General features: G+C 40.2%; 35 protein-coding genes, 3 long non-coding RNA genes, 3 other non-coding genes and 2 pseudogenes across 59 annotated transcripts; 24 read left to right on the top strand and 19 right to left on the bottom strand.

Moving 5' to 3' along the window:
* Positions 1-9,196: 9,196 nt before the first annotated feature.
* On the top strand, positions 9,197-43,725 carry LOC145434264 (uncharacterized). Of its 3 annotated transcripts, XM_080311622.1 has the most exons (27): positions 9,197-9,421; positions 10,812-10,983; positions 11,469-11,555; positions 14,314-14,418; positions 14,491-14,683; positions 18,428-18,547; positions 18,615-18,673; positions 18,988-19,146; positions 19,206-19,350; positions 20,514-20,718; positions 25,233-25,370; positions 25,442-25,595; positions 31,626-31,742; positions 33,637-33,658; positions 33,689-33,782; positions 33,849-33,934; positions 34,013-34,140; positions 34,196-34,328; positions 35,150-35,352; positions 35,408-35,521; positions 38,127-38,246; positions 38,475-38,601; positions 38,676-38,747; positions 39,978-40,110; positions 41,965-42,097; positions 43,129-43,295; positions 43,457-43,725. In XM_080311622.1, the coding sequence occupies exons 2-27, from the start codon at positions 10,849-10,851 to the stop codon at positions 43,671-43,673; spliced, it is 3,366 nt and encodes a 1,121-aa protein (XP_080167748.1). In that variant the 5' UTR covers positions 9,197-9,421; positions 10,812-10,848; the 3' UTR covers positions 43,674-43,725. The 3 variants fall into 3 exon arrangements, with proteins under 3 accessions (XP_080167748.1, XP_080167746.1, XP_080167747.1); XM_080311620.1 differs by having other exon boundaries at positions 9,198-9,421; positions 33,637-33,782; XM_080311621.1 differs by having other exon boundaries at positions 9,199-9,421; positions 19,206-19,341; positions 33,637-33,782.
* Positions 43,726-43,769: 44 nt separating this feature from the next.
* On the top strand, positions 43,770-65,833 carry LOC145434265 (uncharacterized). The gene is made up of 4 exons (XM_080311623.1): positions 43,770-43,962; positions 58,030-58,128; positions 58,695-58,757; positions 65,520-65,833. Exons 1-4 carry the CDS (start codon positions 43,770-43,772, stop codon positions 65,693-65,695), a joined length of 531 nt encoding a protein of 176 aa, XP_080167749.1. The 3' UTR covers positions 65,696-65,833.
* Positions 65,834-75,724: 9,891 nt separating this feature from the next.
* Positions 75,725-75,806, bottom strand: Trnas-aga (transfer RNA serine (anticodon AGA)). The gene has a single exon. It is a non-coding gene; the product is annotated as a tRNA-Ser (tRNA).
* Positions 75,807-83,840: 8,034 nt separating this feature from the next.
* Positions 83,841-97,954, top strand: LOC145434262 (uncharacterized). The gene is made up of 13 exons (XM_080311617.1): positions 83,841-85,479; positions 86,183-86,286; positions 87,176-87,274; positions 87,367-87,570; positions 89,148-89,246; positions 91,230-91,328; positions 91,396-91,494; positions 91,688-91,820; positions 92,132-92,295; positions 94,997-95,092; positions 95,322-95,525; positions 96,559-96,718; positions 97,434-97,954. Exons 1-13 carry the CDS (start codon positions 84,312-84,314, stop codon positions 97,490-97,492), a joined length of 2,688 nt encoding a protein of 895 aa, XP_080167743.1. The 5' UTR covers positions 83,841-84,311; the 3' UTR covers positions 97,493-97,954.
* Positions 97,955-98,283: 329 nt separating this feature from the next.
* On the bottom strand, positions 98,284-116,721 carry LOC145434263 (protein fem-1 homolog B-like). The gene is made up of 15 exons (XM_080311618.1): positions 116,379-116,721; positions 114,130-114,270; positions 113,476-113,626; positions 112,693-112,828; positions 111,926-112,004; positions 110,990-111,111; positions 108,328-108,436; positions 108,169-108,266; positions 107,010-107,131; positions 105,964-106,048; positions 103,278-103,394; positions 100,024-100,226; positions 99,371-99,463; positions 99,195-99,306; positions 98,284-98,664 (listed from the first exon to the last, which is right to left on the bottom strand). The coding sequence occupies exons 1-15, from the start codon at positions 116,536-116,538 to the stop codon at positions 98,404-98,406; spliced, it is 1,989 nt and encodes a 662-aa protein (XP_080167744.1). The 5' UTR covers positions 116,539-116,721; the 3' UTR covers positions 98,284-98,403.
* Positions 116,722-128,034: 11,313 nt separating this feature from the next.
* LOC145456804 (uncharacterized) lies at positions 128,035-132,769 on the top strand. The gene is made up of 4 exons (XM_080334930.1): positions 128,035-129,905; positions 131,045-131,136; positions 131,352-131,485; positions 132,458-132,769. Exons 1-4 carry the CDS (start codon positions 128,618-128,620, stop codon positions 132,525-132,527), a joined length of 1,584 nt encoding a protein of 527 aa, XP_080191056.1. The 5' UTR covers positions 128,035-128,617; the 3' UTR covers positions 132,528-132,769.
* Positions 132,770-133,504: 735 nt separating this feature from the next.
* Positions 133,505-144,024, bottom strand: LOC145456790 (kinesin-like protein KIF22). The gene is made up of 14 exons (XM_080334907.1): positions 143,888-144,024; positions 143,723-143,830; positions 143,426-143,597; positions 143,170-143,321; positions 142,191-142,400; positions 142,060-142,129; positions 140,082-140,245; positions 139,699-139,820; positions 139,254-139,416; positions 138,162-138,314; positions 136,245-136,374; positions 136,065-136,178; positions 134,982-135,160; positions 133,505-133,938 (listed from the first exon to the last, which is right to left on the bottom strand). The coding sequence occupies exons 1-14, from the start codon at positions 143,888-143,890 to the stop codon at positions 133,900-133,902; spliced, it is 1,779 nt and encodes a 592-aa protein (XP_080191033.1). The 5' UTR covers positions 143,891-144,024; the 3' UTR covers positions 133,505-133,899.
* LOC145456849 (tubulin epsilon chain-like) lies at positions 143,948-441,378 on the bottom strand. 2 transcript variants are annotated; one of them, XM_080334986.1, is made up of 2 exons: positions 441,240-441,378; positions 143,948-146,370 (listed from the first exon to the last, which is right to left on the bottom strand). In XM_080334986.1, the coding sequence occupies exon 2, from the start codon at positions 146,158-146,160 to the stop codon at positions 144,709-144,711; it is 1,452 nt and encodes a 483-aa protein (XP_080191112.1). In that variant the 5' UTR covers positions 146,161-146,370; positions 441,240-441,378; the 3' UTR covers positions 143,948-144,708. The 2 variants fall into 2 exon arrangements, with proteins under 2 accessions (XP_080191112.1, XP_080191106.1); XM_080334980.1 differs by lacking the exon at positions 441,240-441,378 and adding an exon at positions 148,995-149,133 and having other exon boundaries at positions 143,948-148,069.
* Positions 168,737-172,899, bottom strand: LOC145456761 (uncharacterized). Its single transcript, XM_080334883.1, has one exon. It carries the CDS (start codon positions 172,487-172,489, stop codon positions 169,667-169,669), a length of 2,823 nt encoding a protein of 940 aa, XP_080191009.1. The 5' UTR covers positions 172,490-172,899; the 3' UTR covers positions 168,737-169,666.
* LOC145456839 (multiple inositol polyphosphate phosphatase 1-like) lies at positions 188,789-237,707 on the bottom strand. Its single transcript, XM_080334968.1, has 9 exons — positions 237,423-237,707; positions 233,346-233,497; positions 228,220-228,359; positions 224,736-224,926; positions 222,527-222,700; positions 204,608-204,807; positions 195,812-195,926; positions 189,099-189,312; positions 188,789-189,021 (listed from the first exon to the last, which is right to left on the bottom strand). Exons 1-9 carry the CDS (start codon positions 237,604-237,606, stop codon positions 188,889-188,891), a joined length of 1,503 nt encoding a protein of 500 aa, XP_080191094.1. The 5' UTR covers positions 237,607-237,707; the 3' UTR covers positions 188,789-188,888.
* Positions 197,442-198,040, top strand: LOC145456984 (uncharacterized). Its single transcript, XR_013920748.1, has 2 exons — positions 197,442-197,532; positions 197,573-198,040. It is a non-coding gene; the product is annotated as an uncharacterized LOC145456984 (long non-coding RNA).
* LOC145434261 (large ribosomal subunit protein bL9m-like) lies at positions 242,941-249,540 on the bottom strand. The gene is made up of 6 exons (XM_080311616.1): positions 248,305-249,540; positions 247,515-247,662; positions 245,390-245,508; positions 245,195-245,332; positions 244,342-244,443; positions 242,941-243,408 (listed from the first exon to the last, which is right to left on the bottom strand). Exons 1-6 carry the CDS (start codon positions 248,413-248,415, stop codon positions 243,349-243,351), a joined length of 678 nt encoding a protein of 225 aa, XP_080167742.1. The 5' UTR covers positions 248,416-249,540; the 3' UTR covers positions 242,941-243,348.
* Positions 248,410-250,627, bottom strand: LOC145434260 (mitochondrial coenzyme A transporter SLC25A16-like). The gene has a single exon (XM_080311615.1). The coding sequence runs from the start codon at positions 250,479-250,481 to the stop codon at positions 249,564-249,566; it is 918 nt and encodes a 305-aa protein (XP_080167741.1). The 5' UTR covers positions 250,482-250,627; the 3' UTR covers positions 248,410-249,563.
* Positions 269,123-270,593, bottom strand: LOC145434259 (uncharacterized). Of its 3 annotated transcripts, XR_013913316.1 has the most exons (4): positions 270,286-270,593; positions 270,154-270,223; positions 269,425-269,828; positions 269,123-269,364 (listed from the first exon to the last, which is right to left on the bottom strand). XR_013913316.1 is itself a non-coding variant. In XM_080311613.1 (3 exons), the coding sequence occupies exons 2-3, from the start codon at positions 269,555-269,557 to the stop codon at positions 269,165-269,167; spliced, it is 333 nt and encodes a 110-aa protein (XP_080167739.1). In that variant the 5' UTR covers position 269,558; positions 269,655-269,978; the 3' UTR covers positions 269,123-269,164. The 3 variants fall into 3 exon arrangements, 1 of the variants encoding a protein (XP_080167739.1); XR_013913315.1 differs by having other exon boundaries at positions 270,154-270,591; XM_080311613.1 differs by lacking the exons at positions 270,154-270,223; positions 270,286-270,593 and having other exon boundaries at positions 269,425-269,558; positions 269,655-269,978.
* Positions 273,251-458,392, bottom strand: LOC145456913 (uncharacterized). Its single transcript, XM_080335057.1, has 2 exons — positions 458,177-458,392; positions 273,251-274,851 (listed from the first exon to the last, which is right to left on the bottom strand). The coding sequence occupies exon 2, from the start codon at positions 274,654-274,656 to the stop codon at positions 273,988-273,990; it is 669 nt and encodes a 222-aa protein (XP_080191183.1). The 5' UTR covers positions 274,657-274,851; positions 458,177-458,392; the 3' UTR covers positions 273,251-273,987.
* LOC145434258 (uncharacterized) lies at positions 282,334-286,502 on the top strand. Its single transcript, XR_013913314.1, has 2 exons — positions 282,334-284,253; positions 285,761-286,502. It is a non-coding gene; the product is annotated as an uncharacterized LOC145434258 (long non-coding RNA).
* LOC145434257 (uncharacterized) lies at positions 304,596-311,700 on the top strand. The gene is made up of 5 exons (XM_080311612.1): positions 304,596-304,613; positions 310,787-310,890; positions 310,976-311,124; positions 311,190-311,368; positions 311,437-311,700. Exons 2-5 carry the CDS (start codon positions 310,808-310,810, stop codon positions 311,641-311,643), a joined length of 618 nt encoding a protein of 205 aa, XP_080167738.1. The 5' UTR covers positions 304,596-304,613; positions 310,787-310,807; the 3' UTR covers positions 311,644-311,700.
* Positions 316,845-344,924, top strand: LOC145456830 (multiple inositol polyphosphate phosphatase 1-like). The gene is made up of 8 exons (XM_080334956.1): positions 316,845-317,097; positions 318,849-319,000; positions 324,994-325,133; positions 326,514-326,701; positions 329,315-329,488; positions 340,381-340,580; positions 340,944-341,058; positions 342,768-344,924. The coding sequence occupies exons 1-8, from the start codon at positions 316,899-316,901 to the stop codon at positions 343,112-343,114; spliced, it is 1,515 nt and encodes a 504-aa protein (XP_080191082.1). The 5' UTR covers positions 316,845-316,898; the 3' UTR covers positions 343,115-344,924.
* LOC145456886 (baculoviral IAP repeat-containing protein 3-like) lies at positions 351,739-353,259 on the top strand. Its single transcript, XM_080335026.1, has 2 exons — positions 351,739-352,862; positions 352,924-353,259. Exons 1-2 carry the CDS (start codon positions 351,824-351,826, stop codon positions 352,947-352,949), a joined length of 1,065 nt encoding a protein of 354 aa, XP_080191152.1. The 5' UTR covers positions 351,739-351,823; the 3' UTR covers positions 352,950-353,259.
* LOC145456860 (intelectin-1-like) lies at positions 362,146-394,903 on the bottom strand (annotated as a pseudogene). The gene is made up of 8 exons (XR_013920723.1): positions 393,821-394,903; positions 393,309-393,458; positions 384,328-384,381; positions 377,284-377,358; positions 374,068-374,174; positions 368,197-368,498; positions 365,751-365,974; positions 362,146-365,486 (listed from the first exon to the last, which is right to left on the bottom strand). The product of XR_013920723.1 is annotated as an intelectin-1-like (transcript).
* LOC145456903 (intelectin-1-like) lies at positions 418,364-432,264 on the top strand. The gene is made up of 6 exons (XM_080335047.1): positions 418,364-421,568; positions 424,045-424,390; positions 426,295-426,401; positions 429,383-429,684; positions 430,024-430,246; positions 431,891-432,264. The coding sequence occupies exons 3-6, from the start codon at positions 426,300-426,302 to the stop codon at positions 432,110-432,112; spliced, it is 849 nt and encodes a 282-aa protein (XP_080191173.1). The 5' UTR covers positions 418,364-421,568; positions 424,045-424,390; positions 426,295-426,299; the 3' UTR covers positions 432,113-432,264.
* LOC145456744 (NACHT, LRR and PYD domains-containing protein 3-like) lies at positions 443,060-527,213 on the top strand. Of its 3 annotated transcripts, XM_080334864.1 has the most exons (13): positions 443,060-455,140; positions 456,430-456,585; positions 468,369-468,488; positions 482,036-483,418; positions 485,255-485,568; positions 487,350-487,454; positions 488,344-488,451; positions 507,370-507,522; positions 514,538-514,618; positions 515,331-515,501; positions 515,567-515,750; positions 520,091-520,145; positions 521,399-527,213. In XM_080334864.1, the coding sequence occupies exons 2-13, from the start codon at positions 456,531-456,533 to the stop codon at positions 521,436-521,438; spliced, it is 2,769 nt and encodes a 922-aa protein (XP_080190990.1). In that variant the 5' UTR covers positions 443,060-455,140; positions 456,430-456,530; the 3' UTR covers positions 521,439-527,213. The 3 variants fall into 3 exon arrangements, with proteins under 3 accessions (XP_080190990.1, XP_080190981.1, XP_080190998.1); XM_080334855.1 differs by lacking the exons at positions 443,060-455,140; positions 456,430-456,585 and adding an exon at positions 456,600-457,062; XM_080334872.1 differs by lacking the exons at positions 443,060-455,140; positions 456,430-456,585; positions 514,538-514,618; ... (2 more) ...; positions 520,091-520,145; positions 521,399-527,213 and adding an exon at positions 456,600-457,062 and having other exon boundaries at positions 507,370-508,180.
* Trnae-cuc (transfer RNA glutamic acid (anticodon CUC)) lies at positions 510,128-510,199 on the bottom strand. The gene has a single exon. It is a non-coding gene; the product is annotated as a tRNA-Glu (tRNA).
* An 8,803-nt stretch (positions 527,214-536,016) lies between the features above and the next one.
* On the bottom strand, positions 536,017-536,749 carry LOC145434256 (uncharacterized). Its single transcript, XR_013913313.1, has 2 exons — positions 536,215-536,749; positions 536,017-536,181 (listed from the first exon to the last, which is right to left on the bottom strand). It is a non-coding gene; the product is annotated as an uncharacterized LOC145434256 (long non-coding RNA).
* A 12,050-nt stretch (positions 536,750-548,799) lies between these two features.
* LOC145434254 (multiple inositol polyphosphate phosphatase 1-like) lies at positions 548,800-567,989 on the top strand. The gene is made up of 9 exons (XM_080311610.1): positions 548,800-549,190; positions 549,947-550,098; positions 550,793-550,932; positions 556,017-556,204; positions 557,057-557,230; positions 561,846-562,045; positions 564,115-564,229; positions 567,589-567,789; positions 567,857-567,989. Exons 1-8 carry the CDS (start codon positions 548,998-549,000, stop codon positions 567,771-567,773), a joined length of 1,347 nt encoding a protein of 448 aa, XP_080167736.1. The 5' UTR covers positions 548,800-548,997; the 3' UTR covers positions 567,774-567,789; positions 567,857-567,989.
* A 14,482-nt stretch (positions 567,990-582,471) lies between these two features.
* Positions 582,472-584,234, top strand: LOC145434255 (bcl-2-like protein 1). The gene is made up of 2 exons (XM_080311611.1): positions 582,472-583,727; positions 583,978-584,234. The coding sequence occupies exons 1-2, from the start codon at positions 583,524-583,526 to the stop codon at positions 584,089-584,091; spliced, it is 318 nt and encodes a 105-aa protein (XP_080167737.1). The 5' UTR covers positions 582,472-583,523; the 3' UTR covers positions 584,092-584,234.
* Positions 584,235-594,949: 10,715 nt separating this feature from the next.
* Positions 594,950-621,281, top strand: LOC145434253 (multiple inositol polyphosphate phosphatase 1-like). Of its 2 annotated transcripts, none has more exons than XM_080311608.1 (10): positions 594,950-595,241; positions 597,181-597,407; positions 598,833-598,984; positions 599,710-599,849; positions 606,362-606,549; positions 612,776-612,949; positions 617,105-617,235; positions 619,862-619,976; positions 620,769-620,976; positions 621,051-621,281. In XM_080311608.1, exons 2-10 carry the CDS (start codon positions 597,206-597,208, stop codon positions 621,151-621,153), a joined length of 1,413 nt encoding a protein of 470 aa, XP_080167734.1. In that variant the 5' UTR covers positions 594,950-595,241; positions 597,181-597,205; the 3' UTR covers positions 621,154-621,281. The 2 variants fall into 2 exon arrangements, with proteins under 2 accessions (XP_080167734.1, XP_080167733.1); XM_080311607.1 differs by having other exon boundaries at positions 594,958-595,241; positions 617,105-617,304.
* A 9,880-nt stretch (positions 621,282-631,161) lies between these two features.
* On the bottom strand, positions 631,162-673,230 carry LOC145434250 (ubiquitin carboxyl-terminal hydrolase 32-like). Of its 4 annotated transcripts, none has more exons than XR_013913312.1 (34): positions 672,261-673,229; positions 670,304-670,431; positions 668,649-668,754; positions 668,471-668,592; positions 668,245-668,407; positions 662,865-662,996; positions 661,938-662,045; positions 659,817-660,271; positions 657,366-657,526; positions 655,848-655,938; positions 654,259-654,400; positions 653,398-653,579; positions 650,925-651,028; positions 648,325-648,430; positions 647,316-647,427; positions 646,251-646,393; positions 646,065-646,146; positions 645,931-646,005; positions 645,079-645,320; positions 644,700-644,873; positions 643,838-643,909; positions 643,669-643,771; positions 643,462-643,613; positions 642,295-642,595; positions 642,012-642,163; positions 639,632-639,816; positions 638,410-638,620; positions 637,926-638,114; positions 636,004-636,133; positions 635,430-635,567; positions 634,438-634,577; positions 634,160-634,255; positions 632,920-633,280; positions 631,162-631,322 (listed from the first exon to the last, which is right to left on the bottom strand). XR_013913312.1 is itself a non-coding variant. In XM_080311603.1 (34 exons), the coding sequence occupies exons 1-34, from the start codon at positions 672,316-672,318 to the stop codon at positions 633,055-633,057; spliced, it is 4,920 nt and encodes a 1,639-aa protein (XP_080167729.1). In that variant the 5' UTR covers positions 672,319-673,230; the 3' UTR covers positions 631,162-633,054. The 4 variants fall into 4 exon arrangements, 3 of the variants coding, with proteins under 3 accessions (XP_080167729.1, XP_080167728.1, XP_080167727.1); XM_080311603.1 differs by having other exon boundaries at positions 631,162-633,067; positions 633,129-633,280; positions 672,261-673,230; XM_080311602.1 differs by having other exon boundaries at positions 633,129-633,280; positions 672,261-673,230.
* Positions 673,231-679,561: 6,331 nt separating this feature from the next.
* Positions 679,562-696,223, top strand: LOC145434251 (uncharacterized). Of its 3 annotated transcripts, none has more exons than XM_080311605.1 (11): positions 679,562-679,698; positions 679,766-679,839; positions 686,338-686,415; positions 686,477-686,627; positions 686,688-686,724; positions 686,792-686,854; positions 688,364-688,429; positions 690,032-690,169; positions 692,902-693,287; positions 695,170-695,329; positions 695,386-696,223. In XM_080311605.1, exons 1-11 carry the CDS (start codon positions 679,657-679,659, stop codon positions 695,703-695,705), a joined length of 1,515 nt encoding a protein of 504 aa, XP_080167731.1. In that variant the 5' UTR covers positions 679,562-679,656; the 3' UTR covers positions 695,706-696,223. The 3 variants fall into 3 exon arrangements, with proteins under 3 accessions (XP_080167731.1, XP_080167730.1, XP_080167732.1); XM_080311604.1 differs by having other exon boundaries at positions 686,789-686,854; XM_080311606.1 differs by having other exon boundaries at positions 679,626-679,692; positions 686,789-686,854.
* An 8,351-nt stretch (positions 696,224-704,574) lies between these two features.
* Positions 704,575-711,126, top strand: LOC145434249 (tetraspanin-3-like). Its single transcript, XM_080311600.1, has 7 exons — positions 704,575-704,829; positions 704,908-705,087; positions 705,850-705,968; positions 706,453-706,624; positions 707,376-707,555; positions 708,994-709,077; positions 710,503-711,126. Exons 1-7 carry the CDS (start codon positions 704,770-704,772, stop codon positions 710,584-710,586), a joined length of 879 nt encoding a protein of 292 aa, XP_080167726.1. The 5' UTR covers positions 704,575-704,769; the 3' UTR covers positions 710,587-711,126.
* Positions 711,127-711,839: 713 nt separating this feature from the next.
* On the top strand, positions 711,840-742,328 carry LOC145434247 (cartilage oligomeric matrix protein-like). Its single transcript, XM_080311595.1, has 20 exons — positions 711,840-712,101; positions 712,365-712,480; positions 712,546-712,675; positions 712,894-713,102; positions 713,179-713,314; positions 713,389-713,544; positions 713,788-713,945; positions 714,270-714,406; positions 714,476-714,554; positions 715,359-715,721; positions 719,555-719,714; positions 722,848-723,014; positions 727,194-727,284; positions 727,350-727,457; positions 730,937-731,115; positions 737,999-738,142; positions 738,201-738,302; positions 740,223-740,423; positions 741,607-741,718; positions 742,177-742,328. Exons 1-20 carry the CDS (start codon positions 712,047-712,049, stop codon positions 742,206-742,208), a joined length of 2,835 nt encoding a protein of 944 aa, XP_080167721.1. The 5' UTR covers positions 711,840-712,046; the 3' UTR covers positions 742,209-742,328.
* On the bottom strand, positions 725,448-725,519 carry Trnae-cuc (transfer RNA glutamic acid (anticodon CUC)). Its single transcript has one exon. It is a non-coding gene; the product is annotated as a tRNA-Glu (tRNA).
* Positions 742,041-749,735, bottom strand: LOC145434248 (chitinase domain-containing protein 1-like). 3 transcript variants are annotated; one of them, XM_080311598.1, is made up of 10 exons: positions 749,596-749,735; positions 749,471-749,531; positions 748,926-749,090; positions 746,176-746,305; positions 745,466-745,510; positions 745,233-745,401; positions 743,937-744,029; positions 743,621-743,875; positions 742,661-742,781; positions 742,041-742,595 (listed from the first exon to the last, which is right to left on the bottom strand). In XM_080311598.1, the coding sequence occupies exons 1-10, from the start codon at positions 749,607-749,609 to the stop codon at positions 742,494-742,496; spliced, it is 1,155 nt and encodes a 384-aa protein (XP_080167724.1). In that variant the 5' UTR covers positions 749,610-749,735; the 3' UTR covers positions 742,041-742,493. The 3 variants fall into 3 exon arrangements, with proteins under 3 accessions (XP_080167724.1, XP_080167723.1, XP_080167725.1); XM_080311597.1 differs by having other exon boundaries at positions 749,587-749,731; XM_080311599.1 differs by having other exon boundaries at positions 749,471-749,687.
* A 6,030-nt stretch (positions 749,736-755,765) lies between these two features.
* LOC145456797 (ectoderm-neural cortex protein 1-like) lies at positions 755,766-759,071 on the top strand. The gene is made up of 2 exons (XM_080334922.1): positions 755,766-758,829; positions 758,928-759,071. The coding sequence occupies exons 1-2, from the start codon at positions 758,269-758,271 to the stop codon at positions 758,934-758,936; spliced, it is 570 nt and encodes a 189-aa protein (XP_080191048.1). The 5' UTR covers positions 755,766-758,268; the 3' UTR covers positions 758,937-759,071.
* Positions 759,072-760,473: 1,402 nt separating this feature from the next.
* Positions 760,474-776,802, top strand: LOC145456772 (uncharacterized). The gene is made up of 17 exons (XM_080334892.1): positions 760,474-761,960; positions 762,460-762,529; positions 763,219-763,276; positions 763,695-763,909; positions 764,367-764,499; positions 765,065-765,178; positions 765,240-765,426; positions 766,749-766,833; positions 769,414-769,531; positions 769,584-769,732; positions 770,661-770,725; positions 772,124-772,164; positions 772,698-772,845; positions 773,534-774,014; positions 775,233-775,390; positions 775,459-775,551; positions 776,533-776,802. Exons 2-17 carry the CDS (start codon positions 762,463-762,465, stop codon positions 776,695-776,697), a joined length of 2,277 nt encoding a protein of 758 aa, XP_080191018.1. The 5' UTR covers positions 760,474-761,960; positions 762,460-762,462; the 3' UTR covers positions 776,698-776,802.
* Positions 776,803-776,952: 150 nt separating this feature from the next.
* Positions 776,953-781,772, top strand: LOC145456931 (ras-related protein Rab-24-like). The gene is made up of 2 exons (XM_080335078.1): positions 776,953-779,199; positions 779,695-781,772. The coding sequence occupies exons 1-2, from the start codon at positions 779,024-779,026 to the stop codon at positions 780,155-780,157; spliced, it is 639 nt and encodes a 212-aa protein (XP_080191204.1). The 5' UTR covers positions 776,953-779,023; the 3' UTR covers positions 780,158-781,772.
* Positions 781,773-781,930: 158 nt separating this feature from the next.
* Positions 781,931-785,889, top strand: LOC145456919 (ras-related protein Rab-24-like). Its single transcript, XM_080335069.1, has 2 exons — positions 781,931-782,520; positions 783,159-785,889. Exons 1-2 carry the CDS (start codon positions 782,348-782,350, stop codon positions 783,625-783,627), a joined length of 642 nt encoding a protein of 213 aa, XP_080191195.1. The 5' UTR covers positions 781,931-782,347; the 3' UTR covers positions 783,628-785,889.
* Positions 785,890-785,962: 73 nt separating this feature from the next.
* On the top strand, positions 785,963-788,165 carry LOC145456954 (ras-related protein Rab-24-like). The gene is made up of 2 exons (XM_080335106.1): positions 785,963-786,126; positions 786,916-788,165. The coding sequence occupies exons 1-2, from the start codon at positions 785,963-785,965 to the stop codon at positions 787,367-787,369; spliced, it is 618 nt and encodes a 205-aa protein (XP_080191232.1). The 3' UTR covers positions 787,370-788,165.
* A 5-nt stretch (positions 788,166-788,170) lies between these two features.
* On the top strand, positions 788,171-793,738 carry LOC145456893 (RNA ligase 1-like). The gene is made up of 5 exons (XM_080335038.1): positions 788,171-788,388; positions 790,072-790,174; positions 790,232-790,367; positions 790,423-790,626; positions 792,068-793,738. Exons 1-5 carry the CDS (start codon positions 788,171-788,173, stop codon positions 792,439-792,441), a joined length of 1,035 nt encoding a protein of 344 aa, XP_080191164.1. The 3' UTR covers positions 792,442-793,738.
* LOC145456781 (uncharacterized) lies at positions 792,407-801,300 on the bottom strand. The gene is made up of 13 exons (XM_080334895.1): positions 800,686-801,300; positions 800,499-800,626; positions 799,879-800,010; positions 799,342-799,701; positions 799,133-799,282; positions 798,576-798,783; positions 798,083-798,181; positions 796,543-796,694; positions 795,692-795,782; positions 795,478-795,629; positions 795,299-795,414; positions 792,756-792,895; positions 792,407-792,696 (listed from the first exon to the last, which is right to left on the bottom strand). The coding sequence occupies exons 1-13, from the start codon at positions 800,894-800,896 to the stop codon at positions 792,674-792,676; spliced, it is 1,962 nt and encodes a 653-aa protein (XP_080191021.1). The 5' UTR covers positions 800,897-801,300; the 3' UTR covers positions 792,407-792,673.
* Positions 801,301-806,731: 5,431 nt separating this feature from the next.
* LOC145456964 (troponin C, body wall muscle-like) lies at positions 806,732-810,718 on the bottom strand. Its single transcript, XM_080335116.1, has 6 exons — positions 810,589-810,718; positions 810,502-810,529; positions 810,290-810,433; positions 808,899-809,074; positions 807,372-807,471; positions 806,732-807,039 (listed from the first exon to the last, which is right to left on the bottom strand). Exons 1-6 carry the CDS (start codon positions 810,589-810,591, stop codon positions 806,993-806,995), a joined length of 498 nt encoding a protein of 165 aa, XP_080191242.1. The 5' UTR covers positions 810,592-810,718; the 3' UTR covers positions 806,732-806,992.
* Positions 810,719-814,309: 3,591 nt separating this feature from the next.
* LOC145456870 (metallophosphoesterase MPPED2 pseudogene) lies at positions 814,310-819,340 on the bottom strand (annotated as a pseudogene). Of its 2 annotated transcripts, XR_013920728.1 has the most exons (3): positions 818,741-819,340; positions 817,527-817,678; positions 814,310-816,309 (listed from the first exon to the last, which is right to left on the bottom strand). The product of XR_013920728.1 is annotated as a metallophosphoesterase MPPED2 pseudogene, transcript variant X1 (transcript). The 2 variants fall into 2 exon arrangements; XR_013920729.1 differs by lacking the exons at positions 817,527-817,678; positions 818,741-819,340 and adding an exon at positions 816,642-817,480.
* A 10,788-nt stretch (positions 819,341-830,128) lies between these two features.
* On the top strand, positions 830,129-841,391 carry LOC145434246 (prohibitin-2-like). Its single transcript, XM_080311594.1, has 11 exons — positions 830,129-830,370; positions 830,949-831,046; positions 831,414-831,484; positions 831,550-831,659; positions 832,305-832,388; positions 832,444-832,573; positions 834,489-834,594; positions 835,031-835,106; positions 835,706-835,773; positions 835,862-835,915; positions 841,230-841,391. Exons 1-10 carry the CDS (start codon positions 830,263-830,265, stop codon positions 835,893-835,895), a joined length of 885 nt encoding a protein of 294 aa, XP_080167720.1. The 5' UTR covers positions 830,129-830,262; the 3' UTR covers positions 835,896-835,915; positions 841,230-841,391.
* Positions 841,392-842,351: the final 960 nt, after the last annotated feature.

Below are 842,351 nucleotides of genomic sequence, written 5' to 3'. Positions count from 1 at the left end.
GCAGTGCTTTTTTTTGCCGGGAGGGAGGAGAAAAAAATGTAGTTTTGGACCTTATTAAAACACATCAACAGATAACCGCACCGACCTAACAGTGAAGCAGGACTGTCAAACACAATCCTAACAGGCCAGACACGGCCCTTCAGATGATTTCATCCGGCCAGTGGAGAAATCTATTGCAGACCCTAGCAAGTAGCAATCACCAGAGCTCACATTACAGATAGCCAAATTCATGACCTATGTTCCACTCCATTCCTGTATAGTGTATACCAGTGGTTCTCAACTTTTTTGTCTTCGCGAACCCATTTTGGACTGTCATGGACCCCCGTGAACTCCCCGAAGTCGGGGTCGACACTAGAATTCTAACCTAAGTGTTGAAGGTTTATCCCGGCTGCTCCTCGCCATCTCATCCCCGTAAGCAGTGTCCTATAAAAAGTCTAGAAGTGGATCGTGCTACAAGTTGGCAGATACGGAATCAAAAATGCAGGAAAAACGGCCTGGTGAAAATGACCAATTGACCATTGTAGTCGACAAACGCCATGAATACCCCACACAAACAAAACAAACAATACACAGTAACGAAGTGACCACTGATCATTCTTGAGAATAGCATAAAAGCCTATTATTCAAGTAGTAATTGGGAAGACTTTTATTTATTCAAAGCGAATTCTGAAGCTAAATGTTTTGAAATACTTGGTGGTATCTTAAAAATCTGCGCCTTTGATTTGATTTAAACGAGTGTTGAAAATCTGTCTCCACAAACAAAGGTGGTGGCAAATGTAATAATAACGCGTAACGCTTGCGACGTCAGATTTGGGTACGATCGCAACAAATAGGGCATCAAAATTGACAAACTAATTTATTTCATTGAACATATAACGTCAGGCCTGGACATTTCTATCAAGCAGTTTATCTTGAAACTATTATGGAAAACAGTTATGGATATCACGGTAGAAAATGGATTTTTATGAACATTACGAAGTCACCGTGATTGTTGAATCCAACTTTTTAATTTTACACAATCCCTAACAAATCACCTCTATACAGCAAAATATTTGTATCAGTAGGATATTGACAATTTAGCCACTAAAATGAGTCAGCACAGTAGGATATGTCATCTCAGACGGCCATTCTGTTCATGTGAGTTCTACTAGTAATGAAGCGAAACTGCCTCGTGATTTTCCTAATTAAAAAATAAAAATGAGGTTATCAACTATTTTGTAAAATTAGAGGCTTCGCGGACCCCCTGAAAATGCTTCGCGGACCCCCGGTTGAGAACCACTTGTGTATACAGTCGATGGGCAATGCTTTGCTAGTGTGACGTCATATTGACGGACAATGTGTCAACCCTCATTTTAAAATCCGCTAGTGGGCGCTAAAGAGTGTCCGGAATTTGATTCACAAAAATATGGTAACCCTGCCATATAACAGGTCAGTTTGTGTCATCCGATGAATTTAAGCATAGCCTTAATGTCGAAGCATCTGTGGACGAAACGGTCAGTGATCCTCTTCGCCGAAAATAGACTAACATATGGCTATGGGCATTGCAACCAGTTCGTAGAACTTCGCCAACGTTCTATAGCATATCAGCAATCCATTTACTAAAAAATCACTTATTGAATCACAATTTGCCAGGCGCGATCCGAAAAAATAAGAACAAAATTTGCTCGGCTGCGTCATTTAATATCAGCTCTAAACTTCGTGCAATTGCCGTACAAGGTACGCTACAAGCTAAGGACCAACGAACCTATGCTGCTTGAAAATGTGGATCACATATCACGATTCTAAAATTTGCTACCTATTCGGGTTCATCAGTCGCATCCAGGAGCGAAACCGCACTTTGTCACCGGGCTCCAAAGCGCTAATCTTAATTCCGTCATAGTGTGATAAACCTAACGAACGGTCCGTATTATTTCCGCTGCCGGTCGAATTTGTACCGCGGGACTCCGATTGCAAGGACTATTCGACGTTCAAAATATAAGATTACCACCAAGACGTGTCCGTTTTTATGGACCAAGGTTTGCCAACAATCTGTGTTGCAGCGCACTTCGTGGAGTCGCATGTTTACCGAAATTTGAAATGTCTTGGTGTGACCTGGCATGTAATTACCTGCATGGGCCGAGATGCCGGCGCCCAATAGTCCCACACCCGTAGGTTGAAAACCCTTAACTATAGAATGAAACTTCACAACTGCCTCCTACAATATAGGAATCGATATACCACTCTCTCACAATTGCGAATACAGTTGGACTCATTTCTGTGAATTAAGAGTATTTTGTTTATATATTTATTTTCAGGGAGACGGGTCTCCATAGCAAGACCATGGAATTTAGTGACAATAAACATTGCAAGTTGAATAGGTCTCCCCACAAATAAACTACTTATGCTGATGTACGTAATAATTTGGACCCCTTTCTAGCTCGTTTGGTGTGCTGTAGTAGCGATCCTGATCTCATAAACCTTTTATATATTGTTCGCGACTGTAGATGAATTCGATTATGCTCCAATAATTCGTTAACCTTTTGACAGGCTGGATTGCTCTTGGAATGAAACCGGGTGGACCATTTGACTGCAACACAAAAATGAACGCATCTATGCTGAAAAGAATTTATCGGGCTCATAACGCAAACGTCACGCAGGTCGGCCTATGTGGTGTCTAATAAGGAACAGAAATTACCATCATTTTCTCCCGTTGTTGGATTTTGCCTCAAACAGAAAGTATCTGTTTTTCAGGATGCTCCGAAAGAAAAGCTGCCCATATTCAATTGTAGAGAGGGATGGATCCGCTGTGTGAGTTTTTAGGAGTGCCAATACCAAGAGAACCATTTCCCCACCTGAATGTTGGAGGAAACGTTAAAAAACAGATGCGATTCCCTTCACTGGAAAAAGTACAAAGAGAAACGATGATTTCGCTCGCAATAACAGCTGTCGCCTGCACGAGCCTATCTGTTCTCACGTACAAATTTGGTTTTCATGGCGTTTATGATCTATCTTTTGGGTGGGTTTTCTCTAAATTTAAGTTGTAGACATAACTTGCGATAGCATCGAAACGGAGATACTATTTACGAAGGTGTCAAATATATGACTGCGTGTGTCATGATTAAATATCTTGAGTAGAAAAAGTTTGAGATTACGCCGTAACCGCAGCTATCTGCTATATGCAGGGTTACATTTAAAGCAACTGGTGTTTCAAAACACTTTGTTCAAAACATGTTCTAAATATTATTTTAAAACTAATGCTTTATTATGCATGATTATGCAAATATATTTGAAGAAACATCTAGTACAAGCCTATACGGACGATTTGAACCGGATATAGTCGACGCATACGAAATGGGATGGCTGGAACCCTCGAAATCGTCGTCGGCTCAACAGTTATAGCACGTATAGTTACGGATCATTGGTACAGAATGGATGTCCTGCTGATGATGACCGCCGACCGTAAAATGCTGCATAACGACGTGGACCTGGTCAAAGATATTTTTGGTCCGTTTAAGACAGGGATCGGAAGCCTTTTTCGTCAAAGGAGGCATTCAGCCTATATTTTCTATTGTCAAATGTCCTTCCCCTGTGACGTCACAAAGATTCGTGATTCGACACAAGGATTCGTGACATCATGGCTTTAAAAACAAAACAAAAAGCAATAACAATAAAACATGTTTTAAACAAGGGTCATGTTTTCGAACATGTTTGTTTTAAATTGATTGTTGTTTTGAATGCAACCCTTGGTATAGGTATAATGAATGTGTATGAGTAAGTTGGCTCGAGCTGAAAAGCACTTAGCTATAGAGATGTTCCAGGTATCGAATCACGTGTTTAACTTTGTAGGGCATGGAAAAAGAGAGATTCGACATACCTATACTTGATATCTGATTAATGACTATTGTCCGGCGAATTTTGTAGCAATCGACTATATGCGCAATGCGCATGCGCAATAGTTCTCGTATAGCTCAACGAAATCATAGTTATCCGTATTCGTAATCTATGATGCTCAAGGCATACATATATATACCATTACCTCGTGACGTAATCAATTACACTGTTTTGCAAATGTCATTTGACAATCACGCTATTTTAGTTACTAAGGATGACTAGCTTATATCACTGCTATGTAGGAGGCCTGCATATTCCCGTGCATCGGTGGAGTTATCCATTCCCGATGACACGGAAATGGGTCTGGTGCAAAATAGTACCTGCTATGAATCGCTATAACAATACTTTATGGGAATGCAAGGCGCTTACGGACACAAGTGACCGGTCGGGTTCTTCTGTAATTCTATTGGTGACTTGTTGTTATAACATCATGTGATAAGAGATTTATTCGCAAAAGTCACATCGTTATCTGCGACATTTACGAATTTCACCAAGTGTACTTTGATTACCGACTACTACTTCGGCAGTATCTTATACACATAGTGGCAGGGGGACTACAGCAAGGAAAATGCTTTCCAATGCAACTCCTAACGCAACCAGGATTTTTGCTAATTCCCACAATCGGGGCTGAAAATGACAATTTTATAGATCTAAACAAGGGTTCGAAACCATGACTTATACATAGACTTGTCTCAGCTACCACAATAGAAATAACGATTCTGATTAAAATTTACATAAAAGTTGCCGCAATGCTAACAAATAAAATGTGAATCTAGTGCCAAATTGAAGATTTAGCAGAGAGGCATATCATATCAACAAATGAGCGATAGGATAGGATCTCGAAACCTGATCTAAATAAACATGCGTTACTTTAAATTAGCATTGTGGCAAGTTCGTGTTCATAGAGAAACTCTTATAAAAGTTCGTGTACACACAAACCGGAACCTTTCAGCGGTTCGCACCAGCTTTCGCCCATTACGCGGGTATTCCTTCGGAATGCATCGTCATTCGTCACTCCCGTGGCTAGCCATTTCCGAGGTTTGATAAACTTGTATTATACCTATTCAATGGACCTCTAGTGCTACCTGAGGGTGGCCGCCGTGTGGATAAATCCACTCCATTGTCGGTGATAAGAATTTTGGTTGTGACGGCCCCTGGTGGTTAGGTCACTGGCCTTGCAATATCTAGACCCGTTTTCAAGTATAGCATCGGCGTCTGTCACCTTAAATTCCAGACACGGGCGAGAAAAGGCCATTCCAGTGACGAGACCAGCACAGGTTAAACGGTTCGGAATGCGACAGGAAGTTCGTCTGGCGTAAAACTTCAGTAAAACTGTTAAATGCACAGAGAATGACCAGCTGAGTTTACCTCTATACTCGCGATAGCAAAGTGACAAGGAATTTCTGTTGTAGAGAAATAATTTCGGAAATCAACTATGGTTTCGATGTCATTGCGTTATCAAGTTATCAGGACAGTGAAGATGTAGCGAACCCGTGAAAGGTTCAGGGAAGTCGCGAGCCCGCGAAAGGTTCAGATTCGTGTGAAATTCACGGAATAGAGATTAACATCGAAAAAGAACTGTGACATCGGGCACTATAGGTCGAGGTGGATGCCAATTTAAGAAACCGCAACTGGTCGTTCGGCATCCTCCTATCTGTTCATGACATCGCATCGTGTCTTGTGTGTTTTGATCAGATGAAAATATAATCTGATGATTATTGATATCGATATTATTATTATTGTGAACGCGAAACGCTTTGAAAGGTGAACGCGAACGTGAACATGAACCTGTAACGACGCTCAGGTCACATTATGCCACGCAGTGCTGAGTATTGGCTGACCTTTTAAGCATCACTAAATGTATTAACTGCGGGAAAATCAAATGCTATAAAAATTCCATAAAAATGAATATCTTCCGTCGCTTAGGTGAGAACTAGCAAGGGAAGGTAAGCTTAGGCGCCTTAACGGTCAGCTCCATTGATATCGATCACAGTGAAAAATAGCGGATTTTAAAATGAGTTGTAACGCATTGAACGTCAATATGACGTCACACTAGCAAAGCATTGCCCATCGACTGAATACACGACTACAGGAATGGAGTGGAGCATAGGTCATGAATTGGGCTATCTGTAATGTGAGCTCTGGTGATTGCTGCTTACTAGGGTCTGCTATAGATTCCCCCACGGGCCGGATGAAATCATCTGGCGGGTCGTGTCTGGCCTGTAAGGATTGTGTTTGACAGCCCTGCTGTACTCTTAGGTCGGTGCGGCTATCTGTTTATGTGTTTTAATCAGGTCCGTAACAACATTTTTCTCCCCCCCCCCTCCGCCCAAAAAAGGACTGATCTTGGGTCCATTATAAAGTAGTCGATGTAACTTGTTGGGCACTTATTATATGCATTTGGCTGTTAAATTTTATGTATGAATTCTGTCAATAATATTGATACTTCCATATATTAGGCTACTAGAAAATGCACCGACAGGTTGCACATCCGGTGATTTCCAACCTTTCATGGTCGCGACCTCATTTCCCACTTGAAAATGTTCCGTGGCAAAGCTCAAAACCCAATAAGCTGATTACTAAAAAAATTCCGCTTGCCCAAACTTACTCACAGCCTAGGAAGCTGATTACGTCCAACATCATCGCGATGCCCAGATAAAGGCGAACGACCGCAAGATTTGGAACCACTGTCTGTGATTGAAGCATCCAACCGGCCTGAACCAACTCCAGGAATATACCGTTGGCTTATAATTGCGATTAGAATCAGACTTATTTCAGTAAATGATGGTTATTTATATTTATTTTGATTGCATTTTTGGCGAGGGTGGTGCATGATGCCCATACTAATATTATTATACGTTGCATTAACTCGCGCACGGCGCGAAGAACAATTTTGAATAGCTTAAATCTGCTTGAAAATAATATTGTTTATGTTGATTTACGAAAAACTTTTGAGCCGGCTTAAAGCCTTCAAAATTCCGGACATTTAGGCATATTTTAGAAATTCCTCCCGGACGCAAATTTTTCAGTGAAATTCCGGACATGTCCGGGAAATTCCGGACGTATGGCAACCCTATGTTAATGTCACGCCGATAAGATTACTTATCAGCTTAATACCGGTCCGCACTGCACCACTGAGCTATATAAACACCGCACATCCGGTGGTTTCCAACCTTTTATCGTCGCGACTCCATTTCCAATTTGAAAATGTGCCGTGGCCCAGCTCAAAATTTGATGAGCTGATTACTAATTAAAGGTCGGCACACTTGCCCAGACTTACTCACTTACTCACGGCTTATTTTGGAATCTAATTACGTTCAACGTCTTCGCGAACCCCAGAATAAAGGCAAACTACCCACAGGCTTAGAACCACCATCATTGAATAAAGCGTCCAAACAGCCTGTCCTAAACTGACTCTATGAATAAACCGTTATCTTGTAATTGCGATTACAATCAGACTTCTTTTTGTAAATGAATGTTATTTTATATTTATTTTTGATCGCCGTTTTTGCGAGGGTGGTAGTCCCCATATTGAAACCAATATACATTATGCTAAATCGCGCGCAGCGCGAAGAAAAATTTCATGTAGCATAAATCTGCCCAAAAATAATCTTGTTTATGTTGATTTAAGAAAAAATTATTAGTTTACTTCAAGCATTCAAAATTCCGGACATTTGGGCATATTTACAAAATTCCTCCCGGACGCAGTTTTTACAGTGAAATTCCAGACATGTCCGGGAAATTCCAGACTTATGGGAACCCTAATCTACGGTATATTTCGCTCTTGATGTTGCGTGATTGCGGGCCACAGCAGAGAGTCACTAACTATTTACAAACGGAACTCCTAATATTTCGAGCCAACTATTTGACAGGGCAAATAAAATTATTGAAATGGGCAAGGTGCATGCTCAAGCTCATGCTCATTTAGTGCCGAGTTTCTTTTCATGCTGCCAACGCCATGCAGAGAATGTTCGTAGGTTAAAATGGAAAGAATTTCGACCAAAGATGTTATAATGACGTGAAAAATTCTAATATATGACAAAAGTTCACAGTGCATAACCTATACTAAGGTTTGTTTGCGAACACGAGCGAAAAGGTGAACCACACGTTTTCACCATCCCCAGTTGGAACCTATAAAGCAAATTTGGAAAGCTGAAGCTTATCGTTCACGTTTCGCCAATATACCCATCGCTCTTGGGTTATCCTATATATTCTCGTGGGAAATATAATGCTAGACTGAAGCAATAATAACGCCAGTTCACGTCGTTAAGTTTATCATATCATGACCGTACACTACAGTCTCTCTAAGGAGTAATCGCATCTATGAAAAGAGCATATATATAGCTATATATATATAGCATATAGCAGATATCGCAGACTTTTTTCACTTGTACGGAGATAAGATTATTATTGGACGTCACGAAATAGGCTACCGGGTAAAATAACTGTGATTGAGTCAAAAATTGGACACTGAAAGTGTAAAAGGAACTTGTAGGTATAGGTGAATCGTGCGTGAAAATGAAACGCTCAATCCAAATTATATTTACTGCAACATAAATATTACTTGTGCAACGTGCATGCTTGAATGTTCACCGCACGTGTCACAGAGGAAGGTCAACTTGTAACACTCAGGCCATTGTTGCTATGTGCCATAATCAACGTAGCCTATATAGTAGCCTACGTCACCCGTTCTTCTGCGGCATCTTGCTTGTCAGAACATATTTTGGCCATGAAGTTCATGCTGCTTCTCAATGAAACCCAACACGGGGACAGACGGTGAGAAATATTCTATGCCACGACACCAATCAGGTGTATGGGTTAGATATAATTCGACAATGCTTAGAAGCCGGTATGTACAGTACATAACAGGCCCTCTCACTTAGTCAAACCAATTCCCAGAGGCACCGTTGACTTACCGATGTAGTGACAGTGACAGCAGTTTCGTCTACTCATCGTGTTTGCACCTTGGCCTTTTTGTTTGGTAAGATATATATAAAATGTAATGTATGATATTATACAATAAAACGCGACTGGGAGCAAGGCAATGACGTAAGAGGTAACTTGTTCAGCGATATATCAATTTGATAGCTTGACCGTGACGTCTCCGTTGAAATATTGAAATTCACAAAGCAGTCGTGACCGTATAGTCAGTTTATAGTCAATCGACCCAACTGTACGTCATGCGTCAGCCAAGTCCACCGATCAGATTGCATGGACACCGGATTGCTTCTATGTCCCTTATTTCATGCCCTGATTACTTCCGATATCACGTCTTTGTGGTACTACAACTGTATACGTTCGTTTCAAGTGACCTTTTTATGGCAAGAGCAATATGGCCATGACTCGAAGGCAAGACATGGGAAAAATACGAGATAGACGACAGACGATCATAGTTTCACGGAATCGAATTGAAAGAGACTGTGTGCGTGAAGTTAATACGAAGATGTATTCTACGTTAGAATAATGAGGAAAGTCGTTGGGACAGGCTATGAATTATACGATTTTGGCAATTCCCGCTTCGATTTCGAGCCACAGTACCCTTGCAAGACAGGTAATTGCTGACATTTGCTCTAGTTGGGCATGGTTATTCCCGATCGTCAAGTAGGCCCATGTGGAAGATTATTTTCGATATGTCCGACTTGTTGAATAGTTATCGTAAGCCATCATTAACATCATAAGGTCGAATTAGCCCTAAAATTGTGTTATCTTTATATGTTTGCGCATGCGCCTGTCAAGCTTTTGAAAAACCTTTCCACTGTAGAAAATTATCGCATGTTATCATTTATGACGAAAAACTATTTTGTTCCATATACGTGAGGTTTTGAAACAGAGTTTTTCGATATTGCCTATTCTGTATAGTTATATAGTCCAGCCCCACAGGGTGTGCAGTGCAATGAGCACGTAGGTATACACATTGGCGATTCCGTAATAGATATATAGTGAATGCCTTTCCAGACTAGACAATATCCACCAATCTTGTGATTTAAACGATATATTTACTGGCACATTTTTGGTGAGATCACCTGTCCTTTAGAATCTAAGATCATCCCCAGAGTCTCATTTTTATGTAACCTTACACGATTTTGTTTAAACTAATGAATATTCGAAGGGAGAAAAAGGAACAAATTACAGCTTATGTATGGGAAATTATATGTGCATTAGGATAGTCATATCCACCAAACGATAAAATTGATGCCTGTTTACAATCTTGGAGTACAATACGTTCACGCTATCTAACCATACGCAGCTTTTTGAAGTTATTCGTGAGTAAAATATCTAGCAACAGTGACATTTGGGGATATCCGGGCAATTGCCAACCAAGTGCGAATGCAAAGGTTGCATTAGACAATTTTAGGTTTTGATATAATCGGGAAGCTGTATTTGTCGCTATCGTTATAAATTATTTATATATAGGCTATGCAGATGTACGTCTAATTGCCGCGGTTTTTAAAATATCGAGAATTCATTATCCGGCATATTATATTTGCTATGCAGATTACAACTCTAGAATTTAACTACTAAATCACAGTGTGCAATGTGCTAACCACTACAAATGGAAGTGCATATCACGAGAGATATTATTGCATACTGATGGTAAATCGCATTGGAGAGAGCTGCAGAAATTATCATTCTTCGATAAGTTACAGCATTCACGTTTGAGATTCCAGTTTACAACCACAGTTTTCAGATTAAATGTAGTAAGCATAAGAAATAATTTCTCTAGCTATGCAATAACTAAACTTGAAACTACTACTAATGCTTTACGTATAGGTCTTATATATAGCCCGTAGGATAAGCAGAGAGCAAATACTTTATGACCCGCAAGGCTCCCCTACTCCTTGGACTATATACTCTATAGTATAGAACAATGAAGTTGCGTATGGCACAGGCAGATTCTAATGACATATGCAGATCCAATATTCAAAATTCTTCATTTGTAGCATGACACAATAGACCGGATTCATATAGGTGCCGGATATGAAAAGAATACTGGTACTTTGTGTCTTCTGCTTCACGTTCGTAATTAGTACTTCTGAATCCACCGAACCGGCGATCGAGGAGTCTGGAATATTCAGTACCCATTCCGATACTATTGATCGACTTCAGAATCAAGTATGTACATGTACATTGTACAATTTACATAGACCTACGTTGTGTTTCATAGCACTGTGTTTCTTATCACCACGACGATTGCATTACCCGATGTTTGTAATTGGATGTATTCTCTTGGGTGCGAATATTTCGGAGTATAGTTTTTGCTATTGTAAGACTACTTGTTTTTCGAAAGGGATGTATTGAAATGATGACATTAGCATATAACCATGAATATATTAGATCCCTGCATCCAGCAGAGACAATTTATGCGGCCAGCGAAATGTGTTTCTGATTTAGGTTGGTTTGGGACATTTAGATTGCGCCTGAGTGTGGCTCACAATGGCTCTCAACTCAGGGCCGCGGACTCATTCCGGTGTCGGTCCAGAGCCCAGGAAATGAGTAAGACTGCGTCTGGAATGTCATACTAATTACAGTGGCCACCCCAACACCTTTTAGAGCAGTCGAATGACAAAGAAGAAGAGTCAAACTATTATTTCTTTTAGAATTTCGATACCTTGTCAATTCAATTTGACGAATTGGAGAACCAGACGATTTATGACAAGCTCACAGCACAAGAAAAAGATACTGAGGTATAGCCTATCGGGAACTATCAGACTATAATTTTTATTTCGTTGTCGTTTTATTTCGCCCGATATGAAGAAAACCCGATGTTACAGTTGCAAAGGTAGCTTATCGCATCTGGATGGTATAGCGTCTCAAACAATATCTTAAATCACCCGGCTGCGTTTTACAGACAGAGTTGATGAATTTAATATCTTCAAACCCAAATTATGTTTTCCAGTTGATCTTTCTTTCGCCTTCTACCTTGAAGTATTGAGTTCACTCCGTATGCTGCTCAAATTCGATAACACGTAAACGAGAAAATGAGTCGAAATTTGTTCAAAGTTTTGATCTGAAATTCCATGTCTAAATCTGAATCCACTTCCGCAAATTCAAATCCATCCAAAATCATCAAATTCATTTTTTATTCAAAGCCATGCTCATTGCTCATCTTTGATAACAGGATGAGGAAACAATGCGAATTCCAATGTCTTGATATAAGTCACATCAAAGTTTGGTAATCAACCATTCCAACTGCCTGGTACCGCTGCTGTGAATCTTCGAGTATTTGTAAACGAATTGTTTTCAATCTTGCTCTGATGTTTAACGACTCTCTCGCAGTAAAGTAATTATGGATTTGAGTCATATTTCCATGTTGAATGAGCGGACTTGTGTTTTAAAGTAATAAATCCGTTTATCTTATATGGGTGCATGGATAGTTGGGTCAGAAGAAGGAGATAGATCGTTCTTGTTCATTCGGTGCATATATCCCTCCATAGATCAAGTTGCATCACAGTTCACACGCAGGTAATAACTTCCACAGCAAATGGAATCAACTATCACGCAGTTGAACATCAGCTCATGTTCCAGACAACAGCTGTTATTCCAGACGCATACTATAGATTACATTGTCTGGTATATAGATTTCGGGCTGACTTGCGGTACAGCCGAGACGACACACCATGCATCAATGGCTTATCTTGGTGACTCATCAATCGATATGAAATTCGAGTGACTCCTTAGTGCCAGAATTCTCCAATATTGTCACTAATTAAACCTGACGGACTGTCAGTTTGAGTGCGACCGAGGCCGATTCTAGGATTCGAGGCCAAGTGTGTAATGTACTATAGGTATCTCTTCGATATGTGAGTACAGGCCTACAGGGTCTTATAAAATTATTAAAAGCATGTGGCTTAACGGGATTTGGATGAAAATATATCACCACCAGTATTACATGCGACCGCCAGCGATTGGATGACATTGGGCACTATGTGATTCAACTGTCAAATTGTTAGTCTATCTTCTGTTATCAATATCAAAGGCCGTGGAATACCTTTTAACGCGTAATGTGCCTCACAGCAGTTGAGTGTAAATTTCAAACTGCTCCAGCTCCAGCTCCAGCTCCGGAGCTCTGTTCTATCATAAAGTCGGTCCAGCTCCGGCTCCGAAAACTATTGGATGGTTCAGTCAGTAGTCGGTAACAACGATGTGATGTGATAATTACTGATGTGACGTTTTAATGCCGGCACTGTGCTCGATAATATCAAGCCATACAGTCGAATATAATATTGAAATTTGAAATAGTGCGATTATGCAAGTGTAACTGCACCAAGAGCAATATGAGCGCATGTACCGACCTTCTCATTAGAAATCCGTTTTCAGTCAATCAGCCAACGGTTGGAAATTCGATATTGGTGCGCTCGTTACCAGTCCGTCCGGTGTCGATCAGGCTCATAGGAATATATGAAGTTCCCTTCAAACGAATCGAATAAACTTAGAAATAGTGCCACTGAGAATCTGGTGTTGCATCGGTAATTGGTCACTTAATTCAGCTCAGTGCACTGCTGCCACTGCATCACAGTGTACAAGTGCACAATGCACTGTGCCAGTACCAAGTTAAACGATACGTGCTTTCAAATGACAATGAGCGACAATTCAACAATACGAGTGCATCAAGCAGACAAGAATGAATACACAAAAATTATGATTACAAACTGGAAAGCGCGCATCCAATCACTAATTGCTGCCCTGTAAGAACTCGTGTTTTTATATACAACACAAGGTAGTCCAGACGTCGCATTGACATGTTGACAAGCTCGCAGCGCGACCATCGTCCGCGGACTAAAATGGTGTTGTGCGCTGCTTCGATGCATTTCCCTATTTACGTTCGCAAATCGTTACAGAAGTAAACGATTATGCGCTCGAATGAAATTTAATTAAATAAAAAATAACACACTGTCGAATTTCACTCATATGCATCAATCCCGTCTTGTGAAATGCATAGCGATCATTACTTTTCGAACCGCACAATTATACGGTCACGGTCATCGGTGCTGCGCTGATGACGAAATTGCGGGCATGACGAATACCCACAATACAGTAATTACGGAGAAAGTCGCGGCATATCTAGCCTACCCAAGTTTGGCGACTATGTATGGACAATTGGACATGGACATGGACATTGAACATGGCTAGTTAGAAAACGTAGTGCCAACGAGGCAACATTTCTAATATTGGCGAACAATTACCGTCAAATAACGTGAATTCAGTCAATAGTAGTAGCATAGCATCTCGTGAAATACATAGGAAGCGGAGCTACTTTTCAAACAACCGGCTCCAGCTCGGGCTCCGACTCCACTTCGCAAATTGATATACAGCTCCGGTCCCATCTCCGGTTCAGCTGAAAATGCACGGCTCCTTGCTCTAGCTCCGGCTTCAAAGCCCTGCTGTCACAGCTACGCCAAAATATAAAGTAGATTTCAAGTAAACTAGTGTTTTTACTTACAGACCAAATTAAGACTTGAATTGGCTAAATTGGAACAGAGGCCCAGATGGAAACGATGCCTATCATGCGGGAAAAGGCGTGTCGCAGTCAAACCAGTTCAACGTGTTGTGGGTTAAATTTGCATTCTTGTGATGTAGTCAATTTGAACATCAGCTATCGTGATTATTTTTCAATGGCAGAGTCGTTCCAGACGAAGGAGCACCTACCTCAGCAATAAGATGTTACTCCTACAGAGAAGGGTGAGCGAGCTAACAATCTCACTGCGGAAAACAAACGCCAAAGTGAAATCTCACGAAAAATGGAAACGAGCTACTGAGAAGCGATTCAGCAAACTAGAAGCGATTGTTGGGCAGTTACAATCACGTTCCAGAGGTGTGGATGTAGCCCATAAATTATTAGCATAGCAAATACATGTTTTAACGGGCATACAAATACTCGGTTTAAGCATGAGTGATAACTGTATCTTAAAAACGAATTATGGATATATGACGTAGGAACGCTTTGAAGCAAAGCATTATTTCAGAATTTGGTCATATCATGGACTAAATTTATACTGGCCAAAAACAACTTTTTTTTTCAAAAGTTTAAGGTATTTCAACAGTTGCTATCTAATTTGGAGATGCTGAATTAGCATACGACATTATAATCTCCTGAAAAGAAGGATCTATGAGTGGACTATGAATACTTGAGCCATCTGCGATATCTCAATTAATGTTGTGCGTGGAACTAACCTCGATTTGAATTTTCGAAATTTGAAAGTTTCGTATCAAAGTTAATGAAAGATTGTTAATATTCAATTATTAGACTCTGCTGAGTGAAGCTTATCTCAAACGAATTTCGTCCATGCATAAATGGATTTTGAATATTGTAACACAATATGGTAGGACTAATTTCATTACGCGGAATTCATGGAGGTACTAGGTAATGACACACTCTGATTATACAATGACGGAATTCTGCATTTTCAAAACGCTTTTGTAGCGTAAGGAGAGCACTCACATCAAAACTTGAACATTTATAGTGGATTATTTTTTTACAGAACGACTGAAATCTGAAAGATTAGACCAGATTCGCAAAATCCATATTTTTGTAGGTTCAGCAGCCTTAAGATACCCCAAAACCGACAGCAATTTCGTAGCACAGACCTTCCTATGGCCCAGTGATTTATTGTGGGCTATATGAGATAGATATTTATGAATGCCTTCAATTAGTTGGAGCAAATAGACATCATCGGTATTCACCACGGTATTCATGTTTTATAATCGTACCCCCAATTTCGATGGACGGTGATGAATTACTTTGAGACGAATTTTCATATGGAAGAATTTAATATACGTAAGGACACGGTACATTTCGAGGATACGGACAATTCAAAATTGAAACTCTGTAAATTATTTCATTGCGGAGCTTTCACATTTCGATGGTTAAAATCGAGACAATTTCACGCATAACTGAGCACTGAACAGTGACCACTGACCACGTATCGTCCGAACTTCAAATGGCCATAGCATTAAAAGGCGATATCGTAGAGCGGCGCACAAATCTTCGCAGTTATCAATGAATAAGCGTTATGCACGGAGAGGTGGTCAGAAACGGCGTACTTCCACTTTTGCAGTGAAATTGATAGCCGCGTAAAACAGCCCATGTATCACGATAACCGAATCTATTTTCGAACATTGCAGCTATTGGTAGTGTCATTAGTCAATTTACGTTCGTCGAAAAGATCCATCTTGAAATTTTGAAAGTAGCCACATCCGATTAACCACTAAAAGTATAACCCCTCTACAAAATCCACTTTTTAAATTATTTTGTTCAGTCCTTTAATACCTTTCATTTTCACAATAAGATTTCGCGGCGTTATTTCTAGTTCTTTGAGTACTTGAGACAACACTTTGACCACCCCTACGTTTATGCTATATTAACACGAATACTTTACGGGTTCCGTGGTTAATGACTTATCTTGGAATGACCCATGTATAGAACTGTGTGGCAAAACAACGGTGTATCTAAATAATTTTCATTTTGTCGCTTCAGCGGCAGCAGCATACTCCAGAAACATCATTCTTTTGATAATCTGGAAATATATGAATATATAAGCAAATGTTTTATGCAACTCTATGTATAGATGGATTATTTGACAACCAAGTGAAGCAATGAAATTTACGATTGCGCGGACCAATACCGATTATACGGAGATGCACAATTGCACATCGAATGGAACACTAAACTTATTGTTAGCATACCTCGAACATTAGCTGCTTATCGCGATACCCGGCACAGGTCACTAAGGAGGTCTGTATTCCCTTCTCACGTTGCCTATTACATCAATTCTAAAACCACTAACCACCAACTCGATGAATATCTTTCAATCGATTTTTTATCTTATCTTAACCGATAAAAGGAGCACAAGCGAATTTCGAACAAAATGACAAATATTTTGGGATATCGATTGTCTAGTCTAGTATGATGTCTGTATTAACATCTTGTAATTGTAGCTTTGTCAACTACGGTATCGGAGTCCTAAGCATACTTGATAAATATACTATGTACTATATATATTATACCTCGCGAGCCATATATGGCTCTTTTGGGTATAAGATATGGCTCTTTGCCAAATATTCATTTTTGTACTGAATTGATCAATATTGCAACGACTTGTTGTTAAATTTTCATCACGACCAGAATAATTATTCTCGTGACAGTATAACCATGTCTTTGAGAGGTAAAGACAATGCCGTCTTCAGGTTTAGAGGCTCGGACCCCCTATTTTCAAAATCATCAAATTTAAGATACTGTCACACCGGCGGCCAATATCACTCGCGAATTCTATGCACCCGACTCGAAATCTTGAATTGTGCGATACGTTGATTAATCAAAGAGCATAGCAGATATGGCGACGCCCATTTCAAAACGCGAAATGAACTGTTGTGGATGTGAAATTCACAATTACAAACTCGAATTACAAACAATGCCATAGCAATCCACGTTCTTGATTGGTAAGTATAGCTCTGTGTAGTACTGGCGATAAAATGTATGCGTGTAGCGCAACGTTATATTACCGCCGAATACTTTGAGAATTAAGAAGTCGATAGGTATTTAGATTTTCGGAATCAGTGTGACAGTCACATTCGATTAATATCGGTTATAATAAATTCTAAGCTACTTACGATGAATTGCGTTATCAATGTTGAGGCTTTGCCCGTCTGTGCTTTACCTCTCGTTTCGAGTTTTATTTTCGAACAATAAATACCAGTTTTTACAGACGAAATATGGCGCACACGAAGAATTCCATGTAGTGCGTTCGAATTAGTGCTACCACGACGTCACGAATTTTCGATTGTGACGTAACATTTTATGGACATGTATGGCTCTTTGGAAGTTGAGATGGAAAAAATAGGGCCAATATGGCTCTTCATACAAAAAAGGTTCCCGACCACTGTGCTATATACTGTACTATACTATACTCAAAACAAATTTGAGTCAATTCCGACCAGTAGAAGCGGAGTTATGTGAGTTTTTAGTTGATATTCCTCCGATTATCTACCGATCAAGGATAATCCGAGGATTATCATCGAAAAACTGACATAACTCCACTTCTTACTGATCGGAATTGACTCAAATTTGTTTTGCATTGTCTTTGAAGACAGCTCAACAATTTCATGGGGTTGGCAGAAAAATTTTAAATTTTTTTTATAAATTTTCCCTAATAAATTAAAAGTTTTAATTGGATCTGCGGAGTCCTATACTTGTTAGAATTGAACCAAATTTGGTGTGCAGCGTTTTTTATGGTAACCTGACAATTTAATCAGTGAATGGCTGGAATCCGGGAAAAAAAGTTATTTTTGAACAGCGCTAATGTTCATACTGCCACGAGAATAATTATTCTGGCTGTGATGAAAAGTTACTAACAAGTCGATGCAATATTGATCAATTCTGTACAAAATTATAAATATTTGCCAAAGAGCCATATATGGCTCGCGAGCCATAGGTTCCCGACCTCTGATATGGCTGTACTGGATACAATTATAATCAGCGCAATACGAGCACAAAACTTCCACATATATGACCTTGTCGAATTTTACTACAATAGTACAATATCCTCTATTGTTACTGAAGGCAGAGATCCAGAAGATTTTTTAACAAGCGAAGAAACTGCATTCATGACCCCGGACAGACATGCCGGCAGCCGGCCAACGAAATCCATAACCGCGACCGCCCCTGCAACCGATTTTACCAGTAAGCCTAATAATTGACTAACATATCACGTTGATATCCATGTGTGAACAATCTCAACATATTGCAGCGCACCGACGACGTAACAGGAAAAGAACAACATCAAGTAATTTCAGCATCGGAGGGGAAGTAAGATTTCAGAGCAATGCCTGGTATTGATTGAATATCACTGTCCAGATCCTATAGGGTTTCATGTATTTATACAACGATACGGTGTAGGCTCATAAGCACCGCTAGCTGCCTTTATGGAAGCGTATCCTAACCGAGGTACGCGTACCCCGAATAACACGTATTCGAGAGCCTGTCGAGCGGTACGGTAGTAACTCTCTATACAATTCAAATTTGATAAATATAAACACTGAATCTTTCGTGTAACGGTGCTTTATGACACAAACACTGGCGTTACCGCGAGAAGTCATACATAGAATAAAGTTTCTATTTAGATATGGAACTATGAAGACATTGCAAACGTCGTGGTTCGACTCAATGCCACGTTTCCGAGGTATCGTAAAATCATTAACAAAATGCACACAAGAATCAACGGTTTTCATAAATACTCGCTACAACAGCAGAGGAGCTTGAAGCGGCGAGTCGATATTTTGGTATAAAGCATAATTATACGCCATAAACGTCAAACGCAGGATACATATTTCGTTTACAGTCAGAACGCACCACAGGAGATATTCGCAATGTGCGTGATGAGATCATCTCAGTGTCTGACCAAGTGAATAGTGACGAATTTCTCTCAAGATTGCAAAATGGGGTAGTTGCCAAAGTGATACCGCAAGTTAATGCAGGTATAGCAGGTGAATGCAATTTTCAAAATTGTGAAGACTACAGCCGAACGACTTCTGGTCTTCGAGACTATCGGTGAAACCACTGAGCTATTGTTACTGCTATGTATTAATGCACGGTAGGCCTACATCCAAATATATGTGATCGCGCCAAAGACATATAATTATTGGACAAGGACGGGAAGTCAGTAAATATTATGAATTGCACGAACACCGACGCGCATATGAAGCAATATATAATTTAGATATATTAGGATTAAATAGTATATTCATAATAAAATGAACCCGAATATTTTCGGCTGACACTCGTCAGGGGTAATCGTCAGCAACTAGTAGAGAATTGGAAAGAACATTGTATATCAACAATCGTATTACAATGTATAAAATGTTCTTTCCAATTCTATACTAGATGCTGACGATTACCCCTGACGAGTGTCAGCCGAAAATATTCGGGTTCATTTCAATGTAAATATACTATTCAATTGTATATTGAAGGTCTGTACCTCCAAGAAGCTCTTCAAATATTAGGATTGTTCAAAAACTTTTTGTTTCAGATTTTTGCGGTTATTAGCTAAAATTGTTAGGTTTACTAAAAAAACGTTGGACTTCAAATTTGGATCAATTCCAATGATTAGAAGTGAAGCTAATAGAGTTTGAAAATTTTTAATTTAATATGTTTTTTTTTCAAATTTGACTGGCTAACCCATTAAATTGAAAGTTATGTATGAAAACTATAAAAAAAAAACAAATTTGACTCAATCCAGCTCGTAGACTTGAATCTATTCGAGTTTTTCATTAAATTGTTGGATTACCCACAATAAATATCATTTTTTTCAAATCCTTCGCTTCTACCAGTTGAAATTTAGCCAAATTTGCTGTGTACCGTTTTATTAGACTACTGCATAATCCGATGTGGTAGACAGTAAAATTTGTAATTAAAAATTCAAATTTTTCCGACTCTAATAGTTTCGCTTCTACTAGTCGGAATAGAGTCAAATTTGGTGTGCAACGTTTTTTAGCCAACCTAACAATTATAGCCGCGAAAATCTGAAAAAATATATTTTTGAACAACCCTAATATATATATACATTTTCACGCATATCGAAATGAACTTTTATAGATGATTTGAATATAATTATTCAAGAATAGCTCGATTTTCTTCCGCGCTTTGGCAGGTATACTGGACGTCGTTGGTGAGATGAATACAACTCAGAGCTCCAGGATGGAATCATTGGAGGAAGGGGTTGCCTTGAATAAAGCGACCATAGGCGCACTGTCGAATATGCTGCGCAATGTAAGATACACAAACATCGCATTACGAGGCAAAATGAGACAGCTAGTAAGAGCGAACCAGTCTTTGAGAAATGAAACCCGTAGAAAGTGAGTAATAGCGTCCATCAAATCCTTCGTTTTTCATACTTCTAAAACTGAAAGATTATTATCATGCCACAGGCTCACCATATACCAGGGGTGACCAACCTTTTTGCCATTCACGGCCGCATTTCGACCACTCATGTAGCCTACGGCCGCATTCCAGGGCGTAGTCGCAATGAACTCGCTGGACGCCAAATACCCATGTTAAAAGGTCTATGTCCATTTCCGGTACACTTTGGACTAATCTATTTAGTCATACACGCCTACTATACGCACCGAAATCGCGAGTCACGCTATCGGATTGTGGACAGTCCCGCGAAGCGCTAAATTTTTTTCAGATTCTCTGATGAATTTCGTTATTAATATTAGTAGTTTTACATATTACTATCAAACATTTGTCCCTTCTCAGCACACGTGATCTGACTCACCGATATAGTTAATGGAGTTTTTTTCGAAAATTTAGGGTAAATTATAAATGATGATGCATCTTCGGCTGGGCCAATTGTTATTAGTCACTTGTTGCATGCTGTAATTTCTTGACATCCCTTCAGGGTTGTCGGTATAGCGAGGAGCACACGATTTCGAGTTGGTATTTCTATGAGGCGCATCATTTCCCTCTGATGTTGGCATCTGTACTGTGGGGATCAGATTGCAAAGGGCGCTACTATATTAAATAGAAAATGACGTCACATTGAATCGCGCGCAGGCCGAAGAAAATTTCAAGAATAATTAAAATCTCCCGAGAAACCGGGACTGAATTCGTAAATTCAAATTGCATGTCGACGGCCGCCAACACATACTGATTGAATTACGTGCGCACGGCCGGACAAAATACCTTCTACGGCCGCATACGGCCGTACGGCCACAGGTTGGCCACCCCTGCCATATACCATATAGAAAATTTTAGTTTAGTTTTCATCATATCACGTACATTAGGGTTGATGTTCTGTCACAAGAACACATACGACAAATATTTCATGTTTAGCGAAGTAGGAAGTGTAAGAAATCAATCATCCTCATATACCGTAGACCTCGGTTGCTAAGTCCAGAGTTATATATTTTTACAAAGAGAGTATACCATAAGCATCAAATTGAAATATCTCAGTGTTTTTCGTAAAACATCCGTAAAACATTCCCGTGGCATCTGGCATGACTTAGTAACAATATCATACAACAAACTCTCGATAACTCATCATATAATTTGTTGGATCGTATTTTACAAATTTTGATGAATTCGGATATTGATCATTAGCAATGTGTAATTCTTTGACAATTTACACATATATTAAATTTTTTTGTAGACATACCGTGTATTGTATAGATACTGCGTCGCCATACCGCTCTCATTCAAAAGATGTGTCCTTATCTTTGAAAAGAGGATGAAAATCAATGTAAGCATGCTGTAGGTGGCCAAACAGGTTTTAATTAAACTCAAACACATATATGCTTGCACTATTCTGTCAATGGACAGGATGATGGTAATTTGGGCATCCGGTGGCGAATATTTGGCCAGACCCAGACATTGTGACTTTGTATTGGCTCACCACGTCACAATAGATATGTTAAGTCAGTGGTTCTCAACCTTTTTGACCTCGCGGCACACTTTGAAAATTAAAAATAGTTCGCGGCACACTACCACAGTGGTTCAGAACTCTTTTGGCTTACACCACAGGCAAACTACCAGAATGCGTATAGCAGCAACCATAATCATACAGAGGTGGTCACTGACGAAGCACTGTTACCTTTTCGGAGCACTCAAGTAGGCTTTCCTCTGCTTAAGTTTTCTTTTATCTCTGCGGACATGCCACAAAACGTCTATCATTTGACATGGGAATCGTTTTTAATTCTTCCCAAACATTTTTTTACAATTTTATTGCAGGCCGGAAGAAGAGCTTTCTTCGTTTCCGTGTGAGGTTTTGAATTATCAGCTATTACCTCTGTTACCACATAACTGGCCAGCTGAGATCTCGTTTAAACTTCAGGTTCAGCTTAATTTCATAAGATTGACTTGACAATAAAGTCTGCCCACTACCGCACTGTCGATGTAATTAACCGTCGTATCGAAGAGTCCAATCACGATCGCCACTAACAAATACAGAGGCGTAGAGGTGTATTATACAATATACATGGATGCCAAACGCATTTCAACGCAGATCGTGTAATAGCACCTGTTAGGATAGTAGGCTATACCACAATAGTGTTACTGGCAGCCACCCGCAGTTCAATTGTAGTTCCAACAAATCGGGATAATAAACCTCAGCGGCGGGGAAATTTGTAACTGATATAATTTGATCAACTTTACTTCTCAATTCTCGAATTTGTCGCCTGCAACATAACATTGCGCATTGAGCCTACGTTTTACCTGCAGCGCTGGCACGCTAGGCCTACATAACAATCGCAATGTGAATGGCTATGATAGCAATTCTAATTTTTAAACGTGAACATCACTTTCAAATGAGTTCATTTCTCGATGGTGAGAATGCCTTTCTAGGTTTTGGAGATTTGTGTAGGCTCCTACTTGTCCTCCGATCTGCAAAAGCAGTGTCTTACAAAAAGTGGGCCGTGCTATAAGTTGGCATCTCAGGAATCAAAATATGTAATATCAGCATGGTGTAAAATAATCATCGATGACGAAGACATGGCAAGAATACGACTACAAATAGAAACATAAAAAGGTCATCAACCTGCGTCATGTCCCTGTTCTGTCTACGGTTCTGATGGGAGACAAGTAAAAGGTGAACACTTCGGCCACACCTCAATATCACGGTCCAATTACCCGAGTTTAGTTATCACCGTCCTAAATGCTACTATGTGGGCAAACTAGCATATCACACCCATCACTGACGGCGGAGGCCCCAGTTTGATTCATGGCAGTGCAGTAGCAAGTTACAAAGCGTTGCAGATTTATTAGATTCTCCGCCCCTATACGTTGCTGTGCTCAGAGCGTCTTTACTGCAATAAAAAGCCCAGAGAAAGACCCAATCCATGACCTCATGGGGATGCCAAATTGAAATACTAGATTGAGATACCGTTCACTGCATCGGTTTGCGTATCGCGTGTCTTGGTCGGGTAAATTCAATAGAAAACCAACAATGACCCACTCATAATTGGGATTTTTGTTATACTTCGACATAATTTGCTCGCGGCACACCTGAGCAGTCCAATTGGCACACTAGTGTGCCGCGGCACACCGGTTGAGAACCACTGTGTTAAGTGTTATCCTTGCGGAAGATTTTCTACCTGCGGAGCTGCCCGTCATATACTTTAGTTAAGTTAGAAAAGTTGCCACTAATGGTTTAAGGAAATCTATTTCATGATTTCGATGCGACCAATTCCGTATAACAGTCTAAATTAGAAATGAGAAAGTACAAAAGCGTTTTCTTTTCGTGACGATCATTTTAAGGAATTAAACATAGCGTTAAACGCAGGGTTGTAATGACTTGAGTCATTACTCGACTCGAGTCAATCTGTGTAATGACTCGACTTGGACTCGAGACTGAGGTGGCCAAGGCTGACATTTCATTGTAATTTCGAAAAATAGTAAAGCAACCACACTATTGGTATTTCATCTATTGGTAGCGATACTATAAATGCGACCAGAAACTGTTAAAAGTGAGAAAAATTAGTATATTATAAATGTGAACCGTCCGATATCACAAAACAGTTTTCAAACGGGGTTTAAACAAGACTTTAACTGGAAACTGAGCCGTAAACACAATGACTTTGACTAGGACTCGAGTCACATTACCATGAATCGGACTCGACCCTCCGCTCGCTGACTTGGACTCGGACTTGACTCGACGGTGAAATAAAAATGACTCGACTTGATTCGAGTAAAAACTATAAAAGTGAGATTGACTTGTGACTCGGAGCCTTGTGACTTGGTAACAACCCTGATTAAACGCGACTTGAATCTTGAATGTCGATTGCCTTGCAGACTGCAATGTATCATATATGTAATTATGACATGCGTAGGGAAGACAGCTAGTCTACTTCAAGTCATATTAATACTTGAGCCAGGCACCGGGGGAGTTCTCCAATCGGCGTCGAGTATTTACTGTAATGATTCTAGTTGAGTCGTGGGAGTTGGTATTTTCGGTGTGCAGAAATCGTACAGCTCTTTCCACGAAGAACTATTTTAGTTGCATGTATTACGGTATCTACACCCTCTGCCATTCAAGCTTTGAAACTTCGATTGGCCTTATTTTATAGCCTCCAAAATGTAGCATGATGCTGCGCTCCTGCGCATGCGGGGACGCGACATTTTTGAGTAGTGATGAACCAAGTCCACTGAAAATAAAACATTTTTTGTCAAGTGTAATTGGCATTATTTTCTTTGTGGTCGGAACTATGGTACATATTTGAACTTTTCCATAAGTTAACCCAGAAACTGTACTTGTATTTATAGAAATAACATTATCGCAAAATTACCATCATGATAATTCAGCAGTTTTACTGATAGAATTGATGAGTGGTTTCTGGCTACGTATACTGGTCTTGACATTGTTTGTTTTTTACAGACTTGAGAAGCAAGAACGTAGACTCTCGGGTGTGATATCTGACATATCTACTGAAGGTCAAGAAGCGCGCATTGAATTGAAATCTGTCAAGACCAATCTATCGGCTTTGAATCAAAGTATCAACTTAGCAATATCAAGGTGATATTTCTGACACATGGCAACATCTGTACTTTCTCACGGGTGTTGAAACATCAATATCTACGTCACAGAAGCAACGATCACGGTTCATCAATTTTGTGGCTACGCGAAAACTCTCAGCGTATTCTTACTGAAATCAATGAGGTACAAAATACAAGCGCAATAGTTCGTAAAAATGTCGAAGAACTGCAGAACGGAAACGCTGTTATCAGGGACAATGCCAAGGTGATTGCAGATTTTTACCGGATAATATATTCGATCGGCTTCTACGCGTATTAGCTAGGGCTGCATTTAAAACAAATGTTTGTTTAAAACACTTTGTTTAAAACATGTTTTGAACAGTGCTTTAAACATATGCCTTTTTTATCAAAACATTTTTTTACGGCTGTATAGTTATGCCATAACTGTGTAAAATCCTTTCCAAAAAACATGTTGTATTAGGCAACGGACGATTACCATCCGGATATAGCCGACCATATGGGATGGTTCAAACCCTCCAAATAGTTGGTTCAACAGCTAGGCCTATAGTACATAGATATACATCATTGGTACGGAATGAATGTTCTGATGATGATGGCCGCCGACCGTAAAAAAGCTGCAAGATAATGTAGCCCTAGTTGAAGATATTTCTGGTCCGTATAAGACAGGGGTTGGAAGCCCATTTCCTCAAAAGAGTTGTATTTACCTTGTATTTTCAAGTGTTAATGTCACTCCACTATCACGTCACAATTGAATATTCGTGACGTCATGACTGAAAAAACATGCGTAAAACATGTTTCTCCTCAATTGAATTTTGTTTTAAATGCAATCCTAGTATTAGCACGGGACTGCGGGCACAACGATTCGAGAATCAATTGCGATCATTCGAGTGGAGTATATATAGTGATGTAAGTAAGTGTTGGTTTGTCACGCTCTTGGCGCCAACAGGTTTTTGTTATGTTCTTGATCTTGTTTGAACAATAACTCAATGCGACGAGGTTGCAATACAGAATCAGTATATTATCAGCAGAATAACTTTACGGCAGCGACACGATCCAGAGTGCAGTTAAATGAAAAGACCACGAGAGAACAGAACACAGGGTATAAATACGAAGCACGACACACGAAGAAATAATGATTGGCGGTAATTACTAATCCTAGACAAATAAGAGTGAAACGATACCAACGTAAATACACGAACATAACAGTCCTCCCCTGTAAGTTAAAGGGTGCAGGGCGATTCACGTTGGCCGGTAGAAATCAGTTTGTCTCCTATTTCTAACGGGGTAACGTCTACCCGACGTACGAGCAGGACTAGCTGCAGGACGTTGTGCCCTATTACGAACCAATGGTTGCTCAGCTTGCGACTGTTGAGGCTGAGCAACTTCCTGTGTGGCTGTATCATTACTTGTGGAAATCAAGCGTGGCTGGAGTTGGTTTTTGTGCCTTCTCCAATGCCCATGATCTGTTTTTATAATGTACACAACACGCCCCAGTATTTCCGTCACCACGCCAGCAACCCACTTTGGTCCGCTTCGGTAACTGCGAGCGTAAACCGAGGAACCAATCTCGAAATGAGTGACTGATTGTCTAGGCGTAACGGGTTTCGATTTGTCGAAGGGCGAGCACAAACTTAACAAATTGCGCGGCTGTCGACCATGTAAAATATCGGCAGGCGTTTTCCAGTCTATGCCCGGGTGCGGTGCACATCGGTACGTAGCGAGAAGTGTTTGGAGCGCGAAGTTGAGATCTTTTCCCCCGTCGCAATTTTTTATTAATCCAGCTTTTAAAGTCTGGACGAATCGCTCCGCTTCCCCGTTCGAGGCAGGGTGAAAAGACGGTGATACGATATGGCTGATTGCCAAATTAGAGCAAAACGTATCGAATTCATTCGACGTGAATTGCGGTCCGCCATCCGTAACAATTGTTATGGGCAAGCCTTCAATAGAGAAGACTTCCCTCAAAGCGTTGACCACACACAAGGTTGTGGTAGATCCGACATTCATTACTTTAACGAAAGGATATTTCGAATGCGCATCGACGATGACAAGAAACATCTTGTTGTTTAGTGGACCTGCGAAATCCAAGTGAATTCGTTCAAAGCTTTCAGAAGTTTTAGGCCATTCGCGGTACTGACGATCAGGCGCTTTCATGACCTTACGGCAAGCGTCGCAACTCTTGACGAGATTTTCAATGTCGCGATTAATGGAAGGCCATGCGATGTAACGTCGAGCCATCTGCTTCATTTTCGCGATACCCCAATGTCCTTCGTGCAACAATGATAAGACTCGCGAGCGAAGTGACTGCGGAATTACTACGCGCTGAAAACCATCAATATTGAGCATGACTATGTCTTCGTGCAGAGAAAGCGAATGTTTTCGAGTCGAAAACCAAGAAAAATCATCAATGTGCGTCTTTGGATTCCAATTACCATGAGTGACAGATAATTTTACTAGTTTCATGGTTTTGTCCTTCAGCGTCGCGTCGCGAATTTCATTGCGAGTTAACGGTAAGCCATCGAATGCCATATTAATAGCGTGAACGATCTCCGCGTTTTCACGAATTTCCAGTTCGTCAAACTCAGGGTCTGGACCCTTTGGTAGACGAGATAAACCGTCGGCGTTTCCGTGCTGATTAGTCGGTTTATAGCGAATATCGTATTGGTAAGCCATGAGCGTTAGTGCCCATCGCTGTAAGCGTTGCGCTGTAATCACGGGAATTTTCTTGTCTGGCGAGAAAATAGCTAAAAGCGGTTTGTGGTCCGTTACGAGCGTAAATTTTCTACCATACAAGAATTGACGAAATTTAGTGACTCCGTAAATGATTGACAGAGCTTCCTTCTCGATTTGAGAGTAGGATTTTTGCGAATCAGAAAGTGTTTTCGATGCGTGCGCGATCGGTCTCTCTTCGCCATTGTGCTCGATTGAGAGGACAGCGCCGATTCCGAATTGAGAAGCATCAGTTGACAAAATGAGCTGCTTGTTTACATCATAATGAGCTAACTGCGTAGCGTCGATTACGTCGTTTTTGAGAATGCGAAAAGCTGCGTCGCAGTCTGCATTCCAAATGAATTTCGCGTCTTTTTGAAGAAGACGGTACAAGGCAGCGGCTTTATTCGTGAAATTAGGAATAAACGCGCGATAATAATTGACTTTGCCCAGGAATGCCTGTAGCTGGCGAACATCCTGAGGTTTAGGCAACTGTTTGATTGCTTCAACGGATTTGTGAGACGGGCGTTTGCCGTCCTTGTCTATTATATGACCAAGGTACTCGATACTACTTTTGAAAAATTCACATTTCGCGAAGTTGACGGTGAAACCGTACTCGGTGAGGCGCTCAAAGAGTAGCGATAAGTTGCGAAAATGATCGCGTTCATCAATGCCAGTAACGATTATGTCATCGATAAAACTAGCAACACCGGGTAAGCCGGCGATCATGGCATCAATACAACGTTGAAAATTTGCGGGACTAGATGCGACTCCGAAACACATGCGTCGATAACGGAAAAGACCGAATTGCGTGTTTATGACACACAAATTCTTCGCATCATCATCTAATTCTAGCTGAAAATAAGCATCGGCAAGATCAATTTTCGTGAATATACAACCACCCTGTAACTTGTGAAGAATTTCATCCAAGGAGGGCAGGGGATGTTGATCTATCTGAATTTGTTGATTCAATGCTTTGAAGTCACCACAAATGCGTACTGATCCATTTGATTTAGTGACGGCAACAATTGGTGCTGCCCAATCACTGTAATTGATTGGTTCGAGAATACCTTGATTGACTAATCTATTCAATTCGGTTTGAACAGCGATTTGCCTTGCAAAAGGCAAAGGGCGTGGCTTGTTGAATACGGGCTTGGCATTAGGTTTCAAGTGAATCGTCACCTTTGTCTTGGTGCATCGTCCTAATACATTAGAGAAAACGGAGGGAAATTTGGACTGAAAAGATACCAATTTGTCGTTCGAATCAGAAATGTCAATAGTATTACATGATTGCGATTTGACCATCTGCGAGGAAATTGCATCCAAAGCAGACGTTCCCTCAGTGGTCATGGAGAAAGCATCGCTCCAATCGAGACCAAAAATGTTTTGCCCACGGTGTTCGTCGAGAACTACCAATTTTAAGCCAACTCGATCTTCAGAACCCACCTGCACGGTTACAGTGCAAATACCTTTCACTTTCAGTGGCTTGTCGCCGTACGCTACGAAAGAGCAATGGTATGCTGAGAGTTTCGGAGAGCCCAAAGTTTTGTACCCAGTCAATCCCACCATGGCGGAGGGTGCACCAGTGTCCCACTGTGTCGGCAACGGAATGCCGTTGATGCTGGAGTTGATCCAGAGCTGGTTTCCTACGCGTCGATATAGTTGATCGATGTCGAAGGAGAGGAGTGGCACTGAGCAGAAATTGACGGATGTGACCTGTTGCGTGATACTAGGTTTGGTAGACATGCACACAGGTTTGATATGACCTTTACGACCACATTTCTGACATACTGCATGTCGATATTGACAGTCTTTTCTCTGGTGATCGATGAAACAGCGGCTGCAAGATTTCAGTCTTTCCAGGAAGTTGCCTTGGTTGGATTTGGAAGGTTTTTTCCCCTTCTGATAACTTCCCGTCATCTTGTCTTTACCGCTACTCTCGCCTTGGATAACCCTATCAGTTTCCAGCGTTCTCACGTATGTTGCGGCTACTTCGAGAACGTCGTCAAGGGATGGATTGGTTTGTGTTAGACAATGCCGTCTCACATCCGCGTGCGGCGTTTCTTTAATGATGAGATCGCGCATTAGCTCATCAACGTAGCTTTGATCACAGCCATCTCTTGAGCATGTGAAGTTGCAATCCTTGGAGATTCCGTGAGAGTTGCGATCCAATCAGCGTATGACTGTCCCGGCTGCATTTTGCAATTGTAAAATTCGTACCTGGCTGCTTGCACATGAATTGAATCCTTGAAGTGTGTGGACAACTTCTCAGTCAACGCATTGAAGGTTTGCGCACTGACATCAGCAGCACCAAACAAATTACGTAGGAGCGAGTACGTTTCAGGTCCAACCCATGAGAATAGACACGCTCTTTTCTTCTCCATGTTGGAAATGCCGTATATTGCTAGGTGATGGTTGAATCGCTGAAGATATTGGTCCCATTTCTCCTTTGATTTTGCGAACGAATCAAACTTGGGAGCGGTAGCTTCAGATGTTGACGTACCGGGACTCAACCTCTGCGCTAATTGCGCCATTTCTTCTTTATGCTGTGCGCGTTGTTGGTCCAGATCTTCTCTGTGCCGAGCATTTTGCTGCTCCAGCTGATCTTTTTGATTTGCCATTGTTTCATGTAGACTCGCCATCATTGCCTGCTGCTTCTCGAGCAGCTTCAATATACCTGAATCCATGCTTAATATTCGTCGCAGAAATAACTTTGAATCCGACTTCTGACACCAATTGTTATGTTCTTGATCTCGTTTGAACAATAACTCAATGCGACGAGGTTGCAATACAGAATCAGTATATTATCAGCAGAATAACTTTACGGCAGCGACACGATCCAGAGTGCAGTTAAATGAAAAGACCACGAGAGAACAGAACACAGGGTATAAATACGAAGCACGACACACGAAGAAATAATGATTGGCGGTAATTACTAATCCTAGACAAATAAGAGTGAAACGATACCAACGTAAATACACGAACATAACAGTTTTTGTCAAAGAGAATTATATTTTCAATACTTTCTTCTCATCGTGACAGCCCTAAAAACTCGATTGGTCATATCATATCATCATACTCAGCAAAAGTTCACGAATATTTAGTGGTGCGTATTCAATTCACATCCATATGTGTGATCATCCCGCGACAGTAGCAAAGCGAGATGAAATGATCGTAGCGAGGAGGTATAAAATTATTGTAAATGTCATTATCTTCCTTGTGGCCACAATTATGGTACCTATTAGAACTTTCAAATTTGTTCGTACTCTTATGGCGTCTAATGAATGCTATACTCGAACACTGGACTCAAAGCTCGACTCAGAATCGAATGAGCCAGGTTCGATTTCGCCCCGCTCTAATTTTACACTTATCGATTTCATATGCGATTCGAAAACTGTCAACAGCGGCATTCTTGGATATGTCTTCATGGTATTCATAATCATGTGAGTTACACCTGATCTATTGCCAATAATAAATGTACTTCAGTTTAGAAATATTGCATTCCACAATTACTCTCTATTTCGTTTGTGGAAAAGGTACATGAAGCATTACCTGATCGTTTTCATAGATAGCAAAGATCAAGCTTGGAGAGCTGTATGAAATTGTCCATGAAGTAAATAGCTCTTGGGATGCTAATCGAGAACTTCAAGCGATTAAAGATTCACTCGATTCCTGTTGTCACAAGGTAATTCCGCCAATATAGTGATGTGGGGAACCATGGTAAGTTTGCTTCGGTTGACCTGCACATGCCACGATTGAGGAAGTATTCATACCATCATTTGCATCATCATAGTAATTATACAAGGTTCATCCTACAATATTCAACCAGAGCTGCCATGATTTGAAAGTGACAATCACCAACCACATAGTCCAAGCATGTCAATTGTTACTTCTTTATAACCCGTTTCTTGCGATAGTGCATCAATCCTTGTCATACTTCATTATCGCGGAGCTGCCAGCACATAGTTCTCGCCTTCCGATGCTCCTCTGTACACTTCCAACTTCTATATTATCTGTGATAAAATCGACCGGCAGATGCACCCCATCGGGAAAGTAGGTCCACCTAAGGTCCCAGTTGAGTCTTGTACCAGGCAGCTATCGTTGCTAGCTACTATAGCGCGGGCCATATCGACAAATTCCCTAGTTTGATTCCGACCCTGTTTCTTCAAAATGCAATCCCGCTTCGGTCAAAAATAAAATATTCCTAATATTATCCATCCCGGATCTGGATAAATCCCGCACACTACTCCCTAGTACTCCGACTGTATCAGAATATGTACAAATCCAGCTCCCATCCGGATCCGGCCTTATCCGTTTCCGAGTCAGAACTCCAGAAATAAAATAAAACCATCAGTCCATGTATTATCCATGCCTTACTCTAATATAGCTACTTACTCTCAGAGGTGCTCGGTAACAAAATACCTCTCTCTACTTTCTCGGGGTAAACAAGTAGACTATGTCTATTTACACCGCTCACTGAAGTGGTTATGCTTTAAAGTACTTCCACTTCTACATTTTTACCTAACACCAGGGTTGTAATGACTCGAGTCAATCTGTGTATTGAATCGACTTGGAATCGAGTCATTGCGCATGACTCGAACCAAGTCATATGACTCGAGACTCAGACGGCCAAGACCGACATTTCACTATAATTTCGAAGAACCGCACTATTGAGATTTCGTCCATTGGTACTGGTACCTGGAAATGCGACCAAAATCTGCTAAAAGCGAAGAAGATTAGTATATTATAAATGCGAACCATTCGATATCACCAAACAGAAATATAGAAAGTGGGTTTAACAAGACTTTATCTGGAAACTGAGCAGTCAACACAATGATTTGAACTCGAACGCGAGTCATAATACAATGACTCGGACTCGACTCTCTGTTCAATGACTTGGACTCGGACTTGACTCGGTGGTGAATTGAAAATGACTCGACTTGACTCGAGTCAAAACTATAAAAGTGAGAATGACTTGTGACTGGGAGCCTTGTGACTTGGTTACAACCCTGGCTAACACTACACAGTTTTTACGCTTTCGATTATGCAATGTTGAAAGTAGTTTTTAGATATGTTTGCATCATTTATTCATGAGCTACGCTCTCGTTTCACCAGACTGCATTGTTGCGTCACTATACGCCATTATACATAACAATGAAAAATTTAAGGCTGACTATGGGGGTTTCTTAGCCACGAGCAAAATAAAATTTATATTTTCGTAATCGGTACAGCGGCAGCTTTCAATTGATACCCGTTTTATCAAATTTGATGCTCGGCAAGCCGGTCAAAATTGCCGTCAAATTGCCTTAAGCCAAATGGAAAGTATGACGTGAACCAATTTCACTGAGCCGTGAGATTTGCTTGTGTCCACACCATATAGGACACTATGGTTTAACAACTGCTAGTAGTGCTCACGGCAGCACAAAATCGAGTCGCCGGTAGCGGCGGTCTATGTTTCCTGGTTTGGACCTCCCTGTCACCGATATTTGACGAAAATATGACTGTGTATAGCTGGAAATACAAGTTATAGAAATTGCAGAACAACCTACGAAAAACTATCTCATGCATTCCACTTACAGGAAAGTAGGGAAGAAGTATCTGAAATACGGGAGGAATCGACGGTTAGGTCAGGATCAAGTCATATCGAAACCGAAATATTGGAGAGCAATGCACCTGATTCTCCAACAATGTACTTCAACGGCTCGAACGGCGCTTATAAAATAAAGTAACTCGACAATTGCGGATTAAATTATCAGCCTGCTGTGTATTACTTGCGTCAGACGTATTGCAGGTTGGAAGTTGCGTTGAACAAACGAATCGAGAATCAGCTGGATGTACTGGCGAACACAATTCATCAGTTTTCTGAGATGAAATCAGGCAAGTCATTCCTGTTTGGACAAGACAGTGACAGGCTATATAAATCATAACCTGACCGTAATATCCTACGTTTTACAGATGTCAACCGTTTAAATCAAATAGTGCAGCACATGAATTCGAAATACTTGACAAGAGACGACTACGCTACAGCCGTACGAATTGTAGAAGAACGTATCGACCGTGCTGAGAAGTTGACATCAGAGAAGGTTGAGCAGATTAGAATATGGAATAACTCGCAAATTATGATACCCGTTTGAACAGATTAAAGAATGCCTAGAAACTAGCAAAAACGGCACGGCTCTGTTGGGAAGCAGAGTTTCTAATTTGGAAAGCGCTGGGTTTATAGCGGAAGATGTTTTGCAGCATATCAACGATTCAAGAAAGCTATTGAAAGGCAAGCTTTGTCGTAAGGCAATTGCTATACGAATAGATAGGTTAAGTGTAATATTTGTTGGTTTGAACTGATGACGTGGCCGAATATTTGGATGCCAGCGACTAAATCTACGGCCTTGCATATGCATTCGAATAAATGCGCCTGCTTATGGGAGTCGGGTACTTCTATAGGCCTACCCACTAAACTGTGGAGGTACAAGTAGTCACCATTGATAGCCATCGTTCGTAGTCTAGTAAAAGTATCCAATTAGTGGTCGTTCGTATTCAAGTACAAATAAAAGTAGCGATTTCCAGGTATTCTAGGCCTAGAGGTGGTCAAAGTATAGTCAGCGTTTGTACTCAAGCACTGACAATCAAATAGACATCGTTGATACTCATGTAGAAGTACAAGTAGTGATTTCCACATAAGGGAAAAGTAAATGTTATACCGGCCAATGGTTTTGCCTAAAACTGAAAACTGTTAAGTGGAAATAGAAGTAATCTAACAACATAACCAGCACTTGAGTAAGTAGTGCAAGTAGCCAAAACCTACATGAGTATACTCCGAAAAGGCAGAACTTCGTTCGAGGTGCTTCGTTACTAACCACCTCTACCGCTATATGGCGAGACTTGTGTGTAGAATAGGCGATTATCCATATATTTTTCATCCCGGGGTCGTTGCGGTAAGATAACATATTAGTCACGAATTAATTTCAACCTATATTTAAAAAAACTCGATATGCACCGGCACGTGTCAACCAATATATTATTTGTGCACATGAAGGGCCTGCGTATTAGCACATGCATGTAACCTATTTATATCGCTGGAATCGTTTCGTACAGAGCAAATGCAGAAATTGCGGTTTTTCCGCGCGTTCGTCTTTCTGAAGCACCGCTCGTCCTCGGGTAAAAACCTATCGGATATCGAAGCGGAAATTCATGAATTGCGAAAAGATATTGACTACAATTACAACACCACGGAGCAAATCTTGACTTACATACTACGACAGGACAATCGCATTACACTGTTAGCGCAGGAACGCGAGGTGTTACTGCTTATCGTTTGACACCGAACAAAATTACATTTCATCCTTTGTACAGCGCGTCACTTCACTCAGCGAGTCAGTGCTAGACCTGGAGGTTTCTCTTTTGGATATGAACTACACTTTCCAAGGGAAATTCGATGCGGTGTCTACTTTGCTGACAAATTTCTTGGTTGGTCCTAAGAAATCATCCTGCGTAGATTTTTACATTTTCGAGTTTCCGTGGTTTACTTCAACTTGAAACTATTTTAACTGACAATGTCAATTATTTTTGCATTTGACACTTCGACGTATTATGGGTCAATAAGAACCTTAGCAGTGTGGCACGAACACCAGTAATTCATTTTGAAAATGTGATATTTTGTTGTACGCTGCAACAATACGCAATATATGCCTATACTATATAGGCCTACGTAAATGCCTTCCTATGCTGTGCCCTATCAATGATTAGGTAATAATTTCTGAATATACTTCCGATAGCGAATATATTCGGCGGTTAAACCCAGTAGGCTACACTGCGCAGGACATCTGACTGTTCTACAAACAAACTAATATACATTCATATATATGAATGTGTATCGCATAGCCATAGGATATCTATAATTGTATGCCTACATCACAATACTGTACAACAGTGGTTCTCAAACTGGGGGCGTGAAAGTCCCTGAAGGGGGGCGCGAAGGTGCGGTGAACTGAATTGTTTTTCCGCGCTGGGCGCGATTTAACTTCAATTTATATGTGTTGCTCTGTGTATAGTCCGAATTTCATATTTCATAATTCTCTCATCAACAGTCATAACCTTCCATGCCGTCAAACTATCCGTTGGGATTGCTAGCATTTTGTGATATGACGATATGGGGGGGGGGGGGAGCGAAGCTTTTCACTATCATAAAGGTGGGCTCATCTAAAAAAGTTTGAGAACCGCTGCTGTACAACATGTTGTTCGTCGCCATACTTACATTAAATTCAGCCAAGTAATGGAATTAGTCGTGCTACATTCGAGTGTTGTTCAACTTCGACAAACATATACAAATCTGTCTCCAATTGGTTGTATCAAGCAGTGGTTCTCAACCTTTTTGTCTTCCCGGACCCCTTTTGGACCGTCACGGACGCCCGCGGACCCGCTCATCGTGCAGTTCAATTTTATCTCAATTGTTGCGCAATCGTCATATGTCTTGCGCAAATAGTAACTCCAGGCTAGTGATAAATAACAACAAAACGATAATTCTCGAAAATAGCATCATGCTATTTATGTAGAAATTGGGTAGACTTTAAACATGAGTACAGAAACTGCATTTTTTTCAAATACGCGGTGTATTGAAAATTCGTGCCTTCGATTATGATATGAACGAGTGACTGCCTTATGAATATGATAACCACGCGTTATGCTTCTGACGACACAACTGGGAATGATCGCAACAAATATGGCACCAAAATTGAGAAACAGATTTTTTAATGAACATATAACGTCCAGTTAGGATCAGTGGTTCTCAAACTATTTTAGACAAGCCCCCCTTTATGATAGTGAAAATTTCGTGCCCCCTTATCGTCTTATCACAAAATTCAACCATATGCTGGCAATCCCAACCGATCGTTTGATGATATGGAAGGTCATGAGTGACTATGGATGAGAGAATTCCTAAATATAAATAACTATGAATTAAAGGTAAATCGCGCCCAGCGCGAATTTTTTTTCAGTTGATCGCAGTTTCGCGACCCCTACAGATGCTTTCACCCCCCCCCCCCCCCAGTTTGCGAACCACTGAGTTAGGTCATTTTTATCTAGCAGCCCATCTTGAATATATCATGGAATAGTGGTTATCTGCAATAGTGGTTATGTATCACAGGAAAAAATGGATTTCTGCAAACATTTTGAAGTCATCGTGATTGACCTTACTACTACAAGATTTTATTTTTCCACGATCCCCAACAAAACATCTCTAAACAGCGATATGTTGATATCCCTGTGCTATTGGCAATTTAGCAAATAAAATGAGTTTACACAGTAGGATAGTTCATCTCAGACGGACATTCTGTTGATGTGAGTCCTGGAGTTTTACCACTAATGAAGCGAAATTGCCTCGTGATTTCCCTAATTAAAAAAAAATACAAATTAGATTATTAACCATTTTGTAAATTTGAGAACCGCTGCCATATAGTATATGTATCACTTAGGCGTCCGACCTCCAGGCTGGGAACATACCGAATTGCAACATACATTCAACGCCTTTTATACTGTTCAATGCAATCAATATAGGGCAGTGGTTCTTAACCGGTGTTCCATGGACGTCAAGACACACACTTTAGTCATACATACAGTTTATGATCATACGCCCGTCTTGGACATCATAGGTTGCTGGTACATATGTCCGACTAGTATGCGAATTCTGGTTGTTGTTGTTGTTGTTGTTGTTGTTGTGGTGGTGGTGGTGACTGGTGATACGTCGTGTGCTTCTGTACTATGGTATCTGAAAGGGAACAACAGAAGTCGCAGTGATTGCAATGACTATTCATTATAATGTTTTCATTGTGTGTGAAAATCATATATACTGGTTCTGTTGGTGCTCAGCTCATTTAGTGCACTAGAAATCTATAGTAATGTATTAGATCTGAAATTAGATGCATTTTGTGGTAGATTTTGGTTTTTTATGATTAAATGAATGGAAAATTCGGGATTCAGCGAAGGCTTGCTGATTGGCGTACGTGTTATGCAGCTTAGTGAAGGTTAAGAACCATTTCTTCAGAGGTATAAAACGACCTATTCGCTGCGTTAACAGGCTGCGTTCGATACATCCAACAATGTTTTGAGGAGACTTCGTCAAGACTTGGATTTGATGAAACGGAACACTTCCAACCATTTTATTCGAACCACGACAAATTTGGACTTCGTGAACAAGGTTTATATAATTATCAATGATATATAGCCTCATCACTTTGCATAGATGATAGACCATGGATGAGTTCCTGAAGAAAGTCACGAAGCGATCATCATTCTGTATACTCGTTTTCAAAATAATCACTAGCATATCGCGGTGTGCACTGCCTAAATGGCTATATAGGTGCCAATGCGTTTGATTAGCCTACTAATAGTAATAATAGTAGTAATATCATTAACCATTTTCAAGATCATCGAAGAGACCAACATCGCAGTAGGTGAAAATCAAGAACGATTGGAAGAACTGAACAATACCTTACTGTACATTCAGTTCACATCGGGTGCTGGCGTACAATTTCCGCCAGATTCTGAATACGGTATATTGACTCATGTGTATTCAAATGTACTGCGTGAACTTTTGCTGATAATACACGTTTTTTCCACAATGAAGAATCCACTATTCCTACGATTGATCCAATCTGGTCAGAGCAGCCCACCGCCGAAGATGACGGGGAAAGCAACGGTTTGTATCGCAGAGAATTTTGTTTTAACTAGAAAAGGCATCATCTGATGCATCGTTTTCTTCAGCAGTTCTCAGTCTCTTGCTAAATTATGCAGTGTTATTGTTAATGCTGTACAATTTCCCCTGCCGCCAGCCACGCTGTGCCCCGTTTATGGTGCACAATGGGACAAAAAGGGCACTTTTTCAAATAGCTCTGCTGATATTTTTTCAAATTATATTTCTTTGAAAATGTGCGTTTAATGTTAATTCATCGCTTTGCTATAGTTCATTGGTATTTGTGGATTCTATATAAATTTATAACTAAGATGTGTTTTTGACCCATCGTGCCCCCTTCCCCACATACCGACCTCGCCAACCAACCAACCTCCCTCGTCTTTTAATTCGTTGTACAGTACATGCCTTTTATTTGTATTTTCCGGGTGAACACTGGCTTTCTAGATAAACTTATGTACTTATGTACGTCGATAATTATTTATGCTGCGGCAATCAACTATACAAGTAAAAACTGCAGGTTTAAATTAAATTAACATTTATTTAATTGCAGAAGTCGCAAGCTGAACACACATTAACTCGACCCTCTTCTACTCCAAACGATTAAATTATATTAAGAACACAGTTGCTTATGACATCACAAATAGAATGTAATTTACAAGTTGCGTAGTGCGCACAGTACTCCTGAGACAAACATGCGCTATGTGCAATGTGCATTATACATCCAGCTGTCTGTTCTGAAGCATGAAATTGCTTATTGATATTATATTATATTAATATTGATGGCTTGTCATCTGCCTATTGTAATGCGGCGTCTGGTACATCCCAGTGCGCTCCATCTAAGCCAGCGGTTCTCAACCTTTGTTGACATGCGCCGCCCTTGGCGATGGTCAAAAAACTTGCGCCCCCTGACCCCCGCACTTATCGTCATGTCAAAAAGAGCACATAGTATAGTATTATAGTAGCATAGTATACATATGAGGTATCTTACGAAAAGTTTGAATCCGTATTCCAGTTGTTGAGTCTTTTACATTTCTGACAAATTTCCCCGAAACCTGTTTGAAAATAACAATAAAACATTGAACAGGATATCAGTTTATTTCACGGTAGGTCGCACTGAGACTAATTATGTTACACCTGTGGTGACGATACCCCGTGTTTGTTTTTGACGGGTGTACCAATTTGGTTGAAGAGCACTGGCTATATATGACTAAATAACTACAATTTTTTTAAAAACAGAGTATGGTTTTCCTGAAGACGACAGTCGGCTCTTTCCCGGCAAGTTGCCAGAAAGTGATACTTACGCGGGGTCTGGCGAATATTATGAAGACGATTTTAACGAATTCCAAGATTCCGGATCTAGGCGGAGAAGGTGGAGGATAAGTTTTGGACTAATAGCTCTAGGGCCGAGAAAAATTGAGTACATGTGTGATTCTGATCCGTATATCAAGCACTATAGGCTTCGAATAGAGTCGAGTTTTCGAGTACCACTTATTATGGCGCCATACCAGTATGACTGACTTGGGAAATTCAAAATGTGTAACCTTTATGAAACCACAAACAAACTAATACCAGTTACAATTCATTAAAGATAGTTTGGTATTTTGCGACCATGTCTTCATCATAGCGTTTCATGACAATGCTGCGCGTCAATCACCATTTCACAGAAATGTCGTAACCGCCAACGTGCGACTGCGCAGCCTTGTGCTACATCAGTGGCTGTCAACCCTTTTAACACAGCGGCACCCTCTTAAAGGGAAAATAATTCGCGGCACCCTAGCACTCTGAGTATACCCTGAGCGGCGAGCTTTCGCTTTCCCAAATGCTACTATATGTGGTCGAGTTGGCGTTCCAGCGCCATTGACGGTGGATGCCTCTCTCCTGCCTCGCTGCACCCACTTACAAAAAAAGCCCGGTTCTCGACCAAGGACGATTTCAAATAAGATAATAAAAAGAACACGGAAGCCTAAAAATAAGATATATATCGTACACGGTACATCGGGCCTTAGGCTGAGGGGGCGGATTGGAGACCTACATGGTCATTTAGACATTCTGTTCGTTACATCGCATCGTATATTGTGTGTCCTGAGCGCATAAAAATAATAGAACCACCAACAATACCACAGTTATAATTTTGATTCCTTAATTTTTTAGTTTTGCGTCGACCTTATTCACCACTTTTTCAAGCGGAAAACTGGCGTTTGTTGTTGTCGACTTAATATCTAATGAGCTCTACACCCCGAATACGACATGATAGACTATTTGTATGCCATGGCTTTAATTGGATAAAGGCACGCTTTATAGTATTTGCTAAAGGTTCACCAATTGTAGAATTGAATGCTGTGGCTTGGTTATATGAAACAGAGTTGGCCAACTATCGACACCGACGAGATAGCTCTGGGCGATCGATTGGCAGATATAATCGATTTAGGTTCAGGCTCGCGCTGCTTCACTCATTCCGTTCACACAACCGCACATCATTAAATTCTTCCATTGGTCACATGTAATGAGCTATACACTCTGGGACAGTAATTTCAGTGATGAGTGACATGCTCATTGTGATTTTCAACGGTAGATCTACATTCCATTTAACTGTATTGGAGTCAAGATTCATTAAATTGATAATCCCAATTTATAGTATTTACATGCTTTTAAAACTGATTTTGGATGATTTTATATTTGTTTGGATATATGAGTGTAGTTGACGGCCAAAACTCATTGTCTCTTTACTAAAGACAGTCTCCCATTGCATGTAGGGTTGCATTTAATACAAAAATCAATTCAAAACAAACATATTTAAAACAAGGCCCTAATTTAAAACATGTTTTTATTGTTTTTTTTTTTGCTTTTTTAAAGCCATGGCGTCACGAATATTCCATTGTGACGTCATAGTGGATTGGCATGGATAATTGAAAATATAGGGTAAAAATAGCTCCTTTGACGAAATATATATGTAGCCTACTATTGTTGTTTAACCGACTATTTTGAGAGTTCTAACCATCCCATATCGATATACGTCGGCTACATCGGGTGGTAATTGTCCGTAGGCTCATACAACATGTTTTTTGTAAAGTATATACACAAAATGGCATAATTTTACAACCTAATAACACAATTTTTTTTAGAAAGGCCCTTTTTTAAAACACTGTTTAAAACATGTTATAAACAAAGTGTTTTAAAGCAACGTTTGTTTTAAATGCAACCCTAATTGCATGCATATTGTCAGATACGCAAGCAGCGCACAGAATAGAAATAAGGAAGTGGTCGACGTGACTGATCTCGTGGAAGACATGCGAAATTCCGCTCGCGGAATCGGAAACGAAACAAATCCCACAACACGTTTTTCGGCTAGCGGACAGGTGGGACTGACATTCCTATTTGTTTATTCTGCACGGGTTTTCAAGAACTGGCTGTATGTCAACTTTATTACTAATTTTCCCACAGAAAAATCCATCTCTGATAAATACCTTACCCAATTTTCATCAATTTTCATATCGTCCATGTTCTGTTTGTAGTATTGCTGTTACTCGTCGTTATAATAATATTCAGACATCCCAGTGCTTTCAAAGTAAGGTAATTATAGGCTTATCAGACAAGAAATCTATAACTGTCAGAATCTCGGTAATCAGCGGTGACAGTATACGAAGAGGTGGTCATTGGTCAAATCAGTCATAGTTGGGATTTTAAACAAATGTGAAAATTACTTAAAGTAGAAATCGTAGATCTGAAAATAGGGTTAATCGAGTCATTACTTTCGAAATTGCAGTGTACATGATCGCGACTAACTCAAAATGACCAATGACACTACAAATAGATAGGTACAATTTACAAAACTATATTTAACTCTATCCGCTAGTTGTTGTGACAATTTCACTCATAAAAGCGATGCGAGCATATCACAACGCTACTTTCTACTTTAAATAATCTGAAGTGTAAAAAGTTAGTGATTTTGCCAAAAAAACTGCTAAGCAGAATCTAAAATATTCTTACAACACAACCATTTGAGTATGGACTGCAAGTATACAAAAACTATCTCAGTACTCGGATTAAGAGGAAGTACGTTGTTGGTGACCACCTCTGTGTATATAATCCACATATAGGCCTTTACCTCGCCCACTTGAGATCAGAGATAGGCCAACTGATAACACTCGAAAAGTGATGAAGTTTTTTTCGATGCGAGAACTATATATGAGCTGGTATCCATCTTCATGGCAGAGTAGAAATCGCCAAAAGCAACATACAAGTATAGCTTATGAAAACCAACCGTACCGTGTTAATTTGTGATATATTCATATTTATATTCAATGACTAACAGAACCAGCTCGGCGCTTGCTTCGAATATGCCTGAACACTTTTCAAATATATAATGCATCCTATTATACTGCTTCAGGCGGCGTTTAGCGTGGGACTCGTGACAACATTCAAATGCTGTGGTCCAGTTACATTTGATAGGATCTTTTCAAACCGCGGCCGAAGATACGACGTTTCGAGCGGAAAGTTTACCGCAGAGTTCCCGGGACATTATGCGTTCTTCGTAACGATGTCGAAACAAAACAGGTATGGGATATCGGTATCTCAAGTTGCGACAAACGCGTTTATATTTTTATTATTGGGTAATAATATCTCATAGTGGATTGCGCAATAAAACTTGCAATAAAAGTAGGTCGTGAACTGAAAAAGGTCGGGAAGCACTGTCTTAGAGCGTATATATATTTCAGGTTCGTTCACGCCGCACTCATACACAATGGGGTATCAACAATCTCGATACGTATGGAATACAGCGGCAAGGGCTACTACGACAAGAGTCAATCTTCGAACTCCGTGGTCCTCTCACTAAATCCCGGGGACGAAGTGTGGCTGCAAACGTATTCCGGCTCGCTCAAAGGCTTTCAGTCGCCATCAACAACATTCTCAGGATTCTTTATAGCGGAGTGAATAAATACTCATTTAAGTTACTATTGGTACAAATACAGAACTCTTGACACAAGTTGCGATTGCTTTACGAGAATCATTATAACGTCACAATATTATATGGAAACGCGTTTGTCGAAATTTGTGAATATATCGTTTTTGAAAACGAATAGTCTGTCGAAGAAGGTAGAAATGCAGCGCTATCCCAAGAGCTACCAAATTCAGGCGAAATTTCCAAAGAATACCTTCCTGCCGATAAAGTTGTCAGAATCGCTATTCACAGTTGATTCTGTTGTCGGATCGGTTCAGAGCAGTGAGTAGGCGAAGGAGTGGTTTATTTTATAATTTTTTATTTTGAACACATTTACAGACCGGCTGAATGCAGTTTCGCAATATCTGCAACTGTATCAATAGGATTGTTATGTTCGTGTATTTACGTTGGTATCGTTTCACTCTTATTTGTCTAGGATTAGTAATTACCGCCAATCATTATTTCTTCGTGTGTCGTGCTTCGTATTTATACCCTGTGTTCTGTTCTCTCGTGGTCTTTTCGTTCATCTGTACTCTGGATCGTGTCGCTGCCTTAAAGTCATACTGCTGTAAAATATACTGATTTCGTATTGCAACCTCGTCGTATTGAGTTATTGTTCAAACAAGATCAAGAACATAACAATTGGTGTCAGAGGTCGGATTCAAAGTTATTTCTGCGACGAATATTAAGCATGGATTCAGGTATATTGAAGCTGCTCGAGAAGCAGCAGGCAATGATGGCGAGTCTACATGAAACAATCGCAAATCAAAAAGATCAGCTGGAGCAGCAAAATGCTCGGCACAGAAGATCTGGACCAACAACGCGCACAGCATAAAGAAGAAATGGCGCAATTAGCGCAGAGGTTGAGTCCCGGTATGTCAACATCTGAAGCTACCGCTCCCAAGTTTGATTCGTTCGCAAAATCAAAGGAGAAATGGGACCAATATCTTCAGCGATTTAACCATCACCTAGCAATATACGGCATTTCCAACATGGAGAAGAAAAGAGCGTGTCTACTCTCATGGGTTGGACCTGAAACGTACTCGCTCCTACGTAATTTGTTTGGTGCTGCTGATGTCAGTGCGCAAACCTTCGATGCGTTGACTGAGAAGTTGTCCACACACTTCAAGGATTCAATTCATGTGCAAGCAGCCAGGTACGAATTTTACAATTGCAAAATGCAGCCGGGACAGTCATACGCTGATTGGATCGCAACTCTACGCGGAATCTCCAAGGATTGCAACTTCACGTGCTCAAGAGATGGCTGTGATCAAAGCTGCGTTGATGAGCTAATGCGCGATCTCATCATTAAAGAAACGCCGCACGCGGATGTGAGACGGCATTGTCTAACACAAACCAATCCATCCCTTGACGACGTTCTCAAAGTAGCCGCAACATACGTGAGAACGCTGGAAACTGATAGGGTTATCCAAGGCGAGAGTAGCGGTAAAGGCACTTCCGTCGTCAACAAGATGACGGGAAGTTATCAGAAGGGGAAAAAACCTTCCAAATCCAACCAAGGCAACTTCACGGAAAGACTGAAATCCTGCAGCCGCTGTTTCATCGATCACCAGAGAAAAGACTGTCAATATCGACATGCAGTATGTCAGAAATGTGGTCGTAAAGGTCATATCAAACCTGTGTGCATGTCTACCAAACCTAGTGTCACACAACAGGTCACATCCGTCAATTTCTGCTCAGTGCCACTCCTCTCCTTCGACATCGATCAACTATATCGACGCGTGGGAAACCAGCTCTGGATCAACTCCAGCATCAACGGCATTCCGTTGCCGACACAGTGGGACACTGGTGCACCCTCCGCCATGGTGGGATTGACTGGGTACAAAACTTTGGGCTCTCCGAAACTCTCAGCATACCATTGCTCTTTCGTAGCGTACGGCGACAAGCCACTGAAAGTGAAAGGTATTTGCACTGCAACTGTGCAGGTGGGTTCTGAAGTTCAAGTTGGCTTAAAATTGGTGGTTCTCGACGAACACCGTGGGCAAAACATTTTTGGTCTCGATTGGAGCGATGCTTTCTCCATGACCGCTAAGGGAACGTCTGCTTTGGATGCAATTTCCTCGCAGATGGTCAAATCGCAATCTTGTAATACTATTGACATTTCTGATTCGAACGACAAATTGGTATCTTTTAAGTCCAAATTTCCCTCCGTTTTCTCTAATGTATTAGGACGATGCACCAAGACAAAGGTGACAATTCACTTGAAACCTAATGCCAAGCCCGTATTCAACAAGCCACGCCCTTTGCCTTTCGCAAGGCAAATCGCTGTTCAAACCGAATTGGATAGATTAGTCAATCAAGGTATCCTCGAAACAATCAATTACAGTGATTGGGCAGCGCCAATTGTTGCCGTCACTAAATCAAATGGATCAGTACGCATTTGTGGTGACTTCAAAGCATTGAATCAACAGATTCAGATAGATCAACATCCCCTGCCCTCTTTAGATGAAATTCTTCACAAGTTACAGGGTGGTTGCATTTTTACGAAAATTGATCTTGCCGATGCTTATTTTCAGCTAGAATTAGATGATGATGCGAAGAATTTGTGTGTCATAAACACGCAATTCGGTCTTTTCCGTTATCGACGCATGTGTTTCGGAGTCGCATCTAGTCCCGCAAATTTTCAACGTTGTATTGATGCCATGATCGCCGGCTTACCCGGTGTTGCTAGTTTTATCGATGACATAATCGTTACTGGCATTGATGAACGCGATCATTTTCGCAACTTATCGCTACTCTTTGAGCGCCTCACCGAGTACGGTTTCACCGTCAACTTCGCGAAATGTGAATTTTTCAAAAGTAGTATCGAGTACCTTGGTCATATAATAGACAAGGACGGCAAACGCCCGTCTCACAAATCCGTTGAAGCAATCAAACAGTTGCCTAAACCTCAGGATGTTCGCCAGCTACAGGCATTCCTGGGCAAAGTCAATTATTATCGCGCGTTTATTCCTAATTTCACGAATAAAGCCGCTGCCTTGTACCGTCTTCTTCAAAAAGACGCGGAATTCATTTGGAATGCGGACTGTGATGCAGCTTTTCGCATTCTCAAACGACGTAATCGACGCTACGCAGTTAGCTCATTATGATGTAAACAAGCAGCTCATTTTGTCAACTGATGCTTCTCAATTCGGAATCGGCGCTGTCCTCTCAATCGAGCACAATGGCGAAGAGAGACCGATCGCGCACGCATCGAAAACACTTTCCGATTCGCAAAAATCCTACTCTCAAATAGAGAAGGAAGCTCTGTCAATCATTTACGGAGTCACTAAATTTCGTCAATTCTTGTATGGTAGAAAATTTACGCTCGTAACGGACCACAAACCGCTTTTAGCTATTTTCTCGCCAGACAAGAAAATTCCCGTGATTACAGCGCAACGCTTGCAGCGATGGGCACTAACGCTCATGGCTTACCAATACGATATTCGCTATAAACCGACTAATCAGCACGGAAACGCCGACGGTTCATCTCGCCTACCAAAGGGTCCAGACCCTGAGTTTGACGAACGGGAAATTCGTGAAAACGCTGAGATCGTTCACGCTATTAATATGGCATTCGATGGCTTACCGTTAACTCGCAATGAAATTCGCGACGCGACGCTGAAGGACAAAACCATGAAACTAGTAAAATTATCTGTCACTCATGGTAATTGGAATCCAAAGACGCACATTGATGATTTTTCTTGGTTTTCGACTCGCAAACATTCGCTTTCTCTGCACGAAGACATAGTCATGCTCAATATTGATGGTTTTCAGCGCGTAGTAATTCCGCAGTCACTTCGCTCGCGAGTCTTATCATTGTTGCACGAAGGACATTGGGGTATCGCGAAAATGAAGCAGATGGCTCGACGTTACATCGCATGGCCTTCCATTAATCGCGACATTGAAAATCTCGTTAAGAGTTGCGACGCTTGCCGCAAAGTAATGAAAGCGCCTGATCGTCGGTATCGCGAATGGCCCAAAACGTCTGAAAGCTTTGAACGGATTCACTTGGACTTCGCAGGTCCAATAAACAATAAAATGTTTCTTGTCATCGTCGATGCGCATTCAAAATATCCTTTCGTTGAAGTAATGAATGTCGGTTCTACCACAACCTTGTGTGTGGTCAACGCTTTGAGGGAAGTCTTCTCTATTGAAGGCTTGCCCATAACAATTGTTACGGATGGCGGGCCGCAATTCACGTCGAATGAATTCGATACGTTTTGCTCTAATTAGGCAATCAGCCATATCGTATCACCGTCTTTTCACCCTGCCTCGAACGGGGAAGCGGAGCGATTCGTCCAGACTTTAAAAGCTGGATTAATAAAAAATTGCGACGGGGGAAAAGATCTCAACTTCGCGCTCCAAACACTTCTCGCTACGTACCGATGTGCACCGCACCCGGGCATAGACTGGAAAACGCCTGCCGAGATTTTACATGGTCGACAGCCGCGCAATTTGTTAAGTTTGTGCTCGCCCTTCGACAAATCGAAACCCGTTACGCCTAGACAATCAGTCACTCATTTCGAGATTGGTTCCTCGGTTTACGCTCGCAGTTACCGAAGCGGACCAAAGTGGGTTGCTGGCGTGGTGACGGAAATACTGGGGCGTGTTGTGTACATTATAAAAACAGATCATGGGTATTGGAGAAGGCACAAAAACCAACTCCAGCCACGCTTGATTTCCACAAGTAATGATACAGCCACACAGGAAGTTGCTCAGCCTCAACAGTCGCAAGCTGAGCAACCATTGGTTCGTAATAGGGCACAACGTCCTGCAGCTAGTCCTGCTCGTACGTCGGGTAGACGTTACCCCGTTAGAAATAGGAGACAAACTGATTTCTACCGGCCAACGTGAATCGCCCTGCACCCTTTAACTTACAGGGGAGGACTGTTATGTTCGTGTTTTTACGTTGGTATCGTTTCACTCTTATTTGTCTAGGATTAGTAATTACCGCCAATCATTATTTCTTCGTGTGTCGTGCTTCGTATTTATACCCTGTGTTCTGTTCTCTCGTGGTCTTTTCCTTTATCTGTACTCTGGATCGTGTCGCTGCCTTAAAGTCATACTGCTGTAAAATATACTGATTTCGTATTGCAACCTCGTCGTATTGAGTTATTGTTCAAACAAGATCAAGAACATAACAAGGATATCGTAGGTTCATTGACGATATCGTTAGTTTCAACTTTAACACTTCGATGGGTCGCGAGTTCGACTCCCTTCATGTATGTTGGAAGTCTATCTAGGCTCCTTGTCGCCATAGATCCGCTTAACTTTAACACCTACAACAAAACAATATGGTGAAAGTGGCCCGTGCTATTTAAAGTGCGTTTTGAGTCGTCAGCCTACCACCAATACAAGTTCTAATTTCGTGGGATCAGGCCCAACAAGTCGCTTTTATCGCACGGGCGCCAGACAGTAGGATGCGTAGGCCTACTACTGAACTGATCCCTGAACCCTACCTTTTTAGAACTGCACTTGACATATGGCAGACTTGATTAATGATAATTCACAATTAAGGATAGACAGTAAAGCAATACCATGGTAAACGCCCAACGATACGGTATCATCAAAATCCATAGATTATTAGCAATGTTTTTATTCGCACAATCCAAAGTGCTATCCTTAACTAAGCCTATAACTAATTCACAGCCTGACTATGTAAGCTATCACAATCATAACATTACTATAACTCAAAGAAATAACTATAAGAGAGTAACGTAGCGCGCGCAGGTAACGTGCAACCGCTAAGTGCAATGAACCTGTTAAAAAAGGAGTCGAAAAGACTTGGAGTAGTCTATCAATCAAACACCCTAAAAGTCAGTCGACTGAATTAAAAGTAACAGGAGACAAAATAAAAATGACATATATGTGTCATGTGTCGGCAGGCGAATATAGCTTGTCTGATCGTGGTTCGGTATAATCTCGAGTTCACACGCACACACTTGTATTTATTTAGCAAAATGTGCTTTTATTTTGATTTGAGTGTAGGCAATTTCAAATGGACTGCCGGCGATATACTATTCCACAGTCGTGGTCCTCCATTACACTTCATAGAGCGATCCGTGCTCTTGCATCCTGTTAAAATTGACTGATGGAAGAATATGACAATTTCGCGATTTAACCTTGCAAGTCGCAACGTAAATAGGAATTATAAAGAAATAGTAGCCGTATTGAATGCCAATATAAGTCGTGATAATACGAGTAGAAATGAGTGTCGTATGCTACTGATTCCTGAGCCATATTGACCGTAAACGGCATGCGATCAGACACGCGGTGATTACTTCATGAATGTAGTCGATTGCGATTACGATTACTTCTGAATGATGCGATTACGATTACAGCAAAATCAGGAAGTAGTCGATTACGATTACAATTACATTGGAAAAGTAATCACGATTACCTACGATTACATTGATTTTGCATCTTAGAAGTTATATTGGAACACAATATATGGATTGCGCTGAAAAGGCCTACTTTCCTTTAACAAAGATGCGTGATTTGCTTGTTACGTCATAATATACACATTGCCCATTTTTGTAGAGGACGATTTATCGCACCCAACGATTTGCATTCTTGCCAGGTCCATGACTGCCGCACCCCAAATTTCCCAATAGGGTGAGGAGCGAGCTCGAAGGGGACTCAAAAGTATTTCGTAAACCAACATAAATTATAAAGTATTTTCGAGAGATTTATTGACTTGAAAATTCTCTTTAGATAAGCTTGAATTTTTAATGCATACGTCTCCCCCTCAACAAAAGAAGCATACATAATATATAGTAGGGTTGCATTTAAAACAAGTCGTTGTTTAAACACTTTGTTCAAAACATGTTTTAAGTAGGTTTTAAAAAAAAAACTAAATTGTGTTTATATAAATTGTAAAATTATGCCATAATTGTGTAAATGCTTTCCAAAAACATGTTGTATGAGTCTATGGACCGGACAATTACCACCCGATTTAGCCGACGTAAATCGATATGGGATGGTTGGAACCCCTCAAGTCGGTTCAACAGTTATAGTACAAATATTTCGTCAAAGGAGCTCTATTTACCCTATATTTTCAATTTGTCAACGTCAATCCACATTGGTGAAGTCATGGCTTAAAAAACAAAAAAAACAAAAAAAAAACATGTTTTAAACACGGGCCTTGTTTTAAACATGTTTGCTTTAAATTGATTTTTGTTTTAAGCGCAACCCTAATTTATAGTAATAGGCATTTAGGTTCCTGTCATTACTGTCTCGACCAACACGCGACTTCACGAAGTGTGCCACTTAAGAAAGAGCGTGGCCGAAACTTAGGGTATGTGTCCATTGTCAATATCCGCACTGGGTGGGCGTGACTAATAGTTCGGTCCTTCCAATCTGAGCCCACAATGCAAATGCCACCCGGGGACCCACAGAGCATTAAAGACATGAACATTTGTGTGTGCGTCTCAAGAAAGTATTTCATTTAGTCTGCTATACGCTTTGGATACAACAACATCGTTTGATTATAAAACAGACCGGAGGTCACGAATTAACAACATACACTAAAGTAATTTTAACAAGATACCAGACGTTATAATGATGAATTACGTGCCCCCAATTCTATAGGTAAATCTGACCATCGGGGGCAGAGAGAGGATTGAAAATTAATAATATTATAATGCAATTACCAATATTATTGACGAAATTCAGTCTTCAACTTGAAAATATCACCCCATGGGGGCCAAAGGCCAACGTTTGGACTGGGGGACGAATTGCTGTTTTGGTCCTGATTCTAGCTGCAACCCACGCGCTAACATGATATATATGGCTATGGCGGCAGGTCCCAATGTTGAATAAAGAATTGTGAAATAACGATTGGCACCCGTTTCAAGTAGAGTCATATGAGAATAAGACGAAGAGAACATAAAATTCTGCCTTCAACTTAATACAGATAATGTACTGCAAGCTGCCGTTACGAGAAACGGCAAAACATCTCGGTTATGATATATATCAGCAGCTGTTGATTTTGCTTCGTTGTGGAAACCGTAATGTTTTATTTGGCGAGTACAAAATTTCAAATCTTTGTCCGGTGTACGTACGTACTAGACATGGGGTAATCGCGATTAGTAATCGTAATCGATTACGACGATTACAGCATTTTCAAGTAATCGTAATCGCAATCGATTACATTCGAATAAATTCGGAAGTAATCTTAATCGTAATCGACTACTTCACATATCTAATCGATTTCTTTGTGAAACAACGATTACTTAGTATTTGTACAAGGGCAATCACATAAACTAAACATTCGTGAACACTGAACAGGAGAGAGATATTATGCCAGGCTAGTGATAGCAGAAACGTATGATTTTTAAACGCCACTGCTCATTATTACGTCAGAAGTATTAGTTTGTTCGTCAATGCGTAGGCTAAGTATCTACACTAGTAAATAGTAGGGATGGTGTGAGCGTGAGGTTCACGTTCGCGTTCTGTGTCTGAACCTTCGAAATTTAGAGGTTCACGTTCACAAACGAACTTTGGTAGGTTCTGCAGTGTGAACCTTTTTCATGTATTACAATTTATCACGTCATTATTACATCATTGGTTTGAATTCTTTGCATTTCAACTGCAGACCACTCTATGCGAGACGCTGGTAGCATAAAAAATCAACACTAAACGAGCATACACCTTGCCAATACCAAAAAATTTGTTTGCTGTGTTACAAAGGTTTGCTTGAAATTTTCAGCTTTTCGGTTGTGAATATTTAATGACTCTCTGCTGTAAGCTTGACCCGCCGCAATCGCATGACATCAAGAACGAAATACAGCCCATGAACGTAGTCAGCGACTGATGCTTATTCAACCAATTATTGAAATTGATATAAAAAAAATAGGTCGTTGTCTAATATAAAAAATCAAGCAGGCTTTCGGGGATCCATCTGCTCAATAGTCCGACGCCGAATACATTGTCCGTTCCGGCCTCGGTCGTTAAGGCGTAAGCTTACATTCCCTTGCAATTCCTCGACGAAATTGTCAGCAAAGCGACGGAAGATACTGATTGTAAGGGATTATTACAGCATTTGATTGCTCCAGTAGATACATTATGTGACGTTTAAAAAGTCAGCATGTACTTCAGTATTGTGGTATAATGTGACCTGAGTCGTCACTAGGTATATATGTGTAAATTAACATATCACTTCACTGACATGTAGGGTTGGAATTGGCAATGTGACGTCACAAGGTTCACGTTCGCGTTCACACAGAACCTTTCAAAAAGGTTCGCGTTCACACGAACCTGAACCTTTCAGGGGTTCGCACCATCCCTAGTAAATAGATATTCGATTTGTACTTCGTAGTGCATCGAATGTGATCGATAACGATAGTGATTGTAAGAACACCCGACATGCTGTATATCTGGTTATCAATACCTTCGAAACGTCACTACATCGCAGCAGGATAATAATCACCACTCTGCCTGTAGTTTCAAATAGTAACGGATGTATTGATGTTTGGTTATGCGTAGTTAAACGCAGTTTGACCGTTGCTGCTTGGCGAGCAGTAGGCATAGGTACGTACATCGGACAAATATTTGAAATTTGTACTCGTCAAATGAAACATAACATTACGATTTCCACAACGAAGGGTGGGTGTCTGATCCCCAAGACTTCTCCAAGTCGTTACGACACCTTCCTATCTTTACATTGAATCGCATTCTTGTGGTGTTTTGAAATGATGAATTTTTATTAATAAACTGAACTGAAGTATTAAAAATGAACAACTGCTGATATATATCATAACCGAGCCGTTCTTTGCCGTTTCTCGTAACAGCATCAAGCAATATCTGTCATCAAGTGACGGCAGAATTTTATATCACTTTATCTTATTCTCGTATGACTCTACTTCAAACGGGCGTCAATCGTTATTTCGCAATTCTTTACTCAACATTTGGACCTGCCGTCATGTAAGTCCTCTTATACACCATGTTAGCGTGGGTTGTGGCTAGCATCTGAACTAAAACAGTAATTCGTCCCCCACTCCAAACGTTGATCCCGATAGGGTGGTCAATTTTCAATTTGATGACTGAATTTCGTCAATAATATTGGTTATTGCGTGATGTTACAATTTATTTTTAATCCTCTCTCAGCCCCGATGGTCAGATTTACCTGTAGAGCTGGGGGCACGTAATTCATAATAATAACATCTGGTGTGTTGTTATAAGTACTTTATTCTGCTGTTAATTCGTGACCTACCGTCTGTTATATAATCAAAAGATATTGTAGTTGCCCAAACGTAGCAGACTAAAGGAAAAACTTTCGTGAGACGCACACACAAATTGTCATGTCTTCATTCCTCTGTGGGTGCCCCGGATGGCATTTGTATTGTGGGGATCAGATTGGAAGGACATGATTATTGGTCACGCCCACCCACCGCTGCTATTGACAATGGATAGGCTACATACCCAATGTTTCGGTAAGGGTGTTGCTTTGGTAGCACATTTCGTGTAAAGTCGCATGTTGGCCGAAACTGCATATATCTTTTGGTGTCTCGTGGCGCGGTAATGATTGGGACCGAAATGCCTATACCTATAATTTATGCATGCTTTGTTCTTGAGCGGGAGAGGTATGCATTTCAAAAAGCTATATAGATACATTTTAGAGACATTCTAGCGTCATTCTAGAGACACTCGAAGAAAATTTTAAAGTTAATTTAATCTCTCAAAAATACTCTCTGTTGATTTGCGAAATACTTTTGAGTGCCTTTCGAGCTCGCTCTCAACCCATTGGTGAGATGGGGGAGCAGCGGTTACGAGCCTGGCAAGAATGCAATGCGTTGGGTGCGATAAATCGTCCCCTACAAGGGCGGAATGGGTGAATTGTGACGTAACAACCAAATGACGTATCATTTATAAAGAAAGTTGTAATCTCATTAGGCCTTTTCATCGCAACCTTATATTGTCTTCAATATATCTTCCGAGATTAGTTTTAAGAAGCAAAATAAATGTAATCGTGAGTAATCGTGATTACTTTTCCAATGTAATCGTTATCGTAATCGACTACTTCCTGATTTTGCTGTAATCGTAATCGTAATCCCGTGATTCCGAAGTAATCGTAATCGCAATCGATTACATTCATGAAGTAATCACCCCATGTCTGGTACGTACTACATAGGCCTACTGCTCGCCAAGGAGCAACGGTCAAACTGCGTTTAAGCATAACCAAACATCAATACACAAGTTAATATTTTAAACTAGGCAGAGATGTGATTAATTATCATGCTGCGAGGTACTGCCGTGTGGAACGTGTTCTTACAATCACACTAATGCAGTGCTCTTCAACCGGGGTGGTCGTACTCCCTAGGGTGTACCAGAATTTGCAAAGGGTGTACCACTCGGATGGGGTGTACAGGGGTGTACCAGATCCGAGTAACAATGAGCCGATGGCTAGCTATCACAAATGCAGGTTTGTAGGTCAGTACAGACGGGTTGACGCACAGGTTAACGAGCAATATGGTACAATGTTATCTCAAGTGTAATACTGTACACCGCTTGATTGTGATGTCATAAGCAAATATTTCTTCTCTTCATTTAGCCGTCGGCAATAGACCAATGGTTCCGTTTGGTGTTGTAAAGTATGCAGTTAACAAACATGTTTTCAGCTAGTCATTTGTATTTTAGGGATTTTTGAGGAAACCGCCGCGATAGCTCAGACTTTTTGAATCTGTGCTTCCTACCCGACGCTAATAAATACCGCAATGCACATAAATGAAGTGACGTAGCCAGCCAGGGTCGAAACAGCTTCCACATTGAAATCGAAACCCTTTTGTTTTAAAATGCCGACTGTATGTCCAATCTTTCGCCACACATTAGCAATTTAGTATTTTGTTATAAGTGATGTAAATTAGCGACAATGGACTGTGTGTAGCGGCATACGATTCTGAGGTCACTGACATCTCTTGCAGCCCATGTGCTACTATCGACTCTGTGTGGTGTGTGGCAGGCCTGATGCGCAGTAGGCTGGTGCGCCTGCTATCATCGCTGATCTGAATTACCGTTTCTGCAGCACTAGCTTTACCTACTCTCCCCCCAATACTGTTACATTTAGGTTGATTATCGTTCGTTATATCATGCTGTTTTTGCTCTGACACGAAATAAATTCCAATTTGCGTAGGGTTACCATACGTCCTCTTTTAAGAGGATTTGTCTTCTTTTTTGACTTTTTTGAAAGTGTCCTCGGAGGACGCCCTTTTGTCCCCTTTTTTTGAGATTTTGTCCTCTTTTTTGAAAATTCAGGTCAGATTTAGTGCAAATTGCGAGTGATACGCCGTAAATCAGCACAGAAGTGACGCTCCGGCGGGTATTTCGGAGTGAAAAACTGTGATTTTAGCTCTGAGTGAAACGTTGACCTTTTTTTTAGTCATGCACCTAGCAATGCGGAGAGAAAAACGGTATTTTGAGCTCTGAGCGGAAAGACGACCTTTTATTTCAGTCAACCGATCACCAAGTGGGAAAAATTCACCGGTTTTTTAGAATTCTTCTCCGGTTTTGCAAGTCTCAAATTTCTGAAAAAGTGTCCTCTTTTTAGATTTCCAAAATATGGTAAGCCTAAATTTGCGTGGCGGGCTGCCTAACTGGCTGCGACTCTGTGACCAAATACTATTTTATTCAAATCCAATTTTTTTGACGGCAATAACTCCGCTTCTATTGGTCGGAATTGAACCAAATTTGAAGAACATAGTTTTTATAGACAACCTAATACTTTCATAGGGTGAACAGAAAAATTTCAAATTTTTCGTTATTTATTTTTGTATAGTAAATAGAAACTTTCCTCTCCCGTACCAAGGCCGCTACTAGTTGGAATTGAACCAAATTTGGTGTGTAGGCTTAAGTTAGGTAACTTAACAATTTTATCAAGTAGCCAGTACGATTTGAGAAGAATAGTCATGTTTGAAGACCCCTAATGAACAGGGGTGTACGAGTTTTGAGCAAACGTTAAAAGGGTGTACCACGTCGAAAAAGGTTGAAGAGCACTGCACTAATGTACGTACAATCGAATATCTATTTACTGTGGATACTTCTTACGCAATGACCAGCAAGCTAATAGTCTACTTCTGACGTAATAATGAGCAATGGCATTTGAAAATCAGACGTTTGTGCTATCACGAACCTGGTATAATATCTCGTCCTTGTTCACGAATGTTCAGTTTATGTCATAGTCCTTGTACAAATGAAAAGTAATCGTCCTTTTACAAAGAAATCGATTAGATATGGGAAGTAGTCGATTACGATTACTTCGGAATTTTTTCGAATGTAATCGATTGCGATTACGATTACTTGAAAATGCAGTAATCGTCGTAATCCAGTGGTTCCCGCAACCTTTTTTGTCTCGTTCCCCCCTTGGCCAATATTTGAGCTAAAATTCCCCCCCTATGAAAAAGTTGCCTGTGACTAAAAAAATGTGCTTTTTAACGCGAAACCTGTTTTTGACTGAGCAATGAATGGCCAAACATATTCAGATATGTCCGAACTATGTCGAATGCGGATCGCACTAAACTTTGGTAAAGTACAGTTAAATTTGACCGGTCATGTAGCCGCTGACGAGAAATAAATCAATAAGTTCGCTTGCTATGGACTTGAGTTGAATCGATGAATTTGGTATGTTTTTCATGTTAGTTCATCTGTTGGCTCAAAAATTTAAACAATTTCACTTGCAGCCTTCTTGCTGAATTCGGCTTGACGTTTTCCTGCTTAGTAGTAATTTGGTCGAGAGGCTGTCGCGGGCCGAACAAAATCGTCTCGTGAGCCTTCATTTATCATGGGGTGTAATATCTACGGAAGGCATTTAAACATAGGCCTATACACCTAGCTTGAAATCCGCCAAAGAAACATAGAATTCTTAAGAACTATTTTCTACTTAACAGTTCTATACCATAAAAATCTAAAAACCTTGTAAACCCAGTGTATCTTCCGATACAGTGCCAAAGCCAGATTCCCCCCTAAAAATTTCAAAATTCCCCCCAAGGGGGGAATTCCCCCCCGGTTGGGAACCACTGTCGTAATCGATTACGATTACTAATCGCGATTACTCCATGTATGCATGCGATGTCGTTATCTTGCTCAGTATGTTTCGGAGTCCCAATGGTTAGTTACCACGAACCCGTCTGGGATAAACACGAAGAATGTCAATTACAATGACATATTTCGAGAGGCACTCATTTAAATTCTCATCTGACCGAGATATTGTCATAGTTATTAGATCATTTGTTAATTATGTATGATTTATGAAACGCAGTAGGCCTATCAGAGTCATATTCGAGTTCCTCCAACATATGTCTTTCAAGCGTTTTAGATATTACATTTCCTAAATGTTACTCAATTTGAACGCAGAATCCACCTATATAAGTGAAGATTTTGGAGATAACGTTTCTTCGGAAATCGACGTGAATAGCATTCAATTGAAATTCAAGCGAAAAGATGGAAAAGCAGGTAATCACCATTTGCCGTTACCCTAAAATATGTTTTGAAATGGCGTTTTATTGAGCAGACCTGAACGAATGGAGTTGACGTTGTGACATTAATCGATCGTGGAATTCCACGATCTAAATCTTCTGTATGTTGATTGTTCATATATCTGACATATATAACCCAACTTGGGGAGAGGAGTACCTTACGTGCCAACTCGGGGCAGCTATAAATCTGGATCACACGGTTGGCAAAAATATGTAGGGGCTTCCTTGAAGTATGCCTGTTTTCTGTGACTTCAAGTGAATTGATATGAACGAAAACATAGTTTTTTCCGTACTCGAGGATAGATTTCTTTTGTTCATAAAATCTCTCAGCATTATCCAATTGGTAACGCTATGCCAGTCTAATATGAGAAGATCTCGAATTCTAAACAACGATACATGGTCGCTAAATACATACAGCGAACCCGCACTAATTGCACCCACTAATTACACCCTACTGACTGTCCTGACACGTATAATACGTTTGTCGTGTGTCGAAATTAGAGATAATAGAAACATTACAAGGACTCTTCGTTTTCAATTCAGACAGTGAACTTACGTCACCGAGTCACACTTCCCAAGAGTTGAGCATTTTCAGAGAAAGACATGGTATGTAACAGGCAATGTTCCCTCTAATTCTTGACGAGTCTACGCGCACTCACCAACTCACTGCGCGGCCCCTTGGACAACAGTGCGTAACGACTAAAAAAGGTCATCACTTCGGATTTTGTGTGCGCAGCTTAGATTTTCTGTGCGCAGAGAGCGTGTCAGCACCAGACATGGGGTGATTACTTCATGAATGTAATCGATTGCGATTGCGATTACTTCTGAATCACGCGATTACGATTACGATTACGATTACAGTAAAATCAGGAAGTAGTCGATTACGATTACGATTACATTGTAAAAGTAATCACGATTACATTCATTTTGCTTCTTAGAACTAATCTTAGAAGATATATTGAAGACAATATAAGGATTGCGATGAAAAGGCATAAGGAGATGACAAATTTCTTTATAAATTATACGCCATTTGCTTGTCACGTCATAATGTACCCATTGCTCAACTGTCAACTTTATAGAGGACGATTTATCGCACCCAACGATTTGGGTTCTTGCCAGGTTCGTAACTTCCGCACCCCAAACTCAACGAAATGGGGAACGAGCTCGAAGAGGAGTTTTTTCGTAAATCAACATAAAAATTATTTTAGATAAATTTAATTAACTCTAAAATTTTTGTCGAGTTTCGTGATTTAGTATCTCTGTAGATAGCTTGATTTTGAAGTGCAAACCCCTCTCCCTCAAGAAAAAAAGCACGCATAATTGATAGGAATAGGCATTTCGGTCCCGGTCATTACCGCGCCACGATACTCCAAAAGACGTATGCACTTTCGGCCAATATGCGACTTCACGAAGTGTGTTACCAAAAAAAGACCGTGGTATGTGTCCATTATCAATACAGCAATGCTTGGTGGGCGTGACGAATAGCCCTATCCTTCCAAACTGAGCCCCACAATAGAAGCGCCACCCCAGGCACTCACAGAGTAATGAAGACATGACAATTTGTGTTTGCGTCTTACGAAAGTTTTTCTTTTAGTCTGCCACGATTGGGCGACTACAATATCTTTTGATTTTATAACAGACTGGAGGTCGCGAATTAACAACACACAATAAAGTATAATTGAATAGTATATTCATTTCAATATGAATATACTATTCAACTGTATATTAAGGTTCTGTACCTCCAAGAAGCTGTTCAAATAAAGCAGTGGTTCCCAACCTTTTTTCACCCACTTACGATTTCGAGGTTTTATGCAGTGCTCGGTTACCACCTACCCTACATCCACCATCTATGACGTCATAATCACGTATTATACCTATGCGAGTAGGGCTGGGCAAAATTGAGAACCCGGGGATTCGATTCTGAATCGCGCATTCTGCTTCGTGTCGAGTAATCGAGTATCACTCATCGTGACGTCATAACCGAATGCAGTATGTCAAAGTACAAAATGTACCTTTAATACCACTGCAAAGAATATAATGCCCGTTATTCATCACATTGAAGATACTTAGGTATTTTCTGGACCATACCGATTTCATTGCACTTGGTGACAATGTTGTGGAATGATCATGAATTCAGAATCGTGTTATTCCCAGTAACGGTCGTAGCGTTGTACTACATGTATTGTATGCTACGGTACGGCATGTCAAGGTTTCATGGCTTCAACAGTGAAAAGTAGTATCGAACTATAATCCTCGTTGATAAATTAGCTTTTAGTGGTGAGGAGCGTATAATTCCAGTACTCGAGAAAATCGCCTTTTACTACTCGACTCGAATCATTAAAATTAATACTCGATTCAGATTCGAGTACTCGAATCATTATGCCCAGTCCCATATGCGAGGTGTAATAAGAAATTCCATTAAATTAGTCATTATCAGCCAGGGTTGATGTGATGCATGGAATTGTCTTTTCACCACCAGTTACAAGAAGAAAAACATAATGAAATAACATTAACAAACAACAAAAGTCAATTCATTTAATGCGATGGCTGCATATGTTTATTTTCCACTAGCTGGTCGATGCGTGGCATCCGTTTGCTCACAGCGCATCGAAAGTCATGCATGGGCGCCACAAGTCGTTTTCGTTTCTTCGACGTACTTTGCCACGGACGTACCTTAGCCTTCGATCGAAAAAAAAAACAGAATCTACTCGCGTACCACCTGGAAGACCTTTGCGTACCACTAGTGGTAGCCTACGCGTACCACAGGTTGGGAACCACTGAAATAAAGTAATAATAACAACATAGCAGATGATATAATTATGAATCATGTGTCCCCGGCTCTACTGGTAAATCTGACCATCGGGGCTGAGAGAGGGTTAAAATGTATAGTAACATAATGCAATTACCAATATTATTGACGAAATTCCGTCATCAACTTTAAAATTAACCACCCTATGAAGGCGTAAGACCAACGTTTGTAGTGGGGGACGAATTGCTGTTTTGGTCCTGATCCCACGCTAACATGGTGTATAAGCGGATTGCTATGGCACCAGGTCCAAGTGTTGAGTAAAGAATTGCGAAATAACGATTGGCTCCCGTTTCAAGTATAGTCATAGGAGAATAAGATAAAATGAGCATAAATCCTGCCTTCCACTGAATACAGAAAGTGCTTGCTGCGGTTACGAGAAACGGCGAAGAACGGCTCGGTTATGATATGTAGCAGCAGTTTGCATTGCTTCGTTGTTGAAATCTTAATATATCATTTGTCGAGCACAGAACTAAAAATCTTTGTCAGGTGTACGCACGTACACGTAGGCTACATATGCCTACAGCTCGCCAAGCAGCAACGGTCAAATTGCGTTTACCTCAGCATAACCAAATATCAATAGATAAGTTACTATTCGAAACCAGGCAAAGTGGTGAATATTGTCCTGATGCGAGGTAGTGGTGTTTCGAGGGTAATGATCAGAGATGCCACTGAGATATTTTGGAAAACCCCAGATTTGGACGTTGAAAAAACCCAGAAAAACCCAGATCCTATATTTCACTCAAATTTATATGACATAGCTGCAAAACAGTGACTGAGAGTCATCAATGACAGTTATACGGGCATAGAAGAAGTTTTAGCCCTTGATATTGAAATCCCAACTGTTCATTTTCATACTATACATTTTGCTCAGTTAAATGAGCAAATCCATCGAAATATGATGCTTTCCTCTCGATACATTGCTACGGGCATTCGGTATAGAGGGGGGGGGGTCAATACGTAGTTTATTATATATTCGTAATGTTTGTCACAATACTAATTCCCATCTATGATGAGGATGATTTTAGGGTAGTTCCAGTGACTGTGAGCTGACCAGATAGATTAAGAATAGCTTTCGATTCATTAAACCTGGGACAAGCACTTTTATCTGTGATGTTTAGTCAAAGAAGAAACTGCCAGATCGTGAAATTAAGGGTACATTTGAATTTGACAAACCCCTCTCCCTCTGAATAACTTGCCCGGGTGCCCAACCCGTCTCTTTGAGTGTCCCTGTTGAAAGTGAATATACTCTGATGTCAACATGGTAAATTAGTTAGATCAACATTTGGTCTTTCCATGTGCATTAGTTGCATACTTTACAGCAGGTACATACTATTTACTGACACACAACGAATTTGTTGCAGCGCTAGCATTCAAGTCCTAAATCGTTTTGAATTGCAAAACAAATGCTCCAGAGTTGCCTTGTGAAAACGACTTTCTACGACCTAGTAGTCAGTATTCGATTAAGCTCTCTCATCACGCCAAGACCTCTCATTTTAATAGTAAATGGGTCTCTTTAGACTCAATCACAGTAGAATCCTTCGATATTATAAGATCTTACTAAGCTAATAATCAATTTTGCGCCGTAAAATTGACCTGACAAACATGATGTTGAAAAAAACCCAGATTTCAAGCACAAAAACCCAGAAACCCAGGTGATGCTCGAAAAACCCAGATATGGGTGGAAAAACCCAGGAGTGGCATCTCTGGTAATGATAGCCAGATATGTAGCATTTCGGGTGCTCTTACAATCACACTACAATGTACAAGTACATCCAATTCTAATATCTATTTACTATGTGTGAACACTTATTACGCAATTTCGAGCAAAGCCAATACTTCTGACGTAATAATGAGCAGTGGCGTTTGAAAATCAGACGTTTGTGTTATCACTAACCAGGTATAATATCGCTTACTTGTGCACGACTGTTCAGTCAATGTGATAGTCCGTGTACCAATAAAAAGTAATCGTTCTTTCACAAAAAAATCGATTAGATATGGAAAGTAGTCGATTACGATTACTTCGTAATTTTTTCGAATGTAATCGATTGCGATTACGATTACTTCAAAATGCTGTAATCGTCGTAATCGATTACGATTACTAATCGCGATTACCCCATGTCTGGTCAGCACTGCGCAATTGCGCACGTGCGCAGCTTAGAGGGAACATTGGTAACAGGGAAAGCCCGGGAAATCTAAATATAACATCGGGTAACAATTTTGAACGAAATAATTGCAGACTTTGATTTTGCACTTGATTTGGGCTAATTTTGGTACGTTGATTCTAAATATACCGCTGTTTTTTTCATCACGTCAAATTTCTGCTCTACGACGTATGCCCAAAATAGGCAAATTTTCACGAATTTAGCCATATTACTTTTCTATACCATATAGAAATCCTCACTCTTATCATATAATGAGTTAAATAGCCAAGGGGTCAATTGAATTATTAGGAAAAAAGGTACTGGTATCGATCTAGGTCGATAATGTCATCCATTTTTGGTCATCCGAGGATATTTCAGAGACATATACGATGCAAACTGCAGGATATAACAAGTAAAATAAACATTACATTTACTATCAGCTATATAGGACCAATGCCCCATTCAGATTATCCAGTGTATACCTTGAAACTCCTATAAGCTCGATAATCGAAAATCAAACCAGACAACCCACAGAATTATGAGTTAATAGCGTAAATTTGGACCCTGAAACTCGCACTTTATTTGTCCTGCAGAAGCAATATCAGTTTAAATCAGGGGTGGGCAAACTACGGCCCGCGATACCGTTTTGTGCGGCCCGCGAAAGGCTCGAGAAACGTATTGAAATGACTTTACATTTTAAATTGGCCACTCCAGCAAGCTTATTATTTTTAGTGCTGTACGTGGAAAAACCGATTCGCGCGTGTGGTTGGTAGATTCGTTCTCTGTATGTGCAGAAGTATTTATATTTATAAAATCTATATATAGCGTATTTGAAGCTAACATGGTTATGACGCTGTCAGCATTGTGAGTCCTGGAGTTGAACCAAAAGTAGAATAAGCAAATCTGTAAACAGATCATTGCTCACAGATTCAAATCTCCATCTTGTTCTTAGACAACCGACTTTCATCCCTAGTTTTGAAAATTGGTTATATTGAGGTTGACCAGCAGCTTATGAAATCCATCCAATACTTCTGACGCGTGTACCATATCATCAAATCAATGGTTGGTTGGTTTTAAATAAAAAATATTTAAATTCCACATCCTCACTATATAATAAAATACCGATATTGCGTTTTGGTTTATAATCCCAATTTTATATAGTGCGACAGGCGAATGGATTTAGATGTTGAATGCTCGGTCCACGAGTGTTTTTCTTTACAAACTGGTTACTCATAAGGACCATCCACTGGGGGGCGTGGAAGCATCTGAAAGGAGGCGCGAAGCCGCACTAAACTGACATTATTTTTCTCGCTCCGCGCGATTTGCCTCCAGTTCATGGTCATTGCTCTGTCTATTCTCCATATTACATATTTGATAATTCTCTCGTCTACAGCCATAACCTTCAATGCTATCAAACTATCCATTGAGATTGCTAACATTCTGATACCTCTCTTGGATATTTTGTGATATCACGATAAAGGAGGTCGGGAAATTTTTCACTATCATAAAGTGTCTAATAAAAACCACTGCTATATGATTAAATGACAATATTTCCTTTTAGCTAATAACCTCAATTTAATATAGTGCGGCCCGCAAATGGATTTAGATGTTGAATGTGGCCCGCGAGCCCAAAAGTTTGCCCACCCCTGCTTTAAATCAACCAAATAAAGCAGTGCCAATGTTTATTTGAAGTCCATTGGTTAACTTTTGACTGCCTGTGGTTTTTGAAACGTTTTATACAATAAACACAAAATATCAAAAGTAGTACTTTTATGTGGATTATGAGACAATGGGGTGGGTGCCTACCCAAAAAACTTGACGCAATAGAGAAAAACGGAAGTCATATTTGAGTTCAGCGACCAAAAGTTGGTCGAAATCAATTGTCTGATCAAAGTCAACAAAAACCGGGTTTACCAGTGTAATCGACCTGCATTAGATATTCCGAATTTTTCTATTATTATTATTGTATTGATGGTAGACTGCGATTATTCAAGCTTTATGTTTTACAAGGACAATAGCGGCCGTGAATATCTGAAAGCAAATCGCGCCAAGCACGAAACTTTTCATAATGTTATCGAAAACAGAATGTTTATATGCAAAGTCAACACAGGCCTACTTTAATTATTTCAGTGTTGTTCTGGCCCTACTATTACTTCACTTGAACTCATATCAAACTTGTAATATCATGCGCAATTAGCAAACTATATTTCATGACCCCTGCGCAAGGATTCACGCGAAATCGTGAAAACCTTTTCGCCGGCCGCACATCTTTTTCAATGCGGGTATGCGGGTCCTACGTTGCACACCCTTGATGCATGGAATTCTGTTGAACGGCTGAAGGAACAGCTGAAACTAAGACACGTTCCCCCGCTGTGTCTGTACGCTCCCAATTACAGAATTGATCGTTATCAACTATAGGTGGAAGATCGCTAATCGAGCCGTCGGTCGACTGGACAGTTTACAAATCCGCCGATCCTGATCTTACATATGTAACGAAGACTTGGAAAGAGCTGCATCCTTTTCAAAGCTACGTACCGAAATATCTCACGAAAACGAAGTCTCATCCTGACCAACCAAAGCAAAAGAAGAAATAACGGATGAGGGCAAAAAAATGATCCACATGCACCACGTTCAGGGATCCTGCATATTTGACATATACATATGTATCCACTATCCATAATAGCGCCACGCACTTTCATATTCTTTATAAAAAAACAAGCTTCAAATATGAATTTATGTGTTAGCTCTCTGTAAATGTAGCCTGTATTGCGGTATTCTCATAAAGTCTACCATAAATGAATGCTTTCAGATATCAATCAATCAATCAATCAATCAATCAGGTTTATTAATATTTTCATCTTGTCAAAACATCACAAGACTGCGATACAATGAAAAGATTGGAAGGTGTCGAAACAACTTGGAGTATAGCCTTTAAGATCAGACACCCACCTTAGCCTAGGGCCTAGGCTAAGTAAATAAGAGGCATGCACACTCACTGACAAATAATGCAGAGAATATAAGACGCAAACGACAAAATGAGGTGGCGTGTGGCAGAGGGCGAGGTCGATGTTAGGTCGTGGTCCGGTAATCCTGAAGACTGGCTAGTATACTGCATATACGCTCCAGGAATGACTATTGCCATAGTAATACATGCGATATTTAAAGCTGATTGTGAGGGGGTCATGATCGAAGAAAATTTATAATTCCTTAATACAGCAATAATACAATATAATTCCGTACGGCAGCGGCGCGCAGCTGCCGATTGATACATGTTTACCAAATTTAGCGCTAGGCATGTCGGACCGTAAAATTGTCTTTTGTCAAATGGAAAGAATGACGTAAAAACGCAGTGAGCCGTTTGATTTCCCTGTGCAACAGTAGAGGGACTTGTAAAAGGGGAGGGACTAGTAAAAAAGGAGCTGACCGATATCATGTTAGCCTTGGTGGCTACATAACCTGGAAGTCCTGTACTGAGGTTTGCGAGTTCTTCAATCCACAGATGTTTACTCAAACACGAAGTATATTTAGAGAGAATAAGACGTTCTTAGGGTAGCCGTTATAAATGAGTCTGCAAGTATTTCGCAGCTCTCGCGTTAAGTATTCGACAAAGCATAGAATGATGTCATGGCATGTATTGCGTAAACGATAGCTGGGCAATAGTATATCGCAGCGGTTCTCAACCGGGGGTCCGCGAAGCAATTTCAGGGGGTCCGCAAGACCTCTAAATTTTTAAAATGGTTGATAACGTAATTTTTATTTATTTTTTTAATTTGAGAAAGCATGAAGCAGTTTCGCACCACAACTGCTAAAACCTCATATGACTCATCATCATAATATTCGTCTGACATGAACTATCGTAGTGTGGAAATTCATTTTCATTGCCAATTTTCCAATAACCTGCTGATACAAACATATTGCTGTTTAGAGACGTTTTGTTGGGGTTTGTTGACAAAATAAAAATATGGAGATAGTAACGTCAATCAGGGTGGCTTCGTAATGTCTTCTCGACTTGAAGTTGTCAGTCTCATCAAATTAGTGAACAGTCGTTTGAAATAAAAATTTCCGAAGTATTTCCCTAATTTGTCCCAATGCAGGGATTGAAACCTCGCCACGAAATCCATTTTATCCTGTGATATACATAACCACTCATTGAACAGCTTCTTGGAGGTACAGAACTTCGATATACAATTGAATGGTATATTCATATTGAAATGAACTCGGAATATTTTCGGCTGACACTCGTCATAAATCAAACGATGGTATACCTGCTCTTAAAGCTCGGCTATCAGATTTAGCGCATTCTTATTGCGGATGCCCTATCGACAAAGCTGATTTTTTGATGAACAAGGAGTGTTTCGTTGCTATCAAAGCATTGCGCTTCAACCCGGAAATTTATATCACCAGTTATATTGGTATGCAGCCTTGTTTTGTTAATGTTCAATTGTTCATGGTCGAAAATGTTTGCTCGTAAATATATATGTGAACCCGGACAGAACAAGTCGTTTCATGACAGTCTTTCTCAGGTTGGAAAACTTGGTTCCATTATTTGGCGCATAAAATTTGTCTATACTATATTAGATTAGGATTTCACTTTGACGGTAGAAACTCTCTGCGGGCCGAATCACGCCCGCTGTCCGTATGTTGCCCGTTCCTGCGCTAGATGCTGGACGTGATATGTTCATAAAATATATGTTTCTTCATTTTGGTGCCATAAATGTTGCGATCACACCAAAAGTATCGTCGGAAGCGTTATGCGTTAATACTGCCTTAGCCTTCATCTATCTTTGCGGAAATGGTTTTCGGCTCTCCTCGTTCATATCAAAACGAAGACGCGGATTTTCAAGACACGACCACGTAGGCTACTTCAAGAAATACAGCAGCATACATATACATAAATAGTATGATGTTATTTTCAAGACAAATCATGATTTTGCTGTTTATCACGAGCCTACAGCTCATATTTGCACAAGACAGATGAAGGTTGCACCATCATGGAGCCAAAATTGAACAAAAACTTGAGGGGGTCCGCAAGGGTCCGTGACGGTAAAAAGGGGTCCGCGAAGCCAAAAAGGTTGAGAACCACTGGTATATCGGGATAATAATACCAAGTCCAATTCAAGGTGAGACAGACAACTGCACTGTGTCCACACCCCTTTAAGACTCTATGATCACGCATTCGGGTAAAACTATTCGCGTTGACGTGGCATGCGATTCTCCGCGTCTATTCGGAATTGCTGAACATTTCCCTGTTAGGGTTGCATTTAAAACAAACGGCGGTTTAAGACATTTTGCTTAAAACATGTTCTAAACAGTGTTTTAAACAAATGCCTTTAAAAAAAAAATTTCAAACGTTGTCTAATTATGCTATAATTGAGTAAACACGTCCGAAAAACATGCAGCATGAGCCTACGGACGATTTGCATCCAAAATAGTCGACGTTAACGATGTGGTGTGGCTGGAACCCTCGAAATCGTCGTCGGTACAACAGTTTTAGCATGTAGATACAGATCATTGGTACGGAATGGCTGTTCCGATGATGATGACCGCCAAACGTAAAAATGCTACGTATAGGCGATGTAGTCCTGGTTAAAGATATTTTTGGTCTGTTCATGACAGTGGTCGGAAGCCCGTTTCGACGAAGGAGCCATATTTATTATTTACCCTATATTTTCAATTGTCAATGCTCAATGCTAATCCACAGTAACATTACAATCAAATATTCGTAACGTCATGGCTTAAAAAAAAATAAAAAACATGTTTTAAAGAAGTGCCTTGTTTTAGGCATGTTTATTTTTAATTAAATTTTGTTTTAAAAGCAACCCTATCCCGGCCATTCATAGTAATTTATTCTCATCGCTAGTAGAGTTGCTGAACGTCTCCAAATCTGAATCGAGTATTAATTTTAATGATTCGAGTCCAGTTGTAAAACATGATTTTTTTTCCAATACTGGAATTATATATTCTACCCGCCACTGGAAGTTGATTATTTAACAACGGGATTTATAGTTTCGATGCTATTTTCCACTGCGGAAGCCGTGAAACCGTATCGAAGCATACAAAACAAACAGTATAGGTACAAAACCGACGAACGTTAGTGGAAATAACTTATTTGTGAAGTCATGATCAACCCACAACATTGTCACAATGTGCGATGTACCTGTACGCGTCCCTACTATAAAGTGATTTATTGAACGTCATTGCGATCAATAGGTCCTGGTACGATGAATATTGTACAATTTCATTTTGCCCCTGTCAATGATGAATGATGATTCGAGTATTGGACTGATTTGAACGTGTATCAAATGGATAATTTTGCCAAATGGTGCAGTGCTGGCGATTACGCATGTGCTTTGTTAGTATTGATTTGAGTTCGTATATCAGCAATCATTTGCAATCAATCCCAAGGTGTCCAGATATTCTAGACTAGATCTATACTTTTGCATAAAAAAAAAAACAGGAAATTGTTAAGTAGAAGTAGATGTGGTCTGAATTCGCAATCACAGCAAAACCCACTTGAGTTCTCCGAAAAAGTAGAACTACTTATTGCAACGGACCATCTCTGTTTCCTGTTAACCCTATGTCTGTATCAGGGCTCACCAACACGCGGCCTGCGACCTGGTTTCAGATTTCGGAAAATATATATCATTATTGTATTTCCAAATGCTTGAAATATTTTATTTTTAAAATCTTTATCGTTTTCCCAAAGAATCATTGCCTCACTTTCAGTATCACCATTCTTCGCTATAAAATGGCTTTGACATTACTAACAGCGTGCTCACAAAAAAAACGACATGACGATGAGACTGAAACCACCTCATCCATACTAGCAATTAGCAAGTCATGGTCGACACAATGCAGTGGTTATCAATCGGTGGTCTGCAAAACCTCTAAATTTGCAATATGGTTACCAACCTATTTTTTTTTTAAATTTATTTATGACGCGGGTCTCGAATTGAAAATGCTTAATTAGTACTCCATCAATGCAGCTGACTGGATGATCTGCGGGAATCCCTAAGGATCGTATCGCTTATCGTTTACATTCTATAGTATCGCTGCAACATGTATTATATTTTTATTGCAATTTTGTTCAATAAAACAGTCTGTCTGTCTTTATGTTATTCTTAAATTAGGAATATTACGAGGTAGTTTCGGTTCGACTGCCGTTCACACTTCCATTTGTGTGCCTTGGAGTCGACTTTGATCAAAATACACCAACCCAAACTCTGTCAACAGAGGAAGTTCGTGTACCACCTAAAATAGTACATTGAACGCTCTCTCATTCGAAATTTCATGCTGGTGGCGTCATATTTTGTGATACGAGTGACGAGTGTTGATATACAATGTTCTTTCAAATTTTCTACTAGTTGCTGACGATTACCCCTGATGAGTGTCAGCCGAAAATGTTCGGGTTCATTTCAATATGAATATTCTATGCAATTGTATATCGAAGTTCTGTACCTCCAGTAATAAGCTCTTCAAATATTCCAGAACAACAATAGAATGGGCTTTTCGAAGTACAGAACTTCAATATTGCAGCAAACAATACGTTCATATTGTTAAATTTATTCCACTGGAAGCTTTTCGACTGGCTCTCTTCAGCAGTGAACGCCAGCAAATGAGGTCAGTCGGTATGTGGGTCGCATATCTCAACGCTTGCAACAAAGAATTCGTCAGCACGTCCCACGTCAAATTAGGAATTCGCAGGGTGATGACATGTCTGCTTCATCATCACAGTCTCTTAGTTACCATGCATGATTATGACCAAGTAACAGCATGTAATTCTGCCATCGGACAGCACCTATTGAAACACCCAGAGTGTGCAAAACATTACAATATCAATCAGTTTTCCATAGTTGCTCGTGATCGTTCTCTTTTTCATTTAAAGGTCCTTGAATCAACCATTATAAAGCTGCAAAAGCCGATCCTCTGCCGCCAGAAGGAACATCTCTACACGCTGGGAATCTTCCATTAGTGTTGTTTTGTCATTCGGCTGTTTTACAGCTGCATGGTTAACCTCATTTACTGGCGTTCACTACTCAATAGCAGAGATGCCACTCCTGGGTTTTTTCACCCAGAACTGTTTTTTTTAGCATCACCTGGGTTTCTGGGTTTTTATCCTTGAAATCTGTTTTTTTTTTCAATATCCAGTTCGCCAGGTCAGTTTTACGATCGAAAATTAATTATTAGATTAGTATGATCGCAATATCGTAAAATGCATGCACTTCAGTTTGCCATTGTCGATGGATTTTGCTGTTATTGCAACGACAGAGTGTTGAGAATCTAGTTCACTACTAAAATGAGAGACCTCGGCTTGATGCGATGGAGCTTCATTGAATGGTAACTTCCAGGTCGCAGAAAGTCATGTTCATGTAGGACGACTAAGGCAATCGATATCATAATAATCTGACATATCCAATGTAGACTACTTAGACGTAGCCTACATATCTCTATCAGCTGAAGGATATTGCGCGAAAATTGGTAGGGCCCTAATACATTCCGTGGACCCAGTTCTACCCTTACAAGTCAAGGGAAGGCTTGTGTGTGCTCGCTTGTACCGAAACGCATAGAAAAAGTATCAACAGCGCAGCGTTTCTCTGTGGTGCGTTTGCACATTGCTATTGCCGCGACGTCAGCTGATCCCACTCTCGCCGCTCGGCCGCATCCTTGCTCTTGAGCTAGTCTCTCGTTTCGCCAGACATCATTGTTGCGTCACACTGCCAATCTACTCGACAATGAATAATTTGGGGCAGATTGTGGGGGTTCCAGGGCCATGAGCGGAATAAAATTTATATTTTCGCAAGCAGTACAGCGTCAGCTTTCGATTGATACCCGATTCATCAAATTTAATGCTCGGCAAGTCGGTCAAAAATCACCGTCAAATTGCCTGTAGCCAAATGGAAACTGTGACGTGATACAATTTCATTGAACCGTGCAATTTGCTTGTGTCGACACCATATAGGACACTATGATGGAATCGTAGTATGGGGAAATGCATGCACAACATTTTTGTGCAGAATTCGAACCCTGCAAAACCGTGCGATACGGCTGATCTCATCTGTACCATTACGTACCAATTTATCGCCTTACTACCGTAAGCATCGAATTTTGCGAGTTGATGAACTATATCCAGGCCGTGTTATTTTTGGCATATGCCAAAACTGCCAAAAATAACTTATTTTTGGCATTTTTCGATTTTTATTTTTGGCAGTTTTGGCATCGTCCTCTAAATAGATAGTTTCAGCCTCGAATTAGTCACAAAAACGCTTTATTTGGGCTAGTTTGTCAAAAGACACCACAAAATGTGCAGCATCCACTTATAATCAGTGCTAACAAACAATAGGAAGAAGAAAAAACCTAACGATTTCATAGGTTAATAATATCAATCGAAACCATAAAATGTGCAGTATTCATCGGAATCGGTGCCAATAAGCAAAAAAAAAGAAAGAAAAGCCTAACAAACACGCTCAACAGCTGATTGTTACAGCTGTTGAATAGACTTAAATCGTTTGCACTGTAACAGTGCTTCCAAACTCAGGTCAGCTAAGTTTCTCCTAAATTCTTTTCTCGCCCAGAGAATCTGGGAAATATCGGCTTCAACAGTAGCCGCTGAGGGAAAGAATGTTGCCAGTCATCCACAAAAGGTTTTCAGAGCTTAAAAATCGTTGGAGGGCCGAACCGGCTTCCATGCATCATGAAAAGAGATCACTTCGCCAGTGCCATCGATCTCGTCGCGGAAAGAATTGTTTTCCCGATCCTTTTCCAGGAGTTTCCTGTGCTGTCTCTCAACACATTCTATTTAGTAGCCCGACTATCATTTTTCCTTCAGTCTACTGATATATTCACTTCAGGTGGCTTTAATATTACAAACTCGCATGGAAGAGTCCTGGGAAGGTTAGCTTATTGTTTAAGAACGTTTACGCAACAAGACTGTCTGGAAAAAACGAGACTATTCAGCTCAGAAATAGCCAGACAGTTTGTTGCGTCACAATGTTCAACTCGATCACAATGCAAAAATCGTGGTTGATTTTGGGGGTTCCAGTTCCATGAGCAGAATATAATTTATATTTTAATAATCAGTACTGCGGCAGCTTCTCATTGATACCTGTTCTATCAAATTTAGCGCTCGACAAGCCGGTCAAATTGCCTTTGGACAAATGGAAAGTATGACGTAAACCAAATGCAGTCAGCCGTTCAATCTCGCTGTGCCCACACCATTTATGACACCATGCTTTCACCCCTAATGGGTGGGCTGGACCCAGATTAAGAAACCTGCCTTTCACAAACGCTCTTCTCGCTTGTAACGCGGTCCTGTTAACACAACACCATGAACGAAACACACTATTTGGCAGGCCGTTTTATTTTTGGCATATGCCAAAAATTGCTTATTTTTGGCATTTTCAAATTTTTATTTTTGGCAGTTTTGGCATCTGGCTCCTGAAATGCCAAAAATAACACGGCCTGACTATATCGCTTCGAAGTATCAAAAGTTGTTCACAAATATTTTTCCAATAGTCTGCCTCCTGTGTTTTATGACTTTTTCATACCTGCTAAACATATCCATTCCCATTACACGAGATCCTCGTCTAAAGGAAACATCTACTTACCCCCACCCAATAGCAACCTAACTAAGAGATCTATCGACTACTCGGGACCTATCATCTGGAATGCATTACCACCATATATCCGTGAATTGCCTTATAATAGATTCAAAAAAGCCCTACTTGATCACCTCTTGTCGTTACACTAACACTGTTGCCCTACCTCGCCCATACATTGCTTCATTGATCATTTGCTACCATTGTTTGATTTTTTTTCTATTTTCCTTTCTTAACTAAACATTTTTTACAGCCAGACTGTTCAGAGTCAAGTGTACCTCTTTGATGCTGGTGTGATCAGACTAGATGACCTTCACGGTCTTATCGATCATTCCTATCTAATACCGAATACTGTGCACGCATATTTTCTGTACCAACATCACTGCCGTTTGTTATGTATTTTGGTTCGATGAAAATAAAGACTCTCTCTCTCTCTCTCTCTCTCTCTCTCTACCCAAGCAAACTGTGTATTATAAACTGTTGTAAATTCAATATCAAAGGCTTCAATGACTGTATGAGTGTATTCGACGACTATCAGGCTCCACTTTCACAGCTATCTCGTGTCTTTTGAGTGAAATATAGGATCTGGGTTTTTCTGGGTTTATTTCGACTCCACATCTGGGTTTTTCCGAAATATCCCAGTGGCATCTCTGCTCAAGAGAGCCAGTCGAAAAGCTTCCAGTGGAATAAATTTAACAATATGAACGTATTGTTTGCTGCAACAATAGAATGATATTATTTTAAAGACAGGTCATTTTTTGTTGTTTATCACTATAGCGTACAGTTAATATTTGCACAAGACGGTTGCATGGTTTATTGAACTAAATTTGAACTAAAAAATGGGAATCACTAGCCTAATGGATCTGCCGTACGCTCGCGACCGACAGAGCATCTCCAATCGGTCTTGACGCCAGAAAATAAACGGCGTATCACCATCATGTCGCAGTAAAGTACTTGCGGTCAGATATCGGGTGCGAGGTATGCTACACAATATACATCAAGCTCAATACATATATTTGATAGAGTTGTATTAATCGTAATTAAATGTAAGCAGTGAATCAGTGATTCTTTTTAACAATGTGTACCACGCGTGTTAGACAACAACACGCTACATTGATATAGTTATAGTCAATATAGTGCCTTTTCACCTTTGCCAATAGCTAATCAGGTGCCAGATATTAGATGCCGACAATCTCGACATTACAATTATGCGGCCCGGGGCGTCTATCAAGTTACGAAAGTGGCCCGCGACCCATTTTGAGTTGGCGACACCTGGTCTGTAACCTCCGTTTTCGCTTGCATACTTCTGTCGTAATTAGCTTCCGTATTGGGTTGATTTTGATATTTGAAGATCCACCGGTTTTATCGTCAGCTAACAACGTTCAGGTGAGATAGCGTAATGATTACTTCCTTCAATTAACCACCGCAAACTGCGTTAGACTATATCTGAGCTGCTCTTCCCCTGTGTCGCTAGTTCTTACGAAGTCAGAAAAGCCCATAGGAAGCACCCGAAGACGAACGGAACAATGAATTAAACGAAAAAGATAAAGGAAGAGCAATCTAAATAGAATGCCAGACGCGAAAAAATCAAGTTCGAACATTAACATTGTGACATCGACATTGCGGCTAACATTGTGAAATCGGGCAGTAGATCGGGCTGGATCGAGGCCACAACTTGCCGTTTCGGCATCCTTCGTCTGTTCATTACATCGCATTTTTCTCTTGTATTCGCATTATACGTTTTGTGTGTCTTGGGCGGATGAAAATATATGATCTGAGGATTATTATGATTCGAACCACTGATTAGTGGATGAAGCAGAGCAATTTGGAGCTAGAAACTAACAACTGGAATATGATATTCCTGGTCGTCATTCCCAAATCCGAAACAAAAGCACGGAAAAATAGTGTTCGGTAATATATAAGATGAAAATAATGCTGAGAGGCTAGCAATTTGTTAGTTTTGATATGTTGCAAAATTTTATTCAAACATGCGGTCGAACGTTCTCAGAAATGAGAAAAGAAAATACGCGTTGTCGGCAGGATTCGAACCTGCGCGGGCAGAGCCCAACAGATTTCTAGTCTGTCGCCTTAACCACTCGGCCACGACAACTCTCTCTTATATTAGCGAACTTCACTTATACAAACCTAGCAGAGAAACGAACATGTGAACGGGAATCCAATGCCATGATTGGAAATCGGATTATATTGGTAGTCCACAATCCCGTACATACGATAAGTGAAATAGTAGGTCAAATCAGGTGACAATTGGTCTGCATTTGCATTTGCATTGCATAATTGAAAGGAAACTCTAAACGGCGGAACGAGCGGACTGCGAAACTATACAGTGACGAGCGGATAGTGCTTTTCGAGACTCCGAATCCCTCCGACAACTTTAGTGTCTGAGGAAAACTCCCTCCGACTCCGAAGAGCTGAATCCCAGACTCCGAGATACTCCGTTGAATCTCGTCAAGTATCCAAAACATAATTAACCACAGACCAAGGGCGTAGCCAGAAAAAATATTTGGGAGGGGCGAAAAATTCGATGACGTAAATCTATGTCTCCCAAACTTTTTCTAGCTTGCGGCCCCTTGGACACTGAAAAACGTGCCAGCGCCCCCTACCCCTCCACCCTACCCAGCCGATGACCAGATAAGACAAAGGTTCATGTGTATATTTTAACTAATGCGATGGATGAGCTTGGTGCAATGCCACCAACCTTGTGATATCGGGTTTCACTTTGAATAAAAACAATCTCAACGTGCCGGGACTCAACGGTCACAGACAATGTTCACGAATGCCTTGCCAGGTTAAAATAGCTCCAGGTGTTTAGATATCCCTGAGATAGCTCGTGGCCAATCATATACCATTTTAACCATATCATTAGAGTGACAAGCATGGTACACTTGGTAATGTGTTTTACTAAATAAATGTGATAATAGGGTTGGCCTCATACTATTGTCTACTCTCCAGTCCCCAATTGCAGTGCAGATGGCTGATTTTTATGCACTTGGCAATCATTTTTGCACGTTACCCGTAATATTACAACTTTACAAGGTGTCAACTGTCTGTGTTTTGGTTTGTAATCATAATCAATCGTGTATTCTGGTCAGAGCTATCCAAAGATATCGGAGACAAAAGTTACAATACTCCGAAATTCTCCGAAAAAATATCTGTAGTAAACTCCGACTCCGCTCCGACTGTCACAAAATCGGCAAAACTCCGCTCCGAATCCACTCCGACTCCGGACCGAGCGGACCATAACAAAATAGCTCAAATCTAAACGGCGGACCGCGCAACAGCGGAATATGCAATACTAAACGGTTGACGGCGCGGAACTGCGGACTATCCACTGAGCTATATATCACTATCACTATCACATAGTTCGCAATGTAAATGGCGGACCACGGATCTGGCGCATCTCAAGTGTTTTTTTCCTGGACTTTGTTGAAGCTTATATTTTGTTAAAAATTTTGTCAAGTAATGCAATTCTCCAACGTCTAGTTACGACACAATTCTGCTTTATATCCCATGTCGTTTTGTACAATACAGGGATGGTCCGTGGACATATGAGCATGCGACATTAGCAATACACTTGGCCACGCGACAATTGAGCATGCGGCACATGAGCATGTGGGTGAAATTACGGGTTATGAGTGAGTTAGGGTTGGACTTCGGGTTGGGCTAGGGTAAGGCTCGGAGTTAAGACATATGCAGGACCGTAACTGCCGCACCCGGAACCCCTCAATTGGTGGGGGAGATCGAAGATGGCCCAAAATCATTTCGTGAATCAACATAAATCATATAATATTTTTTTCGGACAATTTATGCAACTTTTAAAAAAAATTCACGTTATTAGCCACGATTTAATGCCGTGTAGCATACCGCTGGTCCTTTTAATGCAATGTCCCTAGTTAACGCCGGGAAATAGACTGTGCTTGTAGTACTAAGAGTTGACCATATCATGACAACTATTAGAAATTTATCTCTTCTAGTGTTGCGCAAGCTTAGTCAATACTCATCATTGTTACGCCAAACATAACTCCTGGCTATAGTTCTGCCTTTTTCCTATCGCTAGAACTTTACCAACCGTTCTTATTGGCTTAAACGTTACAATTGTTACGCATTTTCAAGCATAAAAACCCACGTTTATCTCAAGTCGCCCCTGAGACTTGAGATTCATCCATGAACCGTACGTATATTATTGCGAGATTTTTCTTAGGCCTGTTCAGTTGGCACCAGTTGATATTTGGTGTCATAGCGTCTTCCCTTTCATTCAGTTTTATTGTGGTTTTGTAAATTTCTTTGAAGTTGGTTTCTTGGAGTTGTTTTTGTTCCCAGTGTAATTTTTTGTAATCCCGTAAAGTGGTTGCCCAATCTTTGTTTGGAATGTCTCTGTGTTGAACGGTGTTTGTAAATAATTTGGAATTAATTGGTTTGATCTTAGAGCCCAATTGGTATACCGCCTGTTTTTCCAGAATTCTACAGGAGTTTCAATGTTTGCCAAGTCTTTCATTTTGATTATATTGCAGGTTGTTGATTTGTGTTCTGGGGAGGCCATTCCACCTCCGCCTTTGTCCTCGATCAGAATCGATCTGGAGATTGTTTCCATCTTTTCAGGATGGTATAAGAAGTCAAAAAACAGCTTATCAAGTTATATATAAGCTATAGGATATCAAAGGATGGATATATCTTCGGCCTAAAAAGATTTAACAGAGGAATGCTAAGACTGATTAGAAGAAAAACTGCGGTGTATAAATGCAAATTTTGTTGAATAAAATACGAGACAGTGGATCACGTCTTCGCAGACTGCAGAGTAACAAGAGGAGTACTGAATAATATAGAAAAGGCCCTCCAATTGGGGCGTACGAACAGATAAATGATACTTCACAACAAGCTGAATGAAGACAGTGTAAAGTTGACGCTGATATCGATATACTATAGCGTACGGTGCTGCGATATAAACAGCACCTAGAGATATCGAACGCATCCCTGTCAAACGAAAAAGCATGGAGGAAGAACACGGCGGAAATGATCCTGATGAAAATGTTGCAGAGAATAAAACTGCAAGAAGAAAATCTCATAAATTAGAGCATAAAAAGTGGACGAACAAAATTCAAACATTCTTATCCGAAGAAAGAAGGAACGATGGGAAGGAAACGACAATAAGGACGATGACGAAAGAAAGAAAGAAAGACGAAAGCAAGGATGATGAATACCAACGGACGAAGGATGATGGACGAAACGGAAAAGAACGCGGCGAAATCTGAATGTGTATGTGAGAGTGTGTGCACTGTGTTTGTATATTTCATGTGTGTGAATGCGAGTGCGCGCGATAAAATATAAATTGAAATTATATGTATTGAAATTAGTTAAGCAATAAATATGTTGGCGGACAGCCCAAAGAAAGAAAACCGTACGTATATCTTCTGAAATGCATCCGACCGAGTGAACATGTGAGTTAAGGAATCACCAACCTAAAGACAGCCAGTCGCCAGCTCAGCTACCTATTGCTCCAGCTCGACACACCCGTCTGTTACAGCCGTCAAATATATTGATTGTTGGGTACCCTTCCCTTAACAAAAAATATGCATGATTTATAGAAATTGGCACTTCCACGTCCACCATTACCGCGCCACGACGCATCAAGACATATGAAGTTATAGGCCATGTAACATGCGACTCCGAGAAGTGTACCAGAACGATCAGCAGCGAGAAGACCTTGGCCGAAAAAGACTGCCCTTGTGATAACCAATACATATGTTTAATTGTCCATAGGCGTCTAAATGGCTGGCGCCGAATATTCCTGTCCTGGCGATCTGAGCCCCACAATACAAATCCCATCCCGCAGGGAACATTATTTGCCAGTGAAGAAATACCAATTTGAAATCGTGTACGACTGTACGTCTTTTAGCTTAGTACGATTGGGCGATTTCAATATCCTTTGACATAGCAGATAGGAGGTCACGAAATAGCATCATGTACCGAAGTCATTATACCAACGGGTACGCCCGAAGATGTTTACTTATTATTTAGGGGTCCCGGGGCCTACAATAGGGGCCCCGGGGGTCCTACCTTTTACAACACACCTCACTCAGCTTTACCGGTAAAAATGATTACGTGAGCAGAGAGAATATAAAAAATTGATAGCAATATATATGCCAGTGGTCGGGAACTTTTTCGTCTGAAGAGCCATGTTAGCCCTATATTTTCCATTGTAACTCCTAGAGAGCCATACATGTCAATCAATTGTTACTACACAATTGAAAATTCGTGACGTCATGGTAGTACTAGTTCGAGCCCACCACATGGGATTCGTCGTGGGCACCATATCTTGTCTGTAAAAACTCGTAGGCTTCTAATCATCCTGTGATAGCGCAATTCATCGTAATTAGTTTAGAATTTACAATAACTGATAGCACTGATTTCGAAAATCTAAATATTTCGACTTCTCAATTCGGCGGAAACATAAACGTTGCTCTACACGCGCCTACATTTTAACGGCAGTATACTAGAAAGCTACTTATCAATTTGGACGTGGATAGTTTGTAATTTGGATTTGTAATTGGAATGTCACGTCCAAGGCAGTTCATTTCTCGGCATAGATCAGGAAGAGAATGCGTATTTAAAAACTGTATTGTCATAAAGGCGTCTCCATGTCTGATATTCTCTTGATCAACCAACGTATGGTGCAATCCACGATTACGCAACGCGCGATGCCAGGTATGCATCGAATTCGCGAGGGATGTTGGTCGCTGGCGCTACAGCAACTAAAATTTGAGGATTTTGTAAAGGGGTCCGAGCCCTTAATCCTGGATACGCCACTGCCTTGACCTTTCAAATACATGTTTATATTGTTTATGCTGCCACGAGAATAGTTATTCTGGCCTTTACTAACAAGTTACTGCAACATCGATAAAATTAAGAACAAAATTAAAAATATCTCAAAGAGCCATATCTTATACTCAAAAGAGCCAGATATGGCTCGAGAGCCATAGGTTCCCGACCACTGATATATGCAATTCCAGATCATATTGACCGATTCAATCATGAATTATATAAATTTTTCCCGCTTCGCGCATTTAGGCGATACAAACTCGACCAATATACTAGGTTTACCATATTTTGGAAACAGGAAAGGGGGACACTTTTTCAAAATTTTCCAACTTATTCTCAAACGAATTTTGCTAGGAATTTAACCAGAATTCCTCAAAGAGAGGACAAAATCTCAAAAAGGAGGACATTTAGGCGTTTTCGGAGGACATTTTCAAAAACCCGAAAAAGGAGGACAAATCATCCTAAAGGAGGACGTATGGTAACCCTACAATATACAGACACCCAATGTAGATGATAAGTAGCGGCAAAAAGCGTAGAACTTGAGGGAGTATGGGGAGGGGGAGAATCCCCCCAGAAGTTCGGTTTATCACCCTATGGGGGCCCAAGACTAACGGGCTGACGAAGTGCTGTTATGGTCCTGTATATCTATGGTGGGTCCAAAATCATTATTTATTTTGGCGGGAAGGCCTGAAAAATGTGGTTTCAGTCCCGGTTACATTACATACAGCCACATAGGCTACACCTGAACCGGGTCGTGACCGCCTCTGGCCTATAAGTAAAGCTTTGATAGTGTGACGTCATATTGACCGATGATGTGCTCATAAATAATTTTGAAATCCATTAGTGGGCGCTAAAGAGTGTCCGTAATTTGGGTCACAGAAATATGGTAACCCTAGCTTGTCCAATAATAAACTGCATTTACGTATATCTCCAGAAAATAGCGGGGTTGATTGGTATTAATCGTCCGTAAATACAGTGAATTTGTTAGTAGCCTACGATTACATAGTAATCATGTTCGGCGGCCCGCAACACTTTTTAATGGTAAAATGCGGCCCATTATGCATGGGAATTGAGAACTCCTGTGTTACGCCAAGGCCAAATGCGGTCTATGGTCACTTCTGAACCAATATTCAGATTTTTTTGAATCGAATTACCCTAGTTTTCTTGAAAGTTAGTCCGGGGAATCAAAACCTACGTGGTAAGATGTAAGGTATCCAGTAGTGGTTCAATCTAAAACGTTTTGTAGCACCGCTCAAATCTGAGTTTTATTAACAATTAACATCTCGAGACATCCTAAACGCATCGAAAGAAAGGAGTTTCTAATGTTAGTATAAGAATATATGAATATAAGTAGCCCATATAAATATTCAGACCAGGACTTCCGCACCCCAAGCAAAGGGATATATATAGGGCAAAAGCGAAAGTGAGCCAAAATTATCAACATAGTAGTAGTAGTAGTAGTAGTAGTAGTAAGATAAGATAATCGTCAGATTATATTTTTATCTGAACAATACACACACAATGTACAATCCGATAAGACACAATGCGATGTAAGGAACAGATGGGAGGATGCCGAACGACCCAGTGCGGTTGCAGTTGCGGTCTCTTAAACTGGCATCCACCTCGGCCTAGTTCCCGGTGTCGCAGCCCGTTTTTCGAACGCTGCACGAAAGGTTGCCGACCCTGTTCTATACACATGCACATGCACATATTTGAGCTGCAGAGCCCAAGTTAGGTATAAAACCGATCGTATGACGTACGCGTGGGCTACAGCTGAATACTGAGATTATAGGCCTACGTTACCAATATGGAAATATGTAATATTGTGTCTGGTATGAATCCAAGTCCAACGTCTTTCAAGTCATGTTCTGTTTAGAATATTGGTAAGCATACATAATAATTGACTATAGGGAGGCTACTGAAATTCAATAGAAAATGTTGTGAATCGATATTTATATATATATCGAAAAGGTCACGGTGTCCTTCACATAAATTATTCACGATATAAATTGACAACATACTAGTTGGGCCATTCGTCCGTGACGATTGCACATCGATCAGTATGCCAGAAATGTTCGGCTCTTGCCACGATTTCAGAATTCAAACGAACCGCGACCGTCCGAAGTGCAGGCAGGGTTCAGGACAGCTGCGCCAACAGTGAGATGTCGCAACACGCAGATATGGAAATATGTACAATTCTGGAATGTAGACATTATCTTATCAACACGCATTGACGCATATCCTGTCGATCACTACTGTGATGTTGCTTTTCCTGTTATATAGTTCATGATATAGACCAGTGTTCTTTACACTGCCTATCATTACCACCGAGAAGAACAACATGAACTTCAATTACCCTCATTTCAATAATGAATATAATTATGAGGTCATAAATTTCATTCAAGAGTACTTTCAACAAAAAGCTGATTTTGCTCTTCTGCCAGTAAGATGTCAAATTTAGCAAGCCTGGAGGAAATTCGGAGTAGCACACGTATCATCGTCGAATGTAAGCTTGTTGCGGTGTTTTGTTTTTATATAGATGCCATTGCCGAAAAATCGTACACTTCACATCAATAATATGAGGGGTATGGAATTGAATATCTTGACGCAGTTCTGAAAAAGGCTGCACTATTAGCCCCAATACAAAGCTAGATTTTTGTAGTTTCAGACACAAAACTAGTTCCGAAACATAGTAATTATAAAGTAGTGGGGACATTCGGAATCGATATCTCGACCATAAGCATTCTGAGAATCAATTGTGAATAATAGGCATTGAATGAATGTGGTCAAATTACCCCTCAAGGAATAGCAAATTACCTTGATGGGAGTAATTACAGATAGGTCGGTCAAGAACCATTGATAATAATGTAAGTCTAAAATACAATGTACAAAACAGCACAATATTATAGGTATCCTAATGAAACACGGAGTTACATTCAAGATTAGATAATTTCGATAATACTAGTTAATTCTCCTTTCACCTGTCCGAGCTAAAAATATCCGTGCAAGGTGGAATAGGGGCGTGATGGGGACGAAAACACTTGGCGACTGCGGCAAATAGATACACGAATGTGACTGATGTGACTCTTGTCCCAGCCCTCTTGGACGCATATCCTGTCAAGCCATATAACGATAAGATAAGTGCATACTTTCCTATAAAAGACGATGGAACACCAAAATATTTTGCTTTGACTAGTTTTGATCAATTTCGAATTGATAGTTTGACGTTCACTATACGAGGGATAATGTATACGAGTATGACAGGTCATAGTAAATATAGTTAGTAGGCTTAATTTCATCAGCATACGCATTGCTCATAGCCTAATCACCTCACACGTATTAGAGTTCCGTGATTACTGGTAATGCGGTAAGGTGCTAACAATGACAAAGGCAACAACTCCTCGAATATAGGATTTACTCGCCGTGATTTACTCACTATAGTGGTAAACAATCGGGGAATATTTCTCGAACTCGGAATGTTTACGAATGGGTTGATATGAAAGGTGTCTTCGCGTATACCACACGACCACTCCCGATAATCTTTTATGGGCTTGTGTACACACACACATTCGATATTCTACGCTTCGCAAGTTCAAGCAGGATATACCGCTTACTTGTACGCTGTACGTTTAGTATGTAACTGAGGCAGATGTAGCCTATGTAATGTCGCATTGTCAAAGCTGATAGTTATGGCCGAGTAGTTCACCGAATTCTTACAGAAATATACACGTTCATAATGTAAAATCATAGGCAGATAACTCTCGTAGCAACACTGTTACAAATGGATGTCGACAATCATAGTTTGTCGAGTTTCAAGGATATTACTTCCGGGAAGTTACGACGAGTAAAATACGACGAAAATTGGGATTTCGCGGCATCTGAAACACCAAACGGACGAAAAACTTTGTATCAACAACATCAAGAATACAAGAATAAGAAGAAATCTTCAAAAAATACTGCCAGCAGAGGAGGCCGTAACAGTGATGTCGAAGGCACCGATTTCGAGGACACTGGGTTCTCCGAAAACGAACTGCAAAATGAAATGATCCGTATCCACGTAGATGATTCAGGATCGATATCTTCCCGAAGTGGAATCAGCTCGAGGGGTCGTTCATATCAACACAAACCAAAAAACAATGGCGTACAAGACCAACGGTACCGCCATCATCTGTCATCCGATCATGACACTGAATATAAGGACACTAACACAGAACGCGGATTGGCGGACGAACGCGTGCCCGTAGTATACGAGGAGGCTGATCATTGTGACTTCAGCGATGCTCAAAGCATGTATTCCTCAGCATCAGCAGTTGGCGAGCGACGACCTATTTATTCCAACTCTCGAAGAGGTTCGGATATACATACTCAGCCTCAACGTTATGCACATTCCAGTAAGACTGGTAATCACAGGCAATCAAATGGTTATCTACCAGTCGATGATTCGTATTCAACCGGCGGATCGTCAATCGACGTCGACAACATCGAGCCTTTGGACGAATACGAAACGGAGTTGGATCAGAGGCTAAGAACGCGGGGCCGCTCTCTGCAACAACAAAGAACCCCTAGGTCATCCAAATCAAGTATAGCGCCTACTGCAAGAACGTCGCTTTCTCGAAGCAAGTCGCCTCGGGAAAGCCTCACCAGAATAGCAATCCCAGAAGACGGCAACCTGCAATTTCTCTCCCCGCAAAGTTTAACACTTGCCACTCTCGACGGTAGCCGACAAAGTCGTTCGTCGCTCAGCAATAGGTCTACAGATTCGGGATTATCAGGAAACGGATCCCATCAGCGTCGAAGACATTCGTATCAACCCGGAGATAGGAAATCCAATTTCGCCGATACCGATTCCATAGGCTCAGCGAGCAGCATAATGAACCGGCCGAACTCACGAGCAAGTAAATCAAGCGGAAGCAAATCGGCAATGGTAATGGATCCGGATGATGAAATATGTGGGTATAGTAGGCCACTGCCGTTTATCCTTTCAGCTGTGTAATGCGCGATTGTCGTACAAAGGTAATATCAACACAAGTCAAGTCATTCCCAAAAGCCTACAGCAACCGAAATGCCTTTTGTCATTGTGCTGTCAGCGTATCATTCACTATATGTTCAGTCAGTGATATCTTTCGTAATAATTAATACATTTTACGGCTCTATGTTTTGGATATATATCATGAATAGTTTCCGAAAACGAGCATATATTTTATGTAAAAATGTTGTTATTTTAGCGATTGGCATATAAATGAAAATATAATCAGAATGCTTCATTGAGATGTAAACCTCATTCTTATATATACCCAGGGTTGCCATGCCGTCATGTTAATCATAGGCCTTTATATATTTTCAACCGCCTATACGATGCGCAATGCGATGCAAATGCTCATTCTTTATAAGATTTGTCGTTATTTTTTTCTTGCGTCCCTATTTTATATTATTCTTAGCATGGTCGGGACAGCGGCACTGAAACTCCCAATTTCAGGGGTAGCTCAAATCGGGCCAAAATTATGTTATAAATTATTTCAAAAAATGTCATAAATAAGCATAAAATACGGTATTTCTTGGCATATAATATATACTAATGAATCTTAACGTCGAACTTGTGATAAAATGTGATTTACAGAATCGCACATTTATAAACGGACTCCTTATTTACAGTGGTTGGACCTGAAAAGATGTTACACGACGCCGCGAGACGAGGGGAGCTAGACACGATCGAGCAGTTATTGAACGACGGGGTGGATATTGACTGCAGAAACCAGGTTTGACGCTCATTCAATTCGCTTTGTTTATAATTTTCTCATTTCAAAGCACAACAATATTACGATGAAAGGAGGGAGTCGAAACAATATTGAGTCGTCTTTCAATGAAACACTCATCTTGGCTTAGTATGTGTAAATCTACGCTGAATTAAAAGTAACAGAAGATAACGTTAAAAGGACAAGCGATGAAAATGAAGTGGCATATGTCGATATAGGCCATATAGATATGTCACGTCGTGGTCCGGTGATCTCGAGCGTATACGACGGGGATGGTGCGATTGCACGCGACTGGCATTATTTCGCAAGTAGCGACTGACTTCCTGATGATCGCGACTGCCCTTATCGTGCACTCAATCGCTACAACCCTCGACTAAGGAGGGATTTCGATGCACAGACAATTGCAGTCTGCAATCAAACACTGTGGGTCGCAGATGGCAAATTAAACAAAAATCTGAAACAGAGTTCCGATTTATTTCGTGTCAAGTGTCCAATATTAGATTGTAAATAGCGATACCTTTTTTCAGTGCAACATTGACAAGTACTATTAAACGAAGCCAAAAGCATATCCATATCAACAAAATCACGAGGGATATAGTCTTCGTTATGATATGGATATTAAGGAAATTATTGCCCTATTTGTGAGATATACCGACAGTTGTTGTTTGTAATGTTATATATTTCCCCTTCTTATATTGCCGTTCCGCTACAGACTTAAGCAATGAAATAATTTCGATATAATAGCCTGCCCCTGACCAGACTGCTGTCAGAGGTGCTGCGATTAACATATCTTCTTTCTTGCATATTTTGCTATTTACTGCATGAGTATTAGAAGTCTGATGAAGTCAATGAAGGTCAAGGTATCACTATCAACTGTTTATTGTTCACACAGACGGAGAGAACAGCTCTTCATCTGGCAGCGGGTAATGGACATTTGCTGGTGCTCAAATTAATGTTGGACAGGGATGCCAATATCGAAGCTGCAGATAAGGTCCGACTCGTGTTTCATTACACCAACAATATTATTAGGCTTACGAAAATATCTCTCTAATTTTGTGACAAACTTGTGACTTGTATCTACAGTTCGGCATGACGGCATTACTCTGGTCTTCCTGGTTCGGACACAAAGAATGTGTGCAGTTACTGTTACGTGCCGGGGCAAAGCCTACGTCGAGAAATAAGAACGGGTACACTTTACTTCATTGCGCAGCACAAAATAACCGCGAGATGATTGAACATATATTAGTGGAGGATCTCGAGGACTTTGACAAGGACACGACGGATGATGTGAGTAGAAATGTCCATTTTTCTATTTTGACAGTTGGTCGCATTTCAAATCGAGCTGTCGCGCGTCAATGAATGTAAAACAAGACATCCATATTAGATGATTGAGAAATCTGATACGGTCTGCGTGATACATTTCATGGGTTGCTTCCCAATTCGTATTTTCGCTAACGTCGTTTAAAATATTTACCAGCAACAGCACTGCTTGATGACTCGTCGCACTTGTTCAATTTCAAGTAGATATGCGTGAGTTGCCATTGGAGCGCAGCCGAGCAGCATATTACGAGTGTTGGGCCAAATTGAATTTAGTCACGCAATGACATAATGGTTGCATTATGATAGCACAGAATGCATTATGTCGAAATGTTCAAATTAAAAAATACAAGATTTGATTTGGAAAATAAGCGCTAGAACATCACTTGACTGAAACGACACCCACGCCGGTAATTCATTCATCGGCTATACCACAGAGTCGCAGACTATAGATAGGTTTATCTACTCGTGAAATGGGGGTGACAGTGAAGAGAAATACTTTATTTAACATTTTTAAAATATTTTGCTTATTTAACACACGTAGGACTACAGCAGAGGCAATTTTCGCCTATCACGGTCATATGCTTCAGGACAATGGATTTAATAACGTCCAGCCTCTTTTCCTTCGTAATCGCACAACGTTCACCGTCGAGCTGATTCAACATCGGTCTCTCGTTTTCACGCGTCCCATGTCTTCATCTAAGGAGCCGAGTTTTTGGCTAGGCCTTTCTTGATTCTAAACTTCCATACACTGAACTCGCAGCGAGAGTTAGGGTAATAGGGTGAGGAGACATGATAATTCTCCAACACATATAGAGACGGACGGTAGAGCCGGAGATCTGACATGCCTCAAGTCATGTCATGACGGCGGTGTTTATAACCAACTGTGCCACATGCAGAAGATTTTATTGGAAGCGAAATCAGTATGAGTGACTACACAAATATCACACATTCTAAATCATGATCAGTGTAAGGCGATTCTGGCGAGACCTCATATGCCTAATTTTACGGACGTGAAAAAGTGATCGGGCGTGCAATTTTCAAAAGTAGAATCACCAGAATTGTTTGAAATATAACTGCGGACGTTATCTAGAACTAGCATCTAGTAGCGAAGTTCTTCGCTTACTTTTTCGTTCTTCTACCTGCTTTTAGTTTTATTTATATATTAGCAAAGAAAATTTATACAGTCCAAAACACCTAGTAAATTTCGGACAAATATAAGTTTAAAAGTCTGTTCACAAATTTCACATTCATGAAATGCCTAATATGACAAATTAAACGGATGAGCCCTGAATCCTAACCATATTAAAACATTCTCTCGCACGAATACAGCTACAATTTTGCTAATATTTATATTGAAAATATTTGCGTTGTTTGCTTTTATGTATGATATATGCTCGTCGAGAGACGTAAACGTTATTATAACTATCACCACACCCATTTATCAAATAGAACAATACGACAACTCACATCCCGTCTTGGTTGGAATGTGTCCTCAAAGCATGTATACATAAACTTCTAAGACTGATTTCCCTATTTCGATTCAGGTTGGTAGAACATGTCTCCATGTTGTTGCAAAATTCGGAAGAAAAGATCTACTTGAACGATTCATCGACCTGAAATGCAATGTCAACGCGCAGGATAAGGTAAACATGTTTGATTTCGCTTATTACGACAGCCCTTTTGATTGAATGAAGGAAATAGTTGATATCAAAGGGAATGTCTACTCCATTGCAAAAATAACTAAATTTTGCATGTTGTGTATAGTCTCATCGCCATGTTACATAGCAGATTATAAATAATTAAGCGAGTTCCCATCTGAAACAAAATATCCCCGTTTCCCTCGGCCTTTTTCGATGTGGTAATGTGAAATAAGGTGAGTCAAATGTCGTTGAAAACAGGCATTGATGAATCATTTGTAACAATGTATTAGGCTTTTTTTCCCGGTTTATATGCTGCCACCACTGATGGTCGAAATATAGTCATCCCTTCTACTCCAGTAGTAATAGAAGTAGTAGGACCGCTGTACATTTCTACCCAATTATGACTATAAGTAACAATTACCAAGAAATGTCAATACTATACTTCAAGTGGAAGTAACAGATGAGGGGTATGAATAGTATTCAAGTAAGTACAGTCGTAATTCGAACACGACTAGCCCGGACAAGCGCCTAATTCGGCCAAAATGTCCGGGAACGGAACTAAAGTAAAATTGAACGTAAAAACTCCCGTTAATTCGGACAACTATCCGCTTCATGCGGACACAGGTTGCAATTCCTGTCGTTAAGTTATGACACAATGAACATTGAACAGTACTTCGTTCGTTTCCACACAAGTTGAGTGATTATAGTGAAACAGTGTCAATTCTTGTAGTGAAAATCGACAGTGAACGTTTACTTCGTTACAATTGCGTCCATATTTCCATAAATGATTTTCTTTGAGCTTTTAATATATATTGATTAGTGGTGTAACTTTATTAGGTGCAAATACCGTTTAGCCTCCGCATAGCTTAATACTGTATTTCAAGAATTACTGTACTACATTAACCCTAGATGTGCGTGTTTCACAAAAATACGGTATACAGTATTTGTTGAATCGTTTGGTATCGAAATACTATACAATACAACTAACCTGAAGGTATAGTTCTTGTGCGTTTTATGCGATCTTTGCCAAATAATCCTACTGCAGTATAGCGCAGCTGCAATTCATCTATTAGGAAAAGGTACACCATTTTTAACGCACCAGCCGTCTTTACGCGTAGCTATGAAACGAACAATAGTTTTCCGCTTAATTCGGCCAAGTGAACCCAAATTGTCCGAACTAAGCGGAGTCGGCTGTAGTTTTGAAAACTAGATTTCGTCGAGAGGTCGAATGCTTGTAACAAATAACCGGATGTGGCTTAATTTGACATTACAAGATGCATTAAACGCGACGAACGTAAAATGACCGATCACCCTACAAATGATACAATTTTCGAAAATATATTCAGTTACCGCAGTGGTTCCTAATCTTTTTCGACTCGTCGCCCCCTTATCAAGTTCGACACAAATTTTCGCCCCCCCCCCAAATTTAACGGATCCGAAAAAGAGCACATTTAAACGGGAAATTTATTCACCTAACTCTGATCGTCGGTGAATTGACTAAAAAAGGTCATTTTTCCGAGTATAGGCGCTCGTAAAACCGGTTTCCGCGTCTACTTTCCGTTGAGTTGATCTTTTTTTCACGTCATATGCAGAATAACCCGTCTTCGCGTGCATATTTTTGCCCACGAGGAGGCGCCATCGCCCACGTTGGGAACCACTGAGGTACCGTGATACAGGAGCTATTTCACCCGGTTTTTGCGATAATTTCAATCATGAAAGTATGCAAGTTTCTTTCAAAACTACTTTATACATTTCCGAATTTAAATTATAAAACGTAAAGAGTTTTGCTCAAATAAGTTCAAGTAGACATCTTAAATGAGAGGCCGTACCAGCACTGCGCACTTGCACAGCTTAGAGGGAACATTGACTGGGAACACTATGGTAAATCTTGGGGCTCGACACGGTGCTTCAGATCCCGCAGCCTAATAAATTGTTATGCACAGTTTCCGTAAAGTTCGGATTTGTAATGAATATACTCTATTCCAGGCTGGTAATACGCCTCTACATCTCGCAGCGAAATATGGATTTGGCGAATTGGTTACCGTATTGATAGCTGGAGCAGCGGACACGGAAATTGAAAACTCGGTAAGGAAAACATGATATAACACATTTATTCAGTATAACATAGTACGGGATTTATATTTGTTTCTAGGAAGGAAAGACGCCCATCCATTTAGCTTCGGAGGAAGGTAAATTAGAAGCCGTGCAATCGTTAGTCGACGCGGGAGCTGATGTGAATGCAGAGACTGAGGTATAATTTCCTGAAGTGATTATAATTAATTGAAAACCCACTATGTTTTCGTGCATTCGATCGATTATGATAATTATAATCAATCCAACGCATTCAATTTAATTTTCAATCAGCAGATGATTAAAATCCATTAGCTTTGCGGTTTCAAAATTTTGATGATAATGGCATTCATATTTCATTATTGATATTGCAGGAAGAATCCAGCCCTCTGCATCTTGCGGTGATCGGGGGACATCACGAAGTCGCAATTGCGTTGATAAACGGCGGGACCGATGTAGATGCTGGAAATAAACATAATCAAACGCCACTACATTATGCAGTTTTAAGTGCGTATGACTATAATGATGTTATATGGTATATAATTGCATGTGAAGTAGTAATATCCACCTATCAGCGATTATACATCGCTACGATTTCAACGATTTCACGTTAGCTCAAATACATCGCTATATATGAACCAATTCAATTCTATTCAACAGCCGGCGTCTTATGCATCCTCAAGAAGCTGAAAACCGCCATAAGAACTTTGACTATTATTTAGCAAAGCAGCATCTCATACAAATGCACATGTTGTTGTCTAAACTGTTGAAATAGGATGTATACCCCGCACAGATTGTATCATTTTTTAAACTTTTAGATCGACTGAAATCACTTGTTCAACTTCTGATCCTGCATAATGCCGATGCAAATGTACAGGATGCTAGACACGAATCTCCACTTCACTTGGCGGCGGAAAATGGTCAGCCCGATATCACAGAGATGCTTCTACATTCCCGAGTCAATCTTTCTTTAGCAGATCAGGTATGATTAGTATAGCGACCTACGAGATAATTACTGAGCTATAAACTTGCATATTCTATGCGACGCTACTATAGAATGTATAAATATCGCATTTAGTCAATGTTCTACATATCATGACGAGCTCAATTGAAAGAAGGTCCTGTAAACCTCGACAACTATATGTCGTGATAGGGTGCCTATATTTTGTACCAGGAAACTATAATGAACATAAGGATAATTATAAAGCCTATAGGGATAGGGACACTCCGGTATAGCGTGGAAATGAAATGATGGTGCTGACTCGATAACCTTCCGGCATCTTCGCATCACTGTGGTCCAAGCATCTCCATAGTTGGTTGACGAAACCACCCTCTTCTGTTCTTCCTAATTAACATACACGATTATGCTAATGACCATAGGCATCATAATGAAAAAAATAAGCTAATGAACAAAATGAAACCACGATCTGGTATGATTATCTAAATCAGAGGTCTCAAACACGCGGCCCGCGAGGACATTTTGTGCGGCCCGCGACGGCAATTTGGAATTTCAAGTATTCCACAATATATTCAAGTGCCATATATCTTTTTCAGAATAAAACTTTTTCAGACAAAAACCCGAAATCACAACAATCTTCTCCATCACATCACTTTTAAAAGCTACCATGGCGGTAGAAGATCAGCTATTACGTCACATTTCTAGTTTATGATGCTAAAACATGACTCACTGGTGATTCGTGACTGAAAATTGTGATTTGGTTTGGTGCGACCTTTCGTAAAATGACTCGATTTCGGGTTGACTGGGGGATTTAACAAAAATGACTCGAGTTGAGTCCGGTTAAACGTTAAAATCAGAGAAGGACTTGCGACTCGCAACGGTGACTTGGTAATCCTACGGACGCAACAATGTATGAAACTGTCACGGGGAATAGCAATGTATCAAAAGGTCGTAGTTTGCGTTGCGTAGGGTATAGCTATCTAATCAGGTCAGTGATGGTAACCATTGGCATTCTGTGACCCCCGTGACGTATAGTTGGTTTCATCCTGGATGTTGTTTGTTGTCTTTATCCATGTTATAATCGGTGGCGAGTAAGGTATAGTAGTAGACGCTGCACAGCTGTAACACCAATGAATTCCTCGGCGATTGGACATTTCTATTCCAGGGGTTTTCAACCAGTGGTCCGTGAGACCCCTCCGGGGTACGAAGCACCACATCAGGGAATACGAGATGCCTTGTGGAATTCGGCCTATATGCTGTGGAATATTTTCTTGGCCAATTTATTCAACTGAAATTATTTTTCGCGCTAGGCGCTATTTCATGTGTAAGGGCTTTCTGATTTTAATATAGGTACCAACAGAAATTGAGTTGAAATGACAACAGGGGGTATGAGCATGAGCATCTTGCTGAAAGCACAAGGGGTACGATCGATAAAAAAAGGATAAGAAACAATGCTATTACTATAGCAAAATACTGGTTATATTTATGTTGTTGTTGGTATGTTCCAGTATAATCGAAGGCAAATCTAACGCTGAATTAATTTTACTTTGGCAATGACAATAACAATAGCCTATATACTTATCACGCCTATATCAAAAACCCGGATCGCTCAAATGCTTTGTTATCAGATCAATCTTCAGTAAATTTTAAAATAATCTACATAAAATTGTGGCACGCATTTGAGCGATCCGGGTTTTTGATATAGTCGTGATAAGTATATAGGCTATTGTTATTGTCATTGCCAAAGTAAAATTAATTCAGCGTTAGATTTGCCTTCGATTATACTGGAACATACCAACAACAACATAAATATAACCAGTATTTTGCTATAGTAATAGCATTGTTTCTTATCCTTTGACGTACGTCAAAGGTCCACTACCTGCAATATTATAACCCGACACTTTTACGACGTCATGATGCGTCCTCTGGCATGATCTCTATAACTCATTATTTTAACAAATTATGCCCGGCACAAAAAATATTATATTCAAATATTTGAAAATATGATTTTTCCGTGTCAAGCGCGAATAGTACAATAGTAAATTCCATTTCACGATGTTTGTGGAATGCCTGTCTGCAAGGTCCCGTCAAATAAGGCCTATACTTGGAAATTATACATTGAATATCGCTACCGTTGATGCTGCGGCCCGCGGCGTCATCAAACACTAGGAAATTGGCCCGCGAGCACATTTGAGTTTGAGACCTCTGATCTAAGTCATACTATTAAAATAAGGAAATTATTTACTCACCAGAATTATGGTGTCGATATCGCATTATCAGAATTGAATAAGAGGGCCGAAAATATATTCCATAGTTGGAACCTATGCATAGATAAGCGTATTATCTAAATACCAGGCATGCCTAAATAGATGTACGTTGTACAATCCTTGTAACAATTTGATTACACCCTTGCGACACATCGTCGGATGTCATGTCATTCGTGCATATATATCACGTATTCTAAAAATTCCATCATTATGGAACAGGTCGCGGACTTACGTCAGCAAATCGACATAGACTTGTCATCCACCATACTATGGAGGTAGACGGAATACTATGGGCCGGTTGCGATACCCAACTCTTTCACAACATCTTCCATTGTCATTATAATTGAAACTAGAACAACCATGCGCATTCGGTCACTTTTGGGGTTAGCTTTACACCCCGCATATATATTATAAATTTATATGTATCACTCGCACTTTGATCAAATATTTTAATTCAGCGTGGCAAAACCCCCCTCGGTGTAGCAGCGCGAGGAAGCTTCACCGCTATTGTGGACATGATTATTAAAGCGGAAAGGCACGATCTTCATATGCAAGTAAGTGATTACGCGTAAGACGCGAATTGTGCAGTGCGTGGCTCTTGACATTTGGGGCAGACTTGTGAATGTTAGTGCCGGTTAATAAACGCATCGTTGGCATACCGATAAATTCGTCTTTGTAGAGATGCATAGTCGGTTATTAATTAAAATGTCATTTAAACGGTATCAACCTAGACTTTGGTAGAAGATTGGATTCTCAATCATATTTGACAATCATATCTTTCAGGCGTTACGGCTACATCAAGGGCAGATCAGTGACGACCAAGGGTCAAACCTGATTCGTGACAAAGCTATGAATATTTCATTCAAACCCGACAACAGTCCAGAAACCGAACATATAAGAACACTGTTGTACAAGCTTGCTACAAAACTTCTGAAGAGAGATGAGTGGAGAAAACTGGCGTTTCACTGGGGCTTCACAGATTCTCAGGTATAGTCTTATGCGCTGATATGTTTGATATGATACAGCACTAGCAGTCAGTGCGCATTCGAAACAAATCATTTGTCGGCATCACTCACATTGCTCCAGAAAGAAAGTTTTTCAATTTTGTAAATAGGAAACACATTCGCTGCTATAGGCCTAGGCGAAATCGCGATTTCTACGGCACGAATTGTTCTCGTACCACACTGGGACTAATGTCGTAGGCCTACCTTTATTCACGTCAATGCGTCAAGCATTAATAAAGACGTGTCTGAATGTTTCCAAACTGTTTCTGTATCATTTTCCCGCATCACAGTTTTCGCGTCATTCATGCCGTTTTTTAGTTGAGCCTCTCCATTAACCTGACTGTCAAAGCTTTCAAGGAGGACGAATTTCAAAAAAAGAAGGACATTTAGGCGTCCTCGTAGGACATTTTAGATTTCGTGAAAAAGGAGAACAAAATACTCCTATGGTAACCCTAGTTTGATTAGATTTTAATATTTATCTATTAAGGATAGTAAGAACCGGACGATTTTACGTTCGTATTTGGAATGCTGATGCTAACCTAATTCGGATATTCGCGTCGCAAAACAGCCTTGTGTCATTGTTAACCTGCCTGAAATTCAATGAAATGGAGCACAAATTTTATTTTATCTTTGATCAAGATTCCTTACATCAACTATAAATTGTTCTCTTCATCCAAACGTTTTTACTTACGATGATCAGGAAATAAATTACTCTGCAGGCTATCGTTTCGACTTTCATCCTGATTTTTCTCAGTGCATCACTTGCCCAATTCCAATGTGCTAAGCAAGTTGGAATCTACGTCTACCGTTGCTTCAACATCATGCGCAGTAGGATAACTGCCGTTGTTCGATTATTCTCAACCAGTTAAATTTGTTCGAATAGTGTTACCTGTTAAAGTTCAACGAAGAGTCGGCGCTGTTTCGCACGATTGATGCACGATCAATCGATTTTATTTACTAACCTACTGCCCGGACTGATATTGGGACTGTAATGCCCGATACGCATTCAATACCAGGTCCGGGCGATTGAGGAGCAATACACGGGGGAGAAGAGCTATCGTGAACACGGACACCGGATGTTGTTGATCTGGCTGAATAGCTGCTTGTTGCATGATGAGAACCCAACGAAATCATTATTTGAAGGACTAGTTGCGATTCAAAGACGCGACCTAGCAGGTATCGCCGTATCGGGCTATTAGCATGATGTCAATTAAATTTTCATTATCCAGAAGTCGTGAAATTGCTCAGTATTTCTCGTCCACAATGAAGAGATGAACATTGAACACACACAATGAGAGAATGTTGAAACGACCAAGCGCTCTCGCTCAATCAAACACCCGCCTCACATTTCTAGCAATATGTCCGACATCGCCTATTCATGTGTATTCTATTCATGCCCAAAGGGCCGAAATGGGTGGTAGGTGGTTGGTACCTACATGGGTGGTAGGTGGTTGGTAGCTACACGAAAACAGAACCTAACTCAGAATTCTATCGCGGTCATGAACCCTGCGTACATGGATAATGTGGGTTAAATGTTGTAGGCCTACTCGATTTATACCGTGGTATAAGTGTGAGGTAGGTTCTGGTTTCGTGTGCCATGGGTGTAACCTACATTCACTACCGTATATCAGGGGTGGAAATACGCACTCTTTTCTGCAAGAGTGTAGGCCCAGATGGGTGCCTGATCTCAACGACTATACTCCAGGTCGTTGCGACACCTTCCTATCCTTTCCTATCGCAGTGTTGTGGTGTTTTGAAATGATGAAATTGTTAAACTGATACACATTGTTCTCCACACTTACTTTCTTTCTACGATACGTGTCCCTTCCCCTGACGCAATGCATGTAGCCTACGGAGACCGATATACCAACACCACAATTCACATTTTCAGAATCAATCAGGAGTAAAGTAAATTCCATCGCAACAGACAAGCAATGTGTGATATCATGAAAGACCCGTGCACACAACCATGATTCCTGAAGGCTTACACATGGAACACTGACCGCATGCAGGCGCCGTTACAACTCGACGGAATAAAGAGAACACGCAAGTCAACAATACACAGCTGTTGCAAGTCCACAACTATCGACAGTATTGCATACTAAATTCACCTGGGACTGGAGTGTACTATTCCAAACAGCCGAGCTCTTCCATACTTCCAGGGCAGCGCACTGACTTCCAGGACAGCGCACTGTAGCCTATATCATAACCGTCGAGCATATGCACCGTTTGTTTGAAAACACCAAGTATCTTCGTAGCAAACCAAACCTGCACTTCAGCCTGCTATCCTTCAGTCTGGGAGGCATGGAAGGCTATCTTTAAAGCTCACAGTAATCTTATTACAGATGTCTCTTACTGCAATTTATTTCGTTCTTCCTTCCGTTGCAATAAAACCTGTTTCATACGCGTGAATGAATGTCGAAACGTCTCATAGTTGGGAACGGAAACGACCTTGCACCAGCTAGCTCAAAAGATATCAAATTTGTTGGCCGACATTTGAGCATACGACGTGTCGAAAAACGATAGTGGAACATGCCTCCAGTTTTCCATGATACCGCACATCATGAGACACTTGGGCGTATGACTTTATCGCCCCTAAAACTAACCAGAACCCCAACTTAAACCACGGATCATAAAATTTCCGATTTAGTTTTGACATTACTCGGAAAATTGCCGCTTTTTTCAGATCCCCATCATTTCTGGCCCCAAACCAAACCATACCAAGCCAAATCGACAGCAAACTCAGTAACAACCTCGCATTTATTACCTAAGACTTAAAAAAATGAGACTTGATATAGTAAGACACTGTGCAGGAACGCATAAAATAAAACGAGACGGAAAAGGATCGTAAAAAAATTTCACTAATGCATTTCGATAAATTTTTCAAGCGAAACCGGAACGTGACCGACATAGGGAATTCCGTGACTCTGAATCGCGCGGGCCGCGAAGCATTTCAAAGACCACGTCGACTCTTTCTTCAATATGATCTCCGCGACTCCGGTCGTGGCCAGATTCAATGGAGACTTCCTGTCGTGGTTGCGCGTGTCCGGGTGCGCTCCGGATTCCAGCAAATCCGTAATCGCTTGATGTAGCGTCATGAAGTCGCTGATTGGCTTTGCATACTAAAATCGAACGCGTAATAGTAAACGTGGGAAGGTGGTCAAGCTTGAGAAACAGAACCTGTAGTCGAGATGTGGCTTCTGACAATGAAATGAAATTTTTTAACAGTAGTCCTGTTTGTACATATGCTTATACTACTCCAGCGATTTAGTTACCAACCATCAGATTTAGTACGACAGCTCCCTAACGAACCTAATGTGACCTCGACCAACTATAATTTTTGGGCCTACTTTCGAGAGTACTTTCAAGACATTTCATTTTCTACTCCAAAGTTCAGTAGCCTTGATCCGTATCGGAAATAGGAAATCTACTAGTAATAGGGCAGAAATATACAATGTTACTTCTACAAAGCTGTCCACTTTGACCACCTCTCCTGTAATTTACATAACATTTGCAAGTCGGTTGCTGAATATTTTCTACCTAGAACAGTGTGCGTGCGGTCACAGACGCAATACGAATTGGCATACGATATTTTCCTAAAGTGTCCTCCTGGACATACGACAACCATGCATATATAACCCGGCGGGCAAACCTGAACAATTAAATGTAACGGAGTGTTGCCATTGTTGTTGGTGGCGTTAGCATCGGCGCCGCATCTCAACAGCAACCGACATATGTCCGAATTGGGGAACGAGCATACGTCCCTGTAAAAAAAAGACGTGCAAATTACCCTGAAATCGGGGATAGGCAGCGAAAAGATAGACTTACTTAACATGGAATTCGTCGACCGGGGTCGATTCGTCGAGCACCATATGTAACGGAGTGTTTCCGTGTCTGTCTCGAAAATCTAGCTTTACAAATCTGCACAAAACATTTTTTCACAAGTCAAATAGCGCGGTCTAATCCTACAACATAACTGTAAATTGTGGTGTTCCAAGGCTGGAAGCAAGGCGGAATTTATATGTATTCATACAAGGTGGAATCGCTGTTGGAACATAGCCTGGCCAGTAGCAATAGTTGCGGTAGTAAAGAAAATAGAGGAGGCTACAACTAATTTATCGGTTCTTGCTAGAGTCCGACTCGTATCAAATTTTTGAGCCGATTCCTATAACTAGCACTATCCCTGATAACGTGATATATTCAGGTGATATCTTCTGCCTCTAATGGCAGATAGCAATATTTCTTTCAAAGTGTGATATCGACTCGATATTATCGGCAAACTGATGATAATCGGTCGGGTTGTAGTTCTTGCTATTCGTTAGCATGACAATTTCCGATTTAATCTCGGTGGTTGACATGCATAGGCTAAGCAGCAGAGATGGTGAAAGTATAGACAGACAACCGCTCGACCAAATCTCCTTTCTGAAATTACTAACTAAGAGTAGGCCTGCTTATCAGACGTCAAAGATGCTGATGCTAACCGGTGCAGTATTCTTGCGCATCTATGCAAATTTTCTTTGATTTTAGCTGCTTTCGTGGTGACCAGCATAAGATACAGCATGATGTGGATAGTTCCCTCAAACGCCGTCGTCAGCGAGTCGACGGCATCTTCGCGGCTCATTTTCTTATGCGGACAGTATTGGTGCCGTGTCATTTCAACAAGTTTCCTGTCGTCTTCGGACGCCTGAAAGGGTAAATAGATTCCGCAATCACTCTACTCTATTAAACAAGTCAATAGTGCAAACTCACAACGGCAAAGCCGTATCTATATTTCACATTTGGTGAACCGTATTACACTGACGTTTTTTCCTGACGAGAGTCAGTCGCAAAGCTTGCAGTAGAATAAAAATGCAAGAGAAATTTTGGCGACATGAATATATTGCTGCGAGATTCAATTTTGAGGCGGGTATAACTTAGGCTGGTATATCGCAAAAATTCAGGAAGATTTTCCGGCGCTTTGATTATTTGCTGCAACACAGCGTGGAGTTGATATAACGGTGTGGGATTATCCGTTTAAAATATGGATTTCTACAAGAAGACATTGAATTGAGAATGATAAATATTACCAGGTTACGTCACAAATAATTCATGTGACTGCAAAGAGTGCACAGGTTTGAACAGATGCAACAGTTATACTCAGAGGTGGTAAGTATCAGAACACTCTAGTACAGTGGTACCTAAGAACCTAACCTGTGGAACATTTACGCAACCTGCAAGCCTTGCAGAACCCCAAATTTTCGCAGAGTCATAACAACAAAAATCTACATAATACACACCTTATAATACCTTACTATAGATTACTGATGCACAAAATGAACAATGCATCAACAGAGTGTTGAAAAAACAAAGCCATGAAAATATAATCTTCACACAAAACGTAAACTTTATAACAAACATTTATTGCAAAACAGCACAACTTCTGCAGTTCCCTTTCAGATCCCAGTTCAGAAATGAATTGAAAAGTGTCATCGAAACTTTCAGTCAAAACGCACGAGCGTGATACCAATTGCTAATCCCAAATGAGCTTGTGAATATCGATGACAGAATTGGTATTTCAGAAGGACGTGGTTTTGATTTCGAACCAAAGCCTCCCCCGTGTACGCCACTGCACGCGACGTACCGCCAAAACAGTCACAACTCCACTACTGACTGGTCCAAATTACCTGCAACCAATGATGGCCACGGCGGGCATATCATCACAAATCATATGTTATGTTGAGCGAGTGTCTTGACATCCGGTCAAGAACCACTGCTCTAGTAGGTTTAGCCTATTCAGTATTCATGCTCCTTCCTTTAATAATTTAGACCAGCGCACCCCTGACCACATAACACGCTGATTCCGTAGTAAGCCCAAATCCGGCGATGTTCAACCTTTTCGCTATCCACGGCCTTTTTCGATTAGATATATAGCATACAACCGCCATGGCATCTCGACGTCATACACTCATGATAAATTAGCCACTGGAAGTTTGGCACCTCGGATAGCCATTGCGTATAAAAGTTTTCAACTGTGCCGGAGGCTTATTATATCTATGTACCAAAATCGGGAGTTTAAATGCTAGGGAATGTTACCTGGATTCCTCGATTCGTCGATACTACAGGTTGTTTCATATAATGCTGTCAAATATTTATCCCTTCATTGCCCATGTGATCAGATTAACTAAAGCTGATGCAGGGGTGTCTTCAAAAATTTAGGACACCGAATTAATCTCCCGGTTTTTATTAATCACTTCGTCAGGATTGTAGGCATAGTCGAAATATAAATGGAATCGCCCAAACGTTGCAGGAAAACCTTCATTCGTGAAACGCACACGATCATGACTTGGTATTTATTTATGGGTTGCATCATTTTCCTCTCCAGTTCGCTTATATACGGTGTGGCGCAGATTACACTATTATATTGATACGAAAAATCACCCTGAATCGCACCAAGCGTGAATAAGATTTTCAAGTTTAATTAAAATCTCGCAAAGATTTAGGAGACAATTCGTTAATTCAAATTGTATATTGACGGCCGTCAACACATGCTAATTAAATTGTGTATAAAGGGCCGCATAGTTATTGTTTAACAGCTGCATGCAACCGTAACCCTCCAGCGGGTTTCCATCTCATTCTGCAGCCTGTTAAAATGCGGATGAACAAGGCTGCAGCGTTTTTGTTGTTTGTGATATTCATGGTGTTTGTCGACTACCACAGTCATTTACACCAGGCCGATATTCCTTATTTTTGAATCCGTATCTGCCGACTTGTAGCACAGCCCACTTCTACACGTTTTGCAAGACACCGCTTACGAGGATGAGATGGCGAAGAGGAGCCCAAGTATACTCCAACACTAGGTAGGAATTCTGAAGTCGACCTCGGTCGGACTCGAACCCACAGCCATTGGTGTTGTAGCTGTGGATTATACCACTACGCTATCTTACCACGTATCGCCACGCTGCAACGTATTGGGAATGCCAAATACTAATCAGGGCTCCAGGTTACCGGGCCACCACCAGTGTTTCTCAAACTTGACCCATTACCAATGAATGATTGATGAACCATTGATAAGGATAAGCATTTGCTTATGACATCACAAAATGAATGAAATTTACAAGCTGCATACAGCTGATATGAACATTGTACGATATTACACAATGGTCAGCATGTTTTGAGGCATAAACTTGCCTATTTATTGTGATAGCTAGTCATTGGTCCATTTCATTTCAGGCCTGGTCCACCCCAGTACACCACATCTGAGTGGTACACCCTTTTATAATTTTGGTACACCCCAGGATGTACGAAACAACCGGTTGAAGAACCCTGGAGACTACTTCAGCTTGATAGCATTCAGTTATCTTAGGCAAAACCAGCCCAGAATACATAGTCTTTTACTTGGAAATCGCTACTCTATTAAAAATTTACGTTACTGCTACTCTTACTTGAATACAACGAAGATCGCTTTGATCACCTCTTGTTAGAGTTGCGATATATCAACAGGCATAGAGACAGATGGCAGTGTAAAACCAGTAAGTGAAAAAGCATCAAAACAGTACCAAATGATATTGTCAGAGCATGAATAACTCACTCTCTTTTGTTGGCAGTTGGCCTTTTGAACTTCCAGAAACTATTCAGTTCTCTAGGAAACGTCACATAATTCACCTAACCGGACACGGTCTATCAAGCACAACAAATCAGGGGGTTTAGAGCTAAACAAACACAATCGATTACTAGATCAGGTTACAGTTCTGTCTACCTTTACTCTTTCGAGATCTTCTCTCCTACGGGTAGCCTCCAGCAGGCACGACTCGAGAATGATAGTGAGAGAATGGATATCGATTTCTTCCCGATGCAACACCATCTGAGATAAAACCTGGAAAACCAATTCCGACATTCAGTGACCAATCGCGACCTGATTACGAATCAGAGACGATAAAACTAGTCAATGTTGTTTCAAGTAGGTGTAATAATGTAAACTCCACCCAATAACAAACAGAAAATGAAGGGCTGTAAAGTACTTATTAGATAGTTTCTATGAGAATTTGGTCGAGTGCTGGACAGTTAAATCGGAGGTGGGTACTTTCGAATCTGCGCTATGCATATATGCATCCTCGTGACTAACAAAATTGTCTTTAGACAGTACCAATTACATCAGTGGTCCTAAACCTTTCTGAACTCGCGGACGGGCAAAACTTAAAACAAATGTTGCGGTCCGTTGAACCTTAAAAAATGACAATTAAACCTAAATTGAATTATGCAAAATGCAAGCAACTCAAATTTAGTATTGGAAACTTCATTTAATGCTGCCTCTTTGATATTTGATATTTTACGCGGTTCTATTGAAGTTTCTGCGAGGGCGAAGCTCGTGAAATCCTGTTAAAGACCACTTGATTGTGATTGTTTGGTATTCGTTGCAAGAAACACCACACTGCGGTTTGTTATAGCCTCTATTACACAGCCAAATGTCACATAATGGCACTGTCGGACTTTAACGGAGTGGAAATGAAAGCGCAAGTGATCTAAAAACATAAATATTTGATTAAGTGGTGCAATTAGACAAAACCCAGTTGAGTGCACCGAAAAAGTACAAGTGCTTCGTTACTGACCACCTCTGTTTAGAAATAAATGAGATGTGATGGTAGTCAAGTCAAGAAATAGCGACGACTTGAAAGGTAATTGACGTATTCAAGCGAGCAACTCAAGTCTGCCAAGATATCCCTGCCAACGGCGTGTAAATCTTCTCTCTTCTTACATCACAATGGTACACAGACGTCGCTATGTCATGAAACAACATCTTGGCTTCACATATAGGCTAAATAATCAATCTTTTCTATGAACTCAAAGCCACAACAGGCCGGTATGATTTTGCAATATTTGCATACCAGTATTGCGATATCAGTGTTGTGAATTAGGAGTGGGAATCAAGAAAATCAGCGGTTGCTGCTCTGTTTAACAGTCGAGCTGACTACGCCCAGAAGTAATAAAATCTTATTGTTAATGGATAGCAGAGGACGTAGTTTACTTTTGTCCTTGATGTTTTTGTGGCATATACACTGGCTCATGATATACATATACACCGTCTGTGCATATGCATACCATGAGTGTATGATGTACAATGTACATATGTCGCTGGAAAAGGTGCAGATATATCCTTGTAAGGCTTTCTAAGTCTTGCACCGCCCCTTGATGCTATCCCAGTAATTCTGAGTGCCGTTAATGTCCCGGCATATAACAACTTTATGTCTTATGTCTTTGAAATGACATAGGCTGAGGCCAATCGAATATTTTTAGCAACGATCTAGTTACACAAATAATTGAATAGTATATTCATATTGAAATGAACCCGAATATTTTCGGCTGACACTTGTCAGGGGTAACCGTCAGCAACCAGTAGAGAATTGGAAAGAACATTGTATATCAACAATCGTATCACAAAATATGACATCACCAGCATGAAATTTCGAATGAGAGAGCGTTCACTGTACTATTTTTAGGTGATACACGAACTCCTTTTGTTGTAAGTGTTTTGGTTGGTGTATTTTAATAAAAGTCGACTCTAAGGCACACAAATGGAATTGTGAACGGCCCCGCCCGATTCGAAATCGGTCGTCTCGATAATTATTCGCACAAATCGGATTATCTAACAGATGTTTGCCGATGGCAGAATTGATGGCCTTTGATCGATCAGCATCAATCTTAAGCGGATAAGTTAAGGGTGAGCTTTTCACTGAGCGTGATGCACGTGTTCTGATAAATCTGGGGTCATACCGTATTGGTTTATTCGTTCCAATTCTCTACTGGTTGCTGACGATTATCCCTGAGGAGTACCAGCCGAAAATATTCGGGTTCATTTCAATATGAATATACTATTCAATTGTATATTGAAGTTCTGTACCGCCAAGAAGCTCTTATCACAAATAAAGGTCCATTAAAACTCTCATGAAATATTTTACAGTCATACAAATGTAATACGGTACGATTATTTACAAAATGCGGTAAAACGGTATTAGCCAAAGAAATAAGCGAAATGTATTTAATGTTCTGTTAGTCACAGATAGTGGGAGAATTCCCATATTCTATTTCTAGCTATTTCTTAGAATCTTGGTTCTAAAGTGGATAGATCGAGTCGAAAGCAGTGGTGAAGGTTTTCACTGCTCATACGGATGTGAAATCTATTCTTTGTAAAGTTCATGTTAGAAAACGCTGACCAGCTGATCCCGGACATATTATGGCTGTAATAGTGGCGGTTGGTTACATACTGTGAGTCTTTAGTTGAAACAGACAGAATAAAAACGTTGCACTTCGTTTTTGTAAATCAACGATAATGGATTTGGTAGATACTGGGACAGATAAGGCATGGATTCAACAGAACCGGTTGAGTAGCAATGACATGGACCAACAAAGCAAGTCGGTTTCTCAGTAAGAAATAGATACTTCCATACTTCTGCAAATCTGTAAAGATCCGATACGGCTTCCCGGTTGTTTTTCTGCTTCAAATCCATCGCCCTTTGCCACAAGGCTATGCCCCTGGAAGTGACGAAGAAACATTGGTTGTCTAACGTGGCAGATAACAGCAATGCAAGCCTTTGCTAAGGGACTGAGCCTAATCCTAATTATGTTTACTCGTATTGCACTACAGTGGTAGGTAGGTAACGGTGGTACAGGTACAGGTGGTAGGTAATGAGGCACTTCTCCTTTTCACAGCACTTCTACTTACTTAAATAGCAATGTTTTATACTACTTCCACTTCTACTTGGACAGTTGTTTCGTTTGCAGGACTTTGTATACTAGAAAGTAGTTTGGGAGATGTTTGCGTCACTTACAAGAGCGAAATTATCAAGGTGTCGGTAACTGAACATATTTTCAAAACTTGCACCTATTTATAGTGTCATTTTGCATTTGTCAGGAATATGCACCCTGCAATTTCGAATTTACCTCCACCCTGATGAACTGCTTGTAAAAGCATGCACCAAATCCACTCAGTCTACTTTTTAAAATTGCCTACCCGAGTACTTTTCCCACCTTGATTTTCTAACTGTCCCTGAACTAGTTTGGACAGGTATTGGAGTATGGAGTAGAAATTTACAGCGGTACTCCTACTTCTACTTAAGTACAGATATCATCTTTATACCAACCAATAAGTATTTCCTTAAAATAGCCCTTCAGAGCAGGTCAATGGTGTGAATGTTCAATTTCCGTACTTTAAATTTTTGATTTTTTTCCTGCCTCTATGACATAAATTTGAGAATGCCATTGTCAGTGCTTAACTGAAACACATTGAGGGAGATTGTTTGGAGTGGGTCTATTTATAGTTCCACTGCTATGATCCGCTATTTGATATATTACTATACACTTTACAACAGAGCATGAAGACAAGTAGGAACTCTATTCCACCGAGCATCGATATCGAGCTTGCCACGTCGGAAAAATTAATTGACATATGAAGTATGCCGCACACTAATAAACTGTCACGGAAATCGACACACACCTTGAAAACTGAAGCCCATCTGCATAAACTGCACCCCTATAAATAATGGGGTGCGGCACTTCCACATTGTCAATACCCAGGATCCTCTCTCTCACAATGAGAGCTTCCATATGAAGGGCGTCCTAAAAAAGAGCAAACCGTAGCTGATTCATCAAAAATGCTGGTAGCAAAACTCAACGTGGTCATCACGGAAGACAACAAAATGGTTTTGAACAAAAAACCGAGCAAATAATGAAACAACCCACATTAACAATACTAAAATACATTCTGATGCAATGACCCCTATTACCAAATTCAATTACAATTAACATGTAATCTACAAGCTACTACTAATTTAAGCTTTGTGATAGTAAAGGAAATGGGTATTATGTCGTAGAGTTAAAATGAATAAGGGCATCAGGTTTCATGCATGAAAACGTCAAGCGAGACTAGAGTCATTGTTAGTGTTGCCGGACTTCGAGATCAGTATTTGGATGTGGGAAATGAATCATTAGTACTGTATATTTTCATGATAGTACCAAGAGCATCTATGTAGTCTTGTCATAAAAATAGTGAAATGCCGAACTGTTTCAGCGGGTGATCGAATCAATACATGGCGGCTCGTAGTGCTATTTGCTCTATTTCAACTGCCTACTAATTGCTGTCAGCCTGCTATGCTTGTACATTCAACCGTTCAGTACGTGCTGATATATCATACAGTTCTCTTTTGTATTTGTGGTACAAATGATTCCAGTACTCGAAACCGAATCGACCATTTATTGTGATGATTCGAGGCGAGTATTGAGAGAACACATTTTCGACTATTGAAATTATACACCCCTTGCCACTAATAGGAGTCACAGTTAAAATAGGCACAATGGTACAATGTTATCTTTGATGCATAACTGGTACCAACCAGATTGATATGACGTTATAATCAGTGTTACTCGAGTAAAAGTGTAATACCCTTTTCGGAATCGAAGCGCTCAGGTACACGATTCCGCCCATCCCTAGTCGACACATAAATTTGAATATCACGTGCCTTTCAAATCCAAACTGTGCCATGAGCAGTCTATATTTCTAAATATGCATAGCCGGCAGAAATAATTAAATGTGCGACTACGATTCGATCGGGAACCAATATTCTGCCGTACAATTGTATTCGTATCAAACCGCTCACCAGATCTCCTCGCATCTCCAAGACCTCTTCCTGTGTTTGACATTCCTGCCGGTTCAAGTAGGCTTCGACTGGAGGTAAAGTTTGCTTCGGAACATTCTCTATGAAATTGCCGATGGTTTCGCACACAGGGACTTTAGTCCGACTACGCCGACTGCTTACCAGATTCCCGCATTGCCATAGCGAGGTAAAAGTATTCGTATGTCTTCCCGATGTCATAGCGGTCTTTGTCATTGGCAAACGACGCTCCCAATAGCTCCAGCAACGCGATCTAAAATGACACAAAGCTTTGTGTCAGATGTTCTAAGTATGTTGGTGATGTTAATCAAGCGAACATCACAATTGAAACATTCTACTCATATTCCAACAGAAACAGTCTTTCTTAACACGTGGCATTCATAACCCCAGAGTTTATTTACAGCATTCGCCTACTAGTTTTGGCCCCATTGCTCTCATCAATTTGTCGTGCCAACATATTGTTGTAAGCAAATTACTTAGACCCATGTGAATGCGGATAAATGAAATAAGTACTAGGCTGCCTAAGATAATACAAGACTTGAAATCAAGCTGTGGTGCACATCAACATATAATATCTCCAACGGAAATCTTGGTAAAGAATACACAAGCCAGATAAGCATAAACATGCTCATTAAATGTAATTGGAATACCGTGTGTAGAGTATTTGAGAACATCGATTTGAGCTGTGATTAAACTGTTGACGCCATACAAGCAACCGCGGCTACGTGAATATTTGAGATTCAAGCTCTGCTAATAAATACTGTGAACCGAGTTTCGAGTTCACTTAAAATATGCATCACGATATGTAAACCATGTTCATTACATTGGTCAACACAGTTTTTGTTGACTTTGATCAGACAATTGATTTTCACTAACCTTTTGGGTGCTGAATTCAAAAATGACTTCCGTTTTTCTCTATCACGTCAAGTTTTTGGGTTAGGCACCCCCCATATTGCCTCAAAACCCACATAATAGCACTACTTTTTATATGTTGTGTTTATTGTATAAAACGTTTCAAATACAACTAGTCGAAAGTAAATCATTAGCCTTCAAATAAACATTTGCACTGCTTTATTTGGTTGATTTAAACTGATATGGCTTGTACAGGACAAATAAAGTGCGAGTTTCAGGGTCCAAATTCACGCTAATAACCCACAATTCTGTAGGTTGTCTAGTTTGATGCTCGAGCAATAGTCAGGTAACATATGTAAGCTCCAATCTAATCTGGTATCTTATCCCCATCATCTTCTGATGTTGGGGGACATTTTCTGCTAGGCCATCTCTGACTATGTCAAGGTTTTCAGGGAAATTATTAAGATTTTTTTTAAATGTCTGCTGTCCGACATAGACATACGGCAGTGGCACATGTGTATCAGGGTTGTATGTGCTGTGCATCCTTATTGTCTGAAAAACAAAGAAAACACAATATTTCAAAGGTGACACATACGATCCAATCGTGCTCTTGATATTGCAACAATTCTATGTTTCTGTATTATTCACGACTAACTGAGTGTGCAATTGTTACTGCACCTAAGACGTTGCCATTTTGGAGAATGCCACACTTTAGGACCCTTTTTGAGCTACCTATAGGCATTTGTCATTCATTCGACTTCTAAATGGGGATTCCTACCTCCTCCAGTAATCCATGGTGACAGTATCATGCTAATACCAGTATCACAGCAATGCAAAAAGCTACCGAAAGTAGGCCGACGAAGAAAAGGCTGTTTCTCCTGATCGAAAGTGAGATACCTTCTCTACCTTACCAAGTAATCTTTTCACACTTCGTAAGGATGTTAAAAGTTCCGAAAATTTCTATTCCAAGTCCCAAAGCCTATGTCAGATCATTAACTTGTGTTGATGAACTACTCTACATTCTGAACCATCTTCAATTTCAAAATCTACATAATTAGGCCTGCTATCCCTAAGATCTTCATCTTGATCCAAATTATCGAGCATATAGCAGTTTAAAGTTACACTGGATAAGCTGAATGGAGCATTGGACCTACAGCTGATAGTAAACGTAATGTTTATTTTTCTTGCCATATCCTGCAGTTTGCATCAAATATTTGTGTGAAATATCCTCGGATGGTTGCATCCTCTAACCAAAAATGGGAGAAAGCATCGGCCTGGATCGATACCACTACCCTTTTTCTTGATAATTCAATTGAACCCTTGGCTAGATAACTTATTATATGGTAAAAGTGTGGATTTTAATACGGTATGGAAAAGTAATATGGCTGAATTCGTGAAAATTTGCATATTTTGGGCATATGTCGTAGAGCAAAAACTTGACGTGATAGAAGAAAACCAGTGGCATTTCTGGAATCAGCACGCCAAAATTAGCCTAAATCAAGTGCAAAATCGAAATCATCAATTTTTTCTTTTCAAAATTGTTGCCCAGTGGAATTATTTGTATATAAATTCAACACGCCTTCATCTTAAATTGCAATAAATTTCACAGAATAAATCATTTTGCAATATAGCCTTGGCCCCAATCACAAAAGCATGCTCTGCTAGGCACGCTTATCTTAACAACAAAAAGGAATGATTCCTAATTGATTAGTCGCATGCATTGAGAAATATTGGTACAGAGCCTGATTACTGAAATAAGGTCAACAAAATCACAAGTATTTCCACTGATTTCAACTGTAATGTTTCTCGTGCACCCCTGTGCACCATTTTGGTGAAATCCATGCGGATTTTCATGCACTCTGGCCTGGTGTGCACTGTGCACACCGGTTAAAAAGCACTGGTCTATACCGTGGTGACTAATACATAACTTTCTATAATAAGTGGGTGAGGCTACCTGAAATGACATGGGAACAGATTGAACGTTGCAAAAGAAGTCGACCATCTCGCAGTTGCAGTTATCGGCTGCAGTAAAGGGTGCCGACATGCCGTTTTCGTTGGTAATGCTTATGTCTCCACCTAAAAACCGAAAATGACCCGTCTACTTTAATCGCGAAAAATATCATGAAGCTCGGGGCATGCTAAATCCCGACAATCCAAACCAGGCTTTTCGACTGATACCATTCACATTGTACGAATGTGCAAAAACATAAAAATGTCAACAGGAAATATAGTATAGCTTGAACTAGAGTCGTAGACAATCGCAGTGGCTCTGTATCACCCTGCGTAACTCAAGATGGTCAACGTAGTCAGTGTACTACCATAATACTAATTCCAGTAGATGTAGCAGTTCAAAAACTATTTAAGTGACATATAATGTCGTCCAAGATGGTATATTTCAATGATGCTTCACAGCTTCAGTATGGATGGTGGCATCAAAAATGGGATTAAATTCAAAATGACATACCTAGGAATTTTGAATATAACCCAGAGGACCTGATGATTTGACTGATAGAAATGAAGCTAAATGTATTTGGAAGTTAATTTACAGACCTTCAAAATGAAAAAAGTAAGGAACAGAAACTGTAGTGCGAGTGCAACTGTGGGAATTCCCATAGTAGTCAAAGCAAAGTCATTTGAGTAAAGGCAAGAAGAGAAAATCTAATCCATAATTCCAGTATTTGGAAAATATATACCGTACTTCATTTCTGACCTCTGTTCCATTACGATACAAACTGCTCAAATGCAGGCAACAAGTACCGAGCCTTCCTAAAAGACTAATGCTAAGTTAAATGAGCTACTGCCATGAGGCTTTTCACTCAATACAGTACTTGGCTAATCAAATGGAGACATTAAGCACAGCTCTTGTAAAGAAAGACTAAAATCGCGTTACCTCTATGCACAATTTCTTTGGCGATGGATAGCTGCGAGCCCTCCACAGCAAAATGAAGAGCAGTACAGCCGGAACCGTCCTGAAAGGAGATGAATTGTATATACAAAATCCCCGGCATAGGAACACCGGTCTCTATGGCTTGAGTGCTTCGACATCATGTTAGAAATATATGATCTCTCAGGTATGGGTCGCTAGAGAAATTAATTAGTTATTCATTATCATCAGTTAGAATATCCTGTCATTTAGTGTTGTGTGTAATATTATCAAGTGAGCTTCATAACAATGATACAGCATATTGGCGAGTCTCGACCACATCCATAGCTTGCCTCGTAAGGAATCTGCCCATCCCAAACCTCCAGTCCCTGTCTCGATTTTTGATAGGAATTGATTCAGATGCAAGATATTTGCGTTAAGCCTACCATCATCAAGATTTCGGTTGGAATTATGAATGATTTCGACTTTCCTTGCTACATTTGAACAGGTTAGTAGCAGTAGCACTACCTGATATGGACTTGAATTTGGACATTAACCTGCCTCACATCAATTCAGAATTTTCATTTGAACTTGAATTTACTGGAGAAATAGAACGAGGATATGGGTATAGTCGAATCTTCTCATATTCAGACATCACTACTACAGACGAAGACGACCATGGAACGTACACAGCCCCAGCGCTAAAGGGTAATGTGTAGCAGAACCTCAGTCATCATATTAGTAAGAGATGAATGATTTGACATCAGTACAGTAATGTGAATCGAATAGTCTACCTGAGTATTGGGATCGGCGCCTTTATCTAACAAATGTTCCACGACTTCCAAATGTCCTCTGTACGAAGAAACCATGAGACATGTATTCATGTGGATATTGGGAATATTGATATCTGCTCCTTTCTCAATGAGGTATCTGCAATAGGAAATTGTAAATAGGTAACCAAAAAACTGCATAATAAATGTGCCAGTCCGATGAATATACCAAAAGTCAAAATAGCAAACATACCAGGGAGGTATGAATAAGTAACCAGTAAATTAATGAATTTATGCTTGTAAATAGAGGAAAAAATAGTTTAGTTGTCATAGCTAGGACAGGCTAAAATATAATGAAACATACATGTTGTGCCGCACCACAGAGGCTCTAATGTGTTGTTCTGTTAAAATTAACTGAGCTGATGAATACCAGAGGGGGCACTAATAAGGTCAAAAACGAAACATTATCTCAATCATGGATGTTGCAGTCTCCAAATGCACACGAGATAAAGGTGCCAAAACTGAATTTACCATTAAACATAGACTTCATCTACTTTGAGTTACATTTATGATTGTGACTGTATGGCCAGATAGTTATAGTCAAAATCATAGTAATCCGACTGTCTATCGAAATAGATGTTTCGATCTCCAGCAACCCAAATCATTTAAGTTTGGAAAATACTGCCATGGTAATGATGATGAAAATGTACAATTGGATACTTCTGACAAAAGATTTACTTCAACAAATTAAAGTAGTGCATTAGCAAGGTAACATAACACATAGCAAGTAACAAAACAAAAACCCACTGCACGATTTGAAGATTTCCGCAGAAGCACGCCGCCCTCAGTGGACTCGAGCTAGTAGATGTGCAATCATTGATTTCCGCATTGTGATCGATAAGTAATCGAACCATATCGAAATTTGCAGTTGCTGCGGCACACCACAACGGAGTAACACCTGGAAAATATCGTTTTCATCGCAATAAGCGATCACAAGAATATAGTAGACCAACTGATGACATGGCCAAAATTGACTGACACACAGCTTTAGTTTGTTGACAGTTGTTGGGATTAATGAAGGATTACTTACAGAACCTACAGAACTCTAGAATGGCTCAACAAAGAAGCACAAGTTGTATTATTTACTGGACTAGTGTAATAGAAAATAGCCCACAGTGCAGGTGCATGAATTGGTAGAGGTAAAGTTTACAAACATGGTATGATAGTCACATAGTGTCAGAAACAACAAACTTACATTTGAATTACTAGACATGGAAGAGGAGATAACAGTAAAAAGATGTAACGAAAAATAATTCTGATTCATAAACTTTCTGTTAAAAATCGGGAACCATCAAGGCTACTAAACTCATCGCACAGAACTTCACATGAAAAGATAGCACATACCAATTCATAGTTTTCGGCGATTACAAGATCTCAAAATCAAATTTTGGCAATCCCCACCTGCGACCATTGTGTTGTCAAACACCAAGCTTCCAACATGACAACTGTCATTCGGATCCATCGAGAAGTACATAAGGAACAATTTGACAATTGAAACATGACCTCTCTTGATAGCCAGTAACAGCGGGCTGAATATTTGATCTGAAAAAGTATCATGCGAAAGGGATTGTTTCCAAGTCCAAAAGCATAGATATTTACTGGGAAATACGGTAGATTCTGCTTCAAGTTTTTAGTGATAGAATTCTTTCAAATACTTGTTTCACTGTGGCTATATCAAAGCATAGGCTACTGACAAGTTATGGAACATAGTCATATAGCTCGCCAGCCATTTTGACACAAACAGTGTTAAGTTATTGTGGAAGGGCTGCTATTCGAGTAAAGCTTCGGCACCAATTCTACTTCTGTAAATACGATATGCTTTAGCATGACCGATTTCAAAAACTATGATTAGCGAGTGCTAAACCACTGAGATATGATGCGAACTCTTAACGTTAACGTGTGAAAATATTTTAGCAGTTCTCAGGCATTTTCATCAGAAAAGCCACTTATTCAAACTGAAAAAGATTTTCACGAGTAGTCATATTGCACTTCATCACACTCCATGGTATCGAAGTCACATGCCTTCACATCTTAAACTTTTTCATGTCTAATATTTTTATAATATAATATAGCCTAATACATACCAATATTATATTGCAGGGGCCGGCAACCTTTGGTGTGCAACGTGCCAAAATGTCAAAAAATGTCAAATTTTTAGCAGCTTGCGTGCCAAACATTCAATTTATAAATATATAACGTTTCAAGTAGGAATACCACCAACCGTTTTTCTGCAGCTGGCAACGGCATCCATTGCGCCAGTGATTCTTGAATTATTGGTCGCGAAGGGAATAAATTTGGGTCGCTACCGAAGCCGACCTATCGCTGACATGTACGTAATATTTACATAATTTATTTTCAGTCGCGAAATGATAGATCTTCTGTGCCCGCAGAGGATGACAAAATGTCCTCTTTTTTGAGAATTGGTCCTCTTTTTCGAAAATTTCAGTTAAATGTATGTTAAAATTAAACTGAGATACGGTATAGGAAATCAGTACACAAGTGACGGCCCGGCGGCAATTTTGGGAGTTGAGCCAGAAAGTTGACTTTTTTTATTTTTTATAGCCAACCAATTACAAAGTTGCAAAATTTTGCCAATTTTTTCGGATTTTACTCCGGTACTGCAAGTCTGGAAATTTTTGAAAAGTGTCCTCTTTTTCAGATTCCCAAAATATGGTAACCTTAGGTAAAGATTGTCGTTGCTCCAGATATATTGGAATCGCTTGCCACCAGTCGAAACTAAAAGAATATCTCCTTCTGAGAGACGAACACGACATGCGGCTCAAGCTGTGGGCACGTCAGGCACTGGACTATTCGGCGCTGGTCATTTTGGCGCCTGGACAGTGGACATAACGACGTCAAACGTTTAGGCCAGGATGCGGCCGTTATTTTGTTTCAAGGTTTTATAGCCGCCAATCATTTTGGTAAGGCATGCACCGCACAGGAGTTGCATGGTCGCATGTTGTCCGAAACTTTATGTCCAAGTCGTGTCTTCTATAGCGTGAAAATGCCCAGCGCCGGAATGCCGGTTCATAAGTTGCGCTCCCGTAGGCTACAGAGTGTACACTTCTAGACTAAAGCATCCAAAAGGTTTCATACAATATTCGGTTGACGTTCTTTCATAACTGCTAATATGCATTATAAGCAAGACATCAGGTACAATAAATCGCGCGAAACTAATTTCAAGATAAAGTCTGCACTAAAAGACTTGTATTTTACAATAATTTTGGATCGCCTACCAGCTTTGTAAATTTTGAAAACTTCTGTTTTGTTTTTTTGCAAAAACATGGTCATGATAGTTTGCGTCAAATCATTTGGCGTGCCATGAAAAATAATCTCGTGTGCCACAAATGGCACGCATGCCGTGGTTTGCCAAGCTTTGTTATATTGTATGTTATAATTTTCTATAAATATTCAAATAATTTACATGCAAATTTGTGGTCCCACGTGACTTGGTTGAAAGAAAGAGTGAAAGACCAGATAAAAGACAAATACAAGAAAGGAAAAAGAGCAGATAGATGAAAAGATCGAACAATGCTACATCGAGTATTAGGCCTACGGTACGTACCGTATGGCGTACGGTATTACGGTTCTATGAGTGTCGCATATCTGTGCAGATCAAAATATTAGAACCGCTGATTACAAGCACTCACCGCGTTCGTCGGTGTACTGTTTCAATAGTACCTCTTGTCGGCGAGTTACTGTCAATTCTGTCAAGTAAGAACCCACGACGATAGGTAATCCTTCACGGCAACCTTTGATAAAGACGTCGATGGGTTCATCGGGGATTGTTGTTTTGTTCGATCGATCCATGTAAACTTTATGAGTCCGTTCCTCTCATCTTCAATTATGGTCACACACTTTTAACTATTCCACTTCACCAGCTCCCGGCCGCCCCAACTACCAAGTCACTTCACCAAATCGCCAGTTGGGTTTACAAGTATCCGCAGTAATCACATCAGGTGCTTACTGTACAACAAGTACATTGGGGTTTTTGACATCACTGAGATGGCAATATCTAAAGATCGGACCCGGACTTCATTGCTCATAAAATCACTTTCAGTATCGAAAGCTTACTTTCCATACTTTCAGCATGCTTTCAGTAGAAAATATATCAGCATCTATTAAAAACCTCACATAAAAATGAAAGAAAATTAATACGGGGTAATATATCACTTGTATCACCTGTAGGATGCTCTACAATTTATACCCCAATCCGAAACTAGTTGAGAAACTTTGGTCCAGTGATGAGCGGATAGTGCTTTTCGAGAATTCGTATTCCTCCGACAACTTTAGTCTTTGAGGAAATCTCCCTCCGACTCCAAAAGAGCTCAATCCCAAACTCCGAGATAATCCAAAGAATCTCGTCAAGTATCCGAAACATCCCTATCGGTAGAGGTAGGCTATTCAATAAACATTGTCGAAGAATTGTAATTGTCGAAAACTAGACCTGATTGAAAAAACGGATAACAGTTTTGAATTCAGCATCAAAAAGTACACTGAGAACCGTCAATACTGTGATAACCCTAAAATTAGCGCAGCACAGTGTCATCAGTATCAGAAGTAAATTTCGAAGTCTGTAGGGTTTATCTGGGCTCCTGCTCATGCCCTCCAGCCCAGAGAAAGACACGTTGAAGAACGAATGAAATAGAGCACGAAAAGGCGTCCAAGGGAAGACAGTCTACAGAGCAGCAACCTGATCAAACCCGGTTGCATCGGTAACCAGCCTATAGGCCAGAGGTGGTCAAAGTAGTCAAGAAAGCTACTCAAGTAGAAGTGGAAGTAACGACGAAAAAAATATACTCAAGTACGAGTAGAAGTACTTCTTCCATAAGCCACCTAAAACTACTTGAAGTAGAATTTACTGACTTTAAATCTACTTAAGCAAGTAAGTAGTTTTGAAAACAGTCTTAAATTCGCATCGACTGTAAAAAGCTGCGAATTGAGCTATGCGGAAGGTGAAGAGACCTTGATTCGTATTGATGCATCCCAGGAGTTATCAATTTTCGACTGAATAAGCATTCTTTCGCATCATGGGATGCAAATTATAGTATTGATATGAAAATGCGATACTAACCCTTTGTTTACTAGAAGACCCCGTTTTAGAGAATATCATGGCATGGCGCCCAACCCCATATTATAAGGTCCCAAGTTCAGGCGAAGAGCAATACGTAGAAGTTGTATCGAATACGGTTTCATCTCTTTGCGGGATTAGTATACGTTAATAACAAATATTTTGAATCGTAAAAGTTGTATTTAGTGTAGGTTTATTTTTGGAAAATAGAGGCATTACTACACTTGCATCCATGCTTCAACATGTATATGTTCTGCAGACAAACGAACTGACATGTCAAAAAAAGTCAAAATTAGGTCAGAATTGTAGCGTTAGGTCAAAAAATGTCAAAATTGTTTACAATTAAAAAAAAAATTTACAACCTGCATTTCGTTTGTATCGTAGATTTTGTTCTGTCGGGGAACTTATCATTTGACATTTTAGGGCTTGTAGCCTACTTTATAGACCTACCGTTGTAGACAGCCCATTGTGAATCAGAAACATTCAAATAAAACAAATCGGTTGATATGGTGTTATGCTCAACGTTACGCAATATCCTATAACTGAAGCAAGACTGCGTGGACATTGCATGGTTCTTAGATCAAGAAGCGCATTATGAAAAATTGTGACGTAGACACCATTGTCAGAATGAAGCAACACGGTGTGTCACCAGCAGTGTACGCACGCACAACTTCAGTGTTGTCAGCCAACAACTGCTACTGTTGAACGTTCTAGCTTATAGCTACTTAGTAAGGACAGACACGTAGGCTACGTACCTTCTACCCGAGAATGTAGGAAAGTATCTTTCGTTGTACTACTACAGATTTTAGTTATTTTTACCACAATGCGTGATGTAACTACTGAAATTTTTCATAGGGACAGATTTCGTTAAAATCAAGTTTTTTATGAAAAAGTTTTTGAGTAAAAAAAGTTTTTTCAGGCCGAACTAATTCGTAAGGACAGACAGTTCGAACCAGAAATGATGATAAGTAGTGCAATTCTAACATTATGTGGACAAACACCTAATTTTCATACGTTAGGTCAAAATTTGGTCAAAATTAAGTTTGTTAAGGTCAAAAAATGTCAAATTTTAATTTTTTAGGTTTTTAAGTAAAACAAATTTGCCATTTAGAAAATAGAACTCAATGTATGATACCCAGAATTGAAAGTGAAATACAAATACCACTTCTAAAAAGCGCGTAAAATATATTTCATGTCTTTTGTCCATAAAGCTTCAAAAGGGATCTGCTGAAACAGGTGTAACGTTAAAAAAGTCGTATTTTCCAGATTAGCAGGACACGTCATGGGCTGCTAGATTACCATATGATGGGTAATTGCTAGATTACGAAACGGTAGTTTCAAACGTTATGGGAGGCCATATTTACTCGAAATGCTTGATATGGGCGACAATGGGGTGTGAGCGGAACCAAGCAATCCGGTACCTAAATTATATTCACTGATACTTTCGTGAAAACATAATTGTCACTCCATAACTGCTGTGCGCGAAGCGCAACAAAATGTATGGGCTTTATTTGACTTTTATGAATATTAAATGTTGGTACTCCGAGAAAACAGCCCCGACATTCCTCAGGCTATCTTTCGTATTGGGGGATCAAACTAATTCTACTTGACAAACTGCGTAAATAGCGAAAAGTAAGTAAGTAGATCGCAAAATATTACGAAGTAGAAGTAGAGAAAACCAGATCTACTTGACTAAGTACCAGAAGTAGAGGAAAACTACTTGAGTACTTCCAAAAAGTAGAAGTACTTCGTTACTGACCACCTCTGCTATAGGTTGATGTTGGATTGAGAAAACCTTCATCATCGTTTAGACATCTCCTGTATGTTCATTGCATCGAATTGTGTCCTGTGTATCGCATCACGTCATCACCATCTTAATCTAAGGTCATCACTAGCATCATAGCTATTTACAACGTGCTATGCTATCATCATCATCATTTTATTGAAAATTTTATCAAATTATAGAATGTAAACATGGAATCATAGTGTTCTAAGGAACACTGTGATGGAATGGCAACGACCGATTTTGCAGCTTCGTTCCGCTTCACTGACGCTGTATTCAGAATTGCTTTTGCGTAAGCAGAACGCAGAATTTACTGAATCCGGTTTTGAGATCTTGTTTACATTCTATAATCAAATCAATACACCACAACTACAAGATTGCGATAAAATGAAAAGATAGAAGAGTGCTGAAACGACTTGTAGTAGTATTTTAGTCAGACACCCACCTTGGCCTATAGCATTTAAATAAGAGGCATGCACTGCAGTGCATACTGGATTTATGAAAGGATAACAAAATACGTAGTGTGATTGTGCTGTAGAAAAATCCAAGAACTACCGGTCAGCCCGCACTGCACTGGTGCACATAGTGCTGGTGCTACATTCTGAAATAGTTTACCAACTTTCAATGGCGAAGATAGGAAAGTTGGTGGTCTGTTTTTTGCTGTTGAATACTTTGTTGCGCCGATACCTGATTGCTGTTGTGACTCCACCGATTTCCAGTAAATTAGGCCCTCGGTAAATTCGGCCAGTTAATTCGGCCCTCGGTAAATTCAGCCAGGGCCAGGGTAACAATAACAGTTACAATAACATTACCTAACCTTAATCCTAACCTAACCTTAATCCTAACCTAACCCTAATCATAACCCTAATCCTAACCCTAACCTCCTAATCAATTGATAATAATATAATTATGTAATATAGTCAGTCAGTCAGTCAGGTTTATTAATATTTTCATCGTTTCAAAACATCACAAGACTGCGATACAATGAAATGATAGGAAGGTGTCGAAACAACTTGGAGTAGCCATTATAAGATCAGACACCCACCTTAGCCTAGGCGAAGTAAATAAGAGGCATGCACACGGAATGAAAAGTAATGCAGAGAATATAAGACGCAAGCGACAAAATGGGGTGGCATCTGGCGGAGGGCGAGGTCGATATAATTCATTTTAATAGTTCTAAGTCCAAATCCAAGTCGCTTCGACATCTTCCTGTCTATTCATTGTGTCGCATTTTTGTGGTGGGAGGGAACATTGATTATTAGGCTACAAAATGTTTGTAGAATACATGGATTTCAGTATTCTCAGACACAGTACCGGTACATATTGATTTACTGTGTTCGTTTATTGGCATTAATGCAGTGTGGAAACCCGAGGTTTCCAGAATGTTCGGTATTTTCCGTTTGGAATATTGTTGCGCGTGGGATGGCTGGAGACCGCGTGTTGAGTTGAGTTGGTTGGGAGAGTTGGCTGAGAGCGTGGCTGAAGATGGATGCGAGTGAGTATGTCTCTGTGTTTGGTAGCGTGAAGTATTAGTAGTTTGGGGCAGCAGCGTGAAGTAGTGGTGGTATTAGGCAGTTAGGGCGTGAAGTAGGTAGTTGGTCTTGTATTGGCGGGCTTGAGTTGGTCGTACCGGTCGGAATCTCTGCGCGGATAGGCTGGGGCACGGCCTAGTCACTGACGGTGCTGCGCGAGCACCTAGGGAGTGATGTTGCCCCGTTGGTAGTTCGTACTCGCTTGTAGATGACAAGGCTGCTGCTTGGCTAGGTAGGCTGATGGGTAGGCTATGTGTGCGTGAGGCTTGTGTGGAGATTTGTTATAGTTTCCTGTGCGTTGGGCAGTGTGTATTGTATAGGAGTTAGCCTATAGATCGTCTTGGTTGCGTTATATGTGTCCGTGAGTATCGTTTATCATGAGTTTCTTGTGTCGTATTAATATAATCTTATACCGCATAGACTTGTGGTGTTTGTGTTGTTGGTTGTGCCGTGATTGCAAGTGTCGTTTGATCAGGCGGCAGTCGCAAAGAGACGAGGTCCCGAGCCCAGTAACACACCCGCGATTCCCGTTATTGCTACCGGTATACGCCGTAACGGGGTCGCTACAAATTTTGGCGAGCACGCCAGGACCTTGTTTATCTTTGTGATTGCCGCTGCTGTGCATGCATATAATATGTCGACTATCGAGTGCCGGTATATCGTATATTCGTATTTGAGAGATGAAGCTTTTTTGGGCGGAACGTTTGGAATAGCTATTTGTTATTGTGTCTGCGGTGGCCGAGTGTTCTGTGGATTCTTTATGACGTGAACAATGGGAACGAGCGTTCGTACTGGTTTGGCTACTACGAAGTACGAAGCGGAGGCCAATTATAGTGAGTGGATTGGCTGTGAAGAAATTGTAACCAGTGCCTGCAGTGCATGTGCGTGCACTTGAACTGAAGATGTTACAGAGCCTGGGGTTATGTGCTGGCGGAGTGCAGTATAGAGGCGGATGGCTGAAGATAACTGGGCGAGTGACGTTGATTGCGGATTGCGGAAGCTTCAATAAATGTGTATGCTGGATTGCTGGTCAAGCGGAGCATCGGGTCGTAACTGATAGCCCTGGCGTGGGCCGTGTCGAAGCGCAGGGTTGGCTCAGGAACTGATGAAGTGACAAGTTCGTCAGTGTGTGTCGGCGGCAGAGAATCAGGCGTCTCCTTCCGGGAACCGTGATTAGTTGATGGTGGATTCGCATTCACCCGAGGGCAGCTTGGACGGTGGCCATGGCAAGCTGTGGAATGCAGTCGGAACTAGTGCGGCGGACTTTGATGTCGGGGAGCAGTCTGTGAGGCCAAGCGTATTCATGTTATTGGAAGCTATTTGTAGACTTGAGCGTACTGTTTTGGAATTGGGCAACTAGTGATTTCGATTTAGTTTGAAGAAATCTCAATCAAAATAGGCCGGGGTAGTGTGGAAACCCGAGGTTTCCAGAATGTTCGGTATTTTCCGTTTGGAATATTGTTGCGCGTGGGATGGCTGGAGACCGCGTGTTGAGTTGAGTTGGTTGGGAGAGTTGGCTGAGAGCGTGGCTGAAGATGGATGCGAGTGAGTATGTCTCTGTGTTTGGTAGCGTGAAGTATTAGTAGTTTGGGGCAGCAGCGTGAAGTAGTGGTGGTATTAGGCAGTTAGGGCGTGAAGTAGGTAGTTGGTCTTGTATTGGCGGGCTTGAGTTGGACGTACCGGTCGGAATCTCTGCGCGGATAGGCTGGGGCACGGCCTAGTCACTGACGGTGCTGCGCGAGCACCTAGGGAGTGATGTTGCCCCGTTGGTAGTTCGTACTCGCTTGTAGATGACAAGGCTGCTGCTTGGCTAGGTAGGCTGATGGGTAGGCTATGTGTGCGTGAGGCTTGTGTGGAGATTTGTTATAGTTTCCTGTGCGTTGGGCAGTGTGTATTGTATAGGAGTTAGCCTGTAGATCGTCTTGGTTGCGTTATATGTGTCCGTGAGTATCGTTTATCATGAGTTTCTTGTGTCGTATTAATATAATCTTATACCGCATAGACTTGTGGTGTTTGTGTTGTTGGTTGTGCCGTGATTGCAAGTGTCATATGAGCAGGCGGCAGTCGCAAAGAGACGGGGTCCCGAGCCCAGTAACACACCCGCGATCCCCGTTATTGCTACCGGTATACGCCGTAACGGGGTCGTTCTAAGGAACGGGGTCGTTCTAAGGGTTCTAAGGAACACTGTGATGGAATGGCAACGACCGATTTTGCAGCTTCGTTCCGCTTCACTGAGGCTGTATTCAGAATTGCTTTTGCGTAAGCAGAACGCAGAATTTACTGAATCCGGTTTTGAGATCTTGTTTACATTCTATAATCAAATCAATACACCACAACTACAAGATTGCGATAAAATGAAAAGATAGAAGGGTGCTGAAACGACTTGTAGTAGTATTTTAGTCAGACACCCACCTTGGCCTATAGCATTTAAATAAGAGGCATGCACTGCAGTGCATACTGGATTTATGAAAGGATAACAAAATACGTAGTGTGATTGTGCTGTAGAAAAATCCAAGAACTACCGGTCAGCCCGCACTGCACTGGTGCACATAGTGCTGGTGCTACATTCTGAAATAGTTTACCAACTTTCAATGGCGAAGATAGGAAAGTTGGTGGTCTGTTTTTTGCTGTTGAATACTTTGTTGCGCCGATACCTGATTGCTGTTGTGACTCCACCGATTTCCAGTAAATTAGGCCCTCGGTAAATTCGGCCAGTTAATTCGGCCCTCGGTAAATTCAGCCAGGGCCAGGGTAACAATAACAGTTACAATAACATTACCTAACCTTAATCCTAACCTAACCTTAATCCTAACCTAACCCTAATCATAACCCTAATCCTAACCCTAACCTCCTAATCAATTGATAATAATATAATTATGTAATATAGTCAGTCAGTCAGTCAGGTTTATTAATATTTTCATCGTTTCAAAACATCACAAGACTGCGATACAATGAAATGATAGGAAGGTGTCGAAACAACTTGGAGTAGCCATTATAAGATCAGACACCCACCTTAGCCTAGGCGAAGTAAATAAGAGGCATGCACACGGAATGAAAAGTAATGCAGAGAATATAAGACGCAAGCGACAAAATGGGGTGGCATCTGGCGGAGGGCGAGGTCGATATAATTCATTTTAATAGTTCTAAGTCCAAATCCAAGTCGCTTCGACATCTTCCTGTCTATTCATTGTGTCGCATTTTTGTGGTGGGAGGGAACATTGATTATTAGGCTACAAAATGTTTGTAGAATACATGGATTTCAGTATTCTCAGACACAGTACCGGTACATATTGATTTGGTTGCCGGTGAACTCGGCACTTGGTGAATTCGGCCGGACGAACTCGGCACTTGGTGAACTCGGCACTTGGTGAATTCGGCCATTGGTGAATTCGGCCATTGGTGAACTTAGCCATCGGGAAATTTTGTAATAAAGTGTATTACCAGCTATTAATATGAATTATTAAACTAATAATAGTATTATCAAGTGATACGTCAATCTTGTAAGGAGGTCAGGGCACGTAGATCACGCAGTCACGGCGTGATTAGATCACATGATCACGGATTGCGCAAGCGCAGGAGATAACGAGACGTTCGCACATCGACCACGCGTGGTCGGCTCAGTGTTGATTTGACTTGGCGTGGGACGGACGGACGACTTTTGAGAAGATGAATATCTGTGTTTTATGTAATAACGAAGTTTTAAAGGATCACCAATAAACGTTTCCCACGAACACGAACAAAAATTTATAACGTCAAAATAAATTGTTTTTTTTTTGTGCCTTTCGGAGAGACGGATATTAGGGTTGGGGAAAGGGGGATATTAGGGTTTGGAAGGGGGATGTTAGGGTTGGTGGAAAGAGGAATATTAGGGTTGGGGAAAGGGGGATGTTAGGGTTTGGGGAAAGGGGGATATTAGGGTTTGGGGAAAGGGATATTGGAGGTGGGTTAGGGTATCCCAAGATTAGGGTTGGGGATGTTAGGCAAGGGAGGATATTAGGTTGGGGGATTGGAGGTGGATTAGGGTATCCCAAGATTAGGGAAGGGGGGGGGTATTAGGTTGGAAGTGGGTTAGGGTATCCCAAGATTAGGGTTGGGGGATGTTAGGGAAGGGGGGATATTAGGTTTGGGGAAAGGGTGATTGGAGGTGGGTTAGGGTATCCCAAGATTAGGGTTGGGGGATGTTAGGGAAGGGGGGATATTAGGTTGAGGGAAAGGGGGATTGGAGGTGGGTTAGGGTCAAAGTTGGGGTTAGGATATCTCAAGATTAGTGCCGAGTTCACCGGCAAACATTCCAGTAACCAATGATATGGTGACCGCTACGCGATCTACCACGGCACATGATTCTTCTTTATCTGAGATATATATTTACTGCATTTTTATTACAAAATTTCCCGATGGCCGAGTTCACCAATGGCCGAATTCACCAAGTGCCGAGTTCGTCCGGCCGAATTCACCAAGTGCCGAGTTCACTGGTAATCATTGATTTACTGTGTTCGTTTATTGGCATTAATGCAGCATGAAACTTATTTGGAGATGATTGCCTATCTTGATGTAGCATACCCAAAACTGCATAACAATATTGACTCCTATATGCTCATTCAATCTTTAGTTTGCAAAGATGAAGACATACATGATTGCAGCCAAGTGCCTGGCAGTCAGCATTCAATGAAGCTCCATCGCATCGCAAGGCATCTCATTTTAGTAGTGAAACTATCGAATGTAAACAGTCTCTCCAGACTCTCCCGTTACAATAACAGCTGAATCCGTCGACAATGGCGAACTCGAACTGAAGGACGTACATTTCACGACATTATGATCTTACTGGTCTAATAATTGATTTTCGAGCGTAAAATTGACCTGACGAACCCAGGGGATGCTCGAAAACCTCAGATCTGGGTGAAAAAACCCAGGGGTGGCCTGTCTCACTAGCTGAGACAGCTTCGGCGATGGTAACAGCATTTAATCGGGACAGAATCAGCTGATATGAATGGGTGGGGTATCTTGGCTTGACGTGAGATGGCGCAGATACTGCCAAGACTGCGAGTCTTAGAAAACCACTTAGGGATTCCCACAAGATGTCTTTCAGATAGTACTGTTATGCAAACTGTTGTCAGGTATCGTATTCAACTCATACTGTAGAATAAAATGATATTCATGATCCAGATATTCTCTGTTGTATTTGTTTCCCTTCAATAAAATACTAGTTCTTTTGTGGTGTGTGACTTATTTCGTCTCGATGTTGCCTTGAGTTGGCGAACCCTGCTGTACAAACTGGTTGGATCTGTCTCTATGACTATATAGAAAAATATCCACGTCAACACATAATCTGTCAGAGATTCTCTTCACTTGGTGTTGCTCGACTGAAATCTTTTGTCATGGAAATTTAGATGGGACAGAGCAATATCTCGTATTCTGCCGGGACGGAGCCATATCTCGTATTCTGTCTGCAGCAATGCGTTAGCCTGATGTTATTATCGTGGAATTGTCTTCCATATACTTTTGTATTCCGAGAGCTCTAGTAATGCAAATCACTGACTGAGACAAGCCTGACATCATCACTATCGTGGAAATGTCTTTCACAGACTCTTATATTCTCTGAGTGATCTAGAAATGTAAATCACAAACTACAGACATATTGACAATTTATTGCTTCGTCAAAAATAAACAAATTTGACTGGAAATCATGAAATCACATGTGAAGGTCTTATACTACTCGTCGCAACTATTGCAGTGGACTAATACAGTGCACTCATCTTTACAGAGGATATAGCTCAGTGGAGGTAACAGAAGAAGAACCACAAATAGGAGTCGAGGCAATAATAATATGCAGATTGTCATAATAATATGATATTTATAATAGAAGTAGATGGAAATGAATGTTATAAATAACAAGTTTCTCACAAATATGCCAGTGTTACACAAACCTTAAATAAAATCCTTTCCACGGTAACCTCTCCTATGTTCCAACGTAATACAATATTTCTTTATAGCTTCTTGTCCTTTGCGATGGAAGCTACCGGTACCATTCACCATTCTCTCATTACTGCATAATGCACATAGGGTCGCAACAATGAAGGTGTGAGACACCATTCGGCTTCGTTTTTACATGCTATATGCAGGCACCGGCACATATAGATCTACAACTATAATGACCTACGTTACGCCCCTTCAAAAGGGATGGAGTATCAAAACCTCCGATCAGACATCTGGCCAGCCTTTCGTAACAATGGCGCCACCCATGCGCAGCCAGTGGAAATCGTCTATTGAACTGATAAAATTGCTAATAAACCAATGATGATGATGATTAATAGTTGGTAATACAATTTTACACAAAATTCTCCGAGGGCCGAATTTACCGATTGAATTCGGTCCTCAGTAAATTTGGCCCTGTAAATATCCGCGTTATCTCTCGTGACTGTGTGATATAAGCATACCCTGACCTCCAAATCACTCGATAATAATATAATTATGTAATTAATTCATATTAATAGTTGAATAATTCTTTTTTCATTTTTTCATTTCATTTCAACACCTCAAGAAGGAGCGGAGCTCCGAAAGCTCGTGTAATAAATAAAATTATTACGTTGCAAGTGGACGCTAAATAGGGTGTGAAAACAACCAAGATCCTAATATTAATAGTTGGTAATACATTTTTATACAAAATTCTCCAGTAGTAAATTCGCCCATCGGTAAATTCGGTCCCGTGAATATCCGCGCTATCTCCCACGATTACGCGATCTACGCATACGCTGACATCCAAATCACTTAATAATAGTATAATTATGTAATTAATTCATGTTAACGGTTGGTAATATTCTCGGAGGGCCGAATTTACTGGCAACCACTCCACCTTGTGGTTGTTTTGATTGCCATGTTTATCTTCGTGGGAATTCCCCGCTAGAGTATTTTCGTATTCCATGTTCCCACCAAAGTCACTCAGCTACTCAGGCTTTGACCACGGTTTAATTAATTACGTCGTTCATTGGAGTATGGCCTTCGGTAGGCTAGTTACTAGCAGTCTATAGTCCTTCAGAAAGATGCGAAGTTGACACAGTCCTTTTCCGCCTTGGAACCGGTCAATGCCGGTTAAAGGGATCGTCTCAATCTACTATTCTACACAGTACGGGACTATGCGACAGCTGTGGTTGCCAAGAAACGTTGTCCCATTTCTCGTCACACTGCCCCCAATACGGGCACTGCAGACGTAAACTAATAGAAAAGAACGTGTGCATCCAGTAGTTAGTAGTATGCGAGTGGTGCTAGCTGCTAGGAGTGGATGGTTTACCTTGCCTGATGGAAATTGCATGTACGGTACAAGAGGTACTTGATATGCAGATTTCATCCACAAACATTCGTCATTGAATACCATACTATACTAAAATGCCGTACTAAGGGTCATTGAGCGCTTCACCATCTGAACTTAGTTTTAGACAATGGTTTTGAGGTTACAGATAGTGAAGTGTATTATGCCGTAATTCGAGTTGAGTATGATACACTATATCTATGCAAGCAATTATTTGCTCAGCACATATCTCTTCTCAGTTGTCCTCTGCGTCTTGGAAATTTTGTGTGACCAAGGCCTCAGCAATAAGAATTAGTTCGACAACCATGCGCAAATATGATGACTTGGATCGCTTGATACATGTAACAGCATCGGTGGACAGCATGAGGCTGAAAGATTTCCTTTGCGACTTTAAGATTGAGGTCGGCAACAAATCAATAAATGCTCATCGATTAATTCTTGCGGCCAACTCAGGTTATTTCAAAAGTCTTTTCTCCTGTAATATGAAAGAAGCTGAAGAAAAACGACTCAGAATTGATAATATTGAAGCAGACGTTGTTGAACAATGCATAGAATTCATTTACGCTTTTAAATGCAACATCACCTCGGACTCAATCTCAAAGATTCTTCATGCTGCCAGCTTCCTACAAATTTATGGACTCCAAGAAAAATGTCTTGAATTCATGCGGAATATACTTTGCCCCGAGAACAGTCTATCTATCTTGAACTTGGCTAGAGACTTTCACTGTCCTGTTGTAGAAAAAGCAGCTGATGTTATGGTGATGAAAAATTTGGAGATTGTCATGTCCACGGACTTGGAGCTATTTCAAACCGTCACAAAAAAAGATCTTGTCCGTTACATTTCAGACGTTAAATTCACGACATGTTGGAAAGCAGTCCTGTGCTGGTCTCAAGGGTGTGCTGAAAAATTTGGCAATTTAGTAGATCACATACACTTTCGAAAATATTCGTTTGATTTTCTGTTGAACACCGTCCTCACTGAACCGCTGGTTGCGAAAAGTCAGAGAATAAAATCTGTCGTGGTCGGTGCTCTGTTTTCTAATCCGGTGACAGTGGGAGAAAATTTATCCCGTAAGAATTGCTTTCACCTCAATGAATTGGCGCCGAATAAGGATTCGAAAAACATAATTGCTTCCTTTATGAAGAGAAATTTCCAATCATTAATTGCTGAACCAGAATTTGTTGGGCTTTCTAAGGAAGATTTTGCAATGCTCGTGAGCTCATTCGAAGTGAAGTCAGAGGAATTGAAATGGAATGCGATCATTAAATGGGTGAAGCACAATTCCGATGACAGGACGAAGTTCTTTCCTGAATTGTTCCGCCATTTGAAGCTTGAGATGTTGCCGATAAGATTTTTGAAAGAGACTATACGATGCGAGGGGTTGGTTAAACACGAAACTGGTTGCATGGAAATCTTAGTCGACACTTTATTCAACTACATTGAAGAACCTCTATCAGAAGACGAAGAGTATGAAAATCAATTCCGAGGTCAGTTTTAACCAAAAAAACCTTCAATTCCATATTTGCCACATATACATCAGTGTAAACGAATGACAAGTAGATGATTGATAATCCCTGAACCATTAGTATCTTAAATCATGCGATAACCTGTTTAAAAAGACACCTAAAGTTGTCAACTTTGACTTCACCTGTCAAATTGAGTGAATAATGAACTACCGTAAGCTAATTGCAATTTAAAAATATTGCAATTTTACTGTAAATTTTAGAGTGACCTAGAATGTGTAAAATGGACAATATAATTGTATAATTAGCCTACTCAACTTTCACATGCTTGTGAAATCATAGAATTTTGAATCCTTACCACCCAATAGGAATATGAAATTACGGTATGTATTTTTGTCTCAATCAATCAATCAGGTTTATTAATATTTTCATCGTTTCAAAACATCACAAGACTGCGATACAATGAAAAGATAGGAAGGTGTCGAAACAACTTGGAGTAGCCTTTGAGATCAGACACCCTGTCTTTGATGTTTTTGCTGCATTATACACTGACCAACTCATGATACACATACACACAATCCGCGCGCACATGCATACCATGAGTGCATGATGTAGGCTACATATGTCGCTTGATAGAGAGGCAGCAGTCTGCAGATATAGCCTTGTAAGGTTTTATAAGTCTTGCATTACCCATCCATACTCCCGCAGAAACGCTGAGCGCCAATCAGGGAAGCCACAGATACCAGTTTTACAAATCAAGTCTTTGGTCTGACCTGGCCAGGGATTGAACCCGCTGCCTACCGATCAAGAAGCCGGACACTCCACCGTTACGCTGTCTTGTCATATATAAGAAGAGTGGCCATTGTTTAAATCCCTTCTATTCCCGAGAATTGATTTGTGCAAATTGATTTGTGCATTTCTCTTATCATTTGAACTGATTTTTTTGTTGTACGGATACTTGTAATTGCAGATGGACAAGGTATAATACATTATCTCTTTGCACTCTTGACGAATGACAAAGGTTCTAACTCACATGTTCAATGAAAGCCTCTCTCTTCATCTTGATAATTTCTTGCTCAACATTGCTGCCAGCTGGTAGATTGTTTCATTTTAAAAGTGGAACGTTCATGTCCCACAATTCTAACTGGAAGCTTCATTTCCAGAATTCATCAAGAAGCCTCAACCTCCAGATGGACGGATTAATCAAGTTGCGGATGGTTATTTGCGTGTGTATTTTCCAGCGGGAGTATATGATGTCAGTATAACAACTCCTTGTTGACCTGTTTTAGCCACTATGTTTATTCAAAAGCTGCTGCTGCAATAATGGAGTTCTAATTGAATCATAATGGAGGATTTAGGAAATTGGGCATATACTGGATTGCATTTACATTAGCGGGAATTCAACCATGTAGTTAAATTATAGATCTTTTTGAGTTTTCATTTGATCATTAACATTTCCTATCTTTACAGGGCGTCAGGATTTCAGAATATGAACTGATACATGCGTTCAAGAAGAGGAGATTATTTGTACTTGAGCATAAGGAAGGCTCAAAGCAGGGAAAGATCGTGACAGGGGAAGTTCCTCTTGATTCCAGTTACACTCGGTCAGTTATTTTCCTTGCGAGACGGATGTCAATCCACTGCAAAATTCTCACATTACAATCAGAATCAGAACTACTCAAGTTAAAACAACTTCTGCAAACAAATTTTTTCAGTAAAATTACTTTCTGCTTTTCAATTCCAAAGTGTAAAAAGTATGCAGTTTTGCCGGAAAAACTGTAGAAGAAAGTAGTTGGATCACTTTCATGAGTGAAATTGCCATAACAAGGAGACGAAATAGCACCTTTCGTAACCGAATATATCGTCGCAGTAATATCATAGTAGATTATGTTCATTTTGTGTGAAGTTTTCATTTTCTTTCGGCCATACATTGGGCATGGTTTACTTTAAAACAATGTGACAAACATAAACGTGGCCAAGATATGGACGAAAAATATGAAAATGTTATAAAAACTTTTTTCTATCTATTTGAAAAGTGGATCTCGAAATGTGAAAAAATGGACATAAGCTACTTTGATACCACCGCAACGATCGAAAATTGCACCTATTTGTAACGGTGGCATTCGCAATATTTTCAACGATGCGACCCCTGGCCAAATCGACTTTTTGAAATTACATACTTGAGCAATTTTTCATACCTTCATTTTCTACTTCCACTCATGTAGTTTAGACATGTCTGGAAATTGCTACTCCCACTTGTAATTAAGTATGATTTTACTGCATTACTTTTACTTCTGTATCAACGCTAACTACTCTTACCACCTGACGTACATGCCAAACTCTAGTATTATTTGTAGAATTATTCGAATTGAATCAGTCAGTGCACCAATGCTTTGTTTTGGCCAATAGAATGCCGTTTTTCTGAAATTTGGTAATATTTTCTTGTTTCAAAGCCTGAGGTATTCGATTTGATCCAAGTTATAGCCACTAGATTACAGCAGTGAATTATTATTTTGTAGGCATATACAAGAAATCACATTTGTCGAATAACAATACGACATCTAATTGTTTTCCAGCGATGAAATGTTCACCAACATCAACTATCGTCTAATCCTCAAGGAAGCACTCTCAAAGATTAGCTTTTAATACGTAATGGTACATTCAGCATCTGTTACTCGCATGTACTGCCATATCGGCGCCGTACTTGTATCATAGATATCTACCATTTGCAATTAAATTACTCCCTGTGACAATTTACTGCCCTGTACTTATTGCCTCGAGTTAATATTATTCTGAATTACTACCCGGATTGAGCAAACTACATGCTGCGCGTGATTTGCCGTAATTTTAATTTCGTTGTTTCTTGAATAAAATAAATTACAACATAAGATGATGTTTTCAATGAAACGCGCACCAAAGTCACTGCTTGGTGATACAGTTGGAGATGAGGAATGATGTGATGAAGAATAACAACAACCATATATCGGTTCGGTATATTAGCAATTTTTATCAGTTCAATACACCACAAAAATGCGATACAATGAAAACATGGGAAGGTGCCAAAACGACTTGGAGTAGTCTTTGGAATCAGACACCCACCTTCGCCGAAGCGATGTAAGAGGAGGCAGGCACAGTGAATGAAAAGTGAAAGAAGATAGTATAATGTCTTCAAATTTATGGTTTAAATGGTGATTTTTGTATTACACTATGGTTGAAATGCTTCGTTGTTTAGTGGCTAATTTTTGATTTGTTCTGGCTTATCGGTATGCTCGAGTAGTGAAGGGTGAAGTATTCGTTATTTTGTTTGGACTCTGATGTCAGTGACTCGCTGTGCGTAGGGTGCGCTTGCTTTTGAAGAGGCCTCACTGTATTTTTCTCTGCGTTGTGAATTAAACTGCTATTATGAAGTATAGAAACAGTACTAATTCAGAACTTTATCAATTGAAACGCAAAGTCTGAGGAGTGGGGTGAATGGCGCTAATTTCGGAATCTTGTACCGCCACGCTGCGATCAGCGTCACCCGGTCGACACGGCAATTGCATTTGGGAAAGCGACAGAAATCCAACCGCAATCTCCTTTGAATCGTAACAATGTCTAACGCATGAATCATAACGCAAACAAGGTTCGAACATATCATAAATTTATTCATCATGATTTTATTCAGTAATACAGTGTACAAACTACAAACACACTGAGTTGCAGGACGAGATTAGGTTCGAACATATTAAAAATTTATTCAGCAAAACAATGTACGTACGCAACACACTGAGTTGCAGGGCGAAGTTTTGTGGTAGCTCCTACAAAAACACATTTTCAGACAAAGTTCATATTTGTAGTAGTATAGTCGGGGTTCACAGTTGGGAAGTCGGCTTCTGGTTATCTCTTCCCGTCAACTCCACTGATACGGATATGCTGTTCCGCATACACGTGCCGTAAACTCACTCGAAGCCCCCAAGCGATTCGAAAATAGTTGGGTAGCTCCCACTCTTTCCTGACGAATAACAACTTTGCCTGTCTTTCAAGATACCTCAAGATGGCAGGAACGGAGCAGAGAGTTCTAAACGAACGTTGTAGTTTGATTACAGTACATGGTTTTACGTGACCGCTGGCTCCATTCCAACAACGACAAAATCGTCAACTGGGTTGTGCCTCGTCATGGAGATACCGAAATGTAATTCAATGATAGAAATTGCTAAGTTTTTATTACAATTTCAGAACAGTGACGCAAGCATATCCCAAAACTATTTTCTGCTTTACAAAATCCAAAGCGTAAAAAGCAAGTAGTTTGCCAAAAAATCTGTCAAGTAGAAGCGGTCTGAGAACACAGCGCTTGATAAGAAGTACAAGTCGGCAAAACCTACATGAGTACTCAGAAAAAGTATAAGTACTACGTTACTGACCATCTTTGCTAATTGCACTACTCACTTATGTTATGTTACTAATAAGGCTGGGCAAAATCGAGTATACGAGTGATTCGATATTTGAGTCAAATCGAGTAACACACATTACCAGTCATAACATCAAGTATGATACGGAAAGTTCAAACATGTACTGCCACTGAAAGATTATCATGAAAGGTGTTACTCCAATCAAGCCATCTCTGTGTTATCGAGGTGACGTGTCATCAGTTCTTGACCGTTAGCAATATTTCTGGCACGCATTTTTTCACCGTTGCACTTTATGGAAGCGACCAAGGCAGAGAAGAAATTTAAGATAGTGGTCAGCCGATATGAAAGTACAGTGCCAGGTACGGTAACTAGGCATATGGTACCAGTAATTGAACCGGTTTGGTGCCAGTAACATATGTCACACATAAATATAACTGAATGTGGAGCGCCTGCACCTTACGCCTACTTACCGTAACCAAACCAAGATGGTGCGTGACTATGACTACTTATGACCTCAATCAATACCATACAGATAGCAAAATTGGAAAGGTAACTTTTAATGAAAATATTTTAGATGCGGTTCAGAGATTCTGGCTTTGCGAGAAAAATGGCTGCTGTTAAAATGTTTTACACACCTTCCACTTTAATTTGAGACCACCTCCTATTTAGAGCGCAGTGCCCCCCCGTCAAGAAATCGTAGAATATAGGTTACCTCGACAAATTTCGTCACAAATTGCTTCGGCAAGATCCTTTCCAAATTTTCAATCTTTTCGAACCTGCCGTTCTCCTCCCGAAACTGGATAATCTGTGCTGCTCGTTTGGAACCGATGCCGTGCAGCGATCGTAGCGATTTCTCATTGCCGGTGTTGAGAATGTTTAACAAGTTGGCAGCTGCCAAAAATATTCGATTAGATACCAAAAGCTACTTGCTGGGACTGGCTAAAATACAACTCATCCAAATCGGAGATCGAAATAAATGGTGATAATAACCTCTGGCTCGAAAAAAATCTGGAAGACTTGGCACATATTTACGAGTTATTTTACAGCAGTGGTTCTCAATCCTCAACCACCGTTTCAACTTTCTGGCCGGTCCACCGAATATATTGCACAAAATGTAGAGATTGAAGGCTTGTCCATTGATTAGAAAAATGAGACAGCAAATTTACAAACGACTAAAAATGCTTTCTGACGTGTTATAGAGTTTATGGTCTACATTCAACTTATCCTACATCTCAATGAGCTTGTTGTTGTACCAGACTGTGTGAAAGAAGCCCACAGCTTGCATACGACTAGTATTGAAAAGTTACATTTTTATCAAAATTGGACAAAATCCAAAGGTACAATTTAGCGACATTTGATATTGTAATAAAATTCATTTCATAGCGAAGTCAAATTTCTCTAAAAAACATTCAAAATCCAGTTGGCGGTTTGAAAACAATTTTGCCTTGCAAAAACTTCAATACAACCACGCATAACTGATGTAATATCAAAAGACCAGCGAATTTCTCAATAAATTGAAGTTCCCATGGATTGATTTTGATTTCTCAAAGTGCACAGGCCCACAGAATTCGTTTTAAAATTCTACCTGTAGTGATCATTTTAGGGATCATTTTCGAGCTGAGAGAACCCTGTAAATCGGACATCGAAAAGTTTTTAGCAGATTGGATCAGATTAGGACATGGAGTATCTAACAATTAAAAATTTTCATGCTATTTTTGAGATTGTTGGAATCGATCATGAACGTGATTTTCTTCGATACATAAAACACGCCTCTCAAGAAAACCCAACGGCTCACTGTGCATTTCCGACGCGTTCGACGGAATTTTTATGGTGATGATTTCCTCTGCGCCCGCGCATTGTTCCTTTTCGATGGTCAGAAACGTTCTACGCTGTTTAAACTTAACCAAATCTGAATACGGAATAATGCCAATAAAGATTCGCGCAAATTGCGGCAGAGTAAATTCCTAAAGCGTACCGTTGTTTCGAGATGACGCCGTGCTGACTTTCCTTCTCTTCAGAACGAAGGGGGAGAAGTCGTCGTCGACAACTGACGTTCGCTTCGCAGCTCGAAGCTCTTTCAGCTCCTTCTGCTGCACGTGGAGAGACTGCAGACGGGAATCAGTAAACAGTAATGGTCATAAAAATAATGTTAAACTGAGGTGTTGACGTCAAATGCAATGATAAGCAGAATACAGAGGTGATCAGCAACAGAGTTCTTTTTGCAGTACTCACTACCAATGTTCCCTCTAATTTTGGACGAGTCTGCGCACACTCACCAACTCATTGCGCAGAACCTTCGACGATAGTGCGTAACGGCTAAAAAAAGGTCATTACTTCGAATTTTCTGTGCGCAGAGACCGTGTCACCACTGCGCATTTGCGCAGGTTAGAGAGAACAGTGCTCACTACTTACTCAAGATGTTTTGGACTATTTTCACTTCTACTTGACAGTTTTCAATTTTTTTAGGTAAAACTAGGTTTAACCCTTTGAAACCGGCATCTAGTATACTAGACCGCGACTCATTAACACAGAGGAGTCGTTATTTAATCTAAGATAGCTAGACCTGTATTGGTCATAAACTGTTACAATCGTTTTATATGGATAGCTCTTACGAATACGCAACGCATACATCAGACCATGTATGTATAACCTATTATATCAATGTACATCCTGCTTGAAATGCAGATTGAACACACAAAAACATTTCCCGCAAAATTGAATTTGTAACGATGTTCGTGTGAAACAACGCCTGAAATATAAACCATTGTACCTTCCGTTCGAGAGGTCATATAACCAATTACAGTTACCTTCTATGATTTGTTGTTTATACCATTCTATCAAAGTCGAAGATTAGCATGTAGAAGATGTTTCAAATTGATGTGAAAGAGAGCAATACCTTATTAAGTGAAAATCATGGCTGCGTAAGAGCACCTGACTGGTTGGGTTTCAAACACACGTACAATTGCTTCAGGCAATTTCAAATTGTACGAATTTACTGTTGGCTTCTATGAATACTGTTGATTGGCCTATATATGGAACATTAGCCGTGTAGAATACAGTTCAAATTGTTGTGAAATAAAGCAATACTGTGTCACATAAAATGAATGAATTCTCGAACGCGAAGGGGCACTGGGCAGTGTCAAATAAAGCCATTTGTGTTCACTTACGATTGCGTTATGCAGTTGGAAGTTACACATAATAAGCTACTGAGGTTGATAACACTTCAATAGTGTGTATTTTAATAAGATAGGCAACGCCGCTAAGGGAGCGTACCTACTATGTTATGTAGAACTGGGCGCGAGTTGCCTTTAGCTCATCGGCGGCGGCCGCGTGAGCCATGCTTATCCTCACTACCTTCGCAATATCAGCGTTATAATAGCGTGTAATATCTCGTTGGAGCGAGTTTCATGCAGTAGGCAATCAGGTGGTCAAGAAGGCCTATATACGACGTCAGGAGAAATTGAAGAACAAAATTATTTTTTATTTTCAAAAAATCGAGAACACTTCCTCGGTAACGCCACTCCCTCTCGCGTCTGAGCCGATAGAGTATCTCGGTCCAATAGGTGGCAACTTCAGGTTTACGGCAATATATTGGGCGTCGATTCGAGTCTCATGGATGGCATTTTATGGCTTTTTCAAGGATGCAGTGAAATTTTGGTCAGGGGTCGGCCGATCACAAAGAGTTAAAAATACTTACTGGCTACTTTGTTACTTCAACTTGTACTCGAGTAGAAATGTAACATTACTTCTACCTCTATTCGAGTACACAAGATGACTACTAATATTCAAGGTTTCGGTATGGGCTTACCGAAGTTTCGATTTCGAAATGTCGCTGGCAGCAGCTGTTGTTAACATACTCAATTTCGCCTGGCCATGGCGATGTCCGACAAACCTTAATTTTCTTGGCAGATTTCCGTATACCGTCCAAATGAGAGTCGTGCTGACGAAATTTCTCCTCCAGCTCCAACTTCGGCTTCACAGACGATTCCCCGCTTGTCTGAGTCGCTTTCATGAGATTTTCGATCCGGTCCAGCCTGCCTTGAAGCTGAAACAACCACAAAAAACGTAAACAATCGCAAATAAGAACACACGACCCGATTCTCAGATGCAGCGTAGTTGACATGGCAGAAGCGCTAGGGCCAGCGATAAGCGTGCATTTGATGGTTGCAGCTGGATTTGGACCGGATACGGATTGAGAGTGTTTTGAAGCTGGAATTAGTCTTGAACATGAAATTTCTGATATCATTTTCAATTTTCGAGTGACTCTAACAAATGTTATCGATTAACGAATTCAGACTTGGATTTGAGACAATTTCAATTTGAATTTAAATCTCAAATAAGGAACAGGATATGGCTTTGAAAGTAGCAAATCAACTCACATCTGGCAAGCACAAATTCCGAGACGAATCGTCACTTCAGTGAGAATTATAGAGAATGGCAGTCCTATTGAAAACAGAATATAATACGCCACCGATATCTGACCTAATCCAGGTTGAATTATATAGAAATAGCGGATTGTTGCCAGCATAGCGAGCAATGTTCCCTCTAATTTTTCACGAGCCTGCGCGAACTCACCAACTCACTGCGCGGTCCCTTTGACAACAGTGCATAACGACTAAAAAAATCGGAATTTTTGTGCACAGCATAGATTTTCAGTGCGCAGAGACCTTGTCAGCACTGCACAATTGCGCAGCTTAGAGGGAGCATTAATAGCGAGTCATAGTTTGAGACACAATTGTGACTTGAGGGAAGATTTGCGAGCAGGTGCCGGAGTCGCGACTTCAATGGTGAACAAGAGAGGTGTTTTTCGCAGAGTCATAACTTGAATTTGATAGGATTCATGTCGTCTGTAGGTAAGGAGCGCTGATTAAAAATTCGCCCGGCTCCCCAGTGCTACACAACAATCATAACGGAGCGCATTTCAAAATTACCCAATTTAGCGAATTGCACTTGTGCATAAATATCGATCAACAACAAAACTCACGCTGGACTCCATTTTCGCCATGTGTTTTCTAATCAATGGACTTAGAAACGGTGCATATTCTTGACGGGTGGTATTTGAAGTGGTAGGAGTTTCAGGAGATACTACTTTCAGTTCTGCCAGAATGTTTTCCTTCGTGTCCGATTTCTCTTCCAGGGTGAACGGCCTGGAGACAGGAGATATCACTAGAATCGGTGTATAACTCTACAGCGGTACATAACAAGTATGTTTACAGTGGCCTGCAGTCGTCAGTTAAGCATCGTTGCAGCCACCAGCCTCACCAAAATGCTTGGCTACGCTACTGCAAGGACACAGCTCCCAAATATGAGATTTTAAGCTTCTACTTCTACTACCAGTACATCTATCAATCAGTGAATTATACCAAGTGAAGCCGGACATCTGCACACGGACAGATGAGAGACTTCCGTCACAAACAATGAGCACTCACTTGTTGATTATACTTTTACTCTTTGTAGCAAAATTCATTGTGGAATGGGTATCGTAGATTGACGAAAGTTCAGGAGAAACGTTCACCATCATACAAGTGTGGGCGCTCCCTCCCAAAGAATCCTGAGAATTAAAAGTAAATTGTTTTCCAGCTACAGCGGTGAATCGGCCTACAACAATAAACTGAAATGATCAGCGTTTCAAATTGAAATTTATTGTTGCAGTTACTGGGTTATTGAAATAATTGCGTACAATAGAATCTGAAGAGCTTCTTGGAGGAACAGAACTTCAATATACAATTGAATAGTATATTCATATTGAAATGAATATACTATACAATAGAATCTTCCGAGCGGTTCGAGTTAACAAATTTCAACAACAAACCTGCAAAAGCCGGGTCAGTTTGCTGTCGCGATACGGGATCCTGCCGGCACATCCCGCATTCAACGCATCGACGACTTTTCCAAGAACGTGAAGCGACGTGTTGATCGAACCGGATTCCTTGAGACGAATGCCGGTGTTGCCCGTTCTTCGATTGTCCTCTGATCCTACAAATATGTCGACCGAGTATTACCAATAGTATTACTGTTACCGAGTATTCCAATAGATATTAAAATGTGTGAATCAATCATAATATGTGGATTTAGATCCAGATTACATCTTGCCAATCGCTGTCAACAAAATCCCTCTAATCCCCGACCCAAACACAGAGAAACATTTCATGGCACCCGCACTGTGTGTATTGCCGAAAAGAGTGGGGCAAGGGATGTGCGAAATCACGTACCGGAACCTCGGTTGTTCGAGTCGAGCATTAATGGCTTTATGCGACTACGAAGCAAAAATGCTGATTATATGTAATGAAAAAGGATCTAAAATTTGTAAACACTGATTATGATATAGTGCTCTCTGACAACACTACAAGTTGTTCACTACTTCACAAAAATGTGGATTCAGTGAACACTGAACATGCACATTGCCAAGCTTTGTGCTACATGTTTTGCCCGCTATGATTGGGGTGTGATTTAATTTGTCAATGTCACCAATGTCGACGTGTATCTATTTTGTCAATGCCGCTCGGGGGTCAAAACTAGGGTTGTAACGAGTCGAGTCAGGATTTTTTGGTGACTCGACTCGCATGGCGTGGACCAAGACGTATGACTCAAGACTGCATGGGATAACATACGGCCCTATCTGGTACAAACCACTTGCAAGATCGAGGAGGCCGATTTTCGCAAAACAGACATCAGAAATTGTTTTCGATTTCGACCCGACGACTCTAATTCTAAAGCCATAAAATCCATTACTCGGCTATTCAACTACTTCGGCTATCTCGCTACATACGACGTGATTCGTGACTGGAAGGCCTGAAGATTGACCACAAATGCAAATTGTTTATAACTGATCATAATATTTATATTATTAGGCCTACGTTGAATTGAATAAACGTCGAAGTCTTTATACATTCCAGTGGCAGATTCGAGAGGAAAATACACGTATGTGGGTGGGTACGCAGGCAAAAAGCAGGCACATTGGCACAATGTAGGATTTATAACAATACTTAACAAGAATCTCAACTGAGTCTCCGTCAAAAATAACAAAGGAACCAAGCCGACAATTGAATATATACAGAGAAAGAAAATATAAGCGACATTGACAAATTACTGAGGACATTGTCGGCATTGCAACATCCTGACTCGAGTCATTACAACCCTAGCTTCGGCCCCCGAGTGGCAATGTCGGCATTAGCGGCGTTGGGGACATTGACAAATTAAACACACCCCTATGATTGGGGTTTCTAAGCCTGCAGGGGGAGAAGAAAATTTCGAAACGATGATTCTCTCTGATAAAATATTTCTCAATGGTAAAATGATACTCGACAAGATGGAGTCTCACAACTTGGATCGTTATGTCCAGCTAGATTATGACAATATAAATGTTGCGGCGAAAACGTATATTGGGGTAGGAAAAAAAGACCAAGACCAAGGAAGCCGTAAAATAGTCGGCACGGTTGATTGACATGTGAGTAGTTTAGCACGGGACATAAAAACACTTGAACATGCATCACTTTATCATTGCGATTTTAGAACCCCAAAGCTAACGCTAACCCTGAAACTAACCTTAACCCACATGCTCAAATGCTGCCTGTTGCGCTGCATGCTAATTGCTCATATGCCGACAGATTCCTGTTTCCCAGGGAAGAGGGGGATTGCACAGCATGAAGAGCCAAGGTGTGCCAAACACATCTCAGGGCACAGGTAAAGCAGGTAAAATGTAAACAGTGCAGGTATCAGTGAACAGGGAAAAAAAGAAGTTGGGCACACTTATCATTGATCATGCTATTTTACGGATCGTATTATCACACCTGCTAAATCGATCAAGAACAATTTCGCTGTTTGCGTGCAATTCGAGTTGGATGATTTGCTATATCGAAGCTGAAAAACAAAATCGCTCATCTCAGTTTTATAAATAGCAAATTGGTTTTCAGTGACTAACTTGAACTTGAAGTATGGTGTGAGAACGGCTCGACCGAGCATTGAGCTTTGTGGCCCCAACGGTTCGATTTTTGCTGGCGGGCACGAAAAGTCTCTCGAACATTTCAAAATTTGTGATCGTCTCTTCGGTGAGACCCGATACAAATATCCGCCCGGAAGCGTCTTCCCTGATGGGCAGATCTTTATTGCGTTGACCAAGTAAATCATGCACCTGGGTTTGAGTAACAAGAACTCATTAGTAATATGCTTATAAATATAAGAAATACAGTACCCAGTCTTACCTAGCAGCAGGGATGGTAGTAACAATGTATTTCGGCAGTATGTGACCTCCTGACCCAATCTACTTTTTGAAACTACTAACTAACCTAAATACCTCTCGGGCCGTTCATTTTCTACTTCTACATATTGGAAATCGATGTACTTTTAATCGTGTCAAAATTTATGTTGATACGTCTGTTTTCTGTTAGCTACTCAAGTAGCAACACTGGCTACTTTGACCACCTCTGTATACTAGTCGAGGTTTCTCGATCCTGTTATTAAGATAGAGTTATTGAATCCACAAGGCTTCATCACAAGTTAAGAGCGTTTATTAGATTATTTTACATCTACATTCTACACCTAGGGGGGCCTTTCTGATTTATGTTCAATAATGATAGGTGTCACTATTCCTTCGATTCGTAATTCACTAAGACCATCATGGAAAACCAGACATCAACCCAGGATTTGGATCATCTTGCATCCGACATTGAAATAATCTTGGGTTGCCTAGGCTGATTGTTAATTAATCAACACTGGAATAACAACGGTAGAGTTTGGTCGCTCTCAAAAAAATTGTTCAAGATACTTATTTTGAGATTTGCTCGGCTCACCGCAACCCTTCTGGGCAAGTAAGGTCAGTTGGTATTACGGTAACAAGATTTGTTATTCATCTAGGGACAATGCGAAACGCTAGTGCAACTATACGTAGCATTGATAGTTACCTTTTCTTGATAAATTTCAAGATAAGACATTGATAAGGAGAATGACTCCGCTTTGTTACATGAACTTTGCCGAACTTTACTGAACAATGATCGCATTGTTCTCGGGATAATTCCTGGTTCCACGTTGGTGCCGAGCATGGTGAAAGTTTTACCTGCAGAGGAAAAAAATGAGTAATATCATACCATTTAGTGTAAGTGAAATGTAATGCGAATGCCACTTAGCCTAACACATAATTCAGTTTGAAGTTAGTCTCACCAGACCCTGTCGGACCGTATGCGAACACAGTGACATTATGTCTTTGTTCGACGAATCGGCCGAGAACGGGTTGGACGCAAGTACAAAACACTTCATCCTGACTGGAGTCTTCCGCAAATACTTGTTTAAAGCGATACTGCAATGTTTCGTCTACATTCCGATAGTTGAGCAGCTGGAATTAAATGTGCAACATGTAAAGAAGCATTACAAGACTATAGAAGCTTATTGGTTATAGTACAATATGGCCCACCTCCACAATGATGTAACAAGATATGAGACCCACAGGGGTTCACCCACCTCCAACTTATTGTGATCTACAGCCCGTAAGCATGTCTTTTCAGGCTCTTGTCCTTCTTGAATGAAGACAGGTCTCAATCTTACATAAACGCGAACAGTAGACTTGCTCTAAAATTGATATAGATGAAAGATTATGCACTTCGGCTCTAACCAAACATTACGTACCATATTGGTGGAGCTTCCCAGGTTCTCTAGCAAAGCTTTAGCTTGATACTTTATTAGAAGCTACAAAAAATAGAATTTGCATCAGAATTATTGAATTGAAGATACAATAAATCCCACGCCTTGTAAAATAATTCAAACATAAATATCACTAAATGTGACATGTGTCTATACCAGGGGACGAGAGGTCTCAAATGTGCTCGCAGACCAGTTTACAAGTTTTTAATGATGTTGCAGGCCGCAGCAACAATAATAGGAGCATTCAGTGTCTTTCGAACTCGGCGAGTAGACCTTATTTGTCAGGACCTTGGAGACTGACATTCCACACCTATCGTGAAAATCTGATTAATCATTGTAGCAACTCAATCCTGACATAAAAAAATCTCACTTTCAAATATTTTAATAAAACTGCTGCCGTAGCCTACTTGCTTTCGAAACGGCGTGTTTGAGACCCGTTGTCCATAGACAGTCAGAGGCCTATGTCCAACATCATTGATTCAACAATTATATGATCTTATTTAGCTCAATGATGAAGTACAACTCAACTTTAGTCATTGCATTTGTCACACAATTCAACAGCACAATGCATATCAGCTAAAGAAGACAGATGCTAGAAATGCTGCAATAACATAAATTTTGTGGCCTACCTATACTAGTACTCGGTATTGTGCAACCTTGGTTGAGAGAACTGAAACTAATAATTCAATTTGAGAAGATTACACCATATACACAGAGAATGTGATTATTCAGAAAAAAGGATATGTTGGAGTGTGTTCAAAATGAGTGCCGTACCAAATTATGTAGCATTAAAAATAATTCAATCGCTATAACAATTTGGGCCGAGGAATGCTTGCACTCTCATCCGGTTGAACTAACAACGTCCTTTCCATATCTCGATATTCCGCAATCAACGAGTCCAGGGATTCGACACTCTCGTCAAACAAGCTCGAGTCAAAGCCATCCACTCGCTCGTAATGATAAATGTGAGCTTTCCTACGATAAAGCTTTACAAAACGGTCACGCAAATTTGTGAACGAATGCTGCACGCAGGTGTTGTTAGAAAGGCACAATAATGAGTAGGGCTGTCCGACTGGAGGAACATTGCACAATCCAGTTTTCCAGCCTTCTTGATTCCAAGGTACGAAATTCAAGTTTGGCTTCAAACGATCAATATTTCTCCTCAAATCTGACACGCAAACCCCAGAGCCACGCACCATCACGGCACAGGCAAGATACAAACTCCTCATAGGATCCGCAGTCACCAACTGATAATCTTTCAGAAACAGGTCCCCGAACGCTTGATCCAAGCGTCTAGCAGGAAGACCGACATCTCTAGAAATGTACAATGGCGACATGCTAGAGACCAAATAGTGCTTGCGCGGATATGGCACCAGGTTCATTGCAATTTCATTCAAATCTATATTCAGGGATCCATCAAAACGAGATGAGCTGGTCATATTTAGAATAGTGTTAGCAACGATATTATTCATGGCGTCGAATGGTTTCTCTTTCTTTTCCCCAACACTTCCGGCACCGGATGTAATAGCGGAGTCCTGTTTTATCACGGTTTTACCTACCAGCTTGTGCTTGGACTGAGCATTCATTACTTTATCATAGATATTTGATAAAGATTGATTATCGATGGGTAGCACACAGTCAGCAAACTCTGTAAGTTGACCCATAGCGAGAACAGAATTATACGGAGATGTTACGACGTCATCATCTTGGGATGGATACACGGCCGTGACAAATCGATAAACTTCAGGATATTCATCCTTGAGCAGTGCGAGGATGGCGGTGCCAAGACCAGAACCAGTGCCACCGCCCATAGAATGGAGGATGAAAAAACATTGCAGACAGTCACAGGCTTCGGCAGCTTTCCGTACTTGTTCAATAATTTTTTCCCGATATCGCGAACCATATTCCTTATTTCCGACAGCCCAGTTATTACCGGATCCTGACACATCAGTAATAAGTTGTTTATGATCAAAAATCGCGCCAAGTCTGGTTTGCAACATCTCGTTTATGACTCCCTCCTCCATATCAACCAAGATAGCCCGCGCCTTCAAGTTGCTTATTTTTGTGTTTCCTTTACCGACAGGTATGTCAACTTCGGATTGGTATCTTGAATCGGTATTCCTGAAGAAACTCGAAATTGAGTCATCGTAAATCCCTTTTTGACTATGGAGGGAATGCTCGCGTAAACACAAGTCCCAGAAGCGACATCCAATTTGATTTCCACACTGACCTACTTGAACCATTATAGACTGAGTCATATCGTTGAATGGGATATTTCACCTCTAGATGAGTACGCACTATACACTGTAATAAAATAAGAAGAATGAATATCAGTGAGTGAGAGAGAGAGAGTCTTTATTTTCATTGAACCAAAATACATAACAAACGGCAGTGATGGTGGTACAGAAAATATGCGTGCACAGTATTCGGTATTAGATAGGAATGATCGATAAGACCGTGAAGGTCATCTAGTCTGATCACACCAGCATCAAACAGGTACACTTGACTCTGAACAGTCTGGCTGTAAAAAATGTTTAGTTAAGAAAGGAAAATAGAAAAAAAAATTAAACAATGGTAGCAAATGATCAATGAAGCAATGTCTGGGCGAGGTAGGGCAACAGTGTTAGTGTAACGACAAGAGGTGATCAAGTAGGGCTTTTTTGAATCTATTATAAGGCAATTCACGGATATGTGGTGGTAATGCATTCCAGATGATAGGTCCCGAGTAGTCGATAGATCTCTTAGTTAGGTTGCTGTTGGGTGGGGGTAAGTAGATGTTTCCTTTAGACGAGGATCTCGTGTAATGGGAATGGACATGTTTAGCAGGTATGAAAAAGTCTTCAAACACAGGAGGCAGACTATTGGAAAAATATTTGTGAACAACTTTTGATACTTCGAAGCGATATAGTTCATCAACTCGCAAAATTCGATGCTTCATGGTAGTAAGGCGATAAATTGGTACGTAAAGGTATACAGATGAGATCAGCCGTATCGCACGGTTTTGCAGGGTTCGAATTCTGCACAAAAATGATGTGCATGCATTTCCCCATACTACGATTCCATATTGCAGATGAGAGTGGAAAAGAGAGAAGTAGATGGTTCGTAGTACTGATCTGGAAACCAAAGATTGGAGACGGGTCATTATTCCCACACACCGAGCTAGTTTTGATATTGTGCATTCAATATGCTGCTTCCAAGACAATTTGGAATCAATGGTGACGCCGAGATATTTTGCTGAGTCACATATTGAGATTTGTTTATGATTGATGTTCACAGTGAAATTATGACTGGCATTATTTAAAACGAGCATCTCGGTCTTATCTGCATTCAAACTTAGTTTGTTTGCTTGGAGCCATCTCCACACTTTTGGGAGTTCCCTATTCACAGATGCATGCAAATCATCGACAGTGTTGGAGGTTATGAAGAGGTGAGTATCATCAGCAAATAGCGTTGTGCGGAATAAAGATGCATTAACAATGTCGTTAATATAAATGAGGAAAAAAGTCGGTCCAAGGACGGTAATTAGTCTTTACCATCTCCACACACCAAAAATACTACACCATCTTGGCAGACAAATCATATTAATTTGAAACAAAATTAATCCAGATTGTTTGTATCAAACGACAACAGACTATAATTCATTTGCGTGTCTTCACTGTTCGAGTGTTCGTCTTTGAGCGCAAAATGGAGAGATCTTCCACTGTGCTGTAATATGATCCGCGCGCACTTTCGTGAATACATCCTTGCTTTGGTAATTAAGGTCAAGATACCTCGCTGTCATCGAAATTTGTTTGCTACTTCTATCTGATCTGATACATTGTGATTTGCGAGGTGATCATCGATAACCTGCTGCGTTGAGTCATGATTTGAGCGCGCTTTGTATCAAGATCCGCGCGCATGAAACTCGCTGTCGGCAAATAGTGGCGCGCAAGGCAAAAGCGCCTTCCGTTTGTTACCGTACTGCAGCATGCGTCTGCGCATAATAGAGCTATATTCTAAGATAACTGGTAAATGTTCATGTGTATAAAGAAGTAAACACAAACGAGATTATCTTACCCTTGTAGTATCGGCATTTGTGTGTATTAAACCGCAATGAAGTGGTTAGCATAACGAATATCATCTTTTCAAAAAATATCCCCCGTTTTTTTTTTTCGGCTGGCTACGCCCCTGCACATGATGATAAGAGAACGAAATGAGTGGTCGAAACAGGATTAAGGTTGAGGTAAGGTTTGTAAGAATTACAGTTGACACTTTAGAATACAGAATACAAGTTGGAGCCGCATATCATAAGATACCGGTATCTTCAATGTGCCTACTCTCCTCGATAGTTCTGGATGTTCCAAGCCACAAGTCAGAAGCATTAAAACAACCATGCGAGTTTAAACCCTTTGACGATCTGGGAGTCTCCGAGACCCTGAGTCATAGTCCTAAAACGATTGTTGCCAGCAAACATTTTTCACTTGTAGAAGATGCGCTGTATTTTGGATAGGGGTGCTGGAGGGTTCTTATATACAGACAGCAGACCTGGTTATCCAAGTACAAAACCTAACACTTATTTGTTCGAAAAGTGTCTTAGTGTGCAGTAAGTGCATTATAAAAAGTTGAAATCAAAACGAAGGAAAATAGTTTTCTTTTTAATGATACACTTGATGGCCTAAACCGGCAGCCTATATATTTGTCGATGTCGCACATGTGATCAAGTCTTGTTCAACAAGATATTGTTACGCATCTTCATTTTCTCTTCATATAACAATTGTTGGTTGGTTTGTGCGGATGAAATTTTTGTCAAAGAAGTGCAGATGGTGATCAAAAAGGTTGAAAAGCACTGAATTATGGTAGAGGTAAACTGTTAGAGAAAATCCCATTACGAGCTCTCACTGTCCACATAGTGCTAAATCAGATTTATGAATATGAGGTAACGTCATTTGCGGTCGGCTAATGTGCAATTGTGCATCCAATCGCCGTAAATAAATGTGACTCTGACATAGGTCACATTGTCACAATCACAATGTCACATAGCAATCAGCCAATCACCGTACATAAATAGTTTGGCAAACACTGCTATTACTGGTCCTGGTGACTCGATAATAACCTTGCGGTTTCTTCTCATCTCCATAGTCGAAGTACGTCTGTTGCGCGGGCGAATTTAACCATTTTCCCTACATACCTTGTCCGCTGTTATTACTATTTACATATTTACATACATCTGACACTTCTGACATCGCCATTCCCGCCGAACGTTAAGAATAAAAATATTTTGAAGGACGTCACTCGTCATGCTTCATAGTTCATCTACCTTACCCTTATTAAAGATCTACAGGATCAGGATTTTGGAATCTAACCGGACAGGAATCCGGCAAGTTTTTTTCAAACAGGATTGGATCAGGATTCACATTTTTACCCGACTGCCGGATCCGGATCAGGACAGGATTCTAAATTTCCAGTGCATGAAAGTGACTTTCTGTGTGTTTACTTCGATATTTTGTATGAACTTTGACTCAGTTGGCTTCAGAATTACACCACTATTTCGAAAAATCCCTAACAGCAAACTTCAATTCATTACCGAGGTGTAATTCAAAAAAATATCGACGACAGGGGCAAATGGATACTCAAATTGTACAACCTTGTGCAGGATATTTTTGTATCCGGATTTTAACATTTGAGTCGGAAACAGGATCCGGATTGGATCAGGATTCCATTTTATCGAACAGGATTGGATCCGGATCCCGAAAAACCATGATCCGTACATCTCTAACCCTTATGCAATGTGCACTTGTGCAGTTTTTTTTTGCAAACAAAATTTCATCGGTATACAAACCATTCTTTGGTACAAACCTACCGTAAATGAAGATACGTAACAATACATAACCGGTATAGGCCATCAAGTGTAAGGTTACCATATTTTGGGATCTGGAAAGGAGAACACTTAAACAAACCACAAAAGTTAGATTACTGGACTAGAAAACAGCTGATTCTAAAAATCTCACGGTTGTTGACAAAAAAAAAGTAATTTTTACCAAATCGAGTCCTGAATGGGTGCCTGCACTAAAATCCTTTTCGGCCGAACAAGTGTTCGGTTTTGTACAGGTACTCTTGTTGCCATAGGGCTTTATAAGAACCACTAAGCATTAAGCTACCCTATCCAAAATGTGCAGTATTTCCTGCATATGAAAAATGCTTGTTGGCAGTAATCACTTTTAAGAATGCTCCAGTTCGCCGAAGGGTGCTAAGGTAGGGTTGCCATAAGTACGGAATTTCCCGGACATGTCCGGAATTTCACCGTTCAAATTGCGTCCGGGAGGAAATTTTAAAATATGCCCAGATGTCTGGAATTTTGAAGACTTGAAATACAATCAATTTTTTTTTCGTAAATCAACATAAACGATATTATTTTTTGGGTAGATTTATTCCACTTGGAGTTTTTATTCGCGCTGCGCGCGTTTTAGTGTCACTATAGGACACTATGGTGTCACGTTCATTGATTTTAATATGTGTATCACGGATCACCGCCCTCGCAAAAAAAGCAATCAAAAATTAATAAGAATAACCATCATTTACCGAATTAAGTCTAATTGTAATCGCAATAATAGGGGAACGGTATATTCCTAGAGTCGGAAGGCCATTTAGATGCTTTTATAGTCAAAGATAGTGGCTCTGAACCTGGGGCTCGTTTGCCTCTATTCTGGTGTTCGCGAAGATGTTGAACGTAATCAGCTTCCAAAATAAGCCGTGAGTAAGTATCTGGGCAAAGGTGCTGACCGCTTTTCAGTAGTCAGCTTGTCAAATTGTGAGCTGGGACACAGAACATTTTCAAATTAGAAATGCAGTCGCGACCATCAAAGATTGAAAACCACAGGATGTGCAACCGACTGGTGCGGACCGGCAGGTAGCCGGTCTCTCCCATATAACTTAAAAAGCCGATATGTGACCTAACCAGGAAAATATGACTTTATATGACTTTATAACTTTCCTAAAATACCTCATAGGGATGCGATTTTTGCGTTAAAATCGACTTACTGGTGCATATAACAAAATATGACTTTAATGACTATAAATGACCCTTTTGATGACCTCTCTTTAATCGTCCGATATGAGCGAGCGGCATTAGGCTACGTAACGATGAAAACAAGACTTATATTACTACGCATCAAAATTGATAACAAGAAGCCTATGTCAAGAAAAACCAGTGTGAATTGTGCACTCATGACCTAACCGCACAAAGAGCGAAAATTTGTCAAAGTTAATGAATGGATTCTACGAATACTAATGTCACTTGCTTATATGCGGGTAGCCTCTGTATATGCCGCTGCACTCATTTGGCTGGGACAGGATTATTCGGTGCTTAGACATACAAATATTGAAGATTTCCGCGTAGATGTGTCTATCATTTTGTGCTAAGGTTTCATCGCCGACCATCTTTTTGCAAGTGCAGACACAAATTCGCATGTTGGACGACACGTTCTCTCATAATTGCGACAATTGTCAGACTTTATTCAGTAAATTTTCAGGTGGGGATACTAAAAGCAAGATATTTGGTGACAATAAATCGCGCTAATCGCTAAAAAAATATCAAGTAAAATAAATCGATGACGGAATATTCTACTTTATGGCCATATACGAAGATCCATGGAAAATTTAGCTGGCCCTGGCTACGCCAATGCGTCGCAACTGATATTTAAGTCAGCAACAACCCAAAGTGCGCTGCTCCAATTTGCGTTCTGTTTTCTTTCTTCAATTTTTCCATTTTCTGTCTCGCGACTAAATGAGAAGAGCAAAGAAAGTCACGATACCATGTTCGGCCCCTTCGCTAACCTGAAAGTTCATAGCAGTTCAATAACCTTAAAGTTGTGGCTCGTAAACTTTTTAGGCCGCGACTAAAATCTGAATTTTAATGGAAGCCTCCTACATCAACAAGAATGTAGTTTTAATATCATAATTGTACGCTTCGATCTTACGGGCATTAATGACATAGAGTCGCAGACAACAATTGTAGCCTACGCAACACATCTTTACGAAACATGTCTGACACACGTGATATCAATTAGAGTGAAATATTTTCCTCTGCGCGTCGCACTTATTCTACTACTCACATTGCGGGGACGGGATTGTTCGACAACTTCCTATCTTTCATGGTATCGCAGTCTTGTGGTGTATTGAAATGATAAAAATTTTAGCATTAAATTGAATTGAATTGAATTCACGACCGAGCTTATTGGACCAAGGTTTTGTCGCCACCGATCTTTCTGCCACCGCACCCCGTTGAGCGGTATGTTGGCCAAAACGTCACGTCTTCATATGTCCAGGCGCAGAAGGGGATGGGCTCGAAATGAATGTGTCTTGTACTGGGCTGTGGAGTCGGAGTCGGTGGACTCAGAGTCTGGGTAATTTTCGCTTGATGGAGTCGGAGTCGTGAAAACTATAATAGCTGGAGTCGGATTCGGAGTCGTGAAAACTATAATAGCTGGAGTCGTAGTCGTAGTCGTGGGGAAAATACTGACTGGAGTTAGAGTCGTTGTTTGTGAAAATGACCCTGACTTCGACTCCGACCCCGACTCCAACTTCTCTATCATGAAAACATTTGCTTTCAAATAATTTTCAATAGAATTTTTATGTACCACCAATCACTGTTATTAATAACCATACAGATCAAATGCGGCCAGCCCATGGCACGCAGGCCAAATTTTGCACACAAGAAGGTTAGGTGTGGCCTGCGAGGTGATTCTCGAAATTATTTATGACATCAGGTACAATTGCAAGGCCAACCAAAATTTGATTAGCTTGACCGCGAAATTAAATGATGACTAAAACAACAGTTCTGACGCATTGACGTATCCCGGGGCCATCAACATTTATCCCAGATCTTCGTAATGACCATAAAGTAGAATATTTCATAGCGTGCATGCATAGCATAGTTGGTTTGTTTTGTTTGTTTGACTTGACATTTTTCTCGGTACTTCGCATGATTCATTGTCACTAGATTTCTTGCATTCAGTATTATAGCCCCCTTCTGAAAATTATAAATACATATTATTCACAGAATGGAGTCTAACTATATTCGCGATTAGGAGATAACGTGTCGTCCAATATGCGGCTTCGCTTGTGCACTCGCAGCCAGATCGTCGACAAAACATTTGCACAAAATGATAGAGGCATGTTAATTGATACCGTCGATTTTGCTATGTCTAAACGTCGAATAATCCTGTCCTTGCCATATGAGCCCAGTGGTATACAGATGCGACCCCCAATGTATGTTAGCAACATATTTATTGATATAATTCAGTCATTATGATGCAAAAAAATTTCGCGCTTCGCGCGACTAGGGCCTGATTACGCACTGCACAGTTGCATGGCATATTGTTATCAATTTTAGAGCGTATTAATATAAGTCTTGTTTGCAATGTTACCTAATTCGGTTCGTTCCTATTGCACGACTAAAAAAAGGTTATCAACATTCCAGTTACCCGCGCAATGGTTCGTAAATCTCATGTGTGTCCCTTTGGACGAAAAAGTTGCCCATCCCTGATATAGATAAAATCACACATCACTTGCAAATTACAACTCAGTTGCACAGGGGAAGAAAATCGCAATATGCGTTTTCGCGATGCAGTCAAAATTGATGGAATTTTGGGAATTATACCATGATACTGTGACAGAGCAAATGCATCGGCTGGTTTTGTAAAATTGTAAAAATGACGTAACTATGACCAAACGATGTTTCCCACTTGACAAAATTAAAAATATTTGTAGTGTGTAGCTTAGCTGTTTGGGCCGAACAAATGATTACAAAAAACTGCAAACCCAATCCTTGAGTATTTGATTAAGTACATGTAGACTAGACATAGGCTATGGTCTCTGACTACTTAACTAAATTCCATTTATGATCAATGTTTATTAGTAGTAAAGTATTTGTGTTCTTGTAATCAGGATAGTGCACAATGACAAAATTAGTAAGTTCAATCTCTTTATTAGTTGCTGACTCATATACAAGAGCTACACTTGGATTTTTCATCAACATTTTTATTATACAGGATTGGATATCTGTCATATTTGAATGATTCATACATTTCAGGATATTAGAGAGCTCATGTTATAAAAACTTGAAAAAGGAAGGATATTTAGCAAATCTTTCTTTCATGTTAATTGCATAGTGGATAATTCGAGCTGTGCCACAATGAAATAATTTAACATGCCACCGTTAATCATATGTTTGCATATGGTTAATGGTTGTATGATAGTCATTCAACCGACAATGTGTCATATCATTTTCGAAGTAAATTGTTAATAATGCTGGAGTCGGAGTAGGGAGTCGGAGTCAGTACGTTTAAAGGCCCAGGAGTCGCAGTCGGTACGTTTAAAGACGCAGGAGTCGGAGTCGGTATATTGAAAATGTGTGGAGTCGGAGTCGGAGCCGGAGTCGGTGGTAAAATTTACCGACTCGACAGCCCTGATGTAGGCCCGCACACGCTCGTTGCACACCCGAGACTAGAGTAAAGCATCGCAACAGGATTCCACGGTGTTTTCCAGAGAAACCAATCGAACAAATCCTATCAGGAATTCAAACAATTTTAAGTAGGCTAAAACAAAGGTTGTCACAGTGTCATGATCAAGCTATATTTCTATGTGTCTCTTTATTGGCTGCTGTACCAGTGTACCCAATACAGTGACCTTGCAATAAAAAAATTATGCATAGGAAATCGCGCGAAGAAACAGGCTTGTTTTTGGGCAAGAAATTCAACAAATACTACATATATTTAACCGATCGCTCTGGAGCCGTGCCGACCCAAACAGTATCAATTGTTTGTGATTTACATCCGCAGCCGTACGGATATTCATCCGCACCACGTTTGTCATCCTCACTGATTTATTTTATCCGCACTAGTGCGTACCATCCCACATGTTGAAAAGCACTGAACCAGTGGTTCTTAACTGGTGTGTCGCGGCACATTAGTTTGTCAACTGGACTGCTCAGAGGTGCAGTGAGAGAATGTGATAAACAATAGGTCGACGAATCCAAATTCTGAGTATGACATAGCCTAGTCGGTGGTTCAGTCATCTGCAGCGTCTACATCATGGTGCAAATGCGCAGTTTGACTGGTCATACTTACCCAGCAAACAATTTACAGACCAAAGATGTAGAAAAGCTAAGTTGATTTGGTAGATATGAGAACTTGGTGGGTTAGTAGAAAGGGGGATTTTGTGTAGACTCAATTCAATGTCTTTTCTATGTATTTTACCAATGTAAATATTACGCAGATACTACAGCGTTTTCTCATCAGCGCGTGCCCAGTGGACATACAAGACTACGAATATACTTATAATGAAGGCCGTAAATGAAAAAATAAACGGTTTGATAGACCAATTCCAGTTTTGAGTGTTTACAGCCGTATGCAGTGAAACCAGAGTGTACTCAAAGGTGGTGTGGACACTGAAGGTGAATCCCCTAGTCACGCTCTGATTGGGTAGTCAACCTCGTTGTTGACGATCGATTTACAGCACTGATTCAATGCAAAAATCGATGTTGTTAGATGTCGAGTTTGAAGATGTTTTATACCGAAATGGGTGTCAAGATTTGGTGTGATATATCCTAATGATGCCATCTAATACTATGTCGAGTTTCAAAGTCGTTACTCAATGACTAGGGCAGTAATTTTGTTATCAAAGTCGAGTATGTTAGTGTCAATCCGTCTGCAGGACTGATTCAATGCAATAGCTGGTATCTGTACGTATTGATTTCGGCGATGTTCCATACCGAGATAGGGACAAGATTTCGTACGGTACATCTTAATGATGTCATCTAGCACTCTACCTAGTTTCAAGATCGTGACTCAAGGATTAGGCTAGTAATTTCGTCAGTGATTTTATGACGAAAATGTGGCGACTTCACTATCTGTGAGTGCCAACTATTATCGCAGATTGCCAGAATAATAACAAAATTAAATCATTGCTAGACTGTCGACTCTTGCAGATTGTTAGACTGAACGCTGGCTGTACAGTACATCTAGTAATATAATGACTTGTAACGAGATTGAATGGCTTTCACCTGAAATTATTCAGGAACTGCTAGCCATAGATGATGACATTGAAGCATCACCGGCCGTTTTTCAGGCTGAATCAAGTGCCATTATAACAGATGAGACTGTTCGTATACTGGAAGATGTCACAGATGCTGAATTCTCGTCTTTTGGTGCAATCAATGTTGCAACTTGGATGAAGGAATACAAAAAAAAACAAAAAATAAAGAACATTTGGTCACGCAGTACAGCAAGTTTTGTCTTCGCGCTTCAGACTTTTTCTCATCGGATGTACCAGACCCATCCTATGTGCTTCTACAAATAATTGAAATATTTGAAATTGGCTTCAGAATTTAGCAGGTCCCCCGGTAATGTTGACATCAGTGTGTTTGATGAGATTATCTTGAAAGACCAATATTTCTTCAAAATTGCGAATATATATCGCTGTAACCAAGACATAGATTACGATTTATTAGAGGCAATCCTCACACATATTGTGAAAACAGTAACTAAGCTTCTCGGAAGAGGATTTGCCAAGAAGTTATTCGAAAGAATACGAGGCAAGTGCTTGTTGACCAAAGGGTTGAGAGGTAATTTAAAATTGCAAAGTAAAGGCTGCTAGCAGACGGATTTAATAATTTTTGCTTGTCATTAGCACTTTTAATTACATATTCACTGGTCGTTTCGGCATTGTCCTGCCTGTTCATTACATCGCATCATTTGTGTGTCTTGTTCAATTGAAAATATAATCTGATTATTATTGATTAGAACATTCATATTATGGATTCTTTCTCATGCATAGAAGCTTTGCATCGTCGTCATTACTCAACCTTCACTACTCGTCCTTGACCGTGTCTTTCCTCGTTATTCTGCAATCTGATGGCAATAAATTGAGTCCAAGGAGGATACCATAATATGTTCTGATTTTTGCATTACAATTCACCCCTGTGTTCGCGAGACAAGTGAGACAGAAGACAAGCACAGGTAGAATAATTATATTTATTCTGAAAATAAAATGGAGCGACATGATTTGTTACTCCATTATGGAACACTTCTATTGAGAGAAATGTATCCTCTCCATTACAGATATGGTGAGCACTGAGCAGTCTCTAGCACAGATATAAGTCATATGGAATGGTCAAGTCAATGCGCAATGACTTGAGATGACTCGATCAAATAGTGACTATCCTTACAGTTCCTTCGCCTTTCCATCGTCAAACCACTATAAATAACCTCTCCACCTTTCAGACTTGGCTGACTAAATTAGAACGAGAAATGCCAGTAATCTAATTCTAATCCAATTTGTGAGAGTTTTCTATGCTTCAATTCTAATTCTGATCTAATTAGTAAAAAGTTTCTTAATTCTAATATAATTTGTTGCAACATCAACCATACAGGAGAACTGAGCGAAACAAGACAAACTTGGTGTAGATACAATAAACATTCGCATGCATACGAATACTCTTTGACATGATCTGAACTTGAATTTTGCTTTGCTGTATTTCTCTCGTATTTGGAATTTCATTCAATTTCCAAGTTCTTGCGAACTCAATAATTCAAATCTAATTTGGGAAAAAATATGTAGGCCTAGTTATAATTCTAATCTAATTTGAAAATTTTCTGCTCGATCAAGTCTGCCTCCTTTCCTGGTCCGATGACAATATCCAACTTACTCTGAAAATAAGTTGCTGAATACATGCCGAGTACCTTTCTGCATACGGTACCGGGTCTTACAGACCTTCGGATTTACGACGTTTCACTATTGGCTCATTGCAGACCTCTTGCCAAGCGTTTTTGGTGCCGAAAGTAGTATTTCCCCCTTTTATCTTTTTTATAATTTTGCGCTGAGTGATTTGCTGCACTCCGTAAGCCACAGCCTTCAAATCTGGATTTTGCGAGCGCCTGCCCAAGTTCCTCTGAACATAAAATGGTATTCACGAAAAACTATATACGGTAATCTCAGAAATAAGTTCTTACAAGATTTCCAAAGAAAGCTTCCAGAACATCTTGTGAGAAGGTCCGCAAGCAAACGTAATCTAACTCACGGAGTAATCGTTCACAAAGAAAAACGAAATTACGTGAAGTGAAGATTAATCCCTCCAAGGTTGATCGTGGAAGAATACGCTTTTGTTCGCCCAATTCATCCACTTCAGCCTTTGAAATATATAGGATATGTAATTCTCATATTGGAAACATTTGAATACTACCTTCCACAACAGAAGATCTTGCACAAATTCCTTGATAAATTTGATCCTGTCATCCTCCATACACCGTACAGGATTCCTGATCCCGCAATTGATAACTTCAAACCATCTGTAAGAAAATATAAGTTACTGCTTGGCCTAAACTTCTTGCCGAGAAAGACCTATTGCACCTGTTCATAAGGAGGATGAAGTCAGCGGTACCCTTGGCTCCATCCATTGTTGATAAATTTTTACCCACCTCCCAGCTCAGAATGTCTCTTGCCAAGTTTACTTTCATCTAGATTTCAATTGATTGGTCAATGCTGTTGGTGATAATAATATACTAAAATGGGACACGTACTTTGGAATATGGATTCAATTTAATATGGGCCTCTGTGAGTCTTGTTCGTCTGAGCATAAGGCTGTATTTTTCATTTTCATAAAGTTTAAGAATGTGAGTCCAAAGTATATATTGAATTTTTTGCTAAATCTGGCCGCAAAATCCTAAAGAAAGTACGGCCCGCACCTGTCTTTCTCGATTTGACAGAAGACCAGTTACATCCAGGAACGCAGCAGTAGACCATATTACAACACTTGATTAGTGGTCAGTCTAGCAATCTGCAATGGTTGACAATAAATAATAGTGATTTTTTGACTAAAATGTGGCGACTGCTGCCAGACTTCTTGGCTTTGGTAACATTCCAATGGAATCATTCTACATCTGTACAAATCAATTATCGAACTCTCCGACGAAAATACTATTTCTGAAGTCGTAAACACGGCAAATCATCGCTAATTGCATTGAATCAGTCCTGCAGACGGATCGACAGACACTAACATGTTACTCGACTTTGATAACGAAATTACTGCCCTGGTCGTTGAGTAACGACTTTGAAACTCGACATAGTATTAGATTGCATCATTAGGATATACCACACCAAATCTTGACACCCATTTCGGTATAAAACATCTTCATACTCGACATCTAACAACACCGACTTTTGCATTGAATCAGTGCTGTAAATCGATCGTCAACAACAAGGTTGACTACCCAATCAGAGCGTGACTAGGGGATTCACCTTCAGTGTCCACACCACCTTTGAGTACACTCTGGTGAAACCAAACATAGTAACGATATCTAATGGATCCAACGAACTTATTAAATGTGAGCGAATATCACCGCAACGAAATAATTCCTGTTTAAATGTATTCCAAGATTATCGTTTTTACATATTTTAGACATATCCTTGCAACAATAAAATCGGAACCTGGTCGGCACCATCCCGCACGGTTCTTTTATGGTTGGGTGTTTACTGGGTAGTAACCTGTAGCGGACGTATCGTAACTAGAAATGTAAATATTCCTTTTACACTGTATGGCATTAGCTATTTTCCTGCAGATCTGGATCGCAGGACCTCTTCCGATAAGCCGTGATTTATCATAGGTAGGCCTATATACAGGCCGTGTTATTTTTGACATTTCCGGAGCCAGATGCCAAAACTGCCAAAAATAAAAAATTGAAAATGCCAAAAATAAGCAATATTTGGCATATGCCAAAATAACACGGCCTGCCAAATGGTGTATTTCGTTCATGGTGTTGTGTTAACAGGACCGCGTTACAAGCGAGAAGAGCGTTTGTGAAAGGCAGGTTTCTTAATCTGGGTCCAGCCCAACCATTAGGGGTGAAAGCATGGTGTCCTAAATTTTGTGGGCACAGCGTGATTGAACGGCTGACTTCATTTGGTTTACGTCATACTTTCCATCTGCCCAAAGGCAATTTTACGACCATTTTTGACCGGCTTGTCGAGCACTAAATTTGATAAAACGGGTATCAATGAAAAGCTGCCGCAGTACTGATTATTAAAATATTTATTATATTCTGCTCATGGAGCTGGAATCCCCAAAATCAACCACGATTTTTGCATTGTGATCGAGTGGAACATTGTGACGCAACAAACTGTCTGGCTATTTCTGAGCTGCATAGTCTCGTTTTGCCAGACGGTCTTGTTGCGTCTAATGTTCTTAAACAAGCTACCCTTCCCAGGACTCTTCCATTCGAGTTGGTAATATTAAAGCCCGAAGTGACAAAAGTCCTCCGAAAATATATCGGTAGACTGAGGGAGAAATGATAGTCGGGCTACTAAAGAGAATGTGTTGAGAGACAACACAGGAAACTCCTGGAAAAGGATCGGGAAGAAAATTCTTTCTGCGATGAGATCGATGGCACTGGCGAAGTGATCTCTTTTCATGATGCATGGAAGCCGGTTCGGCCCTCCAAAGATTTTGAAGCTCTGAAAACCTTTTGTGGATGACTGGCAACATTCTTTCCCTTAACGGCTAGTGTTGTAGCCGATATTTCCCAGATTCGCTAGGCGAGAAATGAATTTAGGAGAAACTTAGCTGACCTGAGTTTGGAAGCACTGTTACAGTGCAAACGATTCAAGTCTCTTCAACAGCTGTAACAATCAGCTGTTGAGCGTGTTTGTTAGGCTTTTCTTTCTTTTTCTTTTTTTGCTTATTGGCACCGACACCGATGGATACCGCACATTTTGTGGTTTCGTTTGATATTATTAACCTATGAAATTTTTTCAAGTAGAATCCGTGCGGAACCACCGCTTCAACAATCTATTATCGGTGTTCGGTTGTATTGACACGAATATGCAGGGGTGTGGAGGTAGAGGTCTAGAAACGGAAAGCGCCGAATAATAAGATGGCGATGGTGGAAGATGAAAATAGAGGTGCGGCCTCAACGTCATACGCAAATGCAGCTGGTGCTACACAGCTAATAGACAGGACATGCGACATTGGTATCAAACTGAGTCAAGTGCCAGAAAGACCAGAATTAATAGAACTTTTCGATGCAGTCGGAATCGACAAGGAGCACATAGAAGGAATCATAAAGTTCCCGAATGGTCAGATTGACCTCACATTCAGAGAGAGAAGACTGGCGGTAAACGTGGACAGAAGAATGGTACAAATGAAGAGAGATGGAATCGACCTCCCGACACACTGGATGTACATCTCTGAAAACATCGCGATTTACCTCAGCTGGGTGCCCATTCGCATGGGAGACGACCGGATAGAGGAATATTTTGAAAACAATCATGGACCCATAAAGAGCATCTTCCAGCAAAAAGATGACATGGGATTTAAAAACGGGATCCGAAGCGTGTTAGTAGGAAAAAAGTGTATTGAAGAAAACTCAATAAAATCATATATTTGGATAGATGGGGCGAAAATCGCAGTGAAATACAACGGACAAACAGCTACATGTGCTATATGTGAGCAGCCAGGACATATTGCTAGATTATGCCCGACGAAATCAACAAGACCTCCCAGACCTAGGAGGAGAGAGCACGAGAGGCGCGAAGACCCACAAATCACCCCAAGTATCAACAGAGGGACCCAGCAATATCGAAATCCGCTAACAGAGAATGCAGGAAATGCGCCGACACCCACTATTGCGACATCAATAGGTGGAGATGTCGAGGCGAAACGCATGACGTCGATGGAAACGACTGCAATCGACAGCCAATCAACAATCGAGGAGAGCGCAAGAAAACAACAAACCCAGCGGAGGAGATCGGAGGAAGTCGGGCCCATAAAAGGAAACGAGAGACGTATGTCGAGTGAACGCGAAGAGCAAGAAGAACGCCCATCGGGTGAAACGAACGAACAGCAGGGTGCGGCGAAAGAGTCCGACGACAAACCGGCAAAGGACGACGAAGAAATAGACGAGAGCCAAACGATTCGATGCATAAAGGACGTCCAAAACACCGTCGACACCGACAAGAACATATTTACCATATTCGAGAGCCCAAACAACAAAAGCAGTAGCGAAAATGCAGAGGTATATCAAAGCGATTGGTTTGATCAAACGAATGCCCTTTTAAATAGACCAGAAGATGAAGCGCCTCAGGATATGACCTCGAGGGACAAGAGGCAAAGGGAAAGCACTGACTCTGAGGAGCATATCCAGCCAACCAGAAGGTTCAATAGCTACTCTGGTGAAATAAAGGGAGCGGACTCGTGCATCAGCTGCGGCAGGCCGATTACATTCACGAACCAAAGATCGGTATGTACCTGTATGCAATGTCAAACTGAAAACTGTATTATACAGGCGTGCTGCAACACGAATGATCAATTCATCGTGACGGGCGAACAATTAACTAACAATACAACAATAATCTGCGGGACCTGCAAAAGCGAATGCCAAATATCCAGCTGCTGTGGCAACCTAATCCGAAATGAGGATGCCAAGTTTTACAAATCGTGCGCAAGGTGCAGGAAATCGAAGAGGCAAAAGTCCGCAACTATTAACAAGTAGGCCTAACGTTCATTATGGCAGGTCCGAATATTTTTAAGATTCTAACAATCAATGTCAACGGAATGAATCTAGCCAGTAAAAGAGAACTAATATTTAAATACATTAAGGACACAGGCGCCGACATAATTTGTCTGCAAGAAACGCACTCCACACTGGACACTGAAAGAACTTGGGCTGCAGAATGGAAGGGAAAGTCTTTTTGGAATTCCGGAAACGGGAAAACGGCAGGAACAGCAGTTCTACTAACGCACAGAAGGAAATCATACAGAACACTAGACCAGACGATGGATACGGAAGGAAGAATACTACAAATTCGAATCAAGTCAGGTAAAATCAATCTCACTATCACTAACGTATACGGTCACAATAACAGAACGAAAAGAAGAGCACTCTTGCGTCAACTGGCAACAAGAATAAGCCGGAAAGAACGACACGTGGTAGCGGGAGACTTTAACGGGGTTGACAGCTGCGAACTCGACCGCGAACCGCCCAACATAACAAGACTTGGAGAAGACGCCACATACAATCGCTCAGTAATGAGGACCATAGGAGTGACCGATACATTTCGCGAAACAAATGGGGGAAAAAAAGACTACACATATTTCTACCCCAAAGGAAAGTCCAGATTGGACAGGATCTACACCTCGAAAGGTATAATACCTCTAAATTGCAAACATATAACCTGTACCCTTACAGACCACGATGCTGTGATTGCGACCTTACGTGTAAAAGGAAAGAGCCCGAGGCCTAATTCGTGGAAGAATAACACACAAATATACGAAAAGAAGGCGTTCCAAAATGACTTCCAAGTAAAATGGCGAAGATGGAAGACGCTGCATCCAGCCATATACGAAACCAAAATCGAATGGTGGGAAGCCGTCAAGAGGAAACTAAAGCACCTCGCGGTGAAACACGCTGGGGAAACCCTAAAAGAAAAGCGGGACATCAGATTGAAGGAGGAGAACGAGCTCGAAGAGGTAAGACAAAATGTTCTACGAAATAACATCTCTGAAGTAGAATACAGGTAAATAAAGAAGAAAATATGGAAGAGGAAAGCGGAAGAGCTATCCAAGCTTCAGGCAGAAGCAAAAGCCAAGCGAGAAACGATCCTGGACAACAATCCATACTTCCTCTGTCAGACAATAAGGAAGAGGAAGGAGGCGGTGAACATCGAAGAACTAAAAGACGAAAATGGAACAATAACCTCGGATGATGAACAAATAAGAACAATCATCGAAAAATACTACACGGAACTATACGGTGAGAAACAAACAAACCAACAAACTGCAAGTAGTTTTCTCAGGTACCAGGAAAAACAGCTGACGATGCAGCAGCAGGAGAAAATAGACGCTCCAATCACCGAAGACGAGGTCCGCTTAGCCATCGCACAACAAAACAGGAATCGAACCCCGGGGGAGGATGGGATCAGCGCGGAATTTTACATTGAGAACAGGGACACGATAGCCGAAGATTTGACCGAAGTGTTCAATGAAATTTACACTACGCAGGAAGTATCGAGCGGCCTCGCAAGAGGAATTCTTAAGGTCATCTACAAGAAGGGTGATGCAAAAAATATAGAAAATTACAGACCAATAACACTTTTGAACTGTGACTATAAAATACTAAGCAAAACTCTTTCCAACAGAGTAAAGGCGGCGCTGCCGAACATCACGCATCGGCACCAATTCGTAAACCCGCCCAACACCATCGAGCAGCTGAACCTCTTGATCAGGGAAGCAGCATCAGAAATGAGATCCAAAGAACAAGGCGCAATAATATCTATCGATTTCAAAAAGGCTTACGACACTGTAGATCACAACTACCTACAGGAAGCACTAAAATCGGCAGGCTTCGGGCCAACCTTTCGTGAATTCTACCGGCAAGTATACGAAAAGAGCACATCGCGAGTCTCAGTTGGGGGGAGAATTGGTAACGAAATAGAAATTCAGACGGGAATTAAACAAGGCGACCCTATTTCCATGTATTTGTTCACCATTGCCACCGAATCTTTGTTACAGAGCCTCAACCAGAACCTAGCCCGGTACAAACTGACCGGACTCAAGAACAGAATCACCACCCCGGCGTACGCCGATGATGTGACAATAACGCTGGCGAAAGTACAAGATTGCGAAAAGGCCGTGCGCATCGTCACCCAATTCGGGAAGGCAAGCGGACTACAAATTAATTGGGAAAAAACAAAAGGAATAAAATTTGGAGCAGAAGGCCAATACAATACAGCAACGGCGATCCAATGGGCCGATGAGGTTAGCATATTAGGAAAAACAATAGGCAACAAATTGCAAGCAGCAGAACAGCAATGGGAAGCGGCAATTGGCAAAACAGATCGACGCATCCGAGAAATGAAAAAGATGAAATTTCAAAGGTATGAAAAAATAGAACTAATAAGGACCAATATTCTTCCTTTGTTCGCATATCACGCCACCACCTCGAGAATGCCGAAGGATCTGAAGGCCAAACTAAGAGAACTCATTATGTCATTCCTGTTCTGCATAGAGAAGAGGGCGGATTACAACAAGATTATTCAAAAGGAGGAAATCGGAGGACTTGGCTTGACCGATATACCAAGAATTACGGACCTCATCTTCATCAAGCCTGCAATCCGGTATTTAAAAAACTCGGGCAAAACACGGAGACAGAATGGGACGGACGTATGGAGCACCAGCTGGCAATCATCCTTAACAGGTACAGAAAGAACAAACTATCTAATGACAGACCTCATGCATTTCAGCCGCAACCACACTGGGTGGAAGTGAACGAAACAATGAGGGAACTGGAAATCCTAGACGCAGACTACGAAAAAGGAATGTCGAAGGACGTATACCGGGCGACAATCGTAAGGCAACACAAAAAGGGAAATCATGGACATGGAAGGCCCGAGCTGGTAGAACGTACGTGCAAAATACCTAACGCGGAAACAAAGAGACCTCAACTGGGATGCGGCGCATCAAATACTTCCAACCATGGATAAGTTGAACGCACGCCTGGTCGAACCAACTGATAAGTGTGCACTCTGCGAAATCCGAACTGAATCTCATGTCCATATTTTTACCCAGTGTGATACAATTACACCAGTTCTAAACCTCATTTTAGGAGCGTGGGAACAAGTCACGGCAAATACCGAACAAAGAGCGAACATGCAGACCATACTTCATATGTCACCCAAACGACCAATCAGGGAAGGCCATGAGCGAACTCTAATGATCCTAATCTCTATGTTCAAACAGGCGATATGGACTGGAAGAAACAAGAAGCTACAAGAGACGCGCAAGATAGATCGCCAGTGGCTGCTGAATACGTTCAAGCGGAGGATAACGATGAGGAAACCGATCCTGCAAGACCCCCAACTAGAAAACATCATCTCGAACGTAAAGAACAACATAATGGGGTGCACCTTCCGATGAAGCGAAGCGAAATTGAAATTCGAAATTAGTGAGCTTATGAAATTCGAGTGTTACGCCTTCTTACCGCTATGTGCTTTCCATTGTGGAATTTAACATACCATAAGAACGTAATAAACAAAATGTAACCTATGAAATCGTTCGGTTTTTTCTTCTTCTTATCGTTTGTTGGCACTTATTATACGTGGATGCTGTACATTTTGTAGTGTCTTTTGACAAACTAGCCCAAATAAAGCGTTTTTGTGACTAATTCGAGGCTGAAACTATCTATTTAGAGGACGATGCCAAAACTGCCAAAAATAAAAATCGAAAATGCCAAATATAAGTTTTTTCTGGCAGTTTTGGCATATGCCAAAAATAACACGGCCTGCCTATATATCAATGGTGACGAAACATGACGTAAACATTCTTGAGATCAAGCGGTGGGGGCAAAATCGCCATGCGTCATCTTCCTGGTTACGCTGGTGATGTTATCTTATCTCTGACTCGCATCTCTCGGCAACTATTTCAAAAAAGACGCGAGGAAAAATTGTTGTACTCCTAGTTGAATATCACCAAATCTAATTCAAACCATTCAGTATCAATTTATTAATAATTTTATCATTACAGAACACCACAAGACTGCGCTACAATGAAAGAAATAAGGTGTCGAAACGACCTGCTGGAGTAGTATTTGAAATCAGACACCGACTTAGGCCTAGGCGTGCACACTGCACAGTGCACACGGGATGGATGGAAATAATGGATAACATAAAACGACTAGCTAGAGGAAAATGAGTGGCGCATATGGATAGGCGAGTTTGATATGTCAAACCGAGTCGGGTAATCGTGACGGCTGACTAGTAGGCCTATAAATTCTGTAGAAATTGCTTGTATTTCTAGTTTTCGACTAGAGTGTATAGACACATGCTCGAGGAATGTCGTATAGCTGGCGAGATGCTGTTCCACACTTGAGGTCCGGCATACGCGATGTAGATCAGTGCGTTTTCTTGAATTCTTGTAGCTGTTCGTCGAAGACGCGCGTGTGTTGTAGCCTAGTTGTGCGCTTTTGACCCCTACATGAAGTAGTCGTTGAAATTTGTGGGACAGTGACCGCAATGGAACTAACACATAAACTTGACAATTTCTACCTTCCTCGTATCTTCTATGTCTAGAATATCAAATCTTTTGTGTAGCGATTAATCAGTTGCACACCCAGGTCCGGTTGGGGCCTTCGAAATGATAAAGAGAATACGCTGTGATAGTTTTTGCAGTGGCTCAACTGTATTCATGCAGGCAGCAATAACAACCCAACAAAGAATTCATTATTGCAACTTTGATTGGAACAATAAAAGAGTACCAGCAGAATCCAAATCGGCACGGAGTGACCAAGACGGCTGAATAGGCCACATACCTTCGATTGTTTGTGGTCTTGGCGATTTTATGTCATTCCGAGACATGTCTGAGTCCAGTAAAATCTAGACGTAGGCCTATTTGGCATCTTCATCGTTGGAAATGGGTAGGTCAGCATTTCGCTTGAGAATTCCATTAAAAGCAATGATACGCTCGATTGTAAAACCCTGCCTGCGTTCTTTTCAGTAACCACCTATATCAGCAACTATTTATAGCCTATTATAGGTCTTACTCATTTTGCATTAGTCGTGAAGTAGCCTCCCGAAAATTCGAAACTGCCCGACTCCAATTAACCGCCCGCCAAAAGCATGTAACCCCTCAACCAAATCTGTTTTTCAACAGCTTTCTTGAATAGGCCTACTTTTCATACCTTAATTTTCCACTTTAACTTGATGTCGTTTTGACGTGGACCGGGGTTGAGAACCATCTGCTGTAAATTACCATCCGTGGATAAAGGTAGCTGTAGATCAGTGGCTCCCAACCTGTGGTACGCGTACAACTAAGTGGTACGCGAAGGTCATCCAGGTGGTACGCGAGTAGATTGTTTTACTTTCGACTCATGGGAGTTTTTAGTTTAAGTGGGTTGATTTTGAGGTTTTTGAAGCCGTCGTCGTCGTGGGTAGGGGCAATCCCACCAATAAAGGCCTACGTGGAAGAGATCTAGATATATTTGACCACAAGAATTCTAAATGGATACGCTACAGAAATCCTATACTTACTGTTGCATTTGAAACAGGAATCAATTTAAAACAAAATTGTTTAAAACAAGGCCCTCATTTAAAGCATGTTTTTTATTTTTTTTGTTCTTTTCAAGCCCTGACGTCACGGATATTCAATTGTTACGTCATAGTGGATTGACATTGACAATTGAAAATATAGGGTAAATATAGAGAGGCGCTTCTTCGATATACCCCCGAGATCAAACATAACAAAATTTATAAACGGGAAATTAAATTCTATTTCGTGTTGGGTTGGATTGGAGTTGTGGGAGCTGGATATTAGGGTTGGAAGTGGGTTAAGGATTTGGTTAGAGTACCCCAATATTAGAGTTGTGGGTGGGAGATATTAGGGTTGTGATGGGGAGATATTTGGGTTGTGGGGGGGGGGGATATTAGGGTTGTGAGCAATGTTCCCCCTAAGCTGCGCACATGCGCAAATATGCAGTGCTGACAACATCTCTGCGCATAGAAAATCTAAATTGCGCACAAAAAATCCGAAGTGATGACCTTTTTTTCTGAGGGAACATTGGTTGTGAGTGGGATATATTAGGTTGGACGTTGACGGATGTTAGGGTTGGATGATAAAATATAATAGGGTTTGGGGTTGCGGACGTTAGTTCGGGGATTTTATCACCCCTAACCCTAATATCCCTCACGCCCACCCTAATATACGTCATTCACAGAGCCCTATAGTCTGTCGTCTCCTGACCCTAATATCTCTCACTCACAAACCTAATATTGGGATACCCTAACCCACTTCCAACCCTAATATTTCGTACCCAACACGAAAAAAGAATTTATTCTTCCGTTTATAAATTTTGATTTGAGGGGTATATCGAAGAAGCGCCGCTCCTTTGACGAAATAACTGTACTATTAATGTTGAACCGACTATTTTGAGGGTTACAACTTACAACCATCCCATATCGATATACGTCGGCTGAATCTGGTGGTAATTGTCCACAGGCTCATACAACAGATTTTTTGGAAAGTATTCACACAATTATGGCATAATTTTACAACTTGAAAAACAGTTTTTTTAAGAAGGCCTTTTTAAAAGCACTGCTTAAAACATGTTTCAAACAAAATGTTTTGAAACACCGTTTTTAAGAAAAAATGCAACCTCACCCATACTGCGCCTTAAAATGGGCAGTATATGTTCAGTGGAAACATTTTTGACCGCCTTCGTCGCGCGTAACTGATGTGGGTGGTACGCAAGCACTGCATAAAACCTAGAAATAGTACGTAGGTGGAAAAAGGTTGGGAACCACTGCTGTAGATGTATATACTTCAACAATAAGGCGCTTCGCTTCGACTTCGGCGAAAACATTATTGTATCGCATTGTTGTGATGGTTGGAACGAACGGAAGCTAATAAATGAATGAATCGCATTCAAATTTGAATAATATTAAAATCGCATTACTTCATTGTTGCACGTTCTTTACGCAAAGGGTTAAGAAGCGATGACGGTGACCTAGAAACGACACAGATACACGATGCGGAATGGTACATTTCGTTAATATCTAGCTACAGCACTTCGAATATGGTGACTTACTGTTTATAATGGCTGCTGCCATGAGTGCCAAACCGTTTTAAGACACCCAACTTCAATTAGAGACCACGATATACTTTTAAAATAACCAGATGCACTGTTCGCGCGCATGGCGAAAGTAAAAAACTAGCCGAGGAATACAAGAACATCCCTGTCAATGCTGTTACTGGGAAGAAAGAAAAATAGGAAATCCTACGAACATCAGTTTTACTACGCATTGAATGTTGCGAAGGGTTTGCAGCGCTTCCATTCCATAATTCCTTCCGTAGAAGTTTTCCTGCGCGTTCATCGTCGACAGCAAAGCGCCAGAACGAGTCTTTATGTTCGGAGAAGAGAGCAAATCAGACACCTGGCCGGTATTGACGAATTTGGTAACGAATAGTAGAATCAGAGAAGCTTCGTTTTTCCCGTATTCAATATTTTGGGCTTGCATCTTGCGCCACAACTGAGTTAAGAGACCGCGGGTGAGACGGTATAGCATGCTTTTATCAAGGTCTGAATGTGCTATTTCCACATCTGATTCAGCCCAAGCGAGGGCCTTTTTATACCTACCTAGTCGGCAGAGACAAAAGAATTTGATGACATCAATGCAGGATCCCAATACCAATGCTAGTTCATATTGCGAGTAAGCAGGCATGGGGTTTTGCTCGATGAATTCAACACTTTGAATGGCGTCATCAAACCAAATATACGAAATTTGCCGAAAAAGTATCGTAAATAGAAATCGTCTGGGTTGTTGGAGTTTATTGGCCTTTTCTTTTGCGTCTATCGCAAGTGTTCGAAATTCTTCTTTCGCTTGCGTTTCGGAGCCACCATTGCTTGGCTTGTGCAAGGCTAGTATAAGAGCTTTGTAGTAACGCTTCGTGAAATCACAATCAACAGAGACTGCTATGGATGGATCGTCCCACATTACGTCTTGCAAATGTTTCTCGGCTTCAACAACGTTCATTCTCTGAAATACAAGCTCGTGGTACTGTTGGAAATTGGGCGCAAACTCACGGTGAATTTTGCCGTCAATTTCCAACATCATGCGGTTGGCTTCGAAAAACTTTCTTGATTCCTCCATGCTTTCATCGAATCTACCCTGCGTATAGTACATGACGCTCATTCTCGGAAACACTTCGATTGCGTCACAGTATGACAATGACTTTCCGCAGATGTGACCGCGGTAAAGATCTTCGCATTTAGTCCAATATTCGCTTCTTTTTGAATGCGAGATGCACCCGACTTTATAACTGTCACAAAGCACTCTGATCGTGAAGAATGTCATGTCCACTTCCTCTCCGCTGAGTTGTCGAATGATCCTTTCGCCGAATTTTACTGATTCCTCGAAGTTGCCACGACTTGAGATACTAATCAACATTTCCTTAGCTTCTTTCATTTCGATTCTTTCCTTCTCTTTGCCAGACAGAAGTTCACGTAAACGAGGTAGGACATTTTTACAAGCGTGAATTGCATTTTCACCAACGATACCAGTGATGTCTTTTAGCTCAGCACTGTGCCGCTGTTCCTCAGCGACCAGGTATAATTTCCATCTCATTTCGCAAGCGACCGCCAACGCGTAGCTCAAATCGTGATGGAGCAGTTTATCTAATACTCCAGATTCCAGCATTTGATCTATTAAATCGAAAAGAGAATCGTATGCCATGCTGTGAACTTGCCCAAGAAAGGTCAGTAAGGTTACCACAGGGCGATAGAATATATTTTTAGCGTCGAATGCAGTAATGTCCGTCAAATGTTGACTTTCCCGGACGTTAGGATTCGAATTATTCTCGACGAATTTCTCGTACTTCTCTTGCCCAAACGCACCTTCCGAACTCAGTATCTGCTGTCTTTCAGTTCGAAATGATTCGTAGGTGGACATATCCCCGAAAACGAAACGGGTTTGTCGAAGAACCTCGCCCAGGTAATAGCCGTTCTTTTCGCATTCGTCAACAGATAAGAACGAAGCCATCTTTTCGGGGGTTTGAATCAACTCAACCACATGCTTGCGCTTTTCAGTGGTTTGCACCCTTCCGAGGGGTATATTGCAAGAATGCGGAAGCATTCCATCGAAGGAAATTCCTCTGGGGGTGTATTTGTCGTAAAACCAATTGGCAGTTGGATCGTCAGAGTAAGCATCGTTCAAACATTTGATTGTGACGCTGGGTATGATGGTTTCGCCCATACCGATGACTACAATTTGAAATACCACAGAATACCAGCGGAAGTATTCTGCAATGACATTGCGGTTTTCCATCGTGTCAGGATTTGCATCCAATAGTATAACGTGTTCAAAGTCTGAAAACATTGTCACCTCACCTCGAGCGAACGATCCTAGACCGACGATGCAAAACTTGCAAGGTGGCTCGGGCAATAAGTTGAGGCAAGTTTGAGCAATTTCACACATCACTGATTTGTATTGATTCGTTACATCATCCATGAATGTTCGCATTTCCGAAATAACTCTCCCTTCATCGGGCGCAGCGTCGCGAGACAAATATCTGGTACTATCATCGTCAATGATGAGTTGATCCATCGAAAGAATATTGCTTATTTTCTCCAAAAACTCATCCTTGTCGCGTACTGGATTATGTCTAAACACAACCCTGTATAATTCCGTTTTAATTCGAGAGCGAATACCTCTAACTCTTTTCTTAATTCCGATGGACAATTTGTATAAATTGGAATTAGGTGTAAGAGTACAACTTCGCTCAAGCATCCTTTCAAAATAATCAATGGCCAGGCAGACTTCAGCTAGCATAACCTCGTTCTCAGTGATGTGAAATCTAGCCTGCGCTGCGTACAGAAGCACAGCGCACCTGATATAAGACAGTTTTCGCAGTATACCATCCGTCGCTGATGCCTTACTTGCATAGATTTTTCCAAGTTTTAATAGCAGTGTCGCTGTTGTATTCAGGAATTCCCGCCCTTCCACGCCATAGTGTGAGCAATAACTTCTTAATTCATTGGACAAAGCCATTTCTTCTTTGTCGATTGAATCCATTACACTAGCGAACAATTCACGCTACGACTGGTAAACGGCCACGAGATCAAATGCAAGCTGTACTGTCGGCGATCATATTTGCCGTGTTCAAGCAACACAATGGTTATCGTTATCTACGTCGTAAACGCTTCACAATTGTCAACAACACCGTGTACCGCTTCACCTATCACACAGACAATTATAACGTCGTTCTCATTGCGATACGACATAACATTTTGGGGATTTACCGTGTGAAATACGACGGCAGTCAGTAGAGGTCGCACCTAATTGTTTGTTTTGCGGTGTTCATGGTGTTTTTCGACTACTGTGGTCATTAACACCAGGCCGATATTCTTCATTATTTTCCGTAACTGCCGACTTATAGCACGGCCCACCTCTAGGCATTTTGTAAGACACCGATGACCCGGACGAGGTGGCGAGGAGGAGCCTATAGGTAAACCTCCAAAACTTAGGTATCGGAAGTCTAAAGTCGACCTCGGTCGGACTCGAACCCGCAACCCGGTTTATACCACTGCGCTATCTCGCACCTAATTGCCAACGGCACAAATCTAAGAAATGATACAAATGGTCAAAATGAAGGGAGATACTACTGAATCCAATCATACTCAGCCATAGAGCGACGACATTGAGCTACAAAACGAAACAGTAATTCCAAAATGTCCTCCTTTTTGGCAATTCGTCCTCTTTGACAGTTTTAACAGTCAGGCGATGGTACACTGGTACAGGCACAACTAAAAACGCCATAAATTACGTGGAATCTGGATTTCGACGGCAGTGATGGCTTTTTTTTATTATTTTAGTCAACATTACAGTATTTCCAGTAAAATTTTTCAAAATACCCGTTTTCTCGTCCGATTTTATAAGTTTTCTGATTTGTAAAAAGTCTCCTCTTTTCCGGATCACAAAATATGGCAACCCTAGCGTATAGCCGGAGGAGGTCTGTAACAAAGTACTTCTATATTTTCAAAGTAGGATACTGAAGTAGTTTTCGTCTACTTGTAGTAATTACTCAAGTAATTCTAATTTACCGCTGCATCTGCTGCTACTTTGACATAATTTGTGACTTATTACTTACTTTACGCTATTTAGAGTTGATCAAGTAGAAGTATTATGTTCTTCCAACAAGAGATAGACATGGAAAGAAAAACGCGAAACAATTCAGGGTATGATTTTTCTGAGAGTTCGGAATTTTCGTTACGCTTCGCGAGAAAGATATATGGGGTGATTATAACATATTACTGCGAAAGTCTCGGTCAATATATATAACAATTTATGCAGCGGTTGCGTGGTTCTTGTTCGCGATTTCAGACCACATAGTCACCCATAACTGGGGTCCTCTGGGGTATAGAATACCTGCTCTATAGCAAAGCTATGTAATTTTCATCACATGATGCGGCCGAATTCAGAAACCCTATGCTATTGAAACTGTAAATCTCATGCATATGACATACACCCAGTTTCCAGTTTAAGAACCACTGCTTTAGGAGGATTTATCATCCTTTATCCAGAGATCGAAAATGTACTCTGAGGACGCCCAAATGTCCTCCTTCTTGGCAATTCCTCCTCTTTTGTTGCCTTGACATCCAGGCCGTTGTACATTGTACTGTACAGGCTCAACTAAAAAACACCATAAATGACGCGAAATCTCTATTACGACGGCAGTGACGGGAATGATGGCTAAAAAAGATCAACCAGAACCTGAAGGAATACGCTAGAGCGGGTTTCCCAGGAGTCGGGTTGGAAAATGAGCTTTTTACAGACAACGCAAAAGTATTTCCCGTGAAAATTGTCAAATTATAACCGTTTTCCCGTCCAATGTTATAAGTTTTGGAATTTGTAAGAAGTGTCCTTTTTTCCTGGATCTCAAAATATGGTAACCCACATTTCATCAAGTATAGAGACGGATCTTAAACCGCAGGTGGAACGGCACTGATTCAGAATTTCGTCAAAGCTATATCTCAACTTTCATCCCAACCAGCCTTAACCGAAACGAAGCATGTAATTCGATACATATAATAGTGGTCAGCATGTTTGTTTGTTTTTTCTGTTTGTTTGTGGTATTCACGGTATTTGTTGACTACTGGCTCATTTACGGTAGACCAATTTTTTTCAATTTTCTCCCGCGGATGCCGACTTGTAGCACGGCCCACTTCTAGGCTTTTTTTAAATAAGACACCGCTTACAGCCATAGGTCTGAAACACGCGGCCAGCGACGGCATTTTGGAATTTCAAGTATTCAACAATATATATTCAAGTGCCATATATCTTTTTTAGATATAAGAACTTGAATTTCACGCTAAAACTACTATAAAGAATCACTGAAATCTCAACAAACATCACTATCACATTACATTCAAAAGTTACCATGAGGTAGAAGAAAATAGCTATTAGCCTACGTCACATTTTTAGGTCATGATGATAAAAATGACCCGTTGACGATTCGTGACTGAAAATTGTGATTTGGTTTGTTGCGACCTTCTCGTAAAATTACTCGATTGACTAGGGGATTAAATAAAAATGACACGAGTTGAGTCGGGACAAACGTTAAAATCAGAGATGGACTTAATTGCGACTCGGAACGGTGTCTTGGTAATCCAACGGACGCAACAATCTGTGAAACTGTTATGGGGAATATTAATATATCAAAAGGTCGTAGCTTGCGTGGCTTAGGGTATATAGCTATCTAATCAGGTCAGTATGGCATATCCATTGGCATTCTGTGACCCCCGTGACGTATAGTTGGTTACATGCTGGGTGTCGTTTGTTCTCTTTATCCATATTATTATCGGTGGCGAGAAAGGTAGTAGTACCTTCTAAAGCTGTAACACCAATGAATTGTTCGCCGATGACACATTTCTATTCCAGGGGCTCTTGAACAGGGTCCTTAGACCCCATCGGGGTACGATAAGCACCACATGAGGGTGTACGAGATGCATTGTGGAATTAGGCCTACATGCTGTGGAATATTTTCTTGGCCAATTAATTAAACTGTAAAATAGTCTTCACGCTACGCGCGATTTTATGTGAATGGGCTTTGTGATTTTAATATATAGGTATCATCGGATATTGTGTTGAAAATGGACTGAGGCTACGAGAAATTTTATTGGAAGCACAAGGGGTACGATCGCTAAAAAGGTTAAGAAATAATGCTATTACTATGGCTCAATAATGATCACATTTAAGTTGTCATGGATATGTTCCAATCGAAGGCATAATCTAACGCTGATTTAATTTAACTTTGGCAATGACAGTAACAATAGGCTATACTTATCACGACTATATCAAAACCAGGATTAGGCTACAATACTCAAATGCTCTGATATCAGATCAATGTTCAGTATATTTTAAAATATTCTACATAAAATTGTGACACGTCAAAGGCTCACTAGATGCAATATTATAACCCGACAGTTTTACGATGTCATGATGCATCCTTTTGCATGATGTCTATAACTCATCAATTAAAAAAATTATGCCCGGCACAAAAACAATTTTATGTACATATACATAAGCCCCAATCATATATATATATTCAAATAACGTGGCTCAATTATGAGCAATACAAAAGTCCAAAAACCTTCGATTTACTTCCTATAGTAGGTGAGATTCTGGGATAAATACGGTAGTTTGGGCCTATTTAGGGGTATACTTATATCTGATACACTAGAGTCTATCTGGCAGAATCAATGGCATTTCGTAGTAATCAATCTTAACAGCTTACAAATATAGCGACCTCCTCGCTATACCTACGTCAAACGCTCTGTGGATATAATAGCATGCGACACTTCAGCATGCTACAAGTGGGCATGTGGAAGTGTGATTCAGTTCGTTTTAAAAGCAATTTTACCAGTTCAATACAGCACAAAAAATGCGATGCAATGAAAAGATAGGAAGGTGTCGAAACGACTTGGAGTAGGAACCAGACACCCACCTTGGCCTAGGCGATATAAAAAGAAGGTATACACACTGAATGAAAAGTAGAAAAATATAGTATCGAAAAAAGAAAGTGACAAAAATGGGGTGGCTTATCATGGAAGGCGAGATCGATAGGTCAAGTCGTGGTCCGCTAATTAATCTGGAGGATGGACTAGTATTTATTCAGTAGCAGGGTTGTAATGACTCGAGTCATGAATCGACTCGAGTCAGACTCTAGTCACAATTTTCAGATGACTCGACTCGACTCGAGTCATTTTCTCAAAATACGGAAATGACTCGACTCGACTCGAGTCAATCTGTGTATTGACTCGACTTGGACTCGAGTCATTGCGCATGACTCGAAGCAAGTCATTGACTCGAGATTCAGACGGCGAAGACCTACATTTCATTGTAATTTTGAAGCCAACACGCTATTGGGATTTCGTTTGTTGGTACTGGTGCTTGAAAATGCGACCAGAAACTGCTAAAAGTGAGAAAAATTGATATATTATAAATGCGAACCATTCAATATCACCAAACAGAGTTAAAAAAGTGGGTTTAGGAAGACTTTAACTGGAAACTGAACAGTCAACACAATGACTTGGACTCGGACTCGAGTCATACTCATAATACCATCTCTCGGACTTGATCCTCTGTTCGCTGACTTGGACTCGGACTTGACTCGGTGGGAATTGAAAATGACTCGACTTGACTCGAGTCAAAAATATAAAAGTGAGATTGACTTGTGACTCGGAGCCTTGTGACTTGGTTACAACCCTGTTCAGTAGTAATTACACTTCAACATGTGACTAAAATACGGGTTAGGGCCGGGTATTGTTGAGATTGAGGATTGGGTTTTGGTTGGATTTGCGATTTGGCCGGAAACCTGTACGACTAATTTAGATCTACCAGAACCTCCTTCGCAATAGATCATATACAGCCGATACTACAACAACCACGCAACGATTGGGGCATGCTTTCAATACAGAGCTCGACATGACCGAGTTGCTGACGGTAATAGAGAAACGTAAATCGACATCACCCGGCGCAGACAGGATATGCTATCAGATGTTCACTAACATGAATGTCAAAAGTAGAGAGACCGTCCTCGCAGTGATAAATAATACGTGGGTAAACGGAAGGTGCCCTGACGAATGGAAACACTCGATAGTGGTACCAATACAGAAAAAAGGTGAACCGATCGCCCTATATCGCTCACGAGCCATTTTTGTAAGGTAATGGACAAGATAATTGCGAATAGATTACGGTGGTTCCTTGAGACCAATGGCCTCATCCATCAAGCGCAAAGTGGGTTCAGGATGAAACATTCCACGAGTGATTGCATCCTGCTACTGTACGATGAAATATATAAGTCCTTGGCTAACAGAAGATCGACGTTGGCTATGTTCATCGATTTCGAGAAGGCGTATGATATGGTATGGCGCGATGGCCTAATCTATAAACGTCACTCATTAGGAATAAATGGTAATATGCTACACTGGATTAACACATTCATAAATGGAAGGTCATTTCAAGTCCGCCTGGGTAGTTCCGTGTCAGATATCCAGCAGCTAGAAAATGGCACACCTCAAGGTTCCATTCTTAGTCCAGTCTTATTTTTAATGATGAATGACCTGCCAGATGCCGTGACATCAAATATGAATCTTTTCGCCGATGACGTATGTATGTGGGAGTCAGGTCTGGACGCCAATAGTCTTATAGATACAATGCAACAATCGCTACACGAATTGTCACGCTGGTGTCAGAAATGGGGATTTAGAGTTAACATGGACAAGTCTGCGGCCGTACTATTTTCTAGACGACGTAAACTACCTGAAGTGAAATTGGTTTTTAATGATGCTATGGTTCACACAAAAAATGAGTATAAATATCTTGGGGTTACGTTTGATGCTAGATTAAGCTACCGAGCACATTCGAGAATTGTCACTGGAATCTGCACCAAGAGTCCTAATCTACTGCGCCTTCTTAGTGGCACATCTTGGGGTGCGTCCAAAGACTGTCTCCTGACCCTATATATAGAGCATTAATAAGATCGGTAACTGAATATGGATTCGAGGCGTACATGTTCGCCCCTAAATATGTGATCAGATCAGTGCAAGCTGTTCAAAATGCCGCCCTCCGACTTTGTTGTGGAGATATGCGTAGTACGCCGATATACTCTTTGCAACACGCGTGTAACGAGCTGCCAGTTCACTTACGTCATTTACAGGCCTGTTTGAAGTTCCGAGGAAATATATTATCCGGCAATGATCACCCCTGTCGATCTCTCGTACAACAATTATGGCATGAGCTTTTCCCATCGCATTCCTTCAGAACATTTAATATAGTATCGAACATACCTGCCGTGAGGTATATATCTATATACAAGTCTGACACTTTCCCCATCCCACCATGGAAAGACATTCTAGAGTCTAGACTGTCGCGTAGACGTATAAGTAGGCTATATCGTTGATGCTCCGAAAAACCGACCCAAGCAGTTATCAAATTGGTAAGTGAGCAATACATTTACGATTATTATAGAGAATCTATCAAAATATATACTGATGGTTCAAAAACTGAGATTGGGTGTGGAGCTGCCTTCTACGTGTGGGGCGAGGGTGTGTCAAAAAATGTATCACTAAACCACCATTTATCAGTATTTTCAACGAAGCTCATAGCTGTACAGGAAAGCCTCAAATGGATTCAAAGATACGACACTAGTAACTATGATATACAGCAGGGTTGTAATGACTCGAGTCACGATTTTCTGATGACTCGACTTGACTCGAGTCATTTTCTCACCAAGTCATATGACTCGAGACTCAGACGGCTGAGACCGACATTTCATTGTAATTTCGAAAAATAGTAACTTAACCACCCTATTAGCACTTCGTCTATTGGTACTAGTAGATATACTTGGAAATGCGACCAGAAATTGCTTAAAGTGAGGAAAATTAGTATATTATATTGCAAACCATTTGATATCGCCAAACATAGTTATAAAAGTGGGTTTAGCAAGATTTTCACTGTAAACTGAGCAGTCAACAGAATGACTTGGACTCGGACTCGAGTCATAATACTATGACTCGCACTCGAACCTCTGCACGATGACTTGGACTCGGACTTGACTCGGTGAGAATTGAAAATGACTCGACTTGACTCGAGTCCAAACTATAAAAGTGAGATTGACTTGTGACTCGAAGCCTTGTGACTTGGTTACAACCCTGATATATAGTTATCTTATCCGATAGTCCGAGTTCACTACAAGCTATCCGATCACGCGTATTAAATAACATTACTGTTGCAGACATAATACTCCAGTGTACTGATTTGAAACGCCGAGGCTTCAACATCACTATGCTGTGGATTCCAGGTCACTGTTCAGTGGGGTGCAACGAAATCGCAGATGCGCTGGCTAAATCGGCCGCGCTGCATAGAGGCGGTGAGGATCAAGTTGAACTGTCCACCAAGGAATATAAAAGTGTTGAGTCGGAAGTATGCCAAAGCCTGTTCTAAGAAGGATTCAGGCAAGTGGATCATGAATCGCAATACAGAAGAATTTTCTCACCCAATGCGGAATCGTACCAAACGTATCCCAGCGAAGAAACAACAAGAAGAGCTTCCTCTGTCCTATTCCGATTAAGGACCGGACATTGCAAACTCAATTATCACTTGCTCAAATTGCATTGTCACCCAAATGGATTATGCGAAGATTGCCAAGTACCCGAGACGGTAGCGCACTTTCTACTTGAATGTAGAAAGTACGATCGACATCGACAACATTTGCAGGACAATGCGCGGTATCATAACGTACCAATGGAAATTGAACTATTGCTCTCTAGCCCTTATACCAGTATACCAGTAATTGAATTTGTCATATTATCTGGTAGAGAAATATGACACCATAGATATGCTATAGTATAGATCTTTTGATTTTGAAATGGCATGGTGCAAAAAACATTTGCAGTTATATGCACCATTTCCAATTATACATACTGTTGTATGTTTGGTGTCTAATTGGTACCGACTTCAGTTTTGTTGTGATTACCTTTCTGTGTTAAAGATCATTCGTCGTAATGTACTGGCGTGGACTGTAATGATTGCAGACTGTCTACCTGTTTCGCGTACTGAGAACCGTTCTTCATTTATGTTGCTGTTGTCTTAACTGTTGGTATTGCGAGTATCGTAGTCAAGGTATTAGTTCATTTAAGCCGAAGTAATAAACTGCTTACGAATATTGTTTCGTGCTCACAACAATTAAATGAACTAAAGTTCTTGACGATACAATGTCTGAAGCACTGAAGCCGTTGAAACCGAAGGTATTGGAAATTGAACCCAATAGCCCGACGTCAGAGAAAGAGTGGAAGCATTGGCGAAGAACTTTCGAGAATTATCTTGCGGCCTTCGAGACAGGAAGTGCCAGAATAGAAAAACTCAAGATTCTTACAAACTTCTTATCGTATGTCCTTTTCGAGTATATCGATGAAGCTGAGACATATGAAACCGCAATTGCAACGTTAGAAAACCTTTTTGTCAAAGCACCTAACGAGGTGTTTGCACGTCATGTGCTGGCGACAACGAAACAAAAGCACGGACAAAGCTTGGATGAATATTTGCAAGAACTACGCAGGTTGAGCAAGGATTGTAACTTTCTTGCAGTCTCCAAAACTGAACACCGAGACGGATTTATTCGAGACTCCTTCATCAACGGCATTCTTTCGCATGCCATACGGCAGCGGTTGTTGGAGGAAACCGAATTGACAATTGACAGTGCCTTTAGGAAGGCCCGGACCTTGGACATTGCACAAAGGAATTCGTCCTCGTACATGTCTTCTGGCGGTGCCGAGATTCCAATAGCAACCGTTCAATCTGAAGCAGCATCCGACAAAGAACGTGAAAACGCTGCAGCAGCTGTGCATCGTGGCAAGTGGAAATGTTATTTTTGTGGTGACAAAATTCAACATGCCCGTAAAAATTGTCCAGCACGCTCATCCACCTGTTACAAATGTGGGATGACGGGGCACTACTCGAAAGTTTGCAAAAGTGTAGCGGATGCATCCACTCGAAAAACACCATCCACGAAACATAGTTCGTCCTCGTCCTGCGCTATACAAGAAGCACCAAGATGTTTGCGTTACGCAATCATAGATACATTCCTAAAAGACGAGCGAATGTCAACGTTGGTGGATCCTGGAAGTGGCTTAAGCTACATCAATCCAAGGACAGTTGAAGCGATGAAATTGAAGGTGTTGCCCTATACAGATTGCGTAACGATGGCGGCAAAGTCTCTGAAAGAATCAATCTCTGGTCAATGCATCGTAGAGTTGGTGTTGAACGGGAAGGTTTACAGAAATGTCACGCTAGGCGTCATGAAAGATCTCTGTTGCGATATAATACTTGGTCAAGACTTTCAGAAACGACATAAACGCGTGGTGTTCACGTATAATGGCAAAGACCCGGAACTCGTTATATCATCTCAGGACCGTAGAACCTGTGCTGTTCTAGCATCTAACACGAAATGTCCACAACTCTTCAAGTCCGTTACGTCAGATTTCAAGCCAGTGTGCGTGCCATCAAGGCGTTATAGCGCTGCAGATACAGCCTTCATCGAATCTGAAGTTGACAAGCTGTCGAAAGACGGAATTATAAGACCAAGTAGTTCACCATGGCGCGCTCAGCCATTGGTCGTAACCAATCAAGAATCCGGTAAAAAGCGAATGTGCATAGATTATTCGCAAACTGTGAACCGCTTTACGGTACTCGATGCCTACCCTTTGCCTCGCATAGAGGACATCGTACAAAAACTGGCAAAATACAAAGTATTTTCAACTTTTGATTTGAAGAGCGCGTATCACCAATTGGAGCTACAAGAGTCCGATAAAGCGCCTACCGCTTTTGAAGCCGTCGGTCGATTGTGGGAGTTCAATCGGTTGCCGTTCGGGGTCACAAACGGTGTACCCGCATTTCAACGAACTATGGACGCGATTGTCGATTCGGACAAACTGACAGATACGTTTCCATACCTTGATAATGTCACTGTCGGAGGCCAGTCACAGTCGGAACACGATAAAAGTGTTGAGCGCTTGTTGAATGCGTTGAGTGCAAGAAACATGACTCTCAACCACAATAAGACCATTTCATCGGTCGCAGAGGTGGATATATTAGGATACCGTGTTGGTCGTGGTGTCATAAAACCTGATCCGGAGCGATTGAAACCATTGCGTGAATTGCCTCCACCTACAAACAAGAAAGCTCTGAAGAGGGCGTTGGGATTATTTGCCTATTACGCAAAGTGGATACCGGCGTTCTCAGACAAAATTGCAAGTTTGATCAACTGTGTCGATTTTCCAATCAACGCGAAGTGCTTGAATGATTTCAATGCATTGAAAAAGGGCGTGGAGGACGCCGCTTTACAAGCGATCGATGACGACGAGCCCTTTGTGGTGGAGTGTGATGCCTCCGATGTCGCAGTGTCGGCGACGTTGAATCAGGGTGGCCGACCTATTGCTTTCATGTCCCGCACGCTCAACAATAGCGAAAAGCACTACCCTGCCGTCGAGAAAGAGGCGACTGCTATTATCGAAGCAGTGAGGAAATGGCAGCACTTTTTGGCAGGACGAAGATTTACCTTGATCACGGATCAGGAAGCTGTTTCGTTCATGTTCGATATGCGAAAGCGGTCGAAAATCAAGAACAATAAGATTCAGTGTTGGCGCCTAGAGTTGGCGCAGTTCACGTACGATATTCGATATCGGCCAGGAGAATTGAATTGTGCACCCGACGCCCTGACCCGAGCCCATTGTTCGTCCATTTCGACGTGTAATCTCGAAGAACTGCATCGAGAGCTGTGTCACCCGGGAGTCACCCGGCTTCTTCATGTTGTTCGTTCGCAGAACTTGCCCTACTCAACTTCCGATGTGAAAAGAGTATGCTCGACATGTCAAGTGTGTGCCGAAATCAAGCCTCGGTTTTATCGCCGAGAACAGGGAGTCCTGATCAAGTCCACAAAACCGTTCGAGCGTTTAAACATGGATTTCAAAGGCCCCCTGCCATCGAACACTGGTAACAGATATATACTAGTAGTGGTTGACGAATTTTCACGCTTTCCATTTTGCTTCGCTTGTCCAAATATGTGGTCATCCACTGTTATCAAATGTCTAGATGAGCTATTTGCTCTTTGTGGTACGCCTAGTTACATTCATTCAGATCGTGGTAGTTCGTTCATGTCTCGCGAAATCAAAGATTACCTGCTCTGTAAGGGCGTTGCAAGCAGTCATTCTACCGTTTATCATCCGACCGGAAATGCTCAAGTCGAACGCTATAATGGGATTTTGTGGAAAGCGATCCGATTATACCTTCGATCACACGAGTTACCCGTCGAATCCTGGGAGCTAGCTTTACCTCATGTATTACGAGCGACTCGCTCCCTGCTTTGTACTAGTACAAATTCTACTCCGCATGAACTGTTTTTTGGTTTCAATCGCAGGCTACCCAGCGGAAAGACCCTGCCGACTTGGTTATCCCAACCTGGTCCTGTGTTCCTGAAACGTCACGTCCGTTCGAATAAAAACGACGATTTGGTGGAGGAAGTGGAATTGTTGAATGCCAACCCGTTGTATGCGAACGTTCGCCACGTCGATGGAAGAGAAAGAAACGTTGCAATAACCGATATTGCCCCGTGTCCTCGTCCGCAAGTTCCGGAAGAAATTCCGGTTGTTCCGGAGCTCCCCGATGCCATCGAGGGTTGCAAGCTCGTTACCCAGAAGGATGAAGAACCGCCAAACGTAGCGGACAATTCTCCTTTCCGTTCAAACGAAATGCAAGTTGTACCTCGTCGCTCCTCTAGAACAACACGAGGCGTCCCACCGAATAGATACGGACAACCAGTGCCTCATTAAAATAAGGAGGGGTGAATGTTGTATGTTTGGTGTCTAATTGGTACCGACTTCAGTTTTGTTGTGATTACCTTTCTGTGTTAAAGATCATTCGTCGTAATGTACTGGCGTGGACTGTAATGATTGCAGACTGTCTACCTGTTTCGCGTACTGAGAATCGTTCTACATTTATGTTGCTGTTGTCTTAACTGTTGGTATTGCGAGTATCGTAGTCAAGGTATTAGTTCATTTAAGCCGAAGTAATAAACTGCTTACGAATATTGTTTCGTGCTCACAACACATACATACATACGCGTTGTGATCCACAGCTGCACACCAATAGTTTGCGCGGGTTCGAGTCCGACCGAGGTCGACTCCATAATCCCATTACAAGTGTTGGAGTGATATCTATACACAGGTTCCTACTCTCCATCTTTTCTGCGTCAGCGGTGTCCTAAAAAAGACAAGATGTGGGCTATACCACATGTCGGCAGCTACGGAATCCTAATAAAGAATACTGGTGTAAATGACCATCGCAGTCGAAAAACACCATGAATACCACAAACAACAACAACGACGCATTGTGGGCTGAATCACGCTTTCATTCGTTTTGTCACATCTCATGTACAATGACATTTGTATGAAAAGTGGGTCGCGAATTGAAAAAGATTGGGAAGCACTGATCTAAACGAATATCCTGTATCAATGATCCAGGCGTACTTTGCTAAATATGCGGAAGCTATGTTCCATCTTTTCAGCGGCAGAATATAACACCCTTCGTCAAAAGATTTTAATAGGCCTATTCAGGTGTGGAATTAGGGGACCAATAAGAAAAACCATGAATCCTGTACAAAGTGTTTCATACTTGTGTACTTGTGTACTCAGTCGTTTCCTCTAAAGAACACTATTTTTGTCCTTTTTGTCATATGTCAAAATCAACATGCCTGCTAATTTTTCCTTTCGTGCTATATTTTCTGACAATAATTTTGCCGAATGCGTTCAAAGTCATTCATGATTTTAGATAGGATTTTGAAAAACCAACATAATGGACGACAGTTACACAATTACGATATTTTGCGCGTTGTTTCGGAAGTCGGTCATTGAATTAGACTCCATTAGACTCCATACCGAAGGGAACGATCGGGATTGAAGATAGCATAGTACAATAGGACTACATAGTAGCGGTAATTAGCGGCAGCCTGAGGGGATGTGGGGGGCGAAGCCCCCCAAAAGTGTGATCCATCAACATGTGGGTGGCCCAAGACCAAAGTTTAGGGGGGGCTGGCGAACTGCTGTTACGGCCCTGCATACGGGATCACTCGTGATTTGATAGATTTATTTTATCATAAAAACCAACTTCGTCCGATTGGGGGTGCTGGCTACTGCATAATTTGTTGTGAGGTAATATCTGTCGCTGGTAGCTTACATAAACGGGTTTTCACTCCGATCAATATCAATGTAGCAATAGTATGACTGCGCCTAAAGCAGGGGCCGGCAACCTTTTGTGTGCAGCGAGCCAAAATGTCACAAAATGCCAATTCTTTACTAACTTGTGTGCCAAGCATTCAATTTATTAATATTTCACGTTTCAAGTAAGGAATACCACAAACCGTTTTTCTGTAGCTGACAACGGCATCCGTCACTCCAGTGATTCTTGAGTGGCGACGAAAGGAATAAATTATGGTCGCTGTCGCACCCGACCTATCGCTTACATCAGGGACGGGCAACATACGGCCCGCGGACAGTTTCCCGTCCTACATGATAATGTGGCCCACGGCTCAAGTCTGCCGAGATTCCCCACTACTTGCTTAAACGTCAAATTTTAGTGACTGTATGTTCTTGTGTCCGTGTGTGAGCTTATGCGTAAGTTCGTCGAAGCGAGAAGACTTGCATTATCGGCATTTACGATGTAGGCCTACTCATCACTAATGAAGTGTCGAGTATCGAGTATCAATTTTGATGATTCGAGTCGAGTAGTAAAAGACGGTTTTTTTAAGTACTGAAATTTTGCGCTTCTGAACGCTGAAAGTTAATTTATCTACGAGAATTATAGTTTTTTTTAATTTTCACTGTTGAAGCCTTGAAACCTTGATTGGGGGTATCGTCGCATACGAAGCATATAGTACATACCCTACGAAGGTTACTGAACGTAGCACATTTCCGAAGTCATGATAATCTCACGACATTGTCACCAAGTGAAATGAAATCGATATGGTCCGAAAAATACCAAAGTATCATTTACGAGATGGATAACAGGCATTATGTTCTTTGCGGTGGCATAAACGGTACATATTTGAACTTTGACGCATTACATTCTGTTTTGAAGTCATAATTGTTGGTACTCGATTACTCGACTCGACTCGAAGCATATTCCGTGATTCAGAATCGAAGCACTCGGGTACTCGATTTTGCCCAGTAATTGATCAGAGAGAAGCAGACACGGCGAAGCATTTATGACAATGCTGTTCTCAAATCCACATTGTCTTCGTCGTTATCGGCGAGAAATGGCTTTGAAGTGACATTGGTGACATTAAAATACATTCATTAAATACGATTCATTCCTTGTATATGTGGATAAATTGGCGAATAATGTATCGATTCAGCAATCCGGCCTGCCAAGCACTTAATTTTCCTATATCCGCCCCTGGCTTACATGATATTGACATAATTTATTTCCAGTCCCGGAATGGGGAAATGATATTTCTTATGTAGTTGATTTGGTCGTTTCCAAGTCCACTGTATCCAATAAGTGACAGGCCAATCAGTGTTGTTACGATGACATGCTGGTCTGATGATGATAAAAAGTGTGCCCACCCCTGTATTATTCAAGTCGGTTTGGCGTCACAGTAAGGTCGGCTTGACACTAGATTTGTCTGCAAAGGTCGCGGTAAAGCGCTAAAGATTGTCGTTGCTCTAGATATAAAAGAATCGTTTGCACACCAGACGAAACTAAAAGAATATCTCATTCCGATAGACTTCCGCTGGACTATTCGGCGCTGGTCACTTCGGCGCCTTGACACTTGACAGTCGACATATCAATGTCTAACGTTTTGGCCAGCATGCGGCGGTTTATTTGTTTCAAGGTTTTATTGCTGCCAATCATTGTGACAACTCATACACCGTATGGGAGTCGAATGGTCGCATGTTGTCCGCAGCTTTGTGTCTGGGCCGTGTCTTCTATGACGTGAAAATGCCCAGCGCCGTAATGCCGGTTCATAAGTTGCGCTCCCGTAGGCTGCACGGTGTATAACACTCCTAGACTAAAGAATCCAAACGGTTTCACACGATATTCGATTGACGTTCTCTCATAACTGCTAGTACAGTTGACTCATTTCTGTACATTATGCATAGATTTTAAAAACATTTTTTATATATATATTTATTTATCGGGGGTTTTCACATTATAATCAAGACCTCAAGTAGCCTACCAAGAAATTGAGCGGAGCGTGAAAAAACAAATTCAAGTAAAATCTGCCCTAAAAGACAATATTTTCTGTTGATTGATGAAATAATTCTGGATCGCCCATTTTGAAAACTTCTGTTTCACTTTTTGCAAAAATATGGTCTCAATATGTCGTTTACGTGAAATCATTTGGCGTGCCACAAATGGCACGCGTGCCGGGGTTTGCCGACCCCTGGCCTAAGAACACCTTGAACGCTGTAGCCTAGACCAATATTGTGTAAGCCTACATTCCCTTACTCGAAATTGCTGTCACAGCGACGGAAGATATCGATTTCATGGAATTAGTATATAGAATTTGATTGTTCATGTTGAGCATATGGTGATGCTTGAAATTTCATCCTGCATTGAGGCATAATGTGGCCTGAGTCGTCGCTAGGCATCGTTACAATAATATATTACTTCACTGAGAGGTACGGTTGCCATTTGCAATATGACGTCAAGTGACACCATAGGTTCGTGTTCACGTTCACGTTCACGTTCACATAGAACCTCTAAAAAGGTTCGCGTTCAAACGAACCAGAACCTTTCAGGGATACGCACCATACCTATACGTTACGATCAGTGGGATGGTACGCACTTGAGCGGGTGAAAAAAGGCAGATTGGTTTACAAACGTGGTGCGGCTGAGGTGCGGATGAAAGTTGTAGATATAATTTACTTTTTCTGACGTGGAATAATTCAAATAAGTTTTAACAACTTTTCGAACAACGCAGATCGTAACTTTCACAATAATTACGGTATCACGCCAGCCCCTAGTGAGATTACCTATAGTTAAGTGTGGTTCGAATCCGAGTCTAACGACCTCACCGCACTAAAACGTCTTGTACAAAACCCCACAACTTTTTCAGCCGAAAGGGGCTAAAGCCCAATGCATTAGTTGACGTCAAAACGAGGAAGCGGAGTTTCCTTTACGATCAGGCACTTGGTGGCCCAATGAGGGGGACTTTGAAGATGGGTCTAACTGGCCTGAAATTGCCAGAAATATTCAGCATGAACAGCGTAATTGATAACCCTGTAGCCCATTTGTTCGACATTTAATACACGAGTGTTCTCTCTCTTCATTTTCTTTTTTGATGAGGATTCCGGTTGGTTTATTTGGATGAAATTTGCAAAATTAAATTGCGGATGGCTCTCAAAAAGATTGAAAATCATTGCTTTAAATCATACATGTTAATGTTAGTCGTATAGTGCATAAAGGCATCCCTAAAAATGGACAGAATATCCAATATTGTCTCTTTAAGTGTCTTGTTTGGTCCAGATTCTGTACGTGATGAGCCTATCCTGCAAAATCGAAAAAATACAAGTTATCAGATGACTGCATGGGTCACGTATTACTGGATTTATGAACACATTATTACCCTTGGACAGTTGTTTCGTAGATAGCGGAGGTTGTGGTGGAGGTGGTTGTGACCCGATCCAGTGAGCAGATATCGTCCCAGTTGCAATCATTCGGGTCATTATAGCCGAAGTACTCCAATGCCGTTTCCAAGTCCAACATGCCATCACTAACTGGATTTTTCAGAGGTAACGGCACTGGCCTCTCGTTGTGAAATACTTGGAGCTTCTTTGCGGCTATTAGAGGGAAGATTAAGAGAATAATACACGCAAAAGCCACCACCTTACGTCCGTAGTTATTATGATCGCTGGTGGTGTGCCATTGTGGCTTATGGGCGCGACCGCATGCTAACGCGAAACTCGTGGTGCCATGGTGACCCTTTTGACCCCCATGCATGATAGCGTTACGGAGATAGGGATCGGTCGCATGCTAACGTTTTCGGGTATAGGCTACGGCGGCAAGCTAACGTGAAAACCGGGGTGGCATGCTAATGTTTTAGGTATACGTGCGGCGACATGCTAACGTTTCAGTTATAGGGGCGTGGCGAAGAAGTAATGTTTCGGCGGCATGCTAACATTTGAACTGTGGTCATCGTCGACATGGTGTTATTGAATATGTATGAGATATGGTAAATAGTCACGTGATTGGTCCTTAGTTAATGTGTATATCCCAAATTATTATATATGACCGATTCGAGTTGATCCTAATGTTTACGGTGAGTGCGACTTCGATATATCGTTATTCTTATGGGCGCGGTCGTATGCTAATGTCGTTGAAATAGGCACGGCGACATGTCGTACTTTCAGAAAAAAAGGTGTGAAATAGTTTGCTAAATCTAGGAATCACTCGCGTGGTAATATTTTAGTAATTAATCGATCACAGAGCCGGCGTAGACGGCGATTCGAATACCAACAATAACCGCGTACACAAACTAACACTTCAAACAGGTGTGAAATAGGTTGAAAATCCCGCGATCGCTGACAAGATAACACCTCAGACATAGCGATCACTCGTGACTTTCTGTTACATACATACCGATCGCTCGCAATGTAATATTTTGGTAATCAGTATGTCACAGAACTGGATTTCATTGGTAAGATTTAATAAGTAACGAATAACAGAACTGTTGCAGACGGTGATTCCAATACCGACAAATTCTCGCTTATTTCTGATCCAACCCTAATCCTTTGCGAAGTTGACGCTTATTCAAAAAGGTGTGAAATAATTGTAAAACCCTACGTCGCTGACAGGATAATGCATCAGACATAGCTATCCAGTTATAGCACGGTGTCGGAATCCATTCGCGAAATCTTTTTATAGGTAAATTGAGATAATCCGAAACAAAATATTTCGACTTCGGCGTAGTGTGAATTGAAATAGGATTCTCGTATCGATAAAGTAGTCTGCGAAGCACGTGCTTTGAGAGATCGCCAGATCGCCATTGTAGCGCCGTAGCGGGCGTGCTCACTCTTAAGTCACAGAGTCGTATACAGGCAATTAGGTACATCTAACTTTGTTCTTTCTATATTCGTTAATATATTGCAGTATGATTTGAACCTGGTAAATCTACAAGTTTCTGACCACTACTTACTACTATTTGGCTGTTCTGTGCTATTAAAGAAAGCTCCTTGGATATGCGTGTGTGATCAGGATTGCAAGAGTATACTCAGAGCGGTCATTAGTCAGTGACTAGTGCGCACAACGGGAACTGTAGCTGTAGCGTCGACTCCAATCAAGCACTATACCAGCGTGTCTTGCAACAAGTCGTTGCAGCGACCGCTACACGCACATTGAATTGAAACAAGTAATGGAACATTACAACTCTATTCGCGATCCGGCTTTCGGTTTGTCAAAGAGACATTTTGACATCTTACCATACGCAAAAGAATTATTCACAACATTAACAAGTGCTAAAAATCTAGTTTTCACTTACTTGATTACATCACGACAATCCAAAATGAAATGTCTCGACTTTAACATAGTCTGAATTGAAATAGATTGACAAACATGACTACCATCTTTTCAAGTACCATTTCGATATTATACGCAAATTGATTTGAAACAAGTAATGAAACATTACAACTCTATTCACGATCTGGCTTTCCGTTTGTCAAAGAGAAATTTTAACATCTTACCATACTCAAAAGAATTATTCATAACATTAACCGGTGTTAAAAATATAGTTTTCACTTACTTGATTATAACACTACAACTCGCAAACTTGAATTAATTCGTCTTGGTTGTATTCATATGACCGGTCTTTTTATTCAACTGTAAAGGTCGTTATACTATTCTGTAAGACAAAGTATTTACTAATCGGTGCATATACGCGATTTGACATAAACCTATTATATTTTGAGTATACGAGATTTGAATGTCTGAACAATAACTGAGAATTAAATTATCACAATTGAATCCATATATGACAGCGTAAAAGATATTGGAATGTCAGCAACTCTTTACGGTCATGGTTACAACCACATTAACTAATTTACCCGGCCAACTCGTCATGATCATTCCTGAAATCAACCCAAACACGGTCACTGACTTGAGTTAACCACAAAACAGCATCAAGTTTTAAATTCACTTGTAGCTGACGGATTATTTGAATGCATCGATAGAGAATATTGTTGAACTCCTGAGTATTCTATTTCAATGAACTTTCGTTTTTATACCGACTGTGAAAGTTAATATCGAATCGTAAGACTTGAAACAAATCACATATTTGATTGATGATAGCACAGACGTGACAAAAACATTACCGAGATTTTATAAACTAGTCATATTACTCTACACATCTATCAATATCAGACTACAAGTCGTCAAACTTTTTCTTTAAAGTAACATTTCACTTTTGGAATCGGATTCGTTATAGTCATACAAATTGTATTAAACCCAACATCAAAACAAAAGAACTTTTTAGTTGATTAAAATCAAACCATTCGTCTTCGACAAGTGCTCTTTTAGATTGCACGCGACAATTCGTTTCGAATGAGTTGTAACCAAAGTTAAGATATCTTTGTGTCCACGGGTATAGAGGATGAATCAAGCTAGCACAATCACGAATCGACGTTTCTGAGTATTTCACGAATGTAATAAACTTGTTAGTGTCGCCTATCTAAAAGTACGCATGCGTTCGATTTCCAGACCGACTGTTGCGATGTTTAGGATTCATTTACAATAACCAGGGGTGAGGATCTAACATCAATGTCGTTATTGTCGAAATTCGCAACAGAGAATTGAAACATACGCACATTACACAGTGTGAAAATATCACTTTGATATCAAAGCATTACCCCAAGCACACGATTAATACTAAATTCCACCCGCACTCTCTGTAGAACGTGCTAAATGTAACATATCGCGAGGTTACATTCTAAGACTTTGATCAGTCCAAAAGCAAATTGGAATATGTTTGATAACGCATCCTATTCAACTGGAGTTGTCTAGTGCACAATACTCGTAATGTCGCAGAAGTACTTGTGACACCGTAATGTGCTAAACGTGTTTTGTATTATTGTTCATTCGATTTATTGAAAATGTCATTTTAACCATCAAAAAATAATTCCCGACATGAAATCAAGCCGCTGAAAGTCGTTACCATCGCAAAGAAACAATTTGTACGATATTTGCTACATGTGTCCTATAGTTAGGCGTACTAGAATGATTTGTAAAACACACTCGACCAAATAAATCGGTCATTTTTCCGTTGTTATTCGCTAAAGTAAATGTCATCACAATACTCAGTCGCTAAAGTTCCTTACTTGTATGTGATTGAATCCCTAACAACTCACTGAATCAAGCCCTAAGAATTTTTACTCAGTCGACGTATATTAAGCAGTGTCACTTAATTGATGTAGATTGTTTGTAGATGTAAATCATATCTGGCCAGCAGAAGAAAAAAAATTTCATTCACCTGGTAATGAAACCAAAGTGTGGGTCATCATTCAATATTTTATTTGTGTCAAATACTTTGCAATAAACAGGCTGGAGTGGTTGAGCTTTACATCATCAAGCTGTCATCTGTAAATCAAGATTACATCCGACATGTAACTGTATCGTTTAACTAACCGAGTTGTATGCACAGTTTGATATTTTTGTCATTTAGTGATTGCTGAACATACCAAACGATACACATCCACTTCGGAAATACTGCCTTGATCCTAATTCCCTTTATCGTGATAAAAGAAGTACATTTGTTCGAATTCGTAACAACCGAATTCTCTATGACATGACGAATTTTTGAAAAGGTATGCTTAGAGGATTGGTTGTATATCACGAAAAATAATATACCACTCATCTTGATACTGTTGCTTCATTGATCGGTATTTTTCCCGTTATCGATTTTCAAATGAGTAAAATTCATTACCTGAGTTGCTCCGCTTACTAGTTACTATATTTGAATGTAAACTCATCACAAAGACATCGATAAAAAGTAGGCAATCAAACGCGACAAGTTTACCTTTTGTAGGTTGTGTAAATGTGTATGATTATCCCACACAACTCATTTCTGACCAAAGACATATGAAAGATATTCATGTCACACGCAATTTTCGCTCGATATTTCGCCCAGCACGCAGACGAACCGGGTTCGATTCCCGTCGGAGGTTTATCTGGGCTCCTCTTCCCCCGCCGTTGCCATTCTTACGGCGACAAAAAAGCCCAGTAAAAGACCCGACTACAGAAAGAACTCACAAGGAATGGAAAGAACTAGTAGAATAGGACCCGGCTTCAAAGAAGATCAACATCGAAAAGAACTGTAACATCGGGCACTCTAGGCCGAGGTGGATGTTAGAGTAAAGGATCGCTACTGATACGTGTCGTTCGACATCCTCCTATCTGCTCATGACATCGCATTGTGTCTTATCGCATTGTACATTGTGTGTGACTTGTTCAGATAAAAATAATAACCCAACAATGTTATGTTATGTTATATTTCCATGCTACGGACCTGTGCAATGATTGGTGCCGCTTCAAACTATTTCGATATCTCAAGAGCTTCATTGTATGAATGGATGTTCGTGAATCTTACTATTCAAATAGTTCAACACAGAACTAGTACTTGCAGAAACATCAGAGTTGTTTACACAAAAGTTTGTATGTGTACAGTAAGTGAATAACATGCGTAAATCCAACACAATTGCGGTATCTATCCGAGTTTTGTTAACACAAATCTATTACAACGAACCACGTAAACATTTGTTAAAGAAAAGCATAGTCACTACCCGAGGGTTCTGTCAATGTCATAGCAATAAATCAGCTACTCCAACAACAGAGTAAAGATGTTTTCTAGTCACGGTCCTGACATCTTACACGCAAATCAATCTACTTTGCTAATGAAAAGTGCTGAGTCATGACATGATTGATCTCACAAAAAAAAACAAGCAGTAGATGGAACTATATTAAAAATATTCCTATCCCTTTACACACCAGTGACAAATTTTTTTATGGGTATGTTTTGTGAATCGAATTGTTTTTCAGCGTCAAGTCTCCGTGTTGAGCCATACATTTGAACGACACAATCACAATCCAATTAAAACTAACAATCGATTTTAATTTTATCCCAAACTGTGACACACAGAAAAATAAATTTTCTTTCTCCAACACATATTTGTAATCACTCACTTTCGTCAAACACACACAACTCAATAAAATTATTTACTTTCTACAACATCGTAATTCCGATTTAGTTGAACATGTAGCTGGGAAATATGTTTATTATTCTGTATCAAAATCATCGTTTTCTGTTTACGATGTTAGTGTGTGTTTTGCACCTGCGGACCCGTATTAAAATGGACTCGACATGGCTGAATGCACGGAGGTTGAAATCGCATCGACTTACACGTGGTATTGGTTACGGTTTCAAAACAAACCATTTATTTTACATTGGTCGAGACCGAGCGAGCCATTTACGTGTATTCACGGTAATGATTTTGTTTGTCATATGCGAATGATAGGGTTACTGGCCCGACGAATCAAATTAACATACAACAACCTTCTTACAGTGGTAATAAAATTTTCATTCCCCCCCCCCCCATTCGTAATTGTATACTCACGAAAGGTGTATTGTACAACTCGACAACTGCGTTTAACAAGACCGATCACACTACCAACGTTGAACACATGATACCTACCCAAGTAAAAATATCATTTTCGTTTGGAAGACTGCCAATTACCTGCGTAAAATTACCATTTTCACTTGGAGGTCTGCCGTCACCTGAGTAAAAACACCATTGTCCTTTGGAGATCTATCGTTTACCCAGAGTAACAAGACATTTTCACTTGGCGGTCTATCGTTTCCTAGAGTAACAAAGCCATTTTCGTTTGGAAATCTATCTTTTCCCTGGGTAACAATACATTTTCACCTGGAGATTCAGCGTTTACCTGAGTAAAAATAACATTTTCCTTTGAGGATTTATCGTTTACTCAGAGTAACAATACATTTCACTTTGGGTTCTATCCTTTCCTAGAGTAACGAACCATTTTCTTTTGGAAATCTATTTTTTCATAGAGCAACAAACCATTTTCACTTTTTCCCTTGGTAACAAACCATTTTCATCACTTGGAAATCACTTGGAAGATGGGTCTTGGTTGGAAAGTATCTTACAAAGATTTTTACCTTTGGGCTAAGGCATATTAGAAGAGTAGATATTTAATGATATTCTCCACCTCCAGAAGTGTTATTGTTTGTATGAATATGCAACAGACAATAGCACTCACTGGACACTTACTCACCATTGCACCGATTTACCAGAAATACCAAATTCCCGCCGTTCGGCGCCAACCGCGAGCTCTGGAACTTGCGGTTTAGCTGTTTCAGATGATCTTTCGCCGTCAATGGACCCTCGTCCTGTAACAATATCACAAAATCTTTCATTGAATGGAGCCTACATTGGCTAATCGCTGAGGTAACAATAGTAAAATCCTCGCCACCTCATCCGTGGTGAACTGTATCTTGCAAAAGCTTAGAAGTGATCCCCGATATAAGTCGGCAGGTAGGAAAATAAAATATATGATATCGGCCTGCGGTTGTAAAATGACCAATGCAGTCTCCACACCATGATTCATGAATACCTCTATAACAACAAACTTAACATTGAGCACACACTACATACTCTATCACCACCAGTACGTCTGAAGAATATATCTGGTCCTTGGCGCTATACGTCCACATCTTCCTTGTGTTGACTCGAAAGTCGATCTTAAATCAATTTGTAACTTTAGAACCAAATCAAATCCTGATTTGGCTTGAAATCCAGCTTGAAAGTAAGAATTACAATTCAATCATTCAATCAAAAGTCCGATTATATTTTCATCTGCCCAATACACACATAACGTACAATGCGAATTACAAGGCACACGATGCGATGTAAGAACAGATTCTTTGTGAGTGAGCTATTTTTGTTAGCTTGTTTTGTCGCCGTAAGAACAGCGACACCAGGGCCGAGAAGCGCAGAATAGCCGCCGACGGCGGCGGGATTCGAACCCAGGCCACCTGCTTGGATGGGCGCCGATGCTCACCACTGCGCTACGTCACCCGCAATTACAGCTATATGTCTTATGCAAACACTGTTACGCAACCTGTATTACGAAATTACCTAGCAATTTACCCGAGTACGATCTATATGAAAGTTCCGTTCACGTTTATATTCGTCGTGCGAACCTCGATATACTCGAATTTCGTGTTGGCAAACGAACCTTGGACTGTTCTACACTGTGAGCGTTTTATTTTGAGAAACAAAATAATTTAACAGTAATAATAGCATTTCTGATCGAAATTACTTTAATTGTAACATCCTATCACTCTCTACGTGGCCGTTTGGTGCTCGAGATTTTTGCTTCGTATGATATATTAGGGTTACCATATTTTGGAATCGGGAAAGGAGGACACTTGTAACATAGCATAAAAGTTAGTTTATCGAGATTGAAACAGCTGCTTTTGAAATATTTACTGGAAATCTTGTTTTGGTAACCAAAAAAGGCAATCACTTTGACTCGACTCCAGAATTACGCACTTTTTTCGATGCGTCTGTGGTGTTGACAAAAAAGACGAAAAAAGGGTTATCGCTCTGATTCGACTCACGAATGACCCGCTCGAACGTCATCATTAGCTATTTCGCGTCATTTATGCTGATTTTCAGTTGACACTGTCCATTACCCTTGCTGTAAAAGCTGTAAAGAAGGACGAATTGCCGAAAAGGAGGACATTTAGGCGTCCTCGGAGGATATTTTCAATTTTCTAAAAATGTGGAGGCACCGAAATCGCCATCCTAGTAAAAATCAATGTGCATTTCTCTTCGACTCGCTCGTGGCGGAAAAGTATTTGAAATTTAGTGAATGCACTTCGGTCAATAATGTTGGTACTTGTGTGGAAACCCGAGGTTTCCAGAATGTTCTATATTTGCCGTTTAGAATATTGTTGCGCGTGGTATGGCTGGAGACCGCGTGTTGACTGAGTTGAGAGAAGGTTGTTGGTTGAGGAGAGAGTTGGATGAGAGCGTGGCTGAAGATGGATGCGAGTGAGTATGTCTCTGTGTTTGTTCGCGTGAAGTATTAGTAGTTGGGGGCAGCAGCGTGAAGTAGTTGTAGTATGAGACAGTTAGGGTGTGAAGTAGCAGGTAGTTGGTCTTGTATTGGCGGGCTTGAGTTGGACGTACCGGTCGGAATCTCTGCGCGGATGGTTGGCTGGGGCACGGCCTAGTCACTGACGGTGCTGCGCGAGCACCTAGGGAGTGATGTTGCCCCGTTGGTAGTTCGTACTAGCTTGTAGATGACAAGGCTGCTGCTGGGCTAGGTTTAGGCTGATGGCTATGTGTGCGTGAGGCTTGTGTGGAGTTTTGTTACAGTTTCATGTGCAGTGTGTATCGTATAGGAGTTATAGATCGTCTGGGTTCCGTTATATGTGTCCGTGAGCATCGTTATTATGAGTTTCTTGTGTCGTATCAATATGATCTTATAACCGCATAGACTTGTGGTGTTGTCGGTTATGCCGTGATTGTAAGTGACTTTTGAGCAGGCGGCAGTTGCAAAGAGACGAGGTCCCGAGCCCAGTAACACAGCCGCGATCCCCGTTATTGCTACCGGTATACACCGTAACGGGGTCGCTACACTTGCATACTTGCATAGCCTCCTTGCCAGACTAGATTAGGGTTACCATATTTTTGTGACACAAATTCCGGACGCTCTTCAGCGCCCGCTAGCGGATTTTAGAAAGATGTATGAGCACATTGTCGATCAATATGACGTCACACCAGCAAAGCCTTGTCTATCGACTAGAGGTGGTCACGATCAGGTTTAGGAGTATCTGGTTGTGTGATGTAAGTTTTAACGAGGGCCGAAGCCACATTATTTCAGCCCCCTCCCGTCCCAATAAACACTGATCTTGGGCCCACCGTAGGGTAATCGATGCAACTTCTGGGGACTTACTATATGCATCTGGTCGTTAAATGATTTAAACCAGGGGTGTCAAACTCAAATTACGTCGCGGGTCAGATTCAAGCCTTCAAATCGCTCGCGAGCCGGACCAATCAACTGATTCCAAAATGATACCTCGTGCTCTTGCTTTTCACTTGAATAACGTAAAAGCATATATAGATAATACACGAATCATAGGGTTATTAAAATACCAAGTCGTAACACTTTTATTCGCGAACAATGGATTTATCAAGAATACGAAGATTGTCCGGTTGAATACAGTTGAGCAAAAGAACCTCTGAAACAGTGGTGTTAACGACGATATAAGTTGGCATATTCTAAGCTCCCTTACAGTTAGTTGTAATCTGGCGTTAGCCCAGCATATGCGTTGTAGGGAATAGGCTACAAGATATTTCATTGGAAACGCGGACGTTGGAATTTGGTATACAATTATTAAACCGCGAGTCCGGTTACTCTCATGTTTAGGATCGATTGGGTCGAAAATGACACAGCAGTGCGACCATAGATATTTCAATTATATACTTGTTCAACTAATATATTTTCCATGCAAACTATACGTCTAACGGTGTCGCATTGGCGTTGTCAGTTCTGGGAATAACTACTTTTTGGTTCTGAACTTAGTGTGGACTTATTGCCGTCTTGAAATTGGATGTCAATTTCACCGGCTTCTTACTAGTGGCCACTAGAGTGAAACTACATCGCCGTAGTCGAGTGGTTATAATGGGGCCTATGAACAAAGTTGAACGTGGAAGTATTTCCTCAACATTTGTTACAAATGTGCTGGAAAATATGATCATTTTTGAGTCTACTCAGAATTGCTTCGCGGGCCGGATGAAATCGTCTGGCGGGCCGTACGTTTGACACCCCTGATTTAAACGAATTATGTCAATAATATTGGTTCTTGCATATATTACTATATAATTTTATAAAGGCATACTACCGCCAGGTTTAGAGCCACCATCTTTGAATGAGCATTCAAACGTCCTAAACAGATTCTATGAATATCCCGATGCTTTGTAATTGCGATTACAATTAGACTTATTTTTTGAAATGAATGGTATTTTTATTTATTTCGGATTGTAGTTTTTGCGAGGGGTGGTAGTCCCCATATCAAACTCAAAATTTGTGTTCCTAAATCGCACGCAGCGCGAAGAAAAATTTCATGTAGCATAAATTGGCCCAAAATTAATATTGTTTAGGTTGATTTACGAAAAAATTATGAGCTTACGTCAAGCCTTCAAAATTCCGGACATTTAGGCATATTTTAGAAATTCCTCCCGGACGCAGTTTTAATGGTGAAATTCCGGACATGTCCGGGAAATTCCGGACGTATGGCAACCCTAGACTAGATGAGCTCATGGGGCCGTATCGCTACTGCGTCGTGAAAGCATCTCGATGGTGCAAGCGAAAAAGAATATCATCTCTCTCTCTCGTAATGGATGATTGAATTACATTATCTCAAGATTGATGCGGAACAATCAAAGGCCATAAATTCTGCAATTGGCAAACACTTGTTGGATAATCCCGCCTGCGCGAAAAATTATCGAGACGACAGATTTCGCATACTGGGAAAGCGTCGCTCACACTTTCATTTGTGTGCCTTGGAGTCGACTTTTATCAAAATACACCAGCCAAGGCTGTGTCAACAAAAAGAGTACGTGTATCATCTAAAAATAGTACATTGAACGCTCTCGTATTCGACATTTCGTGCTGGTGACGTCATATTTTGTGTTACGATTGTTGATATACGCTGTTCTTTCGAATTCTCTACTAGTTGCTGACGATTACCCCTGACGAGTGTCAGCCGAAAATATTCGGGTTCATTTCAATGTGAATATACTATTCAATTGTATATTGAAGTTCTGTACCTCAAAGAAGCTGTTCAGATTTAATTTCGTCAATAATATTGGTAAATGCATTATATTACTATTCATTTTTAATCCTCTGTCAGCCCCCAATGGTCAGATTTACCTGATGAGCTGGGGGCACGTAATTCATAATTATAACATCTGGTATCTTGTAATAATTAATTTACGGGATGTTGTTAATTCGTGACCTCCGGTCTGTTATATAATCAAAGAGATATTGTAGTGGCCCAGACGTAGCAGACTAAAAGAAATACTTGCGTGAGACGCACACACAAATTGCCATGTCTTTAATGCTCTGTGGTGCCCGGGTGGGGACCAGACTATTAGTCACGCCCACCCAGCGCGGCTATTGACAATGGACACATAACCAAAGTTTCGGCCAATGTCTTTCATTAGTAGCACTACTAGCACACTTCGTGGATTCGCATGTTGGCCGAAACTGCATATGTCTTTTGGTGCGTCGTGGCGCGGTATTGACTGGCACCTTAATGCCTGTTACTATGAATTATGCATGCTTTTTTTCTTGAGGAGGAGACGTATGTATTTCGAAATCAAGCTATATAGAGACATTTAAATCGCGATGCACGTAGAACATTCTCAAGTTCATGAAATCTCTCGAAAATAGTCTATAATTTGTGTTGGTTTACAAAATAAGCCTACTTTTGATTCCCTTTCGAGCTCGCTCTCCACCCTATTAGGAAATTTTGGGTGCGGCAGTTGTGGACGTAGAAAGAATGCAAATCGTTGGGTGCGATAAATCGTCCTCTATAAAATAGGCAATGGGTACTTTATGACGTAACAAACAAATGCCGCATCTTTTTTAAGAAAGTTGTTATCTCATTAGGCCTTTCAGCGCAATCCATATATTGTCTTCCAATATAACTTTTAAGATGCAAAATAAATGTAATCGTGAGTAATCGCGATTACTTTTCCAATGTAATCGTAATCGACTACTTCCAGATTTTGCTGTAATCGTAATTGTAATCGCAATCGCGTCATTCAGAAGTAATCGTAATCGCAATCGATTACATTCACGAAGTAATCACCCCATGTCTGCTCCCCCCTTACACGCCAGTTGAATAAATAAATTTCTGTGATTTCTCTCTCTCCGCTGCCTGCTGCCAAATGCTGGAGCGATATCTTCACTTTCACTTGCACTTGCTCGACTTGGTTTCTCGAAGCGAACTCTATATTCTAGCCTCATCATTTCTTTAGGTATAGTACATGGAAAACATATAATATGCCGCTAACTTTGCTGATGATGCAGCACCACGAACTTTCATTGCAACTTGCAATAGCTTATTGTATAATTACTATACTGTTCGATGCTGTGTTGTACGCTACCAGTAATCTGCTATGCGGTTTGGTCTGATGGGCTCACTCACTCACTCACTCACTCACTCTTATAATGTAACTTTTTGCATCTTTTCTCCATCTTTTCATGCAATTTTTTGCAATTTCTTTCGATTATTCGTGCAACTAACTTTTTACTGGAAATATTTGGCACTATGTGTAAATAGATCGCTTGATTATTTCACTGTCAGTGAATTTGAGGTGCTTCCTGATTTGACGTAAAATCAGGCTAGACTACCAGAAATTATATTTTCACTGGGTCAATATTTTCAGGCGATTGATTTTGTTGAAGTCGCCAACATTGAGTTTTGCTACAGTGCCTTCACCGCCTTTCATACGGATCGATTCGAATATCTTGTACCCTTATAATTTCCAGGAACTTGTCCATAAATGCAACTTTTGTGAAAAATGAATGCAACTTTTTGCTGCAACTTTTGTGAAAAATGAGAACTTTCCACCGAATTGACTGCAACAAAAACTTGCCCTAGTAATCACTGGTAGAGTCGAGCTTGGGATGTACGCTACCGGTACTGTGTGTTGTGCCTTCTGATCGGACGGGGAATTAATGTTGATGCATTTCAAATTCACCGATGCCGACTCCTGGTCCGACTCCGGGAATTTCAAATTCACCGACTCCAACTCTGACATTCCCGTAACTCTATTTGGAAAATTATACCTCTATTACGCTTTAGGCATGTATGGTTCACAGAAATTATGAAAACTGTAGTCACCCAAGAAATTAACTTTGCAATGGCCTGAAACGCAAAAATTTGATGACGTCTGTACCTGCAACTGCAACCGCGCTTTTTGGTAACATTTGGTTCGATTTTATAGTAGGCGACCTGGAGTCGGAGTCAGGCATGTTAACAAACTCCGACTCCGGCTAGTATGTGCTTCCCCGAAGAGTACTACAGATTTTCTGTGACTGCGACTCCGCCTCCAACAAGAGAAAATTTAACGAAACTCCGACTCCGACCCCACAGCCCTGGTAGCAAGTACCAGTATTTCACCCTGATCATTATCAATGTATAGAAATAGTCTGACACCTTAAGAATACATTGCTCGGTCCAGCCTAGACCGTTAAGGCGCACGCTTACCAGAGGTGGTCAAAGTAGTCAAGAAAGCTACTCAAGTAGAAGTAGAAGTAGCGACGAAAAAATCGACTCAAATAAGAGTAGGCACCTTCCATAAGGCACCTAAAACTACTTGAAATAGAAGTAGAATTGACTGACTTTGAATCTACTCAAGTAGGTAAGTAGTTTTGGAAACAGTCTTAATTCGTTCGCATGTACTGTCAAAAGCTGCAAATTGAGCTATGTGGAAGGTGCAGAGAGCTTGACTCGTATTGATACATCCCAGGAGGTATCAATTTTCGACAGAATAAGCATTCTTTCGCATCATTGGATGCAAATTATAGTATTGCTATGAAAATAAGATACTAACACTTTTTTTTACTAAAAGACCTCGTTTTAGATAACATCATTGCGTGGCACCCTACCCCATATTATAAGGCCCTAAGTTTAGGCGAAGAGCAATACGGAGAAGTTGTATCGGATACGGTTTCAACACTTTGCGCGATTAGTATAGGTTAATAACAAATAAGGGGGTCGTAAAATTTATATCTAGTGAAGTTTTATTTTCGGAAAATAGAGGCACTACTACACTTGATTTTATGCTTCAACATGTATGTTCTGCAGAAAAATGAACTGAGAGTAATTAGAACTCTAAGTATGATATTCGTTCTTGAAAGTGAAATACAGATACCACACCTGAAAAGCGGAAAATATATTTCATATCTTTTGTCCATAAGCTTCAAAGGTGATCTGCTAAAACAGGTGTGACGTTCAAAAAGATTTTCCAGATTATCAGAACACATCATGGGCTGCTACATTACAATATGATAGGTAATTGCTATATTGCGAAACGGTAGTTTCAAACGTTATGATGGGCCATATTTGCTGTGATGAAATATGTCATATGAGCGACCATGCGGGGCAATGCAACCTGCACCTAAATATTATTCACTTTCGTGAAAACATATTTGTAACTCTATATCTACTTGATGTGAATCGCGACGGAAATTCTGGGTTTGATTTAATTTTCTTAAAATTGAAAGTTAGAACTCCGTGAAAACAGCCCGAGAATTCCCCAGTTTCTCTTTCCAATTGGAGGGTTACACTACTTCTACTTGACAAACTGAAAATAGCGAAAAGTAAGTCAGTAGATCACGAAATATTACGAAGTAGAAGTGGAAGTAGAGAAAATCAGATCTACTTGCGTAAGTACCAGAAGTAGAGGAAAACTACTTGAGTACTTTCAAAAAGTAGAAGTACTTCGTTACTGACCACCTCTGACGCTTACATTCCCTTGCAAGTCCTCGTCGAGTTGCTGGCAAAGCGACGGAAAATATTGAGTTTCAGAAATTATTATAAAATTTGATTGTTCCATTTAATACATTTCTTGATGCCTAAAAAGTAAGCCTTTAAGCATTGTGGCTATAAGGTTGCATTTAAAACAAATGGTGTTTTAAAAAATGCCTTTTCAGAAAAACAAAATAGTGTTTTTTTTCCCAAACGTTGTGAAGTTAGGCCTATGTCATATACTTTCGGAAAAAACATGTAGCATGAGCCTACGGACGATTTGCGCAGGATATAATCGAATTATACGATATGGAATGGTTGTAATCCTGGAAATGGTCGTCAGTTCAAGGAGATCTTACTACATGCAAGTCTGATCATTGCTTTATTTCGTCAATGTTCGTCAATTTTCAAAACATCGTAATTTTGTCGTATGGTTAATTGACTAGAAAGTTGCGCGATTCCTCTAAATGCTCTCTTTGGCGTGTAAACGCAACTTATTGACCATTTTAACATACCTCGATTAATTTCATATCCGTAAGTAGTCGCAGCAGCATCCATCCATGGCCATTGATAAAATGACTGACCACGTTGCCATCGCTGATACTTTTCAACCCGTCCAGGACAAACCTTTTAGTGACGCAACCAGATTTGTAGCTTATCTCGGTACCGTATCCGTGCTTCATGTAGTCAGCCATGTCACCTCTGTATTCGAGCGCTGTATGGAGCAAGATTTGGACATGCTCTTAATTGTAACTTTAAAATGGATTGACATAGACAGACCAAATATATCAGTGGTCGGGAACCTATGGCTCGCGAGCCGCATATGGCTCTTTTGGGTATAAGATATGGCTCTTTGACAAATATATAAATATTTGTACTGAATTGATCAATATAGCAGCAACTTGCTAGTAAATTTTCATCACGGCCAGAATAATTATTCTCGTGGCAGTATAAAGATGTCGTTGAGAAGTAAAGACAATACTATCTTCAGGTTTAGGGACCAGGATCCCTCTTTTTAAAATCCTCAAATTTAAGTTACTGTCGCGTTCGCGACCAATATCACTCGTGAATTCGATGTAACCGACTCGAAATCCTGGATTGCACGATACGTTGATCTACGAAAAAGAATAGCAGATATGTCGGCGCCCATGTGACGACGCAGTTTTCAAATACACATATCTTCCTGATCTACGGCGCGAAATGAACTGCAGTGGACGTTACATTCAAAATTGCAAACTCGAATTTACAAACTCAAATTTAAAACAATGTCATAGCTATTCTCGTTCTTGATTGGTAAGTAGCTCTGATAGTACCGGCGATCAAATGTAGGCGTGTAGCGCAACGTTACGTGTTACCGCCAAATACTTTGTGAATTGAGAATTCGATCAGTATTTAGATTTTCAGAATCAGTGCGATAATTAGATCCAATTAATATCAGTTCTAACAAATTCTAAGCTATTTACGATGAAGTGCATTATCAATGGTGCCTTACCTCTCGTTTCGCGCTATATTTCTGAACAATTATTATGCAAATTGTGTGATTTCAAGAAAAAATGTTCAAAATTTTGTCATTGAGGAACATCGATGAACATCGATTGAAAATAGCTATAATAATTGAAGGTTTCACAATTTTCGTTCACTCATCCTGACGATAGGTGAGATACTGCCTCCGCTGACCCGACGTCACTGATGTATCACAGCTTAGAGTGGGTAGGCAATTAGGCATACACACTGCTGTAGTGACCATGTTTTTCTCGCATTTAGAAGGAGGATCTCGACAAACCTACGTTCTCGTACCTAAAATTTCGCATGCTTCGATAAGGCAACCATTATGATTAGTACGAGTTTTTAGAGAGAAAATGTGACTCACACGACGAATCACATGTAAGTAGTATAGTAGATCGGTCGTGACGCGCCATTGTGGCTTATGGGCGGGGTGGTGACTCGCCTGAAAACCGGGGGTGGTGACTCGCCTTTTTAGACCCCCCTCTTGGCGGTGAGTCGCCATGTGTTCTTATGGGTGCGGTCGTGATTCGCCCTTTCAGGTATAGCTCGTGGCGGTGATTCGCCGTGAAAACTCGTGGTAGTGACTCGCCTTTTTTGCTATAGGCGGTGGCGGTGATTCACCTGTCATGTATTCTTAAGGGATCTCTGGTGAAGTGCCATTGTTTCTTACGGGATCTTTGGTGACTCGCCATGTGTTCTTATGGGTGCGGTCGTGAATCGCCATTTCGGTTATAGGCATCTCTCGCACGGTGTGGAATATGTATCAGGTATGGTAAATAGTCACGTGATTGGTCCTTAGTTAATATGTATATCCCAAATTATTATATATGACCGATTCGAGTTGATCCCAACGTTTACGGTGAGTGCAACAATGATATATCGTTATTCTTATGGACGCGGCGGTGTTTGGACTTTCGGGTATAGGCTGCGGGCGGAATGTCGTACTTTCAGCAAAAAGGTGTGAAATTGTTTGGTGAATCTAGGAATCACTAGCAAGGTATTATTTGGTAATTAGTTTACCAGAGAGCCGGCGTAGACGGCGATTCCAATACCAACAATAACCGCGTTCACAAACTTACACTTCAAATAGGTGTGAAATAGTTTGCAAAACCCCAGCGAGCGCTGACAAGATAATGTCTCGGACACAACCATCTTTCGCGGCTTCGTGTTACAGGCATATCGATCGCTCACGCGGTGAAATTTTCGTAAGCAGTTTGTCACAGAACTTGATTTCACTCGTAAAGATTTAATAAGTAACGAATAACAGACCGCCAGTGTCGGTAACTTGAATAGCGACAAATTGTCACTTATTTCTACTCTAACCCTAATCCTTTGTGAAGTGTACGCTTATTCAAAAAGGTGCGAAATAATTCTAAAATCCTACGATCGCTCACAAGATAACACCCATAAGACATAACCATCTCTCGTGACTTGTGGTTACATACATCGCAATCGCTACAACGTAATATGTTGGTAGTTGGGTGCAGAACTGGATTTCACGAGTCTGATATAATAAGAATATTACCTATTAAGTAATAAGCACCGAATAACAGAACCGTCGCAGACGGTGACTTGAATATCCAAGATTTGATACTTTTCGCGATCGCTATATGTTTCACGTTGACTTTGGTTGCGCGATGCGAATCATGAGAATATTCAATCAATGTGTCAATTTGTCAACTTGAAATGAAACTCACTACACAAACCAAGCTGATTCGTATTTGAATGAGTTGATCCGGTACAACTCTAATCCTTTGAGAAATCCATTTACCGCGATCAGTTGATTCGAACGTAACTTGAATATTGCTGACTCCAACTTCAGTCGCATCGAATTATTCACACATTCCACGCTGCTGTTTCACACCTATAGAATCAATACCATCTAACTAAACAAGAATCAAGAATCACAAGTATGCACATACAATAATTGTATTTATTACTGAGAAATCAAACGCTTAACAAAAACACGCAACTTATCATTTACCAACTCAAGCATTACCAAAAAAAAAAAAAATTCAGGTATTGTTGATTGAAAATCCTTGAGTCCTTATTATCAAAAATGTTATAGTGCGGCGTCGGAATCCATTCGTGGGATGTACTAAAGTTAAATTCAGACAATCCAAAATGAAATGTCTCGACTTTAACATAGTCTGAATTGAAATAGATTGACAAACATGACTACCATCTTTTCAAGTACCATTTCGATATTATACGCAAATTGATTTGAAACAAGTAATGAAACATTACAACTCTATTCACGATCTGGCTTTCCGTTTGTCAAAGAGAAATTTTAACATCTTACCATACTCAAAAGAATTATTCATAACATTAACCGGTGTTAAAAATATAGTTTTCACTTACTTGATTATAACACTACAACTCGCAAACTTGAATTAATTCGTCCTGGTTGTATTCATATGACCGATCATTTTTATTCAACGGTAAAGGTCGTTACTATTCTGTAAGACAAAGTATTTACTAATCGGTGCATATACGCGATTTGACATAAACCAATTATATTTTGAGTATACGAGATTTGAATTTCTGAACAATAACTGAGAATTAAATTATCACAATTGAATCCATATATGACGGCGTGAAAGATATTGGAATGTCAGCAACTCTTTACGGTCATAGTTACAACCACATTAACTAATTTACCCAGCCAACACGTCATGATCATTCCTGAAATCAACACAAACGCGACCACTGACTTGAGTTAACCACAAAACGGCATCAAGTTTTTAATCAGCTTGCAGCTGACAGATTATTCGAATGCATCGATGGGGAATATTATTGAACTCGTCGATATTGTTACTTCAACAAATTATCGCTTACGTCGACTGCGAATGTTAATATCGAATGGTAAGACTTGATCGCATATTTGTTGAACACAGACATGACAAAGAACATTACCGATATTTTATAATCTAGTCATATTACTTTTCACATCTATCAATATCAGAATACAAGTCATCAAACTTATTGTTAAATGTAACATAGCACCTTTGGAATCGGATTCGTTATAGTCATACAAATTGTATTAAACCCAACACCAAAACAAAAGGACTTTCAAGCTCATTGAAATCAAATCTTTCGTCTTCGACTTGCGCTGTATTAGATTGCACGCAACAATTCGTTACGAATGAGCTGTAACCAAAGTTAAGAAATCTTTGTGCCCACAGATATGGAAGATGAATATAGCTAACACAATCACGAATCGACGTTTCAGAGTATTTCACGGATGTAATAAACTTGTTGGTATCGCCTATCTAAAATTATGCATGCGTTCGATTTCCATACCGACTGTTGCGATGTTTAGGATTCGCTTACAATGACCAAGAGTGAGGATTTAACATCAATGTCGTTACTGTCGGTATTCACAACAGAGAATCGAAACATTACACAGTGTGAAAATATATCTTTGATATCAAAGCACCATCCCAAGTACACGATTAATACTCAACTCCGTTCGCACTTTCCATAGAACGTGCTAAATGTAAAATATCGCGAGGAGACTTCGATCATTACAAAAGTAAATTGGGGTATGTTTGCTAGACGCATCCAATTCAGTTAGAAATTTCTGGTGCACAACAATCGTAATATCAAGGAAGTACTTGCTACACTGTAATTCACTAAACGCGTTTTGCGTTGTTGGTCGTTTGTAGTATTGATTGAAATTGTTTTTCAACCCTCAAATAATAATTCCCGACATGAGACCAAGCCGCTGAAAGTCATTACCATCACAAAGAAACAATTTGTACGATGTTTGCCAAATGTGTCCTATAGTTAGGTGTACTAGAATTATTTGTGTAACCCACCGACAATGCAATCAAAAATTTTTCCGTTGTCATTCACTTAAGTAAATGTCATCACAATACTCTGTCACTAAAAGACGTTACTTGTATGTGATTGAACCCCTAGCGATTAACTCACTACACCGAACTGCAAACAAATTTTACTCACTCGACGGATGTGAAACAACGTCGCTTAATCGGTCTATATCGTTTTGCAAATCATATCCACCCAATAGAAAACAATTTTCACTAGCTTGGTAATGAAACCGAAGAGTGGGTCTTCATTCAATATTTTGTTTGTGTCAAATACTTTGCAATGAACACATTTGAGTGATTGAGCTTTACATCATCAGGCTGTCATGTAAATCACGGTTACATCATTCTTGTAACTGTATCGTTTAACTACCGGGTTGCATCAGTTTGATATTTTTGTCATTTAGTGATTGTTGAACATACCACTTCGAAATGCTCCATTGATCTTAATTCTCTTTGTCGAGATAACCGAAGTACATTTTTTTTCGAATTCGTAACAACCGACTATCACATGACGAATTTTTGAAAAGTTTTACTTAGAAGGTTGGTTGCATATCGCGAAAAATAATATACCACTCATATTGATACTGATTCTCGCCGAACTCGATTGTGATCAATGTATGCTTTATGCGTTCGGATTCATTTCGGTATGGTTAAACATTCAACCTCGATAGATACGAATTGACACCCACCCAGCTAATGTCATACCAAGTAGTTATTTACAACAACCAAGACACAGAAATTTGTTTTGTCCGTTTCGATTTTTTTACTAGAGGTACTCAACACTTCGGTTAATACGATCTAAATTTAAACTCCGTCTATAGTTTTGCTGGATAAGAATTATGTTAGTGTAAATAACTTTCACTCTCTTGGATTATGGACTCAATGTGTTAGCGCACATTCAATATTTTGTTGTATCAACTAGTTACTTTGTAGAATACGAATGATCATCCCTACAACTCTTACAAAAGTACGAAGTATATTTGGATCACACAAAGTAATCAACTTTACTCGATATCCTCACACTACGAAACTAAATGTTTGGTTACACTCTACAAACTGTTTCTGATGTCACAGGAACTTTTTTTACATGAATGGTCACGCATCTAAATATTCAAATAATCCAACACACCTTACAGAAATATCATAGTTCTTGTAACAAAGTTGTATAAATATAATGTTTATCGTGAGTCCTACACCTTCATGATATATGTCGAGTTTGACTTTTAGAAAATATTATATCGATATCGCGACATCTTTCAAAAACAAATCCATGGTCACTGCTTGAGAGACCTACCAATGTCATCGCAGTAATCTTGTTACTTCCGCAAAAGAGTGTGTATCCGACTCATGTTCCACAAATCTAACGCACAAAACAATCTACTTTGCTACCGAAAAGTGCTGAGTCATCACATGATTATCCTCACAACAAAACAACCAGTGGATGGAGCTGTATTAAAATTTTCCTAACCCTTTGCACGCCAGTGACAAATTGTTTAGTGAATCGAGTTGTTGTTCAGCGTCAAGTCTCCATGTTGAAGCGTACATTAAAACAGCGCAATTCAATTAAAACCACGAATCTATTTTCATTTCCTCACAAACTGCAACATACAGAAAAATGAATTTTATTTTCCCAAAACATACTTGTAACCAATTGCTTTCATTAAACACACAAAAACCATAAAAGTATTTACTTTCTGCAACATAGACATTCCGATGTAATCAAGAAATATTTTTATGATTCAAAATCATCGACTTCTGTTTACGGCGTTAGTGTGTGCATGTCATACATGTGGGGGCCCGTATTGAAATGGACACGACACGACTGAACGTAAGGAGATAGAAGTCTATCGCATGGATCGGGACCGAACAAGTTAGTTAATGTATTCACGATCATGATTGTGTTTGTCATATACGAATGATAGGGTTACTGTCAAATCTACATACAACAACCTTCTGGCACTCATAATAACAATTTCATTCTCCCCCTTCGTAATTGCATACTCACGACAAGTATATTGTACAACTCGATAGCTACGTTTAACAAGACCAACGACACTGAACCCACGACGTTTACCTATGTAAAATTACCACTTTCACTTGGCAGTCCGTCGTTTACCTGAGTAAACATATCATTTTCCTTTGGAGATCTGTCGTTTACCCAGAATGACAATACATTTTTACTTGGAAATATATTTTTCCCCCGAGCAACAAATCATTTTCACTTGGAAATATATTTTTTCCCAGAGTAACAAACCTTTTTCACTTGAAAATATATATTTTTACCCTGAGCAACAAACCATTTTTACTTGGTGGTCCGTCGTTTACCTGAGTAAAAATAACATTTTCCTTTGGAGATCTGGCGTCAAGTCAAAGTCAAACTCGACATATATCATGAACGTGTAGGACTCACGATAAACATTATACTTATACAACTTTGTTACAAGAACTATGATATTTCTGTAAGGTGTGTTGGATTATTTGAATATTTAGATGCGTGACCATTCATGTAAAAAAAGTTCCTGTGACATCAGAAACAGTTTGTAGAGTGTAACCAAACATTTAGTTTCGTAGTGTGAGGATATCGAGTAAAGTTGATTACTTTGTGTGATCCAAATATACTTCGTACTTTTGTAAGAGTTGTAGGGATGATCATTCGTATTCTACAAAGTAACTAGTTGATACAACAAAATATTGAATGTGCGCTAACACATTGAGTCCATAATCCAAGAGAGTGAAAGTTATTTACACTAACATAATTCTTATCCAGCAAAACTATAGACGGAGTTTAAATTTAGATCGTATTAACCGAAGTGTTGAGTACCTCTAGTAAAAAAATCGAAACGGACAAAACAAATTTCTGTGTCTTGGTTGTTGTAAATAACTACTTGGTATGACATTAGCTGGGTGGGTGTCAATTCGTATCTATCGAGGTTGAATGTTCAACCATACCGAAATGAATCCGAACGCATAAAGCATACATTGATCACAATCGAGTTCGGCGAGAATCAGTATCAATATGAGTGGTATATTATTTTTCGCGATATTCAACCAACCTTCTAAGTAAAACTTTTCAAAAATTCGTCATGTGATAGTCGTTTGTTACGAATTCGAAAAAAATGTACTTCGGTTATCACGACAAAGAGAATTAAGATCAATGGAGTATTTCGAAGTGGTATGTTCAACAATCACTAAATGACAAAAATATCAAACTGATGCAACCCGGTAGTTAAACGATACAGTTACAAGAATGATGTAACCGTGATTTACATGACAGCCTGATGATGTAAAGCTCAATCACTCAAATGTGTTCATTGCAAAGTATTTGACACAAACAAAATATTGAATGAAGACCCACTCTTCGGTTTCATTACCAAGCTAGTGAAAATTGTTTTCTATTGGGTGGATATGATTTGCAAAACGATATAGACCGATTAAGCGACGTTTTTTGTTTGTTTTTGGTATTCATGGTGTTTGTCGACTACTATTGTCATTTACACCAGGCCGATATTCTTCTTATTTTCCGTAACTGCCGACTTATAGCACGGCCCACCTCTAGGCTTTTTGTAAGACACCGCTGACGCGGATGAGGTGGCGAGGAGGAGCCTAGGTAAACCTCCAACACTTAGGTATCGGGATTCAGAAGTCGACCTCGGTCGGACTCGAACCCGCACCCATTGGTGTCGTAGCCGCGGATTACACCACTGCGCTATCTCGCCACGATTAAGCGACGTTGTTTCATATCCGTCGAGTGAGTAAAATTTCTTTGGAGTTCGGTTTAGTGAGTTAATCGCTAGGGGTTCAATCACATACAAGTAACGTCTTTTTGACAGAGTATTGTGATGACATTTACTTTAGTGAATGACAACGGAAAAATTTTTGATTGCATTGTCGGTGGGTTACACAAATAATTCTAGTACACCTAACTATAGGACACATTTGGCCAGGGTTGTAATGACTCGAGTCATGACTCGACTCGAGTCAGACTCGAGTCACGATTTTTTTATGACTCGACTTGACTCGAGTCATTTTATTGAAATGAGAAAATGACTCGACTCGACTCGAGTCAATATTTGGATTGACTCGACTTGTACTCGAGTCATTACGCGTGACTGGACCCAAGTCATTGACTCGACTTATTTTATATGACTTGAAGATGAAGAAATTTGCGAATCGTAATGGCTAGATCAACGCATCCGACGAATTCTGCCGACATCGCTATTTGTCACCACTGCTTTCGTTGCACTTGTCTGATACATCAGATATGCCGCCGTAAAAACAACAGAAAATGATACATAGTGGCAATGCATTGTACAAAATCGTCCAGCGATGAAGAGGTAATAAATCCTCCGCAAATAAAGTACTCAAGACTTTTCAATTATACAAGCAAACAATTGAATCAAAGTTCAATTAGAGCCAATGAAATGACTCAGATGGTGAAGACACTAATAAGCTCATGTGTAGATTTGAAGGCGATGATTCTTTGCATTTTTGTGCGACTAGAAAGAATGAGTATTCAATGCTCTTCAGTGTGGTTCAAAAATGCTTGTCAATTCCTGCATCTAGTGCACTAGTGGAACGTGTATTCAGTAGATGTGGATTCATTCTACGGCCATGCCGCTTTAACATATTTAAGGATCTCCTTTCCACATTAGTATTTTTGAGGTGTAACTCATTGATTTGATCTGCTGTCTGTGAAAACAAACTATGCCCTTCGTCCATTTGACGTTTTGTTAGGTATGTGCATTGTGCACGTGAGTAATAATGATTGGCTAATGTTGTGTGATGTTTGTACAATATGGCTGTTCTAAAATAACTTCTTTTTTATTTTACTGGTTGGTTGGTTCACTTTTTCTAGTTGGAATTGAGTCAAATTTGCTATGAATCATATTTTTACACAATGTAACAATATCATGAGATAGCCGGTAAAATTCGAAAATCTCTATTTGTAATTAGTCTAAAATTTTCTTTCATAGCATTGCTTTCTACTGGTTGGAATTGAGCCAAATTTGATTTTTAGGCAATCTAGCAATTTTAAGAAGTAGCCAGAAAATTTGAAAAAATGTTTTTGAACAGCCCCATTGTACAATTATTTCTCCAATGCTGTAACTGCGATATAGTCGGTAATGCAATTGGGAAAACCTTTAGTATAATCAAAAGGTATCTGTTCTGTTGTCACTGCACACTGCACATAGTTGTATGCACGCTTTTACAGCATGCTGGCCTGTTGTAAATACCTCTACATTAACATGCATCTATTGATTCTCTATCAACTAGTATCTTGACGTGAATTTGTTGGTTCTCTATCAGATAGTATGTAGACGTGAATTCGTTGGTTCTCTATCAGCTATTCGTGAGCTATCGTCGATGTGTTCATATAAAAACTGAATGCTTGTATTGGTGATGTATCAGACTGACAAGAGAGATATTTGATTTTAAGTTCTAAGATTAGTAAAGTTATCTTTAGCATCGGTAAATGAGGCCAGGACCTGTCCGTTATCTGCCTAAATAAACACGTGTCAAGACTCTTGATAGGGACAAAATGAGCATGTTTCGCAAACTGGGAATTCGATATCACCAAAGCAGGATTGAAAACATGAGTTGAACATGACTTCAATACTGTGACTTGAACTCGACTCGAGTCATAACACCATGACTCGGACTTGACCCTTTAAACGGTGACTTGGACTCGGACTCGAGTCTGTGATGAATTGAAAATGACTCGACTCGACTCGAGTCAAAACCACAAAAGTATGATTGACTCGTGACTCGGAACCATGTGACTTGGTTACAACCCTGCATTTGGCAAACATCGTACAAATTGTTTCTTTATGATGGTAATGACTTTCAGCGGCTTGGTCTCATGTCGGGAATTATTATTTGAGGGTTGAAAAACAATTTCAATCAATACTACAAACGACCAACAACGCAAAACGCGTTTAGTGAATTACAGTGTAGCAAGTACTTCCTTGATATTACGATTGTTGTGCACCAGAAATTTCTAACTGAATTGGATGCGTCTAGCAAACATACCCCAATTTACTTTTGTAATGATCGAAGTCTCCTCGCGATATTTTACATTTAGCACGTTCTATGGAAAGTGCGAACGGAGTTGAGTATTAATCGTGTACTTGGGATGGTGCTTTGATATCAAAGATATATTTTCACACTGTGTAATGTTTCGATTCTCTGTTGTGAATACCGACAGTAACGACATTGATGTTAAATCCTCACTCTTGGTCATTGTAAGCGAATCCTAAACATCGCAACAGTCGGTATGGAAATCGAACGCATGCATAATTTTAGATAGGCGATACCAACAAGTTTATTACATCCGTGAAATACTCTGAAACGTCGATTCGTGATTGTGTTAGCTATATTCATCTTCCATATCTGTGGGCACAAAGATTTCTTAACTTTGGTTACAGCTCATTCGTAACGAATTGTTGCGTGCAATCTAATAAAGCGCAAGTCGAAGACGAAAGATTTGATTTCAATGAGCTTGAAAGTCCTTTTGTTTTGGTGTTGGGTTTAATACAATTTGTATGACTATAACGAATCCGATTCCAAAGGTGCTATGTTACATTTAACAATAAGTTTGATGACTTGTATTCTGATATTGATAGATGTGAAAAGTAATATGACTAGATTATAAAATATCGGTAATGTTCTTTGTCATGTCTGTGTTCAACAAATATGCGATCAAGTCTTACCATTCGATATTAACATTCGCAGTCGACGTAAGCGATAATTTGTTGAAGTAACAATATCGACGAGTTCAATAATATTCCCCATCGATGCATTCGAATAATCTGTCAGCTGCAAGCTGATTAAAAACTTGATGCCGTTTTGTGGTTAACTCAAGTCAGTGGTCGCGTTTGTGTTGATTTCAGGAATGATCATGACGTGTTGGCTGGGTAAATTAGTTAATGTGGTTGTAACTATGACCGTAAAGAGTTGCTGACATTCCAATATCTTTCACGCCGTCATATATGGATTCAATTGTGATAATTTAATTCTCAGTTATTGTTCAGAAATTCAAATCTCGTATACTCAAAATATAATTGGTTTATGTCAAATCGCGTATATGCACCGATTAGTAAATACTTTGTCTTACAGAATAGTAACGACCTTTACCGTTGAATAAAAATGATCGGTCATATGAATACAACCAGGACGAATTAATTCAAGTTTGCGAGTTGTAGTGTTATAATCAAGTAAGTGAAAACTATATTTTTAACACCGGTTAATGTTATGAATAATTCTTTTGAGTATGGTAAGATGTTAAAATTTCTCTTTGACAAACGGAAAGCCAGATCGTGAATAGAGTTGTAATGTTTCATTACTTGTTTCAAATCAATTTGCGTATAATATCGAAATGGTACTTGAAAAGATGGTAGTCATGTTTGTCAATCTATTTCAATTCAGACTATGTTAAAGTCGAGACATTTCATTTTGGATTGTCTGAATTTAACTTTAGTACATCCCACGAATGGATTCCGACGCCGCACTATAACATTTTTGATAATAAGGACTCAAGGATTTTCAATCAACAATACCTGAATTTTTTTTTTTTTTTTGGTAATGCTTGAGTTGGTAAATGATAAGTTGCGTGTTTTTGTTAAGCGTTTGATTTCTCAGTAATAAATACAATTATTGTATGTGCATACTTGTGATTCTTGATTCTTGTTTAGTTAGATGGTATTGATTCTATAGGTGTGAAACAGCAGCGTGGAATGTGTGAATAATTCGATGCGACTGAAGTTGGAGTCAGCAATATTCAAGTTACGTTCGAATCAACTGATCGCGGTAAATGGATTTCTCAAAGGATTAGAGTTGTACCGGATCAACTCATTCAAATACGAATCAGCTTGGTTTGTGTAGTGAGTTTCATTTCAAGTTGACAAATTGACACATTGATTGAATATTCTCATGATTCGCATCGCGCAACCAAAGTCAACGTGAAACATATAGCGATCGCGAAAAGTATCAAATCTTGGATATTCAAGTCACCGTCTGCGACGGTTCTGTTATTCGGTGCTTATTACTTAATAGGTAATATTCTTATTATATCAGACTCGTGAAATCCAGTTCTGCACCCAACTACCAACATATTACGTTGTAGCGATTGCGATGTATGTAACCACAAGTCACGAGAGATGGTTATGTCTTATGGGTGTTATCTTGTGAGCGATCGTAGGATTTTAGAATTATTTCGCACCTTTTTGAATAAGCGTACACTTCACAAAGGATTAGGGTTAGAGTAGAAATAAGTGACAATTTGTCGCTATTCAAGTTACCGACACTGGCGGTCTGTTATTCGTTACTTATTAAATCTTTACGAGTGAAATCAAGTTCTGTGACAAACTGCTTACGAAAATTTCACCGCGTGAGCGATCGATATGCCTGTAACACGAAGCCGCGAAAGATTGTTTTGTCCGAGACATTATCTTGTCAGCGCTCGCTGGGGTTTTGCAAACTATTTCACACCTATTTGAAGTGTAAGTTTGTGAACGCGGTTATTGTTGGTATTGGAATCGCCGTCTACGCCGGCTCTCTGGTAAACTAACTACCAAATATTACCTTGCTCATGATTCCTAGATTCACCAAACTATTTCACACCTTTTTGCTGAAAGTACGACATTCCACCCGCAGCCTATACCCGAAAGTACGAATCACCGCCGCGTCCATAAGAATAACGATATATCATTGTTGCTCTCACCGTAAACGTTGGGATCAACTCGAATCGGTCATATATAATAATTTGGGATAGACATATTAACTAAGGACCAATCACGTGACTATTTACCATACCTGATACATATTCCACACCGTGCGAGAGATGCCTATAACCGAAAGGGCGATTCACGACCGCACCCATAAGAACACACGGCGAGTCACCAAAGATCCCGTAAGAAACAATGGCACTTCATCAGAGATCCCTTAAGAATACATGACAGGCGAATCAATGCCACCGCCTATAGCAAAAAAGGCGAGTCACGACCACGAGTTTTCACGACGAATCACCGCCACGAGCTATACCTGAAAGGGCGAATCACGACCGCACCCATAAGAACACATGGCGACTCACCGCCTAGAGGGGGGTCTAAAAAGGCGAGTCACCACCCCCGGTTTTCAGGCGAGTCACCACCCCGCCCATAAGCCACAATGGCGCGTCACGACCAATCTACTATACTACTCGTGTATAGTGAGTTCGAATTCGAGCTACCCTGACGTCACCGAATTTTCGATTGTGACGTAACACTTGATTGACATGTATTGCTCTTCGGGAGTTAAAATGGGAAAAATAGGACTAAAATGACTCTTCGGACAAAAAAGGTTCCCGACCTCTGAATATATCTTTAACGACGACTACATCATTATGCAGCATGCGGCAGTCATCATCTTCATAATCATCAGAGAACTCATTCTGTGCCAGTGATCAATTTCAACATGCTTTAACTGTTGAACCGACTCATTCCGTGCCAGTGATCGATTTCAACACGCTATAACTGTTGAACCGACGACCAATTCGACGGTTCCAGCCACTGTATACGTCGACTATATTGGGTGCAAATCTTCGGTAGGCTCATACTACATGTTTTTTTCGAAAGTATTTACGGCCATTACGGCATAATTAAAGCACAATTTTTAAAGGCAATAAAAAACTGTTTAAAACTGGTTCCGAGCTCCTAAAACCATCTGGATACACCACTCTGTTTACCTCCCATATATAGACTTCTCTCCGCCAGCACAAAACAAGGATTCTGGCCGCTATTGAAACATGCGAAAAGTTGCAGCAATATTTATGAATAAGGCTAGAGTTAAGTGCGAAATTGAAAACTTATCTGGGAGTCATACCATATCACCAAAAGAGCCATACATGGCTTCCCGATCCCTGATCTAGCTTTTCGACCGCGATGACCATCGCTATTGGTTAAATCGAATTCGGAATTTAGTATTAGGCTTCGGATATTCGAGTATCACTCTTGATGACATCATAAGAGTATGGGTGATTTGGAAAGTTATAATAATCTAATATTTTCCTTTTATGCGACCACAAATAAATTAATGTCAGTTCTGCACGCCATATAAAGATTATTTGATATTTTTCGACAACACCTACTTCATTGGACTTGTGACAATGCTGTGGGTCGATAACGACTTGTCGGAAATGTCATTTCCGATAATGTGCGAAGAGGTCCCAAAATAATTTCGTGAATTAACATAAATGACAGAGTATTTTTTGAAAATTTATGCAGCTTTTGCAAAATTTTTTTGCTCTACGTGCGATTTGATATTGCCAAATATCTTGATTATTGGTATTATACCGCAAGAAAAACTACGCATGACTTATAGAAATGGGCATTCCGGCGTCGGCCATTACCACGGAACGACGTACCAAGACATATGAAGTTTTAGGCCATGTAACATGTGACTCCGAGAAATGTGCCAGAAGGATCGGCAGCGTGAAAAACGTGACCGAAAAAGACTGCCTTTATGCTGACCGAAAACTTCGATATTTATAAATATATGTTCAATTGTCCATTGGCGAATGAAGGGCTGCATGGCGACGAATGTTCCATTCTTAGTAGTTTGAAGCTGAACCCTATAAGGCAAATACCATCCCGCAGAGAAAATTTATTTTCCAGTGAAGAAATACCAATTTGAAATAGTGTGCGTCTCTTAGTTGAATACGTTTGGGCGATTTCAATATCGTTTGACAAAACAGACAGGACGTCACGAAATAACATTTTGTTACGAAATCACTATACCAACCGGTCCACCGAATATGTTTATTTATTTTTTACGCGCCCTACATTTTCCAAGAAACCTCACTCAGCTCTACCGATAAATCTGATTACGTGAGCAGAAAGAGGATATAAAAATGGATAGCAATATAAATGCAATTTCCGATCATATTGACCGATTAAATTATGAATTATAAAAACAATTTGTGCTTCGCGCGTCTGGGCGATAGAAGCTGGCTAACGAAACACTACAACAAATGGCTTTGATAAGTATTGGTAAAAAACGTATATCCTGGCGGGGGGGGGGGGGGTCTGGGGGCGTTTATCACGCTATGGGAGGCCGAAGACCAACGTTTATTTAATGGGGGTTTACGAAGTGCTGTTTCAGTCCTGCTTACCATCTCACTAGTTCAGAGGTGGTCAAAGTAGTCAAGAAAGCTACTCCAGTAGAAGTAGAAGTAGCGACGAAAAAAATCTACTCAGGTACGAGTAGCAGCACTTCTTTCATAAGCAACCTAAAACTACTTGAAGTAGAAATAGAATTGACTGACTTTATATCTACTCAAGTAAATAAGTAGTTGTGAAAACGATCGTAATTCGTTCGCATGGACTGTCAAATGCTGCAAATTGAGATATGCGGAGGGAGTATAGAGAGCTTGATTCATATTGATGCATCCCAGGATGTTTTGACTGAATAAGCAGTCGTCCACATCATGGGATGTAAATGATAGTGTTGATATGGAAATGCGACACTAATCCTTTGCTTAATCGAGCACCTCGTTTTAGAGAATATCATGGCATATGGCGCCCTCCACCATATTATAAGGCCCCTACCTCAGTCGAAGAGTAATACGAAGGAGTTGTATAGGATGCGGCTTTAACACTTTGCACGATTATAATATGTTAATTAAAAATATGGCAGATTGTAGAAATGCCATATAGTGTATAGCTTTATTTTCGGAAAATATAAGGCCTTACTACACTTGCTTTTAAGCTTCAACATGTATGCTCAGCAGACAAAAGAACCGAAGCTATAATTATAACTAAACGTATAATACACGTAATTGAAAGAAAAATACAAAAACTACTTTTAAAAAGCAGAGAATATTTTTCATGTCTTTAGTCCATAAAGTTTCAACGGTGGTCTGCTAAAACAGGTCTAACATTAAAAAGTGAAAGTCCATTTTTCCAGATTATGACTCGTCATGGGCTGCTAGCTATAATTGGTAATTGCTGAATTGCGAAACGGTAGTTTCAAACGTTATGGGGGGCCATACTTACCGTGATGAAATATTTGATATAGGCGACAGTGCTGTGTGAACGGAACCACGCAACCCGCTACCTAAATTATATTCAACGATGCTTTCGTTAAAACAAATTTGTCATTCCAGATCTACTGTGCGCTAAGCGCAACGAAAATTCTGGGTATTACATGACTTTTATGAAAATTAACTGTTGGTACTACGTGAAAACAGCCTCGAAATTCCTTAGGCTATCGTTCTGATTGGGGGATTAAACTACTTCTACTTGACAAATTGAAAATAGCGAAAAGTAAGTAAGTAGTTCACAAAATAATACGAAATAGAAGTATCGAAAAAAAAGATCTACTTGACTAAGTACCAGAAGTAGATGAAAACTACTTGAGTACTTCGTTACGGACCACCTCTGCACAGTACTATCGAACATCTATTTACTATCAATGGATAACGCGTTACTCAACGATTAGCAAAGTTAATATTTGTGACGTAACACTGAGCAGTGGCGTTTGGAATAAAACCTGCTATCTGTTATCAATAACGTGGTATAAAATTGCATTCTTTCTTGTCCGCGAATGTTCAGTTTCTATGGTCCTTTTTCAAGAAAAAAGAAATCATTCTTTCACAAACAAATCGATTAGATACGGTAAATAATCGATCACGATTGAGATTAGGCTACTTGAAAATGCTGTAATCGTCGTAATCGATTCCGATTACTTATCACGATTGCACCATGTCCGCTAACAATTCGACCCGAATCATTGTAATTAACTCCGTTCGGATAGGAGTACTTGGACTAATCATTGTGCTTGACTCATATAGTAATGACATACTAAACATAATCCGACAGTAATGCACGATCCAGAATGAAACTGTTGAAAGCCAAGTTCAATTACATTTACGAACATTCACCGGACATGCTGAATCGTTGAATCAAAACTCAGCAGGCATAATAATGGGCGAACGTTAATATTTTCACTGTGACGCAATCCATCACCTTCATGTTCAATAGCCTATAATGCGATGCATTGCGAAACCCCGATGGCTGTTAATATTTGATTTCCTAATTCCAAGAACGCCAACTCCCTTACCCTTTATATCGTCAGCTGTGAAAACCAGACACCACGGACTATCCTTTCCATCCACTGCCACTTGTTCCGCACAGCCATCTACATACAATGTAGTTATAGTATTGTAATCGATTTCGGTCTCCGGCACGCCAAGCCGTTCAGCAATGTCCGATGCCATTTTAACGAAGACATCTCCTGGAAAAGCATACGCTGTTAAGTTAGTTGTGTTTGTTGTTTAAACAAAAAGATTTGGCGCTTATCGGCTGACGGCTTTTTGCACCACAGTCAATCAAATTTACATTGTTCAAGAAGAAAGGAGGTCGCATATAATGATCAAATATCAGAGTGGACTAGGAACAAGCGCGTCAGAACTACACAATTACAGAATTACAGAATAACACTAATAATTGAACCATATACGAACTTACGATCAAATATAAGAATAGAATGATACACTCAGAGAACAAATTGCGGATACACGATACTGTAAATTCAACGACATACCGAGTTATGCGAGAATCAATGAGCAAATAGGCAATAAAAATTCACTTTTAATTGAGCACATTCATCAATAAGAAATCTACAATGAAAATCATATTTTCGGCAACTGAGTAAAAATTATATCCACCGTGTCGAGGTAGCGGCAATAACAACAAAAATGAGAGTCTACCATTCGAATAAACAAACGAGCATTAAATCGCAAGTGACCCGGTTGCAAGAGAAAGATAATGCTTTCTATGAGCCAATTTTTAAAACCGGTGGGTGGGATAATTTCTTTTGCATCGACGAGGAAAGCTAATACTTGTGAGGCAATAGTGAGCAATGGAGTTTGAAACCCAACGTTTCTGCTATCAATAATAATAATAATAAGTAATCGTTCTTATACAAAGATATCGATTAGATCTTTGAAATAATCGATTACGATTACGACTACTTAAAAATCCTGTAATCGTCGTAATCGATTACGGTTACTAATGCCGATTAACCCATGTCTGGTACAGATGCGTAGAGCCTTGCTTTGGATAGCCTGGATCTTCTTTAGCTGAGATTAGAAGGGGCAAAAAAGTACACTGGCCTTCCACACTCGATGATTGATCAAACGAGTGATCGGTAGACACACAGAATACTCTTCTTACCAGCTCCCCAACTTATGCCAGTCAGAACCCTTGATAAATTGAAACTTTGAAATGTAGTCGATATGTGCTTTGTAGGATAGTGGATAGCCCTTTGCCAAAAATTATATGTTGGTTGCACTGCAGATATGTAAATTCACCATTGTCAATGTTGCCATAGAGAGTCCAAAATACAACATGGCAAATCTGTTATCTTGTAGCTGCAGAATGTGTAGTGATGCAGTGCGATGTACAGATGCTACAGACCAATTTATATGTAAATGGAGTAGGCCGACATGCCTGCGTCATGCTACCTCGAAACATTCATCTTCACTTTGCAAAAAGCTAAGGCAGAATTGCCAGGAACCCGGGTTGGAATCATGGTGTGTTTTGGAAATAAATGGCGTGAGAGAAAATGGTGTTCAGTGTGGCCAACCTTTCCATTTCATAAAATCCCTGTGGTAAAGGCAACTCACCGGCACGCCACATCAACTATAGGAGATTTAGGCTATGATTCGCATATAATTCTCCAGAATTGGAATAATTGAATATTTGTTTGTCCCTTGCTAGCCTTGAGTCGCGGGTGAGTGGCATTTTCGAATAAGTCGTAACCAGGTATGAGGATCAGAATAATCGCCTAAAATCCCAGGATCGGGATTTTCCAGGATCCCAACGCTAGCCGCACCAACGCTATATTTCTAATTGCCAGCACCTTGAATGCCGCTGCGAAAGAATACAGTTCACCCTCGCGTTATGCACTTCGATTTGATGTCGAACGCGCGTAACGCAAACTATGAAATAACCTTTGTTATCACAATCTGGTAATTATATTTTTGCAGTTCATGACGTGGCGGCCCATCTATACGGATGCATTATCCGGTGAAGTGGGAATTGTTAGTCGTGGCGAGAGCGTGTTTATACACTGGACGGTTCAATAGTGAATTTCGACCGTTGAAATCCACAAAATTGACTGCAGGAGAGTTGGGGGCAAAGTCTAGCTCGAAATGTTACCCCACGACCACGAGATCACACGTGCAACGCGATATAACCACTGCGCTAATCAGGTTCCTCGAAACTACAAAGCTTGTGCACGAAAAGCCCCCGCATTCAACAAATACCTTTTGCAAATTTGTTTGCTTCAGTCGTGATGTTTGGATTAGTCCAAATTTCTTTCATGTATCGTTTGCAACTAGTCATCAAACCAGTAACAATCGTGTTGTTGACGATGATTGGCCTCGACGAGTTGTATGTATTTTCCATAAACACTCTGGCAGATTCACGTGTCCTTTGAAAGTTTGACGAATAGTGTCTACGAAAAATAGCATAGTGTTGATAATAATAATATTTTTTAGCAAATTGGTCAAAATTCGAAATACGCCGTGACACAAAAATATCATCCTATTATTGGATGTAATCAACGGTTAACAAGCATCTTGAAGATTTGACGTACTGCCTACAGAATAATGCCAGAAATGTTCAGAGCATTGGTTCCCAACGTGGGCGATATCCTTATGCCTAAGCCTGGTTTATGCATCGTAGACCCCGGTTGCATTTAAAACAAAAATCAATTTGAAACAAACATGTTTAAACATGGCCCGTGTCAAAACATGTTATTTATTTTGGTTTTTGGCTTTTTATGTAGTCACGAAGTCACGACTCCTAGATAGTAACGTCACAGTTGAATGACATTAACAAGTGAAAATATAGGGCAAAGATGACTCCTTTGACGAGGAAGGCTGCGGACTCCTGTCTTAAAATGAAAAATAAAAATACGTATAGGCCCATAGGCGCCGACTTTTATTTTTTTTACGAGGTGGCGAAGTCTTGAGACGTCATAATTGTTCCGTGTCGATGACGTCATCGTCGCACTAAAACGCACTTTCCTAATGCCGCTGGTGTATGTGCATGTGCAGAGTACCAATCACTGATTGATTGATTGATTGATCAGCGTTAACGTTTTACGTTACGTTTTACGACTCTGCACGCATTATTATCAAACCATGCAGTCAAGTTATTAAGTGGAATCTTAAAACGGTACGATCATTCGTCCGACGATGTATACGATGCATTCCATCAGGCGGAATGCATCGCACAAAAATCAGAATTTACGTCACTAAGAATTTGAAGTTGCATCAATGTTATCAACGCGCAATGCGTCGTGTGAGTAACGAAATACACCACGCACTGGGCTGGCAAGTTCGCAGGTAACACACGACAACTCTCGAATATAATGTTTCAAACCGACAATAATGATGATTACAAACGTGAAATCGCGCAGCTAATCAGCAATTGTCTCGTGCGGTTTCTGGCTTCGCATTGAGAAGGTCGCATCGCGGCAATTGTTTGCAGATTAAAACAGGGATTTTGGCGGCATTGGTGCATTTCCCGATTTACGTTCGCTAAGCACTTTTGGAGTACATCCAGGCGCGAAGCCAGGGGGTTTCGGGGGTCGAAAGCCCCTCCTTTGGAAGCGCGAAATCCCCTCCTTAAACGCGAAACCCCGCCCTTTTCAAACGAGCGCTCTGAAGGCAATACTCGGTTGCAATTCAGTCGTATTATCACTGTTACGCGCGGCCAATTAACGAAAGGCGTGTCGACAATAAGCGAGATTCGTCCGTACGCATTGCACTGCACAATGTAACGCGACGCGATCCATCGCTGAGATAATTGCGAAATTAGGTCATTCATTGCCCCGCGCTCGGCAATTGTTTGTAGCCTGATTTATCGCGTCACCTACAAGCCTAATTCCGCTGGCTTGAATAGTCGCATCTGCACTAGGCCCGGTGCGCACGATATCATCATTGGCTTACAAAATCGCATCTGCATTGGCTTGGTGCACACGAGATCATCGCTGGCCTACACAATCGCATCTGCAATAGGCCTAGTACGATAGATATCGCTAGCCTAACTACCGCGTCTCGGGCCTACCATGCTTTGGCTTCTACTTTCCGATGGCGATAGCTTGGATAAAATGCCGTTAAGTGTATGCTGATTAGCGATTGTGGTTAAAGAGTGACTCCGCGAAACTGAATGACATCGAATGTCCGCAAACAGGTGCGACGCGTGCGTACATGCGTAATTGATTTCCGCTAATACTTGAACATAACCATCAGAAGCTGTGATAAGGCTTGAGTTATAAAAGAGGAAAGGTTTGAACCACCTGAAATCGGCGTCATTGTAGCACATATTCCAAATGAACTCGTACATATTGACTTGCGCAAATCATCGCCAACGCTACATAAGACGTACGACGCATTGATAAGCGCGTGTATTTAATTGTTCACGACAGATCAGGGAGTCGCTAATTAACATCACTTCCGGACTCGTCGACAAGCTTATCATACGAGTATGCCGTATAATCATCAACACCATGATATCGTGCACACCAGGCAGAAGCCGCCAATGCAGATGCGATTGCGCAGACAAGCGATGATATAGTTTGAACTGGGCCTATTGCAGATGCGATTGTTCAAGCCAGCGGAATCAGGCTTGTTCGAGATGCGATAAATCAGGCTGACGACGATTGCCACGCACACGGCAAGACTGACCTAATTTCGCGACCATCTCAGCGGGATATCATCACGCAGCGCTTGGCGCTGGTTGAAAACTTGCCTCTCGCAAATTCGCCGCACGGAACAATGATTACACAATTACTGACTGAATATTGGAGTTAAAATGGTCATTTCAAAATGACGGGGTTTCGCGTTTCAAACAGGGGGATTCGAACCCCCTGCCTACGCGCATGGTACACGCGCGTATAAATAACGAAGACGTCTCTGAGGAGGTCGCATCGATTCGCCTGATTACTAATTACTGGTCACAAACAACTTGGGCGTTTGAGCATTTCGTACGAGGTGGCCGCCACCTCGTAAATATGGTGACGAGGTGGCTGCGCCACCTCGTAACCTCGTAAGTCGGCGCCTATGTATAGGCCTATATACGACTATATATGGTGCAAATCGTCTGTAGTTTCATACTTGAGGTTGCATATAAAACAAATTGTTGTACAAAACATTTTGTTTAAAACATGTTTCAAACAGTGTTTTAAACAACGACCTTTTAAAAAAATTGTGTTTTTTAAATTTGTATAATCATGCCATAATTGTGTAAATACTTTCCAAAAACATGTTGTATGAGCCTAGACGGACGATTACACCCGACATAGCCGACGTATATACGACATGGGATAGTTGGAAACCACAAAATAGTCGGTTCAATAGCTGTATTTACCCTATATTTTCAATTGTCAATGTCAATCCACTATGACGTCACGATTGAATATCCCTGGAGTCATAGCTTAAAAAACATGTTTTAAACAGGACCCGTGTTTGTTTTAAATTGATGTATTAACTTTTGTTTATAAACCTTCATTTGTCAAATCAAGTATTCAATAGAAAAAGTTAGAACTTTATCCTGAGCCCTAACCATCGCAAATTTTATTCCGGTATGAAATGTTCATGAAATCCATGGAGCATGCACGGTGCAGGCACATTGTGATGCATACATATGCAGAGGTTTTCAACATATGCTTTGCTGACGGTCACTGTGGTGGCGATTTAATGCACTAATGACACAAAGTTGCGAAATAAAAGAATTACATACTGTATATTATTCCCTTCCGAGAAAAGTTGCGGGAAGGCGCTGGAAAATCTTTTCCCGAGCTCAGTCATTTCTTCGTAACCCAATTTCGTAAGATCCGATTTCAGATCAGGATGGAACCAGTTACGCCAGAGTTTGATGTCCTGGAAATAACGTTACATTGAAAAAAAATCAGAATTCTCCTGATCTCCAAAATTGAATTCAACAATCCTGTCGGTAATTGATTTTCAAACATTTTTTAGCCAGGGGCACGCAACCAATAACCATTTTGGTTAGCGTCTGGGATAAAAGATTTTTAAAGGTTGGCCGTGCAGACATACTCTGAACCACCTGGATAATTTTTCAACCATGTCGATTTTTACGGCTATATTACTTTGCTTCAACGACCGTGGTTATTTATGAAAGGATAGTGTCCTGTATGGTGTGGGCACAAGGAAATCTTATGGCTCACTGCGATTGGTCTACGTCACACTTTCCATTTGGCCGAAGGCAAATTTAATGTAATTTAATAACGACTTGCCGAGCGCGAAAATTTATAAAATTGGTATCACCCGAACGCTACCGCAGTACTGATTGCGAAAATATAAATTTTATTCTGCTCGTGATCCTGGAACCCCCCCAAAATCAGCCTCGAATGTTGCATTGTAACGGAGTTGGTATTGTGACGCAACGATGCCGCCTAGGAGCAGGCGAGGAGCAGCGGAAACCGCAAGCGTATAGCCAGTTTTGCACAACCGATTGAGCATTCCCCTTCTCACTCTCGTGCGCGCTTGCTCCTCAACTATGCGCCGTGTTATTCCAGACAAATTCATCCATTTTTTCAATTCAATTTATTTCTAAAATTTTGATCATTTCAATACACCACAAGACTGTGATAAAATGAAAGACAGGAAGGTGTCGAGAGTCCGTGCTGTTGTACCATATGGATTGTGGAAACAAAGTGAGGGGCATATGTTTTCCTCGTACTACATAAAGAAATGAAGCTACAATATGGAGGTCGCGTCGAGCAAGTGCGACGGTGAAAACATCGCGCCAGAAATTTCGCAACGGGTAGCAACGCGGTAGCTGGAGCGGAACAGGGCTTATGCAAAATTCATTTAATTGCAGCTCCATTACGATGGCTTTCTGAAGAAAATGGCTGCAGCCAAAAAAAATTTTCGATTTGCGCTTCAATTTGAGACCACATCATTTTTTAGAGCGCAGTGCCCCTTTAATTGGATTGATTTCAACAAATCAAGATTGATTGCTTAGGTAAGAGTTGGAAAGTTGGTTTGCGATTCCGCGTACACCGTAAAATCAAGTTTCTTTATTGAGATAGTATGATCAACGGGTGTCAAAAGCCCTTTTCAGGTTGCGAAATATCCATATCCAGTTTGCTTCTCGCACAATATATCATATAGTTTTGAGGTCATATGAATAACTGGTAGGCTGCCAGACTGGTAGATGACTAGTAGTAGTGCCGACTGCCAATGCAGGCTACTACGAATTAGAAACACAATTCAATTGAGAATCAGCTTTCGAATATTCCACACCGCGATATCAACGGGACAATGTGGAACCTAAAATTCTACAACAAATTACTTTAGGACTACCAGTTTTAGCAACTGGGGACCAGAGTTCGATTAATTACAATGATTCAGTTCAATTACAATTATAATTACAATTACTCCCTTGCATGTTTCAATTACATTACAATTACAATTACTCAATGCTAAAAATATCAAATTATAATTACAATTAAAATTACTGTTAAACAAGTAAATATTTCCAATTACAATTACAATTACACTTACACTTACTGCTAAACATGTAATTGATTCGGTAGAGAGGTGTCCTTTGACAACCGCAGCGACGTAATCAGCAACTATCTCAAGCTATTCATGCTTCATTCATGATACATAGAATACCCTTAATTTGAAAAAAAAACTCGAACGTATTCGAACTATTCCTAATAATGATACTGGAAACTACAAACACAGAAGAAAGTTTCAAGCGACTGTTAACAACTATAAGTCTGAGCGACTAACAGCGAATAGGCTACGGGACAATCAATGAAATGTAATCAAACGCTTAGGTTAGTCAGAGCTGAGTGAGGATAATGAAATGTAATTGGTAAGGCGTCAGCAATAATGATGATACCGATAAGGTGTGTAAAATTAACATAAATGCAAAAGGACAGAACCTCCTGATAACTACGAATTACAATATTTTGGTTTGCATTTACATTTTCACTTTCTCGGAAACTCTTAGATTGCATTTTATGAACATTGGGGTGCGAAAAGTTTCTGACCCCAGTAAATTTGGCCAAGATTGGAGGTAAGATTGTGATAACATCTATGCAAATGCGTGATCAAGTTTGATGAAGCCTTGGTTGGAAACTTGAATTTCTTTTTGCAATTGTTGCAGCAAGCAACGGTAGGCCTACTTGTCAGAGATTAAAAAAAACTCTGTCTGTGGTGTAGGAAATGGTTAGCACAGGTTTCAGGAGAGTTTATTTGCTGTTCATCCATTTTTGAAATATTAAGATTTAGTTTAGCCCACTGGTGCTCTAACTTTTTTAGACACGCCCCCCCCCCCTTTATGACAGTAAGATATTTCGTGCCCCCCTTATCACACAATGAAACCAAAATGTTAGCAATCCTTACGGATAGCTTGGCGGTATGGATGGTCGTGACTGTTGATGAGAGAATTCTCCAATATATGAAATTTGGACTATACACAGAGTAATAACTATGAAATGGAGGTGAATCGTGCTAGGTGCAGAAAAACTTTCAGTTTACTGGAGCTACGCGCCCCCTTCAGATGCTTTCACGCCCCCCGTTTGAGAACCACTGGTTTATCCTATATTGTAATTAACAAAAGATTTCTGTTGCTACTGAAGTATGGGAAACAGTTTAGCATGGCTGAATTATCTAGTTATAACGCGGCACGCATAGAACAACGATGTAAACAGGCTAATTATTATAGGTGGCGACTGCGGTGTACTAAGGCCTTGAGGCCTTGCGGCTCCTCGTCGTCATCGTGGTCCGTACCGGATTGTCACTGGTGTGACGGATAAATGATTGATTGATTATTGTTGGCTCCCAAAGACCGCGTATGTATGGATTACCGAAGACGCATAAAGACGATGTGCCACTCAGACCGATACTCAGCATGACTTGGTCAATGCAACAGAAGTTGGCGAAGTGGTTGATCAACATACTGTAACCTGTTCGCGAACTTTACGGGTCGCTTTGCGTACGCGATTCTTTTACCTTCGCTGATGAGATGCGTCGCTCACAGCTATCCGCGCGCGATAATTTCCTAGGCTCATTCGACATAAAGAGCCTTTTCACCAACGTACCACTAAATGAGACGTTGAATATTTGCGCTGATGCTCTATATAACGGTAAGCTAATACCCCCTCCTTTCTCGAGAGCTCCCTTCATTGAATTGATGAGAAGCGCTGTGTGTTCTGTTGAATTTAGTTTCAATAATATCATGTTCCGACAATCTGACGGTGTAGCAATGGGATCACCATTGGGTCCTATTCTAGCCAATATATTTGTAGGATTTCATGAAGATAAGCTCTTCTCTTCTTGTGTTAAACCGCCCTTATCATACCATCGCTATGTCAATGACACGTTCGTGATATTCGATGATGAATCTGACTGTGATAGTTTCCTGGAAAATTTAAACAAACTACATCCAGCATTGCAATTCACGTCGGAAAAAGAAATTAACAATCGCCTGGCATTCCTTGACGTTCTTGTGGAGAAACGGGATGGCAAATTCCTTACCTCCGTTTATAGGAAGCCCACATTTTCGGGTCATTACCTTCGATGGAGCTCTTTCAGCCCAAAAAGTCGTAAAATCAATTTAATCGGCACCTTGGTTCACCGGGCGTTGATGATTTTTCCGAGGTCAAATTGAATAATGAACTTGACTACATCCGTAAAATTTTCATTGACAACGGATACCCAGAGTATGTTATTAAGCGGGCAATAAGTAAAAAGTTAAGTCATTGGAATGATACCAAACCAGAAGAAACCCCCGAAGTAATTCCGCGTGAAAATAGGGATGTGTACATTCATCTTCCTTGGATTGGCCCGGTTTCTTATCGATTTGAGAAACAGATAACTTCAGCAGTCTACCGCTGTTATCCAGCGGTGAAAACCAATGTTGTTTTTACCACGATACCAATGTTTCCTGCAACCCGAAAGGACGTTCTCCCGGCTATAAAACAAAGCAACGTAATTTATGAATTCAAGTGCCACTGCGATTGTCGGTACGTAGGGAGAACTTCCAAACGGTTGCAGGACCGTATCAAAGACCACATTCCACCGTCTGTCAAATCTTATATCTCAAATTCGCAGCTTAACAATCCGCTTGTTCTTGAACATAACCAGGCCATGGGTCAAAAATCTTCTATAGGCAAACATTTACTAGAAAATCATACGTGTGCTGCTAACTATCACGAGGACATGTTCTCTATATTGGCTAAGGGTCGCAATTTATTTCATTTGTCTGTTCTTGAGTCCACCATCATCACTATGAGCAAACCTAGTCTATGCCAACAGAAAGAATTTGTATATCATTTGAAAATCGCGCATTAACTTGTTTTGCTTCGCTTTCTCCATGCCAACGCTTCAGTTCTCTCGTTTTCCTAACTTTGTATATTTTATGTGTTACGTCATAATTAGCGATATATATTGTTGCTGAACATAGTTATTCGAATTCTCGCATTATTGCTGACGATACTCCCCTGACGAGGGTCAGCCGAAAAGCTTCGGGAATAAAATGAATATTTTATTCAAATGTGTCATGAAGTTCTGTACTCCTAAGCGTCTCTTTGATTATTTTATGTTGTGATTGTCAGGTTTCCATAACAATGTAATTGAAATTGTAATTGAGCAAAATTTATATCCAATTACAATTAAAGAAATTAGAAATGATTTAATTACATGAAAAAATGTAACTAATTACATTCAGCTCAATTCCAAATTACAATTGATCCAAGTCTGCTGGTGACCATATTGTTTTTTTGGGTTCCATCCAGTAAATTTCGATCACCGACGACATTATGCTCTCTATATCATTTAATCACGCATTCGCTTCAGTAGGCTACCCTTGTACAGTAGGCAACTCACTTTTAGGTCTTCCGGGCACATTTTTGCCTTTCCTGTCATGTTCAACTTCTCTTGCAGATCTTCGAGCTTTGCAAAATTTTCGGCCTCGTTTGGTTGTGTTCTGTACCGTGACCCGTGGCGAGCGGCAAAGATCATCCCAAGCGGTTCGCACCCTGCGTTTAGGGGTACAGAAGTCAATGCAAAGAAGACTAATAAAACCTCAACAACAGATTGCCGACTACATTTGCAGAACACGTTCATCATATCCTGCGACTAATTTTATTGACACAAAGCTTCTGGCGATCCTTAAATAAGTGGCGTGGTACAAATCGTATGTAGAAATCCACGAATTGGACACATTACACCTAATATGTGTTATCTACTGCTGTTCTGTTGATATTGCCGATATGGCAATATATGATGTTATCAGATACCGATGGGGAATTCTGAGCACTAACGAAATCGCAACAACAGACCACCGCAGTTGCAGCATCCTCTTTCAATTCCAAACCAATATCCGACTGAAAAAACATAGTAAATCTAATTCCAATCCACATCCAACGGAAATGCTCTGATATAAGGTATCCTCTAAGCTGTAAAGCTGTGCACGCGCGCATTTGCACATTTGCTCTGTGCACAGAAAATTTACACTGCGCACACAAAATCCGAAGTGTCATCAATTTTTCTTTTTTTTTTTAGTCGTTACGCACTGTTGTCGAAGGGACCGCGTAGTGGGTTGATGAGTGCGCACAGACTGTGAAAAATTAGAGAGCACATTGGTCTGATGTGGGCCGATTTTTGTGTTATGTCACAAAAAGTCAAAATTTTGTCAACATTTTAGCGTCATGTCAAAAAATCCTCAAAATTGTTTACAAAGTCAACTTTTTTGCAACCTAGATTTCGTTTTATTGTAGATCAGGGGCGGCCAACCCGTGGCCCGCGAGAAGGTTTTGAGTGAGCCGCGAGGTAATTTTCGAAATCAGTAATATTATCAAAAGTGGATTGCCCAGATTGTGAACTTGCAAGTCCAACCAAAAATTTGATTAGTCTGGCCGCAACACTTGGGATGTGACGACTAAAATATCAATGCCGACGCACTGGCAGATCCATGGGCCAGTCACATTTTTGGTCGATCTTCGTACATTAGCCTACAATAGAGCGGAATATTCTGCAGATTTAGCTAAAGTCTAAATTTTCTTCACGCTTTCCGCAATATGTTGTCACTCGATTTCTCACTTTTAATATTGTTACCCCCTCCTGAAAATGACAAAACGCCTAATGTACTAGATTGAGTCTAACTATATTCGCAATTACGAGAGAAAGTCTCGTCCAACATTGAACCTTGCGTTAACGCTCGCAGAGTGTTGGGATCAAGTCACTACCTTCGAGTCACGAGTCATCTCGAGTCATTGCACATTTTGACTCGAGTCAAGTCAAGTCAATCGATTTTTGGAGGTGACTCGAGTCAAGTCAAGTCACTCGATTTTTGGAGGTGACTCGAGTCAAGTCGAGTCAAGTCAAGTCACGAGTCAAGTCACGATTCAAGTCAAATTGAGCTTTCGAAGTATGAGTGATGACGCAAAGTCATTACATTTTGCTAACTGGGTGATTGACAAATTAATTGGCCATTTATCTTGAATCAAATAACGAATATAAAGTTAAATATACATGCAAAAAGGTGTTGCGTCGCTCACACACACATAGAACTGCTAATAAAATACGCGAGTAACTATATATCTACATTCTACATGCTACAGTCTGATTTTATCAGCCAATATAGAGTATCGAATATGATGCCTCGATAAGTTGAACAAATTGATGTGCTACAATAGGCACTACCCCTCTACACATCCGTGAGAATATACGGGCATAAACTATATTCGTTCGATTTAACTCATATAAGAGTGTTGGTAACGGTGAGCACTGCGCAATGTAAGCACTGAGTCGTCTAAGAAACATCGATACTACTGCTACTACATCGTAAGCAGTGATCGCGTCGTTAGCGGTCAATTTATTTGTGATGTAACAATCGAGGATCAGTGAAACGTACAATCAGTGAATGACTGATTGCTCTCATAGGTCACACCGACGCATCGCGGACAACTCGAACATACATAAGGTAAGGGTGATTCAATCGACACCGTTTACTTAATGACTTGAAATTGACTCGTTAATTTTGCTCCGAGTCACGAGTCAATCCACATTTCTGAAGCGCCGAGTCAAGTCAAGTCAAGTCATTTTTGCAAAGTGACTCGAGTCAAGTCAAGTCATACGAAAAAGGTGACTCGAGTCTGACTCGAGTCAAGTCATGACTCGAGTCATCCCAACACTGGCAGAAAGACTGTCGACGATGAAACCTAGGCACAAAATGATTTCGATATCGATATGTCCATAGGCGCCGAATAGTCCCGTCCTTGCAAACTGAGCTCAGCCATACACAGCAGTAAGTAAGTAACAATATTAACACTTTAGCTGCCAAGGCCTATTATGGAAATTGCCAGTAAACGCCAGCGAACAATGAATTTTCGACTAGTTGGATATTTGGATGGAATCGGGCGTGCTGATAAGTGCAAACCTTGCGCAACTTATGAAAAAAAATTTTTTTTTCAACATCAAGGAATTATAAAAATAATTCAAATTTTTTGCTGCTCATTTTATGAAAAGCCACCTAGTGGTCAAACCAAAAAAAGGTTGACCTATTGTATGCAAATGTGATTTAAAAAAAATACTTCCGGCAGCGAAAATGGGGGTTTATGACAACAAGCCTATTCAGTAGCCTCGGATACGGCCGTAATCCGGGGATAAAACCAATTCCGGACTTTACTGTACTCATTTCAAAAATATCCTAAATATAGGATCGCTGGCAGTTTATGGGATTGAGTAAAATCCTATATTTAGGATTGTTGGCAGTCAAAGTGTTAATGACCTATGATATTTGAAAAATTTTCGCGCTTGGCGCGGCTTGGCGCGTCAATTGCATGTGGTCCTTTAACCGAAAAGGTTGGCCACCCCTGTTGTAAATGTTTGAACTGTCGGTGATCCTATCATTTGACATTTTACAGCTTGTAGCCTACTTTAGAGGCTTACTGTCGTATACGGCCCATTATCTGCTCATTGGGAATCATAAACGGTCAAATGAAACAAATAGGTTGACATGGATTTATAGTAGAGACCTAGGCCTACAGTCTCTATAGTGTTATGCTCAACGTACCCCAATATCCTAACTGAAGCAAGGCTGCTTGGGCATTGGTTCTTATATCAGGAAGAGCATGATAAAAAATAGTGATGTAGTGTAGACGACATTGTTAGAATGAATCAACTTGGTGTGTCACCAGCAGTGTACGCACTACTTCAGTGTTGCCAGCCATCAACTCCTGCTGTTGAACGGCCTTTCTGTATTCTTGGCAAGCTACTTAGTAAGGATTGACAGGCACTTTCTATCCGAGAATGTAGAAAAGCATCTTTCGTTGTACTATTACAAATTTTAATTTATTCTACCATAATGCGTGGTGTAACTACCGGAATTCTTCTTACCTCCAGATTTCATGTAAAAATTTGTCAGTTTTTAAGTCAAGAAGTTTTTTCAGGCCAGACTATACTTCGTTAGGACAGCCGACAGACAGTTCCGACCATAAATGAAGAGAAGTAGTACAATTCAAACATTACGTGCGAAAAGACCTAATTTGCATACAGGAGGTCAAAATTTTGTCAAAATTAAGTACTAGAGCGGGTCTATTGCATAGTTACCCGTTTACACGTCCGAAAAGTTTTGTGATTTGTATAAAGTGTACTCTTTGCCGGATCCCAAAATATGGTAACCCTATTAAGTAACATTTGAGAATGTTGCTTCGATCTATAAAATGGTCGGAATTAGAGGATTTAAACAAACTCTCCCCCAGTAGTATTTGTTTCCCCGATTCCGACTCCAAGGAATGTAAAAAATTCCATGAAGAGAAAATTTCACGAAATTCAGACGCCACGGTTCTGGCTTAAATCAATGTGTTATGAGGTTGAATGCGAACAACAGCTCCGAATACCGCGTATGCGATGGGACGCTGCTGCACTTCAAATGAACTGCATTAATGAAAAGGATCTTACCATTTGGAACATTGTAAAGTCTGATATCCCCTCTGCCCGAATCATCGTAGGCTGTTATGTCTTGGTATTTCCTATACGGATAACCTGGATCGTTCTCAAAATCAGTGGAGCAAAAGCCCAACACACATTTAGGCACAAAGCAAATGATGCATAGCAAAATGCACTTCTCTACCGAAAGCGGCATCGCTGAAATTATTTACTGCTTGATAACGTCGTCGCTAGCTATTGGGCCGATCAACGGCAATGCTGTTAGGAGGAAACGTGACGGGATTATTCAAGGTTAATTCTTTTTGAGAATTGAGACACGGCCTATAAACGATGAGTTGTTAGATTGTAAAAATATGCTTGCTGTCGACATGAAGGTCGGGTGGTCTAAAAGAAAGCTTGCAAAAGGTCCCGACCCCGGGAGCTACCATGGAGCTATCACGGTATTCCATGCTCAACTTTATACTTTCCACTGTGTCGCACACTGAAATGCCTGTGGCGAGATAGCGTAGTGGAATAATCCACAGCTGCAACTAGGGTTGAATTTAAAACAAACGGTGTTTTAAACAAAGGCCTTAAAAAAACAAAATAGTGTTTTTTTAAGTTGTAAAATTATGCCATAATTGTGTCAGTACTTTACGAATTTCTTGTTTTATGAGCCTACGGACAATTACCTCCCGATATAGCCGACGTATATCGATATGGATTGGTTGACACCCGACACAAAATAGTCTGTTCAACAGCAATAGTACAGATATTTCGTCAAAGGAGCTATATTGACCCTATATTTTCTATTGTCAATGTCAATTCACTATGACGTCATAATTGACTATTCATGACGGCATGGCCTAAAAAACAAAACAACAAAAAACTATAAAAAACATGTTTTAAACAAGGGCCTTGTTTTAAACATTTTTGTTTCAAATTGATTTTTGAATAACGCGAAACAATAACTTCATATTGTTAATTTATTCGCTAAAAGCTTTTCGACTAACTCTCATCAGTAGCGAACGTTAGTGATGGGGTGAATCAAATTCGAAATGTAACATTTCGAATTTGATTCACCCCATCACTAACGTTCGCTACTGATGAGAGTTAGTCGAAAAGCTTTTAGCGAATAAATTAACAATATGAAGTTATTGTTTCGCGTTATTCTGAAGTTCTGTACCACAAATCACTTGTTCAAATTGATTTTTGTTTTAAATGCAACGCTAGCTGCAACGCCAATGGGTTGCGGGTTCGAGTTCGAACCGATGTGGACTCCAAAGTCACTACCTAAGTGTTATATTAATGGGCTCCTCCTCGCCATATCATGCGTGTAAGCGGTGTCTTATAAAAATCCTAGAAGAGGGTCGCTCTACAAGTCGACAGCTACGGAATAAAATTGGCCAGGTGTAAATGAGCATAGTATAGTCGACAAATACCACAAATATCACAAACAACAATGCTCAAATGCCGGGCCATCGGCATGATTTATAGTGCTTAAAGGGGCACTGCACTCAAAAAATGATGTGGTCTCAAATTGAAGAGCAGAACGAAAAAAAAATTTTGGCCGCAGCCGTTTTCTTCAGAACGCCACCGTAATGGAGCTGCAATTTATTGAAATTTCCAGAGTTGCAGCAGTCGCGGCTCCGGATAGTCTCTTAACCCGTTACATGGCACGATGACTTCATCGTCGCACTTGCTCGACGCGATTACGCAGTCACGCAGAGGACGAGCTTCAGATAGTTGTCAGCCGATGTTCTGAAGCAAATATGTCTAACAAATATCATGTGTCTGTATCTTCCGCAAGACCACTACTCCAAAGGTTGTGCACTGTGCAGTCAATAATACATCTTGAAAATGACAGCTGTATCTGCATCAATATACAACTGTAACGGCATCTCAGTATCATTCAACTGGCAAATACTATAGAGTCGTGACAAGCTCCAGACACAAATCCTCCTGACCTAACACCGTACGTTGAGCGCCGCCTTGGTGTGCAAGACATGAGTCATTCATAACATCGACTGACAACTATCTAAAGTTCGTCCTCTGCGTAATCGCGTCGAGCAAGTGCGACGATGAAGTCATCGTGCCATGTAACGGGTTAAGAGATTATCCGGAGCCGCGACTGCTGCAACTCTGGAAATTTCCATAAATTGCAGCTCCATTACGGTGGCGTTCTGAAGAAAACGGCTGCGGCCAAATTTTTTTTTTCGTTCTGCTCTTCAATTTGAGACCACATCATTTTTTGAGTGCAGTGCCCCTTTAAACATCGCAGCAGTTTCGACTGCAGAAAATATGGCGCACTCGACGAATCCTATGAGTGAATTTCGATTTCGTGTCACCATGATGTCACGAATATTCAATTTTGACGTAGCAGATCGATTGAACTCGAAAGGCTATCCGGAGATTACAATTGAAATTTGGTCCAATATGGCTCTTTGACTTTAATAGTTCTCGACCCCTGCTTTATACTATAGGTAGTCAAGATAGCTTATTCAGTAATGCAATTTTTTCGGTTTATATCGCATAAGTTTTGCGTTGGGCCAGGAAACGGTCAGCTGCTCTGCTAGCAGACTATATCTATCCTTTTCAGTGCCGTTGCCACGACTATGCCTGCCTGTTCTATTTTTCTAATGATCTTAATGTTGTAATATTTTTCGACTAGACAGCACGGCAGGATCAATATCTATCACTTTTGATGATGCGCTATGCACCTTTTGGCAGTTGGGAATAAGAATACCAAGACGTCTAGCGTTCATCATATACTGCCCGACATTGATTGTAAGCGAAATCTAAGTTGCTGACCTGTTTAGTGAGTCGATGTAGGCCCAGGGCAATGACTGCATAATTAGCCGTAGGCTACAAATTCATATAGGCCTAAATTCATAACCATCGAAGCAGTTTTAAAGCAAAATAGATGGTGCAATTATTTGTAATTTTTGGAAATTTGCTAAGTTTCTCCACAAGTCATTCGACAAAATGTTTCAAGTCGAATGCGAAGATTGCAGGATGACGACACGTGACAACTGACAACTCTATCTTCAATTCACATTCTACTGATACCATGCGAGACTAGGACTAGGATCAGATAACATCTTGCGTTTCTGAGATCGGACAACACCTGCATTCAGTTTTCTACAGTTGCTCGTGATCGCTCTGTTTTGCCAGGGTGTCAATACCAACTTGGGTTGCGCGCTGGATTCAAAAATTTTGATTAGCTCGCTGGCCGGACCAGTCAAATGATTCCAAAATGTTTCCTCAAAATCCATACCCTAGATTTGTGTTTGAATACTTCTGTTTTATCAAGCATATTACATATTGCATTGGTTAGCGGATCATAGGGGCTCTATTCTAGAATCACCTTTATTCACAAACATCGGAATTAGCAAAAATACGACGATTGGCCGGCGGTGTCTGACGGATTGGCTGTGGCCCGCGGTGTCATCAATGACTAGGAAATTGGCCCCTGAGCATATATTAGAGTTGGAGATCCTGTTCTAGACAGAGGTGGTCAAATTAGTCGAGAGAGCTACTCAAGTAGAAGTAGCGGAGCTAAAGTCTACTCAAGTACGAGAAGCAGTAGTCCTTTTAAAAGCAACCTGAAACTACTTCAAGTAGAAGTAGAAATAGCGACGCTCCAATCTACTCAATTAAGAAAGTAAGTAGTTGTGAGAAGCGGTCGTAAATACGCTCTGATGGGCTGCCAAAGGCCGAAAAATGAGCCCTTCGGACGGTACAGAGAGGTGGGTTCGTGCTGCTACATACTAAGAAGTACAAAGTTTCTTCACATAAAAATTCGACCGTAGTCTATCATTGAATGCAAATGATAATTTTGCTTTGGAACAACGGCTCTTAACTTTTGTTTACCACAGAGCTCTATTTCAGATAATGTCATGGAATGTTGCCTTCTGCCGTTATTATAATGCCCGTATGTATAGTTGAGGCGAAAAGCAATGCGGAGTTGTATCAGATACTGCATTTAGATTTTTCCAGCGCAACACATGTAAGCTGCTGCGTCAGATATCAATAAATTTACTTGCTATATATCTGTTAATTTCATGTTCTTCCACCACATCGTAAAGTTCATTTATTATCTTCTGGCTATTTGGCGATATGTCTAGCACAGAGCTTTAAACACGAAAACAAGATTCAGGCTTTTCCGGTGTACCACAAAGCGTGTGCAGAATTTTTTTGCCTCTCAAATGTTTCATTAATCACAAAAAAGTATTAGCCACTCAATTTATCCAGCAGTTTTCGATTGTCTGCTTCACTCAATTCAAATACTTTTTGGCGACAGGCTGATTCAGAGGTCACAGTTTTCCCAAATCTACAAACAGCTTTCTAATTGATGGACGTTTTATTTTTAATAATGGCCAATCCTACAGTTTGCCTTCGTTCAATCTGAAATTGCATTACTTTCTTAGCGCTTAATTGCTTGACCGCTTAACTTGGTAGCTTGTATTTAAAGTAGGCTATACCAGGGATTTCTAGATACCCCTGAAGTATACAACGATATGACTCAAAAATACGACTATATACCTTAAAAAACTGATTTATGACCTAACCAGGAAAATATGACTTTATAAATTTCCTAAGATACCTAATAGGGATGCGGTTTTTGCTGCGTTAAAATTGATTTCACGACTTACAGATGCGTAGAAAAAATATGACTTTAAAATGACCCTAGTTATCATTATAAGATTTATCGGTAGAGCTAATAAAAGCGTTGTCTTCAAAGATTTAGAAGCACACAGTTATTCATCTTGAGCTATACGTTCATACCGAACGGTAAGATTATTCATGAGTTTTTGGAGGGTGAGCGTCGGGCGGTAGGCCTACACTTGTAATCACTGACTTCGTTGAAGAATGATGTTATTTCGTAACCTCCGGAAAACGTTGTGGTCACCTAAAAGATCGCTCACACGTACCACACCCAAATAAAAGCGCACGATTCTCAATTTTATTTATTCACGGGACGCAGTATTTATTGCCTCTTCTCGTCGCATTCATAACGCGGGACTCCGGTTGCAAGGAAATGGCCATTCCGCGCGATCTTCGGCCAAGGTTCTCGACAACCAAAAAACTACCGAAAGAGATATTGCCACGAAGAAAATCTTTTATGAATAAATGAAAAAACACGAATAAAAACACACAGCACTGTGGTAAAATTAGATGAAAAAAATAAGGCCATTATAATTACAATTTAGCGGTAGCTTCAGATCAGAGTCGAAACATCGTTTTTTGAACTCACATGAAGGTGAACTGTACCGAAATCAGTAATTTCATACATTGACACCAATAAATGAATTTTACACAAGACTGGTAGAATAGTGTTAAAGAAAACGGGGCGAGCTGGAGGGGTTCTGATGCGGTTCCTCTGAAATCAGTGCGACAATAGCATTTGACTTACACCACTGAGCAATGCTTCAATTGGCTCTCCTGACTCCTGAGTCCTGATCGTACGTTCCTGCTAAAATCATATTTCCACACTAGCATCTCATGATACTTCGAGGGGATTCCATTCGACAGATAACATTACACAATATTCGAGCCCCGAAAACCTTTTATTTCCAGATGACATACATTGAGGGTTATTTCTCAACATCGACGGGGGCACAGATCTACAATGTCAAAATTGAAGGGCACGTATAGTCTTGCATACCAAAACCTAAGTCATCAATGCTCAAATTACCAGACCATGACAAATGTACAGGACAGGAGAATCTTTTTTTTTTTAATTTTCTTTTTCAATCTACATTGTGTGTACCAATGAAACATAATCGTAGCTGAGCAATTGTTTTCATGTACTTGGTTTGACGTTGCACCTATGGCTTGGACCGTAGCATTCCTAAGCCATCTACAACAGGTATCCTCGGGCAGCACATCAAGGACTACCTCGTTCATTTGTAAGTCATCCGGTCCCCCAGCAACACCAGGTTCAGGAGATTTTGCTTCATTTTTTTGTCCAGGGAACAACAACCATTTTCATCGCCACTGTGTCCACGCTATTTACCTGAAAACAAATACCCATATCAAAGACACGATAGGGACAGGTGTGCAGTTAAGAGCCTAAGGTGGGAGGGCCAAGTAATGTTGTTGCAACAAGAACTGATTTCTTTTGTTTGGACAACGCTGTTATGCAAGTAGTTCATATGCAGATAGGTGTCTCTATGTTGCCCCTCCAGTGTTACACATGCTTGCTATTATGATGCCTGCTCAGTGCTAAGACACCATTTCCTGATTCTGATATTCATACCTATGCAGGCACAAACTGTGTTCATCCCAACATGCAGTTCTGGTAGGAGTAACAGAAATCAACATTTTCAAAACTTCAAAATATAGCTGTACCCACTATACAACACAGGCACAATATTCGCCGGTCATGGGGAGAGGATTCAACAGCTTGCGCACTAAATATGTTGCTCGCTTAAACCCTTTCTCAGCCCCGATTATTCAAAATTTTGTGCCGGTGAGGTTATATTTTGTGATGTGATTGTCGATATACAATGTTCTTTCCAATTCTCTACTAGTTGCTGATGATTACCTATGATGAGTGTCAGCCGAAAATATTTGGGTTTATTTCAACATGAATATACTACTACAAAAGATGATTTCGAAAATATGATTTGAAAACCTATTCGAGTCAATACCAGTGGTTTGCAGTGCTTCCATATAATTAAGTTATCGCAAAAAGACATGGGAGACAATGCAAAAAATTGTGTTTCTACTGCATTGCTGGTAGGATTCCATTCGAAAGCGCACAGTTGATTGTAGACTGGATCTGACCGATGTGGATGCCAAACTGGGCCTTAACAAACCTATGAATAACTTGGTTATTGCTTGTAGTTAGCTGGAAGCTGTTTAGAGCTGCCGCTTATTCGTGCCAGCCGGGTGACTTGGCTACAATAATATTGGCAACATGACCAATTGGCCCAGATATATTTACCGTAATTCCTATGTCATGTTCTTTCCATGATTCCGGGTCGGAAGATGTAATTGGATAGTCTGGCAATTTCAGCGCCGATTCCGGAACCACCAGCTTGTGATACTATGAAAGAGAACATTGAAGTGGTTACAAAAGACATACGTCCAGATTTTGATTTATGTAATTATGAGCATCTCGAGTGGTCATGAACACAGATTTCAACTGTTGAAAGCACAGTATAAATGACAAACGGCCGAGGCAGTCACTAATTCAGTCAGAGATGACCGAGCTCAGGCCAACCTCGAGGAGCAATGTGGTCTGATAAGCTGCAGTTAATTATGCCAAGTATAGCATGAAGGCACTAATCATAAAAGTTGGTTGAACCAAATCGAAAAACCCCTGGGGATTAGGCGGAACCCAAAATATGAACAGCTGCTCTAAAGGTATGGGCACTCATACAGTCCTTGGATAAAAACTGTTTGATTTTTGCATTCTAAACTCTTTCATGTGTACTTGTTCCAATCAATATTATTATTTCGAAATCGAATACATATGCAGTGCAACAGGTCCATTCCATGCCGATGATCTTTTTCAACATAGGGACGAATGCATCTACCGACAAACGCATAATTGCAGTCAATGAATATTCTGGGACGTCTATAACTGAATATTTTGATCACACCACCATCAGTAGTGTGATATCCAGACACAAATGTAGCAAAATTTCTAATTGTAAACGAATGAACCAGTCAGTTTACAACATCTCAACAAATAAACTTGTCCGATACTTGTGATATGAATCATATGATGGTGAAATGAGGTACCAAAAGCATGAAAAGCATTAAATTTATCAGGAATACAGCAAAAGACTTGCCCTCAAGAAAGCACGAGCTGCCATTCCCGGCGTGAGGGTCCATTCAACATCTTCACGCATAGCGCAAGTCAGATACTCTCGGGTACGCAGCCACAGCAACATTCTTCTGCCGCTGATGGTCTGCCCGGATTTCTTAGTCTGAAAAAAGACTGCATTTTGAAATAAGCAATCATCGATATACCATATCTTCCGTACAAAGCTGCTCGCGATTTCAGCCAAATTCTCTGGTGACGCATAGGCGGCCTCAAAATTCTTAATAAGTTGTCGTCCAACTTCAGTTTCGACGGATAGCACTTCGCCAGCAACGCCATGTTCTGCGAGAAACATACATCAGTAGATGCCAGGACGAGCACCTCAAGCCAATAATTAGGTACATTAATTGGATGTAAAATCGTTTAAATGGTGATCTAGGCCTACTAGATCACGTGTGCGTAACCTTTTTGCTATTCACTGCCACATTTCGACAACTCTATGGCACTGTTGATGCCTAGTGACAAATACAAAAGGATCACTAACTAAATGGACAGTGTCCATGTCTAAATTGACTAATTATACCACCCCACCCTACCTTACGTGGGACATTTGCAAATTGCACAACACTTTATCATTCCTCGACCAAAAATGGCCTTTCTTGGGCAAAAATGCGCCTTGTGACACATTCTAGCATCGGCATTTGTGAGCATTACCTGAATGGGAATCTAAATTATGTTGTATACAATGCGAACAAGAATTCATCAACTTTGACTATTTTCTTTGTCAGATTCACCATTTTCGATTTATCTGATTTGCTTTTTTATTTTCTGAAGGATATCCCTAATCTTCCAAAACAACCCATGTTTTAGAATTCAACAATTGTAAACACCGAATGGGTCAGATCAAAGACTTGCTTGTAAAATCGGTGTTCACGGCTTCACTGCCAGTCACTTGGCACCCCCGGATTGCATGGAGAGGAAAAATACTTGCTCTGACTCCATAACCTTTCGGTTAATTCACATCTGCAGATGTTGTCACAGCCTTTCCTGCATTTCTGATAGGACTTAGCCAGTAGACCAGTGGTTCCCAACCTTTTTCGTCTTGTGGCCCACTTGGCCTATATTTGAGCTAATATTCCCCCCCCCCCCCCCGTCCCCTATGAAAAAGTTGCCTGGGACTAAAGAAAGGCGCTTTTTAGCGCTCAACCATTTGTTGACTGAGCAATTACTGGCCAAACATATTCAGATATGTCCGAACTATGTCGAATGCGGACCGCACTACACTTTGGTAAAGTACAGCCAAATTTGACTTGTGCATTTTTACCGATCGGGTGGCCGCGGACGAAAAACAAATCACCAAGTCCGCTTGCTATGGCCTTGAGTCGTGTCGATGAATTTGATGTTTTTCACGTTAGCTCATATGTTGGCTTGAAAAGGTAGTGGCCTTGTGCTGAATTCGGCTGGACTTTTTCCTGCTTATAGTAGAAATTTGGTAGAGAGGCTGTCGCGGGCCCAACGAAATCGTCTCGCGTGCCTCACTTTACCAGGGGGTGTAATATCCACGGAAGGCATTTAAGTATACACCCAGCTTAAAATCCACTAAAGAAACATACAATTGTAAAGAACTAATTTCTATTTGAGAGTTCTGCCATAAAAATCTAAAAACCTTGTGAACCCAGTATGTTTGTTTTGAGGTGTTCATGGTGTGCGTTGACTACTATGGGCATTTACACCATTCCAATTTCATTAATTTTTTTACCGTACCTGCCGACTTGTAGCACGGCCCTATTCTAGGCTTTCATGAGACACCGCTTACACAGATGAGATGGCAAGGAGGAGCCTAGATAAACCCCAAACACTTATGCAGGAATTCTGGAGTCGACCTCGGTCGGACTCGAACCCACAACCTATTGGTGTTGCAGCTGTGGATTATAGCACTACGCTATCTCACCACACAATGTGAATCCAGAGTATATTCCGATACAACGCCAAAGCCAGATTCCCCCCTAAAAAGTTCAAAATTCCCCCCAAGGGGGGAATTCCCCCCGGTTGGGAACCACTGCAGTAGACTATTTCCTTCCAGTGAAACGAAGGAATTGCTAATGTATTTTCTTCGTTGTTAATAGGTTGTAAATGACTTGCAAGCCATTACGGTAGTAGTGTTTAGAAATAACTAAAAACACGATAAGCCTTATTTCACTGTAAGTGAAAACACAACTTTTAATGCGAGTTTTTGGGCCACGGAACATCATTATAGCCTATATATTAATATTCTAGGAACAAATAACAGAGCTGTGTACAGCGCAGCTACATATAGAATGATTAATACAAGAAGTGCAAGAACAAACCCAAAGAATCTTTTGTGAGAATTATTTCCAGCTCCGTTGGTCCCGTTTCAATTGATACCACCCTATAGATATGATTCTTCTTCTCCAATTTGGCTGCGTAAAGAGGACCATCTGGTAATTCGTAATCTCTTTCAAAGATGAGCGTTTTCTAAATACAAAATAGCGCAGATTGATTCACCATGTGATCTCGCGCATCTTATTATTCATCTACTATGGTCGGTCATCCTAACTCAGTAGTGACAGCAGGTCCACTTGTCTCACAATCTGCAAGTCAAATTCCCATCATCGGCTGCCGCATCAAAACCCAGCCTCAGGTCAGCACCAGCACCACTAAACTCGATCACATGGGCTGAGAATTGATAGTAATTTACGTGCAACTAACAATATTACGGACAAAATTCATTCATGAATTTGAAGAAAATAAAGTACACATTGATTAATTTAAAACAGCATTTTTGAATACCGGTATATCACTCAAAAATACACTGTTCTGAATGTCATTGAAATGATTTTCCCTCATTCGATTGAAATGCACTTTTTATTGTGTCACTGAAATGAACTGTCACTGAGTTGATATACCCACATTACCTTATTAAATGTGTTTTAATGTTATGTTATGTGAGATCTTGGAAGAAAGCAGTTATGTGTATGATGACTTGCAACTTGTACAAAATACAGAAACAATTTTCGACTCTCTAAAAAATTAATATGATTGTCAAACCTTTTTTACCATGCAACATTCACACGACATCAAACGAACACTTGAAACAATATTAGTTCCGAATCATACCTGACATGATGAACAGTGAAGTTGTCTTGAAGGTAAACTTCTACATCCAATGATATTGCCAAGCCCACGAAATGCTCTTAATGCTAACATGTTAAAAATACGCAGCTTCATATAAAAAGTGAAGACAATTAAAATGTTAAAATACAATAATTGAGTTTGAAGAGACTAATCGAACTGAGCACACATCAATACAAATTATTATAGAGCAATGTCAGTGTTGCGAGTTAACGATGCATCATAAATATATTTGAGAAACTTTTACTCAATAACACCAGTCATTGCTCACTGTACATAATAAGTGGGAAAGGGTAGCCTACTTCAATCTTAGCATTTGAACCAACCTCTGTAGTTATACACCGATGTCGAAACAACCCACAACAGCATAAACAAGGTAGCAAGCATAGCCTATTTATTCGATTCTTACCGACAGAACTTCAATTGTTATAAATGTTAGGAGCTCAATTTATGCATTACCAGATCCCTTCATAACAATAGAAATTGAATCAGGTCAAGAAGAGACAGATTGCACTACTGTAATTAGAAAATGAAGATATTCAGGAGCATGTAACATCAGCTGCTAAAAATCAGGTGGACTTTGCACCAATTTAACAGTGACCTTGACAAATCCATATACAAAATGAAATGGATCAGTGACATAGTTCATCTACAGGAGGAACCGATAATCCACGACAAAAGGCCATCAGCCTAAGCATGTGTAGCCTACACTTGAAAAAAGAGTCATCATTGATCTTGAAATTCATTTCAGCACAGAATGATTTGAATTTAATTTATATATCCATTCCATATCCAAAAAGAGACAGCACTTCATATTTAAAATATATTCTTTTATTTCTCACACACTTTTAATCTTGCCTAAACAGGAGGAATATGAAAAACTTCGTACATGAAAAACTTCGTACAAACGAAAGGTGAACAATTACAATTCCACAGTCTGCATAACGTCTCGTCAAACACGCACCGAAGCAATCAAGCAACTACTGGTGATAAGTGCTGGCAGTTGCCAAAACTAATGCATAGACGAATGCAACGTTAAAGTGCACAACTTAATTTCTGTCACACTGTCATCCTTGATACAGGGCACCGTGTAAGAAATGTCATGTCATAATAGCTAGTATCTAGATGAGGTAAATTTAACCCACATCACATATAGCAGTTGATTGAAATCAATTATTCGACTAAATGTATTACTGATATCGCTCACAGCAGAGCATGAGGGCAGGTGAACTCTAGCTCTAACATTATTCTTTCCTTCTGTCATTTAACCTCAATATTGTTTTCATATATTCGTAAACAGTGAAGGCAATTGCTTGTTGAGGTATTACTCGAATATAATTAATACTCAACCCACGATACAGTCCTCTCCTTATGCCGTCGGCTTGATAGACTGCTTTCCAAGTCGACCATATACCTCTGTATTGTTCAGGATTAGGCAAAACAGCAGCTAATTGCATTCTCCGTCTTGCAACATCACAGGGAAAAGATACCGTCTGACTAATAGCACCCGCAAAGCCTCCTATTACCATGGCAGCCCAGTGCTGTAGAACAAGGACGTTGTCGTTGTACGGATCTTGTTTTCCTAAATACGCAGGAAAAAGCTCCAGACCTGTTTGCTTCAAACTTTCAAACGAATAGAAAGAAAGTCCTGCATACGGCACCATTCCCATCAGAGTAGGTGCAATGCCACGGTAAAATCCTCTTACTCCTTCAGTGGAATAAATACTCTTGAAAGCATGGCTTATACCAGTATATCGATGCTCTCCCGTGATCTGGAAAGCTAATCTTGATCTCACCATGTCCAATGGGTAAGTGAATAATACAGCAGTCACGCCCGCACTTGATCCTGACAACAAATTATTGAAAAGACGTCGTCCAAACTTATCGTTGTAGAATTTTTTGAAAAACTCGTGAGCAAAAAACTGAGTCGAAGAATAGGGGAAGATTCTCAGCATCATCATACTATTTCCCTTCCATAACGAACGTATTCCTTCTCGTTTCACAATTTGCACCAACGCTGAAAACACACCGTATTGTTTGTAGTATGGGTGCTGTGCCTGGAGTAGAATCTTTACCCGATCTAAGGGCGCGATGGCGGTCTTTGCCACACATCCAGGTATGCCTCCAGCCAGCAACTGCCTTGCATTCTTTGACGTTGCCATATAACAACTCTAGACGGTGGCGGTATTCTTTGGTATATCCGCCGTACCCCACCAATAACTCAACAACGATATCAAGCTAGGAAATCAACGCTACACACGCTACGAAAAGTGAAGCAATAAAACATCACTAGACAGCAGAGATGAGCGGATTTGGAATTTCTATATCCTAATCCAATCCAAATCCGAAACCTCTGATCCTAATCCAAATCCTAATCCAGAACTTTCGTATAGAGAGAGAGAGATATGATATTCTTTTTCGCCTGCACCATCGAGATGCTTTGGCGACGGAGTTGCGATACGGCCCCATGAAGTCATCTAGTCTGCGCCCCCGTTTTTTATTCAAATCCATATCCAATCCTAATCCTATTCTTACTTGAAATTCAGTAAAAAAATGCTAATTCATGTAAGGGGGAAATTGGAAATTTTTCTTTCACAACCAACGATTCTCTTGATTTAAGATAACTTAGCATAGGGCTGCACCTCTCATCTTCATTTGCACCGAGTGAACCATAGTGTAGTGTACTATAAGTACATCAATAACTGATCTGAATAAATTTGTCGCCATTCGCCACACGACATATCAATCTCACAGAAAATCGGTCAATCCAATCCAAATCCTAATCCGTTCAGAAAAAAATCTCTAATTCTAATCCAATCCAAATCCGACAAAATGACACAAATCCTGTTTTTTCAAATCCTAATCCTAATCCATGCTCATCTCTGCCAATGGTTGAGTGACTTTGATCTCTGCTAGACAGCCAGCAGAGAGCAGACCTTCAATAAATAGAATCATTGAAATCAGCAACGGGACCACGGATGTGAAAGGTATTCAAAGTAATATAATCGCGACGTTAAACGATCGTAATGACTTACCCGACTTCAATCTGCTCTCTACATAATCATGATATTGAAAACGTGAAAACTTTCAAATACCTTGGTTGCATGATTCACTATAACGAAACGAATGTGGGGATATCCGAAATCAATAATAGGGTCAGCTCGGCTCATGCAGCTTTCCAAACCTATAAATACCTGCTTCGAAACTTCAGAATTTGGATTGGTACAAGAATAAAATTTTTGAATGCCTTTGTGCGAAGTCGACTCACATATGGCTGCAGTGTATGCTGGTCTCTTTCGGAAAATCAAAGAAGCGTCCTGGAAGTTTGCTACAGACAATTTTTGCGAAAAATGGTACACGGAGGCTACACTCGAAGGGGAACCGATCACGCATTCAAAATTAGCAATCAGAATCTTCATAGAATCTGTCGCACTGAAGACCTTTCAGTATTCATTGATCACCAACAAGCTAAATTTCTTGCACACATAATTCGAAAACCTAATGACAGTGTCGTGAAGTCAATAACGTTTGAAGATGAAAGGAGAACGAAAAAAGGAAGACCCTCCGCAACGCTGATGAGCAATGTCCTCAATCGGAACGACACCGACATCAGGACATTCTCAAAAGCAGCACTTTCAAGGGAAATTTAATTTATAACTTAAATCTTTGATGCTCTCTTTTTTGATGGATACTTCCATCACCTCGGTGATGGTGCTCTAAGTCTGAACGCAGACAGAGCTGGACCTATATATATATATATAATGACCATTGGATCTTTGATTAAGATTGGATTATATCTTTTAACATATATTTGTAACGCTCTGGTTATCGCATTGTTGTATTGTTGTGAACGCTTCATCTGGGCCGCTACATATTATCATGGATAACTAACCTACGGTAGGTCAGTTATTTATAATATTATATACTTACATCAGAGACGTTTACAGCAGTGTAAATCAATCAATCAGTCAGTTTTATTAATATTTTCATCATTTCAAAACATCACAAGACTGCGATACAATGCAAAGATAGGAAGGTGTCGAAACAACTTGGAGTAGCCTTTAAGATCAGACACCCACCTTAGCCTGGGTGAAGTAAAGAAGAGGCATGCACACTGAATGAAAAGTAATGCAGCGAGTATTAGACGCAAGCGACAAAATGAGGCAGAGGGCGAGGGTCGATGTTAGGTCGTGGTCCGGTAATCCTGAAGGATGGCTAGTATTCATTTAGAAGAAATTGCTTGTATTTCAACTTGAATGCGGACGTGCTCGGCTAAGGCTTACGTCACATCAGGTTAAGTAAGTGTCATTATTATCGTTATCGTGACTAGAGAGAGAGAGAGAGAGAGAGATATGATATTCTTTTTCGCCTGCACCTTCGAGATGCTTTGACGACGGAGTTGCGATACGGCCCCATGAGGTCATCTAGTCCGCGCCCCCGTTTTTTTCTCCTCCGTGATTGCTGAGCGCCTAGCAGGATAGCTGCGGATACCATTTTCCGAGTCTTTGGTATGACCCGGCCGGGAATCGAACCCACGACCTACCGCTCGAGAAGCCGGGCGCATAACCATTACACTATCTCGCTAGTCTAAATTAATTTACATGTAGTTATAATGACTGTACTGTACATCGCTATCAAGTTGAACATCGACGTCAGTGTCCTTTGTAGTTTCTAATATGCTATAGTGCTGTACGATGTGTAGTATTTATAGGCTGCAATGCTACATGTTTGAATTGCATCATAAATTGGATAGTAATTGGTATGTATATAGAATATCCGACCAGCTTATGCCAACTCCGATCACTTTTGATCCATCAATACAGGATAGTGTTTAATTATGTCGCTAGCATCTAGATCAGGGGTTCCCAAACTTTTTATGGTCGCGACCCCACCTCTCAATTTGGCGTTCCGGTTACTAAAAAAGGCCAGTGAAGCTGGCGACTATATATGTGCGCAGTGTATGTGCTCGTCAAAAATCAATCAAGTCTTTTTAAGCGATTTCCATCTATATCCAATCGAAGTAGCCTAAGTTAAATAGATAGAAATACAGATAACGATGTATAAGTTATTATTCGACTGCGCCGAGCCTGCATGTGTGTATTATACTGTTAGCGCATCTGCATAGCACTACCGGCACTTAGTTCTCATTGAACGTCATATTGATTTTTATTATACTCTCGACACTTTATAGTCTCTAATATTCTCTTATAATTTTTTCAGATTAACACATTCTATCTGCCCTATTGACTGTCTTCCTGCGCATCTAATGATTGTTATCAGTTATCGCACGGTCATTAAGGAACGTTATTACATAGAAGGCTACGATGGATCAATGACGATGCTTATATCATCAAACACTACCACAAAAGGAGGATAGAATACCGTGGTCATATGAACACTAAAATCCGAGCTATTATTGACCGCTATTTACATGTTTGTAAGCCTCTCATTTCTCATCTATTCAATAAACACACTACTCTCAATATTCATGTGCATTGTGCAGGATTGCATATTGACGAATTAAAAGGAATCTTGTCAATTAATCAACAACTTGCTAGATGCCTGCCAGTTCTGCAAAGCTATCCGGGGCACAGCTGGAGAGATGAAGACGCAGATACCAAAGTCTAAACACAGTAAACATGAAAGATAGCCATGACCATTCATATCCAGCAAATAGGTTGGGTGTCAGTGACAGTTTCAGGTTTTTCAACATCAGACATAGTAATATCCTCGTAAATCAGTGCACGGTCTGTGGCGTTCTGTTATGACTTGTCGATATTGAACATTTTCATCTACATCCGAAAAATAAAATCCTGATGATCACAAACAAGGTAGGGACAAGAGTAAGTGATGAGATAATGTCGGCCTGGGTGGAATGGTTTCAGTCTGTTTAGGTGAACCTCCATTAGTTCTTGGCGGGGTTATAATGTCAGACTCGAGTCGCCACTTTTTGAAGACTCGACTTGACTCGAGTAATTTTCCTAAAAACGAAAAATGACTCGACTTATTGTACTCGAGTCATTGCACATGACTCGGACCAAGTCATATGACTCGAAGTTGGGTCTGCTAAGATGTGAAATGCCTAAGTTATCATGCTATTATTATTTCGTCTATCAGTACTGGTACTTGAAAATGCTACCAGAAACTGTCGAAAGTGAGGAAAATTAGTATATTATGAATGCGAAGCATTCAATATCACCGGGCGGAGTTGGGTTTCGCGTGACATTAACTGGGACCCGAACAGTCAACACAATGACTCGGAATCGAGTCAAAGCACTATGACCCGCACTCGACACTCCACTCCGTGACCTGGATTTGACTCGGTGGTGAATTTAAAATGAATCAAGTCAAAACTATAAAAGTGAGATTGACTTGTGACTCGGAACCTCGTAACTGGGTTACAACCCTGTTTCTTGGCATGAGTAACACAAATGTTAACACCACCACTGTATCAGATTAGAACAACTAGGAAAATTTTCAGCTTTTCAAAATAATATCAGAATTAGAGCGATACACTTTTTTCAAATTAGACTAGAATTTGAATTAGGAGTACACAGTTTTTTTTCAAACCGCATCAGAATTATAGCTACACAGTATACAGTATTTCAAAATCAGTTAGATTAGACCAGTGGTTCCCAACCTTTTTCGACCCATCGCCCCCTTTTCAAGCTCAACACCGATCATCGCCCCCCAAATTTTGTGTACCGAAAATTGGGCATACAAACTATAATCACCGGCGGGTTGACTAAAAAAAAAGGTCAACTTAACGGCTCGAAGCCTAATTTAACACTTTTGTTTCCGGGGGTTGACTAAAAAAAAACAATAAAAGAAGGTCAGCTGTTTTGACGCGCCATCGCCCCCTTCGATATTATCGCCCCCCGTCGCCCCCTTTGTCCATTTTCGCCCCCTTCGTCATTTTCGCCCCCCTAGACCGCCAAATCGCCCCCTGGGGAGCGATATCGCCCACGTTGGGAACCACTGGATTAGACAGAATTAGATGACCTGCTTTTCGGTCTAATAAATCTAGGTAAACAACTAGTCTGCCGTTTGGCCTGTATACAGGTCACAAGAAACCCTCATAACAAATCAGCACAGACTGATCCAAACTTGGATAAATACCATCCCATAATCTCAGACATCTACAAAGATCAAACTTACCCAAAGTAGCCTTCAACGTTTATAGTAATGATGGTCAACATTAGCACAGGTTGCAACAGATGCTGTCCATTCGAAAAGATATCGTCTTCATGCCAGCATCACCACCAAACATCCTGTATTGTAGGGTTACCATACGTCCTCTTTTAAGAGGATTTGCCCTCTTTTTTGACTTTTTTGAAAGTGTCCTTGGAGGACGCCCAAATGTCCTCTTTTTTGAGAATTTAGGTTAAATATAGGGCCAAATTTGACTGAGACATAGCCTAATCAGTCAGCATTGCAGTAACGCTCCAGCGGCTATTTCGAGAGCTGGGCCGGAAAGTTGACCTTTTGTTTTGGCAATCACCTAATAATGTGAAAGAAAAACTGAGTGAAGGGAAAGCGCGAGAGGCCTGAGTTTGCAGTGTTGGGACATTACTGTGTCAAGGAGTTTACAAGTCATTCACTACATAACACACGCACGTGCCAGATACTGTCAATAATTACATTCAAAGTAATTTAGACAAGACAAGTTACTTACGATAATGATAATAGCACTTACTTGACCCGTTGTACGCTGTTACGTAAGCCGGAAAATAACAGCAAACAATCGAAACATTCTGGCTCCACTGATTGTTATTCAACCGTAAATGATTGACAGGCCACGCAGTTACCGTTCTATCCCATTCAGTTTTCCATGGCTCACTGAGAGAGAGAGAGAGAGAGATGATATTCTTTCTCGCCTGCACCATCGAGATGCTTTGGCGACGGAGTTGCGATACGGCCCCATGAGGTCATCTAGTCTGCGCCCCCGTTTTTTTTCTCCTCCATGCTATCCGTGATTGCTGAGCGCCTAGCAGGATAGCTGCGGATACCATTTTTCGAGTCTTTGGTATGACCCGGCCGGGGATCGAACCCACGACCTACCGCTCGAGAAGCCGGACGCATAACCATTACACTATCTCGCTGAAGTCTCCAATCATTGTATATATATTGCAGCTATTCCGCTGTGTTCACTCGTCCATGATATTCTGCTATGTCTCCCATAAGAAACTACTTCTTGTGATAACTCGAGACCACTGAGCTATGGACTCGTATAAAAGTGTATGTAACACGTGATAGAGGATACTTTGATTATGAGACTCTATACCAGCGGTCGGGAACCTTTTTCGCCCGAAGAGCCATGTTGGTGTTGAAAATGATAATTTTATAATGCTTGAGACATTGTCAGACTGTCGTAAATAATGTCTGCTATACTAGTGTTTGAAGTGTTAGGTAGTTGTGTTCTTGTGTCGTCATAATGCCGCGTATAATATCTGGCCAGTGTGCTTACCTCGTGGCATAAGGTTTGAAGAAAGTTTCGAAACGTCGCTCGCTGTATTGAACAGGCACGCTGTAAAATACTCTGCTGTGTGTTGGACTGGTGTTTGAATAAGAATCTCAAGCCGCAGGTAGATCGGATTAGATTCTGAGTTTTTCATCAATTGACCCTATATTTTCCATTTTAACCCCCAAAGAGCCATACATGTCAATCCACTGCTACGTCACAATAGAAAAATTTGTGACGTCACCACAGCATCGAACTCACTACATGGTATTCGTAGTGGGCGTCAGATTTTCTCTGTAAAAACTTTGACTAGCCTACTCATGTTGGTTGCCTTATTTCAACATGCGAAACTTGAGTTGCATGGATCTTTTGCAAATTAGCCTACATCTTTTTAATTGTATTACAGTGAAAGCCATATGACGTGGCTCTAAACTTAAGATAATTACCATCTACAACAGATGTAGACAACAGTAAAATTGTGAATACACTTTCGTCAGTTATACGAGATCGTAGGCTCGTCTTGATGCTACTTTTAATTTGAGGACCAATGATCACATGCGTAGGTGGAGCGAAACATGGCCACTACAGAATTACATACCCACTGTAAGGTGTGATACGTCAGTGACGCGGGGTCAGAGAACGCAAATGAGGAAGTGCATCACCTGCCATCAGGATGAGTGAACGAAAATTGTGAAACTTTTACTGAATATTGGTATTTTTCACCGATGTTTAAGAATGACTAGATTTGGAATATTTTTGCTCCAAAAATTACGCAATTTGCATAGTTATTGTTCGAAAATAAAGCGCGAAAGGAGATGTAAGGCATAAGTGGGGCCACATATCAAGCCTCACCCATGATAGCATAATTCATCATAAATAGCCTAAAATTTATAATAATTTATAATAATCGAATGTAACTGTCGCACTGATTCCGAAAATCTAAATATTGATCGACTTCTTAATTCTCTAATTATTCGACGGTAACATAACGTTGCGCAACACGCCTACATATTAACGCCAATACTACCAAGCTACCTACTAATCAAGAACATGAACAGTGAATGACACTTTCACGGCAGCACATTTCTCGCCGTAGATAACGAAGACAATATGTATTTGCTACCTGCATTGTCATACAGGCGTCGCGATGTCTGCTATTATCTTTGATCAGCTGATCAATCAACGTATCGCGCGATCCGAAATTTCGAGGCGCGCGATGTCGGGTGCATCGAACTCGCGAGTGGTATTGGTAGCCAGCGCGAAAGCAACTTGAATTCGAGGATTTCGAAAAGGGGCCCCGAGCCTCTATCCCTGAATACGCTATTGTCTTATTGTCATGCTTTTACAGCTACGACAACAATTATTCTTGCCCCGATAAAAATTTACTAAGCAGTTTCTGCAATATTGATAAATTAGGTACAAAAATAAAAATTCGGCAAAGAGCCATACATTTTACCCAAAAGAGCCACATATGGCTTGCGAGCCATAGGTTCCCGACCACTGCTCTATACGCTACTACTGTATAATGTTCTGAATAAACCATTGTATTGAGAAGATATCTGTTACGAAGAACTTCACCCAAGGAACAGCATATCGAGATAAGTATTGTAGAGCCGAGCACCAAGACGCTTGGTTAGCTATACTTTTATACAGATCACCAGAGACAATAAGCTCTAATTCCTGCATGGCGCCGCCGAGTTACAGTCGAAAGGGTATTCATTTTCAACACTAAGACGGACGTTTTGCTATCGACGACAAGGACATTCTATATACGGACGAAACGGTAACACGATTTAATTCTCAATTTCTGTTGAAAACTATCATGACAGCTGACGCTATTGAATTGTGTATGTGTTCGTGATTTTGGAAGTGTTATTGTTATAATGTCGTTACATATTCAATATTGCCATAGACAAGTGTTCACTTATAAGTGTCTAAATGGCGAGTAATGATAATGAGAAATCAGTTGCTGATAAGGAAACCGAACTAGACTCTGAAATCGGTCACGCTAAAGATGTTAAGCACGAAGCTGCTTTTCCCGGTATTGCCGATGAAATTGGGCACGCGTTTCCTATCAGCGTTGTTAAAAACGAGCCTACGTATTTAGGCGAAGCTCGAGTTAATCGAATTGCTAAAATTGATCAAAATAAAGCCGCCATTTTCTCCGGTCAGCCAGGGCGATCAGCGCACACTGCGGACGATCCGACTACTGTCGACCCGCAAGAATCAAATCGCCTTTGCGTTCAAAATTGTGTCGCGCCGTCAGTAAATGATAGCTCAGCTTCTCTGAGACAATATATGATTGACGCATGAAGGCAATTGACTTTGGTCGTGAACAAACTGAAGCGCATTACATTTGATACGCGTTCCCGTATCTCTAATCTGTGATTTCGTAACCAAAACATTACGCTAAGATATGTTCGAATGTGAATCAGGTCTTGGGTATCTTTTTCTTGAATTCGTTAATGTGGGGATTTATCTTGTGCACAAATAAAATTAACTTATCCCACAATCGTTGAATATGTTAAGCACTATATCTTATGGGATTACCATACGCTAATAATGGAATTATGTCCCACATTTACTGAGAAAATATCACCAATTTGTGCGATTACACGACACCTCTCATTGCATATGGAATTGAGATGCGAGAAATCGGGAGCTGTCATTCGTTCGGCCCGGGTGTGTGGATGCGAGATGGGGTTAGGAGCTTAACGCTTCCTGGTCCGAGCAAACCTGCAGATTGAACGGACCAGATCTAAGGCGGGCCTCTTGGCGATCATTTCAATATCCACACGATAGAACCTTTGATAGTACCGCAGTCTCGTGTCGGATTTATATGCATTGATTGTAACGTCGATCAGCATCTTATTTATGCCTACAACGCATTTTTATCAACCTTCATAGCTTAATGGCCTCCGTTAAGTTAAGGTGTTATCGGTGACTTTAAATTAGGGTTGTCATACGTCCGCAATTTCCCGGACATGTCCGGAATTTCACTGTTAAAACTAGCGTCCGGGAGGAATTTCTAAAAAATGCCAAATGTCCGGAATTTTGACGTAGGCTTCCAAAATAGCCTGTAGGTAAGTTTGGGCAAAGGTGCTGACTTCTTTTAGTAATCAGCTCGTAAAATTTTGATCTGGGCCACGGAACATTTTCAAATTGGAGATGGAGTCGCGACCATAAAAGGTTGGAAACCACTGGATGTGGGGTGTTTATAAAGCTCCGTGGTGCGCACCGGCATAAGGCTGATTAACAATCTTATCGGTAGGACATGAACATGACTTAACGATGTGCAATTACGCTCCCAGTATTTTCGAACTCATCATCCTCCACCAGCACTACCGCTAACTCTGATCATGTGGGCGGAGAGTAGTATCTATATAGTAATATATGGAACGACCAATATTATTGACAGAACTCATTCAAATAATTTAACGACCAGATGCATATAGAAACCAGATTCATATAGCAAGCACCCCCCCCCTTCAGAAGTTGCATCGATTACCCTATAGTGTGGGCTAAAAATCATTATTGTTTATTTGGGCGGGAGGGGGCTGAAAACATGTCCGCGAGCACAGGAATTTTAGGTAACTTAATCGGCACACACGTTGACAGATTGTCAACCTGGTATTTTCGCGTGTTTTTCAATGGAAAGACGCCAGTCTCATGGTGAATTTATTATTTCACTTTCGGACCAAAGTCATTGCAGCCTTACGGAGAAAATAGCTTTTTGGTCCGAAAGTGAATGAGCCCCGTCCTGGTCCGGTTTCGTCAAATTCCGATTTTTGAATTGGGCTGCGTGATTCGCAAAATACCTATTTTGAAATGTTAGTAACCTTAATAGCTGTCATAAAAATGCATAGATATCTCAAATATGTGACTGGCAGTACTCAACTTGAATAGTGCTTTCAGAACTACATTCATTGCAGTAGAATTTATTACCTTGGTGGCTTTTCGGGTTTCCCTTGTCAAGAATTAACGGCACCATAAGAAGGAGAAGGAGTTTGTATACAATCTTTAAATATTCCAATAATATATACCGCTAATTGTCTGTGTAACGTCTCCTGTGTATTGTATAATTTGATTCTCTCTTACCCCTACCTTTTGTTATTTTTATGACCATTGGTTATCCGCCATAATCGTTAGTATTGATAGACTTACATCTTGCCATATTTACTCATTTATAACTCCGCTGGGTGGCGACTGAATCTAAGACCTTCCGGTCCCCCGTCGTCTCCCAATCCATACCAATTTACATGTTGTGTTTGTTGGTGAGATGAATAAAAGCATACTGACTGACTTTATTATGACTACCAGAGTACCGGTACAGCTGACTTGGGCCAGATACCGTTCCTTTTTATTATTGCATTGTTACGTCAAATTTTGCCAATTTGGATTTCGTTTGAATCTTTTTCTATATGCTTCTTATTGTGCCGTTAACTCCTGTTGATAAGGGGCATACCAAATGCCTTCAAGTTAATAAATTATACTGCAGTGACTATAGTTTTGAAACCAATATTAGAGATACCTCAATAAGCGATGTTTCGCCACGTATATTTCAAACGCAAGAACAACGAAATAGCACTGCAACATATTGATCAGCATTGCAAGCAATATTCGTTCTTCTGAGATTTTCTGTGTCTTGGGCAAACCAGTTGGTTGCAAGTATGACAGGCAAAACGGGTATGCTTTGCACATCTGTAGCATCTTCCTAGTTTGATACCAAACATGCCAGGTATAAACCCCTAATATCGCCAACTGGAATTTTTTTAAATGCCCTACATTTATGTCCGAGGTAGCCTATTGTTAAAATTGTCATAAGCAATTCTATCATGGTCATAAACTCTACAATTTTGGTCGGATTGGCTTGAATTTTAGTACGAATGAACTCGGAATTTAATGCTGAGTATTCACTATTCACAATTCACATATCGAATATGCCAGGTATAAATCCCCAGGACAGCTCTTCATACACACGTCTGCAGGACCGTAACTGCCGCGCCCCAAACCCCCATAATTGGGGGGGGGGGGCGAGCTAGAAGGGGATCCAAAACTATTTCGTGAATTACCATAAATTGTAGAGTATTTTTTTGGAAATTTAGGCAAATTTTTAAAAAAAAATTCGCGATTTATCGGTGTCGACTTTCTTGATTATTGGGTACCCTTCCCCTGAGAAAAAATACTCATGAGTAATATCATTTTCCGAAACGCCTCACTCAGCTCTACCGGTAAATCTGATTACACGAGCAGAGACACGATAAAAAGTTTACAGCAATATATGTGCAATTCCCGATCATGTTGACCGATTCAATCATGAAATATAGAATATTTTCGCGCTTCGCGCGGTTCATTCGAAACAAACCGGCTACCTGAACAGTACAAATATTTCGCTGAGAAGTAGCGGTAAAAAGGTATCGGAAGATGGGGGTTTGGTGGCGAAGCCACCGAAAAGTTAGATTTATAACCCTATGGGGGCCCAAGACCAACGTTTTTTATGGGGGGTGGCTGACGAAGTAATGTTACGGTCCTGCACGTAGACACCTTGCACACGTTTCCGGCGCGATATACGCTGAGTATTGTTGATTGATTATTGCGACTTGTTCCCTTGCAGACGTTATTTGGATATTGATAAATCGTAGGGACATGTGCTAATCACAGAAACAATCTATAGTTGTCTATTATAAGTAGAACTCGAGATATGGACTGCATTACTGAACAGTTGCTTGAATTGCAAGCCGATAGATGTGGAAAGACATGTTTACAAAAGCTTCCTTGACTCAATTTTGGCCAAACGTGCAGTCGATGGAGCATAGTCTTTCAGATCTTTGCTAGCAGCTGCAACAGCTCTTTTGCTATTTCCGGCCACATTGCCTACCTGTGTGAATCTGGCGTTTCAACTCTGACGGTAAACAAAGGAAATAGGCTGTAGCAATAGACTTCAACCGTAAGGTGACATCAGATGTAGGCCTACATTGACAACCATAATTCCGGAATTCGATAAACTTGTCAAGCAAGATCAAGGACAAGGGTCTCATTAAGTGTGGGTTAAGTGAAAAACAGTGCTTGCCTGTTTTGTCGATACCGTATTACACTCTCTTGGATAGATATCAAAAAACCTACTTTTCGTTACTATAAAGCTTGAGTCCGCGGATATGTAGGCGAGCTTGAGAATAGTCCGCGGGTCAAAAAGGTTGAGAACCACTAGGCATGCAAGATGGAAATATGAACCGCCTTCGGCATTATTATTAATTACCGAGGTCGTGCCTTATTGTAGCATGTGTAGCACGATTTAGCTTTAGTATCTATTTTTTACTAATATTTTCATTATTCAGCTATATTTCATTCATAACTTACTAACGCTACCCTACTTTTATATTTCTCGGCATCGCGTGCGTACATTTAGCAGCATTGCAACGAATTAAATTATGACAAACACACCAGACATGGGGTGATTACTTCATGAATGTAGTCGATTGCGATTACGATTACTTCTGAATCTCGCGATTACGATACGATTACGATTACAGCAAAATCAGGAAGTAGTCGATTACGATTACGATTACATTGGAAAAGTAATCACGATTACTCACCATTACATTTATTTTGCTTCTTAGAACTAATCTTACAAGATATATTGAAGACAATATAAGGATTGCGTTGAAAAGGCCTAATGAGATAACAAGAACGTCCTCACTCCTCAATACAGTTAACTACCGGTTAAGTACGCACCCGTTTAAGTTCGCATCCCGAATAAGTACGCAAAAATTCTTCACAAATTCTGGGTTCAACTTTTTCAGCAATTCTTTTTATTTCAACAGCAACTACATTAACTGGATTAACTGGAAAACTTGAGCGTCAATTAAACAATAGTTCAATGCTTAAACATGTCGTGTAAAGTGATCTGATGCATATTTTGCACTCTTTTCTGCTTATGGCTTCCAACGTCGCCTGTCTCAGTTTTCGCTGAAAGCATTCAAAAGTGCTTTTGGGATCGGAAGCATGTCCTGCTTGATCCTGTAAGGCAGGACACAGTAAGTGATCCTCAACTACAGGCACTTTGTTGTGCAACATATCGTCAATGACGTATAAATGCAAAATTTGTGCTTAGCTGCACGCATATCTTCACTAGGTGGCTGCATATCTGCTAAGTACGCACTACCACATAAGTTCGCACAAACTACTCAGGATCAAGTTGCGTACTTAACCGGGAGATGACTGTAAATGATGCACTGTTTGCTTGTTACGTCATAATGTACCCATTGCCCAACTTAATAAGGGACGATTTATCGCATCCAACGATTTGCATTCTTGCCAGGTCCGTAACTGCCGCACCCCAAACTCTACAATAGGGTGATGAGAGCGCTCGAAGGGGACTCAAAAGTATTTGGTAAAACCAACATATATTATAGAGTATTTTCGTGAGATCTGATTAACTTGAACATTTTTTTCGGGCTTCCTGATTTAATGGTCTCTTGATAGCTTGATTTTGAAATGCATACCTCTCACCCTCTTGAAAAAAAAGTATGCATAATTTACAGGAATAAGCATTTCGGTGCCGGTCATTACCAAGCCACGACATACCAAAAGACAAATGCAGTTTCGGCCAACATGCGACTCCAAAAAGTGTATTACTAAAGAAAGACCTTGGCCAAAACTTTAAGCAAGTGTCCACTGTCAATAGCGGCGCTGGGTGTGCGTGACTAATAATCCTATCCCTAAAATCTGAGCCCACAATACAAATGCCACCCGGGCCACCCACAGAGGAATAAATACAGGGCAATTATTTGTGCGTGCGTCTCACGAAAGTTTTTCTTTTCGTCATCTACGTTTGGGTGACTGCAACATCTTTTGATGTTATATGTAGCAGACCGGAGGTCACGAATTAACAACATACAATAAAGTAATTACAACAACATACCAGATGATATAATTATGAATTACGTGCCCTCAGCTCCACTGGTAAATCTGACTATCGGGGGCTTAGAGAGGCTTAAAAATGAATAGTAATATAATGCAATTACTAATATTATTGACAATAATTCAGTCTTCAACTTGAAAATTAACCACCTTATTGGGGCCCAAAACCAACGTTCGGAGTGCGAGACGAATTGCTGTTTTGGTCCATATTCTAGCTCCAACCCACGCTATCATGGCATAAAAGCGGATGGCTATGGCAGCAGATAAATAATTGCGAAATAACGATTGGCGCCCGTTTAAGGTGTAGAGTGATATGAGAATAAGATAAAGTGACCATAAAATTGTGCCTTCTACTTAATACAGATACTGCACGCGGCCGTTACGAGAAACGGCAAAGAACGGTTCGGTTTTTATATACATCAGCAGCTGTTGATTTTTAATGTTTCGTTGTGGAAATTAGCTTTCAATACAACATCCATTGTAGCAGTATATTTATTAAACTCGAAGACTTTTCGGGTGCCTCTTTTCAAGAGTTATCGGCACACTGAAGGGATTTAAACAGATTTAAAAGCAAAACCAAAAAGGCAAAGTATGACGCAGCAATCAAAATCACAGACCATGAAATTCGCACTGTATCAATGGCAACAATAACAAACTATGAAGTACGGTTGCCAGTAAACTCGGCCCAAGGTAAATTCGGCCCGTCGAATTCGGCCCTCGGTCACTTCGGCCGTCGGTGAATTCGGCCCTCGGTGAATTCGGCCCTCGGTAAATTCGGCCAGGGCCAGAGTAACAACAACAGTTTCAATACCTGTATAAGCTGTGTCAGCTGTATCACCCTGTGGATATAAAGCTGTATCAGCTGTATCACCCTGTGGATATAAAGCTGTATCAGCTATCAGCTGTAACACGGCTCTATCAACTGTTTCACTCTACCTGTATGGAATCTGTGTCTTGTGTTCAAACAATTCTTGATTTTTTTATTAAATATTTTTTCAATTACTTTTAACTTTGAGAATCATCGCTGCTCCCATATTATAGACCAGGGGTTCTCAACCTGGGGGGCGCGAAGAAGCGGTCACCTGAAAAATGGAGCGCGATTTGCCTCCAATGCAGGCGTGTTTCTCTCTATATAGACCCAATTTCATATTTTTTATTCTCTCATCAACATTCATAACCGACCATACCACCAAACAATCTGTTGGGGTTGCTAGCATCCCAGTCGGATTTTGTGATATGTCGATAAGGGGGGCGCGAATGACGATAAGGGGGGCGCGAAATTTTTCACTATCAAAAAGGGGGATGCGTCAAAAAAAAGGTTGTGAACCACTGTTATAGACAAACCGTACCGAGATTCACCCAGGTATCACTCTGCAATTAGTATCAGGTCTATACTATGTCTGGGATGCGCGAAATAGTCTAGTAGGCTGTCACACATTTAGTGAGTCAGCTCTACTCGCCAACACGCGCGAAGAAAGAGAAATTTCTATATTTCATGATTGAGTCGGTCAATATATGATCGGGAACTGCATATAGATTGCTATCAATTTTTAGAACGTCTCTCTGCTCACGTAATCTAATTTAGGCTACCGGCTGCTGGTAGAGCTGAGTGAGGTGTGCTTGGAAAGGTAGGAGCCCTCGAATAATAATTAATTAAACATCTCCGGGTGTGTATACTGTATACCCGTTGGCAGGAACGAAACAGCATTTCGTCAGGATCCCCAAAAACCTGGAATCTTGGGCTCTTTTGCGGTGATAAAACGTCCTCCATCACGTTGTTCGCTTTATTGCCACGAAATTATTGTTGTAATATTTAGTAAGCCAGCGTGAAGCGCAAAAATTTTCAATAATTCATGATAAAATCGGCCTATAAGATCGAGATACAGCTGATACAGCTTTATATCCACAGGGTGATACAGCTTTATATCCACAGGGTGATACAGCTTTATATCCACAGAGTGATACAGCTTTATATCCACAGCGTGATACAGCTGATACAGCTTTATATCCACAGGGTGATACAGCTGATACAGCTTTATATCCACAGGGTGATACAGCTGATACAGCTGATACAGCTGGTACAGCTGATACAGCTTTATATCCACAGGGCCAATCCTAACCCTAATCCTAACCCTAAACCTAACCCCTAACCTCCAAATCACTTGATAATATTATAATTATGTAATATAATACACATTATTAGTTCGTAATACAATTTCACACAATGTTCTCCGAGGGCCGAATATACCGATGGAATTCGGCTGTCGGTAAATTCGGCCCCGTAAACATCGGCATATATATATATACATATATATATTTATACGCATACCCTGTTCTCCAAATCACTTGATAATAATATAAATATGAAATTAATTCACATTAATAGTTGGTAATACATTTTTATAAAAAATTCTCCGAGGGCAGAATTGACCGAGTAACCAGTGAATTGACCGGTGAATTCGGCCGTCGGTAAATTCGGTCCCCGAGAATATCCGCGCTATCTCCCGTGATTACGCGATCTACGCATACCCTGACATCCAAATCACTTAATAATAGTATAATTATGTAATTAATTCATGTTAACGGTTGGTAATACATTATTATACAATATTCTCGGTGGGCCGAATTTACTGATGTAATGGCCGAATTTACTTTGGGGCGAGTTTACTGGCAACCATGAAGTATACGGACATACGGTACTATAGTAGCAGCACAATTTGTAAATAAACAATTACACGCACGGAACAACACGCACTAATGAGAAATTTGTAGGTTATAGAGCAGGGGTGGGCAACCTGCGGCCGTGGAGGCATAATTGTGCGGCCGCGAGCGCGTGACGTGAAATGCATTTGCTGGCGGCCGTGTGTTGATGGATCATATGTTACATGTATGATAGAACTTATTACGACGATGGAGAGTATTGTTAAATCAGTGTGCTAAACTCTTTCACTGCATACTCTATGACTACGTTTCCAGCTGCTTCAATCGACATAATATAATACTGCAACCTACCGACTAAAAGACGGACCTGCGGGGCTCGTTCACTTTCGGACCAAACTCAGTACAGCCTTACGGGGAAAATGTGTTTTTGGTCCGAAAGTGAACGAGCCCCGTACTAATCCGGGTTCGCCAATTTCAGATTTTCTTATTAGGCTTCCTGCGATACGAATATGCGACTATCGTGCACTTTATCGAGAGTTGAGGGCACAATAATGATTGCTAAATGTAGATCTGCTTCCTATCTGTATGTATTGGAGTCAACTAATATGAAATTGAGCAATCCTCATGTATGTGGACAGGAGGAGTTTCTATACAATCTTAAAAGTTTCCAATAACATGAACCCGCAATTGTCTATGTAACGCCTTCACTGAATTGGTTAATTTATTTCCAGTCGTCTCTTGTCATGACTACCGGTAAAGCTGACTTTGCCTAGTACCGTTTTATTATTGCATTGTTACGCCACACTTCGCCAATTTCGGTTAAAGGTCAACTGCATCTTCATGACAACTTTGCGGAATCATGTTCAGAATTTTTTTTCATAACGAAATTACCGACTTTCCGTGTTTCAACTCAATCGGAAATTGCCGTAATTTTGACTGAAAGTTCCAATATTGGCATGTTTACAGAAAAAGCAGAATGTGCATTGTGACGTCAAGTGAGTGACACATATTATCAACACCGGTCACAGCGGCTGTTTGTGTTCTCGCAGTTTTTATTCTAGTCAGTTATGGCCGAGGTTTCCATTGGATCTGATTTGCCAAGTGATATTGAGACTGAGTCCGAGTACTCGGATGTCGAATGTAAGTATCATTTTTGCACGTACTTACAAAATTACCGTTTAAATGCCGTATTGGTTCAGGTGTTGATGCGCTCGATCCCACGTCAGCGGAACCCCTTGCATCTTCATATGATGGGTCATGATCAGCCTAGCTTGCTCAGCGCAAGCCGCTCGTCGAGACTACATGGAATACAGTTGTATAGTCTGTAGTGTAATAGCTCGTTTCAGTCATGTATCTTGATAAGTTTGTGCTGTAAGGAGGTTCCGAGAGTTACTGACAGAATTGAAGTGTATCACAGTATTGCCAGGATTCAATTCAGTGTGTCTGGACGTTGACGTGTTGGAGATGTCCTACTATGGATATCAACAGGAATATGGCCGCAGAATAATAACATCGAGTTCGATGCATGAATGGGATGAATCTCTGATTCGGTTGCCAAATACTTTTCTCGCACTAGGCCTAATACATTTGTTTTCACTTTTCAGGAAGTTGAAACATACTGCCCACAGAAATTGTGTTCGCTGGGTATGGGGATTCTGTGGCAAAATCCAGCGGAAAATCCTGCCTGCATGCGTTGTTACTGCTTCCTGAACAAAATTTACGTTAAATTCTTACACAGGATTCCAGTTCAGTAACGCCACATTGTGAATGTACAGTTGTATTCCAAATAATAAACGCATATAACTAATCGACCAAAATAACTACTGTGTCAGGCAGAAAAGCATATCGGGTTTTATGTCGGGCAATAGCTTCCTCTCTGCTAATTTTGATTATGCTGCTAGTCAGAGGAGGTGGAACGGTCTCAGCACAATCGCTCAACTCAACAGTTTCTGGTCCAGTTCTGATGAGTGCTTGAACTTCTTCGGCAAGCTCATTGCAGTAATCTAGAACAGGCATAACAATATGACGAAATCTTATGATGCAGTCAGATCACCGGCAGTTACCAAATGTTGAATTTTCAAGGATCATGTGAGCCGCACATTCCCCATCTTTGTACTTCGGGTATTTGACCGCGGTGCTCCTTCTTTTGACAATTTTCGAGCAATTTTCATTCAAATGCAGGATTGCCAACTGCATCCTACAAAATATGCATAATTGATGAGGCTAGTAATTATGCCAAAATCTGATATACGGTAGGTTGTTTTGAATAGCCGAGACACTGCAAGGTACCTACCTGGCTTTTTGACTGAAATATGATTGTAGTGATATAACTTTGAGCAGAAATGATTGAGGAGGACATTGAATGATTCACTTCCAGCAGTGTTTCCATTCGGCGATAGATGGCGTATGTCATTTTCCATTCGCGTGGAGTAGAGAACATCGCAAATCCTTTCGTATGCCAATGAATCTGAAAATGGATTGTCATAATGGTAAACAACAGAATCAAAGATGCTATTCATTGTAACTTAAATTTAGGCCTATATGTATCATGTATATATGCTGAATGGAGCAGTTTGTTTCTTTTTGATACAGTCAAGTAGGTTTTTTCATCTTTAAAGGATGTAGGTTTTTTCATCTTTAAAGGATGTAACGGCATCTACACTACCCATAAATCAAAATCTGGAGTATGAGCAGTTTGTGCAGTCTTGCTTGATTCTCAGTGTGCTACCTAAACTTGACTCTTGCACGTCCGACTCTGATTGACACATTGGACAATGTTGAAAAATGCTAACCAGCTTATTCCTGTCCACAATCACAAACTGGGTCTTGCTATTCTCCGGACATTTCTCTGAATCTGAATGCCTGCAAATCAATATCTTGGTGAAGACTTGGTACGAATATGATTACACTGTTCAAGTACTCACTCTGACTCGCCATCTAACTCTGTTGGGTGGAAGCTATCGTCACTTGACAGGGATTGGATATCACTTTCACAGTCTTCATAATCCTCTCCAGCAATAGGATTTGGACAGCGATGAAAAGACACTTTGGGTACCGAATATCGCGTATTCGAGCAACCATACGCGACACAAGATGTACCTACGTGCCTTCATACCTTCCATATTCACAATCAAATCCAGCATCAAAGTCAATCCCAACACGAATAACTATCTGTTTACCACACTGAGCTATACCAGGACTTCTACTGTGTCACTCACATGACGTCATTTCATAGCTGAATGATTTCTTATTCGTATTTCAGCTTTTCGATTTATAATTTAAATTACTTGAAAACTATCATGTAATTTCAACTTTTTTTATTTTATTCATATTCCTAACCACATAACGTACGAAATAAGGCTCCGTTTATTGCGAGCGAAGTTAGTAACTGACGAGGTAACGCATCAACATGCATGCATTGAAAAGGGACGCGGAAACATTCACAAATTGGCAATCAAATAATCACACGATCGACGAGCGCGTCTTGTAGAGCCGCTACACCATCCCCCTCCAGCGGCGGGGATCCTCAGGAACTGTAGCGAGATGGAGGATGCCTGTTGCGTTTCGATCTTCTTGCATTTTGAAGATCGCGCGGTTGCTCGATCTCACTTGGTTGCCGCGGTGGTCTGCCCCGTCTTGCAGGTTGTGCTACTGCCACTGGTTCGTTTAGATCCATATACGCCGGCTTTAGACGATCGACGGACACCACTTCTGTTCTGCCGCCCATGGATAGCGTAAATGATTTCGTCGATTTCTTCAGAACCTTGTACGGTCCGTCGTAAGGTTTGGTCAACGGTGGTCGGTGTGCATCCTTTCGAATGAACACGTATGTGCATTCTTTCAAACTTCCGGGGACTGCGGTTTTTGACGTGCCGTGTCGTGACATAGGACGTGGAAGGAGATTGCGAATCTTTTCCTGTAACGTTGGCAAATCCCGATGTGCGCTTTCTCCTGAAAAAGAAACAAAATCGCCGGGAACCGTCAATGGAGCACCGTACACAAGTTCGGCCGAAGAGGCGTCCAAATCCTCTTTGGGTGTTGTGCGGATGCCTAAAAGAACCCATGGTAGCTCATCCAGCCAGTTTGGACCAGTGAGTCTTGCCATAAGGGAACTTTTCAAATGTCTATGGAAGCGTTCCACGAGGCCATTGGCTTGCGGGTGGAAACTAGTCGTTCTGTGTAGGATCACGCCTAGTAGCTGATTTGAGTTGGGCCCATAAATGCGAAGTAAATTGCGGTCCTCGGTCGGAGGAAATGTGTGTTGGAATACCGAAGCGTGCCACCCAGTTGGCGATGAATGCCCTAGCGCACGTTAATGTCGTCGAGTCCTCCATTGGTATCGCCTCCGGCCAGCGAGTGAAACGATCTACTACTGTCAGCAGGTACGTTTTACCTTGTGACATTGGCAATGGTCCCACGATGTCAATGTTTACCAACTGAAAACGAGAAGTTGTGGGTGGATAATTCGCTAGCGGTGCCCGGATGTGTGTGTGTACTTTAGCGCGTTGACACGGAACACATTGTTTTGCCCATAATCCGACCTCTTTCTTCAACCCATGCCATACAAATTTTGATGCCACCAGTTTTCGTGTTGTTCTGATCGAAGGATGCGAGAGTCCGTGTACAACTTCAAAGACTTTCCTTCGCCAAGAGCGAGGGACTACTGGACGTGGCGTACCTCTAGAAGTGTCGCAAAGTAAGGTGAGGCCGGCCGTTCCAAGCGGAACGTTTTCGATGCGTAGATTTGATATTTCCGTACGATATGCTTGTACCTCCGGGTCAAGCTGGGCTTTCGCCATTGCCTCATAATCTAAGTCGAGTAACGGGTTCTGTACATTAGAAATTCATTAGAAATTACATTTCGCGAAAGAGCGTCAGCTACACGATTGTTTTTCCCATCAATGTGCTGAATATCTGTGGTATACTCAGAGATTGCCGACAGGTGACGTTGCTGACGCGCCGACCAAGGCTCTGATATCTTCGCAAATGCGAACGTCAGTGGCTTGTGGTCAGTAAAGGCTGTAAAGTTGCGGCCCTCAAGAAAATACCGGAAGTGTCGAATGGCAAGGTGCAGAGCCAACAATTCCCGATCAAAAGCACTGTACTTGAGCTCCGGTGGTCGGAGGTGTTTACTGAAGAACGCTAATGGCCTCCAGCGTTGGTCTATGAATTGCTCCAAAACTGCCCCAACTGCGTATTGCGAGGCATCGACCGTCAAAGCAGTCTTTGCATCTGGTAAAGGATGATGGAGAAGTGTGGTGCTGGCTAGAGCTTCTTTTGCTTTTGCCATTGCAGTGTCCATCTCAGTTGTCCAAAGTAGCGTTTTTGGATTTCCAGAAAGAGCACCATAGAGAGGCATCATAATTTTCGCTGCCTCGGGTATGAAACGATGATAAAACTTGATCATCCCCGTAAATTCCTGAAGGCCTTTCACTGTTGTGGGCCGGGGGAATTTCAAAATTGCGTCTACCTTTCCGGGTAGTGGTTTAGCACCGTGATTATCGACCCGGTGGCCAAGGAAATCTATGGCGGGTTTTCCGAACTGGCATTTATCGATGTTTATGACAAGTCCGTGCTTGGATAGCCTTCCAAAAAGTTCAAGAAGATGTCGTTTGTGTTGTGAGAGTGATTCGCTCGCTACCAAGATATCGTCGAGGTAGACAAAGACAAAATCAAGTGACTGGCAAACCATGTCCATCATTCGCTGAAATGTCTGCGCTGCGTTTTTAAGCCCGAATGGCATGCGTAGGAATTCGAACAATCCGAATGGTGTGGTGATGGCCGTTTTCGGAATGTCATCCGGTGCCACAGGAACCTGATGGTAGCCTCGTACCAAGTCGATTTTAGAAAAGACATTTGATCCCGCGAGACGCACGGTGAAGTCTTGAAGATGTGGGATGGGGTAACGGTCTGGTTGCGTGGCGGTATTAAGACGCCTGTAATCTCCACAAGGCCGCCAACCTCCGGAACCCTTGGGCACCATGTGCAAAGGCGGTGCAAAGGCGAAGACCATTGGCTCGAAGAACGGCGGCTGATTCCCAACTCCAGCATTTTATTGAACTCAGTTAGTGCGATGGCGAGTTTATCAGGTGCCAATCGTCTTGCACGAGAATGAATAGGCTGTTCGGTAGTTGAGATGAGATGCTCCACCTTGTGCTTGGGTTGTACATGCGTAAAATGCGGGGTAATAATCTCGGGAAATTCGGCTAAGATTTGCGCGTAGCAAGACCTTCCCGTGCTGACAGAATTAAGACCAAGCGAAACGTGTTCACTAATACCGAGAGGAACGCTGGTTAGGGAATGCAAATGAATAAGGCGATGGTGTTTGACATCAACCAGCAAATCTTGCGCCCTAAGGAAATCTGCTCCCAGCAACGGCTGGGACACGTCAGCCAAGGTAAATTCCCAACCATATTTGCCTGACGGGAAAACCAAAGAAAGACGCTTGGTTCCGTAAGTACGTATGATGCTTCCGTTCGCGGCCGTAAGCAGCGGACCAGAGGTTTTGTGTCTCCGTTCGAGCCTGGTGGGTGGGAATACGCTCACTTCCGCCCCGGTATCGACAAGAAAAAGGAAGTTGGACCTCAGGTCTTGCAGGTAAAATAATTTATTGCCGGTTGCCCCGTTTACTGCGGACAACCGGCTTTGTCGTTTTCCTGCTGCCAAGCACAGGGAGGGCAACATTGTCGTGCCTTCTTGCCAAATCGTCGATGGTAGAAGCAGAAGTTTGAAACCGTTTCCATCGTATTAGGACTGGTCGGTTTGTTCTTACTCAATCTACTAATTCTGTAATCGCTGGATCTCGATAGCCACATTTGATCAGCCCGCTGAGCCAAATCTCGGGGGTTATCTAGATCCTCTTTTGCCAGCACTATCCGTATGTTTTCCGGCATTTGCTGTAAGAATAAGTATTTGAAAAGGAAGCAGGGGTGATGATCTCCTAGCAGTGCGAGCATTTCGTCCATCATCTCTGTCGGTTTTCTGTCGCCAAGAGGTGACATATTTAACAGACGTGCGGCCCGCTCTGGTGGAGACATGGCGAAGGAGTGTAATAACCTGCTTTTGATTGTGTTGTACTTCTCTGCCTGCTGAGGATTGTCCAATAGTTCTATCAGACGTTTTGCTGTGGTCTGATCTAAAGCTGAAACTACGTAATAGAATTTGGTTTCATCCGCAGTAACTCCTTTCAAGGCGAACTGTGCTTCCGCCTGTCGAAACCAAACTCGTGGTTCCTCCGCCCAAAAGGTTGGGAGCTTAACAGCTACCGCATTCTGATTGCCTGCTTGCTGATCCATGCTCGTAGTGCAGGAATACGTTCCTGCCTGTCGGGGTCACCAATGAAGCGAGAGCTCCGTTTATTGCGAGCGAAGTTAGTAACTGACGATGTAACGCATCAACATGCATGCATTGAAAAGGGACGCGGAAACATTCACAAATTGGCAATCAAATAATCACACGATCGACGAGCGCGTCTTGTAGAGCCGCTACAGCTAAGTCATTTTCAAGATGCAGTTGACCTTTAAGTATGAGGACCAAGGACTAAGCTTAGTCAGTCTTGTCACGAAGTCCAAATGTGAGTGGCCTATTGGCGATACTGCGATAGGTTGAACCGTAGTTATAAAAGCCTTGGTAAGCGGATAACATTGAGTGGGTGTGGGTGTATTGAGCAAACGGAAAGAGAATAATACAGTGAGACAATTTTTTTTCGTTAGCTAGCCCAATTACATTATAAAGTTAGTCTACATCGCAATATGTCAGTAAAACGAAAAAGAACAATAACAGAGGAGAAGAGGGCATTTAATATCAAATGGGAATTGGATTATTTTATGGTAGAAGCGGCAGCCCATGTGTCTGATATGCAATCAAGTGGTCAAAACTGTTAAAGGAGATAATGCAAGGCAGCATTTTCGTCGTCATGTGTCACACCAGTACGCAAAAATGGTGGGTGAGTCGAGGAAAAGTTGTCTCGAAAGTTTGAAGAAAAGTGTGCAACAGCAGACATCTTGCATATCAGCTTTCATTCAGCCGAAAAATAAGTTGTGCGAAGCGTCTTATATAGTCGCATATTATCTTGGTGCAGCGGGAAAGCCTTATTCAGATGGAGAACTCCATAAGCGATGTCTCATGGACGTTGTTAGGTGCATTCATCCTGGTAAGGCAGCTGATTATTCTCCAATTGCTCTCTCGCGTCGTACAATTCAGCGTCGGCAAGATGATATCGCCAAACAGTTGACGATCTCCCTACAGACAAAGGTTAATGAGGAAGCAACTTTATTTTCACTGGTTATCGACGAATCGACTGACATTAAGGACTCTGCACAATTATTGATCTTCATTCGCTCTCTGTCTCCAAATTTTGAGTTCTGCGAAGATCTGCTCTCAATGGAAACACTCTCCACCCGCACTCGTGGTGAAGACATATTTGGGGCTGTTAAGAATGCTTGCATTCGCAATGGATTAGACTTGAAAAATCTTCGCGGTATTTGTACAGATGGAGCACCTGCAATGCTAGGTAACACAAATGGCTTTGTGACAAGATTTTCAGAATTCGTGTCGAAAGAGTACGATAATAACCAGCTCACAAACCTTCATTGTATTATCCACCAAGAAGCCCTGAGTGTCAAATCTGTTGCCTTAAGTGACACTTTGAAAGACGTCAATCGCATCATCTTGTACATTCGTGCAAATGGTCTTCATCATAGGCAATTTCAAGAACTTCTGCAAGAGCGCGAAACGTCGGCAGAAGACATTCTCTACCACGCTGCAGTTCGTTGGTTGTCCCAAGGAGACACATCTCGTCGTGTTCTACAGTTGCGAGAAGAAATACTGGAATTTTATTCCACAAAAAATAAAGACTGCCCCTTACAAAATGAGAGCTTTGTCATATATTTGGCGTTTCTTGTGGATTTTCTGTCCCATGGTAACATTTTAAACCGAAGCCTACAAGGAAAAGAAGCAACGATATGCACCATGTACAAAAAAGTATCGGATTTTGGTGACAAATGTCGTCTCCTTACACTTCATATTCAGCAGCGTAATTTTTTCCATTTTACACTACTTAAGTCTCTCGTCGACAGCTGCGAAATAAAGGTAGAAAAGATTCCGATCACTTTATTTTCGGGGATTTTTGATACTGTGTTGCAGGATTTCGCAGATCGTTTCAAAGATTTCCAAAAAATCTCACATACATTACGACTTGTTGCCTTTCCACAACTGGTGGAAACGGAAAGTGCTCCGCCACACCTTCAGATGAAGCTGTTGGAATTGAAGAATGATGAGCAGCTTGTGACAAAGTTCAAGTGCGAGGAAAATTTGATTGACACGTGGAAAATGACCCATGAATATCCACTTTTGCGAGAATTGGCTAGAGAAACTCTTGTTATTTTTGGAAGCACTTACGTGTGCGAGTCTGCCTTTTCGCAAATGAAATACCTGAAAAACGAGTACCGAACTCGCTTGCTGAACGGAAACCTAGAGTCGCAACTAAGACTTATGGTGTCGCGTGAGGTTCCCAATTTTGCAAGTTTGTCATCTCGTATGCAAAATCAAGGAAGTCACTGATTTCAATGTTAGAGACTTTCCTTAAATAAATTCGTTTCAAAATATGTTTGGTATTTATCAGATATGATAAGATTAGTAGATATTAAGTTTTTAAACAAAACTAAAATGTCCTCCGAGGGCGGCCAAATGTTCTCGTAGGCAATTATACCGCGTCTTTGTGCTAGTGGATTGCACCAAAGTTGCGTGAAATGTGGATTTCGGCATCATCAGGGATTAGCAAAGTAGTAAAATACACATACACGCTACACACACAACATTTATTCCTTGTAGTATTGACGAAAAAACATGCTCCCGTGAATACGAATGAAACCCAGCGACCGAAGGCCACCCGGATAATGAGCGTTTATATTCATGTACCGCCTGTTTCGTGTAGAAAATGATTCGTCAAACGTGATCGAAAAACGTCCAATGCTGCGTTTGATTGCCATAAGCTCTTCTTTCACACACTTACGGATTTATTTGCTGTGCTCGATCACCAAGTCACGAACCCGTTTGCGACATCTTGACAAGTCATAGCCATAAGCCTTGAAGGCCCGACGAATTCACTCACTTTGGGTAATTGAATAAATGTTAACCCGTCCACAGCAGTTAACTGGTTAAGAAGTTCATCGAGGCGAGGCTTATGCGATTTATTTTATAGGAATCGATCTTCCTCATCTTTATTTTTAGCTGATCTTTCTTCGACGTGTCCGATTGAATCATGCATGATTTAATTACTATCATTTGTACGGACCTTAAATGCGTTATTAGTCCCTTTGTGCTAGACACTGAAGCTTTAAAAACGTCTTGACACAAGTGCATTTGGCTTTTTATGTAGATTTATAAAACAAACAGTTTCGCTAAACACGTGATATTCTCTTTGCATTGACAGATTCGCCATTATTCGACCTGTATTTCACCTCCACAGCACCGTCCTTGTGACTTTCCGATACTCAGTTACATTGCTCCGATTCGTAGACTACGACGGAAGTGATTGTGTAGTACATTGTTATGCCATAGCTGTCTTTAATATCAAATAATTGTGAATTGTTTTAGACAATCAGCAGAGTTTGTGACATTGCTTTATTACTAAAATAAGAGATATGGCGCTACGTAAGCCTTGGAAAATGCTCTTTACAAATCCCGGGATTTCATTGGGGGTAATCCCGGGATCGGGATTGCTTCAAATCCCGGGATCCCGGGATCGGGATTTCCCGGGGTCCCAACGCTACTTACGCCCTAACGGCCCAGGCCAGCCCGACAATGTATTCGGCGTCCGAGCATTGTGACGTTATATTGAGCAGAGTGTAAAACGAGATTATATACTTGCTACCGATATTACCCCATTAACAAATTATACAGCAGTAGCCAACACCCCGATCCCACGGATTTTGTTTTTATGATACAATAAACATATGAAGTCAAGATTGACCACGTACACCTGCTAGATTTTTTACATTAGACAACGATATCAATTCCTTTGATTGGTCGAATAAGCATAATTCTCTGGCTACATGTAGCGCATCACGCTATTGATGTTGTGTCAATGCTGGGGTCAAGCTCAAAGCAGAGAGTCACTAAATATTCACAAACGGAATGCTGGTTATTTCGAGCAAAATTTTTGAGATTCTCAAGGTGCATGCGCGTTTAGTGTTGATTTTTTTATGCTGCCAGCGCCATGCATTGAGTGGCCAGCAGTTAAAATGCAATAAATTTCAACCAAAGCTGTTATAATGAAGTGAAAACTGTAATATGTGAAAAAAGGTTTACAGCTCAGAACCTACAAAGGTTCGTTCGTAAACGTGAACCTCTAAATTGCTGAGGTTCAACACACACAGAACGCGAACGCGAACCTCACGTTCACGCCATCCTTGGTACGTACTGCATAGGCCTGCTTCTCGCCAAACACCAACAGACAAATTGCGTTTAACTATAAGCAGAACCTTTAACCAAACATCAATATATAAGTTACCATTTGCAACTAGGCAGATGGTGATTTTATGCTGCTGCGAGGTAGTGGCGTCCGGAGTGTTGCGATAACCTGATATATCGCACGGCAGGTGTTCTTACAATCACACTACAATGTACGTCGAATATCTATTTACATACAATGTGTGGACTGTGGATACTTCTTACGCAAGCATGAGCGAAGCTAATACTTCTGACGTAATAATGAGCAGTGGTGTTTCTAAATCAGACGTTTGTGCTATCAATCATTAACCTGGTATAATGTATTTTCCTTGTTCGCGAATGTTGAGTTTATGTCAGGGGCGGGCAACTTCTCCAGTCGGCGGACCGAATATAGGAAAATTAAGTACTTGGCGGGCCGGATTGCTGGATCGATACATTATTCGCCCATTTATCCACATCTGCAAGGAATAAATCGTATTTAACGAATGTATTTTAACGACAGCAATGTCGCTTCAAAGCAATTTCTCGTCGATAATGACGAAAACAATGTGGATTTGAGAATAGCATTGTCATACAGGCGCCACCATGTCTGCTTCTATCTGATCAATAAACACACGGAGCAATCCTTAATTAAGATTTCAAGGCGTTAGATAACCCCGGTACCCCTATAATTTACCAAGATATCAATTCATTGGGGTTGAGTAGGTGACGAGATAGCGTCGTTGTTCAACAATCTCCATATTGAATTAATGCGGTCCGCGTCCTCTACGAAATTTGAAAAGTGGCCCGCGACCCTTTTGAGTTGGCGACCGCTGGTATAAGCGGTGTCTGACTAGGGTTACCATACGTCCTCTTTTAAGAGGATTTGTCCTCTTTTTTTACTTTTTAGAAAGTGTCCCCGGAGGACGCTCAAACGTCCTCTTTTTGGGATTTTGTCCTCTTTTTTGAGAATTTTAGTTGTATATATGGCAAAATCGACTGAGATACAGTAATTTAGCAGCGAAGTAACGCACCAGCGGCTATTTCGAGAGATGAGCCGGACAGTTGACCCTTTTTTTAGTCGACCAACTGATATTGTGAAAGGAAAAACTGTATTTTGGGGCTGAGCGAGAAAGTTGACTTTCTTTATTTTAGTCAATTGACCACGAAGTGGAAAAAATTTAACATTTTTCAGGATTTTCCTCCGGTTTTGCAAGTCTGAAAATTTTGAAAACGTGTCCTCTTTTCAGATTTCCAAAATGGGGTAACCCTACGTCTTACAAAAGCCTAGAAGTGTGCCGTGATACAAGTCGGCGGTTACGGAATGAAAAATAAGAAATATCAGCGTGGTGTAAATGACCGTTGTAGTCGACAAACACCATGATTACCACAAACGACATTAGGGCTCACTACATCGTAAACAGTGACGTGCGGTCCAATGAGGCAGGTGAGGCAGTGCAGTAGTCGAGCCAGAAAGTTGACCTTTTTAGTCAACACAACGATTTCTTGCGAATTTCTGACTGTGACTGCAGCACTTTCAAATCGGTAAAAAGTGTCCTCCTTTTATGTTTTCCAAATATGGTGAGCCTAATATTGGCCGAAGTCGTCGATATTAATGATATGTCCAAGTGCTCAGTTAGCCTACTTTTCGTGACATAAATATTATCGATTTTAATGCGTAGAAAGTGAAGTCTTGTTTTGATGGTTACCTCATTTTGGCTTGTCCTATTGGACGACTAATATACCGTATTGTCAATTGGTCATCAACCTGTAAGTGGCCCGCGCAAAGGTTCGTAAACGTCATGTGGTCCTTTCGACGAAAAGGTTGATCAACCTTAGCCTAATGCATTTGTTCTGCATCTTTTGTCTATTATTTTTGGCCTTAACGCCGAGACAGTAAGGCTTCTTTCTCAAGTAATATAGAAGTTTTGAGATGCAGCACATTATTTGTAATCATTTTTATTGAAAAGATTGCTTGGACATGTAGGCTAACTATTTAGAATTTTTTTGCAACGTCAAGTTCACTTAGGGCGGCATTTTCAACGAAAGCCAGGGGCGGCAGCATATGCTGTTACGCCACTGGTCATAGTCCTTGTACAAATAAAAAGTAATCGCTCTTTCACAAAGAAATCGATTAGATATGGGAAGTAGTCGATTACGATTACAATTACTTCGGAATTTTTTCGAATGTAATCGATTGCGATTACGATTACTTGAAAATGCTGTAATCGTCGTAATCGATTACGATTACTAATCGCGATTACCCCATGTCTGAAACACACCAGCCACTACTATGAGCGTTATCCCGCACTTCAACCAATTTCTGAGATAATTACTCCGCAAGACGACGGCTCGTAGAAAAAAAACGTGTATTTCCACATTGTTCAGCCGGGGATATCTAAGCCTGCTGCAGCGGGATGGACTGTCCAGAGCAATCATCAGTTGTGAACCGGGCGAGGAAGATGCATCAGCAAACCACGGAGATTTCCAGTGGCTTGCTGACTTCATGAAAACTGTCGTCACAAATGATGTGGACGATACTGATGCATCTGTTGTAGTCTTTGTTAGTGGATATATTGGTCGCTCAATTTTCCGCCGTATTTTTCGTGGAAACACAGGGTGTAACATGTTTACTTTGAATATTGTTCATTGGTTTATCGATTCAGAGTTGATATCCGGATCCGGTTACATACTTTATCATTTCCGATTTCAAACTGAATGTCGAGAGATACATTGACCAATAAAGACACAATATAGTAAACATGCGGGAGGAAAACTCGACCTGGAATTGTTATCGCGATGGGTGACATAAATCCAACCGTTTTCCGAACACCGTTATCCACATACCAACCGTCGTCGAGGAGGTGTTTTATTCAGATATTTTGACTCTGGAAAATCCAAAGCGCGAACCCGGACATCGCGGACATATCGGAAACCCATTTATTCGCCAATTCCGAAAACATACATGTCGATGTACAACAGCACATTGTTATTGCATGCGAGTAACCAATGATTTTGATGGGATGCATCAGAGCAAGTGAATATTTGATTAGACAAATGTATCGGGGTCGTTGTTGGTGTATATTTTGTCACTATTCGTTGTAACAATATACAAAAATATCAAATTGACCGGTGTGGTTGTCAGTTTTCAAAACGAAAATGGTATTGTTACCCAGGGAAAAAATGTATTTCCAAGTGAAAACGGTATTGGTACTCAGTTAAATGATAGTTTCCAGACGAAAAGGGATTGTTACCCAGGAGAAAATGATTAGTTACTCTAGGTAAAAGTATTTTTCCAAGTGAAACTGGTTTGTTACACTGGGTAAACGCCGGATCTCCAAAGGAAAATTATATTTTTACTCAGGTAAACGACGACCCACCAAGTGAAAATGGTTTGTTGCTCAGGGAAAAAATATATTTCCAAGTGAAAAAGGTTTGCTACCCAGAGAAAAAATATATTTCCAAGTGAAAAAGGTTTGTTGTTCAGGGAAAAAATATATTTCCAAGTGAAAAAGGTTTGTTAGCTAAGGAAAAAATATATTTCCAAGTGAAAAAGGTTTGTTACTCTAGGAAACGATAGACCCTCAAGTGAAAATGTATTGCTACTCTGAGTAAACGATAAATCTCCAAAGGACAATGGTATTTTTTACTCTGGTAACGCCTGACCTCCAGGTGAAAATGGTAATTTTACTTGGGTAGGTATCGTATGTTTAGTGTCGTTGGTATTGTTAAACGTAGCTGTCGAGTTGTACAATATACTTGTCGTGAGTATGCAATTACGAGTGTGAAAAGGCTATGCATGTCTTGTGCGGAGTATCGCGACAGTGAACATATTTTTGGTGTGACGAAACAAGATCGTTGTTTACATGTTAATGCATTTCGATTACCGAGTAGCTGTACAACAGAGAGGAGTCTACAGTTAGTTCGTGCTGTATGTCCCGATGAAAACCACAAGACCACATGTAAATCTATTAGCACAAGTCGATGATGTTGATATAGTGTTACTTGAATTAATTATTACCTATTTACACAACATAAAAATAAAAATTCATGTCGTAGTAAGTTTCTTGAACTCGTACTTGATGAAAACGAATGGTGACAAGTATGCGTTTGTGTTTGAGTGAAAAAGAATTATTTAGAGTAGTGACAGTTTGTGACCAACGAATGCAAATCGATCATGATATTACAATATACGCTTTCGTCAACATAACGACTTGGTGTAGAAATACTTTCACGTTTTTTGAATAACTGGATTCTCGAGACTTGTTACTTGTACGATGTACCGTTGGTGTGCAAACTATAACAACCATTTTGTATGATAGTATGTTTTACTAGTGAGGATAACCATATGATGACTCACACTTTTCGTTAGCAAAGTAGATTGATTTGTGTGTAAGATGTAAGCACCGTAACTAGAAAACATATGCACTCTGTTGTTGGAGTAGCCGATTCATTGCTATGACATGGACATATCCTGAAGCCTTGGTTTGTTGTCTTACGAAAGATGACGCGACCTCGGTGTCGTAAATTGTGTTAACTAAACTCGTATGGATACCACAATTGTGCTGGACTTACACATGGTATTCGTATACTGTACACATACAAACTTTTGTGTAAACAACTCTGGTGTTTCTGTTAATACTAGTTCTGTGTTGAACTACTTGATTATTACGATACATGAACAACCATTCAGACAATAAAGTTCTTGAGGTATCGAAACAGTTTGAAAGCACCACCAATCATTGTACAGGTTTGTAGCATGAGTGAATATTTTCGTGTAACATGAATATATTTCATATGGCTTTGGTAAGAAATGAGTTATGCAGGATAACCATACACAACCTACAAAAGTAAAACTTGTTGCGTTTGATTGTATAATGTATACTTTGTATCGATGTCTTTGCGATGTTGAAAGACGGTTGTGTTTACATTTGCATTAAGCGGAGTAACTCAAGTAATAAATTTTACTCGTTTGAAAATACCGAACAATGGATAACAGTATCAATATGAGCGGTAATTATTTTTCGTGATATACAACCAATCTTCCAAGCATAACTTGTCAAAAATTTATCATGTCATAGTCGGCTGTTACGAATTCGACACAAATGTCCTTCGATTATTACGATGATGGAAATTACGTTCAAGGGAGTATTTCGAAGTAGTATATTCAGCAATTACCAAATAACAAAAAATATCAAACTGTGCATACAACTCGGTTAGGTAAACGATACAGTTACAAGTCGGATGTAAGCTTGATTTACAGATTACAGTCTGCTGATGTAAAGCTCGACCACTCCACTGTGTTTATTGCAAAGTATTTGACACTAACAAAATATTGAACGAAGGTCCACCACTTGGTTTCATTACAAGGTGAGTGAAAATTGTTTTCTGTTGGTCAGGTATGATTTGCATTTAGAAAAACGATCTACACCGATTAAGCGACGCTGTTTCATATCTGATGAGTGAGTGAAATTTCCTTATGGTTTGATTTAGCGAGTTAATTATCGGTGATTCAATCAGATACAAGTAAGATCTTTAGTGACAGAGAGTATTGTGATGACATTTACTTTAGCGAATGACAACGGAAAAATTTTCGATTACATTGTCGGTGTATGTGTTACACAAATAATTCTAGTACACCTAGCCATAGGGTACATTTGCCAAACATCGTACAAAGTGTTTCTTTGTGTTGGTAACGACTTTCAGCGGTTTGGTTTCGTGTCGGGAATTATTATTTGAGGGTTCAATTTCAATCAATGCTACAAATGAACAACAATGCAAAACACGTTTAGTGAATTACAGTGTAGCAAGTACTTCCTTAATATTACGATTGTTGTGCACTAGACATTTCTAGTTGAATTGAATGCGTCGAGCAAACATATTCAATTTACTTTTGTAATGATCAAAGTCTTAGAGTGCAACCTCGTGATATTTTACATTTAGCACGTTCTATAGAAAGTGTGAACGGAGTTAAGTATTAATCGTGTACTTGGGATAGTGCTTTGATATCAAAGATATATTTTCACACTGTGTAATGTTTCGATTCTCTGTTGTGAATACCTCCAGTAACGACATTGATGTTAAATCCTCACTCTTGGTCATTGTAAACGAATCCTAAACATCGCAACAGTCGGTATGGAAATCGAACGCATGCATACTTTTAGATAGGCGACACTAACAAGTTTATTACATCCGTGAAATACTCTGAAACATCGATTCGCGATTGTGTTAGCTATATTCATCTTCTATATCTGTGGACACAAAGAATTCTTAACTTTGGTTACAGCTCGTTCGTAACGAATTATTGCGTGCAATCTAGAAAAGCTCAAGTCGAAGACGAATGATTTGATTTCAATAAACTAAAAAAAAAATCCTTTTGTTTTGATGTTGGATTTAATACAATTTGTATGACTATACCGAATCCGAAAGTGCAATGTTACTTTAGTAGAAAAATTGGATGACTCGCATTTTGATATTGATAGATGTGTAGAGTAATATGACTAGTTTATAAAATCTCGGTAATGTTTTTTTGTCATGTCTGTGATCAACAAATATGTGATCAAGTCTTACCATTCGATATTAACTTTCGCAGTCGGTGTAATTTGTTGAAGTAACAATACCGACGAGTTCAATAATATTCTCCATCGATGCATTCGAATAATCCGTCAGCGGCAAGCGGATTTAAAACTTGATGCTGTTTCGCGGTTAACTCAAGTCAGTGGTCGTGTTTGTGTTGATTTCAGGAATGATCATGACGAGTTGCCTGGGTAGATTAGTTAATGTGGTTGTAACTACGACCGTACAGAGTTGCTGACCCCCCCCCAATATCTTTTACGCTGTAATATACGGATTTAATTGTGATAAATTAATTCTTAGTTATTGTTCGGACATTCAAATCTCGTATACTCAAAATATAATATGTCCAAGTCAAATCGTATATGTACCGATTAGTAAATACTTTGTCTTCAGAATAGTAACGACCTTTACAATCGAATAAAAAAGACCGATCATACGAATACAGCCAGGATGAATTAATTCAAGTTTGTGAGTTGTAGTGATATAATCAAGTAAGTGAAAACTAGATTTTTAACAATTGTTAATGTTGTGAAGAATTCTTTTGAGTATGGTAAGATGTTAAAATATCTCTTTGACAAACGGAAAGCGGGATCGCGAATAGAGTTGTAATGTTTCATTACTTGTTTCAAATCAATGTGCATATAATATCGAAATGGGACTGCGGGAAAGTTGGTAGTCATGTTTGTCAATCTATTTCAATTCAGACTATGTCAAAGTCCAAATATTTCATTTTGGATTATTTGGATTTACCTTTAGTACATCCGCGAATGGATTTAAAGTTGGTAAATTACCAAAATGATTGAATATTATCGGGTTAGAGATAGTTGGTATTGATTCTATAACTGTTAAAACAGCGGCGTGGAATGTGTGAATAATTCAATGTGACTGAAAGTCGGCGTCAGTAATATTCAGGTTACGGTCGAATCAAAAGATCACGTTAAAAAGATTTCTCAAATTAATTAGAATTGTACCGGATCAACACATTCAAATACGAATCAACTTGAGCTGTGTAGTAAGTTTCATTTCATTCAATTGATACATTGCTTGAATATTCGCATGATTCTTATCATACAACTAAAGTCAAACACGGACAAAGTGTCAAAAACATATAGCGACCATACCAGAAAGTGTCAAATTGTTGGTTTAGGAATCACCGTCTGCGACGACTCTGTGACAAACTAATTACGGAAATATTACCTTGTGAGCGAGCATGAGCGGTCGCTTTGTCTGAAGCATTACCCTGTGAGTGTCGTAGGATTTTAAAATGATATCACACCCTTTTGAATAAGCGTTCACTTCACAAAGGATTAGGGTTAGAGCGGAAATAAGTGACAATTTGTCGCTATTCAAGTTACCGACACTGGCGGTCTGTTATTCGTTACTTATTAAATCGTACGAGTGAAATCAAGCTCTGTGCCAAACTGCTTACGAAAATTTCACCGCGTGAGCGATCGATATGCCTGTAACATCAAGTCGCGTATGTCTGAGACATTATCTTGTCAGTGAACGCAGGGTTTGCAAACTATTTCACACCTATTTGGAGTGTTAATATGTGAACGCGGCTATTGTTGGTATCACCGTCTACGCCGGTTCCGTGGTAAACTAATTACCAAGCGACTGATTCCTAGATTTAGCAAACTATTTCACACCCTTTTTGGTGAAAGTACGACATGCCGCTAGCATTCTATCAACGAAAGTACGAATCATCGCCGCACCCATAAGAATAACGATATATCGAAGTCGCATTCACCGCAAACGTTGGGATTAACTCGAATGCGATGGTTATGTCTTAGGTATTATCTTGTGAGCGATCGCGGGATTTTACCAATATTTCACACCTTTTTGGAGTGTTTAGTTTGTGAACGCGGTTATTGTGCGACGGCTCTGTGACAAACTTATTAACACCGGTTGAGCGATTCATATACCGAAAAGGGTTACCGGTTCAACACGAGTTTCGAGGCACCGGTCGAGAGATGCCTATACCCGAAAGTACGATTCACGGCCGCACCCATAAGACACAATAGCCGCATGCCACCCCCGCCATAAGAATAACGATATATCATTGTCGTACTCACCGTAAACGTTGGGATTAACTCGAATCGGTCATATTTAATAATTTGTAATGTACACATTAACTAAGAATCAATCACATAACTATTTACTTGATACATATTCAACGCCGTGCGAGAGATGCCTGAAAGTGCGATTCACGGCCGCACCCATAAGAACACATGGCGAGTCACCACAGATCCCGTAAGAATACACGACAGGCGAATCACCGCCACCGCCTATAGCAAAAAAGGCGAGTCACGACCAGACATGGGGTGATTATTTCATGAATGTAATCGATTGCGATTACGATTACTTCTGAATGACGCGATTACGATTACGATTACGATTACAGCAAAATCAGGAAGTAGTCGATTACGATTACGATTACATTGGAAAAGTAATCACGATTACTCACGATTACATTTATTTTGCATCTTAGAAGCTATGTTGGAAGACAATATATGGATTGCGCTGAAAAGCCTAATGAGATAACAAACTCCCTTTAAAAAGATGCGTCATTTGTTTGTTACGTCATAATGTATCATTGCCCATTTTCATAGAGGTCAATTTATCGCGCCCAACGATTTGCATTCTTGCCAGGGCAATAACTGCTGCACCCCAAATTTCCCAATAGGGGGGAGAGCAAGCTCGAAGGGGACTCAAAAAGTATTTCGTAAACCAACATAAGTTATAGAGTATTTTCGAGAGATCTAATTAACTTGAAAATCCTCTCTACTAGATCAATGATTGCCAACCTCAGGTCCGAGAGCCGCATTTGGCTCTCAGCTAGCCAACTTGCGGCTCCCCTTGACGTAGGAAAATCCAACAAAAATAATAAAAAAATCAATCTATAACAAAAAAATAATATTCAAAAATTTCACTTGCTTTGCTTGGAATCTGGAGTTTATAATTTAGGGTGAAGACCAATTCCTTTGGTGTAGAGTAGCGATTCTCTACTCGGCAACGACTTCGTTACTCAACTCACGTCAAAATGAATGCTCATGCTCACACTCAAATGCGTCTGGATGGGCACTCAAATTTAAGTCTGCTCATCACCAGACTTATTCAAGTGCAGGCGGTGTTACAACACGTTTTACAACGCCATCTGACCAGCAAACCAATGGATTATTTGACTTGATTGTCAAGTTCAACGGCCGCATTGAATGAATGCTTTTTAACCATGATGAAATGTTTTCAAGTCCTATTGTAGTTAATGTGGCCACTGGCCCTAGTAATTTACAACTTGAGTTGCTAGACATGCATTCAGATATAAAGACACGACAATTTGTTTATGCGTCTCACGAAAGTTTTTCTTTTAGTCTGCTACGTTTGAGCCACTACAATATCTTTTGATTATATAACAAACCGGAGGTCACGACATAAGAACATACACTAAAGTAATTACAACAAGAAACCAGAGGTCATAATTATGAATTAAGTTGCCCCAGATCTACACGTAGGTAATTGTGAGGCGAGATAGCGCAGTTGTATAATCCAAGGCTGCAACACCAATGGGTTGTCCCTAATGTCTTACAAAAAGCTTAGAAGTGGGCCGTGCTACAAGTCGGCAGACATGGAATCGAAAATGCATGAAGGCCTGGTGTAAATGTCTGTGGTAGTCGACAAACACCATGATGACCTCAAACAAATAAACTCTGCAGGTATATCTGACCATCGCGGGCTGAGAGAGGATTATAAATTAATAGTAATATATTGCAATTACTAAATTTCTTTACGAAATTCAGTCTTCAACTTGAGATTACCACCCTACGGGGGTCAAATACCAACGTTTGGAGTGGGAGACGAATTGCTGTCTTTGTCCTGGTACCAGCTAAAACCCACGCTAACATGATATATAAGCCCATGGCCATGGCGGCATGTCCCAATGTTGAATAAAGAATTATGAAATAACGATAGGCGCCCGTTTCAAGTGGAGTCATATGAGAATAAGACGAAGCGAACATAAAATTCTGCCTTCAACTTAATACAGATATATTACTGCAAGCTGCCGTTACGAGGAATGGCAAAACGGCTCGCTTATGATATATATATCACCAGCTGTTGATTTTTACTGCTTCGTTGTGGAAACCGCAATGTTTTATTTGACGAGTACAAAATTTCAAATCTTTGTCCGGTGTGCGTACGTACTGGATACTGGATAGTAGTGCGGAGCGGATCGACAAATTCTCTGGTCCGGCTCCGATCGTATCAGGAAAAGTAGTGATCCGGCTCCAATCCGGTCCGGCCAAAAATGAAAAAGTCCGGCCAGAAATCCGGCCCTACTCGGTACGGAGGTTCCGTGAATTGATAAATATGCCTCGTTGATGTTCACACTGGCTTGGACGTTACTTACGTGTGGTTGGTTGGTAGTTATATAGTTATAAAAGTCATGCTTATCCATAAAAATTCTGGCCGGATCAAAAAAGTAGTGATCAGGCTCTGATCCGACTCCGGCCGTAACAGAAAAAGTACTGATCCGGCTCCGATCCGGTCCGGCCAAAATTGTAATAATCCGGCCGGATATCCAATCCGGCTCCGGTCCGTGCTCCGCACTACTGGATAGGCCTATACTGCTCGCCAAGCAGCAACGGTCAAACTGCGTTTAACTAAGCATAAGCATAACCAAACATCAACACGTAAGTTACTATTTTAAACTATAGGCAGAGCGGAGATAAATTATACTGCTGCGAGGTAGTGGCGTGCGGAACGCGTTGATAACCTGATATACAGCACGGCGGGTGTTCTTACAATCAGACTAATGGACGACGTAGGTACATCGAATATCTATTTACAGTTGATACTTCTTACACAATGACGCGCAGAGCTAATAGGCTGCTTCTGACGTAATAATGAACAGTGGCGTTTGAAAATCAGGCGTTTGTGCTGTCACGAACCTGGTATAACATCTTTTCCTTGTTCACGTATGTTCAGTTATGTCATAGTCTTTGCACAAATAAAAAGTAATCGTTCTTTCACGGAGAAATCGATTAGATATGGGAAGTAGTCGATTACGATTACGATTACTTCGGAATTTTTTCGAATGTAATCGATTGCGATTACGATTACTTGAAAATGCTGTAATCGTCGTAATCGATTACGATTACTAATCACGATTACCCCATGTCTGGTCACGACCCCGAGTTTTCACGGCGAATCACCGCCACGAGCTATACCCGAAAGCGCGAATCACGGCCGCACCCATAAGAACACATGGCGACTCACCGCCTAGAGGGGGGTCTAAAAAGGCGAGTCACCACCCCCGGTTTTCAGGCGAGTCACCACCCCGCCCATAAGAGCCCATGTTAGTTCGCGACCGATCTATACTACTACTTGCTATGTGTATAGTCCTAACTTCATATATTTGAGAATCATCTCATCAATAGTATCTACGACATCAAATTACCCGTTGGGATTGCTAGCATTCTGGTGGCATTTTGTGATTATATGACGATAAGGGGGCGCGAAATCTTTCACTATCATAAAGGGAGGCGTTTCTAAAAAATGTTTGAGAACCACAACTGCCTTGAAACATCAACACAAAACACGTTGTTTTTTTGGTATCAATATCGAATGTTTTTATTGTATCAATACCGAATGTTATTTTACAAAGAAAATAGCACCATTGTTCTTTTCCATCCTGGAATCAATAGTTACATTGAACATTTCATGGAAATAAACCGCATGCCAAGACCAAATTGTCATAGTCATTTCAAATAATAGGGTTCGGCTTGATCTTTGAGTTTGTTTGTATTGTTTCTTTCAATATTCAATACCAACCTGTGAGTAGATAATTATGATGGTCGGATGGTCGGAGTTTTCGTATCGGATCGCGACCATTTCTATAAGCCGACCTGAGACAGGATCGGCGAGTCGGATCAAAGAATTTGTAGATACGCCCCGCACTTGTGCATTCACACTCAAAGGGCCGTAGTTGCTCCTATAGTTCCGTATTCCGTTGACATTTATCCATACTACTTTCATCAGGTGCTAGATGGGCTGCTTTCGGATGTGCTACTCTCATTTTGTTTTGTTCATTTTCCGTCTCTTGAGTCTTCACTGCTATCCGATGATCTTGGTCTCTTGCTTGTTTTCATTATAAGTGCGCCTGGGTGAATTAATGTTTTGTTGTGTTCGTCGAGCGGTTCGCTTTCTGAAGCTTGATCTCTTTGGGTTATGCTGATATGGCATCTTGTCTTTTCCCGATATTGTTTGGGTTTTACCTCCTCTATTTGTACTCAGGGAGTGATAAGTCATCATATTTTTGTATGAGAATTGCACTAATCAGGTCACAAAACATTTCTAATCATCTTTTTCGATCTCTTCAAGGCTCGTTCTAGAATTGCTGAAACGTTGAGATTCCTGACAACTCGTCGCTGACACGTTCGCGGCCGCATATAGCGCAAACTGACGGAGACCTTCAAAGTTCACGGAATTTTCGAAATTATGTGACAATTTCATATAAAGCAGTTTTGTGGTATGAAATTATTTGATAAGATACGGGTCTCGTCTTTTCAAATACTAAAAAAATGGAGGGGCTCGAATCTCGGGAAGTTAGTTAATCGCTTATTTAACAATGCACCAGGAGTTTAAGAGATGTCTGAATTTGAATTGCTCCAACTGTATTTCGACATCATCAAAATCAATTCACTGTCAGATTCGGGTGGGATCTTATCTAAGCCAAGAATTTTCTACGCAACCTGCGTATTTACTTTCACGACATGCCTCATTCTAAAAGTAAGTTGACAATATAGCCTACATCAAAGATCTGGAGACAGGTAGCTTATGTCAACAAGTTCAGTTGAATCAAAAGCCACCTCTGAGAACTTAACATATTTACTAGCTCCTGTCTGCCGCGCCGCCCTCCGACGATGATGTATTGCTATCCTATATATATAGTATATACGGAACTCGTCTATAAAGTGTATCATCATCTTTTTTTCTTTGCGTAATATAACTCCGAGGACCTTTGTTACCAACAATTACAAAACAACATTTTGACTAGCATCGCATTTCCGAAAAGGAGAATCATGCTGTCTATGCAATATCGCACCACATGCCCTAACAACCTTCGGCAATTATAATTAACACTGGTCAACGAAATGAGAAGAAAATGTTGGCAGAACATCAACGAGTCGTTTATGGGTTTTTCAAGGCTGCTCAATACGAATATGACATTAGTTTTGCCAGATTGACTCTATTCTAGAAGATTATATACGTATACCGCTACAAAAGACCAAATTACTGTATTTACCCCCTAAATATTTCAATGGCTAGGAAGTAAATCGTCGATTTTTTTTACCTTTATACTTGGGATAAATAGATAATTGACTATGAAAATCCGTCATGTCATCCTGAGTTATTCTATAAATATTTACAGGACCTGATGCGAGATCATTGTTTGTGAAAAAAAAGTCTGTGATCCATGAAGATTGTACTTTTGCACAACAGATATATATATATTTTTTCTCCTGTACCAAATGGTCATTTTACCAAGATGACAGGAGTATGAAGGTAGCAAATTTGTTCTTGTAAAGCTTAAATACAATACTAGATGAGTTTCATCTCTTTTGACTTGTAAATCCAAAATTTTCTTATACATTTAAGTAATATATTCATTGCATAAATATATTAAAACATGAATATATTACTTAAATGTATTTTAAAGTTCTGTACCCCACAAAGTCTCTTGGAAAATTTTCTGCTGAGCCAACAGAGCGGAAATACGTAGTATCCCAATCAAACGAGAAGCCTAAAGTCGGTAACTTTGATGGACCTCAGATTCGAATACAGATAAAAGATTCCTATTTCACATTAAGAAATGAGCTAATTGAATAGAATTCATTCTAGGATGTAGTAAATAAAACTTTTGGGAAGATCACAAAGCACCCATCTACAAACAGTTGGTCCGAAAGTCAGTATCTGCATTTTGAAAATTTGAAGCAAACATGGGCATTAATGTTCACTTCCGGTTCAGTCCTCTTGATATATTTCCTGATCATCTTGATGATAAAAGTGAAGAACAAGAGTAAAGGTTCAATCAAGATATCAAAACAACAAAAGAATGATTCCAGGGTAGATGAGATGAACTGAACATATTATGGCGGACTATTGCTGGAACCTTTCGAGAGATTGAACAAAATTGCTTACAAGCAGAAATCGTTCAAGACACAATCTTGTTTCAAGATAAATTATTATTATTACACTCCAATTGATTATTTTGAATATACAATAGGTGGTTGACATAAAACTATGTTTGAATTAATGCAAGGTTATTTGAGTATTTAGGAAGGTACTTATATCTATGACTTGAGTTTTAGTCTCCAACTATGATAAGTCTAATGTTGATTTATTTGGATTTAAAACAATCTTCAGTGTGTAAAAATAACAAGTAGATTGAATTTCTGAACTTTATAATACGACGGAGGACGGACCCGTTTTTTATTTATTTAGCCCATACAGCAAAAATGTGAGATTTTAGTCAAAATAGAGCCATGGAATAACTCCAAAAGCCGATCCAATTTGAAAAAATAAGGTCATATTCGGAATCAGTTCCCGTCAGAGCCCCCCGATATCATTCTTACTTTGCCTGCATAAAAATATGTGTTGACCATTGCAACCAGCTAGTATTATTATTAGGGATGGTGTTAACCTCTGAAAGGTTCAGGTTCGTGTGAACGCGAACCTTTTTGAAAGGTTCTGTGTGAACGCGAACGTGACCTCATATTGTCAATTCCGACCCTATATTTCAGTGAAGTGATATATTACGATACCTAGCGACTACTCGGGCCTCATACTGCCATAATGCTGAAGCACATACTGACTTTTTAAACGTCGTCAAATGTACCAACTGGGTCAATCAAATGATATAATAATTCCCTAAAATTAATATCTTTCGTCGCTTTTCCAACGATTTCGACGAGGACTTGCAAGGTAATATAAGCTTACGCCTTAACGGTCTAGGCCAGACCGGACAATGTATTCGGCGTCTGAGTGTTGCTGCGTTGATATTGAGCAGAGTGTAAAACGGGTTTCTATCCTTGCTACCGATATTAACCAATAAACAAGTTATACGGTAGCCAACACCCCGATCGCACGGAGTTGGTTTTTGTGATACAATAAACATATGAAATCCAGATGAGCCCGTAAGCTTACAACGGTCATCATGATCACAACATTCCCTCCGTACCAGAGTTGGATCAATTACAATATTTTAATTCAATTACAATTAAAATTACTTCCTTGCATGTTTCAATTACATTACAATTACAATTACTCAATGCTAAAAATATCAAATTACAATTACAATTACTGTTAAACATGTAATTGATTACAATTATAATTACAATTAAAATTACCTTTAAACAGGTAATTGATTCAGTAAAGAGGTGTTCTTTGACAACCGTAGCGACGTAATTAGCAACAATCTCAAGCTATTCATGTTTCATTCCTGATATGCAGAATGGTGTCTGGTCAATACCGAGAAAACCATTACCGAGAATGCCATTGCCGAGAATGGACGCCATCGAGAATGGACATTGCCGAGAATGTACACCACAGAGAATGGACATTACCGAGAATGGACACCACCGAGAACGGACATTACCGAGAATGCAATATATGCAATGCAGGCATGTTATGCATATGAACATGTCATGTGTGTGCAATGTGCATCACGACGTTGTCACATTCGGTATCGATGCTCAGGTATAAATTTCTCGACAACGTCAGTCCCAGTAAGCTATATTCTTGATGTTACTGCAGTATTCCGCAGTGTTAGTTTAGTGTAGTGATTATTATCATTAGTTGATGAGGCGCCGCGTGTTCCGTCCTTTATATATGCTGATTGGGCGTCGCCTCTTTAGTTTAGTTTGTTTGCTGTATGTACGTTGTTGCTTACGTTGCGTTATGTGTGGTCGCTATAGTCATTAACTTGTGTTTTAATCGTTCAGGCTTGTCTCTTTATCTAACTCTAACCGCAGGCAACCACTATTTTAAAACCTAATTTCACGACCCAGTTTCATTTGCTGTATTTGGACATTCCATCTTTACATCAATTATTGCAATACATATCATTTCTACCTTCATCTACGGATCATCATTTGTCTGGATCGGTCGTGGAATTTGAGTTCAATTCAAAAAGGGGTTTCAATAACTCTCCTTAAGTTAGGAGCAGTTACACTTGACATTGGTCATTCTCGGTAATGTCCATTCTCGGTAATGTCCATTCTCGGTAATGGCATTCTCGGTAATGTCCATTCTCGGTAATGGTTTTCTCGGTATTCTTATAGAACCATGTACAATACCCTTTTATTAAAAAAAACTCTGTTCGCAAAATTTTGATCAAATTACAATTACAATTATACAAAATAGAAATGCTTCAATTACAATTACAATTACATGAAAAAATGTAATTAACTACATTCAGCTCAATTACAAATTACAATTGATCCAAGTCAGCTCCCTACCAATGATCTATATCTACGCAGGCCTACTCTAGCTGTTTAACCGACTATTTTGAGGGTTCCAACTAGGGTTAGTTCGGATATCAATAATTTTCACTATCCACAGGGCCTATTGCACATATGATTCTGCCAGCGGAACTACAGACTTGTTGAAGACTCGATAATGGACGATTCTCACCGCTTTAGCGCCCCTTGTGGATGGTTGGCCAGAGTGATTTCGCTTCCATAAGGCTAGCATTGTCAGCAATGGCAATCTCATTATTTTGCCCTTCTGGCGACGCGTATGAGTTCTTAGTTATTGCTACAGTCCTTATGACTGATTTCAGGGCATTGCTAGCAAAATCAGGACCCTATTTCTTCACTGGTTGTTTGAGAATCCTTATCCGTAGAACTGCATTTTGCCAAAATGCACTGATGCCTGATGCCAATGTTTATCTCCAATGTCACAAATGGCAGGAACATTTTAGACAGTAATCGAACCGAGAGTATATAGAACTAGTATATTCTGAGTTGTTGACGGGTTTACCCACGTTCAGTTTTGCTGACGTAGACAGCGGATTGCCAGTGAATCGAGGGGCAGTGGAAATAACAAAGATAAAGGATATAAATTATTCGCTTAGTCTTATATAACAGATTTTAGAGGTATGTAGATATTTACACCAGCATAGGTCGTTGGTAGATATTTTCATGCAGTTCAGTCGTTGGCTCTCACCTGCCTTTCCGTATTTTTATTTGAGAACTAGTAGTAATGACTTCGCAAGTAGCATCAGTAATGAGTTTGATCATCTCGGTATCTGCACAGTGTTGAGCGATGTACAGCCCTTTGCAGGCAGTGTGATGTTATATAATGTTGAATCAAATTTTTAGTTATTTGTATTTTCAGCATGTCACGACACTGCAATTTTCTACGTGCAGGCGAAGAGCTATCATATCATCTCGAGAAACAGCCCTCACAATTTGAAATTGACAATCAATAGACTATTTTCTCAAAGAGAATGACAATTACTTTTATCAGGTCATGGGCCAACTAGCTTTAACAGGACTGTCATGGTGTGATTTCGTGGTCTACACACCTTCTAAAAAGGTCTACATAAACCGAATTTATGCTGATGAGATTGTATTCAAAGAAATATTCTCCAAACTTGAAAAGTTTTATTTCAAATTTTTTTCCTCTCGCTGCCGTCAATGCGTGGTTTTGGTAAAGCAATAACTTGTAGAGCTAAGTATAAGTAGTGAAATTGTTCACAAATATTAACGAATTATACTCAGCTTTAAATACGAGTACAAAACACTGCCGCATATTTTTATTTTCCAGGTGCAGATGTGCCAAATTGACCAACCACAACGCCGTGGACCATGGAACGATGGACATTATTTCAAGATCTGATGACGAACTGCCTAGAACTGTCAGTGACACCCAACCCATTTGTTGGATATGAAAGTGTCATGGCGACCCGGAGATCTTTCATTTTAACCGGGTTTATACTTTGGTCTCCATGGTGTTCTCATGCACCAAACCCCTCACTTCCAGTTGTGCCCCGGATAGCTCTGCATAACTGGTCACGTCCATTGTCTACGTGCCTAATTCGTCAATATAAATGACGCACAGAACTGCCGAAAGTTGATCATTTCTTGAACAGATGGGAAATGAAAGTATTGCATGCTATGATAGAATAGCAGTCAACCATGCCCCAAGACTTGTGTGTATCCTCCCTTCAGTGTGCTAGAGGATTTGTGAATATACGCATCGTCATTGAACCTTGTAATAGCGTTTCGTTCAGACCTTGCGATCGCTAGCTGCGAAGAGAGAGAGACAATCGGCAGTGCAGATAGAGCGTCAATCAGACAACTATAATAGCATATTAGGAACAACAAAGGACCTTGTCCAAGATGCATTAGAAACTATACATAAAAAGTAATGGAGAAAAGTTACATGGTAGGAATATTCAAAACAACGGGCCCCTGAAGTTAGTGAGAAGACATGCCATACACCACAACTGATTAGCAATACCCATTTTTCCTTGTTTCTTCTTTAACTGGAAACCTGTGAAAAGATAAATTCATCGTCATTCTTGAGTCATTGTAGCATTTTGGAACGCAACAGTGCAAATGGGATCTTCCTTTCACAGTCCGCGGTCCCTTATCTGCATTCATATCCGATTTCCTATAAGCTATATAAAATAGGCTATAGATTTTTTTAACGGCACTTTGCAAATCAACCTGTACAGATAAAACATAAAGATTGTTGGTCTAATAAATTCACTACTTTATATGCGTTATGACCAACTATTTCACAGACAGGGTTATGCTATGGCCTCAATGTCTATCTGGAATTACTTGTTGGTCCTGTGGATATACAGCTGTCGAGTCGAGTCATCAGAAAATCATGACTAGAGTCATTGCCGCCTTGGCTGTGATACAGCTAATACCTGAGTGATACAGCTGATACTTGGGTGATTCAACTTAAACAGCTGTGATACAGCTGCATATCCACAGGGCCTTACTTGTTCCCCGACTTGTGAGTGAAAAGTTGTCACACACCGGCACAAGAAAGCTTTGTAAAACGACTGTAAACCAACTCGGTTTTTCGCTCGAAAACATTGTATAGTATTGATGAGTATTTTATCAATACTTATTTTGCACCAAAACGCGGAACCCCCATAAAGGAAAAACGCACGGCGTTAAATAATGTAACCTACTCCAAAACAGCCACCTGCGCCTATGAAGCTCGATTCAGCTCTGGCCAACCATAGGCCAAGATGGCGGCGCCCGAGAGCAAAAATGAAAATCGTCCATTCAGGCCAGCAACGATAGCCGAGCGCACGGCAATCAATGATCTAATTTGGCGATCTTCTCAGCAGGAGATTGCGTCGCATTACATGTGCATGTGCATTGTTCATGTGCACAGACGTATCTCGCTAATTGGCAACACGCTTCTCGCTAATTGGCCTCGCGCAACACTGATAATACGAGTTATTGATAGGGCTGGGCAGAATGATTCGAGTACTCGAATCTGAACCGAGTATCAATTTTAATGATTCGAGTCGAGTAGTAAAAGACAATTTTTTCGAGTACTGAAATTATACGCTCCTCACCACTGAAAGTTGATTTATCAACGAGGAGTTTATCAACGATCAACGAGTTTATGCTAATTTCACTGTTTAAGCCTTGAAACCTTGATTGGCCGTATCGTAGCATACGAAACATGAAGTACAAAGCTACGAACGTTACTGGAAATAGCACATTTCCGAAGTCATGATCATCCCACAATATTGTCACCAAGTGCAATGAAATGGGTATGGTCGAAAAAAATAACAAAGTATCCCTAATATGATGGATAGCAGGCATTATATTCTTTGTGGTCGCTTTAAAGGTACTATTTGAACTTTGACAAATAATATTCTGCTATGACGTCATAATGAGTGATACTCGATTACTCGACTCGACTCGAAGCATTTTACGTGATTCAGAATCGAATCACTCAGGTACTCGATTTTGCCCAGCCCTAGTTATTGAAGCTTACTAAAAAGTGTAAAACGCATTATCAACGATACTATTTTATCCCGCTAACCGGCATAATTATATCCGGATATCAGATAATAAAAAAACCTGCGGTTAACCGGTTATCCGTTATCCGGATAATCTAACCCTAGTTCCAACCATCTTATATCGTACACGTCGGCTGGGTGGTAATCGTCGTTCGTAGACTCATACAACATGGTTTTTGAAAGTTTTTACACAATTACGGCGTAATTATACAACTTGAAAAAATAACCATTTTGTTTTTTTAAAAAGGGCCTTTGTTTAACCCAGTGGTTCTTAACTTTTTTTTTCCAGCGCCCCTTTCAAAAATTGCCTGGGTCTGGCGCCCCCTATTTTAAGGAGTGTAGTATAAGCAATGGGAAAGTGATCGAAGTCCGTGTTCGGGCTGGAAATTTACTATTAGTCCACTCGACTAATTGACGGTATAATTGTATGTGCTATTTTTGGAATCAAATTCAGGTTGTTATTACAACCTTCGGGTAAGGCCTATGGGCTCATAGCATTTGGGTCGAGATCGATGTATAGACATCCCAAATTTTCCTCTGCGATTGGCAATACAGGGAAAGTAATTGTATTTTGTTTTGTTTAATTGCTTTGATTGACTAATAAATCAACTGAGAATGTGGTAGGGATTTGCTCGCATTAAAGTTAGTCCTGCACCAAGCTCTTAACTTTAACATGGATGGGGGTAACAACACCAAGTAGTAGCATCCTTTGTGATACGATGAAGAAATATTTTGACAATTAATTTCAAAACAGCTTTAATGTACAAAGGGCAACTCTCTCAAAAGTTGTAGCATACAGCGCCTTTTCGATTTCGACACGCAGTGCGCTGCAGGACCAAATACCTAGTTCAAATAGTTTTGTGGACAATAACCCGAGCTATCAGTATAAGTATCACTTTATCAATATTTTCATCATTTCTAAACGCCACAAAACTGCGATACAATGAAAAGATAGGAAGGTGTCGAGTAGCTAGCGTGACGGGAGTGTTATAACGAGGAATTGTCAATCCAAATTCATTTTGCATGAATTAGAATAAACCACTGCATTCATGAAAACATGGTCGGTGGATATTTCGCGATGAGCGCAACGAAAAACGTTGTGACTTAACGGACTTTGTCGAATGTTAGTTTGCAATGAGATCTCATGGATATATAGAACTATTGTTCTACGATATAATCATATGTCCTCAGTACACCATCTACTGCGAGGCCATTTTTCTTCAGCGCCCCTCATACCCCCCTGAGCGCAGTACTCCACATTCGCCCCCTGAGCGTTTCCGCCCCTTCAAAATCCAAATCGCTCCCTGGGGGGCGCTGGAGACAAGGTTAAGAACCACTGGTTTAAAACACTGTTTAAAACATGTTTTTGTTTTAAACCAAGTATTTTAAACAACCATTTGTTTTAAATGCAACCCAACATGCTTGTAAAGTGTTGATTTTTTATGCTGCCAGCGTTATGCATAGAGTGAACCGCAGTAGAAATGCAGTAAATTTCAACCTCAGATGTTATAATGACGTGAAAATTGTAATATAGGAAAAATGTTCGCAGTGCAGAACCTACCAAGGTTCGTTTGTAAACGTTAACTTCCAAATTTCTGAGGTTCAAATACAGAACGCGAACGTGAACCTCACGTTCACACCATCCCTTATTATTATCAATTAACCCGACAAGAATGAAAGATTGATGTTTACAAATTGGAAAGCGCGCATCCCATCACTAATTGCCTCTTATATTCAACATGCACCAGGGCAGGGTTCGGACATCGCATTGACTAGTTCTGATCGCGACAATTGTATGCGGACTAATAGCAATTTGGGCTGCTTCGATTCATTTCCCTATTTACGTTCGCACATCGTTACTGGAGTAAACGATCATCCAATTTGACGCTACGATTAAAAAACTATCAACCAAGGTCGTGCATTTGTTCATCCAATTTAGAATGAAGACGATGTTTCTCGGCATGCGGCATGCTCGCCTCCAAATCGAAATGTGCAGCAAGGTCACGTTTATATTCGCTGGCGTCGCTTATATATTCGTCTCATTACTAGTTAGGTAACTTGCTCAGTTCACATTAAGCATCAATCCAGTTTTGTGACAGGCGTGGTTTTTATTATTTTTCGAACCACAAAATTGGCCATCGTTGCTGTGCTGAAAACAAACTTGCAGTTATACCCATAATAAAGTAGCCTAATTACGAAGTGAGCGCGGCAAATCCGCCTACCCAGGTTTGGTGCCTATGTATGAACATGGTTACTAGTTTTTTTTAGAAAATGTGGTCCCAACGAGCCAACAATTCTTAATCTTGTGAACGATTATCGTAAAATTATGTGAATTCAACGATTAGTAAAAGCACAAGCATCTTATGAAATAAATCGGAGCTGGAGCTACCGTTCGAACAACCGGCTCCATCAGTTCCGGCTCCTGCTCCACTTGAATTTTATGTAGAGCTCCGGCTCCAGCTCCGGCTCCGCTGAAAATACACGGCTCCGGGGCTTTGGCTCCGGTTCCTTGCTCCGGCTTCGGCTCCAAAGCCCTGGTCCCCACAGAGTAGCGCGGTTTGGTGTTGAAAGTAGTACAGTCGTTTTCTTCTAGTATTTACGAAATATTGAATGCGCGATATATATCTTGTCAGTGATTGTACACGTGGGCTGGGTAAGACTATCCGGGTATATTAGTCGGCAAACACCTTTCATTGTATAGTAGCACATACAGTTTCCTGATGTAACGCTTTTACTATTATCAATACAATAGCATGATTTCCTTCACGATCAGGTAACACGTCGACCTGCGTGAGTGGTTTAACATCCGCGAATTGAAATAAATCCGATAAATGAAGGAATTATCTGGAGTATTAACTGAAGTAAGCCTATTGCGAACGGGCTATAGTCGATTGAGATCATATTACGATAAATGGTACAAGCTTCGGTCGATAGCTTTGCAAATATCATGAACTCGATAATCTCAGGTTTTAAGACAGCTATGAGAATTGAGACAGCAAATGGGTGTATGGCGTAGCGTATACGTTCCACCGCTGCAACACAGATGGGTTTCCAGTTCGAGTCCGACCAAGGTCAACTCCAGAATCCCTTCCTTAGTTTTGGAGGTATATCTAGTAGTGCGGAGCATGGACCGGGGCCGGGTTTGTTATCCGGCCAGATTTTTTTCAATTTAGGCCGGAGCTGGATCAGTACTTTTTTGATACGGCCAGAATCTTTATTGATAATCATGACTTTTGTAACTAAATAACTACCAACCAACCAACCAACCAACCAACCAACCAACCAACCAACCAACCAACCAACCAACCAACCAACCAACCAACCAACCAACCAACCAACCAACCAACCAACCAACCAACCAACCAACCAACCAACCAACCAACCAACCAACCAACCAACCAACCAACCAACCAACCAACCAACCAACCAACCAACCAACCAACCAACCAACCAACCAACCAACCAACCAACCAACCAACCAACCAACCAACCAACCAACCAACCAACCAACCAACCAACCAACCACACGCAAGTTACCGACAAGCCAGTGCAATAATAAACGAACCATATTTGTAAATTCACGGATCCAACGTACCGTGTAAGGCTGGATTACCTGCCGGACTTTTTCATTTTTTGCCGGAGGTAGATCGAAGCCGAATCAGTACTTTCCCTGATACGGCCGGAGCCGGATCGGAGCCGGACCGGAGAATTGAAAAACAGGATCGGAGTCGCACCAGAGAATTTGTCGATCCGCTCCGCACTAATATCTAGGGCAGGGGTCGGGAACCTATGGCTCGCGAGTCATATCTGACTCTTTGGGGTATAAGATGTGGCTCTTTGCCGAATTTTCATTTTTATTCTTGTAATTCATCAATATTGCAGCAACTTGCTGTTAAATTTTCAGCACTACCAGAATAATTATTCTCGGGGCACTATTATGAACATGTGTTTGAGAGGTCAATGCAGTAACGTATTCAAGGGCTAGGGGCTCGGAACCCCCTTTCGAAATCCTCAAAATTAATTTGCTGTCGCGCCAGCGACCGGTATCACTCGCGAATTCGATGTTTCCGCCTCGAAATCTTGGATTGCAGAATGTACGTTGATTGATGAAAGAGAATAACAGACATGGCGACGCACACGAAATACTTTTCAAAAACATAATGTCTTCCCCATCTATGGCCACCAATGAACTGGTGTGAAAGTGACATTCATAATTAGAAATTTAAATTACAAACAACGCCATAGCTATCCACGTTCTTGATTTGTAAGTAGCTTTGTAGTACCGCCGTTGAAATGTAACCGTGTAGCGCAACGATTCGTTATATTGTTAATGTCGAATATTTTGAGAATTGAGAAGTCGAATCCGAGTCAGTGCGACAATTACATTCGATTAATGTCAGTTTTTATAAAATTGAAGATATTTACGATGAATTGCACCATTACAGGCGAGGATCAGCCCGGCTGTGCCTCACCACTGCCTTATCTCTCCTCTCACGCTTTATTTCCGAACACTTAATATGCACGTTGATTGATTTTGGAATTAAAAATGTTCAAAATCTAGTTATTCAAGAACATCGTTATAAAATATACCAATAATCATTGAATATTTCACAATTTTCGTTCACTCATCCTGGCGAAAGGTGAGGCACTACCCCACGTGCCTCCCCATGACCGACGTCACTGACTTATCACACCTTACAATGGGGATGTACTGCTGTAGTGACCATGTTTAGCTCTACGCATGTCTTCATGGCTCCTTGCATCTCAAAAGAGCATCAATGCGAAGAATGTTCCCTCTAATTTTTCATGAGTCTGCGCGCACTCACCTCACTGCGCGGTCCCTTGTCCAGCAGTGTGTAACGACTAAAAAAAAGGCCCCCGAATTTTTCAAGGGTTTAAGTAGGTAAACATCACAGAAACTCAAAACGGAAATAACATAATTCGGATGATGAAAGCGATTTAAAATTGGCTAATCCAGCAATTTTATTACTTTTGTTGCGGTATTTGGGACACCGATTCCCGTGTGTGTTAGGCATACATATGTCCTCGATATGACATTGTGTAGAGACACATTGTGTAGAAGTATTTTATATTTATATAAACTATATATTGTACAGGACCGTCCATTTATGGTAGCGTGGTTAAGATGCTGTAAGCATTCTCTATCTTGGAGATAAACCAAAGGTAGAATTAGCAAATCTATGAACAGATGGTTTCTCACAGATTTAAATTTACATCTGCTTCTAAAAGTCGGCACAGATGACTTTCATCTCAAATGTTACGAAATAAGTTATTGACGATGACCAGCTTAAAAAAATCTTGTCAATGTTTATGACGCGTGTACGTTTTGTCATTAAATTATTGTTTGCTATGTTTTAAATTTATATATAGATATCATATCCATAATTCCCCGGTCTCTATATATACATAAAATTATTGCGCTTTATCTAATATTAACAATTTATTTAAGTGTGGCCAGCGAATGCATTCAGATGTTGAATGCAGCCCGCGGGCCGAAAAATTTACCCACCCCTGTTCTAATACATCTTTCCGAGTGTCACAGAATATTTTATGTAGAGTCGAACCGAGTTTTCTAGAATCGATGCATATTTATTTCCAATGTGACCTAACACGCACTTCAAGGTTCGTTTTGAGTAGATAATAAAGAGCCTCCAGCCCTCCACTCATCTAGATAATAATAATCGAGTCAAGAGAAGACCTTTGCTATCACGGCAATAGCCTACACCAAAGATCTATTGTTAGAAGAATATCAGTTACGGAGCAGTTATTCCCGATTCCAATTTAATGTGACAGTACATCCGACCAAAGAAGAATTAACATGATAAGTACAAATGTTCTAGTTAACACGACAAGCAGAGTAAGGGCCATAAGCGCGTTCAAGCACGATACACCGTTTGGTTCTTGAGGGTAGGCCACACGGTACCGAAATTTGCTAGCGACTTCGTTTCATTCTTTGCTCCACTCCTTCGCTAGCGAGCGCTAACTAGGTCGCTAGAGCGAGCGCTAACTAGGTCGCTAGCGAGGTCGCTACTCGCTAGTGAAGTCGCTACCGATGCGTTTCACTCGCGAGCTCGCTGGTGAATCTTGTGATAGTATTACGTCACAGCCGAGAAAAAAAATTATTGTGCAATATGGATCAGTTGTTCGAAGACCTCCGCTGTGTACGGACCTAGCGTAGTAGGTGAATAGGTGATACATCTTAGCATAGGGTTACCGTTAGGTTTGGGACTTCGGGATCAAACGTGAAATTCCGGGATCGGGATTTCCCGGGATTTTCGCTTCTCAATCCCGGGATTTCCCGGGATTAGAAAAGTAGTAAAATACACATACAAGCTATACAAACAACATTTATTCCATTTATTATTGACGCAAAACATGAGAGCTTTAAGAGTATCCTCCTTAAGACCAGAGGTCTCGAGCTCAAATTAGCTCGCGGGCGAATTTCGTAGTTTCCGATGACGCGGCGGGCCGCAGCATCAAATAGGGCAGGGGTGGCCTACCTTTTGACCATTTACGGTCGCATCTGAAGTACTCATGAAGCCTACGGCCGCATTTCAGGGCATAGTCGCAATGAGCTAGCTATACAGCAAATGCCCTTGTTAGGATGGCTATGTTCATTTCTGGTGAGCTCCGGACTTCTCTATTTAAACATATAGTCTTGCTATATGCATCAAAATCGCGGGTCTGTACATTGTCGCAAGAAAAGTTGTTCTCATTTACTAATGAATTTCGTGATTAATATAAGTAGTTTTACATATTACTATCAGTGTTGGGATCAATTCACTACCTTCGAGTCACGAGTCATCTCGAGTCATTGCACATTTTGACTCGAGTCAAGTCAAGTCAATCGATTTTCGAAGGTGACTCGAGTCAAGTCAAGTCACTCGTTTTTTGGAGGTGACTCGAGTCAAGTCGAGTCAAGTCAAGTCAAGTCACGAGTCAAGTCACAATTCAAGTCAAAATGAATTTTCCAAATATGAGAGTTGATTCAAAGTCACTACATTTTGCTACCTCTGTGTAAGACAAATTAATCAGCCATTTATTTTGAATCAAATAACGAATATAAAGTTAAATATACATGCAAAAAGGCGTTGTATCACTTCCGCACACGTAGAAATACTAATAAAATGCGTGATAAATATAGAACCGAATACGAAGCCCCGACAGGTTGAAACAAATTGATATGGTACAATAGCCTACACACTCATCTACACGTCCGTGAGAATATAAACGCACGGACTATTGTTGTTCGATTTAAATCAGAGGTCTCAAACTCAAATGTGCTCGCGGGCCAATTTACTAATTTGTGATGACGCCGCGGGCCGCAGCATCAATAATCAGGGGTATTCAATGTATAATATTCAACTAGTCCTTATTTAACGGCATCTTGCAGACAGGCATTCCACAACCATCGTGAAAATGTAATTTACTATTATACTATTTACGCATGGCACGAAAAAAAAAACATTTTCAAATATTTGAATAAAATAGTGTTTTTGGCGAGTATAATTTGTTAAAATAATGAACTTAGACATCATGCGAAAGGACGCATGATGATATCGTAAACGCTGTTGGGTTATAATATTGCAGCTATGGACCTTTGACATGCCAAAATTGTATGTAGAATGTTTTAGAATTCACTAACGATTGATCTGATATCAGAGCATGTGAGCGCTGTAGCCTAATCGGGTCGTGATAAAAATAGGCTATTGTTACTGTCATTGCCAAATTCAAATTAAATCAACGTTCGGTTTTCCTCGATTAATATTGGAACAGATCAATAACGACTTAAATATAATTATTATTGTTCCATAGCAAAAGCATTTTTCTTAACCGTCTTAGCGATCGTACCCCCTGTGCTTTCAATTAGATTTCCAGTGACCCCTGTCGATTTTCAACACAATTTCTGATGGTACCTATATAAAAATCAGACACATAAAATCGCGCGTAGCGCAAAGAATATTTTCCAGTTGAATAAATTAGCCCAGAAAATATTCCACAGCATATAGGCCAATTTCCATAATGCATCTCATAACCCCTGATGTGGTGCTTTGTACCACGAAGGCGCTACGGGCCCCTGGTTAAGAACCGCTGGAATAGAAATGACTAATCGCCGAAAACTCCATTGGTGTTACAGCTGTGGATCGTACCACTACCATAATCGCCACCGATAATAACATGGACAGAGAGAACAAAAAACATCCACGATGAAACCAAATATACGTCACGGGGGCCTACAGAATGCCAATGGTTTCCATACAGGCCTGATTACATATCTATATTCTATATACCCTACGCAACGCAAGCTACGGGCTTTTGATATATTACTATTCCCCACGATGATTTCATAGATTTTTGCGTCCATAGGATTACCAAGTCACTATTCCGTTTGACCCGACTCAACTCGAGTCATTTTTAGTTTATCACCCAGTCAATCCAAAATCGATTAATTTGACGAAAGGTCGCACCAAACAAAATCACAATTTTCAGTCACGAATCATCAACGGTTCATGTTTTATCATCTTGAACCTGAAATGTGACGTAATAGCGAACTTCCACCGCATGGTAGATTTTAGGAAGTGATGTGATGTTGAAATTTGTTTAGATTTCAGGTTTTTGTAGTAGTTTTACAGTGAGTTTTAAGTTCTTAAATCTAAAAAAGATATATGGCACCTGAATATATCGAATACTTGAAATTGAAAAATGCCTTCGCGGGCCGCACAAAATGTTCTCGAGGGCCGCATGTGGCCCGCAGGCCGCGTGTTTGAGACATCTGATTTAAATCGTACAAAAGGGTTGCTAAAGGTGAGCACTGCGCAACTCAAGCATTGAGCCGTCTAAGAAACAGAGACACATTGCTATTAGATTAATCTAGTACTACGGCAACATAGATTTGATAGTTTCGTTTGCGGTCAATTTATTTGTGATGCAGCAATGGAGGATCAGTGTAACGTAGAGTCAGTGAATCCCTGGTTGCTCTCGCAAGTGACACCGGCGTATCTCGAACAATCCGAACCTACACAAGATACAGTGATTTAATCGACACCCTTGAAATGACTTGAAATTGACTCGTAAATTTTGCTCCGAGTCACTAGTCAATGCACATTTTTGAAGCTCCGAGTCAAGTCAAGTCAAGTCATTTTTCCAAAGTGACTAGAGTGAAGTCAAGTCATACTAAAAAGTTGACTCGAGTCTGACTCGAGTCATCCCAACACTGATTACTATCAAACGTTTATCCTTTCTCTCAGCCCATATGGATGTGATCAGATTCACCGGTAGAGTTGATGGACGGGATGTATTCGAAAATTTAGGGCACGATATATATGATGATGATGCATCTTAGGATGGGCCAATTGTTATTAGTTACTTTCTTGCATGCTGTTATTTCTTGACCTCCCATCAGGATTTTCAGTATAGAGAGGATTCCGAGTTTGTATTTCTATATGGAGCGTATCATTTTCCTCTGCTGTTCGAATCTGTAATGTGGGGCTCTAATTGCAAAGGGCCCTACTATATTAAAAGCGAAGAATGCAGTCACATTGAATTGCGGGTGACGCGAAGAAAATGTCAAGATTTATTAAAAGCTATCAATAAATCGGGAGTCCATTCGTAAATTCAAATTGCATGTTGGCGGCCGCCAACAGATACTAATTGCATTGCGTGTCCACGGTCGCACAAATTTCCTTCTACGGCCGCAGGTTGGCCACCCCTCAAGTAGGGGAAGGCTATAATATGTATTTCCAAGTAGGCCTTATATGACGGACCTTGCAGACTGGCATTCCATACACATTTTGCAAATGTGATTAACTATTGTAATATTCATGAAAATGTCATATTTTTAAATGTATTTTTAAAAATTTTGATGTACTTTGCATAATTTGGCGATGTAATGAGTTATATACAGTTAGACACCATGCGAGACGACAAATGCATCATGTCATCGTGAAAGCTGCCGCGTTATAATTTCGCAGCTAGCGGGCATTTGACATGTGATAGCGATTCAGGTTTATGGAGTGGTTTTAGAGAGAATTTCAAGTTCTCAAATCCGAAATAAGATATTGTCCAGTTAAATATCGTCGAATACTTGAAAATGAAAAAGGCCAACGCGGGCCGCGTGTTTGATACCACTGTTTCAGACAATCAGCCGAGTTTGTGACACTGCTTTATTACAAAAATAAGAGAGATGGCCCTGCGTAAGCCTTGCTAGATGCTGTTTACAAATCCCGGGATTCCATTCGGATTAATCCCGGGATCGGGATTGATTCAAATCCCGGGATCCCGGGATCGGGATTTCCCGGGGTCCCAACGCTAGTTACCGTACGTCCTCCTTTAGGAGGATTTGTCCTCCTTTTTTCGGGTTTTTGAAAATGTCCTTCGAGGACGCCTGAATGTCCTCCTTTTTGAGATTTTGTCCTCTTTTTTAAGAATGTTGGTCATATTTATAGCAAAATTCGACTGAGATGTCGTACATCAGCACCGAAGTGACGCTCCGGCAAGTATTTCGGGAGCGGAGTGAGAAGTTGACCCATTTTTAAAGTCAACCACCTGATAAAGCGAAGTAAAAAACAGTATTTTGGTCGCTGAGCGAGAAAGTTGACCATCCGCAACTGACCAACACCAAGCCGATCGCAGATAAATAAATCATTATGATACCGCAATTGACTGCCGAAATATGTGTTAATTTATTGAATGGCACTGCCAATGAAAGTATTGCCTCTACAAATGGCTGTCAGTAATTCCTTGGACTGTGTGTGCAATGTGCATATTGCATTTTATTTCTGTTTTCAACTTCTACCATATCATACAGTCGGTTAACATATATATTTACGGCAGAATACCTTTTCGAATGATGCCCAATGTTCAAGCTTTTCTACTCACTCAATCAATGGCATTTTAAAACTATAATGATTCATAGAACTGCGTTCAAGTTCAAGTTCAAGTTCAAGTTTATTCATAAAATTTCATCACTTCAAAACATCACAAGACTGCAATTCAATGAATGATAGGAAGATGCCGAAACGACCAGGAGTAGTTGCGTACTATTGGTTGCCTGTACTTTATCATGTCAGTATGCATGTCCGTAAAAACGCAGCACATTAACATTAGGAATGTATTCATGTCAATGTGTGAGTCTTTAATCGCGAGATGTCACTAAAATTCAAATTCGGGTCGCGCTCAAAAACGTTTAGGAACCACTGTCAAAAAGTACTCCTGCTGTCTCAAGTACACGCAAGATTTTACATATTCAACTGTATGTCGTGGGTTCTAGTAAAACACCCACGTAAAATTACAGTTTATTCATCTTCTGTGAATCTAATGCGCTTTATTTTATGTAGGTTTTGAAACGAAATCAAGGAATGGATTTCGCGTTTGTTTTACTTCTAGCCCTTGCCTTCATCTGTTACTCGGAAGCCGTATGCTGTGGTAGAGGACAACACGGTAAAATAAATAGACATATCCGCATCCGCATACATCATGTAATAAAATCATTTCATAACAAAGATGTACTTTTGCTTGAATCTAAGATATTGTAAGGATTGTGAGGTGGTGGGTCTATTTAAGAAGAGGAAGTGTTGCGGCGCTGGAAGTGGGCATGGAAACGGCTGCAACTTATTTTGTTGCAATTGCGGAGGCGGTGCCTGCAGGACAGGAACTTCCATCATTACCGGGAATTGTAAGAATTTTGAATTCCATTAGCTGTTTTCTGTTGTCAACGAAACATACGATAATTAATTTAAGCTGGTTGGTGGCTTGGCAAACATTACACTTGCATAGCGATCCACGGAGACGACAAGGTTGGTGACGTTGGAAACGACTTACGACAAACGAAAATGATCTTCAGCTCCATGGATACGAATGCAGATAAGTCTCTTAACCTCAATGAGTTCGCAGAAGGATTACGCCAACATTTTAACCAGGTCATCACTACAATAGCATAACTTTAAAATGCGTTGCATATGTTCTAAAGATTCATTTTTATGTTTAGGATTTACACCGAGCATTGACTTCTGAACTGCAGTACGATAGAGAAAGGAGACACGAAATGGCTTTATTGGATACGGCAGAAATCCTAGATAGTCTGGATGACTACACTGCGAACGACATCGCTTCGATGGTACGGCGAGAATTCACGAAGATGGATGCCAATGGAGACCGAGCAATCCAAGCTATGGAGTTCGATAGAGATTTATAATTATTGCTGCATGGTCAGGTCAAGAATAAAAGTCATACGAACGACATTCGAAAAATACGACCCGCCGGAAATATTTATGTTTGTGTCCAATTGAATGAGTCTCAATCAGCGGTAACTACATGCAGGCTCCCTACGCTTCTTGCAACGTGGGTATATATATAATACCCAAATCCATACATCGTCAGTCGCGGAATGGGTTCATGAAAACTTCAATTCATAGTCTTCAGGTGTCAGGTGTGGGAATCAGAGGTGGTCAAAGTAGTCAAGAAAGCTACTCAAGTAGAAGTAGAAGTAGCGACGAAAAAATCTACTCAAGTACGAGTAGAAGTACTTCTTCCATAAGCTACCTAAAACTACTTGAAGTAGAAGTAGAATTGACTGACTTTAAATATACCAAGTAAGTAAGTAGTTGTGAAAACGATCGTAATTCGTTCGCATGGATTGTCAAAAGGTGCAAATTGAGCAGGGGTGGTCAAAGTAGTCAAGAAAGCTACTCAAGTAGAAGTAGAAGTAGCGACGAAAAAATCTACTCAAGTACGAGTAGAAGTACTTTTTTCATAAGCAACCTAAAACTACTTAAAGTAGAAGTAGAATTCACTGACTTTAAAAGTACTCAAGTAAGTAAGTAGTTGTGAAAACGATCCTAATTCGTATTGATGCATACCAGCAGATATCAAATCTTCGGTAGCATAAGCATTCGTCCACATCATAGGATAAAAATGATAGGATTATTATGGAAATGCGATACGTATCCTCTGTTTTCTCGAGCAGCACGTTTTAGAAAATAGCATGGTGTGACGCCATCTCCCATATTATAAGGTCCGTATTTTAGTCGAAGAGCAATACGGAGAAGTTGTATAGGATACGGTGGAAACACTTTGCGCGATTAGTAAACGTTATTAAAAATATGGGGGACCGCAAAAATGCCATATTGTGTAGCTATACTTCCGGAAATTAAAGGCATTTGCTTTTATACTTCAACATGTATTTTATCCAGAAAAAAGAACTGATATTAATTATAATTCAAAGTATATGATACTGGGAATTGAAAATAAAACATAAATACTACTTCTAAAAGCGGAACACGTTTTCATGCCTTCTGTCCAGAAAGTTTCAAAGGCGGTATGCTAAAACAGCATTTAAACTAAAAAAAAAGTCAGAGTCCACTTTTCCAGGTTATGACGTGCCATGGACATGCTAGATTACGATATGACAAGTACATGATAGATTGCTCCGTGAAAACAGCCCCGAAATTCCTCAGGCTATCTTCCTGATTGGAGGATTAAACTACTTCTACTTGACAAACTGAAAATAGCGAAAAGTAAGTAAGTAGATCACAAAATTTTACGAAGTAGAAGTAGCGAAAATAAGGTCTACTTGAGTAAGTACCAGAAGTAGAGGAAAACTACTTGGGTACTTCGAAAAAGTAGAAGTACTTCGTTACTGACCACCTCTGGCAACTTCCTATATCGGTGTAGCGTAATTCAGTAGATTTTCACGTGAATGCCCCGTCTATAACTCTGCTTAGAACCATGGCCGTCATTATTCATATTGGCCTACATCAGGGGTTTTCAAATTGGGGTGGGGTACGCGGATGCATGCACGCAGGGGGACGCCAGAGAATTTTCGGGTTTACGGAAGAATCTTCATTCTCTGGCACTGTGACAATTTACAAAAATATAGGTATTACCGTTTACGTGACAAGCTTACCGAAGGCGCCGTTTATTAAGGCTTGAATCCTCCTGCATTTACATTGCCATGAATAACTGTGGTGATATTTTGTTTTGCTACTATACCGCGGTGATGAGAGTTAACCTACCGTTGCTCACGGATTAGCTCTACCAGAACTATAATGTCATATGCTTATTATGAAGACTAGGCTACTTGATCAGCTCAATAGAAATCTTCAGTGTTTTTGCTTGGGTACAGAATATATAGTATAGAATATGGTAGTGGCTCTCAGGCGCCAGTCCGTGGTAGGTACTGCCGAAAATACCAGATATTTATATCTCAATTGCAAAGAAGGTACAAGACTTTGGACGATCCTCCAGTAATTAGTCAAATAAACCATTCAGAGTACAGGCCTATTGATTATGGAGTTTGGAATGTATTTTCCTGCAGCGTCGTAATAGAGAGTTCATTGTCATATGGCTCAAGTTTTGTACGAAACTGTTTAAGAGTAGTCTACAAGTCATTTCGGACAAGTTCTATGTGAGAGCTCTGGATGCTTTTAAACAAATCTTGTAAATTCCAACAGTGGATTTAAGCGACACTTGGTAATATAATAGAGGCTATAGCAAATCGCAAATTGCAGTTCTTTCAAAGGACACCGAACAATCACAAGCAAGTCAGGGTTCTAATTAAAATGAGGGTTAATTTGTAAGCTGCGAAGCGAGATCTATTTTTGAAGCTAGAGTGCAGCGCGGTGCTTCAGAATAATCATTTAGCTGCAGTTCCATTATACCAGGAGCGGGCAACTTCTCCACCCGGCGGGCCGGATAGGGGAGCATGAAGATAAAGCGCGCCGGATTCCTGAAATTTCCATGAGTTTAGGGGAACTCCCTCGTGGGAACGGGCCACAGATCCGTCCATTCTACCCTGCACTACCCTTTGTACATACAATTCAGAGACGCACACATTCTTGCAGTTGCGAACTATATCTGGTATTAGACGACCGATTCACGGGCGAGCCCAAATCAGATATGAACGTGATAAGAAATCAGTGTGCATTTGGCTTCTAGTCGCGCGAACCGCGAAATTTTTTTGAATAAATGAATGAATTTGATCAATGATATTGGTGCGTGTATGAGCAAGTGGTTTCTTCGAAAATTTACGACACGTAATTATAATTTTGATCATTGTTCATATCATTAGAATATATATTCATGAGCTTATTTTCGCGGATTTATTCACTTCGAGCGGGTTCATTCTTATTAATTACTTCGTTGAAAACTCCTACAACCTAACGGCCTTGGGATATTCTAGTGCATCTATGATACTTTATTTTCACAATCAAGACACGCACGTAGGGACACTAAATCGCGCGAAGCTCGCGAAATTATTTGAGTTTTAATCCATCTGCCCGAAAATATTCTACTATTTATAGATATTACGAATATTCTCGAAAAACTTGGGAATGGAACTCCTGGCTACGCCTATGCGGTGAACATCAGTTGTATTGGAACGTCGCTTTGTCTTCCTAATGTTCATAGTCGAAAATGTTGGCGCCTGTAGACGGCGACGTGGGCCCCATCATCACGTAAGACCGCAAACTGTCGGCGGGCCGCACAAAATTCCGTCGCGGGCCGTATGTTGCCCAGCCCTGCATTATACGGTATAGCTTTCTGTAAAAAAATTTGTTCCCGATTTTTATCTTCAACTTGACACAACATCATAGTTAGAGTGCAGTGCGCCTTGTTAATCTAGTATCCCATACAAGTTCTCCGTAGTGCTCTTTGTCATAACTACGGGCCTAATAATACGGGCAAGGACACCATTCTCTGACATTTTCTGAAATAGTGCGCTGGGGTAAACAAAAGTTAAAAACCGCTATCTATAGCAAAACTATCATTTGCATCCCGTGATGCGGTCGAATTCTTATGTCGTAGAATATTTATGCCGCCTGGGATGTCACATCTCGAACCCAAATCTTTTGTGCTTTCCGCAGAGCCCGATTTGCATCTTTTGATAGTCCACAAGAGGGTATTTATGACTGCTATTCAAAACTACTTACTTACTTGAGTAGATTTAAAGCCACCGTATTCTACTTCTGCTTGAAGTAGTTTCAGGTTGCTTTTAAAGGCCCCACTTCTTTAGTAGAGTAGACTATCTAAAATCCCACTTTTTGGCGGGATAGGCTAATCATCTGATTCCTGAAGATTGATCAATACACGAATTGACCATAAATTCAGGATTTTCGTTTTTTTGCTACTCCACGAACCTCCAAGGGGTTCATAGACCCGAGTTTAGTTGGACGGGTTTATGATGCACCGTGCACCCATGTATACCCGTGAATGTATGTATGTATGTATGTATGTATTTAATGGGCACAACACAGTGGAGCTTATCGCGTTTTTAGGCCTTGTGCTCCACGACACGAATTTTGTGATGTTTGCTTTTGTATTCTTGGTAACGTCTTTCAACCTCTCTCGCAGTCTTACTTCATTCTCTCTTGCTCCCTTGCGTGGTCTCTGCTGCCGATTTGTAGCACGGCTCACTTTCAGTCTGGGCCTAAATGCACCATCATAGTAGTGAGGTCGGTGATGAGCAGCCCAGAGAAAACTCCAGCGCGTAGAAGTCGTCATAACAGGGATTCGAACCCGCGTCCATTGGTATCGTGACTGCAGTGTTTAACCAACTGTGCCACTCGCTTCCCATTTGCAAATACAAACGGGGGAATGATCTCGTAATATTGACGGGCGAACTTCTGTTCACTCTTTCATTCATCCTTCTTTCTAACATCGCCGCCCTCGTCGTTTGTAGCATTAGTTGCTACTTTCAACCTATTTTTTCTAGACTTTTTATAACGCTGCACGCGATCGCGCGCAGTGAAGCCAGCGACTAAAAACGCAAATAAACCAGCAGACAATATCATTGGAGATGTTTGCATTATCAAGATTTATATCCTCCAATTCTGATTGTTGTTCCTCTGTTCAGTATCTGGGTCAAAGGGTAAATAAATGAATAACCACGGACTGCCTTTGATTCTGAATATCAAACATTACGACTTATATTGACGAAACTGATCAATTGTCAACTACAAATGAGAGGCACGGATATCTTGATATCCCCGATGAGAGGAAGCGGTAAGATGCGGACGAATGGATCCTTTAGTTAGCGGGAATAGCGATATGAATGTCGCAACGTGTTCCGACGAATCGAATTTCTCAACATTTCGCAAATGTGGATTTGATGATACTGCTTATTGACGCCGTCACGATTCTATGCCACAGTAAACATTACAGACCACCATGGTTGAGTTTACAACTGGAAATAATATAAACGGCAGAAAGAAAATTGGGAAGCCTTTGAATTTCGGAAAGCACCGTATGTGCTAGCTCACCACTCATATATATTTCGTAACGATACAGCTATATAAAGTAACAATCAATGATAAGTGCCATCCCTTCGTTTTGATCCAGACCACAGGATAAACTGAAAAGGCAGGGCACCAAGGTAGCGAGAACGGTATAGTACGCTATTTCAAAAGATATATTCTTATCCTTTACAGCTTCCACACTGCGGAGGGCTATTTTATGACATTTACGATGATTACGATGAACTGGACGCCATATAACGTATACGTTATCATCACCTGTCTTCCCATATATGTTACCGCGTATTGCTCTACTGATTTCCATGGGGATTCAAAATATCCTTTCAAGAAATACCAACTTGTGACTGCTTACGACCAATCCGAAAGGGGAAATATATCCGATTACCAATTGCCTAGCGGTGAGATCTTATAAATACAAGTCGTAATTTACAATGTTTCTATGATGAACGCTATGTCGTACACTAGCGGTAAGGCCTGTTTTACAAATGAGACGATTATTATCGCTCAACTTACGATTTAAATATTACCTCTGTTGTGGGAATTTACTAAGAAAACAAAATGACAGTACTAAATGTTTCAGGCTTAGTTGATTTGAAACCCCATTTCTTGGCACAGAGCTCCAGTACAGTCGTCACAAAAAAAACTATTGTTATGATATGTATCACTCGACACGTTTTTAACTGTAATAGTAATAATACGTTTGCTCAATGTCCGTGAATGCAGATTCATCCACCATATATTATATGGGATCATACTGGTACATTAGGGGTGTTCAAAAATGACTTTTTCTCTCAAATCCTACTGGCTACTTGATAAAATCGTTAGGTTACCTAATTGAAGCCTGCACAAAAAATTTGGTTCAATTCCAACCAGTAGCATCATTTTTACAGGAGAACTAAGTTTTTACTTTATTTATTATTTGAAAATATACGAAGAAAAATTTAAAATTTTCTGTTCACCCCATGAATTTGTTAGGTTATCTATAGAAACGATGCTCACCAAATTCGGCTCAATTCCAACCACTGGAAACGGAGCTATTGCCGTCGAAAAATTTGGGATTTGAATAAAATCGTATTTACGGTGACAAATTCTTTAATTATTTATTATAGATATGCCCACCGTAAATACTATTTTATTCGAATCCTAATTTTTCAACATCATTAACTCCGCTTCCGTTGGCTGGAATTGAGCCAAATTTGGTTAACATCGTTTTCATAGACAACCGAACAATTTCATGGGGTGAACAGAAAATTTTGAATTTTTTCAAATTCATTTTTATAATAAATAAAAACACGTTCTTCTACTGTAGCAATGCGGCTACTGGTTGGAATTGAACCAAATTTGGTGTGCAGGCTGCAATTAGGTAACCTAACAATTTTATCAAGTAGCCAGTAGAATTTGAGAAAAAAGTCATTTTTGAACACCCCTATTGTACATGTACAAATTACTGGATTTTGAAAATGCATATATAGAACTAGAACTAGAACACGCACTCTCGCTTACCAATAATCGAAACTGGAACTAGAACTAACGTTTCACGTTCAATTTCCAAGTCATCATGTTGTCAAATCACAATGCCCAGCGGTGATTCTACGATCAATAGGGATTGTGCATTCGGTACCCCCGCGTAAATCCTAACACCCTAGTATGGAATTACCGCTGCAGGCTACATATGACGGAATTTATGAGGTCATGGGTGTCCTGTCCAATGTACTAGGGTGGCTCCATTCATATGTTTTGAAAATTTCACGAACACCGTTTCACACAACCATCGTTTTTTCTATCGTCGCACACAGAGACCCGCAAAGTTTGATTTCCGATCAATGGCAAGAAAGTTTCACCCATAGAAATCGACTGTTACGCAACCAATGACCAGTGCACCACTTTCCTATGACCCTGCAACGCAATAACAGCTTTTGCGTCACAATATAAACACTCATTCGACCGTACCGAAGACAGCGACACTGCTTTGTATTTAGCTACTTCCAGTTGTGCATATCCTGATATTTTAATTCAGTCACATCCAAATAATATATATTTAGTCCATAAGCAGCATCGAGGATGAGATGAGGAATCGTGGACCGCCATATCTTGTTCCTTGTCAAGATATATGAAACGAAAACTTGATTTCATGCTACTTGTTGAACAGGATGCACACATCTTGGGATGGTCTTCATAACGCGTCATGGTTCGAGATACAGACCAGCTGATGACGAAGAGGGAAAGTTTGATTTGCTTGAGAGTCTTCGAGACAAATTGAACACAACGGGAAACGCAACAATGTGTTTCAGTGATCTCAACGTAAGTAAGCCGAACGCCCAAGCATGGACAAACGAGTGTCTCCCTATCTCTTCTTTGATATCCATTGTGGTTCGACTACATTGGTCATTTTACACCAGTTCGATATTCTTCATCATGGTTCCGTATTTGCCGACTTCTAGCGCGGCATCCTTCTAGATCTAGGCTTTTGATAAATCACCGCTTGCGCGTATCACATGCGGCACACAAACGAGTCCCGTTACATGTCTCGAGACGGTATATTGATTACAAAAATACTTATACGCGACCACCACCTGTGCAGTACGTGTCAGCATGATGTGTATAGATTTACAATCGTTCATAATTCGACTGTGCGGAACTTTTTCACAAGTGGGTCAACGACGATAAGTGAAGTATCTTACGGGCCGTATTCCAGAATAGTTCCAATAATCGTGTATTCATCCTCGTATACAGAGAATCAGTGTCATTTGATATAGACGTCGACTCTTAAAACATAACATATAGAAATAGTGAATTCATTCCACTGCAGCGTACTTCAATTTATGCTCAAGTCAATAAGACAGATGTTATCGTTGAAGTTTGCCAATGACCTCTTTGTACTGTTGCTGCATACTGGACGTACAATACAAACCCACAGCCAAGACTAATCGTTAACAACATGTAGCTAAGAACGCGACTTCTTCATGTATTCGGGGGTTATAATGTTTCTCCACATTGTATGTAGACTCGAACAAGTAACAAGGGAGAGAGCAAATGCCGGTGTGTCTGAGCGGCAGCCTGAATCCTCTGCTACCGATTATATAGTCGCAGTGGCCTGTCTAACGTATTATCTACTGATGCTAATCGTAATTCATACACGTATTCCAAGAGTTTTATAAAACGTCCGAGTCCGATTCAAATGAGGATAGCCCAGTGCTCTTCAACCTTTTCCGTCGTGGTACACCCTTTTAACGTTTACTCGATACTCGTACACCCCTGACCACCACTGATTGCGCATATAAGCCTAATCCAGGGGTGTTCAAACTACTTGCTACTCACGGTCGTGCTTAGATTTCATATATAGCATACGGCCGCATTCCGGCGGAAAGTCGTCATGGCCCATCTGGACATCATATACTAATGTTAAATTGGTTACTGGAAACTTCGCACCGCGGAGAGCCCTTGTAGTGTTCCATCTGGAGGGTTAATTTCGTCGACAATATTGGCAGTTTCATATATTACTGTCAAATGTTTATCAATTATTATCAGCTAACGTGATCAGATTAACCAACATAGCTGATGGAGGGTGTCTTGGAAAATGTTTGGCAGAAAATTATTGATGATGCATCATCGGGTTTTTATTAATCACTTTGTTGCATGTTTTTATTTTTTGACCTCCCATCAGGATTTTACGCATATAGTCGAATATATATTGGAATCGACCAAACGTACTTAAAAAACCGTCAATTGTGGGACGCACACGAGAAGCGCACTCGGTATTTATTTATGGGGTGCATCATTTTCCTCCGCGGTTCGCATTTGTACGGTGGACTCAGATTACACTATTATATTAAAAATAAAAAATTCATGTCGCCCTCAATCGCGCAAAGCGTGAATAAAATCTTCAAGTTTAAAATCTCTCAAAGATTCGGGAACCAATTCTTTAATTCAAATTGCATATTGACGGATGCCAACACGGGCAAATTTAATTACGTGTAGAGAGCCGATTAATTTTTGTTAAGCGGCAGCATGCGAACGTACATCTGCAGGTTGGCCACCTCTAGCGTGTTGAAATAAGGATGAACAAGGTTGCAACGTATTGGAAATGCTTAATACTAATCAGGGCTCGAAGTTACCGGACCAACATCTAGTACGGTGGTTCTCAAACTCGACCCATCGAGACAGGCTGCTACGGCCCTGCGATTATGTGCAATGCGCTATTTACAAGTATCTCGCAAAAAGTATACCAAATAAATATTTATGATCTCACTCGTCAGTTTCCTCAACAACCATTATAGACATATATCGCAAGCAAAACACATATGTCAAGTCAATCCTGTTCTATTCCAAAAGGAACAAATAAATCCATTACAAACATTTAAATAAAGAGAAGCATTTGCTTATGACATCAGAAAAGGAATGTAATGGTGCGAAATGCACACCTGGTCAACATGTTTTGAAGCCTAAACTTGCCTATTTATTGTGATAGCTAGTCATTGGCCAATTTTAATGCGAATCTGGTACACCCCTGTACACCCTATCTGAGTGGTAGACCCTTTTAAAATTTTGGTACACCCCAGGGTGTGCGAGAACCTCGGTTGAAGAGCACTAGGATAGCCAACTCGCAGAACAACCATAGCAACATACAACTAGGGTTGCATTTAAAACAAAAATCAATTTAAAACAAACATGTTTAAAACATGTATTTTATTGTTTTTTTTTTGCATTTTTAAAGCCACGACGTCATGAATATTCAATTGTGACGTCATCGTGGATTGACATTGACAATTGAAAATATAGTGTAAATATAGCTCATTTGACGAAATATCTTCCCTATTGCTGTTAAACCGACTATTTTGAGGGTTCTAACCATCTCATATCGATATATGTCGGCTATATGGGGTGGTAATTGTCCGCAGGCTCATACAACATGTTTTTTGGAAAGTATTTACACAATTATGGCATAATTTTGCAACTTAAAAATCAGGGTTGTAATGACTCGAGTAATGACTCGACTCGAGTCCGACTCGAGTCACGATTTTCTGATGACTCGGCTTGATTCTAGTCATTTTCTCAAAATATGGAAATGACTCGACTCGAGTCAATTTGTGTATTGACTCGACTTGGACTCGAGTCATTGCGCATGACTCGAACCAAGTCATATGACTCGGGACTCTGACGGACAAGATCGACCAGACTATTGGGATTTATTCTATTGGTACTGGTACTTGAAAATGCGACCAGAAACTGCTAAACGTGAGGAAAATTATTATAATATCAATGCGAACCATTTGATATCACCAAGTAGAGGTATAAAAAGTGGGTTTAACAAGACTTTAACTGGGCAGTCAACACAATGACTTGGACTCGGACTCGAGTCATAATACAATGACTCGGACTCTACCCTCTGCTCGTTGACTTGGACTTGGACTTGACTCGGTGGTGAATTGAAAATGACTCGACTTGACTCGAGTCAAAACATTAAAACTGAGATTGACTTGTGACTCGGAGCCTTGTGACTTGGTTAAAACCATGTTAAAAAGAAACACAATTTATTTTTTAAAGGTCTTTGTTTAAAACACTGTTTAAAACATGCTTTAAACAAAGTGTTTCGAAACATCGTTTGTTGTAAATGCAACCATACATACAACCGAATGAACTCAATTACATCACAGGACGAAAGTCAGATTTACAATCCATTTTGCGACAACGTAAATAACCAACGATAGGTGATTCGCCGACGCTTTATAGCAGTTGGAACAGCCAATCCGAGAAGGCTTGATTATAAATGATTACTAAAATACGGATGCAATTGAAGGTTACCAAATTATACTCGTAATCGCAAACAGCTGTAACGGCGTCGTCACTGTCGCAACGCCGTAAAATAAAGGTTCCGCACGGATTACCTATATCATCGAATGACCAGATTCTGGCGATGAGAATTAGGACGAGATACCGCATCGGAGAGATATCGGTCTCCCAAATCGCTACTTCCACTACAGTACTCGAATCCTAGTGGAGTATAAATTGTAATAATCCGGGTGCTCGTTGTAATTGTCAATAGCCGAGGACAGGTATAACTATGAACTACAACTATGAATCATTTTTCCTGATTATGAATATACGAAACCGGCCCTTGCTACAGATGCACAGCGTGAGAACGTGCCGGTACAACGCATACATCATACCGGTGACGCGCGGTCATGGTAGTGCCTCACCTGTCGTCATAATGAGTAAAAGAATGTTGTGCGAACCTTAATTGACTATGATGTTTTCTCTCGATGTTCATGAATTACTAAAGCTTTGAACATTTTTACACTCAACATCACGTAATTTGCATATTTATTGTTCAGAAATATAGCGCAAAACGAGAGGTGAGGCACAGGTGAGGCATTAGCAAGCCAAGTCTCGCCTGTGATTGCGCAATTCATCATAAACAGTTAAGAATTTATGATAACTAGTATTAATCGAATGACATTTTTAACTTGATTCTGAAAATCAAATATCAATAATGTCAGTGCATCAGAACCCCCTCATATAGTCAATAAATATGTAATTTGGCTTGGTTACGTAAAATAGCGGTTTAGAAAACATAACGCGGTGACGCACTGATCAATCCGCCTCGCTCAGTGTTAGCTAACAAACGAACATTCTCAGAACAATGAAACAATGTGCTATCGACCTAGCAAACCGACGGTGTAATAAGAATCGCGGAGTTGCAACGGTCAAAATGCAATGCATACCAACTGCAATCCCAGTGCACCCCAAGATCACCGGACCTTCGTCATTTCCTTTTATGTTATCCTTTATTTCATCCAGTGTGTATGCTATAAGCCTATGGTTGGATGTTCGAATAGAAGACTACTCCAGGTAGTATCGACACCCTTCTGTGTTTTCAATATATCACAATCTTGTGGTTATTTGGTGAAAGTTTTAATAAAATTGTCAATTGATTGATCCCCTTACTGATGCAGCTATTATGTATTTTCCATCCATCCCCACATTCAATTGTGGATATTAGGGATGGTGTGAACCTCTGAAAGGTTCAGGTTCGTTTGAACGCGAACATCTTTGAAAGGTTCTGTGCGAACGCGAACGTGAACCTCATGACGTCACGTAACGTCGTATTGCTAATTCTAACCTTACATTCCAGTGAATCGATATACTACACTGGTAAACACAATTTTTGTTGACTTTGATCAGACTATTGATTTCGAGTAACTTTCGGGCGCTGAATTAAAAAATGACTCCCGTTTTTCTAGATCACGTCAAGTGATCGGGATAGGCACCCACCCCATTGTCTCATGATCAACATAAAAGTACTATTTTTAATATTTTGTGGTTATTGTATGAAACGTTTCAAAATCCACAAGCAGTCAAAAGTAAATCAATCGACTCCAAATTAACATCTGCACTGCTTTATTTGGTTGATTTAAACTGATACTGCTTCTTCAGGACAAATAAAGTGTAAGTTTCAGGGTTCAAATTTACGCTGATGAATCATAATTCTATGGGTTGTCTCGTTTGATACCCGAGCAATAGTCAGCTAACATATGTAAGCTCCAATCTACTGTGGTATCTCACCCTATCATCTTCAGATATTAGGGGATGCTTTTTCCTTGCCCATCGCTGACTATGCCAAGGTTTTCCGGGATATTTTTTAGATATTTTAGCTTTTTTGGATATCTGCTGTCCGACATAAACATTTGACAGTGGCCCATGTGTATCAGGGTTACATGTGCACTCTTATTGTCTGACCACTAAGAAAACATAACATTTCAAAGCTGACACATATGATCCAATCCCAATCGTGATTGTGATATTGCAACAATTCTATGTTTCTGTATTATTCTCAATGTTTCTGTGTTATTCACGAATACTAACCGAGTGTGCAATTGTTACTGCACCTAAGACGTTGCAATTGTGGAGAATGCCACACTTTAGGATCCTTTTGAGCTACACAGACCGCGAACGGGAACCTCACGTTCACACCATCCCCAGCGAATATGTAGTCACTTATTACGTAGCATGCGTATGAATAATGCTAATAAGATATATGCCATAACAAGGAGCCAATTATATAAGCTACTCATTTGGGTTTGTATATTTGTCAGTGCCTCATTGCACATATCTAGCAATTAGCATATACATATTAGATAGCTGCAATAATATCTACTTTTACAAATATTTAATAGGCATTAATTTCTACTGGAAAACGTATTCGGAACATCAATCAATGTACCATATACCAATATATCAATATACCAACTATAGAAGCCGCATGTTCTCTACACGCATATTGAATCATTTCACAGAAAATTAAACTCTGGGAAAACTGGTATCATCCCAGTTTAGAGTCAGACTTATCTCCGTTGGGATATCAAGAAATGATGGGTCTTGGACAACGATTCAAACAAGCGTTCCCTGAACTCTTTTCTGACAGCAGTAGTTTCAAGTAAGTTTCATCCTGAGCTAGAGTGGTGATGATCAGATTTTATTTATCAATTGTGGATATGTATAATCTTGTCATATATATCAATTATATCTACTGTGACTGCAATTCCGATTATTTCAGCGATACAGGAAATTTAAAAAATATTTTGCCGGTAAAACAGTTTTACATTTGACGAAAGGCGTTTCTTGTGTTTCTATGTAGATAAGTGGTTCCCAAACTTTTTCGGCTTGTGGCCCACGACATGGTAGTACAGGCCCTACTATCCAGTCCATATACAATTCAGCCGGTTATTGACTTCGTATTTGACACCGATCAATATAATTTTTGCGGATATATTATTTTCGAAGTTGTCTGGTGCACAAGACCATATAGTAGTCAAGCACCATTAACCCCAAATAAAACAACACTGGCAAAGTTATAAAACTATCGGAGCACATTTGGGCCCAGAAAAAAAGCTTTAAAAAATATATGTTTTTATTACATGGATAGAACATATACAATAGAAAAGCCGTTGAATTGTTCACAAACTTGCCCTTATTTTGTAACGCACATCCCGAGATATTGAAAGGATTTTTGGATATGGCGAACGAAACCACTTGCGCTGTAATCACCCAAAAACATAATCAACAACAAAAATTCGCATTTTGTCATTGATTCCAAGCAGTGACTCTCGTCTTCAGCTTTTTATTTCACTCAAAAAAGAAGAAAGCCATGTCTACTTAACCATGAAGATGCAAATTTTCACACAATATTGATTGTGTTTGCACCGATTATGGAATAGGATATGCAAGAAGACAGCTAAAAATCACCTTATCTCTTCTGAAGACATTGCTTTAAATTTTCGTAAATCAACTAGCTGCTCTTCTACGGAAAGATTGCTCGATTTATTAGGATACCATGACTGATTTCATTGTTACTTGTGATTATTTATCAGCTGCTTTCACGTATACTAGCATTCAGGCCTTTTGCAAAATATTTATAGTTCTTTTCCAAAACCCCCAAAATGTTCGTGGCACACCTGAGAATCTGTGGCGGCACACAGTTTGGGAATTACTGCTATAGAGGGACAACTTCCCCGTTGCGTCACATCAGCCCAAGTATTTTTTAGGTTAATTTACGAAATAATTGTGGGCAGCCTGATCTTGCACCCAATCCTTATTTGGGGGTTGGGAGCGCGTAACCTACGGCCCTGTGTCGAAAGGAATATATATATGGTTATGTAAAATATATAATTAACAAAACTCTTTTCAGGCGTTCCAAGGATGGAAGCATTGCCAATTAATCTCGTTAGTCTTACGTGATTTTGATAGTATTATTTCGACTAGTCTCTTTACTAGGTTTCGAAGTACTATATTTGATCACTCCCACTATATCGCACAGATTTCATTCATCGGACACCCAAAGAACGCAGGAATCCGCCAGGATGTTCATGTCACACGCGTACAATTCAACTCAAGACATAATCGTCGACGATCCCTTGATAAGACCGTATGATTACTGCGACAAATATCGAGTGGAAGTGACGGAAAACGAAGAAACTTTGGCGGAGAAAGAGGAGTTTGGAAACGGTATGGAATGTGTGCTTTCTTGATATGTTCATCAATGCAAGCACTGCTATTTATTCGCAGTTGGGTTGTCATATACACAATCATTATTTATAAGCCTGCGCCTTTTTTCACATTCTCAATCACCGTGGATCTGTGATTAGAAAAAGGCATGCAGGATAGCAGATGACTTTCTGTTAACTAGCACTCCAACATATCTTTATCAAACCATTCTACGTCTAATGATATTTACTTTGCATTGTGTATCTTCAGCGATGAAAATACCCGAACCGCTGATTACACTGGCCAACAAAATGAAAAAAAATATTTTTAGGCACACCATCTGAGAGCCGTTTCTGGGGTTTTTGAGGTTGCTGATTACGAATATCACATTAGTTTTGTCAGATTGGCTCTATATCAGAAGATATTTATACCCCTAAAAAGCCTAAAATTACTGTATTTACCCTTAAATATTTCGCTTGGTAGGAAGAAAATCGTAGTTTTTTTTAAATTTTATACTGCGCAGAAATATATAATTGACTATGAAGAACCCTCACGTCATTCTCAGTCATTCTATCAATATTGACATGACATGATGCAAAATATTTGTTTGTCAAAAACAGCAGTTAGTCAAGCCTAAAAATAGTACTTTTGCACAACGGAAATACATATTCTCCTGTATCTATTGGTCATTCTACCAAGATAAAAGAGGAGTATAAAGCTGTAATATTTGTCCTTGAAAGGCTTAACCACAATAATCATATGCGTCTCATTTCTTTTGACTGGTAAATGGATAATTTTCCGCTGAGTCAACAAAGTGGGTATACCTAGTAACCCTATCAAACGAGAAGCTTAAATCTGGTATCTGGTATATTCGAATACCGATGAAAGATTCCAATTTCACATTAGCAAGGAGTTCACTGCATGTAATTTATCCTAACATGTAGTAAATATAACCTTTTACATGAACACAAAGCACCCAACTACAAACAGTTGGTCCGAAAATTCGTATCTGTATATCGAAAACTTGAGCACAAACATGAGCATAAAAGTTCACTTCCTGCTCAGTCATCTTGATATATTTCCTGATTTCCTTGTTGTTTAGTAAGGGTAGAGGTTCTACCAAGACATCAGAACAATAAAAGAAAGATATCAGGGCAGATGAGATGAACAACTGAGCATATTATGTCATACCATTGACGGAACCTTTCGAGAAACTGCACTGAATAGCTTACAGGCGAAAATCGTACAAAAAACAATTGTGATTTAAAATATATCAATAATATTATATTCCAACTGATTATTTCAAATTTACAATAGGTGGTTGACGTAAAACTGATTGAATTAATGCCACGTTATTTGGTTATCAAGGTAAATACCTATGTACAAGGCTGGGGTTTATTTATGTACATGATATCCGTGGAAGTCTGTAACTTTGATCAATCTACTACCCCTAAATATAGTGCTGTTGCTGTATTTTGATTTAAAAGAGTCTTCTGTGTGTAAAAATAACAAGTAGATAGAATTTCTAAACTTTATAGTACGACTAAGCCGATTTTATATCTAGTCATTTCTGCGAAAATGGGGGATTTTGGTCAAAATAGCCCCATGGGTTGTCTCCACAACAAGAGCCAACTTGAAAAACTAAGTTCATATTCGTAATCAGTGCCCTTCAGAACCCCCAAAACCACTCTTACTTTGTCTGCCTAAAAATATGTGTTGACCAGTGTTATCATTACGACAAATTAGGCTACCTAATGTAAAATAATGCAGCATCGGGACGGCGCAAACACAAGATCGCGTGTACAAAAATACTGCAAAATTGATCCATTCCCACGTCGGCAATGGCTGTTCGTGGGAAAAAAGTTATTACCTTGAGCACCAGATAGCTTCAAGAATGAAATGATGTTCATCACGGATCTTGAGAACACAAAAAATTGACCAACGCCGCTGGTTAAACTATAGCAATATAGCATAAAATAGCGCGGTGACATGCCTAAGTGCCCGAGCCTTTATCGACATTATCGCGAGGCATGGCAGATAGCGAAAGAGCAGTTGCGTCCAGTAATCATGGAAAACCGTCTTGTCGACTACTACTATAATGATTTACACCAGGTAAATTGTCTTTATTTTGATTCTGTATCTGCCGACTGGTAGCACGGCCCACATCTAGGCTTTTTTAAGACACCGCTTGCGAGGATCAGATGAGGAGAAGCTTAGATAAACTTCCCACACTTAAGTAGAAATTCTGGAGTCGAACTCTATCGGACTCGCGAGCCCGAAACTCATTGGTGTTGCAGCTGTGGATCATACCACATCATTTCAGATGGAGCTTTTTAATTTTGCGAAGGCGCATTACGATTAGAATTTACATGCGACATTTTGTATGATTTCAAAGCTTCGTGCGACATCTGAGCAGAGTCAATTAACCACCCGCTGTAGGGTTTTGCCGTACTAGATTTGGCAAAATCGCAAATGTGGAACAATTACTAAATGTCACAAATCCACTCGTACACATTGGCTGTTTTTCTTAGCTATAGAGTATACGCGCAGTCCACCGTTAATATAGTTGAACTCGACCAACATTGCGTGGAATATTTGTTGGAAATATTGCCTAATCACTTCCCTTGTCGATAGGTCGCGTATTCGCGGATATGGCGTCGATTGTATCGAAACGGCTAGGAGTACTGGACGGCGACATTGATATCGATACCATTGGCATAATGCAACAGGAAGGGTGCGCTGAAGAAGAAATTGCGAATGGAACTGACAGTCCCTGGTGCTTAGCATTCACTAAAGAAGATCTTCAAGGTTAGTTTGGATAAAAACAAGTATTGGGATAACTAAATCTCAACGAAGCTATTATATACAGCTATCATACGTATGGGGCAGGTGTTCTCACCTCCCCATGTATAACGGGCCGCATTTTACCATCAAAAAGTGCTGTGGACCGCAGAACATTTTCATCATGTAATGGTAGGCTATTAAATTCACTGTATTTACAAGTCGTATACGGAGGTTTTCTACTTTTGTGCATTCTAAAGCATTAATGGACACTGCACAGCGTTCGCAAATTTTCAGTTGCTGGTATTTGGGTGAATATATTATCTTCCCGTGGAGTAAGTATAAATCACGCCGATTTTTCTCTTAAAAAGACGCTTACCATCGGCAGCAACTTCGTTGAGTTTGCGTTGCATGTATTGCCACTTTTTATGAACTCTGAAAGCTCCAAGAACACTGGTGATTTTGGAAATGTTTTGCGACCGAGAGTACTGTGTTGACTAAAAATAAAAGAAAAAGGTCATCACTTTGACTCGGCTCCTGACATACCCGATTTTTTTTTACGAAACTCTGACGTTCCCTGCGTCGGAGTTGCATTTTTCTTGGCATTTCAATTATTTCCACAGAAAGACTGGACAAATTCCAAAAAAAGAGGACATTTAGGCGTCCTTCGAGGACAGTTTCAATTTATTGAAAAAAGTGGACGTATGGGTAAAACACCTTCCGACCCGTCCACCAAGGAACTCTTTTTCAAAGCGTGAGCAAGTTTCAAAGTACGGTAACTGCTTTCGTCTCAGAGGCTATTGTCACAGTCATACGGTGATATGAGAAAAAGAGGTTTCGGGAGGTGATGTTGTCCTTGTTGTTAAATTCCGGAAACAGGGAATTCGCACAGCATGCTAAAGTTTTCTCAAATCTCATCTCCTCAAACCGAATTCCTGGCTTTAGCAATATCCCAAGCAATTTCGAGCTATGCCTCGGCAACGTTGTCGGCAATTTTAACGAGGCCTCAAAATATGGATTGCTGCGCTTCACATTTAGCTAGCAACGTTTTCCCCCTAAGATGAGGTGGATATGTATTTTTAAACTCTGGATGAAAATGTCAATGTTTGTCCTCGCTTCGTTACGACAACTTTTCTTCGACAAATAAGACACATCGGGTTTCCATTTATCTCTGTGAAAGCTAATTTACTGATCCGCACTGAGTTGATAATTCAGTTTTGGTGGTTTAATTTCCCTTTTCTTGTCGCTATCTCTTCAAGTCATTGGTAGGATTCTCTGAAACCAGAGTTCAGACGAATACCGATTATATGATCAAAACAGTTCTAATTTGTACTAACAGTTCTAATTTGTACTCGAGCACATTAAGAAACCAGAATGAGTCATCAATAGCACTGGTAAACATAATATTTATTGACTTTGATCAGACAATTGATTTCGACTAACTTTTGCGCGCTGAATTCATACTTCCGTTTTACTCTGTCACGTCAAGATTTTGGGTTAGGCGCCCACCACATTGTCTCATAACCCACATAAAAGTACTACTTTTAATATTTTGTGTTTATTGTATAGAACGTTTCAAAAGCCATTAGCAGTCGAAAGTAAATCAATACACCCCGAATAAACATTTGCACTTCCTTATTGGGTTGATTCAAACTGATATTGCTTCTGCCGGACAAATAAAGTGCGACTTTCAGGGTACAAATTGACGCTAATAGTAAATTTAGGGCTGGGCAAAATCGAGTACCTGAGTGATTCGATTCTGAATCACGTAAAATGCTTCGAGTCGAGTCGAGTAATCGAGTATCACTCATTATGACGTCATAGCAGAATATTATTTGTCAAAGTTCAAATATGTACCTTTTAAGCGACCACAAAGAATATAATGCCTGTTATCCATCATATTAAGGATACTTCGTTATTTTTCTCGACCATACCGATTTCATTGCACTTGGTGACAATATTGTGGGATGATCATGACTTCGGAAATGTGCTATTTCCAGTAACGTTCGTAGCTTTGTACTTCATGTTTCGTATGCTACGATACGGCCAATCAAGGTTTCAAGGCTTCAACAGTGAAATTAGCATAAACTCGTTGATCGTTGATAAACTCCTCGTTGATAAATCAACTTTCAGTGGTGAGGAGCGTATAATTTCAGTAATCGAAAAAATCGTCTTTTACTACTCGACTCGAATCATTAAAATTAATACTCGATTCAGATTCGAGTACTCGAATCATTGTGCCCAGCCCTAATAGTAATACCTCCTAATTCTGTGGGTTGTCTCGTTTGATAATCGAGCATTAGTCAGCTAACAATCTACTCTGGTATCATCCGCGTTAGCGGTGGTTTACGAAAAGCCTACAAGTTGGCCTTGCTACAAGTCGGCAGTTACGGAATCAAAAAATATTGAATATCGGCCTGGTGTAAATGACCATAGTAGTCAACAGACACCATGAATACAACAAATAAAAAGAGAAGATAGCGTAATGGTTAAGCGTCCGGCTTCTTGATCGGTAGGTCGTGGGTTTGATCTCCGGCCGGGTCAGACCAAAGACCTGATTAGTAACAATGGTATCCATGACTTCCCTGCTTGGCGCTCATGCATTACTGGGATAGCATGGAGGGGTGGTGCAAGACTTAGAAAGCCATACAAAGCTATATCTGCACCTTCCTTGTCCAGCGGCATATGCACATCATGCACTCATGGTATGCATATGCACATGCACAGATTGTGTGTATGCCTATCATGAGTCGGTGTATATGCCGCGAAAACACCAAGGACAAAAATAAACTGCGTCCTTTCCTTTCCTTTACAAATAAAAACTCTGGTATCTTATCCCCATCACCTTCAGATATTGGGGAATACTTTCTCCTTGCCCATCGCTGACTATGCCAAAGTTTTCCGGGAAATTGTTTAGATATTTTAGCTTTTTTGAATGTCTGTTATCTGAGATAAATATATGGCAGTGCAGTGGCACATATGTATCACGGTTACATGTGCATCTTTATTGTCTTACCACTGAGAATACACAATATTTCAAAGCTGACACATATGACCCAATCGTGCTTGTGATATTGCAACAATTCAATGTTTCTTTAATATTCTCAGTGTTTCTGTATTGTTCACGAAGACTGAGTGTGCAATTGTTACTGCACATATGACGTTGCCATTTTCGAGAATACCACACTTTAGATTCCTTTTTGAGCTACCAATAGACATATGCCATTTACTTGAGTTGTAAATCGGAATTCCTGACTGCTCCGGCAACGCATGGTAACAGTATCATGCCAATGCCAGTATCACGTCAATAAACAAAGCGATACCGAAAGTAGCCCTACGATGAAAACGCCGTTTCTCATGATCGAAAGTGAGATATCTTCTCTCTCTTTCCCGCTAATGTTTTCTCAATTCGTAAGGATGCTAAAAGTTCACAATATTCCCCCCAATTAAGTCCCAAAGCCTATGTGGGATCATTTAACTTGCGTTGATGGACTACTCTACGTTCTGAATCATCTTCTATTTCAAAATCTTCATCATTACGCCTGCTAATCCTAAGATCTTCATCTTGATCCAAATTATCGAGCGAATAGGAGTTTCAAGTTACACTGGGTAAGCTGAATGGGGCATTGGACCTATAGTTGATAGTAAATGTAATGTTTACTTTACTTGCCATATTCTGCGGTTTGCATCAAAAAATATGTCTAAAAGATCCTTGGATGATTGCATCCTCTAACCCAGGGGCCGCCAACTCAAAACGGGTCGCGGGCCACTTTTCAAATTTCGTAGCGGCCGCGGGCCGCATGAATTCAATATCGATTTAAAATAGGCAGCCACGTTTTAAAACTCTACGTCAGTACATGACGTGCTACCTAACAAAGACAATGGGCATAGTCACCACAAAAGAAGTAATATTCTATTAAATGAATACAAATGCAACAAAAAATTATTATCATCAATTTCATTTTATTTTGAACTCTGAGCTGTGCACGATACATGAAAACGCTTTTCAGTGACTGAGGAATCGATATTGGGGCTAGCGAGATACGTTACTAGCTGAAGGACCACCTCCACGTACAGTTCGATCTTGTGGGGAAGCCCTAAGCCAGTGTTTCTCAAACATTTTTAGACACGCTCCCCTTTATGATACTGGAAAATTTCGCTCTCCCCTTATCGTCATATCGCAAAATGCAACAAGAATGCTAGCAATCCCAAAGGATAGTTTGATGGCATGGAAAGTTATGACTGTTGATGAAATAATTCTATAATAAGAATTCCGGAGTATACACAAAATTTTAATTTCATGTAACTCGCGCAGAGCGCGGAAAAATTTTCACCTCATCGCAGCGCTGCGTCCCCTTCAGATGATGTCACGCTACTAGGGGCACGGGTCCAGTTTGAGAACCACTGCACTGTGCCGTTCCCTAAGCGTCTCAGTCTTCGCAGTGTTTCGCCATTGCACGTCAAGGCAATATGCCCAGCCCATTCATATCAGCTGATTATTATCCCTCGATTGAATGCTATTCCCATCGCCAAAGCCGTTTTAGCTAGTGACAAATAGTGATGTTGGGCACAGGAAAATAGCTTATTTTGAGACAACAACAATATGTTGAAACTGTAGTAAATTTCAACATTTCAAAATGGTTTTCTTAGGTTTTTTTCGAAATGTCAAATCAAGTTGCGGACCGCAAAATATGACATCGTGGGCCGCATGCGGACCGCAAAATATGACATCGTGGGCCGCATGCGGCCCGCGGGCCGCGTGTTTGTGACCCCTGCTCTAACCCAAAATGGCTGGAAGCATCGGCCTGGATCGATATCAATACTGTTGTTACTAATAATTCAATTGACCTCTTGGCTATATAACTTATTATATGATAAAAGTGTGGATTTCTATATGATATAAAAAATAAATATGGCTAAATTAGTGAGAATTTGCATATTTTGGTCATATGTCGTGGAGCAAATACTTGACATGTTAGAAGAAAACCAGCTGCATGTTTGGAATCAGCATGCCAAAATCAGTCTAAATCAAGTGCAAAATCAAAGTCAAGAAATTTTTCGTTCAAAATTGTTGCCCAGTGTAATCATCAAAAAGACCCGATGAAGAAAGAAAAAATATAATCTGACGATTGATTGAATCAAAACAAAGATGAGAGAGCTAAGTAGCATAATTAATATGTAAAAATACCATATCAGTAGTAGGCTAATTGCTTTCATAATCGAAGGTGTTGCGGGCCGCGTGTTGAAAACCCCTCCTATGGGGATGGACCAGGGGCTGGCTTTTGCACAGGTCACAAAATATGAATGAAGGCGCAGGCTGAAACTAGGCATTGTGCAATAGGCGCGGATTTCGTGCCTGCAGACTGCTCCGCACTGACTCAGAGATTTTTCCATGAACAACTTGCAAACAAGATAGAATGATTGGACAGTACAAACAGTTTTATGGTAGTCGCTTTCTTATTAAAGTTTCAGTAATCGCGTCGTGCTGTAATCATAGGTTTTCATATCCCTACGCTTGGGTCAGTTTCGTTGGATATGGTATCCCCTCTTCAACATGCGATAACGTAGAGAAATATTCACAGTGCTATAAATGTTTTAATATACGTATGTGTATCGCATACATCCTTTCGTAATGAATCGTAAATATCGTCTCCGTCCTTCATGTGGCCGTTTATAACCGGAGTATCTCGTGCGTAGAACAATATAAAACCTATTACCCTCATTTCGATTACGTTAGCAGTCGTCACAACATAGGTATAGTTAATATCAAAGTAATGTTCCTCTCCATAGAAATGGCGCATGTACAGTTAGGTTGTTCAAAAATAACTTTTTTTTTCTCCAAATTTCACACGCTTAATGATAAAATTGTCAGGTTGCCTGAAAACGCTACACACCAAATTTGGGTCAATTCCGACCAGTAATAAAGGCCGTGCAATTTAAAATTTAAATTTCGACCATTTGTGAATTTACAGTATTTTCGGTACGGTACATTACCCATCTACACATCCGTGAGAATAGAAACGCTTAAACTATATTCATTCGATTTAAATTATAAAATAGGGTTGGTGAAGGTGAGCACTGCGCAATGTAAGCACAGAGCCGTCTAAGAAACAGAAATACGTTGCTATTAGGTTAATATACTAGCATTAGCTACTAATACGCCAACGTAAGCTGTGATCGTTTTGTTTGCGACCACAAGTGACACCAGCGTATCGCGAGCAATCCGAACATACATAAGATAGGCCGATTTAATCGAAACCGTTTACTTGATGACTTGAAATTGACTCGTAAATTTTGCTCCTAGTCACAAGTCAATCCATATTTCCGAAGCACCGAGTCATGTCAAGTCAATTTTGCAAAGTGACTCGAGTCAAGTCAAGTCATACGAAAATATTGACTCTATCATCCCAACACTGGCTTATTATCCATTCAGGCCGTTTGTGTCATGAAAATTAATAATGTAATGTTTGCAGACAATATACATCTTTTACGACTTCCATTCACGCAATCTTTCGCCATCGTCTGCTTTCGCTACCATGCGCCCTCTGCTGCCTATTTTCTGAGGGCGACTTTGAAGCTCGGCGCAATAACTCCGTCGGGTATTTTGTACACACTATATACTTACGGGGAGAGACTAGAAAACCAGGTTTTGATCATAGGCAGCTTCTCAATCAATACATTACACTACACATGTTTAGGCTTTATGCACCATCAATAGGGCCTGTGAAAGTCGAGAGCCAATCGAGTACATTACGCTTTGTCTCGAATCGAGCATTCAAGCATCACTCATAATATCGTCACAAGCAGTGGTGGCTTTTGGGGTAGGCGAGGTAGGCGGTAACCTAGGCCCCCCCTGGTTGATTTACGCGCTTTCGAGGGCCCCCCTCCTCAGTTTACGCGCTTTTTTCGCTTTCAAATACGTATATGGTATTTGATTGTAGTGGTCTTTTGACTATGCTATTTGTGGCTTTTTAGGTTTAATCCTACCAGGCAAGTTCTTGCAGACAAAAAGATTTTCTCTATAACTTACAAATTTCTCATTAGTGCGTGTTGTTTCGTGTGTGTGAGAATTTCTCATTAGTGCGTGTTGTTTTGTGTGTGTAACTGTTTATTTACAAATTGCGCTGCTACAATAGTACGGTATGTCCGTGTACTTCAAAGTTTGTTGTTGTTGCCATTGTTACAATGCGAATATCATGGTTTGTGATTTTGATTGTTGCACCATACTTTGCCTTTTTGGTTTTGCTTTTAAATCTGTTTAAATCCCCTTGGTGGGCCGTTAACTCTTGAAAAGTGGCACCCCGAAATTCTTCGAGTGCAAGAAATATTATACGGTATTACAATGGATGTTGTATTGAATGCTATATTCTTACTGATCGTGGAGCTACCTCTTCACAGGTTATACCAGTGCTGATGTGTTTCTGTGGTATTACTGGTGTTGTACCACGTTGCCGCACATTTTGCTTGTATGCCTAATCATGCAACAAAATCTTGGTAGAAAAAAGATAGGTCCAATCAGCACCTGGCTGAAACCTTGACGTGGTGTGCTGGCTTATTACTAATGTCAGCCGACAGCTTTCTGGATTTATTTTTATATGGTCTATTTGGCGTGCAGTTGCCTTGATATACTATTATGTCATGCTACATCCCATAATTCGTCTTAATAGGCGGGTCTCGACACGCGCTATAGTTCACCTGAGTCACTTGTTTTCAAATATGACAAGTAGTTTATTGTACTTTGGCATGGCATTATAATGATTTTATATGGTTAAAGTTTCATCATGATGTACAGACAATGTACTACTGGAACAGTGCATACGAGGTGTACAGCAATAAAACCTTCGTTCAGCGTTAGTAAGGGGGTCTGGGGGGGGCGTAACCCCCCAGAAGTTGCGATAATGTAGATCAGCCCCCCGGAAGTTTCGCCTAGGGCCCCCAATCGTAAGGCCACCTCTGGTCACAAAAGTAGGTATGGCGTGTGAAGTACAAATTTGTAGGCTCCTTTTATGCGACCACAGAGAAAATATTACCCGTTTTACACCGTAGTAAATAAAATTCAACTATATCAGGGGTAGCCAACCTTTTTTTAGTCACGGCCGCACTCCTGGGGATAGTAGTAATGAACTAATTGGACGCCAAATAACCATGTTATACTGTCTATGTCCATTTCCGGCGAACTCCGGATGAATCCATTTATTGATACCGTCTTACTATACGCACCGAAATGATTAGTTGCCAAGTACAAAGAATCAGGGAATCGTCATTGCCGCGCCAAGTGCGAAATTTTTTTCAGATTCACGAATGAATTTCGTCATTAATGTTAGTAGTTTCACATATTACTATCACACATTCATCCTTTCGCAGCCCATGTGATCAGATTTATCAGTAGAGTTGATGGAAGGAGTGCTTTTGAAAATGTATGCCAAGTTATAAATAATGATGGACGTTCGGGTGGGCGAATTGTTATTAGTCACTTTGTTGCATGCTCCTATTTGTTGACATCACATCAGGATTGTCAGAATGTCGGTATAGTGGAAAGATATTGAAATCGCCGAATCGGATCAGAAACAAATTCCTTTCCTGAGAAGCACACGATTCCAAGTTGATATTTACATATGGACCGTATAATTTTCCTCTGCTGTTCACATAGCATTGTAGGGCTCAGATTGCAAATGGCGTTACTATACTAAAATCGAAAAATGAAGTAGTATTGTGTCGCGCGCAGCGCGCAGAAAGTTTCAAGATTAATTAAAATCTCTCAAAAATTCGTGAGTATATTCGTAAATTCAATTTGCATGGCGACGGCCGCCAACACATACTAACTGAATTACGTGACGACGGCCGCACAAATTCCCTTCTACGGCCACAGGTTGGCCACCCCTGAACTATATCTATTTAATCGGACTTTGTAGCAATGCGGTTCGCGATTACGACTTCGCTGAAATGTCATTTGCATTGACGTGCGTAGCTTTGTACCGCATATTTCGGATGTTGAGATACAATCAATCGAGGTTTCAAGCCTTCCGCGTTGGGAAAAAGTATCGAAACTATAACTTTCGTTGACAATTATACCTCTTCGTGGAAAGCGGTAAACGATCTCGTTACTTGAAAACATCGACCCTACCTATAGCCAACCCGAGTCCTTATAATTATCACTCGAATCGGATTTCAGTAGTGCATTTTGGTTAGTCTCCACCAGCACGACACGAATATTCGACCCGTTCAATGCATTTTTCTTTCGCTGTTTGCGAATTTCAAACCCATGTTGTTTTAGTCGGATTTGATCTTTAGTCCGAGAATGCTGCACCAAATATCTAAACTATTCTCGAGTTGGAAAAGGGTTCGGAACAATGTTAAATATAGGCTATAAGTAGGACGACTTTTTTAAAATTGCAAAAAAAGTTAAAATTTTGGTAAAATTGTGGCGCTTGTCAACAATTTTCTGACAAAGTCAAAATTTTTTTGCAGCAGTCATTTCGTTTTTATCGTGGATGTTTGCGCTGTCGGTGAACTTATCATTTGACATTTTACATCTTGAGGCCTACTTTATAGGCCTACCGTTGTAGACGGCCCATTGTCTGCCCATTGTGAATCATAAACGGTCAAATGAAGCAAATCGATTGACATGGTGTTAAGCTCAACGTACCGCAATATCCAACCAGAAGCAAGACTGCGTGGGCGTTGGTTCTTATATCAAGAAGCGCATGTTGAAAAATTGTGATGTGGACATTATTGTCAGAATGAAGCAACACGGTGTGTTACCAGCAGTGTACCCACAACTTCAGTGTTGCCAGCCAACAAATGCTGCTGTTGAACGTCCTTTCTCCATTCTAGGCAAGCGACTTAGTATTGACAGACACTTTCTACCCGAGAATGTAGGAAAGTATCTTTTGTTATACTACAACAGATTTTATTTATTTCTACTATAATGCGTGGTGTAATTACTGGAATTCATCACAGGTCCAGACTTCGTGAAAATAAAATGTAACAATCATGTAACAATTTGTCAGTTTTTAAGTCAAAAGTTTTTTTTCAGGCCAAACTACTACGTAAGGACAGATAGTTCCAACTAGAAATGAAGATAAATAGTACAATTTTAACATTATGTGCGAAAATGCCTGATTTACGTACATGTGGACAAAATCGTCCTAGCTATAAGTGGTTAGTCAGATCTTTGCGTAAGTCTGAAATACACAGCTATCACCTTGGTCAAATGGTAGATTCGCAGAGTCACGACTCATGACGCTATAGATATATGATCAAAAGCAAATGCCCAGGTCCAATCTTGTATGGCAAAGACAGACGTTCGACAAAATTTGAAATTAGCAAAATATTATGCCTGCTAAAGTACTGTCGATTCGCTGTGGTTACGCAAACGATGTTTTGTCAATGTAACTCGCGCAAAGTGAATTGCCATAATTCTAACGGGCAGAACGTAAGATTACGTAGAGTAAAACAGAGGTCGGTGGGTTGGATCTGACTCGCATGACGGAGGTATAACTCAGCGTGCTCTCTACGCAAAGCAATTGGCCATTCTTAATTTACTTTATACTTCAATTATGAAAACACATTTATATTCTACATGTCACGATTGAAAATGTGTATTTGCTCAACGATGTGTGGCAGATTACTAACAGCAGGCCCCACGTAACATGCTAATCTTGCTGTCGTGGCATGCAGTTATACCTGTGACGCTGTGACGCAAAAATAAGACGGGAATCATTTTTTTGGCAGTGCTATGTTGGAAATGAATGAGTTACATAAAAAAAACATCCTTAAATAGAGCTATTTTCAAGAGATCGACCGATTTCAGATTTCATTAAGGCCTACCTATAGAACATGCACAGTTACTATGATGAATAATATTTAAACGGGATGGGAATTTTAGTGGTGTTGAATTGAGTTAATTTGTTTTACAGCTTTCGAATACAGAGATGACATGGGTGATTACAACAGGTTTGGATTCGGAAATCACCTGAGCTACAAAACGTCATGCCCCACTAAAAGATTCATCTTGTCCGCATTAAAAAACATCAGTGATGGCGAATCAGTCAATCAATTTTTATTTGCGCATGGTTTCGGCTTCCTTCGAATATTGGCGGATATGAATATGATTGAGGTAATAATATTACTATCATCAAACAAATGATCTGAATTGCGCGAACGAATGAGACGAATTATCTATAACTAATAAGTCTTGTGCAATCGACGACATCATAAGCTAATTTCAATTATCTATCCCATGCTGACATTCAGTGGCAACACTGCGTCACGCAGTAGGCTATGTCTGCATATTAAATTTACATAGCGATTCATATTTGACTTTGTGAGATACTTTTTTGCAACTCATTATATCCCGACCACTGGAATTACTCCTTTCCATTCATTGTTTATTCGTTGAACCACATCCATACGCATCTATTTTCTAATCCCCTAACGATTGGCATCTCCGCATTTACCAGAAACAAGTAAATATTTGCAGGACGATGGACCTTTCCTGGTAGAAGATTATCCCGTCAAAGTCAACAGAACATATCGAGCGTCACTGTACTCACCAATGTCCGGAAGCTTAGCATTCGTTGTAAATCAGTGTGGTGGTAAGCATATGAAATGTGTTACAGTAGCGAAATAGCCAATCGGCTGCATGACAATTGACAATCCGATTCACCGACCGAATATATAAATATGTGGTTTCCAAACTCTGGTACGCGAGAGCATTTCAGGACGATATCGCAATATCACCTGGCAAAGCCACCAGACACAGTTCACAACAGTATTGGGAGATGAGGCCTACAACAACATACGATTTAAAAACAGTCACCATCATCGATAATTAATTTGAGTATGCCGGGCTCGAATATAGTCTGAATCGGCCGTCTTGTCTATCCATTTTGCCTATCCCGTTGTGGTGAATCATTGTATACCCAAAACATTATATTATATATTGTATATATAGGACTACAATTACACAGTTTTATACGTTTCTGTTTGAATTTGATGAGATATCGGCGTGTCGACCATACTGAGCACTGAAAGTACGTATTGTTTTTGTTTCGTGCTGCATTTTTGACGACTATGGCTGGGCGCAATGATTGGAGTACTCGAATCTGAATCGAGTAATATATTTACTGATTCGAGTAGAGTAGTAAAAGGCGATTTTGTCGAGTACTGAAATTATACGCTCCTCGCCACTGAACGTTAATTTATCAACGAGAATTATAGTTTCGATACTATTTTCCACTGTGGAAGCCTTGAAACGTTGATTGGTTGTATCGCATACGAAACATATAGTGCAAAGCTACGTACGGTACTGAAAATGACACATATCCGAAGTCGTGATCATCCCACAACATTGTCACAAAGTACAATGAAATCGGTATGATCGAAAAACTACCTAAGTATCTTTAATTTGATCGAGAACAGGCAATATTTTCTTTTGTGGTGGCAGAAAAGGTACATATTTCAACTTTAGCATATTATATCCTGTTATGACGTCCCAATGGGTGATACTCGATTACTCGAATCGACTCGAAGCATAATGCGTGATTCAGAATTGAATCACTCAGGCACTCAATTTTGCCCAGCCCTAGTGAGTAGTGACGACATCGATCGAATATTGTACACCAGTGTCTTACCAGTTATCAAAATAAATTCACGGTCACTGTAACCATAACTTTGCCCTCTAAAATACGTTCCTATATAGACTTTTGACCTACTTTAATCCTAGTTTTATCAATTGACAGACCTCATCTACGTTGAACTCTTGGCGAGTATCGGCTGTTAAGCGGCGTTACTCCGCAATTTTATAAGCGATGAACTGGCGCGATTGCCATATTAGTGGGGCAGCATAGCAAACCTATTGTGCATTTTGTGACACAAGCACCAAATTTGGCACACATGTATATTAACATGTTGCGAACATTTTCAGATATTGAGCCACTCAGAATTCTCTCTTTATGTCCGCCATATTGGATTTCAAAATGGCCGCCATTTGAAATCTACATTTGCGATTATGTCTGGGTCAAATGCTACTATTGACTTCATTTTAGCAGCATTAGGCCCAGAGATAATCGCAAATGTAGATTTCAAATGGCGGCCATTTTGAAATCCAATATGGCGGACATAAAGAGAGAATTCCGAGTGGCTCAATATCTGAAAATGTTCGCAACATGTTAATATACATGTGTGCCAAATTTGGTGCTTGTATCACAAAATGCACAATCCTTCTGAATATTTGGGCTGAACCGCCCCACTATATCTATACTTTGAGTATACACATCGAATTCGCGAATTTTCACGTTTACAGCAGAAAAGAAGCTCCAAGTCTTTCACAAGGAAAAACCTTTATATTTACCGCTACACAGTCCTATTACCAATGGAACGTGGGACCTGGACGAAGCACTCGATTATTTCGGTTTCAACGACCCTGAGGATTGCAACTGGACAGACTTATGTTCTCTAAGAAGCGAGGTCACAGACGCTTCGACATCTGACGAAACCACAAGCGCTCCGACATCTGACGAAACCACAAGCGCTCCGACATCTGACGAAACCACAAGCGCTGGATATTCTGTCAACCAGTTAAAACGCCATGCCATCTTCATTCTACTCAACCTAGTTGTACTGGTCTCACTCGATCGAGTCCAGATGTGATGTTTTATTTATACCAGATATCCTCCAACCACGAGTCAGTTGCGGCCACTCAACACAATAAAATTAACGCAAAACCTTCGCAAACCGTTATGATCAGATAATAAAATATTCAACTGTCATATGAAATATAAATTCTATATGAGTTGGAAATATATTCTGGAATTCGGATGTAGGCGGAGGTGACCAATCATGTACATAACGACATACTGACATAATAATAAGCATGCAGGCAACAATTGTTCATCTGTCTCACGACATTCTTTGAAGCAAGCGCAACTACATAATGCATACTTTCTAAGAAAATTTTCAATATAAATATGACATTCTTTTTATTACCGAAATCGTTTACCGATTGAACGATATATCTCCTCTATTACTGTCAGATATATTATACCGTCTTGTGTCTTTGTCTCAGTGACTTTGTGTCAGCCGGGGTGATGAGAATTTCAAATTTGGAAGTTGTCACTTGCTGTTGCTAAGAGATCGCTACTCACAAGTGAACATGACGATGTTTATTAACCAGAAATTTGTGTTAAATCTTCCCCTTTATAAAGTGGCATTATATAGAAGTCGGCTCATTGCTCAGTATAACATAGATCGACTCATATGCTTTCCCAAAATCAATTCACCGTCAGGATTCGAACAGGGCCTTATCCAAGCTAAGACTTTTTCACGCAACTTGCGTATTCACTTTGGCGACATGACACATTGGAAAAGCATATCGATCATATATCAGAGATCTGTTTCATGTGTATCCACAAGAAAAGTCGAGCCATCTCCAAGGAACGTTCTTTTCAACCTTTTTGAGCACCATCCGCACTTTGTTTTTGCAAAATAAAGCTCATTCGTACAAACCAACCGAAAATTGTTATATAAAAAGAAGATGAAGAATATACTTAACAATATTTTGTTAAGATATGCAACAAATAGGCTAAGCCTAGGTCAGTGCTTCCCAACCTTTTTCAGTTTGCGTCCCACTTTTGATGTAATTTTCATTGTGCAAACCACAATGACATATGACCGAACAAATAAGAACGGAATTCGACGTACTACGAGTCGTTTGGCTAATAATTAAGTTCAATTTGCGCCCCAAGTGTAGTTGAGCGACAAGTAGAGAAATTGAATGTATCGAGCGCTCATGCACACTCGATATATGATTGCAAACGAGAATGCACGTGGTCCAACAGTAATTCGTCTCTTACGTTGAAGATAAAGAGGTTCCTAGTATAGCTTGCGTTGCGGCAATTGTTTGCTGATCATAATCGTGCTGGGTTGCATTTTCCAATCAACGTTCGCAAAGGCTTCCATTCAACGATGGTGATGAGTGCTTCCATTTTAATGCCTTTGCATTACAACAATTGCTTTCATTGTAAATTATTTGCTTTGATCAACCATTGGAAAGGGTGATTTTACCTTAAAGTATGAATGGATACTACTGTTGCTAAAAAACTCTTTTTTTTGTAAGTTTACTGGTTTGCTACTAAAATTGTTACGCAGGCTAAAAACATCCATCAATTTTTATTAGTAATGATTGTTAGAATTTCTCACCATGAATACTGTTCTTTTTCGAATCCCAAATTTTCTAATCTAATAACATGTCTTCTACGGGTTGGAACTTGAGATTATGCCAAATTCGTTATGCTTCGTATTCTCAAACAAATTTCACTGGGTAGCCAGTAAAATATGAAAGAAAATTTGTTAACAGCCCTAATGGATGCGCTGGTTTGTATTGTAATAAGTGCTATCATTGCTTATTTTTATTGTGATTTCATCTTGAATCATGAATGAATATACAATTTGTTCCAATGTCGTTTTGGTAGTGTGAGAATTTCAGCATCACGCTGCTTTGCGATAGGTAGGCTACAAATGTTGGTTAATTCACATTGTCGCAAATGTATGCTTCCAAACATGTCGCGGTACATTGTATGCTTCCCAACTTGAAAGATTCAGGTGTGAATATCAGTATCAAGGTTCACTATCTCTTCAGTCGCTTAGATGGTTTTCCTGCAAACCTTGGCGGTGTCTACGTGAAGAGCAGGGATAAAGGTTCCAGCAGGACAGTAATGTCACCGAAGAGAGGTATCAGGGCCAGTGGGATGCACATATGATGGCCGACTAGTGTTGGAGTCTCCAACGTGACTGCTTGCGTGCGTCACATTCCAGAAAGTCGTACCAAAGAAAATTTATAAACAATGATTAATTATTTTATTACAGTACAGGTATATGATTAATCAGCCTGTTTCGGCAGCTTACTAAATGAACTTTGAGTGTTACTAAAATTAGTGTTTGTGCTTTGACGTCTCCTGTTTTTGCAGTACAAAAATTAGTTGTTTAATGCTGATATCGCCTAATTTTTATAATTTTTGCTTGATTTACACATGAAACAGGATTCGCGTATGGCTCTCTGTGTTAACGATTGCGTCTTTAACGAAATCGCATCAAGAAATGAAGAATACTGCATGCACACACTTGAAAAGACAGATGTTAGTAGTAGAGAAATGGTGGATATAGCCGCATATCGTCTTTTAACTTAAAGAAACTAAAATCTCTAATAAAATAAAGAAACAAAGGATAACGGACTTACGCATTTTGCAGAATTGCAGTTCGTGACGGATTGCTGCAAGCGATCTGATCGATATGTGGCTGTTTGATTTCCGTTTGAAATGAGTTTGGTGTAATATTTGTGACGTAATTCTCGCGGTTGTGGCGTGACTCGTTATTTATGAGTGGATTGATCACTGGTTCTGCCTGTTGATTTCAAAACCCGGCTGACCTATCGTGTCGCGCTTTCTGGAATTGAGTAAGGTTGCTATCTGCGTGTCAAAACTCGTTTGCGGTGAATATAATTTTATTATCAGGCGAATAATATCAAGGTTATTGTCTTTGTTGTAATCGAATCTTTCTGGATCTCTATGGTGTGTACTCCGACGAAACGGAAAAGTTGACGCGGCATGACGCGGCGTGTAATCGTGGGTTGGTTCATCCAATTTCTCTTGAATGTGATGGGATGAGGGAAAATTTGCCCATTGAACATTACAGCTGTGAAGTAAACGCTCCTCTTGATCCGTATATGAGAGCCTTATGCTATATCTCAAGTGCACGGTCAAGGCGTTGGGCCAAACGAAACGATGTAAATTCACGCTTGCCGTTTGAACTGGCATACTCTGGTCCGGAACGATAACCGTTCAGCTCCGTATTAGAGTGATATATATGTATTCTTGGTATCATTTTCAAGGCTACTTGCAGAATTACGTAACTCACTATCGGGGGATGAACGGATTCCGAAACTAGAAATGGTCCTGCCTGGCGATTTAAAACTCGGCTGACCTATCATGTCGATCAATGATTTCCGGTTCAATTGAATACGGCTGCTATCTGCGTATAATCAAAACTCGTTTATGTTAAATTAAACTCGTTTGAATTTATTATCAGGCGAATATACTCAAGGTTACTGTATTATTTGCTGTAATTTTCCGCGTATGACGATCGAATCTTTTTGGATCTCTGTAGTGTGTAACCCGACGAAACGGAAAAGCTCGCCTGGCGTGACTCGCCGTGTCAGCGTGTAATGGCGGGTTGATTGATTGATGGGTATATGATGACAATTTATGCTATGTTTCAAGCGTACGGTCAAGGTCACACGAATCGATGTAAAGTCTCGCTTGGTTGGATTCTCGTACTTGGATGGGGTGGGGGGTGGCTGACTAAGGGGCTACACATCCAAAACTACTTCCGTAACCAAATGTCAGTCAGGCGCAGAGACGAGCGGATATAAAAATTTGGTATTCTGAAACCATCTTGCTCCGGCTTATATTTTAAAACTCAACTGGCGTATGATTTCTCTTGAATCTCTCAATCAATAATTCCCGGTTCAATCGAGTGTGAATGCAAGCTGTCTGTGTGGTGCACGCGTTATCAAATCAAACTCGTTTGTGTCATTGAGTCCATGGTAGGCCTATATCACATTGATATCATTGTAAGCAGACAGTTTTGAGTAACTATGTGGGATTCTATTGAAAACAGCTTTATTACAAAGAAGCCGAGATAAGTCCATCGCTGTTGCTACTTGCTACCCGCCATTTTCAAGTGGTTTTTGACGACGTCCAAAGCTACTTCCCGCAGCTTACGACAGTAGAGAGCGAGTGTGCCAGGAGCGAGCCTCGTATACGGTACAAACGAGTGTGGATTTGAATGGGAAAACAAGGCATTGGGGGATCTTTACTGGATTACTTTTGGATTTAAGTTTATTCGGACCCGGATTTGTGGATTTTACATGCTACTCGCGAAATAATATCGCGGGCAAGTGATCCCCATGAATCAGCCGTGATCGATCGGGGGTGATGCGATGATGTCAGTCTGGATTCAAAATACTCGTTTGGATTAATCACATCAAAGTAATCAGTTTTCTTCTGGCTCGTGACTCTTGCATCGATGTGGTTCCTGTATCGAGAACTACGATACTAGATTCCATTGTACGCCGACGAATCGGGGCTCGTATACTGTACAAATGAGCGTGAATTCGGATGGGAGTACGGCGCATTGGAGTATTTTTACTGGATTACTTTTGGATTTACGTATATCCGGACAAGGATTTTTTAAATTGTACATGCTACTGGCGAAATAATTGCGCTAGTAAGTGATGGCCATAAATCAGCCGTGATCGATCGAGAGTGATACGATGATGTCAGTCGGGGTTTAAAATACTCATTTCGATTAATTCCATCAACGTAGTCATCTTCTTCTGACTCGTGACTCTTCCGTCGATGTGGTTCCTGTATTGAGAACTATACGATACTCGATTCCATTGTACGCTGACGTATCGGAAAAGTTCGCCTCGTTTCGTAGGATACTGGGGGAAAGGTTTAATCTCGCTGAATACGAGTTTGGGAATATTTGGCGTTATATTCGAGTGATAAAAAAACTTATCTCTAGGCAAGTAGACGTACTTGCTGAGTGATTGTAGCCTGCGACCCAAATTCCCATTGTCTCTGTCCACAATCGCTTGTGAAGTGGTGTAATGAATCGGTGATCCGAATCCAGCCCGGAATTGCTCCTGCTCCTGGACCCGATCGTAATCACCTCCGCTCAGATGTGATCAACCTGTTGACGGATATACAGTCTTGTCGTCATCGTTGTATGTTAAGTTGACGGAATAATACTTGATCATAATGAGCAATCTGTAAGATATACATCTCAGTAGTACCGTGTTTTCTGTTTCACGGTCATACAAATCGGGTGCAGTTCAGATTAGCAAGAAATCGAGCAGTTTCATTTTCCTGGTACTGAGTTGAGACGCAATAACTACTGGTCAGGCGTAATCATCTTCCATCTACAAAGGATGTTTCATTTTGGTATGGCTGCATATCAATTGTGTATATAAACTTGTATTTCGGCAGTCGATGAAGAAAATATGTAACCCGTTTGCTAAATATGTATGTTGTCTATTTTAGGAACACGAGAAGTGAAGTACATCAACAGTTTGATGTCAAAGAAAATATTATCCATGACGAAGCGTGAATAATGATTTTACCCGCTGCGTGTCGAAATAGCGTATAGCGTATAGCGTATAATAGCGTCGATTCCGCAGCTGCAACACCAATGGGTTGCGGGTTCGAGTCCGACTGAGTTCGACTGCAGAATTCTTACCCAAGTGTTCGATGTTTATCTAGGCTCCTATTTTTCATATAATCCGTACAAGCGATGCCTTCTAGAAGCTCAGAAGTGGGCAGTGCTACAAGTCGGTATCTACAGGACACAAATGACGTAAATCGTCCTGGTTGAAATGACCGTATTAGCAGTCTACAAGCACCATGAATATCACAAACAACGAAACAAACTCTACCCGCCATGATATCGACTCCAGCAGGACATATTTTCGATATATTGAGATATGTAAATTTCATTCTTAATATTTTCAATCTTGCAAGCGAACCATCTTTTAGGGCGGCAATAATACAAGATTTGTCGTTATCGACTAACGCTGTCAAGGGCGATTTGGTGTATGGAAATGTGAATATTGATTACGACGGTGCGATTTTGGACGGTTCGCCGCGGTAAACGATCCTTGATATCAGGAAACAATCAGGCGCAGTCTGAAAATATAGTCGAACATTCGTACCCTGCTACAATACCAAGCACAAAGCGTTATTGGAAAAAAAATGCGATGAAGCGGCGATCGATATGCATCGTACAAAGACGTAGTAGTAGTCACGCACAACACACACACACACACACACACACACACACACACACACACACACTAGAATACTAGTCAGATTATAGGACCACGAACTAACATATCGATCCAGTTTTCCGTCCCATGCCACCTCATTTTGTCTCTTTCCTTTCATATTCTCTGCTTTAGTTTTCATTCGGTGTGCATTCCTCTTCTTTACTTTACCTATGCCAAGGTGGGTGTGCGATTTCAAAGACTACTCCAAGCTCCAATTCGTTTCGACACCTTCCTGTCTTTCATTGTATCGCAGTTTTGTAGTGTTTTGAAACGATGAAAATATTAATAAACTAACACTGATACACTAAATTATCCCAAGAACAGCTGCAATACAGAAACGTTTGAGGTCTATATATTTGCGATTTTTTATTGCGTGTGAAGATTTAAAAACGACTAGCAGAATAGGTAGGAGAAGACTGGAGGAGCAAGCTCTAGCACATAATAGACATTTCGTCCATCAGTATTGGTGTTTGTAAGGCAGGGCTAGAATCTGTGTAAAATGAGGAAAATTACTATAATATGAATGCGAGGCATTCAATAGCACCCAAGCAGAGTTCTGAAAAACGTGAGTTGAACTGGATTGGATCCGAAAATGAACAATGCGCAGTGAGCACAATGACTCGGACTCGAGTCTCAACACCGTGATTCGGAGTTGAATATTCGAATCCTGAGTTGGACTCGGTGGTGAATGGAAAATGATTCGACTTGACTCGAGTCCTACCGAATGTTGGGATTAAGTCACCATCCTCGAGTCACGAATAGGGCTAGGCACAATGATTCGTGTACCCGAATCTGAAACGAGTAATATATATAACGATTCTAGTCGAGTAGTAAAAGACGATTTTTTTTTCGAGTACTGAAAATATACGCTTCTATCGCCACTAAACGGCAATTTATCAACGAAAGTCATAGGTTCGATACTAGTTTCAAGTGTGGAAGCTGTAAAACTTTGATTGGTCGTATCGCAGCATACGAAACCTACAGACTACAGTACAATGCTACGAAAGTTACTGAAAATAACAAATCGCTGGTATGCCAGCTAGTTTTATGGCTCTACAGCATCACCAGATTCTTATGACTCTATATGGCGGGTGTTTTCAACCCGGATCCAATCATCTGGATAGTAAGTAGCCTATACACAAGTAAGTAACTCCGTCGGTCGGAAGAAGTAGGCGTATCACGCGATATACTTTTTCGTATCATAGATAATGATATCATGCAAATTCTGCACGAGATGTGTCTTGGAAGTGGCACGTAAAACGTTGTTGTCCCCCACCAATATAGCTTCTCTAGATGAGATGTCTTATTCGTTTTGCTATCTGACCCGTTTGTGGAAATCTTCAGCGACAATTATTGTTCTGGGGATCATTTTCGTTGAGTATTAAAATATGGTCTCTCGCAGAGCGTGACGGTCAACAAATGTATGTCTCAAATATTCAGCGGAAACCGGGGTACATTATTGTTCGAGACTCCTATATATGACTTGGAATAAAGCACCGATGCCTTGTCATTCAGAGGCTGCTGTATCGAGAGCGTCCATGGCAGTTGATCGAATAATCATGTGAGAAGATGGTCAAATATGATTGTCTACCTATCTATTATGAATATTCTATTTCGGAGTGTTTCCTTGTATATCCCCGAGAGTGACGACATAGAGTCGACTATTACTGATCTCGCGATGTGAGAATACAACTCGTGAAAAGAAGCTTGTGATCTGTGATGGATTACAGAATATTCCGATGTCAACGCTGACGTTCTTGAAAATGGTGTGATTCGTTATAGTTCTGATCTTGTGTGACTACCCCAAACAGTAGATTATCGACTATAAAACGTTTGTGTAGCTATAATTCGTATCCAAGTTGTTGAACTAAGACATATGACGGTAGAATCGAATGCCATACATAAAAACTTATTCAAATACCTACTAAGAGTGAACATTACAACGTTGAGTCACTTGAAAAGTTGTCGTGGTAGCGGAATATTGTTTGTGAATCGATATGGTTAGTAACAGTTGGATTGTTCGCACATTTAATGCTATTTATCGATATCGGATCGGCTTATGAAATATCAGTGTGAGAACCAAGTGCGTGCCAACTGCCCTTTGTTGATGGAAATAAACACCTGTCTCCCGTATTGCTGTCAGAAAACAATCTGTTTTCATGAAATACGCATATTTGCACGCCAAGTCCTGCTAATTTTGTTGCCCGTTCGTTTTTGTATTAACATTAAGTGTGTAGTATCGCTCCTTTGGCGATGGTAATTTGGCGGAAAAAGTCAGCACCTAAGATTAAAAAAAATCAACCAGAGAACGAGCTGTTTCTCCGTGACCTTTCAATATTCACCTATGGTTTTGAATTCACAGCAAATGACGTTATTGTTGACAATATGTGAATTGCTATCGAAGATTCGTAGTAATGGTTTTGTCTGTTTTTAGGATGATATATTTCTCAAACAGTTTCCAAAAATGAGAGACTGTTATGGGAAGACACTTCGACCCGGATCCGCCAGTACAGAGATGCGTATATATCGCGTCGGGTTCTCACCGCTCCGAATTATATAGACTCGCTACGTTCGCCAGGTTTTCGAGACTGTCGTACGCAAAGCGTGCAGATTTAGCATCTGACGGATATTATTGGCTGGGGTTCGAAGACAAAATTAAATGTTTCGGATGCAGTATTTCACTCGAAAAATGGGTTGAAAAGGATACGAATGTAAGTTGTCATGAAGCGAGTTGTGTTCGAGACGTATTCAATATTCCCGTTGAAAGATCGAATTTCAGGAGTCTATTACGGGAGTTTAAGCTCCAAATCGAGACACCGCAAGTCAATAACAGCGACATAAAACTTGCGAATATCATTGACCGAGAACACGCGTGTTTGATTAAGAACCTCGACTTGAAAAGGGAATCGAAGCGACGCGAAACCTTCAAGAAATGGCCTAGCTATCCAATACCCCACGCAGTAGGCGAGTTGGCGAAACAAGGGTTTTTCTATCTCGGTAACTTAGACAGAACGCAGTGCTTTAGCTGCTTCGGTGTTCTTCGCAATTGGAAACCCATAGACGACGTATCGGAAATACACCTTACACATTTTCCAAAATGTACTTTCGCACGTGGTAGCTTTTCAGGAAATATCGCACTAGCTGAGCAAGACCGCGGTAATTTGGATGACTTACTTCACGAGAAAATACGACGGCTCACTATCAATGTGAAAGAACCAGATGAGCCATCCGAGGATGAAAAACACTATCTTGCTGAACTATTCCCTTGCCTTAACCCTGCGAATCCTGTAATGTCGTCCTTGTCACGAAGAATAGCAACCTTCGACGAAGGTTGGGATCCCGCTAAAATCAATGCTAGCGTTGAGCAATTAGCAAATGCGGGGTTTTATTACATCGATTCGGACAAGACGAAATGTTTTTACTGCAATGGTGGACTTCGGTGGGACCGGACAGACGAGGTTTGGACGGAACATGCTAAATGGTTTCCGCAATGCGAGTACGTACTTCGTATGAAAGGTATCGAATTCGGGCGACGCATCGAAAACACATATCCAAATCTCAACCGTCCGATTATTAGAAACCCCATCACGAAGTTGGAGTTGACTAAACGACAAAATGTTCTGCGGAATCGTCAATCAAACGATGGATCACCGTTGGATTGCATCGAAAATGGGAGAGGCCGTGACGTGTAAACGATGTGAAATAAATATAAATGAATATGACTATAGCATGTGGACATCTTTGCATTGTTTCTAGACTTGTGGGACTGACGTAGAACGCAGTGGTGGCAGTCATGAAGTACTTCTATTTTTTTCTCAGAATTGTGGTAGGTTTTACCTAATTACACTACATACTCAAGTGCCTTGTGTTGGACTACTTCTATTTCTATCAGTTGGATTAGACGGGACATTCTAACTGGCCATTTAGCATGTTCCGTCCAAACCTCGTCTGTCCGGTCCCACCGAAGTCCACCATTGCAGTAAAAACATTTCGTCTTGTCCGAATCGATGTAATAAAACCCCGCATTTGCTAATTGCTCAACGCTAGCATTGATTTTAGCGGGATCCCAACCTTCGTCGAAGGTTGCTATTCTTCGTGACAAGGACGACATTACAGGATTCGCGGGGTTAAGGCAAGGGAATAGTTCAGCAAGATAGTGTTTTTCATCCTCGGATGGCTCATCTGGTTCTTTCACATTGATAGTGAGCCGTCGTATTTTCTCGTGAAGTAAGTCATCCAAATTACCGCGGTCTTGCTCAGCTAGTGCGATATTTCCTGAAAAGCTACCACGTGCGAAAGTACATTTTGGAAAATGTGTAAGGTGTATTTCCGATACGTCGTCTATGGGTTTCCAATTGCGAAGAACACCGAAGCAGCTAAAGCACTGCGTTCTGTCTAAGTTACCGAGATAGAAAAACCCTTGTTTCGCCAACTCGCCTACTGCGTGGGGTATTGGATAGCTAGGCCATTTCTTGAAGGTTTCGCGTCGCTTCGATTCCCTTTTCAAGTCGAGGTTCTTAATCAAACACGCGTGTTCTCGGTCAATGATATTCGCAAGTTTTATGTCGCTGTTATTGACTTGCGGTGTCTCGATTTGGAGCTTAAACTCCCGTAATAGACTCCTGAAATTCGATCTTTCAACGGGAATATTGAATACGTCTCGAACACAACTCGCTTCATGACAACTTACATTCGTATCCTTTTCAACCCATTTTTCGAGTGAAATACTGCATCCGAAACATTTAATTTTGTCTTCGAACCCCAGCCAATAATATCCGTCAGATGCTAAATCTGCACGCTTTGCGTACGACAGTCTCGAAAACCTGGCGAACGTAGCGAGTCTATATAATTCGGAGCGGTGAGAACCCGACGCGATATATACGCATCTCTGTACTGGCGGATCCGGGTCGAAGTGTCTTCCCATAACAGTCTCTCATTTTTGGAAACTGTTTGAGAAATATATCATCCTAAAAACAGACAAAACCATTACTACGAATCTTCGATAGCAATTCACATATTGTCAACAATAACGTCATTTGCTGTGAATTCAAAACCATAGGTGAATATTGAAAGGTCACGGAGAAACAGCTCGTTCTCTGGTTGATTTTTTTTAATCTTAGGTGCTGACTTTTTCCGCCAAATTACCATCGCCAAAGGAGCGATACTACACACTTAATGTTAATACAAAAACGAACGGGCAACAAAATTAGCAGGACTTGGCGTGCAAATATGCGTATTTCATGAAAACAGATTGTTTTCTGACAGCAATACGGGAGACAGGTGTTTATTTCCATCAACAAAGGGCAGTTGGCACGCACTTGGTTCTCACACTGATATTTCATAAGCCGATCCGATATCGATAAATAGCATTAAATGTGCGAACAATCCAACTGTTACTAACCATATCGATTCACAAACAATATTCCGCTACCACGACAACTTTTCAAGTGACTCAACGTTGTAATGTTCACTCTTAGTAGGTATTTGAATAAGTTTTTATGTATGGCATTCGATTCTACCGTCATATGTCTTAGTTCAACAACTTGGATACGAATTATAGCTACACAAACGTTTTATAGTCGATAATCTACTGTTTGGGGTAGTCACACAAGATCAGAACTATAACGAATCACACCATTTTCAAGAACGTCAGCGTTGACATCGGAATATTCTGTAATCCATCACAGATCACAAGCTTCTTTTCACGAGTTGTATTCTCACATCGCGAGATCAGTAATAGTCGACTCTATGTCGTCACTCTCGGGGATATACAAGGAAACACTCCGAAATAGAATATTCATAATAGATAGGTAGACAATCATATTTGACCATCTTCTCACATGATTATTCGATCAACTGCCATGGACGCTCTCGATACAGCAGCCTCTGAATGACAAGGCATCGGTGCTTTATTCCAAGTCATATATAGGAGTCTCGAACAATAATGTACCCCGGTTTCCGCTGAATATTTGAGACATACATTTGTTGACCGTCACGCTCTGCGAGAGACCATATTTTAATACTCAACGAAAATGATCCCCAGAACAATAATTGTCGCTGAAGATTTCCACAAACGGGTCAGATAGCAAAACGAATAAGACATCTCATCTAGAGAAGCTATATTGGTGGGGGACAACAACGTTTTACGTGCCACTTCCAAGACACATCTCGTGCAGAATTTGCATGATATCATTATCTATGATACGAAAAAGTATATCGCGTGATACGCCTACTTCTTCCGACCGACGGAGTTACTTACTTGTGTATAGGCTACTTACTATCCAGATGATTGGATCCGGGTTGAAAACACCCGCCATATAGAGTCATAAGAATCTGGTGATGCTGTAGAGCCATAAAACTAGCTGGCATACCAGCGATTTGTTATTTTCAGTAACTTTCGTAGCATTGTACTGTAGTCTGTAGGTTTCGTATGCTGCGATACGACCAATCAAAGTTTTACAGCTTCCACACTTGAAACTAGTATCGAACCTATGACTTTCGTTGATAAATTGCCGTTTAGTGGCGATAGAAGCGTATATTTTCAGTACTCGAAAAAAAAAATCGTCTTTTACTACTCGACTAGAATCGTTATATATATTACTCGTTTCAGATTCGGGTACACGAATCATTGTGCCTAGCCCTATTCGTGACTCGAGGATGGTGACTTAATCCCAACATTCGGTAGGACTCGAGTCAAGTCGAATCATTTTCCATTCACCACCGAGTCCAACTCAGGATTCGAATATTCAACTCCGAATCACGGTGTTGAGACTCGAGTCCGAGTCATTGTGCTCACTGCGCATTGTTCATTTTCGGATCCAATCCAGTTCAACTCACGTTTTTCAGAACTCTGCTTGGGTGCTATTGAATGCCTCGCATTCATATTATAGTAATTTTCCTCATTTTACACAGATTCTAGCCCTGCCTTACAAACACCAATACTGATGGACGAAATGTCTATTATGTGCTAGAGCTTGCTCCTCCAGTCTTCTCCTACCTATTCTGCTAGTCGTTTTTAAATCTTCACACGCAATAAAAAATCGCAAATATATAGACCTCAAACGTTTCTGTATTGCAGCTGTTCTTGGGATAATTTAGTGTATCAGTGTTAGTTTATTAATATTTTCATCGTTTCAAAACACTACAAAACTGCGATACAATGAAAGACAGGAAGGTGTCGAAACGAATTGGAGCTTGGAGTAGTCTTTGAAATCGCACACCCACCTTGGCATAGGTAAAGTAAAGAAGAGGAATGCACACCGAATGAAAACTAAAGCAGAGAATATGAAAGGAAAGAGACAAAATGAGGTGGCATGGGACGGAAAACTGGATCGATATGTTAGTTCGTGGTCCTATAATCTGACTAGTATTCTAGTGTGTGTGTGTGTGTGTGTGTGTGTGTGTGTGTGTGTGTGTGTTTGTGCGTGACTACTACTACGTCTTTGTACGATGCATATCGATCGCCGCTTCATCGCATTTTTTTTTCCAATAACGCTTTGTGCTTGGTATTGTAGCAGGGTACGAATGTTCGACTATATTTTCAGACTGCGCCTGATTGTTTCCTGATATCAAGGATCGTTTACCGCGGCGAACCGTCCAAAATCGCACCGTCGTAATCAATATTCACATTTCCATACACCAAATCGCCCTTGACAGCGTTAGTCGATAACGACAAATCTTGTATTATTGCCGCCCTAAAAGATGGTTCGCTTGCAAGATTGAAAATATTAAGAATGAAATTTACATATCTCAATATATCGAAAATATGTCCTGCTGGAGTCGATATCATGGCGGGTAGAGTTTGTTTCGTTGTTTGTGATATTCATGGTGCTTGTAGACTGCTAATACGGTCATTTCAACCAGGACGATTTACGTCATTTGTGTCCTGTAGATACCGACTTGTAGCACTGCCCACTTCTGAGCTTCTAGAAGGCATCGCTTGTACGGATTATATGAAAAATAGGAGCCTAGATAAACATCGAACACTTGGGTAAGAATTCTGCAGTCGAACTCAGTCGGACTCGAACCCGCAACCCATTGGTGTTGCAGCTGCGGAATCGACGCTATTATACGCTATACGCTATACGCTATTTCGACACGCAGCGGGTAAAATCATTATTCACGCTTCGTCATGGATAATATTTTCTTTGACATCAAACTGTTGATGTACTTCACTTCTCGTGTTCCTAAAATAGACAACATACATATTTAGCAAACGGGTTACATATTTTCTTCATCGACTGCCGAAATACAAGTTTATATACACAATTGATATGCAGCCATACCAAAATGAAACATCCTTTGTAGATGGAAGATGATTACGCCTGACCAGTAGTTATTGCGTCTCAACTCAGTACCAGGAAAATGAAACTGCTCGATTTCTTGCTAATCTGAACTGCACCCGATTTGTATGACCGTGAAACAGAAAACACGGTACTACTGAGATGTATATCTTACAGATTGCTCATTATGATCAAGTATTATTCCGTCAACTTAACATACAACGATGACGACAAGACTGTATATCCGTCAACAGGTTGATCACATCTGAGCGGAGGTGATTACGATCGGGTCCAGGAGCAGGAGCAATTCCGGGCTGGATTCGGATCACCGATTCATTACACCACTTCACAAGCGATTGTGGACAGAGACAATGGGAATTTGGGTCGCAGGCTACAATCACTCAGCAAGTACGTCTACTTGCCTAGAGATAAGTTTTTTTATCACTCGAATATAACGCCAAATATTCCCAAACTCGTATTCAGCGAGATTAAACCTTTCCCCCAGTATCCTACGAAACGAGGCGAACTTTTCCGATACGTCAGCGTACAATGGAATCGAGTATCGTATAGTTCTCAATACAGGAACCACATCGACGGAAGAGTCACGAGTCAGAAGAAGATGACTACGTTGATGGAATTAATCGAAATGAGTATTTTAAACCCCGACTGACATCATCGTATCACTCTCGATCGATCACGGCTGATTTATGGCCATCACTTACTAGCGCAATTATTTCGCCAGTAGCATGTACAATTTAAAAAATCCTTGTCCGGATATACGTAAATCCAAAAGTAATCCAGTAAAAATACTCCAATGCGCCGTACTCCCATCCGAATTCACGCTCATTTGTACAGTATACGAGCCCCGATTCGTCGGCGTACAATGGAATCTAGTATCGTAGTTCTCGATACAGGAACCACATCGATGCAAGAGTCACGAGCCAGAAGAAAACTGATTACTTTGATGTGATTAATCCAAACGAGTATTTTGAATCCAGACTGACATCATCGCATCACCCCCGATCGATCACGGCTGATTCATGGGGATCACTTGCCCGCGATATTATTTCGCGAGTAGCATGTAAAATCCACAAATCCGGGTCCGAATAAACTTAAATCCAAAAGTAATCCAGTAAAGATCCCCCAATGCCTTGTTTTCCCATTCAAATCCACACTCGTTTGTACCGTATACGAGGCTCGCTCCTGGCACACTCGCTCTCTACTGTCGTAAGCTGCGGGAAGTAGCTTTGGACGTCGTCAAAAACCACTTGAAAATGGCGGGTAGCAAGTAGCAACAGCGATGGACTTATCTCGGCTTCTTTGTAATAAAGCTGTTTTCAATAGAATCCCACATAGTTACTCAAAACTGTCTGCTTACAATGATATCAATGTGATATAGGCCTACCATGGACTCAATGACACAAACGAGTTTGATTTGATAACGCGTGCACCACACAGACAGCTTGCATTCACACTCGATTGAACCGGGAATTATTGATTGAGAGATTCAAGAGAAATCATACGCCAGTTGAGTTTTAAAATATAAGCCGGAGCAAGATGGTTTCAGAATACCAAATTTTTATATCCGCTCGTCTCTGCGCCTGACTGACATTTGGTTACGGAAGTAGTTTTGGATGTGTAGCCCCTTAGTCAGCCACCCCCCACCCCATCCAAGTACGAGAATCCAACCAAGCGAGACTTTACATCGATTCGTGTGACCTTGACCGTACGCTTGAAACATAGCATAAATTGTCATCATATACCCATCAATCAATCAACCCGCCATTACACGCTGACACGGCGAGTCACGCCAGGCGAGCTTTTCCGTTTCGTCGGGTTACACACTACAGAGATCCAAAAAGATTCGATCGTCATACGCGGAAAATTACAGCAAATAATACAGTAACCTTGAGTATATTCGCCTGATAATAAATTCAAACGAGTTTAATTTAACATAAACGAGTTTTGATTATACGCAGATAGCAGCCGTATTCAATTGAACCGGAAATCATTGATCGACATGATAGGTCAGCCGAGTTTTAAATCGCCAGGCAGGACCATTTCTAGTTTCGGAATCCGTTCATCCCCCGATAGTGAGTTACGTAATTCTGCAAGTAGCCTTGAAAATGATACCAAGAATACATATATATCACTCTAATACGGAGCTGAACGGTTATCGTTCCGGACCAGAGTATGCCAGTTCAAACGGCAAGCGTGAATTTACATCGTTTCGTTTGGCCCAACGCCTTGACCGTGCACTTGAGATATAGCATAAGGCTCTCATATACGGATCAAGAGGAGCGTTTACTTCACAGCTGTAATGTTCAATGGGCAAATTTTCCCTCATCCCATCACATTCAAGAGAAATTGGATGAACCAACCCACGATTACACGCCGCGTCATGCCGCGTCAACTTTTCCGTTTCGTCGGAGTACACACCATAGAGATCCAGAAAGATTCGATTACAACAAAGACAATAACCTTGATATTATTCGCCTGATAATAAAATTATATTCACCGCAAACGAGTTTTGACACGCAGATAGCAACCTTACTCAATTCCAGAAAGCGCGACACGATAGGTCAGCCGGGTTTTGAAATCAACAGGCAGAACCAGTGATCAATCCACTCATAAATAACGAGTCACGCCACAACCGCGAGAATTACGTCACAAATATTACACCAAACTCATTTCAAACGGAAATCAAACAGCCACATATCGATCAGATCGCTTGCAGCAATCCGTCACGAACTGCAATTCTGCAAAATGCGTAAGTCCGTTATCCTTTGTTTCTTTATTTTATTAGAGATTTTAGTTTCTTTAAGTTAAAAGACGATATGCGGCTATATCCACCATTTCTCTACTACTGATGTTAACTCATCGAAGTCGTCGTATTGGCCTATAAAGAGAATTGTAGCACTTTTCGAACAACAATACGGAATATCTCAAAAACTAGAGCCAATTCGGTAAACTATTGTCATTTTTGGATTTAGCGACATGAGAATACACCTAAACCGTAGTATACAAAGATAATTTTACCTAAATGTCAATATTTGAGTATTTTCAGCACTTTTCGAAAAAATATGGAATATCTCGAAAAATAGAGCCAATTCGGAACAATAAATGACATTTTTGGATTCAGCGACATAAAAATACCCTAAAACCTTGGAATTATTATTGGCACCAAAATGTGTATTGACTAGTGGCATAAGCAGAGTGTTAAAAGAACCTCACCATCAAATTTTAATTTTCACACAAAACGAAAATATTTTAATGAATATTTATTCCAAATCAGTTTCAATTCTGATATTCCCACTCAGATACCAGTTTAGAAATGCGAGTGTTATAATATTGTTCGGTCAAAACGCAACAGCGCGATACCAATCGCCTAATTACAAATAGCTTATCCGTATTGGAGATGGAATTGGCATTTCAGGAAAATGTATCTATTTCAAACTGCAACCTCCCCTGCGGACGCCGCTGCACACGACGAATCAAAACAACACGATTCTCCATTCACAATCACAATAAAAATTTCGACTAGTGGCCGGGCCTATGATGATCAAGACGTGCGTATCATCACAAATCATATATGTTTGAGTGGAGTGAGTGACATCCAGCGAAACGCCTGAAACTGGCGCACGGAGCCCATAGTGTTGTATGGAACACCGTTTAAGAACCACTGCTCTAGTATGTGCATGTATGAACTGGATAGATGAACATAACATACCCATTGAATTGCGCGCAAACACCGACTGCACAATATTTGTGAGAACGTTTTTGAAGCAACTTACGTATGTTTAATCCAAACCACTAGGCAGAATGGAGTTGGATGTCTAATAAGATGCTTTGCATACTTTTATTGAAACGTCAGTCCAGAGTATCGTCTATATAGGCCTATCTACTTTTTTCATGTCAGAATAGCTACATGTGCCATGTTTGGTTTATTGTACGAGATGTTTCCTTCTTACTGTTGACATAACATCATCATATAATATGAGATATACGATCAGGAAGTTGCGGAATGTGCGGGTGAGTTTCATTGGCTGACATTCATAGTCCAACGGAACAATAGGATTGCAGGACTCCTTTCGGGCGAAGGTGACACATTCTCCGTGTTTGTTCAAAGTATGGATGAGAGTGGAACATAATGATTCGGTAAATATAATAAAGTACAACTTAATTTGGTTCTATAATCGTGTGTGCCCGTTTCCAGAGATATATCCGCAACAATGAAGCCAGAAACTTATTCCAAGCCGGTAATGCGTATTCTCTAATATCGGTGGTTCTCAACCTGTGGTACGGGAGTGATTTCCTGATGATACGCGGAAGAATATGTGGTGCTCGGTCTACGACTCTTTCGTTGTTGAGTGAGTAACTGTTATTCTGAGCAGGCCTACCCTTGGTGTCATTGGTCGCATGTCACTCATGGAGCTGACTGTTTGGCTCTATATGTGATATGTATCATGTACGAACGATTTAAGCGATCCTATGACTTATGTGCTGTGAAATTCTGGTTTCAATGTTGACATTTTTATTTGTAATAGCAACAAACGTATCTTGTTCAAGTTCGTAAACGCAGAACTCAAAGACTTAGCCACACACATCGGTGGCATCGGTGGTATATTTACTTTGCGTTGCGACTAAAGTAGAAAAGTACTCGAAGTACTCGACTAAAGTAGTATCGAAATCGAGGGATCGCACACTTTTAGGCAGGGGTGGGCAATAATTTTCCCCGCAGGCCAAAGCAGAAAATTCGTTGGCGGGCCGAGTCAAAAATCTATATTCTGTGGCGTATTCAATTGTATTTCTAAATTGAAAACAGTGAATTACAATGTAAATACATGGTTCTTAATGGATTTACTGATATTAGGCAATGGGAAAGTGTCGGTAAATTAACAAAAATAATATTTATTCGCATGATACATTTTAAACTCTTTTTAACCCCCCCCCCACATATAGATTCTTTTTTTATTAATACAATAACGTGTATTTAGGATACTACAAAGCTTGTCTTGGTCGCTGCTTCCCGAGCAGTGTGCAACTTGGTAAAATATGCTTTGTTGTTGATGGAAACTAGCAGTGCCTCCGAAATTTGTCCTCCTTTAGCCCAATGTCTGTCTTCGTGTTTTTGCCATTATACCGACCTCAATTATACTCCGTGGTGACCTGCTCGCCACAAACTAAAAGGACGGTTCCAACCCTGGTGGACTTGATTCAGGAATTGGAAACGTATCACGTACCAATTTGAAGCACAAAGTGTGTAAATGTGACACTGGCAACAAAGAAGGTTTGAATGGAACTATATGAAACAGTGACTTATATTGTTGCTTTAATTGTCACGGCACACTTTACTATACAGTGGCTGTATTTTGAATCTGTATCACTTATATGACGTACGTAGGCTAAACGTAATCGCTACAAACAAATAAACAGGCTGCATAGTGAACGAATGTCCGGTTCCGTATACACAGCCTATCATCCTATTCCACGGATTAACATTCAAAAGTAGGTTTTATGTTCTGATTTACAGATAACTGTTCGCGGGCCGATCAAAATCGCGATGCAAGGATATCCTAAAACTACTTTTTACTTTATGAAATCTAAAGTCCATGAACTACGCAGTTGACATGATTGTTTCGCCGAATGACATTGCATTAGACCTGCCTTGAGACAGGGATAATACCCTTTATGTCTACCCTGTTTGTGGTCATTTTGGTTCGCAGAATGCCGATCACTCATCTTCAACCTCCAAGCAGACACGAGAAAATCAATTCAAATCTACAACAACACTTCCACGTGATATGTGTTTCAATATTTCGATACAATAATTCGACACGTTTCATACATAGCAACAGGCTCCTCATCGCTGATCTGACTACTACCGTATAGTGTAGGGATGGTGTGAACCTCTGAAAGGTTCAGGTTCGTGTGAACGCGAACCTTTTTGAAAGGTTCTGTGTGAATACGAATGTGAACCTCATGACATCACGTGGGTCATATTGCTAATTCCAACCCTAAATTTCAGTGAAGTCATAGCCCACATTAATTGAAGACGATACCTAGCGACGACTCGGGCCCTATAATTCCACAAAGCTGAAGTACATATTGACGTATTAAATGTCTCCAAATGTATCAACTGGGGCTTGCTTCGTTGATATTGAGCAGAGTGTAGAACGGGCTTCTATACTTTCTACTGACATTGCCCCATAAACAAGTTATGCAGCAATAGCCAACACCACAATTGCACGGATTTGGTTTTTATGATACAATAAACATATGGAATCAAGATTGACCCAGTACGCCTGCCAAATTTTTTACCCCAGAATACGATAAAATTACATTGATTGGTTGAATAAGCATCATTTGCTGACTACCTACATCTACATGTAGTGTATTTCGCTCTTGATGATGTGTGATTGCGGGTCAACCTCACAGCAGAGAGTCACTAAATATTCACAAACGGAAAGCTGGATATTTCGAGCGAAATTTTGTAACAAAGCAAGTAGAATTTTGAAATTTTCAAGGTCCATGCTCGTTTAGTGTTGATTTTTTTATGCTGCCAGCGCCATGCATAGAGTTGCCCGCAGTTGAAATGCAATAAATTTCAACCAACGATGTTATAATGAAGTGAAATTGTAATATATGAAAAAGGTTCACAGTGCAGAACCAACCAAGGTTCGTTTGTGAACGCGAACCTCTAAATTTCCGAGGTTCACACACAGAACGCGAACGTGAACCTCACGTTTACACCACCCCTACCGTAATGCATTGAAAAGCCAATACTGAAAGTATAGAAATTAAACATGGAACGGCAACGACCGATTTTGCAGCTTCGTTCCGCTTCGCTGAGGCTGGAGTGTAGAATTGTTTTGCGTAAGCGACTGTAGGATTTCTGGCAATCTAAAAGTTATCTTCCAGAGCGCAGAAATTACTGAATCTGGTCTTGATCGAAAGCTATTGTCGCACTCATTCCAAAAATATGAATGAAAATATGGTCACGCTCCAGTCTTTGACGAAAAACCACCCTCAACATCTGAAATGTGCATTGCTCAGAACAATCGGGTAACCGCGACACAATGGCCATAACAATGACCCGTTGCGACTCTCCGATTGTTCGAACAATGCCGATATTTCAGACTTGGAGAACGGATTCTAGGTGGGTCAGTGCCTGATCATATTTTAATTTATATTTTCGGAATCGGTACAACAGTAGCTTTTGATCAAGACCAGATCCAGTAATTTCTGCGCTCGGGAAGATAGCTTTTGGATTGCCCGAAATCCTACAGTCGCTTACGCAAAACTATTCTACCTTTCAGCCTCAGCGAAGCGGAACGAAGCTGCAAAATCAGTCGTTGCCGTTCCATGTTTAATTTCTATTCTGAAAGTGAGCAGCGAAGTCGGCAGCGAAGACCACGATGGGGGCGCATGGGAGCGAGAGTGACTGACGTCTGAGTTGTAGAATTCGTGAAAGACGTGCTCAAGATTACGAAAGGCAAAGACATAGGAACATTACAAATATTCGTGTCGTGGTGCACAAAGCCTAAAAAACGCGATAATCGCCACTGTAAATGTGCCATTAATAGACATAAAAATATATCAATGGTATTTTCTAGAACGAATATATTCAACACACCTCTTATCTATAAAATATCATGACCACTGAGCTGACTAGCCGCTCGTTCAATTGCCAGTTGACATCATCACAATATCTTCCGGCAAAGTCGCCGCAGTAGCAATCCGTCCGGGTTTCACCAGTGCTTCCAATGCATACGTGCTCTGCATTCGCTTTACCGGATTTCATTTTTACTCCGGGGCATAAAGCAAATGCGTTGCGCTCATGGTTTATGGCACGAAACTGAAGAAATGGGAGAATTATTTCAAAAAAATCCTCTGCATAGTCTACGAACATTCTCACGATACGTGACAAGTCTACGATACAATGTACACGGTACACAATATTCAGTTGGAAGTTCGATTTGTGTTCGCTGGCTTGTCTTGCATACGATATACCACCAGACACGAGGTAATGACACATCATTGTACGCAGGATTTCCAACATGTGTGTGACGCCATATGCGCACGTGACACCATATGCGCAATAAGGGGCGTTGCAGCTTACCTGTACAAACCCAGCGTCAACCTCAGCTTTGACATTTGGAGGAAAAAAACTCCAATAATTCTTCATTGCTTCCCCTGTCCCAGGAAATAGAAATTGTGGGTCCGTTGCCCAGGTTTGGCAGATACGTTCCTGCTTTGATGTTGTAATGGTTTGAGAACAAAGACCGGAGATTTCCACCAAGCTCGTTCAGAAACCCGCTGGTTGTGTGAAATTTTAGGAAAGAACTGTAACAAATGCGATTTCGTTACATGTTGCATACAGCTAATACCACAAATCACAATATAATGAAAACTTGTCTTGAGTCACGCACTCACAAGCAGGGTTTCATTTTAACCATTCAAAAAACTTTAAAACGAACACTTTGCCCCTTTGTCTCATTCATGCTCCCTCCTTTTAGCCATGATTTCATAGAAGAAAACAACACTTGAATTAACAATACAGTGGGTCGCTAGTACAGGGCGTGCATTGCTTGAGAGGTATGTTTCTTGTAGGCTATTCAAGAGATATATTCCCTCGAGGAAAACAGTGAGATGACTTTATGGCAGATTGCGTTGCATAGAGCAACAACTGCTTGATGACCTTCCCCACATTCTTATCAATGTTATACATGAATAGGTCATCCTGCACCATGGACCAGTGTTGGGATCAAGTCACCACCTTCGAGTCACGAGTCATCTCGAGTCATTGTACATTTTGACTCGAGTCAAGTCAAGTCACTCATTTTTTGGAGGTGACTCGAGTCAAGTCGAGTCAAGTCACGAGTCAAGTCACGATTCGAGTCGAATTGAATTTTCGGAGTATGAGTGATGACGCAAAGTCATTACATTTTGCTAACGTGGTGAAGGACAGATTAATTGGCCATTTATCTTGAATCAAATAACAAATATAAAGTTAAATATGCATGCAAAAAGGTGCTGTATCGCTCACACACACGTGTATAGAACTGCTAATAAAATACGTGAGTAACTCTACAGCTACATGCTGCAGTCTGTTATTATCAGCAAATATGATAGAGGATCGAATACGAAGCCTCCAGAAGTTGAACAAATTGATGTGGTACAATACACTACCCATCCGTGAGAATATAAGGTCATATACTATATTTGTTCGATATAAATCATACAAGAGTGTTGGTACAGGTGAGCACTGCACAATGTAAGCACTGCGCCGTCAAAGAAACGAAGATGTTGCTATTAGATTAATCCAGAACTGCAACGTAAGCTGTGGTCGTTGCGGTCAATTTATTTGTGATGTAGCAATGGAGGAGCAGTACAACGTACAATCCGTGAATGACTCGTTGCTCTCACAAGTGCCGCCGGCGTATCGTGAACAACTCCGACATACATAAGATAGAGTGATTTAATCGACACCGTTTACTTAATGACTTGAAAATGACTCGTAAATTTTGCTCCGAATCACGAGTCAATCCACATTTCTGAAGCGCCGAGTCAAGTCAAGTCAAGTCATTTTTGTGAAATGACTCGAGTCAAGTCAAGTCATAAGAAAAAGTCATGACTCGAGTCATCCCAAAACTGCCATGGACAGCTTTGCAAAGTCGTCCCACTCTTAAGGTGATTCAAGACTCTATCCACGCTACTCTAAAGAGTCGCAGGGTCTTCATCACCGTCTTCATTTGGTAATTCTTCCGGTTCACCGACGTCATGGATAAGTGACAATTATATAAAAGGGGTAGGCTTATACCAATATATATATATAAAACATAAGATATGAACTCGGGAATATTCCAACGTGACGTCACAGTTGTTCAACATTGTTATGTGGCTCTTTGGGAATTGCAATTGTAAATATACATAGGTCCGGTATGGCTCCTTATACAAAAATGGCTCCAGACCGTCCATTTTACACGGAACAAAGAATATCCTGAACCAGAACTAACTCATCATGCGGCATTTTAGGGCCTGCTTTCATCATCATCTGAACATCTATTCGGTTCAAGTGATGTATTGTATAACCACTAACCAGCCTGATATGGCTGCTGAACCCATAATCGTAACATTTCATTCACAAATTATAACCGCTTAGTCCGGCCTGAGGTATTAACCCCTGTTGTCGAGTTTGTGACATCGTGTAATATATTCCTTCAATTTCGACCCGTATAGTAAAAGCTGAATTATGTTTCGAAGTAACTTATACCAGAAGGTAATTACCGACCGTGACGCACAAGTCCCCTATGAGAGATAAGCACAGCTATAAATTTTTATAATACTAATAATCATAATAATAATAACTGGCGAACGGACGATGATGTCGATGGCTCATTAACGTTACGTCTGCTATTTATACTGCAAGTAGTCTGTAGGTTCATACTATACCCAACCCCGACTTTTAGTTATATAACTTTATTTGAGATGTCGAATGATGGAAACAATACGTTTTTAAACACTTCTAGCTTTAAATGCAACCCGATTCGCAAGTCACAACGCACCTGCTTTCGAATCTCGGCATTGGGGTGTCGTTCGGTACTTGCCAAATCATGATGTCACTAGCGTTCATGGTGAAGTAAGCATAGTTTTTGTAATCGTCACTGGTCGCCGTAGCAGGTGAACCGTGGATGGCCCTGTTTTCCCAGAAGCCGTCACCGTTGATATTCACGCCATAACCTTGCTCACTTGACCATCTGTCACCAGCCGTACATCTTCCCTTCATGTAGTTTTCATGAACAGAAGCGACAAGGGTCCAACCTCCATGATCTGTGCTCATGTCGCAGTATGTTTGAAATACGTTGCTCTAAAATTGAGAATCTGCTAAATTTTCCTGACTAGGCAAAAGCTCCCTGCTATTTTTTGTGATATCACGTCGCATGTAGGCCTTTTGAATGTCCGTGGTTAAGATCCGTTTAGGAATTGTGGTGGATAAATGAAAATCCCAAGTCATCCTTCAGATATGGCCGGGGCAAACAGCAACCACCTTTGCTGAGCATACGTGATCGGAACTCCATTCTGTGGAAGATTGGTTATCTTGTCGATTTATCAATGAAACAATTTCCTTGTCAAATGACCGATATGTAGGCGTACCATTAGCACAATTATGTTACCGAAGATCTCTACAGTTTTGGGAAATCCCCAATAATAAGTAGAGTTGCCTCTTGATCTTTTGGGCGTTGAAGGGAGAAGGGATCACAATAAAAATGAACAAAAAGCGTTAAAGTGTTTTATGTACTAAAGCTAAACCATCATTTGGGAGGGTAGATCCGAAGTTTCCCGACATTTTTTTCAAATCTGAACCCTACTAATCAATAGTTACAATTTGAGTCCAACGAATCATCCATTCGCTAATACTATCGAGTCGATATCATACTTTGAAAGGTATACCTGTTATCGGCCATTAGATTTGAAATTGAAGTCGCAGCATGGTAGTGGTAGTTTAGGGAGTCAGAGAACCATAACACTGGTCAACACATATATTTAGGCAGACAAAATAAGAGTGGTTTGGGGGGGTTCTGCAGGGCACTTATTTCGAATATGGCCTTACTTTTTTCAAATGGGCTCTTGTTCTGGAGATAACCCATGAGGCTGATGAAAAAACCGCTCAATCGTATGATAAAGTTCAGGAATTCAATCTATATGGTATTTTTATACGATGGCGACTGTTTTGAAACAAAATACAATAACATCATTATATTTAGGGGTATTATATTTACCCTAGTTGGAGACTTTCACGGATATCATGTACATAAATAAACTCCAATTATATGTAGCTAAACAATAAAATAAAATTGCAATGATTTAATTAGTTTTATGTCAACCACCTATTGTAAATTTAGAATAATCAGTTGGAATATAATAATAATAGTTCATCTTGAAACAAAATAGTTTCGTATATGATTTTCACTTGTAAGCAATTTAGCGTATTCTTTAAACGTGTTTCCAGCAGTAGTCTGCCATAATATGTTCATCTCATCTGCCCTGGTATCTTTCTTTCGTGTTTTTGATGTCTTGTTGGAACATTTCCCTTTACCCGTCACTCTAAACATCAACATGACCAGGAAATACCAAGATGACTGGACAGGAGGTGAACTTTGGTGTTCATGTTTCCTTCAAGGTTTCCATATGCAGACACCAATTTTTCGACCAACTGTTAGTAGTCGGGTTCTTTGTTATCGTCCAAAAGTTTTTTTCCTATACCCTTGACCTGATGGAAGTCCATGCACTAAGCTCTTTTTATTAGAATGTTTAATTCGTATTCGAATATCCGAGGTCCATCAAAGACACCAGCTTTACGCTTCACGTTTGATGAAGACACTAGGTATGCAGGCCCACTTTGTTGGCGCAGCACGAATTTGTCCATCTACAAGTCAAAAGAGATGGAACGCATACGAGTATTTTACTTAAGCTTTTCAAGGAGAAATTTTATAGCTTTATATTCCTCTTTCATCGTGGTAGAATGACCAACTGCTACTGGAAAATGCATTGTCGTTGTAAAAATTCCAATTTTTAGGCTTGGCAAACCCCTTGATTTGACAAGCAAAGATCTCGCATCAGGTCATGTTCATATTTATCGAATAACGACATGAGGGTTACGTGTAGTCAATTATCTATTTATGCCCCTTATAAAGGTAAAAAAGCTACTATTTACTGCCTACCAAGTTAAATATTGAGGGGGTAAATACAATAATTTCGGCTTTTTAGGGGTGCGTATCTCCTAAAACAGAGTCAATCTGACAATACTAATGTGATATTCATCATCAGCAATATTGAAATTCGCTGAAACGACTCTTAGATATTCTGCCAAAATTGTTTTTCATTTTGTTGACGAGTGTAATCTGCGACTGGGAATATGGATATATTTCTTATAGCTAACAGGCAGGGGTGGTCAAAACTGTCATCGTTTGTATTGCAGTCGAAGCGCAGAATTATATAACGTCAAAATTTCTACTCACGTACAAATAGAAGTAGGGACTTCCAAGCAGACATGGGGTGATTACTTCATGATTGTAATCGATTGCGATTACGATTACTTCTGAATGACGCGATTACGATTACGATTACAGCAAAATCAGGAAGTAGTCGATTACGATTACATTGGAAAAGTAATCACGATTACTCACGATTACATCTGTTTTGGATCTTAGAAGCTATGTTGGAAGACAATATATGGATTGCGCTGAAGTGGCCTAATGAGATAACAAACTTCCTTAAAAACTTAAAACTTAAACTTAAAAGAGATGCATCATTTTCTTGTTACGTGATAATGTACCCATTGCCCATTTTTATAGAGGTCAATTTATCGCGCCCAATGATTTGCATTCTTGCCAGGGCCATAATTGCCGCACACCAAATTTCCAAATAGGGTGGAGAGCGAGCTCGAAGGGGACTCAAAAAGTATTTCGTAAACCAACATAAGTTATAGCGTATTATCGAGAGATCTAATTAACTTGAAAATCCTCTCTAGATCAGTGATTCCCAACCGCGGCTCCGAGCTTGCCTACTTGCGGCTCCCATTGACGTTGGAAAATCCAACAAAAATATTATAAAATCAATTTATAAAAACAAAAAAATTGATATTCAAAAATTACACTTGGTTGGCTTGGAATCTGGAGTTAATAATTAAGGGTGGAGACCAATTTCTTTGCTGCCGAGTTGCGATTCTCTACTCAACAACGATTTCGTTACTCAACTCACGTCAAAAAGTTTGCTCACACTCAAATGCGTTTGGATCGTTACTCAAATTTAAGTCTGCTCATCATCAGACTTAATTAAGTGCAGGTGGTGTTACAACACGTTTTACAACGCTATCTGACCATCAAACCAATATATCATTTGACTTGATTGTTAAGTTCAACGGCCGCATTGACGGAATGAATGCTTTTTTGCCCATGATGAAAATGTTTTCAAGTTCTAATGTAGTTAATGTGGCCACTGACCCTGGTAATTTACAACTTGAGTTGCTAGACATGCAGTCAGATATAGAGACATAACAATTTGTTTGTGCGTCTCACGAAAGTTTTTCTTTTAGTCTGCTACGCTTGAGCCACTACAATATCGTTTGATTATATAACAAACCGGAGGTCACGAATTAGCAACATACACTAAAGTAATTATAACAAGATACCAGATGTTATAATTATGAATTACGTGCCCCCAGCTCTACATGTAGGTAATTGTGTGGCGAGATAGCGCAGTGGTATAATCCACGGCTGCAACGCCATTGGGTGCAGAATGCAGAAAATCGACCTGGTGTAACTGACCGTTGTAGTCGACAAACACCAAGATTACAAACTCTACAGGTAAATCTGACCATCGGGGGCGGAGAAAGGAATAAAAATTAATAGTAATATAATGCAATTATTGACGAAATTCAGTCTTAAACTTGCGATGACCACCCTATGGGGGCCAAAGACTGGGGGACGAATTGCTGTTTTTGTCCTGATTCCAGCTACAACTCATGCTAACATGATATATAAGCCCATGGCCATGGCGGCAGGTCCCAATGTTGAGTAAAGAATTGTGAAATAACGATTGGCGCCCGTTTCAAGTAGAGTCATGTGAGAATAAGACGAAGCGAACATAAAATTCTGCCTTCAACTTAATACAGATATTGTACTGCAAGCTGCCGTTACGAGAAACGGCAAAACAGGGTCGGTTCTGATATATATATATATCCAGCTGTTGATTTTTACTGCTTCGTTATGGAAATCGCAATGTTTTATTTGACGAGTACAAAATTTCAAATCTTTGTCCGGTGTACGTACCAGTGTTGGGATGACTCGAGTCATGACTTGACTCGAGTCAGACTCGAGTCATTTTTTCGTATGACTTGACTTGACTCGAGTCACTTTGCTAAAATGACTTGACTTGACTTGACTCGGCGTAATAGAAATGTGGTTTGACTCGTGACTCGGAGCAAAATTCACGAGTCAATTTCAAGTCATCAAGTAATCGGTCTCGATAAAAATCACTGTATCTTGCATATGTTCGGATTGTTCGCGCAAGGCCGGTGTAACCAGTGAGAGCGTCCAATCATTCAATGATCGTGGGTTTTACTGAGCCTCCATTGTTCTCTCACAAAATATTGATCGCAAACGAAGTGATCGAAGCTTACAGCCTACGTTGTTGTAAATTATAGTATAGTAAAGTAATCTAATAGCAAAATGTCTATTTATGTTTTGTGTTTTTAACTTAACCAAACCTCTTGTTTTATTGAAATTGAATTCGAAAATAGTTTGTACACTCCTCAACCATTGACGCAGACTCGAATTGTATCATATCAATTTGCAAAAGGGTAATGTATCGCATCTTATCTCTATTTTTACTGGGAACTATAAACTGAGGCTGTGCAATTACTTACCACGTAGTTTATTAGTTCTACTTATATGTGAGCGATACAGCGCCTTACTTGCGTGTATATTTAACTCTATATTCGTTCATCGGTTCAAAATCAATGACCACTCACTCCTAATTTAAACAGCTAGCAAAATACAATGACGTAATCACGCCTCATACCTCAAAATGGCCATTTGACTTGAATTGTGACTTGACTCGTGACTTGACTTGACTCGAGTCACCTCCAAAAATTGACTGACTTGACTTGACTCGAGTCACTTTCGAAAATCGATTGACTTGACTTGACTCGAGTCAAAATGTGCAATGACTCGAAATCACTCGTGACTCGAAGGTAGTGACTTGATCCCAACACTGGTACGTACGTACTAGATAGGCCTACTGCTCGCCAAGCAGCTACGGTCAAATTGCGTTTAACTAAGCATAAGCATAACCAAACATCAACCCATAAGTTACTATTTTAAACTAGGCAGAGCGGAGATAAATTATACTGCTGAGAGGTAGTGGCGTGTGGAACGTGTTGATAACCTGATATACAGCACGGCGGGTGTTCTTACAATGACACTAATGTACGACGTACGTACATCGAATATCTATTTAGTGTGGATACTTCTTACGCAATGACGCGCAAAGCTAATAGGCTGCTTCTGACGTAATAATGGGCTGTGGCGTTTGAAAATCAGACGTTTGTGCTGTCACGAGCCTGGTATAATATCTCTTCCTTGTTCACGAATGTTCAGTTTATGTCACAGTCCTTGCAAAAATAAAAAGTAATCGTTCTTTCACAGAGAAATCGATTAGATATGGGAAGTAGTCGATTACGATTACGATTACTTCGGAATTTTTTCGAATTTACTCGATTGCGATTACGATTACTGGAAAATGCTGTAATCGTCGTAATCGATTACGATTACTAATCGCGATTACCCCATGTCTGCTTCCAAGTAAGTAGAAGCAGTTGCTCTAGGCCTAGTTTCGCCTAAAATATCAAAACTGTTAACTAGACATCTCGATACCTCGACATCTTGCAATACGTAAAGTCCATTTTTAACTTCGACGTTCTTGCGCTTAAGTTCTTTGCATGTCGAAGGGTGATTTGTTGTCGACTCGAGAATCCTAAATTCTGTAGATTGAAAAACCGACAATTGTAATCTGAGTATGACTTCGTAACTACGGCCGCACATTTTCAAGAATTCGCATCAGCCTTCGCACAATTGTCGATCGACGCATCGGAATTGCTTTACAATTCACTACTTTACGGTTCTTACTCACTCAGTAGGCCTACCTTATAGGAGAGTTTGGGAGATGTAATGTTTCCATGAGGCGAAGTTTGACTTCATCGGGGCTCGGTTGGGCACGTCAAGAAATCACGGTATTTTTCGATAACAATAATCTGATTGTGACATCATCGAATCCGTGAGATGTCATGATTCGCGTTTGCAAACGGCTAACATATTGCACAAGTTTTAGCTCTCTGGTAGTACACTCTCTTATGTCGTCGTGATTGTAAGCGGAGTCGGTTAAAGTGTAGTCACCGCTGGTACTCGTGTAAACGTAAAAGTACCGGTTCCCACGTGACTAAAATAGTAAGTATTTCAGACCCAGTTTCGCCTCAAAAAATAAAAGTGGGAAGTATAGAAGTAGTTTAAAATCAAAATCACTTCAGTATGTAAAAGAAAAGTAGGCAAATCGTACTTGGGTACTCCGAAAGAATAGTAGTACTTCTTTGGTGACCATCTCTAGTTATCAGTGTATAAAATATAGGACATTCATTTCACCTGATTTATGGAAATGACTGATGGGATTCGGTAAATTTAGAAGTTTAGAGACTACTCAAGGACGCTGTATCGTGATAATCTAGGACCAAGGTCAGGGGTGGGCAACATACGGCCCGCGAAGTGATTTTGTCCGGCCCGCGGACAGTTTTCCATCTTATACGATAATGTGGCCCGCGGCTACAGTCTGCCGAGATTCCCCGCTATTTGCTTACTACGTCAGATTTTAGTGACTGTATGTTATTTCATTATATAAATGTATGCGCACTGCGTAGCGTGCGATAGTGGATATTGCGCGTAAGTTTGTTGAAGCGGGAAGACTTGCATTATCGGTATTTGCGATGTACTCAACCCAAATATCGTTTGTGGTAATCATGGCGTTTGTCGACTACAATGGTCATTTACACCAGGCCGATATTTCTTACTTTTGATACCGTAGCCGTCGACTTGTAGCACGGCACACTTCTAGGGTTTTGTAATACACCGCTTATGTCAGGGGTCGCCAACTCAGAAAGGGTCGCGGGCCACTTTCAAATGTCGTAGGAGTCGCGGTCCGCATGGATTCAATATCGAGATAAAATAGGCCACATAGTTGAACAACGACGCTATCTCGTCATCTACTCAGCACTAATGAATTGATGATATCTTGGTAAATTTGGGGTACCGGGCTTATCGAACGCCTTGAAATCTTAATTGGTGATTGCACCGTGTGTGCGCGCCTGTATGACAATAATGCTGTTCTCGAATCCACATTGTCTTCGTCATTATGGGTGAGAAATGGCTTTGAAGTGACATTTCTGTCGTTAACATACATTCATTAAATACGATATACACCTTGCATATGTGGATAAATGGGCGAATAATGTGTCGATACAACAATCCGGCCCGCCAAGTGCTTAATTTTCATATATCCGGCCCGCCGACTGGAGAAGTTGCCCGCCCCTGGCTAGGTGATTAACAGCTCAAGGATCATGTTTGGTTAAAAACCAGAAATCTGAAATTACGTCAAGCAATAGCATGTGACGAAAAATTATGATCTAGCTGGCGTACCTGCAAATAATTAGTCCCTAATACGGTCATCAATTTTGATCTGGTATATCATTTTGCAAGAGCAGTCTTTCTAGAACAGGGGTTTGCAGCCAGTTGACCATTGTGCCACAGAAGCATTGTGATGTGAGGTCCAAAACATATATTCACATTGTCATATTTTAGGTAGGATAGCCTACATCAAGCCTTTCAGCCGACCCTGATGAGACGTAGTGTCACTTGCGGACTCACAATGTACGAGTCGAAAATGGGATAGTGCAATGGCATATTTTCTGCCAATGATGTAGGGATGGTGTAAACGTGAGGTGGAATTCAATGATATTTCATATACAATGTTCTTTTCCATCATTCTCTACTGTACTTGCTGACGATTACCCCTGACGAGTGTCAGCCGAAAATATTTCGGTTTATTTCAAAATGAATATACTATTCAATTGAAGTAACCAAGTGTTCCAGCACGGTCATATGTCGTTTGCCGTTCAAAAGGATGTGCATCGAAGTCGGACCGAAGTGAATTTGATGTATATTTACAGTTCTTCGGTGAGTCGTAATATTTTACCATAAAACATCCAAAACTGCAATCAGTTATAATTATTAATTACGAACTTCCAGCGGAAGCATACGGCACCCCTAAACGAATCCTAATGGATTGGTGATTTAGCGCAACGCATTATGATCTTTGGAGTCGATTTAAAAATGTCCTGTCATGAAATCATTGTACATAACATAAGAGTCTCATGAATTGATTGTTTCATTGGATTGAATGTTCTGGCTTCTCCACTTTTCGCCACTTCTCTGTAGTAGGCCTATCCCATTCACAGGAATCACGTTTAGAGTTGTTTGAACGTAGACCAGAATCGTTTCGCTGCTATCACAGTTATATTTATTTCCCAACCATAGTGGATCCCAAACCCCAATAACACAAACTGAGTTCGTGGATGCGGGAATGGGATCATCGTGTCTCCCGACGTGCATGGGAAAGCGGACGGCTGTATATAGTGTATAATGTACCCACGAGTTATACGGGCTACCAGGGTCGTAACCTCCGCACCCCAAACCCCTTAATTGAATGAATGGATCGATGGTGACCTAGAATTATAGTAAGAGAGAAAACGCATGTTTTAGAGATATAATCATATAGGGCGCCGGTGATTTCTACACATTGAGAAGGACTAGGCTCTGGGCTAAGAGTTGGGCCACATTTTCAAACAGGAAACTGAACCATGGCCAAAAAGGTTGAAAACCACTGGTTTAGAAGAAGGTATGTTGTTAACTAAGCAGGCCTATATATCTCACAGTCATCAACACCGGATCTGTTAGAGAACTCGGCTATCTATAAACGACCCATATACTTGTATCAACATCACTAGAAAATAATTAAATCTATAAATTTACTAGACGTTTACGTACTCTCAGCACTTGCATCTTCCAACTGCAATATTGTATCGTTCAATTTCCGTACTGCAATGTCAAATTTAGCAGAATCTAAAATAGAGAGAATAGTCGTAAATGTAGTCATCTCTATGGTCAAAACAAATAGAAACAGATATTTACAATTAAGTAAAAAAAGAAGTCAGGCTTGTAATGACTCAAGTCGTTTCTTCAAATGCGTTAAATGACTCGATTCAAGTCAATTTGTGTATTGACTCGACTTGTACTCGAGTCATTGTGCATGATTCGAACCAAGTCATATGACTCGGGACTAGGACGGCCAAGACAGACATTTCTTTGCTACTTCGAAGAATAGTAAAGCCACCCCATTTTTGGTATTTCGTCTATCAATCTTGAAGTAAGTACACTAAGCTTAATGAACCGAAAATAGTGTATGCGTCTTAAGTCTAACTACTTGAATAGGCTTAAGTCAAACGTTCCCAACCGGGGGTCTGAGATGAAATATCCTACTGTGCAGACTCATTTTAATTGCTTAATTACCAATAGCCTACTGATACATATGTTGTTGTTGTTGTTTACTAAACAAAAAGATTTGGTGCTTATCGCCTGACGGCCTTTTGCACCACGGTCAAAAACAATATGCAGGAATAATGACGAATAGCGGAAAAATATGAAAAACACTGAGATCATAATAGGCGGTTTCACAAGAACACGATGATGAGGCGGTTACACAAAAACACAAAACAAATGCCATAAAAGTATGATAAACTCATAAGTTATAAATTGCTGTTGCACGATAACACAAATTCAACGACATAAGGAGTTATTTGAGGATCAAGGAGTAAATCGGCAATACAAAAAATCACTTTCAATTGAGATATTTTGTTGGGGATTTTAGAAAAAATAATAGGTTGGATTAGAAAGGGCAATCGCGGTGACTTCGAAATGTAAAAACAAATATCCATTTTCTCTTGTGATATACATAACCATTTTTCCATGATATCTTCAAGATGAACTGCTTGATAGAAATGACCAGGCTTAACGTTCTATGTTCATTAAAAAAATTTTTTGTCAATTTTGGTGCCATATTTGTAGCGACCATACCCAAATGTGTCGTCGGAAGCGTTACGCATTATTATTACATTCGCCACCACCTATCTTTGTGAAAATGGATTTTCGGCACTCGTTCATATCAAATCGAAGGCGCGGATTGTCAAGAGATGACCGCGTGATTCATGATAGGCAGTTGAGAGATTCACTTTGAAATAATAAACGTCAACCCAATTTCTATACATAAACAGTATGATGTTATTTTCAAGAAAAGCCATTTCGTTGCTGTTTATCACTAGGCTACAGATATATCATTTGCACAAGACAGATGACGATTGCACGAGAATTGAGCTAAATTGGATCTAAAACTTCGGGGGTCCGCGGGGTCCATGACGGTCCAAAAGGGGTCCGCGAAGACAAAAAGTTGAGAACCACTGGTCTAAGTAGTGTAAGTATAGACAAAATGTTCCTGAGTACTTCGAAATATTATTAGTCGGGCAATTTTTTATGTCAAAATTGGAAACAAAGTCATAAAAGTTTTACAACACTGTCGGGGAACTTGGCAATTGACATTTTACAGCTTGTAGCCTACTTTAGAGGCCTACCGTCGTAGACGGTCCACTGTCTGCCTATTGTGACTAATAAACAATCAAATGACACAAATAGGTTGACATGGTGCTATGCTCAACGTACCGCAATATCCTAACGGAAGCGAGACTGCGTGGGCATTGCATTGTTCTTATATGCAGACGCGAATTATGAAAAATGATGTAGACACCATTGCCAGAATGAAGCAACACGGTGTGACACCAGCAATGTACGCACGCACCACTTCAGTGTTGCCAGCCAACAACTGCTACTGTTGAACGTTCTTTCTCCATTCCTGGCAAACTACTTGGTACGGACAGACACTTTCTACCCGAGAATGTAGGAAAGTATCTTTCGTTGTACTACAACAGATTTTAATTATTTCTGCAATAATACGTGATGTAACTACAGGAATTCTTCATGGGGTCAGACTTCGTTCAAATCAAGTTTTTTCATGGAAAGAACTGTCAGTTTTTGGGTCAAAAAAGTTTTTTCAGGCCGAACTACTTCGTTGGGACAGACAGTTCGAACCAGAAATGATGATAAGTAGTACAATTCTAACATTATGTGGGGAAACACCAAATTTGCATACCTTAGGTCAAAATTTGGTAAAAATTAAGTTTTTTAAGGTCAAAAAAATGCCAAAACGTTGATATTTTGGGTCTCAATCTTCCGTTTCTTAGGTAAAAAAAAATTGCCCCAATTATGAGGCATTTGTATCGGACAAAATTTCGATAAATAATATGGAAATGTGAAAGTGTGGTGTGGAAGGGAACATCTCAAGTATGGTAAAACAAAATTTCCATGCTTCGGTAATTCGTTACTTGGTGGCTATACAAAGATTATTAAGCTGTAGCTATACAGAAACTTGTCAGTTTGCACCTGTTTGTCAATGAATAATGATTGATCGATGGATATTAACAGACCTGCAGCAACTTCTGTTACGTACGAACGATTAAATGTAAAAAAAAACGCTGTCGATAGGACGTTAGTAGGTGCAGGGTTAGATGGTGTCAGGTTAGATGGTGTCAGGGCTTTGGAGCAGCCGTAAATTTGCATTGCTCCAGCTCCGGCTCCGGAGCTATCTTCTATCATACACTAGCTCCGGCTCCAGCTCCGGATCCGCATTATTACCACTGCTCCGGCTCCAGCTCCGGCTCCGGCTCTGTAAACTATCGAAGGTGCCTGCGTATATCTGGGGTGGGCAACCCGCGGCCTGTGGGCCATATGTGGCCCGCGAGCTAATTCCCTTGTATTATCGAAATCCTGTTATATTATCGAAATTGAATTGATCAGATTGTGAACTTGCAAGGCCAACGAAAAATATGATTAGTCTGGCCGCAACACTTGGGATGTTGATGACTAAAATATCAGTTCTGACGCATTGGCAGATCCAGGGTCCAGTCACATTTCAAGTAAATCGTCGTACATTACAAGAGTAGTAAGATATTTCTCCACGCTTCGAGTGTTTAAATGTCACACGATTTCTTGCTTTGTAGCCTACCCCCTCCTGAAAATGAAAAAGCGCCTGATTTAGCCGATTGAGTCTAACTATATTCGCAATTACGAGAGAATGTCTTTTCGCGTTTGCGCTCGCAGAAAGATAGTCGACGATGAAATGTAGGCACGAAATGACTGTTGTATATTAGCGGAAATCTTCGATATCGATATGTCCAGATGCCGAATAGTCCTGTCCTTGCAAACTGAGCCCAGCGGGCGGTATACAGTTGACCCGCAATATAGCCTACCCAAGTAATAATAATATTAACTTTGAAAATTTTACGCGCCTGGCGCGCCTAGTGGGCAGCGCACTCGTTCGACAATTTCATGTGGCCCTTTAGCCGAAACGGTTGGCCACCCCTGGTCTATATAGATTACTAATTTACCCGCATGTTAGTTATCTATAGTAATCTAGAGTCTGTCAGCCATAAGCAACATCGGATGCAGCAACGAAGACACAGGTGCCGCCGTGTCGGCTTGTGACGTCATAATGAATACTTGTCAATTGTCGATAACAACATCATAGTTGCTCCAGAACTCACTTTATTTCATGCCATTGCTGTGTACGGTATGAAAATTCTGATGCGGCGTTTTAACACTGGCACTGCACTCGTTACCATTAAGCCATACAGCTCAATTCAATCTTTAAATAAGCGATTATTATTCAACTGTAACTGTAGTAATAGCAATATGGGCGGAGATCACGACCTCATCAATGAAAATTCGATTTGTACCAAATGGCCAATGGTTTGACGTTCGATATTGGTGCACTCGTTACTAGTCCACCGGGTGTCGATCAAGTTTATCGGACTATAATATTTTCCCATTGAAACGAATCGAATAATCGAATTAAACACCGTGCCACGCACATTGCGCCATGCCCATTACGAATTAAACTATGCAGAATGCACATTGCACATTTACAAGTCACAGTGAGCGATAATCCGGGAATACTAGAGTATCAAGCAGACATCAACAATGAATATACGAAAAAGATGATTACAAATTGGAAATCGCGTATCAAATCAGTAATTTGTCTCCAACATAAATACCCTGGGGTCCTGCTGACATCGCATTGAGTAGCTCGCACTGCGACAATTGTTCGCTGAGTGTAACGGCGTTTTGGGTGACTCTTCACGCTCGAAAATCCTTACTCGAGTGAATGACGATCATGCGCAGTAAGGAATTCCAATTCGCATGCATAATTGCATGCTCACTAACACTGTCCAATTTCGCGGCCCGATTAACGAACTATCACGAAAGAACGAGTATTTGCTCATCCGATTCACAGCAACAATGAGATGGAATTTCTCGGCTCGTGTTCGTCATATCGACATGTGCATTGTGCTACGAAATCACGTTTTTATCCTCTCTCCAATTTCGCGTAATACATAGTGATCATTATTTCGAACCGTACTATTGGCCAACAAGGATGTGCTGATGATGAAATTGCGGGTATGCCGAATACCCACAATATTCACAGGCATATCTAGCATACCGAGGTTCGGCATTCATGTATGAAAATTGAAAATTGAACATATGACTGCTCTGCTGTTAAATCCCCAGGAACATGGTTAGTCGGATAAGGTAGCGCCAAAGAGGTAAAGATTCTTAATTTCGCGAAGGCCTGCTGTTGAATTTTGTGAACTCAGCAGATATGGTTGTTGCATATATAATAGCATCATATGAAACACGTCGGAGCCGGAGCTACCCCTCAAATAACTAGCTCCAGCTCCGGCTCCGGCTCCGGTTGAATTTTATATAGAGCTCCGGCTCCGGCTCCAGCTCCGGTAAAATGCACGGCTCCGGGGCTCCGGCTCCGGGCTCCGGGCTCCGGCTCCGGCTCCAAAGACATGGATGGTGTGAACGTGAGGTTCACGTTCGCGTTCTGTGTGTGAACCTCAAAAATTTAGAGGTTCATGTTCACAAACGAACCTTGGTAGGTTCTGCACTGTGAATCTTTTTCATACGTCACAATTTTTCACGTCATTGTAACATCTTTGGTTGAAAGTCTTTGCATTTTAACTCAGACCGCTTTATGCATGGCGCTGACAGGATAAAAAAAACCGACCATGCACCTTGCCTATCTCAAAAATTTTTCTTGCTTTGTTACAAAAGTTTGCTCGAAATATTCATCTTTCCGTTTGTGAATATCTAGTGACTCTCTGCTGCTGTGAGCTTGACCTGCAATCACACAACATCAAGAACGAAAAACACTACTTGTAGAGAGTCAGCGAATGATGCATATTCAACCAATCAATGAAATTGATATAAAGAATACATCGTTGTCTTCCGTAAAAAATCTAGTAGGCGTATCCGAGATCCACCTTGATTTGATATGTTTATTGTTTCAAAAACCAAGTCCGTGCGATTGAGGTGTTGTCTACTGCTGTATATTTTGTTCATGAGGTAACATCGGTAGCAAGTATAGAAACCTGTTTTACACTTTGCACAATATCAATGTAGCAATATAGTCAGAAGCCCAACACATTGACCCGTCAGGCCTAGACCGTTGAGGCGAACGCTTATATTCCCTTGCAAGTCCTCGTCGAAATTGTTGGCAAAGCAACGGAATATATTGATTTTATTGGATTATTATAGCATTTGATTGCTCCAGTTGATATGTATGGTGACGCTTAAAAAGTCAGCATGTACTTCAGCATTGTGGCATAGTGTAGCCTGAGTCGTCGCTAGTTATCGTGTGCGTATCACTTCACTGAAATGTAGACAACTGTAGCTGCGGACAACTGATCATTTTCGCGCTCCGCGGGATTGAACTCCGATTCATAGTTCATGCGCCATGTATAGTCCGAAATTCATATTCAATAATTTTCTCATCAATAGTCATAAACTTCCATGCCATTAAACTATCCGTCGGGATTGCTAGCATTCTGGATGCATTTTGTGAGATGACGATAAGGGTGGCGCGAATACTTTCAATATCATAAAGGGGGGCCTGTCTAAAAAAGTTTGAGATCCACTGGCACTAAGCGTTCATATTTGATGCAACGTGGGTCTCGTGCAGGAGACAGGGGTGGCCAACCATTTTTGCTATTTCGATTTCTTATGTAGCCTACGGCCGCACTTCAGGGTAGGCTATAGACGTAATGAACTAGCTGGACGTCAAATACCCATGTAAACTCCAGACTAATCTACTTTACCGGCTTACTATAGAGACTGAAATCGCGAGTGTTCATGTTATGAACAGCAATCGGGATCGGTTATGGACGCGTGAAGGGCGAAAAAAAATTTAGATTCAAGAATGAATCTCGTCAATAATATTAGCAGTTTCAGATATCACTGTCAAATATTTATCCACTCCCAGCTCATGCGATCAGATTCACAGGAATCGTTGATGAAGGGAGTGTTTTCGAAAATGAAGGGCAAGTTATAAATGGTGATGCATTTTCGGGTGGGCCAATTGTTATTGGTCGCGTTGCATGCTGATATTTCTCGACCTCTCATCGGGATTGCCGGTATATTGGAGAGATATTGAATCGCCCAAACATACCCGAAACAAATTTATTTCGTGAGGACAACATGATTCCAAGTTGGTATTTCAACATGGAGTGCATAATTTCCCTCTGCTGCTCTCATCCGTACTGTGGGTCTCAGATTGAAAAGACCGCAACCATATTAAAACAGAAAATTGAAGCCTCATTGAATCGCGCATAGTGCGAAGAAAATTTCAAGATTAATCAAAATCTCTTAAATATGCGGGAGTCAATTCGTAAAGTCAATTTACACGTCGCGCCCACCAACACATACTTATTGAATTACGTGTCCACGTCCACGGCCGCACAAATTCCCTTCTATACGGCCGCAGGTTGCCAACCCCTGGTCTTGTGGAATGAAGATCAATCTCCAGATAATCCTGCATGCACGATCTCGCGAGGGTATGCGTCATGGTCCATGCAGACTCACCATTAGAATTCATTTCTTTGATTTGCTCCAGATTTTCTGCAATATTCTCGTATTCTGCAATAGGAGGAGGAAGAGCGCTTTAAAACATGTCTAATGTCCATGTTATGCATGGATAAGGGATTGTTTCACCTCGACGAATAACATTGGCTGTAACATAGTCGTTCCATATATGAAGCCGATTTCGCGAGGAGTAGATAACAATACATGTATCAATACCGTTAAACACCAGAGGTGGTCAAAGTAGTCAAGAAAGCTACTCAAGTAGAAGTAGAAGTAGCGACGAAAAAATCTACTCAATTATGAGTAGAAGTACTTCTTTCATAAGCAACCTAAAACTAATTGAAGTACCAGTAGAATTGACTGATTTTAAATATACTCAAGTAAGTGAGTAGATGTGAAAGCGATCTCAATTCGTTCGCCTGAACTGTCAAAAGCTGCAAATGGAGCTATACAGAAGGTGTAGAGAGCTTGATTCATATTATTATTATTATTATTATATTTAAAAGCGATTTTAGTGACGCATATAACAACTATGGTCTTTTGCGTCACGACGTAACGGTTGCTAATCGAATCGATATTGCGATAAGTAAATACAGTCAACTAAACATTTAGTATTGTCTTTTTGTCTTCGCAAGGAATTCCCACAGCAAAGGTAATATATAATCACTTGTTATTACATTTTCCATGGTGAAGGGTACTCTCAGGTCCATTACGGCAGCTCTAAACTGGCATCTTTCATTAACGTACTTTGCACACTCCATAATAACGTGCTCTGCAGTTTCTTCTACATGGCATGTGGTACAATCAGGGGTATCGGAGCATCCAATTTTGTTAAGATGGGAGTTGAGACGACAGTGTCCGGTGCGTAATCTGAAAATGGTGGTTTCGGCACGGCGTGGCGTGGTAAAAGTAGGTAGTTTTGTGTATATGTCAGGGCAGAACTGTTTGAAATGTGCTCCAGAGGCGGTTTCAATGAAACGTTGGTTCCAGTCTTGCCTACAGCGACCTAAAATCAATGAGTTGGCCTCGCTAGAAGTAAGATCTACACTTTGGTCAGCCAAGTCATGGGCCGAAGCCTCTTTCGCAAGTCGGTCAGCGACTTCGTTCCCTTCAATACCACAGTGTCCTGGAATCCATACGAAAGAAATATCTCTATGGCTTTCATGTAAGAGATGGTGAGTTAGTTCTAATATTTGATTGGTAATATAGTTATTTTCACCAAGATGGTTTTTCAACGACAGCAATGCACTCAAAGAGTCACTCAGAATAGCAACTCGTTCGATGGAATTTTCTGAAATCCATATCAGTGCATCGAATATTGCTTTCAGCTCAATCGAGAAGATTGATAGGAGTTTCGAACATACTTTTGATGTTCTTATATTGCGATCGGGGATGTAGAAGGAGTACCCAGCACCGTTGATGTTTTTAGATCCATCGGTGTAAACTAGCATTCTGTTTGGGTATTGCTCAAAAATATAATCTCTGAATATAGCATCGACAAGGTGACTTGGTGGATCGCGTCCGAGGGCTGTTTGTAATGATGTATCAATCATAGCGCATTTCAATAACCAAGGGCATATGGTTAGAGGGTGGTCACCTCTGACTTGCAAATCATCCAATATTTGAAGTCGGGATAAGAGATTGAAAGTCACAAATCGGTCCGAGAGTAGATTGTACATTTCCTCCCATGAACCCTCCAATAAACTGCGTGCTGGGTTTGATTGTTGTGTTCTGATCTTGGAACGGTACTTGAGACAAAGATATTGGTGCCTTAGAAAAAGGGGCATGTCGTTACACGAGGCCTCTAATACGCATATAGGGGTGCTGGACATGGCACCGCAAGAAAGTCTCAGAGCTTGATTGCGGATTGATATTATTTTCGTGAGGTATGATTTCGGTGCGAAGAAGTACGCTTCCATGCCATACTCTATGATGGATCTTATCAGGCTCCTATACAGGGTTAATAGCGTTCGAGTGGATGCACCCCAAGATGTGCCGGATACCATTTTGAGTAAATTCATGCGCTTTGCGCATTTGGATGCAACGTTAGATGTGTGTATCTTATAGTTGAGTCTTTTGTCAAAAGTGACACCTAAATATTTGAAGGATTCCACATACCTCAGTTGATGACTTCCAAGTTTGAGTACAGGTTGTGCATAATTTCGCTTTTTCGTGAAAACCATTGCTACGGATTTCTCGACCGATACCATAAAACCCCACTTTACACACCATCGATGGATCTGATCAAGGGATGACTGAATGTTTTGAGCAAGTTGGTCAACAGCAAGACCGGCCTCCCAAATGGCACAATCGTCCGCATAGAGCCCCATGTCTGACTCGATAACTGTTGGAAGGTCATTTATCATAATGCTGAATAACAAAGGGCTAAGCACACTCCCCTGCGGAATACCATTTTCGGTGAGGAAAATGTCGGATAACGTTGTCCCGATTCGAACTTGAAAAGTACGGTCGTGTATGAAATTGTTGATCCAAGAAAGACAAGGCCCCGAAATACCCATTTCCCGTAATTTATGGATGGCAGCAGCCCTCCACACCATGTCATATGCTCTCTCGATGTCTAAGAAGACAGCCAAGACCGATCTTCCATTATGGATAGCTTTGTAAGTGGCATCGTGTAATCGGAGAACATGATCCAGGGCCCGCCGTCCCCGACGAAAGCCACTTTGAGCTGAGTGGAGTAAGCCGTGCTTTTCTAGATACCAAGATAGTCGCTTCATAATCATCGTCTCCATCACTTTACAGAGGTGGCTGGTTAAGGCTATAGGACGATATGACTGTGGGTCTGATCGGTCCTTGTTTCCTTTGGGAATTGGAATAACAATCGAGTGCTTCCAGCTGCGAGGGACAGTCCCATTGCACCATGAGTTATTTATCACCGAAAGCATACTGAGTAGGGCATCTGGCGGGAAGTTTTTGAACATGGAGTAGCAAAGAGTGTCATGTCCCGGGGACGTGTCTTTTTTCGACTTCAGTGCTTTCTCGAGCTCTGCAATCGTGAAAGGATTGTTCAGAAGAGTATCGTTCCTATGGTGTTCGACTTCTATGAGGAGTGAAGCTCTCAAGTCCAACCTATGACGGTAATTCAAAGAGCTGCTACAACGTTGGAATGTCTTCGCTAGTATTTGTGCTTTTCCTCTTTCGTCAGTAATATAATTGCTCCCAACTTTCAAAGATGCCACCGAACTATTAGAAAGATTGCCCGAAATAGAACGGACGACACTCCACACTTTCTGGAGATTTCCCCTGGTGCCAAGTGTTTCACAAAAGGATCTCCATGATTCACGTTTCGCTGTTAGTATCACTCGTCTGCACTGTGCACGACTACGTTTAAATTCAGCAATGTATTGCGCATCAAACGTTTGCCTCATTTTCAAAAACGCTGCCTTCTTCTTTCTCACAGCCCTGGCACAATCGTCGTTCCACCATGGTACTGATGAGCGACTGTGACTTCTCTTGATTGGAATGGACAGGCTGGCCGCACATAATACATCACTAGTGAATTTGTCGACCATGGCGTCAATGTTGTTCCCTAAATTTGGCACCTCGGACAGATCAAGGATCTGGCGAAAGCTCGCCCAATCTGCCTTCGAGAGGGCCCAAGTGAGCGGACGTTTGTTAGAGCGGGGTAGTTTAGCCAATAAAGATGTCAGTATGACAAAATGATCACTGCCTAATAGGGAGTTTGTCACGTTGGTAGAGCACGAGTGTGCGATATCTGCCGACGCCAGTGACAAGTCGATGAGTGAGGCCCTGCTCACTGCGTTGTATGCAGTATTGATGCGAGTTGGACTCGTTGCGTTCAGGGTTACCAATCCATGCCGATTTATCGAATCATACAACAAGTGACCTCTGCGATTCGAGTTTCCAGCACTCCATGACCAGTGATGGGCATTGAAATCACCTAATATCAAAGACCTGTCGGACAGGTCACCCAAGAAGTCTAAGTCACCATCAACAACTCGGTATTCGGGAGAGCAGTATATGTTACAGATCCGCAAACCGTTCACTTCGATGCACAGCGTATCTATACCACCACCGGGTGAATGAATATCGAGTATTCGATAAGACAATTGCTTATTGATTAAAATGGCTAGCCCACCACTGCGAAGTGTTTTATCTTTTCTTTCCATGATGTACCCTTTAATCTTTGGAACATATTTATCAATAAGATGTGTCTCTTGAATTAACATAATATCAGGAGGCGTAGGGAGTTGTTCTATAAAGTTCTTCAGTTCAGGTAACTTCCTGTATATTCCTCTGCAGTTCCATTGCAGTATAAGAACACCAGCGTTCTTATACATTTTGTGGAACTGCGCTCAAAAGGCTTTTCAGTGATTCAGGGTCGAAAGAAACGCTTAGCCACTTCTGAGCCGCGGAGGTAATCAATGACGGAAGATCGATATCATCGCTTGAACGACAAGTTTTAGCTGTGAGGTTCACAATTTCGCATATGAATGCGAAGAATAGTAACGGATGTGTAGAAGACATGATAGATAGAATTGACGAGTCGTGATCTGATTCGGACGGGGTACTGGCGGCCTCGGTGGCCTCGTTTACATGAGAAGAGGTCTCCAAAAATGATAAGTTCGCATCATTTGGAAGGGGTTGTCGCGGTGGACTGATTTTCGCCGAAGTTGACATAGCAGAGGCGTTCTGACGTTGGTGTACAGCCTGCCGTCTGTGTACAGCCTGACTATAAGTTTTACCGCTGGGAGTTGGCGACAATTGTGTATGTGAAGACGTTTCTGGTGCTTTTGATTTAGCATCGACATGCGATACTTTGGATTTAGCATCGACATACGATAGACTCTCTCGTTCTCGAATTATTTGTATTTTGGCTTCCCTTTTATACACTGGGCACCCACCGTATGCTGCGCTATGGGGCATTTTACAATTGACACACCTCTTTTCCTGATCGCACTGATGATGTTCATGCTCATGACTCCCACATTTGGAGCACGTTTTTCTTCCGCCGCAATTTGCCTTCGTGTGACCAAATCGATTGCATCGGTGGCACCTCAATGGGGGAGGATTATAGGGATTGGTCTTGAATCGAAGATATCCAATATACAACTCATCTGGAGGTGTTGGAACATTAAACCCGAGCAGCATTGACAAACTAGCAACATAGCCATCAGTGGACTTGCGTTTTAGACGTTTAGCAAAGCACACGTGTGATTCGCTGAGGAATTCAACAACTTCGTATTCTGACATGTCAGCTGGCACACCTCGGATAACGGCCCTAGACGCATGCTGATGCAGTTTACTCTCATCGTAACATCCCGTATTAATTGGAATTGACACTACTCCGTCCGTAAACATATCTAGAGATAGGAGCTTATCGGCCTGCATGCGATTGTGGCAGGTGACGAGTAAGTCTCCCGACGGGAAGACACGGATCCCTTCATAATTACCAATCACTGCGTGTAAGCACTTGTTCACTGTGGTAGGATGATAGTGTTTCATCTTCCTATCTTTACCCTTAACAACTATTTTCAAATTTTCGGTGCGAGCTGGATCGGCTGAGCGGCCAGAATAGTCTGCATCAGACTTATTATTCATTGCTTTCAATGGCGGACTATCACAATCAGACTCGCTTTGTGAACCCCTTTTACTGCGTTTTGACGTGACAACAGTAAATTCCATGTCATCGTTACCAACATCCGCTGCCATCAGGCTGGATGGTGGCTTATACAGCAATTAACTTCTCACTGCACGTAATCCTATCCGAGTACCGCTAGAGTATTACTACAAGTAAGCCTTTACACCAGAAGACCAAAACCTCGCAACAAGCTCTCGACGCTGATTGCAGGATGAGCTGCTCAATTTAGACACGTCCGCACACCTCGGCGGTCAGACGCGAATCCCTTGATTCATATTGATGCATCACAGGAGGTGTCAATTTTTGACGGAATAAGCAGTTGTCCACATCATGGGATATAAATGATAGTATTGATGTGGAAATGCCATACTAATCCTTTGTTTACTCGAACACCCCGTTTTAGAGAATATCATGGCATGGCGCCCTCCCCCAAATTATAAGGCCCCTAGTTCAGTCGAAGAGCAATTCGGACAAGTGGTGTCGGACATGACTTTAACACTTTGCGCGATTAGCATACGTTAATTAAATATATGGCTGATCGTAAAAATACTGTATTGCTTTATTTTCGGAAAATATAAGGCATTACTACACTTGCTTTTATACTTCGACATGTATGTTCTCCAAACAAAAGAACTGAAACTATAATTAGAACTCAACGTATAATACTCGTAATCGAAAGAAAAATACAAATACTACTTCTAAAAAGCGGAAAATATATTTCATATCGTTTGTCTAGAAAGTTTCAACCGTGGTTTGCTGGCACCACTCTTTTTCTTCTTCCAATAAATAAATAAACTGTGGTTTGCTAAAACAGGTCTAACGTTCAAAAAGTCTAAGTCCGCTTTTCCAGATTAGGACACGTCATGGGCTGCTATAGGTATAATAGGTAATTGCTAGATAGCGAAACGGTAGTTTCAAACGTTATGGGGGGCCCATACTTACTGCGATGAAATATGATATAGGCGACAATGCGGTGTGAACGGAACCACGCAACGCGGTATCTAAGTTATATTCAGCGATACTTTCGTTAAAACATATTTGTCACTCCATATCTACTGTGCGAGAGGCGCCACGAAAATTCTGGTTATGACATGACTTTTATGAAAATTAAATGTTGGTACTTCGTGAAAACAGTCCCGAAATTCCTTAGGCCAGTGGTGCTCAACGTTTTTGTCTTCGCTGACCCCGTTTGGACCGTGACGGACCCCCGCAGACACCAAAGTTTTAGTTTAAATTTAGCTCTATTATCGTGCAACGGTATTCTGTCCAGTGCAAGTATCATCTGTAGCATAGTGATAAGCAGCAACAAAGCTATTTTCCAAAACCCCAACAAAACGTCCCTGAACAGCAATATGTCTGTATCAGTAGGCTTGTGGCAATTTGGCAATTAGAAGGAGTTTGCACAGTAGAATATATCATCTCATACAGTTTATGTGAGTTATGAAGCGAAACTGCCTCTTGATTTCTCTAATTCCAAAAAATTACAAATTAAGTTATCAACCATTCTTCAAATTTAGAGGCTTCGCGGACCTCCGGTTGAGAACCACTGCCTTAGGCTATCTTTCTTATTGGAGGATTAAACTACTTCTATTTAACAAACTGAAAATAGCGAAAAGTAAGTAAGTAGATCACAAAATACTATGAAGTAGAAGTAGAAGTAGCGAAAAAAAGATCTACTTGAGTTAGTACCACTAGTAGAGCAAAACTACTTGAGTAGGCCTACTTCGAAAAAGTAGAAGTACTTCGTTACTGACCACCTCTGTTAAACACTATATAATAGTCAGAACCGCCGTGAGTTACAAATCGAGTATGGTATGGCATGTGGAACGGAATTTCGGCATGGAATACGGAAATGTGAAAGCATTGCATGGTATGTAAGTTTTCCAATATGGTGTGGAAATTATATTCCATATACTTCCATACTTCGGTATAGTATTGCCGAACCATGGTAATGATCCCATTCTTTCGATTTGTCGAATCGACGGCATACCTCAGAAAATCATTCACTGACAGTTCTATGTTCATTTCTCAACCCGGTTGACATCTATTTGAATACAAATTAGTTGTGCAACGAGAATATGAAGGAAATAATATTGATGAAAATTATTACAATCTATAGATCTTAAAATGAATGATATTTGACGACTGTGGCGTTACAGCGTCACATTTTACATTTCGAATACCGTAACTTCAACTCCGTAAGCTACCAAGAGGAGTTTAAAAATCGTAAAGTCTGAGAATGTAGCAGTTACATGGATATTCACATTAATTTGGTGCACTAGGAAATCATTTCTTGTGCTTTGCTCGGATGGTCATCAGTCATTCCGCAATATCTATTTGACATACGCATCATTGTAATTTTAAAAAATGTGTAGCTTGTCTCGGAGCGATGTTACGCCATGCCGGTCTCTATAACAGACATCGTAACTTCATTAAATCGGGTTATCTCTGATAAAAGAATCGAACCCTGATGTTGGCTAATGAGTATCACCCACACCTATGCAAGCAATCGGACATTTAATTCCCTATCGCAAAATCCCTAATCATTGTAGCGAAGTTAAATTGTATTCTAGGATATATTCTGATGGGACAATATATTTGTTGTATATAATTTTGTAGTTTACTGCTAGCAGTACGTTGCCACACTAGTTTTAGATGTCATGAGCTTCTGTTGCGATTCCCCAATAATCCTACATATTTTACGTTCCGTCTTCTATGATTACGCAACCTACGTCGCAGACATGCGACAAAAAGAAATTGGGGTTAGAATTAGTGCATCAAGACTGTTTAAATTAGGGTTACCATATTTTGGAAATCTGAAAAGAGGACACTTTTTGAAAATTTTCAGACTAGCAATATCGGAGGAGAATCCCGGAAAAATGGTAAATTTTTCGCACTTCGTGGTCGGTTGACTAAAAAAAGGTCAACTTTCCGACTCAGCTCCCGAAATAGCAGCCGTAGCGTTACTTCAGTGCTAATTTACTGTATCTGAGTCGAATTTTGCCCGACATTTAACTAAAATTCTCAAAAAAGAGCTCATTTGGGCGTCCTCCGAGGACACTTTCAAAAAAGTAAAAAAAGAAGACAAATCCTTCAAAAAGAGGACGTATGGTAACACTAGTTTTAATGAATAATTTCACCAAAAATAATCATAGTAGAAACGCCGGAAAATTTCCACACACCAAAAATAACTATTAGATGAGAGGTTGGGCAACTGCGAAAGTATAGAAAATGTATCAATATATGGTATGGAAGAATGTTTCTATGGTATGAAAAATCGTAAGTATGGTATTTCTCGTTCCATACTATAACATACCATGCCCTGGTTACAAAAGCTGCCATACTCTGTTCTACCAACCTCGATGCCAAGTGTCTTTGAGTTGAAGATGCAGCGTGAAGATTGTTGCTAGTACAGCAATTGCTGCTGCGAGTAGTAAGATGACAGCAATTCCTTTCACGCAGTTTTGGCCGAACCGCCTCTCTGCCTTGTCCGATGGTTGATCGCCACCTAAATGGAACGATATTTATTACATAGCAGTTTTAATGCGACAGATATCTCACTCCCAAGCATTTTTTTTGGGGCTCTGTTAGCGTCTTTTGAAACCTTGATCTCCGTCCCCCATATAAATCTATCGCAACTGTGACAAACTGTCTCCTATTTATCATGACCACTGCATTTTGCAATATATGTAGTGAAATCTACTGAATGCAACTTGATGCCAAACATAAAGCGGGAATCATATAGTAACCTACCGACGAAGAGAATGGTCTTATACGCATCAAGAAATAATAGTTCATATTCACATTGTCTAGAATTACATCAGATATTTAGGACTTAAGGAGTGTGAATATTTTCGAAAGAATATTCACCATTTTTAGGGACAAAGGTGTTTTGATATATCTGTCGATTTTCCGCTTCCTCATACACGTTGTACTTCATGGATTGCATCTCCGTACCGTTCTAGCTGTAACTCAGGCAGAATACCACGTAGTCCCCTGTGCCACGGTGGTTGGATTATTCATTGATAAACACAAATAACTGTTAATGCATTGAATTCAAGTAAGCTGGAACTTAAAAAGGTAGTCGATCACGTGTAGAGAGAATCGAAAGCAGGGCTGTAGAGTCGGAGTCGGTGGAGTCGGAGTCGGAGTCTGGGTCATTTTCGCTTGATGGAGTCGGAGTCGGAGTCGGAGTCGTGGTATACAGACGCGACCCCCAATGTATGTTAGCAACATATTTATTGATATAATTCAGTCATTATCTTGCCAAAAAAACTTCTCGCTTTGCACGACCAGGGCCGGATAGCCCACTGCACAGTTGTATGACATATTGTTATCAATTTTAGAGCGTATTAATATAAGTCTTGTTTGCAATGGTACCTAATTCGGTTCGCTCCTATCGGACGACTAAAAAAAGGTTATCAACATTCCAGTTGCCCGCGCAATGGTTCGTAAATCTCATGTGACCCTTTGGCCGAAAAAGCTGCCATCGCCCGATATAGATAAAATTAGACATTACTTGGAAATTACAACTCAGTTGCACAGGGGAAGAATATCGCAATATGCGTTTTCGCGATGCAGTCAAAATTGATGCAATTTTTGGAATTAAACCATGATACTGTGACAGAGCAAATTCATCGGCTGGTTTTGTAAAATTGTAAAAATGATGTAAATATGACCAAACGATGCTTCCCACTTGACAAAATTAAAAATATTTGTAGTGAAGCTTAGCTGTTTGGATCGAACAAATGACTAAGAAAGACTGCAAGTCTGCAATATTAGAGAGTCCATGTTATAGAAACTTGAAAAAGGAAGGATATTTAGCAAATCTTTCTTTCATGTTAATTGCATAGTGGATAATTCGAGCTGTGCCACAATGAAACAATTTAGCATGACACCGTTAGTCATATGTTTGCATATCTTTAATGGTTGTATGATAGTCATTCAACCGACAATGTGGCATATAATTTTCGAAGTTAATAGGTAATAATGCTGGAGTCGGAGTCGGGAGTCGGAGTCGGAGTCGGTACGTTTAAAGACTCAGGAGTCGGAGTCGGAGTCGGTATATTGAAAATGTGTGGAGTCGGAGTCGGAGCCGGAGTCGGTGGTAAAATTTACCGACTCTACAGCCCTGATTGAAAGCTCAGCAAAACAATGTATGCTCCAGCCGTTCATGTGCGATTTGAAGACTGTAATATTGCCTTTCTAATGATTTGATATTGATCTGGTGACGCGTTTGCTTATATTTCATTTTTCACTCTTCTCGCGTTTACATCGTCCGTTCTCATAGTCAATCGAGTACTGGCAAGGCGCAGCGGTAACCAGAAACAAAATTGGTCGGTTGGGGTGGAAAATATACGATATATTCAACGAAACTTTCCCATTGGAAAGCCCTCCAGACCTGTCCATACTTCGACGGGGAATGTCATCACTGCCCTCTATGCATACAATTCGCAAACCCGCTCCCCACACACATATTGCATGCATTTCGGATACATGAGCAAGTGGTGTCTTCAAAAACTTAGGGTACGTAGCCTAATTATAAAACTTGAGTCGTTTTCATACCAGACGGTTATGACTATTCATACGGTTTCGCAAGTTAGTTATGGGTGAGTCCATTGCTATTAAATACATCGTAGAAGCAAGTTATTATTTTGGTACCTCCCATAAAGATTGTCGCTAGTGGTTGCATTTAAAACAAACGGTCTTTTAAAACACTTTGCTTAAAACATATTTTAAACAGTGTTTTAAACAAAGGCCTTTATAAAAAAAATTGTGTTTTTTAAGTTGTAAAATTATACCATAATTGTGTAAATACTTTCCAAAAAACATGGTGTATGAGCCTACGGATGTTTACCACCCGATAAAACCTACGTTTACGATATGGGATGGTTGGAACCCTCAAAATATTCGGTTCGACAGCTGTAGTAGCCTACGTAGATATTTTGCCAAGGGAGCTACATTTACCCTGTATTATCAATTGTCCATGTCAATCCATTATGACGTCACAACTGAATATTCGTGACGTCATGGCTTAAAAAAAAACATGTTTTACATTGATTTCTGTTTTAAATGCAACCCTAGTTGCCAGTCTTACGATATTGGAATCGCTCACATGCACCAGACCAGACCAAGAAAAACTCCCATGGCGACTCTCGTACTACACAGAATTAGCACCTTTTCATGTGGGGTAATATTTTCCTGTGCGAGAGGAATTTCTACCGCGGGGCTCAGATTGCAAGGGCAGGACTATTCGACCACACCCATTTAGGAATTCGGACATATCAATATGGAAGGCTTCGGCCAATATACCTCGGTTTTATCGCCGTCGATGTTTCTGGTAGCGCATAAACCCTCGTAGCCTACTGCACATGCCTCTAGACCAGTGGTTCCCTTGTGGGCAATATCGAACCCCGCTCACCCGGTCGATGATTTTGAGAACCGAGGAGGCTGAAATGCTAAAGGGGGCGACTGCAGAATGATAGGGGGTGAAAATGTTAAAACGTCCAGCGAGATATATTTAATTAACATTGCCAAAATGCACGTGAAAACGGCTTATTCTGTACGTGACGCGAAAAAAGATCAACTCAACGGAAAGTAGACGCGGAAGCCGGTTTCGGAGCCACTATCGCCTCGGAAAAGGGGCCTTTTTTACCAGTGGTCAGAGTTAGATGATAACTACAATCCAGCTAATTTAAAAGCATGCACATCGATTTATATAGATTCAATATCGGTTATTTTAGCAATGATGGACGCAGATTCGCGAGTGCGATGCATTGAAATAAAATGAAATGCAAATCATTGCCACAATATACTATTATGTAGTTTTGTGATAGCTCTTCATACATTCCAGCACTCATGCCCAAGTCTGCAGTGGATTTTACGCTGGGTAATATTGGACTTATTGCAATTATACTTGACTATGAGCATTTATTTTGATGTTAGTAAAATTGTGTCGAAATTTACTCTTCACAGAGACGACATATAACGGTCTATGACCAGCAGAACTCAAGATATATTCTTGTATGACGGGTATTCAATTCATCAATGCGTTTGACGCTCGTCTGCAAGAATTCTCTATCCCGTTTTTTACATGTGGCCTCGGACGACTTTTGACGCATCTAATATCCTTCATTTTAGCATTCATATACAGAAATTGAAAACAGAAAATTAGTACTATTCATAGTTACAATTCCGTACAAACAACAACTTTCGTCTATTATACTTCTGTGGCATATTTAGAGGTCAACAGAGCCGCAAGAAGGCTACATTGGAGCCGCATGCGTGTCCGAGAGCCGCGGTTTACTTTCTATTGATTTGCGAAAATTCGCGAAAGATGTGGGGGTGGCTGTGGCCCCTGGCTACGAGGGGGAATAGCATAGGGTTGCCATACGTCCCGAATTTCCCGGACATGTCCGGAATTCCACTGAAAAATCTGCGTCCGGAAGGAATTTCTAAAATATGCCAAAATGTCCGGAATTTTGAAGGCTCGAAACAGGCTCAAAAGTTTTTCGTAAATCAACATAAACAATAATATTTTCAAGCAGATTTATGTTATTCAAAACTCTTATTCGCGCCGCGCGCGACTTAGTGCAACGTATAATGATATTAGTATGGGCACCAGGCACCACCACCCTCGTCAAAAATGCAATCAAAATATAGATAAATAACCATCATTTACTGAAATAAGTCTGATTGTAATCACAATAATAAGCTATTCCTAGAGTTGGTTAAGGCCGATGGGATGCTTCAGTCACAGACAGTGGTTCCAAATCTTGGGGTCGTTTGCCTTTATCTGGGGATCGCGATGGCTTTAGACGTAATCAGATTCCTAGGCCATGAGTAAGTTTGGACAAGCTGATTTTTTTTAATAATCAGCTTATCAAGTTTTGAGCTTTTGCCACGGAACATTTTCAAGTGCGAAATGAGGTCGCGACCATGAAAGGTTGGAAATCACCGGATGTGTAACCTGCTGGTGCATTTTATAGTAGCCTACGAAAGAATCAATATTATTGACAGAATTCATACATAAAATTTAACAGCCAAATGCATATAGTAAGTGCACAACAGGCTACATCGACTACCCTATGATGGGCCCAAGATCAGTGCTCTTTTGGGCGAAAGGGGGCAAAAAAAAATGTTGTTTCGGACCTGATTAAAACACATAACCAGATGGCCGCACCGACCTAACAGTATAGCAGGGCTTTCAATCACAATCCTGACAGGCCAGACACGGCCCGCTGACGATTTCATCCAGCCCGTGGAGGAATCTATTGCAGACCGCAGCAAGTAGCAATCACCAGAGCTCACAGTACAGATGGCCCAATTCATGACCTATGTTCCACTCCATTCCTGTATAGTGTATCACAGTCGATGGGCGATGCTTTGCTAGTATGACGTCATATAGACGGACTATGTGTTACACCTCATTTTAAAATCCGCTAGTGGGCGCTAAAGAGTGTCCGGAATTTGCTTCACAAAAATATGGTAACCCTAGAATAGCATCTTGTAATAAGATCAAATTTTGCATTGGTTTTAGTTACCATTGTAGGCCTAATCGCAATAATCGTAATAATAATAATATTACTAATCGTCAGATTATATTTTCATCTGTCCAAGACACGCACAATGTACAATGCGATATACGAGACGCAATGCTATGTAATGAACTGATAGGGGGGATGGGGGGAGGGGGGCATCCACCTCGGCCTATAGTGTCCGATGTCACAGTCTTCTTCCATATTAATCGTTCTTCGTCGATCCTTTTTAGACGCTATTTCTTGCTCCATTCGTTTTTCACCGAGTCTTTTACTGGGCTTTTTTGTCGCCGTAAGAACAGCGACACGGCCGGCGAGGAGCCCAGAACAACCTCCGACAGCGGGACTCAAGGATTCCTCATTCAAATCGGTCCGCAATATTGATACAGATTAATGAGAACTTTGAGACTGATTGGTAATGCTGATCCATGAAGTCCACACGAATAGCTAACCATAGGAATCGCTGGAAGCATCTTCTGATTAATCGGATCCGCGACACGAAAACGCAGATATGCGACTCCGATAGGGTAACTCTACTACTTCCCTCATCGAGCTCACCTACGTCAATGGCTTATATAACAACATCTTCGGGAACTTTCTCAACAACGAAACTTACTAACGCTAAGGCTAAGTATTTCGGACGTTTTTACTGAATACTAGAGTGATCAGTAATCTGCCAGAAAGGCTTTGACTTCTTCCATTCCTTCGTTGTTATACTCACTGTCCCGGATGGTACGTGAGTGTGGATTCTAAGACGTTATTCAAGAAAAATTACATCGCGGATGTTGTCGGTAATTGTGGGCTGCTTTCGGAAATGTGGGTGGTTTTGCACAAAAAGAATCGATGATGTATATAACATCGATGATGTTTGCATCGAAGACGCAAACAAAGACATATTACTACAATAAATCAAACAAAACCAGAAGAAGATAAAATACTATCCATATGCCAGCAAATGTTATTTTTATGATACAATTGTTCTTAACCTACCCCCTAACCTGGCATTGCGTCGCGTCACCGCCCTCAATTCAAGTAAAGGCTAAATGAAAATATGCCGCGGGTATAGGCTACAATACTAACATAATTATGACAATATGGGGTGATGGCCACTGCTTTGACATAGTCCGAATAGTCTGAACTGAAAACAGATTAGGAATAATAAAAATTAGAAACTATTCCTGACGTTACGTTGAGTTTCAAATAAACTTGCGTGCTTCTTATGTCTCATATATATCGGATAAATATTTGATAAATCTGCCGCTGAGGTAGCTCCCAAAAGTTTACCACAATCATGGTAGTATTTATTTAAGTATTCATGATGCTTCGTTCAACACTTATATGATAATGATCATTTTACAAGTAAACCATTTATGATTCCGGGACTGCCGACTCCTATCTCGGCCGACTACCCTTCTAGGCTTTTGCTGGACAGCTTCTAGTGGGATTGGAAGAATGAATGGATTGAAACGATACTCTTCAAATTCAATACAACTCAGCAGTCACTCGTATGTAATAGTACATATAAACGAGCTGTTCTTCTACAGCAGTGGTCGGGAACCTATGGCTCGCGAGCCATATGTGGCTCTTTTGGGTAAAAGATATGACTTTGCTAAATTTTGATTTTTGTACTTTATTTTCCAATATTGCAACAATTTGCTGCAAATTTTCATCGCGACCAAAATAATTATTTTCGTAGAAGTATAAGCATGTCTTTGAGAGGTCAAGATAGTGTCATATTCAGGGTTGCGGGATCGGACCACCTATTCAAAATCCTTAAATTTAATTTGCCAAAGATGTAGCTTGCAAAAAATCTGTAACTCAGTTTCGCATCCTGAAATAAGACAACCAGCATGATTAGTACGATTTTTTGCAGAGAAAATATAGCGCACACGACGAAGTAGTGCAACCATGACGTCAAGAATTTTCAATCGTGACGTAACAGTTGATTGACATGTATGGCTCTTTGGGAGTTAAGATGGAAAATATAGGGCCAATATGGCTCTTCGGACGAAAAAGGTTCCCGACCACTGTTCTACACCAATCGTAACGGCGGCTTGTATTCGTATGATGCTGGTTGCAGGAATACGTATGTAAGGTTTCGATAAAAGCAATGATCGGTATTGCTGTGTTTCGTGTTCATTTTGCTTTTTTTACCGATGGTCCAACTTGAAGGCTGCATCAATTGTTATTTCACCTTTCTCTACTCAATATTTGATTGTACTATCAGTCACCGGCCTATATATCGTGTTAGCATGTGAGGCATCTAGAACGAAAAGTGGTAGTACTTCTTGCGACAAATCATATTTTTCCACGATACAGCGTCATCTCAATCGACATAATTGTTGTTTTGTCTTCTAATATTGGTTATGCTTAATTTTAAGGAAGCAAACTGAATGTAATCGACAGTAATCGTGATGACTCATTCCAGATTTTGCTGTGATCGTAATTGTGGTCGCAATGGTCAGTAGTCGATTACGTTGACACAGTATATTGACGATTATAATCGTCCCTGTCTCCTAATGGGAAAACAAGAGAAACGCAGCATTGAGGTCGGATGATAACGATGCGGCAAAAGAACGTAGAACATGTTCGGCATTTGCTGTCTCCAGAGATTATTTACGTGGAAATTTTTCCTGTTAAAATCTCAAGTTTTGATATGAATGTTCTTGATAATACGAACATATTTTTATTTTCGCAGCACAGAGAGAGAGAGAGATAGAAACCCGAAAAAATTGACCCAGTGAAAATATAATTTTCGGCGGTCTAGCCTGAATGTACGTCAAATCAAAAAGGACCTCTAATTTAAACGACAGTGAAATAATCAAGCGATCTATTTACATCTAGTGCCAAATATTTCCAGTACTATTTCCGGCACTAAAATCAATCAGTGGCGTTTTATCAGGTGTCGGGATCCTGTCTGCTGCACACTAAATCTGGCAATGGGTACTAAGCAAGCGTTGCGTATCTCAAATCTCTTCTGTTTCAAATACAAGCAGTCCAAAACATGCAATACGGAACAGCTTATTCAGAATATAGATACGTTAAATGGCGAGATTCGCAAGATTGCTTGCTCGTCCGATAGCAGTCGAAATAGAGAAAGAAATAACAGCAACAGAGCAATATAAAGGTAAACGAGAACGGACGGCGCAACAATTAAATTAACCAATCATCAACCAAAACAGAACAATTAAGACTTGTCGAAGAAAATAACGGAATGCAGTTGAATTAAACTGACTCACTAAAACATCCAAACTGATTAACTAAACACATGACTCGTCAAAACAGATGCATGAAAAATCGAAAAATTTGCATGAAAAAATGGAGAAAAGTTGCAAAAAGTTGCACGATAGGATTCCTGCAGACAGCTTAAAACACCATACTACATAACTTCTGAGAATTTTGGAAGCTGCCGGACGCTGTAAAAAAAGTTGCAAAAGTTGCAAAAACTTGCGCGGGTAATAATCAATTTCCGCCTTCAGTTAAGTAACAGAACAACAGGCAAGGAAATGAAAACAAAAGAAAACTAAAGAGAGCAATATTGACGGCTTCCGTTGTTAACAGCTTGATCTTGTGTTCTGAAAATAACATTTTGACCCGAATAGACAGTGGTAATAGTATCGTAACATATAAAGCTAACCAAAACAACAATTGCATTTATTCCTAATATATCACTGTGCTCATGAAATATATTCTTGGTACTTGGAAAAATAAATTTGCAATAGCTAGTTTTATATTTATGATAGGAAAGGAGTGCGATAGATTGCTGGTACGTTGTTCCAAAATTTCACACCTATATGAGATAGGAAATTTCTTGACAGTCTAGAGATGATTTTAATGAAACGAATAGAGACTGATTTTGTAAATGGTGAATTGAACTGGGGTATTGGAAGAAATCGTCAAAATACTCAGGTAATGTTCTTGCGTCGCATTGCTTCGTGATTTTGACAATTTCAAATTGATGTAAATTCGAGACCTTTAGAATGCAAAATTTACTAAAATCCGGATTGACATTACTACGTGCTGGTGTATTGCATATAATTATAACTTTAATTGGATGTAGTAAAAAAACTTTTTGGAAGATCACAACGCATTCAACTACAAACGGTTGGTCCGAGAATTGGCATCTGGATATGGAAACCTTTGAACAAACATGGGCATTATATTTCACTCGCTGTTCAGTCATCTTGATATATTTTCTGATAATATTGTTGATTGTAGGGAATAGAAAGGGGAAAGGTTCCACTGCACTAAATTGCTTACAACCGAAAATAGTACAAGAACCAATTTTGCTTCAAGATAAGGTATTAATATTATATTCCAACCGATTATTTTAAATTTAAAATAGGTGGTTGACATAAAACTGATTCAATTAATGCAACGTTATTTGAGTATTTAGGTAAAAACTTACATACATGATTGAAGTTTATTTATGTACATAATATCAGTGAAATTCTCCAATTATGATAAATATAATACCCCGAAATATAATTCTGTTGATGTATTTTGATTTCAAACAGTCTTCAGCGTGTCGAAATAACAAGTAGATTGAATTTCTGAACTTTATAGTACGACTGAGCCAATTTTTTATCTTGCCCATACAGCGAAAATATGAGATTTTAGTCAAAATAGCCCCATGGATTGTCTCCAAAAATAGAGCCAATTTGGAAAAAAAGAAGGTCATATTCGGAATCAGTGCCCTTCAAAACCCCTCAAACCACTCTTACGTTGTCTGCCTAAAAATATGTGTTGACCAGTGTTATGAACTGGTAACAAATTGTGCAGAGCGCGGAAAAAACAAGCAGGTGTATGTCTAGTTAAATATGTGCAACGAGAGCACGTAGCATATATAATATATTAGTGGATTTGGTGTCTATGTCCAGGGGTTCTCGACCTTTGTTTAGATGTGGCCCATTTTTCCGGTTTGGAAATGTTCTGTGGCCCACATTTTTTCATGGAGTTATTGTCATTTTCAATGTGTCGAAATCGTCGGCGATGATATGTGGCATTTTTTCACTTACTAATCATATTTGAATGTAGACAGACGGGCACATGAAATCGCGCAACGCGCGACGAATATATTCAAATTGAATAAATCTCCATCAAGAAACGACCAGCGAAATAATTTTGGGCTCCTTCAAGCTCCCCAATTAGGGGTTTGGGGTGCGGCAGTTACGACCCTAGTAGATCGCATAACTGGTATGTGCATTATGGCCGTCCACTGTTCCACTCACGTCGCGAAACCTAATGATCTAATCCAGATTGGGGTCTTAGTTCCATTACGGCGGGGAATAATATAACGATTCTTGGATAGCTTCAAAAATTTATTTGATGAATGGGATTCTACCAAGAAGTGGAGAATGAATTTAATAATATGCAAGCTGTACAATGTACATAGTAGGGATGGTATGAACCTCTGAAAGGTTCAGGTTCGTGTGAACGCGAACCTTTTTGAAAGGTCTGTGTGAACGCGAACGTGAACCTCATGACGTCACGTGACGTCATATTGCTAATTCCAACCCTACATTTCAGTGAAGTCATAGCCTATATTAATGTACAATCGTAGGCCTACACGATACCTAGCGACGACTCGGGCCACATAATGCCACAATGCTGAAATACATATTGACGTTTTGAACGTAGCCGAATGTATCAACTGGAGAAATCAAATGATATAAACAATCCCATTAAATCAATATCTTCCGTCGCTTTGCCAACAATATCGACGAGGACTTGCAAGGTAATATAAGCTTACGCCTTAACGGTCTAGGTCAGACCGGACCAGAGGTGGTCAAAGTAGTCAAGAAAGCTACTCAAGTAGAAGTAGAAGTAGCGAAGAAAAAATCTACTCAAGTACAAGTAGAAGTACTTCTTTCATAAGCAACCTAAAACTACTTGAAGTAGAAGTAGAATTGACTGACTTTAAATCTACTCAAGTAAGTAAGTAAGTAAGTAGTTGTGAAAACGATCGTAATTCGTTGACATGGATTATCAAAAGGTGCAAATTGAGCTATGCGAAAGGTGCAGAGCTTCATTCTCATGGATGCATAGATTGCATACCAGGAGGTATCCAATTTTCGAAAGCATAAGCATTCGTCCGCATCATGGCATGGAAACGATAGTATTGATATGGAAATGCGATACTAATCCTCTTTTTAATCGAACATCACGTCTTTGAAGATATCATGGTATGGCACCCTCCCCCATGTTATTAGGCCTGTAGTTTAGACGAAGAGCAATACGGAGAAGTTGTATAGGATATGGTGTAAACACTTTGCGCGATAAGTAAACATTAATAAAAAATATGGAGGATCGTAAAAATGCCATATGTGTAGTTTTATTTCCGAAAATTAAAGGCATTACCACACTTGCTTTCATACTTCAACCTCTATGTTATCAAAAAAAGAACCGATATTAATTAGAACTCAAACTATATGATACTAGGAATTTTAAGTGAAATATAAATACTACTTCTAAAAGCGGAACATTCATTTCGTGTCTTTGGTCCAGAAAGTTTCGAAGGTTGGTATGCTAAAACAGCTCTAAAACTAAAAAAAGTCAGAGTCCACTTTTTCAGATTAGGGCACGCCATGGACTGCTAGATAACGACATGAAATGCTAGATTGCCAAACATAACATTTTTAGACGTTATGATGAAGTGGCGAGATTGCGCAGTGGTATAATCCGCGGCTGCAACACCAATGGGGTTGCGGGTTCGAATCCGACCGAGGTCGACTTCAGAATTCCTATACCTAAGTGATGGCGGTTTATCTAGGCTCCTTCTCATCCCCTCATCCGCGTAAGCGGTATCTTACAAAAAGCCTAAAAGTGGGCCGTGCTATAAGTTGGCAGTTATAGAATAAAAAATTAGGAATATCGACCTGGTATAAAGGACCATAGTAGTCGACAAAAACCATGAATATTAAAAAAAGAACGCTATGATGAGTCATAATATTATATACTGTGATGAAGTATTCGACATGACGACGGGCGACAATGCGGTGTGAACGAAATCACGCCAACCCGCTACCTAAATTATATTCACCGATACCATAGTGATATCATACGGGCTACCCGTTACGAAAATTCTGGGCCTTAAACAAATTTTATGAAAATTAAATGTTGATGGCCCGTGAAAACAGCCCCGAAACTCCTCAGGCTATCTTTCCGTCTGGAGGATTAAACTACTTCTACTTGACAAACTGAAAATAGCGAAAAGTAAGTAAGTAGATCACAAAATATTATGAAGTAGAAGTAGAAGTAGCGAATATCAGATCTACTTGAGTAAGTACCAGAAGTAGAGGAAAACTACTTGAGTACTTCGAAAAAGTAGAAGTACTTCGTTACTGACCACCTCTGGACCGGACAATGTATTCTGCGTCGGAGTATTGCTACTAGGGATGGTGTGAACTTGAGGTTCACGTTCGCGTTCTGTGTGTGAACTTCGGAAATTTAGAGGTTCGCGTTCACAACAGAACCTTGGTAGGTTCTGCACAGTGAACCTTTTTCATATATTACAATTTTCACTTCAATATGATATTTTTGGTTCGAATTTATTGCATTTCAACTGCGGGCCACTCTATGCAGGACGCTGGCAGCATAAAAAATCAACACAAACGATCATGCACCTTGACAATCTCAAAGATTTTACTTGCTTTGTTACAAAAGTTTGCACGAAATATCCAGCTTCCCGTTTATGAATATTTAGTGACTCTCTGCTGTGAGCTTGACCCGCAATCACGCAACATCGTGAGCGACATGCAGTACCTGTAGTCAGCGAATGATGCTTATTCAACCAATCAATGAGATTGATATCGCTTTTTGATGTAATAAATCTAGCAGTCAATCTTGACTTCATATGTTTACTGTATCATTAAAACAAAATCCGTGCGATTGAGGCGTTGGCTACAGTTGTATCACTTGTGGGGTAGCCTAATATCGGTACCAAATATGGAAACATGTTCTATACGCTCTGCCCAATATCAATGTAGCAATAGTCAGACGCCGAATACATTGTCCGGTCTGGCGAAGACCGTTAAGGCGTAAGCTTATATTCACTGGCAACTCCTCGTCGAAATTGTAGGCAAAGTGACGGATGATATTGATTTTATGGGAGTATCATATCATTTGACTGCCTCAGTTGATACATATAGCGAGGTTTCAAACGCCAATATGTATTTAAGCATTGTGTCATTATGTGGCCCGAGTCGTCGCTAGGTATCGTGTACATTATTATAGGCAGCACCGTAACTGCCGCACCCCAAACCCCCCAATTGGGGGGGGGGCCGAGCTCGATGGGGGCCCAAAATTATTTCGTGAATTAGCATAAATCATAGAGTATTTTTTGAAAATTTAGGCAATTTTTTCAAAATTCAAGTAGCCCTTTATCTTTATTATTGGATATTGGGCCATTACCGCGCCACGACCTACCAAGACATACAATCAAGTTTTAGGCCATATAACATGCGACTCCAAGAAGTGTGCCAGAACGATTAGCAGCGAGAAAAGCTTGGCCGAAAAGGTCTATGCCCTTATGCAGACCAAAGACTTCGCTATATATACAAAATACATATAGGTTTAATTGTCCATAGGCGCCTAAATGACTGGCGCCGAATGTTCCTGTCTTTGCAATCTGAACCTCACAGGACAAATACCATCCCGCTGGGAAAAATTTTATGCCAGTGAAGAAATACAAATTTGAAATCGTGTGCGTCTCTTAGTTTAGAAGCCTACGTTTGGGCGGTTCTATATTTTTTGATATAGCAGACTGGAAGTCACGAAATAACATCATGTAACGAAGTCATATCAACGGTTCCACCCGCCCGAAGATGATTAATTATTATTTACGGGCCCTCCCGTTTTCAAGACACTTCACTCAGCTCTACCGGTAAATCTAATTTCGTGAGTAGAGAGGACAAAAATTGATAGGATTATATATGCAATCGCCAATCTGATTGACCGATTTTATCATAAATTATCGAAAATTTTCGCGCTTCGCGCTGGCTCACAATACAGTACAGATAATTTCGTGACAAACGCGAACAACGTGATGGGGGGGTCGTTTTATCACCCTATGGGAGCCCAAGACCCACGTTTTTGGAGGCCTGACGAGGTGCTGTTTCGTTCCTGCCAACGGCTATACGCCCGAAGATGTTTAATTATTATTGAGTGGTCCTACCTTTCACAACACACCTCACTCAGCTCTACCGGCAAATCTGATTACGTGAGCAGAGAGAAGATAAAAATTGATAACAATGTATGCAATTCCCGATCATACTGACCGATGAAATCATGAATTCTAGAAATTTTGCGCGCTTCGCGCGCTTAGGTCACAAAAGCTGATTCACTAAAGAAACTCCCAATGACCATGATGAATAGTGGTAAACAGTGTATCGCCGGAGGGGGGTCTGGGTGGCGAAGCCCCCCAGACGTTCGGTCTATAACCCTATGGGGGGCCCAAGACCAAAGTTTTTTTGGGGGGGGGCTGACGAAGTGCTGTTACGGCCCTGATTATAGGCTATCACTCAATTGAAATGTAGGGTTGGAATTAGCAATATGACGTCACGTGACGTCAGGAGGTTCACGTTCGCGTTCACACAGAACCTTTCAAAAAGGTTCTCGTTCACACGAACCTGAACCTTTCAGAGGTTCACACCATCCTTGCTACGTTGATATTGAGCAGAACGTAAAACGGATTTGTATTCTTGCAACCGCTATTGACCTCGTACGCTTGCTAGATTTTTTACAGCACAGCAGACAGTCACCGAATATTCACAAACGGAAAGCTGGATATTTCGAGCGGACTTTTGTAACAAAGCAATTAAACTTTTTGAGATTGTCAAGGTGTATGCTCGTTTAGTGTTGATTTCTTTTACTGTCACCGCCAGGCATAGAGTGGCCCGCAGTTGAAATGCAATAAATTTCGACCAAAGATGTTAAAATGAAGTGAAAATTGCAATGTATGAAAACGGTTCACTGTGCAGAACTTACCAAGGTTCGTTTGTGAACGTGAACCTCTAAAATTCTGAGGCTCACACACAGAACGCGAACGTGAACCTCACGTTCACACCATCCCCAGTCCATAGTACTAGGGTTACCATATGTCATCCCCTTTCAGGAAATCGAAAATGTCCTCCGAGGATGCCTAAATGTCCTCATTTTTCCAAATTCGTCCTCTGTTATATAGCTATGACAACCAGACTAATTGACAGGCTGAACTAAATAAACGCCATAAATGACACGAAATGTGTGATGCGGACGTTCGAGTGGGTCATTCGGGAGTAGGACGGGTAAATGACCTTTTTTTAGTCAACACCATAGCAGTGTAGTTAGAAAGTGGTTGATTCGCGAGTCGAGTCCGAAAGATGACATTTTTAAAGTCAACACTACAGGATTTCAGTAGACGTTCTAGAACAGTGGTTCCCAACCTTTTTGTCTTCATTCCCTCTTCAGATTTATTCCGAGCCTTCATTCCCCACCAGGACCATAAAAACACTTTGTCAGCCCCGCCAAAAAAGGTTGGTCTTGGGCCCCCAGAACCACCTTAGCCCCGCTGAGCCTGTACGCATTTTCCCTGCAACTTATCAGCTACATTGGGTGTACTGTTAAGTGCGTCACCCTATTCCGACTGAACGCGCGAAGCGCGAAAAATTTATATAATTCGTGTTTGAATCAGCCAATATGATCGGGAATTGCATATATTTTGCTCTCAATTTTTTATCCGCGTTCTGCTCACGTAATCAGATTTGCCGGTAAAGCTGAGTGAGGTGTGTCGGAAAAGGTAGGACCCCTAAATAAGAATAGAACATCTTCGGGCGGACCCGTTGGTATATTGACTTCTTTACATTGTGCTATTTCGTGACCTCCTATATCTGCTATGTCAAAAGATATGGAAATCGCCAAAACTAAAAGGCACACACGATTTCAAATTGGTATTGTTGTACTGGTAAATACCAGTAAAAACTGGGGGTGCGGCAGTTACGGTCCTGTTCCCCACTACCCAGCACTTTTGTCATCACAGAGCAGCTATTTGCTGGCTTGACTACACAAGACACACAGCCATGCCAGTACGCAAGACAATCGCCAATAACTGTAACATAAAACGTATTGTTAACTGATAACAGTAATGCTCAAAATTCCGCGAAAGCGTTATTTCACGTCAAACTAGTCGTTTCGGATGCGTTTGTGACGCCATCATTGGCCAGCCAGAGTTAAAAATGAGGTTTTGTGAACAACATGCAATATAATTTTCGATACATATATTCCAGAGCAGTTAACTGGTAACGGTAATTGCGCATGTGTCTCCGTGAATATGTAGACTGTCCTCTGTATAATTTTGAACAAATGCGTCTATTCCCCACCAGAAACCATTGAATTCCCCACCAGTGGGGAATTCCCCACCGTTTGGGAACCACTGTTCTAGAATCAACAGTTTTCTATTGTTCGGTTTAGTCTGACTTTTATGATTGGTAAAAAGTGATCTACTTTCCGGATTCCTAAATATCCTAACCCTTCATGGTATGTATATGATACCTACTGAAGATGCCATGTCATGTGGTTCTCAACATTTCTTTACAGCCTAATTGCCAAATTGTTAGTTGAATTGTACTTGATTGCTTTGCTGGATGACGATCGTTCATCTTCAACCTCCAAGCAGCCAACGAGAAAATGAATTCAAATCGGAAGACGCACATGTACATGATATGTAATTTAATATTTCGACACACCCGACACGTTTCATATACCAATGCTATTATCGAGATCAGATCAACTTCAATCAAATGCTCCCTTCATCTGTAAAATATCATGACGACGGAGCTGACTAGCCGCGGGTCCCGTGACCAGCTGACTACACCACAAGATCTCCCGGCAAAGTCGCCACAGTAACAATCGGTCCTGGTTTCACCAGTGCTTCCGATGCATGCGAGCTCTGCATTCGCTTGCCCGGGTTTCATTTTCACTCCGGGGCATAAAGCAAATGCGTTTCGTTCATGGTTTATGACACGAAACTAAAGAAATGGGATAAATACTTGAAGAAAATTCCTGTATATCTGCTTACATTTTAGGGTTTTAGGGGCATTTGGACCAGGGAATAGTATTATGGTATGGTATGGAATGATGCTATGGTATGTTGGACGAAGTGTCGGTATGGATTATGGAAAGCTGCAAGTATGGTATGGCAATTTTGATGTATGGAATGGTAATTTTTTCCATTCTTTGGCAGTTTTGTCAGATCCATGACAAATATACTACTTTCGAATTGTCTAATCCAGTGGTTCTCAACCGGGGGTCCGCGAAGCCTCTAAATTTCCAAATTAGGTGATAACCTAATTTGCATTTTTTAAATTAGGAATATCACCAGTTAGTTTCGCTTCGTTACTAGTAGAACTCGCATAAATAGAATGGCCGTCTGAGATGAAATACCCTGCTGTGCAGACTCATTTTTGTTGCTAAATTACCAATAGCTTGTTGATACAAAAATTGTGCCGTATAAAAATGTTTTGTTGAGGATTGTGTAAAAAATGAACAGTTGGATTAGTAAGGTCAATTACGGTAACTTCGAGATGTTTACAAAAATCCATTTTCTCTTGTGATAGACATAACCATTTTTCCATAATAACTTCAAGATGAGCTGTTAGATAGAAATGAACAGGCTTGACGTTATCTGTTCAATAAAAGAAATTGTTTGTCAATTTTGGTGCCATATTTATTGCGATCATATCCAAATGTGTCGTCGGAAGCGTTACGCGTTGTTATTACATTCGCCACCACCTCTCTTTGTTCAAATGGATTTTCAGCACTCGTTCATATCAAATCGACGGCGCGGATTTTCAAGACAAGACTACGTATTTCAAGAACTGCAGTTGCAGGATTCGTTTTGAAATAATAAAAGTCAACCCAATGTCTACATCAGGGGTGGGCTGGGCAACCTGCGGTCGTAGAAGGGAATTTGTGCGGCCGTGGACACGTAATTCCATTAGTATGTGTTGGTGGCCGTCGACATGAAAATTGAAATTACGAATTCACTCCCAAATTTTTTAGAGAAATATTAAAATTTTCTTCGCGCTCCGCGTGATTCAATACGACTTCATTTTTCGATTTTAATACAGTAGGGCTTGTTGCAATATGAGCCGGAGTCGGAAGCGTGTGCTCCTCACGAAAGAAATTTGTTTCTGGTACATTTTGGCGATTCCAATATATTTCCACTATACCGACAATTATGATGAGGAGTGGGGGGTCAAGAAATAACAGCATTCAGCAAAGTGACTAATAACAATCGGCACAATCGAACATGCATTACACTGGGCAACAATTTTGGAAAAAAATTTGTTGACTTCGATTTTGCACTTGATTTAGGCTAATTTTGGCTTGCTGATTCCAGAATTGCCACTGGTTTTCTTCTATCACGTCATGTTTTTGCTCTGCGACATATGCCCAAAATATGCAAATTTTCACGAATTTAGCCATATTACTTTTCCATACCGTATAAAAATCCACACTTTTACCATATAATAAGTTATCTAGCCAAGGTTTCAATTGAATTATTAAGAATAAAGATAGTGGTATCGATCTCTAGGCCGATGCTTTCTCCCATTTGTGGTTAGAGGATGCAACCACCCGAGGATATTTCACACACATATTTGATGCAAACTGCAGGATATGGCAATAAAATAAACATTACATTTACTATCAGCTATAGGTCCAATGCCCCATTCAACTTATGCAGTGTAACTTTTAAACTGCTATATGCTCGATAATTTGGATCAAGATGAAGATCTTAGGGATAGCAGGCCTAATGATGTAGATTTTGAAATTGAAGATGATTCAGAATGTAGAGTAGTCTATCAACACAAGTTATTGATCTGACATAGGCTTTTGGACTTGGAATATAAATTTTCGGAACTTTTAACGTCCTTATGAAGTGAGAAACGACTACTTGGCAAGGTAGAGAAGGTATCTCACTTTCGATCAGGAGAATCAGCCTTTTTTTCGTCGGCCTACTTTCGGTAGCTTTTTGTAGCCTATCGCCATGATACTGGTATTGGCATGATACTTTCACCATGGATTACTGGAGGAGTTAGGAATCCCCATTTAGAACTCAAGTGAATGACAAATGCCTGTAGGTAGCTCAAAAAGGATCCTAAAGTGTGGCATTCTCCAAAATGGCAACGTCTTAGGTGCAGTAACAATTGCACACTCAGTTAGTCTTCGTGAATAATACAGAAACGTTGAGAACAATACAGAACATAGAATTGTTGCAATATCACGAGCACGATTGGATCGTATGTGTTAGATTTGAAATATTGTGTTTTCTTTGTTTTTCAGACAATAAGGATGCACAGCACATGCAACCCTGATACACATGTGCCACTGCCATATGTTTATGTCGGACAACAGAAATTAAAAAAAAAAAAACTAAAATATCTTAATAATTTTCCTGAAAACCTTGATATAGTCAGAGATGGCCAAGGAGGAAATGTCCCCCATGGGGATGATGGGGATAAGATACCAGAGTAGATTGGAGCTTACATATGTTAGCTGACTATTGCTCGAGTATCAAACTATAGACAACCTACAGAATTATGGGTTATTAGCGTGAATTTGGACCGTGAAACTCTACTTTATTTGTCCAGTACAAGCAATATCAGTTTAAATCAACCAAATAAAGCAGTGCAAATGTTTATTTGATGTCTAATGATTTACTTTCGACTGTTTGTAGTTTTTGAAACGTTTTATACCATAAACACAAAATATTAAAGTAGTGCTATTTTGTGGGTTTTGAGGCAATGTGGGGGGTGCCTAACCAGGGCTGTGGATTCGGAGTCGGAGTCAGTGGAGTCGGAGTCGGAGTCTGGGTAATTTTCGCTTGATGGAGTCGGAGTCGGAGTCGGAGTCGTGAAAAATATAATAGCTGGAGTCGGAGTCGAAGTCGTGGGGAAAATACTGATTGGAGTCGGAGTCGGAGTTTGTGAGAATGACCCTGACTTCGACTCCGACTCCAACTTCTCTATCATGAAAACATTTGCTTTTAAAGAATTTTCAATATAATATTTATGTACCACCAATCACTGTTATTAATAACCATACAGATCAGGTGCGGCCATCCCGTGGCACGCAGGCCAAATTTGACACACGAGAAGGTTAGGTGTGGCCTGCGAGGTAATTCTCGAAATTATTTATGACATCAGGTACAATTGCCAGGCCAACCAAAATTTGATTAGCATGACCGCGAAATTTGATGATGACTTAAACAACAGTTCTGACGCATTGACGTATCCATTGACGTAACCCTAGCCACATTTATTCTATATCTTCGTACATGACCATAAAGTAGAATATTTCATAGCAGATTTATTTGACTTGAAATTTTTCTCGGTACATACTTCGCATGATTTATTGTCACTAGATTTCCTGCATTCAGTATTTGAGCCCCCTTCTGAAAATTATAAATACATATTATTCACAGAATTGAGTCTAACTATATTCGCAATTAGGAGATAACGTGTCGTCCAACATGCGGCTTCGCTTGTGCACTCGCAGCGAGATCGTCGACAAAACATTTGCACAAAATGATAGAGGCATGTTCACTGATACCGTCGATTCTGCTATGTCTAAACGTCGAATAATCCTGTCCTTGCCAAATGAGCCCAGTGGTATACAGATGCGATCCCCAATGTATGTTAGCAACATATTTATTGATATAATTCAGTCATTATCTTGCAAAAAAATTTCGCGCTTCGCGCGACCAGGGCCTGATTGCGCGCCGCACAGTTGCATGACATATTCTTATCAATTTTAGAGCGTATAAATCTTGTTTGCAATGTTACCTAATTCGGTTCGCTCCTATTGGACGACTAAAAAAAGGTTATCAACATTCCAGTTGCCCGCGCAATGGTTCGTAAATCTCATGTGTCCCTTTGGCCGAAAAAGTTGCCACCCTTGATATAGATAAAATTAGACATCACTTGCAAATTACAACTCAGTTGCACAGGGAAGAAAATCGCAATATACGTTTTCGCGATACAGTCAAAATTGATGCAATTTTTGGAATTATACCATGATACTGTAACAGAGCAAATGCATTTGCTGGTTTTGTAAAATTGGAAAAATGACGTAAAAATGACCAAACGATGCTTCCCACTTGACAAAATTAAAAATATTTGTAGGGTAGCTTAGCTGTTTAGGTCGAACAAATGATTAAGAAAGACTGCAAGTCCCAATTTTTGAATAGGCCTACTTGATTAAGTAGCCTACATGTAGACTAGACATAGGCTATGGTCTTGACTACTTAACTGAATTCCATTTATGACCAATGTCTATTAGTAGTAAAGAGTGTGTGTGCTTGTAATCAGGATAGTGTGCAATGACAAAATTAGTAAGTTCAATCTCTTTATTAGTTGCTGACTCATACACAAGAGCTACACTTGGATTTTTTATCAACATTTATATTATACAGGATTGGATATCTGCCATATTTGAATGATTCATACATTTCAGGATATTAGAGAGTACATGTTATAAAAACTTCAAAAAGGAAGGATATTTAGCAAATCTTTCTTTCACGTTAATTGTATAGTGGATAATTCGAGCTGTGCCACAATGAAACAATTTAGCATGCCACCGTTAATCATCTGTTTGCATAATTATGTTTAATGGTTGTATGATAGTCATTCAACCGACAATGTGGCATATAATTTTCGAAGTAAATTGGTAATAATGCTGGAGTCGGAGTCGGGAGTCGGAGTCGGTACGTATAAAGACTCAGGAGTCGGAGTCGGAGTCGGAGTCGGTATATTGAGAATGTGTGGAGTCGGAGTCGGAGCCGGAGTCGGTGGTAAAATTTACCGACTCCACAGCCCTGTGCCTAACCCAAAAACTTGACGTGGTAGAGAAAAACGGAAGTCATTTTTGAATTCAGCGCCCAAAAGTTAGTCCAAATCAATTGCCTGATCACAGTCAACAAAAACTGTGTCGACCAGTGTTAACATTTATAACTTAGGCCCTAAAAAACTGCACCGGTGAAACTGATCACATGGGCAGAGAAAGGATAAATATTTGATAGTAATATAGATACTGCTACTAATAATGACGGAATCCATTCGCAAATCTGAAAAATTTTCGCACTTCGCGCAAACATAGCCGATCTCAGCTACTATTTATAACATTACCACTCGCGATTTCGGACGCGTATAATACGCTGATATGAAAAGAACAATATTCCGAAGTTCACCGGAAATGGACAGTTTAACATAAGTAATTTGCATACAGTTAGTTCATTACAGCTATGCCCTGCATTGCGGCCGTAGGCTACATAAGTAAGCGAAATCAGTTTTTATTAATATTTTCATCATTTCAAAACATCACAAGACTGCGATACAATGAAAAGATAGGAAGGTGTCGAAACAGCTTGGAGTAGCCTTTAAGATCACACACCCACCTTAGCCTAGGCGAAGTAAAGAAGAGGCATCCAGAGGGATGGTGTGAACCTCCAAAAGGTTCAGGTTCGTGTGAACGCGAACCTTTTTAAAAGGTTCTGCGTGAACACGAACGTGAACCTCGTGACGTCACGGGACGTCGTATGGCTAATTCCAACCTAGCGATACCTAGCGATACCTAGCGACGACTCGGGCAACATTACGTCATAATGCGGCAATACATATCGACGTTTTAAACGTCGTTAAATGTATCAACTTGGGCAATCAAATGATATAATAATCTCATAAAATCAATATCTTCCGTCGCTTTGCCAACAATTTTGACGAGGACTTACCAGGGAATATAAGGGAAGCAAGGGACATTGTTACTGCAGTATTCTGCAGTGTTAGTTTAGTGTAGTTTAGCTCGTTTACTGTGGTGATTATTATCATTAGTTGATGAGGCGCCGCGTGTTCTGTCCTTTATATATGCTGATTGGGCGTCGCATCTTTAGTTCAGTTTGTTTGCTGTATGTACGTTGTTGCTTACGTTGCGTCATGTGTGGTCGTTATAGTCACCAACCTGTGTTTTAATCGTGCAGGCTTGTCTCTTTATCTAACTCTAACCGCAGGCGACCACTATTTTAAAACCTAATTTCACGACCCAGTTTCATTTGCTGTATTTGGACATTCCTTCGTTACATCAATTATTGCAATACATATCATTTCTACCTTCATCTACGGATCATCATTTGTCTGGATCGGTCGTGGGATTTGAGTTCAATTAAAAGTGGCATCAATAACTCTCCTTACGTTAGGAGCAGTTACAGACATAGTTTATTTTTGTCCTTGATGTTCTTGCGGCATATACACGACTCATGATATACATACACACGATCTGCGTATATGCGTACCGTGAGTAAATGATGTGCATATGCCGTCGGGCAAGGAAGATGCAGATATAACCTTGTAGCAGTTTTGGGATGACTCGAGTCATGACTTGATTCGTTCGTCTTCGCGGACCACTTTTGGCCGTCAGGGAGCCCCACGGACCCCCTTAACTTTCCGTTCAAATTTACCTTAATTATCGTGCAACCATGATATGAGTTGTGCAAAATTTAACTTTAGGATAGTGATAAACAGCAGCAAAATGACTTATCTTATAAATATTATCATACATTATATAGAAATTGCAGTGATAACCAACAACAAAATGACTTATATTGTAAATAATATAATGCTTTATGTAAAAATTGCATCGATTTTTATTATTTCAAAGCGAATTTTACCTAATGAAATAAGTGGTCGTGTCTTGAACACCCGCGCTCTTGATTTGATGTGAACGTATGCTGAAAATCCTTTTCCTCAAAGATGGGTGTTCGCGAATGTAATATTAACTCGTAACGCTCCAGACGACACCTTCAGGCTCCAACTTTGAGAAACAGATTTTTGAATGAACGTCCAGCCTAGCCATTCCTATCTAGCAGCTCATCTTTGAGTTATTCTTGAATAGTGGTTATGGATATTACAGATGAAAATGGATCAAAAATTCCCCTCTCTAGCGACTGCACACTAGTTTGCTGAGACTCCCAACTTGTAAACACTTCGAAGTCACCCTGATCGTCCTTACTACTCTAACTTTTTATTTTATCATAAACCTCGATAAAACATCTTCAAATAGCAATATATGTTTGTATCTTGGGCTGCTGTCAATTTATCAATTAAAATGAGTTTGTATAGTAGGATATTTCATTTCCGACGGCCGTTTTTGTAATATGAGTCGTGACGTTTTACCAGTTATAGAGCGAATCTGTCTCGTGATTTAACTAATTGAAAAAATACAAATTAGTCTAGCAATCATTTTGCAAATTTGGAGGTCTCGCGGACCCCCCCCCCCCCCCGAAAATGCTTCGCGGATCCCCGGTTTATACCCACTGAACTAGATCATAACAATATTATTTGCTGGCATATACGCAGCATATCGCTTCTGTCCGTTTTGATTTATTTATTGTAGCACTGCGTCATTGTTTGCATCGCCAATGCAAATTTCATCGATCTACTAAACATCATCGTTTCTATTTATGCGAAACCACCAACGTTTCCAAAAGCAGCCCACAATTACCGACATCATCCGCGCGGTATGTCTTACAATCCGCACCCACGTACCATCCGGAAAAGTGAGTATAACAACGAAAGAATGACAGAAGTCAGATCCTTTCTAAGAGATTAGTGACCGGGCTAGTATACAGAAAAAACGTCCGAAATAGCCTACTTAGCGTTACCGTGAGTAAGCATCGTTGTTGAGAAAGTTCCCGGATATGTTGCTATATAAGCCATTGACGTTGGTGAGGCTCGATGAGGGAAGTAGTAGAGTTACCCCATCGAAGTCACCTGTCTGCATTCTCATGTCGCGGATCTGATGAATCAGATGCTTCAAGTGATTTCTATGTTTATTGGCATTCGTTTGGATTTCAGGAAGAAGTATTATCAATCAGTCCCAAGTTCTTGTCAAACTGTACCAATATTGCGGCCGTATTTGAATGAAGAACTGTTGAGTTTGAAGGGTAGGCCTACAATGCCAAATCAGAGTAATGCAAAATTCGATCTTGTTTGCAAGATGCTCAACCCCTACACTTATATACTACGAAATCGCTGACATATCCTACCGATGGCGTAGCCAGGGGGCCATAGTCTCTCCACATATATCGCCAATTTTCGCAAATCAATATAAAGTAAATTATTTTGCACATATGAATTCAACTTGAAGTGATTTAGTGTGATTTAGTGTGACATATCCTGGTAATATTTTGAGTAGGCTACCCCTTAATTAATAATTATCTAAAAAAATAAGATTGATTTTCAGACTTGAGTTTAGGTGCATTCGGAATTATGAGAGAATGATATATTCATAGTATCGCCCGAGACCATGCATTGGGACCGTTGAGATGCTCTAATCTAGGCGTGAGCAGTATGCGTGTGCGCTACCAGAAAGATCGAGTGCGATAAAACCGACGCTTGTTAGCCGAAGCCTATCATATTGATATGTACAGGTTCCTGAATGTCCGGCATCAAATAGTCCTGTCCTTACACAATTACACACTTATTTCCATAACATTAATGTTAGCAAGTTGTGCTCGTTCGTGGATCGATCACGTAATGCATCGGACTTGTTCGATGCGGTGGGTGTTTGTGTGCGTCTGTGAATTGTATGTATAAAGGTCAGTGATTAAATTGCCCGTTGAAGGATGTATGGGTCTGGAGAGTTTTCACATGGGAAAAGTTTCCGTGAACGTATCATCAATATGCTCCAACCTCGCCCATATTGGTTTCGCCTTGCAGCCTACTCGGTGATTGATCGTGAGGATGAACGATGTAACCCCAGAAAAGTGAAAAATGAAATATTAGTCAACGCGTTTCACCAGATCAACATCAAATAATTAGAAAGGCAATACTACAGTCTTTAAATTAGGAATGAACGGCTGGAACAGGTATTGTTTTTGTTGAACTTTCAATTATCTCCATACGTGATACCTTCTTCAGAGCCAACCTACTTCAATTCAATGCATATCAGTTATTTAGGTTTATATATAAATAATCCACTTGTCGTGGCACTGGAACTAAATGTTATTCTACCTGAGTTACAGCTAGAAGGATACCGAGATGCAATCCATGAATTACAGCGTGTATGAGGAAGCGGAAAATCGACAGATATATCATAACAGTGTCGTCACCAATGTTCCCTCTAAGCTGCGCACGTGCGCAAATGCGCAGTGCTGAAACGGTCTCTGCGCACAGAAAATCTAGGCTGCGCACAAAAAATCCGAAGTGATGACTTTTTTTAATCGTTGCGCACTCTTGTCCAACGCATCGCGCAGGCGCTCAGACTCGAGAAAAATGAGAGGGAACATTGCCAGGGGTAAATAGTGCTATCGCTGAAGTCTGAAACCGAGGTAGGCCTACAAGTGCGGCCCGAAAAAACAAATATTGCGCTTCGCGAAGCAATGAGAATTTGCAATCGTGTGCGACTCACGAAAGATATTTTTCTTTTACTATAGTATCGTACGCGTGAGCGATACTGATATCATATCAATAGCGCAATCCTTTGTGGGATTGGCGAAATAACATGGTTTAACAAAGTTATATATAACAATGGGCTAGCTCGAAGTTAACTGCGAGAAAGCAACGAATAGTCTTCTCCGCGTGGCATGAATATTGTGTAAGATTTACTGTATAATTAAATGCCGCGAATTTTCGAAGTCATCACGTCCATCAGGCGAATCTGATCACGTATGGTGATATAGGATAATATGCAGAATATGCAAGTACAAGCACCAATATTGTTGAAAAAATCCATCCCTTTGCAAACGTTGATCGGGAAATGCTGCAACTATATGCACTGTAGGGCGTTGCATTAGATCAGCTTCTCAGCAGCACAAATTTGTGATTTTATTCGATTCGTTTGAACGGGTATCTTCTGTCGATAAGGTCTTACGCTGATCTTGTTCTTGCTTCAATCAGACTTTTAATATTTGTATCATTATATCAGACTGTAGGTCTTGATAGTAATGAGTACATTGCGGGTATTAAGACGTCACATCAGTGTTTTAACGCGGTAGGCCTACATCGATCGCATGTATTGATTTCAAGTGCGTGTATGTCTGTCTTCTAGTAATCCATAGTATGTCACCATATCGTCGCAGTGGAATCAAAGTGACTTATGTCCAGATTTCAATACCTTCTGGCATAGCAGATAGGAGGTCACGAAATAGCATGATGTAAGGAAGTCATTATACCAACGGGCACGCCCGAAGATGTTTAATTATATTTAGGGGGCCTACCTTTTCCAACACATCTCACTCGATCAGCTTTACCTGTAAATGTGATTACGTGAGCAGAGACAGGATTAAAATTGATAGCAATATATGCAATTCCCGATGATATTGACCGATTTGATGATGAATTATAGAAAATTTTCGCGCTTCGCGCGTTTAGCCGGAACGCCCACTAAACTAAGAACAGACATAGATGATTAGCAGCGGTGAAAAGCGTTTAGGCTGAGGGGGGTCTGGGGGCGAAGCCCCCCAGAAGTTCGGTTTATCACCTATGGCGGGCCTGGTTGCGCACTTTTGTCCAAGGGCCTGCGCAGTGAGTTGGCGTATTTGCGCAGACTCGTGAAAAATTAGAGGGAACATTGGTCGTCACTGTCAATGGTGAAAATTCCGTCCAAATATCCATACTGTTAAAGTCCTGAATATCTGATGTAATCCAGGAAATTGTGAATAGAAACTTTCATTTTTTGATGCGCAAGCGCAAAAGTCGATTCTATTCGCCGGTATTGCTAAATGCAGTGATAATGAGTAATAAAAGATAAGTCACAGTTGCAATATATTTATATGGGGGAGGGTGATCAAGGTTTCAAAAGACATCAACGGAGCCCACAAAGATACGTTTGGGAACGACCGACCTATCTGTCTCAAATTATTACTTCTATGTCACAAAGATCGTTCCATTCAGGTTGCCATTAACCATCGGACAAAGTAGAGACAGAGGGGTGGTTCAACAAAAACTGCTTGAAGGTAATGGCTGCGATCTTACTACTCGCTGCAGCAATCGTTGTACTAGCAACAATTTTCACGCTTCATCTTGAACTTAAAGACACTTGGCAACGAGGTTGGTAGTACACAGCATGGGAGCATTTATAACGCATGCCGGTTCTGAATAGCATATAGTGTTTAACGGTCTTTAAGCATAGCTTGTTTTCTATACTCCTCGCTAAATCGGCTTCATGTATGGAACGACTGCGCTACAGCCGATGTTAACGTCGAATTGAAACAATGAATCAAAATCATTACTCGTATTAGTAGGGTTACCATATTTTGGAATCGTGAAAGGGGGACACTTTCCAAATCTTCAGACATACAATACTAGAGTAAAATCTAGAGGTCAACCTATATTGATTTTGCAGGCCGATACAGATATCATAGGCCGATAATAATATTATTATTATTATTATTATTAATGAGGAGTTTTAAGTGGCGCGTGTCGCCGTTTCCGGCCTTGTGCACCACGGACAAAATATGTAATCAAGGATCTAGTTTTCGTGCTCTGGGACATAGGGTTAAATTTCAAACTATATAAACTTTCAAACTATATATACAAGTTACATGAAATAATAAACTCGGCGACCGGCGTAAATAATTGCGGCATAGTAAGTAAATTGGTTAAAGTAAACGGTACATTGAGCGTAGTACATGCGTCGGCAAGAAATGTTCGGTGAAAGTCATATTTTTCGCAATGCAAGAGTATGTGGTCAACCGATAATAATATGGAAGGAACCGAGAACCATTTCGCAAAAAATATTATATATTAAGCAAGATGGCACTTGCACATGCCACAGAAAGCTGAACAACAAACGAGATAACTGAAATTAAAAAGAATTATAGCTTAATTGTGCACATTCATTGATTGGGACAACCCTGAAGGCAAAACGTTATACAGAATTGCAGATCAGGCCAGTAGATGTAGATGGTAATTCAGGAAGCATAGTTTCTCTACATGCTAACCCAGTTAAACTCGTCCTGCAAGGGTAAATCCATCAGGTATCGCCCTTTGCGTCGTCTATTTCTCGAGATTGAGAACACGGAGCGTTGAATTTGCAATATTTTTGATTTTTTTTATATATAAAATATCCGCCGCGATATCGGCCTCCATTGGCCAATATCGATAATCGGTAAACTTCCAAATATTGGTTCGATAATCGGCCAGGTCGATAATCGGTCGACCTCTAGTAAAAGGTGGAAAAATGGTAAATTTTTCCCGACATGCGGTTGGTTGACTAAAAAAAGGTCAGCTTTCCGGCTCAACTCCCGAGATACAGTCTTTCTTTCAGATTTTCCGTTAGTTGACTAAAAAAAGTCGTCGCTTTCGTTCAAACCACGGATTTCCTATGTAGCGTCTTAAATCCCCATTTTAATTCGAATCTATCCATTATCTTAGCTCTAAAAGCTGTAAAGGAGGACGAATTGCCAAAAAGAAGGACATTTAGGCGTCATCGGACGACATTTTCAAAAACCAGAAAAAGGAGGACAAATCCTCCTAAAGGAGGACGTATGGTAACCCTAGTATTAGAGACGAATAATTTGATTCAATTAGACTTTGGGGTTTCATTCAAAACAGGTGTTTTACACGCCTTAAACATTGTTTGAAAAAATGCCATTAAAATAATTTCAAAAGTTGCATAATGATCTCATAATTGAGTAAATACGCGTGAAAAACATGTAGTATGAGCCTTCGGACAACTGGCAATAGATGTAGTCGACTAAAACAATATGGAGTGTTTGGACTCCTCGAAATCGCAGTTGGTGCAACAGTTATAGAACATATAGTTGTTTAACACTGGAACGGAATTAATGTTCTTATGACGATGACTGCCAAGCGGAAAAATGCTGCATGACCATGTAGTCTTGGTCAAAGATATTTTCGGACCAAGTAAGACGGGTAGGAAACTTTTCTCGTCAAAGGAACCATATTGACCCTGTATTTTCCATTGTAATTTTGAAAGATCCATATGGCAATATCAATCCCATGTGAGTAGCAATTGGAAATTCGTGACGTTCCTGACTAAAAACGCAATAAAAACAATAAAATCAGACTTTGGATGGGAAATCGTCGGATCTGCAAAGCAATTAATTGGATTAGGGATTGGCTGTGGATCACGGCCTAATGTTACAATTAGAAACAAACCAACTGGAGTTCGAGTGGGGTACATCGGATCGTATTTAACTCTCCCCATAGAACTCCTATATCCAACTCATAAAATGGGGATGGGTGTAGTTTTCTTTTAGCTGCAGTTCCAGTACGGTGGATTTCTGAACAAAATGGCCGCGACCCCCCCAAAAATGTTCCCGTTATTTTTTTTTAATTTGAGACCACCTCATATTTAAAGTACATTGCTCCATAATCAAGTAAATGTAGCCTCTGCTAGATAAAACTGCGCAAACAGGTTTAAGTACGATGAAGAGACATTCTCGTCGCACTGTGATTACATAGGAAATACTTGTATAAAACCATGAGATTGAGTCAGTTATGAATTGAGTTTATTGACATCTTGAATGACCATTGTCTTTCATCTATATCTTTATTACAGATTCTGCGAAAATCGATATTGTGTTGCGGGAGCTTAATGATTCAATTCGACAACTCAACTATGCGAACTATGGAAGTCCGTAAAAGTCTTTGATAACAAATTATAATTTGATAAAAGCTTATTATTAAGTTGTTCACTTATCACGATTTCAAATTGCTTTCCATTTATTCTGAATCTTTCTTTCTGTGTGAAGCATGGTATTGAGTAGCAATTTGTGCAGAAAGCTTCCATTACAGTACACAAATCATCGATAAGTGTTTATGTTTATGCGTTCTTCATCATAAGATTTCAGAATATCAGGATATTGAAGAGAAACTTCTGCAACTAAAAGAGAGGAATTCAAAGGGTGAGTACCTATTCAATTCGCAAAAGCATTGAAGGAGAAATTGCTTTTAACAGTTTCGTTGAATGTTGCGGCACTTTCTGTATTGGAATGAGCGTAAAATCGCGACAAATCACAAATGGAAATCTTTTGGGAGAAGATTCATCTTTTTCGAGAGCATGTAATTTCCACATTGAGCCATATGTTCCACCAAAACGCTTTATTGTAGTGCCAGTTACAGTATAATAGCAGAGACAGGCATGTGGTAATCGGGATTTGCAATAGTAATAGTAAATGTAGTCATATTCGTTATCGATTACATTCGCGCAAATGCAAAAGGTAATCGCAATCGAATAATTATAATTATTTCAGATGTGTGATTTACTGCTTTGTAAAAGGAGAGCTATCTAGTACGAATAGTGCGATGGATCAAGATATTCCCAGAGACGTAAGATTTGTGAGCCTTGCTGCTCATCCCAATGCAAGTATAAGCTATGCTTGATTGCCCTTCAATTGCTCAGTAACCAACTAACCACAAACACATAGTCGTGTGGTTGTCAGATATGCAATGGACGTGTACGTTAGGGCTCTTCAAAAATGACTTTTTTCTCAAATCGTACTGGCTACTTGATAAAATTGTTAGGTTACCTAATTTAAGCCTACACACCAAATTTGGTTCAATTCCAACCAGTAACCGCATTGCTACAGGAGAAGAAAGTTTATATTTATTATATAAAAATGAATAACAAAAAATTGAAATGCTACAGGAGAAGAAAGTTTCTATTTATTATATAAAAATGAATAACAAAAAAATTGAAAATTTTCCGTTCGCCCCGTGAAAGTGTTGGGTTGTCTATGTCTATAGAAACGATGTTCACCGAATTTGGTTCAATTCCAAACAGTGGAAGCGGAATTATTGCCGTCGAAAAATTTGGATTATGAATAAAATAGTATTTACGGTGACCAATTCTTTAATTATTCATTATAGTACTATTTTATTCAAATCTAAATTTAGCTCTAATTCTAATTCTAATCTAATTTGAAAAAAACTGTTTAGCTCTAATTCTAATTCTAATCTAATACAGAAAAGCTAAAAATTTTCTAGTTGTCCAAGTCTGACTACAGCAGTACTGAAAAAGGGAAATACAGGAGTCCAGGCGAAGTAACCTTTTTTTAGTCAACACAACAATATTTCCAGTACATATAATTGAAAATTTGAAACTGAGTATAAGTAGTGGAAATGCGGCCATGAATGGAAAATTGGTTGGCCACACCTGCTTCAGTTACTGAAGAGTGTTGTCAGGTATCGTGCGCAGCTCATGGTTCAAAATGGAATGTGATGATCGTGATATTTTTTTTTGTATATTTGTATTTCTCCAATAAAATATTCTTTCATGCCCGTTGGCCATGTCAGAGAGCACAGCGCTGTATTGACGTTGAGTTATCAAAAAGTGGTTGTTAAACTGCGTTGCTTATTTTATCTCTATATTGACGTCATGTGGCCCGCGGCCACTATGAATTTTTAAAAGTGGCCCGCGACCCGTTTACTGAGCCATTATTTGGAGTTATGCGTCTTTCCAAAAGCGTCCATACCGTAAACAGGCCTTCTCGACGCTATTGGTTGTACCGGCATTAATGTGGTTGCTCAAATGCTCATGTAGAGTTTTGCCAGCGTATTTGTAACGATATTTTATAGGCTAAAATGGGTAATCTTCACCTACAATGCACGCAACGGTAGATTTACTGCGTCTGGATTGTAGCGGTAAGTTAAGAACACTCGACAATCACTTATTACTCGCAAGGACTACTTCAGTTCAGCTCTACCGAGAGCTGTTCAGTTCTACCTAGATATTGATGCGCAGTCCCACGGGACAGTTTATCACTATTTTTCGAAATAGGCCTATACTTGTCAATTCTTTCAAATGCAGATAGCATGATTCTCGAATCGATCTCCAACCCTCCTTCAAGCTGCAACGAAATTAGGCGCCGAAACGACACAGATAAGAACGGACTTTACGAATTGCAAGATGTCGAGGTAGCAAAAATTTATTACAGTCATCAATCTAGTTTGATGTTGGTGTGCTGGTGAAGCCTAGATTTTGTTAAATAATGGTCAACGTCACCGACGATATAATAAATTTCGTAGTTCTACATTTCCCCGTCCCTGTAATGAACTTTTTTGTCCATCCACCTGTCTCATATGAAGGGATTCATGCCATTGATGTTACTAAAACATAGAGATCTAGCGACGAATTGCAAAGCCATTTCAGTGTTGACCCAACGCAACTAATACCATTGGCTATCACCCAGTATAAACTAAAGTAAAACTCCATTGCGACACCGTCATACCCACTAGATTAAATGGCTAATATAATAGTCACCCAAAATATATATTTCAGATATATGTGTTCGCACTGCTGTATCGTCTCTGACTCAAAAAGTCCTCAGTCTTCAGACAGACCCGAATCCCGATTTATTAACAATCAACTAAATTTCTACGTCCGCGCGTACTGTTAAATCTCCTGTATTCCTCACAACCCATTCACAGGGCTAACGTCAAATTACGACTTGAATAACGGGAGCATAGAAATATGCCAACTAACGATCCGTAATATAAAGTAATATACTCTTATGTATATTGAGTTGATAAAAAAGTATTCAAGTGCAACATCAGGGAGGGGATATTGAGGTAACATTTTGTAATCATGTGACGAGTCAGGCCCGTGAGCAATTTGAAGGTTTCAGTCCTGCCCGTGACGCTAGTTGAGTTTGACACCCCTGACTAACATATTCCATTATTCTGCTGCAAAGCTACATCACCAGCTTTGCACTAATATAGGCACATCTAGTTTGTAATGTATGGTGTGCAATTGTGCATGTGCAATTACTACAGTACAGAAAGTAAGATTCGTCAAGAACGTCCATGAACTGAATAATAAATATAATAGAAAAATATAAATGCGTCATGTTTCAATCTGATTTCATTATGATCATTATGGACGAATATATATCCGGTGATTCCATATGGTAGCCACTAAACTGCTGTCTGCCACACAATTCAAACAAACGCAACGACATGATGGCCTTGAATACGGGATATCCGCTAGCGTAATGTCAAAACAATGACATTATCGCAGCATCGGATTGGCGATAGGATTTTCCATATTCACCAAGACAAAATAACTCAAGTCTAAACGGCGGAACGAGCGGACCGCGGAACAAGCGGACTGCTCAATACTAAACTGCGGATCAAGCGGAGTTGCGCAGTGTCGTGGTGCTCTGAAATGATGAAATTGTTACTAAAACTGGTACTGTTTTTTGTGTAAACTGATTACAATGTCATGATAAGAAAAGTTCATTACATAGAAATGCAAAACATATAAAGTGCAAAACGACACGGAATAAAGTAAAATTCTATCATAACTAGACGTTAGAGAATTATATTACTTGACAAATTTTTTTAACGAAATATGAGCTTCAACAATTGTTCAAGTCCAAAAAAAATGTTTTGAGTAAGTTGGAATATTGAGAGATGTGCCTGTTCCGTAGTCCACCGTTTTCATTGCGAAATTTGTGATAGTCCGCAGCTCCGCTCGGTCCGCCGTTTAGTATCTCGAGTTCCGCCTGTTCCGCGGTCCGCTCGTTCCACCGTTTAGATTTGAGTAATTTTGTCTTGGTCCGCTTGGTCCGTTGTTTAGTATTACAAGTTCCGCGGTCTGCCGTTTAGATTTGGGCTAATTTCTGTCGGTCCGCTCGGTCCGCAGTTCCTCTTGGTCTGCCGTTTAGCATTGCAAGTTCCGCTTGGTCAGTCGTTTAGCATTGCAAGTTCCGCTTGCTCTGCGGTCCGCTCGTTCCGCGTTTAGAGTTGCCCCTCTGTGAAACATATACAGAACACTGACACAGACGGTGACAGGATGTTATATAATTACTATGCATCGTAAAGTCCCTTCCGCATTTGAAATAAGTTACAACGCTATGGAATACTTCATTTTTGTCATTTCGACATTGCAAGAAGAACTGCCTTTCATTGGCCGTGTTATTCACCTGTATGGTATCTAGGGATGGTGTGAACGCGAGGTTAACGGTCCCGTTCGGTGCGTAAAGTGAACCTCAGAAATTTGGAGGTTCGCAAATGAACCTTGGTAGGCTCTGCACTGTGAACCCTTTTCAATTACTACAATTTTTCAGGTCATTATAACATATTTGGTTGAAGCTATTTGCAATTCAACTTCGGACCACTCTTTGCTTGGTGCTGACACCATCAAAAGACATTCAGCACTAAGCTAGCATGCATCTTGCAAATTTCAATAATTTTATACGCTTTGTCGGAAAAGTTTGCTCGAAAGATTCCGCTTTCCGTTTGTGGATATTTACCAACGCACTGTTGTGAGCTTGACCAGCAATCCCGCAACATCAAGAACGAAATACACTATGTCTATAGGCAGCGAATTGTGCATATTCAACCAATCAATTTTTGACATCAATGACAGTAGCAATAGTCAGACTCCTTAAGAATACGTGGTCGAGTTAAGCCTAGACCGTTCAGGCGTAAGCTTATATTCCCTAGCAACCCCTCGTCGAAATTGGTGGCAAAGCGACGGTAGATATTGATTTTAGGGAATAATTATAGCATTTGATAAGTTTCAGTTGATACATTTGGCGTTGCTTAAAAAGTCAGTGTGTAGGCGACTTTGGAATTGTGGCATAATGTGGCCTGAGTCGTCGCTAGGAATAGCCAGGGATATCTAGCGTTCTAGATATCCCTGGTATAGCGTACTTTAATATGTGACCTTACAGAAATGTAGGGTTGGAATTAGCAATATGACGTCACATGACGTAATAGGTTCGCGTTCAAGCTCACGTTCACAATGAACCTTTCAGGGGTTCGCATCCCTATCCCCATCCCCATCCCTATTCACAAGGCAAGTCTAGATGTGAATTCTCACACCCATCACAGTAGTGGCAGGACCATAACGGCTGACATGGTTCAAAAAGAGTTCAATATTTCCGGTTTAGGGGAACGTATTCCGGACATATTGCGACATGGGCACAGGAGTCGGAGGTTGGACTCTCGTAGCTTCTGTTCATGAGAATCACATGAAAGGAAGATGTACGGAGGGCGACAGATGGTCGAGTGAACAGGGAAATAACGCGAACATCAACGGAGACGGGTTCTGGGAGAACAGGGCCATTCACGGTTCGCCTGCTTCGGCGACCAGTGACGATTACAAAAACTATGCTTATTTCACTATGAACGCTAGTGACGTCATGATCTGGCAAGTACCGAACGACACGCCCATGTCGAGATTCGAAAGCAGGTACGCTGTGTCCTATTACAAGATAAAGATTTGTTTTCCATCCTCAATTAAATTCCTCCGATTACATTCGAATGTTTCGTAAATACGCGGTGTCCGATTCCATACATTATCATTATCATTCACAAGATAATAATTTTCAAAGACACAATCGGCATCAACTCTACCGATACACCAGGTCACCTGGGCTAAGAGCGAATCAAAAAATCATAATACTAAATTCTCAATTGTGAAATACTAGCATGGAGTGAGAAATAGGCAGGATGACATAAACGTATTGTATAACCATTCGTATATCTGAAATGATACCTATATCATGTGATGAAATCACATTTGTCACAGTTCGTTTCTAAAATACCACACGACCAGCGGATTCTTAAAAAGATTCGGTGGAAACCTGGCGTCTTTGTTCACAAACCATTACAACATGAAAGAGAAACAATATCGACCCAATGTAGACAACGGACCAGCAATCCCGGTTACTTGGAACCGTGGGAATAACGAAGCGTTATTGGCGATGTATTCATCAAAGTCGTTCAGTGAGGTGGATGCGGGGTACATTCAGGTACGTTACGTCACGTGAGTCGCATTTTGGCGTCATACTAAGCATCCCTGCCGGTGACCCGTATAGAATTCTGCCTTGAACTCATAATTAATGATTATCAATTTATCATCATGATCGGTTCTATTATTTACATCGGATCAAGAACACTATGAACAATCCTATACTCAAGTAAAAGTAGGAGCAACACCGTTATTCCTACTTCTTGTCATGCAATTTCAAAGACATGGCAAGTAGAAGTAGAAATTCTCGATGAAAAGGAATTTAGTTGAAGGGTCACATACATGGGTCAAATACTTATCGGGTTACAATATTTTGAGATTCGTAAAAGAGGACGTATGTTAACCAAACATATGCTTATAGCAGTTAATCGTAGGTAGGCTATTTCATGCATTCATATAGTATGTCAATTTCAGTTTCTATTTTTCAAAATCCCAATTTTAAAAAAGTAGGTAGCTTAGCCTAAGAAACTGGCAAGTGGAAGTGGAAGTCGTATAAAAACATAGCGAAATGAGTAATTAGTGCAAGAAAGCCAAAACGTACTTGAGTGCTGCGGAACTACTTCGTGACTAACCCCTCTTTACACGAAACCAGTGTACTAACCCAGGGAGCACCTTCGCAAAGCTGCAAGCCTTCGCACAACCCCAAATTTTTGACAAGTTATAAAAACAAAAATCTACCATAATACACATCTAACACGTTACTATAGATTGCTGGCGCGCAAAATGAATTATTATGTATCAACAGAGTGTTAAAAGAACAAAACCAATAAAATATGATGAATATTTATTGCAAATCAATGTGACTTCTGCGGTTCCCTTTCATATATACCAGTTCAGAAACGTGAGTCTTCAACGTGGAAAGTGTCACCGTATTGTTCCATCGATACGCAACTGCGTGATACTAATTCTATAATTGCAAATTAGCTTATAAATATTGGAGAAATAAAAAATTATTTCATAATAACGGGCTCAAGATTTCTAACCTCAAACTTACCTGCGTACGCCACTGTAAACGGCAACCACCACAACAGTCACAACTTGACTAATGATCGGGTCTAATTACCTACAACCAATGATGATCAAAACGGGCATGTCGTCATAAATCATATGTATGAGTTGAGTGAGTGTCGTGACCTCCAGTGAACCCCTAGTGTTCCATGGATCACCGGTTAAGAACCACTGCACAAGACTCAATCCGATGGAATGAGCTGATTATAGGTCGACAGTAACAAGTACGATATCTATTAATGTAACAAACACCTCGGTCTACTGGTGTTATTAGTATTAATACCCGATGTTCCGGTTGGGTTTATTTTGAGGCTTCCTCGTTGTTTTCATTCTCTTTTCATCGGATCTTTCTACGAAAATATTTGTAAAGATGCTGTAGGAAAAGCAACACCGGGAAGAAGAAATCCGGGAAAAACTATTTCGATACATGCTACATGCTACAATCGATGGCGGTGTAGTAACCAACTCGACCAACTCCCGTGAATAAGGGTCAATGTGAAGAAGTGCTATCACATTCAAGTCCGCAAACCCATCACCTTTTTAGACTCCAATTGAATTACACCACACATGTGATATAAAATACTACAAAACGATGAGATTATCTTCTCTCACGATTAACATTCGACTTATTTTATAGTTTCGTGTCATCAACAGGGAGCAATCAGCATATGCGTTATGTCCAGGAGTAAAAATGAAATCTGGAAAAATTGAGTCGGAGCACGTTTGCGTTGGAAGCACAGGATTTAACGCGGATGCTAATTACTGCGGTGACTTTGCTTCGAGAGATTATGAACGGGACGCTGAATGGCAACTGGACGAGCGGTTAATCAACTCTGTGATCATGATATTTTACAAATAAGAAGGATATTAAAAATCGTAGCTCACATGATCTTGCAACGGACACATCAATGGTGCGTGTCAAAATGTATCAACATGTACCATGTAATCCTTTTCTTTTCCGCGTAACGTATAAGGATTTTCTGCACAAAATACAAAATAATTGGAGGATGATTATAGCTGTACTTACCGTGATTTCTTTTACCATGTTAGGACTTAGGGTTGCCATACGTCCGAGATTTCCCGGACCTGTGTGTAATTTCACTGTTCAAACCAGTGATGAGCATCGGAGCGGAGTCGGAGTGGATTCGGAGTGGAGTTTTGCCGATTTTGTGACAGTCGGAGCGGAGTCGGAGATTACTACATATATTTTTCGGAGAATTTCGGAGTATTGTAACTTTTGTCTTCGATATCTTTGGATAGCTCTGATCAGAATACACTATTGATTATGATTACAAACCAATACACAGACAGTTGACACCTTGTAAAGTTTTACTATGGCGGGTAACATGCACAAATGATTGCCAAGTGCATAAAAATCAACCATCTGCACTGCAATTGGGGACTGGAGAGTAAACAATACTATGGGCCAACCATATTATCACATGTACCATGTTGTACCATGTGTACCATGTACCATGCTTGCCACTGTTTCGGATACTTGACGAGATTCATCGGAGTATCTCGAAGTCTGGGATTGAGCTCTTCGGAGTCGGAGGGAGTTTTCCCCAGACACTAAAGTTGTCGAAGGGATTCGGAGTCTCGAAAAGCACGATCCGCTCATCACTGGTTCAAAATGCGTCCGCAAGGATATGCTGAAATATGCTTAAATGTCCGGAATTTTGAAGGCAAAATATTTCGTGAATCAACAAAAACAATATCTTATTTTTAGAAAGATTTAGGAAACTTGAAGTTTTCTTCGCGCTGCGCGTGATTTAGCGTCGCATATAGTGATATTAATACCGGTGCCCCTGTCCTCGCAAAAACTACAATAAAAATAAATTCAAATAACCGTCATTTACTGCAGTACGATTAATTGCATTCGCAATTGTATGAGAACTGTAAATTCCTAGTGTCGGTAAGGCCGTTTGGATGCTTTAGTCAAAGACAGTGGTTCTCAAGCTGGGGGTCGTTTGCCCTTTTATCAGGATCGTGCAGATGTTGAACTTAATCAGCTTCGAACATAGGCCGTGAGTAAGTCTGGGCAAATGCTGTGCTGATCTTTTTTCGTAATCAGCTTACCAAACTTACAATGAGCCATTGGGTCCTACTTCCGATCGCGGAAAACGAAACGAGAGTCGCATGCTTTGTTCCATCGCTAAATGACGATCCCCGCATATTTTCATTTTAATCATTCGAATGTAAATTCGAAATCACAGACTTCATCAGAGATCATCAACATCTCGTAAAGATCCGACAACGTTTCTGCGGAAACCTAGGCAACTCAGGTGCAATTACAAAGCAACCATCAAACACCCACGATCACATATCAAAGCTTATACAGTTACAGTGTAGCTAATGCTGTCGATGCTAACGCAGGACACATACCGTATCGATTTATCGAAGGGCTGCGTACTGCTGGTTCGCGCATTTGTTGAAATCTCTTCGGCGGTTTTCAGTCCAAATGCAATTCCTTTTTTGGTGGTACCCCGAATTATCCCACACAGATCAAGGGAAAATTTTCAATTAAAATATGCCGGTCGTGAAAATTGTTTTTATATATTGCAAGAAAGTCAATAAAATGTGGGGGATAACTTTCAACGCATGCGAAACTTTAATTGCTTATGACCTGTGAACTCTCATTTAGTATTTCTGTTCCTCTCATTTGGTGATTAGGTCAATGATTGGTTGATTGTTAGGTTAAGACGTGGTGTATAAATGCGTTTGTGTGTTCGCTAGCCCATGCTGTTAATTTTTCTGTGTTGTCTACGTTGGATGCTACTTGCTGCTGTAAGAACAGATTATCTGCGCCTGTGAAATAAATTTAATTCGATTGAAGATATATCTCAAGCCTCGACGGATCAGGTCAAGATTGATCGTTCATCATGCATATGGTACATTTTGGGATTTTGGCGGGGACGGTATACTCACGAAAAAAATACAGAAAGCATGTAAGGGTTTAGTATTAAACAATATCTTGTCGTATTTTCTTTCTTAAATGCAGATTATTCTGGTAAAAACTATACACGATGCAGATGATTTGTCTTTCGAATGAAAAAAGATTTTCAATTACAAGGCTATCAATGCATTATAGCAGGAGTCACCAACGCGGTGCCCGCGGGTCCCAGGTAGCCCGTGAGGACGAGATGAGTAGCCCTCGAGCCTGTTCTAAAAATAGATCGAATAGCAGCACTTACTAATATTCGTCAGATTATTACCAGTGAGCTTTTGACTATTTAGACTATTTAACTATTCTTGTTTAAATCACACTAACATGTAACTTAAAAATGGCAATACATAAACACTTAAAATGATGATATCAAATATCCTCAATTACAATTAGTAATGGGCTATACTACCAAGATGCAATAAGATCACAAGATATCGAAGACGTAAGATACGGCGCACTGCCTATACGGGCGACATCACGGAATGCCTTCGGTGGTCTTCTTGAAATGGCAGGGGTTCCGGTATGGTAGCTCAACGTCAAGGACAATGCCAAAGTAGTAAACAACATTACTATTCGGTAGCAGATAGCCGTGAAGTAGGCCTATTAGCAGATGTTCAATATATGTATGCCCAATACGTATTGCATCTTTTGACTCAGCTTGTTTCTCTTACACTCAAGGGCAGTTTAGTACCATGTTTCTAACTTTCTGTAATCGTTTCTGCAGTCCGGTATATTGAAATTTGTCATGTATTGATGCTGGAGAGTTGGAGATTGAAATTGCAAAATGACCTCCACCTCAAAGCCCATCAGGCTGGAGTAAACTTTTGATGCCTTTTTGACGTGGAAAAGCACAGTGGTGTATGCGCAGCAGCTATGAAGGTTGCAAGCGTGTTTGGTTCAACTTATTGTTGTGAATCAGCCTTTTCGGTCATGAACTTCACTAAAAACAAACAAAGAACACGCCTCACTCTACACATCAGGAACACTTCCTCAGAGTTGCAGTGTCAAGTTACAAACTAAAGTAGCCTACAGCGCACTATAGTTGATAGCATACAATGCCAGGCTTCCCACTGACCCATATAGAAACAGATAACATGATGTCCAGTCTCAAGTGTGACAAAATAGATTTTAAAATTTGAGTTGACTGATGTGTTAGCCTATATTTTATACTAACATGGTGCGAAATAATTCATGGTTCTTAAAAAATGTTAGTCCCTATAGCTATTTGAAATGAGATGTTTTGATTTAAAAGACTCTTTTAGAAGTCTTGCCGCAATGTAATTCCTGTTCAGTGCGGAAATTCATTCTGGTGCGGGTAAACGACGGGAGTAAATGGTTGCCCGTCGCTTCAATCAGTACCCAAGAAGTAGCTCTTGGTTAGAAAAAGGTTGGTGACCCATGCACTATAGCATCCGTTATGCGCCAGTATCTGCGTATAGTGCGTACCATCGGAAAGCAACAGACATGATTTTGATATTCACAACGAGATCATAGCAGTTGCTATTGATAGCGATTGGCTTGTCTTCCCTGTAATTGCCATCACCGTTTAACAAATTTATTTGACCAGTGCAGCGTGTAACAACGAAATCGCACGGACACAATGCGACTAGACTATGTGTTTGTGCTTGCGTTTGCGATAATGTTATGGTGTTTTAAAACACCTTGTTTAAACCATGCTTATAACAGTGATTCTAAAAATGCCTTTTAAAAAATGTTTATTTTCAAACGTTGTGTAATTATGCCATAAATGTATAAATACTCTCGAGCGATTTGTGCCCAATATAGTGGACGTAAGCGATGAAGAGTCACTGGAACCCTCAAAATTGTCGTCATTTCAACAGTTATAGCATGTAGATCAGTGGTTCTTAACCGTGTTCGAAAGCCGTTTTTGTCTAAGAAGCCATATTTACCCTATATATTTATTGCCAACGTCAGTACACTGTGACATCACAATTACTGATTCGTGATGTCATCGTTAAATAAAAAATAAAAATAAAAACAATAAAAAATGTTTCAACAAGGACCATGTTGTAAACATGTGTGTTTTAAATCCATTTATGCTTTAAATGCAACCTTAATCGAGTGTCCGTGTGAGTCAATTCCAGGTCGAGTTGAGTAGAGTATTCGAGTGTCACCTATTATGACTTAATAACAGATATAATGATATGGCGATTCGAAGTATATATAATTTTTGTTTTTCGTATTTCTGGACCGACCATGAATTTTTCGTCACATTTTGTGACCATTGTCAGTGTCGATCATTATTTGATAGAAATGTCGTTCCATCAATATTCGTAGCCTTGTGCGACATGTGATGGGGCGCTGAGATGCGGTAACTGAGGATTGCTCGAGCGGTGGAATACATTATTTTGAAACTATATTTTTCGTTGCTAGAATATTGTTCTCGGTGTAAAGCCTTCTGTTTCCGTTATTTGAACTCGACTCGGAATCGAGCATTCGAATCGCTGTGCTCAGCCCCACGAATCCTTTCGAAAAAAAATAATACAATGTGAATTGCGGAGTAGATTTGGGTGCGTGTTTCATCCGTCACCAGATCTGGTGATATATCATATAGGATTGAAGAATTACGCGCCAGAGAGTATATTCTGTATTTTACAGTACATCGGTCGCACAAGTTCCAATTGGATGTGCAGATGAAATTGCTAATGTCTCAAAGCCTTTTGCTTTGTAATTCCCATATTTGGAGACTTCTGTGCCATTCAATACAACGATAAAATTCGCTATTACATGCATCGGTTCTCCTAAGTTTAGCCTCCAACAAATTCGTAGTCGAGTCAGTAACATGACATTGTGTTTGTATTCAGAACTCACGCCCAATGTCAATAAATTTTATACGGTTAGTTAGCAACACCACAAATATATCAAATCAAATATTTGGCAACGAAGTGCCGATCACTATGCTAACGCACACATCATTGGCAGTAAATCGGTTTGGTAGGCTGATATCCAATGTGGCATCAAAATCAGGTTTTAGGACTTAATATAGCCATTTGTTAGTGTACAGAATTCTGTAAAGGGATATGTGATGCATAGTATAGTGTTGTTGAAAAGGTACTCAGCGTATATTCTTATGTAAGGAGACGACGGTGGCAGTGAGGTCGTGCAAGTAAATGTGCTTGTTCATACAAAGAAATGATAGCTTCTCATCAAGCGATCCTCAAAATGTATTTGAAAACATTTTTGTGTTCACGCACTGTATTTAAGTCGTCGGAAGCAGTCTTTTGTTATAGTCAATTGAATCTTCGACTGACGCGGCCGCAGACTGTGTAGACCAGTGGTCGGCAACCTTTTGATTGTAGCATGCCAATAGCAGGCGATGGATGGGTCGAGGCTTTGGAGGAACATGTCTATCCAAAATGCCCATTTTGAAAGTCTTGGAAGGGGTTTATTTTTTGAGAGAGTAGACAAACTAGACATTTAGCGCAAGCACCATATCATCAGGCGCCCCCAATAATAAATATGCTTGGCAAGTACGTTGGGTTGCCAGTTCTGCGCGCTATTGGCTGAAAGAGCATGAATTTGCAAGAAATCCTAGGAAGGTCCTCAATCTGCGCCTTGGACTGCTGTGAGTTTCCACGGCCACTGTGTATATGCTACTGAAACTAGAGGTTTGGAGTAATGGCCATACGAGCAGGCCTATAATATCGCCAAGTGACTGTAAAAGGATCTTCGATGAATTGAAGTGATTAATACTCGATAGCATAGCCGATAGGCAACTTCAATAAGCACTTGACGTAAACACCGTTACACTACTAATAGTACAATAATAAAATCGGATGGCAATGAATCAAACTTGTCATGCGGGGTTAGAAATCTCATGCAACCTACATATCATGCCAAGGGTGTCAGACGATTTCATCTGGGCCGCGATGCCATTTTGAGTAGATTGCTTGTAACAACTTTTCAGATTTCGGCTCTCTCAGGCTTTCAAGGCGCTGTGTATAGAGCGGGATCGGCGATGAAGAGCCAAGACAAACCGCCCACACATAGAAGCATGGCAGAGCCGAGACTCGAACCAGCAACCATTGATGTGGTGACTGCAGTGTTTAACCAACTGCGCCACTCGCTTTCCATATATATATATATAGACGTGATATAGTTTCATTCTAGTCACCATCAGGAACAAGTTGGTGACACTGACATCCAACTCCCAAAACTCAAAAAAGTGCACACTGAGTTCAGCTGTTTAAGGAAAATGAACCATAAAGTGGTTAATTCGCGAAGCAAAAAAGTCAATGCGAAACTGTTATATGCAGGTTGCAAGAAGGATATAATAGTTACGACATTGTATAGTTCAAATATATTTGGTCGTACTGCTGTATCACCTTTGACACAAAATGTCCTAGACTAGGGTTGCCATACGTCCGGAATTTCCCGGACATGTCCGGAATTCCACTGAAAAATCTGCGTCCGGGAGGAATTTCTAAAATATGCCAAAATGTCCGGAATTTTGAAGGCTCGAAACAGGCTCAAAAGTTTTTCGTAAATCAAAATAAACAATAATATTTTCAAGCAGATTTATGTTATTCAAAACTCTTATTCGCGCCGCGCGCGACTTAGTGCAACGTATAATGATATTAGTATGGGCACCAGGCACCACCCTCGTCAAAAATGCAATCAAAATATATATAAATAACCATCATTTACTGAAATAAGTCTGATTGTAATCACAATAATAAGCTATTCCTAGAGTTGGTTAAGGCCGATGGGATGCTTCAGTCACAGACAGTGGTTCCAAATCTTTGGGTCGTTTGCCTTTATCTGGGGATCGCGATGGCTTTAGACGTAATCAGATTCCTAGGCCATGAGTAAGTTTGGACAAGCTGATTTTTTTTAGTAATCAGCTTATCAAGTTTTGAGCTTTTGCCACGGAACATTTTCAAGTGCGAAATGAGGTCGCGACCATGAAAGGTTGGAAATCACCGGATGTGTAACCTGCTGGTGCATTTTATAGTAGCCTACGAAAGAATCAATATTATTGACAGAATTCATACATAAAATTTAACAGCCAAATGCATATAGTAAGTGCACAACAGGCTACATCGACTACCCTATGATGGGCCCAAGATCAGTGCTCTTTTGGGCGAAAGGGGGCAAAAAAAATGTTGTTTCGGACCTGATTAAAACACATAACCAGATGGCCGCACCGACCTAACAGTATAGCAGGGCTTTCAATCACAATCCTGACATGCCAGACACGGCCCGCTGACGATTTCATCCAGCCCGTGGAGGAATCTATTGCAGACCGCAGCAAGTAGCAATCACCAGAGCTCACAGTACAGATGGCCCAATTCATGACCTATGTTCCACTCCATTCCTGTATAGTGTATCACAGTCGATGGGCGATACTTTGCTAGTATGACGTCATATAGACGGACTATGTGTTACACCTCATTTTAAAATCCGCTAGTGGGCGCTAAAGAGTGTCCGGAATTTGCTTCACAAAAATATGGTAGCCTAACCCTATCCTAGACAGAAAATGAAATCCTAATCACGATTAATCATAATGAGCCAAATCCTAACTTCCGCGTTTATAATTAAATCTCTTGTATTTCTCACAACACATACGCAGATTACGATTAAAACAATGGGAACATTTGCCAACAGAGAGTGAAACTTGTTGAATACCCTAAAACATATGACAATATTAACGCTATTGTTGAGACCAAGCTTAAGATTTGATAAAACAATCATGTCATGTATAGGGAGGAATTGACACAGACAATTTGACGGAATCCTGTGCGAGCGAAAATATTTTTTGCAGTCACCTCATTGTCGCATCAATAATCATCATCATTTGCTTCAAATTGGCACAGCATGAGAATCTGCATATTGCAGTTATGTCAGTATTCCGTAACCATTCAATATTTTATATGACTTAATTAAAATTAGGCCCTCGATTTCATCGTAGATTCCTTATTGCCAAATGTTCCGAAATGAAAGTTAATTTTTTTCTTACGAACTTTCTGGCGATCGAGACTGTGATCAAGGTGGTGACTATGTTTTTTCACTAATGTCGCTGTTGAAGACAAATGCTGCGCAAGCCCGACTGAAGAAAATATATCCAGGCTGACGCAAATAAGTTACCATTTCTCTATGATATAGTTATACGGAGCAAACAAATTCTTGTTAGATCGTAACGGGGGAGAGCGAGTCGTCGTGACATCTGCCCAATTTAATTGACCTGCAACTCATTTCAAATTCCTCCCGCATGACAATGATCGGTACAATCAAATATTGGTATCATGTAAATTCCGGCTATGAAAGCTTAACGATACGAGGATATTTGTTTATTGGTATTGCGTTGGAGTTCGTTGTTTTTGTTGTTTATGATGTTTCTTTCTAGCTTACATCGAAAGTGGTTTGGTTCCCCATATCCAATTATTAGTTACATCCATGGCGTGTGAAAGTACAATGTAATATGAAGTCCAAGGCATTGGACTGGAACAGTACGGCAGACGGTGCTTTCATAGATCGTCGCCAAGGGTGAACATGGCGTCATTAAACTAAGCTTCTGAAAGTTCGATACTATAGTCGCGTAATCTTAACCATAACCGTAGTCGCTTACTCGTCTTGAAGGCGATTTCAATTTGCTATCAATGTACCATATGTTGACGATTACCATAACCGTCCTTCGACCATTTTTATTGGGTAGTTTACTGTGACGCCCAATTAATTGCAAATCTAAGTAACTAACTTTTACATCGTATATACATTTTGATCGGTATTAAAGATTGGAGTATTTGACTGTTAAATTGCAACGATGGGCGCCAGCATATAGATTCGATAGGCCACCCCATTGGACAGGTTTCTGCGCCTAGAAATCGTCATTCGAGAATTTCGACTGCCGCGCAGAAACACCATTGACATTCGCATTTCTGAAATATTGACTGCAAAGGAGCTGACTTTTCACCGATATCGAAGCCTCGCAATTTCAACCAATGGTATTTGATGCCTAACCGTGTCGCGGTAACCTATTTGCACAAACTCAAATATAATTGCTAGTGAACTACTCTACTTAGATCAGTGCTCTTCAACCGGGGTTGTCGTACACCCTAGGGTGTACCAGAATTTGCAAAGGGTGTACCACTCGGATGGGGTGTACAGGGGTGTACCAGATCCGAATTACAATGAGCCGATGGCTAGCTATCACAAAGACAGGTTTATGGGTCAATACTAGGGCTGGGCACAATGATTCGAGTACTCGAATCTGAATCGAGCATTAATTTTAATGATTCGAGTCGAGTAGTAAAAGTCGATTTTTTCGAGTACTGAAATTATACGTTCCTCGCCACTGAAAGGTAATTTGTCAACGAGAATTATAATTCCGATACTAATTTCCACTGTGGATGCCTTGAAACCTTGATTGGACGTATCGCAGCATACGAAACAGATAGTGCAAGCTACTAAAGTTACAGAAAATAACACATTTCCAAAATTATGATCATCCCGCAACATTGATACAAAGTGCAAAGAAATCCGTATGGTTGAAAAATACCGGAGTATCTGTAATGTGGCGGAATACAGGCATCATATTATTTGTGGTAGCATAAAAAGTGCTCAGTTGATCTTTGACATATGACATTCTGTTATGACGTCATAATGACTGATACTCGAATACTCGACTCGACTCGAAGCATATTACGTGATTCAGAATCGAATCACTCAGGTACTCGATTTTGCCCAGCCCTAGTCAGTACAGGTTGACGCACAGGTTAATGAGCGATATGGTACGATGTTATCTCAAGTGTAATACTGTACACCGCTTGATTGTGATGTCATAAGCAAATATTTCTCCTATTCATTTAGCCGTGGGCAATAGACCAATGGTTCCGTTTGGTGTTGGAAAGTATGCAGTTAACAAACATGTGTTCAGCTAGTCATTTGTCTTTTAGTGATTTTTGAGGAAACCGCCGCGATGGCTCAGACTTCTTGAATCGGTACTTCCTACTCGACGTTAATAAATACCGCAATGCACATAAATGAAGTGACGTAGCCAGCCAGGGTCGAAACAGCTTCCATGTTGAAATCGAAACCCTTTTGTTTTAAAATGCCGATTTTATGTCCAATATTTCGCCATACATTTGCAATTTAGTATTTTGTTATTAGTGATGCAAATTAGCGACAATAGACTGTGTATATCGGCATACGATCTGAGGTTACTGACATCTCTTGCAGCCCATGTGCTACTATCGACTGTGTGTGGTGTGGGACAGGCCTGATACGCAGTAGGCTGGTGCGCCTGATATCATCGCTGATCTGAATTACTGCTTCTGCAGCAGTAGCTTTACCTATACTCTCTCCCCAATACTGTTACATTTAGGTTGATTATCGTTCGTAATGTCATGCTGTTTTGGGGCTGACACGAAATAAATTCCAATTTGCGTGGCGGGCGGCTTAACTGGCTGCGAATAGACTCTGTGACCAAATACTATTTTATTCTAATCCAAAATTTTTGACGGCAATAACTCCGCTTCTACTGGTTGGAATTGAACCAAATTTGAAGAACATCATTTTTATAGACAACCTAACACTTTCATGGGGTGAACAGAAAAATTTCACATTTTTCGTTATTTATTTTTATATTATAAATATAAACTTTCTTCTTCCGTAGCCATGCGGCTACTGGTTGGAATTGAACCAAATTTGGCGTGTAGGCTTAAGTTAGGTAACCTAACAATTTTATCAAGTAGCCAGGAAAAAAGTCATTTTTGAAGACCCCTAATGAACAGGGGTGTACGAGTTTTGAGCAAACGTTAAAAGGGTGTACCACGTCGAAAAAGGTTGAAGAGCACTGACTTAGATGAAAGCGATATCCATATAGGATATATAAATAATAGAATAGCAATGAAGCGTAAGCACCGGGCGTTATCGTTCTGTGTCCGAGTCACACACAACTCAAATGAAGCGGTGATTCTCTTTTCCTACTTCATTCAACCCGTAGACTACCTATCAGGACTGCAACTGTTGATTGCGATCGCATAGGATTGTCTTTCAAGCATAGGCGTAAGATGCTCGAATCACATTTGTCGTGTAGCTATAGAGGTAAATGTGGTAGTTTGATTGTGTACGACAGCATGACGAAAAAAGGGATCTAGTGTGATGGGTGACTATAGTTGGCGAATTTGAGTGCGTTTCAATTAATAAAGTAGATTCGAGAAATAATAGTAATAAATAACAATTAATAGAATACCCAGAAGCAACGACCATTGGATGTTGGACGATATTTAGGTTTCTGGTCTCAATCGCTCGAGTGTCTGTATTTGTGTCGCCTATTCTTGAAATGGTTGGTAGTTAGTTTTTCCGGGACGCCAGCAAGGCCACGCGCACGTGCGTTCTCCTGGCGTATGATTTCTTGTTCAAACTTTTTCATCGAAGTTCTAGAATCTAGAACTTGCTTGAACAATAACTCATACGACGAGGTTGCAATATGAAATCAGTATATCATTAGCAAAACAACTTGAGACAGGCGACACGATCCAAAGTGCAGGTAAACGAAGGACCGTAACAACAGAACGCAAGGGTATAAATCAGTGCGTCCCAACCTTTTTTGGTGTCAGAGCCGCATTTCAAATTTCATAATAGGTTTGGAGCCGCGCGAATACACTCATTAGGTACAACAAAGTTATAAAGCATGTAAGCACGTAACAGCAAATAGCAACACTAACAAGAAAAAAAAACGCAATAATCAATTCAATGTTCAACGTGGCATTGAGCTAGAGCTTCCAGAAGTGTGTCAAAGTGAGGCGTAGTTGCGAAGAATGCAGTATGCAGTAGCGGCGCTGCTTGAGGAGGTCATCAATTAATCGATTTCGATAATGATTTTTGATTCCGAATATTTTGCTAAAATGTGCTTCACATACATAAGTTGATAACAATAAAGAATCGTTATTCTGGGCATTGGTTATCAAGTTGGGATAGCGTTCCTCTGGAACTTGACTCGAAAATTCAACTAAGTCTTCACTTTCAAATAATTGCTTGTGTTCGATATCTGACTGCGTGTCTTGCAACTCAAGTTGAAAATTACCAGGGACAGTTGCCACATTGTATACAATGGGATTCAAAAACATTTTCATCATGGGCCAAAAAGCATTAATTCCATCAATAAAGTTGCTGATAAGCCTGCTGCATGCATCAAATGATTTATTGGTTTGATGGTCAGATACCGTTAGAAAATGTGTTGATTTTTTAACACCACCTGCGCTTAATAGTGGTGGTGAGGTGAGCGCCGATCTGAAGGCATTCGAGTGTGAGTATAATTTTTGGCGCGAGTTAAGTTACGAAATCGTTGCTGATTAGAGAATCGCTACTCGACAGCAGATTAATTGGTCTCCATCCTTTATTCTAAACTCCAGTCTCTAAGCCAAGCAAGGGTGCTTTTGAATATGAATATAATTTTTTTGTTATAAATTTATTTTCTAAAATATTTTTGGGGATTTTCAAGCGTCCATGGAAGCCGCAAGAATGCTAGCTGGGAGCCGCATGCGGCTGTCGGAGCCGCGGTTTGAGAATCACTGGTATAAATACAAACACGGCACACGAGGACATATTGATTGGCGATAATTACTAGTCCTACCGAAATCAAGAGTTGAACGACACCAAACGTGAATGCACGAACATAACAGTCCTTCCCTGTAAGTTAGAGGGTTGCCCACATTTACGTAGGTATGTAGAAATCGGTTGGTTTTCTATTTCTAAGGGGATAACGTCTACCCGACGTATGAGCAGGACTAACTGCAGGACGTTGTGCCCTATTCCTGACCAATGGTTGCTCAGCTTGTGACTGCTTAGGCTGAGCAACTTCCTGTGTGGCTGTATCATTACCAGTTGAAATCAAGAGTGGTTGGAGTTGGTTTTTATGCCTTCTCCAATACCCATGATCTGTTTTGACAATATACACAACACGTCCGTTTCCGTCACTACGTCAGCAACACACTTTGGTCCGCGTCGGTAACTGCGAGCGTAAACCGAGGAACCAATCTCGAAATTAGTGACTGATTGTCTAGGCGCAACGGGTTTCGATTTATCGAAAGGCGAGAACAAACTTAACAAATTGCGCGGCTGCCGACCATGTAAAATCTCAGCAGGCGTTTTCCAGTCTATGCCCGGGTGCGTTGCACATCGGTAAGTAGCGAGAAGTGTTTGGAGCGCCAATTTGAAATCTTTTGCCCCCGTCGCAATTATTTATCGATCCAGCATTTTTAGGTCTGGACGACTCCGTTTCGTTTCCCCGTTCGATGCAGGGTATCCAATTCATTCGATGTGAATTGCGGTCCGCCATCCGTGACGATTGTTACGGGCAAGCCTTCGATCTTCCCTCAAAGCGTTGACTACACACAAGGTTGTGGTAGATCCGACGTTCATTACTTTAACGAAATGATATTTCGAATGCGCATCGACGATGACAAGAAATATTTTATTTTTTATTGGACCCGCGATGTCGAAGTGAATCCGTTCAAAGGTCTTTGTTGGTCAAAGTCTTGGGCCATTCGCGTCGCGATACTAACGATCAGGCGTTTTCATTACTTTACGGCAAACGTCGCAACTCTTCACCAGATTTTCAATGTCGCGATTAATGGAAGGCCATGCGATGTAACGTCGCGCCATATGTTTCATTTTCGCGATAGCCCAATGTCCTTCGTGCAACTATGATAAGGCTCGCGATCGAAGTGACTGCGAAATTACTACGCGCTGCAAACCATTAATATTGAGCATGATAATGTCTTCGTGCTGAGAGAGCGAATGTTCGCGAGTCGGAAATCAAGAAAAATCATCGACGTGCGTCTTTGGATTCCAGTTACCATAAATCACAGATAATTTTAGTAGTTCCATGGTTTTGTCTTTCACCGTCGCGTTGCGAATTTCATTGCGAGTTAACGGTAAGCCGTCGAATGCCATATTAATAGCGTGAACGATCTCCGCGTTTCACGATTTTTCCGGTTCGTCAAACTCAGGGTCTGGACCAGAGGTCTCAAACTCAAATGTGCTCGCGGGCCAATTTCCTACTCTCTGATGGCGCCGCGGGCCGCAGCACCAATAATAGGGGAATTCAATGTATCTCAAAGTGGGTCTTATTTTCGGATTTCTACCATAGGCCTACTCCAGATAAGTAGGCTATTTTAATCATGTCATTACAGAAGTCAAATATAATCAGCGTTTGATTTTACCTTCGAATGTTGGAATAGATCAATAACAACTTGAACATAATGAATCTGTGCCATATCAATAGAAATGTGCAATCGCCGAACAATCCAGTGGTGTTACAGCTGTGAAGCGTAGGCTACGACTAGTTAATACTCGCCATATTAAATTGGCGATAATAACATATATAAAGATACCCAAGATCGCACAGGATGCAGACATGAGGTAATCACGATTAGTAATCGTAATCGATTACGACGATTACAGCATTTTCAAGTAATCGTAATCGCAATCGATCACATTCGAAAAAATTCCGAAGTAATCGTAATCGTAATCGACTACTTCCCATATCTAATCGATTTCTTTGTGAAAGAACGATTACTTTTTATTTGTACAAGGACTATGACATAAACTGAACATTCGTGAACAAGGAAGATGTATTATACCAGGTTCAAACGTCTGATTTTTAAATGCCATTGCTCATTATTACGTCATAAGTAGCCTATTGGCTTTGCTAGTCATTTCGTAAGAAGTATCCACAGTAAATAGATATTCGATGTACGTCACGTACATTCGTGTGATTGTAAGAACACCCGCCGTGCTGTATATCAGGTTATCAACACGTTCCACGCGCCAGTACCCCTCAGCGGGATAATTAATCATCACCACTCTACCTAGTAACTTGTGTATTGATGTTTGGTTATGCAAACGCAGTTTGACCGTTGCTGCTCGACAGAGATTTGAAATTTTGTACTCATCAAATAAAACATTACGGTTTCCAAAACGAAGCAATAAAAATCAACAGCTGCTGATATATATCATATCCGGGCCGTGTTTGTCGTTTCTCGTAGCGGCAGCTTGCAGTACATTATCTGGATCAACTTGAAGGCAGAATTTTATGTTCTGCTCATATGACTCTACTTGAAACATGCGCCAATCGTTATTTCATAATTCTTTACTCAACATTGGGACCTGCCGCCATAGCCATGGGTCTAAATATCATGTTGGTGTGAATTGTAGCTAGACTCAGGACCAAGACAGCTATTCGTCCCCTACTCCGAACGTTGGTCTTAGGCCCCATAGGATGATAAATTCAAGTTGAAGACTGAATTTCGTCAATAATATTGGTAATCGCATTACTATTATTATTTATTCCTCTCTCTCTCTCTCTCTGCCCCTGATGGTCAGGTTTACCTGTAGAGCAGGGGGCACGTAATTCATAATTATAACGTCTGTTATCTTGTTATTATTACTTTAGTGTATGTTGCTAATTCGTGACTTCCGGTCTGTTCTACAATCAAAAGATATTGTTGTATTCCTGACGTAGCAGACTAAAAGAAAAACTTTCGTGAGACGCACACACAAATTGTCATGCCTTTAATGCTCTGTGGGTGTCCGGGTAGCATTTGCATTGTGGGCTCGGAGTGAAAGGACGGAATTAGTCACGCTCACCCAGCGAGGCTATTGACAATAGACACATACCCTAAGTTTCGTCCAAGGTCTTTCTTTAGTAGCAGACTTCGTGAAGTCGCGTGTTGGTCGAAATTGCACATGTATTTTGGTGTGTCGTGGCACGGTATTGACTGGAACCTAAATGCCTATTGCTATAAATTAGGGTTGCATTTAAAACAAAAATAAATTTAAAGCAAGTATGTTTACAATAAGGCCCTTGTTTAAAACATGTTTTTTTATTGTTTTGTTTTTGTTGTTGTTGTTTTAAGCCATGACGTCACGAATGTGGATTGACATTGACAATTGAAAATATAGGGTAAATATAGCTTCTTTGACGAAATATCTGTTCTATAACTCTTGAACCGACCATTTTGAGGGGTTCCAATCATCTCATATCGATGTACGTCGTCTAAATCGGGTGGTAATTTTGAAAAGCATTTACACAATTATGGCATAATTTTACAACTTAAAAAAACACAATTTAGTTTTTTCTAAAAGCCTTTATTTATAACACTGCTTAAAACATGTTTTAAACAATGTGTTTCAAACAACCATTTGTTTTAAATACAAGCCCACCATAAATTATGTATGCTTTTTTTGTTGAGGGGGAGACGTATGCATTCCAAAATCAAGCTTATCTAAGAAGAATTTACAAGTTAATTAAAGTTCTCGAGAATACTCTATAATTTATGTTGGTTTACGAAATAATCTTGAAACCCCTTCGAGCTCGCTCCCCACCCTATTGGGAAATTTGGGGGTGCGGCAGTCATGGACCTGGCAAGAATGCAAATCGTTGGGTGCGATAAATCGTCCTGTATAGAAATGCGCAATTGGTGCATCATGACGTAACAAGCAAATGGCGCATATTTTTTAAAGGAATTTCGTTATCTCATTAGGCCTTTTCAGCGCAATCCACATATTGTCTTCCAATATAACTTCTAAAATGCAAAGTAAATGTAATCGTGAGTAATCGTGATTACTTTTCCAATGTAATCGTAATCGTAATCGACTACTTCCTGTTTTTGCTGTAATCGTAATCGTAATCGTTATAAGCGTCATTCGGAAGTAATCGTAATCGCAATCGATTACATTCATGAAGTAATCACCCCATGTCTGAAGGATGTAACCAACTATACATCAAAGGGGCAATATTATGCCAATGGCGGTTGCCATACCTACCTGCTTATATATCTAAATAAGCTACGCAACGCAAGCTATACGACCTTTTGATATTTTACAATTTCTCCTACCAGTTTTATAGTTTGTTCATAGTGTCCTATATGGTGTGGACACAAGCAAATCTCACGGCTCAGTGAAATTGGTCTACGTCACACTTTCCATTTGGTCAAAGGCAATTTGACGGTAATTTCGACCGGCTTGTCCAGCATTAAATTTGATTAAATGGGTATCAATGGAAAGCTACCACGGTACTGATTGCGAAAATATCTATTTAATTCTGTTCGTGGCCCTGGAACTCGCTAAAATAAACCTCAGATGTTGCAATGTAAGTGAGTTTGGTATTGTGATGCAACCATGCTACTGGTAAACCAGATTACGGGGGGTGAGAGGATAAAAAATTCTGGCGACATAATATGCAACTACCACCATCCATTCATGCATTGTAGAACTTTGCTGACCATTGAAATCACGCGAAGAGGTTCTTGGGAGCGAAGCCCCCAGAAATTTGGTTTATCACGCTATGGATGCCCAAGACCATCGTTTTTTTTTGGGGGGGGGATGACGAAGTGCTGTTACGGTTTTCCCTCTTACCCATTGTTTTATTACAGTTCATGCAATATGGGGGGCGCTAGGGCACGATAAATTTTGAAAGGGGGCGCTGGAGGTAGAAAGGTTAAGAACCACAGCTGTAATTGATTGGTTCGAGAATACCTTGATTAGCTAATCTATATTCAATTCGGTTTGAATAGCGATTTGCCTTGCGAAAGGCAAATGACGTGGCTTGTTAAACACGGGCTTGGCATTAGGCCCGAAGTGAATTGTCACCATTGCCTTGGTACATCGGCCTAATACATTAGAGAAAACGGAGGTAAATTTCGACTGAAAAGACAGCAATTTGTTGTTCGAATCACAAATGTAGATAGTATAACATGACTGCGATTTGACCATCTGCGAGGAAATTGCATCCAACGCAGACGTTTTCTTTGCGGTCATGGATAGAATCGCTCCAATCGAGACCAAAAATGTTGTGCCCACGGTGGTCGTCGAGAACAACCAATTTTGAGTCAACTCGAACTTCGGAAACCACCTGCACGGTTACAGTGCAAATACCGTTCACTTTTAGTGGCTTGTCGCCGTACGCTACGAAAGAGCAATGGTATGCTCAGCGTTTCGGAGAGCCTAAAGTTTTGTACCCAGTCGATCACACCATGGCGGAGGGAGCACCAGTGTCCAACTGTGTCGGCAACGGAATGCCGATGATGTTGAAGTTGGTACAGAGCTGGTTTCCCACGCGTCGATATAGTTGATAGATGTCGAAGGAGAGGAGCGGCACTGAGCAGAAATTGACGGATGAAACCTGTCGCGTGATACTGCCCGAAGCATTTGGTTCGGTAGTCATGCACACAGGTTTGATATGACCTGCGACCACATTTCTGACATATTGCATGTCGATATTGACAGTCTGTTTCTCTGGTAATCGATGAAACAGCGGCTGCGGGATTTCAGTCTTCCCGCGAAGTTGCCCTGGATGGATTTGGAAGGTTTTCTCCCCTTCTGATAACTTCTCGTCATTTTGTTGACGATGGAAGTGTCTTTGCCGTTACTCTCGCCCTGGATAACCCTATCACCTTCCAGCGTTCTCAGGTCTGTTGCGGCTACTTTAAGAACGTCGTCAAGGAATGGATTGGTTTATGTTAGACAATGCCGTCTCACATTCGCGTGCAGCGTTTCTTTAATGATGAGATCACGCATTAGCTCATCAACGTAGCTCTGATTACAGCCTTCTCTCGAACATGTGAAGTTGCAATCTTTGGAGATTCCGCGTAGAGCAGCGATCCAATCATCACAGGACTGCCCCGGCTGCATTTTGCAATTGTAAAACTCGTACATTGCTGCTTGCACATGAATTGAGCCATTTTGGTGTGTAGACAACTTCTCACTCAACGCGTCGAAGGTTTGCGCACTTACATCAGCGGATCCAAAGAAATTACAAAGGAGCGAGTACGTTTCAGGTCCAGCCCATGAGAGCATCACACTCTTCTTTTCTTCGTGTTGGAAATGCCGTAATTTGCTAGGTGATTATTGAATCGTTGCAGATATCGGTCCAATTTCTTCTTTGAGTTTACGAACGAATCAAACTTGGGAGCGTTAGCTTCAGATGTGGACGCATCGGGACTCGACCTTTGCGTTAACTGCGCCATTTCTTCTTTGTCCTGTGCTTGTTGTTGCTCCAGCTGTGCTTTCTGGTTTGCCATTGTTTCATGTAGACTCGCTGTAATTACCTGCCGTTTCTCGAGAAGCTTCAATATGCCTGAATCCATGCTGTATCTTCGCCGCAGATATAACTATGAATCCGACTTCTGACACCAATTGTTATGCTCTTGATATTTTTCGAACAATAGCTCATACGACGAGGTTGCAATATGAAATCAGTATATTGTCAGCAGAACAACTTAGGATGGCGACACGATCCATAGTGCAGGTAAACGAAAGACCGTAGACAGCCGAACGCAGGGGTATAAATACAAGCACGGCACACGAGGAAATAATGATTGGCGGTAATTAGTAGTAGGGATGGTGTGAACGTGCGGTTCACGTTCGCGTTCTGTGTGTGAACCTCAGAAATTTAGAGGTTCACTTTTACAAACTAACCTTGGTAGGTTCTGCACTGTGATATATTACAAATTTCCACGTCATTATAACATTATTGGTTAAAACCCATAGCATTTCAACTGCGGGCCACTCTATGCATGGCACACGAGGAAATAATGATTGGCGGTAATTAGTAGTAGGGATGGTGTGAACGTGCGGTTCACGTTCGCGTTCTGTGTGTGAACCTCAGAAATTTAGAGGTTCACTTTTACAAACTAACCTTGGTAGGTTCTGCACTGTGATATATTACAAATTTCCACGTCATTATAACATTATTGGTTAAAACCCATAGCATTTCAACTGCGGGCCACTCTATGCATGGCACAAGCAGCATAAAAGAATCAGCACTAAACGAGCAAGCACCTTCACCATCTCAAAGATTTTACTTGCTTTGTTACAAAAGTTTGCTCAAAATATCCAGGTTTCCGTTTGTAAATATCTAGTGACTCTCTGCTGTGAGCTTGATCAGCAATCACATTATATCAAGAGCGAAATCCGCGTCAGCGAATGATGCTTATTTAACCAATCAGTGAAATTCTTATCAAAAATACATAGTTGTCTTGTAAAAATCTAGCACGCGTATGGGGACCATCTTGATTTTATATGTTTATTGTATAATAAAAAACAAATCCGTGTGTGATTGGGGTGTTGGCTACTCCTGGATAACTTATTAATGCCATAATATCGGTAGCAAGTATAGAAACCCTTTTTACACTCTGCTCAATAACAATGTAGCAATAGTGCAATACTCCGGTCTGAGGTTCACGTTCGCGTTCACACAGAACCTTTCAAAAAGTTTCGCGTTCACACGAACCTGAACCTTTCAGAGGTTCACACCATCCCTAATTACTAGTCCTATAGAAATCAAGAGTTAAACGACACCAAACGTAAATGCACGAACATAACAATACTATCCATAAAATATTATAATGTCTCTTATTCCAGTGTATATAATTGTCTAATATTATTTGGATCCCGCCCCAAGTGAAAATTTTATGGATTATATAATCATTATCTAGAATTTATGGTTTTTGTTGATAAACGGAATCAATTATCTAAATTTGATCCTCTATTTCACTTGATCCTGACCCTTTCGTATTCATATAGCAATAGTTCATCACCAATTTTAAAATACTTCACCATTCAAGCAGAAGTTCGCACGCTTTCATATGCATAAAGGATTTATATAGTCAGTGACACAGTATGTACTTGGCGTACTGCAATTACATGTTCCAAAGTGGTTACACTTTAGGTTATTTCACCTACTGCTTCAACGATTTCTGAAGCCAACTATATTCTTTTGAATTCTGCAAAGTAGAAAGCATATATATAGCATTTAGAGCATATAATATTTATTTTAGTATATATAGTGTGCATATTGTTTGGGTGAGTTTTTATCACTTTAATAAGTTGAATGACCATGAAAACCGGACAAACCTTGTATGACGTAACATGTTATAGTTTCGAATATTCCGCCTACGTTTAACCTATGACGTCAGAATACTAATTCTAAGCAAGTGTGTGTACAATAATCTACAAATATTATTTAAATTGTGAAATCGTTCATTTTCGGACCCGCGAATATGGAATCAAATATAGGTATAGAGTTGTTTGGTATTTGGTTCGAGTAGTAGTTGCGATGTATAAACGCAGTAGGTATTAAATCTTAAAACGATTCGTGCCATTCGTAACATGTCGATGTATCGATATTTCGAAGATAACGCTATCATCGATTACATCGATTCCGTATTTGTCCCAAGATTTATCTTTCTTTTGCGTTGAATTTTCTTTCTTACTGCCATCGTGACTCAGCTGAAATGCAAGAGATTTTGATCATATGATGTTTAGATTACTGATAAATACTGGTATATCACAAAGAAATGTTCAAGGGATGGAACCTACCAAGGTTATTTTGCGAACGCCAACCGCTGAATTGTCAACTGTCGCAAATTGAAAATAATCGTGAACCGAACGTTGGCACCGTCCCTAATTGTGACTGTTCCTAAATATGGAATGTCAGATACATATATGTTATTTTTTAGTAAACGAGATTTTCCTCGATCTGACCTTCCCATATATAAATGCATGCTATTTTGCGAAGGCTAATATCAAATTAGTATTGTAAAACAAGTTCTATTTCAGTATAAGACAATCTTATCCTTTACTACCAAGCTGTTGCTGACATGGCTGATGAAAGTTCTATTGACCATTCCAACTCTGCTGATGCCAATCCTACTTGCCATTCACCTGAGGCTTCTGGTAAGAAAGTCAGTAGCGGTATAAGCAATAGCGTACGTCAGTGGTTGTTCTCAACTGTGATGCCGTTTCAACTGACGAAGATGTCGTCGACATTGGGGACTTGGGAATTTGATGATTAAAAAGGAACACTCCAACTGACAATGAGGCCCAGATTATGGCTGAGCCGAAAATGATGACCTTCTTTTTAGTCAACAGGATCAATCAGCATCTGTAGCCTAGCAAGGGTTCTTAATCGGAGGTCAATAGACCCCTTGAGCCTTGAGGGTACGAAGCACCACAGCAGGGGTCACGAGATATAGTGTGAAACCATACGCTGTGTTGGCGTATTTTGTACAATGTATAGCAATAAGTAACTTTGTTATACGGCTGGGCGCAATGATTCGAGTACTTGATCACAGTCGGATGAATTGAAATGATTCGAGTGGAGTCGTGACAGTCGATTTATGAAATACTGAAATTATCACCATTTTTCACTAAGGACTATAGTTTAAATACTGTTTCCCAATCCGGAAAGCCTTGAAATCTCGATTGGTCGTATTGCAGCATACAAATATGTGGTACAAATCGCTCCAATCCTGGAAATGACTTTTCTGTTAAGGCATGGCCAACACACCGGAATGATATAGGTATGGTCAAAATATAACAGATTCTCTTTAATGTGGTATTGGACTACGTTGTACTAATTGTAGGGGGTACAAGAACGTTTCATAAAAGCTCATGGGGTATGAGCGCTGACAAGTTTAACAAAACACTGATCTATAGGCATTAACGTGACCGGATTGAAACTCAATTTTACGCACGGGCTTCCTAAATATCACAATAAGGATATTCAAATTGCTAGGATCCCTGAATCATTGAAATTGATGTTTACCACAGAATTTACAAAACCATGCATTGAACAACAATGAGCGCCCTTGGCACGTGAAAGGTTGCTATGATTTGGATCAGACCTTTTATAATGTTTTGGTTCTGTGATCCCCTTTTTTACGCTACAGCAGTAACCGATGACCATCAATTCATATAGTCCATCTCCATCTCCATCTCCATCTCATATCACATTTTCGACATCGCTTCTTGATGGATTATTAATGAGTTGTGGGACAGTGGATATTTATTTACTATGTACTATCTTATAAACAGGTAACAGAAAGAAGAGAACCGGGTGTTGGAAGAGAATTCGAAGTTCCGTTGTCGCGTTTTGTGATCGGTCACAGGCATCAGCATCAATTAATCAGAGTAATGCATTAGTCATATGTACTATTAATATTCGTGTAACTGTAGGTCTGCAACGAGTTAAAGTCAGACTAATAATGACATATTTTGTTAACACATGTACGACTCCGCATCCGTGTTCCCGGTATAGATTCCAATTCAACTTAACCATACCCAGCCACGGACCGCAATTGAATACTGCTCTAAGGACCTGCAATAGAGTGACTACTAATAATTCAACGATTTGGTTTAATATCAAATCCGATACAATACAGCAATGGCTGGAACCAAAAAAATGCAAGTCAGACTAAAACACTCACCAACCAGGATGCAAATTCGGTTAGACTTCAGCCTCTAGAGTGCATTTCGGGCAGGAATAGAATTACGCTGTCCAAACATTGCAAAAAATCACGAAGAAAAACTTTCGTAGACTTATCTTATCTCCAACTCTCTTGATTATTATTATCTTCTCGCAGATTCCATATATGGCGAAACCAGTTTCAAAATTGTACGAATACTATTTTCATATATATAACAAAATCATAATATAGTGAAACATTTGTACATTATTATATCGTTTTATTCAATATATAATCTGTGTTATGTGCAATTGTGCATACACCCTTGCGAGAGATTTTAATCACATTTGGCTAAGACACTCAGAATTGTCAAAGTCTCTCAACTCCAGGCTGGTAAATTGATCGCGTGAGCAGCAAAGGCATCGCTTACTCTAGCAAAACGGTTTGAAGCACAAGCCTTCCTTGTGTTGTGTATGACGGTTGCTTTACTAAGGGCGATGAGAAAGTATAACGGAATAATAATTACAAGATTAAATTAGACTGTATGATTGTATGGCTTGATATTATCGAGCACCTTATCGGTATGAAAACGTCACGTTACTGTTTTAATGCTGTACAATGTACATTGTACAAAGTGTATACATAGTCATGGCATGGAGTACAGTGCGTTCTCGTGTGGCTATGACGTCATATCGACAGACGACACGAAGTAGCCTATAATTACCCGTCACAGGACGTTGCATACCCACAAAATGACGATTCCCCGTGACATCTACAAACGAACCATTCGATAGTTTTCGGAGCCAGAGCAGGAGCTAGAGCCGGAGCAGTGATATCAATGAGCTCCGAAGCCGGAGCTAACTTATTATAGAAGATAGTTCTGGAGCTGGAGCTGGAGCAGTTTCAAATTTATGAGTGACCCAAAGCCCTGGAGTGTGCATAAGCATATATCGATTTCTGCTCACATGTACGCGATATCTATATGTATCACTATGAGTTTACATTCATATTCAGGTGAATCCATCAAATCGGTTAAAAGTTTTCATCATAACCAGACATTTATAAACGGCCCGGGCACCGTCATAGAATCCGGAGAACAGCGTCAACGCGATGAGATGACTGGTCATACTACGACTGCTATCATCCACAGGCAAGAAGATCCCAATCAAGGTAGGAAATCACTGAATGAACTGTAAAGTTTTTCTATAATCCATTTCCTGAACAAGATGAAGCTGCGAAAAGTATATTATGTCGGTGTGAGTGTCAAAAATCTTGTATTGCTGTCCCCACCGATCTACAAAAATTATTTAACTTGTGCAGCACAATATTCAGCTATATCAATGACTCTTCCACCTTTCTGCATCGAGCAAAAATCGTGTCCACGCGAACAGTGGCGACCAAAAACAGTGACGTCGTAATGATAAACCACCCGAGATTTTTTATGTATGTCACTTGACTATACTTTTCAATTTCTTCCTTTTATAGTTTCCCTGGTCAAATTTTTCATCATTGCTGGTAGCCTTATAGTAAATATTTCGATGATTTCGTATTGTCAAGGATCCGAGACAATATCCAAGAGAGATGAAGTTCCATCCAATTCGGAAAGCAAAACAAATGCACGTGGCGAGGCAAACTCATCCAGCCAAAGTGAGCAACGAAGGCTTTAATGAAATAATGGGATATCATGGTTGCTGGGAACAGGCCGTAACTGCCGCATCCCAAATTTCCTATTGGAGGGGGGGGGGTAGCGGCCTCGAGGGAGGTGTATAATAATTTCGTGAGTAAATATAAATTTTAATTCGAATTATTATCATTAAGAACAATAATATTAATATGATAAATGAAAATTCACGTGGAGCTTATCGCCCTTTATGGCCATGTGCGCCACGGTATTCAGGTAATTCAAATCAAACGGTAACTAGGTACGTAGGTTACGTACGGTCAAAGGAATATGTAACTCATTGGAATGACTTATTAAAAAACGACCGATGACATTCGTGTTTTACGCATGATATCAAGAATTGGTCGGCGGTTTCGATGACGGCGCATTCGTCGTAACATGCAACAAAGTAATTACCATGTAATATCATAAACGTTCCCTAAATTTCGAAGCCCTCACCTCCCTCAGCTCTAATGGTAAATCGGATGACGTAGATTGGGGATCCCAAATATATGTCATTAGTAGGGCGTTTTTTTTTTGACATGTCAAAATTTGTCTAAATTTTGTCATAATTGCAGCGTTAGGTCAAAATTTGTCAAAATTTTTCATAAAATTAAAAAAAATTTGACGTCTGCATTTTGTTTGTATCGTAGATTTAGCACTGTCGGTGAACTTATAATTTGATATTTTACCGCTTTTAGCCTATTTTATTGGCCTACCGTTGTAAACGGCTAATCGTCTGCTCATTGTGAATCATAAACGGTAAAAAAAAATAATAGGTAGACATGGTGTTATGGTCAATGTACCGCAATATCCTAACTGAAGAAAGACTTCTTTTGCATTGCATCATTCTTATATTAAGAAGCGCATGATGAAAAATTGTGATGTAGACAACATTGTCAGAATGAAGCAACACGGTGTGTCACCAGCACCAGCAGTGTACGCACAACTTGGGTGTTGTCGGCCAACAACTGCTGCTGTTGAACGTTCTTGACAAGGTTCTTAGTAAGGACGTGCACTTTCTACCCAAGAATGTAGGAAAGCATCTATCGTTGTACTACAAAATATTCTAATTATTTCTACCATAATACATATTGTAACCACTGGTATTCTTCATAGGGCCAGATTTCGTTAAAATATTGTTTTTTTTTTCATGTAAAAACATGCCTGTTTCTAAGCCAAAAACGTTTTTAATGTTATTGTAACTGTTATTGTTACCATGGCCCAGGCCGAATTTACCGAGGACCGAATTTACCGACGGCCGAAGTGACCGCGGGCCGAATTTACCGGGCCGAATTTACCGTGGGCCGAGTTTACTGGAAACCCGGTACTAAAGTAGCAACGCCATTTGTAAATAAACAGTTACACGCACGAAACAACACGCACTAATGAGAAATTTGTAGGTTATAGAGGAAATCTTTTTGTCTGCGTAAAATAGGTTTGGTCAACTGAATAAAAGCAGACTCCAACACTTTTAAATGAAACAAAGATATGCAGCGCAATGACAGTGAACATAATGTCATTATAGTGCTGTGCACAGGCGAGGTATTCACTCAGATGCTGACCAATTGACGAAGCATATGCTTGGTAATCGTCATAGCAGTCTGTTTTGGCAGCCAATTTGCACTGACGTGCGAGCTCCGTGCGTTCATTTGCGCATGTTTTTGACCGAATCAATTTGGTACCATGCGAATTTCATGGTCTGTGATTTTGATTGTTGCGTCATACTTAGCCTTTTTGGTTTTTGCATTCAGATCTGTTTAAATCCCTTTAGTGTGCCGTTAACTCTTGAAAAGAGGCACCCGAAAAGTCTTGGAGTTCAGTAAATATTCTTTTACAGTGGATGTTGTATTGAAAGCTATATTCAAGTTCGGTACCACGAACCAGATGTTACAATAATGCGACCTGCCGAAGTACCGATATCAGAAAAGTACGATCCGGCTCTGATCCGACTCAGGTCGCATCGGAAAAATATGAATCCGACTCCGACCCGGGTCCGGCTAAAAATGAAGAAATTAGACCGGCTCCGGTCCATGCCCCGCTCTGTTGTACATGGGTTTGAATGTGTGCTCATCAGTTGCGATCAATGCGTGTCAATTAGCAATTAGTCTGTTCCTTATTTGGTTAGTTAGAAACTCAATGTTTCATAACAATGAGAGTCTGCGGGGTCATTGGTGGCGATTTTCGATTGAATTATAGATAACTAACCAACGGATAGATACGCAACACCCGTCGTCACGCTTGCTTGCCCGGAGGTAATTACTGCTCAGCAATCTGAACGCAACCTAATTGCTAATCCCATAGCTGACGACCCGCGCGCTTAAATTCAATAAAGTTGATCTTATTTGAAAGCTAATGCCACACTGATTCCGAAAATATACATTAAAATCCAATCAGGGCAATGAAACTCCCTGGAAATACACCCTAAAGTCTGAAAATCGGCATTGTTCTAAACAATCGCAGCGACGCAACACAATGACCATAACGATGGCCCTTGCGTGGTTGCGATTGTTCAGAACAATGCCGAATTTCAAACTTTTAGGTGTATTTCAAGGGGATTCCATTGCCCCGATTAGATTTTAATGTATATTTTCGGAATCAGTGAGACGGTAACTTTCAATTAAGATCAACTTTATTGAATTTGAGCACGCGGGTCGTCAGCTATGGGATTAGCAATTATGTTGCGTTCAGATTGCGGAGTAGTAATCACCTCCGGGCAAGCAAGCGTGACGACGGGTGTTGCGTATCTATTCATAGCTCAGTTACCTATAATTGAATGCCTCTTGTGCGACCTCGGGCGTCGTGGTCACATATTCATAAATATGACTTTGGTGCACAGAGAGAACTATTAACAGCTTCCCACAGGGTATATTGCCAATGTTTACTCTCACCGCCACCCCATCGCCCAATATAGCTGGCGCTTTCTTTGGGAAAATTGATCTATCTTGATCCAAGTCGCTATCACCACTTTATTGCTGTGGGTGTTTTTTATTTCGTGATGACATATCCATGCCACACTACTCGTCTAGGATTCTGGTTTAAATCAGGTTTTTTTTCGTTGATTTTTTATTTTAATTTTACTATTTTGATTTTATTGAGTATTTTTTTTTCGAATTTTCGGACGAGATGCGTGAATGTGGTTTATTTTCGGACCACCATGTACATTTTATATAAACCGGAGATAGTATCTAGTCACTGTCACCGGTATAGTTCAGCTATTTGACAGACAGATGGGAAAAATGCAAACAGCGATAGTCAATCAATATGTTAGCGTTTTGTTATGGATACTAGTTAGTTGTCTGCGACATGCTGCTGCTATTTCCGAGGCACTGGTGGGATGCCGCAAACGAAGCGCAATCCGGAGTGTCTACCGAATTCGAAAGATTCCCTCATGTCTGATCCAGTTTGCTGGCAGAAACCCCTCCATCGATCCACATGAAGATGCAACTATTATGGATGGTCCCGATTTGACTCAACATTTTTCCTCGCTACTAGAACAGATCAGTATTGATTCTGGCGACCCATCATTATCATACAGGTTAAACGTATTCCGCTATCATTACCACATATAGGTCGAACGTTTTCAGCTATCTGGATGATAATTCACAGCCCCACATTATTAAAGTTTAAGTGCTATCCTTCATCGCCTTGTTTGACGTGGTCGTCATTCATCCCATTTTCATCCCATTCATTCCCATCAATTTTAATCACGGGTAAAATGATTTTAACCAGAACCCTAACTCGTCCATACGCTCCCAGTCAGGAGCGAAACAGCACTTCGTCAGCCACCCCACCGAGGCCACACGCCCCCTTAGTATGATCAATCAAACTTCTTGAAGCTCCTATTGACGCCACTAGAACAGTGGTCTTCAACCTTTTTCGCAATGGTAAACCCTTTTAGCGTTGGCATAAAAGTTGTACACCCCTATGCAGAATAATGGAAAATATGAATCTGAGCGAGAATCTGACAATTAAAATATGTCATCATTAGAGCGATCATTTTCTGACGCAAAAGTGAAAAATTGTTCCTAAAAAATAGAAAGTTTAGACAATTTTTAGATTATAAAAAGTTATTTTAATAAAATTTTGACCAACGTAGTTAAAACACGCATTATTGTAAAAAATGTCAAAATTTACTGTGGTACAATGAGTCACTTTGCCACATTTTCTGGTAGTCAGTCATTTATTGAAATTGATATCGTTTGAAAAACACCTAAATATTGGTATATAATGAAATGGTAGAAACTGTCTTATGAAGTAGCTTGGTGAGAATGGATAAAGAACGTTCAACCGCACCAGTTTTAGCTGGCAGCACTGAAGTTCAACTTATATTGCTGGTATCACAACCTGTTGCTTCATACTGGCAATGGTGTCTACATCGCATGCTTTCATCCTACACTTCTTGGTATAAGAACGTCCAGAACTCGTTTCAGATTTAGATTTGAGATATCGATGCGAGCGTCTTTGATTATAAAGGCAAGTCTTCATGTTTTTGATAAGCTGCGGCAGAGCTTGGTAGTCACTCGTTTACTCGGTTACGAAAACACCATCGCCGCAAGATGTATTGAGACCTGCCTGAATCTTTGCAGCACGTTTGAGGTGTGTTTATCATTAGACCTTACCAACATAATTATTTCTCATGACATACTGTAGTTTATGATGCACAATAACTAGACAATGTGCCATTTACAACACTGAAATGTGTAAAATATAAAATGCGAAGTTCACAGCCCCGTAAATATCCGCGTTATCTCCCGTGACTGCGTGATATACGCATATACCCTTACCTCCAAATCACTCGATAATAATATAATTATGCAATTAATTCACATTAATAGTTGGTAATACCGGGGCCTACGTTATCGTAGGCCCCGGCAATACATTTTTAAACAAAATTCTCCGAGGGCCGAATTTACCGAGTAATTCGGCCCTCGGTAAATTCGGTCCCCGTGAATATCTGCGCTATCTCCCGTGATCACGCGATCTACGCATGCCCTGACATCCAAATCACCTAATAATAGTATAATTATGTAATTAATTCATGTTAACGGTAGATAATACATTTTAATAAAATATTCTCAGAGGGCCGAATTTACCGAGGTCATGGGCCGAATTTACCGCGGGCCGAGTTTACTGGCAACTATAGTACCGCATGTCCGTATACTTCTGGTTTGTTATTGCTGCCATGGGTACACTGCGAATTTCATGGTCTGTGATTTTAATTGTTGCGTCATACTTTGCCTTTTTGGTTTTTGCATTCAGATCTGTTTAAATACCTTTTAGTGTGCCGCTAACTCTTGAAAAGAGGCACCCGAAAAGTTTTCGAGTTCACTATATATTCTTTTACAATGGATGCTGTATTGAAAGCTATGTTGTAACATCAAAATAATCCTAATTGAATGTAGCCTGTTATATCAATTATCAACTTCATGTGGAAGTATACCGCTCCATAGCAACGAATAGTAACGTATTGAGGCTTTAGAGCAGTGCATAAATCTTTTGAGTAACAAGAGCTATATGGGCTACCGTTGTCGTAACTGTCGCACCAAAAACTCTTCTAATGGGGAGAGCTCGAAGGAAGCGAAAATTTATTTTGTCAGTCGTATTTTAGGAGGAGACTTCTTCAACTTGAAAGTTTCATTTGCGCTTCGCGCGAATTCATGTCGTTAGTGGTCTAGATTTTAATATGAATAGCAAGGATAATAAGGCATAGTGGCGCCGACGATTACCGCACATTAAGTAGGACTATGTCTCGGCCACGGCCCAAAAAGGTTGTGAACCCCTGATATAGATAGGACCGGTATAGCCAGGCCTCTACAAAAACTATACAGAACTCCAGTACGAAATTCAGTGGACCATGGTGACTATATAACACGCAAGTATTTTCAGATCAGTCTTTTCCCAACATTTCTTAGCTGGCACCCCTTGGAAAAGAAATGAAGCACAAGCGCCTTACCCGTCAGATACATTCTACCGCCCGAATTATAGCGATAGCTCCATCTTGCCCTCCGGCAACTCCAGGGGCGTTGGCGCCTATTTTGGGAATCACTAGGGCGATTTTTTTATGTGAAAAAAAGCCAATATTTTGACAAAATTGCAGCGTTTAGTCAAAAAATGTCAAAATTCTTCACGAAGTGAAAACTTTTTTACAACCTGCATTTCTTCAGTATCGTAGATTTTGCACTGCCGGTGAACTTGTCATTTGATAAGTTAGAGCTTCTAGCCTACTTTATAGACCTACCGTTGCAGAACGCCCTGTTGCCGCAGAATTTCACCCTTAAATGAGTGCGCCATACGCTACTGGTTCTTCATTGTGACGAATGGATGGTTTATTGTATTTCACAACTACACGTGCTTGATTCATTGAGAACAGCGCGTTGCAGTGTTGCCAATTGGCGCATTTGAGAGCCAAATTTCGGAAATTTGGCACTTTAAAAAATCGGTTGGCAGCGAAAAATAATGTTTGGCGCGTTGGCTCCAATTTGGCGCATTTTACTAAAGTCGAATCGCACTTCCTTAGTTCTCGTTCTAACCTTGGATATTAGGATTTGCAGGCCTATGTCCTCATTTGAGCGGCATATTGCCATCACAGTGCTTCTCTCGTGCCCCATATGCTAGATCAGGGGTCACCAGCGCGGGCCTAAGGTAGCCCGCAAGTACTAGATGAGTTGCCCGCAGGCCTGTTCTAAAAACTGGAGTAACAGCTCTTATATAATGAGATTGATTTATTTAGCTGATCTTGTGTAAATCACACTAACATGTAACTTAGTTAATCCCGCCATTAACCTGCTTCAATATTTTACTTTTTTTGGCTTCAACTCGTTTTGTGTCCACAATGGAGAAAACTTTCTTCTTAAGACAGATAGCAACATGATGTTTTGGCAGCTTTTGAGCTATATATCACGACTTTACGATCAGTGGTTGTCGAGTTGTGCAATTTTACCCCCAATATGCGCAGAAACCACATAAGCACCCTGGCAAACCCTACAGGGGGAGGTTGGTTGCGGCCCCTCCAGACCCTAAAAAAATATATATATATAAATCATTCGGTCAGTTGTTTTATCGCTGGGAATTTGTATCATCAAAAAACCGTACTTCATCCAAGAATACGCGTGCTTCACTTACAATCGAAGCGTAGGCAGCTGATAGTGCGATGTGGTCGTGTACCCAGAATAGGCTTCAATTTCTGCGGTTACAGGCCCATTGTCTGCTCATTGTGAATCCTAAACGGTCAAATGAAACAAATAGATTGACACGGTGTTATGGTCAACGTACCGTAATATCCCTACTGAAGCAAGACTGCTTGGGCATTGCATGGTTGTCACATGAAGAAGCGCATGATGAAAAATTATGATGTAGACACCATTGTCAAAATGAAGCAACACGGTGTGTCACTAGCAGTGTACGCACAACTTCAGTGTCGTCAGCCAACAACTGCTGCTGTTGAACGTTCTTTCTCCATTCTTGGCAAGCTACTTGGTAAGGACAGACACTTTCTGCCGGACAATGTAGGAAAGTGTCTTTCGTTGCACTACGCAACACATTTTTATTATTTTTACCATAATACGTGATGTAACCACTGGAATTCTTCATAGGGACAGATAAATTTGTCAGTTTTTAGTCAACTAAACTACTTCGTTAGGACAGAAGTTCCAACGAGAAATGAAGATAAGCAGTACAACTTTACCATTATGTGCGAAATCAAAATTTTGATTTTTTAGGTCAAAATCTTCCGTTTTGGGTAAAAATATCGCTCTACTTATTAGGTTCTTACGCGAATGCGTGCTTCTGTTTAGCACAACTACTTAAATCTCTTTGACGTTTGCAAGCGAGCGCTAATGAGATTAGATAAGTTTAGTGATACCTGAAACTATCTCGCGCTTCAAGAAAGCTGTCCTAAAAATTATCATTATTATGAGAGAAACTCAACACAATGTAAGAAAATCGAGACGTGATAATCGGGCATGCTCATATATAGCGGGGGTTTAATGGTCACGGCACTGACGAAGGAAATTTTAGAAATCACACAACTACACCATGCATATGCGATTCAACATTTGATCACCATATATACAAGGATATAAAAGCAGCCTGTTTCTGGGCCCGTATTGCGAGGTGAATTCTGCGTACCGGGAAATTCACGTGCGCGATTTTGACATTCACAACGGAGTACGGGCAATTTCTATTGATACAGACTGGCTCTAGTCTGCCCTATACTGCCATTAACGTATATAATTTATTTGACGTGAGCATTGCGAAGCAACGAAGCCGTACGTTCCCAATACGTGTAGGTGACGTGTTTGTGTTAGTGATTTTGTTGTGAACAAACGATTGAGAACATTACATGTGATTAGTAGGGCAAGTTTTTGCGACGTTTGCAACTTTTTTCACGGCTTCCTGCAGCTTCCTGAATACTCGGAAGATATGTAGAATGCTGTTTTAACCTGTTTGAAGGAATCTTATAATGCAACTTTTTGCAGCTTTGTCCATTTTTTTCATGCAACTTTTTTCATGAAAGTTTTCCCGATTTTTCATGCAATCAACTTTTTACTGGAAATATTCGGCAGTATATGTAAATAGATCGCTTGATTATGTCACTGCTTTTTGATGAGAATTTTGGTGAAATACACGACCAAATTCGACTGAAATACCGTACTGAAATAACGTTCAAACGGGTATTTCGGAATCAACCAATGGAGAATGTGGATGGAAAACTGTATTTCGGGAGTGGAACTGAGAAGTTGACCATTTTTTTTAGTTAACCGACCAAATTGTGGTCTTTCAATGCAACTTTTGTCAAAAAATAAATGCAACTTTCCACGGATCTAACTGCAACAAAAACTTGCCGTAGTGATTAGGATTGCATTTAAAAAATATTTATATTTAAAACAAACATGTTCAAAACAAGGCCCTTGTTTCAAACATATTTCTTATTGTTTTTTTGATTTTTTTTAAGCCCGGAATATTCCATGGTGACGTATTAGTCTATTGACATTACCAATTGAAAATATAGGGCAAATATAACTTGTTTGACGAAATAGGCTTCCAACCTATGGCTCATCGTCATCGGAACATTCATTCCGTACCAATGATATATATCTGTACTATAGCTGTTGATCCGACTATTTCAAGGGTTCCAACCATTCCATATCGTATAAATCGGCTATATCAGATGTAAATCATCCGTAGACTCACACTACATGTTTTTTGGGAAGTATTTACTCAATTATGGCATAATTATATAACTTACTTAAAAACACAATTTATTATAAAAAAGGCCTTCGTTTAAAGCAATATTTAGAACATGTTTTATACAAAGCGTTTTAAACTGCAATATGTTTTAAATCCAATCCTACATGTCATGACATCAGTGTTGGGATCAAGTCACTACCTTCGAGTCACGAGTCATTTCGAGTCATTGCACATTTTGACTCGCGTCAAGTCAAGTCAGTCGATTCTTGGAGGTAACTCGAGTCAAGTCGAGTCAAGTCAAGTCACGAGTCAAGTCACAATTCAAGTTGTTGTTGTTGTTGTTGATTATTATTTGACTGGCGATTATAACGCGAATGGTTTTGTTCGCCATATCCAAAAAAGCATTTACCATCTAGGGGCGAAAATTACATTACAAAATTTAAAATCAAATGTATGACTTCGTAGCGAGAACAAATTCCACAACGTATGGAGAAATATGCGCGTCAGTCAACAAGCTCGTTATGGTGGGAACGATATTCTCTCTCCGACACGTGTCCTCGAGAACTCTTCTCTGGTGTCTGTAATTCCGACATGTCAATAAATCATGGGTGACACTCTCTTCTTGACGGCACGTTGAGCAAGTGACTGAATCTGCTATGCTCAATTTGAATAGGTGCGCTTGTAATCCGCAATGTCCGGTTTGTAGTCGGAACAAAATCGCTTGATACCTTTTCGGTAGTCCATTCACGTCTGCTCTGTTGTAAACTGTTGAAAAACATTCCTTATATTGTTGTGCCTTGTCCGATTGGTAATATCGGTTATTCCATAGTTCGACGCACGCCTTTTCCGACGCGAAGCAGCGAAGTCTAGTATGGAATGTTTGAATTCATTCCTTTGCGAACTGGCTTGACTCGCTCGTTGTCTGGCCAATTCATCTGCCTTTTCATTCCCGGGAATTTGATAATGACTAGGTATCCAAACAATAGCGACCTCGTATCCTGCCTCCGATATCCGATGGATCGTTTGTAAAATTGGTGCGATGAGGTGATACGATCGCCCATAAATATTATCAATCGCTTGAATTGCGCTCAAACAGTCCACGAGTATTAGTATATTGGAATTGCTGTTTTCCACAGCCAATTGCAGGGCTAAGCTTATTCCAAACAATTCTGTAGTGAAGGAACTCGATTCTTTTATGATAGTGGTAGCAACGTTGATGGTTCGCGATACATAAAACGCTGCGGCAGTGCCTGCCGTAGTTTTTGATCCGTCAGTGAAAATCTGCTAGTATCCTGGGAATCTTCTTCAGATATGTTCATTGATTAGCGGTAACAAAGAGAAGCATTGTTTAAACTGCAGACTCGTTCTCAGACTAGCTCCTTCTCGCAATTCAAGTCAAGTTGCCTTTTCGAAGTATGAGGCATGATTACGTCATTGCATTTTGCTATCTGTCTGAGATGCAGATTGAGTGGTCACTGGTCATTGATTCCGAACCGATTAACAAATATAGAGGTAAATAAACACGCACGAAGGTGCTGTATCGCTAAGATATACGTAGAACTGTTAAACGGCGTAAGTAATTGCATAGCCTCGGTTTGTAGCTACGAGCCAAAATAAAGAATAAAGAATAGAGAAACGAATTGATAAGATGCAATGACTCATGTCTCATGTCTCATGACTCGAGTCATCCCAACACTGCATCAAATGCGGCTCGCGGGCAAAACGCCCGTAAACTTACGGATCTATCGTGCTACGTCACAATCAATTTGAAAATGTAATGTTGTACAGACGTTGCGCAAGCGCAACAATACTATGATAGTTCTAAAGTCGGTATTCCAACAGCATGAAATAATCCTATAAACATCTATTTTACTTTGAACCTACTAAGAGCCGCAGCATGATGCACGAATTTGACTGCAATATAGCTCCAATATTACAGTCGGGTTCGGACCGGTTTCGGTATCAAATCCAGTGTGTGCGGGCCGGGTTCGGGACATGTGTGGTAACATCCGATTCCACCTCCGAAACACTACTCAACATTTTATGCGGTGAAATGTTCTACTTTCACAACTCGTAAAAGGTGAATTTTCATTTATTTCAGAATCCGCAACATTAGTTGAAGGGGATTTCCGCGATATGTACTTCACGGGCAGCTCGGTTACGGTTGGTGGAGACTCCTACAAACTCAATGTCTACGGAGACGTACATTCCCCAGATCAAGGTCGGTGACATGCCACATATTCCTTTTTAGGGCCGATTACAGACAATCGTACTTGTACAAACGACTGGATTTTCAAATTGTGTAACAAGAAACAGAACTAGAATTGAACTAACTAAATTAAATACAACTGAATACACTGTAAAACCCCTCAACACTCGCAAAACCTGCAAAAGCAAGGCATATTCAGGCAATGTGAGTATCTTTTACAGCATTGTCGTTGTATGGCCTCAAGATGTCATGGCACTGGTCGACATGATTTTTGTTTTTTGGCCGAAATGATGACTATTAAGTCAATTTTCGTACGCTGATAACGAATATGAAGTCGCTTTTTCTTATCACGTCAAGATTTTTATAATCTGCGATATAAAATTTGGCGTTTCAGTACTAAAACCAGCCTGTTCTGTGACGTATTCCTTGCTGCTGGGTCAAAGCCAATGTTCCCTCTAATTTTTGACGAGTCTGCGCACACTCACCAACTCACTGCGCAGACCCTTGGACAACAATGCGTAACAACTAAAAAAATGTCATCACTTTGGATTTTTTGTGCGCAGAGACCGTGTCAGCTCTGCGCATTTCCGCACGTGCGCAGCTTAGAGGGAATATTGGTCATAGCTATAACCCTTATGACGTCATCAGAGGTGGTCAAAGTACTTACCATAGATACTCAAGTAGAAGTAGAAGTAACGGCGTCAATTTCTACTCAAGTAGAAGTAAAAGTGACCATTTATAAGTATGCAAAAAATTAAAGTATGCTAGTCCTAGAATATCAGGATCAATTTATTATTTTTTTTCCTTTCAAAACATCATAAGACTGCGATACAATGAAAAGATAGGAAGGCGTCCAAACGACTTGGAGTAGTTTTTGAAATCAGACACCCACCGCGGCCTAGGCGATGTAAAGAAGAGGAATTCAGAGCATACTGAATGAAAAATATAGCGACATTGAGGCTGTGAAGCATTTTAAAATAGAAAATCTTTAGCATTTGGTGTGCCAATGGTATGGAGAGAGTCACATGGACATGAAAAAGATTGTTGCATTTGCCGATGTGTTTTTTTTTATTCAATGTCAAAAATAAGCATAAAACTCAATATCTAATTAGACTTGCGCAATACGACCGATTCCTCATGGGCCATATGTCACAATTCCATTGCCTGCAAAAGTTTTACCAACACTTGAAGAAGATTCTCTTGGTGAAGAGTCTTTGTCTGAAGAATGTTCTCAGCATGAGTGTGAGGGTGATCAGCAGCTATATAAAGTCGAATCAAGCTGAACTAAATACCTTTGTCATAAATTTGAATTTGCCAAATTAATCCGCTCTTATTGTAGGTTCCAGATTAAAATCAAAACATATACTTGGCACTGATACCACTGTTGCTTGGTATATGTATCGTTGTATCGTGATAGTGAATACACATTCGGGGTCTTCAAAAATGACTTTTTTTCTCAAATTGTACTGGATACTTGATAAAATTATTAGGTTACCTAATTTAGGCCTGCACACCAAATTTGGTTCAATTCCAGCCAATAGCCGCATTGCTACAGGAAGAACAAAGTTTCTGTTTATTATATAAAAATAAATAACAAAAATTTCAAAATTCTCTGTTCACCCAAAGAAAGTGTCAGGTTGTCTATAGAAACGATGTTCACCAAATTTAGCTCAATTCCAACCCGTGGGAGCGGGGTTATCGCCATCGAAAAATTTGGATTTGAATAAAATAGTATTTACGGTGGGCACACTTGAATTGGTCACCGTAAATACTATTTTATTGATAATCCAAATTTTTGATATATCGACTGATCTAATGTTGTATTTCCACCATTATATATTAAACTGGATCCGACGAAAAAGTTTTTAAAGGCTCTGATCAAAGAGGGTGCATGTTCTAGATACATTCACGAAAGGTTTCCTAACTTGAGTAGAGGGTGTATTTGTGGGACCTCAAATCAGAACACTCACCAAAACCTCCTATTTCTTATTACGATTCTCTTTCATTGAAGTTGCACCTAAATTTCTTGGAAATACTAAGGATCCTGATTATTTGGAGGGTTTAGTTTAAGATAATAACACCTCAAATACAATAAAGTAAATTGAGCGCTTTGTAGGATGTGTTTCATATCATATACGTACCTAAACGGGCATAAGTGCCCTAGCCGTTTTTGAGTAAAATTGTTATTCGATTTTTGCGAAAGATTGCGAAGTGATGAGTGAATTCTGACGGCAAATTCGTATCGTATCGTATCGTCAAATTAGGTAAACTCAATTATTCGTTCTGAAAAAAAAAGTTGAAAAATGTCGATCAGTGTTAGTTATGAAATTAAACTGCCGGTAACCAGAGGTGGTCAGTAACGAAGTACTTCTACTTTTTCGAAGTACTCAAGTAGTTTTCATCTACTTCTGGCACCTACTCAAGTGAATTTGATTTTCGCTACTTCTACTTCTACTTCGTAATATTTTGTGATCTACTTACTTACTTTTCGCTATTTTCAGTTTGTCAAGTAGAAGTAGTTCAATCTTCCAATCAGGAAGATAGCCTGAGAAATTTCGGGGCTGTTTTCACGTATCAGTATCAACATTTAATTTGCATAAAAGTTGAGTAAAGCCAAGAATTTTCGTCGCGCTTCGCGCGCAGTGGATATACGGAGTGACCGGTATGATTTCACGAAGGTATCGGTGAATATAATTTAGGTGGCGGGTTGGCGTGGTTCTGTTCACACCAGACATGGGGTGATTACTTCATGAATGTAATCGATTGTGATTACGATTACTTCTGAATCACGCGATTACGATTACGATTACGACTACAGCAAAATCAAGAAGTAGTCGATTACGATTACGATTACATTAGAAAAGTAATCACGATTACTCACGATTACATTTATTTTACTTCTTATTAGAACTAATCTTACAAGATATATTGAAGACAATATAAGCATTGCGTCGAAAAGGCCTAATGAGATTACAACAACTTTCTCAATAAATGATGCGCTATTTGCTTGTTACGTCATAATGTACCCATTGCCCAACTTAATAGGGGACGATTTATCGCATCCAACGATTTGCATTCTTGCCAGGTCCGTAACTGCGCACCCCAAACTCCCCAATAGGGTGGTGAGAGCGCTCGAAGGGGACTCAAAAGTATTTACTAAAACCAACATAAATTATATAGTATTTTCGTGAGAGTTGATTAACTTGAACAATTTTTTCGGGCTTCGCAATTTAAATGTCTCTTGATAGCTTGATTTTGAAATGCATACCTCTCACCCTCATGAAAAAGTATGCATAATTTACAGGAATAAGCATTTCGATGCTGGTCATTACCGAGCCACGACATACCAAAAGACAAATGCAGTTTCGGCCAACATGCGACTCCAAGGAGAGTATTACTAAAGAAAGACCTTGGCCAAAACTTTGAGCATGTGTCCATTGTCAATAGCCGCGCTGGGTGTGCGTGACTAATAATCCTATCCTTAAAATCTGAGCCCACAATACAAATGCCACCCGGGCCACCCACAGAGGAATAAAGACAGGGCAATTATTTGTGCGTGCGTCTCACGAAAGTATTTCTTTTCGTCATCTGCGTTTGGGTGACTGCAATATATTCTGGTGTTATATATAACAGACCGGAGGTCACGAATTAACAACATACAATAAAGTAATTACAACAACATACTAGATGTTATAATTATGAATTACGTGCTCTCAGCTCGACAGGTAAATCTGACTATCGGGGGCGGAGAGAGGCTTAAAAATGAATAGTCATATAATGCAATTACTAATATTATTGACGATAATTCAGTCTTCAACTTGAAAATTTACCACCTTATTGGGGCCCAAGTCCAACGTTCGGAGCGCGGGACGAATTGTTGTTTTGGTCCTTATTCTAGCTACAACCCACGCTATCATGGGATATAAGCGGATGGCTATGGCAGCAGGTAAAGAATTGCGAAATAACGATTGGCGCCCGTTTAAAGTGTAGAGTGATATGAGAATAAGATAAAGTGACCATAAAATTGTGCCTTCTACTGAATACAGATACTGCGCGCTGCCGTTACGAGAAACGGTAAAGAACGGTTCGGTTATGATATACATCAGCACCTGTTGATTTTTAATGCTTCGTCGTGGAAATTGTAATGTTTTATTTGGCGAGTACAAAATTTCAAATCTTTGCTCGGTGTACTGTACGTACATACTAGGGATGGTGTAAACCTCTGAAAGGTTCAGGTTCAGGTTCGTGTGAACGTGAACCTTTTTGAAAGGTTCTGTGTGAACACGAACGTGAACCTCATGACGTCACGTGACGTCGTATTTCTAATTCCAACCCTAAATTTCAGTGAAGTTATAGCCTATATTAATGTACACGATACCTATAGCGATGACTCGGGCAACATAATGCCACTATGCTAAAGTACAAATTGACGTTTTAAACGTCGGCAAATGTTTCAACTGGGGCAATCAAATGGTATAATAATCCCATAAAATCAATATCTTCCGTCGCTTTGCCAACAATTTCGACGAGGACTTGCAAGGGAATATTAGCTTACGCCTTAACGGTCCAGGCCAGCCCGACAATGTGTTCGGCGTCTGAGTATTGTGACGTTAATATCGAGCAGAGTCTAAAACGGGATTCTATACTTGCTACCGATATTACCCCATTAAAAAAATTATACAGCAGTAGCCAACACCCCAATCCCACGGATTTTGTTTTTATGATACAATAAACATATGAAGTCAAGATTGACCAGATGACCACGTACGCCTGCTAGATTTTTTACATTGGACAACGATATCAATTCCTTTGATTGGTCGAATTAGCATAATTATCTGGCTACATGTAGTGCATCTCGGTCTTGATGTTGTGTTAATGCTTGTCAAGCTCACAGCAGAGAGTCACTAAATATTCACAAACGGAATGCTGGTTATTTCGAGCAAAATTTTGAGATTCTCAAGGTGCATGCTCGTTTAGTGTTGATATTTTTTTATGCTGCCAGCGCCGTGCATTGAGTGGCCAGCAGTTGAAATGCAATAAATTTCAACCAAAGCTGTTCTAATGAAGTAAAAACTGTAATATGTGAAAAAAGGTTTACAGTTCAGAACCTACCAAGGTTCGTTTGTAAACGTGAACCTCTAAATTTCTGAGGTTCAAAACACACACAGAACGTGAACCTCACGTTCACACCATCCCTGGTACGTACTGCATAGGCCTGCTGCTCGCCGAACACCAACAGACAAATTGCGTTTAACTATAAGCATAACCTTTAACCAAACATCAATACATAAGTTACCATTTGCCACTAGGCAGAATGGTGATTATTATCCTGCCGCGAGGTAGTGGCGTCCGGAGTGTTGCGATAACCTGATATATTGCACTGCAGGTGTTCTTACAATCACACTACAATGTACGTCGAATATCTATTTACATACAATGTGTGGATACTTCTTACGCAATCATGAGCGAAGCTAATACTTCTGACGTAATAATGAGCAGTGGTGTTTGTAAATCAGACGTTTGTGCTATCATTAACCTGGTATAATATATTTTCCTGGTTCGCGAATGTTGAGTTTATGTCATAGTCCTTGTAAAAATAAAAAGTAATCGCTCTTTCACAAAGAAATCGATTAGATATGGAAAGTAGTCGATTACGATTACGATTACTTCGGAATTATTTCGAATGTAATCGATTGCGATTACGATTACTTGAAAATGCTGTAATCGTCGTAATCGATTACGATTACTAATCGTGATTACCCCATGTCTGGTTCACACCGCATTGTCGCCCTTCGCCCATATGAAATAATTCATCACAGTATATATGGCTCATAATAGCGTTTGAAACTGATGTTTCGCAATCTAGCACTTACTTGTCGTATCGTAATCTAGCATGTCCATGGCATGTCCTAATCTGGAAAAGTGGACTCCGACTTTTTTTAGTTTTGGAGCTGTTTTAGCATACCACCTGTGAAACTTTCTGGGCTAAAGGCATGGAATACACGATCCACTTTCAGAAGTAGTATTTATATTTCACTCTTAATTCCCAGTATCATATACTTTGAGTTATATTTAATATCAGTTCTTTTGTCTGGATAACATACATGTTGAAGTATAAAAGCAAGTGTAGTGATTCCTTTAATTTCTGGAAATAAAGCTACACAATATGGCATATTTACGGTCCACCATATTTTTTATTAACGTTTACTAATCGCGCGAAGTGTTTACACCGTATCCTATATCCCTTCTCCGTGTTGCTCTTCGACTAAACTATAGGCCTTATAATATGGGGGATGGCGGCGTACCATGCTATATTCTAAAACGTGGTGTTCGAGAAAACAGAGGATTAGTATCGCATTTCCATATCAATACGATCATTTTCATCCCATGATGTGGACGAATGATTCTGCTATCGAAAATTGGATACCTGCTGGTATGCATCAATATCAATAAAGCTCGTCACCTTACGCATAGCTCAATTTGCACCTTTTTACAATCCATGTGAACGAATTAGGATCGTTTTCACAACTACTTACTTACTTGAGTACTTTTAAAGTCAGTAAATTCTACTTCTACTTCAAGTAGTTTTAGGTTGCTTATGGAAGAAGTACTTCTACTCGTACTTGAGTAGATTTTTTCGTCGCTACTTCCACTTCTACTTGAGTAGATTTTTTTACTACTTTGACCACCTCTGCCGGTAACTATACATCAGATAACTATACAACAGGGTTTTGCGGGTGACTAGCAGGGTTTTGTAGTTGGCTATAGGAGGTTTTTACGGGTGTTCAGAAGGGTTTTGCGGGAAATTCACAGGGTTTTGCGCGTCACTAACAGGGTTTTGTGGGTAACTAGAAGGGTTTTGAGGGTCACTAACATGGTTTTGCGGGTGCTTAGCAGGGTTTTACTGTTGTCTGGAAGGGTTTTATGGGTAACTAGCAGAATTGTGTGGTTTTCTAGAAGGCTTTGGCGAGTGAAAAACGGGATTTTGCGGTTGTATAAGAGGGTTTTGCGGTTGACTACCAGATTTTTGCAGTTGTATAGGAGCTTTTTTTTGGTTGAATACCAGTGTTTTGCAGTTGTAAAGGAGGGTTTTGCAGGTAACTAGCAGGGTTTTGCGATTGACTAATCACCCGCAAAACCCTGCTAGTTACCCGCAAAACCCTCCTATATACAACTGCAAACCCCGTTTTCCATCCGCCAATGCCTTCTAGTAAACCGCAGAACTCTGCTAGTTACCCGCAAAACCCTTCTAGACAACAGCAAAACCCTGCTAAGCACCCGATAAACCCTGTTAGTGACCCCTAAACCCCTGCTAGTTAACCATAAAACCCTTCTATACAGTCGCAAAACCCCGTTTTCCACCCGCCAAAGCCTTCTAGTAAACCGCAGAACTCTGCCAGTTACCCACAAAGCCCTTCCAGACAACTGCAAAACCCTGCAAAGCACTCGCAAAACCTTGTTAGTTATCCGCAAAACCCTTCTGGACAACCGCGAAACCCTTCGAACCAAATGAAAAACCCTGCTACTCACCCGCAAAACCCGCCTGCATTACCAGCAGTTAATTTCATAACTAATCCATGATATCTTGAGGCCATTCAACGACAATATTGTAAAAGATACTCACGTTACCTGAATATTGCTTACTTTTGCAAATTTTGCGGGTTTTGCAAGTTTTGCGCGTTCTGCGGGTTTTACAGTGTCCCATTCCGAAGCACCTCATCGTTTTTTATTTCATCGGATTCGGATCGGCTTTCCACATCAACTTTTATTCAAGTTTGAAATGGGAATTGTTGCCCTGGGTACGCCACCATAAGTGTTAATCACTCCGAGTCAGCAATGTCTACAACAGTGGTTCTTAACCTTGCCCCCAGCGCCCATCAAGGGGCGCTGGCGCTTTTGAAGGGGCAGAAACGCTCAGGGGGTGATATGGGGACTCTGGGCTTAGCGGGCGATATGGGGAGCGCTGAAGAAAAATGGCTTCGCAGTAGATGATGTAGTAGTAGGACATATCCTTGAAGAGTATTCAGAGCAAATTAACACTCCACAAAACATGTCAAATCTCGGAATTGTTGGTAGCGCTACGCGGCGATGTTTGCTACATATGTTTTCATGAATGTAGTGGGATATTTTGTTTCATGTAAAATGAATTGCGAGTACATTTAGATCGCCAATTTACCGTTAAAACACTACCGTCATGCTTGTTAGGGTTATTTTCAACCAACTTTTTCGAACTAGATATTATATCCTGCAGCGCACGGCGTGTGGATATCGAAGGAGGCAGTGTATATCATTTTTGAGAGTTAGAGCCCCTTGTAGGCCTACATACGCAGGCATTTAGGCGTCGGCCATTAGCACGCCACCATGCACGAAGACATATTAAGCTCCGGCCAATATGGGACTCCCAGAAGTTTGCCAAAAAGATCGCTAGCGAGAAAACCTTAGACGAAGAGGATTGCCCTTATGTTGACCGTAAACTTCGATGTATATATAAGTCTAATTGTCGCAATCTGTACCCCACGGGACAAATAACATATATCAGAGAAAAATTAATATGCCAGTGAAGAAATACAAATTTTGAATCGTGTGTTTATTTAAGTTCAATACGTTTATGCGTTTCAATAACTTTTGACTATATAGCGAACAAGAGGTAATAAAAATAAACGGACACGCGAATATGTTTAATTATTAATTACGTGGCCTCCATTTTCCAAGTCATCAGCTCCCTCAGCGCTACTGGTGAATCAGATTACGTGGGCTGAGACGATAAAAAGTTTATAGCGACATATATATGCAATTACCACCTATTCATTTACGCATTATAGAAAATTTTGGCACTTAGGGCGATCAGGTCTCACACACTTTGCTGAGCATCGAAATCACGCGACGGGGTTCTTGGTGGCGAAGCCCCTGGAAGTTTGATTTATCACGCTATGGGTGCCCAAGGGGGACTGACGAAGTGATGTTACGTAGGGTTACCATATTTTGGAATCAGAGAAGGAGGACACTTTTTAAAAATTTTCTGACTGACAATACTCGAGTAAAATCCGGAAAAATGGGTAAATTTACCACAAAATTGCGGTTGGTCGACTAAGAAAAAAGGGTCAACTTTCAGGCTCAACTCCCGAAATACAGTTTTTATTCTAGATTTTCCGTTGGATGACTAGAAATAAGAGGTTTTCGCTTACGTTCGAACCACGATTTCCTGTTTAGCATTATTTATGCCCTTTATCACTCGAATCTATCCACCGTCTTAGCTCTAAAAGCTATAAAAGAGGACGAATTGCCATAAATGAGGACATTTAAGCGTCCTCGGAGGACATTCTCAAAAACCTGAAAAAGGAGGACAATATAGGGGTGGGGCGCTAGAGCACTATGATTTTTGAAAGGGGCGCTAGAGGAAAAAAGGTCAAGAACCACTGGTCTACAGGAACACCACACAACAGAGCACCGGTATCCCGGTTCATTCCTAAAGACTAGTTTTTTCTAGTTTGTTCGGCAACTACATCTTTAATAACGCGTAATTACAACTAGAACTACTCAAAAGACAGTAGTCATTAGAGCGTCAACTAGCTAGATTGGTAGTTTGTTTTGTACAACTCTGCAGACGATATGTAACAGATGTTATCAATCTGATCCAGACATGGGGTGATTACTTCATGAATGTAATCGATTGCGATTACGATTACTTCTGAATGACGCGATTACGATTACGATTACGATTACAGCAAAATCAGGAAGTAGTCGATTACGATTACGATTACATTGGAAAAGTAATCACGATTACTCACGATTACATTTATTTTGCATCTTAGAAGTTATATCGGAAGACAATATATGGATTGCACTGAAAAGCCCTAATGAGATAACAAACTTCTTGGAAAAAAAGATGCGTCATTGGCTTGTTACGTCATGATGCACCGATTGCCCATTTTTATAGAAGTCGATTTATCGCACCCAACGATTTGCATTCTTGCCGGGTCCATAATCGCCGCCCCTAATTTCCCAATAGGGTGGGGAGCGAGATCGAAGGGGACTCAAAAGTATTTCGTAAACCAACATAAATTATACAGTCTTTTCGAGAGATTTAATTAACTTGAAAATTTTCTCTGGATAGCTTGATTTTGAAATGCATACGTATCTTCCTAAAAAAAGCATACATAATTTATTGTAGGTTTGCATTTAGAACAAATGGTTGTTTAAAAAAACTAAATTGTGTTTTTAAAGTTGTAACATTATGCCATAATCGTGTAAACACTTTCCAAAACACATTTTTCATGTGCCTACGGACAATTACCACCCGATTGGGCCGACGTACATCGATATGAGATGGTTGGAACTAGGGATGGTGTGAACCTCTGAAAGGTTCCGGTTCTTGTGAACGCGAACCTTTTTGAAAGGTTCTGCGTGAACGCGAACGTGAACCTCGTGACGTCACGTGACGTCATATTGCTAATTCCAGCCCTATCTTTCAATGAAGTGATAGTTTATATTAATGTACACGATACCTAGCGACGACACGGGCCACATAATGCCACAATGCTGAAGTACATATTGGCGTTTCAAACGTCGCTGAATGTATCAACCGCGGTAGTCAAAGAATATAATAATCCCATAAAATCAATAGATTCCGTCGCTTTGCCAACAATTTCGACGAGGACTTACCAGGGAATATAAGCTTAGGCCTTAACGGTCTTGGCCTGACCGGACAATGTATTCGGAGTCTGAGCATTGTTACATTGATATTGAGCAGAGTGTAAAACGGGTTTCTATACTGGCTACCGATATCACACCATTAACAAGTTATACAGCAGTAGCCAACACCTTAATCGCACGAATTTGGTTTTAATGAGACAGTAAAGATATGAAGTCAAGATTGACCCCGTACGCCTGCTAGATTTTTTACATCAGAAAACGATATCAATGTAATTGATTGGTTGAATAAGCATCATTCGCTGACTACGTCTCTCGCTCGTGATGTTGTGTGATTGCGGCTCAAGCTCACAGCAGAGAGTCACTAAATATTCACGAACGGAAAGCTGGATATTTCGAGAAAATTTTTGTAAAAAAGCCAGTAAAACTTTTGAAATTGTCAAGGTGCATGCTCGTTTAGTGTTGATTTTTTATGCTGCCAGCGCCGTGCATAGAGTGGCCCGCAGTTGAAATGCAATAAATTTGAACCAAAGATCTTATAATGAAGTGAAAATTGCAATTTACGAAAAAGGTTCACAGTGCAGAACCTACCAAGGTTCTGTTGTGAACGCGAACCTCTAAATTTTCGAGGTTCACATACAGAACGCGAATGTGAACCTCGCATTCACACCATCCCTAGTTGGAACCCTCAAAATAGTCTGTTCAACAGTTATAGTCCAGATATTTCGTCAAATAAGCTATATTTACCCTATATTTTCAATTGTCAATCTCAATCCACTAGGACGTCACAATTTTATATTCGTGACGTCGTGGTTTAAAAAAAAACATTTTTTAAACAAGAGCCTTGTTTTAAACATGTCTGTTTTTAATTGATTTTTGTTTTAAATGCAACCCTAATTCATAGTAATAGGCATTTAGGTGCCAGTGAATACCGTTCCACGACACACCGAAAGATATACGCAGTTTCCACCAACATGCGTCTTCACGAAGTGGGATATATAAAGAAAGACCTTGGTCGAAACTTTTGGTATGTGTCCATTGTCGATAGCCACGCTGGGTGGACGTGACTAATAGTCCGGTCCTGCCAATCTGAACTAATAATGCAAATGCCCCCCGGGTCACCCAGAGAGTTTTAAAGACATGACAATTTGTGTGTGCGTCTCACCAAAGTTCTTGCGCCACTTCAATATCTTTTGATTATATAACAGACCGCGGAGGTCACGAATTAACAACATAAACTAAAGTAATTATAACAAGATACCGGACGTTATAATAATGAATTACGTGCTCCCAGCTCTGCAGGCAAATCTGACCATCGGGGCTGAGAGAGGATTAAAAATGAATAGTAATATAATGCAATTACTAATAATATTGACGAAATTCAGTCTTCAACTTGAAAATACCACCCTATGGGGCCAAAGACCAACGTTTGGACTGGGGGACGAATTGCTGTTTAAGTCCTGATTCTAGCTACAACCCATGCTAATTTGGTATAGAAGCCCATGGCCATGGCGGCAGGTCCCAATGTTTAGTAAAGAATTGTGAAATAACGATTGACGCCCGTTTAAAGAAAAGTCATATGAGAATAAGATGAAGCCGGGGCCCGATGAAGCGAACATAAAATTCTGCCTTCAACTTCATACAGATAATGTACTGCAAGCTGCCGTTACGTGAAACGGCAAAGCCGGCTCGGTTATGATATATCATTAGCTGTTGATTTTTACTGCTTCCTTTTGGAAACCGTAACATTTTATTTGGCGAGTACAAAATTTCAAATCTTTGTCCGGTGTACGCACGTAGTACATAGGCCTACTGCTCGTCAAGAAGCAACGGTCAAACTGCGTTTAACTAAGCATAGCCAAACATTATTACATAAGTTACTATTTTAAACTAGGCAGAATGGAGATTAATTATCCTGCTGCGAGGGAGTGGCATATGGGACACGTTGATAACCTGATATACAGCACGGCGGGTGTTCTTACAATCATACTGATGTAGGCTACGAACATCGAATATCTATTTACTGTGGATACTTCTTACGCAATGACGAGCAAAAGCTAATAGGCTACTTCTGACGTAATAATGAGCAATAGCTTGTGGAAATCAGACGTGTGTGCTATCGCGAAATTGGTGTAATATCTCTTCCTTGCTCACGAATGTTCAGTTTATGTCATAGTCCTTGTACAAATAAAATGTAATCGTTCTTTCACTAATAAATCGATTAGATATGCGAAGTAGTCGATTACGATTACGATTACTTCGGAATTTTTTCGAATGCAATCGATTGCGATTACGATTACTTGAAAATGCTGTAATCGTCGTAATCGATTACGATTACTAATCGCGATTACCCCATGTCTGATCTGATCTGCAAATGTACGGGTTAGCTGACTTTCAGCTCACCGAAAAAGAGCTTTTACGGACTAATATGGAGGTGCTCTAGAAGTAGAAGTATAATGCCGTAAAGTTCGACTCGAAATAGAAGTAAAAGTCAAGATTTAAAAAAAAGGAGGTATTCTAAGCCTGAAAATTGTCAAGTAGAAGTAGTCTAAAATCATAACCACTTGAGAAAGTAGTGCAAATTGCCAAATCGACTTGCAGTACTTCGAAAAGTAGAAGCACTTCGTCAATGGCAACCTCTGCAATGATTGGCTATAGTCCTATATGGATGGACCAACCATTGGTTAGGCTAATGTCACAGATGACTGAACCAACCACTACGAAACCGCCGTTTAGATGACCCCTCGATATTTGATGATTGACAATGCTGGCAAATAGAAATTTATCAACATATATATATTGCTTATGAATGATTGTCATGTCCTCTCTCATCAGAAATCAAATTATTCATCTGTGTTCAATATATTTTTTGATCTGTTGGTATCACAGCTAAGTATCTCTATTAATAGGCGGTGAAGATTTTGTGAAGCTGATTAAAGTCGTCAATGACAACACCAAACAAAAGACTAATGATTGCATTCTAGAAGACTTTAAAAACGAAGGTCTTCATGAACCGAGCTTTCAAGTCTTCCCATTGATGCGATCGTTTGAGCCGATGGACTATTACAAAGGTCGTTATAAACAGCTTGTTTCGGAATTCGGATTCCAGCATCAAGAGTCAAACGACGATAACTTTGTCACATTCGCAAATTTGATGACATCAATATTGGAGGGCGAACAACAAGAGTCACAGGCAAAAGTTGTCACTGCTGTTGTCGCGTCGGCGGGGTCCGGTAAAACAATACTCATGCGTAGAATAGCACGGAAAGCTCTCGATATCCAGAGCGACCAAGAACAAAGCACACCATTACACTACAAAATGGTACATTACATTGAAATAAAGAATATTGAAAATGAAGATTCTGTAAAGCCTTCACGGTTATTATTCCGTGGGCTTTATGCAAGTGAGAGTGGCAAAGAACAAATATACAATTGGCTTGTTGAAAATCAAAATGAAGCTGTTCTGATTTTTGATGGGTTGGATCAAGCACGCTGGAATTTTGATGAAATCAAGGACGTTAAAATCAATCACTATGATGCTGGATCGACCTCGACCATCATGTACAACATATTATCTCGCAACATCCTTCCTCGCGTCAAGATCCTCATATCCTCGCGTGAATTCAAAGTCTCCGAACTACCCGCGAGGGCCCGACCAACAAATATGATTACTCTCGCAGGTCTCACAGAACAAGACGCCGAAAAACTATTCGTTCATCTCATTGGCGCTCATGGTCAAGAGCTTTGGAACAGGATTAGCAACATATCACCTCGTTTGCTTCATTTAATATCCATTCCGGTTTTCCTCATTTTAACGGCGGTTGTAACGGGTAGGGATCCAAATAAGCCACCTCCGTTCACAGTTACAGAACTGTACAATAGGATCATATCAAATCTGCAAAGCGTAGAAAACATACGACAGTACAATCAAATTGTAACAATAATCAATAAATTGAAATTAATGGCTTTCCAAGGCATGACTGAAGGAAGAGTCATATTTTACGAGACCGATTTGAAGAAATTTAATCTTACGGCAAACGAAGTGCAAGATTTAATGATGAAAGTTCCTGATAACAATTTGCTTAGTCGTCGTTTGATGGAAGGTGATTTCACGTTCTGCTTTTGTCATCAGAGCATACAAGAGTTTCTAGCAGCTAGCTGTGTTGCGGAATTGAGCGTCGAAGAGTTCACTCGGTTCGACAACCATCATCTCCATGATCAACGTTGGTCTGTGGTTCGTCAATTTGCTGCTGGTGTGGTTTTTTCTGAATCGTCCTATGAAATACATAGAGGTCAGTAATTATCGTCAATGTTGGTGATATATAAGCGTTACTAGTAATTCGAGATTGAAGGCACCGTTTCAAATTCTGCCTATGTCTCAAGACAGAGAATGCTCGAGAGTAAGGAGTGTCTGTCGACTAGTAACAATAAAATGATATGACTCATTAAAGAGGATATTACCATTGAAAAATTGCCAAAATCCAAAATACTGTAGAAGACGAGATATATCTCTTCCCATCTACGCATTAGTCATAGCCATCGGACCTTCTAAACCAGGGGCGGGCAACTTCTCCAGTCGGCGGGCCGGATGTAGGAAAATTAACTACTTGGCGGGCCGGATAGCTGAATCGATACATTATTCGCATGTAATGAATATATTGTAACGACAGCAATGTCATTTTAAAGCCATTTCTCGCCGATAATGACGAAGACGATGTGGATTTGAGAACACCATTGTCATACAGGCGCCGCCATGTCTGCTTCTCTTTGATCAACTTCTCTTCTCTTTGATTAACTAACATTTCAAGGCGTTCGATAAGCCCGGTACCCCAAATTTACCAAGAAATCAATTCATTAGGGTTGAGTACATCGTAAATGCTGACAATGCAAGTCTTCTCGCTTCGACGAACTTACGCGTAAGCTCCACTCTCGCACGCATTCTCGGTAATGGTTTTCTCGGTGTTGGTATAAACCCCCGCGGCCCTAGTCTGCCGAGATTCCCCACTACTTGCCTACTACGTCAAATTTTAGTGACTGTATGTTATTATATGCGTGTGTGCGCAGCGTGCGAGAGTGGAGCTTACTCGTAAGTAAGTAGAAGCGAGAAGACTTGCATTATCGGCATTTACCGGACACCGGCCGGCGGGCCACATTATCAACTAAGAGTGGAAACTGTCCGCAGGCCGGACAAAATCTCGTCGCGGGCCGGATCAGGACCGGATCCGAATTCTGGTCGTACATGATAATGGGGCTCGCGTGTCTGCAAGCTCTGCAATCTGAACATTAACAAGACAAAGCTGCGTCCCAATCTAATTGACATTCACGCGCAGTCTTTACTAAGGGTTTTCACTTCCGACATGGAGCCAGACTTCAAAGAACCTGTTGACAACTTTTATCGACCACAGATGTCTCAGTGGTTCAACAGCTATTGAAATTTATATAGATCAGTGATTGAAGTACATTACGTTAATGAGTTCTTTAAATATAGTAATTTTGGTCTATAAGGCTTGAGTTCGGTTCGGTTTATTAGCAATTTTTGTCAGTTCGATACACCACAAAAATTTCGATACAATAAAAATATAGGATGCTGTCGGAACGACTTGGAGTAGTCTTTGGAATCAGACACCCACCTTGGTCTAGGCTAGGGGTTCTCAAATGATGGGCCACAGGTGCATTTTGAGGTGGGCCACAAAGCTATTTGGAAAATTGTAAGTTTAGGTATTTTTTCTATGTTATTCGCTCCAAAATGTACTCATATTATCGAATTATACGTAGGCTACACGAGTTGCGGGCTACTTTTTGATAGTTTCTTATAACACTTGTACCATTGTGACGAACGCCTATAATGTAGACGATGAACTTTCTGTAACGACGCCATGCAAACAAATCGTTCAACACTCCCAAACGAATTCAAAATTTGATATCCCTATTCCATGTGCAGGCACCCAACCTCTTGCCTTTTGGGATTGAGATATATAATTTCATTATGTCTGGTGGTAGGAGACATGTCACGGAACGACACCGATCTGCTGACCAGAGGACTGACTTGTTGCATATTTTGCAGTTGCCTACCGCACAAAATTAGTCTTTTGCAACTAAATCGTTAGTTAGTCTTCATTACTTGACAGTTTCTAATCAGTCAACGAAGCAACAAGTCCTGACACGATCGATTCTCTCGCAACTCGACAAGAAGACGAAATACGGCGACAATTACTTGCGCATGGAACTATATACAGCTATCTATGAGTCGAATGCCCAGGATCTGATGAAAAATCTTACCGTTATCAATGTATCTCGAATCCCATTAAGTCGCGATCAAGCTCATATCATTGGATCGCTAGCGGCTGATAACGAAAGTCTCCACTCATTGAAATTGTGCGATTGCAACATCGACAATGACATTTTTCGGATCATTAAGAAATGTCTGAAGCATCGAATTCACGTGAGTCGTTTGATCGAATGATTGTTTCGCAATGAAATTTGAATATATATTGAAATTATTTTTGAAAAATTAGATAAAGTTATGATAGAAATCGAAGTCGCCCCAATAATTTGTGTATAATATGGTGTGTTTGTGGTATTCATGGTGCTTGTCGACTACTATGGTCATTTACACCACGCCGATATTCTTCATCTTTTATTCCGTAACTGCCGCCTTGTATAGCACGGCCCACTTCTAGGCTTTTTGTAACACCACTTACGCGGATGAGATGGATGATACGGTGAAGACATTCTTATTATAATGGTTGAAGTGGCTTTAGTTTAGATTTTTGTTGACAATCAACGATTTTGAGAAAAGATATGCGGATATTAGCTTACGATACATGCACAAGCACAATACAAATCCCTCCTTTTTTTAACCAAGCAAAAACTATATTAACTTCAATTAATGTACTAAACTTATTCATGAAAATATGAATGTTTTAAAACTCTACTTCAATTTATAAATTCCCAGCCAGTAGGCTATTTAGATATAGTAGCGAAAAGCAACGTCACGGCTTATTATAGTGCAGTGGTTCTCAAACATTTTTAGACACGCCCCCCTTGATGATAGTGAAAGAATTTCGCCTCCCACTTATCATCATATCAAAGACTATTAAAAAGAGCAACCAAATGTATAGTTTGATGGCATGCAAGGTTATGACTGTTGAGAGACTTCTGAAATATGAAATTCGAACCAAAGACAGTAATTGAGGAAATTGCCCCGAGCACGAAATTTTTTTCAGTTGAATAATTTGTCAAATATAGTCAGGTGCAATGGTATAGTACATAGCATATAAATAATTTAGCGATATTGGTGGATAATACCTTCTATATCAAACGTACCTGACCATAAGCTAAATCAAAAACCAATGCGCGAGTCGCACGTCATTCAAACTTGGCACTTCTTGACGGGACAAACAATTATTCACAACCGGTTGCAGGTGTTCGATAAGAGAACAATTCAACTGATTACTTTCGGACTATCATAAAATGCGCTCCTTAAGAGTGGCATTCAGAAAAATATGTTCTCATTGAGTATACTCGGCGTTCTATGCCACTTCGATTTAAATCCCTATTCATCAGATTTAAAAGGCATATTTTACATGGCATATAGCATGACCTTATGAGGAGATATATTATCTCTTTCTCCATAACTTTGCCTTTCTACGCACTTTGCACAGATGCTCGACAGACCAATCATAAAGTATCATGTGACAGCTATGCACGCATTCACCTACTTCTCCTAATTCAGAGGTATCTTCTAATCGGTGCGAGGTCCGGTAATAGTCACAATAGCATCGTTGTATGAATGGTACAACGCAACTATGGCATTTAAAATCGTCATTTAATTAGTATTATTGCTGATGTTGAAACTTGAAGTGTCAGCACAAATTAAGCTCATTTTGCGCCACTTTTAGTGCATATCGCTGTTTGCGACCTTTTGCAAGTAGGTTAATCAGAAATGATAACTATGGCTTGTAAGCTATAAAGTGCCGAGGCTAATGATATTGGAACACTATATATGCCTACCGCGTGAAATTACAAACTAGGATGGTAGGGAAAATATTTGACCTCCCTAACTATAGGTAGGCGTACTTTACAATAAAACGTTTCCAAATTGACAATCTATATGATAAATAATTTGTACATCAGAGTAGAATAGTTTGTTTCAACGGTTCGATTTGATTTCAAGAATTCGAGCTCTTACACATATAATTGTATGTATTTTAATATATCCAGGTAGGCGAAGTTGATTTGCGGTATAACAAATTCTCAACTACAGAACTTACTTCACTTCTTGGACATTGCCGTATTGAATCGCTGAATGGAAATTTAGATTGGAAAGTGAGTTGGATTTCATAATTTGGGTGAGAATGTTATAACGTTTGATCGATGACAAACGAACAACAAATATTAGCGATATTTCATGTTAATTCATGTTATCAATAAACTGGGCAGAGAGTAGTAGAGGTTCTCATCCCCGGGAAAATGCAAGACTTAGCCATGGCACATTCGCGATATTCATGAATGTACTGTGACTGGGAGGAAACGGTCATCTGCAAATTATTGACAACATCGGTTTGAGAATGGTATGGGAGTCTCGCTGCAAATAGATTTACAATACAGTGGCCCTAACAAAGTAAAGGGTGTTAATAGGAAAGTCTATAGAATGGATTTTAAATAGTTCCCTGACAAAGAGATCAGCACATTCAGTCCTGTGGTCCTACAAAACAAAATCCACCGGAGCGGAGGAGCTCAAGCTATTTTGGATCACCCCACAATATCATCATGCAAGCTGGCCACTATTTGCGATTCCACTAAACTAAACTCCCATTTTGCCAACCATGCACATCTTCCTCAGATTCATTTTTGGATCAACATGCAGCAATATTAGCTACGGCCTCGCCGTGCTGTTTCCGCAGTAAATTAGTCACGGAAGAATCATCAATTCAAGTCATGACATTTTCCCCCATTTTCCTCTAACTATATGAAATTTTTCGCTCGGATGAAGATACTCACGGCATGATGATGTCAATCCGCAAAAAAATCAATTTTGATTACATTATAGTACTATTCACGCGGAACCGCGATATTGCTCTCTATCATAGTAGTAGACGTAACTATAATTATTTTCAAGACTCATAGTGCCCAACCTATGTGTTGATTCGCCACATCATCCGATCAATTTTCGATACGCTCCAAGATCCCAAGCTTCTGAATTTGACAATTCCAGGTTGTTCTTGTTACTACGACTGAAGACGGCCTCGGTGTGGAATTGACTAACAAGGCATCTGTTATCAAGATACGCGGTGCCGGTATTACAGGCCGTTTCGACATAGAGGTTTGATAATACTATAGTTACCATATTTGGGAATTCGGAAATGAGAACACGTTGTACAAAGAAAAAAATTAGCTTACCGAAATTGAAAACAGCTGATTTCGAAATATTTACTGGAAATCTTGTTGTGTTGAGTAATTTACCCACTTTTACCGATATTGCTATCATGTTTAATTAACAAAAGGTCATTTTCCAGTCCTGCTCCCGAATGACCCGCTCGTACGTCCGCATTATCTATTACGCGTCATTTATTTATTTTCTTGCTGTCAAAGGTATTAAGGCGGGCTGAATTCTTGAAAAACCGCCCCCAATCGCGCAATTTGCATCTGACGGCCCCTTCGAGGCGGCAAACGCCCCCATGGCGTTATTGCGGCCCTTTTGGGTACCACTGTAGTTTAGACCAATGGTTTTTAATCTTTTTCCTCCAGCGTCCCTTTTCAGAAATTCGAAGAGTCTGGCGCTTCCATATTTTATGGATTGCGCGAAAAACGACTGAGAAGAGGTCGATCGGTCTTTACAGTTGTTAACTTCACTATTGGAAATATTTCAAGCTTGTATCGCGCCCAGTGACCATGCACTCGACTAATTAATGATCTAATAATTGTACGAACTATATTCGAGATCAAATTAAAGTTGCTAGTACAACCGTCGGGTATGGGGTCACACCTTTATTGCCAATTGCGATATAGTGTAATGTACAGTGTTCACATTCCGCATCGACTTCCCCTTCTGGCGATAAGGGGAGCTTGATTGCATTGGGATTTGTTTTATTGCTCTGTACGACTACAAAATCAACTGAAAATGTGGTTTAGATGTATACTCAATGCTCATATTGAATTTAGTTGGCAAAAAAATTGAGAATAATAATGCACCTATAGTTCTTCACTTGTACATACATTTACTCTTAACACGGCACCAGTAGTTAAGTAGATCGGTCGCATGACGCAATGGGGTTCTTATGGCGGGGTGGCGATTCGCCGTGAAAACCCGGGGTGGCGATTCGCCTTTTATCTCTTATGGCGGGGTCGCGATTCGCCATGTGTTCATATGGGTGCGGTCGTGATTCGCCTTTTCAGGTATAGGCTGCGGTCGTGATTCGCCGTGAAAACTCGTGGTCGTGACTCGCCTTTTTTGCTATAGGCGGTGGCGGTGATTCGCCTGTCGTGTATTCTTACGGGTTCTGTGGTGATTCGCCATGTGTTCTTATGGGTGCGCTCGCATGTCGCACTTTCGGGTATAGGCATCTCTCGCACATCGCATGGAAAACTCGTGGTGGCACATCGCCCTTTCGGGTATTGGCATCTCTCGCACGTCGTACTTTCGCATGTCGTGCTTTCGCGTATAGGTTGTGTTGGTGATTCGCCATGCGTTCTTATGGGTGTGGCGGTGATTCGTACTTTCGGGTATATACATCTCTCGACCGGTGTTGAATATGTATCAAGTAAATAGTCATGTGAATGAATCTTTGTTAATGTGTATATCGGGCCGCACAAACGGAAACGCGGCTTGTTGTGAGGATTAAGCAGTGCGACCTATATTTCGAATGACCTGTGTGTGGAATTGTTTCACGGCCAGCCGCGTGCTACTATCGATTACACTAATCCAGTCAGCACTATTACATTCAGGAGTATTCAGTATTCAGCAGCGACACGAAAAGCGATCAACAAATAACCGCGTTCACAAACTAACACTTCAAAAATGTGTGAAATAGTTTGCAAAACCCCGCGATCGCTGACAAGATAATGTCTCGGCCATAACCATTTTAGTGACTTGGTGTTAAAGACATACCGATCGCTCACAAGGTAATATTTCGGTCATTAGTTTGTCACAGAGTCGTCGCAGACGGTGATTCGAAAACCAACAATTTGACACTTTCTGGTGCTTGCTATATGTTTTGACACTTCGGAACGTGGTTGACTTTAGTTGTATAATAAGAATCATGTGAATATACAAGTAATGTGGCAATTTGTCAACTTGAAATGAAACTTACTGCACAAACCAAGTTGATTCGTATCTGATAGTGTTAATTCGGTACAATTCTAATTATTTTGAGAAATCTTTTGATTCGACCGTAACCGAATATTACTGACGCCGACTTTCAGCCGCATCGAATTATTCGCACATTCCGCGCCGCTGTTTTCGCACTTATAGAATCAATACAATTATAACTCTACAAGAATCAAGAATCACAAGTATGTGTATTATACAGTTATTGTCTTTATCAACATGAAATCAAACTCTTAACAAAAACACGCAACTAATCATTTGCCAGCTCTAACATTATCAAAAAATTCCAGTATTGTTGATTGAAAATCCTCGAGTCCTTGTTATCAAAAACGTTATAGTACGGTGTCGGAATCCATTCGCGGGGTGTACTAAAGCTAAATCCAGATAATCCAAAATGAAATATTTGGACTTTGACATAGTGTGAATTGAAATAGGATTGACAAACATGACTACCAACTTCCCCACAGTCCCGTTTCGATATTATACACACATTGATTTGAAACAAGTAATGAAATATTACAACTCTATTCACGGTCTGGCTTTCCGTTTGTCAAAGAGATATTTTACATCTTACCATACTCAAAAGAATTATTCACAACATTACCAATTGTTAAAAATCTAGTTTTTCAATTACTTGATTATATCACTGCAACTCATGAATTTAAATTAATTCATCCTGGTTGTATTCGTATGCTCGGTCTTTTTTATTCAATTGTAAAGGTTGTTACTATTCTGAAAACAAAGTATTTACTAATCGATGCATATACGATTTGACTTGGACATATTATATTTTGAGTATACGAGATTTGAATGTCAGAACAATAACTGAGAATTAATTTATCACAATTAAATCCGCATATTACAGCGTAAAAGATATTGGAATGTCAACAACTCTGTAAGGTCATAGTTACTACCACTAATTTACCCGACCAACTCGTCATGATCATTCCCGAAATCAACACAAACATGACCACTGACTTGAGTTAACCACAAAACAGCATCAAGTTTTAAATCCACTTGTAGCTTACGGCTTATTTGAATGCGGGTTATGTTTTGTTGTAATTGAGTGTACGGAAATAGTATTACGTCTCGACATCTTACCATCTTACCATATTCAAAGAATCAACCACAATAACATTGTCAAGTAAATCCGTTACCCGACCAACTCAAACAGTATCAGTATGAAAAACAGCCAAACATACACGAATCCATACAATCACTAAAACCTAAAATCCATAACAAGGTCGGATGTATTCGTATCCCTACGCATCTTTTTTAATCAACTTGAAAAGTCGTTACTATTCTGTAAGAGAGAGGGATTACTACGCGGTATATTCTGCAAGACAAACTAATTACTACTCGGTATATTTTGTGAGACAAAAGTAATTACTCTTTGGTACAGGGGACTTGAGCTTAACATAATATGTTTGAGTATACGAGATTTGAAAGTCTGATCGACGTAGTTGCGACTTCATTTCTTACAATCGAACGCTGGTGTTACATTGAAAGTTATCATGCTGTAAACATAAGGATTGACACATCGATTTAACATATGTAATAGTTGATCATGACTTGATTATTAAATTATTCGCGTTAATTAGACCCGGCGTTGTGTTGAAAGTTATGACAGCAACAAACTTTTCAGTACCAATGTTATTAACATATTAAGCTGTAAAACTATGCGTGTCTGAAATGTTCTTGAATGGAAAATTATTCCACCTTGGTACATATCACCCTGCGTATCGCGGATATCAGAAAATATTTTACAAATGTAATTGTCCCCACTAACCAAGACTAAAGATGAAACAACAATTTCCTTTGTTAAACAATAACCGGTACAATACTTTATCATCGTAATCAGCAGTGAGAATTGAAACACTTTCGCACATTATCCGGTGTCAAGATATCACACTAGGTGAATTGACATACCGCCGCTTGCATAATACCTAATCCGTTCACACCATTTCACATACTTTGATCATTACAAAAGTAAATTGGAATATGTTTGCTAGATGCATTCAATTCAGTTAGAAATGTCTGGTGCACAACAATCGTAATATCAAAAAAGTACTTGCTACACTGTTATTTGCTAAACGTGTTTTGCATTGTTGTTCATTTGTAGTATTGATTGTTCTTGAACCCTCAAAGAATAATTCCCGACATGAAACCAAGCCACTGAAAGTCGTTACCATCACGAAGAAACAATGTGTACGATGTTTGTCAAATGTGTCCTACCTGATCAACAGAAAACAATTTTCACTCACTCGAAATGAAACCAATGTGATGGCCTCCATTCGATATTTTGTTTGTGTCAAATACTTTGCAATGAACACATTTGCGTGGTTGAGCTTTACATCATCAAGCTGTTATTTGTAAATCAAGATTTCGGTAAACTTGTAAATGTATCGTTTAACTAACCAACATTTAGTGATTGTTGAACATACGACTTCGAAATACTGCGTTGATCGTAATTTCCATAATCGTGATAATCGAAGTACATTTCTTTCGAATTCGTAACAACCGGCGTTTCTACGACATGATAAATTTTTGACAAGTTATGCTTAGAAGATTGGTTGCATATCGCGAAAAATAATATACCACTCATATTGATACTGTTACTCCATTGATCGATATTTTCAAACGAGTAAAATTTATTACTTGAGTTTCTCCGCTTAATGTAAATGCAAACTCAGCCGTCTTTTAACATCACAAAGGCATTGATAAAAAGTAGACAATCAAACACAACACTTTGTACGACACTAATTATTGTTCCACACATCTCATTTCATACTAAGTGTATACGAAAGATATTCACGACACATGAAAATATTCGCTCATGCTACGAACATACGCAATGATTGGTGGTGCTTTCAAACTGTTTCGATATCACAAGAACTTTATTGTCTGAATGGGTGTTCATGTATCTTAATAATCAAATAGTTCAACACAGAACTAGTACTAACAGAAACATCAGAGTTGTTTACACAAAAGTTTGTATGTGTACAGTATGCGAATACCATGTGTAAGTCCAGCACAATTGCAGTATCCATCCGAGTAAATTTATTACAACGGAGCCACGTAAACTTTCGTGAAAGAAAAGCATACTCACTTCCAGAGGGTTATGTCAACACCATAGCAGTAAATCAGCTACTCCAACAACAAAGTACATATGTTTCTAGCCACGATCCTTACATCTTTCACATAGATCAATCTACTTTGCTAACGAAAAGTGATGAGTCATCACATGATCGCCCTCACAACAAAACAGCTAGTAGATATTATCATTCAAAATATTCCTAACCCTTTACACACCAGTGACAAATCATACAACGAATATGTTTTGTGGGTCGAATTGTTGTTCAGTGTCAAGTCTACCTGTTGAAACGTACATTAAAAAAGTGCAATTCAATTAAAACCACGAATCTATTTTCATTTCGTCACATACAGAAATATAAATTTTCTTTCCCCAACACATACTTGTAACCAATCGCTTTCATTAAACACACAACTTCATAAAAGTATTTACTTTCTACAACATAGACATTCCGATGTAGTCAAGAAATATTTTTATTAATCAAAATCATCGACTTCTGTTTACGGCGTTAGTGTGTGCATGTCATACATGTGGGATCCGTATTAAAATGGACACGACACGACTGAATGTAAGGAGATAGAAGTCTATCGCATAGATTTACATGTGGTCTTCGCTACGGTTTCAAAAAACGAATCACCTCTTTTGCATTGATCGAGACCGAGCGAGTTAGTTAATGGCCATGATTGTGTTTGTCATATGCGAATGATAGGGTTACTGTCAAATCTACATACAACAACCTTCTGGCACTCATAATAGCAATTTCATTCTCTCCCTTCGTAATTGTAGACTCACGACAAGTATATTGTACAACTCGACAGCTACGTTTAACAACACCAACGACACTAAACATACGATACCTACCCAAGTAAAATTACCATTTTCACCTGGAGGTCAGTCGTTACCTGAGTAAAAATACCATTATTCCTTGGAGATTTATCGTTTAATCAGAGTAACAAAACATTTTCACTTGGGGGGTCTATCGTTTCCAAGAGTAACAAGCCCCCTTTCCTTTGGAAATCTATTTTTTCCCTGGGTAACAAACCTTTTTCACTTGGAAATATATTTTTTCTCTGGATAACAAACCTTTATCACTTGGAAATATATTTTTTTTTCCCTGAGCAACAAACCTTTTTCACTTGGAAATATATTTTTTCTCTGGATAACAAACCTTTTTCACTTGGAAATATATTTTTTCTCTGGGTAACAAACCTTTTTCACTTGGAAATATATTTTTTACCTGAGTACCAAACCTTTTTCACTTGGAAATATATTTTTATCCTACAGCAACAAACCATTTTCACATGGAAAACTACTTTTACCTAGAGTAACTAATCATTTTCTTTTGGAAATATATTTTCTCCCTGGGTAACAAACCCGTTTCGTTTGGAAAACTATCATTTACCTGAGTACCAATACCGTTTGCACTTGGAAATCTATCTTTTCTCTGGGTAACAATACCATTTTCGTTTTGAAAACTGACAACCACACCCGACAATTTGATATTTTGTATATTGTTACAACGGGCAGTGACAAAATATACACCAACAACGACTCCGATACATTTGTGCAATCGCATATTTACTTGTGTTGGTGCATCCCATCAAAATCATCGGTTACCCACATGCAATGTGCTCTTGTATATCGAAATGCATGTTTGGGAAATTGGACAATAGGTTTCGATAGGTCTGTGATGTCCGGGCTCGTGCTTTGGATTTTCCAGAGTCAAAATGTCTGAATAAAACACCTCCTCGACGATGGTTGGTATGTGGATAACGGTGTTCGGAAAACGGTTGGATTTATGTCACCCATCGCGATAACAATTCCATGTCGAGTTTTCCCCGCATGTTTACTATATTGTGTCTTTATTGATCAATGTATGTCTCGACATTCAGTTTGAAATCGGAAACTCTGATAAAGTATGTAACCGGATCCGGATATCAACTCTGAATCGATAAACCAATGAACAATATTCAAAGTAAACATGTTACACCCTGTGTTTCCACGAAAAAATACCATCCAGACATACGTCGCGCTTGTTTGCCCACACCAGTATACGCGTAAATGGAGGTGTGTGACATTGCATGCAATGTGTTGGTATACAAACATCGATCCACAGACATTATCATAGCCGGTAGTTTTGATGTAGATCGAATGTCACCCGATAACAATACCAATAAGCCACATTGCAATGACTCTGAGTCAATCTGAAGCATGACATACAGACGCACAAACATGGAACCGTAACATGGGTTATTCGCACGACGGTGAAAGTGAACTATACAGCATATACCAATAGAGCGTTCACAGTCGAATATGCGAACCACGCACAATCACATACCCAGATTTTTGTTGGATATGTACGAAACCAATAAATCGATACATTTCTGTTCCTTCTACGTCAATAATACAAGCGTCATTCCAATGCATCGCTCGAATGTAAGGTTCGTCGGGTGTAAAATCCATGTCAAATAACACCAAAGTGTGCTTTCCGTGTTTTATTATTCCCTCCGACGCTTCTTGTCTGTGTCGTAACACTATGGTGCGGGGAGTTGAAAAACGATGGATTGTGAAACGGATTGACATGACCAACAGAATCGGCGTCAATAGACTTGTGGTGATGACAGTTTCAAAATGCTCCGATATGACGAGACCAACCTCGATCTCTTGTGGCGATGACCGTTTCGAAATGTCGCCGGACGAACTGGACCCTTACGAAAGTGTGTAATATGCTTGCGTGTGAAATCACGAGGTAGTGTTCTATTTGTGATGTACGATTGCAGTCTTCACAGAAACACACCTTATTGGATCACAATATCAGCCCGACATTTGTAGAATCACTGTTCACGATATTTATCTGGAGTCGTTATGTAGGAGTAGCGACATCCATGCATCGTGATTTAGTGAAAGACTGATCGCAATCATTTCGAGCACCGTACTTCGATAGTTCACATTGATCAAACGCTGCAGCAGAGAACTTCGGTGTCGACAACACGACGGATATTGACCGATGTATCCAATTGGTCTGGGTGGTCCGTCTGCAGATAAGGTCATGACTATCTTGCAATGTAACAACACGATAACACCATCGAGTAAATCAGTGAACGGTGTCGAAATATCGATGTAATAGCGCGGACTCAGAGTCATTGCAATGTGGCTTATTGGTATTGTTATCGGGTGACATTCGATCTACATCAAAACTACCGGCTATGATAATGTCTGTGGATCGATGTTTGTATACCAACACATTGCATGCAATGTCACACACCTCCATTTACGCGTATACTGGTGTGGGCAAACAAGCGCGACGTATGTCTGGATGGTATTTTTTCGTGGAAACACAGGGTGTAACATGTTTACTTTGAATATTGTTCATTGGTTTATCGATTCAGAGTTGATATCCGGATCCGGTTACATACTTTATCAGAGTTTCCGATTTCAAACTGAATGTCGAGACATACATTGATCAATAAAGACACAATATAGTAAACATGCGGGGAAAACTCGACATGGAATTGTTATCGCGATGGGTGACATAAATCCAACCGTTTTCCGAACACCGTTATCCACATACCAACCATCGTCGAGGAGGTGTTTTATTCAGACATTTTGACTCTGGAAAATCCAAAGCACGAGCCCGGACATCACAGACCTATCGAAACCTATTGTCCAATTTCCCAAACATGCATTTCGATATACAAGAGCACATTGCATGTGGGTAACCGATGATTTTGATGGGATGCACCAACACAAGTAAATATGCGATTGCACAAATGTATCGGAGTCGTTGTTGGTGTATATTTTGTCACTGCCCGTTGTAACAATATACAAAAATATCAAATTGTCGGGTGTGGTTGTCAGTTTTCAAAACGAAAATGGTATTGTTACCCAGAGAAAAGATAGATTTCCAAGTGCAAACGGTATTGGTACTCAGGTAAATGATAGTTTTCCAAACGAAACGGGTTTGTTACCCAGGGAGAAAATATATTTCCAAAAGAAAATGATTAGTTACTCTAGGTAAAAGTAGTTTTCCATGTGAAAATGGTTTGTTGCTGTAGGATAAAAATATATTTCCAAGTGAAAAAGGTTTGGTACTCAGGTAAAAAATATATTTCCAAGTGAAAAAGGTTTGTTACCCAGAGAAAAAATATATTTCCAAGTGAAAAAGGTTTGTTATCCAGAGAAAAAATATATTTCCAAGTGAAAAAGGTTTGTTGCTCAGGGAAAAAAAATATATTTCCAAGTGATAAAGGTTTGTTATCCAGAGAAAAAATATATTTCCAAGTGAAAAAGGTTTGTTACCCAGGGAAAAAATAGATTTCCAAAGGAAAGGGGGCTTGTTACTCTTGGAAACGATAGACCCCCCAAGTGAAAATGTTTTGTTACTCTGATTAAACGATAAATCTCCAAGGAATAATGGTATTTTTACTCAGGTAACGACTGACCTCCAGGTGAAAATGGTAATTTTACTTGGGTAGGTATCGTATGTTTAGTGTCGTTGGTGTTGTTAAACGTAGCTGTCGAGTTGTACAATATACTTGTCGTGAGTCTACAATTACGAAGGTAGAGAATGAAATTGCTATTATGAGTGCCAGAAGGTTGTTGTATGTAGATTTGACAGTAACCCTATCATTCGCATATGACAAACACAATCATGGCCATTAACTAACTCGCTCGGTCTCGATCAATGCAAAAGAGGTGATTCGTTTTTTGAAACCGTAGCGAAGACCACATGTAAATCTATGCGATAGACTTCTATCTCCTTACATTCAGTCGTGTCGTGTCCATTTTAATACGGATCCCACATGTATGACATGCACACACTAACGCCGTAAACAGAAGTCGATGATTTTGATTAATAAAAATATTTCTTGACTACATCGGAATGTCTATGTTGTAGAAAGTAAATACTTTTATGAAGTTGTGTGTTTAATGAAAGCGATTGGTTACAAGTATGTGTTGGGGAAAGAAAATTTATATTTCTGTATGTGACGAAATGAAAATAGATTCGTGGTTTTAATTGAATTGCACTTTTTTAATGTACGTTTCAACAGGTAGACTTGACACTGAACAACAATTCGACCCACAAAACATATTCGTTGTATGATTTGTCACTGGTGTGTAAAGGGTTAGGAATATTTTGAATGATAATATCTACTAGCTGTTTTGTTGTGAGGGCGATCATGTGATGACTCATCACTTTTCGTTAGCAAAGTAGATTGATCTATGTGAAAGATGTAAGGATCGTGGCTAGAAACATATGTACTTTGTTGTTGGAGTAGCTGATTTACTGCTATGGTGTTGACATAACCCTCTGGAAGTGAGTATGCTTTTCTTTCACGAAAGTTTACGTGGCTCCGTTGTAATAAATTTACTCGGATGGATACTGCAATTGTGCTGGACTTACACATGGTATTCGCATACTGTACACATACAAACTTTTGTGTAAACAACTCTGATGTTTCTGTTAGTACTAGTTCTGTGTTGAACTATTTGATTATTAAGATACATGAACACCCATTCAGACAATAAAGTTCTTGTGATATCGAAACAGTTTGAAAGCACCACCAATCATTGCGTATGTTCGTAGCATGAGCGAATATTTTCATGTGTCGTGAATATCTTTCGTATACACTTAGTATGAAATGAGATGTGTGGAACAATAATTAGTGTCGTACAAAGTGTTGTGTTTGATTGTCTACTTTTTATCAATGCCTTTGTGATGTTAAAAGACGGCTGAGTTTGCATTTACATTAAGCGGAGAAACTCAAGTAATAAATTTTACTCGTTTGAAAATATCGATCAATGGAGTAACAGTATCAATATGAGTGGTATATTATTTTTCGCGATATGCAACCAATCTTCTAAGCATAACTTGTCAAAAATTTATCATGTCGTAGAAACGCCGGTTGTTACGAATTCGAAAGAAATGTACTTCGATTATCACGATTATGGAAATTACGATCAACGCAGTATTTCGAAGTCGTATGTTCAACAATCACTAAATGTTGGTTAGTTAAACGATACATTTACAAGTTTACCGAAATCTTGATTTACAAATAACAGCTTGATGATGTAAAGCTCAACCACGCAAATGTGTTCATTGCAAAGTATTTGACACAAACAAAATATCGAATGGAGGCCATCACATTGGTTTCATTTCGAGTGAGTGAAAATTGTTTTCTGTTGATCAGGTAGGACACATTTGACAAACATCGTACACATTGTTTCTTCGTGATGGTAACGACTTTCAGTGGCTTGGTTTCATGTCGGGAATTATTCTTTGAGGGTTCAAGAACAATCAATACTACAAATGAACAACAATGCAAAACACGTTTAGCAAATAACAGTGTAGCAAGTACTTTTTTGATATTACGATTGTTGTGCACCAGACATTTCTAACTGAATTGAATGCATCTAGCAAACATATTCCAATTTACTTTTGTAATGATCAAAGTATGTGAAATGGTGTGAACGGATTAGGTATTATGCAAGCGGCGGTATGTCAATTCACCTAGTGTGATATCTTGACACCGGATAATGTGCGAAAGTGTTTCAATTCTCACTGCTGATTACGATGATAAAGTATTGTACCGGTTATTGTTTAACAAAGGAAATTGTTGTTTCATCTTTAGTCTTGGTTAGTGGGGACAATTACATTTGTAAAATATTTTCTGATATCCGCGATACGCAGGGTGATATGTACCAAGGTGGAATAATTTTCCATTCAAGAACATTTCAGACACGCATAGTTTTACAGCTTAATATGTTAATAACATTGGTACTGAAAAGTTTGTTGCTGTCATAACTTTCAACACAACGCCGGGTCTAATTAACGCGAATAATTTAATAATCAAGTCATGATCAACTATTACATATGTTAAATCGATGTGTCAATCCTTATGTTTACAGCATGATAACTTTCAATGTAACACCAGCGTTCGATTGTAAGAAATGAAGTCGCAACTACGTCGATCAGACTTTCAAATCTCGTATACTCAAACATATTATGTTAAGCTCAAGTCCCCTGTACCAAAGAGTAATTACTTTTGTCTCACAAAATATACCGAGTAGTAATTAGTTTGTCTTGCAGAATATACCGCGTAGTAATCCCTCTCTCTTACAGAATAGTAACGACTTTTCAAGTTGATTAAAAAAGATGCGTAGGGATACGAATACATCCGACCTTGTTATGGATTTTAGGTTTTAGTGATTGTATGGATTCGTGTATGTTTGGCTGTTTTTCATACTGATACTGTTTGAGTTGGTCGGGTAACGGATTTACTTGACAATGTTATTGTGGTTGATTCTTTGAATATGGTAAGATGGTAAGATGTCGAGACGTAATACTATTTCCGTACACTCAATTACAACAAAACATAACCCGCATTCAAATAAGCCGTAAGCTACAAGTGGATTTAAAACTTGATGCTGTTTTGTGGTTAACTCAAGTCAGTGGTCATGTTTGTGTTGATTTCGGGAATGATCATGACGAGTTGGTCGGGTAAATTAGTGGTAGTAACTATGACCTTACAGAGTTGTTGACATTCCAATATCTTTTACGCTGTAATATGCGGATTTAATTGTGATAAATTAATTCTCAGTTATTGTTCTGACATTCAAATCTCGTATACTCAAAATATAATATGTCCAAGTCAAATCGTATATGCATCGATTAGTAAATACTTTGTTTTCAGAATAGTAACAACCTTTACAATTGAATAAAAAAGACCGAGCATACGAATACAACCAGGATGAATTAATTTAAATTCATGAGTTGCAGTGATATAATCAAGTAATTGAAAAACTAGATTTTTAACAATTGGTAATGTTGTGAATAATTCTTTTGAGTATGGTAAGATGTAAAATATCTCTTTGACAAACGGAAAGCCAGACCGTGAATAGAGTTGTAATATTTCATTACTTGTTTCAAATCAATGTGTGTATAATATCGAAACGGGACTGTGGGGAAGTTGGTAGTCATGTTTGTCAATCCTATTTCAATTCACACTATGTCAAAGTCCAAATATTTCATTTTGGATTATCTGGATTTAGCTTTAGTACACCCCGCGAATGGATTCCGACACCGTACTATAACGTTTTTGATAACAAGGACTCGAGGATTTTCAATCAACAATACTGGAATTTTTTGATAATGTTAGAGCTGGCAAATGATTAGTTGCGTGTTTTTGTTAAGAGTTTGATTTCATGTTGATAAAGACAATAACTGTATAATACACATACTTGTGATTCTTGATTCTTGTAGAGTTATAATTGTATTGATTCTATAAGTGCGAAAACAGCGGCGCGGAATGTGCGAATAATTCGATGCGGCTGAAAGTCGGCGTCAGTAATATTCGGTTACGGTCGAATCAAAAGATTTCTCAAAATAATTAGAATTGTACCGAATTAACACTATCAGATACGAATCAACTTGGTTTGTGCAGTAAGTTTCATTTCAAGTTGACAAATTGCCACATTACTTGTATATTCACATGATTCTTATTATACAACTAAAGTCAACCACGTTCCGAAGTGTCAAAACATATAGCAAGCACCAGAAAGTGTCAAATTGTTGGTTTTCGAATCACCGTCTGCGACGACTCTGTGACAAACTAATGACCGAAATATTACCTTGTGAGCGATCGGTATGTCTTTAACACCAAGTCACTAAAATGGTTATGGCCGAGACATTATCTTGTCAGCGATCGCGGGGTTTTGCAAACTATTTCACACATTTTTGAAGTGTTAGTTTGTGAACGCGGTTATTTGTTGATCGCTTTTCGTGTCGCTGCTGAATACTGAATACTCCTGAATGTAATAGTGCTGACTGGATTAGTGTAATCGATAGTAGCACGCGGCTGGCCGTGAAACAATTCCACACACAGGTCATTCGAAATATAGGTCGCACTGCTTAATCCTCACAACAAGCCGCGTTTCCGTTTGTGCGGCCCGATATACACATTAACAAAGATTCATTCACATGACTATTTACTTGATACATATTCAACACCGGTCGAGAGATGTATATACCCGAAAGTACGAATCACCGCCACACCCATAAGAACGCATGGCGAATCACCAACACAACCTATACGCGAAAGCACGACATGCGAAAGTACGACGTGCGAGAGATGCCAATACCCGAAAGGGCGATGTGCCACCACGAGTTTTCCATGCGATGTGCGAGAGATGCCTATACCCGAAAGTGCGACATGCGAGCGCACCCATAAGAACACATGGCGAATCACCACAGAACCCGTAAGAATACACGACAGGCGAATCACCGCCACCGCCTATAGCAAAAAAGGCGAGTCACGACCACGAGTTTTCACGGCGAATCACGACCGCAGCCTATACCTGAAAAGGCGAATCACGACCGCACCCATATGAACACATGGCGAATCGCGACCCCGCCATAAGAGATAAGAGGCGAATCGCCACCCCGGGTTTTCACGGCGAATCGCCACCCCGCCATAAGAACCCCATTGCGTCATGCGACCGATCTACTTAACTACTGGCACCCATATTATATAATGTACATGTGAGGTTGTGGACCTCAAACAGCATAATTTATTATGGTGCGATGAAGAAATAGACCAGGGGTTCTCAGCCATTTCCTGGCCGTGGCCCATTTTCCGGTTTGAAAATGTGCTGTGGCCCACTTATCTTAGAGTCATAATCTCGTTCAACGCGTGTTAACCGACAGCGCCGATATGCCTATTTCTCTTAATATAGCCTACCGATTATATTTAAATGCAGACCTCTCGGGACATGAAATCGCGCCAAGCGCGACGAAAATTTTCAAGTTGAATTAGTATCCTCGAACAACGAAATAATCTTGCGCTCCCTCGATCTCCCCCAATTTGAGGGCTGGGTGCGGTAGTTACGGGCCTGGTAGATCATAGGCTAAATCTCCTTTGTATATTATGATCGTCCGCTGCTCCATTCGCGTCGCGAAACACAATGATCAATGATCCACTGTGTGATTGGGGTTTTAGTTCCACTATTGTCGGGAAATAATATAATCATTCTGGGTCAGCTTCAAACCATTCATTAATGAAGGTGGTAATACAGAGAAGTGGAGAAAAAGTTTTTTTAATATGCATGCTGTACAATGTTTACTGTATGTCTTGTAACAAACCAACTGAAGTTGCGATGCAGAATATCCAACCCAGTGATACAATTAATTCATCTGACTCTTACATTGTGTACAATGATTTCCTGGCCGGACATTTTCAACCGACTCCTCAGATTAATGCGCTCAGCTAAATCCTCAATCCATTACCATTACGATTCGTTGCAGTGGTGCAGTACACCTTCACCAGAAGTTGCTAATAATTGCCAATGATGGTAATAGTAATAATACGACCTGCCGAAGTACAGTAAATCTATACAACAATTGCACTTCATTTCGAGTTTATTGCACACCCCTTTCAGCGACATACAGCATATGACCCTGCCGGAGTTCTTGGTTACTTCAGCATTACCGTCCAGTTATTATATACTCCAAATTATTTTAGTCGCTGTTAGCCGTAGGTTTTCATAACCAATGGAAAAAGCCGCCGTTTGTCCCTCCAGTTTTCTACTTGTACATTCTGACTCCATACGTGCCACTACGTCTCATCAGAGTACGATGAAAAGGTTTATGAATATATTTTTAGCGTTTAACATAACAAATATAGCTAAACTTACATTTATTCTAAAATTATCTAAATAGCTTTGTGGCCCACCTCAAATGCTCCTGTGGCTCACCAGTGCGCCATGGCCCACCTTTTGAGAACCCGAGAAATAGACTAACTATAGGATATATCCTATAGTACAAATTTATAATTTTAGCAAAAAAGCCCTCACACGTCGCTCACTTTTAAACGTGGTATAGTTTTGTTGAAAAACCTCATATCTAGCGTGACAGAGGAGTGTTAAGGTGAATAGCGAACTAAAAGTACGCGCATGCTGCACGTAACCTTTGCTTTACATGAATTATCATAACAACTAACGCATTGTCGGAAACATATAACGCCGTTACATTTCGCGCAAACCGCGACGAAAAATGTCGAGATTGGATAAATTTTATCGAATGTAAATTGGCAACGAGAATTTTTGGTTATATTTATATATAGCCAATAGAAATGTTTTTCTACTATGTCATCATATGTCCTTGGGAGAACTACTACATCATCTACTGTTACGCCATTTTTCTTCAGCGCCCCCGTGAGCTCAGTCACCCCCCTCCCCCCGTATCGCCCCTGAATTATGTATTCGCCGACTTCAAAATCCAAACCTCTCCTTTGGGGCGCTGGAGACAAGGTTAAGAACCACTGGTTAAGACTATGTTCCCCGGAGTGCAGTTTTATTTCCAAATCGAAAGCAGTGAATTACCTCGTTAACACATGTTGTTAAGTGGATGCGTCAATATTTGGCTGGGTCCTTAGCTCTGTGTGGCTTGGTAAAATAGCCTTGTTCTTGAACTAGATTCGCCAGCAAGGCCACATCAGGCGAGTGTATGCAGCATTCACTGCATGATTTTTCTCATAATGCCCACTCAAATTATATTCCTTAGACACGGATACCTTCTCGGTGCTCACGATAAACTAAAAAGACCGGTTCACGGCTGACTTCAGCAAGGAAATATTTATTGCTCCAAATCTTGTTGAAATGTCGTTCTTCAGCCACAGCATTCATTGCTTGACATCATAGGCTCCGGGTTACGGGGTGGCGGGGTGGCGCAGCCACCGCATGACACATTTATGGGGTGGCGGCCACCCCATACAATGAGATTAAACGCCCTCCGTCTGCGATTGCAAATCATCAGCGCTGTCGATTAGCGAGTCCGTGATAGCGCATAAATGCCAACTATTTATCATTAATGGATACGCGCGCGAATAATTGAATACGCAGCTTAGTTGGCGACGACGAACTAGTGCTTAACACGCCCCAATAAATTGTAATCCGTGATTAGTAGTCAGACAATCGAAGCAACCTCGATTTTGACACGCTTACGCTGAGAAACACCATTTTTCGCGATCAGACGAGCGAATTCGCGTTCTTCTTCTCTTAATTAAATTATATTTGCGCCCATATTCGTTTACAAAATAATTCTTGAGTTAGTTCCGTGATAGTCTCTTTAACTGGAGGCTTCGAGCGCGAAATAGGACAGTATCCTTGTGCATGCCTGCGAATTGAAAGTCATTCCTTCGCAAAGTGCGCAGATTCATTACTCTAACAAGGCTTTGCCAACTTTTGTCAGGAAATGCAACAATGCATCTCAAACAATTGTCGCGATGTCAGACTTGGAACCCCATTGTGCAGTACCAGTAAGCAAGTTGAGGAATTACTGATTACACGCGCGCTTTCTCGTTTGCTATTATCTGTAGGCTACTAATTCTTGTCTGCTCTATACACTCCTATTCCCTCGGTATCACTTGTCAGTGTTTGATTTGTTATTAATACTGCGCATTGTGCAGTGCACGGCGTTGAATTGCGATGTCAAACATTGATGCAACACGAGATTCTCGCTGGCGCAAATTCAGAATTTATGCGATTAGTTTGAACGGGCACCTTCTGTGTTCCAATAAACTTCATGGCTGGACGTACCCTATCGAGCGCAACCACATCGCGGATCGAATTTCAAACCTTTGGGATTTCTATTCATAAGGTCGCGGCACGCGCCCATATTGCTCTCAATGCAATAACACATGGGTAATTAAAATCGCACCTTCCTACGATCAAATTCGACTGGCTGATCGGGGCCTACGTAGTCCGCGGGCTGATATTAACCAGCGTGTTGTCGGCATAAAAACCCCAGGTGCGTAGCAAGGGAGTTTCTCATTTATAACTTGATCCGCCTTAAAATATTTCGTAAACCATTTTTGAGATAAATATTCTCGTAGCGCAACGTTGAACAGTGTTTTATTGAGTGTCTGCTGGTTGGAATTTATTCCAGTGCCCAAAATATTAATCCAATTATGATTTGCGAACGTAAATCGGGAAATGCAGCAATGCAGTCAAAATCGATGTTAACCAGCAACCAATTGTCGCGATGCGAGCTACTCAATACTAAGTAAAAACCCATTGTGTTGGCGGATAAGGGATAATTACTGATTAGCCGCGCGCGATTATAATCATAAATCTTGTCTGGCTTTCGTGTTTCAGAATTGTCGCGCTGTGTTAATGCTCAGTCCAACGACGAATGCCGAGCGCGCGGCAATCAATGATCTAATTTATGATCATCTCAGCGCGAGATCGCGTCGCGTTGCCTTGTGCGATGCGATATGCGTGCACAGACGCATCTCGCTAATTGTTCGCGGACTCGCGCAGCACTGATAATACGACTTTGTTGAATTGCAACTGAATATTAGCGTCAGAATTGTCCTTTCAAAAGGACGGGCTACCTATGCTTGACATGACATCGTTTATCAGTCAGGATGACCGCTAATCACTAGCACTGATTACGTTGCATTGCGAATTAGGATTCAGACACATATGACGTCACAGTTTAAGGCACAGGCCTGGCAGCAAACAAGATTTTAACTCGAATAGGAAAACAGTGAATTATAACTTTAATTATTACGGCATAATTTTGCTATATCGCCTTTATTTTGTAGCTGGATTACTCACACGACATGAGTAGGTTAGGTACTCACAGTACAGAAAAATAAAAAATAAAACTTCATAGTATAAACCCATATCCGGATCCGCTTAGACAGTAGTTTTTACCCTCACATTAACATTATTAAATAGATTTTTCAGTCCAAATTCCAAGGAACTTTTCGCTGGCCACGCAATACCCAGGTCCGGTTTAACAGAAACACCTTTGATAGGAATCAACGCTCAAATTCGACGAGGCTTCTGAACACTCCCGAGTTATATATTGTTGCGCTCTTTTCGGAGCAAAACATTTAGAAGTACCTGACGAACAGCTAAATGTCAAGTACGCTGATTTTCGTACGATATCGAAGACTAAATTGAAAAAGGTAAGTTTCTGTGCTAGTAGCCTACTGCATACATTTATAATGACATATGAATTCCATGAACTTGTACGCTCAACGTATATTTATTATGCTCAGAACACACAATGCATTATTTGATACTCAAACACAATGCCACGTTTGTTTTGTATTGTTCAGTGGCGGCTCGTCCTATAGGGCAACTGGGGCATTGCCCCACCTAAAATTCTGTTCAATAACATTTCTTTACCATTTATAGACGCACACCAATCTATATATATACCGAAATCACGGCGAAAATGGTATTCTTCTTGTCCTTTCGCTTGTAAATGCCCATGTATAGCGAAGTCTCTGCGAAAATCGAATTCTCTTCTGTGTTTTCGCTTTGCGAATGCCTAGCCGGGGCATGCCCCGGTAGCGCTCATAACAAGCTTTCACTGTCTATCTATTCTCTCAAAGCCGCGCACAATAAAGAAACGGTGATTTACTCTCTCCTATTCATAAAATTACCGAGCAACCGGGGCACAATAGCTCTGTGCCCCTTAGGTGTGATGTAACAATCGTATCTATAGCTGAACTCGGTTACCGTCATATGCGTTTAGTCGACCTATGCTGGTATAGGTCGATTTTGATGGTGTTTCACACCATGAAAATTCTTGAAACTTGGTATGTCATGTCGTGATGGTGGTATTTAACACTGCCCCAAGTTTCAGGGTTTCTACTTAAAGTTTAGGGTAGTAATTCCGTTTCTGAAGTTGAGTGTGTGCTGATCCGTCATGTATCGCAAACAGATTTTACTCAAAAGCCGATATTGGTATCCATTGATTTTGACGATGTTCAATGCTGAGATCGGTTATGAAATTTGGCACGGTAAGTCTTAATGTTAGTATCGAACGCTGTGACCAAGTTTTAAGTTTGTCACTGAACTGTGTTAGTGGTAATTTCGTTTCCTAATTCGAGTGAGAGCTGACTCGTCATTTATCGCTAACAGATTATACGCAAAGCCGGTATTGGTCTCTATTGACTTTAACGATACTCCTTACCTAGATCCGTCATAAGCTTTTGCACGGTATGTCTTGATTTTAGTATCGAATGCTGTGCCAAGTCTCAAGGTTGACACTCAGTGATTAGGCAGTAATTTCGTTTTCAAGGTCGAGTATGGTAGAGATGTGCTCCGATCTGACACTTTAGCCTACAACGCATTGCGGGTTTCACGCAAAAGCCGGTGTATCTGCGGTAACGTTAACTGAGATGATGATATCATTCTCAGTTTGCATTCAAATATTTACTTTGATATTATATTCTCCAATGTCAATTTCACCGTGAAATTGTGGCCTTCAAGCCATTTGCTTACAACCCCCTGTCAAGCGCGATATCTATTTCGTTTTCGATGGCGGCTAACAGCTGATCACTTGATCAGCCTATTCCTCAGTAAATTTTACGCAAAATTCGGTGTTGGTCTGTTCGCATTAATTTTGACAGTGTACCATACCGAAAAGGGCCACGAGGCCACTTCTCGATGATGTCATGTAACAGTGTACTAAGTTTAAGGCTTTTATCCACGTATTTATTCGGTAATATATTTTACAAAGGCGATTTCGCAGCAGACCTATAGACAGTAATAAAGCCTTATGTGTCGTGTTACAGTCTCCAGTTTCAAGGCCAAAATCTCCTATGCTGTACCGAGACCGAATTTCCGAGGCTGCTATTCTTAGTTCTTCAGAATGATGTTTTGGATTCAATATGACCGGCCCAATCTATGAGATAACAATTGCGTATCTGTCCGAACTCGTTGACCTTTCCAATTAGGCTTACGCTATCTCTCGAGGAATAGTCATTTCCATTTCTGCAGATAATTAGTCAGGTCTAGTGCGAACATGAACCGTGTTGAATCTTTGTTCCGTACGCCGTTTACGCAGTTACCACACTTCAAGTCACAGCTCACCGGCGGACCTCTCGTGGCACATACGTTAAAACAGAGGTCTCAAACTCAAATGTGTTCGCGGGCCAATTTCCTAGTTTTGGTTACGCCGCGGGCCGCACCATCAATAATAGGGGTATTCAATGTATAATCACCAAGTAGGCTTTATTTGACGGGACGGGATCAAAAAGCCTATTCTCGTAAAATTGTGGATAGTGCAAAAGAATATTTACCAGTTGAATAAATTAGCCCAGAAAAGATTCCACTTTTGGTTTGTTTGCAACAATATTTCAAGTTCTAGATGGCATAGGCCTACAATCCAATAATGCATCTCGCATCACCTGATGTGGTGCTTCGTACCCCGGAAGGGATCCACAGACCCTTGATTAAGGACCCCTAGAATAGAAACATCCAATCACCGAATAATCCATTGGTTTTGTTTGTTTGTTTGTTTTGGGGTATTCATGGTGTTTGTCGACTACTATGTCATTTACACCAGGCCGATATTCTTCTTATTCTCCGTAATTGCCGACTTATAGCACGGCCCACCTCTAGGCTTTTGGTAAGGCGAGGAGGAGCCTAGGTAAACCTCCAACACTTGGGTATCGGAATTCCGAAGTCGACCTCGGTCGGACTCGATCCCGCACCCATTGGTGTTGTAGACGCGGATTATACCACTGCGCTATCTCGCCACACAACGGAGAATGGCTTTTCCCAGACCGGGAATCGAACCCGGGCCGCCTGGGTGAGAGCCAGGAATCCTGACCCCTAGACCATCTGGGATTAGCTCCATTGGTGTTGCAGCTTTGGAGTTACAGCTTTGGAGCGTACCACTACCTTACTCGCCACCGCCAATAATAATATGGATGAAGAGACCAAAGATCACCCAGGTTGTGTAACTAACTATACATAACGGGGGTGACTGAATGCCAATGGATTCCATGTTGACTTGATCAGATAGCTATACACGCTACGTAACGCAAGTAACGACATTTTGATATATTAGTCTAGGGTTGCCATACGTCCGGAATTTCCCGGACATGTCCGGAATTTCACTGAAAAATCTGCGTCCGGGAGGAATTTCTGAAATATGCCTAAATGTCCGGAATTTTGAAGGTTGGAAGCAGGCTCAAAAGTTTTTCGTAAATCAACATAAACAATATTATTTTCAAGCAGATTTATGCTATTCAAAATTGTTCTTCGCGCCGCGCGCGAGTTGATGCAACGTATAATGATATTAGTACGGGCACCAGGTACCACCCTCGCCAAAAAATGCAATCAAAATAAATATAAATAACCATCATTTACTGAAATAAGTCTGATTGTAATCGCAATTATAAGCTAACGGTATATTCCTCAAGTTGGTTAAGGCCGATTGGATGCTTCAATCACAGACAGTGGTTCCAAATCTTGGGGTCGTCCGCCTTTATCTCTGGATCGTGATGATGTTGGACGTTATCAGCTTCCTAGGCCGTGAGTAAGTGTGGGCAAGCTGACTTTTTTTAGTAATCAGCTTATCAAGTTTTGAGCTTTGCCACGGAACATTTTCAAGTGAGAAATGAGGTCGCGACCATAAAAGGTTGGAAATCACCAGATGTGCAACCTGCTGCTGCATTTTATAGTAGTCTAATATATCGAAGAATCAATATTATTGACAGAATTAATGCATAAAATTTAACAGCCAAATGCATAGACCTATACTAAGTGCCTAACAAGTTACATCGACCCGTGGACCCGTGGGCCCAAGATCAGTGCTTTTTTGGGTGGAAGGGGGCATGAAAAATGTCGTTTAGGACCTGATTATAACACATTACCAGATAGCCGCACCAACCAAACAGTATAGCAGGGCTGTCGAGCACAATCCCGACAGGCCAGACACAGCCCACCAGACGATTTCATCCGGCCCGTGAAGAAATCGATTGCAGACCCTAGCAAGTAGCAATCATCGGAGAGCACATTACAGATGGCCCAATTCATGACCTATGTTCCACTAGTTCCACTGCATTCCTGTGTATTATACAGTCGATGGGCAATGCTTTGCTAGTGTGACGTCATATTGACGGACAATGTGCTACCCCCATTCTAAAATCCACTAGTGGGCGCTAAAGAGTGTCCGGAATTTGCTTCACAAAAATATGGTAACCCTATATTAGTCCACTATTTCCCATGATAGTTTAATAGTTTGTTGCATAAGTGGTCGTACCAATTAGTCACGGCGTTCCGAGTCACAAGTCCTTCTGTGATTTTAACGTTTAACTTAACTCGAGTCATTTATATTATAAAATCCAGTCAGTCCGAACTCGAGTCATTTTACGAATTGTTGGCCTCAAGTCCCAATCACAATTTTCAGTCACGAATCATCAACATGTCGTGTTTTATCGTCATGGACTAGAAATGTGACCTAATAGCTAGGGATGGTGTGAACTTGCGGTTCACGTTCGCGTTCTGTGTGTGAACCTCGGAAATTTATAGGTTCGCGTTCACAACAGAACCTTGGTAGGTTCTGCACTGTGAACCTTTTTCATATATTACAATTTTCACTTCAATATTTTTGGTTCGAATTTATTGCATTTCAACTGCGGGCCACTCTATGCATGACGCTGGCAGCATAAAAAATCAACACAAAACGAGCATGCACCTTGACAATCTCAAAGATTTTACATGCTTTGTTACAAAAGTTTGCACGAAATATCCAGCTTCCCGTTTATGAATATTTAGTGACTCTCTGCTGTGAGCTTGACCCGCAATCACACAACATCACGAGCGACATGCAGTAGGCCTACCTGTAGTCAGCGAATGATGCTTATTCAACCAATCAATGAGATTGATATCGCTTTTTGATGTAATAAATCTAGCAGTCAATCTTGACTTCATATGTTTACTGTATCATTAAAACAAAATCCGTGCGATTGAAGCGTTAGCTACAGTTGTATCACTTGTGGGGTAACCTAATATCGGTGCCAAATATGGAAACATGTTTTACGCTCTGCCCAATATCAATGTATAGCAATAGTCAGCCGCCGAATGCATTGTCCGGTCTGGCGAAGACCGTTAAGGCCTAAGCTTATATTCACTGGCAACTCCTCGCCGAAATTGTCGGCAAAGTGACGGATGATATTGATTTTATGGGACTATCATATCATTTGACTGCCTCAGTTGATACATATAGCGAGGTTTCAAACGCCAATATGTATTTAAGCATTGTTTCATTACGTGGCCCGAGTCGTCGCTAGGTATCGTGTACAAGTACATTAATATAGGCTATCACCTAATTGAAATGTAGGGTTGGAATTAGCAATATGACGTCACGTGACGTCACGAGGTTCACGTTCGCGTTCACACAGAACCTTTCAAAAAGGTTCGCGTTCACACGAACCTGAACCTTTCAGAGGTTCACACCATCCCTACTAATAGCTGATCTTCCACCAGATAAAAGCTTTTGAGAGTGATGTGACAGTGAGCTCTGATGAGATTTCCGGTTTTTGCAGTAGTATCTGAGTGAACTCTAAGTTCCCAAATCAATCAAAGATATGTGGCTGTTGAATAAATTGTCGAATACTTAAAAATCCAAAATGCCGTCGCGGGCCGCACAAAATGTTCTCACGGGCCGCGTGTTTGAGACCTCTGCGTTAAAATCACTGTTGCCGGGAAATTCATGTTACCGTACCATCATTAAGTTACTTGTTTACGTTGGAAAACGCCATTGTGACGTCATCTTAATAAAAAGTCGCTTGCAGCCCTTGCCCCACCACCCGATATTGTCACGAGCCGCCATGCACTGGTATTGTTACTGCTGTATCTTGCCTGTCACACACACTGAACTCGTGCATATGATTCGTGGTAACACTCCGGGCGTGGCCATCATTTGCTGCAGGCAATCAAGCCCAATCAGTATATGATGACGTGACTCGTCGTGTTCAGTGGCGTATACGCAGGGTACTTGGGATTCAAATTAAAAACGCCCTCCTTACAAAATGCCGATAGTACCTTACAATATATATTAGCTCATTTGTAATCAATCGTTTCAACCTAAAATTACGATGGCACTTCTAAGGCGAAGCCATGCGTTTCATAATTGTTCTCCGAAAGGAAAAGGCAGAAGTCACATTGATTTGCAAAATGTATTCATTATGTTTAATTTTGTGTGAAAATGATATTATGATGTTTTTTATATTGTTTTAAGACTTTGTTGATCCACAGTGCATTTTGTGCATCAGTAATAAACAGTAATGTACTAGATGTGTAGCTAGATGCGCAATGTCACTAAATATTCACAAACGGAAAGCTGAATATTTCGAGAAAACTCTTCTAACAAGGCAAATACAAGTTATGAAAGAGGAATGTCTATGCTTCTTTGGTGCTGGATTTATTTTCTCGATGCCAGCATCGTGCAGAGAGTGGTCCGATGTTTGGATGGAAAGAATTTTAATCAAAGACATTATAATGATGTGAGAAGTTGTGATACATGAAAAAGGTTCACGACGCAGAACCCACCAACGTCCAAATTTCTGGGGTTCACGCACATAACGCGAACGTGAACTTCACGTTCACATCATCTCTAATAAAAATCACTATTCGGTAAGAATTGTGAAAAGGCAGATCCTTGTTTTCAGTCGGCGCAATTTGCCACTCGTAGCATATCGAACGCATTCAAATTTCCTTTTCACAACTCATCGTTCTGCTTACACAAAATTGCATACAAAAGACACCAATCACGTAATCATAAGTAATTATGACGGCCAGCCCCACGCGAAGTAGTCAATTGTATCTGTTATTGGTAAACAGTATCACAAAACTTCCACTTGAGATTCTTTGGCGATTGCAATTTACATATGCCCACATTGTTTCGAAAATAACGATATTTCATCGAAAAAGGCGTCTAGTGCTTGAGATAAGAATACCGCCGACCATATAATGAGTGTTGTATAATATTTCGGCATCAACAGTGGTTCAGTCTGTACGCCGTGTTGTTATGATGTAAAAATTAATGGCTGATATAACTGATTAATGATTATGGTTTCGTCAGCTCGGATATGCGGGATTGTTGCTCGCCCCATCAATGTATGATTTTGGATCTGGGTTATGCTTATCTTTGTATTATGAAACGTTAACTGCTTTCAGATCAGTAAGATAGTACTTGATTGCACAGAAGAGGAAAACGTCGATTGGCGGTTTATTGAAGAATGCATCAGGGATTTTCAGGTCGGATTCTGCAGTTGATTAATTGTAACTTTGATGATTTTATGTTCTGTGTCAGTGGGCTTAATATTAGTTTTTTCAAAACTTTTGTGGAGAATTAGTGAATTTACCTGGTTTTCTCCAGGGTTGTAACCAAGTCACAAGGCTCCGAGTCACAAGTCAATCTCACTTTTATAGTTTTGACTCGAGTCAAGTCGAGTCATTTTCAATTCACCACCGAGTCAAGTCCGAGTCCGAGTCAGCGAGTGAAGGGTCGAGTCCGAGTCATGCATGGTATTATGTCTCGAGTCCGAGTCCAAGTCATTGTGTTGACTGCTCAGTTTCCAGTTAAAGTCTTGTTAAACCCACTTTTTATAACTCTGTTTGATGATATCGAATAGTTTGCAATTATAATATACTAATTTTCCTCACTTTTGGCAGTTTCTGATCGCATTTTCAAGTACCAGTACCAATAGACGAAATCCCAATAGTATGGTTACTTTACTATTTTTCGAAATTACAATGAAATGTCGTGTCCGTCTGAGTCTCAAGTCATATGACTTGGTCATTGCGCATGACTCGAGTCCAAGTCAAATCAATACACAGATTGACTCGAGTTGAGTCAAGTCATTTCCGTATTTTGAGAAAATGACTCGAGTCATCTGAAAATCGTGACTCGAGCCCGACTCGAGTCGAGTCATTACAACCCTGGTTTTCTCTATCTTACATATTTTAGGTTGAAGTCTTAGATATCGCTGTACATGGGCACACTTGCAACTATGATGAGATTTTAAAACACGGGAACGAAATATCAAATTTTGGTGTTATCGTCAAAATTCATTCAATGTTCTTTTGTCGGAATGCGGCCGAATTCAAAAACATAGTTACAGCGTGTCAGGATGAAAAGGTACTGAGAAACATTTCGAATTAGACTATACTTGCACATCACGAAGTATATACTGTACGCCACAGATCGAATATAACCGCTGCATAATATGGTTCCCTGCTTCACTCGACGACATAGCGTCTCTCGTCAACTCCAATTCAAAGAAAGTTACACTGATATACCGTTGGAAAGAGGATATGCTGAGCGAGGAGAAATTGAAAGAAGTCCAGAGGATATCAAGTGGTCACTATCTTTTGGAAATTCTATTCAGTGAGTAATTGTTAGCTCACAGTTTATTTCCAACTATCCAATCTTTTAACTGACGCCAACATTATCGCCGATAGATTGGAATTTATGCGCGACTCAAAGCGTCAGATTGAACTGCGCAGTCATATTATATAAATTACCTAATTGGAAACGCTCCTAAATCAAATAAATTATGATACCTCAATTGCCGTGGTGCAAAAAGCCTTTAATGCGAAAATCATCACTACTAATTTTTTGAGAGATGTAATTATATATTAGTTTTTTAAAAAGCTAATAATCATCCTCGTTATCCGTATCTTTGTTGAAATAGACAATGTTGATGTTGATGTCCAGCCTGATCAAGTGATCATATTTCTTATGGGAGTATCCCACTCATCATTTATGAAGACGAGGCGATGGTTTTAAGGGTTAGGGTCGTCAAAATACGACATCTCTCCCTGAATGGATCTGGAACAAATATGCATATAATGTACAAGCTCGAATGCAATATCAAAGCGGGCGAAACGGAGGCCCCGAGCTGTAGAATTATTCAAATGCATGAGTATCCGATAACCATAGTCACGAAGAGCACAATGAAAGTGATGAGCAACTCTGCGACTCCTTCCGCCGGGAGCTACTAGTACTGAATCGTGAACTTGCCACGGCTAACGTGCTGTAGAGAGCAAATACCTTCTTTTACCGATGTAACTATTATGTACTTTTCATACCTACTTCAATTGTGGATATGTAGAATCTTCTGACCTAACCTGCAGGTGACGAGAGCTAAGGTGATGAAACACGCATCGTCATCTGAATCAGGTAATCTTTCAGGTTTTATGGCAGTGCAAATCTATGATTCCATGGTAATCTTCCAGTCCAAGCATGAACCTTGCACGAGGTCAATGTTTCATGCCGTTAAATTCGAAACGTTGCCAGAATCTATCCCTCCCTTTTATAGGATGACCAAAGTTCCAGAAGGTTGGAGACCACTGGTTCAGATTAGGGATGATGTTAACGTGATACTTTACACTGTGATACTTTTTCATATATTGCAATTTTCACCTAATTAAGACATCTTCGGTTGAAATTTATTGCATTTCAACCGCTGGCCACTCTATGCATGGCGCTGGCGGCATAAAAAAAAATCAACACTAAACGACCATGCACCTTGACAATCTCAAAAATTCTACTTGCTCTGTTACAAAAGTTTGCTCGAAATATCCAGCTTTCCGCTTGTGAATATTTAGTGACTCTCTGATGTAAGCTTCATGGCCCGCAATCTTTTTTTTTTTTTTTTTTTTTTTTTTTTTTTGTTTTGGGGTATTCATGGTGTTTGTCGACTACTATGGTCATTTACACCAGGCCGATATTCTCCTTATTTTCCGTAGCTGCCGACTTATAGCACGGCCCACCTCTAGGCTTTTGTAAGACACCGCTGACGCGGATGAGGTGGCGAGGAGGAGCCTAGGTAAACCTCCAACACTTAGATATCGGAATTCGGAAGTCGACCTCGGTCGGACTCGAACCCGCATCCATTGGTGTTGCAGCCGCGGATTATACCACTGCGCTAACTCGCCACCCATGGCCCGCAATCACACAACACCAAGAGCGAAAAACACTACTTGTTGTCAATGAATGGAGGTTATTCAACCAATCAATGTAATTGATATCGCCGTCTGATGTAAAATATCTAGCAGTCGTACGGGGTCAATCTTTACTTCATATGTTCATTGCATCATAAAAACCAAATCCGTGAGATCGAGATGTTGACTACTGCTGTCTAACTTGTTAATGGGGTAATATCGGTAGCAAGTATAGAAAGCCGTTTTACTCTCTGCTCGTTATCAACGTAGCAATGCTCAGACGCCGAATATATTGTTCGGTCTGGTCTAGACCGTTAAGCGGTAAGTTTATATTCCCTTCCAAGTCCTCATCGATATTGTTGCCAAAGCGACGGAATATATTGATTTTATGGGATTATTTTATCATTTGATTGTCCCAGTTGATACACCTGCCGAAGTTTAAAACATCAATATGTACTTCAGTATTGTGGCATTATGTGGCCCGAGTGGCCGCTAGGTATCGTGTACATTATTATATGTCACTTCACTGAAATGTAAGGTTGGAATTAGCAATATGACGTCACGTGACGTCATGAGGTTCTCGTTCGCGATCACACAGAACCTTTCAAAAAGGTTCGCGTTCACACGAACCTGAACCTTTCAAAGGTTCACACCCTCCCTAGTTCAGATCTTGAATATTGTTATTTTTACGTCATACAATTATTATGTATCGATTCTCAAATGCGTACTAGCACCAACGTTCAAACCAGTAAGAAAGCAGCCGTGAGTTAGCAAGACAAGATAATTGTGTACTAAAATAAGCGGATACGACGAGAGTCATATATCAAAATCTAAAATATTTGACTATTTATGATGAGGCTACGTCATACCATGCAGAATATCATATTCCGACTATGCCTTATTGCGAATCAATACAGGGATGCTTTAGAAAACAAGTCGTTAGCTTTGGCACTGTAAGTATTGGTGCTATACGCTAGCACGGTGATTTTTATTGTTTTCCTAACCTGGCGAATCCTTACGCTAATTTGCAAGTCTTTGGCAAGCCCCAAACACACCTAATACGTGGATAATACTGATGTACGCATGCTCGAGGTCGGTATCCAATTATCCATGGTGTTATCTCATTTCGCTATTGCGCTTGCTAGTCTATGCCCAGCCTTTTCAAAATATAGTTATTATTTTGAGTTCAGAGGCGTTGATGTAATCGTTCTCATCTGTTTCATTCTACAATATGTTATTCATATATGGAAATAAGATCCAGTTAAACCGTGCAGTCCTGATTCGTAATTGTTATTAAAATTTTGTACATTACGAATTAATTTAAATTGGGCCATTCTATCTGAAGTTGAAGTTGAACAGGATTAAGAAATGATTGGTGTGAAACTGATAATCCGCAGTCATATGAATTCGTATCAAACCGGATAGCTCGCTTCATTGTCTGCGCAATTCTCTCGAAATAATCAGAGGTGGTCAGTAACGAAGTACTTCTACTTTTTGGAAGTACTCAAGTAGTTTTCCTCTACTTATGGTACTTACTCTAGTAGATCTTTTCGCCGTTCTTCTACTTCTACTTCGTAATATTTTGTGAACTACTTACTTACTTTTCGCTATTTTCAGTTTTTCAAGTAGAAGTAGTTTAATGCCCCAATAAGAAAGATAGCCTGAGGAATTTCGGGGCTGTTTTCACGTAGTACCAACATTTAATTTTCAGAAAAGTCATGTAATACCAAGATTTGTCGTTGCGCTTCGCGCACGGTACATATGGAGTGACGAATATGCTTTAACGAAAGTATCGCTGAATAAGATACCGGGTTTCGTGGTTCCGTTCACACCGCATTGTCGTCTATATCAAACATTTTATCACAGTAAGTATGGCCCCCATAACGTTTGAAACTACCGTTTCGCAATTTAGCAATTACCTATTATACCTAACAGCCCATGACGTCACCTAATCTAAAAAAGTGGAATTTGACTTTTTTTTAACGTTAGACCTGTTTTAGCAGACTGCCGTTGAAACTTTCTGGACAAAAGACATGAACTATATTTTCTGCTTTTTTGAAGTAGTATTTGTATTCTTCTTTCAATTACAGGTATTATACGTTGAGTTCTAATTAAAGTTTCAGTTCTTTGTCTGGAGAACAAACATGTTGAAGTATAAAAGCAAGTGTAGTAATGCCTTATATTTTTCGAAAATAAAGCGATACGCCCTATGGCATTTTTACAATTTGCCATATTTTTAATTAACGTATACTAATCGCGCAAAGTGTTAAAGCCGTATCCGACACTACATCTCCGCATTGCCTTTCGACTGAACTAGGGGCCTTGTAATATGGGGGAGGGCGCCATGCCATAATATTCTCTAAAACGGAGTGTTCGAGTAAACAAAGGATTAGCATCGCATTTACTTATCAATACTATCATTTACATCCCATGATGTGGACGACTGCTTATTCTGTCAGAAATTGACACCTCCTGGGAAGCATCAATATGAATCAAGCTCTCTACACTTCAGCATAGCTCCATTTGCAGCTATTGACAGTTCATGCGAACGAATTACGATCGTTTTCACAACTACTTACTTACTTGAGTAGATTTAAAGTCAGTCAATTCTACTTCTACTTCAAGTAGTTTTAGGTTGTTCATGCAAGAAGTACTTCTACTCGTACTTGAGTAGATTTTATCGCCGCTACTTCTACTTCTACTTGAGTAGCTTTCTTGACTACATTGACCACCTCTGGAAATAATATGTATTTTTCATATTGACGACTCCCTTCATTTCAGCATATCGATTCGTGAAAGATGCCTGGCAGGAACTCGACAAAGGTTTTCAAGATAGGTAAGTATATTGCGACAGTTCTGAAACAATAGCTCATTTTGGAATGGAATACTGCCATCTGGTGGGTGTTATTTTGCATTCTACATCCTAAAGCGGAATTAACTGAGATTTACTCATTTAATTGATGGAATGAGTAATACCAAGTGACTTTTGATCTTCGAGACAGTTCTTACATTATCGCATAGGACGCTACCATGAGATTTCATGCAAAACGGACTCCACTTACCCATGCGATGCACTGGATGTCGGCACCTTGCTTCTGGCACCCTGCTGCTGTAGCTGCAGAGATTTGTTTGGTTCCCTTTGGTCACGATATATAGTATAAAACGATATATAATACTCTTGCAGATCTGGTGCGAAAGACAATTTGAAGTCGAGCTTCAAAATAAAATCATATAGCAACAACCCTTTGCTTCACTGTTATGAATATACAGTCGAATCCGCTTTATTCCGACACTGGATATCCCTATAACACTTTAAATGGCCGAAATGGCCGGGCACTCAAAAAAGTAAAAATAATCGTAAAGCACTCCCGCTAATTCGTACAATTCTTCGCTAAGTTTCGACACAGGTTTGCAATTCCTATTGTTAGATTATGACACAATAAACAGTATAACTATGGTGCGTTTTATGCGATGAGTGCCAATTACCGCAGTATAGCGCAGCTGAAATTCATTTATTGCAAGGCAGCACAGTCTTTTTAATGCGTTACGCACGCATTACGCCTGGCCATGAAACGAACAATTGATTTTAATCTTAATTAGGCCAAAAGTACGTCCAGCGGTGATTGTTACCTGAACAAGGCGTAGTGCGGGCCAGGTACCAAATGAATGTTTTAGAGCAGTGGTTCAGTGCTGCACCATTTTTATTCAGCGTCCCCAATAGCGAGTCGGTGCGCCCCATCTCCCACTGAGTGTTTACACCCCGTCGAAATCCATATCATCCTCCAGGGAGGGGCACTGGCGCCAACCACTGTTTTACAGGTTATTGATTATTTTGTGTGTTATCAAAATGTAATGCTACTAATTATGCAACATTTTTTAAATGCCAAGTTTCCCTGCAAACCATTGATGACATGTTTTAGAGCTGACTTATGATAAACTTCCAAAATCAGTCCCATGGTTTGTATGAGTCATTTCAGTCCGTATTTGATGAATTAGCTCCAATATTGTGAAGCCATTAACGCAAACTATTTATGAACAACTAGAAATTCTGACAATGCGCACATTTTGACATAGCTATTTTCGTTCTAGAGAGTTACGAAGAAAAGAACAAGATGATCATGACTCCTGAAACATGATCGATCTAGCTTGCGCGACTTCCCATTATGCATCAAAATACGGAGCGCGTGAAATTGCTCGTCTCCTCGCAAGCAACAGTTGTAGCCGGAAACACTGCACCAATGCTTCCATTTCTCGAAATTGTATGCGATTTCCTGATTATAACATTAGTGATTTGGTGGACAGTACGAAATCCGTGTTTGACAGCGCAGAATTATAAGAGCTGTTTTCCTGAATGCTGCTGCACTCGTGCACTGATGAAACATAAAAGATAAAATGCTGAATACATTCATGGTTCATAAAATTAGATGGTCAGGATATATCATATATTTTATTGTTTTGTTTTAAAATATTGTTACTTCGATTTTTCTATTCTTCAGTTTTCTTATTGTTTTACCGTAATTTGTCTTTTCAAAGACAACCTATTTGCCATATGCATGATCGTGTGATTGCTCATAACTCCTCGGATGTCATATAATGATATAATTTCGTTATTCTTCTTCTGCTTTTCTATGCTACAACTCCCGTTGCAGAACTATTTTGGATGTCTATCGTAATTCCCGAACTATATCTTTTGCAATCAAATGCGTATAATTAGAGCCCGACCGATTATCGGCTCGCCGATAATATCGAGTCGATATCACGCTTGGAGAGAAATATCGGTATCGGCCATTGAACGTAAAAAAATATCGGCCATTTTCGTGACGTCACAACATGGTGGCAGGGAGTCAGAGAAGTCGATAGAAGACGTCAGGACGGTAAATTATAAAAATAAATGGCCAAGCTGCATATAGTGCATATTGCATACAGGGCAGTAGGCGTGCCAATCTGAAAAATATTATAGATAACGAACCACCGTTATGCCCCACTGACTTCGTGGGAATCCCCCTGTAGTAATCGATCACCAAAGCCAGAGAGCAGCTGGATGGATAGTTGTCTGCAGAAGATTTCAATCAGTAAGAGAAATGAAAACTTCAATCGTGCTGGACTGACCCTCGTGATGATAGAGAAAGGAGTCGCGTCGAAACATTTCTCTGAAGATAGTGCTATTGGTTCGGTACCAACAGAGCTAATTATACCAGTGATGTATGAAGTCGTCTGGACTGAGGCCTGCGAGGCCACCATGATAGGAAATATGCGAGCATAGAGGGGAAGAAAATCAAGCAAACGTGGAGTAAAGTCAATAATTGATACGAAAATTTTTGATTTCATGATGACATTGGTCAATTTTGACAAAAAAACGTAAAATATTGATCAATTGATTGTTGAAATGCTGGTCATGGTCAACTCAATGCCCAAGGGAGATGTGTGGAGCAGTTGCAGACGTGGACAATTTGAGTTGTTAGCACATTCTATTCAGCTATTTTTACCGATGTGCTGAAGGCTCCAAGTGCACTGCCAAAAGAATGTCAATAATAATATCAATATTTGGTGAAACAATCGAAGGAAAGATCCCCTGCAAGGGAGTGGTGGAACCGAAATGATGAAAGATTTCCAATTCTTGCTGTGCCAATAATTATGTTACCTAGTGAAAGACTGCTCACTGTGTTTAGTACTATATACATCATTTATGGAAGACCACGGAAGTTCACTCCATGGAGAAAGGGCCGAGAAATTGTGCTTCATGAACTGTAATCTGCAACTGCTGGATTGGTGCTTTTGATATATTTTTATAGCCCCTAGATCATTTATTTTATGTTCACGCATATCAATGGCTGTAAAGTTGTTGTAATAAATGCTATGAGGTGTTAAACATGGGCCTTGAGCTAGATTCCATATCTTTTCAATATCGGCTGAATATATCGGGGTTATCCGTGGAGGTACTGGATATCGGTCTTATCGGTATCGGCTCAGAAATCCAATATCGGTCGGGCTCTACGTATAATCATCATTCAATATTTTCGAGAATGGTGCAGCCTACGCGACGTTGTGCTTAGTGAATGTGTACAATATCGCTATCCCAAAGTTGCTAGTTGTAAATTCTATGTTTCCTAAACTTGTGTACTTATAGCGGGAGCTCAAACTTACCCCAGGGATTAGCTGAGTCAGTCTTAGAGGTTCGCCGGAGGACATATGATTGGTAACAAGATAGTTTTGGCCATCATTGACTGCAGGCAATTAGGCGAGATCAGTCGTCGAATTGTGACTGTTGTGTTGGGACACAGACATGGAGAAAACGGGATATATAATAGTAATCGATTACGACGATAACAACATTTTCAAGTAATCATAATCGCAATCGATTACATTCGAAAAAAATCCGCGGTGCTAGTCAAAGTGATCGATTAGTTCACATATCTAATCGAAATCTTTGTTGACGAATGTGGTGATCTGTAATCAGGCAATCATTGTTTTCCTGTGATTGCTTCTGTTGCACGTTACATTGTCGTCTTTTCTGTTCTGCTGTATGCTGTGTTCTGTTGTATCTTTCTTAACATAGTTCCAACTATCAGTGTCATATTCATTTTTCATTTATTTGCAATTTCATAATCGAAACTCTATCACAGCACTTTATCAAGATGTAAACGCGCGAAAAAAGCATAATTCCCACTTCAGACATGCCTGGAACAAGATGTTTGGTCATACCGAAGTGTCGGAATTTGCCACCGTAAATAATACAAATTCAAAAATAGCCGAAATTTCAATTCAAGATTGTACCGCCTTTACTGGTCGGAACTGACTGAAATTTGGTGTATAGCGTTATTTTTTAGGCAAACTGAGTATATTATCATTAAGCGTGTGAAATTGGAAAAAATATATTTTTGAACAACCCTAATGCTCAATCCACAAGAATGATGTAACGGGTTAAGGAGCTTACACGCGCAATCCACGACTCGGATTGTATTTAACACAAATGGTATTTTAAAACACTTCATTTAAAACGGGGGTTCTCAACCTGGGGGACGCGGGAGTCTCTCAAGGGGTGCGCGAGAAATTGACAAAGTCTGTATAAATTGTGACGAACCATGTGTCTTACAACCATTCTGAAAAGACGATTATTGAAGAAGAAACTTATTTCGTATTCAAGAAAGCTTGCCGAATACAACCTCCAGCAGTCGCGCTCAACGCAGTATAGGCTGATTTCAACTTCATTTGAACAAATTTTTGATATTCTTTGAAAATTTAGAGCAATTTTCACGTATAATTAATTCATTTCTTCATAGCTTTGGCAGTAGCCTAAAGCTCGGTGCGCTGTTTAACTGATGTTAATAGCTGGCGAACTGCACTGCCTAAACAGGGACGGGCGACATAGGTTTTCGAGACAGGATTTTGTCCGGCCCGCGGCCGCGTACTGTTTCCCGTCTTACATGATAATGTGGCCCATGGCCCCAGTCTGCCGAAATTCCCCACTACTTGCTTAAACGTCAAATTTTAGTGACTGTACGTTATTATATACGTGTTTGCGCAGCATGCGGGAGTACAGCTTACGCACAAGTTCGTCGGAGCGAGAAGACTTGCATGCATTATCTGCTTTTACCATATATTAATCCTAATGAACTGATATCTTGGTAAATTTGGAGTACCGGGCTTATAGAACGCCTTGGAATCTTAATTAGAGTTTGAACCGTGTGTTTTGATCACAGAGAAGCAGACATGGCGGCACCAGGTATGACAATGCTATTCTCAAATCCCCATTGTCTTCGTCATTTTCGGCGAAAAATGGTTTTGAAGTTACGTTGCTGCCGTTAGAATACATTCAATAAATACGATTTATTCCTTGTATATGTGTATCAATAGGCGAATAATGTATCGATTCAGCAATCCGGCCCGCCAAGTACCTAATTTTCCTACATCCGGCCCGTTGACTGGAGAAGTTGCCCGCCCCTGGCCTAAGACAATGTAGGTTGCCGGGTTTCGCCCTCAATTAGGCTACCCTATATACAGATCAACACAAATTAATTCAATTCCAAAACTCATCAATTTTTGCATGGCAGGACAGAACGATGCCGTGCTCTCTTTATTCATTACCAGCATTAGGATTAGTATCAGTGAAATCTACCTTGAAATAAATTGATGTCCTATTCAATGTTTTTTTTCGTTATTTTCAAACAAGTTTCGGGGAAATTTGTCTGAAATGTAAAAGACTCAACACCCGGGATGCGGATTCAAACTTGGCGTAAGATATACCATATGTATACTATGCTACTATGCTAATATACTACTATATTATGTGCTCTTTTTGACATTACGATAAGTGCAGGGGGCGCAAATTTTTTGACCATCGCCAAGGGGGCGCATGTCGAAAAAGGTTGAGAACCACTGGTTAGAAACATATTTTAAACAGTTATTTTTTTAAACATTGTCTTTTAAAAAGAACAGAATTGATTGTTTTTTTAAGTTGTATAATGAGGCCATTTACGTGAAAACCCTACCCTCGACACAATAGAAATTTATTTGTGCACCTGGCGTGCAATGGAGATAATTAGAATTATCTTTTAGCGGTAGTACCATTACGGAGGCTTTCTGAAGCAAATGGCTGCGGCCAAAAATGTTTCCTGGTTATATATTAAATTTGAGAACACATTACTTAGAGCAGAGGTGGCCAATCTTTTCGGCTAAAGGGCCACTTGAGATTTACGAGCCATTGCGCGGCCGCTTGAATGTTAATGACATTTTACTGGTCGTCCAATAGCAGCGAATCGGATTAGGTAACGGTGACAACAAGTCTTGTCTTACTACGAATCAAAATCGCTAACAATTATGTCATGAAAACTCCTCGTGCATAATTGTCCTAGCCGCGCGAAGAACGAAAATTTCGCAAAGATAGTAAATGAATTCTGTCAATATTATTGTTGCTTGCGTATATTCCGGTATGCCATGGTATACCGCTGTGCTGATTTGGCAAGGACAGGATTATTAGGCGCTTAGACATATCAATATCGAAGGTTTCGGCTAACATGCGCCTATCATTTTGTGTCACGGTTTCATCGCCGACGATCTTTCTACAAGTGCACGTGCGCACTCGATAAGTCGCATGTTTAACGACACGTTCTTTCATAATTGCGATTCTTGTTAGACTCAGCTCTGGAAAGTATACCAATACTAAAAGCAAGAAATCGAGTGACAATTAATCGCGTGAAATTCTAAAACACATTGAAAATCAAATAAATCTGCCGCGAAATATTATGGTCATATACGAAGATCTTCGAAAATGTGGCGGACCGCGAAATATTATGGTCATATACGAAGATCTTCGAAAATGTGGCGGACCCCTGGCTACGCTAATGCGTCGGGACTGATATTATACTATCAATATCCCGAATTTCACGGCCAGGTTAATCAAATTTTGGGTTGGCTTTGCAAGTTCATAATAAATTACCTCGGTAATTATTTTTTTTGATAATATAAGGTATTTCGAAAATTACCTCGCGGGCCACTCAAATCTTTCTCGAGGGCCGCATGCGCCCGCGGGCCACGGGTTGCCCGTCCCTGGTCAAATGCATGATTTTCATAAGGAAAAGCCGTTTGTACCGAGGCGTTCCCTGCACCTTATTTGCATCTGCCGTGGATTGGCACAGTTTGTAATAGGTTTGAAAAATAAATTTAGTCCTCCGTGAGTCATTGTTTGCCACAAGTGGAACCCGTGTCATATTTGCTACGAAATCTTCACTATACCCGCAACGCGAGAGAATGCGCTACCTCGGAACGACCAGATTAACATATTTTACCAATGCATGTCCCGATGCGACAGTCAGTATCATGGGTCGCACGTCTCAGCGTTTGCAACAAAGAATTCACCGACATCACAGTCTCAAATACCATGCGTGATCCAATAACAACTTGTAATTCTGCCACCGGACAACACATTTTAAAACACCTCCAGTGTGCGAAACAATACAGTAGTAATCAGTTTTCCATATGGTTGCTCGTGGTTGTTCTCTTATTCAGTTAAAAGTCCTCGGATCTACCGTTACAATAAGCCGCAAAAGCGGATCCTCTGCCGCCAGAAGGAGCATATGTATACCATGGGATTATTTCATTTGTGTTGTCGTTCGGCTATTTTACAGCCGAATTTGTGTCTGTTATACCGTAACCGTGTCATTCACGAATCTCTGTACTTGTCATTATTACGTCACAACGGCATAATTCTTTATATATTTCGAATTTGATTAACCGCATTTCATGACGTTCGCTCCTGGTGAGAGTCAGTCCAAAAACTTCGAGTGGGATGAATTTGACAATATGAACGTGTTGTTTGCTGCAATATTGAAGTTCTGTACTAGTAGGTACACCGGTATACAGTCACGCCACATAACAATTCCGGAATCAAGAATGGCATTTGGTAAATTTCTGATCAATCTTATTTTCTCAAAAAACATCTTGCTCCGAATATTACCGAAAAACTTCTCTTCCTGATTTTCAAAGTTCTACGTAATAAATTAATGACAAGCTGCTTGGTTGTACAGCATTTCAATATACAATTGAATGGTATACTCATACTGGAATGAATTCGAATATTTTCGGCTGACACTCGTCAGGGGTAATCTTCAACAACTAGTAGAGAATTGATGATATAGAATTTGTAGAGAATTATTGATAGATATAAAATGAAGAAAGTATCATTGATCAGTATTTCATCTCTAAAAAGCGCTTAATTTGGTTGCGTAACTCCTTCATATCCTATATTACATTTTAAATCGGATTAGAGTCAGAGTTTTGGAAACACCAGCTTGAAATTGACACTGTGATACATGATGTTATATTTCTAAATCTGAATAAATATTTGTAAAATGTTGATGTGATTTTCCTAGGAGAACGGCCAGTGGCGCAATTGGTATCATCCCAGCCAAAAGGAAGATTCGACAGATCTGGAATACCGCGAAATGATCGGGCTCGGTAAAAGATTTGCAAAGACCTTCCAACAGCTTTTCTCGGAAAAAAACCGTGTTAAGTATGTAATGGTTTCTTATCGAAATTCCATACCGTTGTGTGCGTATGTGTGAAAATATACAGAGAGTGATAGATTAAGATACATATGCAAATACATATTGCTATTTGCTAAAAATATGTAGATAAATGATGATAATTTGTTCATCCTAGGAAAATTGATGATATTAGTGGGTACAGAACTTTAAAAAAATGTGCAGTCGAAATAAAAATACTGAGGTCTCGAACTTGTTCGATCCGCGTCTGGGATACTGAAAGAGCGGCCCGTGATACTATTTAATACAGCCTGCGATAGGCCAATTGACTTGAACACTTCATAAAAACAACTCCAGTAAAATACCAAATCACTTTTATATGAATACAATGTTCCGCGGATATTCAGAATCGTGATCATAACTAACAGAACGACAGATCTGACGATGTCGATGTCTAGAAAGGGTGACATTAGTTACCGTTGTGACTGAAGTAGATGTATAGTGATTTCCAAGTAAGCAAATAAGTGCGTTCTAGGCCTAGTTTGGCCTAGGTAACTGAGAACTGTCAAGCAGAAGTAATCTAAAACATAACCACTTGAAGAAGTATTGCCAGTAGCCGAAATTTACTTGAAAGATGTAGGCTACTTCATTACTGATCACATATGTCAATATCTAAGACGTAATAATCTTAAGCAACACCTCATTTTTGAGATATAACATCCACTAGTCCGAATGAATTGACTTTTCGAGTAACTCTACGGCTCGCGTAAGCTTGCGATAACGGTTATGAGGCTGGACTTGACTCTTTATGAACACGGAGACTCGATACCGTATCTACTCAGTGGTGAAAATTTAAGACATATATTAAATTGATGAAACCTGGAGTTGAGGTACTGAAACTACTAGATAGTTCTCCAGGGTGACCAAATCGTTTTACTCTGTTTATTGGCTTGAATTCATATGCAGAATGATTAAATTTTTGAAGTTCAAGTTGACGTTTTGGAAAAAATGATTGTAAAAATCCATTTTCTAGCTGAGATAAACCGCTATTCTAGAAAAAACTTCAAGATGAGTTGCCGGATAGAAATGATTAGGCGGAACGTTATATGTTCATTAAACACCTGTTTCTCAAATTTGCTGCGATCATACCCAAAGGCGTATAGTCATAATCGTTACGCGTTATTACTACATTCGCCATCACCGCCGCCTATATCAAGAAATGCAGCTACAGAATTCAATTTGAAATACTAAACGTCTTCCTAACTTCCACTCAGTAATATGATGTTATATTCAATAAAATTCATATTGTTGCTGTTCATTAACAGCCTACAGTTGATATTTACACAGGACAGATGACGTTTGCACGAAAATTGAACTAAATTAGAACTAAAACGTAGCGGTCCGTGGGGGTCTGTGGCGGTCGAGAGGGGGTCCGCGAACACAAAAAGATTGAGAACCACTGATATAGATGAATTTACCTACAATGTCGACTTAGTTATTGTTGTCAAATTAGTTAACATTGTTTCTCAAGTACAAGTGAAAATAAGCGATTTACAAGACATGTCAAAACTAATTCAAGTGATGGGAGAGAATGACAGTCTGAAAAGTTGTCGATCTTACCGAATAACGCAGCATGGCTGGCTAATAGCACTAACAGTAGGTGCGATATACAAAAATTAATTCATTTACAGTGATACATGTGCAATTTTATGCATGAAGGTGATACAAACATACCATAAAACTACTTTCTTTATAAGAATCAAAAGTTCGAGAAGTAAATAGATTTGGAAATTGTTAACTAAAAATGGAAATAATATAGGATCATAAATAGGTGAGCAAGAAATCAAAGACGACAAAAGCTTGCTTTAGTTCTCCTAAACAATAAAAGTACTTCGTTATTGACCACATCTTGGTATTGCAGAAAGTGCGAGTAGTCTGAAGTCCTACCTGAACGCTATATTATATGATTGAATATTTCAACAAGTTATGCATGCATAACTATGTTCTTCCCATAACCTAAACATTCTCATGCACCACGACACTATGCTATCGCAACATGTTATGATTATAACACGTATTTACCAAGAAGGCTGACATTTTATTCGGTCTATTGATTTCCATACAGATATTATTAGTCGAACTTTCAGAGGACACGGGAATCTGCCAGAATTTTTTATGGAACATTCGTCCAATTCGTCACAACCAATTATCATAAACGACACCATCATATTCAGTCTCGCGAATTGTGACAGATTTCTGAAAGAAGTATGGAATAACGAAGATATTTTGGCTGAAATAAAAAAATTGCCAACGGTATGTACACATGTGCAATTGTACATTTGGATTGTTAAAAATAACTTTTTGTTTCGGATTTTTGTAATTCTCTGATTAAATCGTTAGTTGCCTAAAAAACGCTGCAGGCCACCTTCGGGTCAATTACAACTAGCAGAGCCGAAATGGAGCCAATTGAAATTTCAGCAATTTTTGGAAATATAATATTTACGGTGGCAAATTTCGTAATTTCGACATTACCCTAAATCAGGGGTCTCAGACTCAAATGTGCTCGCGGGCCAATTTCCTACTTTTTGATGACGTCGCGGGCCGCAGCACCAATAATAGGGTAATTCAATGTATTTCCAAGTAGCCTTATTTGACGTGTCCTTGCAAACTGACATTCCAGACGCATCGTGAAAATGTGAATTACTATTGTGAATTCACGAATTCATGCCTGTCACGGAAACTATCACATTTTAAAATATTTGAATAAAATTTTTGCTGTACTTGGCATAGTTGCTGTATATTCAGTTGTAGGCACCATGCGAGAGTACAAATGCATCAGGACATCGTAAAAGCTGCAGCGTTATAATAGCGGACATTTGCCTTGTCACAATAATAGGTAGAATATTTTATAATTTTACAAAGATTGATCTGATAACAGAGCATTGGAGCAATACAGCCTAATCCGGGTTTCAGGCATACTCCGGATAACTAGGCTATTGATCAAGTCCTTACCAAAGTGAAATTGAATCAGCGTTAGATTAAACTTCGAAAATTGGAACAGATCTATCACAACTTGAATATAATGGTTACTGTGCCATAGCAATAGAAATGTCCAATTGCCGGAGAAATCATTGGTGTTACAGCTGTGAAGCGTACGCTACGACTACTTTACACTCACTACATTTAATTGACCATAATAGCAAGGATAAGATACCCAAGATGACACAGGGTGTAGCATTACATCAAAAGGGCAACATACCGCCAATGGTTTCTGTACCGACCTGCTTAGATATCTAAGTAAGCTATGCGCAACACAAGCTAAGACTCAACTAAAGTCATTTTTATTTTACCACCCAGTCAGTTCAAATTCGAGTAATTTTAAGAAAGGTCGCGCCCAAGTCCAAATCACAATTTTCAGTTCTAAATCATCAACGAGCCATGTTTTACCCTCATAAACAAGTAATGCGACGTAATAGTTGATCTTCCACTGCGTGGTAACTTTTGAAAGTGATGTAAGAGTGAAGTTTGATGAATAGTTTCAAGCTTCTGGAGTAGTTATAGAGCAAATTTCCAGTTCTCAAGTTAAAAAAGAAGATATTTGGCACGTAAATATTTTCGAATAGTTCGAAATCCGAAATGCCGTCACGGGCCGCACGAAATGGCCTCGCGGGCCGCGTGTTTGAGACCTCTGCCCTAAATCGTGTTCCATGCCTGAAGGGAGAGTGACGATTTTGCATGTGTGTGAAATATTCATTGGTCGTACCGCACAATATGAAATATATAGTACAAAGCTTCGCACGTTAGTGGAAATGACATATCTATGGAGCCGCGATCAACCGACTGTATTGTTACATGAAATAGGTATGGTGGAAAAATACCAAACTATACTTAATATGATGTAGAAATGGGACATATTCATTATGGCACAGCACGGAAGGTAGATATTCAAATTTACCACATCTCTCATACCGTTATCGCGTCATAATGAGCGATACTCGAATACTCGACTCGACTTGACTCGAAGCCAAATACTCGATTCAGAATCGGCATGTCATTGAAATTAATTATATAATTGCTTATTTCAAAAGAGGCACGCTGACGTTCTCACCTCTTCGAGGATACTTCTTTCTGATTACTTTTACTATTCCAGGCCAAGTGTTCGTGAAGACATCTTCGGACATTGCAAAACGACTAGTCGTGTGAGAAGTAGATATCAATACTCTGAATACTTTGTGCTTTGAAGGTTGTGCGGAACAAGTGTCAGTAAACGGAAATGATAGTCCGTCGTGTCGGGTATTCACAAGATCTAGACGCCGTAGACGGTGAGGAAGTGTGACTTGTGTGTCCTTTTCCTGTGGTGTGTCCTGTGGTGTGGCATCTCAACAAACCTTCATATGGGTGTCATATCGTTGGGGCCTTATCGTTCTACTACTGAAACTTGGTTATCGGGAGGGTTGGTTGGGGCATTTCATAACAATCAATATTGATGTGTTGCCGCTATCAAAGCACGCAGGAACATATAATTAGACATTGGCATATAAAATAGTTTACCAAAACATGATATTTTTGTTGTTGTTATTGGGGCCTTCTCTGTGTGTTTAACTGTTTATATGCATCGCAAGACCTCGAACACTCGGAATACGCATAGAAGTAGGCACTGGTCAGAGTGAAGGCATGGGGAAAGGGTAAGGCTAATCCAATTTAGGCAACTTACAGTGCTCAAAAATACGATGCAAAGAACTGCGGTGACGCTGCTATTTAACTCTTAATACCCAGTTTAGGTATCAGCCTAACAAATCCATTTGGTATAATTCAGTGGTTCCAACCTTTTCCTAGTCCCTGACCCTTTTCAAATAATTGACTTGACTTATGGATTCCTAAAATATCAAGACACAAATCAAGTTTACGTGGTATATTTCGTTGCCGTATGTTAGTGACAATGATGTGTCAAACTGACCATGACCAACAATTAGCCTGCGAGATATTCGTTGTAAGTGAACATGTTACCACCACCACCTTGTATGTGTTGGAAACAAGGCTTCATATCGGATTATCATTGAACATTTTGACTCGAGTCAATTCACTCGATTTATGGAGGTGACTTGAGTCGAATTTTCGATGGACGAAACATGATTCAAGTACACTCAACTCATTGGATTTTGCAAGATGTTTGAGGGTTTATTGAGCAGCTATTTTCTAGCATAGAGTGATAAATAAAAAGTTAATTATACATGCCTAATGCTGTTGCATCGCTCACACATACGTTGAACGTTTAACTGTGTATCATCTGTACAGCGATTGCCAACTTTTTTCAGTTCGCGACCTTCTATGAGGTATCGCATCTGATGATAGCGTGATTCAACTCACATGTGCGTCGCTGTTGGTGTTTTGCTATATTCATGGTGTTTTTCGACTGCTATGATCATTTACACCAGGCCGATATACTTTAATTTGATTCCGTAGCGTCCAATTTGTATCACGACCCACTTCTAGACTTATTTAAGACACCAGTTACGCGGATCAGATGTCGAGAACGAGTCTAGATACGCCTCCAACACTTGAGTCGAACACGGTCTTACTCGGACTTGCAACCTACTGGTGCTGAAAACGCTGTGTCGCCAAACATAATGCAGACAAGAATCAATACACGTAACGCATGATTACGAATGAGAAAGTGTGTATATTTTACGTTTAACGCAACGAGCTTCTGAGTAGCTTGGTCGTGGCAATTGTTTGCTCATTGTAACACCAAATCAGACTGGATTGCTGCATTTCCAATCAACGGTTGCAAAGCCTTTGCATGAAGAAATGAATTCCAACTCTCAGGCATACATAATCAGTAATCACTAGGGCCATTTAAAGTCATTAAAGTAATATTTTTTTCTATGCATCAGTAAGTCGTGCAATCGATTTTAACGTAAAAACCGCATCCCTATGGGGTATATTAAGAAAATTATAAAGTCATATAAAGTCATATTTTCCTGGCTAGGTCATATTTGAGTTATAAAGACATATTGTTGTATACTTTAAATAATAAGTGCCAATTTAAGCGGTGAAGCGATTAAGCACTAAGTAAGGCAATTTCTGATTGAACGAAGTCAAACTATAAGGTTAGCCTGCATAACATTACAGTCACAGACCTATGAGGTCACACATTGCATTATGTGGTCACATATTGCATCATGTTACTACAAAATTTGTTTTACTTCTGTGCACTGAAGTGGGACGTCATTTGAAGTTCAATCAGTGGGTAGGCAAGCTAAAAAGCTCAGTCATGGTCTACTAATGTACAAATACTGAAGTGTACAACTAGTAGCAAACTGAAGAATATAACAGTTGTATATATACAGTTCACTTCAAGTTTATAGATAAGAGACTTAGACACAGAGAGAAAATCTGGTTTAGTATGCCAAAAGTGAGAGAATCGAATGCAGCGAAAGTCAAAGCTATTGTAAATGAATTTAAGGACTTCAAAATCTCCCCTACAGAGAAACTGTCCTGTCAGGTATGCAGTTGCATTGTGAAGCATGAGAAACGTTTATTTGTTGAACAGGATCTTGCAACAGTCAAGCATAAGAAATGGATTGAAACAAGAACGACCCGTTCCTCAGTTCGGCAACAAGCATTCTCTGCAACTGTTATGTTGTGAATGCTTTACTCGTCATTTCAATGAGTTCGTTACATGTAAAAATACCCGATTTTCACATAAAGTCATATAAAGTCATATTTTCCAAAAAATAAAGTCATATATTTGATTTTTTTAAGGTCATATAAAAATGGCCCTAGTAATCACACACTGTCCAATTTCGCGCTCCAACCGAAATGACTGTCCGGGAAATTTGGTTCATTAATTATTGCGAGCACGGAAACGTAGCCTGCGGCGATTATATGAACTCAAAACGATCGAATTTAGAGCATGAAAACGTGTGTTTGCTCGTCTAATCTCGAGAAGATAAAGTGCTTGGGATACTGAATAGGAAACTGTAAAATTTGGAAAATCTTCTCAACCCACGTGAAACAGTTCCACGGCCCACTGGTGGGTCGCGACCCACCGGTTGGAAAGCACTGGTCTATAGCCTCTATTTATAATAGGGGACAGTTAAATAGATGATAGAATACAAAACCTCAGAAAGTTGAAACAAAAAGATATGATGTATAGTGCGCAATCCACCGACACATCTATGAGACAAAATTTAATCCTAAACTGATCGTTGATGAGTAATGTAAACGTATCAGCTAAATGCGTTCGTTTTTAATCATACAATCGGTTCATTAGGGTGAGCACTCAGCACTGATAATCCAATCGATTTTCAATACATTGCCATGCATACTACTGGTAATAGAGTTTACAGTTTACTACTGGTCAACGACAACGTAAGCTCGCATCACTTCGTTTGCAGCCAATTTATTTGTTATATAGTAATAGAGGCTCAGTAAAATCAGGCTGCGCGATCGTTGAATCACTCGCTGCAGCTGCTCTCACTGGTCACACCACCGTGTTGTGAACATCTAACTTTGATGGCTTCAAATCAACTGGAAAATTCGAGTATTCGAATCACGAGTCAGTGAATATTCCTGAAAAGCTGAGTTCAAGTCAAGACAATTCATTAATACAAAGTGACTCAAGTCAAGTCAAGTCACGTCATGTGATCATGAATACGGTTCTGGTTTAATCATTTTGCCCTTGATTAAAATCGATTTTAATCAACATAATAATTCAAATCATGATTCTTTTGATTTTTTTGTTTTTGTGTTTACTCATAATAACAACAACACGAACAAGAGAAAATGGGATGAATGACTACCATGTCAATCAAGGTGATGAAGGATAACGCTTAAACTTTAATAATGTGGGGCTGTGAATCATCATCCAGATAGCTGAAAACATTCAACCTATTTGGTTAATGATAGCTGAAAACGTTTAACCTATGCGTTAATGATGGGTCGCCCGAATTATTACTGAGCTGTTCTAGTATCAAGGAAACATGTTGAGTCAAATCGGGACCATCTATAATAGGTGCATCTTCATCTTGATCGATGGAGTGGTTTCTGCCAGCAAACTGGATCAGAGATGAGGGAATCTTTCGAGTTCGATACAGACTCCGGATTTCGCTGCGTTTGCGGTATCCCACCAGTGCCTCAGAAATAGCAACTAACTAGTATCCACAGCAAAACGCTAACACATTGATTGACTATCGCTGTTTGCTCTTTTCCCGTCTGTCTGTCTGTCTGTCATAAATAGCTGAACTATGCCGGTGCTGGAGACGAGATGCTATCTCCGGTTTACATAAAATGCACATAATTGTCCGATAATAAACCACATTCACGTATCTCGTCCAAAAATTTAAAAAAATCAGTAAAATCAAAATGGTAATAATAAAAATAAAAATCAACGAAAAAAACTGATTTAAATCACACTGATTTAAATCACACTGACTTAAATCAGCCTGACTTAAACCAGAACCCTAATCATGAAGTTATCTTGAGTCGTTCAAGCGCTGTCACTAGGGTTGCATTTAAAACAAAAATCAATTTAAAACAAACATGTTTAAAACAAGGCCCGAATTTAAAAAGTGTTTTTTTTTGTTTTTTGTTTGTTTGTATTTTTAAAAGCCACGGCGTCACGAATATCAATTGTGAAGTCATAATGGATCGACATTGACAATTGGAAATGTAGTGTAAATATAGCGCATTTGACGAAATATATGTACTAATAATGTTGAGCCGACTATTTTTAGAGTTCCAACCATCCCATATCGATATACGTCAGCTATATCGGGTGGAACTGTCCGTAGGCTCATACAACTTGTTTTTTGTAAAGTATTTAGACAATTATGGCATAATTTTACAACTTTAAAAAAAAATTGTTTTTTTTCAAAAAGGCTTTTGTTTAAAACACTATTTCAAACAAAAACAAAGTGTTTTAAAACACCGTTTGTTTTAAATGCAAACCTAGCTGTCACTAGGGTTGTTCAGAATTGACCGACTTTCAAAAAGTCATGGTTTTCAGTCCGTTTCCCATGCCTTATGACTTAAAAACATATCCTATAGCTACTTTTTTCTGTAACTCATCCCTTGCATCTGTGTGCATGTTGAGTTTGAATATAACCGGCTGATAATGGGGGATTCGCCTAAAATTTTAGTGCCGCAATTTTACTAAGCCTATTAAAATGTCATTTAAGTAAGGTTTTAAGCAACTGTTGTGGTTTAGGGTGATGCAAAACCTCACTTTAGATATTTTTCGAGTTCAGGACACCATTTTCGTATTGCTGACTGCCTTGGAAATCCTCAGACTTACCTAAAACTGAGCATCATTTGGCACGTTTCACCATGTAAAAGAATACAACTGTAAATCCAATCGCCCAACGACATTGTAAATATCTTATTGTAAAATGAAACGTAAGAACATAACTGGGAAACGGATAACAAAGCGAAACAATATAACAATGAAATGGATTATTTTGACAAAAATCCAACACTACTCAGATTGATGGGTTGATTTTTCGAAATTTTGAACTCTTGCAGGAGATCTTCCACGGCTAGTAAGAGACAGACTTGCTGTTTTCTGTCGTCTGGCACATATATAGTGTAGTCGGTATTCAATTTTATCATACATTCTGCTGGATTTTTAATACTTGACCATTATTCACGAATTCTCGAGCTCTCATGAAATGCGGATACCTATATGCAGGGTTGCCATACCGTCCTTATTTCTAAGATTTGTCCTCATTTTGAAGGGCCACGTCTTAGAAAACTCAACTGTCCTTATTTCTAAGAAATGTCCTTATTTTCGACTTGCGTCCTTCTTTTGTCTTATTTTCAACCACTACAGAAATTTGATCGTTTTACTCTGGTATTTGTGTTGCATAATATTCTAAAATTTTGCATTGTCGTAGAGATTTTATGACATCAAAGATGAAAGGAACTCTCGTGACGTACACACCACGTGATTTCGCTTCTAGGCGGTGGGATAGCTAGGGCAGTGAGTTTGTTTGTAGGTATTCATGGTGTTTGTCGACTACTATGGTCATTCACACCAGGTCCATATTCTTCATTTTTAGTCCGTAACTGCTGACTTATAACACGGCCCACTTCCAGGCTTTTTGTAAGACACCGCTTGAACGGATGAGGTGGCGAGGAGGAGCCTAGATAAACTTCCAACGCTTAGGTATAGGAATTCTGAAGCCGACCTTGGTCGGACTCGAGCCCGCAACCCATTGGTATTTCAGCCACTGCGCTATCTCGCCACGTATATGGGCAGTGAGTCTGAGTGGTGGTATAGCAGTTTCGGCTGTACCAAGCTATTACAGCGGACCTCATTTTAGCAGTAAACAGCAGTATCAGGTTCCTGCTGTCTAGTCTACAACAGAATAAGATGTGTGGAAGGCAGCATTTTTATTACGCGGTGAAAAAGGGTGCAGTGCAGTCGAGTGAGTCGACACTCGACAGTTTGGTTAAAAAGTAGTAAAGCTATAAATCATTGATAAATTTATCTCAATTATATTGCACATATAGTTTTAGCTAATAATAAGGCTGAATCTGATCATGCAGTTAAAATGAGCAGGCGTAAAAACGTTTACCGTGACGATTATGAGAGAGAATTCAATGGTATCTAACGAAGCTTGAAGGGCGGGTGTTTGACACATTGCAATATCTGCATTTGTGACATTAGCCCGGAGGCCATAGGAAAGACCGCTATTTCAACTCACATTGATACCCCAAAACACAAGAATTGAGTCATATTGATTAATTCGAGCCAGTCGATGAATAATTTTTTGACAAGTCGATCAACACGCAACAACGACCACAAACTACAATGCAGCTGCTGCTGATGGTACCTGGGCATTCCATACTGTCAACACCTGGAATCGTTCCTCACCAACGATTTCACATCGCAATTGTTCAAAGCAATATTCCCCGATTCCAGCATTGCAAAGAAGTTTGCTTCGGCCAGGACCAAGACTACTAGCATTGTTACCGGTATTTATCGCTCCCTACGCTCAAAAGTGATTTTGTCTAAACTTGGTGCGCGGCATTTTCCATCTTGGTAGACGTGTCTAATCACAGGGTGACAAAGTTTCGTTTGTCACTCTATGGGGAGGGGGTCAAGACCAATGCGTTTTTGGGGAGAGCTGACGAAGTGCTGTTTCGGCCCTCGGTAACGGTAGACCGAGACCAGAGCTGTCGTGAGATCCATGAAGCACTTTCTAATGACTAGGAGTTGCTGGAGCAGATTGTTTCTGGGAAAAGTATGGAATGTGATTTGCCACGGCTCGTATATATACAAACTATGTACAAAAACGGTTTTTAATGCTAGTCTAATATTTTGTCTGTCCTTATTTTTGGGTCCATGTCGATGGCAACCCTGCCTATATGCCATTCTGAAACTGGAAGACTCGTCCAATGGTGTTTTACTACCATAGCATCATTGTGAACGAAGAAGCCGTCTCAAGCAAATCAACGATCAAATAGCTCGCATGGATCTCTGTCGTTTATTTGGTTTACAATGGCTTTCAGAGTAGTAAATTTAGATGGATGATCGTATAAATATTGTCCAACTTCGAAATCACTGCAATGAATGGGGAGAACAAGCTGCTTGTACAGATATGGAACAGTTTTCTGTATGTTTACTTGGCCACTTGCTGCTGCGGTGAACCTCTATCAGCTCAGTCTTTTTCTTGTTGTCCGAGTTTAACTATCAATTCTCCATCTTTGGCACCAATCGTTGCTAATCTGCGACCCCCAATCGTGGAAAAATGCTATGCCTTCAAATTTCTTTATCATCTGCAAAAAGGCTGTTTGCTTCAACTGTCTCGGACCAAATGTATGTGGCAACATCACAAAGTGACTTTGAAGCTGTACTGCGTAAGCTATGTGATATAGGAAAGGAACCCCTGGAGTTATTTCGAAAATTGATGCAAAAACGCTCATTTGAGACGATTAGGCTACATAACTATCATACAAAATCTCCTACCCTGATTAGGGAGCAATGTTCCCTCTAATTTTTGACGAGTCTGCGCACACTTATCAACTCACTGTGCAGACCCTTGGACAACAGTGCGTAGCGACTAAAAAAAGGTCATCACTTCGTATCTATTGTGCGCAACTTCGATTTTCCGTGCGCGGAGACCGTGTCAGCACTGCGCATTTGCGCACGTGCGCAGCTTAGAGGGAACATTGTTATGGAGGTTCCTGATTAGGAACGATTGGCGGCAAAGATAAATTGTTGAAAGTCAAAATCAGACAACAAGAATAAGACTGAACACAACTAGAAGACAACCTGCAACAGCATGAAGTAACGAAGGTGTACTTACAGCTAGAGCACATCTATATCTTATTCACAGGCAGCTGACACCCACCATAGCATAGATTTTGATCTGATCCGATCATTCATCTACATTTGTGACTCTGAAAGCTCCTGTAAACCCATTCAATGACAGAGACATATGTCATGTTTTTAATTGTGTGTTTGATTGGGACAGAATCGTGGTTCATATTGATGCTATAGCTGTGGAACACCATCCGGTAGAGTCTTTTAATGTCCGAATGGCATAGTGATCCGCGTGTCATGAGTGCTCGGGAATTCGTGAATAATGGTCAAGAACCACGCTATGTCCAGTCCATATCTGACGACAGAAAACATAAGCCAGTCTCTTACAGGCCGTGGAAGATCTCCGACAAATATTTAAAAATTTCGAAAAATCAACCCATTCATCCACCTGATTGGTATTATATTTTTGTCAAATTAACCCATTTCTTTGTTATGTTGTTTCGCTTCGTTATCCATTTCCCCGTTATGTTCTTACGATTCATTTAATAATAAGATATTTACATTGTCACTGTGCAATTGGATGTTGCATTTACAGTAATATTCTTTTACATGGTAAATCGTGCATTATTATGCTAATTTTAGGTAAGTTTGAGGATTTCTAAGGCAGTGTGCAATAGAAGAATGGTGTCCTGACCTCAGTAAAATATCTACAGTGAGGTTTTCCATCGCCCCAAACCACAATAGCTGCTTATACACTATACATACAGTGACATATATGATATTTTAGTAGGCTTGGTAAAATTCATGAGCAGCCATCCTTCTTCCTCGCATCAATTTAATGCATCCTCGTCTGATCCCAAATCTAAAAGAGCACACTAATGACTAATGATAATCATTATTCGACTAATGTTATGGCAACTGCTAAAAATACCTGAAAACAAATAAAGGAAGAGACAATCCCTGTGTACATGCAGTATAGCGACAACCGCGGTTCAAAGTCATTGAACTTATCTCCTGTGATTCATCCAATGGTGAAGTGAAATCACGGAAACTGTAATAGTCAACAATCCAAAACCAGATGGAAATACCGTCCTCGTATACCAGAAGTGAATAAATATGATTCTTAGCTTGCAAGATCAGTGATCAAACGATGGATATTCGCGGTAACTTGAGGTCTCAACAAGATGATTTGCAGAATATCACCGTTTTATAAAGAATTATGTACAATACACTTGGTTGTTGAAATATTTTTATCCGCCTAAGACGCACAATATTCAATGCGACATATAAGACACAATGCGATTAAATGTAGCCCAGTGATAAAAGGATACCGGAATGATCCAGTAAGGTCTCTAAATTTAACATCCACCTCGACAGTTCGACACTGCAAAACATGCTATACTGCCGGGACTTGATGCTGCGTCTTGTGGTATTGTTCTCCTAAAAAGGACGGTTACTTGGTTGACGGAATATGGTATATCGTTTTGTTGTGCTATTAACCCGTACAACAATTCCTGATTTGTATTACTGTCATCGTTTCAGATTTATATTTTAGTCTGAAATATGTCAACCGAGCAGGAAAAGACCGTAAAAATCACTAGTAAATCAGTTATTACCACAAACTATGAGTTTGACTCGAAGCTGGCTATTCATAACATGCTTCAATGACAAAATAGAAATAAATCTTCCTCATGACTCGAGTCATAGTTGAAGTTGACTTAGACGTAACGAGACGATGCCATCGTCCTACAGTCTATATGTGCAACATGTCTCTTGTGGTAAATTTACCTCTGTTCACATTCGCGCAAGTTCGTTTGAGATTGCAAAATAATTTTACAGAACGAGAGTCCATTCAAGGCGGAAGAATATACCGAAAGGCTTAATCGGACGTTCAAGAAGTCGGAACTTGCGTCGAATGGAGCAAACTTGGCATTTTTGGTGAGCCAGTGAGGCGGTTATAGTGAGAATACACCCTATTGTTTCATCAATGGAAAGAATTTTACGTTGCGTATTATACCCTTGACGAGTTCTTCCGTGGGACAATGCTTCACAAGAATCAGATATACACGGATATTCAAAAACCTGCGTAGAATTAAACAATACGAATCTTCGATTAGGTGTCGCATTCGAGTTGCGAACCGTGAAAATGGCAGATATGCAGTCATTCTTCAACTTTGGTGGGATTGTCACTTCAAGTCAATTTGAATAACATCTAATTTAGAAACGATAAGAGGTTAGTTGCTAGCTTTCCAACTATATATTGGCATTGCTCACTCCATGAGAATGATGAACTGCAGCAATCTTCTCACGTTGAAAAATTCAAAAGGGGCCGTGAAAAAGTGAACTGAATGATTCGATGCCGGATCGAGTACTGGGTTGTCGAAGTTAGTGCCACATCATTATGTCATTGCAAATGGAAGGATCCAAGAAGAGTGAGAGACTGAAAAGAAAATAATGCCGGCTCTACTTCTAACAAAGGTTCGACCATGCCTATTTCTTTGTGATGATCCTGTATAGGTTGGTCACAACGTCTGATTATATTGCTACTGTCATGATCAACGATAATCTTACCCTTGCTACTGCGGTGCGAATTGCTTTGCTACATGCTACACTGTGAATACATTATTGGACAACATAGATGCATTTATCAGATTCACACTATTGCGTCGCCTGTCTGACTTGGAGTGGAGTCGAGTATCACTCACTATGACATCATAGGAGTATGTACGACGTGGAAAGTTTAAATATGTACTTTTAAGAGACCGTAAAGTAAATAAAAAAGCCTGTTCTCCATCACATCAATATAACGCGGTTGTGTCACTAGGCTCGGAACATCGTCTCTCTGCGATTGCCGCCTGCTCCGCGCTCTTTACAAGGAACGCCTAACACAGTACACAAGTCCATACGGTTATAATAAGATTATATTCCACGACACAGTATACTCAAATCGGCGTTTCACACTAGACTCATATTTAAAGAGCTTCTTTGAGGTACAGAACTTCAATATACAATTCAATAGTATATTCATATTGAAATGAACCCGAATATTTTCGGCTGACACTCGTCAGGGGTAATCGTCAGCAACTAGTAGAGAATTGGAAAGAACATTGTATATTAACAATCGTATCTTGAAATATGACGTCAGCAGCACGAAATGAGATCTCAAATATGAGAGCGTTCAATGTACTATTTTAATGTGGTACACGAACTCCTTTTGTTGTCAAAGCTTGGGCTGATGTATTTAGATAAAGGTCGACTCCAAGGCACACAGATGAAAGTGTGAGCGGCCCCTCCCAGTGACGCGAAATCAGTCGCCTCGATAATTTTTCGCACAGGCGGGATTATCCAACAGATGTTTGACAATGGCAGAATTTATGGCCTTTGAACGCTCAGGGTCAAGCTTAAGCGGATGAGTCAAAGGTGAGCTTTTCACCGAGCGTGATGTACGCGTTCTGATAAATATAGGGACATGTTGGTTTATGCGTTCCTGCAAACGCTTCGATGTTCTTCCTACGTAACGGTTACGTTGCAGAAAAGCATAAACCAGCATGTCCCAGATTTATCAGAACACGTGCATCACGCTCGCTGAAAAGCTCACCCTATTAACATGAAGGCATTCGAGCTATAGGTAACTGGTTCACTACTTTTATAATTTGACAATATATGATAAAAGAAGGCTCAGGAGCTAGAGCAGAGGTCTCAAACTCAAATGTGCTTGCGGGCCAATTTCCTAGCTTTTGATGACGCCGCGGGCCGCAGCATCAATAATAGGGATATTCAATGAATGATTTACAAATAGGCCTTATTTAACGGGACCTTGCAGACAGGCATTCCACAAACATCGTGAAAATGTAATTCACTGTTGTACTATTCACGCTTGACACTGAAAAAATCATATTTTTAAATATTTGAATAAAATTGTTTTTGTGCCGGGCATAATTTGTTTCTGAATTATAGACACCATGCGAGAGGATGCATCATGACATCGTAAAACTGTCTGGTTATAATATTGCAGCTAGTGGACCTTTGACGTGCCACAATTTTATGTAGAATATTTTAAAATGTACCGCAGACTGATCTGATATCAGAGTATTTGAGCGGTGTAGCCTAATCCGGGATTTCTCGTAGCCCCTGTCTATTTTCAACACATTTTCTGAATGTACGTATATTAAAACCAGGAAGCCCATTCACATAAAATCGCGCGTAGCGTGAAGACTATTTTCCAGTTGAATAAATTGGCCAAAAAATGCATTTCGTACCCCCTGATGTGGTGCTACGTACCCCGAAGTGGTCTACGTACCCCGGTAATAGCCCTTGGAATAGGAATGTCAAATCGCCGAACAATTCAATGGTGGTACAGCTGCAGAGCGTACTACTACCTTGCTCGCCACCGATAATGACATGGATGAAGAGAATAATCAACACCCAGCATGTAACCACCTATACGTCACAGGGGTCACAGAATGCCAATGGTTGCCATACTGACCTGATTAGATAGCTATATACCCTAGGCAACGCAAGCTATGACCTTTTGATATATTACTATTTTCCAACACAGTTTTATAGATTGTCGCGTCCGTAGGATTACCAATTCACCGTTCCGAAGGGCAAGTTCTTCTCTGATCTTAACATTTAACCCGACCTAACTCGATTCATTTTTATTTAATCACGCAGTCCATCCGAAATCGAGTCATTTTAAGAGAGATTGCACCAAACCAAATCACAATTTTCAGTCACAAATCATCAACGGGTCATGTTTTATCATCATGAACTGGAAATGTGACGTAATAGCTGATATTTTACCGCATGGTAGCTTTTGCAAGTAATGTGATAGTGAAGTTTGATGAGATTTCAGTGATTTTTATTGTAGTTTTAGGGTGATATTCAAGTTCTTATATCTAAAAAAGAAAAATGACACTTGAATATATTGTCGAATACTTGAAATTCGAAAATGCCGTCGCGTGCCGCACAAAACGTTCTCGCGGGCCGCGTGTTTGAGACCTCTGAGCTAGAGCAATGCAACATTCTGGCCTGCTTCAAAGCCGCGTTACAGAGTCATATACACATCATGTCCAGGGGGTCTGGAGGGCTCCGCTGCGATAACATACTTATAGCCATGGGGTCGAATTCAAAAATTAGTTACGGATCATATTTGTGGGGCCTACACCGTAATTGGAAAAGCGTAGATCTCATATGTGAGTCATGTCACGCGGCGCGGAGATGGATTGATTATAGAAAGTATGAACTTCGTTGAGGCATACTATAGTTTCCCAACAATCTAATTAGCGAGCAGCTGATGTTCAGATACGATACATGGGATCCACGCACTAAAGCCCCTGCAAAAACTACATTAGGTCCTTCGTATCATGACCAGGGCCCACAGGGGCTAGGTTGTCCGTCCAATAAATCACCGCTTTGAAGGTTTGGTGTCCTAAAAATAAAAGATATGCACAAACTCGAAATTGCCAAGTTTATGTATCAGTTCCATTGCGGTCAATGCACCAACAATTTCAATGACTTTTTCCTTACCTCGGAATCATAAGCGCAAAAGTACAACACACGAACGTCCTCGTCGTCCAACGATCATGTGGTCGAAAGAAAAGATCATTTCATTTCATTCAGCCCGCGAAGCAATTCTGAGTAGATGGAAAATGCTGATATCATCCCCCACATTTCTAACAAATGTTGAGATTTTGAAAAAGAAATACTTCCATTAAGCGATCCCTCAAGACGGCCAAGGTCGATGATGTCTATTGCACAATGCCCATAGTCAGCATTGTGAACAAGTCTGTGACATTGGCACGGAATTATGAGAAGGCAAACAGTTCACACTAAATTCAGAGTTCTATGAAAAAATGGAACAAAATTAGCCATTCACGGACGCGAGAACGCGAATGTGAAGCCGGTATATGCAGGTTACTTACATAGAGAATATAATAATTACACAAAAGCAGAATTCAAATATCTGTGGCGGCGCTGCTGCGTAATTTCTAACTTAAAAGATCCCCGTTTTCCAGAGAAACCCGAATCTCGATTTAATCCGATGAACCAAATTCCAACGTCCGTGTTTACACCTAAATCTCTTGTATTGCTCTTGTAGAGCCACTGCTTTAGCGGTTTATAACTATATTCAACTTACCAATCATCGTATTTTGCCAATTGCGCTGTTTGCCAATAAAGATGTTGCTAAAATCGAACCCCTATATATGATCCGTAATATAATGTCATATTCACTTATGCATAGGCTTCATAATAAAGTATTCAAGTGAAAAACGAGGGCATAGGTTTTGAGGAAACATTTGGGAATAATTTGACTATAGTCCAGCCCGCGAACCATCTGAAGGTTCGAATCCGGCACACGACCCAAGTTGAGTTTGACTCCCCTGGGCTATATGTTAACGAAGCAATCGCATATAGCCAAGTCAGGATTTAATTTAGAGGCATCATAGTGTGAGCATGACCAGCAATACCACTTGCAACTTGCCTAGGGTCGTCAACGACAACGGACAAAGAGATTGCCAAATTTTTTGCGCATCGTCTTTTCAGACAATCTGACAATTTCGTGGGTTATAGCCAGTACAATGTAAAAAAAGATTATTTTTATTTTTATTAAATAAAGCCAAAACTTTTTCTTGTATAGCAATGCTTCTATAGCTTGTATTTGAGCCAAAATTGGTGCGCAGCGTTTTTTAGGCAACCTAACAATTTTTTCAAGTAGGCAGTAAAATTTCAAGAAATAAGTTACTTATGAACAGCCCCATTACCCTCATTAAACTGTGCTGGCAATAGATAATGAAATCTGGGAAACGAAGCCCACGTGGAATCAGTAGCAAACATTCACTGATGATCCCTGTTTCCATGAAATATTTAGTGATTTGTGGTACACCTCTATATCGGCTTAAGAACCGTTATAATCCATTTATCATGTGTGTTTACCGTCATTGACTTTGTAATTCTAGCCAGCGGCCTAGAATAACTTCATTGGCAAACTGATAACCGAATAATCCATCGGACGAAAATACGAAATACACTTTCGAACCTTCAGGACATCAACCCAATCATATAAGCCAACCGCACAGAATCCAACAATGATTCGTTGTCCAAGCCCTGTGGAAAAGAAAGAGAGATTAAGTTTGCAAATTGTAGTCGCATGATAAATTACCAATATAAGAGATGGTAGAAGGACGACATAAGATCATCAAACCAGGGTAGACATTGAATACTTATGTCTTGACTTTTCAGTAGGCTGTAGACAAGTGTAAACATAATATTTCTTATGTCCCTCAAATAGCTTTTACACCTACTCAACTTTCCAGGTGGTTGTTTTCTGATATCAATATCCATTTCCGGTGTCCAAACTATGAGGATTTACTATTCGACATTGAATACGAATCATCATTGAATATGAGGGAGGTATCTGCTAAATCCTTTACTTAAGTCAGTGGCGGTCAACGCGTGGCTCGCAAGAAGGTTTCGAGTGGCCTGCGAGGTAATTTTCGAAATTGGTTATATTTTCAAAAAAATAATTATCAAGAGAATTTATTGTGAACTTGCAAGGCCTGACAGTGAAAACGGGATGTTGATGGCTGAACTATCATTTCCGACGCATAAGTGTAGCCAGGGGCCAGCCACATTTTCGTAAGTCTTCGTATATGGCTATAAAGTAGAATATTTTGTGGCAGATTTATTTGACTTGAATTCTTCTCCGAATTTCACGCGATTCATTGTCACTCCATTTCTTGATTTTAGTATTGGTACCCTCTCTAGAGTTGAATGCTTGAGTCTAACTATATTCGCAATTATGAAAGAACGTGGCGTCCAACTCGCGACTTCGCGTGTACACTCATAGAGAGATCGTCGGCGATGAAATGATGGCACAAATTGATAGCCGCACGTTCGCCGAAACCTTCGATATTGATATGTCCAAGCGCCTAATAATCCTGTCCTTGCCAAATCAGTCCAGCGTTATGCATAGACAACCCGGAATAAGTGCAAGCTGCAATATTATTGAACGAATTCATTTATTATCTTTGCGAAATTTTCGCACCTCGCGCGGCCAGGACATTAATGCAAGCTGCTTTTTCATGACATAATTGTCATTGCACAATGGTTCTTAAATCTAATGTGGCCCTCTGGCCGAAAAGGTCGGCCACCCTTGACTTAATTGGTGCATTCTCTGGTGTAAGATTTGTTCGCCATATCGCCAAGTTCACATCGCATGAGCATACATTGTTTTAACTCGTATACAAACATGAAGTTTTGTATTGGACTGCCGTCGATGTTAATAAGTCGTTTCGAAGTATACGCTAAATATCGAATCAGCTCATGTTTATTTGTCATCTAATAATTTTGATGGATTTCGATTTCTTTAGGTAGCAGCGACGTAGTCATATATCCAGTCTACATCTATTGCCAAATTCCTAGCAACGTGAAGGGGAATGTCTGTGATGCTGTTGACGGTGGCCACATGTATCTTATCTTACATCCTTTGCCATCTTCCGATAAGCGCAGAAGGGTTTTGCTCTTCTGATTTCGAAAACGATCCCGAGTATCCGTACAGGAAATATCACACGACGACCGCTTACGAAGACTCCGGAAGAGGAGATATAACATTATATCGCGTCCCATACGGTTAGATGTTTAATGCCAGCGTTCTAATTTATCCGCTGCTCGTCATTGGTCATAGCCATAATTTCGCGACGCAAAACGATAGCGCTCTTGCAGTTTTCACAATCCTATTCCATTAATGTTGATTTTCGTAGCCTGGCCTATGGATGTTTTATTGGTGATCAATATATATTCGTGAATATAAATTCTGCGACACCGCTTTGCTACGACGCGGAATAAGTACGATCCCCACCTCTACAGATATCAATGATTTCTAACTATAAAAGTCTATTACCGATACAAAGTCTGGTTGAATTGAAGTTTAATCGACAGAGGAGATTACAATAGTCTTGGGAGTATGAATTGGATTTTTTCGGTCAATCTGAATCCTAAAAATGCTTTGACTAACCTATGTGCGAGCATAGGACTGACCACGTTAGCTTATCTGGTGTCAACGCTGATTGGTCGTAGATGAGTTAGCAAAAATGAATTTCTTGACTGAGAGCATAAAATCGACTAAAGAATAGTATTTTTTAATGTTGCCAAACTCACTGATCTACCAAAAATTTTCTTGCAGATTGTGTTTGGATCGTTTTTGCCTAGTTTGCGGGCGATAAATCCGAATATGACGATATTTGTTTCTATCACGTCACCTTTTTGGGATAATTATCACTGGTCTAAAAATCAGAAAAATGCAACGCGCCATGAGCTATATGTAGACCACTTCTCCAATGTAGAACAGCCCGTCTTTTTCACATTGATACATTTATTCGACTACAGGCTGCGAACCCCTTGGTATGGTTCTCCTTGTGCGTCATGGCTCGCGTCATAGACCAACATTCGACGAGGCCGAAAAATTCGGAAGACTGGAGACTTTGCGGCAAAACTTGAATGCAACAGGAGCCGCGGACATGTGTCCTAAAGACTTGGAGGTTACTCTTCAATGGATGTTGCATTGCAAAACCACATAGGCCATGCTTCTTCAGTTCAGATTTTGTGCAATTACATAGGGTTTGATGAATATAAAACCGTTAACTGATTGGGTATGCCAGAGGTTCGCAAACAGTTTTCCGTCGCACACAAGTGTGCGAAAGGAATGCTCAGGGGTTATGCGACCAACATCAGTACATAACAATTCCAGAATCAAGAATGGATTAGATAAAATTATGATCGATCTTATTTTTCCAAAAAACATCTTACTCCGACAATTACCGGAAAAAGTTCACTGCGTGATTTCCATACTTTTACGTAAAAAATTAATGACAAGCTTCTTGGAGGTGCAGAACTTCAATATACAATTTAATAGTATTTCCCTATTGAAATGAACCCGAATACTTTCGGCTGACAGTCGTCAGGGGTAATCGTCAGCAACTAGTAGAGAATTGATGATATAGAATTAGTAGAGAATTAATGTTATATATAAAATGGAGAAAGTATCATTGATCCGTATTTTACCTCTAAAAGAATTTAACTTCGTTTTGGCAATCCTTTTAATCTCATACTAAATCTTTAATCGGATTAGAATAAGAGTTCTAGGAACATCAGCTTGAAATTGACACTCTGATGCATGACATGATATTCTTAATTTGAATAAATATCTGTAAAATGTTGATGTGATTTTCCTAGGAAATCGGTCAGTGGCGTAATTGGTACCATCCTGGCCTAAAAGAAGATCTTACGGATCTGGGATACCGCGAAATGATCGAGCTCGGGAAAAGATTTGCAAAGACCTTTCCACAGCTTTTTTCGGAAACGAGTCGTGTTAAGTATGTAATGGCTTCGTTTCGAAATTCTATACCGCTGTTTATGTGAATATTCACAAACAGAGATTGAGAGATGATGCAGACACATTCACATATTGTTATCCGGTAAAATATGTTGATGAGCGAGATAAATGGTACAACTAGGTAGAATTGATGATTATAATAATTATTAGTGGGTGCAGAGCTACGAAATATCTGCAGTCGAAATAAATGTACTCGTTCGATCCAGTCTGGGATACCGAAAGAACGGTCCGCGATACCTTTTATCATGGCCTGCGATTGACCACTTGACTTGAACTCTTCATTAAAACAACATCAGTAAAAGTGCCAAATCACTTTTAGGAATATAATGTTTCGCTCATACTCTAACTCGTTATTATTACCAACAGTTTTATTGACGATGTCGATAGAGGTTGTCGTTGGTACTCAAGTTGAAGTGAAGAGATTTCCAATTAAGTGAAAAAGTAAAGATTCCAGCCCTAGTTTGGCCTAGGTAGCTGAAATCTGTTAATGAAAAGTAGAAGTAGTCTAAAACGTACCTACTTGAAGAAGTCATGCAAGTAGGCAAAATTTACTTGGCATAAAAGATGTACTTCGTTACTGATAACCTCTGTCGGTACCTATGACGTAATAAACTTTAGCAACACCTCATGTTTGAGATTTAATATATATATTGTAATATATATTTCATTTAAAAACCCATCTTTTTTTTACAGTATACACTGTTCCGAAATTGACATTTCAAGTAATGCTGGCGGTCGCGAAAGCTTGCGAAACCGTTATGAGACTAGCCGTCCAGCGGTGAAAATTTTAAATATATCCTAAAGTGATGAAGCCATCGACAGACGAATTTCTGGAGTTGAGGTCTTGATATTAAATAGACGGCTCTCCAGGATCACCTAATCTTTTCTCTTTGATTATTGGCTTGAAGTCATATACACACAGTTTAGATTTTTGAAGTTCTGTTAGCATTCGTTATGGACTTTGTGGCAGACGTTTTAAGTTTTTCATGATGCCGAGTAACCTGTCAGTATGTCAGTATTTCAGCACTAATATCTACGTCACTTCAATCCCGGGGCGGGGACCAAGAAGTAGTTTTTGGAACAATTTCTAAACATTCATTAACATGCTGGACACTGTTATCTCAAAATTTGGACCTGACCTCCAGTACTATCGCTTTACGCAATCTTGAAATCTATGATTGCCAAATTCTAGTTAAAGACGGATCAAAGAGCGTTTTGTGCCCCCTGTGGCGCGTATAGATGAAGACGCTTGATATATAGACATCGTTATTGTCAGTGGTCAAAGTAGTTAAAATTGGTTCTGAAGTGCAAGTAAAAATAGTGATTTACAAGACATGTCAAAACTAATTCAAGAGATGGTGGAAAACGACAATCTGTAAAGTACTCAAGTACGGTGTCAAAAAGTAGCTGAGATGGACCATTTGCATAGTTTTAGCAGTGAATCGGAGGTTTCAACTTCCGAAATTATAGTGTGTATCTTAGCGAATAATGCAACATGGCTAATAATACTAATGGTAGTTAGATTTTCAAAAATTCAGTCAGTTCCTGGGAGAGATGGGCAATGTCATATAACGGTGATACAAACATACCACAAATCTAAAGTGCGAGAACTAAGTAGAATAAAAAACTGTTAAGTAGAATTGGAAGTAGTAGCGTAACCACTTGAGAAATTAAAGATGACAAAAAGCTACTTGAGTACTCCGAGACAGTACAAGTACTTCGTTATTAATCATATCTTGATATTGCGGAAAGTGCGAGTGGTCCGAGCTGGACCCTGTATTACATGATTGAATATATTTTCAACAAAGCCCTACTTAGCTATGTTTTTTCCATAACCTACACATTCACATGCATCGTGACTAGAGCCCGACCGATATTGGATTTCTGAGCCGATACCGATAAGACCGATATCCAGTACCTCCACCGATAACCCCGATATATTCAGCCGATATTCAAAAGATATGGAATCTAGCTCAAGGCCCATATTTAACACCTCAAGAGCATTTCTTTCAACAACTTTACAGCCATTGATATGCTTGAACATGAAATAAATGATCAAGGAACTATAAAAATGTATCAAAAGCACCAATCCAGCAGTTGCAGATTACAGTTCACGAAGCACAAACTCTCGGCCCTTTCTCCAAGGAGTGAACTTCTGTGGTCTTCCACAGATGATGTATATAGTACTAAACACAGTGAGCAGTCTTTCACTTGGTAGCATAGGCCTAGTTAGTAGCACAGCAGGAAATCTTTCTTCATTTCGGTTCCACCGCTCCCTCGCAGGGGATCTTTCCTTCAATGGTTTAACCAAATATTGATATTCTTCTGACAATGCACCTAGAGCCTTCAGCACATCATTAACAAATAGCTGAAGAGAATGTGCAAAACAACTCAAATTGTCCACGTCTGCAACTGCTCCACCCATCCCCCATGGACCTTGACCAACATTTCAACAATCAATTGATCAATATGTTACAATCTTTTGTCAGAATTGGCCAATGTCATCATGGAATCAAAAATTTTCGTACGAATTATTGGCTTTACTCCACGTTTGCTTGATTTTCTTGCCCTCTATGCTCGCATATTTCCTATCATGGTGGCCCCGCAGCCGCAGGCCTCAGTCAGACGACTTCATACATTACTGGTATAATTAGCTCTGTTGGTACCGAACCGGGAAATGTTTCGACGCGACGCTTTTCTCTATCATTACGAGGGTCAGTCCAGCATGATTGAAGTTCTCATTTCTCTTACTGACTGAAATTTTCTGCAGACAACTATCCATCCAGCTGCTCTCTGTCTTTGGTGATCGATTACTGCAGGGGGATTCCCACGAATTCAGTGGGGCATAACGGTGGTTAGTTATCTATAATATTTTTCAGATAGACACGCCTACTGCCCTGTATGCATGCAGTATGCACTATATGCAGCTTGGCCATTAATTTTTATAATTGACCGTCCTCACGTCTTTTATCGACTTCTCTTGACTCCCTGCCACCATGTTGTGACGTCACGAAAATGGCCGATATTTTTTTACCTTCAATGGCCGATACCGATATTTCTCTCCAAGCGTGATATCGACTCGATATTATCGGCGAGCCGATAATCGGTCGGGCTCTAATCGTGACACTATGTTACCGCAACATGCTTTGGTTATAACTAGGGCGGTTTTTTTTTGACATGTCAGAATTTGAAGAGCTTCTTGGAGGTACAGAACTTCAATATACAATTGAATAATATATTCACATTGAAATGAACCCGAATATTTTCGGCTGACACTCGTCAGGGGTAACCGTCAGCAACTAGTATAGAGAATTGGAAAGAACATTGTGTATCAAAAATCGTATTGAAAAATCGTATTGAACTGATAAAATTGCTAATAAACCAATGATGATGATGAATGAGTATCACAAAATATGCTGGTGACGTCATATTTTGTGATAAGATTGTTAATATACAATGTTCTTTCCAATTCTCTACTAGTTGCTGACGATTACCCCTGACGAGTGTCAGCCGAAAATATTCGGGTTCATTTCAATATGAATATACTATTCAATTGTATATGTCAGAATTTGTCAAAATTTTGTCAGAATTGTAACGTTAGGTCAAAATTGGTCAAAATTGTTCATAAAGTCAAAAAAATTTTGACGTCTGCAATTCGTTTGTATCATAGATTTTGCACTGTTGGTGAAGTTATCATTTGATATATTACAGCTTGTAGCCGACTTTATATAGGCCTGCCGTTGTAAACGGCTAATTGTCTGCTTATTATGAATCATAAACGGTCAAATAAAACAAATAGGTAGACATGGTATTATGGTCAACGTACCGCAATATCCTAACTGAAGAAAGACTTCTTGGGCATTGCATCATTCTTATATTGAGAAGCGCATGATGAAAAATAGTGATGTGGACAACATTGTCAGAATGAAGCAACACGGTGTGTCACCAGCAGTGTACGCACAACTTGAGTGTTGTCAGCCAACATCTGCTGCTGTTGAACGTCCTTAGCAAGTTTCTTAGTAAGGACATGCACTTTCTACGCAAGAATGTAGGAAAGTATCGCTCGTTGTACTACAAAAAATTTAATGATTTCTACCATAATACGTATTGTAACCACTGGAATTCTTCATAGGGCCAGATTTCGTTTGAATTCTGTTTTTTTCATGTAAAAAGTTGCCTGTTTCTAAGCCAAAAACGTTTTTTCAGGCCAAACTACTTCGTTAGGACAGCCAGTTACAACCACAAGTGAAGATAAGTGGTACAATTTTAACATTAGGTGGAAAAACACCTAATTTGCATACGTTAAGTCTAAATTTCGTCTAAATTTGTTCAAAATCAATTTGGTCAAAATCAGTTTGTTTAGGTCAAAAAAAGTCAAAATTTTGATTTTATAGGTCAAAATTTTCCTTTTATTCGGTAAAAAAACCGCCTTAGTTATAGCCAGGGCTTCGGAGCCGGAGCCGGAGCCCGGAGCTGGAGCCCCGGAGCCGTGCATTTTCACCGGAGCTGGAGCCGGAGCCGGAGTCGCAGCTGTACATAAAATTCAGCCGGAGCCGGAGCCGGAGCTGGAGCCCGTTATTTGAGGAGTAGCTCCGGCTCCGACGTATTTCATAAGATGCTATTATATATGCAACAACCACATCTGCTGATTTATCATAATTGAACATCAGGCCCGAATTCTAATGCTGTGCACAGCAATGGCATAGAGTAAAGTGCGTTCTAGTGCAACTATGGTGTTATCGAAAATTGACAAGTATTCATTATGACGTCACAAGCCGGCACGGCGGCACCTATGTCTTCGTTTTCGCACATTTGGCCCGCGTGTTGGCCACCCCTGATATAGACAGGCCCATTCGATAATTTCAGAGCCGGAGCCGGAGCTGGAGCCGGAGCAGTGGTAATAATGCGGCTCCGGAGCTGGAGCCGGAGCTAATGTATGATAGAACAAAGCTCCGGAGCTGGAGCTGGAGCAGTTTAAATTTACGGCTGCTCCAAAGCCCTGTATAACACATATTTACCGAGAATACTAACATGATGTTATTCGGCCTATTCGTTTCTATACAGATATTATTCGTCAAACTATCAGAGGACGCGGGAATCTGCAAGAGTGTTTATGGAACATACGTCCAATTCGTCACAACCAATCATCATAAACGACACCATCATATTCGGCCTCGCGAAGTGTGATAGATTCATGAAAGAAGTGTGGATAAACGAAAACATTTTAGCTGAAAAAAACAAATTTGCAAACGGTATAAAAATTTTCACAATGCCGCTGATTTGATTGCTATCATTTGCCACTTGTTCTTCTGTTGATGTGTTGCTAAATGAATATCCTTCCTCACATTATCGAAATTTATTGAATTAAACAAATATAGTTAAAAACTATATTTTTATGCACCTATTCGGTGATAAACAGTATATTTCGGGAGGCGTTTATGTTCCTCGCCAGCCCCAAACACTCGCACGTACGCATGTGCTGTGCTCTAGGGTTTTAAAAAGATAACTTTTTTTCGGTTTTCTGGGATTCACTGATTAAATTGTTAGGTTGCCTAAAAAAGCTGCAGATCAACTTCGGCTCGATTACAACCTGTAGAAGCTGAGGGAGAGTCAATTGAAATGTCGGCCATTTTTGGAGATATAGTATTGACGGAGGCAAATTTCGTCACCTCGACATTACCAAAAATCGTGTTCCAGGTATTCCTGAAGCGAGAGTGATGCTTTTCCCACGTGTGTGTGAAATATCGATTAGTCGTACCTCAGCATACGTAACATGTAGTACAAATCGACGCACATTCGCCGAAATGACATATCTGTGCAGCCGCGATTAATCCACTGCAATCCTACATGAAATAGGCATGGTCGTAAAAATACTAAATTGTATTGAATGTGATGTAGAAATGAGAATATATTCATTATGATCGCACAAAATTTAGATAATGAACTTCCCACATCTCTCATGTCTTTATCACGTCATGATGAATAATACTCTAGTACTCGACTCGGCTTGAGGCATAATGCTCGATTCAGAATCGGTCTGTCATTTAAATGATTTATATAATTCCTTATTTAAAACTACTTTCCGACTACTTTTACTGTTCCAGGCCACGTGTTTGTGAAGATGGCATCGGACATTGCAAAACGACTCGGCGTGCCACTGAGTGAAATAGATATCAATACTCTGAATACTTTGTACTTCGAAGGTTGTGCGGAACAAGTGGCAGTAGACGGAAATGATAGTCCGTGGTGTCGGGTGTTTACAAGAGAAGATCTAGACGGTGAGGAAGTACGAATTGTTTGTTCATTTCCTGTGGTGTGAATTTCGTCCAAAGTTCCATATTTTGGTTTGAATTTTAACGATGTTTTGATTCAGCATCTATACTCCCATCATACCAGTGTCATGTCGTTGGGGCATTATCGTTCTACCACTTAAACTTGGGTATTAGGATAATTATTTCTGAGATTTCATATGAATTTGAAAACATAAGATGTTGAAGTTGTTGAGGAAAATTTTCTATAATTCATTATTGAATCGCTCAATATTATCGGGAATTGCATACATATTTCTATAACTTTTTAATCCTCTCTTTACCCACGTGATCAGATATACCGGTAAAGCTGAGTGAGGTTGTTGTTGTTGTTGATTATTATTTGATTGACGATTATAACGCAAGTGGTTTTGTTCGCCATATCCAAAAAGTCATTTATCATCTAGGGGTGGGTATTGCATTACAAAATATAAACTCAAATATATGGCTTTGTTGCGAGAACGAATTCCACAACGTATGGAAAAATATGTGTCTCAGTCAAAAAGTTTGTTATTGTGGGAGTGAGGTGTTGTCTTGCAAAATGTATGGGTACGTAATAATAATTAAACATATTCGGGCGGGCTCGTTGGTATAATGACTTCCTTACATGATGTTATTTCGTGACCTGGCTGTTATTGCAAAAGATATTGAAATCACCTAAACGTACCAAACTAAAAGACGCTCACGATTTCAAATCGGTATTTCTTCATGGGCAAATAATTTTTCTCTGTGGGATAGCATTTGTCTGGTGGGGTTCAGATTGCCAGGACAGGAAAATTCGGCGCTAGCCATTTAGACGACTATGGACAATTAAACATATCTGAATATATATGTACAAGTTTTCATAATGCATAAGGGCAGTCCTTCTCGGCCAAGGTTTTCCCGATGCCAACCGTTCTGGCACACTTCTCGGAGTCGCATGTTACGTGGCCAAAAACTTCATATGTCTAGGTGTTTCCCAATAATCAAGATACTTGGCAACATTAAATCGCGCCTGGCGCGAAAAAAAGTTCGAATTAAGTTGCATCAATTTTCATATTCTATACTCAAACTCTCTAATTATAATTCATATTCATTGACGAAATAATTCAGGGCCCCCTTCGAGCTCGCCTCCCCTTAATTAGGGGGTTTGGGGTGCAGCAGTTACGGTCCAGTTTATATGCTTCGCGAGACCTCATCACCCGAAATTCATAGAGGTAGGCAGAGGGAAAGAATGGTTAGTAATTCACAGAGGCAAAACGGTAAGGCTCATCCTATTTATTCAACATACAGTGCTCAAATATACAATGCAAAGAACTGTTGTGCTGGTGTCACTGCTACACTCTCAATAATCAGTTCAGGTCTTAATCTAACAATTCCATTTGGCAAAATTCAGTGGTTCCCAACTTTTTCCTAGTCCGTGACGTCTTTTAAAGAATCGTCTTACCTTATGGATTCCTAAAATATCAAGACACGAAACAAGTTTACGTAGTATAGATCAGCCATCGTAGGCTATAGTGACTATGATCTATCACACTGACCAACAATCTGCCTTCGAGTTATTCCTGATAAGTAAACAAAGTTTGAGAACCACTGGTTCAGAACATATTCCAAACTTACCCATTTCCATGTACGAATGCGGTGTACTCTTGGGACTGCAATTTTACCCGCTTATATACAGTCAAAAAAACAAACTGCAACTGCTATGATAAATTATCCTTGGACTCAGCTTTCATATAATACTCTACTCGCTAGATCAGTGCTTTTCAACCTTCTTGCGCTTCATTCGCACTTTTTTTGTAAAATAAATTTCATTCGCACAAACCAACCGAAAATTGTTATGCAAAAGGAAGATGAAAACACAACATTTATTTGTTCAGATGTGCAACAAATTGTCTATTATGTATCTTAAGCTATCAAGTGTTGCTGGTTCGAGTCCGACCGAGATCGACTTCAGAATTTCTATACTTAAGTATTGGAGGTTTATCTAGGCTCCTGCCCGTCACCTCATCCGCGTAAGCGGTGTCTTACAAAAAGCATAGAAGTGGACCGTGCTATAAGTCGGCAGTTACGGAATAAAAATGAAAAATATCGGCCTAGTGTAAATGACCATAGTAGTCGACAAACACCATGAATACCGCAAACAAACAAACAAACAAGTGTAGTGTCTCATTAAAAAGGCTACTATTTTCGCTCGTTTTGATTTCAACTACTTCACTAAAACCCTTCTCTGCCTAACAAGTTGTTGGGTTTTGTACAAGAACGTCTACTAGCGCTTGGATGGCCAGGACTTAAAATTTGTTCGAGAGCTGACGAAAAGGTCTAGGAGGCTCCAGTATGTCGAAAGGGTGAAAACCCCACCTGTTTGTATGAGGCTTTTGCCTTATGTTTTGGAAAATAAGGTCTAAACGATCAAGAAGAGTAAGCACATTAGAGCTCGCTACCTTATGAGACTTTTTTCGATTTACCATTTTATATCTCGCGAGTATGTGGGAAGAGCAAATAAACTGACGATACTGTGTGTTCTGCTCTTTAGCTCAATCTAACTTGAGAATTCATAACAGTTTCATAACGTTAAAGCAGCTTTTTAGACTACAACCAAAATCTGAGTTTTTGTGGCATCTCGCGACCCGAGCCACACCCTTGAAAATGAATTCATTTTGAATATTACAGTAGTAGGCCTATGCTACGATTTTACGGACATGTATGACATACAGAATGCGCACACCACAATTCTACCCAACACAGCTCTATAATATATGTCTGACGCACGCGATTTCAAATTAGGGTGCATTAAATAGGCCTACCTACGCGTGTCGCAGTTGCTGTATTACTGTCTTACTCAGATTGCAAGAACAGGACTATTACGTGCCGACAACGGAGCAAATCCATATCGAATGGTTTGGCCATTCAGCATCGCTCATTTTTGGGCCAAGGTTTTGTCGACTCTTATGTTTTGGCACCACATTTCATCAGCAGTTTGTTGGCCAAAACTTTGCGTCATCATTTGACCCGACTCAGAAGGGGTTGGCCTCGAAATGAATGAGTCTCATAGACCTGAACTCGCTCGTTGCACATCCCTAGTCCCTACACTAGCTCATCCAAACGGTCTCCGACCATGTTTTCCAGAAAAACCAGTCGGACAAATCTTATCATGAATTCTCATGATAAAACCATATTTTTTGCGTGTCTCACTTATTGGCTAGAGTAGCCTACTCCACTTCGTGACCTTGAATTTGTAAAAACTATCGCAGGATTTTTGCAATAAATTCAACAGATATTACATACATATTAACGGATAGCTCTGCCAACGCGTCAACCCAAAATTTTACCCTTTGCGGTCCATACTTCAATAACCCTTGACGGGGTAAAAATTTGCGTTACAGTAACTTGCAAATGTGAGTCTGTAATGATAGTATTTACTACTATCCTCGTGCCTCGCAATAATCGAACAGTTATTGCGAAAGTATGATGATTTTTAGCCAAAGAAAGCAGAAAGTCAATTTGACGTCATTTTTCGAGCCTGTCGCAGGCTCAGACGGGCTGATATACTGTATGTCTCCCACTACACAAGCTTCCGAGCCAGGCTTTTCGTTACGTAATAATTACAGTGCGAAAATATCAATTCACTGCGGCTTGTGAGAGCTACGATTAGTGGTGCATCGTAAATTAAACAAGTTTTTACAATTGCGTCGCAACAACAAAAGTTACACTGCCCTTGAATTTCCTAATAAGTTTATTTAAATTATTCCAGGTCAGAAAAATCAACAATTATCATTCACGATTTTCACTCGCCCTCATCCGGGATTTTCATTCGCACCATTCGCACCACCTCCGTCATTCGCACTCATCCGAGATTTTCATTCGCACCGTTCGCACCACCTCCGTCATTCGCACTGCAATTTTTTTCATTCGCACTAGTGCAAACCGTCACACAGGTTGAAAAGCACTGCACTAGATTATTTGTCTATGGTTTTGAACAATTCGCATTCTGAATTGTGTAACGCTTGACCGATATCACACCATCGATCAAATTTCACTTTAATTTCACTTTTAACCCTACACCGTATGGCATTTAATATCACATGGGAACATAGACCATTAGACTAGCTACTCAGAAATCCGAGGGCCAAATCTCAACTGCAATCCAATATCTATTGATAATACCTGAATGCAGAAGAGCTGAAATGAGCACAAAATTGTCAATTTTAACCCGAAGTCCAATTTTTCTCGAATAAAGTTTATTTTTTTCAAAATTAATTCCTCTATGCATGTACCAAATGTCAGAAGATGTGGTGGAATGTGGTGGTTCCAACTTTTTTGTCCAGGTTTGGATTGGCCCCGAACCAGTTTATGCAAGTTACAGTGACACCGATGACAGTGTTGAAAATTTTGCTTCGAGTCACGAGTGAATCCATATTTTTGTACCGCCGAGTCCAGTACAAGTCAAGTCAATTCCACAAATTGCCTCGAGTCTAGTCAATTTATGTGAAATCGTTAATCCAAGTCGACCAAACGATGTCACCTACAAATTTAGTTTCGTAACGCGAAAAAGCATTGGCGTATAGAAAAAAGGCATACAGCTTACATGCATTTTACTTTGCAGCATTCGAATACAGAGATGACCTGGATTCATACGTGAGACACGGGTTTGGTACCGAGCTAAGTTACAAGTCGGGTTGCGTCACGAAAAGGTTTCTTTTGGATGCGTTGAAAAATATTAGCGATGACAACAATGCCAGTCATTTTTTAAACGGTCACGGATGGATGTTGTTACGACTACTTGCGGATATGAAATTGATTGAGGTAAGGATGATTTCCAGCAATTTGGACCCTGGAGAGAATCTGGAGGGATCAGTTGTGAGATGCGTCATGAAACCCAGGCCCGTGGTTACATCACCTCGTCTTTTGGGAGACATGTGTTATTTCTACCGACTTTCGTGAAATAGAGTACGACTTTTATTAGCAATTTGGTCAATTGTAAGGCAACTGCAAAGATACCTAAACTACATTATTGAATGGATGTGATCTATGGATAACTAGTGCAACATCATTGAATTCCTGAAAAGTAAACACTTGACTGTCAGGTGTTGCAGTGACGCATCCAACGGTGGCGTGAAATCGCGTAAACTGTTATAGACAGCAATGCGAAATTAGAATAAAATTCTTTACTCATGTACTAGCGGTGAAACGTGATTCTTAGCATGCAAGCTCATCGACTCTACCTGGAGTATCACTCGCTGGAAATTCGCAGCAATTTCAGTTCTACAAGCTTTGATTTGCTGACGTGTTTAAAAACGATGTACATTACCATACAGTCAGTGGCTCAGTAAATTTCATCCGCTCAAAACACACAACTGTACAATCCGATACGGAAGATAGAATCAATCAAGACTGCTTCTGACATCCCATCAGTCTTATACCCGGCGTAAAAGTGTTTGATCTTGATGTTTAGGCTGAGTTAGACGGTTTTCCTTGCTATATTCAATAGTCCTTTACTGGGTCTTTATTTGAGCTTTTATAAGTAAACGCGCCGTACGAACGGCGACGTAGGGTAGAGGGAGCATGGACAAACCTCCGATAAGTCGACACTTCGAAATATGCTACAGCCGAGACTCGAATCAGGATCTTGTAACCTTACTCATGTTCTCTGGATGAGGACGGTAACTTTATTCCCGGATCATCGTAACATTGTGTTATGCTATTCTCCCATGTAACAATTCATTCCCAAGATCCCAACAATAATTCTTGGTTTTTATTCCTCTCATCATCGGGTAAAAGGTCTGATTTTAAAGTGATATTTAAATGTGATGGATCGACAAAATCACTGGACAATTAGTTGTTACCACAAGCTATGAGTTGGAATACGAACAGTAGGGTTGCATTTAAAACAAACGGTGTTTTAAAACACTTTGTTTAAAACATTTAAAAAAAGGCCTTTTCAAAAATAAAATTGTGTTTTTTATTGTAAAATTATGCCATAATTGTGTAAACACTTTACAAAAAACATGCTGTGTGAGCCTACGGACAATTACCGACGTTTATCGATAACATAATATAACATGGTTGGGTTATATTTTTGATCTGAACAAGTCACACACAATGTACAATGCGATGTCATGAACAGATAGGAGGATGTAGAACGACACACATCAGTAGCGATCCTTTACTCTAACATACACCTCGACCTAGAGTGCCCGATGTCACAGTTCTTTTTCGATGTTGATCTCTTTGAAGCCGCGGTCCCTTCCAACTAGTTCTTTTCCATTCAATGTGAGTGCTTTCTTTCGTCAGGTCTTTTTCTGGGCTTTTTTGTCACCGTAAGAACGGCAACGGCAGGGGAAGAGGAGCCCAGATAAACCTCCGACGGGAATCGAACGCGGTTCGTCTGTGTGCTAGGCGCTTATCGTAACCAGTACACTATCTCCACTACACTATGGTTGGAACCCTCAAAATAGTCTGTTCAAAGCAATAGTACATATATTTCGTCAAAGGACCTATTTTGACCCTATATTTTCAAATGTCAGTGTCAATCCAATATGACGTCACAATTGAATATTCGTGACGTCATGGCTTAAAAAAAAACATAAAAAACAATTAAAAACACGTTTTAAATTAAGGCCTTGTTTTAAACATGTTTGTTTTAAATTGATTTATGTTTTAAACGCAACCCTAACGAACAGCGGCTTCTCACAACAATATTCAAAAGCAAACTTGGTGAAGCAAGTTAATAGCAGAAATTGATTTGGCACAGAATGAGCCGTTGACATCGATGTGCACTTTGTGCAGTCTATAAATGCAACATGTGCCTCGTGTTACATTTGCCTACATTCCTATTCGGGCAAGTTCGGTTGAGATTCCGAAATAATTTACAGAACGAGGGTCCATTCAAGGCGGAAGAATATCCAGAAAGACTGAATCGGACGTTCAAGAAATCGGAAATCGCAGCGAATGGAGCAAATTTGGCATTTTTGGTGAACGAGTGCGGCGGTTAGTGGAAATAGGCCTACACCCTATTGTTTAATCATGTGGAGGAATCTTGCGTTATGAATTATGCCACGTTAGCGGTCCTCTGGAAGAATACTTCACGAGATTCGAATAAGCACGGATATTTATAAACTGCGTAAAATCAGGATGATGCGAATCTGAGATCCGGTCGCGTGTTCAGCAAGTGAACCTTGAAAATGGCAGATAGCGGTCACGGTGGGCAAACTACGGCTCGGTTATTGAGAGCCAGCTTATAAAATCTCGTTCATGTTTCTGACGCGCGTGCGTTACCATCAAAGCAATATGTGGTTTCTTTTAAGCATATATATGTGTCTCCGTGTCTTCGGTTACAATATGGCTTAAGAGGATATAGTGTTACGGACGGCTTCATATGCGGATTTTACTATATATAGTACGGTCCGCGAATGGATTTCGATGTTCAATGCGGCACTCGGGATAAAAGGTTTGCCCGCCCCTGGGTGCCATAGTTCTAGAAGCCGTGCCAGAAATGTTGCATCTTATAAATTTCAGTAACATCCGATTTTAAAGATATGATTACAATTTTAAGGTGAAGCTATTTGTGTTTTCCACTACATAGACCTATATGAATTGCTCGCACCATGCAATGATAATATCCATGGTAATCATCTATACAAACTAAATCAATTCCGTTGAATACTTAAATCACAGTATATCTACGGCTGGGCAAAATCGAGTTGCGGGTATTTGAGTTGGAGTGGACTCGAGTATCACTCATTATGACTCATATGTGCATGGATGATGTTGAAAGTTAAAATATGTACCTTTTATGAGACCGTAAATAAAAAAATGCCAATTCTACACCACGCGTAGTTTTTAGGGATGGTGTGAACCTCAGAAAGGTTCAGGTTCGTGCGAACGTGAACGTTTTCGAAAGGTTCTGTGTGAACGCGAAGGTGAACCTCATGACGTCATGTGACGTCATATTGCTAATTCCAACGCTACATTTCAGTGAAATGGTAGCCTATATTAATGTATAGTGTACAGTACACGATACCTAGCGACGACTCGGGCCACATAATGCCACAATGCTGAAGTACATATTAATTGACGTTTTGAACGTCGCCAAATGTGTCAACTGTGGCAATCAAATGATATATTAATCCCATAAATCAATATCTTCGGTCCTTTTGCGTACAATTATTGCACAATGATGCGAGTACTCGAATCTGATTTGAGTATTAATTTTAATGATTCGAGTCGAGTATTATTAGACGATTTTTTCGAGTACTGAAATTATACGCTCCTCGCAACGGAAAGTAAATTTACTAACATGAATTATAGTTTTGATGCTATTTTCCATTGATGGGCCGTGTCGCAGCATACGAGACATAAACAAAGATACGAACGCTACATATTCCCGAAGTAATGATAATCCCACAACATTGTCAAGAAGTGCAATTAAATCGGTATGGTCGAAAGAATACCATAGTATTTTTAATGAGACGGACAACAGCCATTATGTTCTTTGTGGTGACATAAATGGTATATACTTGAACTTTGACATAGTACATTCTGTGATAATGAGTGATAATCGAATACTCGACTCGACTCGAAGCATAATACATGATTCAGAATCGAATCACTCAGGTACTCGATTTTGCCCAGCCCTATACCTACAATAGCTTACGCCTTTAACAGTCGAGGCCAGACCGGACAATGTATTCGCGAGTATGGCGAGTTGGCGACGTTGATATTGAGCAGAGTGTAAAACGGGTTTCTATACTTGCTACCGATATTACCCCATTAACAAGTTATATAGCAGTAGCCAACACCCAAATCGCACAGATTTTGTTTTTATGATACAATAAACATGTGAAGTCAAAATTGACCCCATATACACCTGCTAGATATTTTACATCAGACAACGATATAAATTCCTTTGATTGGTTTAATAAGCATCAATCGCTGACTACATGTAGTGTATTTTGCTCTTGATGTTGTGTCATTGCGGTTTGCGGGTCAACCTCAGAGCAGAGAGGCACCAAATATTCACAGACGGAAAGCTGGATATTTCGAACAAACTTCTGTTAAAAAGCAAGTAAAAATTGTAAGATTGTCAAGGTGCATGCTTGTTTAGTGTTGATTTTTTAGGCTGACAGCGCCATGCATAGAGTGGCCCGGAGTTGAAATGCAATAAATTTAAACCAAAGATGTTATAATGAAGTGACAATTGTAATATATGAAAAAGGTTCACAGTGCAGAACCTACCAAGGTTCGTTTGTGAACGTGAACCTGTAAATTTCTGCGGTTCACACACAGAACGCGAACGTGAATCTCACGTTCACACCATCCCTGGTAGCTTTGTACTAGATGTTTTAGATTCCGTCTCAGGAGCAATCGAGATTCAAGGCTTCCGCATTGGCAAATAACTCGAAAGTTCTAAATATGAATATAATCTTTGAGGAAGTGTTGCAGTCGTCCATCATCGGGTCTTTCTGTGGACATTTCGCAAAGATGCAATAACAAGAGCGACGCCGGGCAGGAGAAACAGAGAAAACCCCGACGTTCCGGAACGTGCTACTGTCATGAATCGATTTGCAGTCAATTGCGCCGAAGGCGTTAGTTGCACAATGTGTATGCACATTCCTATCTGAATACAATAAACACTTCGTAGTAATTGATTTTTCTTTCCAATAGTGGTAACTGCGGGTTTAAGTTTGCCAGGTACAAACGACGTGTTCACCGCAAGTATGATTGTGTGATTTTGGGTGAAAAAATTTCAAAATTTTGTCATTCTATGAATGAACATCCATAGAAAATAGCAATAGCAATAGTAATTGAAGATTACACAAGTTTTTTTCACTCATCCTGGCAAAAGATGAGGTATACTGCCTCACTTGCCCCCCTGACCCGTCGTCACTGATGTATCACAGCTTAGAGTGGGTAGGCCTATATACTACTGTAGCGACCACGTTTGGCTCCACCTAAGCATGTGATCATGGGGTTTCGCATTTAAAATGAGCATCACGGCAAACCTACGTTTTTTTAAGTCAAGTTTGGCATGCTAAAATAAGGCAACCAGCATTGTTAGTATGAATTTTTATAGAGAAAATGTGGCGCACACGACGAATATACCATGTAGTGAGTTTGAATTGGTGCTACCATGACGTCACAAATTTTCAATTGTTCAACAGTAGATTGACATGTATGGCTCTTTCTGAGTTAAAATGAAAAATAGGGTCAATATGGCTTTTTGGAAAAAAAAGGTTACCGACGCCTGCTCTACATTGTTGATTATTATTTTATAAACATTATATTCATCATGGTTTTTGCATTCCGTGTTGAAACACATGAAGAAAACTGAATTTCCCTGGTTACAGGCAAAAAGAAGTTGCAAGTCTTTCATAATGAGAGAAAATTGGATCTGCCGTTAAACAACCCCGTTACTGACGGCACGTGGGACTTGGATGCCGCTCTGGAATACTTCGGCTACAATGACCCGAACGATTGTAACTTCAAAGACATGTGCTCTTTGGATCCCAGCACCACTGCCTCGCCTATGTGAGGATCAGCTGTTCCGGGTTTGTTCGATGTAATTTTAACTCATGTCAACAAAATATGATGTTCATCATACTTCGGAAATTCCAGACCGCCATGGAATCATCATCTTGCTGGAAGATTGGATAAAAGACCAAGTCGACCAATGACATCGCGAATCCGTTACTGATTTTCATATGTTAAATAAACTAAACTGCTGCATATATACACAAATGCATAGAAATCTAACATGGCTTGCTGGCGCTCGGTTGCTGTATAGCGGACCGTCCGACCGGTAAGTATTTGAGCTGAACTTTAAAAAAATGTTAGTGGTGCCAGATCCGAAGTTAGGCGAGATGTTAAGGGCTGGGGATCGAAATCGAGAGAAATGACGGCATTTTCTAGTAGATGATCGTTCAACAAGATATCAGTGGTACGAGAAAATTACATTAAAAATTAGTTACGGATCACATTTGTGTACACAGGAAAAACGTAGACCTACATCTGACATGTGAGTCATGTCACGCGATGCGGAGATAGTTCATAAAAAGTATGAACTTCGTAAAGATAAGACTATAGCTTCGCAACAATGTAATTAGCAATCAGATCATGTTTAGATACGCTGCAAATATTGAAATTTTTGGCCTCATGGTCAAATGGTTTTGTTCATTTAACACTATTAACCCGACCTGGGCAAAGTGCGGCCCGCGGAGCTATTGTGTGCGGCCCGCGAAAGGTTTTTTTGAATTCAAAACGTAAAACCTACTTTTGAATGTTGTTGTGTGAACTAAAACCATAGGCTGTATAAACTGAACAGGAAATGGTTTACTTTGAAGCCTGTTCAATAATATGCCACGATTACGCTGCTTACGTACCTAGCAGCATGCGTAATCCACATTCAAAATAAAATCAATGTAGCAAAGTATGAGCAGCATGCGGTCCCGTACAAGCCTTCTTGAGGCTCTCATTGACTTTATTTCTACCTGTACTGGTAATATAAACTTCTATAGATAGTTTTCTGTGATGAGCTAATGACCATACAATTTTACTACCATCGAGATAACAGCTAATAGCCGTAAGTTCAATTCTACTCCGCGTATATTCGCAGGCAATGTAAGTCCATAATGGGTGGAAAATAGGTGAATTTACCATGCTGCACTCTGCTCTGAAGGCATCGACTATATACAATAAGCTTTGTACCATCCCAAATACATTTTACTACAGGGGTTCTCAAACTGGGAGGCGTGAAAGCATTTGAGGGCCCGAAGCCGCAGTGAAATAAAAAAATTTAGCGCTCCGCGCGATTCACCCTCCAACTCATGGTTATTACTCTGTGTATTGTCAGACTTTGGTATTTGAGAATTGTCTCAGCAACAGCCATAAACCTTCCATGATATCAAACTGTCCATTGAGATTAATAGCATTCTGATTTCTCTCATTAATAACATTTTGTGATATCGCGATAAGGAGGGAGTGTCTAAAAAAGTTTGAGAATCCACTGTTTTAGTGTCTTAGAAGAACGTGGATAGTGATTTAAAGAGAGCCAAAAATGTATCATGTTTAACATTGTTTCGAATCATGATGGTAAATAAATATTTTTTTAACCATCCGTCCCTTTCTCATTACCTAACATCAACAGATTCACTGAGTAGGATTTATTAACAATGTAATTTAGAAATAAAATTAAAATGCGCGGGAGAATATAGCTAAAAAAAATTCACTCGGCCCGCCAACGTATTTTTTACTTCTGATTTGGCCCGCGGAGAAAAATAATTGCCCACCCCTGCTATTAACAATACCTAATCATTGGATTATACTGATATACATAGACGCTAATGAAAACTTCGTTGCGCAAATGAAGAGTGAACGCTTCATGTTCCAGTAGACCTGAGGTTCTTAAACATTTATAAGTGCGGACAGCTAAATTTCTTTGGGTGGAAAAAGAGTGATCGAAATACTTTACTAGAACTTGAACGTCTTAATTATTTTTCATTTGACCACAACGCTTGATACAGTCCAGTGACACTCTCCAGTTTCCAGTTCCAGTCTTGTTATCAATTCACAATTTATCCAACCTGACTGCAGCTATTCCTGTGCTTTAACCCCCTATTTGGAAAAGGTGATGGTTACTCTGGACACATCATCTTGATCAAAGTATTATACACGCAGGTTCCAAACAGTACTTTGCCCCCCCCCCCCCCCCCCGATAACGTTGGTCTTGGGGTTCTCCCATATGATAATAAACCCAACTTCTGGGGAGCCTTTTTACCATGAACAGAAAGCCACCTTTCACAGTAATTCAGAATATTTTCATCTGTGCCTAGTCTCGCGAGGCCCGAAAAAATTTCATACCAAGGATTGAATTATGTGGCTAAAATATTGGTAATTGCATACATTGCTGATAATTTTCCTTCGTCTTCCAGTCCGCGTCCACGTAAAGCAGATGGAGGTGGTGACTTCAGATATCAAGTGTAGGACTATTCCGCGCCTACGGACAATGGACAATTGGCAATGGTCGACGATGAAATGCATATTCTTTATTTTACAAAGGATGCCATTTTTTTTCTTGGAGCGCTGCGGGTACCCATATTAAAAAGCAGACATTCAATTACACTAAATCGCGCAAAGCGCAAAGAAAACTTTGAAGTTGTTCGAAATCTCCCACAAAATAATTTATAATTTGTTTTGATTTGCGAAATAATTTTCGGACACCCTTTGAGTCTGCCCCCTCCTCAATTGGGACGTTTGGGCGCGGCAGTTACGGCCCCGTACATTCGCATGTAAAATAATTGTGTGTTTTCGAAAATTAATGGGTTCATGATTTCATATAGTTCTTATATTGGATGTTTGGAGACTATAGATCTGAAATAATCGGGCCTATAATTGTACCTGAGTAAGAGTTGAACGGTAATATTTCCATACTTGAGCGATTTAAAATATATGCTTTAAACATCTTATCTCAACAACTTTAGCCAGTGTGTGTGTCGTATAGTTGTGCTACATGATAATCGTCTTGGCTAATTCACCATGTCATGAATTGCTGCGTCGTATATTACAGATGCGTAGTGATAACGCTTGCGGTATGCTCGAGGCTTACATGCCCTAGCATGTTGTTTATTTCCACATTTGGGGATTAGCTACATTACAAAATTGTACATCATTCTAAGAAGCAATCGGTTTCGTTATGTGATTTGTATGTTGTGAATATCCAGCACTTTTCCGTGAACGATGATTTTTTCATAGTATATTTGCAGAAGGAAACCGAAATATTTGAGGCAAATGATATCATGGTAAGGCACGCAATGTGTCCATTAAATATGATCGGTAACAGTGCAGTGCAATTTTGGATTCTAAATCGCAAGTGTACAAAAATGTAAATTTTCTTTAATGACAGTCTGCACAAATCAGTTATATGGTGGTTAGCGAGATCGTGTTTGAGAGAGTCAAGTTTTCCAGATTCATGATGGAATGCATAAAATTAGAGCCATATATCAAATGAAAAGATAAAATGAAGGAGCAGGGCCACAGGTTTACCTAATCTGGTCATGTGCATGAAACGTATGGATTACATATTTCCAGCGGTGGTCAGTAACGAAGTATACTTTTGCTTTTTCGAAGCACTCAAATAGCTTTCTTCTACTTGCTGTATTTACTCAAGTAAATCTATTTTTTTGCTACTTATTCCTACTTGGCCATGTTTTAGGGCTTAGTTACATACTTTCCACTATTTACAGTTTGTCAAGTAGAGGTAATATTTTTATGAAATTCGTGGACTGTCTTCGCGGTGAGAAATTTTGTCATGCTCAATGATAAGGTCGGTCAATATTACTTATGTAGCGATTGCGTGGCTCATGTGCTCAAGTTCAGGCCACCCAGTTGCCCATTTGACAGTTTAGTCACATTAAATAGTGCTCAGTTCCTTTTGACTGTTTTTTTTTTCGCTGGAAGTATGTTCAAATACTATTAGAAATCTTTCCTTTACATACAAATTCCCCCTCATTTTTTAAACTAGTTCAGATGTGATAAAAGTGTAGTTCGCTAGATAATTTTGTTGGGCCAGTGACCGCCTCTCAATCCAATTTTCCTCAAGTGGGCAAACTTCGTGTCGAATCTATCACAACCAAGCCTCTAGTGTTAGTATTCGTCTTATTTTCAAGTCAACTGTCTTCAGATAGTGACAAAACATTACAGCGTCGTCGATTAAAGTCAGAGAAATCGCAAGTGAACTTCCTTAAAGTTTAATGAACAGATATCCGAGCGAGAAAAAAACTTGCTAAACTTGGTGCAATGTTGTCAAAACGGAAAGTGACGAACTATAATTTTTTGTGCTATATTTATTAGCCAGAGGGTGAAAGAGACAATCCCTCCAATTATTTGTCATTTTTTTAATGAGCAATAAATGTACTGTTTTTCAGCAAGTTCATTTACCATGCCTATTTCTTTGCGCGCTTCGCGCGATTTAGTGTGCTTTGAAAACTAAAATTGAAAAAATAAATACGCTTGATTTACAGAATTGAGTCAAACTGTATTCGAAATTATGGAAGGAAAGTACTTTCTTAGTATCGTTTGAGGCCGTAAAGATATATCAGTCTACATTTATGCAGTATGCTAGTGCGGGACCATTATGCACATGCATATCCGCGCTAGGACCCATCGCGACTAGGGCTGGGCACAATGATTCGAGTACTCGAATCTGAATCGAGTATTAATTTTAATGATTCGAGTCGAGTAGTAAAAGACGATTTTTTCGAGTACGGAAATTATAAGCTCCTCGCAACTGTAAGTTAATTTACTAACGAATATTATAGTTTTTATACTACGTTTCACTGAGGAAGCCTTGAGACCTTGATGTGCCGTGTTGCAGCATAAGAGACACTGTACAAAGTTACGATTGTTACTGGAAATAACACATTTCCAAAGTCATGATCATTCCAAAACATTGTCAAATAAGTGCAATGAAATTGGTATATGGTTGAAAAAATACCACATTATCTTTAGCGTGACAGATAACAGGCATTATATTCTTTGTGGTGGCATAAAACGTACATATTTGAACTTTGGCATGATACATTATGTTGTGATGTCATAATGAGTGATACTCGATTACTCGACTCGACTCGAAGCGTAAAACGTGATTCAGAATCGAATCACCCAGGTACTCGATTTTGCCCAGCCCTAATCGCGACATATAAACGCTTCGCGAGACCTGTGACTCTGCGAAGTATGCTCCCGGAAAGATCGACGGTGCTAACATCTAGAATCCATAACGACCGACACATGTTTACCGAAACCGTCGATGTAGATATGACTGTGCGGCTCCGAAATGACGGCAACAAATAGTCCTGCCCATGAAATCTAAGCCCCGCGGTACAAATGCGACCCGAAGAGGAAGACACATCACCTAGTCAAGGAAAACAAATTGGTAATCTTTCGATTCGACTAGCGCCAATCTTTACCAAAGGTCACGAAAAAACAACATGCTTCCACAAATTAATATGGACCCACCCGAAACTTCATTTTTATTCATGACTGTGTGGCATGGGCGTGCTAAATTTTCGAAGACACCCTTTCCATCAGCTCTAGCAATAAATGGAAGTGCCAATATCATTGACCAAATCCATACATGAAATTTAAAAAGTCAGTAAATTTATGCACACTGGTTTTCACAGCGATTGGTGCAAGAACGACAAAGTGTTGTTACGTCCCAGCTTGAAACAAACAGTCTGTAGCGCTCGTCTTATTGTTCAGTCAAGAGGTGTTTGCACGGAATAAAATGACAATTTTTAATCATCGGGCTGATTTTTCCTAGGAGGGATTTTGGCTCATATTTCCACCAAAGGGGTCCACGACATCAAAAAGCAAAAATTTGGGACCTCGTCTGTCCAAAATCGTCAGATTCCTAAGTTGTCCATCGGAGAAGGGAAGTCATTTATCCGCCAGTATTCGCGGACTGTCTGTCAGGAACTGTTTGCACGTGAAGATAAAGGGGCTCGTTAAAAACCGTTTCATGGTTTCATAGCAACAAATTCACGTCAATTCATGAATATCGGCAATTTGATGTCATAATGCTCCGTATGCGCTCCAGTCACTGACGGCTTGATGCTCATTTATTTAAAATGAGATGTTCAGACACCCCAATCTGTAATAATTGCAATATCCCCGAAACCGTAGACCATTTTCTCCTCAGCTGATCAAGATATGATTTTCATCGTTCGTTTCTCATCGAATCCTATCACAATCGCAACATTTCACTCACTAATTATAGCCTCTTAGTCCTGCATGCCTGACCTATTAACCCCTGTTGTCGAATTTGTGATCTCATGTGATAAATTCCTTACTACAATATCGGCTGATCATGAAAGTGTGTCGACCTTTGTATAACACAAATTGGTTTGAATTCATGATAAGATTTATCCAACAATGGTTTCTCTGCAAAACACCGTCGGAGGCCGTAGGCAGGGCATGGTATGGTATGGTATGGTATGGAAGTATGGTATGGTATGGATCGATATTTTGGTATGGAATATGGAACAATGCAAGTATGGTATGGAATGGAAGATTTTAATCTATGGTATGGAACGACATTTCCATACTTCCATACATTGGTGCTTTATACATTTTATCGTGATCTGTGCAAGCTTCATGAAGCGTACGTTGTTCGTTGTTCACGGAATACGATCGTCGATCGCTTTTGTTATGTGTGAACGTGAACTATTGAAAGCTGTGTAGGAACAAATACACGCTTGTGCAATGGTTTTAGGAGCACTTGGAATGACATGATTTTGTGATGTAATAATGACAGCAGTAAAGTTGATCCGATATTCTCTCGAGTTGAGAGAGACACGACGTCTCCGAGTAGAGTCTGTCATGTGACGCAATAATTGGTAATGTAGGCTACTCCAACTACCTCATTCCTTGAGTGACGACAGCTTACAAGCAATCATGACGCTACGAACTAAATGCTCGATCTCGCATTAGGATTATAGATCAGGGAGTGGGGTAGATGTAAGTTTGGAATTCTCGCCACGCTAACCCCGACCAAATACTGTACTAACAATCATGCAGATCGCTGCAGATTGCCTGCAGCTGGGATATTTTATGGGTGCGCCTATACTATAAATTATTTTGCGAGTTTACTTCAAACTTGTATGTGCCTCATGCCAATGTACCGGAAATGAGATGATATGCATGGAGCAGGGGCTGGCAACTTCTCCAGTCGGCGGGCAGGAAATAGGAAAATTAGGTACTTGGCGGGTCGGAATGCTGAATGGATAAATTATTCGCCCATGTATACAAGGAATAAATCGTATTTAATCAATGTATTTTATCGACAGCAATGTCACTTCAAAGCCATTTCTCGCCGATAATGACTACAAGGTTGATTTGAGAATAGCATTGTCATACAGGCACCGCCGTGTCTGCTTCTTTCTGATCAAATAACTCACGGTGCAATCCTTAATTAAGATTTCAAAGCGTTTGATAAGCCCGGTACCAAAAATTTACCAAGAATAAATTCATTATGGTTCAGCACATCGTAAATGCCGATAATGCAAGTCTTCTCGCTTCGACGAACTTACGCCTAACCTCCACTATCGCACGCAGCACAGTGCGCACACCTATATAATAACATACAGTCACTAAAATTTGACGTTTAGGCAAGTGATTATGTAAGACGGGAAATTGTCAGCGGGCCGGAAAAAATCTTGTTTCGGGCCGCATCCGGCCTGCCGGTCGTAGGTTGCCAGTCCCTTTTATGGACAGTACTAGATAACAATCTACTCACAATCTCATTTTGCTCGCGGAAGCTGTAGAGTAGAGGTACACGGCACCTCACCACCGTGAACTAAACCTCACCAAAACAGACTCTGTAAAACTATTACCAGTACTTAGATTCGCATTAGATTCGCTAGTTTAAGCAATAATGACATCTGAAATATCAATAATATAGGTGCTATAAAAGGTACTATACTTATGATATTGAAGTACTTGGACTCAGTACTTGGACCGGTCCTTTTCACCTTAAATGTCAACGACATTTTTGAAACCTCTTCATTGAACACCACACTTTTCGCTGATGATACTCACCTCCTCTCTTCAGCATCTTCGACGGCAGAGCTGGATGCCCTGACTGGTGACCAAATGCCCAAAGTCCATGAGTGGACGGCCCAGAACAACCTCTGCATAAACGCCTCGAAATCGCAATTGCTGACAGTAAATTCAAAAAATAACCTAACCGTTAATATCGCTGGTCAGCCCGTTTCCAACACAGATAATGCCAAATATCTCGGGGTTTTACTGGACTCGAACATGTCCTGGAAGAGTCATATTCAGTCCCTAGAAACTAAATTATCACCGAAGTGCGGCCTGTTCTACAGCCTTAGGCGCTTCATGCCAGCATGGGTTCTTCTGATACTCTTTAAATCCTTAATCCAATCGAAGTTACACTATGGCATCCTCTGTTGGGGGGCTGCCAGTAAAACTGCACTCAAGCCACTGCAAAAACTACAACATAAAGTACTCCGAATCATAGCTAGGGCCCCAAAGGGGCCTGGCTGCCCATCCAACAAGTCGCTGCTGAAGAGATTCGGCGTCCTAAACATAGAAGATATGCGGAAACTAGAAATCGCCAAGTTTATGTATCAGTTCCACTGCGGTCGTTGCCCCGAATATTTCAATGACTTCTTTACCTCGAAATCAAAAGCGCACAAGTACAACACACGCGCGTCCACGTCGTCCAAATATCATATGATCGACCGAAAAGATCATCGCTCTATCAAATATGCCGGACCTGATGTGTGGAACAGTATCCCGCCGGCCTTCCGACAGTCGACGAGCATGTCCACATTCAAGTCGAAATACAAGCAATTACTACTAAATAAATACAGTCCATCCTCAAGATTACCGGACCACGACTGACCTATCGATCTCGCTTCCCATGACATGCCGCCCTATTTATTGTCGCTTTCTTTTTCTATACTATCTTCTTTACTTTCATTCAGTGTGCATGCCTCCTCTTTACATCGCCTAGGCCAAGGTGGGTGTCAGATTCCATAGACTGCTCCTTGTCGCTTCGACACCTTCCTGTCTTTTCATTGTATCGCATTTTTTTGTGGTGTATTGAACTGATAAAATTGCTAATAAACCAATAATGATGATGATGATTGAAAGTATGGAATGTATGGAAAGTATGGTATGGAACAATGTTGGTATGGTATGGAAAATTGCAAGTATGGTATGGAGAGAGTAAGGCAAGTATGGAGTATGTAAAATTCGCGTTCCATACCATACCATACCATGCCCTGGCCGTAGGGATGCTTTAGCGAAGGGGTGTGCAACAAGCGGGTGCGGGACTATGAAACCTACGTATTTTGAGGCTAACCCATTCCGCACCGAAGCACATGAACACATCCAGTTTTGGACAACATATACGGGTGGGCAAAGTGCAGTGCCAACAAGATATGTGGCGAAAATGACCTAAGCTATTGGCACAGTTCCGCCCTTTAAATCCGAGTATCAGTAGTACAAATAGCAGGGCTACTATACATCCGTTAGGATGATTTGTCCTATTTCTTCGGGTTTTTGAAAATGTCCTCCTTTTTGGCAATTCTTCCACCTCTACAGCTCTTAAAGCTAAGATACTGGAGAGATTCAAGTAAAAAAACACATAAATGACACTATATAAGAAATTCGTGTTTTTTTGTCAACCAACCACAAAGTCGGAAAAAACATACGTTTCTTTCCGGATTTTGCTCCAGTTTGTAAGTCTAAAGATTTTGAAACAGTGTCCTTCTTTGCCGGGTTCAAAATGCACTGCATTTTGGAATAGCGTGAGGCAGAAATGTTTCATAGAACTGCGTTGCGTACAGCTGTCGTCTGCGCGTTCTAAGTCATGCCCGTAAAAACGCAGTTTACTAATATTAAAATGGATTTTTTTTTGATGTGTGACGCTTGGCTCGCGAGATGCCACTAAACTCAGATTTGGGTCACGGCCTAAAAAGGTTAAGAACCACCGCTATATGTGCTCATTGTCGATTGTTACTGTATGCATCGCTTTTGTTTCCCCATAATCACGCATCCTGTAGTAAAACGAACGAAGGACAGTAGTATATAGTGCTTGAAATATGGCACCAATCAAATCGTGCTACGTCATCACATTATTGCCACGCCGCGCCTCCTAAAAGTTACATTTACCGTGATTTGAACCAGGGACCACTCATATCGAAACACAAAAGATACCACTTTACTATAGTTCCAGCCTGTTCCGAACGTATTTAATTGAGTATATATACCTAAAATTGATTTGATTACATACTAAACTCGATCTGATGTTGTTTTATTATAAGTCTGTCATATATGATTTTGTTGAATTAAACAACGAAACACCTGTGATATCCTTTCAAATCACACATCAATAATAGTAGACGACACTGAGCAATGAAGCTATGTTATTAACAGAGAAATGAAATACCTGAGGCTATAATATCATGGCATCTTTATCAAAGGCTCGAACACGATACAACTCATTGACTCATTCATAGCAGATTCTAACCATTTCTAGTACTGACGCGATCAAAACATCTTCTTCTGTGTAGCCTATGTATGCATTTATTCGAGCATGAAAACAGAAGTACATCAACGATATCTTTGTGCATCGTATTGAGAACTTGTTTGCTCAAATTCACCCTTTCTGTTGTTGTTGCTTGTGCTTGGAACTGAGCCAGCGAGCGATTGCCATCCAACACTGCGATCACGGTTAACACATTCAATCTGGCCGTGTAGACAATCCGAGAATTATCGACGAAAAACTCAAATAATTTCGTTTCTACTAGTTGGAATTGAGTCAAATTTGTTTTGCATTGTCTTTGAAAACAGCTTAACAATTTCATGGGGTTGACAAAAAATTTGAATTAATTTGTTTCAAATTTTGCCTAATGAATTAAACATTTTAATAGGATCTGCGGGGTCTTATACTTCTTAAAATTGAACCAAATTTGGTGTGAAGCATTTTTAGGGCAACCTGACCATTTAAACAGTGAATTGCTGGAATCCGTGAAAAAAGTTATTTTTGAAACAGCCCTAACGTACATGTACAAACAACAAATACATATTAGTTTAACTTCCGTTCACTGGTCGCTTCGATCAAATAAGACCGCTTGGTCGATGCGGGAATAACTATGACTCTCTTGCAAAATTGGGACCCGATGGATGTTTCGAAAGTCGCATCCGCGGATTCCATTCTTGTATCGAGAGATGAACACTAAATCGAATCTATAAATCTGGACGATAGATAGCCAACACTTTCCATATGTCATTAACAATATAGACTTGTAAACGAGTATATTCAAATACCATTGATGCTATCCATACAGTACAGTATGTATAGCGGGATGCTGACCAATTCACATTCAACAATGAGCTCCTCACACAATTATGTAATCCGATTTTCGTTGTTATTTGTAAACTCAAACGACTGATTTATAGGGCTTCATTCTTATACCAGCATAATTTCGCAGGCCAAGGATAAATGTGGTTAGATTGCTACTTAATCGCCTGCGGCGACAATAATCGAAGCTTGTTTTGACTCGAGAACCGTATTGTATAGATGAATCCATTCGCAGGGCGCGATATAGTCAATTCAGGATGATAAGCCAAGACCGAAGACATGGAAATAACACATATATATATATTTAGAACAAATCAAGTATTGCTAGATGACGTACTCGCGTCATAAACTATCAACGAGTTTTATAAGCTGGTCATCCGCAATATCGAATTTGTAAAAATTAGGGATGAAAGGGGGTTGTGCCGTTTCTTAGAACAAGACGAAAATCTGGTTATAGATTTGCTGATAGTGCCTGCTGATATCATAACCATGTCACCTTTAATGCTAATATGTCTTTCTGTTTTTCTATGTAAAACATGCTTTCTGCACGTTCTTTCGCGAAGACGAACGCAATTTACTGAAGTCTAAAATCATTTTAATAATTCGGTTATTTCACAGAGGTGGTCAGTAACGAAGTACTTCTACTTTTTCGAAGTACTCAAGTAGTTTTCCTCTACTTCTGGTACTTACTCAAGTAGATCTGATTTTCGCTACTTCTACCTATACTTCGTAATAATATGTGATCTACTTACTTACTTTTCGCTATTTTCAGTTTGTCAAGTAGAAGTAGTTCAATCTTCCAATCAGAAAGATAGCCTGAGGAATTTCGGGGGTGTTTTTCGGAGCATCAACATTTAATTTTCATAAAAGTTGAGTATAGCCCAGAATTTTCGTCGCGCTTCGCGTGCAGTGGATACAGAGTTACCAGTATGATTTGACGAAAGTATCGATGAATATAATTTAGGTAGCGGGTTGGCGTGATTCCGTTCACACCACCGTGTGGCTCTTCACCCATATGAAATAATTCATCACAGTATATATGGCTCATCATATCGTTTGAAACTGATGTTTCGCAATCTATCATTTACTTGTCATATCGTAATCTACCATGTCCGTGGCACGTCCTAACCTGAAAAAGCGGACTCTGACTTTTTTGTTAGTTTTAGTGCTGTTTAGCATTCTGCCTTTGAAACTTTCTGGGTCTTTCTGAGTTATAATTATTATCAGTTCTTTTGTCTGGATAAAATACATGTTGAAGTATAAAAGCAGGTGTAGTAATGCCTTTAATTTCCAGAAATAAAGCTACACAACATTGCATTATTACGGTCCCCCATTTTTTTATTAGCGTTTACTAATCGCGCAAAGTGTTCAAACCGTATCCTATTCAACTTCTCCGTATTGCTCTTCGACTAAACTACGGACCTTATAATAACATAACATAACATGGTTGGGTTATATTTTTATCTGAACAAGTCACACACAATGTACAATGCGATAAGACACAATGCGATGTCATGAACAGATAGGAGGATGTAGAACGACACGCATCAGTAGCGATCCTTTACTCTAACATCCACCTCGGCCTAGAGTGCCCGATGTCACAGTTCTTTTTCGATGTTGATCTCTTTGAAGCCGCGGCCCTTTCTACTAGTTCTTTTCCATTCATTGTGAGTGCTTTCTTTCGTCAGGTCTTTTTCTGGGCTTTTTTGTCGCCGTAAGAACGGCAACGGCAGGGGAAGAGGAGCCCAGATAAACCTCCGACGGGAATCGAACGCGGTTCGCCTGCGTGCAGGGCGCTTATCGTAATCCCCTGCTGATTGGGATGATGCCATACCATGCTATTTTCTAAAACGTGTTGTTCGAGAAAACAGAGGATAAGTATCGCATCTCCATAATAATACTAAAATTTTCATCCTGTGATGTCGACGAATGCTTATGCTTTCGAAAATTGGATACCTGCTGGTATGCGTCAATATGAATCAAGCTCGTCACCTTTCGCATAGCTCAATTTGCACCTTTTTTACAATCCATGTGAACGAATTAGGATCGTTTTCACAACTACTTACTTACTTGAGTACTTTAATAGTCAGTAAATTCTACTTCTACTTCAAGTAGTTTTAGGTTGCTTATTGAAGAAGTACTTCTACTCGTACTTGAGTAGATTTTTTCGTCACTACTTCTACTTCTACTTGAGTAGCTTTCTTGACTACTTTGACCACATCTGTTATTTCATGTAGCAGTTCGTAATATGAAATCAGCAGCGACTTTATTACATTGACAAGTCATATATTCTACGTTACCTTTAACGCCCAATAGAAATACTGATGTTTGCTCGATTGTTTATTGAAAGAAAAGCGTTTATATTCAATTGTTCGCATTTTAAATTACTTTGGGTTGTGACGCCAGTTATGAATGAGTTATGCCTAGCTGCACAGTGTACCAATAGAGGTGGAATCTACTTAACAGACGCATGGATCGCTGATTCCAAGTACACCACTGAAAGTAATAAGCGCGATACGAAATAAGTCATTTCCATTTTAACTTTATGGAATGTCCAGGAACTACCTTTCAAAATGCGTGGGCCCCGAAGTCAGGTTATTGCACACGCAATAAAAATATATAGTACTGTAGTATAAGTTTAGTCAAGTCGAGGCAACAATTATATTTTCACAACACATTTACTCAATATCTTCAAAATTACATCTTGATGTTATCGTGAGCCGCTGAAATGTTATCCGCCTGTCACCCGCGCGGACCGTAGTTTGCTCACACCTGCTCTAAAGCATAACCCCTTGAGTATAAGTACTATGGGTTGGCAAACCCCATCAAAGTATACACTGATAAAGGCAGGAGTAATTCGTTACCGATCAACTTTCGTCATCAATTTCTTCAGTAACAGAAAATCGGTGACCATTCGCGACGTTGCGAAATAAATGAACAGCATGCAACATGAGCAGGGCATGAATAAGCTACGATGTCTGACAATTTGATTCAATTATAGTAGATGTATAGAGATTTTCAGTTACGTAAAAATTTAGCCCATATCCCGCTCTTTGATAATAAGGACTAATGATATTCGTTTTATTTCGATAATATCCAACATGTGGGCTCATGTCGAGCGGTAATATTTAGAACTCAAGTATCGCTTAGTGGAACTTTACAAATTTTTCGATATATTTAGATATTTTTTGGTCAAGATAAATCACACAGCATCATAAAAAAGGCATCGTACAATTCAGATTAAATTGCTACCTTTTGTCCAGGCCGTTGTAAAAGTAGTAAAACATAGCAAATTTCTATTCAAGTACAAGAAGTAGCGATTTCCGGGCGACTAAAAAGTAAGTGTTGCGGGCCGAGTTTGTCTAAAAACTGAAAAGGCAGTCTAAATACATAATCGATCCTCAGTGCCCTGGAATATCCTCATATATAGATGAGAGTATACACCCAGCTGGTAAAATCAACTCTCCGAAAGATAGTCAAGACGCTCTTGGAAAGAAAATAAACGTTTATCTGACACCTTCCGAATAGCGAGATCGAATATCCCTGAAAAAATGACTAATAGTCATGGTACCGATCCACACATTGTTGTACGTAAAATTTTCTTCGACACTGACCCGTGATTATTTGGAATTGGGTAGACAAGAAGTCGCAATATCGTCGATGCGCCGGGTGCAATGATTCGAGTAATCCGAATTGACTATATTTGTTGTAATGATTCGAGTCAGTAGTAAAATTTTATTTATTCGAGTAATGAAATTACAGTAGGAGTTATAGTACGGATAAGAAATTTGGTTTCGAGACTCTCTTTCCCACAAAAAAGCTGTGAAATATGGATCCGCTGTAACACGAAATTCAAAACACGTACATACACACACCATTTCCATGGAATATTAATTAATCCGGAACATTTTCATAAATAGAGAAGGTCGAAGAAATATACAAATATCATTAATGTGGTATGTATTATGGAACTGGAAACATCTTCTTCGTGTTGACCTGAGATTATGTTCTAATTCGTAATTTCAAGCGTATCATCAGTCCCTCGAAAAACAAGCAAATATTTGGATACCAATTTCAAGATAGCATAGATCTCTGACTAAGCTCTGATTCGCTGTTATCTCACAAACCATGGAATTATTACGGGTATCACCTTCGCTCACTGAAGAAAAGGATGAAATTACATCCGGAGCATATTCTTTGGCCAGGAATTTTATCATGTACAAACTCGACGGGCCAAGCGTCAAGACAAATACCGAGGCGGAGAGGACGTTACGGCGAATTGCGGATGAAATGTTCGAGTAACATCGAACTGTCTTAAAGGCACTTTCTAAACGTCTCCGTTACAGTCACGTTAAAATCGATGAAAAATATGAAGAATATTCACCCGATGAGCGGATGTTCTTGATCATAGCTGATGAAATTTCGAAAGATAACCGAGAAAATTGGGGTCAGATTGTCTCTCTCTTTGTGCTCGGTAGCATTCTTGCTCGCAAAATCGAGGATGAGCGTCACGGCGAGCATATAGAAGGTATCATACGATCAGTCGGGAATTACATTGGTACTAGAAAACGAAAGTGGATAGAGGAAAATGGAGGATGGGTAAGCGATTCTACATACCTTGCTTTGGATTTAAAGATTATCATTTAGCACGAGGCACTGTGAATCTTCTCTCCAGAGCCTCCATCATCTCTCGATAATGAAACTCATTTCCGGCATCCCATTTGATTATGAATTTACATTTACCATAAGCCGCTACAATTTCCATTTCCAGCGTTCCGAACTTCGAATTGCCCGGCAAGTACGGTAATTTTATTCTGCAAGATCCTGAAGGCATATACTTTTTTTTCAGGACAGATTTGTAGGATTTTTTGATAACGCAGCTTTCGGTGACAGTAAAGTTTGGAAGGGCCTCATATTTGCTGGAATTGGACTGACGTTCATTGTACTGGCACTAACAAGATAATGGATAGGCTATTCATTTATTATAGGCCTACCTCATGGAATATTTTCAATATTACAATTTTGCGTCGTTTAATTACATCTATTCTGCTGTAGGACGGATGTATTGTCTTCTGAGATTGCTTGAAATATAGCCCCGTATGAAAACCGTCTTTATCTGACAACGTTTGCATTTTTCAAATTTCTCCAGCTTCGTCAGGGAATTGTTAGGTTACCTAGAAAAAGCTGCAGGTCAAAGTTGATCCGCTTCCGACCAGTATCGATGAGTGGTTATGAGAGCTTAAAGCTATCCAACTTACAACGTCAAATTTGATCAGTTCTCCAAGACCAGAAATCGTTTTCTACAATTATGGTGTATATGGAACAAATGTAAATGTGGCTATGTTGTTGCTAGTAACGATAATACATCGCTCAGTAACTAATTTCTCAGCGATTCTGAACCTCTATACATACCAGTGAGCAAAGTTACAGCAACCTGCGTTAACTTGTGGTGTTATGTACCTACCTACAATGTTATCAGACCGTAGCGATCAAGACAAGTATTATGAAGTGAAGGAATAAGGACGCCATATTCTCGCCTACAGATACATATTTGTTTGGAAAACATCGTGTTGCGGGCCGAGTGTAATTGTTTCCTTAATGTGGTCTTACAGTCTCCACCATTCAAGTGCGCGCTAGATCAGTTTGAGTTGGCGATATTGGAGATGATATCTCGCGAAGATCTGCATGGAATTCATGCATTGCTCGTCGATTCTTGTTCAATCGCTGTCGCTGAGGTTGATTGCGTTTAGCTGTTCAGGTCATTGAATAATTGAATATTAGGTGGTTCAGTTCAATTTCAAAAAACCGAATTTGAACTACATTGCATTATTGGGATCCATGAGATAGCAGAAAGACTTTACTGTAGCGCATCGATGCCCCATCTCTTCGCAGAGATTCCTGATTTGCACGGGAAGCATCTTGCAACTACTCAGATTGAATTATGCCACGCTAGACTTGTACAATATTTCCGTTACTGTTTTGTAGCAGGAGAAAATGCCATGATTTCTACTAAAATCCAGCGATTACAGCTAAAACAGGGTGTGACGTTCATATATTTTACGAACTACACACCACTCGACGGGTGTAATAGATAAGTAATAATAATATTTTTCCATTTCTGCACCTAATCGCAAAACTGGTGTAACACAAAAAAACAAGGAAGGTCGATAGGATATTGAAGAAACGCGGAAATTACCAAAAAAACGAATGCGCGTCCCAAAATCTCTTGGTTATACGCATTATTGTTCCTCTCTACCAGCATACGTGATCAGAAATACTTTACTGATGATAAATTCGGTCGCTAAATGAAATTCCATGCTTGACTATGATAAAGTTCCACATTAGTATTACGCTATGCGTGATTATTTTGGTTGTAAGAAAACAAAACAGTTCTAGGTCGAAATAATTACCTCGTGATTTTCTAGACCATTTCAACGAGATTAAGAGTCTTCATCCAATTCGCAAGCTGAAAGCCGAACTTTTTTCGTGTTATGCTTTCTTGTGAAGCGTCGGCTTTCTTCCAATCCTTCCGGTTCGAAATCCGTATTGTAACTCAGATCGAGGTTTTCAACCTGAAAAATCCAGTAAATTATTTCAAAAAGACACACAAAACTGTGGAAACGAGTGGCTACCCCGATATCACCTAATCTATCAGAAGCGCTAATTTCCTCGGATGTCAGGTCGCATCCCTTTCTCACAAGAGCAACCGGATTGTCTTTACAAAAGAAGGCTACCAGCGCTGCTATGCACTCTTCATCCAGATGATTGTAGATGGATGTCGAGATGTTGGAGCTAAACGAATACGGAGCAACTGACAATTTGCAAGTAGAATTGATCAGAAATCAAGACAAACATTACGAGCCAACAACAGAGAAATGTTGGTTAGTCAGTGACGCCATAATAGATAAGTGAAATGCTCTAGGATTAAAATAGAATTTCCGTCATTCGTCTCAAGTGAACTCTATTCAACCACTCAAAGATAGTGTGACTATTGACAACTCTCCAACAACAAACGCTCAAGACAAGACCCTCACCTACCTGTTTTTGACGTGCATTGCAACGAAATCTTTTGGCTGCAAGTGCGAGTTCACAAGTGACAAATAGGTTGTATCGTTTGAAATAATAGTTACGAGTTGCGTTAAGTCAATGTTTTGATTGTAGCTGAGATCGAGTTTTTGCAATTTCACCTATGGGAATGAGGTATTAGGAAATCTCATTTCGAAAGGTGTTATAAGATTAGTGCCTATTTTAAACATCGCCAATACCTGATGCTGCCGGATAAGTTGACTCAAAACGACGAGTAAATCGTCTGATCCGCTACTTCCTTCCAGATTGAGTTTCGTCGAGGCACATACATTCATCAACTCGCAGAAGATTGGCAGGAGTTTGTCAATGCCATCGTGATCTGTGACGCTGCCTTTTTTATTTGATTCTGTACGAATGCCAAATTTTGTCGCATAAAACAGAAATGAGGTATTAATAACTAAAATTAACAACTAATCAACTCTAACTAGTTTAGCACGGCTATTGCGTTAAATAGCTGCACCGGTGGACAATTGAGCATTGTTCGGTACGATACCTTCAATTCATGCATAATCACATTATCAATGTGAAACAATGTGATGATGATGACAGTTTTTTTTTTCAAAAGCCGGGTCTTACGGATAACATGCCTAAATTAAACGTGGATTTAAAACTATCAGTGACTGTGAGCGGAATGTGTAAATTTGTTTACCGAAAATTCGAATCCACGAATTTTGTCCAATAGCATCTTTACAAGGTTTTCATTGAGATGGCATTGGCGGAATTCCCACTCGTAGCTGTGGGATTTCTCTATGAGACCATCATTCACGATATTCTTTACATCCAATTCATTCGTAGTTTGATGACAGACCCCAGAAGCAATTTCAACTTCATACTGATCCATAAGTATTGATTGATGGTTCATCGTCTTATCACCTTCAAGATATGTGGATTGTCATAAATTTGTGATCAGAAAATAGAATTAACGATCACTCTAATCAAAGCACCAATGCGATTTTCGTGTTGGGCCATTTCAATATTTCAACCCATCTGATAAAGTAATAATACGGGACATATATACTCATTACTCAAGCTGGGACTGCTCCATTACGTATATGCCAATAACATATGACTGAATCAGGGTTGTTTGCAGAGTATAGTCAACCATTATACAGTTTTCGCGCTATTAGAATATCGAGTTATCCCAATTACACTAGGTAACATAGAATTTATCCACGATTTAAAACTATATTAGTTTTTGATTTTGTAAGTCCTAAATTAATAGAAATTATTATTCAAAAAGTTCAAACTTCAGTTCTGACTTTATGAGATTAATTATAATTACTTCGTCGAAGTGGTGGTATGGTGCTTGTAATAACGAATGTCTTTTTCCACAACAAGCTAGTTAATTAAGTCAATAACACAAGCTAATTAATTAATTTTGTACAGGATTGTAAGATACAAAGCTAATTGTTAGATTCGACAGCGGTAAAACAATTGTATTTGAATGTTATTTATTACTATATAAGTATTACTATGCGAAGACAATAAAGAGACAATCTGAGGATGCCGCCCGCCCCCCACCTCATCCTTTTTACTTACTCCCAACCCAGAGGGGGTGGGCGGCATCCTCAGATTTGTCTCTTTATTGTCTTCGCATTCTCCTTTTTTGCTAGAGCGGACCTCTAAAGTTATGGATAAAATTTAGCCTAATTATCCTGTAACCGGCTTCAGTATTATGTAATTATTACATGTAAAACTCCTAGCCTTATTCGGAGCATGTCTTCGGAAACTTTATATGGTCATACAACTCACAGAATACGTGAAATACTCATCGTCCTGCTTACTACATCTTACAACCTTAAAACTTACAATATCTAAACTATAGTTTATGACAAATAGACACAAGTCGGATGAGCCAGGTATTCCTTATCGGCGTACGAAGCGCGACGATACGAAACAGATGTCGTACGACACAACTATTTACATCGTCACAAAGCCATACCAATACTTATATACAGGGTTGCCATACCGTCCTTATTTCTAAGATTTGTCCTTATTTTGAAAGGCCATGTCTTAAAAAACTCAACTGTCCTTATTTCTAAGAAATGTCCTTATTTTCGACTTGTGTTCTTATTTTGTCTTATTTTTAACAACTGCAGAACTTCGATCGTTTTCCTGTTGTATCTGTGTTGCATAATATTCTAAAATAATGATTTTACGTCGAGATTTTATGTTATCAGAAATGAAAAGAACTCCCGGCGTTTACACACCACAGGATTTGACTTCTAAGTGGTCAGATCATAGTGTCCTAAACGGTATATAGACACAGCGAGATTGAAAATTACTGTATTTGGGTTTATATCATACTTTTTATTTGGCCAAAGGCAATTTGACGGCCATTCTTGACCGGCTTACCGAGCGCTAACTTTAATAAAATGGGTAATAATGGAAAGCTGCTGGTGTACTGACTACGAAAATATAAATATTACTCTGTTCATGGCCCCGGAACCCCAAAAATCATCCTCGAATTTTCCATTGTGACACAACAATTCTGTCTGGGAAAAGGAGAGTGCAGCTCAAGAGAAAGAGCCAGACTACATAGTTACGTGACAAAGCCAAACTCCATCCGAATGCAAAACTCGAGACTTCTTTTTTTAAGGTTGGGGGGTTCCAGGGCCCTGAGCAGAATAAAATGCATCTTTTCGTAATGAGTGCAGCTTTCCATTGATAACCATTTTATTAAATTTAGCGCTCGGCAAGCCTGTCAAAATGGACGTAAGATCGAAATGACAGTCAAGTCCCAGCTACCAGTAAAATTAACCTATTGACCTCAGCTGTGTTGAGATCCATGAAGCACTTTCTAATAACAAGTAGTCGCTAGAGCAGATTTGTTTCTGGAAAAAAGTATTCCAAACAAAGTAACAATATGGCATCATCTGTTTGTGGAGGCTGCCAGTGTTAGCGCACTGGAGCCACGGAAAAAATCACAGCATCAGGTTCTCCGTATCATAACCAGGGCCCCAACGGGACCGGGATGATGTGTCCAGCAAATCACTGCTCAAAAGATTCGGTGTCCTAAACATAAAAGATATGTGGAAACTAGAAATAGCCAAGTTTATGTATCAGTGCTACTGCCCCGAAAACTTCAATAACTTTATCTCGGTATCAAAAATGCACGACACGCGCGCGCGCGTCCACGTCGTCCAACTACCATATGGTGGACAAAAAAGACCATCCTCGCGCTATCAAATATGCCAGACACAATTTTTGAAACAATATCTCGCCGGCTATCCGACAGTCATCGAGCATGACATGTCCACATTCAAGTCGAAATACAAACAATTTATGCAGAATGAACCCCTGTCATCCCTCTAGTTTACCGGATTACGACCTGACATATCGATCTCGTCTTCCGACACATGCCACTTTTTTGTCTCCTGTACTTTTATATTAGCTTCTTTTGCTTTTCATTCAGTGTGCATGCCTCCTTTTTACATCGCCTAGGCCAGGTGGGGGTCTGCTTTCGAAGACTAATCCAAGTCGGTCCGATACCTTCTTATTGTTCATTGTATCGCAGTCATGTGGTGAATTAAAATGACGAAATTATTAGCAATAAGATGAATTGAATGTAATATGCCGCAGTTCGTATAAATACAAACCAAGTACGTACAAAAACGCTTTTTAATGCTAATCTAATTTTTCGACCGTCCTTATTTTTGGGTCCATGGCGATGGCAACCCTGCTTATATAGTAATAAATAACATTCAAATACAATTGTTTTACCGCTGTCGAATCTAACAATTATCTTTGTATCTTGCAATCCTGTACAAAATTAATTAATTAGCTTGTGTCATTGACTTAATTAACTAGCTTGTTGTGAAAAAAGACATTCGTTATTACAAGCACCATACCACCATTTCGACGAAGTAATTATATTTAATCTCATAAAGTCAGAACTGAAGTTTGAACTTTTTGAATAATAATTTCTATTAATTTAGGACTTACAAAATCAAAAACTAATCATGGCATTTTCTCCTGCTACAAAACAGTAACCGAAATATTGTACAAGTCTAGCGTGGCATAATGCAATCTGAGTAGTTGCAAGATGCTTCCCGTGCAGATCAGGAATCTCTGCGAAGAGATGGGGAATCGATGCGCTACAGTAATGTCTTTCTGCTATCTCATGGATCCCAATAATGCAATGTAGTTCAAATGGTGTTTTTTGAAATTGAAATGAACCGCCTAATGTTCAATTATTCAATGACCGGAACAGCTAAACGCAATCAACCTCAGCGACAGCGATTGAACAAGAATCGACGAGCAATGCATGAATTCCATGCAGAGCTTCGCGAGATATCATCTCGAATATCGCCAACTCAAACTGATCTAGCGCGCACTTGAATGGTCGAGACTATAAGACAACATTAAGGAAACAATTACACTCGCCACGTAACACGATGTTTTCCAAACAAATATGTATCTGTAGGTGAGAATATGGCGTCCTTATTCCTTAACTTCATAATACTTGTCTTGATCGCTACTGTCTGATAACATTGTAGGTAGGTACATAACACCACAAGTTAACGCAGGTTCATGTAACTTTGCTCACTGGTATGTATAGAGGTTCAGAATCGCCGAAAAATTAGTTACTGAGCGACGTATTCTCGTTACTAGCAACAACATAGCCACATTTACATTTGTTCCATATACACCATAATTGTAGAAAACGATATTTGGTCGTGGAGAACTGATCAAATTTGGCGTTGTAAGTTGGATAGTTTTAAGCTGTCATAACCACTTATCGATACTGGTCGGAAGCGGATCAACTTTGACCTGCAGCTTTTTCTAGGTAACCTAACAATTCTCTGACGTAGCTGGAGAATTTTGAAAAATGCAAACGTTCTCAGATAAAGACGGTTTTTATACGGGGCTATATTTCAAGTAATCTCAGAAGACCATACATCCGTCCTACAGCAGAATAGATGTAATTATACGACGCAAAATTGTAATATTTAAAATATTCCATGAGGTGGGCCGATAATAAATGAATAGCCTATCTATTATCTTGTTAGTGCCAATACAATGAACTTCAGTCTAATTCCAGCAAATATGTGGCCCTTCCAAACTTTACTGTCACCGAAAGCTGCGTTATCAAAAAATCCTACAAAACTGTCCTGAAACAAAAGTATATGCCTTCATGATCTTGCAGAATAAAATTACCGTACTTGCCGGGCAATTCCAATTTCGGAGCGCTGGAAATCTAAATTGTAGCGGCCTATGGTAAATGTAAATTCATAATCAAATGGGATGCCGGAAGATGAGTTTCATTATCGAGAGATGATGGAGGCTCTATAGAGAAGATTCACTGTGCCTCGTGCTAAATGATAATCCCTAAATCCAAAGCAAGGCATGTAGAATCGCTTACCCATCCTCCATTATCCTATATCCACTTTCGTTTTCTACTACCAATGCAATTCCCGACTGATCGTATGATACCTTCTATATGCTCGCCGTGTCGCTCATCCTCGTTTTTGCGAGCAAGAATGCTACCGAGCACAAAGAGAGAGACAATCCGACCCCAATTTTCTTGGTTATCTTTCGAAATTTCATCAGCTATGATCAAGAACATCCGCTCATCGGGTGAATATTCTTCATATTTTTCATCGATTTCACCGTCACTGTAACGGAGACGTTTAGAGAGTGCGTTTAAGAGAGTTCGATGTTGCTCGAACATTTCATCCGCAATTCGCCGTAACGTCCTCTCCGCCTCGGTATTTGTCTTGACGCTTGGCCCGTCGAGTTTGTACATGATAAAATTCCTGGCCAAAGTATATGCTCCGGATGTAATTTCATCCATTTCTTCATTGAGCGAAGGTGATACCCGTAACAATTCCATGGTTTGTGAGATAACAGCGAGTCAGAACTCAGTCAAAGATCTAAGCTATCTTGAAATTGGTATCCAAATATTTGCTTGTTTTTCGAGGGACTGATGATACGCTTGAAATTACGAATTAGAACATAATCTCTGGTCAACACGAAGAAGATGTTTCCAGTTCCATAATACATACCACGTTAATTATATTTGTATATTTCTTCGAGCTTCTCTATTTATGAAAATGTTCCGGATTAATTAACATTCCAGGGAAATGGTGTGTGTGTGTACGTGTTTTGAATTTCGTGTTACAACGGATCCATATTTCACAGCTATTTTGTGGTAAAGAGAGTATCGAAACCAAATTTCTTATCCGTAATATAACTCCTACTGTAATTTCATTACTCGAATAAATAAAATTTTACTACTGACTCGAATCATTACAACAAATACAGTCGAGTCAGATTACTCGAATCATTGCACCCGGCGCATCGACGATATTGCGACTTCTTGTCTACCCAATTCCAAATAATCACTGGTCAGTGTCAAATAAAATATTACGTACAACAATGTGTGGATCGGTACCATGACTATTATTCATTTTTTCAGGGATATTCGATCTCGCTATTCGGAAGGTGTCAAATAAACGTTTATCTTCTTTCCAAGAGCGTCTTGACTATCATTCGGAGAGTTGATTTTACCAGCTGGGTGTATGCTCTCATCTATATATGAGGACATTCCAGGGCACTGAGGATCGATTATGTATTTAGACTGCCTTTTCAGTTTTTAGACAAACTCGGCCCGCAATACTTACTTTTTGCTCGCCCGGAAATCGCTACTTGAATAGAAATTTCCAATGTTTTACTACTTTTATAACGGCCTGGACGAAAGGTAGCAATTTAATCTGAATTGTACGATGCCCTTTTTTATGATGTGTGTGATTTATCGCGACCAAAACATATCTAAATATATCGAAAAATTTGTAAAGTTCCCCACTAAGCGATACTTGAGTTCTAAATATTACCGTTCGACATGAACCCACATGTTGGATATTATCGAAATAAAACGAATATCATTAGTCCTTATTATCAAAGAGCGGGATATGGGCTAAATTTTTACTTAACTGGAAATCTCTATACATCTACTTTAATTGAATCAAATTGTCAGACATCGTAGCTTATTCATGCCCTGCTCATATGTTGCATGCTGTTCATTTATTTCGCAACGTCGCGATTGGTCACTGATTTTCTGTTACTGAAGAAATTGATGACGCAAGTTGATCGGTAACGAATTACTCCTGCCTTTATCAGTGTATACTTCGATAGGGTTTGCCAACCCATAGTACTTATACTCAAGGGGTTATGCTTTAGACCAGGTGTGAGCAAACTACGGTCCGCGCGGGTGACAGGCGGATAACATTTCAGTGGCTCACGATAACATCAAGATGTAATTTTGAAGATATCGACTAAATGTGTAGTGAAAATATAATTATTGTATCGACCTGACTAAAATTATACTACAGTACTATATATTTTTTATTGCGTGTGCAATAACCTGACTTCGGGGCCCACGCATTTTGAAAGGTAGTTCCTGGACATTCCATAAAGTCAAAATGGAAATGACTTATTTCGTATCGCGAATGTAATTATAGATTGATAACCCCAGCACGCTTATTACTTTCAGTGGTGTACTTGGAATCAGCGATCCATGCGTCTGTTAAGTAGATTCCACCTTTATAAGTACACTGTGCAGTTAGGCATAACTCATTCATAACTTCCATCACAACCCAAAGTAATCTAAAATGCGAACAGTTGAATACAAACGCTTTTCTTTCAATAAACAATCGAGCAAACATTAGTATTTCTATTGGGCGTTGAAGGTAACGTAAAATATATGACTTGTCATGTAATAAAGTCGTTGCTGATTTCAAATTACGAACTGCTACATGCAATAACTGAATTATTAAAATGATTTTAGACTTCAGTAAATTGCATTCGTCTTCGCGAAAGAACGTGCAGAAAGCATGTTTTACATAGTAAAACAGAAAGACATCAGCTGAAGTGTAATTAAAAGTGACATGGTTATGGTGGTGTCAGCAGGCACAATCAGCAAATCTATAACCAGATTTTTTTCATGTTCTAGGTAACGGCACAACCCCCTTTCATCCCTAATTTTTACAAATTCGTTATTGCGGATGACCAGCTTATAGAACTCGTTGAATGTTTATGACGCGACTATGTCATCATCAAGTAATACTTGATTTGTTCTAAATATATTATTATTATCTGCATGTGTTCGGTTTTGGCTTATCATCCTAAATTTACTATATCGCGCCCTGCGAATGAATTCATACATACAATACGGTTCTCGAGCCAAAACAAGCTTCGATTATTGTCGCCGCCGGCGATTAAGTGGCAATTTAACCACATTTATCCTCGGCCTGCGAAATTATGCTGGTATAAGAATGAAGCCCTATCAATCAGTCGTTTGAGTTTACAAATAACAACGAAAATCGGGTTACATAATTGTGTGAGGAGCTCATTGTTGAATGTGAATTGGTCAGCATCCCGCTATACATACTGTACTGTATGGATAGCATCAATGGTAGTTAACATACTCGTTTATAAGTCTATATTGTTAATGACATAGGAAAGTGTTGGCTATCGATCGTCCAGATTTCCAGCCAGATGAGAAAATTTGCACTTGATGAATCTACATCACGAAACAGTGGGAATTAAAATCAATAAGATTTTATCGGAGCAGATAATTATTCATGGAAAAGCTATCAACCCTACTTGAAGGCTAACTCCACGAAACACAATACTTTCATGCAGGTTTTTTAGGGTTTGGTTTGAGTGACTGCTAAGTAGATTTAAGAGACCGCAAGTGTTTCATTTAAATACAAAAAAAACATCTTTGCTTAAACTAATTATTTACTAGGCAACTGGCAGTGCACAATCACAGAACAAATTTTTCAGGTTCAGGATTAGAGCAGCAGTACGTGTTTCCGGTTTACCAGACAAGAACTGCTTTATACTTCGATTGTCAGGTTTATTAGAGAATAAGTGTTTACGTTGCGACATTTTGACCTGAATTAACTCACAAAAATCTAATAAATTTTATATAAATATCGAAATACTCCTCATTTGTGTCGGAGCCGGTTCGGAGCCAGATCAGTACCCTTTTGGATACGGCCGGAGTCGGATCGGAGACAGGTCAGTACTTTTGACTAAGAATATGACAGAATTACCCACTTCCACCCTCGAATCAATAGGTAAACTGAAACGTTCATGAAAATAGACCAAGTTGGCATAATTACTTCAGATATAGGTTGGGTCTGACCTTTGAGTTTTTAATTTCCTGTTTGCATTGTATCAATCAATATTCAAAACCATCCTGTTAGTAGATAATTATTATTGAAATTTTTCGGACCGGATCGCGTTCATTTCTGGAATCCGGCCTAGGAGTAGGGCTGGGCAAAATCGAGTGCCTGGGTGATTCGATTCTGAATCACGTTTTACGCTTCGAGTCGAGTCGAGTAATCGAGTATCACTCATTATGACATCACAACATAATGTATCATGCCAAAGTTCAAATATGTACGTTTTATGCCACCACAAAGAATATAATGCCTGTTATCTGTCACGCTAAAGATAATGTGGTATTTTTTCAACCATATACCAATTTCATTGCACTTATTTGACAATGTTTTGGAATGATCATGACTTTGGAAATGTGTTATTTCCAGTAACAATCGTAACTTTGTACAGTGTCTCTTATGCTGCAACACGGCACATCAAGGTCTCAAGGCTTCCTCAGTGGAACGTAGTATAAAAACTATAATATTCGTTAGTAAATTAACTTACAGTTGCGAGGAGCTTATAATTTCCGTACTCGAAAAAATCGTCTTTTACTACTCGACTCGAATCATTAAAATTATTACTCGATTCAGATTCGAGTACTCGAATCATTGTGCCCAGCCCTACCTAGGAGTCGGACCGGAGGCAGACCAGAGCTTAAAAAACAGGATCGGAGTAGGACCAGAGGATTTGTCGATCCGCTCCGCGCTACCTTCTATTACGACATGAAAATGTATGGGATCTTACAGCTTGATCACTATCCCGAGCGGTGTATAGCTTGGTAAAACCGTCCTGTTGTTTCGGTAGTGTCGCTGGCATGTTTTCCTAATTCGTCTTCCCGCAGACTCAGCCGAGTGACGGCGAGCTTATGTCATAATCTCCGCTTGAATTAACCCATGTTATATCAACTTTATTTTGGATAGAGATTACGCATACGACGAACTTGGGCTACGTAACCACGGTGAACAAATAAACACTAATCAGCCTTCAAAGTAAACGCCATTCCGGTTCAATTTATATATACAGCCCATGTGTTTAGTACATATTCGAATGTAATAATCGTAATATTTGTCTGATTATATTTTCATCTGGACAAGACACTCACAATGTACAATGCGATAGTCACAATCCGATAAATGTATAATTCAAAATTCTTTAAGCAACTTCTCGCCGTCTATATTTGGCCCGCGGGCCCATTGCCCAGGCCTGCCCTATACGTTACTCTATAATCTTTCGGGGAATATCTAATTTCCAGTCCGTCACAAAAACAAAAGTACAGTGAAGGTCAAAAACAAAAGTCTACCATATTACACATTAAGTACAGGTTTAATACATTACTTACATTGTGCACTCGGAAGCATAGGTCAAGGTGAAACATAGTTGTGTTTTAGTTGCGGATTTTTAATGGTCGTTAGTTCTAGTTCTAGTTGCGGGTTTTGAATAGTGAGTAGTTCTAGTTCTAATTCTACTTGCGGATTATAAAAATTGGGAAGTTCTAGTACTAGTTGCCGATTTTAAAAATTAGGTATTTCTAGTTATAGTAATGGTTGTAAGTTATATTGGGTAGTTCTAGTTCTAGTTGCGTATTTTGAAAATTCAGTAGTTTGTGCAAGTCTGGAGAAAATGATATGAAGTGTGGTATCTCGACGTTATTACTCGATCGCAGATTCGTCACGTCAAGACAAAAGGATCCATGTTGCTGAAAGTTCAGGAACGTTAAATATCATATGTTCCATATTTCGCTTATGTTAGCCTACATATCGCTTACTAATCCGTGATAACTTTTCTATACCAGGCTTTCGATATTGACATATTTTTTCATGAAGACAATATCAGCGATGTCAGTGTACGCGGGTAATAGGATCTTAGTATACGTCATTTGCTATTTACCTGTCTATGCGTATGGTCTTTGTTCTACTGATTTTGGAAAAGACCCCGAATCTCCCTATCGGAAATATCAAACTACTACCGCTTACGATGACTCGGGAAGAGACGACATAACACTATATGACGTCCCAACAGGTAAGATATTATGCCCTATTACTTTTTTCCGTAAGTTTAGATTTGTCGTCATCCATGTGTTTGTCCTAAATATTAAGGTCCCGGAAAATGAACGATGCAGGCTGCAGCAATACTTCTATTACCAAATTGATATTTAACGATCATACTACTACCGTAATTTTCCGAATATAGTGCGCCCCCATGTATAATACGCACCCTTAAAAAGACGTGTATATTCTGAGAAAAAGCCTGTACCCATGTATAGTACGCACCCTGCATTCGCAGTACACGAATAGTTGCGGTTTAGTACTCGATGTTGTTCTGTTTTGCGATGTCACTGTCGAACAATCGTGACATAATGATCGCTAATCATAATACAATTAACGGCATTGTCTCTAAACGAGAGTAGATAGTAGGCAAAGCCTGTGAGGTCGGCGACGCGATAGCTCAGGCTAGCGACACACGACATCTTGCGCACGTGGCCTATTACAATTACAGATGCGATTGCTCAGGCCAACGGTTATGTCGCGCGCACCAGTCCTGTTGGAGATGCGACTGATTAAGCATGCGATTATATCTTGCGCACATGGCCTCTTGTGCAATGTGTATGCGATTGATAAGGCCAGTCGTTGACGCGATGAATCAACAAGGATTGCCGCGCACGCTTGTAGCAATCAGCGACCTGATTTCGCTCGCGTACAAACGGCAAACCAACTCAGCAAGAGATCGCGTGCTTTGCAGACGACTCTCGTTAATTAGAAACACGCTTTTAGTTAATTGGCAACACGCTTCTCTATTTGGCAGCACGTTACACTCTATAATACGAATTACGGGGCCCAATGGCCAGAGGTGATGCGCGATTTAAACAAACATGAAGAAAGGTGTGATTTCAAGTTTTTGATCGAGGGATTTTTTTTTTCTAGGCTTGCTGTACCCATGTATAATACGCACCCCCCTATTTTATGGCAAAAAATCGGTAAAATTTAGCGCATTATACATGGAAAATTACGTAATTCTCCATCTAGCAAAGGAGAAATCTAAAATGTTGGGAAAGTGGCATGGATGACACTATCTTATAAAACGTTCGGAGAGTGCTTATGTCATTTTTGCGTTCTTGTAATATATGTGGATAGCAGGGCACTTTTTATGATCTTGTGGTGCAATATAAAATTCTTGAAATTATCCCGAAAATCGCTTTTTGCTTATTACAGCGGACATTATAGATTTCCGAAATTTCATTAAATGTATGTTTCTTATTTTGCTGCGGCTATCCTGCTAGGTGCTCAGCATCCACCGATAGCATGGAGGGGAAAAAACGGTGGTGCAGACTAGGTGTCTTATCGCATCTCCGTCGTCAAAGCATCTCGATGATGCAGACGAAAACGAATACCCCCATTCTCTCTTCTCTCTCATATAACAAAGTTGATGAACTCGAACCAACTTTAGGGTGCAAACCGCTTGGTATGGTATTTGTTGCACGACATGGCTCACGACACAGACCGACATCTGACGAAGCTGAAAAATTTGCTAAACTCGAGAGTCTGAAACAAAATTTGAATGTCACCGGAAAGGCGCAAATGTGCTCGAATGACTTACAGGTGAGTTATTCTATTTCGCGTGTATGTATAGAAACCTATACAGCTTGTTGACAATATTTTGGTTATCTGTTAGGGATAAGTTTGATTTTTATAAAGCCTGAACAATAACAAACAAATTACAAGGTATTTACCTACGAAGAAACCAGAATCAGGAAATAAAGGTGATCTTATCTCTATACTCCACTCAATCAACACTCATAAGCATTCCTGGAATCGGCGGTCTGGATGTTGTGCGTACATACGCGAGATTGAATGGGCGTATAAAGAGTATATTCTAAAATAAATTTGATCGTATACATCGGATAACAATAGACACATTTATGCGCCTTGACTATGTATATGTCGTCATCCTTGAACTAACATGTTTCACAAACCTGCTAGGGTACAGGTCCCGTAAACGGCTATGTCAGTATATCCCGTTACTTATTTCAACTAAAATACCAGCAATGCCAATATTATTTTATAAAATCATATTAGAGAACTGCTAAACTCCTCCATGATAATATGAATAAACCACGTTAAGTATATGTTTGTGCTGGTTAGTATTTTCGTTGGATTCTAGATTCTTAGCGAAAAGAGTATGTATTCATCAGTGATATCTAGTTCTAGATATCGCTGGTATTCATGCCCAAAAGGCAGAAAAGGGTGGAACACGAGAACAAAACCTAATTTGAAAAAAGATGTGGAATAACGATGCGATGACAATTTTCAACTTTGTTTCCTAGAGAATCCAGCTCTGGGATAATTGGTATCATCCTGATTTGAAAACAAATCTAACGGAGCTGGGATATCGTGAAATGATTGGCCTCGGTAAAAGATTTTCCCAGGCATTACCACAATTGTTCACCGACAGGAATCGTTTAAAGTAAGGCAGGGTCGAAATATTGAGATAGGAGTTAGGGAATTTCGGGTTATCGATAAGGTTAGCTCATCGTGTTACGGTGTTGGTTAGCTTACGTTACGTTTACTACCGGAGGAATGGTTAGGGCTAGCTTGGGTTGTTCTGGATGACTGGCTATCATGATACCCGCTATTTTGACACGCGTTGTTTCGAAATTGTTGTGTTCGCACTCGATATTTTGAACGCGAGCTACATTGCTCTCATATTTTAATATAATTACTAGGGATGGTGTGAACCCCTGAAAGGTTCAGGTTCGTGTGAACGCGAACCTTTTTAAAAGGTTCTGTGTGAACACGAACGTGAACCTCATGACGTCACGTGACGTCATATTGCTAATTCCAACCCTATCTTTCAATGAAGTTATAGCCTATATTAATGTACACGATACCTAGCGACGACTTGGGCCACATAATGCAACAATTCTGAAGTACATATTGGCGTTTTAAACGTCGCTATATGTATCAACTGAGGCAATCAAAGGATATAATACTACCATAAAATCAATATCTTTCGTCGCTTTGCCAACAATTTTGAAGAGGACTTACCAGGGAATATACGCTTATCCCTTATCGATCTAGGCCAGACCGGACAATGTATTCGGTGTCTGAATATTGCTACATTGACATTGATCAGAGTGTAAAATGGGTTTCTATATTTGCTACCGATATTACCTCATTAAGAAGTTATACAACAGTAGCCAACTCCTCAATCGCACAGATTTGGTTTTAATGATGCAGTAAAGATATGAAGTCCAAAGTGACCCCATACGCCTTCTCGAATTTTTACATCAGAAAACGATATCAATCTTATTGATTGGTTGAATAAGCATCCTTCGCTGACTACGTATTTCGCTCGTGATGTTGTGTGATTGCGGGTCAAGCTCACAGCAGAGAGTCACTAAATATTCACAAACGGAAAACTGGATAATTCGAGCAAACTTTTGTAACAAAGCAAGTAAAACATTTGAGATTGTCAAGGTGCATGCTCGTTTAGTGTTGATTTTGAATGCTGCCAGCGCCATGCATGGAGTGGCCCGCAGTTAAATGCAATAAATTTGAACCAATGATGTTATAATGAAGTGAAAATTGCAATATATGAAAAAGGTTCACAGTGCAGAACCTACCAAGGTTCTGTTTTGAACGCGAACCTCTAAATTTCCGAGGTTCACACACAGAACGCGAACGTGAACCTCACGTTCACACCATCCCTAATAATTACCATGTATATACCAAGTCAAGTATTTGATCCAACTTATTTAACCGACAAGATAGCGTAATGGTGAAGCGTCCGGCTTCTTGATCGGTAGATCGTGGGTTCGATCCCCGGCCGGGTCAGACCAAAGACCTGATTAGTAACACTGGTATCCATGACTTCTCTGCTTGGCGCTCATGCATTACTGGGATAGCATGGAGGGGTGGTGCATGACTTAGAAAGCCGTACAGGCTATATATCTGCACTTCCTTGTCCGGCGGCATATGCACATCATGCATTCATGGTATGCATATGCACAGATCGTGTGTATTTGTATCATGTGTCGGTGTATATGCCGCAAAAAAACATCAAGGGCAAAAATAAACTACGTCCTTTCCTTTATTTAAGGCTCCAATGTACTGCTACGGAACGCAGAATTTCAAATTGCTATATTTCATAAACTATCGAGCCTAGATTCTCAAAAATTGACGTGCAAGCTATTCATACCAAACTTCACATACTGTATAAATTTTAGCATGCATAAATAATTCCTCGAGCCCAAATTGGGGGACGAGTGGCGATTGAGAAGGTTGGCTGTCTCATCGAAGGATGCTGAGAAATTCTAAGAAACGATTCAAAAGTGACATGAGGCCTCTAAACACCTGCTGAAATGCTTGAAACTACTGATTATCAGAAATTTTTTCGAAATATTTATTTTGTACTATTGCGGTGCCGACTTTTCAATATTTTTTCGTAAAATTCAGGTCATAAGTAGCATAGTAAATGAAATAAAACTCCTTTAGTAAAATCAATAGGATTAGGAGATGGAATTGTTATACTGCTACTACTAAGCCAAGTTTTATCAGTAATGAAGTTCTTCTGATATCAAAATTGCCTGTCCCCATGATACCATATTACCAAAAACTTAAAATGGAAAAAAATCAACTTCGAAAATTGAAAAATATTTTTGGTGAAAAAGTAAAATAGGCATTGGCTTTGAAGTGGTGCAGGCATGCTTTAATTAGTACACTGCCAAATTTGAACAAAATTAAATGTGCCTAAATGCAAAATAAGTGATATAAAGTAAGAGTGATTTGATGATTTTTCACTCAAAACTGCTATACCAGATTCGAAAAATTTGCAAATCTTGGAATGTACATCAGTGAGATCAGTGGTTCTTAACCTTGCCTCCAAGTTCCGAAGAGACCGACTGGACTTTGACCTCAACCAGAACCGAAACTATTGCAACCCAAACCCCCAATCGCTGAGCTAGAAGGGTGCCCTAAATTATTTCGGTGAATGGACATAAATTACACATCATGTTTTGACGACTCCGCCACGCAAGAATACGCATAATTCTAGAAAATATAAATAGGCATTTCGGCGTCGGCTATTACCACGCCACGATGCGCGAAGACATGTGAAGTTCCGGTCAATATGGGACTCCGAGAAGTGTGTCAAAAAGGTGGTCAGCGAGAAAACTTTAGTTGAAGAGGATTGCCGTTATGTTGACCGTAAACTTCGATGCATATAAGTCAATTGTCCATAGGTGCTTAAATCGCTCGTGCCGAGTTATCATGTCGTCGCAATCTGCAACCCACTGGACAAATAACATCCATCAGAGAAAATTATTTGCCAGTTAAGAAATATCAATTTTGAATCGTGTGCTTACTTTAGTTTAATACGTTTATGCGTTTCATTATCTTTTGACTGTATACAAGAGGTAACAAAATAACAACATGTAACGAATTAATTGTACCAATGGGCACGCCCGAATATGTTCAATTATAAAGTACTTGGCCTTCATTTTCCGAAACGACAGCTCACTCAGCGCTACTGATAAATCTGATTACCAGGGTGAAGAGGATAAAAAGTTTATAGCGACATATATATGCAATTACCACCTATTCATTCATTCATTATAGAAAATTTTGGCGCCCAGGGCGACAAGGCCACACAAACTTTCCTGACCATCGAAATCACGCGACTGCGATGGGTTCTCGGGGGCGAAGCCTTCAGATGTTTGGTTTATCACGCTATATGTGCGCATAAAAATCGTTTTTAGGGGGCTGACGAAGTGCTGGTGGCCCTCTTGCCAATTGTCTTTATTACAGTCCGTAGAATATGAGGTGGGGGGGGGGGGGCTGGAGCACGATAATTTTTGAAAGGGGTGCTGGAGGGAAAAAGTTTAAGAACCACTGAGTTAGATGTTGCAAAGATGATACAACATGTCAATAATACTGCGACATTGTCAAAATACCCATTTCAGGTGGTGTAAGTGAAGATACTACACCTATATTTGCCCCCGAGATTTTTCAAACGTACTATTTTTAGCATCAATATCAGCATGATACTCCAATACTAAATTAAGCAGCATAACATTTATTCTGTAGTCTGTATGCAGTTCCAATATCCTTTGCCATAAGAACCACAGTCACAATTTTTAGAACGACTGCAGCAGTGGTAATCGCGAGGGAAAACGTTTTCACCGAATCCGAACCACCATTATCAGATGTTGAAGGCGGTGAAAGCTCCAATCTTTTTCAAAATATTTCTTGATTGTTCAGTTCAGGAACCACTGGTACTTTTCTACCATGAAACCATGGTATTATCTTGTTCTATTTCAAAATACCTTTGCAGTGTATGCCTTTGTCCTAATGGTCAATTAAACGAATAGCTATCAACAATATACCAATGCAATCTTGAAAAATATACAATGCGATAAACAACACCCATAATATGAACACTTGAACAGCTTCCAGCTCTTCCCAGGTGAGCGAACGGCTGCTGGCCAGAGATAGACGGATTTGAAATTTCTAGGTCCAAATCCAATCCAAATCCGAAGCTTGGGGCAGGGGTTCTCAACTTCCCATGTATAACGGGCCACATTATAACATAAAATGTGCTGCACGCCGCATAACATTATAACCATGTAATCGTAGGCTACTATTACTTTCACTGTATTTACCAGGCGTATACGGACGTTTAATACATGGTTAAGCATTCTAAAGCAATAATGGCCACCGCTCGCTAGTTTGCAGTTGGTGTTAGTTGTGTGAATATTTTATCTTCCAGTGGCGTTAGTAAATCAAGTCGATTTTTCTCATAAAATATGCTTACTGCTAGTAGCAACTTCATGGAACGTGCGATGCATCATGCGTGCGTTACCAAGTAGCAAGTACGTATATGCACCTTCCAACCCTTCCACCACGGAACTCTCTGTTTCAATGCGTGAGCAAGTATCAGATTACGGTAACTGTTTTCGTCACAGCCCAGCCCAGCCATGGCGAAGATTCTCAGATTCTATGGAATTCCTGAGGTGATAAGGTACGCCATTATGGCCCTCTACATTGACACACGAGCGCGAGTTCGAACAGACGACGGTCCAAGCGAAGATTTTACCACTTCGGCTGGCGTGCTTCAAGGTGACACCTTGGCACCATTCTTGTTCGTGATAATCCTTGACTTCGTGCTACGAACGGCCTTGCGGACAACTCGGACTTCTTTGAATGGCGGCCACGGCAAGGAACGCGTACGCGTACGACTCGCGAGGCTATCCACGTAGGTATTCTTGCCTACGCGGACGACCTCGCCTTGCTTGCCCCGAATACCGCGTCGGCACAGCGCCTCATCAACCAACTAGAGGCCACCACCGCTCTTATTGGCCTCCAGATCAATGCCAAGAAGACTGAGGTTCTGGCCATACCAGCTCTGCCGGAGAACGCGACACCAATTCAACTGGGAGAAGTCAGGCTCAAGAATGTCAAGAGTTTTATATACCTCGGTATTGACGTCGCGGACTCTGGAAAAGCACTGAAGGCGAGGGGAGCAAAGGCCTGGGGCGCGACAAGATGGCTACATTGCCTCTTCCACTCAAGTGCCTCACCCCAACTCAAGACCCGCATTTTCCGTGCCACTGTCGAGCAGGTTCTTCTTTGCGGAATAGAAGCACTCACGCTGACAGAAAAGCTGGCTAAGACACTCAACGCCAACTACGATGCACTCCTCCGCTACGCACTCGGCATCCACCACCCGGAGCACATATCCACCAATGCTCTGCGCAAACTCACAAAAACAGCCCCATGCCGTTTGCTGGCTGCTGAACGACGCTTAAGCTTAATCGGTCATCTAGTGCGGCATCAAGACGATCAACCAGCCGCCGCCATCACCAACCACATTCCGACGGAGCCATGGCGCAGAGGTGGCTGGAATAGAACCACATGGCGCTCAACAATAGAGACCGAGCTAGCGCAACGCGGGCTATCGCTCGAAGACGCCCACGACCGCCCACGCTGGAGGCGCTTAATAAGGGCCCAAAACTGATTATCTTGATGTTCCTTTGTTTCCTGTTTTCTTTTGCCCTTTTATTTAATTGAAAGCCGATATATATATTCGTCACAGAGGCCATTGCAACTGTGAGCTCGCCACCTCTCATGCTAAATACAGTGATATGAGAAGAAGTTTGGGGTTTCGCGATCTCTTTTGAGCAAACCGATCAACCCTTTTTCATTTCCTACCATGGCTTGATCCCCATCTTACAGAAGTCAACTTTTTCAAGTTGGTGTTTTGGGTGATCCTGGATGAAAGCTGGTCATTACAGAACAACTGTCCCCTCCCCATGCCATGCCTGCCAACATTTACTCTACAAATGTGACTTCTTGGCTGTAGCAATATTCTTTTCAATCAGAGTCCATCAGACGACTACCGATTATTATCAAAACCTACCAATTTCAACTCGAGCACATCAATAAACCAGAATGAGTGTTCAATAAACAAAACAGACGCTTCGATGAGACAGCTAAGCGGCTAAATTCTCATGTAACAATATCATATCAGTATTAATTGCTTTCATAATCTAAGATGTCGTGGGCCGCAAGACCAGCGTCTGCGGGCCGCGGCTTGAGAACCCCTTCCTTAGGGCCTTAAAATCATCGCGTATCGCTGAATAAAGAGTCATGATGTTTGTTTGTTTTTGTGGTATTAATGGTGTTTGTCGACTATACTATGGTCATTTACCCCAGGCCGATATTTTTCTTATTTTCCGTAACTGCCGACTTATAGCACGGCCCACCTCTAGGCTTTTGTAAGACACCGCTGACGCGGATGAGGTGGCGAGGAGGAGCCTAGGTAAACCTCCAACACTTAGGTATCGGAATTCGGAAGTCGACCTCGGTCGGACTCGAACCTGCACCCATTGGTGTTGCAGCCGCGGATTATACCACTGCGCTATCTCGCCACACTGGTCAGAGTCATGATGTAATGTTTTTCTATTCTCCTGAATTAAGATACTATTCGTCAGACTACCAGAGGACGCGAGAATCAACCAGGATGTTCATGGAAAATACGCACAACTCATCAAAGTCAATAATCATCAACGACACCATAATATTCAATCGTCCGATTTGTGACAGATACTTGGAAGAAATATTTTATGACGACAATATTGTACCCGAAAAAACGAAATTTGCACAAGGTATGTGTCCATTCAGAGGTGATCGAACACGAACCTGACACGATTCAAGTGGAGGATAAATTATTATATGTGATTTCTACTCAAGTACTATAGTTCAATTAGTGATATACAAGATATATGAGCTACCGACTTATGGCGTGGTTGACTTTTGATTTAGGCTTATGTAAGTCACCGCTTGCATGGATCAGATGGAGATATATTTATCAATTTAATTTGGTCGTCACTAGAGTATTGAAGAGGATGTGGTTTGCTTAAATTTGCTCACGAACTTGTAATGATCTTCGAGTTCTGACTCAAGGAGAAAACCCCGGAATAACGGTAAACACGACCTGACGGCCTCGAAACATGATCAAGTCAGCCAAATTCTGTAATTGCTGAAAGGTTGAGTCGCTGGATGTAGTATTGCCGATTAGCTTTTGTCCTGGCGACTACTATGATAATGTCGATGATGGAGATTAGCTGATAACGCACAATGTACCGTATCTCAATTTAATGTCGAAGGTTATCGATTTAGAACGTAAATGACAAGCTACGTATAATTGTACATCCTGTGAGTCTGCATCGCGTCGATGATTTGAATGCAAACTTTTCGGAGAGAGTTTATTAAAAACATTTCGCTTAAAACATGTCTTTAAACAAATTACATTTTTAAAAAAATTATAAAACTGACTTACAATCAATTAGGCAGCCATGGAAATACCAAAACCAAACCAAAATCTCAGGACGAACGTTTCTGTTACCCGATATACGAGATTCCCCTGCTGTTACAGCGGGTAAATTTCGCGAGACAATTTGCCCGACAGATATAGTCCTATAAGTGAAAGATATTTTGGTCCGAACAGGGTTCTGGTTTAAATCAGGCTGATTTAAATCAGTGTGATTTAAATCATTTTTTTCCGTTGATTTTTTATTTTAATTTTACCATTTTGATTTTATTGACTATTTTGTTTTTTTTTTCAAATTTTCGGACGAGATGCGTTAATGTGGTTTATTATCGGACAATCATGAGCATTTTATATCAACCGGAGATATCATCTCGTAACCAGCACCGGTACAGTTCAGCTATTTGACAGACAGACGGGAAAAGAGCAAAGAGCGATAGTCTATCAATATGTTAGCGTTTTGCTGTGGATACTAGTTAGTTGTCTGCGACATGCTGCTGCTATTTTCGAGGCTCTAGTGCAGGGGTGGGCAAACTACGGCCCGCGGGCCGCATGCGGCCCGCAACACAATTCTGTGCGGCCCGCGAGAGTATAAAAAAATTTTTTTTTAATATTGATAAAATGGGTACTGAAAATCGAATTGATGCAGGGACTTAATTAACCTTTTTTTCGTCTGTCAATGACGTCATATCCGCACGAGAACGCACTTTACTCCATGCTATGGCATGTACACATTGTACAGCAGTAAAACGGTGACTTGACGTTTTAATACCGGTAATCACTAATTGCCCTCTTATATTCAATTCAACACCAGGGCAGGTTTCGGACATTGCAGTAACTAGATTGCATCGCGACAATTGTACGCGTATGCGTACTATAATAGCGACCTGGGCTGCTCCGATGCATTTCGCTATTCACGTTCTCAAATCGATACTAGAGTAGACGATCATGTGCTGGAATGAATTTCAATTCGCAGGCATAAACGATAACACATTGTCCAATTTGGCGCTACGATTCAAAAACTATCAACCAAGGTCGTGCATTTGCTCATCCAATTCAGAATGGAGACGATATTTCTTAGCATGCGACATGCGCGCCGCCAAATCGAAATGTGCAGCAAGGTCACGCTTTTATTCTTTGGCGTCGCCTATATATTCGTCTCATTACCAATTAGGTAAATTGCTCAGCTCATATAAGCATCAATCCCATCTTGTGACATGCACGGTTTTTATTATTTTTTGAACAACACAATTGGCCATGGTTGTTGTGCTTAAATCGAAATTGTGGGTATACCCATTATTAGGTAATTAGGGATCGAGTAAGCGCGGCAAACCCAGCCTTTCCAGGTGTGGTGCCTATGTATGATGGTTACTGGTTAGTTAGAAAATGTGGTGCCAACGAGGCAACAATTCTTAATCTTGTGACCGGTTATCGTCAAATTATGTGAATTCAACCATTATTAAAAGCACAAGCATCATATGAAATACATCGGAGCCGGAGATACCGTTCAAACAACCAGCTCCAGCTCCGGCTTCACTTGAATTTGAAGTAGAACTCCGGCTCCAGCTCCTGCTCCGCTGGAAATGCACGGCTCCGGGGCTCCGGGGCTCCGGCTCCTTGCTACGGCTCCGGATCCAAAGCCCTGTATAGTACCGTGCATTTCAAAGTTTGTTATTGTTGCCATTGTTACATTGCGGACTTCATGGTATGTAATTCTTATTGTTATGTCATACTCTGCCTTTTTGGTTTTGCTTCTCATTCTGTTTAAATCCCTATAGCAGTGGTTGGGAACCTTTTTCGTTCAAAGAGTCATATTGGCCCTATATTTTCCATTTTAAATCTCAAGGAGCCATACATGTTAATCAATAGTTACGTCACAATTGGACACTCATGACGTCCTGGTAGTGATGATTCGAACTCACTTATAAAATGGGATTAGTCGTGCGCACCATATTTACTCTATAAAAACTAGTATTAATAATGCTGGTTACTTTCTCTGAGAACACGAGACTGGAGTTACATAGATCTTTTTTAGTTACATCTTTTTAATTGTATTACGATGAGAGCCATATGATATTTTTCGAAGCTTAAGACAATTTATATTTCCAACATTTAACTACGATTTACACGCTTTTTACAGTTAATGCGTCTCTTGGTGTTGCGCGCTATTACTGATGGCTATGCACAGTGCAGTGTGCAAGTGCAGTCTGATTGATAAATTAATGAGGTTAAGCTCCATACAAAAGTTGAGACTTTCGTCAGTTATACGAGATCGTAGGTTTGTCTTGATCATGGCTGTTCAACCGTTTTGCTATTCACGGCCGCATTTCGAATACATATGTAGAATATAGTCGTAATGGATCACCGAATATCGATGCTAAATTGGCTACTTGGAGACTCCGCGTCGCAGGCAGCCGTCGTGGTGTTCTGTACCATCACAGTTTTCTTGTGAAATATCTTGCACAAGAAAGATTTAAATTGTAGAAGTAGAACGCCCCAGCAGGCTTTATATACGCAGCGAAATTGCAAATATTGCGGATATGAAAACTTTCCGGAAATATACGTTTAGTCTTTATGAATGAATTTCATCGATAATATTGGTCAAACATATATCCTCTCTCAGCCCCCCTGGTCAGATTTTCCGCTGGATCCGAAAATTTTGGGCACATAATTAATAATCATGCATCTCGGAATATTATTAATCACTTTGTTGTATATTGTTATATCTTGACTTCCCGTCAGGATTTTAGGAGTAGCCAAAATACATATTGAAATCACCCGAACGTACCAGAAAAAAATTCAGTCGTGAGACGTAGGCTACATGATTCCGAATTGGTATTTCTTGACGAGGCGCATGATTTTCCTCTGTGGTTCGCATTTGTATAATGCGGCGGTCAGATTACAAGAACATTAATATATTTTACATGAAAAATCAAGCCACTCAAAATTGCACCCAGCACGAAGAAAATTTAGAAGTCGACTTGAAATTCCCAAATTAAAATTGCATGTTGACTGCCGCCAACTCACGCTAATTAACGTATAATTCTACAACCGCAGGTTGGCCACCCCTGATCTTGATGCTCTTTTAAAATGCGAGTATCCATGATCACATGCGTAGGTGAAGCAATATATACATGGTAACTACAGCAGTATATACTCACCGTAATGTGTGATATGTCAATGACGTGGGGTCACGGGGGGGGGGGCAAGTGACGCAGTGCCTCACCTGTCGTCAGGATGAGTAAACGAAAATCGTGAAAACTTCAATGAATATATTATTGGTATTTTCTATCGATATTCATGAATGACTAGATTTTGAACATTTTTTACTCCCAAAATGACGCAATTTGCATATTTATTATAAATCAAGCGCGTGCATAGCTTTGGCGTCATTTGTCGTTAGAATTTGTAATTGTGAATGTCACTTCCATGGCTACATGGTCATACAGGCGTCAAAATGTCGGTTATTCTCTTTGATAAATCGAGGTATTATGCAATCCAAGATTTAGAGGCGGGTACATCGAATTAGGGAGTGATATTGGTCGCCGGCGTGACAACAACTTAATTTTAAGGATTTTGACGAGGTGTCGGAGCCCATATCACTGAATACGTCATTGTCTTGGCCTCTCAAATACATGTTTGTACTGCCACAAAAAAATTATTTGACTGTGGTGGAAATTTACTAACAAGCCACTGTAATATTGCTAAATTGAGTACAAAAATCAAAATTCGGCAAAGAGCCATATTTTATACCCAAAAAAGCCACATATGGCTCGCGAACGATAGGTTCCCGACCGCTGCCCCATAGTGTGCATAGTTAGCTCTTGAAAAAAGCACTTGAACAGTCTTCGAGCTGAATAAATATTTTACTGCTATGGATGTTTATTGAAAGCTATTTTCAAGTTCTGTACCACGAACCAGCTATTTAAGTGATTCTATAGTTGGTTTAACTTCAGGACACACAATGCTGACAGCATCATCACCATCTTACCTAAATTAGCTTCAGCAAATGACTTACTATGTTACTGTGTAAACTTTGCCTTCTTCGAAATCGACATTAGCTGGGGCTAAACATTTTGTACATTCGGTTGCTTTATTAGTAGCTTATAAATCGATAAATGATGTCTATAATTAGGATGTTCGGTTTAAAGTGGTATTTCAAATTGCAGCAAAGGATGCATTATATAACAAGTGACACATATTGCGTTACACCTCCGACGCCGAAGCGGAAATTGTTTTCAACTTTTCGCTTTTTAGATAGTATTTGTAAGACTAGTAAGACTTATCTAAATCATCGTTAAATATGCTAAAAAAAAACTTTAATCAAGACGCTGCCTGCAGTCATTAGATTTTTAATACGCAGATGGCGAGATAGCACAGTGTTATGATCCACAGCTACATCACCAATGCGAAGTGGGTTCGCGTTCAGAATTCCTATCTAAGTGTTGTAGGTTTATCTAGGCTCGTCCTCGCCACGTGATCCGCGTAAGCGTTGTCTTGTGAATGCCTAGAAGTGGTCCGTGCTATAAGTCGGTAAATACGGAATCAGGAATAAAGAATAACGACCTGATGTAAATAGTCGAAACACCATTAATATAACAAACAACAACAATACGCATTTTATGAATATTTTTGTAGCGTTTCTCGGGGACTTTGTAGGTCTCACAAAATGTAGTCGCGTATCGTAGTTTACCACCAGTGTTTCAGGCCAAGGTGGATGTCAGTTTTAATGACTACTTCGAGTTGTTTTGACAACCCGAAGACTAAACAATAAACATTTTCCAATAAACCATAATGATACTTTGGGCTCAGAGGTAGTCAAAGCAATGATCATTGGTACTCAAGGAAAAGTAGATGTAAATAGTAAATACTTCAGGCCTGGTTTTTCCTAAAAAATAGTAGAAATAAGTCTAAAAGCATAAACACTTAAGTAAGTAGTACAAATACTTGAGTACTCCAAGTATGTAGCAAAGCGGTTTGCTACTGAGCAATAACCAATTGACCATATATGTCACAAAAAGCGTATACTTGGAAACACTGTACATTGTTTTGCACAATTGTGTCTTATACACTGTGCATTGATGACATATCTGCAAGTGGTCTGGTGACGGATCAACATATTACAAAATCTACGCAGCCCTCATGGAAATTCCTGCCACGCCGAATTTTCCACGAAGGATTTCCTCCATTATAATTACGTTGAAATGGGGACATTCTCGATTGAATTCTCATCTTTATTGGATAAAGTGTCACGATGGTGGTGGTGGCGAAGGTGGCATGGTAAAAGAGGTGGTCGAACACTTCCTGCTAATGTGCAAAATCTACGCATGAAGATATTTGGAAAATAGCTAGGCAGAACCATGTCGACATGACAGTACGGCAATATTATTATTGAGCCCATACAAAATTCAGCCTGTTATCGAATTCGTATTTGTCACACCATCAATATAATTTAACGGATATATTATTTCGAAGCGGTCTGGTGCACAAGGTCAGCACCATTGACCCCATATACAACAACAATATCAACAACATATATCTTGAAAAATGAATTCTTTCTCCAGGCGAAGTCTTTGTAGAGATGGCATCAAACATTGCAAAACGACTCGGGGTGCCGGAGAGTGAAATCGACATTGGCACGATAGATACGTTGTACCTCGAAGGGTGCGCTGAGAAAGTGGCAGTGGACGGAAAAAACAGTCCATGGTGCCATGTATTCACAACAGACGATCTGAAGGGTACGTTTAGCACAATATCGGTGTATTTAGAAGGCATGTTTCGACTTTACGACTGTTTTATCAAATTAATACGTATAGTCGTATAATTTGCCTTTTATGTCTGAATCAGCACATGCTCTAACTCTATTGGCCAATCCTTGTTGCTAACTTGATTAGATTACTACCGAATTTGTAATTGTGACAGAATCCGACTCAACAGACTATCGCTCATTAATATTATGGTAATTTATTTACCATCTTTGCGTGAACAAGTCAATGGCGTGAGTTCAGGGGAGATAAGAGAGGCAGTATCTCGTCTGCGTAGGATATGTAAAATAAAATTATGAAAGCCGTGACTGAATTATTTGGGATTTTGTTCCCATGTTGATGAACGACTAATTTGGAACATTTTAACGCCCAAAATTACACGACTTTGATATCTATTGCAGTGTTCTTCAGCCTTTTTCGTCCTGGTACACCGTTTGAACGGTTACTCGAAACTCGTCCACCCCTGACGACATAATACACCGATTCCGTAGAAGGCCGCATTTCGATTACATATGTATCATAGACGGCCGCTTCCAGCGGAGAATCGTCATGGCCCCCCTGGACGACAACTGCGCATGTTAAATTGGCTAATGGGAACGTTGCACTGCGGAGAATCCCTGTGGTGTTCTGTGCCATCATTGATTTCTTGAGATATACCTTGCGTATAAAAGTTTATAATTGTAGAAGCAAAATATCCCTGCAGGCTTACTAAATATCAGAGATGGGCGGATTTGAAATTTCTATGTCCTAATCCAACCCCAATACGAAACTCCAAATCCGAGTCATAATCCATAACTTTTGTATGTTCAAATCAATATCCAATCCTAATCTGATTCAAACTTAGAAAGTTATAGCCTACATCTTATGGCTATGCCTATATTTCTGTTAAAAGAAATATAACGGTCAATGAGCGCGAACGTATATCGCGTTACCTTCCAAACCAATTGTCGTTGCGTGCGAACAGAACAATTTTGGCAACAATAATTCGATCAACTGAAATGGACAAACACAGCGGAACGAAACTGTAGCACAACGTTGAGGGTGTCCACTCTAAAGAGTACTAGTACAGATGTAAAAATAAATCAACAGTCATTTTACACCTGATAAATTCCGAATGAAATACAAGAGTTGCATCGACAGTCGATGATGCTAACTGTGAGCGCGTCTTACAGATTGTGTTGCTAGCAGCACTGAAAGCCCGCTCACTTGCAACACTAGAGGCAGGTATGATACGCCTCGTTTGCTCAGTCGGTGGAACATTCCCACAGTCTTTTCGCAATAACCAAACGTTCAGGTAGTCAAAGCCTCTAGTACTCCAAAACTAATTCGACAATGCGTTTGAAATATTTATAGCTTCGGCGTAAATTTTGATTTTATTTAGTGCTCCTGTTTCGAAAGTATCACAATCACTCTGAATCACCTTGATAATATTGATCCAAACAAAAAAGATTATCGCTATTTGCCACAGGACGAGTCCCTACCGATCAACCCATTGACGCGAGTCCGCTGACCTATTGAGACAAGTACAGACGGAAGTATATCCATTTTCTCCCCTTTACACTGCATACTGTATCGTTAGGGTTTAGATACTGGGAGCTCAATAATGTTGTTGTTGAACACCAAGGATGTTGTGACGCATCTCACTATGAATTAATATGGTGCGGAGTTCCTTCACAACCGATCACGAAATGTCTGGTTAGAAACGAGTCGTGTTCAAATGATTAGTGTCGTTATTGGCTTACCGAATCAGGCTACCCTATGATCGTCACACCTATCCTACTAATGTGTCAATGATGTGAGATATCCTTCCACATGAGGATGAACAGGGAATTGAATAACCATAACCAAAATGTAAAAATTAATAACAAAATAAGTACATCAATCTCCCCTAAAACCGGTATATCCAATCCTAACCGTTCTCAATTAAAAATAATTCTCAAATCCTAACCCAATAATAATCCGGCAAAATTTCTCAAATCCGGTTTTCTGAAATCCTAATCCATGCTCATCTCTGCTACATATCGACCAAAATTACCAGTACAAATGTCAGGAATAGTTACAGGGATCGAGTTTCTAGTCGCGCCGAGCAAAAAAATGATTTCAACCTCTGCTAAATTTCGTCGATAATGTTGGTAGTTTCACATATTACTGTCAAATTTAACTCATTCTCAGTCCACGTGATCGGATTAACCGGTAGAGCTAATGGATGGGGTGTCTTCGAAAAATTTGTGAGACGAACACGATCGCAACTCGATATTTTTGTGGGGCGCATCATTTTATCTGCGGTTTGCATTTGTACGGTGCGGGTCAGATGGCAAGTATACTATTATATTAAAAACGAAATGAATGTCACAAAGCGCTAAGAAATTTTGTAAGTTTAATTAAAATCAATCAACGATTTGGGGACCAATTCGTAACTTCAAACTGCATATTGACGGTAGTCAACGGTCCGTGGTCATATGAGCACTGCGACATAATAGCGTGTGACACCTCAGCATGCGGCAATTGTGCATGCGACAAACTTGCGGTTAGGGCCGAGATTGAGGATTGAGTTAGGGCTAGGGTTGGGACATATGTAAGGGTTGATTTCAGGGTTATGGTAAGTTTTTGGCATGTGAACCCACATGCCAAAGTGACGCATTCGAAAGTGTCGCATGGTGATCTGTCGCTTTTCATTGAGTCGCATGCTCATATGTCGGGCAACTGCCGCCAACACACGCTAATTTAATTATGTGTATACGGCCACCTCCGGCCTAATCGAATAAGGATGAGTTAGGCTGCAACGTACGAAATGCTAAATAATAATCAGGGGTCGTGGTTCGAGGTTACAGGACAACCTTCTAACACAGTGGTTCTTAAACTCGACCCCCGCCAGCGCAATTGTGTACACTGCGCTATTTATAAGCTTGTCGCAGGAAGCGCCATTTCATGATGTTGCGGTGGTTTCATCGAGAATTACTATAGTCAAATATCGCAAGCTAAACACATGTAAACTCCACCCGGTTCTACTCCGAAATGAACCAATAAGTGCACTACCAACGGTTAATACGTTAAATGATGAGGAGATACATTTGCTTACGACATCACAAAATGAATGCAATGTACATGTTGCATACGGTTGACGTGAACATTGCAAGATGTTGCACATCCAGTCAAACTGGAAGCATAAACTTGCCTATTTATTGTGATAGCTATATTGTCATCGGTCCATTGTAACGCAGATATGATACACCCCTGTACACTAGGGGTCTTCAAAAATGACTTTTTTTTTCTCAAATCGTACTGGCTACTTGATAAAATTGTTAGGTTACCTAATTTAAGCTTACACACCACATTTGGTTCAATTCCAACTAGTATCCGCATTGCTACACGAGAAGAAAGTTTCTATTTATTATGTAAAAATAAATAGCAAAAAGATTGAAAAGTTTCTGTTCACCCCATGAAAGTGTTAGGTTGTTTATAGAAACGATGTTCACCAAATTTGGTTGAATTCCAACCAGTGGAAGCGGAGTTAGTGCCGTCGAAAAATTTGGAATATGAATAAAATAGTATTTACGGTGACCCATTCTTTAATTATTTATTATAGTACCGTAAATACTATTTTATTGAAATCCAAATTTTCGACGGCAATAACTCCGCTTCCACTGGTTGGAATTCAACCAAATTTGGTGAACATCGTTTCTATAGACAACATAACACTTTCATGGCGTGAACAGAAAATTTTCAAATTTTTTGTTATTTATTTTTATATAATATATGGAAACTTTCTTCTTCTGTAGCAATGCGGCTACTGGTTGGAATTGAACCAAATTTGGTGGGTAGGCTTAAATTAGGTAACCTAACAATTTTATCAAGTAGCCACTACGATTTGAGAAAAAAAGTCATTTTTGAAGAGCCCTACTGTACCCCTATCCTAGTACCGTAGTACCTTCTTACGTAGCCTCCTCGTATATCTGTAAATCTGACCCTAAAGGAGCCAGTGCCTCACCAACAATGAACCTCATCGCGCGTCACTATTCTGCGTCCTTCCGGCAATTTGTTCTTTCTCGCCACGTATTCCATAGTCGAGGCTTTTGATTGTTATCGTGCGAAAACACGGTGCGAGACGTGTTGAATTTTATTTTACAGCAATCGAATACAGAGATGACATGGGCGACTACATGAAGCACGGATATGGCATCGAGCTAAGTTACAAGTCTGGTTGTCTAACCAAAAGATTTATCTTGGATGCGTTGAAAAACATCAGCGATGGAAACGTAGTCAGTCACTTTCTAAATGGACACGGATGGTTGTTGCTGCGAGTACTTGCGGATATGAAATTGATTGAGGTGTGACACATGGTGCACATTGTGCACATTGTGTCTGCTAACACTTGTTCAAGTAGACCTACACGTATATACGCAAAGCCCTCGCGTACAGTTCAGTTGACGATCCTTTTTTACATGTAATTTAAAGTCAGTATGTTGATGCAAACATACGATAACGACGCTTGAGCAAATCTCATTTAATCGGGCACCAACCATACGCTCAACGCTCAAGGATGTGGGGACCAACCTATATAGGCCTACGTAATATCATTACTAGTACGATTTTTTTTTTCAGCCTAAAACTCGAAAGATTTTTGCCTAAAACATGAAAATTTTGACATCTGTACCTTGAAAAACCTAATTTTGACAACATTTTGCCCACATGAATGTAAACTAGGTGTTTTCGGACATAATGTTAGAATTGTATCATCTTCATTTCTGGTTGAACTGTCTGTTCTTACGAAGTAGCTTGGCCTGAAAAAAATTGACTTAAAAACGAACAGATTTTTGCATGAAAAAACTTAATTTAAACGCAATTTGGGTCCATGAAGAATTCCAGTAGTTACATCACGCATTATGGTAGAAATAATTAAAATTTGTTGTTGCATTACAATGAAATACACTTTCCTTTATTCTCGAATAGAAAGTGTCTGTCCTTACTGAATAGCTTGCCAAGAATGGAGAAATAACGTTTAACAGCAGCAGTTGTTGACTGGCAACACTGAAGTTGTGCGACGTGCGTACACTGCTGATAACATACCGTGTTGCTTAATTCTGAAAATGTTGTCCACATCACAATTTTTCATCATGGGATTCTTGACATAAGAATCAATGCCCATGTAGTCTTGCTTGAGTTTAAATATTGTGGTACGTTGAGCATAACACCATGTCAACCTATTTGTTTCATTTGACCGTTTACGATTCACAATGAGCAGACAATGGGCCATCTACAACGGTAGGCCAATAAAGTACTCAATGAGATGTGACATGTCAAACGATACGTTCACCGACAGTGCAAACATCTACGATACAAACGAAATACAGGTTGCAAAAATAATTTGACTTTGTGAACAATTTTGACAATTTTTTGACCTAACGCTACAATTTTGACAAAATTTTGACTATTTTGACATGTCAAAAAAATTGTCCTGATCATTACGTACTAACAAAGAGTTTATGACCTGTAAGACTGATCAGTAGGGCAAGTTTTTGTATCTTTTGCAACTATTTTTACAGCTTCCTAGGGTCTCAGAAGATATGTAGAATGATGCTTTAAGCTGTTGGTGGGAATTGTATATTGCAACTTTTTTTTCTATTTTTCATGCAATTTCTACTGCAACTTTTATCAGAAATAACGCAAAATATTAATGAATGAATTAAAACACATGTTATGAAACTATTTCCAATACGGCACTATTCTCTTTTATAATTGCATAACAAATAACTATGTGATGTATTAGCTACATCTCATAGTTATCTGTGACGCAATGGCTTGCAAGCACGACCATACCCGAACTATACGTAAATAGATAGCTTGATTGTCGTTTGAATTCGACGTAATTACCCATGGAAGCCCAGGCGAGTCCGACGGAAATTACTTTTTCACTGCGGCACGTTTTTCAGGCTGTTGATTTTGTAAACGTCGCCAACACTGAGTTTTGCTGCAAGGCCTTTGGTCAAATTGTAGACCGTGGGGTTTGGGGTGTGATATTTGAGTTTTTGGGTGGAGGGGGTGGATTATCGCTATCCTGTTTGGTTTTTGGAGGAAATTATTTCCGCATTGAGTTGCATTGCCGAACCGACAAAGAATGTAATTTTCGGTGGCTCACCAGAGATGGGAAAGTACCGAATTTTACAGCTCTGCAGGAGCTGAGATCGAAATGCTATAATGTAGGGTTACCATACGTCCAATTTTAAGAGGATTTTTCCTCATTTTGGACTTTTTTGAAAGTGTCCTCGGAGGACGCTCAAATGTCCTCTTTTTGGGATTTTGTCCTCTTTTTTGAGAATTTAGGTTAAATATATGGCAAAATAGACTTAGATGCAGAAAATCAGATCTGAAGTAACGCTCCGGCGGGTATTTTGGGAGCAGGGCCGGAAAGTTGACCTTTTTTTAGTCAACCACCTGATAATGTGAAGCTGAACCGGAAAGTCGACCCTTTTTTTAGTCAACCGACCCCGAAGTGGGAAAAATTTACCATTTTTCAGGATTATCCTCCAGTTTTAAACCTAGAGAACATAGAAGTGTATGCATGATTGATTGAATAGTGAAGAAAGAAACGGAACAAGCAGACACCCTGCAAATCTTAAACTGTTGGGTTATACAACGGACCCTTTCGAATATCTGATACCCTAATAATTAAAATAATTAACCACTGCTCTCGACCGTTTGAAGTGTGAATCCGATTATTTAACCGAATTTAGCGGCCGACTTGTTGTCAAAACTATGTATATGAACCATGTATTATTATTCATCGTCCAGCCGGGTCCGATACCTTGATTACGACTTTGACTATAGTCATAGTCAAGCATTATCAAGTCCCTATAAGCTGTTCTGATCTATGGGCCTACTTTTCAGAAAGAAGCTCCATTCAAAGCTGAGGATTATCCGGAAAGGTTGAATCGAAAGTTCAAGGTGTCGATGTATGCACCGAATGGAGGGAACGTGGCATTTCTTGTGAATCAATGCGGTGGTAAGTTTGTTCGGTCAGCTAGCGATAGAAAGAGAAATAATCAGTTGTATTATTAACATTCGTGGTTGCGCTACCATATAATACACCACAATGAGACGGTGACGGGTAGAGAACTGTCATATTACAATGCTGCAAGACTAATTTGTAGATGGATATGAGTTCGACCAAGGTCGACTGCATCAGTTTTTACCAAATATAGTAGGTTTATTCAAGCTACTTCTCGCCATTCGATTCACATGAGATGTGGTGTCTCACAGAACCTCGAATCGAAGCGGGGCGTGTTATAAGTCGTCAGCTGAGGAATAGTCAATAAAAATGCAAGCCCAGCGTAAAAAGGACAACAGACGTCAAAATAACCTGACAACAGCATCACAAGTAATGCGGTCGAAAATTAATGCGTTTCCTAGGGATGGATTAAAAGAATCAGCTTTAAGTTAACAGTCTATTTATTAGATGGCATGTGTGAGAGACACTGTTTTTAAGATTGTATGTACACAATATTTCATAATGCAGCTATAATCACTTGCAATACGTCACCAGCATCGCATAGCGTGTGGCACATATTCTGCGTATCGTATAGTCGCGTTCTATCGTCACCAGTATTTATATTATAATAAGTAGAACAACAACCTCATTAACATATCTTTAAATTTACTGCAGTTTCCGGTAGGCGTACATTACACATACAATTGAGTTTTCATCACCAGTTCAGGTGTGTGACCAAATTTAGCCATGGGTGACGCATGGCGGTGGCGTTTGCATGTATTATTCTCATGATCTTTCCACTAACAGTCGCAAAGAAGCTCCAAGTATTTCACAACGAGAGGCCAGTGCCGTTACCTCTGAAAAATCCAGTTAGTCATGGCATGTTGGACTTGAAAGCGGCATTGGAGTACTTCGGCTATAATGACCCGAATGATTGCAACTGGGACGATATGTGCTCACTGGATCGGGTCACAACCACGCGTAACTCTGCTATCAACGAAGCAACTGTCCAAGGGTGATAATGTGTTCATAAATCTAGTAATACGTGACCCAGTCATCTGATAACTTGGATTTTTTTCGATTTTGCAGGATAGACTCCTCACGTACAGAATCTGGACCAAACAAGACACTTAAAGATACAATATTGGATATTCTGTCCGTTTTTAGGAATGCTTTTATGCACTACGACTAACATAAACATGTATGAAAAGCAGTGATTTTCAATCTTTTTGAGAGCCATTTGCACTTTAATTTTGCAAAATTTCATCCAAATAAACCAACCGGAATCCTTATCAAAAAAGAAATAGAAGAGCGATAACACTCGTGTATTAAATTGTCGAACATGCGGGCTACAGGTTTATCAATGACGCTGTTAATGCCGAATATTTCTGGCAATTTCAGACCAGTGACCAGTTAGACCAGGGGTGGGCAAACTACGGCCCGCGGGCCGCATGCGGCCCGCAACACCGTTCTGTGCGGCCCGCGAGAGTCTAAAGAAACTTATTAAAAATATTGATAAATCCGTACTAAAAATCGAATTAACGCAGGGACTTGATTAAACTTTTTAGCATATTTCACCATGATATTTTTAAGGAAGTGGTTCTCAAACTGCATGGGGGGCACGCCCACCTTGCGGGCGTGAAAGCATCTGAAGAAAAGCGCAAAGCTGAGATCAACTGACAAATTTTTTCGCGCTCTGCGCGATTTACTTCCAATTCACGTTTGTTGCTCTGTATTTAGTCTAAATTTCATCTTTAAAAATCTCTCATCCATAGTCGTGGCCTTCCATGCCATCAAACTATCCGCTAGGTTTGCTAGCATCCTGGTTTCGTTTTGTGATATGACGATAAATGGGACGCGATATCTTTCATCATCATAAGGGGCGTGTCTTGCAAAGTTTGAGAACCACTGTTCTAAGGTAAAGACTTCCTATATTATATTTTATGTTTAATGTCTGGCGCGACAGCCCGATTTTGAAGCTCACGCAGTTTGAATGGTCTCAGCTGCTAACAATCACAGAAATCCTAAACGAGATTGACGTAATTCGGATCACGAATGTGATTTCAGATTGGTCACTCCAGTTTTAATTTTTTCATTGATGTGGTTATAAAAAAACGATTCGCGCTTGTCTTAGGTAGATTCGTTCTCTGTATGCCGAGAATGAGGGTATTAAATATTTTATCTACACAGTAGAATCGTGTTTGAAGCTCACATGCTTATGAGCATGTCAGCATCGTGTGTCCTGGAACTGAAACAAAAGTGGAATTAGCAAATCTATGAACAGATCACTGCTGACAGATTTTAATTTCAATCCTGTTCTAAGAATCGGGACCGCGACTTACATCTCTATAGTTTTGACAAATTTGGTTATTGTGGTCGACCAGCCTATGAAATCTCGCCACTGTTTCTGGCGCGTGTACGATATCATCATAGCAATGCTTGGTTTGTTTCAAATAAGCATCTCCATGTCCTCACTATATAATCAAATACCAATATTGCGTTTTGGTTTATAATCCCAGTTTTATATAGTGCGGCCCGCGAATGGATTCAAATGTTGAATGCGGCCCGCGAGCTCAAAAGTTTGCCCACCCCTGAGTTAGACCCATCTTCAAAGCCCCCGTCATTGGGTCACCAACTGCCTGATCGTGAAGAAAACTCCGCTTCCTCGTTTTGACGGCAACTAATGCACTGAAGCCCCTTTCGGTCAAAAAAGTTGTGGGGTTTTTTACAAGACCTTTTGGTGCGGCGAGGTCTTTAGACTGTTTCGAACCACACTTTCAACTATAGGTAATAATAATAGTGCGCAAATGTTAATTCACTAGGGGCTGGCGCGATACTATAATTATTGTGAAAGTTACAATTTTCGCTTCGTCGTAAGTCCGACAAGTTGTTAAAAATTATTTGAATTATTCCACGTAAGAAAAAGTAAAATATATGCGCGACTTTCATCCGCACCATCGCTTGCCAACCGTTCTGCATTTTTTCACCCGCTCAGGTGCGTACCACCCCACTGCTTGTAAGGTATAGGGATAATGCGTATCCCTGAAAGGTTCCGGTTCGTTTGAACGCGAACCTTTTTAGAAATTCTATGTGAACGTGAACATGAACACGAACCTACGGTGTCACGTGACGTCATAAGGCTAATTGCAACCTTACATTTCCGCGAAGTAATATAGTAATGTAACGATACCTAGCGACGACTCAGGCCACGTTATGCCTCAAGGCTAAAGCACAAGCTCAAATTTTAAGCATCACCATATGTTCAACTGGAACAATCAAATGCTATACTAATTCCATGAAATCGATATCTTCCGTCGCTTTGACAACAATATCGAGTAAAGAAATATAGGCTTACTCATTAATGGTCTATGCTATAGGGCGCCCAAGATGTTCTTTATAGGCGCAGTCAGACTATTGCTACATTGATATTGATCGGAGTGCAAAACCGTTTATGTATTAGCGACGGATATTACCTCACAATAAATTATGCAGTAGCCATTAGCACCCCCAATCGGACGAAGTTGATTTTTATGATAAAATAAATATGCTTGCTAGATTTTTTACAGTAGACAGCGATGCATGCTTTATATCAATTTCGTTGATGTAAATAATTGATTCATTGAATATTTAAGCACAATTCTCTGATTACCCGCATGTACCTCGGTCTTGTTATTTTATGTGATTGCGGGGAAATCTCACTGCAGAGAGTCAATCAATATTCACAAACGCAAAGCTGAATATTTCGAGCTAACTTTCTAACAAAGCAAATATTTTTTGAAACAGGCAAAATGCATGCTCGTATATTGTTGAGTTTATTTCCATGCTGTCAGCGTCATGCATGGACGAGCGGACCGAAGTTGAAATTCTGCATGCTTTATATCAATTTCGTTGATGTAAATAATTGATTCATTGAATATTTAAGCACAATTCTCTGATTACCCGCATGTACCTCGGTCTTGTTATTTTATGTGATTGCGGGGAAATCTCACTGCAGAGAGTCAATCAATATTCACAAACGCAAAGCTGAATATTTCGAGCTAACTTTCTAACAAAGCAAATATTTTTTGAAACAGGCAAAATGCATGCTCGTATATTGTTGAGTTTATTTCCATGCTGTCAGCGTCATGCATGGACGAGCGGACCGAAGTTGAAATTCAAATAATTCAATCCAAAGATGTTATAAACTTATAATGTCGTGAAAAATTGTAATATATGGAAAAAAGTTACACAGTGTATAAACTACCAAGGTTCGTTTGCGATCGGAAAACTCCAAATTTCCGAGGTTCACTCACCGAACGCGAACGTAAACCTCAAGTCCACACCGCCCCTATATTGAAAAGCATATTGCTATAGATCAGATTTTCATATTTTTGGCATATGCTAACTTTACATGGCAATTATTTTCCAAGGACAAAGAAACATTTTTGCTTCATAGTGTAATTGGACTTGGCATAAATCCGGAATACGGGGTTTGAAATTTTAGCTCGTTAGAATAGTTGTATTGAAAAGCGCTAGTGCGTAATATGTCACTATTTACGATGTGACCTCCGTGAAATGTCTTGTCGCACGATATTCCAAGAACTTTGAGACCGTATGATCCAAGCATATGGAATGGAAAACTCGGCCTCTGCATGCGGGCCCGATATGGTAAAACAAAGTAGCAAACTTCGCGGGCCAGATTCCGGAATCGAAACATTATTCGCGGATTTATCCGCCTATATTTCAAGTTTAAAGCATGGAGACTTACACCAGTGTTCAATGAATTTTTGACGTAATGTACTTCAATAGCTCTTGAATTCAATGAGGCATCTGTGGTCGTGGTCGAGCAAAGTTGTCAATGAGTTATTTGAACTGTAACCGTAGGTCGGACTTAAAAGCCCTTAGTGAAGACTGCACGTGAGCATCAGTTAGATCAGCGGTTCCTAACTTTTTTTTAGTCACGCCTTCCTTTATTATAGTCACAAATTCCGCCCCCTTAACGTCATATCACGAACTGCGACCAAAATTCTTGCAACCCTAACGGATAGTTTGATGATAAGGAAGGTTATGACTGTTGATGAGAGAAATCTCAAACATGAAGTTCGGGCTATATACAGAGCAATATCTACGAATTGGAGGCAAATTGGGCGAAGCGCGAAAAAATTCAGATGATCACAGCTTCGCGCCCCCTTCAGATGCTTTCATGCCCACCAGTTTGAGAAATATTGAGTTGGACTGTAACACAGCAGATTATAACACAGCTTTATCTTAGTTCATGTTCGAAAATATTTGCTCGCACATGTATGTAGAGTTGTAGACCCCCGGGCCATATTATCATGCCAGACCGGAAAGTGTCTGCGGGCCGCTCAAAATCCCGTCGTTATTGCCAGATACGGCCCTCGGGCCATATGTTGCCCGCCCCTGTAATAGCGGATGCGCGTGGCTTTATAATTGACTACTAAAATTGCGTTATATGCAGAGGTGGTCACTGGTCAGTAACGAAGTACTTCTACTTTCTGGAAGTACTCAAGTAGTTTTCCTCTACTTCTGGTACTTACTCAAGTAGATCTGATTTTCTCTACTCCTACTTCTACTTCGTAATATTTTGTGATCTACTTACTTACTTTTCTCTATTTTAAGTTTGTCAAGTAGAAGTAGTTTAATACCCCAATACGAAAGATAGCCTGAGGAATTTCGAGGCTGTTTTCACAGAGTACCAACATTTAATATTCATAAAAGTCAAGTAAAGCCCAGAAATTTTGCTGCGATTTGCGCACAGTAGCTATAGAGTGACAAATATGTTTTCACGAACGAATTAGTGAATATAATTTAGGTACCGGGTTGCTAATGGTTCCGCTCACACCGCATTGTCGCCCATATCCAATATTTCATCACAGTGAATATGGCCCACCATAACGTTTGAAACTACCGTTTCGCAATTTAGCAATTACCTATCCTATCGTTATCTAGCAGCCCATGACGTGTCCTGCTAATCTGGAAAATCCGGCTTTTTGGAACGTTACACCTGTTTTAGTAGATCATCTTTGAAGTTTTATGGACAAAAGACATGAAATGTATTCTCCGCTTTTTAGAAGTGGTATTTGTATTTCACTTTGAATTCCGAGTATCATACTTTCAGTTCTTTTGTCTGCAGAAGATACATGTTGAAGCATAAAAGCAAGTGTATAGTAATGCCTCTATTTTCCAAAAATAAAGCTATACTAAATATAAATTTTACGAACCACAATATTAGTTATTAACGTAAACTAATCGCGCAAAGTGTTGAAACCGTATCCGATACAACATCTCCGTATTGCTCTTCGCCTAAACTTGGGACCTCATAATATGGGTAGGGCGCCATGTCATGATATTGTCTAAAACAGGGTTTTCTAGGAAACAAAGGGTTAGTATCTCATTTTCATATCAATACTATAATTTTCATCCCATGATACGAAAGAATGTATATTCTGTCGAAAATTGGTACCTCCTGGGATGCATCAATACGAATCAAGCTCTCTGCACCTTCCGCATAGCTCAATTTGCAGCTTTTGACAGTCCATGTGAACGAATTAAGACTGTTTTCAAAACTACTTTACTTGAGTAGATTTAAAGTCAGTCAATTCTACTTCTACTTCAAGTAGTTTTAGGTGGCTTACGGAAGAAGTACTTCTACTCGTACTTGAGTAGATTTTTTCGCAGCTACTTCTACTTCTACTTGAGTAGCTTTCTTGACTACTTTGACCATCTCTGCGGGCCAAAATTCGGTTCAATAACAATTATTTATCATTTATAGACGCACAACAATCAATATCTACCGAAATCACAGCGAAAATCGCATTCTTCTTGTGCTTTCGCTTGTAAATGCCCATATATAGCGAAGTCTCTGCGAAAATCGAATTCTCTTCCGTGTTTTCGCTTTGCGAATGCCTAGCCGGGGCATGCCCCGGTAGCGCTCAAAACAAGCTTTCACTGTCTATTCTCTCAAAGCCGCGCACGATAAAGAAACGGTGATTTACCCTCTCCTATTCATAAAATTACCGAGCAGGTGGGGCAACATAGCCTGGTTGCCCTTAAGGTGTGATGTAACAATCGAATCTATATATGAACTCGGTTACCGACTTACCGTCATATGGCGTTGAGTCGATATTTGCTGGTATAGGTCCATTTTGACGGTGTTTCACACCAAAATAATTCTTGAAACTTGGTGTGTTATGTCGTGATGGTGGTATTTAACACTGCCCCAAGTTTCAGGGTTGGTACTTTAAGATTAGGGTAGTAATTCCGTTTCCGAAATTGAGTGTGTGCTGATCCGTCATGTATCGCAAACAGATTTTACTCGAAAGCCGGTATTGGTGTCCAGTCCATTGATTTTGACGATGTTCCATACCGAGATCGGTCATGACATTTGACACGGTAAGTCTTGATGTCAGTATCGAACGTTGTAGGCTACTAAGTTTCAAGTTTGTCACTGAACTATGTAGTGGTAATTTCGTTTCCAAAGTCGAGTGAGAGCTGACTCGTCATTTATCGCCAACAGATTTTACGCAAAGCCGGAATTGGTCTCTATTGATTTTAACGATGCTCCTTACCTAGATCTGTCATGAGCCTTTGCACGGTATGTCTTGATTTTAGTATCGAACGCTGTGCCAAGTCTCAAGGTTGACACTCAATGATTAGGGCAGTAATTTCGTTATTGAGGTCGAGTATGGTAGTGATGTGCGCCGATCTGACACTATAGCCTACCTAACGCATTGAGGATTTCACGCTAAAGCCGGTGTGTCTGTCTATGCCAGGGGTTCTCAACCCGCGGCCCGCATGCGGCCCGCAGACGCTTATTCTGCGGCCCGCGAGATCTTTCAATATGATTGCAATTACTACCGGCACAGTATTGTTACATATTAATTTAGCTACTTAAGCTCTCTTATCGCACCGTCTTTGTTTCGTTTGATTTATTCTCATTCTTCAATGTGTTCTGCTTTCTTAATATATGGTCGAGTTTAGATTCTTATTGTTTTGAATAGGTCTTCGGACAGTTCCATCTGTAGTTATGCATATTACCTGATCTTAGAAAAAAGCGTTGCTAGATAGGTCTCAGGCCCAGCAATCGATATTTGAGGCATTGTCGAGATTGCCGACCACGTTAAAGGCGCATGGTTCAAAACGCTAAACCCATGAAATCTGCTAGAAAGGGTGTGTTTTCAACAAAACGTTACTATACTGTGCCAATCTCCGCTGTTTCCAGAATTTAGCAGCAAGGACAACTTCACCTAACAAATTTCGAAGCTGCAGCAGTTGTCTGATTCAACCGTAACAAGAAGAGCAACAGCAATGTCAGTTGATCTTTTGCCGCATGTTTTGAAACACGTTGCGCGTAGACTACTTTAACCTAGCATTGGACAAAATCCACGGACATTGCAACGCTAATTGTATTGGAGTATTATATCGGAGTGGACATATTTGTAGACGTAATGCTGGCCGGGCAAACGTGGGGAGAGGGGACTAGCAAACACCATCAACTTGACAAAGCTGACTTCTGTAACTATTGGTGCAGGGCATCAGCCATGGAAGGAAAAATGAAGGGTTGATTGGTTTGCTCAGAAATTACCCCGAACATGAGACTCCTTCTCATATCACTCAGAGCTCAAAGTGACAATGGCCTCTGTAACGAAAAAGTTAATGTAATTTTATACTTGCTCGCTCACGCATTGAAACAGAGAGTTCAGTTCTCTGGTGCAAGGGTTTGAAGGTGCACATGCACAATCTGCACATACCGACTTGGGAACTAATGCAATGCACGCTTCATGAAAGGATTTACTTGTTCCGTCGGAAGATGACATAATCTCACTAGAAACAGCAACTGAAAGCTTACGAACGCTGTCCATTAATGCTGTAGAATGCATACAAATATACTAAATGCACCTATACGACTGGTAAATAGGCTATATTAGCGTAAATATAATAGTAGTCCACAAATATACCGTAATAATGTTCTGCGGCCCGCAGCGGTTTTTGCTGTTAAGATGCGGCCCGTTATGCAAGGAAAGTTGAGAACCCCTGGTCTATGCTAACGTTAACTGTGTTTCATACTGAGATAGGTGATGAGACGATGATATCATGAAACTGTTAACTAACATTCTCGTTTTGCATTCAAATATTTACTTTTACTTTATATTCTCCAATGTCAATTTCACCGTGAAATTGTGGCCTTCAAGCCATTTGCTGACAACCCCCTGTCAAGCGCGAAGCTATTTCGTTTTCGATGACGGCTAACTGCTGATCACTTGATCAGCCTATTCCTCAGTAAATTTTACGCAAAATTCGCTGTTGGTCTGTTCCGAACAGGCTGTTCGTATTAATTTTGACAGTACCATACCGAAAAGGGTCATGAGGCTACTTCTCGATGATGTCATGTAACAGTGTACTAAGTTTACAGCTTTTATTCACGTATCTATTCGGTAATATATTTTCCAATGCCGATTTAGCAGCAGACTTCTAGACAGTAAGCCATTTGCGTTATGTCACAGTCTCCAGTTTCAAGGCCAAAATCTCCTCTAAGTTGTTCCGGGGCCGAAATTCCGAGGCTGCTTTCGTCTTACTTCTTCAAATTTAGAATGATGTGTTGGATTCAATACGACAGGCCCAATCCATGAGATAACAATGGCGTTTGTGTCTGAACTCGTTGACCTTTCCAGTAGGCTATACACAATAATATCTCGAGTTACAGTCTTATGTCTGCATATTGTTAGCCAGGTCAATTGCGAACATGAATCGTGTTGAATTTCTGCTCCGTACGCCGTTTAAGCAGTTTCCTTTAGAGCAATAATTAGAGGTAAAGAGACTCGGTCCTTATCAGCCTAGAAATTGTCCAATGTCCATTGATCTAATCGTACGCGGGAGGAAAGCGCACTCTTACCCTTTTCCCAACATATTTCGATAACAATGAATAGCTGAGGTATAAGCGAGGACGCCTTGTTCTGGTGCCAGAGGCGGTCTATCTAGTTGGAACAAAATTGGCAATCGTGATCTGAAGAATGTGGTCTCTACTGCAAACGGTGTCTCGATATTACCCGATCGTCGACATTACTCGGTTAGCGAGTTGACTGTCTTATATTCCAATGCATCTTTTTTTCGAAGTTGTAACCAGTGGTGAACTTTTAAAATTCCTTTAGTTGAAAAATCGCTTACTATCAACTTTGCTGCAATAACTAGCTTTTTTAATATCATATTGACCACCCCGATTTCAGCCGCAGAATCCAAGCGTGGTTTCAGCACATCAAAACGCATCGAGACTTCTCTTAGAATCGGGATGTGTAAAGATATAGGCTCGATGAGTTACAGTAGATGTGCTCAGGATTCTCAGCGCTGTCACTATGAGTATTCCAGATTTCAATGAATTCGTCATTGAACATTTTGCATGAAATCACGCCGCGCGCAATGCGCCTACTGACACAAACGTTAAAATATGCAGGTATGAACTACTGTACTTCATATTTTCTTCCGAATAATTTGAAGAGTGTCAGCTCGAAAAGCTTCGAGTTTTAATATATTTCTGTCATGAATATATCATTAAAATTTGAAATGCGTAAGCCTAGTTAACCATGCCTAATATCTATACACCATACAAACTGTGTGTGACGACCACGACGTCACATTTCACGTCAGAATACACTATTGTGACGTCATTTAGATTATTAACATCGCATACACCCCTTGCTTCACCACCCGATATTGTCACCAGCCGCCACTGGACAGATATCGCAAACCCTGTTCTACACCAAAAGGAATCATTTATCAGCTGCGTACGGTTGATGCACAATATTGAACACCCTGTCAACCTGTTCTGAAGCATAAACTTCCGTATATATTGTGATAGCTAGTCATCAGTCCATTGTAGGGCGGATCTCGCACACCCCATCCGAGTGGTACACCATTTAAAAATTATGGTACACCCCAGGGTGTACGATACACCCGGTTGAAGACTGAAGAGCCCTGGCGTATACGACCTGTAACTGGGGCTTTTGTGCAAAGATACAGGATGAGGAGCCCAAACAAACTTGCAACACTCCGGAAAAGTGCTCTAGCAAATTATCTCCCCATCTTGAATGATACACGATTATGACACTAGATGTTTTGACGCTATCTATTTCCAAGCCTCGCTATTTTGAAGGTTTGAAGTTGCTGCCGACAATTGGATATTAAAAACAACATTGAAGCACTCGAATTTCGAGACGTTATTTCGAAATCTTTACTCACACAATTAGAAATCAGAATAGGACATAATGAAAAGTTACAATAGTTCGAAACTTCGAATAGCTGTCGAAACGGCACCGCGAAAGTAAAGCTGCTTCCAGCCAGCGCGGCGCGCATCACGCCAAGCAGGGTCTACAAATGCAAAATAATAATTTACAGTGTTTCTCAACAGAGTCAGGCCCGACTTGAACTGCCGCTAGTCCGCCAACGTACACACCCAACCCATTGGACTTGTGGTATCATTTATCATGCAGAAGCTTCTTGATCACAAAATCACAACCCATGCATTTACGCGAAACACCCCTGCGAGAGTTATGTCGTATTCTATGTATTCACGAGCGACTGGGTAGCATGCAATTCGGTCCATTTGCGATTTATTGTCATCTTCCGACCATTAAGGATTTACTTTTATCACACGGCGTCGGGCCAGCGATGTATCAGCGACGCCAGTGTATACCTTTGAAATCACTGTAAGCAGAAAACGCCGGTCTCGATATAAAGGGTACGCTAGCAGAACGGAACAGTTATGCGGGTTATTGCGATAGACAATGAAAGATCAAAACACTGCATGACCGATGGATCGCGTAGAAGCCAGTGTTACTAAGTTGCATTTTCCCGATACGTATCCGCGAACACACACCACACAAGTTGCATAGAACATCGAGTATCGCGGCATTCCACGAAAGCCTATATCTCATCGGAAAGGAAATCATCATGCGAGGAAATAAGGAAAAGACAAAATAGCACCGAGTCTGACATAGCGCAACACTTCCTTTCTGATAGAGTAATGGTTCGTGATCTGTGGGGTTTACAGACCCCCTGAGTGGGATTGTGACTACCTTCTCTATAGTCATGAGTTAGCTCATTTCAAGCATGGAATTGCCCAAATAGAGTCGAGCTTAATGCGGTCTTTATTTTAGTCATCAGGTAGCTTTGTACATCATTTAGCCTAAATTGAGATTTGGCCACGATGTGAAGATCTTATTTCAGTCAACGTGACAAATCTCGCAGTTTGCGCGAGCAACCATACCATCGTCTCTCAAGGACGAAAGAGTTCACACTTAGTTCTTGGACATCGTGCGTCTGCTCGTCAAATCGTCACCGGGGCTTTGTAGACTCCTAAATTTTCCATAATAACTAATCGAATTGCGGATCGACCGGCACTCATCGAAAATAACAAGACAAAGACCACACGAAAAAAAACGCGAACACGCTGCGGTTTGACAGATTTTCGATCAATTCAAGCGGTCACATTTAACTAAGGACTGAACAACGCATAGACAATTTTGCTCATAGTTACACTCGGGGGATATGATAAGAATAACCGTTCCGTAACTCTTTGAGAAGAAACCTGATATCTCGACAATATTCATAACTGACTGCAATAGCCGATTCGAAGTGAATTTGCTCACGCAAGAAGTACGCATGGTGAAATTTTGCAAATATTAAAGAACCGATTGTGGCATAGGAAGATGAAGACACCCAAAAAGAATGAAAGTGCTCGTTCAGAAATTTCAGACCATAAATTTGCCAACATTGATCGATTATTATTTGCCCTTGTCAGTCGTCATGCGATAGAAACATGGTTACCGCTGTTACTACGGTTAGTCTGTAGCGGTCTAGTACGGATTGTATCGCCATCGGTTAGGTATTCCCGTCGGAAAACGCAGACGTTGAGCTTTTCCGACGGGTCATGCGAAGAGCACAGTGAGCAGAAATAAATAATTACCTCGTCCTAGCCAACATTTCGACGTACCGCAAATAACACTGGTGAAAACACACCGCGGTGTTCGCTAACAGAAATAACAAGACATTTTTTTTCAATCTGTAACGAAGCGACGTGGCGCGGCCCGCGAACCGGCGTCTAATTGGCAAATCTAGAAACACATTTTCGGCGCTCATATTCTGCGGGGTATGGATCACTGTATGGCGCAGTACTTTTTATATTCGGAATTAAAGTCGTCGTCCATGTTGGCCGTGTCGATTTTCGAGACGCCTTCGGTTTTCGGCATGAAGTCTTCGGAGCTGATTCCCTGGCGCTCGTAAAAGAGAATGTAGGACGTATCGATCTCCATGTCTTCTTCTTTCACCTGGAGCACGGGCAGAATTCTGCTTTGTGATTCAATGATACGCAATATAGTTTGAAGTTTTTGTGCCAGACAACCTTCCTGACGCGCAGAGGTGGTCAGTAACGAAGTACTTCTACTTTTTTCGATTACTTTTTGATTTCGCCAACTTTTTACTACTTATCTGAAGTGGTAATGTTCTAAGACTTCTACTTCTAACTTACGGTTTCGAGGTAAAACTGATTGCTTTTTGCATTTAGAATTTCGTATGGTGGAAAATAGTTTTCGTGTATGCTTGCATCAATTTACTCAATGCAATAGCTATGACGAGTGGCCGAAAGAGCCCCTGTATCGCAGAAAATGGATACGTTTCAAAAATGGCATCATTGGACATTTTGCGTTGGTAGGAATAGGACGTTTTTATTTTTGTCCTTATTCATCTTTTGCGGTATCCACAGCGGCTCATGTAGCCTAGCAACGCATGGTATACATACACATGGTCGCGAAGTTGCACCCTGCAATTTCGAGACTGGTCAATTCCGATTAACAGTGAATAATATGTGCGCCATCAATGAAATATAATTTTTGAACCTACTTGTCGAAGTTATTTTCATTGTGTCTTTTTTCAGTTCTACTTGATGTAGCTTTGACAATTAATATTGCTACTTGTACTTGAAATTGAGTAGAAATTCATAGCGTTAATTCTACTTCTACTTGAGCAGCAACCATGACTACTTCAACCGTTTCTGCAAATCACATCGGGAAACGAACTTGGGTCGAGCGATGCGGCTTGATCATGATAATTAACAAAATCCAACTTCTCAAAACCTGCCCTACTACTTTTCATTAGCTGATCGCGCGCGCACAATCGAACTCCAACAACACTCTGCTTACGATACATACCTGCTTACAGCTGCTGTCGTTGTAGCAATACCATTTCCCATTCGGATTCTTTGCATAGGCGACGTAATGACCGCCGCAGATAATCCCCGAATGGCACTGGAAAAATGTGAGGTTGGCGTCAGTGCATATACGATCATGTTCCACACATTTAAATCAAACGACACTAACTGAAAATATTTGTTGACTACAATATCAACTCAATTTCGAGAAATTTGAGACAACTGACAAAAATGACTTGACTCAACTGACTTGCAACGTAGCAAAGTGTCCTCACTTACCGAAACCGCAAACAAGTCAAACAGTGGTCTCTCAGGTTCGCGAAAGGATGGCTGGCGCTGGCGGGCCGGTCCTGCGGAATGTCGACGTTTTCTTCTTGTTCTTCTTGCCGAGGATGGAGATTCTTCGGCTGCAGATTCCTCTGTGACAGAACCGACCGATAGCAGATTCATTTACTTTGTCAGTGAGCCGCGAGACCTTAGTATGCAGTCGTCACACGGAGTCGGCATTTACGGTGAAAATACGGAAATGGGAAGAAAAAATGGTCAACATCTGATGAACCATCCAGTCTGTGCCAGTTATTACAATGACTGCGATCTCCAAAGGCCACAATTGAATAATACATTCACATTGAAATAAGCCTGGATATTTTCGGCCGACACATCAGCATCTAGTAGAAATTTCAGAAGAACTTCATACATCAACAGTCGTATTACCAAATACGACGTATAAAATATGACCGTGATATGGCTGTCGATATACAAGTTTCTTTCGAAATCTCTACTAGTTGCTGTTGAGTGTTGGCCTAAAATACTCGCATTTATTTCAATATGATATACTATACAATTTTATATTGAGGTTATGTACCTACAAGATAATACAATTATCAAGATTATATACACGCTCAGTTGCCCTGTTCTCGTCTAGCTTCGTGGTGTAGTTGGCTAGGCATTGACATTCTGAATCCAACGATATATTACTTATTCGTTTCGCATCCCATTAAGGTCGTGTTTTACAGTTTTAAAAAGTGAAGCAAAATTTTCCGGAAAAACCCGCTGGTACCAGCCGGTTAAAGGCAGGTCCTTCTTTCGTTTATCTATATTGGAATCAACAGTTTACTGTTATGTTATAATAGGTGATGCTGAAATAGTCGACATGGTATCGAATCCGAGACCTAGTTATACGATATCGGGTGCAGAGCAATCGTGGAGAACTGAACTTGACAGGTACATAACGATCTGAATACAAAAGGTCAAAGCGACGAAATCCACACCTTTCAGCTGACGATCATCGGCGTCTGCAAACTTGATGTGTTTTTCGGATTTTTTAGCCGGGTTTACCGGCACATCACCAAAATCCTTCTCTTCTATGACTGGAGTTGATTCGTCCTCACTGGGGCTCATGACGAGTCCTAACATTGAAGAGACTAGCATTACAACATTAAATATGGTATCTAAACATTTAAAGTTGGGAATATTCGAATTTCCAATTGGTGGCAGTACGTTGAAAAACATATCCGAAATACACTTTATTTATTTAGACTGAAATTCCGGCTGAGTTGAAAACTAGGACTTCGAGTCCAACAGCATATGTTGTAGTTCAGGAAACACAAATTTTCAGCATTTTCACCAAGATGTGACCTACTGTGGCCTTCATAAATCAAACCAATAGTTGCAAGTACACATATGACGTAATTGGACAGGTTGATAACTACCAATCCGGTGAGACACATATATCGGTTGGGCTCACGTGAGCATCCACTCTGCAAATATTATGCATATCTTGAAAATTCATCGAAACCAACGGGTAGGCACGCAAATCACACTTGAAATTGCAACGGGACTTACCATTACCATCGCCATTCTCGTGCTTCGTCACGAATCCGGAAGGATCAAAATTTGTCCTTTGTACGTTGACTACTTTATGAGATTTTATCCAGTGGCCATTAACATATTGGAACCTCTTCAAGTGAATGATCTAAGCAAAGAGACACGCAATTCGATACAGATACTTCCAAGGTATTTTTTCTGATAAGGGGTCCTGGAGACGGAAAGTAAATAAAAAAACGCCACAAGATTTCAACATGTGGGCGGAAAACCAACTAAAATACAGATGTTGTTTTGGGGTGAGCGACCAAATCGTCTTTTATTGTAGCAACAAGGTAGCCTATAACGATTGATCTCCGTGGGAACTCAAATTTGAGGGACAAAATACTTGATATAAGAAAGAAAAGGGAAATTAGAACAGCCATACTTTCTGGTAATATAGGCTTACCATATTTCGGAAATGAAAAAAGAGGACACTTTTTCAGAAATTTCAGACATGCAAAACTGGAGAAGAATTCTCAAAAACCGGTAAATTTTTCCCACTTCATGATCGGTTGACTAAAAAAAAAAAAAGGTATTCTTTTCGCTCAGAACTGAAATCACCGCTTTTCCCTCCGAAATACCCGCCGGAGCTTCACTTCTGCGCTAATTTGCGGCATATCACTCGCAATTTCCTCTAAATCTGACCTAAATTTTCAAAAAAGAGGACGAAATCTCAAAAAAGAGGACAAAAGGGCGTCCTCCGAGGACACTTTCAAGAAAGTCAAAAAAGAGGACAAATCCTCTTAAAAGAGGACGTATGGTAAGCCTAGGTAATACCTTACAATCAAATTCAAATGGGTTTGCTGCTAATAGCAATTGCACTGGCGTGCCCTTCTCAATAGAAAATAGAAAACCATCCTCATGAAATGCCGATTGTGTCTCCAATATGTCTTAGATCATTTGCAATTCAGCAATTCATATTATCAGTGCCGCCAATTAGCGAGAATCCGCAGCATCAGGTCTCCCAATGAGGTTGTTATTCATTTGTATGGGAAATGGAGTGATTGACATATCCTTCTGTATTGTAATATGATGCAATGCAAGCGTATCACAGCTGGTCATGTTGATTAGTGATTGTGATGTCATACAAACAACTGAAACAGAATTATTTCAAATTAGCATAACTGGCTCATGATAACAAAAGATCAGAATGCTCTGAATCACCAGAAAACGGTGTCATTACGACACAGACTCCAGAACAGAATTTTCATTTGTGAAAATAGTTCTTTAAGCATTTGTACACAAAATGGAGCGATTGATATAGCCTGATGTCTTGTATTATGATCGTGGCGTATTGTGAAAGCCTGATATCAGGATTCGTTAACTGATAGCACCAGCAGGATTCCAGCAAACAAAATTACATCTTCATTTCGTAGAGTGCAAAATTGGAACTTATGTCATCTTATAGATATCGTATGCGAATGTTTAACAACACAAATGAACTCCTTGTATAATCGTCACCTTGACAAATCTACAATTAAATAGTATATTCATATTGAAATGACCCCGAATATTTTCGGCTGACACTCGTCAGGGGTAATCGTCAGCCACTAGTAGAGAATTGGAAAGAACATTGTATATCAACAATCGTATCACAAATTATGACGATTTGTGATACGATTGTTGATATACAATGTTCTTTCCAATTCTCTACTAGTTGCTGACGATTACCCCTGACGAGTGTCAGCCGAAAATATTCGGGGTCATTTCAATATGAATATACTTTTTAATTGTATATTGAAGTTCTGTACGTCCAAGAAACTCTTGACAAATCTGAAAAATTGTGAAACCTGTCTTTATGCACCTTAGCAATTAAGTTATATCACTCCGACTAGTTCAGATGGTGTAACAACGATAATTAACATGCTTAAAAACAGGACATAAATAATAAAGTCTCCTACCAAAATTGGCGGCAGCCTCCATATATCCAGTTTCTTCTTGGCCAGCTGATGTTTTTTGCACTTCCCGCAATAATACTCGTTCTCGCCGAGCTCTTCCTCCGTCGTGAACGCTTTCAAACACTGGTTCAGGTCGATGGGCTTTCTCTGACCTTTGGCCTCTTCCTCTACGCTCTGATGATTGACCACTTCCTGAAAGGAAAATCAAAAATTCTCTTAACGAAACGTGACAAAAACTACTGATGAAAGTCTCGCAAGCTCACAAACGCAACCGGCATCGTTGCGGTACTAGTGGTTGAATTCTCTCTTTCAAATACAAGAAAAATACTAACATATTACTGCCGTCTGCATTGTCGCGAATGAACAGCAGCTTATCGCGGACACCAGATTTACAAGCCACAAACAAAGCCAAATCCGGCAAAAATCGCAAATCAGAAATCGAGTAATTTCAAATCCGAAAAGCGAATGCGGCGTTCCAGCATCTCACCCGTTCGACGGAGGGCTGATATCTCAAATGCAAGGCCGTCGGGTCCCAGTCGATTGCCACGTATTCCGACTCGCAGTAATACCGCTCATCGTTACATTCGACGAGACAACCCGGACAGAATTTGTACCACGGACATCCTTCGCCGCACAGAGTGCCACAACGCTTCACGCTTCGCAGAACAAACGGATATTGCGAACTGAGGCTGTTGTCACTGAGAAAAAGAGAAAGTTGCTGATTTCGTAAACCAGTTATAATTACAGATGGCCATTTTATTAACATTATATAATATTTATTAATGATAATTATACTATAATATTATAATCATGTAGGTATTTAAAAGAAATTTTATTTATTTATCGTTAAACTTAGATTACATCAGGGGTTCTCAAACTGGAGCCTACGGACACCTTGGGGTTCTGCGGATCAGTTTTGCGGGTTCCATAAAAAGCCAATGCTGAAACTAGAACAATAAACTATAAAACTACGTTGTCCTTATTCATAAAATCTGTTCTTATTTTTCAACTTGGCATATGTCCTTATTTTGTCCTATTGCCAGCGCTCATCCGTAACGAGAGTTGGGCGAAAGTGACCTTTTTTAGTCGGCAGATGCCCAAATTGTCGCGGCAACGCTACTTGGAATTTTGTATGCACGTCGAGGGCAACCTCGGTTGTGCAGTTAAAAAATATAGTCGCCCTGTCCTGAGGGGGAGTTATCAAAAGGATTGTACGAATAAACTGATCACGCTTCGCTGCGCTGCGATTCAGCTGCGTAGCACTTTTTTTAGGGGTGTACATGTACAACTGTACAGCCTTTCTAACACGTGGGCCAGACATGAACGGTGGGACGGTGGACCGTGTTGTTATGCTCGTCATCTAGCGAAGTATTGGTGACGCCGATCCTTCTCAATAAAATTCAATATCGGAATACACGTAACGTAACATTTGCAAATTCCTGGAGGTAAATCGCACAAATCGCAAAATATGAAATTGTTTAACGATACCGGTATGTAAAGTGCATCATTTTACTTGAGGCCAAAAAAAAGATTGAAGCTATAGAAGTCGTTATTACTGTCTATTATGACATCATATTACGTGGCACACGCACCCGCATGAATACTCGACTAGAAGCTCAATACTTGACTTGGGATGGAATCATTCTAGCAGCCCTACCCACGATGTTGAGGCGGATTCCAATTCAAAATGCAAAAGAATGAAGGCTCACCAGTCCTGCGCATGATTGGCAGCTTCTGTGGGAGGTAGCGGGCTTACGAGGCGTGACACCTGGTGCCAAACGTTCTTGTACAAATCGCTCTTCTTGTCGCCCGGTCGAAACGGCACTACCACGGGCACCCCAAATAAACTCTTTTGCATTTTTTGACTCGACAAAAAGTAGAGCTCTTGAAGAAACTGAAAACACAAAAGAGTTTGTATTATCTTCATTTCTTTATACTAAATATCTTTATACTTTGTATTATATTCATTGTATTTATACAAGAATAATAAAAATATGAATATAATATTTTCTAGAACGCTGAATATAGCAATATATCATCCCTACTTTAGGGTGCCAAGGGCAATAAATATAACGATAAGTATAACGATAATGTCGATACGTATAAAAGAGTGCATAGCTGTAAGGAAAGACTGATCAGAACTGTAGTGGGTCAGATAATCTGATAAAAGCCGCAAGATTGTGCCCCAGAGGGGCAGCCGAAGATATACTTTACGCAAAGCACTGATTAATGTTGCGGCACATTCGTCAAACAAAAATCCCTTTGACCCCATCATTGCTGACAGTTAAATATTAGCTTGGGGTATTGATTTCGTTACTCAAAGCTTGTAGACGAGTAAAACTCTATGGCATTTCAAAAGTCGGAAATCGTGAGAAGTTCGTTTTCTTGAGACTTGTGTCTCGAGCTAATTTGAATCCACCGAAACGAACTGTAAGTAGGCAGCTTGCTATAGTCCTGATCAGGCGCGTAGCCAGGGGGGGTTTCGGGGGTCGAAACCCCCTCCTTTAACGCGAAATCTCGCCCTTTTTAAATGACCGCTCTGACGCTAATACTCGGTTGCAATTCGATAAGTCGTATTATCAGTATTGCGCGCGGCTAATTAACGAAAGTCGCGGCCAATTAACGAAAGGCGTGTTGCTAATTAGCGAGATTCGTCCGTGCGCATTGCACTGCACAATGTAACGCGGCACGATCTCCCGCTGAGATGATTGGCGAAATCGGGTCATTCATTGTCGCGCGTTCGGCAATCATTACTAGCCTTATTTACGGAGTCTCCAACAAGCCTAATTCCGCTGGCTTGAATAATCACATCGCATCTGCAATAGGCCTAGTACTAAAGATATCGCTAGCCTAACTACCGCGTCTTGGGCCTACCATGCTTTGGCTCCTATTTCTCGATGGCTTGGATAAAATGCTATTAAGTATATGCTGATTAGCGATTGTGATTAAAGAGTGACATCTCGTAACGGAATGACATCGAATGTCCGCAATCATGTTCGACGCGTTCTCACTGCGCACATGCGTAATTGATTTCCACTAGTCTTCAGTTAAAGTCCAGTAGGCTTGAGATATAAAAGAGGTAAGGTTTAAACAACCTGAAATCGGCGTCATAATAGCACATATTCCATAAAAACTCGTACATTTTTACTTGCGCAAATCGTCGCCGATGCTACGTAAGACGCAAGACGCATTGATGAGCGGGCGTATTTAATTGTTGGACGCTTTGAAAGCGCGCGAATTTAATTGTTCGACGCGTTGATAAGCGCACGTATTCAAATGTTCGGCGCGTGCGTATTTCATTGTTCACGACAGATCAGGGAGTCGCTAATTAACGGCACTTCCGGACTCGTCGACAAGCTTATCATACGCGATACGCCTATAATCGCGAACACGGGGATGTTGTATAATCGTTATTTACGCATCGCATGTACTTAACCCTAATGAATCGATGCTACGTTACTAAATTAGAAAAAAATCGAACCCCACCCTTTTATTTCAAACCCCTCCCTTATTTTTCGGTTGGCTACGCGCCTGGTCCTGATGATTTCTTGTGCTCGAATTACTTTCGAACACAACATGCTACTATGCTACATTATGCATTGTATCAGTTCTCAAAATCTGTTTGATGATAGTAATGAATTGTTTTTGCAGCTGGTTATGAATCTTACATATCGTGAATGGCTGAAACAATCCCAAAATCACGTCTTTTCTATGACTATTAATCATTTAGTTAGCATTGCAGAACTTTCCTACTACATTGATTTTTACCACAACTTGATTTTTACCACAAGTCGGAACGTAACTTGTACCAAGAAATTATATTTTTAAAGGCACCGGAACCCCAAACCGTTAACAGCTGAAAAAAATGAAGTTGCTTCATACACCGGACTTCGCTATTGTAAATTCAATGAAACCAGGCCTAACAAGTGACAACCGTTAATTGGATATCACAAAAACAGAGGATCGTAGTTTCGAATTCAATTTTACTCGATCGTACGGGATTAGAGAGATAACCATCCACGATCAAAACAAACGATCCAGTTACTAATCCAAGTCTCAATGTCAACGCAATGCAAGCAAGCACACTACCGTTTTTCTATGAAGTGCAACCACATAACACTGTGACTTGATCTGTTTTATCGTTCCCCGAGACGACATGCTTGTGATGGTGGAATCCGAGCCCGAATTTGGTAACACGTGAGGCACGTTTCCGTTGGGAAGTTTGGGTCCATTTTCTGGTCCTGAAAAGAGACGCGGAATTGCCACAATATGCTGTAAGTTTGAAAACCACTGCCGCAAAGAAAGGCGTGTTTGGTTTTGAATGCTCAGCGAGACATAGTAATCCTGATTGAAATGACAGAGCAACGCTCACCGTTGCCGATTCCGTTCTCCATTATCTTTTCCGAAGCGGCGACTTCACCATTTTCTGAACTGTCACCGCCTGTGGGACTGTCGGCGGCGTCCGCGTTGATGGCGTGAATGTTTCTGACACAAGTTTTCCTCGTCTCATGTGAGTTTGCAACGTAAGGCTCTGCGACCTCGCGCCGTTCAGCTGGCTCTTCGACGGCTGTCTGTTCCTCTTCCAAATCTATCGTTTGCGGCGAAGGGATTTCGAAAGCGTACAGCGAGCCGCCGATCGCAGTCTTGACTTTCTGAGTGTCGTTCACGAACGACTGAAACGTCAAGACAAGGGTAGCCTACCAGACTTTTGGACTTAAATACATCTACCGTAATTTTCCAAGTATAGTACACCCCCATGTGTAATACGCACCCTTAAAATGGCATGCAAATTCTGGGGGAAAGCCTGTACCCATGCATAGTACACACCCTGCATTCGCAGTACATGAATAGTTGTGTTTTAGTTTTAGCATATGATGTCGTTCTGTTTTGCGATGTCACTTTTGAACAATCGTGACTTAACCATCGCTAATCATTATACAATTAACGGCATTGTCTCTAAACGATAGTACATAGCTGCCAAAGCCTGCGAGGACGGCGACGCGATAGTTCAGGCCAGTGACACGACATCTTGCACACGAGGCCTACTACAGATGCGATTGCTCAGGCCAACGGTTATGTCGTGCACACCAGGCCTGTTAAAGATGCGACTGATTACGGCAAGCGATTATATCTTGCGCACATGGCCTGTTGTATATGCGATTGTTGGGGCCTGTCGTTGAAGCGATGAGTTAGCGAATCTTGCCGCGCGCGCTTGCAGCAATCAATGACCTAATTTCGCTCACGTACAAACGGCAAACTCAGCAGACGACTCTCGTTAATTGGCAACATGCTTCTCGCTAATTGGCAGCGCGTTACACTTATAATACGAATCACTGGTCACGATGGCTGAAAGTGATGAGCGATTGAATTTCAAGTTTTTATCGAGGGAGATTTTATCACGGCTTGTACCCATGTATAACACGCACCCCCTATGTTAAGGCAAAAAATCGGTAAAATTTTGCGCATTGTACATGGAAAATTACGGTAGTTATCCCATGTTCCGTAGACGGCACTACAACTCCATAAAATGAATAGATACCCGGATTTTCGCGCCGCCAATCTCCACCAGCAGTAAATTATCGCTGTCGACGCCACTAAGCTCAGAAAGTCTCGAGCGCACCTCCGTGTACTTGTCGTCCATACTCAGAGTGAGTCCGTACTTCATGGGGGTCTCACGGGTCAGCTTTACCACTGCGGGGAAACTTATCGTCAGGAAAGTCGCGATCGCGTCGTAAATGTAACTCACGAGTGATGTCCAAATACATGGAATTGTCCATCGGCAACGGTAACACGAGAAACGTGAACGGATCGAAACGAACACTGACCGAATTGCACTCCATACACCGTACCTACAGCAAAAGATTGTCAAATTTAAGATAGAAAACTTTCTCGTGAGCTAGGAAAATTTCAATTACCTGAGATCGAATTTGTCCGTGAAACAAGTCGACCACGATGGATTGATTTCGCATCAGATGATTTTCCCATGCCTAAAATTTACAAATACATGCATTTGCCGAAGCTGTGGCTGCTAAGAAGCTGTTCCCAACTCCTGCAGTTCAACACAGACGTGTCAATCATACGGCCCACGACACAATGACGAGTAAATGAAAAACCGTTAGTATTATACGGCAGATTTCTATCAATGCTTTTAAGTTAATAATCCATCGAGACCACATTATAAATATCCAGCTGCGTTGAGTTTTTCCCTCTAGCTACCATTTCTAGCAAGTCTATGACATCGACACCAAATTCCAACACACACAAAAATCACACATACAGTGCAGTACGCCAATTCTAGAGCATATGCAAGTCTCGTATTGCTCAGGGAATACAATACGAATATCTGCGATCACGCTGCTATATAACGTGTAACTCAATAGGTCCTAGCCTTACAAAGCCATTTGGTCTAATTCCATCCATCAAACGTGGTCCGTGGACATTCGAGTATGCGGCACAATAGCATGCGACACTTGATCATGCGGGCCGAAGTTGAAGTTGGATTATGGTTAGGGTTGGGATCAGTCTTGGAGTTAGGGTTAGTTTTAGGGTTATCAAGTCACATGCATATGTGGCATTTTTCATTGTATCGCATGTTCAAATGTTAGTTGCAGGAAAAACAATTTCTTCACACTTCGACTTTCGTTAGTGTGGGGAGTTGGCTTGATGTGAACGTTCGATAACCATTTTTTGCAGTAGCCTAAGACCGTACTTGTCCTACCATAAACCTCCACAAATACGCCATGCCGACGGTTGATTCCTTCCACACTAGTAACCCACCTCCTGTGCGACTTCTTCATCAGGACGTCCGTCACTGTCTTTCAATTCCACATAAGGCTTGTCATGGACCCGGTTCAAATCTTCGTGCAGTCCATCGAGCAGAAAGGAGAGAAGTTCCTGAGCATCGTGTTGCGAATATCCGTGAAATCTCGGAGCGTACTTGCTGATTGTCCACTGGAAACGAAAAGGCAGTCGTCAAGAATGATTGCTCAAGGACGTCGGAAGGGTTTGGGTCGGTGTTAATTAGTTTTTAGTTTCTACAGGTTTTGAAACGTATGGCTTGAAAAACACTAGTGCCACTGCAGATGACCACAAGTAAGATGGAAGCGGCAGGACTGGTAGCAACAATTAAATGGATAAGAGCAGAGAAAGCACACACTCGCAGCTTCAAAGGCGCTATCGACTTGCTGTTGCCGCTCCACAGATCCTGCACCAAATCGCCGTATCTTTTCGCTATGTGGCCTTTCATGCCGAGCGGATTAGTCCGATTCAGCTCGAAGAGATGCTTGTTGGTGTTGAAATACTGCGTCAAGGGCCTCGTGTTGCTGATGCACTGCAGTCCCGCGTTCATGAAGCACGTGTTGCCGATGTTCGAGAGCCCCGTTACGCCTTTATCGACCGCTGTACCAAAAAATATATATTATTTTGCAAAGCAAAGGACAATTCACAAACAGCAGTTTCAATCGTCTGAATACTACTTCTAATTTGTAAAAACATCAAAAATACCCACACGAACCAGTTGTAATATATTCGCAACACAGAGGAGTGTCCACGCAGTCACGTTTCTAAGCAATCAAAATGAGTTCACGGTCGGGGACATTCACAGGGATACTGTCAATAGTGAGCAATGTGAGGTCACTGCGTTCATGACATCACAAAGGAAGAGTGACGTCATAGAGGGTTTAGTGATGCAGATGGGGTCTGACATTCCATGGATCGCGAGCGGCCACTTACTTGGTCACTTGATTTCAGCGAGTAGTCTACTCAAATCAGAGCCGGTAAAATTATCTCCGTTACTGCGGACTTGAATTGCACAAAATATAACTTATTCATAATAACCAGTGCCATTACAGAAATATGACAATTTGAAATGTTATGCAAAGACATGCAAAGACACTTTCTGTTGTGCAGACAAATTCTACTTTTTTGATTAACGAACAAAACATTGATTACTAGTACATCTAAAACGAAATGCAAACTGAGTTTGCACTTTTGTGGAGCCATTTCTTACCTGGCTTCGGCTTTGACTTTTTGTTTTTGGCCAATTGAAAGATTTCCTCCGGCCAGCTCATGTCGGAATTTCTCACTGGCAAGAACAACAAGTCAGCGAATATCTCCACAAATACAAAAGCAGGTTAAAGTTACCTTCAACTAAAATTTGTGAATTGTTTTTTATTCCGAAATCTTCCAAAGTGGCAGATTCGTCCTCCATGACGAAAGCGTTATTCTGTAATCAACACCCCGCGCGTCAAAAAAGTTCACTCAAAAACATCGACATTTTCATGAGAATATATCAACACAGGCACATAAGGTGATGGATTGGATGGATACCTCATCGATGTAGTTCCATAAACGGATGTTGTCGTAGTGCATATGCAGCCTGTACGCCACAAAAGTCTGTGCTTGTTTGATCGTGTGTAACTTGCTGAAGGTAGCTCTGTGCGCGAGATACCTTTTCGGAGTCGAATTAGAACCTGTAGCAACATAACCAGCCGGTAATAATCACTCCGCAATCTCAGCATTCCCAAGTGTAGGCATCAGTGAATGTACAACAGCAGTTACGGTTGGCCTGTGTGTTTCACGTGGATCTTGGCTAATTGTCTTACAATAAACATGCAACATTGCTCATAATAATATGTTCTGTTGCAGTTGTACTGTGCATGGTTCGTTTGTTAGGATGATTTCACTATAATAAACGTAATAAGTTCTTGAGCTTCAAACATGCTTCACATAGACTAATCTGCTCACAACTGTAGCACTACTTCATCGGCAACCCCCACTCCTATGATTGCTAAGTAGCCCAAACTCATAATTATAGTGACAATCTAGAAATTTCCCGTATTTGTCAGTTTTTCCATATGAAAAATTGAATAATTTTGATAAAGCAAGCCAAAACAAACGTGATGACAATAAGAGATGTAATTAATCTTCATCAAATCTGAAATAGACCTCAATAGTCGGTGCCTAACATAAGTTTATGTAATGACACAATACATTTGATTGGCAATATTTCAACAGGAAAGTGTTGCATGCCTTAAAGTGAAAACTCGTCCACTATTTGTGCTATTAGTAATTTCCTCCACCTTTACACTTCAGTGATATATTACGCCTTGCGCATCTATCACAATACTACTGTGTTTATGCTGAACTGGTCGGCAATTCAAATGCAAACAATCAAGGTGCGCTTGATTTCACAGGAAGCTGGGCGTACAAGCCTGGCATAGGGAAACAGCATGAGCTGGATCACAAGTCCCGAGTAAACGGCATTGCAGAACCAGTACCGATGCAAAACATATGAGCCCGGCTTAATTACGTGGCTTGAAGCAAGTCGATTCAAATGGAAAATACAGATTAATAATGCCACTATACGCTGCCTTGCAATCAAAAACAAATTACCAATAACATAGTTGACAGACGACCGCAGCACTCCGAATGTAGCATTTCCGACCTCTGCTATAGTCCCGCTTCCAGGAAAAATGTGCATATTTTGCTGATTAGAGGTGTTCACCTAAAACGAAAATACTAGTTTGAACATTGAACTTGTGGTAGTAATCAATGTTATGGTATCAGTTAGCTCTAAAACAAAGGCAAATGAATATCTGCCGATTAGAAAGGCAAATGGGAACGTATTTTTATATTGTTCGAATTATTCATGAATATTCATTTACTAGCCTAAATTTGATTCGAGATACCATCAAAATATAGTCAAAATAGATGCTTCTGGGAAAGAATATGTACCGTGATAACATTATTATTGCATATTAAGTAATATCAAGGAACTGAATGTCAATATGTGGATAACGTAGTGACGTCAAATACACAACTCTTATACAAATACAAAGCAAAAAATCGTTCTTTGCAATTTTACAAAGCATCAGCCCAAAATAAGCTAACATCTGTTCGAACATGAGTTTGAGATTAAATAAAGTTCAAGAAACATGTTCAAGCACAATTGTACAAAGAAATTTTCTCTAAACATAATTTCATAGCCATCACACGCGCAGTTTGTTTACTAGGCTTACCGCTCTTGAAACCAATCTCTCAAATCACTAGCTACGAGAAAAATCCCCGCCAACTACAACAAAGAGACGTGTTCGTATCATTGTCATAGTGGATTGTCAAACCAAAGTGAAAACAACAACACATGATAATCATACAATATTGCATACGCTAATCTAGAAATCTTGTAGTTTCAGTATCTGAACGAGCAATAAGAATTTCACATTGCACCATATAAAGCAAATATAATCTGCGAATGCATAAGCACCGGTGTGATCTAAATGCATTAAGGGAATAGCTTCCTACAAAAACACTAAAAAACTGGCATGAGTAGTTATGCTGTGTCCGTTATTGATACTTGTATGAATTCCTATAATCATCCCTAGCTGCTTGTCTCTTCACTAACCTGATGTCTCAAGAGCAATACGTGAAGTCTGTACAGCTCAACTTCGGGTTTCCGACCATCCACAGCCGCTGGGACGATCCGTGGCAGAGATTGACTGCCGCCATACCTGAAATATCCCACAAATGTGAGTTCGCCCGGTTGTTCCGTTGCATGTCTTGCATATGCTCGGTAAACTGGCAATCTGGCATTATCAGGACAGGATGTCATATCAATAATGAAGCGCTTTTTCGGGTGTCTAAGTGGATTTCTGTATTGTACTAAAACCGTTGCGTTACTAGACTAGGATCTGTACTTGGTTCCATTTCCTATACCGTAAACTGGGGTAACTTTGGACAATTTTCAACAATTCCGCTCTGTATCTTTAAAATGCTGGGGTGTAGGGGAGGCAAGTTTTGTGTTTTTCATGGGTCATGGAGCAAAGATTAGAATTACCTAATCCAAAATCTTCATGGTCATAAATAAGTACCTTATTTTCGTAAATTATCCGTGTCCAAAGTTACCCCTGCATGTGGGGTAACTTTGGACAATGTAGTTTTTTGTATGCCTTTACACTCTATTGTTTATGAAACCTCGTAAATGAGGCTTATTTGGCAAGAGTTGATGAGAGCAGTGGCTAAAACTTGAACAAAATAGTTTATGTCTGGCCTATTGCATGATTTTTACCTAATCCACCCCCCCCTCTCCAAAAAAAAAAAATTAGGTAGTTTATGAAGGGTAATGCCCCGTTATTCATCCCTTACCCCAATTTTCCCTCATGCCTTCACCAATTGGGACTTATACGTAACACATCTATGGTGATGCGGGATATCCCACTGGCAGTGTCAGCAACCGACAGCAAACATTAAGCATGTTACCGTGAATTATTGCCGATTCCAAAGATGTTACTGTTCTTTAAACGAATCACTTTCCCTTTCTTATGTCCTCTGATGGATATATTTGTCATACTTTACGATATCCCATATTCAGCAGGCACATCTTTAGGAGTATGTGATGAGTTTTTGAAGTAGCTTACGCCCGATTACAATCTCTCAGCTCATTGCCTACCCATTTTTCATATTTTGGCAAACTCTTAATTTGTTGACCTTCTCATTCCATTTTAAAAAGCCATCAGGCCGGTCATAATGACTATAGTTGACGATACACTTTGACACAGATGAAGCAGCCACTTTCCAGAGCTCTCAATATCACATTTTCCACTTTCCAAAGTTGCCCCATTCTGATAAAATTTGACGGGGCAACTTTGGACATCACATTTTCTTGTATTGATCCAAGGGTGAGCCCACTGAGATTTTTGCCATGGATTAAGACTACTTAGAGGTATCTGCTGCCAAGTTTTGAATCTATGAATCACATGCTATCTATGTTTGGTTGTAAGAAGTTTAATGGCCATCAATTTTGATGAAATTGACCCCCGCCATTAATTTATCAATGTTGGGTCAAGTTTAACTGGTAGTGAAATGAATCCATCTTTTATTGAAACTACTTGTGGTACTCTTGCCTCATGAAAAAGAATTGGACATCCAGCGGCAACCACTTTCCATTAATAACCATTTAAATCTTTTACTGCTTAGTGTCCAAAGTTACCCTTAAGTCCAAAGTTACCCCGGTTTACGGTATCACATATGACAAGTAACAGAAACTTTTGTATAAAAGCGAACTGCAAAGTAGTTTTTGCAGAAATTATGGCTTGTTGGTGGTAGCTACTGTGTCATAACTCAAGATCAGGAAACATGGTTCAGTCTCCGGCACTATTTGCAGCAGATTGGCTGCCTGGTCAATCTATGTTGGTCACAGAGAATATTTCTGAGCTACATAGTTAACATAGATTGCATGAGTGACATCAGAGCAGCCACTGGTCAACAGATTTCACAAATGAGGAATATAGCTCTGGAATATGTCCTATGCAGGCGATGGACCAATACAAGTCTGGAAGTCCCACTTTCTGTAACAACCTCGTCTACTTTCAAATCACATATTTCTGCATTTGGCATAGGCTGCTGTTTGATTATTATCATATCATGAAAAGTAATACAATATAAAGAGCCAATATTCTCCAATTTCTCAATATGCAGAGGCATCTGAAAAGTCATCGTCGGCACCTAAGTTGAATAAGAAGTAACGCCGTAAATTTCTACCCGATTACAAGTAGAAGTACAATTTCCAAAACTTGACAAAAGTACTTCAAGTGGAAGTGGAAAATAAACATATAAAAAGTGCTGAAGAAAGTAGCTTCAAACAGTAAATTTGGTCGCAACGTCACATACTCCTAGTAGATGGATCAAAGGAGGTTACTTTCGAGACTGCAGGGTGCATCTTCACAACGCAAAATAACAAATGCCACTGTACATTATTGCAACTTTCGAAAATATGTTCAGTTACTCAGATACAGACCAAAATACACCCAGTCACCATGACATTTTTACTCGTAAACGTGATGGAAACATATCCCAATACGACTTATTATTTTACAAAATCCACAGAGTAAAAAGTGGAGCAAATGGAAGTAGGCAAAACATAACCAATATAGCAAGTAGTGCGAAATCTACTCGAGCACTGAAAAAAGTAAACGCAATTCATTACTGAACACCTCTATGACTTACCAGTGATGTATCGCTCTCCAGATGGGCTGTGGAAGTAACTCAAAATCTTCACCGCAAATGACGGTGTCCTTCAATGTGCCGCCCTCATCAGTCAAAGTTGGTACCTGTGAAAATTTTTATAATATCTTCCTGGGGAAACAAGAATGGTACAGCTACATAGATCAGATCGGACTATGTAAATGACAGCATAAATCGGGACTGTCAGCATGAAAATTACAAGTTATGATACAAAAGAAAAAATATCATATTTATTCCTCAGTGAATGGTTCATACTACAGAAATCGAAATTTGCTCGAACATTAAACTGATATACCGGTATTCGCAAATCCTAATACCCAGTATCTATTCTTCATATTTATAAAAGTTGATTCCGAATTTCGGATTCACGCTAATCAGACTAAATTTTTCTGCGGCCAATTGTATACTTTCAGATCGGACCCAATCGAAAAGCTGTGGAGAAAAGTAAGCTGAATGCTTTGATTTCACATCACATATCCACAATTGTATATTTGCTACCGCATAAGGAAGCGCCGCATAAAACAAATCAAAATTGCCTGAAATTTTGGATAGTACGGGTAGTGAAACTGTTCTTGCAAATGTACGGTATGAGAAGTCCGGAATAATCTACTAAATTTACAACATAATTATAATAAGCATTCAAGAAAATGTGTACATGTAACCTTTGTAATAAATTTTGATTACCCCATCTCTTATAGGTTCATGATTACATATGTTTGGATTGACACACAGTGTCATCTCTAGATTCAGAGGTCACTAATTAATTCCTGTATTATAGTGATGATAAAATAATCTATCTTAATAGACATGGACGGACGATGGACTATGATGCACCAATAACGCACTGTAAACAGGCTCAAATCCACAAAAAATATTGACACAAGAATATCGCAGAATTACACGTCTATGTTTCTTAGTAATCGTCACATTATTTTTATTACTGTTACAAATGTCATTTCTATCCCTATCAGCGTCAATTGATGACATGTGAAAATTGAAATATGATAGGCATATTCACGACAATCACCAGTCCAATGCCGTGTATAATTTTAGGATATGTCAAATTAAACTTTGATACTGTCAATATACTACAGTGTTGAGGGCATCCGAGTAGATTCAGGTTACATTTACATACATTACATAAGACAAAAGGAGAACGGATGAATAGTTTCACAATCATTCACCCGGTGCACTCAGTTCACACATGGTAATGTGATATGAAACAACACCAAGTTATTATTTGCAAATTTCAAAAAAAATCAATACTCTTCTCATTTTCCAGAATAGTTTTGACAACACAATTCACTCAAAAATCGATGTGACGGTCCATTGCAGTTTAGATTACCATGCTCACATACCAACTCGCGCAAAATCAAGCTATATTTGTTTTCTTCTAATGGCATCGACAAGCAATGTACAGGTTTTGCCATTAGTTGGCAATATTGGCGATGACATTACCACTTCATCGACATGAAATTGTCAAAACTAATATGGAGTGACAAAATCGAATTCGCGGAAATTCATAATTGGTACATGCATATCAAGATCAAAATACACCAACTCGGACAAATTTTTTGGAGAAAATAACGCCCTTTCTATTTGTCAAAATTCTGGCAATATGCAGATTGAAACATGTCCGGATTTCAGAAGTGCTACTCAATTCCATGACGACTTCGGATACATAGTGAGAGAAAATATTGATGGAATTGCAGCTTTACACCATTTTTAGCAATATCAATCACAGGAAGTTCTAGACAATTATTTGAAGAAGATCATATTATATTGGTTGAAGGTCATATTCTGTATATTCTGATGATTTTTCACTTCTTGAAGAAGTCAGCTTGACACTAAATAGGATCTATATTGTTATATCCTCATTCTCGCTACAGCGAATTGAGATCTGCCTCACAACGTGCAGTTGTGATGACCGCTGGTACACAGCAGCTCGCGCGAACCCTAGTGCAGTTAATCTTGCTTGCTGAATTGTTGCTACAGACGTAGTTGGGATTATATGCTTATAATCTAATGAATCTTCTGCTGGACTATCCTGTCCCTAATCTCTCATCAGCATCCAGAGACTAGACTTATTATGTACTGCAAATGATGATGAATAGAATATTGGTGAGATTTCCATACACATCTATTTCAGAGGCAACACAATCTTGGAGACAATTGCCTAAAAGTATGTAGCCTACAAGAAGCACACTTCCAATATACGATGCGAATGGCATTAATAAAATGAAAACACCATGATCTTCTATCTGGTGTATAACTGGCGTTTTCTTTTTTGTGGAGGCATGAAAGGTAGATCGTAAACTAGGATACATATTTAAACTTCCCAAGTCATGCACACTGTCATCACAATGAGTGATTCAAAATCAACGATTCCGAATCAAATTTTGAAGATTTTGGTTAGCCCTGGAAATCATTTGCAATAATTGACATGACAAGCTACCTTGTAGTGCTCTTCCAATAGCACCGAGCTATTTACAATCGGCCCCGGGTGTGCGTTTGACTTGCTTTGCAGGGTGTTAACTCCAGAGCTGATTGTGTTGATGTTCTCCTTTGACTTAGACTTCTTTTTCGTCGTCGGTAAACGTAGTCGGTGAGGTTTGTGGTTTTGCTGCGACAAATTGGCTAAAAATGCAATTGGGATCATATTATTATTTGTGAAGCCCAAGTAGATGCGAACTAATCCTTGTGTCACTTTTTCACATGTATATTTCTTAAAATTTCAAGATTGCAGGCAGTGCAGTACACATAGATTTCATATCCTCATTGCACCCTTTCAAAGACAAGATTAACAAAAACATACAAAACTTTTTCTTTGAGACACAATAGTCAATTCCTAATTCGCAAATCACATTACACTCTATCTAAAGTTCATTCATCATTCCAATTCGATAATTTGGAATCATTAATTTTTCAACGGCAAACTCAAAACGGATCGTATTGAGTGTACCCCTGAAGCTTATTCCGTAAATAGCACAGGAGATATCGCACTGATAATATCTCGGACCTGTGAAAAAACAACTGACTTTTAATGCCATGGTGGGAAATTCATCACGATATTATGCCACTCAAAACCTCAACCAGAGACACAAGAATCGTAGACACCAGAAATTTGGAATTTGTTCTCGTTTGGTACAATGTCAAAATCTAATGTCCAATTCAAGTAAATTGTGGCATTTGCAAGTAACCTTTCAATATCACCCCTTAAAATACTTTTAAAACACTTCCCCACCATGTGTTTAGGAGCAGACGCTCACCAGTCACCAAACATCACAAAAATGTGATAAAATCAGACAGCACCCACCATGAGACAGGGTTTCCGAAGCTTCAACAGCGGACGATATTGTATCAGTCGATGAGGAACGGCTGTGATTTTGAGTAACCTCAATATCACTTTCCAACACGGCGTGCTCCCATTTTCGAGAGGTAGACGGAGTCAGGACAGGCTAAAAAATAGATCGGCGGTTTTGAACATCTGGGCCGACATGTCATGCTTAGCAATGTCCCGACACATTTGCAACAATTCTGCCCAATTATGAATGACTAAACCTAGTATTGTGGAATTGAAAATTTGAGGAATCCACAATCCACATAAGCTCGAAAAATATCAGGATGGAGTCTCCCGCTAGAAAACTGTTCAGAACTACTGGCAAACAGCAGTGGTTGTCAATCTTCTTTACCTTGGCGCCGGTTACATTTCCAAACAAATTTCGCGGATTGGTAAATCTCCAAAAATCGAAATCACCCCTTAATGTAATTACGACAAATGTACGGAGCTCAAAGACAGTTATCGGAAACTTCAATTTCATGAGAAAGTTGTTGCTGCATTTTTGATGTTGCACGTGTTATATGTGGTTCCATTGCAACTTTTGAAGGCGATTCATGTTAAAATCCATCAACATATTTCTTATTGTTTGGTTTCTTGTGAAAGAACTGCGACTTAGCTGTTCGCTAGGCCTCTATAATAATGTCAAATGTCGCTAAATTGTACCGTTGAAATTTAAGGAATGATGTTCAAAAATCTTCCTATCTTTCACGATAACTGGTCTCAAAAGAGCTGTAGGCTACTCTCAAACAGTTTGGCCAAACACTTCCAGCTTTGTATTGTGACATATGCTATGTAGGTCGTGAACTTTGTAATTTGACATGACGCAGAATTAAGTAAGCTCCAAATATCTAAATCGAGTTCAAATTTGACGTTTGATTTTTCTAATTAATGAAACAGCGTGCAAATTTTTGCGTTCCACAATAGAGATGTCGCATTGAAGTATATTTTGCAGATATACAGGGAAGTGACACGGAACCCTGGTATAGAGTGATGGAAGCAATAAGTGGAAAACATTGGGCATTTAAAGAAAATACCGTACCGAGAATCTTACGCAAGGTTACAGGTTGGAAGATCTATCCGACCGATCTAATGTGTCTTCCAAAGTGAACAAGGTGAGTAACCGGTTATCGTTCAAAAATATCTGAACTGATAGCGGTCTGCCATTACCATATGAATCAAATCACCGCTAGCATTCTCGGCACACTAGAGACAACAACATGTGTTGTGTTATAACATAATCACAGGAAGTATTATCGTTGTAACGCACAATGAGCAATATGTAACTCTTATGAGTGCCAATTCAGTTTTGCCTTTGAAATAGGGGCCTGTCTACAGTGTCACTGTAGCATAGCGTACCGTACAGGTACGGTACTTGATCACCAATATAACCTGAGATAACTTTGCATACTACAACTGGCTTTGATGGATCATATAATTTACCGTCCGTTTCACGGAAGATTTACTTTTGCACATCTCCAACAGTCGATCTACGGACATTAGGTGTGATGCACACGACACCAGAAGTGTAGAGTGTCCCCAGAAAGGCAACAAAAGCCAATACTTACGTCATAGGAAGTGTACTTCTTCCATTTGGACCACCAATCCGATGCGACAATGTACCATGTTTCACCGGGTTGCACGTTGTGATAATCACACCTGTAAAAATGACGAATCATAAAAGCATATCGTTATGTGGATCGGAGAGAGCATGATACCATAAATAATCATTAGTCAGTCAACCTGACTCATAACCAAGGTAAGCTATAAACCACAACAATAAAGTATGGATACCATCAAAAAAGCCTGGTCAATTTTATGGAAGTTCATCACAATCATTGTCTTATGGTGCTGTTCAAATATTGCAAGACAAACTTAAGATGCACTTGCTGGTAATGGAACCTCTATATACCAGTTCATAAAAGTAAATACACAGGTGCCTTGTGAATAGACGAGTAAAACCTGAGATGGTCCTATCACTTTTGACCTGGGTACCGTCCATAAATAGGCTACACGAGAATAACGCAAGTCAGCGTGATGTTGCCCCTATACGGTGACTCCAGAGCAAAGACAGTCAGTTGCAAAGTACTTTGACTTGCACTACTTACGAAAGTGGATTGGTTATAAGACTTTTGGTAATGGTTTGCATTAGTGGCTGTGACTGTAAATAAGCCTATCATATTAACTGAACGGAATTGCCCCTGTATCATGGTAGCAGAATATATTTTCATAAATTTCTCAATTATTGGAGTCATCAGTCATTTTGCCACGGAGATACAACTTGAATTTTTTTAAAGTAACGGATTTCCGATTTGCTATAAATGTGTGCGTCAGCTAGATCAAGTCTACTTTTCAAAACTTACCTGTGTACTTTAAGACCTTTAATTTTAAATTTTACTTCAAGTAGTTTTAGAGTGTCTAAAAAATTTCGACTTCCACTTATAACCGAGTAGAAACTTACGGCATTATTTCTACTTCTATTCAAGCAGCAATACTGATTACCGGTACTTCGACCAGCTTTACTATAGAAAACAAGGACGAGTGCACTTCGTCAAAACAATCAGTAGATTTCGCAATATTGATATCTAATACATGTCGATAAAAACTTCAAATTGAAGAGGAGACGAGACGTTTTGCAAGTAGGGCTACCAAGTAAACGCTTTCGAGCAGGTATTGCAGAATTTTATCAGTCAAGCATCAACGCATCACCATGACTCTCTATGACAGACTCAGAATGAGTTGCAGCGATGCAAATTCGAGAAATTTGAAAACTATTTTCCGATCACGATGCAGGGGCTATATTATAGCCATTAGCCAGGTTGCCCAACAATTTCACTCATGAAAATGATGAACTCAAACCAAAAACCACAATTTACTTAAAAAAATTTGAGACACAAGTATTCTGTACTATGGCTTAAAAACTTTTGAAACGGCAGTGGGAGTTGACCAGTACTGGTAGTCCGAACACAAAACCTGGAGAACTTTTAAAGAGCAGAAGTAATTTGTAACAAACTCCCTCTGTCAGTCCAAGTCCGAATTGAAAATCAAGTTTAAATTCAGCACAATAAAAGAAACATGAAGTTCACCTTTGCATCCAGCCGCGTATTATCGTTCCTTCCTCCGCGGGAGAACAAGGCCGGAGTCCCAACACAATGTGACAAAGTTCGATCACGAGATTCAAAAAGATGTTCGGATACACATCGTCCATTCCCCACATTTGATATTCTTCCAAAGAAAGACACCCTTCCTGAAATAACGGGCATCACAAGATAAGGAATGAATCATATCATTGCTCTGTGGGGCCCGTTAACATTGGCCAGATAACAACATGAGCAATCGATACCTTGCATGAGCAATACTATAATACATCCTGACAATGTGACATAAACGCCAATGGTGGTTTATGTCAAAATCAACACTATTTTTCATGTCTCTGATATACTGTGTTGCAGGATAAGAAATTGTGAAATAGGGTACAAGACATAAAGATAACAGGTAGGGACCGCGTCAGACGAACTAGCACACTAAAAATCGATGGCATTACTGAATCTGGAAACATCTCAGTGCAAAATGCTTCATGATGTGCGATGTAGTAAATTCAGTAAACGCAACTACCGTTACTTAGCTTTTCCCTGAAGTTTCAATTATACTACCAAGTCTATCAAGGTCGTGGCGTATCACATAATGAAGCAGGAAGTAACAGTACCTACTAGGTATATCACAGAAGCAAAAAGGCCAATGCCGGACCATCATGCAGGTTGCATGGAGAATATACTAGTTACACAATATTATCATTCGAATATCTGCGGTCGCACTGCTGTGTAACTTCTTACTCAAAAGTTTCTGGCCTCCAGAGAAACCAAAATCGCGATTTATTAAAAATAATAAACTAAATTCCAAAGTCCATATTTACTGGTAAATCTCTTGTATTCCTCACAAGGCATACGAGGAGGGCCAACGCCAGATTACAACAACTAAAAAAGGGAGCATAGAAATATGCCATCTTATATCGTCGTTAGAGTGACCGTTTAATCGCTTCATAACTGTAATCTACCGGCCAATCATTGCGTTTTATCAATTCCATTGTTCGTAAATAAAGGTGTGAATCCGCCCGCTTGCACTGCAACACTACTGCGCAGAATTTGCTGTTAACCAATTTAGACTTGGAGTTAATCCTGTAGGGAGCAATGAATCGAGTAATCATTCTGCAGAAGAAGAACAAACCCAGGCTGTTTCCACAAAATATTGGATGAGTCTTGCCTGTCAGTCGTATATGTTCTTATAAACAAGCATATTTACGATCCACTGCATTTAACAGGTAAAAATATTTTTTTAAAGCAATAATTATTCTCTTGCAAGTCTGCAGCGTGCATTGGTGTGCCGCAAGTTGAAAAAGTTTGGGAACCACTGACTTAGACTATAACTGATACCGTAGTATCAGTTGTAATCATTATTCATCAATAGATCTCAGATCCAGTAGCCAATACAGTGCTTGTCGGGCTTAAAGATATTTATAGTGGAGTGTGTATACAGCAAAGGTATCTCGTGTTTCTACTTTTTAGGGAACTTCTATATCAACAAAATTATCATTCCACTCTCAAGCCACCTGGTTGGCTTCTTTCAGTTTCACTTCTAAGTAGCACAATTTCCTCAATACTCTTACTTAGAAAACATATTTATGAATGACTGCCTCTGAGAAGCATTGTCTTCAAGCAAGGACAAAATCCACGTGTCCAATTATTGCATGCCAGACAAATCAATGAAATATAGACTTAACTAATGAATTAGACATAGGCTACAACAAGGAAGTAGAACACAATACATTCGTGCTTGGATTTACTAATCCATACCATCAGTTACTACCTCATGCGTATGATTTCAACCCTAACATTGAAATCCCATGAAACTGACCAGAGTTTTGATCGAGTTTAATAGGCCTACTAGCTGTTAAGATTCAGTGAATAATGTGAATATAGCAGTTTGATAGTCACTGATCAATTACCGTGGTCGATGACCAGACCTCTACAAATTTTTCCTGCAAAATATATAATTAGCTTGTTTTCAGCATGCCACAAATGTTGTAGAGAACTTTGGATAAAATCACACTTCCGATTATAAGGAGTCGTTATATAACTATCTCCAGATAAGCTACTACCTGGATAGATGCACCCACAGGCCACAGGTGTCAAAGTAATAAAGTAAGGTATTCTAGGCCTAGAGGTCTTGTCGTTAATTAGGTTGACATGATACAGCTTTTAAAGTCACAAATTTAGGTCTGTGGTTTCCAAACCTCGTTTTCACATTCCCCGTACTAGAATGGGTCAAGCATTGAGTCACTTTTATATCAAACGTTCTAACATTTTCATCTCACAATCGATCCATTCGTTATTTTCACCCCCTCCCTGTCTCTCATAATCTTCCTCGGGGGGGGGGGGGTATTACCCCCTTTTGAGAAGTACTGATTTCGGATCAAATGAATATTGTACATAGGCCTATACTGAGTGAAAATTCTTATTCAGAAGACATAACCAATATACCTGTTCGACAGAATACTGCATAGCACTGGTGATCACGGTCTTGATCTCTTTCTCGGTAGGTTTGATGGAAGATTCCGATAACTCCACAATATTTCCCGTGTCTTTGCTTTGCGAAGGCTCACCGTCCGTGACGCCGTTTTTAATGCGACCACTACGATTCAAAACCGGGGACACCTGATAAAACTGAGACTTTGCCACCTTGATGACGGGCGGCGCGTTGGCCGATACCGGCGACAGTGCAATGGGTGCTGGGTGGTGCGAGACATCGTTGTTATTTGGTAAATCCAATTGAAGTTCTTTTGTAACACGTGGTTGTCCGTGTAATTGTCCATGACTTGAATTTTTATGTTCGGCACGAGTCATTTTTTTCACTTCAAGAAGCGATATCGCCATATTTCTCAACTCATCGGAATTCAACTTGCCGTCCTGGTCTTTGTCGAAAACTTTGAAACAAACTGCGGAATACAAAGGGGGTAAATATATGCTCTTGTGTTACTGCCATGCCATAACTAAATGCTTAGCTCCAGGTAAATGTGACACAAAAATGCAAATTACGTCGCTAGGTAGCCAATATTAATATCTCTTGCATGGCATGTATGAACAATAAAGGTATCTCAAATGTCCCATAAAGCAGCTCTGGTAGTTATTAGCAGTGGTCTTGCGCTCTTTGTGATTCAAGAAATTCGCAACCACAAATAACATGAAAAAGTATCAATTCTGTTGATCCATGATTCTACCATGATAGAATGAAGTATTGGGATGCTGTCGTTACTGTCACTCAACTTCAGCTCTATGAAGTCGATGTGTCATATTCGTAGGAACAGTAGCCTACATTCCAATGCATATTTTTATTTTCTAGTTTTTAAGTTGTCACTACAAATATACAATTATCCTTTTTTAGCATTCCTTACAAGGTGTGTGCAAAAGGTCACTATATCTATGAATTTTAGCACTTCAAACAACTCTCTGCCTTTCAACACAGTCATCAAAGGAACGTTAGAAATTAGAATGATGCAACAATCATGATTCAGCTTTGTTTTATCACATATTCAATCATTCAGGTCTAGCAGAGCTAGAAATTTATCTAGTGATACTTACGCATCATTTGTCGGCCCAAGAAAGAGTATTAGCTACCATGCATGACACAAAACCTCGTGAGATAAGAGCAGCCCGCATTTTAATAAGTCCATAATGGATAAAGATCTCTGCTATTCGATCAGTGATGGATTGCCTTAAATCGCGTTTTTTGATCTCATCACTGGTGTTATGACTTATATGCACAAAAATGAATTATTTGCAATTACAGTCAGCGTCACAATTCAGACATGCGCAAAATTTACAAATATACGATGAATCATGCAAGATAGCTAAGTACTCTACTCTATCAGTAGTCACAATTATCCAACAGGATACGCCCTCTACCAGACAGTTTGACAGCCAATATTCATGTTTGGTTGGAAAGGCTCAAATGCATAGCATCATTTCTGCTCTAACTGGAGCTCTATCCTCATGAAAAAAGTTGGCGTCACTTATGCAGACACCAGTTCGCATCTTTAATTCACCCGGGGTCACAGATGAGAAGGTATGTTACTGGCCAAATTCGCGGTAACTTGAATGACAATCGATTTTAGGGAGTGACATGAAAGTAAAAGGATCCTTGCTCATTCATAGAAGATCATATCATGGATAGTGTATATTTTAAAAACAGCAAAGCCATTGGCCATGTATATATCTATTTTCGATTGACTTCAAAGAGATATCATTGACTGATAAATTTCAACTTCTACTCAAGGGTTTTTGGCATTGCATTGACATACCACAGTCAACTGATGACAGAGATAGCTATCAGCTGTAGATAACGAATTGCTGACATGACAGCCTATAGTGTATTCAATTGTCAGAAATGGCAAAACGAACAATGCACTCCCAGTGCCAATGGTGGCAATAAGCAAGATCGGTAGACACACATGAAAAATTGATAAAGAAAAAAGCCAGAAACAAACAATTTCATATCAGAATGCCATTGGCAGTACAGATTGCTATCTTAAAGAAAATAACATCTATTAACTACCTAACCACCTATCTATTCTCACACCTGCGAATTACAGAAAGTTCTCTTACATTTCTGTCTTTCAACAAGTGGTCCTCTACAGCACGCCGAGACTCCACAGGAAATTTCTTTGAAATCAATGTGATTATCGTCGTTTTGGTCGAATGCGTTGAATAAACCTATCAACAGAAGATAATCTGGGTTGGTAGGAGGTCTGAAGTAACAAGTGGTGGAATTTAAAAAAAAATTTGAAAAGGTAATACAGCTACTGTTGGTATGGATATTCAGTTATGCTACAAAACTTTTCTTTCATCAAGATGTAAAAACTCCATATTTCTCACAGTTCTGGTAATCTAATAATCAGGTCTGGGCACAATGATTCGAGTCAATTTTTTCGAGTACTCATTTTATTCAATTATTGACCGACTTTTGATACGAAATCTGTCGTCTCGAAAATTTTTCGCACAAGTGGGATAATCCAACAGACGCTTGTGCGAAAAATTATCGAGACGACAGATTTCGTCTCGCCGGTAGGGGCCGTTCACTTTCATTTGTGTGCCTTGAAGTTGACTTTTATCAAAATACACTAACCAAGTCTGTGTCAACAAAAAGAGTTTGTGTTGTGTACCATCTCAAAAATATTACAGTGAACACTCGTATTCGAAATTTCATGCTGGTGACGTCATATTTTGTGATACCATTGTTGATATACGATGTTCTTTTCCAATCCTCAACTAGTTGCTGTCGATTACCCCTGACGAGTTCCAGCCGAAAATATCCGGGTTCATTTCAATATGAATATACTATGCAATTGTATATTGAAGTTCTGTACCTCCAAGAAGCTCTACAGTTATTTTTACGCAAGTAATTCTGATTATTTCATAAAATTTCACGCTCAGTGCGACAGTAGGCCTACCACTTGATTTTTCTTCAAACAGTCGATAGCATTGTTCAATGTGATCTATATCAATCAAATTATTAGCAACAATCCACACTACCTTCTACTAGCGATTCCGGAAGAGGTGGACACACTGTGGCTTTGAACGTCTGGTGATCCACACGTCCCGTCTTTGATTGTGATCTCAACCCCCAGTAATGCTTCTCCAATTCGATAATGTCCATTTCTTCCACTGAAATGCAACATGTAAAACGATTAAATGAACCATGGTCGAAGCGTTCAACATGTGGAATTTAGGAAACTCAAGTTTCATTTATGAAACACAAGTTTCATTTATGGAACACAAGATTGGATCATAACTAGGGCAAGTTTTTGTTGCACTAAAAACCTGAGAAAGTTGCATTTATTTTTTTAATTGTAACAAAAGTTGCAGAAGTTGCATTTATACAATTTTTTGAAATCATGAGGGTATGAGATACTCGAAAGGTTCCAGCAGTTTAAAATTTGCATGGTGTCTGCGTGTTCCGTTTCTTCCTTCGCTATTCAATCGATCATGGTTACATTTTTATTTACATGGGGTTCGCACAATTTACCAGTTAGTTCAGGGAGTTTCATGACTAACGGAATAGTGGGTTATTGCTAGGTAAACACGGCATACCCAGTATACCTGCGTCCGGCGCCTATGGTGGGCCGCATTGTCACTTGAAATCCATTAATTTAGTCTTTATTATAGTTTTATAGCATATTTTGCGCAATACTTGACAAAAGTTGCAGAAAAAAGTTGCATGAAATATATAGGCAAAAGTTGCAACATAAAACTCCTCCAAACAGTTTATAACACCATACTACATACATTATGAGTATTTACGAAGCTTCCAGAAGCTGTAAAAAAAAGTTGCAAAAGTTGCAAAAACTTGCCCTAATCATAACGTACTGAAACAATAGAATGAGCTGTCAATTTTGATAGCCGCCAAAATAGGAGAGGAGACGACGATTAAACTTTCCGATTAGCTTCATAATCAAAGTATACCCATCAATCACGACCTGGTATAGCAATTTTAGCTTTACCACATCTCATGGTCATTGCTGCCAAAACTGGCAACAACCAACAGGTTTCCAGGAGATCACATGACTATACCGCACATCACTAGGCTACATTATATTTTAATAACCCTGGCATTATCCTGAATATCAAGAATGGCAGGCATATTTTGGCCCTGCTGACAAAACTACTTATCACATCAAGCAAAGTATTAATAATATTGACGTCAAACGCATAAGATATAGGACATAATGAGTGGCGCCAGAAAGTACTGTGATGGTCTTATCAACAAAACTAAATAGTGGTATGATTAATCGTAAAATCTCACACAATGTACATGTACTTTACAGGCAAACCAAGTTATGGCGATTATTGCCAAAGATATGTTGTGGAAAATGTAACTGGAACTAAAACCAGTTTCAGTATACTGGAAATGAGTCAATCTGAATCGATTCAAGATTACAGTTATGTGGACAAGCAAAGGAATTGCTTCGCATTTTATGAATATTTTTAAAATACATCTACTGTTTACGTAAGTTGGAAATGTGTAGTGGAAAATAATGAATATATGGTATTACAAGTGCACAATGCATCAAGTTGAAGTGCCTCCATTACATTCGTATGGGTGCCTTTATTTTGTACATGCAAGCTAATGAAAAGCTAATGCAGCTAATTAAGCTAAGGAAAAGCTAATTAAGCTAATGAAAGGCTAATTAAGCTAATGAAAAGCTAAGTAAGCTAATGAAAAGCTAATGAAAAGCTAATTAAGCTAATGAAAAAGTAAGCTAATGAAGAGTAAGCTAATGAAAAGCTAATGAAGCTAATTAAGCTAATGAAAAGCTAAGTAAGCTAATGAAAAGCTAAGTAAGCTAATGAAAAAGTAAGCTAATGAAAAGTAAGCTAATGAAAAGCTAATGAAGCTAATTAAGCTAATGAAAAGCTAATTACGCTAATGAAAAAGTAAGCTAATGAAAAGTAAGCTAATGAAAAGCTAATTAAGCTAATGAAAAGCTAATGAAACCAGCGAATGTAAAAATGAAGCCAATGAAGCAAGGAAGTAAGTCCAGGTTAGTATTTCGCTCATATGATTCTGGATGTATCAAATCCGAAATTTTAAATCCAAGTTTAGAATCTGGATATTCGATTCTCAATAGGGATTTTTGAATTATGATTGCAATAGTGCCAATTCAGACTTAACTGCACCCTGCAAACCGGAAGATTTGACGGCACCGCCAGGTTTGTTTTGAGGTGTTCATGGTGTGTCTCGACCAGCACCGTAACTGCCGCACCCCAAACCCCCAATTGGGGGGGGCCGAGCTCGAAGGGGGCCCAAAATTATTTCGTGAATTAGCATAAATCATAGAATATTTTTTGAAAATTTATGCAATTTTTTCAAAATTTTTTCGCGCTGCGCGCGAATTCAAGTAGCCTTTTATCTATATTATTGGGTATTGGCCATTACCGCGCCACCACCCACCAATACATACAATCAAGACATGAGACTCCAAGAAGTGTGCCAGAACGATCGGCAGCGAGAAAAGCTTGGCCGAAAAGGTCTACGCCCTTATGCAGACCGAAGACTTCATTATATATACAAAATACATATAGGTTTAATTGTCCATAGGCTCCTAAATGACTGGCGCCGAATGTTCCTGTCTTTGCAATCTGAACCTCACAAGACACATATCATCCCGCTGGGAAAAGTTTTATGCCAGTGAAGAAATACCAATTTGAAATCGTGTGCGTCTCTTAGTTTAGAAGCCTACGTTCGGACGATTCTATACTTTTTGATATACCAGACTGGAAGTCACGAAATAATATCATGTAACGAGATCATATCAACGGGTCCGCCCGCCCGAAGATGTTTAATCATTATTTACGGACCCTCCCGTTTTCAAGACACTTCAGCCAGCTCCACCGGTACATCTAATTACGTGAGTAGAGAGGACAATAAATTGATAGCATAATATATATGCAATCGCCGATCTGATTGACCGATTTTATCATAAATCATCGAAAATTTTCGCGCTTGGCGCTGGCTCACAATGCGGTACAGATAATTTCGTGACAAACGCGAACAACGTGATGGGGGGGGGTCGTTTTATCACCCTATGGGAGCCCAAGACCCACGTTTTTGGGGGCCTGACGAGGTGCTGTTTCGTTCCTGCCAACGGGTATACCCCCGAAGATGTTTAATTATTATTGAGTGGTCCTACCTTTTCAAACACACCTCACTCAGCTCTACCGGCAAATCTGATTACGTGAGCAGGGAGAAGATAAAAATTGATAACAATATATGCAATTCCCGATCATACTGCCCCATGAAATCATGAATTCTAGAAATTTTCCGCGCTTCGCGCGCTTAGGCGACAGAAGCTGATTCACTAAACAAACTCGCAATGAATATGATGAATAGCGGTAAAAGTGTATCGCCGTTCGCCCCCCAGAAGTTCGGTCTATAACCCTATGGGGGGCCCAAGACCAAAGTTTTTTGGGGGGCCTGACGAAGTGCTGTTACGGCCCTGGTCTCGACTAATATGGTCATGGTCATGGTCATTTACACCAGGCAATTTTCTACATTTCTATTCCGTAGCGGCCGACTTGTACAACGGCCCACATTCTTGGCTTTTATAAGACACCGCTTACACGGATGAGATGGCACCTAGGTAGGAATTTTGGAGTCGACCTCGGTCGGACTCGAACCCACAACCCATTGGTGTTGCAGCTGTGGATTATACCACTACGTTATCTCGGCACTACATACAGCGGTGATCTCTGACGAAGTTTTTCTGCCTACTCGGTGCTAAAGTGCCAGCACGCCTAACATGATAATGTGGCCGGTTATGTTTGCAAACTGAATTTGATAGCGTGAACGAACATGAACATCAACGACATTTCAAAGGGAGTTCATTTCTTGATGGTAATTAGTTAGGAAGGCAAGGAGGATTTGAAAACAGCATTGTCTCACAAGCTCCAGCATGCCTGCTATCAATCAACGCATCATACAAAACTGGATTAACCCGTTTCGGCACGCGATATGTCTGGTAAACCGAATTCGCGTGGATATTGGTTGTGGGCTTGACAGTAATTTTTATTTTACAAATAAACTTCACATCATGATCGACAGATTATAATTTAGATTATTGATCGTTTTTTTTTTAGAACTGAATCATTCTGCGCATAATTTCAAAATTGGGAAGACTTCTTTTTCGTTACCTTTGCGAAACCTAAATCACGTACTAGTGAGACATCGGCACAATTGTCATCCTGATAATGAGCAATGAGTAAACTAACGTTTAAAACGTCCGGATATGTACTACTTTGTAATTGCATATATTTGCTGCGCTGAATTGGGATATTCACGTATCATTTCTGCTTTATAATATTTCACAGGGAGGGGCAAGGTATAGCCTATCGACTAGCGAGTCGTAACGCATTGACGCTCGTGATCTTTTATTATAATATCCGACAAGAATAATGCTTAGCGCGGAATATACTTGACTAGTTCCGCTTTAGTTCGCTTGAATGTATTCACAGCTCCGCAGCTGCAAAACGAATTGGTTGGGAGTTCGAATCAGGCCCAAGTCGGTTCCAGTATTCCTACCCAAGTGTTTCTGGTTTATGTAGGGTGTGGGCTTGTACTGCTCGTACGATCCGCGTAGACGGTGTCTTGCAAAGGCCCCGACCCATAATAGTCGGTGGATCAGGAACCGTAATAACGAATACCAGCCTGGTGTAAAATGACCAATGACCATCCTATAGTAATAGAAACACCATTAATACCAACCTACTACGTTAGTGTGACCACTGATAAGTGTGACTAACTGTCTCTAACATTAATTTTGTAATTCACATATAGGTGGCTTTTCATTAGCTTTTCATTAGCTTTTCATTAGCTTACTTAGCTTTTCATTAGCTTAATTAGCTTCATTAGCTTTTCATTAGCTTACTTTTCATTATCTTACTTTTTCATTAGCTTAATTGGCTTTTTATTAGCTTTTCATTAGCTTTTCATTAGCTTACTTAGCTTTTCATTAGCTTACTTTTCATTAGCTTACTTTTTCATTAGCTTACTTAGCTTTTCATTAGCTTTTCATTAGCTTACTTAGCTTTTCATTAGCTTAATTAGCCTTTCATTAGCTTAATTAGCTTTTCCTTAGCTTAATTAGCTGCATTAGCTTTTCATTAGCTTGCATGTACAAAATAAAGGCACCCTATATCAATTAATCGATAGTAGCACAGCTAATCCTAACCGTAATCATAATCTTTTTTTCCTCGCGAAAGCAATATCCACGATATTGCCACGTGTTCGTGGAATATAATAATATGCTGAGCAATACAACATAGCGTTACACTCATGCAGAATAAATCTATTTCAATCGTTGGTCAGCAATATGAGATCAGCCTATGAAATACACGGAAAAGTATTCAAACTCACGGTGTGTGACACCGGCCAGCGTCTGATAGAAATTCGGCATTTCGGTGGCGTCCGTGAGGCTCACAGTTACGCCGCCATGATTCAACAACCATTTTGACACCGAAGTAATATCCTGATGTTTCCGAATCCATTGGAAAAACGAATCCGGGTATACACGGTCAGCCTGGCCACAACAGGTTAATCATAATTCACAGCAAAGTCAATCGAAGAACGTGAAATATCATACCAGTCGGAACATGTCCGCGGCCGCAACAGGCAGAGCCGTGCCTTCGCAGGCTGTCACCATCAAAGCCATACTTCGTCGCGTTACATACATGCAGTTGTGATCGGCGTAGATCGCGAATAACACTGAAAACATTGACATCGTGGGAATGACAAATTAAACAGCAGTCCGCGAAACGTACATTTTATACGTTCCTCTTGCTTCCCGCGAGTGAGCAGAACCAAAGTGGAGACGAGATCGCGCTGGGTCATTCCTCGGGAGCTGGTGGACATCACTTCGAAAATCCTCTGACAAATGAACAGAGGCATTCAATATCAAAGTACTGAGCTACTTTTTCGGAATACCCAGATAGATTTTGCGTACTTGCAGACTTACTCAAGCGCCTATGTTTTACATCGAAATCTACATTTTTAGGCCAATTTTCCAGCAGTTATTTTGACATGTCTTGGAAATTGCTTCTTCTACTTGTGTTTGAACAGAAATTCATGACATCATTTCTACTTCTACTTGTGTAGCAAAGCTGACTACTTCGACCACGTTTGCAAATAACAAAACGAATCAGCTATTGGAAAGACGCCAAAGTGACGTGAGTTCCTACATTATAATTCGGTCCCCGATATACCACTACGCATAACTTGAAGAGGTAGTAAATGTGAAATATATAAATCATATTGAATGAACAGCGGCAATCTGATAAAAAGGAAACAATCCCTTCCCTTACAAGAGGAGATAGATACGGATAACTGAGGTTCTACACACAGAGCAAAGCCAATATAATAACATTAGGACTTTCCAGACAGTTAACATACACAACAGAGTAACAATCCATTCAATGATTTGGACACAAGGATTCATTTTATTTCCATCAAAATACCCTGTCTGCCTATATCTACTGCAGATTTTGGAATTTTTAATCACATCATATTATATTCGGTTGAAATGATTCGAGTCGAAAGGGCACCGTGTTTTTTTTTTGTTTGTTTGTCTTTTCAGTAACGAAATCAAACGCTCCGGCACCAGGAGTTTTTTGTTAACGGGAAACTTGTTTCCAGTACCCACTTTGAAACCCTCGATCTATAGCATTATAGCACCCAAAATATTCAACACTGTAGCATGATCGCAAAGTGCGATGAAATTATTATGGTGAGGAAGTAAAAAATTATTTATGATGATGTCTAGTAAAAAATTATTTATGATGTGTAACTGGTGTTATTTTGCTTCTGCCTGGGTATGATACATATTTGACCTTTCAACTCCATCCGTAATGTCATGACGTCAGAATTAGTGGCTCTTGAATACTTGACACGACTCAAAGCTTAATACTTGATGTGAAATCAAATCTGTCAGGTATTCGATTTTGTCCACATCTCATATTAAGGCAAAACGAAAATAAAAAGACTTGAGGTAGTTTAACCAAAAGAGTCTGTGACATGTGACAACTGTAGTAAGCCAACTAGTTAACATTTCATGTGGTGCCACTTCACAACCATAATAATTCAGTGTATGACCAAACTGATGTATCGACAATTCAATATCAGGCTATCCATTTTTTCCGAGCCAAACTGATAGCCATCTCAGTAGAAATATTGGTATCCGCTAACTCTGGTCGATATTTATCGGCTACCTAACGATGTCATCACCATGGTACCTACTACAACTGCTACATGTGAGAGGGTGAGCAGCACTCATTGCCTTTTATAGTCATAGACTCAGTAAATAATCATAAGGTATCATCACAAATAAGATTATGCACTGTGCTATGCACCGCATACTTGATTATTCTTACATAGCTCTACAGGCCTACGCTAGTTTATCACAGTGTATCGTGCAATTTACCTGGGCCAATTTGGCTGGAACAAAATCGCCCAACACATCTCTTGTTAAGACTATTTCTCTCATGACGGGTGAGAAACCGCAAGCAGATTTGTATGCATTTTGCAGCCTTCCAAGTTCTGCTTTTGTGACTGAAAAAAAATATGTTGAGGATGGTCATAGGCGTGAAATAAAACTTTGTACTACTAAATAGTAAAGGAACATTTATATTACATTCGCTGCCAATAATTAAAAAGCACCCCAATTTGCTCTTCGGTCGGGGGGTGGGTGGGTGGGTGGGTGGCTGAGATAAGGATCTGCTAAGATAGGACTGCGTTTCATTCTCTAATTCATTGATGAATACCCATTACCCATACCTCTGCTTTCCCTCATAATGATAAAAAAATGTAGTGACTATACTGACTAAGATGTCAGCCTAATATTTCGTTACTCTATCTTTGGTGATCAAGAAAATAGTTAAACATGGATTTTTGATGAATTCTATTAGACTGGCATTTCAAAATATCTTAAGTTACTGAAGTACCATGGTGGGTAGGTTAGCTTATGGAGTTGCCTACTAGATATGACATAATACATTGACAATGAATTACAATTCATGAAACAGTTATCCTCGGTAAGAAATCAATCGAACAAAAAATTTTCATTACGGTATCATAAAATACGAAATTTAATTGGTATTAGCCAGGGTTGTAACCAAGTCACATGGCCCGAGTCACAAGTCAATCTCACTTTTATAGTTTTGACTCGAGTCAATTCGAGTCATTTTCAGTTCACCGCCGAGTCAAGTCCGAGTCCAAGTCATCGAAGGTCGAGTCCGAGTCATGGTATTATGACTCGAGTCAGAGACCAAGTCATTGTGTTGATTGTTCAGTTTCCAGTTAAAGTCTTGTTAAACCCACTTTATATAACTCTTTTTGGTGATATCGAATAGTTCGCATTTATTATATGCTAATTTTCTTTACTTTTAGCAGTTTCTGGCCGCATTGTCAAGTACCAATAGACGAAATCCCACTAGTGTGGTTACTTTACTATTCTTCGAAATTAAAATGAAATGTCGGTCTTGACCGTCCAAGTCTCGACTCATATGTCTTGATTCGAGTCATGAGCAATGACTCGAGTCCAAGTCGAGTCAATACACAGATTGACTCGAATCGAGTCATTCCCGTATTTTGAGAAAATGACTCGAGTCAAGTCGAGTCATCAGAAAATCGTGACTGGAGTCGAACTCGAGTCGAGTCATTAGTCCAGTCATTACAGCCCTGGTATTAGCCCACACTAAAAAATGTAAATCATCTATAGTTATAGACCTACTGTCTGCTGTGATTAAATTTTTGTACTGTAATTCACTAGGCTATTCTCAACAGAATGAATAACAATAGGTTGGAGGGCAATAGATTGTTGATTTCATGATCAGGTGGGCTTCATAATAGCTGAATTAATTATTGCTCAAACCGCACGGTCAAATCACCTTATATTTTGTATTTTTACTATTTGCCAGGATGATATCAATGGAGGTAGGTAGGCTACTTTTTCCACAATTGGTTGTGCTTGATGACACTAGAACGGCTGTAAGGCAATAACTGCGCAATGTTTGGAGGGATCCAATGGTGTCAGTCAGTCAGCAGACACATCAACCCAGATCCATCATACAAGACCAGCTAAGCAATCTAAATTAAACTCTATTGACAAAATTACATTACCATTTGTGTGTGGAGACTGCTCATGAGCCAAAATTGATTTACAGTATTTGTGGTGGGCCAGACGGCCCTTCATCAGTCAGCTTGTCAGCCCACGATACAGTTATACAGTACAGTTTCATACAAATGTAGCAAGAATTCTGTATATGTTAGGCTACCTATATCTTATATGATACAGTACAGGGAAACACATCATCGGCTACATCAACTACAGTTTTTCCGAGTCACTGAAAAGGTTCATAGAATACAACCAAATTTAATACCTCTATTAACAGCATCCTCATATGAAATAATCGCGGGTTTTGACTCTTTTCCTCCCATTATTATATAGTCTTTGCAATGTGTAAGAATTAAGTCTCCGTGACTGAAAGAGTGTGCTTCGGTTGCGAAGATCGATAAGGTTCCTTTACGGTTTCATAGTTATAGAAATGCGGTTTTTCTGAAATATAGAAAAACATTTAGATTTCCTGACTTAGAGAATATAGATTCAGGTTTCATGGGAACAAAGATGACCACAGATTTTTCACATCTTTTTAGACAAAGACTGATACTGATGTATAAAATGGAAACAACCAGGGAAATATTCGCTCGAAGCCTCCTCTGAAGCCACCGAGTCCGAGACGAACCATAGACCTCAAAGCAGGGGCGGGCAAGTTCTCTGGTCGGCAGGCCATGCAGATACTTGGGGACCAGATTATTGAATATATATTAATCGCGTATTTATCCCCTATATCAGGGTTGTAACCAAGTCACAAAGCTCCGAGTCACAAGTCATTCTCACTTTTATGGTTTTGACTCGAGTCAAGTCGAGTCATTTTAAATTCCCCACCGAGTAAGTCCGAGTCCAAGTCATCGAGCAGAGGTTAGAGTCCGACTCATTGTATTATAACTCGAGTCCGAGTCCAAGTCATTGTGTTGACTGCTCAGTTTCCAGAACTTAAAGTCTTGCTAAACCAACTCTTATAAATGATATCGAATGGTTTGCATAATGAACTAATTTTCCTCACTTTTAACAGTTTCTGGTCGGATTTTCAAGTACCAGTACCAATAGACGTAATCCCAATAGGGTGGTTACTTTACTGTTCTTCTAAATTACAATGAAATGTCGGTCTTGGCCGTCTGAGTCTCGAGTCATATGACTTGGTTCGAGTCATGCGCAATGACTCGAGTCCAAGTCGAGTCAATACACAGATTGACTCGACTCGAGTCGAGTAATTTCCGTATTTAGAGAAAATGACTTGAGTCAAGTCGATTCATCAGAAAATCGTGACTCTACTCGAGCCTGACTCGAGTCATTACAGCCCGGCCCTGTGGATATACGCAGTTCACGCAGCTCACACAGTTCACGCAGTTCACGCATTTATTATCTGTCTGAAACGAGTTTTAGCTTCCTCTTTGAAAGTAACTCGCAACGAAGGTTGCCAATTATATTGGTGAACTGCAAATAAATTATATAGTAGCCAATTATTCCACTACATCAATAATGATATCAACTAATCTGAGAACAGCTGCGCAAACTCCATATTATCTGTCCGAAAATTCGCATCTTTGTGACGTACGTCCAAAGTAGACCATGAATTGACTATGACGACATTGAGGTGTTATTTCTTTAATTAATGGACATAAGCGTTCAACTTGATGTATTTGGGAAATGAGATACGAAATCCCGTTCATCACATTCGCTTCCTTTTCGCTCCTTCGTCTCATCAAGGATCACAGATGAACTTTCGCCGCTTGGGATCTGCGTTCCAAATGTTGGAAGTAACCACTACCGGTAGCAGTATAAATTTTTCTTCCAAGGCCGCCTGTTCGATGCTAGTCCAGGTCGTCAGCTCACTCGAGCAAAGTGTCTCCTTCAGCCGCTTCAAACCATCGGGCAAAATGCAAATTCAACGAATTTAAAAATCGGCGACAAATATATACACAAGGCATGATAACTAGCGTGAACACACCGCAGACACACGGGTTCGAGTCCGGCCGAGGTCGACTTCAGAGTTCGATTCCTAAGTGCTGGAGGTTTACCTGCGAGATACCTGATTACTAAATAAACTTGAACACATCCCCAAAAACACTCCAGACTTGATACCTGAGCACCAGAACAACGTGGAAGAGTGATACCTACGTGATACCTGCGTGACCTGCGTGATCTGCGTGAACTGCGTGAGCTGCGTGAACTGCGTGAACTGCGTGAACTGCGTATATCCACAGGGCCTTACAGCCCTGCCCTATATCCACATATACATGGAATATATCAACTGCACACTCCACAAATTTAATGCACACTCCAAGTTTGAGGCATGGAGACCAAAACAGTATTTAATGACATTATTAGCAGTAGCTGTTGAAGTCGATCAGACATCTGGGGTCGGTCAGAGTTGTCAACAAGTTCTTTGAACTCTGGCAGTCTGGCTACATGTCATCATATGTAGTCCCTTGGTACAGACTGCACGTGAACATCAGTTATTTTGGGACGCAGCCTTCACTCATTAATGTTTATGGTCAATATTATACATATATGTACACCCGAACAGAGCAAGTATAGTTCCGTTTCCATCTTTCTCAGATCGGCAAACTTGGATTCATTCTGTGACGCATAAAATTTGTCAATACTTCAAGAATAGAATTTCACTTTCAGGGTACAAACTCTCTGCGGGCCGGTCGAAATCCCTTCGCGGGCCGTATACTGCCCGTCCCTGCCTTAAACAAAGGGTGAATAAAGCCCCTCAAGACTCAACACTGAACTATGGCTTCGGGTGAACCCAAAACAAACCAAACATTGCAAATAAAAGAACCTAGGGTGCCGTTATACGTTCCATTCGTGCTTAGGCCGCATTGTAACATTGATTTCAGTCCATCTTTCATCAATCATCAGCTATGAAAGATCGCCAATTATATATTGCGTGATTTACTATCTCCGGATCGGAATTTAGGATATAGTCAGCCGATATTCCGGCGGCTTCTAAAGAAATATAAGATTTGTAGACTTCTGACTTTCATTTTTTATAAAACCCAGGATCAACCCACGATTCTGATATTGAGTATAAACTCCTCTTTCCATACTTTCAAAGCTACAGATTCCGAAACTTTAAAGGACAGCTGTATCTTCGAAAGTACTTTTGGTTGTTATAATAATAATTGCCATATTATATTTTCACTCCACTTCTTATTCATTTCCTACCATCGTTTATATTTTTATTTATCTTTATAACTAACATTTTTACAGCTCTCAATCAAGACGACAAACAACGTGCAATGCGATACACAAGACATAATGCTATGTAATGATCAAATAGGAGGATGCCAAAACGACCAGTTATCTGGCATCCACCTTGGTCTAGTGCCCAGTTACAGTTTTTCAAAGTTAGTCTGTATTCTGCGGCTCTTTCTCGCTCTTTCCATTCCCTTCTTCTTTTAGTGCGTTCTTCATCTGGGAGTTTATTACATGCCCTTCGTAAGAATAGAAATCTTCGGTGTTCGAGAAATCGGCGAAAATTTTTATGATTGGTATTTCGTGCGGTCTTATCACGAACACGAGGACAAATATATTCGGGAATTCTGACAAATATCTGCGGCAAACAGCGAACATGATCGAAGGATCGCCATTCGGGAAGACTTGTTTGTTTCGGGAAGACCTGTTTCGGCATTATGGCTGCCCGTTATTTCTTTGTAAATAATCACACTACCATAGATAACTTAACCGACGGATAAATACGCAACACCACTGAGCTATATAGCTGAGCAGTGATATAAACACGCAACGCATGGGTTATTGTTATGGTCACTGTGCTGTGTCGCTACGATTGTTATTTGGAACAAAGCCAATTTTCAGACTTTGACGGCTATTTCGGGGTGGCTCCATTGCCCATTTAAATCTATATTTACAGAATCAGCGCGACAGTAGGTTTCAAACAAGATCAGCCCTCGGGTCCAGGTCCAGGTTGTAATGACTCGAGTCATGATTTTCTGATGACTCGACTTGACTCGAGTCACAATTTTCTGATGACATGAGTCAATCTGCATATTGACTCGACTTGGACCCGAGTCATATTGCATGACTTGAACCAAGTCATATGACTCATCGAGACTCAGACGGCCAAGACCGAAATTACATTGTTATCAATCAATCTGTTTTATTAATATTTTCATCGTGTCAAAACACTATAAAACTGCGATACAAAGAAAAGATAGGGAGGTGTCGAGAAAGGACGTATAGTCTATTTCTATCCTTGATGCTTTGCGGCATGTACACCGATTCATGATAGATATACACACGATCTGGACATAATGCATACCATGAGTTCATTATGTGCATATGCCGCTGAACAAGGAAGGCACGGCTTTCTAAGTCTTGCACCACCCCTCCATGCTATCCCAGTAATGCACGAGCGCCAAGTAGGGAAGTCATGGATACCAGTATTGCTAATCAGGTCATTGGTCTGACCCGGCGCCGGGGATCGAACCCATGACCTACCGAACCAGAAGCCGGACGCTTCACCACTACGCTATCTTGTCGGAGTAATGATGATGATGATGATGATGATGATGATGATGATATCTCGTCGGTGAGTAGCCTTTAAGATGAGGCACCCACCTTGGCCTAAGCGAAGTAAAGAGGAGGCATGCACACTGAATGAAATGTAATGCAGGAATATAAGACACAAGCGACAAAATGAGGTGGCATGTGGCAGAAAGCGAGGTCGATGTTCAGAGATGGTCAGTAACGAAGTACTTCTACTTTTTCGAACTACTCAAGTAGTTTTCCTCTACTTCTGGTACTTACTCTAGTAGATCTGATTTTCGCTAATTCTACTTCTACTTTGTAATATTTTGTGATCTACTTATACTTACTTTTCGCTATTTTCAGTTTGTCAAGTAGAAGTAGTTCAATCCTCCAATCAGGCAGATAGCCTGAAGAATTTCGGGGTTATTTTCACGGAGTATCAACATTTAATTTTCATAAAAGTTGAGTAAAACCCAGAATTTTCGTCGCGCTTCGCGCGCAGTGGAGTCGGAGTAACCAGTATGATTTCACGAATGTATCGGTGAATATAATTTAGGTAGCGGCTTGGCGTGGTTCTGTTCACACCACATTGTCGCCCTTCGCCCATATGAAATATTTCATCAGAGTATATATGGCTCATAACGTTTGAAACTGATGTTTCGCAATCTAGCATTTACTTATCATATCGTAATCTAGCATGCCAATTGCGTGTTCTAATCTGAAAAAGTGGACTCTAACTTTTTTAGTTTTAGAGCCGCTTTAGCATAGGCCTACCACCTTTGAAACTTTCTTGACTAAAGACATGAAATACATGTCCCGCTTTTAGAAGGAGTATTAATATTTCACTTTCAATTCCCAGTATCATATACTTTTAATTTAATTTAATTTAATTAATATCAGTTCTGTTCTCTGGATAACATACATGTTGAAGTATAAAAGCAAGTGTAGTAATGCCTTTAATTTCCGGAAATACACAATATTGTATTTTTACGGTCCACCATATTTTTTATTAATGTTTACTAATCGCGCATAGTGTATACACCGTATCCTATACAACTTCTCCTGATCGCTCTTCGGCTAAACTACGGGCCTTATAATATGGGGGAGGGCGCCATGCCATGATATTTTCTAAAACGTGCTGTTCGAGAAAACGGAAGATTATATCGCATTTCCATATCAATACTATCATTTTCATCCCATGATGCGGACGCAAATGCTTATGCTGTCGTAAATTGGATACCTTCTGGTATGCATCAATATGAATCAAGCTCGGCACTATTCGCATAGCTCAATTCGCACCTTTTAAAAATCCATGTAAACGAATTAGGGTCGTTTTCATAACTACTTACTTACTTGAGTAGATTTAAAGTCATTCACATCTACTTCTATTCAAGTATAGTTTTAGGTTGCTTATGGAAGAAGTACTTCTACTCGTACTTGAGTAGATTTTTCCTCGCTACTTCTACTTCTACTTGAGTAGCTTTCTTGACTACTTTGACCACCTCTGTCGATGTTAGGTCGTGGTCCGGTAATCCTGAAGGCTGGCTAGTAGGCTATTCATTTTGAAGAGATTGCTTGTATACTTCGTCTTGAATGCGGACATGCTTGATGACTGTCGGATAGCCAGCGAGATGCTGTTCCACAATTGGGGTCCGGCATACTTGATAGAGCAACGCGTCTTCTTCTGTATTCCTTCCTGATCATATGGTAGTTCTTCGTTGATGCGCGTGTGCTGTACTTGTGCGCTTTTGACTCCGAGGTGAAGTAGGCTAGTCGTTGAAATTTGAGGGACATTGACCGCAATGGAAGTGATTCATAAACTTGGCAATTTCTAGTTTCATCATATCGTCTATGTTTAGAACACCAAATCTTTTGAGTAGCGATTTATCAGTCGCACATCCAGCAGGCCCCCGTGGGGCTTTGGCAATGATACGGGTGGTCCTATGATGAGGTTTTTGCAGTGGGTCAGTCTTCTTGCAGGCAGCGCCCCAACAAAGAATTCCGTATTGTAACTTTGATAGGAATAAAGTGTTGAAGAGTATCAACAGAACCCAAACTGGCAGAGTGTAGATAAGGCAGCGAAACATAGGCCTACCACATACCTTCGAGAGTTGTCGTTTGAGTGATTGTATGTGACTCATCATCCAAAAATGTAATTTTGAAGTATAGTAAAGTTACTATTGAGATTTCGTCTATTATAGTACCGCTACTTGAAAATGGGGCCAGAAACTTGTAAAAGTGAGTAAAATTAGTATATTATAATTGCGAACCATTCAATATCACCAAACAGAGTTATAAAAAGTGGGTTAACAAGACTTTAACTAGTAACATGAGCAGTCAAGACTGACTTGACTTGGACTCGGACTCGACCCTCTGATTGCTGACTTGACTCATTAGTTAATTGAAAATGACTCGACTCGACTTTACTCGATTCAAAACTATAAAAGTGAGATTGACTTGTGACTCTGAGGCTTGGGACTTAGTTAGGACCCTGCTCGGGTCTTTAACTGTGGGATTAGAAATTAAGTTGCTTTCAGATTGCTGAGTCAGTCGTCGAGGATGTCCTTATTCAAATAGAAATACAAGCTATTTGTACTGAATGAATACTACTCAGCCCACACCATTTACCGGACCACGACCTGACATATCGATCTCGCCTTCCGTCACTAACCATCTAATTTTATCGCTTGCATTTTATATTAATTTCTTTTACTTTCATTCGGTATGCATGCATCCTTTACATCGCCTAGGCTCATGTGGGTGTCTCATCTCAAAGAATACTCCTAGTCGTTTCGGCATCTTCATGTCATTCATTGTATTGTAGTCTTGTTATGTTTTGAAGTGTCGAAATTTTATGAATAAACTTGAACTTGAGCGGCACTCCTCTCTGTTCAAGCAAGCGTGACGATGGGTGTTCCGTTAGCCTACGTCATGGCGGGAGATTTTGTCGATGGTTGCTAAAATTTCTATCGAGCGATTGCCGCTCGACTTTGGAGCAGGGTATTGCGAGCTTTGACGTGCGATAGGGAAGATCTCTGGTCGGGAAATGTTAGCTGTTATGATAAATTTCAATTCATCGGCGAATTTTCAATAATTTCACGCGATATATGCATACTTTTCAGTTCTGTGGTTAATTAAGTATACGTTACGATACTGTTATGTCGGAGTCCGCAAGCATTCATATCCAGAAAAAGGTAAAGGTAAGACACCGTAGGATGGTTTATTTAGAGTTTTAAACAATTTCAAAACATATCTGTATATTTGTAGAAAACATGGAGCTATGCAGCTATCCAAGCCTTACTAGGCTTGATCAAAGAACGTGGTCTTGTGGCCCAATTAGACTACAGGGTTGGTGCGATGACATGCAAAATAAGGTCAAAAACATGCAAAATAAGGTCAGTCGCGACATGCAAAATAAGGTCAGACACATGCAAAATAAGGTCAGTCGCGACATGCAAAATAAGGTCAGTCCGCGTATAAATCCAAATCTATATTTCAATTCCAAATCCAACTCTTTTTCTTATGAAAACGAAATTCAAAATATCTTTCCTGTATAGTAGCCTACGTTCAACAGTGAAATTCCTTATCTATATCCTAAGTCTTAGGATGTTTCAATCAAAAGATAACCATGATTATCTTGATTACGAAGTCAGTCGCATGCCTATATGGAATCTCTGTCCATTTTTTGAAATAAATCCTGCGTGATGAGAGCTTTTCTATATAGAATAATTAAGGAATTAAACAGAAAATCCTGCGTGACGTTGCCACCAATTCCACTCCGGGTCGCATGTGAAATATTATTATCAGTCGGCGCGTAAATCCAAATTCATATTTCTTTCTCTTATGAAAAATAAATTTAAAATATCTTTCCTATATAGTAATTTCATGATTGAGATTCCTCATCTATATCCTAAAGGTGAAGATGTTTAAATAAAACATGATCAGACGATTATTACGATTACGGGGTGATTAGTCGCATCTAGAATATTAACAGTCCGTGTATAAATCCAAATACTTACTTCAAATCCGACTTTTTTCTTGTGCCACTGACCTTACAGTCTGCAATCTGCATGTGGCGACTGACCGTATTTCGCATGCGACTGACCTTATTTTGCATGCGACTGACCTTATTTTACATGTGCCTGACCTTATTTTGCATGTGACTGACCTTATTTTGCATGTCGCGACTGACCTTATTTTGCATGCGACTGACCTTATTTTGCATGTGACTGACCTTATTTTGCATGTCGCGACTGACCTTATTTTGCATGTGACTGACCTTATTTTGCATGTGACTGACCTTATTTTGCATGTCGCGACTGACCTTATTTTGCATGCGACTGACCTTATTTTGCATGCGACTGACCTTATTTTGCATGTGACTGACCTTATTCTGCATGTCGCGACTGACCTTATTTTGCATGTGACTGACCTTATTTTGCATGTCGCGACTGACCTTATTTTGCATGTGACTGACCTTATTTTGCATGTCGCGACTGACCTTATTTTGCATGTGACTGACCTTATTTTGCATGTGACTGACCTTATTTTGCATGTCGCGACTGACCTTATTTTGCATGTGACTGACCTTATTTTGCATGTGACTGACCTTATTTTGCATGTCGCGACTGACCTTATTTACCATGGACTGACCTTATTTTGCATTTGACTGACCTTATTCTGCATACAGTCTGCGCATAAAGCATAATTTCAAATCCAACTTTTTTCTACTTGAAATCAAAATATATATTTTGCTACCCACCCTACTTTCAACATTGAAATTGCAAAATTCGAATGAAAATTCAGGTATATGTCCTCGTGAAAATTGAAACGTTCGATTTGTTTCCTTTGGTCATTTTAAAATCAAAATCCTATTTTGCTTCTCTGCAAATTGCATGCCTACATTATGATTTAAATTTCATATCCAAATATAGGGGAAGACCGGGAGCAAAGTTACAGCGGTGGGCTCTTCCAGCCATTACTAAAAAAATGCTTGATTCAGGATGTATATCGTCAGGTCATTATGTCTTTACTGCCGGCGCCAGAAAATCTGAATTGTTTGCTTCTTATGCATGGATTGTAAGTTGAAGAGGTGGTTTGAGACCGCTGTCATCTTCGGCCGGACGGTCACTGTATAATGTAAATTGATGTCCAGGCTCCTCATCGCAGACATGATGTTACGTCAGTATTCATATACAGCGTCCTTTTGAAAAAAGACGTTGTGAATGACGAATACAAAGTTATACAAAATATAAAGTGAATAAAGAGAGCAAGGAGAAGCGTCAAAAGATATATAGCGAACAGTTTTATATCAGGCATTGGGCCAGGGCATATCGTTTCAGCAATCTTCTATCCGTTCATTATATCGGGTGTGTCATATGTAGATATTGCATACTGCATTGTGTGTCTTGAGCGGATAGAAATAAATTTATTAGGCTAGAAATTTATATCAAAGGATATAAAAATGAAAAATACACGATGGCGATCTCAGTATAAACTAATACATACTATAAATAACTACTTAAAACTCGTTTCTCTCATTGCAAACGAATTTAAAGGTCGAGTGAGCGATTCGCAAGTTGCACAGGACCTTTTTGGGGCCTTGGCAATGACACGGAGATACGATTAATGTCAGAAGAGATCATATTCCACTTGAAAAATCAAACAGTCATTCATTTTTACTAGGGCCATTTTTATATGACCTTAAAAAATCAATAATATGACTTTAATTTTTGGAAAATATGACTTTATATGACTTTATGTGAAAATTGCGTATTTTTACTCACGGAATTACGGAGTAAAACATACGCAACATAACAGTAATACACATCCATTTTTATTTTAACCCACTGTTGTAGTACAGTTTCATCCTAGTGTGGAATGTTAGAGTCTCTGAAGTTACGATTTGGACGTAAAATGATTTCACAGACACTGATGAGGGTTGACACTTCTGCAGTTTTGCATACAGCACTGGCGAAATGTCTTGTCGTTGTAGCTCCATAATTTGTTTCCCATCGTTTTTGTCGAATCGCTTCTTCGTGTAGTTTCTGAGCTCAAGCAGTTCTTTTCCGAAATCAAGGGTATTTAGATCGGCATGAGCCTCTTTGATTTTTTTCCATTTTGAGTATAAATTTTGAAATATTGTTCTAGTCGAGGCATATTTCTGTTAACTGAGTGGCCCTAATAATTACGTTATCGCTGTGGTCTAACGTATTGGCAATAATAAACAATAATGGCCAGACTAGATTCCCGAAATGGCATTGACTTCAAGTAGGGGAGATGTGGTACCGATGGATCACTGGGACCGAAAATACTTTGAAAATTCTCTATGATAATTCCATGATTAGACTCCGTGAACTTGTCTACAATTGCATGCTGGCAAAATCTTTCCTCACACACAAAAAAATTCGACGTGCGCGAGCTATGGGGTCTCTCACAGATGATTTTTGTTTTGGGGGGTGTAAACTAAATTTAGATCGACATATACATTTTTATTTGTAACCTTCAACACGAACAAACCAGCAATCATTTTTATTGTGAAGTGTAAGGCTTGTATCAGGCTGTATAATGGCACCTATTATTTTTTTCAGTACTTTCAGTGAGTGGACTCTTTTTCGATTCATGTATAAAATTCGTAGGGTGGGGACCGATGATACAATAGCCAAATCAAGCAAAATAATCAAGCATACTAATTATGAAACAAATGAAACATGCCTACGTACAGAAAATCTTTATGTAATAATTGCATATGATGTTTTATCGCCATAACGAGGTATTTAGAAGTCACACTGTCGATTTTCGGGCAATATGTATGTACCCTCAAATTTATAAGTCCGAGCCTAAATCGAAACGTGATTTTATGACAACATTTGAGTTAATATTTATTCTATTTTTGGACAGTTGCGACCAAACATTCTTCTTTGGCTTGCTGTAGCTTAGATTATAATACTGAGCAAGAAAAGTAGTCACATTTGAGTTTTTTAGGGTATATGTGTAATAGGTCCCGGGGTCGTGTGCCATTGGACCCACCGGGTGGGGACCGATGACACGTTCGAGCAACAAATTTTGAACGTCCATAAATATTTTTTGAAAAGACGGATATTCATGTATATGTGAGCGATAGGTAGAGCTTGTATCAAAGTGCTGAGCCAGCAAAAGATCTGCTGTTTTCGGCTGAACATTTCGGGGCCAGCGATCATTTTCCAATTTTTGATCCATCGGTACCACATCTCCCCTACTTCTATAATAATTTAGCCATAGGCCTACTATAATATTATATATTTAATTAAAGTCGGATATTTCTCGGAACGACACGTTGTACGAATTGAACTTTGCAATTATGGTGATAAGGAAGGTTTGGTGACTTCTGGTGACAATAATTATCAGGCTTAATTTGCTACATTGACATTATTTTGATTCTGGATTACGCAGATCAATTGTGACTAAGAAACTTTGCAGTTACGACGCTTTTAAAGCTCGTAAGTATACACGGAGGTGTCAGAAAAATGAATTGATAATAGGAACGATTGTGTTGAAGGTTTGTCGAAACACGTTACGGTCCAATTTTGTCTTTTCCTTATAACAGCCGACGATCTATATAATGCAGACTTTTTCAGAGTTCAATTGTACATTTTGTATGATCAATATCCAAAAAGTCCTCTGGAATGTGTCCTATAAGTTGCTTAGGGATATCTAAATATCCCTGGATTTGGTAATTTAATTTAAAGAAGATGTCAGTATTGGGATCACTCGAGTCATGAATTGACCCGAGTCAGACTCGAGTCAACTTTTTCGTATGACTTGACTTGACTTCACTCGACTTGACTCCAGTCACCTCCAAAAAACGAGTGACTTGACTTGACTCGAGTCATCTTCGAAAATCGATTGACTTGACTTGACTCGAGTCAAAATGTGCCATGACTCGAAATGACTCGGGACTCGAAGGTAGTGACTTGATCCCAACACTGGAAGATATACGCATATGCTACTCGTTCAACGCAATTCACGCATAAAGATAGGCTATAGCCTATGGGCTCCTCATCACCGACCTCACTGCAATTGCGGTGACTTAAAAGGCCCAGATATGACAGTGGATCGAGCTATAAGCTATGAGTCGAAAATAACGAACCGATGAAAGCCTTGAAGATACAGAGACAGCTCATGAAGAAATGCATTAAACTGTGTGATAAAATGTGATGTCGTGGAGCACAAAGCCCTAATCAGGCTATAAACATCACTGTTGTGTTGTGAGTTATAATAATGATAATAATATACCAGTCCCTGAATTTATAGGTCTTCGTGATATGTAAAATAAGGTCGCAATAAGTCGCTACACGCAGAATAAGGTCAGTCACATGCAAAATAAGGTCAGTCGCGACATGCAGAATAAGGTCAGTCTCATGCAAAATAAGGTCAGTCGCATGCAAAATAAGGTCAGTCGCATGCAAAATAAGGTCAGTCGCGACATGCAAAATAAGGTCAGTCACATGCAAAATAAGGTCAGTCACATGCAAAATAAGGTCAGTCGCGACATGCAAAATAAGGTCAGTCACATGCAAAATAAGGTCAGTCGCATGCAAAATAAGGTCAGTCGCGACATGCAAAATAAGGTCAGTCACATGCAAAATAAGGTCAGTCGCGACATGCAAAATAAGGTCAGTCACATGCAAAATAAGGTCAGTCACATGCAAAATAAGGTCAGTCGCGACATGCAAAATAAGGTCAGTCACATGCAAAATAAGGTCAGTCGCGACATGCAAAATAAGGTCAGTCACATGCAAAATAAGGTCAGTCGCGACATGCAGAATAAGGTCAGTCACATGCAAAATAAGGTCAGTCGCATGCAAAATAAGGTCAGTCGCATGCAAAATAAGGTCAGTCGCGACATGCAAAATAAGGTCAGTCACATGCAAAATAAGGTCAGTCACATGCAAAATAAGGTCAGTCGCATGCAAAATAAGGTCAGTCGCGACATGCAAAATAAGGTCAGTCACATGCAAAATAAGGTCAGTCACATGCAAAATAAGGTCAGTCACATGCAAAATAAGGTCAGTCACATGCAAAATAAGGTCAGTCGCGACATGCAAAATAAGGTCAGTCGCGTCATGCAGAATAAGGTCAGCCACATGCAAAATAAGGTCAGTCGCATGTAAAATAAGGTCATTCGCATGCAAAATAAGGTCAGATGCATGCGAAATACGGTCAGTCGCCACATGCAGATTGCGGACTATAAGGTCAGTGGCACAAGAAAAAAGTCGGATTTGAAGTAAATATTTGGATTTATACACGGACTGTTAATATTCTAGATGCGACTAATCACCCCGTAATCGAAATAATCGTCTGATTATGTTTTGTTTTAAACATCTTCACCTTTAGGATATAGATGAGGAATCTCAATCATGAAATTACTATATAGGAAAGATATTTTAAATTTATTTTTCATAAGAGAAAGACTTGGATTTTTAATTAAAATATGGATTTGGATTTACGCGCCGACTAATAATAATATTCTACATGCGACTGACTTCGTAATCAAGATAATCATGATTATCTTTTGATTGAAACATCTTAAGACTTAGGATATAGATAAGGAATTTCACTGTTGAAAGTAGGCTACTATACAGGAAATACATTTTGAATTTCGTTTTCATAAGAAAAAGATTTGGATTTGGAGTTGAAGTATAGATTTGGATTAATGCGCGGACTGACCTTATTTTGCATGTCGCGACTGACCTTATTTTGCATGTGACTGACCTTATTTTGCATGTCGCGACTGACCTTATTTTGCATGTATTTGACCTTATTTTGCATGTCATCGCACCAACCCTCCTCCAATTAGATGCCTGTCGGCAAAAAAATCGATGGATTTTCGAAGATCTGACTAATAGGTTGGCTGAGGAAGGCCATACATTCACATGGTGAAGTACACATCTCCTACGAGTTATGGTTGGAAAATTAGCAGCTTTATTTCGAATGCAGGGAACAAGTCAAGAACCAATGGAAATATCTGAAAAGGGCGTATTATAGAATAAAAAAGCCGCTCATGACGTCAGGAATGGCGGCAAACGTGTGTCATTGGCCACCCTTCTCGCAGCTGGATGAGCTGCTTGGAACAAGACCCAGGACTGCGGTATTTTGAATTTAATTTATGTATTAACTTGCACGTTGGCTCACGAGTAACCCATTACAGGCACTAGTTACTGAAGCTGAAGGTCCAGAAGGCACAGGTATATTGTTCGGTATCAATGACGATTCCTGAATCATGTGATAATCTCAGTTCAATCTGCTTAGCAGGTGTTGCTGGCCAAACCCAAAGTGAAGACGCTGTCGACAGCATCATTGTTAGTGACCATGAAGGTAGGTCGGTCAGTTTTGATCGGATTCCTATAGCATTCATGTTATAATCAGCATCTTTGCACGGCTGTAAAATGGATTACGGTACCAGTGAACTCGGCACTTGGTGAATTCGGCCAGACAAACTCGGCACTTGGTGAACTCGGCACTTGGTGAATTCGGCCATTGGCGAACTCAGCCCTCGGGAAATTTTGTAATAAAATGCATTAAATATGTATCTCAGATAAAGAAGAATCACGTGCCGTGGTAGATCGCGTACCGGTCACCATGATTGGTTACTGGAATGTTTGCCGGTGAACTCGGCACTAATCTTGAGATACCCCAACCCACCTCCAATCCCCCTTTTCCCCAACCGTAATATCCCTCTCCCACAACCCTAATATACCCCTTTCCCCAACCCTAATCTTAACATACCCTACCCCAACTTTGACCCTAACCCACCTCCAATCCCCCTTTCTTTAACCCTAATATCCCCCTAACCCCAACCCTAATCTCCCCCAAACTCCCAACCCTAACACCCCGCATTTCCCAACCCTAATCTCGGGATACCCTAACCCACCTCCAATTCCCCTTTCCCCCAACCTAATATCCCCCCTTCCCTAATCTTGGGATACCCTAACCCACCTACAATCTCCCTTTCCCAAACCCTAATATCCACCTTTCCCCCAACCCTAATATCCCTCTTTCCCCAAAACTAACACCGCCTTTCCAACCCTAATCTCCCCCTTTCCCCAACCCTATTACCCCCACCCCAACCCTAGTATCCGTCTCTCCAAAGGCGCAAAAAAACAACAATTTATTTTGACGTTTATAAATCTTTGTTTGTGTTCGTGGGAAACATTTATTGGTGATCCTTTAAAACTTCGTTATTACATAAAACACAGAGATCCATCTTCTCAAAAGTCGTACGTCCGTCCCTCGCCATTGTCGCCAAGTCGAATCAACATTGAGCCGACCACGCGTGGTCGATATGTGAACATCGCGTTATCTCCCGCGCTTGCGTAATCCGTAATCACGTGATCCAATCACGCCGTGACTGCGTGATCTACGCATGCCCTGACCTCCTTACAAGATTGACGAATCACTTGATAATACTATTATAAGTTTAATAATTCATATTAATAGCTGTTAATACACTTTAAATTCATATTCATAGTTGTTATTACACTTTATTACAAAATTTTCCGACGGCCGAATTCACCAATGGCCGAATTCACCAAGTGCCGAGTTCACCAAGTGCCGAGTTTGTCCGGCCGAATTCACCAAGTGCCGAGTTCACTGGGAACCGTAAAATGTAGGCCTACGTGATCGTGGTAGGAGTTGATAAAATTTGAAGATACATTTTGAAATCAGAAGTATGACTTGAGTACCGAGATGTAGTGCCGAGTTGTCATATAGTTTAGTCCTCTAGTTATGAGGATAGACTCTAGGAAAGTGTCTTAATTCTATCTTATTCTTCTAAGCATGCAACTTAACGCAAGGCGGTTGCAGCAATTACTGTTTTGATTCCAGGATCTTCCACGACGTTTGACAGCAGAGGAAGATCTAGACAAAGAATGTCTAAACATAAGAGAAAACGTATGCTCAACTTCTTTATTTATGTAGGCAAAAAGAAAGGCATGTTTTACAGTATTGTACAAACTACTGGATTTTCAAAAAGTGCAACTACTATTTGAACTACCCGATTTTCAAAAGCCGCAACTAGAACCACCCAATTTTCAAAATCCTTAACTAGAACTACCACTACTCAATTTTCAAAATCAGCAACTAGAACTAGAACTACTCAAAAAAAAACTAACTAACTAAGAGGGTTGTTTGAGTAGCTTTACTGGTAGTCCTACAGATTACAACACAAATGGTATGCACACATGTGGCAGACTTTTGTTTTGTGACTCACTGGAAATTTGGGGTTCCCAGAAGGCTTGTAGATTAGCGTAGTGCAGTGGTTCTTGACCTTGTCTCCAGCGCCCCCAGGGGGCGATTTGGATTTTGAAGGTGGCAAAATGGAGGCGCTGAAGAAAAATGGCTTCGCAGTAGATGGTGTAGTAAGTACATATGATTATATAGTAGAACAACAGCTCTATATTTCCCGAGTTCTCATTGTAAATTAACATTCGACAAAATCTGTCACATCACGTTTTTCGCTACACTCATCGCGAAATATCCCCCAACCATGTTTCCATGAATGCAGTGGTTTATTTTAATTCATGTAAAACTGATACTTATAATGATAGCAGGGGTTATTTTCCACAAAATGTTTTGAACTAGGTATTGTAACCTGCAGCGCACTGCGTGCTGAAATAGAAAAGGCACTGTATGCTGCAGTACAACGTTTGAGAGTGGCGCCCTTTGTACATTAAAGATGTTTTGAAGCACGGATTTGGTTTTTATAATACAATTAACGTATGAAGTCAAGATTGACCCCTTCTGCTGCCAGATTTTTTACATCAGACAACGATATCAATCTCATTTATTGGTTGAATAACTAGGCTATCCTTCGCTGACTACCTACATGTGGTGTATTTCGCTATTGGTGTTGTGTGAAGCTCGCCGCAGAGAGTCACTAAATTCACAAACGGAAAGCTGGATATTTCGAGCAAACTTTTGTAACAAAGCAAGTAAACTTCTTGAGATTTTCAAGGTGCATGCTCGTTTAATGTTGATTATTTTTTATGCTGCCAGCACCATGCATAGAGTAGCCTGCAGTTGATTCAACCAAAGATGTTATAATGAAGTGAAAATGTAATACATGAAAAAGGTTTGTTTGTGAACGTAAACCTCTAAATTTCTGAGGTTCACACACAGCGTGAACGTGAACCTCACATTCGCACCATCCCTATTAGAAATTAATACACCGCCCACCGCCGAATATAGTGCAAACTTTTGACTTAGCTCACCAACGTATTTCCTGCCTGTCATTCTCAGAAAATAGTTGCCCATCTGTGACGTAGGGCTTCCCAAGTCATTCAAGGTTAAGAACCGTACAGAACTGGATTTTGTTTTCCTTGTCAACATTAATTTTTATTTTATCGGAAAAATTCCACAACTAGAACTACAACTGCTCAATTTTCAAAATCAGCAACTAGAACTATAACGACTCAAAAAACAACGTTAGTTAGTTGACCATCAACTAACTGAATGTCAAGTTCGTACAGGTGTGATGTTCTTACTACTTATTAGGATCCGGAAGTATCGAAGATAGACTGTTGAGCCTTATGGACGAAGATCGGAAGCTGAGGCGTGAAGTGCTGAATGCTATACATCGGGAAGGCCAGGCAGACCGAGAAATGATGATGCAGTTGATGTCATCTATTACTCGTGAGTAAAGTATTGAGCGCATTGTGCGATTCGATGCTTTTGATAGCTCCAAATTTCATTTACATGCCAACAAATTTTAATGCTCTTCAATATTAATTCCCAGAATTCGCCGTTCACACATTTAGATGGGTAGTCAAGCAAGGAGTCCTTCCCAGCTCATTAATGTACGAATCGAAATGTTAAGTTTTGCAACATGTAATACGTATCCCGAGGATAAATATTCTGTTTGGTTGAGCAAAGTCCCGAACACGAACGCGTTTACGAACACGATCAGGAATGAGCTTATAATGACCCCCTGGTCTTTTCTGGGCATTTTTTCAGGTATATGGTGATCGGATGCCACCAATACGCTAAATCTCGTGCAGATAATATGTGGGTAGGAATATCTATAAACTACTAAATTGTAGTTTACTTGATAGTCTCTCAGTGATATAAATTATAAATCGAAAGGACGGAACAGTTCGGTTTGGTTTATTAGCAACTTTTATTAGTTCAATACACTACAAAAATTGTGATACAATGAAAAGATAGGAAGGTGTCGAAACGACTTGGACTAGTCTTTGAAATCAAACACCCGCATAGGCCCTAGGCCGGCCTAGGGTTTTTTCCAAATTTCACTCACTCGGTGATAAAACTGTCAGGTTGCCTAAAAAAACGCTACATATCAATTCCGACCAGTGATGGCTGTGCAATCTCAACTTGAAATTTCAACCATTTTTGAATTTATAGTAGGCCTACTTACGGTGGCCAATTTCGACAGTACGATATGACCAAATATCGTGTTCCAGGCACGCCTGAAGGGAAAGTGATGCTTTTTTCACAGGTTTACATTTTGATACTGGGCTGTGATGGAGTTGACATAATGAAATTGCTAATTAATGAAAAATTAATTTGACACTGATTTGCTGGAAATGAGAAATTGGAATGGTCCTGTTAAAACGATGCTGATATAATATATTAGCAAATGAGATACTTTCATGGCTGAAATTGGGCACCATGAAGAGAAAATGAACTGACGCACAGGTAAAATACAGCAAAATATATTTCCCAGGTTAATATCGATACCAGAAAGTATCTTATATCGTACCGATATAGATTTGACGACGTTCCGACTGTTTTCTTCGCAATGCGTTATATTTGCTTTTCACGACTCCAGTGGTTCTCGAAACTTTTTCAGACATGCCCCCTTTATGATACTGAAAAATTTCGCACCCCACCCCCCTTATCGTCATATCACAAAATGCAACCAGAATGCTTGGCAATCCCAACGGATAATTTGATGGCATGGAAGGTACTGGCAGTTGATGTGATGATTCTCGAATATGAAAGTAGGGCTATATACGGAGTAATAACCAGGATATGGAGGTAAATCGCAGTTAACCACAGCTTCGCGCCAAACACCCCCCCCCCCCAATCCCCTTCATATGCTCTCACGCCCCCCCAGTTCGAGAACCACTGATCTAGTCCGTCCTTAAGATTACCAATCTTGCCTTCCGTGACAAGCCACCTGATTTTTGTCGCTTGCTTATTTTATATCATCTTAGACTTTTACTCTTACTCTTCATTCGGTGTGCATCCCTCCTCTTTCATCGCCCAGGCCATGGTGGGTGTCTGATTTTTAAAGACTAGTCCAAGTCGTTTCGATCGCAATTTTTGTTGTAAATTGTTGTGGTCAGAGATCTGCCTCGAAGTCAACCAGGCGAGATATGACGTCATGTGCAATGGCAACGACGGAGAAATGCGAATTCGGTTATTGGTCGGGCCATTTTTGTACGACCTTTAAAAATCAATAATATGACTTTATGTGAAAATCGTGTATTTTTACATGCGAACAACGTGACTCACGGAACTAAAGAGTAAGACATGCATTTTATAGCAGTAATATACATCTATTTTTATTTTAAACCACTGTTGTAGTACAGTTTCGTGTAGTGTGGATGTTAAGTCTTTGAAGTTACGATTTGGACGTAAAATGACTTCAGTAAGGAAAATGAGCGCTTCACATACGCTGATGTGGGTTGACACTTCTGCAGTTCAGCATAAAGCTCTGGGGAAATGTCTTGTCTTTGTAGCTCCAAAATTTGTTTCACATTGTTTTTGTGCAATCGTATCTTAATGTAATTTTTGAGCTCGAGCGGATCTTTTCCACTTTGATGGTGTACTTTCAACTTTCCATTTTAAGTTGTGCTGGAGGCATATTTCTGTTAACTAACTAGTTGACTTTGGATTGTTGACTGAATTTTCGACGCTCTTTATAACAACTCCTTCACCTTCCCATGCATTGACTATTTCTTTTACTTGTGGAATTCTCTTGGCATAATATTGAGCAGCATTAAACCAGCTACCCCAACGAGTAACTATGGGCTGTGGCATGCCACATGAATCGAAATCGGCAGCTCTGCTTCTGAAGATGCTTGGCTATCACTTTTGCAATCAAATTGTCTACTTCAGGCTGATCCTACGGTTTGCCTTCGTTCAATCAGAAATTGCCTTACTTTCGTAGTGACCAATTGCTTCACCGCTTAAATTGGTACTTTTTATTTAACGTATACAATGATATGACTTTATAACTCAAAAGTATGACTTCTTAATATACCTCGTATGGATGAGGTTTTTGCGTTAAAATTGATTTCACGACTTACTGATGAATAGAAAAAATATAAAAAATATGACCTAGTTATTGGTGTTGTGAGTCTTAAGTCTTATTCAATTGCCGAATTGTGATATTATAGAAGCGGTTGAGAAAACAAGGCGTGGGAGAAGATCATGTGCCGCTTATGGTTGCTCCAATACGCGACCTTCGCAACAAAAGCTGTCTTTCCATCGATCACCAAACCCAAATTCCGATCGGAGAAGGTATTTGGCCTGGCTAAACGCCGTGAAGGCCAAACGTGCGGACTTCCAGCCACCCAAAGAATACTTTCATTTATGCTCAGATCATTTCCTACCATCTTGCTTCAATCCAATCTCCGAGATACACAAGCAAGTTGGCTATCGGACGCAACTATCTCTCAGGCCAACCGCCGTCCCCACTATATTTTTAGACACCAGTGATATTTTAAAAAGAAGGTTAACGGAGGAAAGTGCTCTTCTAAAGCTGCAAAGTGTTCGAAATCGGGTAAGTGAAGTTTTATTGTGACCAGAGTTGGATCAATTACAATAATTCAGTTCAATTACAATTACTTCCTTGCATGTTTCAATTACATTACAATTACGATTACTCAATGCTAAAAATATCAAATTACAATTACTTGTAAACATGTAATTAATTACAATTACTGTTAAACATGCAATTGACTCGGTAGAGAGGTGTTCTTTGACGACCGTAGCGACGTATTTAGCAACAATCTCAAGCTATTCATGTTTCATTCATGATACGTAGAAGGTAGAATACCCTTTAATTAAAAAAAAAACTCGACCGTATTCGAACTATTCCTAATCATGAGTACTGAAAACTACAAACACAGAAAAATGTTTGAAGCGACTGTTAACAACCAAAAGTTTGAGCGACTAACAGCGAATAGGCTACAGGACAGTTGATGAAATGCAATCAAACGATTGGGTTACTCAGAGCTGAGTGAGGATAATGAAATGTAATTGGTAAGGCGTCAGCGATAAGGATGATACCGATAAGGTGTGTAAAATTGAAATAAATGCAAAAGGAAAGAACCTTCTGATAACTACGAATTACAGCATTTTGGTTCGCATTTACATTTTCACTTGCTCGGAAACTGTTAGATTGCATTTGATGAACAATAGGGTGCGAAAAGTTTCTGGCCCCAATAAATTCGGCCAAGATTGGAAGTAAGATAGGGATAACATGTCTACAAATCCGTGATCAAGTTTGATAAAGCCTTGGTTGGAAACTTGAATTTCTTTTTGCAATTATTGCAGCAAGCCTCGGTACTGGTCAGAGATTAAAAAAAAAAAACTCTGGTTCAGCACAGGTTTCAGAAGAGTTTATTTGCTGTTCATTCATTTTTGAAATATTAAGATTTAGTTTAGCCCACTGGTTCTTTAACTTTTTTAGACACGCCCCTCTTTATGACAGTGAAATATTTCGTGCCCCCTTATCGTCATATCACACAATGGAACCACAGCAACCCTTGCAGATAGTTTGATGGTATGGAAGGTTATGACTGTAGATGAGAGAATTCTCCAATATGAAATTCGGACTATACACAGAGCAATAACTATGAAATCGAGGTGAATCACGCCAAGCGCGAAAAAAATTTCAGTTTACCGGAGCTTCGCGCTCCCCTTCCGATGCTTTCATGCCGTCCGAGGGGGGCTCGTCCCCCAGTTTGAGAACCACTGGTTTAGCCTATATTGTAATTCACAAAGTTTTCTGTTGCTACTGAAGTATGGGAAACAGTTTAGCATGGCTGAATTATCTAGTTATAACGCGGCACGCGTAGAACCCGATGTAAATAGGCTAACTATTACAGGTGGCGACTGTGTACTAAGGCCTTGCGGGTTGCGGCCCTTCGTCGTCATCCTGGTCCGTACCGGATTTTTACTTGTGTGAGTGTGTGACGAATAAATGATTGATTGATAATTTTATCTTGTGATGGTCAGGTTTCTATAACAGTGCAATTGAAATTGTAATTGAGCAAAATTTTTATCAAATTACAATTGCAATTACACAAAATAGAAATGCTTCAATTAGAATTACATGAAAAAATGCTCAATTACAAATTAATATTGATCCAACTCTGATTGTGACATCTGGTTCTTCAGGCCTACTCTCATATACTTTTGACATATCACTGGTGAAAATACATGAAAAATTGAGATGATCTCTTCAATCGAAGTGTATGCAGAACTGCATTGCTTGGCTCACTCTCTACATGTTCTAAATCAGTGTTTCTCCAGCTTTTTGAGCTGCCGCTCCCCTGGACAGCTAATATTGGGACATTACTTCTGGCACCGTAGCAAAGCAAAGGCATTGGTTGCCGATCACCTCCGATTGTATAATTACTAGCACTATATCGGTTTAGGATGTATCTTCGAAAACCAGTTATGAGGGAAGACCAAACCGTGAAATACAAAGTGAAGAACAATTCCTAACGTCAGAGGAACAACAGTTTTCGGACCCAAAATCATTCGATGATAAAGCTGTTCAAGTTGGGAAGCCTTCACGTTACATCAGAAGCGAAAGTAAGAGGATATTATCGATGATCGCTGATTATATTGTAATATCTGTACCTTTCAAGATGTAGAGATGAAAAGCTTCGGGTGTCAGGTCGGAGTCAGTTATTTGCGTCGGCCGTCTACCTGGACTTTTACTTCTTCATATGACGGTTCTGACATCGTCTTAACAAAAGATAGCCCAAAGAAAGACGCGCTGAAGAGCAAATGCAAGGCAGGGAGTCAGAGATATATCTGGACTTTTCCTCCCCTTCGTCGCTGTTCTTACGGTGTCTTCACAAATAAAAGCCCGATGAAGGATGAATGCGAAGAAGCAAATGAGAAGAGCGGGGAATGCGCCAATAAGAAAGACAGTCGAACAATCAAGATTGAACCAGGGTTATAGTGACTCGACTCGAGTCTGTATAACTTGATTCTTTCTCAGGTGCAATCATATTTTGTCATGCTGATTAAGAGACGCACAACATGGACAGTTCAGTACGAGTTTGTGCAATCCTGGCCATTATGCACCCGGTAACTGCAACGCAACGTGGTCACAGTTTTATTGATTACAATTGACGACGCCAAAGGCAAAGTGCCTTGGTTTGTTAAATTCACTCAGTGTACTGGAATAATGCTATAAACATGACCGCGTAATCTGTAACAACCTCCTCATTTTCAAACTCCGTCCCAAAAATCCATATAGGCGAGCCGCTGGGTGAACCGCTGCCTAAACACACTTGATACGGGCTACTGCTAAAGGCGGATACACATACACAGTTCCTGACCCTGATTTTGCCTGCGGTTCGCCATCGCAACACCGCATGACTCCATTATGTCTGTATTTACTTTTTGAGCAATGAATTGTATTGAAACTGACTTGTGATGAGAAAAATTTCAAGTTGATTAAATTTGTTTACTCCATTTAATATGTTACTTTACAAAAATTCAAGCAAAATTTGGTGGGGGCATGACACCTTGGCTATTGCGATGCCTGTCAGTTAGGGTTGTTCAATTGACTTTTTTTTGGATTCACTGATTACATTGTTAGGTTTCCTAAAAATACTCTGCACACCAAATTTGGCTCTATTCCAGCTAGTAGAAGCCAACGCAATTGAAATTTTTGTGAAAAATATAATGAGTTGCCTAAAAAAAACGATGCATAACAATTTTCGCTCAATTCCAACCGGTTGAAGCAAAATTATTGCAGCTGAAAGTTTTAAATTTGCTGAAATAGCGTTGACGGTGGGAAAACCCAGAACTATTAATGAAAAACTTCTCTTCTATGGGTTGGAATTGCGTCAAATTTATTTTGCATCGATTTCGTAGACAACTCAATTTCATGAGGTTTGCAATTGGCTCCGTGTCGGCTTCTACAGGTAGGACTTAGCCAAATTCGATGTGCAGCGTTTTTAGGCAACGTAAAAATTTGATCAGTGAATCCCCGGGATCGAAAAAAAAAAGTTATTTTTGAACGACCCCACTCGCAGTTGATAACAATCAAGGTGCACTTCAATACCCACGCTTCAGATGCTGAATTATAGACCCTAATGGGCTTCTCAAATGGAAGCTTGCTAGAGCAGTTGTGTTGCCAAGCAGTTGCAATCTGAAGAATTAAAATTTCAAAAATAACTTAACAAAAATATAGTTGGAGGACATCAATGTACATTTCCTGCATCTGATAACTTGTCCAATTCAGCGATATTGTCTTTTTTTGATACAATGTTCCCTCTAATTTTTCATGAGTCTGCGCGTACTCTCCGACTCACTGCGCGGTCCTTTGGACCAGGGCATGGTATCAAACGAAATTTCGATATGGAATATGGAAATGTGCAAGTATGGTACGGAAGTTTTCAAAGTATGGTCAAGGCATGGTATGGAACGTGTTTCCTGACTTTGACAGTTTTGCCAGAACCATGACAATAATACTACTTTCGATTTGACAATTCTGATTGATTACATACCACAGAAAATCACTCGCTGTCTATGTTCATATCTCAAATTCTGATTCATGACTCACCCATTCCGGTCGACATCTATTTGTTTCGTGACGCACATAAGAATGAAAATAATATTAATGATAATTATTCCAATTTAAATATGAAAATGAACGATATTCGACCGCTGTCGCGTTACAATTGCATTTCGCTTATCTGAACTTCCACTACGTAAATAACCAATGGAGGTTTAAAATTGTAGACTCTGATAATGTAGAAGTTACATGAATATTTTATTAATTCTTGAGCTTGGAAATAATTTTCTGCTCTCTGGGAGAAGGATCATCACGCAATATCTATTTGACAGAACCATCATTCTAATTCAAAAATATGCAGCTTGTATTGGAGCGACGTTACGATATGCCGGCCTACAACACGCTTTGTAACTTCATAAAACAGAGGTCTCAAACTCAAATGTGATCGCGGGCCAATTTCCTAGTTTTTGATGACGCTGCGGGCCGCAGCATCAATAATAGGGAAATTCAATGTATAATTTCCAAGTAGGCCTTTTTTGACGGGACCTTGCAGACATGCACTCCACAAACATCGTGGTATCGTAATTTACTGTTGTACTATTCACGCTTGAAACGAAAAAAAATCATATTTTCAGATATTTTAATAAAATTGTTCTTGTGCCGGGCATAATTTTTTTAATTAATGACTTATAGACATCATGTGAGAGGATGCATCATGACCAATGTTCGCTTTAATTTTTGACGAGACTGCGCAAACTCACTGCGCAGACCCTTGGACAACTGCGTAACGACTAAAAAAAAAGGTCATCACTTCGGATTATTTGTGCGCAACTTAGATTTTCTGTGCGCAGAGACCGTGTCAGCACTGCGCGTCTGCACACGTGCGCAGCTTAGAGGTAACATTGATCTTGACATCGTAAAACTGTCAGGTTATAATGTTGCAGCCAGTGGACCTTTGACGTGCCAGAATTTTATGTAGAATATTTTAAAATCTACTGAAGATTGTTCTGATATTTGAGCGGTGTAGCCTAATCCTGGTTTTGACACAGTCGTGATCAGTATCGGCTATTGTTCCTGTCATTGCCAAAGTCAAATTGAATCAGCGATCGATTCTGCCGTCGATATTATTGGAGCATATCCGTAACAACTTAAATATAATCATTATTGAGCCATAGTAATAATAACATTGCTTCTCAACCTTTTTAGCGATCGTACCCCTTGTGCTTCCAATAAGGTTTCTCTTGGCCCCTGTCCATCTTCAACACAATTTTTGATGGTGCATATATTAAAATCAATCAGAAAGCTCATTCACATAAAATCGCGCCTAGCGCGAAGACTATTTTCGAGTTGAATAACTGACAAGAAAATAATCCACAGCATATAGGCCTATAATTCCGCAATGCATCTCGTACACCCTGATGTGGTGGTGCTTACCACGATGGGGTCTACGGACCCTGGTTAAGAACACCTGGAATAGAAGTGTTTAATCGGCGAAGATTTCATTGATGTTACAGCTGTAGAGCCTACTAATACCTTACTCGCCAGTCGCCACCGATAATAACATGGATCAAGAGAACAAACAACACCCAGCATGTAACCAACTATACGTCACGGGGGGCACAGACTGCCAATGGTTGCAACACTGACCTGATTAGATAGCTGTTTGTTTGTACTCTACGCAACGCAAGCTACGACCTTTTGATATAATACTAATCCCTATGACAGTCTCATAGATTGTTACGTTCGTAGGATTACCAAGTCACCGTTCCGGGTTGCAAGTCCTTTTCTGATTTTAACGTTTGACTCGGCTCAATTCGAGTCATTTTTATTCAATCACGCAGTCAATCCGAAGTCGAGTAATTTTACGAGAAGGTCGCACCAAACCAAATCACAATTTTCAGTAACGAATCATCAACGGGTAATGTTTTATCATCGTGAACTAGAAATGTGACGTATTAGCTGATCTTCTGCCGCATGGTAGCTTTAAAAGTGATGTGATAGTGAAGTTTGTTGAGATTTCAGTAATTTTTATAGTATTAATGCCGTCGCGGGCCGCACAAAATGCTCTCGCGGGCCGCGTGTTTGAGACCTCTGTCATAAAATCTGATGTATTGGCTAATGAGTGTGACCCACAGATTGGTTGGTAAGATAGACATTTGATCATATGTCGCAAAATGATTGTAGTGATGTAAAATTATACTTGCAGATATATTCTAATGCAGTGGTTTCCAACCGGTAGGGAATTTAGGGGCTTCTGGCTGGGAATAGACTCACTTGGAAAACAAATTCTTTACATTATTAACCTCGTTTATTAAACGTCTGTATGAAATGCCGATCGTGTCTCTAATATTTCTTCCCTCATTTGCTATTCGTATTATCGGCGCCTCCAATTAGCGAGAATCGATTGGAAAGCGGCACGCGATCTCCCTCGTATAGGGTTATTCATTCGTATGCGAAATGGTGTCATTGAAATCACCTGATTCGTTATAATAAAAGTTCATATGAATATGTATTCACGGGAGATCGCTAATCGATAGCATAGCCGGACTCGTTAGTGATGGTGGTTGATGTCCACCATATACGCATAAGTTCGTCAACACCATGAAGTTTATCTGACCCGCAACATTTCCACACATCAAAAATAGAGTATCACTTAAGACGGTGGTTCCCAAACGGGGGGGAATTCCCCACTGGTGGGGAATTCAATGGTTTCTGGTGGGGAATAGACGCATTTGTTCAAAATTATACATAGGACAGTGTACATATTCACGGAGACACATGCGCAATTACCGTTACCAGTTAACTGCTCTGGAATGTATGTAACGAAAATTATATTGCTGTGTTGTCCACAAAACCTCATTTTAAATCTGGATGGCCATCAATCATGGCGTCACAAACGCATCCAGCACGACTAGTTTGACGTGAAATAACGCTTTCGCGAAACTTTCAGCGTTACTGGATGGTATCGGTTCACAATACGTTTTATGTTGCAGTTATAGGCGATTGTCTTGCGTACTGGTGTGGTTGTGTGTCTTGTGTAGTCAAACCAGCAAATAGCTGCTCTTTGATGACAAAAGTGCTGGGTAGTGGGGAACAGGACCGTAACTGCCGCACCCCAAACCCCTCAATTGGGGGGGGGGGCGAGCTCGAAGAGCCCAGATTTATTTCGTGAATTAACATAAATTAAAGTATCTTTTAAAATTTATGCTACTTTTTCAAACAAATTTCGCGCTTGTTGCGCGATTTAATATTGCCAATTATCTAATTATTGGGTACCATTTCCCCACAAAATACGTAGAATTTATAGAAATGGAGACTTCGGCTATTACTGCGCCACGACGCACCAAGGCATATGAAGTTATAGGCTATGTAACATGCAACTCCGAGCAGTGTGCCAGAACGATCAGCAGCGAGAAGACCTTAGCCGAGAAGGAATGCCCTTGTCGTGACCCATACCTTCGATATATATACAATATACATATATGTTCAATTGGCTAAATGGCTGGCGCCGAATGTTCCTGTCCTGGCGATGTGAGCCCCACAGGACAAATGCCATCCCGCAGGGAAAAATTATTTGCCAGTAAAGCAATACCAATTTGAAAGCGTGTGTACCTTTTAGTTTTGGCGATTTCCATATCTTTTGACATAGGTCACGCCGTCACGGGTAGTAGCATAATATTTCATCATCATTGGTTTATTAGCAATTTTATCAGTTCAACACACCACAAAAAATGCGATACAATGAATAGACAGGAAGATGTCGAAGCGACTTGGATTTGTCTATGGAATCAGACACCCTCCTTGGCCTAGGCGATGTAAAGACGAGGCATGCACACTGAATGAAAGTAAAGAAGACAGTATAGAACAGAGGTCTCAAACACGCGGGCCGCATGCGGCCCGCGAGAGAATTTTGTGCGGCCCGCGACGGAATTTTTGAATTTCAAGTATTCAACAATTATTTCAGTGCCACATATATTTTTTTAGATATAAGAACTTGACGTTCACGCTAAAATTGCTACAAAAACACTGAAATCTCAGCAAACTACACTATCACATCACTTTTAAAAGCTACCATGCGGTATAAGATCAGCTATTACGTCCCATTTCTAGTTCATGATGATAAAACATGACCCGTTGAAGTTGATGATTCGTGACTGAAAATATTGTGATTTGGTTTTGTGCGATCTTTCGTAAAATTACTCGATTTCGGATTGGCTGGGCGATTGAATGAAAATGACTCGAGTTGAGTCGATCGAGTCAAACGTTAAAATCAAAGAAGGACTTACGACGCGGAACGGTGACTTGGAAATCCTACGGACGTAACAATCTATGAAACTGTCATGGGGAATAGTAATGTATCAAAAGGTGGTAGCTTGCGTTGCGTAAGGTATATATAGCTATCTAATCATGTCAGTATGGCAACCATTGGCATTATGTGACCCCCGTGACGTATAGTTGGTTACATGCTATAGGTGTTGTCTACTCAAATGTCTAGTCTCTTTATCCATGTTATTATCGGTGGCGAGTAAGGTAGTAGTACCGCGATTGGACATTTCTATTCTTAACCAGGGTCCGTAGACCCCTTCGCGGAGCACCACATCATGGGGTACGAGATGCATTGTGGAATTAGGCCTATATGCTGGGGAATATTTTCTTGACCAATTTACGCAACTGGAAAATGGTCTTCGCGCTAGGTGCGATTTTACTTGTATATGGGCTTTCTAAATTTAATATAGGTACAATCAGAAATTGAGTGTAAAATGAACAGGGGCTACGAGAAATCTTATTGGAAGCACGAGGGGTACGATCGCTAAGGTTAAGAAACAATGCTATTACTACGGCTCAATAATGATGATATTCAAGTTGTTATTGATATGGTCCAATGATATTCGAAGGCAAAATCTGACGCTGATTTAATTTGACTTTAGCAATGACATAGTAACAATAGCCTACTTATCACGACTATATCATAACCCGGATTAGGCTACACCGCTCAAATGCTCTGATATCAGATCAATCTTCAGTATAAGATTTTATAATATTATACATAAAATTGTGGCACGTCAAAGGTCCACTAGCTGCAATATTATAACCTGACAGTTTGACGATGTCATGAATCATGATGCATGCTCTGATGCTCTCGCATGATGTCTATAACTCATTATTTGAACAAATGATGCCCGGCATAAAATCAATTTTATTCAAATATTTGAAAATATGATTTTTTTTCGTGTCAAGCGTGAATAGTACAATAGTAAATTACATATTCACAATGTTTCTGGAATGCCCGTCTTCAAGCTCCCGTCAAATAAGGCCTACTTGGAAATTCTGCGTTGAATATCCCTATTGGTGGTGCGGCCCGCGGCGTCATCAAAACTAAGAAAATGGCTCGCGAGCACATTTGAGTTTGAGACCTCTGGTATAGAAAAAGAAAGCGACAAGAATAGGGCGGCATGTCATGGGAAGCGAGATCGATAGGTCAGTTGTGGTCCGGTAATCTTGAGGATGGACTGTATTTATTAAATAGTAATATTGCTATAACGAATAACGAAGTCAATATACCAACGGGTCCGCCCGAAGATGTTCAATCCTTATTTAGGGGTCCTACCTTTTCCAACACACCTCACTCAGCTGTACCGGTAAATCTGATTACGTAAGCAGAGAGGGGGTAAAAAATTGATAGCAAAATATATGCAATTCCCGATCATATTTGCCGATTCAAACACGAATTAGCCTATATTATAAATTTTTCGCGCTTCGCGCGTTTACTTGAAATAGGGCGACGCTCTAAACAGTAGAACCAATGTAGCCGATAAGTTGTAGGGGAAAAGCGTACAGGCTCAGCGGGGCTGAGGGGGTTCTGAGGGCCCAATGCCAACGTTTTTTTTGACGGCGCTAACAAAGTGCTGTTACGGTCCTGGTGGGGAGGCTCGGAATAAATCTGAAGTGGGGAATGAAGACAAAAATGTTGGGAACCACTGACTTAACAGGTTGGTCAAGTTGCGAAAGTATAGAAAAGAACCTTTCAAATATACTTGAAATAGGATTAAGTGCAGTGAGTCTGTAACTTTTGTCGTTTGTAAGCAATTCTAAAATCTTGTCGGTAACTGTGCTTTTCTATAGCGAGTTCACAAGTGAGGAACGCTCCCGATGCGCTTATATTGCTAAGTTCGAGATAATTTTCCGCGCGATCCGATTATCATTATAATTGGTTTATAAGCAATTTTTATCAGTTCAATACGCCACAAAAATGCGACACAATGAAAAGATTGGAAGCGACCTGGAGAAGTCTATGGAATCAGACACCCATCCTTGGCCAAAGCGATGTAAAGAGGAGGCCATCAGCGACTGGAACTACAGGCATCGTTAATCATGATCAGCGTTTCCATGATTTTCATCTACTCGGACACTCGCCGTACAATGCGGTGTACAGAAGACACAATGCGACGTAAGCAGAAGATGACAGATTGCCGAGGCTATCAAGAACGGTCTATCAATCTAACATATCCACGTCGGCCAATAGATATATTAGCTACAGTATTCACCATTCGGTGACGAGCGGTGTGGTTAACGGTTGGCGACGAGGCACTGACCTAAGTCAGATATACAAACATATAACCCTAAAAGGGTTTTTATCTAGTTGGCTACTTATAATTTCATATCTCATTACTATTTTTTAACAGGTAGGAAGGATACTAAAGAATAAGGCACTACAGGATATACCTACCTATAGGTAGGCCAAATACATGTTGCCGTTCGGTCGGTATCGTCTGCGGTTATACCACTGAGCTATATATATACATACCAACTGCATCATCAAGAGAAGGTATTTGCTCTGCCGGGGCCTGCTTTCAAAGACTACTCCAAGTCGTTTCCTATTTTTTCATTCTATCGCACTCTTTTGGTGTTTTGAAATGATAAAAATTCCTCATAAACTGAAGAGGACTGCTATATAAACTTATACATATTTCAGTGGATTAACTGCATCAACACCCTGACTTCTCTCTCAACAGTTTCAATATTATAGATGCTGTCAGCGGTATATCAAACTCATTCTTCATGGCTACTGCACAAGTTGTCAACCAGCTGAAAAAAGATTTACTGGCGGTAGATGGCGCTGGCGCTAGATAGACCATAACAACTCTCCAAGTAGTCTCGGTTACAAACAGTCACATGACTCTCGTCTGCATCCGGTCATATGACCCAACTACTCAAAATCATAATCTGAGAGCCTATTATTTTATAGTTATTGCCTTCGCCAGCAAGGGTAATTGTTATTCAGTGGGACTCCGTTACATTCATTTTTGCCGCGTTACTGGTGTGACTAGGTCACCATGGAGCTTGGGGTGTAGGAGTTGTCTTGTCTGACATATGTTACAATCTTCAGTTGCTGATATTATTTGCATGCTCGCTCATATTGCTCATGTCATTGCTCGTGTATTCTATGAAATTTCTTTAGGATCGTATTTTCAGTCCCAATTTTCTTATATCTCGTAACATGGGAGCATCTTCGTGTTTATCGAAATGCGTGATCATTTTTATCAACCTCTTCATATGGGTAAGTGAATATATCACTTCACAAGTTCATATTAGTGTACCTGTACTTCTCCCTTTAAACCCCACATGCTTGTTGCAGATTGGAGCGGCGTTGATGCTGTTTGCTGGTACCGCATATTTTGTTGAAGGTAATGGCGTCACTGACGATGTCTCCGGTGCTCCGGGCTATGTTGCAATCGTTATTGGAGTCCTCCTCTTTGTCATTGGCCTAATCGGCATTTGCGGTGCTTGCACGGAAAAGAAGGGACTAATTTGGACGGTTAGTAGGCCTATACTGTAGCAATTCCCTCCCCAATATTGCATAGTCTAGTCGAGATCCTCGGTTCCATGCAACAGAAACATTATTGGTTTTTCAAAATATGAACTGATTTACATTTTTGCGACGAAAGCTGTACATTCCCCGTAGTTAAGAGATTTTGCACTGACCATGGTTGGTCGTGGGTTCAAATCCCAGCGGAACAGACCACATACCTTCGATAATTGTGGTCTCATAGTGACTGTACGTGACTCTTCCCAAGACATGTCCGAATCCCTCTACGGAATCTAGGTTCATTTTTTGAAATAAATCCTGCGTGATGAGAGCTTTTCTGCATAGAATAATTAAGTAATTGAACAGAAAATTATGTGTGACGTCGCCACCAATTCAACTCTGGTCTGAATCTAGTAAAACACCAAGGTATTTGGCAGCTGGGTTGTAATGACTAGAGTCAATTTGTGTATTGACTCGAGTCATTGTGCATGACTCTAGACTCGGACGGCCTAGACCGACATTTCATTATTATTTCGAAGAATAGTAAAGTAACTATACTATCTGGATTTCGTCTAATGGTAACTGGTAGGGGAGACCTTTTCACACAAAACAACTGACCAAAAGTCTGCATTTCATATTCTTAGTTTGCACAAAATTGAAAAAATATGTCATATCGGTCCAAGTATGTTATGTCGCACAATTACACTTGCAACCTTCATTTATGTAGGCCTATTTCATCCATCAGTTGATATCATTGTACTTGCCTTTCAGTTTCTGATATTTTGTCTACTTGCATTGGGCTTGTTAATGTACACCAGCATCACAGTGTTCAAGAACAAGCAAAATTACACCGATACTGCCAAAGACAGTGTATTGGATCAATTCAACAGGTGAATACTACTGTCCTCAGCATAGGCTGATCGTATTTTCAACTGTTAAAGACAATGTTGCACGCGGTTCATTTCACTGATATGATCCTGCATGATCAAATATATTGTACACGTGCACATGTTTGTACAAAGTAGAAACTTAATGATGGGTATTTCCTATTGAAGCAGCATGACGCCATGAAATTATTTACCCCAGCACGGAAATCTACCTATGTAATTCTGCCGGTCTTGAACTAGCAGGAACACTGAAATAGAAGGGTCTTTTGTGTTGTGAGCAACTGTACAATGTAGACTGTGCCTCCCCTCCATGTTATATGGCTGATACTCAATTATGAATAATTTTAGACGTGTGCTTTCTATTTACTGGAATCCATGCATTTAGGTTTACGGCCCCAGATCTCTAAATCGCGTTTATAATTAGTTAACTATGTTGCGTTTTTTTTTGTTCGAAGCTGTCTATAACCAATAAAATCTTTTTCTACAGTTACAACAGTACCGATGGATTTTCAAGCAAGCTCTCCGTCAAAGCTCAAACAACTGCACCCTCCCTTAGTAACAATGGAACGACCACTGTGCCAATGACGACGGCTATCATGACAACATTAGCACCATCCACCGATACCAATAATAGCTTCATAGACAACATTCAATCTGGTGTAAGTAAATCTAATGCTGCAGTGTAATCTCATTCCGATACTCTTCATTTTCGCTGCAGATTTATGATAAACTTTATCATGCCTGGTAACTGGTTTTCTAATCTTTCATATAGGCTATGTTAGAATGCCACTTGCCGGACTTTTGTGGATCCTCCGTTCATTTGATGCTATATTTTTGCATTCGCTCGTAAGTCTTGAGTCTGTCTGGCGTCATGCAACTAAAGGTGTGTGTAACGTGCGGCCTGAGAAATTGGTGTTTCATAAACTTGGCCTGCAACGTTTTGGCAAAGCTCATATGTGCTGCCTGGCCAAAGTAATGCTAAATTCACCAAACTAATTCATATGATCACATTACACACGACTATTTTGATGAAAATTTATGCGGTATAACCCGTCCGAGTTCTTTTTTGATCTTCATGGGTTTTTGCTTTCAGCATTACCGATTGTCGGGATGAGTAGTCCCATACGGTATCCAGTTTTATTAAGTAGTTTCACCATTGACTTTTCTAATTGAGAACGTGTTCCTTGTGACTAGAAACCGCATGTGCTGCCTGCAGTCTCACAGAGTTTTTACATTTGGCTCGGTTGTGGAAAAGATTTCACACTTGCAATACACACTGCTGAGCTAAAGCGGTCAAAAACTACCACTGGTCATAGAAGGTGGTAGACATAACATCTTTCCTAGGAGAGGTATTTCCATCAGAGTGGCAGTGTTACGTTATATTTCCTTTCAATGCTACTTGTTTTAAAGTTGCACTGTTGCGGATGGGCCAACTACACAGACTGGGACCATTTCAACGCCTGGAACAAGTCTAATATGGGTTACGTCCCTTCTTCCTGCTGCGATAAAGAAGCCGCAGCGAAAATGAATGTGACATGCCCCAAAATCAGGATCAGCATGAAGCAGCATAAAGATATCATTTTTGACGAGGTATTTCGAGAGTTTGTGTTTGAAAATTTTTCAAGCGATCCGCTGGCAGTTTGAATGTTTGAAATGTGACATGCTATGCGGATCGCATGAATTACATATATATTGGTTCTTGCTGTTTACAACAGGTCTGGTTAGTGGTAAGGATTTCACAATATGTGAGAGCGACAGAGCATGTTGCCAAACTGAAAATGTTGGATCTACTGTGATATGCAATGCTTCATTATGGAAATTAATAGATGCGGTTTGTGTGGCCTGATAATTTTCATTGTTAAAATCCTTTCGCCCTGCCTATATTTCCTTTACTAAATTGCCAGCTCATTGACGGTATAGTTCTGCATGAAGTGCATTCAATAAGACCTCTGCACTACTCAAAAGTTGTAATCTAAGACAGGGGTTCGCAACCAGCAGTCCTCACAGAAAAATTGTGCGGCCAATGAAAAAGCCCCATGACAACATTACAAATTTAGCTTATTACCAGCCTGTTCTGTTAGAGCTAATCTGAATCTGAGAAAAACACTAAAATCACATTCCGTTTTTCTCGCTTCCCTTGATTTACCTATGGGTAAAGTTTATAATTGTAATGTGTAGTCCGATATTAAACTTCTCTGCATCACCGTTACTGATGCTTAATGAGATGGTTGGCTTTACGACGACTAAGAAAGCCTATGTGCAGCCCCGTGATTTCATTGCGTTATTTATATCTAGCCTGCTTTATAAAAAAAGTTTCACATTTGCATTCCTGATCTAAGGTCCTCATTCGCAACCAACACAAGCTCTCCTTGGTTGTCTTAACTTATCAAGAATGTTTTTTTCAGGTAGTTTGTTTCCTGTTTCGAATCGTTTAGGGGCTGTGCTTCGCTCTTGTCATCAGAGTTGCTTGAAATTTTGAAGTCTGTAATATAATATAGTTGTTTGTGTAATGTGTATGCATCTTCTCCTCACTATTGTCTCGAATTTGATGAATTTGCATATTCTGAGCAACTTCACTTCACTATTCAGCTGCGGTACAATTGCATTCGGCATATCACTAAAGAAGAACGTCTCTCTTGGTCAATAACTCTGTTATTCCCATTTTCTGAATCTGAGAAAAATGATTTATGGTGGACAGTAAATCAGTCATTGCTCAATGTGTGGACAATTGAACATTCTTCAACTTACAGATTTGTTAGTCATCAATTTTGACAACACAATGCAACAGCATTGATATACAATGTGAACACTGTTTAAATAGGCTGGTAATGGTAGATTACTAATCTCTTGATATCTGCTTTATTGATCGTAACACAATGTAATTGAGTGCATCATTGTGTTGCATTAGATTTGCTCGCTACCATTATGTAACTAACACTACTTGACAGCAATAAAATGCCATTAATGTCGCTCAGTGGTCAACCTTATTGTCGCAATTTATGAGACCTCAATTGTTTTAATTTTGCAGGGTTGCGAGACCGACATCGATAACATTCTTGAGTTTGTATTCGACTTAATGGCATGGTCCGCTGTTGCCTTCCTCGTCCTTGTGGTAAGTGCTTTGCTGGTGCTAATTCCATTAAGAGTAGGTTTGCATTGTTGGTAAACTTCATCCCGCCTGCCGCTGTAAAAGCTATTGCGCAATCTTGAGTACATCAAGGCTTTTGTTGATTCATGTCAGCTGATTAATTGCATCATGCTTATGTGTAGTGCGCGGTCAATTTGTCATGTGACTTATTATGTTAACCGCTATGTATGTCATGCGGGATGTGTTATTGTAGACTGTTTGGGCATTCGATTTGAAATGTAAAACGTATTCAGGTATGCTTGTGATAAGATGGAAAGTATTCTGTTCTGTTCTAATTTGAGGTTTCGGGCGAAAGATGATGGAATTTCCTCTTGGTTATTGTTTAGGCTTATGCTGTCAGCACTGGCTTATTTGATATAGGTGTAATGCGAAACTGACTCACCTGAATTTGAGAATGAATAAATATACCTGGCCGGTGTGTTGTGAAATAACTCATTCCATATAGGGCTTACTAGAATGTGAATTGCATGTATAGTGACTACTGCGCGGAGAAAACTTTGGACTGGACTGTGAGTGTGATTTAGCACCATCATTTCTGTAACCATCAAATGTGTAGTGCATGAATAAAATGCCCTTTTCTGGTTGTTCACATGATGAAATGAGAATATATGCGTGGACATTACTTCGATCATGTGACAATGATATGGTGGTGTGGTACACTGCGCAGGTATCTTCACACATGATCGTAACAGGCCTGAAAGACGGGTGGGTCATTTGTCAGTAATGAAGTACTTCTACATTCTCTGTGTATTAGGGTGTGAATGTGCACCCTCGCTGTTTACTCAAGTGGTGTTGGTTATGGATTAATTTTAATATATGTGTTTCAGATGCCAATAGGCAGCATACATTTTCAAATAATTGAAACCCGGGCAAAATTGCATGCATATGTGAATGTGACGTCATTAATCATTCCATATAGTTCTACTTCTAGCGTAGGTGTGTCTTTCAATTTTGAAAGTTGCCACCTGTGATCAACTCGTGGCTGATTAAAGTCATTTCATCCTGTTCTTCTTTTAAAACCACTTAAAGCTATCATTTTCCACATCTATCTGATGTAGTTTTGATATATATCTTGTCGATTCTTGTACAATTTACGGTATAACTTCTATCCAAATGCTATTAATAACCGTTGTAACCAACTACTGCAATAATTTTGTAGTGTGGTGGCATAACATAGGTATTTGGGATTACGCCGAAATTCGTAATGGCGCTACATGTTTGTAAAAATGAGCTATACTGACACTGTATTTGCTTGCCTGGGGAAGAAAAATAAGCTAACTCTAACTAATTTGTACGGAAGGATGATGAATAATGTCGATTTTTGTGTACTGCTTGAATATATCACATCGATTTTCACCGATGGAACTAACGATCTACGATTGTTTTCAGTTCTTCGGAGTTGTCGGATCTGTCTACTTGATCCAGCGTCGAAAACGAAACGAGGGCTTCGACTATTCAAGCATCGTGGCGTGATCGCCTATGCAAAGATAGCATCGCATGTGCTTCGCATGAACAGCTCCCTGTATATATATACAAATGATAATTTTGTATTTTTGTCGTAACATTGCGTAGCGCCAGCCATTTTGTATGTGTATGTATTTTTTTCTACTAAATCTTCACGTACTATCGTACTTAGTGTAACAGTCCTGTTAGAATTTCTATTCGAAGCAGTTCTTACTTGGTTGGGTCGTCCTATCTTGCATTTGATTCGAAATGAACTGGTCTGGAATGTATTTGGATGGGACATTTGCACAGTAGATAAAATAGCAACGAATTGTTGGTATACGGTGATAAATTGAATGCTATCTGCTTGATAATATCTCGAAATTAGCATTAATTATCATCGATTGTGGTATTCCTTCGTATCCTAAATCTTTAACCTTGATAGACCCGTGGTGTTTTGGTGATAGTCTTGTGCATATTGCAGTCCGTTCATCTTAGTCTTGTTCCATATAAATTTCTTTGCCAGTGAATCCATCATTTTGCTGTCAATAAAATCGTCCCATTCCTTTACGTACTTAGGTCAAGCTCTGATCAAAGGTTTGGTCGCGGTTATGGGCCAAGGTCAGGTTGTAAACAAGTCACAAGTCAATTCTACTTTTATAGTTTGCACTTAGTCATTTTCACTTCACCACCGAGTCGAGTACAAGTCAGGGTTCAAAAGTCCGAGTCCAATCTGGTTCAGCTTAAATTTTATAATTCTTGTTCGGATGATATTGAATGCCTCGTATTCGTAATATACGAACTTTTCTCACTTTTTACACGGTCTCTAGCCCTATTTTACAAACACGATTACTTACAGACGAAATACCAATATTGCGGTAGGCCGGTAGCTATTCTATCCTTCGAAGTGACGAAATACATGAGTTGGCGGCCCGAGTCAACGGATTTGGTCGAGTAATGACTCGAATACAAGTAGAGTCATTTTTCGAATTTTAGTAAATGACTGGAGTGACCAAGAAAAGTCGAGTCATTACAACCCTGATCAAGGTCTGCAAGAATGGATAATGCAGATCTTTTAGCGCTGGTGATCATCCGCTAGGGGCCATGTGGTGACAAGTTTCCGTTGCGGCCTTGGGCCACTTGTTGGAGTACGCATATCGTTGGTATCCAAGGTGGGATTATGTGTGATAGATGTTCCTTGCGATTACGTGTTAGTCGGAAATGACAAGCATTAAAATCGAAGAAGTCAGTTGTACGGTAAACCACTTGCGCGATCAACTTGAGATGTAGGTAGATCCGCGTAGCGATTGATATGGTGTTGACTTGACTGGGGTTATCTGTCCCTGTGTGATTTACGAGCTCTTTGTTGCGCTGCGCCTATAGTAGACTGGTATTTAGGACAAAACGAAGAACAGCTTGAGGTCTGGACTGAGTGCATATAAGTTCTGAACAACACTGTGCACATGTAGTCAGGTTGAAGATAAACAGAAATGAACATCGGGTTTGCGGTTTTCTTAGCTGTGTTGTGCACTGCTGAATCGGCCGGTAAGTTCGGTTTTGGCATGATGTGTGTCATCTCGAACGATCCAGATCGAGTCGTATTTAGCGCATTCGGACTGGCTGGTCCATGCGGGCAGTGGTGTGCATCACCAATAATAGTCTGCCTCTTATGTTGGGTTCGAGAACATGCCAGGTGGTGTGGGTAACTAATGTCGCGTCCTAGCTGTCACCTTACACTTCAACTTCATGACGCATTGTTATAGTATGTCTTGCATAGGCCTTCATTTCTGACTTATATAGCCTTTCAGAGATTGATCTACTTCAATACGAAAGGCCGAGCTCACGAGAGCACAATAACATCGCCAGAAAGGTCGTCGACGTGTTTACGAACTTCAATGAAGTTTTACTAGCAGTGGAATTAGAGGTAGCCAATGTCCACAATCCTGATAAAGTCGCTACTTGATGGCTGTTTCGTTATCAAAATGACAGATTTTCAATACCAATCACACAAGAATATTCAGCATCGAGAGCATTCCGAGCCGACTGAATGTTCCGGACTTCGTGATTGCGAAGGATCGAGTCGATTTTGAGTTTTCTCTCACCCCATCATCGGACACAGGTGAGATTGAGATTATATCGTTACAGTTACTCAAAGCATGTCGATATTTGAATCTAGCGGTTGCACGTCCGCGTTGAAGTTTTGAGGCTAATGCATAATGTTGAAAGTGGGTACTGGGTGTAGGGCTGTAGGCCTACTATTTGTAAATAACCCTACAAACTATCAATCATAATTTATCGTCAGCTCGGAGCATAATAGCCTATTTGATATTTTAACAGCCTCAATACGTTACCGCAACGGTAATGGCGGGCACACGTCTGTCAAGTTTCGACGAGTAGGCATAACTTCAACTGGATCGCATAAAATTGTTCTTGCTATACTTGGCTCAACGGAACTGCGAATTTATGTTGATTGTGAACTCAGGAATAGCGCAAAGAACGTCCCGAACGTCACTGCGAACTTTCAACGCGAGTTTTCAAGAACCTCGGTAATTTTGCTTAGCTCACAACATTATGTTATACGACGTGATATTACCTGTTGACTTCTTTTTATTTCATTGCTAGATAAAAACTGGAAGAGGCACTCGAGTTCAAGTTTTAACCAAAGCGATGACGCTCGTATATGACGTGAAACCAAATCAATATCTTTTGGACAATGGATGCGATTACCAGGAGGACGCCGGCTTTCGTTGTGCAGCATGTAATTGTCTGCTAAGATAACTAAAAACCATAGTGTACCACATTCATCTTCTTGCATACCAATTCCTACTAAAGGCAGATCAGTCTATCCGGCTTACTATCACGACCTGCTGACGGCAGAGGATGTATATCACCTATCGAAGGTAGTCAGAGAGTTGAAGGACTGTCTTTCTCTGGCAAAAGAGGAGGCTCGCTCTCTTCGGGAATCATTGGAGAATTGCCATGCGTGCGGTATGCTAATGATGTCGTGATGTTACGCATATAGGCATAGGCAGGCGGTGGGTGGATTTATAGATGCTAATGGTTATCCAAACGGCAGTCTAAGACACTTCCATGTTACTTGCAACATTTTTGTATTATAAAGAGAACGTACCAACACCAAGCAGTCACCGGCGTCTTCGTATAGTTAATTCACGCTGTTAAGTCGCTCTGTCTTTCACGAATTATCACGTAACTTAAACCTTGTCACCACAGGAGTGGAAGGACCCGCAAAGCTGGTAGAAAATTGCGAAACTTCAAACCCATGCTACCCAGGAGTGCAATGTTTGAATGAAGCCGACGGAAGAATCTCATGTGGGCCATGTCCTCTTGGTATGAAGGGCAACGGAAGGTTATGCGAGGACATCGATGAGGTGGGCCAACAAAACGTACCCATAAAGCATAGTTGTATGCAGTTACATGCTTATTAGTAGTCTATATACCATAGGCGGCGACCCCGATAAATATTACGAAGTTACATAGTGTCCATTGATTATATCTTTCCCGTAGTGTGAATGTCTCATATATGCACCACATCACTAAGTCTTTCAGAATCTTTCCACATATTTTCTTAGTGTCTCAATCCTGTATCGTTTTTAACCGACGGAGTCACTATAAATGTCTGTTACCACTGTGCTGACCTATCCGATAAATCCAGTGTGAACTTGAAGAAAACATTCTAAGAATTTGCATTCCAGTGCCAGGATGCGAGTCCATGCTCTTCGCTTACACGATGCCAAAATACCATTCCGGGATTTAGTTGCAGCTTATGCCCAGTCGGTTTTTACGGAGACAGCGTTGAAGGTGCCGGTCTAGATTTTGCAAGGAGCAACAGGTAGCTTATGTAGGCTACTACCGAATGACCAAAATATAACTTGTAAATTTTATAACTTTTTGTGCGCAGACAAACATGCGAAGATATCGACGAATGCCACCGCAACAATGGTGGTTGTGTAGCAAATTCAGAATGCCGAAATACTGTGGTACGTGCAGATATTGTCTTTCCACTTGCATATCCTTGGTAAGAATAGAAATTTATAGGTGAAAAAGAGTGATTTAGGGTGACCTTACGTCAGTGGTTCTTAAGCTCTAACCTGGGCTGGGGAATCCTTACGCTTAACTGAAAGCCTTGCGAGGAAACCCAAATATTTGCTGAGTCGCAAAAACTAAAATCTATTACATTACAGTGCACACGACGTGCCACCACAACAGTCACAATTCACCTGCCGATGGAGCCAAATATAGCCTGCAACCAATGATGGCCACAAATCATGTAAAAGTTGAGTGCGTGTCTTGACCTCAACCGAACCTCTGCAACTAGCTCTCTCATGAAACCCCTGGAACACCGCTTAATAAGAACCACTGGTTTAGCAGCTGATCGCATGTGGTTATACTTTATAAGGTGCAGGTTGCATCTTCGCGACTAACGCAATATGACTAACGATGCTATAAACATATGAGCAATTTTCCAAATTATATTTAGTCACCACGATACAGGGCACTTTCTCCAGCCATCACGGCAATTTCGCTCATAAAAGGGGTGGGAGCAGATCCCATAACTACTTTCTGCTTTACAAAATATGAAGTGTAACCATAAGTAAGTAGTATTGCCTAAAAACTGTTACGTAGAAGTAGTCGAAAATCACTCGCTCTCGAGCAAGAAGTAGCCTACAAGTAGGCAAATCTACTTGATTACCTCAAAATGTAACTTCGTTACTGATTGCATGTCATATTGTCTCTAGTAGAGGCCTGAAAGTGAAATAAATTTATCAAGAATGTGATCGCAGGGCTCATTCGCATGCGGGAAATGCAAAGCAGGCTACAGCGGAGATCAAAGCTCGGGGTGCAAGAGAGGTCGATTTTGCGTCCTCGGCGCGAGTAACCAATGCCATGACAACGCAACCTGCGAGCCGTACCGTGGCGGCGCGGTCTGCGTCTGTCGATTGGGATACGCCGGGAACGGACTGGTTTGCGGTTACGACACGGATATCGACGGGATCTCCGATGCAGAGCTACCTTGCGACGAGCCGCAATGCGAGCGGGACAATTGCGTCGACGTTCCGAATAGCGGCCAAGGAGACGCAGACTTGGACGGAATCGGTGATGCGTGCGATGATGACGCGGACGGTGACGGGTTATGGAACGCTAAGGTGAGACAACATGTTTTCGAACAGATCGCAGGCGTAACCAGGGGAGAATTGCGCTCTTGTGAGTCTAGGGCTGGGCAATAGCGAGTTCGTAAATAATTCGATGCCGAATCGAGTATTAGGCAGGGTTTGACACAATGAATCGAGCAATCGAATCTGAATCGAGCGTTAATTGTAATGATTCAAGTCAAGTAGTGACAAGATGTGGTTAAAGTAATCAAAGAAGGTACTCGATCAGGTAGAAGTAGTGGTAGCGACGCAGAAATTTACCCAAGTACGAGTAAAAGCATTGCTTTTCGAGGCACACCAAAACTACTCCAAGTAGAAGTAAATTTTCTGAAAATGAAAACTACTCAAGTAATTAAGTTTACCTACATGCGCTATTGTGAGAGAACGATATATTCATTCGTACTGTGGCGAGATAGCGTAGTAGTATAATTCACGGCAGCAATACCAGTGGGTATTGTCGGCATCTACGGAATAAAAATTGGCACTGGCCTGGTTTAAATGACCATAGTAGTCGACAAACACCATGTATACCACTAACAACATTTTGTGGTGTAGTGAACTGATAAAAATTTCTAATAAACCAATGATGAACAAAAACAAATCAATTACTTATGCAGTGTTGAAATCCAGACACAAATAGCCTACGGTTTCATGGACGATAAAAACCAGGAAATTGACATATGCGGACGGCGCAGATAGCTGGGTTCGTGTTACTGTACATCACAGGGGATATATATGTTCAACAGTATAAGGATTCGACCACATCATGTGATACAAACGATATAGCTTTTTACCATCCCAGTGCCACTTTTCAGAAAATGTGATGGTGTGACCCTCGTGTTACAAGCCATGTAGGGAGTCGATGAGCGATGCGTATGTATAAGTTGTATCGAATACTGCATTATCGCTTTTCGCGATTAGGAAGGCAACTGAAAATAAGGTAGATCGTATAATACTAAATGTTTTGCTGCTCTCAATATTCTGTGGTGAAACTGTCATATTAGGGACTATGCAGCCCGAAATCGCGTACATGAACCAGGCGGCCGCTATATAAATTTTATGACCGAGACTTTCGTAGAAACATATGCGTCACTCGAAGTGTGATGAAAGTTTTGGTCTCTTCGCGAAAAGGGCCACTACATTTCTCCATATTAATCTCTTTCTCTCTCTTGTTGGAGGAAAAGAATACTTTTATTTGAAAAAATGTAAATAGAGTAAGTAAGTAACAATTATGACGAAGTGGAAGTAGAAGTAGTGGTGGTACATTAGATTTACTTGAGTAGGTACACCAAATAGATGAAAACAGCTTGAGTACTCGGGAAAAGTGGAAGTAGGCCTATACTTCGTTAGCGCCTCTGCTAATGAGAGAATATTCTTTTGAATACTGAAATTAGACGCCCCCACTCGCGCGTAATGGACACCTTATCACCGACACAGAGCATGCTTTGAAAATTGAACCTGTTAATCGCAGATATGCGTCGTGCAAGTTGGAAATTCATGCGAAGTCATGGGTGATCTACTATAATAAAAGTGTAAGACGCGTCTACTTTTCAACCAATCTACTTTTTCAATATTTTCGATAATTCGTTTTGTACCCTTACTAAGAAGTAGTTTTGCTAATGCTAGTCCAATGCGTGAACCCTTCCCACAACATCAACTGCTTTATCGAGGCACCTTTCCTATTCAACGACGCACAACATCAACGGCGTGGTTTGACTGATCACCGCTTCGATGGACAGTTAATAAAACTGTGGCCTTTGACGATTGGTATAATGGCAAGGTGTAAATTCCGTCGTCATATCAATTTGACTATAGCTAGTTTTGGACTTCCTGCTGAAGTACTATATCATTAACTGCGTAATTAATCACTTCACTTGAAGTATAGTTTTGCTGATGCTCGTCCAATGCCATCGTGAACCCTCCCGCGGCCTCAACTGCTATCAAGTCAAGATACCTCCCCGTTCAATGCCGCACAACATCAACTGCGCGGTTTGACTGATCAGTGACCACTGCACCGATCGGCATAATGGCAAGGTCACCTTGTCCAGGTGTAAATACCGTCGTCAAATCAAGCACTGTATGATGAACTGCGTAATTATGCATGCCGCCAGTAGCCCGATTAGCTCAGTCGGTAGAGCGTTGGACCTTTAATCCAACGGTCAATGGTTCAAGTCCCTGATCGGGCGGGTGTTTTTCCCATAACATTAAATATTTTGCTTAAAAGTACGCAAAATGAGCTCAAATTGAGTGCGTTTACATACAGCCCAGTTAAATCGGTCAACAGAACGCTGTGGGTCTTTTTCGAACTGGCGTAATTTGGCTTCATTTTGCGTAGTGCGTATTGCAAAGTAAAGGATTTAATAATGGGACAAAAGAGATTAGAAGTCCAACGCTCTACCGACTGAGCTAACCGGGCTAGGGTTCCGGTCGCACAAGAATCGCTAAATTATATTTGTATCTGAGCAAGACATACAGTGCGATAAGACACGATGCGATGTAATGAACAGATAGGAGGATGCCCATTGCCCAGCGACCAGTTGCGGTTGCAGTTGCGGTCTCTTAAACTGACATCCACCTCGACCTAGTGACCGATGTCACGATTCTTTTTCGATGTACATCTCTATTCCGCGGCTCTTTGTTGCTCTTTCCATTCCTTGTAAGTGCGCTCTTTCATCGGATCTTTTTTCTGGACTTTTTTGTCGCCGTAAGAACAGCGACGCGGGGGAAGAGGAGCCCAGAATATCCTCCGTCGCGGAATCGAACCCGGGCTTCCCGGTTCCCGGTTACAAAAAAATAAAATAAAAATCATTCGAAAATCGCTGTTCATGATATAGTGCTTGGGTATGAAGTCCTCAACTTGCCGATCAAATCGATATGACGACGTATAATTTACGCCTTGCCACTGTTGCCACGGTTTTGTTCACTCGCTCTAGGAGCAGTGTTTAGCCATAAAACCACGACGTTGAAGTCGCGCTTCGATACACGAAGAAGGTATCTTATTAGCAGTTGATGTAACGGGAAGGGTCCAGGACGTTATTTGTCTAGCATTAGCAAAACCTATTTAGGATTAGGTATAAAACGAAGTATCGAAAATATTGTAAGGTAGATTGATTGAAAAGCAGGCGCGTCGCAGAGTAGTAAATATCGACCATCATTCACTCCGATGAATTTTTCAATCGCACTGTGCGTGCATGCCCGCGATTAACTCATAATTAAAAATGGCGACACTAACAGGTGCAATTTCCAAGCCGTTCTGTGCCGGTTACACAAAGTCTATTATACGCCCCGATGTTATGGTAGCTACGCCCCTTACCTAGATAGTCTTCATGATTATCCATTCGAAGACCACTTTCTCGTTGACAAAACGCAGCAGGGAAATGTAGAAGTGAGCCCAACCACATGATCCTCAAAACCGTTGAAGGGAAGAAAGACGTGCACTCTTGGCGAGAAGGGTGTGTATTTCCACCTGCGTACCACCCTGAAATACGGGTGTGAATGTACACCCATGGCGCACGAAGCCAGAACCTGCCCCAGACTTATACCGCGGTATAAATTGAGTACAACATTTTAATCCAAATTATGCGTATAATTCTGAGTTAGGTTCTGTTTTCGTGTACCACCCTTTTCGGCACTGTGGGTGTGAACACAAACTCTTTTCGCGAAGAGTGCACTAGAGAAATCATTGAGTAGGTTAAGCAGTAGAAAAATTCATGTTACGTTGCTTCTGAAAACCGCCATACCTATACTGAAAGGATAGCATGATGGTCTAGGAAATATGCGGATGTGAGCATTTCCAATTTCATAATTTCAATGCGAATACATTACAGGACAACTGCCCCCTCCACGTGAACGTGCACCAGAGCAATTCAGATTCGGATGGGCACGGCGACGCGTGCGACAACTGCCGCGAAATATCGAACCCGGATCAGCGAGACTTGGATTTCGACGGAGTCGGTGACACTTGCGATGAAGATATGGACGGAGACGGTATGCTAATGTTCGTGTTTTTACGGAAGAACATATAGGGATGTCAGAATTTGAATCGCCGATTCAACGCGACAATGGTCTTGAATTATCCGATTCGACTTGAATCTGGTCCTCTGTATCCAATCATGTCAAACTTTTAAAACATAACCAAGGGTAATGAATTACTTTAACTTTTCCGACTGCTATACTCAAGCAGGCTTTGCCTATACTTTGCACTACACTTGAGCGAGTTGTTTTATTTTTAGGCTACTTCTATACTTACTTAACGATTTCTGTAGAAAAAAAAACTACTTAGTTTTTTACATTTGGTATTATATTCGACAAGTGCAGCTATATATTCTAGGATTACCATATTTTGGACACGTGAAAAGAGGGCACTTTTTCGAAAATTTTCAAACATTTCTGGAGTAAAATCCGGAAAAAATGGTAAATTTTCCCCGACTTTGTGCTTGGTTGACTAAATAAAATGGTCAACTTTCCGGCTCAGCTCCCGAAATAGTCGCCGGAGCGTTACTGCGCTGCTGATTTACTGTATCTCACTCGAATTTTACCCTATCTTTAAACAAAATCCTCAAACAAGAGGACAAAATCTCAAAAAAGAGGACATTCGGGCGTCCTCTGAGGACACTTTAAAAAAAGAGGACAAATCCTCTTAAAACGGTACGTATGGTAACCCTAATATATTTACATTTTTATATACGTCGCCGTATGTTATCCGCGATGCAGAATCTTTCGATTTGAAAAACTGTCGCCTTCGATCGACTACTAAACTTATCCGACCACTCGACCAAATCTACTTTTAAAAATTACTTACATTAGTACGGTTGAGACCTATCCCTTTCTATTTTAATACTTGAAGTAGTTTTGACGTATCTTGGAAATCGCCACTTCTACTTGATTGCAAATTTACGGTATTACTTCGACTTGTACTTGAGTTGAAACGGTGACTACTTTGATCTCCTCTGCTCGCCCGTAACAGATGGTTAATTTAAGCAATGACTGTAGTAGATTCGAAATGTATATTCCGATTTGAATCTATGGTAATTAGCTTTCATTCGTCGGTACCGAACCGAACACAGTCTGATGACTAGTCTGATGAGAAAGCGTAGTGGTATGATCCACAGCTGCGACACCAATTGGTTGCGGGTTCGAGTCCGACCGAGGTCGACTCCAGAATTTCTACATCTGATCGCCATCTCATCCTTGTAAGGGTAAACGGTGTCTTAAAAAGCCTAAAAGTGGGCCGTGCAACAAGTCGGTAAATACGGAATAATAATAAAGAATATCTGTCAGGTGTAAAATGACCAATGTAGTCGAAACACCATGAATATCAAAACAACAACACAGTTAAATAGTCAGCGCTCGAGATCACTCGACCACGATCTGATATATCGACTTCGCCTTCCGTCACATGCCACCACATTTATGTCGCTTGTCCTTCTATATCAGAGGTCTCAAACTCAAATGTACTCGCGGGTCAATTTGCTACTTGATCATGGCGCTGCGCGCCTCAGCAACAATAATGGAGGAATTCAATGTATTTTCGAGTAGACTTTATTTGACGGGACCTTGCAAACTGACATACCACACGCATCTTTAAAATGTGATTTACTATTGTGAATTCACGCTCGGCACGAAAAAATCACATTTTAAAATATTTGAATAAAATTGTTGCTGTACTTAGCATAGCTGCTGTAGACACCATGCGAGAGTAAAAATGCATCAGGACACCGTAAAAGCTGTTGCGTTATAATTTTGCAGCTAACGGAAATTTGACGTTATAGGTAGAATATTTTAGAATTTTACAAAGATTGATCTGCTGCTATCAGAGCATTGGAGCAGTACAACCTATTCCGAGTTTCAGGCATACTCCTGATAACAAGGCTATTGCTTGTTTGTTTGTGTTGGGGTATCCATGGTGTTTGTTGACTACTATGGTCATTTACACCAGGCCGATATTCTTCTTATTTTCCGAAACTGCCGACTTCTAGCACGGCCCACCTTTAGGCTTTTGTAAGACACCGCTGACGCGGATGAGGCGGCGAGGAGGGGCCTATAGGTAAACCTCTAACACTTGAAAGTCGACCTCGGTCGGACTCGAACCCGCTCCCATTGGTGTTGCAGCTATTGATTATGTCTCATTACCTATGCCAAATTAAATCAGCGTTTGATTTACCTTCGAATATTGGAACAGATCTAAAACAACTTGAATATAATGATTACCGTACTGTGTCATAGCAATAGAAATGTTCAATCGCCGAAGTATTCAGTGATCCTGCCCTCAGTGGTAACTTTTGAAAGTGATGAAATAGTGAAGTTTGATGAGTAGTTTCAAGCTTCTGGGGTAGTTTTGGGGCCAATTTCCAGTTTTCAAATAAAAAAAGATGTATGACACTTAAATATTGTCGAATACTTCGAATCCAAAATACGGTCGCGGGCCGCGTGTTTGAGACCTCTGTTCTATATGTTATCTTGTATTACTTTTCATGCAGTTAGGGTTGCATTAAAAAAAATCAATTTAAAACAAACATGTTTTAAACAAAGCCCTAATATTACACATGTGTTTTATTGTATTTTATGTTTTTTTTAAGCCATGACGTCACGAATATTCAATTGTAACGTCATAGTGGATTGACATTGACAATTGAAAATATAGGGTATAAATAACTCCTTTGACGAAATATATGTACTATTGCTTTTGAACCAACTATTTTGAGGGTTCCAACCATCCCATATCGATGAACGTCGGCTATATCGGGTGATAATTGTCCGTAGTCTCACACAACATGTTTTTGTAAAGTATTTACACAATTATGGCATAATTTTATCACTTGAAAAAAACACAATTTAGTTTTTTTTTAAAAAGGTCTTTTTTTTAAACACCGTTTAAAACATGTTTTGAACGAAGTGTTTTAAAACACCGTTTGCTTTAAATGCAACCCTAAGTATACATTGGAGTAGTCTTTGAAATCTGACAGGCACCGTTGCCTAGACGATGTAAAGAAAAGACTACTCCAAGTCGTTTCGATACCTTGCTATCTTTGCATAGTAGCACAATCTTGTGGCGCATTATTCTGATAAAATTATTATTAAAACTGAGACAGAAAGTTCGATCTATGTTCACATTGTTCAGGCATCGGCAACCTACGAGATAATTGCCCGGCGCATCCGAACGCAGTCCAGTACGACGGTGATGGAGATAGTGTGGGAGACGCTTGCGACAATTGCCCAAAAATTCAAAATCCACTTCAACAGGACAATGATGACGACGAAACTGGAGACGCTTGCGACGACGGAATGGTGAATATCCACGAATAAAATCGTCAAACTATCTTGGCTTTAGCAGCTTTCTAAAAGTTGGAAGTCGAATCGCGGCTGTTAATCATTGTAAATTTGGCGGTTGCTAGTGATATCTATGCTTCCACTTTTTAAATACGTTCACGATATTTCAACGAAACGTGGTCAGTAGCGAAGTGTTTCCATTTTTTCGCAGTACTCAAGCATATTTTGTCTATACTTGCTTACTCGAGTGGGTATGATTTAGACTGCTTCCACCACTAGGCCTACTTAACAAGTTATTATGAAGGCAAAAAGCTTAGGCCTACTTTGAAGACTTCGGATTTTTGGAAGTAGTATTGGGTTACGTTTGCATCATTTCTATGAGTAAAGGCTGCGAAAGATTCACTCTCCAACTTCCGATTAACCGCTAAACTATGATGGCTCCCAACCTTTTTTATGGTCGCAACGAAATTTTGGTATTGAAAATGTTTCACGGCCCACCCCTAAATTCGATGAGGCTATGTTTGGGAAGCTCATTTATGACAGTCAAAAATACAAAGGTCACCACTTTTGATTCTCGCAAAAAAGGACAAACGACCCCCTCGCAGGTCGCGACTCCCAGGATGAAATTTGGATATGTATTACCCTTGATTGCTCGAAAAGAATCTTTTTCCATGGTATTGTTTCGCGATGCCCACAACTAGCGTTCCCCATACCAGGATTCGAATCCGGGATCTGTGTGAGAGTCAATAATCCTTACCCCTGGAACAACGACAGCGCGGGGTTGGAATTCTCGAATCCATAACCGTGCAATATGAATAATGTGTGGCGAAGTGAAGATGTGTAAATTAGATATGAATGACTCTTAAACCCGGTATAAGAATGGCAGCATTTATGGTAAAACGATATTCCCAGACCGGGAATCCAACCCGGGCCGCCTATTGGGTGAAAGCCAAGAATACTGACCCCTAGACCATCTCGGATTTCGTCGGAGGAGCTGAATTGTCAAATAAATATTTGTATTGGTCACTAAATTCACTGACGCTGGAAGTCCTGTCCAAAATTTTTGCTATTCACGGTCACATTTCGATGATTACTTCTATTCCGTATGACCGCATGCCAGTGGACAGTCGTAAATCGCTTAAATACCCATTGACACCCAGCTACGATAAGGCAAAAAAGTATACAGCGAGTTCAAAGTTTTATGGGGAAATGTGCCATAAAATAGTTATTTGCAGAAGTGAAAACGTCAGTTAGAAATCGATTTGTGCAGGTTACATGGAAAGTATAATTATGACACAAAAATATAATTAAAATATCTGTTCTCACACTCCTTTCGCGCTTATGACTTAACAGCTCTTCGGCCCGCATAGAAACTCGAGAGAGAGAGAGAGAGAGAGAGAGAGAGAGAGAGATAGTTTTTATTGAGCAAAAAATTGCGTTCAAAATAAAATACATGTAGCAGCGATACGGTCCTTAGGGACCATCTAGTCAGCTGCATTGTTGGAGTAAAAAAATCGTATTTTAATATAGCCTCGCGTCAGTAATAAATCAAAAAAACAGGTAGAACAGTGGTAAGTTGGAACAACAACAGAGTAACAGGCAACAATAATAACGAAGTAAACGAAAGAATGAAATGCAATGAAAACAAAAAATAAATAGAAGATAGATAAATGTACAGAGTTGTCAGTTCAAATTCTAGAAAAAAAAACAATTTGGCAACGTAAGATTATCGAATCCAATATACGGCAATTACAATGCAAATCTAACTAACTTCAATATGTCAAGAGTAAATGAGATTTAAATTCGCGACAAAAGGCTGAAAAAGACATTTCTTTAATGGCCGAAGGAATGTCATTCCATATTTTTGGTCCATGATATATGATTGATCTGCGGCACTTACTATTCGTGACACGAGATACAAATAAATCGCGATATAAAAATATTGAACCAAATTTCAACGTCTATATACGTTTACGGTTAAATCACTTGTATTCCTCATGCATGCATATACAGGTCAGTATTGTGAGGTTACGACTAAAACAAAGCAATCATAGCAATATGCCAACGTATATCGTCGGTAAAGCCGCTGTTTTAGCAGTTGATCTTGTTCAACCGACCAATCATCTTAATTTTGCCAATTCCATTGTTGATCGAATAGGACCCGATGGTCCGTGATATACCATATTTTTATTATTGAATATTCAAGTGAAAAACAAGGAAATGGATTTTGAGGTAACATTTCGGAATCATTCGACTGGTCCGGCCCGGCCCGCGAGTGCTCTGAAGGTTTGAATCCGGCCCGCTTTGTAAGTTGAGTTTGACACCCCTGGTGTACACCGTCGCACTGCGGATACTGACAGGCGAAATAAGAATGTTCAGGTTTACTTATGAATAAATGATATAAGATTTTCAACGTTTATGATATTATTTCACGATACCGAAAATTGTAATTTCCCAGACCGGGAATCGAACCCGGGCCGCCTGGGTGAGAGCCAGGAATCCTGACCCCTAGACCATCTGGGATCACGGCAGAGGGGTGGGATATGCGAATCAATAATTGTATTGGTCTCAAATGCTGGATTGACTGGTTTCGTAGTATTTTTATTCGGGTACTTAGCCAGTGTTGCTAACTTAAGTAGCAGAAGTAACACCGTATATCTCAGGGGCGGGCAACTTCTCCAGTCCGCGGGCCGGATATAGGAAAATTAGGTACTTGGCGGGCCGGATTGCTGAATCGATACATTATTTGCCCATTCATCAAGGAATTAATCGTATTTAATGAATATATATTAACGACAGCAATGTCGCTTCAAAGCCATTTCTCGCCGACAATGACGAAGACGATGTGGATTTGAGAATAGCATTGTCATACAGGCGCCGCCATGTCTGCTTCTATCTGATCAATCAACACACGGTGCAATCCTTAATTAAGATTTCAAGGCGTTCGATAACCTCGGTAGGCCGGTAACCCTAATTTACCAAGGTATCAATCCAGTAGGGTTGAGTAGGTGACGAGATAGCGTCGTTGTTCAACTGTGTGGCCTGATTAATCTCGATATTGAATTCATGCTGTCCGCATCCTCTGCGAAATTTGAAACGTGGCCCGTGACCTATTTTGAGTTGGCGATCACTGATATAAGCGGTGTCTTACTATAGGGTTACCATACGTCCTCTTTTTTGAGATTTTTTCCTCTTTTCTGGGAATTTTGGTTAAATATATGGCAAAATCGACTGAGATACAGTAAATTAGCACTGAAGTAACGCTCCAGCGGCTATTTCAGAAGTTGAGCCGGAAAATTGTCCTTTTTCTAGTCAACCAACTGATAATGTGAAAGGAAAAACTGTATTTTGGGCGCTGAGCGAGAGTGCTGACCTTTCTTTTTTTAGTCAACCGGAAAAATTTACCATTTTTTCAGGATTTTCCTCCGGTTTTGCAGGACTGAAAATTTGAAAAAAATTGTCCTCTTTTAGATTTCCAAAATATGGTTACAGAATGAAAAATAAGAAATATCAGCCTGGTGTAAATGATCATTGTAGTCGACAAACACCATGATTACCACAAACGACATTAGGGTTGAGTATATCGTCAATTCCGATAATGCAAGTCTTGTCGCTTTGACGAACTTGCGCGTATAAGCTCCACTCTCGAACGCTGCGCAGCGCATACACGTATATCACAACATACAGTCTCTAAAATTTGACGTAGTAAGCAAGTAGTGGGAAATCTCGGCAGACTGGGGCCGCGGGCCACATTATCAGGTAAGACGGAAAACTCTCCGCGGGCCGGACAAAATCCCTTCGCGGGCCGGATCCGGCCCGCGGGCCGTATGTTGCCCGCCCCTGGTATATCTCTATGCGAGCATGGCCAAAAGCTACATTCTACTTTTCAAATATATTAAGTGTAAAAGGTAATTATCTTTGCCTAAAAAACTGTCAAGTTCAACTGGAAGTAGTAGAACATAACGACACGGGTAAGTAAAGTTGAAGTAGTCTGAGTACAAAGTCACTTGAGTATGTACTGACAAAGAAGGCTTTCCTGATCCCGGATAAGTGAACAATGTGTCGTTACGAACTGTCTCTAGTTTTGTAAATCTCGCTATCCGTAACCATGACCAAGCTCGCGTAAATTCATCGTGAAAACGCGGCAAGGTAGCCGATAGCCGCCAAACTCCAGCTCCCAGCGTGTTATTTTATTAGGATTTCGACAGAGACGGCATACAGGACAATCTGGACAATTGCCCGAAAGACATTAACAGCAATCAGCTCGACACAGACAACGACGGCATCGGTAAGTCTGGCCAATATTCGTATCATTCTGAGTTAGAGGGTCACTAACCAGCAACGAAAATACAGGCGATGCTTGCGATGACGATGATGATAATGACAGCATACCCGACTACAGGCCTCCTGGCCCGGATAATTGCCGCCTCGTTTCCAATCCCAATCAGAGAGATGAAAACGGTAACGATTTACGATTCAACATTTGAAAAATTCCTAAATCCAGTGTATATATGTACGTACAATGTACATGCGTCTGTCTTGCTCTCTAGGCCAAGGTGGGTGTCCGATTAAAAGACTACTCCAAGTCTTTTCGGAACCCACCTACCTTTTCATTGTATCTCAATCTTGTGGTGTTTTTATTTGATAAAAATATTTAAGAATAATATGATGTGGGTTACAGCTAGCGCGGTATACGATCTGGAGTGGTGTAGGGGAGACCGGGGACAAATGTAACACGGGGCAAATGTAACAATCAACCTCACCGCTAGTAGGATGTAGAAATCGCCTTCATATTTTGAGTGCACATGCGGTAATTATCTCTCCTAACATTGCCGAAATTACGGAATAATTTGAAAAAAAAACGAAATTTTGGAGACTTGAGTAAATATATTCCGGCCTGGAATAATTTGTTCAGACCGATAATACCTCAAATGATTACAACGTAATATATGTAGCTGGAACATTGTTACCATAGTCTACCGTGATGATAGGAAAACTAGGACTTGCATCGCCCGGAAGGTACTATACTGAGACCTGAGACATTAATCATGGTCGAGCGTGTCAGGGGCAATTGTAACACTCTATTACTTTTGCCACGTTAAAATATCTTTCCAATGCTGAATATCTGTGTTGATATGTTGGTATAACCATTTATCTACTGCAGATGAATCTTGCAACGGCCAGAAGTTCATTACCAGAACAGCCACTACCTTGCCATACCAATTCTAAGATGATCCTCTGTCAGAACGGCCATATAGAAGTGGTGATGTGAATCTTACGGTCCGGTTATTTCCGTGATTCTACTATACCCTATCCCATGTTGATCGACGTTTGGTGTGTCGACCTTCAACGGTCACTTAGAACTTGCCCGTGACTGAATCCTCATCCCCTGACTTTGAGCATGACCCACTTACATTTTGTCATTTGGTGTGAACAATTTATTTTAATTTCGTACATAGCAGAAGGATACCATTAGCTTTGATGCCACACAATGTTGTGTCCTCGTTTTGCTGCACTATTATCGGCCCATTCAACCAAGATGTTTTAGCCATAGGTCGGTTTTGCAACTTCGCAGGTGACCGAATGCCCAACTCATTATGCACGCTGAACTACAGGACCTTGGTAGAAGAGGCCGAATATGTGTAGGGATATGACGGAATGAATGTGTTGCTTGTACACTTTGAGCCCATGCATAAGGCACCAAGGGTGATACTTTATTCAGATGCCAAAATGCGATTGGGGTAGCCTGGAAGCGTTCAAACTTTTCTTTTTTAATTTAATGCAATAATACAATTTGTGCTCCCGTTTTTGTTGTTCATTTCGTTTGTTGTTATTCATAAAGAACACTGTTATAATTGCCCCGCATGGGCGCTACAATTTCCCCTGGGTACGGGGTGATTGTAACATTTGAGCGACGAATTTCGCGACCCAAAATTTCCATGATTGATTGTTGATTGAGTTCCATTTTAGATTTTATATTCACTATCGAGTTGTTGACTTCTTTATATAAAAGTTTGGAAACGAAATACCCACGAGAAAAACACGTAATGTTAGAAAATACAAAAAGTGTTACAATTGTCCCGGTCTCACCTAGGTCACATTAGGCCAGTAACATTGGATTCCGGATCTACTTTCCATATTTAAATTGAAGATCCGGATCTGGAAAAATGTCCCTTACTACGAAGTACTTCTTTTTTTCGGAGTTCTCAGCTAGCTTTTGCCTACTTGCACTAACTACTCCAGTGGGCATATTTTTAGACTAATTCCGCTTCTACTAAACTATAAACAGTACAATTTCAGAATGACATTGCGCTCTCAATCGCAGAAGCTTTTATGAGTCTTCCAACTTTCATCAGATGATCTTACTCACTAGATGTGGTCAAAGTATTGTCACTGTCGCTACTCAAGTAGAAGTAGAAGTAGCGCCGCACATTTCTACTGGGCAAAATCTACTCGAAGTACTTCGCAAAGTAGATGGGCCTACTTCGTTATTGACCACCTCTTCTCCTTAGTACGACTATATTTTTCATAGTTTATTCCCTTTTATTTGCACGTGCATTTCAACAACAGTATTGTGTTCATTCTTACTTTACAACTACGCACTCCGTCCTAACTTAACGTTATACCTTCTATATCTTGTTAGCCCTAATTTTCAGTGTCCTATAGTGTAGGGATGACATAGCTTGCTTGCTTGGCACTTGCGAGATACCGTGATGGTGATGCGTCCGGCTTTTTTATCGTTAGGTCGTGGGTACGGTCCCCAGTCGTGTCAGACCAAAGACTAGGAAATTGGCATGCGCGGCTATCCTGCCTGCTTGACTCTCAGCATCCCCGGATAACATGAAGGATACAAAAACGGGGGCGCAGACTAGATGACCTTACAGTCGTATCACATCTCCGTCATCAAAGCATCTCGATGGTGCCGCCGAAAATTAATTTCATCTCTCTCTCTCTGCTATAGTCAGCGCTCTATAAATTAGATGACAAAAGGTATGCTTTCCCTCGATCGAATCTACTATTTTAACCACTTACTTCATTTTCTCTTGAAGTATAGTATTGAAGTATAGTATAGTATTGACCGCCTCCGGTGACAGACCGTGACGATCTCTGATCAGATAGGCCTACTTTACGGAGGAGTCGCAACTCGAATGCTACATAGATGTGACTATATGCAAAACGAAGGAGAGAGATATGATATTATTTTTCGCCTGCACCATCGCGATGCTTTGACGACGGGACGCAGGATAGCTGCGGATACCAATTTTCGAGTCTTTGGTATGACCCGGCCGGGGATCGAACCCTCGACCTACCGACCGAGAAGCCAGACGCATCACCATTACACTATCTCGCTCGGGATGGCTTCGGGAGGCCGAACAAATTCTCAGTGGCAACACAAAATTAAATAATTCAGAATCTTATGCGGATCAAGCAGTTGAAGTGACATGCAAGTCCGGATACAATCATGTTTCCAAAAGACCTGTTCACATTCCAGTGCGATTCGAATCCAAGATATAAACATCATGTACTGTGCAATGTAGGCTATATCTCCAAAACTAACGGTCTTAGGATTACCATATTTTGGAATAAGGAAAGGAGGACACTTATCAAATCATAAAAGTTAGTTCGCCGAAATTGAAAACAGCTGACTTTGAAATATTTACTGGAAATCTTGAGTTGACTGAAACAAAAAGAAAAGATCATCACTCTGACTCGACTTCCGAATGACCTGCTCGAACGTTACGCATTACGTATTTCGCGTTATTTATGGCGATTTTAAGTTGATGCCCGATCAAAGCTGTAAAAGTGGACGAATTTCCAAAAAGTACATTCAGGCGTCCTCAGAGGACATTTTCGATTTCCTGAAACAAGAAGACAAATCCGCCTAAAGGAGAACATATGTTGACCCTAAACGGTACCCTAATCACAATGCCACTTGTTAGGTGACGGCCTTGGCGATGCGTGCAGCGACGATTTCGACTTCGATAAAGTACCGGATCAAAACGACGCGTGTCCGGATAACGCGGAGATCCACAGGACGGACTTCAGGCGCTTCCAGGAAGTGCTTTTGGACCCGTTCGGAGATGCGCAAATCGATCCGATGTGGATCGTGCGAAATCAGGTATAATCAGGGTTGCCATCGACATACATTAGGCTATATGCAAAAATAGGGGGAGCGAGAACAAACGCGGAATTGGTAAACTGATTAACAAACAGAAGTGGTCAGTAACGAAGTCCTTCTACTTTTTCGAAGTACTCAAGTAGTTTTCCGCTACTCTGGTACTCACTTAAGTAAATCAAATTTCGGCTACTTCTACTTCTTAATATTTTGTGATCGACTTACTTACTTTTAACTATTTTCAGTTTGTCAAGTAGAAGTAGTTTAATCCACCAATCAGAAAGATAGCCTGAGGAATCTTGGGGCTGTTTCCACGGAGTACCAACAATTAATTTACATAAAAGTTGAAGCCCAGAATTTTCGTCGCGCTTCGCGCACAGTACATAAGGAGTGATAACCGTGTTTTCATTAAAGTAACGGTGAATATAATTTAGGTAGCGGGTTGTGTGATTCCGTTCACACCACGTTGTCGCCCATATGAAATCACAGTAAATATGGCCCATCATAACGTTTGAAACTACCATTTTGCAAACTAGCAATTAGGCTACCTATCATATCGTAATTTAGCAGCTCATGGCGTGTCCTCATCTAAAATAGTGGACTCTTATTTTTTTCTAGCGTTAGACCGTTTTAGCAGACCAATGTTAATACTTCCTGGACAAAAGATATGAATATATTTTCCGCTCCTTAGAAGTGGTATTTGTATTTCTCTCTCAATTCCCAGTATCATACTTCGAGTTCTAAATACAGTTTCGGTTCTTTTGTCTGGAGAACATTCATGCATAAAACAATTGTAGAATATAGTATAAGAGCAAGTGTAGTAATACTTCTATTTTTCTAAAATAACGATACACTAAATGACGCTTTTACGATCAGCCATATTTTTTATTATCGTATACTAATCGCGCAAAGTGTTAACACCGTATCCAATGAAACTTCTTCGTATTGCTCTTCGACTAAACTACGGGCCTTAAAATATGGGGGAGGGCGCCATGCCATGATATTTTCGAAAACGGGATGTTTGAATAAACAAAGAATTAGTATCGCATTTCCTTATCAATGCTATCATTTGCATCCCATGATGCGGATGAATGGGTATTCTGTCTAAAATTTATATCTCCTGACTCCGAAGATGCATCAATTTGAATAAAGCTCTCTGCACCTTTCGTATACCTCAATTTGCAGATTTTAACAGTCCATGCGAACGAATTACGACAGTTTTCACAGCTACTTACTTATTTGAGTAGATTTAAAGTCAGTAAATTCGACTTCTACTTCAAGTAGTTTTAGGTTGCTTCCAAAATTACTATCTCTACTCGTACTTAAGTAGATTTTTACGTCGCTACTTCTTCTTGAGTAGCTTTATTGACTACTTTGACCCCCTCTGAACAAATAAAATAACACCACTGACACATAATGTCCGAAGGGTGTAGGCTACCACTCGGATGGAGTGTACTGGGGTGTACCAGATTGGCATTAAAATGTACCTTTAACTGGCTATCACAATAAATAGGCAAGTTCATGTTTCAGAACAGGTTGAGTGGATATGCAATATCGTACAATGCTTTTATCAACTGTGCAGTACGCAGCTTGTAAATAACATTCCTTTCGGCATGTGATCAGCGAATGTTTCTCCTCATCATTTTACTGTTGGTAATGGACCTATATTGGTTCCTTTTGGAGTGGAGCAGGATGGAGTTAACATAACATAACATGGTTGGGTTATATTTTTATCTGAACAAGTCACACACAATGTACAATGCGATAAGACACAATGCGATGTCATGAACAGATAGGAGGATGTAGAACGACACGCATCAGTAGCGATCCTTTACTCTAACATCCACCTCGGCCTAGAGTGCCCGATGTCACAGTTCTTTTCCGATGTTGATCTCTTTGAAGCCGCGGCCCTTTCTACTAGTTCTTTTCCATTCATTGTGAGTGCTTTCTTAACATGTGTTCAGCTTGCGGTAGTTGTCTATAATGATTCTCGAGTAAACGGCCGCGATAACTCATACATTTTGAATTGGTGCTTCCTGCCAGATAATTATAAATAGCGCTTAGCGTAGCCTACTTGCAGAGTCGTATAGTCAGCGTTGTCTCGGAGTCGAGTTTGAGAGCCACTGTGTTATAGATAGTGGTCCGGGAACCTCGAGCCCTCATTAGTATTAAGCATTTCCTATACGTTTCCTATCTATAATTTGTGTATTGACAGGGCCTCCTCGAGTCGCTGCGTACGACTCGATCAAGTCTCTTATGACTCGACAGTCGACACATTCCACATGATTTATTCAATACTCTTTTTGAGGGCCGATAATAATTGTAAAATAGGCCCGGAAACAGTCTTTTATCCATTTGAATAAAAATGTTTAGAATGAGAAAATTAGTAAGGAACCCAAGGCCTTTGATATCACCCTAGAGTTTTTGAGAAGTGCGTTGAACTCGATACTGAAGAGTAAACCCTCTGACGTGGACTCAACCCGTTACTCCCTGACCTGGACTAGGACATGACTCGGTGGTGAATTGGAAATCACTCGACTTGACTCCAGTCAATACTATAAAAGTCAAATTGACTTGGTTACAACCATGGTCTTATGTAACACGGATCCTTTATGGGAGTTGAAGTTTCCTGCATGCAGTCCAGAGAAGATTCCGTAGGCCTACTTATGCTGAGATAGATAAATGTATAAGGGTAGCCTAATGTTTTCCAGATTCAGGACTTGCTATGGCTCAAAAGCAGGGCCGTAACAGCACTTCGTCAGCCCCCCCCCCAAAACTTTGGTCTTGGGCCCCCCATAGGGTTATAGACCTAACTTCTGGGGGGCTTCGCCCCCCCAGACCCCCCTCCGGCGATACACAGTTTAACGCTATTTATCATATTCATTAGGAGTTTGTTGAGTGAATCAGATTTTGTCGCCTAAGCGCGCGAAGCGCGGAAAATTTTCTACAATTCATGATTGAATCGGTCCGTATGATCGGTAATTGCCTATATTGTTATCAATTTTTATCTTCTCTCTGCTCACGTAATCACATTTGCTGGTAGAGCTGAGTGAGGTGTGTTTGAAAAGGTAGGACCACTCCATTAATAATTAAACATCTTCAAGCGTATACCCGTTGGCAGGAACGAAACAGCACCTCGTCAGGCCCCCAAAAACGTGGGTCTTGGGCTCCCATAGGGTGATAAAACGACCCCCCCATCACGTTGTTCGCGTTTGTCACGAAATCATCTGTACTGTATTGTGAGCCAGCGCGAAGCGCGAAAATTTTCGTTAATTTATGATAAAATCGGTCAATCAGATCGGCGATTGCATATATATTATGTTATCAATTTATTTTCCTCCCTACTCACGTAATTAGATTTACCGGTAGAGCTGAGTGAAGTGTCTTGAAAACGGGATGGCCCGCAAATAATAATTAAACATCTTCTGGCGGGCGGACCCGTTGATATGACTTCGTTACATGATGTTATTTCGTAACTTCCAGTCTGCTATATCAAAACATATAGAATCGCCCAAACGTAGGCTTCTAAACTAAGAGACGCACACGATTTCAAATTGGTATTTCTTCACTGGCATAAATTTTTTCCCAGCGGGATGGTATTTGTCTTGTGAGGTTCAGATTGCAAAGACAGGAACATTCGGCGTCAGTCATTTAGGCGCCTATGTACAATTAAACCTATGTTTATTTTATATATAGAACGCAGTCTTCGGTCAGCATAAGGGCATTAGGGTTGTTCAGAATTGATCGACTTTCAAAATGTCGTGGTTTTCAGTCCGATTCCCATGCCTTATACCATAAAAACATATCCTAAGTACTTTTTTTCGTAATTCATCCCTTGCATCCGTGTGCACATTGAGCTGGAAGAATACCGGCTAAAAAATAGGGGATTCCCCTAAAATTTGAAGGTTGCCATTCGGACTAGGCTAGTAAAACGTCATATATAAGCTGATTTTATGTAGCTATTGCGGTTGGAGTGCTACATAACCTCACTATAGAAAGTATCGTCAGTTTAGGACACCATTTTCATGTCCCACTCTGCCTTAGAACTCCTCAAAACTGCCTAAGACTGATAGTCATTTTGTTGGATCACCTATCCTACACTCCTCAACCCTACCCGAGATTGTTCATCAATTGCCGGAATCACCACGTGCACGAATACAACTGTAAATGTATGATTCACTCACAGCCACATTATATACATCACATTGTTGAAAGGAAACGAAACAAAAAGGCAAATAAACATATCAACTTGGCACATTGCATTGCACTGGGATGCAAAGCTCACTAGAAGTCGTTTCGGAGGGAAATTTGAGGCCTTGGCAGTGCTGGCATAGTCTGCGTATTCCAACGCATTTGAGAAAGGCAAACTTCTTGGCAATCGAACTCTGGAGAGTGCTACAAGAAAAGCACAGGCTGATCTGTCATTTGAACTGCTGGAACTTTATAATTTAACAAATAATGTCAGAGCTCTTGTGTTTGACACAACACCCTCAAACAATGGAAAAAATAAAGGTGCGGTTCTGTTACTTGAAGAATTGATAAACAGGAAAGTTTTCTACTTCTGCTTGTCGCCATCATATTTATGAACTAGTCATCCGTGGTTCCGAGGTCTGGAAGTGAAGTGGGTTTGGATCAGCGACCACAGGCCCTGAAAACACAGATTTTATTACCTTCCAAGAAGTGGAAAGATATTGATCAATTAAGAAGATCTAAAACACTTCAGTTTGATGAATGCAGCTGGTTGGCGATCAAAGCTGATGAAGCTAAGCAAGAAATAATTCCACTGATGAAGCCATATAATGGAAAGCAGAAAGAAGTCTTGATAATAAATGACTACAGAGAATGTGCAACAGGCACCTTGGCGATTGTAGCTGCCCAATATCTTGATAATCTTTTTCGCAAGCCTGGTGCTACTAATAGCACTGGATGGATGAGTCAAGTGCTGTACTGTCAAAAATGTTCATGTGGAGAGAGCAAATGAGCTATTCTGAAGAGTTCATTAGAAAGTTGCCCTGTTTTATGTCCCAGCTTGGTTGAAAACTGGTAATGCATGTGACGCACAGTATATTGATCTCAAATTCCTGCATGGCATGACAGACTTTTCAATGTGCGATTTCACTGTTGCTGATGTGGCATATAGAAAGATGCGAGGACATCATTGGCATCTCACCGAGGAAACGGTGGTATCAACAATGTTCTCGGCTAAACCAAAGATTACTGACAAAGTGAAGGAAGCAATGGCTGCTAAATTGCTGCAAATGCCAATCCTTAGAACAATTTCGCAGAGGTAGGCTACACCTCTGAGTCTAATCTCTGACTCTATCTCCGAGTCAATGAGTATGGTTGCTTTAATTGAACCGGAATCATGGTTTCTATTCAATGCTATACATGTCGAACATGATTGGTTTAGTCTTCCAGTTTCGGAATGGCATACTGATTCGCTTTTCGTGACTGCTCAAGAATTTGTGAGTAGCGTTGAAATAGTTAACGGCGCAGCAGAGCGTTTGGTGAAATTGAATACCGACTTTGATGCTTTCAAAACAGATGACAAAGAACAGCGAGCGAGCATCTTACAAGCCGTGGAAGATAACGGGAACAGATATGCCGATTTCTCTAATGCAACCATTTCATCCGTACCTGATTTAAGTAGCATTTGCCAAGTTGATCTGTTTCTGTCTTTTTGTTTCGTTTCCTTTGAACAATGTGATGTTTATAATGTGGCTGTGAGTGAATGATACATTTACAGTTGTATTCTTGCACGTGGTGATCCCGGCAATTGATGAACAATCTCGGGTAGTGTTGAGGAGTGTAGGAAAGGTGATCCAACAAAATGACTATCAGTCTTAGGCAGTTTTGAGGAGTTCTAAGGCAGTGTGGGACATGAAAGTGGTGTCCTGAACTGACAATACTTTCTATAGTGAGGTTATGTAGCACTCCAACCGCAATAGCTACATAAAATCAGCTTATATATGACGTTTCACTAGCCTAGTCCGAATGGCGACCTTCAAATTTTAGGGGAATCCCCTATTTTTAGCCGATATTCTTCCAGCTCAATGTGCACACGGATGCAAGGGATGAATTACGAAAAAAAGTACCTAGGATATGTTTTTATGGTATAAGGCATGGGAATCGGACTGAAAACAACGACATTTTGAAAGTCGATCAATTCTGAACAACCCTAAAGGGCATAGACCTTTTCGGCCAAGGTTTTCTCGCTGCCGATCGTTCTGGCACACTTCTTGGAGTCGCATGTTATATTGCCTAAAACTTGATTGTAGGTCTTGGTGCGTCGTAGCGCGGTAATGGCCCAATACCCAATAATAAAGATAAATGGCTTCTTGAATTCGCGCGCAGCGCGAAAAAATTTTGAAAAATTGGCATAAATTTTCAAAAAATACTTTATTATTTATGCTAATTCACGAAATAATTTTGGGCCCCCTTTGAGCTCGGGCCCCCCCATTTGGGGGGTTTGGGGTGCGGCAGTTACGGTGCTGCTCAAAAGTATTTAAATATATCAAAATATATTATACCTACGAACTTGCATCTATATATCAAATCTTTTCGGGTGATATTATAATACTCGAGTCAGATCCACCAAAATGCATCCCCGTATGACATTGACTGTGTTTTCCGGTGAGAAATCAAACACCATTGACTTCTGGGCGATGTTGGAATATACCCAACTGATTTATTACAGAACTGTCTTAATAAGATATCATTTTTGCACAGCCGTAAACAGAAAACTCAGTCGTCGCGCCTAACACGAATATTTGAAATCGTTCAGAATTCCGCGTTCAGTCGTAATCCGCAAATCGATTTCCCAATTCCTAAAAACGTCAATTATGTCAGTTCAAGATTTGTCTTGACCACAACTTCTCATCAACAGGGCAGAGAGATTGTGCAGACACTAAATAGCGACCCTGGGCTCGCTATAGGCTACACGGCCTTCAATGGACTTGACTTTTACGGAACGTTTTACGTCAACACAAAGACAGATGACGATTACGCTGGATTTATATTCGGTTATCAGGTCGGTAATTGGTTTCGGACAAATATATTTCATTCTTAAAATACACGACTACTGACAGGACAGCAAGAGCTTTTACGCAGTGACGTGGAAACAGTCGAAGCAGACCTATTGGCAAACAGAGCCCTTCCGAGCAATAGCGGAACCTGGGATCCAGCTGAAAGTATGATATGCCGTCTCACGTCCCCGAGGAATTTGACCGATGTATATATTTATTTGATCACTGTGTAAAAACAATAGGTCGAATACTGGTAGCTCTGCTTACTTATACCACTAAAGTGATTCTTATTTTAGTTAGTTTTCAAATGCCACGTAGCCTAGTTCGTTGGTTAGGCTACTTCATCATTTTCATTGAGATATGAAATTGTCTTTGAATCAATTTGCATCATTTTTATGGGCTGAATTGTTTCACCAACCAGGTTAAAGTCCATCCATGTTGGGTGAGGTGGAGAGTAGACTGGCCACAATTCATGCCAAAAGTGGCAGTGGAAAAATAAAGATCCGGAAATTACTCCAAGTAGCTTCATGAAGTAAATTTGGTCCTAGGATGAACAGTTAATCCCATTCGGAAGTAGCTAGAATTGAAATTTAATGGCGTATCTTCGCGTCCAACGTAAAACGACTAATAACACCATAACTAGGCACAACTTTCGAAAAAATATTTAGTTTACCGTGACACAGGAGCTTTCGTCCCGTTGTTATATGGCAATTTCAAGAGATGCAAACGTATCACAAACTGCATTCTACGTTACAAAATCCTATTTGTAGCATAAAAAGAAGTTTTTGCCTAAAAGGATAAGTGGAAGTAGTATATGAACATAGTCGCTTTAGTATAGTGCAAGTAGTGTGAAAATACCTAATCATTCCCGAAAAGTAAGAGTATATAGGCCTACTACGATACAGACCACCTCGAGATCATCAAGGACAAGTTAGAGCAGTGGTTCCCAACCTTTTTCGACTCATCGCCCCCTTTTGATGCGCCACACCGATCATCGCCCCCCAAATATTGGGAACCGAAAAACAGCACTTCTCAGCCCCCCCCCCCCGAAAAAAAACGTTGGTCTTTGGCCCCATAGGGTGATAAACCAAACCCCAGACTCCCCTCAGCCAGTGGGATTTTTGTCGCTATATATCAGCTATACCCTATTTCATGTACTGTTTGGTGAGTCACCGTACTTCGCCTAAACGCTCGAAGCGCGACAAATTTATATAATTCATGTTTGAATCGGTCAATTTGGTCGATGTGGTATGTTGGAAAAGGTAGGACCCCTAAATAATAATTAAACATCTTCGGGCGGAATCGTTGTTATATTGACTTCTTTACATGATGCTATTTCGTGACCTCCTAGATCTGCTATGTCAGAAGATATGGAAATCGTCAAAACGTACCAAACTAAAAGACGCACATGATTTCATATTGGTATTTCTTAACTGGCAAATAATTTTTTCCTTGCGGGATGGCATGTGTAGGGTTAAGGTCGCCAGGACAGGAACATTCGACGCCAGCCATTGAGGTAATTAAACATATATGTATATATATCGAAGTTTTCGGTCGTTCTGGCACACTTTTCGGAGTCGCATGTTACATATGGCCTCTATCTTCATTTGTCTTGGTGCGTCGTGGCGCAGTAATGGCCGACGCCGAAGTCTCCCATTTCCATAAATCATGCGTATTTTTGTTGGGTGACGGGGACCCCAACATCAAGATACGATACATGAAAATATTAAATCGGGCGCAACGCGAAAAGTTTTTGATAAAGTCGCATGAATTTCTAAAAAATTACTCTATCATTCATGTTAATGCACGAAATAATTTTGGACTTCCTTCGATTTTGGGCCCCCCACCCCAATTGGGGGGTTTGGGGTGCGGTAGTTACGGTCCCGACTCCAATATAGCCGTTTTAACGCACCATCGCCCCCTTCGTTATTTTCGCCCCCCTAGACCGCCAAATCGCCCCCTGGGGGGCGATATCGCCCACGTTGGGAACCACTGAGTTAGAGTGTTACACGATAATGGGGTAAAAACTGTATAAAACTGTATATCCAAGTATGAAGCTTAATGATATTTGGTTGCTGGTTCCAGGTAGTGAAATCTGTCAGCGGTCCCGGAGAATACCTTCGAAACGCCCTTTGGCAAAGCGGCAACACGCCGAATCAGGTGAAGCTTCTATGGAAGGACCCGAAGAACGTTGGCTGGCGTGATAATACTCCCTATCGGTGGAAGCTCATCCACAGGCCAAACGTAGGCTACATCAGATTACAAATGTACCGACGAAACATACTGGTAAGATTTTGTAATATGCTTGTATATTGGGAGTATTTCAGCCTCCTTCATATCACCGATATCGTTTATGCCAATTTTTGCTACCATTTCGTTACACAGAGTCAAGTGTGCCTGTTTGATGCGGGTGTGATCAGACTAGTTGACCCTCAAGGTCATATCGATCATTCCTATGTAATACCGAATACTGTGCAATTTAGTGTGCATGCATATTTTCTGTACCACTTTCATTGCCGTCTGTTGTTTTATGTATTTTGGTAGAATGAAAATAAAGACTCTCTATCTCTCTCTCTCATGATTCCGACTACCGATTTAAATAACCGGGAGCTTTAGGATTATAACTCCTGCTATCATAATAGACGTTTCGAAAATGGGGCCTGTAAAGTAATACTTAGCTTTTCAATTGTCATACGCAGTCCTGACATTATTACAATAATTTGCAGAGCAAACTGGTAGCCTATTGCTCCCTAGGTAACATCGGATGGGCTGATTCGTTTATTGGCTTGTTATAACCTTGAAGCCACGACTCGCCTCACCAATATTAAAAATGACACTATCAAACCTTTTGGAAGTTCTGCACAAGTAGCCTACAACACACGCGCGTCCACGTCATTCAAATATCTTATGATCGACCGAAAAGATCATCGCTCTATCAAATATGCCGAACGTGAGGTGTGGGTTGAACAGTATCCCGCCGGCCATCCGACAGTCGACGAGCATGATTTGATTGGTGGATAATCCGAGGATTATCAACGGAAAACTCCAATAACTCCGCTTCTACTAGTTGGAATTGAGTCAAATTTGTTTGGGATCGTCTCCAAAGACAGCTCAACAATTCCATGGGGTTGAAAGAAAATTTAGAATTTTTCATTTTCCCATTTAAATTAAAAATTTCAACTGGATCTGCGGAGCCCTATACTTGTTAGAATTTAACCAAATTTGGTGCGCAGCGTTTTTTAGGGTAACCTGACAATTTAATGACTGGAATCCAGAACAAAATGTTATTTTTGAACAGCCCTAATGTCCATATTCAAGTCGAAATACAAGCAATTACTACTAAATAAATACAGTCCATCCTCAAGATTACCGGACCACGACTGACCTATCGATCTCGCCTTGAATGACATGCCACCTCCATTTTTGTCGCTTGTTGTTTCTATACATCATTTACCATTTCGTTTGCCAGATTTCCGACTCGGGGCGAATCATTGATTACACAATGAAAGGGGGACGGCTTGGAGTATTCTGTTTCTCACAAGAAGAAGTGATATGGTCCAATTTGATGTACAGATGCAATGGTATGTATGTTGAATCCATGGTGTGGAAATGACGAACTGAAAAGATACATCATATGCTCTCTGGCACCCCAGCCATGTAGCACTTTCACCGATGCTTCCAGGAATCTCTGCCGTCAAGTGAATCTTATGCCCCCCCCCCGAGTCTCAAGGCACATGGCCAGCAGACTGCCAAAGCATATGTTCCAGAATTTCTTGCTGTAAATTATGATCCAAGCCTGAACTAAAGCAAACTGGAAGAAAACATGTGGCAGCTATCTTAATGAAACTGAAAGGATAGCTTGATCCCTACCATGAAATGACATTTCGATTCATCCTCCATGACTACCATGACCAAGATTAGGCTATATTGAAACGCCACTTGAAGATTGTTAATTATTTGCAATTCCGTCCATTAATTTCAGCACGTCTCTGGTCGACTAACAGAGCATCCACATAAAATAATGCTTCACTTTTGACAGACACTCTCCCCACCGACTACTATAACACCTAGACAGTCACGGAAAGTGCAGTGTTGGGTGGAGAAGAAACGAACCGACAGAATTTCATAAAACTATTGACAATGGATGTATAATTGTACAATACATTATATATTGTTCGAGCAGTTACATCATTTCCTGTGTTATTTTCTTTGCATAGAATTCTACATCACAACGCAGTACAGTTATCGCTTCCTGAAATGTGAGACTGACAACAGCGGCATATCAGCTTGCAACCAAGCTTTCCACTAAATGATCGAATGGGTACTAAAAACCCGCAATGTCAAAGACAGGATGCGTTATAATACATCGTAGAAGTAATCTAAACCCTGTCCGATCTCCCATATCGCTACGCCAGTCTTCGTGATAATGTTGGCAGTTTTTAACCGAGTTTCGATGGACTGTAAGGTACAAATAACAGCATTGGAGGTTGATCAATTTTACCCAATTACTTTTCTGGACATACTTGCAACGAGGGGTAAAACACGATCCCCTGACCCTGGTCGTTCCCAAATCTCGAGTGATGTTCCGCAACGGATTTTTCCCATTCGATTGCTGGCTTGTACAATTTCAAAAACTCCAAATATCTGAAGAACGAAGGTTTTTAAGGTATTAATATACAACAGAGTTCATTTGAGTGTTCATAAGAGTAAGACTACAAAAAGAACATAATTTCAGGAGGCACCATTATTATCAATCTGGTCGACATAAGATCGACCATCGACCAATATATGAAGACACTTTGTCAATTTATCAAATGTACAAGTACCGTAAGTTACTTGAGCTGCAGTATAAGTTAGGTACTAATTTTCTAAAATAGTCTAAAGTAGATAGATTCGCATCATTTTTACAGGTGAAATTGTCGCAAATAATATCTGTAGGTACTGTAAGTCTGTAACACAATGATAAATGGCTCACTCTGCATATGACGGCATAGTCAGGATGAAAATTTGCAGTAAGATGAACAATATTCATTGAACATATTTCAGCATTTTAGCGAGACCAAGGATAATGCGTTAAGCAGAATTGATGTCACAATTTCTAAAAGCTGAGAGCAAGAACATCTGCAGCTGTGCTAGCATTCTCAAACGTGGAAAGTCACGGCCATCCATACGACCCTTCAAACCAATCGTTTTCCACTTGTACCAGTGGTTGTGTTAACGTTTCGTAAAACACACTGACACATACTTGAATCAGGGTTGTTATACGTCAATATATCTACTCGTGCTTCATTACCACCGATAAGTAATCAAACTGACTAGTGACTATGCCTGCCAGAGTACCAGTGTACCTTGAACTCTATCAGTTAGAATTCTGCACCATCGAAACCCACTACAAGGGCTTTCGGTCGGATAGTAAGGTAGCATTCCAATGCATAATGGCATACATAATCTCTAATATGTTGTCATAGAAGTATGGTACTTACTCTTTCCCCGTTATGGGTGACGCTCCAAGTGACGAAAACATGTGGCCGTAAAAATTTAAGCCGGTCAATATTTTAGACCGATGCTTTTCTTCTGGGTCAAGGAACTTAACGCACAAGATGATCCATGGCACTGGTGACGATGGCCCAATGTGACCTCCGTTTGTCGAAAAATCATACGTCATCAAACTGAAATAATCCACGTGTGGGACGAGCTGTTCAAATCGCTCAGCTGTGAAGGTCGTCACTACATTTTTTCTGAAAAATTTGAGCACTGAAACAGTGACCGCGCAGACGTTGCGCATATTTTAGTACTCACTGTCTGTCTAATCCGGGTGGCACAACCAATATGATCATGAGATCGTTCTCATGGAAGATCTCGGCCATGTGGGTGACAACGTGCACTACCTCTCTGCAAGCAAAAATATCAAATGAAAATCGCAAAAGACTTCTACCAACAAGATTTAAACTATGACCGATATTACAATCACAGCCTCATTCCACAATCCACATGCATACTTTGGTGAATACGAGAAGGCATCAGTTTTCTATCAACTCTTATCATATCGTAACACATGCAATATGCATGTATCTGGAAATTAGCATCCTCAACACAGCGCCACAGACGATCAGTAACTACCACTTTCTCCAATAGACCAACATATTGGTAATTATTTTTAGATTAGTTCTGGGCTTGGACACAATGAATGCTAACCGAGTATCAATTGTAACGAATCAAGTCGAGCAGTGAAAGGCAAATTTTTACGAGTAGTAGTTGGGAGCGAGTACTTGGGCTGGGCATCACGATTTGAGTCAATTTGTGGGAGTGAATTTTTTCGAGTAATGAAAACACATGCACTTCGTAGAAAGAGTTATTATATCAGCGGAAAATATAGCTGTGCTACCCTCTTCCACCATGTAATCCTAATAACCACGATTGTTTGTACGTTAGCCTCCAACACATGCTGCGTAGAGGTTATGCAATACGCATGTTCGAGGAAATGCTGAGTTAGTGGCCGACATTGTCACAAAGTGATGGCGTGTAACTGGCATTATTTTACTTGTGGCTGCAAAAAGATATGTTTTTGAACTTTTATGATCATAAATACTTTTGTGACATTTTAATGAGTGGCTACGCGGATACTCAACTCAAAAGATCAAAACTCTAATCGGAATTACAGGTACCGGTATTAGAAATTGCCTAACACTAATTACTTTACTGGCTTCAAAGACAATACGGACGGTATACACATGTCAAATTTTTGTCAAACAGAACATACGGTAGTTACTGGGCCTCGGTATGGATCGATTCAATGCCAGATTGCCAAGATATCTAACCAAGGCATCACCACAACATAAACTTTCTATTGAGTCGCATCTTTTCGCAGCTGTGTGAGTATGTGACCTATCCTACATCGGTTTCAGATGTGTGTTTTAACGTTGAAACTATGGTGGGCTAGGACAAAAAATATTACTGGTACCGGCAGTAGTCATAAAAAAATAGCAAGTTCTCTATTGCTTCTACTTATTATACTCAAGTAACATCAGTGATGAACACACATTGCCGATACTTGAGTACAATATCTAAGTCGATTGTATTCTAGGAAATTCTCACTCGGGATACTTGTGTCCAATCTGGCTCCATATTTCAATCACAGCCCCGTCCATATTGTTTTCCTTCAGGACTTGAACAATCTCGTTTGTCATAGTTTCAATTTCGTCTTCGCTCGAGAAAAGCGATTTGTACTCCATTTCCGACCAGCCATCGAACAGAACTCGTGGAACTAAGAACGTTCCGAAATTTACAACATGTTCAACCAAAAATCAATGGGACAGTATGGTTCGTACCAATTTTTGGAGGTTTTTCCTTTCTCTTCAAGTCTTTCATCCAACCTTAACATAAAATTATCACTGAAATGAAAACTGCACTGGAGATTTCCTAAATTTCAATGATAAGCCCTAGCGCCAGGCGAGTAGGCACTAGGCAGCCGGAAAAAAGGGAGGGGTTAGAATTGTTTTCAAATGTGCCAAGTTAGCATCAATTTATGAGGGTTAAGTACATGTGCAAATGCCTATAATAAGTAGATCGCATCAGCTCTCTCTCTGAAATAGGTGTCACTCCTGAACAGATTACAGTGTGTTTTTGTATTAGCAATTTAGCCACTCGGATTCTGTTCACAGTCAGTTATGTATATTTCAATTAATTCCATTCAAGTCCCCAGTCTTGAATCAATAGCACATCAGACATCACTATCACAGCAGACGCATTAGTTCCGGCCTGGCGCATCAGATATCATATTTCTACACAGCAGTAGCTGCCAATCACTCAATCACACAATATCAGCAGGATTTCGGGTACACTGTCGATTCTCGCTACACTGCTAACATGAATTGCAAATGAGCTAAGAAACATTGGAGATATGATCAGCATTTCTAAAGAATGGGGTTTCGACTGGCCCTACTACGTAGGCCTATACCTGCTTAGTGCCCACAATAGTATAGTCGTATCCTGGCACATTAAGCAAATAATGAATGTACGACCATTAAACTTTCCATACCTTTATCGATATCATGAGTGCCTTCTACATTGTACATTCCACGTTGTTTCCTCTTGATTTGAAACCACACCGGGGACACCATAGTAAATTTACCCCACCTCTTCGCAACAGTGTAACCGTGACTATTCCACTAGAAGAAAAGAAATCAATCTAGATGTCATTTATGGAGAACTGCAAGTAAACAAAAGGAACAAGTATATTCAAATCATCTTCACATCTCCAACTGGTGATGCAGGCATACTATTTGAAGAGCTTCCCGGAGCTAAAGAACTTCCATACCGGTAGGCCTATACATAGGGTTGTCATCGACATGGACCCAAAAGTAAGGACAGTCGAAAAATTAGATTAGCATGAATAAGCGTTTTAATACATACTTTGTATTTATACGATGCGTGTCACATCACATTCCATACTTTTCGCCAGAAAAAATCTGCTCCAGCAAGTCCGTGTTAGTAGAAAGTGCTTCATGGATCTCACGACAGCTCAGGTCTAGATTTACCTTTACTCAGGGCCGATACAGCACTTCGTCAGCACCCCCCCTCCCAAAAAAAACCTTGGTCTTTCCCCACTAGGCTGATTAACCAAACTTCTTCACCTCGTTGTGATTAGAGGCGTCAATCAAGATGGAAAAATGCCGTACAATAAGTTTAGACAAAATCTTTTTTGAGCATATGGAGCAAGAACTCCAGTAACAATGCTGTAGTCTTGGTCCTGACCGACGAAAACTTATTTGCGATGTTGGAATATTGCTTTGAGCAATTGCGATGTGCAATCGTTGGTGCGGAATGATTGCTGGTAGGCCTATTTGACAATATGGAATGTCCAGGCATACCCTCTGCAGCAGCTGCCTTGTAGTCGATGGTCGTTCGTTGGCGCTGATCGACTTGTGGAAACATTATTCATCGACTGGCTCAAATTAATCATTATGACACACTTCTTGTGTTTTGGGGTATCAATGTGAGTTGAAATAGCGGTCTTTCCTATGGTTAATGTCACAATTGCAGATAGTGCGCAAGTGCAATATCATTTTGAAAAATTTATCAATGATTTATAGCTTTACTACTTTTTAACCAATGTGTCGGCTGCACTGCGTCTTTTTTCACTACGCAATATATGCTGCCTTCCCCACAGCTTGAGCTTATTCTGCTGTAGATCAAATAGCAGGAACCTGGTACTGCTGTTTACTGCTAAAATACCACCCACTGCCCTAGCTATCTCACCACTTGGTAGTCAAATCTTATGGTGTGTACGTCACAAGAGTTCCTTTCATTTATGATGTCATGAAATCTCGACACAAAAGCATAATTTTAGAATATTATGCAACACGGATACCACAGAAAAACGATCAAAGTTCTGCAGTGGTTGAAAATAAGACAAATTAAGGACGCAAGTCGAAAATAAGGACATTTCTTAGAAATAAGGACATTTGAGTTTTCTAAGACGTGGCCCTTCAAAATAAGGACGGTATGGCAACCCTGCCTATACAATTCAATAGTCTATTCATATTGTAATGAACCCGCATATTTTCGGCTGACACTTGACAGGGGAAATCGTCAGCAATTAGTAGAGAATTGGAAACAACATTGTATAATGTATAACTATTGTATAACGTACGTCGTACAATGTTCTTTCCAATTCTCTACTAGTTGCTGACGATTACCCCTGACGAGTGTCAGCCGAAAATATTCGGGTTCATTTCAATGTGAAGATACTATTCAATTGCTAGAATCACTTGCTTACCATTACATGAACTTGATAGGATTACTTTTGTCATAAAGCAGGAATAATTGCCTTCAAGAACTAGGTGACACAAGCAGCTTTGAGGCCTATATATAATCAGTAGGGCAAGTTTTGCAACATTTGCAACTTTTTTAGAGCTTCCTGCAGCTTCCTAAATACTCAAAAGTTATGTAGCATAGTGTTTTAAGCTGTTTGGAGGATTCTTATATTGCAACCTTTAGCAACTTTTCTCCATTTTTTTCATGCAACTTTTTGTAACTTTTTCGATTTTTCATGAAACTTTTTGCAACTTTTTTTGATTTTTCATGCAAATTTTTTCCAGTTTTTCCCGATTTTTCATGCAACCAACTTTTTACTGGAAATATTTGGCACTATACGTGAATAGATAGCTTGATTATTTCGCTGTCGTTTAAATTTGAGGTCCTTCCTGATTTGACGTACATTCAGGCTATACCGCCGAAAATTATATTTTCACTGGGTCAATTTTTTCAGGCTATTGAATTTGTTGAAGTCACCAACACCAAGTTTTACTACAGTGCCTTGGATAGCGATTGATTCGAGTATTTCATACCCTAATAATTTCAAGGAACTTGTCCATAAATGCAACTTACTAGTGGGAATTTTGTGAAAAATAAATGCAACTTTCCACGGATTTGACTGCAACAAAAACTTGCCCTAAAATCTGTAGTGACCCACTCTATGAGTAAATGTGACAGCCACTGTAATTGTATTAACGTGGCTCACATTAAAAATGCCATTGTTCCTTCATTGCAAATTTGGTCAAATAGAAATGACTTCATCAATAGAGTTGCATCATTAATCTACCCAACAGTCAACATCTACATAGCCTATTACATTAGTGCTAAGAAGTTCTCCTAATAAGTCTACAGGCATACTTTTTACACCAGTCAGTTTTCTCTGTGATTGCTCTACTCCAGTAACATAGCCTACAAAGGCTACTTTACTAGCCTACCGTAGCTATTATAGACTTTTTACATATATTTTCTTACCGGAGTTACATATGCCAGAACTTCACCTTCGAATCGCCGTTCATTTTTGTGGAATTTCGAATACAGCATGTAATTATCAGTAATTTCAGTGTAAGTGATGTTTTCTTTCACCAAGCCGCGTTTGAAGACGGTTTGTTCTGGAAGGCTAACCTTCACTTCATCTTCCTGTAATGCAATGAATAACGCTAATTGTACACAACGATATACATAATTACATATACAGACAAAATAGACGTAGTTCAGCAGCCACATAGTATACTGCCAACGTTACGCCTAATTATCTTCAAATTTGCCACTATACCTGATCAAAAGTAGCCTATAGCAAGAGCAATCGTAATACACAGTTTCCCGGTGAATGCTATATGGATGCACACATGATCTGCTTGCATTCAGTGACTATGGCGGACGAGTGTAATGACTAATGCACTGAATCTTTTGCCTGTTGTATTAGTTATTTACATCCATGCTTATAAATAATTTCACAGGCATATACGGTTCATGATTAAAGTTATTAGTTCATATATAATGAATAAATATCGAGTCACCTTCTTTGATTTCTTTTTCTTATCCTTAGTTTTCTTCTTTTTCGATAACGTAGCCTCGCAACTACAGATAAGGAATAGGTAAAAAATCACAAGGAATGGTACGTTCCTCAGCATACCGAACGTACAAACGGTGCAGCATTGAACGAGAGCGAAGAGCGAGTCCGCAAAATGCAGACGTGGGAAGGGGTATTCCCCGAACGCCGGAACTGTTGAGAAGAAAAAAGGAATATTTCAGTTAGCGAATGCGTTTGGTTCAGTTGAGGTGTGAGGTGGTCGGTTACGGCTTTTCGCCTGTGGGACGCCACAGACCCAGTTAGCACTGCATAGTTCCTCTTCGCCTTTTGCTAAACAAGTTATCTCACAACTTCGACCCATGTGTGCCAATGATAGTGGTGTAGTATAAAAAAAATAGTCAATACACGACAGGTGCGGTGCTGCGCATGGGGAGTGGGGGCTGGGACCGGGACGAAGTTAGCCATCAAATTCTAGCCATCAAAAATAAATATCAGAACTACTGTGCAGAGTACCGCAAGTATCGGATGTATCACCAGGATCAAGTTTCCGGCCATGCCGCGGGGCAGCCATCGGCCACATACGATGTTTCGACGTAGGTTACGGTGAAATACTCATTAAATTGCCTTCAAATCAATAAAGCGCATAAATACTCGACTGATTTTATCGCATCACGTCATTTTTGAAACAACTAATAAAGAATATAAGCACGACTAGCACCTCAACACTGTTAACTCAACACAGCTATCTCGCGAATGACTATCTCCATCATGAAATTTTCACAGCTGCAAGGTATCGCTCTGCTGCAAACGAAATTTCGCAAAATGTAATTTTAGCACACAAAATCTGGATTGGACAAAACAAATATTGCTCCGACACGCTAAACGCCGTACCTCAAATGTCTCTAAACTATATGATACGCTCAACTAAACAGTCACTAAACTTAGAATCGAATCCATCTTCTCCAAACTAGAGACTGTGGCAATGAATGGCGTTCACATATGTATAGTTTGCAGGCAAATCTGACACCACACAAATTGTCAACTATCTCCAAGTGGCGCATTCAAATTTATCACGAAAAATATTCGACACCGATTTTCAGCGATATCGAAGTGGCGCAAGGTGTCCAACGGGCCCGATACGTTCGTCTGCTCAGTGATAAAAATTCAAATTTATTCACGAAAAATATTCGAAAATTTTCAAACTATAACCTGTGTCAAGGAATGACTTGCAAATATCTATAGCTTACAGTTACGCCAAGCAGCACACCAATTTTCAGCGATATCCAAGTGGCGCAAGGTGTCCAACGGGCCCGATACGTTCGTCTGCTCAGTGATAAAAATTCAAATTTATGCACGAAAAATATTCGAAATTTGCCAAACTATACCCTGTGTCAAGGAATGACTTTCAAATATCTATAGCTTACAGTTACGCCTAGCAGCACACCGATTTTCAGCGATATCCAAGTGGCGCAAGGTGTCCAACGGGCCCGATACGTTCGTCTGCTCAGTGATAAAAATTCAAATTTATTCACGAAAAATATTCGAAAATTTTCAAACTATAACCTGTGTCAAGGAATGACTTGCAAATATCTATAGCTTACAGTTACGCCAAGCAGCACACCAATTTTCAGCGATATCCAAGTGGCGCAAGGTGTCCAACGGGCCCGATACGTTCGTCTGCTCAGTGATAAAAATTCAAATTTATGCACGAAAAATATTCGAAATTTGCCAAACTATACCCTGTGTCAAGGAATGGTTTTCAAATACCTATAGCCTGTAGTTAAACGTAACAGCACACCGATTTTCAGCGATATCCAAGTGGCGCAAGGTGTCCAACGGGCCCGATACGTTCGTCTGCTCAGTGATAAAAATTCAAATTTATTCACGAAAAATATACGAAAATTTTCAAACTATAACCTGTGTCAAGGAATGACTTTCAAATATCTATAGCTTACAGTTACGCCTAGCAGCACACCGATTTTCAGCGATATCCAAGTGGCGCAAGGTGTCCAACGGACCCGATACGCTCGAATGCACAGTCATAAAAATTCAAATTTATTCACGAAAAATATTCGAAAATTTTCAAACTATAACCTGTGTCAAGGAATGACTTGCAAATATCTATAGCTTACAGTTACGCCAAGCAGCACACCAATTTTCAGCGATATCCAAGTGGCGCAAGGTGTCCAACGGGCCCGATACGTTCGTCTGCTCAGTGATAAAAATTCAAATTTATGCACGAAAAATATTCGAAATTTGCCAAACTATACCCTGTGTCAAGGAATGGTTTTCAAATACCTATAGCCTGTAGTTAAACGTAACAGCACACCGATTTTCAGCGATATCCAAGTGGCGCAAGGTGTCCAACGGGCCCGATACGTTCGTCTGCTCAGTGATAAAAATTCAAATTTATTCACGAAAAATATACGAAAATTTTCAAACTATAACCTGTGTCAAGGAATGACTTTCAAATATCTATAGCTTACAGTTACGCCTAGCAGCACACCGATTTTCAGCGATATCCAAGTGGCGCAAGGTGTCCAGCGGACCCGATACGCTCGAATGTACAGTCATAAAAATTCAAATTTATTCACGAAAAATATTCGAAAATTTTCAAACTATAACCTGTGTCAAGGAATGACTTTCAAATATCTATAGCTTACAGTTACGCCAAGCAGCACACCAATTTTCAGCGATATCCAAGTGGCGCAAGGTGTCCAACGGACCCGATACGCTCGAATGCACAGTCATAAAAATTCAAATTTATTCACGAAAAATATTCGAAAATTTTCAAACTATAACCTGTGTCAAGGAATGGTTTTCAAATACCTATAGCCTGTAGTTAAACGTAACAGCACACCGATTTTCAGCGATATCCAAGTGGCGCAAGCTGTCCAACGGGTTGAAAATGGACAGGCGCTATGAAAAATCTTGAATGTCGCTATTATTGATGCTGCGGCCCGCGGCGTCATCAAAATCTAGGAAATGGCCCGCGAGCACACGTAAGTTTGAGACCTCTGGACTACAGTTACGCCCAACACTACACCAATTTTCAGCGATATCCAAGTGGCGCTCGTGATTGCTTGACGTAGGCATGCAAGCACTTGACTTCATGGTGAATTGAAGATGACTCTGATTAAAACTAATACATTTTGATTGACTTGTGACTTGGTTAACATTATGTGGCTCCAATGAGTTGCGAGTTCGAGTCCGACCGAGGTTGACTCCAGAATTCCTACCGATTTATTGTATATGTTTATCTAGGCTCTTCCTCGCCACCTCGATTGGCGTACGCAGTGTGTTAAAAAAGCCTAGCAGTACCCGTGCTACAAGTCGGCAGCTACGAAATCAAAATAAAGCATATCGGCCTAGTGTAAATCACCATTGTGCTCAACACCGAACTGACTCTGTATGACAGAATTATTACGCGTGGATATACAATCACTGTGTTAATTTTCACATCCGAAATCCAGATGATCTTATCTCAAGCGAATCCATGTGATATATTGCAATATATCGGGATGCTGTGTTGCAGAATCTTATGATGTGATTATCAGCTAATATTTCACAAGCCTAATCGTTTACACTAATCAAGGCCACCAAACAGCAGTATCAAGGGTTGAAACCATGCCACTCGATCAGTGATCCGGTTTTTTCCTGTGTCAAAATTGAGTTTCTGGATATGGTATCACCTTTGCGTCGCAACATGTCGACATGTTACAACCCAACAGATTCAATTACTGAAATATCACTTACACCGCACCTTACTCGACAAACTCAAACAGTGTATGTAGGCCTATATGATTAAAAAAAAAAGGTTGCATGAGCATAAATCACTGTAACCAGCAACCTAAATAAATCCTGGTTATATTTATGTTCCAACGACCTGTCTTTTTTATTTAACTGTAAAAGGAGTTCATATTCTGTGGGACAAATGACTCGGGTATCCTGTCGAGTCCAATTATTTACTATGGTAGTTATATCGCAAATGTAATACGAGGATGCACCGTTTCGCAAGGCGGATGTCGGCGCTCAACACCCAACTGACTGTTTATGACAATATTACACCACGATATACAATCACTGTGTTAATTTTCCACCCCAGAATCAAGGTGATTTTATCTCAAGCTCACCTAGACATGGTAATATGTTATATTCATTAATTTTAAGTGTTTCTCGGGTGTAGTATGTCAAAGAATTCACAAAATGATTTGAAACTCAACTCAATCAGTGATCTGTTTTACCCGTGTCAAAATTGAGTATTGGAAAATGCTATCGCCATTGCATCCGAAATATCGACATCTTACAAAACCTAACAAGGCCAATTACTGACAGATCACCATGTGTTATATCCGGTTATACCTTCCCGTCTAACTTAACCGTTGTATGTACGATAAAATAAAAGTTGCGCGAGCGCGTGTGGCCGGTTTTGCATGTCGCGGGTTGGATATTGCTTGAATTCTTTCGTATTATATAACGTCCCTAATGTAAAACATTCTGGGTCTACAGATTTATCACAAACACTTCCATCATCGCAAAGACGGAAAAGTGATTGATAAAATGTTCATTACATCCAACATTGTGACTTTGAGATTAACATGTCACTGAGCAGACGAACGTATCGGGCCCGTTGGACACCTTGCGCCACTTGGATATCGCTGAAAATTGGTGTGCTGCTTGGCGTAACTGTAAGCTATAGATATTTGAAAGTCATTCCTTGACACAGGTTATAGTTTGAAAATTTTCGAATATTTTTCGTGAATAAATTTGAATTTTTATGACTGTACATTCGAGCGTATCGGGTCCGCTGGACACCTTGCGCCACTTGGATATCGCTGAAAATCGGTGTGCTGCTAGGCGTAACTGTAAGCTATAGATATTTGAAAGTCATTCCTTGACACAGGTTATAGTTTGAAAATTTTCGTATATTTTTCGTGAATAAATTTGAATTTTTATGACTGTGCATTCGAGCGTATCGGGTCCGTTGGACACCTTGCGCCACTTGGATATCGCTGAAAATCGGTGTGCTGCTAGGCGTAACTGTAAGCTATAGATATTTGCAAGTCATTCCTTGACACAGGTTATAGTTTGAAAATTTTCGTATATTTTTCGTGAATAAATTTGAATTTTTATCACTGAGCAGACGAACGTATCGGGCCCGTTGGACACTGTCGCGTAGGATCAGTTCTCGATAGAACTGGACTGGAATATTTGTTGCAAGTAACGACCGATATCTAACTGACCGTTAAAGTCCAGACACAGTGGGTTTCCGTAGCTTGTATTGCGAGTAGGATTAACTAACTGGTCTATAACGTATCGTTAAAATATACGCTGGCAATTACTCTAAATGGAAGATATTACGTTAATGCAATGCTACACGAAATGCGACACAAATTCCCTGTTTACTGTACGACGTCTGTCTCTAAAAAGGGCGAAAACGTGGTCGTCGCTTCTCTCGAGTTAAGAATTAAGTAGAGCATGACAGAGCCACTCATGCTGAGAGAATCCACCGTGACAGACACCTTGCGCCACTTGGATATCGCTGAAAATCGGTGTGCTGTTACGTTTAACTACAGGCTATAGGTATTTGAAAACCATTCCTTGACACAGGGTATAGTTTGGCAAATTTCGAATATTTTTCGTGCATAAATTTGAATTTTTATCACTGAGCAGACGAACGTATCGGGCCCGTTGGACACCTTGCGCCACTTGGATATCGCTGAAAATTGGTGTGCTGCTTGGCGTAACTGTAAGCTATAGATATTTGCAAGTCATTCCTTGACACAGGTTATAGTTTGAAAATTTTCGAATATTTTTCGTGAATAAATTTGAATTTTTATCACTGAGCAGACGAACGTATCGGGCCCGTTGGACACCTTGCGCCACTTGGATATCGCTGAAAATCGGTGTGCTGCTAGGCGTAACTGTAAGCTATAGATATTTGAAAGTCATTCCTTGACACAGGTTATAGTTTGAAAATTTTCGTATATTTTTCGTGAATAAATTTGAATTTTTATGACTGTGCATTCGAGCGTATCGGGTCCGTTGGACACCTTGCGCCACTTGGATATCGCTGAAAATCGGTGTGCTGCTAGGCGTAACTGTAAGCTATAGATATTTGAAAGTCATTCCTTGACACAGGGTATAGTTTGGCAAATTTCGAATATTTTTCGTGCATAAATTTGAATTTTTATCACTGAGCAGACGAACGTATCGGGCCCGTTGGACACCTTGCGCCACTTGGATATCGCTGAAAATTGGTGTGCTGCTTGGCGTAACTGTAAGCTATAGATATTTGCAAGTCATTCCTTGACACAGGTTATAGTTTGAAAATTTTCGAATATTTTTCGTGAATAAATTTGAATTTTTATCACTGAGCAGACGAACGTATCGGGCCCGTTGGACACCTTGCGCCACTTCGATATCGCTGAAAATCGGTGTCGAATATTTTTCGTGATAAATTTGAATGCGCCACTTGGAGATAGTTGACAATTTGTGTGGTGTCAGATTTGCCTGCTAACTATACATATGTGAACGCCATTCATTGCCACAGTCTCTAGTTTGGAGAAGATGGATTCGATTCTAAGTTTAGTGACTGTTTAGTTGAGCGTATCATATAGTTTAGAGACATTTGAGGTACGGCGTTTAGCGTGTCGGAGCAATATTTGTTTTGTCCAATCCAGATTTTGTGTGCTAAAATTACATTTTGCGAAATTTCGTTTGCAGCAGAGCGATACCTTGCAGCTGTGAAAATTTCATGATGGAGATAGTCATTCGCGAGATAGCTGTGTTGAGTTAACAGTGTTGAGGTGCTAGTCGTGCTTATATTCTTTATTAGTTGTTTCACAAATGACGTGATGCGATAAAATCAGTCGAGTATTTATGCGCTTTATTGATTTGAAGGCAATTTAATGAGTATTTCACCGTAACCTACGTCGAAACATCGTATGTGGCCGATGGCTGCCCCGCGGCATGGCCGGAAACTTGATCCTGGTGATACATCCGATACCTGCGGTACTCTACACAGTAGTTCTGATATTTATTTTTGATGGCTAGAATTTGATGGCTAACTTCGTCCCGGTGGGGCTGGGGTGCCTTTGTTATGTTGTAAGCTAAACAAAATGACAGGTATGATTTGATCCGGACTGGTTATAAAGATGGCCTTGGTTGGTTGCAATGTATGGTACTTTGTGACCAAACTTTGTACCGGCTGGAACATTTACGCCGAGCAGCTGAGACAATAGCAGTTTGCAGACATCCCTTATTGAAGCTTGTGTAGTCATAATAGGAAAATAATGCACCCCAATTTGTTATCATGTGCGTCAGACATGTTTATTACAACTGCTGTTTGTACGTTTTGCATGTCATACATGCACGTAAAAACGTAGCATACTAATAATGAAAATTCTGCCAGTAAAACTGCACTGAAGCCGCTGCAAAAACTACAACATCAGGTCCTCCGTATAACAGCCAGGGACACGTAGGGTTGGATGCGTGTCCAACAAATCACTGCTCGTAAGATTCGGTGTTTTAATCTGCACAAAAGATGTGCAGAAACTAGAAATTGCCAAGTTTATGTATCGGTTCCACTGCGGCTACTGCCCTGCCCCGAAAACTTCAATGACTTCTTTACCTCGTTATCAAAAGTATACGGCACACGCCTGTCCAAGTCGTCCAACTCTCATGTGGTAGACAAAAAAGATCATCGTTCTATCAAATATGCCAGACCTGGTTTGTAGAAATCTTTCACTATAAAAAATAATTCGGCATGTCTTAAAAAGTTTGAGAACCATTGAGATAGTGGAAAATAAACAAATGCAGCCATCGCATCAACTAAATTGACTTTTGTTGTTTGTTGTTCTTCTTGTGACTGGTGGTGAAAAAACAATTCCATACATCCCATCAACCCTGGTTGATAATGCCTAGTTTAATAGAATTTGTTGTTAGACCCTGCATAGGTCAAATACGCGATTATGACGTCATAAATAATGGAAACATTTTTTACCGACTTCGGAACGTGTAACTTATGTCACAGGTGGTACGCGAGCAATGCATAAAACCTCGAAATGGTACGTGGGTGGGAAAAGGTTGAGAACCACTGCTTTACTTGAAGTAAATAATATTGGCGCTTCTCGATAGCTCCCAGACATCGGACATTGTTCACCATATTCACCTATAAATGTTTCTCATGACAGCATCAAAATTTATAAATTATTTTTCGTGTTGCGATTAGGGACATTTTTGTGAAAGAGTTATGTTATCGTATTGATTAGCCTAGGTTTGGAGGTGATGGATATTCGGGTTGGGGGTGAGTGTTATTAGTTTTAGGTAAAGGGTTGGGGTTAGGTTATCCTAACATTAGGGTTGGGAGTATCGTATCACTCACCCCAGCCCTAATAACCCCTACCCCAATCTTACGATATTCCCAGCCATAATCTTAAAGTACGCTCTCAGTCCCTAACCCACCTCCAGCCCTAATACCCATCCCCCAAACCCTAATATCCGTCACTCCGACCCTAATACCTATCACCCCTAACCCTAATATCCCACATCTCTAACCTCCAACACTAACGTCCCGAATCCCAATTTATTTCGACATGTTCATGGGAATTATTTATTTGTGATTATGGTGAACATTGTTAAATGTCTGGCTGCTATCAAAAAAGTGCCAAAATATTTTCATAAGCTATTCATCGACCATCACTATTTGTGAAATTGACTTAAGTTTGGGTGTGAATTATCGTAGGTCATATGGTCAGACATATAGATACTAGATAGGTGGTCATGGATTTGCCTGGTGATATTATTTTCAAGACGTCTAAGGACCATACCAGCGATCTGCATGCTTCTATACTGAAGCAGAAAACCGATAAAAGATTTTGTGATGTCACTATCAAGTGTGGTGATTCACAATTCAAGGCTCACAAAATGATATTGGCTTCGGCTACAAAATATTTCGAAGCCATGTTATTCAACGACACAAAAGAATCCGAAACAGGAATTGTTGAATTTCCGACAATGGATTCAGAAGTTGTTAAGCAATGCATCGACTTTATCTATTCTGGAACGGTTGGCATCTCGATGACTGTAGCACACGGGCTTTTAGATGCTTCAGTAATGATGCAAATGCCGAAGCTGTCTGAACTTTGCATCGAATTTCTTGCAGAAAATGTTAATATGCGCAGCTGTGCCGAAGTGATGTCCCTGACCCGTCTCCATGACAAGGACTATCTGGAATTACCTATTAGGAAATTCCTCAGCTCTGGATTTAAAAAATTTCGGAAGACCCAGGATTTTCTGTCGTTAGACTATGATAGCCTGGTCTACTGCCTGGGGTTAATCAAGGTGAGTCAACATGATCAAGAAATGGAAAAATGGTCTGGAATCTTGTCATGGACCAAAGCAGACCCTGCAAGACGTTGTTACTTTGAACAAATTTTTAGAATCCTTGATCTTCGTTGCCTTCCTATCGAGTTCGTGAGTGAGGAAATCTGCTGTGAAGAATTGATCAACGATTCAAAGACATGTTTGCAGCTTATCAATAAAAATGTATTTACCCGTCACTCACCTTCTGTCAGAAAAACGGATTTGCCCTTTGAATCACCCCATATTGTCACAGTCAACGAGAAATCGCATTTGGTTTATAAGTACGACATCGATACTGAAGAATGCTCACGATTGGGAAAAATAGAAGACAATGACTTGGTCTACGGAGCTTGCGATATACGGCTATATTCCATTACGGAGCATAATGGATCGATATATGTTGGTAGTGGAAATAGACTATGGAGCCTGTATGGTTCAACTTGGGAGGTAGAGTTCTTGGAACATCCTCGTGGTCAACCAAGTTTCAATGCTGTTGTTGGTTGCGGACAATGGGTGGTGATGGTTAGCACTTCCGGTACAGTTGTAGTAGATACATCAAGAGAAGAGGAGATCATCGACATTGAATCAGATTTTGACAGTGGTTTTTTTGTTGCTGTGGGTAATTCGTTGCCGATCAATCGCTGTGAAGCTATTTATGTTATGGGTGGAAACACTGTGAATAGCCACAGATCTGTCTGGAAATTGAACTTATTTGATGGGATAAGCGACATCGAACGATACTCTTCTTTTCCGTCTTTGAACATTGGAAGACATTCGGGAGCTGGCATTTGGTACAGGGATACCCTATATGCCGTTGGTGGTGGACCACAAAGTGTGGAGTACTTCAGCCTAGTCACGGAGCAGTGGCAGGTCATCAGGGATCTTGAAATAGACTGCTGTGACAGTGCACTGTGTCTTGGAGACGATAAGCTGTATATTTTTGGAGGGAAGTCGCACGATGCACCAATCAGGACATTGAATATCGATGTCCTCAATGTGTCTGACGAAGAAGCGCAGATTACACGGCGCAATCTTGGTGAATTCCAATTGTTTTGTCTGTCAACTTGAAAGAGGTATCAAATCGACCGATGAAACATTTCTCACATTTTACTTTGAATATTTCTTTGTGCAGTTTAATTTCATTTCTTAAGCCGTATCATATCGCTCATTTCACTATCTAGTGCGGGAACTGTTCTTTAGTGCGTTACTTGTTTTCAATTAGATCTAGGCGGACGATTGATGCCCATGTCCATTAATGCCTAATGCTGGTCTCTTGTGAGACAGATTTAATACGTAAACCATGCCGTTTTCCGTTACTACATGTGCAATCATTGGTTCTTCAATCACTGTTGTCATCGTTTGATGCTGTATCTGGCTACTTTTTCGCGACACTGTTTTATTCATTCGTGCACCTAGTTCTGCTGTGAATTCTTTATTTTTTACACTAAACCACTTCTGAAATGTTTTTGCATTTCCAGCATAGGTTAGCCTACTCCTTGTTGCTAATCACCTCGGATCCAGAAATTCCGATTGCTGAGTGTCACCTGATGAAGCCAACTCAGATGGAGTTTCCTGCACACTATCTATGTAAATTGAAAAATATTTATTGTATGGTAGCTTAATACTATTAACATTCGCAGATGTGCATCTCGGTTACTGTCAAGCTTTAAATGGTTCCATTGAATAATAATGCCCACTTCTATGTTCGGATTTGCTTGTTCCTTTTCTGCGGAATATGTGAGGAGGTCATTTCTGAATGAATTGTTCTTTCTTTTACCTAGCCTACTTGTATCAGCTGTGCAATATTTGAAATCTCAAAACCAAGTGAACGGCTACAAGAAATGACGATGCACGGTTAGCCTTGGAGTGTGAGAATATAGCATTATGCGGTACCTGTGGACTCCGCGGATTGCTTAGGCAAATACAAATCTCACTAAATTATATGATTCCATCTGATTAATGTGGGAAGGCTTGTATGACAGATCCCCGGGCGCTGGTTGAAAAATTTCACTTTCTCCTTCACTAAACGATGCTTCAGAAGAAGAAATAGCATCTTCGTGTAGTTCTGGAAGTTATGTAAATACTGGGAGTGGCTTTCATCACTGTGAGGAACTAACCGCAATGCCGAATCCAGATTTGGATATTTCAAATGGTGTTTACTCTTTTTGTTATACCCTTTCACACTAACAAGACAAAAATAACAATCGTCCACATAATTTCGTTGCTCTCACCAAATCATGGGTAGTCCAAATTTCATTTGTGAACCTTTTCCTTGCGACCAACTTCTCAGACATTCAACACAGATCTTGTACACTTTATGAGGAGCCCAGCTTTTGTCCCGGTCCCCCAACTTGACTTTAAAGTAAGCAAGTTATGCTCTTTTTACGAACGTGGTAATATTGCATTGTTGAGACTTCAACATGAAGCATCCACAAATGTAACAAAATATTCCCGGATCATTACAACATTTGGAAACTGACATAGCTGTCTTCCTACGATCGTCCTACGTTTGCACAAAGATAGCAGCTGACCCACAGATAACGCCTGAGAAGCCAAGACAGGGAGTTCAAGCCAGCATGGAAAAACTCAATGTTACCCTTCTCCAATATCTCCTATTATGATTATGATAACAGAACTAAATTGGGTAACATTGGTCAATTTCATAAAATAATGGCAACGATAGAAAGAAAACTTGATGTGATAGAGAAAATCCGTGTCCATTTTCGGATTCAGCGCCACAAAATTAGCCAAAAGCAGTTGTCAAAACCCAAACCTGAAAAAATAAGTTGATATTTCTAGACCGGCAAGGTTGTAATGAATCGTGTCATGACTCCACTCGAGTCACGATTTTTGGTGACACGACTTGAATTGAGTCATTTTTTCAAATGCGAAGTGTTTATTGACTCGAGTCATTGTGCATGACTCAAACGGCTTGGACGGCCCAGACAGAGATTTCATTGTAACTTCGAAGAATACTAAAGTCACCATGGTGTGCGCATACAACATTGGTATGTTGTCTATCGGTCCTGATACTTGGAAAATAGGACTGAAGAAAATGACGATATTATGAATGCGAGCCATTCTATATCTCTCGAGCGGAGTTGAAAAAAGTGAGTTGAACCCGATTGAACTCAAAACTTAACAGTGAACACAATACAATGACTTGGACTCGACCCTCGACTTACTGACTTGGACTCGGACTTGACACGGTGGTGAATTGAAGATGACTCAAGTCAAAACTATAAGTGAGATTGACTTGTGACTTGGTTACAGCCCTGTAGATTAGTTGCAAGAATATTTAGTTTTCTCAACAGTTTCTCATCTATAAACGTAATTGATTTCACTGCGATATTTAAAATTATATATTGTTAATTTTGAAAGGCTGCTTGAGCCAGAACTGATTCTTTCATTTATTTCCTAGATTCCCACATTCGATAAAGTGAATATCGCGATCAGAAGCCATATAGGCCTACTTGATAGCATTTGTATATTTTTCCAGATTTCGTACAAGTGCCGTAGACTTGTATAGGATAGGCTAGCGATCACTTGCTGAATAGCTCTTGAGAATCATATCAACACCGTGTTGCAATACGGCCAAGTTCATTTCAGAAAATGGATGAAACACCCACTGATGAAAGCGTGGCAGATGTAGTCGATGCTGATGCGAAATCCCCAGAAGGTATGGGAATTTTGAAATATAATTATTACAACGATTTGAGTATCGGATTTCGATAATTATATAATAGACATCAAATGACTCATGTTTAGTGGTGAAAATTGGTATTAGGTCTACGTAGTACTGAAGTTACATGCCCCTTATCATTGCGTGAGACACCCAGGTATGGCATTTGGCCATAGGAATAGTTGATAGACATAAATTTTTTATGTAATTTGTGAAGGGTAAGTGAAACAGACTATTTTCTTTATGGTCGAGGCCTGCCAAGTCCTCACCATGTATCACTTCATCATATTTGAACCCCAAGCAAGATTTACAAATACGGCTTCAGGCTGGGAGTCAGAGTCGGGACATTTTTGGTCGTTAACAAGTTCGAGTCGGAATCGCATTGTTGGAATTGCTCAGGACATCTGAAATATACAGCGTCAGAAGTCTAGACCGAATCGAAATTAAAAATTAACGGATGTCGAGTCGAAATTGCAAATTTTTATCATATGCGAGTCACAAGTCGAGTACTGCAATTTCCCACACAGATCTGACGATTATTTTTAACATAGCTCGTAGTATTTCAATAAACGCAAAACTACCTGGCTGTGTTCCTCATTTATTGTATGATACGCCCTCTCAATTTGTAGTCTCACCTGAAACATATACTAGCATGCCTCTCATCTTACCAGGTTCATTTCTTTCAGACAATTCAACTTCATCAAAACCACTGAAAAGCATATTGAAAAGAAGAAAACCTGACGAGTATGTAGAATAGAATGGTTGCATATGTTGCATTAATCTATTCGTAATATATCTTGTGAATTTTAACAACACACAGTAGAAACAGACAATGGCCAATCTCAAAAGCATATACCGGTATGCAATAGTGTCTCTGCCCCAGCAACTGCGAATTCAGGATACCGAACATACAATGATCTACCGTTGAAATGAGTAAAAACTAAATGTCAGTTTCCCGGGTCTGTGGAGTCTACTCACTTCACCTCCAACTATGACTCGAGGCGTTTTCAAGTTGCCAACTCCGAATTAGAGACTATAAACAGGCTTGACTCCCAGTACGACTGTTACTCCAACATTGACTAGAAAATTGAATGTCCCAGTCATGCCGCGGAAAGCTCTTCCAAATATAGGGCAAATAATCGTACTGAGCTTGCGTTTTCAGTGTGCCGGAGGAACCTTGTGAAAAGATCGAAAAAACTGAGGTTGTCGAGCCTTCGGTAAAAATTCCGAAAGTAGGAAGCATCACCGCGGCTCTGAAGATGCTAACTAAAATTCCGGGAGATTCCGACGAAGAATGTAACGACTCCGATCCGAAACCGAGTGCTTTCATTCAAGAAATGGAGAAGCAAAAGGCGCAAAACGGCCTCAGTGTCTCTGGTTAGTACTATTGCGATTCTATACTGGAAATATCGAAATAAAGTAGAACGCTGCACGCCAAATTTGGCTAAATTCCTACCAGTAGAATTAATATATTATAAAAAACGAAAGTAAATTTTTCAAATTTTACTGTAAACTTCATAAAATTGTTTAGCTGTCTACGAAAACGATGCAAAACAAATTTGACGCAATTCCAACCCGTAGCAGTAGAGTTATTTGAGTTTTTCATGAACAATTCTGGGTTTTCACGCCGTCAAATTTAAAACTTTCAATTTCTATAACTTCCCTGGTTGGAATTGAGCAAAAATTGCTATGCATCATTCTTTGAGGCAACTTGACGAGTTTATGGGGTTGGCAATGGCAGTAAAAAAATTGAGTTATTTTTCAACGACCCTACTTGTATATATAATATCGGCTGGTCTGGGCACCGCCTGTTTATTCCTGGTTTCGTTCTAAGGCATTCCACACAAAGGACAGAACGCCCTTACGATGCAAAGCAACGTCGTCCCTCTACCGAGCCAGATTCAAAAGACTAACACGACTCCGAGACGCCCCGCAACTAGACTAACTCATCATGATGAAGCTATAGAGTGAGTGACTATTTAAATCATAGTTCCACTTGCTGCAGATATTTACGGGTGATATTTTCATAATGAAATTGGAGAGCTCATCTATTGCAGTACCGTACTTGCCTTGTCCCTCGAAAACTAATCTACCACAGTATATGACTAGATGAAGAAATTGGTATGTCTGAATACCCTTTGTAATTACAAATTATGCATCATATCACAATCATGTTTTATTTTTCAATGAATTTGGATTCGGATTCACTTTTTTTTTACGTGTATGCGGATTTTGATGTAAAATTGCTACTAGTTTTCTAAGAATTTGAGGCGTACCGATAATCTGATTAGGATATGGGTCTGGGACATATGCAAGATAATCATTGCATTTGAAACTCAAATACAGATTAGTATTTTGAATTTTTGAGTCCTCTCCATTTGATGTCATGTAAAACTGTGCTGTTTTTCTGTGATGTCATGCAGAATGAAACTGGAATTGTATTTAAAAACAGTAAATCTGCTCTTCTCTCTCTGTATCCGCACATAAATTTATGCAAGGTAAAAACTTGTTTTCTTTCGTGAATTCTCGCAGAGGAGTGGTGATCATTACAAATCTACCTTTCAAAGTGACAAGCACGGAGGTTTTGTCTATGTTGGGAATCTGGCCGAAAGGCGGTAATGACGGCATTCGACTCACCACAGACGAGTAAATATGCAATGCGTATGTCTTACATGGTAATGTATGTAGCACTGAGCCTTCTATACAGGAATGCCTTGCCGACTGGATATGGGTATGTTATCGTGGAGAGGCATATGGACATGATGGAATTGATTAGACTCAGCGGTGTGGAATGGCAAGGGCGGAAGCTGCATTGCGCCTTGAGTAGTAGGGAAAGTCTGGTGCGGGACTGGAAGATAACTAAAAAGGCAAAGGCGGAGATGAAGAAGTCCAGGGTAGGTTTTTTGAATGATAATAATAATAGGCCAGTGATTCTCAACCGCCGATCAGTGGCAGTGGTAGTGCCTGTCTGCCAGATATATTTCAAGGACAGTGGCGTCACTTCACGTAAACGTTTTGATGTGCTGTAACGGGGTTCACAGACTCTGCCATGTGATTGTTAGGCTATAGGCTATAGGCTAGTAATTTGTCTGGTTGTATGGATGAATGCATGTTGACTGGGAAACGGGAAGATTTGGGCTTCATAAAATATATCTGTCTATTTTATATCCTGATTGTGAAAGCACTGACACTCATTCATTTCTCATTTTGTGACCACCAGCGAAATTGCACACTTTTATCCGTGGTCGCGCTTGGTTTCTTTCATTCATGTGATGCTAATTCGGCCTTGCGTCAAGTTTTGATTCATAGGTGCCCGTTGTTTCCTAATGCCATTTTAATATATCTCTGTCAAACTAACAAAGGACTACGATTAAATCAAGCTTGGCTGCTAAAATTGTAATCAAGGTTTCAAGATATAATTTATTAAAACATTTGGTTGCATTTGTTACATTAATGCGATTTGTATACGGCTGTACTCGTGTGCATTCAGTTTGAAGTTGTTGAATGTTCAATTAGAACAAATTAGAAATATTCTATACGTGTCGTGGTGAACACAAATGAAGACTGATTGCTGGCATTGATTTTTGCAAATGTATAGTAATATACCGGTGTAACGTGTAAATAGTTTAATCACGTTATGTTTGTGAAGATGTATTAGGCATATAGCTTATTGTTGGATAGGTTTACAGATTATTGTAATAATTTGGCAAATCATAGGCCTATATGGTTATTCGGTGATGTGCAATTTTGTTTAAAGATTTCAAATGGTCTGTTTCTGTACGGGTGTTACCTTGAAGTAACTGCTAACAGAATCCATCTCTACATTGAGAAGATATCAAGACTCAGTTTCAGACCGTCACTTATTCAGGGTAGATTGGCATACTGCTACATCTATTATATACAGTATGATGTATTAATGTCCTTGTTATCAAGTACGATATCTGCTCAATATATATATGTTTGATAGTTACAAATGCAAGCGATGTCGTATGATGTACCGGCAAAATATCATATGAACTGAGTTACCCGAATTTCTATCTAGAAAATTAAGCTTTTATACTGTGCTACTTCTGATCTTGTTCTCAGTGAAGAGGTAATTTAAACATAGTACCTACCTGGTATGCTAATTCTTCTATGATTAGTTTATTGTTGGCTGCATTTTGATGGAATTGAAAGGTAGGAAAAGTTGTTTATATGATGGTCTTGTCGCTTACAGGTGATTCAAGTAAAAAGGTTGTCATACATCATTGAGAAAAAAGAGCTAATTGAAGCCTTGAATGTGGTTAAATTCGCGGAGAAAGGTAATGTATTAAGTTGAATTATCAAGCTTGTCATCTTAAAAATACCTGTGCTAATATGTGACTATACGAGTTGAATGCGCTTCTTTGAGTAGCATAACGCCTTAATCGATAATATAATCTGTAAGCTATGTATAGGTAACCTACTGTTGTGAACTCCTACTGTATTCTTTAAAACCTTTATGACTAGCAGAAAATCTTAGTCATTTCAAAATGGTTTACAAGCTAGACAAATATCTACAAGGCAGGCACATGCTCAGCGAGGATTTCACTGTTATGGTTGCACATGTTGTGTTGCGTTTGTCACATGTTGTTTACTGTGTTTTCCATGCTTAGACTATATTTGTTGATCCAGGACTATATGATACTAATGGTTGGTTGATCACATCGATATTAGGCTATAGTTTTGTCGCCATGTATTTGCAATTGACTTGAACCCGTTTTGCTGAGCTGTACGTTGCAAAGTGAAAAGTGCATTGCATGGAAATGAAAATACTTTAACACTGGTGTCGACATGAATGACTACTTATATTGTGATGATGTCGACAAGTCGAAACAAATTTTGCCAACAGGCATCTTAATGCCATGGATCTTCCTTCCTTGTTGTCAGCTGGAAGTGAGACCATCCTGAGTTTGGCATTTGCCCAAACATTTTTTGTCAACTTTCTATCCGACTTGCCACCAAGTTGAAGTTGAAGAGTTGAAGAACCATGAGAAGAACTTTCCAAATAATGTGGTTGTGCCAGAGATTGCAATTAAATGGAGGAAGACTAAGTTCGATATGTCGAAATATTGAAGAGTAATATCAAATTGATATAAAGATCGGGATTGTGGCTAATCACAAATGGATAATTGGCTTACTGAAGTATGTTCCTCATATTGAATTTCTCTGGGAAGATCTACGAACTGAGCAGTTGTCGATTCTAGAGACATCAATTCTATGTCAAACTTGGTATCTAAGGCAGTGGTTCTCCACCTTCGACTTTGCGGGCTGGGAAAACATCGAAATATGTACCGTGTACCCGAGTGCCTTCAATGATCAAAATTAGCCCATTTAATGCTGCCTTTTGGTAGTAGACGTGTTAAGCTATACGTTGTTATACCAAAGTTTCTGTGAGGTGAAGTGCAGCCAAAACCACAAGCTTGAGTCTGATTGTTCGGACTCTTCTGACGGAAATGCTAGTTGATAGCTGTGTACTGGCTTCTATTCTACTGCTAAATGTCGCTAAATTGTGCTGTCCAATTCGAACGAAATGTGTCGAAACGTCTCCTAATAACATTCACATGTAACTGGCCCTGAAGCAGATGTAGGGTAATTTTAAACAGTTTCGTACAACACTTGCAGAATTGTGACGTACGCCAAAGCAAAGCAGACAGGTCTATATTATCACACCATACACATGAACACGTTTCAAATATCGAAATCAATTTGAAATTTGATGTTTCGTTTCTCTAATTTATTGAGACGCGTCCTACTTTTGCATTTCGGAAGTTAACAAATATTTGGCAAACCGGCAGGAAACTTCCCTTGCACCAGTTGTCAAGAACCACTGCGATAAAGGGACTCAGTGAGTCTACCCGTGTCATATATCAATCTGACTGTCTATTTGATACTATTCCTCTGCATTGTAGTGATTTATCTTTCGTCATGTGCAGTAATTGTTGGTTGAGTTGGCTCTTTATATGTTTTGCTTTACACATTATTGCAATTGATATTGGTGACATGTGCTTTTGTTGCTAATAAATTTTGACCACCCTGGTAGTAAGTTTGTCTTGTAGGATTCGACTAGGGATTAGAAATAATATTTTATTGAAGTTTAGGCCCTACCGTAAATTTGTGCTTACTCGTCTGACATTGAGAGTTAGTGACATGCAGGGAATTGCTGGAAAACGGAGTTTAACTCATCTTTGAAGTTGAATGTCCTTCCCTTGCTTCGGAGCATGGTTCTCCAACTTTTTCGAAGCCAGCGTAGCTCGGATCAGTGAAATCTTTCACTGGTTTTGAATATTGGGTTAAAATTTATTTATGTAACCTCAACAATTTTTTTTCATAATTGAGGATAGGTAATTCCAGTCCTTTCTAGTTAATTTTGCCCGAATCCATAGAAATAGACAACCTATGCCTATACTTTTCAAAACTAAAGTAAACCGTACTACAAGCCGAGAGAAAGGAAATTGGCAACAAACACATCTCTGCTCAGAGGTGGTCACTGGTCAGTAACGAAGTACCCCTACTTTTTGAAGTCTTTAAGTAGATTTTTGCCTATTTATTAAGTAGTTATGATTTTAGACTACTTGTACTTCTACTTGAGAGTTTTTAGTTTTCTTGGCAAAAATAGGCGTAGAATACCTACTTGCTTACTTTTGAACCGCCACTCCTACTTCTACTTGAGTAGAAATTCCGGTGTTACTTCCACCTCTACTTGAGTAGCGACATAGACTTCTTTGACTACCTCTGTGTCTGCCAATGCTCATATAACTTTCAACTGTTAAACGTCGTACAATCGAAATGTGTACAACAAAAACAACGGCAACAGTCTCGAACCAAGACTCGAGCACACTAATGGGTACGTATTTGTGCAGATATCTATTGGAGTCCACTGAGGTCAAACCAGACCAATTCCGGCCGTGGATTTATTATTTTATCGTCATCGGAAGATGCGAGAAAAGTGCATTCGTTAGCGTTCATGGCCCATCCAAGGTGAATGATAGACTTGAATACTGTGTTTAGTCAATAACATATCTTTCGTCAGACCTATAGAGGTGATGCAAGTTCATCCGTCCGACTTGAGGAAATTTTGCACTCAATGTAAGTTGGAACTGGACGAAAATGTACGACTTCTCGATGATCTTGAAGGAAATTACGATGATGTCAGTGAACTCAAGCTTGACTTTACGAAACGTGAGTTCGTGATTGATTTTAATTTTGGATATATCGGGGGTTTTCGGCCATGTTGTGATTGTCTGTTGAATGCCATAGACGAGGGGCGGGTTATATACGGCCTATGACGGGATTTTGAGCGGCCCGCAGACAGTTTCAAGTCTTCCATGATACTGTCACGCGCGTACGTCAGTTTGCCAACCAGAGAATGATAGGCTACCCATGAAACGTTCTGTTCTGGTCTATGTACCTTGCGAGCAATTATTTTAGACCATGAACAGATTTCTTTGTCTGACATGCAGCCGGAGTTCATAGAACTTGTTGACAACTTTGATCGACCGCAGATGTCTCATTGAATTCAACAGCTATTGGAGTAGATTACCTTTATAAATCCATTAAACACTGATTTTGGTCTCTATGCTTGAAACTTAAACTCAACATTAAATTCGATTTATTCCATGTATAGGTGGATAAATACATGATTTATGTATAGATTTAGGAATCTAGCGTCATTTTCCATGTCAGGTCCGCCGACCGGCGAACCCCTGTGGAGAGAACTGGTATGGACTGTGAATTGAGAGAAATATGTTTGTGAATAGGTTCAGGGGTGAACGTTAAGATGTGATAAAGGAGGAATACTGCTGATTACCTGTCAATGCATACAAATTTATTTGTAAATATTCAAAATCTGATTTTGCTTTTGATGTTTGTTCGTTGTTCATTGTTCTTGCTTGTGCAGAAATACTCAATGTATACTGGTAGTAATATTTGTTTTTTCAATCACCAATCGAAAGTGATCATATGAGTATGAATTGGGTAATGAGCGGATTTCTCAGTCTTTTGAATGCAGCTGATAGTTTATAGTCTGCAGTATATATTTTTTGGAATTTGCCGTGCCCCCTAAATATGTTCATCTGATATATGCTTTATCAATCACTTTTCTGTATAGCGGATTGCGCCAAACCCGGCTCAATCAGTGCTGAGTTGAGAGAAGCAGCCATGTCCGTCAGAGTGGTGAGTATAATTCGATATCTAGTGAATTCAACCTGGTAGTGTATGTAATTTGTTGTGATCAGTGTGAGCCTATTGAATAAGTATCAGCACATACTCTAGCAGTATGAATGAGCAGTGAGCACTGTAACGTACGTTTAGTCGTTGCCTAGTCAACGACCGTGCGTTATATTTGGATTGGATATTTGGCTAGTCGAGAAGCTTGCCAACTCGGTCGCAGCCCTACCTTGCTTGTAATCACTTCCTACCTATCAAGATCTTCCCTTGAGACCCTGTCAATATAAACCACTGGTTTACAGATAGGATAGTAATTTAATGGCTAACTAAAGTTCACGCCAATTTAAGGTAGCAGTCGCAACAGGTTAACAACAGTCAACTCCCTAGGCTAATCTTATGTCTAAATACAATAACAATACAATACAATCAATTGAATCAACAGAACAATGTCAAATTACAACCTATTCTCCCTAATTCCTAGCTCAAATAAATACAAATCACTCAGTGAATCACATGAATAAGCAAACGACTGGAAGGAAATGCCTCTGAAACGAGGGCAAAGTCGTCCCAATGGGCGCCAGTGAGCGTGATGGCTCATGTACAAAACGGACCATTTCTCGTGTTACAAGCACGACAATTTGAGTTTTCTGAATCCAAGTTTAGTATCAGCTTGATCACTATGAACTAGTCATTGTCAGAAAGACCAAATTTTTTTGATCACTTTTGACTAGTTCTTCGTGGCGGCAAAAAGGTACACTTTGAAAACTCCTTAATGTCATTATTACTGTGATGGCATCATAATAAATGGTACTCGACTAAACTCTGAAAAAGAGTCACTCGGATATTCGATTCTGCCCAAATGCCCAGCCACTCTTTGTTTAAATTGTTGCTAGTTTGATTCATGTTATTCTTTTCCATTCGGCAACTTTGAAGTTTACTTCAACTGATGGTCTCGGCTATATCATTTTAATCTGACATCACAACAAATGTTCCCTCTAATTCTTCACGAGTCTGCGCGCGCCCACCTACTCACCAGCCACTAGGACAACAGCGCGTAACGATTGAAAAAAAAGGTCATCGCTTCGACTTTTTTGTGCGCAGCCTAGATTTTCTGTGCGCAGAGACCGTGTCAGGACTGCACAGGGAACATTCATCACAACCACTATCCCTGAAAAACAGTGTATCAATTTTCTGTACTTTCTGCAACATGATTGCCGGTTCCAAGTGTCGCCAGTAGCAGGACTCTGTATCATTACCTGGCCTGCTTTTGTGTGGGAAATATGAAGTTAACTATCGAATGATATTTGGTTTTGTGTGCACATAAGCATTTCTAATTAATACACCCCTCAAAATGTCATCTTCACGTATTCAATGTGCTTCCATCAAAAGTGCATCTGTTTTCAGAGTTCGTCAGGGAATAGCAGAAAACCTCAATCATCTAGCAGGTACAAAAAATTTGTTGCATTTATATGAATGGCCCAGGTCTTTCGGTGTGACTTTTGGTCTCTGAAGCTTACAAAAAGTTTGGGGAATGACTAATTGTGATAGGTATTTGTTTTCAGGAAAAAGCGATTAATGTTAAAACTCTGAAGGAGCGTTATTTTACGAATAGAAAGCAATTGCAGTCTGAACTCCGCTAAATTGTATTTGCAATGACCATAAACCTTCTTATTATATTCATTTCATTTTCCATGACATCTTTTAACTTCCAATTTGTATTTTGTTAGTTAATCTGAAGTTGTAAGTGTAACAACTTCTGTAGTAAGATTCTCCTGGATTTGGTGGCTTGGCTTTGCTCACTCTGACGTGCCTATGTATATCATATTTCACCATATTGCTTTTTTAATACTGGTATAGAAATTATTGATTTTCACAGTTGCCGAAGAAAATTCTCTCCCTCTCTTAAATTTATAACGTCAAAATAATGAATCTATTTGCGATGAACACCATGAAAATATTTGGGTCTTGAAATTGGCAGCTCGCACGACAAACGGCAAAGACCTCCGAACAATCATCCGAATTTCACGCCTTCCATTTTTGTCCGGCTCTTCAACGTTCCCGAAAAAGCGACCACGGCAGACATCCGGTCGTTTTTCGAACCGGTCTTGCCTGCGAAAATAGCGCAGGTACGTCGTGCCACACGTGGGCATTTGACTATGCTCGCCTGATTTTCCTCAAACTCATGAGTCACAGCTATTTAGTCAGAGTTGTGGAAACACGTAGTTGAGTTTGGTGAAATGCTCCGACTACTTTCGGTCGATACAAATGTTCTGCAATGTTACAGAAAGTGCCTCTGCAGTTGCAGATTTGATCAAGCTTGTCACTTGGCGGAACTTTGAAACTTATTTTTTTCTGCGAGCGCAAACTTACTATAGATTCCGAGAATAGGTTGATTCACTTGGTCATGATAACTAATATTATAACTTTCATAACTAAAAATATAAGAAACAATATTTTTCCGAGTAGATTTGAAGACATGCACGATGCACCAGTTAGTGTGTTTAAAGTTATCAAAGGTTGCGAGTCGGTGGTAAAGTAACTGACTGCATAGCGCTCTGTCTTTTAGACAGAAGTTGACCAAAGCAGTCACCTCGGCACTCTAGTAGAAGTAAAGAGGTAACTTTTTACTACAAGTAGAAGTAGAGATTACAAGAAAATAAGAAAGTGACTATTCTCAGGCTAGTTTTGCCTAAAAAATTGTGAATTAGTAAATATCTATATGCTATATCCACCCGATGAAGCAGTGCACGCATTCAAAACCTACTCCAGTAATCAAAGAAAACAAATACTTCACGAACCGCCTCCGCCTTTCAGAACATCGGCTACGACATCTGGGACGTGCAGTTCTACGCCCCTGATGACGCCATGCGTGCCATGACCAAGCACAACTTGATGATACGAAAAAACGCAATTCAACTCCAAATGCTTCCGGGACCGCCTCAGCCTCTTCCGCCGCGTCAGATGCCGCCCAGACAGATGCCACCCGGACAGATCCCGCCACAGTACATGCCGCCAGCCATGCAGATGATGATGCCACCACATCCCGGTCAGATGCCTCCCGCTCATATACCGCCGCCTGGCGTGTTTCCGCCGATGATGCTACCCGGTTTTCCTCCCATTGGCCCTGGCCTGCCTCCTATTGCTCCGCCTCGGATGCACCATACGATGCCACCGCTTCATCTGCCTCCACCGATGCATGGTTTTCCGCCCTCCTCCAACAGAAAGTATTCCGAATCGGGTCGACGGTCTCCCAGAACTGACTATGAGTCTGCGCCACCCCCGATGTATGACAGAGGTGAGTTGGAGCCCGTACGTGGATTTTGATTTGACGAAGTAGAATTTATAAGATTTTGACAAGGATTGGATTTGGATATATAGTCAGCTCAGCTGAATTCTGACACTTTTGTTGCGCACGCTTTTGTCATAATTAAGCGGAGAAAGGCTTTTTCTAAGTGGAAATCAATCCTTCATTTCATGGTCATTCGTAAAGGCGGTGAAATACTGTACTGGTGCGTAATAAATCAATTGCAGCTGTACTACAGTAAATATCATCACTTGTCGCATAAAACAAGTATCAGGTAGCCTGATTTATGAGCTTTTATACACTCTCACCCAGGAATGGTCATCGTTGGTACTCCAGTAGCAGTAACAATTTCCAAGTAAGAAAAAGCGGAAGAAGTCTAAAATCACAACCACTCTCATGTGCAGTGCAAGTTGACAAAACTCACAAGTCCGAAAAAGTAAAAGTACTTTGTCACTGATCACCACTACCCACATCCCGCTTGTATAAAGCTGTCAAAATAGCAACCTATATACAGTCGACTCTTCTTATTCGGACACTTTGGTGCCACTCACTTTTGACAGAATTGAGAGGAAAAATATAAAGGCAGACAATGCATTAAAAAATACTGTACTGATGCGTAACAAATGAATTGAAACTGTGCTATATTGCTGATCGCATAAACCGCCCAAGAGTTATACCTCCAAGTTTGTTGTATTGTACAGTATTTTGATATCAAACGATTCAAGAAATACTGTATCAAGATGTATCATATTACTGTGTAACATAACATATACGGATAAAATAATACAGAAATTATTCAGACACAGTACTAACTACTAAGCCTTGCCGTAAGAGCTGAAACAGAATTTTCATTCGATAAAAGTACACCACAAAACAGGAAGGCAGAAAATCCATAATAGAAAAGCTAACAAAGCTATCTGGCGGCTAAATCCACAAAGCACAATGCTTTGCTGCGCTGGTACGCTTGCGCTACTGCTGCAACTGAAAGAAGACGTCAAGTGAAGTTTGAACAACTGCATGGATAGTCATTGTTTCACCTTAAATACTCATCTTGTGATTAGATGAACGAAGTGCTGTTTATCGTCTGTAGTAGTAAGAAGAAATAAAAAAGATAATCGAGTTTGACAAGGGGGCAATTGATCAAAAAAGTTTGGGATTCACTGCTGTAAATCATCTCGCCTCCGACCTTCGTACTTTATCTTACATCAGGGAAATGCGACAGAAGTCGCTCGCGAAGCAAAGAACGGGTCGAGTATATATCAAGCTACTCGCGTCGCGACGAACCGAGGTCGAGACGCGCCTCGTCTGGTAAACAGAGGTCGCCAGATGTAGAGAAGGCTCCGCCTCCAAAGAAAGAGTTGATACCGGTACGAGATGGTGTTTCTGGTTATTGTATGTCAGTAGATCACCTGAACTCTTGTTCATATCCTGCCAGGTTCCGCCGCTTCCAGACGACTTCACAAAATACCGGATGCCAAAGTTTGACGGGAACACGCCCGTCGGGCAAGCGATGATCTGTCCCATGCAGGTTTGGCAAAGCGTACTTGTGTTGGCCGCATTTACGTTCCGTGAACATAGGATCATGCGACACAATATATCATTAATGCATGTGCATTAAAGTTAGGTTTAGGTTAGGGCAGTGTTAATTAGCCAGACGTCCATGAAAGGTAGGTTTACCACTTTTCAAAAATTCTGAAGGCTCTAGTACTAGAAAATACAACTGAAGAGCTTCTTGGAGATACAGAACTTCAATATACAATTGAATAGTATGTTGTAATTGAAATAAACCCGAATATTTTCGGCTGACACTCGTCAGGGGTAATCGTCAGCAACTAGTAGAGAATTGGAAAGAACATTGTATATCAACAATCGTATCATATTATATATATATATATATCATATCGTCATATTTTGTGATACGATTGTTGATATACAATGTTCTTTCCAATTCTCTACTAGTTGATGACGATTACCCCTGACGAGTGTCAGCCGAAAATATTCGGGTTTATTTTAATATGAATGTACTATTCAATTGTAAAATAAAACTGGTGATTTCGGAAATTTTTCGACCAATTGTACTGTGTTTGACTCGATTCGTTTGCGCTTCAACACCGAGTCAAGTCTTGAGTCCAAGTCAAGAAGCAACGGGTCGAGCCCGAGTCATCATATTCACTTTCATAATCAAGTTCAAGTCGGGTTCAACTCACTTCTGTGTAACTCTGGGTGAGATCGAAGGTGTCACATTAGTAATATAGTCCTACTCTTTTTTCTCTTAGCATGTTTATTCAAGCAGATAAAAGTCAGTTTGTAGGCCAAGTATCGGTTCTGATAAACGAGATTTTAATCAAGTCATCTTGAGTATATGCAATGACTTGAGTACAAGTCGAGTCAAGGCTTAAGTTGAGTCAAGTCCGTTTAAAAGTTTAAGTAAATGACAAGACTTGGAAAAATTGTGACTCTAGTCTAGTCATTGCAACTCGTTGGCATTTCATATATATATTGAATGCAGGGATTCTTCTGTCAACTTTGCAACAAGTTCTACAGCTCGCGCACCAGCGCCAAAGAGGGACACTGCAAGTCCAGAGGTCATTATGACAAACTAAAGCAGGTTCTGCAAGAGAAGAAGAGACTGAGGCGACTTGCCGAGACCGAGCATGCGGCGAAAAGGAGATGACAGGATATCTGAGATTGGTGTTCTATGTTATACGCTGCTAACCCTGGTCACGAGCTCTGAACCGGTGGCTAGAATTTTTACACTCAATAAAAAACTGTGGAGTTATTAGGTATCTACACTGGTGCCTTGGTCTTTGGGTGTTTTGGCAGCACGCAGGAGTGTCAGAATCGTGGGCCAAATGAGGCGTATCATGCTGTTTTATAAGTCCCGCGGAAGCCTTGAAAATCTGATCAAAGGACCTCTTGAAACTGGCAATCTGGAATCATTGGCATAAAAATGGGTTTTGTCGCATACTGGATGTTGCTAGGCGTGGCTCGATCGTAATCCAAACTAGCCCAGGAGTCACGAAGTGTAACCGAACATGATCATTGAACAGAACAGAATCGCAGCCACACTGCTAAAGACGGTGAAGCGATGTAAACTAAAATGGATTACATGAATAGCCTGTATTCGAAGGTACGATGTGGAGTGGGGTTATCGAGAGCAAGTCATTTTCGCACTCGTGCGTTCATTAATAATATTGAAATTCCAGATGTGTGATGGCTAAATACGGACCTCGTTTCGGTTCATCAGCAATTTGTATCAGTTCATTACACCACAAAACATTGCGGTACAATGGAAGGTGTCGAAACGACTTATCGGAGTAGTCTTTGGAATCAGACACCTGCCTTGGCCCAGGCGATGTATGGAGGAGGCATGCACACTGAAAATAGGTAAAAAGAAGACAGTATAGAAAAAGCAAGCGACAAAATTGGGTGGCATATCCCACGGAAGGCGAGATCTATAGGTCAGGTCGCGGCCCGGTAATGTTGCGGGCGGACTACTGTTACCGACTATATAGTCACATTTGGATATCTACACTGGCACATTGAGTTGGCCGCTAGTTCGGTTTTAGTAGCTATTTTTCTCAGTTCAATACACAACAAAATTGCGATACAATGAAAAGATGGGAAGGTGTCGAAGCGACTTGGAGTAGTCGTAGAAATCGGACACCCACCTTGGCCTAGGCGATGTAAAGGAAGGTGAGACATGCACAATGTGCATTGCACAATGCACAATTGCACATGCACACCGAGTGAAAAGTAAAAGAAGATAATATAAAAAAGCAAGCGACAAAAATGAGGTGGCATGTCACGGAGAGCGAGATCGATAGGTCAGGTCGTGGTCCGGTAATCTGGAGGACTGACTAGTATTCATTTAGTAGAAATTGCTTGTATTTTGACATGAATGAGGTTTGGACATGGTCATGCTTGTCGACTTTATTGCCGAACACCAGCCCGTGATTTTCAGTTGTCATTGTCCTTGTAGAGTTAGGGTTAACGTACGTCCTCAGGATTTGTGCTCATCTTTCAGTAAATTGAAAGTGTCCTCGGAGGACGCGTAAATGTCCTCTTTTTTTGAGAATTTGTCCCAAGGAAAAGTATTAAAATTTGATCAAAAAGTCGACTCCAACGCAGCGTACGCCCAGAGGTGGTCAGTAACGAAGTACTCTTACTTTTTCGAAGTACTCAAGTAGTTTTCCTCTACTTCTGGCACTTACTCAAGTAGATCTGATTTTCGCTACTTCTACTTCGTAATATTTGGTGATCTACTTACTTACTTTTCGCTATTTTCATTTCTCCGTATTGCTCTACGACTAACGGGCCGTATAATATGGGGGAGTGCGCCATACCCAGGGATATCTAGAACTACCTAGAAGAACTAGAAGTTCTAGATATCCCTGGCCATACCATGATATTTTCTAAGACGTCCTGTTCGAGTAAACAGAGGATTAGTATCGCATTTCTATATAACTACCATCATTTTCATCTCATGATGCAGACGAATGCTTATGCTGTCGAAAATTGGATACCTCCTGGTCAATATGAATCAAGCTCGGCACCTTTCGCATAGCATAATTTGCACCTTTTAACAATCTATACGAACGAATTACGATCGTTTTGACAACTACTTACTTACTTGAGTAGATTTAAAGTCAGTGAATTCTACTTCTACTTCAAGTAGTTTTAGGTTATCTATGGAAGAATTACTTCTACTCGTACTTGAGTAGATTTTTTTCGTCGCTACTTCTACTTCTACTTGAGTAGGTTTCTTGGCTACTTTGACCACCTCTGTGTAAATACAATTAATAAGGTATCGAATACTGAAACCAGCGTGTACTTTGAGTACACGCTGCTGAAACAGTACGAGTACGTGCGTCATGCGACTACCGCTAACGCCAACTCGCGGATACACTTGGTATTAGTCATGATTCTCGAATGAATGCAAACCAGCTGACCTGCCGTGCCTCTGCATTTTGGCTTTCCTGCTAAGTGATCATTCAATCATGGATTATGCCAGAAAGGTTCGAAATTCAAGGCCATGTAAAGTTGTGATGCTTGGAGATGCAGGTTCAGGCAAAACCTGCCTTCTTGAAAGATTTCTTCACGACTCGTTCGATGTAAAATCCAAACCAACGATAGGCGCAGCTTTTGGCGCAAAAATGCTTGACACGGAACGCGGGTAAGTAACATATATACCGGTAGTAAGTAACAATAACATGTCACCCATGTCGTAGAAAATTTAAGTTGATGCATTGGAAATAAAAATGCACTCTTATTTATATTGCCGGGCGGCGACCGCTCGCTAGCCTAATCCAATAGATATAGCCTCAAAGCGTATTTCGATCTGAGATTCTTATGTTTGCATTAGAGCAAATTTACCCATGTTCAGTCTTTATTTTCTCTTTCAAAAGTAATTTGTTTTCAGTTTTTACTAATATTCTAGGATGCGGTGTGTATTAAATCGTTAGCCTAAGCGGTAAACTACACTAATTCAATTTTGTATCTTCAAAATGTTATGGTAGCCTACAGCAAATTATGGAAATTTAGTGAATGACTGATAGGCTATACTGCTATGAGACCAGGTTTACTTCAATTTCATAGTTGCTTTATTTCGGAAACTTGCACAATTGTCAATGATCATAATCAGTGATAGAGACTTTATGATATATTTCAGATTGGTTTCTTTGCAAATTTGGGATACCGCCGGACAAGAACGCTACCTTTCTCTTGCGAGTCTCTATTACCGTAATGCACAGGCCGCCATTATTTGCTGTGATCTAACAGAGCGGGCCAGTTTCAAAAGGATGGAATATTGGATAAAGGCGGTTCGTAGTGCCGAAAAGGACTGTAAAATATATGTTTGCGGAACTAAAGCTGACCTTATTTGGGATAAGTTGAGAAGCCGTGCAATCCAGTCGGAGGAATTGACTATCTTCAAGGCGTCTTCAATTGAAACTTCAAGCAAGGCAAATTATAATGTTTTTCCACTTTTTCAACAAATCGCAGAAGACTTTGAACAAATATATAGCGGGGAAATTAACTCGACAGGCTCCTCCAGATCTTTGTATCACAGCAACAGTTCAAAGCAACATGCTAATAACAATGATACAGGACCAACATGTTGTAGTTCATCATAGGTATGATATATTGATATAATTGTTTCATGGTCATAACTAGCAAGTCTTTTTATGTAATATCTAGCATAATTCCAGCACCGTCATGTAGTTTTTACTTATGTAACACAAGTTGATTATTATGTCCTCAGCAAGATCTGTTTTCCGTAATTAGCTCTTGTTCATGATTGTATTTTTTGAACTTTTGCATACTGCATGCAATGCATGATTAGCTCACTAGGGTAGTAATTCTTAGTATCCCCTAGTATCCACCAATTGTCGGTAGTGAGAAGCTAACGTGAATGTACTTTGACCACAAGGTCTACTCAATGCAATGAAATTTCACCATACATCTTGACTCATAATTCTACTCCAGCTCGATTTTTCTTACCTCCGACAACTTCCAACGACTAGTGATTAGTGATGTACTACCTACACAAGAAACCATTGCTTTCTGCGATTTTATTAGGCCTAGGTCTTTTGCTTATCTTTGAGCAGATTGCAACAGACTCTACCACAACTTGAACAGTTTGTCACATCACCCTGACCACTGTATTTATGGTACTACCTGCCTCTGCTTCGTTTATTCATTTTGAGGATCTGAGGTTGGATAGGTCTTCACCCTGTTGCCTTTTTTGTGTGTCAGCAATAAGGCTTGTGTCTCCACATTCACCATGAAATTTTCCAGGTTGCATTTTTTTGTTTGTACTTGCGACATAATAGCCTATGTAGGCTAGCGACCGGTAGCCTGTAATGAGATACATGTGAGGGTCATCACTCATCGTGTCCTCGCTTAATTTTCTTGTTTATTTTTACCATGAATTACCATTTTTTTTTTGTAATTACCTGTGCAGAAATTGACAGACTCTAGCCCTCATGTAAACATATATTGCAAACTCAGACTTCATATTTTTCATTCATCCTATGCATTCAAGGCACTCTATATATCAATCGTACGTAGCCTACAAATTCATTGCGAACTACTATTATTCTGATATTTTTTGTGGTTTTACTAGCATATTTTCGTAAAGCTGTCTCTGTTAGTAGCAATGAAATCTTACTACCGATTTCTTCATATTAACTACTGATGGTTCTGTACAGTCTGCTTCCGTCCATTGGCTTTCTTGTATCGCATTCCTCTAAAATTTTGTTACTGCCAATTACGTCATCTTAAACATAACGAATGCTAGCCTTGCCGTTAATAAATTGGTTGTGATACCATTTCAACTTGATATAGAGAACCTGGGCCCAAGCACTAGTATTTTGAAGCTATGCTTGCCTAGCAGCAAGGACAAAGAAAAGTGCTGTCATGATGCTGTCATGGCTGGCTGTCATGATTGAATAATCTGATTGAAGTTGATTCTGTGACGATGAATGTAGCAGCCAAACTTCGGAGAAATATGCAGTGAGAGTATTGACAATTCATAATTATATTATTCTTTCTTGCCATTTTCAGTTGTAATTGGATAAATATCCTGTTTAGCATCTCAATATCAATCCTGATGTCCTTTTTGAACCTCTTCATTTTAGTGAATCGTATTTCTTTCACTACCGGTATCAATATTTCTCATCCATGCAAATATTATCTCATCACACGACATTTCATTATGCGATATTTTGTATTGTTGTTGAATTCCAGTTGAATACAGTTACGTATTGCTAATATCGTAAAATATGCTTTTGGTGTGCTTCCTGAAGTCTGAACGTCACTTCGTTGCTGATGGAGTCATTTAAATCCTCGGATTCTACGATGGAAAAGACATCGGTATGTTGCATCCACTCATTTTACGTCAGCTATCCTCAGCCATCTTCTAATATTTGTCATCATGTGTATGATGCGCCTAAACTGCTACCAGAATTCCTTCCTTAGTTGACCTGATACCGTAAATAGCAATAAACGTGAGCAGGTGAATTCACTCATTTGCTTTTTCTTATGCTTCTTGATGTGATATTAGTCACATTTAGCTTCGATCAGGCTATGCTATGATATGCAATGTGCTGTAGCAACTGGTGATTCACATTTACAAATATAGATTTGAAGTGGCATCACAATGAATCATATAAATGCAGTGTTTTGTCAAAGAGAAAGTACTTTTGTGTCATTCCAACAAAATACATGCAACCGGCACTGTACTGCCTATTGGTGATGCCTGAGCCTGTAGTAGATTTTTGATTATTATCCTCAACGTGTAGACTGTAGATATTGAGTCATCAATGAAGCGACGTACTGTAGTTGGTAAGAATGTGTGCAAAGTGATTTTACTTGGTGCAAAATCAGGAGGTAAGTCGACTCTTCTTTGTCGCTTGCTGAAAGGAGTTTTCCAACCCGGTCTCTCGCACAGTTTTGGGGCTGTCTTTGCCACCAAGACTTTGCAGACTGATAAAGGGTGAGTTGTGATTTTATTTAGGATGCAAACTGTCGAATTTAGACTTGCAATCATTATCGAAATTTGACTGTGTATTAGTGGTTTAGTCGAATACCATGTGAAAGTGGCTTCGTCTGCTCATGAAGACTCAATTTGACCCAAATTAACCTGAGATGCTTGGCTTATAATACCATAGTTTTATTGCATATTACCCATGCCCCTGTGCTCTTTTCAGTGCTTTATGATTGTACGGCAAGTGATGCGTTTGCCAAAAAGTGTAGGAACCGCTGCTATGTATGAATTCTGAAGCGAAATGCAATTTTGCAAATCACTTGCCGTATTCCTTGCTTTCAAGTCTGACAAAATCCGACAATCAGGCAGATGCAGATCAGAGTCTTCAATTTTACCTGTACTGTTTTAAGTCGTCCTAAACTAGTAATCTACCATTTAAAAGCTGCAGGTAGATGAAGTGAATTTCAGTACTAAGTCCGCTTCTTGGTTATAAGTAGGCCTACCTATCATCTATTCCTTGATGACATTCATCACATCATTCATTATGCAACTATATGGTGAATTTTGATTCCTATTTTTTAAATTGGGAGGTTGAGTCTGCACTGCGTGTGTACCTGTTTATAGCACTTGACTTTTTTCTGTCTTAGAACGGCATTGCTCCATATTTGGGATACAATGGGGGAGGAACGTTTTCGGAGCATCGTGCGATTGTATTACCGTGATGCTAAGGCTGCAATCATTTGCTGCGATGTAACAGACTCCAAATCGTTCCACGAAGCCGAATATTGGATTAAGGAATTACAAGTCCACGAAAAGTCTTGCCAGGTGTATATTTGCGGGACGAAAATGGACTTGGTACAATGTGAGTCCCAAGCTCTCAAGGTTTCTATACAAGATTTGAAAATGTTCAACGGCGATTGTTTCTTGACCTCGAGCAAAACTGGCGAAAATGTGACGGAATTATTCCAGCGTATCGCCGACGATTTCAGCTTGACGTCGGACTTTAGAGCAGACAGTCCGGGCATGTTCGATAGTCGTCCAATAATTGAACTGTCAGAAGTTTCTGTTCCCGCCGATAGTAGCAGAAGACGTTGTTGCGGCTCGGATGCCAACTGACATGTTTTTACACCTATTTCTGTTGTTTGATGTTTGTGTCGGATTGATATCCATATGCCGCATGAATTGTAGTATGACTAAGATAGAGTGAAACTAGCCGGCCATAGTAAAAGTAAGAATCGTGAAATTCAAGTGCAAAAAAATTGATGAATTCCATATATATGCATTACATATTATACCGTAATGTCTTAGCTTTTACCTAATATTTCAATGATTTTCATGCTTTAAATCAGTGGTTCCCAACCTTTTTCGACTCATCGCCCCCTTTTGAAGCTCCACACCGATCATCGCCCCCCAGATATTGGGAACCGAAAAACAGTATTCGTCAGCCCCCCCCCCCCCCAAAAAAAAAACGTTGGTCTTTGGCCCCATAGGGTGATAAACCAAACCCCAGACCCCCCTCAGCCAGTGGGCTTTTTGTCGCTACATATCAGCTATACCCTATTTCATGTACTGTTTGGTGAGTCCCTGTATTTCGCCTGAACGAGCGGAGCGCAACAAATTTATATAATTCATGTTTGAATCGGTCAATATGGTCGATGTGGTATGTTGGAAAAGGTAGTACCCCTAAATAATAATTAAACATCCTCGGCGGAATCGTTGTTATATTGACTTCTTTACATGATGCTGTTTCGTGACCTCCTATATCTGCTATATCAGAAGATATGGAAATCGTCAAAGCGTACCAAACTAAAAGACGCACATGATTTTATATTGGTATTTCTTTACTGTCAAATAATATTTTCCTTGCGGGATGGAATTTGTCCTGTAGGGTTAAGTTCGCCAGGACAGGAACATTCGACGCCAGCCATTGAGGCGCCTATAGACAACTAAACATATATGTATGTATACATATCGAAGTTTTCGGTTAGCACAAGGGCATTCCTTTCGGACAAGGTCTTCTCGCTGCGGATCGTTCTGGCACACTTCTTGGAGTCGCATGTTACATGGCCTCCAACTTCATGTGTCTTGGTGCGTCAGGGCGCAGTAATGGGTGACGCCGAAGTCTCCCATTTCCATAAATCATGCGTATTTTTGTTGGATGACGGGGACCCCAACATCAAGATACATAAAGATATTAAATCGCGCACAGCGCGAAAATTTTGAAAAAGTCGCATGATTTTCTAAAAAATTACTCTATCATTCATGTTAATTCACGAAATAAATTTGGGCTTCCTTCGATTTCGGGCCCCCCTCCCAATTGGGGGGTTTGGGGTGCGGTAGTTACAGTTCCGACTCCAATATAGCAGTTTTAACGCGCCATCGACCCCCTATCGCCCCCTTCGTTGTTTTCGCCCCCCATCGCCCCCTTCTTCCATTTTCGCCCCCCTATCGCCCCCTTCGTTATTTTCGCCCCCCTAGACCGCCAAATCGCCCCCTGGGGGGCGATATCGCCCACGTTGGGAACCACTGCTTTAAATGATTGTATTCTAAATTTTTGAAGAGCAACCATTATAATATACCTTAATTCGGAATGTTTATACGAAAATAGGCTTATTGAATTGGTTATCCTGCAGAGTAGCAATAGTAGTACCGGTATAGAAATCTGGCTTATGAGATTGACAAATATGAAAATAGGTCACATTGTTCAGTTACTCCATGGTGACTCATGTTTTAGCTTTGCCGTCACATGCTGCACGCAGTTTAATAACATGTAATGGTGAATGCATTAAAGCACATTTATATTATTATGTTATATGATACTTCCTGTCAAGAACACTTAGTTCCTTTAGACTCGTGAAGACAATTTGACACGTTATGACCTTCAATTGTGAAATGTAATGAATAAGCCAATTGGTGATTTGATTAGGATAAGCCAAATATAAGAGAGGATTACCGTGCGTTTCAGTAAAATAGGGTTGCAAGTTATACTGTAAAGACTATTTTCCGAAGCCTCATACATTTTATTGTCTGTGTGGATTGTATTACAATGCAGTAATAGCGCCATCAGAAGTAGACTACTCAGCATGCATGCACATGTTTGGGGTTCATTTCAGTTCATTATGAAATCATATGTTCAAAACACAACATGATTGGGATACAATGAAAAGATAGGAAAGAGTAAAATATCTAACATATATTTCTTGCAGCATTGTATAGCATTTTTATCCGTATCATTTATACGCAATTCTCTGCTCTTGATTAAAGAGTTTGATGTTATCCACTGTATGCTCAGGAAAATTGCAATATGTTTAGCTGTAGGGTTGCAAGCATTTGCACCAGTGTAATGTTTACCATTTTTCATTGTATTTTTCGATCCAGCTTTAAATTAAGATGTAGTCAAAGCATAGAGTAGTACAGAAAAGTTGTAAACGGTACTCAATTACCTCACAGCATGTCCAGGGATACTGTGGATTGCAAAGTGGTACTTCTAGGTAAAGACAACAGTGGAAAGACGAGTTTGGTTGAAAGGCTATTGCACAATCGATTCAATGGAACTCCATATCAAAGTACTATAGGGGCCGCATTCGGAGCAAAGAAATTTCATGTTAAAAATAGGTATGTGAATTTTTCCTTGCATCCAAACCGAGGACTCAGAAGTTCTTTGGGTTTATGAAAGAAAGACAGACAATCTGCTGAGTGCTGAGATGGTGTGTGGGTTCTTAAGTAATGTTTTTCCATGTAGCCCCATGGAAATCTGCAGGAAAAACTAAGTGTGCCCTGATGTCTCAAATGGTGCATAGCGAGTTTGTCCCCATGAATAGCAGCCTGGTTAAATTTATCGACTTCTCGATGTGTGAATTTTGTTCTACTTCCGTTATAATGGCTGACATTTGAGGCTACCGGTATCTTAATTTGATATTGGCTGAATAATTATGTCAGATACACATGTATTAAGTAATTGTAGGCTATTTCGCATGAATGAATGACATTTCTTAGATTAGGACCAGTTACTGGTATGGTTTTCTTGGATATTGTTTTTGATAGGGTTGAAGGGAATGGTGTCACCCGACCCCGACAGAAACGAAACACTATGTACATATCGTTGCAATGTTCCTATTACGTCCCTACAATTTTTGTCCTTCAATATACAGCGTACTCCTTACGTTGATTAAGCAAATTTTTTCATCAAAGTTCCAGCAATCTCGTTACAATTCGTCACAAATATCAGAACATTGCGCCTAGACTCTAACGATGTATTTTTGATGTAGCTGCCTCCTAAAATTAATCTGCTCTATACTTGAGTGCGTCTTTTCTGCAAGCAGTCATGGTAGCCTATGCCGTTATTGCTGACAGATTTCTTCAAACGTACAGTCATTGATCGTTGGTTTCTCTTGTTTCGTCCAGGTATATTACATTAGGAATATGGGACACGGCCGGGTCGGAAAAATACCAGGCCATGAGTCGGATTTACTACCGAGACGCCCGAGCTGCTGTGGTCTGCTACGACTTAACGGATAAGAAGAGCTTCGAGAAAGCCAGATTTTGGGTCAATGAACTGCACGAGGTGGAAGCGCTTTGCAAAGTTTACCTGTGCGGTACAAAGTCGGACTTGATTACGACCGGAGAATTTCCGCGAGCCGTCGACCAGCACGACTGCGAAGACTACGGAGCGACCGTTGACGCCGTTGTTTTTGAGACTTCAAGCAAAATAAACCACAACATTTTGGAGCTTTTCCAAAGAATAGCGGACGACTATGATCCTAAAAACGACCCGGATGTTCACGAAAGCTGCACGTCCAACGTGGAGTTATCGAACGTGCAAGCATCTGGTCGCAAAAGCTGCTGTGTTATATCTTGAAGTAATGTAGTGTTTCTAGTCGGTAGCTGCTGGTTGGCGACAGTACTTTGATGGCAAAGATCCAGGCGATGAGATCAAATGTCAGCATTGCACAAGTTAATGAAACGTGATTTCTAACAATGCAAATTTTTACCATCTTTTGATAATTTCCAGTAAATTCCTTGTTTCATTGTCATCCTTCGTTGAATGATAATGATCAATGCTGTGAGTTAGTTACGCAACATGCTGTGGCTGTGTCCGGTTGGAAGGATTCATGAATACATGCCAGAGAAGGTACTGTTGACAAGGAGCTAATTTTTCTGTTTTCATTTGTATACTTCGATTTTTCTATTTCACCCATTCCGAAGTTCCACATTTTGTGCTCTGAAACGTTCTCGAGTCATTTTCTCCGGTGTTATCCACGATGAAGATGCAGTCAATACCAAGTTATGGAATCTTGAACAAATTCCGTACCACTCGACTATTCCGTCCAAAGTTTTTTAGTCCTACCGTTAGATCAAGCCGGTTGTGGCTTCAATGAGCTGGAAGTTGGAAAGGAATTTTTTCTACATTTATGACACAAGATACAACGTGCGTGCTAAACGAATACCGGGTGTTCTTCAATTGAAAAATGAAAGTACATATATTTTTGTGTATTTGCATTTGTGTCAACCTACTTCGTGCAATTTTATACAATGTTATTACATAATTTGTCGGCTCTTGTAATACTACCCCCTCTGCAGTGTTTGCGTCTAACATTGTATTTTCCAAATCCTCTTTCAGTCACGGTATTAATAAATATTTAAACTTGTTATAACCATCATGCTTCGGAATAAGACATGCGCCGTGCAAAGCAAAATGCCTTGCATTCTGAAAACTGTTGTGAGGGAAGCGCCATCGTCAAAAAGGGAAGGTCAAAATTACATTGTAGAGGCTGTGGCAGAATTGTCAGAAGATGCAGTGACTTGTGACGTGAAAAACGGCCGTGCGACAGAGAAAATTGATGGTACATGCTGTCACGTGCGAAAACTTGATGGTAGGTGAGCGCCGGAATACTTAGTTAGACTGCCTGTTGCCATACCGTATTCATCGACAGCACAGTACTCATGTCTAATGCTCTGGAATGTGACTAGGACACTACAAAGCTGCTACTTCCAAAGTCGTAAGAATGCAGAAGAGTGCGTCTTCACAAGCATTCAACAATCAGTCGATACCGGAATGTAGTGTGGGAAAGTGTAAAACATAACACTCCAGGGTTGTAACCAAGTCACAATCAATCTCATTTCTATTGTTTTGACTTGAGTCAAGTCGAGTCATTTTCAATTCACCACCAAGTCAAGTCCAAGTCATAGTGTTCGCTGTTCAGTTTTGGGTTCAAACCTGTTCAAATTTGGGTTCAATCCTATTCAAACACATTTTTCAAACTATGCTATAGTGATATAGAATGGCTCACATTCATAATATCATAACTTTCCTCAGTCCCATCAGTTTCTGGCCCTATTTTCCAAGTATCAGGACTGATAGACAAAATACCAATCATGTGGTGGCTTTACTATTTTTCGAAGTTGCAATGAAATGTCTGGCTTGGCTGTCCTAATCTCGAGTCATATGACTTGGTTCGAGTCCTGCACAATGACTCGAGTACAAGTGGAGTCATGACTCGAGTCATTACAACCCTTCTGAAATAACTTGGGTGTACAATGCTTCGGTTCTGCAGGCTTCGTAAAATGAAGTAGTGTTGAAAACTAACTCTACAGCAATATTACAACTTTGCCTACGTGTACTATGTTTAATAGACTACTTTTACTTGTGCTCAACAGTTTTTAGGCAAAACCACCTACTTACTTTTTACACTTGTATCATAGAAAGTGGAAACTAGTTTTGAGATATGTTTTAATCACTTATGGGTTTGACAGTCATGAAAATTGTGCCTATTTGTGGTGACATTTTGCGTTTGTGAAAATACACATTGCAATTTCAAAAGTGTGCTCAACTGCTAAAAGCATGCAACAGATTGCGACACATCGACCAAATCTACTGAAGCACTTTTCCGGCCTTCATCATCATCATCATCATTGGTTTATTAGCAATTTTATCAGTTCAATACACCACAAAAAATGCGATACAATGAAAAGACAGGAAGATGTCGAAGCGACGAGGAGTAGTCTATGGAATCTGACACCCACCTTGGCCTAGGCGATGTAAAGAGGAGGCATGCACACTGAATGAAAGTAAAGAAGATAGTATAGAAAAAGAATGCGACATGAAATAGGGCGTCATGTCATGGGAAGCGAGAGAGAGAGATATGATATTCTTTTTCGCCTGCACCATCGAGATGCTTTGACGACGGAGTTGCGATACGGCCCCATGAGGTCATCTAGTCTGCGCCCCCGTTTTTTTTTCTCCTCCATGCTATCCGTGATTGCTGAGCGCCTAGCAGGATAGCTGCAGATACCATTTTTCGAGTCTTTGGTATGACCCGGCCGGGAATCGAACCCACGACCTACCGCTCGAGAAGCCGGACGCATAACCATTACACTATCTCGCTCGGAGATCGATAGGTCAGTCGTGGTCCGGTAATCTTGAGGATTTTCTAGTTCCACTTGAAATTCTTTTGATTATCCTTTGAAATTGATACTTTTACATGTAATTGAGTAGAAATTCATGTTACTTCTACTTGAGTGCCAACACTGATTACGTTGACCACCTCTACTAACAGGTAGTCTGATGTTGTGGGCAAGGTTGGACAGGAAACCAAATAAACGGGCTGAGAAGAAATTCAAGGTATTCCAGAGGAAACACAGGCAATGGGAAGCAACAAAAATTGTATGTGGCTTGGAAGTATTATGAAAAACCTATCAGTCATAATAACTATCGACTTAGGGCGAAGAGCCACAGTTTCAATGGAAATTTCCAGATGATCTTAAGCAAGTACCAGAACAGTGGATCCCAGCAGATGGTGTTAATGTTGATAAAACGACTCAATGTCCCATTCCAGACAAAAACGGCCACATACCAGGTTTGTATTTCATGTCACTACTGTACTACGTATTCTAATCATGGCACCGTTACAGGTTGGGTCCCTGTTGACCACACCAATCCGCAATACTGCTGGCACAGCTCAGTTGTTGATTACAATATGAATGTAGCGCTTACTCTGAGACCAGTTGATGCTGGCGACGGTGACACAGTTCTGGAAATCGGAGTGACTCGACTTTCAGATCTTGAGGGAAGCACTTTGGAGCTCATTGGCACCAATATCAATGGAAATCCTTACCGTTCGTATAATCATCACTATATTCGCTTTGACACCAAATTCAAGACGATGTCGGGCCTGCCATATATTTCCAAAAATAGTAGGCTACCTACCCTCAATTTCGAATATGATTTTAATATAAACCATGATTTCAAAATATCAGAGAAATGAAAATAACACAACTACCCTAATTTTAAGTGAAAAATATTATAAAGCCAGTCTCATTTTCTGAGAAGCGTATAGTCGATCAGTAAGGGCTTACCCTAATCTCAAGCCTTCTCGAAACCCCAAAATTTGGCTGAATCATAAGAACAAAAATCTACCATACACGTCTAATATATATATTTTAATAGATAGTGGTGCGCAAAATAACGATGCATAGACACTTAGACAGTGTTAAAAACAACTAAACCATTGAAATATAATTTTCACACGAAACGAAAACATTATAATGAGTATTTATTGCAAATTAGTGGACTTCTGGTGTTCCCTTTCAGATATCAGTTCAGAAATGCGAGGCTTCACCTTGGGAGGTGTCATCGTATTGTTCAATCTCATTCAACAGCATGATACCAGTTAGTTAATCACAAATGAGCTTATAAATTGAATTGACCTTTCAGAAAGACATGTTTTCGATTTCGAACCCCAACATCCCCTGCATACGCCACCGCACACAACGGTCCACAACAACCACAATTCGACTATTGATCGGGCCTAATGAGGACCAAGACAGGCGCATCATCATAATTATGTATGAGTTGAGTGTGTGTCATGACCTCCAAGGCACCTATGAGACTGACTGCTAGAGAGATATTGATACAGATAGAGAACCCATATCAACATGATTACCTTGGGATTATTGTGACACCATAGCGATACCGTCTTCATCCTGATTTCATGTCTCGGCGTCCTTGCTTATTTGGATCAAACTTCAATTTACTCTATTACAAGTTGGGGTAGGTTTTCTCATTCGTTTCAACATCTTCCTGTCTTTCAGTGTCGCAGTATTGTAGTGTGACAAAAAACGTTCAAGTCAGGCATATCTTCCACTTGAGTACATAAAATGAGGCTTGGGAAAAAGCAAAAGCATATAATATGGCACCATGCCACAGTAATCAATACTGCAATAATCACGTGACATAATTCTTGTTCGCAAAATATGGTAACTAAAGTAGGCCTATTGTGTTGAAGACTCCAGTGATGAATTGTCAGTATTCTTAGAGGCTTGTCAAGACTGGATATGGACCTTTCTAGCATGCTGTGCTGACGCTAGAGATAGAATAATTTCTCTCATCTACACTCAGAAAAGCTTAATTCCTATCTATTTGCAGAATATGTGTATTTTTTCCTATATTATTTCATAGTATTGCATTTTTCAAGTCAGTGTTGACTGCGAATCAGCACCCAACTACATTTGTCAAATTAAACGCTGGCTTTCTATCAACATTAATTCCACTTTTTAGGTTTGGGTGACAAGCAGCATCCCATCCATATCCTGACCGAGCACGGCTGCATCCCTGTTCAGGGATTATCTGAAATTTCGTATGAACGTATCCGGAATTGGTTCGAATGTGGCAAGTTTTCACGAGTTGAAGGAGTAGTGTGGCACCTTCCTGAAGGTAGAATGTTCAAACTTCATCGCCATCACATAAAATTGTGTTGGCCGCTACCCAACGATGAACTGCCCCTCCTATCGTCTCTAGCTACAAGGATTGTTTGTAAAACTGAAGATACCACCAATTATCCTCAAAAGTCCATGTTCCACGTTTTTAATGTGTTTGACGGTCAACATTTCAACAAACTTTGTGACATTGGAAAATCAAATTGTATTTCATAGAAATATATTGCTCATTTTTGCACTGGAAATAGTGTATGATGCTGCTATTCCTCCATTCTTCAACATAGGAGGTAGGAATATCAAAATGTGTGTCAGACATTGTTGCATAACTATGTTTTTTGGTTGAAAATCTAGCCCGCAAGACATCTTTGTATCATCATCGGCAGATCACCTGTGCGTTTATTTCACTTATTAGAACGACTCGGCTAGACGAGCTTAAGTTCACCATGATTCAACCAGTTGTTCCTGGAAAACCTAGGAGCAAAATACCACTGTTTGTTTCCCTGATATATTCCTTCATTGTACAATCTTACCTAAACCAAATTTGCTTTTTCCGGCCCCTCGCGGCTTTATCGGCTCTGTGATACCGGACTGTGATTTTCCCAAGCTTTTCCCCTTGTTCCAACCCATCTTCTCCAGCATTTGACGACCCTTGTTGTGGTCAGCAAGCTCTCTGTTTGAGAAAAATATGGGATTGTAATCATTACTAAGGCTTGTGATTTTCATGCTATACTAGTCTACAATTTCTCGAAGGGTAGGCTATTTCTGTGTAGACTGAAAATGGTGCTTTTGGATACAAATAATAATGGGTCTCTCTGTACAGACACCTACTGCCTGTGCTTGTATATTTAGTACAACAGTTCCAATACCCTATCTTGAAAACTTTTTAGATTTGCAAATAACATCCATCTGGACGAGAGCACTCGTCGATAGATTTGTACACAATTTTGCAGGTCAGAATAGAACATCATTGATGGGGTGCAACTAATTAGCTAGTGAACGAAATAGTTGCTGATAATCAATGAAATAGTATTTTGAGGCAATAGCATGGCCCACATGATGTTTCTCTTTTATCTACAACCATCGGGTTCGACCAGTGATTCGCAAAGTGAGCGCCAGCAACCCATAGGGACGCTAGCTACAGATTGAGGGGCGCTGTGGACTGTGGGGAACTGTTTGAGAAAAGCCATACATCAAGAGCTTGCTCTGTGCACCAAAGTCAGATTTTATGAATATGTGGTCACATAGTTCGTGGTCGTACAACGTGCATTTAATCGAAAATCGTTACCAACATTGAGTTGCTCAACCAAACATTTTGTCGCTTGCGTCTTATATTCTCTGCATTACTTTTCATTCAGTGTGCATGCCTCTTCTTTACTTCGCCTAGGCCAAGGTGGATGTCTGATCATAAAGACTACTCAAAGTTGTTTCGACACCTTCCTATCTTGTTTTGTGGTGTTTTGAAACGATTAAAATATTAATAAAACTGAATGATTGATTGAATCAAATAGACCAAGTATTCAGTTACACTTATTGAGCGCAGGTGATGAGCACATATTCAAATGCACGTACGAGGACGATGAAGCATATTGCACCAAAACGAAGTACGGTGATTTGGAAGAGAAATTGTCATGTACGATTGTCTTCAGTGATTGTGTCTGCCCAAGAATTCTTACAAAAATGTAACTCTGACAGAGCGTACATACCTATATTGTGTTGCCAATAAATTAGATCAACACAAAGAGTCTAGGCAATAGTGCAGTGACTGTGAAATGAACCGAAAAACATACTGTCGGGACTCGGAGGGGGCGTTTGATACCTGTTTCGCAGTCAAGGGGGCACCGTGTAAAATGAGTTTGGGAAACACTGAGTTATACCAAACACAATTAACTACTTGTGGAACTTGTTCATACACTGTGTTACCAGGGTTGTAATGACTCGAGTCCGACTCGACTCGAGTCGCGATTTTCTGATGACTCGACTTGACTCGAGTCATTTTTTCAAAATACGGAAATGACTCGACTCGAGTCAATCTGTGTATTGACTCGACTTGGACTCGAGTCATTGCGCATGACTCGGACCAAGTCATTGACTAGAGAATCAGACGGCCAAGACCGACATTTCATTGTAATTTCAAAGAATTGTGAAGTAACCATTCTACTGGGATTTCGTCTGATTGCTACTGGTACTTGAAAATGTGACCAGAAACTGCTAAAAGTGAGGAAAATTAGTACATTATAAATGCGAAACATTCGATATCACCAAACATAGTTATATAAACTGAGTTTATCAAGACTTTAACTGGAAACTGAGCAGTCAAAATAATGACTTGGACTCGGACTCGAGTCATGATACCATGACTCGGACTTGACCCTCTGCTCGATGACTTAGACTCAGACTTGACTCGGTGGTGAATTGCAAATGACTCGAGTCAAAACAATAAAAGTGAAATTGACTTGTGACTCGGAGCCTTGTGACTTGGTTACAACCCAGTGTGTTACGCACATACAGGCAGCAATGAGCATGAATTCGTACTAGATCAGATGATTATTAATTGGATACAAATCATCATTACTTTGAAGGTGGATTTGAATTAGGACATGAAACTTCTCGTGACGTTCTATTTTTATGCGACTTTTGAGCAAATTCCAGCCCAATTTCAATAGGGATTTAGACATGATATGAAATTTATTCAGGATTTGGGATTGGAATCTCAAATCGTGAACAGGATTTGGATCACTGAAACCCACTCGATAACCTAGAAATACGAGGTGTCATGTTCACCATCATAGGTGTATCTTGAATAGTAGTTCAAATAAGGAAGTACATTTCGATTTGAGGTATCACCTACTGCTTATGTGACTGGTTGTGTCTAATTGAAATATGGAATAAAGACTATATTCATTGTAGCAGAATGTGTTGAATCATGTTTCGAAGAAAGGTCACATTTCATAACTCTTGATAACAGTACAGAACTAGAATGTGATAAATGACTGTAATAAATCAAATTACAAAAATTTAGAGCGAGTGCGCCATTGTACAAAACAAACCAACTGTCATCTGGCGGAATACTTACATGTCATACGATGTAGGCATCTCATTTTTCTCATAAGGGTTGTCACTGCCAACAGTTTTTCGTCTCTCTTGTGCTCTGTCTTTGTACCTTGGACCAATTGAAGTCTTTTCTGCTCTCTAGAAAAAAATCGCATTGAGCACCAGAGACAAAGAATTGAATGCGTATCAGATGTTGGCTACATGTAGATGGTACTTTTTCTTGAGGTTCTGCAACTCTGAAACTCTGGCAGCTTGAATATCTCGACCGGTGCTTATTTGTCTTGATTGGGATTGCTCTTGCTGTAGCAAAGCTTTGATTTGGCCTGGCTCACAATCGTCACACGTGTCATACCCTGCATTGCAAGTAGGAATCGGTTTCAGTGTACTGCATGCTTATGATCACCGCAAAACCTACCTGGGTGAAGATGAAGTACAAAAATACAGCGCCCGATCAGTAATATACTTTTGTGCGTAACAGGTATCGGAATGACAGCGGACACACCAGGCTGCAAAATATTATACCTGTTACCATTGACTTAATATTACAGTACTGCTACCAAGTATAACAAATGAGGGTAGAAGAAGGAAGTAGTTTACATTGTTTGAGAAGTATAATAGTAGAAGCTGCAATCATGCGGGTTCTGTATCACAGCCACAACAGGAATCATATATTTGTTTATTTATATTTTTATCAATTCAAACACCACAAGATTGAGGTGAAAGGAAAAGACAGGAAGGTGTCGCAAATGACTTGGAGTCAGCTACTCTTACATGGATGTGTAATTTGCGGTTTGGATATATTTTACAGGTACATCGCTATTGGGAACTTTGACATTCATTACAGCTCAGCAGTTTTTTTTATTTATTTAAGATACAACATTTTAATACAAGGGAGGAGTCTAAATAACTTTTGAGGTCAATCAATAAGACTCCAACTTTATTATCCTACTAACATAGTAACAAAAAAGTCAGAGAGGTATGTATGACGTACGTCCGTAAACTCAATGAGATAGCCAACAGAATTTGCAGGCAATGAAGAGAGGAAATAAGAACTTTAGATCACTTACGGCATTCTTAAAATGAATTACTTAAATTGTCTTGAAACGAATTGCCTTCACTGTACAGTTCTTCCACTTGAAATAATATTTCACCGTATGGTCCAACAAATATTTCAAACTAAACACCACTGTAATTCTCAAGTAATATATTTATGCTCGCTCGAAAACGGGACAATGATAGAGCCATTGAAACACTTTTGTTGCTTACACTGTTCTCAGTGGTGGAATTCAAAGTGGTGCCAGCATCACTGCCAAGATCCGTAATAAAATAGTTTCTCTGCTCCGGATTGTAGGTAACGGTAGCATGCTGTCCGCTCACATCATCTTCGTCAATTTGAATGTCGCAAGTTTCTTCCGAGCCTGTTAGAGATATTACTTGGGAAAACCAATTTTTAATTAAATTAAACACGACTGGCTAGGAAGATTGATTCTTACGATAAGCCGAACAGATTAGATTAGGTATTTTTTCTTTACAAACTAAAAAACAATATAGAGACGAGTATATGTATCTACCGTAGGGTTTAATTGAATACTGTGAAGTGTAGAGATGAAAGAAACTTGCTTTCAGTAAAATGTATAATGATTAACAGTCATACGTGACGTTAACATTACATAATAGTCATAGGCGCCGAACACTAATTTTCCTTACGTATGCGGGTTCGATGACGTCACAAAGAAATGACGTCATGGTGTGACGGAATTGATAATTAGGGTTAATACAGCATCGATTCATGAGGGTTAAGTGCATGCGTAAATGCCGATTATACAATCTCCTCGTGTTAACAAACTTGCGCGTGTAAGCTTGTCAGCGAGTCCGGAAGCGCTGTCAATTAGCGTGATCGCTAGCGAACAATTAAATACGCCGCTTATCAACGCGTATTACGTAACCTCCGCGGCCATTTCCGCAAGGCAAAATTGTCCGAGTTGTTATGGAATCTGTTCTATAATGGCACCGATTTCAGGTTGTTAAAACATTTCTCGTCTTTCACAACTCAAGCCTTGACAAACATCTTCTGGCGGTTATGTTTAAGTATTAGCCGAATTCAATTACGCATGCACGGCGCACGCACAATCGCAAATGTCAGCGGACATTCGATGCCATTCAGTTTGGCGCTAATCGCTAATCAGCATTCACCTAACGGCATTGTCTCCAAGCCATCGACAGGTAGGAGCCAACGTATGCTAGGCTCGAGACGCGATAGTTGGCCAGCGATGATATCTTTCGTACCAGGCCTGTTGCAGATGCGATTGTGTAGGCAAGCGATGATATCGAGCGCGCCAATGCAGATACGATAGTGCAGGCTAGCTATGGTATAGTGCGCACGGGGCCTACTGCTGATGTGATTGTTCAAGCCAGTAACCTAGGCTTGTTGGAGACGCGATAAATCAGGCAAGCGTCCCGTGCGACGATTGCCGAGCGCACGGCAATCAATGACGTACTTTGGCGATCATCTCAGCGGGAAATCGCGTCGCGTTACATTGTGCACATACGAATCTCGCTGATTGGTAACACGCTTTTCGCTAATTGGCCTCGCGCAACGGGTTACCTCGCTCACATAGCACCAGCAGGTAATGTCGTAAACGGAAATACATTGCGATTTGTTCCAAATAACACAATCGGGGGTTTATGCCGATACGTGCCAAACCGAATTCTAGGTATGCCGCATACCTAAGAAGATGTCTAGGTATGCGTGCCATACCTTGCATACCCAGGTTCGGCGCCTATGATAATAGTATGAAATGCTCACCTATAACAGCACCATTACATGTTATCACGAAGAGCGTTCCGATGTCAATACTTTGTGACGAAGTTACCATTGCACGAATACATGGAATCATGCCCGTCTCTAAATATTACAACAATTCATCAGGTGATCTTTATGAGAAACAGATGGAATGGGTTCGCATGAACTAAAAGGCTCTCATCATAGCATAACAGGCGTCGAATTAAAAACTACATAAAAGAAGGAAAATATGCATTAAATTACATCGAATTGTACTCGTTTTTGTCAATGTATTGGATTTTATGGTGACAACATTGTAAAAAACTTAGATCCTCCAATATTCATTCTGAAATAACAACTTTAACTAGCTGATATCCCTGCTTTTACAGTCATAATGTCTTGCTAACTCTTCAACGCTAAAACGATAAAATATGTTGTTATCTTGTCTGAGAATCTAAGTGCATATCAATGTGAGAATACTTTTGAAGCTTACTCAGTGATTTGTTCATCTGTCTACCTGATGTAACATTGGGCTGAAATTCTGAATGTGTATCGAGTGTGTAGTCCACTTTATTTCCTTCTGTGGCAGCATTCGACGAAACCAAGCCATCACGAAGTGTCTCGTTTTCAGTCACGCTGCTGCTGCTGCTGGCATATCTTGGCCGTTTTCGCCTCCGTTTTTGCTTCTTGCCAGATCTCGCACGTTTCTTTGGTCTTGCGTGCACCTTGCAAGGGAAATGAAATCCGTTGTGACCAAATTATCAAGATGCATTCAATTCCGGATGTTCAGAGACTGCCTGGGCTTTGCCGCATCAATGAAGAAGTATTTAAGGAATGGATAATATTGTGTCCTTCACGTGAACCATCCAGCGCATTGTTTGATTAAGAGATCATGCTACGGTATGCTATGGCATAGAAAATGATACCTTAAATGTGTATATATTTCAAGTGCATTGAGAAATACCATAGGCATAGGCACAATGCCGTCACAAAATTCGAAGTTTTTCTATAAATTGCATTCTATTGCGTCTTGGGCAACCGTGGATGGACGAATATATATCGGAAAAAACATACCGGATCACACCAATAATTTGTTTCAACACAGCAGCTAGTAGACGCCAAGCCAGAGCAGTCCAGGCATCTCGAATACTTGGTCGGTATTGATTTGATACGTGCCGTTTCCGAATCAGATACTTGTAAGCTTTTCAAATTTTTTCCCATAGCCTGCGAGTAACCGGTATCCACGCAGGTGAATAGACAAACTCAAATATTCCAATATTTACCCTTTTCTTTATGGGCTTATTTTGCCGACAGCAGCTGGGTAGAATCAAGCATTGACATTCCTTACAAGCATGATACTTGTATTTTTTACGGGATCTATGAGTTTCGGAGTCTGAATAATAGCCCTTAAGTTCCTTTCTGCAAGCAGAAAGTTTGATGCCACGATTGGTGTTTTCAAGTCTTTGCAATTTACACGGAATCGGATCACCGTCCACAGTGTGGGCAGAACCATCATCAACTGTCACTACCGCACCACCGACATATCGAATGCGGTCTTTCAAAAATTCGATGAAGAACTTCTTCATATTGGGCAACTTGTGATCTTTGACCTCGATTTGTTTTCGTTCTCTCGTCAACTGCCTCTGAATTCAACATACAAAATTAATACTCGACCTGAAAATGTTTTGTAAGGCGCCGGTCCGCAGGAAAGAGTGATTGACGAAAAGTTGGCGGCAACGTCTTCTATTTCCGCAGTCAAATTATCACTCTAAATTGGATATAATGTGGGATCGTGGCATTACTCGATCGGAAACACTTACCCGGGGTAGCAGCTCAAGATTTTGAGATTGGTTTTTGTGGGACTCGAGTTGGTAGTGAAATTCGTATTTGCAGGATTCTTGATTGTATCGGTAATAGCAACCATTTTTGTAGTTGTAATAGAGTCTGGATTGCTGAAAATACAAGTTTGTATAACAATTTAGGATTGCAATTCAATTTGTTGATATTTTTCCAGTAGTTCCAGAAGTACTTATTCCGCATTTAAACTAAAACAACATTATACATTATTAGATATTTTAACTGCTTCAACATTTTCAAACAGGTTTTTCGATGATTCGTGTTGCCATTGATATCAGTTTAAGTGGATACTCTATGAACTGACCGTAACTCTGGAAGGAATATCTTACAGTATGTGTTATAGCCCTACTCCTACACAGTCCAATTCTATAGAAACATGTAACACATTATTGCCATTGAATTTAAAGCTTATGGCAACATCAACTGGAAAAATATATATCAGCTTTGTACAGAGTATATGGGTACCTTGGGTATAGGTGGCAGAGATGTGTTGTGTATATGGACAAGCCAAATAACGACGGACCAGCCGATACGGAGTCAATAAATCAGCACAAAGCAATATCGGCACTTCTTCGTTATTTACCGGATAGTAGTAGAGATTTGTGTGATAGTCAAAATAGGTTTTCGTTCTTGGATCGTACACCCAGCCAGATTTAGTCACTACTGATTGTGCCGCATTGCGTATGCTTGCAGCAGTGAGAGTTTCTTCGACTGCGAACAGAACACAAATTCTTTTATCTTGAGCGTGAAAGAATAATTCGTCAACATACCATTGTTGTGTAATCCAGAAGCCATTCGCCTCTTAAGCTCAGCCAAGTCCACATCCACAACCACAAAATCAGTCTGGCACGAAGCATCAACCAGGTGATTTTCACCAGAAGCGTTCTGCAAACATCCACCATCACCGTTCTCGCCTTTGGTTAAATTTTCAGCCCATTCAACTTCATGACTGGACTGCATAATCCCGTGGCTGGTATGCATCCAGCAATATCAGGGCAAGGCAAAGCGAACAATACAAAACGAATGGCGCGTCCTCCCCAAGAAAGCCAAATTCAATAAATTAAGCGAAAATACTGGCTTATCGGGGGATTTCCCAATTTCGATATCACTCGGGCCTCGGGGATTCGAAACTAACCTTCGTAGGTTAGTTATCAGAGATGAGCGGATTTGAAATTTCTATGTCCTAATCCAATCCCAATCCGAACCTTCAAATCCAAATCCTAATCCATAACTTTTTCATATTCAAGTCCATGTCCGATCCTAATCCGATTCCAACTGGAAATTCAGAAGAAAAAAACTAATTTATGCAATGGAGGGATTCGAAAATGTTCTTTCACAACCAACGATTCACTTGATTCAAGATAACCTAGCAACCATAAGTACATTAATAACTGATCTGAATAAAGTTTGTCGCCATTCGCCACACGACATTTCAATCTCCCAGAAAAAAAAGTAAATCCAATCCAAATCCTAATCCGTTCTGAAAAAAAATGTCTAATCCAAATCCAATCCAAATCCGACAAAATTTCACAAATCCTGTTTTTTCAAAACGTAATCCTAATCCATGCTCATCTCTGTTAGTTATCTATAGCGAAACCTTCGGAGGTTCGGACCCGGAGAGAGAGAGGGAAAAAGAGAGAGAGTGAGTATCGGATGTAAACATTCGATAGTATGAGTAAGTAGCATTCGATTTTGTAAACATTCAATAGAGTAATGAGCAATTGATGACTTTTGAGTTGAGCTAAAACTTCAAAGTGTTCACCATACAGCGTGTGTCTGGAGTAGAATGAAGTAATTTTAGGAACTACTGACTTAAATTCGCCTACCTGAGCCCAGAGGTGATCAGGATCTGTAGCCGAATCAGATGTTCATCGGCTGTTAGCCCAGCAGGACAGGTTCCGGATTTTTATGTTGCATTGAAAGTCGGATTTTTACAGGATTTTCCAACGAAATATGTAAAAAGTAGCAGGGTTATACCACTGAGTACTCTCATTTCCCACTCTCCTCTCTCCCTCTCCTCTCCATCTCTCTCTCTCTCTCTCTATCTATCTATCTGTGTGTCTCTCTCTCTCTCTCTCTCTGTGTGTCAGAGATGAGCGGATTTAACATTTCTATGTCCTAATCGAATCCAAATCCGAACCTTCAAATCCAAATCCCAATCCTAATCCATAACTTTTTCATATTCAAGTTCATGTCCAATCCTAATCCGATTCCAACTGGAAATTCAGAAAAAATACTAATTTACGCAATGGAGGGATTCGAAAATTTTCTTTCACAACCAACGATTCACTTGATTCAAGATAACTTAGTAACCATAAGTACATTAATTACTGATCTGAATAAAGTTTGTCGCCATTCGCCACACGACATTTCAATCTCCCAGAAAATAGGTAAATCCAATCCAAATCCTAATCCGTTCCGAAAAAAATGTCTAATCCAAATCCAATCCAAATCCGACAAAATTTCACAAATCCTGTTTTTTCAAAACCTAATCCTAATCCATGCTCATCTCTGCTCTGTGTGTGTGTGTAGGTCACTAGGACGTGGAGCACTCACTGAGCTATATAAACATTCCTCGGAAATTTATCATTCATTATAGGCCTACATCAGTATCAGTTTATTAATATTTTCATCATTTCAAAATACCACAAGGCTGCGATACAATGAAAAGATAGGAAGGTGTCGAAACGGGTTGGAGTAGTCTTTGATCTCAGACACTCACCTTGGCCCAGGCGAAGTAGAGAAGAGGCATGCACAGTTGCACACGGAATGAAATGTAAAGCAGAGAATAAAAGGCAAGCGACAAAATGAAGTGGAGTGTGGCGGAAGGCGCAAGATCGATGTGTTGGTCGTGGTCCGGTAATCCTGAAGGCTGACTAGTACTAATTTAGAGAAATTGCTCGTATTTCGACTTGAATGTTAACATGCCTCATATTACCATCACTGTCTTTTATTATTACCATGGCGACAACAGCCTTAGCTGGTGTATTTTGATGAAAGTCGACTCCAAGGCACACAAGTGAAAGTGTGAACGACCCTTTCCGCGTACGCGAAATCTGTCGACTCGATAATTTCTCGCACATGCGGGATCATCTAACAATGTGTTTGCCAATTGCAGAATTTATGGCGTTTGATTGTTTCGCATCAATATTTGAGCGGATGGGTCAAGGATGAGCTTCTCACCGAGCGTGAGGCGCGTGTTCTAATGAATCTAGGGACATGCTGATTTATGCGTTCCTGCGGGCGCTTTAACGTTCTTCCAGGGTTGTAATGACTCGAGATTCATGACTCGACTCATGTCACGATTTTCTGACGACACGACTTGAATCGAGTCATTTTCTCAAAATACGGAAATGACTCGACTCGACTCGAGTCAATATGTGTATTGACTCGACTTGGACTCGAGTCATTACGCATGGCTCGAACCAATAAGTCATATGACTCGAGACTCAGACGGCCCAGAGCGACGTTACATTGTAATTTCGAAAAGTAGTAAAGTATAACCACCCTACTGGGAGTTCGTCTGTTGGTACTGATACTTGAAAATGCGACCAGAAACTATTAAAAGTGAAGAAAATTAGTATATTATACATGCGAACGATTCGATATCAGAGTTATAACAGAGGGTTTAACAGGACTTTTTCTGGAAACTGAGAGAGAGAGAGTCTTTATTTTCATCGAACCAAAATACATAACAAACGGCAGTGATGGTGGTACAGAAAATATGCGTGCACAGTATTCGGTATTAGATAGGAATGATCGATAAGACCATGAAGGTCATCTAGTCTGATCACACCAGCATCAAACAGGTACACTTGACTCAGAACAGTCTGGCTGTAAGAAATGTTTAGTTAGGAAAAGAAAATAGAAAAAAAAATTAAACAATGGTAGCAAATGATCAATGAAGCAATGTCTGGGCGAGGTAGGGCAACAGTGTTAGTGTAACGACAAGAGGTGATCAAGTAGGGCTTTTTTGAATCTATTATAAGGCAATTCACGGATATGTGATGGTAATGCATTCCAGATGATAGGTCCCGAGTAGTCGATAGATCTCTTAGTTAGGTTGCTATTGGGTTGGGGTAAGTAGACGTTTCCTTTAGACGAAGATCTCGTGTAATGGGAATGGACATGTTTAGCAGGTATGAAAAAGTCATCAAACACAGGAGGCAGACTATTGGAAAAATACTTGTGAACAACTTTTGATACTTCGAAGCGATACAGTTCATCAACTCGCAAAATTCGATGCTTACGGTAGTAAGGCGATAAATTGGTACGTAAAGGTACAGATGAGATCAGCCGTATTGCACGGTTTTGCAGGGTTCGAATTCTGCACAAAAATGTTGTACATGCATTTCCCCATACTACGATTCCATACTGCAGATGCGAGTGAGCAGTCAACACAATGACTTGGACTCGGACTCGAGTCATAATACCATGACTCGGACTCGAACCTCTGCTCGATGACTTGTACTCGGACTCGATGGCAAATTGAAAATGACTCGACTTGACACCACAATTGGCTTGTGACTCGGAGCCTTAATTGTGACAATCCCTGTGTTTTTCCCGCAGTGAATTCGTAAACTACATTACACTGTTGAAGAGCAGGCAGCACGTCTTTACGTGTTGCAGAGAGCAGTTACGTTGTTGTGAAAATCACGTTGGTCTACTCTGTGTCATTTGTTTGTTTGTTTTGGGGTATTCATGGTGTTTGTCGACTACTATGGTCATTTACACCAGGCCGATATTCTTCTTATTTTCCGTAACGCCGACTTATAGCACGGCCCACCTCGAGGCTTTTTGTAAGACACCGCTGACGCGGATGAGGTGGCGAGGAGGAGCCTAGGTAAACCTCCAACACTTAGGTGTCGGAATTCGGAAGTCGACCTCGGTCGGACTCGAACCCACACCCATTGGTGTTGCAACCGTGGATTATACCACTGCGCTATCTCGCCACCCTCACTGTGTCGTTGATTTAAAAAAGTCATCACCGTGCTGTGTGCCACCCCGCGGCCGCCCCCTTGCAGCCTGGGCAGAGCCAGAACTGACAGGTGGCTGTTACGCCACTGCTTTGGGTTATATAGTTTTTATTTCTTAGGGTGTTTACCAATAGCTTGCTGACGTTACTTGGTCTACTTTATGAGCTACGTCGGTGGCAATTCCAATTATTCTGAATGTGCAAGTTTTAGTAGCTGGCAATTGTATGTATATAATTATTTGAAAATCGGCATTATCTGAAACGCTACCTCGGAAAATCTATATCTAGAAGTAAACGGATGATAATGCTCACAAAATGGCAAGGCCGAAATTCGCCACCAGAGAAAGACGCCACCCTATTTACCAGATAAGACGTTCCGATTTCACGATTAGAAACTTTCATGCCCAATATATTTCACAAGAATGCAGTGATGGCACAGAAACCATAAGGGCTCTCCGCGATACGAAGTCTCCCAGTATAGCTCATCTAAAATGGATATTGGGCGTCCATGTGGTCCATTACGACTGTCCACTGGAATGCGGTTTTTCGTTATATAAGTAGGGCTAGCAACAATGATTCGAGTACTCGAATCTGAATCGAGTATTAATTTTAATGATTCGAGTCGAGTAGTAAAAGACGAATTTTTCGAGTACTGATATTATACGCTTCTCGCCACTAAAAGTTAATTTATCATCAAAAATTATAGCGTCTATACTCTTTTCCACTGTGGAAGCCATGAAACCTTAATTGTCCGTATTGCAGCATAGAAAACAGGGCATGAAGTACAAGTACAAAGCTACGAACGTTACTGGAAATACCACATTTCCGAAGTCATGATCATCCCACAACATTGTCACAAAGTGCAATGGAATCGGTATGGTCGAAAAATACTAAGTATAGTTAATGTGATGGATAGCACGGATTATATTCTTTGTGGTGGCATAAAGAGGTACAAATTTGAACTTTAACATATTACACTCTGTTATGACGTCATAATGAGCGATACTCGAATACTCGACTCGACTCGAAGCAAAATACGTGATTCAGAATCGAATCACTCAGGTACTCGAAAATGCCCAGCCCTATATATAAGTAATCGAACTGCGGCTGTGAATATCAAAACGGTTCGACACCCCTGACGCTGACCTATATTCCTGTATTCATGGGTTGTCCGTATAATATGTGATATCTACGTCATGATGAGCATGGTGATTAAGTTGAGTTTCAGTGAGGGTATCAAATAGCCTACGCGACCCGCGAGGATTTTATATTTGAGAAAAACGATGTGCATGTGCATGATATTTCCAGTATCATTTTTTTTCTATGGATGACACAAATTTCATTTTAAAGATCTCATTGATTAGCTCTGCTTTCGGACCAGGCCACCCGTTAAATTAGTTCTAGCTGGGTATGACATTGAGCTGGTATCATCATCACTCGATATGTTAACCAAACAATCGAAGATCCGATCTCAATTGTGTGAATTTATCCTTGATTTATAATTATGGAATGGGTATGAGGGCAAAAACGTTCTTTGACTAGTTTTATACACTAGCTTTCACAAGAGACAGGAACACATCTTCCTAATTTAGTGTGCTAGCATGTGTCTCAAGCGTTTGAGAGAGTTTAGGCTAAACTCAGTCAATGAATTAATCTGCCTGTATAGTACCCGCTAAACTGCGGTAGTTATTCAAGGTACAAATTCATAAAATTCAGTATCTCGATCTTCGTGTCACTGTCACTATAACGTATACTCGTCGCTCCATTATCTGATTTCTACCGATTGCTCTGGCGGCTGGTTGCATCTGTCTCTGTAAGTTTCGAAACGTGCGTATAACTAATTCAAGATTCAAAAGCATTATTGTCACGCAATATTCTCGGATTGCATAAAATCAATGTAAATTCACTTACAATGTGACAGCAACATTCCTAGAATCACACCAGAACAAAATTAAACTTTTATACAGCCTATATTATTTTGCGACAAAACGATCGATATGGTGCAATGTCATGGGAAATGTACGCTTACAGGGAATACATATAACTTCACGTCTTTTGGGATATTTAAAAGAAATGATCATACGTAACTGTACCCGGCGCAATTATGACTGAACTTGGCCTTCCATGTCTTTCATGATTGACACCCATTCTAAAAAGAATCCAAATATAAGAGGTGTATAATGTTCATACTTACGGTGTGGTTAAATCTATATAAAAAAAATGCGTGGATAATTTATGTTTAAAGATGCAAACCCGTGACAGATTTGATCTAGTCTACAGATGCATATGATAATACCCAAAATTCATACAAGCAAAGCGAAGATTACAAAACCATTCCAATGTTTTTATTCCGTTTTGCAAACATAGCATATCCGATCCAAATCCCAAATCATTGCCGCTTCATTGAAGTCCAAATCCCAATGCCCATGTCCAGTACTCAATAAATGCAAATGGATATTGTAAATACGCATTTGAACAAACCATCGAAATCAATCACATTGTCTTTGTTGTCGTCACAATTATTCAAGAATTCATCAATTTCCCAATCGTGTACTTTTTCGCCCGTTGATTGCATTGCGACCTGCAGTAAAAATGATTCATTTTAGTCTATCTAAAAAAATCCTAGAGGTAATCCTAAAGTTATCCAGATAGCAAACTAACAAAGGCATTCAATCTTGACGTATTAAAATATCAAATGTGTCGTTGCACGCACAAGTGCGTATCGCCCTCGCCGTTTTTTGCCATATTACATATTTCCAATTTCAAACACAAGCAATTTGTATTGTTCATTAGCATGGCTGGTCAAGTACAGGAGTGATTCGATTATGAATCGAGTATTATTCGCAATGAGTCGAGCATTCGAGTGTCATTCTGTATGACGTCACAACAGTATGGATAATGTGTGACCTTCAAATATGTACCTTTTATGAAACCAAAAATAATATAATGCCAGTTTTACATCACAGTGAAGGATATTCAATTCAATTCAAATTATTGCTAAAAATTTCATCATAATACACCGAAAGACTGCGATACAATGAAAGATAAGAACGTCTCGAAATGACTTGGAGTGGCCAAGGCGACGTAAAAAAGGAGGCATGTACACTTAATGAAAACTATAAACAGATAATATAAAAGGACAGGTGACAGAAAAAAGAGGGCATGTGTCGGAAGGCGAGATCGATATGTCAGGTCGCGGTCCTGTAGACTAGAGGAGCGAGCTATAGTAGATTTATTGACTCAATATTTCGACTTGAATGTGGACATGCTCGATGACTGTCGGATAGCCGGCGAGATACTGTTGCACAAATCTGGTCCGGCATATTTGATAGAACTTTTTTGTCTATCATATGATATAGTTTTTGACAATATGCATTTCATTGCCCTTCCTTCAGACTTCAGAGATATGTCATTTCCACTAACGTACGACCAATTGTGGTTTACAGTTGAAAAATTGCCGAAATTATACATCTCGATGATTAATTACCTCTTTGTGAAAAGGAGCGTATCATTTCAGTACTAGAGCAAATCATATCTCACTAGTCAACTCGAATCATTATAATTAATACTCGATTTAGATTCGAGTAGTCGAATTATTGTGTCCACTGCCCACTGCCCAGCCATAGTTATTAGTCGTCATACTACAGTTAGTCAGTATGTTTTATACATCTCACCACCAAACACAACATGGTAAGGATTGGTAGACGACGGGGACCGGTATACACATTGTACACAGCGTAAAATATGCATCAGAGCAAGAACAAAGAAAACGTAGCAAGTGGAACAGTATTATACATCACAGTATTACATCACTACGAGACATTGTCACGATCTCCTTGCTGCTGCTTGCCGAGAGTGCGTACAATTTGATGGTAATATATCAGGACATTTTAGATGCACGTGTCGGCATACGATAGAATCCGTGTTAAACTACAGCGACACATACCGATGTAGCGACGACCAACGTAAGTCGCAATTTGCTGTGATTTTAATGTGTGAATTTCTTACTTTAAGTTCGTCTTTGGTAATGAATCCATCTCCGTTTTTATCATACCATCGGAATGACTCTTGGAGGAGTTTTTTGAAACCGCTCGACAGATCGTCTTCAGTTTTCTTGTCGGAAACTTGTCCGGATATTGTTCGACTCATGTAACCCAGAAAATCCTCAAGGCACATTGCTCCACCTTGCAGAAGATTGTAATACAAAATGACATCAGAAGTTACGTAGAATTCATTTGCAACATCGATTATGGCTGATATTGTGGATACTGGATAATTTACTGAAGTTAGGACATTGATCGTCATATACCGACTGCAATGTTATTATGAAATTACTGACATCATAATTTGTCAAATGGTATTATAATTGTTATATATCAATTGAAGCAGGGCTATGACGATTTCATAATAATTGGTTACACTAATTAGCTTATAGGTAAGTGATATGGTAGATGTGAGTATATGACGCATGCTCTTTATGCTTGCCAAGTCTTGTGGTTTGAAAACCTGATATTACGCGCGTACGATCATTTGCCGGTTTTGAAATGGACTTTCGAATGTGTCACAAAGTCCACGATGACTTGACCTATTGGTAAGCAACGCCGGCAGCTCGAAATCCAGATCGAGGGCAACAGAATTGAATCGGTAGAACTATGGGACATTAATTTAATCCAGAACATTATCTTATCCTACTTGCTAAAATTTTATGCACATCTTTCTCGCATTAGATACTACTCCAGTGAAACCTCTTCATTGTAGCGTATTGTAGGGTAAAGTTGGACAGGACATTGCCATTGTTTTAAAACGGTATATGTTGTTGGATAATAAGAGAAATCCTCTCCAATGTCACAGGACAATAGATTTCATCCGGATGAAGTGAGACATCTGACCATCTTATAGTAGAGTTACCCTATTTTGGAAATCTGAACAATGGACACTTTTTCGAAATTTTCAGACTCGCAATACCGGAGGAAAATCCTGAAAATCGTAAATGTTTTGCACTTCGTGGTCGGTTGAAAAAATAGGCCAACTTTCTGGCTCAGCTCCGAAAATACAGTTATCCTTTCACATTATCAGTTGGTTGACTACAAAAAAGGTCAACTTTCCGGGTCAGCTCCCGAAATAACCGCCGGAGCGTTAGGTCGTTACTTCAGTGCTGATTTAGTGTATCTCAGTCAAATTTTGCCCTATATTTAACCAAAATCCTCGAAAAAAGGACATTTGGGCGTCCTCCGAGGACACTTTCAAAAAAGTCACAAAAGAGGATAAATCCTCTCAAAAGAAGACGTATGGTAACCCTATCTTATAGCCACCATCGGTGTTAATAATAATAATAACAATAACATTACTAAATAGCACTGCTGCAATTGTAGACCTCAATAAATATCAAGCTATATCACCGCTGCCGTTATCTTTCACAATTTCTTCCAGTTCATCATCTGTCGATTCTTGTCCGAGCATGCGCAGTACCTTGCCCAATGCCTCGGTGTCTAGAAAACCACCCTCCGTATCCTTGGTGAAAATCTCAAAAGCGGCCGTAAACTCTGAATAGATTGTAACGCCCACAATACATTCCTTTTGAGCAATATCAATGATGCAAATTTCATCGTACCATCTTGCAGTTCTTTTGTTAAAGTACTCTGAATAAGATCATATAATTTCTTTAGTTTTGCCTGAGACCTCAAAAATAATTTCTTACCATCTTTAATTTTTAAATTCCCAGACGCCGTAAACTTGCCCAAATACTTTGAGATCGAAGCCAATCGCTTAATATATAGCAACGGAAACGGTTCGATAGAGGTTATCGGTACTATAGGTGCAAATGATATGAATCATACTAAATAGACATGTTATGGCACTTGGCCATTCATCGGTATAGTGTGAAGTGATCAATTCTCGTTGACATGCATACGATGACCTTGCATTCTGCTGTTGTATAGTTTCGGAGAGCTGGGAAATATGAGCGATAGGAAACGCGCGGCGCTTCGTATAGCTTTGAAACAAAATAAACGTATTTCGAAAAAAAAATATGTTGCTTTTGAGATTTTGTTCATTTCCCAGAGACGGTTTCGTTTATTTTATAGTGGTCGAAGGTAGAATAACTGCTGTAGTATTGTATGTGGCGCTTGCGCAACGTCTTTGCGACAATGCACTTTCAAATTGAGTGAGACGTAATGCGAGATGCGTCGATTTTCGGGGTTCTGCCTGCGAGTCATTTTCGGTCAAATGCAGTCCTCCTTACGCCGGCGAGAATGGATTGCTGGGGTCATTAGTGCATCTGAAATTATACATCTACGTTAAATTTCAAGTATTCATAGCATGCACGGCTTCGTTGCTACACCTCGGTAATGGGAGATATAAGGCAGAATAGCCGGTCTCTATCAATAGAAACTGCTCTAATTTCATTTTGAATATCATAATCTTGGTTGTGTCGCTCCTATGGTATGCAGAAATTCGCATCACACTGCGGGCCTGAAAACGACGGCATCCGTGCTTTGATATCCTCGCATGTGATAACTGATAATAATCTTTTTGTCGAATGATGAATCGAATGCATGGTATATTGCTGTAGTTGTGACCACAATATGTTGGAATTAAGAAAAAACGGCAAGAGATTGTCTACCATCGAACCAATACATGATTTCTACGATTCCCTACTGTCACCGGCAAACTTCCACCATACACACCATCAGTATGCCCGAATTATAGTGGGTTGATTGTCACGCGCCAAAATCCATTGCCAATAGATTTGATAAATTGCTTGCAGTAAAAAAAATAATCTTCCGGGCAAGTGCGACAGCTTTTGTTATTACCAGAAAACGAATCGCATCGGCCCTCGCTGGCAACGGCAAAAAATAAAAATCAGAAGCAGGCGAACGCGGGACAAGCTCATGTTAAAATTTGCGTTTGTTGCATTATTTATTTACTAACGAAAGAAGTGTCTCTTTCAGTTTATTCTGATACGTTTGGGCGATTCCAAGATATTTTACTATATAGCAGACGGGAAAGTCACGAAGTAATTAGATGTAATGAAGTAATTATAATAACAATGGACTCGGCCGAAGATGTTTTTGAAGGCCAAGTCCTATTTATATTTAAAATATGTTGCCCAAAAATATATGTAATTTTCAGCAGTGCAATATGTGCATTTGTGCAACTGCGCACTGCGCACGCGTGATTTGTAACATCAAAAACTCTTCTAGTTGAAGTTAAAAGCCCACGTGCAATTTTGTTTGTTGCAATCTTCCTATAGCCGGATGCTGCGGGAACCGGGAACCACCTTTCATTGATGACAGTGCCATTATCTCATATATTCCGGATACACCAGCATACTCAGGAATGGTTCTCGTTCGCAGGAAGACGAATTTTATCGAAGGTTCTCTGTGAAGACGCGACGTGACCGAATAACTTATGACGTCACTTGATGTTTAAATTGGAATGCTAATTCCAAGCAAATGTTCGCACAAATATACATATTTTATTTAGATTTTTCGATCTCATATTACGGCCCGCTTATCGGAACTATAGCAAATATCTAGATTAAATTGTTCGGAATTTATGTTCGATAGGAGAGGTATTGGAAAGCGCTTTTGTCCACGATCCTGTCTGCATAAGATATTGTTGAAGCTTATACACTATACAGCAGTCATTAATCAGAGCTTGATTCAATTCGTCTGATGTTACTCATAACGATCCAAATTTAACGAAATGTCTTCTCGCATCTTGTATTAATCACTGGTCAGTAAAATTTTAAAATATCCCAGGTCTCTGTTAGAAGTTTCGGTGACGATGCAAAACCTGGCAAGACCTACAGACAGGTGAGGTGAGATGACGCTGTTCAGACCCAGCCATCTCGTGTTGCCGGATGGGTTCGCATCATTTGAAAAGAGTAAAACTGCCACGGCACCCCGTTGATCCAGATCCTGCATTACGATGACATAGTATAACTTCAAGAATTGCTAGTAGTCATGAATTTGCGATGATCACGAAGGTATACAATTAGGGTTGCATTTAAAACAAAAATCAATTTAAAACAAGCATGTTTAAAATAAGGCCCCACTTTAAAACATGTTTTTATCGTATTTTAAAGCCACGACGTCACGAATATTCAATTGCGACGTCATAGTGGATTGACATTGATAATTGAAAATATATGGTAAATATAGCTCCTTTGACGAAATATCTGTACTATCAATGTTGAACCGACTATTTTGTTGGTTTTAACCATCCCATATCGATATACGTTGGATATATCGGGTGGTAATTGTCCGTAGGCTCATACAACATGTTTTTTGGAAAGTATTTACACAATTATGGCATAATTTTACAGCTTGAAAAAAACACAATTTTTTTAAAGGCCTTTATTTAAAACACTGTTTAAAACATGTTTTAAAAGTGTTTCAAACGCCGTTTGTTTTAAATGCAACGCTATATACAATATGCATATTGCAGATTTGAGAACTATAGCATGAACTAATGACAGACAGAGGTAAAAGGCGCTTCTTCCCGATCTTCTTATTCATTTTACTTACTTGAGTACTTTGAAGAGTTGCCGTATTCTATTTCTACTAGAAGCATAGAAGAATTTGGCACAGGAGTCATGCACCTACAGTACACGGAATCCGCTTGCATCATGTCACCTGTAAGGACCAGATGAGTCGATCTTCGTGGTTAGGTCGAAGTGGAGAAGGGTTCCGTGAGAACAGCAGTTGGACATAAGTCATGCATTCGACCCTAATGAATATGCGAAACCGGTTTTCGATCGCGGGGCGTTGCTCTTCTTCTTCCGGCGGAGTTCGAAAGGGAATCTAGCATTCCCAAGTCGCAACGCGGAGATTGGCCCTCCGGCTCCGTCTAGTGCAGCAACGCAAGTGAACTCGGTGACGCTGGCGTGAGAGCCGGGAAAGGGTTTCTTTTCTTGGTAAGAAAAGGAAACCCTTGCTAGTGCTCTGACTGCCAAAGTGAAAAAAATTGATCCGAGAGACTACAGGTAAACGGCGGGAGAAATTGGTAGCCGTTCGCTTTAATCAGTACCCAAGAAGTAGCTCTTGGTTTCAAACATGTTGGCTACACCTTCTCTCAGGGTATCTTGAACTAGTTCTAGATATCACTGCCTTCTCTAAATAGATTAATCTTGCATTTGATTATTAATTTATGGCATTACTTCTATACTTGTACTTGAGTACCAGCAATGACTATACTTTGGCCACTTATATAGGTTGGCGTGCGACGCCGCGATATGCGCTGCCACGTATACCTGTAAAACCGTGGCTCGAAATGACAACCGCGAAATGGCCGGAACATTCTACCTCCATAATGATCTGGCATTGAAACATGATCTATGATGTAAATTGAATGGATGTGTATAGGCTCCTCCTAATATACCCATCCCATATAGTTGTCGATTTACGTCACAGCGATTCTGCGAGATGACACGCGGCATCGACCATATATTTTCAGAAAATGAGTTCTTGTACAAGTTATATCTTTAGGAAAAGGCCGGATACTCGATGAAAGCAAGTACGTGAAATCGTTTATGACCCATCATTTACGTAGATGGCCTATGGTCAATGGTCATTCAAAGAAACCTTGTTGTCTGTGATGCAAATATTGCAAACATTACGACCACTTGCTAATTGGCATGTGTATTGGTAGGAAAGTTTTCATTTTACAAATAAACAATAGTCGAAATCTCAGACACGAGGACAGACGATTTCTTCATTGGTTTGACCCATTCATATTCACGTGAAGTCAGAACGAAGTAATAACGCTAATAAATAAACGAAGTGGCATATGCAGAAAGAGTGGAGAAGTGTTCTATGAACTGTACTAAATAATCAGAAAAGTGCGTGTAGTAGGCCTATACACGGCACGCGATGCAGGTCAAATCTCATGGTTGCTGTATATGGTATGCCTATATATCACGCCCAGCTAACCTAACAAATTACTGTCACGAAGCTCACGAAGCTATACTGCATCGGAGCAAAGCGATCACACAGCAGCACTGCATGGTCACTGGTCAGCGCTCAGCGGGATATTGCCCACAGTCGTATAGAAGCGCTTATTCAGCAAGCCACGCAGTATCGCCCGCGATAAATCGTGAAAAGAGGTTGACAAATATATGTGGGATGGGATGGTATCGAATTCATATTCCGGCTGCTAAGCAAAACGATAGTTATGTTGCGTAATGCGCCATTGCGCTGCGCATTCAGTCACAATCAACTATACCTTATGCATTGCAATCGTTTACCAACTCCCATGACACAGACCTACGACACTTTCCGATTATGCATCAGTAACAATGATATCCGGTACATCGCCAAGTTGGCGCAATTCTTTGTTAGGGTAGTCAAACACAACCGCGTCGCGGATCGGATTACGGAATGCATCCACAGCTGAACAGTTTATGTAAGTAGTATGTCCATCGCAGTCGGTACCGTAACCGTCGTGTATATGGCCAAATATATGATACTTGGGCTTGACACGCAATTGCACTTCGTTCAAAAGATCAACACACCCAGCGCGGGTGCCTCTGTTCGCACGATCCAGCCTACCCGCCGGTGGGCCATGAGTCAATAGGATATCGATTCCGCTAGGAATGCGCTTCCATTTATCTAATATCTCTTGACCACGCTTTAAATTGAAGGCTAAGTTCCCGCAATTAGGTTGCCAGGGCGAACCGTATATTCGAATCCCGTTGATTTCGGTTTCGCTGTCTTCGAGGTACGTGCAATTCGTCAATACTGTTTGCCAGTCTCGCCAAACATGTTCCGGGATATTCCGGTGCATGCGAAAGCGCACATTATCAGCACTTTGCAATCCTTCCATAATGGCCTTGTCGAAAGAAATCTCGTGATTTCCGGCTATCACAACCTTGTGTTTATGCGGCAACTTACCTAGCCACCGATTGAAATCGACAACTTCTTTCATGAAACCTCTTTCAGTAAAATCTCCGCAGTGAATCAGAACATCCCCATCGGGTACTTTCATTCGTCGGTGGGTCGAATGCGTATCGGATATGCACACGAACCGAGTGTGTCCAGTAGCAATTTCGGACTCCGGAGATGTAGTTGTGACCTCGTAACTAGCTAGTCTATTGAACTCATCTTCGTCCGAGTTTTCTGTAATTTGTCGCAGGTTTTCCAAGAATTCCTCCGGATTTTGAGAAGGAGTGTAGTCAAATAATTCCCTTCGGCCTTCCCCTCGTCTAATCGAATTAAACAGTTTCCTGAATCTGGCTAATATTCCAGGCCCTACCTGGCCGGTTAGTCCATTATTTGGCTCGTTATTAGATACGTTGGGCGATAGTCGATTATTTTCCGAAGGTGCTGTTTGAGCTCTGGGCTTCGTATTATTACGCGTCCGAGGTCTTCTAAAAGATCCACGATCTTTGCCGAACAACTGATTAATCATCATAAATCTGAAAGGTAATAAACACTTGGCTTGTTACGATAATAATACATAAACGAGATGGGAGAAAGTATTTCTCCCATCTCGTTTATGTGGTAACCCTACCTATTCAAATAGGTAGGGTTACCATATTTTGGAATCGGGATTAGAAAGACTCTTTTATCAAACCATAAAAGTTTGTTGACCGAAATTGAAAAAAGGACGTATGGTAACCCTACGCCTAAATATAGGTCTATAATCTATTGCTGCCTTAATTTGCTGTCGTTTTGTGAAAGTGAGGCATGTAACAGAATATCATGGCACCGCTTGCCGTCACTATACAACACTCAGTCAACAGCTTACCATGATTGCTAGTGTGAGAGCATGACACTGACACCTCATGCTCATGCTCACGAACTATATCCCCGATTAGATCTTTTACAAGCCTCGAAACCAAGGAATAATACTATTCGCGGAAGAGTGTACCCAAACTCCAGACTGAGGCATCCTTTACGCAGTTCTAAGTCAAGTGGCAAAAACTATCATGCCGTTCTTTATTGGTTTCGCCATACTTAATCGTGGTTCTAATAGCCAATACTGTGCTAATATATGGTTTGATGTATAACACGAATTCGACACAGCAACTCGCAGTAGACACGGGCTCGCGTCGCAACTGAAAATACGCTTTATGTCATTGTCGGCATATTAACTGAAAACACCTGCTACAACTTTACGCAATCCCATGTGGCACAAGCACAACATACACATAGCGCATGAGCAGAAGTCAAATCCCTGGCAAACCTGCATAAAATAGGAGCTCGCTCTTAACGCAGAGTTGGCTATGGTTGACGTATATCTTCGGCATTTCACGCTTTATTATCGAAGCGAATGCACGTTATTGCATGACAAACGTAAGTCAACAGACAACGATAGAATCAATGAATATCATTTGTCCATATCGATCTGCATTAGTCAAATTGACAGCCTACGCATACCACATAATTGTGCTAAAAGACCGCGTCGGCAATATTGGCCTACGGATGAGGTCAGTGAGTCATGAGCATGGTCTAGTCGAGAAAATTCGTTCAAAAGGAATATATAAAGCCCTATATTTCGAAATACTGGAAGTTAGGTGATTGATCAGGAACGTGATCATTGACCAATAGGAACTATTTAGTGAGGAAAACTATACCATGCAGCCCGCTGATGTTACGATTCTAGTATGACATCACATAAGGTAAATATTACCGCAAATCCAAAGTCTTGATATATGGCAACTTGCTTTGTCACTGTTGGCCGCATCCTTCCAGCCAATCATTTTCGAAAATTTGTAGAGGCAAGGAACTTGGGTTGCCATACGTCCGCATCTTCCGGATATTTCCGGATTTTCGCTGTTCAAACTGTGTCCGGGAGGAAATGAGAACATATGCTTAAATGTCCGGAATTTTGTCGGGTTAAAGCAGGGGCGGCCAACCCGTGGCCCGCGAGGTGCTTTTCGAAATTAGTCATATTATACAGAATGGATTGCCCACATTGTGAACTTGCCAGGCTAACCAAAAATTTAATTAGTCTGGGCGAAACACTTGGTGTGCTGATGACTAAAATATCAGTTCCGACGCATTGGCAGATCACTGGGCCAGTAACATTTTGGTAGATCTTCGTACATTACAATGAAGTCGACGATGAAACCTAGCCACAAAATGATTGAAGCATGTTGACCGAAGCCTTCGATATCGATATGTCCAGGTGCCGAATAGTCCTGTACTTGTAAACTGTGCCCAGTGATATATAGCAGACCCGCAACATACTCAAGTAACAATATTATTGACCTATTTATTGACCTATACACTTTGAAAAATTTTCGCGCATGGCGCGGTTAGTAGTCCGCGCAATGGTTCGTCGATTGCGGATGGCCCTTTGGCCGAAAAGGTTGGCCACCCTTGGCTTAAAGGGAGCTTAAAATTTTTTTCGTAAATCAACATGAACAATATCTTATTTTGGGCAGATTTATGCCACTTGCAATTTTTCTTCTCGCTGCACGCGGTTTAGTGTCGTATATATATAGTAGGGTATAACATGTAAATATCATATACAGTATAGTATGGAAGAATCAGTATATCGTCTGTCCCATACCACTGTGTTTCAGGGGGCGGGAGGGCGCTGAGAAAGTGTTGTATCAGTCCTGGTTACAACACACAACCACATAGCTGAACCAACCTAACACGATCGCAGGGCTGTAGAGCACATCCAGCGTGCCGGATACGGCGCGCCTGACAACCATCCGACCTGCGAAGTCTGCTGACCAAATGAAGATACCAACCCTTGCAATCGCCAGCGCTCAAATTATACATAATATCACAGTTAATTCGGGACCTATGTTCAAAAATTCACCTATGTATACATTAGAAAAAATGAAAACCATTGCCAGTGTGACGTCATATTGATAAAAATGTGTTTCATACCTCTTTTTAAAACCTGCTAGCAGACGCTATAGAGAGTATCCGGAATTTCAGTCACAAAATATGATAATCCTACGTGCGGAACGAATTTGGAATTGGTTGTAAAATGATAAGGATTATTTATACTTTTAGAGAATGGTCCCTGATTACGGAAGTGGTGATTAACAGATGAAGTGCCTTCGCGTCTAGGCGTTAGGGTGAAGTTCACAGCAGTTCACATTCACACCAACACAGTACATCGCGGCAATTAACCAAACTGATTCTACTGTTGAAACTACATCTCATTTCCTTGAACAACTGAAGTCCCAGAACTGTACAATATGTATTGTACACGTATACACAACAATTTCCGTCGTGGCAATAGCACATATATCACTTCTCCGGACAGCAAAAGCAGGCACGATCCTAGTCCCGTCGACACTAGTCAGACAATTGATGCCACGGCAAACTTTCAACGTCACCAAAATGAGAACTCTGTACGAACTACCTGTCACCCCTGAAAAATATCTAGACCAAAAAGTGTTATGTTCCAATAGCAATTACATTAGATAATTATAATTCATAAATAGCCTGTACTTTCATGTCAACAAATGATTAGTAAAATATCTAACGCAATGCACGAGAGGCACATAATATGCCAATGTATGCGATTATAAATATAAATATTTAAGCAGCATATGCATATAACCTACGCAGCTTAGTCACCAGTCATCAAATATCGTTGTTAGGTCTCTAGTCATAAGATAATTTCGTTATCGAAAGTAGTGCTTCATATCACGCTGCCATTTTTGTCGAAAATGCAAATTCAGCGTATATTGAATCATCACATGCATATCAGCTGAGAACCATGTTACACTTTGCCATGAATTTTACAAATATGAAGCGTAATCTAGTGCCTATATACCATCTGAGAATGATATAACTGAATGTTGCTGCCAAGAGTAATTGTACGGAGTAATATTTTGCATGACGGCTTCGGATTCAATTTCTGGTGGTGAGACGCGAGTTCGAAAGTAAATAACCACATTCAGACGTGACTATTGTGCTAATAATGCAGCTTTCGCATTCACTCTGTTGTTAAACAATACATGGTCGGTCCAGTGGTCACCCTGCGTCGTGCCGATTTCTGCGTATGGCGAGCATAAGAAGAAGCAGAAATAGGATCAACTGTGAATTAACGAGCTTGATTGCTAAGATCAACACTATTGTGATAAGGCACGAATTATTATTGTATCACAGAGGTGTAATTTGAGCGAGAGGGTAATTTCGTGCACCTTATTATGCAGTATTATATTCCGTACCTAAGAATGTTTTCCTGAGAAGACAATACGGAAATTAAAGGTGCACGATTAAACCAATTCGTTGGCAATGCTGGCGATGTATATTTATGGTTGCATATACAAAAAATGGTGTTTTATAACGCTTTGCTCAAAACAGGTTATAAATAGTGTTGAAAAATGTCATTTAGAAAAGAGTGTTTTTTCTCAAAAGTTGTATAATTATGCCACGATTTTGTAAATATATTCGAAAAAAAATGTAGTATGAGCGTTACGGTCGATATGCACCCCATATAGTCGACGCATACGATATGGAATGGTTCTCCCTTGAAATTGTCGTCGGTTCAACTGTTATACCATGTAGATATATATGGATCATGGATGCGGGATGGATATTTTGATGATGATGACCGCCAACCGTCAAATGCTACATAACAATGTAGTCATGGTTATTTTTGGTCCGTTTTTTAAGAGGGGGTCGCATGCCTTTTTCCTCAAGGAGCCATATTTATTTTCTATTTTCAACTGTCAATGTCAATTGACTGTGACTTAATAATGAAAGATTCGTAACGTCATGGCTAAAAAACACAATAAGAAACATGTTTTAAACAAGGGCCATGTTTTAAACATGTTTGTATTTGAATGCAACCCTATTAACGCCCAGACGCCATATTGCCCACGGTACAGACCATACCGTGTCTAATAAATAGGACCATGCGAAATCGAGTATGCAACTGATTCGCTACCGAGTACCCTTCATTATGACGTTATACACAACAGTAAGAACCTTAAATGCACCTTTCATGCGGCCTCGAAGAGAATAGTATCAGCAACACTTCATCAAGGGATATATAGAGCAATAGATATCCCCAACTAGATAGTTCTACATATCAATCAGGCGTACTTAGTTATAATTGCGTTTTTTGAGCATGTAACTATCGAATGTGACTATGGAACGGAAACTCTAGTTTTCCCATTGCTAGGTCACGCTCGACTGAATATAGCGGTTTTCGTCAATCGCAGCGCAACAATCGCAACAATTTGCCGTAGGTTAGATGGCATATCACACTTACAGATACTCGTCTTCGATAACGAAATTACCACCCTAATCAGTTAGTGGCAATCTTGAAACTTGCTGCAGTGTTAGATGACATCATCAAAATATACAATTCGAAAGTTAGTCGATAATAATGTAACAATATTGAAATTCGATCTCTACTAAAATTTTTATGTAATAATCGGGGTCTCGGTGTGAAAATATACATCGAAACGATACTTCTCGTTCACAAAACAATTCTTACTGGTAAAATACGCTAAATTCCAGTACCAAAATTATCGACTTTCACTGCGGACTCGGCTAGGGCTGGTGCGAACCTCTGAAACGTTATTTGCGTGGTGTAGACACGAACGTTTACTGTATGCTCTCTGGGAATGCCAGGTGGTTGTCTGATATCGAAGACTACTCCTAGTCGTTTCGACACCTTCCTATCATTGTATCGCAGTCTTGTAGTGTATTGAAATTATGAAATTATTAGCAATAAATTGAATTGAACTTATAAAGGCAGGTGCACTGATTCCAAGCAGATATATCATTTCCGTCTCATTATCACACATTGATAACTTTTGCCGCCGCACGGGATTACAATTTCAACTATAGTCCAAGCCACTGAGCTAGTCCAAACCCATATCAGTGACGGAAGCGACGTTCTCACAACTCAGTCTAATTAACTACGTCACAAGGTTGCTCTTAGCGTTGTGTTGAATTTCCATTTTTGCCATCGTGATACATTTGAATTCCAAGTCATCAGTGAGTGACCATTGAAAATATCATTATCACACTAAAATTTTCACGGGGTAGAAACTGCCAAAGGCTCGTTTGCGAATTCGAAAAATATCCACAGCCAGAGGTGTTCAAATTACCAGAGGTGGTCTACGTAGTCAAGAAAGCTACTCAAGTAGGAGTAGAAGTAGTGGCGAAAAAAATCTACTCAAGTACGGGTAGAAGTACTTTTTCCATAAGGCACCTAAAACTACTTGAAGTAGAAGTAGAATTGGCTGACTTTAAATCTACTCAAGTAAGTAAGTAGTTTTGATAACAATCCTAATTCGTTCACATGGACTGTCAAAATATACTTATAGTAAATTATAGTATTGATATTAAAATGCAATACTAACCCTCTGTTTACTAGAAGACGCCGTTTTAGAGAATATAATGGCTTGGCGCCATACCCCATTTTATAGCGCCCCAAGTTTAGGCGAAGACCAATACGGAGAAGTTATATCGGATACGGTTTGTGCGATTAGTATACGTTGTTAACAAATATTGTGGATCGTAATGTTTATATTCAGTGTAGCTTTATTTTCGGAAAGTAGAGGCATTACTACACTTGCTTTTATGCTTCAACATGTATGTTCTGCAGACAAAAGAACTGGAAGTAATTAGAACTCAAAGTATGATACTCGGAATTGAAAGTAAAATATAAATACCACTTCTAAACAGCGGAAAATATATTTCATGTCTTTTGTCCATAAAGTTTCAAAGGTGATCTGCTAAAACACGGGTTACGTTAAAAAAGCAGGATTTTCCAGATTAGCATGACACGTCATGGGCTGCTAGATTACGATATGATAGGTAATTGCTAAATTGCGAAACGGTAGTTGCAAATCTTACGGTGGGCCATATTTACTGTGATGAAATATTTGTTATGGGCGACAATGCGGTGTGAGCGGAATCAAGCAATAATCTGGTACCTAAATAATATTGACTGATAAACTTTCGTGAAAACATATTTGTCACTCCATAACTACTGTGCGCGAAGCGCAAAAAAATTTCTGGGCTTTACTTGACTTTTATGAATGTTAAATGTTAGTACTCCGTGAAAACAGCCCCGAAATTCCTCAGGCTATCTTTCGTATTGGGGGATCAAACTACTTCTACTTGAAAAACTGAAAATAGCGAAAAGTAAGTAAGTAGATCACAAAATATTACGAAGTAGAAGTAGAGGAAATCAGATCTACTTGAGTAAGTACCAGAAGTTGACGAAAACTACTTGAGTACTTCTAAAAAGTAAAAGTACATCGTTACTGACCACCTCTGCAAATTACTCATCCTTGGTAGTCAAGTAGAAATAGCATAGTAGGCCTAATCAAACAATCAAATGCTATATGGAGATTGGAGAGTCTTAGAGCAGGTAATACCAGCTCCGGTCATCTATAGATAACTAAACTACGGTAGGTTTTAGTTATGTATAGGCAGGGTTGCCATACCGTCCTTATTTCTAAGATTTGTCCTTATTTTTAAGGGCCGCATCTTAGAAAACTCAACTGTCCTTATTTCTAAGAAATGTCCTTCTTTTCGACTTGCGTCCTCATTTTGTCTTATTTTAAGCAACTACAGAACTTCGATCGTTTTCCTCTGGTGTCTATGTTGGATAATAATTTAGAATTATGCTTCTGTGTCGAGATTTTATGACATCATAAAATACACACCACAAGATTTGACTTCCAAGTGGTCAGTTATCTAGGGCGGCAGTGAGTGGTATAGCAGTTTCGGCTGTTTCAAGCAATCGCGGCGGAAGTCATTTTAGCAGTAAACAGCAACACCAGGTTTTTGCTGTTCAGTCTACAGCAGAATATAAGTTGTCGGGAAGGCAGCGTTTATTGCGTAACTGAAAAAGGGCGCAGTGCAGTCGACATTTGGGTTAAAAAGTAGTAAAGCTATAAATAATTGATAAATTTATCTAAATTATATTGCACTTATGGTTTTAGCTACTAATAAAACTACATCTGATTAGCTAAAATGAGCAGGCGTAAAATCGTTTTTCGTGACGATTATAAAAGAGAACTCAAAGGTATCAAAGGAAGCTTGAAGGGCGAGTGTTTCGCACATTGCACTATTTGATTTGCGATTGTGACATTAACGTAGAGGCCATAGGAAAGACCGCTATTTCAACTCACATTGATACCCTAAAACACAAGAATTATGTTATAATGATAAAGTCGATGAATAATTTTTTCAAAAGTCGGTCAGCACCAACAACCACAAGGCAGATGCCGCCGATGGTACCGGGCATTCCATTATGTCAAATACCAGCAATCATTCCTCATCAACGATTGCACATCGCAATTGTTCAAAGGAATATTCCCCTATTCCAACATCGCAAAGAAGTTTCCTTCGGCCAAGACCAAGACTACAATCACTGTTAGTCGAGTTGTTGCTCCATACGCTCAAAAAATGATGATTTTGTCTAAACTTGGTGTAGCGCCTTTTCCCATCTTGGTTGGCGCGTCTAATCAGAACGAAGTGAAAAAGTTTGGATTATCACCCTATGGGAGGCCCCAGACCAACGCTTTTTTGTGGGGGTGGGTTGGGGCTGACGAAGGGATGTTTCGGCCCTGAGTAAAGGTAAACCTAGACCTGAGCTGTCGTGATATCCATGAAGCACTCTCTAATAACAAGGAGTTGCTGAAGCAGGTTGTTTCTTGCGAAAAGTATGGAATGTGATATTCCACGGCTCGCATAAATACAGAGTATCTCCAAAACGCTTTTCAATGCTAATCTAATTTTCAGACTGTCCTTATTTTTGGCCCATGTCGATGGCAACCAGGGCCGTAACTGCCGAGGGGGGGGGGAGGCGAGTTCAAAGGGGGCCCAAAATTATTTCGTAAATTAGCATAAATTATGGAGTATTTTGTGAAAATTTATGCAACTTTTTCAAAAACTTTTCGCGCCTGGCGCGATTTCAATTCGCCAGTGTCTTAATTATTGGGTACTTTTACCCCAAGAAAAAATACGTAAGATTTATAGAAATGGGCATTTCGGCTTTGGCCATTACCGCGCTACGACGCACCAAGACATATAAAGTTTTAGGCCATGTAACATGCGACTCCAAGAAGTGTGCCAGAACGATCGGCAGCGAGAATACCTTGGCCGTAAAGGGCTGCCCTTATCCTGACGGAAAACTTCGCTATATATGCAAAATACATATAGATTTAATTGTCCATATACCCAGTCAACAAAAAGGGAAGCGATCGACCGGCGTATCATGCGCATTCGATGTCAAAATGATGCTTCAAAAGAAACAATTTTCGCACTTCTGCCGCAGACTCATTAACCCGTTGTTGCCGTCCAATAACCCTCTCGCTACTGTAGCGTACAACCGCTATTAGCACTATCGCTACCTGAATCACTGTTGCTTTCTGGCATACTACTGACCCTTATGTTGTAAGACATCACAATTTGACGATACGTTTTAATTATAGTTTTAGTTATAATAAATCCACCACGAGTATATTCATACAAAACACTGGTCAAATACAGACAGACAGACATATAAATGCATAAAACGACATATTGATTTCAGTCGAGATACAGAGATCTTCTTTCCGGGACAAGTTTGATACAACTATTCCTGCTCTTGAATTGAAATACAGACAAAATCTGGTTTATCAAACAAGTCTGTGCCTTGGCGGGAAGAATAGGATCACGCAACGCGGAACTACCATCAGCAGCCTACTCACTGTGTGGCACGCTACTTCATTCAGAGGCCAATTGTAAATTATTTTCTCCCAAGTTTAGGCTTGGCGTAGTCTCTGATAGATGGGTAATTCCACTGGCCTTATATTCGTGCGATCTACCGTCAGCCAGATATCTTTAGCAGTGATAATCGGCTTATCACGGCCATTGTCGCTGCAGGTTGAACCAATGCTCAGAGGACGATATTTTATGAGCTGCTGCTTTCGCCAACGCTGCATTCTTTTCAATTCACCATCAGACTTATACTGATATTTGGGCATATCGTAATCACTTCATGGCTTCAGTCTCCATCGTAAAATAAAGGCTAAATATAGCAACAAAATATCTCGTAGATTAAATGAAATGAATAACACAAATTTTAATAAGAAATTATTACAAGATATAGTATTTGGCGAACAGTTGAAATGCCAACCGTTGTAACAAACATCCGTGATTGTAAATTCAGCCACAGATATTGCAGACAGAGAAACTAGTTGGGTTGATCATACAACAATGAATGCACTAACAAATGGTGTCAAGGCCATAACCACAACACGCAAAGATCCGGTGAGGGTTACTGACACTCTTCCGCGGTTTAGCATTAAAATATCAATGGACCGGTAGTACGCATTACGGTCAGAGCACTAATAACTTGACAAGTAATACGCTGTTCAGTGTTCACTGCCGCCAATCTGACATTTCAGGCCACGGAAGACTATAAGCATTTATTTATATCAAGTCCTATTTTAAAAGCCTAACGCAAACAGGCAGTTAATGTGACTGAGCTGCTATTCGAAACAGTATTTGACCATCAATACACATCTAAGCAAGCATGTAAACAAATTCAATAATAGCCCGAAATATCTCTTGCTCAACTTATCTCAACGAAGAACTTCATTCATATTCCCTTCCAACGCTATAGTATAACCTCGAAAATACAATTCGCCGGTATGGACGGAATATAATTCAAAGTAAGTGCGCAGCGGTAAACAACATCCCATGACTTATGACATCACAATCACTCCACGCTCAAGTGCTCACGAACCTGGCCAAGCTAGGCAGAAGAAACGTCACGGTGAAGCCGCGTGATAATCAAGATTGGTTAATAACGTCGACACTAGGGTTGGATTATATTATCCAGATAACGGTTAACCGGTTAACCGCAGGTTTTTTTATTATCCGATATCCGGATATAAATCTGCCGGTTAACCGGATAAAATAGTATCGTTGATAATGTGTTTTAAACTTTTAGGAAACTTCAATAAGTCGTATTATCAGTGTTTCACGCGGCCAATTAGCGAGAAGCGTGTCGCCAATTAGCGGGATACGTCAATGCACTGTGTAACGCGACGCAATCTCCCGCTGAGAAGATCACCAAATTACGTCATTGATTGCCGCGAACTCGGCTATCGTTGCTGGCCTGATTTTTCGAGTCTTCAACAAGCCTATAGTTCCGCTGGCAGAATCACATCTGCAATAGGCTCTGTGGACATTATACAATCACTGGCCTACATAATCGCATCTGCATTGGCTTGGTGCTCTCGATATTATCGCTGGCCTACACAATTGCATCCGCAATAGGCATGGTACGAACGATATCATCGCTGGCGTAACCATAGTCTCGGGCCTGGCATGCGTTGGCTCCTATCACTTGGTGGCTTGGAGACAATATACCGCTGAGATTATTATGATCAGCGATTGTGATTAATGAGTGACATTGCGAAACTGAATGACATCGAATGTTCGCATTCCGGAAACATGTTCGTGCGTGCAAGCGTAATTGATTTCCGCTGATACTAAATTCGAAAAAAAATCGAAACCACCTCGTTTTATTTAAAACACCCCCCTTATTTTTCGGCTGGCTGCGGGCCTGATCATGTGAATTTCTCATGGATGAATTAGAGCGAGCTATCATGTCGGCCCCAATTCCGGTATCAGCTACTCGTCCTTCCAGTACTGGACACCTAAACAGAAGAATGGGCAAGAAGGAAGCGCTGTTTACTATATATTCACTTATTCAGCATTGCTTACTATAATTCAGCCCATTTTGTGGAAGCAGAAAGAGCATTTAATACGTGTGTTCCGAATGTGCCGAATGTTCCTGTCTTGGCAATCTAAACCTCACCAGACAAATACCACCCCGCAGAACAAAATTATATGCCAGCGAAGAAATACGCCAATCTGAAATCGTGTGATCCTTCAGTTTAGTACGTTTAAGCGATTCTATATTTTGTGATATAGCAGACAGCAGCTCACGAAATAATATCATTTAACGAAGTCATATACCAACGGGTCGCCCGCCCGAAGATGTTCAATTATTATTTACGGGCTCTACAGTTTCAACGACACCTCACTCAGCTCTACCGGTAAATCTGATTAGGTGAGCAGAGAGTACAGGAAATTGATAGCAATATATATGCAATTCCCGATCTTATTGACCGGTTTTATTACGAAAATTTTTCGCGCCTAGCGCTGGCTCACTTAACAGTACAGCTATAATTTCGTGACAAAGGCGAACTACGTAATGGGGGAGGGGGGGGGGGCAGTTTATCACCCTCTGGGAGCCCAAGACTCAGTTGTTGTTGTTTTTTTTTTTTTTTTGGGGGGGGGGGGGCTGACGAAGTGCTGTTTCGTTCCTGGCAGCGGGTAGTCTATACTCTATACACCCGGAGATGTTTAATTATTATTGAGGGGTCCTACCCTTTCAAACACACCGCACTCAGCTCTACCGGTAAATCAGATTACGTGTGTGGAGAGAGGATAAAAATTGATGGCAATGCATATGCAATTCCCCATCAAATTCCCGGATTCAGTAACGAATTATAGAAATTTCCTGCGCATATCGCGTGCAGGCTATAAAAGCTGTCTCTCCAAAGGGCCACCCAATGTAGCAGATAAGTAGGGGTAAACACCGAGCAGTCTGAGGGAGTCTGGGGGCGAAGCCCCCCAGAAGTTCGTTTATCACCATATGGGGGCCCCGAGATCAACGTTTGGGGGGGGGCTGACGTGGTGCTGTTACGGCCCTGATGGCAACCCTTTGTATAGGTAATCTGAGTTGGCTACATTCAAAATTATAAACTATTGCCGGGCTGTAATGACTCACCGTGACTTGACTTGGCCCGAGTTATTTCCTAAATGAAAAATGACTACAATCAAGTCACTTTGTGTATTGACTCGACTTGTACTCGAGTCATTGTACATGACTTGAGTCATTTTTTATCGCACAAAGTACAGTACTGTTCAACCAACTACTGTGCGTTCGCCCTAATTGAAACTTGGAATTGGCCTATCAACCTACTCTAATCTACTTGGTGTATGACAGTTTCCGCCAACGACCAAAAATACTTTTAAGAATACGTTATAAACATTTGCTCAGTTCAGTTCATCATTTCAGAACTCCGCAAGACTGTGATACAATGAAAAGATAGAAAGGTGCCGAAACGGCTTGGAGTAGTCTTTGAGAGAGTGTGTGTGTGTGTGTGTGTGTGTGTGTGTGTGAGAGAGAGAGAGAGAGAGAGAGAGAGAGAGAGAGTGAGAGAGAGTCTTTATTCTCATCAAACCAAAATACATAACACACGGCAGTGGTGGTGGTACAGAAAATATGCATGCGCAGTATTCGGTATTAGATAGGAATGATCGATAAGACCGTGAAGGTCATCTAGTCTGATCACACCAGCATCAAACAGGCACACTTGACTCTAAACAGTCTGGCTGTAAAAAATGTTACGAGATCAGACACCCACCTCGGCCTAGGCATCATTATCATCATTGGTTTATTAGCAATTTTATCAGTTCAATATACACCACAAAAAATGCGATACAATGAAAAGACAGGAAGATGTCGAAGCGACAAGGAGTAGTCTATGGAATCTGACACCCACCTTGGCCTAGGCGATGTAAAGAGGAGGCATGCACACTGAATGAAAGTAAAGAAGATAGTATAGAAAAAGAATGCGACAAGAAATAGGGCGGCATGTCATGGGAAGCGAGATCGATAGGTCAGTCGTGGTCCGGTAATCTTGAGGATGGACTGTATTTATTTAGTAGTAATTGCTTGTATTTCGACTTGAATGTGGACATGCTCGTCGACTGTCGGATGGCCGGCAGGATACTGTTCCACACATCAGGTCCGGCATATTTGATGGAGCGATGATCTTTTCGGTCGATCATATGATATTTGGACGACGTGGACGCGCGTGTGTTGTACTTGTGCGCTTCTGATTCAATGTAAAGAGGCGACATGCACAGTTTCCCACTGAATGAAAAGTAAAAGAAGTTCATATGAAAGGACTAGGAACAAAACGAGGTGACATGTGACGGTAGGCGAGATCGATATGTCAGGTCGTGATCCAGTAAAGTGGAGGGCTGACTAGTATTCGTTGTTCCGGAAAATACCCAATTGACCTACTGCAATTCCTTATGTTGATATAAAAAGTAAATTCGCATATTTGTAGCCGTAAATTATATTATCAACCCCGGACCTTTTATACGGTCTTGATCCGAGCCACCAGTGGTGCTGCATTTGTAAATCGAATTCGCCAGTCACGCGTGAAAAGGCAATAACTTATAATATCTGTGGTTACACACGTGAATGACGTGACGCCCGAATACGTTTTGGTCAAGGAGACTTGCAGTTGCAGCGTCACCTACAAGGAGCTAAGTTAGGATCCGCGTTTACAGTGAACGGGGTCGATACGTCTGACAATTAGCATTCTTTCATTACTACATACGCCATGGCGGGAATGCAAGACGCGGCTAAGCGCATGGCGAAGAATATGCGACCTGTGGGAGGTGGTGTTGGTGTCATTCTTGCTGGAATCGGTATTGCGTATGGAATCAAGGTCAGTTAAGATTTCGACGCTTTCTCATCGTATATATATATTGTCATGTCTCTCGCTACGTGAATTGAATTATTGGTGACCTAGATTTAGGTGGGCCTTGTCTTATCCAAACATTTCAAGACCTCGAGTTATAGTTATTAGTGAGAGAATCTATCAATGAAATTGACACTTCCCCAGACTCCTTGCTCTAACCATACATGATACGGGCCTGCAACGGCCCTGTGTATATATTGCCTACTGCTATGCTATAATTCCTTTGTTGTTGTTTGTCAATTTGACATGGGGTACGGTATTATGTATGGAACAGTGACAATCAGTTTACAGGGCCACCTTCTGACTTTTTGCAAACTGGTTTTAATTTGAAGTGGCTTTGATACTGATTCCATTATGGTCAAGACGCAAAAAATTCACTCCTAAGGTGAAAAGTGGTCCGAGCTCTTGACCATACTGATATAAATTTGTCGATCGGTACGGTATGAAAGATGCTTTTGATTGGAACTACGTCGAATATGATCTCAGAATGGCCATAATATGTATGTATAACGTACAGTCGGTGATGTTCTTTGATGTCTTTACAGGAGTCGGTATATTCAGTGGAAGGTGGACATCGCAGTGTGATTTTTAGTAGACTGGGTGGAGTCCAAGACAAAATATATGCAGAAGGATTGCATTTCAGGTACAGAAATCTGATAGATTGTGAAACTATTTTCCAACTAACGCAATTGAAAATTGTATGATGAACATTGATTAGGATGAACTAATGTTCCAGTATGTATGATCTAAATGAGAAAATATTTTTAGCCTTTAAAATTTTCCGTAACATTTTTCAACGAAACGACGCTCTCTTATACTGCTCTTTGGATGGTCTAATGAAGGCAACCTCCCACATTTTGTACAAAAATTTAGATAGGTATACTTTTCAGCAATCTAAGCTGGATGTAATATGAAGTGTCCGATGCAAGCATATGAGGTAAACGATGACCGCAGAAATCTGAATACGAAATGCCATGAAATGAGCGTCATTTTGTCAATGTGTGTTTCAGGATTCCGTGGTTTCATTATCCCATCATCTATGATATTCGCTCCAGACCGTCCAGGATTCAATCCCCCACAGGTCGAAATATCATATTTTCCGTTATCGTCCATTTGCATCTGTCGAATCAACTGTGATATATACAGGTAGCAAAGACTTGCAGATGGTAAATATGGGGCTTCGAGTCCTGACCCGTCCGATCGCCAGCAAGCTCCCACTCATCACACAAACTATCGGCCCGGATTATGACGAAAAGGTGAAGTGGCTTTTCAACTGTCACTGTTCACTTGCGAATCCCTCGTTGACGATGATTTCTGTATGATCTTCTTGTGAAAGAAGATATTGGAATAGTTTGACCACTTGTTTGCAAAACCTGCATCAGATTCACCTACTATACATTTTCAATCATTTGATTGTGGGTAGTACTTGTGAATTGTGATGGATGTCATGTATATCTTGTGTAGGCTTGCACTCGTGAATTTCGGAAGATGACATCTTGACCGCTACAGCACTTTTCCAGTCTAATGGTGTTTCTTGACTTTATGTTGAAATTATTGTCGCCTAGCCTATTGTGCGATGCAATCTTAACATTGTTGCTGTTTTATGCTGTCCAATATTACCCAGCCATTGGATATTGCGCCTCATCCTGGCCTTGGTAGGTTATGTGATTGCGTTGCAAAAATGTCGACCAACTTTTGTTGAGAGTACGATCTGAGATGAATTTTGATTCCTGATGTTCATTATTTTAACAAGACTCGAGAAATTCACGAGATATACCGTATGCTAATCTGGTAGTGTCCTCAATTGGCTCTACCCTGGTATAAATAGCAAATGATCAGCACTTCCAAATTCTTAGAACAGGAGCTCCTAACTATGGTTTGAACTCACATCTATTTTCAAGGTTCTGCCATCGATTACAAATGAAATCTTGAAAAGCGTTGTTGCGAAGTTCAATGCATCACAACTAATTACTCAACGTGCACAGGTCTGTACCTTCTCATTGTTGTAGTTAGATGTTGTTTACAAATCAAGTTTTTCAGGTCTCTTTATTGATCAAAAGAGAATTGACAGAGAGAGCCAAAGACTTCCATCTCATCTTGGATGACGTCGCTATCACAGACATTGCGTTTAGCAGAGAATATTCTGCTGCTGTTGAAGCGAAACAAGTTGGTGAGATCAACACGTCAATGTTCCATCTGAAATTTGCTGGCCTGTTGGTGCATAAGCTTGTCATGCTCTGAAGTTGAGACACTGTGGCTCTAGGGTGGAGTGAAAAATGGAAAATTTTGAATTTCAAAACGGACACTTGATATATGGTGCCAAATTAAAAAAAAATAATTTCTATAATAATTTTGGGCTCGTGCACCCTTTAGTGGTCGTGCAATTGCAACGAACGAGCCAAAAATAGCAAATTTTGCTATATATTGATTACCGCTTTTGCTAGAAAGCTGGTTTTGGGCTTAAAAGATGCGGAAGCAACAAGTTTCTATCTCACTTCCACAGAACTTCGTCTTCAAAATAAACAGAAAAAAAGTTACAAGCAAATTTTTGATTTTTAGACCATTTTTCGGTAAAATTACGCACTGAAGCAGGCTAAGAGGCCAAAAGCGTGTAGTGATTGATCTTATGACTGATAACTCTATATTTAAGCACATAAATTGCAAATCCATATTGAAAACACAAAAACATCAATTCTATATTGAAAAAAAAAATATTTCGAATATGGTTTCACTACCAGAGTATTATTATGCACAAACTTTAAAATCTTGTTTCGTAATAAAGGATTTCATCTGCTTTCGAGATTTCAGTTTCTGTGTGATGAGGCCATCTCTACGTTCAAATCCCGACACATGGGCAATCGGCATATGCTTCGGTCACCACTTTAACGTCTCTTTCCACTGCCTGGTTGTGCCAAGGATGATTGATCCTTAATGGTGATGACCTTGGATTTTCCGGTTCGAGATATGAAAAGTTTTTGATTGCTGGTGGCTGTTCCGCATCTCTTAGATGCAAGTTGACAATTAAGTGGTAGGATTTGGCCTTGATGTTTATAATTGGGATTTTTAACAATCTGATTCTAGTATCAACGTTGTTTTTAGGTTTCGGTTCATTAACATATCCTCCTTCTAAGTCGTCAATTGGAATCTGATATTCTGTTTGATCTGCTCATAGTTGTAGTCTTGCAAGTCTTCTGAGGCCTTCATCATCATCATCACCGAGCATTCCCAGATGTGCAAAACATGCCTTTTGTTGTAGCAAAGATAGTGCAAGGTTACGAATTGTGTATTAGAAAGCTTTAAGTAACATGGGAAACTTTGTTGCAGAAGTTTTTAGCACCATCAACAATGGAATCGTGCCTTTTTATTTCAAACCATGACGGACAATAAACCTCAATGCAGAATTGAGCAAGATGGTTCAGATTGCTTGATGGATGACTCCAAAATTATTACAGAAATTATTTTTTTTTAATTTGGCACCACATATCAAGTGTCCGTTTTGAAATTCAAAATTTTCCATTTTTCATTTTTCACTCCACCCTACTGTGGCTCTGAAAGGGTTGTTGCTCAGTTAGAGTTTAACATCATTAAATGGGCGTCTCAAAAGTCTCTCTGGTCCGTGTTCCTGTACCTGAGATGCCCCTTCAAGGTATGACAGTGAAATGCCGGCGCCCCGGAACTGTGTGAATATCCAGCTGATATGTTTCTTCTGTCAGTTATCGAGCATGGAACATATCGATCCATGCGTTTAGTGAAATAAATGTGATTTAGCATTGAAATTAGATCCCCCACCAATTTCAGAATGGCAGTAGCCTGTAATCAGACTCTGTCAACTGGGGTGTGTACTGATATGGCAGTACTGCCGCATAACGTTTCATAGCAATAGCATAGAATGCACATTTTAACATGGTAATAATTTCCAATGCTTAGCAAGAAACATACCTGGGATAATTGTAATGATCAGAGAACGTAGTAGATGAAGTGATGATGTCATTGGGCTGTCCAAAAAATGGTCCATGATATTTCTACGAATGCAAATATCGGTTTGGCTCTAGTTGAAATAGCCAACTCGTATTCCTTTTCAACAGCTCAACAGGAAGCACAGAGAGCCCAGTTTGTGGTGGAACGTGCGAAACAAGACCGGCAGGAGAAAGTGGTGCAAGCCGAGGGAGAAGCTCAAATCGCAAAAATGATATCCTTTGCAATTTTTTTCCGATTTGTACCTTCTTGTTTGCATGTTTGATCTATTGTTGTCGTGTGATGATCAAAGGCGAATGGTATCTCTTGCCGTCCTTGGCGTCGAAAACCCTGTGCATGTAAACTTGGTGGGCGCGTCCGACCATCGGAAAGGATTGTGAAATCCCCCGATGGGCAGTTGGCTGCCCTCTGTAAAGTCATGTACTAAGAAACAGCCTTCTCGTGTAGACTCTCAGGGCACTGAAGCGCCGTGCGCCTGACTTGAACGAGAAGGGACAAAGTCACTTGTACCCTAATTGTTTTCGAAGCTTCCTTGAGGCGGCAATTGTATATGACCGAAATATTTAGTAATCTGATGGCAACCTTGCAAATTCTCTGTGTGTAGTTTTTGAACTGGCGTTTTGTGGTCCTTGATTCTGTCCATTTGACACATCGGCGAAGCTATCAGCAAGAATCCCGCTTACTTGAAATTGCGAAGAATACGTGCCGCACAATCCATTGCAAAAACGGTAAAATTTTATTTTGTTTTCTGAATTTATTCTGTGGGATGCTATCAGACCACGCTACTGAAGCATGACTGCTTGTTGATATTCTATGCATTGCTCATTGTCCTTCCGCATGAGATGTGTAGCGGTAGGGTTTCAGGCTACCTTGTAGGCCTCTCCCAAGCCTTTTTAGTATGACCCCTAATCTGGTCTAGACTGAACTAGTCACTTGCAATATGAGGTTGTCTCTTTGAAAAGTTCAACTGATTACCGGTTTAAGTTGAGGGCCTTGTGATTTTGAATGTTTCAATCAAATATGTCCTCTATACCTGCTCAACTCTGACCTTATTTACGAAATTGATCTAATCTACAAATGAAATTCTACCCTACCCATGTAAGCTGACTCGAGTGGTTGTGGGTTGTTGTTGTTGTTGTAGCACCACCGTCATTGTTCATCAAAATTTGTTGAATGTTTGCAATTTCTGTGCTTGACTCTCTTCACATTGAAGCAATACTCGATTCAACTGGCGAAACAAATGACCAAGTTGAGGATTGCATTGAATCTTTGTGCTGGAGCTGGTGTTGTTTTGGTATTACGTAATTCTGTTCCTTTACCGTTTCAGCTGTCGCAGTCCCAAAATAAAGTCTACCTTGACGCCAATAATTTGCTCCTGAATTTGACTACTTTGCAGTAAGATATTTTTCATCCACTGTTGATTATATGCTAATAATGCTCTGTTTGCGAAATTGTAATAACTGGTCGTTCGTAATTTCTTCAGGGATTATGACATCGCTCCAAGCAAACGGTATTAGCAGTTCTTTCAAGTTGTCAGGTGAGCGATGTTGACGGAATCTGCAGTTGCAACGATGTTATTCACGCGCAATGCCCCGTGTGCGTAACGAAATACACTACGCACTGGCCTTGCAAGTAACACAACACACGACAACTCTCGAATACTTCCAGCAGACAATAATGATTATTACAAACGCAAAATCGCGCAGCCAATCAGTAATTGTCTCTAGCGGTTTCTTGCTTGTGTTGACCAACTCGCATCGCGGCAATTGTTTGATGATTAAAACATTGGTGCATTTCCCGATTTAAGTTCGCGAAGCATTTCGGGAGTACATCGGTCAATTCGTAAATTCAATCTGCATGTCGACGGCCGCCAACGCATACTAATTAAGTTACGTGTTGAAGGTCGCACAAATTTCCTTCTACGGCCGCGGGTTGGCCACCCCTGGGCTAGAATTAATTCCACTTCCGGCCGCCAGTGTTGGGATGACTCGAGTCATGACTTGACTCGAGTCAACTTTTTCGTATGACTTGACTTGACTCGAGTCACTTTGCAAAAATGACTTGACTTGACTTGACTCGGCGCTTCAGAAATGCGGATTGACTCGTGACTCGGAGCAAAATTTACGAGTCAATTTCAAGTCATCAATAAGTAAACGGTCTTGACCAAATCCCTGTATCATGTGTATATTCGGATTATTAGCAATACGCCAGTGGCACTTGTGAGTTGTGAGAGCAACCATTCAATTATTGTACGTTTCACTGGTCCTCCCTTGTTACATCACAAATATATTGACCGCAAACGAAATTATCACAGCTTACGTTGCCGTATAGTAGTAAGTAGATTAATAGCAACGTATCTCTGTTTCTTAAATGGCTCAGTGCTTACATTGCGCAGTGGTCACCTTTACCAACCATCTTGTATGATTTAAATAGAATGAATTTAGTTCATGCACTTATATTCTAGAGGCTTCGTATTCGAATCTCTATTTTGGCTGATAATAACATTAATAACATACTATAGCATGTAACTATACAGTTACTCACGTATTTTATTAGTTGTTCTACGTGTGCGTGTGCGATACAATGCAATTTTGCATGTATATTTAACTTTATATTCGTTATTTTATTCGAGATAAATGGCTAATTAATCGTCTTTCTCACAGCTGGCAAAATGTTATGACTTTGAATCATCACTCTTACTTCGAAAATTCAATTTGACTTGAATTGTGACTTGACTCATGACTTGACTCGAGTCACCTCCAAAAATCGAGTGACTTGACTTGACTCGAGTCACCTTCGAAAATCAATTGACTTGACTTGACTCGAGTCAAAATCTGCAATGACTCGAGATGACTCGTGACTCGAAGGTAGTGACTTGATCCCAACACTGCCGGCCGCATGCCGCGATCTTACCAATAGAAATCCACTGTCTATTAAATGCCTAATAGTTCAATATTCAATAATGTTGTTCTGGATACGAGTACATCCAGCAATCAAGTTTATCGGAATGTAGAGGGTTCTCTGTTCAAACGAATTAGAATGAAATCAGAATTTGTGCCACCCATAATCTTGTGATGCATCACCTTAATAATGAAAGGAACACTGGAAATGACTTCGTGCGAATTTCGGAGTACGAATGTATCAAGTATATAACAAGAAATATGGATGATGGCAAATGAGAAAGCGTGTATTCTAATCAGTATCGCCATGAATCGGTTTTGAGTCTGACACCGTATTGAGTAGCAATCGTGGCGACAATTGTTTTCTCATTATATCTGTGTTTTCTCATTATATCGGTGTTTAAGCTGTACTGCTGCATTTCCCGATTAATGCCACTGGCAAAGCCTTGTTATAGAAACGAATCTGCGCAGAAATGAATTCCAATTTTCAGGCACACACCGACACACCCTCCAATTTCGCGCTCCGATTACCTATCACAAGCTAGCTCAAGAATGGTTTTGTAAACGAATATGGGCGCACATAATTTAGATTTCAGAAAAGCAGAACGTATATTTGGGCGCCTGATCGGGAGAGGAGATCTAGGATGGTGCTTCTCAGCACATGTTAGGCGCGTAGCCAGTCGAAATATTAGGGGAATTTGGATTTTTGTTTCAAATTTACTGATATATCATCAATTCAATTCGGGTTGAGCACATGTGTAAATTGCGATCATATAATCTCTTCCTATCCACGATTTTAGGTGTATGATAAGCTTGCCAAAGAGTCTGGAAATGTTGTCAATTAGCGAGTCCCTGATCCCTGGTGAACAATTGAATACGCGCACGTATTACACAGTCTCGGCTACAGTTTTTGCAAATCAAAATGTCCGAACTTGATGGCACCGATTTCAAACCTTTGTCGTATTTCAGAACTCGAGACATGATACACATCTTCTGATCGTTACGTTCAAGTATTAGCGGGAATCAATTTCGCACGTTAAAGTCTGTTCGCAGCGATTCGATGTTATGCAGTTTCGCGATGTCGCTTTTCAATCAATATGACATAAAACAATCACTAATAAGCTTAAACTCGACCGCATTGTCGCCAAACCAGCGAGAGATAAGAGCCAAAGCATGCTAGGCCCGAGACGCGATAGTCAGACCATAGGCCAGCACCAGCATTCAGCAATGATCTTTTCCACTCCAGGCCTATTGCAGATGCTATTGTGTGAGCTAGCGATGATATCGTGCACACCAGGCCGAAGCCGCCAATGCCGATGCGATTGCGCAGTTAAGCGATGATATAGTGCAGTGGTTCCCAATGTGGGCGATATCGCCCCCCAGGGGGCAATTTGTCGGTCCAGGGGGGCGAAAATAGCGAAGGGGGCGATAGGGGGCCGATGGCGCGTTAAAATGGCTATATTGGCGTCCATGACAGTAACTGCCGCACTCAAACCCCCAATTGGGATGGGGGACCCGAGCTTGAAGGGGGCCCGCAATTTTTTCGTGAATTAACATTAATTAGAGAGAATTATTTTATAAATTTAGGACACTTTAAAAAATTTTTCGCGCATCGCGCTATTTCGTGGTGTCATGTTAATTGCTAATTGGATACCCTTCCTCCAAGAAATAATACGCATGAGTTATAGAAATAGGCATCTCGGCGTCAGTCATTATCACACCATGACGAACCAAGACATATGAAGTTTCAGGCCATGTAACATTCGACTCCGAGAAGTGTCCAGAACGAAAAAACCTTGGCGGAAAAGGACTGCCTTTATGCTGACCGACTTCGATATATATACGATATACATACATATGTATTTAATTGTCCATAGGCGCCTAAATGTCTGGCGCCAAATGTTCCTGTCCTGGCAATCAGAACCTCACAAAACAAATGCCATCTCGCAGAGAATTAATTGCCAGTGCAGAAGTACCAATTTGAAATCGTGTGCGTCTTTTAGTTTAGTATACGTATGGGCGATTTGATTATATCTTTTGACGTAGCAGACTGGCCACGAAATGCCATTACGTAACGAAGTCATTATACCCACGGGTCCGCCCGAATCTGTTCAATTATTATTTACGCCCCCTACATTTTCGAAGACACCTCACTCAGCGTTACCGGTAAATCTGAATGAATGAGCAGAGAGAGGATAAAAAATTGACAGCACTATATATGCAATTCCTGATCATATTGACCGATTCGAGGCCAACAATTCGTGCTAAGAAGTAGCGGTAAAGAGGTATCGGGAGAGTTTGGTCTGAGGGGTGCAGGAGTTTGCTTTATCGCCCTATGGGAGGGGGGGGGGTAAGACCAACGTATTGGGGGGAGGGGTGACAAAGTGTGGTTACGGTCCTTTTGGACTCAAGTCGGAGAAATCACCTTTTTTGTTAGTCAACTCACCAAAATTTAGCTGTAAAAGTGTAATTTCGAGGTAGAGCCGAAAAGTTGACGTTTTTTCTTAATCAACTCGCCGGTGATTTCAGTCTGTATGCCCATTTTTCGGTTCCCAATATTTGGGGGGCGATGATCGCTGTGGAGTTTGAAAAGGGGGCGATGAGTCGAAAAAGGTTGGGAACCACTGATATAGTGTGAACAGGGCCTATTGCAGATTCGATTGTTGAAGCCTGCGGAACCAGGTTTGATCGAGACGCGAGAAATCAGGCTAGCGACGATTGCCATGCGCACGGGAATGAATGACCTAATTTCGCGACCATCTCAGCTGGAGAAAATCAGATTCTTCTCGCTAATTGACAACACGTTTCTCGCAAACCCGCCGCGCGGAACATTGACACAATTATTGAATTGCAACTGAATATTAAAGTTAGAATGATCATTTCAAAATGATGGGGTTTCGCGTTTCAAATAGGGAGGTTCGACCTCCGAACCCCCCCCCCCCGTGGCTACGCGCCTGGCACACGCGCATATCGAAATCGAAGACGTCTCTAACGAGGTCGCATCGATTCGCCTGTTTACTAATTACTGGTCACAAATCACTAGGACGTTAGAGCATTTTGTACGAGGTGGCCGCCACCTCGTAAATATGGTCACGAGGTGGCGCACTCGTAAGTCGGCGCCTATGCTCCTATGGACCTTTTAAAAATGCCCCTCCGTAACATTTGGCCAGGCGTTAAGCGGGAACTTGCTATTGGACAACCACACCAGTACGCAAGACAATCACCTGTAACTGCAACATAAAACTCATTGTGAACCGAAACCGGTAACCCTCAAAATTTTACGAAAGCGTTATTTCTCGTGCTGGATGCGTTTGTGACGCCATCATTGGTTATCCAGAGTTAAAAATGAGTTCTTGTGAACAATACGCATATAATCTTCGATACATACATACCGGAGCAGTTAATTGGTAACGGTAATCGCGCATGTATCTCCTTGAATATGTAGACTATCCTGTGTATTATGTTCAACCAATGCGTCTCTTCCCCAGATCCCCACCAGAAACCATTGAATTCCACACCAGTGGGGATACCCCACCAGTTGGGAACCACTGTTCTAGCTGAAGAGCACATTTCGATATGGGACAGTAATACTTTTGATTCAATATTAAGCATATTGAAGTTGGAAGTTTCACAACACAATGAAGCTTAAAATATTTGAGATTATGGCAATTTAAGTGAGTTTGATTTGTATTACTTCTGACAAAAAGATGCGTCTCGTTATATTCAGTAGCTCTTTCCATTCAGTCGTATTAGTGGTATTGATTTTCTTGAAATAAACTACCATTTGAAGTTTCAGTGATTTTGTACCGGTATCAACACCAAGAAATCTTGCATGACTGATCCCGAATAGCTAGCTGTTAATGATTCTCAACTATTCGTGGATGATGCTTATTTGTCCCTAAGACCTTTCTCGGTGGCACTGTTTAATCCATCTCAATGTTTCATTCACAGGGACTATCAAATCTAGAGCCGATCAAGCGGAGTGTAATAGTCGTCTTTCAGAATTGGCATTTCACTATGATGGCGCTGTGTGTCGGCTCCTTGTTTTGTATTAATTTTTGAATAAATCTTGTATGAAAGCGGACAGGATTGCCGTGTCCATGATCCCTGGTGCATTCGGACGATTGCTCGTTTGTTGGCTTGGGTACCTTGATGACAGCGAGTCGTAGCCCTTACCTTGTGTCTTACGGTGAACTCGGTGACGTGTGGTGAGGTTCATGGCTAGTGAGGCCCTGACCCCCCCCCCCCTTACGCAGACACGCATGCGCAAGGTACTTCATATACGGCAGGGACGAACAACGTACTGCCCGCGACTTGATTTTGAGCGGCCTGCTAACATCTACCCATGAAGCGAAATTCCAATCTGAAAGCATGACAAATTTTATGCGTCACTTAACGAATCCAAATTTGCCAACCTGAGAAAGATGGCCTTGAAACTACTTGTTCTGTGGGGTCTACAATTCTATATACATTCGCGAGCAGTATCAGGTAATTAATATTTTTATCGTTTCAAAATTGAGATACATTGAAAAGATAGGAAGGGGTCGAGACGGCTTTGGAGAAGTCTTTGAGATCAGACGCCCACATAGGCCAGGGCTAGGCAACCTTTCGCATGCAGCGTGTCAAAATTTTACCAGCTCGCGTGCTGAACATGTTTTGGGGACTAGCAACTCGAACAGAACTCTCGGATGGCTACCCCAGTCCCCATGAAAATTTCAGTCGCTAGATCGCTATGTTACATACAAAAAACAATAAATTTGGTTCTACTCTGCATATTGTGGATTCGAAGGTCAGAAAATGCACCGACACAGGTAATGCAAAATCTCGAAATTGTGAAGCTCTTTCCGATTTAACGCCTTATTTAGGAAGTACTAGGACAGTGATGTGCTATGCAAAAATTTGAAGGATTATGGGATACCCATCTCGGAGAAATTTCATTTCAAAATTAAAAATTCAAATTTTTGTCTTAAATTTGCTGTGAGTTTCATTTGAAGTTACGTAACTCTTAGCATGGTAGACCTGTGTCAAAGAACTTTTAGCATAGCAGAGGTCTGAATGTCAGCTTTCCAGAAA

The sequence above is a fragment of the Botryllus schlosseri genome, chromosome 2 (assembly GCF_051294905.1).
Source record: "Botryllus schlosseri isolate E-star chromosome 2, Bs_hap1, whole genome shotgun sequence".
Lineage (NCBI taxonomy): Eukaryota > Metazoa > Chordata > Ascidiacea > Stolidobranchia > Styelidae > Botryllus > Botryllus schlosseri.
The sequence above is the reverse complement of the archived record's forward strand: the minus strand, read 5'-3'. Positions and strand labels throughout refer to the sequence as shown.

Excerpts from the sequence above, each read along its gene's own strand:
- LOC145456919 (XM_080335069.1), top strand. The coding sequence starts at position 782,348 with ATGAAGCGACGTACTGTAGTTGGTAAGAATGTGTGCAAAGTGATTTTA. Across the intron at positions 782,521-783,158 it reads ACTTTGCAGACTGATAAAGG|AACGGCATTGCTCCATATTT; the intron begins GTGAGTTGTGAT and ends TTTCTGTCTTAG.
- LOC145456797 (XM_080334922.1), top strand. The coding sequence starts at position 758,269 with ATGGATTTGCCTGGTGATATTATTTTCAAGACGTCTAAGGACCATACC.
- LOC145456772 (XM_080334892.1), top strand. The coding sequence starts at position 762,463 with ATGGATGAAACACCCACTGATGAAAGCGTGGCAGATGTAGTCGATGCT. Across the intron at positions 769,532-769,583 it reads GCGTTCATGGCCCATCCAAG|ACCTATAGAGGTGATGCAAG; the intron begins GTGAATGATAGA and ends ATCTTTCGTCAG. Across the intron at positions 770,726-772,123 it reads CAGCCATGTCCGTCAGAGTG|AGTTCGTCAGGGAATAGCAG; the intron begins GTGAGTATAATT and ends ATCTGTTTTCAG.
- LOC145434265 (XM_080311623.1), top strand. The coding sequence starts at position 43,770 with ATGGAAACGCGTTTGTCGAAATTTGTGAATATATCGTTTTTGAAAACG. Across the intron at positions 43,963-58,029 it reads TGTCGGATCGGTTCAGAGCA|AATCCACCTATATAAGTGAA; the intron begins GTGAGTAGGCGA and ends ATTTGAACGCAG. Across the intron at positions 58,758-65,519 it reads CATTTTCAGAGAAAGACATG|GTGGAAGATCGCTAATCGAG; the intron begins GTATGTAACAGG and ends TATCAACTATAG.
- LOC145434259 (XM_080311613.1), bottom strand. The coding sequence starts at position 269,557 with ATGCAGTTGGCAATCCTGCATTTGAATGAAAATTGCTCGAAAATTGTC. Across the intron at positions 269,365-269,424 it reads CCTTGAAAATTCAACATTTG|ATTACTGCAATGAGCTTGCC; the intron begins GTAACTGCCGGT and ends TGCCTGTTCTAG.
- LOC145434253 (XM_080311607.1), top strand. The coding sequence starts at position 597,206 with ATGAAGACAATATCAGCGATGTCAGTGTACGCGGGTAATAGGATCTTA. Across the intron at positions 617,305-619,861 it reads CGGATATGAAATTGATTGAG|AAAGAAGCTCCATTCAAAGC; the intron begins GTGTGACACATG and ends CCTACTTTTCAG. Across the intron at positions 619,977-620,768 it reads TCTTGTGAATCAATGCGGTG|TCGCAAAGAAGCTCCAAGTA; the intron begins GTAAGTTTGTTC and ends TTCCACTAACAG.
- LOC145434263 (XM_080311618.1), bottom strand. The coding sequence starts at position 116,538 with ATGGATCGATCGAACAAAACAACAATCCCCGATGAACCCATCGACGTC. Across the intron at positions 108,267-108,327 it reads TATGGCAATGCGGGAATCTG|AGAATGTTCCGAAGCAAACT; the intron begins GTAAGCAGTCGG and ends GCAATTTCATAG. Across the intron at positions 107,132-108,168 it reads TGGAGATGCGAGGAGATCTG|GACGCCCTTCATATGGAAGC; the intron begins GTGAGCGGTTTG and ends GCTCTTTTTTAG.
- LOC145456790 (XM_080334907.1), bottom strand. Across the intron at positions 140,246-142,059 it reads GTTCTTGATCGATTTAGCAG|GATCAGAGGACAATCGAAGA; the intron begins GTGTGATAATAC and ends ACATATTTGTAG. Across the intron at positions 139,417-139,698 it reads AGTAAAAGTATAATCAACAA|GCCGTTCACCCTGGAAGAGA; the intron begins GTGAGTGCTCAT and ends TCCTGTCTCCAG.
- LOC145456964 (XM_080335116.1), bottom strand. Across the intron at positions 807,472-808,898 it reads TTACCAAAGACGAACTTAAA|GTCGCAATGCAATCAACGGG; the intron begins GTAAGAAATTCA and ends TTTTTACTGCAG. Across the intron at positions 807,040-807,371 it reads CAATGTGATTGATTTCGATG|AATGGGTGTCAATCATGAAA; the intron begins GTTTGTTCAAAT and ends GATTCTTTTTAG.
- LOC145456804 (XM_080334930.1), top strand. The coding sequence starts at position 128,618 with ATGCAAGCAATTATTTGCTCAGCACATATCTCTTCTCAGTTGTCCTCT. Across the intron at positions 131,137-131,351 it reads TTCCAGCGGGAGTATATGAT|GGCGTCAGGATTTCAGAATA; the intron begins GTCAGTATAACA and ends CTATCTTTACAG. Across the intron at positions 131,486-132,457 it reads CTTGATTCCAGTTACACTCG|CGATGAAATGTTCACCAACA; the intron begins GTCAGTTATTTT and ends ATTGTTTTCCAG.
- LOC145456954 (XM_080335106.1), top strand. The coding sequence starts at position 785,963 with ATGTCCAGGGATACTGTGGATTGCAAAGTGGTACTTCTAGGTAAAGAC. Across the intron at positions 786,127-786,915 it reads AAATTTCATGTTAAAAATAG|GTATATTACATTAGGAATAT; the intron begins GTATGTGAATTT and ends TGTTTCGTCCAG.
- LOC145456903 (XM_080335047.1), top strand. The coding sequence starts at position 426,300 with ATGATTCTCGAATCGATCTCCAACCCTCCTTCAAGCTGCAACGAAATT. Across the intron at positions 429,685-430,023 it reads ATGTCGAGATTCGAAAGCAG|TTCGTTTCTAAAATACCACA; the intron begins GTACGCTGTGTC and ends CATTTGTCACAG. Across the intron at positions 430,247-431,890 it reads TGGATGCGGGGTACATTCAG|TTTCGTGTCATCAACAGGGA; the intron begins GTACGTTACGTC and ends CTTATTTTATAG.
- LOC145456839 (XM_080334968.1), bottom strand. The coding sequence starts at position 237,606 with ATGCCGCTTTCGGTAGAGAAGTGCATTTTGCTATGCATCATTTGCTTT. Across the intron at positions 222,701-224,735 it reads AGCAAACAAATTTGCAAAAG|GAGATGTCTTCGTTAAAATG; the intron begins GTATTTGTTGAA and ends ATGCTTTTCCAG. Across the intron at positions 189,313-195,811 it reads TCTGGTAAATCGGTGCAATG|CCGCAAAGAAGCTCCAAGTA; the intron begins GTGAGTAAGTGT and ends TCCCTCTAATAG.
- LOC145456931 (XM_080335078.1), top strand. The coding sequence starts at position 779,024 with ATGGATTATGCCAGAAAGGTTCGAAATTCAAGGCCATGTAAAGTTGTG. Across the intron at positions 779,200-779,694 it reads ATGCTTGACACGGAACGCGG|ATTGGTTTCTTTGCAAATTT; the intron begins GTAAGTAACATA and ends GATATATTTCAG.
- LOC145434261 (XM_080311616.1), bottom strand. The coding sequence starts at position 248,415 with ATGAAGCTGCGTATTTTTAACATGTTAGCATTAAGAGCATTTCGTGGG. Across the intron at positions 245,333-245,389 it reads CTGAAATCGCGAGCAGCTTT|ACTAAGAAATCCGGGCAGAC; the intron begins GTACGGAAGATA and ends GTCTTTTTTCAG. Across the intron at positions 243,409-244,341 it reads AACATGACATAGGAATTACG|GTAAATAGCGTGGACACAGT; the intron begins GTAAATATATCT and ends ATTTGTTTTCAG.
- LOC145434247 (XM_080311595.1), top strand. The coding sequence starts at position 712,047 with ATGAACATCGGGTTTGCGGTTTTCTTAGCTGTGTTGTGCACTGCTGAA. Across the intron at positions 727,285-727,349 it reads CACAGACAACGACGGCATCG|GCGATGCTTGCGATGACGAT; the intron begins GTAAGTCTGGCC and ends ACGAAAATACAG. Across the intron at positions 741,719-742,176 it reads TTTGATGTACAGATGCAATG|ACACTCTCCCCACCGACTAC; the intron begins GTATGTATGTTG and ends CACTTTTGACAG.
- LOC145456744 (XM_080334855.1), top strand. The coding sequence starts at position 456,861 with ATGTCACTTGACTATACTTTTCAATTTCTTCCTTTTATAGTTTCCCTG. Across the intron at positions 488,452-507,369 it reads CAGGCCGTTTCGACATAGAG|GAATCAACGCTCAAATTCGA; the intron begins GTTTGATAATAC and ends CACCTTTGATAG. Across the intron at positions 507,523-514,537 it reads CGAAGACTAAATTGAAAAAG|ATCAGTAAGATAGTACTTGA; the intron begins GTAAGTTTCTGT and ends AACTGCTTTCAG.
- LOC145434257 (XM_080311612.1), top strand. The coding sequence starts at position 310,808 with ATGGATTTCGCGTTTGTTTTACTTCTAGCCCTTGCCTTCATCTGTTAC. Across the intron at positions 311,125-311,189 it reads TTCCATCATTACCGGGAATT|CTGGTTGGTGGCTTGGCAAA; the intron begins GTAAGAATTTTG and ends AATTAATTTAAG. Across the intron at positions 311,369-311,436 it reads TACGCCAACATTTTAACCAG|GATTTACACCGAGCATTGAC; the intron begins GTCATCACTACA and ends TTTTATGTTTAG.
- LOC145456886 (XM_080335026.1), top strand. The coding sequence starts at position 351,824 with ATGGGAAGACACTTCGACCCGGATCCGCCAGTACAGAGATGCGTATAT. Across the intron at positions 352,863-352,923 it reads GTACGTACTTCGTATGAAAG|AAACCCCATCACGAAGTTGG; the intron begins GTATCGAATTCG and ends TCCGATTATTAG.
- LOC145456761 (XM_080334883.1), bottom strand. The coding sequence starts at position 172,489 with ATGGATTCAATCGACAAAGAAGAAATGGCTTTGTCCAATGAATTAAGA.
- LOC145434249 (XM_080311600.1), top strand. The coding sequence starts at position 704,770 with ATGGGAGCATCTTCGTGTTTATCGAAATGCGTGATCATTTTTATCAAC. Across the intron at positions 706,625-707,375 it reads TAGACAACATTCAATCTGGT|TTGCACTGTTGCGGATGGGC; the intron begins GTAAGTAAATCT and ends CTTGTTTTAAAG. Across the intron at positions 707,556-708,993 it reads AAGATATCATTTTTGACGAG|GGTTGCGAGACCGACATCGA; the intron begins GTATTTCGAGAG and ends TTAATTTTGCAG.
- LOC145434250 (XM_080311601.1), bottom strand. The coding sequence starts at position 672,318 with ATGGGAGGAAAAGAGTCAAAACCCGCGATTATTTCATATGAGGATGCT. Across the intron at positions 660,272-661,937 it reads ACTTGTTGAAAGACAGAAAT|TTTGTTTCAAAGTTTTCGAC; the intron begins GTAAGAGAACTT and ends TGTATTCCGCAG. Across the intron at positions 643,910-644,699 it reads ATGAAGAAGTCGCACAGGAG|GCATGGGAAAATCATCTGAT; the intron begins GTGGGTTACTAG and ends TGTAAATTTTAG.
- LOC145434262 (XM_080311617.1), top strand. The coding sequence starts at position 84,312 with ATGGATGTCGACAATCATAGTTTGTCGAGTTTCAAGGATATTACTTCC. Across the intron at positions 91,329-91,395 it reads ACACGGAAATTGAAAACTCG|GAAGGAAAGACGCCCATCCA; the intron begins GTAAGGAAAACA and ends ATTTGTTTCTAG. Across the intron at positions 95,093-95,321 it reads GGCACGATCTTCATATGCAA|GCGTTACGGCTACATCAAGG; the intron begins GTAAGTGATTAC and ends CATATCTTTCAG.
- LOC145434255 (XM_080311611.1), top strand. The coding sequence starts at position 583,524 with ATGTTCTTGATCATAGCTGATGAAATTTCGAAAGATAACCGAGAAAAT. Across the intron at positions 583,728-583,977 it reads TAGAGGAAAATGGAGGATGG|GACAGATTTGTAGGATTTTT; the intron begins GTAAGCGATTCT and ends CTTTTTTTTCAG.
- LOC145456781 (XM_080334895.1), bottom strand. The coding sequence starts at position 800,896 with ATGCATACCAGCCACGGGATTATGCAGTCCAGTCATGAAGTTGAATGG. Across the intron at positions 800,627-800,685 it reads TTCTGGATTACACAACAATG|TCGAAGAAACTCTCACTGCT; the intron begins GTATGTTGACGA and ends TTCTGTTCGCAG. Across the intron at positions 798,182-798,575 it reads TCAGCCCAATGTTACATCAG|AGACGGGCATGATTCCATGT; the intron begins GTAGACAGATGA and ends TGTAATATTTAG.
- LOC145434254 (XM_080311610.1), top strand. The coding sequence starts at position 548,998 with ATGTCTGTGATGCTGTTGACGGTGGCCACATGTATCTTATCTTACATC. Across the intron at positions 557,231-561,845 it reads TACAAGAGAAGATCTAGACG|CATTCGAATACAGAGATGAC; the intron begins GTGAGGAAGTAC and ends TTTACTTTGCAG. Across the intron at positions 564,230-567,588 it reads TTTGGTGAACGAGTGCGGCG|GCAAAAAGAAGTTGCAAGTC; the intron begins GTTAGTGGAAAT and ends CCCTGGTTACAG.
- LOC145456830 (XM_080334956.1), top strand. The coding sequence starts at position 316,899 with ATGACATTTACGATGATTACGATGAACTGGACGCCATATAACGTATAC. Across the intron at positions 317,098-318,848 it reads CGATTACCAATTGCCTAGCG|GATGCACACATCTTGGGATG; the intron begins GTGAGATCTTAT and ends CTTGTTGAACAG. Across the intron at positions 319,001-324,993 it reads TGTGTTTCAGTGATCTCAAC|AAAATTAAACTCTGGGAAAA; the intron begins GTAAGTAAGCCG and ends ATCATTTCACAG.
- LOC145456893 (XM_080335038.1), top strand. The coding sequence starts at position 788,171 with ATGCTTCGGAATAAGACATGCGCCGTGCAAAGCAAAATGCCTTGCATT. Across the intron at positions 790,368-790,422 it reads CAAAAACGGCCACATACCAG|GTTGGGTCCCTGTTGACCAC; the intron begins GTTTGTATTTCA and ends GCACCGTTACAG. Across the intron at positions 790,627-792,067 it reads TATCAATGGAAATCCTTACC|GTTTGGGTGACAAGCAGCAT; the intron begins GTTCGTATAATC and ends TCCACTTTTTAG.
- LOC145434246 (XM_080311594.1), top strand. The coding sequence starts at position 830,263 with ATGGCGGGAATGCAAGACGCGGCTAAGCGCATGGCGAAGAATATGCGA. Across the intron at positions 834,595-835,030 it reads GCTCAAATCGCAAAAATGAT|CGGCGAAGCTATCAGCAAGA; the intron begins ATCCTTTGCAAT and ends CATTTGACACAT. Across the intron at positions 835,107-835,705 it reads CACAATCCATTGCAAAAACG|CTGTCGCAGTCCCAAAATAA; the intron begins GTAAAATTTTAT and ends TTACCGTTTCAG.
- LOC145456849 (XM_080334986.1), bottom strand. The coding sequence starts at position 146,160 with ATGACTCAGTCTATAATGGTTCAAGTAGGTCAGTGTGGAAATCAAATT.
- LOC145434260 (XM_080311615.1), bottom strand. The coding sequence starts at position 250,481 with ATGGCAACGTCAAAGAATGCAAGGCAGTTGCTGGCTGGAGGCATACCT.
- LOC145434264 (XM_080311620.1), top strand. The coding sequence starts at position 10,849 with ATGAAAAGAATACTGGTACTTTGTGTCTTCTGCTTCACGTTCGTAATT. Across the intron at positions 10,984-11,468 it reads TTGATCGACTTCAGAATCAA|AATTTCGATACCTTGTCAAT; the intron begins GTATGTACATGT and ends TATTTCTTTTAG. Across the intron at positions 11,556-14,313 it reads CACAAGAAAAAGATACTGAG|ACCAAATTAAGACTTGAATT; the intron begins GTATAGCCTATC and ends TTTTACTTACAG.
- LOC145434248 (XM_080311599.1), bottom strand. The coding sequence starts at position 749,584 with ATGCTGAGGAACGTACCATTCCTTGTGATTTTTTACCTATTCCTTATC. Across the intron at positions 744,030-745,232 it reads ATTGGACACAAGTATCCCGA|AGAGGTAGTGCACGTTGTCA; the intron begins GTGAGAATTTCC and ends TTTTGCTTGCAG. Across the intron at positions 742,596-742,660 it reads TGTTTTACCCCTCGTTGCAA|TCCATCGAAACTCGGTTAAA; the intron begins GTATGTCCAGAA and ends TGTACCTTACAG.
- LOC145456913 (XM_080335057.1), bottom strand. The coding sequence starts at position 274,656 with ATGGATCAGCAAGCAGGCAATCAGAATGCGGTAGCTGTTAAGCTCCCA.
- LOC145434251 (XM_080311604.1), top strand. The coding sequence starts at position 679,657 with ATGTCGGAGTCCGCAAGCATTCATATCCAGAAAAAGGTAAAG. Across the intron at positions 686,628-686,687 it reads GAACAAGACCCAGGACTGCG|GCACTAGTTACTGAAGCTGA; the intron begins GTATTTTGAATT and ends AACCCATTACAG. Across the intron at positions 688,430-690,031 it reads GTCTAAACATAAGAGAAAAC|GATCCGGAAGTATCGAAGAT; the intron begins GTATGCTCAACT and ends ACTACTTATTAG.